Source organism: Narcine bancroftii, chromosome 2, assembly GCF_036971445.1.
Source record: "Narcine bancroftii isolate sNarBan1 chromosome 2, sNarBan1.hap1, whole genome shotgun sequence".
Lineage (NCBI taxonomy): Eukaryota > Metazoa > Chordata > Chondrichthyes > Torpediniformes > Narcinidae > Narcine > Narcine bancroftii.
Genome location: NC_091470.1, coordinates 309048943 through 310059669, shown reverse-complemented (window position 1 = coordinate 310059669; position 1010727 = coordinate 309048943). Strand labels below are relative to the sequence as shown.

General features: G+C 40.1%; 3 protein-coding genes, 3 long non-coding RNA genes and 1 pseudogene across 35 annotated transcripts in view; 1 reads left to right on the top strand and 6 right to left on the bottom strand.

Moving 5' to 3' along the window:
- Positions 1 to 22504: 22504 nt before the first annotated feature.
- Positions 22505 to 24342, bottom strand: LOC138753115 (isoleucine--tRNA ligase, cytoplasmic pseudogene; annotated as a pseudogene).
- Positions 24343 to 167722: 143380 nt separating this feature from the next.
- Positions 167723 to 536782, bottom strand: LOC138755510 (coiled-coil domain-containing protein 178). 7 transcript variants are annotated; one of them, XM_069921624.1, is made up of 21 exons: positions 536479 to 536782; positions 535464 to 535556; positions 523759 to 523829; positions 517901 to 518040; positions 513075 to 513148; positions 510637 to 510689; positions 506235 to 506438; positions 503482 to 503702; positions 500786 to 500928; positions 485528 to 485681; positions 474838 to 474933; positions 448885 to 449021; positions 448625 to 448808; positions 431108 to 431170; positions 430167 to 430328; positions 406424 to 406537; positions 402549 to 402694; positions 397502 to 397661; positions 280827 to 280976; positions 245640 to 245774; positions 167723 to 168401 (listed from the first exon to the last, which is right to left on the bottom strand). In XM_069921624.1, the coding sequence occupies exons 2-21, from the start codon at positions 535490 to 535492 to the stop codon at positions 168249 to 168251; spliced, it is 2589 nt and encodes an 862-aa protein (XP_069777725.1). In that variant the 5' UTR covers positions 535493 to 535556; positions 536479 to 536782; the 3' UTR covers positions 167723 to 168248. The 7 variants fall into 7 exon arrangements, with proteins under 7 accessions (XP_069777725.1, XP_069777727.1, XP_069777728.1 ...); XM_069921626.1 differs by lacking the exon at positions 535464 to 535556 and adding an exon at positions 535968 to 536052 and having other exon boundaries at positions 536479 to 536781; XM_069921627.1 differs by lacking the exon at positions 245640 to 245774 and having other exon boundaries at positions 536479 to 536781.
- A 39-nt stretch (positions 536783 to 536821) lies between these two features.
- LOC138755508 (putative Polycomb group protein ASXL3) lies at positions 536822 to 896837 on the top strand. 14 transcript variants are annotated; one of them, XM_069921623.1, is made up of 15 exons: positions 536822 to 537044; positions 580594 to 580676; positions 645925 to 646033; positions 647588 to 647696; positions 669880 to 670007; positions 712442 to 712559; positions 734054 to 734170; positions 770631 to 770794; positions 807466 to 807562; positions 815121 to 815226; positions 815714 to 816734; positions 838285 to 842341; positions 852379 to 852445; positions 868908 to 869104; positions 896553 to 896837. In XM_069921623.1, the coding sequence occupies exons 1-12, from the start codon at positions 536991 to 536993 to the stop codon at positions 841945 to 841947; spliced, it is 5769 nt and encodes a 1922-aa protein (XP_069777724.1). In that variant the 5' UTR covers positions 536822 to 536990; the 3' UTR covers positions 841948 to 842341; positions 852379 to 852445; positions 868908 to 869104; positions 896553 to 896837. The 14 variants fall into 14 exon arrangements, 13 of the variants coding, with proteins under 13 accessions (XP_069777724.1, XP_069777713.1, XP_069777710.1 ...); XM_069921612.1 differs by lacking the exons at positions 536822 to 537044; positions 580594 to 580676 and adding an exon at positions 640563 to 640674 and having other exon boundaries at positions 838285 to 841588; positions 842220 to 842341; XM_069921609.1 differs by lacking the exons at positions 536822 to 537044; positions 580594 to 580676 and adding an exon at positions 640563 to 640674.
- On the bottom strand, positions 625900 to 634815 carry LOC138755507 (uncharacterized). The gene is made up of 2 exons (XR_011352346.1): positions 633893 to 634815; positions 625900 to 628151 (listed from the first exon to the last, which is right to left on the bottom strand). It is a non-coding gene; the product is annotated as an uncharacterized lncRNA (long non-coding RNA).
- LOC138755512 (uncharacterized) lies at positions 777167 to 795245 on the bottom strand. The gene is made up of 2 exons (XR_011352350.1): positions 795158 to 795245; positions 777167 to 777375 (listed from the first exon to the last, which is right to left on the bottom strand). It is a non-coding gene; the product is annotated as an uncharacterized lncRNA (long non-coding RNA).
- On the bottom strand, positions 801862 to 802922 carry LOC138755511 (uncharacterized). The gene is made up of 2 exons (XR_011352349.1): positions 802859 to 802922; positions 801862 to 802706 (listed from the first exon to the last, which is right to left on the bottom strand). It is a non-coding gene; the product is annotated as an uncharacterized lncRNA (long non-coding RNA).
- Positions 896838 to 919896: 23059 nt separating the features above from the next.
- LOC138755501 (nucleolar protein 4-like) overlaps positions 919897 to 1010727 on the bottom strand; it is a 280199-nt gene continuing 189368 nt past the window's right edge. For 8 of the 11 annotated variants that reach the window (XM_069921595.1, XM_069921586.1, XM_069921587.1 and 5 more), the window contains 5 exons: positions 982323 to 982502; positions 962464 to 962655; positions 945134 to 945256; positions 922617 to 922806; positions 919897 to 921647 (listed from right to left, as the gene is read on the bottom strand). In XM_069921595.1, coding sequence (XP_069777696.1) covers positions 921445 to 921647; positions 922617 to 922806; positions 945134 to 945256; positions 962464 to 962655; positions 982323 to 982502 — 888 coding nt within the window. In that variant the 3' untranslated portion in view covers positions 919897 to 921444. Of the gene's footprint in view, positions 921648 to 922616; positions 922807 to 941727; positions 942407 to 944667; positions 944886 to 945133; positions 945257 to 962463; positions 962656 to 982322; positions 982503 to 1010727 lie in introns of those variants that run through there. The other 3 variants (XM_069921588.1, XM_069921591.1, XM_069921592.1) reach the window with 3 other exon arrangements.

The window sequence follows — 1010727 nt, the reverse complement described above, 5'->3', positions numbered from 1 at the left end:
ACAGGACCGGTTAATACATATAGACCCGTGCAGTTGTTTGCTTTAAGTGGGTGTAATAACATACGTCAGGGGTCAGATTCTTAACAGAAATAAACTTCAAAAATCGGAAGCAGCGCCTTACTAAGTAACGCCGCCGAGCTTACATGGTGCATCCTACATGGACGAACCTCCTCTTTAAATTTAGCAGTGGCCCCTTGTCTGAGCAAGCTCCTGTCCATGGATTCTCACATTGCTGTTTATTCACCAAGGCACCTGTCACAGCCTCATCTCCTCAGTGTTTCCCACTCGTCAGCAACACAGAGGCCACAAACTTACCTGTCTACACTGGGCTGCAAACTAGCGTCCACTTCGAGCTGATCCTCACTTTTATATTATTTTTCTCCTTTTTTTCTTTGCTTCGATCCCCCAGTAAAATCCGTATCCGATCAAGCTCCACGCGTTGCAACTTCAGCAGTTACGCTTGCGAGGTTTTTTTGTCGTTCATCATTTGATATACTGTCTCCAGAATTAGCAACAGCAAGAAGTCTGAGAGCAGCTTTCGCAAAAAAATGTACGTGTGACAAATTATGCTACCAAGAAACAACACATCATTATCCTTGGGCCTGGGATTCAGCGAGACGTAACAAGAGTAATAGGAAATCCACGGTTGGGGAGAGAAACGGTCGTGCATCGCCAGTGAAGAGTGACCATGGAGGGGCTGGATGCTGGAGAGAGTTTTAAAATTATGGCTCAAGGCTATTGTAAAATTGTCGTGCGTAAATGACTGCGCAGTCAAACATCTTAGAAAAGCAGTCCCCTTTATAAAGAACCGTCAAGTTTTAGTGCGCATTGCTAATTAGTCAATTTCTCTTTCCTTCACAGCCTAGCGACTTCAGCTGAGCTGAAACTGCTAATTCTGTGACCACGCTTCTCTCTCTGGGTGAATGAATATCTCACAGGAAAAAAAAAGACTCTGTCCCACAAAATATTTTTCTCCTCATCTTTCACATGCATGGATTTATGAAGGTGGATGAACAATGCAATCTTCAGATGATGGCACAAACTTTCTTCCCATTTTATTGCCTGTGCAGTTGCATAAGATGACAAACCAGTACTGTACTGTCTGCAATAATGAATTGCACGGATTCTATCCCATTAATACTGTTGATGCATTGAAACAAAGAAATGATTATCCACTTGATATTACGATCGTTGGAAAGGATCAGATTGTCTTGTTAATGTCTAGGTAACACTGACATTTTGTTATTAAGACTTTCTCTTTCAATTGCATCAGATGATACATTGACAGACCAACACTACGGTAATGAATTGTCTAGTTTATATTACACGAACACATGGCGGCATAAAAGCAGAGGTTATTATCCCATTCCTATTATATTCATTTTCTATAACGCAGATTGCCATTATAATGCATCCAAGTAGGAGAAACAACACACAAAGAGCGGGTTGAATTGTATACAACAAAAAGAATGGGACCATATACAGAGAATGTTTGTTAAATTGATGGACCACTGGTGTAAAGGCACCAGTTGTGATGGTTACATCCTCAAAATAAATCAATCATTTTGTTTTAGGATGTGCAGTTGCATTCCTTTCGTTGTGTTCAATCAAATTCACTTAGTTTTGGTGCATTGGGATTGATGAAGTATTTATTAATGTTGAATACTTTAGGACACAAAAGAGAAACTTTTATGGCAACCATGTAAAAATCCACAACATGGATTGGTGGGAGATTTGAAACCTCGAGTTCCAATAGGATACAAGCTATTTGCGTGAATCAACTTGTTTGATTATGATATACACTATCTCCATTCTTTTGCAACCAAAACATGCAACATTCTACTTTTCATTTCGCAATGATAAATATTATGACACTTTATGTAAAATGCAGGATACTTTGTGGACACAGTAGATCTTTATTGATCCCGAGTCTCTATTAAATATCGGAAGACATAAAATACTTTCTGGTTTATTGGATTAATGGTTCCCTGAGGTTCCGATTCCTGCAGGGGGTCCTTAGGTGAGTTAAACTCTTGCAACAATGTCTGCGAACACCACTGGAATGCGATATAAATGCAATAAATCGATCTGGGGCACCATGCCAATAGTAAACAGATATGAGACTCAACAAAATTAGTCACTCGTCAACATTTTATCCACGGGTGCCACATGTTGATGTGTGCGAGGTGTGGCAACAGATCTGTACCAGAAATATATAATGGGGGTGGACTGGATAGGTAGCAACGGCGAGCGAGCAGAAATTTCCCAGTCACAGTTTTACCTACTGGGTTCAGCACAAGCTGCAGGCAAAGTATTATTTTTCTAAATCGAAGGTGTCAGATTGTCACGGAAATGTGACTGCGTGTTCTAGACCAGTGCCTAGATTCTTCAATTTGTGGCTTGTGAGGACTCGTTCGAAATGTTCCAATTGTAAATCCCGGGTCCTGTGCCTGGGAAAGGATGTTATCCGTGGTTTAAACATAGATCTCTTTTTTTTAAATAGTTGGACAATTTCAAATTATTCGTATGTTACAAGCTTTTGCCATTAATGATTAGAAGTTCCCTCCTTGATTTTGAATTGTTCCAGTTCATAATTTTGCATCCACATCTCTATAATTTTTTTGTACACAAAATGTAAATAAGAACCCTCAACTCTGAAAAGACTTTGTCCCGACTGATTACAAACGGATATTTTTTTTTGGAGTGACACCAGGATACAGAGATTATTGCTCAGTGACGGCCTAACCACCCTCCAAACTCCAATGTTAATAATTGTATTCCTCCAAAATCCATGAGTGACCAATTCGGCCTCCCCCACTGACTCCAAACACGGTGAATCGCCAGGCCAAACAGTTCTCGCGAGATCTTTTCATGTGCCTGGCTCCGATTCCCATGTCATCCACCCCCACCACAACTTCTGCAGGCAGCCAGCCCATTGGAGAGAACAAAATCCAATCGTTCCCATTGTTTAAAGGTGGCAGTCCAAATGCATTTTCTTTGTGTAGCCTGCAAAAGTTTAATAGGCTTAGCTCAATACCAGAAAATATGATTTGTTCAATGCATTATTAAATTATGTTGGCTCAGTTTTGTATCCATGGTGTCAAGTTTTATGGATAGTAATGGAATATATATAATATTTTACTATATTCTCCATGCAGAGCAAATATTTTTGATAAAACTTTAGAATACAATTCTCTGAAATAGTTTGTCAGAATGATTAGAAATCAGCATTTACAGAGAGCAGAAATGAATTTAGAAACCTAACAGGCTATTATTATCAGTTTACAAATTATTTTTAAATATTCACACCTTACACCTGAAATTTTGTGACTCAGGAGTTCATCAAAATCATTTCAGTTGAATGAATTTCATGTTCTCTGCTTCCAGTCATTACTTTCCAAAATATCACACTTAGTTTAGGTCAGTGACGTGTAAATCCCTGCATGCTATGCAACCAAGATCATGGTAAGGAAAAGTTGAGAGATGCAATTACTACCATATAATGTTATCACATTTTACTGTAAAAATCAAAGTTCACATATTTAACATATTTCTACTGTAGAGTTAAAAATCCATTCTTTTATGATTCTTTTCCTTCATTTTTGCTTTGGGTTTATGCAAAAATATATTCTTCATAAGCCAACCAGAATTCTCCCTTTTTGGATATTTGTATCTTGATATAAAATTAACAATTGCCCCACATTTGATGATTGGCTCATAGGAATCATGAAATATGCCCACAATTTCAAAAGACACAGAAGGCCACCTTGTCAGACCAATGCAGAGAATTTCAAACCAATAGTCTTATTCACTTATGCTAAAAGATATATGCATTTAAAATGCTCACACCCATTTAACATTCCCTTTCTTGAATATATTTCTCAGCTGCATGATAATATGATGGGACATTTGCACATTATGGTGTTTCATAAACCCTCACATGTGAAGTTGCACTTAGATGACATAAAAGTTCACCTCCCAAGTTCAGGACACTTGTCAGATCTAAAAACTAAAAAAGGTCATGTTATTTGACCAGCCATAAGAGATGAGAGAAGCTGAAAATAACTAGCAAGCATCTTGGTCTTATATCCCTACCTAATGCCTTACTGATGTATAACTTAACTGTTGGCTAAAAATAGGAGCTCATCTTGATTAACATGCAGAACTCTTAATTGATCTAATCACAATTCAATAAAGAAATATACCTCCAATTTCATATTAAGCAGTTTCATTTAGAGACAAATCTGTAAATTAAAAATAGAATTTGGTACATAGGATCAGAGAATCATTGAATTGCGATGGAGCTGAAGTAAGCCATTGGATTGTTGAATCTTATTGTACAATATTTCATTCAGCCCTTTACCCCATTCTTTCCCCATCTGACTTCCAATATTCATTTATCTTCTTTGAAAATCACATTTAATTCTGGATCAACCATACTTTCTAAGACCTTTTGCAATGATTTTTAATCTATGTCCTCTGGATCATGATGCCTCCACAAATGGGAATGGTTTCTCTGTTTATCCTTTCCCAAACCATCACAATCTTGTATCTTTTGGCCAAATTTCCACTGCCAAGAGACAGGCTCCAGGTTGTCCATTCTGCCTTTCTAACTCCCTTATCCCTGGAGCTATTCTGGAAAACCTTTCCACACTATTTATTAACTCTCACAATTGAGAGCTAAGGAGAAGGGTCAATGTGTGAGTATTATTCCAGTGTCATATGAGAGCCCAACAGAACTTTCTTGCTTTTGTACATTCTACTCTATTTCTGAAGCCACGTTCAATTTGCCTCATCATCTTCAAAGTGCTATGCTCAAATTCCCCTGGATTTCTTTACTCCTGAACCCATTTAGGATTGTGCAATGTGGTCCATTTCCCTTCAGTCTCCCATTCAAAATGCAAACATTTCTTTTGCAATGTTTTTCAATTTAATTTAGTTACCATAGAACTAAAGAACATTACAGCACAGAAGAACCAGCCATTCAACCCTTCTGATCTGTGCTAATTCCACCAACCTACTCTCATTCCATAACCCTTCAGACCACTACTATGCATGTATTTATCCAATTTATTTTTAAAACTCAAGGTTGAATCTGCATTCACTACATCAGATGGCAATTCATTCCACACTCCTACCACTCTGAGTGAAAAACTTCCCCCTAATGTTCCCCTTATACCTCTCCCTTTCAGCTTAAAGCTATGACCTCTTGTATTTATCTCCCCCAATCTAAGTGGGAACATCCTACTTACATCTACTCTCACTATACCCCTCAATCTTATAAACCTCTATCAAGTCTTCACTCATTCTTCTTCATTCCAAGGAGTATAGTCCTCACCTGTTTACAGATAAAAAGTGACCCTATTATCTGTACATCCCCAAAGCGCATTCAAATAACAGGATAATATTATGATGCAGCATGGAAAAATGCCATTCACCCCTGCTGATCTGTGGTAGCTCATTGATCAGAATACTTTTCAATACATTTCAATACTTTCCTCTCCCCATAGCCTAAGGGGAAAAATCCTCTTCGAATGCTGCTCACATCCCTTTGTGTGATAATGTTTCTTTTTGGTATGCTTGCATCACATTTTCAAACAATCCATCTTAACTTAGTTTACCTATGGAAAAGAAATGTCACCCTTATTTTGCCCATTGTCTTAAATCTGTGCTTTTTGATTACTGACGTTTCTTCCAATCATTAAAAAAACCCTTCTCTTTATTTACTATCTGAAATACCTTTTTGAGCACTTATTAATCTTCTACCTCTGTTCTCTCAGTAGCTCTGGACGTGTAACTGTGTCTCGATAAAGAGTTCCAACCTGAAACATTGATGAACTATTTTTCCAGCTTCTCATTTGTTTGCTCAAGAGTCCAGTATCTGCCATTGTCTTACGTTTCTCTACTTTTTGTCCATATCTAATATCACCAAGTAGAGATGAAATTTTATTTATAACAATGAAATTTCTGAGATCCAATTAATCCTTGTTAAGCCTTTCAAATTTAGAGCTATGTTGGGAGAGCCTAATAGTTCCAAACTCATCTTAGCAATGATACTTAGTTGCTTATTTTCAATATTGAGAAAACAGATACATTGGATAGATACCTTTCATTGAATGCTCTTATTATTTTGCTCTGCAAAGAAGGAAACAAGTTCAACATGCCCATGTAAAAGTGAAATGAAGGGAATAGTAGTTAATGGGGCTGTGATTTCTAATTGAGAATGTAAATTATGCTGTGGAAATAATGAAAAGAGGAATCTGACTAATGTAGAGTTATCTAGATTTAGTTATGGTACTTGTGTACTGTTGGCTTAATTGTCATTCTATAAGCACTAATGCGAAGCAGTCAGCTTTGCATTCCTTTGTCCATCATCCGTAACAAGTCACAAGCAGTGTTGTTACAAATTCCACCATATGCATTGTCTTTTGAAATGAATGAAGCATCACTTTGGTTTTCAGCACAAGTCAATGACCCATTTAGAAAGGGTCAGATCTCTTCAGACTTTGAAGTCTATGGTGCACAAAGTATTTTTAGAAACATTAGCGGCCAAAGGTTTAACATATTCATGTGACATTCATTTGCCTGCTAGTTTAGCAATAATATACCATAAAAAAATTAATGGAGTTCATTGCTGCATTAAAATAATGGATGGCAGGGTGTCACACAAACATGTGAAATATTTATTAGCTAATATCACTACCAGTAATCTCTTGGTTTACAAGATTATTTTTCATCCTTTTAATATCTTTCCGATGGATGGCACATATTTTGCTGAGTACCTTGATGAACCCATTCTAAGAAATGGATCTTAATGCTCGTTAGTTCCAGCAGGGAAACTTTCACAATGGACTGCTTTTGTCATCTTGACTATGTATGGATTAAGCCCCAATGTTGACTGGTCAGTCTCTGAGATGTACTTCTTCCCACCAGCAACAAATTCAAAAAAAGCACAAACTTAGCATTGTATTTTGTTGCAATAAATCAAGAATGTGAAAAAATAACATAATTTTACATCTTTACGATGCTATAAAACATTGGCCAATGAGTGGACATTGCAGTTGAGTGATGTTCTCTGTTTCATGTGACGTTAAATCAGTTGAAGAAGACCGCAGAGCCCACCTCACTGACAAAAGACAAAGGAGGAAAAACCCAACACCCAACCCCAACCAACCAATTTTCCCTTGCAACCGCTGCAACTGTGGCTGCCTGTCCCGCATCGGACTTGTCAGTCACCAACGAGCCTGCAGCAGACGTGGACATACCCCTCCATCAATCTTCGTCCGTGAAGCCAAGCCAAAGAAAGAAGAAATCAGTTTAATATTTTAAAAAACTCATTTTGTTATTCTGAAGAACAGAAGAGTTTCCTGTATTCTCTTGTCAATATTAATTCCCAATGAACAGAATTGAAAACTAATTATATGGTTATCATCCCATTTTGGTGTGTGACCTACCAAATTAGCAGCCATGCTTGGAATCAGTAGTTACCAACGAATGCTGACAACATTTCTAGAGTTCTTCATTGGCCTTGGGTCATGAAAGTAATTTAGATACATCATTTTGATGCCTACAGTTTAGTGACTCCATGTGCAGACTCCTTCCAGGATAATGCCATGAGGCTGTAGAAACCATCCAGGAGTTGCTTTTTTTTCCCCCCTTTTACTTTTTTTTTCCTTTTTCCATGATGGCAGATTTGTGCAGTATTCATTCACCATTTCCACACTCAATGTACAGGTAGTTTGCAATAGGAACTTGATTGAATGGAACTCCATGATACCATAACATTTTTGCCCAAATTGTGGTTAAGTTTATATATGGATCTGTACTTCGTGAGGAAAATCTGCAATGAAATCCAGGTCCCTGTGATATTAGGAAAATGATAGCATCTTCTATGGTATCCCTGTATCATCACCATCTTGAACTAAAACACACATAATAAAACAATCATTTAGTTATCCACGAATCCTTTCCCTTTTATTTTTCTCAATTGACAGTTGGAAGGAGCATAATCACATGTAAAATGTTCAGAGTTTAACGTGAGCCTAATTATCATTCTTCCATAATTGGATAAAGTAATAATCCAAAAACAAATCAATTACTAAAGGAAATGCATTTTCTTCTATTTGTTTAATACGTGATGCTCATTCTAATACTGCAAGATTCCAACTGCTATTATTATTAATAACAATATAAACTAACCTCTGCTGTAAACCTAGGTCTGCTGCTCATTGTGTGAAGACAAAATTAGCAGTACAAGTTCAAATTTGGAAGAAAAGTAACATTTCTAATTATTATTAGATCCTGACAGAAATATTAAGAAGAGCTAATCCAACATTTAACTGCAGAGGTCTTATAATTTATAATTATAAAACCTTTGCAGTTAAATGTTGTAAATAGATTTTTAATAGGCTACTGTATATACAGAATCATTGTTGTGTCAGAACTAGGCAACTGTAATATTTTGAAGTGCAGTGACTGCAAAACATTTGCTGTGACACAGAAGAGATGAGCTGAGATTACAACCCTCTTATTTTTAATTCCAACCTTATGACATGGAGTAGACTTCAATGTATTATTCATGTTATGTTATATAAATATTTCAGTTTATGTCCATGAATAGGTTTGTCCTAACAACCTCATCTAATAAGACTTTAACCTGCACTATTCAGAAACACAAACCTTGTTTGCCTTTCGTGATTGTCAATCACACCAGGCCACCAACAGATTGTACTTCAAATTCCTATTGCTTCAACAAGGTTCTCCGCTGCACTGCCTTGAAATTGTGTTTCACATTCCTGCACTACATATTTCCATGTTTATCTTTCTCATTTAAAATAATGAATGCTGAAGATAAATTTGGGCCACAAACACTTCTAAAGAATAAATTCTTCCTCACCATTATTAGTGAATTATCTTTGCATGAGATTTGAGTGATTTAAATTTTGGGGCTTCATCATAAAAATGACCTGTTAATGATAAAATTATGCAATTAAGTCTACAGATGTTGGGGTTGAGTATAATATAAACATGCTGGAGAAACTCAACAGGTCAAATAACATCCATAGGACGTAAAGGGTAACCAATGTTTCAGGCCATGGTCTAAAGAAAACTGACAAAGGGCCCAGACCCAAAACATTGGTTACCCTTCACTTCCAATGGATGGTGCATGAGGTGCTGAGTTTCTCCAGCATATCTGTGTATTGCACTCTGAATGGCAAGATGTGTTTCCTAAGTAGGTATGCTTACCTTAGAATATACAGTATTTGTAAATACATCTATGGAATGGTTACCCCCTTCCTTCTGGAGAGATGACAAGCTTAATTTTATATTCTTTCTCATTATTTATCTCAGGCACAGCTTTAAATCTCACTACTTCCCTTAGATCTATTTTGAATTGGTTTTTCTATCATCTCTGAGCTTTGCCATAAAGTTGTGTTCTTTTACACAGGCTCCTGATCCTCTGGTTTTAGCCTATTCTTTAAGCATTCTCCAGTTTGTTGTTCATAACTTGGAACAATAGGGCAAAAATAAGAAAAGTTGTTCTTCGGAAAAAGGACACAGATGTTAAGATGAATAACGTGACCAGAGATAATGGAATGATGAAAAAAAAAACCTACCGTGTTAAATTATGTGACGATTCTATAACAAAATGAATGCAACAAAAGTACAATTAGAAATGAAAGGATTAATCCACAGGCATTGTGGTGAAGTGGTTGGGAGATAAATATTTCAGAACAGTTGACTTTTAAATGTCAAAATGGAAAGAGCCAGTGTTGAATTGATAACATTACAAAGTTGGGAGTGAGAAATACCTAAAAATATCAAGGAAACAGATTGATTTGGGTGGAGCCAAGAGTAACAAGAAGCTGAAAATATTGGTAATATTGGTTCATGGGCCACTAAGAGCAGTCACAGTACAGGGCAGAGATAAAAGGAGGCATTAAAAGCACATGTCGCAAGAAAAGTTCGGCATTGGGTGATTTAAAACTGTTGAGCTAGCAAACCAAATTTGCAGTAACTGTGTGAAGAATGAATTTTTAGAATATATCCAAGGTAGTTTTCCAGGTATGTCTGTTGAGGAACCAATTACGGAACAGACTGTTTTATATCTAGTATTATACATCGAGACAGAGTTAATTAATAATCGTTAACTGGGGCGTCTCTGGAGAAGGACACTTCTAATTTGATAGAAATATGTAAGGAGTTTGAGTGCAAGTTATTTAATCATCCACTAAGGCCTTATATCTGAACAAAGCAAAATACTTAGGAGCAAATTGGCTAATGATAGGAAAACTATATTAAATATATGACCGCAGATAAACAAAAATTTAAATAAATTAATTTATAATTATAATATATATTCCTTATTAAAAAGACACATCATTCACCCATCCTTGCAAGTTTGTTAAAGGAAGAGGTTTTTATCATTGCTGAAATGAAAAAAACAAGACTGAGGACTTAAAGAATTTTAGAACTGTGCAAGGAAGACGTGAGAATTGCTAAAAGAAAAAAAATAGAATGAAAGTAAAGTCAACAGCAGTCTAAACTAAAACAGAATAGGAGTGAAAAATAATCTGTAGGTCAGGCAGCATCTGTACACACAGAAACAGTCAATGTTTCATGTTGAGAATCCTTCTGCAGGTATTAGAAATATTCACTAAGAAAGGCTCCACAAACTTGCAAACCGTCACACAAAATGAGTCATTCAGCAACCACTGAATCTGAAATTTGGATGGTAAAGTGAGGCAATTATAGGAGAGTTGCTACCCCATTGCTTCTGTTTTCTGAGTTCAATCCTAATCTCTGGTGCTCTCTGTTTGGAGTTTGCATGCTCTTCTTGTGTCTTCCTGAATTTCTTCTGAGAGCTTCTGTTTCCTATCCCAGCAGATTAGTTGACCTCTATAGATTGACCATAATCTCTCGGTAAATTCTGGAGAAGGGCTTTTGAGAATAAGGGGGGGGGGAAATAAAAATAGGGTTAGCGTAAAATTAGTGTAAAAATCTCTTGGTGCCTGCCACATTGACCACCGCCAGTGGGCTGATATCGCCTCAAACCGTGCATCTTGGCGCCTCACAGTTTGGCGGGCAGCAACCTCCTTTGAGATAATCCTTTGTGGTTCCTCTGTTTAAGAGGGATGCTATTTACAAATTTTTGGAGGTACAGGGATTGATAGGGAGTAATCAGTATGGTTTTGTCAGGGGTAGATCATGCTTGACAAACCTGATTGAGTTCTTCGAGGGGGTTACAAAAAAGGTTGATGAAGGGAAAGCTGTGGATGTTGTCTATCTGGACTTTAGTAAAGCTTTTGACAAAGTTCCCCACAGGAGGTTAGGAAAAAAGGTGGAGGCATTAGGTAGTGAAATGGATTCAGCAGTGGTTGGATGGGAGGTGTCAGAGAGTAGTGGTAGAAAATTGTTTGTCCAATTGGAGGCCGGTGACTAGTGGAGTTCCTCAGGGTTCGGTCCTGGGTCCACTATTATTTGTTATATATATTAACGATCTGGATGTAGGGGTGGAGAAGTGGATAAGCAAGTTTGCGGATGATACAAAGATTGGTGGTGTTGTGGACAGTGAGGTAGATTACCGTAGATTAAAAGGTGATTTAGGAAGGCTGGAGGTGTGGGCTGAGAAATGGTTGATGGAATTTAATACAGATAAATGTGAGGTGCTACATTTTGGAAAGGCAAATTTAAATAGGTCATATACATTGAATGGTAGACAATTGAGGAGTGCAGAGCAACAAAGGGATTTAGGAGTTATGGTAAATAGTAGCCTCAAGGCTGATACTCAGGTAGATGGTGTGGTGAAGAAGGCATTTGGAATGTTGGCCTTCATAAATCGGAGTATTGAATTCAAGAGTAGGGAGGTTATGATGAAATTGTACAAGGCATTGGTGAGGCCAAATTTGGAGTACTGAATACAGTTTTAGTCACCAAATTATAGGAAAGATATAAGCAAAATAGAGAGAGTGCAGAGAAGGTTCACAAGAATGTTGACAGGATTTCAGGGTTTGAGTTACAGGGAAAGGTTGTGCAGACTGGGGCTTTTTTCTCTGGAGCGTAGAAGATTGAGAGGGGACTTAATAGAGGTGTTTAAGATTTTAAAAGGGACAGAGAGTAAATGTGGATAGGCTTTTTCAATTAAGAAAGGGGGAGATTCAAACTAGAGGACATGGTTTAAGATTGAAGGGGGAAAATTATAAGGGGAACATGAGGGGAAATTTCTATGCAGAGGGTGGTGGGGATGTGGAATGAGCTTCCGGCAGACGTGGTCGAGGCGGGATCATTGGTTACATTTAAGGAAAGACTGGATCGTTACATGGATAGGAGGGGACTAGAGGGGTATGGACCGGATGCTGGTCAGTGGGACTAGGAGGGTGGGGATTTGCTACGGCATGGACTAGTAGGGCCGAACTGGCCTGTTCTGTGCTGTAAGTGGTTATATGGTTACTTTTCCTATACATAAAAAGATCTGGATTCAAAGGAGCTCTTCTAGCAACTTAGGTGCAACCAATGGCAGCTTGCCCTTGTGGAATGCCAGAAATGCAGGCATATCCCAATGGCTAGGATACAACTTGATCTTTACAGAACTCAAAGCCAACAAACTAATTTCTTCCTGAGATAAGGACATTTATTTCATTCAAAGTGTTGTGAATATTTGAAATTCTTTATTCCAGAGGGGGATTTTGTGTTTTTGATGGCTGAGTGTACTTTTAGAAAGAAATGGACAAATCTAAATCAAAAGGTAAGGGGATTGTGTAGGGAATTGGATTTGAAGTAAAGGATTAGTCAGGATCATAGTGGTGATGCACCCTTAAGAGGCTCTTTGGCCTAATCCTCTGAGAATTTCATAAGAATTTTTACCAAACAAAAGTATTACTATCTAAAACCAGCCATCAGAATAATTAGTTCTAAAAATAAGGAACTTGAGCATTGAGTTAAATTATTAATCTATTAACTCATCTAAATCTTTCTCTTAATGCAATCAAGTGTTGTCTATTATCTACATACTCTGGATACAACTTGAGCAGGAGGGAAAAAAAATTCCCACCCTTCTGCTTTCTATTTCATTACTAAAATTTAAATTAGCTTCAAGCATTTGATGATGTGGTATATGGAGTAGATGACATGGTGTATTGAGTTGATGACATTTGATGACATGGTATGTTAAGTTGATGACATGGTGTATTGAGTTGATAACATTTGATGACATGGTATATTGAGTTGATGACATGGTGTATTGAGTTGATGACATTTGATGACATGGTATGTTAAGTTGATGACATGGTGTATTGAGTTGATAACATTTGATGACATGGTATATTGAGTTGTGACATGGTGTATTGAGTTGATGACATGTGATGACATGGTATATTGAGTTAATGACATGGTGTATTGAGTTGATGACATTTGATGACATGGTATATTGAGTTGATGACACGGTGTATTGAGTTGATGACATTTGATGACATGGTATATTGAGTTGATGACACGGTGTATTGAGTTGATGACTTTGATGACATGGTATATTGAGTTGATGACATGGTGTATTGAGTTGATGACATTTGATGACATGGTATATTGAGTTGATGTCATGGTGTATTGAGCTGATAACATTTGATGACATGGTATATTGAGTTGATGACATGGTGTATTGAGCTGATGACATTTGATGACATGGCATATTGAGTTGATGACATGGTGTATTGAGTTGATGACATTTGATGACATGGCATATTGAGTTGATGACATGGTGTATTGAGTTGATGACATTTGAAGACATGGTATATTGAGTTGATGACATGGTGTATTGAGTTGATGACATTTGATTACATGGTTTATTGAGTTGATGACATGGTGTATTGAGTTGATGACATTTGATGACATGGTATATTGATTTGATGACATGGTGTATTGAGTTGATGACAATTGATGACATGGTATATTGAGTTGATGACATGGTGTATTGAGTTGATGACATTTGATGACATGGTATATTGAGTTGATGACATGGTGTATTGAGTTGATGACATTTGATGACATGGTATATTGAGTTGATGACATGGGATATTGAGTTGATGACATTTGATGACATGGTATATTGAGTTGATGACATGGTGTATTGAGTTGATTACATTTGAAGACATGGTATATTGAGTTGATGACATGGTGTATTGAGTTGATGACATTTGATGACATGGTATATTGAGTTGATGACATGGTGTATTGAGTTGATGACATTTGATGACATGGTATATTGAGTTGATGACATGGTGTATTGAGTTGATGACATGGTGTATTGAGTTGATGACATTTGATGACATGGTATATTGAGTTGATGATATTTGATGACATGGTATATTGAGTTGATGTCATGGTGTATTGAGTTGATGACATTTGATGACATGGCATATTGATTTGATGACATGGTGTATTGAGTTGATGACATTTGATGACATGGTGTATTGAGTTGATGACATTTGATGACATGGCATATTGATTTGATGACATGGTGTATTGAGTTGATGACATTTGATGACATGGTATTTTGAGTTGATGACATGGTGTATTGAGTTGATGACATTTGATGACATGGTGTATTGAGTTGATGACATTTGATGACATGGTGTATTGAGTTGATGACATGGTATATTGAGTTGATGACATTTGATGACATGGTGTATTGAGTTGATGACATGGTATATTGAGTTGATGACATGGTGTATTGAGTTGATGACATTTGATGACATGGTGTATTGAGTTGATGACATGGTATATTGAGTTGATGACATGGTGTATTGAGTTGATGACATTTGATGACATGGTGTATTGAGTTGACCAACATGAATTTAAGCTGCAGTAAAAGTGCTTTGAGGATCACGTTGGATTTTGCACCATCAGACTAGAGCATGAATGTTGCTACCTTTAATGAAATAGCTGGTATCCATAAGCTGTGAGATGTGAGGGTGAGGGTTAAGAGTATTTCCATGTATGTGAGGGTGAGGTGATAAATGAATGGTCAGCATACAATATTGAATAATGTCCAATGCTAAATAGTGAAGGTGATTTCACTGGCCTGATAAATCCAAGTTCTGTAGCATACACAGAGCCCAAAATCCATTCTCATGGTCCGCTGCTCAAGGTGATGGCTCTGAATGTCAGTAAAATATGGGGAAAAGAACAGGCATTTGTGAGAAAGTGTAAAAATGATTTTTCTGGGTCAGGGAACATGGGAGCCTTATAAAGAAGCTCCACTCCAAGCTCAGTGCACTTTTGCATCCAAGAAGGTGAGACATTGACCATAATAGAGATAAGGTCTTTCTCAGCACCTCTCATGCAGTATGGCTTAGATTTTGTATTAGCTGGGAGTTCAAGTTGAAGATGATCATCATTTGAATGCACAAGTACAACCCATGAACCAGTGTTCTCTAGTCCTCGGTCTAAGGCATGCAAACATTCATAAGCAGGACAAATGCACATAAATAAATAAATATTGTTTGGTCAATATTAGAGTCTTGGATGGTCAATATGAGTTGCTTTGGTATTTCAACATTCTCACTGCCTATGGGAAGAAGCAGTTCCTCAGTCTGGTGGTGCTGGCTGTGATACTCCAGCTGTTCTTTCCCAACAGGAATAGCTGAAAAATGCTGTGTGCAGAATGGAAGGGGTCCTCAATGACTTTGACAATGATCCCTGTAAATTATGTTGATGGGGGCGGAGAGAAACCCAGTGATCTTCTTTGCAACTTTTATAGTTTTGTGGAATAACCTTCAATCCAATTCCCTACAGCAACTGCACTATACTGTGATACAGCTGGCCAGGATGCTCACGATGGCACTCCTATAGAAAATTGACATGATGGCCAGCAGTTGCACCTTCCTGATAACTACAAGTGAGAAGATGTGGAGTGTGCATGATAGGTCACTAAGTAAGTGAACTCCAAGAAACTTGGTGCTCTCAACTCTCTCCACTATTTAGTTATTGATGTGTAGTGGAGGGTGGTCATTCCTGGTCCTCCAAAATTCCTGGTCATCTCCTTTGTCTTGTCCACGTTGAGACTTGGGTTTTCTTGCACTAGGTCATGAAATTTCCCACCTCTTCTCTGTAGCACGACTCATCATTGTTGCTGCTGAGACCAACTGCTGCTGTGTAATCCGAAAAATTGATGACTCTGTTGGAGCTGGATCTGGTGAAGCAGACACAGGTCAGTAGCGTGAACAAGAGCGGGCAGAGCACACAGCCCTGTGCTGTGCTCAGTGTGACTGTGTTCGACATTCTGCTACTGACCCAGACAAAATCCAAGATTACTATCACTATAATTTCATTCTGAGTCCACATTCTATAAAAGTATGCTTCTTTGTGTGTGTGGCTTTGACATATTTTCCAAGAAAGAAGAGTATAGGTATTTCAATGTAGTGGGAGTCAAGAACACTAGAATGCTGCTATTTCCAGTTTCAATAGGTAAAATAAGGGATTTTAAGATATTTAGAGTCTGCAGGAATGTCCTGGTAGATTTTATTAAAGTCACTGTATGAAAATGAAAAAATAACTTGAGAAATTTTACCCCATCAGTCGTTTCCTTTTTTAACAGGACTGTTTATTTTGGTTTCAGCTCCGACCATGATCTCTATAGGTTTATGATCCTTAGTTTATTGGCAATCTCAGGATGCTATTTCTGTCTTAAAATTCTCAGGATCTGCATTTCTTTTAGTCCCTCTGGGAGCTTCCTGTGTTGGAGCAACATATGTAATTTCTAGTTGTTTTCAACTTGTTCACAGAGGTTAGAGATAACTGCACGTCATCATGCTCTTATTGCCTCGCCAGGCTCAATCTTATTAGATTTTGGATCAAATCTCTGCTTGCTGGTGCAGATATTGATGTCTGTACTTCATTCATTTAACGCCTTATCAAGCTTGAAATTGATTACCTCTCCATTCTAGCAGTTTTTGGATGTTCTGACTCTCATACCTTTCAAGTGTTCTACCAAAGTCCAAAGGAGAACTTTGAGTTGTTGAAGTCTCTGTTAGATTTTATATTTAGACATACAGCACAGTAACAGGCCCTTTCAGCCCATGCCGGCCAATTGCACCCAATTGACCAACAGCTCCTGCACATTTTGAACGGTAGAAAAACCCATGCAGACATGGAAAGAACTACCTACCAACAGCACTGGATTTGAACCCAGGACATTGGTGCTGTAACAACGTTGCACTAACTGCTACACAAACCGTGCAACCCTGAGTGCATTGAGGGTAGAAAAGTCAAATGTAAACTCATTTCTATTTGATTTACCTGCCTTCATATTTGCAGCTTCTACTATTTTCAATCTTCCCTACATGCAGGGGAAACTAAAATGTGCTTAGCCTTATGCCCGATTATGATGCCCACTTTACTATCAGGAAAGCCCAATCATTACTTCATCCATTCAATGACCAAAATAACCCTGAAGAAGATTTAGCAAATTTGGTAAAGAGATGAAAAAGGTAAATTTTGATAGTTTATTCATTAGCAAATATAGCATGCTTCATTTATCAAAATGAACAGATTTAATGAAAAATAAAGCCAACAAGCATGGTCACTTGTTCCTGCTGTGCCTCTGTAGAGATTACACATGCATGTACACAAAAGCCCAGTGAATCTAAAAAGTTTGAGAGTTTTCAAAAAGTCCAGATTTCTAGCATCTGGACTTTTGGAATTCTACTGTAGATTGTTTTGACTAATACTAAAGGAAACCTTTTCCATGTATTCTATGTATATGAAAATGATCCAAGAAATTCATTCATAAAGGCATTTACAGTATGAATTTTACCTCTCCTAGTTTTGTTGTAAAATTAGAATGTTACACAACTGTTATATGTGTGAACATCCCACTGATGACACCCAGTTTTACTTTGCCATCATCCCCAGTGATGCTTCCTACCTGCAACCCCTATCACACTCAATGGCCAAGCTGTTTGCCCAATGTGCATTACTGGAAATGAATACAATCATTTAGTCTAATATTGGTAAGATTGAAGTCACTGGCTTCAGTCTTTGCTATTGTCCTCTAACCCCTGACTTCTCACTTCACCATGGCAACAATGAACTAAATCAAATTATATTTGCTTCAGTCAACCTACCCATGCTATCACTAATAAAATCTGCTTTCATCTCTGGAAACTCTCAACTTTCCATGTACTCTTGGAATGCCTTTTTCATTCAATCCTTCATGAACATTCTGTCATTCAAATCTCCACTGCCTCACATCAATTTAAAGCTCTGTTCATTCATCCTTAAGTTAAAAAGATCCAAAGTTGGAGGGCTTGAGTTATAAGGAGAAATTGAATAGATTCGATCAACTTTCCTCAGAGTGAAAGATGCCAAGAGATGACATGATAAAGGTTTATAAAATTACAAAAGGCATATGATAAATGGCCAGTGTTCATTCCACGTGGTAGATGTGTCTAAAACTGGAGGGCACAGGTTCAGAGATCCATAGAGTTTTGCAGCAGGGAAGAGGGCTTTTGGCTCAACTCATACTCACCATCTAAAGTGCCAATCAAAGCTAATCCTATTTACCTGGGTTTGGCATACCTTTCAATTCAGGTACTTGAGTAAATGTCTTTTAAACATTGTAATTGGACCTCCCTCTTTCCATACATTCCCAACTCTCCATATGAAAAATGTACACCTCACTTCCTCTTTAAATCTTTCCCCTTTCACATTAAACATATTCCCTCTAGTTTGAGACTCATTTCCTGGAATAAAAGACCATCTATGCTCCCTATAATCTCTATTAGTCAGCTACCTCCTTTCCAGGAGAAATAACCACAGACTGTCCAGTCTCTCTTTATAACTCAAGCCTTCCAGTCCAGGCAACATCTTTTCTGACTTTTTTTGCATCCTCTCCAGCTTCATCACATCTTTCCAATAGTGTGGCCACCAGTGTGCAAAATGTTCCAAGTGCAGTTTGACCAAAATTTAAAGTGAGAGGGTGCTACATGCGATCAGATCAGGTTCAGTGGGTTCACAGAGAAACTAGTCCAGACAGAAGCTAAACAAACAAAGGATGATCTTTATTGCACACATGGAGAAATAGCAATAGGGAAGTCACGAAGCAACACTCAGGGCTTTAAACAATGTAAACAGTCACATCATATACAGTAACCTCCGATACCAGTGGCCACACACAGTAATATTCAGTAACTAGCACATTCTTACTGTACAGGGACTTCAACGTGTACTCCTGGTTCCCTGTGCCAATGGGGTGCAGCTCAATGCTAAGTATTCCCAACCAATACTACACTCTTAGTGTAGTGCACATCTTACCAACAACTTCTCCAGCGATGTCCACAGTTCGCGACCTGGCATAGACCAGTGTTCATAATCTGGAGCAAAGAATTAGCTGCTGCACATGCTGGGCTTTAAAATCCAGTAAGTTGGGGAGTCTGGCCCAGGCAATCACTAAGTGATTTCAAGGGACTATTAGTCAGGTGTGCTCTAATGGATGGGCAGAGTACAACATTGATCAGCAGGTGATGTGATTTATAACCAAGTTCCAGATGGAGAGATCACTTGACCCTCCACAATCCTAGGAAGTCACACCAGTTGCCAATCATCTACAAATGGGAACAACAAACATTGTGTACAATGGTTAAAAAAAATCTTCAATCAACAGGTCACATTACCCATACTAAATTAAGTGTACAATATACAGTAAATACAGTAGTAACAGTGCCTTTTAAATGATGGACAAGGCACATCAGCAGGGGAAGGTGACATTTCTGGAAATGACAACACTGTTCCAGTGCTCCACGCACTCTCCCCACCCCCTTGACTGAACAGGGTCGTCGTGTTCCCAATGAAGCAGGGTGCTGTGGGAACTGCTCTCCAGTGTGAAAGGGGATGGAATTTTTAAAAAAAGACACGTGGTCTCTCCGTCTTGTCTGGCACATATGCTCTTGTGCCACCAACATCAGCACCAGTGCCACATCTGTCTGCAGGTAGGCAGGACAATCCCATCCTTCAAGTGCTGAGCCCTTCCTTGACCAGCGCCTCCCATCCATTGCCCATCCATCCAGGCATTCTGTTATTGAGGTGCAAACAACAGATGTCTGCTGCTGTGCCATCTTGTGCGCATCCAGGGGGTACTGGTACTTTGGGATTTCCCCCATTTTCTAGGCTACCATCTGGCACCAGGATGCTGGTCCTGTTTGCTTTCTCATTGTGCGTGGACCAGTTTCTACCAAAACGTGTACCACATATTGCCTGTTCTGGCTCCCTTAATGGACTCACGGAGAGAGTGCATTGTCCAAATTAGAAAGTTTATAAGAAAGGTTCTTGAAGTATCAACCATGGGGAATTATTAGGAGTTGTGTTATGGGAGGTTGGGGGGGGGGGGGGTGGGTAGTGGAGGAATGCCATCTTTACCTAAAGGTTAGATTGCACAAGGGTTGATACAAACTGCTCCTGCTGCCACCATTGACTGGTGGTGATGGGTGGAAGACTGTCAGAGGCCGTGATGGGAGTGCACCAGTCTGAAGTGGCGGTGCTGCAGGCATGTTGATTTTGTGGTCTTCCATAATGCTGAGGATGAGTCTATTTGGCTTGGAGAATGGAAATATCTCACTCTCATTTGGAGCATCCGTTTGTTGGCACGACTATAACATTTCTCCCAGAAACTCAATCCATTGTGCGTCTCCCAGTCTCCGTGCAAATACTTCCCCTTTTTAGGTAGGCTCTTTGGCTGGCTGCACCCACACACTACTGAACTCCTCAAGGGGCCTGTAGATTGACCTCATCTATTTTCTTGTAGGTCTGAAGAGGCCAGATGTTGCAAAAGCAAAGAGCAACCCTGTGTTTTGGGGCACGAGTTTAACTGGTCCACTGTTTCTTACATCCCACTGTGTCACCCCTTCAATGTGTGGTTGGCTGTCAGCATGCACAATTCTTGTTTGAGGAGACCATTCAACTTTTCCATGAGTCCTGATACCTTTGGGTGGTTAAATAGAGGATAGAAGTATTTCAATCCCTCTTGCAGGCACAGCCACCAGGACACTGGAGAAAGTGTCCACCATCATCAGGAGGAAACTATTTTAGCATGGGTGAGAGCCGACAGTCTATTTGCAGACTTGGCCTGCTTCCGTGCCACGACAGAAGCGGCCCAGAGCACCAGTCGGCCAGCCCTGCAGTTTAGTCTTCTGACAGGTGGGGAAATTATCCACCGCTGTCTATGCCTCATCTTGAGTAAGAGCCACCCCTAATCCCTCTGCCCACCATTGCATGCTGACAGCCCTCTGGTGGCTGCTCTGTGCACCCATGATACTAGGGTATTGGCGCTTGCATTGTTGGAGTGAGTCGATGCTGAGCAGATTTGCACTGCACATTCCACAACAGCATTATCTGCCATGCCCGATTGGTATGCGTGTTCGTATTGTAGCAACTACCTCCATAAAAAAGCCACCAGGAGGCTAAGTAGGCTCTTCACTGTGATGCGTTAGAATAAATTCATATTGAAGTCCAGATGAGTTTTAAGGGTTTTTTTTTTAAATTAACATGGAGACTGATTGTCCATGGTAACGCTCTTGGGCTTGATAATGGTAACCTTTCTGATAATATCGTGACATGCTTGATAACAATAACGGTCAATATTTAACGGTCAACAGAAATATCGGAATAGACAGTGGGTGAGTGGGGCTCTATCATTACACTAGATACAGGTTAATGACTCCCCAAGCCCGCCAAAATCTCCATACATGCGCATTTGAAGATATCAAATGCGCTCAGCCCCCAGACCCTAGGATGCTGCCAACACCCACACCAAGCTGACAACAGCAAACATTGAGACTTTGGCTCTTGCACCAGCCTCTAATTATTATGTCTCAAATAATAATTACACAATTATAAATAACCATCAAACTCACCAAATTCCAATATTATGTAGATCAGTGGTTCTCGACTTTTTTTCTTTCCACTCACATACCACTTTAAGTAATCTTTATGCCACAAGTGCTCTGTGATTAGTAAGGGATGACTTAAGGTGGTATGTGAGTGGGAAGGCTGAGAATCACTGTTCTAGACCCAATTGTTACTGAAATATTTTGCCTGAGAAAAATTGTAATTGACCCATTTCCTTTGGAGTTATGAAACCATGCACATAACGAGTCAATTAGGTATGATTAAAACTGTAGTTTTCATACTTTTTCTTTCCACCCACATACCACCTTAAGCAATCACTTACTAATCACAGAGCACCTCTGGCATAGGGAATTTTTAATTTTTTTTTTATTTTTCACACTATGGACCATACTAACCAAAATACTCACGAACATTTCCCTCTTGAATATACATAGTGTCATTTTTTCCCCCTTTTCCCCCCTCCCTTCCCTCCCTCCTTCACCCCCCCCTCCCCACCCACTCAATGTTCAACCTATGATACATTAAACCCTTAAACAATGTCATCATATTTGGGTAGAAAGAAAAATATTGAGAACCACTGATGTAGATCTTCTTCATAGGCCAGAGGTCACCAGCATATAGCCCCAAAAAGAGTGATCTTTACACCACTCTGGACCAGGAAAGTCTGTGTAGTGGGCAAGGTCCAAAAAGCAACAAAATAAAGCCAGTTTGGGCTTGTCCAAGTTCCTCCATCTCCTGTAGAAAGCAGACTTTGTTGGTGGATCTGTTCAGAAAGCCTGTTTTGGTCTTGACCCGAACACACCAGACAAATCCCTTTGGATTTTCTAGTAATATAACACAGTCTTGACCTTTTTTCCCCCCCATCCACAGAAATCTTGACATTGACAGATGCACAGATTGGGTCCAAAGGTGAAGCACCAGCATCTGACAGGCCTTTGACAAGAGTCAAATCAAGATTCAAGCTGTTTAACTGTGTTCTTTCTTGTATGATCATTTCAGCAGAATTTGTCACAGCGTAGGGCTTGAGAGGTTTCTACTATTCCTAAGATAAATATTGGTGTGATTCTTAATAACATTATCCAAATATGCTCCAGTTGGTTGGGAACTATAACAAATCATTATCTCATCTGAAAGCACCAAGTTGGGCCTTTTTTTTTTATATATATATATAAAAGCTTTTGGATACAATTTATCACCTCTCATCCAACACTGATTGGTCAGGTTGACATCTAAAAGAACCAAAGCTTGGACGTCAGAATGGGTTTCATACAGAGCACTTCATTTGTACTTGCATCAAATGTATACACAAGATGCAGATCTTCCTCATGAACTTCCATGTCCATCCACAACTACAGTCTTTTGGAACTCCTCCAAATGGAAACCTGTAGTCCCTTGATAGCTGCAGAAACACCATGTGATCTAGTTCTGCCCAAAGCTGAACACCATACTTGTCCTTGTCTGTGGATAATGTCAGCTGATGGACATTTAGTTCCTCCAGAATATTTTTTTCCAGGGATCTGTTTTTTTTTTCCTGTGCTTCTGAATCCTGGTGAATAACCTCAACTTCTTCCAAAGGGTGCTTAACAGGAAGGGTCTTTCTGCCTCGTACCACTCTTCTAAGCTCAATAACTGGCTGCATTTGTGCTACTGCTGCCTGAGTATGTTTACCAATAATAGATTTCCCTTACTTGTGGGAGTATGAGGTAGTTAATGCTTTGTGTATCCTCATTTTCTCCAGAGGATGGATCAACCAAGTGTCTTACGTTCTGGTACACGAGTTCAGTGATAAATGGTGTGATGGGTGCCATCAGCCGGCACATGTCAAATAAAACAGCAAACCAAGTTTCCAAAGCTCTTACACAATTCTCAATACTATTTTTTTTTTAAATAAACCATTTAACCTTCTACGATTCATTTGTACATATCAGTTCGTGAACACATCCGCAAATTTGACCAGTCTGGGCACCATGGTACACAGTTCCATTTCTCCTTTGGAAAATTGGATTAAGGATTGTGTAAATAAAAGTGTCCATTTCTCCATGAGGTTGTCAACTGTACTTCCAATGAAAATGAATTCAATACCCTCTTCCTTCTGCAATCTCTGAATATTCTGAATAAAGAATCTGTATACATTATATCAAGCTAGGAAGACATCCTTGAGGACATCACTCATTGCTTCTTTAAACCATAAATTTTCTGCTCTGGCAATGCATCTGCACCTTTGTTGTTAACAACTTGAATTGGATCTGGGTAATTCTTATGTTTGCTCATTTTCTGACCATGTTTATTATGCATTAACAGGTAACCAACAGTTCTGTAACCATCCTCACATGCACCAGCAAAATGATACAGTTGAGCAGATGCCACCATTCCAAAATTTGTGGGTTTAAAGCATCTGTCAACCTTAAAGTCTTCCAGCTTATGAAGATCCTGAATCCAATACATCCATTCCTGAACTTCTTTTTGCTTCTCATATTATTTAAGCAACTCAGAAAATGGATGTTTCAATTGAATTAATCTCCTTCAATACTTTGTTTTTCTTTTGTTACTTTCTCTAGCTCTGCCTTGGCCTCTTCATTCCTTTTGTCGTAGGCCACCATCATTTGAAAACCAACTTTAGTATATTCGTTAACAGTCTTTTTCATCTCTGCACTCTGTGCAAGGTTTTCCCTCACGATTAGGCTTCCATTCCAAAGTTGGACCTTCCTGGACAGCAACCACTTGTTTTACAGCTCACATTGCAGCATCCAGGACTTCCTGGCTACATTTTAAAACAGCAATATTAGCAGATTCAGCAGAAACAGTAGATGTAAAACTGGCTATTAGATCATTGAGAATAGATTACACATTAGGGATAAGGTGTTTGTGGATTGGTAACACCATGGTTTGAGAGGATTTGTCCATGCATGTCTTGTAACTATGGTACAAAAAAGGATCTGCCTTAACATTAAATGTTTTCCTGTTGTCTTTTCTCAAAATCCGACTACGTACCATCAGACGCTTCAGATAAGTTACTTCAAACACCGGATCCCTTGGAGGCTCTTAGTATATTCACTTTGGCCGTAGTAGCAGCAATGTTTGCTTTCAGCTCCAGCTGTTCTTTTTTTCCCTCCTTATTTGATCCTTTTACCTTCTTAGCTACTCCTTCTGCCCTTCCAAAGCATGTTTATCCTTAAACAATTTTTGTCATACAACAATAACAGTTATTTCAGCTGAGCCTTTGTACGTATGGATGCAGTACTGGAAACTCTGGAGCTTGATCCAGAAGAACATTTGACACACTGTCACCTGGCTGTATTTCATCCGGTAGGTAAAATGTTGCTTTAATACTTTCTCCAGTTGGAATTGCACATCCTTTCCATCTTCACCACCTTTTTGTGACACACCTTCAAGCCATTTCCAAATTGCTGATTTTAAATTCAGTCGACATCATCTGCAGTGGTTTTCAGCAGGCAACAACAATGGCAGTGGCCATTTTAAGCATATCCATCCAAGCATGCACAACACAAGCACAAAATTAACAGTCTCCAACAGATACACGGCAGCTCCTCCAAACTTTGTTCAAAGTAAATAAATACAGATGGAATCTACAAAAATATTCCTACTGCTTCTGATGTATGTGATACACTGCTGTCAACCAGAAAGATATCAATGATATCGTTTGATCCTCGGCAAATGACTCTGCCAGCATGTTCATAGGACATTCTGCTCTTGGATTAGAAAAAGCACTAGACCCCTCTGTAGTTGATACTCAGACCAATGGAGAATTGCTCTCAGTGACCTGCGCTTGGCATTTCCGACATGGCCGCTGTATTGTTTTCAATATCGCTCAAAACCAAAGAGCTATGTTCGAACAACGTCCAATTCAATCTTGTTCAATAGTTTTCCTTTGACTAAAAGTAGCAACGACTATCTATAAAAGAAAGCAACTCGAAGGGTAAGTGCGCTCTTTACTGTTAGGAGTCACAAAAATATTGAAGTCCAGAGGAGTTTTAAATATTTTATTAATCAACACAAAAAGACTTGTAAAGTCCGTAATAACATTCTTGAGCTTAGAAACTGTACGTACCTGAGAATATCGTGATGCACTTGCTAACAATAGCGGTCAATGTCTAACATCTAACGGTCAACAGAAAATATCTGAGTCCCACTCACCCACTCTATCCCACCATTACACTCAACTCCACCCACCAGCTCATGCACCAACTCCACCCACCAGCTCATGCACCAACTCCACCCACCAGCTCATGCACCAACTCCACCCACCAGCTCATGCACCAACTCCACCCACCAGCTCATGCACCAACTCCACCCACCAGCTCATGCACCAACTCCACCCACCAGCTCATGCACCAACTCCACCCACCAGCTCATGCACCAACTCCACCCACCAGCTCATGCACCAACTCCACCCACCAGCTCATGCACCAACTCCACCCACCAGCTCATGCACCAACTCCACCCACCAGCTCATGCACCAACTCCACCCACCAGCTCATGCACCAACTCCACCCACCAGCTCATGCACCAACTCCACCCACCAGCTCATGCACCAACTCCACCCACCAGCTCATGCACCAACTCCACCCACCAGCTCATGCACCAACTCCACCCACCAGCTCATGCACCAACTCCACCCACCAGCTCATGCACCAACTCCACCCACCAGCTCATGCACCAACTCCACCCACCAGCTCATGCACCAACTCCACCCACCAGCTCATGCACCAACTCCACCCACCAGCTCATGCACCAACTCCACCCACCAGCTCATGCACCAACTCCACCCACCAGCTCATGCACCAACTCCACCCACCAGCTCATGCACCAACTCCACCCACCAGCTCATGCACCAACTCCACCCACCAGCTCATGCACCAACTCCACCCACCAGCTCATGCACCAACTCCACCCACCAGCTCATGCACCAACTCCACCCACCAGCTCATGCACCAACTCCACCCACCAGCTCATGCACCAACTCCACCCACCAGCTCATGCACCAACTCCACCCACCAGCTCATGCACCAACTCCACCCACCAGCTCATGCACCAACTCCACCCACCAGCTCATGCACCAACTCCACCCACCAGCTCATGCACCAACTCCACCCACCAGCTCATGCACCAACTCCACCCACCAGCTCATGCACCAACTCCACCCACCAGCTCATGCACCAACTCCACCCACCAGCTCATGCACCAACTCCACCCACCAGCTCATGCACCAACTCCACCCACCAGCTCATGCACCAACTCCACCCACCAGCTCATGCACCAACTCCACCCACCAGCTCATGCACCAACTCCACCCACCAGCTCATGCACCAACTCCACCCACCAGCTCATGCACCAACTCCACCCACCAGCTCATGCACCAACTCCACCCACCAGCTCATGCACCAACTCCACCCACCAGCTCATGCACCAACTCCACCCACCAGCTCATGCACCAACTCCACCCACCAGCTCATGCACCAACTCCACCCACCAGCTCATGCACCAACTCCACCCACCAGCTCATGCACCAACTCCACCCACCAGCTCATGCACCAACTCCACCCACCAGCTCATGCACCAACTCCACCCACCAGCTCATGCACCAACTCCACCCACCAGCTCATGCACCAACTCCACCCACCAGCTCATGCACCAACTCCACCCACCAGCTCATGCACCAACTCCACCCACCAGCTCATGCACCAACTCCACCCACCAGCTCATGCACCAACTCCACCCACCAGCTCATGCACCAACTCCACCCACCAGCTCATGCACCAACTCCACCCACCAGCTCATGCACCAACTCCACCCACCAGCTCATGCACCAACTCCACCCACCAGCTCATGCACCAACTCCACCCACCAGCTCATGCACCAACTCCACCCACCAGCTCATGCACCAACTCCACCCACCAGCTCATGCACCAACTCCACCCACCAGCTCATGCACCAACTCCACCCACCAGCTCATGCACCAACTCCACCCACCAGCTCATGCACCAACTCCACCCACCAGCTCATGCACCAACTCCACCCACCAGCTCATGCACCAACTCCACCCACCAGCTCATGCACCAACTCCACCCACCAGCTCATGCACCAACTCCACCCACCAGCTCATGCACCAACTCCAAGTCCATGGTGCATGTGCCTTGGAAGATGTTGAACACGTGCAACCTCTGGACCCTGGGACACTGCCAATGCCTGCAGCCAAAATGACAACAGTAAACAATGGGCCTTTGGCTCTTACACATATGATGGACTGTGGGTGACCTCTGCCCAGCCTGCTTTCAGATGAATTTCCAGTGCTGTTGGCCTCAAAGTAAGCTATTGTGAAGCTCCTACCCTATGTTGTAACAGTGGGCCATCTAGATCGCCATCCCATTCACCACTGCCCACAAGTCCACATAGATATGGAGCAGACCCATCATCTCTTTAAGCTACCATAACCAGCTACGTGAGCAGACTGGATCCTCCCATCCCTTCCTGAGTCAGGGTCTTACCATTGGCAAGGTGTGAAGCTACTACTCTCCACAGTTGCCTTCCATTTTTTCAAAGACTCGAGCTATCCGGAAATCACACCTGCTGCTACTTTTCTTTATATTGGGAGTTGAACGGTTGACCCCAAGATTCGGGAGAGGCATATCCATCAGGGAATTTGGGGTTGCCAGGGATAATAGTATGCTCGGATCCAGTGTCAACCAGCCATCTAACGCTGTGTAGTTCCCATTTTCCAGTGTACAGTCACTGGGATAAATGGATTCTGGTTACTCCGACAGGACTGTACCACTGAACGGATCCACTGGGGCCCATGTCCTCCTTCCTGTGGGATGGCGGCAGAGAAGTGCCATGCTGCAGGGAGAGGGGTGTCAGGTGTGACAGTGTATTGGCCATTTCCTGTTGCTCCAGGAGATAAACTCTGCCCTGAGGGAGCCAGGGGCCACCCCTGGTGGAGAAGGAGCAGAAAACTGAGTAGTCTAGGGCGAGGTGGGTGGTGTGATGGGTTCGCCACCTTTGTAGGGCTTCCCCCCATAATACTCCTGTACAATCCACACCAGTATGTGTCAGGACAAAGTACATTTCCCTGTGGATTGGTGGGAAAATGGGTTTGCTAACCTTAGTGTCTGCATGGCGAACCTGTGCAGGGGCTCCCTGTACGGGAGCTCCCCGCTCCTTGTACTCTAGCCCCTCTAGAAGGGTGATGGCTTCCTGGACAGTCTTTCATGTTGTTAGTCCCATCATGGGAAAGACCTCAGAGGTCAGGGTGGATGGTGGGGCCTAGGAGGCCTGCCAAAGAGGTGGCTACTTTGGCATCCTCTAGGAAATTATGCCCAAGGGCACCCCCATAGATGCTAGTAATGAGAGCCCACTCTCTATTCAGCTTTGTGCCCTCATTGACTGTGTGTCACTGCGACTGGCCATTCCAGGAGCATGGGGAACCTGCGCCACATCATAGCCACCACCTGCTCCCAAGCGGTGATGTCCTCATCAATCCCTCATGTGGCACCCACAGAGAGTTGCTCGCAGTCTGCTGCACTTATAATGTGCCCGGGGCCTGGCCTCTAGATGGGGGAGGCAGATATGGGGAGCCCCCTCATACCACAGCCAGAGCAGCCATGAGGCCAAGTGCTCACCTGGCTGCTGGAAATATCCGTCTCCCAACTCAGTTAATTACAACCTTGTAACGGCCATTCACCCATCCACTCACCACCTCCCCTTTCTCAGCTATCTCCTTGATGGGGAGGACTGTCAGGGGGTCCTTGTAGTGAGCCTGGGACTGATTGGTCACTGGCCAGGCTTGCATTGTCTTGGGTACGCAGGAAGAGGACACGTGTAATGGGTTTCAGCCTCTTCATCATCGTCCATCCACATCCCCATTCCTCAACATGTCACCTCTCCTCCTTGTATAATAGTAGTCCTTAAAAGGATCAATTTGCCAGTATATTTGGCCTCAAGGGTGCTGATGTGTACCTTTGATGCATCCAGTGCCTCCTGCAGTGGGTCACAGTGGTGCTTCGGAGACTCGATTTGCTCATTTTTCTGAGCACCCTACTTTGCTAACTCCTAGATGATAGCCCTGCTGAGGTGCCAATGGGATATCAGCCACCATAGGATTTCCCCTACAACTCTCCTCAGCTTTGGGAAATCCTGATTCCTCCAAGAGGGAGGCCACATGGTACCCAATCTTCTCCCTTCAGAGATCCAGCCTGTCAACCGGTATTTGGTGGCCTGCAGGCCAAAATTTTAATGCTGAACCCCTGCCTATTGGCTGTCCACCCGGGGTTCCTAATCTCTACCCCTGATGTTCCCCCATAACTCGCAGGTCACTTCCTGGGGGCTGTTCATGAGGAGGTACACAACCACCCATGTACCCGATAGGGATGCCCACACAATCTCCCACATGGATAGTTATTTTGCATGTGTCTAACCAAGACTTTGAACCCTGCTCACAGCATCAATTCTTACTTGTGATCAAATCAGATTTGGTGGGCTCTCAGAGAAACGAGTCCAGGTAGAGGCTAAACAAACAAAGGATAATCTTTATTGCACACATGGGGAAATAATAACAGGGAAGGTATGAAACACTCAGTACTTCAAACATAAGCTGTCAGATTGGATACAGTGATCTCCAATACCAATGGCTTCTTACTCTCTCACACACGTGCAGTAATATTCTGTAAATGGCACAGTCTTATCATACAGGGACTTCAACACGTACCCTCAGTTCCCTGTTCCAACAGATACAGCTCAATGCTAAGTATTCCCACAAATGCTATGGATCCACTGTGTAGTGTTACGAGTCCAGAGGACCCCAAAACCCAGATATGCACCATGAAAAAGGGGTACTTAAACAAAAGTTGCTTTTAATTATCTTTGAACATGAGAAATAGAATCAAACTTTAACTTATCTCTATTGACTCACTTAACCTACTCAACCCCCTTCTAAGCTTGTGTGTGTGTATAATGTGTGTGTAAGTTCAGCAAAGTTCATTGGTTTACAGTCCAATCTCACTGGTTGCAGGCAATGGTTATACTGTGCACAGAAGTTAACATTAATAAAGTTCACCAAGCTTTGGTGCTTAACAGGTAAATGGCTACCATTCAGAAGGGTTCGTTTTTCCAGAGGGAGTTTTTATTGTTCCAAGACATCCACAACGGATTCTTTTTTTTTTTTAAAAATCAGCCACTCACGTCTTGCTGACAAAACCTGCCCCTTTCAGAGTTCTCTAGATGATAACCCCTTTCTTTCAGGTCACCATAGAGTTCCTTTCTGTTTCACCTATTCCAAGGGAAACACTGGACGGCCTGGTCAAAGGAGAGGACTGGTTATCTTCCAAAGCTTGACAGCTTGTCCACTTGGAACAGATGTCTGTGTCTCTCCTCTCTCTCTCTCACTCCCTCCAACTCCGAGAACAAAGCCTCTCTTTTTCTGCTCTGGCTGCAAAGATCACATGACCTTCCAGACAGTAAGTTCTGGTTTCCAAAGTTACTACTGCCTGTTGTTACATTTGTTGCCTTTTACAAATAACAGTCCATTGAGTCTGAGCACTCTTGCAAAAGCTCCTGCAAAAATTCTGTGTTTTAAAATGTGTGTGTGACCTGCTCAAACAAATCTTTCCCAATTTATCTCCCAAACACCTCTATATATTCTGTCACAGTAGTGCACAACTTACCAGTGATGTCCATCGTTCACAACCTGATGTAGAGCAGTGTTCGTAGTCAGGACCAAGGAACAAAGAGAAAGAGCTGTTGCATGTGCTGGGCTTTTAAAGTTCAGTAAGCTGATGAGTCCAGCCCAGGTTATCACTAAGTGATTTAAAGGGGCCAATGGTCAAGCGTGAAGTAATGGATGGGAAGAGTCCAACCTTGATTGGCAGGTGATGAGACTTTCGACTAGGTTCCTGATGGAGTGGTTATATGACACTCCACAACCCTCACTGAGGGAGATGGTGTTTTTTTGGGGGAGGTTCTGAAGGATAAATTTTTCACAAAGAATATTGGCATCTGGAATGAACTTCCAAATGAGATGGTGAATGCAGGATCAATAATAACATTAAGGAGGTATTTAGACAGATACTCAAATGTAAGGCACAGAGGGATATGAAACTAATGCTGACAAATTAAATTAACATATACAATTATGATGGTTTCCACAAATGCAATGGGCCAAAGAATCGTACACCATAGAAATGGATTTTTTGACAATCAAGGATAGTTCACAGTTGGTTCCAGTTGATTATCACCTTGATTCTAAAACTCTCATTCTTTTGAATGCTTGTATCCACCTTCCACTTCTACAATCACCATCAGCTGTGGAACACAAACTATTTGTAATGCTCCAGTTCTAGTCTCCTGAGATCGCTGGATTTAATCTGTACCCCACTAATTCAAGATCCTAGACTTAATTTTCTTCCATAACCCTTTCTGCCTTAAAATGCTCCCTTCCTCCTTTTTTTTCATAGATTGTTTAAAAGCTAGTACCTCTGACTAAGCTTTCATTATCTGTCTTGGTATTACATAATGCAGCATGGCATTAAACTTTGTTTGGAACATACCTGGCATGTTAAAGTAGTATTTAAATGTAAATTGGCATTGTTGTGGTTTATACCCACAACGTACTTTCATCAAAGAGACTCATCCCCTTCCCTATACAAGTATTTATTTATATTGGTTTTTATTGCTGCATCAAACCACTATTATGCCATGATTGGCTGCTGCCAGCAGGACACTCCTCCCAAGACCAATCCTACCCATAGTCCCTTGCATGTTCCCCTTTCTCTTTGCTTTGATCAGTCAATGAGGTTGATGGTAGTTCCAGTCTTTAGTGAAAACCTGGTAGTTTCACAACATCAGCCATTTGTGATTATTGATGATACATCAGTTGCTGAATTATATCACTTAATTTATTTTTCTGACAGATTGCTTTGCTGAATTTTCCCCAATCTGTGATTCACATTGGCCCAATTAATTTTACTAATGCATTAAGGTTTTTTTTTAATTTAATAATACAGCAAAGTTGAGGCCCTTGCTCCTCGTGAAACTTGTGTTGCCAATTTCCACCCCAATTAACCTACTAACCCAATATATTTTAAGAGGATGGGAGAAAACAAACACCAGGGGAAAAAACCCACAGATGTCATAGGGAGAATGCAGAAAGTTCTCAGACTGCTCCAGATTTGAACCCAGGTTGTTGGTGTTGTAAAATTTTGCACTAACTACTACACAAACTGTGCCACTCTATGCAGTCAGGGTATAGATCATTTCATTAAAAATGATTTTGCTTTTCTGCCTTTCTTTTACAGTAATCAGTTCCATTCCACAAAATAATTATTACAATATTGTGGAACCCATCAAAGTCAAAATTCTGTATCCTCTGAGTTACAGTCAGAATATACTCCTCTCATTTTTCTGTTTAGCTTTGACAACTTGCTTACAAATGCCTTTCTATTCCCACCATTTAACTTTACCTGTGTCAACTCCCACTTAATTGTTTGTCTGCATTTCTTTGGCTTTGTATGGTCGTATTTTGGAAAGCTGAAAGTTCACCATAGCTTTATTCAAAAGGTAGAAATTTGCCCTAAGTTGCTCATTCGAAGTGCACAAATAGAAGGGTCTAGATATTGTACTCAGTTTCTGAAATTCTGTTCCATTGATTTCATTCCACTGATTTGACTACAGTGTGTAGCTGCTACTATATTGCAAGTTTAGTGCAGGCAGCCAAGGACTAATTTTTAAAATGTATTTTAAGGATTTGTAGGTATTCAAGCAACACGTTCATGTTATCCTTATCAATTCACATGATGTTAAATTTTTGTGATTATGTGGTGGGTCGTCCTTATAAAAACGTTAGGACATGAAATTAAGCTAAATTAAACTTTTGGAAGAAAGTGCAAATTTGTGAGCTTATTTCAGGAATGTTAGTGATTTTTGTAGGAATGTTTAAAAATAGAAAAAATATTCTCGTTTGTTGGTTTTGACACATCTTCTTCATATGAGATACAGTCCTATGGATTGTTCACTCAAAGAAAAAAATGGTGGCACTGCAGGAGCTGCTGCAGCGGGGAACAGAGGCACATTAGGGTCCTACTACCTAGTCCTACTGCCAATGGCTCAGTAGAGGCTTTAAATGGCCTATTAAAGGAGCCAACACTTATTTCAAATCCTGCAACAGTGGGGTCTGGGCCCAGATGGTGGCACCTACGAATGGCAGCAGTCTTGAGGTTGTAGGCTCTGAGGGAGCAAGGGACTGGTGCAGGGTACTAGAGATGGGGAAAGTGAAGCAGAGGTGATGACCCCAAGGATGGTGACCATGGTGGTAGAGAGTAGGAGATTCTGCAGCTGAAGGACACATACAGGCGGCGAGCTATTGGTGACTTGTGGACTAGGAACCCACACAGGCTGCTGGCAGCTTGAGGTCAAATGACTCACACCAATCTGTGGGCTGCTGGAGCCTGGCTTTTGAGAACCAGATATCAGAACCAGGATTCACAAGGATGCAGAGGACCCTGGGCACAGAATGCTTCCTCATTGTGTTGGCAGTTTGATCTGGGCTCAGGTTGCCAGTGGTTTGAACAGAACTGGAGTCTTTTGCGGCTGAAGAGGGTGTGGAAGCACTGGAGGTGAATCCACAGACAATCAGCGACTCCCGGGGGACTCTCTTTTGCTCGTCTTTCTCTAATTGTAAGGGGACCAGCAATACTAATGCAAATGGTGAATCTTTGGCAGACAAAGAACACAAGAAAGGAGCAGAAGTAGGCCATCCAGACCATTGAGCTTACCCCGCCATTCAATGTGATTATAGCTGATCTGATGATAGGCTCATCTCCACCTCCCGCCTTTTTCCCCATGTCCCTTAATTCCTTTATTCTGTAAAAATGTATCCAACCTTGTCTTAAATACATTTACTAATGTCACCTCCACTGCTTCAAATGGACAGCAAATTCCAAAGATTCATCACCCTCTGGGAAAAGCAGTTCCTTCTCATCTCTGTCCTAAATCTACTACTTTGGAATTTTGAGGCTACATCCCCGGTTCTGGTCTCCTTTACCAATGTAAATAACTTACCTACCTTTATCTCAGTGGTTCTCAACCTTTTTTTTTCCACTCACATACCACTTTAAGTACTCTCTATGCCAGAGGTGGTCTGTGATTAGTAAGGGATTGCTTAGGGTGGTATGTGGGTGGAAAGAAAAAGTTTGAAAGCCACTGTTTTAATCATACCTAATTGACTCATTATGTGCACGGTTTCATAACTTCAAAGGAAATGGGCCATAACAATTTTTCTCAAGCAAAATATTTTAGTAACAATTGGGTTTAGAACAGTGATTCTCAACCTTCCCTTCCCACTCACATACCACCTTAAGCAATCCCTTACTAATCACAAAGCACCAATGGCCTAGGGATTGCTTAAAGTGGTATGTGAATGGAAAGAAGGTGGTTGAGAATCACTGCTGTCTGTACCTTTCATAATTTTATATGTTTTTATAAGATCCTCTCTCATTCTTTTAAATTCTAGCAAGTACAATCTCAGATGCACAAGCTCTCCTCAGTGTCCATCCCCTTCATCCCTGGAATCAACCTGCAGAACCTCCTCTACACTGCGCCAAAGGCAGTTCATCCTTCCTCAAGGAAGGAGATCAGAACTGCACGTAGTACTGCAGATGGAGCCTCAGCAGTACCTTGAACAGTTGGATCATAACCTTCCTGTTCTTAAATTCAATCCCACTAGCAATGAAAGCCAACATTCTATTTGTATTCTTGATAGCTGTTGCACCTACAAACCAATTCATGCACAAGCACTCCCAAGTCCTTCTACACACCATTATTATTTAAAATAGTGATTGCAGCATAATCTGATTGTCAATTTTTCCTTTCAATTTGGATAATCTCACATTTGCCAACATTGTATTCCATCTGCCAGACCCTTGCCTACTTACTTAACCTATCTCTATCTCTGCAGACTCTCCATATTCTCTGCACAATTTGATTTTCCACTCAATTTAGTTCCCCCACCTTCCAGATTATTCATGTATATCGTTAACAGTTGAGGGCCCAGCACTGACCCATGTGGCACACCACTGATTGGCAACCAAACAAATCCACTATACCATAACTCTGTTTTCTATTGGTGAACCAATCATCTAGTCATACATCCTTATCTTCTGTAAAAGTCTTTTATGTAGCATCTTATCAAATGCCTTTTGAAAATCCAGGTAAACATCTATCTGCTCCCCTCTATCTACTGCGCTCATTATATCCTCAAAGAACTGCAGTAAATTTGTCAAACAGGATCCACCTTTGCTGAATCCATGCTGTGTCTGCCTGATGGATCTATTTCACTCCAGATGCCTTATTATTTTTTCTTTAATGATAGCTTCAAGCTTTTACCAAACTACAGATATTTAAACTAACTGGCCCATAGTTCCCTGCCTTTTGCTTACATCCATGTTTGAATAGTGCCATTACATTTGCCATCTTCCAATCCACCAGGACCTGTCCAGAGAATTTTAGTAAATGACCACTATAGCCTCAACTTTAACTTCTGCCATTTATTTCAGTACTCTGGGATGCATTCCAACAGGAATAGGGCATTTATCTATCTTTAGAACCTCAAAATTTCTGAATATGACCTCTTTTAGTGATAGCTCATCCATAACATCTGTGGTTGGCATGTTCGGCTTGTCCTCCAGCATGAATACCATCACAAAGTAGTTATTCAAAGCCTCAGCCATTTACTCATTACCCAATATCAATTTCCTTCTCTTCTTCCAAGGGATCCCTTTAGCCATCATTTTGTGTTTCATATAATTAAAGGAAATTTTGTGTAATATTACATTTCAGTTTTACTACATGACAATGAATAGTACCTGATCTGAAAAGCAACCATTAAGATGCTATTAGGTGGCAATCCCATTAACTTAAGCAAGTCTGCATTTTCTGACATGTTAAACCACATCATGGTGTTTTTCACATTGGCAGAGTATAATTGGAGGCAGTCACCCATCTCCCTCTGTTAGATGTGCTCCATAGAAATTCCAAGGTCTGGAAACTAGTGTGATTCCAGACTCATGAAACAGTGTGTAAAAATTTGTTGAACTGAACCAAGGAAATATGTATATGCATATGTATATGTATACATGAGAGAGAGTCAGAGCTTTGACATATTCAACTGGGAAATAGCTTTTCGTGCATTAAGTTTTTAGTGTTTGAATGGCTCAACACTACTTTTTGCTCTATTATTTCAGGGTGCCATCCCCCATACCATTGCTGGAACTACATCCTTCAACAGAGGCAAGAAGGGCTCTGCAGAGAAATGGGTACAGTAAAAGTCCTGATGCCAGAATCCAGATCACCTGAGAATTCAAAAGCTCTCACCTGAAATCTGGAGGACCCGAGAATCCAGACTCCTCAGCTTTTGTGTGTAAGCGTGCGTACATAATTGCCACTGATGCAGAGCGGCCACAAGAAGGAAAACACAGAATTGTACATTTTTTTTGTACTTTGTATTTTAAAATAAACTATTTATTCTCCTTACATTTCAATTTTAAATGTACTGCCTAAGAATCAGGAAAATTTGAAAATCTGGACTGACCCAATCCCCGAGCAGTCCAAATTTTAGGACTTTTATTGTACTTCCAGCACATCCCTCACAACCATCCCAACCCCTAAAACTTTTCAAGATGCAGAACATAAAAATTAATGTTTATGTGATGGCCTCTGTAGTCAATGTTCCAGAAATGGTTGCAAAGATTATATAAGAGGTGCCAGAACATCATTAGGATCACCTCTCAAAGTGATGTCTATTGATATAGGAGTTATGATACAAAAAAAATTGGTGACCTTACCAAATATATCAAGGTTACTGCTCCAAACTGCACATCTACAAAGTTGCCCCTATAAATAAACTTTGACAACAATGTTGCAACATAATCTTAAATTTAAAATTTCCAATATCCTTCCATGATGAAGTATTCTGCAACAGATTCTTAATAGAACAGACTGAATGGAGTTCCTTATGGATGCAAAGGCTCACCAATCTTATGAGGAGTGGCCTCCTTAATTTAAAGGGGAATATGTGGGCTGTAAATTGAAGCTGAGAGTGTGATTAGTACACGAGGTATTAAAGTGTTTAATGGACCTCAACCTTGCTTCCTTTCCTCATGGTAATGATTCTGACTGCGTGTAACTGCTTCTAATCAGCCACTCTGCCAATCGGCACTATCCACTCATGATCACCATGCCCTTTGGGTCTGTTTTAATCTTTGCACAATCCTGGGAATGGTCATCTGCCCAGACCTCACCACCAACTCCTATGGAAGTCCGTTACACCACAGAATAAGTGGAAGAGGTGGTGGACGAAGGCATGACCTCAATGATACCACATTGTAGCAGCTGAAATACCAGAACCACAAGGCTTTAACTGCAAACAGACATTTCACATGGAGAGACAACTGGGTCCATTTGATGTCTGACAGGTCATGGATATATGGATATGGCGTATGACTGCACTCCTTCATAGAACTCAAGAGGAAAGCTACAGGGAACACCACTGAACAGCTATGTGGAAATGGTTGTTGCAGTTTGCAACCTACCTGAAAGATTCAAGAGATGTCGCATAGCAAGAGGGTCTCTGACCTCAAGGTGAATTTTGGGCATCGTTTCCTCTCTACAAGCATCTTCAGGTCAGGCAACACTGACTTTCATGCAGGATAGGTGCTGATGGAGCAAGTTTCTAATTTCATTCAGGTAAATTCTTTAGGCCTTAGTAGAATATCCCACTGTTCCAATCTGGTTTCTCCTTACTATCTCCTACAAGTAGAATAGTGCTTTCTTTAATTTGTTCACAGAAAGTGAACATTGTTGGCATTCCCAACACATTGCCCATTGTAATTGCCCATGATCCAAGGAGGAAGCAAAGATCATGTGGATGAATCTATGAATGCCCAAAATTGGCAAAAGTATAGTAGATTCCCCCCCCCCCCCCGACCTAATATTTTTCTATGGTAATCTAGTCAGTTTTGAGTTGTTTTTTTTTTAATTAATTAGAATTCCAGGTGTAGTCAATTACTTGAGTTTAAATTCCCTATATGCCATAAATGGACTCATGTCCCTGCATCAGTTGACAAATTATACTTTAGTCCAATAACCTAATCACCACAACATTATTAATCTTTACATTAGGGAAGCATCATCTAGAAACTGGTTACTGCCATCTTCTGCAAGAGCAGAGTTCAAAACTGGTGTCATAAATAAGTTCAAGTCAAATTTATTGTCATTTCATTACACATGCAAAACCTGTCAAAACAGCATTCTCTGGTCCTCAGTGAAAAGCACACATACAGACAATACACATGCAGGACAGGTATTCATATATACAAATAAATAAATATTTCTTTACAGATATGAAGATCTCGAATGGTTAGTGTGAGCAGTTCATTTCAACATTCACGTGAAGAAGCTATTCCACAGTCTGGTGGTGCTGGCTTTGATATTCCAGTATCTTATTCCTTGCAGAAACAGCTGAAAAGGTACTATGTGCAGGGTAGAAGGGGTCCTTTAGATTTTTTGTGTGCCCCCTTCAGACAACAATCCTGGTAGATCACATCAATGGTCTGGGGGTAGGGGGGAAGGCAGTGGAGGGAGACTTTAATGATCCTCTCTTATGGTTCAGTGGATTGGCCCCTGATCCATTTCCCTGCAGCAACCATACCACACTGCAAGGCAGCTGGCCAGGATGCTCTTGATAGAGCTCCTATAGAACATTAACATAATGGTGACTAGTAGCCCTGCCTGCTTCAGTCTCCTTAAGAAGTGCAATCGTGGTTGTGCCTTCCTGACAAATGAGAAGATGTGTGTCTACGTTCAATGAACAGCAGCCTGACATCATTCTCCAGGTGGGTCAGGACTCACTCTGCTGTTCATCTCTGCTCATGGTATGGATCTAGGTCATAAGAAGTGTAAATTCCATCAGCAGTTGGTCAAGACTCTGAAGGAGAAAGAGCATATATGCAGCAGGGCCAGCAAACATAGTTGGTGAGCTGTCTCAAAGCCAACATACAAGGGAGAGTGTTAATCATCATATATTTAGAAGTTTTGTTTTAACATCATTGCCATTAATTAATAGCCATTTATTCATTGTAACATAATTATTTCAAAGAGAAGTGTGGATAGGGTGCCTGGGGAGCTTCAGAAAGATTTGGTACTGCATATCGTCATGAGTTTTGACTGTATCAGCAATTAAATAGTATACATTTGAATGCTGAGATGTTGCAGAGGAGACACCATGTTTGAATTGTGAAAGTTCCAGGAACCATCCTCTTCAATAGGAAAAGGAACTATTGGAAGATTAAAGCAATTTTCCAGTGGATGTGTACAATGTAATGACTATCAAGGAGATTTGAGTAACTAATGCAGTTTCTGAGATGGGATTATTCACCAGCTCAATGCAATTCCCTCATCATTTCATTTCTTCCTTGAGTGGCAGCTTCCCCTGTATCACTTCATGGAAGCCCATACAGGAAGGTTTTGTTATTTTTTCCCCTCTGGGAAGTTACTAGTAGACAATAATTGCAACAACATCTGAAAAATTATGTAACGTAACTATCAACTACAAAGGCGAGTGTTGGGTAGGCAGATGTCTTCCCACTTATGCTGAGCACATATTGAGCCACTCTTCACAGGTCTTCCTTATTAGTTTTGTGGTTTAGCCAAGAGAATTTCCATTTCAAATACCAAAACATTAATCGGAGCAATTATCCAAAAAAATTTCTCGGCGAAGGTACATGACTCTATTGCCATGATTCGTTTTGTCTGCTGAAAATTCCTTAACTATGGTTGATGATGAAGGAACCATCTTTGTGCTGTCTGTCAGGAACTCTTGAACTGTAGGAACTGACTGGCTGTTTGGGATGGACAATACATTTTAAGAAGATCATCATAAACTCTCCCAGACTTTGTTACTGCTGCTCAGGTACCTGAGGAAACTCAGTTCCTCAGTAGTTCTGACGGCCTATGCAAGTTAGACAAGGACTGAGGTTTCTGAAGTGTGAATGTGAGATGGTTGAATTGGTCTCGACACATGTCAACATTGGACCACCGTTTTCCATCTTCCACTGAAATTATTTGCTAATAATATGACCACTGCATTCACAGTGCAGGGTGGATGTCACTTTACCCTGAATCATGTAAATTATTCCACATGATTCAGGGTTCAGTGGGAGTAGAGTCAAGTGCTGTATTGTTTCAGATCCACACTTGCTGAGTAAAAACACTTATAGTTGAGTCTATTGTGCATTGACATGAACTGACTGCTACATTGACATGTTCAACACAAGGGTGAGTAAATGATGAAAGATATGTCAGATACAAAAAAGACTCCTATTATTTGACATGCAAGCCCCTGAGCCATGGAAGGAAGTTTGGAAGAAAATTCACATTAAGTAAATCTTAATTTAACAAACTAGCTTCTGTGAAATCATTATCAGTAGCTGAGCTGAGACCAGGTAGGATGAAGGGAGAGAGGACAGTGTTTTATGGGTAATTCTAGGAAACAGTCCTGTCGGCCCTAAACCATGCTGTAATGGTATCTGATTGAAGATTTCAGATCTTCTCATATCCTCCAATACCACATTTCCCAGGGCTATGGAAAATTTAACCTACGATCAGTAAAAATAAAAGCTCTGATGAAAGGGTTAAAGAAAAAAAAAATATAGCCAGCAGTTGCATTTCATGAGGAGTTTGAGATTTGGTAAGTCTCTTGCAAATTTCTACAGATGTATCATGGAGAACATTCTGACTGGTTGCATCACTGTCTAATATGGAGGTGCCAATGCACAGGACAGGGGAAAAAAACTACAGAGAGAAGACAGCCAGTGCCATTATAGGTATGTCTTTGCTCCATCAAGGATATTTACATGAGGCGGTGTCTCAAGAAAGCAGCCTCCATCCTCAAGAACTTTCACCACCCAAACCATGGCCTCCTCTCACTGTTACAATCAGGAACAAGGTATAGGAGCCTGAAGATGAAAATCCATCAGTACAATAACAAATCCTTCCCTTTGCCATTATATTTCTGAATGAATAACTACCTCACTTTTCTCCTCTTTTGCAATATTTTAATTTTATTTTAAAAAGTAAATTTATAGCAATTTTGCTCCTGTAATGCTGCTGCAAAACAAGACACTTTGTGACACGTGACAATAAATTCAGATTCAGTGATGAAATAGGTAAGGAGATTGATTGTCTGCTTCTCATCCTGCACTGATAGCTTGGATGAATTCAAAATGGCTAGGTTCGTATTCCAGAACTCTTAGGCTTCAAGTTTCATCTAAATGAAAAAAACCTTCACCTTTGGGGAAGGGCAGATAAAATGACCTCAATACCATCTGAAGATGTGTGGATAAATTGCTGGATTTTGCTTTTGCTTTAACCTCCAAGTGGGTCCAGAAAACTCTGCATTCATTCAGAAAGCTCCCATTGTGAAAACAGCCGAGTTCTGATCTACAGTATGATGGAATGCTTCTTCCAATTTTCTCAAATTCATCCTGAAGTACTTCAAAACATTTCTAATGCATCTGTCATAAGGAGCACATTGGGCAATTTCAAATCATAGGTGCTTTCTCTCATTGGCATTTCTTGGTCAACAAAGTAACCTTTTACTTTTCCCATTGGTGTTTTAAAAATGACAATGCCAGATAACCAATGTCATGTACAAAATTACAAGAGATTGTGAACCCCAGCATGAATCTTACCAAGCGCAGGTAAAAGACTGAGACCTGACACTTGCAAAACGAGGTATAATGACGCTTGAACGAAAGTGTGTGCACATGTGCAAGGGAAGAACTAAGGTCTTGATGGTTTTATTAAGAATACTGGTTATGAAGATAGTGTGATTAAGAGCAGTTTATCTTTTTATCAATTTACTGATACCAGAAGGTCATGGTCATACATAAATCTATCACTTTGTTCTCCTAACATTGCCACTGGTCTTTCCTCACAGTCCATCACATGATTCTTTCCCTCCTGGCAGGCTGCATTCCCTCTCTGGGCATTTAGCACACTGTGCACTTCAGAAGAGTGAAATGAACATTTTCCAGTTTTTTTCCCCCGGAAATGAGACACACTTCATGATTAAAAAAGCTCATTACACATATGGTTAATGTACTGGATTGTTAGTCTTCTAAAGATTCCATGGCCATAGCAGCGTGAAGTGAGAACCATAAATACTGTGCTTGCAAACTAACCCAGCTGCAAATGCATTATACAGTTGCTCAGTACTATTTAGCCAAACTTATGGCTGTCAGGGATAGTAATTTACTGAAGTTGTTGATTCAACATGTTGTTTGAAAACTGATTATTTGGCCTGTAAGAAAATAACTGAGGAGAACAGGGTAATTTTAAGCTGATGGAACATTTGCACTGGCTGCTGAAGGATCTGTGCTGTGCTGCTCCTCACTGACTTCATGCAAATTTTCCTGGGTTATTAGGCACACATCTGGGCTTTCTGCACAAACGTGCCTGAATACTCAACTGTGGGGAATCAGAATAGGTTATTTTAATTGTTGTCGATTAGTCGACTGTTCAGATTTGTGGTGACAACAATAACTGTGCGATCCACATTTGACTTCCATTCCTTGATTCCACCCAAAATATTTTCTAGTGAATCACAAAACATTGGGGTTCCAAAGGAAAAAGCACTTTGTGTTCTCCCCGTGGACAAATATATTATCATTTGTTGCTGTGAAGAATAATGATGAACAAAAATTTTGTTACTTTTAAAAAAAATTTAATAGGGTCACACAAGCCCTTTGGAAGTTATTTTGAATGCATGATATACAGACCATATTGATTCTGCTGCCAATCTCTCAAAATTTTAATTTGGATTAAAGATGGCTGAATCATTATCATCTGCATTGCATTATTACCCAGTTATCGTTACTCAGTCCTACTGATAGTTTTACTGTAGAATATCATAGAAAGATGCAAAAGAGAAGCAGCAGTAGGCAATTTGACTTCTCACCCTGCTTGATATGGCTAATCTTCCATCTCAATACATATCCTCACTCTTCTCCGCACCCCCCCCCCAACCTTGTTCTTGTTACACTTGCTTGAAATACTGTGGTAGACAACTCCACATGGAAACATAGGAAATAGGACCAAGAGTAAACCATTTGATCCCTTGATCTACTCCATTATTCAGTACGAGCCATATTAAAAACACTTAGTTGACGCAACTTTGCATTATTGTATAGTCCTGCCATCCCAAAAATCAGCCTGATGAACCTTCATTGCACTCTCTGACAAGATTTTCTCTTACTGTCTAGAAAACCTTCTGGCCCCTGCAGATGATATTTCTCCTACTGCTTCTATTGCCACCAGTGCATTATCAGAATACCTCTGATCTCAGTCTATGCAAGTTCTTTGGATTTGTTCTTCATTTTTCTGCACATCAGTGTCTTCCTGCACATTTCTCAGCATTTGTTCCAGCAACAAGGATCATTCCTCCACATCTCTCTTCCGCCCACCCCCCCACCCCCCCCCCCCCCCCACCACTCCACACACACACTTTCATTTGAGATGCATCAGTTTATCTTGCAACAAGAAATTCAGATCAGAGGCTCTTGATGGTGTGGGCAGCCAATAAACAGCACTAGAATGGTCTTCATGCAGAAATATTAATTAGAAAGTAGCTCAAAGTTAGCATTTCAGTTAATCATGCATTGCAGTTCTTTTAGTTTATCCCAGTTTATCTCATGAAATCTCCAAAAAGCATATTATGTGGTCAAATTTTCTTTTGTTGTACGTAGACTTCATTGTGCCTTTCTAACATTACACAAAGACTACAAAAGCACTTCAAAAGCATGAGTTGATAACTGAGAAATACCATAAGAAGGCAGTGTGTATTTTTTATAAATTTGTGAAGCTTGGCACTGGCAACTCTCTATATGATCCAGTGTAATCATATCCTCAAGCCCCAACAAATCTGAGCATATTAAGAAAAATCTAATCAAAATCTGTGCTGAATTTAAAGCTATTACTATGCTATTAATTGCATTAGGAGTTGTGGGTGGTGGTTCTATATAAGGGAATCAAGATCTCATTGCATTATTTGATTGGTAGCTGAGCTCAGAGATGCAAGTGCTGTGTGTAGAAGTCATAGCTAAGAATTTTTTTTTCCACTGATGAATGCAGTTGGGCATTGCTCAAAGAAAACTGCTATAACTATTCATATACATGTATGAAGTTCAATAAGGCATCGTTATAGTGGAAACAATCCATCTAGATATGCATAACAATGAAATTGTTGAACAAGCTTGCTTTGATCTTTGTTAACTTGATAAATTATACCTCTGCTAAGAGTATCAAGCATCAAATGTTGAGCACCTAGTTACCTCATTTGTGTAAAAGTCTCCAATTGGTTAGCAAGCAGTTATTAGCTTCTCATAACCACATACACAATTTAAAAGATCTTGTTGTGCTTGGATAATGTGTACAGCTAAAGTTTTGACTGCTGAATATCTTTCTTTTCTCTTCTTTGGCTTGGCTTCGCGGACGAAGATTTATGGAGGGGGTAAAAGTCCACGTCAGCTGCAGGCTCGTTTGTGGCTGACAAGTCCGATGTGGGACAGGCAGACACGGTTGCAGCGGCTGCAGGGGAAAATTGGTTGGTTGGGGTTGGGTGTTGGGTTTTTCCTCCTTTGCCTTTTGTCAGTGAGGTGGGCTCTGCGGTCTTCTTCAAAGGAGGTTGCTGCCCGCCAAACTGTGAGGCGCCAAGATGCATGGTTTGAGGCGTTATCAGCCCACTGGCGGTGGTCAATGTGGCAGGCACCAAGAGATTTCTTTAGGCAGTCCTTGTACCTCTTCTTTGGTGCACCTCTGTCACGGTGGCCAGTGGAGAGCTCGCCATATAACACGATCTTGGGAAGGCGATGGTCCTCCATTCTGGAGACGTGACCCATCCAGCGCAGCTGGATCTTCAGCAGCGTGGACTCGATGCTGTCGACCTCTGCCATCTCGAGTACTTCGACGGTAGGGATGAAAGCGCTCCAATGGATGCTGAGGATGGAGCGGAGACAACGCTGGTGGAAGCGTTCTAGGAGCCGTAGGTGATGCCGGTAGAGGACCCATGATTCGGAGCCGAACAGGAGTGTGGGTATGACAACGGCTCTGAATACGCTTATCTTTGTGAGGTTTTTCAGTTGGTTGTTTTTCCAGACTCTTTTGTGTAGTCTTCCAAAGGCGCTATTTGCCTTGGCGAGTCTGTTGTCTATCTCATTGTCACAAGCCAAGTAATAACAATCCCAGATCCAGCAACAATGTGACAGATTAATGGGACAGCCATGGAAATTTGGCTCAGATCTAACAAAAGATTTTAGAACCTTACAGCACAGTACAGGCCCTTCAACCCACAATGTTGTGTCATTCTATAAAGAGTAAAACTTCTGTTGTCTGGTATTCAAGCAACTGGCAAAATCAATAAGTCAATAAAAAATATGCAAGTTTAAAATTGGCATGCCTTGCCATTAGTTCCCCAATCTCAAGCAACTGGAAATTTTACTTATCGGGATCTACCAATCCTTATAGTTTCCAGATACCATTTGGGTTTACTGCATACCTAAATATATTTAAGTGAAAATGAAAAATACATCAACACATTAAAACTTCAATGGAATAAAACATGGACAATTTGAATAATGGACAGTTATATTGGCATTGCACACTTGTTATGAAAATTTTGTTATATATGTCATTGTGAATTAATTCAACACAAGACGTCATAAGGGGAAAGTCAGTAAATTGTATTCCATTAGTACAGGTTTAAATCTTTGCTCAAAGAATGCATCCAAAGGTCAGACTATTATAAGTACTGTATCTTTTGAGTACCACATTGAGCAATTTACCTCATCATGAAAACAATGAAGACTTTTCCCACCCTCCTCCTAAAACAAAATAGAACAAGATCAGAATCAGGTCTATTATCATGAACGTGAAATTTGTTTTTGTTTTGCGGCAAAAGTATTGTTTAAAACAAAGTTCAAAATTACTATAAATTACAATCCCATTAAGACAACATTTTAAAAAATAAGATGTGCAAAAGTAAAAGAAAATGTGAGAGTGTCCATAGGTTATTCACCCATTCAGAAGTCTATTGGTAGTTAGGAAGCTATTTTTGTAATGTGAATTGCATGTCTTCAGGCTCCTGTACCTCCTTCCTGATGGTAGGAGTGAGAAAGGGGAATAGTATGATATAAGTCTGGCCTTTACTTAAGGCATATCACCTGGATGGCGATTGTTCTTGATGATAGAAGCTGTTTTCTTGAGATGTCCTTAATGGAGTGGAGACCAATGCCCATGATGGCACTGACCAAGCTAACTACCATCTGTAGCCTTTTCCTGTCATGTGCATTGGCACCTCCATACCAGACAGTAATGTAACCAGTCAGAATGCTCTCCAAGGAACACATGTAGAAATTTGCAGCTGTTTTGTGGCATACCAAATCTCCTCAAACTCTCAATGAAATATAGCCACTGGCAAGCCTTCTTCATGATTACATTGACAAGATGGTCCCAGGATAGGTCTTCAGAGATGTTGACAGCCAGAAATTTGAAATTTCTTACCCTTTCCACTTCTGACCCCTCGATTAGGGCTGGTTTGCATTATCCTGGGTTCTCATTCAATGGTTCTACTGGTTTGACCTAGCACAATGGAGACTTTAGGTAAACTAGAAGATCTGCAAATATCAAGGTCTAGAGCAGTGCACAAATGTGCTGGAAAAACTCAGTAGATCACGTAGCAACCATGGGAATTGAAAGGCAGTCGATGGTTCAGGCCTGAGCCCTTCCTGCATGACCCTCTAAGCTTCATCTTCACTTTGGTGCACTGCACTATGTAGACTTTATCATAGTTATCATCTGAACAATAAGGATTAAATCAGGCAGCCCCCCCCCAAAAAAATCTTAACTCTCGATGTCCATGAGCATCTGGATGAGATACCAGCAACAACAGTCTGGTACTTCACTACCATCTATATGATCTTAGTCCCGTGTATCCCTTAACCACTTAAATCTGGCTGCAGTGAATACATTCAGACTCATTGAGAAGGACTTGGAGAAAGCAAAATACAAGAATAAGGTGCCAATCTTGAGAAGTACAGCACAGAACAAAATGTTGGTTACACAGATGTAGCAGAATGTAATAGATACAACTAATGGATCAGATCAAATAAACATCCGGAAGGAAGAGGGAACTCGATGAGCATTCCCACTTTCATCTCTGCCAAAGTGCAGCAAGTGCCAAAAATAAGGCAATGGCAGTCAGCTCCAGTCAAAATAGCTGGGCAAATAAACCAAGTTACTTCCGCTCTGGCATCTACCAAACACAAAGTTTCAGAGTGGAATCCCTTCAGGAAGAGGTATTCCTGAAATTAGTGTTCATGCACAAGAACTGAAGGGTCATTAGACTAACTATTTTTATTTAGACATAATTAATTGGTAAATTGAGTTGATTGGTTCCATAGGTCTATTGCATTTTAACATAGGATCGAGTTCATTTTTTAATATATTGCCACATTTTGAAAATAATTATGATCACCACAATTTTTAATTAGGTAAATGCAGATCAATGAAGGTTATTCTAACCCCAATTAAATTGATATGCAGGGACATTGTTCTATTACTGCCTTGATGGGTGGTATGATTATTTCTCTTGTTCCTTCATTCATTTTAACAAGTTACTAAGAAAAAAATTACTTCAACTACTATCCAGTTTCATTTATTGCACTCAGATTGTTAAAAATAAATAATTAGCCAGAAGATGCATGTCTTGGATCAGTGGTTTAAGGGAAAACAGCCATTAAGTGGAACCAGCTGCATAACTCATGAGCACTGAAGGTGTAAGCTATGCTGTCCTTGACGCAGGGGTGAAATTGAACCCAATTGCCTCTATCTTCTCACTGAGAAATGTTTATAAAGAGATTCAATCAGAGGAGACAGTTTCTCTTGCTCAAATGTGATTGTCAGCAAGACTTGCAGTCTTAATTGTTTGGGATCCGTAGCACTATCCCATCAGCTTCTCAAAATAACTGTCAGAATCACAGAATTTGCCAAGGATAAGGCCCCATTTTACAACACAAAACAGAAAGAGTTTATGCTGAATCAGTGGTTCTCAACCTTTTTCTTTCCACTCACATGCTATCAATGGCATAGGGATGACTTAAAGTGGTATGTCAGTGGAAAGAAAGAGGTTAAGAACCACCGAGCTGAATGCAGCAGGGATTGAGCCTCTTGTGTCCAGGATTCCCTGCAGCTCGCTTAGCATGGGCAGCAGGTATCTTCGATTCACTGACACCAATGATTGGTTGGAGCTTGGGCCTATTTATCTCAGAGTTTCCATGGTTGTCCCAGGGGCTGGCCTGATCCAATGTCTTGCCACAGTTGTAGTCTATTCACATTCAGTATAATTAAAAGTTTTGTTTTATGTTAAGTGAGCAGGTTATTGATCATGAATCATCAGTCCCTGCATCTACCTTGGTTTTATGAGAATAATGCACAGTAAAAATCTTGTGCATAGTGGAGGATGTATAGCAAAGAGTTGCCAAACTTTTGAAACCCAAGCAAGGAATGATTAAGCAAGTTCTCTGCTTATTATGAAGTTACTTCATAAAAGTAAACAACAAAAATATATAATAGGGTACATTGTGTGCAAAGCCTCCAAATATCAGAGAAATATCAACACCTCAATTCAAGTACTTGTGTTTATTGCACAATTTTACTATGCTTGAAGAGTTTATAGAAGTGTACAGGACAGAATTAACAAAGTAGAGAAGTCTTTTTGGAAAATAACTTCACAATCCTGGTTAATGGAAATAATTTGCTTGAAGGCATGTGGATATCTCTTAAATACTTACTGCTCTATTGATGAATTAAAAAAAAACATTGCTTTAGTACCAATCGCTTTTAAAGGGTTTTGCATGCCACAAGAGTTTGTAATAAGTTATTTATTGCTGCTACACAAACCACTTCAAATCTGTCTTTGCCTGTTTGCTTATGTTACACAAGGTGTATTTTGACAATTATTCTAAAATGTTCTGAAATTTTATTTCAATGTTCATATCTCCATTTTGCAGTGCTTCATTAGCTTTTATTCATGGGAATAAAATAAGTTTAACTTAATTTCCTGGTGCAATAAAAAAAAATGAACAGAAGGACCAGAATAGAGAGTTTCAAAAGGCCAGAGTAAAAGTATGTGAAGCTGATGAGGAATTTACCTACTTTATTGGTTCTTAGCAGTTAAAACAAATATTTTCTACAAAAAAAAAATAAGTTGTTCAAGAGATTTTGTTTCTTAATACACTTGACAAAGGGCTCAGGCCTGAAAGATTGGTTATTTTAATTTAAACATACAGTATGGTAACTGGCCCTTTCAGCCCATAAGCCAATTGACCTCCAACCACAGTTGTTTTGAAGTGTGGGAGGAAACCAGAGCACCTGAAGGAAACCCACACAGACATGGAGAGAACTCATTGCAGACAGCACCAGATTCGAACCCCGATCGTTGGTACTGTAACAGCGTTGCGCTAACAGCTATTCTCACCATGCCACCCCATCTTTTACTTCCTATGAATGTTGTGTGACCTGCTGAGCTTCTCTAATATATTTGTGTATTGCACTCAACCCCAGCATCTGCAGAATTTTGTTCAACTTCGACGAAGCGGTTCAGTAGGTTTGACTTGATGGATATTAAATACAAATATTTAAACCAAGAATTCACATCAATAATTGGAGGAAGATCTGTTGTGTGCTTATCAATTCTAACATATCATGACATTTTACTTAGGTTATTGTTTTATGAACTTGTCCAAAACTGTTCATAATTTAAAAAAATTGTATGTGACATTTTCATTTTAAAATTTCTGCCTCAAAAAATAAAATTATGAAGTTTAAAGGTTAAAGGAAATTAAGTTAAACTTATTTTATTCCCATGAATAAAAGCTAATGAAGCACTGCAAAATGGACAATTGAAATATAGGATAATGTTACCCCCCCCAAAAAAAAATACTACAACATAAATATTGAAGCAATCAAAGTTCAGAGTCACTTTGAAGTCATAAGTGCGATGTGGGTCTATTTAATTGGGTCCAAAATATCAGCATGACTTGGTTCTTTCATCGTAAAGCTACTAAGATTTAGGGCTAGGTTGCTGCCCGCTAACTCAGAATATTTTCACGTGCAACCAAAGCCAACTACACTGAATATACTGGACAAACATTTTCTTCAAAAGGCTTACTTCCCACACTTCAAAACAACTGTGGTTGGAAGTCAATTGGCTTATGGGGGTTATGACAGACAACTTCAGGCTGAATACAAAGGTAACTTCAGATTTGCTGTATCATGTAGGACATTGGAAAAGCATTTAATTAACTTTTATTGAATTTAGCATGTTTAATCGCCTAATGATGCTGACACATTGCATTAGTTCAGCTGACCCTAAAAATGTTTTGCCACTGATCTTTCTTTGTACTCATCATCTGATGCTTCTCACACAAGTGTTCAACAACAGGCAGCTAGATTGATGAATTCCAGTTGCCCTGACACTACTTTTTCACAGTGGCAATGTCCTGGAGAAACCTTAAACCATGTGCGTGACTGACTGCACCAAGCTTTGCAAAGACCGAGTCGAAGTGCAAATGGAGAAAATGAATTTTCAATGTCATGTGGGACTCCATAGTTTTGTATGCTTGAAGCATGCTGTTAATGAGCTGGATATAGTTTGGCCAAGACAATTCTCAACAACATCCTTAAATGCCTTTCATATTATTTTCACTGGCCTCACAAGCAGATCTTCGAACGTCTGTCATTGAAAATGTAGACCAACAAAAAAAAAATGCTTTCCTTAATCTTGGAAACATCTGTCTCAATATATATTGGCTTATTGCCTTAGTTAGGGATACAGTTTTGCAAATGATTAGCTCTGGTTAAGGGTAGCCCATTTAAAACCAGCTTACACATCTTAAGGGGAGGTTTGTTGTGGCTGCAGGCACTTTACACCACAAACTGATCTGTATTATGTTCATGAATGACAAGAGAAAGGTGACAGGACTCATGATGCAGCTGTTGTTAGGTATTAATGACATGGAAAGGAGATGTTGCATTTCCTAATGTTATCAGCTGACAGTTTTGAAAGTCAACAACTTACAAATCTCTGGCTATATTTAAATGGTTCAGGCATCATAATATCCACCTCAAGCATCTTAATTCATGCGGTTTCCAAAATAATCCCTCCCCTAATATTTAAAATGACTCAGAATTACAGAGTATTGTTGAAATAAGGACATCCATTCCAAACTCATCTCAAACTCACTAGTGGCACAGAATAAATTGATGGAAGTTTAATCATACACTATTCTATGTTGCATCATCCTTTCAGCCTAGGTTTGTTATTTAGGTTAAATTACATCAGCTATAAATCTTCACTTTCCATTACAACACAAGCAAATTTCAATTCATCATTTGTTCTTTTAAGAAAGAAACAGATATGTTTAAATTTTACTGTGTAGAGGTGATCAGTAACTTTAAATCAAGCCATTAGTGGAAATGGGTGACCTATGCCATCAATTCCATTCTTTTGTAAATTATTTTCTTCTGCTTCATTAACTTCACCATGACACACAGCAAACTTGAACTAATAGAACAGTTAAGAAATCTCTTCCTCCAGTCCCTCCAATGGCACTCTTCAACCAGCTGCTGAAAGGTCAAAGTTGGCTTTTCACTTAATTTCTTCTTTATCAGAAGAAATGCACCTCACCTGGTGAGATCCCTCCTAGTTAAGATTAATAACTCAGTGTGGGAAGCAACCACGTTGTTGTACTCTGAGGTGCAATAAGTATGCATTGCACCAATGGACCGCCTAACTTGCTCCTAGCTTTAAGAGATATTAATGTTTAGTAAAGCAATTCTACTTAGTGATGGTATCATTAGCCCATGTACACAGAACATGTTGGTTGGCTGAGTATGAATTTATGAAATTGACAAGTTGGCTTTTTAAAAAGGGAAATTGCAGCTTGATATGCTAATTATCAATAAACAGCAGTAATTACTAGGCTTGAAAGCTTGTGTGCATTTTATGAGTAAATACATCCCTAGTATCAAATTCATACAAATAATTATGAAGCATTAATTAAAGGAAAAAGCTGTAGCATATCCTTATGGACTGATCTGTCTTTATAGTTCAGGTATAGTTTGACATATTCTGTATACTACACACAAATGGGTCAGTTATAAATATTGTTCCAGTATGAATGATAGAAAGAAAGTGACGATAGGATCGTGATAAAATTAATCTGAGAAAATTACAACAAAAATTCAGAGGACAATGTATTCTTTACACCATGGGATTCAATATGGTTACTTGGAAGAATACTGAGTTGCAATATGATAATAAATAATAACCAATATTTTTGATACAACTTTCCACTGATTTACCAACTGGAAGAATTTTCCAATGTTGATATACATATGGATTTAACTTCCACTGGCACTGTGATTTGTCCGAGAATCAAGAATTGAACTCAACAGCCAACCTTCAGATTGATTTGATCTTGATAGATGGAAGTTAACAACACAAGTAACTATTGTCCTTCAGGTGGAAACTATTAAAGATTTAAATAATGTATTTTCTTAACAGACCCATCAGCAATTTCATGCATTTTGTTCAGATATCTTTGCATTCTGACAGAGATCTCATGAAGATATTCTGGAAATGTGCACGAGTCACTGTGAAAATACCGGTTATGAAATAATATACAAATAAATTAAACATGAATGGTAAATAAACAGCAAATGGAATGATGCAACTTGATTGCGACAGGTGATCCAAAGTGGAGACATACAACTAAACTCCCACTACCATAGTGAAAACACAGACACAAAATACTCCTTCAGCTGATACTAATAATCTCATCAGAATGCAAAAAGCACCAACTGTGTTATAAAACCAATGATCTGTTATATTCTACGAGAATTTACTAAAGCATAATGTCATTTCCTATAGATTGAAGACCTTCAAAGAAAACAGAACTTAAAAAATGTTTACATCAGCTAAACATAAACGGTTTAGACAAACACTTCTCTAAAAGGATTAGACATTTTAGTTAATAGTTATAGTATATTTATAAATGCATTCACTTTGCTGGATAGTGTAGGACAAACACAAAATATACTGCAGAGCACACCCAGTATATAATAGTTTAAAATAAGATTATCAGTTCAGGTATAACAATTCCAGAGTGCACTGAAATTTATTGTACTTTGTGTAAATTTTTTAATTAATAAAGTATTTTTGGTTTGTGCAACAGCAGGAAGGTTCCTAGTGGTTATATATTTTAACCAATTCTAAAATCACATTTGATTTTCTGACATACACTTCCTTCTAGTAGTTGTTGACCTAATAATGATACACCATTCTGCAGCAGATAATTCAGATTAAACAATAGTGAACAAGAGAAAATTGATTTGTAGGCAGAATAAACATTAATAAAGCACAGACTAATAATAGCACACCATAAAGTAATTCTTTACCATCATTTGTCTTGTACACACAATTGTCTGAAGTGAAACTTTGATGTCAACATTCAAATACAAATATGAAAAACACTTCTGAAAATACAACACTTAGATTTCATTTTGCTCAGCAGAAGGTTGGTGTCCAATAAATTTAAGAGCTTTGCACAAATTTAATTTAGGATTATCATGCAATATATGCACATGGAATGGGAGAAGCAACAATTAAAAACATTAATTTATCAGTCAGAAAATTCAGCCAAGTTCTTCGGACTAATTTTATAATGTTAGGATAAGTTAAGAATGATAAAATTTATTTCAGCCAACTCACCCAAAAGGCCCAGCAACATTTTGAACACATCAGTGCACTCACATCCATGCCTCTGTAAATCTATGACCCCTCCAAAATGCTCCTACTGTAATTTCAATGGATGGGTTGGATGCTAGCCTTGTGTTATCCTTTTTAGGTGGTCTCTGTTTGTCCCCATTAGAACTGTGGAAAAATGGCAAGTAAGAGGATAAAGGTCCCTATATCTAAGACTCCTATAGCAGAAATTTGACTGCAGCTCCTGGAAGAAATATCATTGTTAGTGTTTCTGGGTCACATCACACCACTCTGAACTTTAAGTGTCAGATGCTCACAGAATAATATTGGTCATTTAGTGCAATTAATTGCATAGATATGGGTCATTCTGCAAGAGGGCCATGCAGACACACCCCTGCCTAGCCTGCTTTAACTGCTGAAATAAAGGTCATAATGACTTAACTTCCTTGTCATCAAATGGTTCCAGGCAACTGTGTCTAATTTATGTCTTATCTCAAAGCTTGCCATTCACTGCAAGGTTACTGTGGTCTGAGCTATGTCACAGGAAGAGATTACCAGCAAACAGTAGGAAAGATTCAAGCATGTGCTGAGCATCCTTGAAAAAAAAGAAAAAAAATCCCCATTGAATCCAGAACATCTCAGGCCCATGACCACTCAAAGTGGAGAAGGAATGTTAGGGATGGCATTGAGAACATAAGAAAAATGAATAGTAGTAGGCCATTCACCCCATCAAGCCTGCCTTGGTATTCAAAAAGATTATGGCTGATCTGCCATGGACTCAGATCCACCTACCTGCCTTTTCCCCATAACCCTTAAGTGCCCGACAATGCAAAAGTCTATTTGTTTTGAAGAAGTCTCCACTGGTTCCTTGATCAGAGAATTCCAGAGATTCACTGTTCTCCAGGAGAAGCAGTTCCTCCTCATTCCTATTTTAAATCTACATACCTGAATCTTTAAGGCTTTTACCCTTAGTTCTAGTCTCACTTTGCGATGGAAATGACTTTCCTGCTTCTATCTTACTCACTCCTTTCATAATTTTATATGTTCAAGTTTGTTTATCGTTACGTGTACCAAGATGTTTTTTATAGGATCCCCTCTCTTTCTTCTAAACCCCAGCGAGTATAGTCCCAGGCAAGTGTCTGTCCTCAGAGGCAAATCCTCGTATGTCCAGAGTCAACATGTCTGCACAGTCTCCACTGGAAAGAGGAAATCTTGTTTTGGGAGCTCCCAAATGGCCTGTAAAATTTCCTGAAGGAGTGTGCCATCTAACAATTAACCCAAATATGAAATGCATTACTTTCTGTCTCATTTGTGGAAGAGTTTGTGTTTTCTACATTGGAATCATTAGCCATCTCAAATCTCACAAAACGAGAGTGGGAGTCAGTCATCTCCAATCCCAAGGGGCTAGCTAAAATGTTGAGGTTAATGGTGCTTTCTACTTCAGGAAAAGGACATTTCTCAAATGGTCCTTTAGTAAGAAAGATGAAAATGAACAAGTGTTGTTGGCTTGCAGAAATTGTAGGCAATGGTTGAGTTCCCTCGTGCCCCTTCAAAATCACAGGCTGATCATCTTTTAGCATGCAAGTCATGCAAGTGAGAGCTGGTGCTACGTTTTCATAAGAATACGAGCTATTTTTCTTTCTCAGGAATTCCACTTGCCTGACACCATTCAAGACTACCATTGACCTAATGATTGTGTCCTCAGAGATAAGAGGTATCCCCTCCCTTCCTGATTCCTGTCCATGCCCCACAAACTTACAGCAGCATGTCATTACTGGGGAATATATATGGCCTCCACATAACTTGCAAGTTGGTAGTCCTAAGGTCTTCTCAGTTGCTGCCTCCCACCTTTTCATCTTTCCTCCTCCTTCATTCATCATTGCACAGTACATTCCTATAGGCATGGATTTGGCAAAACCCAAATCCTGATTACACCCCAGTTTACCCCTCTCATCTATTGATTGCATTACCTCCATTGTTAACAGTTGTGCTTTACCACGGAGAGAGTTCCTTTAAGAGCTCGAGCCCCACATGCTTACAATTCAGCTAAGACTTGGCAGCTGCGTGAAATTCAATTAGGAAGAATTGGGACTCATGCTGCTTTCCTTGTATGGTAATATTGCCAGAGAAAAAAAACATGCCCTGTGCTATTGCATTTGGATTGCAAACTGAATCTGAGACAGTGCACCATACAAGATATCTTAGCAACTCTGAAAGCAGAGTTAATGGTTTGGGTTTTATGGGTGAATTCCATCAAATCTGAATTATGTTTGTCCCTAGTCATACACAGAAAACTGGAACTTATTCTATAATAGTTTAGACCATTTGTTTCAATCTGCTTTGTCACTAAACTTTGCATTTTTACCAGGAAATATGCACCTGTTTATAATTACAATATTTGTATTTTGTTTTATATTTTGTGATACCAAACTTTTTGTAAGAATTGTAGCCTTTTTTGTGCACACTTAGATTTCCACCTAATGTTCTCAGTAAAACCTGTCACACCTGCTCACTTAGCGTGAGGCGGCACGACGTCGGACACAATGGCCTCTCCAGGACCCCAGTCGTTTCACTGTATTTTTCTTTTAGTTACCATTAAATAGTTTAGTAAACGTGTTATATAATTTAAGTTTATAAAGCCATGATTACGCGTCACTACAGTTTAAAAAACTTAAAGTTAGTTAGAAATGTAGCAGCTCACCTCCGGGAAGATCTCTGGGCCGAGCTATGCAACCATGGGCTGCTGTGGGGACTAGGTCATAAAGCCTTGGCATCTCAGAGGAGAAGGAAGCGGTGCACGAGGTGGAGAAAGTGTGGTAAGCGAGAAGGGGTCCATGCTAGGCTAAGAGCAAACCCCTGCCACCTGGCTCTTCCATCCATACTGCTTGCCAACAACTATTCCCTGGTAAATAAAATGATGATATCTGACTCCAGAGGGCCGCGCAGCGGGAGTACAGGGACTGCTATGCTCTGGTCTTCACTCAAACGTGGCTGAGCCACAAGGTCCCAGATGCCGCCATTCAGCTGGACGGGCTCATCTTATTTTGGGCTGACAGAGATGATGCTCTGTGTGGAAAAGCCCATGATGGTGGCCTGTGTGTCTACATCAACATGGAATAGTGTAATGATTTGGTATGAGTCTCTGGTCACTGTTCAACACTGGTGGAATTTGTGACTGTCAGATGCAGGCCATTATATCTGCCATGGCAATTCACCAAGGTTCTCATAGTTGGAGTGTACATCCCCGCCCCCACTGCTGCTAATGCTAAGGAGGCTATTTGGGAGCTGTATGAGGCAATAAACGAACTGCAGACCGCATACCCTGACGAACTGATTATCATCACTGGTATTTCAACCAGACAAAGCTCAAGTTAGGGCTACATAAATTCCATCAGTGTGCAGACTTTGCTTTGAGAGGGGCGAACACGTTAAACCTTGCATACACTAACGTCTCAGACACGTATCAGGGGGACCCCCAACCCCACCTCGGATACTCAGACCACATCTCTGTACAGACCACTCGCTAGATGCTACAGACCAGTCCTGAAGCAGGTTAAAAGCTGGCCAATGGGGGCCATTCATACACTTCAAAACTATTTTGAACTCACTGACTGGCACATGTTCAAGGAAGCAGCAACCGTTGGTGACTGCATCAACCTGGAGGAGTATACGGCAACAGTGACCAGCTCCATTAGTAAATGTAGTGACAATGTCACCGTGCCCAAGTCCATTGTTAATCGCTCAAATCAGAAGTCATGGATGACTGCAGAGGTGTGGGTGCTGCTCAGGAACCGAGACAGGGCCTTCAGAGTGGGTGACAAGGCAGCCCTAGCGATTGCAGGAGATAAACTGTCTTAGGCCATCAGAGAGGTAAAGGCTCAGAGCATTCACAGTCACTTGCTGGACAGTAAGGACACGTGACCCATGTGGAAGGGGATACAAGATATCACTAGCCACAAGACTACACCCTCTGCATGTGCTGGTGATACCTCCCTCCCAGATGAACTGACCAACTTCTATGCACAGTTTGAGAAGAAAAGCAATGTGGCAGCAGAGAAGACCACCCCTCCTCCAAATGATCAGGTGCTGTGTCTTACAGTGGTTGATATTAAGAGAACTTGGCAATGTCAACCCAAGGAAAGCTGCCGGACCAGATAACATTCCCAGCAGAGTGCTCAGTGGATGTGCGCTCAGCAGTAGATGTACTCACCGACATCTTTAACATCTCCCTGGGTCTCCACGTGCTTCAAAGCTGCCACCATTGTCCCTTTGCCAAAGAAGTTATCTGTGTCTGTGATAGTATGGGATCCTGTCACCTCTGTATATATTTGTATATAGTGATAATGAATGGCTGAGAGCCATAGCCACGCCTACTAGCCAGGTCATAAAGTGCTGCACCTAACCAGATCCAGGTCAGTCTGCACTGGTCAACCTTGATGTACTAAGCTCCAATCTTTTGGTAATAAAAGCCTTGGTTTGAATCTATAAGTCTTTGAGTCATTTGATGAGCTACAGTGTCCTGCCTCAATGATTACTGCCCTGTTGCACTCACATCAATCGTCATGAAGTGCTTCAAGAGGCTCAACATGGGGCACATGAAGCATATGCTGCCGTCCCCCACCTCACTGGACCCCCTGAAGTTCACATATAGATCCAACCAGTCCACAGACAATGGTATCACCACCGCCCTCCATCTAGCCCTCACCCACCTGAAAAATAAAGACTCACATGTCAAATGCTGTTTATTGACTTCAATTCGGCATTCAACACAATCATACCTCAGTACCTGATCATGAAGTTGAGCCTGTTCAAGGTGGTCCCCCAGGGCTATGTGCTCAGTCCATTGCTGTTCTCTCTGCTGGCCCATGATTGTGCAGCCAAACACAGATCGAACCACAACATCAAGTTCGCTATGACAAGACAGTGGTGGGCCTCATCAATAAGAATGAGTAGGCAGCTTAGAGAGATGAAGTGCAGACATTAACAAACTGGTGCACAGCAAACAACCTGTATCTGAATGTTAAAAAAACCAAAAGAGATGGCTGTTTACTTCAGGAGGGCCCCGGGGAGATCACACTCCCCAGACCATTGACTGCTCTACCGTTGAGGTTGTCAAGAGTATCAAGTTCTTTGGAGTGCACCTGGCGGAAAATCTCTCCTGGTCCTTCAACACCAACTCCATAGCCAAGAATCCCCAGCAATGCCTCTACTTCCTGTGAAAGCTGAGGAAAGTCAGGATGTTGAGAGCATCCTGTGCAACTGTATCACCGCCTGGTTTGGAAGCTGTATCACCTCAAACTGCAAGACCTTGCAGAGGATAGTGGTCAACAGAAAAGACCTTTGGGGAACCTCTTCCAAGCATGAAGGATGTCTACTACACTTGATGCAGACAGAAAGCAATAAACATTGTGAAAGACTCCACATATCCTGCATGTCAACTGTTTCCCCTTCTGCCATTTGGCAATGGGTTCCATAGCACTCAGGCCCTTCCGACCAGAGTGGGAAACAGCTTTATCCCACAAGTCATCAGGCATTTGAACTCACAGTACAAATGTGGATAGTGTATCGTGGACTTTCAGTGTATACTTCTTAGTACCAGAGAAGTCCTGCTAACTCCAGCGTACATACCACTTGCAAAATGAATTATACCAGTTCATAGGGAGATCAGGATGTGCCTATCTCAGAGTCTCTTAAATGCCCTTGATGTTTCAGCCTCCACCACCAACCACCCTGGAAAGGTATTCCAGGCACCCTCCGTTTATTTATTTTTAAAAAAATGTACACCTGATGTCTCTCCTAAACTTTCCTCTCTTCACTTTGTACAGATGTCCCCTGGTGTTTGTTACTTCCTCCCTGGGAAAGTCACTGGCTGTCTACCTTATCCGTGCCTCTCAGAATCTTGTAGACTTCAATTAAGTCACCTCTCATCTTTCTACACTCCAAAGAGAAAAGTCCTATCTCAGCTAACCTTACCTCATTAGACTTATTTTCCAATCCAGGCAACATCCTGGTAAATCTTTTCTGCATCTGGTCCATAGCTTCCACATTCTTTCTATAATGAGGTGTCCAGAACTGAACACAATATTCTAAATATGTTTTCACCAGAGATATTTGGAGTTGCAACATGACCTTGACTCTTGAACTCAATATTCCTGATTAATGAAATCCTGTATCTCATTAGCCTTCTTAACTATCTTATCTACCTGCATGCCAAACTAGATTTAGATTTAGACCTCTGTTCTTCCACACTATCTGACCATTAACCCTGTACTCAGCCTTCAGGTTTGACCTTCCAAAAGCCATCACCTAACCCTTATCCAGATTGAACTCTATCTGCCATTTTTCCACCCAACCCTGCATCCTATCTATATCCTTTTGTAACCTACAACAACTTTCAACACTATCCACAACTCCTCTAACCTGCATATCATCTGCAAACTTACTGACCCATCCTTCCACTTCTTCAGCTAGGTAACTCAGAACTCTACTAGTTACTGGCCTCCAGGCAGAATACTTTTCTTCCACTACTACTCTCTGCCTAAAGAAATCTCTTGGTGCCTGCCACATTGACCACCGCCAGTGGGCTGATAACGCCTCAAACCGTGCATCTTGGCGCCTCACAGTTTGGCAGGCAGCAACCTCCTTTGAAGAAGACCGCAGAGCCCACCTCACTGACAAAAGGCAAAGGAGGAAAAACCCAACACCCAACCCCAACCAACCAATTTTCCCTTGCAACCGCTGCAATCGTGTCTGCCTGTCCCGCATCGGACTTGTCAGCCACAAACGAGCCTGCAGCTGACGTGGAATTTTTACCCCCTCCATAAATCTTCGTCCGCGAAGCCAAGCCAAAGAAGAGATTCTCTGCTTTATACAGGCAAACCAATTCTGAATCCACACAGCCAAGGTTCCATGGATCCCACGACTCATGACTTTCTGGATGAGTCTCTCATGGGGGGCCTTGTCAAATGCCTTACTAAAATTCATAAACACCACATCTACCATCCTACCTTAATCAATTTATTTTGTTACCTCATCAAAAAACAATTAGGCTCATGAAGTATGACTTTCCCCACACAAAGCTGTGCTGACCATTCCTGAAAAGACCATACGATCATAAATCCTGTCCTTAAAAATCCTCTTTAATAGTTTTCAAACCACTGATGTAAGACTCACTGTTCTATAAATCCAGTATTCTCCTTATTGCCTTTTTAAAACAAGGGAACCACATTGGAGAATCCTTAGGCCAACAAGGATGCAAAGCTCATCACCAACACTTCAGCTATTTCTTTCCTCCCTTCTCACATCAACTTGGGGTATACCTTGTCTGGCCCTGGGGACTTATCAATCTTAATTTTTTTAAGAAGATCTAGCACTTCCTTTTTCTCAATCTCAACATGGTCCTGCAAACAAGCTTGTTCTATTCTTACCTCACTTTGACTAAGGTCTTTTTCTCTGTCGAATACTAAAGCAAAGTATTTACTTAGGACCTCCCCAACCTCCTCCACCTCCAGGCACATGTTGCTTCCTTTTTCATTAAGCAGCACTACCTTAACTCTCATCATCCTTCTGTTCTACACATATACATAGAATGCCTTAGGGTTTTCCTTAATCTTACTTGCCAAGGCCTTCACATGCTACCTTTTAACTCTCCTAAGACCTTAATAATTTCCTTTCTGACTACCATATAATTCTTATGAGGCCTTCCAGTTCTTTTGCTTCCTTCTTCCAATTAATTAGTTAACTCACCTGTTTTGTCAACCATTGTTCCCTTTTCCTACATCTTTTCCCTGGCTCAGTGGGGCAAACCTATCTATAAAATGGCAAGTGGTCCCTAAACATCTCCACATTACTTATTTGCATTGTTCCCAATTTACTCTCTCTAGTTCATGCCACATCGGATTGTAATTATCCCTCACCCATTTAAACACTGTCCCATTCTGCTTGCTTTTATCCTTGTCAACAATTCTGCTAAAGCTTAGGGAGTTGTGGTCACCATCACCAAAATTTTCCCCCACTGAGAGGTCTGTCAATTGACCAGGTTCATTACCCAGAATTAAATCCAGTATGGCCTCTTCTCTAGTCAGCTGGTCCACCGACCAGCTGAATCCTTCTTGGACCCACCTGACAAATTCTGCCCCATTCATCCCTTTTGCAGTCTGAAGGTGCCAGTCAATATTTGGGAAGTTGAAGTATCTAATAACAACAACCTTGTTATTTCTATACCATTCCAAAGTCTGCCTGCTTATCTGTTGCTTAATATCACAAGGGCTATTTGGGGGCCTATAGACCACTCTTAATTCAATGATAGCTCCCTTCCTATTTCTGACTTCCATCTATACTGACTCAGTCGACACTCCCTCTTACAGCATCCTCCCTTTTTGTAGCCGTGATACTATCTCTGAGCAGTAATGCTGCTATACCTTTTTATCCCTTTTAGATTGCCTAAACCCGAGAACTTGAAGTTAATGCCATCTGGTTGCAAGATGTCCAGATGGTACATGAGGTGTTTTCCCTCCAATTTCCAAATGGTCTTGTAAAGAATGTATAAAAAGTCACACAGGATTGGCAAACACGAAGGAAAGGAACCACTTCCTTAATAAAGATTGACTGATAAAAGTTTGTTAGCCTTGTAGATAGACAATTACCATTAACATAAAAAGATGCAGAAGTATCACACAGGAATGTCAAACACTAAAGGAAGCTTCCTATGTTTTGTTTGTGATAAAGATTTGATTAATCCTGGAGATTAAAAAAATAGCATTATACAATAAGACCCAAACCAAGGCTGCATAAACACAAAGGTGCCAGATATATCTCAAAAACAAAACTTTAAGACATCAACTTAAATATGTAAGGACCGAAACTTAAACGAGATTAACTGTTGATGGGATTAACTGTTAACATGTTTAACTGTTTGATATAATTAATTTACATTCCTAAGAAAAAAAACCACAAAGTCAGGTGCTAATCAGAAAGAGGAACCATCCACCTAAAAAAAACCTGTATAAGAAACTTGCGTAAAATGTATCTCCAAAAAGGACCATATAAGGTGTGCCAAAATGCTGTGTACATTGAGTAAGGCTCAGTGCAGGGAACGAGTGACACTGTCTACTCTTTTTTGTACCCCTTGTCCCCGCTAACATAATATAATAAAGTTGGTTCTGCTGTTTGCTCTGTTACAGTGTGGGCTGACTATCACATTGGTGCAATCAGCAGGATCTCACTGGGACAATTGCTGTGCATGAAGTAAAAGGCCACAAGGAAATTGGGACCAGACAGAGTTAACAGTGTTCCTCTGGGTCCCTTAAGCCTTGACTCCATAGCTGACTCTCGGGAACACTGTGGTTCCTCATTCGAAGTTGATTCAATAAAGAACCTGAGAGTGAAGACAAGATAAGAAGTATAGAATTTTTGCTTCTTGTCACATAGATTTGTTAGCTTGGGCAAATTTTAATTGTGAGAATAATTTCAGAAATGAGGCTAGGGAAATGGGACAGATTATGGACAAAAGTGATGGGATGCCACAATACAACAAATATGTTATTTGTATCAAAACCATGGTAAGGAATTACCGTCTTTTGTTGCCATCTTTGTCTAAGAGATTAGGAACTGAAGCATGGCTCATGGGGGAATGTGGAACATAGACACTATAGCAGAGGCAGGACAATTAATTTGGGAAAAGCTGCAGCAAAAAAGTGGAAAAGGAAAATTAAGGAATGGAAAGAGGAGGCCCACAAGAAGCGGGAAGAGGCAAAAACTAAAAGCTGGAGAGATTATGCAAGCCACAGGGGGATAGCAGTATGTATCAAACCATAAAACCTGGCAAGTATTGCAGTCATAGTGTGACTGGCTTGATAAACAACAAGAGGGAAAAGAATGGGAACAGAGTCAAAGAGGGAGACAGCAAGAGTGCCAGATGGGAGTAAATTAACACGTCAGAAGGAAAGGAACTCCAGGATCCTCTTTATTAGGCATAGCATCCTTATTTATACATGAAGATGATGAAGAGGAATCGGTGGATTCCCAGTGGGCTTGTCCCCCCCCCCCCTCCCACCCCGGCTTATGCGCCACCTCAACCTCCATTTCAAAGACCCATCCTCATTGCGACCACCCTGGTCCTCTCAGACAAAGGGGAGGAAGAAGATGAAAAAGAAAGAGAGGAGGAATGGTATGAGGAGATAGATGAAGCAGTGAGAATACACCCTAAATGAGGAAATAAATAAGAGAAAGGGCTATTCCCAAACAAATCCATTCCAAACCCAAGGGCAGGATGGGCAAACCAGCACAATACATTCCTTGGAAACCACAAGAAATGTTACTTATAGTGTTACAATATCAAACCAGCAACCACAAAGAAGGCATATCACACAGGGGTAAAGATGAATAATTACTTTATTAACCAAAATTCACCTTCAAACTTTAATTCAACCCCCCCCCCCCCTCTTTATAACAATGCCCACTGGTTTCTATGCAAATTTCTATAACATTGTAAAACTAATAAATTCCCCAGCCTAAATATAACATATGTAATTAAAGTCTAAGTTATATTTCCAACCAGCCCACAGAAAAACTTAGACACAAAAAAAACACAAAACACACAAGACTCACAAAACTTCAATCTCAACCGAAGCAAAGATCATAAACAAAATTCAGTTTGCTTGGTAAACTGAACCCAAAAGATCTTTGAGAGAGAGAGAGAGAGAGAGAGAGAGAGAGAGAGAGAGAGAGAGAGAGAGAGAGAGAGAGCACAAAATTTGAAGTTGCCTTCTTGTGTTGCTTGCAGAGAGAGGAAGGAACAACTGGCTTGGATGATCCTTCTGGCTGCCTTCGGAATGTTGATCCCTTTTTGAAATCCCAACATTCTAAACTGTCTTTCAGACAATGACTCATGTTTTGGGCATTCTTCCACTCCATAGCATCCCCCAGTGGTGGTTTATCATCCAAGTCCAGAAATTTTTAGATCATTTTCTGCACATGCTCAGTCTGTCTCCCACTCTTCTCAGCAGTCCACCTTCACCTTGGCTTTTAAAGGCAAACTGTCACTTTTTAACATAAAACCACACAACACATAGATCAATACACAACACAGAACTCTGTAACAATAGTCCAAAATGCTCCAGATAGAAATAAAGATCCTGTGAGTTTGTGAAATATGTACGTTCAACCATGACTATGTATGAGGCATGCCCAGAATATTTGCTTTTCCTGATGCAAATGACAAATGGCAGCAGGCTATGGGAAGGGGAACAGCAGCAATCACAGACATTCCACCTTAGTCCGAACTCACAGTGCTGAACAAGCCCAAGTATGGTGTACACTTGAAGGACTGCCCAAGTACCTGAAGCACCCAATAGATATGAGTAAGGTGATTGAGAGCTGCCCCCTCCCTAAGGAAATGGCACAGGATTTTTGGGAGGGATTTACAATAACTTATCGGACATATGTGGGTGACGTGATCCTAACAATGGGGGAATGTCAGCACAATTTAATGCGATATTGATGCAGTGTCTTCCTGATAAAATGTTGGCCTCAATAAAAACTAATCTTGAATTGGCAGACAATTTAAGAGAACAACAATGGCATGCAGTGATCCCTTATATCCTAATGGTCGGGAACAAGAACCAGTAGCAAAGCTAAAATTTAAGTATACATTTCCTCTCTGTCCGTATGATCTGACTCTCGATGATGACCGAAGTTATGACTATTGTCCCTGTTGGTCAGACTCACAGGACAACAGAAAAGGAGCGAGGGAGGGTAGGACTCAGGTCCTGTTTCATAGGGCACAACTGCCTGTCTCCAGAAGAGAGGAAAGAGAGGGGTGGGGAAGAAGGGCCCTGATGCCTATGAACCAAAAGAATGACCAAAGATATAAGCGGAGGGACTATGGCCCGCCACTTAACCACCTAACTGATAACTGTTTCAAGTGTGGGTGGAGAGGACACTGGTGTAAGTGCTATCCCACTAGGGATGGCAATAATGATGCTCTACATGACATGCAAGCACCCTTTACTTCTCAGAACCATTTCCGACAAAGACCTGCGCAGGATCCACCTCAACCCATATTGTCCCAGTGGCAAAGGGAGAACGTTAACCAATCATGGAAATGAAAGTACAGGGAATCGCAATTCCATTTTTGATTGATACTGGGGCAACTCTATCAACCCTTGTGGAATGATATTGGTTACTGGTGTCCGATGAAAATGTCTGCCTCTCTAGGTTAGAGAGATGCACCCAAGAATACCCCTCTACAAACCCCTTGTCTGGGGTGCAACCTGACTGGGCAAGATATTAATGGGAATAGAACAGGAAATCATTTGCATAGACAAATGGGTCTATGTTAACGAAGATATTAAGGTCAGAAAGATGGCCCTGCAATTAATGCCTCCCCAGGGGTGGTCAGTGGATTTCCTGCCATCATCCACCTTTCTTGACATCCACAACCCTCATGTTATGCTCTCCTATGATCCAATAGTGGTAGATAGGAAGGAAGAAGATTATTTTGAGTACTTTGAGGGGTACCATGCTGAAGATCCATGGAATGGTTAAAAGACCCCCTGGGATGGTGCTGATAAAAGAGATATATGACATGTATGGCAGCAATCAGGCTTAGTCTATATCTATGTGACCCTAGAATAAATGAGGACTATAAGGCTAAGGAGCTGGGGGTTCTCGCACAGATTCTGATGACACAAGCTGATTTAACTTCTTGCAAACTCCAAGGATCTGTTGAATTGTGGCCCCAAGTGATGATAGTCTGAGAAACTGTCACTTGATATCAAGCATCCTCAACTGGTGAAATTCTGGAACAACTATGGTCTGCCTCTCCATATGAGGTGGAAAGACAAATTGCGCTCCAGTTGAGGTGGCTTTGAAACCTTCGGAACGGTTACCATCTATACCCAAATACCCATTAAAGCCAGAAGTGAAGGAAGGAATTTAGCCACTGGTTTAATCCCTGTTGGCTCAGGGGGTTTTAGTCCCTTATCAGTCACCTTGCAGCACACCTATACTCCCCATTCCCAAGCCAGGGAGGACCGATTGGTGTTTAGTGCAGGACTTGTGTGCCATAAATGATGTGGTGGCACCAGTGCACCTGATTGTCCCAAGCCCTGCCACAATATTAAGTCTGGTTCCAGTAAACATGGTCATCTTTACAGTGGTAGATTTACAACATGCCTTTTTCTCAGTCCCAATGCATCCGGACAGTCAATATCTTTTTGCATTCTCTTATGAAGGACATTAGTATACCTGGACCAGGTTACCAAAGGGCTTTGTAAACTTGTCTACCTTATTTGCCCAGATATTACAACGACAGCTGGGAGAATTGCCTTCCCCAGGAGGATCCACCATAATACAATACATTGACAACTTACTGGTGGTTAGCCCTAGAGATGAGGAAAACCAAGAGGACATGGTCACTTTGATAAATGCACTCCACAACTGGGGATATGTGATCTTGCAACACAAGGTAACCCGGGGGCAGTAGGAGGTTAAATTCCTCAGAATCACTCTAAGTGCCACGGATAGGTGACTGACACCCTCTCATCTGGAGCCCATTGCAAGGTTTGAGCGCCATCAGAACCCAAAAACAAATGCATTCCATTTTGCAGTTGGTAAATATCTGCCATTAATGGATAATTCTCATTGTGCTCCACACCAAACATTTATCTCCCTTAGCCTCATATAAAAAAGGGATAGGAATTGAGCAGGAGGCCAGAAAATGGCTGGCTGGGGAAATTTATAATAGAGTTAAAAAGGTAATAAGATATCAGAAAAGGGACCGGTTCTATGAAATGTTTATCTTACCAGAACTGTTCCAAAATGACATGGAACAGGAGGAGGAATTTATAATACTAGTAATACACCTGAGGCAGAACAACTAACATGAAATAAAGATGCATCAAATAAATGGAAAAACAGAATTAGAGAGGAGGCCCACAAGAAGTGGGAGAAGAATAAAAGAATAAGAGCTGGAGAGATAATGCAAGCCACAGGAGAGGAAACTGACATATCAACCTTGACCTTGCTTAGTAATCAAATTGAAGTTAATAATGATTGTCAGCTCTGTCCTGGTCTGTGTAGTATATTTTTTACAGATTGAAATTAAACTCTTTTCCAAGGGCTACAGAAACTAACTCAGCTAAGTATCCAGATGAGTAGGATATTGAACTATAAGGTACTAATCAATTGTGATCAATATTGAAATAAAAATTAAATGTGATGTTTAAAGGTCACAAATGTCTAAAATTTAAATAAAAACAGACTAGCACCAACTACAGAATGTGAAACTGATTTAGCATTTCAGATTAAAGATATATTTGCCATTAAAATGGTAGCACACTCTCTTGCCCACACCCCCACTTTAGAGAGAGAGAGAGAGAGAGAGAGAGAGAGAGTATTTTTTTCTGCTGCCTAAGTGACTGCCTTAACCCTTTGTTCTGCTAATCTGTATGTGCATTCTAAGACCACGTTAAGTGTCAGTGATTTCAGCATTTTCAAAACAGCACTGAGCCCATGTTAAATGTTCTACTTGAAACTTTTCAATGATAAAACATGTTATGGACCAAAACAAGCCAGTAATTAGCAGATCTTTAAATACATGCAGAACAATTTTTAGGCATTATAAAATGAGTTGATTTATCAAGTGGCCATTAGTTTTTCTCGCTTCTGAAACTTTCATACATTGATTCAGCATATTAGAAGGGAAGCACCATTGCCTGATTTTTGGTCTTTTCCTTGTGGAACTGTTTCTTTTCCCTTTAAAATAGTAGACATTTAAGGAGTCACGTGATGGAGTAGTGGCCGGTAGGGGAACTCCAGCCCTCTCCAGAAAAGTAAAAAAAGGTAGAGAAAAAACAAAGGTACTAACACAGAAACCATAACAAATTGAAAGTGAAAGTGTGGAGAAAATGGCAGCAAAGAAAGAAAAACCAAAAACAACGGGAAGAAAAGAAGAAGGAAGGACGTCGGAGGAGGAAGGTGAAGGCCTTACCGGTACGAGGAGGGCCGCCGTGGAGAGAAAAGCCCGCTCCCTGAGGTCAGTGGAAACCCCGAACTCAGGACTACAAAAATGGCTCACGGAGCCAAACAAAAGTGCACAACCGCACATGCGTGAATCCTCGCGCATGTGCAATGCGCAAGACAAAAACAACACTGACGGGAGGCGGGACCAGCTGAGGAGTAAATCTCCACAGCTGAAACAGACAAGTACAACACAACAGCAAGACTCTAAACAGGAAAACATAGAAAATAACGAGAACAAGAAGGAAGAGAATAAAAACAGGAAATCAAAGAAACAACAGATGCTCAACCAAGAGGAAGAAGACCAACACCACGACACCTTTAATAAAAATAATAGAAACAAAAATACCCAACAAACTAAGATAAACAACCCAACAAGAAGATCAGAAGAGACAGAGGTAAAGGACACAGATCCTGGAGTGGAACCAGAAGAAGAGGAGGGAGAACATCAAACTCTACACAGAGAAATGGAAGATGAAGGGAAGGGACAGTACATGGATAAAAAAAATTTAAAGAATATATGGAAACATTAAAAGAATGGCTGACACAAGAATTCAGTGAAATAAAAAGAAGAATAAAAGGTACAGAAGAAAAAGTGAATAGATTAGAGATGGTCAAGACAGAAATAGGAAAAAGAGTAGACAAGGTGGAAGAACGAGAAACTGCCATAGAAATGGAGGTAGATAACTTAAAAAAGAAATTAGAAGAATCTGATAAAAAAAGTTTAAGAATCACGGGAGCTGTTCGCTCAGAAGATAGATATAGTGGAAAATTATAATAGAAGAAACAATATAAAGATAGTGGGCCTTAAGGAAGATGAAGAAGGCAAAAATATGAAAGAATTTATAAAAGAATGGATCCCCAGGGTCCTAGGAATGCCAGAATTACAGGAAGGAATGGAAATAAAAAGGGCACACAGAACGTTAGCCCCTAAACCACAACCACAACAAAAACCAAGATCCATTCTAGTAAAATTCCTAAGATATACAACAAGAGAAAATATATTGGAGAAGGCAATGAAAAAAATAAGAGAAGACAAAAAAACCACTGGAATACAAGGGTCAAGAATTTTTTTTCTATCCAGATATAAGTTTTGAACTCCTGAAGAAGAGGAAGGAGTTTAATGCAGCAAAAACGACCTTATGGAAAAAAAGGTTATAAATTTATGTTAAAATACCCAGCGGTACTTAAAATAGTTATCCCGGGGCAGCAAGGCAAACTATTCTCGGATCCGGAAAAAGCATAAAAATTTGCAAAACAACTACAAAACAGACAGAGAGATGAAGAGATGTCTTCTTTGGCTTGGCTTCGCGGACGAAGATTTATGGAGGGGGTAAATGTCCACGTCAGCTGCAGGCTCGTTTGTGGCTGGCAAGTCCGATGCGGGACAGGCAGACACGGTTGCAGCAGTTGCAGGGGAAAATTGGTTGGTTGGGGTTGGGTGTTGGGTTTTTCCTTCTTTGCCTTTTGTCAGTGAGGAGGGCTCTGCGGTCTTCTACAAAGGAGGTTGCTGCCCGCCGAACTGTGAGGCGCCAAGATGCACGGTTTGAGGCGATATCAGCCCACTGGCGGTGGTCAATGTGGCAGGCACCAAGAGATTTCTTTAGGCAGTCCTTGTACCTTTTCTTTGGTGCACCTCTGTCACAGTGGTCAGTGGAGAGCTCGCCATATAACACGATCTTGGGAAGGCGATGGTCCTCCATTCTGGAGACGTGACCCACCCAGCGCAGCTGGATCTTCAGCAGCGTGGACTCGATGCTGTCGACCTCTGCCATCTCGAGTACTTCGACGGTAGGGATGAAAGCGCTCCAATGAATGTTGAGGATGGAGCGGAGACAACGCTGGTGGAAGCGTTCTAGGAGCCGTAGGTGATGCCGGTAGAGGACCCATGATTCGGAGCCGAACAGGAGTGTGGGTATGACAACGGCTCTGTAACAAGAACAAAAATGACAACAAACTATATATAAAGAATAAAGTATAAGTAAGAACTAAGAAGGGAAAGAAAGGGAAAAAAGGAAGTAAGGAGAGAATTAAGAGAGTTACCTTTCTTATATATGAAGATTAAAATGTTTTCTGGGGGGGTTGGATGGGGAAGAATAACAGTCACTGCGAAATCAGTTGACGCTTGCGAACGGATTCGCAAATCCAAATGGAGAGGGGAGATGTGATTGCCCGACAAGGGACAAAGGGCAACTCAGAAAGGGGAGGGACTTTTGGGGTTAAAGGAATTTTAGATATGAGAATAGTGGAAATATTTTATGTTTTAGAAATGTTGTCTTACAATGTGTTCAAAAAAATAAAGCAGAAATGGATAAGAAGGGAAGGTGGTGATGAGGAAATGGAAAGGAAAGATAAACAAAGTATGAAATGACTATGTTGAACTATATGACTTTAAATATTAATGGAATACATAACCAAATCAAAAGGAAGAAACTGTTAAATTTACTGAAAAGAGAAAAAATTGATATAGCATTCGTACAAGAAACACATCTAACTGAAGTGGAACACAAGAAATTAAAGAGAGATTGGATAGGACATGTAACAGCAGCATCATATAATTCAAAAGCCAGAGGAGTAGCTATATTAATCAATAAAAATGTACCAATCAAAATAGAAGAGGAAATAATAGATCCAGCAGGGAGATATGTAATGATAAAATGTCAGATATATTCAGAATTTTGGAATTTACTCAATGTATACTCACCTAATGAAGAAGATCAAAAATTTATGATAGCAGATACGCAAGGGAACATACTAATAGGAGGGGATTTTAACCTTAATTTGGACTCAAACATGGATAAAACTGGAAAAAAACTAACAGAAAGAACAAAGTAACCAAATTTATTATTAAATCGATGCAAGAAATGCAACTTTTGGATATTTGGACGAAACAACACCCAAAGGAAAAGGAATATTCATATTATTCGGGTAGACATAAAACATACTCAAGGATAGACCTATTCCTCTTATCAGCCCATATTCAAGGGAGAGTTAGGAAAACGGAATATAAAGCTAGACTATTATCGGATCACTCACCCCTGTTATTGGCAATAGAGCTAGAGGACATCCCACCAAGAATGTATAGATGGAGATTAAACTCTATGCTACTTAAAAGACAGGATTTTAGAGAATTAATTGAACGACAAATTAAAATGTACTTTGAAATAAATACAGAATCAGTGAAAGATAAGTTTATACTATGGGACGCAATGAAAGCGTTCATCAGAGGGCAAATAATAAGTTATGTAACTAAGATGAAGAAGGATTACAATCGGGAAATAGAACAGTTGGAAAGGGAAATAACAAATATAGAAAAAGAATTAGCAATAAAGGAAGATACAACTAAAAGAAGAGAATTGGCAGATAAAAAAATATGAAACACTACAAACATATAAGGTAGAGAAGAACATAATGAAGACAAAACAGAAATATTATGAGCTAGGAGAAAAAAACACACAAAATTCTAGCGTGGCAGCTTAAGACAGAACAAACTAAAAGAATGGTATTGGCATTAAGGAAAAAGGACAAACAAATTACATATAATCCAACGGAGATCCATGAAAACTTCAGGGAATTCTACGAGCAACTATATCAAACTGAAAACGAAGGGAAAGAAGACAAAATAGATGAATTTCTAACTAAAATTGAACTACCAAAATTACAAACAGAGGAGCAAAATAAATTAATAAAACCATTTGAAATAGAAGAATTACAGGAGATATTAAAAAAAACTACCGAACAATAAAACACCAGGAGAGGATGGATTCCCAATATAATTCTATAAAACATTTAAAGGCTTATTAATTCCTCCCCTCCTGGAAGTAATCAACCAGATTGATAAAACACAAAACATACCAGATTCATGCAAAACAGCAATAATTACAGTAATACCAAAGACAGGGAAAGATCCACTAGCACCAGCGTCATATAGACCAATATCTCTACTTAACACAGATTATGAGATAATAGCTAAACTATTAGCAAACAGATTGGCTGACTATGTACCAAAAATAGTAAATCTAGACCAAACTGGATTTATTGAAAAAAGACGAACAACGAACAATATCTGTAAATTTATTAACTTAATTCATGCAGTAGAAGGAAATAAAACTCCAACAGTAGCGGTTGCTTTAGACGCAGAGAAGGCCTTTGACAGAGTAGAATGGAATTATTTATTCAAAGTACTACAAAAATTCAGCCTACCAGAGAAATATATTAATTGGATTAAAGCATTATATAAGGGGCCATTGGCGAAAGTGACAGTAAATGGATATAAATCAAAACAATTTAACTTAAGCAGATCAACAAGGCAGGGATGTCCACTATCTCCCTCACTGTTCGCGTTAGCTATAGAACCACTAGCAGAACTGATAAAAACAGAAAATAAAATAAGAGGGATAAAAATAAAAGAGAAGGAATATAAAATCAGTCTATTTGCAGATGATGTTATAATATATTTAACAGAACCAGAAATATCAATAAAAGAATTACATAGGAAATTGAAGGAATATGGAGAAGTATCGGGCTACAAGATCAACACAAATAAAAGTGAAGCAATGCCAATGAATAATGTGAATTTCACAAAGTTTAAGAAAAAAATCACCATTTAGATAGCAAACACAAGCAATGCGATACCTAGGTATACAACTAAATAAAAATCTTGGGCATCTATATAAACTAAATTATCATCCATTAATGAAAAAATTACAAGACGACTTAGAGCATTGGAAAGACTTACCACTAACATTGATAGGAAGGATAAACTGTATTAAAATGAACATTTTCCCAAGGATACAATACCTATTTCAGTCATTACCAATTCACCTAACAGAGAAATTCTTCAAGGAGTTAAAGAAAATAATAAGGAAATTCTTATGGAAAGGGGGGAAACTGAGGATAGCACTAGATAAATTAACAGAATGGTACAAACAAGGAGACTTACAACTACCAAACTTTAAAAATTATTATAGAGCCGCACAATTAAGATACCTATCAGATTTTTATCAAACAAGGGAAAAACCAGATTGGACCAGATTAGAACTAGATAAAATAGGGGAGAAGATACCTGAACATAGACTATATAAATAGGATGAAAAATTGGTGCAACGTAGGAATTCACCGGTATTGCACCATCTGCTCAACATTTGGAAGAAGATTCATGTAGAAAGGAATAAAACAAATTACCAACTACCAAAACTAATATTGACACAAAATCAACTAATCCCTTTCACAATAGATAACCTTTCCTTTAGAGAATGGGAGAGAAAAGGGATCAAAAGAATAGAAAATTGTTTTTCGGGAAATAAATTATTATCCTTTGAACAAATGAAGGATAAATATAATATAACTCATGATACAATGTTTGCATACCACCATCTGAAAACCTACTTGAAGGACAAATTGGGAAACAGTCTGAGGTTACCAGAAGGAAACAATTTTGAATATGTGATTATAGACATAATGATAATTAAAAAATTTGTAACAAACATGTACGTCAAACTGCAAGAAAAGGAGAATGAGGAAACAAATGGTAAACCTAAACAAAAATGGGAACAAGATCTAAACATAAAGATAAAGAATGAAACATGGGAAAAGCTATGCTCCGGAACTATGAGAAACACGAGGTTACGCATGATACAATATAACTGTATACGCAGGCTATACATCACACCTCAAAAGTTAAATAAATGGGACCCAACAGTATCAGACAGATGTTTTCGCTGTAAAAAGGAAACAGGAACAACAATTCATGCAGTTTGGACATGTGAGAAAGTGAAAAAATTTTTGGGAAGATCTAAACCAGATATTAAATAAAATCACAAAAAGCAATATACCAAAAAACCCAGAGATCTTCCTGCTAAGTAATATAAGAAATAAAGAATTTGGACTCGATTTGGATGGAGCACAAAAAAGGTTTGTTATGATAGCCCTAGCTGTAGTAAAAAAATGTATTATGTCAACCTGGAAATTAGAAGACAACTTGAGAATGCAACAATGGTACATAGAAATGAATAAATGTATTCCATTAGAAGAAATAACATATAATTTAAGAAATAACATCACAATATTTGAACAAATATGGGAGCCATACATGAAGCACAATAGAGAAATCCTACCATGGACCTCCACCACCTAAAATGACAGAAGCAGAAGACAACGAAATGAACTGACTCAGTAAAATTTCTTGTTTATTTTTATTAAGTGACAACTTTGTTTAATGGGTTTAATGTATCTTATATTCTGAACTTTAAGTAAATGGGAAAGGGGGTGAGGGATGGACGGAAGGGAGGGGGTAAAAGGGGGAGAAAATGACACTGTATATATTCAAGAAAAAAATGTCTGTATGTATCTTGGTCAATACAGTTTATAGTGTAAAAAATAAAATTAAAAAAAAAAAAGAATAAACAGTTTAAAAGACAAAAAAAAGTAGACATTTATTGCTTTGGAACTCTTTTACAAAAGTAAACAGTAAGAGAAAAAAAAGGAATAGAAATAAAGGGAGTAACTTAAGAGATATAGAATCATGCAATAGCAAGGACAAATAAGTGAAGGAAAAGGATGCGACAAAGAAATAAAAAACTGGGAAGTCCTGCAGGCTGAATGTAAGAGGAAAAAGATCAGGCACCAAAGAAGGTGGAAAAGGAAAACCCTGGGAACCTGATGTCAGCCATGACGACCCTATCCTGGAGAATGATGAGAATGAGGAATCAAAAGATTCCTTGTGGGCAAGATCACCTCTATATGTAGCCACAGTTACCTGTCCTGTGTCTCCCTAGATACGATAAAGAAGGTGGCTTCAGACTTGGCTTTGATGGAGAATTGTGGCTCATTTCGGAAAGAAAATCTTGAAAAAAAGTTTGTCTCCCAACTTTGATCACTTTTGTTTGTGTAATAAGTCAGTATATGAGTGAGGAAGAAGTGGTTTTAAAAAGAATTTGCAGCTTTACAGCTACTGGACATTAATAACAGTTAAGAAATTGTGTTCAACTCCTTCAGTGTTGCAATCTCAAGTTAAGCCCCTCCCCAAAGTCACAGTACAGGAGTTTTGGAAGCACACCAGATTTATGCTGCAGATTAGACATTTAATGCAATGTTACCAGAAAAAAACAGCCAGCTCCCCACCATGACTACCAGCCCCCCCACATCTCCATCGGGCACACTGAACTCAAAACAGTCAACCAGTTTACCTATCTCGGCTGCACCATTTCATCGGATGCAAGGATCGACAACGAGATAGACAACAGACTTGCCAAGGCAAATAGCGCCTTCGGAAGACTACACAAAAGAGTCTGGAAAAACAACCAACTGAAAAACCTCACAAAGATTAGCGTATACAGAGCCGTTGTCATACTCACACTCCTGTTCGGATCCGAATCATGGGTTCTCTACTGGCATCACCTATGGCTCCTAGAACGCTTGCACCAGCATTGTCTCTGCTCCATCTTCAACATTCATTGGAGCGACTTCATCACCAACATCAAAGTACTCGAGATGGCAGAGGCCGACAGCATCGAATCCACGCGCTGGGTAGGTCATGTCTCCAGAATGGAGGACCATTGCCTTTCCAAGATCGTGTTATATGGCGAGCTCTCCACTGGCCACTGAGACAGAGGTGCACCAAAGAAGAGGTACAAGGACTGCCTAAAGAAATCTCTTGGTGCCTGCCACATTGACCACCGGCAGTGGGCTGATATCGCCTCAAACTGTGCATCTTGGCGCCTCACAGTTCGGCGGGCAGCAACCTCCTTTGAAGAAGACCGCAGAGCCCACTGACAAAAGACAAAGGTGGAAAAACCCAACACCCAACCCCAACCAACCAATTTTCCCTTGCAACCGCTGCAACCGTGTCTGCCTGTCCCGCATTGGACTTGTCAGCCACAAACAAGCCTGCAGCTGACATGGGCATTACCCCTCCATAAATCTTCGTCTGCGAAGCCAAGCCAAAGAAAGAAGAAAGAAGCAGAAAAAAACTGCAACATTGTTTAAAACAAAAAACAACCTAGAAGAGCAGTGATGACCTTCTGGCTGAGTAATAAAGAGAGAGAGCTGAGGCACCTTTGAAACCCAGAGTGAAATACATCCAGCAATCAGTGGCAGTTCTCCTGATGCCTAATCAAACGGGCCACATGACTCAAATACTTCTGAGCCACTATGAACTTTTCCCTTAGTGAGTTCATCTAACCCTCTATGACTGATTTACTGTTAACTCGACAGTAGTTTTAAAAATGCCTCTAGATGAACTTGAAGAACCAGATTATGATTATTTGCAGCATAATTATCTTTTGACTTCTGACATGACAAGATTTAATAGACAGTCCCATTGATGAAACTACAACTTGGCTTATTGACTGGTCAACCTTTGTTGATGATACAGGTCTACACTGTGCAGGTTATGCCATTGGGAAAAATACAGAAATGAATTAATAAAGCCTTCTGTCATCAAGTTTTCACAGTAATTTGAATTGTTTTTCCCTTATTAGAGCCTACATGATAGGGAAAGGAATATTTATGCCCATACTAGAAACCTGTAGCTTTTGGAAATGCTTATGCAGATAAACGGTCCCTTCTCCGCTTATTCTTAAACTGCTTGAAGATAGAATGGTCTTGCCTGATATGGGGATGAAGCATAACATAACTTCAGGGGATGCCCCTGCCCTGCTAATTTCATTAAGCTCTGTAAACAACAGGGGCTGTGACAGAAATCTAGAAATTAAATTATTAACTACCCCTGCTGGACAATTTCTGTACCTAATGCAATTTTTTACCTGTACTGCAATAATATATTTGACTAAGGAGTGGTAGGAGTGGCTCATCACTAATTTGAAGAAATAAGCGCAAAGAAAGGCATTGGAATATATCATCTGTCGCAAAATAATCCAGGTAAAGAAATTAAGTTCCTTCAGGGAAGGACGAGAATGCCTACTATTTGAGTTTGTATAAATTGATTTTATAGAATTAGGTATGTTTAACTATAAATATTGTCTTGTTATTACTGATTTACCTGAGACCTTAAAGAATAAGTTGGCTAAGTTGTCCAAAGAAACTGGGTTGAATTGGATAAAGGCATTGCCATTTGGTTTTATTTGAAATACGTATAACCCCGCACGGCAGTACAGGGTTAAAATCCTAAGACTGACATGATGATACTTTAAATTTACATGCGTGACAAAATAGTCACCTATGTACAGCAACTAACCAAAATACTGTCAGTCCAACACTCATAGGTGTAGGAGACACCTAAACACTCCAATTTTCTTTAAGCTGAGGACTCTTTAAGATCAATCATAAATTAATGTTCCTACAAACCATCAAAGGTAATGCAATAAATAAGTGGTTAAATTTAAAATTAACAAGATATACAATTTCTGAATGCATTGAAAGGCAGAAACTAGAGGCAACAATTGAACAAGAAAAATGCAAACTGCAAGTTTTACAGACTCAGATTATGCCGGCCAGCCAAAACAAGTGTACGGTACTTGATATCTTTGTTGCTTGATTATGTGCACGATACTCACATTGGCAAGGAGAGAATGATAAATATCTTACTGAAAACACCTCACTGCAGACATGGTGGCATCCAAATTTTAGTCAAAGGGACATTATGCCAGGAGGCCAATTTTGTGTTTTCAATTAGCCATTTATCTTTTTTACTTAAAGACATCACTGCCTTGACTGTTAGTTAAGATTTTGTTTTACTGCTTTGACTATTAGTTTAAAATGTTGTTAAGAGAAATAATTCCCTGTTATGGACTGTCTGAGGCACTGAGTTCAGATAATCGTCCTCACTTTGTAACCAAGATAAGTGAAGAATTGCATAAGGAATTGGGGACCTTACAGAGGTTCCACTACTCCCATAACCCCAGGCAGCAGGAATAGTGGAATGTGCGAAAGAAACATTAAAAAAAAACACTAAGCTGGCAAAATTGACTGAGGAGACAGGGATACTCGTAGCATTATTTAAAATGCAGATGACACCGTAGGCTAAGTCAGGTCTATCTGCTGCAGAGATAGTCCACGGACAGCCAATACGAACACCTTGAGGGGCAACAGGAAGAATGGAATGAGCCAATGGAATGATAAAGACAAAACTTGCTAAATTGACTGAAGAAACGAGATTGAAATGAGTAAAAGTCTTGCTGTTTGCACTGTTTGAAATGAGGGCAACTGCTCACTCAGCTACAGGACTAACACCAGCAGAGGTAACATATGGTTGTCCCTTGCGCAACCCATGGAGGGGAGCGGAAAATGTGGAGGTTGCTCTTGAGCTACATGCCTTAAGTGAGAGGATGATTGATTACGTACAGAAACTGTCAGCTATACTGTGCAGAAAGTGGCCCACTCTGAAGTCAAGAACGAAAACGTTATTCAGCCAGGGAACTACATGCTCATACAGAACTGAAAAAGGAGGATATCTCAGATGATCTCACATAGAACTCCTTGCCCTTGGAACAGATGCAATGGAGAGAGAGGAATTGCAAGAAAGGAATAGAATCTTTGCAGGGGACAGGGTATGAAGTGGTATAGTTGAGGTTATTGGGAGTTGGTGGGTTTGTCGAAAATATCTATCATGAGTTTGTCTCTCGAGATGGAGACAGAAAGATTGAACAAGGGGTATTTGCTGCTAGAGAAGGAGCAGGTGAATTTGAAGCCGTGGATGAAGTTGACGAGCTCATCATATGTGCATGAGGCAGCACCAAAGTAGATGTCAATGAAGTGGAGCAAGTGTTGAGTAGCCTTGCCTTTGTAGGCTTCTAGCATTAATTGTTCCACACAGCTAACAAGAAGGCAGACATAGCTGGGATATAAGAACATAGGAAATAGGAGTAAGAGTAGGTTATCCGGTACATTGAGCTTGCTCTGCCATTCAATGAGATCATGGCTAATTTGATGATAGGCACATCTTCACTTACCTGCCTTTTCCCCATAGCCCTTAATTCTCCTATTTTGTAAAAATCTATCCAATGGAGGTGCCCATGTCTTCCTCTTTGTCTTGGAGAAAGTGGGATGAGTCAAAGAAGAAGTTATTGAGAATAAGAACAAGTTCTGCCAGTTGGAGGAGGGTGGTGGAGGAAGAAGAAACAAAGAGCTTTGAGGCTTTTGGTAAAGAATTGAAGATATATAGTGATTGGATGTCCATGGTGAACAGAGAGGTGGAAGTTGTTGAACCGATGGAGAGCATGTGATGTACTGTTGATGGAGGTGGGGAGGGACTGGAGTGGGGGAGAAAAATGGAGTTGAGGTAGTGTAGTGTGGATTATGGAGGGTTATGCAACCCCTCCATCAGAAATCTGGTGGGAATGTGGATTACAGAGGGGCATGTGACCTCTCTATCTGAAACCTGATTGGAGGTCACCTCACCTGCCAATCAAGGTCATTGGTCCCTTTGATTGGTTTATCAATAGCTGGGCCAGACTCTCCAGCTGATGGCACTAAAAAGTTCACCACACATGAACCATCTTCCTTTTTCTCTTCTGGGACTAACCTGAGCTACACTCCACCATGGGCAAAGCTGGAAGATCATTGGTAAGGTGTGCCCAGACAAAGGGTTGGGACCTGTAGTATTGTGTGCATCGTGTCCATGGTTTAGTAAACTAAAAGCCATGCCTGCCAGGGATATCAGTGGGATGGCATCTTTTACCCACAAGTGGTTGCGAGAGGTATCATTTAATCTGATGAGTTTGTTTGTGTCTTTAACCCCTGATGCGACTCCCCTGCATGAGTAATTGAAACACTACTGTTCAGTCAACTGCGTTCAGACAGATTACACATGGAACCCATTGAACTGGCTTCACACACATAACTGATAGGCAGATACCAATTTGGTGGGGCAGGAGCACACAGAATCAATGGATTTAGCAAGACAATTAGGTTTGTGGATCTTGGGTAAGATGTGGAACTGGGAAGTGTAGGGTTAGAAAACAAAAAGGTTAGAGGTTATAGAAGAAAAAGGACTGGAAATGATGAGTTTAGAGATAATGCATGTGGCCACGCCCTCCCCAATCAATCCTCAGCATTTTTCTCCTGCCCTCCTATCCATGACCACCTCTGGCCTCTTGGCTGTCAGCCTTTACTTCTCCCTCTGCCCCTTTTTCCCCCTTCACCCTGCCTTCTTCTGCAGGCTTCTGCCTGCTTTTTGCTTATTCCTTGATGAAGGGCTCAGGCTCTAAATGTTAGTTATATATCTTTGACTCTGAAGATGCTGTGAGATCTGCTAAATTTCTCCAGTTATTTTGTGGACACATTGGTGGTGTCAGTTTCGGGGTTTGCTGAATCTTGGTAATATAACTTTAGCGATGACTTTGGTGGTTCTTAAAGCAACTTCTTTCTTAGTAACTGGCTTGATTACACCCATAGTCACAGCCTGACTCATGTCATGGACTGCAAACTGACCAAGAAGTGGATGTTCAGAAAAGCTATCCACATAGATGGGCTTATTTAGAATTGTGCAGAAGCTTCCAACTTAGGGTCTACATCACTCCTGTAAGATCCAACTCTCGTTACTGTTGGTGCTGCATTGTACCTACTTTATATGACTCCCTCATCCAGGAAGGGTGCCATGTCATAATGGTACATTTTCTCAAACACCTGATCTCTTATCCATCTTTTCCTTCAGAAGAAACTTCCTCACTGCCAAGCTATTTGAACACCTCTGCTATGGAGACACTACCTTCAGCAGTTTGACCAGGTGGTGCGGCAGCTGTTGGGTCATCGATGTCTGTTGTTACTTATGACATTGCTGATGCCCTGCTGTGATGGTGTTCAGGGCATTTTTAAGGCCACTTTGACAGACTGATTACAGTGGAACCCCGATATAATGCAATGGTTCGGGTCCAAAAATCAGATCATGAAAAAAGTGGGGTCGCGCTAAATTGGGGTCATGAAAAACAGTGTTTTCAAAACTATATAGAACACATGTACAATACTGGTATTTTCAATCATCTTTTTATTTCTTACAATCATCATTTTATTTCTTAAAATAGCGATCGAATGTTCATTGCCTGAACACAGTATGTCGCTGGCGGTGAGCAAATTCCAAACTGCTTCTGAGCTGGAGAATTTTTATATGGTCCATTTCCTGGGTTTCCAGCCAATGTAGGCTAGCCTTGAGGTACTTAATGGCTTCAGACTCTTTTGAAGGTGGGGATGGATGCTCCTCATTGTTATCCTCCTGTGGTTTGTGAACCGGCGCTATAGTAACGTCACGGACAACCTCAGAGTCTGTCAGGAGCTCATATGTCATGCAATCGTCATTGGCAGAGAACCACTGGTGAAAATTCTCTTTGCTAATTTCAAACAGCCTCTGCCCCTCACCCACCTCTTCATCTGTGAAGCCATAGAATTCTTGGTCATCATCTTCATCTTTCTTGGTGGATTGTTGGGATGAAAAGGCTGGACCCAAACCCTTCTCTCAGCATTTTTCCACACAAGAGGAGCTGACTGCTGCCCAGCCCTTCCCACCTAAGTGGTGAACTTCTCTAACGTTCATACTTTTCAGATAGTCTTCCAGTATTGTTGATTTGTCTACAATTCTATGAATTAATTCACGCTTGAACACGGAGATGATCCCCTGATCTAGGGGCTGGATCTTATATGCAGTTTCCTTTAGGAGTTCTGAAACTCAGATTTTTCTGTCGCAGCTTACTAGGATGGCAGCTAGTGAGTGGACAGGACAATTGTCAAGCAAAAGAAAAGTTTTGAATTCTAGCTTTTGCTTTTGCTTGCGCAAATGAGTCCCTAAAGATGACACTGATCATCCAAGCATTGCTGCTGTGCAAGTATTCATGTTGACATAGTGGAAAAGGCAGGCCGAGTGAAATTTGCCAATCGTGAGCAGTTTTAACTTATGTGCTCCAGTCTTCTTAACACAAAAGAACAATGTTATGCGATTTTTGCATTGTTTGAATCCCTCATGTTGATGGACATCATCTTTGTGAGACAGCATGCAGTCTGGGATCATCTTGTAGCAGAGGCCTGTTTTGTCACAGTTGTACATTTGTTCTTCACCATAGCTACCTTCTTCTGAGAGAGTTGTTAGGTCTGTTGGGTATTTGCTGATGGCTGAGTGATTTTCTCCAGACATTTACACTTGAGAAATCCCGTGACAGCATTTAAACTGGTCTAGCCATCCATGGTTAGCTTTGAACTGTGAAGTTTCTCCGTTGATCAGCTGGTCAAACTTCTCAGCTTGAGCTTTGAGAATAGGCCTGGAGTCATCGAGGCTGATGTCTTTCGCTGCCTTCATGTGTTTAACCTTTAGTCCCGCCTCTTCCTCAACTTTCCAAAATGACGCGAGTAACTTATCTTCCTGAGATTTCCAGCCACGAAGTGTTGATTCAGGTATGCTGAGGTCGCCTGCAACTTGGGTTTGATTTTTATTCTTGATTGTGTCAAGTGCGTGAAGTTTATCATTCTCTGAAAAAGATTTTCGTCTTCTAACAGTGTGTTCCATTTTTATCTGAAAACAATTTCAATTCCAGAAAGAGGTGAAAAAAAGTGGTCCTCTGGCAGATTGCATTATATCCAGATCCTTGTTAAATTGGGGTTACACTGTATTATCAAAATGCAACTAAACTTTGTTTTGCTCATGTTTTAAGTGTATATGGCACAGAATACCTAGTACAGTGAGAAGGGTTCTTCTGCGAACAGACCAAAAGACTATTTCTAGCATTACATGGAGCCATGTATAGAGCACAATTTACAGAGTTCAGGATTATAATGTAAAAGAAGATCCTTCTTTGGAACCACATATTCCATATCCACACTCCTCATGTCAACTAAATGATCCACTCTGTAGAAGCATAGCTGGCACTTTAATTGATAGAGCAGATTTTCTTTGGTTTTTTTTTTAACTTCTTTTCAATTCCATTTTTATTACTATATAAGATTTGTTAATATTTTATTTTATTGTCATGTACCTGTGTATATTTATTTAATGAAACCAATAAAAGTATTGAAAAAGTTAAAATAAATAATCCTCCTGTTCATTTGCAAATAATTTTATTAAGTGGATTCAAAATTCAGATACAAACATTGACTGAAATTTTCCTCTCATTGAACGAGACTTTAAAGAGCTTTTGTGGCAACCTTGTTTGTGTTTTCATACACAAAAATGCTGGAGGAATTCAGCAGGTCACACAACATCCATGGAAAGCAGTAGGCAGTCGAGGTTTCATGCATGAGCCCTTCAGTGGGAATGGCAACGATCAGAGTTTGTGTTTCACTCTCTCACTAAGTTTCAGTTGCACTGACCTCAACTATGTTCACAATTATCTACATTCCACTGTGGATCTTAGACATAGGGAGAAATAAGAAACACCTCTCCTTACACTGTTATGTTGCAGTACAGCTGATTTGTGGCCTAAAATTGCCAATAAAAGTTGGTGATCACTTCCAAATGTAAATGTTTGTCACAAAGTACAGGTACAGGTAAGGTCAGGTAAGATTTTTTTGTAGTAACTCAAAAGAGATTGCATCAAGGGAAGTTATATGCTCCAATTTCAGGATATGGGAAATCTGGGATAGCACAAGTCTCTGATGGCTACACCTGAAAAAAGTGCACCTAGCTGCTGCTCTTTACAGACAACATTAGGGAACTGGAGCTGGATGCACACTGGATCGCTGGGGAGGCAGAGGCAGATTGAAAGAAGCTATTAAAAGATAGTCACACCCAAGAGGCAGAGGCAGCTAATTGGGTGACTGTTAGGAAAGAGAAGAGAAATAGACAGTCAGCGCAGAGCACTGCTGAAGTTGTTTCCCTCAACAATAAGCATACTGTTTTGGATACTATTGGAGGGAACCATCTACCAGGGTCAATACCTAGTGGTCAGGCCTCTGGCACAGAGTTTGGCTCTTCAGCTCAGAAAGGAAGGCGGAGAAGAACAAAGTTATAGTGATTGGGGAATTTCTTTAGCCAGAGAGCGGTGAACCTCTGGAACTTGCTACCATGGGCAGCTGTGGAGGCCAAGTTGTTGGATGTATTTAAGGCAGAGATTGATAAGTATCTGAATAGTCAAGGTTATGGGGAGAAGGCAGAGGAGTGGGGCTGAGTGCGAAAATGGATCAGCTCATGATGGATTATTGGTGCAGACTCGTCTGCTTCAACTCCTATATCTTATCGTCTTACATTTTTCTTAGTTGTCTCAGATACACAGAATGGGGAAAGAACATAAAATGTGCAAATTATTGTACTATTCACAAGAATGACCTAATTTCAAGGTTTGGAGCCTTTAATAATGGCTTGTACACTTCCTCCATAGTCTGCAAATTATGTATATCTTTTTATAAGCCAAAAGCTGACTTGTTTCTCTTCAATTTCAGATTAATACCTCTGCAAGAATTTGAAGATTTTCTACTAATTCATGTAGTAATCAACATATCATCCAAAGTATACAAACAGAATGTAATTCTTTTAAAATAGTTGTTCTTATATATTTGAAGTACTTGGGGGAAGAAACATGTGAGTTTAATATGACTGAAATCCTTTCTGTGTATTGATGGTTAAGCATTTGTCATTGTTCTAATCAATATTTAGCTGTACCTCAATCTGAGATAAATCCTCCAACAAATACTTTCAGTCTCAATCTAAAGCCCTTGTAATGTTGGTTGTGGACATTTTTTTTATCACCCACTGTCTGATGAATGTAGCTCTATAGTCACCACTAATCCTAACTGTTTTACCTGCTTTTGGCCCAATCACTGTGATCCATTTTCAACTAAACTCTATTCTTTACCAACTTATTTACTTCCTACAGAACCAAAACTGTATAAACTTATGGACCAGTGGTGGCTTTGCTGAAGCTGGTACTGGGCTTCTGCTGAACACACTGTTAAATCTTTGAAAGTTTTAAATAATTTATTTCATGCAATCATCACTCATTTTTAATGCTGACACATTCAAGTGCAGCTAATAGATATCAAAATAATGGGTTTTTAGCAGAACTGGTAATGATGTTGTCTCTTCCCTCTGTCTCTCCACACTCATCGACTTCTTTGTAATTCAAATATCTTTCAATATTCAGCTTCAACATAAAGGCCAAAGGATCTTCCTTAATTCTGTCTTAAATTATTAATTCTTTATTCTGAAACAATGCATCATGAGGGAAATATCTTTTCTTCATCCACTCTGTCAATTACCCTCAGAATCTTATATTTTTCTATAAAATTATCACTCTCTTAAACAGTCTAGGTCTAATTTACTCAACCTCTCTTCAGATCTCAACTTCATCATTCCAGGAACTAACCTAGCAAACTTTTTGCATGTCTACAATGCAAGTTTTCCATTGTGGCCTGCACAGTTGGGTGTAGTGATAAGGACAACACCTTTACAGTGCCAACGATTAAGACTGGGGTTCAAATCCCATGCTGTCTATAAGGAGTTTGTACGTTCTTCCCATGTCTGCGTGCGTTTTCCCCTGGTGTTCTGGTTTCCTCCACAACCATTCAAAAAAAAACTTACCGGGGGTGTAGTTTAATTGGGTGTAAATTGGGCACCACGGACTTATGGGCTGAAGTGGCCTATTATCGAGCTGTATGTCTAAATTTCAATTATTTACAAAAAAAATTAACAATGGCCTATGGATGCCATCTGGGGTCATGGAAGGTAACACTGAGAGTCCGGGAAGTAGCTGCTGTCCTGGTGATGGGCCCCTCATTGCTGCAGTGGGATTTACAGTCGCGGACAGAGTGGCATACAGTAGAGGATGTGATTAGGGCCCTTAGTGACTGGGCTCTAGTTATCGGACAAAATAAGCGCACCCATGGCTGTGAGTCCCCTAAGGGCTCCGGATTATCTCCACAGTGGTGGGACACCTGGTTACCACCGTTCTTCCCTATCTAAAGGGGATTGTGTTGTCTTTAATCTGTCTAGCATGGGAGATGGCTGGAAGGGCTCGAGTACTTGGAGAGGACTGTGTGTGTTCAGGTCTGGAAGGCAGTTAAGAATGTAGGGCTAACTAAGAACCAGATCAACTCAATATTTGCCTTTGCCCTGTATGCAATCTGGAGCATTGAAGCCAGTAGGTTGAGCAATGGAATGGGATCCATCTGCAAAGAACATTGGTCGGGCTATCTCCCACTGGCGCTTCCTCTAGGCCACACCAAGGCTCTGCATGCATCTATCAATGCCCGACAGGAAGCAGTGATGGAGCTGCAGTATCAAAAGGGATGGACAGTGAATGGCAGCAGTATACTCAGCTGCAGTAAAATTGTGGCCAGAGCTGCTGGCAGATTGGTTAACTCATCATTTCCCAGCTGGGAATTTCGAGGCCCAATATCCCAGACCATGTAATCAAGATAAAAAGAAACGTTCGGACCTCTCCCTTTTTCCCTCACTGCCCCCTTGGATCTTTCCACTACCCCTAGGGGAGCGGCACTGCCCACTTTGGGAATCACTACTTTGGCAGTATTTTGGGATCATTATCTTGCTGTAGGATGAAGTGCCATCCAATGAGTTGGGAGGCATTTGCTCGAACTTGAGCAGATAAGAAGTTTCTATACACCTCATAATTCATTTTGCTACTGCCATCAGCAGTTACATCATCAATGAAGACAAGTGCACCAGGCCATGACATTCCCACCACATGTTCCCCAGATGAGGTGGTGCTTTGGATCTTGGGCACTTCCTTTACATCTCCATGCTTTGCTCTTGCCCTCACTTTAATACAGGTTCATCTTTGTTTTATCTGTCCACAAGACCTTTCCCAGAATTCTGAAAGCTCTTTTAAATACTTTTTGGCAAACTGTAATCTGGCCAACCTTTTTCTGTGGCTAGCTAATGGATTACATTTTGCAGTGTAGGCCCCTGCATTTCTGTTCATGAAGTCTTCTGTGGACAGTAGTCATTGACACATCATATCTGCCTCTGAAGAATGTTTCTGATCTGTCAGGCAGGTGTTAAGGGATTTTTCTTCCTTATGATGAGAATTCTTCTGTTATCAGCAGTGAAGGTCTTCCTTGGTCTCCAAGTCCCTTTATGATTACTGAGCTCAGTGATATGCTTGTTATTCTTCATGATGGTCCAAACAGTTGATTTTGGTAATCCTAAGGTTTGGCCGATAACTCTTACTGTTTTATTCTTGTTTTTCAGCCTCATAATGGCTTCTTTGACTTTCATTGGCACAACTCTTGTTCTCATGTAGAAAAATAGCAACTACAAACTCCAAAGGTGATGAAAAGCTAAGAAGCAAACCTATCTCTCTTATACCTGCTCCAATAAAACAATTAAACATACCTGAATAACCACAAACACATGTGAAGTCAAATGTTCCAAATATTATGGTGCCCTGAAATAAGGGGATTATGACCACATGGTCAAACCAAAATGTTCACAAATACCCTTTAATTAAATCTGCAATGTGCACTTTAATCACATGTGAATTGTTTGATAACAAATGTAAAAATGTGGAGAACAGCAGCAAATAAAGGTAAAATGTGTCTTTGACCCAAACATTATGGACGTTACTGTACTTTGGGGAACCTAATCTGGGAATTTATGAATACAAGATTAATACATTTTGAGTTGATAACTCTTGTCCCTTTGCCTGATCTTTTCACATGACCATATCCTGGTTAGGCAGTAGCCATGAATTTCAATGAAGCTGGTCCTGTTCCTGCATTCTATCTTTCACAAAAATTAGAAACATATTCCACATTTGGAAATGTTTATTTTAGTCACACTAAAGTTATAAATTCTCTGAACAAATTCAAGGGCTGTCTTTAAAAATAATTAGTAGGAAGGTGTGTCTTGGAATCTATCAGTTATTTATTTTTCCTGGGACTGGAATAACCTGTCAACATGGCCATTGACCCAGAACAAGATAACAATTCACAGCATCTCTGCTCTGATTTAAACAAGCCCCACAACAGCTTCATGCATTCCAGTGATGAAATAAGTATACCCAATGTGAGACTTGGTACAGAGGTGGGGAGAGAGGTGATGTAAGAAACTGCTGGCTGAAGGTCCTAATAGCTGCCAAAACATAAACCCCATCCATTGGCTTCACCAATGTTCCATAGAAACAGGCCTCTTTCGACTTCCAGTCTGCACCAAACCTTTTTTTATGCCTAGTCCCATTGATCTGCACCAAGTCCAGAGCTCTCCATACCTCTCCCATCCATGTACCTGTCCAAATTCCTCTTAAACATTAATATTGAGCCCATATTCACCACTTCAGCTCGTTCCACACTCCCACCACTCTCTGTGTGAAAAAGCTTGTCCTCATGTTCCCTTTAAACTTTTCCCCTTTCACTCTTATCTTCTGGTTTGTATCTCACCTACCCTCAGTGAAAAATGCCTATTTATCCCCCTCATAATTTTAAATACCTCCATTAAATCTTCCCTCATTCTTCTATGGTCCAGGGAATAAAGACTTAACTGTTTAACTTTTCCCTGCAACTCAGTTTCTGAAGTCTAGGCAACATCCTATTAAATCTTTTCTGCACTCTTTCTATCTTATTGATATATTTCCTGTAGTTAAGCAATAAAAACTGCACATAATACTCTAAATTTAGCCTCACCAATGTCTTGTACAACTTTAACATAACATCCCAACTCCTGAACTCAATACTTTGATTTTTTGAAGGCCAATAGCCAAAAGCTCTGTTTATAACCCGATCCTCACATGACACTACTTTCAGGGAATTATGATTCTGTATTCCCAGATCCATCCTCAGTGCCCTATGCCCTTTTTTGGTTTGTCTTTCCAAAATGCAACACCTTACACTTATCTGCATTAAATTCCATCTGTCATTTTTTATCCTATTTTTATAGGTGTTCCAGATCCCTCTGCAAGCTTTGAAAACCTTCTTCGCTGTCCAAAACACTTCCAATCTTAGTGTCATCTGCAAACATGCTGATCCAATTTACCACATTAGCATTCAAATCATTGATATAGATGACAAATAACAATGGTCCTGTGGCGGCACACAGCTAATGGCGAATCAGCCCCGTTTGTATCGCCACGGGCAGGGCAGCCATTAGGAGATGGCATCGTCTGAGGTTTCTTCTTGACTCCAGCATTCCTTCCAGCATGTGCCCTGGGCAGCAATTATGATGTCACAATGTACCAGGTGACTGAGCTCATGCTGCCCTTAAAAGGGTGTGCTGAATTTGAATAAACAGACGTTAACGACCATCAGTCACCACATTGGTGACCCTGAAGGGCCCAGATGACCTTCTGGACCCAACCAATGATGGATACGGCAGAGGTTAATACGGTAACCCTCAAACTTCCCCCTTTCTGGCCACATTGCCCATGGACATTTTTCAGCCAAGCGGAGGCACAATTTCACCTCTGCAACGTCACGGCTGATACCACCAAGTTTTGCCATGTCGTGGGCACCATCAATCAGGAAATGGCGGCGAGGGTGGATGATATCATCCATCAGCCACCAGCGACTGAAAAGTACACACCCCTCAAGAATCTGCTCCCGGGGAAGTTTGGCCTCTCACTCCAGCAGCGTGCATCCAGACTCTTACATCTAGACGGGTTGGGGGACTGTAGCCCCTCAGCCCTCATGGATGAGATGCTGGCCCGGCAGAGGATCACGAGCCATGCTTCCTCTTCGGACAGATATTTCTAGAACAGATGCCAGAGAAAATTTGGCTCCATCTGTCTGAAAAGGACTTCTCTGACCCCCGCAAGGCAGCAACCTGGGTCAATGCCCTCTGGCGAGCTAAGCAGGAGAGCGAGGCAGCACTCAGCCAGGTCTCCAAGCCGGCGCCCCGTCGTCAGCAAGATTTCCCAAAGGGCAAGCCCGAAGATGCCCAATCATCATGGTGCTTCGATCATCAGCGCTGGGGTCTAAAGCCTGCAAATGCTGTCAGCCCTGCAACTTCCAGCCAGCCCTGCGACTTCCAGGGTAACGGCCAGGCCAACCGCCGTTGATGGCTGTGATGGTTGCCACCAAGAATAGCCTCCTCTACATCCAAGACAGATCCACAGGCCACCGGTCCCTAGTCGACACAGGGGCTGAGCTAAGTGTCCTTCCCCCACAGCACTGGAAATATGGACTCGAACCCCAGTCCAACCCTGCGGGCTGCCAATGGCTCTACAATCAAAACCTTTGGCACTGGAAGGGGACAGATACAGAACGGGGAAGAAAAGTTCACTTGGAGGTTCATCATGGCCTCGGTGAGCACGGTGCTGTTGGGGGCTGACTTCCTAATGGCTCATGTGAGGGGAGGGAGGCCGCTCAGTGTCTGCACCTTCCACTTGGTGCGCCTGGGCACGGCAGACGACGTCAGGTCGGAGATTGCCACAGTCGCCGCCGCCGAAGACAAATTCGCCGGGATCCTCAATGAGTTCCCTGCCATCCTGGAGCCTTGCTTCGACATTGCCTCCCCCTGACACAGACTATTCCACCATGACTGCACCCAAGGCCCCCAAATCCACACCAGGGCTAGACGGCTGCTGCCAGAGAAACTGAAGAAAGCCAAGAAGGAATTCTCCAGACTCCATGAGTTGGGCATCATTCGGTGATTGAACAGCGCTTGGTCGGCGTCGCTACACATGGTCCCGAAGTCATTGGGAGGTTGGAGGCCTTGCAGAGACTACAGACGACAGAACAACCCCATGACTCCAGTCAGCGACTCAGTCCCCCATATCCAAGACTTCACAGCTAACCTCCACGGCGCGAGGTTCTTTTCAAAGGTTGATCTGGTGCACAGACACCACCAGATCCCGGTCCACCCCGATGACATTGGAAAGACTGCCATTATAACCCCCTTCAGCCTGTTCGAGCTTCTCTGCATGCCGTTTGGCCTGAAGAACACCACCCAGACATTCCAGTACCTTATGGACACAGTGGTTAGTGATTTGGACTTTGTCTTTATATACCTTGATGATATCCTGGTAGCTAGCCGCACTTGTGAAGAATACAAGGCCCATCTCCATACCCTGTTTGCCCAGCTGGCAGAATTCGGCCTCACTGTCAACAAGGCCAAATGGCAGTTCAGGAAACAAACTTTGCAGTTCCTGGGGCACAGCATCACAGTGTCTGGGGCAGCTCCGGCACCAGAGAAGGTAGCATCAGTCCAACATTTCCCCAAGCCCTCCTCCCTCAAAGAGCTACAGGAATTTGTGGGGATGGTGAACTTTTACCATTGATTCATCCCCAATGCCTCCTGCATCATGTGCCTTCTGTTTGCGCTGATAATAGCAAAGGAGAAGACCTTGGCCTGGTCGGGGGAGGCAGATGAGGCTTTTGCAGTGACGAAGCAGGCCCTCGCTGAGGCGACTTTATTAGTGCACCCGCACCCGGAAGCACACACGGCACTGTCAGTCGATGCTTCCGCCACGGCAGTCGGAGGGGGGCTCGAGCAGAGACTGGACGGACAGTGGCGGCCGCTTGCCTTTTTCAGCAGGCAGTTGCGGCCTCCTGATCTCAAATACAATGCGTTCGACTGGGAGCTCCTGGCGCTGTACCTGGCCATCTGCCATTTTCGATATTTCCTAGAGGGCAGGACTTTTACCATCTTTACCGATCACAAGCCCCTCATCCAAGCACTATCGATGGCCAAGGACCTGTGGTCAGCCAGACAACAATGCCACCTGTCCTAAATCTTGGAATTCACAACGGACATCCGGTACAGGGCGGGTAAGAACAATGTAGTCGCTGACACGTTCTCCCACCCGGCCATCAGCATGCTAACTCCCAGTCTCGACTATGCACAGCTTGCACAGGCCCAACAGTGTGACGCCGAAACCCAGGCTCTCCACACTGCAGTATCAGGGCTCCAGCTTGAGGATGTCTGCCTCCCCAATTCCACCCAGCCGCTGCTCTGCGATACTTCCACCAGCTCACTGCACCCGGTAGTCCCACAGGACTGGAGGGCTAGGGTCGTCAGTTCCATCCACGATCTCACCCACCCCTCAGTAAAGACTATCGGCTGCATGGTGGCTCAGCTATTCGTCTGGCACGGCCTCAAAAAGGAGGTCGCAGCACTAGCCCACAACTGCGTCCAATGCCAGACCTCCAAAGTCCACAGGCACACGCAGGTCCCTGTCCAACATATCGACTTAGCACCGTGAAGTTTCCAACATATCCACATAGACATCGAGTCGCGGTACCTATTTACCATAGTGGACAGAGCTACCAAGTGGCCGGAAGCCATCCCGGTCTGTGAAGCATCAGCAGAGACGTGCGCTAGAGTCCTGCTCGGCCAATGAATCGCTCGTTTTGGCGTGCCGGCACATATTACGAGCGGCAGGGGGACTCAATTTACCTCCGCCCTATGGTTGCAGCTGGCGAGGCTTTTAGAGGTAACACTGCACCACACCACGGTCTACCACCCACAGTCTAATGGGTTCGCAGAGAGGTTCCATCGCCACTTAAATTCCGCCCTGATGGCCAGGCATTCCAGCCTCAACTGGGTGGACAAGTTGCCCTGGGTCCTCCTCGGAATCAGAATGGCTCCCAAGGAGGACCTGCAAGCCTCGTCAGCTGAAATGGTCTAGAGCGCACCACTCACCCTGCTAGGGAAATTCTTCGGCTCGCAAGCGGAGGCCATGAACAGTGAAGGTGAGCAGCTCGTCGACCTCCGTAAATGCCTGGGCAACCTGACCCCACCGCCCCCGTCGCACCACGACACCTGACTTTCTCATCAGCCCAAAGAACTTGATGTGGTGCAATTCATCTTTGTCAGAAGGGGACCAGAGAGAGCACCATTGCAGCGGCCTTACGAGGGGCCATACGAGGTTCTCCGGCATTTGGGCAGAACTTTTACTTTGGATGTGGGGGGCAAGGAGGAATTGTTTACCATGGACCACATGAAAGCCGCCCTCCTAGACTTATTTCAACCTGTCCAGGCAGCCATGCCCAAACGGTGGGGCTGGCCACCCAAGCAGCAGGACGCATAGCCGGTTCTGGGGGGTGGGTTGTGTGGTGGCGCACAACCTAATGGTGAACCGGACCTGCTTGTATCGCCACGTGGCAGGGCAGCCATTAGGAGATGGCCTCATCCGGGGTTTCTCCTTGACTCCAGCATCCCTTCCAGCGCATGCACTGGGCAGCGATTATGATGTCACAATGCACCAGGTGACTGAGCTCATGCTGCCCTTAAAGGGGCATGCTGAAATTGAATAAACAATCGATAACGACCATCGGTGTGGTGGCAATGATTTACTTCAGCTCCTCAGAGCACCACAGTCCCAGCATTGATCCAAAAGCAATCATCCACCACAACTCTTGTGCTTCTTCTGTCCAGCCATTGTCTAATCCAGTTCACTACTTCACTATGAATACCTAGCATTTGAGCCTTCCTGATCCTGACAAACCTCCCATGTGGGACCTTGTCAAAGGCTTTATTAAAGTCCATTTAAACAACATCCACACCCTTTCCTTCATCAACTTTCCTGGTAACCTCCCTGAAATACTCTGTAAGGTTGGTTAAACAAGACCTATCACACACAAAGCTATATTGACTATCCCTAATCAGTCCATGGCTATCCAAATAATTGTATATCTGGTCTCTTAGAACACCTTCTAATAATTTACCAACTACTGATGTCAGGTTCACCAGCCTATAATTTCCAGGATTACTTTTGGAGCCTTTTTTTTAAAATAGAGCAATGTGAGTGTGATAGTACAGATTCTATCACCAATGTGTATATGTACATATGTACAGATGGTAGTGTAGGATGACTGTGATCGGCTGAGAGTGTAGCCACACCTACTGGCAGGTCTTAAAGGATTGCTCCTAGCCAGACCAGGTCATTCTGGACTGGTTGACCTACTTGTGATATGCTTCAGTCTTTTAGTTAATAAAAGCCTTGGTTTGGATCAACAAGCCTTTGATTCTTTTGACATGCTCTGCAATGAGCTACCCTCCAAACTCTGGCCCCACATCCATGGCTAAGGACATTTTAAATATTTCTACCAGAGCCCCTGCAATTTCTACACTAGCCTCCCTCAAGGTCTAAGGGAATATCGAGTCAAACCCTGGGGATTTATCCACCCTTATTTGCTTTAAGACAGCAAGCACTCCCTCCTCTTTAATCTGCATAGGTTCCACAGCCTCACTCCTTGTTTTCCTTGCATCCCTAGACTCTGTGCCCATTTCCTGAGTGAATCTGATGAAACAAAACATTTAAGATCTCTCCTATCTCTTTTGCCTCCATATAAAGCTGACCACTCTGACCTTCAAGGGACCAATTTTGTCCCTTACTATCCCTTTGCTCTTAATATACCTATAGAAACTCTAAATATTTTCCTTCACATTGTCTGCCAAAGCAATCTCATGTCTAGTCTTCCTGATTTCTTTTTTGCATTTTTTAATACTCCTCAAGTAGCTCATTTGATCCATGTTGCCTATACCTGCTATACACCTCTCTCTTCTTCCAAACCAGATCCCCAAATATCCCTCAAAAACCAAGTTTCCTATGCCTGTTAACTTTGCATTCAATCCTGACAGGAATATAGAAACTCTGTACTCTCAAAATTTCACCTTTGAAGGTCCTCCACCTATCTTGCACATCCTTACCCTAATGCAACTTCTCGCAATCCATGCATTCTAGATCCTTTCTCATTTCCTCAAAACTGGCCCTTCTCCAATTTAGAATCTCAACCCAGGCCCAGACCTATTCTTCCACAAATTAATTTGAAGCTCATGGCATTATGATGACTGGACCCAAAAAATTCCCCTCACACACTTCTGTCACCTGTCCTGTCCTGTCTCATTTCCTAATAGGTGATCTAGTATTGCACCCTCTAGTTCACACATGTCAAACTCAGGCCCACGCGCCAAATTTGGCCCGTGATATAATTATATTTGGCCCGCAAGATATGTATTAGAGCTGGCCCACTGGCTGCCGCGCCAGTATAGCGCATGCACAGCTAATACTACAAATCCCAGAATGCTTTGCAAATGCATTGGCGTCAGCCTGTCAGCCCCCTAATCGCCCCCACCTCCTCTCTTTACTTTCATTAGCATCTGCGACCTGTCGCCCAACTCACATGTAATAAACCCCTTACGGAAAATGGCCAAACGAAAGACAGAAAACAGGACCTTTCAAGACAGGTGGGAGGCAGACTACATGTTCATCATTTTAAGCAAGTTGCTATTTTTTTGACTTGTTGGCTTGTGGAAAAAAAAATACATTTAAAAGGAGCTAAAAGGCTATAGAGAAATATTATTTATTGAATATTTTATTTCTCATTTGTTAATGCTTCTTCTGGAAAGAGTTTAACCAAAACTATTATTAAACAATTATTTTAATAAGAAAAAGTTTAACATTACATATGTTGAAAGAAGAGAAAACATGCAGATGTTGTTGAAAATTTTCAAAAAATATTTAGTTTAGCCCACGACTTAGTCCAAGTTTTTAATTTTGGCCCTCTGTGAATTTGAGTTTGACACCCCTGCTCTAGTTGGTAGCTCTATATAGTGATTTAGAAATTATTCTTGAAAACATTTGACAAGCTCCAAGCAATCCAGCCCTTTTACAGTATGGGAATCCTAGTCAATATGTGTAAAGTTAAAATCTCCTACTATCACATCCTTATGTTTCCTCCAACTGCCTGTTCTCTCACTTCAGATTTGCTCCTCCAATTCTCGTTGACTATTGATGGTCTATAAAACAACCCCATGAGTGTGGTCATACATTTTCCATTCCTCAGCTCCACCCTGATAGACTAAAAGGACAAGCCCTCTGGTCTGTCCTGCTTGAGCACAGCTATGATATTTTCCCTGATGAGCAATGTCACTCCTCTCTCTTCCATGCCCCCGCTCTAACATCCCTGAAGCAACAGAGACTGAAACATTGCGCTGCCAGTCCTGCCCCTCCTGCAACCAAGTTTCACTAATGGTTACAATATCATAATTCCAGATACCAATCCATGCTCTAAGTTCATCTGCCTTTCCTACAGTACTACTTGCATTGAAATAATTGCACCTGACATCATTTCCACCACGTACAACCCGGTAACTTTTAACATTAAAAACAATTTTCACATTTTTTTTTCCCTCCTCCACTTTCCTGCCTGCTCTGGCACTCCGGCTCCCCTCCCCATGCAAATCTAGTTTGGGGCAGCACTAGCAAACCTTCCTGCAATGATATTTGACCCCTTCCAGTTCAGATACAAACTGTCCCATCAGAACAGGACCAACCTTCCCTGGAAGAGACCCCAATAATCCAGAAACCTGAAGCCCTCCCTCCTACACCATGTTTTTAGCCATGTGTTAAGCTGCATTATCCTCTTATTTCTCACTTCACTAGCATGTGGCTTAAGTACAATCCAGAGATCACTACACTGGAGGTCTTGACCTTCAACCTAGTGACTAACTCCTTGAACTCCCCTTGTAGAACCTCTTCACCCTTCCTACCCATGTCTTTGGTCCCAACATGGATATAACATATGTATGCTCACCCTTCCTCCTGAGAATGCCATGAACTCAATCTGAGATATCTTGGATCTTGGCACCGGGGAGGCAACATACCATCCAAGATACTCGATCTCTTCCTCAGGCCTCTTATCTGTCCCCCTAACTATGAAATCCCCTACCACTACAGCACATCTCTTCTTCTCCCTTCCCTTCTTAGCCTGATCTCTTTGGCTTGTCCCTGGTAGGTCATTTCCCACCCAACAGTATTCAAAATGGTACACTTGTTATTGAGGGGAATAGCCACAGGGGTGCCCTGCACTACCAGACTCTTCCCTTTCCCTCTCCTATCTGTCACTCATCTAGCCTTCTCCTGTCTCCTAGGTGTGATAGTGTCCCTATAACTCTGTCGATCATCCCTGTGCCCCCATCTCCTGAATGATGCGAAGTTCATCCAACTCCAGCTCCAATTCCTTAACTCAGTTTGTGAGGAGCTGCAGCTGGATGCACTTCTTGCAGGTGTAGTCATCAGGGATACTGTTGGCTTCCTTGATGATGACATTTTGCAAGAGGAGTGTTCCCCTGCCATGACTGCCATTCCCAATGTCTATGACTAGATGAATAAAAGATATGATACCTAAAATTCCAGCCCTTGCCTATATCTACCTGCTGAATCCTTTTTGTTCCTCAAATAGAATGGCCCTTTCTGACTTCAATTCTGACTATTCCTCTCCTCTTGTCTGTTCTGTTGAGCCTGTTGACCCAAAGCTTTACCCCTCTGACTCAGTTCACTCCAACGATGACCGCTCTATCCCCTTGTTCATTTCCTCTTTAATAGGGAAAGGAATATAGAATCATGGAATGATGGCTTTCATTGCATCTTATCTGTGTTAGGTATTTGAAAGAGAAATTCAGTTGCAATAGGACAATTGGCTATGATGATGCATTGCGTAATATTTAAAACCGCCAACAGAGGAAAGTGACAGCTACCGATAATGTCTTTGTATAGGGTTCTTCTTCTTCCACTGATGCTAAGTTCCTCCAGCAGATTTTATTGCTCCAGATTCCAGCATCCATAGTCTCTTGTGTGTTTCTTGCTAAAATATATGGTTGTTTGCATAATGGCAAGAACAATGTCATGAGCAGTGATCTGCATTCATATAGCACATTTAAAAATGTTAAATGTTCCATGCATTTTGCATTGAATCATGAAAAGCGATATGCAAAAGTCAGTGGTGTGCAAAATATTGGAGAGGATTCTTAAGGGCAGAATTTATGAGCTTTTGGAAAAGTACAGTCTTCTCAGGAATAGTCAGCATGGCTTTGTGAGGGGAAGGTCTTGCCTCACGTGAACTGGGCTTTTTGAGGAGGTAACAAAATAAATTGATGAAGGTAAGATGGTAGATGCAGTGTATATAGATTTTAGTAAGGCTTTTGACAAGGTCCCTCATGAGATACTCTTTCATAATATCATGAAGCATGGGATCCATGGACACTTGGCTGTGTTGATTCAGAATTGGCCTGCCTGGAGAAAGCAGAGAGAAGTAGTGGACGGAAATTATTCTGTCTGAAGGTCAGTGACTAGTGGAATTCCACAGGGATCTGTTCTTGGACCCCTGATCTTTGTGATTTTTATAAATGACCTGGATGAAGAAGTAGAGGGGTGAGTCAGTAATTTTATAGATGATACAAATGTTGGAGGTGTTGTAGATAGTGTTGAAGGTTGTAGCTTGCAAAAGGATATAGACAGGATGCAAAGTTGAGCAGAAAAGTGGCAGATGGAGTTCAATCCAGATAAGTGTGAGATGATGCATTTTGGAAGGTCAAATCTGAAGGCTGGGTACAGGGTTAATGTTCAGAAACTTAGTAGTTTAGAGAAACGGGGACCTTGGGGGTCCAAATCCATAAATCTCTGCAGGTTGATAGGATAGTTAAGAAGGCCTATGAGATGCTGGGTTTCATAAGCAGGCGAATTGAATTCGAGAGGTCATGTTGCAACTCTATAAATCTCTGGTGAGACCACACTTAGAATATTGTGTTTAGTTTTGGACACCTCATTATAGGAAGAATGTGGAAGCTATGGAGAGGATGTAGATGAGATTTACCAGGATGTTGCAAAGTCTTATTAAGCAAAGTTAGCAGAGATAAGACTTTTCTCTTTGGAGGTAGTAAAATGAGAGGTGACTTAATTGAGGTCTACAAGATTCTGAGAGGCACAGATGACATAGACAGTCAATGTCTTTTTCCCAGAGTGGGAATAGCAAACACCAGAGGACTTCTGTGCAAATTGAAGGGTTGAATGTTTAGGGGAGAGTTGTGGGTACCTGGAATGAGTTGCTGGGGGTGGTGGTGGAGGCTGAAGCATAAGGGGCATTTAAGAGACTCTTATCCAGGCACATGGATGAAAGAAAAATAGAGGGTTACAAGGTAGGAAGGGCTTAGTTTGTTTTTATTATTGTTTTGATTGGAATGCATAGGTCAGAATAATATTGAGGGCCAAAGGGGCTGTTCTGGGCTGTGGTGTTCTATGTTCTAAGTTCTATGATATTGGGACAAGAGAGGAAAAGCTCTGTAAAGGAGTCAGTGAAGGAAAGGCTGACAAAGCAACTCTAGAACAGGCCCTGAGTTGCAGAAAGCAGAGAAAAAAATGGAATTGCCCAATATTGGGAGAGCATAAATATTTTTGAGAGTTACAAAATTAAGGGCAAGGAAATGGACAGATTTGAAGCACCATTAGATCAGTAGCCAATGTAAATCAGCAAGAACAGATGACGGGTGAAATGTTGTTGGTGTGAGTTAGCAATGGGCAGCAGAGTATGGGATGAGTTTATTGAGAATCTTGCAAAAGAAGTTGAGAGTGGAGGCGTCAGAGCCATTGTTAAGGCTTCAGAGAAAGGTGAGTTCAGGCATGGATTTGGAAATTAAACAATAGTTTCAGTTTTATTAAGAAAATATCTGCTCTTGGAGTATTGGATGCCGGACAAAGATCACTGCACATGAGGATACTGGCCAGGGGAAGAAGGTTGGTAATGAGCTGAAGCTGGATGTCAGATTTCAAATTTCAGATTTATTATTAGAGTACATACATGACATTACACGCAGCCCTGTGACTCCTTTTTCAGTAGACAAGGCAGAATGACCACTTATTGGTCGTGCAAAAAAACTGTACACAGCATGTACATGTAAACAAATAAAGAACTGTAAACAGATAGTGAATGTAAATGAATGTGCAATACAAAGAGAGTTAAAAAATGAATAAAGTGCAGAAAGAGTGTTTGATTGAGTTGTTGAGGAGTCTAATAGTGGAGGGGTAGCAGCATTTCCTGAACCTGGTGGTCTGAGTCTTGAGGCGCCTATACCTCTTTCAGCAGTGAGAACAGAATGTGTGCTGGGTGGTGTGGATCCTTGATAATTTCTGCTGCTCTCCAATGGCAGTGTTTCCTGTAGATGTCCTCGATAATGGGGAGAGTTTTGTCTGTGATGTCCTGGTCTGTGTCCATTTCCTTTTGGAGTGCCTTACACTCAGGAGTATTGGTGTCCCCATACCAGACCATGATGCAGCTGGTCAGCATACTTTCCATTTGCCAGGGTTTCTGATGTCATACCAAACCTCCGCAAACTCCTAAGGAAGTAGAGGTGCTGACACGCTTTCTTCATGATGCCATTAGTGTGTTTGGTGCAGGAAAGATCCTGTGAGATAGTGACTCCTGAACTTAAATTTGTTCGCCCTTCCACCTCTGATCCCTCAATGATCACTGGATTGTCTTCCTCTGGGTTTTGCTTCCTGAAGTCAACAATCAGCTCCTGAGTTTTGGTGACACTGAGTGCAAGGTTGTTGTTGGTGCACCATTCAGCCAAGTTTTCCATCTCCATCCTGTACGTTCACTCATCACCTTTCTTTATACAACCCACTGCCATGGTATTGTCAGCAAATTTGTAGATGGTGTTATTGTCTTTCCAAGCCACACAGTCATAGGTGTAAAGAGAGTAGAGCAGGTGGCGAAGAATGCAGCCCTGTGATGCTCCGGCACTGATAGAGATTGTGGAGGAGATGTTCTTACCAATCCTCACTGACTGTAGTCTGGAGGTGAGGAAATCAATGATCAGTGGGGTGTTGAATCCGAGGTCTTGGAATTTGCCATTCTGTTTTGAGGGGATGATGGTGTTAAATGCTGAACTGTGGTCGATAAAGAGCATCCTGATGAATGCATCAGTGTACGTTTAGAACTGGTCAGGCTCTTAAATATTTCAAAGAACAGCATGGTGATGAGTAAAGGGCATGGTGTGAGTACTATCAATAAGGACTAGTTGCTGCTAACTTCCCCAGTGTGATGCACGTCGAAAGAACCAAAGACTTGTTAATCCAAACCAAGGCTTTTATTAACTAAAAGACTGGAGCATATCACAAGTAGGTCGACCAGTCCAGAATGACCTGGTCTGGCTAGGAGCAATCCTTTAAGACCTGCCAGTAGGTGTGGCTACGCTCTCATCCAATCACAGTCATCCTACACTACCATCTGTACATATGTACATATACACATTGGTGATAGAATCTGTTCTATCACACCCAGAACATTATCTTTTAGTTTCTGATACTTGAACGTGAAATGCTGTTTTGACAGATATTCAAATCAAACATGTCATTACATTTACATGACTGCAAAGGCTTCAGTTCAAGATCATTTTTAAAGAGACATGGCCAACACTCTTATGCCATGTACAGGGTATCATTTTTAATTGTCTGTAGAATGTGTTGAGGGCCTACCTCATGATCCACTGCAGTCTTAATGGTACTAGTTCTCTCACGATAGTGATAGGTTGGACTTGCACCAATTTCTCAAACCACAACGTGAGAACAATATATGCTATGGCAGGCTGTATTTGCCTTTGGGTAAAGTGACAGAGAAAACCATTTTAGCTAATCTTTCAGTCTTTCTTTTTAAATTTGATGTCAGCATTCCCTTGAATAAAAAATTGCTGTCAACATAAGTCTACGAACTGTGCCAGGCTTTCTTGTAGTTGAAAGGTATTGTGCACAAATTAAAGATGTCAAATGCACCAATGAAATGTGTTGTTCTGTCCTGGATATTGTTGAGCCTCTGACATTATTATGGTTGAGGCTCCCTCATAGGCGATGGCTATTCAATCCCCATCCTCTCTTGAGTCCCGTAAGACTCTCTCTCCAAAGACTCACTGCTGCGTTATGCACTGTGAAACAACACAAGCTTTCTGCATCTTTTTCTAACAGACCAACAAAAAATAAACAGCTCCCCTTTAAGAGATTAATTAATGCACACACAGAGAAATTGCACCCCTGTGTTACTATGATGGCAACCTTACTCTTGAGTGCAGATGAAAGTTAGCTTTGGAGGAGCCCCTTCATCATCTTTCCATCAACTTAAATGCTGTCAGTACAAATAACCACAGCAGAAAATAATGGATTTGTCGGGGGACATTTACAATATGCTATTAAGAATAATACTAAATGCAATTTTTTCCCAAACATAGCTATTTTTAATAAGAATTTAAGAACATTGTTCAGGAGGAATCAGATATGAAACATACCCAAGATTTGCTTGGCTAACTTTCCAATCCTTTCTGCCTGATCTGTGGCTATACAACCAGCTCAGCTGATTTACAAAAATACATTTAATCTCCAATAAAATACTGCAATTTCAGTATTTTTCAGCAGTTGAAATAAGAACTGATCTCTGTGCCTAACCTGCACTAATGGAGGCACCTCCAGCACAAAAAAAACTGTCAACTTGAAAGTGGCTGTAATTCCTGTGAAGCTGAAGCACATAAACCAAGGACATCAAGCTTCCAATAAATGGGCCAGTGAAGCTGAACAGCACACCTCATCAGCTGAAGATCGTTAAGCCTGGGCCAAAGAGTGGATTTTTCATTTAAAAAATGATATGCAGTACATAAGGTCAAAATTAAACAAGAAAATGGTGCAAAAATGGCTTTGTACATTTGATACGATAGAATCTGACCAGAGACAACCCAAAGTCTGATGATCTCATCCTGGTAACTGCTGGAAGAAGAAAGACCCCTTGCTGTGTAAGATTTATAATGAAGTCAATGGATGTCACAAACATCTCCTTCAGCACACAGCATGGATGAATCTGAAGAAATATTGCAAATGTTGGAAATCAGAAATAAGGAAACAATGCCTGATGTGCGTAATAGATTAAATGAAATATGTTGTCGGAAAAATTAATATTGAACAAATTTGGGCATGTTGGTTGAGAATATTCACCTCCCAAATTCATTTATTCACTTCTATTTATGGTACATTTCATATTTCATATTTATTGTCAGAGTACATACATGACATCAAATAAAACCCTAAGATTCTTTATTCCAGCAGTTGAGAAAGAATTACCACTTATCGGTAGTGCAAAAAAATCCTGTCCACAATGTACACATGTAAGCAAATAAAGAAATGTCGACAAACTGAACTGTATAATGCAGAGAGAAGAAAGAAAATCAATAAAGTGCAAAAGTAAGAGTCCTTAAATAAGTCCCTGATTGAGTTTGTTGTGGAGGAGTCTGATGGTGGAGGGGTAGCAGCTGTTCCTGAAACTGGTGGAGCGAGATTTGTGCCAGGTATACCTCTTTCCTGATGGCAGCAGCGAGAACAGAGCTTGTGCTGGGTGGTGTGTGGATCCTTGATGATTGCTACTGCTCTCCGATGGCAGTGTTCCCTCTAGATGTTCTTGATGATGGGGTGGGTTTTGCCTGTGATACCCTGGGCTGTATCCATTACCTTTCGCAGAGCCTTCTTCTCAGGAGTATTGATGTTCCCATACATGATGCAGCCGTTCAGGACACTTTCCACCACACATCTGCACAAATTTGCAAAGGTTTCTGATGTCAAACCAAACCTCCACAAACTCCTGAGGAAGTAGAAGTGCTGAAGTGCTTTCTTCATTATGCCATTAATGTGTTAGGTCCAGGAAAGATCCTCTGAGATATTGACTCCCAAAAACTTAAATTTACATTAATGAATCTGAACATGTGTATCATGTATTTACCAGAAGTGGCCAAGAATGAATTTGCACCTTAATTTCATTCATCATTAATGGTCCAGTAAAAATGCAAAAACAAAGAAAATCTCAAACCAAAAGAGGTCAGTGCAAAATGTGATGACTAATGTGTGTAGTCCAATCACCTATTCATTAGTCACTTCCCAACGAAGATGAGGAGGATTACCCCCCTCCCACCCCCCTCCCACCCCCCTCCCACCCCCCTCCCACCCCCCTCCCACCCCCCACCCCCCATCATCTTGACAACATTTTGCAGGAGCAAAATTGAGTGTCCTATCTGGCTGCCTCATTGTGTGGGACGGTAGCTGCAAAGGATTAGACTGAAAGTCGATATAAAGGATCATTAAAACATCCGAGAATATCCCTGGGGTCTTTCTTTTCTCTATTGATGACATAGAGTGGGGACGTTACCTAAATAGGGCTCAAGAATTTTCGAAGATCCTTTCCATCCAAAGCACAGTATCTTTGATCCACTACCATCAAGAGCAGAAAAATCAGGACAGCTAGGCTGGGTTACAACTTCTTCCCACCGGCTGTGAGATTGATATACAGATTCCTGTAACTGTGGAAATCATGCCAAATATTTATATCTATATATTTTGATTATTCACATGATCATGATGTGCTTTGTATTGTGTGTTTTTGGGTGTGCACCATAGTCCAGGAATATGCTGTTTCATTGGCTTGTACATGTACAACCAGGTTATAATGAACTTGAACTTGATAGTTGAGAATACCTAAATACTGTGCTTGGTATATTAGTCCTGTGAACCTGCTGACCTTTCCATTTAAATGGACACAGTGAACTCCCACCCTTCGCAGATCTCCATAAAGAGTATAAATTTAGAATTTCAATCATTAACATAGTTAGAGAATGTGTTTAGAATGTGCAAAATGTGGGAGAGAGTGAGGCCAGGAAATACTAAGACAAAACTTTGGAGTCACTGAATATGGATCATAAGATGATAAAACAGGAGGAGAAATAAGCTATTCATCCATTGAATCTGCAGTTGAAAAGAATTACCACTTATTGGTAATGCAAAAAAAAATTGTCCACCATGTATACATGTAAGCAAATAAAGAAATGCCAGCAAACTGAACTGTATAATGCAAAGAGAAGAAAAAAAAATCAATAAAGTGCAAAAGGAAGAGTCCTTAAATAAGTCCCTGATTGAGTTGTTGTGGAGGAGTCTGATGGTGGAGGGGTAGCAGCTGTTCCTGAACTTGGTGGAGTGAGACTTGTGGCACCTCTACCTCTTTCCTGATGGCAGCAGCAAGAATCTGCCTTGATCCATTTTCCACTGTCTGGCCTTCCCCCATAAATTGTGACACCCCAGCTAATCAAAAACCTAAAAAAGCTTGGCCTCCACTGCTGCCAATGGCAGATTCATCACACTTTAGCTCAAGAAATTCAGAATCAAAATCAGAATTTATTGTCATGAACTAGTCACGAAATTTGATGTTTTGCAGCAGTATCATTGTACAAAATATTCCTATACACCACTTTACAACAATAAAAAAGGATAGTGTACAAAATGTAAGACAGAGCATCTATGGTTCATTATTATTCAGGAATCTGACGGTAGTGGGGAAGAAGCTATCCTTATACTGCTGGGTGCTCATCTTTTGTCCCGATGGTAGCAGAATGAAGAGGGTATGGCCTGGGTGGTGGGGAGACCTTAAATATAGAAGCAGCTTTCTTCGGACACCACCTCACGTAGATGTCCTCAATGGAGTGAAGTCTGGTGCCCATGATGTTGCAGCCTGAGTTAACAACCCTCTGGAGTTTTTCTTGTCCTGAATGTTGGCACTTTCATACCAGACAGTGATTCAACCAGCCAGAATGTTCTCCGTGCTCACCTGTAATAATTTTTGAGAGTCTTCAATGACATACTGAATCTCCTCAAACACCTCACAAAGTATGTCTGTTGGTGGGTCTTGTTCATGATTGCATCAAGGACACTCCAGGACAGATCCTCGGAGTTGTTGACACCCAGGAATTTGAAGTTCTTGACCCTCTCCATTACTGAGCCCTCAATGAGGACTGGATCATGTTCTCTTGATTTCCTCTTGAAGTTCACAGTCATCTCCTTGGTTTTGCTGATGTTGATTACAAAGTTGTTGGTGTGACACCATTCAACGAGCTGATCTATTTTGCTCCTGTATGCTTACTCATTGCCATTTGTGATTCTGCCATTTTGTGATGGTGTCATCAGCAAATTTGGAGATAGCATTGGAATTGTGCCTGGCCACACAGTCACAGGTGCATAGTGAGTAGGGCAGTGGCTAATCATGTATCCTTGAGGTCCACCTGTGTTGATAGTCATTGATGAGGAGACATTGTTTCCAATTCGTATAGACTGGACTTCCAATGAGGAAGTCAAGGATTCAGTTGCAGAAGGGGTGCTGAGGCTAAGGATTTGTAGCTTGTTGATCGGGACTGAGATGGTGAAGGCTGAGCTGTAGTCTATGAAGAGCAGCCATATGTATGAGTTGCTGTTTTTGAGGTGATGCAGGGCTGAGTGGAGAGCCAGTGATATTGTGCCTGCTGTGAAGCAATTGTGACGATAGGCAAATTGCAGTGGGTCCAGATCTTTACTTAGGTATGGCTTAATTCTGGACATGACCAATATCTTAAAGTATTTCATCACAGTAGATTTTAGTGCTACTGGGTGATAATCATTGCGTTAGCTCGCTCTGCTCTTTTTGGGTACCGGGATGTTTGATGCCCTTTTGAAGCAGGTGGAAATCTCTGACTGCAGCAATGAGAGGTTGAAATGTCCATGAACAATCTGATTAGTTAGCACAGATTTTTAGTACCCTGCGAGGCATACCATCAGGGCCTAATGCCTTGTGAGGAGTGTTCACCCTCATGAATGATGTTCTGATGTCAGCCTCAGAGACAGCTATCACAGGGTTTTCAGCCTTTGCAGGATTCTCATAGACATTTTTGGGTTCTCCTTCTCAAAGCAGGCATAAAAGGTGTTCAGCTCATTGGGTAGTGAAGCCTCACTTTGTAGGCTGCCATGGCCTGCACTCCCTGCCGTAGGTGGCATGTATCTGTCTCAATCTTTAGCTTCCTCTGCAATTGCCACTTTGTTTCAGAGATAGTCTTCTCCAAGTCATACCTGGACCTTGTAGAGATCTGAATCCTTGGCCTTAAACCCCCTTGATCTCGCCCTCAGTAGGTAGTGAATCCTCCAATTCATCCAAGACTTCTGGTTGGGGAACACTTGGTATGTGTGTGTGGGGACACACTCATCCACACAGGTCTTGATGAAGTCAGTGACACATGTTGCATATTCATTCAAGTCTTAGGATGAGTTCTTAAACATGGTCGAGTCCACTGACTCAAAGCAGTCCTGCAGATATTCCTCCACTTTGTTCGACCTTACTTTTGCCGTCTTCACGACTGGTGTTGTGGTCCTCAGTTTATGCTTGTACACTGGGAGAAGAAGTACAGACAGGTGATCAAACTTGCCGAAGTGTGGTTGTGGAATGGCTCAATAGGCATTCTTCACGATGGTGTGGCAATGGTTGAATGTGTTGGCTCCTCTGGACTTGCATGTGAAGAGTTGGTCACATTTCTTCGCATCTCTGTTCTAAGTGGCCATGCTTCACTCCTGAAACTGTGCCCTCATGTCCTAAACTCTCCCATCATGGGAAACAACCTTTCTACCTCTACTCTGTCTTTGTCTTTCAACATATGAAATGCTTCTAAATTCCAACCAGTATAGGCCAAGAGATGTCAACACATTCCTCATATGGTAATTCTTTTATTCCTGAAATGATCTTTGAACCCTTTCTACAGCCTCGACTGATGAGAAGACTGAGCTGACTGCTGTGAAGACCGAGCCTTAGTTGCGGGGACAAGGCCTCCAGTCTTCGAAGTCAGTGTGGGGACTGAGCCTCTGCTGTGGGGATGAAGCCTCCAATTCTCAATGTCGCTTGCTGCCGGTGGCTGAGGTGGGGATGTCATGGTGTGTTCCACAGCGGTGTTGTGTGCCTGGTTCAGGTGTCCTGGAGGTTGTGCCGTCTTGGATTTCGGAGTCCTGTGGCAGATGGTGATGAGGCTTTCGGGCTTGTGAATCATGTGGTGGTTTCTTCATTTAGCTATCAAACTTTTAAAATCTAGAGTCTAGTAGAATTCCTGAAAGCCTAGTCCAAGATGGTTGCACGGCAGCATCCGGCAGACACCTCTTTGGTCCTGATGGTGGTTTCTTTACACATTTAACATCCAGAGTCTATTATATTGTAGATTGGTTCTACTGTGCCTATGGTCTCGTTTTTTTTGTTAATTACTGTATTGTTGCATTGTTTTTGAATTCACTTTATGTAGCTTTGTCTTGTGTTGTCCAATGCTGCTTTGTGTAGTCTTGTGTCATTTAAGTGTAACACCATGGTTTTTGGAGGAACATTGTGTTTTTTTTAACTGCGTACTGCAGTTGTAGTTTGGTTTTAAAATGTCAAATAAAGGTGGACTTGAACTCGAGTCAGTGCATCCTTATTTAAATAAGGAGCTTAAAACTGCTCATAATATTGCATGATGTCTCATCATTGCCCTAGAAAGCCTCCACATCATGTCCCTGCTCCTTTATTCGATTGCTTTTGTAATGAATGCCAGCATTGCATTTGCCTTTTTCATCACTGACTCAACGTGCAAGTTTACCTTCAGGATATCCTGCCAAGAACTACCAGGTCCCTTTGATCTGGGAATGTTCAAGTTTCTCCCCATTAGAAAATAGCCTTCCTGTTTGTTTGTCCTATCAAAGTGCATTTACTTTCTGACATTATATTTAATTTGCCACTTCTCCGCCCATTCTCCTAATCTGTCCAAGTCCTTCTGCAGTGTCCTTGTTTCCTGAAACCGAGGTGCTCCTCCATCTACCTTTGTACCAATCTACAAACTTAGCAATGAAGCCATTCATTCCATAAACTAAATAATTGGTTTACAACATAAAAAGAAGTGGCCCAACAGCGACCCCTGTAGAACACCACTAGCAAGTGGCAGCCAACCAGAATATGATCCCTGTATTCCTACTCTGTTTCCTTCCAATCAGCCAATGTTCTATCCATGCTAGTATATTTCCTGTTATGCCATGGGCTTCAAGTAGCCTCATGTGCGGCCTTCTGAAATACCAAATATATGACATCTTTTATCTAGTGTGCTTGTCACTTCTTCAAAGAATTCCAATATGTTAATCAAGCAAGATTTTCCCTTAAGAAAACCATACTGGCTTTGGCCTATCTTGTCATGTGCATCCAAGTTCTCTGTAACCTCATCTTTGACAATCAACTTTAACATTTTTCCAACCACTGATGTCAGGCTAACTACTCTAAAATTTCCTTTCAGCTGCCTCCCTCGCAGTGGGGTGAGATTTGCAACTTTCCAGTCCTCCGGGAATCTATTGATTCCTGAAAGATAATTCCCAATGCCTCCAGCTATTTCTTTCAGAAACTGAGGGTGCAATCTATCAGGTCTTGGAGATTTACCTACCCTTAGACCATTCAGATTTCTGAGGACCTTCTCCCTTGAAATAGGAACTGCACTCGCTTCCTTTCCCTGATACCCTCTGACATCTGGCACACTGCTAATATCTTCCACAATGAAAGTTGATGGGAATTACTCATTTAGCTCCTTTGCCATCTCCTTGATTCCCATTATTATTTCTCCAGCATCATTTTCTAGTGATTCTACAGTATATCTACTCTCACCTCTTTTTATTCTTTATATAGTTGAAGAAGATTCCTCTTTGATATTGTTTGCTAGCCTACTTTCATACTTCATCTTTTCCCTCCTTATCAGTTTGCCTCCTGCAAGTTTTTAAAAACTTCCCATCCTCTATCTACCCTTTAATTTTTGCTTTCTTGTATACCCTCTCTTTTGCTTACATGTTGGCTTTGACTTCCCTTGTCAACTACATTTGTGATATTTTTCCATTCAAATATATCCTCTTTTTTGCTACGAATTTATCCTGCACCTTCCTCATTTCTTGCAGAACTCCATTCATTACTGCTCTGTTGTCAACCCTACTCATGCTCCCTTCCAATTCCTCTCAGATGCCACTTTAATTTTCTTTACATCGAAATACCGAAGCTATCTGACCTTAGTTTCTCCTTGATGAATCTCAAATCAAACTCAGTCATATTGTGATCACTGCCCCCTAACAGTTGCTTTACTCTAAGATCTCTAATCACTTCTCGTGGATTACAGAACACCCAATCCAGTACAGCCGATCCCCTGGTAGGCTCATCAACAAGCTGCTCTAAATACCCATCTCACAGGCATTCTACAAATTCTCTTTCTTGAGATCCAGTCCCAACCTGGTTTCCAAATCTACTTGCATGTTAAAATATCCCATGGCTACCATGACATTGCCCCTCTGACTCACCTCAATTTTCTGTTGTAATTTGTTGTCCACATCCTGGCTACCATTTGGAGGTCTGTATATAACTGCCAGGAGTGTCCTTTTATCTTTGCTATTTCTTAATTCAGCCCACGATAATTTTATATCTTCTGATCCTATGTCACCTCTTTCTAATGATTTAATGTTATTCATGACCAACAGTGCCATTTCAGCCCCCTTTACCTACCTGCCTATCTTTTCGAAACATTGTATATCCTTGGACATTCAGCTCCCAATGACATGGCTCAGTGATGGCCTCAAGATCATACCTGCCAATCTGTAGCTGTACTTCAAGGTCATCCATTTTATTTTCTATGCTGCATGCATTTAAATATAAAATCATTATATTTGTTACTATTTTTGATCCTATGGCATTACGATTCATTCTAAAGACTGTAATTTTGCCCTATCGTTCTATCCTTTCACATCTACTCACTACCCACTGTCCCTACTAGTGTGTCAACTGCCTCTTCCTCTGACTCAACACTTTGGTTCCTACCCCCCCCTGCAAATCTAGTTTAAATCCCCCATACCCCCCTCCAACAGCATTAGCAAACCTCCATGCCATGATATTGAATCCCCTCCAGTTCAAGTACAACCCATCCTATTTGAACAGATCATCCCTTCCCCAGAAAAAGTTCTAATGATCCAAGATTATGAAACCCTGCCCCCTGCACCATCTCCACAGCCATACATTTGTCTACAGTATCTTCCTATTATGACCTTCTCTAACTCCTTGCTAGGGAAGATAGAAGATGAGGTACTGGTTGTACAAGTAATAGAAATGTTAAAAGTAGAGAGATTTCAGCTTTAAATTCTGTCAGTGCTCCATGGAAATATCATAATTTCAGAAAGAACATTTGGAAATACCTGCAAACTACACTGAGGCCAAATATCTGCATACACTCAACTGTATACATGATACCTTCTCAGATCCTCATGGTTTAGCAGAGGTGTTCTTGGTGAGACTGTAAATATCTCATTCTGCAGGGGCAAAAATAGAGTCCAAGTATGATTACAAACTAGGAAACAAGCAGTCAAAAAGCAAAGTTTTTGATGCATTTCTCTCTCATCCTTCCCTCATAACCAACTAAGAGTTGTGTTTGATGCAGCATTTTGTATTTGTGGACATTGGAACAGAGTTGTTGGTTTTTCAATGAGCAACACTTATCATACCTCGCTATCAGAAAGACAAAATAATGTATAACCCTTTCACAAGCTTAGGATATCGAAGTGAACTTTGCAGCCAATTAAGTATTTTTGAAAGGTTGTCACTTACTGCAATTTGTAAAAAAAAACAATTGTGGTGGGATGTAAGAAAAAGCTACACAAAGCAAGTTATGCTTTCAGCTGCATAATACATGCTGAAGAGTTGAGAAAAAAATCTACCAGGGGCATGGGTTGTATCGTTTTACCTCAATGATAATTTTTAAGGTTAGGTATTGTGAGGTTGCACACTGCCGCAGAATTTTGTGTGCTGGGATGTGTATTGAAGAATAAATGGTATAGATCAGCACACACTGCAGGAGCTTTTTTTTTCCATTGTTAGAACTGAATCTAATAAAATTTACACTTTCCAAAATTGGTTTTAAACATACTCTGAAGAAATTCGAAGAACAATTTTCAGATTTTGCTCTCACAGCGGGGAACTTTGCCTGCCAAGAGCATGCATCATAAATTTGTGCCATGCATGGTTTTCAACCCTGTAAATTAATTGCCTGAAAATTATGCTCAGCACTCACCTGGAATAAACTCCCACCACATCACAAAGGATACCATCAAATTTTCTTTTACTGTTGTCTGAAACAAAACATGATATTGCATTCCCACTATAGTAGCACTCACTTAGCACAGACGGGCCAGCGTTACTCAGTGAATAAAGGTGAATTGATGAGTTTAGCTCACTAGCACAGTAGGAATTGAATAAATGAGGCGGAGCAGAGACCGGAAGTTTGACACCACATTTACTGAGCAGTTACAATATACCAGAGATTGGATACCGCAAAACACTAAATATGCATGTTATCCTGTATTATTCGCAGCTTTATAAAATCGTAATTTCACACAATTTTGTCCACTGTGGAGGAAATATCAAGCCCAATATTGACATTCCTCAAGGGAATTAAGGATGCATACATATTTTCGGGTCCCAGCAGGTTAAGCAATTGGAGATATGTGCTCAACAAGTGGCTGATGATCGTACTGACAATTTTGTCTCAAAGCGTGTTAAATTTGATCATTAATGTTTCATGGTATGTGAGCCTCAATGCCTCGGTATCATCACTGGGACTATTTGTAAGCGATACTCCAGCTATGGTGACCAGCTGTGTGCCTGCAGGTACCACTGATGATGGTTGCTGTGCTATGGCTTACTGCAGAGCTTGCAATCCTCTTGGCAAAATGGAGTTGGTCTCTTTTACAGTTTTATCCAGGATAGCTGTGCTGAGAAACAGGTTGTTTCTTCTACTTCTGATGCTCAAAGGATCATTTGCAGTGCGGCTAACCCAATGCCCATGAAAAACATTGTACATCCACTCACTCTCCCATTTCCTCGTTAAATAGGTGCTTTCCCAAAGGTGAGCTTTATAGAGCTATGGTGTCTTCCCTCTACTCCAATGTCTTAGCATCACCCCCACTACCAACCATCTATTGATCAATCCACTCCTTCATTTGTAATTTAAAAACACAATGCTGGAGAAACCCAACATGTAAAACAATGTACTTTACACAACAAAGATAAATTTATATAACCAACATTTAGGGCTTGAGGCCTTCATCAAGGTTTGAGCAAAATGTAGGCAGGTGCCTGAACAAAATGGTGGGAGGGAGGGACCGGAAGAGGAGAACAGTTCCACATGTAGGATGGAGGACACACCATAAATCAGGAGGGGTAGGAGATGGTTCTGTGAATGGAGAGGGAAAGGGGTGGAGAGCTGGAGAAAAGAAGACAGAGGGATGGGGGAGAATGGAGATTGTGCTAGCAGAAATCGGAGAAGTTGATGTTAATGCCATCCAGATGGAGAGTACCCATCGGATTATTAGATGTTCCTCCTCCAATTTACAGGTTGCCTTGGTTTGTCAGTACACGAGGCCATGGACAGACATGTCAGCGTGGGATTGGGACCCGGAATTGAAATGGTTGGCCACTGGGAGATCCCGGTCATTAATTTACAAAAATCATCCATAATTTATTTTCCTTGAAGGACTATGGAGGCTTAACAAGGAACCCTAAAAATACAGAAAAGATGTGAGGTCAAATTTTGGGAAAATATGAAGCCTTTTCTGTTTTGCAAACTGCTGAAAACAGGCCAGAGGAATGTCCACCCATTTTTTAGCTTTCACAATCTCGAACAATCTTTTTTTTTTACATATATTCAGATATTTGGTTACAACATGCAACAGCAGGATTGTGTTCCTTCACTCTATCGTCCTGATTACAAGTATCCTACAAATGCAATGACGTATTTATTATTGGAGGCTGGAAAATAGAGTGAAAAAAAAACAATCTGCTGGAGGAGCATAACTCTGCATCAATACTAATTGTGGCAAGGGGAGAGAGTGTAAGGAGGACAGAATGGGGGCAATGAGACAGGGCCAGTGGGTGATTGGTAAACCAGAGAGGGGTGAAAGATGATGGCCCTTTGGGGAGTGGGATGGATGGAAATGGGAGACAGAGCCAAATGATTAATAAATGCCAGGTCAAAAGAGGGAGAGCAAGATGAGGTAGGATGGGATGAAGGTAGAGAAGACATTAGGAGAAAAGGCTATCATTGCTGGAATCTGATAAGTAAATAAGTTTCCTCAAATCTCCATCATCCTTGAAAACACCTCCCACTCTGTATTTCTGCTAAAACACTTGGCCCAATGAATTAACATTGATGCTATCAGCAAAGAGAATGTTCTGAACATTTTCTGTTTTAGTATCAGATTTCCACCATTTGCAATATTTTGCACTTTGCTGGTATCTAATAAAAATGTGTTCTGCTATTAACAGGTTACAGGACCACAGAACTTAGTAACAGCTTCTGATATGTAAGTTACTGAATTTTTGCATCTCAGTGGCAAATACCTTCAGGCCCAGAACCCAAAGAAAAAGCTGTTGAGTTTCATTTTAAAGCAAGTTGCTGGGATATATAAAAAATAGGCTTCTGTATATGAGAATGGTAAAGTCCTAGGGAGGTTTATACAGGAAATTTCTCCATTTCACATTAAAACAATAACATCTCCAAGACCACCATCTGATCCATCAGGACTCAACATAGCAGCAGATTTCACCCACTAACACAAGTGAGGGTGTCAAATACAGTGCATGTCTTTAAAATTAATTTTCTTCCACCTTTTCCATTTCACTGCAACATAGGGAGAGACAGAGACAGAGAGAGAGAGAAAGAAAGAAACCATGCATTCGTGTAGGTCTGCAATGGGGTAAAGGAGGTTGCTGCACTTTGATTTCACCTTATCATCACACTGAACAGGATCTCAGGCCATAATCTGTTAAGCATTTTATCAGTACGAGGAAATTGGACAAATTGCTTTTGCTTGTTAGATTGTTTGCACTCAGCAAATTTATTTAAACTACAGTAGTTTATTCAGTGCGTGTTGAATAATAAAACTTTCAGCATTGACCACTGCAAAGTTTGAATCTGTTTGCATCATTAATGAGACTACCAAAAGATCCATTCTAGATGGCTCTCTGCTTTTAGTGTCCAGATTATAACAGGACATGTTCTCCACTTAAAACTCCTTCTGAATATCCCATGGGGAAATTCTGTTTTGCTTTAATGCATCCTCAAAAACCCAGTAAAATATGCAAAAGAGGATTCAGAAATTCATTCCACTGATGTAGAAAATGCAGTCAAGATTCCAACCAAAAATTCAAACCATTGGATTCATGTTAACAGAAACAGCACAAAAATCTCAAGGAGCTTATTGATAGTATGTCAATGCACCAATAATTTTACCAGCAAGGAACTGCTTCATTATCTGACCTTCTAGCTACTGTTTGGTGGTTACATGGACCTGAAATCCTGATTCCAAGCCCTCTTTTTCTCACACCAGTCAAAAGAAATGAAAATGAAAGTCACAGCAAACAAATTGGTAAGTAACAGAAAAATGTGCCAATTCTTAACAGCTATAGTGAGTGTCTTTAGCTGGAAATGTATGATTATCATTTCAGGATTTCTTCAAATGTATCACTGTGAGGTGATTCAGTTTCAGTTGCCCTCAAGATAAGCGACATATGTATAACCATATGATGAAAAGAGCTAAAAGTAATCAGGAAACAAGTGAACTGATGGTGGGACTGATCACACAGAGGAGATCTGAATGGGAAAGAACCCAAAGCCCAAGCTTCCTGGATGATAGTACAATGAAACTAAGAGCAGAATAGGTGACATGTGTCAGATGAATAATGCAAGAGAGGGCCAGAGTGAACTGAGTAAGCTGAAAGGGGATATAAAAATAAAATGAGATGGTAGTGGTGAAAATATGATAATGGAATGGCAATTAAAATAAATAATAAATGAAAGGTCTTCTATAGATATGTAAGGTGTAAGTGACTAGTGAAAGGAAGAGTTGAGCAAATTGCAACAAAGAAAGTCACCTATGTATAGAAGCCAATGACTGGAACAGTTACAAATGGATACTGTTAAAATCTCAGAGGAAGAAATGTTGGGCATCATTGGGATGAACGATGCTGATGAATATGTTCTGGATAAACACTCTATGCTCTAAGTAGTATCTCCTGGTCTGGTAGAAGTACCTCCTTTGTTGCTGGAGTGGAGATTATTGAAGGATTTTCCATAATCTTTGCTTCCTTTCAGGCAAGTAGAAGGTAGGGAAGGTCAGGGCTTAGACCACTACCTTTTATCAAAATGTTCTTAAAACAAGGCAGTGCAGGATAGTATTTTAAAATCTGTTACGGCACAAAATGATATATATGGCACCCCTTATGGGGCATATGTGACCTGTACAAGAGAGAAAGATCAGAATCAGAATCAGAATTTATTGTCACGAAGAAGTCACAAAATTTGGTGTTTTGCGGAAGCATCTAATGCAAACATTCATATAAACCATTTTTACAACAATAAATTAAACAAAAAAGAAAAATTAAGGCAGTGTCTTTGGTTTATTGATTATTCAGGAATCTGATGGCAGCAGGGAAGAAGCTGTCCTTGTACAGCTGAATGCTCGTCTTTGGGCTCCTGTTCCTTTTCTTGATGGTAGCAGAGTGAAGAGGGCATGGCCTGAGTGATGGGGGTCTTTGAGAATAGATGCTGCTTTTTTAAGACACCTCCTCATGTAGATGTCCTTGATGGAGTGAAGGCTGGTGCCCTTTGTTGTTGCAGGCCGAGTTAACTACCCTCTGAGATTTTTCTTGCCCTGAGACCTGACGCCTCCATACTAGACAGTGGTCATGCAAACAGCCAGAATGCTCTCCATAGTACACTTGCAGAAGTTTTTGAGAGTCTTCATTGATGTTCCAAATCTCCTCAAGCACCTCTCAAAGATTAACTGCAAGTTGCAACTCCTGTGATTCATCCAAGGCTTCTGGTTGGGAAACACTCAGTATGGCGCGTGGGCACACATCCATCAATGCAGGTCTTGATGAAGTCGGTGACATCTGTTGCAGATTCATTCAAATTTATGGATGAATTCTTGAATATTTTCCAGTCCACCGATTCAAAGCAGTCTTGCAGACATTCCTCCACCTCCCTTGACCATAGTTCACTACTGGTGCTGAGGTCCTCAGTCTCTGCTTCTACGCCGGGAATAAAAATCCAGCCAGGGGATCAGACTTTCCAAAGTGCGGTCGTGGGGACCCATATCAATTCTCCATCCTATTCCCTTACAAATGTGTCTCATGCACTGCCAGACTGAGACCACCCATAAATTGGAGGAACAACACCTCATTTTTTGACTGGGCACCCTCCAACCAGATGGCATTAATATCGAATTCTCTAGCTTTCATTAAACCCCCCACCTCCTTCTTCCCCTGGCTCCTTTCGCACAGACATGATAAATTCTCACTTAGACCTTTATCATATTCAATTAACACCTTTTGTTGGTCTGGATTCCTCCCCCATCATTTGTATTCTGAGACTTTCTGATATATTGCTTGTTTTTTTTTGATCTTTATAATTTTTTTATTTTTCACACTATGAACCATATTAAACAAAATACACACAAACATTTCCCTCTTGAATATACACAGTGTCATTTTCTCTCTTTTCCCCCTCCCTTCCCTCCCTCCTTCCCACTCCCCTCCAAACACATTGAATGTTCAACATATACAATACAATAAATGAAAATAAACAAGAAAATTGTGTCATCTACTTTTACACACTGGGTCAGTTCATTTCGTCTTCTTCTCATTCTATCATTTTAGGGGGTGAAGGTCCGCAGTAGGCCCTCTCTGTTGTGTTCCATGTATGGTTCCCAAATTTGTTCGAATACTGTGACTTTATTTTTTAAATTATATGTTATTTTTTTCCAATGGAATACATTTATTAATTTCTATGTACCATTGCTGTACTCTCAGGTTCTCTTCTGATTTCCAAGTTGACATTATACATTTTTTTGCTACAGCTAAGGCTATCATAATAAATCTTTTTTGCGCTTCATCCAGTTTCAGGCCTTATTCTTTACTTCTTATCTTACTTAGAAGAAAGATCTCTGGATTTTTTGCTATGTTAATTTTTCCGATTTTATTTAATACCTGATTTAGATCTTCCCAAAACTTTTCCACTTTCTCACATGCCCAAATTGCATGTACTTTTGTTCCCGTTTCCTTTTTACAGCGAAAACATCCATCTGATACTGTTGGGTCCCATTTATTTAACTTTTGGGGCGTGATATATAGTCTGTGTTACCAATTATATTGTATCATGCGTAACCTCATGTTTATTGTATTTCTCATAGTTCCGGAGCATAGCTTTTCCCATATTTCATCTTTTATCTTTATGTTTAGATCTTGTTCCCACTTTTGTTTGGGTTTACAGCTTATTTCATCGTTCTCTTTCTCTTGCAGCTTGATGTACATGTTTGTTATAAATCTTTTAATTTTTATTATGTCTGTAATCACATATTCAAATCTGCTTCCTTCTGGTAACCTCAGCCTGCTTCCCAATTTGTCCTTTAAATAGGTTTTCAGTTGGTGGTATGCAAACATTGTACCGTGAGTTATTCCATATTTGTACTTCATTTGTTCAAAAGATAATACATTATTTCCCAAAAAACTATTTTCTATTCTTTTGATCCCTTTTCTCTCTCATTCTCTAAAGGAAAGGTTATTTATTGTGAAAGGGATTAGTTGATTTTGCATCAAAAATAATTTTGGTAGCTGGTAATTTGTTTTTTTTTCCTTTCTACGTGAATCTTCTTCCAAATGTTGAGCAGATGGTGCAGTACTGATGAACTTCTATGTTGCACCAGTTTTTCATCCCACTTATAAAGCATATGTTCTGGTACCTTCTCCCCTATTTTATCTCGCTCTAACCTGGTCCAATCTGATTTTTCCCTTGTTTGATAAAAATCTGATAGATATCTTAATTCTGCTGCTCTATAGTAATTCTTAAAGTTTGGTAGCTGTAAGCCCCTTTGTTTAGACTGATGGTTCCAATAGATTGATTTTATAATCCTTCTCTTTTATTTTTATTCCTTTTATTTTATTTTCTGTTCTTATCAGTTCTGCCAAGGGTTCTATAGCTAAAGCGAACAGTGAGGGAGATAGTGGACATCCCTGCTTGGTTGACCTGCTTAATTTAAGTTGGTTTGATATGTATCCATTTACTGTCACCTTCGCCAATGGTCCTTATAAAATGCTTTAATCAAATTAATATATTTCTCTGGCAGGTTGAACCTCTGCAATATTTTGAATTAATAATTCCATTTTACCTTGTCAAAGGCTTTCTCTGCATCTAAAGCAACTGCCACTGTTGGCGTCTTATTTCCTTGTACTGCATGAATTAAGTTAATGAACTTACAGATATTGTCCGTTATTCGTCTTTTCTTAACAAATCCAGTTTGATCTAGTTTTACTATTTTTGGTACACAGTCGGCCAATCTGTTTGCTAATAATTTCGCTATTATCTTATAATCTGAGGTCTATACGATGTTAGTGGATCTTTCCCCGTCTTTGGTATTACTGTAATTATTGCTGTTTTACATGAATCTGACGTTTTGTGTTTCTTCAATCTGGTTCATTACTTCCAGGAGAGGAGGAATTAATAAGTCTTTAAATGTTTTATAGAATTCTATTGGGAGTCCATCCTCTCCAGGCATTTTATTGTTTGGTAGCTTTTTTAATATATCTTGTATTTCCTCTATTTCAAATGGTTTTATCAATTTGTTTTGCTCATCTTCTTGCAATTTTGGTAGTTAAATTTTAGCTAGAAACTCATCTATTTTGTCTTCTTTCCCTTCGTTTTCAGTTCTGTATATTTGCTCATATAATTCCTTGAAGTTTTCATTGATCTCTGTTGGGTTATATGTAATTTGTTTGTCCTTTTTCCTTGATGCCAATACCGTTCTTTTAGCTTATTCTGTTTTAAGCTGCCAAGCTAGTATTTTATGCATTTTTTCTCCTAGCTCATAATACTTGTTTATCTTCATTATGTTCTTCTCCACCTTATATGTTTGTAATGTTTCGTATTTTATTTTTTTGACTGCCAATTCTCTTCTTTTTGTTGTATCTTCCCTTGTTGCTAGTTTTTTTTCTGTACTTACTATTTCCCTTTCCAGTTGTTCTATTTTCCGATTGTAGTCCTTCTTCATCTTAGTTACAGAACTTATTATCTGCCCTCTAATGAAGGCTTTCATTGCATCTCATAATATAAATTTATCTTTCACTGATTCCGTATTTATTTCAAAAAACATTTTAATTTGGTGCTCAATGAATTCTCTAAAATCCTGTCTTTTAAGTAGCATGGAGTTTAATCTCCATCTATATGTTCTTGGTGGGATGTCCTCCAGCTCTATTGTTAATAACAGGGGTGAGTGATTCAATAACAACCTAGCTTTATATTCCATTTTCCTAACTCTCCCTTGGATATGGGCTGACAACAGCAACATGTCAATCCTTGAGTATGTTTTATGTCTACTCAAATAATATGAGTATTCCTTCTCCTTTGGGTGTTGTCTCCTCCATATATCCAAAAGTTGCATTTGCTGCATTGATTTAACCATAAATTTGGCTACTTTGTTCTTTCTGCTAGTCTTTTGTCCAGTTTTATCCATCTTTGAATCCAAATTAAGGTTAAAGTCCCCTCCTGTCAATATATTCCCCTGCGTATTTACAATCTTCAAAAATATATCTTGCATAAACTTTTGATCCTCTTCATTAGGTGCATATATATTGACCAAATTCCAGAGTTCTGAATATATCTGACAATTTAACATTACATATCTCCCTGCTGGATCTATTATTCCCTCCTCTATTTTGATTGGTACATTTTTATTGATTAATATAGCTACACCTTTGGCTTTTGAGTTATATGATGCTGCCGTTACGTGCCCTACCCAGTCTCTCCTTAATTTCTTGTGTTCCACTTCAGTTAGATGTGTTCCCTGCACGAATGCTACATCTATTTTTTCTTTTTTCAGTAAATTTAATAGCCTCTTCCTTTTGATTTGGTTATGTCTTCCGTTAATATTTATAGTCATATAGTTCAACATGGCCATTTCATACTTTGTTTACATCTCATTTCCGCTTCTTCACCACCACCTTTCCCCTTTTCCCCATTTCCATTTCTCAGTTTTCTTTTTTTGAACTGTATGACATCACTTCTAAAACAAAATATTTCAACCATTCCCACATCTAAAATTCCCTTAACACCAAGTGTCCTCCCTCTCTGAGTCACCCCTTGTCCCTTGCCGGGCAACCACAACTCCCCTCTCCATTCTGACTGCGAACCCGTTCGCAAGTGTCAACTGATTTCGCAGTGACTGTTATTCTCTTCCACCAACCTCCTCCAGAAAAGACTTTTATCTTCACATTACAATAAAGCTTCCCCTCTTTTGTTCTCTTTTTAAAAATATTTTATTTATTTATTATTAATTATTTTAACCCTTCCTCTTTTCCCCCCCTTCTCCCTTACTTCCCTTTTCTTCCCTCCTTTAGTTCTTACTTATACATTATTTTTACATCTTTATATGTAGTTTGTCATCATTTTTTGTTCTTGTTACATCTCTTCATCTCACTTTCTGTCTTGCAGGCATTCTGCAAATTCTCGTGCTTTCTCTGGATCCGAGAACAGTCTGTTTTGCTACCCCGCCATAACTATTTTAAGCACCGCTGGATATCTTAACATAAATTTATAGCCTTTCTTCCATAGGATCGATTTTGCTGCGTTAAACTCTTGCCTCTTCTTCAGGAGCTCGAAACTTATGTCTGGGTAGAAAAAGATTTTTTGACCTTTGTATTCCAGTGGTTTTTTGTCTTCTCTCATTTTATTCATTGCCTTCTCCAATATATTTTCTCTTGTCATGTATCTCAGAAACTTCACTAAAACGGATCTTTTGTTGTGACTGTGGTTTTGGGGCTAATGTTCTGTGTGCCCTTTCTATTTCCATTCCTTCCTGCATTTCTGGCATTCCCAGGACCTTTGGGATTCATTCTTTTATAAATTCTTTCATATCTTTGCCTTTTTCATCTTCCTTAAGGCCCACTATCTTTATATTGTTTCGCCTACAAATCCTATGTTTCTTTAACTTTTTTGTCACTTTCTTCCAGTTTTCATTTTAAGTCATTCACTTCCATTTCTACTTCCATTACACGTTCTTCCACATTTTCTAATCCTTTCTCTACATCTGTTATGACCAGCTCTATTCTACTCACTTTTTCTTCTGTACTTTTCATTTTTCTTTTCATTTCACTAAATTCTAGTGTCAGCCATTCTTTTAATGCTTTCATTTGTTCTTGAAAATTTTTAAAATCTCTGTACTGTCTATTCATTTTACCTCCTATTCCTCTGTGCAGAGCTTGGTGTTCTCCTTCTTCTTCTGTGTCTGCTCTTGGGTTTGTGTCTTCTATTTCTCTTCTTTGTGTCTGTGTCTCTTCTGACTTTCTTGTTGAGCTGCTTGTCTCAGTTTGTTGGGTATTTTTTTTTCCATGGCGTCTTGATGTTGGTCCTCTTCTGGGTTGGTTGTCTGTTGTGTCTCTAGTTTCCTTTTTTCTTTCTTACCCTTCCCGTTCCCATTGTTTTCTTTATCTTCCAGCTGGGAGCCCTTCTGTCGGGTCTCCCTCAGCTGTTCGTGCTGTGGAGTTTCACTCCACAGCTGGTCCCCCCTCCCATTGGTGTTGTCCTTGTCGTGCACAATTACGCACCCCTATTTGGCTCCATGAGCCATTTTTGAAGTACCGTGGTCGGTGGGTCGCGACCCTGCGGGATCTCCACTAACCTCGGGGAGTGGGCTCCTCTTTCCACGGCGGGTCCCTGCTTTTTCATGCAGATAAGACCTTCACCTTTCTCTTCTGGTGTCTTTCTTTCTTCTTTTCTTCCCATTGTTTTTGGTTTTTCTTTCTTAGGTGCCATTTTCTCCACACCTTCATTTTTTATTTGTTGTGATTTATGCGTCTGGGGCTTTGCTTTTTCTTCACTTTTTTCCTTCTTTTCTGGAGAGGGCTGGTATTCTCCTACCAGCCACTACTCCATCACGTGACTCCTCTGATATATTGCTTGTTAATAAAGCCTGCGACATCACAGGCACGAGACTTCACTCTATTCAGGACATCTACATGAGACAGTGCCTTAAAAAAAAGCAGCCTTTATCCTCAAAGACCTTCACCACCCAGGCCATGCTGTTATCACTCTGCTACCATTGGGGAAAAGGTACAGGAGCCGAGAGGCGAGAACTCAATAGGTGCTTTCAAACTGCCTTGTTTAAATGGAGTTAAACAAGCAATCTGCCCAGTTAGTGCCCCACTCACAAGGCAGCTTGAAAGGGTCTGACTCAACCAGCATCATCCAAAGTCAACCGAGTCCCTGCCCTACCTCAGAGGTGGTCAGGGAACGCAGTTAAACTTACCCAAGACGCGTCAACCGGCGGCTTGAATAGCAAAATGGCTGACCAAGTTACACGCTGATGTCACAGGGAAACCCCTGGCTGAAATGTCTGTTATGATCGGGGGGTGAGAGTGGTCACTGCCAGGGCCCAGGGTGGAGAAGTGGGGGGGTAAGAAGTGACTGCCATGGGTATTTCCATGTGTTTACTGCAATCACAGCATCTGCAGCCTATCATGTTTCACTGTGGTCGTGGTATGGCTCAGTAGGCGTTCTTCATGGTGGTGTTACAATGGTCGAGTGTGTTGGCTCCCTTGGACTTGCATGTGACATGTTTTTTTTTTTTTTTCAGTTTTTTTTATTTTTCACACTATGAACCATACTAACCAAAATGCACACAAACATTTCCCTCTTGAATATACACAGTGTCATTTTCTCCCCTTTTTCCCCTCCTCCCTTCCCTCCCTCCTTCACTCCCCCCTCCCCACCCACTCAATGTTCAACCTATATGATACATTAAACCCATTAAACAATGTCATCACACAATGAAAATAAACAAGAAATTTGTGTCTTCTACTTTTAAATACTGGGTCAGTTCATTTCGTCTTCTTCTCCTTCTGTCATTTTAGGCGGTGGAGGTCCGCGGTAGGACTTCTCAGTTGTGTTCCATGTACGGTTCCCAAATTTGTTCGAATACTGTGATGTTATTTCTTAAATTATATGTTATTTTTTCCAATGGAATACATTTATTCATTTCTATGTACCAGTGCTGTATTCTCAGGCTATCTTCTAATTTCCAGGTTGACATAATACATTTTTTTGCTACAGCTAAGGCCATCCAAATCGAGTCCAAGTTCTTTACTTCTTATATTACTTAGAAGAAAGATCTCTGGATTTTTTGGTATGTTGCTTTTTGTGATTTTATTTAATACCTGGTTTAGATCTTCCCAAAACTTTTCCACTTTCTCACATGCCCCAATTGCATGTGGGCCTGATTGAAGTCCCCTACAATGATCAGGAAGGCATCAGGCTGTGCTGCCTCATGGTTGTTAATCACAGTGCCAGCCTGACATTAGCCTAAGGTGGAATGTACACTGCGACCAGGATGATGGCAGTGAACTACCTCGGCAGGAGGTGGACCATATTTTGGAGAGAATATATGTTAGATTCACGCAGGAGGCTTTAACCAAGTCTGGAAGGGGTTACAAGACAAAGAGTGGGAGTAAAAAGGTTAAGGAGACTGAGGAAGGCAAAACAAGAGCATTGAAATAGAACAGGACAAGTGTTGAAATAAACTGTTTATTTTATCGCTAGAAGCCATATGGGGAAAGTAGATGAGCTTAATGCATAACAATGGGATATTGTACCCATAAGGGAGGCATTGTACCTATAATAGAGATGTGGTTGAAGGAGGACCAAGACTGACTGTTTCCTTGTCTGGGGTACAGTAGTTACAGGTGTAATAGGAAAAAGAAAAAGGAGGCATATATCAGATAGAGAAAGGCGAGCTCGAGGAAATCCCTTGATGAGTGTAAGGAAAGTAGGAGCATAGTGAAGAGGGAAATAAAGAGGACTAAATGAGCTTTGCATTAGATTTGGCAAAGAGTGTAAGAAAGAATCCAGAAATATTTTATGTACATTGAGAACAAAAGAGTCAGGAGGGGAGGGGAGGGGTGGATAATAGGTCACCTTAAGGCTCAGGTTGGTGTCTGTGTTGAGCCAGAGTAGATAGGAAGATCTTAAACTAATATTTAGTGAATGTTTTTTTAACGCTTGAACTGGATAAGCAGGAGTGGGAGGGGAGGGAGATAACTAAAGATAGCCCAGGACATGTCTGCATCAGTAGTGAAGAGGTCTTAGCAGAGTTTAATTGTATAAAAGTGGATACATCTCCAGATCCAGACCAGGTACATCACAGAACATTGTGGAAATGCCGAAAGGAAATTGTTGGGGCTTAGAGACATGTTTAACTCATTGCTACAGTCAGGAAAAGATCCAGAGGACTGGAAGATGACAAATGTGGTGCTGTTTAAAAAAGGCTGTAAGGATAATTAGGATAAATACAGATTTGTCAATCTAATATCAGTGGTAGGTAAATTGCTGGAGAGGATACAAAGAAATAGAACAGTTGGATAACTAGAGAAAATGAAAGCCTGGATTTCTACATGGGAAATCATGTCTCACAAACTTGATAACATTTTTTGAAGAGATAACAGAAAGGGTAGATGAAGACAAGTCATTTGATATTTTATATATATATATTCCACACTCGCCCCCCTGATAGACTGGTGTGGAAGGTTAGGGCACATGGAATAGGAGGCCAACCAGCTCACTGGGTAAAATAATTGAAGTTATACAGGTTGTTAGTGAGACCACATTTGGAATATTATTTGCCGTTTCTATAAGAATATTATAAACTTGGGAAGGGTACAGAAAAGGTTTATGAAGTTGTTGCCAGGATTACAGAAAATGGGTTATCATGAGAGACGGGAGAAACTTGGCTGATTTTCTTAGAACATAGGAGGATGAGAATGAATATTATTGAGGTCAATAAAATCATGGGAGACATATATAATGTGAATACTGACAGTCTGCTTCCAAGGGTAGGAGAAAAGGCCATAACAAATGTGTGTGGAGTAGGATTTAGAAGGGACGTGAGGGGTACAGTTCTTCACTTAGAGGGTGATGGGAATGTGGAATCAGCTGCAAGACAAAATGATGGAAGCAGATATGTTAGTTTCCTTTCAAAGACACTTGGATAATGTCAGGGATGGGAAGGGATTGGGTGGATATGGGTCTAATGAGGGCATCTGGGACAAAAACAGGAAGGCAAGTTGTTTGGCATGGACAAGCTGGGCCTGTGTGCCTGTTTCCATGATGTCTAAATCTGACTCTAGGTGGAGGTGTGATAAAGAGAATAACATGACGGATTGCACAAGGATAGAGAGAGGTTGTCAAAAAGGGTAGACAAATAGCAAATAGCATCTCAGACAGGGAAATAGGTATTTATTAATTTTGACAGAAAAATGAAAACTAATTCTAGCCCGTAACTTTGACGATTCTTTTTCTCCAATTGTTGCTACCTGACTTGGTGAGTTCCTCCTGCAGATTGTGTTTATTCCAGATTCCAGCATCTCCACTCTCTTTTGTCTCCCTAATTAAGAACCAATGGTTTGGTTTAAGACCTCAATCAACACTTTCCTTATGCTATATTCTGTCAGACTTTGCTGCTTGATTCCAGTAACATTTCAGCACAGCACAGGCCCTTCAGTCCACAATGCTGTGGGAGAAAAAGACAAGAGTATTGTGTGCAGTTTTGGTCACCCAACTACAGGAAAGGTATCAATAAGATAGAGAGAGTGCAAAGAACATTTACTAGGTTGTTGCCCAGACTTCAGGAACTGAGTTACGGGGAAAGGATAAACAGGTTAGGACTCTATTCCCTGAGCGTAGAAGAATGAGGGGAGATTTGATAGAGGTATAGACAGAGTAAATGTAAATAGGCCTTTTTCTTCTGAGGGTAGGTGAGATACAAACCAGAGGAAATGGGTTAAGGTTGAAAGGGGGAAAGTTTAGGGGGAACTTCTTCACAGAGAATGGTGGGAGTGTGGCACGAGCTGCCAGCTGAAGTGGTGAATGTAGGCTCAATTTTAACATAGGAGGGCTATAGACTTGGTGCAGGTCAGTGGGACTAAGCAAAAAAAAAATGGTTTGGCACAGATTAGAAGGGCCAAAGGAACCTGTTTCTGTGCTGTAGTGTTCTATGGTTTTAATAATTTGGAAACTGATCATTTATAAATAAATTAAATAGGTTAAAAAGCCACTGATGTGTGCTACTGAAAGTTTACAACTTCTATCATGTTACCTAAACCCACCACTACAAGTCCTTCACCACCCTGATCCCATCCCCAGTATGTCAGAACATGTTCCCTAACCTGTAACTCTGACAAGTGCTGCAACAAGAGATGGTGTGAGGTGCTGCCTCAGCAACGTAAAGGATCACCATCACTCTGGCAACACCTCTTCTTGCTGTTACCTTTAGGGTCTGTCCCATGTACATTCTGATTCTCTGATTGTGGTTGAACACTGTATTACAGACATTGTACTGGTTTTCCCCGATACTGTAACGCCTTCCCCTCCAGGATCCTAATAAAGGAGGTATATCCTCCCTTAGTACTACCTTGGAATTGGGCCAACATCATGTAAGATATGACTGTAAGCTTATAGCAATTAAAGCCTATTAATCTCGACTTCTGATCTGTCGGGTCTAACTGATGTCGCTACTATTGGCTGAATAATGGAAAATGATGAGTCAAAATACAGGATGGAGATTGAGAATCTACAACAACAACCTTTCTTTCAATATCATCAAGTCTAAGGAGCCCTATTTTTGATTTTATGAAGGGGAAGTCAAAGGACCACACATCTCTCTGCATTGATGGGATGGAAGTGGAATGGATTAGTACCTTCAAGTTCCTGTGTCCAGAAGACCCCCCTCCTGGAGCCAGCACATCGAGGCAACCATAAAAGAAGGCATGCAATGACTCTACTTTCTCAGAAGTCAGAGATTTGTCATGTTATCAAATACTTTATAAAACTTCTGCAGGTGCACTGTGGAAAGTATGGATGCATCAAAGCCTGATTTGGGAATTCGACTATTCAGGAATATAGAAGGCTCCAGAACTTACCAAACATAGCCAGGACCATCACAGTCTCCAATCTCCTATCCATTGAAGACATCTATATGAAATGCTGTCTTAAGAAAGCAGCCAACTTCATAAAGGACCCCTCCCCCTGTCCCATCACCTTAATCACAACCTCTTCTCACTGCTGCCTGCAGGAAAATAACACAGAAATCTGAAGTTCAAGAACAGTTTCTTTCCAATGGCTGTCAGCTTCTTGAATTTCCCCTTGTTACACTAATCAGGGTCTGCACTGACACCACGAAAGGACTGACTACACTATTATAAAACCACTATTTTTCTTCCACCTTTATAACTGTGAATATTTATTATATATTTATTTTTTGTATTTATTATCTCTTTTTAATTTAATTAAATATATGTTATTGTAGATTTGTTTACATATCTGTTTGATTGCAGCAAGTATCAATTTTGGTACTCACGCACATTGGTTAATAAACTTATTTTTCATTCTCTGATAATAACAAATACTAAAATCAAGTTTATTGTCAATGCACTGAGCTACAGAGAGAAAGTTTATTTTGTTTCCATTCCAACTGTATTGTACAACAATAGAAATACATTACAGGGTGCAAAATTAGAGAGAGAATAAATTCAAACAGAGCAAAAGCAACATTATTTTCCAGTGTGAATTTTTAAAATGTACACAGTAACAGACCATTTTGGCCCACGAGTCCGTACTGCCCAGTTTACACCCCATTAACCTACACGCCTGGTTCATTTTAAACAGGGGGAGGAAACTGGAGCCACCAGAGAAAACCAATGCAGACATGGGGAGAACATACAGACAGTGCTGGGTATGAATCCCGGACCGGTCCTGATCACTGGCTCTGTAAAGGCGTTGCACTAACCGTTACGCCAACTTCAAGTTCATTCAGGAATCTGATAACGGTGGGAAAGGAACTGTCCATGAATATGGCATTGCACAATCTCTTACTTGTGAATCTTCTTCCCACTGTTAGAGGGAAGAAAAGAGAGTGGCTGTGGATGGATCACTCTTAATATGTTGGCTGCTTATCTGAGACAGTGAGAGATGTAGATGTATTGGTAATGTATTGCCACTAGTTTTGCACCCATGATAATGCTACATTGTACAAGCAAGCAATCCATTGTGATTGAGCAGCACAAGCCACACCAGGAAAATTCAAGAACATGGTGTTTATTGTATAAGTTATATTCAAATAAGAAATAAGAAGAGAAAATTGTGCTTGTAACAATTATTTCACAAATGTAGAGGTCAAGTTGTCCATCTGCAGTTACATAATGTTGACATTCAGATATTCTCCATGTTCAATGCAAAGACACCAAGAAATCATTGCTGATACATGTTGTCACATGAGCAATAGAGAACCAGTTAGAAAGGAGGGACTTCTTCACTGCATCATTCTGCCTAACTGCAGTGTTCCAAATGATAAATTTCTGCAGTTTCACTGAGTATCTTTAGTGGAACTTCTGTGTGCATGCACAAATAAGAGCATGTTAAAACTAAATAATCAGAACTTAAGGAAAATGCAAATGAAATCTTGTAAAAAAAAATCATTATAACATTGTTCTCTCTTTGTCCTCAATATCTGCATTTTGCTCTTTTATTTGTTTCCATTGATTTTTTTTCTTCCATCTGATTTTCTTTGATGGAATAATTTTCTCTCCTTAAGTGGATAGCACAGTTTGGTCGATGGAATAGACACTGAAATATTGTCATTAGATGAATATGCCAGTTATAAACATCCAATTGCTGCTTTTCCTTCATACTTGTGATGAAGAGAATTGTATATCACTGAACAAACATCACAATATAAGCACAGTATTTCTAGGGTACCTAGGAAATTAACACACCCTCTAAAGGGTGCAGTCACATCAACAACATTAGAACCAATTACATTATGTTTCAGGATGTGACATACCCTGGTTTTTCACTTATGTCACTACTAAATACAGTTTCATGATTCCAGATGTGAATAAACTTGTTTTTGCAAGTGGAATGATGCAGTCTTCAGAAGTAATGCCATTTCTGGTAAATTTAAGATGATTATTATGAGGTATTTAAGGTTGGATTAGGACCATTTTATGATTTTTATCATTTAATGGTATTCCAAACATTCCCAACTCAGGGAAAACATGGCAAACCAAAAATTTGGGACTCTATTCTATTATTCTGGAGAGAAAATGTGTGCACTGTCTTGAATTGTCACCAGATTACATTTCTCAAAATTTATCAGAGCATTCTCACTGTACTTGACTGACATTTTCCTTTGACTCCCCCCCCCCCCCACCCCCTTCCCCACCAATCATCTTTCAGGATCTTCTGATAAATTTCAGGATTATTATGACTTTACCAATGGAAATGGAATGCCTCCATAAAGTACAAACCTGTCCTCCTGGAAAATAACATTCTTCTTCTTTATCCTATCTCTGTACCAGTGGCCTGACTATCGTGTGTCAGTCAGCTCAAATACTGACATTTACCCAGAGATGATGCAATCAGACTCAAATCAGAGCTGCTTTAGTGGTCTGCTCAGGCCATTTGCAATCTTCCACATTTAATAGACAAACATTTAAATGGACAAGGAATTATATGGTTCTAATGCAGGCAAATGGGATTATTGTGGATGGGCAAACAGATGGCATGGATATGGTGGGCCAAAGGGTCCACTTCTGCTCTTTTATTGTATGACTACACCAATGTTATACAAAGTAAATTGGGCCCATTGAAGTGGTAATAAGGAGATGCACTGGAGCAGGATACAAGGAATTAATTGAATTCAATATGGATGATTTGATTTGTAAGTTTTATTTTTGTGATGGCTTTGATTTCTATGTGGTGGACAAGTAGAGATCATAATGGTTAATGAGAGAGAGAAGAGAAGGTGTGGGGCAGCTGAAATATATGGAGCTTACTTGAATTATATTTTTTGAGATTTACAGATCTAGTCCTTGATGCCAAAGCCATCTAAGACCGTCTCTCTCTGCTTCTTTACCACTGTCCTGTGTGTGCTCCTGCTGCACAGCTGCTTGTAGTATAGCTGGAGTAAAGGCTAGGCCCTCAGAATTTAAACTCTGGCAAACACAGAGACAAATGTGGGAAGGGTGGTGAACACAGCTAAGGATGTTGTATTTAAATGCACTCAATGTCTGACACAAGGTAGGTCAGCTTAAAGTGCAGTTAGTAATTGGAAGCTGCGACATTGTAGGCATAATGGAGATGTGGCTGAAGGAGAATCACAGCTGGGAGCTAAGCATCCAAGGATGCACATTCTATTGAAAAGGCAGGCAGGTGGGAAGAGGAGGTGGGGAGGCTCTGTTGGTAGAAAATGAAACCAAATCCTTAATGACAAGGGAAATATGATCAAAGGATGTAGAATCCTTGCAGGCAGAGTTGAGAAAATGCAGGAATAAAAAACACCCTGATAGGAGTATTATACTGTCATCCAAATAACAACTGGGATGTAGGGTGCAAATTACAACAGGAGTTTGAGAAGTCGCACACAAAAAAAAGAGAATGCAATAGTGGTCAAGGAAGAGTTCATTATGCAGGTAGACTGGGGAAATCAGGTTGATTCTGGCTCCCAAGGAAAGGAATCTGTGGAATGCTAATGAGATGTATTTTTAAAGCAACTTGTGGTTGAGCTCATGAGAGAAAAGGCAATTCTGGATTTGGTGCTGTGCAATGAACTGGATTTTATTAGGAAGCTTAAGGGAAAATAACTATTAGGAGGCAGTGACCACAATATGATAGAATTCACCCTGCAGTTTGAGAGGGAGAAGATTACAATTGAGTAAAGGTAACTATGGAAGCATGAAAGAGCTGGCCAAGATTGATTGGAAGGGTGTGGTGTATTGTGTTCAACTAACTTCAGTGATTGGAAAATTTCTGGAGTCTGTTGGTAATGAGGAGGTTTTAGGGTACATGGAACCACAAAGTAAAGTAGGCTGAATTTAGCATGTTTCCTCCAGGGGAGGTCTTGCCAAACAAATCTGTTGAAATTCGTTGAGGAAGTACAGGCAGTATCCAGGTTACGAATGAGATCCATTCCTAAGTCTGTCTTTTAGTCGAATTTGTTGGTAAGTCAGAACAGGTGTATATGGTTCTTATTTAACATCAGTTAGTCAAATGTTTGTCTTAGTATATAGTATAAATTTTACCTTTCTATGCATGTAAAATTACTGGAGTCAATTTCTTGAAGTAGACATAAAGGGAGGTTTAGAAACATAGGATACTATAGCACAGAAAACAGGTTATTTGGCCCTTCTAGTCTGTGCTGACCATCATCTCCCTAGTCCCACTGACTTGCTCCTATCCATAACCAGGCCTCTCCCATCCATGTACCTATCCAATTTATTCTTAAAACACACAATCAAGCCCAGTCATTCCACACTCCCACCACTCTCTCTGAGTGAAGAACTTTCCCCCAATAATCCCCCTAAACCTTTCCCCCTTCATCTTAAAACTATGACCTCTCGTACCTGTCTCCCCAATCTTTTCGCATCCACCTCTCAAAATCTTGTAAATCTCTCCCTTCATTTTTCTTCACTCCAAGGAATAAAATTCTAAGCTGTTTAATCTTTCCCTGTAACTCAACTCCTGAAGACCCAGCAACATCCTAGTAAATCTTCTCTGAACTCTTTCAATCCTATTGATATCCTTCCTGTAGTTAGATGCTCTTTTATCTCTCATCATAAATGGCCTTGTAGCAGCTGAGGCCCTCAGTAACTGTACGGTAAACTTCGGTGAACGTCTTTGTATTAAGATCTCGCTACTCTAACTTTTCCAATAAGGAAAAAGGCTTTAGCTGACTCTTACATCAAAACCCTTTTCAGTTCTGGAATTTTTAGGTCCCAGTCTTCTTCAAGTGCTATCATCCACAGCTCTAGTTCCATAAGGTCTTTCCGATAGCTTTATTATTTCCACTTTATTTTCATTTGTGATCGTCTTCCTTTTCTTTGATGCATCACTTCTTGCATCGGATTTACGCTTTGGCAACATGGTAACAAGGGTAAATAAGAGAACAATTTAAGCTAAATACAAAGTTACCCACTCAACACAATGTTAATGGTAATGTGATCTGACTTAAAATAAAGGACGGTGTTCTCCTTCCTCAAGCTAATGGATCAATGAAGCTGCACGTAGTCCGCTTGTTAAGTGTGAGTTGTCCGTAAGCTGGACATTCTTAACTCGGGGACTTAATGTATTGAGCAGAACAAACAATGGAGAGGCTGTGGATGTTGCTTACTTGGGTTTCCAGAAGGCCTTTAATAAGGTGCTACACATGAGGCTACTTAACAAGGTAGACACCCATGGTATTACGGGGAAGGTAATAGAATGGATAGAAGATTGGTTGAATGGTAGAAAACAAAGAGTGGAAATAAAGGGGGCCTTTTCTGGCTGTGTTCCTGCCAATGACGAGTCGTGTTCTGAAAGGGTTGGGTTGAAATACTATTTTTCATGTTGTATATAAATGATTTAGATGATAAAATTAATGGCCTTGTGACTCTTTGAAAATTATACTAAGATAGCTGGAGGGGCAGGTATTATTGAGGAAGCAGGAAGTCTGCAGAGGGAAGAAGAATATGCAAATAAGTGACAGGTAGAGTCTAATGTAGGGACGTGTATGATCATGCACTTTGGTAGAAAGAGTAGATTATTTTCTAAATGAAGACAGAATCCAGAAAGCAGAGATCAAAAGGCCCTTGGGAGTCTGAATGTAGGATTTCCTAAATGTTAACTTGTGAGCCAAAAGGAAGGTAAATGCAATGTCAGCATTCATTTCAAGAGGACTGGAATATAAAGGCAAAGATGTAATGCTGAGGCTTTGTAAAGCATTGGTCAAACCACATTTAGAGTATTATTAGCAGTTTTGGCCCTCGTATCTGAAAAAAGATATGCTGGTGTTGAAGAGGGTTTGGAGGATATTTTCAAAAATAATCCCAGGGATGAGAAGGGGCATTTGGTGGCTCTGGGCCTGTATTCTCTAGAGATTAAAAGAATAAAAGGGGATCTCAAAACATTGAAAGGACTGGATTGAGTGAGCATGGAGAAGCTATTTCCAGCAGTGGTAGTGTCCAGATCCAGAGGGCCTCTGAATAAAAGGGTGCGCCTTTTGAACAGTGATGAGGAGAAATATCTTCAGTCAGCAGATGGTGAATCTGTGAAATTCATTGCCACAGAAGCCAAGACTAATAGGCCCTATATTACGAAGGGAGTCAATAATTAAGGGGAGAAGGCAGGAAAATCAATTGGAAAGGAAAAATACATTGGCCTCAATTGGAATGGCAGAGTAGGTTTGATGGAATGAATGACCTAATTCTGATCCTAAGTCTTATGGTCTTAAGGCATACTTCAACCCATAAATATGGTCTGCATGTGGCTATCATTTTGGAGCTTTAAGAGCATTTGTAGTGCCCAGAAAAGGATACATATGGATTTCAAGTTGATTGAATCTGTTATTTTTCCAAAAATCATTGCTACAAACCTTATTTAACATGTGCCTGTGGCATCATTAGTGAGTCAATTTATTAGCTATATCTCGGATCTTAAAATACCCCATGACTTTTCTATTTACTGGAGAACCTACTTGCTGCATTTTATGTCTCCTTTCATTGATATCATGCATCTTCACTTGTTTCCTTCTATTGTTTTTCCTTTGTTTCACAACCCCTTTGTTACATTTGACCTCTATCTGCCTGCTAATTTGTTTTGATTCCCTCAGGTTTGACTTCTTTAATGTTTGCTGCTGACCCCACCCCTCCCCTCCTCTACATTTACCTGTGTGATCCAGTCTTTTCTTTCTATCCTTCTCAGGCTTTTCCATTCTCACTCATTTCTGATCTCCCCATATGAGAAAACAAAACTGCATGATGAATGCAACATCAGGTACAGTTTTTTTTTCATTTTACTTTATACAAACTAATCACCCACTCACAACAAAAAAGTTCAAAAACAGTTCAGTAGTCTACAGTAGGCCAACGACCAGGAAGTAAATAATATACTGTTCACAATCTTTTGTGGAAAGGTGAGGATTTGGGGATTTTTACTGGACCAAAATAAAAGCTTTTTATTTAGCATTTTTGACAATCTTGGTGCATCTCTACATAATTTACAGCCAAAAGTACAACTGAACTGTAGTCACTATTGCAATGTATGAACTACCAGTATCAATGTAATGGCACAGATTCATTCCCATAAACGTATGCAGAAAATCAACTGCTTGAACAAAGAGCACAGCAGTATACAAGAAAAGGTTTGAGAACAGATATTGTCAGTTGAAACCAAAGAGGATCTGAATCTGACTCAAAGTATATTTACCATCTACTTCACTGTCTTGTATTTGTCAGGTTATAGTTAAATGTACTTTCCTGGGGGAAAAAAAAACCTCCACATTTTGACATGTAGCATTGTTGTGCTTTGTTTCTTCCTAGCTATACCTATTTATAATACAATATAAAAGAGTGCATGACCAAGAATAAGGTTCAGTTAATTTGAATCAATCAATCCAAACTGCTTACATTTGCTCACGTAAAACAGGGTCAAGTGAAAAAAATATTGTTGCAGGGTGACCGAGCATCATGTCATGAAGGCTTTATCGGAATAAGCTAAATCAGTCACTGATAGTACATATTGAGAGCATGTGTGTATCCACGGATACTCAATGACAGGCTGCCTGGGAGAAAAAAAAGAGGATGGCAGTGGGTCCAAAGGAAAATTCTGCATGATTGTAATGTACCGCATGTGTTACTGATGGAGATGTGTGTCGTAGCTGAATGCCAACAATTACCCCTGCTTCAAGAAAGAAGCATACAGGAAGAGGACTGCTAAATGTATGTAAAATGTCATTAGAGAGTGGAAATAGCTTGGTAATCCACTGAATTTTTTTCTCTCCTATCATGAATGAATACTTAAGTTCAAATGCAACTTAGCATAAAGGCTGACACATAGCGCAGTCACATACAGGAGGAGACTCATTTAAATTAATATGTACAGCAGCATTCTGATGTGATACCATTGCTTCAAGCAACAAATGTTTATTGAAACTTCGAACAAATATACATGTGATAGCTTTTAGAACAAATTAATTAGAAGTAATGCAGTATTTGAATCTACCATGCAGTAGGCTGAATGGGGCTAGGTGTCATGGCTTGCATAGAAACCAGTCTCAGTGACTGCTCTTCATTCAGTTTCCATCAAGCCTGAGGGAAAATGCTAAAGGTCTGTTCTCAGCTATGGTTTTTAAAGAACCAATTAATAACAAGGATGGGTACTACTTTTAATGATTCAAGAGCAAATAATGCATACGATTCAAAATGACAGATAACAATTACTTAACCTTCTGGTTTTTATAATTGCTCTCCTCAAGACAACAAAAGGACACCATAGTCAGACAATCCATCACCTTTCTCCGAGGACTACCACTCTAATAATTCAATGATCCTGGATCTATTGCGATCGAAATTTTGATCCATTGTTCGCCTTATCCGGAGCCAGAGACGGACACTTTGTAAAATATCATTAATGGATGGGAGAGATTATTTTGATTGTCATTCCATCGTAGTAACGTGAAGGTGCGAGTAAGTCGATGAACTTTAAAAGTCAGCAGACAGAACTACCACAGCATGTAGCACAGCTGCTGAATCAGATGGAAAATGGCGGGATGCAGTGAGCTCTTCTTTGTCTAGGCTGCAGGCATATTCTGACATGAACAAGGACAAGAATAAAGACAAATTTGGTTGTCCTCAAATGAGCATCCTAGATTTCTAAAGACTCAGGAATTTAATGACAAGACTAACCCATTACATCTGATATGTTTCTCTTTACCAAAGGGCTACATTCTTGTAGCACTGAATGCATAAAAAGAAGCCTTCAGAAATTATGAAATGCCCCCGGTAGGTTTTCGCTATTGTATTTAATGTAAGGCTCCCATATTTGTTCGAATATTTCAATATTATTTCTTAAACTATATGTTATTTTTTCTAATGGAATACATTTATTCATTTCTATATACCATTGTTGTATTTTCAAATTATCTTCCAATTTCCAGGTTGACATAATACATTTTTTTGCTACGGCTAGAGCTATCTTAACAAATCTTTTTTGTGCATCCTCCAGACAATCATTACCTAAGTTGATGGAAGGAGAAGGAAAGAAAAGAATGGACTCAGTAGAATTTCTGGTGTATTTTTGTTGAGTGACAACATTGTCTGACTGGTTTAATATATCCTAGATTGTATACCTTAAATGGATGGGAGGGGGTGGGTTGGGAGGAGGGAGGTGGGGGGGGGGGGGAAATGTCACTGTATATGTGTGAAAAGGAAAAAGTGTGTATCATGGCTAATGTGATTTATGGTGTGAAAAAAAAAAATTATGAAATGCAATTTAAATTCAATTTGATTTTCCTGGCTTACTTTTTTTGATGTTGGTTATTAGATCCTAGTTTGAGTATTTTGTGAGATTTACTTTGTCTGGAATGTGCTGTATATTGGTAAATCATAGTTCCTAAGATTTACTTGGATATCTGCGTTATATAAATGCCAACAGTTCCAACACAGTGACTATTTACAGGGTTCATTGTGAGGGAGTACATTGGCAATGTTAGTGTCTGCAGGAAAATTGTGAGTAATTAATTATGTAATTCAGCTTGCAAATGATGTCAGAGCTGCTAAAGTTACTTTCATGTTGTAGCTTTCATCCTAATTCTTAATTTCACACAAGTAAACATGTGTTCAGTGTTTGAAAATAACTTTTCCAATCAATGATAGCTAAAAGAATTACCAGCTAGAATGCAAGTTATGTGGTAAACCACTGTGTGTATATATTTATCTGTTTGAACACCCCCATTGGCTGACTGTACCTGTGGCTCCACCCATAGGCACCAGAATAAAGGTGTCTGTTCCACATCCCCCTCCCCAGTACAGAACAGTTGAGCAGCATGGATGTGCCTTTGTTCTAAAGCTAATAAAAGCCTATTGGTTTGTTCAAGTTCAGTCTTTTGGAGTAATTGATGGTGCATCAAGTTCTGATAGTTGTTGCTACAAAGATCAGGGCTTTTGAAATTTCTTCTAATGTTGCTACAGTCTATAGAGTGGCTGCCAGGTGCTTGTGTATTTGGGCTTGACCTGAAGATTCCACAAAAGCCAGCTTTTGTCAGACTTGGATCCATTTGTAGATATTTCCCTGCAGCAAAGCAGGGAAAATATGCTGGGAACAGGCAACAAAGACAAGCTGCTGGATGATGAAGAAGGAGAAACTTGCTCTCCAGAGGTTATATGCACCCTTTGTCTTTAGGAAGAAATTCTCCTCTCAACCCAATTGATAAGGTATCTAGGCTTCAAGATGGCTGTTTTTTCTGGAATTCCCTGCAGACTTCAGGACAAGATCACTCAGGGCAAATGGATGACCACAATGTCTATGCATTTCAACAAGATTCCCCAATTTTCATTAATCCCCTCCACGTCTCTCTCCTTCCCTATCTGCCTGTTTCCTTTCCTCTTGCTCCGCACCACTTCCCTTCCTTCTCCTATCAGAGCTATCTTCAACCTTCTCTCTGTCTTTCCTCAACTATTTTTAATCTTCTACCTTTCCACTTGTATCCACCTATGACCTTCTACCTGTCACCCTGTGCTCCTCTTCCTTCCTCCTTCCCTACACCTCCTCCCCACCTTTTTAGTCAGGCCTGTTTTTGCAGATACCCGACGAAGGGCCCAGGCCCAAAACATTGGTTACCCTTTACTTGCCATGAATGCTGCATGATCGGCTGAGTTTCTCCACTACATTTGTGTATTTATCTCCTTCACAGTGTGTGGTGGGAGGGTCTTTGAAACTTTGAGAAAGGAAGCTTCTTTACTCTTCTCTATCTCGTGTTTTCTCTCCCCTTCCCTATTTCCTTTGTGGTATCGAAGTGCAGCTCCCGCTCTCTCATGCAATAATATTGTTGGACATTTCCTCGGCTAGAATATACTCAAGAACATTTGACTGCTCCTGCAGCCACTGTACAACACAGCTTTAAAAGGTGAAAGCAGGTTTAAGTATTCTGGGTTAGGTTTAACCAGTGCCAGCCACTCATGAATTTAAGCTTCCTACTGAGGCAGAAACCTATTGAACAATGTAGGTAGCACCATCACGACACTAAAATCATTAGAATAAGCAGGACAAATTTGATTATTTTAATTCCTTTCCTGCATCCAGTTAGAAAGGTGATAGTTAATTTAACATCACTATCCCTGGGCCTTCTATTTTATCCAAGCCTTGGTTGTTTGATAGCCATGTAAGCCAGAGTACACCAACATTCAGTTAATTTTGCATGTCAATTTTGCATGCCCAGGGAAGGCATTAGCATTCTGAAAGATCTTTTACATCCCAGACACACCCTCTTCTCTCTCCTCCCATCAGGAAGAAGGTTTAAGAGTGTAAAAACACATACCGACTGGCTGAAAGACCATTTCTTCTCTTCACCAAGCCTCTGAATGAACCCCTAACAGATTCCTGTCAAAGAGCTCAGACCTGAAAGGTCGATTGGTTTTTACTTCCTATGGATGCTGCATGACCTGTTGAGTTTCTCCAGCATTTTTGTGTACTGTATTTGCAATGCAAGATCTGATCAGTTACACTGACATCCAAGGCGAGCTCTAGCACAAATATGTTTGGAATGATGAGGCTGGGAGCGGCAATGACCAAAATAGTTAGTCATTTTGCAGTTGCAGTACATAACATACTCAGCATAATACACCAGAATCTCTAAGCAATAACAGAGAAATGCTTCATGGTGAAGCTGTACTTGTAGCTTGAAAACCACAACATATACAAAGGGCCTCACTGTGGCACAGAATATAGGCAAACAAAGAGGCTACGTTCTGCACTGTTTCACTTCAGGAGTCATGAAGCGTGGCTGTGTGACTAGAACAGACTGGTTTCGGATGGCTATAGTATTTCTAATGAAATGCATTTCAGCGGCTTTTGTCTTGTCCTCCCTGACTGAGGTTCAGACGGGATTACTGGAGCAACATCAAGGAGAAAGCAATGATGCTCAGCTGCATGCCTGACTTAACACTATTGCTAAGATGCAAGGATGTTAATCCTTGTGAGCACAAATATTAAAAAGGAATGTTGTTAGAAATTTCCTGGTTGGAAAGGACAAATTCAGTTTATTCACAGGGACTAATATGGGAATACTTAAAACAGTGATCGCCACAAGACCAAAAACTTTATGCAAAATTGAATTTTATTGATTTTCACCCTTATAGTTAAGCTGGTCACAATGATTTGCTCACTTGAAATTTATTGAATGTAATTGACATTTTAAAATAATTTTAGCAGTTTTTCTGATCTGACTTAGATTATTCTTCACATGATAGATAAAATCAGAAAACTAAACATTCATGTGAATGTTCTTGAATTTAAGTAGTCTTTTTTATGGTCTGCATTGAAAAGTTACCCTTAAATTGTCTCCAACATTAATTAGCTGGAGAACAATGCGTAAATCCTAACTGCAATTCATGAGTTCTGATTTACCTATTTTCTTTAAATGTGTAGCAGTTAGGTAAAACATGATGAGGGAGATAGTTAGCATTTAGCATTTGTAATCTGTAGTTGAGTTTTTAAACATGATATTAGTAGGTGAGATAAGAAGAAGCTAATGTATGTTGGACATCAGGATTTTTAAAAGGCATTGGAAAAAAACCACCATATAAATGGATGTTACATGAATTAAATGCTCATGGGTTGAAGTGACACTGAGATGACCAGAGTGTATTCATTGAGGTGCCAGAAGAGTTAGTGTTGGGTCTTGAGCTATGCACAATTTAGATAGATGTGAGAAAAGCTGCAGAAAGCTTGGCATTCTCAGTTATTCAATAATTTCAAATGTGAGATGAATTGATATCCAGACACTGGAGAATCAAAGGAAATGAGCAATGGTCAAGACTCAGGGTTAACCATTATCAACATTATTGCATATATCTTATATTGTAATCGTAATCATTGATGGCGCAGGTGTGAGTGACAACATGACCTGTCATTGCTAATATTTCTTACATTCTTTATTTAAATTCTCTCACCCTTCTCGTCACTGAACCACTTTCAAGTTCCCTGACAAATCATGCTCCTACACCTGTCCTCAGAATCACTTCTCCGACTTCTTTATCTTCTATCGTCTTTTGCACCCCAGCTACACATTGTCATCTCACCATCAATGGCAGGGGGTGCGGACCAATCCAGGTGACACCAAAATGACTGTCTTTAATATGTTTGGGCAGTGTTTCAGCAAAAATTTATTAGTTTTTATAAAAATATACCTGTAGTTAATTATAACAATTAATACATTTTTCATAAACCCAGTTTACAATGTATCAATATACCTACAAGGCCAAAGCTCTATCCCAATTTACTTTTTAAACCTTCTAATGCACTCAGAGCTGTCATTATAACCCAATTACAATGACGCTTTCAAATCACAAGGTTTCGTCTGTATACGCTACAGGCACACGCTGTTCTTTTTGTTGCACCTGGTGTTTTTAAAGTTACTGCTTTTGTCAAATTTTCTGGTGTTTTGGCTACAAGCTGACACCAACCCTAGTATTGCCACTGCTCACCACGTTCATACCAATGCTCCATCTTGGAGAATCAACCTGCAGGATAAGAAGTAGCAATCTGCCGAAGTGGAGTGTGACAGCAAACTTTGTTGTGTCACTCAATCACTTTAATGTTCCTTAATAATTGATTTCTGAAAACTATTGCTGAATATAAGGGACACATCTGCTTGCTGATAACATGCTTTGGTGACTTGTATGTATGATGGGGAGATGTAAGAAGTGGTATTAATCAGAACCTGAGCTGCTGTTAGGAGGGAAAATCAGTGAGGGAAGTTAGGAATCTTCAATTTTTAAACATTTTATTTAGATATACAGCACAGTAACAGGCCATTTTGGCTCACAAGTCCGTGCTGCCCAATTTATACCCAATGAACCTACAGCCCTGTTAAGTTTCGAGTGGTGGGAGGAAACCGGAGCCCCCCGGGAAAACCCATGCAGACACGGGGGGAACATACAAACTTCATACAGACAGCGTGGAATTCAAACCCTGGTTCCCATCGCTGGGGCTATAAAGTCATTACACTAACCATTACACCAACCGTGCCTCCCCAAAGAACGTAATGAACATCTACAGTCACAAATTTGATGTTCTTTCTTGATTAGGTGTCCTGACCATAAAGATTACTGCTTGAGTGCCCAGCATCCCACTTTCTCATCACTAACCCTCCACCTAAGGACAAATCTCTATGACCTTGCTTCTTGTCTCTGAGGAGATCAGACTGTAAAGTTTGTGTTTCCCATATGACTTTGTAACCAACGTGCCCTTCCTGTGCATTATCACTTTCTAATATGCACTACACAGTTCATCGCATTCTACGTGCATTAGACACCACTCATCACAAAACTAGTTGAGGTCCCCAGTACATAGCATTTTAACGTGCACTCTCAGCTACAGAGAATATATGTTTTTGTATTCTGGGGAGCATTTGATAGATATTATGGCCAGAAGCTGTCTTCTCAATGAATCAAACAGGCAGGTAGAAGAATAGGTTTATTTCCTTATCCCTTTCTCATTGAAACCTCACACTATTCCTGACAACTGGTGAATTATTTGCTTACTCACCCAACCAAATGGTAACCAAATTCCTTTCTTGTATTGCGTCTGTAAGTTCCACTCAACAGTTTATGGGCAGAGGGGGAAGAATAATTTGCTACTGCCAGTAAAGAAATTGATACTGCGCCTGGTGCAGAGGAAGCCACCCGAGTTTGCATGGGGAGCAGAATAAGTAGAAATGCACTTGAATAATGGCAGGGATAGTGGATTTACTGGAAGCAGCTCATCAATGTAGCATTAGCTTTTAACCATTAGTGTCTACTCATTACTGCATATTTGCATACCTATGAAAATCAACTTGTGAAAAAGCAGCATCAGAACGGTGGAGTGAATGGTTAGCTTTGTGAAGTTTATGGTCAGCATTTCCTCTGGTTTACAAAGTCTGTGCAAGAGCTTGGGGAGTCTTCTGGCAAACTACTATACTCCCTCTACACTCACAACTACATACGATTCCAATTCTGTCTTCAAAGTTGCTCATGACACCATAGTAGTGGACAGGGTGTCATATAAAGATGAATTGGAATATGGGAAAGAGACTGGAAGCATTGTGCCAAGAGAACAACCTCTCTCTCCCAACATCAGTAAGGCAAAGCAGATGATCACTCACTTCAGGAGAGGTGGGAATATCCACACCCCTGGCCACATCAATGGTGCTGGAGTTGAAATAATCGATGGCTTTAAGTTCCTAAGAATAAATATTCCAGGGATGCAATGATCAAGAAAGCACACCAATGCCTCTACTTTCTTTGAAAACTATGGAAGATCGGCATGTCCCCTTCCCCTCAACAACTTCTACGTGTGCACCATCAAAAGGATACCTACTGGATGCATTACAGGATGGTATGGGAGGAACTCTGTTCAAGGTCCAAAGAAACTACAGAAGGTAATGAAAGCAACTCTGAACATAATAAAACCCATGGACTCCATCAACATCGCCTGCTGCCCAGGAGAGGTAATCAAGGTTCTAAAAGATCTTGCACACACAGGACACTTTCTTCTTTCTCCTCCCATTGGGAAGAAAATGTAAGGGTGTGAAACACACACACCGAAAGACAGTTTCTATCCCTGCAATCATCAGGCTTTTGATTGAACCCCATAACACCAATCCTTGATTGGTGTTGACTAAATGATTTTTTTTTCATTGTAATCTTGTACTCTGTAAATTGTCCTCTATACATGGCTGTATTTAATACCAGAGATAACCTGTTGGTCTGTTTGTCGAAGGACCCTTCTCACTGTATTACCTAGTTTGCGACAAATAAAAGTAAAAATTTCACTGCTCTAACAAGGCCCCTGCAAACTGAATGACAGTGACACTGTGTAAATGAGGCTGGCAGCCCTCATTCAATATGATCTCCACATCTCCCACTAGATATCAATTGGTGCCCTTGCTGGATAAGGGAGCTCAACTACACATCAACACGTCACAGTACTCACTGGAGTGCAGACAGGCTGACAATGACCACAGCTCCTTGACCACAACTCAGCAGCCTCCCACTTCTTGAGCTGCATGGTGTTGGAAGGATCCATTCAATAATAGGCACTGAGAATGATCAAGGATACTGCACAGATGAAGTTGGGAGAGATGGGGTGAGGAGACAACTAGGGGAGTGAGTGAAAAGCAATACTGGAATGGGCAGTAAGAATAGGGATGGCAGATGGAAGCAGTAGAACCTGATTAGGGCGAGGTTTCCCTAAAATTGGAAAATTCAGTGTTCATACCATTGGATCTGAGGTTTCCCATGTTGAATATGATATGCTATTCTTCAAGTTATTTTTTGGGTTCACCCTGCCAACTATTAATGGTAAATTATTTGTTAACCTTAAATATGAGATTTTCTCATCCCAAGGTATGCAAACTTCTGAAGCAAAGCAGAATGTTTAGTTAGATTACATATCTCATCGAAAGCTGTGCAGGACTGAGGGACTTAAATAGGCTAATCTTCAGTTCCTGAGTTCCTGTCTCAATCTTCATTTCAAATCTCCAAGTATTTGCAACCTTGGAGCTGTGGTTTCTATCTTCCTCTCATTGCAACTGAGCTGGTTAGTGAAGTTATACCTATTGCCTTAAACCAGTTAGCCTGCCTCTCAATGGTCTTTGTGAAACAGACTGGTATTGAAGAGAATGTGTCTCTGTCAAAAATATTCTCATTTCAATAAGCTTTTTAGATTTCTCCACCCTTCCCCCTTCGGCTCTTCACCTGACTGCCTGTCATACTTAGATTTCTTTTCATTTGTTTTATGAGTGATGTATCACGATGATTTCTTTTTGTGACAATGAGTATTTATAACTAATGATAAGTTTCTGTACCATGTCATCTACCATCTCTTAATTTTCAAAGTTCCAATGAAATTTGTAATTGGAAGAAAGCTGTAAGAAATCTTTGAAAAATCACCAGAATTTTAGAAAAATGTTTCTCATTACACAGAAATGATTTGAAACATCATAATAAAGTGCATAAAGAGCTCTACTTAGCCCAAATCTTTTTAATATTTTCCTACATCTTCATAGTTCTGTTTGAGTAAAATATTTCAAGTGGAAGAGATATCAAATCGACAATAGGTATGTCAACACTTGCTGTTTTCAGTTGTGCGAACGTTGCTTCAGAGTGTGATGAACCATTACCACATTAGCCATGGTGTCTGCAAATAATTCTGTCACCTATTTTTCTGATTCCTGTCTGCACTTGAAAACTTTATATCCATTTTAGAGTTACAACTTGAAATCTAGGAGTGGCTGAACCTATGCTTCTCTGTATATTTGTGGGCTCTTTGACAAATCATTACTGCCCATATTTTCTTGGAGAATGTATGTCTTCAACAGGCAGATACGGAGGGAAATCATTTAATTCTGTACCTTAAGAAAATTATCTCAAACTGATTGTTTACAATCTTCTGATAAAAATAAAAATTGCAGGCATATATTATCACAGAACCAACTGTTCATCTGACCCAATGCTAAGGGATCGTTTGCCTTGGAATGAAACCATTATGCAAGCATACATGACCATTAGAATGTCTTGCCTGTGGTTTCATACAATAAGGAAGATCAGTCAGTGAAAGCCCTTATGGTTCATGGATAGTGTGGAATCACATGTGGAGTCTAGAGTGCCATAAAGACATAAAACGTGCCTTCCACAAATCCACACACCCAAACTGCTCATTGCTTTCCAGTTAGGAAGATGGAGATGAAATTTTCCTTCCCTTGCTTGTCTCAAATATAGTACATCCTATGAATTGCCTCCTAGGGAAGATAGTAGATACCACTGTCTGGGTATATCCTAAGACCCTTGTTCACAGAAGTACTCTGAAGAACATACAGTTCATGGTATTTCTCTGAAATGGAATCCACTCAGTTCCACCCACCTTTTCTTCGCCCATGTTCCTTGACATTGTATTCCAGTTTGAATTATCCAATTCCCTTTTACTGGGATTGAATGATTCTGCTTCTACTATACTTTCAGGGCAGTGAGTTTCAGATCAGAACCACTCTCTGCATAACAAAACATCTCCTCCTATCCGTCCTTCCCTTTGGTCCTTCACTTGGAATCTATGTCCCCTGGAACTACCTGCTAATGGAAGCAATTTTTCTCTGCTTAGGTTATCTAAAATTGTCATAACCTTTCAAACCTCTATCAAATCTCCTCCAACTGTCTTTGCTTCAAGGAGAAAACTATAGTTCATCATTGCGACATTATAGCTGAAACCCTTCAGTATTCAGATGATTTCTTTCTGCTATCTCTAGAACTTTCCATTCATTGGTAAAGTGTAGATTCTAGAACTCTGTGTTTATCTCACTTCCAATCTTTTTTTTGCCTCTTTGTAGAAAGTCTTTCTTTTCCCAACATGATCTGCCTCCATCAGTCTTATACACATAGATCCAGGTATTCCTGCTCCTGCACACACTTTACAATTGCACTTTTTAGTTTATATTCAGAATTAGAGTAATTTTACCCTTTACAGGCAGGGTATTTGAAGCATGGAACTCTTCCTATCTGCTTGGGGGTTAGTCAAGTCTGTTGTCAATGCTTTTGAAAATATTAACCCCTGGGTGAATTGTTGCTTGAATAAGTTGAATTAAAGGAGTGGCTCTCAGAAAAGTTTCAGGGATGCATTATTTTCCCTGGTGATTTCTTTCTCTTCTTTCAGCTCCTCTGTGAGGAAGTCTTTCCTTTGACCCATCTGTTTGTGAGTATAATGGATGCCAGCAGCATTGCTATTTAGGCAAAAGGCAATCCTTTTCCTTTGGTTTCTCCATATGTTGTTCTAAGATTTACATCAGGGATTTTCAGTCTTCTTCAACTGACTCTTCAATATACCTGCAAGCAACTGATGATCATTTTAAATTACATGGAACCATACACATTCCTGATGTCCAACCTAATCTACTGCATTCACCGTATTTGGTGAGGCCTCCTCAACATCAGTGAGACCAAATGCTGATTGGATGATTGCTTCACGGAACCCACTCTATCTGTGGGTCTAAACTTCATTTCCCAGTCGCCAGTCATTTCAGTTTTCCTCAGCATTCCCACTCAGTCATTTATATCCTTGGCCTCATCCAATGTCAGGCCAAACATAAACCTGAAGAACAACACATCCTAGACCTCCTGGATATCCTTAAACATGAACATTGATTCTTCCAATTATAGGTAATTCCCCCCTCCCTATCTGGTCTCGCTGTTTCCACCTTTACTTTCTCCTGTTCATACACTCTAACACTCCCCTACCCCCAAAATGGTCTCCCACTCTCTGTCTCTCCATCTCTCCCATCTTCTGTTCAATAACCTATCTCATAGCCCCTCCCCAGTTTCTTTCTCCCTCTTTTTTTCTCCCCTCACCCTTGATATCACATTTTCCTACCTTATTCTTGATAAAGGATCCAAACCTGAAATGTTGACTTATCATTTCTACCCATGGATCTGCCTAACCTGCTAAGTTCCTTCAGCAACTCATGGTTTGCTCAAGATTCGATCATCTGCAGTTTTTAGGTTTCTCATTTTTTTTCTGCTTTCCTGATGTTCTTGTCCAGAGGGAGTGTAATTGGATTTATGAGTCTATTTCACTAGATGGTTGGGGAGGAATTCTGATGGAGTTGTCAATTGGGCATTGTGCCAGAAATAGAGGACTCCTGTGTAATCCATGTGGTAAATATCTGCTTACGTTACATATTGAACCATAGAACTGAAGCTTTTTTTCTCATTTTCTTGCTTAAATATTGTGATTGTTTAATGAGTGATAAAATGCTACAACTCAATCACACAACTTGAAACTATGCTGTGCAAAGGAACTATCCAGCCTTGATGTATGTTGATATAAATTCTATAGCACTGTACAGGTATTATGTGCGTTTTAGACCTGGAAGTTCCATTATTATCAGATTACCATTAGCCATGTTTCATAATGCAAGGCAAGATCTAAATATTGCTTCAGGAAATCTTTTTTAATGCTTTCTACAAATGGGTTGAAAAATACTTTTGACAATGTTTTGACTGGTTTAAGAAGATTAATACCCTTCCCAATTAAAATATTGCCTCAGTGCCAAGCTCATAGCTGCTATTAAGTGTTGTTGGACATGAAGTGCTTGAAGGTTTTGTTGGTAGAGTGGCAATGAGGTTAGCTGTTATCTCCATCATTTGTTAATCATATATCCTGATCTTCCAATCAAGATAATTGTTCGCTACTTCTATTATTCCACCCTTTTAACAGGTGTCTCAATTTCCTTTTATTATTCCCTTCGATTATCTTTTTCTGCATTTTGTTTGTCCTTTTAAGCATCACATTTAGTTCCCATCTTGTTACCACATAACCTATTTTCTATACTGATAATTAGATCAAACTCAATCATATTTCTTTGTCACTAATTGATCTATTATTTAAACTACTATTCTCTCTTTTCTCGCTTGATTTTTATTTTTAATTTTATACCTATCCTCTTCACCAAAAGCCTTCCTGAAAGAATGAAAGTCCTGCACTGAATTCTGTAGTCCCATTTCTTTCCCATATTCCATAGGTCCATTCACCCACACATTTCTTTCTCCAGCTTACTTATTCTGCATTAAAAACCTGACTCCCATCCATCTCCTTCAACCAGTTATTGCAAGCTTTAGAATAAGAAGCAGAATTCCAGTGAATGTATTGCAAAATGGAACATCATATTTCATCTCATTCACAAAATTGTAATGTTTATCAAAGTTTCAGATAGAAAACTCCAGTATGAATTAATTCCATTAAGTTTCCCTCCATAAGACTATGATTACTCCAAAGACGTTAAACAGAGTTGTAGACCTAGATATTCCAGATGCTAGGTGAGTCAGTGACAAAATAATTTTTCTTCAAGGGATCTGCGATATTTTTGACCCATTACATTGTCCGTGTCTCCAAATTCTTCTGGAAAGCACAAATCACTGCTAGTTAGGGCCTGAGCTTGCTACTAGGTTTGACAGTGGTCTTCAAGCACTCTTTTCCTTAGTGGGTCAATGCTGCACTGATCTGTGGTGGTGAATTGCATCATTAATGTCTATTTTTCCTGAGAGTGTATGCAAAATGATGCATGTTTTGTCAGCTGGTGATATTGCGTTGTAAGGGTGTTTTGTGAATGATTTTGTGGTAGACAATCCGCAATTACCTACTGTAATTGGTCATAATTATGCCATCTCTAAAATCCCCTGGTTCTTCTTTAGGAGGTGAGATCATGAATTATCCAACATATTTTAGTTCTTCAGCAAAGATTTTGTTTGCTGTATTTTACTGTACATTTTCTACCTACCATTTATAATTTAGATTTTTGTTGACTTTTGTTCTCCCAATGCTATATGTTTGAAATGAGATTGCATTTCCAGTCAAATAACATCTTGTGTTTATAGTAATTACTGAGATCCTGATTTCTTGGTTGTTTTGATCAAACAAGCATTCAGTTGCTAATTATGGAGAACTTCTTGCTTGAGACTTGTTCTTAATTCAATGAAGCTTTCTTTGCAGGATATTTGGGAGCTTCAACTTTGATTTTCCTACAGAAATTATTCTGTTCCCTTGCTGTGTCAGAGCTGAAAAGATAGATCAAACAGATGGATTAATAGCAACTGACGGCACTAGTATTAAAGTGATTGATGTGGACATTTTTGCTGACCTTCACTGGACAATGATCAAATCAAGCAGATAGCAATGCTTGGATGAAGAGTGTGGTCTTGACTTTAATGAAACAAAGCATTTCAAACATTTTTGACAAGAGGAACTATCCATTGGAGTTAGCCTTTCCTATTTGTTGGAGGTCAATCATTTTTCCAGAACTCCATCTGCTTTCTGACACTGGCATTAAGGGTTCCTGTTGGAATTTGGGCCAAGGGTTGCTCAATATCATAGCAGAATATCTTTTTAGCCTAATCCATTATTCTAGGGTTGGGGCTTATATGTTGATGGCCATAGTATGCAGGTTTAGCATCTGAGTGAGCCAGTAAGATAGACATAAACCCCAAAAATCACATGTCTAAAAGGTTATAACAACCTTTTTTTAGGGAACTGAGAAAATAATGAAAGTTTCTATTTCACTTTACACTGCAGCCAATATATTTTTGTAGAAGGAGCCTTTTGTATCCTTAAAGTGTCCAATTTAGACATAACATTATTCAGCTTATCAATGTAATCTTTAGCATCTCATATGAATTCTATCTGAAATCTCGACAGCATTAAGTGTCCATTAAGATCTTTGTGGCCCTATTTAGTACAGATTTAGAAGGAAAGGGTCACACAGAATAAAAGCAGTTCAAGGAGATGTGGAGAAGTTCACTGCCAGCTTCTCAGTGGAAGGGGTCTGATAGTTCAGCCCATGTGATTAGGACAGACACATGCACCCTTTCCCACATGACATTATCTACAAGTATTGTTTTATGTTTTTGCTTTTGCTTCTGTTCATAAAGAGGTACCTGGATGGAAAAGCAGTTCTTGGATGATTTTTTTTCTCTCCAGCCTAGCATTGTCAAAACCATTAAAATAAAAATCAATCTTTTTCAACTCAATCAGCTCTCTGCACCTTATAGTCTTTTAAGTGTCATGGTTATCACTTCAGAATAAATCTGATTGTAGAAACCTAGTTGTGTGACTTAATGCTGACTTTCCTTCCAAACACCCAACCTTTCACCAACTGCCATTCTTTCACTTTCACTCTTGCTTGCCTCTCTGCCCCCTATTCCCACCACCTCTCCGTGCTTGTACTTTTGATTTTAATTAATCTCTTCATTAACTTCTGCCTCAGTCCCACCAATAATTATCCCATCAAAATGTAATGCTTCTATTCTCATCAATTGTTCCATGCTTAAACTTGCAACTATTTCTGCAGCCTTCTCTGCAAAGTAAGCACTTTTCACCTGTTCCAAATCACAACTTTGATGTTTATTATAAATCTTCTTCCCCAATATTTTTTTTCTCCATCATCTAACAATTCGTCAGCTCTGTCATTCAACAGCACCATGGGAAAATATTTACATAATCTCCATTTCCTGCCCTTGTGTAACACTTAGCGATCACAGTCATTCTCTGAAAAGAGAAATTCAAATCTTCAAATTGAAAGAAAACATTTTAGACTTTCTAGTTTGAACACTGATCTTATCTCGAATGAAACAGGAAGGTTTGCAGAAGCTGTGATTGTAGTCAGAACATAGAAATGCTGGAGGAATTCAGCTAGTCTCGCAGCGCCCATTGGAGGTAAAGATATATTACCGACATTTCATGCCTGAGCCCTTCTTCAAGATATGAGTGAAAACAAGGGGGAAAGAAAGGGGGAAGAATGGGAGGGGGAGGTGTACAGTCCAGCAGACAAGGTGCTAATATGATATGATGAGGAAAGATGAGAATTGATTTTCACTCTGTGAAAGGAGACAGAGAGAGAGAGAGAGAGAGAGAGAGAGAGGGAGGAAAGGAGCCAGGGGAAGAACATTGGGGGGGTTCCAATGGAATACGGAAACATCAATGTTAAGACAGAAGATGAGGTGTTGTTCCTCCAATTTGCAGGTGATCTCATTCTGGTATTTTTTTTAATGCCATCCATTTGGAGTGTGCCAGATGGAAGATGGTTCCTCCAATTTGTGGGTTGTCTCAGTCTGGCAGAAACCAACAGCACTGAGACTGAGACTACCTGCAAATTGGAGGAACAACACCTTATCTTCCATCTGTCCAATTTGTGTTGAAATAACCCCACCCCCATCTTCTCCCCACTGTATCCTTTCCTCTAGCTCTGTCTCTGTCTCTCTTCCCATGGAGACAATATCAATTCTCATATCATATCCAATTAACACACTTTGTTTTTTGGCCATGGTTCCTCCCCATCCCATCTTCCCCCTTTCTTTCACCAGCCTTTAATTTTGATGGTTGCTATTTTCACATATCTTGAGGAAAGGAAAAATTTGTAATATATCTTTACTTCCTCCTTTGGATGGTCTGAAACTGGCTGAGTTCCTCCAGCATTCTGTGTTTTGATATTGATCTTAGCTCCCCCATTTCTGCTCTCATTTCTGGGTTGAACACTTTCCATTATTTGCTCTTTCAGGCATGATCCAAGAACAACTTCCAATAAGATATATAAAGGGCATAAGCTGATTCACAAACATTTAGTCACACTAGTTATTAGAGATGACAACTGCTTGGTCAAGGAATTTGTTTTCAGCTTAATTGAAGAAGGAAACATAAAATTCTTGGGGAGAGTATTTTAGAGCAAAAGGCCTTGCCCCTGCTGAAATTACAGCACCAATTGTAGAACAATTAAGTTTCGGCTTGAATATTTGGTCAAATTTGGAAAAGTGTTTGTATGTTTCCTGGGCTGAAAGAGATTACAGAGATCATTCTGGTTTTTTTTTTCCATTTGCTTAATAGCTACTTTTTTCCATCTATAACATTTTCTGAGTTATCTGTCTGCTGTAAAGAGAATTATTATAAATGCATGTTGTAATCCAATATAATCACTAAGATGTTCTCAGCAAAATGTGTATAAAATGTATTGAATCAACTGTGAAATGTCTGGATGTTGTTAGCATACTTGGCCACAATGATTCTCATTTTTGCTTGTGCAGTATGTGTGACGGCTAACAACGAGTCTACAAACTCCTTCCTCTAAAGCAGCTCGCAGTGGAAGGAAAATTCACATTGGCAAACTACAGGGTTTATTGGCAGTGTAGTGGGTTTCTAATGGATCTGGGTCTCCCTAGCCTATTCTATGCAAGGACCCTCCAAATGAACCAGCTAATCCAGGAAAGAGTCAGTTCTGCCTGTGCTCAGACATAAATGGGGAGGGAAACATTAGTTCTACAGATTAGATGCTTGCAGTATCTAGACTGGAAAACTGTCTTATCCCATTCAGTATCAGTCATTTATTGCAATAATGCAATTTTATACATCTCTGAATGGAGGTGCTGCCCAGTATATAGATTTAAATAGAACTACAATACTGATTCTTTGCTGAATGAACTGACTGCTGGGAAAATCATAGCATTTTAAAAATATTTTAAATGTAAATAAAACTATTAGTCATTTAGCCAACATTTGTTTCACAATCTAATTCCAACAAAAATAAACAATGAATTGCTTCAAAATAATCTGTCAGAAATTAATTGTTCTTCAGCATTACTATGGCAACCATTTTCTGTGATATTGATATTCTGAGTGCTAAATTTGATGAAAATAGTTTTTATACATTTTAAAACTACCCTAATTCTACAGTTTCCTGTTTTATTTTGTTAACTTCAGACCATGCTAATGGAATCAAAACAAAACTGGGCCTCATTTGAAATCTTGAAAGTCTTCAAATAATGAGAATTTAAAAATAGACTTCAGACTTGTCTGGAATAGGCAAGGCCCCTGCAAACAATATTACCTTGGGTAGTTCATATTCTATGCAAATCTCAAATGACAGTTGTGACCAGTGTCAACAGTGAAATTATTAACTGATGTTTGAAATCAAATTGATCTGATAAAATTACCTTCATCTTTCTACAATAAAAGGAGAGGGTTCATATGCAATGTACCCATTTGCCATAATGTCATGTGATAATTGGGTGTCTCCGTGAATAACTCACACCTCAACTTCTCCAGTAGATTTCTTTGAGCTGGTGAGAAGATTAAATTACCTTTGTGTTGTGGAAGGTCCAACATAGTCCTCTCTTCATCAGCCCTTCTTTATTTTAAGTTATTTTCCAGAAGATAAATTGAAAATATGGAATAATGTTCAAGAATTTATCTATAGGGATCTGTTCTGGGATTCCTTGTGATATTTATAAATGCCTTGGATGAGGAAGGGGAAGGAAAAGTGGGTGGTCTTGTGGACAGTCTGGAGGGATGCCAGAGGTTACAAAGGGACATTAATGGGATACAAAGCTGGACTGAGAAGTGGCAGATGGAATTTAACCCAGAAAAGTGTGTTTATTTTACAAGGTCACATTTGAAGGCTGAATGCAATGTTAATGGGAAGAGTGTGAGTAGTGGAGCAATGTGAACAAACTGAGAGATCTTCGGGTTCATGTTGATAGGATATCAAACGTTGCTGCACAGATTGATGATATTGTTAAGAAGGCAATATGGTGCATTGGCCTTCATTAACCGTGGGATTGAATTCAAGAGTTGTGAGGTAGTGTTGGTTAAACCCCACTTGGAATATTGTGTTTAGTTCTGGTCACTTCAATTCAGGAAAGATGTGGATGCTACAGAGAGGGTACAGAGGAGATTTGCAAAAATGTTGCCTGGATTGGAGTGCATGCCTTATGAGGAAAGGTTGAGTGAAGATAGTCTTTTCTCCTTGGAGATACTGATGATGAGGGGTGACCTAACAGAGAAATACAAGATAATGAGAGACATTGATTATGTAGATGGAAAGAGGGTTTTTTTTTCCAGAGCTGAAATGGCGAACATGAAGGGGAATAGTTTTAAGGTACTTGCAAGTAAATACACTGGGTATGTAGGAAGTAAGTTTTTTTGCACAGAGAGTGGTGGATGCATGGAATGGACTGCCAACAATGGTGGTAGAGGCAGGTGCAAAAGGATATTTTAAGAAATATAGATAGGTACATTGAACTGAAAATAATGGAGGGGTATGTAATAGGAAAATTCTAGGCAGTTGTTAGAGTAGGTTATTAAGACAGTATAGCACTGTGGGCCAAATGGCCTGCACTCTGCTGTTGATTTCTATTTCCTATGTCATATACCAGTGTGGCTCCTCCTTAGCTTTTAATTATGTTACTATGGTTTCAGATGGTTTCTCAATCTCAAATTGTCAGATGAATAATTTGTTAAAAAATTCAAGCAAAACTATTGTTTACATAGAAGATCTTTTTGGATCTCCATCTGAACAAGTATATCCAGGAGATTTCAAGGATGTGGCAAAATTCCTGTTCAATACCTATTAGTGTTAATAGATTAGGCATGATAACTGTAGGTTTAGTGTTCTGCGTAGAGGGTCAGACTCCGAGCCTCCCTGATGCCCACATCTGTGTCAGGTGCTCCAAGGCGCAGATCCTAAGAGACCATGTTAAGGAACTTGAGCTGCAGCTCATTAGAGAGAGTGAAGAAGTGATAGGTTGGAACTACAGGGAGTATGTACAGAATACATCTATGGCCATCCCCTTCAGCATCCAGTTTATCATTCTAGATCGTATTGGGAGGATGACCTAGCAGATGACAACCATTGCGCTGAGTCTCTGACACTGAGCATGGCTCTGTAGCGGAGAGGGTGAAGAGGCATGGAATACTGATAGGAGATTCCACAATGAGGAGAACAGACAAGGGATTCAGTGAGCCCGATAAAGACACCTGAATGGTGTGTTGCCTCCCTGTTGCCAGGATACGGGATGTCTCCAATCAGGTCCAGAACATTCTGAGGGGAGAGGGCGAAAAGTCAGAAGTCTTGGTTAATGTTGGTACCATTGTCAGGAGGTCCTGAAGATGGAATGGAGGGAATTAGGGACGAAACTGAGAAGCAGGACCTCCAAGGTGCCACGTGATAGTGAGGGCAAGCATAGCGAGATGTGGTCGAAAAATGTGTGGCTGAGAAACTGGTGCAGGGGCCAAGGCTTCCGATTCTTGGATCATTGGGATCTCTTTGAGGGAAGGCATATACAAAAAAGATGGCTTACACCTGAACCCAGAGGGGAGCAATATCCTGACAAGCAGGTTTAATGCAGCTTAAAGGAGAGTTTAAACTAATTTGACAGGGGTATGGAAACCAGAGTGTTCAGGCTGAAGAAGTGGGAAACAGCAGTAAAGTGAATATATGGTGCAGCAAGGATGACAGGTAGGGGATGACAAAATAATAGCCAGAGGGATGACAGAGACACAGTGCATTAAAAAAAAAACTCGTCTGAATGTATTATACCTAAATGCACGCAGCATTAGAAACAAGGTGGACGATCTTGCAGTACAGCTATAGATTGGAGGGTACGATGTTGTGCCTATTACCGAGTCATGGCAAAAGGATGGATGTCATTGGGAGATGAACATCCAAGGATAACTGTATTGCAAGGATAGGCAGGTAGTCACATGGGTTGGCATGGCTCTGCTGGTAAGCAATAATATTAAATCATTGGAAATCCTTATGGTAAAAACACAATGTTGGAGAAACTCAGCAGGTCAAACAGTGTTGCAAAGATAACTGATGTTTCGGGCTTAAGCCCTTCATCAAGATATCAAAAAAAAGCAGGAAGGCACCCAAAAATAATGGTGGGGAAGGGGGGTAGGGAGGGACACAGTCCCAAGGGCAGGGGATAATAGGTGGATAAGGGAGGGCACACCAGCAAGCAGGGGGAGGAGGGATGGCTCTGTCAATGGAGAGGGAAGGGGGTGTTTTATGGAGGACAGAAGACAAAGGGTAAGGAAAGGGAGGGAGAATGGAGAGAATGCTAGCAGAAATCCGCGAAGTCAATGTTAATGCCATCTGGTTGGAGAGTGCCCACGGAGAAAATTAAATGCTGCTCCTCCAATTTGCGGGTGGTCTTGGTAGGACAGTTCATGTCAGCGTGGAAGTGAGGTGAAGAATTGAAGTAGTTACCAGTGGGAGATCCCTGTCGCTAATGCGGATAGAGCGAAAATGCTCCAGGACATGTCCATATATTTTCATTCCTTGATGAAGGGCTCATGCCTGAAACATTGGTTATGTATCTTTATCTTTGCTACATAAAGGGCACTTTTAACCTGTTGAGTTTCTCCAGCAATGTGTTTTTACTTCAACCACTGTGTCTGCAGAATTCCATGTTTTACCCTCGTAGTTGAGCTAAGGAATAGGTAAGGTAAAAGGACACTTATGGCAGTTATATACAAGCCTCCAAATAGAAGCCAGGATGTGGATTACAAAATAAAACTGGAAGGCATGCCAGAATGACAGCATTTTGATAATCATAGATGGTTTTAACATGAAAGTATATGGGGAAATCCAGGTGGGTTTGAGATCTCTGGAGGGAGAGTTTATGGAATGCCTATGGGATGGCTTTTTGGATCAGCTTGTTGATGACCCCATCAGGCTGTCTGGATTGGGTGCTGTGTAATGAACCAGATGATATTAGAGAGCTTAAGGTAAAGGAACCCTGAGGAGGCAATGATAACAATAGAACACGACAGCACAGAAACAGAGCCTTTGGCCTTTCTAGTCTGTTGAACTATTATTCTGCTTAGTTCCAATGATCTGCACCCAGTCTATAGCCCTCCATACCCCTCACATCTACATGTCTGTCTAAATTTTTCTTCAATGTGAAAATTGAGCCCACATTCACCACTTCAACTGGTAGCTCATTCCACACTCCCACCACTCTCTGTGTGAAGAGGTTCTCCCCCCACCCCATTTTCCCCCTGAAATTTTCCCCTTTCACTCTTAACCCATGTGCTCTGGTTTATATCTCACTTACCTTCTGAAGGAAAAACCTACTTTCATTTACTCTATCTATACCTCTCATTATTTTGAATATCTCTGTCAAATCTCCTCTCATTCTTCTATGCTCCGGGGAATAAAGTCCTAACCTGTCTATCTTTTCCCTGTAACCCAATTCCTAAAGTCAGGGCAACATACTAGTAAATTTTTTCTGCACTCTTTCTAACTTATTGATATTTTTCCTGTAAATAGGGAACTACAACTGCACACAATGCTCCAAATTTGGTCTCACCAATGTCTTATACAACTTTACTGTAATATCCCAACTCATTTTCTCAATACTTTTATTTATGAAGTCCAAAACACCAAAAACTTTTTTTACAACCCTACCTACCCGTGATGCCACTTTCCAGGGATTATGTATCTGTAATTCCCAGATCCCTCTGTTCTATTGCACCTTTCAGAGCCCTACAATTTACTGTGTATGTCCGACATTGGTTTGTTCTTCCAAAATGCAATACTTCACATTTGTCTGCATTAACTTTAATCCGCCATTTTTCAGCCCATTTTTCCAGCATGTTCAGATCCATCTGCAAGCTTTTAAAAGCTTTCCTTGTTGTCTGCAACACATCCAATCTTTGTGTCATCTACAAACCTGCAGATGCAATTTACATGATCATCCAGATCATTGATATAGATGACAAACAACAATAGTTCCAGCAGTGATCCCTGAGGCACACCACTAGCCTCAGGCCTCCAGTCTGAGAAGCAGATTGATTTACTATAATTCTCTGGTTTCTGCTGTATAGCCAATGTCAAATCCCATTTCCTACCTCACCATGAATACCAAGCGTCTGAACCTTCCTGACTAACTTCCCATATGGAACCTTGTCAATGTCCACAGCCTTTCCTTCATCAACTTTCCTGGTAACCGACGGGGCGTAGCATGATGGCGTAGGGAGAAGAAGTGGAGAGTTTTAAAATTTTTTCAGAAGATATTGACCATATTGCTGAATTATCCTAGAAGTAACTATGAGGAAAACAAAAGCACTAACAGCTAAAAAAAAAAATAAATTCTCTAACAGCTATCAAGCATAGAAGAATTTGGGCCTACCTTTGAAGTGGAGCCTCCGGAGTCAATTCCTCCTCATCCACATCCACAGCGGCAATCTTCCAGTAAGGTTCATTCCACTCTGGCGCTGACTTCATGCAGTACTACGGAAGATGGCGTCAGCACCCAACATCAACCTCCTCCGCACCAGGAGGAGCAACCGTGCATGCGCAAAACTTCCAGCATGCACTTTACATCGAATGTGGCCCAGTCTGCGGGGGGAACTGACCTCTTTCGGCCTAGCAATCCTGGGCTGACGGGAGGGGGATGTCTGCACTCGTAGTCAGGCTGAAATGGTTTCAGCATCAACAGAGGAAGAAGAAGGAGATATTGGAGGAATGGAAGAAGAAGAAGATCAAGGTATGGAGTAGGAAGAAACTGTTTTATACAAGGGTAGGTTCATAGTTAAACAGGTTTTAAAGTTTAAATCTGACCCTCACGATTCAGATTCAACCCTCACGATTCAGATTCAACTTCACAAATTGATATATCTAAACAGATTGAAAATTTGGCAATTCAGATGGGTCAAGGTTTTTCATCGATGAAGGAGCATCTTGCTGACATGAAGGGGGAAATATCTTCTATTAAGTTGGATGTGGCAGTGACTGAAAGTGGGGAATAAAGTGCAAGATAAATTTAAGAAGATTGAGGAGGATTTTCAGGATTGTAAGGATGATGTGGTGCAATGTAAAGAAAAGATGGGTCAGATGGAGAATTCATTCACTGGTTGGGAAATTCAGGGAAGTGATTTGTTGAAGAAAATTAATGCTTTGAAGAATCAAAGTTGAAGGAACAATGTAAAAATTGTTCATCTCCCAAATATTTTGAAGGTCTGGATCCGGTTAATTTTTTTTCAGAAGTGTTTCCCGAAGTTTTAGGGAAATAATATTTCCCGAATGGTTTGGAATTGGATAGAGCTCATAGAGCGAGAAGAAGGAAACCTTTTTCCTGGTCAAGCTCCATGATCTATCCTGATTAGATGTTTACACTATCAAGATAGAGAATTGATCTTATGAGTTGCTGTTCAGAATGCGAGAAGTAATCAAGGCCCTTTTGTAGTTAAAAATAATAGTCTTTATGCTGATTTGAGTCAAGTTATTATGAAACGTTGTAAAGAATTTAATTCAGCTAAAGCTGTTCTGTGGAAGAAAGGATATGTTTGCTTTCTGATATTCTGCTGTATTTAAAGTTTTTTATGGAGACTTTCAATCTTAGTTTTTTAAGTGTTGATGCTGAAGCTCTTACGTTTGCTAATTCTTTACCGGATAATAAACAGATGGAAAGTCAAGAAAGGTTTCTTCAACAGCCTGTTCTAATTCCAAAGGGGAAGAATGGAAGGCAAGAGAAGGAATCTGCTGTTTAAGAAGTGAGCGATGTAACAGAAAGGAAATTATATATCTATTAGCCTAATGTTGGTGATTGCGAAGCAGTTTGAGTCAATTGTCAAGGATGAGGTTACAGAATACCTAGCGGTGCATGAAAAAATAGGCCCAAGTCAAAGTGAATTCCTTAAAGGGAATTTATATCTGACAAATCTATTTAAATTTTTTTATGAGAAGTAGGATATACGGGGGTGTCGTGTATTTTGACTTTCAAAAGGCCTTTGACAAGGTGCGAACACAAGGTTGCTAAACAAGATGAGAGTCCACGGAATCACAGGAAGGATATTAGCATGGGTGATGGGCAGGAAACAGGGAGTACAAATAAAGGGATCCTATACTGGTTGGCTAATGGTTACCAGTGGTGTTCCACTGAGGTCAGTTTTGGGGCCATTTCTTTTTATGTTGTACATAAATTATTTGAATGATTGGAAGAGATAGCTTTGTTGCTAAATTTGCAGATGAAACCAAATTAAGTGGTAGGGCAGGTGGTAATGAGGATACCAAAAGGCTACAGAGAGATTCAGATAGAATAGGAGAATGGGCAAAGTGGTGGCAGATGAAATACAATATTAGAAAGTGTACAGTCATACACTTCAGTACAAGAAATAGATGGGCAGATTATTATCTCGATAGGAAGAAAATTCAAAATTCTAAGGAACAAAGGGATTTGGGAGTCCTCGTGCAGGATATCCTAAAGCTTGACCTACAGGTTGAGGTGGTGGTGAAGAAGGCGAATGCAATGTTAGCATTCATTTCTCAAGGGAAAGCACACAAGAGCAGGGATATGATGTTGAGAGTCTATAAACCATTGGTGATAACTCACTTGGACTACTGCGTACACTTTTTGGTGCTGTTTTTGAGAAAAGACATGCTGGCATTGGAGAGGGTTCAGTTAAGATTTACTAGAATGATAACTGGAATGAAAGGGTTAGCATATGGGGAATGATTGTTGGCTCTTGTACTGTACTCGTAGTAGAGAAGGATGAAGGGGGACCTCATCGAGACATTTCGAATGCTGAAAGGCCTTCACAGAGTAGATGAGGCAAGGATGTTTCCTATGGTAGGGGATTCTAGGACAAGACGAGATCAAGATTAAAAGGTGTCAATTTAAAATAAAGATGCAGAAAATCTTCTTTAGTCAGAGAGTCATGAGTCTGGAACTTGTTGCCACAGGCATCTATGGAAGCGAGGTTGTTGGGTGTATTTAAGGCAGAGATTAACAGGTATTTGATTAGTCAGGACATAATGGATTATGGGGAAAAAGCCAGGGAGCAGGACTGAATGGGTGAATGGATCAGATCATGATTAGAATGGCAGACCAGATGCAATGGGCCGATGGGCCTACTTCTGCTCCTATATCATGTGATCATGTGAGATATTGACTACCTTATTCCTGCGAATAAAATTTCAGATTTATTGTCAGAGTACATTCATACACACAAAACGCTGATATTCTTTTATCCTGTGGGCGGAGAAGAATTAGTGAAAATAAGACCTAAGAATCAGTGTGAACAGGACCAGGTGAAACTTCTGTTACAATTTGAAACATTCAGTTAATTGAAGGGTCAAATATAAAAAAGATTAATGAGAGTTAGGGATGCAAGCACACCATGAGGGATGAATTATTTCTCGGTCACAAATGACAAAAAGAAGCCGAATTCACTATGCTCAAGCTCATCTTGCATGCAATGAAAAAAGAATTGCTAGATGAGACTGCAATAATTTTCAAGCTCTACTGTTTCAGATTCAAAAAGAAAGTGAAAGAAATCAACTGCAGCTTTAAAATTCTTGATTTCTTTCTAAGTTGTTAGATCTCAAGAAAATCTAATCTCGAAAATTTGATAGTAATGGCACAATTTTAGAGATGTGGAATGGTTGCAGATGGATTCGGGCCAAGTGCTTCTGTCTGTGTTAATGATGCATTTTCGTAGACACCACTTTAATTGCTGGTCTTGCATCAGCATTGGGGCCATCTGTTGCAGGCAGGATGCCACTCAAACCATGATGCAATTTGAAAGCAACAAAGTTGAGGCCAAAAGAGGCTCAGTTAAGTTTGAATTTTAAATGATGGTCCTTCAGTTTGTACAGGGAACTTGCACGTGTTCTAGCATAATTTAGGGCGTTAGCATGGCAGTTGGGATGATTAACTTCTGCAGTCATGCTTATGAACTTCTCAAACTCCCACTGGGCGTGTGGAGGTGTTTGGCCTAAAAAATGTAAGTGAGGCGAAGGAATTTCCTTAAACTATTGCCCTTGTGGTGGTTCTTTCCAGTTCCCACAGTTAAACTTGGGATTCAAACTCTCAATTCCTTTTTTATTAACTTCACAATGCATTGAATTTTCTATCTAATTTCAGATTTTAAATTTATTATCAAAATATTATTTTCCTGCAGGCCAGGCAAAATTAACATTTACTGGTAGTGCAAATAAAATTGTACACAATATACACATGTAAACAAATAAACAAATGTAAACAACTGAATGTGCAATACAAAAAGGAGGTAAAAATGATAAAGTGAAAAAGTAAGGGTTCTTACATGAGTCCCTGATTGAGTTTGTTGTTGAGGTGTCTGATGGTGGAGGGGGAGCAGCTGTTTCTGAACCTGATGGTGCGAGTCTTGTGACACCTACACCTCTTTCCTGATGGTAGCAGTGAGAACAGAGCATGTGCTGAGTGGTGTGGATCCTTGATGATTGCTGCTGCTCTCCAATCGCAACCGTGGATGTTCTCAATGTTGAGAAGTGGTTTGCCTGTGATATCATGGGAAGTGTCCACTACCTTTTGCTGGTCTATACGCTTGAGGGTATTTGTGTCCTCATACCAGACAGTGATGCAGTCAATCAGCATAATTTTCACCACATACCTGTACAAACTTGCAGGGTTTTATACCAAACCTCCGCAAACTCCTGAAGAAGTAGAGGCGCTGATGTGTTTTCTTCACTATGCCATTCCTGTGTTGGGTCCAGGAAAGATCCTCTAAGATAGTATTCCCAAGAACTTAAATTTGCTCACCCTCTCCACATCTGATCTCCCAATGATCACCAGATCGTACATATCTAGTTTTCCCTTCCTGAAGTCAACAATCAGCTCCTTGGTTTTGGTGACATTGAGTGCAATGTTATTGTTGGTGCACCATTCAGCCAAGTTTCTAATCTCCCTCCTGTATTCTGACTCATTGCCTCTTTTTATACAATCTGCTACCGAGGTATCGTCAGTGAATTTGTAGATGGTAATGTTGTCCTACCGAGCCACATAGTTATAGGAATGAAGTGAGTAGAGCAGGGGGCTCAGAAAACAGCCCTGTGGTGCTCCAGGACTGATAGAGATTGTAGGAGATATTCTTACCAATCTTCACTGATTGTGATCTGTAGGTGAGGAAATCCATGATTTAATTACTCACTGGGTGTTGAGTTGCAGGTCTTGGAGTTTGCTGATTAGTTTTGAGGGGATGATGGTATTAAATGCCAAACTGTAGTCAATAAAGAACATCCTGATGTATGCATCTTTGCTGTCCAGGTGTTTCAGCACTTTATGTAAAGCCAGTGAGATGGCATCCACTGTAGACCTGCCGCTATTGTAGGTGAATTGGAACAGATCCATGCTGCTGCTCAGAGAAGAGCTGATATGCTTCAACAACAGCCTTTCAAAAGAGTATAACTGTTGATGTGAGTGTCACTCTTCGTGTTAGACAGGTTACCACACTCTCCTGAGCACTAGTGCCATTGACGCCTTTTTGAAACAGGTGGGTACTTTGCTCTTACTGAGTAAGATGTTGAAGATATCCGAGAATACATTGTAAGTTGGTCAGCACAGAGTTTTATAACTCGGGTACTCCATCTGGACCAGATGCTTTCCTCAGATTCACTCTCCTGAAGGCAGCTGCACGTCATCCTCAGATACGGACAGGAGAGGATCATTAGGAGACATGCTAATGTTGGTTCTTTCTTGTTCTTGAGGTTAAATCAACTGTAGAAGGCATTGAATTTGTCAGAGAGTGAAGCTTTGCCATCTCCTACTGCACCGGATTTTGTTTTGTAGCAGTTTATGTCATTTAGGTTTGCCACACCTGTTGGGTATCCCTCAAGGTTTCCATTTTCATTCAGAAGCTCCACTCCACACAGGAGACAGCTTTCCATAGGTCATACCTGCTCCTTCTGTATTGATACAATATATTGACTCCTTCAAAAATTAAAGCACCATTTATTCCAGAAATCAACTGCTCTTTAGAAAAAAAATTAGTCTGTAAATGCCAGAGCATAGGATGACATGTGTATAGAATGACTTTCCACCTAAAATGTAGGTTTTGAGCTATAGCCTTTCTATAGCATAACTCCAAGTCTGGCACAATATTTTAATACAAAATTACCTGATAAACAATTTAATTTTATCAGCACTGACCACTGATAAATGGAGTAATACTATCACAATATTTTACTAACAAATTACCTTATAAACATTTTAATTTTATGAGCATATTTTAAAACAAACCACTGTCAACTCAAGTAACAGGCCGTTTAAAGCCTGTTCAGAGCCGACAGCAGTCGGACTGGGTGGATGGAGCCCATGGGGGGAGAGCTGAGACTTTGCTGGATATGCACAGGTTTGCCCCGCTGAATGGGCAATGCCCCTTGGCTTTGCATGGAAGTAAGCCAGGTTGTCAGCATGAGGAAGGTGGTAAAGTGCACCTAGGGCCTGAATGGGAGACTTGAGTTGGAGCCAGCGGGATGGGGATAGGATATGGAGGGGGAGGGGGAAGATGGAAGCGGTCCTGAGATTTTACTGTTAGGTTTGGATTTTAGACCCGGTGTATAAGATGACCCCAATTTTGAGGTGACATTTTTAAGTTTTGAGGATCATGGCATACGCTGGCATATACAGTAATTTCAATTCATACGTATATTAATTAATCTCGAATTGGTAATAGACTGTCTTGATCAATACACTCATAACTGACTGTGATTAACCATCAATTTCTTTAATTTGTGCATCAACTGGCCTGTAAATATTGGTTCAGGTATATTTCATTTCCCAAATTTCTCCTTTAAGCTTTCACTACTGCCCCTAGTGACAAGTGTGGAAATAGATCATCTATTAAAATAAACATAATCTTTAAACATAAGGAAGCATTGAAAAGGTAACTTAAATATAACCGGAATATCAATATAAATGACAACAAAGTCATTATTTTTGCAAATAGGTTTTCATCAAATCATACTTTTCAACTCTTCTTGTGTAAAGATTATCTCAGCCCCACCAATGTATATACAGTATGTATGAATTACATTATTTCACATTTTAACATTACTATGGAAATAGGGCTTATTTTGCACTAAATAAAGGTTCATTATTTTATGTTAGTAAGCCTTAAAAATTCATACATTTTTACATCATCATAAAATGGCTGCTGAAGATAAAGCAAGACATATTCCCATCAAAGAAAGAAGATTAACAATACAATTACTAATTAATCAACAAATATACAATAATAAATCTTCCTGCACTGGTCTTGGCCTTACTTCCAATTTATAACTCCATACCTACCTTTAATGGGTGTTAAGTTGTATGGTGCAGTTCTATGGGGAATCTACAGTTGTCTTGTGAGAAGCCCCCTGTAGCAAATTTCAAGTTTACATGAGCACCAAGGCATTGTGTGATTTTAAAAACAGGCTTTGCATTGTTGCCAGTGAAGGTTAACTGTTTGTTATCTCACCGTAGTTTTGTGATTCCTTTCTATGAGCTAACAGTGACTATAGACATACTTCATTAGTTGTGTAGTACATTGGGAAAACATAAAATAAATGTGAATTCTTCCTTCACTGATTGATATTTTTATTTGGTTTCCTAATAAATTAAAATCAAGTATAGAACAGTTGTTCAAAAGTTTGAAGGACAAAAATAAAGCTTTTTTTGGGGGATGCTGACTGACTTTCAATATACTCCAGCAGGCTTCTATTTTATTCCAGGTTTGCAGCTTTCTCTCTCCCTCTTCAACTTATACAAGTCAATTAGCTTGAGGGAAATGTCCTTGTGCAATGCCCAAAACACAGTTACTAAGCTGCAAATTTGTTACCCATCACATTAAAATAATTTTCAGATAAATATTACATGAAGACATCAACAAGTACATAAAATGAAGAAATTAATCTTTGCGTTCAATATATCATCTATTTGTTTTATAGATGTCCTATCTTTATCTTTATACAATAAAGCAGGCTTTGATTGGAGTATTTTTCAGATGATTGTTTTTGAAATTATAATAGGGTTCCGATTAGCAAATAATGTTCTAAGTTGGCAGGTAAAATGAGGCAGACCTGGTGAAAATGTTCTCATAGGTTCAGTGATCACTATACGATATGCACTAAACATTTTTTCTATTTGCATAATATTTACCTCAAGATTGCTTCAGGCTAATATCTCAATAATTTCTATTCCTTTCTCAGGTCTTTAACACAAAGGACTTGACTAATGATCCATGGACAAAATGAAGCATTTGAATTTATTCATTAATCATTCATCTCCAGCTCATTGAAAACTTTAAATTTCCTCAAAATTAAGACAAAATACAAAGAATAGTAAGATGGAGACTGCTTTTGGCCTTCAAAACTATTGACAAGTGCTAACAAAGAGCCACAAAGATAGAAAAGTAACAGAATTGCATATCTATAGAGCTTGTTACTGCATGTATAAAGTTTCAGTGATGAACTGTAAAGTTATTAGTTAGGCCTGAGCAATAGGCAGAAATCTGGAGAAGCGTACAGTCACTGTCAACATCGCCAGTAATTATTCTCTCTTCCAATTAATCGTGACATAGATTAATTATCAGATGAGGCAAAGCCAATTGCAATCAGTCACCCAAAGCTGAAATTAGATCATTCCTGACAGCAGCATGAAAGTCACCTGTTTCATTGTTATGGATTTGCTGTAAGTAAAAGACAAAGCATGATGGGAGGTGACCGAGTTGCCGTCAGTAGAAGTGTGAAATGGCAAACAAGTGAATGTCCAATTACACCATCACTTGAACTGCATGACATTTTTTGTCTTTGATTATACCACCTTGGTTACACTGTTTGTTTTCAGTATCTTCCTTTGGCTCACAAGTATCTGTCAAAGATTGTAGGAAAGTAGACATGCGCTGAATGGATTTTGACATCTCCCCCTGTTTGTAATAAAGAAAAAATATTGTCACCAATTGAGAAATTAACATTACAGTTTCGTCAGATCTGAAGGACAATAAATGTAAATAATAAATTACTTCCTTAATTTTTTATCATGTTAATTTAAATTGAGACAACTAACCAAATCTAAGAAAAATGGTCAGGATTAATTGTAAGGTGTAACAGGACCAATTTCCTCAGCAACTACTTTTTGTTCAGAAGGACTGTGACTTCCTGTTTGGTTTCCAAATTTGAGGAAAGTTATTGCAAATTTAATTGTAAGTGATGAAAAAAAAAATCACATTCTAGTTGTGAATGAATGTATGATGTCAAACAGAGGAATATTCTACATATAACTTAGGAGAGACCTTGATTCATATTTTAAAGAGTTTCTACAATTAATTTTCTGTTAATTTTGACAATGTAAAGAGATGGTTTCATATGGAGCACATGAGAAATGACACAATATTAAATTGTAAATGTATATTTTTATTAAAAATCATGGAACCCATGGACATAACTAAGAGATATTACACTAGTTTTGCTGCTCTGCAGCAATTATTTTATAGTCTTACAGGATAAGGAAAATAATTAAATTTTCAAGTCAGCAAACTATCAATAACTTGAATTGAAATTTCACCATTAATGTACCAAAACTTCACATTTTGTATCTACTATAGAGATTCATTGCTTTTTAACTCATTATTAAGTTTCGTGTGAAAGTCCATCTTTACCAACAAATTTTTGTATTCTACTTCATATTTACAGAAACTAACTAATCTATGCTTAATATCTATCCTTTGTGCTGAATGAAAGCTCTGAGTTTTCAATGAAAATGCAACATTCAGAAGTGTCGGGAATTATTCATGTGATCCTGTCACCACAGCAAAATTCTAATGGAGGTTACTGCAATGATTTTTATTTTCTTAAATTTACTTATTTAAAAATGTGACAATTTAGATTTCTGCTGGATTCTCTGGGATCCTTCCACATCATAAAGGTGCACAAGTAGGTTACTTAATTACTGTATGTTCCTCCTTAGTATATGGGGGTACAAAGGAAACAAAGACAGTTGATTTACATGGAAGAGACAACAAGTTATGTGGTAAAGGGAAATTCATGGAGAGGAATAGGACTGCTGAGATTGGCATTCTGGGAGCTGGCATGGACCTCATGGGTTGAATGACCTCCTTTTGTGTTGTAATAAGTAAGGCTGCTGATATTCACTGACAAGACACAACAACATGAAGATTGGTCATTCTGGTGAATTAATTACTAGACGATGATAAAGAAACTTTAATTTCAGTGCAGATGTTGTAAATCTGAAATAAAATGGAAAATCTGAAAAGGCTAGACAGCATTTAAGAAAACGAGGAAACAAGCTGGTCTTCGAAACCAATGTTCCTCTCTTTCTCAGTTCTGATGAAGCATATTAGACCTGCAACTTCAACTGTTTTTCTTCCCAATAGATACTGCTTGGCTGAGTTACTTACTCCAGAAGTTTTGTTTTAAATTTTAATCCCAACAAGTTATACATCATAACTTTGCTTTGGCTTTACCTAAAACATTGCCTATGGTAGATTTTTCATGAATGGTGGTGAATACTGCTGGGTGCAATATTACTGAGAATGTTAATGTAGCCAAGAATGCAAAGCAAGTAAAACACAAATTCCATCAGCATGCAGCCCAGATTAGAAAATGCAACCTACAAATAAATGTATTCAAAAGCAGGTTAGTTGCTGACTGATTTATATTTTTGGTTCTATTCTGATTCCACAGATGTTTGGTACTCCCGGTAGTTGGTCTGTTGAAGGTGTCTACAGAGAAGACTAACACTGTGATACAGGATGTTTTCTGACTTCACACTTAATCAGTTCTCTCAAACCTAGCTGCACTAATATTCACTATGCAAGACAACCTTCCTGGTCATATTGGTGAAAGGATGTTGTATCCCCTTAGGATTCTTCAGGTGCAATTCTCTAATTTGGATCTCTCTGAGGAATGATAATGAGAGGAAATTGAATTCAATAAGTACTTTTCCATCTAAATGTTTCCACTATCCACAGCCATGACAGGAGTGGGACTCCGCTGCTTGTGTCCATCAGCGTGGATGTGTGGGACTAGCTCCTTTAAGATGGAAGTTGAAGATGTTCTCAATGTTCAATTATTGCTTGAGGGAGGACACAGATGTTCTCTATTCAAATATTCTGTACTGTACAGTACACAGCTTAATATGTTTTTCAGAGGGCCATTTATTGACACCCTGCAGCTTAGATGATCCTCATCTGACACCCTTCAATAAGATGCCCGAATGCTGTCTTTCCTCCTGCTGTAGCTGCAGGCCAATTGGGATTGGTGAATCACCGGCTATAGTTTGCAAATCAGATAAAAATGTAGGATGATGAGAAAAGGGAATGTGAGGAAGAGAATAGAGGAAGCATATTCCCTCATCTTCAATAGTCCATTTTGTATCAGTGATCGGAGGCACTGTAATGATTGTAAAAAGAATTGGCAGCGGCCTCTCTTTAATTGGTAACTAGGTAATAGGAATGAGATGATGGATGTTTCTCACCAACTAGATGCTGCCAATGCCATTTGTGATGCAAGATGAAGGTAATCATGTCATTGATTATCATACAATGAGTATGGATGATGTGCCTGTCACAATTGAATAACGGGCAGTCTATCTTAGCTAAGAGATGCTGACATGGGGTTTGGAGTACTGTATATGTGAGATGATTGTTAGCAGGTGGATTATTGGGCTGTGAGCATCGTCTGAGGCTGGTCATGCAGTAGGTGGGATATGACAACTGATTCACTGATCACAACCATATTTGCAAAGTGGTTAAACTCTGTGCAGCATTGTATTCATATCTTCGAGGCATTAACTCATCCAAAATCTCTACCCACTGTTGTTAGGACCTAAAGAGCATTCTCGCCCTCTTCCCATCTCATCAACTCAGGTCTCCAATACATAGCAAAAAAACAGGCATTAATTCTCTTCACTGCCAAACCTTATTGTGAGTTCAACCAGTTATAGCCACAATGTATCTCCCCTTTATGAAGTGCAAGGTCACTTTAACTAGTAAAAGGCAGCTTGAACCGTTGCTGGCCAATAACAGAATTGGCCTCCATGGCAATATATGAAAGCAGTCAACAACATGGATATCATTGTTAGGATCTTGAAAAAGGGATGATGAACAGGCAGCACCTATTTCAGCACAAACTATGGTCAAATTGACAAGAGTAACCATGTATTATGCTCCATCATATTTTCCCTAATACTATCCAATTTATTTAATTGATAAAATTAATGCAGAGATGTTACACTGCTATTCTTTCCAGCCACTGATTAAATGGTCAATACTTAAATACAAAATAGAAATACATAAAATTAATTCAAAGCTAATGAATGTTTCTAATTCTGCATTATTTTAATTTGACATAATCCTTTCACTTTAAAATACATATTTAAATACATTTATTCACACATTTCGGCCTCTTCGTTTCAAGCTTTACAGTTGTTCATATTCTGGAGGAGAAAATTTATTTGAACGAATGCAATTTTTATGATTATCATACTCGAACATTTTTCAGGATGGCAGTAAGTTAAAAATTATGTGGGCAGTGAAAATAGAGGGAAATTGTAACATACAATGCATAAGTGGGCATCCAATTCATTCACTCTGCCCATCCAAGGTAGTTCAGCAAATCTTGAGATGCATCTGTGCAGTCCAGAACTTTCTTATGAATTTAAAAGTAGTTTCATGCAATAAAAAACTCAGCACAAATTAGACAAGGTAGTCAGAAAGATTTATGACGTCCATTAACACTGTTAGACTTACATAAGGGATTATTGTATCTATTTAAGTGTCAGTGTATTATATCACAAGGATGGCTTCAAGTGTTCTTTTAGGTCTGTTGAAATTAATAACTTAATTTGATGGTGCTGGTCACATAATATTTATGCATTCATTAAGCAAAATCCCCTCCTTTCAATATAAATTGGTGCCAAAATGGATATATGTCTCACAAACATGTGTTCATAGCTTGAAAAGCTAAAATATGATCACAAACCATTTTTCCTACCTTCCTGTTGACTCTGCTTAACAATATGTTATCAAGGCTATGGTAAAAAAGTGTTCTTAGTGCTTCACTACAGCTGTATTGTGTATCGAAGTCTCCAGTAGATAATAGAAAAGATCTGATTATCTTGAGTTACAGAGGTTCAAGTCAAGGATAAGTAAAATTCCAAAAGGAATTGGTCATCTTCCTAATGCCTAAACAAGATGTTTCAACAAACTTTGTGATTTACAGCAAACAATAAAGCTCAATTGCTTGACTCACTTGGCGAATATTTTCTGCATTTGTAGTAGTTTGTTTTTGAAACTCAAGGCCTACCTCTATTCATTGAGAACTCTTGTTTACTGACATTTCTTCCACCACATTACAGAAATCAGGCGGGTATAGAACGATTCCCCTTCCTGCCTTGACTACAGTTCCAAAAACATTCAAGACTCAAAACACTACACAGAGCAAAGCAACACATCTCTCTCTTTACTAATTTTGCAGTAATCCTACCATCTGGGATAGAGCAAGACTGCGGTATATGCACTTTAGATAATGCATTCTTCATTATCATATCCTTGATCTACAAGTTATACTACCTCAAATGAAAGGGCAGTAAATGCATGAGATCAATAGCATCTGCAGTTCCCATCCAAATTATACACAATTCTTGCTCACAAAATATATTGCTGCACATACATTGTCCCTGAATTAGGGCCCTAGAGGTTCATTTTATAACGGCAGTGTATTTGGAGCCCAAGGACCCTCAGTAGTTTGAGAAGGCATTCATATCTTTCACTGTACAATAGGGATAGGGATTACATGTTCGCCTTTGAATTTATTTTTTAAATTTTAAATTAAATTTAGGCATACAGCATTGTTACAGGCCATTTCAGCCCACAAGTCCATGCTGCCCAATTTACACACCATTAACCTACACCCCTGGTACGTTTTGCATGGTGGGGAGGATACAGGAGCCCCCAGAGAAAATATATGCAGACACGGGGCGAATGTACAAGCTCCTTACAGACAGCGCGGGATTTGAACCCCAGTCTGGTCCTGATCGGTGGTGCTGTAAAGGCGTTGAGCTAACCACTACGCCAACTGTTATAATGAATTTAAAAAACATTTAATTTTAAAAATGTTAAAAGAGTACCTTTTCCACCTTGCCTAGCCAATTGTGAGATGTTTTCAATATGTTTGGTTACTAATTTGTTTGATGCCCACAATTGCTGGAACCTGATGACTTTGAACTGATGTTGACATCAGGAAAGATGAAATCTACACCACAAAAATCACTAGCTCTTATGGAAAACTTCTAGCACAATGAAGAGAGCCATCTCTTTGCTGGCAGAAATCCCAAAGCCATGTGGCTGATGAGGGTTTCTGCTTCAAATAGAAGTTAAAGATAGTATTGTTGGATTTAATTTTAAACACAATTCAAATCAAGTGGGATGCGTTCAGTGGCTCGGCTCTTCGACCAAAATCCCCATCCATTTTAGCTTATCAGGCATCTGGCAAAATGTAGCAACCCACCCACTGATGACTCGCTCCCCAGTAGCTCCTCCTCTTACAACCTCGCTCCCCCCATCCATTCTTTCGAGCACATGGAGTCAGGCCAGCTACAACCTAAAGTGTATTAAAGCCTATTTACTCCCACTCAGTCTTTGGAGTCATCGAGAGGGTGACTCTATATTCCACATGGGATGAACAAGCTGCTGAGACTGACAGGTTAGAAATTGATCTACAGATGCCTGGAGCTGCTGAGCAGTACGAGCAGGGGATCGCCTGTTTCTCAAACTTTCTCGGTCGCAATGGCCCTCAAATGAGAAGAGACTCAAGGTCCTGCAAGCAAGAATGGGCCACCAAGCATACCAGGTGATCAGGAACTGCACAACTGACCCAGAGGCCATGGATGAACTCAGCAACCTCTACCGACGCCGGGTAAATGATGTACCCTCATGATACGTGCTGGCCTCAAGGAAACAGCAGCCTGGTGAGTCCATTGATGAGCTCCTTCGGACCCTGTACGACCTAGGGAGAGACTGCTGGAGCACTGTTTCGGCCCCTGTACCTGCAGCCCAGTGTGTGGAGGAGTTGGTCTGGGATGCCTGCGTGTCTGGGGTGGGGTCTGACTACATCCATCAGTGACTGCTTGAGGAGGACAAGCTACCTCTGAAGAGGGCCTTCCAGCTGCTAGGACTTTCGATTCTGCCCAGCGCAATTCCAAGGCAATAACTGCCTGAAGAACAGGCCCTCCACTTTGGGCCAATGGCGCCACCATTTTGGGACACAGCGTCACAACTGCATCTGTGCAAGCAGGCCACAACCCCACCGTCGCCGTGAATGGACACCCGAAGTGCCGCTACTGCGGCCAGCTAAAGCACCCCTGATGACTTTGCCTGACAAAGGAAGCCACCTGTTCAGGATGCAGGAAGAAAGGACATTACCAGTGCATCTGTAAGTCAAGATGCCTGATCAAGTAGTGCTACATGCACCCCCGAGGGTGGGCCAATGACCCTGATGCTGCTTCTAGTCTCAAATGGCTCATCCACGTGCATGACCCAGGAGTCGATATATCTTACCCATCACCTCTTCCACCTTCCTGGATGACATCACTTCCACCTTCTTCCTCCTCATCGCCCAGTATGATCGTGTGGTCAACATGGGGGCCACCATCTTACTGACCGGGCCCTCCACCCCCGACAGCATTGATGATCCAATCCTGTCCTCTGTGATACTGAATCAAGGCAGTCCTCACCCGATCGCCTACTCATTGATGGAGATTGAGTTAAACATTAAAAGAATGAACTGCCTGTTTGACAGTGGGAGCACAGAGAGCTTCATCCATCCAGACACTGCCCATAAACTCTCTTCCTCTCGGTTAGACCTACGAGATGCACCATCTCTATGGCCGCAAAGGACCAATCCACTGATATCCATGGGTATTGTGTAGCATCGGTAATGGTGGGGGGGTGGGGGGGGGGTGGTGATGAACGTTACGATAACTTTCATTTTCTTGTAATGCCACAGCTCTATGTGCTGATACTCCTGGGCTTTGACTTCTAGAGCGAGTTCAGGAGTGTCATGATGGCATTCGGAGGACCACAACCACCCATAATGGTACACAACCCCCAACTCACAGCCCCCCCCCAAACCCCCCGGCAGACAGCTTCCACCTTTGGCCTCTCCACTCTCCGCATACCCTCTCTGTCATTATTTGAGAACTTGACCCCAGGCTGCAAGCCCATTGCGGCAAAGAGCAGGTGTTATAGTGCTGAGGACAGGCCATTTATAAAGTACAAGGTGCAGTAACTCCTCAAGCCCATGGAGATAGCAAGTCGTGGTGGTCAGGCATGGGAGTAAACCACATATGGTGATCAACTACAGCCAGATGATCATCTGATTCACGCAGCTCGATGCTTACCCCACCACTCACCCCCCGTCCCATCCCCTCCCAAGATCACCAACATGGTCAATAAGATCATCTGTACAGTGTTCTCCACGATTGACCTGGTTGATCAATATACCGCATTCAAAGTGGGTGGCAGGCTCTACCATTTCCTTGTTCAAGAAGGAGATGGATTGCATGTTAGACAGGCATAAACTGATGACCACTTTCCCCTACCTTGACAATGACACCATCAGCGGCTACGACCAGCAGGACCACGACACAAACCTTGCAAAATTCCTCCACATAGCTAAGTCCCTCAATTTGACTTACAACGAGAAGAAGTGTGTGTTTAGTACTACTCGTCTGGCCCTCCTTGGATGCATCAAGGCACATGGACTCATTGCCCCCGACCGCATGCGTCCTCTCATGGAGCTCCCACTAAAATGGTGCCTGGGCTTCTTTTCTTACTATGCCCAATGGGTCCACAATTATGCTGATAAAACCCACCCCCAGAAAGATCCACAAACTTTCCCTTATTGGCAGAAGCCTGGGCAGCATTCAACCAAATCAAGAGAGACATCACTAAAGGCATGATGCGGGCTGTGGACGAATCAATCCCAGTCCAAAGGGAAAGCGATGCCTCCGACTTTGTGCTGGCTGCCACTCTCAACCAGGTGGGTAGTCCAGTAGCATTATTTTCCCGCATCCTCCATGGCCCCGAGACACGACACTCCTCTGTTGAGAAGGAGGCACAGGTGACTGTTGAGGCAGTACTACCTGGCCAGGAAGATTTACCCTGCTGATGGACCAACGAGCCATGGCCTATATGTTCAACACTAAACTGTGGGGTAAAATCAGGAACAATTAAATCCTGAGGTGAAAAATCGAGCTCTCCACCTACAACTATGATATCCTGTACCGACCAGGCAAGCTCAAAGACCCCTCCCCCCAGACCCCCTGACGCCGTATCCCGGGGAACGTGTGCCAGTGCGCATCTCAACTGCTTCCAGTCCCTCCATGATGACCTCTGCTACCCCAGAGATAGGAGATTGTTCCTCTTCATAAAAGCTTGGAACCTCCTGTACTCCATAGAAGATTTCAAGTCTCCGACCAGACACTGCCAGGTCTGCGTGGAATATAAACCACAGTTCTTCCAGCTCAACAAGGCACACCTCATCAAAGCCCCATATCCCTTTGATCGACTCAAGTGTCGATTTCAAGGGACCCCTGCCCTCATCCAATACGAATGTCTATTTCCTCAACATCATAGACGAGTTCTCCAGATTCCCATTTGCCATCCTATGTCCCGACATGACCTCAGCCACTGTCATCAGGTCACTCTGCAACACATTCACCCTTTTTGGGTACCCAAACTATATCCATAGTGATCAGGAGTTCTCTTTCATGAGCGACGAGTTGCAGCAGTACCTGTTGATTAGAGGCATAGCCACCAGTAAGACCACAAGCTACAACCCCGGGGTAACTGCCAGGTGGAAAGAGAAAACACCACTGTATGGAAGACAGTCCTCCAGGCCCTTAAGTCAAAAGGCCTGTCAGTGTCCCACTGGCAGGAAGTCCTGCAGGAAGGACTCCATGCCATCCGATCCCTCCTATGCACCACTACCAACATGACTCCGCATGAACGCATGTTTTCCTTCCCAGGAGGTCACCGTCTGGAACCACATTGCCGCCCTGGATCTCATCTCCAGGACCCGTCCTGCTGTGGAAACACGCGAGGGGCCATAAGACTGACCTGTTGGTCGAAGAGGTGCAGCTCCTGCATGCCAATCCTCAATATACCTACATGCTATACCCTGATAGCCATGATGACACAGTCTCTGTCTGGGACCTGGCACGTGTTGAAGAAACACACCCACCACCCACCGCTGCCACCACCTACACCCACATTGCCCCCATCAGAGACTCAGTGCAGGTTTGTGACATGTCCTGGGTACCTATACAATGCCAACTTCCAGCTGCTCTGACCACCACAACCTCCTCTACAGACAACCTCACCTCACCTTCTACCCCCTACAACCTCAGCCTCAAGACACACGACTGGCAAAGGTGCCAACCAGTCACAGAGGCAGAGGAAACCACCCGACCGGCCGAACCTCGAGAAATTTAACCTGGTGGAGTTTTGGTTTATTAAAGAGGGGGTGAATGTGATGATATGTATATACTGCTATGTATGAGTGGCTGGCCCGCCCACTGATCACTCACTCCCAGTAGCTCCTGCCCTTGTAACCTGGCCATAAAGGTTGACCTTCCTCCCCCCATCCATTCATTCGAGCACATGGAGTCGGGCCAGCTACAATCTAAAGTGTATTAAAGCCTATCGTCTTCCACTCAGTCTTTGGAATCACTGATAGAGCATATGAGACTCAAGGGAAGTAGGCCTCAGCTGGTGTACCATTGTGTACTTTGTTTCCAGTAAAACTTGACAACCTTTGACAGGGTTATGACCTGGAATGGAGACTCACCTCTGCCAAAGTTCATGAAGACTTTGTAAAAGTTTATATGCACACTTGTTATCAGATATATTTAAAATCTAATATTGTTTTAACTAATAGCAGAGGGTATGAGTTAAAGGGAGAGATTTTTTTGAAAATTTTATCTTTCATTTGCATCAATACATACATATAATTCTTCATCATTGTAGAGCGCGTCGAAAGAACCAAAGACTTGTTGATCCAAACCAAGGCTTTTATTAACTAAAAGACTGGAGCATATCACAAGTAGGTTGACCAGTCCAGAATGACCTGGTCTGGCTAGGAGCAACCCTTTAAGACCTGCCAGTAGGTGTGGCTACACTCTCAGCCAATCACAGTGATCCTACACTACCATCTGTACATATGTACATTTACACATTGGTGATAGAATCTGTACTATCACAATCATATAATAATACAATGTAATAAAAACAATACAAAATGATATATATATATTTCATTTTATCTCCCTCCCTCCCTACCCCTCCCCAAAAGAAAAAGAAAAGAGAGAAAAAAGAAAAAAAAACCCTGAATTTATTTATCATTCACTATTTGTATACTCCTAACATATTATTCTACCCTGTACATATTAATTGGGAGGAGTGGGTGTTATGGATGATGTGGATGGACTCTTACTGATAAAATGCATATATGGTTTCCAAATCAGATAAAAATTCTCAGGTTGATTCCTTAAATTATAGGTAATCTTTTCCAATGGTATACAATTTTGAATTTCCATATGCCATCTATCCAACCTTATAAAATTATCTGACTTCCATGTTACTGCCATACATTTCCATGCCACCATTATTGCTACACTCAAAAATTTTCATTAATATGTGTCTAACTTCAATTTAGTATCAATGTCAGATAAATCACCAAGCAAAAATATTCTGGGATCTTTTGGTATCTATATCTTCATAAATTAAAGGGAGAGATTGAACAAACTTGGGTTATTTTCTCTGGAGAATAGGAGGTTGAGGGGAGACCTGATAGAGGTTTATAAAATCATGAGAGGCGATGATGAGTAGACAGTCGGAATCTTTTCTTCAGGGTCACACACTGGAGAAATGCTTTTAAGTTAAGTGTGAGGAAGTTTAAGGGAGATGAGCAGGACAAATATTTTACATAGAGTGTTGCGTGCCTCAAGCGAACTGCTAGGAGCAGTGGTGGATGCAGATACAAGAGTAACATTTAAGAGGCTTCTAGATAAGGGAAATCTATTACATGCAAGCAGCAGTTTTAGTTTGATTTGGACATTGTGTTTGGCGCAGACATGTGGGTTGAAGGGCCTGTTCCTACCCTGTACTGCTCTACATTTTAACATAATTGGTTAATCCGTCTGTCACTGCGTAAAATCGTAATTAGGCCACATTTGGAGAACTGTGCATAGTTCTGGTTGCCGCACTACAAGAAGGATATGATGGTTTTGAAGAGGGTGCAGAAGAAGTTCACCAGGATGCTGCCTGAATAGAAATATATTAGCTACAAGGAGAGTTTTCTCTGGAATGTCAGAGGCTGAGGGGAAACCTGATGGAATTATATAAAATGACAAGTAAAGATAGGAGAGACAGTCAGAGTCTTTTTCCCCAAGATGGAAATGATAAATACTAGAGGGCTAAGGTTTCAGGTAAGAGAGAAAGTATAAAGGAAATTTACAAGGCAAGTGTTTTTAGACACAGAGGGCAGTAGATGCCTGGAGGGGTATATTTAGAAGCAGATATGATGGCAATACTTTAGAAGCATTTAGACAAGGACATGAACTAGAGTTAATAGAAAGTTATGAACCATGTGCAAATAGATTGGATCAGTCAGATTGGCACGATGTTCTGCACAGAAATGGTGGACAAAAGGACCTGTTCCAATGCTGTAATGTTCTATACTCACCTTAAACACCCAGAGACAATTACAAATATTAAAATAAAATAATAAATAACAATTATTATGGCTCTATTGTTCAACATAATTGAGAATCACCATTAAAATTAAGGAGACAATTGCTCATTGGGTGGGTCAGAAAGATAGATTGGGAACTGTAAGATAATCAGGTTCTGCCAATATTCCACATGCATCTTTACTCATCACATCCCAGTCTTGGAATGAGTCTGCAAGATGCAGGATTTTGTTATCTCTAATCACTGACAGATCCCTTTGGATTCAGTATAGGCGTAGCCAACTCAATCACGCCCATTGTCTTCTCTGCACAATTTGGACTTCTAAAGGTCTGCCTTTTTTTAACCAATTATACATAGAAAATGAGATTTAGAAAGAGACCACTTTCTGCAATTTTTCCCACATGTAACCATTGAAATGTCACATTTTTGTTGAATTGACAATGCTCAGAGATAAGTGTAAAATTAATATTTTTGGCATCCATAACTCCTCCATGTTTGGAGTGGTTGTGCCTCTAACAACAATGGTCTGAATCATACAGACCTAAGTTTTTTTCTTCGTTCACATTATATGAATGATGTTTAAATTTTAAATTAGTTATACAGTACAGTAACAGGCCAATTCAGCCCTATGATTCTGTTCCACCTATTTTACACCCCATTAGACCCAGGTATGTTTTTGAAGGGTGAAAGGAAACTGGAGCCCTCGGAGAAAACCCACGCAGACACGGGGAGAACGTACAAACTCCTTAAAGACAACGTGGAATTCGAACCCACATCTGGTCCCAATCGCGGGCGCTGTAAAGGCATTGCACTAACCGCTATGCCAATCGTGACAACCATGGGGATGCCCTCACTTGTATGCTATTTCAGCAGTTAATGTGGCCTGCTAGTAAAAATGGACTAGGGCCCTCATTACCTTTCGATGTGTGTTCTGTCCTTTTTCTATCTGGGAGATAAAGATCTCTGCAATCAATGAACTAGAGGGCAACAGGTAAACCATTGAAAAACTGCTAGTTTCCAAATTATATCTGCTGTTTAAATTTTAATCTGCAAAATGAAATTTTAAAATTCAACAGCTTTCTATTTCAGAATTAAGTCTCTAGTTATTTCAGCTCTACTTCAAACTAAACAAATTGCTTACACTAAAAAGAAACTAGACTTTTTTTGTAAAGAGACATAAAAAGTTGAATTTTTCTGTAAAACAAATACCAAATTTGTATACATTAAACATATTAACCTGTTCCATTCATTCCTTCTTCATAGCAATATGCCTGAGCCCTCTTACTTCCAGCAAGCTGCTTTCATTATATTGACAGAAGATGTTCTTTCATGCTACTTGAGGTTAAAAGGGAATGAAATGTGCAAAATCTCTTTCACAAACCACATTGATGTGATCAAGGATTCAAAATTCATCATTACCTTATTGTACAGAACATGTGATAATACACAACATTTCCTTCTGCCTATCATATAAGGCAAAGAGTCGCCATTAGTGTCAAACATCACCCCTTACAGTAAGTGAGAAAGAGAAGCAAAAGAGAGTCCCTTCAGAGTCACTGAGTGTCTGTGGATTTGTCTACCGTGCTCTTGCAGCCTCTGCAGCCACACAGAAATCTGTTCGATTTGTTGGCAACCTGATCTCCAGATAGAAATCTCCAACACAATCAGGAAGGTTTCAGTGCTGAAGGCCCTTTGGAAGCCCTTCTTGCCCTTAGCACCCTCTCGATTCCTGGTTCCAATAACTGGTTCCTGTGCACCAGTCTCCAGCAGTCCGCAGCCTGACCTCAAGTCCCCTACACCCTAAGTGGGTCCCACAGCTGCAGAGCCCTTCAAGGGCCCAATGCTGTAGTCACCTTGCCTATAGGGTTGTCTCCTTTGCTTCTTCTCATTGGGGGGGGGGTGTTCTCCCCCTCTTTCTGGTGTCCTATGCCAGTCCGCTGCTCCCCTGGAGTCTGCAAGCCCTCATGGCCACTACCAAGCACAGGCGCCACCATCTTAGGCACAGACCTCTGTGATTTCAGGATTTTAAAATAAAATACCATCTTCTCCTTTAACAGACTGTTTATATCCTGCATGGGGCTACTGACATTAGGACATATATATCCTGTATAGAGCAACGGTGTCTCTGGTCTACCAGGTCTGCACCAGTGGCAGTGCTCCCGTTAAAGCAGACATTTTCCACTCATATATATATCTATTAAAATAATGACATTTTAGCCAAGTTGGAACTGAAAATAAATTCCTTCTCCAGCAGTGCACTGGCTTAAGGTATTTATTCTACAAAAGGGAATTATCTGCAGCTATTCTGCGTGGCATTTAAATCAGCACCATATTAAAAAAAAGAGCATTTACAGATAAAAGCTGAACAGTTCAACTATTCAAGATTCTGTACATAATTCAGCACATCTTATCCAAATGGATTCACTGTTGTGATCCTGTGACATTCAAGATTTAATTTACCTTGGTCTTGATCTTAAAGTACTGTTTGTATTTTATTGACTTTTAAAACAAGGAGGGGTTCACGTGATAGTGAGAGTCTAGGAGGTTTCAGATCCTAGAAGCTCCCAGATCTAGACCAGAAAACAGTGTTAAAATCCAAAATCCAGGATGAAAAAGAGAAAAAAATCCTGTCTGACTACAAGAAGAGGACGAGGAAGATTCAATCAACAAAAAAAAAGAAAAATTCAGTTAGGAAATGGGTGGCCCAATAAAGATCGGAAGCAAGTGGAAGTGCTTTGTGTTGGGAGTAATGGCAGTGTCGACCCAAGACCTGCCGACCTCTGCGCCAACGGGAGTCCCGCAAGCAGGCTGCTGCCAGAGCGGAGGAATGGTTCTGAGTGGCCCAGAAGGCGATGAGAGCCCTGGGACAGGTGAATGGGAGAGAGGGAGGACAGCTGCCTCTCCCTCGCAGCTCAAGAGTTCACGCACCAAGCAGCGGATTCCCTGGTGGCTGGGATCTGCTAGTGGTGTGTTGAGTCAGGGAATGGCAGGCTCAAGTGGAGCCAGCATGAGCTTGGGACTAACGAGCTCCAACGAGGATGCGGAAGAGGTTGACCAGGACAGCGATGGCGGCAATCGCGAGGGCCATCAAGGATCAGCGGGGCGGCAGTGATGACAGTAATGATGGCAGTCGAGTGAGCGAGGGATCTAGCCACGAGAATTTGGAAGGCCAGGCTGCCACACAAAAGGGAGGAAGAGGACCCGGAGCCCTCCTTAAGAGACATTTTGCAGACTTTGTCCCAAATGGAAGGCAGGTTGGAGAGGGTAGTGGACAGAAGAGCCAGAGACATGTCTGAAAAATTAGACAGGATGGAGGCAGTCCTGGTGAATATAACAGGCAGGGTGGCAGAGATAAAGGAGAAATTGGGGGCAGGGGATGATACAATTACTACAATAGAACAAGAAATTAAAGGTCTCCTCAAAGAATGGGATGAGGTATGGGGGAAGTTGGACTTCCTGGAAAACTTCACAAAATGCTGCAACATTAAATTGGTGGGACTGAAAGAAGACATGGGATGGGGGGTGGATCTCAGAGTTCTTAACCAAATGGATCCCTGAAGTTCTCGGAGAGGCGGCGCTGGGAGCCCCCATTAAAATAGAAAGAGCCTTTCGAGCCCCAATCCCTAAGCCAGGATGACAAAGGCCCCCGTCAATTCTCATAAAGCTAAAATATTTCCAGGATCATGAAAAAATATTAGGGGCAGCAGTGAAAGGGGTAATTCAGAGGTGGGCCTCTCTGGAGTACAGGGGGCTGACAGTGTTCTTTTATCCAACTATCAGTTCATCTCTGCTTAAGAAATGAAAAGTCTTTGAACCAGTTAAGTGATCAGCAAAGCAGAAGGGCTATGACTGTGTTCTGCACCACCCGCTACCTTGAAAATTATGTTTCCAGTGGTGGCGGAAGAAAACTTATTACAGAAAAAGAAAAGGCACGTCAGTTTATGAACGCCTTGCTGGCATTGAATGGTGGGCTAACTGGAAAAGAGTAAAATGGGCAATAAAGCTTAAAAAGCTATCAAATGGATTGGGAGGATTTGGATTTCTATGTTATATAGAGAATGGGGTTTTGGCTATTTTTGGATCTCTAAAAAAAGATACATGTTATATGTAAGGGTCTGGGGGGGTTCTGGGACTGGATGGATGGAGAGTGCTGAGGGTGAGAATGGAGAGTCGTGGTGACTCCATAAGGGGTAATGGAGGCGAGAGGAGGAGGATGACCACCAGAGGCGTGAGCACAGGGTGACTGACATTTATGTATGATGTGTCTGGGGTATGTGTTCCCTTTTATTATTTTGAGGGGAAAGGTTGTGGGTGGGTATGTTTGTGGTGGTGTTGTGGGCAAATGGGTTTGTGGTGTCTTTTTTTCCCCAGGGCCTGTCACGGCTTGGATGGAGTGGAGCAACAGGGAGATGGTAAGAGGTTGGGTGTGCGGGAATGGGAGCTGGCAGTGGAGATGGGGGAAAACATTTAGGGAGGGAGCCCAGATGTAATGGCTAAAAGTGTAAAGTATGCTACTTTTAATGTTAACGGCTTAAAATGTACGATTAAACAAAAAAGGGTCTTGGCACACATTTTAAAAAATGGGGATAGATCTGACCTTCCTCCAAAAGATGCATTTAACAGAGCGGGATCGTCTGAAGCTAAAATGGGAATGGGTGGGTCAGGTAATATCCTTGTTTGACTCAAAGCCAAGGGGGTAGCCATTCTAGTGGCGAAGAGTGTTCCAGTGTCGGCGCAGTAGGTGATTACAGATAAAATGGGAAAATTCATTATGGTGCACTGTCAGATATATTCAGAACCCTGAACCCTAGTAAATGTGTACATCCCCAATTATGATGATGAAACATTTATACAGGAAATTTCCCTACAATTGGCAGTGGCAAATGAAAATTTTCTAATGGGGGTGACTTTAATCTATGTCTGGATCCTGTGCTGGACAAATCCACAAAATGAATAACCAGGATTAGAGCAGCGAAAGCCATCACTGTCGGGATGAGAGAGCTGAATTTGATAGATGCGTGGCAGAAAAAGCATCCGAGAGAGGGATTACTTGTTTTACTCAAAGCAACATGACTCCTACTCTAGAATAGACTTTTTTCTGGCTTCAGCTCATATAGAGGCTAGGGTCATGGAAAATAAGTATAGGACAAGTCTTCTCTTGGACCATTCCCCCCAGCTTTGACTATCGAAATGCCAGATAAGCAGGACACAGCATACAGGTGGTATCTTAATGCCCTGTTGTGGAAAAAGCCGGAGTTTTGTAGTTTCATAAGAGGCGAAATAGCCCTGTTTTGTAAGGCAGATAAATTCCTTCTGTGGGTCATCCCTAAGGCATACTTGAGAAGCCAGATAAATGGTTATACAAAGACGTCAAGAAAAATTATATGAGGGAGGTAGAGGAATTGGAAAAGGGCATTACCTAATTAGAGAAAGATTTTCATAAATCAGACTCAGAGGATCACTATAGAGCTTTTATAAACAAGAAATTCGAATATAATATGCTTCAGATGTACAGAATGGATAAGGCCCTTACGCGGTCGAGGCAAAAATATTATGAGTTGGGGGAAAGAGCTCACAAGATCCTCGCTTGGCAGTTAAGGGCAGAACAAGCTTCTAGAACCATCAATGCAATACAAACAGGGAATGGCCATATCTTGTATAAACGAAAGGAAATTAACAAGACCTTCAGAGAATTTTATGAAGGACTGTATAAATCTGAAATGATTGGGGATTTTAATCAAATGGATGAGTTTCTGGCCAGATTAGAACTCTCAAATTTAAGACCAGAGGAGCAGGAGGAACTAGATCTTCCTCTTACAGAGGAAGAGCTGGGGAAACATTGAGCGCGCTACAAGCTGGCAAGTCTCCGGGGGTGGGGATGGATTCCCACCTTAGTTCTATTGAGAATTTAAGTTTTACTAATGCCTCTGTATATGGAGGTGATAGAACAGACAAGGGAAACACAGACCCTTCTGGAATCTTTCACAATGACAATTGTAACAACGATCTTAAAGAAGGGTAAAATTCCACTTGTGCCTTTTTTGTGTAGACCAATTTCCCTGCTGAATACTGATTGCAAGATATTTGCCAAGGCCCTAGCAAACAGATTGGCATTGCATTTACTAAAATTAATAAACAAAGACCAGGCAGGCTTTGTGCAAGAGAGGCAAGCAACGGACAACATTGGCAGACTGTTGAGTGTAATGCATCTGGCACAAACTAGAAATGAGAGGGAATTGGCTGTTTGCCTGGATGCAGAGGCTTTTGATAGACTGGAGTGGGAAATTTTTATTTAAAGTGCTGAAGAAGGTGCGGTTAGGGCCAACTTTTCAAAAATGGATTAGGGAGCTATACCATGCGCCCAAGGCAAAAGTTACAACCAATAGACAAATTTCTTCAGCTTTCCCACTTACCAGATCTAGTGGACAAGGGTGCCCGCTATCACCAGCTCTCTTTGTATTAGCAATGGAACAACTAGCTGAGGCCATTCACCAGGATCCAGACATTAAAGGTTCTAGAGTGGGCCAGGAGGAGCACAAAATCTACTTATTTGCTGATATATCTTACAGATCCTGTGACTTCTTTACCTCAACTGCACATGGTATTGGAAGACTATGGGAAACTCTTCAGATATAAAATCAATTGGGGAAAAAGTGAGGTGATGCCACTCACTGAGGGGAATGACAGCAAAGAAAATAGCAATTTAAAATGACCACAGGAGGGGATCAAATACCTAGGAGTTAACATTGACGGCAACTTGGATAATTTATACATGTTAAGTTACATCCCCTTGCTGAAGAGAGTCGAGGAGAACTTAAATAGATGGATGTCCCTGCCCATAACATTAGTGGGCAAAGTTTAACAGCATCAAAATGAATGTGTTGCCAATATTCCAGTATCTTTTTCAGATGTTGCCTGTGCCATTGCCTGGGGTTTCTTCAAACAGCTGCTACACAAGGTCAGAGTGTTTCTCTGGAATGGTAAGGTGGCAAGGGTCTCTATAGAAAATTAACATGGGACTACAGTCTAGGTGGATTGAGGATGCCAGACTTTAAAAAATATTATTGGGCAGCTCAGTTGAGATACATTGTCTCTCTCTTTCAAGGAGAAGGTGTATCATCCTGGGCACAAATTGATCTGCACTTGGTTGGTGAGAAGATAGCAGAGGACTTTATTTATAAATGGGACACCAAGTTGCTGTCAGGAAAGAATGGCAGCCCCATACTGAAACAAGTGATTAATATCTGGAACAAAATTAATCAATATCTGAACACCAAAGTGCGGCTGTCCCCAAAATCATCCCCATTCTGAATAAATTAATACCATTAACGGTACGTAACAAGATCCTGGACACCTGGCACCGTAATGGCATCAGGTACAAGCAGGGGCAATTAATGTCATTTCAGCAACTCAAAAATAAATACAACTTGCCAAATCATACATTCCACTGCTATCTTCAAATAAAATCTTTTTTACAGGATGTATTGGGTCCAAGTATGGCCCTACTTTGGTGCAGTGCCATAGAAACCATGATTCGAAGGGGCAGTGGAAAAAAATTCATTTCTGTAATGTGTTTCCTGCTCCAGTCAGATGGACCCGAATTGGGTCTCCAGAGATTGAGGAAAAGATGGGAGTCGGACTTGGATATTGTAATTGATGACGGATGCTGGTCCGACTTATGCTGGAACAGCATGACAATGGTCATCAATGCAAAGTATAGGTTGGTGCAGTACAATTTTTTGCACCAGCTGTATCTAATGCCGTAGAAAATAAACAGGTCAAAACTAGAACTCTCGGACCAATGCTTCAGATACAGCATGGCGACTGGGACTTTCGTACACGCAACCTGGTCATGTACCAAGGTGAGGCCCTTTTCAGTAGAACAAGTCCTAGAGAAAATCATAGGTAAATGATTCCCGCAGTATCCTAAGTTGTTCCTGTTTGGAAACATATTAGACACAAGGCTTACAATGAAGCAGTCCAAATTTTAAATCCAATTTGTGTTAATTGCATTGGCAGTGGCCAGGAAGTGCATTGCGGCTACCTGGAAGTCCAACTCTAGTCTTCGTATCGAACAATGCAACACGGGAATGCAGAGCTGTGTTCCCCTGGACAAAGAAACTTATAATCTGAGAAACAAATATGACACTTTTTGAAGGATCTGGCAGCTGTACATGCGCCACATAGGTGTATGGGGTGATTGATTCCTGCATTCCCTGCCATGGCGTCCTCTCCCTCACACTAATCCTGATCAAGGAAAGTCAGGAATATATATCGGCCCATTGGCCGCCTATCGAGCGGCAACAATTCCTGTTCCCTAATTATTATTTATTATCCTGCTGTAAAGTTTTTTTTTGTTGTTGGTCCAAGTCTGAATGACCTGTCCTGTGTTAGATGTGGGGTGGGGGGCACGGGCAGGGGGAGCCTGGAAAAGATGCAAGCTTATGTACATAGTCAATAATGAGAATGGAGTGTATGTAAATTTGAATATGAGCTGCCAGGATGGCACTAACAACGTATATGGCTATACAAACTTGTGTGAAAATATAAATAAAATATTTTAAAAAAGACTTTTAAAACAAAGCAGTGCAGTACTAAACCGAACAATTGCTAAACAGCAGTTCCATGCTGAAGTTATAATAATAATGAAAAATAAAGGATGCTGTAATTTGTCTTCCATATTTGCAAAGGATGGAATTGGTCATCCTAAGCCTATGTTGGCCATATCACTAATCACATTATTAAGTAGGGTAATCACTAGGTACAGCGGACTTGATGAGAATTTTTCACTTTGGTTGGAAAGTTCCAACAGTCTGTCCAATGTCTTTCTATTGCAACAAAGCTAAAAAAAAAGACATCTATCAAAATGAGTCTGAATTGAATCTGTATTTTGTTAGCTGTCCATTGGTCCTGGCAAACCTATTGCATTAATAATTGTGCATATTACCATAATTATAATGTGAGGCCATCCCAATGCTGAGTATTGATCTTTTATGAATATTCTACATAATAAAAACAATATATTATCATGTATATTAAATTTATATAAATGGTTTACATTGGTAATGGTCACCAAAGAAATTGCATCAATGGAGAATGGGAACATGCCTAAACACATGAAGCATCTAGAGATAAATTGGCAATTTATTTATTTTATGAATATTTGTATGTCAGTAAATACAAGTGTAAGAAAGGAACAGGCAATTTATCACTAGTTGTAATATTATCTACATTACTCATTATTAGAGTCATGCAGCATTGAAACCCGCCCTATGGCCTAACTTGCCTATGCCAACCAAATTAGCCCATCTGCTCTAGTCCCTCTTAATTGGGTTTGTCTAATATACTCTTACCTATCCGATCCATGTACCTGTCCAATTCTTTTCCTTAATCATTGCAAAAGCACTTGCCAGTGATCATTGGGTTATCAGAGGTGGAGAGGGTAAGCAAATTTAAATTGCTGGAAGTCACCATCTCAGAGGTCCTTTTCAGGACCCATCATACAATGCCATCATTAAGAAAGTATGTCAGCACCTCTACTTCCTCAGGAGTTTGTGGAGATTTGCTATGTCATCAGAAATCTTGGCAAACTTCTACAGTAGTGTCGTGAAAAGTGTGCTGAACTGGCTGCATCATGACTTGGTATGAAGGCACCAAAACCTCTGAGCAGAAAACCCTGCAAAAGGTAGTGGACATCACAGGCAAAACTCTCTCCACCATCGAGAACATTTACATGAAATGCTTCCATGATAGAGCAGCAGCAATCAAGGATCCACACCACCCACAACATGCTCTGTTCTCGCAGATGCCAGCAGGAAAGAGATACAGGGGCCACAAGACTCGTACCTCTGGGTTCAGGATTAGCCGATACCTGTCAACCATCAGACTCCTGAACCGCAGACTTATTCAGAGACTCATTTAAGGATTCTTATTCTGCTCATTATTTATTACTGAATATTTAATTTTTGTGTTTGCAGTCATTTGTTTACATTTTTCTTTTGTATACATTTCTTTCTTCTTGAATACAGTTTACAGTTACCGGTAATTAGAAATTCTGCTGGCCTGCAGGAAAAAGAATCTTAGGATTGTAGGTGATATTATGTACATTCTCTAACAATAAATGGGAACTTTGAGTTGAATTTGACTTTGACTCTATCACCTCCTCCATAGCCCATTTCATACAAGCAAAGTAACTATCCCCTTAGGTTCCTCTTAAATCTCTCCTGCCCAATTTAAACCTGTCCTCTGGTTACCAATTCCCTACTGTCAGCAAAAGACATCCTGCTTTCACCTGATCTATTCCTCTCATGATTTTGTATACCTCTATGAGATCTTCTCTTAATCCTCCAACATTCCAAGGAATAAAGTCCTAACCTGCTCAACCTCTCCCAATAGCTCAGGCCCCTGAGTTCTGGCAAATCCTTGCAAATCTTCTCCACATCCTCTCCAGCTTGAAAACAGCTTTTTCCTCCATCATGATGACCAAAAGTGAATGCAGTATTCCAAAATGGGGCCTCACCAACATCTTGTACAACTGCATGATGCACCATCAATTACTCGAAAAACTACTGTAGAGAAACCAATAGGCTTTTATTCATTTAATAACATAAGCACATCCATACTGTTCAGTTGTCCTGCACTGAGCTGTAGGGGCAGTGGAACAGTCACCTTTGTACAGGAGCCCATGGGGAGGGACCACAGGTACAACTAGCCAATAGTTGTGCCTGACCAGAAAATTATACATAACAATGGTTTACCACATTCACCCCTTGTTTTTAAAAAAAGAGTCCAGAGGGGTGAAGTGGAACTTACAAGGATAAAATTCAAAGTCACAGGTTCAGTCTTTCAAGTGGTCTGGTTGTTCATTGGAACCATTGTAGCACTGGTTGTAGTTACGGTGCCACATAGAGGTCCTGGACAGTTTTGGGTGCCTGTATGTACTCATCAGTGTTCTGCTGGTGGGTTGGTGCCAATGAGTCCAGGGGTAACCTCCCTCGGGACAGAGGCAGGGTACCAGGGGGTCAGGTGCAATGTGTGTGTTCCACAGTGAGGGGTGTATGGAGGGGACAGCTATGGCCTCCAGGATCCCTGAGGGAGTTAAAACCCTGATAGAGACAGTGGCTTCATGTCCATATGGGTATGCCACGTAGGCATATTGGGGGTTGGCATGAAGGCAGTGGATCCTTTGGACCAGGGGGTCAGAATTATGGCTCACATGCTTTTGGAGTAGAATGGCCCCTGGGGATGTCAGCAACATCGGTAGTGTGGTCCCAGTTGCAGATTTCCTGGGAAAGGAAAACATACGTTCATGCGGTGTGGCATTTGTGGCCATACATAGCAGGGACCTGATGGAATGGAGTGCCTCCTTGAGGACCTCTTGCTAGTGGGAGACTGAGAGGCCCTTAGACTGCAATGCTAGGACTGTCTTCCACTTGGCAGTTAACCCAGGGATTGTAACTTGTGGTCCTGCTTGTGGAAAAGCTGTTGGCCAACAAGTACTGGCGCAGCTCATCACTCATAAATTATGGCCCCTAGTCACTGTGGATCTAACTGGGGAAGCTAAACAGAGTGAAGAGGTTGTGCAGGGCCTTGAAGACTGTGACCGCAATCATGTCAGAGCAGGAGATGGCAAATGGAAAGCGGGAGTAATTGTCATATATGCATTGCAGTCAGTGGAAGGCAGGGGGCCTTTAAAATTGATACTGGGTCACTCAAAGGGGCAGGTGGCTTTAATTAATTGTGCTCTGTCTGGCCGGTAGAAGTGTAGCTTGCACTCAGCGCAGAGTGGCAGATTTTTGACATGGATCTGATCTCATCAATGGAGTACGGCAGGTTGCATGTTTTGACAAAGTGAAAAAAAACCTGATAACTCTGGAGTGGCAGAGATCATTGTGAAGGTTTTGTAGTTGGTCAATTTGTGAGCTGGCACAGGTCCCATGCGACAAGGCATATAGCGACTCATTAAGTTTCACTGGCCAGTACAGGATATCATAATTGTAGGTGGACAGTTCAATCCTCCACCTCAGTATATTGTCATTTTTAATTTTATCCCGCTGCTGATTGTTAAACATGAATGTAACTGCATGTTGATCAGTCAACAAGGTGAATCTCTCACTGGCCAGGTAATGGCACCATTGCCATACTGCCTCGACAATGGCCTGGGCCTCTTCTCGACTGAGGAGTGCCGAATCTCTGGCTCCTGTAGGGTATGTGAAAAGAGGGCTACTGGCCTGCCTGTCTAGTTAAGGGTTGCTGCTAGGGCAGTCTGTTGCATCACTTTCCACCTGAAATTGGGTGGATTTGTCCACTGCATGCATTGTGGCCTTAGCGATATCTGCCTTAATGCAATTGAAGGCTGCATTGGCCTCCGCCACCAGATGGAAGGATATGGATTTGATGAGGAGGCGGGCCTTGTCCGCATAATTGGGGAACCTCTGTGTGGGAGGGGAAACTGCAAGAGCGGACGGGAAGCTGGTGGTATGCCGACTTCAGGACAATAGTGGAAAAGACTCGATACTTGGCAATCCGGTTGACCGTGTCAACGATGCGTGAAAGGGTATGCATCCAAGTGTGTGTATTTGTTGATGGTCTGACTGACCATCCTATTGTTTTCCCTGTTCTGTACTACCACTACCACTACCACTACCTGTACTCTCCAGGGACAGGCTTAAATGGATCCCCCCCCCCACCACTTTGAGTAAGTGGTGTACCTCTAACTGGATGAAGGCCCTGCCCCTGGCATTGTACTGCTTACTTTTCGTGGTGACGGGTTTACAGACCGGAGTGAGGTGGGCAAATAGTAATGGAGAGGGGGAAATTTTGAGTTCAAAAACTGTCGATTACATTCAGTGAGGATTGGATAGATCCCATCGAACTTCATTGTCAAGCTTTTAAGGTGACACTGAAAATCCAGTCTAAACAGTACAGTAGTGCAGAGCTGCAACACTACCATTAGTCTAAAGTGTTTATATTCAGTACCCCGCACCATTAAAGCTACTACGCAGACGCCCCGGTCTTCTGTTGTGTGTGACCTGAATGCCAAGGAGACCTTCTGGCTCACCAGCAGTACTGTGAGAGAAAAATGCTGCCCTGTGCCCAGGTGAATGAAGCTTTCCATGCCTCCACTATTGAATAAGCAAACAGGGCTCAGAGCTTTTCTGACTTGAAAACCTGACCAGGTAATAATACGTAACAATAATTTACCACATTCCCAACTTCCGTCTTCAATACTCTGACGAGTTCCGATACTTGGATCCATGAACCAGTCTCCAACAGCATGTGTGGGTCCTTCAACTGCCAAGTTGCCAGCAGCCCCCACCTGTGTGAGTCCTTTGACTGCAAGTCACCAACAGCCTGTGTGGGTCCACTGTGTGGTCTCCTTTCCTGTGGTGTCATCTCTTATGCTTCTTCTCAATGGGGTGGGGGAGGGGAGAGGGGTGTTCTCCACATATCTGTCAGTCTGCTGCTCCCCTGGAGTCTGGAACCCCTTGTGGTGTGCTGCTCAGCTTCTGCACTGCCATTGTGGGCACAGTTCTCCATAGTTGCAGTATTTTTAAAAAAGCACCATTGGCACCTTTAACAGGCTGTTTAAAGCCTGTACAGAGCCAATGCCATCAGGACAAGGCAGTTGGACCCTGCAGAGCAGCATTTATCTCCACTCCCAGCTCTCCCAGGTCACAAAAGTGGCAGTGCTTCCATTAAAGTAGCTCCGGCAGTGTGCAACCATTCCTCTGTCCAACCAATCAAGATCCTGCTGCAATCTTTGGCAACCGTCTTCACTGGCTATAATACCAGACATTTTAGTAGCATCCATTAACCATGCCATGAATATTTTCTTTAAAAATCATTGATAAGATATCAAACAGCTCTACACCCAGCACCAAACCCCATAGCATACCACTAGTAACAGTTTGAAAAACAACCTTCCATCATTATCCTCCACTTCCTTCCATTCAGCCAATGTTCTATCCATTTTCCTATTTCATCTTGGATCCCATGTGACCTAATCCTATATACCAGCTTACCGTGTGGAACCTTATCAAATGCCTTGCTGAAATCCACAAATACAACATCCACAGCTCCACCCTCATCAACCTTGTTTAAGACAACTTCAAAAACCTCGATCAGAATTGTGAGATGTGACTTCCCATTTACAAAACTGAACTAGCTATCTCTAATCAGCCCTTTCCCATTCAAGTACATGTACAGTTTATCATCTCACTCAGAGTACTCTCTTGTAACTTACCAAACACAGATGTTAAGCTCAAAGGCCTGTAGTTCCGAGGTTTTTCCCTACAGCTGTTCTGGAATAAAGGCTCAATATTTGCCGCCCTGACACATCACCTGCACTTAATGACGACTCAAAATCTGAGCTAGGGTACCCACAATTTCCTCTCTAGCTCCCCACAGTATTCATTGATGTATCTGATCAGGCCCAGGAGATATGCATACTTTCCTATGCATCAGGACCTTCAGCACATTCTCAACTTTAATACTGACTGTTCTCAAGACATTACCATTGATTGTCCCAAAGGGTGCTTTACCCCACAGTAAAAACAGAAGTGAAGTACTCAGTGAGGGCCTTGCTGATCTCCTGTAAATCAACACAGAGTTGACTGCATTGTTTCCTGAGGCATCCCATTTTTTTCCTCTGGGCTACTATTTTTCCCTTTATGTGCATAAATCTTATTGTTATTTGCCAGAGATTTCTCTGGTTCCATTTTACCCTCCTGAATTTCTTTTTTTTAGCTTGCTCCTCAGTTTCTGAAACTCCTCTAAGCATACAGTTAATCCCAGCTGCTTATACCTGTCCTATGCCTGCTTCTTGCTCTTGACCAGTGCCTGAAATTCCCTCAACTTCCAAGTTCTGTACACTTGCATTCTGACCCTTTAAGTTAACAGGAACAAACATGTCCTGGACTCCTGTCAACACACTTTTTAAAGACATCCTATTTTTCTCACATCATTCTTTCTTCGAACAATCTGTTCCAATTAACTTTGTCTAATTCTGAAATTTAATTTGTGGTCCTGCCCTGTCTCTATCCCTAAACGTCTTAAATCTAATAACACAATGGTAGCTCGTTCTCAAAATTTTATCCATGAACACTTCATCTACTTTTCTTTCCCAATTTCCCATAATTAGATCAAGTATTGCCTTCTCCTTTGTGGGACCTTCTACATAGTGCCGGAGGAAACTTTTCTGAATTCATTTGACAAAATCCACCCCATCTAAACCTTTTCTACTATGACTTTTCCAGTCAATATTTGATAAGTTAAAATCTCCTTCGATGACAACCTTATTTGATCTATAGCTGGGAGTAATCTACGGCCATATTTTCTCCTTTAATTCTTGTTAATTATTTGTGGGCCTGCAGTACACTCCCCAATAAGGTGATCATGCCATTCTTGTTCCTCAGCTCCATTCATATAGCCTCACTGGTTGACCAATCTGCCATGTCACCTCTAACTATTGCCATGACATCCTTCATAACCAATAATGCATAACCTCCTCCCCTTTTACCCCCAGCTCTGTTTTTTCTGAAGCATTTGTAATGTTGAGCTGCCAGTCCTGCATCAATTTTAACCAAGTTTCTGTAGATTCAGATTTTAGATTTATTGACAGAGTACAAACATGACATCACAGATAATCTTGAGATTCTTTTTCTTACAGCCCAAGCAGAATTACCACTTATTAGTAATGTATTAGTATTAGTAACATACTGACTGTGCAATTCAGAGAGATAAAAATCAATAAAGTGCAGAAATAAGAGTCCTTAAATAAGTCCCTGATTGAGTTTGTTGTTGAGGAGTCAGATGGTGGAGAGGTAGCAATTATTCTTGAACCAGCTGGTGTGAGTCTTGTAGCACCTATACCTCTTTCCTAATGGTAGCAATGAGAATGGAGCATGTGCTGGGTGATGTGGATTCATGATGATTGCAGTGTTCCCTGCAGATGTTCTTGATGGTGGGAAAGGTGTTGTCCATGATATTTTGGGCTGTGTCTGCTACCTTTTGCAAGGCTTTCCACTCAGAGGTATTGGTGTCCCCATACCAGACTGCAATGCAGCCGGTTAGCACACTTTCCGCCACACAACTGTCAAAATTTGCCAGGATTTCCAACATCATACCAAACCAGAGGTGCTTATGTGCTTTCTTCATGATGCCATTTGTGTGTTGGGTCCAGGAAAGATCCTCCAAGATAGTGACTTCCAAGAAGTTACATTTACATGCCCTGTCACCTTGTACTCGCTGGAGTTTAGAAGATTGAGAGGGGATCTCATAGAGACATATAAAATTCTGGCAGGACTGGACAGAATGGATGCAGATGGGATGTTTCCAATGATGGGAAAATCCAGAACCCGGGGCAATGGTTTGAGGATAATAGGCAAACCATTTAGGACCGAGATGAGGAGGAATTTCTTTACCCAGAGGGTGGTGAATCTGTGGAATTCATTGCCACACAGGGCAGTAGAGGCAGGTTTATTAAATCTATTTAAGAGGAAATTAGATACATTTCTTCAGTATAAGGGTATTAAAGGTTACGGAGAGAAGGTGGGGACGGGGTACTGAACTTTAAGATCAGCCATGATCTCGTTGAATGGCGGAGCAGGCTTGAAGGGTCGAATGACCTACTCCTGCTCCTATCTTCTATCTATCTATCTATAGTTACCACATTCCAATCACGTGTTTATCTATGCTCCTTTACTTGACAAGCCTCAAGCATTAAAATAGGTACAATTCCTCATTCCCTCCCTTACTCATGCATACTAAACTTTCTCTCATCACCCTCCATACCAATTTCTAACCTCTTACCTGCATCTGTTCTGCAGAGGATCTCAATCCCCATCCCCCACCGATCCAGTTTTAACCCACCCATACCACACAGGCGAACCTGCCTGCCTGAATGCTGGTTCCTCCCTGGTTCAAGAGCAACCTATCACTCTTGAACAAGTTGCTTCTCCTCCAGAAGAGATTCCAAAGATCCAAAAACCCAAATCCCTGCCCCTGCACTAGCTCCTCAGCCATGAATACATCTGGCCCATGTTCCAATTTCAGAGCTCACTCGCACATACATTGGTAGCAATCCACGGATCACTAACCTTGAGGACCTGCTTCTCAAACTCTTATCTAAGTGCTTCTGCTCATTTTGCAGGACCTCATTCTTTACTCCACCTATGTCATTTGTACCAATGTGTAAAACAACCTCTGGCTGTTCACCATACCCCTTTAAAATGCTCTCCAATGACTCAGTAACATTCTCAATTCTGGCACCTGGGAGGCAAATCACAATCCTAGCATTTCTTCTGCAGCCACAGAACTTCCTATCTGTTGTCCTGTGGCAGTAGAATATCCTGTCTGTCCTTCTCACTGTTGAGTCTCCTCACACTATTTGACCTGCCTGACTGCATCTTATGTTCTGAGCCTCAGAGCCAATCACAGTGCCACTGACCTGACTGCCACTGCTACCTCCTGAAACGTCATTATCTCCAAATGTATTCCAAGCAGTATATCAATTTGTAAGCAAAATAACCATAGGAAAATCCTATAATGTCTGCTCACTCCCTATGACTCTCCTGGTGGTCACCCATCTATTTGCCGGCTGCTCCTCAGGCATGACCATCTCAATGCAAGACTCATTTATGATGCTCTCAGCATGCATCCAACAACAGCTCCAGTGCCTTGGTCTTGTCTGCCAGGAGCTGCAGCTGGGTACACTTTTCACAAATATATTGAGCAGAGATGAATGCACAGAGTCATCCTTGATTTCCTACATCCAGCAGAAGAAGCATTCCATGACCTTAACCTCTATCCTGCCTACGAAGCTTTATGTTTCTATCTCAGCATCTAGACGCCAAAACTTCTCAAGCCAAAACCCCACTCACACACACAACCATTCCACAGCGGTTGCTCTACTTGAGTGATTTTTTTTTCCTTTTATTGCCGGCAGAGCCAATTCGCCTCCTTTTATATCTCCTGCCTTCAGCAGTAATCATGTCTCCTATTGGCTCCAATGAACCACAGTCTTATATTTTGCACATCTATTCCTTTTTTTTTACAAATATCCTTTATGTATTCAAAATGCAAAGACAGCTGGATCTCTAGAAGAAATTTATGGTCAGGTTTCTGATTTATCAGATTAAAATATACACTGAAATATAGACATAAAATATAACATTATGAGCTCATATTTTTTAAGCAAGCCAATGTTCTTTTTAATGACATACTAACTTGCCTCTTTAATATTCTTCTTTTAGATATTTTTAAAACATGATATAATGAATTGATATTTTCACATAAAAATAGACTTTTTTCATTGAAATGGAAAGGGGATAAATTGAATCTTGTTTTGATCGGTTTATAAAGATATTATGCCTAAGGCTTACTGAAGTTATGAAGAATGGTTTATGGTAGATGCTAAATTATTAACACAGGTTAGCATAAGTGAATATAAAGCATCGTCTCCTGATAGTTTTCACTGTCAGCAACATTATGTTTGAAATAAAAATGGAGTGGTATTGCGTTATTTTTCTGACTATCAGGCCAAGTCAGTGTTGGCAATTGAAAGACTAAATTATTGATTTTACACACCAATAAATTCTAATGAGAAATAAAAAAGTACAAAACATTTAAATTGATTTATAAATATTTTTATGCTTTGGAAACAATTGTACTATTCAGCAAAATATAATAGAGTAGTAAATATAACCATATTGATAATAAATAAAGATTGCTTACTGGAACAAAAAAGTATGGTTCATTGATTTAGTTTTTTTTTACATCAACTGCAGATTGAACTATACTAATAAACTGTAAATGCTTGTCAGAAGTCTTGGTAAATCACATAAATAGATGTACAGCATCATAGTGATATATTTTATTTTTTGTATGCTTTCTTTCAAGTATAAAAATATTAACAATTGTTTTTCTCATGAACTTTCATTGATAAGGATTCAAAGTCTATGAAAGAATTTAAGATCTCACAGTTCCTGTAATAATTTTGAGCTTATCCTGATACTATGTGGAAATTTATCTGCATTCGGTCTTATTTTCAGAATACTCAAAATACTAATGTAGACATCTGCCAAGCCTAGCTCAGTCACTGCATTACACAATTTAATTTCTATTTTGTTATATGTTTTATGAAAATGTCTTGATAGTACTCTCATAGAATATGGTCTCACCTTTACAAACGTAGACAAAAAATATCAATAACAGGAGCAAGGGCAAAATAACATTACCTTAACTTCAAAAGCTGGGATCACCCTTTTCAAGTGCAGAAACTATTCCACAACCCATGTTGAAACTATCAGGTGAACAATGATGTAAATTTATAGATTTATAATTTAATAAGGTCAAGCAGTAACAAGTATACCAATGCAGGTGCTTTGAAATAATTCAGAGCCAAAGATGTTGAAGTATTTATAATTAAAAGTAGCAGCAATGTGAAAAGCACATTCACTCCATTCCTTCTGTTGTTAACGAATTATGTACATCAAATTATACTTTGATCAAGGTGAGGTCAAAATAGAACAAGTCTCTGTGCTGAACTGGATCTTCTTAAAAGCATTAATATTGATAAGGCCTTGGGGCTAGACGAGCTATACCCCAGGTTGCTGTGGGAAGGGAAGGAAGAAATAGCTGGGACGTTGCCCATGATCTTTGCATCCTCCTTGGCCACAATGGAGGTGGGAGAGGATTGGAAAATGGCATATGTGGTCCCTTGTTTAAAAAAAGGTAATGGGGAGAATCCTGGAAATTATAGTTTTATAGTCTTATGTATTTGGAGAGGATTTAAGAGCACTTGGAGAATTATAGTCTCCTCAGAGATAGCATGGCTTTGTGAGGAGAAGGATATGCCTCATGAATTTAATTGAGTTCTTTAAGGAGGTTACAAAATAAATTGATCAAGGTAGGGTCTTAGATGTGGTATTTATAGTTCAAATAATTTATTTATTTATATAGCAATTTAAAACAACTCACGTTGACCAAAGTATTGCACAGATCAAAAAGGCATCACAACTAGACAACTATTTAAAGTACAGAATAAAATGAATATGAGGGGTTAGAACATGAAGTAGCAATCAGGTTCATAAGGAGGACTCAAAACGCTAGTGAATAAAAGTACATCTAGATATGAAAGGGGCCGATTTAATAGAAGGAGGAATGTTGTTTCACAGTTTGGGGGCTGCAATAGCCGCAATCTCCTCTGAGTTTAAGATTTGAGCACAGACAAAGTCTTCCATGAGAGACCCAAAAAGTTGCAAGGCATGGGATCCATGGAAACTTGGCTGTCTGGATTCAGAATTGGCTTGCCTGTAGAAAGCAGTGGATGGAAAATATTCTAGCTGGAGGTCAGTGACTAGTAGAATTCTGTAGGGATCTGTTCTGGGACCCTTGCACTTTTGTGAATTATATAAATTACCTAGATGAAGAAGTGAAAGGATAGGTCAGTAAGTTTGTGGATAATACAGAGATTGAAGGAGTTATGGACAGAATGCAGAGTTGGGTGGAAAAGTGGAAGATGGAGTTCAATTTGGCTAAGTGTAAGGTGATATATTTTGGAAGGTCAAACCTGAAGGCTGAGTCCAATGGTTGGATGCTTAACAGTGTGGATGAACAGAAGGACCTTGGGGTCCAATCCATAAAAGATTGCCATGCAGGTTGATGGAATATTTAAGAAGGCCTATGGGTTGCTGTGATTCATAAGTCGGGGGATTGAGTTCATGATTTGAGAGGTCATGTTGCAACTCCACAAATCTCTGGTGAGACCACACTTAGAATATTGTGTTCTGTTCTGGTTACCTCATTATAGGAAGGATGTGGAAGCTATGGAGAGGGTGTAAAGGAAATTTATCAGGATGTTGCCTAACTGGAAAATAAATCTTATGAGGCAAGGTTAACAGAGCTAGGACTTTTCACTCTGAAATGAAGAAGAATGAGAGGTGACTTAATAGAGGTTTACAATATTCTGAGAGGCATAGATAAGATAGACAGCCAGCACCTTTTTCCAAGGGTAGAAATAACATACACCAGAGGGACATCTGCAAAAAATGAAGGGAGGAATGTTTTGGTGAGACATCAGGAGTTTTTTTTTAAACACAGAGAGTTGTGGGTATCTGGAATGCATTTGCTAGGGCTGATGGTGGAAGCTGAACCAATAAGGGCATTTAAGAGACTCTAAGACAAGTACAGAGATGGAAGAAAAACAGAGGGTTATGAGGTAGGAAGGGTATAGCACTTTTTCAGGAATATATGGTTCATCACAACATCGAGGGCCAAAGAGCCTGTATTGTGCTGTAGTGTTCTATGTAAGTTCAGTTAATATGAACATTATTTTTGCTTAGAAAATGGATTTCACTCTATTTTTTATGTACTAAATAGGTGCTGCTTTGAAATCCTATACCTAGGGACCTATGGAAAGAGAAACAGAAATTTGTATATAAAAATACACACTGGGGGTGATTGCTGCATGACTTATGTGAAGTTCTCAACAGGGATTACTAAAACTGGCAATGACAATCATGAGAAGCAGGTCTTAGCCACAAAAACCTCTTGCTATACCAATTAAAAGGCAACCAAAGGACTACTGTGAAAGGGAGGAGTTACATACTGCATGTCCTTATGGTAGTTTCTACCTCCACCTCTCTAATCAATGGTGCCACTACCAGGCATAAGCTCATCATTCTGTGGCAATCTCAGCATGTATCTCTGCTATAGTTCCAATAAGTACTAAGAAACATAGCAGTGATTTCTGAAGCATTAAAAACTGGGTAAGTAGGTTGGTTTACCAGCCTCTTCCTCCTTGCTTTTTTTTTAACCCATTTCCTCTGCCTCCCACTTGTACTATTGCCTGCCAGCCCAGGCTCCTTCACTCCCACCCTAACCTTTCAATTTGGTTTCTATCCTACTTGCTATTTCTGACTGCATATTTTGTCCTGAATCATGAACTATCTATTGCCTTCCACTGAGTTTTTCCAGCATTTTGTAGGTGTTAGTTGTTTATTGTGGAGTTTTTTTTCTCTCCATGTTATACTGGGGGCTATATCCAAAGGACATAGCTGGCAGGTTGCTGCTCCCTTTACTACTGGTGAGGCAGAGATGAGCACCAAGCATGACAATAACATGAATACATGAATATGACAGATGCCAGAAAAGTGTTAACCATACAAAGGTGACTGAATTTTGCAATTTTATGATGGACAAAATTTCAACTTCAAGTTTATTGTTTTACGAGTCCAGAGGACCCGAAAACCCAGCAGCAATAGAAATTCACCAAGATAAATGGTTACTAAACAAAAGTTGTTTATAATTTTCTTTAAAAATAAAAGCAGGATCAAACTTTAACTTACTACTATTAACTTAACCCCCTTCTAGTTCTAAGCACACATGTATGTAATGTGTATAAGTTCAGGAAAGTTCTTTGATTCACAGTCCAATCTCATTTCTCACTCCTCCAAGTTCACCAGTATCAGGAAATTCTTATACTGTGTCCAGAATTTAACATTTATGAATTTTCACCAGGCTCTAATGATTAAAAGTAAATAGATACCACTTAGGAAGATTCTCGTTGGTTTCAGAGAGATATTTGCTGCTTGTTGGACACACACACAAACTGATGTCCTCCAATCAGCCACTTCAGCGTCTTGCTGAAGACACTTATTCCATTATGGGTTTTCCAAATGATAACCTCTTGTTCCAGTCTCTACAGAAATCCTCTAGTTTCCCTTATTTCAGGAGAAACACTCTAGCCATCCATTTCCTCTTGTAAAGACTGCAAGGGTTTTCAACAGGCTGAACTCAGAACTCACAACCCATCTTCAAAATGGGGTTTTCAACAAGCCTGCCAGCTTGCCATGCTGCAGCATCCAAAAGCTACTGCAGAACTGACCACTCTCTCTTTCTAAAAGACAAATCCTGTTTGTTTTTTTTTTAATTTCACTGCTTGTAAAAACCAGAACACCTCCCCAAGGCTCCAAAACCCAATCCTTGAATGATCTTATCAGCACTTTGAGCTTGGACTGTTTATTTTCACCTGCTTTTGAAATTCCTTCCAAAGCAGTTCCATTGTCTTTTGCAAAGCCACTGATGCCTGCATGTCTGGCTTCAGCAAATCTCTTGCATTTTAAATGAGATGTGAAGTGTAAGTATCTGTTTGTGAAGTGACCTACACTAAACCCCTACAATCTATCTCTTTTAAAGACATATTTATATATAATATAAAATATAATATAACCTGTAACAATTGTCAAACATACCAAGATTCAGTCAGAGGTTGTTTTGCGAGCAGACCAATTAAACATCTCATACAAGTAAGACACAATAAAAAAGTGTAGAGTTACAGAGAGATGATAGTTGGTATAAGAGTAAAGGCGGCAAACATGTTACTATTATGGGGTTCTTTCAGGAGTTTGATAATGGCAATCAAGATCATATGTAATCTCATACTCATTAATCTTTTTCCTGACGTGAGGCGTTGAAGAGAGTGTGGCCAGTTTGGGATGAATCTTTTAATATGTTGGCTGTTTGTCCAAGACATTGGGAGATATAGATGGAGGTAGTGTATGGAAGGGGTGGATGTGTGATATCCTGAGCCATGTTCACAATCCTCGGCAGTTTCTTGTGGTCTTGGGAACAGCAGTTCCTATACCACATACCAATGCACCTATCTAAGTTGTTAAGGGTTGTATATGACATCAGGCTTCTGAGGAAGTAGAATCGCTGATGTATTTTCTTGGCTTTTCCATCAGCATGGGTGTACCAGGACAAATCACTAGAGATGTCTACACCTAGGAACTTAGTGTCAATTATCGCTACCTCAGCACCATGATGTGGACCGAGGAATGAGCTGCTGTTCACCTGTGCCTCTTCTAATTCAACATACTTTCTTTACTGTTCATAATCTGGCCTTCTCTAACAATTCAAAATGGATGACTGGCAGAAATAGCAAGTTACTGATACAAGAAAAAAAGAGCGAGTTGCCCAAAGTTGGAGAATCTAGTAGTGAATCTAGAAGATAGCAACTTGTACAAATGGAAGATTATAGTCTTGTTGCTCAGGCTTACAACACTATATGATTGGGAATTTACTTTGTGGAGCAGCAGCATTCAGTGTACAAGAATGATCTGAACTTCTGGTTGCCTGCCACTTCAATTCTCCATCGCACTCCCACTTAGACCTTTACATCTGTGTCTCCTGAACTGTTGCACTAAGCCCAACATAAGCCTGAGCAACAAGACCATATCTTCCATTTGTACAAGATGGCGCCTTCTGGATTCACTACTAGATTCTCCAACTTTGGGCAACTCACTCTTTCTTTCTTGTATCAGTAACTTACTATTTCTGCCAGTCTTCTATTTTGAATTGGTTCAGTTTTTCTCTCTCCATTATTTTAGCCCAGTTTGCTGGACACATCACACTGCCCTGCTGTCAACAATACATAACATGTTTCAAAAAGCATAATTTTATTTTAACTGCTACATTAACACATTTGGTTTTGCTCTATTAGAGATATTATCCTTTTTTACCCATCCCTCCCTCAGCTTCTCTTCAACTGAAAACTAACTTGTTTGCTCTCTTTCTGCTCTGACAAAGTGTCAGACCAGAAATATTGACTCTATTTCTGCTTCCACTGATTCTGACTGAAATTCTGTGGCGGAGAAGCCCCATGAGGTTCCTGGAGCTGCCTCCTGAGGTGCTGGAATGGCGCTCTGGTGAGCTCCGGCAGCACTGCACCCCTGGTCTCCAGCATTTTCTGTTCTGATTCGCAAAATCAATCCTCTCTTTAATAACAATTATACCTGTCCTGCCAAATTGGACAGATATTCACCTATGCACAGTGAGAAACATTCACTATGTATGAACATTTGGAAGTACCCTCACTTCTCCATTCATAGAATCTTCAATTGAATGCAAATTTGTTGGGATTGATTTACATTAAATAAGTATGTTAATTGCTTTTTCATAGCTTTGAATACCTTTAGCTGAACATTAGATGCAAATGAATATTCCTATATCCTGGCTGGCATCTACCAAGGCTCAAAGGTGATGTACTTATCCTGGATCATAGCACATCACCTTTGAGCCTTCTCTTCCTTTTTTGTCAAGGTGTTTTTGATCCTCAAACTTACAAAATATATGATTATTAAACTCTACCTCTACTGCAAAATGGACATTGCTTATTCTCCAATGGCCGAGACTCCCCTAAATGCGCATCTGACATTCACCATGGCCCTGAACTTGCTTGCATTTGGATCATTTGCCAGGGTGATACTAATAACAATCATGATTTTCAGTTTCCAGCCCACAACAATATTTGTGATATCGCAGAGGCTTTGAATTTGAGATGAGCTAAACCCGTTTCTTCCCTGTGCAACTATGTGGATGGTGTATTTCTTGATGGACTACGCACTTGTAGGTGCTTACCCTGCATATGCATTCTGCCCTTTTGTTGAAATGGAAAGGGCTAACTCTCACTGAATATGTAAATATTTATGTAAAGTTAGTGAAATAACTTAGTTGTCAAAATAGTGCAACTGAGAAATATAATGTCATAATTCTATGGCAGTCCATTACACCTCCTATATTTCATCCACTCATGAGATTAAGTGACATGTAATATCCATTGAGTCAGTGCAGAAAGAAACACTTATTCAGGTTGATCAGAATTAGGAAAAGTTAGAAAACAACTTTAAGTTGCAAAATGAGAACGGGGTGTAGAAATAAAGGGAATGTTAAGTTGTAAACCAGAAGAGATTGATCCAAGTAGTAGTGGTGCCAGCTGAAAGAGTTTGTGATGTGACTTCCAGCTGGTCTTTCTGGAGGAGGTGAATGAGAGCAGATGAAAAAGAACCATAAGCAGTGCTTGGGACAAGAGATAAACATAGAGTTAGCATTATGTTTTGTAAACTTCCCTCAGAACTGGAAAGGTCTTATGTAAGCTGGAAGTTATCTGTAGTTAGTGTCAATGTTGTGTCATGAAGATGGTAAAATGCTTTGCTGGTACATCAGATGTTATACCTTGAACTTGCGGTCCTCTTTGTTAGAATAGTGTAAGAAACAAAAGAGGGCAGCTGTGAGGGAGAATTGAAGTTAGAGGCAACAGAAAGGCAACTGGAGGAAATCAAGAGCACTGAATATAATAGAGTAAATTGGAAGAGTTGCAGTTAAGTCCCTTCTTCACATGGAAAACATTTGTGGGCTATATGGTTAAAATACTACTCAGTATTTTTTTAGTACACGGGTTATTGTATTGGCCAGCACCTCATCTTTGATATCCTGACATCTATGCTCAGATCAGGAACTTAGTTACTGTGAATGTATGATCGTAATTAAGTGCCTGATACAAGCACTATAATTTGCAGAAAAGCTTAACTCCTGATCACAAAAATGTTCCATCATTTACAAGGTACAAGTCAAGTCAAAAGAGTGATGGAATATTCTCCAAATGCCTCATTGAATGCAGCTTCAAGCAAGCTAAAGAATATTCTCTACTTGCCTCAATGAGTGCAGCTCTCAGCACATTGAAAAATGTTTTCTACTTGGCTCAGTGAATGGAGCTTCAAGCACATTGAGGAATGTTCTTTACTTGCCTGGATGAATGCGGCTCCAAACACACTGAGGAAGCTTGATTTCATTAACATCTAATGAGCCAGCCTATTTTCCTACCCTAATGTTAACATTCACAATTGTCCGCCATTCAATGTGGCTGAAATGTTCACCACATTCAAAATTGATGGCAGCCATTCCAATAGGCTTCTTTGTGGCAGCATAAGAAAATGATTTCACCTCTATAATCAGAAAGATGAAGATCGACATCACATAAGGTACTCTACCATCTGAGAAATGGGCTTTTAGGTCATAGACCATTTCGCTACGATTGGCAGAATTCGACTCTACCGGGTTGACAGGCAACCTTGATTAGCGTGGATCATGAATGCTGTTAACCTAAAAAAAATAACAGCCAATCCAGACTTCACTGGCACTTTTCCAAGGCAGGAACCTCTCAGTAGTGAACCTCTCAAAATCCGACTCTACCGGGTTGACAGGCAGCCTTGATTAGCGTGGATCATGAATGCTGTTAACCTAAAAAATAACAGCCAATCCAGACTTCACTGGCACTTTTCCAAGGCAGGAACCTCTCAGTAGTGAACCTCTCAAAATCCTTTTAAACACTGGAATCCAATAGGCAAGATTAGAACATGTTGAGCTTGCAAGGCAACATGCTTGCATGTTGATGCATTAACTGCAAAATTAATTTACCAAATTTCTTAAGTCTATCCTGGATAAGAACCTGAAATTGTGCGTCATAAACTGCTACATGGTTGATTTCATTCCTTCCAAATTGGCTTCAGCCTCAGCAATCTATGTGTTAAGCTGAATTCACACATGCTGCTGGGAAATTCCATGCTGATTTGGCAGTACCCAAGAGTATAATATTATTTGAGAAAAGATAAACTGGCTTTGAAGATGGTGTAGACGAGGTTCACCAGGTTATTTCCAGAGATGTGGGGAGTAGGCTATGAGGAGAGATTAAGTCACCTGTGACTATACTTGCTAGAATTCAGAAGAATGAGTTATGTATCTTATAGAAACATATATAATAATGAAAGGGATAAATAACATAAAGGCAGAAAAGTTGCTTCCATTGGTTGGTGAGACTTGAATGAGGGGACATAGCCTCAAGATTCAAGGGAATAGATTAAGGAGAGAGATGAAGAGGAACTGTTTTTCCCAGAAAGTAGTGAATCTGTGGAATTCTCTGCCCAAGGAAGCATTAGATGCTGCTTTATTAAATATATTACAACACAGGTTTTTGCAATGTGGAGGAATCAAGGGTTATGGGGAAAAGCCAGGTTAGGTTGAGTTCAAACCTTGGCTAGATCAACCATGATCTACTGAATGGTGGATGAAGCTCGAAGGTCCAACAAGCCTTCGCTTGCTGCTATTTCTTGTGTTTCAAAATTGGTCTTCAAATGTAGATTACCCTCAAGTGTACCGGAACAGAACTAGTGTGGGATCTTAACTCTGGAAGATTAGCATACAACCTACAATTTGTACAGCAGATCCCACTCTAAATGACCCTATGCTATCTGCAAACTGCCTGTAATCAAGCTAATAATTGAATGACAGGCTCCTTTCTTCTTCTCTAACTCATTGCTGATTGACTGGGGTCTTGATTGGAGTGATTTTTTGGCTTTACTTGGTGGACAATATTGGATCACTGGCAAGGCCACCATTTATTGTGAATGTTTGATTCTCCCTTATTTTGAATTGCTGCTGTTGAAGGTACTTTCACAACGCTGTTGGGTAGGAAGTTCCAACATTTAGACTCAGCTCGGAAAGGAAGAGCAATATATTTACATGTATGGATGATGGGAAGGGAGTCATATTGGTAATGCTTTTGAATGCTAAGGGCAAGTGATTACACTCTCTCTCATTGGAAAGATTTATTGCTTGTGAGGTAGAAATATTTATTGCTTGTGAGGAAGAAATATTACTTGCCATTTATAAGGCCTGCTTTCTTTCTCAGTTTCACTATATACCAACATAGACAGCCTTATTTTTCAAGGAGTTGCAAATAGAATTGAACACTGTGTCTTCTTTGGCTTTGCTTCGCAGACGAAGATTTATGGAGGGGGTAATCATTAGTGAACTCATCAGGTTAGGCAGCACATTGGAGGCAGAGTGATGGCTAACATTTTGGGTCAAGACCCTGCACCAGAACAAGTCTAAGTATGTCCTGTTCACAACATATAGACCAAATTCAATCTGGCAGTTATTATTTAATAATTCTATTTTCAATCATCACTGAAATGATGAAAGGTTTCGAAGGGAATTACCAATACCAGTTTGGATTTTTCCAGTGCCATTTAATCCATATCTTATCACAACTTGGTCCAAATATGGATCAAAGGTGAGGTGAACTGAAAAAACCCAAATTGGTATTGGTGAGCAAATTATTCATGAGTAATTGCATTTGACACCTTTCATTGTTTTATTGATGATTTAAAATAGAATTATTAGATAACAACTCGCAGATGGAATTTGGTCTACATGTTGTGAAGACAGACTATTGCTTTGATGCAGGGTCTTGACCCAAAATGTTAGCCATCACTCTATCTCCACATGTGCTGCCCTAACATGCTGAGTTCCTCTAGCAGTTTGCGTTTGTTTCAGATTGCAGCATCTGCAGTCTCTTGTGTCTTCATTAGGCTATTTTCACATTGCTTGGTCGATGCCAATGTTTTGACTAGAAAGTTGGCAAAGAGGTACTATTTTTCCCTGGTGATTCACTGCCAGATTTTGCCTTTGATTAGAAAAAGACACAAGAATATAGTCATATTGATTGAGAGAGGTGCCCTGCCACTGGTATTTTGTTGAAGAAGTGAAATGTGAGAAGGAGAAATAAATATAAGCATATTACTATCTCCATTGATCTCAATACCACCCTGATGTCAAAAACATGACAATGTCACTCTATATTTTGAAGGTAGCATTTGAAGAGCTGAAAATGTGCATGAGGTAATGAAAGGTAAAACACAAGATTCTGTTGACACCATGGTTAAGTGAGAAAACACATAAATGCTGGAGAAACTCAGCAGGTCAAACAGTGCTTTTATGTAGCAAAGGTGAAGATACATCACCAATGTTTCGGGCTTGAGGTAAATGAAATGTGTGTGAGTGTATGGTGGGGCATATAAAGCCAGGTAGCAGTGGTAATGTTTAAAGATTGGTATTGGACAAGTAATTGAGATGAGCTGTGATTAAAAGTGTGTGTGTGTGTGTGTGTGTGTGTGTGTGTGTGTGTGTGTGTGTGTGTGTGTGTGTGTGTGTGTGTTGTGCAGTAGATGGTGAATGAGTTCACAGACCTAGACCAAATTAGGAAGTCATTAAACCTTCTCTCACACCACATCAATGTCTTTGAGGAGTTGATCTTTATGTTCACTACCTACTTTCTCTTATTAAACTTTCATTCATGCTTTAGACTAGAGAGAGCTGGCCTTCTGATTTCACTTTTTCTTAAGATGTTGATGATAAGTTGGAGAATCAGTTGCTTACATCTCTATGGTTACTGATGCTGCTTTGGTAAGTGCTCAAAAATGCATTGATTAATTTCCAGATTAATATTAGACAGTAAACATTATTGAGAGCGCAGGGTTGATCAATCATTTTTAGGGTTCAGTGTTAAAAGGACGCTTACTTTCTATCTGTGGATCAAAAGTTCATGCAACTCTCTTGCTCTAAAAGCAGAGTCCTTGAACAATTTAAGGCAAAAGCAGATAAACAAATGGGTGAAAAATTACTGAATGTGGGTAACAAGCAGATCAGCCATGATCTTTCTGAATAGTGGACCAGGAATGGGGAGTCAAGCCATTATTCCCATTCCTATGGTCATATGCAAGTGGCTTCAGCTGGTGCGAAGTGTGATGTTTCTTCTATTACAATAAAAAAACTTGGATTCTTTTTAAAACATCTATATTTATCAACAAAGCAAACAGCACGAAGGACAGAACATAAACACGCCAGACCTCATGTGGAGCCATCCATCTTGAATCTACCCAAGATGCAACAGCATTCCCAAAATGAAACACACTCCAACTCCTCCTAGTGGTAGCACTCTATCACTACACTAAAGACCTGAGATTAGTCACTGAAAATGTGAGCTGATATCCAAACAATGTGAACGGCACTCTTATTTATTAAGTGAATAACAAATTTTACATGGGAACTGATAGGTCAAATGTCCCCATTTGTGATTATCCTTTCATATGATTTCTAGCAGAAGAAAATGTCAAGGTTGTTTCAGTTTAAATGTAACAATATTTGCAAAGAGTATAAATTTAAGGAGTTAGATGTCTTTAACTGGATTACATTTGCCTTTTTAAATTACTTCAATAAAGATTTGGGGTGGCATGGTTGGCCTAGTGATTAGCACAATGCCTTTACAGCACCAGTGATCAGGAGCCAGGTTCAAATCCCATGCTGTCTGTAAGGAGTTTGTACATTCTACCAATGTCTGTGTGGATTTTCCATGGAGCTCCAGTTTCCTCCTACTGTTCAAAACATACCAAGGGTGTAAATTGGGTGGCACGGACATGTGAGTCAAAATTGCCTTTTACCATGCTGTATGTGTAAATTTAAACATTTAAAAAATTTAAATTCTTTTAAAACTTGCATCATGCGATTCATTGAAGAAATAGGGTCGGTCACATGCAGCATGACATAATCCGCAAATAGGGATATCTTATGTTCCACCCCTCTATTGTCTTTTTTACCCTTTATATAATTCTCTTGCCTAATAATTTCAGCAAGTGGCTCTAAGCATATATCAAGCTCGGTTCCTGCCTAACTCCACATTTTAACCGGAAAAACAGAGAGCAACATCCATTCACCTTCACTCTTGATTTTTGGTTTAAATACAGTACTTTCACCAAATTTATAAATTTCAGGTGAAACCCCATCTTATTTAATGTATGATTGAGATAGTCCCAATCTACTCTATTGAAAGCCTTTTCCATATCTAAATTAAGAATCATAGATGTCTGATGTTTTTATTTGCACATGACATAATGTTAAGAATATGCAAGATGTTATTGGCTCCCTGTCTACCAGATATAAATCCCATTTGATCAGGGTGTATAAAAAAAGAAAACACATTTAAAAAATTCTTATCATTTGAATTGTACATTACAATATAAACTGAATGTTCAATTTTGCATAATGTAAACATCAATAAAAAATATTTTAAGAAGAAAGATCAGGGTATATCAAGTATGTTATAACCTTTTGAATTCTCTTTGTTGGTATAATGCTAAGTATCTTTTGATCATTACATAAAAGACATCTGCCTATAACCTTCACACTTAGTGGGGTCTTTTCCAACCTTATAAATAACAGAGATTATAGCCTTTGCCCACAATTTAGGAGGATTTCCATCAGATATGACATAATTATAGACCAGTGATTCTCAACCTTTTTCTTTTTACTCACATATGATTGGTGCTCTGTGATTAGTAAGGGATTGCTTAAGGTGGTATGTGGGTGGAAAGAAAAAGTTTGAAAACCATTGTTTTAATCATACCTAATTGACTCGTTATGTGCATGGTTTCATAACTCCAGAGGAAATGGGTCAATAACAATTTTTCTCAAGCAAAATATTTCAGTAACAATTGGGTCTAGAGCAGTGATTCTCAACCTTCCCTTCCCACTCACATATCACCTTAAGCAATCCCTTACTAATCACAGAGCACGAATGGCAAAGGGATTACTTGAATGGTTCTGAGTGGAAAGAAAAAGGTTGAGAACCTCTGTTATAGACCTTAACCAGAATCTGGTAAAGGTCCTCCCTATAAACTTGTAGAATTCTTCAGGAATGCCATCAGTCCCTGGACACATTATTCTATAGTTTATTAATAACTCCCTTTATTTCCTGTTCTTCTATACATGCTGTCATTTTTACCACTAACTCTTTGGAAAGGGAGGGTATATTTAATCTAGAAAAGAATGTTCTTATCTTTTCCCTCTCTTGACTATGATTTCAGGAGAAGTTGTATTAATTCTTCATAAAAGGATGCAAATGCTTCTGCTGTTTCTTTTGGTTGTAAAACTAACTTCCTTTGCGCCACTTTGGAGACCATTTGATTTATTTGCTCTTTATGCTGCTGAAGTGCCAAGAGGAAACTCTGTTTCCCTTCTCGTAATATTTTTCATTCAAAATTCCCAGAGCCCATTTAGCTTTATATGTCAAGAACTCCTCTAATTTTTATCTTTTTTTTGTCTTATTCGTTTAGGAGTTCTTTATTTTTATGTACTAACTGTAGTACGTTTATTTTACTTTCTATTTCTGATACATCTTTGGCCTGTTCTTTCTTATTCTTCTTGATATTTCAATCATTTTACCCCTTATTATTGCTTTAGCGACATCCCACGATTATCATTGATATTAAAATACTCCTCCACACACGGTTTAATTTCCTGAGTCAGTCAATAGAGAAATGTTTGCTCTCCAATATTTAGAATATTTTTCTATTTCTAAATCCAGGATTGGAATTATAGGTGCATGGTCACTGATTGTTATTGAGTTTATTTTACAATCTACTAGTTTTATATATATATATATATATATATATATATATATATATATATATATTTAGCTTATGAATACAAAACATATCTATGTGTGAATAATTCTCATGTACTTCTGAGAAGAAACTAAAGTCCATCCTCTTTGGGTTTCTGTGACTCTATGTCTCTACTAACCCCAGGTCTCCTAACATGTTATTCAATGTTTTAGATCTTTTTGATTGCTTGTGTACCATCAGTGATCTATCCAGCCTCCCATCCATGACAGCATTAAAGTTTCCACCAACATTTATCATAGCTTTAGCATAATTTGCAATTATGTTTGCAATGTCTCCAAAGAAAGAGGAATCATCTTAAATTATCTTTATATATCTTCCCTGCTTATTGTACTGATTACCATGACATATTTCCCCAGGTTGTCTTGGATCATTTTTTACACTCCTATGAATAAGATGGCCACCCCTCTCCTTTTCCCATAAGAGGCACTAACTACTACTTGCTCCTGAGCTTTTTATGCTCAATGTCCACCAAAGGGGATGCTGAAATTCATTAATAGAGGGATTGAGTTCCGGAGTAGAGAGATCATGTTGCAACTTTACAAATCTCTGGTAAGACCACAGAGTATTGTGTTCAATAGGGTGGACAGCCAACACCTGTTTTCTAGGGCACGATCAGCAAACACCAGAGGACATATGTACAAAGTGAAGGGAGCGAAGTATAGAGGAGACATCAGGGGTAAGTTTTTTTTACAGAGAGTTGTGGATCCCTGGAATGTCTTGTCAGGGAATGGTGGTGGAGGCTGAAACATTGGTGGTGGGGGGGCGGGGAGAATTTAAAATTTAAGAGACTCTTTGATAGACACATGGATGAAAGAAAAAAAAGGGTTTTTGGGTAGGGATGGTTTAGTTTTTTTTATATATAGGTTGGCACAACATCAAGGGCTGACGGGCCTGTACTGTGCTGTATCGTTCTATGTTCAAATGGGTTTCCTGTACCATTGCCATTCCACATTCAAAATTTTTAAGTTGGCTAAGAATTTTTCTCCTCCTTATTTAGTCCATGAATATTAAAACGTACTATCTTTAAATTAGTCAATATCCAACATTGAGGATTCTATAATATACTTTATGTGCCATTTATGTTTCTTGTTTTGTTTGGCATGTATTTGACTGTAATACATCATTAAAAAATTGTAGGACTGTGTTGCTGTGATGCTGCTCCATGTACTGGTAGAAGAAAACTTTAGCAAAACAAGCTAATTCAAGAAAAGAAGAAACAAAAGAGAAAAAAGGGACTTCCTACCTAACCAACCCAACAGAACATCCAGAACAAATTACTGTGCCAGTTCCTTGTACAGAGGAGAAGAGATGTGTCTAGATCTCTCCTGGGTGAGACCACTTTATGTGTGGTTGCAACTAAATTAGGTTGCTCAAAATCCCTCTTTGGGAATCCTAACAGTTAAAAAATAAATATCAGGTATAACCCCTTGCTCTGAGAAAATTCTCTATAGTACTTCTCTTAGATATTACTCTTAAGTAAAATACAGAAATAAAATACAAAACCAGCCTCATTATGAATTGTTTAACATGGCATAGCCAACTTTCTTTAAAACGACAAACCAAGATACACAATCTTTTCCTGATCTGCTCAAAAATGACAATAGCCTTTTGTTTTCATTTTCCATTCAACCCTCATTTCTGTTTCAAACCTGTCTATAGTTCTTCTCTTGTGGAAAACGTGAAGATCTTCCTCTAATGGAGTTGATGGTCTTCTCTGCCCCCTAGTTCCTCAGCTGACAACTGACTAGTGATCCCACAGTAGTTCTCTATTGTTAGGTCTGCTTTGTTCATGAATGAGTGAGACAAACACCAGGCTGAGTCGAAATCAGGGTTCTTTGTTCTTTATTACCGGATTGTAACACTTGCGACTAACCATGTTAGTCGGAGAATGCATTCTGCCGTTATCAGCAAAATGGTGATTTTTTATACCCTTGGATATGTGCTTAGAACATCATCATATCATTACTTGTCCAATGACTAAAACTGTTGCTATCCTTTCCCTGCTAGCTTCCTGCCTCTCAATCCATCAATGTCTCTCTTATCTTGTAAGTACAAGGATGCATTCACATCTTGTTACAGCCCTGCACATTCCCATCTCATGATGTTTTACCTTACACTATTCAGCTTCTCTCTGGGATTTGTTCTAATGAGGATCCCTATCTTTTCTGGTGTGGGTGCTGTCTCGGTCAGAGTCTAGAAAGCCTTGACTCCAGACTCCAGAAAAATCATGATCTGCGATGGAAATGGAGACTTGGCTTTGTTGTTTTCTTTCTGCATTTGTTTAATCACCTCTTGTACTTCCTTGCACTTTCTCTGAATTTCTGGAAAGTAGTCTTGGTCAAAATACATTCTGTATCCCTCATATGTTATCTGCCACTGTTTCCAAACCTGCTGCAACACATTTTTCATGTAATAGTCTAAAAATCTATGATAGATTGTGGTGAGGATTGCTCCACTCTTGGTTTGTCTGCAAGGGACCTATGTGCTCTCTCTATGTAGATATTTAGATCTTCTGGCAGTTCTAGCGATTTCTTGAAGAGTTCATTCAAATACCGTCTTGTTATTTTTCTTTTCCCTCTTGAAGTCCGTAAATCCGCAGGTTCTTACATCGTGACCTATTTTCCAGGTCTGTTACAGGTACTTGATAGCTCTCTTATGTCACATTCCTCAGTCTTCTGCCCTCCATTTCCTTCAGTTTCCCCTCCAGCTTTTCAATTCGAGCAGCTAAATCTTTCATATATCCTCCACTCTCACTAGCCTCTGTTTAATATCTTTTGAGGCCACTTAGTGCTCTTTTCTCTGTTCAAAGATCTCAGAGAGAATAATGATTCTTCCTTATCAGACTCACCACCATCATGTGGGGGATGGTGGGGAGCCTTCTCCGTCTGCACCCTTTTGTCACTCCCACTCCTTCTTCTGTGTTCATTAGTCTTGTGTCAGCTTATCACACTCAATTAATTATTAATACTTGAATTATAGCATATGCCTCTATTTATTTTATATATGGCTGGTTTAAACCGGGTTTCTTGAGGAGCAAGTTGACTACACAGTTGCTGCTTTCAGGACGTCCGTACTCCACAGTTTTACATTTGTGATCAAACAATTCACATGTAATTAAAGTGCACATTCCTGATTTTATTCAAGTTTATTTGTATACATCTTGCTTTGACCATGTAGAAATTACAGCTCTTTTTATATATAGTCTACTCATTTCAGGGCACCGTAACGTTTGGGACATTTGGCTTAACAGTGATTACTCAGGGATGTTTAATTGTGGTGGTGTGGCCATGCTGAGGATCTGAGCAGACATGTTTTGAAAGAGTTCTCCATAAAGAGTATTAAAAAGATGGTTTGAAAGTTAAAAAACCAGAATGTTATCATAAATTGATAAAACTAATGCCAAATGACCAAGACAACCAAAAACAAAAACTGAAGAAGCAACAGTTCAGCCAGGAACATTGAGTGAAATCCCAATGAGGAGCAACTCAGGATGGGCCTTGGGGCTGGCTGAACCCAGCAGAGCTGTGGGGTCGTCCAAGATAAAGCCATCATCCTAAACAAGATGGAAACTTTGTGCATTTGTTTCATGAATGTTGATAAGAGACATATTTGAAAAGATATCAGAATTTAGAGAAATCGTGGAAGATTTAACGGAACAAATGACTCAAGTGGAGGCTGAGCAGGACAAAACAAAAGACAAAAGAAAAAGCAAAAACATGGGACACAGACAGAAAAGGATTGATATACAAGATCGATCATAAGGAAAATTTCAGCAAATGTAACAATGAAAGAAACACTAGACTGAGAGAAGGAATCAAGGGGAGAGACCCAGTGAGCTTCTTTGAAACATGGATCTCTACAAATGCTGGGACAAAATAAGTTAAATGCAAAGTTGTAAATTGAAAGGGCCCAGAAAAACTGGTGAACTGCGACCATGACCAGTCCTGATAAGTTAACAGGAGAGGGTTGCAATCTTGGGGGGCAGCATATGAAAAATAACAATGGCCCATTAGTGGTGGACAATGAAAAAGGAATGTTTTCCAGGACTTTACCACTCTCTTGGTAAAACAAAGAAAGGAATTTGATGAAGTAAACAGACAACTGTGATCTAAAACTTTAAATATTCAATGATTTACCCAGTGGTGTTGAGGGTGGATGTTTCATACGGAAACTGATGAAATTTCAAGAAGAAATGTGGAATAATTTTTAAGAAAGTTATGAAAAGATCAAAGTCACCAGATGAGAAGACTGGAAAGACCATTTTAAAACAGGACTAACTGAAAGACATATCTTTTTTATTTATATTTAGTAGTTCTGAACAGTCTTGTTTTTAACTGCTAAAAGAAAATGCATTATAATCTATATGGAGAGCTCTGGAAAGAAAGGAGTGGTGAAGTAGCAGGGTGGGAACTCTGATTTAAAGGGGAAAATAGCATTGGGAGAGTATCATTTTTAAAAGATGGTGCTAAAGGGAGGGGTTCTTTTTCTTCAAAAGATTCTGCTGGATTTTTTTAAGGCTTCCAAGTTCTATTATTAATGTCACCATCAGAGCTAAGGGTGGTGTGTGTGTGTGTGTGTGTGTGTGTGTGTGTGTGTGTGTGTGTGTGTGTGTGTGTGTGTGTGTGTGTGTGTGTGTGTGTGTGTGTGTGTGTGTGTGTGTGTGTGCGCGCGCGCGCACGCCTTAAAAGGGAAATGTCTCTTAAAAGGGAAATGTTACAGTATTATTCTAAAAATTGGAAAGATTTTATTGTTATACAATATTTTTTTGAAAAATTGTATGGTTAAAGCACTAAAATTTATGTCTTAATATTAATGGGATAAATGGGTCGGTGAAGAGGAAAAAGGTCTTGGCATTCCTAAAGAAATTAAAACAGATTTTTTTTGCAGGAAACACATCTTACCAAATTGGAACATAGAAAATTAAAAAGAGGATGGGTAATACAAAGAATGCCCTCTTCCTTTGGTTCAAAGACAAGATGGGTACCAATTCTAATTAATAAAAATATATCAGTGTTAATAGAAGACACTTCAATTGATCAATATGTAATGGCACATTATAAAATTTATGGAGAAACATGAACATTTATGAATATTTATGATGCAAATTATGTTGTTGAATTCTTTATGAAGGATATTTTCTTAAAACAGCAGAGAGAAGACAAAATATATTGGTCAAAGGAGATTTTAATTTTTGCTTGGATCCAATACTAGATAAATCTAAAAGAACAGTAATGAGGGTGAAAGCATCATTAACCACAAATTCATATATGAAGGAACTAAATCTTATTGGCGATCCTTGCATCTGATGAAATGGTGCAGCCGAGATAGGTAAACTGGTTGACCATTTTGAGTTTTGTGTGCCCGATGGAGATGTGGGGGGGCTGGTAGTCATGGTGGGGAGCTGGCTGATGGAGGACCTCAGTTTTCTTCAGGCTGACTTCCAGGCCAAACATTTTGGCAGTTTCCGCAAAGCAGGACGTCAAGCGCTGAAGAGCTGGCTCTGAATGGGCAACTAAAGCGGCATCGTCTGCAAAGAGTAGTTCACGGACAAGTTTCTCTTGTGTCTTGGTGTGAGCTTGCAGGCGCCTCAGATTGAAGAGACTGCCATCCGTGCGGTACCGGATGTAAACAGCGTCTTCATTGTTGGGGTCTTTCATGGCTTGGTTCATCAGATGCAAGGATCGACAATGAGATAGACAACAGACTCGCCAAGGCAAATAGCGCCTTTGGAAGACTACACAAAAGAGTCTGGAAAAACAACCAACTGAAAAACCTCACAAAGATAAGCGTATACAGAGCCGTTGTCATACCCACACTCCTGTTCGGCTCCGAATCATGGGTCCTCTACCGGCACCACCTACGGCTCCTAGAACGCTTCCACCAGCATTGTCTCCGCTCCATCCTCAACATCCATTGGAGCGCTTTCATCCCTAACGTCGAAGTACTCGAGATGGCAGAGGTCGACAGCATCGAGTCCACGCTGCTGAAGTTCCAGCTGCGCTGGATGGGTCATGTCTCCAGAATGGAGGACCATCGCCTTCCCAAGATCCTGTTATATGGCGAGCTCTCCACTGGCCACCGTGACAGAGGTGCACCAAAGAAAAGGTACAAGGACTGCCTAAAGAAATCTCTTGGTGCCTGCCACATTGACCACCGCCAGTGGGCTGATAACGCCTCAAACCGTGCATCTTGGCGCCTCACAGTTTGGCGGGCAGCAACCTCCTTTGAAGAAGACCGCAGAGCCCATCTCACTGACAAAAGGCAAAGGAGGAAAAACCCAACACCCAACCCCAACCAACCAATTTTCCCCTGCAACCACTGCAACCGTGTCTGCCTGTCCCGCATCGGACTTGTCAGCCACAAACGAGCCTGCAGCTGACGTGGACTTTTTACCCCCTCCATAAATCTTCGTCCACGAAGCCAAGCCAAAGAAATCTTATTGATATATGGAGGCAATTCAATCCCACAGAGAAAGAGAGACTACTCCTTTTACTCATGGGTGCATCATTCACATACAAGGATTGACTTATTTTAATGTCTGCCCAGTTAAAAACTAGAATGATAAAAACAGAATCACTAGCAAGGTTCCTATCAGAGCCCTCACCACTAATATTGGAAAAACAAGAAAATGCAAAAAGATGGTGTCTTAATACCACACTACTTAAAAGAACAGACTTCTGCGAATTTATAAAGAGGCAGATAGAAATACTTTGTGAAACAAATCAGCCATCTACTAACAATAGTTCTTTGATAAGGGACATGCTGAAAGCATATTTGAGGGGACAAATTATATCCTATACAAAGAATATTAAGGGAGAATATATGCAGAAGTAAATAGTTTGGAGAAAGATATTATAGAATTAGAAAAAAAAATCAAAGAACAGGACCACAAGAAGAATACAGATTACTGGAGAATAAAAAGCTAAGATAAAAAACAATACAAACATATAGAACAGAAAAGCTTTATTAAAAACTAAACAACAATCATATGAGTTAGGTGAATGGGCACACAGTTTTATCTTGGCAGATTAAAGTAGAGAAGTCATCAAGAATGATAAATGCTATAAAAATAGAGAAAATAAATGATATTTTTAGACAATATTGCATGAAATTATACAAATCAGAATTACTAGGAAACGAGAATGAAATGGAAGAATTTTTGTCAAACGTTGAATTTCCAAAACTAAAGAGACAGAAAGGATAGAACTAAACACTCCCTTCACAAGGGAAGAAGTTGAAAAGGCCCTGGGTGCCCTACAGGCTAATAAATCAATGGGGGAAGATGGATTCCCATCTGAGTTTTACAGACAATTTAAAGAACCATTAATGCCCCAGGTAATGGATGTTCTGAACCAGGCAATAGAAATACAGACCCTCCCCAAATTATTCTCAACTGTTATTATTATGGTATTACCAAAAGAAAGGACCCATTAAAAATGTTGCCATATACACCAATATCCTTGTTAAATGCTGATTACGAGATACTAGCAAAAGCATTGGCTAATAGGTTAGGACAATAGTTAACAAAATTGATACATATAGATCAAGCAGGATTTGTAAAGGAAGACATTCCTCAAATAGTCTAGGAAGATTATTTAATATAATACACATGGTAAAATTTGAATGGAATTCAAGTATTACAGTCTCCCTGGATGCGGAAAAAGCATTTGACCATTTGGAATGGCCCTATTTAAAATACTGGAAAAATTTGGCATAGGCAGAAAATTTATAAACTGGACAAAAAAATTATTATACCATAAACCGTAAGCTAAAATTATAACCAATAATCAGATGTCACGGTGTTCCCTTGAGAAAATCAAGTAGGCATTGATGCCTCCTATCCTGGGCACTTTTTATTTTTGTGATTGAACCACTGGCAGAGATAAAGAGCTTTAAAGTTAGACAAGAAGAACACAAAATTAGTCTATTTGCTGATGCTGTGCTACTATACCTATCAGACCCGGCTAAATCTTTGGAAAAATTACAAGAAATATGGAAGAACATCAGGTTATAAAATAAATATGGACAAAGTGAGATAATGCCATTAATAAATTTTGAATACGAAAGATACAAAAAAGGAAGTAAATTTAAATGGAAGATGTATGGAATAAAATATCTTGGAATAGCAACTGACAACATCTTACAACATCTGTAGAAACTAAATTATTTCCTCTTCTTGGGAAGATAGAAAGGGACCTGCAGAAATATTCAGTATCTTTTTCAATCACTGCCTATCCTGTTACCTAAAAACTTCTTTAAACTACTAAACAAACATATTAGACAATTTCTACGGAAGAATAAAGTACCAAGAATCGCACTGGAAAAACTGTCTATGGGCTGTGAGAACTTAGACTTCCAGATTTAAAAAAATACTACTTGGATGCACAGGCTAGATTTCTCGTATCCTTTTTCATTGAAGACAACCCACCCCCCACCCCCACTTTTGGATTCAGATGAGAGGGTTTTTATCAATGAATAGAGTGTCAAATCATGAGAAAAAAAAGAAAGATAATCCCATACTAATACATATGATCAGAACATGGCAAGAAATTAATGAATATATAGGAAAAAAAGTAGGGATATCAATAAAATCACCACTGTGTAAAATGTGTTACTGCCTATAACAAAGGCAATAGAATATTAAATTTGTGGTATGACAAAGGTATAAGATATATTAAAGACTGCTACATGGAAGGAACTCTTATATCCTTTGAATGATTAAAACACAAATACGGAGTGGCCAATGGGACTTTCTTCGGTTTTCTCCAGCTTAGATCATTCTTAATAGACAAATGGGAACAAATGTTGACCCCAGCTGAAATTAGTGAAGCTGAATGAACAGTCTGGATGGGTACTACACCCAAATGTTCTATACTCTCCAGAGCTAAAAGGTAAAACCAGGATTACAGAGGTCAAGAGAAAGATGGGAGTCAGACTTTGGGGTGGTGATTTCAAAAATAAGCTGATCAGATTGGTATAAGGACAACATGACATGAATTATAAATGCAAGATATGAATTGGTTTTTTTTTACACCAATTATATCTTACTCCACAGAAATTACATAGGTCAAAAGCAGAAATATCAGAGAAGTTTTTCAGATGTGGCACTGAGACAGGAACTCCTCTACATGCTACATAGTCGTGTGTGAAGGTTAGGCCATTTTAGCAAGATACCACTGAAAAATTAACCAGGATAACAGAAGTGGCCTTCACAGGTGACCCAATACTATATCTACTAGGTAATTTTATGGAAATAAGCAACAAATTGACCAAATATCAAATCTCATTTATAAAAATAGCCCTTGCAGTAGCAAAAAAAATGTATTCAGATCACTTGGAAATCTGACTCCCCTCTACTTATAGCAAGGTGGTCTGCAGAAATTTACAGATGTATACCTGTGGGAAAAAAAAAATCACATATAACTTAAAGAATAAATATGACAATTTTGTAAGATTTGGCAGCCATACCTGGACCACATAGGGGCCCAAATACAGTAATAAAAAGAAAAAGGACTATAAATGCAACTAATATATAGATTTAACTATGGTTTCCCTAATTGTATTCTATATATTTAAAAGATATGCAAGTTCTGACAGTACGCGGATTCATATGTATGGAAATGGGGGGGGTGGGCGGGAGGGAGGGAAGGACTGTTTTGTTTTTGTTTGTAAGAAACTGTTTAATATATTGTGATATTGAAAATGTTATTATGTATATTTTTGGAAAAAAAATGCAAAAATAAAATATTTGAAAAAAGGAATGTTTAATTGCTTAATTGGTGCAGGTATGAGAGAGCCAAGCTTGCTTCTTAGCTTTTGATTTAGAGTTTGTAGTTGCCATTTTTCAACACAAGATCCAGAGTTGTGGCAATGAAAGCCAAAGAAGTCATGCTGATGCTAAGAAGAGCAGTGTGAGCTGCCTCAATGACTATCCCCCAGTTTCACTAACTTATACTGTGATGAAATGATTTAGAGGCTGGTCATTACTAGAATTAAGATGTAACTAAGCAAAGGTCTGGACCCACTGCAATTCACCTATCATCACAATCACTCCAGAGCAGACACAGCATCGCTGGCTCTGGATCACCTCAAAAACAACAATTCATACATACGGCTGCTCTTCATCGACTACAGCTTAGCATTCAACACCATTATTCCTTCAGTGCTGGTCAAGAAGCTACAAAATCTGGGCCTCTGCACCCCACTACCCATCCCCGCAACTGGATCCTGGACTTACTCATCAGAAGACCAGTCAGTATGAATTGGAAATAACATCTCCTCCTCACTGTCTGTCAACACAGGTGCACGTCAAGGATGCTTGATTGGATGCCCATTGGTCTACACATTATACACCTATGACTGTGTGGCCAGGCACAGTTCCAATGCTATCTACAAACTTGGCAATGACACCAGAGTTGTTAGCAGAATCAGAAATGACAATGAGGATGGAACTAGATCAGCTTGTTGAGTGATGTCATGCCAGCAGTCTTGTGCTTAGTGTTAGCAAAACCAAGGAGATGATTCTCCAGGTGGAAGTTAGGGGAACATGATCCAGCCCTTATTGAGGGTTCAATAGTGGAGAGGGTCAAGAACTTCAAATACTTGGCTGTCAACATCTCCAAGGATCTGTCCTGGAGCCTCCGTCAATGAAATTATGAAGAAGGCTAGCCAGTGGCTATACTTTGTGAGGTGTTTGAGGAGATTTGGTACGTCACTGAAGACTCTTGAAAACTTCTACAGGTTACCGTCGAGAGCATTCTGGCTGTTGCATCACTGTCTGGTAGGGAGGTGCCAACTCTCAGGACGAGAAGAAACTTCAGAGGGTTGTTAACTTGGCTGGTGACATCACAAGCATCAGGCTTCACTCCATCGAGGACATGAACAAGAGGTGGTGCCTTAAAAAAGCAGCCTCTATCATCAAAGACCCAGGCTATGCCCTTTTCACTCTGTTACCATCAGAAAAAAGGTACAAGAGTCTAAAGACGAGCACTCAACAGCACAAAGACAGCTTCTTCCCTGCTCCCATCAGATTCCTGAATAGTCAATGAAACAAAGACACTGCCTTACTTTTTCGTGCACTATTTTTAAATTTATTGTTGTAAGGTGGTGTATATGAATGTTTACCCTACGATGCTGCTGTAAAACACTGAATTTCATGACAATAAATTCTGATTCTGAAAACCATAATAAAACAGTAGGAGATATCGCCCAAAGCTTAGGAATACCAAAATCAACAATTTGGAACATCATTAAGAATAAAGAGTGTACATGTGAGCTCAGTAATTGTAAAGTGACTGTTATTCCAAGGAAAACCTCCACTGCTGATGACAGAATAATGAAGAAAAATCCCAAAACGCCTGTCTGACAGATCAAAACTACTCTTCAGAGGCAGGTGCGAATATATCAATGACCACTGTCTACAGGAGAGATTTCATGAACAGAAATACGGTGGCAGCACTGCAAGATGCAAACCATGGCAAAGGTGGTATGTTTTGGACCTTGGGCAGTTCTTTTACACCCATTCCACACTGCTTTTGTCATCACTCTGCTACAGGTTAATCTTTCATCTCACCTGTCCACACGGCCTTTTTTTTCCCAGAATTCTATAGGCTCTTTTAAATACTTCTTGATAAACTGTAATCTGACCATCCTTTCGTTGGCTAACTAGTGGTTTGCATCTTGCAGTGTAGCCTCCATTTCTTTTCATGAAGTCTTCTATAGACAGTAGTCATTGAGATATCCATACCTCCCACCTGAAGAGTGATTCTGATCTGTCGGTCATTTATTTGGAGATTTTTCTTCATTATGATGAGAATACTTCCTTCTTAAGGATGTTCCAGACATTTGATTTTGGTAATCCTAAGGTTTGAGCAATGGCTCTTATGGTTTTATTCTAGTTTTTCAACCTCATAACAACTTCTTTTGAGTTTCATTGGCATAAGACTGGTCCTCATGTTGAAAAATAGCAACTATAGACTCCAAAGGTGATCAAAGTCTTTGAAGCAAGCATAGCTCTCTTATACCTGATCCAATGAAGCAATTAAACATATTTAAGTACTCACCAACACCTGTGAAGCCAAATGTCCAAAACATTATGGTGCCTTGAAATGAGGCAACTATGTAAAAAAAAAGTGCTGTAATTTCTACATGGTGAAACCAAAATGTATACAAATAAACGTGAGTAAAATCCAGTGGTGCAGTGCTGCTGGAGCGCACCGGAGTGCTGTTCCCATACCTCACCTGGCCACTCCGGCATTGCACCGGGCTGCTTTGGGACCACTACAAAAGCACTCCGGCACGTTGTGACTGCAGAGGCAGAGGCAGCCACGCCCCTCTCCACCAATATTTTCAAGTCTTGTCAAACCTCCTTGTTGCCATTTTGATGAGCTCTGGCATTTAAAAGTTTACCACTGCACCACTGGTTAAAATCTGGCATGTGCACTTAAATTACATGTGAATTGTTTGATTACAAATTTAAAACTGTGGAGCACAGGGGCAAATAAGGGAAAAATGCCTTTGTCCCAAATATATGTATACTGTATATGATAGAATCTTAGACAAAAATGTACTAAGATTAATTATCAGACTGAAGACAGAGTCAGAATAAATAAGTGTTTGTGACCTGGAAGGGTGCCTCAAGAATCAATTACTCTGGGCATTTACCCTTACAGGAATATGTTCGCCTGAAACTCTTGTTATTTCTCCTTTTGAATGCTTCCAACTGTGCTGATGTGGACTTACCTGCTCTGAACTGCTCTGAATCTATTTTTGCCATGCCCTCCCTTGTCGAAATGAAATGACCCAGCCCCATTACTAGACAATCCTAACCTTTATCATAACCACTTTAAAACTTGCACATTTAAAGTCATTGTCACCAAAATGATCCTCTATTTACACTCCCTCTACTTGACCAGCTGCATTCCCCAAGATAAGGTTCAAGAATGCTCCTGGTCTCATGCATCTATCTGCATGCTACATTAAGTTCTCCTGGACACACCTCAAAAATCCATTCCTCTCAGCCTTAATCCCAGATAATATTTATAAAATTGAAATCACCCAGTACGATAACATTATTTTATTGCATCTGCCTGACTTCTGTTACTCAAGCTCTTGTTGACTGTTGGAAGGTCTGTGATACATCCACATAAAAGTTGACAATACTCTTTTTGTTACTATCTCCACCCATATGGCCTTCTTTGAGGAGCAATCTAGGGCAGCCATTCTGAATGGGGGCCATACAGACCCCTGGGGGCCACAGCACATTTAAGGAGGGCACAGCTTGAAATCATAAAATATTTTTTATGGTGTCAGGAGGAGAGAAGCATGGAAAAAATCAATTAAGTGACTGCTTCACAGTAGAGTCCTAAGGCGTACATAGCCCAAACAAAAGGTTGATAATGGGTATTCTGGGATATCCTCCCTCAATACCGAATGCAGGCTTTGTCTAAAACTGCAATACCTCCTCCCTTTTATTTCCACATCTGTCTCGCATGAAAATTCTAAATCCTAGGATATTGAGTTGCCAATCATGTATTTCAGAAATGGAAATAATAACTTAGACACTGCCCACACCCCCTATTAATTAGTGTCGAGTTCATCGACTTTACTAGTAGAACTGCTTTCATTAAGAAATGTGCAATTTAGTTTTGAATTCCCTTGATATTCACAGAAGAGATTCACAGGACTAATTTCTACAATGTAAGTATTGTTTTATCATAAAATATTTTTACTCTTTGGTATTCGTCAGAATGAGGGGTTAGGATTACTGATCCTGGTGTACTTTAGGGTGAGGAATGGAAGGACACCAGCTTATTCTTAGGGAAGTCGTGCCTATAATGAGATAAAACCTTGTAAGTTTCACCCTCACTTTTAAAAAAATACCATCACGAGACTTTAAGGAAGAACATTACAAATACATTTTGATTGTTTACACCATATACTAGAAATTGTTTTATCATCCTTATTTTGAAATATCATTATATATCACTTTGTGGCATCCCTCCAAGAACCTTAATTGCATTTTTAAACAATCTATCATAGATAAAACACTTGGGATCTTCAGTCATTTCCAATCCAAGCAAGAAATGAAAAATATTAGATGAAAGTGTAAAACATTGTTCACAGGTCTTTGTTCTGCCACTACTGACAGCAAAATCACATTTCACGTCTGATATTCTTTTATTTTAAAGAGACATTTAACTATGGTTCTGTAAAACAATACATGATAAAGACACTGGGTCAAAGTTAATGAAATCAACAATGAATATAAATAGAAGATAATGCATTAGTAGTTGGTGCATTGCTGATTTAACTTCATGAATGTGAAAGACCCATAATTTACAAGTACTGCAGGCACAAGTGAATGATGAGGTTTTGTACACAAACTAAGCACAGATAAGATAGGCAAGATTGTGGTGTTTATACATGTGGATTCACTCTAAACTATTGCTGTACATGAATATGCTGAAAGAGAGAAATTTGACCAACACATCATGACAAAAGTAAGAAAGTGTACAATTTCCTAGAATTACATGTAAAACTGGAATTCCAAGGTATTTTGTAAGAGGTTAACCAAGAAAAGAGTGGGGGTCCATTAGCAATTAAAGGAACAATCTATGCAAGGAGGAAGAGGATGTGCACGGGACCTTACATTCATGTCAAGTCAAGCCGTGTTTATTTGTCGTTCGTACCATAAACCTTGCAGTGTACAATAAAAATGAGAGAGGTTTCTCCAGACCATTGGGAGCTGGTTATTTACATGGATAAATAACTCAGAAACTTTTTTAGGCAGTACACTCTAATTCAAACAATCTGCTGCATAAAAATATTTCTTCTCATTATTCTGTCATTATCTTAAACCTCTGGTTACTGACACACCCACCAATCCAAACTATTTAATCATGTACATTCACAATTCTAAATTCCGTCGTACTTCGTCTGGTTTCTCCTTCATTTTCTCTGCTTTAAAGAGAAGAGTACCGACTTTTTGAACATTTTCCTTCTTGTAAAGCCAATAACAAATCTTGTGATTCTAGCTGTGCTGTTTCTATAATGACAATCTGATTAGTTACATAGACAAGATAATATTTTGCTGTATCATAGGGTGCTCAATGAGACTTTTTACAAAACAGCCTTATTATATCTGTTGTCCACCGCTAAATGAAGAGACCTTACTGAAGTTGTATGACATAATTGGAGGCAACAATCCTGATCACCAGTGAAACATCCTGATTTGATTTGATCAGGATTATTATAGAATGATAAAATCAGTCAGGCAGCTTCCTGCATGGCAGACATTCTGATGAAATGAAGGTAATATGCTTGCCACTTTGTTTATAAACCTAAGAGGCTGAATCGTCAGTTTTTCTTTCTTGCACTTGCTTGAACTTCTGCAGAATTGCATGACTAGATTCCACAGGAAAGAATATAAAGTTCGTGGCCTACTGAAAGATCGCTATTTTCATGTAACAATAGACTACTCTGTGACTATTATGACATGGAAAGTTCCAGTTGCAAAATGGTGCAGAGTAGTATTGACCTTGTAAAAACACAATGCTGAAGAAACTCAGCAGGTTAAACAGTGCCCTTAATGTAGCAAGGTTAGATACATAACCGATGTTTTAGACTTGAGCCCTTCATCAAGGTATGGCAGTTATGTATCTTTATTTTTGCTATATAAAGAACTGTATTAGACCTGCTGAATTTCTCCACTTTTGTGTTTTTACTTCAACCATGGTGTCTGCAGACTTTCATGTTTTACTACTGTTGACCTTGTCTAGTTTAAAGAATGCCTCTTCTGTGCTAAGTGCCAAGTGTTCTTTTCCCCAAGCCCTGTGAGTCTTTTTGTTATAAAAAATATATTGAATTCCATTTTGGAACTTACCAGCATGCCATGATATCTGGTAATCCTTCAGAGATTACTCCATTACTTGAAGAGACATAGCCTGTTAACAACTCATGCTTTAAGAGTTCCCACCAAGGTTTGAGATCAAACTCCATAATTTGTAATTCTGGCAAAACTTTTGAAACTATCATGTTATTACAACATTATCAGTACTAAGCATAACAACACTGAAGCATTAGAATTATTTCACTCAAATCAACACCTTCTTTCATATAAGCCAAAGAAAATCACTCCCATATGATCCTAAAATAAATTGGAAGTACAGCTATTTTAACATATATTTTGCAAGTCAGAATTTCTCAGGTAGTATATCTTTATCATTTGTTCCTCCAATTGCACCTTTCATACAACTGAAAAGCGAAAGACATTAAGGGTGAGATTATGATAAAAGAAAATGTGAGAAAGTACAAGATTCATGTATTTACCATGGTAAAGAGTAAGTAGCATGTGAGAATGAGGATTCATATGTATACTCTGGTACCTACAATAGATTTTGATGACAGCTGGCAGTTCTATTAATGTTCAATATTCTGCCTATACTATTGGTGCTAGGACATGCAGGCATGCTCGTTTCTGATCATTTTTGTCCCCTCTTGTTTAATGCGTTATGTCCGTTAAAATAAAGTATTGTGGTTTGCACTGTAAACTTAGTTTGAGAGAAGTAGATGATACAGTTGTCCGTGCATGAAAGCTACAAAATATACCTGGGAGGCTTGCCACATTACTAAGTGTGCAGGGGAGGAAAAACACTAATTGATTGAGATTATGTTGGATAACCATTGGGTATGTAATGCATTATACTGTGGCTAAGAACCATAGAACCATAGAAAAATACATCACAGAAACAGCCTCATTGGCCTTTCTAGTCCATGCCGAACAATTTTTTTTGCCTAGTCCCACTGACCTGCACACAGTCCATAGCCCTCAATACCTCTTCCATCTATGTACCTGTCCAAATTCCTCTTAAATATTAAAAGTGAGCCCACGTTCACCACTTCAGCTGGAAGCTCATTCCACAACCCTATCATTCTCAGTGTGTAGAACTTCCCCCTCATGTTTCCCCTAAGCTTTTCCCCTTTCACTCTTAACCCTGGTTTGCATCTCACCTACCCTCAGTGGAAAAAGCTAATCTACATTTACTCTGTCTATCCTCCTCATAATTTTAAATACCTGTATCAAATCTCCCTTCATTCTTCTGTGTTCCAAGGAATAAAGTCCTAACCTGTTTAACCTTTCCCTGTAACTCAAGTCCCTGAAGTTCAGACAACATCCTAATAAACCTTCTCTGCACTCTTTCGATCTGATTGATATCTTTCCTGTAGTTAGATGGCCAAAACTGCACACAATCCTCCAAATTTGGCCTCATCAATGTTTTTTTAAACTTTATTTATTTGTTCAAAAAACAAATAATATGTCATATACAGCAATTAAACATGAACATGAACTCTTTTTTTATATATATAGAAAAAAAGAAAAGAAACACCCCCCCTCAGCCAACTCTCCTAAGGAGAGCCATAAAAAAAGAAAAAAGAATATTAAAAAAAAGTTAAATATACATATTAAAATCTAATCAATATAAAATGAAATGTAAATATTCAGAGTATAACAGCCACTTATTAATAAAAAAATTATAACTATCATGCAAAACATATGATTTTTTCCATTATTAAACAATATTTCATCTCATTATGCCATCTATTAATATCAATCATATTTGTATCTTTCCACATACTAGCAATACATTTTTTTGCTACAGATAAAGCTAAATATACAAAAGCAAGCAGCAATTTATCTAATCCCAAACCTTTCAGAGGTTGCAAACTACCCAATAAAAATACCGTTGGATCTAAAACTATTTTAATCTTATACAGGTATTCTAAAAATGATTGAATTTTCTTCCAAAAAGATTGTATATATATACGTAACCAAACAGCATGAACCTCACCAATGTTTTATACAACTTTAGCATTCCTGTACTCAATACTTTGATTTATGAAGGCCAAAGGCCAAAATCTCTCTTTACAATTCTGTCCACCTGACATGCCTCTTTCAGGGAATTAAGATTTTGTATTCCCAGATCCCTCTGTTCTACAGCACTCCTCAGTGCCCTACCATTTACCGTGTATGTTCTTTCTTGATCTGCTTTCCAAAATGCAACATTTCACACTTTTTTGCATTTAATTCCATCTGCCATTTTTCAGCCCATTTTTCCAGCTGGTCCAGATCCCTCTGCAATCTTTGAAATCCTTCTTTACTGTCCACAACACCTCCAATCTTAGTGTCATCTGCGAAGTTGCTGATCTAATTTACCACTTTATCATCTAGATCATTGATATAGATGACAAACAACAATGGTCCCAGCACTGATCCCTGAGACACACCACTAGTCACAGGCCTCCAGTCTGAGAAACAATCATTCACTGCTACTCTCTGGCTCCTCCCACTCAGCCATTGTCGGATCCAGTTCACTACTTCACCACCATGTAGACAACATCTACAGTCTTTCATAAACTTTCCTGGTAACCTCCTTGAAAAACTCTATAAGGTCGGTTAAACATGACCTACCACACACAAAGCCATGCTGACTATCTCTAATCAGTCCATGGCTATCCAAATAAAATTGTATATCCAATTGTTTCTGAACACATTTTGACAAACCAAGCCATTCAACCCTTTTACACTATGGGAGTCTCAATCAATATGTGGAAAGTTAAAATCTCCTACCATCGCAACCTTGTGTTTCCTGCAGCTGTCTGCTATCTCTCTACAGATTTGCTCCTCTGATTCTTGCTGACTATTGGGTGGTCTATAAAGCAACCCCATGAGTGTGGTCATACCTTTCCCATTCCTCAGCTCCACCCATATAGCCTCACTAGACGAATCCTCTGGCCTGTCCTGCCTGAGTACAGCTGTGATATTTTCCCTGATGAGTAATGCCACTCCTCCCCCTTTTATCCCCTCATTCTATCATGTCAAAACCAACAGAAGCCCAGAACAATGAGCCGCCAGTCCTGCTCCTTCTGCAACCAAGTTTCACTAATGGTCACAATGTCATAATTTCATATGCCAATCCACACTCTAAGCTCATCTGCCTTTCCTACAACATTTCTTGCATTGAAATAGATGCACCTGAGAACATTTCCACCATATTCAACCTGTTGACGACTAATGGTGCATGCAATTTTCACATAATCTTTTCCCTCCTCCACTCTTCTATCTTCTCTGGCACTCTGGTTCCCATCGTTCAGCATATAGTTTAAACCCAGCAGAGCAGCACTAGCAAACCTTCCTGCTCAGATTAGTCCCCTTCCAGCTCAGATCCAAACCATCCATCAGAACAAGTCCTACCTTACCTGGAAGGGAGCCCAGTGATCCATAAACCTCCTTCCTACACTATGCCTTTAGCCACATGTTAAGTTGCATCCTCCTATTTCTAACCTTGCTAGCACATGGCACCCATAGCAATCCTGAGATCATTATCCCTGAGGTCCTGTTCTTCAGCCTAGCGCCTAACTCCCTGAACTCTCTTTCCAGGATCTCTTCAACCTTCCTACCCATGTCAATTGTCTCTGCAAGGACCACGACATCTGGCTGCTCACTCTCCCTCCTGAGAATGCACCAGGGAAGCAACATACCATCTAGATAGTCGATCTCTTCAACAGAACCTCTTATCTTTCCACCTAACTAATGATTCCCCTTTCGCCTCTTCTTCTCTCTTCCCTTTTTAGCCATAGGATCAGATTCCATGCTAGAGACCTGATCTCCATGGTTTGTCCCTAGTATGTCGTTTCCCCCCCCCCCCACACAAACATTATCCAAAATGGTATACTTGTTATTGAGGGGAACAGCCCAGGAGTGCCCTGCACTGCCTGCCTGTTCTGCCTGCACCCTTTCGCTCTCCTGTCACCAATCTTCCCTCCTCCTGCCTCATGTCCTACCTATCATCCCCCTCTGCCTCCTGAATGATCCGAGTTCATCCAACTCCAGCTCCAGTTCTTTAACTCAGTTTGTAGGGAGCTGCAGCTGGATGCACTTCTTGCAGATGCAGTCATCAGGGATACTATTGGCTTCCTTGATGACCCACATTTTGGAAGAGGAGCATTCCCCTGCCTTGGTTGCCATTCTCACTGTCTATGACTAGATGCCTACCTGCTAAATCCTCAGTTTGAGTACCCTTTCTGACTTCAATTCTTGAATATTCCTCGCCTCTTACCTGTTCTTGATGAAGCCCATTGATTTAAAGCCTTACCACTCTGATTCAGCTCACTCTGACGATAATTGCTCCCTTCTCTGTCTTCAATTGTTGAACTCGATTGGTCAATCAACTGCTATCTGCTGAGTCTTTCCCTTTAGTACCCCTTTGTCTTCAACTGTTGAACTCAATTGCCCCATCAACTGATGATCTTATATTTGACAATGTATTGCATTTGAAGATGCATTTACTAACCTTGATTAAGTTTTGTTCTCATTGAACTCCTTTCAGCATTACATCCAAATTCTCAGGCATTTCACTGACCACTATGGCTGTCAGATTTTAAGTGTGTTGCCTGTTCTATGAGGATACAGAACACCTTTCTACCCTTACATTCTCAAACTAAGCCTTGAGTTCTGATGTTGGAACTCATTTGTGCCTAAACTGTGTAATTCCTGCTTGTTTTCCAGATGAGATTCACTTCCTGAAGTATCCCCAACATAACATCAGCCACAAAGTACCTCCTCTATAGGAGACACGGAAATGTTCCAACAGTGCGACAACTTTTATAATGCTAGGAGATGATGATTTTGAACCCCTACTGAAAATGTGCAGTCAATAAACAGCATTTCACACTTAGCACCAGGCAGTACAGCCTACACTGGAAGCATTGGCTTGGGTTAATTGTGCATTGAGATCATGTGCTCAATCTTATGAACTTTCCCATGTGGCCTTTATAATTATCCAATTTCATGAATGAGATGGTGGGATGTGAGGTCACATGTGAGGTTAGTGGATCAATGCCATAATTGCATATTTATTGCACCAGAATAATCAGGGGCAATAATAAAAATAGAAAATGCTGGAAATATGCAGGAGGTAACAGAATCTGCAGAGAGAAACAGAGTTAATTATGCTTTTTACACAGAAATCCCGCAATCTTGCCGTAAAGAAGACCCATCATTAAGCTAGTTTTGGTTGTTTCCACTGAACCAAACAAAGCCAGCATAAAGCTGGATAAGCTGGCATTCCAGGTGCAAAGGAGGAGTCTAGTGTCACATATACCATATTTGACAGCATGTTAGACCACCTTTTTTCCCAAAAGATGGCTGAAAAATATTCCCCTGATCTTACATGCGAAGATGAAATTAGGGCTGTCGGGGGGGGTGTGGAGCGGGAGCATGGTGGTAGGATGAGTGTGGTGGCTGGTGGCGGGCTGTCGAGAAACTCTCCTGGCAGCCCACTGTCAGTCCCCGCACTGGTCATTGTGTTGAGAAAGAGTTGGATTCGAGAGAGACAAATCTGGGCACAAGGGTTTGCAATCAAATGTTACTTTTATTAACAAAACAATTTATAAAAAAGTGTGGGAAAATACATGCACAATATATTAAAACATATGTGCACAATTTATAAAAGAGCATGGGAAAATCTATTGCAAGTATTGATCTATAGCAGTGGATTTCAAACTTTTTCTTTCCACTCATATACCACTTTAAGTAATCCCTTACTAATCATCACTATTTATTGTTGGGGGCTGGTGGCGGGCTGTCAGGAGGAAGCGAGGCAGTAGGTTTCGGACTGTTCAAATTGAGGACAAACCCACAGACCAGCTTCCTCACAGCATAAGATGATTAGAGACACCTGGGAACAGCTGGGAGCAGGATGGTGGGATCAGTGTGGTGGCTGGTGGCGGGCTGTCAGGAGACTCTCCCGGAAGCCCGCTGTTAGTCCCCACACTGGCGGAGCCATCGGGAGAGAGTGGGACAGCAGGCTGCTGGGAGAAAGTGGGACAGTGGGTCTCCAGGAGAGAGTGGAACAGCAGTATTATTATTAAAATTATGTTTTTCCTATTGTCCTACTTGCATATTTTGTCTAAGTTTTAAATGCTTACCTGGAAATGCACTAAAAAAATATGGTCCACAAAACACATCCTTTCCCATCATGGTGCCAGAATGCCGGATTGCCCCTTTTACACAGATGCCGATCTGGCGCTGTTACTACCTCTGATGGTGGAAAAAACAGGACTGGAATAACACCAACCCCCCTCCCCCCCACCCCCAAAATTCCGTGTCCATACCTTTTACACAGAAGGAATAGGATAATAAAGTCGCAAATATCCTGAAATGAGTGGGCTGCGTAAAAGGGGCAAAGGTTTCAATTCACTACCTCTTTGTCAAATATGAAATAGTAATTATTTTTTCTCTCCATAGGCACTGCCTGACTTACTGATTGTGTCTAGCAGTATTTTCTCTTCTGTTTTAGCAGAAAGGGCAGTTATCAAGCAGCAAAGTTTCCTGTTGACAGATGGTTGATCTTTTGATATACTGTTTCCATTTGATGGTGAGAAGCTGGTCTAGCCATTGTCACTCCAAAATAATTTGTTCCTTTGTATGGATTCTGAGGATCTCCAGTACATAATGATAATTTTAATAAAACTGCCAATCATTAATTGAACACAGTTCTAATTCTGATGAAACACTCTTGAATAAAATGAAGTTATAGTTGATTACTTTTAAAATACTATATGCAAAACGTCACAGTATTTTCTATCACGCAACATAAGAAACTTCTCAATGGAAATGCAAAATTCATCACATAGGTTCTAGGTCTTTTGGCAATTACTTTAAATGTGGAAACTCAGTGATCTGGTTACTGACCCTTCCGTCACTGGAAGTAGGTTCTCCTATTGATCAAAAACTAACATTGTTTTGAACAGCTTTCCTTAACCTTTTGTGCTTCACAGAAAACAATAACAGGTTCTCTTGACTCTTTCTATCAACTTAGTCTTTCATCCTGACTCTTTTCTAGTAAATCTCCAGTAAAGATTGCAATATCCTTCCTAAAGTGTGTCGCATGGTTCAACTATAATATTCCAGGTAGAGCTTGACATATATATGTATAGGATAATCAAAGCCGTGCTATTTCCAAACCATGTCTCCATTTATAAAGCTCATCTTGATCCCCTTTAAAATATGCCATTCCGTTTATAATTTCCTTTTTCCTATCAAAATGTATCATTTCAAACATCCAAGGATTAAATGTTATCATTAATGCTAGCTGTCTGTTTCTAAGCTACGTTTTATTTAAAAACTTTGAATTATGTTGTTTATGATATTCAAGTCATTAACATGGATAGAAAATAGCTGTTGAACACAGATCCTTGACGAATACTTCCCGCATACTTGGTAACAACTTCTTCTCACCAATACTATGCCTTTTAATCCCTTAGCTAGGTTCATATTCATAAAAAAACTCTGTTCAATTAATCCATAAGCTTTAACTTTGTTACATCCATCACATATTCAAATTCAATTTTCTATATGACAATATCAACACTCAATTAAAAAGAAAATCACCCACCATTACCTTCAATACTTTATCACACTGTTTTTAGTAATATAGCGCAGCAAATACCCAAGGACAATCATTGTAAAACAACTATTGCTGACATAACAAATAAGGATTACTTGCACTTGGAGAACACATTTTTTACGGTTGCAATAATGAACTATTTTTTGAAGCACCCTCATTGCTGTATTGTCGTATTTGCACAGCAATTTCCAATGAACAGCAACATCATCATGTCCAGATAGTAAAACTCTTTTAAGGATTATTGAGAGATAAATATTAATAGGAAACATAGAACACTGTCGTTTTTAGATAGAAATTATGTCCTTGTTGAGAGGTTCTTATTATTTGCACCATTGAGAAACAAAGTGATCAACTAGTTTCTTTGATGTACCATCCAAAAATCATTGGTGATGAATAGCATTCAACATATCATAAAATAATGAAGTACATTGTCCATAGTGTTGGTATTATTGGTATCCCACAGAATTTATTTGCTTCTTCCTACTGCACATTAATTTTCTTTGTTTTCACATGTTCCAGTGACCTGTTTCTTTTTCTGTGGATGCTAGACAACCTGTTTACTTTTCAGCATTTTCAGTTTTTATTTCAGATTTACAGTATCTGCAGATATTGTTATTCAAATAGTTTCAAGTGCTGTTTCCAACTGCACTGTTCTTAGAGATGATCAGATTTCAATCTTCTGGTTCCTGTCATTTTCTGTTTCTGTTTATGATTTCATCTCAGACTTTGTTCAACTTTGGTGTTCTTGATTGTGTCTTTATCAAATGTACACACTGAAAATCCATAACTCCCTTGAATAACTTCCACACATGTTTAGTGGTCTGTAAGTATTGTTGTGTGCTGCTCAAGCTCCCAATTGGACATTCCTACATCAGTGTACTCCCCATCTTGTACCAATGCCTTAATCACAAGCACTTACAAGCATTGTAGCTGTGTCAGAGCCTGTCATTTAATCCAAATCTTGACATGTTTTGTGTCAATCACTTATAGTCTACACTGCCACATCACTTCTTTGCCTTGGTTTTATTCAAAACTGTTGCCACGCCACTAAACTCTCAAATTCAATAAATGAGACCCAGAAAATGTTGATATTAAAGCATTTTTGAAGATTTCCTCAAAGTTATCCAATATCATTTAAGGTGAAAGATTCTTAGCAATGTTCTGGAACCACTTACTGAGTTGTCTTCTTTCCTGTGATTGATAATGCAGATTTAAACTTCTTGCGTAGGTTTTTCTCATTATTGCCTCTCTCAATTAAGGGAACTTCACTAACTTCCTGCTCTGAAGTACAACTATGCTCTTTCTTGGGAACTTTTATCTAAAACTTTCTGCCAAACTGACCTACTATTCTGGCATTTCTAAAAAGTCAACTATTTGCCTTTATGAACCTTTCTTGTAAAGTAAGACTTTTCTTATTTGCAAGTTTGGCAATGTTTCCCATAACTTTTGAAAAGAGTCTTCCACCTCTTGATAAAATATACTTTTTCTTCTTGTTTCTCAGGTAATTTCTTTTTAGCCACCATCTCATTCTTGTCTACAACTAGCAGGTGCATTGTAGATTATTAATCTTGACTGTGAGTAGGAAAGGATCTGGTAGACGGAAGACAATGTTGGTAAAATATAAAAACATCACTGGTGGGAGTAATATATAGGCCACCAATAATATCATTACGATGGCACAGGTTGAACAGATCTGTGCAATATTAATCCTTAGTTTAATGCTAAAACTATATTTCATCTCGATATGATTTAATAAGTTCGTTTTGGGTGGTCAGGAAACAAAGGCAACACATTAGCACTTCAACGAACACACGTGGTTCTTTGCAGCTGGTACCTGGCTTCAGCATCATCAAACACATTTGCATTTCAACACTTGACCACAGAAACCAGTTTGAAAGACGGAATGGCTTCTGATTGCAGTTGAAACCAAGAGATGAAAGGATTTATGATGGTTCTCGAGATCCTAGTGTTATTTCAGAAGCACCTGTATAAATGCCTGGCCATTTTGCTCTCATGTGAGCAGACATCAGGGAGGGATAAGTGAACTTAGATGCTTTTAGCACATCAGTGTGAAAAGACATGATGAACTTCAAAGACAGAACACATAGCATGTAACATGAGATTTACCAGAAATATATTACTGAAATAAGAGACAAAGAGTTAAGACACAGAAATTACCAACAGCAATATATCCTGAAAAGGGGGAAAAAACTGACTATATTACTCCTGGAAAAGGGAATATGGAATAAGTGGCTTTGAAATAAGTAAACCCGCTTTTTGACTGCTCTTTTAAAAAAATAAAGAGTGCAGCCTCATCCTGGAAGGAAACTCCATGACTCTTAAGAAAACTGAAGAAGATAGAAAACTTAACCTCCTGGAAAGACAGGACAGCCAACATAAGTGGCTTTTGAATGAGTAAGACCACTTCTCATTTGTGCCCAGAAGGTAGTCACTTCTGTTTGAAGAATATTTCTCATCAAGAGAATCATAAGTTGAAAGAGATCTGAAAATAATCTTTAAAATTCTTCATAATTACTTCTGAACTATAATTTAAATGGATCCCGAAGTAAACAAGATATTTGAAACTGGACTTTTAAAAGTGACTTTTTCAGAATCAAGTTTAAACTATAATGGCTTTGGACTTTAATGCACATCATGGGGTTAAATTTAGAGTTAAGTTTAGAGATAAGTAAGAAATGTTATGTTATTAATGGTTAAATTAAAAACTATTATTTTGAATTTATCATTATCTGGTGAATTTTCCATTGTTGTTCCTTTGTTAGTTCATACACAGGTAATAAGGCAAGAAACATTTATTGCATGCAAGAAAGGAATATCAGCGGAAGTTTAACATAGATTAGGAAAAGTACTATTTGAAATTCAAAGGAACAACTTTCCTGCTGACCTGTTCGAAATGTATCCCTTAACCAACATGATTTTTTTGAAATGGCCTGCTTTCTCATTAATCATATTGTTGATGAGGAGCCATGGTTGTGTACAAATTGGCTTCTATGTACAAACTGGTTATTGTACATCATACTTAAAAATAACAACTCTGGGATTTCCTAAATTTTTGCAAGAAAGCTCTGATAACCTAATATCCAATTGTTTGAAAATAATAATAGTTCAGAAATTCCAATGGTTCTGACTTAGAGGGTGCTGAATGTCCACAATTGCCTCAGTATGTCAGGGTCCATGATTTCCTTATTTTCCTTGGCACTTTGGGAAGATTTTCCATTTTTTTCCTCAACACATCCATCAAAACCTGTTTTTTTTGGCCTCTTTTCAATTCACTAGAGCATCTGTTCCCTATTCCTTTTAAACTGCCTTGACTCTCACCTGGTTCTTTTTCCCATATTCCCTCTAAATTTATCACCTGCACTGGAAATAATTTTGGATGACTGTGTAATATCTAAACAAAAGTGAGTTAAATGCATGCTGGAATATTAAGTGGAACAAATCATAAAATCTGCCAGTCATGCACCAAAGTCCAGAGTATGGTAGGTTATACAATGGATGCTAGAAGTTTGAAATATAAAGAGGAATTCTGAAAATACTCAACATCTATGGAGGGAGAAACAGCTAATGTTTCAGATTGATTACCTTTGAGAAGTGGACTGTGGTGAGGAAGAAGAAATCAAAAGTGAAAGTGTGCAATAGGGTGGCAGAAGACTTTAAAATACAAAAATGGATAATAGAGTAAAATAAGAGAGAGGAGTAACAGGGCAAGTAAAGAAATAAAATTTCATCAAAGATGGTATAAATGGGAAAAGTCAAATCATCTAAAATTCCTCAGACGAATATACTGGAAAGGTAAAATAAATTTACCAGAGTTGATGATTAAATAAAATTGTTTAAAAATATACTGGTTCCTGAGATGTAAAATGTACAGAACAGGTGAGCTACTATTCCTTGAGTCTGCATCGTTTTAATATTAAAGTGCAGGAGAGCGGGGTTACAAAGTCCAAGTGATGGGGGATGGATAATTAAAGTGATCGGTGACTGAAACAAAGGCCAAAACAGAAATTTAAAACTGAAGGAGATAAAAAATATTAAAATCACCACATTCTGCGAAGATAGGTATCGGTATATCAAAACTTTTAATGTGTAAATTACTTCAACTGGATTATAGTCAAATTTGTTTGATAATGGTTCTGTGAAGTACCTTGGGATATTTTGCTACATTAAAGTTATTGTAATAAATATGAACCATCATTTTTGTTCTGTGAAAAGCATTCATCAAACTTTCTCCTCCACAAGAAAGCTTTGTCAATTATAGTTTAGCTGGGAAGACACAGTTATGTTTGTAATCATGCTGCAATGGAATTTCTAAACAGCTCAAAACAGCATTCAAGTGCATTTTTTGCTAATTTTCATTGAACAATACCAATGAAACAAAAAAGATAAAAAATACAATTAATCTTTAACAGCATAAATACTGACAGTACAATACCATCCACAGCCGTTTCATTACATACATACTTGGAAAACATTACTAATCAATCAATAACAAAAGTGCATGTGAACTGTGTATTTCATAGCAAACTACAAAGTCACAATTTATTACTATATGCTGATGTAGATTTTAAGAAATTCTTAATATTATTAAATGCCTCGATTAAGATTAATGCATCTTAATAATGTGGTGATAACATGATCACCTAGGAGCATGAAATGTGCTGATACTTGGGCAACTGAGTATTAGGACAGGTAACAAAAGGTGCAGATTAAGTGAGATAGGGACAGAATCAAGCAATATTTCACATGTGACTGGTATCAATGGCTTACAATAGATTTGATTATTTTATACTACCTCTGTCCAACTCTTGACATCGCATGCCTAAATGTTACAAAATAAAATGTTTTCAGCATCTTTTACTCTCATCCAATATGTTGTTGGAAAAAGTATCATTCGCAAAATTCCTTAATTTTAGTTCAAAACACAATCAATTTAATTTGCCACACCATGTTAATTTGCTACAACACACTGCTTGCAAATTTGAACATTTTATATGACATCCTTGTTGTTTACAAAGATTGCATGCTGGTTATGCCAGAAACTGAGCAGATGGATGACATAAGAGTAGCACCATAGGTCAATCAACATCGTTCTATCCTTCTTCAGTTACAGCAACTGTTAATAGGAATTTTGAAATAGTTTTTCTATTTTTTTTATATACTACTCAATTGCAGATTTTCTGTTCTTTTGTAATTTGACAACTCCATCATCAAAATTGTGCATAAAACTCTTCTCAAATAATGTATTATTTCAGTGATATTCACAATGTTTAAAAATTAACTAAATTTGATTATTTCACTATATTTAAGGTGGCAATATTTTTTCAATAATACAACAAAATTATTAAACTAAATCCTATTTAATATGCATTGGGACAATTCTCGCTGGTATATGGCATTGGTTCAAAGCAGAACTGCAGCAATTAAATGTTTATTCTCAGTAGATCTAGGACTTTGTGTGTGTATTGTTGAAAACAGAAAACCATAAATGAATGAACAATATCTGGCACTCTATTGGCTATATTTCTCCAAGCAGGAATTCACAAAGTTTCCAGCAAAAGAGCCCCATCTTGCTGAGACTTCCAGTAAATATGTTGAGGAAATCACCTCATATCTTGTTCAAGGTTAGACTCCAGTACAAGAGGCCCATTCAATTTCAATAGTGACTACAGGGCTGCAGTTAAATGGCAAAGGTGAAGTTTTATTGGTTATATACAGTTTAACATTTTTAAATTAATACTTTACTTCATTTCAAATGTTTTAAAGAATTCATTTTTAAATATACACTTCATTTAAATGGTGTTTCCATATCTCTACAGGACAGGTTAATTACTAAAAATCTTTCCAAGTTTTTTCAGCTGGCAAAGCTGTACTTGGAGCTTTGACAACTGTTAACAGCTTTTACAGGGTTGTTTTGGGGCTGGACTTTCTCAATGCATTGTTATGCTGCTTGAGTCAGGAATTTAAAACAGAATGTACTCCGTAGCTACTGGGCAAAGAGAAAGAATGATTATTTCAGGTAAAAGACCCTTTCTCAGAGTTAGAAAATTAGTCATTTTAAGTTCCACGAAAGGGAGGGATTCATGGGACAAAGAGAATACCTTGAGTTGTTGAAGACCAGGGTTAACAGGGAATTATGTTGTAGTGATCATCAGGTGAATGGGTTAAATGGGTGGTGTATGTTAGAGTTGACATGTCAGCCTGTTCGAGGAGGAACTTTTCTCAATGAACCAGGTATAACATGACAAATATATTTAAAAGATAAAAGAGGCATGAAAAGGGGTGAAATGCAGGGCAGTGGAGTCTAGAGCTCTTGAGTCAACATGATTAGCCCTCTGCATCTCAATTAGGTAAACACAGATTTCAAGTTGTGGATTGAGGCCAGCAAGTTTCAGCCCATGGTTTAAGAACGTATCATCACTTCCCAATTTGGGGCCATTTGGCAACTTAAGTTAGCTAAAAGTGTTATGTATAACTTATGTGTGCTGAGTCACATTTGGCTACAAATTTCATTGCTCCAAAAAGGGGAACTGACCAATAATCTGAAGAGCCCACCCCCTAAAGAGATTTTGATCTTAGATAAGCACATGGGTAGGAAAGGTTTGGAGGGATATGGCCAAACACAGGCAAATGAAATGAACTCAAGAATGCAACTTTGCCAGCATAAACAAATTAGGCCTAAGGACCTTTTTTTCCATGCTGTGAAAATATACATTCATATTTTGAATGCATAATGGAGCCTTTAACTTTAAGGAAGATTTATGAATATACTGTAACTGTTTCAATACAACATTCCTGCTGACTCATTTCTGTGCTAAATGGATGTCCAAAACTTAGACCTGTTGGGCCATTCTTTATTAAATGTGAGCAAGTACATTAATGATTCCTTTATTGTCATGTAATATTACATGAAATTTCCTTCTGCCTGCTATAAGGAAGAAAAAGAGTAGCCATTACTGTTACCTGGAACCCCTTACAGCATGAGAGGAAGATTCTCTAGGCTGAAATGACATTTAGAAAGGTTCTAAGGGGAAGGAGCAAGTCCCCTGTCTTTCTGGCTCAGACTTGAGCATCCATGCCAATGATTTGAAGCAACAAACCTATGCTCCTTTCATTTGAGCTACCAAGGGGTCCCTTGATGCAGAAATGAAAAGGAAGTGGCAGAAATCAGTTCCTGCAGGGAATCTTGAGGACCCTGATCTTCTTCATTCCTCTTCGGCTCCCATGGAAATTGTTACAAAGGTGGAGCAAGAACATGAACCAGGGTCCGAAGACAAAGGAGAAGGATTCAGGTTGTAAAGTAGAGCATGAAGCATTTCACCAATTCAACTCATCTCTCTGAATCTTTGGAAACCTCATAAATTTCAAAAATGAGTTTGTCCTCTTAGTTTAAAGATCACCTCTCAAGAAAAAGAAATGCCTACAGGGTATGTCAAATTTGTATATGTATGGCACAGATCAGCTATGATGTACAATCTAGGGTCATCAGGGTAAAGTGGCCATAACCTCTTCAGGGAGAGCTGTCTATATGCTGTAGCTTTGTTCATAGAAGATCAATTACCTCTGTCACCAATGACTTAGAAAACATTAGCCTCCAGATAGTCCACTCTTTGGAGATGTAGAAATAGGAATGTGGCTCCCTACTCATGGGGGACTAGGTCTCCAGATACTAATGACATCCTCTCCTCCTTTTTTGGCATCTCTAGGCACATCTTCCTTGATTTTTTTGCCTATTTATAGCTGTAGTTTCTGCAACTTGCATGACAAAACCACCAAAAAACATCCATGGTCGAGGTAATAACTTCAGAATTGGCATTGCATCTCACCCAAACTCACTATGTCCTGAAATGCCAAAGAGGCATCACTATAGGAAGTGGGAAATCAATGCCAGAAACATGGATTTCTTTTTTAAGTGCAATGTGACTGAATATTGGTGTCTTTTCACAAGTAAATCACATAAAGATCAATATTCTGAAAGATGTACATATTTTCAGTTAAGGCATATGCCATACATGCACTAAGCAGGTGAATGATACAATTCCTTATGCAATGTTGTTTGAAGAGTTGGTAGCTGAAATTGGTAGCTGAAATCTTTTGTTGACCATTCACGGAGGAATTTATTTTCGGAACACTATTCAAAGCAACTGGACTATTTAAAGGGCTACTCATCCACTTCACAACTAGATGGCAATAAAATGGAAAAGTGTAATGGGACAAGATTATTGAAATAGCTTGCATACTTGAAATGGAAAGCAACCTAGATAAAAGAGTCTTGTCCGTGAGAAGGAATAAAAATTGAAACACTGAATGATATTTGCTGAGCACTTGAAAAGATCACTAAATAAAAAGTGCAAACTTTGTAAGGCAGTACCTGATGATTTATTTTAAGTCAACACTGCAATCAAAATTCAAGTTATTTTTATAAGATAGATCTACATCCCAGAATCGGTATCCAAATGGCAAAAGTCAATATACTTGATTTAAATAGTGATTTAAGAAAATGACTAAAAAAAGTAAAAATATAATATAAAAAGCAAAAAAAAAACTGGACCAAATGTGTTTAAATAAGTATAAAAATAAAAAATTCCAGTTGCAACTACGTAACTTTAAAGATTGGGATACCTTAACGCGAGCATCTTTTTCCCTATTATGAGATTTCAATTTTGCCATAAAATGTTTGCATTTTAATACTTGGCTTTCATTTCCAATTATTTTCCTTCAAGACTTAATCCCATTATTCCTCCATAACCCCTTTAAAAACATACCTGCACAGCTATTATTTTTTGAGCATTCTCACGAGAGAGAGCCTGGAAAGTAGCCAGCTCCGCTTGACTATAAAGGCCTCGTTGTCTGGAGTAGTCCACTAACGCTTTATGCATCCTGGTATGCAGAGCAGAAAGCTGATGGGATTTAAAAAAAAGTCAGAATAGGAGGAGAAATTAATGGCAGGACTCAAAAAGAATGATGGAGAGAATACAGAAAGCAGTCAATAGACAATTCTACACTGTACAGGCCTGACAGGAATTTTACAGTCTCTTGATTTTTCAGCCCACTCGTGTGCATTCAATAGAATCCAGTCACATCTGGCTGCTAGGATGGGGGTTAATTTTCTCTAAACGCTTCAGTAGTTTTGTTCTGGCTGAGGCAAAACACTGACTGCAAAGCTGATGAGTTAAACATTTCTGTTTCTATTCTATTAAGGCATCTAGAGGATTTATTTTACCATTTTGTTTAAAATACATAGAGCTTTTGATGCTATCCAAGCTGCATAAATTGGCTTCACCTAAACTTTAAAATGTAAAGTTAAAATATATTGATAGACATGTGATCTGCTTTCATTCCTATAAGGGTTATCATGGGCTTGCAACATGTGCTTCAGTGCATGACAAAACTAAAGGCCATTAAGCAGTCATCAGCTGCTTTAGAACAACAGAAATTTCCAGAAAAACATATCATCCATCTACCTTGCAATGATCATAAAAGAATAAAATTCAGTTGTCTATTCTCAATTGTACAGAAAATAATACTTTACAATATTCTTATATAACTTTGCATTGGTGAGACTTCTAATTAGGATACCTAATTAGAATTAAGTCATATCATGAATTTGAAAACCATATAGTGATTAGACACAGGGATTAGAAAATAGGTTTTAATATTAAATATATTTTAATTCATTCAAAAAAACTATTTTTGTAAGAATATTTTTGCAGGGAAATTGATAAATGCTATCACATTATATTCCATCAGATTGATTCAAGGCATTCGAAGCATTCAACAGTGAAAATTAGGAAAGATGAGCAAACATGATGTCATCTAAATCCTCTGATAGAAAAGAAAACAAAAGTCAGATTAAAGATGTTCTATTATGAATTTTATAGTCAGAAAATGAAAATATAATGAATTTAGTATTCTTTTGTTTATATGCAATTGTCATTACAAATTAGAATAATGTTTGAAATAAACAAGTTTACCTTTGGTGTGTGACTTTGCAGCCTATGGATTTGGCAACAACATATCAAAGGTGACCAATTCTTCACACAAAATGGTCGGCAGACAATCAAGAAGTCTGTATTTTTGCTATATGACTGGATCTGTGACCCTGACACTGACTTGCTAGATAAAATGATGAAATTTGATACGTATTTATTTACTTTCAGTTCTCTATAATATATTGGAGCTCAACAAATAAAATAATCTTGAAAAGAATTTTTGAACAATGTAAGTATTCAAAAAACATGCTGTGTTTAAAGTTACATTTAAAAGTATGATTATAAAGTTATTTGCCTCATTCTGTTTGAAAGCACTTAATTTTCTTGTGAATCAAAGAAAGAATGAGATAAACATGTTTTTATTTCAGTTGCATGCACAATTTTGATTTGAATCAGTGTGTTATGTTGATCTAGATGCTAAATAGACAGGAAAGTTTAGTTTAGTCATCGTGCCAATATGGTGGGGGGAAGGGCTGTTTTAGGCTGAGGTTTGAACTTATCTTGTTTTACTTTCATGAGACAGCATTATTTGATCAGAATGAATACTGTACTTTGCAAAATCCTACAGCACACTACCAGAACTGCAGTTTCCACCAATCTTCATGGTCATGTCAACCTGCCTGAAATGCAATTCTCAATGAGACAAAATATTAATTTTGATAAGTTCTGAAACAGATGTAGATATTAATGATAATTCATTTCCATCTATTCCTTCCAAGTTAAAGAACATGCCAACTTCATATTACTAAGTTACATGTATGATTCCAATATACTGCTAATATTACCTGTGCTATATTTTGGATTCACAGAGTGCTTAATATTGTGTGTAACTAGTACTCCTTGTACTATCCTGGAACACTTTATGTTAGTGTGTTCCTCATAAACAGGAGATGAATTGTGACTGTAGCAGGTGGAGAACATAATTCTACAAAAGAAATGACTACAGCTTGGTATTAAACACCATCACACTAGCAAAATCAATGACCAAGCTAAAGCATCTGGAATTCTGCTAATGCTTCTGCAACTGGACCCTCGACTTCCTTATCAGTAGACCTCAATCAATATGGTTCATCGACATCATTATCTCCATGACCATCAACACAATTTCTAGCACACCTGTGACTGCACAGCTAAGTTTAGCTTCAAATTAATCTACAAATTTGCTGATGGCACCACTATTTTTGGCCAAATAACTGGAAATGATGAATCAAAATACAGGTTCCCAACATCACTAAGATCAAGGAGCTTATTGTTGAAGGGAAGGCTAAGGGACCACAGATGTGTTTGTATTGATGGGTGGGAGATTGAAAGGGTCAGAACTTTCAAGTTCCTGGGAGTTCATATTTCAGAAGACTTTCCTATCCCATTCTATTCTAGGCCACCATGAAGAAGGCACACTAAGACACTACTTGCAACAAACATAATAAAACTTAAAGACAGAAACTACTTGGCAGGCAACACTGCACCTGTAGAAAAACAGTTAACACATATCAGCTCATCAACCTGAAATAGTTTCTGTTCAAAAATAAGATAGCACAGATATTGAACAACTGAAAGATCATTGATCTGAAATGCTAGTTCTTTCTCCACAGATGCAACCTGATAGACTGAGTATTTTCAGCATTTCTGCATCAACATCTGTAATGCTTAAATGCCATTTTGCTGTTAACAATGCTTATAAAAGTATAATTTGTTGTTCTTGTGTCCATGGGGAGATATTGCATTGGCTGACAAGAAATACCTGGTTGCAGCCAAATCAGGAGAAATCTTTTATTCCTACAGCAAAAAAAAAGAATAATTTTAAACATGACTATTGCTTTATTTTAATAAAGGGTTTGAATATTAAAACTATCTATGATGGAAAAATACATGTATTTGGCATGAAATGGATTAATATGTTCTTGAAAGCACAGAATGCAGAATTTGTTACGTTTTTATGTATTTTCGTGATAAAGCCATAAATGATCATTTTTGCTCATCTATAGCACAAGAAATTTCCCTGTTGTAATTTATTCGATCTCTAGATGTGTAAACATATACTGTGCTAATTATTTACCTAACAATACCAGACCAAATTTTGTAAAATAGAAGCACTTGTACATTTTAATCAGTTTAGCCACAAAATACTTTCCAACAAACACATAAAATTCTTGGGATTTATCTTTATGAAAATGTCAGTTGAAAACATCAATATACCTACTGCGCTAAAAGGGAAAGCTCATTAATGAACTATGTTAATTAGACATAATTTATATATGCAAGTTAGATTAATTAAATAAATGCTTTTTTATTTCATTTCAAAAGTGACAGTATATCTTTGTGAAATTTGGAGAGTAATTTGGACTTATTTTATGGAATAATACATTAATTATGTCAATTGTAGCTAATTTATAAATGTAGATAAGAGATCATCTCTAACAATGTTTCCAATAATTCAATTGCTAGCTTGAATAATAGGACAAAATGTTCAGTTATACAAACACTAAATTCATAAGTAATATATATAACAATGTTTATAAAATAAGGAATTGACAAATCTTACAATTTGTCTCCTTATGTTTTTATAACAAAAAGGACCTTTAAAGTTATTGCACATACATTTAGTGCTCATAATATTTTTGGCATTTTACATTAAATGTGGCTATAATACAAAGTAAAAATCAACCAAACCATGAAAAAACGAAGTAGTCATGGCATGGCCAGAGGAGCTAACTGAAGATTAAACAGTGGAGACTAGTTGTAAATGTAAGCATTTAAGTAGAAATTTTTTTTTTGTTTCTCACAAAATATTCTTGTTCACTTTGTTTCAACTAAAACAAAGTTTCAATGGTTTCAGCAAATCTGCATGTTTTGCTTTAGTGATATAGTTAATGAGTCTAAAAATATTCAGTATAATAATTCTGTCAAAGCTCCCACAGTCTTTTCAATGAGCAGACTCCTGCAGGATTCCAATGGGGAGCCAAGTAATGAGCTTTCAGTTTTCGCTCCCACATCGTCCAAGCGAAATATGCTTTGGCTTCCATGGTTCCACATCATTAGTAACATGAAACAAAGACACATGTTTGACTTTAACAAGCAACTGAAGCAACTGACTTATTAGCCTGTTACTGTACATAAACTTAATTTAAATGTGACAAAAGAGATTTCCAACAAAAAAAAAGAAATGTACACTATATATAATTAATGAAATCAGTGGCCAGGATTTAAGTAGAAATAAAAGCCCCATGAAACATTTGAACTCTATCTCCTAAGGCCTCTTATTGGCATAGAGTTCAGATGAAGTGGACTACCAAAGCAAAAACACAAAGAAACAGAAGTACATGTAATAGAAACAATCATGAAATTACATTTATGTAATCAGCCACCTCCATAATGAAATGCAATTATGTAATTATTTCAGACAACATTAAATACAGGAAATAAGATTTAAACACCTGGCTGAATTGGGTTAGATTCCCCTTGCTAATGCCACATATGAAGACTATTGATGCTTTTCAATACAATAACTTAGCCAGTTGCATCATAATACTTCGGCCACATAACAAAAATAAAATATGAAGAGAACATTTAAATTTTCTTCCAGGAGAATGTTTATGTTTAGAGGATTGCTGTATTCTGATTTACTGAGGTGTAAACACCATTAGTACAGTGTGGTATAAGCTTACTTTAATGAACAAAAAAGAGAAAGCAATAACTCCTACCATATTCAGGAAAATGGATATTAGTTACAGATTGATCAACTGAAAGCTAGAAATTCTTCAGTACGGAGAAAGCGATGTTAAAGCACCTCTTGGTGGTGGTACAGCGAGATGGTGGGGAGAAATTTATGCAAAGAGTCCTTGCAGCTAAAATCCTGACAAACACCACCTCCTGGCATATTTTAGGGTTTTCCTTGGATACCTCTGATATTTTGTACATACTGGAAGATATCAGGTCATAGTGTCGGGCAGCTGCAAGTGAGGAAGGATCAAGCCCAGACTATGCAAGTGAGTTGAAAATGGAAGGATGCAATGAATATTAAGTTTTAGATGATGACCAAGTGTGATCAGATGGAGTTGAAATGAAGGTGGTGGGTTCAAACATCTGAGCACATGATGGTGTTTGAGAGAGAGAGAGACGGACAATCAATCAGGTTTGGAGAAAAAAGAAAAATTCTTGCAGGAATCCCATGATCATGGACGGCAAGGGGAGTTGTAGCTTGGAATAAAGGGCAAGAAAATACCCATGCAACAGGATTATTTACAATATTTTTTACTTCATAGCAATTTTCTTTCTGGATCTGTTTTGGTCTATAATCCACCTCACAACAGGTCTCACTTAGTTCTCAGATAAACACTGCAACCAGAATCCAATATTTAAGTCAGAATACCATTTTATTCTTGTGCGAATTTCAATACTTGCTGAATTCAGTAGTCTTAAATTAGGACATCATGGGACCGTTGAGGGATCAAATACAACAAATCATGGCCTCATTTTAATTGATAACCTAACCATGACCCTCCTAGGTTATGATGCGCTTTCATCCCTAACGTCGAAGTACTCGAGATAGCAGAGGTCGACAGCATCGAGTCCACGCTGCTGAAGATCCAGCTGCGCTGGGTGGGTCACGTCTCCAGAATGGAGGACCATCGCCTTCCCAAGATCGTGTTATATGGCGAGCTCTCCACTGGCCACCGTGACAGAGGTGCACCAAAGAAAAGGTACAAGGACTGCCTAAAGAAATCTCTTGGTGCCTGCCACATTGACCACCGCCAGTGGGCTGATATCGCCTCAAACCATGCATCTTGGCGCCTCACAGTTCGGCGGGCAGCAACCTCCTTTGAAGAAGACCGCAGAGCACACCTCACTGACAAAAGGCAAAGGAGGAAAAACCCAACACCCAACCCCAACCAACCAATTTTCCCCTGCAACCGCTGCAACCATGTCTGCCTGTCCCGCATCAGACTTGTCAGCCACAAACGAGCCTGCAGCTGACGTGGACATTTACCCCCTCCATAAATCTTCGTCCACAAAGCCAAGCCAAAGAAGAAAAAAAAAAATTAATGGTTAAGTTATTCCTTTTTGTCTTGCTGGTCTAATTGGAAAACTGCTTCATACAATGATCACTGTCTGAGAATAAGTTTTGTGGCAGATGCTGTTTTTCAGTTGATTAGTTTTTTTCTCCTTCCCTTCAAATGGCAATGGGTCAAGTCAAGTCTGAATGCAAGTTTCAGCCATAGATTAAAAAAAAGGAATGGATTTCTGACATTGTAATGGAAGTATTAATAGATCCCATGAAAAGTGAGATTATAAATGGATGCAAACTAACATGAGAAATGTTATTATAAGATCAACACAAAATAAGAGCAAAGAACCCATGTGGGAAATAGAGGATGAGCACTTGGATGTCACAGAATTTCAGACATGAATAAAATTGATGGAGAGTTAAAACCAAGGAAACATCCGAATTACAAGAGTAGCAAGAGTGAGTTTCCTCTAACAGCGGTACAGTATAGCATCATATCCTATACTCTAGTAAATAGCCAATTATAAAAATATAGATAGAATTTGTTATTCCACTTAAGTGAAAATAAATCTGCCTCTCTTAACCAGTCTGGCTTCAAGGTGACCCTGACCCTGACTCTAAAATATGTTACTCCATATTTCAGAATCAACCACTCCATTGCATCACAGCCATTACCTCAAAACAGAAGAAAATCAAATGGACTACTTGGGCATTGATATGGACACCAAATATACACATTTACAGTCACTCTCCTTCACCAACATTTGGAGACTGGCATCTTAATTGGGAGAGATATCCAACATTCCTGTCATGCCGCATGTTAATACAGTTATACATCAAACACAGCTTACAAACAATATGGCAGAATTCCACCTTTTCATTCTCTGAGTACATATAGGTGGAAGGGAATACCTGGAAATCATACATGTTGATACTAAACCCTATAAAATCTCATGGAATTGGGTTAAATAGGGGTAAAAAATATGACAGATATTTCTCCATATTCAGAAACACTTGGAAGAAGAATAGAATGGATGTAGGATACACACTCCATAGGAATTTTATGTTCATCACCTGGAGTAGCATGGTGTATTACTACTGACTGATGTAGCCAATAACTGAAGAGTGTAGCTGATAGATTGACACTGCCACAGCTAGTGAATGAAGCAATGAGAGAAATAATCCTATTGACCTTGACCATACCAATCTATCTACCACTATCCATGACCACTTTGGTAGAATTGATATCAAGAAATGGCGAGCAGTAGATGCCAAGAAAGAGTGTGGAACTAGATATTCCAGCTGTAACGATAATAATGACAATGAAGTTATTGTCATATCCAGTATATAATGTACCACAATTCTCACTTGTTACAGCCAAATTGGTACTTCGTAAATAAAACTACAATAAGTTACTGTACAGAAAGAGGTAATAAAAACAAAAGATAGCTAGATGATAAATATCCATGGTCACTATTGTGCAAGAAAAAAAGTGGTGTTTCAATGATGATTAGAGAAGTGACGGGAGGTTCAAGAGTCTGGTAGCCATTGGAAAAAAATTGTTTTTGAAGCTAGAGATGGTGAACTTAAGGCTCAAAGGTAGGTATGAGAAGAGGTGGTGACCAAGGTGATGGGGATCCATTATGATGCTGGCTACCTTCTTGAGGCAGCACCTTTTATAGATGTACTGAGTGGATGTAGGTTGAAGTCTGTGACAGCAGGAAGGGCTCCATGTTCCCACATCTCCTCTTTCCTCACCATTCAGGACCAAACAGTCCTTCAAAGTGAAGCAAACTGTGACTCTGAAGGGGTCGTCTACTGTATCTGGTGCTTCTGTTGTGGTCTCCTCTACTTTGGAGAGTTTGGACGCAGACTGGGAGATCACTTTTGCACTGTCCACCGCAATAATATTGATTTCCCAGTGGCCACCCATTTCAATTCTCCTCCCCATTGCCTTGACAACATGTCTACCCATGGTCCCATGCACTACCAGACTGAAACCACGGGCAAATTGGAGAAATAACATTCTATCTGGGCACCCTCTATCTGGATGGCATTAATATCAACTTCTCTAATTTACATTAGCACCCCCCCAATCTCTCCTTTTCTCTAACTCTCTCTCCCCCCTTTTCCCTCTGTCTCCTTTCACAGATCCAAAAACCCCCTCCCCCAATTAATTCTCAGCTTTCCTTTCTCCTGTCCTCTTATCGTATCTAAATAACACCTTTTGTCTGTAAGATTGTACTTTCTCCTTCCCATTCTTCCCTTTACACCAGCCTTTTATTAAAGGCACCTGCCTGATTTTTACTCATACCTTAAGGAAGACCTCAAGGCCAGAACATCACTAATATATCTTTACCACCTATGAACGCTGCAAGACCTGCTGAGTTCCTCCAGAATTTCTGTGTTTTTACTACAATCACAGTGCCTGCAAATTTTCATGTTTCGTGGAAATTTTTAGATTGCACTGGAGCAGAACTTGGTTACAGTCATTGGTGTACAGGAAATGGAGTCTCAGATCCCTTAATTTGATCATAGGTTTTGCTCCTATGATGGTGCTAAATGTCGAGCTATAGTCAATGAACAACAGCTTGACTTGGTATTTTTGTGGCCCAGATGATCAAACAAAGAGAGGAGGGCTAGCGAGATGGTGTCTGCCATTGATATATTATGTTGATAGGCAAATAATATGGAAGATTCATACTCGGCAAACAACTGAGCTTTTAGCCAAGCTATTTCACTGTAGTGATGACACTGATATTATCAGGCAATGTGGGAAATTTAATATTTAGGTCCTGTTTACAAGAAACAGAATAATCTTGCTAACTTCCACCTAATCAATTTAGTTTTAATCATCAGTAAAGTAATCGAATCTGTCATTGACAGTGTCATCAAATGGCACTTTCTAATAATGTACTTGATATTGCCCTGTTTAGGTTTCCCCTGGTCCAAGGTTCCAGACTTTATCCTAATTTTCATCCAAACATGAACCAAAAGGAGAGAGAAGTTCTGCTATAACTGAATTCTATCAACATGAAGAACTTGCACCTTTCAAAAGAAAAAGGAAGATTATTGTATTTGTTGGAGGCCAATCATCTTAATTTCCGGAAACCATTGCAAGGGTTCCACTGGGCACTGTCCAGGCCCAACCAACTTTATTTGCTTCATGAGTGACCTCCCATCCATTGGTTGATCAGAAATGGGCATGTTCAGTGATAATTGCACAATGTTCAAATCTATTCGCAGCGCATGAAATAATGCAGTCCACCTGCATGCAACAGAAGATAAATGTTGTAAAGAAAAGTGCCTCAAGAGTGTGAAGTGATGACTGCCTCCAACAAATAAAATAGAGCTAACCTATTTAACATGGAGCATAGACCAATACAGCACAGGAACAGAGTCTTTGGCCCACAAGGTCTGGTTGGACATGATACCAAATCTGCTGCTTGCATATGAATCATATCCCTCTATTCCCTGCATATTCATGCCTATTTCTAGAAGCCTCAAACACTAATATCAATGACTATCAACTACTGGCAGCCCATCTCGGGAACTCACCACTCTCAAAGTAAAGATTTTATCCCACACATCTCCTTTAAACCTCCTGCTCTCCCACCCCTTTCCCCTCAAGTGAAATGCATTTCCTCTAATATTTGATATTTGCACCCTGGGAAAAAGAGTCTGACTGTCTATCCTATCAATATTTCTCCTAGTTTTATAAACTTCTATCAGGTCTTCCTCAGCCTCCAACACTCAGAGCAAATAAAACAAAATGGTGGCACAGCCAGAGCTGGTGTGATGACAGTGCTACTGCGGACTCGCGAAGAGCTTGGAGCAGAGACACTGCGCTTCCTTGCATGGTCCAACCTCCCAATCCGGCTGCCATTGGTTTTGTTAAACAGCCTGTAAAAGGAGATGACGATGCCCAAATCATGTGACAGCGGGGTCTGGGCTCAAGATGGCAGTGCCTATGTTTGGCAATTTCTGCTGATGGTGAATCTTTTTCTGCATTATAGTAGACTAAAGGAAATTTTATCTAATATTACATTTACTGTTTAATTACATGACAATAAAAAAATCTTGAATCTAAGGCAATTATATCCAACCTCTCTTTATAACTCATGCCCTATAATGCAGGTAAATCTACTCTATATCCTTTCCAAAACCTCCTCATCCTTCCTGTCATTCCTCTGTGTTGCTTAACATAAGTCTTATATAGCTGCAGCATAATCTCCTTACTCAATGGCCTGATCAAAGAAGGCAAGTATGCCATACTCCTTTTTAACCACCCTGTCCACTAGTGTGGCCACTTTCAGGGAGCAATGGACTTGAACTCCCAGATACAATGTTGTTAAGAACCCTGCCATTAATTTTACATTTTCCCCTTATATTTGACATCAAATTTGTCTGCATTAAACTGCATTTGCCATTTTTCTGCCCATATCTGTAAATTACCTAGATCCTACTCTGTACTTTGCCATTTACACTGTCCACAAATTGAGCAATATTGATGTCATCTGCAAACTGACTAATTCTCTTATAACTTTTCATCCAAATATTTACATATCTCTTCTCTTTGGCTTGGCTTCGCGGACGAAGATTTATGGAGGGGGTAAAAGTCCACGTCAGCTGCAGGCTCAATTGTGGCTGACAAGTCCGATGCGGGACAGGCAGACATGGTTGCAGTGGTTGCAGGGGAAAATTGGTTGGTTTGGGTTGGGTGTTGGGTTTTTCCTCCTTTGTCTTTTGTCAGTGAGGTGGGCTCTGCGGTCTTCTTCAAAGGAGGTTGCTGCCCGCCGAACTGTGAGGCGCCAAGATGCACGATTTGAGGCGATATCAGCCCACTGGCGGTGGTCAATGTGGCAGGCACCAAGAGATTTCTTTAGGCAGTCCTTGTACTTCTTCTTTGGTGCACCTCTGTCACGGTGGCCAGTGGAGAGCTTGCCATATAACACGATCTTGGGAAGGCGATGGTCCTCAATTCTGGAGACGTGACCTACCCAGCGCAGCTGGATCTTCAGCAGCGTGGACTCGATGCTGTCGGCCTCTGCCATCTCGAATACTTTGATGTTAGGGATGAAGTCGCTCCAATGAATTTTGAGGATGGAGCGGAGACAACGCTGGTGGAAGCGTTCTAGGAGCTGTAGGTGGTGCCGGTAGAGGACCCATGATTCGGAGCCGAACAGGAGTGTGGGTATGACAACAGTTCTGTATATGCTTATCTTTGTGAGGTTTTTCAGTTGGTTGTTTTTCCAGACTCTTTTGTGTAGTCTTCCAAAGGCGCTATTTGCCTTGGCGAGTCTGTTGTCTATCTCATTGTCGATCCTTGCATCTGATGAAATGGTGCAGCCGAGATAGGTAAACTGGTTGACCGTTTTGAGTTTTGTGTGCCCGATGGAGATGTGGGGGGGGCTGGTAGTCATGGTGGGGAGCTGGCTGATGGAGGACCTCAGTTTTCTTCAGGCTGACTTCCAGGCCAAACATTTTGGCAGTTTCCGCAAAACAGGACATCAAGCGCTGAAGAGCTGGCTCTGAATGGGCAACTAAAGCAGCATCGTCTGCAAAGAGTAGTTCACGGACAAGTTTCTCTTGTATCTTGGTGTGAGCTTGCAGGCGCCTCAGATTGAAGAGACTGCCATCCGTGCGGTACCGGATGTAAACAACGTCTTCATTTGTTGAGGTCTTTCATGGCTTGGTTCTGCATAATGCTGAAGAAGATTGAAAAGAGCGTTGGTGCGAGAACACAGCCTTGCTTCACGCCATTGTTAATGGAGAAGAGTTCAGAGAGCTCATTGCTGTATCTGACCCGACCTTATTGGTTTTCATGCAGTTGGATAACCATGTTGAGGAACTTTGGGGGGCATCCGATGCACTCTAGTATTTGCCAAAGCCCTTTCCTGCTCACGGTGTCGAAGGCTTTGGTGAGGTCAACAAAGGTGATGTAGAGTCCTTTGTTTTGTTCTCTGCACTTTTCTTGGAGCTGTCTGAGGGCAAAGACCATGTCAGTAGTTCCTCTGTATATATATATATATATATATATATATAAATATATATATACATATATTACAAACAACAGAGGCCCCAAAACTGCTCTCTTTGGAACAACACTGTTGTGGACTTCCAACCAGAATATCCTTCTATTACTATCCTCTTTTTTCTTTGTGCAAGCTGCATCCTCTAGAAATACAATCATATCACCATCACTGATTCCCTATCAATATTCCAGGGTCACTGTTCTGGTCTCATTTTGACAAACCACTTAAATACTGTGGCTACAAGGACAGGTTTGCAGTTGGATTGCCTGTTCTGAAAGATTCACTTTCTGACATCCAAAAACTTTTCCAAAGCACAATAAAGGAGCATAATGGATTACTCTATTTTTTCCTGGATTAAAGCAGCTTCAGCAACATTAAAGACACTTAACACCGTCCAGGACAAAGGACCTTACTTGATTGGCACCTCATACGTTTCTTCCACCAGTGAAGCACCATGCTATAATGTGTATCATTTACAAAATGCACTGCAGTTATCTACCCAGATGAATCTATCAATACTCTGTGAGGGGTATTGGACACTGAGGGGTGCTGGGCAAAGTGGTGACTCTCTGCCTGCCTTACAGTAAACAAAAGTTAAAAAATTTCATGTATGTAACATTCTAAATGTAGTACTATGTGACAATAATGGAACCTTTACCTTTAACTCTACCAACATTGAATCCATGGGCATCAGGCTCATAGCGATGCAGCCAGCTACAGGTTTCTTGCCAACTCACACCATCCTGACTTGGAAACATATCATGCTGTTTCATCAACTCTCAGTCCAACTCACAAAACTCTCTACCCAACAACATTGTGATATATGACTCACCACTACCATCTCAACCCTGAGTAGCCCTGCCATCAGTGCCTGCGTTCTTAAAATGAATTATGATAGTATTGATAATCTTCATATTTGGCAATGGTGAAGACCAAGCCTTCAACAAAGATCTTCCCAAGGTGAAAGTGTGAAAAACTTATCTGAGGTAGGGAATAGTGAAAATAAATACCAATCACTAAAGAAGCCTTTCATTTAAATTTAGTGAAAACTGGATGACCGTCCTGGCAACACAAACTTGCTAAATCAGAATGAATAGGCTCAGAACCAAATTAAACTGGTGGTTGAGAGTCATCAACATCAATCAGTCAAATAAAGTATTATTTGGTTCTTACTAAGGTCATTCCTGTTTGCACAAAAGCACACTGGGAAGCTAAGGGTGGAAGGAATCAGGATGCAGGCAGAAATTAGGAGATGGGAGAGGATGACAGTTGTTTGCAGGACTCATTTATTCCCTGCTGTCTAGTATAAACAAAATCTGGAAATTGGAATCTGCAATAGATTTTAATTGCTGGCCACATTTCTCATAGTTCAGAAATAAAAGAGCACAAAACCAAATTAGAATTGATGTAAAAATGCCCTTGAATATTTTGCTCAATTAGTTATCATGATGTCTATTTCGCATTCATAAAATGCAGGAATCGATAATAAATTTAAGCCCCTCAATTCAGGCACAAGGTTTATTTGTTATTAATGAAACTAATTAGGGGTTTTCAAGTTGGAATGTGCAGTTAAAACTTAAAAAAATGTTTTTGCTTGATAACCAATGCTGATAGTTTGCATGTATAATAATCACTGCAAATATTCTATATTGATATAGAGTAGGAGTATATTAATTTTATTTGCTAAGTCATTTGGGGAAGGTAAGCTATCAAGTGAAATAGAAACATATTTTTAATATATTATAGATTATAATAGAAAATTCACATGGAAAGTTTCTTTCCACGGACATGCCACCCACAGGCTAGAAATATGTATCATGAGTCATGTGCAATCAGAAATTCTGTTGGCACTACAAATCATGCTGGGGTGATAGGGGCTTCATAAAGTGGCGAGCAGATATTGACGCTCTGTCCAAATTTGTAAAAAAGAAAAGTGAACTTTTCAGCCTAGTGAATGTAAAAAGTCAGCAAGGTGAAAGATTCTTTCTTTGTACCGTAAAGATTTAGAAAATGCAGAAACAGCAATAAATGAGATGGACGCAGTGTTGTAATAATTCTGATACACTTGACTAATGCAGTTATTTGCAATGAGGTTGGCAAAATGCCCAAAGCAGTGAGCAAGCAAACAGAGCGAGACAGCTGGCTTAGCACCTTCGATTGCTACTGCCACATCCACCAGCTCTTCTGTCAGTGCAGTGCTCACCGATGTGTATTTTAGTACAAACATTTACTCTGAGAAATTCATCCAAAGTACATTTTGTCAAATTTCTCATATGCCTTTCAAGCAAATGTAGCTGGTGACAAAAGCTGATTATTCAAATTAGCATGCAACACAAGGCAGCTTATGTATTTTAAAGTAATATGATTGCTTTTTGCTTATAATAAAGAAAGGCACATTTGATTTTGAAAGTGACAAAAAGCAATATTAGCAAAGCAAAACAATTTAATGTAATAAATGTAAATGTAATAGGATAAGAATTTTTTGGTTTTGATTTTTATGTTTGCCTGGTTCATTGCATTCAGGCATTTGTTTTCAAAGTGGTTGCTGAGGCCAGAGGTATATTTTCTCAGTCCTCAGTATTTTATTCCCAATACTTAGTAAACAAAATATAAGAGTCACCACTTAAACATTTGCTATTTATAAGATTCGACATATTATTCTGTTAAAAAGATATAAAACCCATTAGAAGTGCAAGTGCAATGTAATTTGAGAAGTATAACATTCCAATCCATCGGTCTGCTGACATTAAGTGATCTTTATCTCTCTCATTAAAATACTGTCTAAGCAAAACAATTAAATCCAAAAACGTTATGTTGAGTTGCATGAATTTTTAAAACATTATTATTTCGGTATCTGAAAAACATCCTGCTGTCAGACTCAGCTCATTAAGAAAACAGAATCAGAGCCCATTATATATTACTGGCAGTAGGAATGGGATATTTTATAAGAAAACAGAATCTGATTATTGCTTTCCCATTGTTTTTGTTTTGCTGGAATCATACCACCAGATAACAAGATAATAACAGGAAAAGAAAGAGAGAGGGTGAGAGAAAGAAAGAGAAAGAGTGAGGGAAGCAAAATTGATCAGAGCTTCAAAGTATTTTGATACACCAGTTTGAATGCATGATGAGTTTGTTAGCTCGGGGGCGTGGCAAGATGGCGTAGAGGGCAGACATGTGATCCCACTCCTCAGCCAGTTTTTTAAGCATCCGTCTTTAAAGTTTATCTAAGTGAATAAAAGTTATATCTTTACTTTTGGGAACATTAGCGGGTCACAATGGTGACTAATGTTAAAAAAAAACGAAAGCTCAATTACAGAAGAAATGACCTTTTAAAAGTGCTGAAGAATTGAGGCCTACCTGTCCAGCTGAAGCCACGGAATTGTCATTTGGAACGTCCAAGGCACAGAGAACTCCTGCCAGGCTGAGTATTACACTAGCGCTGACCTTGTTTCCACAAGATGGCTGCAGCATGTTGACGAGCTCAGCCGGAGTTGATTTGCGCGTTCGTGATGTTGGACGCGCGGGCGATCCGGCTGAGAGAAGGGCCCTTGAGCCCGCACTGCTGTCAGGTGAGCCGGGATCTGCAAATGGCATTGGAAGCTACCTCTGCGTGGTCCCTGGCCTTGCCGGGCATGCGCGGTGCCTCAAGGATCCATGAATTACTGGACCATGGGGGGCCCGAGGGTGGTGCCCGGACGTGGTCGGGATGCCGCCGTCAGGTATGCAAACCCGCAGCCTCACTGGGAAGGGCCCGAAAACGTTGGAAGAAGAAGAAGACTTACCTTTAAAGAGCAGTTCACAGGAATAATTGGAGATGGTGTCTGGAGAAGATAGGCCTCAAGATGTGGAACTGGAACCTGGAATGGAGTGTGTTTGTACAGTTTTGGAAGGGATTGCCTATCATATGGACAATATGTCTAAACAAATGAATCAAGGATTTTTGGATGTGACAACTAAAATATCTAATATGTCTGAAGATATATCTAATATGTCTGAAGATATATCTACACTTAAGAGGGATGTCAGTAAATGTATTAAATCAATGGATACAGTGAAAGAAAATTTAAAAAATTTAAACAGCTTTTTCTGAATGTAAAATTCAAGTTGTAGGTAATAAGGAAAAAAATAGAAAAAGTGTAAGATTTGTTTGTGGATTGGGGAATCCAGAAGAAAGACTTACTGAAAAAAATTGATTAATTGGAAAATCAAAGTTGGAGAAACAATGTGAAAATTGTGGGTCTTCCAGAAGACATTGAAGGGTCTGATCCAACAAAATTTTTCAAGAGTTGGATTACCGAAGTGTTGGGCAAAGAGTTTTTTTCAGGAGGTTTAGTATTGTAGAGGGCACATAGAGCGTTACAAAAGAAACCGTTACTGGGACAACCACCTTGAGCGGTCTTAGTTCGGTGCTTGAACTATCAAGACAGAGAAATGATACTACGGTGGGCGGGACAGAAGACAAGACAAAGTCAATCTCCAATGATGACTCAAAATAACAGAGTATTTTTTAATGCAGATTTGACTCAAGAAATTATTAGGCGAAGACGGGAATTTAATTAGGCTAAAGAAGTACTGTGGTGGAAGGGTTAGAAATTTGCTTTTCGATATCCTGCTGTGTTAAAAGTCTTTCATGGTAACTTTCAATCTCAATTATTTGAGAATGATCATGATACATTAGTTTTTGTTAATTCATTACCGGATTTATGAGGACATGGAAGAGTTTCACCATCGTCGCCCAAAAAGAGGGTAAATGGAAATGGAAATGGGCAGAATGGGAAGAATGGGAAAAATGGAAAGAAAGACATTTTAACACAAAGTCTTATTGACATTGAAGATCTGGAACAATAATTGGGAATGGAGTGATTGGGTTCAATATATTTAGAGTATTGAATTGTATTAATATGAATGATGTATTTCTGGCTGGGGGGTGAATAGCACTGAAATCTTTGATAGTCATCTGACACTAGTGGGGTTTACCACACCCAGTTTTTTAGGGTGTTACTACCTTTGGGTAGTGTTTTGTTTGGGGGGGATAATTAATTTTTTTTCTATATATTTTCTTTTAAAAAAATATTTAGGGGAGGGAGAATGGTTTTCATTTATTCGAAGGGGAGCAATATTTTGTACTAAGTGATAATGTTGTTAGTTTGTAAGGATGTCTAATTTGAAATTTGTAACTTTCATTGTTCAGGGATTAAATAATCTGATTAAGCGAAAGCGAGTTTTGGCTGATATTAAGAAAATGAAAATTGATATTGCCTTTTTACAAGAAACACATTTGAAAAAGAACATTTGAAATTGAAGAGAGATTGGGTTGGGCATGTGTTTTTTCTTCATTTAATTCTAAGACAAGGGGTGCAGCAATTCTAATTCATAAGAATTTGTATTTTGAGTTGCAAACTATGGAAGGGAATGCTGGAAGGGTTTTAAAGGTGAATTGTAAAATTTTTACTGAATCTTGGACTTTACTTAATGTTTATGCACCTAACGTGAATAATGAGTGTTTCGTTTCAGATGCTTTTTTGTTATTAAATCAAGCTAATGAAAATATTTTAGTTGGGGAATATTTTAATTGTGTCTTGGATCCTTTGTTGGACAGATCCCCAAAAAGTATAAAGAAATCAAAGATGGCGATACAAATTGGGGCCTTGATGAAGGATTTAAATGTGATGAATATTTGGAGAAGGGTTAATCTTACAGAGAAGGATTTTTCTTTTTATTCATCTCGACATGATTCATTTTCTTTTAGTATCAGCGCATTTACAAGGAAGGATATCACAGGCAGAATATAAAAGTAGGGTTATATCAGATCATTCTTTTATTTTTTTCTTATGTAAGTTCAGAAGTGGTATGTTCATCTTATAGATGGAGATTTAACACAATGTTGTTGAAAAAAAGAGTTTGTTATTTTTCTTAAAGAACAGATTACATTCTTTGTCTGAAAATGCTAATTCAGTAAAAAGTTGTTTTGTGTTATGGGATGTGTTAAAAGCTTATTTAAGAGGCCAGATTATTAGTTATACCACTAAAGTCAAGAAGCAGTATATGGCTGAAAGCTTTGAATTAGAAAAGCAAATTGATGAGTTGGAGAAGGAATTTCAGAAGGAAGTGACAGAAGATTAAAAAAAGTGGCTTTGACTAAATTGAAATTGTGTTATAATACGTTGCAGACTTATCAATTTGAATGTTTAATTAATCGATCTAAGCAGCGTTATTATGAGTTGGGTGAAAGGGCACATAAGGTACTTGCATAGCAGTTAAAGAAGGAACAGGTTTCATGGATTATTTATGCTGTAAAAAAGAATTTAACAGTTACTTATAAACCTCAGGAAATTAATGACCAGTTTTATTCATTTTATAAAAAATTATATACTTCTGAGGGGAAACAGGATAGTGGTTCTATTGATTCTTATTTATCTAAGTTAAAGTTATCAGTATTAGAAGAGGAGGATGTTATGGATTTGCAAGCTCCATTTACAGAATTAGAGATTCAGGCGGCTATGTTGGAAATGCCAAATGGGAAGTCACCAGGTTTTCAGTGGAATTTTATAAAACATTTTATGAAGATTTATCTTTGATGTTTGGGGAGGTATTACAACAAGTGACTGAACAGTATGAGTTACCAGAATCTTGCTCTAGTGCTTTAATTACTGTAATCCCAAAAAAAGATAGAGACCCATTGAAAGTGTCTTCGTATAGACCTATTTCTTTATTGAATGTTGATTATAAAATAATAGCAAAAGTGTTAGGAAATCAACTTGCTAAGTATTTACCTACATTGATACATGTTGATCAAACAGGTTTTATTAAAAATAGAAATGCTTCAGATAATATTCTTCGATTGATTAGTTTGGCCAATGCATATCGACAACAGCCCAGCGGTTGCGCTTGATGCGGAAAAAGCCTTTGATAGGGTCGAATGGGATTTTTTACCTAAAGTATTGGAGAAGTTTAAATTTAGCCCTTTTTTATTGGTTGGGTTAAAGCTTTATATACGAACCAGACTGCTAGGGTGATGACAAATGGTCAAGTTTCATCATTGTTTAAAATTGACGCGTTCAACTCGACAAGGTTGTCCATTGTCAACAGCTCTGTTTGCATTGGCTATTAAACCATTAGCTCAAACAATAAGGCAGAATGAACAGATAAGAGGGATGAGAGTTATGGATGAAGAGTACAAGATTAATTGGTTTGCAGATGATGTTTTGATATATTTAACAAACCCAGAAGAATCATTGACACATTTATGGGAATGTTTATTACAATATAGAACATCATCTGGATATAAAGTTAATTGGGATAAGAGTGAAATTTTACCCGTCGGAGAAGGAGATTATTCAGAGCATAAAAATATTACAAAATTGAAATGGTCTGATAAAATTAAATATTTAGGAATAATTGTAAATACTGAGTATCAATCTTTACACAAGTTAAATTATGTTCCATTATTAAAAAAGATTAAAGCAGATTTAATTAAGTGGAAAGATCTTCCGTTAACTTTAATTGGTTGAGTTAATTGTATTAAGATGAATATTTTTCCTCGTATTCAATATTTATTTCAATCAATACCGTGTTCTCTTTCAAAAAGTTTATTTCAGGATTTAAATAAAGTTACGAGAGAATTTTTATGGAAAGGTAAACTACCGCGGGTAGCATTAAATAAACTTACTTGGAAGTATGTGTTAGGTGGGCTTCAATTACCTCATTTTCAAAATTATTATGAAGCAGCCCAGTTGAAATTTATGAGTAGATCGATGGATTTGGACCAGCCCCCGAGTTGGGCTAAAGTTGAGATGGCCTGTATTTCTGAAGTTGAAGGGTATCAATTTATATTTTGATGGAATGTAAATTTGTGGAGGGAATATAATATGCCAATATTAAAACATTTATTAAAATTATGGATTTAAAAGAATAAGTTTAGGATCAAAAGGTAAATTGTCAATTTTAACTCCATTATATAATAATTAGCTTATTTCTTTTTCAATGTTTAATAGTCATTTAAAGAGTTGGATTTCTAAGGGTATAAAAACATTACAGGATTATTTTGTAGAAGGACAGTTTCTTTCTTTCAATCAATTGAAAGAGCATTTTGATATTGCTGAAGATTCTTTATTTGTTTATTATCAACTTCGATCTTTGGTGAAAAACATGTATGGTAGAGAGATGATTTTACCTGTATTGATGGAATTCAAGTCTTTGATTTCTTCTATACCAAAAAGGAGTTATATTTCTGTTATTTACCAAGTATTACAAGACAATATGGATAAATTGGAATGGGAGAAATCTAAGCTTAAATGGGAAAATGATTTGCTTTTGTTTTTCCTGAAGACTACTGGTCATGATGGTGTTACTAAAATGACGAATGTGCAGTATGGAATGGTTAATTATAATTTTCTACATCAGTTGTATTTAACACCAGAGAAATTGAAAAAATATGACTTTAGTAATTTGGATTCTTGTTTTAGATGTGGTGTATGTACTGGAACTTTCTTACATGCAGTTTGGTCTTGTGTACATGTACAAGAGCAGTACGTGAGCAGGAAAGGGCTTTGGCAAATACTAGAGCGCATCGGATATCCCCCAAAGTTCCTCAACATGATTATCCAACTGCACGAAAACCAACAAGGTCGGGTCAGATACAGCAATGAGCTCTCTGAACCCTTCTCCATTAACAATGGCGTGAAGCAAGGCTGTGTTCTCGCACCAACCCTCTTTTCAATCTTCTTCAGCATGATGCTGAACCAAGCCATGAAAGACCCCAACAATGAAGACGCTGTTTACATCCGGTACCGCACGGATGGCAGTCTCTTCAATCTGAGGCGCCTGCAAGCTCACACCAAGACACAAGAGAAACTTGTCCGTGAACTACTCTTTGCAGATGATGCCACTTTAGTTGCCCATTCAGAGCCAGCTCTTCAGCGCTTGACGTCCTGCTTTGCGGAAACTGCCAAAATGTTTGGCCTGGAAGTCAGCCTGAAGAAAACTGAGGTCCTCCATCAGCCAGCTCCCCACCATGACTACCAGCCCCCCCACATCTCCATCGGGCACACAAAACTCAAAACGGTCAACCAGTTTACCTATCTCGGCTGCACCATTTCATCAGATGCAAGGATCGACAATGAGATAGACAACAGACTCGCCAAGGCAAATAGCGCCTTTGGAAGACTACACAAAAGAGTCTGGAAAAACAACCAACTGAAAAACCTCACAAAGATAAGCGTATACAGAGCCGTTGTCATACCCACACTCCTGTTCGGCTCTGAATCATGGGTCCTCTACCGGCACCACCTACGGCTCCTAGAACGCTTCCACCAGCGTTGTCTCCGCTCCATCCTCAACATCCATTGGAGCGCTTACACCCCTAACGTCGAAGTACTCGAGATGGCAGAGGTCGACAGCATCGAGTCCATGCTGCTGAAGATCCAGCTGCGCTGGATGGGTCACGTCTCCAGAATGGAGGACCATCGCCTTCCCAAGATCGTGTTATATGGCGAGCTCTCCACTGGCCACCGTGACAGAGGTGCACCAAAGAAAAGGTACAAGGACTGCCTAAAGAAATCTCTTGGTGCCTGCCACATTGACCACTGCCAGTGGGCTGATAACGCCTCAAACCGTGCATCTTGGCGCCTCACAGTTTGGCGGGCAGCAACCTCCTTTGAAGAAGACCGCAGAGCCCACCTCACTGACAAAAGGCAAAGGAGGAAAAACCCAACACCCAACCCCAACCAACCAATTTTCCCTTGCAACTGCTGCAATCGTGTCTGCCTGTCCCGCATCGGACTTGTCAGCCACAAACGAGCCTGCAGCTGACGTGGACTTTTTACCCCCTCCATAAATCTTCGTCCGCGAAGCCAAGCCAAAGAAGACATGTACAACCATTCTGGGATGACATTAAGTTAATTTTGGAAAAATTATATAATTTTATGTTACTATTTGATTCATCTACTTTTTGAATGGGTTATATGATTCCTTTAAGGGGATTAGGGTTGGATAAATTTCAAATTGCATTGATATATTTAGCATTGTCTGTAGCTCGAAAATGTGTAGCAAGATAATAAAGTGATTAATATAATGTGATGGCAAAATGAATTGAAAGCTGTATTGTTATGGAAAAAATTACATATAATCTATATGACAATTATTCTTTTTTTGTTCATAAGTGGTTACCATATTTGGAATATATATTTTGATTTATTATAAATGTTTAGTTTCTGTTTATATATTTTTAGCTCTCCTTAAGAGAGTTGGCTGATGGGGTGGGAGACTTTTTTTAAAAAAATTATTTTATTTTACTCTTTTTAATATTTACTCATATAAAATTTCTTTATGGAATGTATTTTGTATTACTATTAATGATTCTTCAAATAAATAAAGTTTTTAAAAAATAAAAAAGTGTTTGTTAGCTCTCAACCATGCCATGCATGATGTACAAACTGATATAATGTACATCATCTGACATGCTTTAAAATTCTAATCATATATATGTTACAGTTTATATTACTATGGTTATAGATAAATATGTATTTAAAAGAGATAGATTGTGGGAGGTTTATGTAGGTCACTTCACAAACAGAGTAGCATTTCACAAAAGATATCTCATTTAAAATTCAGGAGCTTTGCTGAAGCTAGAAATTTAGGCTATGGTTGGCTTTGGAAAAGGGACTGTAACTGCTTTGGAAAGAATTTTAAAAGCAAATGCAAATGGAAAAGTTCAGGCTCTAGTGCTGATAAGATCTTTCAAAGATTGGGTTTGGAACCTTGGGGGAGGTTTAATTGGCAAGCAGAGAGAGGAAAGAAGAAACAGGATTCTTCTCTGAGAAAGAGAGAGAGAGAGAGTGGAGTCAGTTCTACAGTAGCAGTTGAGGCTGCAAAATGGCAAGCTGGCAGACTTTTTGAAAAACCACATTTTGAAGATGGGTTGTTAGTTCAACCTGTTCAAAACCTTTATAGTTCTTACAAGAGGAAATGGCTGGCTATAATGTTTCTTCTGAAATAAGGGAAACAAAAGGAACTCTGTGGTGACCTGGAAGAAGAAGTTATCATTTGGAAAACTCATAATGTGGAAAGTTTCTTCGACAAGACACTGAAGTGACTGATTGGAGGGAATCAGTTTGTGTGTGTCCAATGAGCAACAAATATCTCTCTGAAACCAACAAGAACCTTCCTGAGCAGTGACCATTTAACTTTAAACACCAGAGCCTGGTGAAGATTCATAAATGTTGAATTCTGTTCATAGTATAAAATTGCCTGATAGCGGTGAACTTGGTGAAGTGAGAAGTGAATGATTGGACTGTGAAACAAAGAACTTTCCTGAACATATACACATTACATATATGTGCGCTTAGAATTAGAAGAGGGTTAAGTTAGGTTAAGTTAATAGTAATAAGGTAAAGTTTGATCTTGTTTTTATGATTAAAGAAAATTAAAAGCAACTTTTGTTTAGCAACCACTGTCTTGCTGAATTTCAATTCCTGCTGGGTTTTGGAGTCCTCTGGGCACATAACATATAGAAAAGTTGTGAACAATATTTTGCATTATAATAGTGGACTGTTGTTCTGAATGCTTTATTTATCTTTAAAAGTAACCTCTTTTCCCAATCTTCAAACTTAACGTTCTGTCACAAAAAATAATAACAATTCTATTTGCACATCTTAATCAGGATCTTAACATAGAAAACATTTTGAATTTGTTTTATTTGATTGTTTCATTAAGATAGCTAGCTAGGGTGATCACAGAAAAATGTTCCAGTTATGTTGGGCAAAGCAATTATTACAGACAATTATTGTTTTGTGCATCCCTCAGGTATTTCTACCTTCCCTTCCCAAATCTCTCCCTTCATCCCTGCTGATGTCCCATTGCCAATCTCCCTTTCAATTCTGTCTTTTCCACAACTCTTCATTCAGAATTCCATTCTTGACAAAGGTCTTAATCAGACTCAACAATGATATAGTGCAGCATTCCCACTGGTCCTTCGTGGCTTATGCAACCTTTCAAATGACCAAGCATAGAAAATAATTGAGGACCCTTACCTTCCAGCTTGCAGTATCTTTCAGCCACTACCTTCAAGGAAGTGGTATAGGAGCATAAAAACCAGGACTGCAAGGCTGGGAAACAGCTTCTTCCAGCAGTAGAGATACTGTTGGACAATTATAGAAACCCACAAATTATTTATATATATATATATTTATTTTGGAACTCTATGTATATATGTCGCTTATGTGTAGTGGTACGGACCCAGAAGACCCCAAAACCCAGCAGCAATAGAAATTCACCAAGACAAATGGTTACTTAAACATTTTTAATTTTCTTTAAACATGAAAACAGGATCAAACTTTAACTTATTACTATTAACTTAACCTAACTTCTAATTGAATAAGTTCAGAAAGGTTCTTTGATTCACAGTTCAATCTCACTTCTCACTCCTTCAAGTTCACCGGTATCAGGCAATTCTTATACTGTGCACAGAATTTAACATTTATGAATTTTGGTTACCACTCAGGAAGTTTATTGTCAGTTTCACAGAGAGATTTGTTGCTCGTTGGACACACAGAAACTGATTTACTTCCATCAGTCACTCCAATGTCCTGCCAAAGAAACTTGCCCCGTCAGGGTTTTCCAAATGATAACCTATTCTTCTATAGGTCACCACAGAGTTCCTTTTGTTTCCCTTATTTCAGCTGAAATATTCTAGCCATCCATTTCCACTTGTAAGGACCACAAGAGCTTTCAACAGGCAGAACTCAGAACTTACAACCCATCTTCAAAATGGGGTTTCAACAAACTGCCAGCTTGCCATGGCTGCAGAAACCAGTTCTCTCTCTATCTCTTAGAGAAAGCCTGTTTTGTCTCTTCTCTTTTTTGCTTGCAAAACCACATGATTTTCTTAGAACAGCAAACTGCAACCAGACAGATTGTGGCGCTGGACCCCAAACTTCTGAGTCCGTTCATCTATTGTTTTCAAAACAATAATCCATTACTCCACAGAATGTCCAATTAACACATACTTATGAAGGCTCTATAGGCATTCTTCAAAGTTTTTGCAAAGACATTCAGGACCTCGACTGTCTGGCTTGAGCAAAGCTCTGGCATTTTAAATGATATCTATTTTGTGAAGTGTTTGTGTTTGTTTGTGACCTACACTACCCCCACAATTTATCTCCTTCAAAAACATATCTACCTACAATATAAAATATAATCTGTCCCAGTAGGAGTACTATTTCTCAGTGTGTGTGAAGTATGGTCTTGATATACACAATTTCATCAGGTTGTATGTGTGTATATATACAATCAGATGACAAAAGAATTGAATATTCTCTTTTTTTGCAGCTGAAATTGGCTTTGCTTTTTCAGTTTTTATTGGTTTTAACATACAGCTTGCCTATGCACTTTTCACTTTTATGCATTTAATTATTTGCAGAATCTTTTGAGTAGTTTCCTCACAAGAATCGTTCCTTATCTCAGACTAACTCTTACCTACATGTTTCCATTCAATGGCTTCAGTTCAAGAATTTGGTATCAGATTGCAGATGAAATACACAAAAGTACTTTTGCACACTGCACAGGGCCTCAGCATCTGCAGATTTCTTGTTTATCATCAGGTGACTAATCGTCAAGATTACCACCACATCACTGACACTGGATAAAGCAATTCTCACTTTGCAGAGTGAAGCACCATGGAAACAGATCTTTCAGTCCACTGAGTCTGCGACATGCACCAAGCAACCATTTACCCTAATTTTTCAGAAATTTAATCCTGTTGTAATTTCCCACATTCCTATCAATTCTCCCCTGAACATTTCACTCACCTTCACACTAGGAACTATTTACAGGGGTCAATTAACCCACAAACATGTATAACTTTGGGATAGGGGGGAAAAAAACCTGAGCACTGAGTCAAAGGGAGAATGTGCAAACTCCATTCAGACAGAATGTGAGGTCAGGCCTGAACCCTGGTCATTGAAATGTGAATCAGCAGCTCCACCAGGTGTGCTACTGTATTTCTAATCCTCTTGTGCTGAAATCAATCTCTCCGTTGGAAAGATAACCTCGTGCAAATTCAGGGCAAAAATCACAGTCAATAATCACAAAAGGACCAATTTAAATTAAGCAGGTCAACTAGGCAGGGATGTCCACTATCTCCCTCACTGTTCACCAATGGCAGAACTGATGAGAACAGAAAATAAAATAAGAGGGATAAAAATAAAAGAGAAGGAATATAAAATCAGTCTATTTGCAGATGATGTCATAGTCTACTTAACAGAACCAGAATTATCAATAAAAGAATTACATGAGCAATTGAAGGAATATGGAGAAATATCGGGGTACAAGATCAACGCAAATAAAAGTGAAGCGATGCCAATGAATAATGCGGATTTCACAAAGTTTAAGAAAGAATCACCATTTAGATGGCAAACACAAGCAATCCGATACCTAGGTATACAACTGGATAATAATCTAGGCCATCTATACAAACTAAATTATCAGCCATTAATGAAGAAAATACAAAACGGCTTAGTACATTGGAAAGATTTACCACTAACACTGATAGGAAGGGTAAATTGCATTAAAATGAACATCTTCCCAAGGATACAATACCTATTCCAATCGTTACCAATTCACCTAACAGAAAAATTCTTCAAGGAGCTAAAAAAACATGTACATCAAAGTGCAAGAGAAAGAGAACGAGGAAACAAGCTGTAAACCCAAACAAAAATGGGAACAAGATCTAAACATAAAGATAAAGAATGAAACATGGGAAAAGCTATGTACCGGAACTATGAGAAATCCAATAAACAAGAGGTTACGCATGATACAATATAATTGGTTACACAGGCGATACATCATGCCCCAAAAGTTAAATAAATGGGACACAACAGTATCAGACAGATGTTTTCGCTGTAAAAAGGAATGCAATTTGGGCATGTGAGAAAGTGCAAAAGTTTTGGGAAGATCTAAATCAGGTATTAAATAAAATCACAAAAAGCAACATTCCAAAAAATCCAGAGATCTTTCTTCTAAGTAATATAAGAAGTAAAGAACTCGGACTTGATTTGGATGGAGCACAAAAATGATTTATTATGATAGCCTTAGCTGTAGCAAAAAAATGTATTAGAAGATAGCCTGAGAATACAGCAATGGTACATAGAAATGGATAAATGTATTCCATTGGAAAAAATAACATCACAGTATTCGAACAAATTTGGGAACCGTACATGGAACACAACAGAGAAGTCCTACCACGGACCTCCATCGCCTAAAATGACAGAAGGAGAAGAAGACGAAATGAACTGACCCAGTATGTAAAAGTAGAAGACACAAATTTTTTGTTTATTTTCATTGTGTGATGACATTGTTTAATGGGTTTAATGTATCATATATGTTGAACGTTGAGTGGGTGGGGAGGGGGGAATGAAGGAGGGAGTGGGAAAAGGGGAGAAAATGACACTGTGTATATTCAAGAGGGAAATGTTTGTGTGTATTTTGGTCAGTATGGTTCATAGTGTGAAAAATTTAAAAAAAATTTTAAAAATAATCACAAAAGGCTGGAGTTGTGAAACTATCAGGCTTTTATTAACTAAAGATAGGAACTGCCATCAATCTCATTGACTAATTGAAGCAAAGAGAAAGGGGAACATGGAAGGGGCTATGGGTAGGATCGGTCTTGGGAGGTATGTCCACCTACAAAAGCCAATCATGGCACAACCGTGGTTTACCACATTCATTCCCCCCCCCCCCCCCCACCCCACCCCTTATTAAGAAGAATCTTGCAGAAAAAGAGAAGGTGAAACAACTTTACATTTTACAAGTTAAGCCTATCAGGGGGGCTCCTCTGCCACAGCGAGTGATGTCGCAATGGTTGGGGCGCTACAATAGCATCCTGAGCACCTTGTGAGATTGACCTTTTAACAGTTTGTGAGGAGTGGGGACAGGTGGAGTGGTAGCAGAATGTGGACAGGTACATCATTGGCAACAACAGTGGCCTGGGGTAGGGGGTGGTCAGGTGCAGGTTCTGGAACCTCTAAGGGTGTCTCTTGAAATTCAATGGTGGTTGGTGAGCCCACTGATGGAACAAGATTGTGGATCGAGACTGTGTCTTTGAGCACATCGGGGAAAGCAACGTAGGCATACTGGGGGTTCATATGGAGAAGGAAGACCATCTCGACCAGCAGGTCAGTCTTAGAATTCCTGACATGCTTCCGGAGCAGGACTGGTCCTGGGGTGGTAAGCCAGGAGACCAGCATAGTCCCTGATACAGACTTCCTAGGGAAAATAAACATCCATTCCTGAAGAGTGTTAATAGTTGCCATACATAAAAGTGGCCAGATGGAGTGAAATGTATCTGGGAGGACTTCCTGCCATTGGGAGACAGGGAGACCCTGTAACCTCAGTGCCAGGAGGACGGACTTCCATACTGTGACATTTCTCTTTCTACTTGCCCGTTATCCCTAGGGTTGTAGCTCTCCTCGTGGCTCGTGGCGATTCCCCTAGCCAGTAGTTATTGCTATAACTCATCACTCATGAATGATGTCCTACGGTCACTGTGAATGAAGCCAGGGTACCCAAAGAGAGTAAAGATATTCCAGAAGGTTTTGATAACTGTGGCCATGGTCATATCCAGGTAATTATTCATTGATGATTGTAAGGAAGTAGACAATCCGGTTGGAAGAGGGGAGGGGCCCCTTGAAATCAATGCTGAGGTGCTCGAAGGGATGGGTAGCCTTGATCAGATGCACTTTGTCCGGCTGGTAGAATTGGGGTTTACATTTGGCACAGACCTGACAGTTTTTAGTCATTGTCTGGACTTCCTCAATGGAATGTGCTAAATTCCGAGATTTGATAAAATGGAAAAACCAAATAACTCTGGGGTGCAAAGGTCATTGAGGAGAGCTGCAGTCTGTCCAATTGAACACTAGCACAAGTTCCTCAGGAAAGAGTGTCCAGGCTGGTAGAGAATGTCATAATTATTCGATTCACCTGCTGAGGATCTTTTCATTCTTGATTTTTCCCCTTTGCTTATTATTAAACATGAATGCTACTGCTCGGTGATCTGTGAGGAGGGTGAACTTTTTCCCTGAGAGATAGAGCTTCCAGTGGTGTACAGCCTCCATGATGGCCTGGGCCTCCTTCTCGATGGAGAAGTGGTGAATTTCAGTGCCTTAGAGAGTTCATGAGAAAAAGGCAACAGGTCTGCCCGCTTGATTGAATGTGGCAACCAAGGCAAAGTCAGATGCTTCGCTCTACACTTGGAACAGTGTGGACTCATCTATGGCATGCATGGTTGCCTTGGCGATGTTGTCTTTGATCTGTTGAAGGCTGCTTGGGCTTTTGCTGATAGAGGAAACATGGTAGCTTTGGCAAATCTTGTCTGCATAGTTAGGGGACCATTGAGCGTAGTATGAGAAAATCTGAAGAATCTCTTCAGAGCTTTGAGGGTATGTGGAAAGGGTAACTCCATCAACGGACACATGCAGTCCAGGTTGGGGTCAATGATGCCCTTCTCAACCACGCAGCCAAGTATGACTAGCCATGCTGTGTGGAACACACACTTATCCTGGTTATAAGAGAGGTTCATGCATTTTGCTGCCCAATGGAACTTGCAGAGGTTTGTATCATGATCCTACGGGTCATGGTTGCAGATAATAATATTTTCTAGATATGGGAAGGTGGCCTGTAGGTCACAGTGGTCCACCATGCGGTCCATCTCCCACTGGAAGTTGGAGATCCCATCTGTAATGCTGAAAGAGACCCAGAGGAAGTGGTAGAGGTGGTCATCTGCCTTGAATGACGTATGCTAGCCATCCTCTGGGTGGATCGGGAGCTGATGATACGCACCTTCAGGTCATTCATGGAGAATACCTGATATTGTGTAATCTGGTTCACCATATCGGATATGCAGGGAAGGGGGGGGGGGGGTAAGCATCGGGCTGCGTGTACCGTCTGCAGTCTATGACCATCCTATTCTTATCCTCATTCTTCACCAAGACCACCTGGGCTCTCCAAGGGCTATTACTCAATTATACCCTCTCCCAATCAGTGCTGAACCTCCACCTTAATGAACGCTCTATCAGCCACCAGCTTGCAGTTGGGGGTGAGGTTGGTAAACAGCGGAGGGGGGTTGACCTTGAGGGTCGAGAGATCACATGTCACCTGCAGGGCGCCGTCTGTGAACTTTTCATTGCAGATGGTGAGGGGGGGAAGGACCCATCAAATTGCAGTAACTTTCTGAAATTGGCACTGGAAATTCAGCCCCAATAGCAAGGGTGCACAGAGTTATGCCATAGCGAGAAATCTGAAGCATTTGTACACTACACCTCCAACAGAGATGGTTACTACGCAGGACCCCAGGGAGGCTGCCGCATAGGATTTGGACGCGAGTGATATCCTATGCTTGGCAGATTGTACTTTAAGAGACAGTCATTTAGCAGTATTGGGGTGGATAAAGCTTTCTGTACTCTCACAATCAAATGAACATTTGATACTGCGCCCATTTACCTGAACATCCATCATGAACTTGGCGAGTTCGTGTGGGGTCTCCTTGTGCAGGGTGATGGAGACCAGAATGAATTCATTGTCTAAGTCTGATGGGTGCTCCTGCACCTGAGATGGCTGCCCTTGGTCCTAAGATGGCTGGCCTTGATGAAGTATTGGATGTGTGGGAAGATGGCAATTGGTGCACAATCCAAAATGGCAACCCACATGATTCACACACAGAGTCACTAGAGTCCAATTGCACTGTCCAGAGTGCCGACTGTCGCACGCAGTGCTGCTATACCTAGCAGATTGTTTGGACTTGGAAACCTTGATGTAATTCCCCTTTTTCCAGCACCTCCTTAGCAAGGCAGAGTTTCCTTGATTGGAGACCCTGTCTGCAAAAGTAGCACTTGGATAGATCTCCACAATGGAGTCCAATCATTAGAGTAGTGGGATGGTGTAGGGGACCAGTGACTCACAGGGTGGGAAGATGTCCTATCCCAGGATAGCGGCACCCATGGCGACCAAGCGGCAGAATAGTCATCTGAGTTCTGGAGGGCCACCTCCAGAGTATTAAGTTCAACCACCTCCAGAGTATTAAGTTCAACCCCCCTGTGCAGATCAAGAATCTTTTGATCCAATAGCCATTGCTGTACGTACTCAGAGCGGATACCAGCCATTGCATCTCTTATGAGGTCCTCTGCATTTTGGATGGCTAACACAGCATTATAGTCACCACCCTACCCAGGATCCAGAGGGCCCAGAGCTACTCAGCACTCGACTCAGGTCACTGTTTTCTGGTGGCCAGGAGATGCTTGGCATAGACCTCATTAACCTTCCTGCATTACTGGGTTTTGAGGATGTCCATAGTTGCTTGGTACGAGCTGGATCAATGTGAATACTTGGGGCCTGACACGCGAGAGGAGTAATCTTATTCAGTTTGTGTCTATGGTGATGGCATCCATGCCTGCTGCCAATAAATTTTCATAGCCAAAGTTTTGGGCATCTGGCAACAGGGGGTCGATGTCAAGCTTCTCTGGTTTCAGGTACTGTTCCATGCTTTTTATATATACATTTAGTTAATAAAATTGATGTACCATCAATAATCACAAAAGGCTGATATTGCGAAACTATCAGGCTTTTATTAACTAAAGACAGGAACAACCATCAACCTCAGTGACTGAATAAAACAAAGAGAAAGGGGAACATGCAAGGGGTTATGGGTAGGGTCAGTCTTGGGATCTGTGCCCAGCCAGCAGCAGCCAATCATGGCACAACAGTAGTTTACCACACCTTCCTTGATATATTCTAAAATCCTTATCAAATTTATTGCCTTTGGGTTTAACTATATCACTCCTAACCTGTTTGATACAGATATTGCTTATTCAAACACTACTGGCCTTATTTCAATCTCCACCAAGGCTATTGGCTACAAGTCACGTCAATACCTCCAAATTAAAATTCTTACTTGTGTTCATAAATTTTTCATTTAGTTATTGTGTGTTCAGACACTAAACTCTAAGATTTCTTCTACAAATGTCATTGTCATTCTTCCTTAAAACCCTCTACTAAACCTTCCCCATTCTTGAACCATTTAATTATTCCTCTTAATATATCGTCCTTCATATCTGAACCACTGTGAATTGCTACACATTATTGCAATCTGTAAGTGGTTTATGTGAGAGAGAAAGCTTGAAATGTTCAGCTTTGCTTTGGAGTTTGTTATAGTTTTTAGAACATAAGAAATGGAAGCAGGAGCAGGCCATCTGGCCCATTGAGTCTACTGCAGTCTGACCATGGCCTCAGCTCCACCTACCTGCCTTTTTCCCATAATCATTAATTCAACTACAGTCAAAAATCTATCAAATTGTGTTTTAATTATATTTAATCAGGCAGCCTCTACTGCTTCCTTGGACAGAGAATTCCATTGATCTCTGAGTAATGCAGTCCCTCCTAAATCTACTCTCCCAAATCAGAATCAGAATTTATTGTCATGAATATGTCACAAAAATTGTTGTTTTGTAGCAGCGTTACAGAGTAAATATTATTAAAACATTACATTTAAACATAAATAAAATAGTGCAAAAATAAGAGAAAGTGAAGTAGTTTCTGTGGTTCATTGTCCATTCAGAAATTTGATGGCAGAGGGGAAAAAGCTGTTCTTGAGCTGCTGGGTGTTCACCTGCAGGCTCCTGTACCTTCTTACTGATGGTAACAGTGTAAAGAGGGCATGGCCTAGGTAGTGGGCGTCCTTGAGGATAGAAGCTGCTTTCTTAAGACATCGCCTCTTGTAGAGGTCATTGATGGAATGGGGCTGATGCCTGTAATAGCGCTGGCTGAGTTCACAACTCTCTAGTTTTTTTTTCTTATCCTGCACATTGGCACCTCCATACCAGACAGTGATGCAACCAATCAGAATGTTCTCCACAGTACACCTGTAGAAATTTGCAAATTTTGGTGACCTACCAAATTTCCTCAAATTCTTCACGAAGTATAATCGCTGATGATCTTCCTTCATGATTGCATAGACATGGAGGCCCTAGGGCAGATCTTCAGAGATGTTGACAGCCAGGAACTTGAAGTTCTTAACCTTTTACATTGCTGATCATGAGACTAAGTCCCTCGTTCAAGTTTCACTAACCAGTGGAAACAACTATCTTGTCTCTATCTTAACTATCCTTTCATTCTTCTGAATTCCAATGAGTATAGTCCTGGACAACTCAATCTTTCCTCATATGCTCATCCCTTCATCTATGAAATCAACCTGGTAAACCTCCTCTATACCACCTCCAAAGCCAATATATATTTTTCTAAAAGGTAAACAAGTGGTGGAACTCAGTGGTCAATATTTTGGGTTGAAACCCTTCATCAGGAATAGGAACAGCTGAATGAAATGTAGGGGCTGGGAGCAGGAGGGAGAACACCAGAACTGTATTCAGTTCTCCAGGTGCGACCTCATCAGTACCCTGCATCCAGGTCCTCACCTCCCGTTGTATCCTTAAGATCTCTCTTTGGCAGGTTAAATGTGTCTTCCACTGTGAAGACCAACAAAATAGTCATTCAAAACCTTGCCCTTTTTCACATAACTTAATAGTAATTCCTCCTCATCTTCTAATGGACCGATGTTCACTTTAACCACCATTTTCTACTTCAAATAATTATAAAAACTTGTCCATTCTGTTTGTATATTTTGTGCTAGTTTCACAATCCATCTTCCCTTTTTTCAATTACTTGCTTAGTGATATTTTTGTCGCCTTTTTTAAAGTTTACATAATCTTCTGCTTTCCCACTATAATACTCTTGGGAACTTTGTCTGCATGAGCATTTACTTACTGGCTTCCTTTATTTCCTTAATTATCCAAGTTTGGCTCTTACCACCCTTACTCTCCTTGCTTTTACCTGGAATATACTTTTACTGTGCACTGTGCAATATCTCTTTGTAAATCTTCCACTGTTCTTTAATTGTCCCACCCAATAGCCTGTGTTTCCAGTCTAAGAATCCATTTGGAGTCTCACTTGGGCATAATACACTGGTTTTTAAGCAAACTATTATGAGGGGGTAATTGTATTAGGTGCACAAAGGGGTATAAACTCCAATAATGTAATAATATTTTTTGATGCCTTAATTTATAATTCAGGCATCAGGTGGCAAAATCAATAGCATAACAGGTCACTTTGTAAAATTATCTTATGGTGTCATTTTAATAGGTCATTATCCATTAAATTATTACATTTAAATCATTTTAAAAACTTTTTGATATTGATTGATTTCACCTCTTCATACTTACCCTGCTCAGGAAATATTCTCGATCTATTTATGGACAGAGCTATTAAGGACCAAGGCCAGACATATGGGAAATTATTGTTCATGAAACTTAGTGGTGCTGTGCAACATTGATCATTAAATTTGCATTTATTACAACACTAGTTGCACATCAAAAGTAATTCATAACAATATTTTGAGGACATGATAGTTATATTTTCATGCATGGTTCCAGCCAAAATGATTGTATTAGAATTGTATAATGAAAACAGATATAGCCCGTTTTACGAATACTTGCTTTACGAAAATTCGCTTTAGCAAAGAAATCTGTGTTTGCTATCCGAAATAAATTTGAATGGGTTTTCACTTCTACGAAAATAGCCTTCAATAGTATGAATGGGTCTTCACTTTACGCCATTTTGACTTACAAAAGGTTTCATAGGAATACACTAGTTTCGTAAAGCAGGGTATACCTCGTACTCCTGGCTCTCCTCTCCTCTCTCTTCAATTAGCTAGACCCTGTTCAAGTACCGTGTTTTTTTTGTTGCCTGATTCTGTTCAGTTATAACGTAGCCTTCAGCTTTCATTTTCCTACCTTTACCTCAACTGAACAAGCAACAAAAAATCCAATTCTCTGTAGAAGAATTTTTTGTCATTTTGTTACCCTTTGTCATTCTAATCACCTGTAGATAATCTTTGATGCATTCTTCAGTCTTCAGTCTTTCATAGTAGGTATCTGCAAGTTTACTTTTCGTGTCTAGATAAGTTCCTTGTAGTTGCTTATACTCCGCAGTTCGGTTACCATTTTCTATAAGTGCTGAAGCAAGCATGGCCTAGAAAATAAACAGAAATAGATGTTACTATTGGCGAGAACCTTTTTTGCTTTAAGAATGCTTCTAGTTGCTGGATGGAATTATCAAAAAAAAAACTTCATTTACAATGAAAGATGTGAATCTTCATTTAAAATCATGATGGTGTCATTTTTAATACCAAGCTTCAAATGCAACCCATTCTTCTGGGAATTAAGTCATTTATGACTGTTGAATGTAAAGATTCAGATAATTAAAACATGACTGCCTAGTGACCTGTTATATGTGGTAAAAGAAGCCTATATGTTGTGCCAGTTGCCATCTTGGGAAGGATATTAGGATGCATGATGCTTAAACATACCAGATATATGTAGAATGTGGCCTCAATCACACTGCAACTTAAAATGAGCCTGATCAAATTGATCCATATCTTTAATGATGTATTCATCATGATGTGTTTCCCTCAGAGCTAAACATACATTAAGAAGCTATACAAACATACCTGGGCTGTGGAATAGCCACTGTTATCCAGAAGCCTGTGGGGAGAGGCCACAGGTACAGTTGGCCAATAGGTGTGCCTGACCAAACAATTATACATAAGAACTTGTGACATTGAATTGTAACGTTGTAAATTCCAATTCACCCTTTGTTTTTAAAAAGAGTCCAATGGAGTGAAATGGAATTTACAACGTTACAATTCAAAGTCACAAGTTCAGTCTTTCAGGTGGTCTGGTCATTCGCTGGGATCATTGTAGCACTGGTTGTGGTTGTGGTGCTACGGCAGGATCCTAGATGGTCTCGGGGCTCTGCACTTACTCATCAGCATTGTGCTGGTGGGTAGGTGCTGATAAATCCAATGTATCCTCCCTTTGAGCAGAGGCAGGGTACCAGGGGTCAGGTGCACTGTGAGGGGTGTGTGGAGGGGACAGCCATGGAATTAAGGCAGAGTCTTTGTGTCCATCAGGGTATGCCTCGTAGGCATGTTGGGGGTTGGCATGGAGGAGATGGTGTCTTTCGACCAAGGGGTCAGAGTTATAGCTGCTCACATGCTTCCTGAGTAGGACGGGCCCTGGGGACATCAGCCATGCCAGTAGTATAGTCCCTGTTGCAGATTTCCCGGGAAAGGAAACCATATGTTCATGCGGTGTGGCATTTGTGGCCTTGCATAGCAGGGATCTGACAGAGTGGAATGCTTCCAAGAAGACCTCTTGCCGGCAGGAGACCTTTAGACTGCAATGCTAGGAGGATTGCCTTCCAGACTGTAGCATTCTCCCTCTCCACCTGCCCGTTACTCTGGGGGTTGTAACTAATGGTGCTGCTTGTAGCAATGCCTCAGGCCAACAGGTACTGACGCAGCTCATCACTCATAAAGGAAGGACCCCAGTCACTGTGGATATAACTGAGGAAGCCAAACAGAGTGAAGAGGTTGCACAGGGCCTTGATGACTGTGGCAGCTGTTATGTCTGAGCAGGGGATGACAAATGGAAAACGGGAGTATTCATCAATGATATTAAGAAAATACACTTTGCAATCAGTGGAGGACAGGGGTCCTTTAAAATTGACACTGAATCACTCAAAGAGGCAGGTGGCATTAATTAATTGTGCCCTGTCTGGCTGGTAGAAGTGCGGCTTGCACTCAGCACAGACCTGGCAGGTCTTTGTCATGGATCTGATCTCATCGATGGAGTACTCAGGTTGTGTGGTGGTTTGTCAAAGTGAAAAAAAACTGGTAACTCTGGGGAGATGGAGATCACTGTGGAGGTTTTGCAGCCAGTCGATCTGTGTGCTGGCACAAGTCCCAGGGAACAGGGTGCCTGGCAGCTCATTACATTTCCTTAGCCGGTACAAGATACTGTAATTGTAGGTGGACAGTTCAATCCTCCACCTCAGTGTTTTGTCATTTTTGATTTTACCCAGCTGCTGATTGTTAAACATGAATATAACTACACATTGATCAGCAGGGTGAATCTCTTACTGGCCAGGTAATGGCGCCAGTGCCACAATGCCTCGACAATGGTTTGGGCCTCTTTCTTGACTGAGGAGTGTCAAATCTCAGGGCCCTGCAGGGTGTGTGAAAAAAATGCAATTGGCCTGACTGCCTGGTTAAAGGTAGCTCCCAGGACGAAGTCTGAAGCATCACTTTTCACCTGAAATGGGGTGGATTCGTCCACAGCATACATTATGGCCACGGAGATATCTGCCTTAATGCGATTGAAGGCTGCACGAGCCTCCACAGCCAGGGGGAAGGATGCGGATATGAGGAGGGGACGGGCCTTGTTCACATAATTGGGGACCCATTGAACATAACAGGAAAAGAACCCAAGGCACCTCTTCAAGTCCTTACAGCTGTGTGGAAGAGGAAGCTACAGGAGCGGTCAGGGACTGGGCTGATGATACCATTCTCTGAAACACAAACGAGGATGGCCTGACAGGTTGTGCAAAACACATATTTAGCCTTATTATGCAAGGTTAAGGAGCTGTTTTGAGAAATTTCTGGAGTTTTGCATCATGGTCCTGCAGGTTGTGGCCGCAGATGGTGATGCTATCAAGGTACAGGAAAGTGGCCTGCAACTCATACTGATCCATCTCCCGCTGGCAGACCGAGACACCATTTGTGACACCGAAGGGAACCTGAAGGAAGTGGTAGAGGTGGCCATCTGCCTCAAATGCCATATACTGGTGGTCATCTGGGCAAATAGGGAGCTGGTGGTATGTCAACTTCAGGTCAATGGTTGAAAAGACCAAATACTGGGCAATTTGGTTGACCATGTTGGCAATGCCTGATTGGGGGGGGGGGGGTATGCATCCAATTGTGTGTATCTGCTGATGGTCTGATTGTAGTCAATGACCATCCTATTCTTTTCCTTGTTCCATACTATCACTACCTGCTCTCTCCAAGGGGCAGTGCTGGCCTCAATGATACCATCCTTGAGTAAGCGCTGTACCTCTGCCCAGATGAAGGCTCTGTCCCCAGTACTGTACCACCTACTTTTTGTGGTGACGGGTTTACAGTTGGGATTGAGATTGGTGAAAAACAACAGGGGGGTGATTTTAAGTGAACAATGCTGGGTTGTGGAGAGGGGGGTGGGTGGCGTGCAGTGGTCTGTTTAAAAATTCCTGGTTATACACAGTGGATGGGACTCATTGAACTCCATCGCCATGCTTTTAAAGGTGATACTGAAAATCCAGTCGCAATAGGACAGCAGCGCAGAGCTGCGGCATTACCATCAGTCTAAAGTCTTTATATTCAGTACTTCACACCATTAGAGTCACTACATCGAAGCCTCGGACATCCACTGCATGTGACTTCGATGCCAAGGAGACCTTTTGGTTTACTGGCAATACTGTAAGGGAAAGGAACCGCACTGTGTCTGGGTGTATAAAACTCTCTGTTCTCCCACTATTGAGTAAACAACTCTTCTTGTGGCCATTTGCCTGAATATCCATCATCAACCTGGTGAGTTGATGTGGGCTGTCCAAGTTGAGAGTGATGGAGTCCAGTGTTGGGTTGCTGCATATCGTTGCTGTGTAAGACGGTGGTGTTCAAGATGGCAGGCCCCAGGATCCTGAAGATGATGTCCAAGATGGTGGCCCCCATAGATTGCACGTGGCATTGCTGGCCCCCAGTGATGCTGGAGTCCAAGACGGCAGCCCCCACAATCCGCACACGGTGCTGCCAGGAAGAGGTTTTGACTTACATACTTTGGCATAGTCGCTCTTCTTCCTGCAGCTGGAGCAAGTTGAATCTTTTGCTGGGCAGTGTTTCCTCTAATGTTGGCCCAGGCCACAGAAATAGCACTTTGGGTACTCCATGGCACCATGGCTGTGGTGGGATCGCCACCAGAGCCAGACAAAAGTGACAGGAGGTGGTCGCGGAGCACTGCTGCCATGGTTGAGTTGTTAGCAGAGCGAAGTGCTGGTAGTGCATTGCAAGATGGTGGCACTTGGGTAACCATGAGGAGGCCGCATTGTCAGTTGAGTAGGCCTCCATGTTCTGGAGTGCCACCTCCATCATACTTGCCAGCTCAACTGCTCTCCACAGACTGAGCTCCCCTTGCTCCAAGAGTCTCTGTTGGATGTGGTTCAACCTGATTCCCGCAACGTAGGCATCCCAGATCGGGTCCTCTGTTACCTCCATGGCGGATGCAGCCCCTGCTGAGTGCTCGCAGGGCCTGATGATATTTGGTGTTGGGCTCAGCAGGTCAGTGTTTGTGGGTCACTAGATGTCTGGCACAGACAGCAATGATTTTATGCAGGTCCTTTGAGTATGTCCATGCCTTCCTGGTACAATGTAGCAACTCTGATCATGGAATACACTTGAGTATCGATCTGGGAGTGCAGCACTTTTAGCTTATCGGTCTCTGACTGCACAATGGTGGAGGAAACCTGCAGGAATGCTTTAAAACAGTGCCGCCAGAGCTCAAAGTTGGTGGATGCCTCAGACAATTGAGGGTCGATTTTCAGCTTTTCTGGCTTTAGGATCTACTCCATTGTGAAAAAAAACTTTAAGTGAATCAAATTGATGTACCTTCAACAACGGTACATCCATACTGTTCGACTGTCCTGCACTGAGGAGGGGGCAGAATCTGTGCAGAATATTTGACCAAATATAGTTAAGATAATAATTGCCAACACCTTTGACATGTTCCAAGCTTGCCATTCTCTGTTGCTTATAAAAGGTATCAAAGAATTGAATACAGTATATCTCATTCCAACTGGCTTGAAAACAGGAAGTGGTACAAGCTTTCCTGTGGTGCAGAGCAATTGACGACACGTGTTTTCTTTTGTAGGTGTTCTGCAGCTGGTAGAGCTTCCTGTATAACTATCATAGTATATCATTTTGGTCAGTGCGTGGTATCTGGCAGCAATTATAATTTTGATGTGGCAGTCTGATATATCATATAGTCTAAGGCTTTATGACAAAAAAGGATGGCAACTTGGTCACAAGGATAGATCTTACAGTCATTGCTTCTAATACTGGTGTAAATTTATATGTATGTAAGAGCACCCGAAGAAATCCATGGGAATACATCAAATGACAGACCAAATAATTGGCATTCACAAATAAAGAATGTACTATGTGCACCATTCTAGAGAAGCCCAGCAATACTCGACACAGCAGGTCTCTAGAGCATTAGTCTCCTGAGCTTCTCTCTCTCGAGCTTCAAGGATTTCCTTATCCCTATAAGAGGGTATTTCTCCTTTTTTACAACTTCCTCAATCATCATATCCATTGTAGCTGGTAGCTTATTGTGTCAATGGTCCTTCAGCAGGTCAAATTTTTTGCAGCATTTACTTCCCACTGATTGTTAAGGCACAGTAACACACAATGTGTGCCTCCTTTAAGAAATGCAGGTCGGCTTTGAGAAGTGCAAGCTAGCTTCAGCCAGCACTAGGCATTCTTAAGACTGAGGCTGAGGTCACTCCCAGTACCCTTGCTGATGCATTAATCGATTTAATACTGCTGTTAGCTCAGGCTGGATGCTGTAATCATATTCATGATTAGCCAGCATGAAATTTGCATGCTGTTTGCACCAAGTCAAATGGCCTTGGTCAATTGCACATCATAATCCACTGCACCATTTTCTATTGCTATCTAATTTAGTTTCCACTTAGAGAATAGGCATACAGAATCCTTAACCTAGTCCTTCAGATTGTAAAATAATTCCACCTTTCCATCACCCCTGTCCTTGTTAACCTATGATGTCCCTCAGACTTCCTATGCCTCCATTTTAAACTTATTATTTTGTTTCAATCCTTTCAAAGACTTGCCTTCCATAATATTCTCCAAACCTTTCTCCATTATTCTCTGAACTTTAACATCTCCAGGGCACTTCAGAACAGATAGTATTCATGCCAATATTAGCTGGAAACCTAGCCTGTATCCATTATTTTAAAAGATGCTTGACAGTTACTTAGGGATTCCACCAGAACCAAGCTAAAGTACCTTTAGCTCTGAAGTAGCCAGCACATTTAATCAATTAATGTACTTGTTACAGGCACCAGGTATTTTTACTCTGGGGATTTACTGAGATCAGGAAGGGTTCTCCAATTGGAAACCAAACATGAATAAGACACAGCAAGTGGAGGGAGCTCTGTTGTGGAGAACAGTGCCAATAAAACTTCCTGAATGCAACAGATATTTCCACAATTATTACCAAGGTATGTTAAGCATAACATCAAATAATTCCATAAGAATATTACAAGAAGGCTCCTGTGAGATCAGAATATTCAGTAAAGGTGATTTTTTTTTGCAGAAAGTTACTTCCCTTATTTTCCATCACTATTTACCGTATCTTAACTAACAATGTAACTGCACTAATAAGTTGCATAAATATACTACAGAAGCAATTCTTTACTACATTTTAGATCTAAAATTCTCTGAGAGTGGGGCATGGGGCTCGACTATTTCTTGTTTGACACTCAAATTATTTTTGGATTAATTTATTAAAATCTAATGCACGACCAGCTAGATCCTTTGATTCAGCTTCTTTTCCATCCACCTTCCCCATGTTCTGCTAATTGTCATGGAATCATAAAGTCACATGGCATTAAAATTGCACAAAAAGAAGCTCTTTCACCTACTGAGTCCATAACAGTCACCAACATTTATACAGCAAACAAAGGAACTCAGCAGGTCAGACATCATCCAAAGATGGAAATGGTCAGTCAATATTTTGGGTCTTAATCTTTTTTCAAGACTAAATATAGAATAGGTGAAATAACCTATATAAAGGGGTCAGAAGGTGTTAGAGATGGGGAGATGGATAGAGGGAGAAACCATGAGGAAAGAAAATGTGGAAAGTTAGAGAGACAAATGTTACAGACTCAGAGGACCCTAAAACCCAGCAGCAATAGAAATTCACCAAGACAAATGATTACTTAAACAAAAGTCATTTTTAATTTTCTTTAAACATAAAAACAGGACCATACTTTAACTTATGACTGTTAACTTAGCCCCCTTCTAATTCTAAATGTATCTGTATGTAATGTGTGTATAAGTTGAGAAAAGTTCTTTGATTCACAGTCAAATCTCACTTCTCACTCTTTCAGGTTCATCCGTATCAGACATTTCTTATACTGTGCATAGAATTTAACATTTATGAATTTTCACCAAGCTCTGGTGCTTAAAGGTAATTGGTAACTGCTCAGAAAAGTTCTTGTGTTCAGAGAGAAATTTGTTGCTCGTTGGACACACAGAAACTGATTCCCTCTGATCAGCCATTTCAGTATCTTGCCGAAAAAACTTGCCCCATCAGGATTTTCCAAATGATAACCTCTTCTTCTGGAGGTTACCACAGAGTTCCTTTTCTTTCCCTTATTTCAGGTGAAACACTCTAGCCACTCATTTCCTCTTGTATTGACCACAAGGCTGAAAGAACTCACAACCCATCTTCAAAATGGGGTTTCAACAAGCTGCCAGCTTACCATGACTCCAGAAACCAGTTTTCTCTCTCTCTTAGAGAAAGCCTATTTTGTCTCTTCTCTCTCTCTGCTTACAAAACCACATGATCTTCTTAGAACAGCAAACTGCAACCAGACAGATTGCTGCACATGACCTAAACTTCTGAGCCTGTTCATATGTTGCTTTCAAAACAATAATCAATTACTCCATAGCATGTTGAATTAACACCTACTTGTGAAGTCTCCAGCTTGGGTTCTTCTATTTCCACCTCCTTATGAAAACCTTTAGCCAAACAGTTTTTGATGTCTTTACAAAGACATTGGTCCAGGAGTGTCTGGTTTGAACAAAGCTCTTGCATTTTAAATGATATCTGTTTTGTGAAGTGTTTATGTTTGTTTGTGACCTACACTACCCCCACAATCTATCTCCTTCAAAAATATATCTATATACAATATAAAATATGATATAATCTGTCTCACAAAGAAAATATATACACACAGGAGTAGATAATAAAGAGATGGGAATGGTGGAATTGGCAGGGGAGTGGGGGAGGTTGTGGGGTAGGAGTTAACTAAAATTAGAAAAATCTTTGTCACCTCCTCAATCAAATTGGTAAGTATTACCTGGCCCTCACAAAGCCAGGTTGACCGTTCCTAACCAGACAATGCCTTTCCAAATGTGCTGAAATCCTATCCCTAAGTGTTGTCTCCAATAGCTTCCATACTCTTGATGTGTGGATGCTCATTTTTTCCCCCCCCCTTTCTTTAACAAAGGTACAACATTGACCACTCTTCAGTTCTCTAGAAACCTCTCTTTTTGCTGGTGGAAATGCAAAGATTGTTCCAGCAATCTTTTCACTTTTCTCTTTCAATAATCATTCTATATCACACATTCTCATGATTTTCAGAAGTGGACATAGGAGCCCCCAATGATCTTGTCACTATTTGAAAAACAAGTTGTTGTTCTTTTATACATTCACCTAATAAATTCAACTTCCATTGCCTCATACATTGTTCAGTAATCCACATTTGGAATCAACTTTTAATATTAATGGATAATAAAAATAAGAAATCTTCAATGTAAATAAACTTTTATTGATGGATGACTATTTAAACACATAAAGCAACTGTTTCAACTGGGAACACTGAGAACTTGTCTAAAGTAAAAAGAGCTCCAAGAATTAAAGAAGGGAACCGAGGTAACCGATCAACATTAAGATTTGAAACATGCAAAATGTGGTTGATAAATATAAAGTTTCAACTAATGTACAAAGCCCTCATAAGTGACAATGCTGATCTTAGGCACTGAAATAGGTTTATGGTTGGTTATAAATATTGAATGTTGATTCAAAAAAACTTAATATTAATGCACAATCAACCAAAGTAGTCATAGACTCATAGATTTACTGCATTAAAATTGATCCAATTTGTCAATGCCAAGCAGTCGTCTATCTATTTTTGTTGTTTGGCGACATTTAGTTCATACCTCTCTAAACCCAAGATCAAGAAATTTATTCCCGAATTCAAGCAATTGGCACCCTCAAGTAACCAGCAAAAACAAATCAAGGATATTTTAAAATTAAAATAAATAAGAATAAAATAAACAAGAATAAAATAACTAGTGTAACAATACACTAGTTGAAAAAATTTGTAAAAAATAAATGTTCTCTGAAATAACACATAAACCTTTGGAAAAGATAGGAGTGTTCTGTTCACGCTATGCGGGCGTGGAGAAGAATGACATGCACACCAAAGCCTTAAAGTTGAGACTGGTTTATTGGACTGGCTGTTGCATTTATATGGTCCCCAGATACTGACGTCAAGGTCCCGCATCATCAGAGCGCCAACCTGGCATTGGCCAGTGTTCCTGCCACAATTTCCCATCTTCCTGCAGTGCAAGAGGTCATCTGGGACGATGGCTGGTGTCACCCCCAGGTCCGCACAGTCACTGCATTCATTGGCCTTGGTCCATGTCTCCGTGTGCAGGCCGCACCATGACCTCCCCTTCCAGTGTTTGGGCCGTTGTCCGTTGACTTGGATGGTCTTGCATTGCGGGTGAGGAGTGGAGACTGGTTGGTTATAGTCCAGATATGTTGGTTTCAGGTGGTCAATGGTAAAGGTCTCCTCCTTACTGCTAATGTCGAGGACGAAAGTGGGCCTGTTGTTCCTGATGACCCTGTAGTGCCTCTCCTAGGATTGTTGTAGGGTCAGCTGGTGTGCGCCCCTTTCCACAAGCACATACTGACAGGTCTTTAAGTCCCTGGGGATGTAATGTTTGGGCTGGCCGTGTGCTGGAAGTTGTTGCGGGAACAGAGACCCCAGTTTTCACTGCAAGTTCTCAAGGGTGGCCATGGGGTCTTCCGGGTGTTTGTCAGGGGCCAGGAATTCCCCCAGAATGATTGAGTGTGTGCCATAATCCATCTTCCTTCGACACAGAGTAAATCCCCAATAACACCCGAGGCAGTTTGTCCATCCAGTTGGGACCCTTGAGCCGAGCCATCAAGGCTGCCTTCATGTGCCTATAAAAATGAAGTGGTGTGGTGGAGCTGTGTCCCCAGGACGTTAGCCAGCGCCACCCAGAGCCCAGAGTTTAGAGGTAAATTGTGCCCCCTTGTCTGAGGTTAGGTGCTCTAAGACCCTAAATCTGAACACCCATGTGTCAAGAGTGCCCTGGCGCAGGTTTCTGTGGTGGTATCAGCCAACGGGACCGCCTCAGGCCACCTTATTGAGTGGTCAACCATGGTCAGCAGGTATCTCGCCAAACAAGAAACTGGTAGCGGCCCCACTATTTCAATATGTATGTGGCTGAACCTTCGCCGCACTGGTTCAAAGTCTGTGTGGTGCCTTTGTGTGATTCTGCACTTCTGAAGACATGCAGATCTTGGCCCATTGGCTGACTTGCTTACGGAAGTCATACTAGACAAACCTGCAAGCCACTATCTTGGCTGTGGCTCAGATTTCAGGATGCGCCAGGTTGTGGATGGCATCGAAAACCTGGTGCTTCTATACAGCCAGGATGATGAGGTGAGGACTGGCAGTGGAGACATCACACAGTAGTATCAAGTTAGCTGGGCTGACGGGGATGACTTCCACCCTCAGACCAGAGACAGCTGTCCTATGCCAAAGGATCTCAGGGTCCTGCTGCTGCGCTTTGGCAAGGGCCATATAGTTGACCTCCTGGGACAGGGCGTGTACTGACTTAATTGCGGGGTGTGACAGAGTGTTGGCTACCATATTGCTTTTCTCCGTGATTTGCAGCATGTCCATGGTAAATTCGGATACGTAGGACAAGTGTCTGTTTGGCTGACCACAGTTCTGATACCTATGGAAAGGAAATGTCTTATTGCCAGATACAGCACCAATAGCTGTAAGTCGAAAGTGCTGTATTTGTATCAGGAGGGTGGCGTTGTCCAGCATGTATTTGGTGTTCTCGAAAGCTCTTGAAGATTCATCATCCCAGATAATGTTCTTTGACTTGCCCGCCATCAGTGCAAAGAGTGGGGGGGGGGGGCACATGAATCTGTGGTAAAAGTTTATCATACTGGTGAATTCCTGTAGCCACTTTACTGTACGTGGCTTGGTAAAGAGCCAGTCCACCTTGACCTTTTTTGGGGAGAGGTGTTGCCTCATGTTTATTTATTCTGTGCCCCAGGAATTCAATAGTGTCCAGGCAAAATTGGTACTTCACAGTGTTAATTTTCAAACCGATCTCATGTATCCAAGTGCACAGCTGTCTCAGGTGGGCAGCGTAGTCTTTACGGCTGCGGCTAGCAATGAGGATATCGTCCAAATAGATGAACACAATGGGGGGTCCAGGCCCACTTTATCCATAAGCTGTTGGAAAGTTTTTGCCACATTTTTCAGACTGAAGAGCTTGCAGAGGAATTTGAACAAACTAAAGGGGGTTATGATTGCAGTCTTGGGCACGTCCTGGGGGTGAACTGGGATTTGGTCAAAGCAAGCATCTCAGTCATTCTGGTGGATGGGGCCCTGTCGCCTAATCCATCCATATGCAGCAATTGGGCAGTACGCTCATGCCGAGAAAACCCAAAAGTGTGGCTTAACAGCTCTTTGAGGGTCACGTGTTTGCCTTGCTCTGGAGGATGCCATAGGGTTTCTAAGACCTTTGCCACTGTATTTTGATCGAATGCACTCACGACATAGAAGTAGTCAGTGGTGATGTGTCGAAGCTGGAACTGAGCCTCGGCCGACTTGAATCACACATTTGGCTGTGACTCTCAAAACATTGGGAGCCTGAGTGAGACCATGTGAATGGTCTCTAGCTCTATCTAGACCATTATCTTCAGGTCCAACTGCCAGTGGGGGTCACCAATGTAGCATTCGTGCTACGCAGGCATGGAGAAGAATGACATGTACACCAAAGCCTTGGTCAAGACTGGTTTATTGCATTGGCCATCGCGTTTATATAGGCCCCAGGTAGAGATGTCAGGGTCCCGCATAATTGGAGCGCCAGCCTTTGATTGGCCGGTGTTCCCGCCACAGTTCCCCGTCTTGCTGCCATGCAGGAGGTCGCCAAGGACGATGGCCAGTGTCACCCCCAGGTCCGCGTGGTCACCGCGTTTGTCGACCACTTTGTGGGCTGGCCCGTGTCTCCATGCGTGGGGCACTACAGCAGTGCCTTGCTCTTGCTTTTCTTGTAGCAGCTGTGCCTTCTTCACTGCTACCATTAGGAAAAAGGTACAGGAGCCTGAAGAAGAGCACTCAACAGTACAAGGATGGCTTCTTTTCCACTGCCATCAGATTCCTGAATGAACAATGAACCACAGACACTGCCTTACTTTGACATTCTCTTGCACAATTTTTTTATTTACAGTATTCTGTAAAGTGGTTTATATAAATGTTTGCACTGTAGAGCCTGCTGCAAAATAATGAATTTCATGACATGTTCATAACAATAAGTTTTGATTTTGAATAAAGTTGTGTGAAACAGCAATGGCATCACCCAGGATGAAGAGTTGGTTGATGCCGCTCACCACTGAGGTGACTCTTTTAAAGTGTCTCCTTATTCCTGCTTAGTAAGAGTCATCCTGGTCAGAGGCTTTATCTCTAAACTTGGGGGAGGGGGAGTTAATTATCGATAATGTATTTGTTTGTCTTTCAGGCAGCTCCGTGGAAGAAATCATAGAAAATAGGTGTAGGAGTAGGCCATTTGGCCCTTCAAGTCTACACTGCCATTCATTTTGATCCTGGATGATCATCCACTCAGTACCCTGTTCCAGCTCTCTCCATACCCCTTGATACCCCTAGTCACAAGTACTAAATCTAACTCTCTCTTAAATATAGCTATGGAACAGGCCTCAATCACTTCCTGTGGCAGAGAATTGCATAAATTTACCACCCTCTGAGTGAAAAAAATCTTCCTCGTCTCAATCCTAAAGGACTTCCCCTTTATCCTTAAACTGTGACCCCTGGTTCTAGACTTGCTCAACATTGGGAACAATTTTCCTGCATCTAGCCTGTCAAATCCCTTAAGAATTTTGAACGTTTCTATTAAATCTCCTCTTAATCGTCTAAACTCCAGCGAGTACAAGCCCAGTCGTTTTAGCCTTTCTTTATATGCAAGTCCCGCCATCCCTGATATCAATCTGGTAAACCTTTTCTGCACTCTCTCTCCATGGCAATGATGTCCTTCCTCAGATAAGGAGACCAAAACTGAACACAATACTCAAGGTGAGGTCTCACCAAGGCCCTATACAACTGCATCAATACCTCTCTGCTCCTGTACTCGAATCCTCTTGATATGAACGGCAACATACCATTCACCTTTTTTACTGCTTCCTGCACCTGCATGCCCACTTTTAAAGACTGATGCATGGCGACACCCAGGTCTCTTTGCATCTCCCCTTTTCCTAATTGGATACCATTAAGATAGTACTCAGCCCTCCCATTCTTTCCTCCAAAGTGGATAACCACACACTTATCCACATTATATTGCATCTGCCATGCATTTGCCCACTCACCCAACCTGTCCAAGTCACCCTGCACACTCTTAACTGCCTCTACACAGCTTACAATCCCACCCAGCTTTGTGTCGTCTGCAAACTTGGAAATGCTGTTTTCGATTTCCTCATCTAAATCATTAATATATTTCGTAAATAACTGGGGTCAGAGCACTGAGCCTTGTGGTACCCCACTAGTAACTGACTGGCATTCCGAAAAGTACCCGTTTATTCCTACTCTTTGCTTCCTATCTGTCAACAAATTCTCTATCCACCTCAATACCATATCCCCTATACCGTGTGCCTTAAGTTTTATAGTAATCTCCTGTGTGGGACCTTATCAAAAGCCTTCTGAAAATCCAGGTAAACTACATCTACTGGTTCTCCCCCATCCACTCAACTAGTTACATCCTCAAAAAATTCAATAAGATTAGCCAGACACGATTTTCCCTTCATAAAACCATGCTGGCTATGACCAATGAATTCACCACTTTCCAGATGTGCCGCAATCACATCTTTCATAACTGGCTCTAACATTTTCCCCACTACCGATGTCAAGCTAACCGGTCTATAATTCCCTGATTTCGCTTTACATTAGCCACCCTCCAGTCCTCAGAAACTACTCCAGAATCTAAAGAGTTTTGAAAAATTATCAACAATGTATCCACTATTTCATGGGCTACTTCCTTTAGCACTCTGGGATGCAGACCATCTGGCCCTGGGGACTTTTCTGCCTTTAATCCCTTCAATTTATCTAACACAACCTCATAACCTACACTTATTTTCCCCAGTCCTTCCGACACATTAGCCCCATGGTCCCCTATTATTTCCTGAAGAAATATTTTCCCTAGTGAAGACCGAACTAAAGTAGATATTTAATTGGTCTGCCATGGAGGAACCGACAGATACAGCAATAATTAAATGTTTTCAAAGAATGAGTCTTAAAATAAAATGCTTTAAGGTTTATATATTCATGAAAGGGAACTTAGTTCAGCTTAAGTACAGTATAGTATTTTTATCTTTTAAACAGTTTATTCTTAATACAGGTGTATTAATTCGGCATTGTAAGTCTCAAGCAACTACAAAATACACTTATCTAGCATCTACCAATTCCCATAGGTGCCAGATACCAGGAGTTTTACTGTACACTAAAAGACACAAACATAAAATCAAAGCATGTAACCAGCTTATTCAGATCCAGTTACTTTTTTATAATCATGTAACAACATTGAAATATAATATTCCACAAAATTGCCTTTAGTCTGCCCTAAGGCAGACAAAGATTTGCCATTAGCATTATTCGGCGTGCTTCACAGACAGAGAAACAGTAGCAAAGGATCTTCCCAGAATCATTGAGCATCTGTGGATTCACCTCCAGTGCTCCCACAGCCTCTGCAGCCACACAAGATCCCAATTCATTTCAAACCATCAGCATCCTGAACCCAGATCCATACCTCCGACACGATGAGGAAACCTTCAGCACCCAGGGCGCTTCAGGAGCTCTCCTTGTCCTCAGCATCCTCTCAAATCCTGGTGCCGATACCTGGTTCTCATGGGCCAGTCTCCAGCAGCCCCCAGCCCATGTGGCTTTCTTGCCCATAAGTAGTATTGGAAAACTCAGTGGAATTAATTCATTTTGCATACAGGTGTCAGTTTTTTCCACTTCGACTTTATAATTAAACTTGTGTCAACCTTTATCTGCCAACACAGATATGTAAATGTGTACAAGCTTATGGTCAATACTATATGCACTTTTATTGCATTTCTGGTCAATGGTCACTATCAGGTTGTTAAAAGTGGGGTACTTTGTCATGTAATTGAATGTAAATAGTATGTGGTTATACTCTCTCTTGTTCCTAGCATTTCTGAGACAAATGCAACATGCTCCTTATTACCACATGCCTGAATGTTGTTAGAGACTAATTTAATCTTACAGCACAGGAACAAGATGTTGACACTTAACAATCACACTAATTTTTGCAACCAAATTTACTAATCCTTTTTACCCATATTAGGTCCAAGTAGGCAATAGTGGCCCTTATTCATCTCTTCAGATCAAAGACCTAGTTTTCTAAATCTTGTTGCTTGCAAGTAAGAATGACTACTTTTCCCAAGAAATTGTGAATAGAATTGGACATCCATGTTTCTGATAAGATGGAAGGAAAGTCATGAGGCTGTTGAAGATGGTCAAGTCTAGGACACGGTGCCTTACAACTTCTCCACTAATATACTGTGGCTGGGCTGAATGACTTTTAACAAGCATGTAGCAGCGCTATAGATAGACTACAACTCCCAGAAGTTTAGCGAACCGGCACGGGACGTCATAACGTTATAACATGGCACGTGTGGTCATTGTTTTAAAAGAATACACACAGGACTTGAGTAAACGAGTTCTGATTTACCTGCAACTGTGTGTTGTTATTTCGCGTTCATCAGCCACCACTGCATTTTCAGTGGCTATAATTGGTGACCACAACATGTTCAAAACGAGCTTTTGGACCATATGGATACTGCAGCTGTTGTTGTTAAGCTACCATCCTTCTGGATGGTGGAACCAGAGCTGTAGTTTAGACAGGCTGAGGCACAATTTCACCTCAGGAAGATCAAAGTGGACATGACTCGCTATTATCACTTTGTCAGTGCATTGGACCAAGCCACTGCCTGTGCAATCCACCGGAACCTGGAAAGCGCAAGTATAACACTCTAAAAGCGCTCCTGCTACAAATTTATGGCATGTCACACAGAGATAAGTCCACCAGACTGCTACACATGGAGGAGTTGGGTGACCACACCCCATTCAAACTAATGGATGACATGCTGTGCCTGACATCCGGCCAACAGCCAGATACATTATTCAAACAGCTCTTCCTGGAGAGGATGTATTTTCCATTGTGAAAAATATTACCTAAACCACTGGAACATTTCTTTTTGTCACCCATTCACCAGATTTACCAAGATATCTTGATGCCACATTCAGTCAAATTCTGCCTTCTTGTCATGGCAATCACTGTCAACTTACTCCAGGAGTTCAGATCTTTGATCCATGTTTAGACTATGGCTGTGCTGAGTCTTGGAGACAAATATTCTTATTAAATCTCAAAATGGACATCAGTGCATTTAACAGCACTGTCCGTGATAGACTTATACATTTTTCTGATGATTCAGAGTAAGTTGTTGGATTTATTCCATTTTTGTTTAATGGGCATACCTGGGCAATTTTTGGAGAGATACTGGCTTTGGAACTATGAGGCTTGAGCAAGATATTTCATGATCTCTCCATGGATGGGCAACCTTTTTATTTTTAATTTAGGCATACAACACAGTAACAGTCCATTTTGGCCCACAAGTCTGTGCCACCCAATTAACCTACATCACCGGTATGTAATCAGGGGCTGAAGTGGCCTGTTACCGTACTGTATGCCTAAATTAAAAATTACAAATTAAAAGGTTCTATACCAACAATTGTGAGTGAAGAGAAGAATGAAAAAGAGGCTTCAGGGAGCTAGAGGTCAACTGGTTATTTCAATTTAAATTTAGATATAAAGCATGGTAACAGGCCCTCTCGGTCCACAAATCCTTGCTGCCTAATTAATACCCAATTGATACAACCCTGATATGTTTTGAATGGTGGGAGGAAACCAGAGACCCTGGAAGAAACCAAGCAAACACAGAGAGAATGTACAAACTTCTTACAGACAGCGCTGGATTTGAACCGCGGTCGCTGGCGCTGTAATAGCGTTGCGCTAACCACTAAGTGGGTAGTAACATGGGCTGAAGCAGTATAGAGTGGAAAAATGTGAATGTGTCTACTTTGATACATAAAATAGAAAAGCATAGATTTTTTAAAAATTTGGATGGATTGAGTAATGTTGATGTTCAAAGAGATCAAAGTGTTCAAATACATGTTAACGTAGGTCAACGTCTATTTGCAGCAAGTACACCGAAAATAAATGGTATGTTGGACTTTTTTATGAGAAACTTTAAATAGAGGAGTGAAAATGCATAATCACCTGAAATAATATACATTCTTATGGTCTCCTTACCTAAACAATGGATATACTTGATTTAGAGGGAGTACTGCAAAGATTCTAGGTATGGTGGGCTTGCTGTGCATGGGAATTGAATAGGATGATGGACTTGTTATCACTTGCACTTAGAAAATTGAGATGAGAGCTTATTAAACCATACAAAATTCCTATTATTGCAGGGAGTTTATTTCTTCTGTTGATGACTACAGAATCAAGGATCGCAGACTCACAATAAGGGATAAGCTATTTAGGATTGAGATTAAGAGAAATATTTTCAGAGAGTAATGAATCTTTAGATGTCTCCATCATTCTAAGCAGACAGGAGGATTCTGCATATTAAGGAGTCAAAGGATATGCAAAACTAGATTTGAGATGGATAATCCACTATGATCTTGAATAACAGCAGAAGAGACTCAAAGTACTGGGCACTTCTTTCTTTGGCTTGGCTTCGCGGACGAAGATTTATGGAGGGGTATGTCCACGTCTGCTGCAGGCTCATTGGTGACTGACAAGTCCGATGCGGGACAGGCAGGCACGGTTGCAAGGGAAAATTGGTTGGTTGGGGTTGGGTGTTGGGTTTTTCCTCCTTTGTCTTTTGTCAGTGAGGTGGGCTCTGCGGTCTTCTTTAAAGGAGGTTGCTGCCCGCCGAACTGTGAGGCGCCACGATGCACGGTTGGAGGCGATATCAGCCCACTGGCGGTGGTCAATGTGGCAGGCACCAAGAGATTTCTTTAGGCAGTCCTTGTACCTCTTCTTTGGTACACCTCTGTCTCGGTGGCCAGTGGAGAGCTCGCCATAGAACACGATCTTGGGAAGGCGATGGTCCTCCATTCTGGAGACGTGACCCACCCAGCGCAGTTGGGTCTTCAGCAGCATGGATTCGATGCTTGCAGACTGCCAGCTCGAGTACTTCGATGTTGGTGATGAAGTCACTCCAATGAATGCTGAGGATGGAGCGGAGACAGCACTGATGGAAGCATTCTAGGAGCTGTAGGTGATGCCGGTAGAGGACCCATGATTCGGAGCCGAACAGGAGCGTGGGCATGACAACGGCTCTGTACACGCTGATCTTTGTGTGTTTCTTCAGGTGGTTGTTTTTCCAGACTCTTTTGTGTAGCCTTTCAAAGGCAATATTTGCCTTGGCGAGTCTGTTGTCTATCTCATTGTCGATCCTTGCATCACATGAAATGGTGCAGCCGAGGTAGGTAAACTGGTTGACCGTTTTGTGTTCAATATGCCCAATGGAGATGTTGGGGGGCTGGTGGTCATGGTGGGGAGCTGGCTGATGGAGGATCTCAGCTTTCTTCAGGCTGACTTCCAGGGCAAACATTTTGGCAGTTTCCGCAAAACAGGACGTCATGCGCTGGAGAGCTGGCTCTGAATGGGCAACTAAAGCGGCATCATCTGCAGAGAGTAGTTCACGGACAAGTTGCTCTTGTGTCTTGGTGTGAGCTCGCAGGCGCCTCAGATTAATACTGCAGTAAAGCATGAATGTCTGCAGACACAGTGATTGAAGTAAAAACATAATGCTGGAGAAACTCAGCAGGTCAAACAGTGTACATTATATAGGAAAGGTAAAGATACATAACCAATATTTCAGGCTTAAGCCCTTCAACAAGGAATGGGTAAAATATAGACAGGTGCCCAAACAAAATAGTTGGGGCGAAGGGCAAGGGGAAGTGCCCAGTCACACAGGTGCATATGGAAGGGAGGGCACAACAACAAACAGGGAGAGGAGATGGCTTTGTGAATGGAGTGGGAAGAGGCTGGAGGAAAGGGAGACAGGGATTGGGAAGAGAGGGAGAACAGGGAGTGGGCTAGCAGAAATGGAAGAAGTCGATGCTAATGCCATTCGGTTAGAGAGTGACCAGATGGAATATTAGGTGTTGCTCTTCCAATTTACAAGTGGCCTTGGTTTGGCTGTATATGAGAGCATAGATAGATATGACAGCATGGAAGTAGGGTGCAGAACTGGAATGGCTCACTGTGACATCCTTGTCATTGATGTGTACAGAGCGAAGTGATCTCCCGGTATGTGTCCAGACTCTCAAATGTAGGACACAACAGGAGCATTACATGTGGTAGATAACTCCCACAGATTCACAAGAGAAGTGTTGGTTCACTTGGAAGGACTATTTGGGGCTCCGAGTGGAGGTGAGGGAGGAGGTGTGGATGTAAGTATGACACTTCCTGCGGCCGCAGGGGAAGGTGCCAAAGGGGAGATTAGTGCAAAAGGAGGAGTGGAGGAAGGTGTCATGGAGAGAATGGTCCCTAAGGAAGGCAGAGAGGGGTGGAAAGGGTAAGATGTATTTGATGGTGGGATCATGTTGTATGTGACAGAATATGTTAGATGCGGAGGGTGGTGAGGTGATAGGTGAGGATAATGGAAATCCTGTTTATGTTGTGTCTAATCCTGCTTCTATTTCTTGTATAATAAATTGTAAAATTATTTCAAAACTTAACATCTGGCAAGGTATTTTTTTTTCTAGAAGCCTGTAACTGTAATATTATTCTTGAAATTCAAGCAACTTGAATTCAACCTTTGTGAGATATAGGAACAGATATGTATACATTATATGAAAATATAAAAATAACAGGATTGTTGCAGTGGGACATTTGGAGATTGTTAGTATCAGCAGCTTAGATGGGGCAAAGATTGTTAATTGCATCCAGGAAGGTTTCTTGAAGCAGGATGTAAATCGACTGGCCAGGGATGATGTTGTGTGGGAAGGGAAAAATTCAGTGAGTTCAAAGGGCAACGTGTCTGAACAAAGGCTGGATCTTTATTAAAACACACCTAAAGGGACCTCAACAGGAATAACACACATTAATTTTCTCAATCAAAAAATACAGTATCAACAGTCACATTGGACTGAACACTACCAATACTAACAACTGTGTACAGACTAATACTAACCAAAGATTACAATAGGCGACCTGATGTTTCCTGTCTAACATGGGCATGGCTCCATTGCTATCTAACAGTCCCAATCCTTGTGTTGTGCAAATCTTACCAATGACTCCACCAACATCGTCCATAGTTTTTGATCGGATTGGAGTAGGGTTTGTTGTCTCAGGACCAAGAGCAAAGAGACAGAGCTAATGCACATGGTGGACTTAAAAGAGCCATAAACTGGAGGGTCCGGTTCAGGTGATCACTTGGTGATTAAAAGTGCCATAAACTGGAGGGTCCGGTTCAGATGATCACTCGGTGAATAAAAGTGCCATAAACTGGAGGGTCTGGTTCAGGTGATCACTCGGCGATTAAAAGTGCCATCAATTGGAGGGTCCGGTTCAGGTGATCACTCGGTGATTAAAAGTGCCATAAACTGGAGAGTCCGGTTCAGGTGATCACTCGGTGATTAAAAGTGCAATAAACTGGAGGAACCAGATCAGGTGATCACTCGGTGATTAAAGGAGTTAATAGTCAGATATGCCAAACTGGTTTGACGAAAACAGCCAGGAAATCCAGGAGCTGCTGGCAAAGAAGCGAGCTGCCCACCAGGCTCACCTTACAAAGCCGTCCTGTCCAGAGAAGAAACAAGCCTTCCGTCGCGCATGCAGCCATCTTCAGCGCAAACTCCGGGAGATCCAAAATGAGTGGTGAACTAGCCTCGCCAAACGAACACAGCTCAGCGCGGACATTGGCGACTTCAGGGGTTTCTACGAGGCTCTAAAGGCTGTGTACGGCCCCTCACCCCAAGTCCAAAGCCCGCTGCGCAGCTCAGACGGCAAAGTCCTCCTCAGCGACAAGATCTCCATCCTCAACCGATGGTCAGAACACTTCCAATCTCTTTTCAGTGCCAACCGCTCAGTCCAAGATTCCGCCCTGCTCCAGCTCCCTCAACAGCCCCTAAGGCTAGAGCTGGATGAGGTTCCCACCCTGGATGAGACATATAAGGCAATCGAACAACTGAAAAGTGGCAAAGCAGCAGGTATGGATGGAATCCCCCCAGAAGTCTGGAAGGCTGGCGGCAAAACTCTGCATGCCAAACTGCATGAGTTTTTCAAGCTTTGTTGGGACCAAGGTAAACTGCCTCAGGATCTTCGTGATGCCACCATCATCACCCTGTACAAAAACAAAGGCGAGAAATCAGACTGCTCAAACTACAGGGGAATCACGTTGCTCTCCATTGCAGGCAAAATCTTCGCTAGGATTCTACTAAATAGAATAATACCTAGTGTCGCCGAGAATATTCTCCCAGAATCACAGTGCGGCTTTCGCGCAAACAGAGGAACCACTGACATGGTCTTTGCCCTCAGACAGCTCCAAGAAAAGTGCAGAGAACAAAACAAAGGACTCTACATCACCTTTGTTGACCTCACCAAAGCCTTTGACACCGTGAGCAGGAAAGGGCTTTGGCAAATACTAGAGCGCATCGGATGTCCCCCAAAGTTCCTCAACATGATTATCCAACTGCACGAAAACCAACAAGGTCGGGTCAGATACAGCAATGAGCTCTCTGAACCCTTCTCCATTAACAATGGCGTGAAGCAAGGCTGTGTTCTGGCACCAACCCTCTTTTCAATCTTCTTCAGCATGATGCTGAACCAAGCCATGAAAGACCCCAACAATGAAGACGCTGTTTACATCCGGTACCGCACGGATGGCAGTCTCTTCAATCTGAGGCGCCTGCAAGCTCACACCAAGACACAAGAGAAACTTGTCCGTGAACTACTCTTTGCAGATGATGCCGCTTTAGTTGCCCATTCAGAGCCAGCTCTTCAGCGCTTGACATCCTGCTTTGCGGAAACTGCCAAAATGTTTGGCCTGGAAGTCAGCCTGAAGAAAACTGAGGTCCTCCATCAGCCAGCTCCCCACCATGACTACCAGCCCCCCCACATCTCCATCGGGCACACAAAACTCAAAACAGTCAACCAGTTTACCTATCTCGGCTGCACCATTTCATCAGATGCAAGGATCGACAATGAGATAGACAACAGACTCGCCAAGGCAAATAGCGCCTTTGGAAGACTACACAAAAGAGTCTGGAAAAACAACCAACTGAAAAACCTCACAAAGATAAGCGTATACAGAGCCGTTGTCATACCCACACTCCTGTTCGGCTCCGAATCATGGGTCATCTACCGGCACCACCTACGGCTCCTAGAACGCTTCCACCAGCGTTGTCTCCGCTCCATCCTCAACATCCATTGGAGCGCTTACACCCCTAACGTCGAAGTACTCGAGATGGCAGAGGTCGACAGCATCGAGTCCACGCTGCTGAAGATCCAGCTGCGCTGGATGGGTCACGTCTCCAGAATGGAGGACCATCGCCTTCCCAAGATCCTGTTATATGGCGAGCTCTCCACTGGCCACTGTGACAGAGGTGCACCAAAGAAAAGGTACAAGGACTGCCTAAAGAAATCTCTTGGTGCCTGCCACATTGACCACCGCCAGTGGGCTGATAACGCCTCAAACCGTGCATCTTGGCGCCTCACAGTTTGGCGGGCAGCAACCTCCTTTGAAGAAGACCGCAGAGCCCACCTCACTGATAAAAGGCAAAGGAGGAAAAACCCAACACCCAACCCCAACCAACCAATTTTCCCTTGCAACCGCTGCAATCGTGTCTGCCTGTCCCGCATCGGACTTGTCAGCCACAAACGAGCCTGCAGCTGACGTGGACTTTTTACCCCCTCCATAAATCTTCGTCCGCGAAGCCAAGCCAAAGAAAAAAAAAAGTCAGATATGCACTAATGGGTCAGCAGAATCCAAATTTGATTGGCAGGTGATGCGATTTCCAACTAGGTTCCAGATGGAGAGATCCCAAGACCCTCCACAATCTACACAACATTCCACCCCTCTAAAATTACACCACTCATCAATTCTTAAAAAAAACCAAGTAAAAACGTGAAAGCAATGATTACAAAAACAAAGGACATAGTTACAAAAGGTTAATATGTTGTTACAGTGCAATTGCCTTGTGAATAAACAAATAGGTACAACAAGGGGATTGAGGTATCGATTCAGAAAATGACTATGCATACCAACTCCCCACAGACCGAAGGGCCATTGTTCTCCCTATAGACTGTTGTGCTGTGGGAACTGGTCCCCTGTTATTTTTTTATCAGTCCCTGACTCTCATATGTTGTCTTGTCAAATTGCCTGGGATGTGGGTGCAGCTTGACTCACTGACAAAACCGAGCAGGTGGTGCAAGGTCTTCTGCCTTTCCCTTGATCCAAAGTACTACAGCCCTTTCTTTGGCCAGTATCTTGATGACAGTGGCCATTCTTCCGAGTGCTCACACATCGTTTGGAGGCATGCATCACAGATATTCATCAAGCATTAAGCATGCATCTAGGGCATACCAATTATTCTTGTAGGAGCACCCTGTTGCTGGGTTGTGGACTGTTGGCTGTCTCATGTCAGGATGCTGTACCTGCTTACGTTCCTACTGATTGCTTAGACCAATGATGACTGAAGCAGATGCACTCTTGCCAAGGCATACTCCCTTTGTGGACTCACTGGGAGAGTCAGTACTGGTTTTGTGCCAAATTATATAAAGGAGAAAAAGAAACCAGTTCCGAAAGCACCCTCCTTACCAAGGATTATTGTAAGTGAGGTGGTTAAGCAGTGAGAGGAGTGGAAGAATGCCATCATTACCAAAACATTTTGATTAAAGAGACCATACAGCAGCTCCTGTAGCTGCCGTCGAGTGGAGCCAGTGCAGGTGGAAGGACAACAGCAGCATGTGCCAGAGCAATGATGCTGGTGCCGCAGTCTGGTGCGGTGGTGTTGCATGTATATTCGTAGGGTCTCACTACACCGATGATCAGCATAGGCTGGAAGAGGAGCTGCTTAATTGGAGTCTTCTCCTATTTGGAAGAGTGGGGCTAAAGGGAGGGGGGGGGGGGAAATTGGGAAACTCACTTGTGTCTGTGGTACATGAAGGATTAATCAGTGGCTACCTCTGGTGAGGGAGGAGCAGAGGAGAGGCTGGCCTGGGTCTGAGTGGATGGTTCATTGGAAGTTCCATCCTATGGGGCTTCCCCCCATAAAGCTCTTTCCAAAGACTATACATGGTCTCTGTGAGTCACCGGCAGGGTGGCGTCACTGAACTTTGTTACAGCCCTGCAAACTTGAGTGGATGCTCCCTGCTCCATGTACTCTAACCCCTCCCGGAGGGTAATGGTCTCCTGGAGAGTTTTTCCAATTGCGGTCCCAAGAGGGGAAACACCACAACTCTAAGGTTTGGGACATGCAGTGGTGTCAAAGGCACTAGTCACCCTCATGTTCCTGGGGAAGTGGCCCTCACAGGCTCTCCCATAGATGCTCGTGATAGTGTTACCTCCCTAATAACCTGTGCCCCTCCCTAACAGTGTTCCATTGCGGCTTTTATGTCCTATTCTAAAAGGGTAGGGAACCTGGCCAGCACCACTGTTCCCGTAGACTGGTGCCATCATTGATTCCTTCTAGTGGCTCCAGAAATGTATTTTTAATCATCTGTTGTTCAGACACACTGCCTAGGATGCTCGCTTCCAAATGGGAGAGGCGAACATTGGGGGGCTCCTAGTTCCACACCAATAGCAGCTGCACAGCTAAGTTTTCTCCCAGCCATTGGTGGTATTGGTCCCCTAGCCCAGTTAGCTCCTTGGCAAGAATCTCTGTAATTTCACAGAAACCACATGTATAATTACTTGAGGAGCCCCCATTTTCATCTACCCTCCCATTTTGGAGGGCCCTCGGCATGCCCTTGTGGCGGGTCTAAGACCCTGTGGTCAGTGGTCGGGTTGAAAAGGCTTGGGGGGGGGGTGGGGGGGAGGACTATGTGTCAACCCCATCTCCCTGCTGGACAACAGATCTGACTTTGACTGGGTTGAGCTGCACACAGCTGCTGCATTTTAATCAGCTTTCAAGCTGCTTCCATGCCTCTCATCTCTAGTTTAGCTGCTTGTACTTGGGTAATCTGCACTGACTCCTGTAGCCCATCACAGCGATATTGGAGGGATTCTTTCTCCCTATCTTGTTGGCATAATTCTCCTATAATTTTCTGTTAGGTGTCTCAAGTGAGATGCCATAAGCCAAAAGCCCCCCCCACCCACCCCACCCCACCCCACTCCACCCCACTCCACCCAATGACTTCCCTTACTCTTGGGGAATCTGACTTCTCAAAGAGCGATACCATATGGTGCACCATCTTTTCCCTTCATGGGTCCAAATTGTCAGCCCAGCCTTCCGGTCTTTTGTGGTCTGCCAGTAAACCTGCTAACCTGCTAAACCACACACTTTCATCAGTCCACCTGGGAATTCTGCTCATGTCTTGAAATTCCCTTACTAGCTGTGGGGCCCTTCCTGCCAATCCTATTGCAAGGAAGCATGCCATAACACATAAACAGGATAGGAGACCCATAAACATGCATGTTAAGATAAGTTCAAACATTGTGATCCAGCTGAGACTCCTTGAAACCTATTCACAGAGCCAATTGTTGTATGGGAAGGGGAAAACATTGGTGGGTTCAAAGAGCAACGAATCAGGACACAGGCTGAACACACGAAAGATCTTTATAATAACACACATAAGAGGATTGCAACAGGGATAACACATAATCACAAAACACAGATTCAATCATATCAGACTTAACAGTACTGATACTAGCAACTGTGTAGTTTTACGAAAACCAAGGATTACAATATGCTGCCCACCATTTCTTGCTTAACATGGGCACAGCTCCAATGCTATCTAACAACCCCAAATCCTGTGCAGTGCACACCTTACCAACAACTCCTCCAGTTTTTTGACGGAGTGGTGCAAGGTTTGTCTCAAGGCTAAAGAACAAAAGAGGAACTGCTACTGCACATGGTGGGCTTCATGGTATAGTAAGCTGGAGGTTCCGGCCCAGTTAATCACGAGGTAATTAAAGGGGCTAATGGTCAGATGTACACTAATGGATGGGCAGACTTCAACCTTCATTGGTAGGTATTGCAACCTCTGACTGGGTTCCAGATGGTGAGATAACATGACCCTCCACCGTTCACACCACAGATGGGGCCATACTGGATCTTGTATTGGGAAGTGATCCTGGCCAGGTGATCAGAATTTTTAGCTGATGAGCATTTTGGGAATAGTGATCACAATTATTTACATTTCAAGATAGTTATAACTAAGCAGAAGCCTCAAATTATGAGAAAATTCCAAATTGAGGAAGGCAAATTATAAAATTATTAGATAGGAGCTGGGGAAGTAACTGTCAGCAGCTGTTATGGGCAAATTTACAGCTTGCTTGTAAGAATTAAGGGCCAGCTCATTAGAGTCCCAGACCAGCATGTTCCATGAAGAAGGAAGAACAGGAATGGAAAGGTAATAGTTGCTTGAAATGACTTGAAGCCATGAATTTAGCCAAAAGGAAAAGGAAAGCATATGTGAGGCTCAGGAAGTTACAATAGAGAAGGTGCAGGAGCAACATAAAGACTGCAGGAAAGAGCACAAACAGGATGAAAGAAAATCCCAAGGTATTTTATATTAACATTAAAACAAGGGGAAGACTAGGGAAAAGATAGAACTACTTGAAGACAAGAGAAAATTTATGCTTGGAGTCAGAGGAAGTGTCTGAGGTAGTGAATGAGTACTTTGCTTCATCGTGTGGGGTACTGAGTATAAAAGTAAGAAAGTAATGTTGCACTTGTATAAATCTATGATTAGAATGTACTTGGACGATTGTGTGCACCCCATTGCAGTAAGGTTGTAAAGGCTTTCAAAGGGTAACAGAATAGATTCACCAAGATATTGTCTGGATGAGAGATTATGAGTTATGGGGAGAGCTCGAATGTTGAGGTTTCTTTGGAGCATTGGATGCTGAGGGTTGACTTGATCCACGTTTATACAATTATGAGAGGCATTGATGAGGTAGACAGTCAAAATTTTCAGCCTAGAGTAAAAATTTCACATGTATTTAAGGTGAAGATGGGAAGTTTAAAGAAGATGTGTGCTACAAACCTGGAATAGGCTGCCAGTAGCAGTAGAGGAAGCAGATACATTGAAGGGGCTTCTAAACAGGACATGAATATGCAGAGAATAGAGGGATATGCATCTTGTGCAAGCAGGAGAGTTTTAGTTTCATTTGGCAATCATGTTCAGAGCAGACATCATATGTTGAACTGTGCTGCACTGTTCTATATTCTACCTTCTAACTTTAACTTTAAGACTATTGCAGTTAATTCTCTTCTGTGAACACATGAGCATCCATTTTTTGAGTTAAAGACAATGGCAGAACTGCCCAGAAGCACAGCAAATTGGAATTTCAAGCACATGATGTGCATGGTTTTCTCAGTGTTAAATTACCAACAGGGAATTGTTGAATGACATTTATCAGGGATAAAGTATAGGAATTACATGTTCTGGTTACTCTCAAGTGAACTTCAGTGAAAGAAAGCATTGCTGGCAAGCAAAATTGATCTTGACTGCAATGCTCTGATAAAAAGGCTCTGATGAAATCTGACAAAAGTATTACTTTAGTAAGAAACTAAAGGATGGCATATATCTGTGAGATTATATCCTGATAATAAATACATAGCTCACATTTTTTTCAGTAAAATTAGCCACGAAGGTTATTAATAACTCACTATGTACAAATTGTAAAATTGTGACAACAAATTGCAGTAAGGTATTCCATGAAGTCTAATTTTTTTGTGGGGGTGGGGAGAGTGAGTTAGGTAGAGAGGGGAAGCAGCAACACCACAAAAATATTGCAGTCTGCAGCCATACTAGACCATACACCTGGAACTAGCAACTTGTTGTCCAAGATTTCTGAAATCAATGTGTTGATTTATGGCACTCCAATAGGGAGTGTAGCTAGCAAGAAGTATTAGTGACTCCTAATCCTCAAAATGTGTGGAACCCCCACTGGAAGGGTTCAGCAGCTCCACCAGTTGGTCACTCAAAAGTTTACATTTATTCCAGTGTTTTTTTTAAAAGATAGACATAATACAAGTTTAAAAAAAAAAGACTAGGATAAATTACAGTAAAAATATGATGTTAAAGACATTCAAGCACGTAGGATAGACTTTCAAAGAGAAAGGACATTGACATTTTAAGTCATTAAATTGTGACTCCAACATTCTATTAACATCAACAGTAAACTGTTTTATTTTATATGCAATATTTTATAATGTTACAGTAATGATGTTTATTTAAATCTGAGGAAAGAATCTGGCCTGGACAGAGTACCTGGATGAGTATTAAAAATCTGTGCTGACCAACTTACCAATATCTCACTCTAGCTGGGTGTGGCATCAATCGTGCCAATGACCAAGAAAAGTGTAGGAACTGGCCTCAATGTCTCTCGACCAGTAGCACTTACATCAACAGTGATGAAGTGTTTTGAAAGGCTGCTCCTGTATGAGTGGTGACATAGATATATGTTCCAGTTCACTGAACATAGCAACAAGTCTATGACAGAAACCATCTCACTGGCTCTACACAAAGCCCTAGAACATCTGAAGAGTAATAATCATCAATCAGGATGCTCTTTATCGACTACAGTTTGTCATTTAAAACCATCAGGCCTTCAAAATTGATCATCAACCTCCAAGACCTAGGGGTTAACACCCAACTGTGTAATTGGATCATGGATTTCCTCACCTCCAGACCACAGTGAAGATCTCCTCCACAATCACCATCAGTACCAGAGCACTACAGGGCTGTGTTCTTAGCCCCCTGCTTTACTCACTTTAGTGTGGCTCAGTATGACATTAACACCATCTATAAATTTGCTGATGATACCAGGGTAGTGGGTTTAAAAGGTGATGAATCAACATATAGAAGGGAGATTGAAAACTTGGCTGAATGGTGCACCAACCTTGCACTCAATGTCACCAAAACTAAGGAGCTGATTGTTGATGTCAGGAAGAGAAAGCCAGAGGTATAGAATCCAATTATCATTGCAGAATCAGAGGCGGAGAGGATAAGCAAATCTAAGTTCTTGGGAGTCACTATCTCGGAGGATCTTTCCTTGACCCAACACACTAATGGCATTGTGGTAAACTATTGTTACGCTATGACTGGCTGCTGCCAGCTGGACACACCTCCCGAGACTGATCCTACCCATAGCACTCCCTATTCCATTCTCTCTTGATGAATCAATGAGCCTGGTGGCTGTTCCAGTCTTTAGTTAATAAAAGCCTGATAGTTTCACAATTTCAGTTTTTTGTGATTACTCCCATGCCCGCAGAGAAAAAGAATTTCAGGGTTGTATGTGATGTCATGCATGTACTCTGACAATAAATCTGAAATCTGATTCTAAAAAGATTAGTGTGAATATACATGTGGTAAGGCTTTGAAAATTAAAGAAGATATAAACTCTAGAATTTTGCTTAATTTCAGGTATTTTGAACAGGAGACAAATCAAATTGTCTTCACCCAAAAATTTAATAAAATAAACTACTTACAAGATATGGAATTTAGTAAATTATATTAATAATATAGATGGTGGTGTATATGTCTGCCAAACATTTTACTCTTAATGTGCTACTCAAAGTTAAGGACACGCACCTAAATGTCCAAACTCCACCTGCACAAATGATGGAGCATGCATGACTCAGTAGTTTTAAAAAATGGGATTAGGCTGATGAGTTTAATCCAGCAAGAAGAGTGGCTAAAACAAGGCAAATGCCTGCTATTGATTTCAAGGTTAATTGCTCCAACTACACTGACAAAGCCTATCAGATGATAGTTGGAAGAATGAATTGAGTTAGCTCCACAATAGTTCAAAGAACTTCCAACTTTGACTTTTTCAAAATTACAACGAATCACAATATTTATGATACTAATAGTGCTCTTTACTTTAACAATGTCAAACAAACAAAAGAAATAAAGATGCAATATGTAAGCCCATTGCACTAGAAATGAGTTACTCAGTAAGGTCTTCAACTGTGCATTTGATTGAAACAGCTGTTTATGAGTGCCCTAAGCTCTGCTATAAACTGATTGAAAGCTTTTGAAAATGCTGTTTATTGCCACCCAGCAAGAAACAGTGTAATATTTTTTAAGTTTTAATGAATGTAAATGAAAGCATATTCCAACATTAAAGTAACACTTAACAGGCCATTACATATTTAACCACTTGAGGAAGCCAAGCATCAAATAGCCCAGAAGTATTGATCAGATGCTCAATATCAGGTCACATACATAAATGTATGCTGGAATGAACTGTATGAAAAAAAATCTTAAACAAAATACATATTCAGATTGACATACGGCACCTTCCATAATGTTTGGGTCAAGGACACATTTTTCCTTTACTTGCCCCTGTACTCCAGTTTTAAATTAGTTATCAAGCAAAAGTGAAAAAGGTGCACATTCCAAATTATATTGAAGTGCATTTGTGCAAATTTTGCTTTGACCATATAGAAATTACAAATACATAGTTTCCCCATTTCAGACACCATAATGTTTGGGACATTTAACTTTACAGGTATTTGTGATTTCTCAAGTATGTTTAATTGCTCCATTTGTGTAGGTATGAGAGAGCAAAGCTGTCTTCTTAGTTTTTGATCATTTTTGGAGCCTGCAGTTGCCATTTTTTTAACAAAATGTCTAGAGTTGTGCCAATGAAAGTCAAAGAAGCCATTATAAAGCTGAAAAACAAGAATATAACAGTAAAAGACATTGCCCAATCCTTAGGATTACCAAAATCAACTGTTTGGAACATCATTAAAAAGAACAAGCGCACTATGAGCTCAGTAATCGCACAGGGGCTGGGAGGCCAAAGAAGACCTTCGCTGCTGATGACCAAAGAATTCTCATCATAATGAAGAAAAATCCCCCAAAACACTTGACTAATAGATCAGAAACACTTCAGGAGTCAGGTGTGGATGTGTCAATGACTACTGTCCACAGAAGACATCATGAACAGAAATACAGAGGCTACACTGCAAGATGAAACCACTAGTTAACCACAGAAAAAGGAGGGCCAGATTACAGGTTGCCAAGAAGTATTGAAAAGGTCCTGCAAGATTCTGGAAAAATGGTCATTGTTATCAGAGTGATGTTAACAGCAAAGTGTGGAGCCATAAAGGAATTGCCCAAGATCCAAAACATACCATTGCATCTGTGAAACATGGTGGTGGCCGTGTTATGCACTGGGCATGTATGACTGCTATAGGTCCTGGTGCACTTACTTTTATTGATGATGTGACTACTGATGGCAGTAGCAACATGTATAGAAATATCTTAGCTGCTCAAGTTCAAGCAAATGCCCCAAGCTCGTTGAACGACACTTTATCCTTCAGCAAGACAATGATCTCAAACATATTGCTAAAGCAACAAAGGAGTTGTTCAAAGCTAAAAAAAATGGATTTTTTTTTTTGAATGGTCAAGTCAGTCATCCAATCTAAATCCAATTGAGAATGCCTTCCATATGCTGAAGAGAAAACTTAAGGGGACAAGTCACTGAAACAAACCAGAGCTCAAGACGGTTGCTGTAGAGGCCTGGCAGAGAATTACTAAAGAAAATACTCACCACCTGGTGATGTCTATGAATCAATGACTTCAAGCAGTCATTGCATGCAAGGGATATGCAATAAAGTAGTAAATATGACTTCTTTAATATATATATCATTTCTGTATCCTAAATATTATGGAGTCCTGAAATGAAGGGCAATGTATAAAAAGTGCTCTAATTAATAAGTGCTCCAATTAATACATGTTCAAACAAAAATGTATAAAAATAACCTTGAATGAAATCTGCACGTAAATCACACGTAAATTGTTTGATTACAAATTTAAAACTGTGGAGCACAGGGCAAATAAAGGAAAAATGAGTCTTTGTCTGAAACATTATGAAGATCCAAAAGAGGTTATTCATACAATTAAATTAAAAAAAAATCATATTACTCAAATAAGTACATTTGTGTTTTATTCTTAGCTTTAGTTTTTAATTATGCTCCAAAACACTTGCTTTTGAAAATGTACTGCACCTGACTCTAGTTGGAAACAGTACATTTTCAAAAGCAAAAATTCTGACAAGATTTGTAATGGTCATAACTTTGGAATGTATATAGGCAATACTATGACAATCACAGTTAAACTATATAATTGCTAACTTATTGTTTCAGCTCTTTAAATCAACCTTGTAACTGTAAAGAAAAAAATGTTTTAAAAAATCATTATCAAAATTGGTTTGAAAATGGAATGATCAAATTAGTACGAGTGGAAATTAGAACATGATCTCTGTGCCCTCTAATATTCATCAAAATTTTGTACACAAGTTGGACCTTCCTTGAAACTCCTCTAGTTTTGCTGCTGGAGCTTCACCATGTGAACACAATCAAGAAGGTTTTTGTGACATTTCCAATGAAGTTTAAGCAGTGATGCTGAAGCATCTCCAAAAAAATCTCTGGGTTTAGTTGAGCTAAATGAGAGTAGTTCCATTCTACCTTGACAAAGTTATGAGGAAACATCCCATGAAGACGTGAATAAAGGAAATACAATATTGTTCCCTGGCAATAATGGACAATTAATTAGAAAGGTCAATTAATTGAGCCATGAGTCCAACTGATTTTATAGCAAGGCTATGTAAATATCTAAATTTGGAAGTAACTTGTGATATCTTAAAGAGAGTCCATGTTACAGAAGAGGAGGTGGTAGTAGAGGTCTTCAAACACATAAAAGATAGATAAATCTTTGATGCCACATTAATTATATCTGAGGACATAATAGGAAACTGGAGAGGAAAGTGCAGAAACCCTGGCAGAGATATTTGCACCAATGTGAGGCATAGGTAAGGTACCAGAAAACTGGAGGGTGGGTAATATGTGCCTTTATTTAAACAAGTATGCAAGTTCAAGCCAGGAAAGAAGGCCAGTGTGTTTCATATCAGTCATGGGTAAGTTATTGGAGGTGTCTCTGAGAGAATGGATCCTACATTCATTTGGAAAGACAAGGACAGATTAGGGATAGGACACATGGTTTTGTGTGTGAGAAAATGTCTTATGAATTTGAGTGAGTTTTTTTTGGAAGAGTTGACCAAGATGATTGATGCGACAGAGATGCAGATGTCTTGTTCATGGATGTTAGCAGGGCCTTTCATCACCTGGCCAACTTGATACAGCATTGGCCTGATGGTAGGAATCATCAAATACTAATAGAGGATTGTTAATCAGCCTGGAGGCTAGTGAGCAGTGGTGTGCCACAGGAATTAGCATTCATTCCCCTGTTGTTCATCATGTTAATGCCTTGGATAGCATTGTAGATAATGGCAGTGTCGATAGCAGAGTGAGTATAGGTGCAGATGATAACAAATTTGGTGGAAAAATGGACAATGAAGGTTAGAGAAATACAAACACTGCAGAGGCTGGAATCTTGAGCAAATAAGGAGCTGATGGAGAAGCTCAGTTGGCCATGTCATACGTGGGTTGAAAAGTTAGTGTTTTAGATTAGATTCCTTTGTTGACATTAAGAAAGAAATGTGACACAATACATCAGTACCTCAAGGGGGAAAGAGGCTGAGGAGGACTCAAGAGATGTTAAGACATAGGACAGAAAATGAGAAAGATGGAAAAACAGGTAGAGGAAGAGACCACTGGAAGGGGGAGAGTATTAGAGAGAAAAGTGTAAACAAGATTTTTTACACCGTGAGTACCCCAGCCAAAAGCAGTTGGTGAATCAAAGGATTTGCAACCTGCTGAAGGAGGACGATGGCATTTAAGAGTGGTGATGCAGATCTGTACAGGAAGTTCACGTAGAAGGCTATCTTAGCAGTAGAGAGGCAATTCTGAGGGAACCAAGAAACTATGGCAGGGGTTACAGACCATTGCATCCTACAAGATAAAGGTTAACATCATAGATGGCTGTAATGCTTCACTATCTGATGAGCTGAACACCTTTTACGCTTGCTTTTGAAAGGAATTTCAACAGTACCAACGACGATCCCTGAAGAAGCTGGTGACCTTGTTCCATCTCTGAGGCCAAAGTCAGAACATTTTTCAAGAGGGTGAACTCTCACAAGGTGTCAGGGAAAGCTTGGTGTTAGGGTACTGAAAATCTGTGCCAACCAACTCGCTGGAGTGTTTATGGATGACATTCCATGTACACCAAATGCAGTAGATTAGTTTAGAAGATGTACTTTACCTCACCTGGAAGGTCTGCATGGTGTCTCTGAATTAAGGTAAGCAGGTAGATGGGGGCGTGGCAAGATGGCGTAGGGAACAGACATGCCTTCCAGACCTCTCCTGACTCTGATTTATTGTTTTGTCTTTAAGTGCCCGTTAAAGTTCTTTTAAAAGTTTATAAATAATAAGAGGTGTTGGATTAGTGCCTAATGGTTTATATGCAAAAAAAGAGGTAAAAGAAAACATCAACAGACTGTTAAAAAAACTACATTTTCTGAAATTGTCTGAGTCTACTTGTTTACAAGAAGCCAGGACTCAGCGTAGAATGGATCCAGAGGAGGACGTGCAGAGTTCAGCATTGAAGCTCTGTTTTAAGCCGGTGAGGCTCTTTGAAGGTCGCATTCAACAGCTTTCGGACCAAGGAGCTGGACGGGTGCCAGTATTTCACACAATGGCCACTGTGAGTGCTGTTACTCAATCTTTGACAGTTGAATCAGCTGGGGCGCCACCAGCTGGAGAGTTAAAGAGCTGTCATTCAACTGATGCAGTGGTGGCGCTGCAAAATGCATCTTCAATTACAACGGTTTTTCCAGACATCGATTCAGTGAAGATGATTAAAGAGATTTGGCTTAAATATAACTCTGATCTTCAGTCTCCTGGCATTGCTGGGGGGACTTTGAGAGGGATTTTTATACGAAGTCAAACTGCTAGAAAAGATACTAAATTAAGGGAAGGGACAGAAGATCCCGTGGTCTCTAAGGAACAGCAAGACCCCATTATGCCTGAATCTACTTCTGTTGAAATGTCTGTTAAGGATCTTGAAGATAAGATATATTCTGTATCGAGTCACTTAGCTAATTTTGTGAACCTGTTTATTTCCAAGATTAATGCGATGGCGGAAGTCATTAATGGAGCTTTTAAGCTTGAAACCATTGCAAGATTTGAAATGTGCGATCAAGGTTTAGTCGATGCACAGGATCAACTGCAAGATGAAAATAGAATAATTGAAACATTGCAGATCCAAAATAAAAATTTAGCAAAGAAGGTTGATTATTTGGAGAATCAATCTAGACGGAATAACGTGAAAATTGTTGGTTTGCCAGAAGGCATAGAAGGACCAGATCTAAGAAAAATTTTTACTGAATGGATTCCACGAGTGTTAGGACAGGATAAATTCCCTGAAGGTTTAATACTGGAACGTGCTTATAGAGTTTTAAGAAGAAAATCTTTTTCAGGACAGAATCCAAGATCTGTTTTGATCCGTTGTTTGAACTATTGTGACAGAGAGACAATTTTACGTACGGTTACTAGAAATGCCCAGCAAAATAGATCTCCTTTGATGGTTCAGAATAATCCTGTTTTCTTCTATCAAGATTTGAGTCAAGAAATTATGTTTCAATGACGCAAATTTAATTCTGTGAAAGAACGGTTGTGGAAAAAAAGACATAAGGCAACATTTAGGTATTCTGCGGTACTGAAGATTTTTTAGGATAGAAATTAGCCAAAGTTCTTTGACAATCCTAAAGAGGTTATGGACTTTGCTCAGTCTCTACCAATCATGTAGTTTCAGGAACGATGTAGTCCTTCAAGGTCTCCAAAGAGAGTAGAGATGTAAGGTGGGATCCAGATTTTTAAAAGAAATGGGAGTTAGGAGAGGGAACTGGGTGGGCACTAGTTTCCAGAAGTCATCAGCTACCTGTGAGTTATCTCACACCCAATATTTTGGGGGAGTTACAGCTTTGGGCGGTTTAAGCAGGAGGAGGTAGTTGTGACCTCCGACCTGTTTTTTTTTTCTTTTTAATTTTTGGGTTAAGAAGTGAAGGTTTTTTTTTATTATTTTTTAAATAAATAATTTTTTTAACTCTTTTTGTTTTCTGATTGTAATTGAGAGGGAATTAGGAGGTTTTTTTCTTTCCTTTTTTTCTCTTTTTTTGGGGGGGTTTTCTCTTTTTTCTTTCTTTTTTAAGAGGATGATGTCACAGAAGATAATAAGTCAAAAATTGAGGATGTTGAATTAGATGAAGAGGAAGATGAGGGGAAAGGTGATAAGAAGAAAAAGAAGAAAATTAAGTACAAATACATTGAGGGAGAAGAGTTTAATAAAATTAAGTTAATTTCGATAGAGAATTTTGAAGATGTTATAAATGAAGAATATGGAGAATTTTATAAGAATTTGAACTTTTTTTTCTTTTTTCTATATAAGGGGAGGGGAAGGGAATAAAAAGTTTATCTGATTGTTTTTCTAAGGGATGTTTTTGTTCTCTCGATGAATTATAAAGGAAACTTGGTATTAATGGAAATTCTGTATTTATGTATTATTAATTATGATTTTTGTATACAGATATGTGGTTGATATATGATTTTAATATTTGAACTTAGTTTTAAAGTGGATTTCATTTGTTAAATACATGTATTATGTTTGATTTAAATATATGTTTAAAGGTATTATTTTGGTATTGATATTTTTTTTGTTGTTAGTAATTTTTTTGTAAGTTTTATCCTTTTTTTGTAAGTGGGGTTTTTTCTATTTTATTTACAACTGTTAATTAATTCTTCACTCTTTATTTTGGGGGGAAGGTTGGACTAATTTTAAATTAGATGATTAATGTTGTGTTATAATTATTGGGGGGTTTAATTTGTGTAGTTTAATGATGTAGTATTCTAATTTTTATTATCTTATTTTTTATTATTTCTTTTAATGTAATTTTTATTTTATTCATGTCATAAAATTTTAAATAAAGTTTATTTAAAAAAAAGGTAAGCAGGTAGATGCAGGGACATGTTAAGCACTTTCTGCAATTACAGTGGATAGTGCCTCAGGGCATGGAAGGATGAATGGGAAGGAAGAGAAGACCAGAGAGACTGCTTACAGACATGGAGATCACTTCGGTCAACACCTCCTCTCAGTTCACAACCACAGTGACCTCCTAGTGGCCAACCATTTCTATTCTGGCTCACACTCCCATGCACACATATCTGTCCATGGTCTTGTGTACTGTCCCACCATGACCACCTGCAGATTGGAGGAACAACATTTTCTGTCTGGGCACCCTCCAGCCAGGTGGCATGAACACTGTCTTCACTGCTTTCCATTAAACCTGCTTGCCTTTTCTCCCCATCCCCCATTTCCTGTCTTTCTATTTCATTCACCTTCACAGCCCTGTCTTTCCACTCCCCCCTTACTGCTGCTATCCCTTCCCTCCTCCACCAAACATCTCCTGACCTACCACCCTCCCTCCCCCTCCCACTCTTTTATTCTGACGCTCACCGGCATCTTCTCATACTTTGATGAAGGGCTCAAGCCTGAAACATCAGTTATTATCTCTGCCTTTTCTACATAAAGGACACTGTTTGACCTTCTGAACTTCTCCAGTATTTTGCATTTTTACTTCGGCCTGAGTCTCAATGTGGACAAGATGATGAAGTAGATGATTGTGGACTTCAGGAGGACTAGGAATGACCATCCTCCACTACACATCGACAACTCTGTAGTAGAGAGAGTGGAGGGCCCTCAGTTCCATGGAGTTCACTTAACTAGTGACCTATCATGAACACTCAACATCTCACTTGTCAGGAAAGTGCACAGCAACTGCACTTCTTGGGAAGACTGAAGTGGGCAAGGCTACCAGCCACCATCATATCAGTCTTCTATAGGAGACTATCGAGAGCGTCCTGGCTGGCTGCATTACAGTGTGATATGGTTGCTGCAGAGAAATGGATTGGAGGTCAATCCACAGGGCCAAAAGAGTGGCAGAGAGGGTCACTGGAGTATCCGTCCCCTCCCTGTGATCTACCGGGACCGTTGTCTGAAAAGGGAGCACAAAATTATTGAGGACCCTTTCAATCCTGAACACAGCATCTTTCAGCTGCTCTTGTCAGGAAGGATATACAGGAGTATCAGAACCAGCACCACCAGGCTAAGGAAGAGCATCTTCCCATAGCCAGTGAAAATGCTGAATCACTAAATGAACAACTCACCCTAACCATCCAAGACTCTCACATGCACAAACCAATATTTATTTATTTATGCAGATAAAATATTTGTTCTGCATATGTATTGTTTGTATTTGCGTTGTGCCTGGTTGTGCACCATGGACTGGAGAACACTGTTTCATCAGATTGTACTTGTACATTCAGATGACAATAAACTTGACAAATGTGGAGGTTGGTGGGGTAGAAAGTGAGGACAAAGGAACTTGTAGTGCCTGGAGGAGATGAGGTAAAGGGAGAAGCAGGAGGAATAGAGTGGATACAGGTTCTACCTTGGTGGGGGGGGGGGGAACACCTTAGTGTCATTAAGCATAGGAAAGGTCCTTCAGCTGACCAAGATGGAACTAACACAGAATTCTCTTTTCCTGCCATTCTATCAATAAATCTGTCCAAATGTCTCTTAAATGTGGTAAAAATCAGGAGAGGTAAATAGTTGTAGGAAACACAAAATAGATTTAAGGTGAGAGGGAAAGATTTAAAAGTAATCTGGGTGGGGGTGGGGGGGGGTAATTTTTCACACAGAGGATTGTGGGTTTATGGAACCAGCTGCCATAGGAAGGGATAGAGGCACATCTATCATTTAAATTATAACATATACAATACATTTAGGCAGGTAAAATTTACAATACATTTAGTGGCTTGAAAAGATTTATAGGGATGTGGCTTAATTTGGGTAGGCAACTTGATCATGGAGCAGCAGAGCAGAAGGGCCTGTTTCAATGCTATAGAACTCCATGGTTCTATGACTAAATATCTTCACCTTGAGATGTGGAGGACACAAGCATAAGACTTGTACAAAGGTCTACAGAGATGCTCAAGGATCATTTTGATTTTACATGCGCGCCAGTGGACCTTTTTTTCTCCTCTTTTCGGAATTGAAATTGTTTTCAATTCAAAATGGAACAATAAGTGAATCTCAGGAAGATAAGTGACACACGCCTCTTTGGAAAGTTGAGGAAGAGATGGGACTAAAGGCCAAATGGATGAAGACAGCCAAAGATATCAGCCTCAATGACTCCCTGTATGAGTTGTTTGTTCAAGCACATTCAGAGACATTCCAATTTCCGGGCCTATTCTCAAATTTCAAGTTGAAAAGTTTGATTAGCTGATCAATGGAGAACCCTCACAGTTCAAAGCTAACAATTGATGGCTAGACCAGTTTAAACTTAGTCACAGGATTTCTTAAGTGGTAGTGTCAGGAGAATGGTCGACAGTACCGTCACCAGCAAATACCCGGTAGAACTAAAAACTCCCTTAGAAGAAGATGGCTACATAGAAGAACAAGTGGCTAACTGTGACAAAACAGGCCTCTGCTACAAGATTATCTCAGACTGCACGCTGTCGAGCAATGATGACACCCATCGACGTGAGGGGTTCAAACAACGCAAAGATCTTGTGAAACACACAAGTTAAAACTGCTCATGACTGACAAATTTTGCACACCCCACTGTGTCCACCATGTCAACATGAAGTTGTTACCGTTCAAATATACACAGAGAAGCAATGCTTGGATAACCAGTGTCATCTTTGAGGATTGGTTTACACAACTTTTTTCCCTGCTGTCCATACCCATTTGTGTAAGCAAAACTAGAACCCAAAGCTCTTCTTTTGCTTGACAAATGTCCTGCCCACCCGCCAGCTACCAACCTAGTAAGTCTCAATGGAAAGATCAGAGTTTCTTACCTCCCAAAGAACACGACATCTAAGATCCAGACCCTAGATCAGGGGATCATCTCTGTTTTCAAGCAGAATTACAGTTGTGAATTAATTCGTAGAATTGTAGATGAATTAACAACGCTGGAATACTATCTGAAAATCATGACTGTTAAAGAAGTTTGGCACTTAGTTGGGAAGGGCTGGGCAGCAGTCAGCTCCTCTTTTATGGGTAAAATGCTAGGAGAAGGATCTGGGTCCAGCCTTTTCATCACAAAAATCCACCAAGAAAGATGAAAATGATGATGATGACCAAGAATTCTACTGCTTCACAGATGAAGAGGTGGGCGAAGCACTGAGGCTGTTTGAAATTGGCAATAAAGATTTACCCTGCTGATGATGAACCCGACATATGAGCATCTGACAGATTCCAAGATCAGCTGTAACATTGCTATAGCACCAGTTCGAGAACCACAGGAGGATGACAATGAGGAGCCTCCACCCCCACCCCAGAAAGCATCTGAAGCCACTGAGTACCTCGAGGCTATCCTACATAGGCTGGAGATCCAGGATGTGGACCACATAAAAATTATCCAGTTCAGAAGCATTTTGGAATTCACTCACTACAAGCGATATGCTATGTTCAGGCAACAAACACTCAACTGCATTTTTAAGAAATAAAATGAAGTTTGTAAGAAATAAAAAAAGATGATTTCAAACACAGGTAATGTAAGTGTTTTTTTTTTGGAAGACGCTGTTTTTGTGACCCTGATTTAGAATGATTCTGCTTTTCTCATGATCCAATATTTTTTGGACCTGAAGCATCTTATTATAATGGGGGGGGGGGGGTGGTCGGAAGGATAGGGTGGTGTGTGTGTGGAGGGATTCATGCTGAGAGGTTTGTAGTACTTTCAACATGTTATACACTGAATTTAATTCCTCTCATATATAGATGCTCTGCTACTTACGATGGTCCAACTTACAATTTTTCGAGTTACAATGGTTCGAATCCATACTTTCAATTTTGAATTCCAATCTGTTCTCGCAATGCTGGGTGATGGTAGCATACTCTTTCGCAATGCTGACTCAACCATGCTTGCAGTCTCTTCATTTTTTTCAGCGTGGAATAAAGGTATTCAAAATTTAATTATAAAAAATGGTAGGTATGGTATTCCTTTTCAACTTACGGTTTTTTTTAACTTACGCTGTGTTTGCCAGATGTAACCCTATTGCAAGTTGAGGAGGTCCTGTACATTATTGTGAATGTTTATGCAAATGAATAAATAAATAACATGTGTTCACAAATTGTTGTGTGATGGCTAATTATAGGAGAAAGCACAGAAGAAAGAGTTTTTGCTATAAGGAAAGGAGGCGATAACATGTATTTGTAGGACAGAAGCCTTTCTATATATGTGATGAGAAGATAATGAAACAGATAGGCTTGACACACAATACCAGTTTAGTCCCGAATCACGGTGTAATTCCTCCAGAGATCCAATAACCTCACATACCACTACACAAGATTAGTGAATGCATCTTTAAATGCCATATCCTGCAATCGCACAATCTAAGCCAATGATGAATTGGGCATCACTCACTTGCAATGATTTTTGCCAACTTTTACTGTTACGAGCCCAGAGGACCCAAAAACCCAGCACCAATAGATATTCACCACGTCAAATGGCTACTTAAACAAAAGTTGTTTTTAATTATATTTAAATGTGAAAACAGAATCAAACTTTAACTTATCTCTATTAACTTACTTAACCTAACTTAACCCCACTTCTAATTCTAAGCGCATGTGTATGTAATGTGTGTGTAAGTTCAGAAAAGTTCTTTGGTTCACAGTCCAATATCACATCTCATTTTTCAAAGTTCTCTAGTTGCAGGCAATTCTTATAGTGTGCACAGAATTTAACATTTATAAAGTTTACCAGGCTTTGGTGCTTGAAAGGTAAATAGTTACTGCTCAGGAAGGTTCTTGTCAGTTTTCAGAGAGAGATTTGTGTTCCTTTTTAATTAGCCACTTCAGTGTCTTGTTGACAAAACTTGTCCCTTCAGGGTTCTCCAGATGATAACCTCTTTCTTTCAGGTCAACACAGAGTTCCTTTTTGTTTCATTTATTCCAAATGAAACATTAGACAGCCACTCTTCTCTTGCATGAACCACAAGGGCTTTGACCAGGCCATCTTACAACTGGGCTTTCCATAAGCTTGCCAACTTGTCCTGTTCCAGTCCCATCTGCTGTCTGCTGGCTGTAACACTGTACAAGTGATCTGTGTGTGTGTCTCTCTCTCTCTCTCTCTCTCTCTCTCTCTTTCTCTCTGACTCTCTGAGAGAAAGCCTGTTTGACTCTCTCTGCTTGCAAAACCACATGACCCTCTCAGAACAGCAAGTTCTCTTCCAGACAGCAGCGGCTCTGACATGCTCTTTCATCTGTTGCCTTTTGTAAACAGCAATCCATTAGTGAAGTCTCTTGAGCACTCTTCAAAAATTCTTGCAATAGCTCTGGAGCTGATACGTCTATCATGGGGCAGAGCTCCAGTATTTTAAATAAGATCTGTTTTGAAGTGTTTGTATGTGACCTACTCTAACAAACCTTTCCCAATTTATCTCCCAAAAACATATTTATATACTCTGTCACATTACTTTGCATTCATATGCTACACCCTACTCTTGCACACAAAGAAACAGTTGGATTCTTCACATACACACATCCCATCTCTTATATACAGTGCCAGATATTGACTATCATAGCCACATAACTCAAACATATTGCATGACATCCAACGAAATAATTTATTCTCACTTTGAAGTGAAGGAGGACAGATGCAATTACAGATAGCAAGAGATACTTAGTTCTCACATTTCCATCAACTTTCCCCAAATTCTACCACTCAGCAACACCAAGGCTAATTCAGAGTGGCCAATTAATCTGCCAATTTGCATGTGTTTGGGATGTGGGAGGAAACTGAAGAACTCAAGCAGAGAGAGAGAGAGAGAATGTGCAAACTCTACACAGAGAGTAATGGAGGAACGTCAGCATTGAACAAGGATTGCAGGAAATGTGAGGCAACAGCTGTGCCATCGTCTCATCCTTGAGTACCCAAAGGAAACCCAAACAATTAAAGGGAAAATGTAAAAATTCTACGTAGACAGCATCGAAGATTAGGATTGTGCCCAGGTTAATGAAGCTGTGAGGCAGTACCTGATGATACATGTCTGCTGAGCAGAAAAGTAAATACCTGCCTACTATTGCCATCAGACACCTGACCAGTCAGCAATGGAAACCCATGGCTGTTAAAGATTTTTTTAAAATATTCTTTTATGTCACAAAAAATAGTTAAATGCTATTATCTCACCAGCAACCCAGGTTCAAATCTGTGTTGTCTCTAAGGAATTTGTATGTTCTCCCAAAGACCCACATGGGTTTCCATCAGGTGCTCTAGTTTCCTCTCATCCTCCAAAAACGTACAGGGTTTGCAAGCTAATTGGTGTATTTGGGAGGCACAGGCTTGTGGACTGAAATGAATTGTTACCATGCTATATCTCTAAAAATTCCTCAAAGAATCCCCCCCCCCCCCAATTAGGTGTCCAATAACACTTTGTTCTGCCTCAATGGTAAATGGTTTAATATTTCCAGTATACATACTGGTCCATCCTACAACTGATATGACCAACTTGTATTCCGTAAATAAATTTGGGAATGTTAAATTTTTAGTCCTCACTATGCATTTTCTTTGCAGCCTTGGCTCCATACATCAGCGAACCCACAGAGGCATGTGCCTAAAAAGGTGGTGGCCATGTTTGGCAGCAGACCACCAGGTTACAGGGGGATCGGCAGACCAGTGCGGGGCATAAGAGTGATAGAATATCCCACATCCTTGCTGAGGAGAAGCCTGGGACAGGACTCCACAGGTGAGGTGATCACAGCAGCAGACCAACGATGGCTTTTTCCCACTGCTAGCAGAATATTGAATGCATCTCTAAGTTAGAAAATGATGATGCCTTGGACTGTTAATTTAACCATTTTCTCTGTTACACTTCACTTTACACTTTTGTTTTATTGGCACTGCCTGTTGTATTCAAGGATACTCATGGATAAATCCAAAACAATTTTTAAAATTGTATCTCATTTCATGTGTCAATAAACAATTCAATATCTTGCCAACAATCCCCAGATCTAGCCCTGGACCTAGGCATGATATTTCCAGCTCAAAATTAAGTGAGGCCACAGTTTGCAGTCTGATACTTTTCTCTTAGATAATTGATCAAGCTAACAGTTATATAGTAATGGGTACATTGAAACATTGTACAATGAATACCTTCATCATTGACTGCCACCTCCACATTCAATGAAAATATGGAATGTCACACAAAGCACAATAAAAAGAAAATCCAAGGGTCAATGGTTTTGTTTAATACTGGGAAACCTGTTACTCAGAAAATGGGTGAGAGCACCAACCCAGAGAGCAATTTCAGTTTGAATTCACTGGGGAGGAGCCATCAGATTAAATTCAAACAACTTTTGCAACATCAAAAAGTACAGAACTGCTAATATACCTCTAGTATTCCACTGTGAAAAATGAAACTTTTAGTTAATAACATCTCCATCTGTGATAGACTACCAAATTTTGCATTCTGTTTTCCAGTAAACACTAATTTATCTCGTAAATATGCCCTTAGTTAATAATAACAACAAAAAAAGTGTCTTGTTTTGTGCCCCATATTTATTTTTTAATTGTTCAAATGACATTAAATTTCCTCCTTCATAACAATCTTCAATATATCTAATTTCTTTCTGAGACCTGTGACAGAGTATATAGGTAGATAAGTTTTTGGGAGATAAATTGGGAAAGATTTGGTCGAGTAGGTCACATACAAGCACTTAAAAAAAGATCTTATTTGAAATACTGGAGCTCTGTCCAATGCTAGACATATCAGGGCCTCACAGCTTTTGCAAGAGCTTTGTAGAGTGCTCAACAGACTTCAATAATGGGTTGTTGTTTACAAAAGGCAAGAGATGAAAGAGCATGTTGAAGCCACTGCTGTCTGGAAGAGAACTTGCTGTTCTGAGAGGGTCACATGGTTTTGCAAGCAAAGAGAGTCAAACAGGCTTTCTCTCAGAGAGAAAGAGAGAGAGAGACACACACACAGAAATCACGTGTACAGTGTTACAGCCAGCAGACAGCAGATGGGACTGGAACAGGACAAACTGGCAAGCTTATGGAAAGCCCAGTTGTAAGATGGCCTGGTCAAAGCCCTTGTGGTTCATGCAAGAGAAGAGTGGCTGTCTAATGTTTCATTTGGAATAAATGAAACAAAAAGCAACTCTGTGTTGACCTGAAAGAAAGAGGTTATCATCTGGAGATCCCTGAAGGGGCAAGTTTCGTCAGCAAGACACTGGAGTGGCTGATGGAAGAACATCAGTTGTGGGTGTCCTGGAACAACAAATCTCTCTCTGAAAACTGACAAGAACCTTCCTGAGCAGTGACCATTTACCTTTCAAGCGCCAAAGCCTGGTGAACTTTATAAATGTTAAATTTTCTGCACAGAATTGCCTGCAACCAGTGAATGTGGAGGAATGAGAAGTGAGATTGGGCTGTGAACCAAAGAACTTATCTGAACTTCCACACACATTACATACATGTGCACTTAGAATTAGAAGGGAGTTATGTTAGGTTAAGTAAGTTAATAGTAATAAGTTAAAATATGATTCTATTTTCATGTTTAAATATAATTAAAAGCAACTTTTCATTAAGTAATCATTTGTCGTAGTGAATATCTATTGCTGCTGGGTTTTGGGATCTTCTAGGCTTATTACAGACCAAATATTAAAAAAAAATGATTATCCATTGTAAAAGGAATAAGTTGATTTTGATTCAGAGGCATTTTATATAACACAACTCCCCTCTTTCTAATTTCAATTGTTATCTTATTCCAGGTATTAATCAAATGTTTAAACAAAGGGGTTTCCCTCTCACCCAATATTAATTTTGATACCCATTAATATATATATAAGGTCTTCTAGGATTCTCTCTCCCATTTTATCAATTTCTATTTGAATCCATGACGACTTCTCTCCCTCTTCAAAAAATGAAGCAAGAAACCTTATATGAGCTGCCTTGTAATAAAGTTGTAGGCCTTCTAACTCAAATTTCCATGTTAGTTTATCTACAGAAACCCTCGACATCTTACTCTTCCAGAGAAACATTCCTGTTTTTTGAAAACTTTATTTTTAGTCAATAATAAATGATTCATACAAAGTACAATGCAATACATATTTTATCTCTGTGGTGAATGCCTGCCAAGCTGCCTGTCTCCCCTCTGGCGAGCCTTGCTGTACTAACATTGGTTGTGCATTATCTCTACTGTTAAGGACACTCCCCTTGGATATAACTGTATATGCATCTATTGTCTTTCATTATTGTACCATGAGTTTCTGCTAATAAAAGCCATGATTATTGTTTGACCACATCGTCTTTGTTTACTTCATAACTGGCATTTCAATTTTATTAGCAGAAATGGATGCAGAACTGAAGCCAGAGCGGCTGACAATCGACCAGTCTGCCCGAGGCTCTGAGAAATTTCCAACCACTGGATTGCTTATTTCAATTACTACATGGCTCAAAACAACATGGTTGATGAGGCGATACAGTGGGGCCAGCTGAATTTTTCTGCTGGGCGAGGTCCCTTTCGTCATAACGCAAGGAGCTACTACTCTGGCTATAGCCCGGGAACGTCTGACTGCTTACTATGCAGGGCCACGGAATGTGGTGCTTGCTTGAAACCAGTTGCTGATTAGATGCCAGAAACCCGGGGAAAGTGATGCTGCCTATACACTGGCTCTCGACTCACTGGCAAATGAATGTGATGTCAGGGCAGTCAATGTGCAACAACACCGCAATGCCTTGAAGTTGGATGCTTTTGTCAAAGGGATTGACTCCAGTTACATCCGACAAAGGCTGCTGGAGACGGAGCCCTTAACCTAAAACCAGGCAGTCACTCTAGCCAAAACAATGAGAAGTGCCATGCAGTCCAGTGAAATGCTAGAAACCGAAAAGGAAACATCCAGGAGTGCTGGAACCACGAAGGAAAGAAAAGGGCAAATCCCTGAAAAATGCTATTTCTGTGATAAGAGCTGGCACCCCAGACAGAAGTGCCTGGCATTTCATTGCCTAATAGATTTGGGGAATACTGACCATGAGAAAGTTGCCAGAGCCTTAAATTTGCAGAGATATCCAGCAAACCGAGAGATATTGATTGCTTGTAGTGAACTTACAAAAACTGTACGGGACAAGTGTAAAGTTACTTTAAATTTGCAGGGACATTGCCCGGCTGATATGTGGCTCTTTATTATGCCAGAGCTCTGCACCCCCGTGTTACTGGGGTTAGATATTCAATCTCAGATGAACAGTGTAGTAAGTTTTGGTGGGCCACTACCCACACTTACCATCCCCCATGCTAGTTACTGTGGTCTGTCTGCATTAAAGATCAAAGCTCCTTCCCGTTTCAATGATTTATCCCCTGAGTGTCAGCCGATTGCCACTAAGAGCCGTTCTTACAGCAAAGAGGATCGTGAGTTTATCAAAGCGGAGACCCAGAGACTGCTTAAAGAGGGAGTAATTGAACCTAGTAAGAGTCCGTGGTGGGCCCAAGTGGTAGTCGTGAAAAATCACACTAAGAGGTGATTGGCTATTGACTACAGCCAGACAATCAACCGTTACACTAACCTGGATGCCTACCCTCTGCCACGCATCAATGAAATGATTAATCAGATAGCCCAATATAAAGTGTACTCACTATCGACCTCAAAGCAGTTTATCACCAAATCCCCATTAAGAAAAGGGCACAGCCCTATATGGCTTTTGAGGCTGATGGGGTGGGGGGGGGGGGTTATACCAGTTTAAAAGGGTACCTTTTGGGGTCACTAATGGTGTGTCTGTGTTTCAGAGGAAAACGGATAAGATTGTTAGGACATATGAGTTTCAGGGTATGTTTCCCTATCTGGATAACGTCACTATCTGTGGGAAAACACAGGCTGAGTACAACAACAACTTAAAGAAATTTTTAGCAACAGCTAAAGAACTCAACCTTACATTTAATGAGGGCAAATGTGTGTTCAACGTGAAAGAGCTACCCATTCTGAGCTACATTGTCCGCAAGGGCGAAATCTGCCCCGATCTGGAAAGAATGGACCTCCTTAAGAAGTTACCACCCCCAGACTCAGCAAAAGCTCTTAAAAGGTGTATGGGATTCTTTTCCTACTACTGCAAATGGGTTTGGACTATACCATGAAGGCACGCCCTCTGTTTGACACTAAATCTTTTCCTCTCTCTCCAATGACCTTGAAGGCTTTTGAGAGCATTAAAGCTGATATTGCCAAAGCTGCACTCTCGTCCATTGATGAGCATGTCTCATTCCAAGTGGAAACTGATGCCTCAGATTGTGCCTTGGCAGGAACCCTTAATCAAAAGAGCAAATCTGTGACATTCTTCTCCCGCACTTAAACATCCTGCCATTGAAAAAGAAGCCCAGGCTATTATTGAAGCTGTTCGCTACTGGAGACATTTTCAGGCCGGCAGAAGATTTACTCTTGTCACTGATCAGCAATCTGTAGCTTACATGTTCAGTACTAAACACAAAAGTAAAATCAAGAACGATAAGATGGTACGCTGGCGAATAGAACTCTCAACTTATAATTATGAGATCCAGTTCAGACCAGGCAGGTTAAATGATCCCTCTGACGCATTGTCACGATCTGCTGCTGGTGCTCAGCTGGAGGGGCTAAGAGAGATCCATAGCAGACTGTGCCACTCAGGAGTCAAGAGATTCTTTCACTAAATAAGGGCTAACAACCGGGCTAACAACCTTCCTTCCTCTCTGGAAGAAGTCAGGAAACTGACTAAAAGCTGTCCTGTTTGTGCAGAATGCAAGCCGCAATACTTCAAAGCTCCAGAGGCCACTCTCATCAAGGCAACCTGACCTTTTGAGAGGATTAGCTTAGATTTTAAAGGGCCGTTACCTTCCGACAACAAAAATGTATATTTCCTTACTGTAATTGATGAATATTTCAGGTTTCCCTTTGCAATACTCTGCCCTGATGTCTTGTCAGTGTCTGTCATTAAGTCACTTGACAGAATTTTCAGCATTTTTGGTTTTCCCAATTACATTCATACCGATAGGGGCTTAGCATTCATGAGCGCTGAACTGCGGCGAGCCCTGCTACAAAAGGGGATTGCCACCAGCCATACCACGAGCTACAACCTGCAGGGTAATGGGCAGGTCGAAAGGGCTAATGCTACAGTCTGGAAGACTGTTAATCTTGCTTTAAAAACATATGGTTACCCTGTTACCCAGTGGCAGGAGGTGCTGCCTGAGGCACCACATTCTATTCGGTCTTTATTGTGTACTGCAACAAATCAAACACCTCATGAACGTATGTTTGCCTTTCCTAGGAAATCAGGAACTCTGATGGACTGGCCAGCCTGTTTATCTGAGCCTGGAACCACGCTGCTGAAGAGCCACGCTCGGGGACGTAAAACAGACCCCCTAGTCTAACCAGTTCAGCTACAGCATACTAACCCCAACTATGCTCATGTTAAATTCCCAGACGGGAGTACTGACACTGTACCCCTAAGAGATCTGGCCTCGCCTGGTTCACCCCTTTTTCGCACTCCTACTCAGTGTGAGCCTGAGAGGTTGGACTCACTCCCCCAGCCTGTGACCCCTAGTAAGCTTTCAGATGGCCATGCTGAGGCTCCACTGCCTCACACTGGCAATTCTGGAGCTGGTCCAGAAGTCAGTCCTTCCCACACTACAGACCAGTTTTGAGATGAAGCACCAGAATTCGTAAACAACCTGATCGGCTGACATTTTCGTAAAACATCTCATTATATTTCAATTGCTTGCTAGATACTGGCGTATTTTGGCTGTTAGAGATTCTCAAGGTCAAACATGGTATCCATGTATTGCTTGCTTCAGACTTTCCTAGCAGCTGTCCATTTGATTTTAACACTTCTTCTGCTGGGGAGAGACTGTGGTGAATGTCTGTCAAGCTGCCTGTCTCCCCTCTGGTGAGCCTTGCTGTACTAACATTAGCTGTGCATTATCTCTACTGTTAAGGACACTCCCCTTGGATATAACTGTATATGCATCTATTGTCTTTCATTATTGTACCATGAGTTTCTGCTAATAAAAGCCATGATTATTGTTTGAGCATATCGTCTTTGTCTATTTCATCAAATGGCACTTCAATCCCATGAACTCCCCACTCCCCATCCCTATTGCTCTCACCCCACCCAACCCACCACTAAACTCCCCCCTTCAAAAGAAAAGGAAAGCAGAGGAGAGCAATTAAAGCAATACATTCAGGTATGTTTTGCAGTTTGGGACCAATGTATGGGAAAGTAAGTTTTAATAATTAGAACACACGCAATCCAGGTACAGGCTCAAAACTTTAACAAAAAATGGATAATTATTTCATAAATTATATGTTATCTTCTCTAAAGGAATACATGACCTCATCTCCGCATACCATCATTGAATATTCAATTTAATCTCTTTGTTCCATGTAACTGCAAGACATTTCCTAGCTACTGCTAAAGCCAACCTCATAAAAGCAATTTGAGATTTATCTAAACACAATGATTTAATATAACCTAATAGAAAGATCATAGAGTCAAATGGAATTTTAAATTTAAATATAACTTCCAAAAATTCTTTAATTTTATTCCAAAAAGGTTTAATCAGCTCACATAACAAAACCGAATGTAAAAAAAAAGTTCTCACTTCCTTATGACATCTAAAACAAAAATCTGAATTGACATATTTAAATTTCTTCAATTTCTCTGGTATTAAGTATAATTGATAAATAAAATTATAATAAACCAATCTGTATCACATATTAACAATTTTAGTCATACTATCTTCACATATCAACATCCACTCATCTGGGGAGATAGATATTCCTAAGTCTTTCTCCCATTTCCCTTTAGTTTTATCTACATCTGGCTTAGGCATTTTAACCTGCAATAAATTATACATATTCGATATAAAACCTTTCTAATCCCATCAATAAGTAAACTCTCAAATTTAGACCTTCTAAGAAGGCATACAGAGAAACATTCTTATATATTTATTTAACTCTTGAAATTTTTTTTGTGATAATGGCAAATGTTTGAAAGAGATACAGTACTCTAGGAAATGTATTCATTTTAACACAGTTAACTTGGGCCAGTTATGTCATTGGCAACACCATCCACTTATTCAAATTTTCTCCACTTTTCTTAAGTAAAGGTGAATAATTCAATTTATATAAATTATTTTTTATTATCTACCCGTATCCCTAAATATTTTATTCCTTTTGCTAGCCGTTAAAAATGAGTGTCTCTTTGGCACTGAGTATAATCCCCTCTCATGAGGGGCATATTTCACTTTCGTCCCAATTTATTTTGAAAGCCTGAAACTTTCCCATATTCCTCCAATTTAAAATATAATTTACATATCTTTCAAATAAATAAAAACACCATCAGCAAGTAAATTAATTTTGCATTCCTCCCGATTAACTTTACATCCCTTAATATCAGGGTCAGTTCGGATCAATTCTGCAAGTAATTCTATCACTGGAATAAATAAAGCAGGCAATAGTGGACATCCTTGTCTACAAGATCTAGTTCAATGAAATGGTGCAGAAACTTGTCCATTCGTTTCAACTTTAGCTTTAGGTTCATTATATAAAGCTCTGATCCAATTTACAAATATCTGTCCCAACCCAAATATTTCCAACACCTTAAACAAAAAAATCCCATGTTGTCTAGTAGTCACTGAGTAAGCTTTATCTGGCAGAATGTTTTTACATTTGAAAAGGATTCTTGCTGCAATATGTATTGATAAATTGGTTGACAACTCCATCTCAATTGGAAAATAAGACCTGTGGGCACTTAATGATGATGACTTTCTCAACTATATGAAGAAGAATCATGGGAAGGAACACTGCTTTATGAGCAATGATTACTAGTAAGTCGTCAGATTCTGCTAAGTGAGGCAAAACACAAATTAATTTAAAATATGATTGGAGTAATTAATGTTAAGTTTTCTAACTTGTTTATGAAATGCAACTCCTATTTTTGGAAATTCTATTTATGGAAATATATTGTTTGTTCTATCAACTATTACCCCAAAAATGACAGCTTGATAAAACAGAAAAAGAACAGAAATTCAGTTGTTTGAAAAACAACTTCTTTTGAAACCACTTGAGATCATTGACTTAAGATGCCATTCAAAGGTTTTCAATATAAACGCAATAATGCATTGCCTCAAGATTAGGTTGTGGGTTCAATATTTTTTTAAAAAATAGCACCTACCCATGTGACCACATGAAATGACACAGTTGCGTCCACACCTTTTCCCTCACCACTTTTCAGGCCCCGCAAGCTGTCCTTCCAATAGGAAACATTTCATTTGTGAAATGAAATTTCATCTATTGCATCTTGTGTGGTCTCCTCTACATCGGAGAGTCTGGACACAGACTGGGAGATCACTTTGCCTTCACTCTGTCTGCTGTGGATTCTTCCAATGGCAGCCCACTTCAATTCCCCACCCATTTCCCATGACAACATCCTTGTTCATGATTTCATGCACTGCCACACTGAGATCACCCGCAAATTGGAGATACAATACCTCATATTCCATCTTGGCACCCTCCAATCAGATGGCATTAAAAGAGACTTCTCTGGTTCCGGTTGCCTGAGTAAACACTGATGTAAAAAAAATTAAGATGCAGCACAGTTGGCATAGCAGTTAGCACAACGCCTTTACAGTGCCAGTGATAGGGACCGGGTTCGAATCCCAAGCTGTCTGTAAGGAGTTTGTATGTTTTCCCCATATCATCATGGGTTTTCCATGGGTCTCCAGTTTCCTCCCACCATTTGAAATGTACTGAGGATGCAGGTTAATTGGGTGGCATGGGCTCATGAGTTGAATTGACCTGTTACCGTGCTGTATTTGTCTAAATCTCTTTTGGTTCCATACAAAGCCACCCACTCTGATCTTTAAGTGGACCAATTTTATTCCTTACTATCCTTTTGCTCTTAATGTACTGTACCTGTAGAAATGCTATGGATTTTCCTTCACATTGTCTGCAAAAGCAACTTCATGTCTTCTTTTGGCCTTCCTGCTTTCTTTCTTGAGATTTTTCTTGAATTTTTTTATATGCCTCAAGTACCTTATTTGCTCCATGTTGCCTGTACCTGCTATACACCTTCCGAACCAGATCCCCAATATCCCTCTATTTCAGAGTTCTGTGTTGTGTATTGGCCTGTGTTGTGTGGTTTTATGTTAAAAAGCGATAGTTTGCCTTAGAGAGCCAAGGTAAAGGTGGACTGCTGAAAGAGTGGGAGACGGACTGAGCATGTGAAGAAAATTATCCAAAAAATTTTGGACTTGGATGATAAACCACCACCGGGGGTACTGTGGAGTGGAAGGAGGCCCAGAGCATGAGTCATGGTCTGGAGGACAGTTTAGAATGTTGGGATTTCAAATAGGATGAACATTCCAAAGGCAGCCAGAAGGATCCAGACCAAGCCAGTTGTTCCTCTCTTTGCAAGCAACACAAGACAACTTCGAATTTTGTGCTCTCTCTCTCTCTCTCTCTCTCTCTCTCTCTCTCTCTCTCTCTCTCTCTCTCTTTCTCTCTCTCTTAAAGATCTTCTGGCTTCAGTTTACCAAACAAACTGAATTTTGTTTATGATCTTTGCTTCGGTTGAGATCGAAGTTTTGTGAGTCTTGTGTGTTTTGTGTTTGTTTTGTGCCTAAGTTTTTCTGTGGGCTGGTTGGAAGTGTAGCTTAGACTTTGATTACGTATGTTATATTTAGGCTGGGAAATTTATTAGTTTTACACTGATATAGAGATTTGCATAGTAACCAGTGGGCATTGTTATAAAAGGGGGGGATTTTGAACTAAAGTTTGAGGGTAAATTTTTTGTGGTTGCTGATTTGATCTTGTAACACCTGAAAAGCCAAGGTTCCCTATGCTTGCCAACCTTGCCTTTAATCCTGACAGGAACATATAAACTCTGTACTCTCAAAATTTCACCTTTGAAGATTCTCCATTTATCTCACACATCCATGACAGAAAACAACTTATCCCAATCGATCCTTTCTCATTTCCTCAAAATTAGCCTTTCTCAAATTTGGAATATCAACCCGAGGACTAGACCTATTTAATATCCATAAATAACTTGAAACTAATGGCATTATGATCACTGGACCTAAAAATGTTCCCCTACACATACTTCTGCCTCGTTCCATAATAGGAGGTCTAGTATTGCACTCTCTCTCTCTAGTGGGTACCTCTATATATTGATTTAGAAAACTTTCCTAACACATTTGACAAACCCCAAGCCATCCTGCCCTTTTACACTATGAGAGTCCCAGTCAATATGTGGAAAATTAAAATCTCCTACTATTACATGTTTTATGCAGCTTTTTGCTATCTCTCTACAGATTTGCTTCTCCATTTCTCGTTGACTATTGGGCATGATTGTAGTCTGTTATGAACCCCAAGTAACGAGTAGCAATAGACAATAAACCAGAAAGTTTTTAATTTTAAAACACTAATTTTATTTCTGCTCTTAAACTATAGTCTTAACTTTTAAACTCTCCTTAACACTAAATCTATCCCCAACTATGCGTGCGTGCGGGCAATATACCTGAACAATTACAGTCCAGGTCAAAATCTCAAAAGTTACTTCAAAGTCTTTTATATTCAGTGTTGAAGTGTAGGCCTTTGAAATTTGATGCTCAGAATTCATGATGAACTGATGGGAAGACGAGTTGTGGATGCTACAGACTCACGAATTCTCCTTCTGTTGCCTTTGAAGAAATGTCCATCCTCATGAGTTGTAGTCATAACACTCCTGGTCCTTTTCTAGATGAGACTTGAACTGGGCGGCCTCCACAAAGCTTCCAAGAACCTGGCACTGGTCTCTCCAAGTGACGTTCCCTATTAGTCACACTCAAAATCAAGCACTTTGCTTCCCAAAAGACCCTCCTGGCAAAGGTCAATCCACCAAGGCCCAGTCATTCATAGCACATGCTTTGCTCCGAATTACTTTTTTATAGTAATGTTGTAAGATGGTTATAATATGAATGTTTGCACTATGTTCCTGCTGCAAAAAAACCGAATTTCATGACTTGTTCATGAGAATAAATTCTGATTCTCTTTTGAAAGGTTATAATCATTTTGAAGACAATTATCGGGGTGGCACAGTTAGTGTAGTGGTTAGCGCAATGCTGTTACAGCACCAGTGATTGGGACCAGGATTCAAATCCTGCAGTGTCTGTAAGTTTGTACATGCTCTCCATATCTGTGTGGATTACATCCAGGGTCTCCGATTTCCTCCCACCATTCAAAAGGGCAGCACGGTTGGCGTAGTAGTTAGCGCAATGCATTTACAGCACCAGCGATCAGGACTGGGGTTCGAATCCCACACTGTCTGCAAGGAGTTAGTATGTTCTCTCTGTGTCTGTGTAGCATTCCCCCTGGGTCTCTGGTTTCATACTGGGAGTCTAAATTGGGCAGCACAGACTCGTTGGTTGAAATGGCCTGTTACTGTATTATATGTCTAAATTAATTTAAAACTTATCAGGGTATAGGTCAATTGGGTGTAATTAAGCAGTATGGTCTCATGGGCTGAAAGGGCCTGTTACTGTCCTTTATTTTTATATTTAAATGTTAAAAAAAAAATCTTGCACTGGTGGAGAAGAAAATAACGAGTAAAAGAAACAAATTTTAGACAACCCCTGACTGATTCTGCCATCAACCAATCTCTGTGGTGTCTTCCAGAGTTTATGACTTGAAGATTTGTCTCTTCAACCAAAGATGAACTCATCTACAATATTCACTAAAATTCACAGAGATGCCCCCCTTCCTCAGCCATGCTTTAACAGTTAGATAAATCTTAGTGGCTTTAACAGTTAGATAAATCTTAAGATCAAACCAGCAAGTGTACACAGAAAGATATACCTATCAATGATAATGTGTAAGCGAAAATGTTCATGCTCAAAGACACTATTATCACAACTCCTCCTAACAGGACACATCCCCCACCCCACCCCCCCCCCCCACCCCCCCCCCACCCCACCCCCAGCCTTTCAAAGATTTCAATTTAGAAGACTGGGTAAATCTTAAAAGGGAAAGTTATAGTAATAGAAAATGCTAATAACATAATGAATTATGATAATAAGCTAGTACTTGATGAACAAAACAACGGTCTAATGGTAAATTTTTATAATTAATGATAAAATCCTGGCCTTTTGAGTAGATGACAGAAGAAAATATTTATCTTCATGCAAATATAACTACTGGTCCGTTAGCACAACACATCAGGGATTTTTTTTTTTAAAAGCTAATAGCTTCAGGAATAAAAATGTAAATATTTATCTAGAGTTAGTAGCCATAAGTCCACTGAGGAAACGTAAGCAGGCAACCAATTCCACAGTTTTAAATTTGTAATCAAACAATTCACATGTAATTAAAGTGCACATTTCAAATTTTATTTCAAGTTATTTGTATATATTTTACTTTGACCATGTAGAAATTACAGCACTTTTTATACATAGTCCCCTCATTTCAGTGCACCATATTGTTTGGGTTATTTGGCTTCACGGGTGTTTGTGGGTACTCGGGTATGTTTAATTGTTTCATTGGTTCAGATATAAGTAAGTTAGGTTTGCTACAAAGCTTTTGATCATCTTTGGAATCTGTAGTTGACATTTTTCTACATGCAGACCAGAATTGTATCAACGAAAGTCAAAGTAGCCATTATGAGGCAGAAAAAGAAGAATAAAACAGTAAGAGACTTCGCCCAAACCTTAGGATTACCACATTCAACTACTTGGAACATCATTAAGAAGAAAGAGCGTACTGATGAGTTCAGTAAATTGCAAAGGGACTGATATTCCAAGGAAGAGTTCCACTGCTGAGAACAGAATAATTCTCATTATAATGAATAAAATCCCCAAATGCCTGTCTGACAGATCAGAAATGCTCTTCAGGAGGCAGGATGTGTCAATGATTACTGTACTCAGAAGACTTTGTGAACAGAAATAGAGGCTACACTGCAAGATTCAAATCATGGGATAGGTAGTATGCTTTGAATCTTGGACAGTTCTTTATGCCTCCACATTTTGCCCTTGTATTACGAGCCCAGAGGACCCCAAACCCCAGCAGAAATAGATATTCACTACGACAAATGGTTACTTAAATAAAAGTTGCTTTTAATTATCTTTAAACATGAAAACTGAATCACACTTTAACTTATCACTATTAATGTAACTAACCTAACTTAACCCCCTTTTAATTCTAAGCGCACGTGTATGCAATGTGTGTGTGTAAGTTCAGAAAAGTTATTTGATTCACAGTCCAATCTCATTTCTCATTCCTCCAAGTTCACTGGTTGCAGGCAATTTTTATACTGTGCACAGAATTTAACATTTATAAAGTTCACCAGGCTTTGGTACTTGAAAGGTAAATGGTTACTGCTCAGGAAGGTTCCTGTCAGTTTAGAGATTTGTTGTTCCTTTTTAATCAACCATTTCAGTGATGAGCTGATGAAATATGACCCCTCAGGATTCTGCAGATGATAACCTCTTTCTTTCAGATCACCACAGCGTTCCTTCTTGTTTCTCTTATTCCAAGTGAAACATTAGACAGCCAGTCCTCTCTTCTTGCATGACCCACAAGGGCTTTTATCAGGCTGAATTAAGAACTCACAATCCGTCTTCCAAATGGGGTTTTCCACAAGCTTGCCAGCTTGTCCTGTTCCAGTCACAGCTGCTGTTGCTGGCTGTAACACTGTAGAAGTTATCTCCGTGTCTCTCTCACATACACACTGAGAGAAAGCCTGTTTGACTCTCTGCTTGTAAAACCACATGACCCTCTTAGAACAGCAATCTCCCCTCCAGAAAGAAGGTGGCTCTGACAAGCTCTTTCACCTGTTGCCTTTTTGTAAACAATAATCCATTAGTGAAGTCTCTTGGGTACTCTCCAAAGCTCTTGCAAAGATGTTGGCCCCGACATGTCTAGCATGGGGCAGAGTAACAGTATTTTAAATAAGATCTGTTTTAAAGTGTTTTTATGTGACTAACTCTAACAAACCTTTCCCAATTTATCTCCCAAAAACATATCTATTTACTCTGTCACAGTGGAGACACAAAGATGTATATGTGCACCGTGTTATGCTGCATACTGTCCAGTCCATTGATTGGAATGGTGCCCATACTGTACTGGAACTCCAAATTCATCTCAGATATATGAAACAATAATTTTGCAGGTTGTCCATTGTTGTGGGCTTGACCCTGCCATGTTATCTCCAATTATTCTGAATGCTCCTTAGCTCACTATCTGCATGGTTCTGATAGATTGATCACAAATCTATCACACCATCACATCCATTACCTCAATGCCCCAACCTACCTACTCCACCTCCTGGCTATAATGCATAGATTAGCTCTTTTATTTTGATGACCCATTGTGGTGGTACACCACCGGCCTACTGGAGGGGGAAACCTCTGTACCTACAGGAGTGTACCGCGGGCCTACTGCAGGGGACAACCTCTGTACCTGCAGGAGAGTAAGGGGGACAAGACTACACCTGGCCGTCTGTCAATCAGTCAACCTGAATTGATCAAGCCCCACCCGGTCAGGTGTCATTCACCCTCCAGGATATAAGCCTGCACTGGCCGCCAAAGTCTCTCAGAGTTACTGCAGCGACAACTAGCCTGGCTCTGTGGAAGTCTTTGTGGATTAAAACCTGTTGCACAGTCTCTACCTTGTGTGTCTGATTCTGTCTATCAGCGCAACACACCCACCTTTTTCTGCAGTAGGAAATATTCAAAAATCAGTATGTTTATGTCATAAAATAGAGAATGAAGTGAGAGAAGCAACAAATTTTTGGAAGGATAGATTTGTAATCTTGAGCAAGGGTCTACTTTAAGAAATGACAGAAACAAGAATCAGAGAAATGAAAGACTTTCTGATAATGATCAAGTGGCTGTTTTGGATAGGTCAAGTTGTATGCTATTGTTGCCTGCTGAATGAAATATTATTGCTGTGAATAAAAAGGAAGCACTCAGAACATGTGCCATGAAAGATAAGGTATCAAAATAACTGCAATGGATAAATATTAATTTTATAACTTTGTGGCAAGAAACCTAAAACATATTTTATGGATGTCAACGAACCTCTTCTTGCATTGAACCCCTGTGTGTTGGGTAACTCCTTTGAGTAGCATTTTTTGTTCACAATTCTACTGCTCTGCTCATTCTGTCATCTTCTTGCTTTCTCCTGCAAGGATAATTTGCCTCTGATACTGTGTCGCTAAGGTATTTCTGCCATTGGTTGGTTATTTCTTTGTTTTTCATTATATGTTCCTCTGTTTATGACTATAAAAGTACTACATTTGGCTTCATTAATCTTTCTCTCTTCAATAAAATAAGATTTTTGAGTCACTTTTTATATTCTTTGCAAGCAAACCCCCATGCTCTATTTTCTGGATCTTAATTCATCTCTTGGTTCTTTGTTATGTTCTAACCTGATCCGATCTCAGGTTTTCTCCCTTTTCAGGCTAATTCATACATCTTCTCCATGAATCTAAACCTATCCTTCAATTTCCCTTGTTAGACACGATTGAGTCTTTCTTCCTCTTTGACTTTCCCACTTTACTATCTCTCTTTCACAAAAACTGAAAAATTGTTGCAGTTTTCTCCTTGCAATTTGCCTTTGCTGAACAACCATCAACCCCGAGCAATCGCCCCCCCCCCCCCCCCCATGGATCTCAGCCAACTGACAGTTCATGCCATTTTAATTTCCTTCTCCATTCAAAACCTGATCTCGGAATCCACCGTTATTCTCCATTTTTGTGAAGAATTCTATCATATTACAGGTAACCTTTCCCTCAGACATCATATAATATTGCTAATCAATCCTTTCTCATTAAATTATACCCAATAAGAGATGGTTCGTTGCTTTAGTTGCTTCCTCAACATATTGGTCAAGAAAATTATCCTGTATACACTCCAGGATTTACTCTTCCACTATCTTGTAACAGGTAATATTTAACCAGTCCAATCTATGTATATAATTACGGTATTTATTTCATGCTTATCTCATGTCCAGTTTACTGCAATCCACAAAGTCGCTACTATTACTTTGGGATCTCTAAACAACTCGCACCAACATTTTTTGCAACCTGGAATTTCTTAAGTCTACCCATATAGATTCCATACTATCTGAGCTCATATCCTTCATCAGGATGGCACAGTTATTGTAGTGGTTTGCGGAATACTATTACAGAACCAGCAACTGGTTCTGGAATCTGGCACTGGAAGAAGTTTGTACATTCTTCCCATGCTTGCATGGGTTTCCTCCGATTTCCTCCCACCTTTCAAAAACATACAGTACATTATTTGTAGGTTAAAAACACACTGAAATGCTGGAGGAACTCAGCTGGTCTTTTCAGTAGGAGACAAAGATATATTTCTGATGTTTTGGGCCTGTTTCTTCCTTGAAGATAAGATAAAAGCAGGAAATGTCAGAAAGACAGGAAATCTCAGTGTCTCAGTGTCTCCAGACTTTCATGTTTCACATTGTTTGCAGGTTATTTGGGGAGGCATGGGCTGTGGGCCGGAAGGGCCTGTTACCATGATGCATATCTAAGTTTAAAATTTAAAAGCTATTTACATCAATCTACTTTTTAATCAGCAATTATACTATACTATTTCTCCCCCCCCCCCCACCTTATTTTGTCTGATCTTCTTCCACACTTGAATGATAATTTGCACTCGGTCAGCTTAAATAATATTGAAGATGAGGTGTGGATGCCTCTTTAGATTCACCACCAGCCAGTGCAGACTGGTAGATTATTAGAAACTCTATTCAGTACTCCATCTCTTTCACCCCCATGAGTGATTCTACGGACATTCTATATTTTCATGGCATATTGGGTTTTATTTTCCATCTGCAACTAATAATCCATCCTTGGCAAAATTCACTTAAAGCATGTCTTAATCAATTAACATCCCCTTGCTCACTCTGCTCTTAAACAAGAATGTGGCTCCTGGGGCCTTGTCCACAGCAGATTTCCTTCTCATCCAGCAACAGGAAACACCAGCAATAACCTAGAGGTGAGCTCACAAAGGGAGAGGTCTCATCTCTGTTTATTAAATTTTCAAAAACATACTTTTAAAGAAGCCTTCAGTAGAAAATCAATTCCCTTCATGTCTGTTTTGCCCCTTTATGGACACTCATAAACCCTCTAGCTCTTCAGCCTTCTGCAGCTGCACTGGCATCAACATTGTGACCTCTACTGCATCTCTCTAATAGTGAAAATCATTGCATGTTATCAATTTCAACAATCTCAAACTTTATCTTGAAGGATAAATCCTTGGCTCTTCCTCACTTTTATTACCTTCACTTTTGCCTGCTGTATCTTCATATGCCTATGCTTTGAACTTCCTCTTTAAATTGATCCACCTCACCATAATGTTATTGATCAAGTTTCTGTTTAATGCTCAACTCCTATATTTGTCCATTTATGCTCGAGTATTAAAGATGTAATGTGAATTCCAGATTTTAGAACTTTGTTAGGAATTTGCTTTCCAGGAAAAATCCTGGATTTAAAAACACCCTTCATAGGCTCTGGATGTTACTGGCAAATATCCAGAGCTAAAGAGCAGTTAGAATCAAATTAGAAGGAAAGGATTTATGTAAATAGCCCAGACTTGGTAAGGATAGAATACTGAAAATAAAGAAAAACTGCAAATATCAGAAATTCAAGGACACGAAAGAACCAGATAGATTTCACAACAATCCGGCAACTACGTAATTAATGTTATTGACACTAACATTACTTTTAAATCCCAGATTACTTTAATTAGTTGCACTTCAAATTCCCCAGCTGCCATGGTTGAATTCAAACTCAGTTTCTAAATCAATGGTCCAGAACTCTGGCTGCTAGTTTTGTAATTTAACCACTATCATATTTATATTTCTACATTTCTTTAAAGAAAGTTCTAATTACTTCCATTTTTGAAAAAAAAACAGTGATATTTAAAATCCTTTAATGTTCCATATTTCAATGATGCAAAATTTGGCATATTTAAGAAGTTCATTATCAATTAACTGACTAATTAGTTAAATCTATTTCTGGGATTGTGTGCTCATGTTGAGTGTACAGTTTATATGGATGTCAATTCTTTAATTATACTGCTTTAATATTATCTTTTTAAAAATATCAGTCTTCAATATTTAAGGAGGAATTTCCTCTAATATAAGTTATTTTACAAATTGGATATACAGTGTTAGACCTAAATGCTAATATTTCTTCAAGTTGAGAAAATTAAAATGGTGAATATTTGTAAACCTGATGAATTCTTCTATACTGGCTAATATTTATCTGTGAAAAATCCAAAAAGGTTGAGCAGTCAATTTACTTCACCTCCCCCTCAGATCTACAAAAATGTGTTGTTGGTATTATTTATCTTAACTTTGATGTTATCAATCAACCCAGACCCTACCTTTCAATTTCTTACCTTTCTAAATATTTTTCTTGAAAATATTTTGGGCATGCCACTGACTTTCTCAGTTTTTCTATTTTATTAGGTGTTATACCACATCCTTTCCAAACTTGAGGTTTCCTGTTCACTCAATACCAATCCAAATCTGCTGACAAGAATGAAACTGTTGTAACTTGGTGAACCAGCTACTGTGGGGATGGAACCTCTTCATATCTTCTAGCCCCCCTTGTCTAATCTCTTCCTTTCAACATCCACAACACTCTTGGCCCTGAAAATCTAATTTTCATCATGGATATTCAATCCTTTTATAATGTCACAATGCAACAGCATGAACTCTGGAAGCTTTGCTTCTTCCCTAAAAAAGAGAAACCCTTTTTATATTGATTCTCCTTTCTCTGGCTGAATCTATTATCATTGTAAATAAAGTGAAAACACAATTCTGGAGAAACTCAGCAGGTCAAAAAGCATACTTTATGTAACAAAATTAGATAAATAACCAATGTTTCGGGCGAGCCCTTCATCAATATGTATTTTTAATTTCAGCCATGGTACCTGCATGCTTTTGTGTTTTTCATTATTTTCAGTTCCTTCCTTCAAGTAAAATGATAATGAGTTTATTGTCATATACATTGTACATTTGCAGCAAAATTCTAACTTGCAGCAGCTGAACAAATACTATAAAACAACTATAAAACTCCTACTTTCATATATTTAATTGAATTAAAAAGATAATAACAAATATACTAAGTACTGACAGTTATAGTGTTAAAAAAGTGACTTACACTATTTAAAAAAGTGGGGGTTGACTTTTATACAGATTAAACTTCCACACCTGCATCATTCAAGGTGTGGAAGGCAGGGACCAGGTGGTATATCCTCAGTCATGACACCAGGAACTCAGATGGCGGTCTTCTGAGGTGAGTACCCGCAATTGGTAGCTTGGATAGGTGCATGGCTAGGGTGAGGATCTGCAGTTGGCAGCTCAGGTGGGTAGGTAGCCAGGAAGTCGGGAGATCAATAGGCAAGTGATCCATGGTCGGGAACTCAGATGGGTGGGAAGCTGGGGCATCAGTTGTTCGATGGGCATTCGGGGTGAGGATCCACTTTTGGGAGCTTAGATGGGTGGGCGATCAGGGCCAAAAATAGGTGGGGGGGGGGTGAACTTTTACACATCATACAAAAACATCCAATTTTTGGGGCAAAAAAGAGGAGAGGGTCAATTATTACATAGGATTGATGATTACATGAGTGAATATGGTAGGAATAGTGCAGACATTCCATGTGTCTGAGAAGCCCCTGATTAGCTATCATGAGCTTGATAGCTGTTGGAAAGGAAATGTTCTTCTGTATCTTCTGCCTGAAGGCAGCAGTGAGTAGAAGTTGTGACTGGGTGACAGGGTCCTTGAGGTAATGTTTCACCTAGATGCATTCAATGGATGGGAAGTCAAAGCCTGTGATGGACTTGGCTATGGTTGTTACTTTCTAGAGTTTCTGTACCCCTTGGCAGTCGAATTCCCAAACCAGGTTATGAGGTAACCCATCAGTATACAGTGCACCTGTATAAGTTTGATAAAGTGCTTGACAAAATTCTAAATCCCCTGACTCCTGAGAATGTAAAGGTGTCACTTTGTACTAACCAGAATCTGGGTAAGTGAAAAGAGAATGTGGGAACATGACAGATGCAAATAAAAGGGAGCATGGAACTGGGATAAAGATAGTGGAAAAAGAGGATAGGAATTGAAACTTGGGAAAGTGAAAGGGTGGATAACAACTGGGACCCTGGTGAATGAAAATGGAAACCCAGGAACTTTGAAAGGGAAGAGAGGAATTGGGATGCCAGTGAATGGAAAGGGAAAATTGCCAGAAAGTGAATTGTTGGTGTTTCATTGTAGATTCTTTCTTAAAGGTGTTGACTAAATCTTTACACCACACTCCATAATACACCATGGCCTTGCAAAGAAATAGAAAGTATTTCTTGTACTTCAGCTTTTGTAGCTTTGGGCATGTTCCATCTGGTCCTGTTTTTCTATTAACATTAAGCTTCCCAGTTCATTAGTTACTAATTTATACTACAATTTTGGGTTTTGAAAAGACAGTAAGGTTTAGTAATAACTGCTTTAAAACAATTATTTTTCCTGTTATCTACTTTCTGTGTACTTATAAATCTTATTCTATTTAATACATTTATTGTTATCTATATAGCCATATTTCATTTACAAAAAATACTTCAATATTCTTTTATCAGTGTGGTGACTTGTGACAGCTTTACTGGTCATGGATGCCAATCATTTAAGACTACAGCAAAATGCCTAAAAGTGACTTAACTCAGGAGCAGCAATAGTTAGTAATGATCTAGAATTTAGCTCAAGGATATAATAAAATGTGATACACTTCGTAAATAGATTTTGTTTTCCAAAATGCTGTTCTTGTGTATAATTCATTTGTACAGCTTTGCAGTAATCAGAATGCATGCTACAGAAAGGGTACAACTGATTGCATTGCTGAATTTTCTTCTGTGGATATTTTTATGGATCTTTGTTCATCTCACAAACAAACAAGGCACGAATACATCAAGTCAAAATGCATAAACAATGAAGAACTTGATCATATAAGTTTGCCATGACAGCAGTTTGTGATTGAAGCTGCAATTTGTCACGAGATAGATGACAATGTGACCGCTATTCGTCATCAAAAGTGAAAAAGTGGTATTTTGGCCATCATCTTGTAAGTAGTCTCAGATTGAAAGAGCCTTTTAATGATCTAAATAGTAACAATACTACTGTACTTTACTTCATTTCTTTTTCTTTCTTTTTTCTTTGGCTTGGCTTCGCAGACGAAGATTTATGGAGGGGGTAAAAAGTCCACGTCAGCCGCAGGCTTATAGAATTATATTATGCATTCATAATTAATATGTTGAAATTTATTATTGTGTTTATATTCCCTGCATTTATGTTAAATAATGTCAGCACAGAAGAGATCTACCAATATCCAGATAGCAAGGATAAAGGAAATTCTTCAAGGCTATAATTTATGGTATAAATAGTTTTAATAATTTAAATATTGCTTTTATAATTGTCAGGTTTCAGTGTTGTTCTGGGTAGTGTACAAATATTTCAGATTTTTTTTGTATCTGAAATTAGTTTTTTTTAAAGATCATCGGTTTCTATGATTGAGGAGAGAATTGTCACTGACTTTCTTTAAGTAAAATGCTCATTGATGCATCAAAAGTAATAAACAGGAAGTGCTGGCATGCCAATTACTTTAAAATAATGGAATTAACCTTGTGATGCCACAATATCCAATTTATTAGACATTTATATCAAAATTGTAAACTACTCAAAATGAATTAATTCTGAGGAGGACATTTTATAAAATGTTACAAATATAAATACAAAGCTATTCTTTTAAAAATGCATGGAACACTGCTCTTCTTAACACCATGCTAACTGTGGAAGATGGGTAGCACCATGAAGATTTCAATTTCCTCAATTCATTCACACATACCCAAGATCTGGACCCACTGCAATTTGCCTATCATCAATCACTCCACAGACGATGCAATATTGCTGGTTCTTCACTCAGTTCTGGATAACTTCGAAATCAGCTGCTCTTCATCGACTACAGCTCGGCCTTCAATACCATTATTCCCTCAATGCTGGTCAAGAAGCTACAAACTCTAGGTCTCTGTACCTCACTCTGCAACTGGATCCTTGATTTTCTCATCTTACGACCACAGTCAGTAAGAATTGGAAACAATGTCTCCTCCTCACTGATCATCAACACACATTCACCCCAAGGATGTGTGGCCAGACACAATTCCAATGCTATCAACATTTTTGCTAATGACACCACAGTTGAATGGTGCAACGACAACAAACTTGCGCTCAACGTCAGCAAAACCAAGGAGATGATTATGGATTTCAGAAGGAAATCAGGGGAACATACTCCAGTCCTCATCGAGGGCTCAGCAGTGGAGAGGGTCAAGAACTTCTAATTTCTGGGTGTTAACTTCTCCGAGGATCTTGTCCTGGAGCCTCCACATTGATGCAATCACAGAGAAGGCTCACCAGTGGCTATAATTTGTGAGGTGTCTGAGGTATGTCACTGAAGGCTCTTGTAAACTTCTACAGGTGTTTCATGGAGATGATTCTAGTTGGTTCCATCACTGCCTAGTATGGAGGCACTAACTCTCAGAACAAGAATAAACTCCAGAGGTTTGTTAACTCAGCCTGCAGCATCACAGACACCAGATTTCACTCCATCGAGGACATCTACACAAGGTGGTGTCTCAAAAAAAGCAGCCTTGATCCTCAAAGACACCACCCATCCCCCACCCAGGCCATGCCCTCTTCACTCTGCTACCATTGGGGAAAAGGTATAGGAGTCTAAAGATGAGCACTCAGCTACACAAGGACAGCTTCTTCCCTGCTGCCATCAGATTCCTGAATAATCAATGAACTAAAGACTCTGCCTTACTTTTCATGCATTATTATTGAATTATTTTATTTTTTATAGTCATGTTGTGAGATGGTTATAATATGAACGTTTGCCCTGTGATGCTGCCACAAAACACCAAATTTCAAGACTTGTTCATGACAAAAAAATCCTGATTTTGATTACAGTCTTGTGTAATTTAGTACTTTTTTAATATAGCTTTTGACCTATATTCATCAGAAATTCAAAGCCAGTCAAGTTATTTGGCATGCATTTGCAGCTTCAGTACAAATTCTGTTAAATTGTATATTTCTATTCTAATTGAGAAATGACAGTTATGAGAAAAGCACCACTGATTTCGTTTTTATTAAATATAGAATTCCCTAGCTTTAGAACCTGTTGTTAGGAAAACCCCTTGTGTATGCGGCTGAATCACCAATTAAACTAATTATTCAAAGATATCATCCAAAGCCTCCAAACTAAACTGACTTTCGGCTGATAATTCAAAAGCACACTAAAATGTGCATCGTTCTGATCAGCTTACGAAGGCATTAATGGCCCACCGATTCTACCCAAAACTAGCTTAACGGCACTCGGACTGAGACATTAAAATACATGAAGGGCCATTCACAGTAACACATTGTTAATGCATCGTAGCAATCACGCTGGGTCTGTCTAGAGATCGGTTTCCATTCATCAATAACTTCTCAGGCACCCGGCAGTTGATTATCTGTCAAACTGCACAATATCTATCAATATCCATAGGACTCGTATGTCAGCGCTAAGGCACTGGCAAAGTTTTGTTCTGATCCTACCTCATTCTTGAAGCTTCCTTCCCCTTTGAAAATGTTAAATAGTTTGATTTTACTGATAATTTACAGGTGTTAATTAAAAACATACAGAATACAGATGTTGAAGTGGATTAGAAGTGAACCTCCTAGATAGCAATGCATTTGTATGTAAGAAATTATATCTTTTAATTATGATGTTTATGTTAGCCATTTTCCTGTTCTTAAAAAGGGGATATGCAAAATATAAAACATAAGCTTGTAACAATGGTTCAAAGAGATGCCTATCAAATTTGTTTGCAAGAATATGCCTTTAATATTGTACTTAACCTTCGAATGAGATTCTTGATTACTTAAGGTGACTTGGACTACCTGACATTAATATCACTCATTCCCATTAGCATCATTGTAATAAAGGAATTTGTATTGCTCTATGGTTCTTTGCTCATCTTGACACTGGGTTCGAACTATTACAATTGAAGTAGGAGTCCACTAGTCACATTCTGAAAAGTTAAGCACCTCTCATTATTCTTATTTTTGTCCTTACTCTTAGTCAATTTTCTAACAAATCAATAATAAACTGCCATATATTACAATTTTAGCTACATTGTTTTAACAAGAGATTTTTCAAATGTCTTTGGAAAGTTCACATAAATCAGCTATCGACCTCTTATCTAAATGCTTCAATTACTTTGTAAAAAATAATCTGATCATGAGCATCAGGCAAAATTTAATCTATAGAATACCTTACCACTTTTCTCTGATGAGGTGAAAATATTCAAGGTGTTCAGTCACTCTATCCTTAATCATAGGCTCTAGTAATTTCACAACAATGGAAGCTAAACAAGGGGAGCTGTAATTTCTTAGTTTTCTTCCCTCACCTATTTTAAATAGCAGAGTGGTGTGCCCAATTTCCCAATTGAAAGGATTTATTTCAAAATCAAGAAAAGTTTTAACAATTATATTTAAGGCATCTGTGCCTCTTTCACTTATTTAAAGTCCAGGATGGAAATCATCTGGTATCAGGGATTTGCCAACCCTGATCTTGGTACTTTTGTTTCTTCATGACTATTACGGTACTCTTGCTTGAATTGCATGGTGAATGCCTGATTGAATTTAGTATTATCTTAGAACTTCCTGGTAGTGGCATCACCTTCCACTCAGTGATCCCCTCTCCGCTGTCCATAATACATGGATAATACATGGATCCACCCACTCCAAAATCCTGTAGTGAGAACTTTCTTGCAGAAACTTCAGCAAGATCTGCAGAAAACAAAGACTTCCAAGTGTAATTTCCAACATGCTGTGAGACCAGAACAAACTGTGCATAGAATGCTGGAAGTGACTTTGACAAACAGAAACACATGGCTTGACTGGCTATCAAAACAGTCAAAAATCTCAGACAATCCCTAAATATCCCTGTGTGCAGAAATTGTTTATTAAAACAATTACATTACTATAAGTTACTTAATACTTAACCTCATTGCCAATCTTCTCCATTGAAATGACTGAAGCTTCTATTTTTCATGCAGTTTCAAGAGATAAATCTCCTGGTGTAAGTGCTGTAAAACTGCTGGAAGTTCATTGTCATTGATGGGCTCCATGAGAAACCCTGTCACAGAGCACTGTTGGCAAGTTCTAGTGGAGGACTGCCAACATCTGGACTTTTTGCTTTAATACAGGAATCCTAAAATTCCTGAGGCCTATGGTTGGGCAAGGGATAAGAATATTTACAAATTTGCGTACATCAACCAACATGCTTTCCATATCCTCGGAGTAAACAATGATGCAATAAAATCATTCAAGCTATATTTTATGCAATATACCCCTCTCTATGTTTCAAAGATGTACTGGAAGACTCTCTCTTTTTTTCTTTCTCTTTGGCTTGGCTTCGCGGTCGAAGATTTATGGAGGGGTATGTTCATGTCTGCTGCAGGCTCGTTGGTGACTGACAAGTCCAATGCGGGACAGGCAGGCACAGTTGCAGAGGTTGCAAGGGAAAATTGGTTGGTTGGGGTTGGGTGTTGGTCTTTTGTCAGTGAGGTGGGCTCTGCAGTCTTCTTCAAAGGAGGTTGCTGCCCGCCAAACTGTGAGGCGCCAAGATGCACGGTTTGAGGCGATATCAGCCCACTGGTGGTGGTCAATGTGGCAGGCACCAAGAGATTTCTTTAAGCAGTCCTTGTACCTCTTCTTTGGTGCACCTCTGTCTCGGTGGCCAGTGGAGAGCTCACCATAGAACACGATCTTGGGAAGGCGATGGTCCTCCATTCTGGAAGACTGAACAATGATACAAAATACAATCTGTGCAAATTGCTTATGAAGAATTAATTAGAAAGGCATATAACATCCCAAGTGGATAAACAAGAATTCTGCAGATTCTGGTATCTAGAGAAGTTCACAAAAATGATGGAAAAACTCAGCAGGTCAAGCAGCATCCACAGAAAGTTTCAGCCTGGGCCTTTCTTCAAGAGTGCTGAAAATCAGGGAGATGCCCAAGTTAAAGTATAGAGGGGGAGGGGCACAGGCTCAAGTGATAGGCGAGGAAAAAGAAAAGGGAGTTAGGAGGTGAAAGAGAGAGAGGGCAGAGGGCTAAGAGAGAAGGAAAGGAAGGGGCTGTGTAGTTGAAGGAAGGCAGAGAGGGAGGAGGGTAAGAAAGAAAATGGGGTAGGGGTTCATGGAATTTGGAAAAGTTAATATTAATGACCTGTCTATCCATGGTTTCAACTTGGCAGTAGAGGCCAAGGATTTACAGGTCATTTTGTGAATGGGGTGTGGAATTGAACTGGTTGGCCATTAGGAGGTTCTTGCTGTTGCAGTGGGCTGTGAGTAGGGGCTCAATGAAACAATCTCTTCATCTGTATCTAGTCTCCCTAATGTAGAAGAGGCAACATCAGGAGCACCAGATGGAGTAAATGCCCTGGCCTCTCTTGTACCCTCAGCCCTCTGTCTCCTCTCCTTCAGATCCCCATCTGCCCTCTCCCCCAATCACTTCTAAACTCCTTTCCTCTTTTTCTTCCTTACTCCTTCCCCTTCCCTATCCCTCACACATTTTTATTCAGGTGCCTGCCAGATTTTTGGTAATCCTGAAAAAGGTCTCAGGCCCAAAACATTAACTATTTTTTTGGATTCCATGGATTCTACACAATCTGGTAAGTTTCTCCAGCACTTTTCACATCCACATTCAGAGTAAACAAGATTGTGAGTCACATATGGCATGTTCCTAACTTGGTACCTCTATTGTATTACCATTATTTAAAATTCTCTATTTCCTCATTTTATAAAATGTTGATTTTGTTATCTGCAAGTCTCTCTGCATGCGACTTTTCTGTAGCTCAATACATTTTCTTTTTACCTCCACCAGCATTGGGTCTGTGCTAGTTTTGACATTACTTCATATTTCCATTTTATTGTGACCTTAACCCATTTGATCTTTAGATGATGTTTTATTTGCAAATGGAGCTATTGCTCTGAGTTTAAACCATTTCTGAAACCCATAAAATTTTATTTGTTCATTCCCAATGTCCTCTATTTCTCTTAACTATTATTAAGTTTAGACAATTTACTTTTGGCCATCTCATTGTATTGAAGCCAGCTTTATTTAAATCCAGAATCTCAGTAACTACTTTACATTATTTTCCTTTTGAAAATTGTATTAAACTCAATCATCTTACGATCACTATAAGATAAATGTTCACGCTCAATTGGTTTGTTAATTAAATCTGTCGTATTCCTTGTTATTAAAACTAATATCTCCTTCTCCTCATTTGTTCTGAGACATATTGTGGTAGTAAATATGTTGAACACACACTTGAAACTTACCACATTATCCCAATTGATATGAAAGTTAAATTCCTCCTTTTAAACAATTCTATTATTATGACATGCTGAGTCTATTTCTGCATCAATATCTACACTTCGCAGTTGTTAGCCAGAAAGCTGCTCCCACTATAAAAATCTGTTTCTATTCTTTTCTACAAGTCTTTCCTTTTTGTTTATGTTCTTGTTATATTATTGAATTGTTTTGTAAAGACTACCAAGTTATACCCTTCAAGTTACACCTGCAATCCTTCAACATATTCCTTATTTCCAGTGCTTTTATTTTTATCAAAAATTTTCACTTGGGTCGCACTTTTTGACCTACCCTTGCTCAAATGTTTCATGCATACATTTCATTATACACTTCTCATTTAATTACGTTTCATATTTTAAAATTCCTTTTGCATACTGCACCTAACAATACCTTGTGTGTCTTTTCATTTATTTGAAAATGAATTTTATATTACAATATTTTCCAAGTACTCCTAATTCTATTTTTTTAAAGAACTAATGGACACCTTGTGTATAGTTTGAGAGGACAGTTCTCAACCCCAAAAGTTGGATTATTTCATGAGTAGTGCCTATCAAGACTGGAACCACTGCAAAACTGTATCTCACAGAAACACACAATTTACTTTTGCATCTTAGCAAAATTTCTTATGAAATCTAACATAATTAAAACACCACTGCTTCACCCATTTATCTGACTAATTTTCCTATTTCTACACAAATCTGCAGAGGTTGAGAAATAATCCAGAAATCATAATCATTTAGGAGGTGACATGATTTAAATGAGTTTTTTTTTCTTTTTAAAATATTTTTATTGATTTTAATCAAGCACTAAAACCAAAAAAAATGTGCAATTCAATAAGATGATATAGATAGTTACACAAACTTAATAAGGCATTCAGTATGACATATCTTTGGCTTGGCTTCGCGGACGAAGATTTATGGAGGGGGTAAATGTCCACGTCAGCTGCAGGCACGTTTGTGGCTGACAAGTCCGATGCGGGACAGGCAGACACGGTTGCAGCGGTTGCAGGGGAAAATTGGTTGGTTGGGGTTGGATGTTGGGTTTTTCCTCCTTTGCCTTTTGTCAGTGAGGTGGGCTCTGCGGTCTTCTTCAAAGGAGGTTGCTGCCCGCCAAACTGTGAGGCGCCAAGATGCACGGTTTGAGGCGATATCAGCCCACTGGTGGTGGTCAATGTGCCATAATTCATATTCTAAATGATATATATATATTTTTTTGGAAAAACTCTAACACAGAAAATAAAAAGGTAAAATAAAAAGGTAAAATATCAAAACCCTTGTCTAACCATTTATGAAGATTCTATATATTAGTATTAAAAGAAAAACAAAGGTAGAAAAAATAGAAAGAATCTAGAAAAGATAGAAGTCATAACTTTTGAAATCTTATAACAGAATTATTATTTGAATCACAAATCTTCTCCATATTCAAACAGGACATGATGTCACACAACCAATGATCATGATTAGGTGGGGTAGCATTACCTTCCATTTAAGTAAAATCGCATGTCAAAAGAGAGGCAAAGGAAATAGCACGACTCTGAACCAGAGACAAAGAAGAATCATTCCCTCCCATTGTATCAAAGAGGGCCACCAAAGGATTCAGTATCAAATCTACATTAAAAATTTCTACAAAACATGGAAAACCTCTCTCCAGTATTTTTATAGACTAGGACGAGTCGAGAACATATGAAGTAATGACACTTCTCTGCCCTTACACCTGTTACACCAGGGGTCACATCAGAATAAAAGCAAGACAATTTAGCCTTAGACAAATGTGCTGTGTGTACCAATTTAAATTGTAATAAACAATGGCAAGGACATAACGAAAAGCTATTAACCAACTTAAGAATTGTGTCCCAATCCACATCTGAAATAGTCAAATTTAAATCTTGTTCCAAAACATTTTTGATTTTAACTAATGAAGTCTGATTTATATATAACAAGTTCTCATAAATAATAGATATTAAACTGTTGCAAGAAGGCATTAAGCTAAAATAACTCATCTACAAAATTTGATTCAGACTCTCTTGGAAAATCAAATAATTGTTATTCAAGAAAATGCTGGACTTATTGACGGAATTATGGAAAATATCCATCAATGAACAGATCCTTAAAGCTTTGATGACCCTCTCTAAACCATCTCTGAGAAATAGCATTTGTAAAAAAGGTTGAAAAAAGTGATTGGATATGATAGGGCTTGAGAGATAAAAATTTATGAAATGCAAAATATTTTCTAAACTGTGCCCAAATTCCCATAGAATATTTAACAATGGGATTACCTATTAACTTAGTTTAAAATGGAAGTGAAGACCCAAGAAGTGCTGAATAAGAATTTTTTTTGGGGGGGGGGGCGGGAAATTCAGCTCCATTGATACTCATCATTGGCGGTCAAAATGATTACGAAAGAAGGACCAAAACACAATACTTTGTATATTGACTGCCCAATAGTAAAATCTAAAGTTAGGTAGAGCCATTCCACCATCTCTCTTAGGTCTCTACAGAAGAAATATATTAAGGCGAGGATTCTTATCCTTTCATATGTAAGACAATATGCCTTAGTCAAATAAATTACGATATAGGAACAAAAATTGGAACAGATTGAAAAAGATATAAAAATTTAGGCAAAATATTCATTTTAAAAGAATTCATACAGCCAACTAGAGATATAAATAAAGGTGACCATTGGACAAGGGAATGTTTCACTTGTTTAAGCATAGCAATATAATTCTCCTTATAAAGATATTTTCTTTATAATTGTAAAGAAATTGTAGGGAATCTGATTTTTAACAACCTTGAAAAGAGAACCACCGCACACTGCTGCAGAAAAATGCAATGGTAGAAGTTCACTTTTATGAACATTCAATTTATATCCTGAAAATTGACTAAATTGTGAAAGCAATGACATCATATGGGGGGAAACAGTGGTGACTGGATTCTTAATGTAAAATAAGAGATTGTCTGCATAAAGAGAAACCTTATGTTCAATTCCTTTTATCCATATCCCAAAGATATCCCTGCACTCACAAAATGCAATTGCCAAAGGTTCAGATGCCAGAACAAATAATAAAGAGCTTAATAGGCATCCTTGATGAGTGCCACGTTGCAGATTGAAAGGCTGAGATTGTTGTAAATTAATAAGAATTGTGGTGGATGGCCATGAGTACAATAATTTAACCCATGAAATGAAATCAGAACCAAAATTAATTTTTTCATGGGTTGTAAACAGATGTCCATTCTATATGATCAAAAGCTTTTGCAGCATCCAATGAAAGAACACACTCAGGAGTTTTCCTGGAAGGCAAATATACAATATTTATTAAACAATGATTATCAAAATAGGAATATAAGTTTTTAATAAACCCCATTTGATCTTCAGAAATAACTGGTGGTAAAAATGCTTTCCATCCTATTGGCTAAAATTTTGGCATCAATATTCAATAAGGGCAATGGTCTATAAGAGGAATATTTATTTGTGCCTTTTTAATATTTTTTTCCATATACATAGTAAACTTCAGTATCAAAGTATATATACATATATGTTAGCTTTTCCAATTCCAATGGAATTGCCTAACATGATAATTTAATAACTTAAATAATTTTTTTAGATAGTCCAATAGGCAATGATTGAAAAAGATACGGTAATCTTGGCATCATGCTCATACAATTTACTCTTCCCAATAATTTAAAAATCTTTCAATTTCTGTAAATCTTTCTCTATTTTTTTTTTAAGAGGAATGCAAATAAATGTATACAAGTTCTGTAAATTATTATCCATCATTGTTCTTAAGAATTTGATTCCATCTATCTTCCATTTAAATCTGCTACCTTTTTGATACATTTCATAATCAATTTTTTCTCACTCTTCTCCATATTTATTTTATAACCTAATACTTTTCCATATTTTTCTTATATTGTTTGTAATTTTATCAAAGATTCAGCCAGGTCAGACATATATAATAGCACATCAGCAGCAAATAAACTAATTTTATGTTCTTCCTGTACAATGTTTAAGCCCTTAATATCCGGATCTAATTTTATAATGTTACGAGCCTAAAGGACCTCAAAACCCAGCAGCATTAGACATTCACCAAGACAAGTGGCTTTCAAAACAAAAGTTATTTTTAATCAACTTCAAAATAGAATCAAACTTTAACTAAACTCTATACTTATACTATATACTAACCCAAATTACCCCCTTCTAATTCTAAGCGCACATGTATGTAATGTGTGTGTGTGTAAATTCAAGAAAAGTTCTTTGGTTCACAGTTCAATCTTACTTCTCCTTCTTCCAAGTTCTCTGGTTGCAGGCAATCATCGTACTGCGCACAGAATTTAACATGTATGAAGTTCACCAGGCTTGGTGCTTGAAAGGTAAATGTTTACCGCTCAGGAAGGTTCTTGTAGGGTTTGCAGAGAGAGATATTTATTGCTCCAGGATTTCCACAACTGAGGTACCACCACTAGTCACCTCAGGGTCTTGCTGATTAAACTTGCCCCATTAGGGTAACCTCTTTCTTCAAGCTACCACAGAGTTCCATTCCTTCCTCTATTTCAAGAGAAACATCAGACAGAGAACACTTCCAGCCATCTACTGCTCTGGAACTTGATTTCATCAGTTTCAACAATTTTCCCTGGTTGCACTTTTCAGTTACTTGTCAATGTCCCACACACGGACTGACTGAATGAGCTGTTAACTCAACTCTCTCTTTTCCAACTGAAACCCCAAAAAGAGCATGTGACTCATGTCTTGCAAAACCCCCACCTTCTCCAACAAACAACAGGAGCTCTTTCTTCTTCTCGCTTTGTTATCTTAGGTAAACAATCCAGTATTGACCTTTCTATGAGCACTTTGCAGAAAGGTTACTGATAGATAGCATGACTCCAGCAAGACAATAGTCAAGCATTTTATGACATCAGTTCAATTAACACCTACTTGTGAAAGGTGCTTACATTCTCCAGAGATCTTGCAATGTGAATTATTCAGTTTTTCAAATAAGATCTGTTTTAAAATGTGTGTATGTATGTGACCTACTCTAAATCTTATAAATTCTCCCCAAATATTAATATTGTTACAATAATCTCCTCCAGCAGTTCAATCGCAAGGATAAAAAGTGCTGGGGACAGAGGACACCCCTATCTATTTGATCTACTTAAAGGAAAAACCACTGACATTTGATTATTAGCGATGATCTTGACATGTGGTTTATGATAGTTTTTATCCAATTTATAAATTTTATGCCTATACCAATTTTTTACAATATTTTAAATAAAAACATTCTAAACAGTCAAATACTATTTCTGTATCGAGGGAAACTGTTATTCTTCGATTCAACTTTGATTTTTCCCATATGTATTTTAATAAAAAAATAGTCTACCCAGACTATTTGAAGAATGTCTTCCTTTAACAAATCCTACTTGATTTTGGTAGATATTGTCTCAATTTATTAGCTAGCGCCTTTGTCAATATTTTATAATCAGCATTCACCAGTGATATGGGTCTATATGATGAAGTATTTAATGCATCTCTACTTTCCTTTGCTAACACTCTAATTATAGCAGTTGAGAAAGATTCCAGGAGGGTCCAGTGCATCCACCATAAGAGGCATTAATAAATCTTTAAATTGCCTATAGAACTTAGGAGGAAACACATTCTTCCCCCGAAAATTTGTTAGCTTGTAAAGTTCCAAATGCTCTCTCAATTTCTTCTCTTCAGAAAGGGACATTTAAATCAACCCGTTATATCTTCTAATTTTGGAAGTTTAATATTTGTTAAAAATTCATCCATCTCATTTTCATCTCCTAATAATCTGATTTGTATAGTGTAATGTAGATAAATATTGGGAGAATTTGATAAAATTAGAGAAGGTTACATACATACAAACATTTTAAAACAGATCTTATTTGAAATACTGAAGAATTCATATTTAGTGGACTTTACAGAAACTATGGAGAATGCTATGCACATTTCACAAGTAGGTGCTAATTGAAATGATGTCATCAAATGAATTGACTGGAGACAGGCCATCTGTGTTGAACATTTTTCAAGGCTTCTGACCTTTCTGCAAAGTGCACAGAAAGGTCATTCCTGAGAAATTTGTTTACCTAAAACAACAGATGGGAGCAGAAGGCTAACTCCTATTTTTTGCTGGAGAAGGTCATGAGTTTTGCATGTGAGAGAGTCACATGTGCTTTCTTGCAGTTGATGAAGAGAGAGAGAGAAGGGTGAAACAATTTCTCTCAGCCTGTGTGTGTGTGTGTGTGTGTGTGTGTGTGTGTGTGTGTGTGTGTGTGTGTGTGTGTGTGTGAGAGAGACACTGAGTCACAGCTGAAGCAAGCAAGAAAAGCTTGTTGGAACTGAAGCAGAAAGTTCTTGAGCAGCGGATGGCGGAAGAGCTATCTATCCGATGTTTCTCTTGGATTAAGTTGAACATAAAGAAACTCTGTGCTAGCATGAAATAAATAGGTTATCATTTGGAGAACCCTAATGGGGAAAGTTTCATCACCAAGACATTGAGGTGTCTAATGGTGATACCTCAGTTGTGGAAATCCTGGAACAACAAATCTCTCTGCAAACCTCCAAAGAACCTTCCTGAGCAGTAAATAGTTACCTTTCGACCACCAAAGCCTGGTAAACTTTATACATGTTAAATTCTGTGCACAGTATAAGAATTGCTTGCAACCAGTGAACTTGGAAGAATGCGAAGTGAGATTGAACTGTGAACCAAAGAACTTTTCTTAAATTTACACACATATCATACACGTGCACTTAGAATTAGAAGGGGGTTAAGGTTAGTTAAATTAATAGAGATAAGTTAAAGTTTGATTCTGTTTTCATATTTAAAGATAATTAAAAACAATTTTTGTTTAAGTAACTACTTGTCTTGGTGAAGATATATATTGCTGCTGAGTTTTGGGATCCTTTGGGCTCATAACAATAGCTTCATAAAATATTGTCTCTAAAATATTAATTATTCTTTTTGATTATATGTTATATCAGCCTCTGTTTTTATTGCATTTACCATCCTCGATGACTTCTCTGCCTTTATCTGTCGAGATAAAACTTTGTGCCCATTCTCCTAATTCTCAATATTATTTATTTCATTTTTAATATATATTTTTTCCCATTCTATATTTGGAATGTCCTATATCTCAATTTTTTATTCTCCAATTATCTATATTTCTCTTGTAACCCCGTTCTTTGATATTCTTTTTTCCAGTTTCGTTATATCTTTCTCTAAAGCAACAAACTCTGTAGCATGTTCTTTTTGTATAAGAAATAATTTGTCCTCTTAAGTAAGCTTTCTTTTCAACAGTGTGGCATTGAGACACCATCTACACACTTTTTTTTCCCCATTACTGCAATAGTTAAAGTTAATGGCAAATGATCGGATAAAAGTCTCATCAGATATTCAATTTTTACCACTTTTTTCTTTTTAAAACTATTTTTATTGAGTTTAACATAACAATCCATATACAGATATTAATAAAGCAAGAGAAAATAACATCTACATTAAAAATTCAAGTAAATGTACAATATGACAAATTTTAAATTACATCCTTTATTATTAAATATGATTGTCTATTAAAAAGTATAAATCAGTTAAATTCTATAATAACAAATCATATTATATTTAATAAAATCTTTAAAAAAGAATATTATCCAAGATAATAATAATTAAACCCCATAAATCCACTTATCTATGTCGGCAATTTTAGGTTCCCCTTTAACCTTTTCATTTCCTAAATTGACACATAATCCAATGATGAGAATAAGATTGAGATTCTGGGCTCAATTTAGGAAATTTTTTGGTTATAGTAATTTTACTCTGGGTATTTATAGTATAGATAACCATTCATCCCCACCTTCAGTAATAGATGAAGGCTTTAAGGAATGGTACAGATTTGATATTACAATTTTTAAAGATTCATTTATTCAAAATAACTACTTCTTTTGTACAATTATCAGTTAAATTTAAGCTTTATAATAGAGCAGTAAACGTTTTAACTGGGTAGACATTAAAAACAAATCAATCCTTGTATGTGAATCATGTACCCCTGAGTTGAATGAATAGTCTCTTTCTATAGGGTTAAGCTACTTCCATATATTAATCAAATTTAAATATTCATAAATGATAGTGTTGTTTTTGCAGCTTTTGCCCTTGTTACTGTTCTGTCTGATTTATCCAGTATTGGATCCAGATAGAAATTAAAGTCTCCTCCTACCAGCATATTTTGTCTTTCCTCCACTGTTTTTGAAAATATATCCTTCATAAAGGCTTCATCATCATAATTTGGTGCATAGATATTCATAAAAGTCTGTGAATCTGCAATGTGCCATTACAAATCTTCCAGCTTGGTCAGTCAGTGTCTCTTCTATTATTATTGATATATTCTCATTAATTAAAATCACCAATCCTCTTGCTTTTGAACCAAATGAAGATGATATTACTTATCCACCCTTAGTAAGATGTGTTCTGTAGAAATACTACATCTGCCTTTAATTTTTTTAGGTGTGCCAAGACCTGCTGCTTCTTCGCTATTCTGTTTATCCCGCTAACATCAAGACTAATACATTTTAGCATTCTATACATACTGATTTTTTTTAAAACACATATTGTTTAACAATAAAACCTTTTTTGATTGTTTAAAAATAATAGTGATCTTTCCCCTTTAAAAAACACATACAATGTCCCAGTCCTGCTGGTTATGTGAACAAGAAACCTCGAAAACTGCAATAAAATCCCACAGAATCCTGAGGGGAATAAGCACCATCTTTTATAAATACTTTTGTGCTATTCTCCACCCTGCTATGACTTTTCCTAAGTTTTTGCTCTTTTCTGAGCTCTCCGTGAACATCTCAATAAAATTTATTTTTCAGCAATAAATACAAGACAGTTTAAAAAATACACCTTTTACTTTGTCTCATTGTAAACGTTCTTCACAGACTTCTTTAGCCACCTTAGTCTTTTCATAAATCTCGCAGGAAGTCCGCCTCATTCTTAATCCTGAAAAAATGCCAATTACCTTCTGCTACTTCGACCCTTAGAGTCACGGGGTATATCATTGAATATTTCAAGTTTTTGGAACATAATTGTCGTTTTACATCATCAACTCTTCCTTTGCTTAATCAAAAATCTTAATAAAAGCACTTTTTCAAGGTAAATCTCACGTGGTCAATTATTTTTCTTAGAGTATTCATATGCTGCTCCCAGAATTGTCTCCGATTTCTGGTAACTCAAAAGTCTTACCAGGGCGGGTCATGGCCGCTGAATGCCAGCTCTTCTTAGTCCAAGGGTCTGGTTAGTTCGTTCAATGTGTAATTTTTTTTCTTCCAGCACTCGCAGGGTCCATGTTTCAAAGAAATTCACAATATCTCTTCCCTCGATTCCTTCTTTCAGTCCAATAATTCAAACATTATTCCATCTGCTAAAATTCTCCACATGGTCTATCTTGTCCAGCAGACCTGATCTGTCTGACTCCCATTTCTTCGCATCTTTTTCCAAAGAATTTTTAGCTTATCTTGTGTTTTTAATCACATCTATTTCTGCTTGGTTCATTCTTTCCATCAAGTCTTCAATGATTTCTTTAATTTTAATCATTCTTTCAGTCATGTCTCTCATTACATTTTCGACTCCAGCAAATCGATTGTTGAAGTTTTCCATTTTTTCCAGGATAATATTTAGTTCTTGTCATGATTCCCCAGCTCTGCTGGGTCAATCAGACCTGAGGCCACTCTTACGATGCTCCTTTTTGGGCTTTCTGGCTGAGTAGAAACATTCTCAATTTTTGTTCTTGGCTGCCTTGTTTCTTAATACTTATTTTGTCCATTTTTTAGTGAAAATCTTAACTTTAAGATTTCAACCATTTTTTGATACTCTTCCCAGATAGTTCAATCAAAATATGGCTGTATAAATACTTCATGTGGCCACCCCCCCCCCCCCCCCCCAATATGGTTGAGTCTTTACCTTTATTTGTAATTAAAAATATGCAAGCCTCATTAAATTAATCTGGAAGTTTGCCCTGTTTAAATGAATTTGATAAGGTGTGAAAAATTGAGAAAATAATTTTAAAAATTCTAAAGGGAACCCATTGGGTCCATGGGCATTACCAGATTGTAATAAGGAATTAACAACCATTATTTCCTTTTGCAAAATAGATTCATCCAGTCTAATTTGACTATCTGAAGAAATCTTGGGGGTATTCAATCTGTCTAAGAAATTTTCCATCTAATCATCATCATTCATAAATTCCGAAGAGTATAGTTTGGAATACAATATTTTAAATGTATCATTTATCTCCAAATGATCTGAAATCATTATATTATTATCTTTACAAATCTTTATAATGTGACATTTAGCACAAAATCCTCTCAGTTTGTTGACCATAAATGTAAAACTGACTTTTAAATTTCAAAAGTTGGCATTCAGCTGTATATGTTGAGAGAAGATCAAATTTAGTTTCAAGTTCAATCCATTTTTTGTTTGAACATATTGTTAATCAAATTGTTTAATTATCTCAGATCTTTCTTTATTAATCTTCCTTTTTTATTAACAGTAGGTGAAATGCTTTTCCCCCAAAGAAAAGCCATCAAGTTATCCCATATAACTAGAGGTCTCTAAAGAGATATTAGTATAAAAAAGAAAACTATCTTCTTCCATAAATTTAACAAAGTCCTTATGTGATAATAATGCTGAATTAAAATGCAAATGTATTTTATCTTAAGGAAAATTAGGAAGATCTACTGACATTGTAACAGGGGTGTGGTCAGATATGATAAAACTTTGGTATTCAAAAGAATGAATTAATTAAATTAAATTACTATAAAAAAATAATCAATATGTGAGTAAGTGTGATGAATTTTGGAAAAAAAGAATACTCACTATTAGTAGGATAAAAGAAACATCAAACATCTGAAATAACATAGCTTGATAGAAAATAATGTATTAAAAAGGCAGATTTGTTTAATGTAGCCAGGTTTGAAGATGAATGATCTAGAATAGGATCCAACCAGCAGTTGAAATCCCCCTCTAGAATAAGCAAGTTTAAACTTAAATCGAGCAAGGAAGTAAAAAGGTTTTCAAAAAACCCAGATTATCAACATTATACCCTTCTACATTTAGCTTGATAAGAATGTTATTGTTGCCTTTCCCACCATGACATCAGGTGTGAAACATCACTGCCATACATCTCCTGTAAAAGTATAAATCAGTTTTAAGTTGTTTTAAATGTGAAGCCACCTTCCTTCACTTTACTGCATGATTTAAGCCTTTCACATTCCAACTCAGGAAATTAGTAGGATTAGCTATGATCACTCAATTAAAGAAAGTATACACTAACAGTGAAACTAATTTCAGAAATTCCAATGTGCATATGCAAAACAGAGTTTGTGCAGCAACCCAATGACCTCCAGCCTGCAAATGGACTTATTAAACCATAGAGTACAACTCCATAAGAAGGAACCAGAAAGATTCAAACAATAAAACACCATGGCAATGCAAAACTCCCATTATCCCACCCCATTCTTCACCACTCCCACCCTCTATGGCTGACAGAAGGACCAACAACGTGATAATTAATTCTTAAAACCCACCATCTTCCAGTATAGATTAGATGTTCTCACAGGTATTTATTAAAAAAACAAAAAATCCAGGTTTAGTCTAAATACAGTAAACATTGAAAAAAAATTAGACTTCTTGTGAAGTTATTTTGTAAAAAAAGTTACAGCATATATAATAATTTTTTTATCCTGATTTGTTAGCATAAACCTAACTGTTAATACAATTAAAGTGTGTTGCATTCTTTTCCTTCAATCATTCCAAATTAAATCAACTCACAATAACAATGCTTTCTCTGTAAAAGCTTTAAAACATATTAAAATTCAATCATCAGTTCAAAATAGTCATTCAATAGTAAAAAAAAAGAAAATATCATTCAGGAGTTGGAGCAGGAAGGTTACGAATAAACTCCCAAGGATCTTCCTCTGAATCAAACCATTTCTTGCTCCCATGGTGAAGAGAGATACAGAAACATGCTGGTAATAGCAGTGAAGGCTTCTATCCATGCTGATGTAGCTCTCACACAACTTCCCTGTAAATGATCTCCCGATTCATTACTTCAGGAGAGTAATCTTCCACAATTCTATATTTTTTGCCTTGCTACTGCAGGGTATCTTTACAACGGGCTTCACAAATCAGCAGTTTCTTCATTTGATAAGGATATGGGCATATAACCAGTGAATGTGGTTTTTACCCCAAATTAGGCTTCGGCAATAATGAATGGTGTGCTCTATCAAGCTCCAGAGGTGTCAGAAATAACTCATCTCTAAACACAGTTGTCAACAATTTAGTAAGTATACCAGTCTCAGTATCTTCAGCCAAGCCGACAATGTACAGGTTCTGTCGCCCGCTTCGATTTTCAAAATCAATAACTCTCATCGTTAGTCTCTTGTTATTGTCTTCCAGGTGGCAGACCCGGACATTCAATTTCATTAAAGTAGATTCTGTTAAGGTCAAACGCCTATCTTTTTCCTTCTGTAGAAAGACAGACTTGTGCAAATCGATTTTCCAGTGGCAAAAGCCATTCATCTAGATGTTTAAATCCTGTATCAATAGATTCATTAATTTGTTCAAATACGTTGGAGAAGCCCTCAATAGTTGAATTTGCTAGTGGAATAGGTGGAGTTTCTTATTCCTTTCCTTTTTTTCCCCCACTTTAAGCAATCTTTCCAGCTCTTGTATCCATTTCAAATATAGAACATGCAATTCAACACCACTTCAAAAGGTTTTAAGAAAAGTAAACAAGGGAAAAAGTATACTGAAGTTATGGAGCTGTGATAAGGACATCTACTCCATATCACACCCTAACTGGAAGTTCAATGTAAGTTTTTTCAAAGCAAATATTTCAATATTAGATTTTTCATATGAATTTAATTATTTAAATTTAATTCTAAACCCATTCTCTCATTACTCCCTGCAATTTTTAATGCACCATCCAGTCAAATTCTAATCTCCTCTGAATCTCTTCAACTAATAAGATTAAATTCTTCATTGGGTCACAGGAGGGATGTGCCTGTCAAGGTTTTGACACATCATTATCCTTTCAAACTAGTTTGAAATGTTTTTCGCTCTGGAATAAGGTTGGGAACACACCATGTATGTCTCACAATCCTTTTTACTATGCATGTTATTTGTTTTTTCCTGTTTAATTCTAATTAAGTAATTCATTTTGTATCATTGACCAGTCTTCCAATGCATCTCTCAAACAAGGAGAGGTATAGACTGTACTTACCTTACACATTATATGCCAATACTGTATTAAAAAGTTACTTCAAATATCCAGCAGTTAATAAATAATGACATTGAATGAAAAATATAATAATATATACATCCCTGGATAAACTATAGGACTAGATCAGCAATGTGAAGGTAACAGAAAACACAAATTTTAATGGTTATCTGAATTAAGGAGGAATAAAAGATAAGCACAAACTTAATTTGATTTCCAGTGTTCCTTTCAATAACAATATCACCAATTCTGTACAAATTGTACTTCAACTCCTGCACTCCATTAATATCTAAGGGGGAATTAGCTGAAATGGTCGAGCCTGCATTCTCTGTTGTATTTTGGGCAGTAAAGCTGTTACAGTGACAGCAACCTGGGTTCAAATCCCTTGCTGCCTGCAAAGAGTTTGTATGTACTCCCTGTGGTTGCGTGTGTTTCCTCATAGAGCTCAATTTTGTCCCAACTTTCAAAATGTATTGGGTTTTTAGGTAATTTGGGCTGCCTGGCCTGATAGGCCAAAAAGGTCTCTTACCATACTGTATGTATAAATTTAAATTTAACTGTATCAAAATGGTTAAATTAAATTAACACTGCACAACAACATTTTTTCAAAAGGTTTGCTTCTTGAAAAGAAAATTGGGGATTATGATAGATAACTTCAAACTGACACAAAGATAATTTCAGATTTGCTGTATCATGTAGGAATTCAGAGAAACATTAAAATGACTTTTATTGAAATTAGCATGTTTAATCACATAATTATTCTGACACATTTCATTAGTTCACCTGACCTAATAGTGTTTTGCTGCTAATTTTCATTTGTACTCAGCATCTGATGCCTCTCATGTCAGTGTCCAACAATAGTCAGCCAACACTGATGACTTCCAGTTGCCCTGATACCATTTTTCCATGGTCACAATGTCCTGATGAAATCTTTTACCATGTTCATCATTAACTGCACAAAGATCAGCAGGGAAGAAGTCCAAATGCAAGTGCAAAAAATGAATTTTCAATGACATATGGCACTATGGTTTTGTATTCTTGAAGTAGACAAATAAACTCACCAAAAAAATCACAAAAATAAGTAATATCTAAAAAAAGGTAAACGATGCAAGATTTTAAGCAATTTTTGTGATTATAAACCCAAGATCCATAAAATACACCCAAAAGTGTTCAGGAAGCAAAATCTTCATTATTCAGCGTAATCCATGGCTTGGACCAAACAGCTGAGTTTCAATATATATATATATATATATATATATATATATATTTATTATTTATATAGTCTATACTATATTTGCAGTAAGTAACGTTTTTTTTAAATTATTTTACCTTCTCCTCCACAACCAGCCTCAACATATGGATTCTAAATATGGTCCACCATTTTTCATCATACTTGGTGATGTTATATAGATTTATTACCTCTGTGTGCTGATAGGCAGTCTATGATTCAGAATCAGGATTCATTGTCATGAACAAGTCATGAAATTCAATGTTTTGTGGCAGTATCATAGTGAAAACATATTATAACCATCTTATGACCCTACTATAAAAAAAATTTAAAAATAATAATAACAGTCCACAAAAAGTAAGGCAGTGTCTGGTTCATTGATTATTCAGGAATCTGATGGCAGTGGGGAAGAAGCTGTCCTTGTGCCACTGGGTGCGTTTTTAGGCTCCTGTACCTTTTCCTTAATGGTAGCAGAGTGAAGAAGGCAATGGCCTGGGTGGTGTGGATCATTGAGGATAGAGACTGCTTTTTTAAAATACGACCTCATGTAGATATCCTCGATAGAGTGGTTTGCTACCTGTGATGTCGCAGGCTGAGTTAACAACCACTGGAATTTATTCTTGTCCTCAAAGCTGGCATCTCCACACCAGGCATTAATGCAACCAGTCAGAATGCTCTTCACTGTACACCTGTAGAAGTTTACAAGAGTCTTTGGTGATATACCGAATTTCCTCAGACACCTCACAAAGTATAGCCACTGGCGAGTCTTCTTTGTGATTGCATCAATGTGGAGGTTCCAGGACAGTTCCTCAGAGATGTTGACATCCAGGAATTTGAAGTTCTTGACCCTCTCCATTACTGAGCCCTCGATGAGGAATGGGTTATGTTCCCAGCAAAAAAAGATCCAGTGAAGAAAGAATGGTGATATATTTCTTAATCAGGATAGTGTTTAATCTGCAGGAGTACTTACAGAAGGTAGCTTTTACTCCTTTTCCTTTGTCATTCTAGATGGTAGATGTTGTGAGTTTGGTATGTGCTGTTGAAAAAGCCACAGGAAGTTACTGCAATACACTACATTATTAGTATGTACTGGAGATTCATTTTGCACCACTGACATGTGATTTGTAGAAGAGCAGATAGAATGGCAACAAAGTTGTTTTTTTCCCTACAAGGCATTGCTTATCTTATTGAAATATGGGGATTTAGGAGTTGTAGAGCTCGTCGAAAGAATCAAAGACTTGTTGATCCAAACCAAGGCTTTTAATAGCAAAACTCAGGAGCTCTTCACAGGTGGTCGACCAGTCCGGAATGATCCGACCTGGCTAGGGACACAACCCTTTAAGGCTCAGACAGTAGGCGTGGCTAAGCTCTCAGCCACTCGCTGTAAGCACAGTCTAGATACTGTAACTATATACAGTATATTCATTGGTGATAGATCAGTACTATCACATTCACACCTTCTTGGAGAAATTACCCTGGAAAAAAAAACAAAAAAAATGAGGGAGAGAATGAAAGAAAGGGGTAGGTTAAGGACTGTAGTGGTCAGGGGGTCTGACCATCCGGCGTGACTGCCATGGTGCCGGGATTGGGGTCACTGGAGTGGTATCGCCAGCGGGTTTGTCGGGTGCGACCGCTCCTTCGCTCAATTCCCCAGTGGTGTTGTCAGCAGGGTGGCCTGGGTCGTTGGGGTGCTGTTGGGCCTTCTGTTGTGGGACGGGGCCTGGGGAATAAAGAGTTGGGGAAGGTTGGGTTGGGGGGTTTGCTGGGTCTACCGCGTCCTGAGCTAGGTCCCGCACCGAAACAGTGTCCTCCCGCCCGTCTGGGAACTCAACGTAGGCGTAATGCGGATTCGCGTGGAGTAGAGTCACTCAGTCGAACAAGAGGTCATTCTTTGAGTGCCGGACGTGGAGTCGCAAAAGGACGGGGCCAGGGATGGTGAGCCATGCCGGTACAGTGGTTCCTGATTCGGATTTCCTTGGGAAAAGGAACATCCTTTCGTGGGGGGTGGCATTTGTTGCGGTACATAGGAGGGAGCGGATGGAGTGTAAGGCACTAGTCAGAACCTCCTGCCAGTGAGAGGTAGGGAGACCTTTAGACCGTAGAGCCAGTGTAACCGCTCTCCATATGGTGGCATTCTCCCTCTCGACCTGGTCGTTAACGCCTGGTGGTCCTGCTTAAAGTGATACCACACTCCAGGAGGTACTGTTGCAGCTCTGCGCTCATGAATGAGGACCCCCTATCACTGTGGATGGAATTGGGGTACCCGAAAATGGCGAAAATATTGTGAAGGGCCTGTATCACTGAGGTGGCAGTGGTGTCTGGGCAGGGCACAGCGAACGGGAAGCGCGAGTACTCATCGATGGCCGTAAGGCTGTAGTTATTATGGTTGGTCAATGGTAGGGGCCCCTTAAAGTCTACGCTAAGACGCTCGAAAGGGCGGGTGGCTTTGATAACGTGGGAGTTATCCGGACGGAAGAAGTGGGGCTTGCATTCAGTGCACACCGAACAGGCTCGGGTCATGGAGCGGATCTCCTCGACTGTGTAGGGTAGGTTGCGTGCCTTCACAAAGTGGGCAAACCTAGTGACCCCTGGATGACAGAGCACCTCATGGAGTTTCTGTAGTCTGTCCATCTGTATGCTGGTGCACGTCCCCCTGGAGAGCGCGTCAGGCGGGTTGTTGAGCTTACCAGGCCGGTACAGGATGTCATAGTTAAAGGTGGAGAGTTCGATTCTCCATCTGGCGATTTTGTTGTTTTTTATCTTACCACGCTGGGTGTTGCTGAACATGAAGGAGACTGCGCGTTGATCAGTCAACAGTGTAAAGCACCTCCCAGCGAGGTAATGTCTCCAACAACACACCGCTTCAACTATGGCCTGTGCCTCCTTCTTGATCGAGGAGTGTCTACTCTCTGGACCCTGGAGGGTTCTGGAAAAGAAGGCTACAGGCCAACCGGCCTGGTTCAAGGTGGCAGCCAGGACGAAGTCAGATGCATCGCTCTCGACTTGAAATGGGACAGACTCATCGATCGCGTGCAACGTTGCAGCAGCAATGTCGGATTTGATTCGATCGAAAGACGCTCTGGCTTCGGTCGAGAGGGGAAAGGAGGTGGTCTTGATAAGAGGACGCGCCTTGTCGGCGTAGTGTGGAACCCATTGGGCATAATATGAGAAAAAGCCCAGGCAGCATTTGAGCGTTTTCTGGGTATGGGTGGGGGGGGGTGTAAGTCCATTAGAGGACGCATGCGGTCATGATCTGGCATGACTATCCCGTTCTCCACCACGCAACCTAGAATTGCGAGTCGTGTGGTCCAGAAGACACACTTGTCCAAATTGTAAGTCAGGTTCAGCCGACGGGCAGTTTGAAGAAATTTGTCTAGGTTGGCATCGTGGTCCTGCATGTCATGGCCGCAGATAGTGATATTGTCCAGATACGGGAAGGTAGCGGTTAGCCCGTTCTGGTCCACCATCTGGTCCATTTCCCGCTGGAAGACCGCGACACCATTCGTGACCCCGAATGGTACCCTGAGAAATTGATACAGCCGCCCATTCGCTTCAAAGGCCGTGAATGGTCGGTCCTCACAGCGGATCGGGAGCTGGTGGTAGGCCGAACGTAGGTCAATGATGGAGAATATGCGGTATTGGGTGATCTGGTTCACCACATCCGTGATGCGTGGCAGGAGGTACGCATCCAGGAGCGTGAAGCTGTTAATGGTCTGGCTATAGTCGACCACCATCTGTAGCTTTTCCCCGTTCTTGACAACCACCACCTGGGCTCTCCAGGGACTTGAACTGGGTTCGATGATGCCCTCATCCAGCAATCTACGCACCTCACTCCTAATGAATTGCCTGTTTCGTAAGTATATTGTCGACTTTTGGTGGCCACAGGCTTCCAGCCAGGGGTGAGGTTTGCGAAGAGTGCTCGCGGGGCAATCCGGAGTGTGGAAAGGCCGCAGGATTGGCCCCGGGGCACGGAGGCCGGCTGCTCAGGTGCTTCGGGGGTAGGGCAATGGCAGACCGAGAGGGAGGCGTGGGGTCCTCCAAAGTGTAGGGACACCGTTCGGAACTGACACTGAAAGTCTAATCCCAGCAACACTGGGACGCACAATTGGGGAAGGACGAATAATTTGAAGTGGATGACCGTTACGCCCTGTACTTCCAGCTTGGCGATGCAATACCCCTTTATCCCGGTCGAGTGCGACCTCATCGCTAATGAGATCCTCTGGGTAGTGGGGATAATGTCAAGTCCCCAACGGAGGGCCAGATCTGGCCGGATAAAACTGTCAGTTGACCCACAGTCAAATAAGCAATTGGTGTAGTGTCCATGCACTTTAATCAGTTCCATTGCTTTAGTGAGGGGATGAGAGCATTGCTGGTTTAGTGTTATAGAAGCAGCCACTGATCCAGTTGACAGGGGAGTTCCGCGTGATGACGTCACGGAACGTGATGACGTCATAGACATAGTCAACACTGGAGGAGCAGGTTGGAGGACCTCCCGGAAGTGCTGTTGTGGCGGCGTCGGTGGACGAAAGGTAAGTAGTGGGGTTCGTAGTTGCTCGGAGTTGGCGATGGGTAGATAGTCGGTCGCGGCGGGTCCCCAGTTGGTCGTGGTGGCCGCATCGGCGGCGGCGTGGGCAGCAGCAGACAGGGAGTGGGCAGCAGCAGCGTCAGCCCGGGGGTGGCCGTGGCAGAGGCAGCAGCAGCGGTTGCCACAGTCGAGACCGAGGCCGGGTCGAGTGTTCCGCACGGGGGCGAGAGGCGGGCCAACACCATGGTTGCGAGGGTGGACTGCCCCTTCCGGGTTCGGCATCTCCTTGACGTCAGGCATTGCCGTGCAGGGGAGCCCTCGCTCTCATTGGACGAGAGCTCTGGGGAAGAAGAGTTTGAATGGGATAGTGGCGGTTGGGCTTCACACGAGGCACTGTGTTTGCCGGTGGCCATTTTAGACCTACAGACTGCAGCAAAGTGGCCTTTTTTAAGGCACTTCTGACACCTGGCTTTTCTTGCTGGGCACTGGGACCTGCTGTGCTTGTCCCTCCTGCAGAAATATCATTTTGGGTTCGCAGGGGGCAGTGTAGCAGCAGTCGACAGGCCGTCAGTATCTCGGGGGGTGGTAGGGTAGAAGGGCACTCTACTCACATCATAACGAGGGGTCCAGTCCCTAGAGAACTCGTTGGACTTTAAGGCTGCAACCTCCATTGTGACTGCAATCCGGGCCACGTCCTCTAGTTTTTCTACCCCTTGCTCGAGCAAGCGCAGCCACACTTCGTTTGATCGGAGCCCGGCCTCAAAGGCATCCCGGACGAGGTCGCTAGTGATCTCGGCAGCAGTTTTGTCAACACAGTTACAGTCTTTGCCCAATGCCTTTAATACTTGTAAATATGCCCTGCTGGACTTGCCGGGCTGTTGCTTCCTCGACGCAAGCACGAGCCGGGCATGAACTTTGTTCACCGGTTGATCATACAGTTCTTTCAGTACCTATATGGCTGCGGTGTAAGTGGTCTCATTCTGGATGTTCTCGTAGACTCTCAAGGACACCATAGACAGCAATGCTGTTAGACACTGGTTATCCTCCTCCACCCGAATGAATCTCAGGAAGTTTTCAAAGTTCAGCAGCCAGAACTTAAAGGCTTTGAAGGCTGTAGCTGACTGTGGGTCGATATCAAGTTTTTCTGGCCGAGTCAAACGCTCCATCCCTTTCAAAAAAAATTCTTTTTTCTTTTTGCTAATAAAATTGTAGAGCTCGTCGAAAGAATCAAAGACTTGTTGATCCAAACCAAGGCTTTTATTAGCAAAAGACAGGAGCTCTTCACAGGTGGCCGACAAGTCCCGAATGATCCGACCTGGCTAGGGGCACAACCCTTTAAGGCCCAGACAGTAGGCGTGGCTAAGCTCTCAGCCAATCGCTGTAAGCACAGTCTAGATACTGTAACTATATACACTATAAACATTGGTGATAGATCTGTACTATCACAGGAGTTAAGTCACCCTTTGATGTAAAATATTCCAAAAACTCTATACTCCCCAAAAGATAATTGGCTCATTTCTGTCTTAAATGAATAACATTATTAAATGGCGTATTTGATGGCATATAATACCTCCCTTTTTTTTTTACCCCCCTCCCCAATCACCCTGGGCTTTAAAGAAGGTGACATTTTGGAGTTGCGATTTTGGGCATTGTAGTGGAAGCTTTCCTCCACAAGATGCCGAATGGAGGAAAACGCTCAAGCTACACTATTGCATACAAACTAGAAGTTATGGTGTATGCTAAGAAGCACAGTAATAGAGCAGCAGCTAAAGTTTTTAGAGGTCTGCCTACAGCAAAAATGGTACGTGAATGAAGAAAGCAAGAAAAATGGCTAGAGACTACAAAAAAAAAGGTAAACATAACCTTCATTGTTTAGCCCCATGTTGGCCACAATTTGAGGAGGCGTTAAAGAAAAAACTGGGTGTTAAATGAAAGAGAAGCGGAAAATCTGTTTCTACCAAGAAGATAATACATAGGGACAGGAGCTTAGGAGAAGAACAAAAGCATTAGATTTTACTGGACCAGAAAGTTGGTGTTAACGGTTTGGTTTCTTGGTAAGAAAATGACAATCCATGAAGGTTAAGTGGTGGAATAGACAGAATGAGCATTTTGCTATTATTCTGAACCTGAAGAAATGCCACAGATGAAAGAATATTTTCTTTCATTATTAACAGAAAGTGAACAAATTCTTCAAAGCAACAATAAACCACGTAAGAAAACAGTCTTGAAAAGCAGAGGTTATTTAGAAATATCCAGAATTGAAAATAGTAAGATGTTTGTGAGAGTAACATAATTCATTATTTTTCAGTTATTAGCAAATGTCTCAATCAGTTTCCTTGATCAGTTGCCATAATTTCATTGGAAGCTTGACAGAAAACCTTTTATAAAGATGTTCCACTGAAGATGTAGCAGCTAGCAGAGTGAAAATCTTCACAAGAATCTAAACAACTACAATGCTCCACATAGTACAGGTCTTTCCAAAGATGTTGAAGGTCTGTTCAATGATTCTAATGGCGGGAAACATTTTGAACTTTGAAGATTCACCAATACACACTGATTTTCTGACCTATATTTTGGCTGCAGTCCGTTATGCTAAGTTTTACATTCAATTCATTGGTATACAATCCATACTAAGCATTTGAAATTTCAAGCTGTTAATATTTAAAAACATTGTCTTTGTCCCTGATTTATATTCTCATCAAACAAATAAAATTGAAGCAACATTGCAATGACAAGATATATTCTGCTGCCGTAGAAAATTTATTGTACATTATTGGTTTTCAGATCAACTTTCGCTGGTGAGAATATGCAGAAACTTCTGCTAAAGTTGTGAAAATCATCTCAACTGAAGTGTGTGCTGATCAAACTGAATTTGACAGGTAAAAAGCTCGAATTCCTCATCATTTATGATCATGCATAGATACATTCTTATTGATCCTGAAGCACATAATTTCTTTCTTTGGCTTGGCTTCGTGGACGAAGATTTATGGAGGGGGTAACAAGTCCACGTCAGCTGCAGGCTCGTTTGTGGCTGACAAGTCCGATGCGGGACAGGCAGACACGATTGCAGCGGTTGCAGGGGAAAATTGGTTGGTTGGGGTTGGGTGTTGGGTTTTTCCTCCTTTGCCTTTTGTCAGTGAGGTAGGCTCTGCGGTCTTCTTCAAAGGAGGTTGCTGCCCGCCAAACTGTGAGGCGCCAAGATGCACGGCTTGAGGTGTTATCAGCCCACTGGCGGTGGTCAATGTGGCAGGCACCAAGAGATTTCTTTAGGCAGTCCTTGTACCTTTTCTTTGGTGCACCTCTGTCACGGTGGCCACTGGAGAGCTCGCCATATAACACGATCTTGGGAAGGCGATGGTCCTCCATTCTGGAGACGTGACCCATCCAGCGCAGCTGGATCTTCAGCAGCGTGGACTCGATGCTGTCGACCTCTGCCATCTCGAGTACTTCGACGTTAGGGATGTAAGCGCTCCAATGGATGTTGAGGATGGAGCGGAGACAACGCTGGTGGAAGCGTTCTAGGAGCCATAGGTGGTGCCGGTAGAGGACCCATGATTCGGAGCCGAACAGGAGTGTGGGTATGACAACGGCTCTGTATATGCTTATCTTTGTGAGATTTTTCAGTTGGTTGTTTTTCCAGACTCTTTTGTGTAGTCTTCCAAAGGCGCTATTTGCCTTGGCGAGTCTGTTGTCTATCTCATTGTCGATCCTTGCATCTGATGAAATGGTGCAGCCGAGATAGGTAAACTGGTTGACCGTTTTGAGTTTTGTGTGCCCGATGGAGATGTGGGGGGGCTGGTAATCATGGTGGGGAGCTGGCTGATGGAGGACCTCAGTTTTCTTCAGGCTGACTTCCAGGCCAAACATTTTGGCAGTTTCCGCAAAGCAGGACGTCAAGCGCTGAAGAGCTGGCTCTGAATGGGCAACTAAAGCGGCATCGTCTGCAAAGAGTAGTTCACGCACAAGTTTCTCTTGTGTCTTGGTGTGAGCTTGCAGGCGCCTCAGATTGAAGAGACTGCCATCCGTGCGGTACCGGATGTAAACAGCGTCTTCATTGTTGGGGTCTTTCATGGCTTGGTTCAGCATCATGCTGAAGAAGATTGAAAAGAGGGTTGGTGCCAGAACACAGCCTTGCTTCACGCCATTGTTAATGGAGAAGGGTTCAGAGAGCTCATTGCTGTATCTGACCCGACCTTGTTGGTTTTCGTGCAGTTGGATAATCATGTTGAGGAACTTTGGGGGACATCCGATGCGCTCTAGTATTTGCCAAAGCCCTTTCCTGCTCACGGTGTCGAAGGCTTTGGTGAGGTCAACAAAGGTGATGTAGAGTCCTTTGTTTTGTTCTCTGCATTTTTCTTGGAGCTGTCTGAGGGCAAAGACCATGTCAGTAGTTCCTCTGTTTGCGCGAAAGCCGCACTGTGATTCTGGGAGAATATTCTCGGCGACACTAGGTATTATTCTATTTAGTAGAATCCTAGCGAAGATTTTGCCTGCAATGGAGAGCAACGTGATTCCCCTGTAGTTTGAGCAGTCTGATTTCTCGCCTTTGTTTTTGTACAGGGTGATGATGGTGGCATCACGAAGATCCTGAGGCAGTTTACCTTGGTCCCAACAAAGCTTGAAAAACTCATGCAGTTTGGCATGCAGAGTTTTGCCACCAGCCTTCCAGACTTCTGGGGGGATTCCATCCATACCTGCTGCTTTGCCACTTTTCAGTTGTTCGATTGCCTTATACGTCTCATCCAGGGTGGGAACCTCATCCAGCTCTAGCCTTAGGGGCTGTTGAGGGTGCTTCAAACCAAAGCCCAGGAACAATAAAGCCCCCAGAAAGAGGTTCAATGTTGGAAACCTGCAGTCAGACGAAGCGAGAGGAAACTTCCAGGCAAACCTCAAAGCAAAGCTCGACGATGCAACCCGCCTCACGGACCCGTCCCCTGAAACCCTCTGGGATCAGTTGAAGACTACCATACTGCAATCCACTGAAGAGGTACTGGGCTTCTCCTCCAGGAAAAAACAAGGACTGGTTTGACGAAAACAGCCAGGAAATCCAGGAGATGCTGGCAAAGAAGCGAGCTGCCCACCAGGCTCACCTTACAAAGCCGTCCTGTCCAGAGAAGAAACAAGCCTTCTGTCGCGCATGCAGCCATCTTCAGCGCAAACTCCGGGAGATCCAAAATGAATGGTGGACTAGCCTCGCCAAACGAACCCAGCTCAGCGCGGACATTGGCAACTTCAGGGGTTTCTATGAGGCTCTAAAGGCTGTGTACGGCCCCTCACCCCAAGTCCAAAGCCCGCTGCGCAGCTCAGACGGCAAAGTCCTCCTTAGCGACAAGATCTCCATCCTCAACCGATGGTCAGAACACTTCCAATCTCTTTTCAGTGCCAACCGCTCAGTCCAAGCACATAATTTATATAGCATCAAATACACTAAAATGATTCTGTATCTGAATATTTGAAAGATCTACATTTTGCTTGTATGCTTGTCTATAATGAAGACCTCCTATTGTAACAAGCTAATCACGACTTTCTTGCACCACATTCTTGGATAATAATAAAGTTCATTATATTTAAATACCACTACCTGCAGGTCTAATGCCTTTGCAAAAACTTTGAAGAATGCCTATAGAGACTTCACAAGTAGGTGTAAATAGGACATGCTCTGGAGTAATGGATTATGGTTTTGAAAGCAACAGATGAATGAACTCAGAAATCTGGGTCTGGTGCCACAATCTATGGTGGTCATGTGGTGAGAGAGAGAGAGAGAGAGAGAGAGAAAAAAAAACATGCTTTCTCTAAGCGAGAGAGAGAGAACACTAGTTTCTACAGTCATGGCAAGCTGGCAGCTTGTTGAAACCCCATTGTGAAGACAGGTTGTGATTTCTGAATTTAGCTTGGTCAAAATCTATGTGGTCCATACAAGAGGAAATAGATGGTTTCGCCTGAAATAAGGGAAACAAAAGGAAATCTGTGGTGACCTGCAGAAGAAAAGGTTATCATTTGGAAAATCCTGATGGGGGGAAGTTTCTTCAGCAAATCACGAAATGTAATCTGTGTGACAATGTGGGACTCAAGAAGTCAAAGTGTCCAAGACAAAAAGAGAGAAAGAGGGTCACAGGATGAAGAAAAACTAGAAATTCAAGTATAAAAACAGTCTTCCAGAGTTTAAAAAAAATCACGGGGAAGGACAAAAGTTCTCGGAGTGAGTCAGAGTACACAAGTGACTCAGAGGATGATGGGGCAGTAGCATTAATGTACATCTGTAGTGTATTTGATCACAAGTCAGAAATTCTTGTTCATATTAAAGTTAACAACAAACCTGTCCAGATGGAGCTGGACAAATTAATGCCGAAAGATCTGAAAGACAAACTACTACCCTAACTTAAAATGAAAGTCTGACATAATGTTAAAGATGGTTACAGAAGGGAAAGTTAAAAGTACTACAGAAATGTGAACAAAACCGCACTCCACAATAAAACACCCGCCAACAGAACTGATGTTTGGACGCAACTTAAAAGCCCAACTTGTTGCGGCGCACCCAAACATTGGAAATCATATTCAGCAGTTGACATCTCTGAGTAAACCAACAAAATCTCTGGAGATCAGAAAACAAGTATTGGTACAAGATTACAAGGAGCATAAAGAAAAATGGGTAAGAGGCATGCTTCTCAAGAAACCAAGTCCATGTTCATATTCTGCACTAGTGCAAATGACACATCGACCAGTTAAAAGCAATAGAGGACCCCATTTCAGTTCTGATTTCAGATGATCCTACTGACATTCTGACTTTAGCACAACCTGACTCTGCTGCCCCATGGATAGCCCCATTATCGGTACTGAGACACCATCCTTAGTGGCTGCACAGGGAAAAAATTCCAGCCAAGCACCAGACACACAGCCTGTAGTGTCATCCAGTGATGAGAGGTTATCTGATCCAGAAAAGTTGGAAGTTTGTACTCCTGTTCTGTGTGCTTCATTCCCAAGAAGATCCAAGAGAGAAAAATAAACACCCTCCAGCACATCTCAAAGACTATGTGCTGCGACTTAAAGACTTGGTGCATTTTCCCAGTTCAATGCATTTTCAAGTTAGATTGTTTGGTACTTCTAGTTAAAATAATTAGCTGAGGTGGTGCTTAAGTTTTACTGAAGAGTCCACAAGTGTTACCATTTTTCTTTGAATATTCTATTTAAAACTTTTCTCCATACTTGTAACAATAGCAAAATACAGTCATCAATTATAAATGTCAGTTCCATTATATATGAAGGTATGTAACCTCCAAACCCTCTCCCCCAGCAAAGAATCCCCAATATAGAAAAAAAATAAGGAACAAGAAAAAAAGAGAAAGTAAAAAAGAAAAAAAAGAAACCTGATTGCCAAGAAGACACCACATGATTCTAATCATTTCCATTTTTTAATTCTTCCAAGGAGGTTAACAAGTTTTTTGAAGTTTAGGGAAAATATCTATAAATTAATTCTCATAATTTGTAAATACGATGCCAAACTTTCAAAAGAATACATCATATTTATTTCTTAAATTATCAGTAATCTTCTCAAGGGGAATACAACTATACATTTCTGCTTTCCATCGCTCCATACCCAGATGAGAGTCCAATTTAAATGTGACTGCAATACGTTTTCTTGCTACTGCTAATACAATCTTTACAAATTCTTTTTGATATATATTTAATTTCATTTTTGGTCTTATCCCTACAATATTACCTAATAAAAACAACATTGGATCTTGTGAAAATTTAGTTCCTGTAACCTGTTCTAAAAAAGTTCCCAAGCTTTATTCAAAAAGTCTCACTTTGAGGCAGGTCCAAGGAGAGTGTAAAAAGGTACCTATCTCCTGGCCACATCTAAAACATTGATCTGATAAATCTGACTTCAATCTATTTAATTTCTTCAGTGCAAGATGTAATTGATGTAGAAAATTATACTGAACTAATCTATATCTAATATTTATTGTATATGTCATACTATCGCGTCATAACTCTGACCAATTTTGTTCATCAATATTAATATTTAAATCTGCCTCCCATCTCTGTCTGGACCTATGGATCCCCTGCTTACGAGTTGCCTTTTGCAATGTACGTGGCTGAAGTAAATTTCTTTAAATGGCTATTATGAATCAGGATCTCAACATCATTACATTACGGTAATGACATTGCTGGACCCAATTTATCTCTTAATTATGCCCTCAGTTGATAATAACAAAAAAGTGCATTGTTTTGTATCCCGTATTTATTTTTTAATTGTTCAAATGACATTAAATTTCCATCTTCATAACAATCTCCTATATATCTAATTCCTTTACGAGACCAAATATTTTAAAATTGATTATAAATGGAATAAGTCAATTTTGAGTAGGAGGCATTTTAGATAATACAACCCCCTTCGTTCCAATTTCAGTTTATCTTATTCCAGGTATTAATCAAATGTTTCAACAAAGGGTTTCCCTCTCACCAGATATTAATGTCAGCTACCATTTATATATGAAGTTTCTGGTATTCTCTCTCCTATTTTATCAATTTCTATTTTAATCCATGCCTACTTCTCTCCCTCTTCAAAGAAAATGAAGCAAGAAAACTCATTTGATCTGCTTTATAATAATTTCTAACATTTAGAAGTTGAAGGGCTCTTAATCCATGTTAATTTATCTAAAGCAGTGGTTTCCAACCTTTCACTTTCCACTCAGATACCACTTTAAGTATTCCCTATGCCATAAGTGTTCTGTGATTAATAAGGGATTGCTTAAGGTGGTATCTAGGTGGAAAGAAAAAAATTTGGAAACCACTGTTTTAATCATTCCAACTTGATTCATTCTGTGGACAGTTTCATAACACCAAAGGAAATGGGCCAATGACAATTTTTCTCAAGCAAAATATTTCAGTAATAATTGGGTCTAGAGCATTGATTCTCAACCTTCCCTTCCTACTCACATACCACCTTAAGCAATCACTTACTAATCACAGAACACTTATGGCATAGGGAATACTTAAAGTGGTATGTGAGTGGAAAGAAAAAGATTGGGAGCCACTGATCTAAAGAAATGCTCGACATCTTACCCTTTCAGAGAAATGTTCTTATATATTTAATTCCTGAAAAAGCTTTTGTGATAACAGTATTGGAAATGTTTGAAAAAGATACTATAATCTAGGGAATATATTCATCTTAAACAGTTAACTCTGTGCAATAGTGTTATTGGCAATGCCACTCACTTATTCAAATCTTTTCCAATTTTCTTAAGGTGAATAATTCAATTTGTCTAAATTATTTAAATTATAACATATTTAAGTTAAAATGTATATTTACAAGAAAACACATTTTAATTTTGTGAGGGGGAAGAGTGTTATGGGAACGCGCATGTCTGTGATGTCATGAAATAAGTTACATTTGATATGTGTGTTCAGTTAGATGCCATCTTGGACAGAATAAAGAGTGATCACAGTTCCTATTATGTGAGATGATTCTTTAGGATAAATACACAACATGACTGAAGTCAAATGCTTTAAGGTTTATATATTCATGCAAGTGAAGTTTATTCAGTGTAAGTTGTAGAGCTCGTCGAAAGAATCAAAGACTTGTTGATCCAAACCAAAGCTTTTATTAGCAAAAGACAGGAGCTCTTCACAGGTGGCCGACAAGTCCGGAATGATCCGACCTGGCTTGGGACACAACCCTTTAAGGCCCAGACAGTAGGCGTGGCTAAGCTCTCAGCCAATCGCTGTAAGCACAGTCTAGATACTGTAACTATATACACTATATACATTGGTGATAGATCTGTACTATCACATAAGTATAGTGCAGCAGTTTAGTCTTTTAAACTTTTTTTTTTAATGCAGGTGCTAGGCACTGTAAATCTCAAGCAACCAGTAAATACATTTACCTGGTATCTACCAAACCCCAAAGGTGATGAATACCAGGGGTTTTATTGAACATTAAAAAGATTAGGTAGCTTAAAATGCGACTGACCAAAGTATTACAAAGCGTACCCATGTCACAGCCCACTACCATCACTACTAGTTAGCTAGAAAACAAAAAATTCAGTCCTTCATGAAATGACCATTTCCAGACAGGGCTCAATTGTATGACCTGATTCTGAGTCAAAATTTAGTGCTGAGTTGGAACATTTAATTGCAAAATTTTGCCCATGTAATGAGAGATTATCCAATAGTGAAATGGAAACTCTTCAATCCTATTGAAGTCTTTAGACAATATACTGTATATACAAATCTTGTAATATGGAGTTCAATGCAATTTACTCCTCAATGACATAATGAAATTAAAAATACAATTCAAACATTAAACAATTCTAGATTTAATTCCAACCACAGACATTTATATTTGCTCCAGTAGCTAATACAGCAAAAAGTAGGTTTTTTTTTCTTTTGAAAACTGCTGAAAGAGACACCTCTGTGGCAAGAACATCCCTTCTGTTCACAATGTCAATGATAACCTCTTAATAACTGCTATGTTGTAAAACCATTTAACAGCATTGTGGATAGAAGGATTTACAAATCAAGCTAATAGCTTCCAACTTAATGAACAGATTGGAAAATAACCAATTTAAAGAAATACTAGTCAATCTCCTATGAAGTAGCTGATGGGTAACCATAGAAAAAATATAGCATGCAGCTTCTGATGTGAACCATGATCCTGCTGCAGTCCAAATGAAGCAGCATAGCCAATCTATTGCAGCAATTTATCATAGAGAAGTCCTGAGATTTAAAAAAATTTTCATGCTGTCAGATTCAAAGTCAAACTTAAATGTCTTTATGGGATCTGGAAAATTTGGCTGGAAAGAGGATGGAAAATCGGGACATTGAGTAGGAAGTGAAAATACTTGGAAGTAATTGGTAGTATTGAAATAGGATGTAATTTTCTAGGTTCAAGAATCCATTTATGATCAGGCAATTATACATTGCAATGTAATATAGATAATAGAGATCATCCTTTGCTTGTCGGAAGGCAAAGAGTTACCATGAGAAAGAGAAGCAAAAGGGAGTGTCCATAGATTCTAGTCCTGTTGCTGCTGCTTGGGGGAAAACTGGATGAAAATGGAAGATAAGTTGAAGAGATATGAAGGAGTTTATGGCCACATAAATTTGTGATTGGTAGCCAGAGATGAGCTAGATATGAAACATGAACATATAATTACATTTTTGTAGCAACATTTTACTTAAATAAGAACTTTTAAAATAGAAGCAGGAGTGGGTTTCTAGCTCCTTGTGCCTGCTTCGTGATTCAGTAAGATCATGGCTGATCTCTTAGCTCAGCACCACTTTCTTGTACTAAGTCTCTGAACCTCAATCTATCAATCTCTGTCTTGAATATACATCATGAAATCAGCAAACGTAATTCACTACTTCTGCTGAACTTTACATTCACAGTGCCTGCGAAATTAGATTTGATCATGGTGAAAGGTAGCAAAAGCTAAATAGAATTTGACCCCTAATCTTTGGAGCACATATATTTGGGTGGTACGGATAGTGAAGTGGTTCGTGCAACATTATTATAGTGCTAGTGACCCAGGTTCAAATTCACTGCTGTCTGAAAGGAGATTGTACTTTCTTCCTGTGACCATGTGGATTTCCTTCATGTGCTCCATTTTGTTCCCACATTCCAAAGATATACAGGGAAGTTGGTTAATTGATCACAGTGGGGCATCAACGGCTCGTAGGCCAGCAGGGCCTGTCACCATGCAGTATGTCTAAAAAAAAATTGAATACTCACTCTAAAAAGATGCTATATGAGGCCCACATGTATGCGTTGGAAATAGGCGAGATCTTCCTCAACTGGAAAGCTGAATTAGTGGAGCAAAGGGAATGCAATATGGGGTGTTTGAGGTAGCAGCCCCGAGGAAAACAAAATACATTAGCAGCTTCAGTATTATTAGGCAGAGGACAAATATGGGTTGAATTATGTGAAGAATGGTTTGGGGATGAGATAGCAAAAGAGGAAAGCAGAATAGTAATGTAATGAAAAGACATAAAGGGACAAAAAAATCTGAACTGAGAAGGAAAAAGGTTTGGCTCAGTACAAGAGGAGAAAGAAAACATGGAAAGATAGCCCAAAGAAAATAATGTTTTTAACCCTGGAATGGCAACCAAAATGTGTTTTAGAAGGTACAAAACCAAGGAATTTGATTTACATGTACCATATTGATTTAGATATTTTAACTGTTGGAAGACAGATAATGGGTTACAAGAATGAGTTTAGTGCCCAGGATATTGAATGCATATTAATCAGACTACTTTGTCCTGGATCAACTTAGTGTGATTGAATATTGTTTGAGATTAATTCTTATTCAGTTGAGATAAGAATAATCTAACACTGTGATTTGTGCCTTATAGATGATAGGAATATTATTTGGAGTAAGGAAGAGATACTCATTCATTAGAGAATCTCAATCTTTTGAACAGCTTGAATGGACACAGTGTTGTGAATGATCCAATTAAACTTTCGAGACCACAGAACATCCAGGATATTGTTTTGAATAGGTAACATCTTTTAAAGTCACAGAGAAATCACTAGATTCCCTCATCTCACACTTGTCAATTTTTTTTATTAGCTGTTCAATAGACATGCCTGAATGATCACCAGGATACAATCTTGGATTGCTTTATTCTCTGAGAAATTAGGATTGGAAGTAGATACTCTTTACATAAAGTTCAATGAAATTCTTCTCTTTACATAGTTGTCTGAATGTTAGAGAACCGTTCTCATGGTACAAGGTATTTTGTGAAGTAGATCAGCTGGAACTAGTATCTCACTGTTGCCCACCCATCCTCCTCTTCCTGCTATTCTATAGACTGCTCCTCAATGCTGATAAAGGATGAACTTGCAAATTGGAAATATGCAACATCAAATTTGACATTCACTTAGATCTATTTTTCCAAAGTGCTTAGGTTCAGGCAACAGAAGCATTGCTCATGACATCAGTGGTTGGCTCTAAGAGTCTGGCTAGCAATGAGGTTCTTACTATAAATCAAAGATTTACAGTAGCAAGAAATCTGAAAAAAAAAGTGAAAGAGTTAATATTTCAAGTCAAAGAGCTTCAATTGTTAACCCTGTTCTTTACACAGATGCTCCTTGATTTGCTTTAATCCAGCTCATATTGAAAGCTCTGTGGAAAAAAAAACTTCAAGCCTAAGTGAAGAACTAGGTATTTAAGTTATTCCTTTTCATGAGCCAAATGTGGCCTTTTGCACAAGGAATCTGACATTTATCTGGCACAGTAGTTCAAAAACAGAAAGCAAAGCAGATTTTTACAGGATCGACAAGGTATGCTGCTCCTGAGGTATGGTTATTCACAATCATTATTTTCTGGGAATTATCACAGAGTAGCTGTGTTTTCAGGAAATTATTCCTTTGCAGTTCCTGTACAATTTTAGATTTTATAATGATGGTTATAAGGAAATGTGAGGGAAGCCAATTTATCTCTGAGAATAGAACTTCCATTATTTAATGTAAATATATTACAAATTGAGACATGCTGCTGATGCCTCAAACGTCATTCAATAGTGACTTTCTGTGAAGATCTGCCCCTTATGTGCAGTTGCAGGTATGGTTCCATGAGAAGGAATTTTATTCTTTCAAGCGATTGCAAATCTCTGGAATTCTCTACCCCAGAGAGCTGTGAATGTGGATACCTCAAGTATGTTTAAGAATCAGAGATTGATTTATGGAGTTTGAGGGAATCAAGATCTGTGAGAGCCTGGAAGTAAAGTGCTGAGGGTGAAGATGTAATTAGTGTGATTTTATGGAGTAGCAAAGCAGCTATGAGGGATTTTTTAATGTTGTTATGTTTATTGCTTTCAGACTTCAAAAATTCCAGTGATGCCCAAAATATAAACCTTGCACCAATTGTGGAACCAGAATGCTGAGAGAAAATAATTAAAATGACTTAAAAAAAATCATTTTGTTTAGCATTTATATGAATCTGTGGCTGAAAAGATACGATACCCATAATATTGCAAACTCATGGCAAGCCATCATTTCCAGGTTGATGCTTCAGACAGTAATTCATACATCCATAGAAGCAAAAATCATATTTCTATTCATATTTTTCAAAGAAATATGTGCTCAACTTGCTCAAATTAATGCAATACTTGGTCTCTCAATCATGTGAACTGTTTTTCATTAGTCATTATAGCAATTTCTTTGTAGTGAATATTAACCAAAAATATAATTAAAACAAAGTCTCCAAATATCTGTATCTTTAATATTTTAAGTAATTTGATTTATAACAAAAGGTTGAAAGTAAATTAGACTTGTCTAAAGTGAATATCCAACAGCGAGGCAATGATAATCTCAATTGAATTTTAGTTTCATAATTTGAAAATAGATATGCCCATTATGTTGAACACAGACAATGAAAAGTACAGTTACTGTCATCAAAAATGGTTTCTGGATTTAACAGAATTCTTGAATTTTGCACTACATAACTAAATTCATATTTTGTATTGTCTAGATTTCTGCAGTAGTATATCCACTATATATCTATCCACATAAAAATGGAGTAAAATTCTTCACAAGTACAGGGATCTACCATTAGAATCTTCTAACTACAGAATTGTTCACTCTCAGATCTTTTGCACTTCAATAATCCATTTAAAGTTATTGCACACAGATATTTGGTGAATGGAGCTTCACTGCCTCTTCATCTTTTGAACTAATGTATTCTTGATCACCGTTTAATGAAACTATATACCACATGGAGTTTCCACATTAGATAAGCAATGTGACTCTCTCATCAAGCAAGTAGCTGTGGCTGTTGGTAATCTTTCAGATTTTGAGTTTGAGACTAGCAGGCTTCTTGATTTAAATAAACCCTTTTTAACTATAAAAAATTGATATGACAGTATTACCAAAAAAAAATTTTAAATTTTTGAGGCTAAGTATTCTAGTAGCTGTGAAATAGCAAAAAAACATGCATTAAAAATATAAAACATTAACTGGTCACTGAGGGGATCCAATTTACAGCCTGTGGAGACAACTCACATGGCTCACTGACACTGGCATTATCAGGTTTGTGGAGGGCATTCACCACAACTAAATGCCATAAGGCAACAGAGATATTCTACTGATGCAAATAAAGGTATTTATTCCTCAACCACAGTTTAATATTGTCCCTGTTTACAGCTTATATGTATCAATGGACATAATCAATGCCCAGAAACAGAGAAGACATTTCTTACTGCATGAAAAAAAACCATTACTAAGCTAAAGCTATGTTGCACAGGCACAGAAATCTGAGTTTTATTTATCCAGTAAATACTATGATATTAGTTCTATTTTATGAATTAACTCAGTTCTATATGATAGGAATGGTAATGACTGCTTTCACTTCAGATAATTGAATTTGACTGTGAGTCTTCAAAAAAAGAGTGTGAGTGAGAGAGAGAGAGAGAGAGAGAGAGAGAGAGAGAGAGAGCATTCTAATCTGATATAAGGGGTCAGTTGCACCCAATGTTCTAAACCACCCCCTCTCCACCACCAGTGTTATCATTGATATGACCTTCAAAGGTTGAAGGGGTTGTGAACTAAAATCATTGAAAATATATTCTTATACTCACAACCCACCTCCTCAATTGTGCATTTTTCTGCTTATTTTCCAGCTTCTGGTCATGCAAACTTACTTTATTTTTCCCTCAACCATTAGCCACTCTCCAAAACAAGTCAACTGTTCATAAATGGTCAGGCAACTCTACTGGTAAATCAACACTATTGATGATATGTACTATAACCCAATTTCACACTTGCAGCACCAGCTAATATTCTGACAAAGAGGACAGAGGAAAAATTGCAAGTGATTAGTAAGAAAAACAGAAGTGCCATGTTCCTTAACTGCTGATGTAGGTGACATTAGCATTCTTATTTTGATGGAGAATACACGGACACTAGGTATGCACAATTTGGTGTACTTAGAAAACACACCAAAATGCTGGAAGAACTCAGCTGGTCTTTCAGCATCCCTAAAAGAGAAAGATATATTACCATTGGTGATGTACATCATTTACACACATTCAGACCTCCAATTATAAAGCAGTATGTGATGCACAATGTTGCATTATTGACTGCACTACAAACCAGAATACCCATCATTAGTATTCTGCCACTGAAATTCATATTCAGATCATACAAGGTTAGCTTGTGCTATGCAACCTTACAATGATTGTTGATTGCAAAGGAACTTGTGTAAATGTTAAGAGCTTGTGTTTTTAATTTTTGTTAATTTTATGACTATCCCTTTAAGGAAGATTCTTGTTTGTAGCATTACCATAGTTATTAATGAAGCCATATGTCATAATATCCGAGTGGACTGAAAGTTTGCATCTAGTTCTTCAAAGAATCATGATGGAGATATAAGCTCCCGATACTTTTCTTTGAATTCATCTTATTTCATCTTAATTTATTTTATTTCTTTTGTATTTGTTTAAAGTTGAATATCGCTATTATACAGTAGGATTCGTTATTCATCATTATGAAAATCTCAATGTGAAGTTATGCAAAATGTTTTTTTTCCATTTTATCAATGAATTAAAGCTACTTACAGCTGCAATTGTGAAGTTTGATTTATTGAATTAGTAAGATAACATTTTTGGATTATCGACGCTTATGTTTCTTTGAAGATGACATGATTTGAAATTAGAAAAAATTAGAACTTGGAAAATGTCATCTATAACTTGAGAGACTGCATAACACTCAGTAAGTTGTCCCTGAATAAATAATTGTAGCTCCTTGAAGAATGAAACTGATCTCCAGTCCCAAGAAGACAGTCATTTTCTCTGAAGTGTCAATAGCACCTTGCACCTTAGGTCAACATTTCAAACCATGTACTTTCTCCACCTACTAATAACTGGTAAGGGAGGATAAAAGGTAGATTCTTTGATGACAAAACATCAGTAACCTGTGCTATCTAATTGTGGATGCCTCATATTTCCTGATGCAGACTAGACTGAGCCAGACCATTGAATGTTTATCATCTTAATGACAAGAACAATGAGCAATGTGATCCTTACCCTACTCAAGAAGTAGCAGCTGTAGCTGCAGAAGGTGATATAGCTGCAACAGTATATATACTTGTATATATGTGTACATAAGTTTATATATGCGTGTGTACATGCATGTGTACATGCATGTGTATGTATATATATATATTTATATATATACACACATGTGTATATATATGTGTGTATATATATATATATGTGTGTGTATATTTACACACATATATAAACACATATATATACACATATACACACACATATATATACACACATATATATATAAATATATATATACACTTAGATACATATATAGACATACATATATACATAAACATATGTATATACATACACATATTTGTATATACATGCATGTATATATACATATATACAGACGTGTATATACACATACAGACATATACACAGACATATACACAGATGTATATACACACACACATATATATATATACACATGTATAAACACACATATACAGATGTATATACACATATGTACACACATATATATACATATATATATACACACACATATACACATGTATATACACACATATATATGCATACATATATAAATATATAGACATACATACATACATATACATGTATCAGATTATCAGAGAGAATATGGTAGGGTATTAACTCTTAAATTCATTCATCATTATTTGCCTATGCCCCTCACTTCCACTGCATGTGATTTCCTCCAATTCAATAAAACAGGGAAGATGAAAAGTACATATTGTGACAGATTATATTTTATATTGTATACAGATATGTTTTAAAGGAGATAAATTATGGCAGGTTTTTAGTTAGATCACACACAAATACAAACACTTCAAAGTAGACCTCATTTAAAATACCAGAGCTCTGCTCAAGCCAGACAGACCAGTCTCCGGGTGCCTTTGCAAAAGCTTTGAAGAATGCCTATAAGGACTTCACAAGTAGGTGTTAATTGGACATGCTGTGGAATAATGATTATTGTTTTGGAAGCTTCTCTTTCTCTTTGGCTTGGCTTCGCGGACGAAGATTTATGGAGGGGGTAAAAAGTCCACGTCAGCTGCAGGCTCGTTTGTGGCTGACCAGTCCGATGCGGGACAGGCAGACACGATTGCAGCGGTTGCAAGGGAAAATTGGTTGGTTGGGGTTGGGTGTTGGGTTTTTCCTCCTTTGCCTTTTGTCAGTGAGGTGGGCTCTGCGGTCTTCTTCAAAGGAGGCTGCTGCCCGCCAAACTGTGAGGCGCCAAGATGCACGGTTTGAGGCGTTATCAGCCCACTGGCGGTGGTCAATGTGGCAGGCACTAAGAGATTTCTTTAGGTAGTCCTTGTACCTTTTCTTTGGTGCACCTCTGTCACGGTGGCCAGTGGAGAGCTCGCCATATAATACGATCTTGGGAAGGCGATGGTCCTCCATTCTGGAGACGTGACCCATCCAGCGCAGCTGGATCTTCAGCAGCGTGGACTCGATGCTGTCGACCTCTGCCATCTCGAGTACCTCGACGTTAGGGGTGTGAGCGCTCCAATGGATGTTGAGGATGGAGCGGAGACAACGCTGGTGGAAGCGTTCTAGGAGCCGTAGGTGGTGCCGGTAGAGGACCCATGATTCGGAGCCGAACAGGAGTGTGGGTATGACAACGGCTCTGTATACGCTTATCTTTGTGAGGTTTTTCAGTTGGTTGTTTTTCCAGACTCTTTTGTGTAGTCTTCCAAAGGCGCTATTTGCCTTGGCGAGTCTGTTGTCTATCTCATTGTCGATCCTTGCATCTGATGAAATGGTGCAGCCGAGATAGGTAAACTGGTTGACCGTTTTGAGTTTTGTGTGCCCGATGGAGATGTGGGGGGGCTGGTAGTCATGGTGGGGAGCTGGCTGATGGAGGACCTCAGTTTTCTTCAGGCTGACTTCCAGGCCAAACATTTTGGCAGTTTCCGCAAAGCAGTTTCCGCTACAGATGAAAGAACTCAGCAGATTAGGTCCGGAGCTGCAGTCTGAATGTAGTTGGCTGTTCTAAGAGTATCATGTGGTTTTCTCTGTGAGAGCGAGAGAATTCAGTTCTACAGTTCAGCAACAGCAGCTGGGACTGGAACAGAACAAGCTGGAAAGCTTGTGGGAAAAAAACCCATTTTGAAGATGGCTTGTGAGCACTTAGTTCAGCCTGGTCAAAGCCCTTGTGGTCTATAAAAGAGAAGATGACTAGCTGCATAATGTTTCACTTGAAATAAGAAAAACAAAAAGGAACTCTGTGGTGACCTGAAAGAAAGAGGTTATCATCTGGAAAACCTTGATTGGTCAAGTTTTTTCAGCAAGACACTTTTAGTGGCTGCTCAGAGCAATCAGTTGTGGGTGTCCAATAAGCAACATATCTCTCTCTGAAAACCGACAGGAACCTTCCTGAGTGCTAACCATTTACCTTTCAAGCACCAAAGCCTGGTGAAATTCATAAATGTCAAATTCTGTGCACAGTATAAGAATTGCCTGCAACCATTAAACTTGGAGGAGTGAGAAGTTAGATTGGACTGTGAATTAAATAACTTTTCTGAACTTATACACAAATTACATACACATGTGCTTAGAATTAAGCTAGGTTAGTTAAATTAATAGTAATAAGTTAAAGTTTGATCTTGTTTCATGTTTAAGGATAATTAAAAGCAACTTTTGTTCAAGTAACCATTTGTCTTGGTGATATCTATTGCTGCTGGGTTTTGGGGTCCTCTGGGCTCATAACATCATTTTACACCATGAAATTGAAATCCAAAATAAGAAAAAATAATTTTAAATTAATTACTGAATTTTTACATTTTGTAGTAATTGAGCAACTTGATCCATGAATACATGAAATATCATTTAGGTTTGAATGAATAGGGCCTGGTGTGACCTATCCAATACTGTTCATTATTGCCAATCATAATGACTTCAAGAGTGGGCTGATTCCCTTTGCATTGTTCATCTTTGTTAATCTTCAGTAGTTCGCTGCAATTCCAGCCCAAAATCAAGAACCTGACAAAATGAGGAACTAAGTGAAACACGATAGGCTGCAGACACTGTGTCTGTAGTAAAAACACCGAAATGCCGGAGGAACTCGGCTGGTCTTTTCAGCATCTATAGGAGAAAATGATATATTGCTGATGTTTTTGTCCTGAGCCCTTTAAGGAAAAAAATTAGAACAGGATATATGACAAAGAATTCAAACAATGGGTGAGAAATTCAGACCAACAAAAGGTCTTAGTTGGATGTGATACATCTGTCCAAAAGGGACTGGAAAGCTGGCAGTGGAAGCAGGGGATGGGGGTTTCACAAAAGCCAGAGAAGTTGTATTAATGCTATCTGGTTGGAGGGTGCCCAATCGGAAGATGAGGTGTTATGCGAACTATTATGCATTCCAATGACCTCAAGTACAAACAGGATCTCATGCAATTTAATTGTTACTATATTGCAAAAATTGCTGTCAATGAGAGATAGATGTTAACTGTGGTTAAATTGGGTGATTTCTGCTAAGCCTGAATAAACACTCAAAATGATAGTAAAGTCTGGTTTTATTTATAGGATTTCCATCAAAGAATAGCAAAGCAAGACAAGATTTTAAAACTATAGCTGCTACAATATGGAACATCCATTAGCAGGTCACTTATTGTTCAGTTGACAATATGCACATACCACATGTATCAGCATGACAGATCAACAGTTCTATCGCCTCCCAAAAGATCATTGTATGAAGTGTCAGTGTAGAAGGAAGCTTGTTTGACAATGTGTATGTGATTTATTTATATTAAATGCCTCACTGGAGGTAATGAGTAAAGATATAGCAGAAGAGACTTATGCAGGATTACATCATAAATAATTGAAACTAATTTTGTCCAGAATTTAAAGAGAGGTATTCCAGAGTTAAAATTATCATTATGTCATGAACATGTTGTCTGTGGACTTTATCCAACCATACCTCCTTCACATGTGGATGGCTGAACAAGAAGATCCATCATACTTGCAGGCATTAACTAACTATTGCAGAATATACAGGTAGTCCCCGACTTACCTATGCAACTTATGACCATCTGCATATATCACCGAATTTCTTTTTAAAATATTAAATTTACACAGTTTATGTTGTATTTCACTAACTATAACAGGGGATGGAAGAGTCAAAATGTGCATACTTACCTTGTTAGTTGGTGTTCCGGGGTCCTAGGGCTGGGCATGACCATCTTGATCCCTGTGTGAATCTTCAGTAGGCGCACGCACAGAAGGTTTGTGTATTGGAGTTCAATTGGCATTGTGCAAAAGTTAAGGATGCAATTTCAATATTGTCAGTGTGTTTAACTCTCGTGTTAATAATAAAACTCCAATACACAAACCTACTGAAGGCTCGCGCAGAAATCAGGATGGCTGCGCCCAGGCCCAGGATCCTGGAATACTGACTAACAAGATAAGCATGGAGCAGAAAGATTCACCAAGGTTGAACAACAAATTCAAGAAGCTTGAAGCTGTTATTGTCAAATGTATGATGAAAAAAAGATTTAACTAAAAAGTTTGCTTTAAGACTATGGTACTCCATGCGTGTGGGCACAATTCCAACTTACGCCCATTTCAAGATAATGTAGTGGGCGTATAGTGTGGTATTGCAAACCGCTACTGTCAGTTCACAGACTTGCCTGACACATCGACATTCAACAGGTGGCACCACAACAAGTTAGTCCAGAACTCCTTTGTGATGTATCGTTAGGCTATCCTCGACCATTGGTCTCATTATCTTGGAGACGGCATCTTTTTGATGACATTCACAATCTATCACACCCAATTCAGTCAAAATGTCAAACAGGTACATGTGGAATGGGCTGAAAAAAGACGTCGCGCAATGGGCACGAACATGTATATCCTGCCAATCTGCAAAAATTCAATACCACACCAAGGCACCACTGCAGCCTTTCCCCAACAATATGCAGAAGATTTGAGCATGTGCACGTGGATCTGGTTGGACCATTACCAGTATCACAGGACATGAGGTATATTCTCATGGTAGTAGACCGCTTCACATGCTGGCTAGAGGCCATTCCATTACCAGTCAGTGATACTGAGCCATGTGCTAGAGCGTTCATCTTAAATTGGATTGCTAGATTTGGAGTGCCTACACACATAACTTTGGACCGTGGACAACAGTTCACTTCGGCGTTATGGGCTTCCTTGGCTCATTTTTGTGGTACACAGTTGCACCACACTACTGCGTACCATCTGCAGTCCAACGGCCTGGTGGAACGTTTCCATCGACAACTTAAATCTTCACTGAAAGCCTGACTCACCGACCCCAACTGGGTCGATGAACTACCTTGGGTTCTACTAGGAGTATGAACAGCTCCAAAAGAAGATCCGTCTGCATCGTCTGCAGAATTGATGTATGGTTTCATGAGATATTCACTTCACAAGCAATTCAGACATGGACATCCTGCAACAACTCGGCAAGGGTATTACTAACAGCAAGCTATCCTCTACCAATTGGCATGGTAAACCTAGGCAACAAGTGCCCCAATCACTATTAAACACTGAATTTGTATTCGTACGAAGACAAGTTCCAGGGGCACCATTACTAAAACCATATGAAGGACCATTTCGTGTGAAGGAGTGGTATATACATTAGACTTCAGAGGGCATCTGCAGCTATTCAGCTTGGACAGACTTAAACCCGCCCATATAGACCCTACTTCACCAGTTCAGTGCCCTCAACACAGGCAACGTGGATGTCCACCTAAGTCAAGCATATCTGGCATCTTAAGTTACGGTGATGATTCTGGGGGTGGGGGGGGCGATGTAGCGGGCGCACAGTGCAGTATTGCAAACTGCCACCGTCAGTGCACAGATTTACCTGACACATCATGGGCTAGCATTGCTGGGCACCAAAGTACAGCGAGTGGATCAGAGGGCACTAATGTCTCATAGCTTTAACCTGCTGGTCCACAGGACCAGCAGCTGTTCACTAACAAGCTCATTAACAGGCAGGGAATAAAAGGTCTGTGTATGTCTGCAATAAACCAGTCTTGAGTTGACTACCTTTGTGTGTGTTTGCCTTTATTTAGTAGTATCCACTACAATACCATCAATTTTTCAGTCCATATTACAGCTATATGTCAGGGACTACCTGTTACCTGGAATTCAAGCAACCAGAAAAATAATCTCAGAAAGTAAATAGGTAAAAACCGTTAGTTCACCAAGCACACAAACTAAAACAACTGGAAATTCACTCATCTGGCATTCACCATTCCCATAGATGCCAGATACGATGGGTTTTAATGTAGTTTATTTTGACACCAAACCCTATGACAGGTTATGGTATTCAAAAACTATTCATGGTAATAGCTTTGAAAAATCATGACGTGCAAGACTGTGAATCAGTGGTAGAAGGTGAAATTAATCTGAGAACTCTTTTCTGACTTTCATGGGTGCAATGGAATCAATGGCTTCCAAAGAACATTACAACATAAAAAGTCATTCTAGTTTGTACCAAACTATTGTTTTTGCCTTGTCCCCCTAAACTTTGCCCCTTTCAGCCTCAACTCATGTTTGTATCTCACCTACCTTCAGTTTTAAAAGCCTACCTACATTTACTCTGTCTATACCCGTTATATGTGGATTGCAGAGGATTGCGTGACCTCCCTGTCTGGAACCTCATCGGAAGTCACATCACCTGCCAATCAAAGTTAAATTCCAACCACCCATCAGCTCACTTGAATGATGCAGTGTCATTATTGGTCAAACACTCAGCTCAGAACAAAATGAACAACATAAATTCCAACACATAGAACAGTTCTCTCTCTGTGCTCCTTGGTCTGGACTGCAAAAGCTGCTCTATGCTAGATCACTTAACTGTGGACATGGCTACATTTCTGGAGGAGCTGTTAGTCAGGTGTGCACTGCACTTAGAGCCTCCCCCACCATTGGTCCAGGGAACTGGGAGTGTGCATTTAAGTCTGTCTTGTTTGAGTGTGCATGTGCAGGTGTGGAAGGTTAAGCAGTCATTGATATTTAGGAACCTTATGCCTAATGTGCCTGCTTACACTATTATAATTTTTGTCTTGTTCCATGTACAAGATGTCAGAATCCAACCTGGATCTGTTGTGAATGTCTATATAAGCTTTCAATTAGTGAGAGTGATTAAGTATTGTTTAATGTCTTCCCCCAGTTTGATGCCCATGTGTAAAATAAATTTAACTTTGATAGTGACACTCAAGTCCAGACTCATCTCTTTGTGAACCCACCAAACCAGACTCTATTCTCAACACAACAACCCCTCAAATGTATTTCTTTTATGCCTCCATCAAATGTCCCCTCATTCTTCTTTGCTCCAGGGAAGAAAATCTTAACCAAACCAGACTCTATTCTCAACACAACAACCTCTCAAATGTATTTCTTTTATGCCTCCATCAAATGTCCCCTCATTCTTCTTTGCTCCAGGGAAGAAAATCTTAACCTGTTTAACTTTTCCCTGGAATTCATTTCCTGAAGTCTGGGCAACATCCTAGTAAATCTTCTCTGTACTCTTTCTTATTGATATCTTTCCTGTAGTTAGATGATCAAAACAGCACATAATACTCCAAATCTGGCTGCACCAATGTCTTAGACAACTTTACCATACATCCCAACTCCTCTATATAATATTTTATATTTAAAAAATTCAGTATTGTGTAATTTTAAGAATTCTACTTTCAACAGAATTAAGTAATTTTAAATAAAAATGTTTTAAACATTTCAAACAATTAAAAATTAATCAAAAATGCATTAAAATGGCAAATGATTAACAATATTAAAAGAAGGTAAAACAACAAATATTTACCTGAATTTAACATTTTCATAAGTTGATCCTGTTATTAAAACTAAAGATTAGATATGGCTTGGCTCATTGGTTATCTCCCAAATGAAACAGATAATTAGATGCATCTACATTAGACTTCTAAGGGAATGTATTTCTGCATTTGACTTCTAGCACAGAAGTCCAAGGTACCCTGTGTCCCAAATATGTGACAGCCAGCAGTTCTCTGCAAAACCACTCACTATGGAGAGCACAGTGGTATAACTAGTGGAGTTATTACCTTACAACTCTGGAGACCTGGATTCAATTCTGATTTTGATGCTGTCCATGTGGAATTTACTCATTCTTTAATGTGACCATATGGTTTTCATTTGGGTTATCCATTTTCCTCCCAAATCCTAAAGGCATGTGGATTGATTGGCTAATTGGTCCTAGTGTGTCAACAAGTGGTGAATATAGAGGGAGTTAATAGGAATGTTGGGAGAATAAAATGGGATAAGTGTAAGATTAAAATAAATGGATACTTAATGATCAGCACGACACAATGGGCAAAGGACCTTGCCATGCTGTGTGACTTTATGACTACTCTAGTATAATTGATCCTAATAATCAAGGTTACTTGTATTTCTCATCAGCAAAGCACAAACAAGTAAGGAAGTTCTGTTATGTAAAAGCATTGATTCTATTATGTAACTAAACTGATACTTCTATATGCTTTGTACAGTATTCATTTCCATAATCACATTCATTGTTTAAGGATCACTGAAAGCAACAAGGCTACCTATGATTTGTACAATAATGCCAATGGTATTTCAGAACAATCTGATTTTTTTGAACGACAAAGCCATATATTAAAATGGATATACAGATTAAAATTACCATAGATGATTTACAAATAAAGACCTGTTTCTTTTTATATGAAAACATAATTAATGGATAAGTTAATTGATTAACCTCATCACCTGTACTTACTCTTACTTCTTTCCGTTTCTCCCTTCTCTCGTGAAGCAACTTCCGATCCCCTTCCTCCATAATTGTCAATCTTTTTTCAGCAAATGCAAGTTCAGATTTAAAATTGCTAATGAGGTTCGTCGCACTGCTATGCTTGAACTCTACCAGATCTAGAATTGACCTTGAAGAAAAAAGATATATTAATATAAATAAGATTGAAAGGTTGATTTGTTTGCAATAATGATATAGGAAATCAAAGTCTTTCAGTCACTTACGAGTGATTCTCAAAAGAAATTTAATAGCTTAAATGTCTTTGAAGATTCTTGATAGCACTGTGTTTATATTTTACTTATTCTAACAAATTTATGTACAAATGTTGATTGGGGAGACTGAAAGGTATCTAATTAGTCAGAGCCTCAAGGGATATGGGGAAAAAGCCGGAAATTGGAACTAGATGTGATTTTGGGGTTGTTAGGGAGGAGTTATGGAGCAGACTTGATGGGCTGAATGGCCAACTTCTATTCCCTCATCTTGTGATCTTGTGAGCATGGACAAAATAAACAAACATAAAATTAGTTAAAAATACCATGTAATATAAAGGGAATAAAATTGGTATTTGTTACTAAACCATTGAAAATCAGCTGCTTTATCAAAAAAAATCAAACATAATAAAATAGGTTCCAATTCACTGTTCACTTTGGTACCACCACTGAAAATGCACTTACTCCACCTAAGGTTTGCCTTAACAGAATTCTATTGCCAAAACCACTCATTATATTTTGATATTTTATATTTTGATAAGTAAATAAAATAAACAAGGAAAGCAATTCCCATTATCTCAATATGTTGGGAAAATATCAAATAAGTGCATTTAGCGAACTTGATTTAATCTGCTTTTATCACAAAGTAATACCTGGTGCTGAATCTAAGTGCTTAAATTGGAAAGGTATTTCATTTGGAAGGTTAACATTCTTCACCTCTGAATAAAAAAATTAAACACATTTTGTTTTAGTGTCAAGGTTCCCCTAAGTAATGTCAAATCGTGTTATGATACACATGATAGCAAATGGAACCTGAGAAATACATTTTCATTATAATACACTTTAGTAAGCTTTGATTAAATGATCCTGTCTAAGTGTATCATTGTCTTTTGAACTGAGAGCAACATTACACAATCATAGTTGTTTAAAGATTCTTTCTTTGGCTTGGCTTCGCGGACGAAGATTTATGGAGGGGGTAAAAGTCCACGTCAGCTGCAGGCTCGTTTGTGGCTGACAAGTCCGATGCGGGACAGGCAGACATGGTTGCAGCGGCTGCAGGGGAAAATTGGTTGGTTGGGGTTGGGTGTTGGGTTTTTCCTCCTTTGCCTTTTGTCAGTGAGGTGGGCTCTGCGGTCTTCTTCAAAGGAGGTTGCTGCCCGCCAAACTGTGAGGTGCCAAGATGCTTCCACCAGTATTTAAAGATTAAATACATAAAATTACCTACACTTTAACTAATCTTTGTGGATTTGAATATTTTTATTCTTAATGAAAATAATACTATATTCACATGAAAAACACTTTTTTTGTTAGCCAGTGAACATGGCCAGAACCACTTGTTGTACACAAGTATCATTCTGATGGTGATAAGAGAGTAACAAGATGTTATTACAATGTGACATGAGTGTGTATGACAGCAGTATATCAAAGCAAACATACACAACTCCATACAGGCAACACCCAAATGTCTTGGAGAAACTGAGCAGGTCATACAGCATTTATAGGATCTCCTCTCCTTCCCTCCCTGATATTCTATTCAGGGACCTACCTGTTTTTTGCTCATACCTTAATGAAGGGCTCAGCCCACAACGTTGTTTACCCTTTACTTCTTATGCTGCTCAGTTTCTCAGGTCACATTGTAATAACTTTTTTGTGGCTCTGTTATCACTATTAGAACAAAGCTTGTGTACTACAAGTACTTAGCCCCCTGATCTTTTTGCTTTACACCTATGACTGTGTGGCTCAGTACAACAACACCACCAACTACAAATTTGCTGACTTATCATGGTAGTGGGTTATATAAATATTGTCGATGAGTTTGCATGCAGGAGAGAATTGAAAATTTGGCTGAAAGATGTACTAACAATAACCTCACACTCAATGTCACCAAAATCAAGGAGCTTACTGGGGCCTTTAGGAAGGGAAAACTAGAGACGTACGATCCAGTGCTCATTGAGGGATCAGAGGTGGAGAGGGTGAACAAATTAAAATTCCTGGGAGTCACTACCTTGGAGAACCTTTCCTGGACCCAACACACCTTTACTTCTTTAGGACGTAGCGGACATTTGGTTGGCAAACATCTACTGAAGTGTAGTGGAAAGAATGCAGACTGGCTGCATCAAGGTTGGGTATGGGGGGCCAACACCTCTGAGTGGAAAGCCCAGTACATCACAGCAAAAATCTCCCCACTATCGAGAAAATCTACATGGAATGCTGCCATTGGAGAGCAGTAGCAATCATCAAGAATTAATACCTGCCAGGACATCCTCAGTTCTCACTGCTGGAAAGAGGGATAGATGCCACTAGACTTGTACCACCAGGTTCTGGAATAGTTGCTATCCTTCCACCATCAGGCTCCTAGACAGCAAACTCAATCAGAGACTCATAAATGGACTCTTACTTTGCATATTATTTATTAAAGATTTTTAGATTTTTATTTCTGTTTTGCATGGTCAGTCTATTTCCATTTCTCCCTTTTGTATACTCTTCTTGAGTACAGTTTTTTGCATGACCAATAAGTAGAAATTCTGCCTAGCCATTAGAAGAAAAAATTTTAGGGATGTATGTGATATCATCTATGTACTCTGACAATGAAACTAAACTTTGAACTTTTCATTGCACTCGACCCAGTATCAGCAGACTTTCTTGTTTAACTCCATACAGGCGACTCACAAATTATGGAAGGCTTGCATTCATCGAAAACCATCTATATTGTGATTGTTTTCATAATGCAATTTCCCGCTTCCCATTGAATTCCACATTATAAGTGCATGCAAGTTTTTATAGGATGTTTTTCTCTCATATTCAGCCATTTTATCAATGATGATACCCGAGTCCAACAGGGGATGATTGTGCAAAAGAAGCAAGATTTATCAGATTTTCAGTTATTCAATACTGTGGGGCAGTAGAGATTTGCTGTTTAATGACAATTATAGCATCAAATGAGTGACAGTCACTGCCAAGTCTTTCCTTAGCCATGACATCTTCAGTGTGAAGATATGTGAACAGATTCCCCAAGAGTAGGTGTCTTAAACTGGAGTGGTCGAAGCAAAGGAGGGCTTCAGCTGTGGTGGTCTATCTAATCAACTCAGCAAAGTCCTGTCCAAACCTTGTCTCATAGTAGAGTGAATAAAAATAAAAAATGTTTAAATATATTGTTTCTTTCACATTTTCTTCATATTTTTTTCCATATAAATTCAAAAATCTATTTAATCCATTTTTTTGGGTAGTGATTTGTGAACTGTCCAACGACAAATTGAATGGCTTAAATAGCTATAAAACAACATTCACCTGTAGTGGAAGCAAGATTCATCACTGTAACTTTAATATTCATTGCAACTACCCCAAAAGGGTGTATTTCATTAAATGGAAATAAAAATGCTATCTTTTCAAGGAAGAATTCAATTAATAACAGCTTTCTCCACTAAAGCAGACAAAATCGGATGCATTTCCACATTGTTGCACAAACATAGAAAGAGGTTTTGGCCTGACGATACAATCCTTAAAGAGGTACCAATCAATATTAAATTCATTGTCATCAGCATTTTATATTTCAAGGGATCACCAAATATTTCAGGCCTGGATTTCCAATTTGCATTTTTTGTCCATCTTACCAAGAATCATTAAGAAGGCTGTCATGTAAATTAGGTGATTTCCATCAGACCTGGCACATTACCTGTGTATTTCCACTTACATCGAGCTTGTAGATGCTTATTATGACACAGCAGTCAATTCTGGTCATTAAGTCCATGCCAGATCCAAATCTATTTTCCTGGAACCCTGCAACTTATTTTTTCACATGTCCACCAACATATTGGGGCAGATCTGTTAGCGTAACGATAAGCACAATGTTGTCACTGTGCCAGCGATTGGGATCTGGGTTTGAATTCTGCTCTGTCTATAAGGAGTTGGTTCATTCTCCCCATGTCTGCATATGTTTTCCCCATGGGCCTCCTGTTTCCTCTCACTGTTTGAAACGTACTGGTGGATGTAGGTTAATTGGGTATAATAGGGCGGTAGGGGCTCGAGGGCCGAAATGGCCGGTTACCGTGCTGTATGTCTAAATTTAACAATTTTTTTAATTGTCCTTTGAATTTTTCACCACATATCACCAAGGGACAACTCACAGCAGCCAGTAATTTTACAAATACATTTTTGGATATAGAGCACCTGAAGGATACCAAAGCACCTGAAGGAAACCTAATGGTGTCAGGTGGAATTCACTCCTGTAACTACAATAATATCAAATGTCCACATGCTGATCCAGGTTCTGAGGTTATTTGACTTAAAGTAAATTAAGTTGAGTCTATTAGCCATCTTTTCATACCTAACTTTCCTCTGTTAACTCTCTTGATTTGATGAACTTCTTCCAAGGAATCAGATGTTTGCTTCTTTTATACCTCCAGATTTAGACACAAACCTCTGATAATGAGCAGGCCATGCCAGATCACTGCTAAACATTCTGACCAATTAATGCTAAGGTGCATCAAAGTAAACAGGTCATAATTTAAATAATAAACTCAGTTGATAATGCAAGAATTATATAGAACATTACAGCAAAGTGCAGTGCAGAACCTTTAGCCTACAATGCTGTGCTGACCAAATGCAAACCTACTCCACAACAATCTAATCCTTACCTCCCTCACACCCAGCACCTTCACTATCCACAAACTTACTGGCCCACCCTTCCACTTCTTGGTCAAAGTCATTATAAAAATCACAAAGAGCAGATTTCCCTGGTAAAATGAAACAAATATAAATAACAGTACAGTACAAGAATGAATCAGCATTAGATAATTTGATGGCCTTACTGTAAATCTTCAATGATGTTTTTGTATTTTTCAGTGTCTTTTAATAACATGGTTCTTAAGGTTTGCTTTTGAAGAATATTTTCCTGTAGAGTATCCATATTCCTAAGGATATAGTTAAGCAGATTGAAGCAGTCCAAATACTCATTCTGCAAAAAGTAACAAAATAATCAGCATTGTTATAACTGCTTGAATTACTGTATCCTTTTTTGACAGACAGGTTTTATGATCTAGTACTAGAAATCTGAAAGTGCAAGATACAGCTCTATCCTGCTTCTCCAAATCTTGGTCATCCAATATTTAATCATTCCACAGTTAGTAGCCATTTGGCGACATTGCCCGAAACACTGGAATTTTATTCTAAACCCTCTGTCTGTCTCTTTCCTCTCTTGCTTTAAATAATCTTTTTACTTATAATCAAACTTTCAATCATTCAACCAACTAATCTTCTTGTAAGATTTGGGATGAAAATTGTTCTATAGCACTTCTGCAAAAGATACTTTAAAAATACAAGTCAATTCTACAATTTTACACAAGAAACCATAGGATTTAGAACTTTATCATGTGATTGTTGACCTAATTTGTAGGTGTGAAGAATACAAAGTAAGGATTTGTACTTCAGAGAAGTAAAGGAAGAAACAAGTAGTGTGTGTGTAAAAAAAGCAGACTTCTGCTTCCACATTTTAAGGTCTTATTATGTCAGAATCCAGCCTTCATATTTGTAATGAATGTAGAGGAAGTACAACAGGCAGCAAAAATCAATGTAACTTTTTGCTTCTTAAAGTTAATAAATCTGAAGTGAGACTAATTATAATTTACAGAAGGATTTCTTCCCCTACAAACTAATGGAAGTAAAACTGAGGCACACAAAAGCAGGTGAAGCCAAAGCAATTAACTGCTTTAAAACAATCCCAAATTATTATTTTAGTTGAGATGAGAGAATTAGGAAATACTTAAAATGACTCTTGGGTTAAGTTTAATTTGTAAATTTGGGTTGGTTGGGAGGTTTAAAATGAAAAATAGTTACAACTGATGGCTTGAATCTGCCAAATACATTTTTTAAGGCGTGATAGTTCGAGGGAGGGGGGTTGTTAAAATGTGACAATTTGCTCTCAAGGAGCAGATTTTAAAGATGACTATGTTTTTTTAATAATCAAAAAGAGATGTTGTTCACAATAAATTATTTACAGAAAGAAAACCATTCAAAATCTCTATGTTGTATTTTTAAACTATTTAAGCAGGTATCCTTGACCGATCAAATCCCAATGAAGAGAGGTGAAAAGAACTAAATTTGACCTTGATGTACCATCAATAATCACAAAAGGCTGTAGTTGTGAAACTATTAGGCTTTTATTAGCTAAAGCCTGGAACATCTGTCTATCTTGACTGATCGAAGCAAAATGAAAGGGGGAACATACAAGGGGCTATGGGTAGGATCGATCTCGGGAGGTGTGTCCAGCTGGCAGCAGCAAATCATGGCATAACAGTGGTTTACCACAATAATCGTACACAATAATCGTAAGAGTTTCAGAAGATTCCCAGTCTTAACAATATTAGTGGTTGTGTGGATTGCAAGGAGTTTTGTGTGAGGAACTGCAGATGGAAGTTAATCATGATTTTAAAGCAATGCATTTTAGGAGGTCAAATTAAGATCATTCATGATGAGGTGCACCGAAGATAAGTCTTGCTGTACAAGTCCAAAGATCTCTGAATTCTAAAATCAAAAGAAAAACAGTTTGCATACATGGATATTCAGCATCTGTAAAGACAGCATCTTGAACAGAAACTTTGTGTGAATTGGAAAAAAAGATAGAGAATGAAGAACAGATAATCCAATCATGGGGAGGGAGTTCATGAGTTGGAAGATCTGCAAATTATTGAATAAAAGACCATTTAGTAATGGTCTTTCAAAAGCATTAAAGGAGATTTTTAAATAAACAAGAAAAAAATTGAAAGATGCTTGTGCAAATGAAAATCAAAAATCTCCAGTGACATTTTAAATCACTCCAGAATTTAATGGGGTACCTCTTGATGTGAGGCGCACTGTGTGGCTTGGTATAACAACAACACCATATCCAGGTTCGCTAATGATACCACCATCGTGGGTGGTATAAAAGGGGGTGAGGAGTCAGCACACAGCAGGGAGATTGAATTCTTCACTGAATGGTATACTAACAACAACCTCTCACTCAATGTCACCAAGACCAAGGAACTGATTTTAGACATTAGGAAAGGAAAACCAGAGGTATATGATCCAGTGATCATTGCTGGATCAAAGGTTGAAGAGGGTGAACAACTTTAAATTCTTGGGGGTCACTATTTTGCAGGACCTTTCCTGGACCCAACACACTAATGTCATCATGAAGAAAACCTCTACTTTCTCAGGAGTATGTCATCAGAGACCTTGGCAAACTTCTACAGATGTTTGCTGGAAAGTGTACTGACTGGCTGTATCACAGCTTGGTATGCGATATTAATATCTCTGAGCAGAAAATCCTGCAAAAGGTCGTGGAAAATACCCAGAACATCACAGGCAAAACTCCTCCATCAAAGAACAATAGCAATTATGAAGGATCTACATTACCCAGGACATGCTCATTTCTTACTGCTGCCATCAGGAAGTATGCGTCCCACAGGTCCACTACCTCCAGGTTCAGCAACAGTTGCTCCCTCCACTATCAGACTCCTAAACAACAGACTCATCTAAGAGACCCATTTAAGGACTCATAATTTGCTCACTATTTATAAATAAATATTTATACTCCTGTATATGCACAGCCAGTTTGTTTACAGTTTCTTGCTTTGAGTATGTTCACAAATAGAAATTCTCCCTGGCCCGCAGGAAAAGAAATTTCAGGGTTATATCTGATGTCATGTATGATTCTGAAAATAAATTTGAACTTTCATCCCTTATGCAAGTTCTACATCAGTTAAGCATGGGATGATGCCATTCCTCATGCAAGGCCCCTTTTGCAAGGAAACATAATTCACAGATTTGAAGATTACATCTAGACCAAAGATTCAGTGCAGCACTAAGGGCACATTACACTGTCGTCCAATTTTGCCATTCATGAGTGAATCAATGATTCTTTGTCACTGCTTGAAGAGCAGGAGAGTTCTTCAAGTAACTCGGCTAACAGTTATTCTCCAACAATAATGCAAACATCAAATTGACTGGACATTCCTCTTTCTGATTATTGTGCAACAATCTAGTGCATAAAATTGCTTCTACTTTTGTGAACAACTGCAAACAAATTACAGAAGTAATTTCTTGGCTATGAAGCATGTGAGGATATTCTAAGAATGTGAACATGTAGTCTAAAATTTGGTACATTGAAATCTTTGCTGCTTACTATTTGCCAAACTATTCTAACTTTGTACATTTTGACCATGGCAATGGCCAGAACAAAATGCCATAAATGTACATGTTGAATATGCTGAAGAAACTTTAGCAATGTAATCTTGTGTGTCTGCAGTAGGACATTATCTGCCAAAATCAATGTTGCATCATCATTCCAAGGCTCAATTATTTAATATTTATTGACCACAGTCTTAGTCAACAAAAGTAAATGAAATCAATATGATGCCTTGCTTCAGATGCAAAAAATAGACTCAAAATTAAGCATGTCATGAGGCAAATATTTGACTAGCCAGATACTTACAGCCCGAGCTCATTCTGTTCAGTACAACCCATTTAATTACACCATTATCGTTGGTTTTATCTTCAAAGATGAAATTGATTATTTTAAAAAAGCATAAAGTTGAAATGACTGTTTTTCAAGTTTCATTACTTGCATGCAAACATTATTCATATGATGATGCCATCTGCTGAGCACTTAGTAAGTGGCATTCATAGAACATCCAGCACATAATCTTACCTGATCATCAGTCAACTCATTTTGTAAATCTCTTTTTTCATTCTCGTGATGTTTGGTCAGTGATTCCTGGCTCTCTTTGAGTTCATTTAATTTATTGTTTAACATTAAAAATACCTACAAACAATCACAAAGAAAGCAAACTATTTTGTATTTTTACACAAGTAGAACTTGTTTCTTAAATCATATAAAATATCATTCAAAAATATTTTCTTTCTACCTTTATAAAAGATTTCCCTCTGGATTTTTAAAAATATTGCTCAACTTCAAGAAAGTGTTATTTTACTTCAGTTGGAAAACCAAAAAAAACACAGGAAAGGGGTTAAGATCAGGTGAATTTTCTATCCATTATGCACATTCATTTATACTCCTTTTTTGCATGTCATATAAGTTCCTTAATATAAGTCCTATGTTGTAAAAATTGCCAGTTTGTACACCGAAATAGGCCTTAAATAGAAAGTTAAACATTCTTTGGTATTAGTTAAAGGGGATCTCTCTTACCTAATCAGTTGCATTAGGGATAGAGATGCTTTTTTTATATAAACAGGAAGTCTCTCATAATCATTTTGCTTGATATTTATTCTCATCCTTTTGGCTAAGATCATCATATAAGAACTGATCAACTGGATCTGTGAGAAGAATGGAAGAAGACAGAAGAGGAACACACACAAGAAGATGAGTTGGCCTGCTGATGCAGGGGTGGATCCATGCGGATTGGGGGCCAACCAAACACTCTTTCCAGCCATGAACCCGCCTCCACCAGCTTCACGAGATTGGCTGCAACAGGAAACTCTTCCTCAGCAGCACTAAGAAACCAGAACACTGTCACAGTGGCGGTGAAAGAACTTAATGAGGGATTGCCATTTTCCAGGAAGTCTTCGTCCGCAAGGTCCTGATAGAATACCACAAATTTGAGGCAAGGGACATCTACTCCCTCCAGGATATCTTTGACAACAGTCACTTCGATGTGACATTCAAGACTCTGGCAGGCTGGCAGAGGTTGCTTCGGGAGTTCTAGGAGAAGGTGCAGCCACTCTCAATATTCAAGGTGCAAACCACTCTTAACCCTTCAAATGCAGAAGGAACAAGTGATATCGGTGCACATGCTCAATCCATATGTGCCAGTCGTAGATGTGCTCACCTTCCTTGGCATTATGTCAAGAGGACAAGACCTGTGTGGACATCAAAGACACATTTGGAATCTGAACCGGCAAATAACAAGTGAAGATTAAGTTGACACTCCCCTCAGTGTTCACCATTGGAGGGTGCCTGGACTATGCTGGACAACTCAGAGTGTGCAGGAATTGCATCAAACTGGGACATGTGGTGACCCAATGCAGCACAGTTAATTGCAAAAAGTGTGACCGAAACTCACAGAGTTTCACAGACTGTGATAGAGACCGAGATCAGGGGTAGAGAGGAGAGCCCAAGCACATCCACCTCCAACCCTCAAACCCCAGTCATAAGTCTGGAGGTCCCTCCTGAGAAGGCAGAGGCAATGGAGGAGGAAGCTGCAGAGAGAAAATGACAAATGGTGGGGAAAAGAAAGAAAAACCATGAAGTCACAAGAAAGAAACCAGCAACGGACACTGCAAGCAGGGGGGAGAAAAGGGCCAAGACACAAGCAGAGGCCAGCAGACTCTCGGCATCTGAGAAGGAAGCTGGCACAAGAGCTGGATAGAGACAGAAGAGGCTCAAGGATGGAGAGGAAAGAAAGAAAACAGATTACAATTATGCTGATGGTGAGAGGTACAACTCTTAGCAATCCCCAGTCTCGGGAGGCCATGAGCAAAACGAGGCCAGTGGCCCCTCGCCCTGGGAGACTGGGAGTATTCCATATGTGTGATTCTAACCAAGAGACAAAAGAGCAGGAGAACAGCTGGATCTCTCCCCAGTGACACCACTAACATTTCCCGAGGAGACTCCGCTCCTGTTCCTGAGCCCGCAATCAGTACTGAAGTTCACCAAAGAGGTGGTTAAGTGGGCTCAGGCTGATGGCACTGATCGGACTGTAAGAATTGTGAACTGTGGACTCAATGAACAAAAAATGAAGATTAAATTTGCATTTCTAAATGTGCTCAGAGTTAACGCACAATGCGATGTGTTAACGCTTTACAATACCTTGATAAAGTAAAAGCAAATGTCTCTTTCCTTCAGGAGTGCGGGTTGCCATGCCTCCAAACTATTGGAGGTGGCCGCGATAGTGGCCCCATGGGTTGTCAAAATGGTTAGGGAGGGAATGATTGTCGTGGTTCTGATTTGGGCATCTTGCTGCGGGGAGGCAACATTGCATTCTCAGAGGTTAAGGAGGTGGTTGGGGGACATTTTTTCATGGTGAACCTGAAGTACCGCGACATCCGACTCTGGCTGATCAACGTATACACCTCACCCATGCGAAGCAAGAGGCTGGGCTTTTTCCAGCAGCTCTCACCACTGCTGGCAATGACCAGGCCAGGTGTTCTGGCCAGTAACTTCTAGTTGCGGTTAGACAATCCAGCAGTGCCAAGACAGTGCCAGACAGCTCCTTCAGACTCCTGTTGGAGATGGTAAAGGATGCACAGCTGTGCAACGCCTTCAGCAACCCTGCAGGTGGAGCACAGGCACAGCCAACTTAATCTGGTCCTGTATAGAGTTTGTCTTCATGTCGAAGGCTGTCACAGTCAGAGCCACCAAAGTTACGCCAGTGTTCTTTTCTAACCCTGCCTCCTTCGTGCCTCCTGTCACCTACGTGAAGTTGTTGACCCCAAAGAATGTAGAGGAACTAAAGGAGGAGTTCGCTGGTTGGCGAACCGTGAAACCTTTTTTGACTCCCCAGTGACCTGGTGGGAAGCAGCCATGAAGAACATCAAGAGGTTCTTTATCCGCAGTCAAGAGGGGTGGATTTGAGGGAGGAAAAGCCAGCAAGCCTTACTATTCACCTCGGAGCCTTCCAAGATCATCTTCTGATCTAGAGTCCGCAAAATGGAGCAGGCTTTTCCTTCCAAAAGCTTCACAGAGGGAGCGCTGTGATTTACAACCTTAAGGAAGAGGATGGCTCAGTCACATCCTCACAGACAAACATTGAGGATTGTCAGATCCTGTCTGTAAGGAGTTTGTATGTTCTCCCTACGTCTGTGTGTGTTTTCTCTGGGGTCTCTTGTTTCCTCCCATCATTCATAAATGTACCGGGGTGCAAGTTAATGGGGTGTAAATTAGGCAACACGGACTTGTAGGGCTGAATTGGCCTGTTACAGTGCTGTACAACTAAATTTTAATAAATAAATAATTTATGCCAGTCTGTATGACACTAAGGCTACAAACAGGGCAGCCTCCAAAAATCTTCTGTCCTTTATCATGGAAGTCTTAGATGACAGAAAGTGGAAATGCCAGAATTAGCCAATTACTCTGGGGGAACTGACAGACTCCATCCATTCCTTTGGGTTGAATAAGACACCCAGAAGCTATGGCCTACTGGCTGAGTTGTACACAGATCTATGGGACTGGGTGGGCCCAGATCTGCTGGAAGTATACAATGTAATGCTTCTGGCAGGAAGCATGTCAGACTCCATAAGGAAGGGGATTATCACCATCATCTTTAAACAGAAGGGGGAGAAGTAGATATCAAGAATTGGAGATCAATTTCATTGCTAAATGTGGATTACAAAATCCTGTCCAAGGCCAGTGCCAATCATGTCAAGTTAGCCCTGGGGCAGGTGATCTACTCAGACCAGACCTGAATGGTTCCAGGCAAGAAGATATCTGAGAGCCTCACACTGCTCAGAGAAACCATCACCTATGTGCAGGACAATGGGGGTGGGGGGGGGGGGGTGGGTGGTGGATACCTGACTGGTAAGCTTAGACCAGGAGAAGGCTTTTGCCTGGATAGTGCACATGTATATGATGAATATGCTCTTCAAAATGGGTTTTGGGGAAGGAATCCAGAATTGGATTAAACTGCTCAACAGAGACATCTGTAGTGCAGTCCAAATCAATGGCTGGGAAACAGATAACTTCCCCATCAAGTTTGGCCAGTCTCCAGTCTTATTTGTATGCTGCATGGAGCCCTTTGCCAAATCCATCAGAAAGGACGAGAGCATAAGAGGAGTGACATTGCTAGTCAGTGGAGGCACTCACGTCAAGGCCTCCCTATATATGGACAAAGTTGCCGTCTTATGTTTGGATATATGATCAATCTGAAGACTGACCAGCATGTGGGTATTTTGAGTCTATATCAGGCCACAGGGTAAACCAGAAGAAGAACAAGGTAATGCTCTTCAGTAACTGACCAAATTTGTCCTCCATCCCCTTCATAGTCAAATCCGTGGGATCTGGTTTGGAAGGGCTGAGCCATGCAACAAGAATTGGTTGGACAGATCACAAAGATCCACCAAAAATTGGGTCTGTGAGCATGGCACTTCCTCTCGATAATGGGGAAGAACCTGGTCATCAGTACAAAGCGCTCTTGGTACTGCTATATATGGCACAGGTGTGGCCCATCCCCTGCACCTTCACTCTGACAGTTTCTAGAGCAGTTTTCCAATTCATAAGGGGGTCCAAAATGGATAGGGTCAGAAAGAATCACCAGACAATGGAGGTAAGGGCATATCGATGTGGCTCTCATCCTAAGGACTACCTGCATGTGTGGCTGCAACAGGCAGTGTGTGGAACTAAAGTATGAGGGCAAGCAGTGCCACTATGTGCTGAAGTTCCACCTGTTCAAGGTATTGCAAGGGATGGGCCGCATTACTTATCCTTTGTGGAAAAGTTTTCCCAGAACATCACCTTCGAGCACAAGACATTCAGGCAGTAGTCAACACGGAACACCCTGTGAAATTGAAAGATAAGGAATCAATGGATCTGGTGCGATGGATCCCTCAGCAGACCATCCAAGTTGTCTGGTGGAATGCTTTATTGGCAGGGCTCACAAACAAGCACCAGGACCTGCCCTAGCAGGTGGTGAGAGGAGCCCTCCCAGTGAGATCCTTCTTGAACAAGCAGAACATCACCCTCACTTTAATACCCTTTATTTTTGAATCTTCTCTTATTAATTCAGCAAAGTGTTCAATTGCTAAAAAAAAGCAGCTGACAGTGGACAACCTTGTCTACTTGATCTAGTCAATCAAAAAGTTGTTGAAATTTGACCATTAGTCACTACTTTCCCAGTAGAGTTCTTATATATTATTCTAATCAATAAATATTGATCCTCACCCAAATTTCTTTGACTTTAAAAAGTCCCATTCTAATCTATCAAATGATTTTTCTGCATCTAAGCCATTGCAACACTTAAATCACCTCTTTTTTGAACTAACTGCATTGAATGAATCAACTTTTCCACATTATTTGCAGATTTTCTATTTTTAACAAATCCTGTTTGATCCATGCATATTAACTTCGATAGATTTAATTACAAAATTGGTCTATATGAAGCTGGTTTCAATAGATCTCTGTCTTTCTTTGGTATTACTATAATAATTGCCATTGTTATTTTGGAAAAATGGTTCAAACAAATTTATACGCCATTACATTTTGGCAAATTTATCTGAGGAAAATAATCTATGTATACAAAATTAGTTCTTTTAAGCCCAGCAAATTTTCTAAGAAGTAATTATGCGTTCATACTTAAAAATTCATTGAGATCTCATTCAATAAAGGAATACAATTTCAGGGTATTTTACTACACCACTAGTTTGTACATTCAAACATACATTCTGAGTAGGTGTGAACCAATCGAGGCTTCGAGCCTTTTCCAGTATTTAATAAGATCAAAGTCATCTGACAGTTATTGCAAGCACATCTACTTGTAGTAAACTTTCTCCCCATTGCTTATCAAAAATACATCTACCTCAGCTCTCAAAAATATTCCAAAGATTATGCTCACACCATGTTTTGAGAAAAACATTTACAAAGACTCTCCCCAATAGGAAAACAATATATTTACGAACAATGATAGCCAGTTCTAGATTTTCACACAAAATACCTTGAACAGGTAGAACTTCAGCACATAGTGGCACTGCTTGCCCTCATACTTTGGTTCCACACACTGCCTGTTGCAGCCACACATGAAGGAGGTCCTCAGGATGAGAGCCACATCGATATGCCCTTACCTCCATTGTCTGGTGACTCTTTCTGACCCTATCCATTTTGGACCCCCTTATGAATTGGAAAACTGCTCTAGAAACTGCCAGAGTGAAAATGCAGGGGATGGGCCACACCTGTGCCATATATAGCAGTACCAAGAGCGCTTTGTACTGATGACCAGGTTCTGGTAATTTACCCAGTTAGTGCCCCTGTTACACAGCAGTTAGAAAGGGTCCAACAGGAGCAACCCCATCAGAATACAACCAGGTGTCAACGAGAAATGAAACAAACCCTACACATACTCCATGCACCAACTCTGAGAAGGAAAACAACAAAGGAAAGATATAAAACAACTACTTAACAACCCCAACAAATTCCCACTACAAGAAATGGCGGAGGGAAAGTTTGGGGAATTCAACGAAGTAGAAGAAAGTTATATCACTACGTAGAATGGTTTAACTACTACTGCATAGCCCACAATATTGTGGAAGGTCCAGTAAACAGCCAACTTGCCCTCTTCCTCAGTAGAATGGGTAGCAAAACATTTGACCTCCTTAAGACCTTGCTGGCCCCAGAAGATCCAGGGACAAACACATTCAATGAACTATTTACAGCTCTAACGAAACCATTTAAGCCCCAAACCACCAGTTATGGTAGAAAAGCAACAATTCTATGAAAGGAGACAAGGACCAGGACAAACAGTAAGTGAATACATGGCATCATTGCGCATACTGGCAGAGCACTGTCATTTTGAGTAGTTTCTAAATCAGGCACTACAAGACAGATTAGTGATGGGGCTGGCAAATCGCCAAACAAGACAAAAATTATTAGGAATGGTTACGCTACAGATTGCATACAGAACTGCCTGCAGCTCTGAAATGGAAGATGAAAACTTGGATGTGAGTCAACCAGACCTACTGGTCAGGAGGTCTTCCCGCCAACAATGCTTTCATTGTGGGAAATACAACCACCAACTAGAAAACTGTTTCTTCAAAAATTCTTAATGCAAGCATTGCAAAACAGAGGGACTTATCAAAGCTAAATGCCTGCTTTTAAAGTGCAGGTGGCCTGCAAATAAACAGGCAGCTACAGTCAAAACAATTACAGAGAGAGAGAGGCCACCTAGCAACGATGAAGATAACAGCCCAATGGCTGACTTTCAAGCTCCTGAAATATTACACACCTGAGGAATAAATGGAGGAAACACAGCAATCTTTGTACAGCTACAAAATAAAACATACACCCCTTGAAGATGGAGTTAGACACAGGGGCAGAGGTGCCCCTAATGTCGTTACATGTAAAGGAAAGCTTGCTACCACTCCTCCCAGTAAAAACAACTGAAATAACTCTAAGATCCGTTACAGGAGACAGAATCAAAGTGTTTGGAAAAAGTACGGTCCAAGTACAATACAAACAACAGCAACCAAAAATACTCTCTCTCTACATCGTAGATACCCAGGGACCAGCACACTTAGGAAGAAACTGGCTACAACACATTCTCCTAGACTGGCTGGAAATCGGTTCAATACTAAATGTAAACCACACAGACACCTCCCAGCCAGAACTCGACCAAATCCTTAATAACTATGCAGTGGTTTTCCAACAAGAATTGAGGAAAATCAAAGGTGTTCAAGCTAAACTGCAATTAAAAGGTAATGCAGAACAAAAATTCTTCAAAGCCAGAACAGTCCCATTTGCTATGAAAGGAAAAATTGAGGCTAAATGAAACAGGCTAAAACATGAAGGGATATTAGAACCAATACTATGCAGCGATTGGGCAACACCCATTGTACCCGTATGAAAAGCAAACGGTGAGATTAGCATTTGTGGTGATTACAAAATCACCATCAATCCATCACTCAAAATACCCGAACATCCAATGCCCAAGGCAGAATTGTTCCAAGCACTAAATGAAGGGCAAAAATTCGCAAAATTAGATTTGTCAGAAGCATATCAACAAATAGAATCAAGAGAATATGTGACAATCATTACTGTTGGGCACTATCAGTAGCCCCATTAATTGCAATGACAAAGACTTGAGGGGTACGATAGGCTTTATTGCACAAGACTTGAGCTGGCCCGGATGCAGACTAGGGAAGTACAGGGAAGGGAAAGGTAGCCCGACCTTTATGGCCTGGGTCCCAGGGGAGGAGTCCAGGTAAGAGTGTCATCAGAGGGTGGACCAGTTTGAACCAATTAGCATATACAATCCATACCATTACAAACTCCCATCTGGGACTATTCACCTATACACGCATGGGCCATACGGAATTTCAGCAACACCTGCGATTTTTCAAGCAACAATGGACAAATTACTACATGAACTCTCAATTGGGCGTTACCTAGATGATATCGTCATCATGGGCCGAAACGACAGTGAGCACTTATAAAACCTTGAAAAGGTTTAAAGCAGTCTACAACAGGCTAATATACGATTGCAAAAGGACAAATGTGACTTCATGTGCCCCTCAGTAACATACTTTGGGTTTATAATTGACAACAAAGGGATGTGAATGCATCCAGCAGGAACAGAAGCCATTCGCAAGCCCCCATACTCAACTAACAAATCAGAATTACAGTCCCTCCTAGGACTTGTTAATCACTTCCGAAAACATATCCCTAATATGTCTACACTATGCAGCCCGCTGAACCAATTACTCAAGAAAGATCAAACATGGTATTGGAACACAGAAAATAAAAACACAGTCAATCAACTAAAGGAAATACTAATGTCAACAGATAAGGTGCTGATCCACTATGACCCTAGTAAAGAAGTTACGCTATCTGTGGATGCTTCACCAGTGAGACTAGGAGCGGTACTACCCCAAATTACAGAAAAAGGTGAGCAACCAAAGATATGCTTTGAAAACATTAACCACAAGCGAACACGATTACACCCAACTAGAAAAAGAAGGATTGGCAATAATTTTTGGTGTAAAAAATTTCCACCGATATCTTTACGGAAAAAAATTCACCCTGATCACAGACAACAAGCCTCTTAGTTTAATCCTGGGGCCACACAAAGATATACAAGTATTAGCTGCAGCCAAAATTCAAAGATGGGCCATGCTACTAGCAGCATATAACTATGATACCAGGAACACTCAACAGCCATACAAATGCCTTATCACCCATGCCGCTACACGAGACAGAACAATGAGAAGAAATTACTAAATGGAGAGCAGAGGCAGCAGCCGTCAACCAAGAAAAACTTCAACAACTGTCCATTACAGCCCAGACGATTGCAAAGGAAACCCGAAAAGAGGCAACATTAAGCAAGATCCTATACTTCACCCTTAATGGGTGGCCTGAATCTGAAGTCATTCCAGAGGATCTAAAACCTTACCACACACGCTGCCATGAACTATCAGTCAAAGAAGGATGTTTACTATGGGATACCCGTACAATTATTCCAGCCAAATGGCAAATTACCATGTTATCAGAACTACACCACAACCATCCGGGAATGGTATGAATGAAGGCCCTGGCCCGAATGCATGTCTGGGGCCCTCTATAGACAGAGACATTGAAACAACAATAAGAGAATGCAAAGTATGTCAGTCAATGCAGCCAAAAATTCTGCAAGCTGAAGCTAATCAATGGAAATGGCTATCCAAATCCTGGCATCGGATTCATGTAGACTTCACTGGATCATTCATTGATAAGACTTTCCTAATAGCTGTTGACACATGCTCCAAATAGCCAGTAGTTTCACAGCTGAAAAACACCAAAGCAGATCCCACGATTGACTGTCTACAAGCTATCTTTGCCACTTATAGATTGCCTCATGAATTAGTTATGGATACTGGGTCTCAGTTTACATCAGAACATTTTTTTAAATTTATGCATGACAACAAAATTCAGACATATTTTGTCTGCACCCTATCACCCAAATACTAATGGGGAGGAAGAACTTTTTGTACAAAAATTCAAAAAAGCAATGAAAACCATGAAACTTCTGAATGCCTCCTGGACATACAAAATTTCAGATTTCCTATTGGGGTACAGAAACAAGCCACATCCTACCACAAAACGCACGTCAGCAAAACTAATGTTTTGGCGCAATCTGTAGACCAAGCTGTCCACAGTTCATCCAGATCTGGGTCTCAGATTGCAAAAAACAGCATCATTACAAACCTCACCTAGAACAATGGAAGTGAGCAAGAGAGTTCTGGTACAAGATTACAGACATGGGTGGTAGGAGTAATCTTACAATAAATTGAGCTCCTGCTCATTCTCTATTCTAGTGGGGGACAGATTGTCGAAGTGATACAATTATGAAAATTGACTGACACAAAGGTCCATGAACTGCCTCATGAACTGAAGGAGGTGGAACCGGACCTGCCATGGCCTGCCTGACCATCCCACCCCTCAGGCCAATTGGCGGGGTGGTGCAGAGACGGTCGCGGAGCAGAGCAGTCCAGTGAGGAGTCCAGTAACTGAGACACGCAGCCAGGAGTGTAGTGAAGATCGTCAGTGGCCGCTAGTCACCGTCGACCCTACTGTCTATGGATCCCGAGCAAAGACTGACATAGCAAACCACGTTGAGGCAGTCCAAAAGGGAAAGAAGACCACCTGAACGCTTTAAAGACTATGTTCCCTGATTATTATTAAATACTTTCGCTTTTATAATTCTAATTACTCATGAGATGTATTCTAATTCTCACTGTAGTCCTGAGCCTGATGTAATCTTGTTAGTTTGAATGGGCCCAGTCAGCATTTACTACATGGGGTGGAAGAGTGTTGGGTATAAGCTTGCCCTCTGCTGGACATCAAGACGCCCATGTCATGATAGGAACATAGGAACATAGGAAGTAGGAACAGGAGTAGGCCAAAAATGACCCATCGAGCCTACTCCGCCATTCATTAAGATTATGGCTGATCTAATTTATGACCTAACTCCACCTACCTGCCTTCTCCCCATATCCCCTAATTCCTCTATCATGTAAAAATTTCTCTAACCAAATTTTAAATATGTTTAATGAAGCAGCCTCAACCACTTACCTGGTTAGAGAATTCCAAACATTCACTACTCTAAAGGATGTGAAAGTATCACGTTTCCAAATCTTAATTGTGTGAGTGCATGCACAATATTGGGTTGGCAATTTAATGGATTGATCCTCTGTAATTTAAAAGGTGCTTCGAGCACCTTTAACCCAGTAATCACACCTGAGTCCCAGGAGGGCTACCCAGGTGCTGCAATTTTAAAGGGGCTACTGACATGTCTGTGCATGGCCTCAAGTACTGCCAAATTAAGGCCACCCGCAAATTGGAGGAACAATACCTTGGATTCCATCTCATCAATTTCCAAGCAGATAGCATCAAGCATGACCTGCTAAGTTTCTCCAGCACTTTTATCTATTGCACCTTAACCCCAGTGTCTTCAGACTTTCTTGTTTTAACATCAATATCGACATCTCCAATTTCCAGTAACTCCATCCCCTGGTCTCTCTCCCTACTCATCTGTCTCCTTTTCTCCAGCTTTGCATCCCTTTCCCTTCCTTCTCCTATCAGAGAGCTACCTTTCTTTGCTCTCTGTCCTCTCCCTCATCACTTCTCGGTTTCTTTCTCTTCTATCCTCCCACCTGATTACACCTATTGCCTGATAGCCTATGCCCTCCCCGCCCCCCCCCCCTCCTCCTTCACGCTTCACTTTTTAACTCAGGTATTACCTGTTTTTCCACACTCCTGATGAAGGGCTCAGGCCCAAAACATTTTTATTTCTGATGGATGCTATGTAACCTGCTGAATTTCTTCAGCACTTTTGTGCTTTGCATTTACATCAGGTTACATGATAGGATTTATTTAAAATCGCTTAAAATAATTTTGTGTGCACCAAAATGAAAAAAAATATTTTTGAGATAAGGGTAACAATATAACATCAATAATTTAAACTGTTCATCCATAACTGTCATCAGGCATACAGAGATTTCAATCTTTCATCCATCCATTTTATGAAGTTCCAGACCGTAGCTGTGGTGATATGTAATTACACCACTAGGTCACCAGGGGTCATCCCGGTGACCTTGTATATAAAGTAGTCCAGAGCTACAGTCCAGCCTTCCAGGTACGTCTTGCAGAGAGACAAGACCTCTTAGTGTACATATTAGTTTGTTAAAGCTGTCTTATACTCGCACTACTGGTGGTTATTGTCAGTACAATTATGCTGGAGGAAATCCAAATAAAAAGTAGTAAAACTACTCAGCTATCAACTATTATCCCAATACTTCTAATTGCAAGCACAATTTTAAACATTTTGGCTGAAAAATCCATGATGAATGTATCACAACTAAAATGCTAAATTTATATGTTCCTTGGTTATAGGTTTCAAGACTTTTTTTTTAGTCTGTATGTCAACAATGAGCACTTGGATCTCTGGACTGACAAAATAATTCCTCCTCAAAAATAATTCCATCTTGTCATCCATCCCCTCCCAAACCCCACTTTAATATGCAATCCTGTTAATAATCCTTGATGCACCATCAATCACTCAGGAGACCACTGTGGAGAAACCAATAGGCTTGTCTACCTTGATGTCCATCATCGACCTGATAAGTTGGTGCGGACTGTCATGGATGAGGGTGATAGAGGCTAGGGTCGAGTCGCTGTATATTTTTGCAGTAGAAGGTGGCGGCAACCAAGATGGTGCCCCCAGTGCCTGCATGCGGTGTTGCCGGATCCACAAGATGGCAGCCTCCGTGATCCGCACGCAGTGCAGCTGGGTCCTTAAGGTAGTGTCCAAGATGGTAGCTCCCTGGATCGCACATGGTGCTGCAGACTCCAGATGAAGGTGGTGTTGCAGAAGACAGCCCCCACAATCTGCATGCGGCGGTGCTAGGAATGGGTTTGGACTTCCACGCTTTGGTGTAGAGCCCATCTTTCCACAGCTGGAGCATAATGAATCCTTTACTGGGCAGCGTTTCCTCTGATGCTTGCACAGGCCACAGAAGTAGCACTTTGGGGGGGTTCCCAGAACACCACAGCTATGGTTGGGTTGTTACCAGAGCCAGTTGAGAGCATTGGGAGGGTTTTGTGGGAAACTGCTGCTGTAGTCTAATCATTAGTGGAGCAGAGGGGTGGTGGCATATCCCAGGATGGCTGTGACCGGTGTGATCACTAGGTGACCGCGTTGTCGATAGAGTAGGCCTCCATATTCTGGAGAGCCACCTCCAGCCTACCTGCTAGTTCAATTGCTCTCCACAGACTGAGTTCCCCTTGCTACACAAGTTTCTGTCGTATTCTTTGGCTTGGCTTCGCAGACAAAGATTTATGGAGGGGTAATGTCCAAGTCAGCTGCAGGCTCGTTTGTGGCTGACAAGTCCAATGTGGGACAGACAGACACGGTTTCAGCGGTTGCAAGGGAAAATTAGTTGGTTGGGGTTGGGTGTGGGTTTTTCCTCCTTTGTCTTTTGTCAGTGAGGTGGGCTCTGCAGTCTTCTTCAAAGGAGGTTGCTGCCCACCGAACTGTGAGATGCCAAGATGCACGGTTTGAGGCGATATCAGCCCACTGGCGGTGGTCAATGTGGCAGGCACCAAGAGATTTCTTTAGGCAGTCCTTGTACCTCTTCTTTGGTGCACTTCTGTCTCGGTGGCCAGTGGAGAGCTCGCCATATAACACGATCTTGGGAAGGTGATGGTCCTCCATTCTGGAGACGTGACCTACCCAGCGCAGTTTGATCTTCAGCAGCGTGGATTCGATGCTGTCGGCCTCTGCCATCTCAAGTACTTCGATGTTGGAGATGAAGTCGCTCCAATTAATATTGAGGATGGAGCGGAGACAACGCTGGTGGAAACGTTCTAGGAGCTGTAGGTGATGCCGGTAGAGGACCCATGATTCGGAGCCGAACAGGAGTGAGGGTATGACAATGGCTCTGTTTACGCTAATCTTTGTGAGGTTTTTCAGTTGGTTGTTTTTCCAGACTCTTTTGTGTAGTCTTCCAAAGGCGCTATTTGCCTTGGCGAGTCTGTTGTCTATCTTGTTGTCGATCCTTGCATCCGATGAAATGGTGCAGCCGAGATAGGTAAACTGGTTGACCGTTTTGAGTTTTGTGTGCCCAATGGAGATGTGGGGGGGCTGGTAGTCATGTTGGGGAGCTGGCTGATGGAGGACCTCAGTTTTCTTCAGGCTGACTTCCAGGCCAAACATTTTGGAAGTTTCCGCAAAACAGGACATCAAGCGCTGAAGAGCTGGCTCTGAATGGGCAACTAAAGCGGCATCATCTGCAAAGAGTAGTTCACGGACAAGTTGCTCTTGTGTCTTGGTGTGAGCTTGCAGGCGCCTCAGATTGAAGAGACTGCCATCCATGCGGTACCGGATGTAAACAGCGTCTTCATTGTTGAGGTCTTTCATGGCTTGTTTCAGCATCATGCTGAAGAAGATTGAAAAGAGGGTTGGTGCGAGAACGCAGCCTTGCTTCACGCCATTGTTAATGGAGATGGGTTCAAAGAGCTCATTGCTGTATCTGAACCGACCTTTTTGGTTTTCATGCAGTTGGATAACCATGTTGAGGAACTTTAGAACAGGTTCTCTGTCTACTCCACGGTGGACAAGCTTTGCATTCACAGGCCCTGCCGAGTGCTTGCAAGGCCTGGAGATATTCGGCGTTTGACTCACCGAGTTATTGCTTTCTGGTCACTAGAAGGTGTCTAGCATAGACAACGTTGATCTTATGCAGATATTGCCCTTTTAAGGTGTCCATGGCGTCTTGGTACGTTATGGTGTCCCTGATCATGAAGCACACCAAGATTACTTGCAGTTTTTCAGTTTCTGACTGCACAATAGTAGAGGAAGCCTGCAGGAATGCCTCAAAACTGTGAAGCCAGAGTTTGAAGCTGGTAGATGCCTTAGGTGATTGAGTGTCAATTTCCAGCTTTTCTAGTTTGAGGATCTGGTCCATTGTAGAAAACTTCAAATGGATTAAATTGAAGCACCATCAATCACTCAGGAGAAACCAACAGGCTTTAATTCACTTGAGAACATAGCATTCGGCTGTTCTGCACTGAGTTGCAGGGGGCTATGGAACAGCCACCTTTATACAGGACCCTGTGGGAATGGGCCACAGGTACAATTGGCCAATTAGCATGCTTGACCAGATAATTATATTATAGCAGTTTATCACAATCTTTTAAACAAAAATATGTTTCTTTAGACTCCCAGGATATGCCTTTGGGTTTCTCAACAGTCCTTTGATGGGTAAGTGCAATTGGTCTTATCAGAGATCATGTCTTTTCTTCTTCAGAATAAACATTAAGGAAGCATTTAAGCCCCAAGGGCTTTGACCAGGCTGTCTTCCAAAGACTTTCCACAAGCTTGCGAGCTTGTCCTGTTCCAGTCCCAGCTGCTGTTACTGGCTGTGACACTGTACAAGTGATCTCTCTCTCTCTCTCTCTCTCTCTCTCTCTCTCTCTCTCTGAGAGAAAGCCTGTTTGATTCTCTCTGCTTGCAAAACCACACGACCCTCTTAGAACAGCAAGTTATCTTCCAGACAATCTGCGGCTCCAACAAGATCTTTCATTTGTTGCCTTTTGTAAACAACAGTCCATTAGTGAAGTCTCTTGAAGAGCTTTGAAGAGCTCTTGCAATAGTTGTGAAACCAGTATGTCTAGCATTAGCAGAGCTCCAGTATTTCAAATAATATCTGTTTTAAAGTGTTTGCATGTAACCTACTCTAACAAACCTTTCCCAATTTATCTCCCAAAAACATTTCTATATACTCTGTCACATAGGATAGAGGCTACTTTTTTAAGACACCGCCTCATGTAGATGTCCTTGATGGAGTGAAGTTTGCTGCCTGTGGTATCACAGGCCAAGTTAACAACCCTCTGGAGTTTATTCCTGTCCTGAGAGCTGGCACCTCCAGGCAGTTGTGCAACCAGTCAGAATGCTCTCTATGGTATACTGTAGAAGTTTTTGAGAGTTTTCAGTGACATAGCGAATCTTCTCGGTCACCTCACAAATTATAGCTGCTGGCAAGCCTTCTTTGTGATTATATCAACATGGAGGCTCCAGGATAGATCTTTGGAGATGTTGACACCCAAGATAAAGCAGAAAGTCTTAATGGCTTCTTTATAGAGCGTGGGAATGTATAGGGACGAAACAATCATGGTAAAAGTGAGTCAGTCCAGCCCAGAGAACTGAAGGTTGTCATCCAAGTGTATGAGGTGTCCTGGATGTAGGTGGAAAGGGACTACCAAGGGAGATAAAATGGAGAAGAGGTATGATTATACTAGTTCTGAGGACAGCAGCAAGCAGAGGCACTGGTTTTAAGGGGTCAGTTGAGTTGGTGGATCTTGGGTAGGATGTGGAACTGAGCAGTGTGAGGCTGATCAGAGGCAGTTGAAGGGAGATTTCCTGAAGTGATTAGATCAGTGCTGGTGTGGGAGATGGTAGTCTGATAATTTTTTACCTCTGACCATGACATCCCTCCTCCATACCCACTCCAATTCATCTAATATTAATGATCTTACCTTCAATGGCAATAATTACAGTAATTCTTAAAAACCCTTAATAATATAGATCTATTGTGGTGGAACATTGTAACACATACATTGTACTGGTTGGCCCACCCCCTGATAATGTAACTCCTCTCCCTCAGGATTCCTAATAAAGGAAGTACCACCCATTCCCTCCCTCAGTACTGCCTTGGAATCAGGCCAAAGGCAGATAAGATATGGCTGCAAGTTTATAGCAATTAAAGCCTATTCATTTCAATTTCTGGTCTGTTGGGTCTAATTGATAGCACCACAATTTAAACACTATAATTTTGTGCTATGGACACTGACTCTAAGGATCCAGAGGTCTTTGTAAAATTCAACCAGTGGCTGCACTGCCTGAATGCCTTTATGAGGCCATATGATATTTGGGAAGAAGTTGATAAGAGAGACCTACTGTTTGCAACTGCATTTTCCAGATGATCAGGTACTGGGACACTTACTCAATTGCTATGGAGTTCCTGTAAAAGCAGTACTGGGCCCCAAATAATTTAATCTATGCCAGACACCTCCTGGCAGCCTGGTGAGTCCATTGATGAATATATTCGGGCCTTGTCGGAGCTGGGGCAAGCTTGTGGCTGCACCGATATTACAGCAGCCGTTTACCAGGAGGAGCTAATCAAGGATGCATGTATAACTGGATTCAGGTCTGACCATATCAGGTTCCTAGAGAAGGGTGATCGAACCCTGCAGGATGAAGTCAATCTCACCAAATCACTAGAGACAGCCCAACAGAACGTGGATGCTTTCTCCTCTAACAACGCGGCTGCCATGTGGGAACCATGGGCGCCACCACCTTTGGACGTGGAGTCCCAAAAAGCAGCTGAGCACACAAACTGCTATTAGTGCGGCCAGACAAAACACCTGCAAAAGAATTGCCCAGGCTGCGAAAGAAAAGGATACTACGCAAAAGTTTGTAGGCCCAGACCCTCCCCTTGTAGCATCGTGTGCAGGCAGCAGCCATTGCCATCTTGAACCACACCATTTCCGACCCCGCTTCTGGTTGCAAAGAACAGAGCGGTAGGAACCTGGGGACGACAGCCTCAGTTGGTGTCACTTCCGGCGGTGAGCGCGTGCTAATCATGGGGGTAGCCATCTTCAGGGCAGACATATTGGAGGTCACCAACGCATACATACAGCAGCAGTGAGTCAGACAATGAGCTGGCAATGGTGTCTATTATTCTGGACCAGAGCAGCCCATATCAATTATCAAGGTCCACCATGGATATTGAGGTAAATGGCCGCATTACAAACTGCTTGTTCGACATGGCATTCACCAAACACTTTATGCACTTGGGCACTGGACAGAGCTGCTCCCTCACAGTGACCCTAATCCAGTGTAAAATCTCATTGGCGTCCAAGTCCCACTCGACCAAATTCTAAGGTAACTGCACAGTAACGCTAACCATGTGTGGCACCAAGTAAAAGAATTTTAAATTGTTAGTTACGCCACAACTCTGTGCACCGGTCATACTGGGGCTGGACTTTTCAGTGCCAACTTAAAAGTGCACTGATGGAATATGACAACCCCAATCCCTCCCTCATGGTCTGTTATAACCAACCGTTGCTAAACCACCCACCTATCTTCCTGAACACCACCCACTGCTCAGGACCTGCAGTCTGTCCACCATCCAGGTCCACCCAGCCCCCGTTGGAAAACCTCACTTGCGGCTGTAAGCCTGTGGCAACTAAAAGCAGGTGATTCAGCCCCAAGAACAGAGTCTTTACCAAGGCTGAGGTTAAGCAGCTCCTGGTCGAGGTTATCATAGAACCCAGCATCAGCCCTTGGAGAGCACAAGTAGTGGTGGTAAAGAGCAGAGAGAAGCACAGGATGGTCATAGACTACAGGCAGACCATCAACCAGTTCATCCTCTTGAATGCCCACCCCCTCCCCCGCATAGCCAACATGGTGAACAAGATTGCCCAGTACCAGGTCTTCTCCACCATTGACCTCAAGTCGGCCTATCACCAGCTCCCAATCCACCCAGATGATGTTCTAATATATTTGACTGACCCTGAGACATCTTTACGAAGATTATATGTTCAATTGGAAGAATATGGAAAAGTTTTGGATTATAAAGTAAATTAGGATAAAAATGAAATTATGCCATTAATGGAAGGTGATTAAACTCAAAGTCAAAGGCACACTCAGTTTATTGCACAAAAGAGGGTATTAAATGTTTAGGTATATGTACGGACAGTAATTTGAAGAATTTATATAAATTGAATTATTTATCATTATTTAAAAGGTTGAGGAAGATCTGAAAAAATTGATTAATTTACCTAGAACTTTAGTTGGAAGGGTTAATTGTATAAAGATGAATATATTTCTGAGAATATAATATCTTATCCAAATATTATTTATTTTTAAACCGCGAAAATGTTTTCAACGATTAAATAAACATGTAAAGAAATTTCTTTGAAAAGGTAAAATGTCAAGAGTTTCTATAGAAAAGTTGACATGGAAATATGAACTGGGAGGTCTACAGCTTCCTAATTTTAGTGATGCAAATTAGATTTGTTGCTTCTTTTTTTTGAAAGTAAAAAAAAATTGGCATGGGTAAGTATAGAACTCAATAAAACAGAAGAGAGGAAGGCAGAAGAATTTATATATGTGGGTATCAAAATTGATGGGTGCTGACAGGGAGACACCATTGGTGAAACATTTGCTTAATATTTGGAATAAAATAAATGATAATATTTATGTAAGAGGGTCTATATCGCCTGAAATGCCATTGATCTGAAATCCCCTTATAGCTTGTTCAAGGGATAATTAGTTTTTGAATATCTGGTTTCATAAGGGGAGGGTAAATGTTGAAGAATTTTATGAAAGGGGTCAATTAATGTCATCGAAACATCTGAGGAAAAAATATGATATACCGCATAATACTTATTTTTGTTATTTTTAATTAAGAGCATATTTAAGGGATAAGCTTGGACCAACTATGCTTTTTTTTAAATCTAGTTATACTGAAGCAGAACTTATTAGGAGAGGGATTGTTAAAAAAATTAATTCTATGATATATTCATTATTACAATCAGGAACTCCTAAACAAGGACTGCATAGATCTAGAAAGAGATGGGAAATAGATTTAAATATTATAATAATCATATAACAATTATAGCATGAAACCAGGCCAATTTGGCCCTTCAAGTCTGCACTGATCCAAGTACCCTCCTCTAATCCCACTTACCAGCACTCTGCCCATATCACTCCATCTCCCTCCCATCCATATACTTATCCAACTATTTCCTAAATGACAAAATTGACCCTGCCTCCATCACCTTTCCCGGAACCTGATTCCACACAGTAACTACTCTCTGAGTAAAGAAGTTCCCCCTCATGTTACTCCTAAACCTTTGCCTGTCAACTCTCAACCCATGACCTCTTGTATCCATCTCTCCTACTCTCAATGGGAAAAGCCTTTCCACATCAACTCTATCTATCCCTCTCATTATATTAAACACCTCTATCAAATCCCCTTTCAGCCTTCTACGTTCCAAGGAATAAAGACCTAATTTGCTCAATCTCTCCTTGTATTCCAGATGCTGAAACCCAGGCAACATCTTTGTAAATCTTCTCTGCACTTTCTCTATCTTGTTAATATCCTTCCTATAAATCGGTGACCAGAACTGCACACAGTACTCTAAATTTGGCCTCACCAATGCCTTGTACAGTTTCATCATTACTTCCCAACTCCTATATTCTATGCACTGATTTATATAGGCAAGCATACTAAAGGCCTTCTTCACCACCCTATCCACATGCGCTCCTACCTTCAGGGAACAATGCACCGTTATTCCTAGATCTTTCTGCTCCACTGCATTTTTCATTGCCTTCCCATTTACCACATTTGTCTTGCTTTGATTATTCTTTCCAAAATGAAGCAAATATGGAAAGATTTATGTAGGGATTGTATGACTAATACTATTAATGTAAGATATAGACTAGTCCAATATAAATTTTTTTACATGAGCTACATCTTACACCACAGAAATTGAATAGACTGAAATCAGATTTATCAGATCAATGTTTTAGATGTGGTGAAGATGTAGGATCTTTCATACATTCAACTTGGTCTTGTCCTAATGTAAGAACCTTTTGGGCAGATTTACAGAATTTTTTGGAACAAGTTGCAGGAATTCTTTCTGCAATGTCTTGTTTTATATTTATTAGGAAATATTGAAGGTACAAGACCTAAAGTAAAATTGTCAATTTATCAATTGGAATTTGTTAAATTAGCATTAGCAGTAGCAAGGAAATGCATGCAGTTACTTGGAAGCCTGATATGTTTTTGGGTATGCCAAGGTGGGATGCAGAAATTCAAAGTTGTATCCCTTTGAAAAAAAAAATTACATACAATTTGAGGAACAGGTATTTGCAAATTTTTGCAGATTTGATGTCCTTACGTCCAAATAATTGGACTAAATTTGTAATGATGTCCTTCCTTTGCCTCTAGACCTGTGAGATTCTCCTCTGAGTGTTTATGAAGAACCAGGAGATATGTGCTGGACAACATCTCTCTCTGCAATTGAAAAACTTTCTCTTTCTTTCTTTGTAGTTTTTATATATAGAGTTTATATAAATATATATATATATATTTTTTTTTCTTCTTTCTTTGGCTTGGCTTCGCGGATGAAGATTTATGGAGGGGTAATGTCCACGTCAGCTGCAGGCTCGTTTGTGGCTGACAAGTCCGATGCGGGACAGGCTGACACAGTTGCAGCGGTTGCAAGGGAAAATTGGTTGGTTGGGGTTGGGTGTTGGGTTTTTCCATATATATATGCACATACACACACACACACACACACACACACACACACATATATATATATATATACACATACACACATATAGATATATACAATTACTTTTTTGAGGGGGGCGGTTGGAAGAGAGGGGGTTTTGGGATGGGGTGAAAACCATCATGTATGTAACTTGAATTTATTTCTTTTGAAATCTGAGCTACTATATTAATTATAATTACTACATGTATGGACATTTTTAAAAATAAAATATTTTTTAAAAACTTTCCTCTATGTGGTCAAGGAACCATGCAATACTAAATCTTTCAAAGGCAGTGGCAGCACCGCTGTAAATGGAGTTCCAGCTAAGTCCACTTGTCTGATATCTGCCACATTACAGTTTGCAATAAACTCCTGCATGCATGTGGACTCTCTTTAAAAAATGGAATCTATCTTCCTCTTGAGTACATTTACTCTTAAACAGGTCCATCCAGTTTGCAAACTTCCTAAAAGTTTCATGGAATTACATATTGCTCTAGTGTAGTACTCAGGGCTCCACATAGTAACTCAAATCCCTTCATCAAATAGGAAGTTTATTACCACCAGAATGTGCAATTGTCCCCTCCCAGAAACACATCCTCAACAATTCTATTTATTCCACGCGATATCAAGAAACCACTGACAATTCTGGATATAACGTATATGATGGGATGACAGAGTATTCTGGCTTTTAGAAGATGTGCTCTGGAACTTGTCACCCATCGACCAATCTGTTTCACAACATAAGTCTACATCTCGACAATGTTCAAAATTAACCAGGTATTATAGTTTTAAAAAAAGCTGGAGAACCTAAGTTAGGATGCTACAGCCAAATTAATCCACTCTCAACAATCAGAAAATGTGATAGATGATGCCACCACCCATCCTCTCAGGCAGCATTTACTCAACAATGTCAACAATGTCCAGATGTAAACTTCAAAGAAGATTTTGTTAAATGGAAGAATAAGGGCAAAGGCTAGAATGGCCTTTTCTCAATCTACATTTTAATGAGCTGAGCTGAAGATGATTGCATCTAACTCATTTGACCAAGTGTGTCATCAAGGAATAAAGAAAAGTTGAGATCAAAAAGCTCAAAAGGTTAGATCCTGTACAAAAGAACATGGTGATTAACGTTCAGCAACAATCAGATCAGCCACATCATTTCACTCAGAGCAGTCTCCTACACTGGTCATCTTCATCTTTCTTCCATCTTAAAGTCAGAAGTGGGGAAGTTCACTGATAATTGCATCATATGCAATACAATATGAAACTCTCTGCAAAAAGTCTATGCCTTCATACTGCAAGACTTGTACAAAATTCAGGTCCAGTAAGATAAGAGGATATCAATATTCATGCCATAGAAATACCAGGCAATGAGAGTCTCCAACAAGAAATATTCAACCAAGTTTTCTTCAACATTTAATGCATTACCAATGCTGAGTTGTACACGGAAGACTCAGCATTGCAAAGGAAATTCAAATGCCAGTCAGCACTTGACTCACCATTTTTAGGACAGTGAGAATTGACTTCCATGCCAAGAAGAATGAAATCTGGACTCTGCACAAATTTACATCCAATGTTGGAGCTAGACTTTTTTGATATCTCATTAGTGAATTAATAGAGAAAATATTTTATTTTCATGTTTGACTCTGAAGCAAGTTTCTGTTGACCAAAACAGTTACAGAGAGAAAAACCCATTTCAGAATTTGATACATTGTATTGCAAATGTTGTTCTCTTAAATTCAATGACAGTAGTAATTAATACATCTATGGATAATGAGCAATAGACATTGCTCAGATATTCATCTGTACTTTTCAGTTGCACATTACAATGACATCTGCAAAAATATCACAACTTACAATATTTGTAGATTTTACTTTTGATACCATAATTATTCTCATCTGAAAAATTGATATTTTATCACTTCTAAAATTGCTCAAAATGATTAATGACTTTTACCACACCTTTGAAGTAAGGGACTACGGATGTCAATAAAGCCACCATTTTTTCTTATTCTCACCACTGTAGAGATATCAATATTATTCACTGACAAGCAACCGTTTTCAAATCAGGAGTGTGTTATGTATATGAGGATCCTTTGTTCAAAATATTGGCACTGTAGTGCTGCTCCAGCTTGACAGATCACCCACCAGACACATTTACCACTGTATCCAAGATAATCACTCCAAAGCATTTTTGGCCACAGAAACTTAAATTTCATTTTGGTGCAATACTTTTCTTTGAGCATACAAGTTTTGTGAAATTATCTGTGAACTACACCAAATAATGAGGCGGCAGCTAAACTGAAACCAAATATTTTTTTGTAAAATTTATTTTTTTTTACAATGTGCTGAATGGGATGCTTTGCAGGTCAGTTGTCAAATGAACACTAAAATTTTCCAAGAGACTTACTTCATGAAGGTTCAGGTACAGAGCTTCCAGTTCCTTAAATTTTGTTTCAATATTTTCAACAACTTTCTCAACTTGAACAACCTTATTTAAGGCTCTTTTTTTCTTCTTGTTAGAGTTTTCTTTAAACTGAGTAAGTTCTGCAGCATCCAGTTTAACTTTGTCCTGTATTTACAAAACAACGCCAAGAACTAGTTAAATTTGCAACTTGGAAATACGAGGACCATATATTTTTAAAGAATTAATTACACAGTTCTGCTTTAATAGGGTATTATAAGTGATCAATAGCACATCAAAACAAAGTAATTAAGAGAACAATTTAATGCAGATTGGAATTGTGATAAGAAATGCATAACAACTACAGGAAAGTAGTCTTAAATCCACTGTAACTTAACTGCAGTCTGGAATAAAGCCCTTAATCAGGGAGTTCATCTTTGATGTTTGTAGAGATTGATAGAATGCTTTAAAATTACATGTTCTCCTGTTTTGTACAGAAAATGATGCAGTGCCTGGAAACAAAGACTGTATTCCAGTCCTCCATCCTAGTGAATGTAGACCAAATTGAGACGAGTAACTGGCAGTGAAGATGTGCAACTCATAATGAATCACCTCATCATCCAATGATTTTGTACTCATTGGATCTCAATGTGGATATTCTTTTCTGCAGCCAACACTGAACATAGATTGTCCACCTAAAATTGAGAAGGTACATTAAGAACATTATTTAAAACCCTGAGTCTGTGCATCTGAATTGCAGAGAAACCCTGCAAAACAATGGAAGGAGCACATCAGCTTATAAACTACCCAAGCACCTTCAGCCACATTTGTTGATGAATGTGTGATTCATATTCACCTCATGAGCCATAAAAGCAGAGGAGAAGCAAGTCATGTTTGACCCTTGGAACTGCCTATGAAGGAGACAATCAGATACTACAGTTCTTTACCTGAAGCTTTGTTAGTTGTATCATTTCGTCTTTGATTTTTTTCTTCAACTTTACAGTCTGATCCTATGAGAAAAGTAAAACAGATTTAAATTTGGACAATTTCACACAAATAGAGTAGAATTTCAATGATTGCAATTCAAATTATGCTATTTTAAACTTACTGAAGCTGTATGCCAAAATTTAGTGCTGAAATCTGGAGCAAAACACAATCTGCTGGAAGAACTCAGCACCAGTGGAGAAAAAACATTATTAATATTTGGGAAGGAACCCTTCGTCATGACTGAGAGTTCAGAAGGGAAATAGCTAGGAAATTGAAGACAGGTTGGGAGGGGATGAACAGGAGCCAGTAGGGGATTGGTGAAGCTGGAAGGGATGAAGATAACAATCAGGTGCAATTGATTGGCAGGTGCCAGTCAAAGGGAGATAAGAGCAAGAGAAACAAAGGAATCAGGTGGAGGAAGATGAATCATACAGGGTGTTGTGGGAGATAAGTGGAGACAAAGGCTTCCAATGCTGGAATCTCATTAGATGACAAGGTAATAATAATGATATAACAAAAGACCAGATAGAAAGAACTAAGGATATGGGAGGATGTGGTGGAGGGGATACTAGTCCAAGAGGATGAGAATGGGATTGGGCGACAAGGTGAGAAAGGGCAAAAAAAGAAGGGGGCGGGGGAAAAATAGAAGTAGGTTGGAAGATGAGAAAAGGGATTTGTTACCTAAAATTGGAAATTTCAAGGGTCAAACCATTGGACTTTAGACCGTCCAGGTGGAGTACGAAGTATTTTTCTTCTAGTTTACATTAACCCTCACTTTGGAAGTAGAGAAGGCCAAGGATGGACAGTCACTGTGGGAGTGGGAATTGAAATAGCAAGCAACTCAGTAATACTATTGAAGACAGAGTGTGGGCACTCTAAAATGGTCCTTAAGTCTGCATTTGTTCTAATAAGGGGACCAATCCATCTCTAAAACAACAACTTACTGTCAAATCATTTCAAATCCTAACAGAAACCGGTGTGGACCTGACAAATTAAAAGGAATAGAAAAACATCATAATTTGATGTCTTCAAGTTCCACATTGATTGTTCAACTAGAGCCTTGCTCAATGACCATTATGATTTCTCTTTCAATAACTATTTGTTTCATATCATATAACTAATGTAGAATTCCATTATGAGAATTTAATATTTGCAGTGACCTCACAGAAAACTCTGATTATCCAAGTCCTGGAGGATGTAATATGGGGCATAGGGAGGGGAAACGTGATTGTGTATGGTGGAAATAGAAACAGTCATACAGAACAGAAGCAGGCCATTCAACCGATCCAATCTTTGCTATGGCTTCCTCTCACATAGGGAAGATCATGGGTCACAGGAACCCCTTGTTTCTGAATCAGCAAGTCACAGTAATAACTGCTTTTGATGAACTAACAAATCTTATTAGTTCTTTTCTTTGGCTTGGTTTCGCAGAAGAAGATTTATGGAGGAATAATGTCCACGTCAGCTGCAGGCTCGTTTGTGGCTGACAAGACCGATGTGGGACAGGCAGACATGGTTGCAGCGGTTGCAAGGGAAAATTGGTTGGTTGGGGTTGGGCGTTGTCTTTTGACAGTGAGGTGGGCTCTGCAGTCTTCTTCAAAGGAGGTTGCTGCCCGCCGAACTGTGAGGCGCCAAGATGCACGGTTTGAGGCGAGATCAGTCCACTGGCGATGGTCAATGTGTCAGGCACCAAGAGATTTCTTTAGGCAGTCCTTGTACCTCTTCTTTGGTGCACCTCTGTCTCAGTGGCCAGTGGAGAGTTCACCATATAACACGATCTTGGGAAGGCGATGGTCCTCCATTCAGGAGACGTGACCTACCCAGCGCAATTTGATCTTCAGCAGTGTGGATTTGATGCTGTCGGCCTCTGCCATCTCGAGTACTTCAATGTTGGAGATGAAGTCGCTCCAGTGAATGTTGAGGATGGAGTAGAGACAACGCTGGTGGAAGCGTTCTAGGAGCCGTAGGTGATGCCGGTAGAGGACCCATGATTCGGAGCCGAACAGGAGTGTGGGTATGACAACGGCTCTGTATACGCTAATCTTTGTGAGGTTTTTCAGTTGGTTGTTTTTCCAGACTCTTTTGTGTAGTCTTCCAAAGGCGCTATTTGCCTTGGTGAGTCTGTTGTCTATCCTTGCATCCGATGAAATGGTGCAGCCGAGATAGGTAAACTGGCTTACCGTTTTTAGTTTTGTGTGCCTGATGGAGATGTGGGGGGGCTGGTAGTCATGGTGGGGAGCTGGCTGATGGAGGACCTCAGTTTTCTTCAGGCTGACTTCCAGGCCAAACATTTTGGCAGTTTCCACAAAACAGGACGTCAAGCTCTGAAGAGCTGGCTCTGAATGGGCAACTAAAGCGGCATCGTCTGCAAAGAGTAGTTCATGGACAAGTTGCTCTTGTGTCTTGGTGTGAGCTTGCAGGCGCCTCAGATTGAAGAGACTGCCATCTGTGCGGTACCGGATGTAAACAGCGTCTTCATTGTTGAGGTCTTTCATGGCTTGTTTCAGCATCATGCTGAAGAAGATTGAAAAGAGGGTTGGTGCGAGAACGCAGCCTTGCTTCACGACATTGTTAATGGAGAAGGGTTCAGAGAGCTCATTGCTGTATCTGAACCAACCTTGTTGGTTTTCGTGCAGTTGGATAACCATGTTGAGGAACTTTGGGGGGCATCCGAGGCGCTCTAGTATTTGACAAAGCCCTTTCCTACTCACGGTGTCGAAGGCTTTGGTGAGGTCAACAAAGGTGATGTAGAGTCCTTTGTTTTGTTCTCTGCACTTTTCTTGGAGCTGTCTGAGGGCAAAGACCATGTCAGTAGTTCCTCTGTTTGCGCGAAAGCCACACTGTGATTCTGGGAGAACATTTTCGGCGACACTAGGTATTATTCTATTTAGGAGAATCCTAGCGAAGATTTTGCTTGCAATGGAGAGCAGCGTAATTCCCCTGTAGTTTCAGCAGTCTGATTTCTCGCCTTTGTTTTTGTACAGGGTGATGATGATGGCATCACAAAGGTCCTGAGGCAGCTTTCCTTGGTCCCAGCAGAGCTTGAAAAACTCGTGCAGTTTGGCATGCAGAGTTTTGCCGCCAGCCTTCAAGACCTCTGGGGGGGATTCCATCCATACCTGCTGCTTTGCCACTTTTCAGTTGTTCAATTGCCTTATATGTCTCTTCCCAGGTGAGGACCTCATCCAGCTCTAGCCTTAAGGGCTGTTGAGGGAGCTGGAGCAGGGCGGATTCTTGGACTGAGCGGTTGGCACTGAAAAGAGATTGGAAGTGTTCTGACCATCGGTTGAGGATGGAGATCTTGTCGCTGAGGAGGACTTTGCCGTCTGAGCTGCGCAGCGGGCTTTGGACTTGGGGTGAGGGGCCATAAACAGCTTTTAGAGCCTCGTAAAAATCCCTGGGAACCGCAATGGAAAATTCACCAGACAATGATAAATTCAAATTTTTTTTTTCAGTTAAACTATTAATAACATAACATTTCTTACTTACTCTAAACTTTTTTAAATTTTTTTTTATTTCTTGCACTATGAGTCATATCAATAACAACATCCAGAAATAATCATCGTCAATATATACATAGTGACATTTTTTCTTTCCCCCCTTTCATCCCTCTCCCCTTCCCCACCCCTCTTCAAAAATTAATAAATAATAAAACACATAAATCAAAGAAATAACAAAAAACAAAAAAAAGTCATATCGTCTACTTTCACATATTTAAATCTTATTGTGCTCATAATTATGTTGTTGTAAAAGATGGAGGTTTGTGGTCGCCATTCTCCGACATATTTGTTCGAATAATGTACACTTGTCTTTCAGATTGTATGTAATTTTCTAATGGAATATATTTGTTTATTTCTGTAAACCACTGTTGTATTTTAAGGTTTGTTTCCATTTTTCAGGTTGTTATTATAATTTTTTTTGCTACTGCTAGTGCTATCATAATATATTTTATTTGGACTTTGTCTAATTTTAGTCCTAATTTTTTGTCTCTTATATTATTTAACAGAAAAGTTTTTGAATTTTTTTTGGTAGATTTTTTTGAGTTTTTGTTTAATATTAGGTTAAGATCTTCCCAGAAAATTTTTACTTTTGAACATGTCCAAATTGCATGTAATGTTGATCCAGTCTCTTGTTTACAATGAAAACATCTCTCCGGTGCTGTTGGGTCCCACACTTTTAATTTCTGAGGAGTAATATAGAATCTGTGTAGCCAGTTATATTGAATCATACATCATCTAATCTTTATCGTGTTCCTCATTGTTCCTATACATAACTTCTCCCGTGTTTCGTTCTTTATCTGTGTTTAAATCTTTTTCCCATCTTTGTTTCGGTTTATATTTTATTCCATCCTCTTCTTTATATTGAAATTTGATGTAGATTTTTGTAATAATTTTTTTAATTATCATTGTGTCTATTCATAGTTACTACTTTCTGGTAATCTCACAAGCTATTTCCCAGTTAATATTTTAAATAAGTTTTCAGTTGGAAATATGTAAACATTATATGTGTGTTATTTCATATTTATCTTTTAATTGCTCAAATGTTAATAAATTATTTCCCAAAAAGCAACCTTCTATTTTCTTGATTCCTTTTCTATCCCATTCCTTGAAAAATAAATTGCCTTGGATCATTGGGATCTCTTTTGGGGAAGGCATGACCTCTACAAGAAGGATAGGTACACCTAAACCCAAAAGGGGTCAATATATTGGCAGCTAGGTTTGGTACAGCCGTCGGGTGCGGTTTAAACTAATTTGGCAGGGGGGTGGGAACCTGTATGATAGGGCAAAGGACAGAAAAGATAAAACAGGAAAAGTTAGGTTAGGCAGCAAAAGTTAAAAATCAGAAAAAGCAAGGAGGGTGAAAAAAGCAAATCTGAAGGCTTTATATCTTAATGCAAGAAGCATTTGGAACAAGGTAGATGAATTAGCTGTCGAAATTGAGATAAACAAATATGATTTGATTGGGATTACAGAAACATGGCTGCAGGGTGGGCAAGCCTGGGAACTTAACATCCCAGGGTATACGATATTTAGGAGGGATCGGCAAGAAAGAAAAGGGGGTGGGGTAGTATTGATGGTGAGAGAAGGGACCGACACGATTGACAGGAAGGATATTAACTCAGAAGATGCGGAATCTATATGGGTAGAACTGAGGAATAGCAAGGGGCGGAAAACGTTAGTGGGGGGGGGGTATATAGGCCTCCAAATAGTAGTGTAGAGGTGAGGGAAGGCATTAAAAGGGAAATTAGAAAAGCATGCAATAAGGGAACAGCTGTCATCATGGGAGACTTTAATTTGCATATAGATTGGACTAGTCAAATTGGTAAAAATACAGAGGAGGAGCAATTCCTTGAATGTTTACGGGACGGTTATCTAGACCAATATGTCGAGGAACCAACTCGGGAGCAGGCCATTTTAGATTGGGTATTATGCAATGATAAAGGGGCTAATCAGCAAAAATGTTGTGCGAGGCCCTTTGGGTAGGAGCGATCACAATATGATCGAATTCTCACTCGACATGGAGAGTGATGAAATTAAAACCGAGACTAAGGTCCTGAATTTAAATAAAGGGAATTAAGATGGTATGAGATGGGAGTTGAGTAAGATTGATTGGGTGGTGTTTATGGGGGAGTTGACTGTGGATAGACAATGGAAAACATTCACAGATCTAATGGAGAAATTGCAAAAATCGTTTATACCGGTTTGGCATAAAAATAAACCAAAAAAGGTGACTCAACTGTGGATAACAAGGGAAATTAGACACAGCATTGGGTCCAAAGAGAGAGCATATCAATTGGCCAAAAAAAGTACCGCAACCGAAGACTGGGAGCAGTTCAAGATGCAGCAAAGGAGGACAAAGGGATTAATCAAGAGAGCAAAAATAAATTACGAAAGTAAGCTTGCGGCAAATATAAAAACCGAATGCAAAAGCTTTTATAAATATGTCAAGAGGAAAAGATTGGTGAAATCCAGAGTAGGTCCTTTGCAGTCAGAATCAGGGGAATATATAATGGGGAATAAGGAAATGGCACACCAATTAAATTCTTACTTTAGTTCTGTTTTTACAAGAGAGGACACAAATAACCTCCCAAGGATGTTGGGAAACATAGAGACTAATACAAGGGAGGAACTGAAAGAAATCAGTATCTCTAAGGACATGGTCTTGGGGAAATTGATGGGATTGAAGGCAGATAAATCCCAAGGGCCTGATAATCTACATCCTAGGGTACTCAAGGAAGTGGCCATTCAGATAGCAGATGCTTTAAGAATTATTTTCCAGAACTCGATAGACTCAGGATCAGTACCCATGGATTGGAGGGTAGCTAATGTTACCCCACTATTTAAAAAGGGGGATAGAGAAAAAGCGGGGAATTATCGGCCGGTGAGCCTTACATCAGTAGTGGTCAAAATGATGGAATCCATTATTAAGGATGTAATAGTGGAGCATATGACTAGCAGAGAAGAGATCGGACGGAGTCAACATGGATTTACAAAAGGTAAATCGTGCTTGACAAATCTATTGGAATTCTTTGAGATGGTGACAGGTAAAATAGTTGGGGGAGAGCCAGTGGATGTGGTGTACCTGGACTTCCAAAAGCCTTCGATAAGGTCCCACATAAACGACTGGCTTCCAAAATCAAGGCTCATGGGATTGGAGGCAAAGTATTGATGTGGATTGAGAACTGGCTGGCAGGTAGAAGACAGAGAGTTGGGATAAATGGCTCATTTTCTGAGTGGCAGGCGGTGACCAGTGGGGTGCCACAGGGATCTGTACTGGGAACCCAGCTGTTCACAATTTACATTAATGATCTGGATGAGGGGATTGGATGTAATATCTCCAAATTTGCAGATGACACTAAGCTAGGAGGGGTTGTGTGCACGGAAGAGGGGGTCAGGAAGCTCCAGTGTGATTTGGATAAATTGAGGGACTGGGCAGATACATGGCAAATGCACTACAATGTGGATAAATGTGAGGTTATCCACTTTGGTAATACAAACCGGAGGGCAGATTACTATTTGAATGGCAATAGATTAAGAGATGGGGAAGTGCAGAGAGACCTAGGGGTACTTGTACATCAGTCTCTGAAGGCGAGCATGCAGGTACAGCAGGCGGTTAAAAAGACAAATGGTATGTTGGCCTTCATATCAAGAGGGTTAGAGTATAGGAACAAGGATACCTTATTGCAGCTGTACAGGGCCTTGGTGAGACCACACCTGGAGTATTGTGTGCAGTTTTGGTCACCTTATCTAAGGAAGGATGTTCTTGCAATGGAGGGAGTGCAGAGGCGATTCACCAGGCTGATACCTGGAATGGCAGGAATAACTTATGAGGAAAGATTGTGGAATTTGGGATTGTAATCGCTGGAGTTTAGAAGATTGAGAGGGGATCTCATAGAGACATATATAAAATTCTGGCAGGACTGGACAGAATGAATGTGGAAGGGATGTTTCCAATGGTGGGGGAGTCCAGAACCCGGGGCCATGGTTCAAGGATAATAGGCAAACCATTTAGGACTGAGATAAGGAGGAATTTCTTTACCCAGAGGGTGGTGAATCTGTGGAATTCATTGCCACAGAGGGCAGTAGAGGCAGGTTGATTGAATATATTTGAGGGAATTAGATATATTTCTTCAGTATAAGGGAATTAGGGGTTATGGAAAGAAGGCAGGGTTGGGGTACTGAACTTTAAGATCAGCCATGATCTCATTGAATGGCGGAGCAGCCTCGAAGGGCCGAATAACCTACTCCTGCTCCTATCTTCTATGTTTCTATGTTTCTAATATAAAGGACAAAAGATATTTTTCTATCCAGACATACACTATGGAAGAAAGGATATAATTTTAATCTACGACATCCAGCAATAATAAAAGTATTCATTCCAGGGTAAAGAAATGGACTGTTCTCAGACCCGAAAGATGCCCAACACTTTGCAGAACAATTGCCGAACAGATAACGAAATGATGTATTAAAAAAAAGACTATCAAAAGTGTGTGGGTGTATGTGTGTTTTAAAGTCCAAAACTATTTCAATTTAAACTTGAGTCTGAAAATTAAATTTTATAGTCCAGTTTCTAACTTTTTTTTTAACTTAAGGATCTTTTAAAATTGTGGTTCATAAGTAATTATAAAGCAAGAGTGAAGCACCTGATTTTTGCAAACTCATGTCCTTTTGATGTTGTATATCTTGTTATGAGCCCAGAGGGCCCCAAAAACCAGGAGCAAAAAGTTCTTTGGTTCACAGTTCAATCTCACTTCTCCTTCTTCCAAGTTCTCTGGTTGCAGGTAATCACCATACTGTGCACAGAATTTAAAATGTATAAAGTTCACCAGGATTGGTGCTTGAAAGGTTAATGTTTACCACTCAGGAAGGTTCTTGTAGGGTTTGCAGAGAGAGATATTTGTGGTTCCAAGATTTCCTCAGGGTCTTGCTGATGAAACTTGCCCCATCAGTTTCTTCTAGATGGTAACCTCTTTCTTCAAGCTACCACAGAGTTCCATTCCTTCCTCTATTTCAAGAGAAACATCAGACAGAGAACACTTCCAGCCATCTACTGCTCTGGATTGCACTTTTCATTTACTTGTCAGTGTCCCACACAGTGACTGACTGACTGAGCTGTTAACTCAACTCTCTCTCTTTTCCAATTGCAACTCCAAAGAGAGCATGTGACTCATGTCTTGCAAAACCCCCACCTTCTCCAACAAACAACAGGAGTTCTTTCTTTTTGACCTTTCTATGAGCACTTTGCAGAAAGGTTACTGATAGATAGCATAACTCCAGCAAGACAATGGTCAAGCATTTTATGACATCAGTTCAATTAACACCTACTTGTGAAAGGTGCTTACATTCTCCAGAGATCTTGCAATGTGAATTCATCAGTCTTTCAAATAAGATCTGTTTTAAAATTTGTGAATGTATGTGACCTACTCTAAATCTTATAAATTCTCCCCAAATATTAATATTGTTACAATCTCCTATAATAAGGATAATACAAGTCCTATTTTTCCAGGATGTCAAGTGTTTCTTCAGTTGACAATATTCAAAATGTCTCTCTGCCTTCAGTATACATCTGATAATGATGTAACCAGCTTCATTTCTGCAAAGCCTCCTGCCTTTCCTTTTGTTCAACTGCCTTAAGTGGTTTGGTTCCGGAAAGTCTGATGACCACAAACAAAAATTTGTCTTTGTTTAAACAGATGGCCTCCTTCAGCAGTTCTTTTTGAGTACTTGAATTCTTCAGTTTTTAATAAAGCAAACACTCCATTGTTCTTGAGTTTCCATTAAGAACTCTTCAGTTCCATTATGGCTCAGTTTTCCAGACACTGCAACTTCAACTGAATTCTTTCTCTTATTGCAATGGTGTTTCTGCAAATGTGTGACCCTGTATCCAGCCCACAATTCCCTCACTAGAAATATATTTAACCCTAAAACTTACTTTACTAAAAATATATATATTTTATAACTAAAGATTTTAACTTTAAAGATTAACTTTAAAGATTGCTTTATTAATGTGCTGCCCAAATTATTAGCTCTTGCCCTCTGATTTTAGTGTCATCTTTATTCTGCTTCCTACCTTACATTACTGCTGTGTGCAACAATAACAGTTGCGGCAAACTGATATGAGACAGATGCAGATTTATGTCCTTATCCCATGGATGAAACAGAATTTCCTTTCTTTACAATTGCTTTTGATGAGGCCACTGATGGTGGTGGGCTGAAAGAACTGAATTGAAATTTCAATTCTCAAAACACTTACCCTCCCTTTCACAAGCCAACAATTAATTCTCAATAACAAGGTACAGGTGGTATATGGATCTTACTTATCCATGCCTCTCATTTCAGCCAATGCCTTTTGCCTTACCTTTTCTGCACAGCAAAAATGTACAAACTGACAAGATAATGTTGATAAAGGAGTATTATTGAAAGGACATTGTCACTTGTTGACAATAGCTTAGATTCTGATCGTGGACATAATTTAGGGGGCATCTGCATTGGAAAGTTATTGGACATGAATAGCCTTCAGCTATGGCACAAAGGGTTCATCACTGTGAAATCCCCAGATGGTATAATCTCTCTCTCACACACACACACGCACATGCCTTTTGAAAATATAGACTAGCTCTTTTGCAGGATGGAGAAGAGAAAGAAGATTGATATGTGAAATCCTTATTGTATTGGCAGGCTGGCCAAAGAGCTTGCTTGTGGTAAACAGAAGTATAAGAGGTACAGAATGAGGGGATTGTCCTGTGATGAGGCATTCATAAGAAAGGCCTCTATTTTATTGAATTTAGAAGAATGAGAGGTAATATTATTATTAGTACATTCAAGATTCTGAGAAGTGGTGACAGGACAGATAAAACTATTTTCTGAAGAATCTTCTTTTATATTTTTTATATTTTATTTAAAATTTTAACCATTCAAAATACAAAAATAGTAATAATATATTGAGTATCAAATACATTATGATCCTACCCCACCCCCTAAATCCCAAGAGAAAATAAAGAAAAGAGATGACATAGTAAAATGTTAGAATAGAAATAAAAAAGAAAAAGTAAAAATGTAAAAATAAGAAAGAGAATGGATTGTTGAAAGCGTTAAAATCCATCTAATCTAAAATTCATATCTATTTTATCATTAATAGGATTCCACACAGGTCTTAGAGGCTAAGAAGAACATTTAGAAATCTAAAAAAATTAAAATTTAATCCTTTTTTGACTTCCTGAAGAATCTTGATCTTGGATTCATGATTTCATGATGAACATTTAGGATGGAGATGACAAAACATATCTAAGGGTCCTGGTTTAAGGAGGAGTATGGAAGGGCATGTTAGGAAATACTAAAATGACATAGCAACTTAATGAAGTTAATACACAGGGCTAAACGCCTGCTAAACAGCAAAATTAAAATGCAATAGACAGCGATAAGCAGTTGCACAATCAATGGATCAAAACAATGCTCTGTGCCCTTGCCAATATCTGCTTATGAATTTGAGTGGGCAACAAAAATAGCCAAGTGGGAGGAGGAAACGCCAAGAACATTTCCATTTTCAACAACAGTGGAGGCCAGAATGCAAGCCTTACAGACAAGGTGGATGCATTCACAACACAAGCAAGTAATTATTTTAGCTTGACTTACTAAGTCGATGATTCATCTTTGCTTTCTCTTGAGATACCCCTCACATGACAGAGTCCAGTCTTTACTCTTCCTGATATTACAAAATGTCTGAGAACTATGGAAATAGCAAAGGCATTTGAACCATACCACATCCCAGCTGTTGTACTGAAGAAGTGCATTCCAGAACTACTTATGCCTCCAGCCAAGCTAATCTAGTGCAGTGACAACAATGGCACCAACCCAATAGTGCTGCATGCAAAAAGTGAATGAATGGGCTGGGTTGGTTGATAAGTGGCAGGTAATGGCGATGCCTTAAAAAAAATGTCAGACACTGATTGTAATGGATCAGTGTTAATAGTAAGGTCATGTTAAGCTATATTTCATATAAAAATGTCTTAGTAAAGTAAGTTATAGAGTTAAAATCTTGCCTATGAATTCTTTTTTTTTGAAATTTATTTATAGTATCTCCATACATTCATTTCAAATTGACTTAGTATAATATTACATAATAGATACTAAATAATTTTAAAATTTTCACCCCCCCCCACCTCCCCTAACCCCTTAGGAAACCACCTTGTGGTGGTTAATTCCCAAAAACCCAAATGGGTGTGGTATAAACCACAAGTGGCATATGACTTTCGGGAGCAGAAGTACCACTCCCTCCCCCCCCACCAGGCAGACAAAATACACGTATAAACCGAAAAATCATCATTTCTTATATCCATAAAACCCCGGTCCATCAATTTAACCAATCTTATTCATAAACTCTTTTTTTTGAAAATCCAAACTTGATATTAAATTTTGCACCCTTTCCACCCTCCCAACACTGAGTTAAACATTGTTTACAATCAATAAAAGGTTTTTTTTAAATTTTTTTTTCAAGTCTTCCTGAATTTCATCCACTGAATTAAAACACCTCTGAACATCCCAGTTCAACACCGAATCTTCCATTCTTCTCAGTCTCAAGTTGAATTTGTAGCTTACTTTCAAAAAAAGTTTTTTCAAATCTTTTAAAATTTTCTTGAACATAATTCCTTCGGTCTTGATCTTCTAAAGCATCAATGTTATTCATAAGTTCTTTCTTCTATGTTTCCCAATTTAATATCAAATTTTCCACTTTGTCAATCTTCTCAATGTTAAGTTGAAATTATTGTTTATTTTCAAGAAAAACTTATTCAAAATTTTTAACTCTTCTTGGACATTGCTCCTTCAACTTTAATTTTATAAATCATCAATCTTGTTCATAGTTTCTTTCTACTGAATTTCCAAATTTAATAAAGTTTCCGTTTTTTCCAATTTTCTCAATATTAAACTGATCTTGTTGTTTAGTTTAAAAAAAACCTTTTCAAAACTATTAAAATCTGTTTGCAATGTATGCATACTCACAGATAATAAATTCACTCTTCCAATATTCCATCCAAAAAAAAATCACTGATAAACCTTATTGCAGGTCAAGAAATTCCATATATATGTTTATCTTCAGAAAATATTTCAAATATTTCAAATCAACATTCGTCGCCATCTTTCAAAAAGGAGTCCAAAATTAACTTTAATAAGTTCTGTTCTTGAGAAAATTCCAGCACCAACTCCGGCTCTGTCTGGGCAAATCGGTCAAATTTCTTCCAAAGTCAAAGAATGTAATTTTGTTCTGTATTTATAGATAATAAGTTCATCCTTCCGATATTCCATCCAAAAAAAAATCACTAATAAACTTTAATGTTATCTGAATTTTTAAAACTCACGGGCAACCAATGCCAATTACTGCAATTTATCTTCATAAAACATTTCAAATCAATATTCGTCACCATCTTTCAGAGGGGTGTCCAAGGCCAGCTTATCCGACAGTCCAATTAATGAGCTCCGTTCTTAAGAAGATTCCAGCCTTGACTCCGTGGTTCTGTCTGGGCAAGTAGGCCGAGTTTCTTCCAAAGTCGGAGAGTGTAGTTTTGTTCTGTATTTGAACTCTATTTTCCTTAATCTTTGTTGCCATTTTAAACTTTTTAGTTTAAATTATCAATTGTTTTTACAATTGATAAACAAAACAAAGACTTTTAACAGAAAAGAAATATTCTTAAAACGGGTATTTATATAACTGCCTGGGGGAGACCAGGAAGGCACGTCCGCTCCCTACGCCATCTTGCCATGCCCCCCCTTGCCTATGTATTCTTATTAAGTTAGTTGTGTGCTGGTGCAGGATCACACACAGGTCACAGTGCATTTGCCGAAACATCTGGGAAAAACAAAGCCATAAAATTGAATTCAAGTACCAGGATTGGTACTTAAAAACAATTTTTATGTACAATCAGCATTCTGCTGGCAGCTGTTCCAAACCTCAAGTATCATTTGGAACCAACCCACTTAAGGCACTGGAAGAGAGATGAGGTCAGAAGTTGTTATGGATATGGAGTTGTTTGGCAGAAAGGAATCTAAAACTGTGGTGATGATGTGACTATATACTGAAGGCAGAGAGACATTTTTAATCAGAAGATAGAAGCTTGAAGACTGAAGAAACATTTGACATCCTGGAAAGGGAGGACTAGGGCAGTAATCTCTAGAAGAGATGCTGCCCTGTATTGTAGTAAGAGAAACACAACATAAGTGGCTTTTAAATAATTAAGACAACTTCCGACTGCTTTTCATAAAAAGAGAGGCAGCCTCACGTGCCCAGAAGGTGGTTATTCCTGGTTAAGAAATAACTCATCATGAAGATCAGAGTTCTGCAAACCTAGCTAGGTAGGGGGAACCTTGTGAAAACACTCGTGAAGAGTATCTCTCTGAGCAACAGCTATCAAGAGGTAGGTGAGTTTAAAGAGATCTGAAGATATAATATTTAAAAGTGCTTCATAATTACTTCTGAACTGTGATTTAAAAAGTATCTTCAAATTCAACAAGATGTTTAAAATTGACTTTTTCAGAATCAAGCTTAAACTGTAATGGTTTGAGTTTAATTATACACACACACACACACACACACACACACACACACACACACACACACACACACTATGTGGTTTTAAGAAATAGTTAAGTTTAGAGATAAGTAAGGCTTGTTATGCTATTAATAGTTTAATAAAAATATTACTTAGAATTTATCTTTGATGAATTTTCCATTGCTGTTCCTTTGATAGTACAGTGGAACCCCAATTTAACACACCCCCGATTTGACATGAATCCAGATATAATGTGCTGAGCCATCGGACCCTTTTTTTGGCTATTTCCCCAAGTGATTCTTTTTCAAAATGGAACACACTGTTAGAAAGTGAAAAGCTTTTTCCATGAAAGATAAACTTCACGCAGTTGATGGGATCAAGAATAAAAGTCAATCCCAAGTTGGACAAGACCTAAAACAACATTGAACAGCTGGAAAACTCAGGAAGATAAGTTATGCATGTTACTTTGGAAAATTGAGGAAAAGGTGGGACTAAATGCAAAATGCATGAAGACAGCTAAATATGTCAGCCTTGATGACTCCCTGTACAAGTGGTTCTTTCAAGTGCACTCAGAAAGCCTTCCAGTTTCCCCGTCTATTCTCAAAGCTCAAGCCAAGAAATCTGACCAACTGATTAATGAAGAAACCTCACATATCAAAGCTAGCAATGGATGGCTAGATCAGTTTAAAACGCCATCACAGGATTTATCAAGTGGTAGTGTCTGGAGAAATTCGCTCAGCCAACAGAGCCACAAATACCCGGCAGAACTAAAAATTCTCTTAGAATAAGGTGGCTACATCAAAGTACAAGTATTCAACTGTGATGAAACAGGCCTCTGCTACAAGATGATCCCAGACCGCATGCTGTCTTGCAAAGATGATGCCCTTCAATGTGAGGGGTTCAAACAATGCAAAGATCACATGATGTTGTTTTGTGTTAACAAGACTGGAATAAAAATACTCATAAATGATTGGCAAATTTTGCTCGCACTGCTGTTTCCACCATGTCAACGTGAAATTGTTACCATTCGAATACACGCATCGCAGCAATACTTGGATGACCAGTGTCATCTTTGAGGATAAATTTTACAAAACATTTATCCCTGCTGTCTGCGCTCATTTGCACATGCAAAAGCTAGAACTCAAAGCTCTTCGTTTGCTTGACAACTGTCCCACCCACCCACCAGCTGCCAGCCTAGTAAGCTGCGATGGAAAGATCCGAGTTTCTTATCTCCCAAAGTACACGACGCCTAAGATCCAGCCCCTAGATAAGAGGACCATCTCCATGATCAAGCAGAATTACAAGCATGAATTAATTCGTAGAATTGTAAATGAATCAACAATATCCGAAAAGCACTTGGGTGGGAAGGGCTGGGCAGCAGTCAGCTCCTCGTGTGTGGGAAAAATGCTGGGAGAAGTGTCTGGGTCCAGCCTTTTCATCCCGAACATCCACCAAGGAAGATGATGATGAGCAAGAATTCTACGGCTTCACAGATGAAGAGGTGCATGAGGCAGAGAGGCTGTTTGAAATTAGCACCGAGGAGTTACACCGGTGGTTCTCTGATGATGACAAATGCCCAACATATGAGCATCTGACGGACTCTGAGATTGTCCGTAACATTACTATAGCACTGAATCCTGAACCACAGGAGGATGATGAAGAGGAACCTCCATCGCCATAAGTGTCTGAAGCCATTGAGTACTTCGAAGCTATCCTATATTGGCTGGAGACCCAGAATGTGGACACATAAAAATCCTCCAGCTCAGAGGCATTTTGGATTTCGCTTGCAGCCACCAGCAATCTGCTGCGTTCAAGCAATGAACACTCAATCTTTTTTTAATAAATAAAATGATGATTGTTAAAAATAAAATGATATTTGTAAATATAGGTATTGCACATGTATTCTTTTTAGTTTTTTGTGAACCTCGATTTAGCACAACCCCGCTTTTTTTGCCTTGTGCTTTTTTTTGGACCCCAACTATTGCATTATAATGGGGTTCCACTGTACTAATAAGATTTTATTAGTTTTTAACACTGACCATCTCCCACAGGAGAGAATCTAACTGTTTACTTGCCTCCCCCCTCTGCAACATTCAATGCCAATATCATCACCAGATCCCTATCATTAACATACTGGAAAAGATCATTCACCAGAAACTCCTCTACTGCTGCCACAAAAACATTACAAAATCACATCTATCCAGTGCTTACTAACTCACCTCCTGACAACAAAAAGGTCAAAAGCATCACACAAAATGTTGGGGGAACTCAATATCCATGGAAGGCAATTAAAAGTTGACATTTCATTGTAACCCTTCATCAGGAATAGCAAGATGGAATATCAAGAATCTGATGGAATGCTGTCTATTTGCCATAGTACAATTCTAACAACACCAAGTGACACCATTCAGCCCAAAGCATATTGGTGGATTGATATGCTAATATAACACCCCGAACTTTCATTCCCTTCCTTACTTGCACATCCTGGCTGTAACATGTAATATGTCTGATCATGAACACCATATTTACAAATTGAGAAGTGTTGAAGGTAAATCCTAATTGAAGATCCAATGAAAAACTATTACTGTTATAAAAACATTTGACATTTAGTCTATGCAAAGCAAAAATACTTTGTTAAAACATATTTCAAATGCTTCTGAGAGGATAAAACTGGAGCAAGTCTTAATAATCGAATCTCAGTGTCAATTATCAAAATATTTTTAAAAACCATATGTAGGAAATCTGAAATATAAACAGAAAATACAAGAAATGCTCAGCTGAATCTTTCGTCAAAGCATTCTGATGAAAGGTCTTCAACCTGAAAGGAAAACTTTGCTTCTTTCTTTGCAGACATTGGCTAAGCATTTTCAGAATTTTCTATTTTATAAGTTTACATTTAACTATATTTTAAATGTACTTATACAGTATAGTAACAGGTCCTTTTGGCCCATGAGCTTGTGCCACCCAATTACATCTGACTGACCCTAGGACATATTATTGAAGGGTGGGAGGAAACCAGAGCCCCCAGGGGACAAGGGGAAAAATATACAAACTCCTTACAGATAGTACGGGTCTCGAGCTCTTGTTCCGATCTCTGGCGCTGTAAAACTGTTACCCTAACCACATGCTAACTGTGTCGTAAGATTTGCAGCTTTAGTAGATCTAGATCGTGATATTATTTTGTTGAATTTTATATTGCATTATTGTATTTTCCTTAACTTTTGCCACACAATAAATTAAGAAATAAATTGCATGTAGTTTTTAAATAAATTGCAAAGAATCAAAAGTATTGGAACAATGAGTTTTATTTTGTTCATAATCAATCTGTCATGCATTAAAATCATTAAATTCTAAACTTGGATTATAAACCACATCAGAATAAATCCACTGAAACTAAAGTGCTCTGAGGATTTACATATTTTATTAAATCACTGACCTTCAGCTGGTCTTCCTGATCAGATATTGTCTTTTTCAATGTCACCAGCTTTGTTCTTACTGCATTTAGAGTTTTCTCCACTTGGGAGAGCTGTTTCTTCATACTGGTTAATTTGTCGCTATTCAATTTTACAGCTTTTTGTATTTGACGCATTTCTTTCCGCATTTTACTTCTTGCCTGGCGACTTTAACAGATGCACTTGTTAATTTTTTAATAATATAAAATAATGATGATTGAACAAAACTCAATTTATCAAGTACCTTTCTTTAATGTTGCTGTTAAATATTTCAATATCCAATTCCAGTTCTTTGTTTATGCTCTCCAAATTCATAAGCTCTTGCAGTTTTCTGTCAAGTTCTTTTTGTTGATGTGATAGCTCAGAATTCCCAATTTGTGTCTATGTATATAAGCATATAAATTCAAACTATTAAAAATGATAATAAAGAATTGTATCCCCACAATTTTATTTAGGAAAAGTATACAAAAATCTTTTTTACGAGCCAAGTTCCAAATAGTAATAGAAAATTTCAAATTTTGACGCACAAAGACATCATTCAAGTATTGATCCTCTGAGCCAAAATACTAGTCAACTATGATGAACAAAATAGTGCTGAGGTATAAACAATACTTACAATTCATAGAGCATTGTAATGGATTATGCCAAAAATGGTTGGTTCACATGCAATGATCTGAATTAATATTATTTACAGTGTGATCAGTAAAGGAGATAGGCATTGATATTCCACAGATAATGAAAGATTGAAGTAATTTATTCATGGTCAAGACCATATGCCTCTCAACCAAGAAGGCCTTGGTGTAAAATGTAAACACTAATTTTCTATTGCTGTGCCTGAGTCATTCAGAAATATTGTGAATGTCTAAATGATTGAGGAAAACACATCCACATCCTGAACATTCCAGAACTTATCCTAATATTGTATCTCTTACTTCTATCCAAATACCAAATGGTAAGAGGGAACAACATTCAAAAGACATGAAACAAAAAAATCTGCTGTCGCTGTGATTGTCGTTTACACAAAAATGCTCGAGAAACTCAGCAACATTCGTTATGCATTTTTATCTTTGATACATGAAGAACGCTGGGAGATTCACTGAGTCTCTCCAGTAATTTTGTGTAAACAACATTCAAAACACATTCAAAGATATGGATAGGAAGGGATTGGTGGAATATGCAACAAATGCAAACAAATGGGAATAACTCAGAATGCCAATGTGGTCAGCATGGATAAGTTGGATCTTAGAGTCTAGCTCTATGACAATGTTCCTCTTATTACACAAATCATGGACTATTTAATTGCACTAGGATCTTTGTGAATATTTATTATCCATCAATCTTGAGTATTGTCCTTTTTAATTCAATTAATTTTATAGATTTTTTAGCAATAAGTACTGTCCCACTGCAAATAAGAATTTCAGTATATATGTACATTATACAATGAACATGACAATAAACTCAGTATCACACCCATCCACTGAGCAGGTTGTGTAAATTCAAATTTCTCTGATTTTTATTAATAGTCTGTGTAGAAATGTGTCAAATTTGTAATAACATTTATGGACACTGTCTCATCACTTCAACCGTGCATATTGCATTTTGGATACTATTGAGGGGTACGACCTTCTAGATGGTCAGGCCTCGAGAATGGATCCTTGCATTGTGGCTAAGAGAAGGGAGGAAAAGAGGTGACCTATAGTGAAAGGGGATTCAATAGTTAGGGGAACAGATAAGAGATCCAAAATCTTGGATGGCATTTTCCCTCCTAGGTACTAGGATCTGGGATGTCTCAGATCGAGTTAATGGCATTCTCAAGAGGGAGAGTTAGTAGCCAGTTGGCATGATCCATATAGGGACCATTGACATGGATCGTGAAGAGGTTCTGCAAATAGACTTCAGGGAGTAAGGTGCAAAGTTGAAGGACAGGACTTCCAAGGTTGTGATCTCAGGATTGCTATGTGTGCCACGTGCAAGTAAGGATAGAAATAGGAGGATAATGCAGTTTAATAGATAGCTAAAGAGAAGTAAAATAACTTAAGAGATCAGGAAGGCTAACAGGAAGACATGAAATTGCTTAGGCAGACAAGGTGAGGAAAAATCCTCAGGGCTTCTGGATAACAAGGGACAAAATTGGTCCTCTTGAAGGTCAGAGTGGTTGGCTATGTATGGGAGAATTTAGATAGTTTTTTTGCAACTGTATTTACTCAGGAAACTGGCTCAGAGTCTTTGACAGTAAGGTCAACAAGCAGTGAGATCATGGAACCTACACAGATTAAAGAGGAAGAGATGTTTGCTGTCTTCAGGTAAACGAGGGTAGATAAATCCCTAGGGCCTTACAAGCTATTCCCTCGGACTTTGAGGGAGGTTAGCATAGAAATTGCAGGGGGCCTGGCAGATATATTTAACATGTTCTTAGCCAGGGGTGATTGAAAGGTAGCTCATGTTGTTCCATTGATCAAAAAAGGCTCTAAAAAATAATCTGGAAATTATGGGCCCATGAGTCTGTCAAAAACAGTGGGCAAGTTATTGGAAGATGTTTTAAGAGATCAATCTATGTACAGTAAAATCTCCAGTATCCAGCACCTTTGGGGGTTGGTAGATTCCGAATAAGTGAATTTTCCAGTTGCTTGAAATTGCGTGTTGTTTGACTGGTGATCTAACTGCTAGGGGCACCAATTTGAAACTTTTGCATGTTTTACATTTTTATTACAATGTAATTTTTAATTACATTGTGAGTTTTTTTTGGTAGTTACTTTAAGCTATCAGTTCTGGAATTCTGGATAACAGGGATTTTACTGTATTTGGATAGATGGACTGATTAGGGATAGTCAGCATTGCTTTGTGCATCATAAGTCATGTTTAACAATCTTGTAGAGTTTCTCAAGGAGGTTACCAGGAAAGTTGATGAAAGTTGTGGATGTTATCTTCATAGTCTCCTGTAAGGCCTTTGAGTGGTAATGGATAATTGCCTCTATGACTGAAGGACTGCAAATAGTGGTATGCCTCAAGGATCAGTGCTGGGTCCAGTGTTGTTTGCCATCTATATAAATGATCTGGATGCTAATGTGGTAAATTGAATCAACAATTTTGCAGATGACACAAAGATTGGAGAAGGAGTGGACAGGGAATAAGGCTTTCAAAGCTTTAAGAGGGATCTGGACCATTTGGGAAAATGGGCTGCAATAAATTAAAAGGCACAGAGAAAATTTACAAGGATAATGCTGGGACTTGATGAACTGAGCTACAGGTTAAACAGGTTAGGGCTTTATTCCCTAACATAGATAAATGAGGAGACATTTGATAAAGGTACACAAAATTATCAAGTCAAGTTTATTATCATCTGATTGCACAAGTACAGCTGGACAAAACAGTGTTCCCGGGACATTGGTACAAAACGTGCAGACACACAACCAGACATAAAGCATGGGTAAAACACAAAAATCTGTCGACACCATGATTGAAGTAAAAATACAATGCCGAAGAAACTCAGCAGGTCAAATAGTGTCCTTTACATAGCAAAGATAAAAATACATAATCGACATTTCAGGCCTGTGCATCAAGATCTGGAAAAATATTGGCAGGTATCTGAACAAAAGAGTAGGGGAGAAGTGTGGTCACAAAGGCAGGAGGTAATAGGTGGAGAAGGGAGGGAGGAGACAGCAGCAAGCAAGGGGAGGAGGGATGGCTGGGTGAAGTTAGAGGGAAGGAGAGGAGAAGAGCTGGAAGGGGGAAGGGAGGGGGAGTAAGAGGAGAGCAGTTCAGCAGAAGCTGGAAATGTTGATGTTAATTCCACTTGGCTGGAGAGTGCTCAGATGGAGAATCTGGTGTTGTTCCTCCAATTTGTGGATGGTCTTAGTGGGAAAGTACAAAAGGCCATGGACAGACATGTGACTATGGGAGTGTGACACAGAACTGAAATGGTTGGCGACTGGGAGATCTCTGTCACTGGTGCAGATGGGGCAAAGGTGCTCAGCGAAGTGATCTCCCAATCTGCGCCCAGTCTCTGCAATGTAGAGAAGGCCACAAAGGGAGCATCAGATGCAGTAAATCGATCCTGCAGATACATCAGTGAAGTGTTGCTTCACTTGAAAGGTCTGTTTGGGGCTTCGGACTGTGGTGAAGGAGGCGATGACATAAAGCACATACAAACAAACAATACACATGCATGATGGGCATACATATTTACAAATAAATAAATATTGTTTTGCAAATATTTGAGTCTTGGATGATTAATGTGAGCAGTTCCTTTGGTCGTTCAGTATTCTCACGACTCATGGGAAGATTTTTCTCAGCCTGATGGTGCTGGCTCTGACACTCCTGCATCTCTTCCACAACAGGAGCAGCTGAAAGATGTTGTGTATGGGGTGGAATGGATCCTTGATGTTATGCATGCTCTTCAGACAGGGGGGAGGGAGACTCCAGTGATTCTCTCTGCCACTCTAATGGTCCTGTGGATTGACCTCTGCCTCTGATCCATCTCTCTGCACCAACCATACCACATTATAATGCAGCCAGTCAGGATGCTTGCAATAGAGCACCTGTAGAAAGTTAACAAGATGGTGATCGGTAGCCTTGCCTGCTCCAGTCTTCTTAGGAAGTGCAGTTGCTGATGTGCCTTCTTGACAAGTGAGGAGATGTTGAGTGCCTATGATAAGTCACTCGTTAAGCAGCTCAAAGGAACTTGGTGCTCTCCACTCTTTCCACTACAGTTATTGATGTGCAGTGGAAGGTGTTGTTCCTGGGGTCTACCTGAAGTCCATGATCTTCTTGTCCACGTTGAGACTCAGGTTGTTAATCTCGGACCATATCACAAGAGTTTCCACCTCTTCTCTGTAGTGTGACTCGTTGTTGCTGATGAGATCAACTACCGTTGTGTCATTTGCAAACTTGATGCCCTGTTGGAGCTGGATCTGGTGATGCAATTGTAGGTCAGTAGCATGAACAGGAGCAAGTTGAACAGACAGCTCTGAGGTGTGCCAGTGCTCAGCATAATGGTGCTTGATGTATTGTTACCAACCAGGACAGACTGTGATCTTTCAGTTAGGAATTCCAGAATCCATTTACACAGAGGAGTGTTGAGTCGCAGCGAAGACAGCTTCTCCAACAGCCTCTGGAGAATTATTGGATTAAATGCCAAGCCTAGCATATAAGGCATTGTTCTCCAGGTGAGGAAGGACAGAGCGAAGGGACAATGCTACAGTATTGTCTGTGAAAGAGTTTCTATGGCCGAATTGAAATGAACCCAGAGTTCCTGTAATGTAATGCTTTGTGGCATTACATCACCAGACATTCAAATCATTTGATATTGGTAGAAGTCAGTGCCACAGGCCTGTCATCGAGGCCTGTCATTGTCACTTTCTTTGATACCGGGATGCTGATGGCTATCTTGAAATCTGCATAGACTGGAGACTGCTGCAGTGAGGTTTTTATGATATCCGTAAAGACCTCCATCAACCAGTTATATTGTCTGGTCCCGCTGCCTTGTGCAGATTCATTTTGGATAGGCTTCTCCTCACCTTGGTCATGGCTAAACTGGGGGCCTGTTCATCAGGAGTACAGAGTTTTTTTTGGCATCTGTTTTCATCAAATAGAGTAGGCTTTTTCCACTGAGGTCGGAAGAGATAAAAGCTAAAGACATAGGTTAATGATGAAAAGATAATATTTTAAAGGGAATATTAGGGGGCACTTCCTCATGCAGAGAATGGTAAGAGTGTGAAACAAGCTGCCAGGTGAATTTTTAAATGCAGGATTAATTTTGACATTTAAAAATATTTGGACAGGTGCATAGATGGGAGGGGTATGGAAGGATACGGTCCAGGTGCAAGTCAGTGAGACTTAGTCTGGAACAGGTTAGAAGGACCGTAGTGTTCCATGATTCTTGCACAGAAATCAGAAGAACACTTTAGGCATAACTTATCTTTTAGAAATTAAGGCAGTTTCTATCTGATCAATCGTGTGAGTCTTAATCTTCAATTACATTGTCCTTAATAACAAATCTCAGTAACTACACCACAGTTAGTGCTAAATATACAGGAGTATAACTTCATAGTTTTGCTTCATAAATAATGGAATGACACTGATAAATTTACAATTCCAAGTCACAATTCTGAATTAAGAGATCATAACACATGTGTCATACACACGTTTACACTGAACTGTGTTTCAATTAAAACAAATTCAGAAAGAAACTCATTAATGGTTATATGAGAGAAATGAACAGTATGCATGTTAAATTCTACTTCTAAAATACAATTCCACCAATACTGACTGCACATTTATCTCAGGGTTGGATGCGATGTCATGTATGTACTATGACAATAAATTTGAATTTTGCTCATGACCAAGGACACATTTCTATCCAAAGTTTTTGAATCCTTTCATGGGGGAATGAAATATCTTCCTTGGATAAGTGTTTATTTATTCATTGATTGAAATTTCCTGCACATATCTATTAACTAACCCAAGAGGTTAGGGAAACTGTACCTTAGGAAATTCCTATCCTTCAAGGTACATATCATTTGCTGTTTTAAATTAAGCAAGAGACTAAATGACTGAAAAGGGTTTAATAAAGAAACAGATTTCCTTAATTCCTTCATGACATATTAGTACAATAATTTGTTTTTACAGGGCACCAAAGCACGATCTTCAACTTTGCATAAACTGAAATATGATGCAATGCAGATCAAGTTGAATATGCACTTCTGCCAGTACTGGAACAGTAGGAAAAGAGCCTATGACAGATGCCAAGCTGTAATCACAAGTGAGAAAGAAAGAAAAGTGCAACAAAAATGAAGAAGCTGAGTAGTGAATGCAGGCTCAATTTGAATGTTTAATAAGAATTTGGAAGTTATTTGGATGGGAGGGGTACGGAGGCCTATGGACTCGGTGCAGGTCAGTGGTACTAGGCAGAAAGTGCCAAAGTGCTTGTTTCTCTTTTGTAGTGTTCTATGGTTGATATTCTGAATGAACTAAAAGTTAATGAAGAATTAGTACAATAAAATATTATCTGCATTTAATATGAAATGAATCATCCATCCTGATGGGATGTATTATACTAGGTTACTGAAGAAATGGGAGAAATTACCAAGGCTTAGCTATAAACTTACAAAGATCTAGAGATTCCAGGATGGAAACTGAGGAAAACTTGCAAATGATGCTTGCTAATTCAAGGCTTTACAGATAAAGCAAGCAACTACAGACCTACCTGTTTTAAGGTTGCTCAAACGATGAATTGCATGAGCAACTCAACACATCAGGCAACATCAATGGGTAGAAATGGTCAGTTAACATTTCAGGTTGGGATTGAAGATTGGTAATAGACAAAATTTCATAAACAATAATCAAGTACAAATTTAGAAGTCACTTGGAGAAGTGTGCATTGATTCAGAAATAAACATCATAAATTTGTGAAAGGTGAACTTGGTTTTTTGAAGGAAATAACATAGGGCCAATTAGGCTGATGTGACTTGCTTGGCCTTTCACAAGGTATTTGACGAAGTGTCTCATATAACCATGTCACATTCACTGAATCTCATGGAAAAAAATAAATTGCAGAAGCATGGATAGAATATTGTCAAATCAAAAATCAGAGTAGTCGTGAAAAGTTATTTTTTGGCCTGAAGGGAAATCTTGGAGGAAGTGTAAACTGTGATGAGAATAGTAACACATTTCATTGAAGCATTACCAGGATACTGAAATTGAATGCATTTGGTAAAATAAATTTAATGCAAGAAATATACAATGTTACAAGAATTAACAAAAAAGTAACAAAGAGTTCATTGATCTGAAAACCTGGGCGTTTAATTCATTAAAAAAGACAAATTTTGATAAAGTGGTCAAATAATAAAAATAATGCCTTTGCTCCATACCAACTGATCTCTACTTGTACCTTTGTATAATATTTCTCTTCTATGCTATACTTGTACTATGTATGAAATGTCTACGGTTAGCTTGCAAAACAACCTCAATCATTACATCTTGTCATTGTGACAGTAATCTTGAACTAAATATCATATGGAATCCAACAACATAAATTAATGGTTATGAAGGTTTGTCACAAGGAAGTCATGATGAATCTTCATACAAATTAAATTTGCCACAATAGTACATCATGTGATATTACAGACTGCACTTTATAAAACATTAATAGAAGCAGAACAAATCTACAAAAAGAATTTGGGATTGAGGGGTTTTAGTCATGTAGATTTTAAAAAAATGTTTCTCACTTTCAAACAGAGAAGGATCCAAGGGGATCTGTTGAAAGTATTTAAAGTGAAAGATATAGACAGAACCAATTGAGAGAAACAACCCAGTGGAAAAAGGCACAAGAGTCAAGTAAACATAGAAGGAATGGTAGGTTAACTTGCATTTGTAAATTATCCCAAATGTAGCTTGGTGATGAAAGAATCAGGAGAAATTGAAAACATGTGACAGTGAATACTTAACATGAAAATAAATTGTGAAATGGGATTGCTAGGAATGCTCTGAAAACCAACATAGGCAAAATGCCCTCTTTGAATGCCAAATGTAGCATCTAAAAGGAAGAAGAATGAACAAATGGAAAATGTCAGAGTTTGCAAGGTTAACAATGAGGGAAGGAGGGTGCAGGGGGAGGTGAGTGAAGAACCTCCTTCGATGCTGTCACCATTTTGATTATGCAAAGCATAACAACAGCAGAAAGGATACAAGATGACACTTTAGCAGAAGTTGTCGATTGAAAATTCTTCTTTCAAAGTCAGGTCTCTCAGCACACCTGTGGAGAAACCTTAATCAAAAGTGAAAATCCGACTTACTCTTACTCGAAGGAAGTACGTTTTAATAACATAACATATATATAACATAACAATTACAGCACGGAAACAGGCCATTAGGCCCTTCTAGTCCGCACCGAACCAAAACACCCCTCTCTAGTCCCACCTCCCTGCACAATGCCCATAACCCTCCATCTTCTTCTCATCCATATACCTGTCCAACCTTTTCTTAAATAATACAATTGACTCCGCCGCCACTATTTCTCCCGGAAGCTCATTCCACACGGCTACCACTCTCTGAGTAAAGAAGTTACCCCTCATGTTACCTCTAAACCTCTGCCCCTTAATTCTTAACTCATGTCCTCTTGTTTTAATCTTTCCTCCTCTTAACGGAAATAGTCTATCCACATCCACTCTGTCTATCCCTTTCATAATCTTAAATACTTCTATCAAATCCCCTCTCAACCTTCTACGCTCCAAAGAATAAAGATCTAATCTGTCCAATCTCTCCCTATACTCTAGATGCTTAAACCCAGGTAACATTCTGGTAAACCTTCTTTGCACTCTCTCCACTCTGTTTATATCCTTCCTATAATTAGGCGACCAGAACTGCACACAGAACTCCAAATTAGGTCGCACTAATGTCTTATACAATCTCAACATCACCTCCCAACTCCTATATTCCATGCAATGATTGATAAAGGCCAGCATACTAAAAGCCTTCTTCACCACCCTATTCACGTGAGTTTCTACCTTCAGGGAACGATGTACCGTTACTCCTAAATCTTTCTGCTCTTCTGTATTCATCAATGCTCTCCCAATTACCACGTATGTCCTGTTCTGATTCTTCTTACCAAAATGAAGCACCTCACACTTATCAGCATTAAATTCCATCTGCCATTTTTCAGCCCACTTTTGAACATAGTATTGCACGAATGAAGGTACGACTTGGTTATTAGAATGCAGGTTCCTTTTTTTTAAATCACACTTGTCAAAATTCTGTGATTCAAAACATAACTGGAAAAATCCTGCCTTTTCAAGATCTGAATTAACAAACATAAAAAAATTCAATCATCAGCTGCAGGATTTAATTATTTTGCAGCATAAATCTTGCATAGGTTCACTAAAATCAAAAGCTGTCATTTGAAACAAGTCCATTCTATCACATTGGCGCAATGAAACACTGACCAATGGGAGCTGGAATGGATTAACAGGAGAAGAACCCTAAAAGTGCCATATACAGAAATTGATCAAATTATTAGACTCTGGATTACAATGGTTCCTCACTTGAAATATCATTGAGACATCCTGCAGTTCTTTTTCCATTGTCCGAGCTTATAAGCACACATCCTTCAGTTTACTGAGGATGAAAATATGATTTGTACTCTCTAACTGTTTTCCATATTCTTGCCTCTCTCTGTGAGATGCCTTAAACTATCCTTTCTAGTTTATATTTTAATTGTTCTCGGTTCTCAAAAATGGTACAACCCTTGGAGCCATCAAATGTGCACCAAAAGATCTGGCAATTTTCAAAAAAAAAAGCATAATTAGAAAATTACTGATTGAGATTCAACTTGGCATTATATGAGGATACACAAAATTGGAATTGTTTTATCTTTCAAAAAAATATTAACTTCCACAATCTTAATTCTGTTTTTACTCGCAGACTGTCATTTTGCATTCAGATTCCCATCCCAAACTACTCAAGCGATAGTGGCAGCAGACATCACTCATGCATCCCACAGTGCAATGATTGTCAGGAATCGTTGCTTCTGATCAGTCTTAAAACCAATTCAGAGCCACCAGAGCTTGGAAACTCACGAATGCTAATTGTTATAGATTTGTATGCTGAAACACAGCTTGGTGTTCTCTAAAATATCAAGTTCACTTAATTGGATAGGAATCAGACCATTACCAACTGCTGTCATTGTGATCAGTCAAGGGAAACAATGACAAAAATATCTCATGATGAGAGGATTCTCAAAAGGTTATTAAATTGCTATATATTTCCTTTGGGATGCAATCTCTCCTGTCATCCAAATCAATCATAAGACAATCACCATTAATCACAAACTCACAATTAAAAAGAAGACTGTCTACATTAGACTTGTTGATGACTCAAAATCGTACATTAGGGGCAATCAACTTTTTCATCTCATCAGAATCAGAATTTATTGTCAGGAACACATCACAAAATTTGTTGTTCTGCTGCGGCATCACAATGCAAACATTCATATAAAACACATTACAAAAAATAAATAAAAACACTGCATGAAGAGTCAAAGTCAGGCAGTGTCTTTGGTTCATTGATCATTCAGGAATCTGATGGCAGCAGGGAAGAAGCTGTCTTTCTGCCACTGAATACTAGTCTTCAGACTCCTGTACCTTTTTCCCAATGGCAACAGAGTGAAGAAGGCATGGCCTGGTGGTGGGTGTCCTTGAGGATAGAGGCTGTTTTCTTAAGACACTGCCTCTAATAGATGTCCTATGGAGTTTTTTTTTGTCCTGAGTGTTGGGACCTCCATACCAGACAGTGATGCAACCAGCCAGAATTCTCTCCACAGTGCACCTATAGAAGTTTGAGAGTCTTCAGTGACATATCGAATCTCCTCAAACAACTCACAAAGTGTAGCTACAGAAATATAGCCCAGAAACTAAATGAGGCGAATGAATGCTTGGTATTCAGACACGTGCTGTGCATAATATTCCTGCCAGTGAAGTTAATGGTCAGAAGATCATATTAGGAGATGTCCATGTTTACAACATGCATCCCCAACATTTGAGCATAAAGAAGGAAAATTACTCTTTCAATTTAAGTGGAAATGATTGAACTGAACATGTTGCTCATGGAATTTTGGCCATTTGTGATTCAATTTATTCATAGAGATAGGAACACACAGAAGAATGGAATAGAGATTGGAGATAGTTAAACGAAGGGGAAGAGGAAATCAAGAAATGCCAGATACTTATCAAATTTATGTGGTGCTAAAGCTCTAATGAAATGGAGTATAATGATTCCCACAACAACAATCGAATGACTACATCTGTGCAAAAAGTGATGTACGCAAAGAAGCAGAAATTCAAAGAAAGATAGTGCTTTGGAATGCTTTAGATTTTTCAAAACATTCAGATTTTTTTTCTCAGTCAATTGTCGTTATTTCTGTTTTATTTTGATTTTCAACATATTTGGTAAAAACAATTTTTCTGATTTACTTAACCTTTTAGCATGACTTCATAGATTTACACCAAAAACAGAAAATGCTGGAAGCACTTTGCAGGTTGAAGAGCATTACATTGTGTGGACATTGGTCAAGGACCCTTTATCAGAAGTGGGAAGGTAGAAATGAAATGTGAAGATGAAGCACTGGGAGCCAGTGGAGAGAACAGAGGGAATGTGATAGGGTGCAGATACAAGCTGTCAAGGCAATAACAACCAGATTTACATTTAGAGAGTGGAAATGTCTCAAGTTAATATAAAAAAGTACAAGGTGCAAAATAGCTGACCTTACAGACATACACATTTAGTCAAAAGTTTGCTACATGTGTAGGAAATTAGCCACATTTACAAATTCTAGTCTCTAAACCACCACATACTGTAAATTTCTTCCTTTGCAAGCTCCAGAAGATCAATGATTTCTCCAAAGAATGAGAACAAAATGAGATTATACTTCAGATTTATTGTCAAAGAACATACATGACATCACATGGAACCTTGAGATTCCTTCTCCTGCGGGTAAAGCAGAATTGCCACTTACCGGTAGTGCAAATAAATCTATTCAATATATACATATCGTATATATATCGTATTATATGGCGAGCTCTCCACTGGCCACCGTGACAGAGGTGCACCAAAGAAAAGGTACAAGGACTGCCTAAAGAAATCTCTTGGTGCCTGCCACATTGACCACCGCCAGTGGGCTGATAACGCCTCAAACCGTGCATCTTGGCGCCTCACAGTTTGGCGGGCAGCAGCCTCCTTTGAAGAAGACCGCAGAGCCCACCTCACTGACAAAAGGCAAAGGAGGAAAAACCCAACACCCAACCCCAACCAACCAATTTTCCCTTGCAACCGCTGCAATCGTGTCTGCCTGTCCCGCATCGGACTGGTCAGCCACAAACGAGCCTGCAGCTGACGTGGACTTTTTTACCCCCTCCATAAATCTTCGTCCGCGAAGCCAAGCCAAAGAAGAAAAAAAGAATATATACAAACAAACAAATAAAGAAATGTAAACAAATGGACTGTGTAATTCAGAAGTAGATAAAAAAATTAATAAAGTGCAAAAGTAGAAGGTCTGCTTGATTTTGTTGCTGAGGATTCTAATGGTAGAGGACGGCAGCTGTTCCTGAACCTGGTGGTGTGACTGTCTTTTTTAAATTTTTTTTAATTTACTTTTCACACTATGAACCATATTAATCAAAATACACACAAACATTTCCCTCTTGAATATACACAGTGTCATTTTCTCCATTTTTTCCACCCTCCCTCCTTCCCACCCCCCTCCAAACCCATTAAACATTCAACATATACAATTAAATAAACCCATTAAACAATGTCATCACACAATGAAAATAAACCAGAAAATTGTCTCGTCTACTTTTACACACTGGGTCAGTTCATTTCGTCTTCTTCTCATTCTATCATTTTAGGAGGTGGAGGTCCACAGTAGGCTCTCTCTGTTGTGTTCCATGTACGGTTCCCAAATTTGTTCAAATAATATGACTTTATTTTTCAAATTATGTTATTTTTTCCAATGGAATACATTTATTCATTTCCATATACCATTGCTGTATTCTCAGGCTCTCCTCTGATTTCCAAGTTGACATACATTGTTTTGCTACAGCTCAGGCTATCATAATAAATCTCTTTTTGCACTTCATCCAATTTGAGGCCTAATTCTTTACTTCTTATATTACTTAGAAGATCTCTGGATTTTTTGGTATGTTGCTTTTTGTGATTTTACTTAATACCTGATTTAGATCTTCCCCAAACTTTTCCACTTTCTCACATACCCAAATTGCATGTACTGTTGTTCCCGTTTCCTTCTTACAGCGAAAACATCTATCTGATACTGTTGGGTCCCATTTATTTAACTTTTGGGGTGTGATATATAGCCTGTGCAACCAATTATATTGTATCATGCGTAACCTCGTGTTTATTGTATTTCTCATAGTTCCGGAGCATAGCTTTTCCCATTTTTCACTTTTTATCTTTATGTTTAGATCTTGTTCCCACTTTTGTTTGGGTTTACAGCTTATTTCATCATTTTCTTTCTCTTGCAGCTTGATGTACATGTTTGCTATAAATCTTTTAATTATCATTGTGTCTGGAATCACATATTCAAAGCTGCTTCCTTCTGGTAACCTCAGTCTGCTTCCCAGTTTGTCCTTTAAGTATGTTTTCAGTTGGTGGTATGCAAACATTGTACCGTGAGTTATTCCATATTTGTACTTCATTTGTTCAAATGATAATAAATTATTTCCCAAAAAAAAACAATTTTCTATTCTTTTAATCTCTTTTCTCTCCCATTCTCTAAAGGAAAGTTTATCTATTGTGAAAGGGATTAGCTGACTTTGCGTCAATAGTAATTTTGGTAGTTGGTAATTTGTTTCTTTCCTTTCTACGTGAATCTTCTTCCAAATGTTGAGCAGATGGTGCAGTACTGGTGAACTTCTATATTGTACCAGTTTTCATCCCACTTATAAAGTATATGTTCTGGTACCTTCTCCCCTATTTTATCTAGTACTATCCTCGGTTTCCCCCCTTTCCATAAGAATTTCCTTATTATTTTCTTTAGTTCATTGAAGAATTTCTCTGTTAAGGGAATTGGTAATGATTGAAATAGGTATTGTATCCTTTGGAAGATATTCATTTTAATGCAATTTACCCTTCCTATCAGTGTTAGTTTTAAACCTTTCCAATGTTCTAAGTCATCCTGTAGTTTCTTCATTAATAGCTGATAATTTAAATTGTATAGATGGCCTAGATTATTATTTAGTCTAAGACCTAGGTATTGGATTGCTTGTGTTTGCCACTTAAATGGTGATTATTTTTTAAACTTTGTGAAATCCGCATTATTCATTGGCATTGCTTCACTTTTATATTGGAGAAATATATTTCTCCATATTCCTTCAATTTCTTATGTAATTCTTTTATTGATAATTCTGGTTCTGTTAAGTATACCATGATATCATCTGCAAATAGACTGATTTTATATTCCCTCTCTTTTAGTTTTATCCCTTTTATTTTATTTTCTGTTCTTATCAGTTCTGCTGATAGTTCTATTGCTAAAGTGAACAGTGAGGGAGATAGTGGACATCCCTGCCTAGTTGACCTGCTTAATTTAAATTGATATATATCCATTTATTGGTTTGATATATATCCATTTATTGTCACCTTCACCATTGGACCCTTATATAAATGCTTTAATCCAATTAATATATTTCTCTGGTAGGTTAAACTTCTGTAATACTTTGAATAAATAATTCCATTCTACCCTGTCAAAGGCTTTCTCTGCGTCTAAAGCAACAGCCACTGTTGACATCTTATTTGCTTGTACTGCATGGATTAAGTTAATGAACTTACAAAAATTGTCCGTTGTTTGTCTTTTCTTAATAAATCCAGTTTGATCTAGTTTCACTATTTTTGGTATACAGTCGGCCAATCTGTTTGCTAATAGTTTTGCTATTATCTTATAATCTGAGTTAAGTAGAGATATTGGTCTATACGATGCTGGTGTTCGTGGATCTTTCCCCATCTTTGGTATTACTGTAATTATTGGTGTTTTACATGAAACTGGCATGTTTTGTGTTTCTTCTATCTGGTTCATTACTTCCAGGAGAGGAGGAATTAGTAACTCTTTAAATGTTTTATAGAATTCTATTGGGAGTCTGTCCTCCCCAGGCATTTTATTGTTCGGTAGCTTTTTTAATATATCTTGTATTTCCTCTATTTCAAATGGTTTTATCAATTTGTTATGCTCCACTTCTTGCAATTTTGGTAGTTAAATTTTAGCTAAAAACTCGTCTATTTTGTCTTATTTCCCTTCGTTCTCAGTTTGGTATAATTGCTCGAAGAATTCTTAAAGTTTTCATTGATCTCTGTTGGGTTATATGTAATTTGTTTGTCCTTTTTCCTTGATGCCAATACCATTCTTTTAGCTTGTTCTGTTTTAAGTTGCCAGGCTAGTATTTTGTGCGTTTTTTTCTCCTAGCTCGTAATATTTCTGCTTTATTTTCATTATGTTCTTCTCACCTTATACGTTTGTAATATTTCGGTTTTTTTCTGTCCGCCAATTCTCTTCTTTTTGTTGTATCTTCCCTTGTTGCTAGTTCTTTTTCTGTACTTACTATTTCCCTTTCCAGCTGTTCTATTTCCCGATTGTAGTTCTTTTTCATCTTAGTTACATAACTTATTATCTCCCCTCTGATGAAGGCTTTCATTGCATCCCATAATATAAATTTGCCTTTCACTGATTCTGTATTTATTTCAAAGTACATTTTAATTTGGTGCTCATTAAATTCTCTAAAATCTTGTCTTTTAAGTAGCATGGAGTTCAATCTCCATCTATATGTTCTTGGTGGGATATCCTCCAGTTCTATTGCTAATAATAGGGGTGAATGATCAGATAACAATCTAGCTTTATATTCCATTTTCCTAACTCTCCCTTGGATATGGGCTGACAACAGGAACAGGTCAATCCTTGAGTAAGTTTTATGTCTACTCGAATAATATGAGTATTCCTTCTCCTTTGGGTGTTGCCTCCTCCATATATCCAAATGTTGCCAATTTAACTATAAATTTGGCTACTTTGTTCTTTCTGCTAGTCTTTTGTCCAGTTTTATCCATCTTTGAATCCAAATTAAGGATAAAGTCCCCTCCTATCAATATATTCCCCTGCGTATCTACAATCTTCAAAAAAATATCTTGCATAAATTTTTTATCTTCTTCATTAGGTGCATATATATTGACCAAATTCCAGAGTTCTAAATATATCTTTGGTATTACTGTAATTATTGGTGTACATTTTTATTGATTAATATAGCTACACCTCTGGGTTTTGAGTTATATGATGCTGCCATTATGTGCCCTACCCAGTCTCTCCTTAATTTATTGTGTTCCACTTCAGTTAGATGTGTTTCCTGCACGAATGCTATATCTATTTTTTCTTTTTTCAGTAAATTTAATAGCCTCTTCCTTTTGATTTGGTTATGTATTCTATTAATATTTATAGTCATATAGTTCAACATGGCCATCTCATACTCTGTTTACATCTCATTTCTGCTTCTTCACCACCACCTTTCCCTTTTTCCCCATTTCCATTTCTCGGTTTTCTTTTTTTGAACTCAATGTATGACAACACTTCTAAAACATAAAATATTTAAACCATTCCCACATCTAAAATTCCCTTAACTCCAAGTGTTCTCCACCTCTCTGAGTTGCCCCTCGTCCCTTGCCAGGCAACCACAACTCCCCTCTCCATTATGACTGTCAACTCGTTCGCAAGTGTCAATTGATTTCGCAGTGACTGTTATTCTCTCCCACCGAACCCCATCCAGAAAAGACTTTTATCTTCACATGACAACAAAGCTCCCCCTCTTTTCTTCTCTTTTTCTTTTTTTAACCCAAATTTTTTTTAATTTGGTGAGCAAATTTTAATTCCTGGGTGTCACTATTTCCCAGTAGCTTTCCTGGACCCAACACACTAATGCCATCATGAACAAAACAAGTCAGCGCCTCTACTTCAAGGGTTTGTGGAGGTATGCTATGACATCGGAAAACTTGACAAACTTTTACAGATATGCAGTGGAAAGTATACTGACTAGCTCCATTACAGCCTGATATGGGGGCACCAATACCCCTGTGCGAAATCCCTGCAAAAGATAGTGAACACAGCCCAGTATATCACAGGCAAAATTCTACGCACCATCAAGAAAATATACAGGGAATGCTGCCACCAGAGGGCAGTAGCAATATCAAGGATCTAAATGATCCAGGACAGGCTCTGTTCTCGCTGCTGCCATCAGTAAAGAGGTATAGGCGCCCCAAGACTCAAACCTTCAAATTTAGGAACAGTTGTTTCCACTCCACTCTCTGATTCTTAAACAATAGACTCAATCAAAGACTCATTTAAAGACACTTACTTTGCATATTATTTATTATTAAATATTTATTTTCTGTATTGCATTCAGTTTGTTTGCACTCCTTTATTTGTTTACAATTGGCTCTTTTGTGTACACATCTTTTCTTGAGTACAGTTTTTTTGTACTACCATTAAGTAACAATTCTGACTGGCTCACTGGAAAAAGAATCTCAGGGTCGTATGTGATGTAATGCATGGACTCTGACAATAAATCTGGATTTTGAGCACTGAAGTTACCAGCCAATCTGGATAAATTATCTTTACAGTATTTATGCTTTCTTCAGAAAATTAGACTAGTATAACCAAGCAATATCCATGCTACTTCTTATTACATTTTTCATTTCATGGTTTTCTTGTATTCTCTTCTTCAGTGGGAAAATTCCACTATTTTTCCTGCAAACAACATTAAACTTCCTTATCTATAAAACTTGTTACTTATATTTATGAATGATATACATTGATCAGTCTTTCTGATTTCAGATTTATTATCAGAATACATACATTCATCATATACAACCTGAGATTGTTTTTCCTGCAGGCAAGGATGAATTACCATTTATTGCTAGTCCAAAAAAAATCTGTACTCAATGTACACATGCAAACAAATGAAGAAATGTAAACAAACTGATTACAGAGAGAAAAAAAATCATAAAGTACAAAAGAGTCCCTTATTGAGTTTGTTATTGAGGACTCTGATGGTGAAAGGAGAGCAGCTGTTCCTGAACCTGGTGATTCGAGTTTTGTGACACCTTTACCTCTTTCCTGATGGCAGCATAAGTGTGTGCTGGGTGATGTAGATCCTTGATGATTGCAGCTGCTTTCTGATGGCAGTGTTCCCTGTACATGCTCTTGATGGTGAGGAGATTGTTGCCTGTGATGTCCTGGGCTGTGTCCATTACCTTTTGCAGGGCTTTCCACTGAGGGGTATTGGTGTTCCTATACAAGACCATGATGAAGCTGGTCATCACACTTTCCACCACACATCTGTAGAAATTTGCCAGGGTTTCCAATGTTCTATCAAATCTTCTCAAACTCCTGAAGTAAGGTGCTGATGTGCTTTCTTCACAATGCCATTAGTGTGTTGGGTCCTGGAAAGATCTTCCAAGATGGCGACTCCCAAGAACTTAAATTTCTCTAACAAAGTATTAAATATCAGGAGCATTGCCTCTCAACTTTATTCTGGGAGTTTTTAAAATTAATGCATGTATCTATATGCACTGGGATTTTATCCTCTTTGAAATTAATTTGTTTACTTCATACCTTCCCTTCTTCCATTTGAAATACACATTTCATTGCTCATTTTATCAACTCATGTCATTTCCCAGGCAAAAAACAAAATTAAATAATGAATTAAAAATCCTTTGATATTTTGTCCAGTCTAATCCTTAATGGCCCTATTCCAATCACAATCTTTTTTTGTATCTGAAATGTTTACTTATATTATTTTGTTTCTTGGAAACTGAATTTCATTATGCTTGAGTTTCTGACTGTTGTATTTTAACTTCTTTTGTAATTCATTCATTTTTTTCCTGATGATATTCTGCTAAATCCATGTCCTTATTTTTCCTTCACTCTGTTGAGTACTGTATTAAACATACACATATGGACATTATGGAAGCAGAGGAATGGCCACTTGACCATTTATGCCTGTTTCTTCATTCAGTAAAATTATATATCATCTCTTACCTCTCTGCCACTTTCCTTAATGATGCCATATTCCTCAATTTTTAGTAATATCTAAAAGCATGTTGTTGCTCTAGGAGGATCATGTGGCTTTGCAGACAGAGAGAGTCAAACAGGCTTTCTCTCATAGAGAGAGAGAGATCACTTGTACCGTGTTACAGCCAGCAGACAGTAGCTAGGACTAGAACAGGACAAGCTGGCAAGCTTATGGAAATCCCCTTTTGGAAGATGGCCTGGTCAAAGCCCTTGTGGTTCATGCAAGAGGAGAGGACTGGCTGTCTAATATTTCACTTGGAATAAGCAAAACAGAAAGGAACTCTGTGGTGACCTGAAAGAAGGAGGTTATCATTTGGAGAACCCTGAAGAGGCAAGTTTTGTCAGCCAAGACACTGAAGTGGCTGATTAAAAAGGAACAACAAATCTCTCTCTGAAAACTGACAAGAATCTTCCTGAGGAGTAACCATTTACCTTTCAAGCACCAAAGCCAGGTGAACTTTTTAAATGTTAAATTCTGTGCACAGTATAAGAATTGCCTGCAACCAGTGAACTTGGAGGAATGAGAAGTGAGATTGGACCATGAACCAAAAAACTATTCTGAACTTGCACACATATTACATACACGTGTGCTTACAATTAGAAGGGGGTTAAGTAAGTCAATAGAGATAAGTTAAAGTTTGATTCTATTTTCATGTTTAAAGATAATTAAAAGCAACTTTTGTTTAAATAAGCATTTTTCGTGCTGAATATCTATTGCTCCTGGGTTTTGGGATCCTCTGGGCTCAGAACAACAGACTTATGGTAAGTTTAATGACCCACACTACACTGGAAATTGCACTCTGAGGTTGCAACCTAATTTTTCCCCTTAATTTTGTGCACACACACGTAGCTCAGGATAGTCTGGCTTGAGATATCACCCAAGGGTAAATGAAACAGTCTGGGATGGCTGACAGATGCACATTTGAGGGGCTGTAGGGGGAAGTGAAGTGGCAATCTCATAAACATGTGGGAGTGGGAAACAACAGCTTAAGTACTGTTGGTCCTCCAATCAGCCATTAGACACAACCAAAGATCCTGAATCACAGAGGTCTGATTCTAATAATATCCTCTATTGCTCATGACACAAACTTTCTATTTGTGAATTAATGTGAACACTTTGGGGCAAGTGGAATCAATGGTGGTTCAGCAAAGAAATGTCTGCACTTACAAAAGAAAGCAGACTTCATGCATTCTGTATATTTTGTACACTGGGGGTGTAATGTACTTTGCTGCAATATTTGTACATTTGCTGACAAATATGTACACAATACTTAAAAAGGACATCAATATGTTTGTGTGTGCATCCCTCAGATCACTCAGGTCATAAAGCTACTGCTCATATATTATTGTTCATTAAGAACTCTAGCCATTCCTATGTAGCAAAACTAGACTTCAAGCTGGATTGGGCCAAAAGAGAATGTCAATGCTGGAATCTTGAGCAAAATGCTGCTGGAGGAATTCAGCAGGTCAGGGACATCTATGGGGCAAAATGTCAACAGTCATCTGAGGGCAAAAGCAACAATATTAACAAGGACAACAGATAGGTGAAGCACGGATTGTTTGCTTGTGGTACAAGTCTGGGTGGGAATGCAGTAGAATTCACAAAGAGTTAGCATTTAGAGTCGGTCGTTGTATGTTTATCTGCATTGACCTTGGTCATTAAAGCACCTTTATCATGGCCCTTATCTGAATTTTGTGGAACAACTCAAATTCCTGGACTTCCAGTTCGTTATATTCTTTCCCAAAGCTTATGCCAATGTGCAGCCAGCTAGTGCCTGGTGTGCCTCTCTTGTGTCATGTCCCTCTTCCTTGCAGTGTCTGTTTTTGAGATGCCGTTGTGGATATCAGGTGCAATGATAGATTTTGGTCGTCTTCATTTTGTCTTATCCTTCTCTTACTTCACACTTCCTTCCTGCTCCTTCAGTTCCCCAAGTCCACCCTGCTCTAATCCATACTGTTATGGAGTGTGTGAAAATATCAGGCTTCTTCTTACATGTTGCAAAGACAAATTGAAAATTGTTACTATTATAACCTGTGCCTAAAAATATCTAGTTGATGCTGCACACATTGTAATAAGGGTGTGTACTGTAGATAATTTCCATTGGGTGACAATAATCACAATGAAATAGTGTTATTATCATATGTGACAAAGTTATAGGTTCACCCCATGCAGGCTTTGAGTCTCAGCAGCTCCTCAGCCCACAAGAAAATTAATAAATTCCTCCAATCTGGAGGAGTTTGAAGTCAAGTGGGCCCTCCATCCCATGTGCTTTATCCTATATAGAAGAGATGAGGACACAGATTGACCTTACCATTAAAATTCCATTGGTAGTTTAACCTTTAGTGTTTGATAGAAATTTGTAGAATGGCAGTGGTAAAATATGCCAGAGGGGAAGATGAGTTGAATGAAAAAACATTTTAACAGTAGGTATAGACCTGTGTAAGCATGTCGGACATATATCTGAGCCAGAAGTATTTTTAATGCTGGTGTTATTTGGGATATTCTTAAACAATTTAAAAAAACACACACCGGTGCTTCTATTTCTAAGTCTGTGCCAATTCAACATGTCAACAAATACTCGGTCACAGTTCTAAAGGTTTATTATGGTTGCATCACAGTCTGGTTTGGAAACATGAGAGCCCAGAAATGGAAAAAAAAACTTGAGAAAGTTTCAAACTACTGAAGTCCATCACAGGCAGAAACATCCTATCCAATAAAAAGATCTATGCTGCCTCCACATCATCCTGGTCACAATCTCCTCTTACTGCTCCCTTCACCTGAAAGGTACAGAGGTCTGTAGGCCAACATCTCCAGTTTAAGATCAGTTTTTTTATCCAACAACTAGAAGCTTCTTGAACCTCCCTGTATTACCAGAGCCTTAAACTACTCCCGGACTGCTAAAATAATTGTCTGCACAGAAACAACACTTTTTTGTGCACTTAACTACAACTGAAAATATATACTTATCTATCTTTTGATATTTATTATCTCTTTTTCTGTTTTGGCATGTTGGGGTAATTTCTTTTTTACTCTTGTAGTTTGGCTGCAGCAATTTTGGTTCCTCTGTACATTGCATTTATGTTCATGACAATAAACTCATTGATATGAATAAAAGTTTTGAAATGTTGATCCATTATTCTTGAACTTGTACTCCTGCTAAAGAACACCTGCACCAGATTCTCCTGGTTTCCTAGTTCACAAGATATGCCTCCCTCCATCAGTCTCCTTCCCTACTATTTATTATTGTAAATTTGGGACCTCTCTTCATTTTCCTGCAGTTCCTTTCTTCTCCATGACAACAAAAATGTGTGTTTTTGCTGCCTAGCGATGAGGAGATTATCTATAAAGTACTGATGCTTATATGATTGCTTCAAAAACACCAAAATGCTGGAGTAACTCAGCTGGTCTTTTCAACATCTATAAGAGATAAAGATATATTGGTGACATTTTGGGCCTGAACCTTTCTTCAAGGAAAGATAAGAAAAAGATATATCAGAAAGTCTCAGAATTCAAACAATGGAGGAGGAATGCAGACCAACAAAAGGTGTTAATTGGATGTGATAAGGGACTAGGTTGAATTTATCATGTTTGCAAAAGGAGTCAGGGAATGGAGAGATGCCAGGGGAAGCAAAGGGGGATGATATAACAAAAGCCAGAGAAGTCGATATTCATGCCATCTGGTTGGAGGGTTCCCAGTTGGAAGATGATGTGTTGTTCCACCAATTTACAAGTTGCCTCAGTCTGGCAGTACATGAATTGACATGTTGGCAAGGGAATGGGATGGAAAATTGAAATGGTAGTCACTGGGAGATCCACGCTATTGTAGTGGACAAAGTTGAGGTGCTCCACAAAGCAATCTCCTACGCTACATCCAGTCTCTCCGATGTAAAAGAGACCACCAGATGCAGTAGATAACCCCTGCAGATTCACAAGTGAAATGTTGCTTCACTTGGAAGGACTGTTTGGGGCCCCTGCACAGCAGAAAGTGAGCAGTTGTGCCAAGTTGAGTGCAGTTCTGTCAGGAACCATGCATTAACAGATCTTAAGCATTTCTTTCTAATTGTAAATCATCCAAGTGCTTTTGCAAACTCAGTTGTGAAATTGTCAAATCTTTTTCAGGAGAACCCAATTTAGCACTACTAATTCCAAAAATATTTTAGCACGCCAATCCAATTTTTAGTTTGAAATGTTTTACATTATCTTGTGCATGTACACATGGGCACAGATTCTTAGGGAAAATTTATGCATCCATCCACAAACCTGTTTGGAGATTAATTGAAGATCTTACTGACATCAATGGAACAGTTTAGTAACTAAGCCTGCCAAAAAGACAGCATGGGCAGTGCTTTCTCAGTTATTGAAAAATAACTGCAACTGTACGTACAAGGACAACAGGAAAAATGCACTCTGTTCATTTCTATTATTGCCTGCTAAATCTCATGTCTTTTTCTATTTCTCTTCAACAACTTTCATTAATACAAGGTAGAAGAGAGAAATGAAAAATGTTCCTATGTGTTGGTGTTGTGCATTTGCTCATCAAATGGAGGTGTAATGTGCTCCTTCCATTCAATAGCCTACAGGTCACCCCTGGGCAAAGTGTAGTACCTGTTTAGCCTCCCAATCAGGGTCACGTGAAGGCATGGATTGCAGATGGTGGATGGTTTTAACAATCAGATTCCACATATTGGAATTTACAGATGAAAAACTAAAAACATTGGGCAGATGAGTCTACTGATCCAATGGCCAGGGTTACCCATCCAGTATGGACACTGCAACTGAAGAAGGCAACAGAAAACCACTTCAGTATTTTTCCCTTGTATAATCATGAACTCAACATTGACTATGGTCTCAGCTCAAATATGAAGCCTTCACCGAAGGAGAACAGGGGAGGCAACAACTACAATTCGGAGGGTCAGAGATTGTGACGGATGGACAGACATGATTTCCCACACTGAATGGCCTGGCACCCGAATGTTCATGTGACAGAAAAATAAATATGCAATTTATGAGGTCAGACCTTGAGATACCAACCACAGATAATCTTTAAAACTGATTTTCAACTAGATGAAAAGCATATGAAATGAATGCAAAGGTAAATATAGGAATGTTTAATAGATGAGTATCAATATACAATGTATTTTGTAATTTTCATAATCAATGGAAAAGCATTATAGGAATTTATAGAACTATGCTGATAAGGCAAGAAACTAAAGATAATCTTGCTCTCACTCATTCAATTTGACTATAATAGTTGCATATTAAAACGTTTTTCTGAATGCTAATGACTACTAAGCTATAAACAGAATATACAAAATAAGGATAAAAAAGGTAAATTTCACATCATTAATCCTGGTGTGACAAACCAGATCAAAATTTGCAATTATGAACTCTCAGCATCAGGGGTTTGTTATAGGCTAACATCTAAACCACTCTCTCTGAGAAACTGATTCATAATATTTTTTTAAAGAACATCACAAATGAATGAGAAAAGGAAAGTGGTGAATTGTTCAACACTTGTTTGAGAAATAAAACCATAAACTGCTGGGAACACTCATTCAATATGGCATTATTTGCCATGAAAAGCAGGGTTGACTTTAGAGATCAATGACCTTACATCAAAGCTGGAAAAAAGTTAGAGATAAACAAATAATTAGATTTAGAGAAAGTAATTTTGGATAGGATGGAAAGCAGGAGAAATTACATCATAAGTAGCAGTTAAGGAGAAGGTAAATGACATTGGAAGTGAGACAATTAAAGAAACAAAAGCTGATCTGAACAAAGTAGAAAGGGGAGAAGCAGAGTCATCATCTGAAATTACTGAAGGAAAATAATATGGATCCTGGAAATGCCAATTATTGAAGTTGTTGAGTTCAGAAGGTTGTAATGTTCCTTGTTGAAGTGTGCTGTTGGGATAATTCTGAGGTTCATTAGAAGCACAAGGAGAGAAATGACTGTTGAAGGAGAGTGAAGTAAAATAACAGGCAAATGCCAGCTTGGGATTAGTCTTGCAGTCTGGAGGTCTGTCACTCTCTGTGGTCTGTTCAATATTGGAGAATCCACTTTTCAAGCAATGATTAGAATACACAAAAACAAAAGAAATACAGCAAATTTCTGCTTCATTTGGATGTTGCTTAGGAACCTGGGTGATAGAAAGTGGGGAAAGAAATTCACCTTCTATATTTGCATAGGAAGGTGACTTGGAAATGGGTGGTGTTCTGGTGGAAAGGGAAGAACAGTGTCTCACTGAACAGCTAAAAAAGGAGGGAAGAGGAAAACATGTTCAGTTGTGTCATCACATTAAAGCTGTCAAAAACAACAGAGAATTGTGCATTGGATACAAGACCTGGAGGGATGGAATCTGAAAAAATTGGGAATCCTATCTAGGTTCAGAGATGGAGAAAAAATAAATAAGATTACTTGTAAAAAATGAAAGCCACATTATTGTGAGTCCTGTAAATAATGGCCAAGTACAGGATATATAGGAGTGAGAAGTGAAATAAGATAAGTTGCTCCAAATTTAGACAGATGGAGAAAAGAATTGCACAGATGTTGTTTTTTAAACAAACAAGGAAATAAAAGTCTCTTACTTCATCTTCAATAGTTTGTTCAATTTGAATGCAAGACTTTCTTAGGATAGTGATCTCAGCGTATTTATTTGCGACTTCAGGTTTCAATTGCTTTATCTGTTTGAAATAAAAAGCAAGGCTAATAAACACATTCCAATGTCAATACTAAAAGAGCATTAAAAGTAGTTTATTTTTAATTATCTTGAACAATCAATTCATAAAAGCTTAAATAGACAAAAATCAAAAAATCATAGAGGTGTAGCATATAAGGAGGCCATACATCCCATTATGCCCATGGCATTTTACAAACATATCTCTTTCGTCCAATTACTTTACCTTTTCCAGAGAATCATACAAATTTCCCCTCTTCAAATAATTACCCTATTCCTTCACTGACACTACTTCCACCACTTTATAAGACAATATACTCTAGGTTCTGACCAACTGCTGTCTGATTTTTGTGTTTGCATTTACCCTTTGACTCTAATGCCATTTCCCCTAAATCTTCTCTGACAAATGGTCCTCCTGATACATTACCCTTTAATCATGAAGAAATAAAAAATCTGGGCTGTTTTTTTTCATATAAGACATGCTTAAATTTGATGTTGGTTTTCAAAATCTGAAGCCACTGATTAGATAAACTGGGAAAACATACTGGTAATGGTTGATATGTCCAAAATGAGATGATACCGATTTAAGACCTTCAAAATAAGACAATGAGGATTGTTGGGTGATGAAAGATGAATTTATGAAACTGCTTGAACTAATACTAAAACTAATAACTAAGAAAACATTTAAAAGGAAATCTTGAAAGTGGATTAGATATATGAACTGACACAAATGTCTTCCCTATTCTTCAAACCTGTGGATTAAAAAAAACTCAGAGCATACTTTGGAAATTAATTTTGGCAATATTATCAGCAGATTTGTATACAACTATTTTAATGTTCCATTATTATCTGAATAGCAGAAATGGAACACTTAAATTAAAATGGTTACTTGATGTTTAAAAATAACAGAAAATGAAAATAAGTTTAGCAAACCTTTTTTTAAGAGGGATGTTGAGGATGGTTTGGAAAAAGCCATACATCAGATTTAACTGCTCAGATTAAGCAATTCCCTTAAATAAGTACAACTGTCAGAATACACTTAAAAATAAACTCAAAAGGGCAAAAAGAGGGCATGAGCAGCGTATTTGATCTTGTATGAGTGGCCAGGGAGGTGGTGTTGGGAGCCTCGGCATACATCAAAGTACACAAATCCCCAGAGCCTGACCAAATACATAATTGGATCTTGTGTGAAGCAAGGGATGATATTGCAGAGGCCCTTGCAGAGATATTGGCATCAAAAAAAAAGGTGGAGGTGCCATAAAGGTAGCACTGCTGCTGATGTAGATCCAGAAAAAGTGGGGTATAGAGAAACAGGCCTTCTCCGTAGGGTCCAACTGCCCAGACCCAATGATGATGCTCTGTACTGACTTTAAACGGCCTGTTAAAGAAGACATTGGAGTTTTTATATAAAAGTCCTGCATCTGCTCCCATGCTGGCAGCGCCTGTGCTAGCAACAACCTTGGGAGGTTGGAGACTCCAGGTGAGCAGCAAACCAGTGCAGACAATCAAAGATGGGGAGAATACCACCCCCCCCCTCCACCCGGTTCTGTTGGGAAGGAAAATATAGATGACCTGAAAGGAATGTAGTCATGGCAGCGGAACAGCGAGGGGCTCAGCAGCTGAAGGACCCACACAGGCTGCAGGCTGTTGGAGAATGGCCCATGGGAATCAGGTTTCGGAATTGAGATACAAGTGGGTGCTGAGGGTAAGAAGGGCTTCAGGCATTGAAGGGTTGCTGATTGTATCAGAGGTTTGGATCTGGAGTTCAGGTTGCCAACTGATAGAATTGGGGTTTGTGCCTTACCACACTAAAATTTCATGTAATATTATGGTTTCTGTTTTATTACATGACAAGAAAGGAACCTTCAATCATCTTTGTCCATAGGTGAATTCTGGAAAAGTGAAGCATAGCTAATGTATGCAGTTATTTAAGAATGGTAGAAAGGACAGGCAAAGGAAACTACACAGCGATGACCCCCCAACAAACAGATTATCCTCCGTAATAATAATGATCATCAATAATGGAATCTCACCATACACATATTTTGCACTCCCATTCCCATTTGCAGAGGGATCATTCCCACTGGGACTCCCTCAATGACCCATCACTTTCGACCAATCACCCTTTTGCAACTTACCACTGTGATTACAAGAAGTGCTACACTTGCACACACCTCCTTCTTTACCACTATTTGAAGCCCCAATCAATTATTTCAAGTGAAGCAACACTTGTGAATCTGTCGAGGTCTTTTATTGCATCCGGTGCTCCCAATGCAGCCTTCTTTTGACTGGGAGATTGTTTCTCCCAGCACCTTCGTCTGTCCACTGGAACAGAAAAGACCTCCCAGTGGCCAATTATTTTAATTCCATACACCATTGCCACACCGACAAGTTGGTCTATGGCATTGTGTACTGTCAAATCTAGGCCAAACTCAAATTGGAGGAATAGCATATTGCATCTCGGCAGTCTCCAGCATTAATATCGACTTCAAATTTTGTTTAATCCCTCCCCCCACCCAAATCTTTCTTTTATTTCCTCTAGCTCCTCACCCCTTTCCTACTTTATCGTATCCAAAATTTGCCTTTCTTAGCCCTCTGCCATCTCCTTCTTTGAACCTCCCACCTGTATCCATCTAATATGTTTAACCTGCTAGCCTGTGCTCTTTCCCCCTCCTCATCCCTCATCTTATTCAGTCATCAACCCAATTTCCCTAATTCCTGATGAAGAGCTCAGGCCAGAAACGCTGGTTATTTTTTTCTTCCTATGGATACGGCACGATCTGCTGAGTTTCTCCAGCTCGTTTGTGTTTTGCAGTAGTGGAAAAATTGCTGGGGAGAATTCTGAGGGATAACAACCAGTGATGCACTGCAGGGGTCAGTGCTGGGTCAATTGTCATTTGGTATCTTTATAAAGAATTTGGGTGACAACATTGTTAGCATGATTAGTAAATTTGCAGATGGCACTCAAATTAGTGGTATAGTGGACAGGGAGGAAGGAAGGTTACGTTTGCAACAGGAACTAGATCAGTTGAGAAGGTGAACCAAGGAATGGCAAGTGGAATTTAACCTTTTGGACTCTGTCCTGGTTTTGCGGGACTCCCAACAAGCGCATATAGACCCATGATCCTCTTTTTGTTAGACTACCGATAAGTGCATATACTCCATTCCCTAGCTTTCCGGGACTGGTTTTATACCCAGCCACCTGCTAGTTCATTCTGGTCTTCGTACTATAAAAGTTTACCCACGGACCCATTCTGGAGCATACACTGTCTTATGAATGGTTCAAAATGGCTGGAGTCCAAAAGGTTAACTCTGACAAGTATGAGGTGCTGCACTTTGGCCAGTAAAACAAAGTAAACAGTAAAGCCAGGATGATTGTAGAAGAGTGAGACCAACAAGTTCTTGTGAAAATTTCTGAGGAAGTAACAAATGAGCTGGACTGGGTGGTGACAGTGGCATTTGGCACACTTGCCTTTATTGGGAACTGTACTGAATAAAATCTTTGGCATCCCATGATGCTGCACTATAGGTTGTTGGTGAGACTGCTTTTGGAATATTGTGGAGTTCTGACTGCACAGCTGGAGAAAGGGTCATCAAGTTGGAAAACGTGTCAATGCACAAGGATGTTGGTGGGATGGAGGTGGGGAGGATGGGCTTGAGTTATTGGGAGAGATTATATTGAATGGATCTTTATTCCCTGGAGCATAGAAGGATAAGGGGTGACCATCAGGTAAAAATTCCACTCACATGTCCTGGTCTACTTATGTCGATGCAATGGCCATGAAAGTGCACGAGTATCTCCATTCATCAGAAACTTGAGGAATTTTGATATGTCACCACCATCCTTTAGCAGCTTCTACAAGTGCACCATTGAAAGCAGCCCATTAGGATGTATAATTACATGGTACAGAAACGGCTCCATCCGAGATTGCAAGAAATTGCAGAGGGTTCTTCTCCTTCTACAACTCTCCTATTGTGGAAAAGTAGCCAACATAGTAAAAGACTCATACCATCCCAGTTACACTCTTAACCCACCACTTGTCCATCCTTTCAGGAAGAAGAATTACGTGTGAGATCACATACTATTGACTCAAGTTCATTGGAACCAGTTGTTTGAAGGAAGAACGTAAATAAAATGGATTTTTTTAAAAAGTGTGTTAACATTGAATCCATGACGCACATTCCTGTGGAGTGAAGAGCAAGACGTGCAAGCATATCAAGGAAAATTCAGGTTCTTGTCAAGAGCAAGAGGGAGGCATTAGGCACATATAAGCAGCTAAGATCAAGTGTATACCTAGAGGAGCTTCAGGAACTGAGGAGCAAGCTAAAATCAGGAGAGCTAAAAAAGGAACAGAAAGTAGCTCTGGCAGATAGCACAAAGGAAAATGCTACAAGATTTTAAGTACATAAAGGAAAAAAGGGTAACTAAAGAAAAAAAAATCCCCTCAGAAATAATGAGGTTAGTTTTGTGTGGAGCCACAGATGGACAAGGACCTCAATGAACACATCTGCTCTATTTTTACTGTGGAGAAAGACATAAGGACTAGAGAAATTGAGGCAGAAATGACAGTTGAAGGTGCTGAAGGTCCTGAGATGTGTGAAAGTAGACAAATTGTAAGGGCCTGATTAGGTAGATCCAAAGGCCTTGTGGGAAGCTACTGACAAAAATGCATTGCCCTGACTGAGACTTTTGAGTCATCATTAAGTACAGGTGAGGTGCCAGAAGACTGAAGGATGGCAAATGAGCCTCTAGTCAAGAAGAGCTGCAGGAAAAACCCTCGGAACTACAAGAAATGAGCCTAACATTTGTGGTTGGTAAGTTATTTAAGAATATGTAAGGGAAAACACGTATATCCACTTAGATTGTCAAGGGATGATAATAGATAGTCCACATGGTTTTGTAAGTGGGAGGTCATGTCTCACAAATCTGATTGAGATTTTTTGAAAGTGTGACCAAAAAGGCTGACAAGGGCCAAGATATAGTCATTGTAGATATATGGATTTCATCAGGAATTCAATAAGGTTTCACACAGTAGGCTGTCCTAGAAGATTAGATTGCATGGGATCCAATGAGCGATAGGCAAATAGATTAAAAAAATTGGCTTCATGGAGAAAAGCAGAGGTTGATGGTGGAAAGTTGTATTTTGAACTGAAGTCCTGTGACTCAGAGTTCGGAGCTGGATCCATTGCTTTTTGTCATCTATATCAATAATTTAGATGAGTAAATTGTTGGCTGGCATTGTACATAGCAAAGATGGTTGCCAAAGACTCCAGTAGGATCATTTGGGCAGAATAATAGTTGAAGAAATTTAAAACCCAAGAAATGTGAGCTATTGCATTCTGGGAAGTTAAACATGTGAATGATGGTGATCTGGAACAGAGTAATTTTGAAGTACAGGTACACAGTTCCTTGAAACTGGCATCGTATGTTGATGGGGTAGTCAAAAAAGGCTTTCAGCACATTGGCCTTCATCAGTCAATAGAAGTTTGGAGATCATGTTGCAGTTGAAATGACATTGGTGAGGTCACATTTGGAATATCATGTTCAGTTGTGGCCCTCATGCTATATGAAAGATGTCGATAACCTGGAGAGGGACAGAGAAGATTTACGAGGATGTTATCAGGAATCACTGGTGTGGGTTTATAGGGAGAGGTTGAGCAGGGTTGGGATTTAATCCTTGGAGCGCAGGAGGATGAGAGATAATATCATAGAGGTGCGCAAAATAGTAGAACAGATCAGGTGAACAGATAGCATTTTTGGGGAAATCGAGAACCAGAAGGAACAGGTTTAAGGTGACGGGAGAGAAATTTAATAGGAACCTGAGGGGAAATGTCAAAGGAGACAATTGAGGCATATATTATTACAAATTTTAAGAAACATTTAGATGGCTACATGGACAGAGAAGGATTAGAGGTACTGAAGCCAAATGCAGGCATGTGGGACATTTTTGGTTGGCCTAGGCAAGTTGAGCTGATGACAACCAAGATCAAGGACAGTTTCTTTCCCTCCATATCAGACTCCTGAATGAGACATAAAATAGTAAGATTATGTACCTTTATTTCATACCAACTCTTTCCCCTCTGTGTAACTGCATTTTTGTACTGTCTTATTTGCTGTACTTTGTACAGTATGACTATCACTGCATTCTCAATACATGTGACAATTAACTTGAACTTGACCTTGACCTAAAGGAGGTTTATAAAATCATGAAGGGCATTGAGAGTGAATGCTCACAATCTTTTTACCCAGGGGTACATGATTTTGATAACTAGAGGGATAGGTAGAAGGCGAGAGGACAGAGATTTAACAGGTACTTGAGGGGCAACATTTTTGCTCAAAGGATAGTCCTTATCTGGAATGAGCTTCCAGAGGAAACTATAGAAGCTGTTACAATTTCCAACATTCAAAATATATTTAGACAAGTAAATGGCTGGGGGGGGGGGGTGGGTGGGCGGGGGTTATGAAGGATTATGTCCAAATGTAGGCAATTGGGACTAACCCAGAATGTAAATTTGGACAGCATGAATGTATTGGGGTGAAGGACCTGCTCCATGCCATATAACTCAATGATAATAGGATAATATGTAGAATTTGATAGCTATTAAATAACTGGTTCATGTGGATACAACTGTTATAAACAGAAATCTTCAGTGTGCAATTGGATAGAAATGCCTCCAAAAGAAAACTGGATTTTAAAAAAATTTGATTAATAGGGATAGGGAAAGCTGACAGCTAGGTTGGGCAAGGCAGCAATTCCAAATGGGGAGGGAAGATTAGGGGAAGATGGGAGAGTGGAATCAAGACCTATATTTATGCAAGGGTTGGATGATTTGCCTTGCATGGCTAGTTGGCTGGGAGGAATGGTTGACTTAAGAACCAGTATGTGAGCATGGAGTTTGGATTGGGATCAGCTTTATGACTGGTCACGTCTGGATCAAATGCAGGATTTTGTTAGGGTTACTGACAGGCATCAACCAAATGTTTTTTCAGGATTGGCACTAGCCATATGCTCAATGTGGTTGAGGGAAAGATTATATGATTTAGATTTTCCATGATTGTGGAATGGGATGTGGGTAGGGGACTTGGAAGGTTTGGATGGGTTTTAGATGTGGTGAGGTAAATGCAAGAACCCAACACTGAAGGTGAGTAATTAACAATTACAGGTATTCATAACACAACATTGGTCTGAAAATGCCTCCTTGGACAAAGCTAGTCCAAATTCCATTATAAATGTTGTACATGCATTGAGAATGACATTGTTCTTCGCATCGTGTTTTATAAAGCGTCAGGGTGTATGGGTGACTGATACCTGGAAAGCCCAGTTCAATTTCATGTGTGATGCAAAATGACCCAGAAGTGCTTTTTATTGTGTTTCAATTCTGTGAATAAGAAAAATAAGAATTGATTTTCAAATGCACGAGTCTGGAAAAAAATGTCAAGCTTCCAAACACGGTTCAACCAATAAGTATACAAAGGACTCAATTTCCCTTTGGATATCAGCACTTTCACTGCAGCCAGGCCATTAACCCATAGAACATTCTCATTGTACAGTATTTCTGACAAAGCTTCAGTAATGAAGCAGAATTCTGGGCAATTATTTCTGCCAAGATTTTTTATTTTAGCTTTTAAAAAAGATGTTTCTACTTGATAATGGCAGGCCTCCAAATATTGGTGTGCAGAGGATTCAGAGTTACTGCTCCTTACAAGAGGATATGCATGGAGATAGGGTGATAAAGAAAGCATATCATATGCATGTCTTCTTTAGACAGGGCATTGAATACAAAAGAAAACTTTGGTTAGTCACACTTGGAATATTGTTTGTATTTCTCATGTCCAATAACAGAAATGATGTGGAGGTGTTGGAAAGGGTACAGAAGAGGTTAACCAGGATGCTGTCTGGTTTATGGAGTATATGGTGAGAGATTGGCAAACTTGGATTGTTTGCTCTTGATAGAGATAGAGCTGGATAAAATCATGAATGACATTGATAAGGTAAAAGTGTCACTCAAATGCTTTTAAGCTGAGGGGAAGTAAGTTTACAAGAAATGTGCAGTCTAATTTTTATATGTGTGTGTGGTTGAATATAAAAGTGACCTTAATTGAGCATCCACTGGCTCTAAATTAATTGTTTTAATTTAAAATAACCATATAACATCTTAACTAACAAATATAAAAGCTGTACAACATGTTAAATTAAAAAAAGATCTAACAACTAAATATAAGAATATATATATAAATATATTCTTAAAGAGTAAGAGGAAACCAGAGCGCGTAGAGGAAACCCACTCAGACCCAAAGAGAATGGACAAACTCCTGACAGACAGCAACAGTTACTCAACCCAGGTTACTATTGTGGTAATAGCACCGTGCAAACCACAACACTAACCATGCTGCCCAAAGGAGATCGTTGTTTATTTCAGGAAGGAGACATTGAGAGACCACATATCTGTCAGTGTTTGTCTTCTTCATTATCATCCATAACCCCTTTGAATCCTTCAAAGTCCGATTGTTCATTCTCTTCATTAAAATATGTTAGGACAGCCTGCAACATTTCTTCCATCACTGTAGTCGATACTGACATGTCATTGCTTTTGTCATCAGTGGTGGAATCAGTATCATCATGATGTACTATGCTGGCTTTTCTAAATCCACTGCATATAGTTTCTCTGGTGTTATCTTATCCCACGGACTGGCAGCCCATTCGTAAATTCAATATAGGTTGCTCATTTCAACTGTCCACCTGGGGTGAATTCATGAGTCCCGTTCTGCATCCATTCCTCCCATTCTGATCTGATGTATGTCTTGAATGGATGATTTACGGAAATATTAAGTGACTGCAGTTTACCTGGAATTACTGCAATGTTGGCACAAACAACATTTATAGTCTTTTGTGAGCTGCCATGGAATCAAATATGAGTAAAGATGTCTTTGAAAAAAATCTGCCTGGTCTAGGCCTGAGATATATTTCCATCTACAGTTTCATAACATTGGAGTCCATCCAACCTTTCCTGTTACAGTGCACGATCACAGTATCATGCATTTTTTTATCACAGCAATGTTACTCTTTTATATGATCATTGGCTTCAATTTTGTGCCGCTTGCTGTGCAGCCAAGGACCTTTCACATCTAGTCATGTTATGGCCACAGTTTTTGTTCTACAGGCAGCCACAGTTCTTGTGGTGGGGATGTCAATGGTCCTTGGGATTTTGTCAATATTAACGATATCTGCAGGTGTGATTTTAAGTTCTCAAATTTCATTGGCGAAGAAGCTGCAAAAATCAATTGTTTTTGTTCCCAAGCTTCTGGAAGTCGCTCACCTACAGTTGTTCTGGTTCTTACAGACAATCTGTTTCGTTTAATAAACTTTGATAACCAGGGGGGCCTCGCCTTGAAATCCAGAATGCCTCTTTCACATGCCAATAGTCTTGCTTTTATCTGAATGGTGACTGTAGATAGAGCCTGATTTTGTTGTCTACGACTAAGAACCCACTCCTTCAAGTCAGACTCTAACTGGAGCCATTTAGGTTTTGGCCACAACATGGGTGTTTTCGTGGACACTGACACACACACACAACCCCCAATCCAACACCCCCCTCCCCACCTGGAACCAGACTGTCAGTGGTAGCAGCAGATACTATCATTTAGAGGTATCTGGATTGACACATGAATACAAGGGGAATGGAGAGATATCTATTCAAGTGCAAGCAGTTGAGATTTTCCTTTAGTTTGATTTGGATATCACATTTGGCACCAACACATGGGCTGAAAAGCCTTTTCCTGCACTGTGTTATTCATCTTCTATGTTCTATATACTTCCCAATCTTGTCACTTTCGAGTTATTAGTTATGACTTCAAAATTTCCTTCCTTACACAATTCTGCAAAGCTCATAGAACATTACAGGTCAGAAGAAGACCTTTGGCCATTCTTGTCTGTGCCTAACTATTATTCTGTCTAGTCCCACTAACCTGCACCGTCCATAGTCCTCCATACACCTCCCATCCATGTACCTGTCCAAATTTTATTAAATATGAAAATTGAGCTCACATTCACCACTTCAGCTGGCAGCTCATTCCACACTCCCATGACTCTCTGTGTGGAAAAAGTTCCCCCTCATGTTCCCACTAAATTTCTCCCCTTTAACCCTTAACCAATGTCCTCTGTTTTGTATCTCATCTACCCTCAGAGGAAAAATCCTATTTATATTTGCCTCATTTTTTTTTATACCTCTATCAAATCTCCATATATTCCTAACCTTTTTAACCTTTCTCTGCAACTCATTTCCTGAAGTCTTGACAACAGACCAGGAAATCTTCTCTGCATTTTTTCAATCTTATTGATATCTTTCCTGTAGTTAAGTAACCAAAACTGCACACAATTCTCCAAATTTTGCCTCACCAATGCCTTCTACAACTTTACCATACATTCCAATTCCTATACTCAATACATTAATTTATGAAAGCCAATATGCCAAGAACTCTTTTTACAACCCTATTTACCTGTGATGCCACTTGCAGGGAATTATCTATCTGTATTCCCAGATCCCTCTGTTCTACTGCACCACATTCAAATATTCAACATAGGTTAAAAAGAAAAACTTACTTTGTTTTCATTGACATTCTTTTCAACTTCCAAATCAATTAATTCATTAGTTAGACTTTCATATGATTTTTCTGCTTCTCCAAGTTGATCTCGAATTTTCTGCTCCTGAGTTGTATACATTTCAAACATAGTTTTGCCTCTGATTATATCCTTACTATTAAATAGAAAAATTATTCATTATAAAGCAGTTAGGAAGCTCTCATATAAATCTATTCCTCCCATTCAAAAAAGATTTTTGTTCCGAGGTTTTGAGTAAGGTTTAGTGCAAAATAATTAAATTTTAAATTTTTACCAACTAACAAAAATAATAAGTACAGATTAATGTCATATAATAATTCTAAACCACATTTTAGCTATAATAAAGACATAAGTAATTGGATACATGTATAATATGCTTGCAAAATATTAATCTTTCAGTAGCATTCCCAGTAAAAGGCATTGACTTGCCTTTTCCAATTTAAATAATAGCTAGCAAGTATAATTCACTATAAAATTATTCTTCATTTGTTTCCAACACAAAATTAGCATTAACATTAAATTTCAATTCAGAACATTGTATAAGAAATATAAATCACATTGATTTGGATTCTGTGGCTGTTGAGGAAGAATGATATAGGGAGACTTAACACAGTCTAAATTAATTCAGACATTGTTTATAATCAGAAACAAATGAAATGGCAGTTGTAAACCACCATGAATTCAATAATGTTTTGTGCAGCAAAGGACTCTGTGGAAAGAATAAAAGTGTATTTTTACAAATACAGTAGAAATATTCCTCCAAATTTAAAAGTTTGTATTCCACTCTACAAAAATCAAATATTGATTATGAAAATTGAACTAAAGCAACAGATTTTCCATGACTCTTCTTACACTAGTTGTATTACAAAAATATTTAATTGCTATCATTCTTTATGTGTTTCAATAAATCTTACTGGAAGTTTTAAACTAAGATTGCCATCTTTGATCACTCCCTCCAAGCTGAACAGAATCTTCAATAAATACAAAATTCCCCAGCCTGTTCATGTAAATAAACTACTTGGAAAACACAACTGATGCTTTGTTGAAAATAACCAGAAATTCAGCTCGTCATTCTTTTCTCTGTTATGTTTTCTTAGGGTATTGTCAAATGTATCTCATCTGGCACCAGGACATAGAAACATGGAACAAGCAGTTGGCTCCTAAAGTCTGTAATTCCATACTTTTAAATCATTGCTTTTCCCTACCTCAGCTCGACTTATCTTCATTTAGACAGATGACATCCGACAAATGATTGCAATGAAATATTTTTTCCACAAAATGCAAAAACACGCTTCCTTTGAAACATGCTGTCTATTGCTGGCATATCTGACTAGAACAGCTGACATTTAACTATATAGACTTTAGTAAGGCAATGTCCAGAAGATTAAGTCCCATACTATCTTCAGTGAGTTGGAAAAATGGATACAAAATTGGCATTATCACAGATGACAGAAGGTAGAGGGCCATTTTCCTGGCTGCAGGTCTGCCATCAGTGGTGTCCTATGCAGATAACACAAGGATTGGTGGAGCTCTGTGGAATATTACAGCAGGAAATACATCAGTTCAAAATATGGGTTGAAAAATTGAAGATTGAGTTTAATGATAATGAATTTATTGTCATATACATCGGGCAAAGTACACATGCAACAGAATTCTTACTTGCTGCAGCCAAACAGGTACTTAATAAAGAAAAAAACAATTATAATAGTATACATTGAAATTAAAAAATATATAATAAATACAAAAGAGAAGTAGATAATAAATATTCAGTTACTATAGTTCAGAAAAAAAAATGTTGTTACAATAGTGCAGCCAGTTTTTATTTTGTGCTGCTGGAGCAGTCCGTGATTAGTGTAAACCTCATGGAAAGAAATTGCTTTTGAACCCAGAGGTGGTGAACTTTGGGCTTCTATACCTTCTATCTGTGTTACGAGCCCAGAGGACCCAAAAATCCAACAGCCACCGAAATGGTTACTTAGACAAAAGTTGCTTTTAATTATCTTTAAACATGAAAACAGGATCAAACTTTTATCTCATTTCTATTAACTTAATCTAACATAACCCTCTTCTAATTCTAAGTGCACATGTATGTAATGTGTCTATAAGTTCAGAAAGGCTCTTAATTCACAGTCCAATCTCACTTCTCACTCATCCAAGTTCACTGGTTGCAGGCAATTCTTATACTGTGCACAGAATTTAACATTTATGAAGTTCACCGGGCTTTGTTGCTTGAAAGCTTAATGGTTACTGCTCAGCAAGGTTCTTGTTGGTTTTCAGAGAGAGATTTGTTGTTTGTTGGACACACACAACGGATTCCTTGTAACCAGTTACTTTAATGTCTTGCCGAAGAAACCTGCCCCATCAGGGCTTTCCAGATGATAACCTCTTTCATTCAGGTAATTCATTTCAAGTGAAACATTAGGCAGCCAGTCCTCTCCTCTTGTATAGACCACAAGGGCTTTGACCAGGGTGAACTAAGCACTCAAAACCCATCTTCAAAATGGGGTTTTTCCACAAACTTGCCAGCTTGTTCTATTCCAGTCCCAGCCACTGCTGTTGAACTGTAGCACTCTAGAATTGAATTCTCGCCCTCTCTCTCTCTCTCACATACACATACACACACACAAACCTGTTTTACTCTCTCTACTTGCAAAATTCACATGACCCTCTTAGAACAGCAAACTGCACTCAGACAGCCTGTGGCTCCGAACCTAATCCTAATCCTCTTAGTTCTTTCATCTGTGGCTTTTCAAAACAACAATGCATTAGTGAAGTCTCTTGGGTATTCTTCAAAGTTTTTGCAAAGGCACTCTGAGCCAGGCCTGTCTGGCTTGAGCAAAGCTCCACTATTTCAAATGAGATCTGTTTTGAAACGTTTGTATGTGACTTACACTAAAAACCTGCCACACTTAACTCATTTAAAACATATCTATATACAATATAAAACACAACATAATCTGTCACACCTGAACAAAGGTTGTAATGAGGGTGATGGGGTCCTTTATCATGTTGGCTACCTTCATGAGGCAGTGTCTCACATAGGTGCCTTCAAAGGATGGGAGGTCAAAGCCTGGCTATGTTTGCTACCTTATGCATCCTTTTGCATTCCTGGACATTCAAATTACCAAACCAAGTGGTGACGCAATTTGATTGGTACGTCATCGAATGCTCCCATCTCCTCAGACTTATTAGAAAGTGTAACCTTTGCTGGGCTTTCTTCATGTTTGCTTCAAAGATCTAGCTCCAAGAAAAGGTCTTAAATATGGACTCCCAGGTACTTAAAGGTGTTAACCCTTTCCAGAAGAACCATGGTCCCTCAGCATTCTCCTTTTAATATTAACAATATGCTCCTTGGTCTTGGTGACATTGAGAGCAAGATTGTTGTTCTGGCATCATCCAACCAGATTTTTGATCTACTTTCTGCATTCTGACTCATAACTTCCAGTTATTTGGCCAACAATAGTGGTGTCATCAGTGAATTTATAGACTGCATTGGAGCTGAACTTGACTTTTCAGCCATAAGTGTGCAGAGAATAGAGTAGGGAACTTGGCATGCAGCCTTGGGAAGCCCATGGTTTTCTTTTGAATATTTTATTTAATTTCATATATGCATTGAAAAACTTCTACATAATTTTTTTTATTTGAAAATAATGAAAAAATTAATACATAGCAATTTTAAAAAATTTCCTCATATCCTCCCCCTAACAATAGAAAAGACAGACAAGAAAAAAGAAAAAAACATCTGAAGAGCATTTATAAAATCTTACTAAAATTATAAAATAAAATCTAACATATTGTGGCGGCACACTTTCCCGTGGCGAAAAGGCTCCGCTTATACCGCCGTGTGGCGGGGCAGCTATGAGAAGATGGCGCAATCAGGGGTTCTCCCTGCTTCGTGCTTCCAGACCAGCGTGCACCTTGGGCAGCCACTATGACATCACCACGCATGCAGTGGCTGAGCTCACGCTGCCCTTAAAGGGGCATGTGTGAGATTTGAATAAAACAGTCGTTAAGGACATCCAATATGGTGGCTATGAGTTTCTTTGCTGTAGCTTGCACTACATTGGTGACCCTGACAAGCCCAGATGTTTTTCTGGTCTTGCAACGTGGATCCAGCTGAGATCAACACCATTGTTATCAAACTGCCCCCCTTCTGGACCCATCACCCGCCTATGTGGTTTGGGCAGGGGGAGGCGCAGTTTTGCCTCAGGAACATTTACTCAGATGCCATGATGTTTTACCATGTCATGAGCATGCTGGACGAGGAGACGGCAGCCAGGGTGGATGATCTCATCCACAACTCACCAGACGAGGATAAATACCCTGCCCTCAAGAACCTTCTCCTGGGCACGTTCGGTCTCTCCCCTCAACAGTGTGCCTCCAGACTCCTGCATCTGGGTTGGGAGACCAAACACCATTGGCCCTCATGGATGTGATGCTGGCGCAGGATCACAAGCCCTGCTTCTTGTTCCACCAGATCTTCCTAGAGCAGATGCCCGAGGACATTCAGTTCCTACTGGCGGACGAGGACTTCACGGACCCATGGCAAGTTGCAGCCCGAGTGGACACCCTCTGGCCCACCAAGAGAGAGAACGAGGCCACCCTCAGCCGGGTTACTCATCCAGGAACCAACTGGCTGCAGCCCCCCCCCCCCACCGCCTGCCCCCAAGCACAAGCCAGAAGAGCACCATCCCACCTGGTGCTTTTACCATCAACGCTGGGGGGCACAAGCTTGTAAGTGCAGGCAACCATGTTCCTACCAGGGCAACAACCTGGCCAGCCGCCATTGATAGCTGGCCATGCGAACAGCCTCCTGCACATAACCGATAAATCTACCAGCCGACATTTCCTGGTGGACACCACAGTGGAGCTGAGTGTCTTGCCCCCAACTGTCATCGAGACACCCACCTGAGCTCATGGTCCAACCCTGCGGGCGGCCAACAGATCTGCCATCAAAACCTTCAGCACCCGCAGGGCACAGATCCAGATCAGGAAAGATAAATTCCGCTGGAGGTTCATGCTGGCCTCGGTGGGTACTGCGCTGTTGGGGGCCGACTTCCTCAGAGCACACGGGCTACAAGACGACATGAAGGGCAAAAGACTGGTCAACACTCGCACGTTCCACTCGGTTCACCTAAATGCCACAGACGCCTGCAGGCCTGAAATCGCTGCCATCACCACTCCCAGGGATGAGTATTCCAGCATACTCGATGAGTTCCCCTCCATCCTGCAGCCCCAATTCAAAGCCGCCTTGCCCCAGCACAGGGTATACCACCACATCTCCACACAAGGCCCCCCACTGGACACCAAGGCCTGACGACTTCCACCCGAGAAGCTGCAGCTAGCCAAGGAGGAGTTCTCTCGCCTGCAGAAGTTGGATATCGTCCACTGCTCGGACTGCCCCTGGGCATCCCCTCTTCACATGGTCCCCAAATCCTCCAGGGGCTGGAGACCATGTGGGGATTATCGATGCCTGAACAACGCGACCACACCGGACAAGTACCCTATTCCCCACATTCATGACTTTACAGCCAACCTCCACGACTGCCAGATCTTCTCGAAAGTCAACCTGGTGTGGGGCTATCACCAGATCCCAGTCCATCTCGAGGACATTGGTAAGACGGCGATCATCACCCACTTTTTTAATTTTTGCGCATGCCCCGGACTCAAGAACGTGGCCCAAACTTTTCAGCACTTCATGGATGCTTTGGGTAGGGGCTTAGATTTTGTGTTTATTTATCTCAACGATATCTTTATCATCTGGCACTTCCGGTATATCCTGGAGGGCAGCCCATTCATGGTGTTCACGGACCACAAGTCCCTCACACAGGATCTCGTGATGGTCAAGGATCCGTGGTCGGCTCACCAGCAACGCCATCTCTCCTATGTGTCGGAGTTCACCACCAACATCCAGCACAGAGCAGGTAGAGACAATGTCGTGGCAGACGCGCTCTCCCTTTCCCCCGGCCTAGACTACACTAAACTGGTGCAAGCACAGAGGTAGGACGTGGAGACGCAGGCCCTCCAGACCGCCATTTTGGGGCTCGACCTCCAGGACATTCAGTTGCCAAACAGGCCAGACACGCTGCTCTGTGTTGCTTCCACCAGTTCACTGCACCCGGTAGTCCCATCGCAGTGGAGGTCACAGGCCTTCAGCTTAGTTCACGCCCTGGCCCACCCCTCGCTGAATACATATGGCGTATGGTGGTGGAGTGGTTCATATGGCATTGGCTCAAGAAGGAGGAGGCTGAGATGGCGAGGAGCTGCACCAAGTGCCAGGCCTCCAAGGTCCATTAGCATACGCAGGCCCCGATTCAGCAGTTCGACCCGGCAATTAGGAGATTCCAACACATCTATGTCGATATCGTGGGCCTCCTGCCGGTATCCAGGGAAGCATACTACCTGCTCACATTGGTCGACTGGACCACGAGATGGCCGTAAGCCATTCCCATCAAGGAGGCTTCTGCTGAGACGTGCACCAGGAATTTAGTCAGCCACTGGATCATCAGGTTCAGAGTTCCGGCACACATCATCGGTGACAGAGGTGCCCAGTTCATCTCCACCCTCTGGTCTCAGCTGGCAAACCTTCTGGAAGATAAACTCCACCACACCACAGCCAACCACCTGCAAGCAAATGGTTTAGTGGATAGATTCCATCACCTGCTGAAGTCAGCCATCATGGTTCACCTCACAGGCAGACAAACTACCCTGGGTCCTCCTTGGCATCAGAACAGCACCCAAGGAGGACCTACAGGCATTATCCGCAGAGCTGGTATTCAGCTCCCCACTCAATGCCCGGTGAGTTCTTCGGCCCAGAATCCAGCTCTACATCCGAGCTCACGAACCTGTTAGCAGATCTCTGTAGCAAGGACTCCTCGCTAGCCCACCTCCCCAATCACCCACGCATCACGGTGTACGACCGACCCATCTTCCCAAAGAGCTGAACTCTGCAGAATTTGTTTTTGTTATGCATGGACCGCATACTGCACCTTTACAGCACCCGTACAAGGTCCTCCAGCAGTCTGGCAAGACTTTTACTTTGGACATAGGGGTGGAAAAAAGAAGTGTTCACCATAGACCACTTAAAGGCAGCACACTTGGACCTATTGTGGCCGGTTCAAATGGCCATGCCCAAATGCCGGAGCCACCCGCCCAAGCGGCAGGACGTGCATGCTGGTTCTGGGGGAGGTTGTGCGGTGGCACACTCTCTCATGGCAAACTGGCCCCGCTTGTACCGTCATGTGGCGGGGCAGCCATGAGAAGATGGAGCCGTCAGCGGTTCTCCCTGCCTCATGCTTCCAGCCCAGTGCGTACCTTGGGCAGCCGTTATAATGTCAGCGCGCACGCGGTGGCCAAGCTCATGCTGCCCTTAAAGGGGCATACATGGGATTTGAATAAAACAGGCATTAAGGACATCAACGTTGTGGCTGTGAGTTTCTTTGCTGTAACTTGTGCTAGAGTATCTTAACTTTATTGATTTTATAAATCAGAAGGTTCAGGTTGGGCGATTACAACTTAATTCCAAAAATTTGTAAATGTGATTCCCAAATTTTTTGAAAAATTTCAAATTTGTTACATAAATTATATGCAATTTTTCAAGTGGTGTACAACTACCTATTTCGGTATGCCATCTACCCAATCCCAAATACACATCTGATTTCCATGTTATCATCACTCATTTTTTGGCAACCGCTAGGGCTATTTTAACAAATTATTTTTTATATTTATTCAATTTCAATTCTGTGTAAAAAATATTTCCACGTTAAAAAAAATTGGATCTTGAGGAACTCAACTTTTATATCTCTTTCCAAAAATAAACCCAGTTTTGTCCAACATTCCCACTTAGAAAGTAAAAAAGTACCTATTTCTTTAATGCATCTAAAACATTTATCTGAAAAATTAGAATTTAATCCATTTAATTTCTGTGGAGTAAGATATAATTGATTTTAAAAAAATTATATAAATAGGTTTTTAAAAGAGATAGATGGGGGGGCTAGAGTAGGTCACCACAAAAAGACAGTAACACTTCACAAAAGACATCGCATTTAAAATGCAAGACCTTTGCTGAAAGAGACTTCATGTCCACAGTGACTTTACAGAAACTTTGAATGCCTTTGGAGACTTCACAAGTAGGTGTTAATTTGACTGGTGCTGTGGAGTAAATGTTTTGAAAGCAACAGATGGCCAGGCAGAAACTGATTCTAAGAGTGGTCATGTGGTTTTGCAAGCAGAGAGAGAGAAAAGGCCAAACAGGTTTTTCTCCAAATGAGAGGGAATATTTGGAAATGTTTTTGCGAGATAAATTGGTAAAATTAGAGTAGGTTACATATATACATACATTTTAAAACAGATCTTATTTGAAATACTGAAAAATTCATATCTATTGACTTTACAGAAACCATGGAGAATGCTATGCACATTTCACAAGTAGGCTCTAATTGAAATGATGTCATGAAATGAATGGACTGGAGACAGGTCATCTGTGTTGGACATTTCTGACCTCTCTGCAAAGTGTTCACTCAAAGGTCAATGAGAGGTTTGTTTACCTAAAACAACAGATGTTATCAGAAGACTAACTCTTATTATTTGCTGAAGAAGGAGGGGGTTTTTCAAGTGAGAGAGAGAAGGACATGTGGCTGGCAGTTAGAATCTAAGATGGAGAGAGAGGGAACAGTATCAGCCAGGACTGAAATGGAAGCTCCAGAGTGCCGGATGACTGGAAGTGCTATCTGTCTGATGTTTCTCTTGGAATACGTTGAACAGAAGGAAACTCTGTGCTAGCCTGAAAGAAAGAGGTTATCATCTGGAGAACCCTGATGGGGCAAGATTCATCAGCAAGACATTGAGGTGACTAATGGTGGTACCTCAGTTGTGGAAATCCTGGAACTACACATCTCTCTCTGCAAACCAATGGGAACATTCTGATGCAGTAAACATTTACTTTTCAAGCAACAAAGCCTGGTGAACATTATACATGTTAAATTCCGTGCACAGCATAAGAATTGCCTGCAACCAGAGAACTTGGAAGAATGAGAAGTGAGATTGAACTGTAAACCAAATAATTTTACTTAAATTTACAGACACATTACATATACATGCACTTAGAATTAGAAGAGAGTTAAGTTGGGTAGTTAAGTTAAAATTTGATTCGGTTTTCTTATTTAAAGATAATTAAAAACAACTTTTGTTTCAGTAAGCATTTGTCATGGTGAATATCTATTGCTGCTGGGTTTTGGGGTCCTTTGGGCTCATAACAAGAGAGAGAGAGAAAGAGAGAGAGAACACTATCTTCTACAGTGGCTTTTGGAAACTTGTGGAAATCCCCATTTTGAAGGTGGGTTGTGAGTTCTAAGTTCAGCCTGCTGAAAATCCCTTGTGGTCCTTACATGAGAAAATGGCTGGCTAGAGTATTTCTCCTGAAATGAGGAAAACAAGAGGAACTCTGTGGTGACCTGGAAGAAGAGATTATTCATGATGGGGCAAGTTTCTTCGGCAAGACACTGAAGTACTCATCATAGGTAATCAGTTCGTGTGTCCAACGAACAACAAATCTCTCTCTGAAACCAACTACAGGTACACAATCCTTTATCCAGAACACTTGGGGGGCAGCGTGTTCTGAATTTTGGATTTTTCCAGATTTCAGAACAAAGGCCAGCTGCCCCAGATTTAAACCCACCTGAATTGTGCTGCCACATCCACCCCCTTCCAGTCACGCTGGCATCTTTCTCCCCCTCGCCCACCCGAGTTGTGCTGCAGTCTCCCTACCCCACAACTAAGCTGTGCTGCCGTCCCTCCCCCCTTGCCCATCTGAGTCATGTCATCTCTCTCTCCCACCCCCACCTGCCTGCCCGAGTCGCGCTGCTGTCTGTCTGTCTGTCTGTCTGTCTCTCTCTCTCTTCCCCCACCCCCCTCCATTGTACCAGCACCAGGAAAAAATGCCAGATTTTGGAGCTTTCTGGATTTTAGATGTCCGGACAAAGGATTGTGTACTTGTAAAACTTTCCTGAGTGGTAACCATTTACTTTTTCACCAGGGACTGAAAATTCATAAATATTAAATTATGTGTGCACAGTACAAGAATTGTCTGATACTGGCAAACTTAGAGGAGTGAGAATTGAAATTGGATTGTGAATCAAAGAACTTTTCTGAACATATACACATTACTTACATGTGTGTTTAGAGTTAGAAGGGGGTTAAGAAGGTTAAGTTAATAGTAATAAGATAAAGTTGACCCTGTTTTTATGTTTAAAGAAAATTAAAAGTAACTTTTATTCAAGTAACCATTTGTCTTGGTGAATTTCTATTGCTGCTGGGTTTTGAGGTCCCCTGGATCGTATTCATCTCCTCTTCACAACTAATATCTGGCAAAGGGTAAGTGTAATCTTCAGCCTTCTTTGGTTCAACAAAAAAAATGTTTTGACTTCTTGAAGCAAAAAACTTCAGGGTGGCATGATATTTTAAAAGCACAGCCTTTTTTCCACAGTACATTTTTAATTGGATTAAATTCCTTTTTTTCCCAGCAATTCAAAACTTATATCTGGATAGTAAAAGATCTTATTTCCATTATATTCTAAAGGTCCTTGTCTTTCCTTTGCTAGTTTAGCTGCCAGTTACAAAATCTTTTCTCTTACTTGATGACGAAGAAATTTAACCAGTTATGGGTAGCAGCTTTTGATTTGGTTGTGGTTGAGGTCTTAGAGCTTGATGTGTTCTTTCTATCGCATTATCTCCCTGATATTCTTCAACTACGAAATTTTGTGGGATCCATCTTTGCAAAGATTGTCTGATATCATATCCTTCATCCCTTTCTTTGAGTCCCACAATTTTTATATTATTTCTTCTATTAATTTTTGAGCCATATGATCTTGGGCAGTAGTAAAATTAGTTTGAATATTCTGCATCTGATCTTTAATTGATTCAATTTCAAATTCTGCTCCTTTAACTCTTTCTTCCATCTCTTCAAATCTTTTTTGCATATTCACCACTACTTCTTCTACATTTAGTTGTAACATCTGATTTTTACATTACGACTCTAATATACTTAATGTGCTTTATTTCCTTCATCATTACCATCATTTACTTATTTAAATTTCGTATACTCGAAGACTTACAGTTTTAACTTTCCTAGTTTTCAGCTGTCTGCTGGCTCTAATTCTTCCAGTTCTTCTTCTTCTGATGGTACAACCTCCTCCTAATTGCTAAAATTGGATTCTTCTTTGGTTTTTCTTCTTGTTGAAGCAGTCTATATCTGCTTCCTTCTTCTAGCAAGGTTCTCGTTTTATTCTTCTGACGGGTCGCTGCCTTTGGAACAGCTCTCGAATCCATCTTTGAGGTAGGCCTCTCTTCTTTATCTTGTAGTTTCTGTTGTTTTTCTTTTGAGCCAGCAGCAGCTTTTTCTTTCTTTGGAGACATCTCTAGGATGTTCTCTGTTACTTTAAATATTATCATTTCTTCTATCTCTTTCTTTTTTTCTTAAAACACTTTTTAAAACTTTTTTTTCAGGAAAGCTAGGTTCTCGAACCTGATGCTACCTCATCACTTGACACATCCCAGGAAGCCCATGTTGATGGTTAGTGAGAGGAGGAGGTGATGTTGCCAATCTGCACTGATTAGGATCTGCCAATGAGAAAGTCAAGGATTTAGATGCAGAGGGAGAAAACCACCATCCCCACGTTGGATCATGTTTTTTCTAGTAAAATGATGTTTAATGGCCAGCTGTATTCAATAAACAGCCTGACATGGGTGTTCTTTTGGTCAAGGTAATCCAACACCAAGTGGAAAGTTAGCAAGTTGATGCCTGTTGTGATGAAAGATGGATTGAAGTGGGTTCATCTCTTTACTGAGACAAGAGTTGATCTGCTCCATAACCAACCTCTCAAAGCACTTTATCCCAGAAGACATAAATGCCACTAGCCAATATTTATTGAGGTAGGTCACCTTGCTCTCTTGCACACCAAAATAATGGATGTCCTTTTGAGGCAGATAGGGTCCTCTGACTGTTGAAGTAAGAGGTTGAAAATGTCTGTAAAAACTCCAGCCATTTGTTTCCACAGGTTTTCAGGTTGTGGCCATGTCAACCTGCTAAGCCAGACAGGTGCAAGTGGAAAATATGCAGTAAATGCAGAAGTCCCAAGCATCATTGATGTATATGGATCTTGACAAGAGGGTCTGAAATTGGCAACAAACATGGATAAGGATGGTAAAGAAGGCATATGCCACACTTGCCTTAACTTGTTGAGGCACTCAGTACAAATGTTGTTAAGTCATAAAAAATTGGTTAGGCCACATTTGGAATATTGTGTCCTGTTCTGGTATGAATGGTGGAAGGATTTGTAGGCTTTCGAAAGGGTGCAGATGAGGTTCACCAGGATGTCGTCAGAATTAGAGATTATTAGCTATCAGGGGAGGTTAGATTGTTTTCTCTGGAGCATACAAGAATATAAAATTGTGTGATGCATAGGTAGGATAGCCAGAGTCTTTTTCCTAGGGTGGAAAAGTCAATTACTAAAAGGTAGTAATAGGTGCACATTTCCCCCCCCACCCCCACACACAGAGAGTGATAGGTGCCTTGTAAACAGTACCAGTGGAAGTAGTCAAAACAGATGTATATTAATGTTGAAGAAGCATTTAGACTGATGCATAAACAAGCAGGGAATAGAAAGATAAGGACCATGTGGAGTCTAATGGGATTAGATTGACATCATGGTAAGCATAGAAAGGACTGCTGGGTTAAATTGTTCTTGTTTTTTATTCTATGAAACTGCAGTAAGACTTTGAGTTTTGTGCCAATGCAGATACTCTCGTCATTGAGGGATTTTGATTGCAGAAGCTGCCAGTGTGCTCGGTGGCTGGAATTTGCATTTATTCATTACAATGGCAAAAGTCCCATCTCAAATCCTGCATCTGATGAACATTTAAAATATCATCCATTGTAAAACACTAAAATAGAAGATAAGTTATTGTAGCTGACCAATCCTTGTCTCGACATTTATCAGATGACAGAGAAATTCAGAAGCAGGTTACAGTGATATCTCTGAGTGCATACTGCTGTATTCTGGATTCAGAAGGCTAGATAAGGGTAACAAGCAGTGATTTTCTACAAATTGGTGGAGAAATCTCCAAAGGTTACTTTAATGCACTCTAGCCTTATGGTTTAGCAAGTGCTGTGTACACAATTTTCCTTGGAAAATGACAGATGTAAATTTGACTGCAATCTAGGAAAGTCACTTGCCAATTGTCTAGCTAGTCACTTTCTGACGACCTGTTTGCTGGCAAAACCGACCCCACACTCCAGAACTAGAATCACCCAGCCTTTGAATCAGTGAGAAACACCAATCGTTTAACAAACCAGGCCCACCAAGATTATTCAGTGCAAATGGATTGCTGAGTGGCTAGAAGCCTTGATCTGTAAAGGACCCTTATCATTCTTGACCTCTCTGGCTCATTCTGGAACTTTGGAGATGGGTAGGAGCATCAGGAATGGATACACTTCAAAGTGCAGCTAACATCAATCAGTCATGAAATAAAGGTCACTAGTCTTCACACCAATGATTGACAAACACAGTTAGGATTTTGGTTTCATCACCAATGTTTCACTAGTGGTGCACATTACAGCCATAAATGCAGGCAATCAAGTCTGATCTGTAACAATATTTTCATTCTGAATTTCACATACCCTGCTTGGATATGTCCTCAGGGATAGTTATTAAGGTGCTGTGCAGCATCTTCGTTCTTTTCGTGTACCCCAACTACATCCACAGTGATCGGGGGTCCTCATTCATGAGTGAGGAGCTGCTGCAGTACTTTCTAGCCAAAGGCATAGCCACCAGCAGGACCAGAGGTAATGGCCAGGTGGAGAGAGAGAGAACGCCACCATTTGGAAGGCTGAGCTTCTAGCCCTCAAATCCAGAAACCTGCCAGTATCCCGCTGGCAAGACGTTTTGCTAGAAGATGTGCATGCCATCCGATCGCTCTTGTGCACCGCCATGAATACTACCCTGCATGAACGTATGTTTGCCTTCCCTAGGAAATAGGTAAATGGATCCTCAATGCCCCCCTGGTTGGCAACCCCAGGACCGGTCCTGCTCCGGAAACATGTGAAGGGCTATAAGACAGACCCGCTGGTTGAAGAGGTGCATCTCATACATGCAAACCCACAGTATGCTTTTGTGTGACGACCATGAGGACACAGTATCCATCCGGGACCTGGCGTGTGCTGGAGAGCTCGGAACTACTCCATCCACCCGACCACCCCACTTTTTTTACATCACACCCCACTGGGATTCGTTGTTAGAGACCGAGTTGCCCGGTACATCCTTCCTAGAACACACTCCAACAGTGCCAACCCCTGTCAAAGTACTGAATCCATCCCCTTCCCCTACTATTTCAGTCAGCACCATGGCACAGACAGTCCCTTCTCCACACATGCAAATGGCCACCCCATGTTTGTTTTAAAAAGAGGGGGGTAATGTACTGATATGTTTTCCTCCACTGTATAGCCCCTACCGGCTATTGTATACATGAGGCTGGCCCACCCACTAATGACTCATCCCCTAAGTTTCCTCCCCTTTTGCCCTGGCCATAAAGGTCGAGCTACCTCCCCCTTTCCAGCATCCCTGTACCATGATCTGGGCCAGCCAATCTTGTATGCATTAAAGCCTGTCGTTCCTTAAGTCCATGACTCTGTGGTTATTGATAAGAGCCTTTATCAATCACTATTTGTTTTGAAAGCATTATTCCAACTAACTCAGAATTTGCAGACTTTTATAAAGTGTGACCTGTGGGAAGGATAAAGATGGGGGTGGGTATGGCAGTGGCAGTGAATGTGCCATTAAAAAAAAATGAATAGCTTTTGATTAGATCCCTTAAAGGGGCCATCCTTTCATATGCTTTCATTAAGCTTAGCATTTGTGAATTATAAGAAACATTTTCTAATATATCAATGGATAAAGTGGATTTTTCCTTGTGTTCCTGTAAGGTCTCACATCCCAAAAGCATGTTGGTTGTTGAACTAAATGGGTACATTAAATTGCTCCTGTGATTGGAGTGTGGTAGGAGAATCAAGGTGAAGTTGACAGGCACACAAGAGAACAAATTTCAGTGGAAAGGGATTTCTCTGAGAGCTGGTAGAGTCAAAGGACTATGTTATAAAGAAATGTGATCAGTAACAAACATTTTTGCCCCGTATTTTGAAATTTCAATGATCTTAGAATCTTTTGAATAGCATTTCAATATTCTTACTTGAGCTGTGCAGTTTTGTTTTCTATTGAGAGCAGCTCTTTATGCATTGTATTTTGCTCAAACCATGCTTCAGTAGTAAGATCATCAAAGTCCAGCTGTACTTTTTTCAGATCAGAACCAACTTTTTTATAAATTTCTGTCAACTAAAGAACAGGGAGAGAAATTATGATAAAAACAATGTTGGAAAGATTATTTATAAAGAAAAAACTTCATATTTCTTTCAACATATCTATGTAAAGATATAACTTTCAGTATCTACAGGAAAAATATGAATTTGATATCTGTTTGACAGGAGACGTTGGATATTGAAATAACATCAAGTCAAGTATTCCTATTCTGAACAGGTGAATTTCTCCTGTATTGGCCTGGTTCTGAGTGTTAGTTATTTAATAGAAGAAAATGAGTATTGCAAACAACTATGCTTGAAAGCAGATTCACATCAGGTTGTGCATACACCACACAGGTCTGAATGTAGACTGGAGTAATCATACAGATGCAGGTGCGTCCCCATTTAAATGGATCCAGAAATTACTAAAATGGAGTTGTAGTTTGGCTGCAAATACATGCGGAAAAATTTCAGTTAAAAAAATCTTTAGTGACCAGATAGCAGGTTCTGTGATACATCTGTTAAATATCCAATTCATTAGGAGAGGGGAAAAGAGGGATTATTTCTCTTCTTAGAGCACAAGTAGCCTTCCAAACATCAACAGTATTCAACAAATTAAATAAATTATAGCACAACTCTGATTATCCAAAATGGTCAGGTCTGGGCCTATTTCAGATAAACAGATCTTTTGGAGAACTAGTCATTTAAAAAAAAAGCCCAGTAGTAACACCAAATCACTTGTAACAGTGTTTAAACAACAATAAACAACAAGGTAAAGCTTTTTAAGCATTAAAATCATGTCTAATCCTCACCAAAAAAAAGCTGGCCACCACTGATCACCAACACTTCCCCAACGAGGTCCCATTCGTGCCGGGAGCTCGAGAGTCCTGGTTCTGCCCAGCAGCTTAAGGGCCACTGTTGCCAGCACCGGGAGCCCGAGGTCTGCTGCTGCCGGTGCTGAGAACCCAAGGTCCCCAGTCAGTTCAATTCTGAAAATTTTTTGGATAAATCAGGATTTCAGAGAATCCGGATAATCGGAGTTGTACTGTATAAGAGTTGTTAAACCAAGAAAATAATCCTAATACACCCTGCTTACAGATCACATTTACACTCACTTCCCTTCATTGTAAACTACCATGTGTTCATTGGCTTTTTTTTAAAAACCACAACAATCACATTCTCCAAACATCCCTCAGATCTTTGACTAAAAAATTTACTTCTTTTCCCCTTCTGCACTCACTGTAAGAAACATCTTGAGGAAAAAAAAGCTGCTATATTTTGTGAGGTGTTTGAGGAGATCAGGATGTTACCGAAGACTCGAAAACTTCTACAATTATACCTTGGAGATCATTTTGGCTGGTTGCATCACTGTCTGGCATGGAGTTGCTAAATTTCGGGACAAAAAAAAAATCCAGAGGGATGTTAACTCAACCTGCGACATCACAGGCACCAGACTTCACTCCTCTGAGGACATCTACATGAGGCGGTATCTTCAAAAATCAGCCTCTATCCTCAAAGACCCCCAACACCCAGGCCATGCCTTTTTCACTCTGCTATCATCAGAAAAAACGTGCAGGAGCCTGAAGACAAGCACTCAGCAGCACAAGGGCAGCTTCTTCCCCGCTGCCATCAGATTCCTGAATGATCAATGTACCAAAGACATTGCCTTACTTTGACTTTTTGTGCACTAATTTTATTTCTTTTTGTAAGGTAGTTTATATAATTCTTTGTACTGAGACGCTGCTGAAAAACAATGAACTTTGTAACTTGCTCATGACAATAAATTCTGATTCTGCTTTTAAACTGTAATGATGCCAAGATTGAGTTAACATTGTTCACCTCAATGGTAACACTGCAACTTCCATCAATCCCAACTACAGGTGGGGTGTGAACATTTTAAGTGGTATATGTTTTTAAAAGGAATTCTGGAAAATGGAAAAAGAGTTTAAGAATTCCCCTATCCCAGCAACCAACTGTAGGAATTTTATGAAGTAATGAAGCTGGTGACTAATATTCTGATTTCCTGACACCTTAATAAGATAGATATGGGCTGCAGTGGGATCACGTAAATATGGACACAATCTAATTTTCAAACCAGTCAAATTATAGTTAATTCAGATTGTTTTATATTACTGCATGGCATGAAAAAGTTATCTAAACTTGATGAGCATCCCATCAACACTCCTTCTTAGAGAATATGCTTGGTTTCCATTCTAGGAAATCTCGCTCGATATATTTTTATCTGCATTTTACTTTCAAAGGTACTTCAGGATTAAGAAATATTATAACAAGTACAAGAACATGAAAGTGTTAAATGAATGAGTTTTTTAAAAAAAATTCTAATTATGACGTGGGATTGGGCATGAAGCCCATCAAATTTCTACTTGACATACCCTCCAACTTTTTCACCTCAGATCTGTAAATTAATTATTTCTCAAATGCACATCCAATTTCTTTTTGAAGACGGATTGATTCTGTTACCCATGACCCTCTTCTATTCTTTCAACAAAACTTACAGAATATACCATTTAATATAACATTAAGCTAATTTTAATCACTTTTGAGTTAGCAACATATTTTTGTTTAATACCTCTTTTTGATTTGGTACAATATCATTAATAGTCTTTCTTTCCAAATCCAGTTTTTCCTTCAGATGATCTTCAAGTTTCTTCACTAAGTTTATTTCTTCTTGCATTCTCTGATTCAGTATGCTTGCATTATTAACTTGATTTTGTAGCTTTTGTAAATGAGATGTTTTACTCTCAACATGCAACTCTAATTCATAAATCTCTTGTGAATACACCTCATACTCTGTATAAGAAAAAGAGATACAATTTTAATTTAAAAATCACCATATCCTGATGATGGTTGGAACGATGGCTGAATTTGCTTTTGTCATTAGGACATTAATCCTTAGTCAAGCCAAAATATTCACTTAGAAATTATCCATTTCATTATATTGCCTTCAAAGACAAGTCAAAGCAAGAACCTCCGAAGGCATAATATGAGGAACACAGGAACAACAACAGAACAAACAAAGAAAATCCTAACAGGTCAGCAGCATCCACGGAGAGAAATGTTTTGGTTCAGGATTTCTTCAAGACCAAAACTAACAACAAAGATCTTATTTCACCAACTTGAGTTTCTATTTGAAGTGGTTCAGAGAAAATCTGCATGATTAGAGGGCTAGAGACTAGCAAAGATCAATAATGGAATGCTCATATCCAAACCACTTTTTTTATAGTCCCCTTCCATCTTATTTCATGTTCCTGCCATAAGGTTCTGTGGAAAGTGCGAATATTCCCTTTCCATCATCTTCATTTTGAACCTATGTATGTGTCATTTTTATTCTAGAAACCAAAAGAATGACTATCTGTATGTCTTAGCTGATGAGTGATCAGAGACTGAAGCCGTAGTCACATTATTCATTAAACGTATATCCACCAGTTCCACATCCGTGAACATCATAGACACATGGTAGGATGTAACGATATCAGTGTGGCATTTCATCACATGTATACTGCATCCAGGTGTTCAGGGGTTTACAGTAACTTTAATACAAACAAGCTTGCATGATAGTCAAAATGAAAATTTATGGTCATTAAATTTGTTGTTTTGTGGCTGCATTATTGTGCATTTAGGTGAGAAAATTGCTATAAATTAAAAATTAAATTCCTGCTAAATAAGAGAAAGTGAGGTAGTATCTGTGGTTCATTGTCCATTCATGAATCTGATGATGGAAGGGAAGAAGCTGATTTTGTACCAATGGGTGTTCACTTTCAGGATCCTGTATCCCCTTCCTGATGGTAGCAGTGAGAAAAGGGCATGGCCTGGATGGTGGGAGGGTTGAGGATAGAACTGGTTTCTTGAGTCATCCTCAACAGAGCGATGACTAATACCCATGATGGCACTGATTGAGTTCACAACTCTCCGCAGACTTTTCCTATTCTGTGCATTGGCACCTCCATGTCAGACAGTGATGCAACCAGTCAAAATGCTCTCCACAGTCTACCTATTGAAAATTGCAAGTCTTTGGTGACATACCAAATCTTTTCAAACTTCTAATCAAGTAAAGCTGCTGGTAAGCCTTCTTCATGACTACATCAACATGAAGGCATCAGGATAGATCTTCAGAGATATTGATACCCAGGATTTTGAAGTTCATTATCCTTTCCACTGCTGATCCCTCAATGAGGATTGGATTGTGTTCTGGTTTCCCATTTCTGAAGTTCACAATCAGTTCCTTAGTTTTGCTGATCTGCAGTTTGTGATTTTGCTGATGACCGTGATGTTATTGGCAAACTTGTCAATGGCATTTGAATTCCGCACAGTCATGGATATGGAGAGAGTAGAGCATTGGGCGAAGTAGGCATCCCCTGTGTTGATTCCAATGAGGAAGTCAAGGACCCAGTTAGAGAGAGGTGCAGAGACCCCCAAGGGTTTGAAGCTTTCTGACAAGTACTGAGGGGATGATGGTGTTGAAATCTGAGCTGTAATCGATGTAAAGCAGCCTGATGTATGCTTTGCTGATGTTTAGGTGATCCAGGGCTGATTGCATTTGCTCTGTTGAGATAAAGGGTGTTGAAGAACATTGTCCAACTATTTAAAGGCTTGTTTTGATATGTAAGAGCACAGGAAAAATTCAGACCCAAATTGTACTGAGCATTGGATGGAATGGGCCAACCTTTATAAACAAAGGTTGTGATACACTTTGCAGTATATAAACACTTGTCTTGTGGAGTCGGAAAATTAATATTTTGCATTAATTCAAGAAGTACCTGCAATCAAATGCGTGAATTCTACAATGGAAACTTTTATCATGCAAGTTAATTTTGCTGCCACTACGATTGTGACTAGATGTAAAACAGCCTTTTCCAGCATCATTGCAGTTAAAAAATTTGCACTCAAGTTTTTTTGGAGCTGAAGCCCTAACGCAGAATGGCAATGGATCACAAATCTGATGCCCTCTCTGAGGTTGATAGGATTATGCTCATGCTCCCAACAACTGTCACTCCTGAAATGTTTGATTATCAAAGAGTCTTCATGTGACCTGCTCCTTCCATGGTCTCCCAGAGCTGGGGACAAGCAGGTAGACTTGTAGTGGAGGTGATTCTAGATGACCACAAGGAGAGACTGGCACATGTTTCTGTTGGGGAAAAAAACTAGTTAGTTGTAAATTTCCTATTCACTGCTGCATGCACTGTGTGGAATTCCGGTCAATAGTACCATCTCAATAGATTGCTGAGTTGAAGTGAGTTAATTACACCCCGTGTCACAAGATCCCTGGATCACTTGATCACTACAATAAAATTTCAATTGCTATTTTGTTAGGTATTCCAATACCTTTTTGTACAGCTTCAGGAAGCTCCTTCATCCACCAAAGAGACAACTGATCAATATTCTTTTCAAGGGTTGTCACCCGTTCTCTTTCCATTTTTAGACCCTCATTTGTCTTTTGGCATTCAGTTTCCAGTTGCTCCATCAAGCCAGTGATCTCTGATAGGACCATCCTTGCCTGTTCATGTAAAGTTGTGGTTTGGTCATGTTCTGCATTAGAAGCATGCAACAGCAATTACAGTTTGAAAGAAACAGTAGATCAAGTGATGAGATAGATAAAGTCTAAGCACATATAGACTAACACTAGGATTTCAATTTCAATCTTGCAAATCTTAAAAACTACTTTTTAAAGACAGAATATAGATACAAAATTGGGAGTTAAATTGGGGCAGGGCTTTTATTGTGGGTCACATACAAACACTAAAACAGATCTTATTTAACATACTGGAGCTCTGCTCATGCTAGACTTGTTGGGGCCAACAGTCTTTGCAAAAGCTTTGGAGAGTGACCAAGAGGCTTCACTAATGGATTGTTGTTAACAAAAAGGCAACAGGTGAAAAAGCTTGTCAGAGCTGCATTCTGTCTGGAGTGGAACTTGCTATTCAAGGAGGGTCATGCGAATTTGCAAGCAGAGAGAGTAAAACAGGCTTTGAGTTAGAGAGAGAGAGAGAGAGAGAGAGAGAGAGAGAGATCAGTTCTACAGTGTTACAGTCAGCAGCAGCAGCGAGGACTGGAACAGGACAAGCTGGCAAGCTTGTGGAAAACCCCATTTGGAAGATGGGCTGTGGTTCAGCCTGGTCAAAGCCTCTGTGGTTCATGCAAGAGGAGAGGACTGGCTGTCTAATGTTTCCCTTGAAATAAGAGAAACAAGAAGGAATTCTGCGGTGACCTAAAAGAAAGAAGTTATCATCTAGAGAACCCTGAGGGGGCAAGTTTCTTTGGCAAGACACTGAAGTAGCTGATTAAAAAAAAGGAATCAGTTGTGGGTGTACAGCGAACAACAAATCTCTCACTGAAAGCCAACAAGAAACTTCTTGATCGGTAACCATTTACCTTTCAAGAAATAAAGCTTGGTGAATTTTATAAATGTTAAATTCTGTGCGCAGTACAAGAATTTCCTGCAACTAGTGAACTTGGAAGAATGAGAAGTGAGATGGGACTGTGATTCAAAAAATTTTCTGAACTTTTTAAGTTTAAAGATAATTAAAAGGAAATTTTGTTTAAGTAACCATTTGTCTTGGTGAATATCTATTGCTGCTGGGTTTTGAGGTCTTCTGGGCTCGTAACAGTATCATCATCCCAAATTCCTACATACAATGGTAAAGTCATCAAGGGGGCTGCCAGGTTTGTCTTAGGTCATAATGTCATAATAAAAAAGATCCAAATCTGTCCAATTTTTAACACTTCTGAAGAAGGGCTCAGGCCCAAACCTTTATCGTCTTTTACTTCCCATGCCTGACCTGCAGGATTTATTCAGCTTTTTGTTTTGTAATTCTCTGGATACGAGCATCTGTGATTTTCTTTTTACCTGAAAAAGATCCAAGGTGGACAGCAAGACGAACATCTTGTAAGTTCTGAAACTACAAAATTCACCTCCAGGGCCAAGATAAAAAAATAAACTTACCAAATTTTAATAAGATGAAGTGAATTAAGTAAATGGGTTAACAGAAAATAAAGAGACAATTTCTTGTACTAAAAGCAAGTCTCATCCCAGCTAAGGGAAATAGCCTACTTTGATGTAAAATTATGTCTTTCTACACATTTGCTCTTTCCGTGAAAAAAAATCACATAGATGCATAATTATCCATGTCAATAACCAGCTCCATGGCCCAGAGAAACACTATCTCATTTTTACTGTTTTTAATGAACCTAGAGGACCCCAAAACCAAGCAGCAATAGATATTCACCAAGACAAATGGATACTTCAACAAATGCTCCTTTTAATTATCTTTAAATATGAAAACAGAATCACACTTTAACTTACCAGTATTGACTTAACTAACCTAACTTAACCCCCTTCTAATTTTAAGTGCACATGTATGTAATGTGCATGTAAGTTCAGAAAAGTTATTTGATTGACAGACCAATATCACTTTTCATTCCTCCAAGTTTATTGGTTGCAGGCAATTCTTATATTGTGCACAGAATTTAACATTTATTAAGTTCCCCAGGCTTTGGTGCTTGAAACCTAAATGGTTACTGCTCAGGAAGGTTCTTGTCAGTTTTCAAAGAGAGATTTGTTGTTTGCTAGACACCCACAACTGATTCCTTTTAACCAGCCGCATCAGTGTCTTGCCAAAGAAACTTGCCCCCTCAGGGTTTTCCAGATGATAACCTTTTTCTTTCAGGTCACCACAGAGTTACTTTTTGTTTCTGTTATTTCAAGTGAAACTTTAGGCAGCCAGTCCTCTCCTCTTGCATGAACCTCAAGGGGATTGACCAGGCTGAACTAAGCACTCTCAACCAGTCTTCCAAATGGAGTTTTCCACAAGCTTGCCAGCTTGTCCTGTTCCAGTCCCAGCTGCTGCTGTTGACTGTAAAACTGCAGAACTGATTCCTCCCCCCACCTCTCTCCCTCCTCTCCCCTCCTCTCTCTACACCTCTCCCCTCCCCTCCCCTCCCCTCCCCTCCCTCCTCTCTCTCCTCTCTCTCCCCTCTCTCCCCTCTCTCCCCTCTCTCCCCTCTCTCCCCTCTCTCCCCTCTCTCCCCTCTCTCCCCTCTCTCCCCTCTCTCCCCTCTCTCCCCTCTCTCCCCTCTCTCCCCTCTCTCCCCTCTCTCCCCTCTCTCCCCTCTCTCCCCTCTCTCCCCTCTCTCCCCTCTCTCCCCTCTCTCCCCTCTCTCCCCTCTCTCCCCTCTCTCCCCTCTCTCCCCTCTCTCCCCTCTCTCTCCTCTCTCTGAGAGAAAGCCTCTTTTACTCTCTCTACTTGCAAATTCACATAACCCTCTTAGAACAGCAAGTTCCACTCCAGACAGCCTGCGGCTCTGATGAGTTCTTTCATCTGTTGCTTTTTTGTAAATAACAATCCATTAATGAAGTCTCTTGGGCACTCTCCAAAGATTTTGCAAAGGCTCTTGTTGCTGGTCTGTCTAGCATGAGCAGAGCTCCAGTATTTTAAATAAGATCTGTTTTTATAGTGTTTGCATGTGACCTACACAAAAAAAACCTGTCCCAATTTATATCCCAAAAACCCCATGACTTGATTTACAAATACATTTACAAATACAACATAATCCATCACACTGTCCATTGCAAGGTTTATGGTATGAACAAATAAATGCGATGACTTTCCTGTAACTGAGTAAAATTTTCAAAATATTTATATCTATTTTATATTATTTTTAAATATACATGTGATTATTATGAGCTGTATATTGTTCATGTGTGTGTACCATGGAGGATAATAAATTTGAAAAAATGCAATTATTTTCCATGGTAGTATTCAATCCTTATCTTCATCTGCCATTCTCAACTTTTCTTTGGCTTTGGACTCCTTAGTACTCTGCTCAAAGGTTCTGAGTCCCTTTAGTTATGAAGCAGTCATGTTTAGTTGGTTTTTGCTAGAATTCTCTCCTACCGACTACATAAAAAAACAAAAAAATCATGATTTCAATCTGTGACCCTCCCCTTAAATGTGCTGTTCCCCCCATTGAGAATAGCTGATCTACACCTAGCTGAAAGACCACGTGCAAACAACATGCTACATGCATCAGACATAACAATATTGATCATCCACGCAAACCAATCTCAGTTTTACATTCACATAGTTTTAAGACAGATGAAAAGAGATTATTTTCATTATTTAAGATTGGAGACATAGGACACTGTAGATGTTGCAATGTGGAGCAAACAACAATCTGTTGGAGGAACTTGCTGCATTGACCAAAATCAGTAAGAGAAAAAGAATGCTCAACGTTACTGGTCGTAACCTTCATGAAGGCTTCTATTATTTCGCTGAAATTTATTTTAACTGATTTAAATTTTAATATTTGGTTTAACATTCTTCCCTTCAAACATGACATTACATACCTCCCCATCTCTGAAATTGGCAGAGAACATCAGGCTTTAATGAGGGGAAGGCAAATACAATACAGCAGACTTGCCACATGGGAAATAGATGCATAATGTCAGGATTTTCCAATTTCTCTCTCTAATTGCAAATATACAGGCCCAATAACTTATTAAAAGAGATGTATTATTTCAGAGAGCCAGTTAAAACAACCAAATACATAACAAGAATACAGACAAATACATGTACCAAAGCAATAATAATTTTACAGTGTAGTTATACCAAAACAAAGATTTACTTCCTATTTTCAATAGTCAAAAGGATATTTTGCAACAGCACATTTTACCAAACCTATCTAAGCAAATTTTATTTAAGTTGTTTTATTTTCAATAAAATCATACCTGTTCTCTCAAAATGAACATCCCGAATGCACGGATTAGTAAAAGTCAAGTCACTGGAAAAAATGTGTTTGATTAGATTTATTTTAAGGTATATTGCATGTCTATAGAAAATAAGTCATACAAACTGAGGATTGAACGATAGCATGAAAGTAAAACAAGAAGTACAGTTTTACACAAGTATATTAAAATTATTAAAAACCCTTAAACGCTTGCCAAAAATGTAAATGTAAGAAAATTAAAACTGGTAGAAGCTAAAATGTGTCAGAAGCTGAAGGATAATTTTCTGATAGAAGGAAAGAGTGTGGGGAGCTACAGGAAAGGAGATAGTGGGGTAGCCTCCATCTGTTTCTTTCTCTTCCTCCCCCCCACCTGTATCTACTCATTACTGCTTACCTGTTAGCCTATGTTCCATCTTCCTCTTCCTTCATCCTCCCCTCCTCCACCTTCACCATTTAATTCAGACATCTACCAGTTTTTCCATTCCTTCAAAGGGCTCAGGCGCAAAATTTTGATTGGCTTTTATTTCTTATGAATGTTGTGTGACCTGCTAAGTTTTTCCAGCACTTTTGTGTATTGCCAAAGATCCCAGGATCTGCAGGTGTTCTTGTTTCATTATGTTTATGCTTGAAATTTCTCCCCCCCCCCCCCCCCCACCAGGTAACCATAACCAAAATTGGGTTACATATCTGATGAAGTCTGAATGAGAATATTAGAAAGACAGGCAACTGCAACCTTATGGTCACCACAATGGGCTGTATTAAAAGTACAAAATGCTGGAGAGGATCAGCAGGTCAAATAGTGTTTTTGTGTACCTTGGCTAGAAGGTAGAAACAGACAGAGTGGGAGTATTTATGCAGGGCTGCAGCATGGCTTGATCATATATCTGCAATATCCTTGTACTTTGGTGAGTATTCTTCAAGTCATGGGGTAAGGCAAATATCACGTACAAATATCGGATTTATTTCTCAGTAAAGGCCAATTTTCTAATGATTAGATTTGGAACTAGTTGGTTTCCCCTTTGGTTCAGTAAAATTAAAATCAACTGTCCTTGCTGCCACCTGAGGCAAGTTCCACAAATACTGTTATAGAAAATGGATTTCATTATTCTTCACCAACCAACCCTATGGAATAATTTTAATAGGCAAAGTAAATATTGAAAATAAAATCACATTCTGCTTCAGTACATGAAAGACGAGCATTCTGCTCATGGTGCATTGTGAGTCATGATATGGTTGTCTTTTATTGCCAAAATGCCAATAAAGATATTCCCCGCTTTTTGAAAATGTGCTTTACGCCACTTCGTTTTTATGGATGACCCTCATTAGTACCTTTTTTTGCTAACTGAATGAAATCTGAAGAGGACATTTGCTATTACAAAAATGGTGAAAAGTGAAAATAGCGTTTAGCAGGCTCTTGGGAGAGCGCGGGGCAGTGGTATCAGTGTGGGGACCAATAGTGGGGTGTCGGGAAAGTTCGGGGTAAGGGGTTTGGGAATGCTTTTTCCCCATATAAATTAATGATAATTGCATCTTTGCTTGATACCATTTTGGCTTACTCAAGATTTCATAGGAACGCTCTACTTTCGGATAGCAGTGGATACCTGTACTTAATTTGAATTTGTGTATTTTATTATACATTTTAAAATACAGGCAATTCCCCAAGGTATGCAATAGTTCCATTTCTCAGCCCAAAATGTGCATTTTTTTTTTTTTTTTACAGCCACCCATATTGTATTGGTCCATACAAATATGCTGGAGAAACTCAGGAGGTCACACAGCATCCATTGAGAATAAAGTGTAACTAACATTTCAGACCTGGACCCTTCTCGTACGCTCAAAACCGAAACATTGGTTGCCCTTCATTTCCTATGGATCCTCTGCGACCTGCTGTGTTTCTTCAACACATTTGTGTTTTGCAGTCGATCCCACCATCTGCACATTTTCTTGTTTAACTTGTATTAACTTGTCATTTCATTGAACCCCAACAAAAAACCCAACACCCAACCTCAACCAACCAATTTTCCCCTGCAACCGTGACTGCCTGTCCCGCATCGGACTTGTCAGCCACAAACGAGCCTGCAGCTGACGTGGACATTTATCCCCTCCTTAAATCTTCGTCCGCGAAGCCAAGCCAAAGAAAAAGAATGCTACACACAATTAAATTAATGAAATGTATAATGTATTCACTAATTAATGAATTCCAGGGAACATTTTGTTGTAATAATTGCTATTTTGAAAGATGCTATAAAAATCCTGGGAGAATGTGCATAAGTCAGGCCATTTGTAACCCAAGGATCAACTGGGCATTGCTCATTTAGTACCAGAGTCAGTTAAGATTAGAACCCAAAAATACAAATTTCATCCTAAAGGTTGGCAAAATTGAGATAAAACATTACTGTTCAAGGCATCTCAAAATAGTAAGATATGATCAGATCTCACCTTTGAGAATTTTCATTCAGCTTATCCGAAGATTGGTTTCTTGCTTGGGTTTCTGACTTTACAGATGCTGTAAACTGTCAGAATCAGAATTCATTGTCATGAAGGTGTTACAAAATTTACGTTTGATGGTGAATTTGAAAAATTAAATTGCGCAACACAAAAAATAAAGTCAACAAGCAGAATATATGTAACTTCATAAACAATTGGCACCCCAGAAGAAAAACATCTGACAATTCATTTTTTTTAACATTAAACCATTGCAACACATTTTCTGAATATCTGCAGAGGCAAGTACAAGGAAAATAACATTTCATTTCTACCTTGTGATTTAATTGCCAGCCTGTGTTGTAAAGCAATTTCATCCAAAGTAATTGGAGATATTGAATGAAAATAGTTTACTTCACCTGCACTTGTCAAGTTGTTGATTCCAATTGTGAACACAACTCAGGAGATGCCAAAGAAAATCAGAGCAATCTATCTCTACACAATGCAAAGATTAAAAAAAAATGTCAATATGGTTTGAATTGCCGATGCTGCCGGAGCTGCTGTAATGGCAGTTCTGCCACTGGTGTGGACCCTACCATCTAGTCTGATTGCTAATGACTCAATACAGGCTTTAAAGGAAACTCATTTTTTTTATTTAAAATCCTCTGACTGCTGGGTCTGGGCCCAAGTTGGCAGCACCTGTGTAAGGCAGCAGCTGCCACAAATTACAGACTCTGAGGGAGCAGTGGTTTGGTGCAGGGCACCAGTAACATGGAGAACATCTCCCATCGAGAAGGAGAAACAGAAAGAGATGACCCCAAGGATGGTGACTATAGTGGCAGAGCAGCGAGGGGCTCTGCAGCTGAAGGACACACACAAGCTATGAGCGATTGGTGACTTGTGGGAGAGGTACCTATACAATCTGCTAGCTGCTTGCGACCTGAGGTCAAAGGACTCGCACCAGGCTGCGTGTTGTTGGAGATTGGCTGAGAACCAGGATTCGAAAAGGTGCTGAGTGCAAGAAGTGGTTCCGAAGGTGTGCTGCGCTGTCGGTCAGAAGCAAACACACAACACCAAAAGACTGTTCAACAGGCTTCATTTGACGTAAACTTCCACAGAGACAGCTGTGAGAGTGTATTGCTGTAAACTCTGTGAGTGACTTCGAAGGGCCAGCTCAGACTTATATCCTGGAGCGTGATTGACACCCAACCGGGTGGGGCTTGGTCCATTCAGATTGGCTGATTGACAGCCGACCAGGTGTTGTCTTGTCCCTATGCTCTTCTGCAGGTACAGAGGTTTCCCCCTGCAGTAGGCCAGCGGTGCACCACCACTGAAGGGTCCTGGGTTCTGAAGGCTTCCTCATCACATCAGAGGTGGGCTCGGGTGAAATGACTTGAATTGAACTGAACAGGTTGATGCAGAGGGTGTGGGAAGCAAATCCATGCACACTCAATGACTCTGAAGGGACTCTTTTGCTTCTTTCTCTTGGCAGACTAAAGGAAATTTCAAGTAATCTAACATTTCTGTTTTATTACAAGGCAATAAATAGTATCTGATCTGATTGTACTGCTGTCCATTATCCATAACCTTCAATATCGCTATAGCACAACAATCTATCTACTAAGATTTTAATATATTTATCCCTCAGCTCACAGGGGAATGTATTTCAAAGATTCATGATCAGAAGAAGGGAAATTCTTACACATTTCTGTAATAAACAGCAATCCTTTATTTTGAAACAAAGGCCAGAGTGCTAACTTTTTTATGATGAGAAAATTATCTTTGCATTTATTTTATGCCAAGGAGCATAGTAGGCTCCAGAGGCATTCTAAAAGGTATCAAACATAGCAGCTCCATCACAAGCTCTGATCTCACAACCATTGAAAACATCTACGTGAGGCTCTGCCTCTAGAAGGCACCCACCATCATAAAGGACCTCCATCAACTTGATCACAACCTTTTTTCACTGTTATCTCCAGAACCAATAACAGTTTCTTTCCAACACCAATCAGGTTCTCTAATCCCTCCTTATTACACTAATAAAACCATAAAAGGACAGTCTGCAATATTGCACTAACATAACGTAGATATTTATTTACCGAGGACCTGAGAAAGCTGTTTGGTTGTGTTGTACACTCAGATGACAATAAACTTGACTATTATCTATCTTTTATATTTATTACCCCTTTTTAATTTAATTATGTATATTATTGTAGTTGAACTTTTAAAAAAAAGTAACTGTTAAGCTGCAGCAAGAAAGATTTTTGGTGCATAGCTACATTGAACAATATATATGACAATAAAACCACAAGATCAGAAGACATAGGAGCAAAAATAGGCTACTTATCCCATTAAGTCTGCCCCACCATTCAATCATGGGTGATCCATTTTCCTACTCAATCCTACTACCCAGCCATCTTCCCATAACCTTTGATGCCATGGCTAATCAAGAACCTATTATGTAACTTTTGAGATGTGAGATATAATTGATGTAAAAAAAATTGAACTGTTTCATTCTATATCTTGAATTAGTAAGAACTGTCATACTATCTAAGCATAAATTGGACCACCATTGTCGATCAATTGCAATGTCCAAATCAGATTCCCATCGCTCCAGAGATCTACGAAACCCAGTTTTTGGGCTTTGATCTTAGAGCAGGAAATACATCGTAGAAATAAATTTTGTTACATTCCCCTTTTGAATTCGAACCTTCTTGTCTATGAACATTTGTGGGGCCAATGATGGATCCCAACTTATCCCTTAAAAAAATCATAGTTGGAAAGAGCAGAAGAATGTTCTTTTAGTCAAATTATATTTACTTTTTGTTTCTCAAGAGACATGAATTGTCTCTGTTGATTGTAACAATCCTCAATGCACCTAATACTATTTTTGTACCAGGTGTTTAAAATTTTATTCCCCAAAATCATTGGTATTGTAGCGGCCCAGTAACCGGGACGCTGACAAACATGGCGACCATGCAGACCCCTTGGGGGCCCATGACCTTTGTCCCAGTTGACAACTCGCACGGCGTGAAGCAACAAGCAACGGCAGGAATGCTGACAAATCCAAGGTTGACACTGCCGTGACGTCACTCCTGTCGTCAGCAGCAGGGAGAGAATAATAAGCCAAGTTTCTAGGGCAATAAACCAGTCTTCGACTTCAACTCCTTGGGTATGGGTCATTCTTTCCACACTTGGCGGTAGCACACATGCTACTTTGGTGACCTTGACAGGTCCAACTGCCAGTTGGACTGAAGATGATGGCTCTTCACATGGTTTCGTTGAAGCTGCCAATGTTCTGGGCGTCGCAGCCACACGTGTGCTTCGGACAGGCCAAGGTCCAGTTTCACCTCCAACAGATCACTTGCCAATACGTTACTATTACGTGGTGAGTTCACTCAACCAGGACACGGCAACAAGGGTCATCCATTTCCTGTGGCACCCTCCAGAGCAAGGAGTTTTAAACTGGAACTTTTGGCTTTCACGGCGTGAGGGTGCTGTCGGATTGCTGTATAGGGACAGATTGGGGGACAGGGTCCCATCTGGCTTCATGAGCGAGATGCTCGCCCTTACTGAGGAACACAGGCTTTGTCTGCTCTCTGAATCTTGCTCGTCGATGAGGACTTCAGTGACCCCAGGAAAGTTACAGCCTGGGTGGGTGTACTCTGGAGACCAAAGAAGGAAAGCGGAACAATCACTACGGCCCGCACACAACCTGCAAAGAGGCCACAGCAGGCAGAGAGGCGTGATTCCTCCAACCCACCAGTAATGTTGCTATCACCAACAATGGGTGGTGAGGACCCATTGATACTGCCCACCCTGCACATTTCAGCGAAACGCCATGACCAAACTTCATTAATGGCTGCGGTGGTTGGCTAACTGTGATAGTTTCGTCCACATGTGGGACTCTGACTGGAAGGTGCTTCCTTTTTGACACCAGTGTCAAAGTAACCATTCTACCCCCTTTGGCCCATGAACTTTCGGCACCCAAACCATCCCTCTCCGCTTCGGCAGCAATCAGTTCATGTGGACATTCATGATTATATTAAGGTGGTGCAACTGCGCTTGAGAGCAGACTTCCTGTGAACCCACTGCTTGCTAATAGGCCTTAAAGAGTGACATTTGTCCATACCAGGACTTTTCAAATATTGCCCCTGGGGGAAGCCAAGTTATCTTCCCCCACCTTACACTTGTTACTTTGTCAGACAACGCATTCACACATATCCTGGTGGAGTTCCCTTTGATCATGGTGCCACAATTTTCCTCAGCCAAACCGAAATACAGGGTAAGGCACCACATTCTCATCGAGGGTCAACTGCTCCGTGCCAGGGCACGCCGCTTTCCCCCTCTCCCCACCCCGAGGGGCTCACTCTCGCCACGGAGGAGTTTAGAAAAATGAAAGAGCTAGGGATAGTGCAGCACTCTGACAACCCCTTTCTGAATTCTCCTTCCATTTAAATAATTTTTTTTTCTCCTCATATTCAACTCTATTACAGTGACAGTAATCCAGGTTCAAATCTGTCACTGTGTACAAGTTTGTACATTCTCCCTGTATCTGCATTGTTTTCCTCTCACCCTCCCAAAAAAATGTACGGCTTTTGTAGGTTAATTGGTGTATTTGGGCGGCAGGGGCTCATGGGCCAGTTACTGTCCTTTACCTCCAAATTAAAATTAAAAATAGGACACTTTGTCAACCATATTTTGCCACCTCAATACCTATCAATATCTCTGTGCAGACAGTATCCTACTGATCAAGCTGCAATTGGGAAGTTATCAAAAATTAAGTTGCATAATATCACCAAAATATTCTAGGTTCAGAAATCTATTTATTCAAGTCATACCTGCCTGAACCAAATTTCAGTCTTTTCTTCCAATTCATGGACATGGTGAATTACTTTACAAATGAATGGTAATGAAGTTTTGACCCAATCGTAGTGATGACATGTAGAGGACTGGAGTTGCCATGAAACTTCATTCTTCTCTTGATGTTGGGAAAAAAAATCAAAGTTAATGGTCTTAGTGAAAGCTTCTGTCCTTTCAACTCTCTAAAAAGTTAACCAATGAGTTGGACTACGATACAAGTGCAAAAAGTACTGCATTCAAATTGCAATTAAGACAAAAAAAGTGTTTTGAAAGATCTTTTAAAGCAATAGCAGGTTACCAATAAAATTCTGAGGCTATTAGTACATATAGTTTATGAATATAGTCACAGGTATGGTTATTGGATAAATATTTCATAATATTTTAGTGCTATCCTCTTCTTCCTATTTTCTGTAGTATTCTCAGTGCTTTGCCTTTTCCTTTAGTTCTATTTTCAAGGAAATTATCATGAATGTTGTGGATGGTCAGTCATGACCCTTCAAGCTGACTATATTTTGACCATTTGCTCAGATCAAAATGTAATGACTAAAGAGCAATCAAAATCTGCTAAATGCTTGTCTCCTCACATTTAAGAGTGACATGCTGCTTCACACAATGTAATTAAGCATATAACCAAGATACTTCAAGCACAAAGTCTGTTCCCCAATGCTTTCCAGTATAGTACTGAGTAGATGTCCAAACCTGTACGTCGTTGACAACCTTTAAAGTTCCACTTTTAGCAACAATTAAGGAGTAGAAGGTGGTGGAACATAAAATGACTGTGCTTGGGTACAAGATAAAAGGGTGGTGCATTCAAACCCCTTTCAAAGAAGAGAACACTGAACTCCCTATCTTCTGGGATGTCAGCAATGTACCACAACATTATAATACTCCACAAGGTATTTTGAACCACTATGCATAATTTTTGGTAATGTGATTTAAAAATGTTAAATTTTAGAATGCCAAGTATGAAAATAACATTAAAAAATGCGAAACGTGAGGCAGAATATTCCAAGCTTCAACGAACAAAAAGCTTTCCGACAATCCCGAATCACATTTCTATCAACTCCAGTGAATGTAGAGGCAAAAAACAGAAAATTAAAAAATCTCCGGTATCTGGTTATGCTCATCCAAAACAAATCCTGGCATGTAAAAAAGCTGAATGCTTGAGAACATGAAGGAAGGATGACAATAATATACTTAATAAATGGAAAAATATAGTTTTTACTCCACATTCAAATCAACCCAAGGAACCTGATACTAATTTAAACATAGAGTCGTGGGATATGAAGTTGTAGAAAGTAATTTCAAATTGACTTCTTGTCTGATAGCCGGTATTTCCTCCAATTAAATATTTGGAGAGTGAATCCATTTTCCTTGGACATTTACATAAACATTCTTTACTAACTGACAATTCCATCCTTTATTGCAACCATGCACAAAAAAAAATAAGCTTGTGTGAAACCATCGAGTCATATTTCACCAAGACAGAATTGCCCCAATGCTCACAACAGGGTTCCATATTTAAATAGTGGAGTGACTGTCCTGTATTTAACAGGTAAACTAGGAGGACAGGCAGATGGGTAGCATTCTTTATTAAGGATGAGATTAGGGCGATAGTGAGAGATGATACAAGATCTAAGGAGCAGAATGTTGAATCGTCCTGGGTAAAGATTAGGAAGAGTAAGGAGAAATAGACTGACGGGAATAGCCAAATAGCCACCAAATATCAACATTCCAAAGTCACTCCCAATTAAGCAAGACATTTCTTGTACATGCAAGAATTGAACAGTAGTTGTCATTGAGGTCTTCAACTTGCACATCCATTATAGCAAGGGAACATGCTATCTTAGATCCGGTGCTGTGAAATCGGACAGGTAAAATGAGTAAACTTGTTGTTCGTGATTCTCATTTAAATGGAGGGGCAATATTATGATGCAAAACCAGTGCATAATGTAGTGCCGAATTTAGACTTGGTGAGGCCCTAAGCTATATATAGCTAAAAAAAATTACAATACAAATTATTTTCAAATGATTGTACTTACTGAATACATATTTATCATTTGGTTGGCTTGATAACAATCATAGATTATATATTATATAGCCTGGAAACAATGCATGTAATTTTAAAAATAATTTTAACATACAATGATATATTTTTGAGGACCCTGCAGATTGTGAAGCCCTGAACTGTAGCTTGTTTAGCTTATGCCTAAATCTGGTACTGGTATAATGCCAAAACAAGTGAGACCACAATGGGATGAGGGAAGAGTTGGCAAGTGCAGGCAAGGTAAACAAGCTATAAGGCGACGGTTGAGGAACAGCAGTAGACTTTTAAAGATATTTTTCATTTTGCTCAAAGTTAAAACAATGACAGTAAGGGTAGGAAGAGCCAACCTTGGATAACTAAGGAAATAAAATGCGGAAGAAAATTAAAAGCTCATGCATACAAAGTTGACAAAAGTAGTACGAATCTGTCAAATCGGGAAAATCTTAAAAACCAACAGAGAACCAGTAGGCATGCAATAAAGAAAAATGGATTATGAAAGTAAACTAGCACAAAATTTAAAAGCTGTAGTTAAAAGTTTTTTTTAATCATTCTACAAGGGTGAGTAAAATGAACTTGGGTCCTGGGAAGATGAGAGGAGAGAAATAATATTGAGTCATGCGGAAATGGCTGAGGCCTTGAATGACTATGATGCTGAGTACTTGTCTTTAGGTCAATGAGAGAGAGTTGTTCCCGTTCGTGGAGGGGAGAGGTCCCTCAAAATAGACAGAGATGTTCGAAGGGCCTGGATGACTTGATCAGATGCGCCTTTGCAGGACAATAGAAGTATGGCTTGCACTCTGCACAGACATAGCAAGACGTGGTCATTTCCCTGACATCTTCCATAGAGTAGGGCAGATTGCACGCCTTGACAAATGAGCCATGTGAGTGACCCCTGGATGGTAGAACTCAATATGCTTAGACTGCAGTTGGCCGGTGTGTGCAGAGGCACAGCTTCCTCTGGATAAGGCATCTGGAGGGTCATTAAGGGCTCCTGGCCAATAGAAAATGTCATAATTGTAGGTGGAGTGTTCGATCCTCCACCTAGCAATTTTGTCATTCTCGACTTTGCCTCTCTTGACATTACTGAATATGAATACGACTGAGCACTTGTCAGTGAGGAGCGTAAATTTCCTACCAGCCAGGTAGTGCCTCCACTGCCTCATGGCTTCTACAATGGTTTGAGCCTCCTTTTCCACAGATGGGTTCCAGAGCTCATGGCCTTGAAGTGTCAGTACAAAAAAATCCACTGCCCACCTGGTTGAGGGTAGCAGCCAGGGCTATATCCAAAGTGTTGCTTTCTTCTTGGAAAGGTACATTCTCGTTCACCACATGCATGGTGGCTTTTGCAAAGTGGTTCACGAGGTTGATAAAAACTGTTTGGGCTTCAGCTGAGAAGGGAAAATTGGTGGCTTTTAAGAAAGGGTGAGTCTTATCAGCATAATGAGGGATCCACTAGGCGTAATATGAAGAAAAAGCCTTTAAGGTCCTGGAGATGGGGAGCTCTAAAAGGGGTGCATCCTATCAGGGTCAGACCCAATGATGCCATTCTCCACCATGTAGCCAAGGATTGCAAGCCATTTAGTCCTGAACACACACTCATCAGTGTTATAAGTGAGGTTCAGGGGTTTCGCCGTGTGGATAAAACTCTGGAGGTTGGCGTCATGGTCTTCCCAAGTGTGGCCACAGATGGTGATATCGAGGTAGGGGAAGGTAGCCTTCAACACATACTTGTCCATTATTCTGTCCATCTGCCTCTGGAAGATAGAAACCCTGTGAGTAATACTGAAAGGGACCCTCTGGAATTGATAGAGATGACCGTTAGCTTCAAATGCCGTATACGGACGGTCCTCGGAACGGATCGACAGCTGGTGATAGGCAGCTTTCAGGTTGATGGCCGAATAGACCTGATACTGTGTGATATCATTCACCATGTCCGAAATTCGAGGGAGAGGGTAAGTGTCCAGGAGTGTGTACCGATTAATAGTTTGGCTATGGTCAATTACTAGCCTGGACTCATTTTCCTCTTTTACCACCATCACTTGTGCTCTCCACGGGCTGGTTCTTAGTTCGATGATACCTTTGTCAAGCAGACATTGTGTCGCAGACTTTATAAAATCTCGGTCTGCTGAACTGTACCTCCTGCTCTTGGAAGCAATGGGTTTGCAGTCTTAGGACAGATTCGGGACGAAAGGGGGGGGGGGGGGGGTTGGTCAATATTCAGTGCGGAGAGGCTGCATGTGGGTTTTGATTTTAGGGGCCCTTCGTTCCGAACTGTTACAGAGGGGAGGGAAACAGAATACTCCAAGGTTTCGCTTTTAAAGTGACACATGCAGTCCAGACCCAACAACACCAGGGATGCTGGCTCTAACATAGAAAAAGCACTCCCTGGCACAGGAAACAGCAGTCATTAGGGCAGGGGTCATGGAAGCAGCCGGTCCTTGGAAGGGCTCACCTGGGTGGGCGAGCTCGCTGGCTTTGAGGTAATTGTTCTTGAGCTTTGCCTGTTCCAGCAATTTGGCCACTCAACGTGGCTAGCCAGGTGATTCTTCCCCGACTCGAGCAGTCACTGGCTCATGTACCTCAAGTGGACCTCTGTGACTAGTGTCCCAGATCTGTTCTTCCTCACGAACATGGCCCATCGCCGTTTCACACCTGCACTTCTTGGCAAGCGTCCACAGACCCAGCAGGTAGTCATCGATGATCACTCCTGGCTGCTGGTGATGGAGAGCAAGCTGGTGCCTCGCTAGGACCTCATTCTGCGACGAAGTACCTAGCCTTCAATGCCTTGATAGCAGCATCATACGTAGAGCAGTCCCTGATGACTGCATACCCTTCCATTCCTACCCTCAAAACGAGTGCGGATATCCTGTGTTCCTTGGTGTGGAAGATGTCTGTGGTCACTTTCAGGAAGGCCTGGAAGCAGTCTAGCCAGTATGTGAACTCATCAGCTATGTCGGGGGATAGAAGGTCTATCTGTAGCATACCTGGCTTGAGTAGCGCTTCCACCGTTAAGGAATAAGCCAATAACAATGTAGCATGAATAACAGCTCTCACAACTGGAGGGAGAACAAATGCTTTTATTAGTTTATAACTAAGGGTAGGGTTCAACAGTAGTCTTCACAAGAGTTCTGGGTTGAGGTGGGAAACCAGGATTATATGTGGGCAGATGGAGGTGGAGCCAGGAGATGGGGCCAGCCATTAGCACAAGACCCTACTAGTGAATCCCAGTTCACTGCACGTAGTAGGTGATTAAGTGAGTTTCTGATCAATGATATCTCATTCCCCCATCCCTAGGATATTGATGGTGGAGAATTCAGCAAGGATAATATCACTAAATGTGAACGAAAGGTAGTTAGCCTAGATCTTGGTGGAGACTGGTCTTTACGTGCACCATGTTACTTGGCACTTATAAGTTAATCCCTTAATATCATTTAAGTCTGGCTGTTTCATTTGATGACGCGGAATGCAATCTCCCTTGTGCAATCATAAATGGACATCCTCAAATATTATCTTATGATGGAAAGCAGATCGCTAATACAGATAAAGATGACTGGGTGAAAGACACTACCCTGACGATCCCCTGGAGATCTTCTGGAACTAAGGTAATTGACCGCCAACAAGTGCAATCATATTTCTTTGTGCAAGGTGAAACTCCAACTATTGGAGTGTTTTCCATTGATCACTTCACAGGGGGTTCTTGAAGTCAAATGCTGTCTTGTCAAAGCAGTCACTAGCATCAAAACAATGCAATGTTATATAAATACAAGTAAAACACAGAACCATACATACCTTTTTCTTGAACAGGGAGTCCATTATCAGATTGACTTAAAAATTGCATCTTTGCCATTTGGATTTGGTTCCTACAGAAAAACACCATATTTTTCCCATATTAATTACTACTGAAATTAAAGATCTGGTCTGCATCTTAACATTTGAACAATCACACATTGGGACAGAGGAAGCTATTCATCCCACTACAACTATGTAAGCACTTTTGTAAAGCTATCCAATAAACCTCACTCTCTACTTTTCCCAAAAGGACGTTGAATAATTTCTCTTCAAGGATTTTTCTCTGCTCACTTCTCACTAATGAATCTACTTCCAAGAGGCGTAGTATTCCTGAATTCACTGGGAAAAATGTGTTTTTATATTTGATAATTTAGCACAAGAAACATTTTGTCCTTTCATCTCTAGCACAACCATTTTGAGCAACTTTATCAAACATCTTAACCTTTTTTATTGAGAATTGACCATGTACTTATGAAAAGATGGAACAGGATCATGCGATCTCCAGTTTTACTTTCTTACATTCTTATTACTGTTGAAGTCCAAACACTTTGAAAAGTCTCCATCCTTTGCAACAACAGTTATATAATCAATTCCAGTGTATCTTTAAAAGGCAGGCTTTACACAAAAGGACAGTGGAAAAATTATTTAAAAACAAATAATTAGGCATTAAAGTGGAAGGGAATTATTATTTCATTTTCAAGGAGGAAAGAAATTAATCCAACCAAAAACATGTACCACTTTTGAGCTTGGAAACTTGTTTAAAATTTTTGTAAGATCACATTTGGAAAAAATGAGCACAAATTTAAATGGGACTAGAATATTTGGAGAAGTGTTTAATAAAAAGATACATAATTATTACACAATTTCTAAGAGAATATTTTCACCCAGAAACAATGAACTGTTATTTCTCTACATGATGCGTGGATTTGAAAGAATTTTAAAAAAAATCAATCAGTGACCATATTTAAGTTATAAAAAGCCTTATTATCTGGACCAATTTCCAAACAAATTGAGAAGCATGTTCATGGAGATGCCTCCTTGAAACACCTTGAAAACAAATACAACATGTTGACTGATTCTAGCCCTTTTCCACTGTCTGTTACTCCCTTATCCATGATTTAAAAGTGATTCAAGATTTATTGTCATGAACAAGTAATAAAATTTGTTGTTTTGCAGCAGCTTTTCATAGTCCCAACATTCATATAAACCACCTGACCACAATATTTTTTTTTAAATGTGCACAAAAAGTAAGGCCCTGAATTGGTTTAATTCTTATCTTAGTGATAGGACTTTCTCAGTCAACATGAGCAAATTGTCATCCTCTGCTACCTTTTCCTGCAGGTCCAACGAGGGCCTATTCTGGTCCCCATTTTCTTCTCCTTATACATGCTTCTCCTCTGCCATATCATCCAAAATCACAGCATCTCCTTCTACTGCTACACTGATGATTCTCAGCTCTATTTCATCCTGAAGCCCAAAGTTCAAGCAAAGATAACCAGCCTCAATGATAGAGTGAACTCTGGTGCCTGTGATGTCGCAGGAAGTTAACAACCCTCTGAAGTTTTTTGTGGTCCTGACCATTGGCATCATCAGACAGTGATGCAACCAGCCAGAATGCCCTCCACAGTACACCTGCATAAGTTTTTGATCGTCTTCAGTTACACACCATATCTCCTCAAGCACCTCATTAAGTATAGCCACTGGCGAGCCTTCTTTGTGATTGCATCGACATGGGAGAATCTACGACAAATCCTCTGAGATGTTGACACCCAGAAATTTGAAGTTTTTGACCCTCTCCACTACTGAGCCCTCAATGAGGACTGGGTTGTGTACCCCTGACTTCCTACTGAAGTCCACAATAATCTCCTTGGTTTTGCTAACATTGAGTGCAAGGTTTTTTAATTAATTTTATTTATAGATGCCATGCAATCAATTACATTACATGCATTTTATTCACAATCAATCATGTGGCTTTTAAAAGTTTAAAAAGGAAAATAGAAAGAAAAAGAGAAAAGCCCCCAACCCACCCAATCCCCCAGAAACCCTAAAAGAGAAAAAGATTCAACCCTCTAAAAAATGAAAACAAGAAATTCTCGAAAGATTACTTAAACTAACGCGTTATAGAAATTCAAATATGTAAATCTTATGTTTGAACTCAATTCTGAATATTGAATTTGAATATATCCAATGTTAATCCAAATTAATCATTAGCTTATAACTAAGGGTAAGGTTCAAGAATCTCACATCTCCTCCATCATCCAATTTAAAATTCCATATTGAATCAATTCTCTAAAGTAAAATAAAATATCAATACAGGTACACAGTCCTTTATCCGGAACACTTGGGGGGTCAGTGTGTTCCAAATTTCGGATTTTTCTGGATTTCGGAAAGCCAGATTTAAGTCCACCCCCACCCCCTTCTAGTTGTGCTGCCATTTCCCCCCACCCTCGCCCACCTGACTCACGCTGCCGGTCTCCCCCCACCTCGCTCAACTGACACGATTACCCGCCCGACTCACGCTGCTGATCTCTCCCCCTCGCCCACCTGACTCGTGCTGCCAGTCTCTCCCCCTTGCCTGCCCGACTCACGCTGCCATCTCTCCCCCTCACCTGTTCGACTCACGCTGCCTGTCTCTCTCCCCACTTGCCGGATTTTGGAGCTCTCCAGATTTTAGATGTTTGGATAAAGGTTTGTATACCTGTATAATCAATATAACTCCATTTATAGTAGAATTCCCCCTTATTGGCGCTAAAGAATATAGCTTCACCACCCTCTATCATCCAGGATGTGGCTCATTACCTCAAGCCCATAAACAGCAGCAGATGGACTCCAGCACCCTTCACCTCCCTGGTGTTACATCAGAACAAAGTCTCTAATTTACTTGTCCATTGCCTTATTCTGAATAATTCTCTCTCATTTTCTCAGCCTATTATTAAAGGCCAAATTTCCACAAAATTTGATGCCTGTTTGTAACCCATTAAAATTACTTTTGCCATCCAGTAGTACAATTTTCATTGACGCTCCACAGCGTAAACTTGTCTCCCATTTCCCAAAGATTTCTCTGGACTTCATTAAACTGTCTTCTCTTAACTAACAATTGTGTAGTAATGTCTGGATAAAAGAAAACCTTCAAACCATAGTGGGCTTTTCTTTATTCTTACTTTTTCTGCTGGAAGTCTAAAATGTTTTCCTTGTCTCAGTATATTGAGCACTTAATTACTATTGAGTGAGGTTTCTCATTTGATTGTGGCTGTGGTCTGAGGGCTCTATGTGCTTTTTCAATTTCAATTGGACCTTCAAATTGATTTATCCCCAGAACCTTAGGTATCCATCCTTGGAGAAACTGAATCATGTCATGCTTTTCTTCTCCTTCCTCCAAACCAACAATTTTAATGTTGTTTCTCCTACTGAAATTTTCCATCTTATCAATTTTTTTAAATTTATCTTCCTCTCAACAATTTCTTCCTTCACTTCAGACTCCAATTTTTCCAGCTTCTCCTTTCACATTTTCCAAAATTCCGTTACTTCCTGATTTTTCTCAGCCTTTTGTTCTTGTACTTGCATTATGTTTGCTGGTAACTGCTTGTATTTTTCATTTCTCAGCCTTTTGTTCTTGTACTTGCATTATGTTTGCTGGTAACTGCTTGTATTTTTCATTTCTCAGCCTTTTGTTCTTGTACTTGCATTATGTTTGCTGGTAACTGCTTTTATTTTTCATTTCTCAGCCTTTTGTTCTTGTACTTGCATTATGTTTGCTGGTAACTGCTTTTATTTTTCATTTCTCAGCCTTTTGTTCTTGTACTTGCATTATGTTTGCTGGTAACTGCTTTTATTTTTCATTCATATCCTTACCTCAGGTCTTAAATATTTTATTTCTTTTTGCATTATCTTCATAGGATTCCACATTTCCCATGCCATCTCTTGTAATTCACCATCGATGTTCTCTCTATCCTTCCATATAGCTTTGAAATCATATTTAACTTCATACATTGAAGTAACTTCTTCAAATCTTATCCCTCGTTGTTCCATAATTTTTGCTGTATTTTTTCAAATCCTTCATAAATTGATGAAAATGTGAAAAAAAACTTCCTGTCGTCACTGCAATTAATCTTGTCACTCGAATTTGATGATCTGACCTTGCTTAAAGAAACTGCTTTCCTTGGAGCGGTGCCATCTTCCCCAGCCAGAAAGCTGATCAGACTTGCTGCTGTTCCTAGCATCTCAACTCTCTGACGGGTCCTGGTCATCACTCCAGGTCTGAGATTTCTCTGCATCAGAGGCCTCTCTTCATATTTAAGAGCAACATCTTCATCCACTCCAGTAAAAATAATTATTTTCTTCTTACACATTTTAAAAGGAAAATGGACTGTTCTTATATTCTTCCTTTGTATTTTAATCTTTGTTGACTTAATTTAGATAAACATTTTCTTCTGTTTTCCTAGGAATTACAGGATCCCACACTACTCAATGAGCTGATATATCTCCCCCTTGTACAGTTTCTCATTGCCATTTGTGATTCTGCCAACAACTGTGGTGTCATTGGAAAACTAGTAGATAGCATTTGAATTGTGCCTGGCCACACAGTCATGGGTGTATAATGAGTAGAGGTGTGGGCTAAGCATGCATCCTTGTGATGCGCCTGTGTTGATATCAGTGAGGAGGAAACATTGTTTCCAGTTCATACTAACTGCGGTCTTCTGATTGGGAAATCAAGGATCCAGTTGCAGAATGGGGTGCAGAGGCCCAGAGTTTGTAGCTTTTTGACCAGCACTGAATGCTGAGGTGTCGTTAATGAAGAGCAGCCATATGTACGCGTTGCTGTTTTTGTGGTGATCCAGAGCTGAGTGGAGAGCCAGTGATATAGGAAGAACATTCAGGATGGAATTAAAATATTAAGAAATAGTAGCAAGAGTAGGTCATCCATCCCATCAAGCCTGCCCACCATTCAATGGTTAATCTGATGATAGGCTCATCCTCACCAACCTGCATTTTTCCCATATCTCTTAATTCTCTTACTTTGTAAAAATCTATCCAACCTTAGATATATTCACTGAGGTAGCCTCTAATGCTTCAATGGACAGCGAATCTCATAGACTCACCAACCTCTGGGAAAAACAGTTCTTTCCCATATCTGTCCTAAATCTACTATCCTGGAACTTGAGGCTATGTCCCCTAATTCTGGTCTCCCCCCACCAATGGCAAAAACTTACCTGACTCTATCTTATTTAGGCATTACATAATTTTATACATTCCTATAAGATTCTCTTATTTTTCTTAATCCAAGTGAGTACAGCCCCAAATAGGCTAACCCCCTCTGCTCTGGAATCAACCTGATGAACCTCCTCTGCACTGCCTCCAAAGCCAGTAACTTCTTCCTCTAGTAAGGAGACCAGAACTGTATGCAGTACTCCAGATGCGGCTTCACCAGTATCTTGTACAGGGCAGCACAACTTCCCTGATCTGAAATTCAATCCCTCTAGCACTGAAGGCCAACATTCCATTTGTGTTCTTGATACCCTGTTGCAATCAGTTGCCATTTAAATAATCTGATCATCCATTTTTCCTTCCAAAGTAAATAACCTCATATTGTACTCCATCTGCCAGTCTCTTGCTCACTCACTGAACCCATCTATAGCTCTCTGCACACTCTCTGTACCCTCTATACAATTTGCATTTGCACTAAATTTCATGTCCTCAGCTAATAATAGCATTTGTTCTCCCTCCAGTCGAGTGTGAACTTTTATCTATGCCACAATTTTATTAGCTTACAAACAAGGATGGAGGCATTGCTCAAGTCCAGTATGCTGTTAATAGACCCCCAGTCCCCGGATGTGGCTGAGGAGTTTGCATAATGGCTAGACTGCTTCCAGGCCTACCTGAACACAACCAGGGACGTCTTCCATACAGACGAGCTCCGGAGGTCAGCGCTCATCTCCAGAGTAGGAACAAAGGGGTACGCAGTCGTCTGAGACTTCCCAACATTTGAGGCTGCCGTCAAGGCGCTGAAGGCCTGCTACGTGAAGGCCCTGACCGAGGTCCTAGTGAGGTACTGGTCCACCCTACGCCGCCAACAGCCCAGAGAGTCAATTGACGACTACCTGCTGGATCTGTGGATGCTGGCTAAGTGCAGGTATGAGGCCGCTTTGAGCCACGTCCTGGAAGATGAACAGATCCGAGACACTCTGGTCACAGGGGTCTACTCGAGGTATGTGAGGCAGCTACTGCTTGAGTCGGGAAGGAAGAACCTTGCTAGCCACATTGAGCTGGCCAAATCACTGGAACAGGCCAGTCTCAAGAATGACGACCTCGAGGCCAGCGAACTCGCGCTCTCAGATGAGCACCTCCAAGGACCGGTTGCTCCTGCTACGACGGCCCCCACTCGAATGACAGCCGCTTCCCGACCCCAGGAGTGCTTTTTTTGCAGCAAGGAACATCACCCCATGCCCACTGCCCAGCCAAAGACTTGGTGTATTCCAGCTGCGGGAAGAAGGGAAAATGGTAAAGATCTGCCGCACGAAGGAAGGTCCAGGGAAGCCCACGGCCTGTACTGCTCCCGGATCCAATTCCAGCCCCAAACCATCTGCCCCGGACTCGCCCGAGATCACCTGCTGTACAACCCACCGCCTAGGGAAATGGTGCGAAAAGGCTTGGCGACCATCTTGCAGTGGCCCAATTTCGAATTCGGCAATATCATTGTCAGAGAAGGAAGGAGGGCGGCCATCTTGGCACGCCACGAGGTTGACGCCATCTTACCTGCGCAGGTCAACTCAGGATTGAGGGGGTCACTCGAGGGAAGAATACAGAGTTTCCGGTGACCTGACAATGCTGGTCCTCGACCAGAAAAGACCTCACCAGCTCAGCAACTCAATGGTGATGGTCAAGGTAAACAGATATTTGACTAAGTGCTTGATTGACACAGGCTTACTAAATCATCCTAGTGTCCCAATCCCATTCGACACGAGTACAGAAACACGGTATAGTTCATCTGTCATTTGAAAGGGGGGATTTTCGTAAATTTCGCATGTACATTTTAGATGAATTCTGTGCTCCAGTATTGTTGGGTCTGGATTTTCTGAGTTCACCTTAAAAGCGTGACCTTGGAGTTTTCTGGTCTTCTTCCTCCACTACCGGTTCGGAAGGAGTGGCCCTCAAAACCAGGATACTTGCAGCCTCTCCATGATGACCCCTGGATGGCAGAGCTCATTGTGTATGGTCCACAGTTGACCGGTGTGTGCAGAGGCATCAACCCATCCCCTCATTCTGTTCCTAAACCTGTGTGCTGACTCTAAGCCCATTGCCACCAAGAGCAGGAGGTACAGTGCAGCAGACAGGAAGATTATAAAGACGGAAACCCAGCGCCTGCTGGAGGAGGGTATCATCGAACTCAGCACCAGCCCGTGGAGAGTGGAAGTGGTGGTTGTAAAGGGAGAAAACAAGTCCAGGCTAGTGATTGACTATAGCCAAACAATTAACAGAAACACATTCCTGGACGCATACCCCTCCCTTGCATTTCGGATATGGTGAACAATATCACACAGTTTTGGGTCTTTTCGACTATCGACCTGAAAGCTACCGATCTCTAGCTGCCAATCCATTCTGAGGACAACCCATACACAGAGGGTCCCTTTCAATACTACCAATGGGGTGTCTATTTTTCAGCAACAAATGGACAGGACGGTGGACGAGTATAGGTTGAAGGCTACCATCCCCGACTTTGACAATGTCACCATCTGTGGTCACACCATGGAAGACCATGACACCAAACTCCAGAGCTTTCTCCATACGGAGAGAGCCCTGAATCTCACTTACAATTCTGACAAGTGTGTATTCAGGACTACACACCAGGCTATCCTCGAGTACGTGGTGGAGAATGGCATAATTGGCCCCAACTCTAATAGAATGCGTTCCCTGTTAGAGTTTACCCTCCCTGGGACCTCAAAGGCTTTGAAGAGATGCCTGGGGATTTTCCTCATATTACACTCAGTGGGTCCCTTAAAGCCCACCACTTTCCCCCTTTCAGCCAAAGACCAAATGGCTTTTAATTACCTCCGAAGTTACATTGCGAAAGCCGCCAAGCATCCAGTGGATGAGAATGTATCTTTCCAAGTGGAAAGCGATGCTTCAGACGTAGCCCTGGCCACTACCCTCAATCAGGCAGGCAGGTCGGTTACCTTTTTCTCACAGACGCTTCAAGACCATGTGCTCCGGATCCCGTCTGTGGAAAAGGAGGTTCAGGCCTATGATAGTACGGATTCTATCACCGATGTATATATGTGTATATTGTAGTATAGGATGGCTGTGATTGGCTGAAAGCATAGCTACGCCTACTGGCAGGTCTTAAAGGGTTGCTCCTAGCCAGACCCAGATCATTCTGGACTGGTCGACTTACATGTGATACGCTCCAGTCTTTTGTTAATAAAAGCCTTGGTTCGGATCAACGTCTTTGATTCTTTTGACGTGCACGACAAGGCCATTGTAGAAGCTGCAAGGCACTGGAGGCACTACCTGGCTGGTAGAAGATTTACGCTCCTCACGGAATAGCACTCTGTCACATTCATGTTAAGCAACGCCGAGAGGAGCAAAATCAAGAATGACAAAATTGCTTGGTTGAGGATCGAACTCTCCACCAACAATTTTGACATTGCTTACTGGCCAGGGGCCCTTAACGGCCCTCCAGATACCTTGTCCAGGTGATGCTGTGCCTCTGCACACACCGGTCAACTGTGGACCATACACAATGAGCTCTGCCATCCAGGGGTCACCCGCATGGCTCATTTTATCAAGTCTCGCAACTTGCCCTACTCAATAGAAGACGTCAGGAAAATGACCAGGTCATGCCAGGTTTGCACTGAGTGCAAGCTGCACTTTTTTCACCCCACAAAAGTGTACCTGATTAATTTATCCAGGCCCTTCAAATGGCTCAGCATCAATTTTAAGGGATTTCTCCCCTCCATGAACGGGAACATCTATTTTCTCTCGGTCATCAATGAGTACTCCCGCTTTCCGTTTGCCATGTTTGTTATGAAGGACTTAGACTCTATTTTCAACCTGTTTGGGTATCCCGGCTATATTCCTATCAAGAAGGGCTCAGCCTTCATGAGCAATGAGTTGCGTCAGTACCTGCTGATGAGAGGCAAGGCATCCAGCAGGACTACTGGTTACAACCCTTGGGGGAATGGGCAGGTTGAAAAGGAGAACACCATGATCTGGAAGGTTGTCAAACATGCCCTGAAGCAAAAAGTCCTTCCAGATTTGCACTGGCAGGATGTCCTCCCCATCGCGCTCCACTCAATTCGGTCACTACTCTGTACTGCGACCAATGCTACTCCTCATGAGCTCATATTTACATTCGACAGAAGGTCGGCATCAGGGACTACACTCCCAGCCCGGCTCACTAGTCCTTATCCAGTCCTTTTCAAGGAGCACACGAGGAGAAGCAAGACTGACCTCCTGGTGGAAAGGGTGAAATTGCTGCATACCAACATGAAGTACCCGGACAGCAGGGAGGACATGTCTCCATCAGGGATCTGGCACCCACCCGTTGCCTCAGATGCCTCGAGAGCTATAACATAACATAACAATTACAGCACGGAAACAGGCCATTAGGCCCTTCTAGTCCGCACCGAACCAAACACTCCTCTCTAGTCCCACCTAACTGCACAATGACCATAACCCTCCACCTTTTTCTCATCCATATACCTGTCCAGCTTTTTCTTAAATAATAAAATTGACTCTGCCGCCACTATTTCTCCTGGAAGCTCATTCCACACCGCTACCACTCTCTGAGTAAAGTTCCCCCTCATGTTACCTCTAAACCTCTGCCCCTCAACTCTTAACTCATGTCCTCTTGTTTCAATCTCTCCTACTCTTAACGGAAATAGTCTATCCACATCCACTCTGTCTATCCCTTTCATAATCTTAAATACCTCTATCAAATCCTCTCTCAACCTTCTATGCTCCAAAGAATAAAGACCTAATCTGCCCAATCTCTCCCTGTACTCTAGATGCTTAAACCCAGGTAACATTCCGGTAAATCTTCTCTGCACTCTCTCCACTCTGTTTATATCCTTCTTTAATTAGGCGACCAGAACTGCACACAGAACTCCAAATTAGGCCGCACCAATGCCTTATACAATCTCAACATCACTTCCCAATTCCTATATTCCATGCAATGATTGATAAAGGCCAGCATACTAAAAGCCTTCTTCACCACCCTATTCACATGAGTTTCTACCTTCAGGGAACGATGTACCATACTCCTAAATCCTTCTGCTCTTCTGTATTCATCAATGCTCTCCCATTTACTACGCATGTCCTGTTCTGATTCTTCTTACCAAAATGAAGCACCTCACACTTATCAGCATTAAATTCCATCTGCCATTTTTCAGCCCACTTTTCTAAGCAGCCCAAATCCCTCTGCAATCCTTGAAAACCTTCTTCATTATCCACTATTCCACCTATCTTAGTATCGTCTGCATATTTACTAATCCAATTCACCACCCCATCATCTAGATCATTAATGTATATAACGAACAACAATGGGCCCAATACAGATCCCTGAGGCACACCACTCGTCACCGGCCTCCAACCTGACAGACAATTTTCCACTACCACTCTCTGGCCTCTCCCTTTCAGCCAATGTTCAATCCATTTGACTATCTCAAAATTTATACCTAAAGACTGCACCTTCCTAACTAACCTTCCTGGGGAAGATCCCGTCTGGTCCCGGAGACATCCACCTTTATATTCCTCAAAAGCCCTAACACTACATCTTTCGTAATCACTATATTCTCCATATTTACCCAATTTGCTTTTTTTATCTCGCATATCCCAATATCCTTCTCCTTGGTGAATACCAAAGAAAAGAAACTGTTCAATATCTTTCCCCATTTCTCTAGGCGAGCTTTTTCTCTCCACCCCCACTCAGGCTCTCAGGGGCACCAGTTCAGGAGGAGAATGAACCCCCCCCAACATCATGGAACAGGAACCCAGCCCACAACCCTTCCATCATAGGTGGACTAGGAGACTCGAGGAGCTCAAGACCCCCAGTGCTAAGGTTCTCTACCAGGATCTCCAGGCACTTGAACCCCCTGAATCTGTAAATAGTATTATAAATATTTCTATTCTATGTCTATTACCGTCTTCTGATCCTTGTTCTCTTCATCCACAGACCCATTAATTCTGAAGGAAAGGGTGAATGTAGTGAACTGGGACTGTAATGATGACTGGTCCCGCCTCCTGGCTCCACCCCCGGGGCCCATATAAACCCAGAACCCCTCTGAAGTCTATTTGTGAACCCTACCTGTGTTGTAAGCAAATAAAAGCTTTTGTTCTCCCTCCAGTTGAGTGTGAACTTTTATCTAAGCCACAATGGGTTAACCAATCCTCTATCCATGCTAATTCATCATCCCCAACTCTATGCATCTTTATCTTCTGTATATCTTTTCTTCAGCACCTTATCAAACACCTTCTGGAAATCTAAGTAAATAATGTCCATCTTCTCCTCTCTGTCTACCACACTTGTTATATTCTCAAAGAACTCCAGTAAGTTTTTCAAACAGAACCTGCCTTTGCTGAATCCATGATATGTCTGCCTAATGGATCTAGTTTGCTCCAGATACCTTGCTATTTCTTCTTTAATAATAGCTTCAAGAATTTTCCCAACCACAGATGTTAAACTAACTAGCCCATAGTTCCCTGCTTACCGCTGCAACCTTGGCTGCCTGTCCCGCATCAGACTTGTCAGCCACAAACGAGCCTGCAGCTGACGTGGACATTACCCCTCCATAAATCTTCATCTGCGAAGCCAAGCCAAAGAAAGAAGAAGTAGATTTTTTGCAATAGTGGTGTGCGTGTTATTTGCAGTCTTCCAATCTGCTGAGACCTGGGGGGCCTTGAGCTCCTCGAGTCTCCTCATCCACCTATGATGGAAGGGTTTTGGTAAATAATCACCAAAGCCTCTACTATAACTTTAGCCATTTATTTCATAACCCTGTGATGCATTCCATCAGGAGCAGGCTAATCTATCTTTAGAACTACAAGTTTGCTCAGTACTACAACTTTAATGATGGATATAACATCTATAGTAGGTCCTTAATTCTCATCCCATCCATCTTCAGCATGGCAAACTGCAAATCCATGCATCATGAAAACACTGAAGTATTGCCAAAAAAAAACCAGCAGAAGGGGCACACAAACTATTCACTCACCCACTCCATCAAATGCAAGCAGCCCCATCTGTGGAAGTATCTTGGGTTCCCTGAATAACATCAAGTCACCTCGCAGCCAACAAAACTGGAATGGAAGCAAGCCATCCTAAATCCCAAGATACTACTTCAAAAAATGTTTCAAATAATGAACATAAAACGAATTATTCATAATACGATACGCAAGTGAAAAAAAACCTCCTACCCTATAAAAGTAGCAATGTGAAAACTGCCTCTGCCTATAATAGACAAATGGTATAAATGCTTTAAAGGGAAAAGTTGGCAAGATAGAGGTTAAATGTGCAAGGCTCGAGAAAACATACTGGACACGTCCAAACCGTATGTCTGATGGCCAAACAGGGCTGCTTGTGCGGTCCATCGTCTGTTTGAACAGAGGCACCAATATCCATTCTAAATTAAGTGCTTTACGGATACAATTTTTGAAGTGGATGGAATTGAAAAAAAACCCGGAAAATAACTATGAGAAAATCTGGGCAATTTCAGTGATACTTACATCCCGCAGCCGGTCAGCCAGTTGTCTTCGCCCAGTGTTTGTGCTTCGCTCCAGGACCGGCCCCCCCCACCCCGCCGCAGTCACCAAGCAGCTCCTGTCACCACGGCAACTGCACCTCCCACACCCGCAAACGGCTCCCTCAACAATGAATCGCCTCCAGCCAAAGTAGACTTGGGCGCACGCGAAAAAAGTGATCCTCGACATCCACTTTGCAACGTCGAATCGTTGCGAGATGTTAAAATAAGCAACTTCTCTGAAGATCCGACGGAGTTCATGTAATATCGCGAGAGGCGAGAATGGATGACGCAGCGGCGCCAGGGACGCCGGGTATTGTATTGTTTTTGTTTGAGGTGAGGGGGATGGAAGAGCTGTCAGCTGGTGGATGCAGGCGGGGGTAGCTGTGTATTCTATGTTGTCGGCTAGTGTAGTCTTTTGCAGTTTGCGTGTCCCGTTTTCCATTCATCCCCAAAATAAACAATTATATAACCTGAGTGAAAAAAGAAAAAAAAAGAATGAAAGACAAAAGGAAAAAGAAGGACCGCACTTGGGCTGAGGCGGCCCGTTTGGTATGCCTTTTTTTGCTTCTTTTATTTTTAATCAAATCCAGGTCAGGTCAGAGCCCAGCGGATGCAGTAACTGCTGTTGTCTGCCTAGGGCTTTGTTTACTGAGTATGCATCCAACAAAACGGAGCTCTTGTTTCGTAAAGTTACTTTTTTTAAAAAAATGACTCCACGAACCTCGTAGGACTAATTGTAAGATGAACTAAGCTTCGAGGACCACAGTGGAGTTTATGTTGAAAACATTGCAAACCATAAATTTTTGGTCCTCTCAAAATCTTGCACTGTTCCCACTTGATTTACATGCAATTTAACTTACCAGAATAGATTTTCCTGAAACTAATGGAGTATGCAAGAGGATGATACGAGTGTCCTACGAGCATAATGCAAGAACAAAACACGCATTTACTACTGTCACTTGATGCTGCCTCACTATCATGTTTACATTGCAGTAGCTAAGAAACGGAGCAGTGGGAATAAAGTTCGAAGCTCAAACAGTTCGTCCGAGATAGGAACCAATGTAATTTACTTCAATAATAATTTTAATATTTTGCCTAATAGACAACCACCAATTAATTTTGGCTCTCCTGGTTTTATTCTCGATAGCAACCTTGCCTTCAGCATTGAGACAGATGTGATATAAAATGGCAGACTCGTTCCGAAATGCTATAAGGAATGATGAATTCTAAAGATTAACATGACAAGAGCAGAAGTTCCGAGAATGGAAGGGAAAGACAGTTTTGGGTCGTTGAGAGAGAGTTTTTCCTCACCATCTGACTGCCTTGTGTATTATGACCAGCGAGCACTCTGCAAAGAAAAACAAATAATAAACTCCAGCACTGTTGTTTCTCTAAGTTAAAAATTTCTTCAAACAAAACTGTACTTGTCTTGGATATTTGCTATATCTCGTTTTTTTTTTAAAAAAAACCTTTCACTATTGCTGATAGATGTTTTAATGATTGTAGGATTTGTAAAGAAAACATAATTACATTAGATTTCGCATTCTACAACTTAAAATACTGCTTGAAATCATGGTCAAATGCATTTTGGATCAAACGCAGTGAATAAATATATTTTAATTTGCAAATCAATTGTGAAAGCTTTCAGGGTGGCAGACTGATTCAGACATAACCGATCCCTTGATTTAGAATACATTGCTCAAAACACTCTATTTCTTGTTTGAGGGTTAATTCCAATGAAATCCTATATATTTATGAGCATTTGCACAAGTTGTCAAATTAGGATCTTAACCATTATCTCGACAACTTGCTTGAAATTCCTTAACTGAGGATTAAAAATGATCTTGTAAATGTGGAATATAAAACACACTGAAACTAAGAGAAGAACATGTGAGACCAAAGTGTGTGATAGATGAGCAAGCAGATTGATAATTTATACCAGCAACAAAGCGAGTCCCTTTGCAGAAAAGGGACAAAAGAAGAAAGAGGTCAATGTTTTCATTCTTTTGAGCTTTTTTAAAATTTGAAATTCAAATGTGCTAAAGACATTATTTGGGGTGTAAATTATATTTTTTTAAAGCTCTGAAATGGCTGTATAGTGAAAAGGCGCTACTGTGCATTTGTGCATCTTCCTCCTCCCATTTGTGAATGCATTACCATCAGGAAACAATTGTGGGTTTGATTGGACCTAATCAAGTAAACGTTCCAAAGAAGAATCCATTTAAAAATAAGCATTTTTTTCCCATTGGCGTGATAGTTTAAGATTCACATATCCCTTAATTGTGTCATAGTTTCATCTTTTATTTGTGTCATTTGGCATCTGATCTGCCAGTAATTTAAGTATGTTTTATTTTTTTCAGAGTTCTGGGTGATGCAAGTCAGTTACTACATTCAAAATATTTACATGTCAATATACAACCTGCGTATGTGCAGATAATGTTTCAATGTTGTGAAGTTTGAAGGGAAGCTTTGTTTAATTTGTGGGATGTGGTTATTGAAAGCGATATTAGTATTTAATGCCCACTTTAAAGATGATGGTGAGACAATGACTTGAATTTGGTACAAATTTTGTTGTGTGTTGGCCAAAGAATTATTGGAATTTGATGCAGAAATATTGAGGAACTTGAAATACATTTTCAAATCACATTGGTGTTAGACTTGGATGTAAACTTGCAAGTAAAACTATTCTCAAGTTTCCAGTGGGTGTTGTTCTGAAGTAAATGTGGGAATACTGTTGGAAAAACCTATGTAAACTACTGTGCATTTTGATGGAGTGCCAATATTTAGAGTGATTTGATGAGCCAATCAAGTCAGCTGTATTGTTCTGCATGCTTCATAGGGAAATTCATTGAATTTCAGCAAACCATATCCATGTTGATCATCAAGTACCCATCTAACTGAACCCCATTTATTCGCTCTTCACAAAATCACAAGATAAATGAACAGAAGTAGGCCATTCAGTCCATCGAGTCTGCTCTGGTCTACGGACTCTTGGTCTGCAGCTTTCTGAGGTTTGGCCATTCAGGCACTCAGTTACAAACTTTTATATTGTGAGTGTCCCTTCATCCACTAACATTGTGTTCAGAATCAGGTTTATTGTTATATGTTATGAATTTGTTATTTGTTATATGTTATATGTTATGAATTTGTTTTGCAGCAGTAGTAAGTATAGGCCAAGGTGCAAAACTACTATAAAGTTATTACTATATAAATACAAGATTTAGAAAACAAAATTCCAACTACCTTTATGGCGATAAAGTTAAATAAGAAAGTCTGCAGAGCGCAATACACAATCATGCAGGAAAAACTCAGCATGTTTATGTATTTCCTTTATGGTGAACTTTTTTGTTACTCTAAACTTCTTACCCTAATATATCAGGACACTTCTACTATGGAGTAAGATTGCTATTATCCCCCATATTTATGCCCTTCATTATTCTTTATACCTCTATCTGGTCCACCTTCAGACTCCTCTGTTTCAGGAGAAACAAACCAAGTCTATCCAATCTCCTCTCAACATCTCAATGAATCTTCTGTATACAGTCTTCCTTCTTATCATGTGGAGACAACTGTGCACAATACTGTAGTTGTGGTCTGACAATTTAAAAAAAAATTATAACACAAACTTCCTGCTTTAACTTCCGACGTCCAGCTAATGAAGGCAAGAATAGTGAATGCCTTCATTAGTGCCTACCTATGCTGCAACATTTAAGGATACTTGGACTTAGAACATTACAGCACAGTACAGGGCCTTCAGCCCACAATGTTGTGCTGACCTATATATACATACAAAAATAAAAAAATGAAACAAAACCCTTCCTACCTCATAACCCTGTATTTTTCATTTATCTATGTGCATGTCCTAGAGTCTCTTAAATGGCCCTCTTGTTCCAGCTTCCACCACTGCTCTTGACACACAAAATTCTAAATGTGGTCTCACTAGAGATTTATAGAGCTGCAACATCACCTTATGACTCCTGAACTCATTCCCCCAACTAATGAAGCCCAAAATACCAGAGGCATTTTTAACAATCCAATCAACTTGCATGGCAACCTTGAGAGATATGTGGATTTGGACCTCAAAGTATCTTTGGACCTTAAGTGTCCTACCATTAATCATATTTGTCCTTCCAAAATGTATTCTCAGACTTATCCAGATTGAACACCATCTGCCACTTTTCCACCCATCTCTACATCCTGTTGTAACCTCCGACAACCTTCATAACTATCCATAGTAACTCATGTTGTGTATGCACTTACACAATTAAGACTCAGAGACATGGTGCTTTTCTCATTCTTTAATACCATCAGACTAACATGACTACTCACATACAGATATATAGAGGGGTGATGTCATGATGTGGGCATCATGATGTATAGCTGGGTAGGCTTATACACAACACTCTCCCCCCCCCCCCACCCATGCAATAAATGTTGAATGGGCCCCCTCTAACTACCATTACTACATCGGGCCCATGATTACTAGTGAGAATTAGGGTACACAAACTGAATGGTTATAATATGGAAAGGAACAATAATAATTATGGAACTTATTCCATAAAGCGCTCAGGTGGTTTTCTTCCTCTCTTGGACTGCCTCGGCGTGGCATGCTGGAATGGTATTTGCTTGGGGCTGTTCTGGGTGGGACCCATAGATAGTCGGGTCGATGGTGACTGCCAACCTTCGCTGGCCTCTGGGGTTCTACATGCTTGGCTGCTTGTTGCATTTACTGGGCTACCCGTCTTCACCCCTCTTTCACTTGCCCAAGAAGTTGGATTGCTATGACAGGCCACGGCAGGTTTGGTTCTACCTCCTTCAAGTCTGAGGCAGTTTGTAGACTTTAGTGTCACACAATAGTCGCAATTGGCCAATGTGACGTTTCCACAGTTTGTCTCCCGCTAGAAGAGTATGAGCAGGGGCTCAACTTTTATAGGATCACCCCTACCACCCATGGGTCTTTGTATTGTTTGTAATCATGTGCCAATACTCTTTCATCCATCTCCAGTGCTCTAGGTAAAGTTTGAGGTGAAGTGGATTTTTCTAAATGGAGATCCAGATCTGGGTGAACTGTGGACAGTCTTGTCTGCAGGTTGTGGCCAAATATCAATTCCGCTGGGGTTCGTTTTGTGGCAGAATGCGGTGTGTTTCTGTACTCCAATAGGAAATCTGCAATTTTGTGAGTCCAGGAAGCATTTCAAAGTTTCTTGATTTTCATCACCTTTTTGATATTAGTATTTGGGTGATAAAGTGCCGACCAAATATGTCTGATATTGTTGTCACACAAAAATTTCTTAAAAGATTCTGATGTAAACTGGGGTCCATTCTCCGTGACCAATTCGTGAGGTAATCTGTATGTGGCAAACATGGCCCGTAGACATTCAATTGTAGAATCGGCTTTGGTGCTTTTCATATGCAAAACTACTGGCTATTTCGTATGTGCATCCACCGCTATAAGGAAAGTCTCTCTCATAAGTGGCCTGCAAAGTCTACATGAATCCGATGCCAGGATCTGGAAGGCCATTTCCATTGGTTGACCTCGGCCTGTGGCATTTTTTACTGCATTGATTGACATATTTTGCATTCTCTCACTGTTGTTTCAATGTCTCTGACTATTGATGGCCACCAAACATGCATCCTGGCCAGTGCTTTCATTTCTACCATTCCTGGATGGTTGTGGTGCAGCTCTGATAATGTGGTGTTTTGCCATTTGGCTGGTATAATTGTACAGTTGCCCTATAGTGAACATCCTTCTTCAACTGATAGTTCATGGCAGCGTGTGAAGTAAGTTTTCAGGTGTTCTGGTATGACTTCAGATTCTGGCCGTCCATTAAGGGTGAAGTATAAGTCTTTGCTTAATGTTCCCTCCTTTCGGGTTTCTTTGCCGATCATCTAAGCTGTAATGGGCCGTTGAAGTTGTTCTTGGTTGATAGCAGCTGCTTCTGGTGTCCATTTAATAGTTTCTTCTTTTTGTTCAATTTCGGGTAGTGGTAAGCGTGATAAGATATCTGCATGGCTGTTGAGTGTTCCCAGTTTATGTTTTACCTTGTGATTGTTTGTGGCTAGTTGCATGGCCCACCTTTGAATTCTGGCTGCAGCTCATATCCCTTTGTAGGGGCCAAGAATCAAACTTAGAGGTTTATTGTCAGTGATTAGGGTGAAAGTTCTATCATAGAGATGTTGGTGGAATATTTTTACACCAAAAATTATTGCTAATCCTTCTTTTTCCACTTGCGGATAATTGTGTTTGCTTGCAGTTAATGTCTGTGAAGTGGATGCCACTGGCTGCTCAGCTTCTTTGTGATTTGGGATAATTCGGCTCCCTGTCTTATTGGTGAAGCATCAACAGCTAGAGTCACTTCCTTGCTTGGGTTGTAGTGGATTAGAACCTCATTTGTTGACGTTAATATTTCCTTTAGTCAATCAACTGTGTTTTTAGTTTCTGTATTTCCAGTACCATTTTTGATCTTTCTTGATTAAGTGGTTTAGGGGCTGCATAGTGTAGACATGTAAGGGATATGTTTTTGATAGTGATTTATAAGCTGACGTGGACATTTACCCCCTCCATAAATCTTCGTCCGCGAAGCCAAGCCAAAGAATAAGCCATAGAAAAGACTGTAATTCCAACTTGTTGCTTGGATTTGGGGCTTTGCAAACAGTTTCTGTGGCTGCCAGATACATTTATACCCCCTCGATGTTGATTGTAAATCCAAGTATGTCACTGAGGGCAGCTTATCCTGCCGTAATTGTATGTTGGCCTGTTGTAGTCTGTTTAGGACCTTCTCAAGGTTTTGTAAGTGTTCCTTGTCATTTCAGCCCATGATGATGATATCATCTAGGTAACAACCCACTGCTATTCCGTGTAGTAATTTGTCCATGGTAACTTGAAAAATCTCAGGTTTTGCTGAAATTCCATATGGCTGTGCGTGTGTAGGTGAACAGTCCCAGGTGGGTATTGATTGTCACATATTTTGTTGATTCTTTGTCCAACTCTATTTGTTGGTATACCTGTGACAAATCTAATTTTGTGAACTTTTTCCCTCCATTTAGTGCTTGGAATAGTTCTTCTGCTTTGGGCATGGGGTGTTCTGGTACTTTGAGTGCCTGGTTGATGGAGATTTTGTAATTGCGGCAAATGCGAATCTCACCGTTTGCTTTCCGTACAGGTATGATGGGTGCTGTATTCTATTGGTTCTAATATGTCTTCATCTTTTAATCTATATAACTCAGCTTCAATTTTATATTTCATTGCAAATGGAACTGTTCTGACTTTGATGAACTTTGGTTACACATTCTCTTTTTATTGCAGTTTGGCTTGAACCCCTTTGATTTTTTTCCCAACCCTTATTGATAAACCACAGCATGGTCATCGAGAATCTGGTTGAGTTCTGGCTGGGTATTGTCTTCGTGGTTTACATTCAGTATTGAACCGTTTTACAGCCAGTCTAGGGGAATGCATTGTAGCCAGTGTTTCGAGCCCAGAGGACCCCAAATCCCAGCAGCAATAGATATTCACCAAGACAAATAGTTACTTAAACAAAAGTTGCTTTTAATTATCTTTAAACATGAAAATAGAATCAAACGTCAACTTATCACTATTGACTTACTTAACCTAACTTAACCCCCTTCTAATTCTAAGCCCACGTGTATGTAATGTGTGTATAAGTTCAAAAAAGTTATTTGATTCACAGTCCATTCTCACTTTTCACTCCTCCAAGTTCACCAAAGACATATAAATGGAGACTAAATCTTACACTGTTAAAAATACAAGATCGTGTTATATGGCGAGCTCTCCACTGGCCACCGTGACAGAGGTGCACCAAAGAAAAGGTACAAGGACTCCCTAAAGAAATCTCTTGGTGCCTGCCACATTGACCACCGCCAGTGGGCTGATATCGCCTCAAACCGTGCATCTTGGCGCCTCACAGTTTGGCGGGCAGCAACCTCCTTTGAAGAAGACCGCAGAGCCCACCTCACTGACAAAAGGCAAAGGAGGAAAAACCCAACACCCAACCCCAACCAACCATTTTTCCCCTGCAGCCGCTGCAACCGTGTCTGCCTGTCCCACATCGGACTTGTCAGCCACAAACGAGCCTGCAGCTGACGTGGACTTTTACCCCCTCCATAAATCTTCGTCCGCGAAGCCAAGCCCATGATTCGGAGCCGAACAGGAGTGTGGGTATGATAACGGCTCTGTATACGCTTATCTTTGTGAGGTTTTTCAGTTGGTTGTTTTTCCAGACTCTTTTGTGCAGTCTTCCAAAGGCGCTATTTGCCTTGGCGAGTCTGTTGTCTATCTCATTGTCGATCCTTGCATCTGATGAAATGGTGCAGCCGAGATAGGTAAACTGGTTGACCGTTTTGAGTTTTGTGTGCCCGATGGAGATGTGGGGGGGCTGGTAGTCATGGTGGGGAGCTGGCTGATGGAGGACCTCAGTTTTATTCAGGCTGACTTCCAGGCCAAACACTTTGGCAGTTTCCGCAAAGCAGGACGTCAAACTACAAAATACAAGAAAGAATATATTGAACGACAAATTAAAATAATACTTCGAGATAAATATGGAATCAGTAAAAGATTAATTCATTTTATGGGATGCAATGAAGGCCGTTATTAGATGACAAATACTTAGCTATATGACTAAAATTAAAAAGGAATATAATCAGGAAGTAGAACAGTTGGAAAAAGAGATAACAATCATAGAAAAGGAATTAGTGAAAAGAGAAGATACAGAGAAAAAGAGAGAACTGGCAGAGAAATAATTAAAATATGAAACATTACAAACATATAAAGTAGAGAAAAATATAATGAAAACAAATCAAAAATATTATGAACTGGGAGAGAAAACACAAAATATTGGCCTGGCAACTTAAAACAGAACAAGCTAAAAGAACCATTCTAGCGACAAGAAAAGACCATAACCAGATCACATATTGGAGATTAATGAAAATTTTAAAAGATTCTATAAGCAATTATACCAAACTGAAAATAAAGGAAAAAAATGACAAAACTGATGAATTTTTATCTAATATTGAACTAATAGAACAACAAAATAAATTGACAGAACCTTTTAAGACTGAAGAAATACAAGATATATTAATAAAACTACCAAACAATAAAACACCAGGTGAAGATGAATTCCCTATTGAGTGTTCTAAAGTTTTTTAAGGATCTATTGATCCATCCCCTCCTAGAAGTAATAAATCAAGTAAAAGAGACCCAAAACTTACCAGAATCATGTAAAACAGCAATAATTACAGTAATCCCAAAAGAGGGAAAAGACCTGCTATTGCCATCATCATACAGACTAATATCATTATTGAAAACAGATTGTTAATTAATAGCAAAATTATTAGCAAACAGACTGAATGACTGTGTACCGAAATTAATAAGGCAAGACCAAACTGGATTTGTTAAAAAAAGACGGGCAGCTGATAATGTTTGTAAACTTATTAATTTAATTGATGCAGCACAAATAAATAAAACGCCAGTGGTAGCTGTTACGATAGACGCAGATAAAGCCTTCAATAGGGTAGAGAGGAACTATTTGTTTAAAGTATTACAGGAATGTATTAACTGCATTAGAGCATTATATAATGGACTGTTAGCAAAGGTAGTAACAAATAGATATGTATCAGATCATTTTAAATTAAGAAGGTCAACAATACAGGGATGACCATTATTCCCTTCACTGTTTGCTTTGGTTATTGAACCACTAGCAGAGTTGATAAAGAAGGAAACTATGATAAAAGGAATAAAAATAAAAGAGAAAGAATATAAAATCAGCCTATTTGCAGATGACATCATAATATATTTAACAGAAACAAATAAGTCAATAAAAAAAACTACATATGAAACTGGAAGAGTATGGAGAGATATCAGGGTACAAGATAAACATCAATAAAAGCAAAGTGATGCCAATGAACAAAATTGATTATTCAGAATTTAAAAAATAAACCCTTTATAAATGGCAATCACAGGTGATATGTTACCTTGGTATCAAAATAGATAACAACCTAAGACATTTATACAAATTAAACTATGAACCATTAATTTAAAAAATACAGGAAGATTTAGAGAATTGGAGGAAGAGTAAACTGTATTAAGATGAATCTGTTCCCACAAGTGCAATATCTATTCCAAATGTTACCAATTCCCCTGACAGAGAATTTTTTGGCAAAACTGAAGAAAATAGTTAGGAAATTTTTATGGAAAGGTAAAAAATCAAGAATAGCGCTAGAATAATTAACATGGAGTTACAAACAAGGAGGGTTACAGGTACCAAACTTCAAATCTTACTACAGGGTGGTACATTTGAGGTACTTATCAGATTTTTAACAGAGAGGAGAAAAACCGGACTGGACTAAGATAAAATTAAACAAATTGGGAGAAAATATTCCGGAACACATACTTTATAAATAGGATGAAAAATTGGCACAATATAACAATTTACCAGTACTACATCACATACTTAAATTATGGAAAAGAATACATCTGGAAGAAAAATAATTAAATTATCAAATACCAAAAATGATATTAACACAAAACCCATTAATCCCCTTTACAATAGACAATTTACTTTTCAAGGAATATGATAGAAAAGGAATCAAGAAAATAGAAGATTGGTTTTTAGGAAATAATTTATTAACATTTGAGCAATTAAAAGATAAATATGGAATAACACAAAGTACAGTGTTTACATATTACCAATTGAAAACTTATCTAAAAGATATATTGGAAAATAGCTTGAGATTACCAGAAAGTAACAACTATGAATATTTAATCACAGACACAATGATAATTTAAAAATTTATTACGAATATGTACATCAAATTGCAATATAAAAAGATGAAATGAAGTATAAACCAAAACAAAATTGGGAAAAAGATTTAAACACAGAGATAAAGAATGAAACATGGGAGAAGTTATGTATAGGAACAATGAGAAACACGATAAATAGTAGATTATGTATGATTCAATATAACTGGCTACACAGATTATATATTACTCCTTAGAAATTAAAAGAGTGGTACCCAACAGCATCAGATAGATGTTTTCGTTGCAAACAAGAGATTGGATCAAGATTACATGCAATTTGGACATGCTTAAAAGTAAAAACTTTCTGTGAAAATTTAAACCTAATATTAAACAAAATCACTAAAAATAATATTTCAAAAGATCCAAAAAAATTCTGTTACATAATATAACAGATAAAAAATTAGGACTAAAATTAGACAAAGCCTAAATAAAATTTATTATGATAGCACTAGCAGTAGCCAAAAAATGTATTATGACAACCTGGAAATTGGAAACAAACCTTAAAATACAACAGTGGTATACAGAAATAAACAAGCGTATCCCATTAGAAAAAATTTCATACCATCTGAAAGACAAGTGTATATTATTTGAGCAAATTTGGAAACTATACATAAAATATGTCGGAGAATGGCGACCACAAACCTCCATCTCTTACAACAACATAATTATGAGCACAATAAGATTTAAATATGTGAAAGTAGACAATACGACTTTTTTCTTTTTTTTGTTATTTCTTTGTTTTATGTGTTTTATCATTTATTGATTTTTGATGAGGGGTGGGGAAGGGGAGAGAAAGGAAGGGGAAAAAAGGCACTATGTATATATTGATGATGATCATTTGTGGATGTTGTTATTGATATGACTCAGAGGAAAAAATAAAAAAATATAAAAAATAATTTTAAAAAGTTATTTGATTCACAGTCCAATCTCACTTCTCATTCCTCCAAGTTCACTGGTTGCAGTCAAGTCTTATACCGTGCACAGAATTTAATATTCATAAAGTTCGCCAAGCTTTGGTGCTTTTTTTTAAACTTTATTTATTCGTTCAAAATACAGATAGTAAATAACATATACAACAATAAACCAAAAACATGAACGTTATATTTTATAGAAAAAAAAGAAAAAATGAAAAAAGAGAGAACCCCCCCCCCCCCCCCCAGCCCCCCTTCAGCCAGCTCTCCTAAGGAGAGTCATAAAGAAAGAAAAAAAAAAGTAAGGGAAAATTAAACAGACATATTAAAATCTAATCAATATAAATCAAAATGTAGATATTCTGAATATAACAACCACTTACTAATAAAAAAACTATAGTTATCACACGAGACATATGTAATTTTTTCCATTATTAAACAGTGTATCCTCTCATTATGCCATCTATTAATATCAATCATATTTGTATTTTTCCACATACTAACAATACATTTTTTTCTCTACAAATAATGCTAAATATACAAAAGCAAAGTAAGATTTATCTAATCCCAAACCTTTCAGAGGTTGCAAACTGCTCAATAAAGATACTATCAGATCTAGAAGTATTTTAGTCTTATACAGATTTGGATTTATCCCAACCCTTTTTATCCATACCATCCTATAACATTTAATACATAAATGAAATATAACCCTTCTCTGGTACCTTCATAAGAAAAGTCTCAAATTTAGTCATTTCAGGCAAAATCATATCGCTACCAAACACACATTTTACCAAAAATTAAATTTAAAAATAAAGAAACAAAGAATTCTTATCAATACCATAGCTGTCCCTCATCATTATGCTTAATTAAACTGTATAAACCTTGAACATTAAAAGTAGCAAACCTCAACTTTAACATATCTACTAATATTACTAAAGACCAATAATATCTTTATATAAAAACTCAAATCATCGTATATAGGCCCTCCAATAGGAGGCTCACACCAAGACACAAGAGAAACTTGTCCGTGAACTACTCTTTGCAGATGATGCCGCTTTAGTTGCCCATTCAGAGCCAGCTCTTCAGCGCTTGACGTCCTGCTTTGCGGAAACTGCCAAAATGTTTGGCCTGGAAGTCAGCCTGAAGAAAACTGAGGTCCTCCATCAGCCAGCTCCCCACCATGACTACCAGCCCCCCCACATCTCCATCGGGCACACAAAACTCAAAACGGTCAACCAGTTTACCTATCTCGGCTGCACCATTTCATCAGATGCAAGGATCGACAATGAGATAGACAACAGACTCGCCAAGGCAAATAGCGCCTTTGGAAGACTACACAAAAGAGTCTGGAAAAACAACCAACTGAAAAACCTCACAAAGATAAGCGTATACAGAGCCGTTGTCATACCCACACTCCTGTTCGGCTCCGAATCATGGGTCCTCTACCGGCACCACCTACGGCTCCTAGAACGCTTCCACCAGCGTTGTCTCCGCTCCATCCTCAACATCCATTGGAGCGCTCACACCCCTAACGTCGAGGTACTCGAGATGGCAGAGGTCGACAGCATCGAGTCCACGCTGCTGAAGATCCAGCTGCGCTGGATGGGTCACGTCTCCAGAATGGAGGACCATCGCCTTCCCAAGATCGTATTATATGGCGAGCTCTCCACTGGCCACCGTGACAGAGGTGCACCAAAGAAAAGGTACAAGGACTGCCTAAAGAAATCTCTTGGTGCCTGCCACATTGACCACCGCCAGTGGGCTGATAACGCCTCAAACCGTGCATCTTGGCGCCTCACAGTTTGGCGGGCAGCAGCCTCCTTTGAAGAAGACCGCAGAGCCCACCTCACTGACAAAAGGCAAAGGAGGAAAAACCCAACACCCAACCCCAACCAACCAATTTTCCCTTGCAACCGCTGCAATCGTGTCTGCCTGTCCCGCATCGGACTGGTCAGCCACAAACGAGCCTGCAGCTGACGTGGACTTTTTACCCCCTCCATAAATCTTCGTCCGCGAAGCCAAGCCAAAGAATAGGAGAAAAAAAATCGCAAAATAAAAGCTAGATAAAATGAAACTTAAAAAAAAAAAATTAACAACCCCCCCCCCAAAAAAAAACTACCAAAAGGTAGTAATCCCTAAACAAAATTTGGCTGTGGATCACCCACCAGTGGCTGATGACTAATAGAACCTAGAACAAATCTCTTCCTCCCCAGCCGAACAAAAAAAATCTCAAAATATCATAAAAACGTAAAAAATAAAATATGAATAAGAAGATTCTGCTATTCATCCAAGAGGTTCCAAACTCGGAGATTCCATTCCAAAAGACTCTTTCCATTCCCGATTCTCCCATTTCTACCATTTCTTCCATTTCCAGAACAACCAGATTTTTCTTTAGGAGACAATGGTGGACTACATCTTTGTCCTCTTATATCTGGCAATGAATCAACAAAAATCATTGCTTCTTGATCATCCTCAAAAAACCGAGATTGATAGTCTCCATGAAACATCTTCAACACTGCCGGATAGCGAAAAATAGATTTATAACCTTTACGCCACAAAACTTCTTTAACTGGATTAAATCGACGTCGACGTTGAATAACCTCTTGACTCAAGTCAGGATAGAAAAAAACTCTGCTATTCTGAATCAATAACGGAGTTTGTCGTTTTCTCGCATTTTGCACCGCCAGTCGAAGTATTACCTCTCTATCCAAATAATTCAAACATCGAATTATTACAGGTCTTGGTGGCTGACCAGGTAAAGATGATCTCCTTAAAGTTCTATGAGCCCTTTCCAATACCAAGCCTTCAGAAAAAAATTCTTGCCCTAGTACTTGTGGGATGCAATCTGTAAAAAAATGAAGAGGATCTTGTCCTTCCATACCTTCTGGCAAACCAACAATTTTCACATTATTCCTTCTTCTTTGATTCTCCAAATAGTCTATTTTCCTCTCTAACTCCTTCTCATGTTCTTGCAATTCTATAACGGACTTTTCTGTATTAGAAGCTACTTGTTGTTGACATTCCAAGAAAGCAGACTGAACTTTTTAAAAATCTTCACAAGATGCTTCTACATGTACTTTAACTGTATTCAATTCTGAACTTATCCTTTGAGCCAACTCATTCATTATAGGCTGAATGACAGCATCTAACTGCTTACATTGTAATTCAGAAAAGCTCAGCCCTGCTTTCTTTGACGTAGTGGCAGAACCAGGTAACTACAGCTCCTGCTGCAACTCAACAACAGGCATTTTAACGGTCTTACTGTGGGTCTGGACTCCCAGCGATGGCAGCCCGACTTCCTCAGGGGGTCGACGCTGGACTCCCTCCGCAGCTCGCAGTTTAAAAAAAAATCACGGATGAATTTGAGATCTTGAGGTTGAAATGCTTCCTGAAGCGTTTCAGACAATGGCGTCGTCTTCCTGCGTGCTCCCTCCATTAAAATTGGCATGCTGCCAGAATTGGGATCTACTTCTTGGGAACATGCACCTTCCTCCAGAGAACGGGTAATTCCATCGCTGTCCTTCACTTGGTGAGTAGTAGACTTTTTTTTTCAGCTCCCACAGGCAGTCTTTGTAGTTTAGGCACTGAAGAATTTAAACCTGAAGCTGTAGTAAGTTGTTTAGGCCCCAAATCTTCAACACTTCAAAAATGTAATTTCATCTGCACTTGAGGTTTAATCTTTTTACCATTAATGGCCATAATAGTTCCTTAATACTTTAAACTAAAATTTAAGAAGTTTAAACTTGAAAACAAAGGGTTAAAAAACGGGTACTTAAAAGTCCGGCCAGAGAGGTCGAGATTACACGTCCAGACTCTACGCCATCTTGCCATGCCACCCCCACCCCCCCAAGCTTTGGTGCTTGAAAGATAAATGGTTACCACTCAGGAAGGTTCTTGTCAGTTTTCAGAGAGATATTTGTTGTACGATGGACACCCAGCCACCTCAGTGTCTTGCTGATGAAACTTGCACTTTCAGGGTTCTTCAAATGGTAACCTCTTTCTTTTAGGTCACCACAGAATTCCTTTTTGTTCTTCTTATTCCAAGTGAAACATTAGACAGCCAGTCCTCTCCTCTTGGATGAACCACAAGAGCTTTGACCAGGCTGAACAAAGCACGAACAAACCCATCTTCCAAATAGGGCTTTCCACAAGCTTGCCAGTTTGTCCTGTTCCAGTCCCAGCTGCTGTTACTGACTGTAACACTGTAGAAGTGATCTCTGTCTCTCTCTGTCTCTGTCTCTCTCTCTTTCTCTTTCTCTCTCTCTCTCTCTCTCATTCTGTCTGTCTCTCTCTCTCAGAGAGAAAGCCTGTTTGACTCTCTCTGCTTGCAAAACCACATGACCCTCTTAGAATAGCAAGTTCTCATCCAGACAGAAGGCAGCTCTGACTAGATCTTTCATCTGTTGCCCTTTTGTAAACAACAATTCATTAGTGAATTATCTTGGTCACTCTCCAAAGCTCTTGCAAAGACTGTTTGTTCCAACATGTCTAGCATGGGGAAGAGCTCCAGTATTTTAAATAAGATCTGTTTTAAAGTGTTTGTATGTGATCTACTCTAACCTCCTACCTTTCCCAATTTATCTCCCAGAAACATATCTATATACTTTATCACATCAGTTTCTTCCAAAAAGTGCTGGTCCCTGGGTATCTATGATGTAGAGAGATAGTGTTTTTGGTTGTTGTTGCTTGTATTGTACCTTGACTGTACATTTTCCAAACACTTTAATTTTATCTCCCATAAAAGATATCAGTATTACTTCAGTTGTTTTCACCAGAAAATGTGGTAGCAAGCGTTGCTTTAAATGTAATGGTTTTAAAGACACTACAATCCCTGTATTGAGCTCCATTTTCAGAGGTTCGTTTATTTTCAGCTGAATATAAATTGCTGTGCTTTTTTTCATTTATCTTTCAGATGTGTAAGACTTCAGCTATTGTTTTGTCCTTTTCAGAGCTGTTGCTATGCTCGTTGTTAGGGCTGCTCTCTCTCTGCTTGTGCTTTGACCTCGGCTGGGTGATTATCACCTGCATTTTACTGTTTCTTTAATTCGACATCTGGCTTTGATATGTCCCTTTTTGTTGCAATGGTTACATTTTGAATTTTTGAAGAAACAGTTTTCTGAGCGATGGTTGTACGTCCCCCAATGAAAGCAATGTTAGCGTGAAAACCTCATGACCAGAAGGTCTTTTTGGCCCATATCCAAATTTTTTTGTCTGTCATTTTTGAGCTCCAGGCAGTACTGGAAGCAATCTCTAGAGTTACTTCATTGTTTATTCCTAGTAATTTCTGCATTGCCTGGCGATCTCCCAATCCCATCTCCAATCTGTCTCAAAGTGCTTGAGTCAGAAACTGCTCGAAATGTTAGTGCTTGGTCATTTTACACAATGCTGCCAGGTATTCACTGACTGCCTCCCCTGGCATTTGTTTCCTTTCATAGAATCATGCCTTTCTGCTGTAACTGGTGGTCTGAGCTTAAGTGGTTCCCCATTGCTGTGCATAACTTGGTGTAGGTCTTCATCCCTGGATCCTTTTTGGGACAGCAAAGTTTTAAGCAGATTGAATGTTTTGCTGTCCATTATACTGAGGAATAGAGCACATTTTTGGTTTACCGGGGCTTCAATAATATTATGGGCTATGCAATAGTGGTTAAACCATTCTATGTATTTACCCCAACTTTCATCTGCTTCGTTGAATTCTCCGAATTTTCTCTCCACCCTCTTGGCTCGCTTTTACTTTGATCTTTTGGCGGGACTTGTGGAGCTCGATAGGTCATCACCTTTTGCCTTTATCCTTTTGCTTCCTTACTCCGATTGGTGCATGAAGCACGTGTAGGGTTCGTTTCGATCCTCGTCGCCACAATTGTGTATGCACTCACAGAATTAGGACTCAGAGCCATGGTGGTTTTCTCATTTTTTAATACCATCAGACTAACATGGCTACTGACGTACAGAAATATCTATATAGAGGGGTGACATTATGTCATGGGTGTCATGATGTACAGCAGGGTGGGCTTATACACAACACCTTTAACCTTTGTATCATCTGCAAACTTACAGACATATCCATTTACTTCTTTGTCCAGGACATTTATAAAAATCATGAAGAGCAGGGGTCCCAGAGCAGATACCTGCAGAACTCAACTAGTCACTGACCTCCAGGCAGAAAACCTTCTATCTTCTAGTACTCTCTGTATTCTACAGAGAAGCCAGTTCTGAATCCACACAGCCAAGGTTCCATGGATCCTATGCCTTATGACTTTCTGAATGAAAATCCCATCGGGGACCGTGTCAAATGCTTGCCTAAAATCAATATGGACCATATCTACCACCCTACCATCATCAATTTCTTTTGTTACCGCCTCAAAAATATTGATTAGGCTCGTGAGGCATGACCTTCCGCTCAGAGCCATGCTGACTCTCCCTGAGAAGATTGTACTTCTCTAAATGTTCGTAAATCCTGTCCTTGAGAATTCTCTCCCATATTTGGCCACCACTAATTTAAGTCTCTCTGGTCCATAATTCCCAGGATTCTCTCTATTATCATTTTTTTAAACAATGGGAACACATTTATCATTTTTCTAATTCTCTGGAACTTCCCCTGTGGCCAAGGAGGATGCAAAGAACATTGCCAACACTCCAGCAATTGCTTCCCTCCCTTCCCATAGCAATCTGGGGTATATCATGTCTGGTCTTAGGGATTTATCAATCCTAAAGTTTTGAAGAAGATCCAGCACTTACTGTTAATTTCAAGATGGTCCAGCATACAAGCTTGTTCTATTCTCACCTCACCTTGACCAAGGTCCTTTTCTCTGGTGAATATTGAAACAAAGTATTCATTTAGGACCTCCCCAGCCTCCCAGCCACCATGCGCATGTTGCCTCCTTTATTCTTAAGCATTCTCTACCTTCACTCTCATCATCCTTCTGTTCTTCACACATGCATAGAATTCTTTGGAGCTCTCCTTAATCCTATTTTCTAAAGACTTCTCATGTCCCCTTCAAGCTCTCCCAAGTCCTTTCTTAAGTTGGTTCATGGCTCCCATATAATTCTCATGAGCTTTGTTTTTTGCTTCCCAAATATAATGATGCTTCCTTCTTCCTCTTAAGTAGGTCCCTCGCATGTTTTGTCATCTTCAGTTCCTTTTTCCTACCATATTTTCTCTGTCTCAGTGGGACAAACCAATCCAGAACCCTGCAGAAGTGGATCCTAAACATCCTTCACATTTCTTCTGTGCTTTTTCCTGAAAACATCTGCTCCCAATTTATTCTTCCTAGTTCTTGCCTCATCCCTTCATAATTAACCCTTCCCCAATTAAATACTCCACTATTTTGCTTGTTTTTATCCTTGTCCATAGCTATGCTAAAGCTTAGGGAGTTGTGGTGACTATCATCAAAATTCTCCCCCACTGAGTGGTCTGTCACTTGACCAGTTTCATTACCCAGCGCAAGATCCAGTATGGCCTCTTCTAGTTAGCTAGTCCACATACTGTATCAGGAATAGTTCTTGGGCAAACCTGACCAATGTTGCCCCCACCATCCCTCTTGTAGTAAGGAAGTGTCATTCAAAATTTTGGAAGCTCAAGTCTTCCAAAACAACAACCCTGTTATTTTTGCGTCATTCCAAAATCTGCTGAATTATCTGTTTCTCAGTGTCCCGAGGGCTACTTGGGGGCCTATATACTGCTCCCTCAGTGGGCCCTTTCACACCACAGTGTAAAATGAAGATTCTTGGGAAATTTTCCCGGGAACTCTCCCGTGAACCTGCGGTGTGAAAAGGTCAGCCTGGGAATTTTAAACGGGTCCACAATTCTACCTGTTAGGTAGGGCTGCGGCCCCAGGAAAGTTTCCTAGACTGCCCTCTCCCTGCGGTGTGAAAAGTCAAGTGGCCAAGCAGGGGAAACCCCGTGATGTCAGCACTTGTGTGCTGCATCATGAAGGCAATTAAAATTAAAAGATACATAGCTTCTGACAACAGTGGGCTGATTTGGCATGTTGCGATGACAGCACAATGCAGGATGAATGGCCATCCTCGTTAACCATAATCCTTCACGCAGCTGGATTTCCCAGAGCAGTTCCAGCTGCGTGAGGGATTATGGGAAACAAAGTCAGCCATTCATCCCGCATTGTGCTGCGCGTTGCAATGCGCCAAAGTGTGTGGGGGGGGGGCAGATGATGGGACGTGGTGGTGCGAGGGAGGGAGCGGGAGGGTGAGCGACTGACATACGGGGATTGAACTTACTCCTGTGAGTGCATAGCATGTCATCAGTTGGGGACAGGACTTCCATAAATTGCTGGGGAGGGCATATTCCCAGGAATTTGGACTGCAGTGTGAAAGGCCTGGAGGTCCTGAATTCCTGGGAATTTCACTGACACAAAGCAGGGTCACTGCTCACCTGTGGTGTGAAACAGCTAGTGATTGCTCCCTTTTTTTCCCTTCCACACTGACTCCTTCCTGCAGCTGTGATACTATCCCTGTTCAGTAATGCTATCTCCTTCCCCCATTTTACCTCCCATCTTTTAAAACATCTAAACCTGTATGTGCATCATCCAATCCTGTCATTGCATCAGCCAAGTCTCTGTAATGGTCACAATGTCATAATTTCATGTGCAGATCCATGCTTCAAGCTCATCTCATTTACTCCTTTAATTGAAATAGACACATTTCAAACTGATTACATTTATGCTTCCTCCCCTGCTGACCTTCCTCACAAACCTTCAACTTCACATCATCCTTTCTATCTTTTGCTCTATACTCTGCCCTCATGTTCTGGTTCCCATCTTCCTGCCAAACTAGTTTATACCCTCTCCAACAGGTCTTGCAAATCTGCCTGTCAGGATATTAGTCCATCTCCGGTTCAGGTGTAGCCAATCCTTTTTGTACAGGTCATACCTTCCCCAGAAGAGATCAAAATGATCCACAAATCTGAACCAATGCTCCCTGCAGCAAATCTTCAGCCACACATTCATCTGTCACAACTTCTTATTCCTACCCTGAATGGCTGGCAGCAATCCTGAGATTACCACCCTTCAAGATCTGCTTTTCAATTTTCTGCCCAATATCTTATGTTCACTCTTCAGGACCTCATCCCTACTTCTATCTATCTCATTGGTACCAACGTGGACCTGCTCATTCTCCCACTTCAGAATGCTGTGGAGTCGATCTGAGCTGTCCCTGACCCTGGAACCTGGAGGCAACATATCATTCAAGAGTCTTAATCTTGTTCATAGAACCTCCTATCTATTCACCTCCTCAAATCCCCTATCACTATCACTTCTCTTCTCTCCCCTTGCCTTCATAGTCAAAGGGCCAGACTGTGTTAGAGATCTGCACGCTACCACTTATCACTGGTAGATCAGCCCTCCCGAACAGCATCCAAAACAGTATACATTTTGTTGAGGCAAACGGCAACAGAGTGCTCTACACTGACTGCTTATTCCCCTTCCCTCCCCTAACAGTCACCCAGTTACTTGCCTCTTGTCTTTTGGCTGTGACATTCTCCTTTTAGCTTCTGTCTATCACCCTTTCTACCTCCTAAACAATCCCAAGTTCATCCAACTCCAGTTTCCTAACAGTCTGTAAGGATCTAGTCAAGTCACCTTTATCATTCATTGCATGCTCGCAAGGAAAGATGAGATAGTGTTTCTCTAGGATTATGGAGCATATTTACATAAACATGTTAGAATAGAAGTTAAACATATTGAAATATTAAAATATTAAGACATATACAGTAAAAGTCCATGGTACACTATCCACATATATTCTGGGAATTCAGGAGCTTGATGGCTTGGGGGGAAAAAATATCTGTCGCCCAAACTGAACCTAAGAACCTGAGTACTACTGTATCTCCTAACAGATGGCAAAAGGGAAAACAGTTTACATGAAGGCTGTGTGGAGACCTTCACAATGTTTATTACCTTTCACCTGCATCGAGTGTTGTAGATGTTCTTCATGGATGGAGGAGAGCCACCAGTGATCTTTTCCACTGGCTTCACTATCCTCTGCAGGCCCTGTAGACCACAGACCATAGATCAGAAATTGTGTTCATATCCTGTATATCTGGATTACTGAGGTTCCAGGGGATTCTTTATGCTGGCATACAGCAGTGGCCATATTCTGTTACTTTGCATCCTTGCTGTATATAGTTAATAAACTAGGTTTGAAGTTAATCCACTTGTCTTTATTTTAAACATGCAACATGGAGTCAAAAGTGGGATGTCCCTGACTTTTCAAGGTTAATGTTTTTCGTCTGGGATTTGACTTATTTTTGAGCAAGGACAACGAAGTCAGCCATGACAGCACAGCTAAACAGTGAATATGGCAGATGGATTCCTGAGGCCTGACCCGCTTGTCTTTGATGGTAACCTCACTGAAAACTGGTGGATCTTTGAACAAAAATATGATATTTTTGTTGCGGCGGCACACTCTGATAAGTCAGCCCATACTTGAGTATACATTCTCCTCAATATAGCAGGACCAGAGGCCTTTGAATGTGAATGGTCTTTTGTGTTTGTGGGAAAAGTGAGAGATATCGGCGAGAGGACCAATCCTCGTTCTGCGGAATCCAAAGAGGATCCTGAATGCTTCAAGAGAAAATTTAGAGAGATGTGTCACCCTCAAACCAACATTACTATGGAAAGTCACAAGTTCAACACACAAATTCAGAAAGCTGGAGAAGCGATTATAAGAGTGATTTAAGAATCAAAGTTAAAAGCTGCAGTTTTGGAGTTCTCTGTGAGGAGCTTATTAGAGATAGGCTAGTCTGTGGTGTGAATAATGACAAAATGAGAAAGGTGCTACTGCATGGTAGTGATTTGATATTAGCTAAGGCTATCATCATCTGTCAAATTCAGGAGATGACCAAAGAGCACAACAAAACACTGGCTTCTCCACAGCCCTCAGTCACAAATGTTGATGCATTCCAGGCTAGGTTAATGAGAAAACAAAAGTATGAGATAAAAATGAAGAACCAGTCAGAAAAAAATTGTGATGCAGTTTATTGCTAACTGCAATAACTTTGGAGATGATCATGCAGTTAAAAGAGAAAAATGTCCAGCTTTTGGTCAACATTGCCAATCCTGTAACAAATGGAATCATTTTAAAAGATGCTGTGTCCAAACAAAGAACTACAATAGGTGGAGACATAGGACAACTGTTCACCAGATAGAACTAGACCAAGCTGATAGCGATACAGATGAGACATGCTATGTCGATGGTATAACTCTGCAAATATATAACCATATAACAATTACAGCATGGAAACAGGCAACTTTGGCCCTTCTAGTCTGCACTGATCCAAGTACCCTCCTCTAATCTCACTTACCAGCACTCTGCCCATATCACTCCATCTCTTTCCTAAATTACAAAATTGACCCTGCCTCCACCACCTTTCCCGGAAGCCCATTCCACACAGTAACCACTCTCTGAGTAAAGAAGTTCCCCCTCATGTTACTCCTAAACCTTTGCCCATCAACTCTCAACCCATGACCTCTTGTATCCATCTCTCCTAGTCTCAATGGGAAAAGCCTTTCCACATCAACTCTATCTATCCCTCTCATTATCTTAAACACCTCTATCAAATCCCCTTTCAGCCTTCTATGTTCCAAGGAATAAAAACCTAATTTCTTCCATCTCTCCTTGTATTCCAGATGCTGAAACCTAGTCAACATTTTTGTAAATCTTCTCTGCACTCTCTCTATCTTGTTAATATCCTTCCTATAAATCGGCTGCACACAGTACTCTAAATTTGGCCTCACCAATGCCTTGTACAGTTTCATCATTACTTCCCAACTCCTATATTCTATGCACTGATTTATATAGGCAAGCATACTAAAGGCCTTCTTCACCACCCTATCCACATGCGCTCCTACCTTCAGGGAACAATGCACCGTTATTCCTAGATCTTTCTGCTCCACTGCATTCTTCAATGCCCTCCCATTTACCACATATGTCTTGCTTTGATTATTCTTTCCAAAATGAAGCGCCTCACACTTATCAGCATTAAACTCCATCTGCCATCTTTCTGCCCACTCCTCTAAGCAGTTTAAAACTCTCTGCAATCTTTGAAAACCCTCTTCATCATCCTCAATTCCCCCTATTTTAGTATAATCTGCATATTTATTAATCCAATTTACCACACCATCCTCCAGATCATTGATATATATTACAAACAGCAATGGTCCCAATACCGAACCCTGAGGTACACCACTTGTCACTGGCCTCCATCCTGACAAACAATTATCTACTACTACTCTCTGGCACCTTCCTTCCAGCCACTGTTGAATCCATTTGACTATCTCCAAATTAATACCCAAGGACTTAGCCTTCCTAACTAACCTCCCATGCAGAACCTTATCGAGGGCTTTACTGAAGTCCATATAGACAACATCCACTGCTCTACCCTCATCAACATTCCTAGTCACCTCTTCAAAAAATGCAGTAAGATTGGTCAAACACGACCTTCCACGCACAAATCCGTGTTGAGTGTCCCTGATCAGACCCTGTCCCTCCATATACTTATACATACTATCTCTAAGAACACTTTCCATCAATTTACCTACCACAGACATCAAACTTACAGGCCGATAATTGCTAGGCTTGCTCCTCGAACCCATTTTAAGCAAAGGAACTACATGCGCACATGCCAATCATCCGGCACTATACCTCTCTCTAATGACATTTGAAAAATCACTGCCAGAGTCTCCACTATTTCTTCACTACTTCTTAAGGTCCTGGAGAACATCCTGTCAGGACCTGGAGACTTATCCACCTTTATATGTTTCAAAAGCTCCAGGACTACCTCTTTCTTAATCACTATAGTCTCCATATATACCCCCTTTGCTTCCTTTACCCTGCACAGTTCAATATTCCTTCTCCTCAGTAAGGAGACCTCCCACATCTCTTGGCTCCACACAAATTTGTCCTTTCTGGTTCTCGATTGGACCAATTTTATCTCTCACTTTCCTTTTGCTATTTACATATTTGTAGAAACCCTTTGGATTTATTTTCACCCTGCTTGCTATAGCCACCTCATACCTTCTTTTAGCTTTTCTAATTTCTTTCTTAAGATTCTTTTTACATTCAATATAGTACCCAAACATCTCCTTTTTGCCCTGTTTCTTATATTTATTGTAGTACTCCCTCTTTTTTCGAACCATTTTCCAATATCCCTTGAGAACCATGGCTCTCTCAAACTTTTGACCTTACTTTTCAACCTAACAGGTATATAAAGATTTTGTACTCTTAAAGTCTCTCCTTTAACAGACCTCTATTTCTCTATTACATCCTTCCCAGAGAACAAATTGTCCCCATCCACCCCTTGTAAATCCTTTTGCATCTTCTCAAACCTAGCTTTTCTCCGCTCAAAAACCTCAACTCTGGGCCCAGACCTATCCTTTTCCATAATTACCTTGATTACCAATCAATATTCAGAAAATTAAAATCCCCCCCCCAATCACTACCCTGTGCTTATTACAAATATCTGCTATCTCCCTACTAATTTGTTCCTCTAATTCGCGTTCCCCATTCAGTGGTCTATAATACACCCCTATAATTATAGCTTCCTCTTTCCCATTCCTCAATTCCACCCAAATAGCCTCCCTGGACGAGCCTTCTATTCTATCGCACCTAAGCTCCGCTGTAATATATTCTCTTACAAGTAGTGCAACCCCAACCCCTCTTGCTCCCCCGGTTCTATCACACCTAAAGCAACTAAATCCAGGAATATTTAGTTGCCAGTCACATCCCTCCTGTAACCATGTTTCACTAATCGCTACCACGTCATACTTCCAAGTGTCAATCCATACCTTCAGCTCATCCACTTTCCTTACAATGCTCCTAGCATTAAAATATATGCATTTTAGAGATTTCCCACTTTTTACTTCCTGTAGGCCCCTATCTTTACCAACAGCTCTCTTATGATCTTTTGCAATCGACCTCTGTCCATCTTCGTATAGGGCATCCCCCTTTTCTATCACCTGCCTCCCCCCCCCCAACACTGTCTACAAGCTTTCTCTGATTGCACTCTGACCTTCTCCTTGCAGTTCTCTTTCATTTGGTTCCCTCCCCCCTGGCATTCTAGTTTAAAGTTTCCTGAGTAACCCTAGCAAACGTTCCCGCCAGAATCCTGGTCCCCCTGGGGTTCAAATGCAACCTGTCCTTTTTGTACAGGTCACACCTACCCCTGTTGATTTAACTGATGCACAGATAAAACAAAATGATGAAGCTTTTGTCTCTATGCAAGTTGATGGAAATTCAGTTAAAATGAAAGTAGACATAGGCACCAAGTGTAATATCTTGTCAAAAAAGGCATTTGAGTGAGTAAAGAGTGAAGAACAAATAAGAGCAAGCATTAAATCCACAAGTCTTAATGCTTATGGGGATAGCAAAATCCATATGGCTGGTATGGTTAAGTTGCAGTGCTATCTAAAGGGATGCCTTTACACATTGCCGTTTTTTGTTGTTCATGAGGATGTTCTGCCATTGCATTCAAATGACTGTGGTCTCATTCAGCAAAGATGTTCAGTTAAGTCCCACTGAAGATAATCTGTCACATCAAATTCAAGCTGAATACAGTAACCTTTTTTCTGGTGAACTTGGAAAGTGACCCATAACCTACTCTATAAGACTTGACCCAGAAGTGAGACCAGTTGTTTGCCCTGCACATCGCATTCCTGTGGCTATGAAGGACAGAGTCAAAGCAGAGCTAGACAGGATGCAGGAATTGGGTGTCATCATCTGGTTTCTGAGCCAACTGATTGGGTATCTTCTATAATTTCTGTCAACAAAAAGGACAAACAAGAAACCAGAATATGCTTCAATCCAAGAGACCTGAATGCTGCTCTGAAAAGGCCACATCACCCTATGTGAACTGTGGAAGAAGTGGCTGCATAAATGTTGAATGGAACTGGGTTTTCAGTCTTAGATGCAAGGAACTCCTTTTTGCAGATTTCACTTGACCACAAATCGTCATTGCTTAACTACCTTCAGCACTTGTTTTGATCGCTACAGATTTCTAATGATAAAACTCCGAACTTAACCTGACTACACTACATGTGTGTGTCTTCTTTCGAGTTGCACGTGGATACATTAGTCTTTCGGTAATCTGATAATATTTCTGGAGTTATAAGAGGTGGGAATATTCATAAGGTCTCTCTATTTGCAGATGACCTTTTGTATATATCTGACCCTGACCGTTTGCTTCCACCCATTTGATCACTCCTTCATCAATTTGGTCAATTTTCAGAATATAAATTAAATCTCAATAAAAGTGAGAAGTTTGTTTTGAATTCTTTTAGCTTTCCAGACTTTGCTCTTCCTTTTAAAATTGCTAAAAAATAAATTTAATTATTTAGGTGTTTCTGTTACTAAGAACAATAATGAGTTCAATGAGAACTCTCTTACCCTAATGAATCATTTTAAGAAGTCCTTAGCTCAATAGTTTCCTCTTAATGTCCTTAATTGGACACATTAATATTATTGAGATGAATATCCTACCCAAGTTCTTTTTTTCAAGCTGTACCTGCTTTTGTCTCCAAAACATTTTTTAATTTGCTTGATTCAATTATCTTATTTTGTTTGGAAAAATAAGTGCCCCTTCTTAATAAAAATTTCTTTCAAAACCTTAAAAAGATTTTAGATTTTATTATTGGGAAGCTAATATTAGATGTATTACTTTTTGAATTAATCATAAGGATAGACCGGATGCTGCAAGTTGGATTAGATCTACTAAGTATTCTCTCATCTAGTTAGTTGGAGCATCATTTCCTGTATCTGCCTCTAAATTACAGATAATTTTGTTGTTGAACCTGAGTTGAGAATTTGGTTTGAATTTAGAAAACACTGGCTACAATCGATTCTGACTAGTCTGTCCCCTTTTAGCTGTTTTTTTTTACCTTCAGTACATTTTGGTTTTCGCGAATGGCTGAATTAGGTAATCAATCTTTTCAGGATCTATTTATTGATTAAAATTTGGCTTCTTTTGAACAATTGCCTTCTAAGTTTCAATTATTTAAACATAATTTTTTAGATATTTACAGATTAGGACCATCTTGAACTCTTTAGTATTGAAACTCCTTCAAGGTTTGGAATTAATTATGAGAGGGAAGATTTATAATTTTAAACCAAATCATAACAAAATGATATCAGTTCTTTATGACTTATTATTGTTGTCTAGAGGTAATCTCTTGGACAAGACTTAGAAATTATGGGAGCAAGATTTTCAAACAATTATTTTTGAATGCTACATAGGATTCTATTTTGAAATTGGTAAATTAATCTTCTCTATGTTCGCAACACTCATTATTACAATTTAAAGTAGTACATTGAGCTTACTGCTCCAAAGTTCAATTGGCTGAATTCTATTCTAATATTTCTTCAAAATGTGACAGATGTAAGACTGAAGGTCATGTTCTTTTTTCAGTTATTGGGAAATTAATTCTTGGACTTTGTCTTTACTTCTTGATATTAATTAGACTTCTAATCCTTTTCTTTCCCTCTTTGTAACAAGTAAGCCTACTGACTTGAAGTTGTCTAGAACACAATCCCATGTAGTTTCCTTTGTTTTTCATTGCTAGAAGAGCTATATTGATGAGATGGAAAGGTGCTATCCCTCCTATGCATGCCCAGTGGGTGTCTGATGTGATGGCATGACTGACTTTGGAAAACAATAGTTCTATTATTGAAATTAATTTTAACTTTGCAAGTTTTTGGGGTCTTTTTCTTAATTATTTTCATAATATACAAGGCTACTTTGATCCTGTTTAGCAATTTGGCTGTTTCTTTTTTTACAGTAGTGGAGCATGTATGTTCAACAAACAATTTCATAAGGGTAAGGTTCGATTAATAGTATTTTTTTCTGCCTTTTGGTTATGTATGATAGGTACCAATATAGTTACTTTGTTGGATATTTACTTTTATTATAACCTATGTATAACTCAATAAAAATATTAATATAGAGAAATTGCAACACTTTTTATACACAGTCACCTCATTTCAGGTCACCATAATGTTTGGAACATTTGGTTTCATAGGTGTATGTGAGTACTTAGGAATGTTTAATTTCTTCATTGGTACAGGTATAAAAGAGGTAGGCTTGCTTCGAAGCTTTTGATAATCTTTGGAGTCAGTTGTTGCCATTTTTCAACACGAGGACAAGGGTTGTGCTAATGAAAGTCAAAGAAGCCATCATGAGGCAGAAAAACAAGAATAAAACAGTAAGAGACATCACCCAAATCTTAGGATTACCAAAATCAACATTTTGGAACATCATTAAGAAGAAAGAGCTCAATAATTGCAAAGGGACTGGTATTCCAAGGAGAACATTTACTGCTGATAACAGAAGAATTCTCTTCATAAAATGAAAAATCCCCAAACATATGTCTGACAGATCGGAAACATTCTTCAGGAGCCAGGAATAGATATGTCAATGACTACTGTCTGTTGAAGACTTCATGAACAGAAATACAAAAGTTACACTGCAAGATGTAAACTATGGCAAAAGTGGTGTGCTTTGGATCTTGGGCAGTTCTTTTACAACTCTACACTTTGCTCTTGTCATCACTCTGCTACAGGTCAATCCTGGTATCATCTGTCCACAAGACCTTTTTCCAGAATTCTGCAGGCTCTTTTAAATACTTCTTAACCATCCTTTCTGTGGTTAACTAATCACTATTTCTTTTCATGAAGAAGTGTCTAATGTGGACAGTAGTCATTGACATAACCACACCTATCTCCTGAAGAATGTTTCTGATCTATTGGACAAGGATTTTTATTCATTACGGTGAGAATTCTGTCATCAGCAGTGGATGTCTTCCTTGGAATGTCAGTCCTCTTGTGAATACTGAGCTCACCAGGGCGCTCTTTTTTTAATTCATGTTCCAAACTATTACATTTGGTAATCCTAAGGTTTGGCTGATGTCTCTTACTGTTTTATTATTGTTTTTCAGCCTTCTAATGTGAATTGTTTGATTACAAATTTAAAACTGTGGAACACAAAGTCAAATAAAGAAGAAAAAAATGTTTTTGTTCCAAGCATTATGGAGAGCACTGTTTGTACCTCTGCTGCCACTTTAGGATCCAAGGACTTGTACTCCACACTCCCTAGAGCCCTACCATTTATTATAAATGGCCTAATTGTATTTGACCTTCCAAAATGTGTCACTTGGCACTTGTCAGAACCTGCCAACATGCCACTGAATTTTTTAATTGATCAATATCATCCTATAGCCCTAGAAAATCCCCTTTGCTCTCTATAATATCACAATTTTTGGTGCCATTTGAAATCTTACCAATCCTTTGTTCACATCCAAATCATTAATAAATCTTGCAAAGAAGAGTTCCAGCACCAATCTTTGCGGTAAACTAATGTTCATAGACCACCAATCAGAAAATCAACCCTGCACCACTATCCTTTCCCTCCTTCGTGCTAAGCTAATTTAGGATGTAATATGGCACCTTGCTTTAGATCCCATGGGTTTTAACCTTTTTGAGTTTGTGGTACCTTGTTAAATGCCTTACTCGAGTTCACTTCATGAATATCAATTGCATTGCTCTCATCAATATACTTGGTTATTTCTTCAAAAATCTCAATTAAATTAGTGAAACAAGGTTTTCCACAAACAAAGCAATGCTAACTCTAATCAATCACATTTCCAAATGTAGAAACATCCAGTCCCTTAGATATTTGTTTCAATAATTTCCCTTGCACCTGATGTAAGGCTCATTGGCCTGCAGTCACTTGCCTTATTCCTGTGGGTATTTATGAACAATGCCCTTTTTCCCATCTACATTTGATTATACCTCACCCCACTAGTACATCTACTCAGCATCCCATTTTCACCCAGATTGATTTAAACCCCCAATAGCATGTACAAACCTTCCCAAAAGAATGTTGGAAGTCCTCCAGTTGAAGAGTAACTTGTCAACCCCAGAAATTATGTCAATGATTTGGAAATCTAAAGCTTTTATTTTTGAATGTTTTATTTAAAATTTTGAGCCACATTACATTCAAATATAATAATTCATATACAAAAAAACAATGTGGTATATACCAAATCCCTCCTCCCCCTCAACCCCCCCGCCGCTTCCTCCTATCCACATCAATACCCCTCCCTCCAATTTCTCCCTCTCCCTACTATCCTTAACCCCAAAGATGAAAGAAAGAAAGAAAGAAAGGAGATGCACCCATCAATAACACCACCACAATGTGCCGAAGAAAGTTCAAAACTTTAAACCTATATAATCCAAATAAGGGCTCCACATTTTCCGATTAAATAAAGATAATTATCAGGTAAATTATATGTTATCTTTTCCAATGGAATACATGATCTCAATACCATCATTGCAAACTTAAATCAATCTAATTTTTGCATGTAATCACTATACATTTTCTCTCTACAGCCAAGGCTAATCTCAAAAATGCAAGTTGATACCTACTTAATCTCAGTTTCAAACCTAACATTTTAACATTACCTAATAAAAATAATGTTGGTTCCAACAACAATTTAATCCTAAAAATTTTCTCTCAAACCTCCTTAAGTTGCATCCAAAAAGGTTTAATAGTATCACATGACCAGGTAGAATGTAAAAAAAGAACCTACTCCTTTATGACACCTAAAACATAAATGTGAAGAAATTAAATTATATCTCTTTAATTTTTCAGGAGTTAAGTACAATTGATGTATAAAATTATAATGAACTAATCTGTATCTCACCTTGACAATCTTAGTCATACTATGTTTACATACATTTCTCCAAGCTTCCTGATCATGATGCTATTCCCAAAACTTTTCCCACTTTTATCTCGATTTATGCAAATCTATCTTTGGCATTTTATTCTGGAATAACAAATACATTTCTGATACAATTTTTTTCTTCCTACCTTTCATAAGTAGAATATCAAATTTTGACTGCCTTGGTAACTTTAAAGCATATCCAAAATTATCCTATAATAAAGCTATAACTTGATAATAACAAAAAAGGGTACTTTGTGTATTTCATATTTTTCTTTCATTCTTTGAAAGGAAATAAAATGACCAGCTTTATAGCAATCTTATGCAGTTTTAATTCCTTTCTGATCCCATATTTTCAAAAGTTGATTGTTAAGAGCAAAAGGAAAACGTTTATTCTGATACAAGGTCTTATCTGAAATTTACCCCTGTATACCTATTTCCTCATTTATCATACTCCATCATTCAATTAAATGCCTCAAAATAGGTGAATTATAAATAAATAGTAATTTAGAATCCATCTTCTCACCAATTTTAGTTAACTTAATATTAGCCCATACTAATGAATTTTCCAAATCAAACATTCTATTAATAAATTTAATTTGTGCCAAACCTAATTTTATTATAACTTTTAAAATTTGATAATGGCATACCTCCAAAATCATACCTCCAAGTTAATTTTTGTAAAGATACCCTCGCCATTTTATCTTTCCACAAAAGCTTCCTAACAATAGAATTTAAATCTTTGAAAAGTTTTTGTGGAACTTTACAAAAAATAAATTAAAAAAGGTGTTGTAGTCTAGGAAAAATATTCATCTTGATAAAATTAACTTGACCTATAATGTTACAGGTAAATATTTCCATCTATTTAAGTCATTTTTAATTTTATAAAATAAAGATAAATAATTCAAATCATATAAATGATCTAAATTCTTATCCAATTTAATACCTAAATATTTAATTTAGTCTGTCCATTTAAATTGGGCTATCTTCTTACAATCAGTATAATCTGCATCAGTCAATGACAAAATCTCACTTTTCTCCCAATTAATTTTATAACCTGGTATTGCACCATATTGTTTCAATCATTCATATAGCGATTTTAAAGAATTTTGGGGTTCTGTTAAATAAATCAAAACATCATCAGCAAATAAATTGATCTTATACACCTCAGATTTCACTTTAATATCTTTGATATTGTTATCTTATCTTATCAGTTGTGCCAAAGGTTCAATAGCTAATGCGAACAGTGCCAGAGACAAAGGGCAACCTTGTCTAGTAGACCTTTCTAATAAAAAAGACGATGACATTTGGCCATTTGTCACCACTCTGCAGAAGGGTTTCTATATAAAGATTCAATCCAACTAATAAACATTGGTCCAAACCTAATTTTATCAGTACTATAAAAAAATTCCACTCCACCCTATCGAATACATTTTTGGCATCCAATGATAAGATTATAAGGTCTAATGACAAGGTCAGTTGAATTCATCCTGAGAAATATGAATCAAACTGATTAATTTTGCAATGTTATCTGCAGAATAACAATTTTTAATAAATCCAGCTTGATCTAAATTAATTAAACTTGGTACATAATTTCATAATTTATTTTCTAGAGCCTTAGTTATGATTTTAGTAAGTTATTGTCAAATTTATTTGACATAAATATTCATATTTATGTGCCAGATGTTGATGAGAAATTTATTCAAGATTCCTTTTTTAATTTGGCACAGACATATGAAAAGGTTATGATTGGAGGGGATTTTAATTGTTGTCTGGACCCATTATTAGATAAATCTCCAAAAATAGTGACTAGATCCAAAATGGCAAAGCAAATTTTAGTATTATTGAAGGAAATGTATTTAGTTGATATTTGGAAAAGGTTGAATCTGAATGAAAAATATTTTTTGTTTTATTCATCCCGATATTATTCTTATTCTAGAATAGATTTTTAAAAATTATCGGCTCATTTGCAAGGGTATGTAGTATCCACTGAATATAAAAGTATAATATTGTCAGATCATTCTCTTTTATTATTAACATGTACAGCTTCAGAAAAATAGTAACTAAATATAGATGGAGATTTAATTCTTTATTATTAAGAAATGTAGAGTTTTGTAATTTTATAAGAGATAAAATACAACAATATTTACAAACAAATACAGATTCAATTAATAGTAAATTTGTTTTGTGGAATGTTTTAAAAGCATATTTAAGAGGACAAATTATTAGCTTTTTGACTAAAGTTAAGAAACATTATTCTAGCTAGGTGGATAATTGGAAAAAGGAGAGAAAATTTAGAAAAGAATTTACAGCAGAATTCAACAGAGGCTAAAAAGATACAAGAGTTAAATTTTTAAAAATTGCAATATAATTAATTACAGACATTAAATGGAGAAATTATTACAGACAAAAATATTATGAAGTAGTGGAGAGAGCCGATAAAGTATTGGCATGGCAATTAAAAACAGAGCAAATGTCTAGAACAAGTAACGCCATTAGGAAAGATTCAAAATTACATTTAAACCCCAAGATATAAATGATGCTTTTAAGGATTTTTATATGAAATTATTTGCATCTGAATCTGAAAAAGATGAGGTGAAAATTGATAAATTTTTATCTGACCTTCAGTTACCTTTATTGAGTATTCAAGAACATAATTATTTAGATGCTCACTTTACTTATAGAGAAGTTATAGAAGCACTTAAATCAATGACTAACGAGAAATCCCCAGTGAAGTTGGATTTGCATCTGAATTTTATTAAAAATTTAAGTCTTATTCATGCCTCTATTAATGGATATATTGAAACAACCAATGGAGGTTCATTCTTACCGTATTCTTTTTCTCAGGCAATTATAACTGTTATTCTCAAGAAAGATAGGGATTCTTTAAATACTGGATCGTATAGACCTATCTCTTTATTAAATGTTGGAAATCTAAAGCTTCCCTCCAATAGCAATCTGTTTAACCAGATATTCGTCTGACCTCTCCTTCTATTCTTATTATGATGGATTATGTTATATTTTATATGTGTGTTTTAAAGGAGATCATTTGTGGGAGTTTTTTTAGTGTAGGTCACAAACAAATCCAAACACTTCACACACAGATCTCATTTAAAATGCCAGAGCTCTGCTCAACCCAGACAGTCAGGATCCCAATGTCTTTGTAAAGATGATGGAAACTGCTTTGCTGAAGGACTTCACAAGTAGGTGTTAATTGGACATGCTGTGGAGTAATGGAATATTGTTTTGGAAAGCAACAAATAAGTGGACTCAGAAGATTGGGTCCCATGCCGCAGTCTGTCTGAATGCAATTTGCTGTTCTAAGAGGGTCATGTAGTTTTCTCTGATAGAGAGAGAGAGAGAGAGAGAAAGAGAGAATTCAGTTCAACATTTCAGCAGCAGCATCTGGGACTGGAACAGGACAAGCTGGCAAACTTGTGGAAAAAAAAACATTTTGAAGACTGGTTGTGAGTTCTTAGTTCAGCCTATTCAAAGCCCTTGTGGTCCATACAAGAGGAGATGGCCGGCTGTATAATGTTTTGCCTGAGACAAGGGAAACAGAAAAGGAATTCTGTGATGACCTGGAGGAAAGAGGTTATCATCAGGAAAACCCTGATGGGTCAAGTTTCTTTGACAAGACACTGAAGCAGCTGATCTGAAGGAATCAGTTTGTGTCCAACGAGCAACAAATCTTTCTCTGACAAATGACAAGAACCTTCCTGAGCGGTAACCATTTACCTTTCAAGCACCAAAGCCTGGTGAACTTTATAAATGTTAAATTCTGTGCACAGTACAAGAATTGCCTGCAACCAGAACTTGGAGGAGTGAGAAGTGAGATTGGACTATGAATCAAATAATTTTTCTGAACTTACACATTATATACACGTGTGCTTAGAATTAGAAAAGGGTTATGTTAGGTTAAGTAAAGTAGTAATGTTAAAGTTTGACTGTGTTTTCATGTTTAAAGATAATTAAAAGCAACTTTTGTTGAAGTGACTATTTGTCTTGGTGAATTTCTATTGCTGCTGGGTTTTGGGGTCCTCTGGGCTCATAATACTAGATGTCATAAGTTGCAAAGAGTGCAGGAAAGATTCAAGTAGGCTTGAATTATAATGAAAGGATGGATAGGTTGAGTATTTTCTTCATGGAGCATAGGAGGCTGAGGGGGAACCTTATAGAGACTTTATGACATATCTCTTGTTGTCTTTTCCCAGGGTGGAGAAGTCTAAAACATGGTGGTATTAATTTAAAGTTAGAGGGGATTCATTTAAAAGTGATCTGAGTGGCAGCATTATCACACAGTGGGTGATGGATATCTGGACAAACTATCAGAGAACATGATGGAGGTGGGGACAATTGAAACATTTCAGAGATATTCAGACAGGTACATGGATCACAGGGGTTTAGAGGGGTTTGCACTAAATGCAAGTAAATGAATAGACAACTTGGTCATCATGGACAAATTTGGCTGAAGAACTTGTTTCAGTATTGTGAAACTCTGACTCTATGCTGTGTGTCATAATGGTGTAGAAGGCCAAAGACAGGTAAGTCAGTTGAGGAAGAAAATAAATATAACTCTTGCTTGTGGTTTTGTATTTTAACTTTTTATGTCTCATTATTCTTAGATCACTTCATCTGCAGTTTATCATCACTACAATACTGGCTTCTCCTATCAGGCATTATTTTTATCCTATTTTTCTTGTCCCCACACTCTCTGAAATTCAAAACATACTAGATTTCTCATTTTTTTCCAGTTCTGATAAAGGATCTTTAATATGAAACATTAACTCGATTTTTTTCCACTGATGCTGGTGACCCGTTGAATGTTTCCAACATTTTCCATCTTAACTTCTGAAGTTCAGAATTATCATATCTTTTGTGATTTTTGTTTTCTGTTGATTCACTGTTTGTTGAATCAAACCTGCAAGCTGTAAAGTAGATACTACCTGCAACTGCTATTTACAAAAAGTAAAAGTGAAAAAGTATTGAGTGGCTGGAATACATTTTAACTTTGATTTATTGGCTAAAATAATTTCTTGGTGTTACTTATAGATATAAAATTTCTCATCTTGTTCCACTCTATCCACATACCACCTTCCTCCTTTTCCACTTGAATCCCTTGTCTTTTACAATATTACCTTCAAATGGAAATCATTTGTAATTAACAGTAATTTGAACTAACACAGATATAGTTCCTATAATTTTTGCAGATCTCCTACAGCTTGGCTTTACTTCTGCCCTATTCACAAAGCATAAAGTCATGGGAGAAAATATATAATCTTCATTGCTGCATTGTGCTAACTAATTATAGCAGAGAAAATAATAGGTGGCTTGCAACTCCATTCCCAAAACTAAGTGTAATTGTGGACCCGCGTTTCTAATCATTTCACCCAGCTGCAGAATATGTAAGGCTGATCTTCTCTTCAGGGATTCTATTCAAATGCCCAGTTAGCATGGTGATCGGTGCAATGCTATTAAAGCACCAGTGACATGGGTGTAGATGACACTTCCCAGCTTCCAATATTTCCCAATCTCAAAACATGTCACCTTCCAAGAGAAGTAAGCCTCGATATTCCGAATTGTATTAATCCAAATAAATCAAACTTTGTAATTGCAGCTGTAAATAGCTTTAATTTTCCATTGATAAAAGCAAATAAACATTTTCATAGCTTCTCACTTCATAAACGATGAGTAAAATAAAGCATATTGTAAATTATAATGATATGCAAATTCAAACAAATATAAACAAATTAAATGACAATAAATGATTAATAATGAATAGTAATGATGATGAATAATAATAATGAACTCAAAGAAAAGTTTATCGAGTGCTCACGTCTCTTCCATGTTCATTCCAAGAATGAGAAGAGAACTCCCACTCAGATATTACGCTCAGATATTACAACATATGATGAATAGTAACTATGGTAACTCTACAAAAATAATTAATCCTTAAAGGAAAAGTCATAAAACAATCATAAATCATTTTTGTCTTTCTTGTATAATGAAAGATATTTTTTAGCCCATCTTTTCCAAAATAAATCCACAATAAACTGCACTTGTCTCCATCTGTGTCTTGCAAGGACAATTTATTTCTGAAATTGGCCCAGATGCATTAAAAGTTTAGATTTAAGATGTAAAATATGATTCGGTGAAAGTGCCTCGATGTCATTTGAATCAATAGAAACTTTAGATATTGGATGACCATTTAAAATAGCTTCATTCTCACACAATACTGCCTGCAGATTGTTATCATTCAGCATTTGATTATTCAAAATTGAATTAAGAATTTTCCTGATTGATCTAATCATTCTTTCCCACACACCACCATGATGTTATCCTGTAGGCAGGTTAAATATCCAATTAATTTCCTTTTGAAGTAATGAATCATGAATTCAATGTTGATTCCAATTTTTAATTGCTTTTCATAACTCTAGTTTATCTCCTATAAAATTAGATCCATTATCAGAATGTAACTCCTTCACTTGACCATGTCTGGCAATAAAACGTTGAAGAATATTGATAAAAGAGTCTGTATCAAGTGATGATGCTACTTCATTATAAATTGCTCTCAAGTAAAAATAGCTCCATATCGCTTTTCAACACTTCTTTCTCATTTTACTTGCAAAGGACCAAAATAATAAACTCATCAGATGAAATTCCATCTTGTGGTAAATCCACCATTAGTTGTTGTCCAGGTTTAGCATTTGCTTGTTGACAAATAACACACTTTGATATAATTCTTTTGATCAATGGCGAAGCACCAAGTATCCAATATTTCTAGCACTATTCTTATAATACATTATAATAACCACCATGACTTGTTTTCTCATTTCAGAAATATGAAATTCTTTAGCTAAGATGATTGGATGTTTAATTTCTTCTGGCATCATTGCTTTTTCTAATCTATTTTTTTTATTCAATCATGAATATTTTTCTAAAGCATGTTGTTCTTTGCAATACAAACAGCTTTCCTGAACAGTTTGATCTTTTTTCATAGCTTCATTATCCGTTCTTGTATCTTTGGTTTCTGCTGAGAGGATGTTTTAGACTTCTTTACATCCTTGAAACTTTTGAAGTACCCTTAATGTTTCCAAATGCTGGTATGGTGTAAACATGCACATGCCATTCCAAAAATCGTATAACAACCTCAAAGGTAGCATCCCTTCCGGGAATCATCTTAAGCTCTGCAACTTAAGTTCTCCATAAGTCCTTCAGAAAATTCAGCTCTTGCAAATATTCACAACTTCTCATTGTGTTACAACATCCTCTCAGAAAGAATGCTTGCAAAGCATTTGCATCCTCTGATTTTATTGCTGGCCAAGAAAGAAACTTGTTTATGTGGGCCCTTGCAATCTTATGCTCATTGCCATTATGATAATGCAATTATTCTTGGTCTAGATTCATATATTGGCTACTTTTGACTAACTCCTTCACCTATCCTCCAGTATACTGTTCCAGGTAATATAAACGATCTTTGGCATTTTTAGTATTACTTTCAATGTGATGTTAAAAGAAATTCATGAACATCAGATATTGTAATGGATCACTATTTAAAACTGAATTTCCTTCTTAGGTAAACCATATGAATCTTGTTGCTGCGCTAACATAGCAGAAATTTCATTTTGTTTTGCCAAGATTGATAATATATTGTCTTGTCTACCATCGCTTGCAACTGGTTATCTTGTTGTCAATGGAGCTGGTTGAACTTGAACTGGTGTCATTGGTGTTGGATCTTGATATGTAAGTGATGGATTTGATGGGTTTCCTCGGTATAGCTGTGATGGCATTGGTGGAAATCCTTGACTTTTTGCTGTTTCTTCAGCAACACGTGGTTGAAATGTCAATTGTTAAGTATGATTAACTCATGTAGTTGAACCTGGTTGAAATGCTCTTCTTTCAGGAAGATTCATAAATTGTGTGCTCGGAAAAGATAGAATGTCGCTAGCCCTTTCCACAGGGTTGCTCATTGACAATCGAGCACTAGCAATGCCACCTGTGGTTACAGTACCCATTGATGTGTTGGTAGCTCCTTGGGTACATCCTTGAGTGATGGATCTTGCAGAAGCCTGAGCTAATGCTTTTACTCTAGCCATCTTCATAGCATGTTGTTCCTCAAGCTCTAGTCTTTTCTCTCTTCAATAATCCTTTTCATTCTTCTTGCAGTTAGGAGCTGTAGACAATGAGAATGGACATTTCTGTGCCATAATCCACAACTCCTCATTGAAGATATATGTTAAATCTCTATTTAAAATTATACTAATAATGCCAGAGTGTTCCGAAGTTTGGATTTTTCCAGATTTTGGAAAGCCTGACTTAAGCCCACCTGAATTGTGCTGCCGTATCCACCCCCATCCCCTTCCAGTCGCACTACTATCTCGCCCCCCCCGCCTGACTCGCGCTGCCGCTCTCCCCCCCTCGCCCGCCCGAGTCGTGCTGCCAGTCTTCCCCCTCGCCCACCGAGTCGCGCTGCCGATCTTTTGCCTGCCCGACTCGCACTGCCAGTCTCCCCTCCCCCCCCCTTGCCCACCCGAGTCGTGCTGCTGGTCTCCCCTCTTGCCCGCCCGACTCACGCTGCCATCTCTCTCCCAACTTGTTGGAGTTTGGAGTTTTCCGGATTTTAGGTGTCTGGAAAAAGGATTGTTTATCAGTACAATTTTTTCTAGCAACTGTTCCAATCAGAAGTAAATCATTACTCCTCAGAAAGTCACTCTTGACCACAAATAATTTTTGATGTATATGCATCTATCAGCAAATAATGGCAGAATTTTATTAGAAAAGCCTGAAACTTATACGTTTGTTTCCTCCTCAACATGCCTGATAGGAACTTACTACCCATTTTTCACTGAAAAGCCGCATTATTGCCATATACACCATTCATCTCTGGAAGCTGGCTTACTTGTTAACACACAACAGATGAAAATCCAGGTTGATGAGTTCTTTTACACAGCAAGCCGGCTTTCAGAAGCAAAAGAGGCAGGATGTGTAGTAGAGCCCCGCTTCGCCTCTGACACTACCTACCTTGGCGGATAAAAGCCGGGTAAGTTCAGGCTCCCTCCAATGTGCTTTTGATGTATTCACACAGGTAAGAAAAGCGTTCAAAAGGAGGATAATACCCAGCTTGAATCCTCCGTGTAAAAGGGTGAGACTGTCAAATGAATTATGGTGTAATGTATTGAACATATGATGGTGAAAAGAGTGCTTTTTATCCAGTTAATGGATTGGCTTATATCTACATACATTGTAGTAATATAGTTGGAATACATGTTTATAACTTGGCTTCAGATTTTAAATACTGATATGATTCAGAAGAGGCTCATGTTTAAACTAGCATTCTGCCATGAGATAAAATTGCATTAATTTTGTTATTTGATTTTACTTCCATTTTGATCTTTTTCAAAGTCTTAATGCAATATTATACATTTTTTAAAATGAAACATAGCATCTGTAGTTGTTGATCCTTAATAGTAGCTGTGCAATTGCTAATTCAGCCTTTTCCTCCTGTACATTTGTTTACTTATTTACTAAATGTCAAAGTAAATGCTTTTATTGGTTTTCTTTCTTTCTTGGCATTTGATTATAAGAATGATGTCTGACTAAGGTTGATGGGAGATAACCTTCTCAGTTTATTAATAATTAAAGCTTTTGTGTTAGTTTATGGTAATTTACACACTGAGAAACTCTTAGTCTTTCCAAACTGACATGGTTTGGAATGGAATTGTTCAGCAATTGTTATCACTTTTTGAACAAGAATTTTCTGCTACATCAACCATGTGTCTATATGCAATGAAGCATGAAATCTCCATGCCTGGGCATGAATCTCATTCTAAAATTAAACTAAATTTGCTTGAGTTCCGACGTGAATTCAGTCTGTGCAATCCAGAATTACTTCAGTTTGTGCAAGAAAGTTTGAATATCCTTCATAATTTCATTTTGAATAATTTTGAATGTTGATCTTCTAAAAACATTTTTTTAAAATAACCATCATTGCAAGCAATAAAGCTCATCTTTACTCTCTTATACCAGCATCAATGAAGCAATTAAACAAACCTGAATAATCACAAACCCCTGTGAAGCCAAAAGTCCCAAACATTATGGTGTTGTATAAAAAGTTCTGCAATTTCAAAATGGACAAATCAAAATCTATACAAGTAACCTTGAATAAAATCTGGAATTTGCACTTTAATTATATGTGAATTGTTTGCTTACAAATTTAAAACTGTGGAGCACAGAGGCAAATAAAGGAAGTGTTTTTGTTCCAAACATCATGGAAGGCACTATAAACTGTTTCTGCCATACCTGATTATTTATATTTTACTTTTATGGTCCATTGAAAGCATTTTCTTTCATAGTAGAAACATATTTACTCACAATTCTTTTTAGACACATTTCACGATATCAGGTCCTTTCGGCCAACGATTCTGTGCCGCCCAATTTGCTTTCAACGTATTGAATTCATGTAGGCTAAAAGCCAGGAGTATTTAAAATGTTATCCAGATTTTCACACAGTTAGGGCAACGCTATTACAGCACCAGTGATCCGGGTTCAAATCCAGCACTGTTTGTAAGGAGTTTGTACATTCTCCCCATCTTTGTGTGTTTTCACCAGATGCTCCCTTTTCCTCTCACCCTTCCAAACGAACAAGGGTTGTAGGTAAAATTAGAGTATTTGGGCGGCACAGAATCGTTGGCCGAAAGGACCTGATATCGTGAAATGTGTCTAAAAAAAAATTGTGAGTAAATATGTTTCTACTATGAAAGAAAATGCCTTCCATGATGTTTGGAACAAAAACACTTCCTTTATTTGCCTCTGTGCTCCACAGTTTTAAATTTGTAAGCAAACAATTCACATATAATTAAAGTGCAAATTCCAGATTTTATTCAAGGTTACTTGTATAGATTTTGATTTGACCATTTTGAAATTGCAGAACTTTTTATACAACACCATAATGTTTGGGACTTTTGGCTTCACAGGGGTTTGTGATTATTCAGGTTTGTTTAATTGCTTCGTTGATGCTGGTATAAGAGAGTAAAGCTGGCTTCTAAGCTTTTGATAAGTTTTGGAGTCAGTTGTTGCCATTCTCAATATGAGGTCCAGAGTTGTCCCAGTGTAAGTCAAAAAAGCCATTATAAGGCTAAAAAATAAGAATAAAACAGTAAGAGACATTACCCAAACTTTAGGATTACCAAAATTAACTGTTCGGAACATCATTATGAAGAAAGAAGATATTGGTGAGCTCAGTACTGCTGATGGCAGAAGAATTCTCACTATGGTGAAGAAAAATCCACAAAAGCTGGTTGGACAGATCTGAAACACTCTGCAGGAGGCAGCTGTGAATATGTCAATGACTACTGTCTGCAGAAGACTTCATGAATAAAAATACAGATGGTACACTGCAAGATGCAAACCACTTGTTAGCTACAGAAACAGGATGACCAGATTTCAGTTTGCTAAGAAGTACCTGTATTTAAAAGAGCCTGCTGAATTCTGGTAAAAGGCCTTGTGGACAGATGGGACCGAGATGAACTTGTATCAGAATGATGGCAAGAGAAAAGTGTGGAGGCGTAAAGGAACTGCCCATGATCCAAAGCATACCACCTCATTTATGAAATATGGTACTGGGTATGTACAGCTACCCAGGTACTGGCACACTGATTTTCATTGATGATGTAACTGCTTATGACAATATCAAAATGAATTCTGAGGCCTCCAAACTCATTGATCAGTACTTCATCCTTCAGCATGACAATGATTCTAAATATTCTGCTCAAGCAACAAATTAGTTTTTCTGGGCTAAAATCTAGAAAATTCTTGAATGGCCAAGTCAGGCACCTAATCTAAATCGAGTCGAGCATGCCTTCTGCCTGCTGAACATAAATCTTAAGGGGACAATCCCCCAAAATGAGCAGGAGCTGCTGATGGCTGCAGTAGAGGTCTGGCAGATCATCAACAGAGAAGATACTCAGCACCTGGTGATGTCTGAATTAGAGGCTTCAAGCAGTCATTGCATGCAAGGGATATGAAAACAAGTACTAAACATGACTAATGTGCATACCATTGCTATGTCCCAAATATTAAGTCCTGCAATTTCTACATGGTCAAACCAAAATGATACAAATAGCCTTATAAAATCTGGAATGTGCACTTGACTCTAATGTGAATTGTTTGCTTACAAATTTAAAACTGTGAAGCACAGGGGCAAATAAGGAAAAAAGTGTCTTTGTCCCAAACTCCTGGACTTATTTGTGGACAATGAGGATGTCACAAACACATATGAAGAATGTGTCACTTATTTATCACTGTCACAAACCCATTTAGCTGGAGTTAGGTGGGTGGGGGGGGGGGGAGTTGGAGATAATACTGGCAATAATTTGGACTCTATCTCTATTTTTATGCCTTGTAGCATTTAAAAAAATTATAATATTCCTGCTTCAATGACTATTTGCTTACCTTACCAGCAAGAAATAATGCCATGTTTATGAAACTGTGGCTCATGATGCTCTTAATAGGATGTTACTTTGGATGACTTAAAATTTTATTTCATTTATGAAAGCTCAGATATTTTTAGTAAATATAAATTTAAGAAATTAGGGCAGCAACTCTGCCTTTCTTTCTGTCATGTTGTTCATGTGCCTATTTATTTCTCCCAGGTTCTGGAAAAGCATCCAAATACACCAATGACACCAAAGCAGATATTACAAGTCATTCAGAAAGAGGGATTGAAAGAAATGAGGTCAGTGTTCAGCAGTGAAACATAATTTTAGGCATCTGTTAAACTTTAAATGTGAATTTTGTCATTCAATTCGTTGAAACTTTCTGGGACTTTCAGTCTCGGTTTTGAATCCTATATTTTTCTAATTCTGCCAACCTCAAATCAAATTTTGAATTCATTTGATGCTTGTGCCCCAATTATCTTATTTATGAAAACATTTCTGCAAAAAAAACATGAGCAGTCGTAGCCCTGCTGGAAAGTATTTTGTTTTGTTAGATTAGTCACATTGTCTTTTGTACACTATCTGAATCAAAACAGCAAGGGTAATGTGAAATTATAAACAAAATATTAATTGGTAATGGGCAGGCAATAGACCTTTCTATGTTCTGATATTCTCTTAGTATGCGTCAAGCACAAAAATGGAATTCGTTCTGCTGCTCCTGACCACCTGTACGAGAGATAAAAGTTGAGGCTTTTTTCACTGGCACTGAGAATTTTAACTATTTCAAGATGATTAAAATTTTAAGATAAATAGCAGTAGATGACATCAATTAATGGTTGAAACAGCAGCAAAAACTTATGATCACAATTTTAAAAAAAAACAGAATTGACACAAATTTTCTCACGCAGCGTTTAGAATTTGTAATTCTCTTCCACAACTCTTTGCTGGAACAGAATGCATAAATTCATTTGAAAGTAAATTGAATACTTGATAGAAAGGCATATATTTAAATTCCACTTTCATGACTGCAAGGCACCCAAAATATTTAATAGCTAATAAAATGAAATCACTGTTATAGATGAACAACCAATATTACAAAGAGAAGTCTTTCACAAGAAAACAATTAGATATTTACCAGCCAAATCTTTTTTAAGTGGTGTAGATTTAAAGATAAATATTGAAAAGGACATTGATTCATTTTTGAAATAATGCCACAACACATTTGATGTCCACATTCATTTAACAGAATGGACAGTTGAGACAAAGAGGGTTATTTTCAGATTGGTAGGCTGGACTCCAGGTGCAAGCTGTAGAAACAAGTTGTAAGTGGAGCACAACATGCTTTCCAACTTCAATAGGGAAAGTTTTAAGTGAACAGCTAAAAATTTGACAGATGGGGGTATAATTTAGAGAAATGTCATTTTAGCCACATTTGTAGGAAGAACAGAAAATCTGAATGTTATTTAAATCAAGATAGACTGTGGTACTGTTCATTATTGTGTCTGAAATAATGACTGGAGCCGGCAGGTGCAGTGAACCAAACAATGAACTTTACTAAGTATAAATCAAATACATTAACATTGGCAGGGAGAGAGCCTGTAGCTCAGCATTTGCTCTCTCTACTCTAGTGACCTCACAGTACCTGCACATGCGCAGGGCACCCTTGTAGGTACAGAGACTGCAGCGTGATTGTAGTGAGAGTAGGACAGCCGATAGCTGTGGCTGTCTACGTCCTCTTTCTTGAGCCAACCCTCCCACACATCACGTTAAGTACCTGCATTTACTAGTCCGATAACAAATATACAAAATATATACATCAACCCAATTCAGTCCTGGTACTTCGGGTTTGACTTGCAAACATGTCCAGCACACATTTTGTACAACCCTTCTTTGGAAGTGGAGGCTTGAGGCAACTCATCTGCAGATTCTCGCTCACGGTTATGGGGGCACTGTCTGTGTCGCTCATGACTTCCTCTGGGGCTGTGGCTGGGTTCTCTGTGTTTCTGGGCTCATCAAGAAATATCGGTCTGTCTGGGTTTTGTGATGGGCAAGGTTCTTTTATAGGGAGGATGTGCCTTCTGTTCCTCCTGTAGGTTTTTTTCCACAAATGAATGAGGTATGACCTCAGCTCTTGGCAGCTTTGTTTCACTATGCTTGGGCGGTCATATCCCTCTGGCGTTGGAAGTCTGACGACCTGCTCTTCAGTAAGGGGCAAGAGTGGCCTGCTGGTTTTGTCATAACATTTCTTTTGCGCCAGCCACTTGTTTAGCAGTTGGGCATTGATGTCCTGTAGGTCTTTAACATGAGGGTTTAGGAGCCTCCTTGCCACCAGAAGGGTTGTCCTGGTTTGCCATGACATGAATCGATGCGCCGGTGTGCCCAGGGTGTTGTCCCGAGGGACATTCCTCAGTTTGAGCAGGCTGAGGAATAATTCCATCTTCTCTCTTTGGCAATGTTCCATGAGCTGTTTGGCGCTCCTTACTGCTCTTTCAGCGAGCCTTTTGGATTCGGGGTATTCCAGGCTGCTGGTAATGTGGGTAAAATCCCATGAAGAGGCAAAATCATGAAGGTTTTGGCTGGTGAACTGACTGCCATTGTCAAAAAGGAGTGAGTGTGGGGCTCGGTGCAGCGAGAAGTGGCGTTTGAGCTTCTTGATGACTGCCTCTGAGTTGGTGGCTCATAGTAGGTCCATCTCGAACCAGCCTGAGTCAGTCAGCTCTAGGTAGATGTCAGTTGCTACTGTCAACCAGGGTAGGGTGGGTTCTGGGTGCAGCTGTAATGGCTATCTTTACTGAGGGGCCTGGTACTGTTGGAGACCACACAGGACTGCACCTCTTCATCTATCAGGTCAGACATGTCTAGCCAGAAAACAATGTCACTTGCCCTACGTTTTGTCACTTCCATGTTGGGGTGTCATCTTTGCAGGGTTTCTACGTTCATGTTCTTTAGTGTAGTGGGGATAACTGCTCTCTGGCCTTTCATAATTATCCCCTCGTCAATGATTAGTTCATCCCGATAAGGAAAGCATTGTTGTATTGCCAGTGGCAGGCTGCACTGCTTGGTCAGCCAACTGCCTTTAATGAAGTTGCCCAAGCAGCTCAAGGTTTTGTCCTCTGCAGTATGCTTACTCAGTTCATCAAGTCAGGCCAAGGAGATGTGGCTCACTGTCATGACATCAAAGGTATCTTCTTCCTCGGCCTGCCGCTTTGTGCACTTCCTGGGGGCTTGTGAAAGGGCATCAGCTAGGTGCATTTCTTTGCCGCATTTGTGAATTAGGGTGATGTGGTACTTTTCTAACTGAAGCATCATCTGCTGAAGTCTTCCTTGGCTGCATGGATGGCTTTGTTGATGATAATCACTGGGGGTAAATGGTCAGTTTTGATGGTCAGTTTTGATGGTAATCTGTCTGCCATATGCATAATCACAGCCAGAAGCTCCTTCGTGATTTGGGCGTACCTCATCTCTGTGTTTGTAAGCGATCTGAATGCATAAGCCACTGGTTTGCCATCCTGCAAATATGCCACGCCTAGACCATACTAGGAAGCATCACAGGTCAGCAGCACAGGCCTGTGCACATCGAAGTAGGAGAGGACTGGTGGGCAGGACATATGTCGCTTGAGGGCCTCAAATGCATCCTGCTGCTGGTGGTTCCATGTCCACTCAGTGTCCTTGTAGGTCAGCTGTCGGAATGAGGACATTGGTTTGCTGGCAAAGGGTATAAATTTACCCAGGTAGTTTACCATGCCCAGGAATTGCTGTAGAGTTGCCATGTCCTTAGGTACTATCATTTTGGTGATGGCCATCATTTTCGAAGGGTCCGCCTTCAGCCCCTCACTAGAAAACACGTGACTCACATAGCTGATTTGGTTGAGGCAGAACCTGCACTTGTTGGGGTTAAGCCACAGGTTTACCTCCCTTGCGCAGTCGAACACTCTTCTCAGGTTTTTGTCATGTTCTTCTCACGATGTTCCATCCACCAGTGGCGCAAGGGTATCTGGCGAATATCTGTTCCATAGACAGCTGGAAAACTTTGCTTGTCAAGTTAATGCTGGAAGGCATTCTCCGGAACCTGCACCAGCTGAAAGCCGTGCTGAAGGTGGTCAGTAGTGACGAGCGACGGTCAAGTGAGATTTTCCAGAACGAGTTCTTTGCATCTAGGACTGACAACACCATTGCACTGGCCATCTGTGTGGCCACTTCCTCTACTGTCCGCATGGTGTGATGCGATCTTAGGGCTGTGTTCAGGTCCCGTTGATTGATACAAATGTGGATTTCTTGACCGTCCTCTTCTTGGCGGCTCCAATGGTCGACACCCACTCTGCCGGTTCCGAGACTGGAGTTATGACCCCCAAATCCTGTATTCTGTCCAGATCGGCCTTGACTCTTTCTTTCATGGGCACGGGGATGCAGTGTGCTGAACGGACCATGGGTCTCACCTCCGGGTCAAGCTGCATGGAATACATCATTGGTAACCTCCCTAGCTTGTTTATGAAAAGTTCTTCATACTCCAAGAGGATTGTTCACGAGAGATTGTCTTCAGTCAGACTTCACTGATGGATGTCAATGCCAAAGGAAATGAGTCCCACACAGTGAGGCCAAGCAGGGGTTTGACATCTTCACGGACTACAAAGAAAGACACCGTATGGGGCCTTCCTTGTGCCCAGCACTGCAGCTGTATTGTGCCATTGGTCTGGATTTTGCTGCCTCCATAAGCCACCAGGCCTATAGATTTGATGCATGGTAGGACCCACTCCATGTTTCTCAGCTGGTGGAAGACCTTCAATGGCATGATGTTGCATTTCACTCCAGTTTCGATTTTCATCTCAGCCACTTTGCCCTTTCCTCTGATCTGGGTCACCACTGGGTCATCTGTCACTCCTGTAGAAATTCCACCAACATGGTATTTGTCATCTGGGTCGCTCTATCTCTGCTTCGGTTCCAAGTGACTGGCGGCTTTCCTGGGTCTGGTGTGCATTAGAGGCCTGCTGTCTGGATATGCAGCACCTGCTGTAATGGATCCGTCTTCTGCAGCTCAGGCATTGCTGGCCATACACCGGGTACATCTCTCGCCTCAGAATGTGGTCCCCTCTGCAGTTGCCGCACCCCTGTCTGGATATGCAGCACCTGCTGTAATAGATCCGTCTTCTGCAGCTCAGGCATTGCTGGCCATATACTGGGTACATTTCTCGCCTCGGAATGTGGTCCCCTCCGCAGTTGCCACACCCCATTCTGGGTGTAAAGTGGGCTGCTTGGGGAGGCATGTATCTTCTCTGGTCCTCCAGCCATTATTTGCTTGCTGGTCCTGCCTGTACTGTATCAATACTTGTGGTCAGCTGTTGGGGAGCAGCCAGTCTTTCACTGTTCTCCTCAGTAGATTCATAGGTGAGACAAACAATGATGGCCTTTTCCAAAGTTAGCTTGCCATCTAGCAGGAGCAATTTTCTCATATTATCGTCACAAATTCCGCAGACTATCCAGTCTTTGATTAACTCATCACAAAGTGTACCAAAGTATCAGGTTTTGGCTTTAATTTTCAAATCGCTGATGTAGGAGTGTATGGACTCACCAGACTTTTGTTCCCTCCTATTAAACTTGTGTCTTTCCATTGTGACATTTCTCTGAGGGTTGCACATTTTTCTAAACTTGCATTTTAGGCACTTGGAGTCCTCCCTCATTTCAGCTGGATTGGTCACAAGATTCCCCTCATGCACCTCACCCACGTAAACGAATGACATCTCTCAATGGCTTCCGAGCCTGCCAAATTCAACAGAATGTATACTCTGGTATGGGCAGGCTTATCGTTGTGTGCAACTGCTATAAAAATGTCATACTCCTGTTCAAACACGTGCAAGTTCTCAGCTATATTTCTTTGAACACCATGGGATCAGGCTATCGAAATACGTCCGCCATTTTAGGTTTCACAAATGTGGTTTTAATTACTCTCTGTGGTAGTTCTTCAGTTGTGAGGCTTCACTTCTGACACCATGCTCATTTTAGTGTCTGAAATAATGACTGAACCCGACGGGTGCAATGAACCAAACAATGAACTAAGTATAAATCAAACACATTAACATGGCAGAGAGAGAGAGCCTGTAGCTTGGCATTTGTTCTCTTCACAGCACTCTAGTGACCTCTCAGTACCTGCACATGAGCAGTGCACCCTTGTAAGTACGAAGGCTTCAGTGGGTTTGCAGTGGGAGTAGGACAGCTGATAGCAGAGGCTGTCTATAGGTACCAAGATATTTACATGTAATTTTTTTTGAGATGCAAGAAATTAAAATGCAGATACAGCAGAAAACTAGAAAGTACATTGTCCTGCATTTCAGGGGGAAATGGCATTATCTTGGTACAACCCTGTAGGGCATTGGTGAAAACACACCTGAAGTACAGTTTTGGTATGTACTTTGAATTCACAGAGTTAATTCCTGGAATAAAGCAGTTGCCATTTAAGGAAAAGTTGAATGGGTTGGGTTAATCCTAATTCAAGGTTAAAAGAATGAGAGGTGTTCTTTTTGAAACATTTGGGGCGATGGGGGGAGGGAGCATCTGACAGGGTTGATTTTGTTGTACGCTTCATTGGGGAATCTAGAACTGGGAGCATAATCGCAAAATAAGTTATTACCCATTCAAGAAAGAAAAGAAGAGGAGTCGTGAAGCATTCGAATTCTGTCCCTCAGAAAATTGTGGAGACAGTCATTAACTATATTCCAGGCTAAGATTAATAGATAATACGACTAAAAGGGAGTCAAAGGATATGGGTAGCATCAAGGAAAATGAAGTACAAAATCAGATAAGCAAAATTTTATCGAATGGCAAAGCTGGCTTGGGGGACCTTATGAAGAATTTTATACAAGTTGTCTTGTATGACAACTTTCCCTCAGGATTTCATTAAATGTTGAGCTTGATCTTATGCTCATATTTTTGGAGTGGGAAGTGCACCACCACTTTCTAACCTAGTGTTAAGAAACTTCCAATGGACACAGTAAAAATGCACTATTGAAGGATATAAGAAGTGAATGGGATTGAAGTGTCATGGGCAACATCTGGCACAGATATGATTTTATTTTAAAGTCAGCGGATAAGTACTTCTTGTTTTTAAATAATTTTCCAATTAAGCCAGAGTTTGAAAATGTTTACTTGATCAACAAGTGAGAAAGAAGGGAATAAAAGTAATAATTCACCAGATATCAAAGAAAATACTGCCGAGAAGTGATCTGAACCAGAGATTGGCAGTAATCCACACCAATTCTGACAGAAGAAACAGACATGTAGCATCATTCCAGACATATCCTGCTGAATAAATAAAATGCTCTGGAGATTATCTATATAATTTCTTCTTATGGGAAATAGATGATTTCAGTTGGATGCTTTTGCATCATTATCATTATGAGATAAACACTTACATTTCAATATAACCATATACAGCACAGAACAGGCCAGTTTGGCCCTACTAGTCCATGCCGGAACAAATCCCCACCCTCCTAGTCTCACTGACCAGCACCTGGTCCATACCCCTCCAATCCTCTCCCCGCCATGTAATTATCCAGTCTTTCCTTAAATGTAAATAATGTCCTTGCTTCAACCACCTCTGCCGGAAGCTCATTCCACATCCCAACCACCCTTTGCGTGAAGAAATTTCCCCTCATGTTCCCCTTATAATTTTCCCCCTGCAATCTCAAACCATGGCCTCTGGTTTGAATATCCCCCACTCTTAATTGAAAAAGCCTATCCACATTTACTCTGTCTGTCCCTTTTAAAATCTTAAACACCTCTATCAAGTCCCCTCTCAATCTTCTACGCTCCAGAGAAAAAAGCCCCAGTCTGCACAACCTTTCCCTGTAACTCAGACCCTGAAATCCTGTCAACATTCTCGTGAACCTTCTCTGCACTCTCTCTATTTTGTTTATATCCTTCCTATAATTCGGTGACCAAAACGGCACACAGTATTCCAAACTTGGCCTCACCAGTGCTTTGTACAATTTCATCATAACATCCCAACTCTTGAATTCAATACTCCGATTTATGAAGGCCAACATTCCAAATGCCTTCTTCACCACTCTATCTACCTGAGTATCAACTTTGAGGGTACTATTTATCATAACTCCTAAATCCCTTTGTTGCTCTGCACTCCTCAATTGTCTCCCATTCAATTTCATAATTGATTTAAAGAAAATCTTAAATGGAAGCAATACACATTTCTACAGGGTACAAAGTTGTTAAAGTTAAATCTAAAAGCAATCAGCAGATTACAGCTGGGTCAGATAAATTGTGTGAATGGATTTTGTAAAGGTGAGATTAATGTCAACAAGTGCAAGGTTTTTGCATACGAGGTTATTAAACTCAAGGTGCCACTCTATTCTTCTTGGTTACCCCTTAATGGAAATTTTGCATGTTTTAAAGATGCTTAGAAGGTGAGTGTTAGATTTTAAAGGAAATAAAGATTCTAAGTACTTCTATAAAACAACTAAATGAATGAAAATTTAAGATACATATTACCATTGGCTATATTTGGCTTAATACTATTAGCCTTGCATAGTCAGGATATTATTTTCAAGGGATTCTATCAAAAGAAACTTCACTGAGATTGTAAAAATCTGCTTCAAGATTGTAGGTTACTATTTTTAAATAAGGATGTTATTAGCTAAATTATAAAATTTATAAGCAAAAACTTAGTTGTTGTCTAATCTAAAACAAACTGATTAGATTATCAGAATTAATAATTTTTAAAATGCACATTACAATTTTGCCAAAGAATAGAGCAGGCCAGATGCTGGAATTGGCAATGAGCCACTTCCAAAATAAATGTGAACTAACCTCAAATGATCTGAAAAGTAGGATCTTTCAGAGAAAAGTCAACGACATCTCTCAAAATAATGCTGACAACGAAATGAAATTAAAGCTATTGGTAACAATTAAACTTGATAAACTGTCAGAGATTCATTAAAATGTATTGGGCAAATCAAACTACAAGAGACGTTTTCTGTGCATTTAACCTATTTATACTCAAGATCAACAGCAACATTCAAATGATTGAATTTGCAATATTTTTGTAAAAAGGACCCTGTTGGAAGTGGATTCAGGACCTCAGTCCAGGAGATTTATATTTCACTGCTAGAGTCATTTACAGAATTTTTAAAATTGGGAAATAATTTCTTGTTTTTTTTCCCCCTCCACAATAAGTATACTGTTTTGAGTACTGTTGGGGGACATTCTACCAGGGACAAGTTGTGGTGGTCATGTCTCTGTCACAGATGTTGGGCCTTTGGTTTAGAAGAGAAAGGGGAGAAGAGGAGAGCTATGGTGATCGGAAGCTCGTTGGTTAGACCAGTGGATAAAAGGTTCTGTGAACAAGATCGAGGCTCATGGATGGTATGTTACCTCCCTTATGCCAGGGTCAGGGATGCCTCTGATCGAGTTCACAGCATTCTGGAGGGAGAGGGTAAGCAGAGGGATGTCGTGGCTCATGTGGATAGGAATGATAGGAGTAATGATGAGGTACTGAAGAGGGAATATAGGGAGTTAGGTAAGAAGTTAAAAAGCAGGACATTGAGGGTGATAATCTCAGGATTGCTACCTATGCCATGTGCCAGAGGGGTAAGAAGTTGTGACAGATGAATGCATGGCTGAAGAGTTGGTGCAGGGGGCAGGGGTTCAGATTTGTGAATCATTGGAATCTCTTCTGGGGAAAGTCTCACCTGCACCTGAACTGTAGAGGGACCAATATCCTGGCAGGAAGATTGTTAGAGCTGTTGGGGAGGATTTCAACTAGTTTGGTAGGGAGGTGGGAACCAGAATGTGAGTGCAGAGAATAGTGCAAAAGGTCAAAAGCATGTCACAATGTGTTCTGAGTTTGTAAGGAAGGACAGCAGAGGAGGAAACATAAATGTAGCCAGTTAAAGAGTTTGAAATGTGCCTATTTCAATGCTAGGAGTATTAGGAATAAAGTGGATGAACTACGATGTTGCAGCTGTTACACAGACTTAGCTGGAAGGAGGGCAAGATTAGCTAAAGCAGGTACCAGGGTTTAAGTGTTTTAAAAGGAATAGGATAGGAAGTAAGAGAGAGTTGGGGAGGGGGGAATAGCATTACTGGTCAGGGATAGTATCATGGCTATAGAAAGGGAGGAGGCTGTAGAGGGAGTGTCCACTGAGTCGATGTGGGTGAAAGTCAGAAATAGGAAGGGAGCAATCACTGCGCTAGGATAGTCTATAGGCGTCCAAATAACCCCCAAGGAGCAGATAAGCAGGCAGATTTTCTAATGGTGCAGGAAATACAGGATTGTCATTATAGGTGATTTCAACTTCCCTAATAGTATATAACTTGTATAACTGAAAAGTGGCAAAGCAGCAGGTATGGATGGAATCCCCCCAGAAGTCTGGAAGGCTGGCGGCAAAACTCTGCATGCCAAACTGCATGAGTTTTTCAAGCTTTGTTGGGACCAAGGTAAACTGCCTCAGGATCTTCGTGATGCCACCATCATCACCCTGTACAAAAACAAAGGCGAGAAATCAGACTGCTCAAACTACAGGGGAATCACGTTGCTCTCCATTGCAGGCAAAATCTTCGCTAGGATTCTACTAAATAGAATAATACCTAGTGTCGCCGAGAATATTCTCCCAGAATCACAGTGCGGCTTTCGCGCAAACAGAGGAACCACTGACATGGTCTTTGCCCTCAGACAGCTCCAAGAAAAGTGCAGAGAACAAAACAAAGGACTCTACATCACCTTTGTTGACCTCACCAAAGCCTTCGACACCGTGAGCAGGAAAGGGCTTTGGCAAATACTAGAGCGCATCGGATGTCCCCCAAAGTTCCTCAACATGATTATCCAACTGCACGAAAACCAACAAGGTCGGGTCAGATACAGCAATGAGCTCTCTGAACCCTTCTCCATTAACAATGGCGTGAAGCAAGGCTGTGTTCTCGCACCAACCCTCTTTTCAATCTTCTTCAGCATGATGCTGAACCAAGCCATGAAAGACCCCAACAATGAAGACGCTGTTTACATCCGGTACCGCACGGATGGCAGTCTCTTCAATCTGAGGCGCCTGCAAGCTCACACCAAGACACAAGAGAAACTTGTCCGTGAACTACTCTTTGCAGATGATGCCGCTTTAGTTGCCCATTCAGAACCAGCTCTTCAGCGCTTTATGTCCTGCTTTGCGGAAACTGCCAAAATGTTTGGCCTGGAAGTCAGCCTGAAGAAAACTGAGGTCCTCCATCAGCCAGCTCCCCACCATGACTACCAGCCCCCCCACATCTCCATCGGGCACACAAAACTCAAAACGGTCAACCAGTTTACCTATCTCGGCTGCACCATTTCATCAGATGCAAGGATCGACAATGAGATAGACAACAGACTCGCCAAGGCAAATAGCACCTTTGGAAGACTACACAAAAGAGTCTGGAAAAACAACCAACTGAAAAACCTCACAAAGATAAGCGTATACAGAGCCGTTGTCATACCCACACTCCTGTTCGGCTCCGAATCATGGGTCATCTACCGGCACCACCTACGGCTCCTAGAACGCTTCCACCAGCGTTGTCTCCGCTCCATCCTCAACATCCATTGGAGCGCTTACACCCCTAACGTCGAAGTACTCGAGATGGCAGAGGTCGACAGCATCGAGTCCACGCTGCTGAAGATCCAGCTGCGCTGGATGGGTCACGTCTCCAGAATGGAGGACCATCGCCTTCCCAAGATCGTGTTATATGGCGAGCTCTCCACTGGCCACCGTGACAGAGGTGCACCAAAGAAAAGGTACAAGGACTGCCTAAAGAAATCTCTTGGTGCCTGCCACATTGACCACCGCCAGTGGGCTGATAACGCCTCAAACCGTGCATCTTGGCGCCTCACAGTTTGGCGGGCTGCAACCTCCTTTGAAGAAGACCGCAGAGCCCACCTCACTGACAAAAGGCAAAGGAGGAAAAACCCAACACCCAACCCCAACCAACAATTTTTCCCTTGCAACCGCTGCAATCGTGTCTGCCTGTCCCGCATCGGACTTGTCAGCCACAAACGAGCCTGCAGCTGACGTGGACTTTTTACCCCCTCCATAAATCTTCGTCCGCGAAGCCAAGCCAAAGAATATTGACTGGCACCTCCTTACTGTAAGAGGGAGAGCTGGGGCTTAATTTGTCAAGTGTGTCCAAGAAGGCTTCCGGATACAGTATGTAGACCTTCTTTCGAGAGGAGACGCCATAATGTATCTAATTCTGGGGAATGAAACTGGTCAGGTGGCGGACCTCTCAATGCAGGAACATTTTGGTGAGAGAGACCACAACTCCCTGAGCTTTAGCATAGATATGGAAAAGTATAAAAACAGGCAGAATGGGAAAGTGTTTAATTGGGGAAAGGCTAATTACGATAGGATGAGGCAGGAAATAGCGAAAGTAAATTGGAAACAGATATTTAGGGGAGGGAGCACAGAACTAATGTGGAGGAAATCTAGGAACCACTTGAGCTGGGTTCAGGATAGGTTTGTCCCTCATGAGAGACTTGTTCAGAAAGTCTTGAGGCATGGGATTCAAGGAACCTTGGCTGTTTGGAAAGTATTCTTCCTGGAGGTCAATGACTAGTGGAGTACCGCAAGGATCTCTGGGACTTCTGCTCTTCGTATTTTTTTAAATAAATGACCTGGATGAAGAGGCAGAAGGATGTGTCAGGAAGTTTGCAGATGATATGAAGGTTGGAGGAGTTGTGGATGGAGCTGAAGGTTGTTGAAGGTTACAAAAGGATATAGACAGGATGCAAAGTTGGGAGGAAAAGTGGCAGATGGAATTCAATCCAGATAAGAGTGAAGTGAAGCATTTTTGAAAGGCAAATCAGAAGGTTGAGTACAGGATTAATGGTTGGTTACTTGAGTATGGATGAACAGATTTAAAAAAAAAATATTTAGACATACAGCACAGTCACAGGCCATTTCATCATTTACACTCAATTAACCTACACCCCCGGAACGTTTTGTATGGTGGGAGGGAACGGAGCCCCTGGAGGAAACCTTCACAGAGAACCTATAAACTCCTTACAGACTGCATGGGATTTTAACCCCAGTCCTGATCACTAGTGCTGTAAAGGTATTGTACTAACCACTACACCAACTCTGCCACCCCAAATCCATATATCCCTCAAGGTCGCCGCACAGGTTGGTAGGATAGTTAAGAAGGCCTATGGAATGCCGGGCTTCCCCTTAATAGGGGGATTGAGTTCAAGAGTAGAGAGGTCATATTGTAACTCTATAAATCTCTGGTGAGACCACACTTAGAGTATTGTGTTCAGTTATGGTCACCTCATTTTAGGAAGGGTGAGGAACCTATTGGTAAGGGTGCTGAGGAAATTGACCAGGATGTTACCTGGATTTGGAAAATAAGCTTATGAGGCAAGGTTAGCAAAGCTGGGACTTTTTTTCTTGGAGCATAGAAGGATGAGAAGATTCTTAATAGAGGTCTACAAAATTATTAGTTATAAATAGGGTGCACAGCCAGCATCTGTTTCGCAGGGCAGGAATAGCAAACACCAGAGGACATGAGTATAAAGTGAAGGGAGGGAAGCTTAGTGGAGACATCAGGGGTGTTTTTTTTACACAGAGAGTTGTAGATGCCTGGAATGCCTTGCCAGAGATGGTGGTGGAGGCTGAAACATTAGGGGCATTTAAGAGACTCCTAGACAGGCATGTGAATGGAAAAAAAATGGAGGGTTATGGGATAGGAAGGATGTAGTACTTTTTTTAAGGAATATATGGTTCAGCACACCATTGTGGGCCGAAAGGCCTGTCCTGTGTTGTAGTATTCTATGCTCTATGAAATTATTAGTGATAATTTTCATTTGCTTCATTTGAGACTGCATGCCAAGTGCTCTGTGTAATCTGTTTGTTCTTGGCTTGAAAATGGTTAATCAAGTTTCAGCACAATGTAATTAATAAACCTGTTGAGAGTCCATCATTAAAATACTGCTATTGGAAGCGATGTCTTGATTCATAAAAATATTTTTGTTTTGTTGTACCTGACGCTATTTGAGAAATATTTAAAATTTTTAAAATAAAATTTAATATAGAAATACTGCACGGTAACAGGCCCTTCCACCCCAAGAGCCTGTGCTGCACAAGTGCACCAATTAACCTTTAAATTCTATACGTTTTTGAATCACCAAAGCAAAAATGTTTAAAATGTTAATGAAAGAAATGAAAATTGTAGATGCTTGAAATCTAAAATAAAAACAGAAAATTTTGAAAACATTTACAGGGCAGATGTCAACTGTGGTAAGAGAGAAAAATGTTGCAGATTAAAGACCTTGGTCATTCACATTCCCAGTTCTGATGAAGGTTTTCAATCTCAAGTACTCATTCTGCTTCTCATTCTGTTTGCTGTCTGACCTGCTGAGATTCAAGCATTTTTTTTGTGTATTTAATTCAATCATTAGATTATGTGCATGACTAGAAATTACTTTTGAATGTAGTTGATATAAATTTGAATGTTAGGATTTTTGGTATTTTATTGGCATACATTATTCAAATGAGAGTCAGTACAGGGCTATAAAGAACAAAATCAGCTCAGTTAGCTGCACAATTAACTTTGTCAGCATAAAGGACAAATGTTTATAAATGAAAATCAGTAAAAGATTGATTTACAATCTCCAATCAAGACATTCATTACATTCTACCTCTTGGAGCTGCTATAAATTGTTTAGTGTTTAGCTTCTAAATATACAAAACTTAATTTATATTATTTGCTTGTTTATGCATTCAATGGATTTATTGTGTTGATGCTTATCTATGTTTTTTGTGGCATTGTTCTGTCACTTTTAGAGATCCTGTGGCTGATACGAAGTCAATTAGAGACCTGAAGGAATTAAAGAAAGGCTTTCCATTCTTTATCCTCACTACAGTAACAAAAGTTACACCGAGATCTGCTGGGCTTGATACAGTTGAGCCCTTTTGGGAAATATTAGCCCTTGAGAATAATCAACTGACAGAGCTCAAGATGAAAGGCAAAGAAATCTAAATTGGTTACATTGTTGTTGAATGAAAAGATGACCCGAAAGGTGGACCAGATTTTTTTTTGTTTTACCCTTCATGGCTAATTGTCCAGATTTATGAATAAGCCCTTGCTAAGCGCATTTAAAATTTATCCAAAATATCTCTAATAGTTGATTGAATTACACAGTTCGATGTTAAATAAGGTCTCATGAAATCTGCTGTTCTAAAAATATTTTTGCTTTTTGGTTATTGATTTTGTAGAACATAAAGATTACAGTGTGAAAGAAGGATATTCATACCTACAAATTCATGTTGGATCCATCTAAGAACAGTTCAGCTCATTCCACTCTCTTGCTCTCTCCCGATGGTCCATCAAATTCTTAGCATTTAGCCAGCTATTTTAAACACCACAATTGAATGTTGCCATCTTACTTATCTCTGGGCATTCTAGATCCTAACCACTTGTGTATCTTGTTTCTCTTTTGATTCTTTTGATAATCACTTTCATTCTTTTTCCCTTGGTCTTGACCATTTCACCAAAGGGAACAATTTAAATGAATCTATTCTATTCATTATTTCAAAGACTTTGATTAAATCTGCTCTTTTCTGTGGAAAGCCCATCATTTTTTATGATCTATCCCCATAACTAGTCCCCCATTCTTGGTTATTTTGAAACAAATTTCCTAAAGTGTCCAGAAATAAATACAATATCATTTCCATTGTTTTTTAAAGGTTTAGTATCACATCTATGCTCTCATGGTTTTACTTTTAAAGATACCCTTGTGCTTTTTTAAACAAGTTTCTCAAACTTCTGTACCACTTTTACTGAATGAATCCCCCAGGTCTTTATGTTCTTGTATACTTTTTAACGAAAAATAGACTCTCAAGCAATGATCCCTTCGAAATGCGATAGTAAACTTCCTTCCTGTCCAAAAAAACAACCTTTCACCATTTCTTTGTCTCATTTTAATCAATTCATACTGCCTCAGCTCTTTTATTCCATGGGCTTCAGTCTTGATGAAATAATCTTTATGAAACCTTATGTACTGCATCAACTGCTATTTCCCTCATATATCTGTCTTATTCTTCAAAAAATCTATTCTGGCTTTATCTAGTCCAGGGGTGTCAAACTCAAATTCACGGAGGGCCAAAATTAAAAAATTGGACTAAGTCGAGGGCCGAACTAAATATTTATTGAAAATTTTCAACAACATCTGCATGTTTTCTCTTCTTTCAACATATGTAATGTTAAACTTTTTATTATTAAAATAAATGTTTAATAATAGTTTTGGATAAACTCTTTCCAGAAGCATGAACAAATGAGAAATAAAATATTCAATAAATAATATTTCTCTATAGAGGATTTGTCAAATGTTGCTAGTGTGCTGTTGAATAGTAAAATCTGAGGGCTATTGAGAATGTGGGAGAATAACATGATTCCTGAAACAATCAAATGGGTGACTGATTGTGGGCATGAACCCTGCTGGAGGCATGAACTCCAGCAGGGTTATTTGCCTTGCCCTTTTTCCATTGGTACAGATATCCTTTGATTTACACACTTTTCAAGTTTTATGCCTAATAAGCTTGTATCTAGGTGCAGGACCATTTTTAACCAGGAATATATTTATCACTGTGACATGAAACTATTGGAAGATCGTTTTATCCTGAGATTAAAGTTCATAATAATTACTCAGGCCTGTGTGCGGGAGGGCAGGGTTTGCGGGCGATTGGGTTGGACAACGACAGTGCGGGGGCATCGGCTCTCGCTGCAGGGCTGCATCTCGGCGGATCAGCGGCCCTGTCACCGTGAGTCGCGGATCGGCCTGCGGCAGGGAGGGGGAGTGGGCAACGGTCCTGGCGAGGTCAGGCCCGAGGCCTCCGGTTCCGGGCGCTGGGAAGCGGCCTTGGCTTCCCCTGACACCGGCCAGAGTCCAGAAACCAGAGTCCACGGTGAGACCCTGCAACGTAAACAGAGGAGGTGGGGGTGATTAGCGAGCTGATGCCAATGCATTCTGGGATTTGTTGTATTACTGTGCATGCGCTATACTGGCGCGGCGGCCAGCGGGCCACCTCTAATACATTTTTGAAATGATCTTGCGGGCCAAATATAATTATATCGCTGGCCAAACTTGGCCCGCGGGCCAGAGTTTGACATGTGTGATCTAGTCAAACTCTAAATAATTGCTAATTCCGTCACCAAAACTACATTAACTTCTCCACAGTTATTGGGTTCATCCTTGTGAGGATGCGTGCTTAGCCCACTGCTCTACTTATTATACACCCATGACAATGTGGCCAGGCACAATTCCAATGCTTTCTACCAATTTGCTGATGACACCACAGTTGTTGGCAGGCAGAATCACAAACAGCAATGAGGAAGCGAACAGGAGAGAGATAAATCAGCTCATTGAGTGATGTCATGCGAACAATCTTGAGCTCAGGAAGAAGTCAGGTCCAAATTCAAGTGATCAGAAATTTATGCAAGATACTTTTTTGAATTTAACAGATGTCCATATAACCACTTACAGCACAGAACAGGCCAGTTCGGCCCTACTAGTCCATGCCGTAGCAAATCCCCACCTTCCTAGTCCCACTGACCAGCACCCGGTCCATACCCCTCTAGTCCCCTCCTATCTATGTAACGATCCAGTCTTTCCTTAAATGTAACCAATGATCCCACCTCGACCACGTCTGCCGGAAGCTCATTCCACATCCCCACCACCCTCTGTGTAAAGAAATTTCCCCTCATGTTCCCCTTATAATTTTCCCCCTTCAATCTTAAACCATGTCCTCTAGTTTGAATCTCCCCCTTTCTTAATTGAAAAAGCCTATCCACATTTACTCTGTTTGTCCCTTTTAAAATCTTAAACACCTCTATCAAGTCCCCTCTCAATCTTCTACGCTCCAGAGAAAAAAGCCCCAGTCTGCACAACCTTTCCCTGTAACTCAGACCCTGAAATCCTGTCAACATTCTCGTGAACCTTCTCTGCACTCTCTCATGAAAATATTTTAGTAGGGGGAGATTTTAATTTTGTTTGGATCCTTTGGTGGATAAATCATCAAGAACAATAGTTAAATCAAAAGTGGCTAAAACATTATTATTTTTAATGAAGGATTTAAATTTAATTGATATATAGTGAAGGATACATCTTAAGACTGGGACTATGCCTTTTATTTTAATAGATTTGATACATAATCTAGAATCGATTTTTTTTTTGGTTTCAGCTCAAAATCAATCAAGAGTTTGGAATATTGATTCTAAAACAAGAATATTATCTGATCATTGTTGATTGAATTGGAATTTGCTGAAAAACAACACTCAGTATATAGATGGAGATTAAATTTATTATTGAAAAGGGAGGATTTTTGTTTTTTATAAGACAACATATAGAATTGTTTTGTGATACACACTTACATTCAACAGAAGATAGTTTATTATTTGGGATGCATTAAACGCTTATTTATGATGACAAATGATTATATTCCTGAATTAATAAATATGGATCAGACAGGTTTTGCTAAAAATAGACAAATCTTGGAGAATATAGTAAGGTAATTAAGTATAATTCACTTAGCTCAAAAGAAAAAATGATTTGAGTGTAGTAGTGACTTTATATGCAGAAAAGGCTTTTGATCATTTCGAATGGGATTTTTTATTTAAGGTCTTGAGTAAATTTTTTAAATTGGATTAAAGTTTTTTTTTGAAAAAATCCTAGAGCCAAACTAACAACAAATGGTCAGATGTCTCAATCTTTTAATTTAGCTAGATTGAGTAGACAAGGATGTCCTCTATCTCCCACTTTGTTTGTTTTGGCTATAGAACCACTTGCACAAAAGATTCAAACAGATCAACAGTTGAAAGAATTTGTAATATATCAGATTGAACATAAAGTTAGTTTATTTGCTGATGATGTGTTAGTCTATTTAACTCAGCCACAATTATCATTACCTAGACTTTATAAGTAGTTGTTAGGGTATGGCGAAGTTTCAGGATATAAAATAAACTAGGATAAAAGTGAAGTAATGGAATTGGTACAAGGAGATTATTCACAATGTCAAAAAGAACTTCAATTAAGTGGACAGATAAGATTAAATATTTAGGAATAAGTATTAATAATAATTTGAAAAATTTATTATAAATTAAATTGTATTCCATTATTTAAGAAGTTAGATGAAAATTTTAAAAAGTGGGTGAATTTGCCTATCACTTTAATTGGAAGAGTTAATCGTATTAAAATGAATATTTTTTATGAATTCAATATTTATTTTGGACTTTACCTATCTCTCTACTTAAAAAAAAATACAGGATTTAAATAAATAAGTTAGGAAATGTCATTGGAAAGGAAAAATAGCAAGAAAATCATTAGAAAAATTAGCATGGAAATTTGAACTAGAAGGTTTAAAACTTCCTAATTTAAGAATTATTATAAGGCAGCACAACTAAGATTTCTTGTTTCTATGTGTGCAAAAACTAAACCATCATGGATCCCATCTTTGTGTGCAAAAACTAAACCATCATGGATGCCATCTTTCCTTGATGGCATAATTCCTGAGTGCAATTCAATAAATAAAGTTTAATAACATGTGATGTTATTAAAGCTGTCATTTTTGAGACTGATCCTTTGTTAGCTTTGTTTGTGTGAAATGTTAAGATGGCGGTGCTGCCGGAGCTGTGGGGAGTGATGGAGCAGTGATGCAGCGCTCCTGCAGGGTCCAGCCACCCAGTTGACTGCCATCAGCTCTGAACAGGCTTTGAATGGCCCGTTGACGGTGCTGACTGTAATGATAGTGATCATGTTTGCATTTGCCACCAGCAACATCTTAAGGATCCTGTTTGATTATACTTAGCTGCCAGCAGGGAGCTCACACAGAAAGGGAGACTGCTGTATGAAAGATCTGTAATGGATGCTTGCAGCCTCATGGCATGCCTCATGGACTGTTTACAACAACTTTAAAGTAAAGAACCTTTTCCTTCATCCATGTGTTATCTAAGAACTCACACAAGGTGAAACATAGTGTCAGAAGTGGGTTGAAGGAAATTAAAAGGAAATACTTTAAAAGGAAAAATCTAAAGTCAGCAACTGATCACAGAAGAGAAGCTAACAAAATGAAAAATGGAAGGATTGCACCCACCAGAAAAAAATTCAGTTGACAGATAATGTGGCTGAAAAATGGAACAGATTCAAACATCATTTTGGATTGTATTTAATGGCATTCAGAACTGACAAGAAAAGTGATAAAACAAGAATCCTAGATTGGGGAAAAAATATTTACAGAAATCTAAACTAGAGGGAGGGTTGGCATTACCCAACTTTAGAATTTATTACTGGGCAATTAATATTAGTTACTTAAGGTATTGGTTGAATTATTCAGAATTATCTCTAAATCCCCATTGGGTAAATTTAGAAATTAAACCGATACAACATTTTTCAATTAGCTCTATTTTGGGAGCTGCTCTCCCTTTTAATCTTACTAAATTATATAAACAAATTGATAATCCAATGGCTAAACATACACTACGTATATGGTTTCAATTCCAGAGATTTTTTGGCCTAAGTCATTTTATCTTGGAAACTCCTATTGTACTAAATTTCCTTTTTCATCCCTCTCTAATTGATCAAGCTTATTTACTCTGGAAAGTTAAAGGTATAACATGCTTTTCGGATTTATTCTTGGATAACTCTTTCATGTCATTTGAACAATTATCCATGAAATATGATTTACCTCGATCTCATTTCTTTCGATATTTGCAGATTAGGAGTTTCTTAGTTTCGACTTTACCCTCTTTTCCCAATCGGGAGACTACGACTGTTTTAGAGGATATACTATATTCAAAATTCCCTCCAAAAGGTGTGATATCTTAATTATATAATTACAAAAATAAATTCTGGGACTTTTGAAAAGTTTAAAAATGATTGGGAAAGAGAACTCAACCTTCATATTTCTAATGAAAATTGGAATAAAATTCTGCGACTGGTAAACTCTTCTTCTCTATGTGCAAAACATTCACTAATACAGTTTAAAGTTGTTCATAGAGCTCATATGTCTAAAGATAAACTCCATCGCTTTTATTCTCATATCGATCCTATATGTGATAAATGTCAATTGGAAATAGCTTCCCTTACACATATGTTTTGGTCCTGTCCCTCTTTACAGAATTATTGGAAGGAAATTTTTTCCATTATATCTACTGTTTTGAATATTGATTTACAACCACATCCCATTACTGCAATTTTTGGATTACCTATGATAGATTTGACTTATTTATCTCTTCCTGCGGATCGTATGATTGCTTTTCTTACACTAATGACTAGAAGATCTATACTATTAAATTGGAAAGAGGTAAATCCTCCCACTGTTTTCCAATGGTTTACCCAAACCATACTATGTTTAAATTTAGAGAAAATTAGAAACTCTGTCTATGAATCCCCTTCTAAGTTTGAGTTAACCTGGCGACCATTTATTCAATATTTTCATTTGTGGTGAGTTGATCTGGCTCTGTTTTCTTTCTATGATTATGTATGATAATTGGGCTGTAAGATGAGATCGGAGTGATCGGCGTGGTTTAGCTATATCTGTAGGTTTTTTTTTTAGTTTTTTTTAATTCAGATTTGTTTTTTCTTCTTTTTTGGGGTTTTTTTTTCTCTTTTTTCATATATTGTTATTAATGATATCTTTTTTTTTAGAGATAGTTCACACCCTAAACTGATCAAAAATTTTTTTTATGATATATTTTTATTCTGTAATATTATTGTTTAATATCTCTGTATTAATTCATTACTTACTATGTATTTTTTTTATATCTCTTTGAACTGTATGTGTTTATAAATTATAATAATAAAAAGATTGAAAAAGAAAGAAAGAAAGAAAAGTGATAAAGTGAAAGTGTCAGTTCTTTTAAATGTCATAGGTGATGAAGCCCTAGATGTGTATAATAACTTCACATTTGCTGCTGAAGCAGAAAAAATAAAATTGGAAAATATAATGGAACAGTTTGAGGCATCCTGCATACCTCAACGTAATGTGATGTTTGAGAGGCACAGATTTTTCACATGTGTACAGAAAATGGAAGAAAGTATTGATCAGTATGTGAATGAATTGAGAAAAAGAAGCAAAATGTTTGAATTTGGTGGACTGACTGACTTGCTGATAAAGACAGGCTTGTGTGGTATATTCCAGATAATAGTCTAAGGGAAAGACTGCTAAAAGAGCAAAATCTAGACCTGGAAAAAGCCATATCACTCTGTGGGGCTACAAAAACTGTAAATGTGGAGGCAAAAGAGCTGTTCAGTGAAATTAGTTGCAACGTGGATGCAGTGAGCAAGAACTGACATAAACCGTTTAACAAGAAGAGTGGCAAAGTAGAAAGAGAGGCGTGGTCAGTGAACAAAAATGAAAGAGACAAACCTACCAAAAAAGTGTCTTGCATATGGTAAAACATGCAATATGTACAACAAAAGTAACCATTATGCCCATTGCTGTAGGAACCAAGTGCAACAAAGCAAGGTTCATGCAGTAGATGAAAAGGAGATAAGGAATTCTATGTTGGCGTTGCCACTGAAAACAAGAAAGGAAAAAGAGACTGGATGTTGAGATTAAAAGTGAATGACATGTACATTTCAGTTAAATTGGATACTGGAGTGCAAAGAGAATGCATGGTCAAAGTGAAACACAAGGACAAAGAACATATATTAGCATTCATCGTGGTACTAAAGGATGTACAGGCCATACTATGTTTAACAGCTTGTGAGAAACTGAACCTGGTAAAAAGATTCATTGTGGTGGAAAGCGAAGGAGAGACAGTCTATGATGAACTCATGAAAGAGTGCAATGACCTATTTCAGGGTCTAGGCTGTCCTCCAGGAGAACTACATGGTCAGAGTGGATAAATGTGTGCCACCGATAATACATCCTGCAGCAAAAGTTCCATTTGCACTTCAAAAGCAACTAAAGACAGAACTAAAGACAGACAACTAAAGATGGAAAGCCTGAACATGATTTAGAAGATAGATAAGCCAATGGAGTGGGTGAGTTCACTTATTATTGTGGACAAAAAAATGAAAAGCTTAGAATTTGCCTGGATCCAAGAGATCTAAACAGAGCAATAAAGAGAGAACACTTTAAGCTTCCGACATGTGAAGGAATCATGTCACACTTTGCAAATGCAAAGTTTTTCAGCAAGTTAGATGCATCATCAGGATTTTGGCAGTTGAAATTGGATGAAACAATTTTGAGACTGTGCACATTCAATTGTCCATTTGGCAGATACAGATTCCTAAGGTTAATATTCAGAATTGCCTTAACTCCTGAAGTGTATCACAAAACTATCCATATGGTCTATGAGCACCTGGACAGAGTTGATACCTCAATGGATGAAATCATAGTATGGTGAACCATGAGAATGGAGCATGATGAGAGAATAAGGAAAGTCCTGGAAGCAACAAGGAAAGCAAACCTGAAGCTGAATAGAGAGAAATGCCAGCTGGGGTGACAGAACTAACATTTGTAGGAGATACTATTGGCAATGAGGGCATCAGACTAGATCCCAGAAAGGTGTCCATCGTTGGGAACGTGCCAAGGCCACAATGCAAAAAGGACGTACAGATATTTAATGGAATGCTCAACTATATGGGTAAATTCATAACCAACCTCTCAGAAAAGATGGCTCCATTGAGAAGTCGAACAGAAAAGAACATTGAATGAGAGTGGGATCATGACCATGAAAAGTCATGGAGGGAACTAAAGAAACTGCTCACAGAGGAACCAGTTCTGAGGTTTTACGACCCAGCAAGACCCATCAAGGTATCATCAGATGCATTACATAGTGGGCTCGGTGCAGTTCTTCTGCAAAATTATGGTGACTGGCAATCATGCTCAATGATAGACGTGGAGACACGATATGCTTAAATTGAAAAGGAGTTGCTCAGTATCACATATGCCTGTGAAAGATTTCATTAGTTTGTGTCACGACAAACAATCAGTGCAGAGACTGATCATAAACCCTTGATTGCATTGTTCTAAAAGCCATTAAATGAATGTCCACTGAGAATACAAAGAATGATGCTGCAACACTATACCCTGAATGTGGCATACACTCCACGTAAGCTAATGTACACAGGAGACACATAATTCAGAGCAGTTGACACGAGAGAGCCCGCAAACACCAAAATAGATGAAGACATGAATGCCTTCGTGGACATGATCACAAATGCACTGCCCATATCAGATGCAAAAATGCACCTCATAAAGTCAGAGACAAACAAAGATGAAACACTGAGACAACTGAGAAAAAACATCTTGGATGGATGGCCCAACATGAAGCAGGACTGCTCACCTGACGTTGTAGAGTACTAGAACTGCAAGGCAGAATTATCAGAGGTTGAAGACATCACCTACAAAGGAAGTAAAATCCTTATTCCAAAGAGTCTGAGAAAAGAGGTGCTAAAAAGGATACATGCAGAACATCTCGGAATCAAATAATGTAAGAAAAGAGCATGAGATGTGATGCACTGGCCAAGAATCAACAATGATATAGCAAATGAAGTGTCAAATGTACAATATGCCAGAAATATCAAGCAAGCAATCCTGCAGAATCACTAAAGCCACACCCAGCACCACACAGACCTTACCAGACGGTAGGTGGTGACCTATTCATATGTCAAGGGAAGGACTATCTTGTAGTCACAGACTATTACTCCCTATATCCAGAGGTGTGTTGACTGAACACCACCACTGTAGGTGCTGTAATAACAGGCATGAAAGCCATATTCTCCAGATGTGGCATGGCAAGTGAGGCCAGACAATAGACCCCAGTTTTGCAATTCATTTGGACATTTTACCAACGGGTGGGACTTTACACACCATGTGGAGTCCTCATTTCCGCAGTCCAATGGTCTACTGGAAAAATTGGTAAAGACAGTGAAAAGACTGATGTGCAAGGCAAAAGACAGTAGAACAGACTTCTACCAGAGAATGCTAGTAAGGCTAAAAGATCAAACAAATTTATGGACTCAGAAGGGACCTTTCCTTAGTGAAGTCCAACCAAGATCATACACTATTCATACAGATGAAGGTGCTTTTCTGTGAAGAAATCATCAAGATCTTCAAATGGGACCAGCCACAGTAGATGGAAAGGTGGATACTGTTGAACAACATGAATACACATCTGAGAAGACGTCGTCTAAGGCAACAACTCAGATTCATGGACAATCAATCAGGAGATCATCAAGACAAGTGAATCCTCTGAAGGGACTCATTGAGCAAATTTAAAGACTCTTGTTATAGAATGAAGTACTGCTATCTTATTCGCTCTTCAAGTTTTATTAGATGTAAATGTGGACACACAAAAAAAGGTTAAAAAATGTTAACAATGTTGATAATAATGAAAATGTAAGTTCCTAATTTTAAAGTTAATAAACCAAAGTTATATAAAGAAAACATGTTAGTTAAAAGTAAGGTACTTTTGTTTCAAGGAAGGGAGATGTAATGATAGTGAATGTGGTTGCATTTGTCACTAGCAAGGATCATAGTTCCTGTTTAATAATACTTGGTTGCCAGCAGGGGGCTCACACTGAAGGGGAGACTGCTGTATGAGAGATCTGTAATGGAGGCTTGCAGCCTCATAGCATGCCTCATGGGCTGTTTTCAACAACTTTAAAGTAAAGGACCTTTTCCTTCATCCATGTGTTGACTATGAACTCACACCATATAACCATATAACCACTTACAGCAGAGAACAGGCCAGTTCAGCCCTACTAGTCCATGCCGTAACAAATCCCCACCCTCCTAGTCCCACTGACCAGCGCCCGGTCTATACCCCTCCAGTCCTCTCCTATCCATGTAACTATCTAGTCTTTCCTTAAATGTAACCAATGATCCCGCCTCGACCACATCTGTCGGAAGCTCATTCCACATCCCCACCACCCTTTGCGTAAAGAAATTTCCCCTCATGTTCCCCTTATAATTTTCCCCCTTCAATCTTAAACCATGCCCTCTAGTTTGAATCTACCCCACTCTTAACTGAAAAAGCCTATCCACCTTTACTCTGTCTGTCACTTTTAAAATCTTAAACACCTCTATCAAGTCCCCTCTCAATCTTCTACGCTCCAGAGAAAAAAGCCCCAGTCTGCACAACCTTTCCCTGTAACTTAAACCTTGAAATCCTGTCAACATTCTCATGAACCTTCTCTGCACTCTCTCTATTTTGTTTATATCTTTCCTATAATTTGGTGACCAAAACTGTATACAGTACTCCAAATTTGGCCTCACCAATGCCTTGTACAATTTCATCATAACCTCCCTACTCTTGAATTCAATACTCCGATTTATGAAGGCCAACATTCCAAATGCCTTCTTCATCACACCATCTACCTGAGTATCAGCCCTGAGGGTACTATTTACCACAACTCCTAAATCCCTTTGTTGCTCTGTACATCTCAATAGCCTACCATTTAATGCATATGACCTATTTAGATTTGCCTTTCCAAAATGTAACACCTCACACTTATCTGTATTAAATTCCATCAGCCATTTCTCAGCCCACACCTCCAGGCTTCCTAAATCACCTTTTAATCTACGATAATTTTCCTCACTGTCCACAACACCACCAATCTTTGTATCATCCGCAAACTTGCTTATCCAATTCTCCACCCCTACTTCCAGATCATTAATATATTAGAGGACCCAGGACCGATCCCTGAGGAACTCCACTAGTCACTGGCCTCCAATTGGACAAACAATTTTCTAGCACTACTCTCTGACACCTCCCATCCAACCATTGCTGAATCCATTTCACTACCTCCTCATTTATACCTAATGCCTCCACCTTTTTTCCTAACCTCCTGTATCTTTCCTATATCTTTGTTAAATTTAGACTATAAAATAGTGGCTAAAGTTATGGCTAATAGGTTGGCTCAGTATTTACCAAAGATAATACATCATGATCAAACAGGTTTTATAAAAAATAGGTATGCTTCGGATAATATTCTACGATTAATTACATTGATAAATAGATCTAAATCTCAGAAGAATTATCCAATAGTGGTTTCATTGGATACAGAAAAGGCATTCGATAGAGTAGAATGGAAGTTTTTATTTAAAGTACTTGAAAAGTTTTCGTTTGCTCTCTCATTTATTAGTATGATTAGGGCTCTGTATAATGGTCCGAAAGCTAGAGTTGTTACTAATGGTTTGCTTTCAGAATCCTTTAATTTAACAAGATCTACTAGATAAGGATGTCCATTATCACCCGCCTTGTTTGCTTTAGTTATTGAACCTCTAGCACAATTAATACGTCAGAATGATATTATCAAAGGTATGAGAGTCTTGAATGAAGATTATAAAATAAATTTATTTGCGGATGACGTTTTGCTGTATTTGGTGGATCCTGATGTTTCTCTGCCAGCACTTCAAGATTCCTTAGAGATTTATGGTCAATTATCTGGTTATAAGGTTAATTGGACTAAAAGTGAAATTTTATCAATTAGTAAAGATGATTATTCAATGTTTAGAAATATTACGAATTTGAAGTGGACGAAACAAATTAAATATTTGGGAATTAATGCTAATACTGACTACCAAAATTTATATTCACTTAATTATCTTCCTTTAATGAAGAAGATTAAGGCAGATTTAGTTAAATGGAAAGATTTACCTTTGGGTTTATTAGGAAGAATTAATACTATAAAAATGAATATTTTTCCTCGTATACAATATTTATTTCAATCAATTCCTTGTTTACAAAAAAGATTTTTTAAGGATTTATATAAAGTAATTAGGGATTTTTTGTGGAAAGGAAAATTTCCTAGGGTGGCGTTGAAAAAATTGATGTGGGATTTTCAATTTGGAGGGTTACGGCTACCTAACTTTCAATTTTATTATGAAGCAGCTCAATTTAGATTTCTTAGCGCATTAATGGCCACACAAGATACGCCTAGTTGGGCACAGATAGAATTGGCAGTTATTTCTGAAAAATTTTCGAATGAATTTTTATTTCGATGGAATAAAAATTTGTTACGAACTTATGATGTACCAATATTGAAACACTTCTCGGTTATCCTTATATGCTTCATTACCTCCCCACTATTTTTCTTTATCTCAACTGGTTCAATATTTTTTTCCCTAGTGAATACCAAGGCAAATAAATCATTCAAAATTTCCCCCATTTCCTCTGACTTCTCACTTAGCCTCACATATGAATACAAGATGAAACACCAACGGGTTTTTGTTTTAACTCCTATGACCGCAGGTCTGTGCACAAGATGGTGCCACCTGTCAATCAGCAGCAGCCACAAGGGGGCTGTAGACTCCAGGGAAGCGGAGGACTAGAGTAGGGCACCAGAGAATGGGAAGATCACCCCCCACAAGTAGAGGAGACAACTTTTGGAGACGGTGACCACGGCAGCAGGCCAGTGAAGGGGCTCTGTGGGCCAGTGAAGGGGCTCTGTGGGCCAGTGAAGGGGCTCTGTGGGCCAGTGAAGGGGCTCTGTGGGCCAGTGAAGGGGCTCTGCGGCTGAGGGACCAGTGCACATGACGGGCTGCTGGAGACTTGCAGTGAGGAACCTGCGGAAGCTGTGGGCCGCTGGAGACTGGCTTGAACTGGCTAGAGGGGTACCAGGTATTGGAACCAGGATGTGAGGAGGTGCTGAGAGCTCTGATGGGTCCTGACTGTGTCAGAGGTTCAGATCTGGAGCTTGGTTTACCGGGTTTAGACTGGACTCTGTGTGGCTGCAGGGGCTGCAGAAGTATTGGAGGTGGATCTACAGACACTTTATGTCTCTGTTGGGGGACTCTCTTTTGCTTCTCTCTCTCTGTGACTGTAAGTCTGACTGTAAGAACTGTAAGAGACAATTCCTGCTGGTGACAAGTCTGTCTGCCTTGCAGCAGGCAAAAATAAATTTCATGTTTTATTACTATGGTAATAAATTCAATCTTGAACCTTGACTGGAACGAGTACAAATGGTAATGCCATTAGGTAACTTTCCAATATTTTTATTGAGGTTTTTTTATATACTAGCAGGATACTACACATTGCTGTGGCAATAAAACACTCAGTTGTTGACTACAGTTTGGCTGTATTAAATGATGCTGCCTTTCAGCTAATGCCTTTTGTTCGGATTGCTTGGAGTCTTGCTTGTTCTTCCTCAGCGGACTCTTGTTGTCTGCCCATGAATGCCTGATGTCATCAGTACTGAGGCGGGCTTGGCGTTGTTTCTTAGTTTCCTGCTGCCTGCCCCTTGCCTGTCTGGAGGCCTGAACATTGAGATAGGTGCTGTTTTGTTTCCTGCTGCCTGTTCCTTGTTTATCTGGAGGCCTAAGCTTTGAGATGGGTGTATCACCACTGTTCTGTTTCCTGTTGCCTGCTCCTTGCATGTCTGGAAGTATCAACAGGAGGCAAGACTGATATTCCTCTGCTGTCTCTTGCTTTCTCCTTTGTCAAACTCTACGGTCATGTGAAGAGTTTCGCATTTTTGGGCTCTATTGAACTGGATTTGGCCACTTATTTTTATTCTGAATGTACATTGATGCACAGCACTGTAACTAATTGAGGTGTCCCTGGAGCAAGTTCATTTTGTTTTTTACCCTTTTAATTTCATATGACCTTAAAGATTAAATTCAATGTGGTCATGACATTCAGCATCAAATGTTACCCCTACTGAACCTCCTTGGTCACTTCTTGAGTGCTCCATATTGATTTGCATGGAGAACAGATAAACAAACAGACATATATGCATAAATATGTATTAGATATATGCAGTGTGTGTGTTTGTATACACACACATAAGTAATAATAAGAATATATATCCAACAAAGTAAAACTTATATTAAGCAACCTATGAAAGAGACAAAAAACAAAATGTATAAAAAGCAAAAACTATTCTAATGATCTAACCCTTCCCTTGTGAAGTTATGATTAAACATAAATGTTACATTAATATATGAAAGAAAAGACAACCAAACCATAAAATGTGATCCAACAATCTTATAAATTCTGAAAATAATCAAGGAAAGAGCCCCATAATATTTCAGATGATGACCAAGTACTGTCAGAATAATGTGCATATCATTATAACTGTAGGAAATAGTTCTATGCTCAAATTATAAGAAATAGTAATATATGTGTTCTGGTTGTAGAATCATTTTAGTCTGTTACTGATTTTTCCTTTTTTTTTGCTTTTATGCTTTGGACCTTATGCAACATGTGACGACGTTTTAGAAGGTGAGCAATGATGATTTTTTTTTTCTTTCTAAAAGCAACTTTACTGTGCTTTTTTTTAAGGGAACAAACATTTCCCTATCACTTTCACATTTTCTTTGGCTTGATTAGCCCATCACAAGGAAATATAATAATTTAATGCTTAAGAGTAATGAACTTAATGATCAATGATTATGAGTTTATCATACACGTAATTACAATGTACATATGCATTGAAATTCTTGCTGAAGCCAAACAGTTACTTTGCAAAGAAAAACAACTACAATATGATACATCAAATTACTATACAGATAGAGATAATAAATATAAAAGTTAGGTAATAAACATCCATGTTACTGTAGTGGTGGAAAAAATGTAGTGTTTAAATCAGGTGTCTACAAAGTGGTCGATATCGACCCCTGGGGATTGATGGTTGATGGTACTACCCAAGTGGTTGATAAATGCCAGGGGGTTGAAAGAAGGTTGATAATGCCAGGGGGTGGGGGGGGGGATGGGGGAGAAGGGATCATTAGAATTTAGCAGTGAAAAACAGGGGCAGATTAACAGAAAATAGTGCCAATGTCAGTGATGGCCTACCTCTCATTAGAGTGGGCCTTGGTGGCTGCCATGTTGTATTTGGCTTCAGCCTTTGAATAAATTGAGAGTGAATGGGAGGACAGACTGAGCATAGAAGAAATGCTGGTTTAAATAGTGTGGACAGCACTTTTTGTGATCATGGAGTAGTTACAATTAGGGTAGTAAGGGGAAGTTCAATAATCTAATAGCCATTCTTGAATCTAGAGGTGCTGAACTTCAGACTTCTGTACCTTCTTCCTGAAGGAGTAGTAAGAAGAGGTTGTTATCTGGATGATGGGGTCATTTATGATGTTTTGGCTGCCTTCTTGAAGGAGCACCTAACATAGATGATTTCAATAGATGTAAAGTCAGAGCCTGTGATGGACTTGGCTATCTATGTTTGCTACCTCTGTGTTCCTGTGTATTCAAATTACCAAACCAGGCTGGGACACAACCAGTCATATACATTCCACAGTACACCTGTAGATGTTTGCTAGCATTAAGAATTCTTACCTCTCCCTTAAAGAACGAGCTAAGGTTCGAAATTCTGATTGTCAACCTTTCAAACGTTAATTTCCATACCATGGTGCCAATCTGCGACATGTATAAGGATTCCAATGTTATATCCTAATCTATTGGTATTAACTTCAAGAATGTTAATTTGGTGTTTGTCCAAATAAAAACAAGAGAATTAAAATCATAGAGATATTTTTATTTTATTCACATATGTGTAAATTTTGAAGTATTGTAATGCTTGTGCTACGCAAAGTGTGGATTAAGAACTACACACACACACACACACACACACACACACACACACACACACACACACACACACACACACACACACACACACACAATCACACACACACACACAGAGTCGTGTAGAGGTCGAATATTGATTTATTGCACTGCCAGCTTTATTTATATTCGCTCCCTGCCTCTGATGACAGAAGTGATGTCATCACAGCACTGGCCTCCGACTGGCTGGTGTTCCCACCGTTGCCTGCTGTTTCCTCCCGTGCAAGAGGTCACGTGGAATGACAGGCATTGGTCCCTGTGGGGCCCTCGCGATCGCCATATTTGCCAGCCATTTTGTGAGCCAGGTCGCAACTTGGTTCGTGGACTGCTACATGCTATCCCTGCCATCCCAGAACTGGCGATAAGAATGTCCATTGCCTCTCTGTGCAGCCTACCTCTGCATCGCAGGGGATGAGTTTTGACTAGCTGGCTCATGTCTACATAGGCTAGTTTCAGGGGGTCAAGGGTGAAGGTTTCCTCATTGCCGGCAAGGTTCAACACACACGTTGACCCAATGTGCCTAATGGCCCCTTGTATGAACATTGGAGGGGTGCCCAGTGTGCTCCCCTTCATACAAAAACATATTCACCGGAGTGCAAGTCATTGGGGATGAAAGATTTGGGTTGGCTGTGCGACAGGGGTCATGAAGGGGCTAGGGTACTCATTCTTTCCCTCAGCTATTTCAGTGTAACCGTGGGGGTTTCTGGGTCCTTGGCAGTGGCCAAGAACTCCCTCAGGATTACCAAAGGTGTGCTGTACACCATTTCTGCTGTGGAGGCATTAATGTCTTCCTTCAGCATGGTGCATATCTCCAGAAGAACTCAAGGCAGTTCATCCGCCCTTAAGCTGGGCCATCAGGACTGCTTTTAAGTGTCTGTGGAACCGCTCCACCATGCTGTTGGCCAACAGGTGATATGCTGTGGTATGGTGGAGTTGTGTTCCCAACAGTTTGGCAAGTGCCGCCCAGAGACCTGAGGTAAACTATGCTCCCCTGTCAGAGGTGAGAAGTTTCGGGACTCTGAACCTGGACACCCAGGTGTTGATTAATGCCCTAGCTCATGTCTCTGTGGTTGTGTCAGCCATTGGGATCGCCTCCAGCCACTTCGTGCAATGTTCACCCATAGTGAGGAGGTATCTCACCCCAGGGGAAACCGGCAGTGGCCCCACAATGTCGACGTGGACATGACTGAAGCCATGCCACGCTGGCTCAAAAGTCTGGGGAGGTGCTTTAGTGTGAGTTTGCACCTTGGACACCTGGCAGAGTGTTCAGGTCTAGCCCACTGACTTACATGTTTGTAGAGCCCATGCCAGATGAACATGCTGGCCACCATCTTTACTGTAGTTCTGATGGCCGGATGTGCCAGGCTGTGCACCGCGTCAAAGCCTGCTATCTTCATGCTGCCGGCATGATGGGGCGGGGTTTGCCAGTGGAGATGTCACAGAGGAGCATCTAGTTGCCAGGCGAGATGATGACATCCTCCAGCTGTAGCCTGGAAAGCGCCGTCCTATACGCCAGGATCTCAGGATCGTCATGTTGTACCCTTGCTAGAGCTAAATACTCTGTGCCCTGGGATAGAGTGTGGATGGATTCAATGGCGGGACGGGAGAGTGCATCAGCCACCATGTTGTTCTTGCTGGCAATGTATTAGATGTCTGTGGTGAATTTGGACACGTAGGAAAGGTGCCTTTGCTGTATAGCTGACCATGGGTCAAACACTTAGTGGAAGGTGAAGGTTAGCAGTTTGTGAAGACTTTGAATTGTTTGCCTTCCAGAAAGTATTAGAATTACCTGACCACCAGGTTCAGCACCAATAGCTCCCAGTCAAAGATGCTGTACTTAACTTCAAGTGGCCAGAGGTGCCTGCTAAAGAATGCCAGGAGCTGCCATTGCCTGTTGATTAGCTGCGACCACTCTGACTGCTGTGTTGGAGGTATCCACCATCTGGGCAGTCGGTGCCTCTGGCCTGGGGTGAACCAGATGGGTAACATTGGCCAGAGCATCCTTAGCCTTCTGGAATGCCTCCGAGGCCTCCTCGACCCAGACAGCATTTATTTTCCCTACAATAAGCGCTAAAAGCGGATGCATGATCCGAGCTGCTGCCATTATGAATTGATGGTAGAAGTTAATCATACTGGCGAACTCCTGCAGCCCCTTCATAGTGCAAGGTTTGGTGAACCGCAAAATGGCCTCCACCTTCTCAGGCAGTGGTTTCACCTTGCACCTGTCAATGCGATGCCCTAGAAAGATAATTGTGTCCTGCTCGAACTAACACTTGGTGGGGTTGATAGTCAGCCCAAAATCCTGCAGACAGGTGAATAGTTGTCTGAGGTGGGCCATGTGGTCTCAATTATTGTGGCTGGTAATAAAGATATTGTCCAAGTAGATGAACACGAATGGGAGGTCCCGGCCCACCGCATCCATCAGTTGCTGAAAAATCTGAGAGCAACATTGGTAAGCCCAAAGGGCATCCTTATGAATTCGAACAGGCTGAAATGGGTGATTATGGTGGTTTTGAGTATATCTTTGGGGTGCACTGGGATCTGATGATAACCCCTGATTAAATTGACCTTTGAAAACACCCGTGCCCTTTGTAAGTTGGCGGTAAAGTCCTGGATATGGGGCACAGGGTATCTATCCGGTGTGGTGGCCTTATTGAGGCATCAGTAATCACCAGATGGCCTCCACCCTCCTGCTGCCTTCAGGACCATGTGCAGGGGGGAGGCCCAATGGCTGTCTGACAGCCACACTATCCCCAACTCCTCCATTTTCTTAAATTCCTCTGGTGAGGACAAGTTTTTGGGGGGAGGGTGACACACCCTGACATGGAGCAGGGGATCCTCGGTGAGGATGTGGTGCCTTACCCCTTGCTTTGGTTCCGCAGTGGAGAATTATGGCATCACAATTGCAGGGAACTCAGCAAGGATGTGTGTGTAAGCGTTGTTGGACAGCGTGACGGAGTCGAGGTGGGGTTGCTGGTAGTTTGGCTTCCCCCAGGGGCATCATCTGAAAAATTCTGGCATGCACCAAGTGCTGCTCTTTCAAGTCTACCAGCAGACAGTCAGCGCACGCTACTGCTACAACAGTAAAAGTCAACTTAATTCGGTAGCTAGAAAATCATGGGGGCACGGTGCGGGTGTCGTAAATTCATGTAGAGCTGCTGTTCGCTTCCTACAGAGCTGGGCCTGGCTTGGAGATCCGGGTGCAGTAGGTCATGGGAGGGAAGGACACTTATTTTGGCTCCGGTGTCTATGAGGAACTGCCTTCCCAACAGAGAGTCCTACATGTGGAGGAAGCTGTCATGTTGGTCAACTGTTGCAGCCATTAACGACGGTTGGCCATGGCATTTCCTTGAAATGCACAGGATGGGTGGCAGTGACGGGCCCCTGCAACCCATCATTGATGATAATAGCAATATGGCTGGGTAGGGGGCTCTACTTGCTTCTCCATCTGCTGTGGCCTTGTTGCCGGCTGGGTTTGGTGCTTAGCAATCTGTTCCATCAAGGCGCCGTTTTCTTCTCTCTCTGGAGCACATTCACCCGGGCTGTGACTTTCTTCGGGTAGATAAAGCCCTCATCAGTGAGCAAGAATTCCTGCTGCAGGAAAATCTGCTCAAAGAGCAGACAAAGCCTGTGCCCTTCAGCAAGTGTGAGCATCTCGATCATGAGGGCATTCCTATGCAGTAAACAAGTGGCATGCTCGTGCCATGATAGTCTAAAAGTGCAGGTTAATAGCTCTTTGATGGCACCTTATTTCCCTTGCTCCAGGGGCTGCCATAGGAAATTGATGACCTTCACTGCGTGTCCTGGTTGAGTGAGCTCACTACGTAGTAGTAGCAGGTATTCTCGTCATCGATCTGTTGAAGATAGAATTGGGCCTGTTCAACCACACGTGTGTCTGAGACGCCCAGAACATTGGCAAGTTTAGCAAGATGGCGTGGAGAGTTGCTTGTTCTGTCATCTTCGGGTCGAACTGCTGGTTGGACCTGCAGGGGTCACCAATGTAGTGTGCGCACTACATGAAAGTGTGGCGTAAGAACGACACACAAACACAGTTGAGTTGAGGTTGAAGATTGATTTACTGCACTGCCTGCTCTGTTTATATTCAGTCCGTCTTTGATGACAGTAATGACATCAACGCAACGTCAGCCTGTGATTGGCCAGTGCTTCTGCTGTTGCCCACTGTTTCCTGCTGTGCAGGAGGTCACACAGTATGAGAACTGTTGGCTCCTACAGGGCCCTTGCAATCACCATATTCACTGGCCATTTTGTGAATCAGGTAGTGACACAGTTTGCAAGATGCTACGGTATCTCCTCTATTTTATTAAATATATTTATGGGTTTTACAAAAAGTCTGAGTGAATTGTTTTTCAATTATATCACTTTGTAAAATTAAATAATTAAAAGTTATCAATATACTTTACAATCTATGGTTCATTGTAAAATAAAATGTCATGTCACTACAAAATATTTCCTTGAATATGGTAAAGAAAACAATGAATTTTAAAATTTGTATTTGTGTAATGAAACATTTTTAATATAAATACTATATTATTTATAATTTACTGTTATTTACTCCATAGTTACAGGGTATACAGAAGGTTCTGTAGCTACAAGTGAGACATCAGGCTGCTGTGTTGCCTCTGGGTACCAGAGTCAAGGATGTCTCCAAGTGGCTGCAGAACATTCTAAAGGCAAAGGTTGATCAGCCAGAGGTAATTGTGTTCAATGGCATTAAAGACACAAGTAGGAAAAGGAATAAAATTGATAGGATGACAGACAGAATTTTTTTCCCCCAGGAAAAAAGCATCACAAACTAGAAGACTTGCATTTAAGGTGAGGGAGAGGATGTTTAGGGGATTAGGAAAGGAAGTACATTTATTGGGTTAGGAAAGGGACTAAAAAGCAGGATCTCAAGGGGATTAATCTCTGGATTATTCCTGGTTCCATGTGCAAGAGAGGTTAGGAATAGAGTGATGAAGGCATGGTTGAGAGGCAGAGATTCAGGTGCTTGGATTATTGGGATCTGTTCTGGGGCAGAAGTGACCTTCCTAAGAGGAATGGGTTACACTTGAACTGCAGAGGGACTCATTTCCTGGCAGGGAGATTTACTAGTGCTATTCAGGAACGTTTAAACTAGATTGGTAAAGAGAAAGGTTATCACGGCACAGGTGATGAAGATACAAAAGTTGCTGGGGGGGGGGGGGAACTAGTCAAAGCGAGCAAATTTAGTAGGCATGCCAGGCAGGAGCATGGCAAAAGAGAGGGGAAGACAACATGCATTTATTTCAATGCAAGAGGCTTGACAGGTAAGGCAGACAAACTCAGTGTGGATTGGCTTTGGAGAGTGGATATTATAACCTGGACAGAAACCTGCTCAGTGTTCTGGGGTACAGATGCTACTTGAAATAGAGTTTCCAGAAAGAGAGGAATGAAGTTGCCTTTTTGATAGGCACACATGGTGTAAATGCCTTGGGCAGAGTAGAATTTGTAAAGAATATCCAAGAGAGCTCCATGAATCAATATATTAAGGGCCCTACTAGAGAGGGTGTAACAATAGACCCTTGTTAACGAGGAATATTGAGGTTCTGGTCAAGAGTGCATTAAGGTGGACAAATGCCATGGCTTGATCAAAGGCATCTTCAACTATATGGGAAGTTAGAGGAGAAATTGTGGAGATCTTTGCAGAGATATTTCCATCATTTTTGGCCTTGGTTGAAATGCCTGAAGACTGTAAAGTGAGTAATATAGTGATATTACATAAGAAGGACAGCCAAGATACTATGCCAGTGAGCCTGACATCAGTTGTAGGAAAATTAGTGAATGGTATTCTCAAGGACAGGTCAAAACACACAGAAATACTGGAGGAACTCCGCCAGTCTTGAGCAACTGTAGGAATTAAGGATATATTACCAACGTTTCGGGCCTGTGCCCTTCTTCAGTCTGGGTGCTGGAACTACCAGCATTTGGAAAGGCAGGGACTGATTAAAGGTAGTCGCCATGATTTTGTGCATGGGAGATTATTTCTCATTAATCTGGTACAGTTTTTTGAAGAGGTCGAAGAGTTATGGACAAATTAGGCTTTCTCAAGGTTCTGAATGGCACTAGGAATATGGTGTAATTCCATTATAAGAAGGATATTGAGGCTTCAGAAAGGGTACAGAATAGATTTACCAGGATGTTGCCTAGTTAGAGGCTATAAGCTATGACAAACTTGGATTGTTTTCTCTGGAGCTTAAGAGGCTGAAGGGTGACCCAAGAAAGGTGTCTAAAATCAGGAGAGGCATTGATGGGATGGACAAACTGAATCTTTTACCCAGGGCAAAAGCATGACACCACAGAGGTCTTGCATTTAAGGCAAAGAAGGGGGAGTTTAAGGGAGACATATGGGATAAATATTTTGCACAGCATGAAAATTGTCACAAGCAGGTTGTCAGGAGTAGTGGTGTTTAGCACGCTTCATAATAGGAAAAGACACGGCGGGCTGTTGATTCATTGATACTTTACTATATTCTACCTGGATGACATCACCATTATCGGTAAAGATGACACTGAATATCTAACCAGTCTGGAAATCATTCTAGATCGACTACAACAAACGAATATCAGTCTATGGCAAGACAAATGTGTATTCATAGCACTCTCAGTGACCTATATGGGCTTCACCATCAACAAGGAATGAGTACAAATGGACAAGAAAGGTAAGGAAGCAGTGCAGAGAGCTCCTTACCCCATCAACAGAACAGAACAACAATCATTTTGGGGTTTGGTGAATCATCATCGCTGATACATTCCCAACATATTGACATTATGTAGCCCTCTAAATCAACTGCTGAAGAAAAATCAGAATTGGTACTGGAACACAGAAACCAAACACGCCATGGATAAAATAAAAATACTACTAATAAGCAGTAACCATGTCTTAATCCATTATGGTGGAAGCAGATACAATAGTAGCATTTAAGAGGCTTCTTGATAGATGCATGAATTTTAAGAGGATGGAGGGCTATCTACCAGATTCAAGTATCAGATTTTTAGTTTGATTTGGGCATCATGTTCAGTGCAGATACATGGGCCATCGTGCTGTACTATGTTGTGGTCTTGGATGGTAGATCAATTGGCCACTCTAAATTATTCTAATATGATTCACTTTTGTGGAATTTGTGAGGAAATTCTATGGCAGGGTAATTGTGCAAAGTGAGTTAGCCAATTGCATTCAAATTTGGCTTTGTGAAAGGAACCAGAGGGTAGTTGTGGAGGGTTGCTTTTCTGATTGGAAGTCTATGATTACTGGTGTGGTACAGGGGTCAGTGCTGGGTCCACTGCAGTTTGATATTTCCATTAACAATTTGGATGGCATTGGAGAAAATATATTTAGTACATTTGCAGATGACACTTAAATTGGTAGTATAATGGACAGGGAGGAAGCATATCTATGTTGACAACAGTATCCAGCTTAGTTGGGAAGGTGGGCCAAAGAATGACAAATGGAATTTAATTCTGAAAAGTATGAGGTGTTGCACTTTTATAGGTCAAACCAGGGTAGAACTTGCACAGCAAATATATACATCAAGAGTGTTGTACTATGTATAAGTACATAATTTCATGAAAATAGTGACTCAGAAGGACAGAATGGTGAAGAAGGAGTTTGGCATGCTTGCCTTCATTGGAATGGGTATTGAGTACAAAAGTTAGAACCTCATGCTAGAGCTGTACAAGGCATTAGTGAACCACATTTGGAGTTCTGTAGGCGGTTCTGGCCACCCAGAAACAAGAAACATATCAATAAACTGGAAGCGGTGCAGGGAAGATTCAAAGAATAGATAGCTTGAGTTGCCAAGACTGGATGGCTTGAGTTAAAGGGAAAAGTTGAATAGACTAGGTTTTTATTCTATAGAGCATAGAGGGCCGTGAGATCAAATTATGAGGGGCAGAGATAAAGTGAATGTTCAAAGTCTTTTTCCCAGGACAGATAGAAGGCACAGGTTAAAAGTGCAGGATATTTAAGAGATCTGAGGAAAAATTTTTACTTGTGATGTAGTCTGTTTCTGGATCAAGCTGCAAGAGGAAGCTAAAGAAGCAGGTACAATGACAATGCTCAAAGACACTTGGACAGTTTTATGGATAGAAAGAGCTTAGAAGGATCTCGTCTAAATGCAGCAAAATGGGTCGAGCCTGGAGTATTTGGGTCAAAGGGAAAGTTCCGTGCTGGCTGATAGAATATAACACAGATCTAAGTGTGAGATTTTGCACTTTGGTAGGTTAAACCAGAGCGGGACTTGCATCGTGAATGCTGGTCCCTTAGGAATGTTGTAGAACATAAATTTTCAGACTACAAATATATTGTTCAATGAAAATGACAACACAGGTCTACAACTGCCTTCATCAGTCAGGGCATTAAATACAGGAACAGGTACATCATGTTTCTGTTGTGCAAGTGCCTGAATATAAAGGTAGGGGGAGGAAGGGGCAGGGGGATGGGGAGGAATACAGACTAATAGGTAAGAACTCATAGGTGTATATTGTGGGGGTGGGACAGTGGGGAGGAGGAGGAAAGTGATGGGGGAGGAGGTAGCTCTCTGAATACAGAGCGAAGGAGGTGGGAGATGGACGAAGAGGGATAGGGAGACAAACTCTCGATAGACATCTTCTACAAACCCACCAACTCCCACAGCTACCTCAAATACACTTCTAACCCCTGTCCCCATAGGATACCAATCCTTTCTCTCAATTCCTCAGTCTCCATCGCATCTGCTCACAGATGTCAGATTTATTGTCAGAGTACATATATGACATCACATACAACCCTGAGATTCTTTTATCCTGTGGGGACAGCAGAATTTTTATTGGTAGTGCAATAAAAACTACCAATTTTTATTGGTAGTGCAATAAAAACTGTACACAGCATAAACATGTAAACGAAGAAGTGTAAACAGATAACAATATAAACAAACTGCAATACAGAGAGAAAAAAAAGAAAATCAATAAAGTGCACAAGAAAGAATCCTTAAATGAGTCTCTAATTGAATTTGTCATTGAGGATTCTGACAGTGGTGGGGTAGAAGCTGTTCCTGAACCTGGTGGTGTGAGTCTTGTGGCACCATATAACCATATAACCACTTACAGCACAGAACAGGCCAGTTCGGCCCTACTAGTCCATGCCGTAGCAAATCCCCACCCTCCTAGTCCCACTGACCAGCACCCAGCCCATACCCCTCTAGTCCGCTCCTATCCATGTAACGATCCAGTCTTTCCTTAAATGTAACCAATGATCACGCCTGGACGACGTCTGCCGGATGATCATTCCACATCCCCACCACCCTCTGCGTAAAGAAATTTCCCCTCATGTTCCCCTTATAATTTTCCCCCTTCAATCTTAAACCATGTCCTCTAGTTTGAATCTCCCCCTTTCTTAATTGAAAAAGCCTATCCACATTTACTCTGTCTGTCCCTTTTAAAATCTTAAACACCTCTATCAAGTCCCCTCTCAATCTTCTACGCTCCAGAGAAAAAAGCCTCAGTCTGCACAACCTTTCCCTGTAACTCAGACCCTAAAATCCTGTCAACATTCTCGTGAACCTTCTCTGCACTCTCTCTATTTTGTTTATATCTTTCCTATAATTTGGTGACCAAAATTGTACACAATACTCCAAATTTGGCCTCACCAATGCCTTGTACAATTTCATCATAACCTCCCTACTCTTGAATTCAATACTCCGATTTATGAAGGCCAACATTCCAAATGCCTTCTTCACCACACCATCTACCTGAGTATCAGCCTTGAGGGTACTATTTACCATAACTCCTAAATCCCTTTGTTGCTCTGCACTCCTCAATTGTCTACCATTCAATGTATATGACCTATTTAAATTTGCCTTTCCAAAATGTAGCACCTCACATTTATCTGTATTAAATTCCATCAGCCATTTCTCAGTCCACACCTCCAGCCTTCCTAAATCACCTTCTAATCTACGGTAATCTACCTCACTGTCCACAACACCACCAATCTTTGTGTCATCCACAAACTTGCTTAACCAATTCTCCACCCCTACGTCCAGATCGTTAATATATATATGTAACAAATAATAGTGGACCCAGGACCGAACCCTGAGGAACTCCACTAGTCACCGGCCTCCAATTGGACAAACAATTTTCTACCACTACTCTCTGACACCTCCCATACAACCACTGCTGAATCCATTTCACTACCTCTTTATTTATACCTAATGCCTCCACCTTTTTTCCTAACCTCCTGTGGGGAACTTTGTCAAAAGCTTTACTAAAGTCCAAATAGACAACATCCACAGCTTTCCCTTCATCAACCTTTTTGTAACTCCCTCGAAGAACTCAATCAGGTTTGTCAAGCATGATCTACCCCTGACAAAACCATGCTGATTACTCCCTATCAATCCCTGTACCTCCAAAAATTTGTAAATAGCATCCCTCAGAACACTTTCCATCAACTTGCCCACCACAGACGTCAGACTTACAGGCCTATAATTCCCAGGTTTGCATTTGGACCCTTTCTTAAACAGAGGAACCACATGTACCACCCTCCAATCCTTTGGTACCACCCCATGGCCAGTGACATCCTAAATATCTCTGTTAATGGCCCCACTAACTGTCCACTAGCCTCCCTGAGTGTCCTAGGGAATATTTTGTCCGGTCCGGGAGATTTATCCACCTTTATCTTTTTTAACACAGCCATCACTACCTCCTTGGTTATCCTTATATGCTTCATGACCTCCCCACTATTTTTCTTTACTTCAACTGGTTCAACATTTTTTTCCCTAGTGAATACCGAGGCAAAGAAATCATTCAAAATTTCCCCCATTTCCTCAGACTTCTCCCTCAGCCTACCCTCGCTATCTACAAGGGGTAGATTTTATCTCTCACTAATCTTTTACTTTTAATGTACTTATAGAAACCCTTTGGATTCATTTTTACTCTGTCAGCCAAAGCCTCTTCATGCCTTTTTTTGGCCTTTCTAATTTCTTTCTTAAGATTCCTTCTACACTCCTTGTAGTCCTCCTTCAACTTCTCAGCTCCCTGCTCTTTATACCTCTTGTACACCTCCCTTTTTCTCCTAACCAAATTTCCAATATTCCTCGAAAACCAAGCCTCCCTATGACTTCCAGCCTTTCCTTTGATCCACACTGGGACATAACTACTCTGTACCCTCAAAATTTCTTTTTTGAATATCCTCCATTTTTCATTAACATCCTTACCTGAAAATATCCTATACATTTTTCCTGCAGCAGTGAGAACTGAGGAGGTGCTGGGTGGTGTGGGCTTTTGATGATTACTGCTGCTCTCTGACGGCAACATTCCCTATAGATGTCCTCAATAGTTGGGAGGGTTATGCCTGAGAAGTCCTGGACTGTGTCCCACCTTTTGGAGGGCTTTACGCTCAGGGGTATTGGTGCCTCATGTATTCCGTGATGCAGCCGGTCAGCACACTTTCCACCACCCCTCTGTAGAAATTTGCCAGGGTGCTTATTGTCATATAAAACCTCCGCAAACACCTGCAGAAGTAGAGGCGCCGATGTACTTTCTTCACAATGTCATTAGTCTGTGGGATCCAGGAAAGATCCTCTGAGATAATGATTTCCAAGAATTTAAATTTGCTCACCCTCTCCACCTCTGATCCCCCATTGATCACTGGATTGTATACCTCTGGCTTTCCTTTCCTGAAGTCAACAATCAGCTCCTTAGTTTAAGTGACACTAAGTGCAAGGTTGTTGTTGGTGCACCATTTAGTCAATTTTTCAAACTCTGTCCTTTATGCTGACTTTTCCCCTTCCTTCATAAAACCCACTGTCTTGGTATTGTCGGCATTTTGTAGATGGTGTTATTTTCGTACTGAGCCACACAGTCATAGGTGTAAAGTGAGTAGAGCAGGGGGTTAAAAGCACAGCCCTTTGATGCTCCTGATGGAGATTGTGGAGAAGTTCTTATCAATCTTTACTGATTGTGGACTGGAGGTGAGGAAATCCATAATCCCATTACACAGTGGGGTGTTAACTCCCCTGAAGTTTGCTGATCAATTTGGAGGGGATGATGGTGTTAAATGCTGAACTGTAGTGGATAAAGAGCATCCTGATATGTGTGTCTTTCCTGTCCAGGTGTTCCAGGGCTTTGTGTAGAGCCAGTGAGATGGCATCCACCATAGATCTGTTACGACAATAGGTGAACTGTATCCATGTCACCATTCAGACAGGAGCTGATATGTTTCATCCCAGCCTTTCAAAACACTTAATCACTGTTGATGTAAATGCTTCTGGTCAAAGTCTTCCATGCCATATCATTAGAGATGTTTTCCTTCTTCAAACAACGTGGCTTTCTCTCTACCACCATCAACTCGGCCCTCGCCCACATATCTTCCAATATCCTCACATCTACCCTGTCCACTTCAAGGACAGGATTTCCCTTATCCTCATCTCCCACCCCACCAGCTTCCGTGGCCAACACATCTTCCTCCACCAATTCTGCCACTTACTATGTGATCCCACCACTGGGCACATATTCCCCTCTCCTCTCTTTTCCACTTTCATAGGAATTGTACCTTCTGTGACTCCCATGTCTACTCTTCCCTCCTGTCTTGGGTAAACTTATACCTCTCAATTTGTTCGTTTTAGATTGGTCACAGTGTTTGAGCTACCGAAAGAAAATAGACACACACACCGGGAGTAGTTCAGTTTATACAAGTCTTTATTACTCTAAAGCTGAATTCACACTACAATATGCAAGCCCTTCCCAATTATACTTATCAACGTCTGGACTGGTCCCAACTGCCGAAGCGAGGCAACGACTGCACATTTGTAGTAGGTTATCAGGGCGCCGGTAGCAGCTTCTCCACCTCCCTCGACCAGGTCGTTAGCTGGACTCTTGAAGTTCTTCTTCTTGCTGAGAGATGTTGCCACCTCTTGGAGAGTCTCAAACTTCAGCAGTGGGACCATGGCTTATATTACCCAAAAGTTGTTTACTTCAGATCTTATCTCTTTGATCAAATGATTTAATTATCTTCAAGGTCTGACAGTCTGTAACCAACAAAAGAAAACTGCATCTCTGGGCCTCATGGTGGAAGTTGGATAATGTCTACTGATTCATATGCATCCCTGAGCCCCATAGTGTAAATTAGATAATGTCTTCTGATTCAACTGCATCCTGGGGTGGAATTTAGGTGTGTCTGCTAGTTCATATATATGCATCCTGGGCCTCATGGTGTAAATTAGATTATGTCTGCTGATTCTAAAAAACAAGCAGGTTCTCAGCCTTGCAGAAGAAAAGGCTGCAGAAGTAAGAAACACAGTTTAAATCTTCCATTACACCTCCCCACCAATCATCCCCTTGGCATCTATCTCTGTGACCGCGAAGATGTTCCACTTGTGCCATACCTCCTCCCTCACCGCAATTCTAGGCCCTAAACAGCCCTTCCAAGTGATATAAAATTTTACTTGTAAATCATCAAGATCTGCTGTATGCTGTGCTTCCATTGGGTTTTCCTCTACATCGAAGAGACTGGCACAAGCTGGGAGATTGCTTCGTTGAGCCTCTCTTTCCGCTGCAATAGCGTAGATCTTACAGTGGCCATCCATTTCAATGCCCTATACCATTTCCTTGCTGACATGTCTGTCCATGTTCTCATGCACTGCCAGACTGAGAGCACATGCTCATTGAAGGAACAACACCTCATCTTCCATCTGAGCACCCTCCAACCAGATGAAATTAACATCAACTTTAGCAGATTCCATTAAGAACCACCCTCACCTCCACCCTACCCCATCCCATGCCCTCTTGTTCTCTCTCTCTTTCTTTTCTCTTTTCCCTCCATCTTCTTTCACAGTGCAAAATCAATTCTCACCTTTCTTCTTCTTGTATCCAATTAACACCTTTTGGCTTTTTCTGGACTCCTTTCTGTTGTGTTGAGAAAGTGTCCAATTCGGTGAGTTCACAGAAAGATGAGTCTGGATACTAGAGTTTTCAATCAAATGTAACTTTTATTAACACAACAATTAATAAAAGAGCGTGGAAAAATTGCAACAGGAATGAAACACACACACAATTTATAAAGGAGTGTGGAAAAACCGTAGTGGGTATAAAGCACATATGAATAAGAGAATGTGGGAAAATATGCACACATTTTAATAAAATATACACTGTGGCAGCTTGCCCATGCAACTGGCGAACTGACGAACGGAGTCATGGGCAAATCCACAATAGATCTGACTGTGAGAGCTCCAGGTGCGAGGCAAGCCCACAGCCTGGTGGCTGATGTCATAAAGGTTCCGGGAGTCACAAGTGTCATCATATTCCAAGGGATTTAAGCGCGTTCGAGAGTTCTATTAAAGTCAGTTGGTTTAACTCACTTTCGACTCTGCGTGGTTTATCGCTCGCTGCATGCCTGGTGTGACTGCATTGGTGACTCAGACAATCCAAAAGGTATTTGGACCCAACAATAACTGACCCAAGCATGCAGAAAGCAGATTCACTGAAACTCAACTGTCTGGACCACATGGCAGCAGGTCTGGTCTGAACAGGCCGAAGCCCAATTCTAAGTCAGGCAAACAGTCTCGGACACTGCAAAGAACTACTATGTGGTTGGTTTACTCAACAAGGAAACAGCAGGCTGCATCATGAACTTTCTACAGTTCACCCACCGATCGTGGACAGGTCTGAAGCAATCAAGACGCTCTTGATCTGTTCTTTTGGCCTCTCCTGCCATAAGCACACAGCACGGTTGCTCCACATGGACAGCCTAGGCGAATGCGTGCCATCAGCCTTAATGAATGAGATGCTGGAACTAGCAGACACCAATAAGCCAAATTTTCTGTTTGAACAAGTCTTTCTCGAGCTGATGCCAGAAGATATCCACCTCATTGCTGATGACGATTTCAATGACCCACACAAAGTAGTGGCCCACACAGATATCCTGTAGCACATCAAGCAGCATGGCGGGGACTCCATTGAACAAGTTATTGTGTCACGCCCTAAGGCCTGGGCCTTCCCCCACCACCAATGAAATTGGTGATGCCTAAAGTAGGGAGGACCCCAATTCAGACCAATAATATTTTTACCACCAAAACTGAGGTTTAGGAGCCCACCATTGCCGCCTACACTATTCTTTTCCGGGAAATGCCGGGGCTGGCCGTTGCTGATGGCTATGGCAGTTGGCCACTGTGATAACTTCCTTTACTTATAGGAACGACATTCGGCGAAAGTTCCTCATAGGCACAGGGGTGGTGGTTAGTGTGAATCAAATAACTTTTCTGAAGTTACATACACATTACATACATGTACACCTAGAATTAGAAGGGGGTTAACTAAGTCAATAGTGATAAGTTAAAGTTTGATTCTATTTTCATGTTTAAAGACAATTAAAATCAATTTTGGTTTAATTAACCATTTATCTTGGTGAAAATCTATTGCTGCTGGGTTTTGGGGTCCTCTGGGCTCATAACACCACTAGCACCTGAAGTCTGTCCTGATGGCCTGGATTGGTTGGACAAGCTCCATGGGTGCTTCTTGGCATCCACACGGCTCCCAAAGAAAACAGCCACATCTTTGTCAAAGATGGTATATGGTGCCGAACTGACGATTCCAGGGAAGTTTGTGCCAGCAGCCTGTGGGAAACACCCACAGTAGTGCTCACAAGACTGAGAGAAGGTAGGAACACTAGCTTCTGTCCCAACCTCATGCCACGGCCTGACACCTTTCTTTGTCCCCAAGAACCTCCAGGATGCGACGGTCTTCGTCCGCAGGGGCATGCACCGGACTCCACTCTAGCGACTGTACAAGGTGATGTGTCAGAACGGAACCATGTATGTCCTCAACATGAGGAGTCCTTCACCATTGACTGTCTCAAGCTGGCACATCTAGATCTGGAACACCCTGTGACTGCCACCCCCTCGCCAATGTAGTCAGCCACTCAAATGGACTAAAAAGATGTTGACTGTGGACTCCACATCTCCTAATGCTGGTTCATGGGGAGAGGTCATGTGGCGGATCGCCCATGCAACAAGCAAACCGGTTCAAAAGTTGCTGGAAAATCCATAACATATCTGACTGTGAGAGCTCCAGATGCAGGACAAGCCCAAAGCCTGGCAGCTGATGCAGACATTTACACATTATAAGTAGAGGCTTTATACACCCTTCTGGACCTCTAATCCACTAATTTGTCATCCAGGTGTAATAAATATCTTCTCTAAACTCTCCAAAGCCTTGGCATAATTCTGTTGGAATAAAGTTCAAACGAAGTTTTCAGTTTATTTTATTGAAAACTTATTAGTCTTCTATGTGAACTGTTAAGCCTCTGAACCCCTATCCTATTAAAGTGACAAGAAAACAAAACAAGAAAGAATTCAAAAGTAATTGTGAATGAATTGTATGTTATTACATTGAAAGAAAGGAAAATTTAAGACAGAATAGTTCAGCTAAAGCTTGTGCTGGTCTAATTAGATACATATTTGAGTCCTGAGTGAGATGAGTTAAATTATAAAGATTTAGGATTTGTATTTAATATCTCACTCTCTCCATTGAATGTGAAAGCCACAGAGGTATGACCAATTTAGCAAATATTTTTAAAAGCAAGTCTGGGATTTCAAATTTCAAAATCAAGATTGGAATTAATGGGGTGTGGCAAGATGGCGTAGAACCAAGACGTGGGTTCTGTCTCTCCCTGCAAGGACTAATTAATGCCCGGGTTATATAAACTGTTTAAAAGTTTAAAAAGTTCATTAGATGCATTATTAAATGTTGGGGCTGCAAGAAATAAAGAAAGAAAAAGGTCAGAAGCAGAATAAATTAGTTATTAAAGCCGATGGAAAAAGTGAAAAATCTGGGCCTACTGAACAGAAGAAGCATCATGATCAATTAGGAATGGAACCCAAGCCACAGAGGATGTCTCTGGATCAACTTGAAAGAAGATTGACATCTCCGGAGATTCAACCAATTAAAGATGGCATCGACGTCAGCCAGGATGCCTATGGAAGCAGCGCCATCAGTGTGGCCAGTGGGGTCACACAGGGGAGCGGGCGGGATAGCGCTGTAGGTAGTGCTTCAGCGCGTACCGACGAGCCTGTGTGCGCCTGCTACTACACAATGGGCCCAATGAGCATGTGCCCAATGTCACGCTTCCATGAGGTCCTGGATCGATTTCGTGCTGCGGGGGGACCTGCTCCACGTCGAGCTGACAATGTCGGCCCGACACTGGATAGGGTCCAAACGTGCAGCATGGCGACTAAAGAAGATACTTCGGTACCTGAAGATGAAGAAGAACAACAAATTGAATATCTGGATGAAAAAGATCAAGAGTTGTTACAGATGGCAGCTGAAGCAATGGAAGGTTTGCCCAGAACTACAAAAATGGCTTCTCCTTTTAAATCTGTTACTTCACCTACTTCACCTGGACCTGATGTGGTTACAATGTTTGAGGAGTTAACAAAACAGAATGAAAACATTACGACTTATATAGCTACTGGTTTTCATAATGTTGATGAACAATTTGTGGATGTGAAAAGTAAAATATCTGATGTCCATGGAGAAATTGCAGCTATGAAAGAAGATCTTAATAAATGTTTGATTGCAGTGGATGAAATGCAGGAAAGATGTAAGAATGTGGAAGACAGAATGGACCAAGTGGAACAATCAGTATCTGGATGGGATATGCAAAAGAATTTGTTTATGCAAAAAAATGATTCTTTGGAAAATCAAAGTCCTAAGTAATAATGTAAAGATAGTTGGACTTCCAGAGGACTTTGAAGGTCAAGATCCTACAATTTTTTTTTGTAAATGGATTCTAGAAATATTAAGGGTGGAAGTGTTTCCTGATGGATTTGAATTGGATAGGACTCATCGAACGTTAAGAAGAAAACCTTTTCCAGGACAACCTCCAAGAGCTGTTTTAATTAGGTGTTTAAGATATCAGGATCGTGAGACGATTTTGCATCTCGCTGTGCAGAAAGCTCGAGTTGATCAGAATCCAATAATGGTTCAAGGTAATAGAGTCTTTTTTTTAATGTAGATTTAAGTCAGGAAGTTATACAGCGGCGTAAGGAATTTAATAAAGCTAAAACAGTGTTGTGGAAGAAGGGTTATAGGGCGACATTTAGATACCCAGATGTTTTGAAAGTGTTTTATGGACCATCTCAATTTAAATTTTTTTAAAAAGCTCAGGATGTTTTAACTTTTGCTAATTCTTTACCAGATAACAAGTTGAATTTTGATCTTTCCAAGAAGCCAACAGTCAATGTTCCTAAAGTTAAGAATGGAAAGGAGATCGAATTACAGAAAATGGAGATGCTACAGTTGATTGATGTGGCGGAAGATATTATAAAGCAGTCTGGACAATAATTTTATGTCTTTCCGGGGAGAGGTAGATGACCCTGCTGAATTCGAAGTCATCTGCCATTAGTGGTACCGACCACACCCAGTCGACAAGGGGGGAACTGCTTTGCAGTTTGGTGGGGAGGAAGGGAAATTTTGTGTCTATATTTTTGTTTGTTCGCTTAGTTAATAAGGGGGGGTGTTTTTCTTTTTTTGGGGGATTTTTGTTAGTTTTAGGAGGATCCGGTTTTAATTGTAAGAGTAAATTTTGTTATGTGCCACTCTATAGGTGATATTGAATAATTTGAATTTTGTGACGTTTAATGTTAAGGATTTAAATCATCTGATAAAATGGAAACGAGTATTGGATTATATTAAAAAGTATAGCATTTCTGTAAGAAACTCATTTAACTAAGAAGGAACATTTGAAATTGAAAAGAGATTGGGTAGGACATGTGATTGCTTCATCTTTTAATTCTAAGGCTAGGGGAGTAGTTATTTTGGTAAATAAGAAAGTACCATTTATTTTGGATTTTTTTTTGTTAATGCTGGTAGAATTTTGGTGGTGAATTTTTTCGGAAGCTTGGACTTTGATGAATGTTTATGCACCAAATGAGGATGATGAAGTATTTATTACAGATACTTTCTAAAATTTGAACCAATCGAATGGAAATATTTTAGTTGGAGGGGACTTTAATTGTTGCTTAGATCCTTTGTTGGATAAATCTCCAAAAAATTTAAAGAGAACTAAAATGGCAAAGAGAATTATTGAGGTAATGAAAGATTTAAATTTGGTAAAAATATGGAGAAAATTGAATCCTACTGAAAAAGATTATTCTTTTTATTCTGCACGGCATAATTCATTTTCTAGAATTGACTTATTTTTTAGTTTCAGCTCAATTGCAAGGTAGATTTATACATGCAGAATATAGAGGTAGAATATTGTCTCATCATTCATTGTTGTTGGCTTCTTGTTTGGGTACTGAGAAAGTGGGAAATACTTATCATTGGAGGTTTAATGAGATGCTTTTGAAAAGACCTGAGTTTGTTAAATATATTAGAGAACAAATTACTTTTTATTTACAAATGAATCAAGATTCAGTTTAGAGTAAATATGTTTTATGGGATGCAAAAGCATATTTGAGAGGTCAGATTATTAGTTAAACAGCAAGAATCAAAAAACAATATTTGATTGAAAGTCAGAATTTAGAAAAAGAAATTGAAAGGTTAGAGAAAGAATTTCAAAAGAATTCTACTGAAGATAATAAGATACATTTATCCATGTTAAAATTACAATATAATGTTTTGCAATCATATGAATATGAAAATATGATTCAAAAATCAAAACAGCATTATTATGAGTTAGGTGAAAAAGCATATAAGGTTTTGGCTTGGCAATTAAAAATGGAACAAACGTCAAGAATGATTAATGCAATTAGGAAGGATTCTCAGATTACTTATAAACCTCAAGAAATTAATGGGGAATTTTTTAGGTTTTATTATGAACTTTTACATCTGAAATTATACAAAATACTAAGCAAATTGATTTGTTTTTGGCTAATTTGAACTTGCCATCATTGTCTGGGAAGGATATTAATGATCTAGATAGTTCTTTTACTGAATTGGAACTAAAAGAAGCATTGCAATCAATGCTGGGAGGAAAGTCCCCAAGTGAAGATGAGTTTATAGCAGAATTTTATAAAGAATTTAATGACTTGTTGTTTCTGGTTTATATGGAAGTATTGAAACAGGCAACTGAGTTGGGTTCATTTCCAGAATCATTTTTGATTACTGTTATTCCAAAGAAAGATAGAGATCCATTAAAAATGTCTCTTATCGACCAATATCATTATTAAATGTAGATTATAAGATTATTGTAAAAGTATTAGTGAATAGATTGGCTAATTATTTGCCAAAATTAGTACATATTGATCAGGCTGGATTTATAAAAGGTTGTTACTCAGATGATAATATTACTAAATTGATTTCTATAATTAATGCTGCCAGACAACATTAATTAACCTATGATAGTGGTGTTGGGCACGGAAAAGTCTCTTGATAGAGTTGAGTGGAAATTTTTATTTAAGGTTTTATAGAAATTTCAATTTGGGCCATTTTTTACTACTAGGATTAAAGTTTTATATACTAATCCTACAGCACAAATCATGACAAATGATTTGATTTTATCAGCTTTTACACTATCTCGATCAACTAGACAAGGTTGTCCTCTTTCACCAGTATTGTTTGCTTTGGTAATACAACCTTTAGCTCAAGCTATTAGGCAGAATTTGGATATTAAAGGTATTTAAGTAGGTGAACAAGAATATAAGATTAATTTGTTTGCTGATGATGTTTTAATATATTTAATATATCCTAAAAAATCCTTGAGGGGGTTGTAAAATTTATTAAATCAGTATGGTACATTGTTGGATTATCAAGTTAATTGGGAGAAGAGTGAAGTATTACAAATATCAGATGAGGATTATTCAGATTGTAGACAGATTACTAAATTTAAATGGTCTAACAAGATTAAATACTTGGCAATTATAGATAATAGAGAATATCAGGATTTATATACTTTGAATTAGATATCTTTGTTGAATAAGATTAAAACGGATTTGCAGAAATGGAAGGATTTGTCTTTAACTTTAATTAGGAGGGTAAATTGTATAAAAATGAATATTTATCCTCATGTACAGTATCTTTTTCAATCTATTCCATGTGTGATACCAAAAAATTTTTTTAAAGAATTGAATAAAGTAATTTGGTTATTTTTACGGAAGGGTAAATTATCTAGGGTTTCTATGCATAAATTAACATGGCGATATGAGTAAGGAGGACTTTAATTACTACATTTTCAAAATTATTATGAAGCGGCACAGTTGAAATTTATTAATAGGTTGTTTGATGTTCAGCAACCACCTGTTTGGGCTAAAGTTGAATTGGATCAAATTGCTGAAAAAGAAATGAGTCAATTTATTTATAAATGGAATCCTTTATTATTACAAAAATATAAACTGCCAGTATTAAGACATATATTGGATATTTGGTATAAGCAGGATCAGTTTATAGGCTCTAAAGGGAAAAATTTAATTAAATCACTGCTGTATCAGAATAAATTAATTCTGTTTACCTTGGACAATCCTTATTTGAAAAGTTGGGGAATAAAAGGAATTACTAATATACAAGATTGTTTTGAGGCAGGTAAATTTTCTACATTTAATGGATTATGAGAGAAATTTGGTATTTTTTCTAATTCTATTTTTGCTTATTATCAAGTTCGGGATTTTTTGCGAGCACAATTTGGTAAGGATTTAATTTTACCAAATCAATCTAAGTTTGAGATTTTAATGGTTGAAAAAGAAACGAAAGGATTTATATCAGATATGTATAGGTTGTTGCAAGAAAAGATGGATAAAGTTGGGTTATCTAAGGCAAAAGAGAAGTGGGACAAAGATTTAGATATTGAATTATCTTGGGAGGAATTGTTAAATATGTGTATTGATAATGTTATAAAATTAATTAATGTAAGATACAGTATGGTTAATTATAATTTAATTGATCAATTATATTTGACTAAGGAGAAGTTGAAAAAATATGGTTTTAGCTTAAGAGATTTGTGTTTTAGATGTGGAGAAAAGATAGGTACTTTTATGCTCTGTGGGTACCGTAGGTCCTGATGGTGGACCTCGAGATCAGGTGTGAGTCTCTAATGTTGTGGAGGGAAGGATGCTGAGCTCAGCCCCTGTGTCCATCAGGAATCAGTGGCCGGTGGATCTGTCCGTCACATGAAGGAGGCTGTTTCTGTGACCAGCTGTCGCAGTCATCAACGGCGGCTTTCGTTTCCCTGAAACCCGCAGGGCTGGCAGCACTTATGGGCTTGCGCTCCCCAGCGTTGGTGGTAGAAACACCAGGTCGACTGGCCCTCCTCTGCCTTGGTCTTGCGTGCGGCTTGCAGTCGGCTGCCTCCTGGTCGTGCCACCTGGTTGAGGGCTGCGTCGTTCTCCCTCTTCATGCAGCAGAGGGCATCCACACAGGCTGCTGCTCTCCTCGGGTTTGAGAAGTCTTCATCTGTGAGGAGCAGCTGGATGTCCTCTGGCATCTGTTCCAGGAATATCTGGTGGAAGAGAAAACAAGGCTTGTGGTCTTCCGCCAGGGCCAGCATTTCGTCCATCAGCACTGACAGCCCATCTAGGTTAAGGAGCCTGGAAGTCCGTTGCTGGAGAGTTAGCCTGAAAGTTCCAAGCAGCAGGTCTTTGAGGACGTTGTAGTTGCCTGTAGCCGGGGGGAGGTGGATGTTGTCATCCACCCTCGCTGCTGTATCTTGGTCCAGAGCGCTCACGATATGCTAGAACATCGTGACATCTGAGGAGATGTTGCAGAGTTGAAATTGTGCTTCCGCCTGCCCAAACCACATTCTCGGTCGGTGGGTCCAAAAGTGGGGAAGCTTGATGGAGACAGTGTTAACCTCTGCTGAATGCATGGTGTTCTGAGTCCAGAAAAACGTCTCGGCTCGTCAGGGTCACCACTGTGGCGGTGTGAGCAGTGGAAGAAACACAGCCACCACGTTGAGGGTCGTTAACGACTGTTTTTATTTAAATTCAGCGCACCTCTTTAAGGGCAGCATGAGCTCAGACACCTGGTGCATTGTGACATCATAATCACTGCCTGAGTGCGCGCTGGAAGGGATGCTGGAGTCAAAGAGAAACCTCTGATGATGCCAGTTCCCCATGGCTGCCCCGCCACGTGGCGATACAAGCGGGGCCGGTTCGGCATGAGGATGTGCACCGCAACACATCATTATTTTTTGTCTTGACTACAAATGTGTATATTTATTTCTCTTTTTTGTCTTATAGCATATTGTGGTAATTTTATTGTGTACTATTATTATATATTTAGTAATTGTGTGGCTGCACCAAGTAAGAATTTCAATGCATCTGTACATAATACCTAGTGTCGCCAAGAATGTTCTCCCAGAATCACAGTGCGGCTTTCGCGCAAACAGAGGAACTACTGACATGGTCTTTGCCCTCAGACAGCTCCAAGAAAAGTGCAGAGAACAAAACAAAGGACTCTACATCACCTTTGTTGACCTCACCAAAGCCTTCGACACCGTGAGCAGGAAAGGGCTTTGGCAAATACTAGAGCGCATCGGATGCCCCCCAAAGTTCCTCAACATGGTTATCCAACTGCACGAAAACCAACAAGGTCGGGTCAGATACAGCAATGAGCTCTCTGAACCCTTCTCCATTAACAGTGTCGTGAAGCAAGGCTGCGTTCTCGCACCAACCCTCTTTTCAATCTTCTTCAGCATGATGCTGAATCAAGCCATGAAAGACCTCAACAATGAAGACGCTGTTTACATCCGGTACCGCACGGATGGCAGTCTCTTCAATCTGAGGCGCCTGCAAGCTCACACCAAGACACAAGAGAAACTTGTCCGTGAACTACTCTTTGCAGACGATGCCGCTTTAGTTGCCCATTCAGAGCCAGCTCTTCAGCGCTTGACGTCCTGTTTTGCGGAAAATGCCAAAATGTTTGGCCTGGAAGTCAGCCCGAAGAAAACTGAGGTCCTCCATCAGCCAGCTCCCCACCATGACTACCAGCCCCCCCACATCTCCATCGGGCACACAAAACTTAAAACGGTCAACCAGTTTACCTATCTCGGCTGCACCATTTCATCAGATGCAAGGATCGACAACGAGATAGACAACAGACTCGCCAAGGCAAATAGTGCCTTTGGAAGACTACACAAAAGAGTCTGGAAAAACAACCAACTGAAAAACCTCACAAAGGTTAGCGTATACAGAGCCGTTGTCATACCCACACTCCTGTTTGGCTCCGAATCATGGGTCCTCTACCGGCATCACCTACGGCTCCTAGAACGCTTCCACCAGTGTTGTCTCCGCTCCATCCTCAACATTCATTGGAGCGACTTCATCCCTAACATCGAAGTACTCGAGATGGCAGAGGCCGACAGCATCGAATCCACGCTGCTGAAGATCCAACTGCGCTGGGTAGGTCACGTCTCCAGAATGGAGGACCATCGCCTCCCCAGGATCGTGTTATATGGCGAGCTCTCCACTGGCCATCATGTCAGAGGTGCACCAAAGAAGAGGTACAAGGACTGCCTAAAGAAATCTCTTGGTGCCTGCCACATTGACCACCGCCAGTGGGCTGATATCGCCTCAAACCGTGCATCTTGGCGCCTCACAGTTCGGCGGGCAGCAACCTCCTTTGAAGAAGACCGCAGAGCCCACCTCACTGACAAAAGACAAAAGAGGAAAAACCCAACACCCAACCCCAACCAACCAATTTTCCGCTGCAACCGTGTCTGCCTGTCCCGCATCGGACTTGTTAGCCACAAATGAGCCTGCAGCTGACATGGACATTTACCCCTCCATAAATCTTCATCCGCGAAGCCAAGCCAAAGATGACAATAAACTCTAAAAGCTTATTTATGAGGAATGGATAAAGAAATTAAATCTAATTTCTGTCATTCAAAATTTTACAAACTGCAAATGCGGGAATTTGAGATAAAAACATAGTGCTGGGAAAAAAGTCAAGTAGCATTTATGATAAAGAAGGAGAGTTAATGTTTCACATCTAATCCCTTTCATCTGAGTTGGGAAAGATCGAAAGGAAAAAGAGAAAATGCTGGACCGTCTGCAACTGGATCCTTGACTTTCTCATTGGAAAACGATAGTCAGTACAAATTGGAAACAACATCTCCTCAATGATCATCAATACAGACGCACCCCAAGGATGCGTGCTTAGCCCCCCTGCTCTACTGGTTGTACAACCACGACTGTGTGACCAGGCACAATTCCAATACCTTCTACAACTTTACCGATAACACCACAGTTGTCAATAGAACCACAAACGGCAATGAGGAAGCATACAGGAGGGAGATAGATCTGCTCGTTGAATGGTGTACAACAACAACTTTGCACTCAACGTCAGCAAAACCAGGGAGATGATTGTGGACTTCAGGAGGAAGTCAGGGAACATGACCCAGTCCTCATCAAGGGCTCAGTAGTGGAGAGGTCGAGAACTTCAAATTTCTGGTTATCAACATCTCTAAAGAGCTGTCCTGGAGCCTCCATAATGACGCAATCACAAGAAGAGTTGCCAGCGGCTATACTTTGTGAGGTGTCTGAGGAGACTCAGTGTGTCAGGTGTACCATGGAAAGCATTCTTGCTGGTTGCATCACTGCCTGGTATTGAGCTGCCAACTCTCAGGACAAGAATAAACTCCAGAGGATTGTTAACTCAGCCTGCGACATCACAGGCACCAAACTTCACTCCATCAAGGACCTACATGAGGCAGTATCTTAAAAAAAAGCAGCCTCTATCCTCAAAGACCCCCAACACTCTGCTGCCTTTGGGGAAGAGGTACAGGAGTCTAAAGACAAGCACTGAGTGGCACGAGTACAGCTTCTTCCCCACTGCCATCAGATTCCTGAATAATCACTGAACCAAAGAGTTTTTGTGCACTATTATTATTTTTTACAGTAATGTCGTAAGATGGTTATAATATGTAGATCTGCACTAATGATGCTGCTGCAACACCCTGAATTTCATGACACGTTCATGACAATAAATCCTGATTCTGGTTATGAACACTCAGCAATTCGGCCGCATCCGTGGATAGCAATTCAGGTAACAGTTAACATTTCGGGACCAGGACCCTTTGTAAAAGAGAAAGAAAAGCAACAGTTCAATAGAATAGGTGGGATAGATAGGTAGAAAAATGGAATATCTCTTAGAGTGAATTTAAATTACTTTATCAGTGCAGTTGAAAACACTTTTTTTTAGTCTGTGTGATGATGAGTCTGTGGCATACACCAAGAGGATGGGATATACAAGAAAAGAAAAGCTGATCCAAGTGATGAGAGGCGGAAATGACTATTCTGATGCAGACATAAAGAGTGAGTTACTATAATTGGAGAATTTGATATTGAATGTGGAAGACTGCAATATGCCCAATCAGAAGATAAAATATCATTCTTCAACTGTGTGTTGCACCTTATTGTAAAAATGCAGGATGCCGCATCTAGAAAGATCATAATGGAAGTGAGATAGAGAACTAAAGAGAATGGCAAATGAAAGATCAGGTTCACTCTAGCAGATTGAATACAGGTGCACAGCAAAGCCATCATACAATATTCTTTTGGTTCCTTCAATGTAGAAACCACATTGTAAACATTGAATGAAGTACAGCAGATTGGAAGAAGTGTAAATGAACTGCTGCTTTATCTAAAAGGTCTTTGAGCCTCAAATAATGGAAAGGGAAGAAGTGAAAGGACAGATGTTGTATTTCTTGCAGTTGGATGGGACAATGCCATAAAATGGAGTGGTGGTTGATGGTGACCTGGAAGGCACAAAGGAAACAAGCCCTTTGAAAGGCTGAAAGGGGAGAGTAATGGTACATTTTGGTGATGGAATCTTGTTGGAGCTGGCGTGTTGAATGCTCTATCCAGGAAGACACGGTGCAGTAAATAAATGAGAAGTGGTGAAGGACTTGGTCCACTGTGGTAATATGCAAGCCATGAATCATGAAGAAGGAAGACAATGCATGTTAGAAATGCGCTATCATCAGAGCAAGCGCCGTGAATATGGAGAAACTCGGAGAATGGAAATAATCCATGCAGGGACGGGGTGTGAGGAAGTGTTGTTAAGTTAACTGTGGAATTCCATAGGCTTGTATTAGATATTTATGACTAGCCTATCCCTTGATTTGAAGATGAAGAGATTCAGAAAAGTGAGAGATGTACCTTCTGAAGCAGAGATCAAGGTGGTAATTGGCAACAAAAGTGATGCAGTTTTCAAGTTCTAAATGCAGGCAGGCGGTGAGACCAATGCTGTCATCACTACCCCTGAAACAGACTAAAGGACCCAAGTAGAATTGAAACAAACACTATTCCATATATCCCCAAAAATGACAAACTTTGGGCCCATGTAAGCTCTCATAGCCATATCTTTCATCTGGAGAAAATGAATGAGAAGTGGTTCAATATTAGAAAGTTCAGACAAGCAAATATTTTTTGATTCTCAAAGACAAAAAATGTTTTCAGTTTCAGAGAGGTTTGGGAGGGGAGGTGGGGGGGCGGTGGGGTAGATGGATAAGAAAATGGAATTAACCCCAAAAAGCGTGAGGCTAGAATTGCCATTAGAAAAAGTTCTGTATAAAGTCATTCAGTTAGTCAATGTGAGGATTCCAGACTGACATGTTGACCACTCTTTTTCACTCACTGATGCAGCTAAATTCCTAGATTGTTTTTTTTAAATGAAATGATGGCACTTGGACAGTGATGAAATAAATACAGTAATAAAAAAAAGTTTTTACAAAATGTGAACTGTAGGATGAGCCTAATTGGTCAGACTCTGCTAATGGAGAGAAAGGGTATTCAGCCAATATCACAAATGAATTCCCTCCAGCAAAACTGGTCAGTTCTGATATAGACAGAAAGTTCAAACTAAAATCAGTGTAATTTATATAAAACATGGAGTATTTTCAAATGACGAAAACTTGCAAGATACTGCCAATTGGATGAATCTTGGTGCCCTTGTGTTTGGAGGCAGTGGGATCTAAAGGCAAACTATTATCTAAATGGAGAAATATTGCAGATGAGCAAAGTATAATGAGATCTAAGTATTCTTGTGAATGAATCGCAGAAAGTTGGCAGGCGGGTGAAGCAGCTGGTTATGAAAGCAACTGTCATATTGTCTTTATTACAAGAGATAGGATATAAAAATAGGGACACGGATACAGGTGTGGACACATAAAAAAGTGCTTATAGCTTTTTCCTTCTTATTTGAGAAAGGCTATACTACATTGCCTAAATTTAAAAGAATTCTATTGGGTTACTTCTCGGATCACAGGCCTTGTTAAATTATGACAGTTTGGAAGAATGAAGATTGATATATTTTTTTAAATTTAGATGTAGTACATTTACAGGCCCTTCTGGCTCATGAGCTGGTACCTCTCAAATACCCCAATTAATCTACAATGCCCATATCTTTTGAAGGGTGAGAGGAAGCTGGAACACCCAGAGGTAACCCATACATCCATGGGGAGAAAATATAAGCTCCTTACAGACAGCACCAGATTAGGACCCGGTTGTTGGCACTGAGATAGTGATGTGCTAACCACTCAGCCAACTGTGCCATGCACTATGCTAACTGTGCCACCCTAAATATTAATGAGATTTACAAGATAGTAAGGGGGTAAAATGTCAAGATACTGAAGCACCATCAATGTCTCCAATAGACTGAAGTTGAGCAAACTGATAGGCTTTTATTTGTGATAGAATGAAGGCACATTCATGCTGCTTGACTGTCCTGAATTGTGGCGGGAAGAGTCACCTTTATTCAGGAGTCTGAGGGAGGAGCCACAGGTACAGTCGGTCAATGGGTGTGCCAAAACAGGTAAATATGTATATATATATATATATGTATATAAATACAGTGGTTTACCACATTCACCTCTTGTTTTCAAAGAGTCTGGCGGGGTGAAGTATTGATGCTACAGTTACAGATTAATTCTTTCAGGGGTCTGGTTTTCCGTTGTTACCATCTTAATACTGGCTGTCACTGCGGTGCAGTGATGGGGTCCTGGGCAGACTGGGGCGCCTGTGTGCAGTTGTTGGCATTGGGCTGGTGGGTATGCGGCGCTGAGTCTGGCGTGTCCTCTGTTGTGGGTGAGGTAATATGCCATGGCCCTGGTGCATCGTGGGTGAGGGGTGTGTGGAGTGATTAGTGGTGTCAAGAGGCTCTGAGGGTGCCAGATCCCTAATCCAGACAGTGACCTCATGTCTATCAGGGTACGCCACGTAGGTGTATAGGGGGTTGGGGTGGAGGAGGCGGACTCTTTCAACCAGAGTGTCAGACTTATGGCTCATCACATGCTTGCGGAGTAGGACCATCCCTGGGGAATGTGGTCCCTGTCGCAGATTTCCTTGGGAAGGAAAACATCCGTTCATGTTGTGGGGCATTCGTGGCAGTATGTAGCAGGGACCTGATGGAATGGAGGCACTCTGGGAGGACCTCTTACCAGCGGGAGTTTGGAAGGCCCCGAGATTGCAGGGCTAGGAGGACGGCCTTCCAGACCATAGCTTTCTTCCTTTCCACCTGCCCATTCACCCAGGTGTTGTAGCTGGTGGTCCTGCTCGTGGTACTGCCATTGGTTAGTAGGTACTTGCACAGCTCGTTGCTCATAAATGAGAATCCCAGTCGCTATGAATATAGGTGGGAAAGCCAAAAAGAGTGAAGAGACTGTGCAGGGCCTTGATGACTGTGATAGCTGTTATGTCAGGCCAGGGGATGGCGAATGGAAAATGTGAGTACTCATAAATAACATTGAGGAAGTACACATTGCAGTTAGAGGATGGCAGGGGTCCTTTGAAATCAGCACTCAGGCATTTAAAGGGGTGAGTAGTCTTTATCAACTGCGCTCAGTCTGCCCAGTAAAATTGTGGTTTGAACTCTGCATAGACCTGGCAGTTTTGGTCATTGACCTGATCTCCTCAATGGAATATGGCAGGTTGCAAGCTTTGACGAATTGGAAGAACCTGATAATTCCAAGGTGGCAGAGGTCATTGTGAAGGACTTGTAAGTGGTCTATCTCTACGCAGGCAGAGGTTCTGCAGAATAGGGCATCGGGGGGTGGGGGGGGGGGTCGTTGAGTTTCACAGGCCGGTACAATATATTGTAATTGGAGGCGGACAGATCGATTCTTCACCACATTATCTTGTCAATCTTGATTTTACCTCGCTGCTGATTATTGAACATGAATGCAAATGCACATTAGTCAGTTAGCAGGATAACTTGTTTACCGGACAAGTAGTGTCTCCAGTGCCATGCTGCCTCAACAATGTCAAGAAGGAGGCTCAAGCCAGAGGAGTGTGAACTTTCTGGGCCCTGATAAGAATGGGAAAAGAAAGATTAAGGGTAGCACCCAGAGTGAAGTTTGACGCTTCACTCTCCGCCTGGAATGGGTTGGATTTATCCACAGCATGCATTTTGGCCTTGGAAATATCTGCCTTGATGCAGCTGAAGGCCGTATGGCCTCTGGCGTCAGAGGGAAAGAGGTAGCTGTAACAAGGGAGCAGACCTCGTCTGCATAGTTGGGGACGCACTGGGCATAGAAAGAGAAGAAGCTAGGCACCTTTTCAGGGCCTTAAGGTGGTTTGGAGGAATTTTTGAAGGTTGGCATCGTAATTCTGCAGGCCATGACCACATTGTTGAGATAGTTGTATGTGGCCTGAAGCTTGTATTGTTCTATTATGCGGTCCATCTCCCACTGGAAGACCGAGACATCATTGGTCGCCAAATGGGACCCACAAGAAGTGATAGATGTGGCCATCTGCCTCTAACTCAGTATATTGGTGGTCCATCGGGTGGATAGGGAACTGATGATATGCGGATTTTATGTCGATGGCAGAGAAGACCCGATATGTGCAATTTGACTCACCATAACAGATTTATGGGAAAGGGGGTATGCGTCTAATTGTGTGTACCTATTAATGGTCTAACTGTAGTCGATGACCATCCTGTTCTTCTCCCCATTCCTCACTACCATTGCTTGTGCTTTCCAAGGGCTGGTGCTGGTTTCAATGATTCTGGAATAAAGGCCCTGTCCCTGGAACTGTACCATCTACTTTAGTGGCGACAGGTTTACAGTTGGTGATACGATTGGCGAACAGCAGTGGAGGGATGGTTTTGAGTGTGGAGAGTCCACAGATCATGCGCAATGAGCAACTGGGTTGCTGGCTGTGTGGATTGGTGAGAGGGAGGGAGAAGAAGACTAAAGGGTAGGTAAAGCACAGTGGGTGATTTAAGAACTGCTGGTTACAGATGGTTACATTGAGGGGTGGGTAGAGTCCATCGTACTCCATCGTTATGCTTTTCAGGTGACATTGAAAATTCAGTTCCAGTAGTATGGCAGCGCAGAGCTGTGACATGACCAAAAGTTTAAAGTCTTTATAGTCTGTGCCCCGCACGGTCAGAGTCACTACGCCATATGTGACTTTGAAGCCAAGGAGACCTCTTGGTTTACTATCCTTACCATGAGGGGGTAGTGCTACACCATCTCGGGGTGAATGAAGCTCCCTGTGCTCCCACTATCAAATAGGAAACTCATCACGTGTCCATTTACCTAAATCTCCATCATTGACCTGGCGGGTTGATGCAGGCTGCCCTGGTCAATTGTGATGGAGGCCAGTGTCTGATCATTGCTTGTTACTGTGGTGGAGAGATCGTGTGTTGATCCAGAAGATGGTATTGTCTGAAGATGGTGCCCCCTCCCCACAACTCGCACATGGTGCTGCTAGTTCCTGCCGATGGCAGCATCCAAGATGGCGGCCCCCACAATCCACACGCAGTGCTGCTTGGAAGCACTGCTTGGAAGCTTACACACCTTTGCATAGTGTCTCTTCTTCCCGCAGCTGGACCACACTGCATCTTTCGCTAGGCATCATTTCCTTGGGTGTTTGCCCAGACCACAGAAGTAGCACCTTTGGTGCTCCCAGAATACAGCGGCCATGGTCAAGTCGCTGACGGAACATGGTGATGGTGATGCTGGGCGCTCATGGAGTACTGCTGCTGTGGTTGGATCACTAGTGGGGTGAGAGGGTGGCAGCACGTCCCAAGATAGTAGCACCTGGGGCAACCAAAAATACAGATGGCTGTATTTTTGGTTGAGTAGGCCTTCATACTCTGGAGGGCCACCTCCAGCGCATCTGCCAGCTTTACTGCTTTCCACAGGCTGAGCTCACCTTGCTTCAATAGTGTTTGGTGTATGTAATTCAACCTGATCCCTGCAACAAAGATATCTCTCATCAGGTCCTCACATCAGGAGACCCATCTGAGGGTTCGGAGGACCTGGAGGTACTCGGTGTTTGCCTCCCAGGTCGGTGCTTTTAGGTCACCAGGAGGTGCCAGGCATAGACTTCGTTAATCTTTTGCAAGTACTGGCCCTTTAGATTGCCCACAGCCTCCTGATACAACACAACATCCCTGATCATTGAGAACATCAGCGGTGCAGTACCTGTAATTTGTCAGTCTCTGACTGCACAATAGCTGAAGTTGTCTGCAGGAATGTCTTGAAACAGCGTAGCCAGAGTTCAAAGTTGGTAGATGCCTCAGGTGATTGAGGATAGATTTTCAGCTTCTCTGGCTTCAGGATCTGCTCCCTTATATATAAAAAAACTATAGCGAATAAAATTAATGCACCATCAATGACTCCAATGGACTGAAGTTGAGCAAGATGATAGACTTTTATTTGCGATAGAATGAAGGCAAGTTCATGCTGCTCAACTGCCCTGAATTGGGGCAGGGGATGTGGAACAGTCACCTTTATTCAGGAGTCTTTGGGAGGAGCCACAGGTACAGTTGGCCAATGGGTGTGCCCAGACATTATATATACATACAGTGGTTTATCACAGATATATCCCCCAGTGGAACAATCTTAAATGAAGGGGCATTGTAACAAGATTAGGGTATAATTCTAACTGAAAAAGAGCATAAGAACTTCTTCCTAAGGAAGACTGCTGAGGAGGATTTTGGATGATAAATTATTGGTAATATTGAAACAGAAAACAGGTACATTTTCGAATGGTTTGAATTGAGGGATAGAGAGAACTGGCATAGAAGAGGAGACTAGATCAGATGCTGAGCCTATCAACCATAATCATATTAAATGGATTTTCTCAGCAAGATATTATTCCAACTACCTGAGTCACTGAATGAGCTCAGAGGCTGAATGGCTCATATTATTCCTTTGTTACAATCCAAAAATATTTCTTTAACTGCTCAACTCTTTCAGATAATGCTGAAAGTGACAAGAAAGGCGCCATTCAATTAATCCAGTAAGTCTGGCATTAGTGCTTGCCTCTGCAGTGATAACCTTGAAACTCCTGATCATTCTAAAAGCCTATAGGGTTCATTAACATCCTTCAGCAAGAAAATCTGCTTACTTCTGTTATGGCCTATGTGTGACTCAGACTCATCAATGTCATTGACTCTCAAACAATTAGATTGGACTGTAAAATCAGAATTTCCTGCAGTGTAGTCATCCCATAAATTAATAAAAATAAATAATAGCATGAAGATGTTTGTGAATTGGCATTTTAGGTGCTCATGTTGAGTGAATGTTCACTATATGAAATGTATGGCAATTTTTTTTGCTATCATACAAAATCAGAAAGTTTACATGATATGCTAACAAGCAATGTAGACCACACCAGGCTAAATGATTTCTGAATGGAAAGAAGAAAGCATTGTAGCAATGTGCCCCAGCCCCCCACTTCCAGGTCATTCTAATGCATTTTCTTTTATTTCATTGAATGCTGATACTCTTGAACTTTCCCCTTCTTTGATTATTGTGGTATTTTAGGATACAAGTAGTGTTTTGAATTTCTGCCATATGTGTTGATGTTTGTCTTTGGTTTTCAGTATGAAAATGTATATTTTTGATCATGATTTCATTTGGATTTTTTTAATTTGGTGTCTGATTGTTAATTTTTACATATGCTCGAGATTAAAATTTGCTTTTTGTGTCTGCTATTGTGATGTAAATACTTGTCAAGGCTGGAGGAATTTGCACAAAGTCTAAGTGGAAAGTGAATGTTTTGTGAGAAGGACTCACACGTTTTTGTATGCATCTCTCTCTCAAATCAGTGGAACCTCTCCTCTGGCTTGCCTTAATGCCATGCTTCATACCAATGCTCGTGTGGAAGATGGAGCTTTTTGTCGAATTCCAGGAAAAATGGGTCTTTATGCTCTTAAAGTAAGTAAATACAAAACATGTTTTAACATCAGATAATTTTCTGCTATATGACTTTGAAATAGGAAAAATATTGGTTTGCATGTACTTCCACAAAATCATGGGAAATATTCAGGTGCATTTTTTTTTGATCGAAGGAGAAAAGTGTATTGATCTTAGTCGTACTGTATTACAGAGTAGTGTACAAATAAATTTACTTGGGTATGTGTTGATGAAGGCATTATTCCCAGTAAGTTCTTTTTGTTTAATTATTAACTGAGATTTCTAAAATTGCTAAAATCATGTTTGTCTGTGCATCTTAACTCAAATATTTAAAAAAATAAATAAATGCAGTTATGTATTAACAATTGATTTTAAGTACTTTACTGGTATATCAAGGTACCACAGTGTGATGAGTTTAACTTTCTGCATCTCAAAGAAAGACAGGCTTCATTAAGGATTCCTTGAAAGTAATAAGTTTGTGTGCACTGATTAGTTAATAATATTGGTGCATTACCATTTATGGGTAACTCTCAATTATTCTTTGAGCTCCATCAGTCAGTCATTTTTAAAATACATATTAATCTCTCTCAGACACATCTAAAGCTTATATGAAAACATATTCTTTTCAAATCTGTTGGCTGCGTTGTTTTGAGAACAAATACGTTAGCTATATTCTGCATGATACTGAGAGTAGTCAATGGTTAATAGGTTTTTGGTGCTGCGGTTGGCTTGTGCACCAGGAGAACTCCCTGATCACCCAAATCTATAACATTCCTTTGAGCTGACAGAGTACACCATTTCAGCTGAAATACAGTGATTCCACTGCCATTTTAACAAGGATACATCTCAAGGCATGTATTTCAAAGGGAACCACACCACACTGGAATGTCAGCATAATTTATATGCTCAAATGCCACCATGGGATTCAAATTACAACCAATTGATTCAGAAGCAAGGAGCCTATTGGACGAATCAAAGTGGCATTTTACTGCAATCAGCTTGAAAACCGAGGAATAAGCTCAAACAATTGCTCAGCTTCTAATCAAAACCTGATTCCCATTTGCTGTTGAGGATTTGAGAGTGGTGAGCCAACACCCATCAGAATTCCCTTGATATTGCACTGAAAAGTTAGAACTGAAGTAATAGAAATACATCTTGTACTAATGAAAATGCATGTTTTGGAGTTTAATTATTGTTATTAAATAACTTTTATTCAAAATGTTTGCTTTTCCTATCTATTATTGCTGAAGAGGCTCAGAATTAGAAAAGAGGCAGTCTAATTGACAGTGATTTGCATATCTCTTCTATAACTAGGATATTGATGTCATTGGTTGCAAACAACTATTGTGAGCTAAAGGAGGCAAACTTCCACTGAAACAGTTCAGTGTTAGTTGTGAGTATACAAGAGCTGTAAGTCAAAAATAAGCCATTTGCTTTATGTGCAGAGCAAATCTCAACAAGATGGACAGTAAGGTGGAAGAACTACCTACATAATTGTTAAACTATTTTATATTGAAAGTGTTGAGAAGAAAAAAGATAGACGATTGCTAACTTAATTGCTTTTGTAATCAACAGAAGGATGAATTGGTAATGTCAGCAGAGGGGGTCATTGATTTGGATGGCGAATCAGATTTAGACAGCTGCGAAATGGCTGAAACAAATAACAATGAAGAGGAACATAGAGGTATGTCAGTGACTTATAACATCATGCTATGGTAATTTACAAATTGTAAAGGCAGTCAAATTTTGATGTGATTGGATTTGGAAACAATGATTAATCAACAATAGCTTTATATTAGTATCTGTACAACAGGGTTTACTGAGAATCTGGGAGCACAAGAAGATAATGAAACTAATCACATTGTATGCAGTAAAAACACAGAAATGCTGGAGGAACTCAGCAAGTCTTGTAGTGTCCAAAGGAGCTTAAGATTTATAGCCAACATTTCGGATCTGAGCAGGAAGGTGCCTGATTAAAAAGGTCAGTGAGAGAAGGGAGGAAGGGGTGGGGGGAGAGTGATGTGATCACAGGCCAACAGACAAAAGGATATGGATAGGAGGACAGCAGAGGAAAGTTGAGAATTGATCGGGGGAAGGGGGTGGCTCTGTGAATGAAGGAGACAGAGGGAAACCAGGACATGGAGAAAAAGCAAAAGGAAAGGAAAAAGGGGAGAGATGGGGGGATGTCCAACAGAAACCTTAAAAGTCAGTGTTAATGCCATGAGGCTGAAGGGTGCTCAGATGGAGTATGAAGTGTGGTTTCTCCAATTTGTGGGTGGTTTCAGTGTGGCAGTGCATGAGACCATGGACAGATGTGTCAGCAAGGAAATGGGGCAGGTAATTGATATGGTTTGTCACTGGGAATCCCTCCTATTGCATGGAACAGAGGGAAGGTACAGAACAAATAATCTCCCAGTCTGTTGGTGAGGGCCAAGTTGATGGTAGTAGAGATGAAGCCACATTTTGTTGAAAAAGGAGGACAATAAGATTATCTTGCATGAAAGATCTCATCGTGGGAGCAGATGCGACAGAGACGGTGGAATTGTAAGAAAGGAATAGAATTTCTACAGGATAAGGACTAAGGGTCCATTGTAAAGACCAGGATATTCTCCATTACCACACAACATCTTGGCCACCTCTGACCCCACACATAACAAGGACAGGATTTCCCATGTCCTCACCTGCTGACCCATTAACCTCTGCATCTAACATATCATCCTCCGATTGGCTATCATCAATTTTCACCACCTACTACGTGATCACAACACTAGACATATTTTCCCCTCTCCACCTTCTGCAGGGACCTCTCCCTCATCCATTTCTCCCAACCCACCAATAGGCCCCTTGCTACTTACCCCTGTAATTGCAAGAAATGTTATACTTGAGCCCATACCTCTCTCACCACGATTTGGGGCTCAAATGAGTCCTTACAAGTGAAGTAACACTTCACTTGTAATATGGAGGAGTCATGTACTGCATCCAGTGTTCTGTTGTGGTCTCTACATCAGAGAGACTGGATGCAAACTGGAAGATTGCTTTGTTCTGCACCCTCATACTCTCTGCTGTAATAGCAGGGATCTCTCACTGGCAACCCATTTAATTTTCTTGCCCCATTCCCTTGCCAACATGTCTGCCCATGGTCTCATTGCACTGCCAGACTGAGATCACCTGAAAATTAGAGAAAAAACACGTTGAATTCTGTCTGCACATGCTCCAACCAAATGGCATTGACATTGACTTCTCTGGTTTCCATTATCCACTCCCCGTCTCTCCCCTTCCCCAATTCCTACTTCTCCTTTCCTCCAAACTTCGTCTCTCTCTCTTTTTCCTTTTCCCTCTCCTTCTCTCCAGCTCTGCATTAGCAGAGCTACTTCTCCCCTGATCATTTCTCTCCTTTCCTGACCTGTGAGGAATGATAGGCTTTAATAAACATTAGATTTCAGCTGGCTCAATTCCATGTGCTCAAATGAATGGAAGGGATTAGGGAAGTCAACCTTTATGGCCAGGTCACGGGGGAGGGGATACAGGGGATCGAGTCATCAGTGGGCAGGCCAGCCACTTATACACAGAACAGTATATACATATCACCACATTCACCCCCTTTTTAAAAAAAAAACCCAGTCCTAAAGATTCAGCCGGTCAGGTGGCTTCCTCTACCTCTGTGACCTATGCAGCTCTGCCAGTGGTGTACAGGTAGGCTCCGTTGCTAGTCGGCTGTCTGAGGTGGGGAGGGCATCTGTCGCTGTAGGGGGTTGGATTTGGTTGTCTGTGGGAGGTTGTGGTGGTTGACTCGGCCGGAAGAGCATCTCTAGCCTACACTAAGTCCCTTTAGGGGATGATGATGAGTGTGTGTGTGTAAGAAATGGCCGGGAACAGGTGGGTGTCTCTAGCATGTGCCAGGACCCAAATAGGTACTGAGCCCTCATGTTCATTGGAGGTACTGCACATAAGCATATTGCAGGTTAGCGTGCAGGTGCTGCACCTCTTTGACTAACGGGTCGGTCTTATGGCCCCTCACATGTTTCCACAGCAGGACGGCTCCCAGTGAAGAGAGCCAGGGCGGCAGAGGGGTTCCAATTGCCAACCTCCTGGGGAAGGAAAACATGTGTTCATGTAGAGTCATATTTGAAGCAGTACATAGGAGAGATCGGATGGCATGGAGTGCCTCTGGTAGGACTTCCTGCTAGGGAGACATCACTAGGCCTTTTCTCAAGGGCCAGGAGGATTGCCTTCCAAATGGTGGCATTTTCTCGTTCCCCTAGGGTTATAGCTATGCCTCCAGCCAACAGGGACTGCTGCAGATCGTTGCTCATGAGGGAGGACCCCCAATCACTATGGATATAATCCGGGTACCCAAACAGGGTGAACACACTGCGGAGTCCCCTGATAACTGTGGCAGAGTTCATGTCGGAGCAGGGGATGGCAAACGGAAATCTGGAGAACTCGTCTATGACGTTAAGGAAATAGACATTCCTATTGGTCAAGGGCAGGGGTCACTTGAAATTGATACTCAGCCATTCGAAGGGGTGCATGGTTTTGATGAGGTGTGCTTTGTTGGACCTGAAGAACTGCGGTTTACATTCCGCACAGACCTGACAATGTCAGGTCAGAGACTTGACGTCCTCGATGGAGTACAGGCTTTTATGAAGTGGAACATCCTTGTGCCCTGGGGTGGGGGAGGTCATCGTGGAGGGACTGAAGCGGTTGAGATGTGCACTGGCGCACATCCCCTGGGATAGGGCATCTTGTGGGGGGTGAGGGGGACGAGGGTCATTAAGTTTGCCCGGCCGGTACAGGATATCATAGTTATAGGTGGAGAGCTCGATTCTCCACCGCAGGATTTTATTGTTCTTGATTTTACCCCGCAGTTTTGTGTTGAACATAAAAGTGACAGCTCTTTGGACTGTCAGCAGGGTAATAGGAAAAGAATCTCAGGCACCTCTTTAGCGCCTTGAGGTTGGATGGGATAGGGAGTTCCATAAGTGGACACATGCAGTCGGGGGCGATGACACCATATGCCACGATGCATCTGAAGAGGGCCAGGCTAGTTGGGCTAAACACTTGTCCTCGTTGTAGGTCAAATTAAATGACTTGGCAGTGTGGAGGAATTTGGCAAGGTTCGCATCGTGGTCCTGCTGGTTGTGGCTGCAGATGGTAACATTGTCTCGGTAAGGGAACGTGGCCATCAGTTTATGCTTGTCCACCATCCAATCCATTTCTCTCTGAAATACGGAGACACCATTGGTGACTCAAAAGGGTACCCGTAGGAAGTGGTAGAGCCTACCATCTGGTATACTGGTGGTTTCCTGGGCGAAGTGGGAGTTGATAGTACACCAACTTTAGGTCAATGGTGGAGAACCCCCTATACTGGATGATCTTATTGACTATGTTGGTAATCCAGGGAAGGGGATATGTGTCCAGCTGCGTGAAGTGGTGGATTGTTCAGCTGTAGTCGATCACCATACGGGTTTACTTTTGCCCCTGACCACGATGACTTGGGCTCTCCACGGGCTGGAGCTGTGCGCTATGACACCCTCCACCAGGAGTCGCTGCACCTCGGACTTTATGAAAGCCCTGTCCTCAGTGCTGTAGAGTCTTTTCTTAGTGGCTAAGGGCTTAAAGTCCATGACCAGGTTCGGAGGGTAGAGAGACCACAGAGGGGGGCTGGCTTCGGGTGGGGGGGGGGTTTGTGCTGGGGGTTGTATACAGTGATAGGTGGTTGCCTCCCCTCCCTCCAAACACCATCATAATACTCCTGAATTGACTTTGGAAGTCCAGCCCGAGAAGGATCGGTTCGCAGAGCTAAGGCATTAAGAATAAATGGAAATTGTCATAACATTCACCTCACACCATTAATGAAGCAATACAATACCTGCGTATCTCAGCAGATTGGTCTTTTGCAGCCATTGATATCTTGCCTATCATTGGTCTGAGAGGGAGAGAGAGTTTGTGAGAAGTGTCTAGGTGGATAAAGCTTTCAGTGCTTCTATTGTTGAACAGGCAGTTAGTTCGTTTCCCATTTATCTCAATCTCTATCATTGAATGGGTGATCAGGTGAGGGCTGCCCTGATCGAAGATGATGGATGCCAGTACCAGGTCGCCATCTCTGTCGGAAGGGGGGAAACGGTTCAGTAAGATGGCAGCTCCCATGTTGACTATGTGGTCGCACCAGGAGAGGTGGATGAAGATAGTGGAAGTAACGTCACCCTTGACGACGGAAGTGGAATGAGATAAGATGACAACCCCTGGTTCGCGCGCACAGTCGAGCCATGCAAGGCAGAAGGAAGTTAATTCTGGTTCCATGGCCAAACCCTGGGGGTGCACACGACACTGGTTGTTAGGGAAGGCTTCAACTTGCTTACTCTCTCATAGTATCCTTTCTTCCCACATCCCAAATAGGTGGCTTCCCCTCGCCAGGCAGCGTCACCGGGGGTGCTTCTGCTGGCCACTGAAGTAGCACTACAGGTGCTCAGCTGTGGAGGCGGTGGTGGCAGTGGGGTCAGGGCCTCCCTATGCGGAGGAAGTCTGTGACATCATGTCCCAAAAGGGCTGCACCCGCGGCCCACACGTGGAGGGCCCGTTGCTGGCAGCGATGGATTCAGCATTGCGGTGGACTGAATCTAGAGTCTTAGCAAGCTGGAGGGATCTCTGCACGGCACCCTATCTTTCTCTAGCAGTTGCTGGTGGATGTAATCAGACCTCACCCCAGCCATGCAGGCATCCCGGATCAGCTCTTCCAAATATTGGTCTGCCAATACTGGGGAAGGGATATTGCCCCTGCAATCTTGCCCCAGATCATGCAGGACCTGAAAGAAATTGTCCAGGTTGCTGTTTCTTGAGGCCAGGAGGTACTGTGAGTAGACTCATTTACCCATGGTCTGTAGAGGTTGCGGAGCTCAACCCTCGCATCAGGGTAAGTCATGCAGCCACTGATCACCAAGTAAGCACAGCGAGCGACCTTCACTCGCAGTAGCTTGGGTTTCTTCTCGTTAGAAGCCATGAGGCACTCAAAAGCTTTCAGGAAGTCTGTGAAGCACTCGATCCACTGCTCATACAGCTCTAAGACTAGGTCTAGCCTGTTGGGGCGCAGCAGTTTGTCTATCCCGTGTGGAAGATTTAAAGTATAATAAATTGATATTCCCTATCAATGTCTCCAAAGCCATAGAGTGAGGAACGATAGGTTTTATTATAATTTAGATGTAGCTGACCCGATTTCAAGTGCTCGACTGAGAACAGGGAGAGGGAGGTTGACCTTTATTCCAGCGTCATAAGGGAAGGAGTTACCAGGGAGCGAGTCATCAGTGGGGGATGAGCCAGCTACTCATTGACAATCACATATACACATATTTTTATCACCACAGTTTCATTTAGTGAAAATTAGAAGAAAGTTGCCTTTGTACCCTTTAAACTGGTGATCCATTCTTGGGGCATAATGAAAAGAGAATGGATCCTTTTTAAAAAAGCTATCTCTGTCTTTATAGAAGTCCGACCTACCTGACTTTATCACATAAACTATCATGAACCACATGGGCCCCAGCTAAGCCTGCCTCTTTGTTAGCTATGTGAAGCAATCCATGTTCCAAACCTACATAGGCAAGGCTCCTCAACCTTTCCTTTGCTTGATGACTTTGGTGCTTCCTCATGCACCAGTGATGACCTTATCGAATTTATCCACTTTGCGATCAACATCTATCCCAATCTCAAATACAATTGGTCCATCTCTAGCAACATTTTCCCCTTTCTCTATTATTCTGTCTCCATCTCAAAAGCCAAACTCTCGAGAGACATTTTCTACAAACCACCAACTCCCACAGCTATTTCAACTATATTCTATTCCTCCATCTCCATCACATTCAGGATGAGATCTTTGACATGAGGTCATTCAAGATGTCCTCCATCTTCAAAATACGTGGCTTCTCCACTACTACTACTACTACCACCATCAACTTGCCCCTCACCCACATTACTTACATCATCTGCATATCTGCCCTGCTCCCCTCCGCCCCTATGCACAAGGACAGGCCTCCCATATCCTCATCTGCCACCCCACTAGCCTCTGCGTCCAACATATCATCCTCCGCTTTTTCTGCTACCTGTGTGATCGCACCACCAGGAACATTTTCCCCTCTCCTCTACTCTACATTTCCATAGGGATGGCTCCCTTCGTGATTCCCTGGTCCACTCCTCCCTTCCTGCCAGTCACTCACTTGGTGCTATCTCCTGTAACTGTAGGAAGAACTACACCTCCTTCCTCACCATTTGGAGCCTCAAATAGTCCTTCCAAGTGAAGCAACATCTCACTTCTGAATCTGCAGTGGTCATCTACTGCATCCAGTGCTCCCATTGTGATCTCTACACCAGAAGACCGGACACATCTTAGCTTTGTCTGCCATAATAGCAGGTATTTCCCAGAGGCAATCCATTTCAATTCCCAACCCCATTCCCATGCCGACATTCCCAAGCACTGCCAGACTGAGAGCACTCTCAATTGGAGGAACAATTTTCTATCTGAAGGGCACTGTCCAACCAGATGACATTAACATCCACTTCTCTGGTTTCCATTATCATTCCCCCCACTCTCCCATCTCTCCCCTTCCCATTTCCTTTATTCACCTTTCCTCTAGCTCTGTCTCTCTTTCCTTTTGCTTTGCTCCTTTCCTTCAGTTTTCCATTTAAAGACTTCTCCAATCAATTCTCTCCCAATCAATTCTCATCTTTCCTCTCCTAGCCTCCTATCCATGTCCAATTATCAGCTTTTGTCTGTTGTCCTGCGATCCTCCTCCTGCACTTTCTTTCCTTCTCCCCAAGTATTTTTATTCAGCCACCTGCCTGCTTTATGCTTATACCTTGACAAAGGGTTCAGGCCCAAAATGTTGGTTATATATCTTTACCTCCTATAGACGGCTGCGAAACCTCCTGAGTTCCTCCAGGATTTTTGTGTTTAGCACAGTAATTATTCTCTGTTCATCGTTTAAACACTTTCATATCAAATGCTGTTATCAGCGAGTTCGTTCAGTAAAAAAAAATGCACGAAACACATATTTTGGATTCAGAGAATATTGCTAACCGTGATACTAACATGTATATGGCTGAATAATTTTATAAAGTTCACACACTCGTCAGCATTTTACTCTGATGAATGACCCCCTTTGCTCATTTACAACACATTTTGAATTATTCAAAATACATTTCCCGGAGCTTTCTAATTTGCACTATTAGCTTTTCCAACAATTACTAACTGAATAATTTGCTGCTGAGTAACCTCACCAGATACAGCTTTACCTTAAAGCAAAATGGCAGAGGTAGATTGAAGAAGCAAAATATTGACATAGGTTTTTCCACTTTAGTAACTACAAAATGTTCTACCAGACAGTGGTCTTACACTGTCAAAATGGTGGGGTTTTGCAGATTAATGTCGTTATTTTACTTAAAATGTGGAAACGTTATCCTGTGGTGAGAGAATCCATGTACGAATAGAAAATAAAGACCTAAACCACCAATTCTGTCAAAAATTCTGAACAGACATCTTTTTACATTTTGATGTGTTCTTCCAAAAGAAATTCATAAAGATGAACTCGCACAAGGTCAGTGAATTTTTAAAAAAATCATGCAAGGTATATTTTTATTTGGCTTAAATTATATTATATGGCTTTTCAGACCAGTTATAATTTGCAGAATAGCACATATTTAATTCTTTACAAAATATAAAATTGCATTACACCTTTGATTCATATTTTGATTGATTTAGAAGTTTTAATGCTCACTAGGGTTTTTTTTTTAACTTGACTGTTTTGCAACACTGAAAGATTTGAATTTGTGCAAGACCAGAAGAGCTAAATTTACTCCATAAAACAAGCATGTGTATCACAATTTTCAATTAGCTGGCAACTGTTCAGTAATACAAAAGAAGCAACAAATTTGTGGTAATTGTTTATTATAATGGTTTCAGTATACAGTCACTAATAAGTGTGTGACTGAGTTGTTGAATATCTCAACATAGGTCAGTTCTAAGATAAAACTAATCTGCTTTATTTAAAGTGAATGCATATTGAGGATATGGCAGGTAATTGAAGTCCGTGTGGAGATGGATGTAATTTGCCAAAAGACTAATAGCACAATACAAGTGAGATGAAGTTGACCCTATTGTACATAGAGTGTATCAATTGGCATGTTGAAGAAAAGAATCTAAACCAAAGCTTAGTACAACTTAATCTTTATTAGCTCTAAAGTTACTTTAAACGTTTATGCATACAGCTAACTTCCAATAATTTCACATGTATTTATTATTTCAACATCACTTCTTTTAACAAATTATAAAACTCATGACTTGGACTCGAGTACTATTGTTTGAGATGAACTGCCCAGGCTCACTCCAGTAGGGGTCATATTCTTTTCTGAATTCCAAACTCTGGGCTCTTTTCGTGTGTTGTTTCCCAGAGTTGTTACCACTAATGTCTCAGGCAACTCTTCTTTTGTGTGATTTTCTTTTTTGCTTCACTTTTATTAAAAGAGTTCTTTGATCTCACCCAGCTAGTACTCCCATGATTGCATTTTGGAAGGTCAAACCATAAAAGGACATTCACGATAAATGGTAGGGCACTGAGGAGTGCCGTAGAACAGAGGGATCTGGAATACAGAAACATAATTCCTTGAAAGTGGTGTCACAGGTGGAGAGGTTCATAAAGAGAGTTTTTGACATATTGGCCTTCATAAATCAAAATATTGAGTATAGGAGTAGGGATGTCATGGTAAAGTTCTATAAGATATTGGTGAGGCCAAGTTTAGAGTATTGTGTGCAGTTATTAGTCACCTAACTACAGGAAGGATATCAATAAGATAGAAAGAGTGCAGAGAAGATTTACTAGGATGTTGCTGGGATTTCAGGAACTGAGTTACAGGGAAAGGTTAAGCAGCTTAGGACTTTATTCCCTTAAGCGTAGAATTGGAAATAGAGAGGAATGTTTTGTCCTCCCTGATGAAGGCCACCATGTCCAAGCTTCTTATGGTGCCACCTTCAGGGACTAAGGACCTATACACTTAGATCCCTCTACATTAATGCTCCACTCATGCTGTCCTTAGATGAAGGAATAAAAATCCCTGTGCAAAGTGGCAGAAATTGCTCATTGAAATAGTAGATGAGTTAATTATGCTCCTTCCACATTGTACCACTTGATAATTTAACTAATGGATACCTTTTCTAAATTCTTAACCACACAAAATTTCATCAACAAGCAAATAAAAAACCTACTCCTTTCTTGTTTAGCACGCGCCATGTGTTTCCAAGAATCAGAATGCTAATGAATTCATCTCTAAAAGGCATCATTATAGCATTATGAAAAGAGGGATGTGTCAGGAAGCTGCTGGGAATCCCTGCTCTCCCCAAAGATGCATCAGGGGGACCTAGGTGCTGGAGACCTGGCACAAATCCAGTACAACTCAGTGCAGAGAAGCAAGCATTGTTTCTTTTTCTGAAAATTTTATTTTTGATTTTACAGACTCGTACTTCATGAACAATATAGATCAGTCTTCCCCTTTTACAGAACACTTTGTATCGAGTCTTCATTTCTCACTCTCCTCTTCCCTCCCTACACCCCCATTCTCCCTTCCACCCCAAATTAACAAAAATAAACATACATTAATTACCAAGAATAATAATATAAATACCTTAAAACAACAAGAAAAAAAGGAGACAGAAAAAAAAAGATTTGGTTTGGGAGGAGGTGCCAACCGGGCTTCAAAGTTATTTCCTCAATCTTGGAATTCAGAGACTGTTGGGAAGTTTAATTATACCTGCATTCCAAAGTACATCAAGTATGGTTGCGATAGCTCAATGAATGTGTCATAATTCCTCCTCAGATTATAGGTGATTTTCTCCAGGCAATACAGCTCTACATCTCTGTTTTCCATCATGCAGTGCTCAGCTGGGAATCAGGTATCCAGGTAACAGCTATACATTTCCTAGCCACCACCAAGGAAACACTTACAAATTGAATTTGGCTTTTGGACAGTCTTGGAATCGCATCCATAATATTCTCCAACAGGAACAACACTGGTTCTTGTGGCTATTCGAGCCCTGTAATTTTCTCCAGAATATCTCTAGTTCTACCCAAAAGGGTCTCACCTTGGTGCATAGCCAGGTTGGATGTACAAAGGTTCCTGTCTCCACACCACATCTAAAGCACAGTTCTGATATTTCTGACTTTACCTTATGCAATTTTTATGGCATGAGGTATAGTTGGTGGAGGAAATTCAATTCCACCAGTCTAAATCTTGCATTAATAACTGTGTCACACTATCCTGACACAGTCAGACCAGTACCACTCCTTGATTGCTATTCCTAAATCTGACTGCCATCCCTGCCTTGATTTATGGAGGCCTGGTTTCGGGCCTTCACTTTGGAACAGGAGATACATAGCAGAAATGAATCTATGTGTGATCCCCTTTTGAATTAGAGCCTCCATGTCACTACACATCAACAGGGCCATAGATGGGCCTAAACTGCCCCTCAAAAAAGATCTTAATTAAAGGTAGCAAAAGAAGGTCCTATTTGACAGGTCAGATTTATTTTTTAAATGCTCAAATGACATGAGCTTCCCCCGCTCATAACACTTCTCAATTCGCCTGATCACCTTTTGGCACCAGGTGTCCAGGGTCTTCAAGTTCAAGTTATTTATTTATATAGCACATTTTTTTTCAACTTGCATTGACCAAAATGGTGTACAAACCAAGGCAATCGATTGAAACTAGTACAACTATTTACAGAACAATGGATTAAGGCATTATAAATAGACCACAATTGCAGTGAATACTGCAATGCTGTTGGAGGTTAGGAATGTTGTTATGAGCCCAGAGGACCCCAAAACCCAACAGCAACAGAAATTCACCAGACAAATGGTTACTTAAACAAAAGTTACTTTTAATTATCGTTAAACATCAAAACAGGATCAAACTTTAACTTATTACTATTAACTTAACCCCCCTTCTAATTCTTAGTGTACATTTATGTAATGTGTGTATAAGTTCAAGAAAAGTTCTTTGATTTACAGTCCAATCTCACTTCTTTCTCCTCCAAGTTCACTGTTATCAGGCAATTCTTATTCTGTGCACCAAATTTAACATTTATGAATTTCACCAGGCTTTGGTGCTTGAAAGGTAAATGGTTACTGCTCAGGAAGGTTCTTGTCAGTTTTCAGTGAGAAATTTGTTGCTCGTTGGACACCCACAACTGATCCCTTTCAATCAGCCATTTCAGTGTCTTCCTGAAGAAACTTGTCCCATCAGGGTTTTCCAGATGATGACCTCTTTCCAGATGATGAGTTCCTTTTTGTTTCCCTTATTTCAAGTGAAACATTATGCAGCCAGTCCTCTCTTGTATGGATCTCAAGGCTTTTGACCAGGCTGAACTAAGTGCTCACAACCCATCTTCAAAATAGGGTTTTTCCACAAGTTTGCCACCTTGTCATGTTCCAGTCCCAGCTGCTGCTGCTGAACTGTAGAACTGTAGCACTGAATTTTCTCTCTCACTTAGAGACAACCACATGACCCTCTCAGAACAGCCAACAGACAGAAATCAGCTTCAGACCTAATCTTCCGAGTTCATTCATCTGTTGCATTCCAAATCAATAATCCATTACTCCACAGCATGTTCAATTGACACCTACTTGTGAAGCCCTTATAGGCATTCTTCAAAGTTTTTGCAAAGGCACCCGGAGCCTGTACTGTCTGGCTTGAGCGGAGCTCTGGCATTTTAAATGAAATCTGTTTTGAAGTATTTGTATGTGACCTACACTAAAAACCCTGCCACAATTTATCTCCTTTAAAATATATCTGTATACAATATAATATATAACATATAACATAATCTGTCACAATGTACAAAGGATTTCAAAAGTTAAATACTAACGACAGAAGGTACGTTTTTAATCTGGATTTAAAGCAGTTGAGGGAGGGGCTAGTTTAATGGTCAGGAGAATGCAGTTCCATAGTTTGGGGGCCACAACCGCAAAGGCCCAGTCTCCCCTTTGTGTGTGATTAGTGTGTTGAACAGCCAAGCATCCAACAATAGCTGACCTGAGCTGGTTGAGAGCGGAATAGGGCATAATCAGATCGGAGATATTGGGGGTGGGGGGTGGACAAGGTAGTTGAGGGCCTTGTACGTAAATAGCAGCAGCTTGAATTAAATTCTGAGCTGCACCAGCAGCCACTGGAGGGATGTCAGAATTTGGGGGATATGGTCCCTCTTTTTGGCACCTGTCAGGACCAATAGTGGCAGCATTCTGAACCATTTGGAGGTGGGTTATGGAGGATCGGCTAGTCCCAGTGAATAGAGAGTTAGCGTAGTCCAGACATGAGAAGATAAGGATGTGAACAACCCTTTAGAGGTCCTTGAGTGAGAGATATTTTATTTTAACAATGGTGCAGAGCTAGAAAAAAGTAGGGCTTCACCATAGCATTGACCTGTTTGTCAAATTTGAAGGCAGGATTGAATAGCACCCCAAGGGGTTTAACATGGGGTTTAACAAGAGGTGATAAATTACCAAGGGATTCATGTCACTGTTTGTTGAAATTAAGGGGGTCATATAGGATGAACTCAGATTTTGTCTCATTAAGTTGGAGGAAGTTGTGGGCCATCCAGCATTTTATGCCTTCCAGACTGTTAGTGAGGTTGGTGATTTTTGACTGGTAATCTGGTTTTAAGGGGAGATAGAGCTGGGTGTTGTTGGCGTAACAGTGGAAGGAGATGCCATGTTTCTGTATGATATGGCTGTATGTACAGCGAGAAAATAATGGGGCAAAGGATGGATCCTTGCGGAACCCCGCAGGAGAGGGTGGCTGGGGGTGATGTGTAGTTGCCCATGTTGACCATGAAAGCCCTGTCAATGAGGTAAGATTTGAAGCAGCTCAGGGCCACGTCATTGATGCTGACACCTCCTGCTGGAAACTGTCTATCAGAATAGCATGATCAACGGTGTCAAACGCAGTGCTGAGATCTAGGAGCATTAGAACAGCAGCGCCACCCGACTCTGTGGTGAGGAGCAAGTTGTTGTATACCCTCAATAAGTCTGATTCTGTGTTGTGACTGACTGAAACTTTTCTGTTATTTTTGTACTGACAATAACCACACCAGCAGTGCGAGTATAAGACAGCTTTAATAAACTAATATGTACACTAAGAGGTCTTGTCTCTCTGCAAGACGAACCTGCAAGGCTAGACTGTAGCTCTGGACTGCTTTATATACAAGGTCACCGGGGTGACCCCTGGTGACCTAGTGGTGTAATTACATATCACCACATTTTTATTTTGGTGAAGATACGGAGATAGTTGGTTAAGTATTACTCTTTCAAGGACTTTGGAGAGGAAAAGAAGTTTTGAAACAGGTGTATTATTTTTGGGGATAGTGGAGGTCAATGTTAGGTTGTTTTTCTGGAGGGGCTGAACCACTGTACATTTGAAGCAGGTTGGACAGAGCTAGTGGTTAGGAAGCTGTTGATGATGGAGAGGGTGCTCAGACCTGCGATGTCGAAGACATCATTCAGGAGGGCGGTAGGGATAATGTCAAGGGAGCAGGTTGTAAGTTTCATTGAAAACATGATCTTTCTGAGAGTGGGCAGTATGGTGGGACTGAAAATGTCTAGGTTATGTGGACAGAGCTGTGGTCCAGTTAGATTATGGATGGTGGGGGGAGGAATGTTTTTCCTAATGTTCTCAACTTTGTCGATGAATAATTTTTAAAAATTCTTCACATTTGGTGGGGGACGTGTCCAGATTTGTAGTGGGTGGCGGGCCTACAACTGTGTTTATGGTGCTGAAGAGGGCTCTGGGGTTATGGAAGTCATTGGCAATTAGGTTGGGAAGGTATTTTGTTCTCTCAACCCCACTTTTAACCAAATGATCTGGTTTATTTTTGCCATGTTTGAACTATATGTTTTAATATGGGGTTGTCCATTTTTACGGTTATTACGCTGAGAATATTCTCCCAGAATCACAGTGCGGCTTTCGCGCAAACAGAGGAACCACTGACATGGTCTTTGCCCTCAGACAGCTCCAAGAAAAGTGCAGAGAACAAAACAAAGGACTCTACATCACCTTTGTTGACCTCACCAAAGCCTTCGACACCGTGAGCAGGAAAGGGCTTTGGCAAATACTAGAGCGCATCGGATGTCCCCCAAAGTTCCTCAACATGATTATCCAACTGCACGAAAACCAACAAGGTCGGGTCAGATACAGCAATGAGCTCTCTGAACCCTTCTCCATTAACAATGGCGTGAAGCAAGGCTGTGTTCTCGCACCAACCCTCTTTTCAATCTTCTTCAGCATGATGCTGAACCAAGCCATGAAAGACCCCAACAATGAAGACGCTGTTTACATCCGGTACCGCACGGATGGCAGTCTCTTCAATCTGAGGCACCTGCAAGCTCACACCAAGACACAAGAGAAACTTGTCCGTGAACTACTCTTTGCAGATGATGCCGCTTTAGTTGCCCATTCAGAGCCAGCTCTTCAGCGCTTGACGTCCTGCTTTGCGGAAACTGCCAAAATGTTTGGCCTGGAAGTCAGCCTGAAGAAAACTGAGGTCCTCCATCAGCCAGCTCCCCACCATGACTACCAGCCCCCCCACATCTCCATCGGGCACACAAAACTCAAAATGGTCAACCAGTTTACCTATCTCGGCTGCACCATTTCATCAGATGCAAGGATCGACAATGAGATAGACAACAGACTCGCCAAGGCAAATAGCGCCTTTGGAAGACTACACAAAAGAGTCTGGAAAAACAACCAACTGAAAAACCTCACAAAGATAAGCGTATACAGAGCCGTTGTCATACCCACACTCCTGTTCGGCTTCGAATCATGGGTCCTCTACCGGCACCACCTACGGCTCCTAGAACGCTTCCACCAGCGTTGTCTCCGCTCCATCCTCAACATCCATTGGAGCGCTCACACCCCTAACGTCGAGGTACTCGAGATGGCAGAGGTCGACAGCATCGAGTCCACGCTGCTGAAGATCCAGCTGCGCTGGATGGGTCACGTCTCCAGAATGGAGGACCATCGCCTTCCCAAGATCGTATTATATGGCGAGCTCTCCACTGGCCACCGTGACAGAGGTGCACCAAAGAAAAGGTACAAGGACTGCCTAAAGAAATCTCTTGGTGCCTGCCACATTGACCACCGCCAGTGGGCTGATAATGCCTCAAACCGTGCATCTTGGCGCCTCACAGTTTGGCGGGCAGCAGCCTCCTTTGAAGAAGACCGCAGAGCCTACCTCACTGACAAAAGGCAAAGGAGGAAAAACCCAACACCCAACCCCAACCAACCAATTTTCCCTTGCAACCGCTGCAATCGTGTCTGCCTGTCCCGCATCGGACTGGTCAGCCACAAACGAGCCTGCAGCTGACGTGGACTTTTTACCCCCTCCATAAATCTTCGTCCGCGAAGCCAAGCCAAAGAATTTAGTATCCCATTTGTATATAATCGCTCCTGCTATCTTCTCCCCTACCTTGTGTAGACCAATTTGTGCCCAGGTGAGTCGTTCATTTTCGAAGCGGGTTGTAACTCCACCCTGGAACCCTCCATTCCTGGCAACTGATTTTAGCACCTCCATGTGGTGACACATCACCCAGATCCTATGATCTCTCTCATCTCCACGTGTTGGATAGGTTGAAAGCTTCCACTCCTCTTGTTTGGCTGTACAAATATCTTCACCTGGGAAATTTTCCTGTGGCAATTTGCTCAACAAAGCTTGCTTCTGGGGAGTCATGTGATGCAGAAAAGGGATTTGACACAGGAACCAGAGCTCCAGGGAAAGCAAAGGAGGCCCGAAACCTCAGGCAGAGAAGAGGAGGAAAACAGAATCCACCAAATAACAATTCTCAAACGGAACCTCTCCATACCAAACCAAGGGCAATGTGTTGCTGGGAAAGTCTCCATGGAGGGCAGAAGTTTACATTTAGTTCGTAATTCAGCAGTCACTTCAGGGGGAGATGTCTTTTTTAAGGAACAGCCATATATGTTCTTGTGATTATTCAGTGATGAATTAAGAACATTATAATGAACTCTGCAGAATAGCACTAGGCATAGTGTTAGTGAATAAGAATGTAGCTCCTTCAGCAACAATAGGCAACTTCCTAGCGATCAGGTCAATTAAACTTCTGGAATGAGATACTGAATATACATGTTGTAGAGAAATGAGTACAAATCACTGTTGTCAATAATTAGGGTAATTTAACCAGTATTTTTTTGTTGAACTGTCTATTGCGGTGTTTCTAATTCTCAGTGAGTACATTGATGAAATAATTAACTTGATTGTTGTTCGCATTTAAAGCCGTTGAAAAGATTTTTGTTTAATCTCTCCACCATTGGTAGCCATCTTATCAAATGCCAAGAATTTCATTGGAATTCGCTCCCAAAATCTGCCCCTTTGACGAAAACTGGTTCAATATCTCCTGTGTGGTTTGATGTCAAGTTTTGTTTGATAACATTACTTTGATACATAGTTGGACATTTTGTTGCATTAAAGGAAATAATGTTGTTTGTTCTGTTATAAATTATGTTACATAATCCTGAAGAAAGTGTATTATTTATATACTATCTTTCATATCTTTAGGACATTCAAAAACAGATCACAGTCAATGAGGTAATCTTGAAGTTCCATCAGTTTAATATAACATGGCATCTGCTAGCTTAGTCTCTAGTATAATATAAAGTTGTATCTCTGGATATGAAAAAAAGATGCCAATCAAAATGTGGTTAGAAGCAGAACCCTAAGCTATGAAAATGACCTACTTCTGTCAGTGTCTGTAAATCATAAGTATAACAAGGGCATCAGGGAACTAAGTGAATGTTAGATATTTGCCAGAATACATGACTCGTTACGTAAAATGAGGGGTTTTTGTTTCTCAACTTTGACCACGTTTGGCATTTTCAAAAAGATGGGCTTAAATAAATTTTGCTGAAGTATTGAAAAGTATGAAGTTGCACACTTAAAGTCATTTGAAAAGTTGATTCAAAAAGATTGCTCTTTTTCTTGACCTCCATTCAAGGCCGCCTTCTAATGCTGTAATAATTATTTGCTAGGTATTTTTTTTAGCCTTAGCTTAGTTTTAACATTTGGATTTGAATTAGTAGACTGATTTTAAATCCTAATTCAAAATTGAGGCCACAATGTTGGCTGAGACGAGAGAAATCTGATGAACTAACAAAGCTTGGTGGTTTCAGAATATCATTAGCTCCAAAATTAAAAACCTACAGATATTGACAGGTTGCATTACAGTCTGTTTTAGCAACTGGAATGCCCAGCAATGCTGAAGAATGCAGATGGTAACAAACTAAGCCAGGTTCATTATTAGATCAAACCTATCATCTGTTGAAGTCATTTACGGGAGGTGCTGCCTCAGGAAATCAGCCAACATCATAAAAGAACCTCACCACACTGCTCACAACCTCTTCTCACTACTACCTTTGGGCAGAAGGTACCGTGAGAAGACTACCCCCTCTGGATTCAAGGACATTTTCATTCCAACTATTGTCAGGCCCTTGAACTTCCTCTTGCTACATTAATCACGGAATATTCCAACCACACTAAAGGACTCTCTGCATTATTGACCAGTTCAGCTGCATATGTATAATGTGCTGTCTATGAAAATAAAAAATTATCATCATATGAATTAACTTTCAGTAGCTTCATTTTGGCCATCATAAAGAACATTGTTGATGATAGCAAGATAATTTTTGTGAATGAAGTGATGTGGCAGAAATGAAAACAAGCAGGTCTGAAAACATCATCCAAGGAATTATGTTAAAATGAGGACTGTAAGAAATTCTCTTGATGCTTTTTGCACAATTTTTTTTAAATGTGCTTCCTTTGTCAGTTTATGTGCACTTTTGTGGGGCTAATCTTAAATCTGTTTCGAAATTTAAAGTACAGTTACACAAAATAATTTTAAGAGTACAGTGTCCTAGCTAAAGATGATGCTAAGAAAAACGTTCTTTACCCCTTCATGAGGAATTGATTAGTGATTGAAACAACTACATTATGTGCCTATTTAATATGAGTTACACACCTTCAACACAATAGTACCAAAGAAACTCATCCTCAAACTACATGACCTTGGTTTTAGCACTTCCTCTACAATTTAATCCAGTATTTTCTATCCCATAGACAACAGTCAATGAGGATTAGTTACATGACATTACCAAATTCATGATAATCTTCAACACCAGGACCCCACAAGGCTCTGTACTTGACCACTACTACACTCTTTTACATCCACAATTGCGTGGTCAAACAACGCTCCAACTCCATCTATAAATTCACTGGTGACACAACCATCAAATAACGTTGAATCAGAGTACTGAAGAGAGATAGATTAACAAGTGATTTGATGTCAGGATAACAATGTCTCCCTTACTGTTACCAAATCAAAGGAGTTGGTTGTAGATTTCTTCAACAGGGAGCTCACTCCTTGTTCTTCATCAGGATGTGGAGATAGTCAATAGATTTAAATTGAAAGGTGTAAACATCTCCAGTGACATGTCCTTGTTCATCCATATTGATGCCATGACCAAAACTTCACATTGGCACCTCTACTTCCTCGGAAGTCTGAGGTAATTAAGCACGTCACCTGCAACTTATACAGGTGCACCATTGAAAGCATTTTATCAGATGTGGGGACTGCTCTACTAGAGGGTTCTGAATGTGACTCAGGCCATTATACCCCATCCTCCTCCATTCCATTGACTCCATACATAACCCCTGCTGCCTTGGAAATGCAGCCAATATATTAAAAGAGTTATCCCATGCTGGCCATCAGGAAGAATGTTCAGAAGTTTGGGGTTATACACCACCAGATTCAAGGACAGTTTCTTTCCTCTCTTTTATCAGACTCCTGAATGTACCTCAAAATAATAAACTTCTGCTGCCTTTGCTTTGTACTATCTGATCTCTTTCTGAAACTGCATCTCTATCTTGTAATATCTGCTGGCTTTTTTTTTTGCTCCTCTTCTTCCCTGCAAACATTTTCTACTCTTTTCTCTTTCTTCTTGAAAATATAAACATAAATGCTGATACTGGAATCTAAAATAGAAACGGAAAATGATGGAAGTATTCAGCAGGTTTGCTTGAGTATCTGTAAGAAGAGAATCGTGGAATATTAACTCTATTTCTCTTCCTACAAATGTTATCTCTCTTCCTCCTCCGACTGTGCAACATTGCAGACTTGGTCTTTATTATTGTTGATGATGAAAGCAGAAAGCCTCAGCCTTGGCCCCAGCTATCCCTATCTTTGGGTGTTGAGTGTATATAACAATCAATGCATCAAGCCTCCTCACCTCTTTCTCTGCTATAAGCTGTATATTAACAACTAAATTGATAGTGTCTCCTGCACCCACAATGTTCTCATGAACCTTCTTAACTTTGCCATCAACTTCCATCCTACTCTTAAATTCACTTGTTTTTTTTTCTCCGGTAACACTCTTCTCTTTCTGAATCTCTTTGTCTTCATTGTTGGAGACAAGCTATTTCAGATATCTTTTATAATCTAACAAACTTGAATGGTTATATTGATTACACCTCTTTCCACACTGTCTCCTGTAAGAATTCTATTCCTTTCTCTCAGTTCCTCCATTTCTATTACATCTGCACATAGGATGAGGATTTCCATTCCTGGCCATCTGTCCTCCTTCATCTCCACTGCTGTTAATTCCTCTCTCACCCACATCTCTATTTCCCGCACATCAGCCTACCAGATACCCCTTTCCCACTACCCCACCCCTCAAAGCAACAAGGACAGAATACTCCTTGTCCTCTCATACCACCCCACCAGCCTCTGCGTCCAACATATTATTCTCCAAATTTATGCCACTTATAACATGATCCCACCACCAGATACTTCTTCCCCTCTCCTCTTCACTTTCCATAGGGATTGCTCTTTCCACAACTCCCTTGTCCCCTCATCCCTTTCCACCAATTCCCCACCCCAGAACTTATCCCTGTAACCACAAGAAGTTCTACACTTGCACCTGCAACCTCCTCCCTCACAACTATTCTGGGTTCCAAACAGTCCTTCCAAGTGAAGCAACATTTCATCTGTGATTCTGTAGGGCTCATTTACTGCATTCGGTGCTCCCAATCCAGCCTCCTCTACGTCGGCTTAGTTGAGCACTTTCTCTCTGATCATGCAATACCAAGTACCTCCCAGTGGCCAACCACTTGATTTCCACTTCCCATTGCCATACTGAAATGTCTGTCCATGGCCTGGTACTGCCAGTTGAGGTCACACATGAAATGGAGGAACAACATCATGTGTTTCATCATTGCAGTCTCTATCCAGTCAGCATCAATATCAAACTCCAATTTCCAATATTTTATCCCCCTGTTGCCTCACCCCCTGACACTCTCTGGCTTCCTGGCCCCTTCCCTCCCTTCCTCCTGTCAGAGAGCACATTTCTCAGCCCCCTGCCCTGTTCCCCTTTTATGTCTCAGCAGCTTTCTCTTCTTCTCCCCTCCTATCTGTCACCTGCTAGTTTGTGCTCCTCCCCCATTCTTCTCCCACACCCCCCCCCCGCCCCCACTCACTTTCTTAAACTGGATGTCTGCCTGATTTTTGGCATCCCTCAAGCAAGGCTCGGGCCTGAAATGACAACTGCTTATTGCTTTCCATGGATGCTGCATGACATGCAGAGTTTCTCCAGCACTTTTGTGTACTACATAAAATCTCAGGATCTGAGGCTTACTGCTTACTTTCTGAAAACTCTCTCTGAATGGTTCCGGTAGCAGTCCCAATGGTAGTCTCTGCAATGCTTCTACTTCCACAGTTACAGTAGTAACTCCAGCATTATGGGAGCAGCACAAGATTGACCAATCATGTAAAAATCCTAGACATAGATGATTTCATCAGTATGATGGGAGAAATATGTCAAGCAGTGTAGACACCCTAAGAATAAACATTGAATGTAATAGTGCTTCACATAACTGAATCATCCTAACATGGAAGTTAAGAGCAAAAGGTAGCATTCCTGGTGGTCACACTGTATATTCTAATTCAAGACCTTTGAAATGTGCTTTAAAAGAGCACACTTGTTTAGTCTGTTTATATTCTGTTCATCTTGCTCTGGGTCTGTTAGTGTCTCGTGCATCTGCTTGCTAATCTCTTTACGGTCACTGGGCTGAATGCTATTTACCTTTTTTTTCTTGTTCTGTCTTTTCTTAGCCTTTCTAGAATTTCCCTTTTATTGTTATCAAAGTCCACTAATTTAAGTTTGGCTATCTCTGTTTGAAATAGGAATATTATTCATAATTTTCCTTGAAATCATGCAGGCTGTTAACTTTCTTTTGCTTACCTTTAGTTTCAATTCCATGTTAGAGGATGTAATTCTTGGTTACTATTTCATATCAGAGCATGCCATTCATTAACCATGCATTTTCGTTCATGAGCAAACTGGAAAGATTAAAGCACAGAATCTTCGGTAAGATGGATATAAATGTTTGGATCTGAAGGAGAACTTGAGAGTTAGAATGATGGTGAAAGATGACAAATTCATTGTAAGTAAGTCAGATGATGATAGCTATGGAAGTCAAGAGGTAGGAATAGTGCCAGTTAGGAACCAGTAGTGGTTATTTTGAGGTGATTGTGGCATGGGAGTATTCAACATTAATGGAGCCAGGACTAGGATGATGCAAGATATGTGGATAATAGGAATGAACGTGCATTTGCACTACTTTATTTAACAGTCAGGACTCCATATCTACAGTATGTCAATCTCTGTTTCCTTCTCTGCAGTAAATTTAAAATCAAAATAGATTATACTTGATTGATGCCTGAAAAAAACTTATGGCCTAGTGAGTGGCACGTTTTCCATTTTTTTTCCAGTTTGTCCAGAATCAAAACATGTGCCTGATGAGAGTTTTCCTCCACATAATATAAATTCTTCAACAACAGTTGCACAAAACAAGCCTTTGTCTTCTACTCAGCAGCATACCAAAAAAGCACTAAAACAGGTAAGGTTAATTACAGTCTTCAATATTTTGCAATGTGGTGTGTACATTTTATTTTATACTCAACTAATAAGTTAAGTAATTCGCATACTTTATATGAAATTCATTGAACGATGAAATCAGTTTGGATAACTTTCTACTCTAAGATTATTAATGAATCCTGACTCATGAACCAATACCCAATCTAAAATAATCAATTCACTTGTTGATTCAAGAAAATAAAAGAGAGTTGCAGATGCTGAAAGTCTGAAAAAGAAAATCCTGAAATTACTCAGCAAGCCACCCACCATGTATGGAAGAGAAACAGTGTTGACATTTCAAGTCAAAGACCATTCATCAGTAGTGGGGAAAATAAAACTATGTCAAAAGTTGCAGAGATGCTTGGGGAGGGATGGATAAGTCTGATGAATATTTCTGAGAGAGGTAAAATAGTCTGAGGATAATTTATATAGGTGATAAAGATAATGGGTTTATTGTCATACAATCTGCATATATATAAAATTATAACTTGCTGCAGGCAAACAGGTATTTGGTTAATAAACTCCATTGGTATAAAGGTCTTACACTCACTCATCAGATTTATGAAGACAACTCTGAGGATGAAAGTAAACAAAAGTTGTGAAATGAGGACAGTTAGTGAACACAAATAATACAATATAAAAGTTGCAAAATACAAGACTGTTTCAGTTCAGGCTGTGCTTATGGAGAGGGAAGAATATTGTCACAGATACACAACTTGCAGCAGATATGGCCAGTTCTGTCACAGACGGAGTAGCTTAAAGTTTTAGCGTTCAACATTGCGTCTGGAAGGCTGCATCTTACCCAGGAAGTTGAGGTGCTAAACCACAAATTTAGTTAAATCCCTGGTATCTGGCACCTATGGGGATTGGTAGAATTAATGGGGAATTAATTGGTTAAGGGTCCAGTGGAAAAGGAAAACAATCAGCATGCTGGCATCAAATTATGTCAAATCATGGTGGGGATTGACAGCATCTATCCTACTTATATCCCCGGTGTCAGCTGATGCCGGCGTGCTGATTAAACCAGTGGAAAAAGGACAACTTCCATCTTTTCCATTTAAAGGTAGACTGTCCAATCCCTGGGGATGAGTTGTGTTCAGTGGAAAAGCAGTCAATGTTCCAGTTCAGGATGGCCCAGCGGAAACAGCACAAATGGCTTCCTATCCTGGGACATTGCATGTCCAGTTAACTGGGATTCCAGTGGAAAAAGGGCTATTATCTGCCTTATGTGATGATTCTTGTGTAGAGTGGGTCAGCTCAACTGGTCTTCCATTCCAGAATAGGTGAGTGTAGTTGTGCAGGCAGCCACAGCACACTGCATCCACCCCATCAAAAGTTCATTATCCAATTTTTTTTGTTGAAATGTGTTGACTTTCCTTGTTGTGGTACCCAAATTTCCTAGCTACAACAATTGAATGAACTAAACATTAACACAATGCAAACAAAGGCACCATCAATAGAGCACGGAAAAACAGACGACTGGTCAGTGGCCATACAAACTAAAATTAAAAGATTGCTTTTGATTCATTGATTCTTACATTAATTATGCTTTCTCAAGAAAATAGTGTTATGTTCAAAAGTTCACAGAAATAGCCATTGAACCTATTGGACCCAAACTCCAAAATAGCAAAAGCTTCTGGTCTGTTCTGCAGTTTATATTTGAGTAAGCTACACAAAAATATTTATGCTGTATGACAGGTAATGACTAGATCAAATGGAGCCCGAGGTAAGGACATAATTTTTGATTGACGCACTGGAAGAGGCGATCAAGGAATTAAGACTCCAGGAAACTGTTTTGTTGCAATCAACTTATCTTTTAAACTATTTTAAACAGTCTATTTTGGTCAGTCAAATAGCCAAAGTACCCCATTGATTGTTGAACAATCCTTCTTCATTTACTTCCATTTTCTCTTTTTTATATTCTTCTGAATCCTGTGATTACTGTTGGAGTCCTCCAAACTATTCCATGACATTTTCTGCCATGTGTTGTTTTTTGTTTCTGACTCCAAAGTCCTGAGAACAATAAGAATGAGACATTTTAGTTCAGTGCAGAAGATGCACTTCAGAAAATCTGCACCTCTGATAATGATGAGATTATAAACTTGGGTCATGTTTGCTCTCATGTGTGAACATAAAAAAATACACAATGCTTTTCAGAGATGTTCATCCTATGCTGTCATCTATATTTGTCCTTCAGCCAGTATTGCTAAAAATATAATTTATCTGATCACTTTTTTCCATTTGGTTTTTGAGAATTTATAGAATTGTTCAAATTTTACAGCGATAAAGTAAGCCATTAATCCCACTGTGTTCACACTGGACAAAAAGAGCAAATCTAATTTATTTTCCAGTACTTGATCCCTAACCTTCAGATTACAGCTCTTCAAATACATATCCAGGCATATTTTAAATGTGATGAGAATTTCTGTCTCTCACAGCCTTTCATACAGTGAATTGAACATCCCTACTACTTTCAGATGATTTTTGTTCATCTCACCATTAATCCTTTTATTAAATGTTTAATTATATCCCTCTTGGTTTTTAGCTTATAGAAATATAGACTTCCTTTTCATAGTTATCTTCCTTGATTTTATACACCTCAATTAAATATTCCTTCTGTTTCTTAGACTCCAAAGAAAACAACCATATTATATACAGTGCATTGTAATAGCTAATTTTTTTTTAAACAGATCTACCATATCTTTAATGTTATGTGCACCCTTCCCAACATATTTATATTATTCCTGTGATAACTAGAACTCAATGCAATATGTATACAAAGCTGGCATAACCATCCTACTTTTATATTCTATGCTTTAGCTGATACTGACAGGATCCATATCTTTTAAACTGTAATACCTGCTGTCCTGCAGGTTTTGGTCCTAGTTTTTATGAACCTTATTAAATACTGTACCATAAATTTTTACTTTCTTTTGGAAATACACTGCAAATCATGTTGGAATCAACCAATTTAAAATAGTGGCTTTAAAAATAAACCGATTACACAAATCATTTTTAACTTGGTTGTTCTATGCTGTTTGCTAATATCTTGCACGTGATATGTGAAAAGTGATAATTTATGACATTTATATAAATTGGTGTTAATGCTAATTTTTTGAGTTCAATCTGAGAAAAACTTGAAAAGATTTGAAACATTTTTATTACTTCAGCAAATTGATATGCATACATTAGAGATAATATAATGAAAAATATTGGGCATTTATACCAACATCTTTCCAACTTTTGAATAAACCAAAAGCCTTCACAGCTAATAGAACCATGTTTATTGTTGTGATGAAGAAAGATTAATTCCAGTTTGTGTACAGCAATCTCTTCTAAATGACATTATGATCATTATTTTGTGATATTGGCTAAGGGATAAGTATTAAGCAGAAATTTGGAATAATTTGCTTTCTTTCAAAATAGGTTCAGGTGATATTTTGCATCTACCTGAACAAAAAGATGGGTTCTTTATCTAAACATTCCCTCATTTCTTCACTTGTATGTAAGTCTAGAATTTGGGGATTTGATTTATAGTCTGGGACTTGAATTCACAGTGTTGGAAATGCTACAAACAAGTCTGAAAGACCAGGGGGTTCTCAGCTGATGAAGCAAGGTGAGTATATTAATACAGTAAAACCCCTGGGATGCAGCATCTATCCATGAGGATTGGTAGATGACAGATAACTGTATTTCAAGTTGCTTGAGACTTACTCTTACAATGCCTAACTAATATACCTATATAAGAATAAAGTTTAAAAGACAAAATTACTAATCTGTACTTACACTGAACAAACTTCACTTGCATGAATATATAAACCATAAAGCATTTAACTTTATTTTCAGTCACAACTTTTGAAAGAACTTAACCATCACTGCATCTGCAGGTTCTTACCCCTTCACAATCGTCTAAACGACAAACAATAACATTATAGATAATTAAACCTTCCTCCCACCATCCCCTCCCCCCCCCCCCCCCAAGTTTACAGGTAAAGTCTCTGACCAAGGCAATTCTTACTAAGCAGGGATAAGGAGACATCTTAAGAGAGCAACATCAACCAGCTCTTCATCTTGGGCAATACCATTGCTGTTCCACGCATCTTTATTCAAACATGTCTACAAGCAAAGCACAACAAAGGCACTCTGCTGGCTGTATATTTGCTCTCATCTTCACCAATACTTCAGAGAACATTTACTTTTACAATTTTAAACATATTTATTTTTAGCTATTATTGTTATTTATTTTAATTTTTGTACTTGTTTTCCTCAATTTTTTTTTGTTGTCAGTTGTTTGAGGCTGCCGGTTGCTTGAATTCCCGATACTGTATTCACCATTGTAAACATGAAGGCACTGTTAAGATTTCAGTGCTTGTGATTATTTGACCTAAAAATCTCAAAAGGTACTGTCATGGATTCAGCACACCTACACAAGGTATTAGATTTTGTATTCTTATCAATTTACACCATTATAACAGGTCATATAACCCAAAGTTTGAGTATGGTGGTAAATGTTTAGAATTGTAAAAAAAAACTTTCAGTCTATTTTTAGAGTTATTTTGGATTGCCAGCAGTCACTGAAAAGTAGTAGATCTAGGCAGATTAGTGCAGCCTTCACAGTGCTCCTTTAAATTAGGACAGACTGTCAAATCTGTGGCAGTGGAGTAGTTTGGCAGTCATTCTGCAGCAGGTTTGTGAGAGGAGAATCCAAATTTTGATATCTAAAGTACTCCATTCATTGACATTTTTAGGTAGATGATGCAAAACTATTTCCCTTGGTGAGAGAACACCAGAACAAAAGAATGTAAACTTAGCTATTAATCTTTGAAAGCCCTTCACTCAAAACCTGGAAGAAATTGGAACCCCTGGGGATAGGTCAATTTATAATTCTCAGAATTGCGAGGTTCTTAAGGCAGATACAAATCAGCAATATTTTAAAACCATGACAGAACAGGTTTGAGGAACTGAAAAGATAATCCTGATCACATATTTATGATATCTAATTTGCTTTTTATTATTTTTAAGTGATTTTCATTAAAACAACTCCTTTTTAATCTGTAATTTTTCCACTTTTTTTTGTGTTCCATTTTAATATATTATGAACTAATTTTCTGTTTATTTTAGTTTCACTCTATCCTTTTTTTCATTTGTCTTGAACTATTTTATTGCTTCTTCCTTTTTTTAAACAGTGTTTTTATTTGAAATATGTCTCTTAAATTTAAAGTTTCAGATCTTTGCTTCATGGGGCTGTGGTGTAATCACATCCTTTGGATAGCTACCTTTGTTGATACTAATGTAGTGTGCTGAGAACAATTTGGATAGAAAGAAAAATAAAATGGCACTAAAGTGGAATAACGCTGTGTGACAGACCATTACATCAGCAGGAGCAGAGTACTGCTAAATGAATGTGCAGGCCCTGGAATGCCATGTACCATTGCCCTTTCCCAATACATTTCTATAATATGCTTATTTGCATTCATAAATTTACTGAACAAGATAGCTACTGCTATTAATTAAGTTTGAATTCTCAGGCCCTGTTTCTCACTATGTTTCTAGTCCCTTGTTTCCACTCTTGTAGGACCACAGAACATGATTCCTATTGCTTGCTATCTTGCTCTGTCTGTTGTTGAATTTCTGTTTGTATATTAAGATAGAGGTTAATCGAGCTGACTTTTTTCCCATTTCTAAAGGTAATGCTAAAAACTGGCGAACCTTTCTACCTTTTTAGAAACAATTACACACAGAACTTTTAACTTTGCTTTGGTTCGCAAGTCCATTTTAATTTCCATTGCTTCTGGTATGTGCCCGAAAAATGTGAGTAGCTAGTGTGAATGATGCGCCTTTGCTTTTTATTTTAATATATAAAACTTGTTTCTATTCAGATTCATAGTAATTTTTCAGCAACTTTCTGTCAAATCAATATGGTATGTGTTTATAGGTAAGTACCCTGCAATAAAAAAAACCTCCATGCACACAGCTTGTCAAGAAAATAAAACTTTTGAAAAGCAAAAAAAACCTACAACTCTAGCATAGTAGGAGTGTTGTTTTATTGCAAATGACATTATATCTGATCTTCGCACAGAGGAAAAGTCATCGATGAAGCCGCTGAAGATGGCCACTGATCTAACCTGAGGAGCATATTAAAAATGGTTTAAAAAGTTCATTAATAAATTTCTCACCTTGAAAGAGTAAATTATTTTAAGTAACCTAAAATTAATTCTTCCAGTAAAGACAGAAGTGCAACATCACTGCCAATGGATAAAATGTGTATTGCAGTCATTAGACATTCTAGATTTCACTTCCTTTTGACATTCAGATGGTTGGGTGTTGCACAAAAGTTACTGGAGTAATTGAAAAAATAAATTAAAAAAAATTCAGATGTTGGAAATCTAAAATAAAATCTGAAAATGCTGGAAACATTCAGCATGCCAGACAGCATCCGTGGAAAGAGACAAACAACATAACTGATTCAGGATACTAATCTTCTTTTCAAAATGGAGCATCTTTATCATTAAAGATGATAAAGCGAATGCTATTAATTTAATAAATATTTCAAAAAAGTTTGCTGTTGTTCCTTTCCTATTTTTCAATTTTTCTTTCTGGCATGGTAAATCTGATGATATTTGGCACACTTCTGGATGAAAATAAAATGTGCCATTTTTATAGTGCTCTTATTATTATTCTAAGAAAAGTACATTAATTATAATATGATGTTAATTTGACCATTTTTTTGTGATATTTATGGTGTAAACATTGACCAAGACATAAGAGTAAAAAGCCCTGCTGTTCCTCATATTATGTTTGGTGTAGCTGAAAATATTATGGAATGAGTGATTTTTCAAGAAACATAGCATTCTGCAATGGTCCGGAGGACTGGAAAACTGCAAATGTCACTCCACTCCTCAAGGATAGAGGCAAAAGACAGGAAATTCTAGGCCAGTGTTAGCCTAATTTCAGTCATTGGTAAGAAGTTAGAATTTATTATTAAATTGTTAACTTGCAGATAGAGTCAGAGGTAAGGAAGACAAATGCAATGCTTGCATTCATTTTGAGAGAGATAGAATATTAAAGCAGGAATGTAATGTTGAGGTTTTATAAGGCACTGATCAGATAGCATATGGAGAATTGTTAGCAGTTTTGGAGTTCTTATCCAAGGAATGATGTGTTGGCATTGGAGACGGTCCAGAAGACTCCCATAATGAAAGGGTTATATGTGAAGCTTTTGATGATACTGGAAGTCTCTGCAGTTGAGAAAAAATTAGGGAGGACCTCATTGAAATCTATTGAATACAGAAAGGCCTGGATAGAGTGAACATGATGACTGATAGTGGGTGAGTCTGGGACCAGGCGGAACAGTGTCAGGTTACAAAAAATGTTTCCCTTTAGAACAGATATAAAGGGGAATCACCAGAGGGTGGTGAATGTACAGAATTCATCATTTCCATAGATGGATGTGGAGGCTAAACCATTGCGTATACTGTATATTGCCACTGTATAAAACATGATTTTAACTTTAAATATGTGGGGAATGTGATGCTGCCCACTACGCTAACATGACCACTAATGTTTTGCATCCCATATAGATCAGGGTGATAGAGACGCTTTACCATCACACGCCTCTGGGGTTTTTCCTTATCTTTTTTCCTTCCTTTCTCATTTTTTTTTGGTTTTTAGCCTGAACTGTTTATAGATGCAAGATATATGGGGAGAGTTGGGTTGGATGGGGAGATGGTGGGGGACACTGGAGGGATATAGGTTTTAGTTTTGATGTCTAATGGCAGGGAAATTGTTAGTTATTAGTATTAATATAAATGGAATTCAGAATCCAATAAAGAGGAAAGGATTATTGAATTATATGGGGAAAAAACTAAAGTGGATATGACTTTTATACAAGAAACTCATTTAACAGAAATAGAAAATGAAATTAAAGTGAGACTGGGTAAGGGGATATTCTCTTCATTTAATTCTAAACCTAGAGGAGTAGCGATATTAATAAAAATATTTTTTTAGCAATTGAAATATTGGATGAAATGACTGATAAAGCGGGGAGGTATGTGATGATAAATTGTAAAATATATTCTGAATATTGGGCTTTGAATATATATGCACCGAATGAGGATGATAGAAAATTTATACAATATATTTTTATGCTTTTGGCTAATGCAAAAGGGAAAATAATTATGGGAGGAGACTTTAATTTTACCTTTGATTCCAAGTTGGATAGATCAAGAGAAATCATAGTTAAAAATAAGGTGACAAAGGATGTGAAAAATTTTATGAATGAAAAGAAACTGTTGATAGTTGGAGGAAGAGGCATCCCGATATTAAAGATTATTCATTTTATTCTTATAGGCATAAAACATATTCCTATATAGATATGTTTTTAATCGGCTCCGAACTTCAGACAAGAGTTCATAGTATTGAATATTAAGTGAGGATATTGTCTGACCATTCACCTTTAGTTATGCCAGTTTTACTGGAGGAGGAGCAAAATATAGGTTATAGATGGAGGTTTAATGCAGCATTGCTGAAAAGGAAAGATTTTTGTGACTTTATAAGGCAACATAAAATTTTTAATGGACCTGAATGAACATTCTGTATCTATTAAATTTGTGGTATGGGATTCTTTGAAGGCTTATTTAAGAGGAAAAATGGTAAGTTATACATCTAAGGTTAAAAATGAATACATGTCTGAAGTTAATTCTTTGGAAACGAAATGAAAAAGATGGAAAAATAATTGCAAAATTGAGGAATGATGAATGAAGGAAAATGTTGAAATTAAAGAAATTGAAGCTTAATACAATACAAACATATAGAATACAGAGGGATATAAGACAAATTGGACAAAAATATTACACATTGGGAGATAGAGCATATAAAGTTTTAGCATGGCAATTGAAGACTAAACAAGTATTGAGAACAATATAGCTGTAAAAGAAGATTTGGGTCATCTTATTATAAAACACAAGGTATTTTATTTGATGTGTTTATGACATTTTATAAGAAATTATATAAATTGGAATCTTTGAAGAATGGGGATAAAATAGATGAATATTTGCCCAAAATTATTTATCACAGCTAAGCATAGAAAAGAAGACAGAATTAACAAATCAATTTAAAGTTACATAATTGTATGATATATTGTTGTCTTTACCATCCTCCAGGGGAGGATGGTTTCTCTCTGGAGTTTTACAAAGAATTTAAAGAGTGAGTTATTCCAAAATTTATGGAGTTGTTTGATCAAATGGAAGATCTTTGGGACTTACCTGAGTCTTTTAAAACTGCATTAATAAGAGTTATTCCAAAAAAAAGGGAAGGACCCTTAGCTTCCATCTTCATATAGACCAATTTCATTATTGAACACTAATTATTAAAATTTTGTCCAAACTAATAGCTAATAAATTAGCTAAATATTTACCTAAATTGATTAACACGGGGCAAACAGGTTTTATTAGAAATAGAAGATCAGTGAATAATATTGTTAGATTTTTAAGTTTAATGGATATGGCTCCGAAAAAAAAATACCATCAGTGGCTTTAGCTTTAGATGCAGAAAAGGAGCTTGATAGATTAGAATGGGATTATTTATTTAAAGTACTGAAGATTTTTGGAATTCCAACAAATTTTATAAATTGGTTAAGAACATGATATAATTCTCCTAAGGCTAAGGTGATTACAAATAGGCAAATATCAAAATCTTTTTTGTTGGAAAGATCATCTAGACGAGGATGTCCATTATCTCCTTTTTTATTTGCATTAGCTGTAGAACCTATACGTGAGGTGTTTAGAAGTGATAATGAGATTGAGGGCTTTAAGATAAAGAACATAAAATTAGTCTTTTTGCAGATTATTTAATATTATATCTTACAAACCCTGAAAGCTCATTACAAAAATTAAATGATCGATTGGCGGAGTGTGGGTTAGTATCAGGTAACAAAGTAAATATTGATAAAAGTGAAGTGATGCCAATGATTGAGACAGACTATGTTCAAGTTAAGAAAAGGACAAAATTTAACTGGCAGATTGGTGCAATTAAATATGTAAGAATTAATATTGATAAGAATTTAAATAATTTATTTAAATTAATGTACATACCTTTATTGAGGAAAATTAAAGAAGATTTATGGAAAGATTTGGCAATTTCTTTAATAGGAAGGATTAATTGTGTGAAGATGAATTTCTTTCCTAGATTACAATACCTTTTTAAATCTTTACCAAATTTTCTACCAATAATGTTTTTTTCAATGTTTAAATAAAAGTGTAAGAAGATTTATTTGGAGGGATAAAACACCTTGGATAGCATTATAAAAATTAACATGGAAATTTGATCAAAGGGGACATTATTATAAAGCGGCTCAATTTAGATTTTTGCCTTCTTGTTATCAGACCAATGAAAAGATTGCATTGGGTGCAAATTGAAATAAGTAAAATAGGAGAAAGTAAGTCTGAACACATTTTATATAAATGGCATGAGGGGTTATTGAAAGGAAAATCAGATACACCAATTTTGATGTATATACTCCAAGTATGGAATGGAGTACATGTAGAAAGAGGAATGAAGAATTATCAGTTGGCAAAAATAATATTAAAGCAAAATCCTTTAATTCCTTTAATTATTATTTTGATGTTTAGTATAATTGTGGAATAAAAGGAATAAAGGATTGTTTTTTTGCAATTTGTTTTTTTTAAATTTTTGATCAATTGAAAGATAAGTATAATTTACCACATAGTACTATTTTTTCTTATTAAAATCATATTTAAAAATAAAATTGGGGAGGAATTTTAAATTGCCAGAACAAAGTCCATTTGAATGGATATGTTTATTAGATATTCAAATGGATATCTAATAATGGATATGTTTATTGAAAGATTTATTACTAATATGTATATCAAATTACAAGAGACTATTCAGAAAAAAGGATTTATTCAAATCCAAATGTAGATGGGAAAAAGATTTAAATATACAAATTCAAGATGAAGTATGGTCAAAATTATGCTATGTAAGTGTAACTAATACAATTAATGTTAGATATCTAATGGTACAATTTAGCTTTTTACATCATACCTCATACTATATTATTCCTCATACAAATTTCCTCCACTTCATTCAAATTGTTCTGCTCAATGTTTTAGATGCAATAAAGAAGTAGGATCTTTCCAGCATGCAGTCTGGGAATGTGAAAAAGTATATAAGTTTTAGAAGGATATAAGAATTTTATTGGGACACGTTTTGAAGATGCAAATTTTGAAGGATCCCAGAGTATTTTTATTGTGAGATATTTCTCAATTGAAGTTAGATATTTATCAAAAGAAGTTTTTAAGTGTAGCAATAGCAAATAAATCTATGGTTGTAACTTGCAAATCCAGTGATATTGTTGGGTTGAATAGACAGTGAATGGAGCTATTAAATTGTATACCATTAGAGAAAATAATGCATAATATACAAAATCAATCATAAAAATTTGGTAAGATTTGGAAACCCTACATGAATTTTGTTATTTCTACGACTTTACCTGCAGTGTCCACCACGCCCCCATCCAACCCACCCAAATTAGTTATGGTTTAAGATTGTTATTTAAACTCCAAGTAATTAACTAAAAGATATAGGTTTATTAGACAGGCATTTTCTTTTTTTGGGGAGGGAGGGGGTGGTTGAGGGGAGAAAATAAATAAAAATTGTATAATTTTTGTAATTTTTATCATTTTTATGTTATGAATAAATACTGTATATGTTTTGATACAAATAGAAAATATTTTTTTAACTTATTGTTGTGAGCCCAGAGAACTCTAAAACCCAGCAGAAATAGATATTCACTAAGACAAATGGATACTTAAACAAAAGTTGCTTTTAATTATCTTTAAACATGAAATAGGATCAAACTTTAACTTAACCTAACTTAATCCCCTTCTAATTCTAAGTGCACATGTATATAATGTGTGTGTGTAACTTCAGAAAGGTTTTTAATTCACAATCCAATCTCACTTCTCATTCCTCCAAGTTTACTGGTTGCAGGCAATTCTTATACTGTGCACAGAATTTAACATTTATGAAGTTCACCAGCCTTTGGTGCTTGAAAGATAAAAGGTCTTGTCGGCTTTCCGAGAGAGATTTGTTGTTCACTGGACACCCACAACTGATTCCTTGTAACCAGCCACTTCAGTGTCTTGCTGAAGAAACTTGCCCCTCAGGGTTTTCCAGATGAAAACCTCCTTCTTTCAGGTCATCACAGAGTTCAATTTTTATTTCCCTTATTTCAAGTGAAACATTTTTCAGCCAGCCATCTCCTCTTGTATGGACCACAAGGGCTTTGACCAGGCTGAACTAAGAACTCACAACCCGTCTTCAAAATGGGTTTTTTCCACAAGCTTTCCAGCTTGTCATGTTCTAATCCCAGCTGCTGCTACTTGTCATGTTCTCTCTCTCTCTCTCTCTCTCTCTCTCTCTCTCTCTCTCTCTCTCTCTCTCTCTCTCTCTCTCTCTCTCTCTCTCTCTCTCTCTCTCTCTCTCTACAAAGAAAACCACACGATCCTCTTAGAATAACCAGCTGCATTCCGACAGTCTGTGGCTCTGGACGTCATCTTCTGAGTTTGTCCATCTGTTGCATTCCAAAACAATAATCCATTACTCCACAGCATGTCCAATTAACACCTACTTGTAAAGTCCTTATAGACATCCTTCAAAGTTTCTGCAAATGTACTGGGAACTTGAACTCTGGCTTGAGCAGAGCTCTGGCATTTCAAATAAGATCTGTTTTGAAGTGTTTGTATGTGATGCGCTGGAGGGTCAGCTAAAGAAGATGGCGCCGCCAGGGCTTACTCACTGCCTTGTGGCTAAGGCCACTGCTTGCTCCCCCGACATTAAAGGGGTGCGCAAAAAATTCAAATAATTTGTTCTACTGGAAACCCCACTGAGTCTAGTGGTGTTTTCTGTGTGTTGCAGCAGCTAAATTGGTGACCTCGACAAACCCAGATGATATCTGGTCTCCAAACATGGACTCTTCAGCAATCAGCACAGTCTAAGTGAAGCTCTCTCCCTTCTGGACCCACCAGCCCTGCACGTGGTTCGGGCAGGCGGAGGCACAGTTTAGACACCGGCAGATCACCTCGGACTCCACCATGTTCTACCATGTGGTAAGTGTCCTCGATGAAGAAATGAAAACCAGAGTGGACAACCTGATTCATGATCCCCCCGAGAAGGGCAAGTGCATCACCCTCAAAACCCTCCCCCTCAACACCTTCGGGCTCTCCCGTTGGCAGTGTATGGCCAGGCTGATGCACCTTGATGTCGTGGGGAACAGAGCCCCGTCTGCATTGATGGATGAGATGCTCGCACTGGCAGAAGGTCACAAACCCTGCCTGATGTTTGAGCAAGCCTTTCTCGAACAAATGCCGGAGGACATCTAGCTCCTGCTAGCAGACAAGGACTTATCAGACCTCAGGAAGGTCGCAGCCCGTGCCGACATGCTGTGGTGGACGAAGAGAGACAATGAGGCCATAATGAACCAGGTCATCCTGCTCCCAGCCAACCACAGCCTGCCCCCAGACAAAGTATTGAAGAGCACCAGATGACCTGGTGCTTCTATCACTGATGCTGGGGAGCATACACTCACAAATGTCACCAACCCTGCTCGTACCAGACAATCGACTGGGTCAGCCACCACTGATGGCTGTGACTGCTGGCCACACGAACAGCCTCCTCCATGTGGTGGACGAGGCCAATGGTCAGTGTTTCCTGGTAGACACCAGGGCAGAGTTGAGCATGCTACCCCCGACTGATCTTGAGACCCGCACGAGAGCACGAGGCTCGACCTTGCGGGCAGCGAGCGGCACTGATATTAAGACCTTCGGGACATGGACTGTTCGGGTACACCTCCGGCAGGAGAAATACTGTTGGAAGTTCCTACTGGCCACCGTGAGAACTGCATTGTTAGGGGCCGACTTCCTGTGAGCACACAGCCTGCTGATCGACTTGAAGGGCAAGAGGCTCGTGCATGCTCGTACCTTGCAGACCCTCCGTCTCAAGTCGTCCAACATGCACAGTCCAGGGATAGCAACCATCTGCAAGCCCAAGGATGAGTACTCCCGTATCCTCGATGAGTTCCCCGCCATCTCATGGCCACAGTTCACTGCCTCCTTGCCACACACGGCGTCTGCCACCACATTGCCACATGGGCCCTCTGCTCCACGCCAAGGGCAGATGACTGCTGCTGGACAACTTGCAGTTGGCGAAAGAGGAGTTCTCCTGCGTCCAAGAGCTCGGCATTGTCCACAGGTTGGACAACCCCTGGGCATTTCCCCTGCATTTGGTCCCCAAGACCTCTGGGTGTTGGCGCCCATGTGGGGACTACCGCTGGCTCAATGATGCAACTACGCCTGATCGCTACCCCATCTCCCACATCTAGGACTTCACAGCCTACTTGCACAGCGCCAAGGTGTTCTCTAAGGTCGACTTAGTCAGGGGCTACCACCAGATCCCTGTACACCCCAATCACATTGGCAAGACCGCCATCATCATTCGATCGACCTGTTCAAATTCCTTCGGATGCCTTTTGGCTTGAAGAATGCACCCAAACCTTCCAGCAGCTCATGAACGCAGTGGGCAGAGACTTGGACCACGTTCATCTATCTTGACGACATCCTCATAGCCTGTCGAGATCATGACAACACACTGTTCGCCCGCCTGGTTGAATTTGCCCTCACCATTAAAGTGGCCAAATGCCAGTTCGGGAAAGAATCGCTACAGTTTTTGGGTCATACCATCACCGTGGATGGGGCAGCACCATCGCAGGACAAAATCGGGGCCATACAACAGTTCCCCAGACTGGACACCCTCAAGGGCCTGCAGAGGTTTACCGGGATGATCATCTTCTACCACCGCTTCTTCCCTGGGGCTGCACACTTAATGCGGCCACTGTTCGCCCTGATCACCTTGAAGTAAAAGGCACTCGAATGGTTGAGAGAGGCCGAGACAGTCTTCGCCCAGACAAAGGCCGCCCTCATGAATGCCACCCTGCTGGCCCACCCCAAACTTGACACCCACACAGCACTCCGTGGATGCATCCACCATGGACATCGGAGGCATCCTAGAGCAAGAGTTTGATGGGCAGTGGCACCCCTGGTATTCTTCAGCTGGCACCTCTGACCACCCGAGTTGAAGTACAACGCATTCGACCGAGAACTACTGGCCTTGTACCCTCAATCAGACACTTCCACTACTTCCTGGAAGGCAGACCATTCACCTCTTTCACGGACCATAAATCACTTGCTCAGGCCCTCGCCGTGGCTAAAGACCCCTGCAACGGCACCTTTCCTATATCTCAGAATTCACTACCGACATCCAACACCAGGCAGGTAAGGATAATGTCGTTGCCTACGTGCTTTTCAGACCAACCATCCACAACTTGTTCTCTGGCCTGATATACGCCCAATTAGCTCAGGCCCAGAGGGGCAACGAAGAGACATAGGCCTTCCGAACTGCCATCACCGGTCTGCGCCTCAAGGACCTGAAGCTGCCGAGCAGCCATGACACAGTCCTGTGCGACGTCCCGACAGGCTCGCCGCGACCGATAGTCTCCCCACAGTGGAGGCAGGAGGCATTCCGGACGATCTATGGCCTGGCCCATCCTTCGGTTAAGACAATGGAGCGCATGGTGGCAGAACGCTTCGTCTGGCACGGGTTAAAGAAACAAGTGGCCCAGATGGCGAGGAACTGCACTCATTGCGAAGCATCTAAAGTTCAACACCGTGTCAGAGCCCCAATACAGCACTTCGACCCACCGGCCAGGATCAGAAGGAATCAGTTCGTGGGTGTCCAATGAGCAACAAATCTCTCTGAAAGCCGATAAAAACCTTCCTGAGTGGAAACCATTTACCTTTCAAGCACCAAAGCCTGGTGAAGATTCATAAGTGTTAAATTTGGTGCACAGAATAAGAATTGCCTGATAACAGTGAACTTGGAGGAGTAAGAAGTGAGATTTGTCTGTGAATCAAAGAACTTTTCCAAACTTATACCCACATTACATACATGTGCATTTAGAATTAGAAGGGGGTTAAATTAATAGTAATAAGTTAAAGTTTTATTCTGTTTTTATGCTTAAAGAAAATTTGAAGTAACTTTTGTTTAATTAACCATTTGTCTTGATGAATTTCTATTGCTGCTGGGTTTTGGGGTCCTCTGGGACCAATGTCCCATAAGCCCTTTCTCCCCCTCACTGGCATCCCAGTTAATTGGCTATGCAGTGTTCTGGGCTATAAAGCTGGGCCACCTTTAACCAGGACACTGACTGCTTTTCCACTGAATATAACATCCTCAGAAATGGGAGAGTCTATCTTCAACCATAAACAGATGACTTTCTGCTGTCCTTTTTCCACTGGTTTAATCGGCATGCAAGCATCAGCTGATGCTGGGGATATGAGTCGGGGTCAAGACTGTCAATCCCTGGCGTGATTTGATGTCATTTGATGCCAGCATGGTGGTTGTTTTCTTTTTCCACTGGACCCTTAACAGGTTAATTTCCCGTTAAGTACTCGAGATGGCAGAGGTCGACAGCATCTAGTCCACGCTGCTGAAGATCCAGCTGCGCTGGGTGGGTCACGTCTCCAGAATGGAGGACCATCGCCTTCCCAAGATCGTGTTATATGGCGAGCTCTCCACTGGCCACCGTGACAGAGGTGCACCAAAGAAAAGGTACAAGGACTGCCTAAAGAAATCTCTTGGTGCCTGCCACATTGACCACCGCCAGTGGGCTGATATCGCCTCAAACCGTGCATCTTGGTGCCTCACAGTTTGGCGGGCAGCAACCTCCTTTGAAGAAGACCGCAGAGCCCACCTCACTGACAAAAGACAAAGGAGGAAAAACCCAACACCCAACCCCAACCAACCAATTTTCCGCTGCAACCGTGTCTGCCTGTCCCGCATCGGACCTGTCAGCCACAAACGAGCCTGCAGCTGACGTGGACATTTACCCCCTCCATAAATCTTCGTCCGCGAAGCCAAGCCAAAGAAAGAAGAATTCCTGGGACAAGGTGCCAGTGGAAAAGGGGCTATACTGTGTGTATTTAGAAATTCTTTCTGTTTATAAATATCGATTGGAAGTCTGAATATTTCTGGTTGACACTTGAATGTGTAACCAATAGGTGACTGACCTCGTGAACCCAAAAGACTAGGTTTTCCTTTGTTGTGCACACCAATCCATTCTGCACTCTCCCTTTTAATTCAATGGGTGTATTGGATGTATTTTCTGTAGCCATTTCAAAAGAAGTGAAGCATGTGCAGAGTGATATATGAAGTTTGAATTTTCTACATTTACCAAGTAGATGATGACCCCTTCATTCCAGTAAAAAGACAGATAATGCACTTAAGTTGCATCTTTCACATCCACTTGCCCAAGCACCTCAAAGCCAATTAATTGTTCAGAAAATGAAATAACATTGTCAACTAATTAGCATACAGAAAAACAGCAAATAAGCAGCTGTAACGTGTGAATAGTTAATTGACTTTGGTAACACTGGCTGAGGGATTAATGAGGCATATTTTGATGTTACAACCCAACCCTGCTGGTTGCTTGCTTCAAGTGAAAATATGCTCTTTGCTGAGACAGTTCTCCTACTGGGAATTTGCAGGGGAAATTGGTTCAGAAAAAAAATCAACTTTGCTTGCCATAAGAAGAAAGAATTCAACAGTCAATTAAATCATATTCCTGACTTACCCTGAGCTGTGAAAGACGGATATTTCCGAGACATTAGAAACCATTTCATGGATACAAGCAAAAGCTAAATATAAACTCCATGAAATATTAAAAATTTAAAAATACTAACAGACTTTTTATACATAACCTGCTACAAAATCAAACCTAGTGCAATAGATGACAGCAAAGCTTCACTCCCAAATGAGCTCAAAGCCTTGTTCGCATGATTTGACCACCAGAACAAGTAAGAACCATTGCACACCCCCATGTCCCTGATAATCCTCTACTGACTGTATCCAAGGATGACGTGAAGGCTGGCTTTAGGAGAGTGAACCCAAGGAAAGCATCCAGTCTGGACAGGGTAACCGGCTGAGTACTGAAAACCAGTACTGACCAACTTGCCAATGTATTCATGGAAACCTTCAACATTTCACTCCATGGTGCCCACCTGTTTCAATCAGGCCTCAATAGTACTGGTTCCCAAGAAGAATGTGCTAACCAGCCTAAATGACTACCGATCAGTGGCACTCACATCCACAGTGATAAAGTGTTTTGAGAGGCTGGTGTTGAAACATATCAGCTCCTGTCTGAGCAGTAGCAAGGATGCCTTCCGATTTTCCTACTGTAACAATTGATCTGTGGCAGATGCCATCTCACTGGCTCTACCCAAAACCCTGGAACACCTAGACAGCAAACGCACATACATTAAGATGCTCTTTATTGACTACAGTTTGGCATTCAACACCATCATCCCCTCAAAACTGATCAGTAAACTCAAAGACCTGGGCCATTGTGTAATTGGATTTTGGATTTCCTCACCTCCAGACCCTAATCAGTGAGGATTGGTAAGAATATCTACCCAATTGTCATTAGTACTGGAGCACCACAGGACCACATACTTGACCCCCAGCTGTACTTGCTTTACATGATTATGTGACTTGGTAGAACAATAACATATCTATAAATTCGCTGATGATACCACAGTAGTCAGTTGTATAAAAAGGGTCAATGAGTCAGAATACACAAGGGAGATTGAAAACTTGGCTGAATAATGTACTAACAACTGTGACGCAATGGGTTAATTAAATATATACTTATAAAAGGGCTTAGAATTGGGTTAGCTGTTAGCTGATGGTAGCCTGAGTGTACTCTCTGTAGAAATAACGAGTGGCGGCTAGTCTTCCTGGTGTGGTGAAGAGGAGAAGAACCTGGAAAGAAGACAAATTTCTTCTGGGAGTCACTCTTGTTTGGGGTGTCCAACAAGCCACAACTTTCCTGTCTGGTAATTCTAAGTAAAGCACTGAGGTTTGCTTGAATGTAATGACTGTTTGATTCTGTGCACAAGATTGAAGATTACTGGAAACTGTAGCCTTGAAAACATGGATGGTGGAAGATTGGCTAGTAAAAAGTACTTTCTTGAAAATGCATTACACACACTTGGCTTAGGTTGGGAGGAGGGATTGTGTAAATAACAGTGTTGATAAGTTAAGTGTTGATCTTGTTGTTCTTTCCTCAGAGATTTAAACTAATTTTGTTTCAGGAACCATTGCTTTGGTGTATTTTTATTGCTGCTGGTACATAGGATTCACTGAACTCGTAACACAACCTCGCACTCAATGTCACCAAAACCAAGGAGCTGTATTATATAGTCAGGATAATGTGAAATATTTTGTAACCATGTATGAATATACACTTCTTTCTGTAGAAACTGTAGTGCACCACTGTGGGGGGGGGGGGGGGGGTGTGGTGTGTGGAGGGGTGTGTGTGTGAGAGAAAACAGTTTCCTGAGATGGTGGAAGCCATCAGTAAGTAAAATCTCTTCTGTTATTTGAATCTTGCATCTTTAAGTTATTTAAGAAGCCTCCCAAGTAACACAGAGACATAACATGGTGGCAGTGGTGTAAGAGAACAAGAATAAAGCCATACATTTGATTGCAAATCACTGAAATATGAAAGGGAAGAAGAGAAAAAACATTACTGGAAAAAAAGTGGCTGAAGCCATAGCAGTTCACCCAGTGAGGAATTGGGAGCCTGAAGACATTGTTGAATTGTTTAAAAAGTTTTAGCAGAAGTGCAATTTAGCATTCTCAAGCTATTTTAAAAATGCCACAACAGAGGAGAAGATCAGTTATTCACATCTCTGGTCAGGGGAGCGAGGCCTTATTTAATAGCTCGGAGCTTACAGAGGTGGAGAAAAATGATCCAGAACAGATATTTGCAAAGTTTGCTTCTCACCTTGAACCCAGGTCTAATCATAGAATTAAACGCTATGAATTTCAAGGCTTAATGCAAGAGACTGATGAAACTGTTGATAACTTCCTCACTAGACTAAAAATTGTTGCTGCAAAATACAGATTTAAGGATATAGAGGAAAGATTAGTTAATCTACTAATATGGGGAAGTGCCCATATCGAAGTGCAAAAGTCTCTTATAGGGAAGGATAGCTTGAAGCGGGCTAAAGCTATAGACACAGCCAGGGCCTTCAAAGTCATGAGGACACAAATGAAATCCCTATCTATGCAGACCCACCAACAGCAAAGAGAGGAAAGAGTTGATGCTATAAAGAACACAATCAGAAAAGTGCAAACCCCCAGGTCCTGCAGGAAGTGCAGTAGACAATACCCCTTCAATGATCGAAACAAATACCTCACGTATGGTTCTGAATGCAGAGCCTGTCGTTAAGCAAACTACTGGGTGAAGATGTGCAAGTCTGGTATGAAGAAAACACCAATACCAGTGAAGAAAAAAAAACAAGCAGGAGATCCACTACATAAAAGGAAACAACAATGAGGACTTTGTCACCCAGATACTGGTCAGAGAGTCCACACACCTTCATGAGATGTTGGGTGAGATGAAAGAAGGAAGTGAGTTTCACACAAGGATCCAAATACAGAGGATAATCCAGAACAAACCTACTATATTTAACCTAAAGGTGAAGCTGGATACTGGTTCACAAAACAGCATCCTTCCACTCAGACTCTACTGCTAGATGTTCCCAGAGAACATAATAAAAAGGTATCCAAAAGATGGTGCATTGGAAACAGCAAATGTCACATTAATGGCCTCCGGTGGACCCATGATCATGCAACTAGGGAGAGCTAAGATCAATGGCTGCCATAAGGGAAAGAACATCCTCTGTATGTACTACGTGATAGATGCAGACGGACCAGCAATTCTAGGTCCAGATAGCTGCCGGGAGTTGCAATTGATCTCTGTCATGAGATCCAGATGAAGAAGATATCCAAAAGGTTCAACAGAGACACTCCATTGGAAAACTGACCTCCAGTCACAAACAAGGCTGAGCTCATGAGCATGTACCCGGAATGCTTTGATGATTCAGTTGGATGCTTTGGAGTCTTTGAATAGCACATCTCCATAGATTCTTACTGCAAACCAGTCGTCCAGGCCCCAAGGAAAGTACCACTAGAGATTAAGAAACTGGAGCTGAACTAAAGGACATGGAAAGGATCCAAGTCATACCTTGAGTGACTGAGAGGGTAAATTCCATAGTGGTCAAAGAAAAAGCAAATGGCCACTTGAAAATATGTCTGGACCCTAAAAACTTAAACCAAGCAATAAAAATGTGTCACTACCCAACACTGACACTAGAAGACATCAAGGCGGAACTAACAGGATCCAAAATCTTTAGCAAGCTAGATGCTAAGAATGGCTGTGCAGCAAGGCCAGCACCATTTTGGGGTTGCTGCCCTTTAAGCTGCCCTTGACGTTCGTCCACTGGTTTGCTTGTTGGGGCCAGTGTCACTGCGCGGGCTGCTGGTGTTTGGTTGAGCTCGCCGCCCAGATCACCGGCTTGATCACTGCAGCAGTGGGTCACCACATGAACCTTCCCCACCCCTGAACTGGTGGTATTGTCCTTGTTGTTGGAGGCAAAGTCTCTGCAGCCTGCCTCTCCAGTGTGGTGCTGGTGTCTTAACCGGGTCCAGGTGTGCTGGCTTGAGTCTGTATATGGTGAAATCTTTGTCTTGCCTCCGACCTCCAACTCGAACATGGCCCCATTGTTGTGGATGGCCCAGAATGGACCCTCGTATAACCTCTGCATCAGTGGATGATGTACAGCCCTGTGAATGAAGACATAATCACAGTCCTGCAGGTCTTTGGGTTCGTTGGTCCTCGTGTGTCCATGCCTGGAAGGTGGAATCATGGCCAGGTTACTGACTCTTTCCCTTAGCCTGCAGATGAAAGTTGCCAAGTCATCCTGCTGTCTGCCTGGGAATGGTATGAATTCTCCATGGACCACCAGTGGAGCTCCATAGACGAGTTTGGCCGAAGAGGTGTTGAGAGGTCCTCCTTGGGTGCTGTGCGGATGCCCAACAGTGCCCATGGTAGCTCGTCTACCCAGTTATGTCCTTGGAGTCTGGTCATAAGCGCAGTTTTGAGATGCCTGTGGAAGCACTCCACCAACCCATTGGACTGTGGGTGGTAAGCTGTGATGCAGCTGGGCTCCACACAGGGTGACAATGTCAGAACACAGACTGGAGGTGAACTGGGCCCCATTGTCGGTCATAATGTGGGATGACCGTAGCCTGAACTGCGCCACCCAGGACGAGTTGAGCACCCTGGTGCATGAGGTCATAGACATGTCTGCCAGCGGGATTGCTTCTGGCCACTTGGTGAAGCAGTCGACTATTGTAAATAGATGCGGAAACCCTGGGATACTTGCAAGAGTCCTACTATGCACACGTGGATGTGATCAAACCTTGGTTCCGCGGGTTCGAAGTGCTGATGTGAGGTCTTGGTATGCTGCTGTACCTTGGTTGTTTGGTACTGCATGCACGCTTTCGCCCACCCGCTGGCCTGTTTCCACATCTATGCCACACGTATTTGCTGACCACCAGCCGTGGGCCTGATGGATGGGTGACCCAGCCCGTGGATGGAGTTGAAAACTGCTGTCTCCAAACCACCAGGATGATAGATTGGAACTGGCAGGTGACCACATCGCACAGAGGGTGGTGTTACCTGTGCCAACTGGGATGACCTGAACTGCAGCCCTGATATGGTAGCCCTGTATTGGGGCCTCTCCTTGTCCTCTTGTTGTGCCTCCACCAGTGCCACGAAATCCACTCCCCTTGATAGCACATTGGTAATTTGTCTGGACAGTGCGTTGGTCACTACTTTGCCCTTGCCGGAGACATGCCTTACATCCATGGTGTATTCCAAGATGTAAGACAGGTGTCATTGCTGGCGGGCTGAGATCTTAGCCAAGGCGAAAGTCTGGTTTGTGATATGTGAAGGACCTGCCTTCTAGGGATTACCTGAAGTGGTGGTTGGCTAAGTACAGCGCCAGTAGCTCTCTGTCGAAAGCGCTGTACTTCGGTTCTGGAGGCTGCAGATGTTTGCTGAAGAAACCCAATGGCTGCCAACTTCCTTGGATCTGCTGCTTTAGAACTCCACCGATCGCCTTTCCTGAGGCATCCACCATTAGGGTCGTTGGAGCGTCTGTCCTGGGATGTGTCAGGAGAGCAGCGCCCGCCAGGGTTTCTTTGCCCTTCAATAAGGCCTCCTCTGACTTCTCGTCCCAGGTGATGTCCTTTGCCTTGCTTGCCATCTGGGTGAGCAAGAGCCGCATGATCCTGGCATATGAATGGAAGAACCTGTGGTAGAAATTGATCATCCCCATGAACTCTTTGGTTGTGTTGTGCCTAGGAAACTTCCGGATGGCTTCCACTTTACTGGGTAGCAGCATGGCTCCTTCCCAAGTTATCCTGTGGCCCAGAAGTTGATGACCTCAACCTCGAACTGGCATTTGGCTGGGTTGATCATCAGGATGAATTTGCTCAGTCTGGTGTAGAGTTTGTGGAGGTGCGTGATATGCTCCTGTTGGTTCCTGCTCGCCACCAGATGTCATCCAGGTACACGAAAGTGCCGTCGAGGTCTTGGCCCACTGCTCCCATGAGTCTCTTTAGCCTGAACGAAATTCGAAGGAATTTGAAAAGGCTGAATGGGGAGATGATAATGGTCTTGGGGATATCATTGGGGTGTACCAGGATCTGATGCTATCCCCGCGCAAGGTTCATCATGGACAAGATATTTGCCCAGTACAGGTTAGCCACGAAGTCCTGCATGTGCTGAAGGTCCAGATCGTGCTGTCGTTGGCAGCCCTCAGTGTGGGGCCCAACTGCCTATTCCTGGTGTCCTGTCCTTACAGGGGCAGGATGCTGACCTCTGCTCCTGTCTCCACAAGGAAGCATTTTCCAGACTGGTGGTCCCAAACGTACAGGAGGCTGTCTTGTTGGCCAGCCATCGGGGCCTGAAACTTGCATGGCAGCCTGCACCAACGGGCTCCAATTCTCCATCTCTGGTGGTAGAAACACTATTGGTCATTGGGCTCGTCTCCTCTGTGGGGCTGCTGTTCTCTCATTGGGGCTGCCTGGGTTTAGTTGTGGGGTTTAGTGACAAGTCCCATGGACACTGAGCACTCTCTCTTCTGTTTCCACTGAACGTCCACTCATGTTGCAAATTTCCAGGGGTTGCTGAAGTCTACGTCACCCAGGAGCAGTTGGACATCCTTGGGCAGTTGTTCCAGGAACGCCTGTTCGAACATGATGCAGGGCACACGTTTGTCCAAGAGGACCAGCATCTCATTCAGGGGAGCTGATGGGGCTTATCCCTTAGCCCGTCCAGGTGGAGTAGGCGTTCTCACCCCATGAGAGCCAAAAAGTCTTGATCAGAAAGTCCTTGAAGGCAGTGGATGCAACTTCTGATGGGCGGGGTCTTGGATGAGGTTGGCCACCTGGCTTGCTGTGTCCTGGTCCAGTGCACTCACCATGTGGTAGTACAAGGTCGATTCTGCTGTGATCTGCTGGATCTGGAACCGTGCCTCAGCCTGGTCAAACCACACGTGTGGTTGATTCGTCCGGAAGGTCAGCAGCTTGAAAGCGACTACGTGGACTGCTGCCGGTTCGCTCATTTTTGGGTTTAGATGCTGTCTAAACCATCAATTGTAGCCATGTGCTACTCAAAAGAAGACAAACGCACATAGTCAGGATGAGCTCTGTGTTTTATTAGGGGCTCAGGCCTGACTTTTATACTTGCACTGATCCTGCCATTGCCCCCCTTTACTGAAGTCATGACCCGCATAACAAAAGTGGGTTTCCCACACGTGGGTACTCTCCTGCATAACAATTCCCTTCTTCACCACACACTGTCCCTGTCTTTTGGCTGTGCAGCAAGGCCAGCACCATTTTGGGGTCGCTGGCCTTTAAGCTGCCCTTGCCGTTCACCCACCCGATCGCTTGTTGGGGCCTGTGTCTTTGGTTGCGCTTGCCACCCAGAGCACCGGCTTGATCACCACGGCGATGGGCCGCCACAGGTCAATATTAAAACTCACTGCTGCAGGATGTGGTAGAATTAGATAAGATCATGACATTAAAGGTACCTTCGGGCAGCAACCTCCTTTGAAGAAGACCGCAGAGCCCACCTCACTGACAAAAGACAAAGGAGGAAAAACCCAACACCCAACCCCAACCAACCAATTTTCCCTTGCAACCTCTGCAACCGTGTCTGTCTGTCCCGCATCGGACTTGTCAGCCACAAACGAGCCTGCAGCTGATGTGGACATTACCCCTCCATAAATCTTCAACCGCGAAGCCAAGCCAAAGAGAAGAGACAGGCTCTTAAATAGATATGGCAAGAAAGGATACTGACAATGTGTTAAATGGGATTACTGTAGAGATGGGCAACAAGGATAGATGGACATAGTAGACTGAATGGCCATTTTGTGAACTCTGCAGCTATGCGGCTCTATGATTAGATTGATCTTATTGATCCTATGGACATTGGTAAAACATTGACACTGTTGAGGCATGACAAGCTTTTAATGGCAACTGGATTATTATTGGTTACTGACAAGGTCTTCTTCGAAGCATTCACAATTTCAGTGGGGTTTCTGAACTTTTTGCTCCTCAGTCAGATTTTAACAAAGTAGCCTAATAATTAATTTAACAAATGTTATTTTACATGCCTGTTCTTTCATTTTCCTTAATATTGATTTCAGATTTAAGATTTATTGTCAGAGTACATACAATGACATCACATACAATCCTTTTTTTTCCCTGCAGCGTGGGAGAATTAGCACTTATTGGGAGTGCAAGAAAAACTGTACACAATGCACACATGTAAACAAATGAAGAAATATAAACAACTGACTGCACAATACAAGGAGGAAAAAAATGAAGTGAGCAGTTAAGTCCTTAAATGAGTCCCTGATTGAGTTGATTGTTGTGGAGTCTGATAGTCAAGGGGTAGCATTTGTTCTTGAACCTGATGATGCGAATCTTGTAGCACCTAAACCTCTTTCCTGATGGTATCAGCGAGAACAGTGTGCTTGTAGGTTTGGATCCTTAATGATTGCTGCTACTCTCTAATGGCAGCATTCCCTGTAAATATTCTCAATGGTGGTGAGGGTTTTGTCTGTAATGTCTTGTTTTGTGTACACTACCTTTTGAAGGGCTTTCCACTCGGGGCATTAGTGTCCCCATACCAGATTTTGATGCAGCTAGTCAGCACACTTTTCACCATACATCTGTAGAAATTTTCCAAGGTTTCTGGCGTCAAACCAAACCTCCGCAAACTCCTGAGGAAGTTTAGGTGACGATGAGTCTGAAGTTATTGTTGATGCACAATTTTTAAAATTTGCTGCCAAGCTTTCAATCTCCCTCCCGTATATTGACTCATCGCCATTTTTATACCACCTACTATTGTGGTATCGTCAACAAATTTGTAAATGGTGGTGTTGTCATACTGACCCACGCAGTCATAGGTGTAAAGTAAGTAGAGCAGGGGCTATGAACACAGCTCTATGGTGTTCTGGTACTGATAGATATTGTGGAGGAGATGTTCTTACCAATCCTCACTGATTGTGGTCTGGAGGTAAGGAAAACACTTTAACACTAGCCCCTTTCAAATTGCAGCACCTGGATAGCCCTCCTGGGACCCGGGTATGATTACTGGGGCAAAGGTGCTGGAAGCACCTTTCAAATCGCAGGGGGATCTACCCATTAAATTGCCAACCTGTCGATTTAAGGGGGTTCCTACCCCGCAATGATGCATCACACACTCACCAGAAGTACTGCTGGATGTTCAAAAGCTGGCTGCCAGGTGACATACTAACCCAAGCGCTGACATCACCAGAATAAGTGGGTCAGCCATTTTCATTTTCAAATCAGCCATGGACGAGGCTCAGATAAGTTTAGCTGGGTTCCCTGACTACCTCTGAGGTAGGTTAAGGATCCAGACAAGTTTTGATGGGGTTGACCTGGTTGGACTCTTTCAAACTCCTGTGTAACTGGGACGCTAACCGTGCAAATTGCCTGGTTAACCCCATTTTACATAGCAGTTTGAAAAGGCCTAGTGTTGATGTGAATGCCACTGGTCAGCAGTCATCAGGTAGGTTACTGCTCTCTTCTTGGGCACCAGTATGAATGATGCCTGTTTAAAACAGGTAGGTATCATGCCCTGCTGGAGAGAGATGTTGAAGATATATATCATGAATGCATTGGTAAGTTGATCAGCACAGATTTTTAATGCTTGGCTAGATACTCCATCTGTTTACATCCGGTACCGCACGGATGGCAGTCTCTTCAATCTGAGGTGCCTGCAAGCTCACACCAAGACACAACTACTCTTTGCAGACGATGCCGCTTTAGTTGCCCATTCAGAGCCAGCTCTTCAGCGCTTGACGTCCTGTTTTGCAGAAACTGCCAAAATGTTTGGCCTGGAAGTCAGCCTGAAGAAAACTGAGGTCCTCCATCAGCCAGCTCCCCACCATGACTACCAGCCCCCCCCCACATCTCCATTGGGCACACAAAACTCAAAATGGTCAACCAGTTTACCTATCTCGGCTGCACCATTTCATCAGATGCAAGGATCGACGAGATAGACAACAGACTCGCCAAGGCAAATAGCGCCTTTAGAAGACTACACAAAAGAGTCTGGAAAAACAACCAACTGAAAAACCTCACAAAGATAAGCGTTTACAGAGCCTTTGTCATACCCACACTCCTGTTCGGCTCCGAATCATGGGTCCTCTACCGGTATCACCTACGGCTCCTAGAACGCTTCCACCAGCGTTGTCTCCGCTCCATCCTCAACATTCATTGGAGCGCTTTCATCCCTAATGTCGAAGTACTCGAGATGGCAGAGATCGACAGCATCGAGTCCACGCTGCTGAAGATCCAGCTGCGCTGGGTGGGTCACGTCTCCAGAATGGAGGACCATCGCCTTCCCAAGATCGTGTTATATGGCGAGCTCTCCACTGGCCACCGTGACAGAGGTGCACCAAAGAAGAGGTACAAGGACCGCCTAAAGAAATCTCTTGGTGCCTGCCACATTGACCACCGCCAGTGGGCTGATATCGCCTCAAACCGCACATCTTGGCGCCTCACAGTTCAGCGGGCTGCAACCTCCTTTGAAGAAGACTGCAGAGCCCACATCACTGACAAAAGGCAAAGGAGGAAAAACCCAACACCCAACCCCAACCAACCAATTTTCCCCTGCAACCGCTGCAACCGTGTCTGCCTGTCCCGCATCGGACTTGTCAGCCACAAACGAGCCTGCAGCTGACGTGGACATTTACCCCCACCATAAATCTTCGTCCGCGAAGCCAAGCCAAAGAAGAAGAGATACTCCATCTGAACCAGATACATTCCTAAGATTCACTCTCCTGAAAGCAGCTGATGTCATTCTCAGGGTCATGATGGTTCTTTCTTGTTCATGTGGTTAAATCGGGTGTAGAAGGTATTGTGTTCATCTGGGAGTGAAGCCTTGTTTTGTATCAGGTTATGTCATTTAGGCCTGCCATACTTGTCGGGTAACCCTTGTGGTTTCTATTTTTGTCTGGAAACTCCAGTTCGCTGGGAAATGGCTTTCTGCAGGTCATACCTGCTCCTTCTGTAGTAATTCAGATCTTTCGGCTTAAATGCCTGTGATCTGGCTCTCAGCAGGTTCTGGATTTCATTGTTCATCCAGGTCTTCTTGTTTGGGGAAATCCCTGAATGATTTTGTGGGAACACACTCATCAACATCTGTTTTGATAAAGTATTTGATACCCCTGATCATCAGCTGAGTCCTTGAACACCACCCAATCTGCTGAATCAAGGAAGACCTGCATTCATTCTTCTTCCTCCTGATTTCTAGACCCTCTCTTTTTAGGGACTGTCTATACGAAGGATTTAAATTTCAGTTGAGGCAATATCTGAACCCAGGTTGATATGAACAACTTAAAAACTTTGTACTTCTGAAACATTAGTGTGTGTATTTTTTGAGCATTTAATTCATAGATGTATTGTCCAATCATTACAAAAATGCTCTCTCAATCTAGGTGAAGTCTTAAACTAATTTTGGCAGGATATTGGAACACAAAGAAGATGTGTATTTTATCAAGATTCAGTTGAATATATTCAGTAGGCAGAGCAAACATGAACATTAAAAGGCACATGGGAGGACTGGAAAGCTAAATTGCAACAATTTTAATGCAGTGAGCTTGACTGGTAGACCAGATGAATTTAGCATTGATGAGTATGTGGGAATATGATATTACTGCATCACTGAGACATGGCTGACACTATATTCTCATGCTCAGATTAATGTGTAAATGCTGTAGCTATTGATAAGAGTAGTCCTTATTCCTCTCAAAACTGAACAAAAAATGCATTGCTTATCTTCTGCTACTTGCTGTCATGCATAGAATTGCTACTTGGCTGAAGAGAACTGCAAATAAGACTAAAGCTGATTGTCAGGCGTGGTGGAGGATGTAATTTGTGTAAAAAGCCAATTTAATCTATATATAACCTTCCTCTGTTGTAAAAAGCGGACAATAGCAGATGTCTTCAGATCCTTTAATCTGCAATTAGTCAAACTCCAAAATAAATTTGTATTGATTTTTCCATTTCAAAATTGTGTTTATTAAAATAAATAAAATATCTAATCAAAAAAATACATTTCTTCGTATTTATTGTAATCCAGAAGCAACTGATGTTTCTCTAACAACTTGAATTATTGACTTTTTATTGGAAATTCTGTGAGGCTGAAATGAGTTTTGGGTGATAACACCAAACAGGCAATTGCAAATCAACTATCTATTTCACACCATGCGACTTTTTATTTCATCATAGAACATCAGGCTGTGCGTAAGATGGCTGCCAATTCATTATTGCTTGTTTTAAAATATTGCCCAAGGTGAATATTAGATCTGATCTGATTGGTTTTGTTTGATCTTCTCTCTTTAATGTCTCTGTTTAGTGTTCCTTGTGAGCAACTGCGGTTTCCTGATCTACCTTAAAGCACGCACAATGCAGAATCATAAATTAGTTTCTCAACCACTGAAGTGTAAATGAATTTAATGAATCTAATTTAAATGCCACCCTTGTAGACTATTTCTAAGAAATATGATGTTATTTAAATAATAAGGTATGTGTGTTAAAATGGTGACAATTAAAACACATTCCAGGATTCCAAATTATAAACCTCTATAAACCTGTATAATTTGTTATTAATTTAATATTTATAATTTTTGTTTTTATTTTTTCATAATTTGTCCCATTCTGTGCTTGCCCATCTTTATATTATCTACTATGAGTATGAAGCCACAACAGATGACCTGTTCTCTGTGGACAAGATAAGCTCCATAATTTTTTTTTAAATTTTAAAGTTCATTTAAAACTTTTCAATGAGGAAATAGCTAATAGAGGAAATTATTACATGACAAGCTATTAACTTTTGTTGTCATAAATTGTCTTGTTCTGCTTTAACAAGTACCTTCATCTCATCCCTTTCTACCTTGCCTAGTCCAGAACCTCTGCCTTTCCAATTATTTTTTGCCATCAATAGCAAACCCTTCAGTCGGCAGATAGCTGCTCTGTAATTTTCTACCTTGTTTTACGCCATCTTTAATATTTCTGCAAAACAAGCCGTTCTGTTTTCACTATATTTATTAGTCTCCTCTGAGTACTTTCAATCAATTTCTTTCAGGCTTTCCATCTCTTTCTGAGAAGTAAAAGTGACCAGCCAGATTACATTCACATTTGGTGAGAGATGTGACGAAATGGCTGAAAACACTTTCCGACAAATCATTTGCCCTGTTAATATTCCATTGAAAATTTTGAATATCAGAACTTTAGAACTATTCACAGGCAGCAAATTCATATGGTGATGTCTGATCCTGGTATCGACATAACTCCTGAAGAAGAGCCCAGTCCTAAAATGTCAACTGCATTTTACTTCCTATGGTTGCTGTGTGACCTGCTGATTTTCTCCAACACTTTTTATGTACTGCACTGGAGCCTGGCATATGCAGATTTTCTTGTTTACCTCTTGATCTCCATTCTATTCAGTTTGTCTTTTTCTATGGTTCCTTTAACCTTTCATTCCAAAGAAACTCCTTTTCTCTTATTTATAACTAGCCTTTTATCTTGTGACTTCACATGACCACCTCTGCCCTTAGTCTTAATTACTGGCATCATCAATGTAAAAATTTTATCTTCAATGATGCTTTAACCCTTCATCACTCACAAACTTTCCATAGTTATTGCCAGATCCTCTGCTTTTGAACTACGTCCATGACTTTGACTTGTCACTTTTAGACATGATTAAACCCATACCTTACTGATTAAACCCATACCTTACTGGCCATTTCTTTTTCTCCACAGATGCTTCTTGACATGCTGGATTTGTCCAGCAGTTTATTTTTGTTGTCACAGGTTCAAGCATCTCCAATTACTTGTCACTCCATTCTGGCAAACTCATCCTGCATCACCATCCATCTATCCAAAGCATCCTGCCCACGCCCTATCCTGAATCATCTCCTTTGCTATCTGAACAAAAGCCTCAAATTTTAATTTCCCATTCTCTTATTTAAATTTTTTCACCACCTTTCTGATAATGATCCTTATCATTAACTCCAGCCCTACATGGCCACCAGAGTTATGTGATCACAAGTTATTCCCAAATCCCAATGCATTACCACAGGGAGTCATGCTTTTTCTTTTTAAAAATATTTTTATTGATTTTAACAAAGAACTTATACAAAAGACACAATTCAATAAAATGATATGGATAGTTAAACAAACAATAAAACATTCAATATATCAAAATCATACATAAATTTTAAATCATATCCATAATTCATATTACAAATGCTATATACTAAAAAAATTAGTAACAAAAAAAAGAATAAAAGGAAAATTATAGAAGGAGAAAAATGCAAAAATCTTGCCTAAGAGCATTGCTAGATGCTATATATCAGGGGTGTCAAACTCAAATTCACAGAGGGCCAAAATTAAAAACTTGGACTAAGTCGTGGGCCAAACTAAATATTTATTGAAAATTTTCAACAACATCTGCATGTTTTCTCTTCTTTCAACATATGTAATGTTAAACTTTTTCTTATTAAAATAAATGTTTAATAATAGTTTTGGTTAAACTCTTTCCAGAAGAAGCATTAACAAATGAGAAAAAATATTCAATAAATAATATTTCTCTATAGCCTTTAAATTCCTTTTAAATGTATTTTTTTCACAAGCCAACAAGTCAAAAAAATAACAACTTGTTTCAATGAAAATCCAATCTTTCAACTATGAACAGTCCAAAGTTAACCAAAGAAAATATTAATCCAAGCTTAGCTTGCTACACTGTGATTTACTCTGATGCACCTGGGTCTAAACCAGATACTTGGCATCTCTTCTTAGATGCAAGTTCATCAAACTCTGGGGTCAGAGTTTGCCTCCCACCTGTCTTGAAAGGTCCTGTTTTCTGTCTTTTGTTTGGCCATTTTTTGTAAGGGGTTTATTACATGTGAGTTGGGCGACAGGTCGCAGATGCTAATGAAAGTAAACACAGGAGGTGGGGGCGATTAGCGGGCTGACGGGCCAGCGCCAACGCATTTGCAAAGCATTCTAGGATTTGTAGTATTAGCTGTGCATGCGCTATACTGGCACGGTGGCCAGCGGGCCAGCTCTAATACATATTTGATATGTTCTTGCGGGCCAAATATAATTATATCACGGGCCAAATTTGGCCTGCGGGCCTGAGTTTGACATGTGTGCTATATATGATTAATATTAAAAGAAAAATCAATGGAAAAGATACGAGTCAGACAATTTAAATACAATGAAGGGAAATTATAAAGTAAGAATGAGTCATAAATGACCCCCATAAAGTCTGAAATCTTATACGGTACAACTCCGATTATCTAAAATTGGATCTCCGAAATCCTCATTTATCTGAATTTTTAAAAAAATTTTGGATAAATGAGGATATCCAAAACAAAACAGAAATTCTCATTTATCCAAAATTTTTCGGAGCTAAACAGACCAGGGACATGGCACTCCCGGCAGGAGCATGGACCTCAAGCTACTGGGTAGGAGTGGGAACCTTGTGCTACCAACATGAGCAGGGCCTCGGAGGGGACGTGTCAGAGATTGGTAGCGGCCAGCATTTTTTTGGTGAGAATTTAATATGATTTTACTTTTTAAAAACCCTTCCCTTATTGTTTGTTGTTGTTTAAACACTGTTACAAGTGATTTGCTGTTTCTACTGGGCTGATTCGTCATTCAACATTCTCACTGCTCATGGGAAGAAGCTGTTCCTCAGCCTGGTGGTGCTGGCTCTGATATTCTTGTAACTCTTTCCCAATGGGAGAAGCTGAAAGATGCTGTGTGCCGGGTGGAAGGGGTTCTCAATGATTATGCATGCCTTATTCTGACAATGATCCCAGTAGATCACTTCGATGGGTGGGGGGGGGGAGGAGGGAGATTCCAGTGGTCCCATCTGCCACTCTTATAGTCCTGTGGATTAACCTTAAATCCATTTCTCTGCAGCAACTGTACCACACTGTGATTCAACCAGCCAGGATGCTCTTGCTAGAGCATAATGGTGGCTGATAGCCTTGCCTGCTTCAGCTTTCTCAGGAAATGTGGTCGCTGTTTCACCTTCCTAATAAGTGAGAAGATGCTGAGTGTCCACAATAGTTCACTAGTTAAATGAACTCCAAGGAGCTCGGAGATCTCCATTTTCTCTACTACAGAAATGTTGATGTATAGTGGAGGGTGGTCTTTTCTGGTCCTCCTGAAGTCCACAGTCATCTCCTTTGTTTTGTCCACATTGAGACTCAGGTTGTTACTCTTGCACTATTTCACAAGATTTTCCTCCTCTTCTCTGTAGTGTTGACTCATCATTGTTGCTGATGAGGCCAGCTACTGTTGTGTCATCTGCAAACTTGATGACACTGTTGGAGCTGGATCTAGCAATGTAGTCATAGGTCAGTAGCTTGAACAGGATCAGGCTGAACACATAGCTTTTAGGTGTGCATATGCTCAGCGTGACGGTGCTAGATATTCTGCTACCGACCTGGACAGACTGTTCTTTCCGTTAGGAAGTCCAGCATTCAATTACTGGATTACTGCAGTTTATCTCTGCATGTGGTCACGCTGATTAGCCATGCTCTTATCTGGGGCAAAGCTACTTGGTTTCCAAGGTCAAATCAGAATCTGAAGAATCTCCCAGTTAACTATCATTGACCCTCCCCCTTCCCCTGCTCTTTCCAATGAAGCATCAACTTTCACAACTGTGAGATTCCAGGTGTATACTATGATAGAATATAGGTATCTCTTTGGGAGATAAATTGGGGCAGGGTTTTTAGTGTAGGTCACATACAAACACTTTAAAACAGATCTTATTTAAAATACTGGAGCTCTGCTAATGCTAGACATATCAGCCCCAGAATCTTTGCAGAAGCTTTGGAGAGTTCCCAAGAAACTTCATTCATGGATTGTTGTTTACAAAAAGGGAACAGATGAAAGAACTTGTCATAGCAGCATTCTGTCTGGAGTGGAACTTGCTGTTCTAGGAGGGTCATGTGGGCTTGCAAGCAGAGAGAGTCAAACAGACTTTTTATCTCTGAGAAAGTGACAGAGATCAGTTTTACAGTCAGCAACAGCAACTGGGACTGGAACAGGACAAGCTGGCAAGCTTGTGGAAAACCCCATTTGGAAGACAGGTTGTGAGTGCTTAATTCAGCCTGCTCAAAGCCCTTGTGGTTCATGCAAGAGGAGAGGACTGGCTGTCTAATGTTTCACTTGAAATAACAGAAACAAAAAGGAACTCTGTGGTGACTTGAAAAAAAGAGGTTATCATCTGGAGAACTCTGAGGGGGCAAGTTTCTTTGGCAAGACACTGAAGTGGCTGATTGAAAAGGAAACAGTTGTGGGTGTACAACGAACAAAAAATCTCTCTCTGAAAACCGACAAGAACCTTCCTGAGTGGTAACCATTTACCTTTCAAGCTCCAAACCCTGGTGAACTTTATAAATGTTAAATTCTGTGCACAGTATTAGAATTGCCTACAACCAGTGAACTTGGAGGAATGAGAAGTGAGATTGGACTGTGAACCAAATAACTTTTCTGAACTTACACACACATTACATACATGTGCACTTAGAATTAGAAAGGGGTTGTTTGATTAGTTACGTCAATTGTGATAAGTTAAAGTGTGATTTTGTTTTCATGAGGAATGAGAAGTGAGATTGGACTGTGAACCAAATAACTTTTCTGAACTTACACACACATTACATACATGTGCACTTAGAATTAGAAAGGGGTTGTTTGATTAGTTACGTCAATTGTGATAAGTTAAAGTGTGATTTTGTTTTCATGTTTAAAGATAATTAAAAGCAACTTTTGTGTAAGTAACCATTTGTCTTGGTGAATATCTATTGCTGCTGGGTTTTGGGGTCCTCTGGGTTTGTAGCTGTACATGACTACTTTTTCCTCTAGCATTCCTTCGCATTTCCTTAGCATTCCTGTGTTTTCAGATGCCTTTGAAAATCTCACTGTTGTTAGTCATGATTCAGTGCTCCTTCTATCTGCTGATTGAAATTGTCCACCTCCTCACCATTTTTTTTAATCAGAAGCTCGGATCTATCTCCCTACTTCACTTTATTTATTTCCATTATGAAGACCTCTCCTTCCACTCTTATACATTGCCAAGCTCTACCCCATTGCTCTAGCATTGAATGTTTCAGCACGATAGTTGGAGAATATAAATTAGCCAATTGTTTTAAATTGTTAAAGAGGCCAATTTATCCATTCAAAGGTTGATATGAACTGATGCATTATCCTTGTAATAGAGGAGGCAGAGGAGACATAAAATCCAAAGGAGACTAAGTAAGAAGGGTTTATTGTAATCACCTAAGATTCTAGGTGAGGAAAGAAATGTTCACTTATTGGCTGCTAGGGATCTGAAGTTAAAGCACAGGTGGAGGAGCTCAGCAGGTATCGCAGCATCCAGAGGAGGTAAAGATATATAACCGATGTTTCAGGCCTGAGCCATTCTTCAAGGTATCAATAACAGTAGACAGGTGCCTGAATAAAAAGGCTAGGGAGAAGAAAATAAAGGGCAGGGGGAGGACCACAGTGCAACAGATTAAAGTGATAATTGGACATGAATAACAGGGCAGGAGAGGAAAGGGGAGAATTGATTGGGGGAGGGGCAGCTCTATGAATGCAGAGCTGAAAGAAAGGAAACAGAGGGAAAAGAAAAGAAGAGAGAGAGACCTAGAGAAAAGGAGAAATAGGGATAGATGTGGGAGGGAACCAATGGAAACTGGAGGTTGATGTTATTGTCATTTGGTTGGAGGGCACCCAGACTGAACATGATGTGTTGCTCCTTCAATTTGTGGGCAGCTCCAGTACAGCAGTGCATGAGGCCATGAACAGACATGCTGGCATGGGAATAGGGTGGAGAATTAAAAAGGGTGGCCACTTGCAAGATCTTCACTATTGCCGCAGACAGAGCCGAGGTGCTCAATGAACCCATCCCCCAGTCTGTGTCCAGTCCTCCCAATGCAGAGGAGACCACAACAGGAGTACCAGATGCAGTAGATAATCCCTGCAGATTCACGAGGTGTTACTTAAAAGGACTGTCCTACGCCCTGACGGATGGTGAGGGAGGAGGTATGGGTGCACATGTAATATTTCCTGCAGTCACAGGGGTAGGTGCCAAAGGGGTAATTGGTGGGAAGGGAGGAGTGGATGAGAGAGCCAGGGAGGGGGCGGTATCCGCAGAAAGCAGAAAGGGGAGAAGAAGGGAAGAAATGTGGCAGCAGGACCATCCAATAGATGGCAGAATGTTTGATGTGGAAGCCAGTGGGGTGGTAGGTGAGACTCTGTCTGAAAAGGTGATAGAAGCAAAAAACACTCATCATATTGACAAAATTGGATGTTATTTGCAAAACTGTGATTTGCTACCAGTGAGAGGGATTAAGCACAGAGGCAATAGACAGAATCCCTCCTGCTTTTTTCTCCCCACTCAAACTGAGGAATTTACAGTGACTCACCATTATCTTCTCAAGAACAATGGAAATGACTGTTGCTTTTGCCAGTGACTTCCACCCACAGTCCATGAATAAAGGTTCTGATTAGTTTTAGTCCATAAAACCAAAGTACCCATTTCACACTAAATTATAATATATCATGAAAAGAAAGTAGCATTATAACAATTATATTTTATGCCACTGGAGTGAAGAAACGTTGAATAATGTTGAAAAAAGAGCAAAGATTCTTTTAATGCTGTAATTATTGGAAAGAATTTCAAGATCAGAATTGAATACTAAAATTATCTAGTAGGACTTAAAATTTAATAGAATTCCTTGTTGATCTTTCAACATTTGAATTAAATGTGATCGCGAAGTGTAGATTGCTAACAAATATAAGTATAGATAGAGCAATACGAATTAGGGTCTGCATCAGTTGCATTGATTATTTTCATCATCATGGAAATTAACTAGCAATTCCTTCTGCTACTTCTTACTTTCAAAAGATGGTTTTTTTTTAAATCACTTTTTGAAATGGTTCAGTGGGCAAGCTGGGTGTACCATCAACTCGTACCTAAATATGTTAAAGCTGCAACGCAGGACTTCTTGTGCACTAATCTGCAAAAACAATATGTTCTCTCAATTAACAGATCAGGTTAAACTCTGTATTCTGACTAAGTCATGAATGGTGGTGGGCATTTAATCAGCTCAGAAATATCTCACCATTAATAATGCAGGCCCAACTTGTGAGTGCTATGGATAAAACCAAAGCATGTGCAGTGATGTTCAGTCTAGAATGCCAGCTAGACAATCTGCCTCGGCTTCTTTATGAGATCTTTACCATTATAGAAGTTTGCCTTCAGCTAATTCAATACAGCCTATTCATTTCCTCAGCCATGTTCATATCCTGATAAATAAATAAGTCCAGCATAAACAGCCCACTGAGACGATGGTTGGAGACAGCTTCTTAACCACTGCTGGTACCTCCACACATATGTTCAGTAGAACGTTTCAGGAGTTCGACCCAATTGTGATGATGTTGTAAATTTGGAGAGGAACCTGCAGGTAATGGGGTGGTCTGATATTTTTTTTTTCTTTCTTGGGGTTAGAGGTCTTGAATTGAGGTTTGCAGTGGGATTAGCCAGAGTTGGACTTGGCAAATAATTGCACTGCATTTTAGAGATTTTATACACTGTATACCAGTGGTGGAGTTAATAAAGTTTTAGATTACAAATGCTTAGCCCTTCTCAATTATTGATAGACCCCTTGGATTTAACACAAAAGCAAGTCAGAGGCTGGGTATTTTATTGTTAGTACCTATTGCCATGATACCTCAAAATTTTGTCTAAAAGTCACAAATCAAGAAAACATTTTCTTGTTCATTGATGACTGACTAAAACCTCCATAAAATTTACTCCCGTAGTTACCTGGACTACAGCTCTTCTCACCCATTCTCTTGGTAAGATGCAACTCCTTTCTACTAGTTCCTTCGTCTCTGCTTCATCTGTCTCCATGATGAAACTTTCCATTCCAGGACATCAGAGATGTCCTACTTCAGTAAATATTGTTTCCCTTTCACTGTGATCAATGCTCCCCTCACCTGCATCTCCTCCATTTCCCACACATCTGGTCTGGCCTCATCCCTTCCTGACATGACATGGATAGGGTTCTTCATGTCTTCACCTACCACCACTAGCCTTCAAATCCAATATATTATTCTATACAATTTCTACTACCTCCAACAGAATCCCACCACCAGATATACTTTACCCTTCCCTACCCTCTCCCTTTCGAGATATGTCTCTCTGCAACTTCTTTGTCCACTCATCCTTTCCCTCTAATTGCTCCGCTATCACTTTTCCCTGTGACTGTACCAAGTGCTTCACCTGTACCTCCACCTCCTCCCTCAACACCATTCATGGCCCCAAACAGTCAACATTAAGTGAGGCAACAATTCACCTGTGAATTTGTGGAGGTAATTTACTGTCCATTGCTCTTGATGTGTCTTCCTTTACACCAGAGAGAACAGGTGCAGTTTAGGGTGCTGCTTAGTGGAGAACCTTCACTCTGTCTGCCACAAAGCTGGAATCTTCCACTTTAATTCCATTTCCCATTCCTATCTCACATGTCTGTCCATGGTCTGCAGTCCTGCCAAGTTGAGGCCACATGCAAATTTAAGGAACAATACCTTCTATTCCATCTTAGCAGTATCCAGCCAGACAGCATTAACACGATCTTCTCCAATTTTCAGTTACCACCCCAGCCCCTATGTTTTTTTTTTCTAAACTACCCCCCAACTTGCTTTCCCTTCTCTGCTGGACCCATTCCTCCTCTTTTCCTTCTCTGTCAACCACACCTTCATTCATCCAGCTCCCATCCTCTTCCTCCTATCAGAATGCATCTTTCTCAGCCCTCTGCCTCTTTCTCCTATTACCTCCAGGCTTCCTATTTCTTCTCCCTCCCACCTGTATTCACTTATCACATGCCAGCCTGTGTTCCTCCTTCTACCTTTTTACTTGATCTCTGTCCATTTCTATCTATGCATAATGAAGGGTTTTGTTCCAAAATATTGATGATGTATTGCCTTCCACGGATGCTGCTTGACCTGCTAAGTTCCTCCAACATTTTGTGTACTTCTCCAGTTTTTCAGCATCTGCAGTCTCTGTTGTGTTTACCATTGAAGCCCACATTGAGCTAAACCAGCAGCAGTTAATGTCAGGTCTCATGCTATCCTAACAATAAGAGTTCCTCTGGCAGTCCTGACCCAACTGTAAGAGTTAAAATGTATTTCTTGCAAGCAAATTCTGTTCTGTGGCTTTCAACCAATTGTTTGATATATTTTATACCGTCTCCTGGTAACAGCCACTTTGAAGGTCATAACTTGCCTGAGAAAGATAACCAGGTCAGTTAGTTTGTTTTCTTTGTTCTATAAAATGGTAAGGAACTTGGAAGATTCCAACAACTTTTATTAACCGTTTAACCATCATTTAACAACGTTTAATCATCTTCTAACAACATTTTAGCAACTGATAATAGCATTAAAAATGTTTAATAAACTCTGGAAAACTCATCTCAATTTTGGAATGGATTTATTTATAAAGCAATTATAAAGGACAATAGTCACTACACGAAACCATCTTAAACTACTTTAACAATAGCCTTTCTTTAATCATTATGTCAGATTGGGAATCTTTACTGACAATGGGACATTGTACAATTCCATTTGTACAGAAATAGAAACAATCAATGCAAGATCGAGACAGCCTTTAGGGATGGAATGACGTGCTAATTAATATTTTCACTACAGAAGTGCCAGGAAAAGACCACCCCCAATAAGAGAGTGTCTAATTCTTTATCTTATATGGCATTGAAATTATCTACATCTCAATGTATATCACCAAAATGTTGGAATATTTAGCAGGTCAAGTAGCATTTGAGCTATAAATATAGATTCATTACCAGTTGAAGTAGGAATCAGGGCTGTAATTTTGATTAGTATTTGGTAATTACAAGCAATACTCAGAAATAATCCATTGATATTAATCATTCAATACAATCAAGCAATTGGAATTCCCATCACAGTATTGAAAAGCTCCCTTAACATTGAGTAAATAAGAAAAAAAAATATCTGGAAGAATAATTTCCCCACAGGATAAGGAGAGAAGTCAGAATCAAAATCAGGTTTATTGTCATGAACATGTCACAAAATGTTGTTTTGCAGGAGCAGAATTGTGTATTACAGGTGCAAACATTGCTATAAATTACATTTCAGTAAATTCATTATTTAAAAATATATTTGTGCAAAAGATAAAAGTGAGATAGTGTCTGTGGCTCATTGTCCATTCAGAAATCTGATTGTGGATGGTAAAAAGCTGTTTTTGTAAAGTGGATGTTCATCTTTAGGTTCCTGTACCTCCTTCTGAATAGTAGCAAAGAGATGAGGGAATGGCCTGGGTGGTGAGGGTCCTTGATGTTGGAGGTTGTTTACTTGAGACCCAGCCTCTTTAAGATGTCCTTAATGGAGTGGAGACTAATGTCCATGATAGCGCTGGCTGAGTTTACAACCCTCTGTAGCCTTTTCCTGTCCTTTGCATTGACACTTACATATCAGATGGTGATACAACCAGTTAGAACGCTCACCACAGTACACATATAGAAATTTACAAGGCTCTTTGGTGACATAACAAATCTCATCAAACTCATAACGAAATAAAACCACAAACAAGCTTTCTTCATCAATGTGTCAACATGATGGCCCCAGAGTATATCCTCAAAGATGTTGATACCCAGGATTTTGAAGTTCTTTACCTTTTCCATTGCTGACCCCTCAATGAGGACTGGTTTGTGTTCTTCTAGTTTCCCCTTCCTGAAGTCCATAGTCAGTTCCTTGTTTTTACTAATGTTGAGTGCAAAGTTGTTGTTGTGACACCATTCAACTAGCTGATCAATCTCACTCCTGTATGGTTCCTCAATGCCATTTGTGATTCTGCCAAGAACCGTGGTGGCATCAGCAAATTTGTAGGTGTGATTTGAATTGTGCCTAGCCACACAGTCATGGGTGCAGAGGGAGTATAGTAGTGGGATAAGCGTGCATTCTTGAGGTGCACCTGTGTTGATTGTCGGTGAAGAGGAGACATTGTTACCCAATTTGCACTAACTGTTTTCTTCCAATGAGCAAGTCAAGGATCCAATTGCAGAGGGAAGTACAAAGGCCTAGAATTTGAAGCTTGTTGACCAATACTGAGAAGATGATGGTGTTGAAAGCTGAGCTGTAATCGATGAAAAGCAGCCTGATGTACATGTTGCTGTTGTCCAGGTGATTCATGGCTGAGTGGAAGCCAATGAGATTGGATCTGCTCTCCCATTCCCAACCAATTACTCACTCCCCCACCCCATGTCTCCTCCCCTCCCTGCTTTTCCACCTCTCTCACCATTTTTCCAATATCCAATCACCTCGCCAAGCCACAGACACTATCTCACTTTTATCCTCCCCCAGCTATCCACTCCCAACTTTTAATCCATTCTAGACTCAACAAAGGATCCCAAACTGAAATGTTAACTAATTCTCTCCATGGATGCTGCTTGATCCATTAAGTCCATCCACCTTCTGATTGTTTATGTAAAGCCTTTTTACATAATGAGCATTTTCTAGACATTTACAGTTCTCAGCTGATACAACTCTTTATAGAGGCTAAGAAGGAATGAGTGCTACCAACAATATTGTGTTCTGAAATAAACCACATAGCATTCCTTAAATTGAGATAATTAGTTTTCTATTTAAATTAATTTAAAGCTTGAAGGTAGTTCTGACTAGAACTGTTAGGGTTCATCACTAAAATAAGGAAACATATGAAATGTAATTGGGAAAAAGGTATTTGTGATCTTTTTTGTGATGTTTCTTAATTGATAGGCATTGAAGCAACAACAAAAAAGGAGGATTGGTGTTTCTGTGATGATGAACAAGGCCATTCCTTGTGTCGTATTGACACCACTAAAAGTATCAGAAGAGCATTCAGATTCACCATCTGGTAAGTAGCAATATTGAATGTACTTCAGTGTTTTTTGACTAACATGGAAATCAACTGGCAAGTTATGACCATTTTAAAATTCCAGTCTTGCTGATCTTTCTAAATGGAGAGGTAACATAGAGTATGTCTGTCTGTCTAAATACTGCAAAACATATTAATTAATTAATTCTGGGAGAAAGAATGAGAAAACTCAATGGTAATCAAAGAGTACAATGTTAAGGGGATTTTGGTAAAGGGATAAATAAGTCAAGTTAAGAAACCAGTAAACCTATTTTATTGTTTGCATCATATTAAAAATGGAAGTATGATATAGAAATGAAAACTAGCTTTGCTGAAATATTGATTTTGTTCCAACAAAAGTACACTCTACAATGTAGGGAAAATTCTATGGGATATACATCAAGGATTCTGAGTAAAACTAAGATTTACTAGAATGTATGAAAATACAAGAATTCAGTCTTGTGTGTTGAGCACAAAAGAATATTAAAAGATTGTGATAGTTCAGATTCTATCACCAATATGTATATGTACAGATTGTAGTGTAGGATGACTGTGATTGGCTGAGAGTGTAGCCACACCTACTGGCAGGTCTTAAAGGATTGCTCCTAGCCAGACCAGGTCATTCTGGACTGGTCGACCTACTTGTGATACGCTCCAGTCTTTTAGTTAATTAAAGCCTTGGTTTGGATCAACAAGTCTTTGGTTCTTTCGACGCTCTCTACAATTTTATTAACTAAAAAGTTACGAAGGGGTGGAGCGAATGCTACGGCTGGAACGCCTCGACATCGACCCACAGTCAGCTACAGCCTCAAATGACTTTAAGCACTGGGTGAGATGCTGTGGAGACTACAGATGATCTAATTCATGATGCCTATGTGGCCAGGGTTCGATTGAATGAGGTGAGACAGCGCCTGCTAGAGCACGGCGTTATCCAGATCGCAGAGACGATGGTGGCTGCTGTGTTAAGTATGGACATGTACTCTTGGGGCTGGACCCCACACTCTGATGTGAGTAGGATGCCCTCCCTCTACCCTACTACCCCCCCCACACACCAATGGCCTGTCGGCTGCCACTACGCTGCCCGATGCAACCCCAAAGTGTTATTTCTGCGGGAGGAACAAGCACAGCAGGTCCCAGTGCCCTTCAAGAAAAGCCAGGTGCCAGAAGTGCCTTAAAAACGGCCATTTTGCTGTAGTCTGTTGCTCCAAAATGGCCACCGTCAAACACAATGCCTCGTGTGAAGCCCAATCGCCACCCTTCCATTCAAACATTTCTTCCTCAGAGCTCTTGTCCAATGAGAACGAGCAATGTCAGACCAAGCCCCAGCCCGACCTCAATGGTATAAAGACATTGCAGAATTGTTTTGAGGAAGGATAACTTTCTTTTAATCAACTGAGGGAACGATTTGATATATCTGAAAATTCTTTGTTTGTGTATTACCAGCTTAGAGCTTTGGTAAAAGATATTTATGGTAAAAAGATGATTTTACCTGTATTGATGAAATTTGAATCTTTGATTTCCTCTATACCAAAGAAGGGTTATAATTTAGTTATGTATCAAGTGTTACAAGATAATATGGATAAACCAGAATGGGAGAAGTCTAAACTTAAATGGGAAAGTGATTAACTTTTATTTTTCCGGAAGATAATTGGGAAGATATGTGTTATGATAATGTAACTAAACTGACGAATGTATGCTATGGATTGATAATCAGCATTTACAATTACTCCTAAATATTTGAGTTTATCTGACCATTTTAATTTTATAATACTTTTATATTCTTAATAGTCACCCTCTCCAACTGGCAAAATTTCACTCTTATCCCAATTAACTTTATATCCAGAAAGTTCTCTAAATTGTAATAAACATTCCTGCAATTATGACAATGACTGTTTTGATTCTGTCAAATATATCAAAACATCATCTGCAAATAAATTAATCTTATATTCCTCATCCATAACTCTCATCCCTCTTATCTTTTCATTCTGTCTTATCATCTGCGCTAACAGTTCAATAGCCAATGCAAACAAGGCTGGTGACAATGGACAACCTTGCCAAGTCGAACGTGTCAATTTAAATGGTAATGAAACTTGACCATTTGTCACCAATTGGGTTTGTATATAAAGCTTTAACCCAACCAATAAAAAAGTGCCAAATTTAAACTTCTCTAACACCTAAAATAAAAAATCCCATTCGACCCTATCAAAGGCTTTTTCCGCATCTAGCGCAACCACCATTGTGCTAAATGGTGGTTGAACTGCTTTTGATATGCATTGTCCAAAGTTATCAACCGAAGGATGTTATCTGATGCATTCCTATTCTTAATAAAACCTGTTTGATCAATATGTAGCATCTTAGGTAGGTACTTAGCAAGCTGATTTGCTAACATTTTTGCTATAATTTTATAATCTACATTCAATAAATAAATAGGCCTATACAAAGACACTTTCAACGGATCTCTATCTTTTTTCAGAATTACAGTGATTAAAGCACTCGAACAAGATTCCATTAACACATGTTCTTCAGTTATTAGTTGTAATACATCCCCAAATACAGAAGATAAATCTTCATAAAAGATTTTATAAAATTCCACAGAAAATCCATCATCCCCTGGTGACTTTCCATTTGGTATCTCCTGTATAGCCTCCTTAATTTCAAAATCTATAAACAGAGATTCCAATTTCATAACATCTTCCTCCCGTAATACCGGTAACGTTAATTTAGATAAGTAAGATTCCATAAAACCATTATCCTGCTTCCCCTCAGAAGTATATAATTTTCGATGGAATGAATAAAACTGGTCATTAATTTCCTGAGGTTTATAGGTAACTATTGAATTCTTTTTAACAGCATTAATAGTCTGTGATACCTGTTCCGCAATTGCTACACAAGTACCTTATGTGCCCTCTCACCCAATTCATAATAACGCTGCTTAGATTGATTAATTAAACATTCAAATTGATAGGTTTGTAATGTATTATAATGTAATTTCAGATTTGCAAAGCCGCTTTTTTATCTTCTGTCACATCTTTCTGAAAATCTTTCTCTAACTCAGCAATTCATTGCTCGAACTCTAAACTTTCTGCCATACATTGTTTCTTAACTTTCATAGTATAACTAATAATCTGCCCTCTTAAATAAGCTTTCAAAGCATCCCATAATACAAAACAACTATCTACAGAATTAACATTCTCAGTCAAAAACAAAGTAATCTGTTCTTTAACAAAAGTAACAAACTCTGTTTTTTTCAATAACATTGTATTAAACCTCCATCTGTAGGATGAATGGACCACTTCCGAACTTGCACAAGAAAAAAACAGTAAAGAATGATCTGATATAACTCTTCTTTTATACACAGGCTATAATAGTCTACCCTGTAAATGTGCCGATACCAAAAAAATTCTATTCTGGAAAATGAATCATGTCGAAATGAATAAAAAGAAAAATATTTCTCTGTAGGATTAACTCTTCTCAAAATATCCACCAAATTTAAATCTTCCATCAAGGCCCCAATTTGTATTGCCATCTTTGATTTCCTTATACATTTTGGGGACCTATCCAATAAAGGATCAACCCCAACTAGAATATTTTGATTAGCCTGATTTAACAACAAAAAAGCTTCTGAAATAAAATGTTCATCATCTATATTAGGTGCATAAACATTAAGCAAAGTTCAAGATTCAGCAAAAATTTTACAGTTCACCCTCAAAACTCTCCCAGCATTTACCTCCAAAGATTGTAATTCAAATGGCAAACTCTTATGAATTAAAATCGCTACTCCTCTCGCCTTAGAATTAAAAGAGGAAGAAAACTCATGACCAACCCAATCTCTCTTCAATTTCAACTGTTCTTTTTCAGTCAAATGTGTTTCTTGCAAAAAAACAATATCAACTTTCATTTTTTTTATATAGGCTGATATTCGTTTCCGCTTAATTTGACTATTCAACCCCTGAACATTAAAAGTTGCAAATTTCAAATTAGACCTTTCTACAAACTAACAATATATTCACCCACTATAAAATATCGCTTCCCTTATAAATCCTTAAAATCACAAACCTTCACCTAAAAACGTCAAATAAAGAAAAAATCACCCCTAAAAAAAAACCCAATGGTAGTCACGCCCTAAAAATCTGGGTGTGGTAAAACCCACTAGCAGCGGATGACTGTCAAAGATTTCAGTGCCATCCACTCCCCCCCCAGCCCGACATATATACATTATTCAGTGAAACACAATCAAATATAATAAATATAATCAACCCAATGATTCCAGTCCCAATGACTGTTCCAGATCTTCAATATCAAGAAGACTTTGTGTCAGCTCTTCTTTCTTTCCATGCTTCCCATTCTTCGCATTCCCATTCCCATTTGCCCTTCTTTTAGGTGACAAAGATGAAGATCGACCATTCCCTTGCAAATCTGGCAACAAAATGGCAAAAATTAATCCATCATGATCATTTTCAAAAAATTGAGATTGAAAATTGCCATAAAAAACTTTTAACACTGCAGGATAATGAAAAGCAAATTTATAACCCTTCTGCCACAATACTTCTTTGGCTGAATTAAATTCCCGACGTCGCCTAATAATTTCTTGACTCAAATCCACATAAAAAATACTCTATTATTTTGAGTCATCATTGGAGATTGACTTTGTCGGGCCTTCTGCACCGCCAGTCGTAATATTATTTCCCTATCTTTGTATTTCAAACAACGAATTAAAACCGCCCGTGGTGATTGTCCTGGAAACGGCTTCTTCCTTAATGCTCAATGTGCTCGATCCAAAAAAACTCCTTGCCCAACATCTCAGGAATCCATTTCTTTAAAAAAATGATCGGATCAGAACCTTCAATATCTTCTGGGAGACCCACTATTTTTACATTATTTTTCTGACTTTGATTTTCCAATGAGTCAATTTTCATCAATAATTCCTTTTCTGAACTCCCCCAATCCACAAAAGAATCCTCCACTTTTTCCCTATTACGTTCCACTTGATTTTTACATTCAAAAAAAGCTGCTTCAATTTTTAAAAAATTATCATGTACTGTATCTACTGATTTTATACATCTATTGACATCACTTTTAACTACAGTCATATCTTGCTTCATATTTGTCATTTCTTCACACATATTACTCATTTTAGTTTTCATTTCCAAAAATCCTCGAGTCATCTGTTTCAACATATTATCCATCTGGTAAGCAATCCCTTCCAAAACAGCACACACAAAATCCATTCCAGGTTCCATCACCTCCTTTTGAGGCCTAACTTCCCTAGTCTCAACCTCTATTTGTTCCTGTGTACTTCCAAGTAAAGTTAGGTCCTCTTCTTCTTCAGTCACAGCCGGTTCTCTACCGGTGCAGCTGCGGGTCTGAACACCTGAGGACAGCACACCAACCTCGTCGGGGCACGTCGCTCAGGCTCCCCCACAGCCCACACCCGTTCCAATAAGTTGTGTACCCTCGAAACACCGCGCATGCCCAGTAGAACCACCAATCGCACAGGTGCATCCTCCGACACTACACTGCATGTCCCCAGTTGACCTGGCAACATCCGCGTGCCCAGCTTCACGGGAGCGCGGGTCAGCACCAGCTGAACTTGTCGTCAAGCCGGCGCCATCTTGCGGAGGTAGGATCATACTTAGCCGAGTAGGAGGCCTCTGAGGCCTGGGGACTCCCATCGACAACTCCATGGTTTCAACTTGACAGGTAGGCCTGAATTCTTCGACACTTTTATAAGGTAGTTTCTTCTGTAATTGAGTTTTCGTTTTTTTCACATTAGTAGCCATTACAGTCCTCCAGTATTCCAAAAACTGTGAATACTACTTTTAATCACTTTTATAAATTTTAAAAACCAGTATTTAAAAAATTAGCTGGGGGAAGGTGGATTTGCATGTCTGTCTTCTATACCATCTTGCCACACCCCTGAAAGGGACAGTTTCATGGCAGGCACCTCGGAGCACACTCTAGCACCTGTCCCTTCAGGCTGTCAGGGTTAGGGCGGCTGGCTGTCAGAGCTGGGTCAACCTGCGCGGGCTGTCAGCACTGGGGCGGCCGTCAAGGGCTGTCAGAGCTGGGGCGGCCAGCGCGGGACGTACCCACACTCATGCCTCGTGCTCTCCCCACAGCCCTGTATCAATCCGCACACTGTGGGGAGGAGGGCGCGGGCTATCTCCATATTGATCCCACTGCCCCACTCTCCCCACAGCCCCGTGTCATTCACTACACTGTGGGGCTGCCGGTGTGGGCTGTCAGTGATGCGGCGGCCGGCACGGGCTGTCCCCATACTGATCCCACTTCCCTGCTATATTCCCACAGCCCCGTGTCGATCCCCACACTGATGCTACTGCCCTACTCTCTCCCCATAGCCCCATGTCGGTCCCCATAATGATCCCACTGCCCCACTCTCCCCACAGCCCCGTGTCAGCCCCCACATTGTGAGGCAGCCGGCGCGAGCTGTCCCACAGTGTGTGGGCTGATAACAGGGGTGTGGGGAGAGAGCGGAGGTGAGATCAGTATGGGGACAGACCGCACTGGACACCCCAGCTCTGACAGCCTGTGCGGACAGCCCACAGAGTGGGGACTGATGCAGGGCTGTGTAGAGAGCACGGGGCAGTGGGATCAGTGTGGAGATGTCCCGCGCCGGCCATCTCTGTGCTGACAGCCTGCGCGGCCGCCCCATAGTGTGGTGACCAACACGGGGCTGTGGGAAGAGAGTAGGGCAATGGGATCAGTGTGGGGATCGACACGTGGCTGTGGGGAGAGAGTGGGGAAGTGGTATCAGTATGAGGACAGCCCGCTCCAGCTGCCCTAGCGCTGACAGCCGACACTGATTGCCCCTGCCCTGATGTCCCACGCCGGTGGACAGGGGCAGTGGGGAGGGGGGCTGTCAGGTGCTCACCAGCTGATTGCCATCCCCTGAGCAGCCGCTTTTAGGCAGCTGCATTTAGTTGCCGGGGGGAACCTCTGTGCTCCGGCGATTATCCCTCCCCGAGGAGGGTTACAAAATTTGCTTCGCATGCGCATCCTGCACTTTCAAGTGGCCTCCCGACAGCCACATATGGGAATAATATGCGGCTTTACATCGGGGTATTTTGGCCATCTGAAAATGCCTAAAGGAACTGTCATACCAAGTAAAACAACTTTGAAGGATTGTAGTGCAAATAAAAGCTCTCATAACTCGAGGGAAAACCAATGCTTTTATTAGCTTATAACTGAGGATAGGACCTCACAATAGTCTTCAGAAGGGTTCTGTGTTTAGGTGGGAAACCAGGGTTATACGTGAGCAGATGGGGGCAGAGGCAGCCATCAGCTCAACACCCGACAAGTGAATCCCGGTTCACTGCAGGGATGTGCCATCATATGTTAGATGACAAAATGATAATATACATTATTTTAAGGGATAAAGTCAAAATTGGAATGACATCAGTCATCCAAAGGCTTGGTTCCTTGAAAAATACAGCCCTGAGGATCTTTATATTTCTTGATTGCCTGATCTAGGGGAAGGTACAACCACAGAATTCAGCCATTTTTGTTCCAAGTGCTGACCCATTCTTGTGTCTTCTTTTGCACTTACTGCTCCACCAACCACAGTTACTCAAAGTTGTCACTTACAGTTTTGCAATCTTTGTTCTTGGTTTATCAGCATTAAGGACACAGCTAACATCCAAAGGTCATACAGTGAATCAAAAGCCAGAAGTCAGAAGAGCTCAGCTGTGGGAGCAAAAGAGTAGTACCTATCATTGGATGTTGCAATTGGGCAGAAAAATCTCATGTCCATTTTTTTTGGAGAGAAAATAAAAGCAGTTCTGTTGAATTAATAGAGATAACTAAAGGAGTCCTTAACTTCTATGTTGTGTGCAGTGATGACCATGACCTTCAGGAAATTGCAGCTTTGACAGCTCAAGAAACAGGTGCCTTTACACTTACAGCTTTGAAAGCCATTTTTATTGACCTTTGACAAATTGATGCACCATCATTTTCTATCATTTTAACCACAGCATTAAAAACTACATATGGAAAGTATTTAATTTATTTCTCCTCATTCGTTTGACCCTACCAGTTGGCTGCAGCCTGGCTTATTTGTTATTACTAGCATTATTTTTTGTGAATAATCTTTCTCCATTTGCTTTTGTCCTTCATTTTTGTAAATACTTCCCTCACTGTTCGATTTCATGTGACGCAGAAAGCAAAATATTGCTTAAGAATAAATTTGTTAAAATGAGGAAAACATTCATCTACAAAACTTATTCCATGCATTTTATTTAATTAAAAATTCTATGTTATGATTATCTTAAATTTTCAGCCTGAAAATTGAATTGTAACTTTCAAAAGAGAATTAAATATTTGAAAAAGAAAAAAGTTGTAGGGCTAGGGGAAAATAGTAAATGAAGGAAATCCCTGATATATCTCTACAAGATTATATGTAATAAAAACAAAAGAGTACAAAATGATAATGTAATTTAAAAGGTGAAGGTTTCGTTATTGTCACGTCATACTACATTTAGAATTGAACATACATGAAATTCTTTAACTTGAACTTTTGTCTTCTGTCTATTGTCCAGCCCCCCCCCCCCCCCCACAGAAACCTACAGCACCTGGTGTTATAGGTAGTCTCATCTCCAAGTACTGACCAGACCTGTGCCTGCTTAGTTTCCGAGAGCAGACAATCCCAGGTGTATTCAGGCTATTAGGTGCTAAGGTGCTAAGACATGGCATATGGTAAATGCTGTATGCTTAAGAGAAACAGTTACTTTGGACCTATGGCCCCCAAAGGTTTCTGCCATTCATCTCTTCTTTGGAACTTCTATCAATAATTTCTATAATTAACCAGCAGCAACATCTAGAAACAAAATAATATTAATTTCAATCTTCTATTGAATAGCAATTCCCATTTTCAAAAATATTGCAATGAAAATAACCAAAGAAAGCTTCCACCTTTTTAAGAAATTTATTGTGTTAGGGGCTTCTTTTATGCCATTCAAAATGGAATTTTGAAAGAAAATATGAAATAAGAGTCAAAAAAAGACAATCTATAGAATACTTATTTAAATACAGTAAAACCCATTGATTCTGAAATTCAAGCTTATACCACCTTTGAGGCAGAAGGGTGCTTCTATCAGTTCTACCGGGTCCCGTCTGGGGTCAAAAATGGAGTCTCATGTTTCAGCGGGAGATGAACCTCATGGTAGACCAGCACAACCTAAGAACAACCTTCCTTCCCATACCTGGACAATATCACCATCTGCAGCCATGACCAGCAGGACTATGATGCCAACCCAGAGAGATTTCCGTGGATGGCAGAGGCACTGAACCTCACCTACCACAGGGAGAAGTGCGTGTTCAGCACCACCCATCTCACCATCCTGGGGTGCATCGTGGAACATGGTGTCCTCAGTTCCGATCCAGAACACATGCTCCCCCTAATGGAACTGCCCCTCCCCCAGCCGCTCAAGACCCTCCACAGGTGCCTAGAGCTCTTCTCTTACTACTCCCAGTGGGCTCCCCTCTTTTCAGAAAAGGTCTTCCCACTGGTCCAAGCCACCACCTTTCCCCTCCCTGCAGAGGTGCAAGCAGCCTTCACCCACATCAGATTGGATATCTCCAATGTCACGATGCATGCTGTGGACAAGACCACCCATTCCAGATGGAGTGTGATGCCTCTGACGTTGCTCTACCTGCCACCCTCAATCGAGGGGGCAGACCATGGCCTTTTTCTTTAGGACCCTCCATGGTTCAGAGCTTGGGCACTATACCATTGAAAAGGAGGCCCAGGCGATCGTGGAAGCAGACTGCCACTGGTGCCTCTACCTGGCAGGCAGGGGGTTCACTTTTCTCACAGACAGGCGCAGTGGCATTCATGTTCAGCACCACCCACAGAGGCGAGATCAAAAATGACAAGATCTTGCGCTGGAGAGTCGAGCTAGCCACTTTCAGCTACAACATCCAGTATTGGCCAGGGAAGCACAAGGACTTTCCCAATGCCCTGTCCCGGACCTGCATCAGTGTGCAGTCTGAACAGCTTCAGACACTGCGCGACACTCTTTTCTACCCGGGTGCCACATGCCTGTACCACTTCATTAAGTCCCTGAACCTCCCCTTCATCCATCAAGAAGTCCAGAACATGACTGCAAGGTCTGTGCAGAGAGCAAACCGCGCTTCTTCTGCCCAACACAGGTCCATGTAGTGAAGGCCACTCAGACCTTAGAGCGATTCAGCGTCGACTTCAAGGGACCACTGTTTTCCATGAATAAGAATGTCTATTTCCGCTCGGTCGTAGTTGACTACTCCCATTTTCCCTTCACTATCCCTTGCCCTGACACCTCCACCACCTCCATTATCTTCACCATGTTTGGACACCCGGTGTTCATCCACAGCGACCAGGGGTCCAGCGTCATGACTGAAGAGCTGCACCAATAACTGGTGGTGCGAGGCATCACATCTAGTCGCAAGACTAGCTACAACCCCAGGGCAATGGGCAGGTGGAACATGAGAAAAGGGTAATCTGGAAGGTGGTCCTTCTGGCCCTGAGGTCAAATGGATGGTCCATCAACTATTTGCAAGAGGTCCTCCCCGAGGCGCTCCATTCCATATGGTCACTCTAGTGCACAGCTACCAATCATACCCCCCACGAATGCCTTTTCCCCTTTCCTAGAATATCGGTGACTGGCATCTCCCTGCCAGAGTGGCTGATGTCTCCGGGACCAGTACTCCTCCTTAAACATGTGAGGACCTACAAATCTGACCCCCTGGTTGAACAGGTGCACCTTCTCCATTCGAATCCAAATTACGCCTATGTCAAGTAGCCCAATGCACACGAGGACACTTTCTCAACCAGGAATCTGGCACCAGCAGGGGTCCAACCCTCTCACCCCAGACACCTCTGGCCCATCCAGGATCTCCTTGGAGCCAACACCCTCTCTCTGCTTCTCCAGAGGGCCCCACTGCCCACGGACCCGCCCCACACCTGCACCCCAACTCTTCCTGAAAACATCCCGCCTGCAACACCAGCCACCCTGGACCCAGCTGACTCCCAGACAGCCCTGCCCTTACCGACCATTGACCAGGAGCCTGTCCTGCAACAGTCCCAGAGGCAGAGACAACCGCCGGACCCCCTGAAATTGTAGATACTACTCAGTACCAAGAACACAGCCCCACCACCCACCCCCCTCCAAGGACTAATTTTAAGAAAGGGGTGAATGTGGTGATACAACCACTGCACTGGCTGTACCCCAACTAGCCTACTGCAAGGGGAAACCATTGTACCTGCAGGTAAGCAATCTGAGAGACTGGCCCCACCTGCCTGCCTGTCAAACATACATACAGATAGTACTAATAGCTGTACAGTGGTGGCACCACATGCTGAAAGAAACAAGTGAGTGTATTATTTTATTGTGTTTAAACTGGGGTTTATCAGTGTCATTGCAAGTGGTGATCATGGCACAAAATTTAAGGTGATTACATTGTTGCGCTATCAATCAACCACATTAGACAGAGAGTTGTGATTAATAGGCTTTAATCTCCTTAAGACATCGACACATCTCAGATGTTGCTGGCCCAGTGCAAAGCAGGTATTGAGGGATGAGTTTGGGCATTAAAGCCTTTAGAGGGATTTCCGAGGGGAGGAGTCACAGGTGCAGGGGGAAGGCCAGCTCATACAATACATACATACAGATAGAGCTAATAGCCATACAGTGGTGGCACCATATGCTGAAAGAAATAACTGAGTCTTTTCTTCTATTGTGTGTAAACTGGGGTAAATCAGTGCCATTACAAGTGGTGACCCCTCGAGTTCACAGTTCATGATCCTCAAAGCATTCTTCTCTGCCCTCAGTGTGACAAGTCAGAAGATGAAATACTGTTTACTTGTGGCATGTCTTCCAGGGCAGATTCCCTGTGAAGTGGAGGATCTCTTTGTGGTTCCAGATGGTCATCTCCTGTACCACATGCATAAGGCTGCTATTCTGCAGCATACTCAGCCATCTAGGGAGACTCATATTGCTGAATTACTAGCATATAGTAGTTGCCTAGGCGATGAGCAACCATCACAGATGTTAAGGAGATGGTGCAGACTAGCTGAAACAGACCCTGTCGAAGGCAATTTTTGGAAACAGAGGTTCCTTCTATGTTTAATCATTGTGTTCAAAGACATTTGGTGAGCGTCTTTCATATGTCGATCAGTTGGCAGATCATGCTGACTTCGCATATCCACTACCTCCACAATGAAGGTAGAAGGACTGGCTACTTCCCCTAGTCAGCAGAGTCAAATGGAGCTGGAATAATTGCTTATTAAACTTTTTAAGCACCAGCACCTTATCAGTCAAAGATAGTGCCACCACTTTATCAATTGATGATAACTGAGTTGGAGAAGCAAATAGAAGTTCAGACTATGCAGGTCCATGCTTTGGGCACACAGTGGAATTCTTTCCATCTTTCTGGTTGGAATCGTGGTGGTCAAGGATGTGGTAGAAGCGACAGGTGGCATGTTTGTTGAAAACCCCGCACATTTGGTGCTGTTGCCTGGCCCTCTCGGGCACCTTGAAACTTCTACAAATGACAGCTGGGAAACGACCAGGCCTGGCACTGGAGGCAACTGCTGCCAATGGGCACGTCAGCTGCCATCTCTTCCTCGGAGACCATCTCTCAGGTGTTCAATTTCTTGTTGATTCCAGTACAGAGATTTCTGTAGTTCCTCTGACCACGGAGGAACACAGACACCCCAGTATGTCATGTTCTTTCACCTGTGAATGATTCTCATATTCAAACATATGTCCAGAGGACACTCATGTTGGATTTCAATCTCAACAAACCTTTTTGGTGGGCTTTCACAGTTGCAAATGTGGCAAATTCCATTTTGGGAATGGATTTCCTGTCATGTTTTTCATTGTTGGTGGATTTTAAAAATCACTGTGTCATGGACCACAGCTCTTGTATGCAAGTGAGCTGCATTTGTCATCCCTCCAATGTCATCAGCCGCCTGATGAGCCTTGATCCTGGCTTCTGCCCTTTCCAAGCCTTACTCAAGTGTTTCCTTCACCTAATGACTCCATCGTCTTGTCATACAGACATTAAACATACAATAACCCACCACATAGAGAATTGGAGTCCTCCAGTTGCAGCTCATAGATTACCCCAGGATTGTCTTAAAATTGTGAAATCGGAATTTGACCACATAGTCCGCAGATCTGACAGCTGCTGGGCTTCACTGTTGCACCTGGTTCCGAAAAAATCTCCTGGGGATTGGCGGCCTTGGAGGAAATTATCGTGTCCTGAATAATTCCATTGTGTCTGACTAAATTCCCAATTTACAAGCATTTTCAGCAAACCTTCATGGCAAATGTATTTGTGAAAATAGATCTAGTACATACTTACCATCATATTCCTGTTGAGTGTTCCGATATCGCTAAATTGTCCTTCATTACCCGTTTTGGAATGTTTGAATTTCTGTGAATGCCATTTGATCTATGGAATGCAGCTCAGACAATCCAGCAGTTCATGGACCATGTACTCGCCGGCCTCCATTTTGTATTTGTTTACATTGATGATATTCGTGTTGCGAGCGTGGATGATGAGGAGCACAGATGCCAATTTATCTCATTATTTCAGAGGCTTGATGAACTTGGCATTGTGATCAATCCCAGTAAATGTGTTTTTGGTGCTGCTGATCTCGTATATTTAGGACCTGATGCATGGCAACATGGCATTTTGTCTGATGAATCGAAAGTCCAAGAAATTTGAGAATTTCCGACAGCCGTTACATCTAGCTAGTTGTGACATATTTTAGGCATGATTAATTTTTATTGCTTTTTCCTGCAAAATGCTGCAGCATCTCTATTACCCCTTCTTTTTCTTTGGCTTGGCTTCGCGGACGAAGATTTATGGAGGGGGTAAAAAGTCCACGTCAGCTGCAGGCTCGTTTGTGGCTGACAAGTCCGATGCGGGACAGGCAGACACGATTGCAGCGGTTGCAGGGGAAAATTGGTGGGTTGGGGTTGGGTGTTGGGTTTTTCCTCCTTTGCCTTTTGTCAGTGAGGTAGGCTCTGCGGTCTTCTTCAAAGGAGGTTGCTGCCCGCCAAACTGTGAGGCGCCAAGATGCACGGTTTGAGGCGATATCAACCCACTGGCGGTGGTCAATGTGGCAGGCACCAAGAGATTTCTTTAGGCAGTCCTTGTACCTTTTCTTTGGTGCACCTCTGTCACGGTGGCCAGTGGAGAGCTCGCCATATAACACGATCTTGGGAAGGCGATGGTCCTCCATTCTGGAGACGTGTCCCATCCAGCGCAGCTGGATCTTCAGCAGCGTGGACTCGATGCTGTCGACCTCTGCCATCTCGAGTACTTCGACGTTAGGAATGTAAGCGCTCCAATGGATGTTGAGGATGGAGCGGAGACAACGCTGGTGGAAGCGTTCTAGGAGCCGTAGGTGGTGCCGGTAGAGGACCCATGATTCGGAGCCGAACAGGAGTGTGGGTATGACAACGGCTCTGTATACGCTTATCTTTGTGAGGTTTTTCAGTTGGTTGTTTTTCCAGACTCTTTTGTGTAGTCTTCCAAAGGCGCTATTTGCCTTGGCGAGTCTGTTGTCTATCTCATTGTCGATCCTTGGATCTGATGAAATGGTGCAGCCGAGATAGGTAAACTGGTTGACCGTTTTGAGTTTTGTGTGCCCGATGGAGATGTGGGGGGGCTGGTAATCATGGTGGGGAGCTGGCTGATGGAGGACCTCAGTTTTCTTCAGGCTGACTTCCAGGCCAAACATTTTGGCAGTTTCCGCAAAGCAGGACGTCAAGCGCTGAAGAGCTGGCTCTGAATGGGCAACTAAAGCGGCATCGTCTGCAAAGAGTAGTTCACGCACAAGTTTCTCTTGTGTCTTGGTGTGAGCTTGCAGGCGCCTCAGATTGAAGAGACTGCCATCCGTGCGGTACCGGATGTAAACAGCGTCTTCATTGTTGGGGTCTTTCATGGCTTGGTTCAGCATCATGCTGAAGAAGATTGAAAAGAGGGTTGGTGCCAGAACACAGCCTTGCTTCACGCCATTGTTAATGGAGAAGGGTTCAGAGAGCTCATTGCTGTATCTGACCCGACCTTGTTGGTTTTCGTGCAGTTGGATAATCATGTTGAGGAACTTTGGGGGACATCCGATGCGCTCTAGTAATTGCCAAAGCCCTTTCCTGCTCACGGTGTCGAAGGCTTTGGTGAGGTCAACAAAGGTGATGTAGAGTCCTTTGTTTTGTTCTCTGCATTTTTCTTGGAGCTGTCTGAGGGCAAAGACCATGTCAGTAGTTCCTCTGTTTGCGCGAAAGCCGCACTGTGATTCTGGGAGAATATTCTCGGCGACACTAGGTATTATTCTATTTAGTAGAATCCTAGCGAAGATTTTGCCTGCAATGGAGAGCAACGTGATTCCCCTGTAGTTTGAGCAGTCTGATTTCTCGCCTTTGTTTTTGTACAGGGTGATGATGGTGGCATCACGGAGATCCTGAGGCAGTTTACCTTGGTCCCAACAAAGCTTGAAAAACTCATGCAGTTTGGCATGCAGAGTTTTGCCGCCAGCCTTCCAGACTTCTGGGGGGATTCCATCCATACCTGCTGCTTTGCCACTTTTCAGTTGTTCGATTGCCTTATATGTCTCATCCAGGGTGGGAACCTCATCCAGCTCTAGCCTTAGGGGCTGTTGAGGGAGCTGGAGCAGGGCGGAATCTTGGACTGAGCGGTTGGCACTGAAAAGAGATTGGAAGTGTTCTGACCATCGGTTGAGGATGGAGATCTTGTCGCTAAAAGGATCTGATAAGTCCATTTCCAAAAGACCATTATCTTTAGGAGATGATGCCATGCTTGTTTTTTTACGATGTGAAGACTTAACTTGCAATGCCGTTAAGCTTATATATCAGAACCCCAATGCCTTGCTCTGTCTGACCACAGATGCGTCTGTTAGTGCTGTGGGAGCAGTGTTAGAATAACGAGTCTGTGGGCAATTGTCTAGTGTTTTTTTTTCAGCCAAGCTGACACCAGCTCAGGCAAAGTATAGTATATTTGGTCAAGAACTCTTAGCCATCTATCTTGCAGTGAAACATTTCCACATTTTTATTGGAAGGTTGTCCTTTCACCATTTATATAGGCCACCAGCCTCTTTCACATACTGTGAGTACGAATCTCTGCTTACCCCAAGAAATTCGGCACTTGGAATTCATCTTCCAATTTTCATCAGTCATGTGGCACATCCGAGGTAAAGCAAATGCTGTGGCTGATGCCCTGTCCAGATGCGACATTGAAGCCTTATATGCAATTACTACCATCGATTTCACTGCCATGGCTCATGCACAACATATTGATTCTGATTTCATCCGATATCGCTGGATCATTTCTGGTCTCCATTTTAAAGATGTGACCCTGGATGAATTGGGTGAAAGGTTAGGCTGCGATTATTCCACAGGAAGACCAAGGCCTTTTGTGCCAGGAGATTTTTGAGTCTCTTCACAATCTATCACATCCTGGTAGAAAAGCTTCAATCATACTGATTACAGAATGTTTTACCTGACCTCATGTTAAACAGAACGTTGGCTTATGGGCAAGGACCTGCTCATTGTGTCAATGCTCTAAAGTCTCAAGACTCATGAAATCTAAGCTGGGGGATTTTGTTGTTGTTCCTAATTCCCATTTCCTGGACTTGGTAGGCCCACTTCTGCCATCTCGGGGATATTCTTACCCGCTCACATGCATAAAACGGACTACCAGATGGCAGGAGGCCATTTCTGTCACTGGCATCTCTGCGGAGACAATTGCTCAGGCTTTCTTGGATCATTGGATTCCACCTTTGTCACATAAGTACAATTACAATGGATCAAGGGTCTCATTTCAAGTTGGCGTTGTTCTGAGTTCTGACTGATCTTCTCGGCACTATCGATATTAGCACACCGCCTTGAGTGTTTCCATTGACAATTGAAAACAGCATTGAGAGCAGATGGTGATGCATCTATCTGGAGCAAATGTTTGCCTATGGTTATCCTAGGCTTGTATACTTCTGTTAAGATGGATCTTGGATGTTCATTGGCAGAGTAAGTCTAGGGCGCTACACTGACTTTGCCAGGTGAGTTGTGAGTCAGAGTCCAAGCTAGCCATGTTGATCGTCTTTGGGAAAACATGAGATTACTCTGACCTACTCCGAAGCGGCATGCATCACCTGCAGTGTATGTGCCAAATAATTTACAACGCTGTACTCATGTGTTCCTTCGGCATGATGCTGTTGGCAAACCACTTCAACCCATTTACAATAGACTTTTTCAGGTCTTACAATGCCACCCAAAGACTTTTGTGATTGACAGGAATGGAAATACTGAAATAGTTTCCAACAACAGGTTGAAACCAGAGTATGTCGATGGTCCATGTTCTGGAATGGGGCCAGAATCAGAGGACCAGTCGCACCTTGCCAGTAGGACTGTGCATCGCTTGTCTTCCAGTATCATACGAGGTCTGTCCGAACTGTCAGCCCTCCAGACAGTTACATAGTTCCAATCAATAGCTTTCTGGCATGGCTCAGAGGGGGAGGAGTGGCTGTTGTGGTCACTACTTACTTGCATAGGGAGCGGTGCCGGTCACACTGATTACATAACCAAAGCAATGCAGGGGAGTAATAGCGCACATGCACAAGTGTGTTAAGCGATAGTATATGGGTGATGGATCTTGGATGCAGGAGGAAGAGAATGAGAGCATCAGGATCACCCGTGTGATGGTGAGCCAATGAGAAGGTCAGAGGAGTTTGGCTGGATAGTATTTGGGGAGATGAAGAATGCAACTTTGTGTCTGAAGCAAATAAAGAAAATCGACTCCATAGTGTGCTGAAAGGAACAAGCGAGTGTATTCTTTCATTGTTTGTAAACTGGGGTAAATCAGTGCCATTCAATATATTCATCCAAGTGAAGTTTGTTCACTGTAAGTACAGTGTAATATTTTTCTCTTTTGTCTATTAAACTGTTTATTCTTAATATAGGTGTATTTAGTTAGGCATTGTAAAAGTAAGTCTGAAGCAACTGGAAAATGCATTTTTCCAGCACTTACTAATCCCCATATGTGCCAAATACCAGGGGTTTACTGTATTTTTATGTGTCCTCATGGAATGTAAAGGAAGCTATTCAAGAGGATTCTGAGACATAAAATGAGCCTGGCCAAAATATTGCTTTGTGAAGATTTCTCTAGCTGCCCCTTTATTTCTAATATTCTCTTTCATTCTCTTGGCCAGAATTTTGTATCTTGTTTTTGCTCTCCTTCCGACTTTCTTAAGATCTCTCCTCTTTGCTTCATAGACCTCAAAGGAGTCCTGTGATAACAATTTCTGACACCTCACTTATGCTTCTTCATTTTCCTCATCATCCTTCAATTTTCCTTGTTCATTAAGGATCCTAAATCTTGCGTCTGTTTCTTTCCCTTGAGGGACATCCTGACTCTGAACTCTTGTTATTCCACTTTTAAATGCCTTCCGTTTATTTGATATCATTTTTCCCTCCGGCAGCAACACCTATCCGCTTTTGCTAGGTCCTCATTATACATTTGAAGTGAGCCCTCTCCCAATTTAAGAATGAGTTCAACTTTATCCTTTACTAAGACTACTGTAAAGCTTACCAAATTGTGGTCACTGTTTTCAGGGCGGTTCTTCACAGACAGTTCTACCACTTGCCCATCCTCATCATCCCAAAGTCAGGTCAAGTACAGCTCCCACCCTAGTTGGACTCTCCACATACTGCTTTAAAATCTTTTTTAATGCATTCAACATTCAACCCCATATTGTCACCTTTACACAAAGGCAATCCCAATCAATACTAGAGAAGTTAAAATACCCATTCCTTCAGCATACTTTTACCTCCTCCTGCTCTTTGTCTACAATTTTGTGCTTCCAAATCACATAGTCCATTTCGAGTCTAAGGTAAAATTTCATCAAAGTGATTTCCTTTTATTTCTGAATTCTATCCATGTGGCTTCATTTGCTATTCCCTCCAGGATATCCTCCCTGAGTGTTGCTGTAAAGTAGTCCCTAATCAGCACCTCTCTCATTTTGGATCGCTCACCATCTTTCTCAACCTAGGAATGCTGAGCTGCTATTCCTGCCCTTCCCTCAGTGATGTTTCCTTGATTGCCACATATCATAATTTCAGCTCATCCATCTTACCTGGAAGAGTATCTTACATTAAAGAAATGTAATTAAGCCAACCAAGCCTCTTAAGATTCCCCATGTATCTCTAGCTGCTCTGTCCACTAAACTTGACTGTTTGATTTATGACATGTGCTTCACTGTCCCCTCCTGTTACCTTCATTTTGTAACCCACTCCACTATATCACTAGTTGAAACCACCACAAGTAGCATTGGCACGACATCCTGACAATATAGTGGACCCTTCTTGTTTAGGTGCAACATGTTCTGATACAAATAACCCCTGTCCCATGAGAGATTCCAATTATTCAAATACCTGAAGCCATGCCTTTGTACCAAGCTCTCAGCCATTCTCTTTGCTGTTCTATCTTCTAATTTTTAAACTCACTATTATTTGGCACGAGAAGTAATCATGAAATTACCCCAGAGGCCCTGTTTCTCTATAAATCCCTAAATTTCCTTTGAACTTTTAAATTTCCTTTACCTTCCTGCAGATTCTGAGAAAAAAACAGCAATTTTGTGTGATAATATCTTGCTTATTTTATATTCAGATCCTCGACAATATTTCATCAAAATACCAAAATGTAAATTCAGCAGTGGGCTATAGCCATCAATGCGCCATCTACTGTTCATTTTATATTATTAAAATTATTAGGTATAAAAATATTATAAATAGGAGCAGGCCTGTTGAGCCTGCTCCCACATCCAATAAGATCATGACTGATCTGGACATAGACACAGCTCCATTTACCTGAACAATCTCCATAACTTTTAATTCGCTTACAATTCAAAAATCTATCTGTGTCTTTAATATATTTCATAAGGCAGTCTCTACTAATTCAACTTGGACAGAGAATTTTACAGATTCACTACTCTGGGTGAATCAATTCTTCCTTATCTTTGTTCTAAATCTACTTCCCCAAATCTTGAGGCGATGTACCTTAGTTCTAGTCTCACCTTCCAGTGGAAACAACCTCCCTGCTTCTAAAATGCCTATTCCTTTCATTATTTTACATTATATAAGATTACCCCCAACAACCCATCCTTTTAAACATCAATGTACATTGTCCCAATCTAGTCAATTTCTCGTCATTAGCTCGCCACCTATATTTCTGGAATCAACCTGGTGAACAACCTGTGCACTGCCTCCAAAGCCAGAATATCCTTTCAAATAAGAAGACCAGAATTGCATGCTTTCCTCCATATGTGGCCTTACCAGTACCCTGTAGAACTGCAGCAGAACCTCCCTTCTCTTATATGTAATACCTGTAGCAGTGAAGGCCACCTTCCAGTTGCCTTCTTGATTAACTATTGCACCAACTAACGAAACATATATGACTCATGAACAAACATTTCCAAGTCTCTCTGCACAATACTTATGCAATGCTATTCATCCTTGATCATGCATATTTTTCAATTTTTTTAACGTGATTTTCTAGAGCTGACAACTTTAACACATTTTTACAAAGAAGAAACAGATCGACCTGAACTATTTGCATCTGTAATGTTTGTTTGAAACTGCAAATCTCCTTGTGTTGTGAACTTAAATAATATTTGGCAATTAAGAGGAGGACAGAAAAAAATCTTTCTGATTCTATCCATGACAATGAAGTTAAACGAGCATCAAATGGAGTAAATATTTTCTTAATAATATCAGAAGCATTCTACTTATGTGAAATAAATGTAATTAGTGCCATTTGTTTAACATCTTCTTTAATTGTTAGGCATTGGCTTAGTGATATAAGACATTTACATACTATATTTAAAAAGACAAATAGAGAGCAGGAACAAGAGTGAAAGTTCAACAATATTAAGCCTCAGTGTCAATCTATAAAGTGCAGGCATTGGTGCAACATTATGTGGAATAAATATGACTTGTATCAAAATATGATTGTAAAGGTCAGTCATATTCGAGTGTGCAACTTAAAATAAAAGCTACTGAATAAAGCATCTTGTCAGAACTAATAATTCTCCTGAGTCAAATAACTCAAAAAGGGTTAATTTACAGTAAATATATAGCCATCATTCTTTTCCATTGACGTAAAGCAGTATAATCGAAATACTTAAGGAAATACCTAGCGGAATGTTGTAAATGGAAGCACTAATTAAATAATGGATGTTTCGTGATAAATAAGATGGAGAACTATCATAATAGAGCCCAGTGATAATGTACTAAAATTGGGCACTGTCAGTTATTGACAGGTGTTTTGGTTGGCACCACAATCTGTATTTTTGTATGTCATCTAATCTTACTTAATCTACTGCAGTAAGATCCCAACAAATCTTGCCAGTGAATGTGCAGAGCAAAGAACTGGATGTATACAACATTATTGAGTAATGGAAAATTAATGTATTTTTCCAGGATTTGAATCAAGCAATATTAATGGGCTGAATGGTTCTGATAAAAAATTAAAAGAAGGGCCAAGTCTCATTAAGATGCCACAACAGCACCTGAAAAGACTGAAGAGATCTAGTTCAGGTATGTTTCATAGAACTATGAAAGTCACAGTAGTTTTAATCACTGTTTTTTTCCACGTATAAATTATCAAACCAAAATTCAAACTAACGCGGTATTTATTGTAATCAAGGGCATTGATTGTGAATTTTTGCTCATCTAGCTGTTACCATCCAAGCATTCAAAGCAGGCCATCTGGTCACTTTCATGAAGAGGAAAGAAAATTCAAGGAGACTGAATCAGAAAGTATAAATTAAAATAGTAAACAAAATTCGGTAAAAGGAATTTAGAAGATCGATTAAGATCACAAAAATTAAAATATAAATTTACAAAGAAAATACTCAACAATTATTGAAAGTTGAAAGAAGAATCTGTATACCAGTAAAGTATTAATTTTCAGTGAAAGGGAGGATGCTTGACAGTTAAAAAGATATGCAATACTAAAAGATTGGAATTTTGGTGCATTGGTTGACATGTTGAAATTTTTTAAAAATTGCTGGAGGAATATCGTCATGTGGCAGTGGAATGAGGTAAGGCAACATGAACAAAAAGGCCCAAAAGCAATATGTTGGAGATACGAGATACTGGAAGTATTCAGCAAATCAGTCAGCATCTGTGGACATAGAAATAGTAAGTGCCTCAGCTCAATGTATTCATCATCAGAAACCTCCATCAGATATGACAAAAGAAATTTAAACATTATGTTTCTCTTCACAGAGATTGTCCAACCTCTGAAATAATTCCCAACATTTCTATGAGAGAGATTTCTAAGTAGTTAAAGTTCTCAAAGATGTTAGGACAGGTTGATAAGGCTCATAGAAATGGACATGTAATGCCTCACATAAATAAAATATGAGGAATAAAGCTGTGTTATTTCTTTATAAAAGTGTGATTATGTTTCAGCTGGTGCTTCGTTGCTAAACTAATTGTGCAATTACAGCAGATGATCTATGAAGATGAATTCACTGGCCTTTATCAGTTAGTGAGATCAGTGAACTACTTGATAGATCCACAGCTATCTGCTTATGCTGCCTTTTGAGCATGTCTTGACAAATTCTTGCCCTCCCCCCTACTTATCATTCCATCTCCCCCAGCACTACTTCTGAAAATCATGAACCTGTGTTGTACCATTTTTCAAAGATCCCCAAGTCAGAATAAATTTTTGAGAAATAGAGTTAATATTTCAGATCCATGGCATTTTATCATCCGATAGGCATTCATTGATTTAAAACATTAACTATCTTTTTATGCAGAATGTTTCTTGACTTGATGAATAGTTCCAATAATTCTTGTATTTATTTAAAATTTCTTGTATCTGTTTTCTGATTTTTGATAACTTGTGTAGTGCCTGCAAAACATACATGTGGATCAAATTTCCCTTCCCCTAGCTGATACTCTTCATTTTCAGTTCACTAACTAGATGTGCAATCATATTTAGTTGGCAACACAAAGTCTCATCGTATGCCTGAATTACTACAAGGGAACCTTTACTTGTTTTATAAACTCTGCCTTTTTCAGGACAAGCAAATTTCAGTCCCTATTTCTATCATGGCATCAAAGCAAGGCAGACAGCAACAGCTAATCTCTTTTACCGCTGCTCTAACTTCTCCTGTATTTCCAAGCAAAGGACAAATCCTTTAATCCAAAATCTATTTGGGGAGGCTCATTCAGAAAGTTATGAGGCACATATAAAGAACAAGTTGAACAATACTGGGATAAATAGACAACCTTGTATCATCTGACCAAGATAGTAAGTCATCAGAGGAAAGTATTTGCCCTGCCTTATGTTCATGGGATATCCAGATGATTTGTTTGGATTTCGTTGGGCAGTCTAGCTTACGCACAATAAACCAAATGCATTGATGAAGTGAATTAAACTGTATGTGGGTCCATATTCTGCCCTGTATCTTTCATCTTTCCTTTGCCTGCTGTTTGAAAAATATCATGTCTCTAGTGCTTCAGCCTATGCTCCATACACTGCCAACAAGTCAACTATAATTTCAGAATTTATTAGACAATTCATGACGCAGAAGTAGGAATAGTTGGGCTAAATAGTTCTATTCCTCAGATCATCCACGGTTATTCTATGTACCCTTGGTCAACTTCTTGAAATGAATTGTATAAGACCTTCAGTCTTTCTCCTTCAGTTGATAAGGTAAAAAAAATCTATTGCTAGCAAAAATGGATTCCAAGCAGTATGGCAGTCAATCAGTCAGTCAAGCAGTTTAAATGGTGTTTGGAACAAAGAAGAAATGCCTCAATAGATTTGGTGCTGTCACCCTATTAAAAATGCAGGAAAAAGATATGGGTTCTTGCACAAGTAATTATTATAATTAGAATTGTTATAAGAGATATTAACACACACTTTCACATCCTCATTCAGTGTAGTTCAGCTTTTATTTTTAGTGCACGAAAATCCAAGGTGCATCTGGAAGTGAAGGAGTCATTGACTGCGGTCAGATTATTGAACATCTGATTTTAATTTCTGGGCCTGAGAGGATTGACAACGATTTTCGGTGCCATTTTCATTCACATGGCATAGAGTCAACTTGTTTATTGCAGCTTCCAACAATACAGCTTCAGTAGTCTATATCTCATCATAAAAGGTTTAGAGAACCATCTCAATAAAAATGAGCAGTTAATCTCTTTGCAGTTGCAGTCTTATAGAGGAAGATATTCTTGGAAAAGAAAAGCAAAATTTCTTGGTGAGCCTCATATACTTTCTAGTTTCTTGTTGCTTAAGATTTGTGCAGCAACCTCAGACTTGCCACGTTCCTGTGTAATCTAGGATTTGTTTTAAATACCAATTAATTTTCCCAAATGAATGTACCATTCAAATTACGATTGATATCCATCTCATTCAAATACTTGTAGAGTTTGGAAATCTGCTATTAACTCAAATGATTACTCCTTACAGTAATGTCTACACTACTAGCAGTGCTCTTGCTTCAATACATCCTTTGATGAATTGTCCATCATAATCTATAACATTTTCAGAACTTTTATTAAATATGGCACAGTGCACTTTGAAACAAATTGTCATTGTGTGGTATTCAAGTTATTTTTCAGTTAGTTGCTTTCAGATTATTTTATGCTCCACAGTTTTTTATTAACTTGATGATTGCCAAGGCCATATTACTTTTTGTACCATTAACCAATACATTTTCATCAACAAAAATGTTTTGACTGTACCATTTTACATTCATCTCTACTTTTGAAATTGTATGTCCTGGCAATCACTTTCTGAGGCAATCAGTGAATCATCCCATTTTTCCACTTCTTCTGTCTGACCATGAACATTTGTAACTTCTTGCCTTTTATTCTTTCTATTGATTTTCTTTCCTCATAAGTTTCATCCAAACGGTTCATTTTTTCTCTTGCAGTAAACACCAATTATACTTGAAATCACTATTATCTCACTACAGACACAAATAATTGAATAACTCCAATCAAGATATGAAATTAAATTTTGGCAGCAAAATAACCAAAACAGGAACTAATGGAACCCTATTTTAGTTTTTGATCAAGCCCCTTTTAAGAAAAGAATATCACCTTACATTTGTCTTGTCTTTCACAATTAGCAGTAGCTCATAATGGTGATCAATTAAGTCTAAGGGTGTGATAGAATTATTAAAAAAGGCCTATTGAATTAGCCTTCTAGATTTTTTTAACGTCAGCACAAAATATACAATGTATTGGTGCCTGCAGGCTTTTAATGGGGCCACTTACTAAATCAAGTAAGAGGTAATGATACAAACAATCCACATTGAAGGAAGTCAACTCTCAACTAATGCCGGCATCTGGTATGAAAATGTACCAAATGTCATATCCATGGTACACCTAATTCTTAAATGTATACTTATATTTATATACTGGTACTCACAGGAAAGACAGGAAAGTATGAGGAACAAGTCTGAAGCTTTGAACTGGGGAGATGGATTCAAGTTTGAAATTTTAAAATCTTGATAAGGGTCCCGACCTGAAACATTGATTTTTCTCAAATGTTGATTTTTTTCCAAGGATGCGCCATAATCCTCTGAGTTCTTCCGGCTACTCGTAACTTGCTTGAAATTTTTAATTTATTGTCATGAATGTGCAGCATTATTGTGCATTACAGGTGCAAAACTGCTATAAATTATATTTCTGTAAATAGACTATATTTTATAAATTAATTAATTAATGCGAAAGAAGAGAAGAAGTGAGGCAATGTCTATGATTCATTGTCCATTCATTGTCCCCCAAAATTCCAAAATTGAAGGTTGAAATGTTTATTAACTAGTGAAATTAAATATTACAAGCTACTATACACAGTTTTAGTTTTAGTTTATATTTTATTTTTTAAATTTTAATGCTGTAGCACAATAGAAGTCTCTTCTGGCCCATTAACCTTCAAAGCCGTATGTTTTGGAACATGGGATGAGTGCACCATAGCATCCGAGAAAACCCACACAGGACACAGGGAGAATGTACAAATTCCTTGTAGACAGTGCCAGATTTGAACTCGGGTCACTGGCGCTGTAATAGCGTGTGCTAACCGCTAATCTTATATCAATTAACCAAATATCGATTTTTGTCATTCTCTTTCTTTATTGGTCTTACTTTTCCTCAGCAGGTAAACTGATGAAAGAGTAATAGGTGAACTGGGATTCATTGGTTGGGTGTTGTGCTGACAGCTGCCCCCGGCTCCACTCCCATCAGCTCACATATAACCCTGCTTTTCCGCTTAAACCCCGAACCCTTCTGAAGACTATGAAACCCTACCCTTGGATATCAGCTACTTTACTCCCTCCAGTCATGAGAGCTTTTATTTATGCTACAATTTTATTAGGGGTAAAACACAGGATTCTGTTAACACCATGGTTAAGTGAAAAAAAAAAACACAAATGCTGAAGAAACTCAGCAGGTCAAACAGTGCCTTTATATATCATCACCAACATTTCAGGCTGGAGCCCTTTATCAAGGTGTGGGGGTACATGAGAGATGTCCAAACAAAAAAGGGGGAAAGGGGTATGTGGGGTGGTGAGGGTGGGAGATGATAGGTGGAGATGATAGGATGCTGCAGGAGGGGGGAGAGGAGTCTAGGCTAGGTAAAGAGAGAAAGGAAGTATGAACTGGAATAAGTAGTTAAAGGGGAGAGGGAAGGGTGGAAAAAAGGCAAGCTGATTAGTGGAATGCAGTGAACTTAATGTTCATGCCTGGGGTTGGAGAGTGCCCAGACGAAAAGTGAGGTTTGTTCCTTCAATCTGCGGGTAGTCAGGGTGGGGTAATGTTGAAGGCCATAGACAGACATGCGAGTTTGAGACTGTGACTCAGAATTGAAATGGTTAGCTATGGGGAGGTCGTTTTTGTTGCGGACAGAGGAGGTGTTAGGTGAAGCGATCTCCTAATCTGCGACTGGTCTCTCCGATGTATTATTAGCTTATTTCCTAAACGATGGAAGCACTACTCAAGCTAGGTATGCTACTGATAGATCCTCTGTCCCCCGACGTGGCTGAGGAATTCACATTAGTGGCTAGACTGCTTCCAGGCCTACCTGAATTCGATAAGACATATCTTCCACACCGATGAGCTCAGGAGGTCCACACTCATTTCGAGGGTAGAAAAAAAAGTGTATGCATTCATCAGGAACTGCACTACAAATGACGCTGCCATCGAGGCGTTGAAGGCTATGTACCTGAAATTGCAAAATGAAGTCCTAACGAGGCACTGACTCGCTCTATGTCACCAGCTGCCAGGAGAGACCATCAATGACTACCTGCTGGATCTGTGGACGCTTGCCAAGAAGGGCAGGTACAAAGTGGCTACAGGCCGCGTTCACGAGGAAGAACAGATCCGGGACACTGTAGACGCAGGGGTCCACTCGAGGTACATGAGACAGCAACTGTGTGAGTCAGGAAAGGAGGACTTGGCTAGCCATGTAGAACTGACCAAATCGTTGGAACAGGCCAAGCTCAAGAATGAAAACCTTGAAACCAATGAGCTCTCTCACTCAAGTGACCCCTTCCAAGGACCGACTGTTCCCACTACCCCTGCCCTAACGGCTGCCGCTTCCCATGCTAAAGAGTGCTTTTTCTGCGGCAAGAGCCAGCACCCCAGATCTTGTTGCCTGGCAAAAGACAGTGTGTTCCAGCTGTGGCAAGAAAGGGCATTGGGCAAGGGCTTGCCATACCAGGGGAAGCCCAGGGAAGTCCGTACCCTCCACCAGTCCCGGATCCGATTCCAGCCCGAAACCATCTGCCCCGAATTCTCCCGAACCCACTTGCTGCACTACACGCCGATGGAGGGTGGGAGTGAGGAAACAGCGCAAAAAGGCTCAGTGGCCATCTTGCTACGACCCAAATTCAAACTCAGCACCATCATCATCAGATGAGGAAGGAGGGCGGCCATATTGTTGCGCCATGAGTTCAACACCATCTTACCCACACAGGGCAACCCAGGACATTGGGGGCCACTCGAGTGAGGAGCACGGAGTCTCCAGGGACCTAGCCACGATGGTCCTAGATCAGGACAGACCTCACTAGCTCAGCAACTCCATAGTGACTGTGAAGGTAAATGGACATTCCACTAAATGCCTAATCGACACAGGCTCTAATGAAAGCTTCATAAACCCACGGTCTGTGCAAAAATACAACCTAAAGATGTATCCTTCCAATCATCGCATATTCCTTACATCTCATTCGCATTCTACATGTGTTCAACAACATTGTTTAGTACATCCTGTTGTTTGAAGTGAGTGGGGGGGGGGGGGGAATTCTGTAAATTTCGCTTATATATACTTGATGAATTGTGTTCTCCAGTCTTGTCGAGTCTGGACTTCCAGTGTCACCTTAAAAAAGTGACCTTGGTGTATTCTGGTCCCTTTCCCCCATAATGGTTCAGAACAGAGGGCTCCTAAAATCAGAACCCAAATACAGCCTCTCCACACTGAATATTGACCCTCCTCTTCTCTTCACAAACCTGTCCTCAGACTGCAAACCTATTGCTACCAAGAGGAGGAGGTACAGTACAGCAGACTGAGATTTTATAAAGTCTGAGACACAACGTCTGCTCGATGAAGGTGTCATCAAACCTAGCACCTGCCTGTGGAGACCGGAAGTGATAGTGGTAAAAGGGGAAAACTAGTCCAGGCTGTAATTGATCATAGCCAAACTATTAATCAGTGCACACTCCTGGACACATATCTCTCCCTTGAATTTCAGACACGGTGAATGATATTGCACAATATCAGGTCTACTCGACCATCAACGTGAAAGCTGCCTATCATCACCTGCCAATCCGTTCCGAGGACCATCCGTATACGGCATTTGAAGCTAACGGTTGTCTCTATCAATTCCAGAGGGTCGCTTTCGGTATTACTAATGGGGGTTCTATCTTCCAGAGGCTACCTTCCCCGACCTCGATAATGTTATCATCTGTGGCCACACCTTGGAAGACCATGACACTAACCTCCAGAATTTTCTCCACGTGGCGAAAACCCTGAACCTCACTTATAACTCTAGCATTTGTGTGTTCAGGACTAAATGTCTGGCTATCCTTGGTGGAGATTGGCCCCGATCCCGATAGGATGCGCCCCCTGTTAGAGCTCCCCATTTCCAGGACCACAAAGGCTGCTGTACTGTGCCTGGGCATATTACGGTGATAAAGTTCGCCCTCTATAAAAGCCACTAATTTTCCCCCCTTGGCTGAAGCCCAAACGGCTTTTAACTACCTAAAGAACCACATTGTGAAAGCTACCATGCATGCTGTGAACAAGAATGTACCTTTCCAAGTGGAAAGCGATGCTTCGGATGTAGCCCTGGCCGCCACCCCCAACCAGGCGGGCAGGCCAGTTGCATTTTTCTCTCGGATATTACAAGGCCATGAGCTCCGGAACCCCTCTGTGGAAAAGGAGGCTCAAGCCATTGTAGAAGCCACGAGATACTGGAGACATTACCTGGTAGTAGAAGATTTATGCTCCTCACTGACCAGCACTCAGTCGCATTCATGTTCCGTAATGTCAAGACGGGAAAAATCAAGAATGACATGATTGCTAAGTGGAGGATCGAGCTGTCCACCTACAATTATGTCATTGCCTATCAGCCAGGAGGTCTTAGTGACCCTCCAGATGCCTTATCCAGAAGCTGTGCCTCTGCACACACCTGCCAACTGTGGTCACCCGCATGGCTCATTTTGTCAAGGCGTGCAATCTGCCCTACTCCATGGAAGACGTCAAGGAAATAACCAAATCTTCTACCGCCCCACAAAGATGCACCTGTTGAAGTCATCCAGGCCCTTAGAACGACTCAGTGTTGATTTTAAGAGACCTATCCCCTTCACGAATGGGAACACCTTCTTCCTCTCTATCATTGATGAGTACTCCCGCTTCCTGTTCACCATTCCATGTCTAGACACATCCACTTCATCAGTCTTAATGGCCCTAGACTCCCTTTTCATCCTTTTCGGGTATCCCAGTTATATTCATAGCAACTGGGGCTCATCCATTATGAGTGATGAGCTACATCAGTACCTGCTGGTGAGGGGAATCACATCCACCAGGACTACTATCTACAACCCCTGGGTGAATGGGCAGGTTGAAAAGGAGAACGCCACTGTCTGGAAGGCTGTCAAGCTGACCCTGAAGTCAAAAAGCCTTCCAGACTCAAGCTGGCAGGAAGTCCTCCCTGTGATGCTCCATTCCATCCAGTCACTACTATGTACTGCGACCAATGCTAGTCCTCATGAGCTCCTGTTCACTTTTGAAAGAAGGTTGGTATTGGGAACTACACTTCTAACCTGGCTCACCACTCCTGGACCAGTCCTTCTCAGGAAGCACTTTCCCTGGTGGAAAGGGTGAAACTGCTCCACACCAATCCTACATATGCCTATGTGGAGAACCCGAATGCCGAGGAAGACACCGTCTCCATCAGGGACCTGGCACCCGCCAGAACAGAGGGTCCTTTGCCTCAGGTGCCCTGCGAGCCATGGAGCTCATTCTCGCCGCCCCCATTCAGGGCCTCAGGGGATCAGGTTCAGGAGGAAAGAGCATTCCCCTCCACCTTTGAGCCGGAGACCCCGCCTGCCTCTCCTCCCTCACAAGGGGACAAGGATACTCAAGGAGTCCAAGGCCCCCCTGGAACTAAGGCACTCCACCAGGATTTCTAGACCCTCCCAGACCGCTTAAATCTCTAAATTTGTAAATAACTGTATATTTTTCAACCATTTTTTTTTTTGAACCCATGTTCTCTGTCTTCATTCACAGACCCTAAATTCTACAGGAAGGGGTGAATGCAGTGGACTGAGATTCACTAATCATGTTGTGCTGATGGCTGACCCTGCCTCCTGGCTCCGCTCCCATCTGCTCACATATATCGATGGTTTCCCGTCTAAACCCAGAACCCTTTTGAAGACTACTGTGAAACCCTACCTTTAGTTATAAGCTAATAAAAGTGTTTGTTCTCCTTCCAGTCGTGAGAGCTTTTATTTCCGCTACCACCCTGTAATGTTAATTTTATTTCTCTTTCCACAGATGCTTCCTGACCTGCTGAATATTTTTTGCATGTTCCATTTTTATTTTAAATTTTCAGCATTTGAGTTTTTTGACCTCTAACTAACTGAATGCTGGGGCACATTTAAATAACCAAATTAGTTATGTTCAGTAATGCGAATTTGATTATATTTTAATGTGCTGCCAAGCAGCATTTTATGACTCAGTGAGAAGCAATGGTGTGTGTAGAGTATGGCAAGGTGCCAAACACAGTGTCATTTCATATCAATGAAATGTCAGCTATAACTCTACAGGACATATAAGGAACCCTATAATTTGTACACAGTAGCAGATGTATTCAAACTTGAAGGCATTTACTGAAGCATCTTTCTGCTTCTGCTTCCAAGAAATAAAGAAGAGATTTCAGGCTTCATGCAAAGTAACATTCAAAACTGGGTTTCTTCCATGGTTCTTGTCATTTTAACCAGACTTGCTGGAAGATCTTATAGAATCCTGTACATTTTGACATGCTTATTTATTGGCCTTCATATCTCATTTATATATCATATCATAATAATATCATATTATTTCTTAATAATTTAAACGAAGATTTTTGCACACCCAGTCTTTTTAGGACATTATACGCAAGGTATTCTTACTCCCTGCCCTGCCTGGAAATCCCTCATGATACTCCACAAGGAGATCTCATATCTAAAGTATTCACTGCTGTAAGTAGAATTCTGGAGACTGCAATATCAAAAGAATATCTTCATCAATGCCATTTTTCTCAGCAACTGATATCTGTCTTGGTGTGAAGTAGAAAATCACAAGGTATACTCTTTAATAAGAGAGGAAGAACCTAAGGATTTCCCAATTGCATCATCTGCTCCAAGAAATTGAGGGATGATTGGAAAGAAAATATTAGAAGGAAGACTAGATGTGAGCAGATGGTCATCTTCAGCAATCTCTGAGTCTTTGCTAAGCCGCTGCCTCTGCAACAGCTTCAGTCTGCAATTGCTGGCAGCGGTAGTGTAACACCCTTTCCTTGCAATGTGTTTGTGTGATGTGCCTGCCTTGATTAAAGATGTAAATTAGGAGATAGGTGTGTGAATATTACAACGGTGTAAAGGTATTGGATATTTTAATCAGATGATCAGTGGAGAAGAAATGTGGAAATGCAGAGCAGAGCTGGAATGGAATTTACTGTTGTATTCATTAACATGACACTAGGTGTGAAGTTATTAAACATTTTTTGGTGCTGCATCCAGTCCACACTTGGATGAGAATGTAAGGGACATGATTGGTAAGTGTTCAAGTGACACAAAAATTGGTGGATCATAGATTATGATAGTTGGGACATAGATCTGGTGCAGCAGTGGCAGATATAATTTAATCCAGACAATTGCAAGATAATGGACATTGACAAGTGTACCACAGAGAGCATCCTGGCTGGTTGCATCACTGACTGGTCCAGAGGTGCCAGCTCTTTGGACAAGAAAAAACTCCAGAGGGTTGTTAACTCAGCCCGCAACCTCATGGGCACCAGACTTTACTCCATTGAGGACACCTCCAAGAGGTGGTGTCTTAAGAAAGCAGCCTCTATCCTCAAGAACCCCTACCACCCAGGCCATGTCTCTTCACTCTGCTACCATCGGGAAAAATATAGAGAAGCCTTAAGATGAGCACTCAGTGGCACAAGGACAGCTATTTTTCCACTGCCGTCAGATTCCTGAAAGAACAATGAGCCAAAGACACTATTTTTGTTTATTGTTGTAAGGTAGCTTATATGAATGTTTCCACTGTGAGGCTGCGGCAAAACAATAAATTTTGTGACTTGTTCATGACAATAAATTCTGATTCCGATTCAGATTGTGAATTCTGTTGGGACACATAGAGTAAGGGGAGAGCAAAGGCAGATGGAATTCAATCCTCATAAGTATGAAAATGCATTTCAGGAAATATTATAAGGATAGAAATACAGTGCCCTCCATAATGTTTGGGGTGAAGGCACTTTTTTCCTTTATTTACCCCTGCAACACAGTTTTAAATTTATAGTCAAACACTTCACGAGATTAAAGTGCACAGTCAAGTAATATTGTTATGGAAACTATCACAGCTGAACTTAGGAAGGACTCAGCAGAGGGCTCGTCTACTGCAGCTATATAGGTGGAGCTGAAGAACAGGAAATGTATGACCATACTAATGAGAATTGGAGGTGCAAATCTTTAGAGAGATACCAGACAGCTGCAGGAATATAAGATTTTAACTTTCCACATATTGATTGGGACTCCCATACCGTAAAAAGGCTGGTTGGCTTGGAGTTTGTCAAATATGTTCAGGCAAGTTTTCTAAATTGAGATATTAGAGATATCAACTAGAGAGAGTGCATTTCTATTGTGGAATAAGACAGCAGATGACAATGTGTAGGGGAACATTTTGGGTTCAGTGATCATAATGCCATTAGTTTCAAGTTAATTATGGAGAAGGATAGGTCTAGGCCTTGGGTTGAGATACTAAATTGGGGAAAAGCTAATTTTGAAGAAATAAGAAAGGATCTAGAATGCATGGATTGGGATAAATTGTTTTTTGGCAAGGATATGCAAGGTTAGTGGAGGACCTTCAAAGATGAAATTTTGAGAGTACACAGTTTATATGTTCCTGTCAGAATCAAAGGCAAGGTTAGAAGGCGTATGGAACCTTGGATTTTGAGGGATATTGGGGATCTGGTTTGGAAGAAGTGAGAGGTGTATAAAAGGTATAGAGAACATGGAGCAAATGAGGTACTTGAGGAGTATTAAAAATGCAAGAAAAACCTCAAGAAATAAATCAAGAAGGCTAAAAGAAGACATGAGGTTGCTTTGACAGACAATGTGAAGGATAATCCTAAGGGTTTCTACAGGTATATTAGGAGCAAAAGGATAATAAGGGACAAAATTGGTCACCTTGAAGATCAGAGGGGTCGGCTTTTTATGGAGCCAGAAGAGATGGGAGAGGTCTAAAATATTTATTTATCATCTGTATTCATTCAGGAAAAGGGCACCAAGTCGTTAGAAATTAGGAAAACAAGCAGTGAGGTCATGGAACCTATACAGATAAAAGCAGTGGTTGTCAACCTTTATCTTTCCATTCACATACCACTTTAAGTATTCCCTCCCTATACCATAGGTGCTCTGTTATTAGTAAGGGATTACTTAAGGTGGTATGTGGGTGGAAAGAAAAAGTTTGAAAACCATTGTTTTAATCGTAGCTAATTGATTTGTTATGTGCACGGTTTCATAACTCCAAAGGAAATGGGCCAATGACAATTTTTCACAAGCAAAATATTTCAGTAACAATTGGGTCTAGAGCAGTGATTCTCAAACTTCTCTTCCCACTCACATACCACCTTAAGCAATCCCTTACTGATCACAAAGCACCGATGGCATAGGGATTACTTAAAGTGGTACGTGAGATGAAAGAAAAAGGTTGAGAACCACTGTCTTAAAGCAAATAAATGTGAATAAATCCCCAGGACCTGACAAAATTGCAGGGGCTCTGGCAGAAATATTTTAAATGATCTTAGCCACTGGCGAGGTGCTGGAGGATTGGAGGGTAGCTCAAGTTCTGTTGTTTAAAAAAGGCTCTAAAAGTAAGGCTGGAAATTAGAGGCCTGTGAGCCAGATGTCAGTAGTTAGGTAAATTATTGGAAGGTCTTCTAATATATGGAATATACATTTATTTGGATTGCCAGAAAATGATTAGACATAGTCAATATGGCTTTGTGCATGGTAGGTCATGTTTAACTAATCTTATAGAGTGTTTCGAAGAAGTTACCAGAAAAGGTGAGGAAGGAAATGCTGTGGATGTTGTCTACTTTTATAAGGCATTTGACAAAGTCCTTCATAGGAGGTGAAGTAGTGAACTGGATTTGATAGTAGCTGGACAGGAGAAGCCAGAGATAGTGGTGGATGATTGCTTTTCAGACTGGTGGTCTGTGACTTGTGGTGTGCCTCAGGGATCAGTGATGGAACCATTGTTGTTTGTGATATATATCACTGATATGGATGATAATGTGGTAAATTGGATCAGCAAGTTTGCAGATGATGCTAAGATTGGAGATGTTGTGGACAGCAAAGAAGGTTTTCAAAGCTTGCAGCGGGATCTGGACCAGCTCAAAAAATGGAATGAAAAATGTCAGATGGAATTTAATGCAGACACGTGTGAGGTGTTGCATTTTTGGAAGGACACAGCAAGAAAGGACATACATGATAAATGGTAGGGCACTAAGGAGTGCGGTAGGACAGACAGATTTGGGAATACAGATACAAAATTCCATGAAAGTGGTGTCACAGATGCATAGGATATGCATTTGGTATATTGTCCTTCATAAATCAAAGTATTGAGTGCATGAGTTGTGATGTTATGGTTAAAGTTCTATAAGACATCGGTGAGGCCAAATTTGGAGTATTGTGTGCATTTTTGGTCACCTAACTATAGGAAAGATATCAATAAGCTAGAAAGTGTGCAGAGAAGATTTACTAGGATGTTGCCTTGACATCACGAACTGAGTAACAGGGAAAGGTTAAACAGGTACGGACTTTATTCCTTTGAGCAAAAAAGTATGAGGGGAGATTTAAAATTATGAGGGGGATAGACAGAGTAAATGTAGATAAGCTTTTTCCACTGAGGGTAGGTGAGATACAAACTAGAGGTCATGGGTTAAGAGTGAAAGGAGAAAAGTTTTGGGCGAACATAAGGGGAATCGTCTTCATATAGAGACTGGTCGGGGTATGGAACAAGCTTCCAGCTGAAGTGGTGAATGTGGGCTCAATTTTAACATTTTAAAGGAATCTGGACAGTTAGATGGATGTGGAGGTATGGAGGTCTATCAATTGGGACAGGTCAGTGAGACTGGGCAAAAAAAATTGGTTTTACACAGACTAGAAGACCCAAAGGGGCCTGTTTCTATGTTCTATATTTTATTCAAGGTTTGGATCTTGGGCAGTTTCTTTACGCCTCCACACTTAGCTCTTGACATCACTTTTATACAGGTTAATCTTGGTCTCATTTGTCCACAGAACCTTTTCTAGAATTTTCCAGATTGTTTTAAATATTAGTGGTTGGTATCTTGCAGTGTAACCTCTGTATTTCTGTTCATGAAGTCTTCTGCGGACATTAGTTATCCACACTTGCCTCCTAAAGAGTATTTCTGATCTGTCTGACAGGCATTTGAGGATTTGTCTTCATTATTAAAAATTAAATTAAAAAATTTTAAATGTAGACATACAGCATGGTAACAGGCCATTTCAGTCCACGAGTCCATGCTGCTCAATTTCCACCTAATTAATCTATACCCCCACTATGTTTCGAATGGTGGGAGGAAACCAGAGGCCCCCAGGGAAAACCTATGCAGACATGGGGAGAACATACAAACTCCTTACAGACAGCGCGGAATTCAAACCACAGACCCATTCGCTGCTGCTTTAAAGGCGTTGTACTAACCACAATGCCAACTGTGCATGAGAATTCTTCTCTCATCAGCAGTGGAGGTCTTCCTTAGCCTAACAGTGTCTTTGTAAATACTCAACTCACCATTTCGCTCTTTCTTCTTAATGATGTTCCAAACAGTTGATTTTCGTAATCCTCGGGTTTGGGAGAGGTCTCTTCCCATTTAAATCTTGTTTTTCAGCCTCATATGGCTTCTTTGACTGTCTTTTGCTCAGCTCTGATCCTCATGTTGAAAAATGGCAACTACATTCTCCAAAGGTAATCAAAAGCTGAGAAGCAAGCCTAGTTCTCATACCTGCAATTAAACATACCTGAGTAATCACAAACACCTATGAAGCAGTGGCATAGCTAGTGGGGTGGTGCAGGGGGAATGACTGAACATTTTCAAAAGTGGCGCCATTCCCCTGGCCCAACACTGTCGCTGCCTACCACCTGCCCTATCACCGCCACCACCATCCCCACCCCCCGCGGTCCAACGCCACCAAAAAACAGGGCAGCCCGCCATTCAACCATTGACTCACCATCTGGTACATGTAGTGTTGCCTTTTTTATGTGCTCACTCCCCCTAACTTTAGAAGCTGGCTACGCCCCTGCTGTGAAGTCAAATGTTGCAAACATTCTGATGCTATGAAATAAAGGGATTAAGTATAAAAAGTATTGTAATTTCTACATGATCAAAACAAAATCTATACAAATAATTCTGAATAAAATCTGGAATGTGCACTTCAAATATGAATTGTTTGATTATAAATTTAAAACTGTGGAGCACAGGGGCAAATAAAGGAAAAAAGTGTCTTTGTCCCAAACATTTTGGAGGACACTGTATGTCATAAATGTAAGGCCCCTAGAAGTAATTAAGAACAAGAGATCCTGAACAAAGACACAAGTATTGGAAGTCAGTCAACTAGTGTGGAAAGAGAAACTAGTTGATGTTTTAGATCAGTGACCCTTGGAACACAATAATAGTTCTACAAAAGAACCTAGATGTACAAGTCCAGGAATCCCTCAAGGTTGGAAAGGCAGCACACAAGATTCAATGGCTTGTCTATAAAAGTTAAGAGCAGTGAGGTCTTGGTGCAACTTTATAATAAACTGGCCAGGCCTGCAGTATTGTATACATTCAAGCCAGCTCACCATGGGATGAGCATGACTACATTGGCTCTTGGTGCAGTGAAGATAACCGGATGTTGTCTGGAGATCAAATGTTTCAGTTATGAGGAGAGACTAGATTTGCTTGGTTTGTTTTCCTTAAAGTAGAGGAGCCAAGAGGAGACCTAACAGAGGTGTACAAAATTATGTGAGAAATAGTGAGAGAGTGGCAAATGATTTGCCATGCTAGAGATGTATGTAAGGGCATAGATTCAGGAGTAAGATGTCTAGAATGAATCTGAGGAAGAATTTTTTTTTTCATCCAGATGGCAGTTGCTGTGTCTTAGAATGGAGACAGGAATGCCCACAACATTTAAGAATCACCAAAACATGCATCGGATTTCAAATGTATTTCATGCTCGAAAGCAGTGTGTTGTTGGCCTTTTGTTTAACATTTTAATGCTGTCTCCTAGCAACATCTTTGAGCCAAGGTTATAGCTGGTTTCTTGGTTTGTTAGAAAGATAACATTTTCAGTTTAGTTTCTTTTGTTCTGTGAAATGGAGGAACCAGAGAAATATTCCGACATTTCCTATTGACCATCTAACGATATGTTAATGGCTTGTAACAAGCTTTAGCAACTTATAATAACATTAACAATGTTTAATATCATTTCATAAACATTGGAAAGCTCAACTAGACTTTAGTACAAATTTGCTTGAACGAGCTATAGACAACAATAACATTCTTTGATCCTCCAAGCGACTATAAAGGAAACTAGTCGCTACAATTAAGTCAATAGGAAGTTGGAAATTGGATTTGGAATTTGAATTGGATTGATTTGGCTTTGTTTAGAACATTTCAAACTCATGGAGGCACAATTGTCAACAGTATCATCAAGGCCATTGGAAGCAGTAAGCTTTACTTGAGGATTCCTTCTATGTATTTATTTCAAGTTAGAACACAGTTTGGAGAAATGACCGCTTGTTCTTTGAGGACTGTTTTGGTTTTGAAGTTATTGTTGATGTTTGATACCTGAGTGCAATGGTCAACTGAAGCTGCTGCCCCTGAGGAGCGACGTATTGAGGAGATGAGGGTCAAGAAACCTAAAGAAGAATTACAGCATCAGGACTTTGATACAAATGGAAACAGAACTGCTCTTCAAAGAAGACTGAAAGAGGCAAGAGGAGCAGATAAGGGTTTGGCTGATAGGAATAGAAACCCCACAGAATTACAGCAAAAATCATCAAAAGAATATAAGATCAGCCACATAAAAATGGCTGAAGATGTGACACAAATAATGAGGTGGAGGATGGGAAATTCAAATTGGAGACAAAGTCAGATAGTAAAGCAATATCTGTTACACTAGATGATAATCTTCCATGTGATAGTGCATCAAATACTTGAAGCAGGAGAAGTAAAAGAAGTTCTCGAGCAAGCTCAAGAGCTTCCCATACTTCAAGAGCTGCATCTGCACATTTAAAGGTTCAGGCTGACATGGCCACTCTTGAAGCAGAACAAAAATTGCTTCAAAATAAGTTAAGATAAGAAGAGCACGGGGAGCAGCTAACGACAAAGGAGCAGCTTCAGAGGGAGGAGGAACAGAGAAAGGAGCAGCTAAGAAAGAAAAAGGAGCAGCTACAGAGAGAAGAGGAACAGAGAAAGGAGCAGCCATGGAAAGAAGAGGAGCAGCTAGAGATGGAAAAGGAGCTTCAGGAGGAGCATTTAAGGAGAGAGGAGGAGTTGCAGGAGGAGCAGTTATGGAGGGAGGAGGTACAGCTAAAGAGGCGAAAGAATCGCTGGAACAAGAAAAAAAAATTGCTGTTAATCAGGCCAGGGCAAAGACACTTGGAGGCTCAGAGGTGTCTAGTGTACAAAGTAAATTATCTAAAGGGTTTAACGTTATGGAGTCACATTTTGAGGAAGGACTATAGACAACATTTTCCAAGTTCTAGTATTTCCCAATTTCAAAACATGTCATCTTCACAAAACATAAGCATCTGTTGCGTATGCACTCACACAAATAAGACTCGGAGACATTGGCGTCATGATGTCCAGCAGAGAGCGGGTTTATACCCAACACTCTTCCCCAACACTCTCCACCCTGCTGTGCAATAAATGCTGACTGGGCCCCGTTGAACTAATAAGATTACATCGGGCCCAGGACTACAAGTGCGAATTAGAATACATCTCATGAGTAATTATAATTATAAAAGGGAAAGTATTTAATAATAATCAGGGCACATAGTCCTTTAACTGTTCAGGTGGTCTTCTTTCACTTTTGGACCACCTTGGAGTGGTTTGCTGTGCCCATCTTTGCTTGGGACCCTTAGATAGTCGAGTCAGTGGTCGAGTCGGTGGCGACTACCTGCTTTTGCTGGCCTTCAGTGGTGACTGCCTGTCTTCACTGCCCTCATGGCTGCGTGTGTCAGTTACTGGACTTCTCAGCTCCAGGACCATCTCTGCACCCCCCCCCTCACTCGGCCTGAGAGGTGGGATGGTTGGGGCAGGCCACAGCAGGTCTGGTTCCACCTCCTCCAGCTCTACAGGCAGTTCATGGACCTTAGTGTCAGTCAATGCTCGTAATTGATCAATGTGTCACTGTCACAATCAGTTCCCCACTAGAACAGAGTATGAGCAGGGGCTCAATTTTTGTAAGATTACTCCGACCATCCATGGGTCTTTATATTGTGTATAATCTTGTACCAGAACTCTCTCGCCCACTTCCAATGTTCTAGGTGAACATAGGAACATAGGAAGTAGGAATAGGAGTAGGCCAAAAATGGCCAATCGAGCCTGCTCCGCCATTCAATACGATCATGACTGATCTAATTTATGACCTAACTCCACCTACCTGCCTTCTCCCCATATCCCCTAATTCCTCTTTGTGGCGACGCTGTTTTTTGCAATCTGAGACCCAGATCTGGATGAACCGTGGACAGTCTGGTCCGCAGGTTGCAGCCAAACATTAGTTCTGCTGGGGTGTGTTTTGTGATAGAATATGGCATGTTTCTCTACCCCAATAGGAAATCTGCGATTTTGTGTGTCCAGGAGGCATTTAGAAGTTTTGTGGTTTTTATTACTTTTTTGAATGTTTGTACAAAACCTTCTGCCTCCTCGTTAGTACTTGGGTGATAGGGAGCAGACAAAATGTGTCTGATATTGTTGTTACGCATAAATTTTTTAAAATGTTCTGATGTAAATTGAGGCCCATTGTCTGTAACTAATTCATGAGGCAATCCATAAGTGGCAAAGATAGTGTTACAGAGTTCTGTGTTGTGTACTGGCCTATGTGTTGTGTGGTTTTATGTTAAAAAGTGACAGTTTGCCTTTAAGAGCCAAGGTGAAGGTGGACTGCTGAGAGAGTGGGAGACGGACTGAGCATGTGCAGAAAATGATCTAAAAATTTCTGGACTTGGATGATAAACCACCACTGGGGGGTGCTGTGGAGTGGAAGAAGGCCCAGAGCATGAGTCATGGTCTGGAGGACAGTTTAGAATATTGGGATTTCAAAATGGATGAACATTCCAAAGGCAGCCAGAAGGATCCAGACCAAGGCAGTTGTTCCTCTCTACAAGCAACACAAGACAACTTGAATTTTGTGCTCTCTCTCTCAAAGATCTTTTGGCTTCAGTTTACCAAACAAAATGAATTTTGTTTATGATCTTTGCTCGGTTAAGATCAAAGTTTTGTGAGTCTTGTGTGTTTTGTGTCTAATGTGTCTAAGTTTTTCTGTGGGCTGGTTGTGGGCATTGTTATAAAAGGGGAGATTTTGAATTAAAGTTTGAAGATGAATTTTTAGTTAATAAAGTAATTGTTCATCTTTACCCCTGTGTGATATGCCTTCTTTGTGGTTGCTGGTTTGATCTTGTAACATAATTTGGTGGAATCCTCCGGGATCAAACCAATTTGGAAGCTTGAGGGGCGATTGACTGGTGCTTAGTTATCAGTCGTCTGAGTTTGACTCAACTTCCAGCTTGAAATTAAAAATGAATGGTGAATGTATAAATCACCAGCAGAAAAACCAGCAACTATGAATATTGACCAGTTCATAGCGAACCCTTCAGTGGTTAATTTAAAAATGGCTAAAAAGTCAGAACTGATGTTTATAGTTGGCAAGTTAAAACTTCTTACAGTAAGAACTGGGATGAAAAAAAAGGACATTGCCTGAAAGATTGTTAAGCACTATGTAGGAAAGGGGGTATTTGAAGAAGCTGCATTAGAACAGTTTCCAAAGGAGAAAACTTCAGAGGAAGTAAAGTTGGCTTTGAGAAAACTAGAGTTAGAGGAAAAAAGAGGGGCAGAAAGGAAAGCCGAACGGGAAGCAGTAAGGCAGGCAGAAATGGAGGAAAGAGCAGCTGCAAGGGAGGAGAGAGAGAAAGAACAGAAACATGAGGTAGAATTAGCTAAATTGAGGCAGACCCTAACCCAAGGAGAGGGAGAAGCCCAAAACCCACATGCTGGGCAGAAGGAGAAGTTTCTGGTCAGTAGAGAAGTGAGGTTAGTTCCTCTATTTGAGGAAGCTGAAATAGATCAGTATTGTAAACATTTTGAGAAAGTAGCTATAAATTTAAAATGGGCACCAGACCAGTAGTCACTCCTACTACAAAGTGTTCTTAAAGGGAAAGCCCAACAGGTGTATTTGTGTCTCACTGTACAACAAGCAACTGATTAAGAATTTGTAAAGCAGGCTATACTTCGATCTTATGAACTAGTCCCAGAGGCTTATAGACAAAAGTTCAGGAGTTTTAAAAAAGCAGCAACCCAATCTTACCTGGATTTTGCTTATAGGAAGGTTTTGATCGGTGGTGTGTCACAATGAAAGTAGAAAATAATTTTGATTTATTGAGGGAAATCATTCTGATTGAGGAGATTAAAAATTGTGTTCCTGACGATATTCAAGTGTACTTGGCAGAGAAAAATATAAAAACTTGGCAAGAATTGGCTAAGTTCACAGAGGAATATGCTTTAACCCACAAGCCTAAGTGGGCACCAGGGAAAATCTTTCAAAGGAATACTGCTGATAATCCAAGTAGAGTTGAAAGAAAATCTAGAAGTGAAGTTGAAGGAAGAGAAGAAGAGAAATGGGTGAAGGAAAAATTTTCGAGTGTTATTTGCCACTATTGTAAGAAGCCAGGGCACATAATAGCAAATTGTTCTGCACTGAAAAGGAAGAAAGAGAAAGGGGTGGTACCAACTGCCTGTGTTCAGAGTGAGAAAGTTAGGGATATTTTTAAACCATTCATGACTGAAGGTTTTATTTCAGTTAAAGGAGGATCCAATCAAGTGTCAGTTAAAATCCTGCGGGATACTGGAGCAGCCCAATCGCTTGTATTAAGCAACATTTTGAATTTTGGTGAGGAGACTGAGACTGGAGATGTGAATTTAATTAAAGGCATTGGTGGTGAAGCAGAGCCTATACCTTTGCATATAATAGCGATGACATCAGACTTAGTTAATGGCCCGGTTACGATAGGGATAAGATCAAGTCTGCCGGTGGATGGAGTTTCTCTTTAGTTAGGAAATGATTTAGCAGAGGGTAAAGTCATACCTGCGGTGAAACTCACAAGTAAGCCATTGGTTTATGAGTCCGAAAGGATTTTGAAATCTACCCTGCATGTGCCATTACTAGAGCCATGTCTAGAAAAAAGGTAGAGGTAGAGAAAGTCTGTGATGACCCTGTAGTGGAGGAAAGCATTGAGGACAAACCTAAGGATCCAGCTTTGCTGTGGTCAAAATAAGAATTAATAGCTAGACAAAAGCATGATCCTGATCTTGCTGGGATAAGAGATAAGATTCTGTCTAACCAGGAAATTGAAACTGTGCCAGTAGGTTACTTTGTTCAAGATGGATTATTGATGAGAAAGTGAAGACCACAAGTGATACCTGCCAGTAAAAACTGGGCAATAGTAAGGCAAGTTGTAATTCCCAAAACTTACAGGAATGAAATATTAAAGTTGGCTCATAGGAGGTCATCTTGGAGTGAAGAAGATGGTAGAAAAGATAAGGAAACAATTTTATTGGCCGAAATTAAGAAAGGATGCTGTGAACTTTTGTAGAACCTGTCACACTTGTCAACTGGTGGTCAAGCCTAATCAAGGACCACCAGTGGCACCTTTACAACCCATCTCTGCTTTCGGGCAGCCCTTCTCAAAAGTGATAGTGGATTGTGTTGGCCCATTGCCAAAAACCAAAGCGGGAAATGAATATTTGTTAACACTCATTTGCACAACTTCAAGGTTTCCAGAGGCTATTCCCTTGAGAAACGAAGAACATTATGAAGGCTCTGCTAAAATTTTTCACACTGTTTAGCCTACCAAGGGAAATTCAATCAGACCAAAGGAGTAATTTTATGTTTGAAATATTTCAACAGGTGGTGTATGGATTGGGAGCCCATCAAATTGTGTCGTCTGCCTATCATCCTGAAAGTCAAGGGGCCTTGCAAAGGTTCCATTTAACTGTGAAAAATATGATGAGGGCTTATTGCGTGGAAAATAATAAGGATCGGGATGAAGGAATCCATTTGTCATTATTTGCTGTTAGAGAGGCAACCCAGGAGTCTTTTGGCTTTAGTCCATTTGAGTTGGTGTTTGTCATGAAGTCAGGGGTCCATTACTATCGTTCAAGGAACAGTGGATACATAATGATATATAATCATCTGTTGGATTATGTTTTCAAATTTAAAAACAGATTACATCAGGCTTGAGAGTTGGCAAGGAAAAATTTAAAAACTGTTCAGGGAAAAATGAAAATTTGATATGATCAAAAAGCAAAAATTAGACACATAAAACCTGGTGACAAAGTATTGGTTTTGTTTCCAATGCAGTCAAACCCTTTGAGAGCTCAGTTTTCAGGACCATATAAGATGAAATCAAATATTAACCAGGTCACCTATGTCATTGAGATGCCTGATCCTCGAAGGGAGACACAGGTCTGTCACGTGAACATGCTTAAACCTTACTTTGAGAAAATGACTGAGGTGGAGACTAGGATTCCAACCAAGGTGCTAGTTATAGAGAAAAGTAAGGAGGAGATAAGTTTCGTGGAAGGTCATGGAGCACAGAAAGTAATAGCCCCAGGCTGGAAAATTCTATAGTTTTGCAAAACTTAGACACCAAGTTAATGCATTTGACTAAATAAGAAAGGGAAGAAATGAAGACATTACTTATGAAATTTAAGGATATATTCCCAGATGTTCCAAGAAGAACTACTGTGGCTTGTCATGATGTGGGGGTCAGTAATGCTAAGCCTATTAAGCAGCATCCTTACCAAGTTAATCAGGAAAAGAGCAGATTGTTGGATCAAGAGGTGGATTATATTCTCAAAAATGACATCATCTGAAAATCAAGTTCAAATTGGAGTTCACCCTGTGTTCTGGTGCCTAAGCCAGATGGATCAATTAGGTTTTGTACAGATTATCATCTTGGAGTGAAGAAGATGGTAGAAAAGATAAGGAAACAATTTTATTGGCCGAAATTAAGAAAGGATGCTGTGAACTTTTGTAGAACCTGTCACACTTGTCAACTGGTGGACAGGTAAACATGGTGACAAAGACTGATGCGTTCCCTATCCCCAGAATAGATGATTGTATAGATAAGGTGAAGAAAGCTAAATTTCATACAAAGGTTGATCTCTTAAAAGGATACTGGTGTGTTCCTTTGACAGAGAGAAGCAGGGAGATTTCTGCATTTGTTACACCTTCGGGATTGTATGAGTATAATGTTATGTTTTGGGATGAAAAATGCACCTGGCACATTTCAGAGAATGATTAATGCAGTAATTCAGGGTTTATTCCCTGGAGCATAGAAGAATGAGGGGAGATTTGATAGAGGTATTTAAAACAGTAAATGTAGAGAGGCTTTTTCCACTGTGGGTAGGTGGTTCAAGACTGAAAGGAGAAAAGTTTCAGAAGAACATGAGGGGAATCGTCTTCACATAGAGAGTGGTGAGAGTGCAGGTCAATGTTACTAGGCAAAATAAAATGGTTTGGCACAGACTAGAAGGTTCAAAGGAGCCTTTTTCTTTGCTGTCATGTTCTATTGTTCTATGGAAGGACAGGCTTCATTAGCAACAAAAGCAGATACAAAACCGATCCTAACGTGAGCTTACGCTTTCCTACATTTTACCCTCGTCACTGATGTCTTTTCTGGAGTCAACCCTGTGCCAGAATTTAAAGTTAGGATCTTAAATGCTTCAGTGTCTTAAGATGTAAGACCAGCATGCATTGGAGCAAAAATAGGCTATTCATCCCCGTGAGTCTGCCCTGCCATTTAATTATGAGCTGATCCATTTTCCCATTCAGCCTTCTTCCCATAACTTTTGATGTCCTGGCTAATCAAGAGCTTAGCAATCTCTGTCTTAAATACACCTATTGACCTGGCCTCCTCAACTACCTGTGGCAACATATTCCATAGATTTCCACCCTCTTGCTAAAGAAATTCTTCTGCATCCTTGTGCTAAGTGAATACCCTTCAATCCTGAAGTTGTGCCCTCTTGTCCTAAACTCTCCCACCATGGGAAACAACCTCTCGACATCAACTCTGTCCATGCCTTTCAACATTCAACATGTTTCACTGAAATTCCCCTTCATTCTCCTAAATTTCAACAAGTACCAGCCAAGAGTTATCAAATTTAATTCCCGGAATTATCCTTATAAACCTCCTCTGTAGTGCCCACAGAGTCTGCAATTTATAGAAGATAACTGTGATAGACTTGTACAGTATGCTCTTAACTATTCAGCAGACACACTGCTTCAATGGCACAGTGCTTAATCGCTGTCAAGGTCATTATGGCTCTTAACCTAAGATAATTTCATGCAACATACGCCTACCAGCTGCCCATAAAGGTGTAAAAAGTATGACACTGCCTTAGTTACTGCAGCAAAATATTTTTGACTGCAAAACTTGAATCATTAGCTCCTGCTTTATAGTGAAAGCAAATACCCTTACATCTTTAAAATGACAACAGTGCACACATCTTCTGGGACAAATTTCAACAGCTATCTCAAGTAATTTTCCTATATTTCTTTCAATTAGCATATTACTCACAATGTGATCTCTTATATTTAATTGGCTTATTACTCAGCCAGCCTGAGCTCAGGCTTTACAGCCATTTTAATTCTCACTCCTTTCCTATACTGCTCTCTGTGTCCTTCGTCTCCAAAACTGTTATTCTCTCACACTATTCTTCTAGAGCTCAGTTGTTAAATAGCAGCTTTCTCTTTCAATATGGCATTTAGAAGACTCCTGAAGCTAACATTGGATCCAATATTTTCAGATAATAAATACCTCTCCCATTTTGTTGCTGTAGGTAATCATTCTGTTATTGCCATTTCCAATTCCAGACCCATCTTATCTTTCCTTATTTGCCCAATAACCATCCATTTTGACACTGCAATATTGTCCTTTTTATTCATTATATCAGAAACTGAAAATAATGATGGAGTGCACAATATCTTGGACATGTCAACACAAGTTACAATTGAATAGCTTTATTTAAAGTTTTTCTGAGAATATTCTCTCTTCAGCATTTTCACTTTTTAAGTTTTAGCTTTTCACTATTTTGTACGAGTTAGTATGTATTGATGAATGAGAGTTCAATAGTGAAATGTTCCCCCTTCTGTGGATGATGATTTGGGATTCTCCTATTTGAGTAATTAGATATTGTAATCTCTGGAACCCACAAATTTTTGATCAGAGAGGGGAATAAAAAGCTATCAAAGCTGCAGCTTGTCAGGATTTCCCAAAATTACAATAACATTCCTTGAATTTTGAGTAATTTTAGGGTCAATACTCATTCAGTGCTTACAGAACTTTAAAGAACCTTCATTCCAAACACTTTCATTTAAGTTATTTCTTTGATTGCACGTTTGTCCTGGGTAAACTTGTACCTCTCACTTTGTTCATTTTAGATTGGTCACAGTGTTTGAGCTACCGAAATAAAACAGACACATGCCGAGAGCACTTCAGTTTATACAAATCTTTATTACTAAATCTAAAGCTGATTTCAAACTACAATATGCAAGCCCTTCCCAATTATACTTATCAACGCCTGGATTGGTCCCAACTGCCGAAGCGAGGCAACAACCGCACACTTATAGTAGGTTGCTGGGGCGCCGGTAGCAGCCTCTCCACCTCCCCCAACCGGGACATTGTTTGGTCTCTAGAAGTTCTTCTTCTCGCTGAGAGATGTTGCCACTCCTCAGAGAGTCTGAAACTTCAGCAGCGGGACCATGGCTTATATTACCCAAAAATTGCTTACTCAAACACCTATTCCCTGCACACACAAAAAGATAACCGAGCACGCCTAGGCTTCTATCAAATACCACAACTTTCTAGCTTATCACTTTGAATACAATGATTTACTTAGCTGCAAGGTCTCACCTGACAGTCTGCGACCAACAATCCTATCAATCTCAAACAGCAACCGGCTAACAAGCAGGAAGATTAAACGTTCTTGGTACCAGATGTCTTTTTGTCAGATAACTGCATCTCTGGGCCCCATGGTGGAATTTAGCTGATGCCTGCTGATTCTTACATTATTCTCAAAGTAGGTTACTGATACTCAGCCTTGCATAAGCAAAACCATGGTCTAAGTCCTCCATTACGACTTTCTGCATGCAACAATTATTTAGTTAAGGAAGCTGATAAATCCATATCACTAAATAACACAGCATAATTTAAATTGAAGTAGGCATTTAAAAGAATGGCTAACTATTAATATGTTTAGTAATAGGCGATCTAATTGCAATGGTAATTTCACAACAATTAATCATATTTTGTCTGCCAAGAAAATCTGTACCTTTTCAATAGCTGCAAACAGTGCAGATCTGAAAAAAAATGCGCGGAGACAAACAGAGTAAATGTTTCAGATCGATCAGATTAGTCATCAAGCTGAACCTTTAATCACAGATTTTGTATTTTCCTTTTGAACCAGAAGTCCTAATCTTGTCTAATATCAGCATTTTGTATTTCTCTGTCGGGAATTGATCTCATAGGTCTACTATGCCTGGAGGAGGCACCTGTCTACAATTTCTGCCTGAATAATTATTATGAGTTGGTCTTAGACTTGAATGAACCATACCCTATAACTGGCCTTAGAGAAGCAGAGGAAATCAAAAAATTAGTGTAATCATAAGGGAGATATTGGAGCCATTAGACTATTTCTGAAAAGTGCAAAGTGCAGATTCTATGCAGTGGCTTTCAAAGAACCTGTGTTCTTTATCATTCGACCATCTCTTGGCAGGCCTCAAAATATCAATATAAAACAATGAAACGTCTACCAATTTCACCAATATACATTCCTCTTGAATTCTATTCCTGTTCATTACTTTTATGAATTTTGTATCATCAAGTTGTGAAGTTATGTCCTGTTATCTGCATTACACATCTCAATGCTTTTCACGATCATTACCACTTTTTATTGTCTCAAGTAAAGATCATGCAGTTTCCTACCTAAAAATTTTCATCTGTTCTGCAAAAAAATGGCTCACCAGCAGCATTTTAAGAGGAGCAAGTGTACATCATCCTGCCTAGCAAAACCCTCTTTTTAAAACAAAGAATACAAAATAAATCTCACACCTAAGACAATTAGATTTCATAAGAAAACCACATCTTAATTGAAAACTATTAAAATAATGCCCAAATATGATTGGGGTATGGAGCCTGGGTCATTTCAATCTTTGAATCTCAGTAAAGCAGAGTTAACTCTCAATCAAAACTAGCACTCAAATTGTAGGAGGGAACAAACAGACTAATTCATAAGGTCAAGAAGCCAAGAATGCAAAGGTCCCAGCAGAGGTTACAATACCAAAACTGAGTTACAAACCATTCCTCCCATTTAATCCTCAACTCTTGCACCATTCCAACCCTTTGCTCTCCCAATAGAGAAGAGATCAACCCCTAAGACACATATTGTTTGGACAATTTCTTTATAATAGTTTTTCCAAATGAACATCATCCAAAAGACTACAATACTCAACTGAAAATCTGCTAGTTTTCACAGATTTATAAGGATTTACACTTCTTTTGAATAGATTTCAGTAGGCTTGTGATTACCATGACTGCACCCTTCATTACATGGTTACTGACTTGGTTGCTATGCAGTCTTATAAAAATCACAACTCTGCATCATACAACACCCAGGCTGCTGCTGTGATGAACTTAGACTGAAGCCATGACAGCTTGCTGGGGGAGAATGTGGAATGTTCTGTTTTTATGTCTAACAATAATACACAATGGTGTGAAATAAGAATTTGGCAGAGCCTATGATAACAATAGTAATTTTTCATTCATTTCATGTGTCATTAATTTTACTGGCTTATTGGTAGCATTGAAACTTTCCATAGATTGTGTCACTTTCAGCATACTTTTGGATTGACATAAGAATGAAAGCAATGTGAATATGGAATGTAACAAAAGTAAAATGTTTATTGAAGATGTGATATAAAAACAAAAAATATTAAATGCACCCGATAAATCAATTAGTATCTATTGGAGAAAACAAAAGAGCCCACACCTTAAGTGCAGATTCTAATATATGCCCATTAATTTTCTCATCCATTCCTGAAACTGCCTTCTGCCCTGGGCTTCCATGCTGTTCCATCTTCAAATTACTTTTTTTGAGGAACTTCTTTATGTCATAGAGCATCTCTGTCTGGTATGTGGAATAATTTAATCTAAAAACTGATGAATAAATACAAAGTTGTTGGGCACACACATTTAGATCAAAGAGCAGGCAATGTTGATTTCAGAATCAGGTTTATTGTCATGAACATGTGTCATGAAATTTGTTGTTTTGCGGCAGCAGTATTGTGCAAATCAAGGATCAAAAATACATCAATTACATTTTTGTAAATACAAGATTTATAAAAAATAACTAGTGCAAAAAAAGAGAAAACATGAGGTAGTGTCTATAGGATCATTTTCCATTCAGAATTCTGATGGTGTAGTGCATTGGTTCCCAACCTTTTATTTTCCACTCACATACCACTTTAAGTTTTTCCTATGCCATAAGTGTTCTGTGATTAATAAGGGATTGCTTAAGGTGGTATGTGGGTGGAAAGAAAGAGTTTGAAAACCACTGTTTTAATCATTCCAATTTGATTCGTTATGTGCATGGTTTCATAACTCCAAAGGAAATGGGCCAATGACAATTTTTCTCAAGCAAAATATTTCAGTAATAATTGAGTCTAGAGCAGTGATTCTCAACCTTCCCTTCCTACTCACATACCACCTCAAGTAATCACTTACTAATCACAGAACACTTATGGCATAGGGAATACTTAAAGTGGTATGTGAGTGGAAAGTAAAAGGTTGGGAACCACTGGTGTAATGGAAGAAGCTGTTTTTGTAACATTGAGTGTCTGTCTTCAGGCGCTTGTACTTCCTTCCTGAAGGTAACAGTGGGAAAAGGTTCTTGATGATAGAAGTTGCTTTCTTGAGGCACTGCCTTTTAAAGATGTCCTTAATAGAGTGATGGCTAATGCCCATGATGGTACTATTTGAGGATACAATCCTCTGTAGCCTATTCCTGTGATGCAACCAGTCAGTGATGCAACCATTCAGGTTATTCTCCATGGTACACCTGTAGAAATTAGCAAGAGTCTTTTGACAAATCTCCTCAAACTCCTAATGAAATATAGCCACTGGCAAGCCTTCTTCATGATTATATCAACATGATGGTACCAGGATAGGTCTTCAGAGATGTTGACACTCAGGAATTTGAAGATTCTTACCCTCTCGACTGCTGACCTGTCAATGATGAGTGGTTGTCTTCTCCTAGCTTCCACTTCCACAATCAATTCCATAACTTGTTCAACTAGCTGATCTATCTCTCTCCTGTAGGCTTCCTCATTGCTGTCTGTGATTCTGCCAACAACCGTGGTGTCGTCTCCAAATATAAAGATGGCATTTGAATTATGCCTAGCCACACAGTCATGCCTGAAGAGAGAGTAGAGCAGTGGGATAATCACACATCCTTGAGGTGTTCCTGTGTAGATTGTCAGTGAGGAGATGTTGTACCAATCCAGACTGACTGTAGTCTTCCAATGAGAAAATCAAGGATCCAGTTGCAGAGTGAGGTACAGAGCCCCGGGTTTTGAATCTTGCTGACTAATACTGAGGTGATGATGGTGTTGAAAGCTGAGCTATAATCGATGAAAAGCAGCCTGATGTAAGTATTGCTGTTGTCCAGGTGATCCAGGGCTGAGTGGAGAGCCAGTTAGATTGCATCTGATGTGGAGCGATTGTGGTGATAGGCAAATTGCAGTGTGTCCAGGCCTTTTCCTAGGTACGAGCTAGTTCTGGCCATGACCAACCTCTCAAAGTATTTTATTACAGTAGATGGGAGTGTTACTGGGCAATAGTCATTGAGACAGCTCAATGATGCATGCTCTTTTGAAGCAGATGGGAACCTCTGACTGCAGCAGTGAGAGATTGAAAATGTTTGTAAACAGTCTAGCTTGAAGGTTGCCACAAATTTTCAGTACACTGCCAGGTGATGATACTGTTGAAAGCTGAGCTATAATCAACGAAAAGCAGCCTGATGTAAGTATTGCTGTTGTCCAGGTGATACAGGGCTGAGTGAGGTACAGAGCTCCAGGGTCTGATGCCTTGCAAGTGTTCACCCCTCTTGAAAGATATTTTGACATTAGCCTTTGAAACAGATATCACAGGGTCACCAGCTTCTACAGGGATTCTCACTGAATTCTCCTATTCAAAATGAGCATAGAAAAAGGTGTTCAACTCATCCGAGAGAGAAACATCCCAGGCAGTTCTGATATTAGGTTTTGACTTGTAGGATGTAATGGCCTGCAAGCCCCATTCATGCAGACTGGCTTTACCTGAGGAGTCAAGCATCAAGACTTGCTTTTGCATTTGTTGATAGTCATCAACACTCTGTGTTCCAAGGTCAGGGATCCAAGCCATCTCATAGTATTGTTTGACCCTGATTACATCTCCAATACTTCCCCACTTATCCTCCATCTTAGTCTGGTTACATCTTGGATCTCTTTACAAATCATTTCATTTTCTTTTTTGATTAATAATTATAATGGTGATAAACATCACAATTACAACATATGCAGATTACAAAATATGAAGTATAGTTGAACACTGGGCATGGCAGTTTTTAAAACTCTAAAGGCATCGATAGCCTGATTGAATAAGCAGAGGAACATCAGAAGAGAATTTAAAGAAAAACATTAAGTCATAGAACTTACATTGTACAATTAAAAAAGAAATGGAAGAATAAAGAAAAAGTTGAAGACACCACGGTTGGGTCCTCAATTAAATGGGGAAATAAGAATATCTAGATTAAGTACCTACAGCAGGTGATGTGGTGTGGTGAATAAAACACAACAGAATTGTCTGTGAGCTGAACCAACAGAACTGTTTAATGAAATCTTCACAGGAGTTTAAATAATTACAGTTGGTGCGCTATCAGAATTACCCGACCTCTGAAGTCACACGCCTTCCCCCTGCTCACTGGGAGCCCCTAATCCTGTGGGGCCAGCAACTATGGATGCTGAATTGATAATGGAGTGGCATGGTTCACCACATAACACTCCCACCCACCCAGAACCTGAGTTCAGAGGTGACACTGCAGTCTAACCTATATGGCTGGAATGTGCCAGTGAGGCCCCCTGCAACGGGGGCATGCCACTCATATCAGCTGATCTAGGTCTACATGTGCTGGCTTAAAGTGATCTACCAAAATGGTTTCTTGCCTGCTACCAATGTCTATAATAAATGTGGAGCCGTCCTTGAAAGGACATTCATGTGGCCATTGCAATGGCATCCTGTGCGCATCCCTGCACAGGAATACATAAAGGCAGTCCTTGAGTTCAGGTGGAATGTATAAAATCGTAAACCCATGCCAGATGGCCAGGATAGGCTTCCAGTGTACTCACCTTCTCCCTTAAGCATGTGAGTACTGAAGTGGGAGATTCTTGCTGCCCACGTGCTGCCGGAATTAAATCCCCTGGACTGTTGGGGGGGAGGGGGGGTTTCCGTAAACCAATTCTGCGGAGAACGTAGCTAGATCTTCATTCAGTGAGGTACAGATACCTAAAAGTACCCAAGGCAGTTCATCTTTTCAACCTGGTCCCTTAAGACATGTCATGAGAGCCATGTTGATATGATGGTGAAAACATTCCACAAGCCTTTGGACTGGGGATGATAGGCCATCAACCGAGGCAGTTGCATGCCTAGCAACCGTACGATTGTGGACCATAACCTGAACATAAACTGAGCTCCTCTGTAAGGGCATAAATTCATGGGTAGTCCAAAATGTCCTATCCAATTAGCGATGAGGGCACTTGCACAAGCTGAGGCGAAGGTGTCGGAGAGCGGGACAACCTCTGGCCATCTCATGAGCCTGTCTATTGTGAAAAGGCAAGTAACACCCTTGGACGGGGGCAATGAGCCAATAATATCTACGTGATGTGATCAAATCTGCGCTGCATGGGTGCAAAAATCTGTAGTGGGACTTTGCTATGGCGTTGAACTTTTGAGGTCTGGTATTGGATGCATGTCCTTGCCCAAGCGCTGACTTGCTTGTGCAGGCCATGCCATGTGAATTTACCCACCTTGAGCCTTGTTGTCATCCCATCTGAAAAGTGAGCCAAACTGTGTACGGCGTCAAATACCCAATGTCGCCACTCAACAGGTACAATGGGCCTCGGTTGGCTGGTGGAAACATTACAAAGTAGGGAGGCATTTGCTGGACCAAATCGTATGTCCTCCAATTTCAGTCCTAATATGGCAGTGCAATACACAGCCATTTCTTCATCTTCCTGCTGAGTTGCTGCCAAGGTAGTGGAACTGCTCCGTGTTGACTGAAGCGGTAGCCGAGGAAATCGATTGATGTGCGGCCAAACTAGCATTTGACCAGGTTGTTCGCTATCTCGTGGTCATCTAGCCACTAACATAATTGACAGAGATGGGCCCAGTGCTGCTGCCACGAGTGGCTGAAGATAAGGACGTCGTCCAAATAAATGAATATGAAATCCAGGCCTTGGGTAACTTTGTCCATTAGACGTTGAAATGTCTAGGCCATGTTTTTTAAACCAAAAGTCATACAGAGGAATTCAAATAACCGAAACGGGGTAATCAAGGCAGTCTTAGGAAAGATTTCCATATGAATTGGGATTTGGTGGTACCCACACACTAGGTCGATTTTAGAGAAAATCTTAGCGCTGTGAAGGATCGCAGAGATATCCTGTAATGGGGAACTAGGTAGCGATCTGTTATTCTCCACTTTCCAGACACCTTAGGTACCATATGCAGCAGTGATGCCCAAGGGCTGTTGGAACAGCAAACAATCCCCATTTCCTCCATATGTCAAAATTCAACTTTAGCCAATCACAAGTTATCCAGAGGTAGCCTATGTGCTTGATCATGCACGGAACATTCATGAGTTGGAATATGGTGCTGTACTCCATGTTTCGGTTGGGCCGTTGAGACTTTCAAAGTAACAATGCTGGGGAATTCCACTAGGATTCTGGTGCCTTCATTGTCCAAGAGCATTACTGAGTCAAAGCAAGGTGTGGGCAATTCCGCAGGGTGCAAGGCGAGGGACTTGAAAGTCTGCAAATTAACCAGGCAGTGATGAGTCTGCATCAGTAAGCAGATGCCTTCTGGCATTTGCTCAAGAAAAAGTGACTGAAAAAGCAGACAGGTCTTGTGTCTGTCCGTGAAAGCCAGCATTTCGTTCATTAGTTTGGGAGGAGTACGGTTGCCAAGGAGAAGTCGTACTGCCCTGTTGCATCAGGAAAGGATGAAAATACATATGAGCAGGACTTTGATGGCTTCATATCTATCATTGGCTGGAGGTTGGCGTAAGAAATCGACAAATCACCCTGTGGTGTCTTGCATCAGTGGTAATCTGGTGTAGATGGAACTGGACCTTGGTCTGCTTGAACCAGACCTGTGGCTGCGAGGTCCAAAATACTAGAAGTTTGAGCATAACGGCATTCTGCGCATCCATAGTGAGGTCCAAAATGTTGTTTGGACCATCGGGATCACCAATATAGCGAGTGGTGCAGTGAATAAAGCACAGCGGAAGTTGTCTGTGAGCTGAATCAACAGAACTGTTTAATGGAATCTTCACCGGAGTTTAAATATTTACAGTTGGTGCACTGTCACAATCACCCGACCTCTGAAGTCACATGCCTCCCAGAGTTCTTTGTGCCCCCTGGCCACTGGGAACTCCTGATCCTGCATGGACCTGCAACTACAGATGCCGGTTTGATAATGGAGTGTTGCAGTTCGCCACATACTATTCATTTTGTTTGCCAGGAAGGGCATGTTATTAAAGTTTAAAAATGATTTTATGAGTATCAATGGCAATAACAGTAATGAAAAACTGTGATTTTGACTTCACTTTCTCAATCTATTCCTTTAACATTTTACACATCATTTACTTGCTATCTGTCAGTTTCCCAAACTCCAATCAGCTATTTATAATGTCCCCGAAACATCTAGCCACAAATTTCCTCCAGTGAACTAGATCCCTGCTCATCATCCTGGCAGTGCAGAACCTTTCCAATCAAAGCTGACAGGCCTTCTCTGAGGGCTGCTTTGGGAACTGGGGTGAGGCTCGCCCAGTCAATCAACCATTCCCATTAAGTAGATTGGATATCCATGATGTTTGCAAATGTTCAAAAGCCATTAAAATAGTTTACAAGATTAAAATATGAATAACACATACACACACACACACACACACACGTCTCTTACATATTGATTATAAATGTGTGCAGAAATTTTAAATATATATATCCTCAATTAAATCACAAAACAGAAGTCATTTTATAATTTGCCTCTGCATCATGGAGGAATCTGAAACCACTGGAAAGCGATTCACAGGGGAGATGATCCATTTAAGTTGGAGAGGAGAAGGAATCTGTTCACACAGAAGGTCTTGATTCTTGGAATTTTCCATCCCAGGTCACTGAATATCAAAGCTGATATAGATAGAATTTTGGACTATGACAAATAGATTATAGGTTCAGGCAGTGGAATGAAGCAGATCTTCAGCTCAGCCTTGATCTAAGTGTGAGGAGGGGCAATCTTCATGCAGTTTTTTAAGCTTTTATTATTTTACTTAACTTGTTTACGATATTTCTGGAATTGCTTTCATCCTATGTGCAAGGATCAATCTGTATTTTAAATTTTGTGAAATGTTAAAGTGCTACTTATAATCTGTCATTTTGAATTTCTGGATTTCAGCGCTGTGAGACTTGTACAGTCTAATTAGATTATTCCCAGTTTGACGACGTCACTTTCTTGAAATTCGTAGATTCTGATAGTACAGACCCTTAGTCACATCAGGAGAATTTTGAGGGAAAGGAGGATGAGTTTTTGGCATGGAATGTCAAACTTTAGTTTTGTATCCAGTGGTTTCTCCTGTATCTCCAATCACTAGATGATCTTCCCTCTTTCAGTTTTTTCATCCTCATACTATTCAAATTTTTCCCCATGCTGGTGGTAAAACCACAGCAGCATTTGGTTTTGGCCTGACTCAGAAAATTGTGCCAAATCCAAGTGGGTTCATTGGTAATTCTGTGATGCCCATTGTTGCATTCCAGATTATTAGAAAAGCACTGTGCCTGGATATTGTGAAATCTGCTCCACTTAGTGGCTGAGAACTGTAAAAGCCCACCTTTTCTATTCAGGCTAATCTTATTTGCCCCATATCTCTCTAAACCTTTCCTGTCTACATGTCTGTGAAATATTACAATTGTTCTCCTGTTCTGCCATTTCCTGTGGAAACTTGTTCAACATACCTAGCACCCTCACCTTTTTGTGAAAAAGTTGCCCCATCAGCACCCTTTTAAACATCTCTATCTCTCACTCTCTCTCCCTCCCTCCCCACCCCCCCCCCCCCTTGAAGAACATGTTGACCAAGCATGACTTCGTTGTTCCAAAATCCAACATCATTTTGGTGCTGTAAATTTAAATTAAGTGACTTTCTATCGTTTTTAAGGCTCAACAATCTACTGGGATTTTGTTTAAATTTTATTTCTGTTTTATTAAATTTTAAGAAAAAGAAACTCCTTTCATAATTTAGAGATTTTAGAGATTTATACCCAGCTGCATCCTCTCTCCCTCTCTGTTTCATCAGTTTTCTGAGGGTACGAAGTAAATGATCCCCACTGGTTACTCCATTCCCTCTTATCATCTGCTGCCTATGAATGCTTTATCAGTATTGCCATGTGCAGTGATCTTCGTGTTTTGCACCAATCTTCAAAATCATTCCTGCATCCTAGAAACTGAAGGACAAGAGGGATACCCAGAGGACTTCTCAGAAGACTGTTAGCTTTCCTTTGAGGTGATTGTTACAGTTGCCATTACAGAGGTCTATAGATCCTGCTAGAGATCCATAACATGTTACTCAATACAGGGTGACCATTTGGAATGATGTTATTGTATATCTTTAAACAGGACAGCTCAAAAGACCAAGAGGAGAAGAAATTGATGTTGAGACCCCAGGTTCTATCTTGGTGAACACTAATCTGCGAGCTTTAATAAACAAGCACACGTTTGCTTCGCTACCACATAATTTTCAACAACAGCTCCTGATTTTACTTCCAGAAGTAGATAGGCAGGTAAGTAAAGTATAAATTACTTTGTACATTATGTATGTCGGCTGTACAAAGAATCTTGTAATGCAGGAGAGATAAAAATTATTACATTGTTTTTCTGCTTGTGCACTGACAATGCAAAATACAAAGTGAAAAAGTAATAGTTACAATTTGATGAAAAGAACTCACAAAATAGTAAGTATTCTTTCTTTTTAGGATACTCCACTTATAGATACTTCTGTTTTATTATGTTTGTAACATTTGAAAAGTTCCTTCTAAAGGGCCTACAAACAGATTGGTCAGCTTTCCTGACTGATGTCAAATTTCTGGGCAGGAATTTTATTGTCACAGTGGGCTACTTTTAGCATTATCACACTCCTTTAGATTAAGTAAATCTCGTGAATTTTCTGAACATATTGTTGGAATTCTAGATAGAATTCAGCACATCAAATATCAAGCAATCAATTGACTGGTTAGTGAGCACCAATACACTTTCTTGGTAATAAGTATATCAGCTGCACCTTTTGCCATTTTTAAGATATGAAGTAATTATCTCATAATTAAAGCACACCTAACCAACTAAAAATAACATTTTGAACAGGTAAGATTTTTTTTGTCAAACCACTCCACTAACTGAATTTAAATGCAATAAATTATTTTCTGATAGCAATGTTATAGGAAGGGCTTCTGGATAAGTCTCAGTTTTCAGATTTTCACTTTATTATCAAATTCCTTCATGTCCAAGTTTTTCTATATCTAAATCACCTCTTCCAGCTCAATGAATACCAGCAATATCTGCGCTACTCCAATTCTGAACTCTTGTGCAACTGCAATTTTAATCCAGAAATATGAAAGGTCATTGACCTGAAGAATTAATTCTGTTTCTCTCTCAATGGATGCTGATTTGATGTTACTTCCACCACTTTCTGTTTTTATTTCCAATTTTAACAACTCTTTGGCACCTTTGTCTTCAGTTGTCAGAGGCATTTTTTCTCGGTCACACTACCCCTCTTTTCTTCAAGATATTCCTTTAAATTGAAGCCATGACAATACATGTGTGCCAAAACGGAAATCAAAGTGAGTATGTGCTCCTGAGAGAAGCATTAGAAAATTGTGTATTAAAAGAAGGCATGTTGTAGTCACACTCACCAATCTCCTTTAATTAAGAACATTTCTTTGGAGGCATTCTTAATTTACATGCACCACTAACTAAATGCTTGAACTAGGTTTCAGGTTGGATGTCCATCATTAGAACTATATTGGTATTTCTTGATATTTTTAATGTCAGCAAATTTGTTGGTGTTTACACCATTACACCATCAAACTCACAGCTGCTTCAAGTTTCTGCTCAAATACAGTTAACATGGAAATCCAGAAGTTGCTGTCAGTGCAATGCAGTTCTTTCTCAGGGTGAATGCAGGTTGATATTCCTGCAGAAATCACTGAAACTATGAGAACATTTTTTTACACACTCTGCATCCACAAAGAAGTAGCAAATGATATACAGCATAAAAGAAGTGTATGGTCATGCACTTTGATAGAATGAATAAAGAAGCAGACTACAGTACAACTCCAATTATCCAAAATGTTCGGGACCGGGCCTACGACAGATAAATGTTTTTTATTGGATAACTGGCCATTTTTAAAAACAGCCCCATAGCAACAGGAAATTGCTTGATTCAATGTTTAAACAACAACAAACAATAAGGGAAGGTATTTTAAGCATTAAAATAAAGTTTAATGCTCATCAAAAAAAATGCTGGCCATGGCCGATCCTGACACATTCCCCAATGCCATTACCGATCTTGGAGACCTCCCAACCACCGCATCTGATACCTGACATATCCCTGCCACTGGCATTGATCCCCCAGGAGGCTTCCTGTACCAGTGGAACACTCAATGGCAAGTCGACGGCCTCCTGTCTCCCTGGTCACTGGAACTCCCAACTCCCAAGTCTTGACCCCTGACTTCGAATCCTCCCCTAGGCCTACCACACGTGAACACCGTGGAGTCTGGTAGTAGAGGGTTCGGAGTCAGCGTCAAAGGATCCACTATGCTGATGAGGGAGGGAGGGAAGGGGAGGAGAGGGACTGTAACTGAACACGAAATCCTGCTCCTGCCCAGGAGGCCTGTCTCCTTGATGACACCAGGACAAGGGATTCTCCGACCACTTGCAGCTGAGAGACAGTGACATACAGTTTGAGAGGGAGATTTGGAGAGAAAAGTCAATAGGGAAGGTAAAAAATAATTGGAAAGAGAGAGAGGAGGGAGTTATCTGAAATGAGGGCAATCATTGTAATTTCATGTCAGGTGAATTTTTATTTCAAATTGTGAGGGCAGTTCAGCTTCAGAAAAGTTTCAGATAAATAAAGATTTCTAATTTCTTTCAGATATCCTCATTTATCTGAATTTTTTAAATTTTGGATAATTGGAGTTGTACTGTATTTTCCAAATAGGGAGAGGATTCAGAGAGTGAAGGTTCAAAGGGACTTGGGAGACCTGGTGCAGGATTTCCTAAAGGATAACTTGCAGGTTGAGTCAGTAGTAAGGAAGGCAAATGACATGATAGAATCTATTTCAAGAGGACAAGAGTATAAAAGCAAAGAGGTTTTATAAGGTGTGAGTCAGACCCCATTTGGAGTATTGAGAGCAGTTTTGGGTCCCATATCTAAGGAAGAATAAATGGTATTGAATAGAGTTCAGAGGAGGTTTGTGAGAATGATGCTGTAGATGAGAGAGTTATTGAATGAGGTGCATTTGATAGCTCAGTGCCTGTACTCGCTGGAGTTTAGAAGGATGAGAGGGAATCTCATTAAATCATAGCGAATATTGAAAAGGCTGGATAGAGTGAAGATCAAGATGATGTTTCGAGTTATAATAAGAATCCAGCACCAGAAGGTATAGCCTCAGAATAAAAGGACATCTCTTTTGATCAAAGATGAGGACAACTTTCTTTAGCTAGAGTGGAATTTGTTGCCAAAGTCAGCTGTGGAAGTCAAGTCATTAGGCATATTTAAAGGAGGGGTTGATAGGTTTTTGATTAGGATGAGTGTCAAAGGTTATGGGAAGAAGGCAGAAGAAATGCGTTGAGAGCAAAAAATATATCAGGTATGATTTGAATGGAGAGCAGCAGACTTGACTAACCTAATTCTAAAATGCTTCGAGAAGCTGGTCATGGCCAGAATTAATACGTACCTAAGTAAAGATCTGGACCCATTGCAATTTGCTTATCGTCACAATCGCTCCACAGCAGATACGATATCGCTGGTGCTCAACTCAGCTCTGGATCACCTTGAAAACAGAAATTCATACATACGGCTGCTCTTCATAGACGACAGCTCAGCCTTCAATGCCATTATTCCCTCAGTACTGGTCAAAAAGCTACAACTCTAGCCCTCTGTTCCCCACTCTGCAATGGACCTTTGACTTTCTCATTGGAAGGCTACAGTCAGTACGAACTGAAACAACGTCTCCTCCTCACTGATCATCAACACAGGCGCACCCGAAGGATACATGCTCAGCCCACTGCTCTACTCATTATACACCCATGACTGTGTGGCCGGGCACAATTACAATGCCATCTACAACTTTTCCGATGACAACACAGTTGTCGGCACAAATGGCAATGAGTAGATCAGCTTGTTGAATGTTGTAACAACCACAACTTTGTGCTCAATGTCTGCAAAACCAAGGAGATGATTGCAGACTTAAGGAGGAAGTCGGAAAACATGACCCAGTCCTCATCGAGTAGTGGAGATGATAAAGAACTTCAAATTCCTGGGTGTCAACATCTCTGGGGATCTGACCTGGAGCCTCCATGTGGATGCAATCACAAAGAAAGCTTGCCATTGGCTATACTTTGTGAGGTGTCTGAGGAGATTCAGTATGTCACTCAAGACTCTCATAAACTTCTACAGTATATCGCGGAGATCATTCTGGCTGGTTGCATCACTGCCTGGTCTGGAGGCGCCAACGCTCAGGACAAGAATAAACTCCAAATGGTTGTTAAGTCGCCTGCGACATCACAGGCACCAGACTTCATTCCATCGAGGACATCTACATGAGGCGATGTCTTAAAAAAGCAGCCTCTATCCTCAAAGACTCCACCACCCAAGCCATACCCTCTTCACTCTGCCACCATCAATGTCACAAGGACAGCTTCTTCCCTACTTACCATCAGGTTTCTGAATAATCAATGAACCAAAGTCACTGCCTTACTTTTTGTGCACTGTTATTTTATTTTTGATAAATGTTGTAATGTTTGCACTATATGATGCTGTTGCAAAACATCAAATTTCATGACTTGTTTATTACAATAAATCCTGGTTCTGCTCCTACATCCTATGGTCCATGAAACTCCTTGAAAATGAAGAATAAGTGAATTTATGATGCCAAACTAAATTGTGATAGTTGTTCTGGCCAAAGAACTATATTTATTCATAGAAACTAATGCTTTCAGGATCAATATGTGACATTTCTCAGTTTATTTTTTTCAGGTCAATAAAAAATTGAACTTCCAACAATTTTATGTATACATTGCTCCATTCATTCCATAAAATACTGAAATTTAGGTAACAATTTGAGATTTATACTCTCTGGTTTGCTGTTAATAAAAAGTCTTCATTATGAACAAGGTCTCAGTCTAGTTGATGATATTATAGCATGTCAAACACCAGCTGCACTTTGTACTGTCAAAAAAGAAATCCTAGCCAAGATCACCAGGTCTTTGTTGGCAGCTTTTAGTGAATTCTGCAGTGAATGCTGGAGTAAATGTGAAGTCTAGGCCATAACACTTCCTAAAATTACACCGTTAGTTCTCTATTACTACAATAAAATGACATAAAAAATATTTTAGATTTAATTCTGCTGATTCCCCACATTTTCCAACTTGTGCCCTCAGGATGCCAGCAGTTATGGCTATAGCCTTGTCCTGATCCACCTGGAGAACAATGCCTCATATGTCAGGCTGCTGTTCATTGACTTCAACTCGGCGTTAAATACATTCATACCCCAGGGTCTGAAGGACAAGCTGCCCTTGCTGGGACTCAGCACCCCTCTCTGTAACTGGATTCTGGACTTCTTAATGGAAAGACCGCAGCCTGGCAGCAGAATGTCGAGCACCATTATGCTGGGCACTGGCACAACTCAGGGCTATGTGCTCAGTCCTCTCCTGTTCACTCTACAAACCCATGACTGCAATGCCAGATCCAGTTCCAACAGAATCATCAAGTTTGCAGATGACCTGACAATAGTTGGCCTTATCATCAACAACGAGGAGTTGAAATACAGAGAAGGGGAAAAATTTTGTGAAGTGGTGCAATAATAACAACTTGAGTCTCGATGTGGACAAGACAAGGGAGATGATTGTGGACTTCAAAAGGACCAGGGATGACCACCCTCCACTACACATTAATAGCTTGGTAGTGGAGAACACCAAGTTTCTCTGTCCACTTAAGAAGTGACCTTTCCTAGACATATAGCATCTCCTCACATCAGGAAAGCACAATAGCGACTGCATTTCCTTAAAAGCCTGAGGCGGGCAAGATTACTGGCTATCATTCTGTCAGCATTCTACAGGAGGTCTATTGGGAGAGTCCTGGCCAGCTGCATCACAATGGATACAGGTGCTGTAGAGCATCAGATCACAAATGAATCCACAGGACCATATAAGTGGCAGAGAGGATCATCCCCTCATTGATCAGATTTTCCAGGTAAAATTAGGGTGGATCCTACCACCCCAAATGCACCATCTTCCAGCTAGACCCGTCGAGAAAAGATACAGGGCTATCTGAGCCAGAACCACTAGGATGAAAAGCAGCTTCTTCCTGTGGGCAGTGAGACTGCTGAATGACTAATAAAAAATCTTTTCCATGAATCTCCAATGTATTAAGAATATTTTAATATTTGTACATATGTGTCTTGTATATGTATCGTTTGCCTGTATGTGTGCTTTGTTTGTATGCATGTTTTTCACTGTTCTGCACCATGGACTGGAGAATGCTGTTTCATCAGGTTGTACTATGTATAATTGGATGACAACTAAATTTGAACTTGAACATAGTAATTACTAAAATCAGTCACTCAACAAACAAGTGCTTTTACATGCTCACTTTTTCAATAAATTCTGCCATCTTTTTTCTTAACAAAAGTCTATCTTATGATTTCTTGATGCTCAGCCCTTGGATAACAACAGCATTGAACTAACAATTGAAGACTTCGTCACCCCACATTTTCCCCTTTCTCTGACGAATGAGCTGAAGGGTTTTGCACAATCTTTAATGCCAGTGTGCAGGAGTCATGTAAATTTAGTTTCTGAAATCAGTGAAAGTGCAAAGTATCCTCACTTATATTGTTGGGAGAAAGGCAAAGGTCTCAGGCCTCAAAATATCCGCAAGATAAGTTTTAACTTGACCCATTTATATTCTTTTCTTTAACATCCTTCCTTGATTGATGCGACAGGCCAGACATTACTTGTCCGGAAATAAACCTTTTGTTTTCTGTGTTTTCTCTTTCAGTTTGTTATTATTTTCAGTTCGGTATTATTAAAGCAGATTTTAGTCCTGTTGATACTTCCTGCAGAAACTAAAATCCTTTGCGCACTTCATCTGTTAGATAATGAGAAGAAATTTTAGAACTCCTGTGCACAAGTCAATGTCGGTAATTAAGATATTTTCGACAGCAGCATCAACCCTAAAGTCATCCTGTGACACATCTCAGAGTAAAATATTTATTATGGTGCTATACTGTTCTGCTTCAGAACAAACATGGAAGGTAAATGTATTTATTGGTCTGCAATAAAATATAATCTCGTTCTATGTTTTCTGCTAAAAAGGCATTTCCTTGTCATTAGGAAGAGCACAAGTGGTTCAAATTTATAAACTTTTTTTATATAATTATCCATGCACAAATTCAGAAACACATGGACACAAGATCAGGTACATATACTAGGACAAGTTCATGTTCACATGCACATATAAATTCAGACACAGAAGCACAAATTCTGGTGCATATACAGGTACAAATTCAGAAACACATTGGCACAAGTTCAGGTGCACCTACAGGCATGACTTTGGATGCCAATGACCAGGGATGAGTTTTAGAATGGACACACGACACAGTTTTGGTGGACATTGACAGGCCAGTACAACTGGTCAAAACAGCATTCTTCATTCCTCATTGAAAAACATGCAACTACATATACAGACATAGCACACATACAGACAAACCATTCATATGCAGTACAAATATATAAATATAAAAATAAATATTGTTAAATAAATAATAGTTTCTCAGAAGTATCAGTCATTCAGCAGACTCATTGCCCGTGTTTCTCAGCCTGGTGATTCTAGCTCTGATACTCCTGTATCTCTTTTCAATGAAAGTAGCTGAAAGATGCTGTGTGCAGGGTGGTAGTGGTCCTTAATGATTTTGTGAGCCCTCTTCGGACATTGATCCCAGTAGATCACGTCAATGGGGAGGGAGAACCCAGTGATCCTCCCTGCCACTCTTCTGGTCCTGTGGATTAACTTCCGATCCATGGCTCTACAGCAGTCATACCTCAATGTGATGCAATTGACCAGGATGTCTCCATAGAGCTCCTGTAGAAAGATGACAGGATGGTGGCCAGTGGACTTGCCCACTTCAGTCTTCTCAGGAAATGCAGTTGCTGTTGTGCCTTTCTGACAAGTGAGGATCATATGATTGACCATCATGAAAAGCGTTGATGTACTCAGATATCAAAAAGGCACTACGTAAATGTAAGTTCTACCCTTTTGTTATAAGAAATGTTTCTGTCCAGGAAAGTACAGACAGTCCAATCCCTCTTCTTCTTTTCCACACTTCTTCTAGTCTAGGAGGAGGTTAGTGAATTTTGATGCTGAATTCAATTTTGTTGCTTATTGAAGTCATAAATCTTGCTTGAAATCCCAAAAGTGCAGAAAGGAGAGGATCCTTAAATACATGCTCTACTTTTGTAAACTTATGACAAACATTGTTCTTTTTTGTTATTGCCAGTGTTATCCCAAGCTTATTTATCCATACCATTCGTGATTAGTGTTTTTCTGGTATTATTCTGTCTAAGTTCTTGGAAAATAATTCAATGTTCGTTGAAATTCTAATAGAATAGACAATTTACAGTGCTGTCCATAATGTTTGGAACAAAGACACTTTTTTCCTGTTATCAGACAATTGACCTGTGATTAAAGTACACATTCCAGATTTTATTCAAGAATATTTGTATACATTTTTGTTTCTTTTTTCTTTGGCTTGGCTTCGCGGATGAAGATTTATGGAGGGGGTAAAAGTCCACGTCTGCTGCAGGCTCGTTTGTGGCTGACAAGTCCGATGCGGGACAGGCAGACACGGTTGCAGCGGCTGCAGGGGAAAATTGGTTGGTTGGGGTTGGGTGTTGGGTTTTTCCTCCTTTGCCTTTTGTCAGTGAGGTGGGCTCTGCGGTCTTCTTCAAAGGAGGTTGCTGCCCGCCAAACTGTGAGGCGCCAAGATGCACGGTTTGAGGCGATATCAGCCCACTGGCGGTGGTCAATGTGGCAGGCACCAAGAGATTTCTTTAGGCAGTCCTTGTACCTTTTCTTTGGTGCACCTCTGTCATGGTGGCCAGTGGAGAGCTCGCCATATAACACGATCTTGGGAAGGCAATGGTCCTCCATTCTGGAGATCATTACACAACTTTTTATATGTAGTTCCTCCATTTCCAGGCACTATAATATGTCGGACATTTGGCTTCACAGGTGTTTGTGAATTCTCAGGTATATTTAATTGCTTCACTGGTGCAGATGTAAAAGAGATGTAAGCTTTTGATTACCTTTAGTGTCTCTAGTTACCATTTTTCTGCATGAGTCATGTCAAGTTTATTGTCATCTGATTATACAATTACAACCTGACAAAGTAGCATTCTATGGTCCTCGGAGTAAAACATGCAGACACACAACCAGACATAACACACATACAGACAAATAAGTATTTTATCTATATAAATAAATAAATATTGTTTTGTGCAAATGAGACTCTCAGACAACGATCCCGGTAGATCACGATGATGGGGGTTGGGGGGGGGGTGGGAGGGAGACACCAGCAATCTTCTCTGCCACACTTATGGTCGTGTGGATCGACCTTCTATCCATTTCTCTCCAACAACCTTATCGCACTGTCATGAAGTTGACCTAGGCGCTCTCGATAGAATTCCTTTAGAAGGTGGACATAATATTCACCGGCCGTCATGTCTGCTTCAGTCTTCTCAGGAAGTGCAGTTATTGTTGTGTCTTTCTGACAATTGAGTCAATGTTGAGTGTCCACAATAGGTCACTAGTTAAATAAAATCCAATGAACTTGGTGCGCTCCATTCTCTGTTGATGCGTAGTGAAGGTGGTTGTTCCTGGTCCTCCTAAAGTCCATGATCATCTCCTCCGTCTTGTCCACATTGAGACTCAGGTTGTACTCTCGCACCGTTTCATGAGATTTTCCACCTCTTCTCTATAGTGCAACTCACTGTTATCCTGATGAGACCAACGACTGTTGTGTCATCTGCAAACTTGATGATGCTGTTGGAACTGGATCTTTCGATTCGATTGTAGGCCAGAAGCATGAACAGGAGCAGGCTGAGCACACCTGAGGACCAGAGTTGTGCCAATGAAAGTAAAAGAAGCCATTATGCGGCTGTAAAAAAAGAATAAAACATTAAGAGACATCGCCCAAACCTTAAGATTACCAGAATTAACTGTTTGGAACATCATTAAAAAGAAGGAGCGTACTGGTGAGTTCACTAATCACAAAGGGACTGGCAGGCCAAGGAAGACTTGTACTATTGATTAAAGAATAATTCTCATCATAAGGAAGAAAAATCCCCAAACACTTGTCCAACAGATCAGAAACATTCTTTAGGAAGCAGTGAATGTGTCTCTGTCTACTATCCACAGAAGACTTCGTAAACAGAAATACAGAGGCTACACTGCAAGATGCAAGCCACTAGTTAGCCACAGAAACAGGATGGCCAGATTACAGTTTGCCAGGAAGTATTTAAAAGAGCCAGTAAAATTCTGGAAAAGGGACGTGGATAGATGAGGTGCAGATTAATCTTTATCAGAGTGGTGGCAAGAGCAAAGTGTGAAGACGTAAAGGAACTGCCCAAGAACCAAAGCATACAACCTTATCGGTGAAATATTGCAGCATGTATGGCTGCCACAGGTACTGGTGCACTTATTATCATTGGTGATGTCACTACTGATGGGAGTAGCAAAATGAATTCTGAGGTGTACAGAAACATCTTATCTGCTCAAGTTTTAGCAAATGCCTCCAAACTCTTTGGATGGCACTTCATCCTACTGCAAGACAGTGATCCCAAACATATTGCTAAAGCAACAAAGGATTTTTTCAAAGCTAAAAATGGAAAATTCTTGAATGGCCATCAGTCATCCGATTTAAATTCAATTAAGCATGCCTTCCATATTCCAAAGAGAAAACTTAAGGATCAAGCCCCCGAAATAAGCAAGAGCTGAAGATGGCTGCAGTAGAGGCCTGACAGCCCATCACCAGAGAAGATACTCAGCACTTGGTGATGTCTATGGATCACAGACTTCAAGCAGTGATTGCATGCCAGGGATATGTGACAAAGTACAACACATGACTACTTCAATATACATACCATTGCTTTGTCCCTAATATTATAGTTCCCTGAAATGAGTTGACTATGTATAAAAAAAGTGCTATAATCTCTACAAGCTCATAGCAAAATGTATGAAAATAATCTTGAATAAAATCTGGAATGTACATCTTAATCACATGTGAATCACATGTGAATTGTTGATTACAAATTTAAAATTGTGGAGCACAGGGGCAAGTAAAGGAAAAAAGTGTCTTTGTCCCAAATATTATGGAAGGCACTATATAAAGCAACCTAAAAATAGAAAGCCATTACCTAATTGGTCACTGAATAAATAAGGACAATTTTTGAAAACACAATTTCAATCACAGATCCATGTCTCCGAGAGACCAAAATAGAAATATTCTGTTATTTTCTGAATTTAACTTTCCGATTTTTATTTAGTTTAAAAACAGGCATTGGCTTCATGTGTTTCATTAGCATGAAAACAAATTTAGATATTGTTTTCTCTGCAGCTTTGGTACGCAGGATAACTGCATATAACATGTGGCCAAATGGAGGCAAGTTCCCAGCATTTCATTGGAGTGGGGAGAAGAAAGGGGATCAAGGGAGAATGGTGTGTTTGGATATTAAAGGTGGATTTCTAGATGACGAGTGTCTTGGAATATGGCAGGATGGAGCCAAGAAATCTATGTTTTGACAGCAGTGCTATGTAAATGTGGATAATATATTCCATCTAATTTCTGAAATTTGTTTCTGGAAAATTCAAAGGATGTTATAAGTTTGAAGAAAATAAAAAAACAGAAAATAATGGAAATATTCAGCTGGTCAAGCAGAATCAGTGGAGAAATAAAGAACTAACCTTCAATAAGGATTAAGCAAAGTTAGTGATTAACAAATATTTTCACATCTAATGAAAGGTGATAGTAAGTCTCCACTGATGCTACCTGATCTGCTTAGTACTGCAACATTTCAGCTTTACTATCTGAAGTTCACTTCCTATGTTTTAAGTAGGAAATATCTGTAATTTTTCATTCTCATGAAGACATAATTTATATTCAAAAAGTACTGCTTTTTAGATTTAAAAAAATACTGCTTTTTTATTTTGAACACAGAAGTTTCAGATTTTGCAATGTCAATGTGAGAAAGTATTATAAAGATAGGATTTGTAGAGTCGATGGTTGGACTAAAAAGCCAGAGGAGAAACATTGTAAGACATTTAAAATCAAAGGAAAAAGGCCAAGCATAGATATTTGGGGAAGCCAGTCCAGGGATTAGAGGCATGGCACCATGAAACATGTTAGTGGAGTGAATATATAATACTGGAGGAAGTCACTGAAAGTTGATGATTATAGAACACCTAAGTGAAAAAACAAAGATTTTGAGAGGGATTTGAGTAGCAAAGGCACTCATGGAGCCTAGAAAATTCAAAGATGATGAATGAGTTGTGATTTGTGGCTAGTGAAAGCAATAAGACAAATATTAGAAAAGGCAATATTTGAAAAGGATAAAACAATAGACTGGAATGTTTATAATAATAAGGGAGAGGTAGAGAAATGTAGTATATTTGCAATATGAAAGAAGTGGACTTGAGATGCTAGGATGGAAATTGTCCAGTTCAAACAATGCATTGAAGCTCTAAACAAATATAGTTTACCTGGAATAGCAATCAGGATTAAAGGAATGCATGTGTAGATTGTAGTTAGAAAGGTTAATTTCAGTTTGTCTTTATTGGGTAGAAAAGAATATTGACTTACCTGCTTAAATTTCAGAAGTTAATGTTGCATGCTACTCTGAATGCAGTGATGGCCCCCATATTTGAAAACTGTTGGCAATAGACTGTTAACTTTTCTTGCCACAACATTAATCAGGACTGGCGAGAAAGACACAGAAGCCAGAATAAATGTGTGTTTGTGAGTGGGTGGGGGGGGGGGGGTGGGGTTGGTGATGAGAGGAGGACTCAGACCAGATGGAACAGGTAAAGTGAAGTTAAAAGTTCAGTTTATTGTCAGAGTACATACATGACAGCATATATAACCCTGAGATTCCTTTTTCGTGTGCACCAGGCAGAATTTCTATTTATTGGTAGTGCAAAAAAGCCTACTCAAGAAAAGGTACATATACAAAAGAAAGGAATGTAAACAAACTGACTGTGCAATAATGAAAAAAATATTCAGTAACAAATAATGTGCAAAGAAAGAGTCCTTAAGTGAATCTCTGATTGAGTTTGTTGTTTAGGAGTCTGATGGTGGAGGGGCAGCTATTGTGCTGAATCAAATGGTTCAAGTCCTGTGGCACCTATATCTCTTTCCTGATGGCAAATGTGAGAACAGAGTATGTCTTAGGTGCTGTGGATCCTTGGTGATTGCTGCTGTTCTCTGGCAGGAGCATTCCATATTAATATTCATGATAGTGGGGAGAGTTTTGCCTGTGATATACTAGGCTAAGTCCACTACCTTTGCAGGGCTTTCCTCTCAGAGGTATTGGTGTCCCACACCAGGCCGTGAAGCAGCCCAACCAGTCAGCACACTTTCCGCTACTCATCTGAAGAAGTTTTCCAAAGATTCCAATGTCATACCAAACCTCTGCAAATTCATGAAGAAGTAGAGGTGTTGACGTGTTTTCTTCATAGTGACATTGGTGTGTTGGTCCAAGTAAGGTCCTCTGAGATAGTAACTCCTGGGAATTGAAATTTGCTTATCCTTAATGATCACTGGATCATACACCTCTGATTTTCCCTTCCTGAAGTCCACAATCAACTCCTTAGTTTTGGTGACATTGAATGTAAGGTTGCTGTTGTAACATCCTTGCATGAGATGTGTAGTGTTTTCTTGTTTTCTTAAATGCCCTCCTTGATTTCCCTTTCCTTCACAGTACAATTCCAATTCTCCCTCATTCTTCTGGTTCCAATGTTACATTGACCTAGTCTTTATCTTTTATGATTCTTTCTTTGCATTAGTTTGTTTAAATCTGGTCTGTTTTGAGTCAATCAGACAGCAGCAGCAATAATCAAGAATCCAGACCTCCCAGGACATGTTCTGTTCTCACTGCCGCCATCAGAAAATGGGTATAGGTGCCGCAAGACTCGTTCCACCAGGTTCAGGAACAGTTGCTACCCCTTCACCATCAGACTCCCAAACAAAAACTCAGTCAGAGACTCATTTAAGAACTCTTACTTTGCATGTTATTTATTATTGATTATTGATTTTCTACATTGAAGTCATTTTGTTTACATTTCTTTCTTTGTTTACATTTCTCTCCTTTGTATACGTATCTTCTTTGAGTATAGTTTTTTGCACTACTGATAAGTAACAATCCTGCCTGTCTGGAAAAAGGATCTCAGGATTGTATGTGATGTCATGTATGTACTCTGACAATAAATCTGAACTTTGAATATCTGCTATTGAAGGTTGTGAATTAAAGCTGCAGACAAGAGATTGTTGGTTTATTGGGTGGCCACATATAATTCCATGGCACTCTTTCAACAAGAACAGATACATTCCCTTTACCACTAAACCACTCACACAGACTTTCTGGTTATTGCTTCCATTCACAAATTGAATGTTAAAATTTCCCAAATATGTAATGACTGTAAAGCAACTTGAAATTACCTTAAGGCAGTGGTTTTCAACCTTTTTCTTTCCACTCACATACCACTTTAAGAAATCCCTATGCCATAGGTGCTCTGTGGTTAGTAAGAGATTACTTAAAGTGATATGTGAGTGGGGAAAATAGACTGATAACCTCTGTTCTAGACTCAATTGTTATTGAAATATTTTGCTTGAGAAAAATTATTATTGGCCCATTTCCTTTGGAGTTATGAAACTGTGGGCATAACAAGTCAATTAGGCATGATTAAAACAGTGGTTTTCAAACATTTTCTTTCCACTTAGATACCATAGGGATTACTTAAGGTGGTATGTAAGAGGAAAGTAAAAGTTTGAAAACCTCTGCCTTAAGGCAATATGAAATGTTCCATATCAAGCTGGAAAAGAACTAACGAGAGAGGAAACAAGTTATAATGTATTTGCCTCATAGCATGCTGGAAGGAATAGTAGATTTCTAAAGTGAATGACGCATTGATGTATGAAAAGAAACCACTGTTTTAATCGTGCCTAATTGACTTGTTATGTGCATGGTTTCATAACTCCAAAGGAAATCAACCTTTAGTAATGCCTTACTAATCACAGAGCACCTAATCACAAGTCACTGGAGAGAGAGAGTGGGACTAATTAAATTGCAATTTGATGAACTGAAACTCCTATCATTCTTTGAGTACCACCCCTATGCCATGATGTGGGATGGATGGATACTTGCACGAAAGGAAAGCTAACACGGCCTTAGATCTTGGAATCAGAGTGCGATCAGGAAAGAAAAAATGATTTACAAGAAATGACATTTTTGTGCTTATCTCAGATCTAGATATATTTAAATATTTTATAATTCCAGGTGGTTTGGCTTTCTTAAAATCATATTTGGGCATTGAAAGCTTCAAATTCCTGGAAATAGCAACAACGAAGTAAATGTTTGCAGTGGTTGATTCTATGATGTTCTCTTTTATTCATGGCTGCTCTCAATTTTTCCTGAATGCTTGATTCAGATTGTTATTCTTTAAGGCTGATCGTCAGTTTTCTAGCTCTCCATGTTTTAATTTATTCTTTCCTTACCTCCTCACTAACATTTAAATCCATTCATGAGAAGAGTGCGAGTGAAAATAAAATAAATCCAGTTGCTGGAAGTCCGAAATAAAAACAGAAAATGCTGGAAGTACTCAACAGGCCAGCTCACAAATGTGGAAAGTGAAATGGAGTTAATGTTTCAGGTTGAAGACCCTACAGCAGAACTGGAAAGAAAAGGAAAAGAGCTGAGTTTTGATTTGCAGAGATGGTATGGGAGAAAAGGATTGGGCAAAGATGACAAACTTAATTGTTGAGACCAGGGTTGTTGTAGAGACAAACTATTCATAATGCCATGCTGTTGCTAAATTAATAAAGGCAGTGGAGGGAGAGAACAAAAAACAAAAGGAAATGTTGAAGCTGTGAAATGGAGGTCAGAGCTAGAGAAATTGTACAGTAAGTCGTTGAAAATAGAAAAATAATGACTAAACTAACTGATGGATGCCTGCAGTATTTTTTTTTAATTTTAGAGATACAACATGGTAACAGGCCCTTCTGGCCAAATGTCCATGCCACCCAAGTACCCCAATTACACTACAATCCCGTACGTTTTGAAGAGTGGAAGGAGACTGGAGCATCCAGAGGAAACCCACACAGACATGGGGAAAATGTACAAACTCTTTACAGACAGCACCAGATTCGAATCCAGGTCGCTGGCACTGTTATAGCATTGTGCTAATTGCTATGCTAATTGTGCCACCCTAGTAGAACTAATCAATTCTGTTACATACAGAGAAAACTAGTTACATGAAATTGTTGAATTTGTTATTGAAGGCTAAAATGTTCAAAGATGATGGGCCGACCCTGCAGATATTTTATCCCTTACAGGTGAAACAGTGATTTACTTTCACTTTTTAAAATCTAGTGTACTATGTTATCTCCTTCACATTAAAGAATCCATAGATGGATGATCTGACCACTTTGCTGTGCATCAGCATTCAACACAACACATCCATTATTCCAAGTACAATTTCACACACCACACTTTATCTCTTGGTATCAGAACTGGACTCTTCTGCTATTAGTTTCTGTCCATAATGTTATTTCAATTTCATGTCCCATCTCTGACGCACTCGTATTTTTGGACATTTGAAAAAGCTTTAACCTGCATTTCAGAGTGTTTTAATCTCCCTTTGTTTATTTTCTATTTCTTATTTCTCTTATTAATCGATCAATCAGTTGACTTCTTAAGCAACCCTGGCCTCACTCTATCTCTTTGTCTTTCCTCCCTCCCCCACTCTTGCTCCCCATATCATCCTCCACAATTTCTGCCGCCAACATCATGATCCCACCACCAGACATACTGTCCCTCCCCTCCCTTCTCCACTTTCTGCAGGGATCACTCCCTTCAGGACTCCCTTGTTCACTCATCCCTTCCCACTAATCACCCCTTCAATACCTACACCTCAGGCCACAGGAACTGTCACATTTGCACCCACATCTCCTTCCTCACCACCATTCGGGCCCAAACAGTCCTTCCAATTGAAGCAACATTTCACCCATGAATATGCAAGAGTCATCTACTGCATTTGATGCTGCAGCCTCTACATTAGAGGGAGTGAAAGCAGACTGTGTTCTACCTGCTGCAATAATTGGGACCTCCCAGTAACCAACTATTTTAATTCCACACATCATTCACACACTGACATGTCTATCCATGGTCTCATGTACTGCCAAACTGAGGCTATCTGCAAATTAGAGGAACACCACCTAATATATTGCATTAACATTGGCCTCTCCAGCTTCCAGGAAAACACATCACCCTCTTCCCCACCCCTGTCACCCACTTCCCTTCCCTCTCTATCCAGAGAACTAGCCCCTCCCCTTTTCACTTCTCAGTTAATATTTTATTCTACCCTTTCACCTACATCCATCTATAACTTCTTATCTATGCCCCTTACTTTACCTATTCTCCTCCTTAAACCCCTTCCACCATCTTCTCCTCTCCTCCCCTTTTTATTCAGGAGCCTGTCTGCTTTTTACTCATAATTTGACAAAGGACTCAGGCCCAAAGTGTTGGTTACTCTTTACTTCCAATAGATGCTGCTTGGCCTGCTGAGTTTCTCCGGCACATTTGTGCATCCCCAAAAAATTGAAAATGTACATTCCCTCTATAAGTATTATTCTCTCTCAGAATATGTTGCTTTACTAAAAAATCTTTAACAAACAGTAACCATTGGTAACTTCCATTCTGTTGTCACAATTGTGCTTGTTCTGGAACTGTTAACAAATTAGGCCATTGGTAATCCAGATGTACAAGGAAGATTAACAGTGTGAGGTAGCTTGTGTTGGAAGGTGAGAACCTTTGATGATCACTTATTAGCTACAGATTGATATTGGTAAAGTTAAGTAGGTAGGAGAACATTTAAAATTGTGCAAAATAATAAGACAAAATTTGATATGCTATCAATAACTCCAAAAGAGTGGACTTACTAGACGACAGGCCTTTATTACCATAAGACTGGACACATGCTCCTATTGCTGGCCCGATTCCAGGACTCGTACTGAGGGAGGGATGAAGATTACCTGCCTTCAGGCGTGGCTAGCAGAGTTCAGCTGGCCACCGAATGGATGGCTTTCTGGCACCTAAACATGCCATCTAGCAGCGAAAGCTGGCTACTCGGGACAGCAGTCTGACAGCTCGCCTCCCCGCTACCTGACAGTCCCCTCCCCGCTGCTTGACAGCCCCCTCCTCGCTGCCTGAGGCCCCCGGTGCAGGGCTGGGGCAGCTGGCGGGGGATACGGGGCTGGGGCGGCCGGCGGGGGAATATGGGTCTGGGGAAGCTGGGGGTGGGGGGAGAAGTACAGGGTTGGGGCGGCCAGCGGGGATGTATGGGGCTGGGGCGGACATGGGGGGAAGTACAGTGTTGGGACAGCCGGTGGAGATGTATGGTGCTGGGGTGGCTGACAAGACTGAGGTGGCCGGCGGTGGGGGGGGGCGGGGAGAAGAGTTTGGGGCTGGGGCGACCGGCGGGGGAGTCCAGGGCTGGGGCGGCTTAGCAGGATTTTGTGTGCATGCGTAAGCTCCGTAGTCCCCTGCCAACCACCCCAACCCCATAGTCCCATGCCAGGGGACTGCCAGGCAGCTGGGAGGGTAGGTGTCAGCAGCGGGGTGAGAGCTGTCATCAGCAGGGAGGGTGGCTGTCAGCGGATCGCCAGCTGGCAGACAGCCTGCCTGCTGCTAGGCACCTGAAAGCTGCTAGCAGCTTTGCCTGAGCTACTTTCAGCTGCAATGAGGAATATGCCGAGCAGGATATATTCCTACTGGAGAAGGGTAGGGTGAGTAGCCCTCCTGGCCATCTTCTCCCATTTCAGATGGTCACCTGACACCCACACAGAATAATATGCGGCTTTACAGTCGGGTATTGTGGCCATCTGAAAGTGACTATAGGCATACTGGGGGTTGACATGGAGGAGGTAGACCTTCTCAACCGGTGGCTTAGTCTTATAGCCGTGCACATGCCTCTGGAGCAGTTGGTCCTGGGATCGTCAACCAGGATGGTAGCATGAACTTCCTGGGGAAGGAAAACATTCATTCATGTGGCATGGTTTTAGTGGCTGTTCGTAGAGGGATCTAATCATGTGAAGTGTCTCGGGGAGGACCTCCTGCCAATGGGAGATGGGTAGGCTTCTTGATTTCAAGGCTAGGAGAATGCCATCATTTTCCAAACGATGGCATTCTCCTGTTCCACCTGGCCATTCCTCTGAGCGTTATAGCTGGTGTTTCTACTGGTGGAGATCTCCCACGCCAAAAGGCACTGACACAAGTCGTCGCTCATGAAGGAGGACCCCCACTGACTGTGGATGTAGCTCAGGTACCCGAATATGTTGTGCAGTGCCTTTATGACTGTGGTAGTGGTCATGTCTGGGCAGGGGATGGCAAAAGGGAATCGGGAGTACTCATCAACTCCATTGAGGAAGTACTGGTTTCAGTTGGAGGACAGCAGGATCCCTTGAAACCCATGCTCAGGCATTCAAAGGGATGGGTGGTCTTGATCAGGTGTGACTTGTTGGGCTTGTAGAAGCATGGCTCTCACTTAGCACAGACCCAGAAGTTTCTGGTTAGCGTCCTGACACTTTTGATGGAATAAGGAAGGTTTCTGGCTTTGACGAAATGAAAAAGCCTGTGACTTTGGGTGACAGAGGTTGTCATGAAGTGCTTGGAATCAGTTGCGCTGTGAACTGGTGCACATCCCCTGGGACATAGAATCTGAAGGCTCGTTGTGTTTCCCAGGCTGGGGGAGTATGAAAGATGTCATAGTTATAAGTGGAGAGTTTTCTTCTCCACCTCAGAATCTTATCATTTTTGATTTTACCCCGCTGCTTATTATTAAACAGAAAAGCAACTGTACGTTGGTCAGTCAGCAGGGTAAATCGTTTGCCGGCCAGGTAGTGCCTCCAGTGTCGCACTCTCAACAATATCCTGGGCCTCCTTCTTGATAGAGGAGTACTGATCTTCAGGGCTATGGAAGGGGTGGGAGAAAAATGCCATGGGTCTGCCTACTTGGTTAAGGGTGGTGGCTAGGGCAAAGTTGGAGGCATTGCTGTCTACATGGAACAGGATGGATTCATCTATGGCATGCATCGTCGCCTTGGCATAGTCTCCTTTGTTGCAGGTGAAGACCACCCGAGCTTCTGCCAACAGGGGGAAGGAGGTGACCTTTACCAGAGGCTGGGCCTTGTCCGTGTAATTAGTGACCCACCGGGCGTAGTATGAGAAGAAGCCTAAGCACCTCTTTAAGGCCTTTTGGCTGTGAGGGAGTGGGAGCTCCAACAGGAGGCGCATGCAGTTGGGGTCAAGACCAATGGTGCCATGTTCTGCAATGCAAGCGAAGATGGCCAGGCATGGTGAACGGAACACACCTAGTTTTATTATAAGTGAGGTTGAGTGCCTTGGCCGTTTGGAGGAATTTTTAATAAGTTCACGTCGTGGAACTGCACGTCATGGCTGCAGATGGTGACATTGTCCAAATAGGGAAACGTGTCCGTGAGCCCATGCTGGTCTATCATCTGGTTCATTTCACTCTGAAAGACAGAGACACAGTTGGTGACTCTGAAGGGGACCCACCTCGAACGCGGTGTGCTGCTGGTCCTCTGGGCAGATGGGGAGCTGGTAGTATGCCGATTTTAAATCAGTGGTGGAAAAAACTCAGTATTAGCCAATCTGGTTCACCATATTGTCATTGTGGGGAAGGGGATGTGCATCCAGCTGCGTGAAACGGTTGATGGTTTAGCTGTAATTGATCACTATGCGGAGTTTTTTCACATTTTTGACCACCTCGACCTGTGCTCTCTAGGGGCTAGTGCTCGGTTCAATGACTCCCTCACCAGAAGCTGTTACACCTCTGACCTAATGAATGCCTTGTTCCCAATGCTCTATCACCTGCTCTTAGTAATGACTGGTTTACAGTCAGGGGTGAGATTGACAAACAGGGGCTGGGGTGGGCGGTATCCAGAGGGCAGGACTGATTAGAATTGCCTTTGCTGCCTCCAGAGAAACTGTTATACTTGGATTATACTCTGAATTTGCCATATGTTATACATTAAACAGTCTGTCTAAATTATTCGTTGAATGTCTACCCTTTACAAATCATACCTGGTCCGGATGTATTAATTTTGGTAGCCTATTCACTAGTGCCTTTGCTACAATCTTATACTCAGCATTGAGAAGAGAAATTGGCTTGTATGATGATGTTTTTAAAATGGGTCTGTATTCTTTTTATAATACCATAATTATTGCCATTGAAGTATATTCTGGAAGGGTCTCTACCTCTTGGTATAAGTAATTGCATTAACATATCTTTAGATTCTTTATGGAATTAGGGTGGAAACCCATCCTCTCCTGATCATTTCTATCATTTTCATCCAATTTAGATAATTCTAAACATTCTAAAAACTCACATATTTCGTTTTCATCCCCTCGTTTATCTGATTTATAAAGCTCAGTGTAGTATTGTCGAAAGGCATCATTTATTCCTTTCTAATTATGTGTAACTACACTGGGTTCCTTCTGAATTGTATTTATCACCCTTGCTGATTTTTCTGCCTTTAATTGCCATGGAAGAACCTTATGAGCCCATTTCCCCCAATTCATAATATTTCTGCCTATTCTTAAGTATTGTTTTTTTCAACACTCTATGCTTGTAAAGTGTTATAACTTTTTTTTTCCATTGTCCTCTTTTTATCCTGTTCACTGATATTCTTTTTCTAATTCTAATATCTCTCTTTCCAAATTATTTAATTCTGTATTGTATTCCACATTGTTCATAAATGAATTAATCTGTCCTCTCAGTAAAGCCTTTATTGTGTCCCATATTAAAAAGCTATTATCTATTGAACCCAAATTTGTTTTGCAAAATATTTCTATTTGTTGCCATATAAATTGTTTAAAATCCTCCCGATTTAACATTATAGGATTCAGACGCCATCTATAAACACCTTCCTATTTCTCCACTATTGAAATAGTCAACGTAAGTGGTGAATGGTCAGAAAGTAACCTTGATAAATATTCTGATTTAATCACCCTGTCTTTTAATCCGGCCTACGGAAAAAATAAATTGATTCTTGTGTGTGAATCAAGCTCCCTTGAGTAGAAAGAATAGTCCTCTCCATTGGATTAAGCTGCCTTCAAATGTCAATAAAGTTTAAATCCTTCATCTAGGAAAATGTCATTTTAGCCCCCCTAGCCCTGATTTCTGTTCTTGTAGATTTAACCAAAATTGGATCAAAACATAAAGTCTCCTTGTGTCAAAATATTTTGTCCCCATTCAACAGCTTTCAAAAATATATCCTTCTTAAAGGCTTTATCATCGCAGTTTGGCACATAAATATTCATAAATGCCCATGATTCCGAATAAATTTTACAATTTGCCATCAAATATCTCCTTGCTTGATCTTTTGATATACTCTCTACAGTCACCGGAACATTTTTATTTATTAGAATCGCAACCCCTCTTGCTTTAGAATTAAACAACAAAGAGACAACCTGCCTTTAACTTGTCATGTTCCACCTTAGTAAGATGGTTTCTTGGAAAAAGACCACATCTGCCTTTAATTTTTTTATGAGCTAAGATCTTCTGCTTGATTTAACGTTTAAACCATTAACATATAAACTTTAATGTCTTATTCATATTGATTTATCCACATATATTACACAATAATACAGTCACAATAAATAATTAAGCAATCTCGTGATCTCTTCCCTTTTAAAAAATAGTGCAAAGCCCCTGCTCTGATGGTGATGCAAACAAGAAGCCACAGAAGCCCATTGGAAAAAGCCCACGGAATCCTCCAGTAATGGAGAATAAGAACTCCACCCTAAAGCACCATATTTAAAACAAACTTTCCTCCTGATGCCCCCCTTAGACAATGCACTGCTATTACCTTATTCAACATTTCCCTATGCTCTCTGCAAAGTATCATTAAGCATGATTAACATTACCTAATAAGTATCAGACAACTCAAAAAAAATCTTTACTAGTCCACAAAAATATAATCTTCAAAAATTTCTCTTCCAGAATCATTTTTCTTCTTAAACTCCATGAGCAAATTCTTCTGCTTTTTGCCCTTTCTCCCCTTTCTCTTTCTTCCTTTTCAGTGCAGAACAATTTGCTCTTATGTGCCCTGGCTTCTTCTTTCTTCTTCTTCTTTTCTTTCTTTGGCTTGGCTTCGCGGACGAAGATTTATGGAGGGGTAATGTCCACGTCAGCTGCAGGCTCATTTGTGGCTGACAAGTCCGATGCGGGACAGGCAGACACGGTTGCAGCGGTTGCAAGGGAAAATTGGTTTGTTGAGGTTGGGTGTTGGGTTTTTCCTCCTTTGTCTTTTGTCAGTGAGGTGGGCTCTGCGGTTTTCTTCAAAGGAGGTTGCTGCCCGCCGAATTGTGAGGCGCACAATAGTGGCAAATAACACTCGAAAATTTTTCCTTCACCCATTTCTCTTCTTCTCTTCCTTCAACTTCACTTCTAGATTTTCTTTCTACACTACTTGGATTATCAGCAGTATTCCTTTGAAAGGTTTTCCCTGGTGCCCACTTAGACTTGTGGGTTAAAGCATATTCCTCTGTGAATTTAGCCAATTCTTGTCAAGTTTTTATATTTTTCTCTGCCAAGTACACTTGAATATCGTCAGGAACACAATTTTTAATCTCCTCAATCAGAATGATTTCCCTCAATAAATCAAAGTTATTTTCTACTTTCATTGCCGCACACCACCGATCAAAACACACAACTTTCCTATAAGTAAAATCCAGGTAAGATTGGGTTGGTGCTTTTTTTAAATTCCTGGACTTTTGTCTATAAGCCTCTGGGACTAGTTCATAAGATCGAAGTATAGCCTGCTTTACAAATTCATAATCAGCTGCTTGTTGTACAGTGAGACACGAGTACACCTGTTGGGGTCTTCCCTTAAGAACACTTTGTAACAGGAGTGACCACTGGTCTGGTGACCATTTTAAATTTACAGCTACTTTCTCAAAATGCTGAAAATACTGGTCTATTTGTTTTGTTTTTAACCATTAGTGGTAGAGTTATAAAGTTTGGCAAGGTGCCCATTCATTTGGCTTCCATGCAACATACATCATTCACTCATTAAAGAGGGGAGAGGAGCATTTAAGTCAGTGTGGCTTTCTGAGAAGTGGGTCCTGCCTCACAAACATAATTGAGTTTTTTGAGGAGGCGACAAAGGAAATTGATGAAGGTAAGGCAATAGGTGTGGTGTGGTCCTCCTTCTTCAAACAATGTGTATTTTCCTCTACTACCATCATCAGAGATGCCCTCCTTCTTCAAACAACATGGCTTTCCCTCTACCACCATCAACTAAATGGCCACCTGCATATCCTCCATTACCCACACATCTGCCCTTGCCCCCTCTGCCCCCATGCGTAACAAGGACACGATTCCTCTCGTCCTCACCTACCACCCCACCAGCTTCTGCATCCAACACATCCTCCCACTCAATTTTTGCCACGTACTACATGATCCCGCGACTAGACACATATTCCCCTTTCCTCCCCTCTATGCCTTCCGTAGGGGCTGCTCCCTCTGTGATTCCCTTGCCCACTCCTCCCTTCCCACCAATCATTCCCTTCGTACCTACCCCTGCGACTGCAGGAGATGGTCTACTTCCACCTACACATCCCTCACCACCATCTGGAGCCCCAAGCAGTCCTTCCAAGTGAAGCAACATTTCACTTGTGAATCTGCAGGTGTCATCTACTGCATCAGATGCTCCCATTGTGATCTTACAATGGAGAGACTGGGTACAGACTTGGAGATTGCTTTGTTGAGCACTTCAACTCTGTTTACCACAATAGCGTGCATCTCTCGGTGGCCATCCATTTCAATTCCCCATCTCATTCCCTTGTTGACATGTCTGTCCATGGTCTCATGCACTGCCAGACTGAGGCCACTCACAAATTGGAGGAGCATCTTCCGACTGGGCCCCCTCCAACTGGATGGCATTAATATCAACTTCATTAAACCCCCCTCCACTTCTTCCCCCATCATGTTCCCCCAGCTCTGTTTCTCCCTTTCCTGTTTCCCTTTCCTACAGATATGATAAATTCTCACCTCTCCCCTTATCAAATCCATTAAACTCATTTTGTTGGTCTGGATTCCTTCCCCAACCAGCATTGTCTGAATTCTGAGATTTCCTGCTTTAGGCTTATTCTGCTTATTCCTTGAAGAAGGGCTTAGGCTCGAAACGTTGACAATATATATTTGTCTATTATGGACGCTAAAACTGAGTTTCTCCAGCATTTCAGTGTGTTTATACTACAATCACAGCATCTGCAGACTTTTGTGTTCCACGTTGTGTATGGATTTTAGTAAGGCATTTGAGAAGAACCCCATGGTAAGCTTATTCAGAAAGTCAGGATGCATGAAATACAAGAAACACTGGTTATTTGGATTGAGAATCGGCTTGCCTACAGAAAGCAGACAATAATAATTGTTGGAACATATTCCATCTGGAGGACATTGACTAGTGGCATTCCACAGGGATCTGTTCTGGAACCCCTGCTCTGTGTGATTTTTGTTGATGACTTGAATGAAGTGGAAGAGTATGTCAACAGTTTGCAAAGAGAGGTGTTATGGATAGCATAGAATGTTATGATAGGTTACGACAGGATGTAGACAGGATGCAGAGCTGAACGCAAAGTAGCAGATGGAGTTCAATTCAGGTAAGTGTGAAATTATGCCCTTTAGAAGATCAATCTTGAAGGCGGAGTATGTGGTTAATGCCAGGATTCATAACAATGTGGAAGAACAGAGATATCTTGGAGTCCAGGTTCATTGATTGCTCAATGTTGCGGTGTATTGATTGGGTGATCAAGAAGGTGTATGGTGTGTTGACCTTCATTAGTCAGGGGACTGAGTTCAAGAGCTGTGAGCTAATGTTACAGCTCTATAAAACTGGTTAGATTACAGATGGAGTGTTGCATTCAGTTTTGGTTGCATCATTACAGAAAGGATATACTGTAGATGCTTTAGAGGGGCTGTAGAGGAAATTTAGCAGGACATTCCCTGGATTGGAGAACATTTCTAATGAAGCAAGATTGACAGAGCTAGGATTTTTCCTCTTTCGAATGACAGAGGATGAAAGTTGACTTAGTAAGATTGTGAGGGGCTTTTTTTTCCTGAAGCAACAAATACAAATGGGTACCCACATGAGCCCCAACTATGCCTGCCTTTTTGTTAGCTATGTGGAGCAATCCATGGTACAAGCTAACACGGGCAAGGCTCCACAACTCTTCCTCTGCTTCATTGATGACTACATTGGTGGTGCCTCAAACATCCATGATGCACTTTTCAACTTTATCCACTTCGCTACCATTCCGACCTCAGATTCATTTGGTCCATCTCCCCTTTCTCGATCTCTCCATCTCCATATCAGGAGACAAATACTCAGCAGACATTTTCTACAAATCCACCAACTTCCACAGTTACCTTGAATACATCTCTTCACACTCAATTTTTTGTAAGGATTCTATGCCTTTCTCGCAATACCTCCATTGCATCTATTCCTAGGACCAGGTCTTCTTTGCACGATCATCCAAGATGTCCTCCTTCTTCAAAAAATGTGGCTTCCCCTCTACTACTATTAGCTTAGCCCTCAGCCATGTATCCTCCATTTCCCACATAAATGCCCTGACCCCCTCTGCCCCAGAAGCAACAAGGACAGAATTCCCCTTGTCCTCAATCAACCCCACACCAGCATCCGCATCCTGTTGGATATATTTCCATATTTCATATTTCCATCACCTACAATGTGATCCCACCACAAGACACATGTTCCCCTTTCCTCTCCTCTCTGCCTTCCTCAGGGATTGCTCCTTTCTTGACTCCTCCTTGGTACCTATCACTGTGACCACAGAAAATGCTACACTTTCTCCCACACCTTTTCTCTCACCCCCAAACTGTCCTTCCAAGTAAAGCAGCACTTCACCTGAGGATCTGCTGTGGTCATCTCCTGCATCTTATGCTCTCATTGTGGCCTCCTCCACATTGAAGAGACCGCATGAAGACTTCGTTCACCACCTTTGCTCTGTCCCCTGCAATAAGCAGAGATCTCCCAGTGGCAATTCATTTCAGTTCCCTGCCCCATTCCTTTCCCAAAATGTCTGTCCATGGTCTCATGTACTGCCATACTGAGGCCTCCCGCAAATTGGAGGAACACCTCATTCTATCTGGGAACTCCCCAACCAAATGGCATTAATATCCACTTCTCCGATCAATTCTCAGCTTTTCTTTTTTCCCTTCCTATCCATGTTCATGCCTGTTGGCTTGTGCTCCAACCCCTGCTCTTTCTTGCTTCTTACCCCTGCCTTTTTTTTAGGCTTTTGTCTGCTTATTGCTCATTCCTTGATGAAGGGCTCAGGCCCGAAAAGGTGGTTAAACATGTTTACCTCCTGTGGATGATGAGTTTCTCCAGCAGTTTTATGTACTACAGACTATAGTCTGTAACCTTTCTTGTTTCACCTAACAGGTTACATTTTGTTTTAACAACAATGACTAGAATACTATTGTCTACTCAGGGTAAATATTATAACAAAAACTTCTCTGCTCTGGCTCATTCCAAAATATCATGTCAGCAACATTTGTCATTCAGAACTTTGACAATGCAAATAACTTCAATTTCTCTCAGATTAAGGTAATATAGAATATAAACACATTCAAACATGTTTCCATTTCCATTTCAAAATTACTCTAAAACCCATGGGTATCATTGATAGCCCTGATTTATGCCAATCAGATTCTGCACAGGAATATTTTCATGTAGTTAATCATAGATGTTTATACTCCAGCAATTTACAATGTCCATCAATTTAGGATCCAACATTGACAAATAGCAAATGAATAGTCTCTTCCCAGAAAATAACTGTGACATCTTTGCTCAGGGTTTCATAGACCCACGGTTATAAAACTATAATTCATCAGTTGAATCTGCAAGGTGATCATACCTTTGCTGATACTAAAACTATAAGGTTTGAGTTATGCAGTGCAGTAAAAATATCATTTCAATGGCACACCTATATAAGATTAATAATAACATGTCAGAATATGGCTGCTTAAAAGCCTATCATAATCTATTGGATTAAAAGGAATGCCATATGTATTGTAGCAACTGACAGGATGTAGAGGTTAAGTTGGAAGAATGAGTTCCCATTTCTTTCCTGAATTATAAAATGACTCTAATCTCACTTTGGATCCCTTCAGAACTCACTTTGGATCCCTTCTGATCTACTGATTAAATGTAGTCATCGTTTGTGCATTTATTGGAAGGGAAGAAAAACATTGCAAATATATGGAAAAATAAGATAGGAAATGCCAAAAGGACATTCCTCTATTTGAAATTAATTGAATTGGTTATTTTTCTCATGTTCCAAGATGCAATGAAAACCTTTGTAAGTTTTCCTGGTAAGTCAATCTATGTTTAAGTACAGTAAATAATGCAAAAAATAAAACATACATGCCAAATCTGGTATCATAGAGAAAATTACCCTTGAAAAAAGAGTCCAAGGCCACGATGAGGTAGTATTTTGTGAGATCAATAGATTGTCTTTTACTTATGAAAGATCCATTGATGAATCTGACAAAAGCAGTGCAAAATAACTGTCCATTAATCTATCCCATGGAATCTCTGGGAGAATTGAGAGTAAAGTCATTACAGCTCTTTCTTCATCTGCACCTGGCTCATCTTTGTGGACCTGTTGTTTCATAGCATACAGAGACATCAGATTACTGTGGTTTTCCAGTAGTTCTCTGCTCCATACTCATCATTTCCCAAAACATCTTTCTCATCACAACATTGTGGCTAGCTTTTAAATCCCTGCAGCAGCATCGGATATATTACCAAATCATGAATAATATTTGATCTGAGAACTCATCATTCTGATTCCAGGTTGTCAGGTAAACTCTATTTAGTCAAATAAAAGACCTGCTCTTATTCGGCATATCACAGAAAATTCACCTTAACAATTACAATTTATGATAAATTTAGACAGTCAGCAAAGATTTCTGTGCTGCATCTAAATCCCCCAATGACTATTTTATTTTATTTTATTCAGAGAAACATTGCTGAAATATTGAAATGCTCCAAGTTGATTTTCATCTTAAAGCCATTTAAAGGTCTTGAAGTTATTTTATGAAGTTTTTTTAAAATATTATTCTAAGGAATCAAATAGCTCCATTGTTCCCAGGCATAGTTTGATTCTGAATCCTCTGGGTGCATGATGTGGATTTCCAGACAGACATGCACAAGGATATCAATGGGTGTACAACATAAGTCATTTCAAAATATAAGACCAGTGAACAACATATGGCAATGATGTGAGACCAGGCCTTTATTCCTGACAAAACATGCTTCAAGTTAAAGGGAACTTGAACATTTAGAGCAGGACTATAACATGGAATCCTGAAGATGGACCCCCAGTTTCCCTACACCCAACCCCAACCAACCAATTTTCCCCTGCAACCGCTGCAACCGTGTCTGCCTGTCCCGCATCGGACTTGTCAGCCACAAACGAACCTGCAGCTGACGTGGACTTTTTACCCCCTCCATAAATCTTCGTCCGCGAAGCCAAGCCAAAGAATAACATGGAATCCTGAAGATGGACCCCCAGTTTCCCTGCTTACTCTTGCCCCTCTACCTCACCCCACACCTGTTGCTGCAGATCTCCACTACTGAATTACACAGATTGCATACCATTTCTACTCTCCTAGCAACCAATCAAACAAAGAGACACTCATGGCCCCAATTCTAGTGCTTTCTCTCAGCATTAAGGTGCCAAACAATCCCATTCTGAAACTCCAAGGTCCCCACCTCATTCTATACAGACTTCTATCCATTATGTCTACCACCATTCACCCACCTTCAAATTTCCACAGCATGATTTATGATCTAATATCCGTGACATATTTGCAATAGCTGCAGTAATACAGGAAAATGTTTTGACCATGAAAATATGTAAAGCTGATTCTGTTGCTTAGAAATATTAATCCTCATGTCCAACCAAATACTGCCACAGAGGGTCACACAATAAACATACATTGGTTTACCGTGCATTGTTGGGTTAACATCTTTTTTCAAGGACAGAACAAGCTCTAAGCCAATATATTTTCTAACAACCTCTCGTGTGGATTTATAGATTTGTTTCATTGTTGAGTTGATGATTGCTGGATGGGTTACGTGGATACGTTAATGGAAAATACATCCTTGAAGAACAATGAGTAATATTCTTTGCAACAATGATGAGAGAATATTAAGGATGAATATCAATTTGAAAATAAACCAGACAAACGTCCTGTTGATAGGAAGTGAATGGCCAACACAAGTTTTATTAGAATTCACTTAATCTCATATATCTATGTAAGCAAGTTAGTGGAGGGCACACAGGAACCTATAAACATGATAGGAAATGGTTTAAAATAAATATATAATCGCCATCATGCTCCAAGTTAAAGCCATATCCTAGTATTATATTCTTATTTAATATAACACAATTACACAACAAAGTAATTCCTGTAAAGCTCAATAACTTAATTGTATAGCTTTTCAAGCATATTAGGATAGATATTTCCGATCAGCTATGCAAGATGAATTGAACCAACCAGAAAAATACCCCACACTCTATCACACAACTTCACCACTTACCTTTCACCTGCTCCAGTCTTGTTCTATAAATGTTGATGTGAATAAGGATTGTCCAGATAGTTTTGAATCTAATGTTGTTTTAATTGCCTTCCCATGTAAATTAAACCTGAATCACTCTGCTGAGCTGTGAATGAAAATAACTTTAGAGTTCAGGGAAAAACAAAATTATATATTGTGTGGTAATTCTACATTATTTTTCTTTTTTTCCTGTCATTTAATAGATGTCAAGCTTCTTTTGAAGCTTTGTATATTTTCACAAAGGCTGAAAGAGTTCAGCAGTGGATTTCCCTTGTGAAATTCCCAAGTCTGAGAGAAGATCAAAATCAATGAACTTTGTCAATAATTTCAAGCTGTACCACACACTTGTGATAAATGGTCTGAGGTACACTGATCTCCTTCTCCATCCAAGCATAGTTGTCTGCTCAAAACTGTACCTTAATGTCTAAAAGTATTAACCTATCTACAGTGCTATATTTTCCATTCCGAACATATATCCCTGTGTATTTTATGTTTCAAACCACCTCCCAAATCTAATTAACATTCAGCACATATAACTTTAGTATAACTGCAAGACAGATAATTAAACAATGTGTGATTCTAGAGCTTTGTTTTAGATTCTGATGCAATGGAAGTAATCAAGATTCAAGATTGCTTTATGCTTTATTATTATGTAATAGTACTGAACATGTAATATGAAATTGCCTTCTGCCTGCCAAAAGGTGACAGAGTTAGTGTTGCTCGGCATTCATTATAATAAGAGAGAAAGAGAAACAAAAGAGAGTTCCCTCAGAGCCACTGAGTATCCATGGATTAATCTCCAGCGTTCCCGCAGCCTCTGCGGATGCACGGACTCCTGCTCAATTCATCAGCCACCTGAACTCCACATCCAAACTTCTAACATGACCAGGATCAGTGCCCAAGGCCCTTTGGGAGCCCTTCTTGCCATCAGCACCCTCAAGAATCTTAGCTCCAATAACCGATTCCATGAGCTGGTCTGCAGCAGGCCATAACCTGTGTGGGTCCTTCAGCCACTGGGCCCCTTGCTGGTCCACTGCTGTGGTCACTATCCTACAGAGTCATCTCCTTTGCTTCTCAATAGATGTTCTCTCCTTTTCTGGTGCCCTGTGCACTACTTCTCTAGAGCCTGAAACCCCTTGTGGCCACTGATGGCTCGTGGTTTCAGGATTTTTGTTGAATAAGAAGCCAGCTCCTTTAACCGGCTTTTTAATGCCTGTATAAAACTGCCGGCATTAGAACAGGATGGTTGAATCTTTTGGAGCAGTCCAGTCTCTCCACTCTCCTGGGTCCAAACCAGGACCTTCAACAGTGCTGCCATCTTAATCAGTATGGAGCAACCAAATGTTTTAGTAGGTGAAAGGCTCATAGTCTTGAAGTGACCCATCCTTCCTGCATTAGATTCTTATGGACATCCTGATGCACATTTGGCCTGTTCCACAGGCGCCAGCTCCATTATGATTCTTGCCAATCTGCCCTGCATCAGATACATCAGTATAATGGATTTAGAATAAAATTCAGTCAATATTATTGGTAAGAGGTATGCAGAAATAACAACAGGTTATAAACAGGAAGATAGAAAGCAGGTCATGAAATAAAAAAACACAGAAAAATGGAAGGTCACCTCACCGAACTACCAATATCTGTGGAGAGAGGCCTAGAGATCAATCATAGTGGGAATGGGATGGGGACTTTAAGTGACAGGAAAATGAAAGCACAAGGACGCCCTTTGTGATGCGCTGCAATGCGAACAAACAAACTCAAACTATGAAGGCTTCATTGCAGGCTTTAATTAACTTAAAACTTGCACACAAGGTTCAATATCCCTTCTGGCTCCATGTGCTCTACTCCAACCCAGGGGCTGGCATGAGCCTTTATATGGTGATTGGCAGGGTTGCCTCCTGCAGTAGGCAGGGCGGAATGCAGACAGGCAAGGGCAGTCACAGTCAGTCCAGTGGTTGTATCACCACATTCATCCCCTTCTTAAAATGAGTCCCTGTGGTGGGGGGGGGGGGGGCGGGGTGGGGAGAGAACAGTGTCCACCACCGTCTTCATGCCGAGTGTCTGCTAGATACAGAGAAGTTGGGAGAGAAAAACATATTTACAGATTTACAAATTCAGGCGATCTAGTGGTTGCTGGTCAATGGTAAGTGGGGACAGGGCTGTCTGAAGTTTGGCTAGGTCAGGGGTGGTTGGAGCGGCCAGTGGAGAGTGTAGGGTGGTTCCGCAGGCAGCCTGGTCCCATGGTTGTTGATGGACAGGATGAGGATGTCAGCTCCAGGAGGGTTCTGGACATGCAAGGAGTGCCCAGGATGGTGTCCCGCCGTGCCAGGTCCCAAATCGAGACGGTGTCTTCACATCTATTGGGGTACGCCACATGTAATGGTCTTGAATTCCTGGTCAGTGAAGGGGAGATTTCGGAATTTCACAAAATGGTACAGCTGTGTGACACCCAGGTGGCAAAGGGTTTCATGCATCACCTGAATTTGGTCGGACTATCCACTGGCGCAGGTCTGGCACAGGGCATCGGTGCTTCCTTGGCCTATACTGAATGTTGTTTTTGAAAGTGGCCAACTTGACTCTCTCGTGCAAGATCTTGTCATTTTTGATCTTGCCCCTGTGGGTGGTGCTGAACATGAATGCCATGGCACACTGATCTGTGAGGAGGGTGAACCTCCTGCCTGCTAGGTAGTTGCACCAGTGGCGGACCACTTCCACAATCGCCTGGGCCTCCTTTTTGATGGAGGAGTGCCTGAGCTCTGAGCTGTGGAGGGTTCAAGAGAGAAAGGCCATGGTTTTTCCCCCTTGGTTGAGGGTGGCGGTGAGGGCAACATCATAGGCATCGCACTCCATCTGAAATGGGGTGCTTTCATCCACAACATGCATTGTGTCATTGGCGATATCCTTTCTGATGCAGGCAAAGGCTGCTTGCGCCTTGGTGGGGAGAGGGAAGGTGGTGGCTTGGGCCAGTTGGCAGACCTTATCTGAGAACTGGGGGACCCACTGAGAATAGTAGGAAAACAACCCTAGGCACCTGCGCAGGTGCTTGCGTGTGAGCGAAGGGGCACTTCCATCTGAGGGCACATGCATTCGGAGTCGGGACCAATGACACCATGTTCCACGATGCACCCAAGGATGGCGAAGAAGGTAGTGTTAAACACCCACTTTTCCCTATTGTAGGTGAGGTTTAATGTCTCTGCCATCTGGAGAAACTTCTCCAGATTAGCATCATGGTCCTGCTGGTTGTGGACGCTGATGGTGATATTATCCACGTATGGGAAAGTTGCTCTTAGATTATGTTGGTGTACCAGGCGATGCATCTCCCTCTGGAATATGGAGACTTCATTTGTGACCCCAAAAGGAACCTGGCGGAACTGATAAAGGCGCCTTTCAGCCTCAAAGGTGGTATAGGTCTTATCCAAGGCATGGATGGGGAGCTGATGATAAGCCGACTTTAGGTCAATGGTGGAAAAAACCCTGTACTGGGCTATCTCGTTGACCATGTCCCGGGACCACCAGTGGAGCTCTGTAGATGAGTTTAGCTGAAGAAGTTTTGAGGTCCTCCTCGGGTGCCATGTGGATGTCCAACAACACCCATGGTAACTCATTTACCCAGATGGGTCCTTGGAGTCTGGTCATGAGCACAGTTTTGAGGTGCCTGTGGAAACGCTCCACCAACACATTGGACTGTGGGTGGTAAGCTGTTGTGATCTGCCAGATCTGGAACTGTGCCTCAGCCTGGTCAAACTACACCTGTGGTTGATTCGTCCAAAGGATCAATATCATTCCTGCATATTATAAAATTTGTTGCCATATTTTATAATATTTACCAAAATTAATACATCCAGATCAGGTGGGATTGATTAAAGGAAGATATTCTTCAAATAGTCCAATATAATTCATATGGCAAAATCAGGTTGAATCCAAACATAACTATTTCTTTAGATGCAGAAAAAGCATTCAACTGACTAGAATGGTCTTTCTTAAATAAAACAATGGAAAAATTTGGTGTAGGTAGAAAATTCATAAATTGGATAAAAAAAACTCTTTATCATAAGCCACAAGCTAAAATTATAACAAATAACCAAATGTCATCTATTTTTCCCTTGAGTAGACAGGAGTGTCCCCTATCATCCAGCTATTGAACCTCTGGCGGAGATTATAAGAAGAGCTCCCGATATTAAGGGATTCAAAGCTGGACAGGAAGAACATAAAATTAGCTTATTTGCTGATGATGTGCTATTATATATGTCTGACACAGCTGAATCACTGATAAGATTACAAACAATACTAGAAAATATGGAAGAATATCAGGATACAAAATAAATATGGATAAAAGTGAAATAATGCCATTGCAGAATTTTGATTATGAAAGATAGAAAAAAATCAGTAGATTTAAATGGAAGAAAAATGGAATTAAATATTTAGGAATAATGACAGATAATCATTTACAGAACTTATATAAGCAATTATATCCCTCTACTAGAAAAAATATAAAAAGATTTACAGAAATGGAAATATCTGCCGATTACATTAAAAGGAAGGGTAAATTGTATAAAAATGAAGTAATGCTAAGGCTACAGTATCTCTTTCAATTGTTGTCTATTGTACTAATTTAAAATTTCTTTAAATTATTACATAATTGCATAAGACAATTCCTATGGAATAACAAAGTACTAAGAATTCAATGGAAATGTTAATATGAAACTATAAACTGGAAGGATTTAGACTTCTGAATTTTAAGAAGTATTATCTATCTGCATGAGCAAAATTTGTATCATATTTCTTTGAAGAAAACGGTCCCCCTTTGTGATTCAAATGAGACTGAATTCAATAAAAGAGTGGAATATTGTCAATAACAGAAAAAAAACAGATAATCCTACATTAATACACATGATTAGAATATAACAAGAAATAAATGAATGTATCAGAAAAGAGTAGGACACCATTATGTAAAAATTTACTACTGCCTATGAATCTGAGTAACAAAATATTTAATTCATGCTATGACAAAGGAATAAGATATGTTGGTGATTGTTATGTGGAAGGATCTCTTATGTCTTTTGAACAATTAAGAAAAAAGTATGGAGAGGCTAATTGGACATTCTTTTGCTATCTCCAGCTAAGATTGTTCTTAAGAGAAAGATGGGGACCAAACTTTGCCCCACCTGAAATTATGAGATAGAACTAATTATTTGGCTGGGGAACACATCTAAATTTATACCTAAGATGCACTTTGCTCTTCAAAATGAAAATCCAAAACCAGGTTTACAGAGATCGAGAGAGAGATAGGAGTCGGATTTAAGAGTTGCAATTATGGAAAGATGCTGGTCTGATTGGTGTTTGGATAGCATGAAGTCAATTATATAGCAAGATACAGATTAATACAATATAATTTTCTACACCAATTATACCTCACACTACAGAAACTAAATAAATCAAAATTAGAAATATCAGAGATGTGTTTTAAATGTGGAACAGGAATAGGAACGTTTGTACATGCTACGTGGTCGTGTGCAAAGGTGAGACCTTTCTGGCAAGATATTACTCAAACACTAACAGAGATAACAGGGACAACCTGGAGTTTTATCTTTTGGGAAACTTTATTGAAATAAGTAATAAGCCAACTAAATTCCAAATTTCATTTGTTAGAATAACTTTAGCTGTGGCTCAGAAATGCATTGCAATTACTTGGAAATCCGACTCCCCTCTACAGATAGCATGATGAAAGACAGAGATAACAGTTGTATTCCTATGGGGAAAAAAAATCACAAATCAATCTAAAGAACAAATATGACATATTTAGAAAAATATGGCAACAATATTTGGACTATATGGGGGTCCAAATGTTAAAAAGGTGCTACTATTATAAAAAATATGTGACCTCCCAATGAAAATTTTCTTTTTTAAACCCAACTGTAAGCACTGACCAAGTATTGATATATACTGTGGAAGGGGGTGGGAAGGAAGGGGTTGCTGTGTCCTGCTTTGTTTTGTAAGTAAAAAATGTTACGTGTGTGTGTATATTCTGCAAAATGAAAATGTTTATATGTATATTTATGGAAAAAAACAAAAATATTTTAAAAAGTATGTTAATCATGGCTGTCTGATACTCATAGTGTGAATATAGAATAGGAAATTAAGAATGTATGTTCAAATTTGATTGATAAATAAACATATTGTGTAATATTTATTATTTCATTCAGTCTCTCATGCTGCTATTATTTTATTTTCAGATTGGGTGTGATGGGGTTTCTCGCCTCAGTGCTTCTGCTCTGAATAATGAATTCTTTGCTTATGCAGCACAAGGTTGGAAGGAGCGATTAGCAGAAGGTATAATTAAATCAACACATCTAATTCATTAATGTGCAGACAGAATTTTGGAAGTTATCCTTTTATCACAGTGGAAGCCAAATACATCTTGTCCGACCTGTGTCGTGAAACATGAAAGTGTGCAGACACTGTGATTGTAGTAAAACCACAGAATTGCTGGAGGAACTCAGCAGATCTCACAACATCCATAGGAATAAAGATATATAACCGGCATTTCGAGCCTGAGCCTTTCTCCAAGGTATGAGAGGTTTGTGCAACCTGTATGTTAATTTTTGTGATTTTTCTCAATATTCCTTCTTTTGAATAGTAAAGAAAATTGAATATTTGTGATATTGTTACTGTAGCCATCATCACTCTCTAACTAGCAGGCAGGCAGCCAGATATCAGAGTGAATGAAAGAGAGTCCATGCTAACTGTCCTCATGAGGCAGCAGTAATGCATAAAGTGTGCAACTGCCATTGAATTTCAGTCACTGCTGTTCAATAAGCATTAATGTGAATGCCAATTTAAAGACTGCATTATTGTCCACTAAGCAATTCATTGAAGACTCTTCACTAATGTGTTCCACCCTCAATAAGAGCATTGACTCAGCTTAATTTTTGACCTAAAATATGTAAGGAAAATCATACACAGCTGATAATAAATATTCCTTGAGAATAAACATTGTACAAATAATGTCTGTTGAAAATTCCAAAGCTTGTTTTAATCTAAACTACAGGAAAAAAAAATTGTCAATAGTATTTATATATATAAGGAACAAACAAAATACACAATTTTTGATTTAGACATTAATAAATGTGAAGGAAAAATTTAAGTACTGTAATTTTGTTTCTCTAATTCAGCCCATATTAACTTTTGATTCACGGCATCTTCAAGCATATGTAATTTTGTCCATTAAGTTTAAAGTAAAGTCTCCTGATAGAGTGAAACTGTAAAACAGATAATTACTTCAGTGCAACTTTACTGCCATATATCCTCTACTGGGCCCTCTGGTAGCCCAAAGATTGATGCACCATTTACCACACATAAATTGAAGGCTTGTTGAAAAATTCTTTAACAAAATATATTTTAAAGGATTTGAACATCTCCCTTTCAGCTGGAGAAAGAGTCCATCCAAATAATTTGTCTCCTCACAAAAACAATGTTCAATTAATTGGGTGCCAACTATTTTCTGACATATTAAACTAGAAATGATCATTAATGTTGATTGCAGATTAATAATTAACATCATTGCATGGTATTTTCTATTCATGATCTTATCAGGAGTTTTATTTATTTCTCTTTAAACACAATATCCTTTATTAAAACAGGCTGAGGTATGTATTTCAAATGTGATGGCTAAGTAATTCAAGTGGATGTTACAGCAGGGCACTAAAGACAGTACTGGTTGCCATTTCCAGATATTAGGACAAGGCATGGAATAATGTCACAAAGGCTAACAAGTAGCTCATGGAGATTTTTATCAATGTTCAGAGGGCCTGAACATGGTTAGGGAATTCCATGCTCTCCAGTGGACCTGACAGACAACTTGAAGTTTTGGTACATGTTTTCCTCTCATTTATATGAATTGTAGACCATTGCCTTTCATTATTAATATTACTCGTTATAAAACAGACCATCTCAATGGATTCCCTTTTTTTTTGCATGCTGAAAGTTATAGAACCTAACGAAGCGATGTAACTCACAACAAACAAGCAAATGATTCACATCATTGGTCATCACACAGTAATTTAAAAAGTAAATAGAAAACTCTTGGTGTATTTTTATTAAGTGATTAAAAGTCGTGATGATTCCAGCAGCAACAACACACAAATGCTGAAGGAACTCAGTGGCTCAGGCACCATCTATGGACATCAATAGGTCAACATTTCTTTTTCAATCTTTTTATTATTATTATAATTTATAAACACATACAGTTCAAAGAGATATAAAAAAAATACATAGTAAGTAATGAATTAATACAGAGATATTAAACAATAATATTACAGAATAAAAATATATCATAAAAAAAAAATTTTGATCAGTTTAGGGTGTGAACTATCTCTAAAAAAAAAAGATATAATTAATAACAATATATGAAAAAAGAGAAGAAAAAAAACCCCAAAAAAGAAGAAAAAACAAATCTGAATTAAAAAAAACTTTTAAAAAAACTTTAAAAAAAAACCTACAGATATAGCTAAACCACACCGATCACTCTGATCTCATCTTACAGCCCAATTATCATACATAATCATAGAAAGAAAACAGAGCCAGATCAACTCACCACAAATGAAAATATTGAATAAATGGTCGCCAGGTTAACTCAAACTTAGAAGGGGATTCATAGACAGAGTTTCTAATTTTCTCTAAATTTAAACATAGTATAGTTTGGGTAAACCATTGGAAAACAGTGGGAGGATTTACCTCTTTCCAATTTAATAGTATAGATCTTCTAGCCATTAGTGTAAAGAAAGCAATCATACGATCCGCAGGAAGAGATAAATAAGTTAAATCTATCATAGGTAATCCAAAAATTGTAGTAATGGGATGTGGTTGTAAATCAATATTCAAAACAGTAGATATAATGGAAAAAATTTCCTTCCAATAATTCTGTAAAGAAGGACAGGACCAAAACATATGTGTAAGGGAAGCTATTTCCAATTGACATTTATCACATATAGGATCGATATGAGAATAAAAGCGATGGAGTTTATCTTTAGACATATGAGCTCTATGAACAACTTTAAACTGTATTAGTGAATGTTTTGCACATAGAGAAGAAGAGTTTACCAGTCGCAGAATTTTATTCCAATTTTCATTAGAAATATGAAGGTTGAGTTCTCTTTCCCAATCATTTTTAAACTTTTCAAAAGTCCCAGAATTTATTTTTGTAATTATATTATATAATTTAGATATCACACCTTTTGGAGGGAATTTTGAATATAGTATATCCTCTAAAACAGTCGTAGTCTCCCGATTGGGAAAAGAGGGTAAAGTCGAAACTAAGAAACTCCTAATCTGCAAATATCAAAAGAAATGAGATCGAGGTAAATCATATTTCATGGATAATTGTTCAAATGACATGAAAGAGTTATCCAAGAATAAATCCGAAAAGCATGTTATACCTTTAACTTTCCAGAGTAAATAAGCTTGATCAATTAGAAAGGGATGAAAAAGGAAATTTAGTACAATAGGAGTTTCCAAGATAAAATGACTTAGGCCAAAAAATCTCCGGAATTGAAACCATATACGTAGTGTATGTTTAGCCATTGGATTATCAATTTGTTTATATAATTTAGTAAGAGTAAAAGGGAGAGCAGCTCCCAAAATAGAGCTAATTGAAAAATGTTGTATCGGTTTAATTTCTAAATTTACCCAATGGGGATTTAGAGATAATTCTGAATAATTCAACCAATACCTTAAGTAACTAATATTAATTGCCCAGTAATAAATTCTAAAGCTGGGTAATGCCAACCCTCCCTCTAGTTTAGATTTCTGTAAATATTTTTTCCCCAATCTAGGATTCTTGTTTTGCCAGATATACGAGGACAATTTAGAATCGACCTTATCAAAAAAAGATTTAGGAACAAAAATAGGTATAATTTGGAATATATATAAAAATTTAGGTAAGATCATCATCTTAATAGCATTAATTCAGCCTATCATGGATAGGGATAATGGTGACCAATTGGTAAGTAAACTGCCGATCAGGTCCAATAGAGGGAAAAAATTAGTCCTAAACAAATCTTTGTTTTTTAGTAATCTTAATCCCTAAATATATAAAATGGTCTCTAGCTATTTTAAAAGGTAAACTATCATAAATAGGGACCCATCCATTAAAAGGGAATAATTCACTTTTAATAGGTCAACATTTTGGACCGTAAACCTTCTTCATGAGGTAGCAAGAAAGGAGCAGAGCCCCATATAAAAGGATTGGGGTATAGGAAAGAACATGGGATGGCAGGTGATGAGCAAGTGCAGGTGGGATGGAGAAGAAATTGAAAAACATAGCAAGAACCCCCTCAGAGAAAAAGGCAGAGGGTGAGGAATATGCACTTTTGTATAGGAGAAGGGGTGGGAGCTAGAGGAGGGAAGGGATTGGGTGATGGGTAGATAGAGAGGGTGGAGAAGGAGAAAGAGAAGGAAGAATGGGTCAGAGAGAATACAAAAAGCAAGGGAAATGTGAAATCAAACTGGGAGGTAATCAGAAATTGGTGAATTTGATGTGGAGGACATCTGGTTGGAGACTGCCAAGATGAAGTATAAAGTGCTGTTCCTCTAGTTTGTGTGTGGCTTCAACTTGGCAGCACACCTCCTAGGACTTAGAAACAATGACAGAGGCTCAGGGATGTCACGAAGTATCAAGGGTATGTAAAATTCTTTATCTCTGTAACTATCTCAGTTACACTGAGAATACGTTTTATTATTATCAACAATTTTTCCAACAATTTCCACCTTGTTATGACATCCTTAATACATAATCACACTGCAAAACCTCTCTTTATCTTTTCAAGCAAATTTATCTTTTCATTTTCTCATTTCATTACATGCCATGGCATCATTATCTTTTCATATTCAGCCTCAAGGGGTTGCCATCTTTGGGGAAGCAGCAGACTGATGCAAGACACCAGTAATTGGGAGAACACCCTTTGTTGAGAAGGAGAAGCAGGGGAAATGACTCTAAGGATGGTGACCATGATGGCAGACCAGCTGAAGGAGACAAACAGGCGAGCTGTTGGCGGCTAGTGGGTGCAGATTCTCACACAAGCTAATGGGCTGCTGGCAACTTGAGGCCAAAGGACTCACTCCAGGCTGCAGGCTGCTACAGACTGACTCATGAAAACCAGGTATCAAATTCAGGATTTGAGAGGATGCTGAGGACAAGGAGCGCTCCCTTATGCAGTCGGAGGTTTGTATCTGGGCTCTAGTTGCCGATGGATTGAACTGAACTGGAGTCTTGTACAGCTGCACAGGCTGCAGGAGTATTGGAGGTGAATATACAGACACTCTGTGACAGGGAGACTCTCTTTTGCTTCTCTTTCTCTGACTGTATGAGACACCAGGAAATGTTATGCTACTGGAAAATGGTCTGCCTTATGGCAGACTAAAGGCAATTTCATGTAATGTTACATTTCTGTTTTATTACATGACAATAAATAGTATAAATAGTGGACATTACCCCTCCATAAATCTTCATCCGCGAAGCCAAACCAAAGAAGAAGAAGAAAAAGAAATAGTATCTAATCTGATCTGAAATCTTATCTGATTGAGAGTGGCTCTTAATGAGATCACAAAAAACAAGGGACATCAATAAGGTGAATAGTGACCATCTGTTTCCTAGAGTTAAATCTAAAATGAGAGGGCATAAGCATAAGGTGAAAGATTTAAAAGGACATGAGGGGATAGTTCTTCACTCTGAGTGTGGTGGGCATATGGAACAAGGTGCTAAAGTTGTAGAGCCAGAGGTGTGAGCTTCTTTTAATCTTTTGGACTCTGGCCATTTTAACCTTTCATTAAATATACTCTGGACTGGATCCACTACATTACGAACTCAAGTATGAACCAGCTGGTGGTTGGGTATAAAACCAGTCGTGGAAGATGGGGACACAGAGTATATGCACTTGTTGGTAGTCCCTGAAAACAGGGACATGGACTATATGTTCTGGTTGGTAGACCCTAAAAACAGAGACATGGAGTTTAAAGCTTTAAGGAACACTTGAATAAATACATTGATAGAAGGGGATTGGAGCGGTGTGAGTCTAATGCGGATAAGTGAATCAAAAGCTGGAATGTACATTGTTAGCTTAGACAAGATGAGCCTAAGGGCCTGTTTTTGTGCTGTATGATTCCATGACTATATAAGCATACATCTGAAGTACTACTATAGATTTCTGTAGGCAAGGCATTTGAAGGATATGGAACCAATGCAGGAAAATGGCATTCAGGTACAGATTATGATCCACATGATGTGCTGCCAACATCATAAAGGACCCCATCACTTTGTCATGCTCTCTTCTCACTGCTTCTTTTAGATAGAAGGCCTGAAGTCTGGTAATTCTTGATCCAAAAACAGGTTTTTGGACTTATCCGTACTGCTCTCACCTAAACTGCTCCAGGATCACCAACAATATGTCTGTACTGCTAACACAGCACATCTTTTGCTCTAAGACAAATATGAATCTTTATTTATTTTTTCTCTTACTTTTATATTCATAATAATTTTTTTCTCTTGTGTCGATAATACTTACATTGATGTTAGGTGCTTTATGTACCTGGAAAGCTGCAGCAAGATAGAATCTATTCCATCTGTTCATTGTACGTATATACTACATGCAACAATAACTATTCATTCATTTACCTAACTTAAAGACAAAAAAAGACTTAAGGGAGGTAAATAGTTCACTTCTGTTTCTCTGCTCAGCATACTGAAGAAAATTCTTTCAAGCAAACTTTTCACATATGGTCTATACTGAAACTGTAAAAGAACAGTTAAAGATGGAGAAAATTTAATTCAGATAAGGCCAAATAATAATAAATGTTCAAAAATCATACAAAATCAAACATTTGAAGTTGTTTCTTGTTACATCTAAAATTAATTTTGCATCTATTGTGGATACGAACTATTGACATGTATGGCTTTTCATTCTCAGGATGAAAGCACTCTGAGGTCCTTCAGGGTAAAAGGAGAAATGTCTAAGAGCAAAGGTGTTCAAGCTAAGCATAATAGTGTTTACAGCACATTATCTTGATATTTTTGTGAAGAATTTTCTTCATGCTTCATTGAAAGTGATTTCATTGTCAAGAAATTCTATCCAGTGATATCTGACTGCAGTTTGGTCCATATAACTGACAACATAGACAAATCTGGTTCCTGCCTCTAAATTCTCACCAGTAGCTATGGTGCTCACTCTACTTCAATTCTCAACCATTGCTTATCTATGATTTTCAAGACCTATATGCCCTGAAATATAGAATGTTCACATGTGACTTGGTTAAAGTATAATTTTGAAAAGGAATTGATAGAAATGTTTTCTACTGAAGATATCTAGGATAAATAGGAAGTACACTGCTGGAGAAACTCAGCAGGTCACACAGCAACCATAGAAAGCAAAAGGCAGTCAATGTTTTGAACCCGAGCACTTCTTCGTGCATCAAATATAAGTCATGATTCTGCACAAGCTGATGAGTTTCTTCAGTGTTTTTGTGTACTGCACTAGATCCCAGCATCTTCAGATTTCTTGTTTACCTCTATTATGGTAAAGAGGCATACTTTTAGGCAGAAAAGACAGAAAATTTCGATGAAAGCAACATGAAACCCCTTCCATGAAAACATGGATGCTAACTCAATAAGATATAAAGAAAATATATTATGAGAATAAACTTAGGATGTAAATCAGCCATAATGTAATGAAATGTGGGAACAAGATTAATCAGTGAAATCGCTTTCTCCTGTTCTGTTAAGCCTTTTTATGTGCAAAAACAGAAATTAAATTAAGAAATGTAATTATTAAATGATACATTATCACATTCTAACAAAGAATATGCTATTTTAATTAATTTTTCTGAAAATATTGTGCAGGTGAATTTACTCCTGAAATGCAGTTACGTATTCGACAAGAAATTGAAAAGGAAAAGAAGGTTGAACAATGGAAGGAAAAGTTCTTTGAACAATATTATGGAGAAAAGTAAGCTCTTTACATTTTATGTAAATCTTTTACATTTTGAGCTATGATTTCTGCACACTTTTGGTTTGCAACAACAAGGTTAGTTCTTTTATCTTCTAAATCACATTTTATATTGTCTCTTTTTTATGCAACTTTACAATGATTTGTGTCTTCTAATAGTTAACTGCTGCCAGTAGGGCAGAACAAGCAAACACCCTGGTTGGTGAGCAATAATATCCATGGACATCTGTGCAGATTCCACGAGGAGTTCATCGGCCCAGTGTAGATAGTTGGGGCCAGCAACTCAGTTGCTTCAGTCTGTATTTTAGTTCTTTTAACACAGCTCAGTGGAAGATGTGAACATTGTTAGAGTATTTTGTTTTACATATTACCGAATTCTAAAGAACTGTAGACATAGAGAATTTTCTGTTTTAATGTCAAGATGCAGATAAATGAAAGTTACCTTATTTGTTATAGATATTACATTCACCTCTTGTATTGTATTCAGGTTAGGAATAACTCAAGAAGAAGCAATGAAGCTGGAACCAGTAAAATATTCTGTAGAAAATCAAGACTGCTCTTCATTTTCTCCACAATGCATCACATCAGAGCCTTGTCAGGTCACATCTGATAATAAATGTGAAAATAAAATAAATCGTGTGCCTTATTCAAATCTACATCAAACACAATGCATCATACAGGAAACCTCAGCCAAAGAACCATCCAAAACTGCAAAAGAAGAGAATATGCTAATATCGTTGTGCTCAGACATTACCTCACGTGAGTCTGTTATTCAGGAAGAGATAGCAGAAGTTGAACAGCATACTTGTGGAAGTCATGATGAAAGCAAACTTTCCCATTCTAGTATGTCCAATATTGATCAGTTGTGTTTGCTTAGTCCTGACAAAGCAGAACAAGTAGTGTTAGCAGATGATTTGAAGACTGATATAACTACTCAAAGTATCAAGGAGTTTGAGTCCCAATCAGAGCACACTGTAGATCCACCTTCCCTGGAGATAACTAGTATTTCACTCCAACTGCTTTCTTCCACTTCTACATCCTCACAGTTATCTGATTCGTTTGATGCCTCTAATAGTGACATATGTGAGCCAACACCAAATTCAAGTAATGAAGAAAATACCATAGAACACAGTTATAATGAGGAACTCAAGCCTATCACTGATACTCCAAATTCTCCAAGAGGGAATACAGAGTGCACAGCCAAACAATCCCTTACCTCTGAGCCTTCTAAGACTGAAAACCAACTCAGGACATTGCAGGACATCCCTCAACCATCACCAAGGACATCAACCCCCTCTGATTCTCCCACATTATCTTCTGAAGCATTTAGAAAATATAAAGATCTTGAGTACCACAAGAGAAAGCCACAGGAACAGGACATTCTGGAAATCTGTCATGAGAAAAAACCTAGAATTGAAAATGAGCAGACCATTTCAACTCTGCCCAGCCAGTCTCAAAGTGAAAAAGAAATAGCATCAAAAGAAGAGCCAAAGGTTCCACCAATCAAGGTATGTTACATGGAGATGAAGAATTTAACAAGGTGTGGTAGAGTCAATAATATTCTTATTATATTCCTACAGACATAATTGTTTTTAGCTGTAATATTAAACTGCCTTAATTTATTGTCCTCAAGTCAAGACATGTCTGTACAAGAACAACCTGACGAATCAGCATTCTCCAGTCTTTGGGCAAAACACACAGCATAACAAACATACAGACTTATAACTACATGCAGGACGTAGTCATCTATACAAATAAATAATTAATATTGTTTCATAAATATGAGAGTCTCAGATGGTTAGTGTGAGCAGTTCCTTTGGTTGTTCAGCATTCTCACCACCAATTGGAACAAGCTGTTCCTCAGCATGGTGGTGCTGACTCCGATACTCTCGTATCTCTTTCCTGACAGGAGCAGCTAAAAGATGCTGTATGCAGGGTGGAAGGGTTCCTCAATGATTTTGCATGCCCTCTTCAGACAACTATTCCAATAGATTATGTCGATGGGGGGGAGGGGACTCCATTGACTCTTTCTGCCACTCTTATAGCCGTGTAGATTGACCTCCAATCCATCTATCTGCAGCAACTGTACCACACTGAGATGCAGCCAGCATGGACTCTCTCAATAGAGTTCCTATAGAAGGTTGACATAATGGTTGCCAGTAGCCTTGCCTGCTTCAGTCTTCTCTGGAAGTGCAGTAACTGTTGCACCTCCCTGATAAGTGAGGAGATGTTGAGTGTCCACGAGAGGTCACGAGTTAAATGAACTCCAAGGAACTTGGTGCCCTCCATTCTCTTCTACAGCGTTGTTGATGTGTTGTGGAGGTGGTTGTTCCTCAAGTCCACAATCATCTCCTTCATCTAGTCCTTGTTGAGGCTCAGGTTGTTACTCTCTCACTATTTCATGAGATTTTTCACTGTGTGTAGTGTGACTCGTTGTTGCTGATGAGGCCAACTATTGTTGACACTATTGGAGCTGAATCTGATGATGCAGTCATGGGATAGAAGCATGAACAAGCTGAAACACACATCCATGAACTTTACCAGTGCTCAGTGTGACGGTGCTCAACATTCTGCTACCGACCCAGACAGACAGTGTTCTTTCCATAAGGAAGTCCAGAATCCAGTTGCAGAGAGAGGTGTTGAGTCCTAGCTTCTTCTCTGGGGAATGATTGTATTAAATGCCTTGTTGAAGTCAATGAACAGCAGCCTGGTGTATGAGGTGTCATTCTCCAGGTGGGTCAGGACGCATGCATTTATATCTGTTTCATTGCCCTATTTGAAATTTTGTATTTTTGCATTTAAAATACAGATATGTGCTGCTTGACGTCCGTGATACGTTCTGTGAGATTGCATATTATGAAATGTGGATATTGTGCGAACACCATATTACTGTATATACTTAGTTTAAGGTTGAATAACCTCCATTGATGAACTGTCACTCTGTAATGCCTGCAGGACCTGGCTGAGGCTCTTCTTGGGGAGGTGTTGGCTTCTTCAGGAAAATGTCTACTGTTGTTTGCCTGGTTTGCTTTTCTTCATAAATTTCTTTATATGCAGCAAACACTGCAGACCATTCCTCTCTTTTAGTGAAAAGCATTCAATTGGTGAACCTCTTCTGCACCTGTTATTCTTTTACTTCTGCACCTTCCTTTGCCATTGCCTTTTCTCAGCTATTCACTCTTGCTCTTGCTTCAGCAACTCTTCATTTGTTAATTCCTCAGGAACCACTACTGACTACAATCATCATCAATGTCTAGGTTCAGACTGTTGTTTACCATGTCGACAACAGCTCTATTAATCCTTGCAATTTCATCATCTTTTTCAAATCCCTTAAAGTCATGCACATATCACTTCAGTATTTATTTCCATATGCCATTCATACTCTTTGGTCACATCATTCCAGCCCCAAGCAAGGTTCACTATGCAGTGGAAAATGTTGTACTCCTTCTAGAACTGCATCAGCGTCTTGCCAGTGTCATCAGTTGTGGCAGAAGCTTGAGCAAAGGAATTCCTCAGGTAGTTGGCCTTTTAATTTTTTTTAAAATTTAGACATACAGCATGGTAACAAGCCATTTTGGCCCATAAGTCCATACTGCCCATTAACCACATTAACCTACACCCAATGTACATTTTGTACATTGGGATGAAATCAGAGCTCCTGGAGAAAACCCACACAGACATGGTAAGAACATACAAACTCCTTACAGAAAGCATGAGATTCAAACCCCGGTCTGGTCCTGATTGCTGGCACTGTAAAGGCATTGCATTAACCATTACGTCAACTGTGCCACCCTTGAATACTGCAATAATCCCTTGGTCCATTGGCTGGATTAAAGAGGTGGTGTTTGGTGGGAGGAACACCACTTTGATATTGGGGTGGAGGTCACCAATGAAAGGGAGATTGTCTACAATTAGCAAAATCTTGAAAGGTATGCCTTCTTCTAAGCAGTACTTCTCCATTTTACTGGCATAGCAATTGAGAGGGCCATCCTGAAACAGCATTTGTGTCATCCAGAACTTTTTTATTGCTCCTGTAATAAAGTGGTATGGTGCGTTTGTTAATGTTCTTGAAAACCTTGGAGTTTTCACTGTGCCAAATAAGAAATGGCTTTAACTTGCCTCCTAACAACACTGCCACTCTGTCTTTAAAAGCCTTAAAGCCTATCATTGACTTGGCCTCCTTATGGATGAAGGTTCTTTCAGGCTTTCACTTCCAATATAAGGAGGTTTTGTCCATATTAAAAAATTTGCTAGGGCAAATATCCTCCCTCTACAATTGGTTTATCTCAGGTTTCAACAAATTCTTCTTCTGCCTTTGCATCAGTACTCGCAGACTCACCACACACTTTCATATTATGCAATGAAAAACGTTGTTTCAAGTGCATGAACCCCCAGAGATAGCACTCAACTCGATAACATAGTCTGGTCTGCTTTTTCTTTAAGTATCTGGAACAAGCTTCATTCCTTAGCAGTGATCGTCAATGTGCTGAGAGGTATTCGCTTTTGTGTTTGGTCCTCAATCCACATCAATAACAATTTCTCTATATCTGATATAGGTCCCTCTCGCTTTTTCATTAGCCTTATAGTTTGCAGTGAAGCCAATGCTTTAACAGCTGGGAAAAAAATTTCTTTGTTTTTGAGGATCGTCGTGATTGTCGAGTGCGATTTGCCTAAATCACAAGCAATAGCATTCACTGTTTTTCCACCTCTGTGTTAATAACCTTTTGTTTCACTTCTCTTTTGCCTCTTTCTACTGCTATCACTAGCACTGGTTTTGCTGCTTTTGGGAGCCATGATAGACAGTACCATACAGTTCCTACATACAAAAGCCTTTATATGCAAAGGACATGAGATACACACGTTACATGCAGGAAGTTGTTGCGTTCATAGCTATGGCTACTCTTCTTCGATTTGAAGAAAGTGAGATGAGTCAAAGGAGAAGTTATTTGTGTTATAACATTCTCTCAGGTGGAGGAGCGTGGTGATGGAGGGTAACTGGTTAGGTCTCTTGTCAAGAAGGAAACTAAGGGCTTTGAGACCTTCTGAATGGAGGATGGTGGTGCAAAGGGATGGGATGTCCATCGTGAAAATGATGTGGTCAAGTTCAGGGAATTGGAAGTCATTGAAGAGATGGAGAGCATGTGAGGTATCACAAATGTAGGTGGGGAGGGATTGAACCGGGGAGAAAAGATAGAATCGAGTTAAGGCGATACAAGTTCAGTGGGGCAGGAGTATTCAGAAACAATGGATAATTGCGATTATGTATCTTGGGTAAGGGGGATGGGAAACAATGAGGTTGGAGGCTGTGGGAGAGAGGTGACCAGAGGTGATGAAGTTTGAGATCGTGTTGGAGACAGTAGCTTGATGTGCTTATGGTGGGGTTCCTGTGGAAATGGTAAGTAGGTAGGGATGTCTGAGAGTTGTCATCTGGCCTTGGCAAGAGATAAAGAGGTTGATGCTCCGTTTCTGAGAGTATAGAGCAGATCCCTTAGAATATCAGGGAAGTTTGCAGATTCTGAGATATTGTAGTCAGTAGTCATTGTGTTATGCTTGTGGCTAAGGATATATGTAGGCTAAGGAATTATTATTGCTCTCGCTATCTGTAAGAGTTGTAAGGCACTTAACTTGCAGGATGCAATTCTTCTCTTCATTTAGCTGCTGAGTTAATCCAGGAAGATAGGTAATTTGTAATGTACCAGGCTGTCTTTATAATTAAGTGATCAATCCACTTTCATTGAGTGGGAATTTTACACTCCATTTCTGCATGTTGGATCAGATTGAAGTTGTGCAGGAATCAATATTGTATTTTTATACATTTTAATATAACTTCAACTCACACTTTTTTGGCATTATAATTATCCCTTCGTGATTTTGTTGTCCCTACAGCAATAGTTTATTTTCTGAGCATCTTGGGTTTAATAAAAGTGAAACAGTGGAGGAAAGTTTTATTCAGAAATATGCTAACATTTTCACAAACAAAGAAGGATTAGTACCATTGGAGACCCTTTCAGACCACTAGTCCAATGGGAGATGCAGTAAAATGAATACCAAGAACATCGGAAGCAGTTTTATTTCCTGGTGTGCTATATAATGACAATAATTTACAAGCTGCTAATATTTATTGATTCAAGATTTCTTTTATCATCACAGAATAATACATTAAAAATGTAACATGCATGATATACTTGAACTTTTGTCTACCGTAACACAAACAAAGAGTTGCCATGAGTCCCACACCCCTAACAATAGAAGAAAGAGAAGCAAAAGAGCATCTGTTCAGAGTCACTGAGTGTCTGTGGATTCACCTCCAGCACTCCTGCAGCCTCAGCAGCTGTAGAGACTCCTGTTAAATTCATTGGCCATCCGAACTCCAGATGTAAACCTCCAACACGATCAGGAAGCCTTCAGCATCAGGCCCTTCAGGAGCCCTTCTTTACCATATAATAACCATACAACAGTTACAGCACCGAAACAGGCCAGTTTGACCCTTTTAGTCCATGCTGAACACCTCCTCCCACCTAGTCCCATTGACCCTCACCTGGCCCATAATCCTCCATACCTCTCTTGTCCATATACAACTTTTCCTTAAGTATTACAATCAAACTCGCATATACCACTTCAGCCAGAAGCTCATTCCACACTCTGAATGGAGAAATTCCCCCTCATGTTTCCCTAAACTTTTCCTCCTTTAATCTCAATCCATGTTCTCTTGTTTGAATCTCTCCTACTCTCAATGGAAAAAGCCTGTCCACATTGACTCTATCTGTCCCCCTCATAATTTTAAATACTTCTATCAAATCACCCCTCAATCTTCTAGCTCCAGGGAATAAAGTCCCAGCCTGCCCAACCTTTCCCTGTAACTCAAACCCTGAAACCCAGTCAACATTCTTGCAAATCTCCTCTGCCCTCTCTCTATTCTGTTTAAATCCTTCCTATAATTTGGCATTCAAAACTGTACACAATATCCTAAATTTGGCCTCACCAATGCCTTGTACAACTTTAACATGATATCCTAACTCCTGTATTCAATACTCTGATTTATGAAGGCCAATATACCAAATGCTTTCTTCACCACCCTATCTATATGTGACTCAACTTTCATGGAATTATGTACCAGAATTCCTAAATCCCTTTGTTCTATTGCACTCTTCAATTGTCAACCATTTAACATGCATGACCTTTGCTTTTTAGTCCTACCAAAATGTAGCACCTCACATTGATCGGTATTAAACTCCATCTGCCATCTTTCAGCCCACTCTTCTAACTGTCCTATATCCCACTGCAAGCTTTGATGACCTGCTTCACAAAACCACCAATCTTTGTACCATCTGCCTAATTATTAATCAAATTTACTACCCTATCATCTAGATCCTTAATATATATGACAAACAAGAATGGACCCAGTACTGATCCCTGAGACACTCCACTAGCTACCAGCCTTCAATTTAACATATAAATAACCCTATAACAATTACGGAATGGAAATAGACCATCTCAGCCCCTCTAGTCCATACTGATTTACATTACCTGCACCCTTACCTGCACCCTGCCCATAGCCCTCCAAATCCATGCACCTATCCAACTTTTTCTTAAATTACAAAATTGACCTTGCTGGAATCACCTCTTCTGGAAGGTCATTCCACTTAGCCACCATTCTCTGAATGAAGAAGCTCCCTCTCATGTTACTTCTAAACCTTTTCCCCCTAACCCTTAACTCATGACCTCTCATTCCAATCTCACCTACCCTCAAGGGAAAGAACCTATTCACATATACTCTATTAATCCCCCTCATAATTTTAAATCCCCCTCAACCAGTGAATAAAGACCCAGTTTAATCAATCTTTTTTTTAAAACTTTACTTAAGATTTTATAACATGAATAAAATAGAAAGTTACAGTAAAAAGATTAAACGTAAGATAATAAAAATTACAGTACTACATCGGCAGACTAAATAAACTAAACCCCCCCCAATAATTAGTACACAACATTAATGACCTAGCTTAAAGTTAGTCTAACCCCCCCTCCAAGATAGAGAGTGAAGAGTTAATAAAATGAACAATATTATATAAAAAAAGCCCACTTACACAAAAAAAGATAAAACATAACAAATAAAGATACTAACAACAAAAAAAGTTATCAATACTAAAATATCAAACTTAAAAACATATTTAAATCAAACTTAAATGCATATATTTAGCAAACAGAGTCCACTTCAGCCTATAAAAAGACATCCTATCTTGAATTGAAAAAGATATCCTTTCCATAGTCAAACAGAACTTCATCTCCAAATACCACCTATCTAAAGTTAATATATTTCTATCTTTCCAAGTAAGAGCTGTACATTTCTTGGCCACAGCTAAAGCTAAATAGATAAAGGATATCTGATAATCTTGTTGCCCTAAATTAATTAATGATTGCATATTCCCTAATAAAAATATACCAGGATCTAATACAAGACAAATATTATATAAACTATTAAATATAGATTGAATACCCTTCCAAAACTGTTGCAATCGATCACAAAGCCAGACAGTATGCAAAAAAGTATTAGCCGTCTGGTCACAGCGAAAACAGCAATCTGACTTACTAAGGCCAAACTTTTTTAGTTTCTCCGGGGTTAAATATAACTGATGTATAAAATTATAATTAATCATCGCTAATCTAGCATTAACCAATTTCCGAATACTATTCTGACAAATTTCCATCCAAGCTTCTTCAGCTATTGTAAAACCTAAATCTTTTTCCCATTTCAACTTATCTTTATACCAATCTTTTTTATTATCAATTTCTTGTAAAATACAATACAAATCAGATATATATCCCTTTTGTGGTATTGAAAGTACGTATTCCTCAAAATTAGATTCAGGCAATAAAATCATATGTCGACCACATATCTGTTTTACAAAAGATCTTAATTGATAATACACAAATACAGAGTTTCCACTAATACCGAATTTCCTTTGTAATTCATCAAAAGAACAAAAACATCCCTCAGAAAAACAATTGGATAAATTTTTTATTCCCTTCCTTTCCCACTGTTTCAAAGTGATATTGGAGACTGTAAAAGGAACAAGTTGATTGTTATATAATGGCAATCGTCCAGACCATTTATTTTTGAGCCCCAATTGATTAAGTTTACTTGTCCATAAATTTAATAAATGCTTCAATATTGGGACATCATAAGTTCGTAATAAATTTTTATTCCATCGAAACAAAAACTCATGAAAAAATTTTTCTGAAATAACCGCCATTTCTATCTTTGCCCAACTGGGCGGATCATCCATATTCATTAATGCACTAAGAAATTTAAATTGAGCTGCTTCATAATAATGTTGAAAATTCGGTAATCTTAAACCTCCAAATTGAAAATCCCACATCAGCTTTCTCATCGCTACCCTCGGAAATTTTCCCTTCCATAAAAAGTCTCTAATTGCTTTATATAGATCCTTAAAAAAACTTTTATTTAAAAAATAAGGAATTGATTGAAACAAATATTGTATTTGAGGAAAATATTCATTTTTATAGTATTAATCCTCCCTAATAAACCCAAAGGCAAAACCTTCCACCTAATCAAATCTAATTTAATCCTTTTTATTAAAGGAAGATAATTAATTGAATATAAATTTTGAAATTCCGAATTAACATTCATTCCTAAATATTTAATTTGTGTGGTCCACTTCAAATTTGTAATACTTTTATACATTGAATAATCATTTTTACAAATTGATAAAATTTCACTTTTGGTTCAATTTACTTTATAACCAGATAATTGACCATAAATTTCTAAACATTCTTGAATTGCTGGAGTTTAATCAATCTTTCTTTGTATTCTAGATGCTGCAATCCAGGCAACATTTTAGTAAATCTTCTCTGCATTCTCTCTACCTTATTGATATCCTTCCTATAATTTGGGGACCAGAATTGCACACGGTATTCCAAATTTGGCCTCACCAACACCTTGAATAGTTTCAACATCACTTCCCAACTCCTATATTCTATGCTTTAATTTATAAGGGCCAGCATACCAAAAGTCTTCTTTACCACTCTATCCACATGAGATTCCACTTTCAAAGAATGATGAACTATTATTCCAAGATCTCTCTGTTCCTCTGCATTCCTCAATGCCCTCCCCTTCACTGCATATGTCCTGTTTTGATTATTCTTCCCAAAATGAAGCACTTCACAATTATCGGTATTAAACTCCATCAGCCCACTCTTCTAAGTGGTCCAAATCCTTCCACAGTCTCTGAAAACCATCTTCACTCTCCACAACTCTCCCTATTTTTATATCGTCCGCATATTTTCTAACCCAATTTACCACTCCATTATCCAAATCATTAATGTAAATGACGAACAATAAGAGACCAAACACCAATCCCTGATGTGCACTGCTCGTCACTGGTTTCCATCCTGACAGGCAATTATCCTCCAGGACTCTCTGGCATCTACCCTCTAGCCACCATTGAACCCATTTGACTTTCTCCTCATTAAAACCTCGCACTTGAACCTTCCTTACCAACCTTCCATGTGGAACCTTATTGAAAGCCTTACTGAATTATATAGACTACATCCACTACTCTACCTTCATCAACCTTCCACTACTTTCTGGCATCTCCCATCCAACAATTGTTGAATTCATTTCACTACCTCAATGTTAATATCTAATGCTTGAACCTTCCTAACTAACCTTTTATGTGGAACCTTATCAAAAGCCTTACTAAACTCCATGTGGACAACATCCACAGCCTTCCCCTCATCAACCTTCAAAGTAAACTCCTTGAAAAACTCTCTATGATTTGTTAAACATGGTCTAACACGTACAAAACCATGTTGACTTCTCATAATCAATCCCTAACTTTCCAAATAATTTTATATACCATCTGTAAGAACACCATCGACGTCAGGCTCACAGGCCTATAATTACCAGGTTTGCTTTTGGAGCCTTTTTTAAACAGCGGAACAACAATCCTCTGGCACCACCCCTGTGGCCAGTGACATTTTAAATATTTCTGTCAGAGTCCCCACTATTTGACCTCACTGTTGCAGGATTTTACATGCAAACACCATCAGCTCCTTTAACAGGCTGTTTAAATCCTGTACAGACCTACCAGAATTAGGACTGGGCAGTCTTAATCCTTTGGAGCAGCATTCTCCTCTCTCCTGGGTCTCCACTAGGGGCAGCACTGTCAATACAGCAGCGAACATGGAAGTGCAAGTTTCTCCAGATTTGAAAGGACATTTCAATTAAATGTTACCTTATCTAAACGAGTGAGAAAAGGGTTCATTCTCTTTTGTCAACAAGTTAACAAGTGATCAATTCTATTTCTCATCTCTTTCATTTTATAAGATGAACTTGAGGTCATCTTCCTGTCCAGTTTGTTGTTTACTCTTGAGATTTCTTCTGTAATGTGCACAGCCTTCCATTCCATGATTTTTTTTCATCTTAGCTGTTAAAAGTATGTTTTAAAAATTCTTTTTTAAAATATGTTTAGTCTGAAAAGGGGATTTTTTTTCTTCTTCGGAAATGTTTTCCAATAAATTTCTTCCAATTTTCCTACCTTTGATAAACAATCAATATATATATATTTGTTAATTGTTCCACATAACTTAATCCATACACAACTGACTTTCCTTCCTGTTTTACCTGAAGAATACTGATTTGCCAGGCACAGTGAAAAGGAAATGCGTGTCAGGGTTTGTGAATCTGCTTCCTACTGATGAATAACTTAAAGCAACTCCTCTGTGCATCGGGGGTTAATCCCTGATCAATTTCACCAAGGCCAGTGTTAATCCCACATATTCCACCAGTCAGTTAACTTTTTATACCCCTTTCCTCATTGATTCATGAAAAAAAAGCAGTTCATAAATATCTAAATGAAATTAACAATTATATGAAATTTTCAAAAATTTCTTGAGTACACATGTGATGATTTTCTGCTTTAATGGCACTGACAAGAGAACAGGTTGCATTAAATTGAATAATAATTTATGTACAAGTACAGATTAATCCTTTTATTAATTTTTGTTGATATACATATACATGCTATGTTTATTGTTTCTTCAGATTTTAATTTTTTTATATTAATTTTAAAATATTATTTTTTAAAGTCTTCAATTCATTTTGAAATACCAGAGTTTTAAGCAGACATTCAATCTTCATGAGAACTTTGACAGCTAGAAAACCTTAAGAACTACCTCTCAAAGTAGGAAAGTGGGAAAGGCTCTGGTGTGCTGCATCTCACCATTCACTTCAGATAGCAAGCAAGCAGAAATTTGGGACGAGTTTTCAGAAGGCCAGCAGGGTGGTCCAGGGTAAGACCTGGGATGTTGGGAACAATGCAACTGCAAAAGATATGACTGCAGGCATCTGAGGAGCTGACTTCAAGGCACAGATTAGAACAAGCATGATCCAACTCAATACTGCATTGAATGAGTGGGTAAAACTTTAGAAAATGAATTTCACTGTTGGTAAATGGATGCTAATCCATTTTGAGTCCAAAAAGATAGAAGTGAATACTTTATAAATGGTGAATCATGAAAGCATGGACGTCCGTAGAGTTTGGGGCTAAAATAAGACAATTAAACTACTATGGGTGGGTACAGAAAGTAATCAAAAGGACAGAAAGGTAAGTAATCCAAGTGAAGTGAGGTTTTGAAACAGCTACAGAAAGACGTTGTCAGACTACATTTGCAAAACCGTAAGAAGGCCATAGGACCACAAGTTAAGAAGAATATTATGGCCTTGATGAGAGTGAGCAAAGGGTTATTGGAAATATTGGGCTTAAAGTGATAAAATTGAAGAGGAAATAATGGAAATTAGGGTTTTATTGCCTGGGTATTGGAAAATAAAAGGGTATTTGAAGTTTTCACAATACTGAAGGCAACTGATGGAATAGTTAGAAAGAATAAAACATACAGAGGTCAAGGACAATGGGACAGATTCTGAAAAATAAGAGCCAGGTCTTTAAGGAGTAGTTATGAAATGTATTCTCTTTTTCTAATGTGCAACTGATCCTAGATCAGTTTTATATTTTAAATCTGAGGTTGGCAAGTTTGAAGGGATATGATATCATAGAGTTGTAAAATAGGTTCAGAGGACCAAATGGTCTCCTTTTATCAATATGTTGCCAGATATACACTTTCTGTTCCTCTCCAATGTAATACAATGTGCTACAACCTCCCAAGTTCATCCTTATTTTCTACAGAACTCTCTGACATTTTCAGTTAGGTTTCTATTCATACCAAAATATCAGTATTCTTGGAACTATAGAACATTGCAGCATAGAAATAAGCCCTTCAGTCCATCTTGTCTGTGTCAAACTATTTTTTATGCCTACATCCATCAACCTGGACTTGGACCATAGCCCTTCACAGCTCTCCTGTTCATATATCTATCAAATTTCTCTAAAATGTTGAAATTGAATCCGCATCCACCATTTCCACTGCCAGCTCATTCAACTCACCACCTTCTGAGTGAAGAAGTTCCCCCAATGTTCCCCTTAAATATTTCACTTTTCACCGTTAACCCATGTCCCCTAGTTCTTGTCTCGCCCAACCCCAGTTGAAAGTGAAGACAAAAGCCAGTTTTCATTTACTCATTCAAAAACCCTCATAATTTTTTACACCTTTATCAAATTTCCCCTCATTCTCCAAGGCTCTGGGAATAAAGTCCTAACCTATTCAACCTTTCCCTATAATTTAGCTCCTCAAGTCAACATCCTTGTAAATTTTCTCTGCACTCCTTCAATTTTGTTGATAACTTTCCTGTCAGTGAGTAACCAATACTCCAAATTTAGCCTCACCAATGTCTCATTCAACTTCAACATAACATTCCAACTCATGCACTCAATGTTTTGATTTATAAAGGCCAATGTGCTTTTGATACAGCCCTATCAACTAATGACACCATTTTCATGGAATTATGTATCTCCATCCCCAAATCCTTTCACTTTACCATACTACTGTGTTCTACCATTTACTGTGTAAGTTCTATCCTGGTTTGTCCTCCTTAAGTACAATACCTCACACTTGTGCACATTAAATTCCATCTACTATTTTGTAGCCCACATTCCCAGCTAGTCTGGATCTCACCATAAGCTTTGAAAATCTTCAGTGCTGTCCACTATACCTTCAATCTTTTTGTCATATGCAAATTTCCTGATCCAATTTACCACATTATTATCCAGATCATTGATATAGATAACTAACAACAATGGACCCAGCACTAATCTCTGGTCAGAGAGGCAATCATCTACTATCACTCTGGCTTCTCCTGCAAAGCCAATGTCTAATCCAATTTACTACCTTATTATGAATATTAAATGACTGAACCTTCTTGTTCAACCTCCCATGTGGGATATCATCAGAGATCTGACTATAAAGACTGCCTTTCCTCATGAACTCTATTGGATTGTTTTTATATAACCTACCAGGCACAAAGCCATGTGGAGTATTCCCTGTCTCTTTAGATGTCTTCAAATAACTTACCCACTTTGATGTTAGGCTCCCTGGCAAATAATTATCTGGATTATTCTTAGAGCTTTTTTTGAACAATGGAACATATACTTTCCTCCAATCCTCCGGCACCTCACCCGTGGCTAAGGATGTTTTAAATACCCATGCTAAGGACCCTGCAATTTCTACTCACCTCCTCAAGGTAATATCTTTATCATGCCCTGGTGATTTATCCACCCTTATTTGCCTCAAGACAACAAGCTGTAATGTGTATAGGGTTTATTACCTCACTGCTATAGACTCTGTTTCTGTCTCCTGAGTAAATAAAGATGCAAAACATCCCCTTAAAATCTCCCCATCTCTTTTGGGTCCATGCACTCCATACATAGATCACAACTCTGATTTTCAAGTGTATATTTCAATTTTGTCCAATGCTATCCTGTTGCTCTTAATATATCTATTCAAACCCTTGGGATTTGCATTAGCCTGCCAGAGCCACCCCAAGCCTTTTCTTAGCCCTCCTTCTTAAATTATTTCTTGCATTTCTTGTACTCCTTATGTACCTCATGTAGATCTGCCATGCACTTCCTTAGTCTTCTTAACCAGGCCATCAATATATATCAAAAAAGTTTCATATACCTGAACCTCAGAACATTGTTCCATCTGTCCTGCTCCTACCACAAACAAGTCTCACTTAAGCCACAATGTCATAATTCCATAAGCTGATTCATGCTCTGAGCTCATCCTCCTTTCCTACAAAACATTGAAATAGACACTACTCAGAACATTATCCTCACCATCCTTACCTTTCTTTTTCTGTCTTTTTCTGCAGGCAACATCTTTTACCACAAGCACTCCACTATCTGCTCCAGTACTCTGGTTCCCATTCCCCTGTATCTCTACCTCCCAGGTCAGCATGAGCAAACCTTTCCACAAGGATATTGGTACTCTCCATGTCAAATGCAAACTGTCCTGCAGTGCAATTCATACCCTCCCTGGAATAGAAGCCACAGATGAAAAAATATGAAGCTCTCTCTCCTGCACCATCTCCTTAGCCACATATTAAGTTTATTATCCTTTTTCTGGCCTTACTAACATATGGTAGGGTAGCAATCCTGAGATCACAACCCTGGAGGTCCTTTCCTTTAACTTGGCACACAACTTCCAGAACTTATTTTGTAGGACCTTATCACATTTCCTACTCACATCATGGACCATGACATCTGGTTTCTCACCTTCCCACTTGTAACAACCTGAAACATACCTGACCCTGGCACCTTGAAAGCAGTATACCACCTTTGAGTTTCAATCTCGTTCATAAAACCTCTTATCTGTTCCCCTGACCATTAAATCTCCCCTCTTTCCTTCTGAACCAAAGACCCAGACTCTCTTCCAGAGTCCTGACCTTTATGGTTTACTCCTAGTAGGTTGTGTCCTCTCGAACAACATCCCAAACACGATACTTGCTATGAGAGGAATGACCACATAGTACCCTGCACTGACTGCCTATTCTCTTTCCCTTTCCTGACTGTCGTCCAGCTACCTGCCTCATAGGAGTGACTGACTCCCTGTAACTCCTGTCAATCACTCCCTCAGCCTCCTGAATGATCTGGAGTTTATCCAGTTCTAGCTCTTCTGATGAATAATGAAATAATGTGTGAAATTTAGTAGAATGTAATCCATCCCTTGTAACTTGCCTCAAATTATCTTGCAGCCTTCTTACACTCTACTTCTTCCATCATCTTGCTGAGTGAAGCCACACTCACCTGGCTTCATTTCTATATATAAACTTCTGCCAGGAGAACTACCTGAAATACCTTCCCTTCTCCTGCCCACACCATTATATTTGTCACAGCCCCCAAAAAATATCATCTATAGCTTCTCTTATTTCTCATCTGCATACTACTTCTCAGTAACCTCATTGAAACATGATATCATTTTCCACAGATGACAGACAGTTCTCCCTCATCACCATTCTTCTTGATCCTTCCATGGTCCAACAGTTTGTCTAACATTCACTGTGGAGAAGAAACTACATTCTGGATGGAGCAGTACAAATTCTATTTCTTGGCCATTAAATTCCATACCTTTCTCATAATTTTAAAATATTATTTTAATATTTTATCTTTTGACAAAATACCCCCATAATCACAAAAATCACTGATTATATCTTCCTTCCCAGCTCTTTTCTGAAAGCCTCTTCTATGCCATTTTATGTCTTGTTCATACAAACACATCCCTGACTATTCTCTTGCATTTTTCCACCAAAAAGCCTGCAGTCGTGCCACACTTGTAATCTGTATCCTAATTCAAACCATTCCTTTTGGCTGTTAACTTGATCTCTTTCGTGTATATATCAGGTCCCTATGAAACAATTAAAATTCTCATCATTGATTTGAAATTGCTGATGTTGTTCACTCCTGTGTTTTCAGCTCTTGCAATCAATAAATCTATGAGCCAGTTCTGTTCCCTCTTTTATCTCTGAATTATCTCCACTTTCAACAGCTTTGCTTATGGATGCCAAGCCCATAATTTCTTGAGCTCCTTTGTCTTTCAACCTCCCTTCTATGAAAATACTTTTTATAATCATCTTTATATCAGGCCCAGATATCTGTTTAATGTCACATATTTTAAAAATGTTTATGTCAAGTGTCCTGGGGCATTTTTCCAGACTGATTGCTGTGGTTGTTGCTATTGATCAACTTCATCAAGTTACTTTTCAAATGGTACAGATTAAAATTATGTTTTGACATCAGATTTTTGCCATCATGCCAATGCATCAGATAGGGATAATTTTGACTGGGTCTTCAATGATACAGATCCATCATTAACAACAAGGTCTGATGCAAAAAAATGAAGTACATTGCCATTTAGAAATAGTGTAAAAAAAACTGCATTCAACCAATATTAAATACCTCAACTGATTTTACTTTACATTAAAGATGCCATTGAGTTAAAAATCCAAACCATGCTTTTATTGAAGATCTCAAGGCAAAGATTAAATGGCTCCCTTCCAAACATTTTCTTTACCACGGATGATTTGACATTACTCTCCTTGCTCTCTTCCCTGAGCCATCATATATTTATGAGTCTCAAATCTCTTTCAGTGATGTAGCTGAACTTTTTGTTTCTAACACATCTTCAGAGGCTTTTCAACTCAGATTGGACTCATTTAAACTCATTTCATACAATCATTTAGTTAATAATGATCCATGTCACGATGCCATCTGAAACACCACTGACTTAATTTTAGGATGAGGTGATTTGATGTTACAAAAACTTATTTAGTTTTAATCTCCCTAATCTATCTTTCAATTGACTTCCTGAAAAATGGATAAGGCTTGTGGAACGTAACCTAACATTTTCTGAAGACATTTTGGGTTCAGCAAGTTCAAATAGCATAAAAGAAACGAACATATTTCCATTAATTATTAGTAGTGTTGATATTAACTTACTTCTCTATTCATTATATTTAAAAGCCCATTTCTTATTTAACTTCCCAAAACATATTCATCCAGAAATCAATGGTGAGTTACTGTCACTTGCCTTGACCTACAAGAAAGGAAAGCTTGCTAGAACATGCCGGCTTTAGTCTGAGCAATGCTCAATAACAGGTCTTCATCCCATCAGCTCCTAAATCCCATCATATAGGCTTTTGGAAAGCATCATTTTGGATAAGTTGCCAGGACCAGATGAGATGTACCCCAAGCTACTGTGGAGGCAAGGGAGGAGGAGATTGCTGAACCTCTGGGGATGATCTTTGAATCATCAATGGGGAAGGGAGAGGTACCAGAGGATTGGAGGGTTGTGAATATTGTTCCTATATTCAAGAAAGGAAATAGAGATAACCCAGGAAATTATAGATGAGTGTGTCTTACTTCAGTGGTTGGTAAGTTGATGAAGATGCTGAGAGTCCGGATTTATGAACATTTGGAGAGGTATAATATGATTAGGAATAGTCAACATGGCTTTGTCAAGGGCAGGCCATGCCTTACGAGCCTGATTGTATTTTTTGAGGATGTGGCTAACACATTGATGAAAGAAGAGCAGAAGATGTAGTGTATTTAGATTTCAGCAAGGCATTTGATAAGGTATCCCGCACAAGGCTTATTGAGAAAGTGAGGAGACATGGGATCCAAGGGGATATTGCTTTGTGGATCCAGAACTGGCTTGCCCTCATAAGGCAAAGAGTGGTTGTTGACGGGTCATATTCTGCATGGAGGTCGGTGACCAGTGGTGTTCCTCAAGGATCTGTTCTGGGACCCCTACTCTGGGATAAGGAAGTGGAGGGATTGGTTTGTAAGTTTGCTGATGATACAAAGGTTGGGGGGTGTTGTGGATAGTGTGGAGGGCTGTCAGAGGTTACAGCAGGACATTGATAGGATGCAAAACTGGGCTGAGAAGTGGCAGATGGAGTTCAACCCAGATAAATGTGAAGTGGTTCATTTTGGAAAGTCAAATATGATGGCAGAATATAGACTGGCAAGGTGGAGGATCAGAGGGATCTTGGGGTACGAGTCTGTAGGATGCTCAAAGCTGCTGTGTAGGTTGGTTCTGTGGTTAAGAGGGCATATGGTATTTTGGAATTAATTATGGAATTGAATTTAGGAGCCGAGAGGTAATGTTGCATCTATATATGACCCTGGTCAGATCCCTCCTGGAGTACTGTGCTCAGTTCTGGTCGCTTCACTACTGGAAGGATGTAGAAGCCATAGAAAGGGTGCAGAGGAGATTTACAAGGATGTTGCCTGGTTTATGAAAACAGGTTGAGTGAACTCGACCGTTTCTCCTTGGACTGACGGAGGATGAGAGGTGAACTGAGAGAGGTGCATAAGATGAAGAGAGGCATTGATCATTTTTTTTTCCCAGTGTTTTTTTTTCCCACATCTGAAATGGTTGCCACAGAAGGACACAGGTTTAAAGTGTTAGGGAGTAGGTACAGAGGAGATGTCAGGGATACGTTTTTTACGCAGAGTGGTGGGTGCATGGAATGGGTTTCCTGCATTGGTAGTGGAGGCAGATATGATAGACTCTTTTAACAGATTTTGGATAGGTACATGGAGCTTAGAAAAGTGGAGGGCTGTGGGTAAGCCTAGAAATTTCACGTTCAGCACAATTTTGTGCGTCAAAGGGCCTGTTTTGTGTGGTAGGCTTTTCCACATTTTCTACATGAGGAGAACCAAAAAAATTCCATTCACAAATATGCTGAAAAAACTTTGACATCCAGCTAAGCTACAACCTGGCCTCAGTTGGCACTTAAAATTATCAAATTGCAATTGCCCAGAAATTAGATCATATTCTGCTATGTTTGAGCATATTATGTGATCTAATTTCTATGAAAAATAAAAGCAATGAAAGTTGGGCACTTATATCATGGATTGCAAAATCTACAATTCATTCCCTGGCCTCAAGTTCACTGTTGGTCCGCAGTGAACCCTTTTCCAATTCAGTCTTTAAAATTCCCATTTGAATATCTGCTATTACCAAGATCTGTGTTTTATCCGTAAAGTTTCCAGTACATAATTCATAGTGAAGTGCCTAATCCAAAAAAAATTTCTAAGTACAGAATCAGGGTTTCATAGTGTCAATGATATCTGCTTCAGTGAGAGTTCCATGAGGAGTTCCAGAGTTTGATGCAGAAAACTATTTATTTAATGACATACTAAACCCCCACCCACTCCACTCATTATACTAGTTTACTCCTCACCCATTCTTTCACACTCAGTTCAACAAGTTCATAAACATTGCCCATCCTAATTCACGGCTCACCATTTACGTGAACAGCATTTGCTGTCTTCCAGATCAATAACTACCCATTCTTAGAACACTACAATAGAACATAGAACACTGCAGCACAGTAGTGGCCCTCGATGTTGTGCATACCCATATATTCCTTAAAACGATGTACTAAATCCTCCCTACCCCATAACCCTCTATTTTACGTCCATCCATGTGCCCGGCTAAGAGTCTCTTAAACGCCCCTAATGTTTCAGTCTCCACAACCAGTCTTGGCAAGGCATTCCAGGCATAAGAAATTTACCCCTGATGTCTCCCCTCAGCTTCCCTCCCTTCACTTTGTACACATGTCCTCTGGTGTTTGCTATATCTGCCCTGGGAAACAGGTGCCTCCTGTCCACCCTATATCTATGCCTCTCATCATCATCTAGACCTCATCTAGTCTCCTCTCATCCTTCTATACTCCAGAGAAAAGTCTCAACTCTGCTATCCTTGCCTCATAAGACATTTTCCAATCCAGGTAGCATCCTGGTAAATATCCTCTTCACCCTCTCCATAGCTTCTATATCCTTCCAATAATTAGGTGATCAGAACTGAACACAATGCTCTAAGAGTGGTTTCACCAGAGATTTGTAGAGTGGCAACATGGCCTCTCTACTCTTTTTTTTTTAATTTTTTTTATTTTTCACACTATGATCCATACTGACCAAAATACACACAAACATTTCCCTCTTGAATAAACACTGTCATTTTCTCCCCTTACCCCCCTCCCTTCCCTCCCTCCTTCACCCCCCCCCCACTCACTCAACGTTCAACATATATGATACATTAACCCATTAAACAATGTCATCACACAATGAAAATAAACAAAAAATTTGTGTCTTCTACTTTTACATACTGGGTCAGTTCATTTCGTCTTCTTCTCCTTCTGTCATTTTAGGCGGTGAGGTCCGCGGTAGGACTTCTCTGTTGTGTTCCATGTACGGTTCCCAAATTTGTTCGAATACTGTGATGTTATTACATTTAGTTATTTCTATGTACCATTGCTGTATTCTCAGGCTCTCTTCTAATTTCCAAGTTGACATAATACATTTTTTTGCTACAGCTAAGGCTATCATAATAAATCTTTTTTGTGCTCCATCCAAATCGAGTCCAAGTTCTTTACTTCTTATATTATTTAGAAGAAAGATCTCTGGATTTTTTGGTATGTTGCTTTTTGTGATTTTATTTAATTCCTGGTTTAGATCTTCCCAAAACTTTTCCACTTTCTCACATGCCCAAATTGCATGTACTGTTCCCATTTCCTTCTTATAGCGAAAACATCTGTCTGATACTGTTGGGTCCCATTTATTTAACTTTTGGGGCATGGTGTATAGCCTGTGTAACTAATTATATTGTATCATGCGTAACCTCATGTTTATTGTATTTCTCATAGTTCCGGAGCATAGCTTTTCCCATTTTTCATTCTTTATCTTCATGTTTAGACTTGTTCCCATTTTTGTTTGTGTTTACAGCTTGTTTCCTCGTTCTCTTTCTCTTGCAGTTTGATGTACATGTTTGTTATAAATCTTTTAATTATCATTGTGTCTGTAATCATATATTCAAAATTGCTTCCTTCTGGTAACCTCAACCTGCTTCCCAATTTGTCCTTCAAGTAGGTTTTCAGTTGGTGGTATGCAAACATTGTACCGTTAGTCCTACCATATCTGTACTTCATTTGTTCAAAAGATAATAATTTATTTCCCGAAAAACAATTTTCTATTCTTTTGATCCCTTTTCTCTCCCATTCTCTAAAGGAAAGGTTATCTATATTGAAAGGGATTAGTTGATTTTGGGTCAGTATTAGTTTTCATGACCTCTCTACTCTTGAACACAATCCCCATATTAGTGAAGCCCAGTAACCCATACGCCTTTCTAACTATCCTATCAACTTGGGCGGAAACCTTGAGAGATACATGGATTTGGACCCCAATATCCCTCTGTTCCTCCATGCTCTTAAGTAACTCAGCCTTCTGGATTGTCTTTCCAAAATGCATCACCTCACAGTTATCCAGATTGAATTTCACCTGCCACTTCTCCACCCAACTCTGCATCCTGTCTAATCCTCTTGTAACCTTTGATAAACTGCAGCTCCATGCACAACTCCTCCAATCTTTGTATCATCTACAAACTTACTGACCCATCCTTCTGCCTCTTCATCCAGCTAATTTATAAAAATCACAAAGAGCAGGGGTCCAAAACAGATCCTTGCAGTTCTCCACTAGTCACTGACCTTCAGGCAGAATACTTGCCTTCCAATACTACTCTCTGCTTTCTACATGCAAGCCAATTTTTTTTTAATCCACACAGCCAAGGTTCCAGGGATCCCATGCCTCATAATCTTCTAAACGAGTCTCTCATGGGGGACCTTGTCAAGTGCCTTGCTAAAATTCAAGTACTGCCCTACATATATCAATTTCTTTTGTTACATCCTCAAAAAACACAATTAGGCTCATGAGGCATGACTTTCCCTTCACAAAGCCATGCTGACTATCCTTGAATAGACTCCTCCAAATGGCCACAGATCCTTTCCTTAAGAATCCTCTCTAATAGTTTGCACACCACTGACACAAGATGATCGGTCCCTTGTTTAAAAAAGGTAATGGGGGAATTCCTATAATTCCTAGGATTCTCCCTATTACTTTTTTTAAACAAAGGACTGAACATCAAGGGTCACTCTCTAATTGTAGCAATGATCTTGATCCAAATCCATTGTGTAAAATCAGTTCATTGGCTTTCAAGCAACAATCTGATATGGACGATATGGATTACTCAAATTTAGCAGAATATTTGCATGGATCTAATAGCTGTGGTTTTTTTTTTCAACAGATTCATTTGTCAAGGATCAAACTTCCTTTTGTTGTTCAGAGTCAGCCATCCTACCAGATTTGTCCAAAGTCATCCACCAGTATGGCACTGGGTGGAGGAAGATATACTGGCGCTAGGACCCTTGCAGATATCAAGGCAAGAGCACAGCAGGCTCGAGCGCAGAGAGAGGCAGCAGCTGCAGCTGGCCCACTGGGAGATGGAGGGAGCAGCATTGCAGGAATAACTGGAGCTGGAGGACAGACCAGAACTCTGGCAGATATTAAAGCACAAACAAAAGCAAAATTACTTGCCAAACATCAGGCTCGAACGCAATCACTGCAATTAGATGAGCAAGCCTCTTATAAACTAGGCAGGACCACAGCAGCAGATGTACAAGATGCCAGTGATATAAAGAGTGAAGAGGTTGTTAAACCACATAACAACACTTCATCAAAGTGTTGTTCTGAATCTACTCCAGTACTCAAAGTTGATGTCAATGTCGATGTGTCAGATTATACCATCAATTACTCCTCTGATATCACGGCAGTGACAAACATTCCTCATACCACAGCATCCAGCAGTGCCAAAAATACCACAAAGCTACACTGCACTGAATATATTGCAGTACCGAGTTCTGTTGGACTTGTTAAAACAACTTCTACTGACAGTACTACTGTGCCTAGCTCCAGTGTAGAGGAAAATCATCCTCACGTTAGCAACAAACAGAAATTTGCTAAAGGCGCTTCTATGCCAAGGTTTGCTGACAAAAGTGCAATGCTAAGCTCTGCTGATGGGAATTTTATAATAAGCAATACGACCAGAAGCTCAAAGCCGAACAGCACTTGTGAAAATACTCTATCAAGTTCCAATGGTTCTAGTGATTATAATATTTTACCATCTTCTGAAGACAGGGCTTGCAAATCTCAGATTGTTCATAAAACAATGCAATGTTTGCCTGACAATGCATTTCTGGCAATGTATTACACCAGCAATGTTTCTTCTGATAAAATTATTTCTCCAAGCTGTGATGAAGACGTTATGACTCAAAGCAATAAAGAAAATGTAACTGATAACAATGATGATACCCTTGAGAATCCCTCTGTTGTTAACACCACATTATCGAATTCTGTTACCAGTGCAAGCATTTTGAATTTTAATACAGCTATTATTTTGAACTCTGCCAGCAATATCCACATGCCAACTAATTTCAATGTTGCAACTAAATCAAGTTCCGTAGATCAGTCTGCAACAATAAACAGGATAGAAATTGATGCTTCTGGTGCCCAGCTATTGAGCTCCATGAAATCTATTAATAGTGTAGAAGTGACCACTAATGCTGACTTTGGTTACACCATTACGAATTCACAAACAAATGCAGGACCTGACTTGTCAAATTTGGGGATGGATCCACAGACTGAAATGGTTAAAAGAGAAAATGCTTTGAACTTCCCTGAGCAATCTCAGGGCTATATTAGAAACTGTGCTGAATCTGACATTGAGAGTCAATCAAAGACCAGGGGCAGAAACAATAATTCTAAGGTGATAATGGAACAAGAAAATGACAGTCTACCACCACCTGTGAAAGACTCACAAGTAGCTTCATTTCTGTATGAAACGACAGGCACTGCTCATCTACAATTTGAGCTTAATGATCTTGAACATCATTGTTTTGCCATTAAGACCTCAACAGATTGTAATGAAGTTATTAGTGATAATCAGGAGAAAAACATCTCTATCCAAAGTAAATCAAGCCATCATGATGTTGAAAGTAAGAATATTGAGGAACTGGTGGACTACAATGTCAAAACCCACATCTTGGATAATGAACATGATGATGGTATAATGGAGAGAGACAAATTAGCTACTTATAACAATCCTGATGAATCCACAGTCACCAAACTGGGAAATGTTGAATCTGTTAACACTTTGGTTGAGGCAGAAACTAAAAAGGAAAGCAAATTGTCCAGTAAGAATAACTCTGAAACTAATCAGGAAAAACACCTTGAAAAAATTGAAGCGACAGAAACTGCCCTCCATCACAGAATCAATCCATTAGTGGGCAACTTGGAAACAACAAGCAATAATACATCTTTTGGCACAAACCAATCTCAGGCATACACATTATCAACGGTGGAACATCAAGAAAGGGTTCCTGCTTCTGGAAGCACCAATCGTCATCTTTCATCAATTGAAGCCAATAACCCTCTTGTGACACAGTTACTGCAAGGTAACTTGCCTCTGGAGAAAGTGTTGCCTCAACTACGGTCAGGCACCAGGCTTGAAATTAATAGGCTTCCTTTGCCCTCTCGAGGTTCTGGTGAATCAAAAGTGACTGCGGCTGAAAGGGATGTCGCTATTAACATTCCTCATTCTCTTTCTCAGACTTCGAAGGGGCAGGCTTGGGGAACAGTATGGGAAATTACTCGCAATATGAAAGTAAGCAAGAGACAGGCAAAGTTAATGGAGGAACGGTCACAAAGTAGGTTAAAGCAAGCAAAGCAGTTCACTTCTGTAGGAGTTGAAATGTGGTCACAGACTCCAGTCATTATGGATCAAGACCAGTCAGGGCAAAGGCAAACATTATTTAAACAAGAGTGGTTAAACAAGACTTTCATTCATCACAAAGTCAAAACCCCAGAGTTTAAAGAGCACAAGAGACCATTGCCTGCATGTGGTTTTGAGCAGAATTTGTTTACAAATAGTGACAGCAACAACAGTTTGATTATCACAGCCCCCACTTCACAGAAACAACACACTCATCAGAAGTCTTATATGCTGAGGGGGTTAGCTGAACCAGTGAGCTCACTGCAAAGTATTCCACCAGCCACTCTGGGCTATGCCACCACAAGTGCATTAACATTCAACCAATCTCTAGAGCGAAGCAGCAAAGCATTTAACACTATAGCACAAGAAGATACATTGGTGGACACAGATATGGAAAACACAGAAGCTGTTTTCTCAAGCAGTCTTCAAATTAAACAAACTGATACCAACTGCAGAGCAACACAAACTGTCCAAAGTAATACTGTAAAGCATGTTACTTCATTTAATGAATGTGAAGTACCATCTGACCAAAACGGAGGATTAGTTACTATGGAAACCTGTAAAAGAATAAGTTTACATCCTAGAACTGATAACACTAGTGGTATTAAAATAGAGCCATTCTCTGTTGATGACGCCTTAAGCAAAAGCTGTACAGTGGATGTCAAAGATATTTCAAAGGATCGTTATGAAACAAAAGAACACATAAAGGTTTTTGGACCAAGAATGGATGCCTTTTTAGGGAAATTAGTAAATGAATCTGATTTTTCTTCTAATCTGCCAAGTGAGTCCATTAAGCCAGCCTCACATCTTGCCACTCAGAAACTTTTCCAGCAGCAGCATCTCTATGGAAATTATTCCACATTACACTTCAGTGGCACTAATTTGAAGCAAGCTGCTTCTGTTATTGAACAGTCTATTGGAAGTTTTCTAGGAAGTAGTGGAAATGACTCTATTACTTTATCTAACCAGAATACTTCCATTCTAGCTCATAAGTTTTCTAACAATGATGGTGCAGAACTAGAATTGAAATGCTCTTGCAGACTTAAAGCCATGATTATGTGTAAAGGATGTGGAGCTTTCTGTCACGATGACTGTATTGGGCCTTCAAAGCTGTGTGTAGCTTGCTTGGTGGTAAGATAGAGAATAATGCCTCACCAAAAGCATTATTTCCATAATGCAGAGTACAGTAATAGAAAGATTTTGTTAATAATTGATCATACAAAAGAATCTCAATGGATATTTTGTTAGCCCTTTGAGAGCTGTACCATTGCACTACACCAGATTTCAAGGTAACCACATTTACTCCAGTAGCATTGCAATATTTACTAACTTCTACTTTTAGAATAATTAGAATTAGATGATTAGAGATAATTGTGTTATATTGGTACTTCATTACAATTCTTGTGAATTAGAAGGTGAGAAGGTTCTCCAGCAATTCCACACATCATAATCCTGGGAAATCCTGAGAATGAGTACAGCCCTTCCCAGCAGCCTCGTGGTGGGTTACAAGGAATGCGCAGATCCATGAGAACAAGTGAGAAATTTGCTTTCTTTGTTACATGGAAATTAAGCAATATGCCGAGATTTGTCCAAAAGTGACCAGAATTGGATAATACATTATCTTTTATTCTAGTTATCAAAATATTTACTAAGTAGAGGGGTTCTGCTTTCACAGAGTTAAAAATCACATTGAGTTCTTAAATGCTTGGCAATTAGTTCTTTATAGCACAGTTTAATCACTTTTTATTTCAGATTTTGTAGGATTAGAATCCAATTACAACATTTCAAAAATTTACATGGTTTCTTTTGAAGATCTGACCTTGTATCTTAATTGCTTCGAAGTTATGTTAATTATGTGTCGTAACTGTTAAACGTCCCACCTTAGCTTACTCCAAATGCTGAAACACTCACACCAGCTCTGTTTTACAACAGAGAATCTATATAAGCTATGTGAAAGGAAATCATTATTAAAATTTAGCTCTATTTTTAAGTTTAACAACAGTAGATTTTATAATTGTATAATAAATCTGCACCAATTTTTGAAAGATATTACATCATGGAGATAAACAATGTGAATTTGGTTAATTTTTTTTGTTTAGTTTTTTTCATAACAAGAGATTTAGTTCTCTGGGTCTTCATCAGTGTTGCAAATGTTTAACATTTAAAAGCACTGATTATTCATAAAGATGCTTCCAGTGCTGTTTTGGCCCAAACTGTATCACCATACTGTAATTATTCTGCCAATGTTAGATAATACAGGGAATGATAACATTGAAGTGCATGAATGTTACAGCCAAATGCATATAAATGTGGCATTAGGTTTGTCTGATTTAATTTCATTCAAACATTACACATACAAATGGAAACTTTTTATTTTATTAAATATGGGGATAAAAAGCAAGATACACAGTATTTTCAGAGGAAAAAAATAGTCTGCTTATGTGAATTCTTTACTCACCTTCAGCATTTGATAGCACTTTTTAAAATATGCAGTGAACACAAAGGAAGAGTTGATTGAACTTGGTTTGTTGAGATGCAATATGGCCAAATTTCATGTTTTGATTTGTATACATAAATGGGTGTGTTGTTTGAAAACAGAGATGAAAATCTTTAATCTCACAAAAAATTGGTGCTCCTAGTCCAAATTACAACAATTTGTAATGAGCGCTGGAAGTTTAGAATTAATGAGGTTACCAGCGGATCATTACAGAAGGTTAGCAATGCAATTCTCATTTGTTATGGATGGCACTTAATTTGTAGTATTCTTTCCTGGGAATTTGCAGACTTTTGAGTAGACATAGGTTATTTTTTACTATCCCTTTCTCCTCTCCTGTCCCCAGAAGTAATTCATAGCTAGGTTTTGACTTCACAGTACTTATACTTGCCTGATCTGTATGACAAAAATCTGGATGTAAATGGCTGCTTGGAACGTGGAATCAAAACAAAAGCAATTTCTAATCTCAGCCAATTATCTACACACATACTTCCAGAAACATTTACTGGAAAAGATCAGGAATATACATTCAGGTTGATTTTAATTTAGCACTTAGGCAAGCTGTTAATGCTTCCAGGGATATGCAGACTGGCATAAGAAAACAAGCACAGAAAGGGGATCAGGTGTCATGACACCAAGGTCTGTCTTATTCAGCACTTATCTACTGATCTGTCAGCAATCCTCAAAAATTCTCTAAGTTTATAATTCCATGTGATTTATTGTCAGCAAACACAGTTTACTGATAGTACAATGTTTTACTTATTCAAATGTAAACTGAGCACAAACCCTCTATCGGGTAAATGACAATATACCTATGTAGTTCAATCATTTAATGCATCAATTCAATTTCACATAATAAGGCTCCATAAAGTAAAAAAAACCAAAGGAAGTTAAATTTGTCCTCATCTAGTTTGGAGCATTAAAAGCATCCTTGCTACCTCATTCTACAGTTGTATCTGAATATGTGACTCTGAGCATGTCCATAAAATTCAGGACCCATTCTTTATCTGAAACCAAAAACTGTAGATTCAAGAAATCTGAAAAAAAGTGAAAATGCAGGAGATACTCAGCTGGTCAGAACAGGAAGATGGTGCAGACAAGCATGTGGCTGAGGAGATGGTGCAGAAGGCAGGGTTTCAAATTCTTGGATCATTGGAAACTTTTCTGGGAAAGGGGTGACATGCACAAGTGGGACAGATTACATCTGAACATGACTCATGACTTTCTGAACAAGTCTTCCATTGGGGACCTTGTCAAATGCCGTACTAAAATCCATATAGACCACATCTACCACCTTGTCTTTATCAATTTCTTTTATTGTGTCCTCAAAAAACTCAATTAATCTCATGAGGCATGACCTTCCCTTAAAAAGCCATGCTGACTATCCCTGAGAAGACTATACTTCTCCAAATATTAAGAAAGAGGTGACATAGGATTGGAAGACATAGAATCATTGTGGGTCGAGTTAAATGAAAATCAGAATCAAAATTTATTGTCCTGAACAAGTGATGAAATTCGGTTTTATGCGGCAGCATCATGGGGAAAACAAACATGTTATAACCATCATACGGCATTACTATAAAAAATCAAAATAATGAGAATAATAGTGTATGAAAAGTGAGGCAGTGTCTTTGGTTCATTGATTATTCAGGAATCTAATGGCAGCAAAGAAGAAGCTGTTTTTGTGCAGCCAAGTGCTCACGTTTAGACTCCTGAACCTTTTTCCCAATGGTAGCAGAGATAATGAGGGCATAGCCTGGATGATGGGATCCTTGAGGATAGAGGCTGTTTTCTTAAGACACCACCTCATGAAGATGTACTTAATAGAGTGGTCTGGTGCCTGTGATGTTGCAGGCCAAGTTAACAACCCTTTGGAGTTTATTCTTGTCCTGAGAGTTGGCACCTCCATGCCAGCCAGAATGACCTCCACGATACACCCGTAGAAGTTTATGAGAGTCTTCGGTGACATACCGAACCACCTCAGACACCTCACAAAGTATAGCTGCTGGCAAGCCTTCTTTGTGATTACATCAAAGTGGAGGCTCCAGAACAGATTCTCTGAGATCTTGACACCCAAGAATTTGAAGTTTTTGACCCTCTCCACTACTGAGCCCTCAATGAGGACTGGGTTGTGTTCCCCTGACTTCCTCCTGAAGACCACAATAATCTTCTTGATTTTGCTGATGTTGAGCGCAAGATTGTTGTCATTTCAACATTCAACAAGCTGATCAATTTCCCACCTGTACACTTCCTCATTGGCGTTTGTGATTCTGCCGACAACTGTGGTGTCATCAGCAAACTTGTAGATGGCACTGGAATTGTGCCTGGCCACACAGTCATGGATGTATAACAAGTAGAGCAATGAGCTAAGCACACATCCTTGGGGTGGACCTGTGTTGATGATCAGTAAGAAGGAGACATTGTTTCCAATTCATAATGACTGTGGTCTTCCAATAAGAAAGTCAAGGATCCAGTCGTAAAGGACCGAGAGTTTGTAGCTTCTTGACCAGCACTGAGGGAATAATGGTATTGAAGGCCATGATGTAGTCTATGAAGAGCAGCCATATATGAATTGCTGTTTTTGAGGTGATCCTGAACTGAGTGGAGAGCCAGCGATATTGCATCTGCTGTGGAGCGATTGTGATGATAGGCAAATTGCAGTGGGTCGAGATCTTAGGTACATGTTAATTCTGACCATGACCATCCACACAAACTATTTCATGATAGTAGAAGTTAGTGCTACTGAGCGGTAGTCATTGAGGCAGCTCACACTACTCTTCTTGGGTGCCAGGATGATTGGTTCCCTTTTGAACCTCTGACTGCAACAATGAGAAGTTGAAAATGTCTGTGAACATTCCAGCTAGTTGGTTGGCACAGATTTTCAGTACTGCCAGGTATGCCTTGTGAGGGTTCACCCTCTTGAATGATGTTCTGATGTTACCCTCAGAGGCAGATACCACAGAGCCCTCAATCTTTGCAGGGATTCTGTTAGGAATTGTTTGGTTCTTCTTCTCAAAGTGGGCATAGAAGATGTTCAGCTCATTGGGGAGTGAAACTTTGCAAATATTTGTAGTGTTTGTATTCGCTTTGTAGGCTGTAATGGCCTGCACTCCCTGCCACACCTGGTGTGATGTGTCTCTGTCTCTAGTTTCCTCCGGAATTACTACTTTGTTTTAGAGATGGCCTTCCACAGGTCATACTTTAAATGCTCTTGTTCTTGTCCTCAGCAGGTTGCAGATTCTATGATTCTATGATTCATCCAGGGCTTCTGGTTGGGGAACACCCGGTATTTGCGCATGGGCATACACTCATCCACACAGGTCTTGATGAAGTCAGTGACACCTGTTACATATTCATTCAAGTCTAAGAATGAGTTCTCGTATATGTTCCCAGTCCACCAATTCAAAGCTCCAGCCCCCCCCCCCCCCTTCGCTGTCTTCACCACTGGTGCTGTGGTCTTCAGTCTCTAGTTGTACGCCAGGAGTAGAAGTACACCCAGGTGATCAGACTTGCTGAAGTGTGGTCATGGTATGGCTTGGTTTGTGTTTTTCATGGTGGTGTAGCAGTGGTCGAGTGTGTTGGTTCCCTTGGTCTCAGATGTGATACGATGGTGGTAGTGTGTCAGAGACTTCTTCAGGTTGCCCTGATTAAAGTCTCCCATATGATCGGGAAGGCATCCGGATATGCTGTCTCATGGCTGTATCACAGTGCTCAGTCCCTCCAGTGCCAGCCTGACGTTAGCCTGAGGCAGAATATATACTGTGACCAGGATGATGACAGTGAACTCCCTCGGCAGGTAGAATGGGTGACACATGATCACCAGATGTTCCAGGTTGGGGTAAAAAGAAAGTTATTTACAGACCTCCAAACAGTAGCTGGAGGTGGACAACAAATTAACAACAGACAGACAATGTTATGGTAGTCATGGAAGATTTAAAACCAGGTTGGGACAGGTTCTCAAGAGAGAATTTGTATAATGTCTTCAAGATGGATTATTAGAGCAAGTTGTTGCTGAGCCCACTAGGGGAACGGCTGTACTGGATTAGGTGTTGCGTAATGCACCAGATGAAATTAGAGATCTTAGAGTAAAGGAACCAATAAGGAGGAATGTTCACAATATGATTCAGTTCAATTTGTGATTTAACAAGGAAAAAATAAAATTAGATATGTCAGTATTTCAGTGGGGTAAAAGGAACTGCAGTGGCATGAGAGAGGAACTGGCCAAAGTAGATTGGAAGGAGGCACTAGTATGGAAGATGGCAAAACATCAATGGATGGAGTTTCAGCAAGAAATGGGGAAGGTGCAGGATAATTACAAACCAAAAAAGAGAAAATATTCCAATGGAAAATGGCACAAATGTGGCTGACAAGGGAAGTCAAAGCCAACGAGAAAGCAAAAGAGGAGGTAAAAATTAGTGGGAAGATAGGGGATTGTGAAGTTTTTTTAAAAACTTACCGAAGGTGGCTTAAAAACTCACAAGGTGGGAAAAGATAAAGTATGAAAATAGACTCGAAAATAACATCAAAGAGGATACAAAAACTTCTTCAAAGATAAAAGAATAAAATAGAGGTGAGACTAGATATAGGGCCACTAGAAAAAGATGCTGGAGAAATAATAATGGGAAACAAGGAGATTGCAGAGGAACTAAATTAGTACGTTGCATTAGTCTTTACTGTGGAAGACATTAGCAGTGTGCCAATTGTCAAAGGTTATCAGGGGGAAGTGAGTGCAGTTACTATTTCAAGGAAGAAGGTGCTCAGAATGCTGATTGGTCTAATGGTGGATTGGTTTCTTGGAGCAGAATGATTGCACCCTCAGGTCCTGAAAGAGGTAGTGGATAAGATTGTTGAGGCATTGGTAATGATCTTTCAGAAATCAATAGATTCTGCCATGATCCCAGAGGACTGGAAAATCGCAAATATCATCCAACTATTCAAGAAGGGAGGGAGACAACAGAAAGGACATTATAGGCCACTTGGTCTGATGTCAGTGATTGGGAAGATGTTGAAGTCGATTATAAAAGATGAAGTTACAGAGTATTTGGAGACACATGACAGGATAGGCCAAAGCCAACATGGTTTCCTTGAGGGAAATCTTGCTTAACAAATCTATTGGAATTCTTTGAAGAAGTGACAAGCAGACTGGATAAGAGATGAAGTGGATGTTGTGTATTTGGATTTTCAGAAGGCATTTGACAAGGTATTTAACAAGATAAGAGCCAATGGTATAACAGAAAACAAACTAGCATGGATAGAGCATTAGCTGATTAGCAAAGCAGAGAGTTGAAATACAAGAATCATATTCTAATTGGCTGCCAGTTGCTAGTGGAGTTCCATTGAGTCAGTGTTGGGACTGCTTCTTTCTTTAATCTTGCACATTAATGATTCTGATTATGGAATGAATGGCTTTGTGCCCAAATTTGTTGATGATAAGAAGGTAGATGGAGGAGCAGGTAGTGTAGAGGAAACACAGAGGCTATAGAAAGGACTTACACAGATTAGGAAAATGGGAAGAGAACTGGCAAATGAAATACGATGTCAGGAACTATACTGTCATGCAATTTAGTAGAAAAAAATAAATGGGAAGATTTTTTTTAAATGGGGAGAAAATTGAAAATACCAAGATGCAAAAGGACTCAGGAATTCTCGTGCAGGATAGCCTGAGGTAAATTTTCATGTGGTGAAGAAGACAAATCCAATGCTGGCATTTTTTTCAAGAAGAACAGAATATAAGAGCAAGGATGTGATATGGAGGCTTTAAAAGGCACTGGTGAGACCTCACTTGGAGAATTGTGAGCATTTAAGAAAAAATGTGCTTAAGTTGGAGAGGGTTGAAAGGAGGTTCACTAGGATGATTCTGAGAATGAAATGGTTATCACATGAGGATCGTTTGACAGCTCTTGGCCTGTATTCATTGGAGAAGGAGGGAAATGAAGCATTTCTAATGTTAAAAGGCATGGACAGAGTAGATATAGAAAGATTGATTCCCACATTCAGCACATCGAGTCTGCCCTGCCATTCAAAAATGAGTTGATCTATTTCCCCACTTGGCCCCACTGCCCGGACTTCTCCTCATAACCTTTGATGTCCTGGCTAATCAAGAACCTATCAATCTGTGTCTTTAATATATCCAATTGCCTGGCAACAAATTTCACATATTTACCAACCTGTGGCTGAAGAAATTCCTATGCACCTCTGTTTTAAGTGGACACCCTTCAATCCTAAAGTTGGCCCTCTTGTTCAAGAAACTGCACCTGAACTTCCACCTAATAGAGCCACAAGATTCATTATTGAATTAATCACATTTAGATAAACAGCCTTTCCTGTTTGTACCCAAATTGGCCAATGGTGATGAAAGATCATCCACCTTTAACATTAACTCAGTTTCTGTCACTTAACATATTCTTCTTGATCTGCCGAGTATCTCCAGCATTCTCTTTTAATTCCAATTTTCATGAACTGTTCTGTTTTGCAACTCAAAATCCCGGCATGTTCTTTTACTTTACCCCATTCATTTTCCTTTGTTTCCACCATTCTGGAGTTTTATAGCCTGGAAACTGCTCCTTTGGCCCAAAGTATCTGCCTGTTAGCCCCATTTGCCCACATTAGGCCCATATCCCTCTAAACCAGTCCTATCCATAACTAAATGTCTTGTAATCATTACAATTGTTCCTGCCTCTTCCTCGGGATCCTTTTCAATCTTACCCATCAAATCTTAAATCTATGCCCTTTGGTTTTAAATTCCTTTACCTCGGGGAAAAAAAAAGACTATTTATCTTACCTATGCCCTTCATAGATGTATGTAGAGCGCGTCGAAAGATCTGTACTATCACAATGTATAAACAGGTTTCCTTTCTGCGCTCCAAAGAAAAAAGTCCCAGCCTCTTCAGCTTCTCCTTACAACTCTAGCCTGCCAGTCCCAGTGACATTCTTGTGAATATTTTCTAACTCTTTTAGTTTTATGTTATTTTTCCAATGTATGTGTGACCATATAGTGCACAAATCTCCAAGGGTAATCTCACCAACATTTGTACAGATGGAGTATGATGCCCCTGCTCCTGAACTCCTTGCCCTGAAGGCAAATGTGCCAAACATTTTCTTCAATACTGTGTCTACCCAAGTCACCACTTTCAAGGAACTCTGAATCTGTAGCTCTACATCTTTTATTTCTACATCACTCTCTTGGCTCTACCATTCACTGTTTAAGTCTTAATTTCCTCATCAGGTCACTCGTCTGAGTGCTACTGGTACAATATAACCCAATACTACCTGTTGCATGGTCAGCGACTAAACCGGCTCCCCCAACAGGCTTGCCTGGTGTGGAGGGTGGATAGTCACCCTGCAGGATGAAAAACAAGACCTATCAAAAGGCAGGCGAACCTTCTCAAAGGGTCAATGGCTATCTAGCAAATATGTGCCGTGAAGCACGGAAAGGGCATCCCTTGCATCGAAGCTTGGGCCTGGCCATTTACTGCAACAGAACTTGCCCCAGCCGTCTTGGACTTCACCATGCCACTGGATCCGGGAGGGGATGTCAAAAGGGCAGGACTGAACTATGCAATCCCTACTCACCTAAATGCATTCACCCACACACTGTTCCTTTCTGAGGAGTGGGTATTCTCATATCATACCCTACAAACTGACTGAAAGGAAGCATCATCATTCTATGGGATGGATAGCCAGAAGAAAGAAGGTCTTAATCTGGTTGAACCTACCAAAGTGCAACACCTCACACTTATCAGAGTTAAATTCCATCTGCATTCCTTACCTACTTTCCCTCTCAGTTCTGTTGTAATCTCAGATAACCTTCTTCAACAAAGTCAACCATGCTAACTTAATTGTCATGCAAATCATTAATACAGATGACAAACAACACTGTACCCAGCACCAATCCATGTGGAACCCAAATGGTCACAGACTCCCATTCCAAATAATAACCCCACTACCATTCTCTGACTCCTCCCATCAAACGAATTAATTCTGTATCCTATTGGCCACCTCATCTTGGACCCCATGCGATCTGACCTTTAGAACCATCCTACCATGTCAGAACTTGCCACAGACCTTTGGTAAACTCGATCTGGACAACATCTACCACTCTGCCTTCATCAATTTTCTCAATCATCTCAAAAAACTCAAATTCATGACAGCTGATTTCTAGATACATCCGCTCTTAACTAGCATTCTTTTCCATCTCTTAGTCAGTACCAAAAACAAATGTGTCACCTGGACAAGATTCCAACTCTCCCTACATGTTTTCCTCCTTTTATAGTCATAATGAAGGATCATTGATCTCTGTTTCTTTGTCCACAAATGCTCCCTGACACATTAAATTTCTCAATTCTTTATATTTAGCTTCATAAACTATGTACAAAATATTATTGCTGACAATTAAACTGATCAAGTTTAAAAGGTGCTCCAAGGCCTCTGGAAATAGAAATAAGTTAATACATGCCATAAATTTACAGAGTATTGCAACATATTCCATTCTGCCCAAGTGTAGCAACATTTTTTTTAATGTTTCCTTAACACAGGTGCTGCAAACACAGAAGTTTCATCTCAGCAATGCTGACAGGGATTAGATTTCCAAAATGAGCAACATAGAACATAAAACAGTACAGGCCCTTCACCCTTTGATGTTGTGTTGACACATTTATTCCTTCCTATAAAAAAGAACTAAACCCTCCCATAACCCTTTATTTTTATTTCATCCGTGTCTAAGAATCTCTTAAACAGTTTGCTTTAAGATGTTGTTCTCTAAATTTCTAACATGAAGCCAATTAAAGAATGTATTTTCAACAGATGTACAAATTACTCTCTCTTATGACAATTTTTATCCATTGTTGTCCAAGAGATTGTTTTTATATCTTTGTGTAAGAGCAATAAAATACTGTCATTGTGTTACTCAGGTTCATTGAATCAGACCAGAGAAAGATCATGTTTACTACAGATTTTTTTTAATTTTTAATACAAAGCAAAAGTGGTTCAAATCTTAATAAATGCATTTTATAAAACTTACAGAAATTATCATAGAGTAAGATATAAAGAGTACCTATGGACCTGCTTCTGACTTTCAGATCGACGTTTCGATGAAAAAGTCAAGGGAAAACAATTTAAGGGATAAAGGCAGGGGATTACAACCAGGTAAATAGCTGCTCTTGAGCTGTTTGAGTGGAAGAAAATAGATACAGTGAACCAATTAAACATATTTGGGACTTTAAAATTCTTATGTGTGTATGCATTAATTCTTGTATAAATATTTTTTAAACATTACAATTGTGCCTACCTCTACCAGTTCCCCTGGAAAACTGTTCCATATACCTACCATCTTCTGTGTAAGAAAGGTGCACCTCATCACTTTTAAATCTGTCCCTCCCTCACCTTAAATGTATGCTCTCTAGTTTTTGATTCCACTTGGTAAAAAAAAACTATTACTATTTACTTTATCTATGTCCTTCATCATTTTATAAACCTCCTTTATAAACCTTCCTCAGCCTCCTATGCTCGGAAAGTCCCAGCCATACAATTGGTTAACCAGTCCCAGTAACATTCTTAGAAAATTTTCTTACACCTTTTACAGCTTTATGTATGCATAAATGAATTAATCCTTGCTTCTTGGTTTTTATTATGCTTTATGATCCTGTCAGAGTGATGTAGAAATGTGGTTCACTGGTGGTTCATTATTTACATCACGGATAAGAATTGACTAGTGTCCATTCACACTGTGCAGCATATATCAAGAACATTTTTAAAATTGATATAGCACATCTACAATAATATTTAATAGGTTTTGTTATCAAACAAAATTACTGCCAATCTACATAAAATATTAGAAGTGATTGACGGAATTGGTTAAAGAGCTTGTTTTTGGAATGTCTCAATTCTTGTTATGTAAATAAATGTTTTCCTTTAAATTATTCGTGCATTAATAGGATCTCATGGATCCAGAATATATTTATGATTATAGCAGTGATTTCAAATATATCCGTTTACACAGCCATGTTACATTTACCATAGTTTGCTCTTTTTCCTCTGCTTTTCTACCAAAGAAATGGCAATTGAACCAGGTAACATAATTCAGTTTACAAAGATCTTTAAAGAGGCATCAGATTTCCTTTTTGGCCCATTTCTTTGTATTGCTTACCATTGACAGACAGATCATCATATTTCACCTTCATGAGTAAACCAAAAGTGTTTATTTTGTAGTAAATTCAGGGAATCATATTTTGCAACTGCTATATTTTTGTTGTAGTTGTCACATGATGTGATTTTCTACTATGTCGTAAACTTTTTTTAAAATGTGTTTGTGCCCTTTCTGTATATTTCCTGATTAAAAATATACTAAAAGTTGGTTTGTATGAACAAATCTTTTTGTAATAAGTGAAAGAAGTCATGGTTAACACTTAATTTCTGCAATACGCTTTTTCACTGCCACGGTCTTACCACTTGCAATTGCCACTTGCCCTAACTTAACACAACCTGATCTTTAAAGCCATTTTTGCTGGGACAGATGGTACAAAATTCAGGTAACATGGGTTTGGGAGATGACAGAGCTTTGAACAATGAAATGGAGTGATAAAGATGTGCCAAAACAGCTTTATTGAGGTGTCAAAGCTCCATCCTCATCATTGCTGGCATGGGTGGAGTTTTTAACATCTGAAAACACTAACTTAGAAAATTTTAAAAATGTTAAACTCTTAATATTATTCAAATAAAAAATTAACTGAAAACATTAAAATTAAAACCACTAAAGGAGTCTCAATCATGAAAACTGGAAACACTCTCCTACAATGCCGGTTAAAGTCAATGACCTATAAACTAATCCAAACTAGGATCTGAGAGATTACTTCTGCAGCAGAAGTGCTGGGGGATGGCTGCTAGAGCTTAACCTAAATTAGAGCTGGTCTATATCTGTGCTGGGACCTTAGTCCTGACTACTGTGTGGCCATCATTTGAAAACAAAGTCAAAATAAAATTTTAATGGCATTCAAAGTTTATATTCTGTGAACATGCTAAACCATTTATTTCAAGTTGTATTTTGGTTCATAGTAGCATGTTGCCTAATAATGTTCAGTTATTGTTTAGCTGATACTTTCCTTAGAGCAACATTATATTTGTACGGGCTACAAACATCAGTGTTTCATTTGTGAATGGCCTTTATTGTGCAGGAACATAGATTTATACAATGCCTCTTTTCAATAATACATTATGTGCACAAATTCCTACACCAAAAAAAAGGAAAGCTACAACTAATTCCCGAAATCTCAAAATTTTTCTATTATTTAGAGATTTAATATCTCTTTGAGTTTTTAATTTTGCTTTTTTTGTAAATTTGCATTGTTTTTAACATTGCATTTCAAATCATGGTCTTCTTCAAATTATTGTTGTTCCAACTGCTGAGCATGACATATACAGTCTAAATATTGTCATTTACGCAGAATAATTCCATCATCCTGTTTCATAGCATCTGTCAAAACATCGACTACATATTTCTGAAATCAGCCATCTTGTGGCATGCAATGTTATTCTTTTTCCCTGAACCCATCAACATGAATTGCTTTGCTGGATGACAAATTAATGGTTTGCTGAATGCAGCAGAGTATCCCAGGCCTCGATGAATGGTGTGACCCAATGATTTCGTTCTCCAACTTCTGAAACTGAATTGAAAAGAAATCAGAACAACAGGGCAAGGTGGTGAATTAGAGCAGTGGTTTTCAAACTTTTTTTCTTTCCACTTACATACCACTTTAAGTATTCCCTATGCCATAGGTGGTCTATGATTAATAAGAGATTACTTAAGGTGGTATGTGAGTGGGAAAAATAAGGTTGAGAACCATTGCACTAGACCCAATTGTTACTGAAATATTTTGCATGAGAAAAATTGGCATTGGCCAATTTCCTTTGGAGTTATGAAACCGTGCACATAACAAGTTAATTAGGTATGATTAAAACTGGTTTTCAAACTTTTTATTTCCACCCACATACCACCTTAAGTAGTCCCTTACTAATCATAGAGCACCTATGGCATAGGGAAGAAAAAGTTTGGAAACCACTGAATCAGTCAGATTAGGTGAAAAAAAGAGGAAAGATTGGCTTGAGAGGGAAAAGAGATAAAGGAAATGTAAAAAAAAGTAGCAGATAGTATTTTTAACAATTTAAAGAACAAAATGGGTTGATATCATTTCACTATCAGTTGTCCCATCAGAAAGATATTTTACATTAAGTTCTAATTTTAATTTTCTTCAGCATTGTTTATGGGCAACTTTGTGTAAACTTAAGCATTCTTTAAAATAATATGGAGGCCAATAGGGATGTAGCATTTATGCAAAATTATATTCATTGACCAGCAAGCACTGCAGATTTACAACTCATGCTATTACTTATCTCTTAATATAGATTAATCTGAGTTAATAAAATAACATTATTTTTCAAGTATGATCTTGCTCATGACATGTTTTTTATTCGTGTTGAAAACTGTCATGGATGCAAATCCTCACGAAGCAGCTCGGTTTAGATGATGCAATAGAAATAAACATTTTCAGTGTGTCAGAAGATAAAATAACATCTTAGCTTTCATGACTCCAATATGTAATTTTAACAGACTTTTTAAAATGATTAATTCCAGTAAGAAATTTGGAAGCATTGTTGGTCTCTACAATGAAGTTGAAAATTTATAAATGAAGTGGTTAATCAAGATTTAGATCCGCATTCTAAATGACATATCACTTGATTTATGTTTGGTACATCAAGAGCCAGAAGGAAATAATCTAACAATGCAGCAACTGGAAGAACCCTATGGCTGCTACCAATGGGATGCAGTTGGACATGGGTATGGAGCTTTAGGACCTGGATTCAGTAGATAAATTTCTTTAATGACTTAATCACACCTTAAAAGGTGAGTTCATTCAAATACATCTTCCTTCTGCTGCACAATCCACCTTTCTCACTCTGCATTACCTAGCATATCACCTGTCATTCGTCATTTATGTTCTCTGATTTCTTCAACTTTTATCCACTCAACTCTACCACCCCATCCTTACATAATGTACTTGGACAGTAATCACTCTCATTGGCCGCACTATGTCCATGAGGAAAGCAGATGTCTTTACATTATAGTCCTTTGTTACAGGAGTGAACTGGTGATGGCCAGCTACTAAATGTGTAGCAAACATGAAAAGATGAGGAGGTCATGGAGATAAGAGGCATTTCTTGTTCGAAACTAATAGAGAATTATATATGCTGACATCATAGGTGACAATTACATCCTATAAGGCCAAGCCTAACATAATAAATTGCTTCGATGCTTCACTCTTCTATGAGCTGAACACTTTTTGTGCTCGCTTTGAAAAGGAGAATTAAACTGTACCAGTGAGAATCCCTGCAGAAGCTGGCGCCCCTGTGATATCCGTTTCATAGGTCAACGTCAGAACTTCTTTCAAGAGGGTGAAACCTTACAAGGCGTCAGGCCCTGATGGTGTACCTGGCAGGGTACTGAAAATCTGTGCCAACAAACTAGTTGAAATATTCATGGACATTTTCAGTCTCTGCTCCAGTTAGAGGTTCCCACCTGTTCCAAAAGAGCATCAATCATACTGGTGCCCTACAAGAGTTGCCCCAATGACTATTGCCCAGTCGCACTCACATGTTCTGTAATGAAATGCTTTGTGTGGTTGGTCATGGGCAGAATTAACTTATACCTAAGAAAAGACCTGGACCCATTACAATTTGCCTTATGCCACAATAGTTCCACAGCAGATGCAATCTCACTGGCTCTGCACTCATCCTGGATCATTAGGACAACACAATTGCTTATATCAGGCTGCTTTTCATCGATTACATTCTTACTGGTTGCATCATTTTCTGGTATGGAGGTGCCAATGCATTGGACAGGAAAAAGCTACAGAGGGTTGTAAACTCAGCCAGTGCCATCATGGGCATTAATCTTTACTCCATTAAGGACATATTTAAGAGGTGGTGTCTCAAGAAGGCAGCCTCTATCATCAAGGACCTTCACCGTCTAGGCCATGCCCTTTTCTCACTGGAGGTACTTCATTGAGCCTGAAGATGCAGACCCAAAGTTACAAAAACACCTTCTTCCCATCCACCATCAGATTTCTGAATGGACAATGAAAGTAGACATTACCTCACTTTTTTCTCTATTGTGCACTAATTATTTTTTTAATCTTTATTGACGGAACTCTCCTATGCCAAAAGCTCCTTTTACAACCCTGCCTACTTGTGATGCCACTTTCAGGGAATTGTGATTCAATTTGCTGACCCTTCCATACTATCACACTCCTTAGTGCCCCACCATTTACTATGAATGTCCCACCTTAGATTGTCCTTGACTTTTCCTCCTGCTCCTGTTCATGCTACTGGCCCATCGTGAGCTAGTAGAGTTGTTCTAGTGAACCGGTGCGGACTTGAAAGGCCGACATGGCCTTTTTCCGCTCCGTAAATGGTTATATGGTTAACTGTAATTCATGGCAATTTTGCACCTGTAATGCACAATATTACTGCTGCAAAACAATACATTTTGTGACACATATTCATTACAATAAACCTGATGGTGATGCTGACAGTACAAAAGTACAAAAATGCAGTGTTGCATAGAAGGATCAGTTGGTACCAAGCAAAACCAAAATAATTTTGCTACTTTGAGTCTGATGAGGAGTCTGAAAACAGCAGGAAAAAAAGTGACTTTAAATCTAGTGATACTTTCGAATCTTCTTCCTGGCAGGAGGGGAGGGGTGTTTATGATGACCTGAGTCATATTCACAACTCTTGCTGTCTTGGACAGAACAGTTCCCGTACCATGTGGTAGTGGACTCTGATAGGATGCTTTCAAATAGGCACCTGTAGAAGTTGTTAAGGAAGCAGGCAACATGCCAAATTTCCTCAGGCTCCTGACGAAGTAGGGGCACTGGTGTCTATCCATTTCATCTCTCCTTTAGTGTGCTTAGAATACACATGCATTGATATTCCTTATTAAACGGGACCTTAGAGTGAAACACAAAAGTCTGCAGGTGCTGTAGTAAAAGCACAAAAATTCTGGAATAACTCAGCAGGTCTCAAGATTCAGATTTCAGATTTATTGTCAGAATATATACATGACATCACATACAACCCTGAGATTCTTTTTTTCTTCTGGGTGAGGCATAATTACCACTTATTGGTAGTACAAAAAAACTACACAGCATATACATGTAAAAAATTGAAGAACTGTAAATGGATAACAAATGTATACAAACTGACTGCAACACACAAATAATAAAAAAAATCAATAAATGCACAAATACAAGTCCTTAACTGAGTCCCTGATTGAGTTTGTCGTTGAGGAGTCTGATGGTGGAGGGGTAGTGGCTGTTCTTGAACCTGCTGGTGTGAATCTTGTGGCATCTACACCTCTTTCCTGATGACAGCAGTGAAAACAGAGCATGTGCTGCATGGTGTGTATCCTTGATGATTACTGCTCCCATCCAATGGCAGCATTCCCTGTAGATGTTCTCAATAGTGGGGAGTTGTCACAGTGTCCGTAAAAGGTAAATCAGCATTTAGGGTCTGAGCCAGGTATCAGCAAAAGGCAGGCAGGCACCTGAATATAACGGCTGGGGAGGAAGTGATGAAAGGGCAAGGTGTGTGGGGGGGGGGGGGGGGGGGTGGGCGGGGGGGAAGCACAGGCCAACAGACAAAATGTGATCATTGGACATGAACCAATGATCACAGTGAATTTCATGACTTGTTCATGAGAATAAATCCTGATTCTGATTCTGAATAGGAGGTCAGGACAGCAAAGGTGAGAATTTATTGGGGAAGGGGGTGGCACTATGAATGCAGTGCTAGAGACAGGGAAAAGTAAAGTGATAGAAACAGAGCAGGAGGAAAGGACAAATAGGGGAAGGGAAGGTGTGTGGGGGGAAGGGGTGGTGTTCGGGGAGTGGGGCTAATGCCATATGATTGGAGGTTGGCCATACAGAATATAAGTTGCCGTTCCTCCAATCTGTAGTGTTCTCAGACTGTCAGCGCATGAGACCATGGACAGACCTGTCAGCAAGGGAATGGGGTGGGGAATTGAAATGTGCTGCCACTGGAAGATACCCCACTATTGTGGTGAACAGAGCTAAAGTGCCGAATGAAGCGATCTCCATGTGTTGCTTCACTTGAAAGGACTGCTTGGCCCCCAATGTGGTGAAGGAGGAGGTGTGGGCACATGGAGAACTTGCTGCGATCACAGGCATCAATGCCAATAGGTAATTGATAGCAGGAAGGAGTGGAAGAGGGAGTCATGGAGGGAGCAGTCCCACCAGATGACAGAGAGGGGAGGAGAAGGGAGGATGTGTCTAGTGGTTGGACCATGTAGTAGGTAGCAGAAATGGAAGATGTGTAGGTGGAGGCTAGTGGGCTGGTAGGTGAGGACAAGGGGAATCCTATAATTGTTGCATGTGGGGGTAGAGGGGTAGATGTGCGAGTAATGAAGAATATGGGGGTGAGGGCTGAGTTGGTGGCAATAGAGGGGAAGCCATATTTTTTTGAAGGAGGAGCTTTTTGAGGATGCACTGACCTATAACATACCACTATAACCACTGGGCAGCAGCACAAATTCTTGAGATTGTTTGGTTCTGTTAGATAACTAGGTGCCTTTCGACCAAGTGAATAACAAGTTGTTTTTGCATGAGCAGAGACTGATCTCATGGAGCGATGTGGAGAGTCAGTCAGAGGAGGTTGCAAAATTTAGCCTCTGCTCAACTGGAGAAGCACAAGTACTGCAGATGCTTGACAGTGCAGCATCCAAGGAGAGAAATGGTCAGTCTCAATAAAGGATCCCAATCAGAAACATTGACTGACCATTCCACTGCATGACCCATTGTGTGCCTTCAGCTGCTCTTTCTTTAGTGTTCAAGTGGACATTAATGAAAAGAAAAATCAGAGAATAACATTAGCAAAATTATGAGGTAACAATGAAATGCCACAGAAACTAACTCTCAGCATAAAATAGATCCCTTTGGCCCTCCAAGCCCATTGCCATTCATCAAGCACCCATATTCATATTCTCTTAATAAGGGCAGCATGGTTAGTGTTGTGGTTAGCACAGCATTAATACAATGCTAGTGACCCATGTTTGTATCCGGCATTGTCTAAGGAGTTTGTATGATCCCCCTGTGTTTGCATGGGTTTCCTTTGGGTGTACTGGTTTCCTGCCACCCTCCAGAAACGTGCGGTTTGTAGGTTAATTGGTATGTTTGGGCAGCAGTGAGATCTTCCCACAGATCTCTCTGCTCACCTACACTAGGAGCACTTTAAATTGGCCAATTAACCTGCTAACCCGCACATCTTTGGGATCTGGAAAGAAAGTAGAGCAGACAGGGGAAATCACAGGGGAATGTGGAGACTCCACACACATGGTACTGGATGTCAAGATTGAACCTTGAAATCCTGTTCAATCCTGACCCACCGGTGTCATGTGTGACACCTGAGGTCAGTGTTGAAGAGGATCTGTCCAATCCTGAACAGATTGAACCATGAAGTAACAACTCTATTAGTTGCAACATGGTGCCATCCTGGAAATGACAATCAATGTACAAATGTTGGGGTTTACATTTGACCTTTCTCAGAAGTGTCAGTGTCCAAGTTTGAGGGTGTTGTCTCGAAGAGCCCCTTATTGAGGCTACTTTTAATTACAAAGAGATTGAATATAGTGAACACTTGCAAGATGATCTAGTGCACACCTGCATGGACCTTATGATTGCCTGCCAGCTACACCTACAATAAGGAAATACATCCTTCATGCTTTTTGTTAATTCTCAGCTTGGCACATAAATGACATGATGTAATAGGTGATGGAAGCTATGGATGGAAGAGAAACATAAATTCTCCAAAGTGGAAACCAGTAAAGGGGTGAGCTCACAAGAAGTACTAAATAACAATGTACAGAGGCTTCACTTGGAGTGAAACATTAATTTTGCCCATTTGATACCATTCCCACCAGATACACTCTCAGGATCTTCAGTTAGCTGCATGTAAAGCTTAAGAGACCATCAGGATGGGTGGCACCATGATTGTTACAGATTAGACCTTAAACACTTTGAACCATTTGGCTGGCACTCGCCATCAAGAACAATGGTAGAGGTGGGATAATCAACACTGGCCAGTAGAGTCCTGCAGCAGATTTGCATGTCACTATCTCAGGACTTCTGCTTGACCTACCCAGTGATCTAGTAGTCAATCCTCTTCACCCAGAGAGGTTAAACCATCATGGCAGCTCCCTGAGCTTCCATCAGAGCACTTTACAATGCCAAGGAACCCTCATCTAGCATAGTCACATAACCTGGACACCACAGGTTACAAGCTGGAATTGGCTACACTCTCCATGAAGGGAATGGCCATCTGGCAAAAAGAATTTCCATGTAATAGACACTGTAGGCCAGGGAAACCTCTCATATGAAACATTCAATTAGTCGCACATAACATGTAAATTAGTATGCTAATTTACCTTGAAGCATCGCTTCCACTCAGCTTTAACAATGGCCTCATGTGTCTCACCGTGAGGATTGCTTTTTAACTTACAAAGGTGGTTGGTCCTCGTGCTAGTGTCGATAACAGTGATAACCCCTGATCTAGTGTGTTCTTCCTTGTTCGCCCATTCCTTAGTGGGTGTGGGATGTGCCTCTTTCAGTTGTGGGGAAAAAAAAACAGAACATTAGACTGCAGCATTACAAGGAGATGATGGGGTGCCAATTATTGAGTAAGGGAGTAAGGATATTTTGAGAGAATTGGTATGCAGTCAGAAGAGAGCTGTTGCAGAGCTATAAAATGTGTCGAAGATATAGTTAGAAAATGTAAAATATACCCCAGTTTTGGTTTTGTGAATATCAGAGGACAATATGCAGAGTATACACTTTTGTTTAATTTATGCATGTTGCTGGCAAGGACGGTGTTTATTACCCATCCTTGAATCCCATGAGAAAGACATGTTTCACCTCCTTGAAGCATATGGTGATAATAACCCATGGTGCTCTTTTGTGGAGAGTTCCAGGATTTAAATGTAGTGATGTTGGGGGAAAAAAAAGTAAATTATTTCCTAGTAAGAATGGTATATGTTTTTATCAGGAAACCTGCAGATGGTGCTCAAAAGCACCAAATGTATGTGCCCTTAATAGGTCCAATCTTAGCAGTACAGCATAGGAAAAGCATGTTGGCCCATAATGCCCAAATTAAACTTAAACTTTGTTGCTTGTACTTGATAGATATCCCTCCATCATCTTCATAGTAATGTGTCTATTTGGAATCATCTTAAATGCTACTATTATATCTGTTTCCACCACTACTTCTGGCAGCCCATTCCAGGAACCTTCTGTGTAAAAAGTACCTCCCTTAAACTGTCTCCCCCTCATCTTAAATGATTGTCCTTTGGTATGTGATACATGTATCCTGGGTAAAAGATTCTGTCCGTCCACCCTATCAGAATCAGAATTTATTGTCATGAACAAGTCAAGAAATTGGTGTTTGTGGCAGCATCATTAGAGCAAAGATATTATAAGCATCTTTACAGCATTACTGAAAAAAAAAATAAATGGCAGTGTTTTTGGTTCATTGATTTTTTATGAATCTGATGGCAGCAGGGAAGAAGCTATGCTTGTGCCATTGAGTGCTCATCTTTAGGTTCCTGTACCTTTTCCCCAATATGGATCAACTTACCATGAAGAACCTTCTTATACCATAAGACCATCAGATAGAGGAGCATAAGCAGGTCTCATTCGGCGCGTTGAGTCCGCTCCGCCATTCCATCATGAGCTGATCCATTCTCCCACTCAGCCCCATTCCCCTGCCTTCTCCCCCTAACCTTTGACACCCTGTCTATACAGATACACACCAATCTCTGCCTTAAATACACCTAATGACCTGGCCTCCAGAGCTGCACTATGGCAGCAAATGGGGGTTCACCACTCTCTGGCTAAAGAAATTCCTCTGCATCTCTGTTTTAAATGGGCACCCTTCAATCCTGAAGTTGTGCCCTCTTGCCCTTGACTCCTCTACCATGGGAAATAACTTTACCATATCTACTCTGTCCAGGCCTTACTAAATTCCCTAGAGGCAATATCCACTGCCCCACTCTCATTAACTACCTTTATCACCTCCTCAAAAAGCTCAATTAAATTAGTAAGACATGAGCTACCCCTCACAACACCATGGTGATTGTCCTTATATGACCATGTCTTTCTAAATATGTGCCAATCATACCCTAAATATCCATTCTAATAGTTTCCTTACCACTGTTGTGAGGCTTACCAACCATAATTTCCTGGATTATTCTATATCCCTTCCTGAACAGATGTACAACATCAGCCACTCTCCAGCACTCTGGAACCTATCCTGTTGCTAGTGAGGATCTGTATCCTTCTCAAGGTTCCAGAAATCCCTTCACTTGACTCCTCAATAACTTGGGATATATCACTTCAAGCTCTGAGGACATCTACCTTAAAGCTGCTCAAAAGACCCAGCTCGACCTTTTTCTTCATCTCAAATTGCCCAAATGCAGGAGCATCCTCCACATAATGCTTCTTATCACTATCCCGGATGAATTTCTCAATGGTAAATACTGATTCACGGTGCCTAATTAGAGCCTCCCCTGTTTCCTCTAGCTCCAAGCATAAATTCCTTCCCATCATCTCCCTAGTCATCCTCTCATTTTCAAGGGAGATTAGAAAGTTTGTTCGAATTAAATATATTAAATATAAGAAACGGTATAAATGCGATGCTTGGAAAATACATGGTTTGTAAAAAGAAGCTTAAGAAAGAAATAAGGAAAGTGAAAAGAAGGTACGAGGTGACTATAGTGAACAGGCTGAAAGTAAATCCCAAGAAAGCACGTATCTCTTGTCCACATGTAAACAGAAAAAGGAGAATGAAGGATAAAATTGGCCCCTTAGAGAATCAGAGTGGACATCTGTGTGTGAAGCCAAATGAGATGGGGAGATATTCAACGAGTTCTTCTCTTTGGTATTTACTAGGAAAAAGGATATGGAATCGTGTAGGATAAAATAAGCAAAAGGAGTGATTATGGAAAATATAGGGATTAAGAAAGAGGGGGTATGGGAACTTTTGAGGCATATAAAGGTGGATAAATCTCCGTGTCCTGACAGGATTTTCCCCAAGACCTTAAAGGAAGTCAGGGATGAAATATCAGAGGCTTTGACAGTGATTTTTCAAAAGTCGCATGGTGCCGCAAGATTGGCATATCACAAATGTGTTTCCTCTGTTTAAAAAGGGCTCCAGGTGTAGCCCAGCAATTATAGGCCAGTAAGTTTGATGTCGGTGGTCGGTAAACTAATGTTAAGTATTCTTAGAGATAATATGTATAAGTATCTAGAGACAATAGACAATAGGAGCTGGAGTAGGCCCTTCGGCCCGTCGAGCCAGCACCGCCATTTTACAGATCATTGCTGATCACTACCATCAGTACCCCTTTCCAGCCTTATCCCCATAACCCTTAACTCCTTTGCCCACTAGAGTCTTATCTAACTCTCTTTTGAACATAATCAGTGAATCTGCCTCTACCACCCTCTGTGGCAGAGCATTCCACAGATTCACACTTCTCTGGGTAAAAAAATGTTTTTTCATCTCCGTCCTAAAGGGCCTACCCTATATTCTTAAACTATGCCCTCTAGTCCTCGTCTCCCCCATCATTGGGAACAAGTAATCCGACTTCACCCTGTCTATCCCCCTGATCATTTTGTATACCTCAATCGTCCCCCCTCATCCTTCTAAACTCCATTGGATACAAGTCCAGTTTTTCTAGCCTTTCAGCATATGTCAACCCCGCCATCCCTGGAACTAACCTTGTAAATCTGCGCTGCACACCCTCTATAGCTAGTATGTCCTTCCTCAAAATTGGAGACCAGAACTGGATGCAATACTCCAGGTGGGGTCTCACCAGGGCCCTGTACAACTGCAGAAGGCCAACATGCCATTAGCCTTCTTCACAGCTTTCTGAACCTGCATGCTAGTCTTCAGTGACCAGTGAACAAGTACTCCCAGATCCATTTTCTCCTCCCCACTCCCTAGCTTGTCTCCATTTAAATAATACTCAGCTTTCCTATTATTGCCCCCAAAATGGATAACCTCACATTTGCTTACATTGAACGTCATCTTCCATTCAGCTGCCCACTCCCCCAACCTGTCCAAGTCCCTCTGCATTTTCCTGACATCCTCCTCACACCCCACACCGCCACCCAGTTTCGTGTCATCTGCAAATCTGCAGGGACTGATCAGAGACACCCAACATGGGTTTGTGCGGGGAAGGTCATGTTTTTTTTTAAATTTTAACTTTAGAACAAGTCCAAGTCAAATGAAAAAAAGTACCTATCTCTTGTCCACATCTAAAACACAAATCTGAAGAAATTAATTCGAATTTCTTTAATTTCTTAGGGGTTAAATACAATTGATGTAAAAAATTATATTGTACTAATTTATATCTTACATTTATAACCTTAGTCATATTATCCTTACATAAATTTCTCCAAACTTTTTCATCTATCTTTCTATTTAAATCAACTTCCCATTTCACTCTTGATTTATGAACGTTCAACTTAGGCATTTTATTTTGTAATAACTTGTACATTTCAGAAATAAACTTATTTGTTTCTTCCTTAGTAAGCAATAATTCCAAAGCAGATTGTCTAGGTAATTTTAAACTATGACCTAATTTTTCCAATATAAAGGATTTAACTTGATAATAACAAAAAAAAGCATTACTAGGAACTTGAAATTTCTCCTTCATTTGATTAAAAGATAAAAACTTCCTTACTTCAAAACAATCTTCAACTTTTTTACTGTCCAATTGATTCTATGTCTTTAAACACTGATTATTTACAGCAAAAGGAAAAAGTTAATTTTGATATAAGGGTATTTTTGCTGAAATATTTCCTTTCCACCTATCTCATATTTCAATTAAATGTTTCAAAATTGGTGGATCCTTACAATTAACAATTTTGAATTCCATTTATAAATAAATTCTGACATAGACGTCTCATCAATTTTATCTAACTTTACACTTGCCCAAAAAGAAGGTTTATTTAAATCAAACATTGCATTAATAAATTTCAATTGTGCAGCTTTATAATAATTCTGAAAATGTGGAAGTTATAAGCTGCCTAATTCAAATTTACATTAATTTCTCCAAAGATACCCTATTCATTTTGCCCTTCCATAAAAATTTTCTTAGAATTGAGTTAAGATCATTAAAAAAAAATTTGGGGTACGAAACAAGGAATAGATTGAAAAAGATATTTGATCCTTGGAAAAACATTCATTTTAATACAGGGAAGGTCATGTTTGACAAATCTTGTTGAATTTTTTGAGGAGGTGACTAAGAAGGTTGATGAGGGTAGAGTAGTAGATGTAGTCTATATGGATTTCAGTAAAGCCTTCGATAAAGTTCCACCTGGAAGGTTGGTAAGGAAGGTTCAGGAACTAGATATTAATGTTGAGATAGTCAGATGGGTTCAATGGTGGCTAGAGAATCATGGTGGATAACTGTTTGTCAGAATGGAGGCCAGTGAAGAGCGGTGTGCCTCAGGGATTGGTATTGGGTTGTTTGTCATTTACATTAATGATTTGGATGATGGAGTGGTAAATTGGGTTAGCAAATATACGGAAAATACAAAAATAGGGAGAGTTGTGGATAGTGAAGATGGTTTTCAGGGACTGCAGAAGGATTTGGACTGCTTAGAAGAGTTGGCTGAAAAATGGCAGATGGAGTTTAATACTAATAATTGTGAAGTGCTTCATTTTGGGTAGAATAATCAAAATATATGCAGTGAAGGGAAGGGCATTGAGGAAAGCAGAGGAACAGAGATCTTGGAATAATGGTTCATCCTTCGTTGAAAGTGGGAATCTCATGTTGTTAGAGTGGTAAAGAAGGCTTTTGGTATGCTGGTTTTTATAAATCAAATCATAGAATATAGGAGTTAGGAACTGATGTTGAGACTATTCAAGGTGTTGGTGAGGCCAAATTTTGAATACTGAGTGCAGTTCTGGTCCACAAATTATAGGAAGGATATCAATAAGGTAGAGAGAGTGCAGAGATTTACTAAAATGTTGCCTGGATTGCAGTATAGAATACAAAGAAAGATTGATTAGAGTGGGTCTTTATTCATTGGAGTGTAGAAGATTGAGGGGGGGATTTGATAGAGGTTTTTAAAATTATGTGGGGGATTGAAAGAGTAGGTGTGAATATGTACTTCCCCCTTGAGGGTAGGTGAGATTGGAATGAGTGGTCATGAGTTAAGGGCTAGGGGTTAAAAGTTTAGAAGTAACATGAGAGGGAGCTTCTTCACTCAGAGAGTGGTGGCTGAGTGGAATGACCTTTTGGAAGAGGTGAATGCAGCAAGGTCAATTTTGTCATTTAAGAAAAATTTGGATAGGTGCATGGATGTGAGGGGATTTGGAGGGTTATGGGCAGGGTGCAGGTAAATGGGACTAGAGAAGATCACTTAAATCGTTATGGAGTGGAGGGGCTGAGATGACCTGTTTCCATACTATAATTGTTATATGGTTATAAGTATAAACTGCTTTGGGATTCTCTATTTCTTCCCCTACTAGCCACTTGGCATGAGTATTAATCATGAAATTACAACCCAGGAACTCCTGCTTTTTAACTTGCTACCAAGCTTCCTGAACCCATTCTGCATAAATACTTCACCCTTTCTACCTCATTGGAGAAAAGCATCTGGCTGCTCTCCTTCCTCTCAGAATATCCTATGCCCACTCAGTGACATATTGGACCCTGGGAAGGGAGTCACTGTTCTAGAGCCAATTGTTACTGAAGTATTTCGCTTGAGAAAAATTGTCATTGGCCCATTTCCTTTTGAGTTATGAAACTGTGCACATAACGAGTAATTTAGGTACGATTAAAACAGTGGTCTTCAAACATTTTCTTTCCACTCACATATCACCTTAAGCAATCCCTTACTAATCACAGAACACTTATGACATAGGGAAAATTTAAGATGGAATATGTTTTTTAAAAAATGGTTGACCACCTGTCTAGAATCTCGCAGTTACAGAAACATCTACCTGCGCCCTTCACTATGAAATCTCCAAACACTATCACTATCTGATTTCATCCTTCCATGATGAGCCTCAGAGCCAGTGCTAAAAACCAGGTTGCTGCTGCTACCATCCTCCCACCCACCATTCCCCTTCCACCACTCCCACCCCCCACCACCAGCAGTATCCAAAGCAGTATGATTGTTTCTGAGGGAATGGCCACCAGGGAGCTCTGTACTCTCTGCCTTCTCCCTTGACTCTTTCTAGTGGTAACTCAACAACCTGCATAACTTAGGTATGAAAAGTGAATTATTTGTATATATTGAATGGATGGTAGGCACTGCAGCCATGGTGCCCTGAAATGGTGAGAAGAAATCTTTAGTACTCCCTTGTACAAGCCAGTGTTGAGCCTTCTGAGAGATGTTAAGAGTTGAGCTCAATCCAAAGGAGAAAATGGGAAGCACTTCTGTGAAAAGGTTGCTACAATGACCATTTAAGTTATTGATTATATTGTGTTTAATGATAGCTACATCATACTTATCTCTGACTTCTATGCCAGAACATTGCAAGATGGAGGTGAGAGGCCAACTGAAAATCGGGTGCCAGTGTGTGTGTCCTTCAGTTAAACCACAGCATTGAGCTCCAAAATCAGTGGTGCAGCACAAATGTCCTGAGGTGGCAAGATAGACACACCCTGCATCTCCCCCTCTGCTGGTGTTAACAGGTTGCCAACCTTGATTATGGAAGGAAGTGCAGGTAAGTCATTTGTTTATTTTTATTTATTTTATAATAATTTTTTTCAGTTATGACTTTATGGTCTTTCAATAATTTTTCCATTTTTAATTTTTTTGTCTTTTTTAAAATCTTTTAGTTACATAAAGCTTTATTAATGCTTCTGAATATCAAAAAGTGTCTTTCATTACTGATTATGTGGAATCTGTCCTGGGGGCCAAACAATCCTTCTTGGTAAAGCAGTGATTCACTTGCACTTCTTCCAGTCTGGTAGGCTATTTTCTCATCATTGCTTTGCAGATCACCTGTATTCAGTCCACAGGAGTCACTCTGAGCTTCACTGCAATTCACCATTCTCTCCCAATCTGACTCTGTCTGTGTCCTCCTGTACTGTTACAGTAACGCCCCACATAGCTTGAGGAAAGCATCTCGTCCTCCAGCTGGGCACATTGCAACCTTCAGATCTCAATCGTGATTTCTCCAGTTTTAGGTAACCTGCTCTTTCTGTCTGCATCAGGACTGGCCAGCTCTGTTTTCATCAGTTTGGCTCAGTTTTACTTTTCTTGACTGGCCTGTTGTATTTGTCCCTCAGTCATGCTAGAAGCATCATACTGTATATATTCTGCATTCTCAAGTTTATTATCACCTGATTGCACAAGTACAACCCAATGAAACAGTGCTCTCCTGTTCTTGGAGTAACACACGCCAATTCATAGCCAGACATAACACACATACAGTCAAAAAAATACATATGCAGGACAAGTATTCGTAAATACAAATAAATAAATAGATGATGGTTCATAAATATGAGAGTCTCAGATGGTTAGCGTGAGCAGTTCCTCTGTATGTTCAGGATTCTCGCTGCCCGTGGGAAGAGGCTGTTCCTCAGCCTGGTGGTTCTGGCTCTGATACTCCTATATCTCTTTCCCGAAGGGAGCAGCTGAAAGACACTGTGTGTGGAGTGGAAGGGGTCCTCAATTACTTTTCTCTGATTCTAACTGGTACTGTAACTTCTGCATTTACTTTGGACTTCACCTTCTAGATATACTCCTTTTGTTCTACCCATCTCTCCCTACCTTCTCTTCTACTATAAACTAGTTTTCAATCTTTCACAATATACACAAAGGGTGCTGGACCTGAAACATTATTTCTCATTTACACAATTGCTGCCTGATCTGATGATAGTTCCAGAATTTTCTGCTTCTTTTCCAATAATGGAGTGAAATGGCAAGATATACAAGGGCTGGGCCACAGCATTCACTGCTTGCTCTGCCATGCTAGGAATCCAAGACAGCGAGGTTTCAAGGTCAACTGGTTATACAGTGCTGCTAAAAGGTAAGAGAGACTGGGTGAAAAGTGTAGGGGCAAGTGTGAGAAATGGAATAAATCAACATAATGCATCCCATTAAATTTCATCCAGAGACACAAAAGGTTACTGATGTTGGAGTGTAGGGCAAAAGCTGAACTGCTGGAGGAACTCAGCAGGTCATTTAGAATCTTTGGAGAGATAAAGGTAGATGATGTTTCAGATCAAAAATCCGCTTCAAGACTCTGGAATTTCTTCTGGCATGGCAACCACAGGTAAAAACACAGAAATGCTGTAGGAACTCAACAGCTCTCACAATGTCCATAGGAGGTAAAAACCTATAACTGAGGTTCAGGCCTGAGCAATGGATGCTCAAGGCAGGCAGGCGTCTAAATTAAAAGAAAATCCATGGGGAGGACAGCTGTGTGGAATGTGCTGAAAGAGTGCTGGGAGAAATGTCAGCTGTCAGAGGTGCGAGAGCCACGTGCTGGAAGCCGGTGGACTCGCAGAGAGTGCCCGCTGTTGTCAACCTCTCTCCACCAATTGGGAAAGCTGAAGACATGCCCATTGGAGCAATTGAAGAGTCCGGCCTGCTGAGTTTTGAACAGTCAGTCAGATGGTTGGTCTGTGTGTGCATGCTCACCCGGCAGCTTCAGCATACAAGAGTCTGAGTTGCTTTGTTCACAGATGTTAGCACTGCTGTCCGTAACTGTCTATCAGTGTGCTCACCCTGTAGCTTCAGTGGGAGAAAAAGACTGAGGTACTTTGTCTGTGGGTGCCAGCACTGTTATCCTGACAGCAGTTGCACCACCCTGATACCCAGAGTGTGTGTGTGTGTGGGTCCGATTTGGGTTTCCCCAGTCCCTTCCAAGAGGAGGACTTCTTGCAAAAGGAGTCACTTGTCAACCCAAGACAGGGTGTTTAGAGGGGAAGACGTGTGACAGAGGTCATTTGTTAACCCTAAAGTGGGCTTTGGCAGTGTGAACTAGGAGGTCACTGGGTGAAAATTTCCCGTTGAAGAAATCAAAGGTGGTTGTTGCCACCTTCGACACTCAGGAAAGTCATAAATCTACAGTGATTGTAAATCTTCAGTGATAGTAGCCATCTGTCTCCACACCCAACTAAAAGACCAGTGTGCTACTGAACTAAGAATCCCAAGCCTGGAGACCAGACTCTGTGAGCTGTTCCTTTATGACTGACGGACTTGACGTGACAGACTTGAGGTTTTGTTTTGGGAGGTTTCTTTTGGAGCATTTTGAGATTGGACTGTAATGGTCTGGTGGGGTGGGGGGAGGGGGTGTATTTCCACATACACCTAATAAATATCTGTTGTTAATGTAGAGTTACTGTAAAGGCTTATTATTGAGGTAATTCTATTATTGTTAATGTTAATAAATTTTGTGTTAAACTTAACCCATCTGTTTATGTATCTCTCAATTGCTGCTGGTGAGGCGTAACACTACCCTGAACCCTCTTCAACGTCAGCACATCTTTTCTTAAATGAGAAACCCAAAATTACTCACAATGCTCCAAGCGAGGCCTTATAAAGCCTGGGTCGCAAACCTCATCATTTATTTTGCAGCTGACCATGTCACCCACAGAGCTCCAGTTCGGTCTGGGTCAGCAGCCTCTGCTTCCTTCATTTAAATATGATCTGCCTGTTAAATGGATGGATTCCCCTCCATGCCCCAATATCAGCAGGTTCACCTTCATCTGAAATTGATATCATTATTGGAGGACTGACACATATCTTGGAGCCAATAAATTAGGTCATTCAGTGCCTATTATAGAGATATTAAACAAGAGTTTGATTTCTGATGAATGGTCTTTGAACTGAGTTGTCAGCTCGCTTTCTCTTTCCACAGATGCTTCCTGAAATGTGAGAGTCTCTAGGTTCAATATAGCAATCAGCATGCATGGACTTTTCCCCACTGGTTGTATCTACCCATCATATTGTTTATATACACTGATATATATATACTACTGTAAAAGCAACATTGCCATTGGTTCAGACCCAGAAAAAACAGAGAGCAGGGCCACAGCGTTTCAGTGCTACTCCACAGGGTCCTACTGGCCAGCCATCCTGCCCAACAATCCCATTCAGATTTATACTTTCTGCAGACAGATTCAGCAACAGTTTTTAATGTCTTTGGAGGCTCAAATCCAAGATGGTGGTGCCCATGCTTGGCAGCCCAGACTTCAAGAGTTTGGATGCTAAGGAAGCAGTGGACCATCACAGGGCATAAGAGTTTGAGAACATTCCACCACCCGCCCTCCCCCAACTACCTTCCTCTGAAAGTGGGAAGCCACAACAATGGACCATCACGGAGCTCAGGACCCAGTGGTGAAAGACCTCACACTTTTCTGGAAACCAGCTTCTGGGAATCAATATGTACTTCTGAAAGACTTTGAGTGCCGATGGCTTCCTAATGCTTTGGGAGTTCTGAACCAAGGATTGAGGAGATGTGGATGCCTCAAGCTTGGGTTAGGCTCTGGACAAAATAAGTGACTGTACAGCTATGGAGGTTATGAAGATACAGGAGGTGGGGGCATCATAGGAGGTAGCGGGATTCACACACACCCAATGTCTCTGAAGGGATTTCTCTTTCTTGTCTTGATGAGAACTCTGTATTACTTGGGCCTCTTTGTGTACCTTTATAGGGCAAACAAAGGAAATAATTTTTTTCTGTGTTTCATGTCCAGGGATATTCCTGAAACTAGAGACATAGAATTTTATAGCAAGTTAACAGGCCCTTCATCATGACGATGCCTACCAAGTTGTCTATTCAGGCTAGTCCAATATGTGGCTCAACCTTTCCAATTCATGTACTTTTCTAAATGTCTTTTCACTTGATAATTGTATCCACCACTTTCTTAGCTTTCTTGAATGGCATATTACTGAATCTACAGGGGAACATGATAACTTAGATCTGGTCTAGCCAGGTAGAACTGATGATCTTGTAATTATCGATCTTCTCAGGAGTGACCACAGTATGAATGAATTTTTCATACAAATGGAGGGTGCAGTAGTCTAATATAAAACCAGTGTATTATGTTTAACCAAGGGAGATTACAATGGGAAGAGTGAGGACCTGTAGATTGGGAGTGCAGGCTATTTTTGGACAGTTAAGGAATAGTAGAGGTCTTCCACAGTGGTGATAAACAAAAGTATACTCCGTTAAAAGCAATGGTACAGAGATCCAGTCTTAGATACCTAAGGCATCAAACTAAAAGCTCATGCATACAAGAGTTAGGTGAAATGGTTAGTGCAGCAGTTAGCCCAAGACTATGACAGCACCAGTGACAAAGGTTCAAATCCGGCACCATCTGTAAGGAGTTTGTACACTCTCCCTGTGACCTGCGTGGGTTTCCTCTGGATGCTCCAGTTTCTTCCCACCCTTCAAAAACGTACAGGGTCAATAGATTAATTGGTGTCTTTGTGCAGTACATGCTTATGGGCCAGAAGGGTCTGTTATAATTTTTTTTAAAGTAGAGGGAAACTGGAAGTTTGAAGAGAACTTTAAAAAGCAATTTTAAAAAGCAACAAAAAAGACACTAAGCAATCAATAAAGAAATGAAAGATGGCTTATGAAAGAAAACTAGAACAAAATATAAAAAGAGATAATAATTTTTTTTATAATTATATATATATTGGAAAATTGGGCTGGAGTGAATTTAATCACTTGGAAAATGAGAAGGGAGAAATAATATTGGATAATGAAAAAACTGCCAAGACTTTAAACAACTATTTTGTTTAAAACTTCACAGTGGAGGACACATAAAATGTGCCAAAGAGAGATGTGATGGATGTGATAGCAGTGAGGACCTTGATATGGTCACTGTCACGAAAGAGGTTGTGCTGAGCAAACTTTTGGGTTCAAAGATAAGTCCCCTGGTCCTGATAGAATGCCTGCCAGAGTACTGAGAAAAATGGTTATATAGAGGCATTTCTGATAATTTAGCAAAATTCTCTGGACTCTGAGCAAGTTCCAGCAGATTGTTAAACAACAAATGGCATACCACTGTTTAAAAAAGGATATAGTTTAAAGCCAGGCATAGGCCAGTTAGCTTAATGTCTGTAGGCAGGAAAATACTTGTAGCTATCATTAAGGATGAAATAGTGAGATATCTGAATAGAAACAATTCCATCAGGCAGAAACATCATGGATTCAGGAAGGTCAGGTCCTGCAGGACTATTTTACTGGAGTTCTTTGAGGATATAACGAACGCAGTGCATAGAGGAAAAATGTCGCAGGATATATACCTGGATTTCCAGAAGACGCTTGAAAAGATGACACATAAAAGACATCCATAAGATAAGGATGCATGGAGTTGGGTGTAATGTATTAGCATGGACAGAGGTTTGGTTAACTGATAGAATTGGGATAAATAGTTATTTGTCTAGTTGCCAATCATTGGTGAGCGTAGAGTCACAGGGGCCACTGCTAGGTCTACAACTGTTCATAATATACATTAATGATTTGGAAGATGAGACTGATTTTAGTGTGTTTCACTTGCTGATGACACTAAATTCAGTGGAAAAGCAAATAAAGAGAAATATACTGTAGATAGTTAAGTGAGTTGGCAAAGGTCTGGCAGATGGAGTAGAATGTTAGCAAATGTGTAGTTATCCACTTTGGAAGGGAAAATAGATCAGATTATTATTTAATTGGTAAAAAGATTACAGCAGGTTCTTGTAAGGAGGGACTTGGGAGTGCTTGTGGATGAATTGCAGAAGATTGGTTTACAGGTGCAAAAGATGATCAAGAAGGCAAATGGAATGTTGTCATTCATTGCTAGAGGTTTTGCTGAAATGGTACAGGGCACTGGTTAGGCTTCACCTGAACTACTGCGTGCAGTTCTGATCTCCTGGCTTGATAAAATGTATACCTGTACAGTACTGACTTTGGAGGTGATGCAGAGGAGGTTCACCAGGTTGATTCTGGAGATTGAGTTGCCTGGGATGATACTAACTAGAATTCTGAAGAATGAAAATGGATCTCAGAGAAACATATGAAATTATGAAATGGACAGATAAGATAGATACAGGAAATTTGTTTCCACGGGTAGGTGAGGCTGGAACTAGGAACACAGTCTCAAGATTTGGCAGAACAGATTTAGGATGTTGAAGAGGAAGAACTGCTTTTTCCCCAGAGAGTCATGAATCTGTGAAACTCTCTGCCCAAGGAAGTAGTAGAGGCTACCTTATTTAATATATATATATTTTTTTTTTAACCTGGGTCTGCCTATATATATATTCAGTCCCCGGGTTAAAAGCAAGTTCTGTTACCTAGGTCTATCTATAATTCGAATTTGTATGTAAGTTGGATCAGGTACATGTGGTCCATATTTAGCATCAGTTAGTCAAATGTTTTATATTCTTTTGATCCCTTTTCTCTCCCATTCTCTAAAGGAAAGGTTATCTATTGTGAAAGGGATTAATTGATTTTGCGTCAATGATAATTTTGGTGGTTGGTAATTTGTTTTTTTTTCCTTTCTATGTGAATCTTCTTCCAAATGTTGAGCAGATGGTACAGTACTGGTGAACTTCTATGTTGCTCTTGTTTTTCATCCCACTTATAAAGTATATGTTCTGGTACCTTCTCCCCTACTTCAACTAGCTCTAACCTGGTCCAATCTGGTTTCCTTTCTTGATAAAAATCTGATAAATATCTTAATTGTGCTGCTCCATAATAATTCTTAAAGTTTGGTAGCTTTAAATGTTTGTACCATTCTGTTAATTTATCTAGCTTTTGGGAAATAATTTATTATCTTTTGAACAAATGGAGTACAAATATGGTATAACTCATGGTACAATGTTTGCATACCACCAACTGAAAACCTACTTGAAGGACAAATTGGGAAGCAGGCTGAGGTTACCAGAAGGAAGCAGCTTTGAATATGTGATTACAGACACAATGATAATTAAAAGATTTATAACAAACATGTACATCAAGCTGCAAGAGAAAGAGAATGATGAAATAAACTCTAAACCCAAACAAAAGTGGGAACAAGATCTAAACATAAAGATAAAAAATGAAAAATGGGAAAAGCTATGCTCCGGAACTATGAGAAATACAATAAACACGAGGTTACGCATGATACAATATAATTGGTTACACAGGCTATATATCACACCCCAAAGGTTAAATAAATGGGACCCAACAGTATCAGATAGATGTTTTCGCTGTAAGAAGGAAACGGGAACAACAGTACATGCAATTTGGGCATGTGAGAAAGTGGAAAAGTTTTGGGAAGATCTAAATCAGGTATTAAATAAAATCACAAAAAGCAACATACCAAAAAATCCAGAGATCTTTCTTCTAAGTAATATAAGAAGTAAAGAATTAGGCCTTAAACTGGATGAAGCGCAAAAAAGATTTATTATGATAGCCTTAGCTGTAGCAAAAAAAATGTATAATGTCAACTTGGAAATCAGAAGAGAGCCTGAGAGTACAGCAATGGTACATGGAAATGAATAAATGTATTCCATTGGAAAAAATAACATATAATTTAAAAAATAAAGTCACATTATTTGAACAAATTTGGGAACCGTACATGGAACACAACAGAGAGGGCCTACCGCGGACCTCCACCCTCTAAAATTATGGAATGAGAAAAAGACGAAATGAACTGACCCAGGGTGTAAACGTAGATGACACAATTTTCTTGTTTATTTTCATTGTGTGATTACATTGTTTAATGGATTTATTGTATTGTATATGTTGAACGTTTAGTGGGTAGGGAGGAAGGGAAGGGGGAAAAAGGGGAGAAAATGACACTGTGTATATTCAAGAGGGAAATGTTTGTGTGTATTTTGGTCAGTATGGTTCATAGTGTGAAAAATTTTTTAAAAATTTTAAAAGTTAGTCAAATGTTTATCCTAGTGTATGATATATAGTATATATTTTACCTTTATATGCAACTAAAACACTTCCCAATACACTAAAACATCTTAAACATAATAATACAGGTAATAATAATACAGGTAATAATACAGTATTTACGTAATGATAAAAGTAACTACATACAATCATAAGATCATGATTACAAGTTAACACTTACAGAAGAAGATGATGGAGAGATGAATCCCCACCCTCCCTCACTCCTCAGTGGCACAATCACACTTTAAGGCTAAGCTGCCCTTTTTCAAGTCCGAGCCACGATGGTTCTGGAGGCATTGCACCTGCTGCTTCTTCTTATACCCCCACTCCCTCCCCTCTGCCAGGCCGTTCATCCCCTTGCCCACCCACTGCTTTACCCAGACCCTGTGCAGCGTAGCCTAGCAACAGGTGTGCATCACTGGCCCCCTGACGATTGATCTTTCTCCAGCTTCTGACTCCTGTTTATACTCCAATGAGGGAAGCTGAGCACTACTGAAGTGAGTAATATATCAGTATCACTCTAAATAATATACTATGTTACCATAGTGTAATATTACTATATCACTGGCACTGAGTCAATGGAAAGCGAGCTCTGCTCAAACTGCACATAGGCGTCATTCTCCTCCTGATCGGTTGTTGGTTTGTAACTATAGGTTGTTCGTAAATCTGAAGTTTTCAACCTGACGACTGTCTCTATATAAATGGCACAGTTGGATAGATTTTTATATGTAGGGAAATTAAGTGTTATTGGGTAAAGGCAGGCAGGTGGAACTAAATCCACAGCCAGATCAGCCATAATTTTATTCAATGATGGAGCAGGCTTGAAGGGCCAGATGGACTACTGCTCCTCTTTCTTATCTTCATATACTCTCTGCTACTTCCTTTGGCAGTTCCTTCCATATATCCACCACACTCTGTATGGAAATGTTCATTGATCAAGGGCCTGATTCACATGCTTTAAGAAAAATTGATTGCAAATGACTGATACGCACCCCTTTTAAAGTAGTTAACAGCCATATTAATGGTCCTTTAAGTGACATTTTAATGTTACCACCCAAAAGAAAATTTAAATTAAGTTCTTAACAATGTTGTGGGAGAGGAAGATTTGGCTCCCATTCACTTAAAAGGCAACTGCTCACCATCACTTCCTCTTTTGCTAGCCACCTGACTGATCACAGAGTCTCCTACCAAACCTCGTTAGCTAACCTAGCTTAGATAGCTGTTTCTGAAACTGTGAATGATAACCTCAGCTCCTTGATTAATTAAGTTTATACTTTTTCGGGGCACTGCTCCATTTTGTGTGCAATCCAGTTTCTAGGCATAAAACTATTGAAGCGTATTAAATGTTTCTTTTAAAAAAACAGATTGGATTATCATACAAAAATTCAAAAAACTAATCAAATACCATCTCCCCTCCCCAAACTGATAGCAGATCTCAGTACGCCAAAGACCTGTATTACCTGCTGTGAAGACCTGACACCTACTGACTGGTCTATCCCCATCAATGGTGCACTGTAGCATTATCTGTGTTTTTGCACAAGTTGGAAGTAATTTTGACTTTTGTCATCAGTCAAAATGGATTGACTTCTCACTTTTAATTTATCCATTATGTAGGTCAAAAGAGAAAATGGTACTTTGGAGTGTGAACTTCATTACATTTTCAGTATTACAACAGAAAGGAACAAAAACTGTATTATTGATTCCTGCCTTTAATTGCGACTCTGCTGCCTTCAGTTAAATTTTGCCATTGACATTTCCCACCCAAGCATTTTATACTAACAATTAAAACCAATTAACCTTTTACTTATATAATATTTATAATATATTATTTTATCATACAATATAATATTATATCAAACATCCTGTGCCATTGTTCAACTGAGCTATCAGAATAACGCCATTAGACATAGGAGCAGTATTAGGCCATTCAGCCCATCAATTCTAACCCTGTCATTCCATCATGTCTGATTTACTATTTTTCTACCCCATTTTCCTGCCTTCCCGAGCACCGAACGATGTCTAATTCCTCAAGCTTGCGGAACTCCTCCTTGTCCAGTTGGAGCCTCTCCAGGGGAAGCCGTCTCACCCTTGCACGGAGAGGTGAACCCTTGGTAAGGATATGATGCCTGACGCCAGGTTGGGGCATCTCCACCATGAATTGAGGGGAAAGGATTGCTGGGAACTCGGCTAGAACCTTGGAGAACTCATCGTCCGAGCTGTGGACAGAGTCTAGGTGCAGTGCCGGGAGCCTGGCGCCCCTCAGTGCGAAGGTTTGGAACAGTTCCGCGTGCAGAAGTCCTATGAAGACACCTTTCGAGTCATCCGGAACAACAGGGCCACCTTCAAACTGGACATTGATGGCAAACCAGACAGGCTCAAGCCGGTACACATGGATCTGACACAACTCGTGGAGATGCCAGCACCTTGACACAGAGGCAAACCACCAAAGACATTGGGGACTGCATCCAAGGACACTATGAACTGTAGCGCCGGTTCTTGGGAGGGGGGTCATGTGATGGCCCGCCACCATGGAGATTGAGCCGGTACATCACGTGGCACGTGCAGTAGTAAACAGCAGTATAACATTAATACTTCCCTTAACACAGTGAACCGGCACGGTTGAAAGCTGGAGCAGTACAAGGCCAAGCAGCCCAGCTAACAGATTTTAATAACAGGCTGGGGAAGAAGGGTATTCATTTGCAAGAATGTTCCAGCCGACTGTTGTTATTCATGCAATTGATGTCAGCCAATCAAGCACACAATGAGGGCTCTAGCTATATAAACGGAGCCTTTCCAGCCTCAATAAATCTCAGACCTTAACCTCCCACACTGCAGGTGTGTGTATTTCTTTGTAGCAGTCAGCTACACCATTTGAAATGGCTTCATAAACAAAGACACAGGGAATAGGTGTGTGAACTGCATCAAATGTGGCAGGCCGTATTCAGAAGATTGAGCAAAATACATATAAAATCCTTCATGAAAGAGATGAAAAGTCCAAGTTGCACTAAAAATGCTTAATGAAAAGCGTGGTTGTCACTTAGCTCAAGCAGATTTCTATACCAGTCACCACACCAAATGTCAAGATCTTCAAATAAATACTGTGGTGACGTGTAATTACACCACTAGGTCACCAGGGGTCATCCCGGTGACCTTATATATAAAGCAGTCCAGAGCTACAGTCTCGCCTTCCAGGTTTGTCTTGCAGAGAGACAAGACCTCTTAGTGTACATATTAGTTTATTAAAGTTGTCTTATACCCGCACTGCTGGTGTGGTTATTGTCAGTACAAATACAAGACTTATAATGGTACCAGACAGAAACAATTTCAGTTCCATTGTAAGATTGGAGAAGGAGATTGAATTATAAGACACAAATTTAAGGTAAATGGCTAAAGATTGGAGAAGGAGATTGAATTATAGGACACAAATTTAAGGTAAATGACTAAAGATTGGAGAAGGAGATTGAATTATAGGACACAAATTTAAGGTAAATGGCTAAAGAACCAGAACAATGCAAGCAAACATTTGTTTTTTTTCCCCCAAGCCTATTATGACTTTAAAAGCACTGCCAGAAAAGTTTTGCTGGGTGGTATTTGGGGAGTTGAAGAATGCAATGTTGTGGCTAGTGAATAATAATAGAAAGTCGTCTTAATTCTGTGCTGAAAGAAATGAGTGAGTGCATTCTTTACTTGTTTGTAAGTAGTGGAAAATCAATGCCAGTGCATGATGTTCATATTCAAGAGCAAGCTACAGTATTTCAGTAAATGGTGATAGGCCTGGATTCACATAAAGACCAGACTGATTTAAGGCATCAGATGATTTTTCACTGAAGAACTAAAGAAGTGCGTTGTATAAAAAAGGAGTGATGAGTCAGCCTACAGGAAGGAGATTGAAAACTTGGCTGAATGTCACCAAAACCAAGGAGGTGATTGTTGACTTCAGGAATGGAAAACCAGAGGTGCATGATCCAGTGATCATTGCAGGACCAGAGGTGGAGAGGGTGAGCAAATTTAAGTTCTTGGGAGTCACTATCTTGGAAGATCTTTTCTGGACCCCAAACACAAATGGCAACGTGAAGAAAGCACGTCAGCACCCTTACTTCCTCAGGAGTTTGCAGAGGTTTGGTATAACATTGGAAACCCTGGCAAATTTCTACAGAGGTGTAGTGGAAAGTGTGCATCATGGTCTGGTATGGGAACACCAATATCCCTGAGCATAAAGCCCTCCAAAAGGTAATGGACACAGCCCAGGCCATCACAGGTAAAATGTTCCCCACCATTGAGAACATCTTCAGGGAATACTACCATTGGAGAGCAGCAACAATCATCAAGGATCCACATCACCCAGCACACACTCTGTTCTTGCTGCTACCATCAGAAAAGAGGTGTAGGTGCCACAAGACCCCCACCATCAGGTTCAGGAATAGCTGCTACCCCTCGACCATCAGTCTCCTCAACAACAAATTCAATCAGGGACTTATTTAAAGACTTACTTATTTTATTGATTTTTTTTTCTCTCTACTGCACTGTCAGTTTGCTTATGATTCTTTATTTGTTTACATGTGAACGTTGTGTAGGGATTTTTTTTTGCACTACCCATAAATGGTACCTCTGACTTGCCCACAGGAAAAAGAATCTCAGGGTTGTATGTGTTATTATGTATGTACTCTGACAATAAATTTAAAATCTGAAATCTGATAAATTTTATAATAATTTGGTAGTCCAATCATCAGAATTATCAAGAGATTTTAATTCAGAATTAAAATTGCTTGAATTTAAATTCTGGCGATGGGTCTTAAAATGCTAAATCTGGATGCCGTTTGACCTGTTGAACGTTTTCTAATTTTATCTTTGATTTCCTGCATCAAGTGTCTTTATGACTTTCATTAAATTCTCCAGACTGCAAGGCAGGATTTGAATTTGTCTCCAGATCAATTATCCAGATGTGTAGCTTCAGTCAGTTAACCATTGTGCTACTGCATTGCATCGGTTAGCCTCAGGGTCGAGAAACAATGCACATTTTTAATGGAAACATTTAATCCTCTCAAAATCTGTGGCCGCCTGCCCTTTGACCTTGCTCTTTTTTCTGGCACTCTTCTGCTTGAGGGTTCAGCTCCCAGCACTAGCATGGTCTAGTTTAGCAGAGAGGCTCTCACTGAACAGATGGCCTGCTGCGATCATAAAAGATTTGCCTGTCAGAGATGCTCCACAACCAGATCCACTGTGTGTCAAACCTGCCGTTGATTGAATATTTTTTTCTGAATATTTTATTTAATCAACATATATAACATCATAATAACTAACAATAAGTAACCATAATACAATGTTAACAAATATATGCTGAAAATATATAGAAAAAATATAAAAAACTAAAAATAAAACTAACTAAAAACTAAAAAAAAGCCCCTCCAAACCCTCCTAACCCCCTTCAACCTAATCTAATCCCATAACTAAAATATATGATGTCATAATTGCATAATAGTTAATTCAGATTGCATCAGATGACACCCAACTAACATAAAATTGTTATTCATTCAGAAAAACTTCACCGGACAGGAGAATCCAAAAAAAAAATTAAATAAACTATAATTTCAACCTCATAATTCTAGTGTACGGCTCCAAATTTGCAGGAATAAAGAATATTCACCCCTCAAATTGTAAGTATTTTTTTCTAAAGGAATACAACTTTGAACCTCAGCATGCCATCTATCTAATCTTAATGAAACATCAGATTTCCATGTTACAGCGATACATTTCCTTGCTATTACTAAAGCTAACAACAAATTTTAATTGAGAATCCAACAACAATAATTTAGGAATAACACTTTCAAAATTTCTTAACAACAATAATTCAGGATTTAACAGAAAAATCACTGAAGTGATTCGTTGCACAAATTTACTAACAGAGTCCTCAAAAGAATTAACCTTTGAACAAAACCATGTAGAATGAAAAAAAGTTCCAATTTCTGTTCCACATCTAAAACATTGATTGGATAAATTTGATCTCCATCTATTCAGTTTTTGAGGAGTGATATATAATTGATGTAAAAAATTATAGTGAAGTCATCTATATCTTACATTAATAGTATTAGACATAACTTTACATAAATTTTGCCAATCCTGTTGATTGATTATCATATCTAAATCTTGTTCCCACCTTTCTTTTGAATTAAACAAACCTACCTTAGGTATTTGATCTTGTAGCAAAATATACGCAATTGAAATAAATTTTTTAGTTGTTTCATCAACTATAATTTGCTCCAAATTTGAAAGAGTTGTTATTGAATGTTGACAAAGGATTACTTGGGACTTATCAAAAAATGTTTTTTCAAAATTATTTACTAATTTTTAAAAAAGTTAACATGCACAAATTTTAAAACAAATAAAACAATTAAATAATTTTTTTATGTTTAAAAAGTTTGATTTATCTTTCCCTGGCAACCAATGTCTTTCATCCTTTTGAATAGGACCACTATGCTTATGCCAGGTTTCGCTTGGCTCAGACTCAACAGACTTCATGACCTGAGAGGTAGGGGGCCTGTGGGGCATTCACATTACTCCATTGGTGCAGTGTAGAGGCTGCCAGCAGAACATTTAGCAGAACAGAAAATCCTGTGGCTGGCTTAGGCCCACTCCAGCACTAGAAACCATCATTCTGACACAGCAACAAGAGTAAGCCCTGGAGTCAATCAGGAGCTTTATAGATCAAGAGTATGTTTAAATAACTGAGATGGTTGAGGAGAATCTATGAGTTTGTTGTGGCATTTTTTTAAAAATACAACAAATACTTGCTGGCAGCACATATCCCCTTTTGCAATCATTAGCTGACATACCATTTGTTGAAAATCTGAAGTAAAACAACAACTGCTCAATACCATGGGGTGGGTGGGGGGGAGTCTTTCTGCTTTGAGAAAGGGAACCAAAAGAAGACACAAGACACAAGGTTCACCTGGAGGAGCCCTGAACCCAAATTTCCAATTATATAGATTCCAGTTCAAATCCAGAGATTCTTCAGTTCCAAGAAACATTCAGAAAGAATTAGTATTAGTCCTTTTCAATTAACTTGGTTACTTCTGATGTTATCCAATCAACTCTAAGTGTTTCCAGAATTCAATGCAGTAACAAAAATGCTGAAGAAACTCAGCATATCATACAGCATCCATAGAACTTAAAGTTAGTTGACGTTTCGGGCCCGAGCCCTTCTTAGCTCAGGCCCAAAGCATTGTCTGCCTTTTACTTTCTAAATGTTGTTAGGATCCTGTACAGTAAGTATAATAATAGCCAGGTTTTTCAGTGTTTGGGGTAACATTTGGTCAGTGAGCTCAGAGAATAATTATGAATGAACTAAATTACTCCACTTTTGAAATAAGGAGAATAATTTAGGAGAGTCAAATAACAAAAAGTAATAAACTAATTTGTTTCCTTTAAAGAAAGCTGATAAAGCACTCTGCAGAAATGCAAAGTTCAATTTTAAAGTCCACTATAATTTGAGCAGAATTGCCTCCTACATTCGGAGTTGAGAATATATGATTATTCTAAGACGTAATCTGTGATACGACTGATAGCTATCCTTAGATCTTATATCTGCAGCACAATTACCATATTATGATGCTGCTCTAAGTTCGGCAAGGATAGAAAGATGTGACTATTTATAGACACACACTATTCTCACTCACTTCTGAATCAATGACACCTCTTCTTTAATTATTCTTGTCTTCTTTCTGAAATACAGACTTTCCCCTTTCACCCATCTCACTTCTCTTATGTTTGGCAGTGATGGAGGGAATGAGCATTTTGGATGATAAAGGATGGATGACACCATCTGGATGCAATCCATCAGTTAGATCAGCACTGTGCATTCAATCTGAGTAAGTGCAGGGGGTTGGGAACCACAGGCCGCAGATCTGGATGGATCCAGGTTTATTTAGCCCAACATCCCTGCCTCTTCACTTGTTAAATTACTTATTACTGCTTCGACCAGCATTGCATCAAGAGTGGGCAGAGGGAGATTTGGTGTACGGCAGAAGAGATTGACATGTTGGACAATGAATGGTGAAATCTGACGTTGGATGGGAAGAATAACTTTACTAATAATTCAGATATTCTGTCTCCTTGCTTGAATTCTTGGTATCTGGGAGCAGAGTTAGATATGTGTGTGATTATATCAATGAATCAGTGAATAGTTTACTGTCATATGCAGAAGTACAATGTTCTTCTGAGAACCCAAGGTTCATCCCATTGGAATTGTGCTTTTCATTCAGAGAGGCTTGGTCTGCTTCTGAATTTGGATCCTGATATTTTTAATTAATTCATCTATGAGGTCAGCTATAGATGTTTTTCCCTGTTCACACAAGATCTGTGGTGTTGCGCTGGGAGATGAATGGCTTTGACTCTTAAAGAAGAGAGAAAGGAAATGTGAAATTAAAGTAAAAATAAGCTGACAGGTCCTGACCTCTGTTGATGATTGCATGGTTCCCTGTGGTCAGCTTGTCTTTGAATTCAGTGTCTATGGATTATAATATAGAGGTCAGGAATGGGTTGGAGTTGAGGAGGGGAAACATCTGGTCCCAATTCCAAATCTCCCTGTTCCTCACCTGGAATCTGGTCCCAGTACTCGCTGTTCATCACCCAGGATCTGGTCCCAATGCTCCCTGTTCCTCACCCGGGATCTGGTCCCATTGCTCCCTATTCCTCACCCGGGATCTGGTCCAATTGCTCCCTTTTCCTCACCCGGGATTTGGTCTCAGCGCTCCTAATGGAGAGGAAATTCCCTGGTGAAGAAGGAATCTGAGAAAGCATCATTGTGTTTTACATTGGGAACATATAAAGCTTCTTAAATTAAATTTGGTGAATTTCAGGCAGATATTGTGATATTTGATCTTGAAACCATTGGTATTGAAGATCTGCTGTAAAATAGGGCAAGACTGGATTTAAATATACCTGACACTTGGAAGGAAAGAGAAGAAATTAAAAGTTAGTGACATTTGATTAAGCGGAGTTATGTACTTGGGGAGATATAAAGAAATGTGTCAAGAGTAAAACTTCAAAAATCAGTTTCCACTTATTAGGAATCCCAATGGTTCACTTGTTAATACACTCAATCCTCTGTGTGCTTACTATCAACAGATCTATGTTCTCGTATGTTAAGCACTGTAGTTTTCAAGACTTTATTTCCAAAGCTTCATGTCAGGCAATTCAGAAATAATCCAATATCCAGGGTGCAATGCTAATATTTTAGGTGCCAGAGCTCACCAAAATCTCTCAAATTTCCTAATGTTATTAGTGGCTTTTTTCCCCACCAGCCCCTACCCCTTCTCCCCATCCCTCATTCCAACACCCGCTTCCGTAAAATCCCCTGTTCAGAGTTGGCATCAGAATAGAGGGGCATTAGGTTAACTGCAGAAGGTGGGGTGGGGGGGCACTAGCATACCTACATGAAATAGCGCCTATAGCAGGGGTGACCAATGTGTCAAAATAATCAGCGACAAGGAGGTCTTGCGAGACCTGGCCTTGGTGGCCACCGTTTGTATTTGCCGTTGTATAATTGAGAGCAAATGGTAGGATGAGGAAGGAGGATGAGTGTATCAGTGGTGGAAGAAACAGGTTCCTTGTATGTCCAGAATAACAGTCACCGCGGCGGGGAGGGGGGTCCATGTCGTCGACCCTGCCTGTATTTAATATGTGGTCACTGTTAAATTCCCCAATAGTTAAAATTTCCCACTTGTTTATTTTGCCTTTTTTACAGAGGTGCTGGAGCGATGCTCCTGCAAGCTCTGGCAGCAATGCACTCCTGCCAATATCACCAGTGAATTTAGTAAGTATCACCTCTACAACATGGAGTCTGCACCAAAAGAAATAATCTTTTCCTTCTGAGATGAGTTTCTTCAAACAACCATTGTTGTAATGATATGATCTTCCTCTTCTAATGGAAGTTGTATCAGTTTCAGCCCCCATTGTACCACTGAAAACACATGCTGCATCGGTTTCTGTATTCCACAAAGCAAACCATGAATGAGATAGAGATAGATCTAAACAGCTCCAGTGAAGGAGATGTGCAATGTGCAGTTTGAATGGTGTCCAGATTTGGGAAGTAGTGAGTCTGGGAGAGGAAAGGAAATGATACATTATAGCCCCAATACTTCAGTTGTCTTGCATTAGTTTTAAGCACTTAAATATTTACATTTGACTAGTACCTGTCATAAAATGTTGGGTTTTATCCAAAGCTTCATGCTAGATTTTTCAAATATTATAATGCATCAGAGAAGGGGTAGAAATTTTGATCAATTCCTGCCATTAGAACAGGTTGAGGCCAGGATTTGAGCAGTGGCCAGAGACAGAGGGAAGTGACTCCAAGTCAGATGACCCAGGAACACCCAGTCAAAACACAACACTGTACTTGCTGGCTTTGCACGTGTGAAGGCAATCATGAATGTGGATAATCTGATTGCACCATTATGCACATGGTAATTCAAGTGAGACTTGCAGTGAACTGGAATCACTGTCTATGTATTGTTCAGATGGCTGGCTCCTCCGCTGGCCTCACCCTCACCAACCCCAATATAAACTCAGGGTTTCCCATCTTACCTCATGTTCATCTGAGGACTATTGGTCCTACTGGCCATTGATTGTAAGTTATTAAAAGTATGTTTGTACTCCTCACCTGTCTCTGAATGTATTCAGTCACATTACAATTTCCTCTGGAACGTAAACATAAGCTCGTGAGGAGTTGCGTTGGTCACTGTGCAGAGTAGTGAACTTATGGAGTATAGGGCCATGGGTAGGACTTCTTGTCAGCACGAGTCTAGAAGGCCTTTGGACCGGAGAGCCAATTTCATGGCCTTCCATACTGTCACGTTCTCTTTTTCAACTTGGGATCGTAGCTAGTCATCCTGCTTGAGGCAATGCTCCTTACGAGCAGTACTGGCGTAGATCTTCGCTAATAAATGATGAGTCCCAATCGCTGGGATACCTGAACAGGACAAAATAGAGTGCAAGGCCTTGATGACCATGGTGGTGGTCGTGTCTGAGCAGGGGATGGCGAACAGAAAATGTGAATACTCGATTACATTGAGAAACTTCGTTTCTGTTGGTGGGAGAGAGGGGACCATTGAGTCGTTCAAAGGGGCAGGAGGCCTTTATCGGGTGTGATTTGTCGGGGCAGTAGAAGTGCAGACCTGACAGGACCTGGTCATTTCCCTGATGTCCTCACTGGAGGAGGGCAGGTTGGGTGCCTTGATGAAATGAGCCATGTGGATGATGCCTGAGTGCCAAAGCTCATCATGCAGTGACTGCAACTGGCCGGTGTGTGCAGAGGTACAGCTTCTTTTTGACAGGGCACCTGGAGGTTCATTGAGAGTACCTGGCCTGTATGCTATGTCATAATTATAGATAGAGAGTTCAATCCTATCATTTTTTATTTTGCTCCGTTTTGCATTATTAAACATAAATGCCACCTATTGCTGGTAGGTGAGCAGTGTAAATTTTCTGTCAGCCAGGTAATGCCTCCTGTACCTGAGAGCTTCTATAATGGCTTGAGCCTTTTTCTCCACAGATGGGTTCTGAAGCTCATGGCCTTGTAGGGTGCAGGAGAAAAAGGTAACCAGCCTGCCCACCTGGTTAAGGGTAGTAGCCAGAGCTAAGTCAGAGGCATTGTTTTCTACCTGGAAGGGTGCATTCTCATCTCATTCGCATGCATGGTGGTCTTTGCAATGTAGCTCTGAACGTAGTCCCAAGTCATCTGGGCTTTGGCCAACAATGGGGAAGAGGTGGACTTTAAGAGGGGGTGGACCTTATCCACATAGTGAGGGACCCACTGGGAACTGGGAATAGTAGGAGCCCAGGCATCTCCTTTAGGCGTTCATGGTCCTTGGGATCGGGAGGTCTAACAGGGCGCATTTGATCGGGGTCAGGGCCAATGACGCCATTCTCCACCACATAGCCCAGGATCGCCAGACGTTTCGTCCAGAACATGCACTTACCAGAGTTATACGTGAGGGTTAGGGCTTTGGCCGTGTGGAAAAACTTCTGGGTGTTGGCATCATGGTCTACCAGAGAGTGTCCACAAATGGTGACATTGTCAAGATAAGGGAAGGTGGCCTTCAACCTGTTCACCATTTTGTCTATCTGTCTCTGGAGGACTGAGACTCCATTGGTGATACCAAAAGGGACCCTCCAGAACTGATAGACCCATCTATCTACCTCTAATGCTGTGTAGGGGCGGTCCTCAAAATGGATCGGTAACTGATGGAATGCAGCTTTCAGGTTGATGGTCAATTAGACCTGGTACTGCACAATTTAATTTACCATGTCTGAAATTTGAGGGAGGGGGTATGTGTCAAGGAGAGTGTAACGATTAATTATTTGGCTATAGTCAATCACTAGCCTGGACTTTTCTTCCCCTTTCATGACTACCACCTGGGCTCTCCATGGGCTGTTGATAGGGTCAATGATACTTTCTTTGAGCAGCTGCTGTGACTCGGCTCTGATAAATTCCCGATCTGCCGCATTGTATCACCTGCTCTTTGTAGCTATTGGTTTGCAATCGGGAGTCATGTTCGGAAACAGTTGGGGTGGGGGGGGATCAATATTTAGGGTGGAGAGACCGCATGCGGTGTCCGGCTTTTGGGAACTTCTGATCTGCATGGAAGTGACACAGGAAGTCCAGTCCCATAAACACAGGAGCACACAAATCCTTCAGTATATATAATCAGAACTTACAAAATTCCCCTTCTTTTACAGTTAGATGTACTATACAATACCCCTGGATCGTCACAGAGTGCGAGTGTGAAGCTAGGAAATAGGATAGTCCATCGAGCCAACTCTTAAGTTGTACCGCTGAGCCATCACAGAGGTTATAAAGCTCTCAGTGGAGCCAGTGTCTACTAAGAAATCAGCCAAATGTCCATTTACCCTCACCACCGTCGAGTTATTCAGTTGTTGAGGTATTGCCTGATCCAGGACAACTGATGCTAGTGCTCTGGAAACCCTGTCGCTCTCCATGCTGATTTCGACTCTCTCCTCTTGGCCCACGGGCAAACAAGATGGCATCGACCACAAGGCACAGCAAGATGGCCGCCGTCCATCTTGATCCAACGACGGACTAGGTGGCGCCAACCTTGAGGCACAGCAAGATGGCCACTATGGCTTCCCGTGATCCTTCACTTTTGGTGGGGGCTCCTGCCACGAGATGCAACAAGACACTGGTGGCGAACAACACAGAGAGGCAGAGGCCGGTCCTTTGGGACTCGGGCACGTCGAGCAATTTTTTGGGGGTTGCACACGCAGTCACCCTCTTTGGGTTCCCTTTAGCCCGGCAGAACTTCACCCTGTGCCCTTGTGTAATGAAAGATTTAAACTGTGTTTTTACTTCTGCAGCTGCAAGGCTGAGAACTTGTTTGGAATCAGCAGACATAATCTAAATTCCACCATGAGCGCAGGATGCATATTTAGAAAACACCCACCATGGGGCCCAGGATGCAGTTGAATAGGAAGACATTACCTAATTTACACTTATGAGGCCCAGAGCAGTTTACATTTGTTGGTCGCAGACTGTCAGGAGACCTTGAAGATAATTAAACCATTTGTTCAAAGAGATAGGATTTGAGGTAAACAACTTTTGGGGTGATATAAGCCACCATGGTCCCACTGCTGAAGTGAGAGACTCTCCAAGACGTGGCAACATCTCTCAGCAAGAGGAAGATAATAAACCATTTGTTCAAAGAGATAAGATCTGAAGTAAACAACTTTTGGGTAATATAAGCCCTGGTCCCACTGCTGAAGAGAGAGACTCTGGAAGAGGTGGCTACATCTCTCAGCAAGAAGAACTTCAAGAGTCCAGCTAACGTCCCGGTCGAGGGAGGTAGAGAAGCTGCTACCGGCGCCCCGACAACCTACTACAAGTGTGCAGTCGTTGCCTCGCTTCGGCAGTTGGAACTAGTCCAGGCGTTGATAAGTATAATTGGGAAGGGCTTACATATTGTAGTGTGAATTCAGCTTTAGACTTAGTAATAAAGACTTGTATAAACTGAACTGTTCTCGGTATGTGTGTCTATTTTCTTTCGGTAGTTCGAACACTGTGACCAATCTAAAACGAACAAAGTGAGAGGTACAAGTTTACTCAAGACACCTTACTTACTGCATCCTGCACACACGGAGTCCTTCACTGGGCACAGGAGTGCTGTGCCTGTCCACAGAAGTAGCACCCCTGGTCACATATGGCCGCAGCAGGGATCACAGGCACTCCAACAACCTGGTCCTCTGAAAGGGCGCTGCTTTTACCCAAGAGGTCGGCAGCTCCCAGTTGGGCCTGCTTGAGTGCTCTTGCCAGCTCCAGGGTGCTGGCTGCCTTTCTTTCCCAACTCCAGCAGTCGCTGCATGCGTACCTCGACCTCACTCCTGCCATGAGGGTGTCCTGGATTTGGTCCTCATCTCTCATCCAGGCCGTGGCCGCTTCATAGTAGCATTTTCTGGTCAGGCCCCACAGTTCAAGTATATAGTCATCTAGTGACTCACCCGGACACTGCCGATGTTGAGAGAGTCAGTGACTCACCAGCACATTGTTCTGGGGCCTCATGTAGCAGGCTTTCAAGCCTTCTTAGGCTGACTCGTAGGTAGCACAATCTCTGATGATGGCATACCCTGTGGGCTGACTTGAGAGAGAGAAGTGCTGATCTCCGGAGACCATCCAAGTTAAAGACGTCTTGTGTGGCCGTCAGGTAGGACTGGAAGCACTCCAGCTAGTAGGCGAATTCCTCCGGGGCCCCAGGGGACAGAGGGTCAATCTGGAGCATGCCTGGCTTCAACAGGACTTTCATCCCATTTCAAAGTTAAGCTATTAAAATTGTAACATGACTGAAAGCCCTCAGAGACAAGTGAGGAGTACAGACATGCTTTTAATAGCTTACAATCAATGGCCAGTAGGCACAATAGTCCTCAGGTGAATCTAAGGTAAGGTGGGAAAACCATGGTTTATATTGGGGTAGGTGAGGGTGGAGCCAGGCATCTGAACAATACATAGACAGTGAATTTCAGTTCACTGCAAGGCTTCTGGAAATCATTATGGTTGGAGGGAAATCGATAATGTCCTGTGCAATTATGGCCCAGATTCCTGAACATAATGTTGTGATGTTGCCCAGAGAGGAACATGGGAAAATGGGAAGATCCTGTCGATGTGGCCCATTGGAGGTTTGCAGAAGGGGAAAGAAACAAAATTAACGTTCTTTATCTAAATGCTCAAAGCATTTAGTGGCACAAATAGAAATAAATAGGTTTAATCTAAAACCTATTATAAAGACTTCGTTGTGAGATAACGTAATTATTCCAATTTACTTGACCTCTCAGAAACATAGAATGGAAGAGAAAAACTAGGAAAATTGGGAACTAGAATCTATTTTAAAGGTGAGGAATAACAAGAGGCCTCTGATAATAACTAATGTGTTGGACAGACTAACAAACTAGAAATAATAGATCTGTAACAAAAGTAAAGCAACAATCATGGGGATTTAATGGGCCTATCACATTCACAAAAGAATCATGAATGCATTTGAGACCATTACCTAGAGCACTATTCATTGGGTCTCATCAAGAATCAGGTAATATATTGAAACAAGATTAATGGGTCATCTTTGGAGTTGCAATCTGTAGTTGATGGGATGCCACAGGGATTGTTGCTGGGACCTCAATTATTTACAATCAATATTAATGACTTGGTTGATGGAACTGAGTGTACTATAGCTAAATTTATTGATTCGAATGTATTTCCTGACAAAGGGTCCAGAACCAATCTTTGACAGACCATTTCTCTCCATGGAAGGTGCCTGATCCTTCTAGTCCCACCAGCTTCTCATTGTTTGCTCATTGATTTCAGCATCTGCAGTTTTTGTGTTTCTCTAGCAATTATTTTCTTTCTTTCTTTATATTATTCTTTCTACATTCCATATTCATTCTTCTGCCTTTCAGGCTTGTTTATAAATGCCCACTGTTTACCCCCACTGTCCTTTTTGCAACTGAAACCAAGCTTCTGTAAATGCTGGCCAGAGGACATGCACAAATCTCCAGTGCAAAATGAATCCAATAGATCCATTGAACCTGCACCCAGCATGATCTCCCAACACACAACTTATCAGAGGTGAGGCAGAAATTTCATATTTCTTTAATCATTTTCAAATGCAATTCTCTTATAATTTCCTTTGCATGTAAACAAAACATTTCAGCATAAATAACTAACATTTGGAATTGAACCAGTTCTATTTGCTCAGTTCTTTACCATGTACACAAATAGGTCCAAAGCATAACCACTGGAGAGCTTTTTCAAACGCTACTGCGTCTGCTGACAAGCTGGATTAAATGTATTTTCAGCACAGCAGTCATTGAATTTAAGATTCAAATCACAAGATCACAAGATAAAGGAGCAGAAGTAGGCCATTCAGTCCATCAAGTCTGTTCCACCATGAGCTAAAACCATTCTCACATCTAGTTCCAATTTCTGGCCTTTTCCCCATATTCTTTGATACCCTGACTAATTAGATACCTATCAATATCCTCCTTGAACTCCCCCAATGATCAGGCCTCCACAGCTGTATGTAGCATCGAATTCTACAAATCCACAACCCTCTGGCTAAAGAAATTTCTCCTCATCTCAGTTTTAAATGGGTTCCTTCTAATTCTAAGACACTTGTCCTGGATTCACCCATCAAGGGAAACATCTTATTTACATCTACTCTGTCCAATCCTTTCAGCATTCAAAATGTTTCTATGAGGTCCACTCTCATTCTTCTATACTCCACTGAATACAGTCCAAGAGCCGATAAACGTTCCACATATGTTGGCCCTTGCATTCCAGAAATCATTACATCCATTCAAAGGTAAGGGGCCTCAAAACTTCACACAGTACCCAAATGAGGTCTCACCAATGTCCCATAGAGCCTCATCAACACCTCTTTACTCTTATACAACTTTTCCTGTTGAAATGGATGCCAACATATTATTCACTTTCTTTACTGCTCATCCAACCTGGTGGGTAACCTTAAGGTTATCCTGCATGAGGACCCCCAAGTCCTTTGCACTTCTGAATTATGAATTTTCTCCCCATCAAAATAATAAGCTGCCTGTTTATTTCCTCTTCCAAACTGTACAACCATAGATTTCTCAACATTATATCTCATCTGTCATTTCTTTGCCCACTCTCTCAAGCTGTCCAAGTCTCTCTCTTAAGCTGTTCAGTTTCTGCAACACTTATCAGCTTATCGGCAAGCTGTTCCAAAAAGCCATCCTGCAGGCATTCTATAAACTCTCTCTCCTGAGATCCAGCACCTTCCTGACTTTTGAGTTAAAATCCCCCATAATTATTTTGACATTTTCCTTCTGACACACTTTTTCTATTTCTAGCTGGAACTCAATAGTCCACTTCCTGGCTGCTGTTTGGGGGCCTGTATATAACTGCTAATAGGGTCATTTTACTCTTGCCATTTCTTAGCCTAACCCATAAGGATTCTACCACTTCTGACCCTATATCCCTTCTCTCTAGTGATTTACTATCATTGATTACCATCAGGGCCATGCCTTCCCATCTACTTACCTGCCTATCTTTCCTATACACTGTGTACCCTTGGATATTCAGCTCCCAATCACATCCATCATTAAGCCAGGTCTCAGTGATGGCCACAATGTCATATCTTTTAATTTATAGCTGTCTATTCCTAATGCCCTGTGCATTTAAGTAGAGTACCTTTAGACCAGTATCTGTTACTGATTTTGCTGTATTTCTATTGTTCAGCAAATTATCCAATCTTTTCACCTACCTGTCCTTTTTGTCATATTTGCTGTACCTTATTTTTGACTTCTTTTCTATTTTCCTCTTTCTCAAACCTGACACCCTGATTCCCTTTTATCCTAATCTCTGCACTCACATTCTGATTCCCACCCTCCTGCCAAACTAGTTGTACTTGGTAATGTGCCTTCCCAATTCCTAATGTTGAATGTTAAGCAGAAAGTAGTGGTTAAACCATAATTAATATTCATCCATAAATTTCTTGGCACTTCATCAGAATATCGTTTATATATATAATGTGTTTGCGTATGATACTTGTGTGTATATATTATTTATATGTACACACACACACACACACACACACACACACACACAGAAAATCTGAATAGATCCTAATCTGATGCAATTCTACAGTATCTTTCTGATTCAGATAAATGTAATAGAGTGACCTCTATAATGTTTGGGACAAAGACAGTTTTTTCTTTATTTGCCCTGTTCTTCACAATTTTAATTTGTAATCAAACAGTTCACATGTAATTAAAGTGCACATTGCAGATTTTACAATGAGAACTGGTGCACCAATGTCTCTGTTTTGAAGACCTTCTGCTCAGCAAAGATAAAGTAACTCCAAGTGAAATGCAGACTCTTCTACCTGCCCAGGAAATTGCTGCAGTCTGCATTCCACCTTTGGCTAATGAGGGTGAAGCTATGAAGTAGCTTTACGGTGCCATCTGTGAAGTCCAGACTTCCCACCCTGATGGTGCCATGATTGTTGCTGATTACTTCAATCACGCCAACCTGAAAATGGTCTTTCCATGGTTTCAACAGCATGTTAACTTCACCACTAGATCAGGTGTATACCAATGCACCTCATCCCCACCTTGGTTACTCAGATCACATATCTGTCCAGCTAACCCCGGCATACAGACTGCTGGCAAAGCAAACTAGCTCAGTTCGCAGGGAGATCAGGACATGGGCTGGGGGTGGGGGGAGGTGCGGAGCAATGCTGCAAGACTGCTTTGAGACCAGAGACTGGAGCTATTTCAGGGAAGTGGCCACCTACAATGGTCATACAAACAATAGAGTGCATGAGCTCGGTGACTGGCTACATCAGCATGTGCATTGAGGATGTCACCGAGATCAAATGCTTCACAACCAGGGCTAACCAGAAACCATGATTGGATGCAGAGATCTGGGCCCTTATCAGAGCCCGTGATGCTGCCTTCAGCACAGGAGGTAGGTTTGCCCTAAGATCAGCCAGGGCTGAACTCTCCCGTGCAATCCGAAAGGCAGAGCGTGGGTGTGGTGAATGTCTGCCAAGCTGCCTGTCTCCCCTCTGCGAGCCTTGCTGTACTAACATTGGCTGTGCATTATCTCTACTGTTAAGGACACTCCCCTTGGGTATAACTGTGCATGCACCTATTGTCTTTCATTATTGTACCATTGAAAAAAGAAAAGGAATTTTCAAAGTATCTGCCAAAATGTTATCTCCAACCTCAAATCTGGAATCTTTTGCAGTTAATTGACCTTCAAATAACTGGATTAACAGCCACAAAATCTTCAATGGCCTGGGGAGTTCCCATGTGCATCTCCTGTGAACAATGTGACATGAGTGGAAGCCAGCAGAGATAGCAAAGACCGGAAGTCTCATCTGTTGTAGACTGAAAATGTGATTTCATTGCTTCTCAAATACTTGTTGATTTCAACAATGGCTCTTGACAATTACTGATGTGCTATGGAAATTTTACAACCAGGGAATAATGAATGAGAAATTGTGTCTTAGATCCAGGTTAAAAAAAAAAGCACTTGAATTCCAACTCCCTGCAATATTCACCTCCATGCATTTGGTTCTTTTGAAGTTTATACACTGGCTAGAAATTGGATTGCACAGTTTTCTTTTCACCCCTAAAAAGCTTTAACAAGGTTGTAATATTCTACACCACTCTGGGAAAAGAGTTGGCTCCTTTGTGTTGCATCATCTTTCAGAAATAACAGACCTACCCTGATTTGAGTTTCTCACAACTGCCAGATCAGCATTACATAGCTGAGATCTCAGCAGTCAGCTCATCAAAGCACACAAGCACACCACAATTACCAACATTCTTCCAGTCACTGGAGAGTGCTATTTACTTGTTGGTGGTAGTACCAGTGATTCCTGAGGGCAGGGAATCTGCTCCCAGATCTTATGAAAATGACCTGGAGTCACAACACTCACCAAAGGTTTATCTGATCTGAGCCATGAAGACTTGACAGACAACACTATCCAGAGGTTACCAGTGAGATCTCTGCAGGAAGTATCATCATCTTCATACAAAAATGGTGAAGGAATCTTCATAACCTTTGTTTTCATCATTATAACCCCTTACTTTTAAACGTACTCACTTACTCACAGACACAAGCTGTTTCTGTCCCCCTCCAACCCCTTTCCTTTGCTCGACCTTAAGTCACAGAATCACTGTGCCTGTACCAGCTAGCAGCAGCCTCTCTATAATAATCATGTTTTCCAGCACTTAGTGTGGACTCTTCAATACAGAAGTGGTTCAAGTGTTCATCTAAATACTTCTTAAACCTGCATCCAACACTGCCTCAGTCAATCCATTCATATTTCTTGAAAGAATTTTTTACTCCTTCTGGGTATAAACCTCCTTCCTCAAATCCCTTGTAAATTTATTATCGCAGTGGTGCACTATCAATAACTCAAAACACTAACATTATGGGACTATAGGTTTTTATTTACAATAAACCTGATCATCCTGTGCTGTGATCCAGGCTTTCTGGGGAGGGGTTATGGTGTTGGAGCCTTTATACAGGCTCAAGAGGGAGGAGCCACAGGTACAGTGACAGAACAAGGCGGGGCCAGATTAATGAGTGTACAGCTGTTCACCACACCCTTACCTTAAACCTCTGTCCTCAAACTTGTGCTACCTGCTTTAAATTTTTTTTAAATTTTTTTATTTTTCACACCATAAACCACATTAACCATGATACATACTTTTTCCTTTTCAAATATATACAGTGCCATTTTCTCCCCCCACCCCTCCCTCCTCTACCTGCTTTAATTGAGAAATACTAATCACCGAGTCTTTATTTCATCTTAAAATACTAACTTGTAAAAGCTGTGGAAATTACACCTGGACCTACTTACCAATTATGTCGCTGCATCAACTTCCTGAATGTCAGTCTTCCAATTCTGCTGCTAATCTCCATGAGGTGGGTAAGTGCAATAAATTTGCTAGCTGTTATCTCTTTCCCTTTGTCATTGCCTGCCATGTACCTACTGATTGCCAAGTGCCTCTTTCCCTCCTTCCCATTAGTCATACTGTTCAATAAAGGCCCTTTGGTTTAACTCATTCATGCTGACCAAGTTGGAATTGTAGGCTGGTCCCATTTTCCTGCATTTAGTCAATAATCGTCAAAGCTCTTCTTTATACCAACATCTGCTCAAATGTGTTTTTAATGTCAAAAGAATACAAACTGCAGAAGTACGTACTGTAAAGTTCAGTCTGACACAGAACACACATAATCAGTTCTTTCCTCCATCTTGTCCCAAAGCACTCGCTCTCAATCTCATTGACCATGACCCTATCCTTTCACCAGCTCACTCACTGACAGCAGAGCCCTTTTTCCCTCTTGTATTTCGACCTCCACTTCCATTCTCTATCCCAGCAAACACCCAAGGTTTCCTTGATGTTACATCTGCTCAACCAGCTCCTGTGACTGTGATTCAAGATAGGCAAAGGTCACCAGGATTAAGCACTTAGAGGTCCAGCCTCCTCCATTTCCAGGGAGAAGAACAGAATCAATATCTATCAATACCTGATTGGAAGAAATTTACCCTCAAGCTGGATGGATTGACAATTCAGAAATCTTCACCTTCTAAGTGTTGAAATAATTTTCTTCTTACAGATATTGGGAAGTGTTACTTGAGTTGGTGTTTTGGGCATTGACTGCTTACTGTCACTTTTAAGCTGCTAGTATTCTGAGCAGATTATCTTGTGTAATTGTAGTTGGTTTAAACCCTTCAGTTGATCATTACTTGACTTGTAATTTCTAGCAATTTAACTGCCTATCCTTATTGGTGGAGCTCCTTTCATTGAAATTATCCAGTTCCATCTTTCTCTTTATTGCAAACAGCTATGTTTAGTTAATTTGAGTTGCTGTAACAGGAAAGACAGACTCCCTCTGCCTGGGAGGATGTTGCAAGGTGTCTTGCAGCAGAGGGACTGCTGTCCTGTGCTGCTGCATGAAGAGGTTTGCATTGGTGGAGTACAGATAGTGCTGAGGCATCACACAGCATTAACAAAACCCCTGGCATAGATGTGTCCCAGCTTGATGAAGCATCAGTGATTGAAGACTTGAGACATTGACTGTTTCTCTTTCCACACATGCTGCCTGACTTGCAGAAAACATTTTCTGATTTTTTTTTATTGTTGGAGATCATAGAAACCGTCACCAGTTTTTCCATAATTTTCCTTGAGCATTGAAAAGAAAATATTTCATCTCTATTCCAAAATTGACCATAATTAAAAAAATAAAACAGTTAAGGTAATTATGATCAGTAATGCCCCTTGAAAAATGTTTGGCAGTGTCATGATTATGGAGGGAAAGGATTGACAAGGTGGCTTTAGCTCAAGTAACATTCAGATGGCAGCATTGATTGCCACATGGGAAAGTGAGTGAAGGAATATGAAAGGGCTATCAATAGTAGAAAAAAGCACCATTAAAAAAATGCAAAAGGATCTGGACTTAAACTTCAAGGCAATTAAATAGTTCAGGAGACCAAATGGGTCATAATGAAGCTGGATTCTGGGTGATTTTTCTTCCAACACAGACCATACATACTCATACTTCAACTGAATCTTTGAAATGTCACCTGTGCCAGAGTAGAAAGGCATCCAACTGAAAAGCTGAAATATATAATTTTTGCTCTGGATTATAATGTAGGATCATTATCACAGTTCTAGATTTCTCAGATGAACAGGAGTTGTGTTACAGATGGAGACACGAGACTAGAGATGCAATAGTCTGCACTGCCTTCTCAGGTGCAATTAGGGATTAGCAATTAAATGTTGGGTCGGCAGCTCTTGAATGAATAATGAAAATCACATTTCTGGACAAACTCAACTGGTCAGGCAGTGATGATTATGTTTATGGTTGACACCTGCATCAGGACTGGTTTTGTGAATATTTGGTGATAGATTGGAACAAGATTATGTGACAGATTATGTTGTGTTTGTATTGTGTATAGATATGTTTTTGGGAGATAAATTGGGGAAGGATTTTTAGTATACATCACATACAAACACTTTAAAACAGATCTTATTTAAAATACTGGAGCTCTGCTCATGCTAGACAGGCTGGCGCCAAGAGCTTTTGCAAAAGCTTTAGAGAGTGCCCAAGAGACTTCACTAATGAACTGTTGTTTACAAAAAGGCAATAGATGAAATAATTTGTTGGAGCCGCAGGCTGTCTGGAGTGGAACTTGCTGTTCTAAGAGAGTCGTGCGGTTTTGCAAGCAGAGAGAGAGTAAACAGGCTTTCTGAGAGAGAGAGGGGGAATTCAGTTCTGCAGTTTTACAGTCAGCAGCAGCAGTTGGGACTGGAACAGGTCAAGCTGAGAAGCTTGTGGAAAAACCCCATTTTGAAGACAGGTTGTGAGTGCTTAGTTCAGCCTGGTCAAAGCCCTGTGGTCCATACAAGATGAGAGGACTGGCTGCCTAATATTTCACTTGAAATAAGAGAAACAAAAAGAAACTCTATGGTGACCTGAAAGAAAGAGGTTATTATCTGGAAAACCCTGAGGGGCAAGTTTCTTCGGCAAGACACTGAGATGGCTGGTTACAAGGAATCAATTTTGGGTGTCCAGCAAACAACAAATCTCTCTCTGAAAACCTACAAGAACCTTCCTAAGCGGTAACCATTTACCTTTCAGGCACCAAAGCTTGGACAAGGTTCATAAATGTTAAATTCTGTGTACAGAATAACAATTGCCTGCAACCAGTGAAATTGAAGGATTGAGAAGTGAGATTAGACTGTGAATCAAGGAACTTTTCTGAACTTACATACACATTACATACACATGCGCTTAGAATTAAAAGGGGGTTAAGTTAGGTTAGTTAAGTTAATAATAATAGGTTAAAGTGTGATTCTGTTTTCATGTTTAAAGATAATTAAAAACAACTTTTGTTTAAGTAACCATTTATCTTGGTGAATATCTATTGCTGCTGGATTTTGGGGTCCTCTGTGCTCGTAACAATTACCTTCATATACCATCTCGAGGGTGAGCTGTAAATTTACAGGCAAAAGACTGATACTGATGTGAGGTTGGGAGGTGCTTTCCTATGATCCAAACCATTGATAATTCAATGGCTATACCTGACACCTTGCATCTGGAGGTAGGAAGAAAGGAATCAGACCAGAGATACTAAATGGAGTTGATGAAGACTACTTCAAAGTATAGGGGAGTAAAACTGTGTTAAATAGAACAGTTCATATTATTTAGTTGAGACCGGTGATCCTTAACCTGTGTTTGGAGCTCATGCCTATATTTCTTGTGGCAGAAGTTCTTTCATTTGAGGCAAGTGAATCGGTAACTTGCCAGCTGTGTTTGTATTATACAAAGGAATTGGGGGTATTTTTTCATAAGCAATTTTAATCCTAGAATAGATCACTTTAACTGATTTTTCACCGGAAATTTCAAAAGATGTGGATGTGAATTTGAAGAGGTCTAATTTGAAGTGTTATGGGGAAATTGCCAGAATGTGAGGCTAAGCTGGACAGTTCCTTCAAAGAGCCCAGCTAGAATGATTTATTGAATAAATCATTCAGAATGATTCATCCCTTCCTGATGCCTCAACAGCAAATTTTCTTTGAACTCCCAGAACCTTCGTTGATTCATTTGCTGAACTCTCAGCTATAGCCTCCATTCTAGGAATACTAAATTCAGCTCTCTGTGATTTCCAAAGTCTTGTCATTCTAGGAGCGATCTGCTCCCCTCCAGTTCCACCCATCTGAGCATCATGCTCTTCAATTGCAGGCCTTGCTTTTAGCTACCACATTCTAGAACTCATTCTCTGTTCCTCCCCACCTCTACTTGTATTTTTTAACACACAGTTCAAAGCCCACCCATTTTGTCCAAGTTTTTTGGTTATTTTTTTCCAACTATCTAGTTTTATTTTATATGCACCTTGAGATATTTTCAATTGTTTAGAAGGTATATAAATATTTTGAACATAGAAAAGCAACACAGAACAGGCCCTTTGGCCCATGACATTGTGCAAACACGTAGATACCTACCAATTAAATGAAAATAAACCCTCCCTACTTCATAACGCTTTGTTTCTCTTTCCTGCCTAATAGTCTCTTAAAACCCCCCTATTGTTTCAGCTTCCACTACTGCCCCCAGCAAGGTAATCCAGGTGCCCACAACACTGTGTAAAACATTTACCCCTCATTTGCCCTAAACCTTCCTCCCTTCACTTTGTACAGATGTTCTCTGGTGTTTGCTACTCCCGCCCTGGGAATAAGGTGCTGGGTGTCTACCTTATCTATGTCTCTTTCAGAATCTTGTAGATCTCTATTAAGTTACCTCTTATCCTTCTTTGATCCAAAGAGAAAAGCCCCAGCTCCGCTAACCTTGCCTCATAAAACATATTTTCCAATCCAGGCAACATCCTGGTAAATCTCCTCTGCATCCTCTCCATAGCTTCCACATCCTTCTTGAAAAGAGGTGACCAGAATTAAACACAATACTCCAAGTGTGGTCTTGCCAGAGATATATTTCATACACAGCCTAATGGCAGAGTAAAACATGCTCTCTTTCAAATTAATTAAGAATTTTCTTTATGTAAGTTATACACATTCAATTTTATTACAACTCTTTGAATCCTAATTATAGTTCGTCATGGCAATTTTGAAAGTCCTGATTCATGACAATGTTTATCTTCATTGTAACTGAAAATGTTTTAATCAAACACAATTAGTTTAATCCAATGAATATTAAAGCTGATTTACAGACAAAAACAATGTTGCAGAAAAATAATATTTACTTTTTATTAATTAAAAAATTTGCAAAGGTGTATGGTTTTAAAGAGAAGAGCAAATTAATTTTTTTGTACTTTAAACCCTCATTTTATATACAGGTAATGCCATTAACATGCCATGTCTGTGTATTTTTCTTTCCATTTAATCCAGGAACATTATTAATTTGGCCCAGGAGTCTGCTACAGAAACAGATGAGTTTGTGGTGTGGGATAGAGCAGGATCTTGGCAAACCCAAGGAGCAGCCAAGAGGGAAATCAGAGACCCAGAAGTAGCTGAGAGGCAAACCAGAGGCCTGAGGTATAGCAGAGGTTATAGCAGGAGACTTCAGAAACAAGATATAGGGAGGAATAATCTGATCATTGTGGTAAAAGCTTGATGTGGAATATATGATATTCCAATTTAGGATTTTATGGATTAATTCAAGGACCATGATATTTGAAGATGCATGCTGCAGAGATTTAGAATTTGATTTTTAAAATTATGTTACAGTGTTCAAAAATAATCAACTATCTTGGGCAAAATACTGTATTCTAAACACTTGCATTTCAAATGTCTTGTCCTGCAGGGTCTAGTAATTCAGATTAATTATTATTGTTGTCACGTGTACTGAGATAGAGTGAAAGGTTTTCTATTGCCATTCAAAACCTGGCAAAGAAGCACCAAGCTCTGGCACCATTTTGTTAAAGAGAAAGTGGAACAATAACGCAGCAGTAGTATTGGGCTGTATGTCTTTGACTGATCCAGATGGAATGGGGCAGTCACAGATTAATACAATGGGTCAAATATCCTTCTTTTCAACAATTTTATGAAGAACTTTATAAAGGGAACGTTCTCTCTCATGCGGAAAAGAATGCAAATGCATTATGTTGAAAGTACACGTTTCACTGGATCAAAAGAGTCCTTCAGTGTTCTGTGCTTTAATACTGAGTAAGTCTAAATGTGCAAGGTTTAAGTTACAGAAGACTAATTAATTTTAAGGTCAATATATTATCAGTGATAGACAGAAATTTTATCCAAATAGATTACAAATGGCTTACAATCAGGTTAGAGTTTTTGCCAGCAGGTAAAGAACCTGTTGTTTGTTTAATGTGGTTGGCAGCTGGTGCTTTGGAGCAATCAGAGAAACATGTTATTCACTGTCAGGTTGCCAGGTGCAGCCTGGTTGGTGTGCGTCGAGAGAGAGCTATATTTAATGCTTGCACCTGCTTATGGCAGCAATGCATCTTTGGCAGATGGCTATTATTTTCAGTGTGCTGTGTTCTTTTAGTAGTATAACTGTGTTTGTTACTTATTTATTAAAAAAAGTTAAGTGATGTATAATAATCATCCCTTCTCTGACAATGTACATAATTAAATTAATAACAAAATACCTTAACAATCAATTATGTACAAATTATTGTTGCTTGGTAAAATGACTAAAAGTAAGCTCTTTTGAGGACCAATTGGAGGCTGAAGTTAATACTTTATAAACGTAATGTGATTCATGGCATATGTAATTTTAATTTTCATTGCAGATGCTTATAAGGCATCCACAGATAATAAATCAACATTATATTCTGACGTCAACATGACAAGGAGTGGCTCTTGGGAGGACCTGAGAGGAGGGGGGTGGGGGTGGGGGTTGGAAGGGAGTGATCAAGAAGAAATAAGAATGGATACAAGGGATATTTTATGAATAATTTCTGAGCCACTATCTGATCTAAAACCAGAATACTGGGGATTTGTCTTCAAATAAACCTTGTAATGTTGTTTGTGCCTTCTAAGAGCAGAGGGATGTTGACAATGTAACTAGAATGACTGCATGGATAGAATAATGGAAACAATTTCCTGCCTGAAGCCAAATCTCTTTCCTAGCAGGCTGAAATTGCCTGGCAACGGATGCTGAGAAGGTAATGGCCGTGCTGCACAACACCACTCTCGGCATTTATACAGGCTTTGCACATGCTGTAATTATCACAACTCGTGAGGCAGTGGAAACAGGAGCAACTCCGGTCGATTTAATGTCACTATTAGAGCAGATTTGGATGGAATTCTACTTTGTATCTATCTGAAAATTTGGTTAATACAATCCCTTCCTACTAAAGGGATGGTGGTTTAAATAATGTCAAATTCAGCAGAAAATGCATCTGGAAAACAAATTTTACAATTGAAGCTGATAAATTCAATGTTTCATTGGAACAAGCCTCCTGAAACATATTCAGAAGAATGAGAATTAAAAACCTTTTGTGCAGTTGACAGATTTCTAAGAATTTTCTGGATTTATTTGTGGGATGTGGACGACTGAGAAGGCAAACATTTATTGCTCAAAACTGACTGGGTTTTAACTAGCAGTGATGATCTGCATCCATGGACACGATGGTCCATGTGGTGAAGGAACACCCATAGGCTGTTGGTTAAAAATTTGGAATTTGCAGATGTTGGTGTTTCCATGTGCCTGCTGCCCTTCCAAGGTGGTTGTCAATTTGAAAGGTGCTATGATAGGAGCTGACATATTGCCAGTGTATTAACCAAACGATGCATACTGCAAATATTCAGTGCCAATCAGCAAGCTGCTTTGTATGAAGTTGTTGAATCTGCCACGCATCCAGTGAAGAATATCTCCAGAACTGAACCTTGTCAGTGATGAACATGTTTAGGGTAATTCAGAAGTTGATTTATGTCTAAGAGGATATACAGCCCCTGGAATGATTCTGTTGCCATACTGGTCCAATTGTAGAATCATCATCTCACAGCACAGAAACAAGCCCTCCCACCCACCATGTCCATGCTGATCAGATTTGGATCTGCTGCTCGGGTTGTTGATGGTCTATGTGGCCTGCTAAAACTATAGGACTGCTGAAGGCAAATTCATGAAAACTCAGTGGCTTTGAAGGGACTCTCTTTTACTTCTCTTTCCCGGACTCTAAGGGGCACCAGGCCAGTTCTGTTGATGGCAAATATTTGTCTGCCTTACGGCAGATTAAACGCAATTTCATGTGATATTACATCAGTTTTATTACAATAAAAGAATCTTGATCATGAACTTACCCACCTATATTAATTCCATTTGCCAGTACTTGATCCAAAGTCTTCTATGCCTTGCAGACTTGTCAACTGTGTTTGTCTTCTTAGATGCTGTACCTGCCTCCACCATTCACTCAAGGAGTTTCTTCCAGATTCCAACCACTCCCGGTGTTACTCCTCTGCTAACATGTCTTTCCATGGTGTGGAAATCGGAAATGCCCACAGTACTCCAGCTTCATCCTAACCACTGTTTTATAAAATTGGACCTTTGCTCTTGCAAGATGCTTTGACGTCCATGTGCCATCTTCACTACTTTGTTTTTTGGCAATCTTGATGATATCTCTGACATCTCAACCCAACATCAAGCTTGGCTATTGCTTGTGAAGGACTCCGTGATGACTGTGCCCTTGAATGTCAGGAAGAAAGATTATGATTGTCTTGTTAGTGATGGTCATTGCCAGTCATGTGCAAGTATTATTTACAGTTCAGGTCCTGTAGCCTTCTTGCTTGGTGTATTTAATTGTCCTAGAACAAGTTATCTTATTTCAAAGTAAATCTATGCAATAAGAAGCACAAACACATGTAACAAAATAAATATTTCAAGATTTATATCAACAGATAAAATGGCAAGCATCTTCCTATTTGTGGAGGTACACCACCAGCCTACTGCAGGGGGCACCCTCTGTATCTGCAGAAGAGCATGGGAAAACAAGGCAACACCTGGCCAGCTGTCAATCAGCCAACCTGAATGGACCAAGCCCCACACAGTCGGCCATCAGTCACCCTCTGGGATACAAGCTAGATCTGGCCCTTCGAAGCCAGTCTCAGAGCTTGCAACAGCATTCTCACAGCCAGTTCTATGGAGGTTTATGTTGAATAAAGCCTGTAGAACAGACTTTGTTTTGTGTATTTGCTTCTGTTCAATAGCGCACCACAAATTATTCAACATAAAATTTGAAGCTGCCATGGAGAAGTTGCTGAGTGCCGGGAACCTCGAAATCAACCCACACCACCTGGTAGTCCAAGCACACTTCGAGATCTGGAAGCACACTGTCAAAACAAACATCGAGGCACACGCCGATGACATCCTGGACTCCGACAGAAAAAGGCTCGTTTTACTCAGATCAAAGCTGGGTCCCCGAGCCTTTCAAGCACTCAAGGACTGAACCAGGTACTTAGAAGCGATGAACACCCTCAAGACCATATATAAGCCTCCCACGAATGTGGTCTTCACAAAGTACCTCCTAAGTATCCGTGCCCAGCTGCTCGGGGAGACAGCCGAGTCCTACCTGGGAACCCTGCGTGAGTTAGCTCGACCTTGTCTGGCAGAACCTGGGGTAAATGAAAAGGAGGTTGAGAGACTGATCAGAGATGCCTAAATTCGGGGGCTATGAGCGAAAGCCATTAGGCAGAAGATGCTAGAGGACAATATCTACCCCCTGGCCAAAACAGTGCAGGTAATCCAAACCCTGGAAGCAGCAGCCCTGCACACCAAAGCCTTAGACTCCAGGCTTCCCAAGGCCTCCCTGTGGTCAGCACAGTCAGCTGCTGTGGCCCAAGACCAGACAGTGGACGATAATATTGCTGCTGTGGGCGCCCAGCATCCTTGTAAGTACTGTGGGTCCTGGTGTGGGTCTGATTGTCGATCGCGCCAAAACTGCCTGGCCAGAAACCAGTACTGTTTGAGATGTGGCAAGAAAGACCACTCTGCCAAAGTATGCCTCTCAAAGCCAGCTGGCAGCTCAGCAGCCCTCTACGACCTGCCTCCCTCCTTCTCAGTCCCCGACACATGCGATTGCTGGGTGAGGCCATTGCCACGCAGCTACTTCTGGCATCCCCAACCTCGGCGGTCCAACTTCTGGCCTTGTCGGCAACGATTTCCGCATGCACGCCATGTGCCTGGACCAGCCCTCACCCTTGCCAGTGCTGTCTCATAAAGACTACAACGACGTCACTTCCACCGCCTATGATGACATCACCCTCGCTGACGACTGACGGCATGATGTTACTTCCCCCGGTGCAACCAGTGCAGCTGGGGAAGAAGGCCTGCCATATCTTGCACTCCCACATGGCACCGCCATCTTGGGCTGGTCAAGCATAGGCACCACTGCCACCCAGGCCCTCCCAGGCCTACAACAAAGATTGTACCAATGACGGTGACGTGGTCAACATGGGTGCTGACCAGGCTGCCCTACTGATGCACCCCATGTCTCCAGACGCTGCTGATCGCCACCCATCACACTCCATGCCTACGGAGAGCACCACCAGTTGACACTCACCTCTCATGATGCCTGCAGAGGATGCCGCTGGCCATGACTTGCCTCCACCATCGGGGAACGATGACTCAGACCCTGAGATTATCTTAAAAGCCACCACCCTGACCAGGGACATCCCCCCACGGCCTTAGGTGCACCATGACAAACATCAAGATCAATGGGCAGGTAATGAAGTGCCTAATTGACAATGGCAGCACTGAGAGCTTTATTCACCCGAGCGTGGCCCACTCCCTAAAGCTAAAAATCCACCCCACCACCTTCTCTATCACCTTCGCCACCCAGGACTGGACTATCAATACCTTCAGCCGCTGCTCAGCAAATCTGACTGTGGGGGATGACATACACCGGGTTCAGGCTCCTGGTCATGCTCAAACTCTGTGCCCCAGTCCTCCTGGGCTTAAATTTTCAATGCCACCTGCAAAGCATCACCCTTGCCTTCAGGGGGCCCTTACTCCCCCCACTCAAGCTCCACAGCACGCCATCCAATCAGCTCCAGCCAACCTGCGGCCTCTCCACTCTGCGCATCACCCCCCACCCTGCCGCTCTCTTCTCACACCTCATACCAGACTGCAAGCTGATAGCCACCAGAAGTAGGCGTTATTGCACGGTGGACAGAGACTTCATCAGGGCAGAGATGCGGTGGCTCCTGGCAGAAGGTGTCATAGAGCCAAGCAACAGCCCATGGAGAGCCCAAGTCCTGGTGGTCAAAGGGGTCAGCAAGCCGAGAATGGTCATGGACTACAGCCAGACCGTCAACCAGTACACCCAGCTGGACGCCTACACCTTACCGAGGATAGACGACATAGTCAATGAGATAGCCCGCTACTGGGTCTTCTCCACGATTGACTTGAAGTCAGCCTATTACCAACTCCCATCGACCTGCCAGACATGCCTTACAATGCCTTCAAGGTGGACAGTCTCCTCTACCGGTTCTGCCGAGTTCCGTTTGGGGTCATGAACGGGGTCTCCGTCTTCCAGTGGGAGGTGGATTGGATGGTAGACCAGCGTAAGCTAAAGGCAACTTTCCTGTCCCTGGATAATGTCACCATCTGCAGCCACGACTACCAGGACCATGATGCCCACCTGGAGAAATTTCTCCGGATGGCCGAGGAGCTGAACCTCAATTACAACAATGAGAAGTGCGTGTTCAACACCACCCGCCTCAATATCCTGGGGTACTTCATGGCACATGGTGTCATCAACCCATATCCAGAATGGATGCGCCTATTAATAGAGCTGTCCCTTCCCCCCACCCTCAAAGCCCTTCACAGGTGGCTTGTCATTTTTTCCTACTATTTACAGGGGTTCTCCGCTTCTTGGACAAGGTCCACCCACTGGCCCAGGCCACAACCTTTCCCCTCCCACCTGAGGCACAGGCAGCCTTCACATGCAACAGGCAGGGTATCGCAGATGCCATGATGCATGCCGTGGACAAGGACTCCCCCTTTCAGGTGGAGAGCGATGCCTCCGATGTAGCCCTTGCCGCTACCCTTAATCGGGGGTGCACCCGATCACCTTTTTCTCCAGGTCCCTCCATGGTTCCAAGCTAGGGCACTCCGCCATTGAAAAGGAGGCCCAGGCAATCATGGAAGTGGTCTGCCATTGGTGCCACTACGTGGCCGGTAGGAAGTTCACCCTCCTCACCGACCAGTGGGCCGTGGCATTCATGTTCAACACCACCCACAGGTGCAAGATCAAGAACAACAAGATCTTGTGCTGGAGAGTGGAGCTGGCAACGTATAGCTACAACATCCAGTATCATCTGGGGAAGTTTAACAACTCCCCCGATGTTCTCACCCGCACATCACTCTATGACAACCAGCTGCAGGCATGAGTCCCTCGCATGAGTCACTCGCTTATACCATTTCGTCTAGTCCCAGAACCCCCAGTACACCATCAGGGATGTCAGGACCATGACTGAGGTGTGCCAGGTCTGCGTGGAATGCAAACTTTGCTTTTTCTGCCTGCCCCAGTCTCATGTCATAAGGGCACTCGGCCCTTCAAGCTCCTCAGCATGGACTTCAAGGGGCTCCTGCCTTCCACAAATTGGAACATCTTTTTCCTCAAGGTCATAGACGAGTTCTCCCATTTCCCTTTCACCATCCCTTGCCCAGACACCTCCACGGCCGTCATCATCAGGGCATTGACACAGAACTTCACCATGTTCGGCTACCCCGTATTTATCCACAGTGACCGGGGGTCTAGCTTAATGAGTGAGGAACTGCGCCAGTACCTGACAGCAAGGGGCATCACAACTAGTCGCACAACCAGTTACAACCCGAGAGGTAATGGACAAGTGGAACACGATAACGGGATAATCTGAAAGGCAGTCCTCCAGGCCCTTAAGTCAAAGGGGTGGTCCATAGAATACTGGCAGGATGCCCTCCCCAAGGCACTCCATGGTACTAGGTCACTCCTGTGCACAGCTACCAATGAGACTCCTCACAAACACCTGTTTTCCTTCCCCAGGAAATTGGCAATGGGAACATCCCTCCTGGCATGGCTTGCATCCCCATGCTCCTGCATAGACACATGTGGGCTCACAAGGTCGAACCCCTGGTCGAACAGATGTTCCTCCTACATGCGAACCACAACTACGCCTGTTAGGTTCAACTCCGGCAGGGAGGATACTATCTCAACCAGGCACCTGGCACCAGCAGGAACATCCACTAGAGTACAACATCCTCCAGCCAAGGACCACGCCGGCCTGACAAACTCCCCCGACCCCAGACAGCTATGGGACACTCAAGACCTCTCTGGGCATCAAGGACTCACTCCAACCATGGGGGATGAACCTGCCCCCCCCCCCCCACCCAACATATCACACACACCTCAATCCCTGCCCCCTGGCCACCCCACCACGCTGTACCATGCCAGCCACTCTGGTCCCCGTCCCCAGCCCCCACTTACCCTCGCTGACCTGTGACCAGGTGCCAACCCTGCAATGGTTGCAGAGACTCCGATGACCGCCGGACCATCTAAACCTGTAAATAATGTATATATGTTTTGGGGCTCTGGTAGATCACGGACTGCCACCTCCCTGCTCGGGACAATTTTAAAGGGGGTGAATGTGGTGGTACACCAACAGCCCACTGCAGAAGAGCATGGGAGGACAAAGCAACACCTGGCTGGCTGTCAATCAGCCAACCTGAATGGACCAAGCCCCACCCAGTCAGCTGTCAATCACCCTCTGGGATATAAGCTACATCTGGCCCTTCAAAGCCATTCTCACAGCCAGCTCTGTGGAAGTTTATGTTGAATAAAGCCTGTAGAATAGACTTTGCTTCTGTTCAATAGCGCATCACACTACTGCCTGTTGTTTCCTTAACCTTCATGGTAAATCTTCTTTGGGACTAATAGATTGACATTCTCTCTGGCACTGACCTGTTATCCAAGAAAATGCAAAGAAATTAGAGAAATGTTGTAACTTGTAATGTTGCTCAAAACCAAATTTTAATATTGTTGGCAAATTCTTTCCTGGGATTACTTTTTCTATTACAATGGATATTTTAGACATTGATTTTAGATGTGGCCTTGGTGGAACCTTGAGTCACAAAGATGTCACCTTGGTAAAGGAATTTAAGTGCATGCTAATCTGGCACCCTCACAATTACCAAGCTTCTGATTTTCAATTAAAATGGCCCTCAATACTCATGAACAGGGCAATAAATTAATTTTGCTGGCTGATCAGCTCTCCCAATGGTGAAAAATGAACAGGAAGGAAATAACTACTGGTGAGGATTATAAATGTTGCCTAAGGCACTTCTCATTGTTCACATAATGCTGTAAATAATAAATTATATGGTGTATGTGAAGATGACATATCACTTACCTTCTAAGTAGTCTGAAGGGATATGACATTTTTTGAATACTCTAATCTCTGCAAGTGCCTGTGGAAAGTATATTCACTGGTATAATTCTCTTATTTCAGATTTATTGTCAGAGTACATATATGACATCACATACAACCCTGAGATTATTTTTCTCATGGGTGAGGCAGAATTATCACTTAATGGTAGTGCAAAAAAACCCCACAATGTACACATGTAAATAAATAAAGAACTGTAAACAGATAACAAGTGTAATCAAACTGATTGTGCAATACAGAGAGAAATTTTTAAAAATCAACGAAATACACAAGAGTCCTTAAATGAGTCTCTGATTGAGTTTGTTGTTGTGGAGTCTGATGGTGCAGGGGTAGCAATTGTTCCTGAACCTGGCGGTTCAAGTCTTGTGGCACCTACACCTCTTGTAGGAAGAACAGAGAATGTGCAAAGTGGTACGGATCATTGATGATTGCTGCTGCTCTCCCACAGCAGCGTTCCCTGCAGATGTTCTTGATAGTGGGGAAGGTTTTGACTGTGATGTCCTGGGCTGTGTCCATTACCTTTTGGAGGGCTTTACAATCAGGGGTATTGGTGTCCCCATACAAGACCATGATGCAGCCAATTAGCACACTTTCCACCACACATCTGTGGAAATTTGCCAGGGTTTCTGGTGTCACACCAAACCTTCAAAAACTCCTGAGAAAGTAGAGGCTTTGACATGCTTTTCTTCATGATGCCATTAGTGTGTTGAATCCAGGAAAGATCTTCTGAATAGTGACTGCCAAGAACTTAAATTTGCTCACTGATTGTGGTCTAGAGGTGAGAAAATTCATGATCCAATTATACAGTGATGTATTGAGTCCCATGTCGAGGAGTTTGCTGATCAGTTTTGAGGGGATTATGGTATTAAATGCTAAACAATAGTAAAGAGCATCCTGATGCATGTATATTTACTATCCAGGTGTTTCAGGGCTTTGATAGAGCCAATAAGATGGCATCTGCCATAGACCTGTTGCTATGATAGGAAACTGGAATGTATCCATGTTGTTTCTCAGACAGGAGCTGATACCCTTCAACACCAGCCTTTCAAATCATTTCATCATTGTTGATGTAAGTGATACTGGTTGTTAGCCATTAAAGCTATGTTTTTATTTGGCACCAGTATGATTGACATTTATTTGAAAGAGGTAGGTACCATGCCCTGTTGGAGTGAGATGTTGAAGACATGATGGTGAATATATTAGTAAGTTGTCAGCACAGATTTTTAATATTTGGCTAGATACTCGTCCAGATTCCTCAGATTCACTCTCCTGAAGGCAGCATGCACATTATCCTCATATAGGGACAGGATAGGATCATCAGGAGATGTGGTGGTGTAGAGGGGTGGTTCTTTGCTGTTACTGTCGTCAAATTGGGCATAGAAGGCATTGAGTTCCTCTGAGAGCAAAGCTTTGCCATCTGCTACTGCACCAAATTTGGTTTTGTAGCAGGTTATGGCATTTAGGCCCTGCCACAGCTGTCAAATGTCCTTTGTTGTTTCTATTTTCATCCGGAATCTCCACTTCAACCAGGAGATAGCTTTTCGCAGGTCATACCTGCTTCTTCTGTATTGATCTGGATCTCCAGACTTAAATGCTTGTGATCTCTTAGCACATTTCAGATTTCATTTTTAATCCACAGCTTTTGTCTGGGGAAAACCCAGAACAATTTGGAGGAGACACCCTCAACCACAGCTGTCCTGAGAAAGTCTGTGACAGCCCTGATGTAGTCATTCAGATCCTCAGTTGAGTCCTTGATCACCACCCAATTCATTGACCATTCTTCAGCCTTATGTGACCACCTTCTAGCTGTCCTGATCTCTAGAGCCTCTCCTTTTAAGCTCTATCTGTATGAAGGCAGAAGGAGCACACAGCCTGGTGATTGGACTTGCTAAAATGCGGTCTCAGGAAGAGACAGTAGACCTTACTTGTCTTAGTTTCCTGGGACCTCTGGTACAGCAGGTTAATGCAGGTTTAGTCGGGCAGGGTTTTCTTAACACAGGCCTGGTTAAAGTCATGACTAAGATTTGTAGTGCATCAAGCTGGACTGTCTCTTGTTTACTGATCACATCATGCAGCTTCGCAAGTGCCTGTTCGTAATTGGCATAAAGAGGGTTAGAAACTCCAGTGAGAATCACTCATGATAACTCTCGGGGTAGATAGAAAAGTCAGGATTTATTCAAGATTTTCTCTAAGGCATTAGAACGGGAGATTGACTTAACCTCAATTTCCATATGAACCACCCAGTATTAACAAAACAGCACACTTCTCCCCTCTCTTTGTCTGAATCTGAGTTCTGATCCAGTCTACAAATGGTGAAACCATCTGGTTGGATAATGGTGTCCAGTGTGTTCTCTGTTAGCCAGGTCTCGGTGCAGCAAACTGAGGTTTGTCTTGCCTGTGTCTGATAAAGCAGCCTTGCTCTCAGATCGTCAATTTTGCACTGTGCTAACTGATTATTTATTAACTACTTATCTTTCGTATTTATTACCTATTTTTATTTTAATGTATACTGCTGTAGGTTTTTTCATGAAGTAGGTGTTTGGCTGCAGCAAGAAGTTTGATGCAAAGGTATATTATCAAAAGACAACTTTTGTACTCTAGAACACTTCATCATGACTTCAACAACATATATTAAATCCTTTAGACTAATTATAAGGATGACAAGATATTGTTGACTGATTCCTGGGACCACAGCATAATACTATCAGCAGCTAAACAAATTATTTTAGTATTCTTTGCAGTTTTTAAGAAAGGGGTAATATTGAAACATTTAATATCTTTATGACCATGATTGGGTGGATGAGATTTTTTTAGCATTAGTGGAATTCCCACTTTACTCTGAGTTTCCTCCTTTAGAATTACATGGAGTCATATGGAAACTTGATGACCAAGTTTTCACATATGTTAGTCTTATTTGCCTGCATTGTCACCATATTCTTCACCCTTACAAGTTCAAATCAAATTTAATTATCATCTGATTGTACAACCAGACAAAACACCGTTTCTCTGAACCATGGTAGATACACATCCACATACAATACACAACACAAAAATAATCACATATATACATAGATAGAATTTAAAAAAAAAAAAATTATATATATATATATATATATATATATATATAGTGAGATTGTGGGCCCAAATGGCCTGTTACCGTGTTGTATGTCTAAATTTAGATGTTCATCAATCTCAAATCTGTGGGAAGAAGCTATTTCCCAAGCTGGCAGACTTGATTTTAACTCTCCTGTACCTCCTTGTTGATGGTAGTGGATCAAAGGGAAAGGGCTCTTATAATTATTTGAGCCTGATTTAAGCAATGCTCCCAGTAAATGTTGTTAGTGGAAAAAAAGAATGATGATCTCTGTATTAACTTCTGGTCTGATGCACTTTACAACTACTATACTACATAATGATGCAACCAGACAGGACACTCACAAATGTCCTCTTGTAAAAAGTTGCCAAACTCCTTAGGAAGCATAGGTACTACTGCACCTATCTGACTAATGAAATGGTGTTGTGGGTCCAGGCTATGTCATCCATTATATGCACACCAGTGAACTTTCATGGAACTATGTACTTCCATTTTTAGGCCTTTCTGTTCTGGAACACTCTCCTGTTACCTACCATTCACCATTTCAGTCCTGTTCTTCTGTAACCCACCAAACTGCAACACCATGCACTTGTCCATGTTAAATTCGAACAGCCATTCTTTTCCCAGTAGATAGCCTTCTTCTCTGTCCACTGATTTAAATATTATCTGCAAACTTGCCAATCGTGCTAACCTCATTTTTTAATGTGATGGGAGTTTCTACCCCATCACTCATTCAGTCAGTGAGTTCCAGGCCCTCACATCTATTTGGGATAAAAACATAAACCAATACCTCTCCAATTCATCTACCATTTTGGAAGCAATTGCAGATTTGAATGATGAAAGAACTTCCATGATCAATGACCGAGCTCTCTGCTGCAAGAGTCAGATGTTGGATGGATTTTAAACATTACAGGAAGAGGCCCTTCATCCCATAATGTACTCTGAACACGTTATTCAAATCATGCTAAATATTTGCCATTTGCACTTTGCAGATATCCCTCCATCCCTTCTCGATTGATGTCTTGATCTGGTAGCCTCTTAAGTGCTGCCATTGTATCTGCTTTCAAAACTACTCCTGGCAACCCATTCCAGATTCCCACCACTCTTTGGGTGAAATATTTTCCCCCACATATCTTCTTAAACTTCTTCCCCCTCACCTCAAATGCATGTCCTGCAGAATGTGATGCCTTTTGCTCTGGGAAAAATATTCTGATTGTCCACCCTATCAATGCTTTTCATGATTTTATACACCTCTATCAGGTTACCCCTCAGCCTCCTACCACATATTTGTCCAATCTCTCCCCATAAATCATACCTTTGAATTCAGGCAATATCATGGTAGATTTCTGTACCCTTTTTGAAGCCTCCATATTGTACCTCTAATAGATAGCCCAACCAAAGTTTGACATAACTGCAACATGACATCCTTCCTTTTATACTTAATGCATCCAAGCATTCCATATGCCTTCTTTACCATTCTGTCTACTTGCATGGCCACTTTCAATGAGTTATGGACCTGAAACTCCAGATCCTTCTGCACATTAAAACCTTTAAGAGCCTTATCATTAATATATGACCTCCCAAAGTGATCAGGTGTGAGGTGTTGCAGTTAAGATCCTTCTATCCCACATCTTTAATTGATCTACATATTGTTGTATCCTTTGATAACCCTCTACACTATCCACAACTCCACAAATCTTTGGCTCATCGGCAAACTTACTAATCCATTCATTCACTTTTTATATCCAAGTTATTACATACATTACAACAACAGGAATTCCCACAATGATCCCTGTGGAATACCACCAGTCACAGGCCTCCAGCCCAACTAACAGTCTTCAATCACTATGTTTTATTGGCTAGCCAATTTTATATTTAAACTATCATGATCCCATGCATCTACACTTTCTGAATTAGCTTAAAATGAGATACTTTCTCAAACATCTTACTAAAGTCCGTATGGACAACATTCACTCCCCTACCTTCATCAACCATCCTTGTCACCTCAAGCAATTTGATGAAATTGGTAAGACATAAACCTGCCTCTCACAAAGCCATGATGACTGTCCCTAATTTGAATATGATTTAAAAATATGCATATCCTTTTCAATAATTTCCTTACCACTATAGGCTCACTGGCCTATAATTTACTGGATTATCTCTTTTTAAACAAATGAAAAACAGCCACTCTCAAGTGCTTTAGGTCTTCTCATGTTGCTGGTTACCAAACAGATGCAAAGATCTTTGTCAAGGCCCCTGTGATTGCGTCCATTACCTCTTTCAATACCTGTGGATATATCCCATCAGGCCAAGGGGACGTGTTCCCTTCAATGCTCCTCAAAAGACAAACTTTTTTCTTGATTAAAAACACCCTAACACAAGCATTCTGCATATTATGTCCTCATCATTGATAAACACTGATGCAAATTCTGAATTCAAGCATAAGGTCCCTCATTTGTCCTCATAATTCTCTGCATCCTCACCCTCATTACAAGGTTTTCCCTGCAGCATTTTCTCATGTTCCAAACATTCCTCTTCCTTCAAACTACATATTCAAATTAATGAGCTAGTTCGTATCTTCTACCTTTAAAGTTGGCTTTGCCCAATTCCAAATTTTAACTCAAGGTCCTGCCCTGTTTCTCTCCGTACTTAACTTAAACTTAATAGAACAGTGGTTGCTGGTTCCCAAAAGCTCATCCACGAACATTTCATTTACTTGTCCTTCCCAATTTCCCATGGCTTGACCAAGCAGTGTCCTCCCCCTTTTGTGAGAGCTTCTACACATTGCTGGAGGAAACTTTTGACAAATTCCACCCCATCTAAACCTTTCACACTATGATTTTCCCAACCAATATTTGGAATGTTAAAATCCACTACTGTGACAACCTTACCTCCTGCCATATTTGCTCCTCTAATTCCTGTTGACTATTGGGGAGCTGTAGTACACACCCAACAGATTTATCATGCTTTCTTGTCCCTTACTAGCTGACCCATTTATAATGTCACCTCTGACCATTGCCATGACACCCTCAATCAACAACAGTTTACCCTCTTCTCTTTCATCCCCTGAAGCACCTTTCGGAATGTTGAATTGCCAGTCCTACTCCTCTCCTAACCAGGTTTCTGTAACACATCCCAGTGATAAGATGGATAAACCTCGACTATTAGCATAGGCATAATTTATGCCAACACTCCTTCCTCATTCCTTGCTAATCTCCTTGAGTGAGATTAGAACTCATGGACATAGCATCATGTTTGGGGGAGTAGATTTAAGACAAATGAGGAGGAACAGCTTCTTCCAGAGAATAGTAAGTCTGTGGAATTCTCTGCCAAAGGCAGCAGTGGTGGCTGCATCATTAAATATATTTATGACACAGCTTGATAAAATTTTTGCATCATAAGGAATTAAAGGTTATGGGGAAAAGGCAGAGAAAAGCTGAGTCCACGGATTAGCCCTGTACTTGTTGAAAGATGGAACAGGCTTAATGGGCCAAAAGACTTTCTGTTTCCTAAGGAACACGTTCAGGTGCACATTGTAAGGAGTTTCCAACCCCTGAAAGAGTAATGGAGGGCTCAGAAGTGATTATAAGCTTGCTTCAGAATCAGCAACTTTCAGGTTGTTTTGTAGCAGTATGCGGAAGTTGCAAGTACCCTTTGAAAAGCTGCACTGCTGTCAGGAAACCCTGATTATGTTTTAAGTGACCAAGCTATGCAACCTTTGGAAAACTACATTGGAACCTCAATCAGCAACAGTAAAATAATGGTGACAAGAAACACCTTTAGATGTATATCTGGGGTCTGAAGCACTTCAATCCCATAAGTACATGTCAGATTGACATTCCCTGCTGCATTTCTAAAGTGCTAAAGAATGATTTGGAAACAATTATCACTTCTCTCTCAGATGCATATAATGCTTTTATAGCACTAAAATGAACAGCAATAGGCATTAATATTTGTAGGAGATATTTTAGTCATGATTTGTCTTGATAAAGGGTTTCAACCATTTATTCTTGCTTGCACTAATGCTGCTTGACCTGCTGAGTTTCTCCAGTGTTTAGGATGTCTTTAGGATGATTTGTTAAAGCCTTTATCAGGAAAATGAACTCATTACACAGTTCCCTCACCTACCTGATGTCATAGTAAATTTATTCAGAGTAGCTGAGCCATGGATTTCATAAATCTCCTGTACACAATCAAAATTAATGTTCCCATTGGTTGATGATTAGAGCCCCTGTGAACTTCTATTTTGAACAGAACAAGAACACCTTTATGCTCCTGCATATGGTACTTCATTTATCTACATAAATTAAAACAAATTTTCTCAAAAAGGGTTGGATGTAGAATACTGATTCAATTAACATCAAGTGCCATCACAAAAATTGACGAAAATTTGTAATTTTTAACCATAAGTTTGCAGTGCAACAGTTACACTTTTTTTTAAAAAGTGAGCAACTGATGTTAGTAAAGATACCTTTTCAGTGAGTAATGAATCTCTTAGAATCAGTTGTTCAACCAGAAAGAAAGGCACTTTCATTACAGCAGATATATTTTGGCATTATCTGTCGAGATGTTTCAAAACTAATTTTCTTCAATATTTATTGGTTCCAACTTTCTATTAAGAGGTATATGCTGCAATAGAAGGAAAAATCCACAAGTATTTGGATTATAGCAGTGACTGTTTTCTCACATTTATATTCACCTACAATACCAACCATTTTGACTTTGTTAAACAATATATCAATCATTAATCACTCAAATAAGCATTACAAAAAGCTTAGATGTCAGTGCTGTCCAATTACTATAGAACGAAGTGCACATAACGCAGTTCACAATCACAGTCAGGAGTTATTAATAAATTGAAAAACATTAATTCACATATACTCAAAATGTTACCAATTCATTAAATACAATTATCAAAAGATAAATGGGAATCAACATGAATAAGACTGTTTGTAAGGAATTCACAAGTGTAGAAACTATACAAGGAAACCCACTATACCTCCTCACTAAGTGCACAGCAGAAATACAAAATTTAAATTATATTCTAGCATGAAAAGAAAAAGCAATTTCCCTAAGAGGTACAGATAAAATATTCTTAAACAACTGAAATTAACATCAATTTATGTATAATTAATAATTTACAAAATAATTGACAGAATATAAGTACACCCACAGTGATTGTGAGAGAACTGCATCCAGTCAGTACAGGCTTTAGGGAACAACAAAGAATTGCAGTAAACTGCAGATCTTACACATCACATCAAAATAATATCTCCTGGCTTCCTTTCATATAATTCTGTAAAATGGAACTGTACAAAGATTTCACATTGTTACTTGCAAAATATACAACCTACAGCAAAATACATCCCACGGTAAAAGGAGTCCCAAGACATCCTTGCAATAGATTTTTAAAAATGAAACTGTACAAAGTTTTCAGATTGTTACTTGCAAAATATACAACCTACAGTGAAATACATCCCACAAGGTTTTTGTTTTATTTTTCCAACAAATTTTAGATTTAAATCAACTTAAAAAAATGTCTATTTTGCTTTCAATGCATTTTACACAGGCACCATACTTGTTATCAGGATTTAATTTACCTGAACACAGGGGAAAAAAAACATGGTGATTGACTGCAATAGAGGCATAAACCCAATCTGATAAATGGGCTTTGTAAACACCTCTCTCATGTTCTTATCACCATTAAACCTGCTGCCATCACTCCAAATCCAGAATCTAATTTCCATAAGCTGTTCAGCGCCTTCTGATCCACAGGTCTAAAGCCTCTTTAAATTCATCTCTGCAGTTCTCCAAAGTAAACAATTAGTAGCACCTTAAACTCATATTGCACTTGGAAAGTAAGACGATATTGATGCTGCCATTTTTACTTGGTGGTCAGTCACTGAAGATGATTAATCATACGTGATCATGTTCTTCAATTAGAAATATGATGTAAAACAGATTGAAACTTAATTCTGCAAATATAATGGTTGCTCTTGAAAGGTGGTGGTTTCACATTCAGGGGCACTACGGTTGGTTATATCAGCCTTTAATGGTCCAGTATAGTAATAGAGAAATGTCTTCCCCAGAAATATTATACCAACAGGAGCGAGAGCAGCTTGACCAGTTAATTCTGCTGCAATATCAGGTTTTCTAGCTCATCTGCAGAGCGGAGTAAAAATGCTGCTGACTCTCGATATCCTGCTACAAGTTGCCGTACTGCATTTATTTCAGTGGGACTCAGCTGAGCCGGTGGAGTTTTGGAATTGTTAATATTAGAAGATCCAGAGTGTGATGCAAGAGACTTCTTCACACTGAGATCTGCTGGCCCTTTTAATAAAAATAAAACATTACTCCAGATTTAGAAGCATTTCTACACTATATCTTTCTTTCATTTCAAAAAATCTAATATTCTTACTTTCACTTCTAATATATTTAACCAGGTTCATTCAAAAAGAAAAACCAGTAGAATTTAGATTCAAAACTTGCTCATTACAAGAAGCAGTTTTATGGATACTTTGTGATCAGAAGCCTATTTGCAGTGGAATGACACAGAAGTCAATACATAATCCATTGCCATTTGGAGGCATGTACTAATGAATTAGGTCTGAATACAGGGAGCATCTTAAAGAAAATTGCAGAGGTCAGAAAAATTAGCCATGTGGCTGACTATAAGGAAGAAGGCTTTAGATTGCAGGAAGATTAAGATTGCCTTGTCAGTTGGGAGGAAAAGTGGTGAAATGGAATTGTATGAATTGCATACTTGGGAAGATGTAACAAGGAATATACAATAAATAGTAGAAAATTGATTGATGTGGAAGATCAGGGGAACCTTTCAGTTCCAAAAAATCCTTAAAGGTCGGAGACAGATCAATTAGATGTTTCAAATAATTTTCAGAATCCTTTCCATTACTTGCTAAGGCATAGAATGTAACCATCAGGAAGATATTTTGGCCACAATTTGAGTAGTCTTGAGAGGATACAGTGGAGATTTATCAAGATATTGGGAAGACTTTTAAAAAAAATTAACTCAAAAGCAAGATTGGATCAAATAGGGTTGCATTCTGTGGAACAGAGGAAGGTGATGGGAGATTTAATTGGTGTCTAAAATTATGAGGGCCTAGATAGCATATTGAGATTCATGGAATTTTAAATGCACCTTTCAGTGTGGGAGTACAATAGTCTCAGTGTTCACATTTGAAGGATATATAGTTTAATAACATAAAGATTTAAAATTTAGAGTGTGAAAGTTTTTAGTATTTTAAATTTCATCAATAAAAGATAATTATTAGTACCTACCACTGTTAGTACCTTCACTTGTTAAGGAGGGTGGATTTTGCTTCCCACCACCCAGCCCTGTGAATCCATGATAATAGCCTGTATTTCCATTGATGTACATCAATTCTTGAGAATATGAAACTGTTGGAGCCGTGTAATTAACCTGGGCAGACTCTCTTGTCCACTGTTTCCCGACTGGAACAGCCTCATCCTGTAAAAATGCATTTCTTTTAATAAGATCTGGTTTATACAAATATTTATAATATTATAAACACAAGCAACAGAAAGCTTTAGTTCATAACTAGATTTTCCTACTCTTAGTGAAAGATTTGAAGGCATAATAAGAGAAAAATTATACTCTCCTTACTGAGTTGAAAATAATGGCCATATCATGTTCACAGCCAGCCTGGAAGTTTCAGTTTGTTGGTAGAGATTTCCTTTGATATAACACCTACTTCAGCTTTCTGCCTTCTTTAGGGATCTATGCTGCATATGTGATGTCTTGAATCAATAAGACTGAAGTAATGCAGCATCCAAATCAGGAACCATAAAGCAGGAAATTATTTTGATTAAATTATTAATCAAACTAAATAAATGGTAGGATTAAAGACAAGTTAAGAGATCGAGCTTAAAATTAATTAAAAAATCTAAAACCTAAATTATCTTCCAAGGCAATATCTTGTAAAATTCATTCATCATTGTCAGAAAGGATGTTCAATGGTAATTATTATTTATTCATAAATATACCAATGCATCAAGTGGGTATATACTGTATATAACTGTAAATCAATATCATTGGAGTGATTTTAATCTATTTTCTTTACTGTATCCCTTGATGTGTAACACAACAGCGTCAGTGTTTCATGTGATGGTTTGCCTTTTTTACATAGATGCCGATTTGGCGCTGTTACTACCTCCACTGCCGGTTTAAAGGTGGGACTGCAATGCCCCCCCCACCCTAACCTTGTACCTTTTACACAGAAAAGTGTGGTGCAATAAAGATGCAATATTCCCGCCTTGAAGAGGCTATGTAAAAGGGGTTAATATTACAGGCTTCAGGAAGAAGTGTTATATATGACAGTAACCTCTAGATTTCTATGCTTAACTGTACAAAAGAAACAATAGTGCAGCTAACATCTTCACTGATTTATTTAACCACAGCAAAATCCATGTCTTTTAACAGTTAAATTAGTTTTTCTTATTTTTCACAAAATTATAGAGCACATTGTGTTGTGTTCCAAATGAAAATTATTTATAGTTTTTAATGTAACAACTGAAACCAGGTGAAAAACCTGGTAAAGCTTTTGCACCAAATCAAAAATGTTAATATTTGGAGCAGTTTAATAATACTGGAAAATTACAGAAAATGTCTTGCTTTTTAAAGAAATATATATATACATTGTAAGAAACCTCACAATTATATTCCAAATAATGTCGACTTACTTTGTAAATATATATGTGAATATCAGACTGAATAAACAAAGTAGCAATAAACTGTGGCACTTACCCTTCTTCCCCAAGGTATTCATATTCTACAGAAATATCATTTAAGTTTTCTAAAAATTATGAAAGCATGTTCAGGGACAGCAAATTATAAGAATCTATGTTCTTATCAAAAGTGATCCTGTAGATACAGGTTTTGCTCAGAAATCACAGCATCAATTACAATATCTCACAATTTTAACAAGGAGGGGGCAAATTTATTCCCAGAGATTAACTCGTTACTCTTAATTTTCTATGGATACAAAGTGGATGACCCACAGACAGTGAAATTCTCTATTCACATGTGAAGGCCATTATAGTCTGGAGCCACGGAATTCTATAGACAAACCATTTGCATCTTTTCTCTTTCCTTTGCCACAAACTTGAAATTTTCCCATTGGAAAAACTGTTTTTACCCACTATCCATCTATCAAGACCTCTCATTACAATGTTTTGGTGGTAATTATCATACTTTCTTCTGCAGGTTCTTCACTGTCTTGACATCTTTCCTAAATTAAGGCACATATAAAATATAAATTTTCAACATCAAAGAGCTCAGTAGAAAAATGGCAGCAAAAAAGCCAGCAGAAAAATAGATCCATTTAAACAAGGATAGTTGGTTACTGAGTGCAAGGTTGGCTGGTTTTCAACATATTTCTGTGGGAAGATCTTGTTCAGATCAAGTCCTGTAATGCTATTTACAAACGGGAGGAATGCTGTGTCCTGCGTTTACTATGTGGGAACTGATTTCATTCAAGAAGTACCTGTGAGAAGAGATGCAAATGGGTGGTTGATGGCTGGCATGAACTTGGTGAACTGAAGGGCAATTCCATGCTGTGTTAGTCTATGACTCTATGACCCATTCCAGGTAAGCGCAAATCTAGAAGAAAAGGGAGCAGCGAGCATTGGTGCCACTGCCAGGAAATTCTGGGTCAGGCATGATGCTGAGTTTCTTAGGCATTGTGTTTTTAACTAGTTTATGGCTACTCAATTAGACTCAAACCCATATCTTGAATAACCAAGAACCTTCATCCCTTTTGCTTGAATTATCATGGATTCATCAGCTTCAGACACATTACTGCAGTGGTACAGAACTTCATATTCAACAGGAGGATACTCCTGACATCAGTGTATCTAATATACTGGTATATACGTACAGAAACTGCACTGATTGCTACCTTCACTTCTGCATAGATGATATTCCCTTTTCTGTATAGATAGCAAAAGGAGACTGCATTATATTAAAGAGTAAAACACTTGGAATCCGGCATCTATGGGGATTGGTAGATGCCAGATCAGTGAATTTACCAGTTGCTTGAGATTGCATGGGTTGGTGAACTAATGGCGAGGTGCATCAATTTTAAACCTGTATTTTTTAAACTATTTATTTTGTGTTTTTGTCAGTTGCTTGCTGCCGGTTGCTTGAATTCCAAATAACGGGTTTTACTGTACAATTATTCAACTGAAGAGAGCTAATGTTATACTGTATATTTTAGTTCATCTATAATGTAATTCACTAATCAATTTAATTAAGCAAAACACTTTAGTTGCTATTGCTTGTATTGCATCTTAATTGCATGCTTCCGAGTTTTTAAAAAAAGTACTAATGGTGGATATCTATTTAGCTAGATGACAAGCTGCTTGGGACATAGGTAGCCTTTTATTAGTATTTGTGATAGGCCCAGTATAACTGCATTGTGCAAAAGATGCCTTTTATCTTAACAGTCCATTTATTTTTGAGTGATGCAATGGAAGCAGTGCTGGGTGATGCCCACTCTATTTAATCTATCAAAGCCTCTCATAAGAGACGGACAAGGCTGCAGATGCTAGAATATAGAGCCAAAACCAATCTGCTGGAGCAACATCAGTGGGAGAAAAGAATTGGCAACATTTTGTGACTGAACTCTTCATCAAAAATTTCGATACCTTAATGAAGGGTTCCGACCAGAAATATCAACAATTCCTTTTTTCCCATTAATGCTGCTTGACCCATTGAGTTTCTCCAACACATTGTTTAAAGCACTTCATAATTTTGAAAATGGTATAAAAATTCCCTAAATCTTTGTTGCTAAAAGAATAACTCAGCTCTCCATACAAATCAATGATTGCTGGTCATTTCTTTTTGAAACACTTAATTCTCACTTGGCACTTCTGCTGTTTGCTTAAGAATGGGCTTTTCCTTATTGTCGATGAAAAAAAAACAGTAATGGGTTACTGGGAATTTTGCTTATGAAAAAGGACGAATTGGCTATCAGGGCTGTTGAGCCTGCTCCATCATGGATGATCTGGCCGTGAACTTATCTTCATCCTGCTCCATCATGGATGATCTGGCCGTGAACTCACCTTCATTTGCCCACCTGCTCTCCATAAAATTTGTCTGTATCTTAAATACATCTGATGAAGCAATTTCTGCTTCTTCCTTGGGTAGAGAATTCCAGATTGACTACTCTCTGGGAGAAGCAGTTCCTCCTCATTTCTTTTTTTAAAGTATTTTATTTTTTTAATTTTTCATAAAAATAAAATTAACTACTATAACATTCCAATAAAAAATATATATAATTTGTATAAAGCAAAAAAATAAACATAGAAAAAAACCCTTAACTCTACCCCCTTTTATTCCCATCTCCCTCCCCCTCTCTGCCTTTATTAAACATTCTTTTGTGTACCGCAGAGCTCACAGTTTAAATTAACCTCAAGATTTAGGGAGAAATCACTTTTGAATTTAGCAGCATTTATTGAATTTGAGCACCAACATAGTTCGAGTATAATTGCCATATTTTCTGAAACATATCATACTTGTTCCTTAAATTGTATGGTTCTTTTTCCATTGGTATACAACTATCCATCTCGCCAATGTAACGGAAAGTCCGACTTCCACGTGATTGCAATACACCTTTTGGCCAATGCAATCTTAACAAACAAAATGTGAAACTCCATGAGATCATTATTTATATAAAATTGGCTAATAATGAACCATGCATAATGTTTGAGCAGGCATTCTTAGAGCAATTATCTGAAAATGTCCAACTATTCCTGGCAGACACTGACTTCAGTAGCTTTTGGAAAGTCGCAGCACAAGCAGACATCTTGTGGAAGCAAAAGAAAGAGTGCTCGGTGTCCGTGGGGCTCATCGCCAAACCCCGCAGCCAGACCCGGGCCGAACCACAGAAGGAGCAGCACCCCACAAGGGAGGTGAGCCCAATGACCAGTGGTGCTTCTACCACCAATGATGGGGCTCCGAAGCCTGCCAATGCTGACCACCGTGCACATACCAGGGAAATGCTGAGGCTAGCCATCGCTGATGACCACAACGGCTGGCCAACAAGACAGCCTCCTGTACGTGAGGGTCCGCCAATCAGGGCACAGTTCCTTGGGGACACCATGGCGGAGGTCAGTGTCCTGCCCCAAAACCAGAAATGGGCAAGTGGGGCCTGTGTGAGATTGGCCAAAAACAGCACCATCAGGGTCCAACTGCAGCTGGGAGACATCCTCTTCTCGTGGGTGTTCATGTTGGCAGCAGTGCAACAACCGCTCCTTGGGGCAGATTTCCTGCATGCCCATAGCCTGCTGGTGGACCTAAAGGGCCAGAGACACATCCATGCAAAGGCATTCCAGACCTTCCCTCCCAAGGATGCCAGACTCCCAGCCCCTCACCTAGACTCAGTGCAACATTCCACAGATGAGTATGCCAAGATCCTCGTGGAGTTCCTGACCATGTTTATCCCCCAGTTCATCTCTGAGATGCCTAGACATGGAGTGCGACATCACATCCTGACCCAGGGCCCACCGCTCCACACAAGAGCCAGTCGACTGCTCCAAGAGAAGCTCCAACTATCTAATGAGGAGTTCAAAAAGTTGGAATAACTGGGCATAGAACAGCAGTCAGATAGCCCATGGGCTTCTTCCCTGCACATGGTGCCCAAATCCACTGGGGGTTGGAGACCGTGCAGTGACTATTAGCGGCTTAATGAGGCCACTTTGCCAGATTGGTACCTTGTGCCACATATACAGGACTTTGCTGCCAACCTGCATGGGGCAATGATTTTCTCTAAAGAGGACCTCATGCATGGATACCATCAGAACCCCCTACACTCTGACAACATCCCCAAAGATCGCCATTATCACCCTGTTCGGCTTGTTTGAATTCCTATGCATGCTGTTCTGGCTGAAATATGCCGCCAAACCTTCCAGCAGCTGATGGCCACAGTGGGCCGACACCTGGACAGCACTTTCGTCTACCTCAACGGCATCCTATTAGCAAGCAAAGTCTGGCAAGAACACTTGGTGCACCTCCGTAATCTCTACCACCAGCTGAGTGAGTTTGGACTGATGATCAGCCCAGCCAAATGCCAGTTCAAGTTGAAGACCATTGACGTCCTGGGTCATAGGATAACCAAGGAAGGGGCCACACCACTACCCAGCAAGGTGGAGGCCATTCAGTAGTTTCCTAGGTCCAGCGCGACCAAAGGACTGCAGGAGTTTGTGGGGATGATTAACTTTTATCACAGATTAATTCCCTTAGCGGCCAGAATCATGTGGCCCTTATTTGCCCGCATGGCAGACAAAGCCAAGGATATAACCTGGAATACAGAGTCAGTGGAGGCCTTTGTAAAGGCCAAGGATGCACTGGTGGGCACTGCTCTTTTGGCACACCCCAGGGCAGATGCTCCAACAGCCCTGACAGTGGATGCCACAGGAATGGCAATCAGCAGAGTTCTGGAGCAGCAGATCAGAGGGAGCTGACGGCCGCTGGCTTTCTTCAGTCGGCATCTGCGACCTCCAGAACTGAAGTATAGTGCTTTTGACAGGGAGCTACTGGCACTGTACTAGCCATCCGCCACTTCCAATACTTCCTCAAGGGCAGGACTTTTACAGTCCTGACCAACCACAAACCCCAGACCTTCACCCGAGCCAAAATCTTGGACCCTTGGTCAGCTCACCAACACCGTCGTCTATCATATATCTCTGAGTGCACCATGGATATGCAACATGTCTCGGGCAAAGACCATGTGGTATCAGACACAGAGTCCAGGCAGACTATCCATGTGCTATTGAAGGGAGTGGATTTCGTGGCACTCGGAAAGGTGCAACAAGACGAGGAGATGTCCCAGTACAGGACAGCCATTTCAGGATTGCAACTCCAGGACATCCCAGTTGGCGTAAGTAATGCCACCCTCCTGTGTGATGTGGCCACTGGACAGGTCACACCTGTCATCCCTGTGGCTTAGCAATGACAGGTTTTTAATTCCATCCACGGGCTGGCTCACCCATCCATCAGGACCCATGGTCCGGCTGGTGGCTAGGAAGTATGTGTGGCATAGTCTCTTTGAAAACAAGTCAGTGGGTGGACAAAAGCGTGCACACAGTACCAGACAGCCAAGGTGTAGTGGCACATCAAGACCCCATCAAAGTACTTTGAGCCCGTGGAGCAAAGGTTTGACCATGACCACGAGGACATCGTGGATCCATTACCAGTATCCTAGGGGTTCTGCTACTTGTTCACAACAGTCGACCACTTCACCAGGTGGTCAGAAGCAGTTCCGATGGCAAACACCTCCTGTGCCAGAGCCCTCATCTCCTCTTGGGTAGCACGGTTCAGCATACCATCCCACATCACATCGGACAGAGCAACCCAATTCACCTCTAGTCTCTGGTCTGAACTTACAAGTCTGTGGGATGCTCAGCTACACCACACTACAGCTGCTGGAGTGTTTCCACAGACACCTCAAGTCCGCACTCATGGCCAGACTACAAGGACCCAATTCGGTGGACAAGCTACCATGGGCACTGTTGGGGATCCGCACTGTGCCCAAGGAGGACCTCAAGACCTCTTCCACAGAACTCGTTTACGGAGCTCCAATAGTGGTCCCCTGGGAATTTGCACCATCCCCAGACAATCAACCAGATGACACAGCAGCACTCCTCTGCAAGCTACGAGAACATGTTGGCAATCTGGCCCTAACTTCACCGATCAGGCACAGACTAGTGATGACCAACATACCCAAAGACCTGCAGGACTGTGTGTATATTTTCATCCACAGGGGTCCACACCATCCACCACTACAGAGGACGTATGAGGGTCCATTCCAGTTTGTGTGAAATAACGATGCCACGTTTAAATTGGAGGTCAGAGGCAAGACGGAGGTTGAAGCCGGTACAGCTGGACCCAGCATGTCCCATTGAAACGCCAGTAGCACGCAAGAGAGGCAGATCACTAAAGACGACAGAGTCACTGCCTTTGGGCATCAAAGACAAAACTGCCAGTTCGGGGCAGGGGTGGGGGCGGTCATGTAGTGGAACACCACTGCACCTCTGGGTGGTGAGCACAACCAGGAGCCAGCAGACTGTGCAGTGGCACTGGCCCCAGCAAGTGAACTGGCAGTCATATGGCTAAGGCAGCATAAGGGCCAGCATCACCAACATGGTGCTGGATCCTGCTGTACAGCCCACAGCTTGGGGATAGCGCGCAAAGAAGAAGGCATTGTAATGCAAGAAGGAGGCCTGCACTTGGGAATCCCGCTATTGTTATGCAGGCAGTGATGTCAGTTGATGGGGAAAACTGCAGAAACGCCAACAGAATAAAAGCCGGGCTTCGAGTAGCGCATGGCTACACAATATTAGATCCAAATAGAGATTAAAGTCTCCTCCTATGAAAATATTTTGTCTCCCTTCAGCAGCTTTCAAAAATATATCCTCCATAAAAGCTTTGTCATCGTAGTTTGCCGCATAAATATTCATAAACGTCCATGATTCTGAATAAATCTTACAATTTGCCATCACTGATCTCCTTGCTTGATCTTTTGATATATTATCTAGTCACCGGAACATTTTTATTTATTAGAATCGCACCCCTCTTGCTTAGAATTGAATGATGAAGAGAAAACCTGCCCCACCCATCCTCTCTTTAACTTGTCGTGTTCAACCTTAGTAAGATGTGTTTCCTGTAAAAAGACTACATCTGCAGTTAATTTTTTAAAGTGAGCCAAGACCTTCTATTCACTTGATTTTCCATTTAAACTGTTAACATTAAAACATAAACTTTAACGTCTTATTCATATTGATTTACAGACAAATATTGCACAGTAATAGACCCAATTAATAATTAAACAATCTCATGATCTCTTCCCTTTTTAAAAAAAGTGCAAAACCCCTGCTCTGAAGGTGACATAAGCAAGAAACCCAGGAAGCCCGTGAACAAAGCCCACAGAATCCTCCAGGGATGGAAAAGAAGAACAATCCCACCCTAAAGCGCCATTTTTAAAACAAACTTCCCTCCTGACACCATTACCCTCCTTAGACCGGATTCTACGCCTTGCTATTACCTTATTCAACATTCAATATTTCCCTGTGCTCTCCACGAAGTATCAACAAGAAAGATCAATGTGACATAATAAATATTAGATGACTCAAAAAATCTGCTTTGTCCACAAAAATATGATTTTCATCAATTTCTCTTCCAGAGTCATTTTTCTTCTTAAAGTCCATGGGCAAATTCTTTTGCTTCTTGCTTTGTCTTGAAAAACATCCAGTTGCCTTTTGACACCTTCACCCTTAAGGTCACTGGATAAACCATGAAATACCTGAGATTCTTTGCCTGGAGTTGCTGCTTGACCTCGTTGAATTCTTTTCTGTACAACCACTGGACTGAAATCTTGGAAAAACATGACCCCTTGACCATCCCATTTCACAGGGGCATTATTCATTTTAGAGTACTCAAATGCTGCTATTAAAATAGCTTCCTGCTCCCTGAAGCTCAACAGCCTCACAAGGACTGGTCGAGGATGCATATTTTCATTTCTTCTAGGTCCGAAGGTTTGTCCGTTGAATGATTCTTCATGATATACATTGGGAATCCAGGAATCAAAGAATTTAACTGCATCTCTTCCTTCAACACCTTTCTTTAAACCAATTATGTGTACATTATTTCATCTGCTAAAGTTCTCCATATGGCCAATCTTATCAAGGAGCATTTGTTTATCAATCGCCCACTGTTTTGCTTGGTCATGCAGTTCTACCAATTTCTTATTGTGCTTTCCCAAGTCTCCCTCATTATTATTAATTTGTTCCATTAAATCAGTGATTGACTCACCCATGTCCTTGATTGAGTCTGTTAATTCCTTTATCACTCTTTCATCTTTTGCAAACCTTGTTTCCAAGGCTTCCATCCCTGAGAGGATTGTCTGTAATTCTCGAGCAGAGGTTACTGAAGTTGAGGCAGCTTCCTTTGGACTAAAAGTCGTTTTTCACAGGTGAACCCGGAATTTCTTCTGACATTTTTCCATTCATCTTTGTTAGTTATCAATACAATTAAACTTATGTAGAAGAAAAAAAATCAAAGAAGTTGTTTTGAGTCGACTTTTTGAAACTCTTCACAGAGAGTTCAGCCAAACATGTCCACTAAGTCTCGACACATGGGCATGCCCCCAGTTCCCCCTCATTTCTAACTCGAATCGACTCCCCTGAATATTAAGGTGACATTCCCTAGTTCTGGTATCATCTGTCAGTGGAAACAATTTCCCTACTTCTATTTTATCTGTTACTTTCAAAATTTTAAATTTATTTCTATAATGTTCCCCCTCATCCTTTTAAACTCCAGTAAGTCGTCCCAGGCTACTCAATCGCTCCACAAAAGCTAACCTTCTCAAGTAAGGAGATCACAATTATCCACGGTACTCCAAGTATGATCTCACAAGTACCAATGGCAGAGCCTCTGCCAATGAAGACCAACATCTAATCTACCTACGGTACTTAATTACCTGCAGCACTGCATTTGTGATTCATGTACAAGTATTTCCAGGTCTCTTTACACAAGGGTATGCTGCAATTTTTCACCATTGAATTTTACTAAAAGCACATGGTAGCATATTTTTGTGTACTGCAAAATGAATTATTCTCACAGATTCCTCTCTCCACATTACAAACAATGTATTTAATCACACCTTCATAAAGGATGATTATGTTGGAGGATGTTACCCCCGCTCTCCATTCTAATACTTATGCTGCTGGCACATAGGAGTAGAAATCAACCCAACTGTTTGGCTTTATCCTTGGACCTTCCTCCACATATAATTGCTAAATTACTTTTCTACCAATGGAAATAAGTCTATTTTAGACAGTTGATTTGTCTTTCATTCCTTCATTCACATGATATAGGCATCACTGAGAAGGTTAGATAAAGATTTCTACAAATTTGAGCCAGCTATATTGTATGTGACATATTCCCAAGAATTAAGTGCGACTTAAAGGTGATCTTGGAGGTGGTATTGTTCTCAGGCCTTTTTAGCTTGTAGAATTTATAGATTGTGGAGGGGCTTTTAAAGTGTCAGTGAGTTACTGCAGAACATCTTTTGGACACTATAAGTCGGAGCTGAAGGAAGTGAATATTTAATGTGTTGGATCTCATCTATCTGGAAGATTGCTTTAATTCTAGATGGTGCAGAGTTTCTTGAGTGTTGTTGCTGAATTTATCTAAACAAATAGACAGAATTGTTGCTTAGAAATGAGTATATGTGCAAATGATTGCACATTTTTGAATTCCATTTCCAAATCCTCAGCTCTTGTAGTTCTCTGCCTGAATGGAGCAAGACCTGAAGAATCACCTACCTTTTATACTCAATTACATAACCAGCCTCCATTGTTAACTTTACTGTGGTTGCTGCTAAACAAGAGTTTAATTAGACAAATACTGTCACTCCAAGAGCAGCTCACAGATGGATATTTCTAAATGGGTGAATTATCACTTGACATCGCAAAGCTTTTTCTTAATCTGCAAAGCATATGTGGTAGTGGATCTTAATGCAAGAGAGTATGTTACGGTGAATATACTTTACCAAACTCTTCTGTTACTTGAAAGGCTAATAAGACTGAAGTTTATCAGTACCTCCCCAGCTTCTTCTCTCACCCTTTTTTTTCCTTTTATTCCTCCCTTGAATATTTTAAGACTCAAGCAAATTTATACAAACAAGACAAGATATTTTCTTATCACACAATATAATATACAGAGTCTAGTATTTTTCCTTCCCTGGATATTAGATCAACCATAAAAGGCAAAGGAAAAAACAAAATTAAAACTAAAAATTAAAACACCTTGTCTGTGCCACAACCATAATTCACCCTCTTCTTTATTTATCTGTCTGGATAGTTTGTATTTTAACTCATTTCTCAACCACTTTAGTCCCAATAAAGGGTCCCAACTTGAAACAAGAGGCAATTTCAAATTGCAGCACCCGGGTAGTCCTCCTGGGACCCGGATGAGATTATGGGTCATGTGTGCCTTCTGTACTTTTCAAATAGCTGTTAAATCGCCAACCCAGCGATATAAGGGGAATCCAACCCCTGTGATGACGTGTTTAGTAACGTGTGATGCAGCCATTTCTGTTTAAAGTTCCAGAGTAACTGGGTGAGGCATTTCCGCTTTCAGTTTTATTAGGTTCCCTGACCACCTCTGAGGTAGGTCTGGGACCCAGCTGGATTTTGACCGGGCTTGCCTGGTTTGGCCCTTCCAAATAGTCCTGTACCTGGGTATTCAACCTAGTAAATTGTCTGGTTAATCCCATTTTACAAGGCAATTTGAAGGGCCTAATCACTGACCATTTCTACCAATGGATGCTATCAGATCCACTGAAATATTCCAGCTTCTCAGTATTTATTGAAGTTTACCAAATATTTGCCATCCTTTTGATGGGCATGGCATACACAGGAAAATGTTCTCTTTGTCAGGCAGATGTCATGTTTACTATATTGAAACATCTTGGTTAAAGGTATAGCTAATTCTGGAATTCAATTAATTAGCATTGGAGCAACAATTCTTGTCATAAATCACTGGGCAAGTTGGCCCCTCAAAGGTACTCCACCATTCAATAAGGTCATTCTGCAATTCTGACACTTGCTGAGGACAAACATTTCCTTTTATATCAAAAAATCAACAATCCCACATATATTTATCTGATCTATCTCCTTTGTGTGGTGATTCAGGTTTTATTTCATGTCCAGCTAATTATTGACTAATGTATTCCCCAGTCATTCCAGTTGGATTTAAAAAGCTTTATCAAAGAAAATAATTTGATAACACCCAATGTTTTTTTAAATGCTGTGCCATCTTTACCATCTCCTTGTTTATTCATTTATATTTGCCAAGCTTCCTGTAAAACAATGTTATCAAACATGTTATGAGTAAAATACAGTGTTCTTAGTGTGCATAATAATAATTTGGAAGAACTACATTAGTATCTACACTGAACACAAAAATTAAAAATATTAATATCTTCAATTTTACTTAATAATATAAAATTGAAAGACTGTTGCCATTCTAGTGAATTCCATCCTTAGTTTGGTAGAAGCCTGCTGGATCAATTGCAAGTTTGGCAAGCATTGAGTTATTACACATTTTAGGAACTGCGATGGAATTGCACTGTGTGCAAAACCCACTGTGTAACAGCTGCATTTGGCAAAATGAGGCTCACCAAGGAATCCATATTGGGCTTGCATCTTCATATAGTGGGTACATTTTATTTTTACTTTTTAAAAGCATCTCCTGCAGCAGGCTTCTTCAAGGAGCAGGCTTGGAATCATTCCATTTTCACTGTGCTCCACCCAGTATTTCTATTCTCCTTAGAAAGGATAACATTATCTCCATAGATGCCAATCACAAAAAATGCCACTAATGAACAATGATTGAATCTGCCATCTGCATCCTTGTTGTTGATACAATACAGATTGTATATCCTTGGGCTTGGCTTCTCGGACGAAGATTTATGGAGGGGTAATGTCCACGTCAGCTGCAGGCTCGTTTGTGGCTGACAAGTCCGATGCGGGAAAGGCAGACACGGTTGCAGCGGTTGCAAGGGAAAATTGGTTGGTTGGGGTTTGGTGTTGGGTTTTTCCTCCTTTGTCTTTTGTCAGTGAGGTGGGCTCTGCGGTCTTCTTCAAAGGAGGTTGCTGCCCGCCGAACTTTGAGGCACCAAGATGCACGGTTTGAGGCAATATCAGCCCACTGGTGGTGGTCAATGTGGCAGGCACCAAGAGATTTCTTTAGGCAGTCCTTGTACCTCTTCTTTGGTGCACCTCTGTCTCGGTGGCCAGTGGAGAGCTCACCATATAACACTATCTTGGGAAGGCGATGGTCCTCCATTCTGGAGACGTGACCTACCCAGCACAGTTTGATCTTCAGCAGCGTGGATTTGATGCTGTCAGCCTCTGCCATCTCGAGTACTTCGATGTTGGAGCTGAAGTCGCTCCAATGAATGTTGAGGATGGAGTGGAGACAACGCTGGTGGAAGCGTTCAAGGAGCCGTAGGTGATGCCGGTAGAGGACCCATGATTCGGAGCCGAACAGGAGTGTGGGTATGACAACGGCTCCGTATACGCTAATCTTTGTGAGGTTTTTCAGTTGGTTATTTTTCAAGACTTTTTTGTGTAGTCTTCCAAAGGCGCTATTTGCCTTGGCGAGTCTGTTGCCTATCTCGTTGTCGATCCTTGCATCCAATGAAATGGTGCAGCCGAGATAGGTAAACTGGTTGACCGTTTTGAGTTTTGTGTGCCCGATGGAGATGTGGGGGGGCTGGTAGTCATGGTGGGGAGCTGGCTGATTTTCTTCAGGCTAACTTCCAGGCCAAACATTTTGGCAGTTTCCGCAAAACAGGACGTCAAGCGCTGAAGAGCTGGCTCTGAATGGGCAATTAAAGCGGCATCGTCTGCAAAGAGTAGTTCACGGATAAGTTGCTCTTGTGTCTTGGTGTGAGCTTGCAGGTGCCTCAGATTAAAGAGACTGCCATCCGTGCGGTACCGGATGTAAACAGCGTCTTCGTTGTTGAGGTCTTTCATGGCTTGTTTCGGCATCATGCTGAAGAAGATTGAAAAGAGGGTTGGTGCAAGAACGCAGCCTTGCTTCATGCCATTGTTAATGGAGAAGGGTTCAGAGAGCTCATTGCTGTATCTGACCCGACCTTGTTGGTTTTCTTGCAGTTGGATAACCATGTTGAGGAACTTTGGGTGGCATCCGAGGCGCTCTAGTATTTGCCAAAGCCCTTTCCTGCTCACGGTGTCGAAGGCTACAAAGAAAACCTTTGCTCTTTAGACTGAATATAATGCTGGAATTAAGCCAAACAGGAAGTCGTTTTAAAAATGTTGGCCTCAAGGCAGCTATAAGTACAGGTGAATCTCTTGGAGCATGCATCGATGTGTTCTGTAATCACCATTTGTATTACATGAGGCTAAAGCTTTAGTGAATGCACAGTCAACATTTTTACAATCCTGCTCCTTGTGGTTGCTGCTATGACAACTACCTGGTGGGAAATCCCAGTTCACCGACAACTTGTGCTTGGTACATAATGACTTTGTCTGAGGCCTAACTGTCATTTAAAGCAATTCTTTTCCAAAATACTAAATAGGTGCACTTGAATTCCTAAATTAGATTTGTAAAATATTCAAGAAATTAAGAAAATATATTCCAAAGTTACTGCATGTAACAAGTGAAGAAGCTTCAATAAATTTGATATCATCAGATCATTAAAACAATTTGCAGGTGGTTTCCTTTTCTCAGGCAGTGGGTGGAAATATTGCAGTCAGGATGAATTTGAATGTCAATGTACAGCAAAATGCCCCAATATACAAAGTACATATTTCCTACCTACGGCTGTGAGTGGATCTCAATTTATGGTTAGTGAAAAAATAACAAAAGATTGATCTATGAGATGAGAAAATATATAGGGCAACATCAGATTTATTACCACTAATTGTTTTCCTAAAAACATGGGCGGACTGATTATAATCTGATATTGTTGAACTTAGTGATGCACTATCAATAACTCAAAAGACTAGAGTTAGAGAATTATAATTTAATTACAATAAACTTCAAGGTCATCCTATGATGTGACCTCGGCTTTCTGGGGAGGGGTTATGGTGTTGGAGCCTTTATAGAGGTTCAAGAGGGAGGATCCTCAGTCTGTCTGGTCTACTGTTATGACCAGCAGAGAGTTTGTAGTTTTGCTGTAGCTGGGACCATTATTTCATCCTGGAATTCCAGCACTGTGTTGACCTGCTGGAGGTGTGGCAGCTCGACTGGAGTGACTGGGGCAGCGACGGGGCTAATGTGCCATGGTATGTAGTGTGTGTCCATGGGAGGGGAGGATGGTGTTTGGTGGGTATGCTCCTTGGGTGCTCCCACTCACGAGGTCCCGGATGGAGACAGTTTCCTTGCACCCATCCAGATAGGCCATGTATGTGAATCCTTTTGACCATTGGGCCGGTTTTATGGCCCCTTACTTGTTTCCATAGTAGGACTGGGTCTGGGGATATCAACCAGGATGGCAGGGTGGTCCCTGACATGGATTTCCTGGGGAAGGAGAAAATTTGTTCATGAGGGGTAGCATTGGTGGTGGTTCATAACAGTGATCTGAAATGCGTGGACCACCTTGGGAAGGACCTCCTGCCAATGAAAGACTAGCACCCTGGACTTAAATGCAAGGAAGATGTCCTTCCACATGTTGGCATTCTCCCTCTCTACCTAGCCGTTCCTTGGGCTACCAATACCAGCAGGTATTGGTGCAGCTCGTCACTCATGAACGAGGACCCCGGGTTGCAGTGGACGTATGACTGGTACCTGAATTGGGTGAACAAGTTGTGCAGTGCCCTGATGACTGTGGTGGTGATCATGTCTGGGCAAGGGTTGGCAAAGGGGAGATGTAAATACTCATTGATGACCCTGAGAAAATACACATTTTGGTTGGTGGAGGGGAAGGGGCCCTTAAAATCCATACTCAGGCATTCAAAAGGCCGTGTGTGCCCTATCTGGTTCGTAGAAGTGCAATTTGCACTCCGCACAGACCCTGCAGTCCTGGTCATGTCTCCAACCTCCTCACTGGAATTTGGCAGATTACGAGCTGATAAAGTGGAAAAATCTTGTAACACTGGGGTAGCAGAGTCATTAAGGAGGGTTTACAGGTGGTCTACCTGGCATTGGCACATGTCCCTTTGGATAGGGCATCTGGGGGCTTGTTGACCTTCCCTGGACAATACAGAACATCGTAGTTATAGATGAAGAGCCTTGAGGCTGTGGGGAAGTGGGAGCTCTAATAATGGGCGCATGTGGTCAGGGTCGGGGCCAATAACTCCATTCTTCACAACACAGCCAAGGATCGTCGGGCGGGTAGTGCAGGAAACACATGTATCCCTGTTGTAGGTGAGGTTATGAGGAATTTCTGGAGGTTGGTGTCATGATCTTGCAGGTCATGGCCACAGATCGTGACGTTATCCAGGTAGGGGAAGGTGGCACATAGGTCATTTTTCCTGCTGGAAAATGGACACACCATTGGTAACATCAAAGGGAACCCTGAGAAAATGGTAGAGGTGGCCATCTGCCTCAAAGGCAGTGTACTGGGGTGGTCCTCCAGATGGATAGGGAGCTGGTGGTAGGCGGATTTCAGGTCAATCGTGGAGAACACACGATATTGGGAAATTTAATTGACTTTGTCCACAATGTGATGGAGGGGATGTGCATCCAACTATGTATAGTGGTTAATAATCTGGCTATAATCAATCACCATTCTGTGTTTACCCCCACCACCACTTGGGCTCTCTACTGGGCTCGATAATCCCCTCATTCAGGAGTTGCCAGACCTCAGTCCTAAACATTCTGTCCCCTTCACTGTATCACCTGCTCTTTGTAGCGACTGGCTTACAGTTGGAGGTGAGGTTCGTGAACAATGGTGGTGGATCGATACAGAGAGTAGAGAGACTGCATGTCAGTTGGGCTGGCGGGGGGTGACGGAGACCTGATTAACTGCAGGTTGCTGACCAGGTATGGAGGGAGGGAACCATCCTATTGCATTGTAACACTCTTGAGGTGAAAATGAAAGTCCAACCCCAGCAGCACTAGTCCGCAGAGCTGTGACATGATGAAGAGTTTAAAGTTCCTGTAAGTCATGCCCCGCACGGTCAGCGTCACAGTAGTATAGCTGTGGATCTTGGCTGAGTGGGACTTTGAGACCAGGGTGACTTGATAGCATACTGCCTTTTCTTTGAGGGAGTAACACTGCACCGTATTGGGGTGGATACCCCGATCGAAAAGGCAAATTGTCACCTGATCATTGAGATGTCCATCCTAGCCTGGGAGAGTTGATATGGACTGTTTTGATCCAGCACCACAGAGGCTAGTGTCAGTTCATAGTCTGGCCCATGTTGACTTGTAATTGGGAGCACAATGGTGGTGTGCATGCAGCAGCATGGTTATTCCTATAAGCTGGTGGTATCCAAAATGGTGGCTCTCGTTTTACGGCAGCCAAGATGGTGGCTCCCATGCTGCACACACAGTGGCGCTAGGACTGGAAGGCAGCTATGATTGACATACCTTCAAGTAGTGCTTCTTCTTTCTGCAATTCAAACACGTAGCGCCTTTAACTGGGCAGCATTTTTGGGGAGCTTTGGTTGGCTGCAAAAGTAGCACTTTGGGTACTCCTGGGAGACTGCAGCTATGGTGAATTCACTCTTGGAATGTGGTAGCAGGCTGCTGGCCTGTGGACCCATGTCCCAAGATGGTGGCCCCGTGTGGACCTCATCACTTGCCGAGTATGCTTCCATATTATGGAGGGCAATCTCCAGCAATTTCACAAGGTCAATTGTCTCTCTTTAGTCCAACTTACTCTGCTTGAGCAGCCTCTGGTGCACGTGGTTCGATCTGACACCTGTGACATAGGTTTTCTGTGTTTTAGGCAGTCGATACTGACTGTAAGTTGCACGCTTGTGCAACTCCATGCAGAGCCCGGAGGAACTCATCAGTTGATTCACCCAGTCACTGTCTGTGGGTAGCCAGCATGTGCCTGGCATATAACTCATTGACTTTCTCCCTGTACTGGTCCTTGAGTATGTTCATTTCCTCCATGTTTGTTGATGCATCCCTGATCATCGGAAACACTCAATGTCCGACCCAGGAGAAGAGTAGGTGCAGTTTATTTACCTCTGTGGCCACGACTCCAGTGGAGTTCTGTACAAAGACCTCAAAGCAGCGTAGCCAGAGTTCAAAGCAGTCTGAGGCTTCTGTCAATTGTGGATCGATCTCCAGCTTATCAGGCTTCGTTCCATCATTGGAAAAAATATTGTATATTAAATTGATATACTATCAATAACTCAAAAGATGAGTTACAGAACTATAGGCTTTTATGTACAATAAACCTGGTTATCATGTACTGTAACCCAAGCTTTCTGGGGAAGGGTTATGGTGTTGGAGCTTTTATACAGGGTCAAGAGGGAGGAGCCACAGATACAGTCACAGAACAGGGTGGGGCCAGATTAATGAAGGTTCAGCAATTCACCACACTTAGTCTGAATGGTTTCAAGGTACCTTAGTGAAAGACGAGATGCTGTTTTACAAGCCTTCTTAGACTTAATTGGAAGTGAGCAGTGATAGAGCAGTCCAAGTGGGAATGGGATTCCAAGCCAGTTAAAGATTAAGATCATACTCGCAGATTGAAAGGATGTGTTCACCAATTTTATCATTAGATGTGTAACTTCTCTCCTTGGCATAAAGGAGATCACATCAAGAGCATAACATGCACACACAATACCAGAAATAACACACATACATGACAAATGCATGACATTTATTTAATCTAGACAAATAAATAAATATTATTTTGTACAAATGAGTGTCTCAGATGATTAGTGTGAGAAGTTCCTTTAGTCGTTCAGCATTCTCACTGCCCATGGGAAGGAGCTGTTCCTCAGCCTGGTGGTGCTCGCTCTGATACTCCTGTATCTCTTCCCTGAAGGGAGCAGTTGAAAGATGTTGTGTGCAAGCTGGAAGGGGTACTCAATGATTTTGTGTGCACTCTTCAGACAACAATCCTGGTAGATCACATCTTTGGGGGGGGGGGAGGGGAGGGGAGGGGAGGAGGGGAGGGAGACTTCAGTGATCCTCTCTGCCACTCTTATGGTGTCTGTGGATTGACCTCCAATCCATTTCTCTGCAGCAACCATATCATATTGTGATACAGCCAGCCAGGACGCTCTCGATAGAGCTCCTATAGAAGTCTGACATAATGATGGCTAGTAACCTTGCCTGAATCAGTCTTTACAGGAAGTGCAGTCATTGTTGTGTCTTCCTGACAAGTCTGGAGATGTTGAGTGTCCACAATAGGTCACTAGTTAAGTGAACTCCAAGGAATTTGGAACTCTACTTCTTTTGACGATCCATCCTGTCGGATGATGATAGTTCCTTTCAGTCAGTTTATGGGTGCCCTGACGTGACTGTATAGGTCGATCCTTGACAGGCACTGCTTGCTACATACTTGGCAGGTGAGGTCTGGAGGGACAACAGGGGCACCACAAGAAAATGTCTGTTCACAAAGTTGAAAAAAGAAGGAAGGTCAGATATTTGGTAATCATAATGTTCAAGAGGATGAGAATAAGAGACACTCTGTTGTCATTCTGGGAGAGAAGTAGTGAGTGCAAATCTGTTGTAAATATAATGGACATGTTTGACCTCCCACTCACAAACAGTGAAGAGAATTCACGAATAGAGGGGAAAGATACAAGACTCCTCAAGTCAGCTCCACCATTCAGAACAATCTTGGATAATTTCTAACACTTCCCTGCTTGATCCTTTATTATTCAAAATTCATAACTGAACAGTCATATCCCTACCAGTAGAGAATTCCAAAGATTCCTAACATCTGCCCTAATAAGTTCTCTTCTTGTTCAAACTCTTATCCTGAAACTGTGTTCCCTATTTCTAAACCTCTCAAGAAGAGGGAAAGCCTCTCAGGACCTCTCCTGTCAAATCCTTTTAAAATCTTTTTGTCTCAAAGACATCACCTCATTCTTTTAAACTCCATAGAGGGGAGCCCCAGTCTCTCTTCTTAAGACAATCCCTTATGCCAAAAATGGCATGAGTTTTCTTGAAAGGAATTGCCATTAAGATTGCACCTTGAAGAGATGGTGTAAAGGAGACATGCCCTTGTGTACCTAATCCCACACCTCACAACCCAGCCATGGTGCAGTTTATTGTATTTGGTTGGAAGGCAGGAGCAGCAATCTATAACAATCTATGTTGATTGAAAGCACATTCAGGAGATTGTCTATGGCCATTACTATACATATTACACTACTAGCAACCCTTAACATGACATCAACTTTAATGTATTCTCTGAATCAGATAGCTCCAATTGTCTCACAAATAGAATTAAGTACAAAACTATACAGTTTTACTGAATCCAAAAGAAAATGTAGCCTCTTTATTGGTTCATAAGCTTGAAATCAATCATTGTTATGGATCTTTGAATTAATTTGAGTTATTATTCCATGTTTTCTCTACTGATAACATTCATTTGGAGCGTTGCTTAAATAGGGCCAAAGAATGTTGAGAATCTCTACTATCCATCATACAGTATCTTTGAGCTACCACCATCAGGAGGTACAGAAGCATCAAAATCAGAACTGCCAGGTTGGGAAACAGCAGGCTGTGATATTGAAGAACAGTATCCTGCAACCTCAGGTCTCTAATCTGTGAAACTGAGTAAATGATTCAGAATATTTATATATATTTATTTTATATTTAATACATGTATTTAATTATTACATGAAGTGTGTGCACCTTGGCATGGAGAAAAACTGTTTCATCTGGTTGTATATGTTCAGTCATAAGCGGATGATAAAACTTGAACTAAAAGGTAGAAACACAGTTTTTATGTATTTCACTTTGATGCCTGTGGATTATATCTGATTTCTGATATCTAATTAGCTCTTCCAGACGAAGGGAACAAAATGATTGAATTTAGTTGCAAGATGAATTCTAAACTGCTCCTCAATTATCATTGCAAGTTCCTGGTGAATAATTTATAGATCTTCTTCACTCCCAGAATTGGAAAGCAAACATTTGAAAAAACATGACAAGTGGCACATGACAAAAGGGCTTGTTTCAATTTCCTGGTTCTCTTTTTGAACTGACTGAAACTTAGGTGAGGCTCCCTCCCAGATCTAGTGGGTATGCTCTCCCTGATTTTTCTGTTTCACTGATTCACTAGTTGGTCTGTAAACCAAGCAGCTTGCTTTTGAAACTGTATAGAAAGTGATACAAAGGTTATCTTAATGTCTAATAAGAAGGAAAAATCTTTTTTAGGTATTGTTTCATTGTCAGGGAAATTCTCACTTCTGGAGAAGATGATTATAGCTACCCTTGTCCCCTTAATGCACAGAACCCTTTTTCAAGCTTGTTAATAGCTAGGATTTAAATGCCCCTTTGAAGGCTGAAGTTGTAATCTGCCTTGTCTTTCTGTCTGGTACAGAGGTCCTAATGCTCAGGACAAGAAAAAACTCCTGAGGGTTGTTAACTCAGCCTGCAACATCACAGGCACCAGTTTTCACTCCATCAAGGTCATCTACAAGAGGCGGTGTCTTAAAAATGAACTTCTATCCTCAAGGACCCCCACCACCCAGGCCATGTTCATTTTACTCTGCTACCATTGGGGAAAAAGGTACAGGAGCCTGAAGATGAGTACGCATCAGCACAAGGACAGCTTCTTTCCCCTATGCCATCAGATTCCTGAATGAACAATGAACCACAGACACTCTCTGACTTTTAACTTTTTTCTTGCATTATTTTTATTTATTTTGTAAGGTGGTTAGTATAAATGTTTGCACTGTAATATTGCCACAAAACAATGAATTTTGTGGCATGTTCATGATAAGAATTCTGATTCTGAAAACCTGAAATATCAGCAAAGCCTTCTTTGATCAATTTGAGACCTTAGCAAAGCCATATGTATTTCATCATCTTGCAATCCTCAGTGTTAACTTTTCATGTTGTATCTCCGCCTCCTGTTTAGCATAACACAAGCGCATACTTATATTTCACAATCTTTACAAATTCTATTGTAATTTCTGTGAAAATTTTAATATGGAACACATGGAGAATAGATTTAATATCTCATCTGAAGAATGCAATCTCCAACAGATTCGGTGGACAAAAATAACTGAGCAATTATCCAGAGGGAAGAGTTGTGATGCACTTTTTGTATTTATTACACCATTATCATGTGACACTTAGTCAATTTTGAAATTAATACCTGTTGCTGTTGACGTACATCCAAACGCATTCTCTTTGCTGCATTTCTGCTCTCACTCTCACATGCTGTAGCCAATATATTCTCTGCTACTGCTGAAGTGAGATGTGAAGGAATGGGTCGAGACTAAAGAAAGAAATACAAACAAATATATTATTCTGGACTTTTACAAAGTAATTATAAGTTATTAAAATATTTAAGGACTTTTCTTAAATAAAAACATTTAATAATCCATACCATACCTGTTTGCTTCAATATACGTCAAAAACATTAATAATCTTTTAAAAATTGCTAAACATCCAGAGATCAAAGCCACAGAAATCTATCAAAAATGTGATTCCCATGCTTCCCTGTTTTTCTAGTCCTCAAGTTTCAATTGCCCTAAACGGCTTCCTCTGTGGACATGCAAGAGACTACAAATGCTGGAATCTGGAGCAACACAATCTCCTGTAGGAACTCAGTGGGTCAAGCAACATCTATGGGAGAAAAAAAAATTGTCAATGTTCCAGATGAAAACCTTTGACAATTCATTTTTCTCCCACTGATACTGCTCAAACCAATGTGTTCCTCTAGCAGACTTGTGTTAGCTACTCCTGCTGTGTTTCTAAATGCATTCTGAACAAATAGTACTATAACAAAAATATAGCCATGCTGCAACTTAAAATCATATTCAATGATATATTGAGCATTACTATTTTGCTGAGTTACTACAGAGGTACTGTATTAGGATGATCAAAACATTATTAGTGTTGTGTTAGTGAAAATGCAATGATGTAATTATTTTTATAACAAATAAAATTAAAGTTTTGTGAAAAATATGAATGATTTGAGAAAAAAACATGAGGGTTAAAATATTTGTTAAGATGAAATGAACAGGATTGGATCTGACATAACTTAGACAATTGTCTCTCATAAACCATCCCTCTCCATAGGTATTCATTGGTATTTTAACTGAAGATCGAATGCATTAAAGACATTTTGTTGAATTCAATTTCATAAAATGTGTTTCTTTTATGAGAGATCATTCAAGTTTTATTACAAAATGTGATTAAAGCTCAATATTTAAAGCATAAGAAACATGATATTTAAACAATAAAGGTTAAAATCATGTCACACAGACATGACAACACTGAAAATAAAAAACCCCAGATAAAACAAAAGCACAAAATACTGGAATTACTCAGTTGACGAGCTTGCATCTGTGAGAAGAAAATAATGTTTCAGGTAAAAAATCTTTGTCAGAACTGGGAAGATGACAAAAGAAACTCCTAAAGCTGCAGGGATGGTGGCAGAGGAAAATGTCTCTGCAAGGAAAAATGTGACACTGCATTCACCATCTTCCAGCCCTCACTTGATAACATCTGCTTGCCAATATCCTTCTCTCCATCTCGATCCTGATGTTAATCTTACTTGAAGGTTGCCTGTTCCCTTTTTTGTTCTTTCATTCAATGTTGCCCATTCTGGTGATGTCTTAACTCCACTCCTTCACTGACTTTAGGGCTGCATTGTCTACCTCTCCCACCCCTCCCCCCCACACTCTTCTAACTCCTGTTCCCTCTCAACCAGTCCCTACCATCTCATTGTATGTAACATAGAATATTGCTAAAATGAGTACCTCACACAAAAGCTTTTGAGTCACGATATAGGAGCAGATGTTGGCCAATCAAGTCTTCTCTGCCATTTTATCATGAGCTGATCAATCCACCCATTCAAACCTACTCCTGGCCTTCACCCCGTAACCATTGATGTCCTGACTAATCAAATAACTGTCAATCTTTGCTGTAAATACACCCAACGACCTTGCTTTCACAGCCGCCTGAGGCCACAAGTTTCACAGGCTCACGACTCTCTGGCTAAAGAAATTTTTTCTCCATCTCTGTTTTAAATTGATACTCTTTTATCCTGAAGTTGTGCCCTCTTGTTTGAGACTCCCATACCTTGGGAGTCAGGTATTGATAGAGAACAAAAGCCAAGGACCTTCAAAGCTGCCTTCAATAATCATAACTGTAAAATATTACAGTGAGAAATATCATCCAGCACCAGAAATATCACAAATTTGTTCAAAGTACAAAAGTTCAAATGCTTGGAATAGGAGGCACTTCAAGCTAGGGAGTTAGAGAGAAAATTCTGAGATAAGCATGAGTAATCTACCACACTCCTAGAAATATTCCAAATGTTATTGATAGTTGCAAACAATATTCCATACTAAACTAGATTTCAAATGAAAACTATTTCAAATACATGAAACAAAAAGCAAACATTTAACTAGCACAAGGATAAAAATGCTTGAAAATGGAATGTTATTATGTTTAGAGAAGAGAACTTAACCCAATGATGCAAACAAATAAAATGTATTTCTGAATATGACTGAATTTGTTTAAAATAAAATTATATTGCAATATTAAAAGTGAAATGGCATTAGCAAACAAAATAGTGCAATATATTTACTTTTTTGATGTATATGTGTGTATTTATGTATAACACTGCTGGACACTTTGTACTGATTTACATTGCACCAATGTAGTCAATGCAGCATAACAGTTCAAAACTGTTGTTCAGTACAGAATATGCAAAGCAGAATCAGAAACCCTGAGAGAGTCTTCTTCCCATTCTTTGGAATCATTCGAGTTGCTGCATCCTCTGTAACACTCCAAGTAATTTGGTAAAACACTTTTTGAATTTTTAATGATTGCAAAAATATCAGAACAGTCCATCTTTTTCTACCATTAACAATGTCACTAGCATTGTTATGCCAGTAAGTGGAGCTCTGTGCACACTTCTATGGAGGCATGCATGGAGTTCTGTTTTGCTTGAGCGGTATTGATGCCTTCTGGTTTATTTTCAGAATAAATTACTTGTATATGAATACATTCATATAGAATGTCCAACTCTGAAATCCAGCCGTAGTCAAAGCCTTAGTCATCAATGCCACAATATAAGTGACCCCTGGAATTGGAAGAGGCGGAGGAAGCATTCACTGATAGCCTTTTCAGAATACCACAGAAATGAAGGCCACATATACAGAAGGTTTGTAGACCTCATTACAGCTATCAATAAGGAAAGCTTCTTTAAAACCAGCTGGATACACAAACATAAATAACACATTTATAAGCTTCAAGGGAACAAGAGGTGCAGGTCTGAAAAGCCTTGTCATTCTCCAAGAAGTGGAGCTATGCTTCATCAAAGTTTTTCCGGTACATTCAATTAATGCTCAGGTGGAATCCAGTTCACTCTATTTAATAGCAATGCGGTGGTACACTCCAGTCAACCATACAGGTTAATGTGGAAATTGCCTAACATCTGTTTTCATTGCTAGTTTTAGAAACACAGAGGGCACATTAGGGGCTTACATTTGGCACCTTGTCATTTTGAAACATACTCAACTGTGTCAATGATCCCTTTACCGTGACTGCAAAATGCCGATGATATAAACATTGCATCCTTCATCATTTTGATGTCCACTAATTGGATGTTGTAAATGGGGATAAAAATAAAATATTTCAGGTTGTATATGGCTAGAAAACTTGTTTTTAATATTTTTTAAAAAGCAGTGTTTCCTTGTAATCATCTAGCTTAATATTTTAATCAATATGTGATGCATTTTATAACAGTCAAAGTAGTACAAATTGCTGCCCAATAGAGTTAGATTACTGGGACCAATAGAGTTAGATTACTGGGACCAATAGAGTTAGATTATTGGGACCAATGGAGTTAGATTACTGGGACCAATGGAGTTAGATTACTGGGACCAATGGAGTTAGATTACTGGGACCATTAAGACTGGGTGGCAATCCATGCTGTTGTCTTGAAGTACTGAGAATATGGCAACAATATATGAGGCACTTGATGTTAATGTTCTAGATAGGCCAACTTTTCAATCTAGCAGTGAGAGTATAAGCCAAGCAATTCCAACCCATATGAATTCTTCTGTGTGATCAGGAAATTACTTTTATAAATATATATTACATCCATAGACTAAGTGAAGAATATTTAAATTCTCTAAATGCATCAGCATTTTATCACCAGTTATCTCTGCTGAATAGCTTTACAAATGCCCTTAAGTTTTGAGAGCAAATTTTATAATTGAGAAAATACATGTTCTTACATTTGCCCTGTTTTACTTCCCATCCTTAATTCCTCTAAAATAATGTTCCTTAGTAAATTTTCTGTCTAACTCTAATCATCAAACTATCATTCCGAGCACCCAACAGCCTCTAATCAGGAAGTGCCATACCACTCATTCAAAATTATTAGCTTCACCCCCTGAGAGAGAAAAAAGAAACAAGCTTTGCTAACTACTGCCTCATCCAGTCACATTGTCATACATACAAAAACAGACCCTGCTGTCCACCACGTCAACAATATCAAATGCCTAACTATATTCATCCTCTAATATAAAATATGGGCAGTATAGTGGTTAGTACAATGCTATTACAGAATCTTAGACCTGGGTTCAAATCCAGTGCTGTAGGTAAGGAGTTAGTCTGTTCTCCCCGTTTCTGTGTGGGTTTCCTCCGGTGCTCTGGTTTCCTCCAACCCTACAAAAATGTATGGGCATTTTGGGGTATTTGGGCAGCATGGGATCATGGGTGAGAAGGGCCTGATGCCATGCAGATGTCTACATTTAAAATTTATAGACTGTATATATCCGCTTTATTGCCACTTTGTCCATCACTTTCTTTGGCGAATCCATTACTTGTGCAAATGCTATGTGAACATTTAAGAGTACCTTCTTCCATCACCCACTAAGGTAGCGCATTCCAGAGTCCAATCACCCTTGGAGTGAAAACATTCTTCCTCATATCCTCTCTAAACTTAACCCTCATGCTAAACATACACCACTTGTTTACATGCACTACTGCTATAGGGAAAGATTTTCAACTATCTACCCAACTTAGTGCCTCATTATTTTCTATACCATTTCCAGTACTACCTCCCCCTCAACTCCAAGGAAAACAAAACAGCCTATTCAGCCTCTCCTCATATCTGAAATGTTCCATCTTAGACAACATCTGTGGAGTCTCTTTGGCATCATCTCCAGTAATATCACATCCTTCCTACAGTGTGAGTTTATAATTATTTAGTGGTACCCTAACAAAAAAGGTTTACTTTTTTATTTTTTATTCGTTCAAAATACAGATGGTAAATAACATATACAACAATAAACCAAAAACATGAATGTTATATTTTATAGAAAAAAACAAAACCCCCCCCTCCTTCAGCCAGCTCTCCTACGGAGAGTCATAAAGGATAAAAAAATATTAAGGAAAAATTAAACATACATATTAAAATCTAATCAACGTAAATCTAAATGTAAATATTCTGAATATAACAACCACTTACTAATAAAAAAGCTATAGTGATCATGCGAAACATGTAATTTTTTCCATTATTAAACAGTATGTCATCTCATTATGCCATCCATTAATATCAATCATATTTGTATCTTTCCACATACTAACAATACATTTTTTCACTACAAATAATGCTAAATATACAAAAGCAAGTTGAAATTTATCTAATCCCAATCCTTTCAGAGGTTGCAAACTGCCCAATAAAGATACTATCAGATCTAAAGGTATTTTAATCTTATATATATTTGGATTTATCCTAACCCTTTTTATCCATACCATCCTATAATGTTGAATACATGAATTAAATATAACCCTTCTCTGGTACCTCCATAAGAAAAGTCTCAAATTTAGTCATTTCAGGTAAAATCATATCGCTACCAAACACACATTTTACCAAAGATCAAATTTAAAAATAAAGAAACAAAGAATTCTTATCAATACCATAGGTGTCCCTCATCTTCACGCTTAATCGAACTGTTTAAACCTCGAACATTAAAAGTAGCAAACCTCAACTTTAACATATCTACTAATATTACTAAAGACCAATAATATCTTTATATAAAAACTCAAATCATCTCAAAAAAGGGGTTTACATGGTTGTATTATAATCTCTGTCCTCTTACATTCATCGACTCAGCTAATGAAGATAAGTATCCTATATGCTTCTTCACCATTTAACTGCAACTTTTAGGGATCTATGAACCTCTATACAAAATTCTCTCTGTTCCTTGATACTCCCAAAAGCCCTTCCATTCATAATAGACATTTTACACTTATTAGACCTTTCAATAAATAATAATAAACAGCAATAAAATGCATCTTCCATTGCTACACCCCCAACCAGATGATCATTATTATTCTGTATGTAAAAACTATTCTCTGCACTCTAGACATCATCCACCTTCCCTTTTCTCCTCAATATATTCTCGCATTTAAGCTTTTGCTGGAATATCTCAAATTAGGGTTCTGCCCTAACCAAATAGCTCCACTGAAATCCACCAAAAACATACAAAGTGATTGTGACAAAGGTAATTCTTCACTGGTCTGCATTTCTTCACATTACAGAAAACAGAATCTACTTCTATTTCATCTTCACTGCCTTACAAATTGATTTCTAAATACATATTCTGAAGTTCAAAATCATTGATTCCACTCCTTATCGCAAAAGATATTCAAGACTGCATCTTTCTTACGGAGACTGAAAACTTAGCTGAATGGTGCACCCACAACAACCTTGCACTCATTGACCCAAAACTAAGGAGCTGATTGTTGACTTCACAAAGAGAAAACCTGGGGTATACAATCCAGTGATCATTGGGGGATCAGAGGTGGAGAGGGTGAGAAAATTTAAGTTCTTGGTAGTCACTATCTTGGAGGATCTTTCCTCGACCAAACACATTAATAGCAGCATGAAGGAGCTTGTCAGTGCCTCTACTTCTTCAGGTGTTTGTGGAGGTTTGGACTGACTCCAGAACCCCTGGTAAATTTCTACAGAGGTGTGGTGGAAAGTGTGCTGACTGGCTGCATCACTGTCTGGTATGTGGACACTAGTACCCCTGAGTGTAAAGTCCTTCAAAAGGACACAGACCCGGACATCACAGGCAAAACCCTCCCCATTACTGAGAGTATCTACAAGGAATGCTGCCACCAGAGAGCAGCAGCAATCATCAAGGCAGCACCTGCTCTGTTCTCATTGCTACCACCAGGAAAGAGGAGGTGCCACAAGACGCACACCATCAGGAACAACTGCAACCCCTCCACTGTGAGACTCCTCAACAATAAACTCAATCAGGGACTCATTGAAGGACTTTTACTTGTGGCTTCATTGATTTTTTTATTCTCTCTGTACTGCAATCAGTTTGTTTACATTCGTTATCTGTTTACAGTTCTTTATTTGTTTACATGTATACAGTGTGTAGAGTTTTTTTGCACTACCAATAAGTGATAATTCTGCCTTGCCCACAGAAAAAAAGAATCTCAGGATTGTATGTGAACAAATATGAAATCTGAAATCCTTCTGAAAAAATCTGCTTCAGTTTCAATTAGGTATTTCTTCTCACCCAGTAATAAGCTTTGAGCCACCAAACTGCACAATCGCTACAGCTATTATCTTTTATCTCAATAACATTTGCTGACTTTACAGTTGCATCAACTAATCTGATGCTATAAACTTTACCCATAACTTTGTTACCTGTAATTCTAATCTTTCTCAAACTTTTCTATGTAAAGTTCATGATATCCAGAACTTTGATGGCCCTATCCTAACATGTACCAAGTCTAGATGACTCACATTCGTCAGTGAAACCCAAAAGTCTGCAGACCCTGTGATTGTAGTAAAAGCACAGATATGCTTGAAGACTCAGCAGGTCTCACTCTCCAGACATTGTTAAGTAATCAGCTTTAAAATAATCATGTATATAATCTATAATGGTCCAAGAGATTTATGTTCCTCCAAAGTTGCCTTTTTATCCTCCCCAAATTTAATTATTTCACTGTTTACAGCAGTACTTCCTGTTGGCATGACTCTCAGTTCTAGAAATCCATCTTTACATTCTTTCTATCTCATCATTATGTTTTGAATTATATTTTAAAACTTTTTTTAATGAAGATTTTGTTTGCTATAAAAGTATCAAGCATGTCCAATATCCTCCTTTGAAGAACTTATATTTTGCTACATTAAAAGGTATGTTATAATGATGGTGAAATTTTAGAGAGCCATTCATTGCTCTTTTTGCATCAGGTTCCTATTTATCTTATAGCCACTGCCCCATAGTCAACAAAGCATCTTGTAAAAGAAAGATAAAGAGCTAAACACATGTTTTTGCTAATAAAGACATTGTCATATGGGAGCAGACTGCATCGTTGAGATCTATATGAAAATTCTTCAAAATTCAAACACTGGAATTTTATACTGATTTTATAAAGACTGCATACTTAAAAAGAATAATCCTGGAAATATGGCAGAAATACAGTCTGCTAATATTGTATATGCATATTATCAATTATTTGTAAAAATAGCCCATTAAAATGTAATTATTTATACATCAACACAATATATCAAAGCTCAATTGTACCAAGCTCAGTTTTTGAATTAATGTTCTGTGTTCATGGTTCCAAGATTATCAATCTCAACATTTGATTGATCAAAATTTACACTTGATTCATTTTACTGATCTAGTTTCTTGATGCTCAAGTTTTTTTAAAGTCAAGTTTCCTTTTATGTTTAAATGCAGAATAAAAATGTTTCCTATTATAGGTTATCTGCTGTACATTTTCAGTCCAATTTATCTGTTCTCTTTTGGGGTGCCTATTCTTCAAGCTGTACATTTGAGAGATAAAGTACAAAATTAGTTTCATTTTCAATGTTCCCCAAGGCCACTAACCTATTAGGAGGTATTTTACAAATGGAATTATTCTTCCTGTGAAATTGCAGCAGGATATTTTTTCCATCGGGCCACACCCATTTCCTTGTTGTTGGCATTTAATCAATGCTGATGGGTATGTAGTGAATTGGGATTCACTAGAAGTGTGCCGTACTAAAGACTGGTCCTGCCTCCTGGCTCCTCCCCCGGGGCCCTGTATATAATCCTGGTTTCCCGCTAAACCCAGAACACCTCTGAAGCCTGTTCATGAACCCTAACTGTGTTGTAAGCTAATAAAAGCATTAGTTCTCCCTCCAGTCGAGTGTGAGCTTTTATATTTTATCAGCTTACAAACAAGGATGGAGGCGTTGCTCAAACCCAGTATGCTGTTAATAGACCCCCCCAGTCCCCCAATGCAGCTGAGGAGTTCACATATTGGCCTACCTGAACGCGACCAGGGATGTCTTCCACACAGACGAGCTCCAGAGATCGGCACTCATCTCAAGGGTAGGGATGAAGGGGTACACAGTCGTGTGAGACTGCCTGACGTACGAGGCCGCCATCAAGGCACTGAAGGCCCGCTACATGAAGGCCCCAAACGAGATCCTAGCGAGGCTCTGGTGCGCCCTACACTGCCAATGGCCTGGTAAGTCGATTGACGACTACCTGCTGGATCTGCGGACACTGGCTAAGAAGTGCAGGTATAAGGCCACTTCAGGCCATGTTTGGAAGATGAACAGATCCGGGACACCCTACCCTCAGGAATCCACTCGAGGCACATGAGACAGTGACTGCTCGAGTTGGGAAGGAAGGACCTCACTAGCCACAGTGAGCTGGCCAAATCACTGGAACAGGCCAGTCTCAAGAATGACGACCTCGAGACCAGCAACTCGCGCTCTCAGGTGAGCACCACCAAGGACCAGTGGCCCCCGCTCTAACGGCTGCTGCTTCCCGAGCCCGGGAGTGCTTTTTCTGTGGCAAGGGAACAGTACCCCCGTGCCCGTTGCCCAGCCAAAGACTCGGTGTGCTCCATCTGTGGGAAGAAGGGACATTGGGTGAGAGTCTGATGTGCGAAGGGAGGTCTGGTAAAGTCCACAGCCTGTACTGCTCCTGGATCCGATTCCAGTCCCAAGCTGTCTGCCCCGGACTCACCCGAGATTGCCTGCTGTGCAATCTGCCGCCTACGGAAATGGTGCATAAAGGCTCAGTGGCCATCTTGCTGCGGCCCAACTTTGAATTCAGCGCCATCATCGTCAGAGGAGGCAGGAGGGCAGTCATCTTGCCATGCCATGAGGTCAGCACCATCAACTCAGGACAGAGGGGGCCACTCACGGAAGAACACAATGTCTCCAGCAACCTGGCATTGCTAGTCCTCGACCAGAATAGACCTCATCAACTCAGCATCTCGAACGACCGAGTGCCCGATTGACACAGGCTCGACAGAAAGTTTCATAGACTCACGGACTGTGCAAAAATATAACTTAAAAATGTACCCCTCTAACTACCAAATCTTCTTAGCATCCCAGTCCCAATTTGGCATATGTTCAGAAACATTATATAGTTCATCTGTGATTTGAGGTGGGGGGGAATTTTGTAAATTTTGCATGTACATTTTAGTTGAATTGTGTGCTCCAGTATTGTTGGGTCTGGACTTCCTGTGTCACTTTAAAAGCATGACTTTTGAGTTTTCTGATCCCCTTCTCCCGGTAACAATTCGGAATAGAGGGCCCTCAAAACCAAAACTCACTTGCAGCCTCTCCACGCTGAACATCGACCCACCCCCTGCCTCTTTTCCCAAACCTATTTGCCGTCTATAACCCCATCGCCACCAAGAGCAGGAGGTACAGCGTGGCAGACAGGGAGTTTATAAAGACAGAGACCCTGTGCCTGCTGGAGGAGGGAATCATTGAACCCAGCATCAGCCTGTGGAGAGCACAAATGGTGGCAGTAAAGGGGGAAAACAAGTCCAGGTTACTGATTGACTATAGCCAAACAATTAACAGATACACACTCGTGAACGCATACCCCATCCCTCACATTTCAGATGTGATGAACGATATTGCGCAGTATCGGGTCTATTTGACCATTGACCTGAAAGCTGCCGGTCAACAGCTGCCAATCCATTCCGAGGACCATCTGTACACAGCACTTGAGGATAACGGTTGACTCTATCAGTTCCGGTATTACCATTGAGGTGTCTATTTTCCAGAGGCAGATGGACAGGATGGTGGACGAGTAGGGGTTGAAGGCTACCTTCCCCTACCTTGACAATGTCACCATCTGTAGCCACACCGTGGAAGACCGTGATGCCAATCTCCAAAGTTTTTTTCCACATGGCAAGAGCCCTGAATCTCACCTACAATGCTGACAAATGTGTATTCAGGACTACATGACTGGCTATCCTTGGCCATGTGGTGGAGAATGGCGTCAATGGCCCCGACCCTGATAGGATGCACCCCCTGTTAGAGTTTCCCCTCCCTGGAACCACAAAGGCTTTGAGAAGATGCCTGGAGTTTTTCTCATATTATGCCCAGTGGGTCCCTCAATACATTAACAAGGTTCGTCCCCTCTTAAAGGCCACCACTTTCCCCCTTTTGGCCGAAGCCCAGGTGACTTTTAATTACCTCTGAAGTTACATTGCAAAAGCCGCCATGCATGCAGTAGATGAGAATATACCTTTCCAAGTGGAAAGTGACACTTCAGACGTAGTCCTGGCCATACTCTCAATCAGACGGGCAGGCTGGTTGCTTCAAGGCCACGAGCTTCAGAACCCATCTATGGAAAAGGAGGCTCAAGCCATTGTAGAAGCCGTAGGCACTGGGGGCACTACCTGGCTGGTAGAAGATTAACGCTCCTCATGGACCAGCACTCTGTCGCATTCATGTTCAGCAACACCATGAGGGAAAAAATCAAGAATGACAAAATTGCTAGGTGGAGGACTGAAGTGCTCATGAATGCTATAGGGTTGTTCCTTTTTTTTAATGGGGATTTGGAGGTAAGCTGCTTTGAGGTCGATAGTCAAGTACACCTTGTATTGTGCTATCTGATTAATCATTTCATTGATGCGCGGCAGGGGTTAGGCATGCAGGTTCGTGTAACGATTGATTGTCTGGCTGTTGTCAATAGCCAGTCATTTCTTAGTGTGATTTTTCACAACTACCACCTGGGCTCGCCATGGACTCTTACTGGGTTTAATTACTCCCTCTTTAAGCAATCTCCAGGTCTCAGCTTTAATAAACTCACAATCCTCTTTGTTGTAAGAACGGCTCTTAGTGGCAATCGGCCGACACTCTTTAATGTGGACAGACCGCAGTAACTAGTGCGGGGGATGGTAAGTGTGGGTAGTGGCCCATCGAAATTTAACACAACACTTTTCAGCTGAGATTGAATATCCAACCCTTGTAACACAGGAGCATAGAGATCAGGCATTACAGAAAGCCAAACATCAGCCAGGCAATGTCCCTGCAAATTTAAAGTAACTTTACACTTCTCCCATACAGTTTTTGTAAGTTCACTACAAGCCATCAATATCTTTTGGTTCGCTGGATATCTCCACAAATTTAAGGCTTCGGCGACCTTCTCATGGATGTAGCTGTCAGTACTCCCTGAGTCTATTAGGCAATCGAGAGTATCACCATTCACCTCCCCCTTCATAGTCGACCATTCCAGTCCGTAACATCCCCAAAGCTTAACAGTCAATTGAGCTATCACAGGGAAACTTTGTGTTGATCTCACCTCGCCGTCACTTGAAGTCGATTCAGCCAGCTCGTCTGAAGATTCCTCCTTTTCAGTTGTCTTCCATTCCCGCAGCTCCAGGATGAATTTTCTTGGCGCTTTTCTTCTTCTTCTTATCAGTGGGAGTACTTTTCGCCCTACACGCTTTAGCGAAGTGGCCGACTTTCCCACAATAGCTGCAGGTAGCAAATCAAGCCAGGATCTTCAGTCTGGGGTGCCAGCTCTTATTACAGAAGTAGCATTTGCCAGGGGTTCGCCCTTTTCTTTCCTTCAGGGTTCCAGCACACCTGGCTGTTTCCCTTTCGGTTTCTAGCATTTCACTTGACCGCATGGCACTTCTCAGTGTTTTGGCTGGAGTGACAGGCCGGTCATAGGTTTAGGGCTTCGTCTCCAGCAGCCTCTGATGTGTGTAACTGGAGTCGACTCTGATGACAAAAGCATCCAGCTTCAAGGCATTGCGGTGTTGTTGCACATTGACTGCCCTGACATTGCATTCGTTTGCCAATGAGTTGAGAGCTAGTGCATAGGCAGCATCACTTTCCCTGGGTTTCTGGTGTCTAGTCAGCAACTGGTGTTGAGCAAGCACCACGTTCCGTGGTGCCACATAGTAAGCAGTCAGATGTTCCGAGCTATAGCCAGAGTGGTAGCTCCTTGCGTTATGGCAAAAGGGACCTCACCCAGCAGGGAATTCAGGTGGCCCCACTGTATCGCCTCATCAACCACGTTGTTTCGAGTCCTCGGGGCAGACTGGTCGATTGTCAGCCGCTCTGGCTTCAGTGCTGCATCCATTTCTGCTAATAAAATTGAAGTGCCAGTTGATGAAGTAGACAAAGACGATGTAGTCAAACAATAATCATGGCTTTTATTAGCAGAAACTCATGTACAATAATGAAAGACAATGGGTGCATACACAGTTATACCCAAGGGGAGTGTCTTTAATGGAAGAGATAATACACAGCCAATGTTAGTAAGGCAAGGCTAGCCGAAGGGAAGACTAATAGCTCAGCAGATTCACCACAAGGATCAAGTTCTCCACCTTCAGTTTTGACATCACCTACTGGCCAGGGGGCCTTAAAGACCCTCCAAATGCTTTGTCCAGGTGATGCACCGATCAACTCCAAACCATACACAATGAGCTCTGCTATCCAGGGGTCACCCGCATAGCTCATTTTGTCAAGTCCTGCAATTTGCCCTACTCAAAAGAAGACGTCAGGGAAATGATCAGGTCATGGCCAGGTCTGCGCTGAGTACAAGCAGCACTTTTTTTGCCCCGCGAAAGCACTCCTGATTAAATTATCCAGGCCCTTCAAATGGCTCAGTGTCAATTTTAAGGGACCTCTCCCCTCCAGGAACGGAACACCTACTTTCTCTTGGTTATCGATGAGTACTGCTTCCTGTTCACCATCCTGTGCCCTGATACATCCGCCTCATTCATTATGAAGGCCATAGACTCTATTTTCATGCTGTTCAGGTATACCGGCTATATTCATAGCGACCGGTGCTCAGCCTTCATGAGCGACGAGCTGCATCAGTACCTGCTGGTGAAGGGCATCACATCCAGCAGGACTACCTGTTACAATCCCTGGAGGAACGTGCAGGTTGAAAAAGAGAATGCCACAATCTGGAAGGCTGTCAAACTTTCCCTGAAGCAAAAAGGTCATTTAGACTCACACTGGCAGGATGTCCTCCCCATTGTGCTCTACTCCATTCGGTTACTATTCTGCACTGTTCCTCATGAGCTTATGTTTACATTCAACAGAAGGATGGCATCAGGGACTATACTCTAGCCCTGGTCCGAACATTCTCAAGAAGCAAGAATGACCCCCTGGTGGAAAGGGTGAAATTGCTCCATGCCAACTCCAAGTATGCCTATGTGGAGAACCCGGATGGCAGGGAGACACCATCTCCATCAGGGACCTGGCACCCACCGGAAGTGAGGATCCATTGTCTCAGGTGCCTAATGAGCTACCGAGCTTTTTTTTCCCACCCCCACCCAGACCCTTAGGGGACCCGGTTCAGGAGGAGAGTGAACCCCCCATCTATCAACAAACTGGAGCCCCAACCCCTACCCTTCCATCACAGGTGTACCAGGAGGCTCAAGGAACCCAAGGCCCCCTGGTGCTAATGCACTTCACCAGGACCTCCAGACCCCCAGATAACCTGAATCTGTAAATAGTATTGTAAATATTTCTCTTCTATGTCTATTACCAGCTTCTGATCCTTGTTCTCTCATCCACTAACCACTAATTCTGAAAGAAGGGGTGAATGTAGTGAATTGGGATTCACTAAAAGTGTGCTGTACTGACGACTAGTTCCACCTTCTGGCTTCTCCCTGGGGGCCCGTATATAACCCTGGTTTCCCACCTAAACCCAGAACCCATCTGAAGCCTGTTCATAAATCCTATCTGTGTTGTAAGCTAATAAAAGCATTAGTTCTCCTCCAGTTGAGTGGGAGCTTTTATCTACGCTACAAGGTACTGACACCAGACCTTGAATAGATGCATGACTTGCAAAGGGTAGGAGGCAACTTAAAAATTAATATAGCACCTCCCTGCTGCACAAGATTAGCAAAGGATTAACCTGCAAAGGTATGTATTTTTGTTCCCTTTTATCCCACTTAGCTTCATCAAAATGTTGGACAGAAATAGAAAATCAGCTAATATTTACCTGCCAAACAACCTACTGGATCTATAAATGAACTGCAGACAGGCTTTCCAGAAATTTTCAAGGAAACATTATGGATGATTTGAGCTACAGGAAGTTGGACAATACATTTTTTTTTCATATGCACTTATTCTACACATGTTGCAAGTACAAGGTTCATTTTAATCTATGGTTTGTTGATTTTTAGAATGAGAAAACCAAGTTCAGGAAGGGAAAATAAAAGGATTGATCTGTATATTCCAATTATATGTACACCACTAATTCCAAACTATTTTTGGTAAGATTTTTGGTATTTAATAATTGATGCATTTTGTGGACACTGAGACTAGAATACCCAGAGAATATACAAAAAGGCTTTAGGACAACAAAAATCCTTTGAATGAAAAATAACTGGAGAAAAATTGGAAATAGATTTGTTAATGTACCCTAATTTTTTTTATGCTTTTCAGTTTTCTTCCTGTTATTAGATTTATTGTTGTTTCCCAGTAGTTAACTATTTTTTCAATATTATCCAAACCTTTTGCCAAATCGTTAGTTAATTATATCATATCTTTTTTTTAAATCTTTACAAAAACTTTATGCCCATATATCCTTTCTTTATTTCTTTCCCTTTGAATACTTTAAAATCTATTGCCCTACTGGTTATGTCAGTATTGCCCTCAAATTTCAACAGAAAACAAAATCTTCTAATTAATGAATGAATGCATCAGTAACACAAGTTTGGTGAGCCCCCAGTCCCAATAGGCTTTGAGAAACATTCCTAATTTTACAGGATGTTTTTTTAAATTCTTGAAACTAATTTGACTTAATCAACCTCTGCAACTTCTCGAGAGAATCTAATCATTACACAATCTATAGTATTAGCAAGCAACCAAGTTTATAAAAAGTGAAGAAAATCAGATGCTACCAGAATTGTGCAGCTCCTCCAGTGTTACAATGTCAATCTAATTCAGAAGGATTTAAATGAAAAAAATGACAATTAGTTTATTTGTTGAAAAAGTCTAAAAAAAATGACACTGTATATTCCAATATAAAACATAAAAAGAACTCGTACTGCATTTAGTGAGTTTGAGAATTATTTTTAATTCTTGGGATTCCTTAAATTTCTACCTATTGGCTCCCAAATCCACTAATGCATACATAATCCACCCACATTTTAAAGCAGGTTTCAAAACTGATATACCAATCTGATCTATTTTTCACAATAAATTAATTCTGTGATAAACTCTTTTTCAAGTTACAACTTAAGTTTTTAAAGAAGCAGAAACCTGAAGTTAGCATTCTTCTGGATCATCTGATTTAAATTGAGCTAATAAAATAAATTTGATTTATTTAACAATATAGTCGCTTGAAATCTAATTTCAATATCACAAATTTTAAGAAAAAAGTGGAATGGAAATCTATGAAATATGCTAATATTTGTGATACAACACCACTCATGCTAAAATACATCAAAAGCATTGTTCTATGTGGCATTTACCAGAATATTTGATTGCTCGTCTTGAGAAGAATATTAATGGAAATACTTTTTTATTTTTTCCTTGCAAAATTAATGGAAAATCAGCAGGTGTCCTGTTTAAGTTCTCAATCCCAGTAACCATTATTTTAGTTGTGACTATTTGGATGACTATATAGTAAACAGGTATGACTAAACGACCACAGGAATTATTCTGAGATGCCAACATATTTAAGGTTTTGGGATTAGTTGGGTCAAATGCCCCGTTTCTGTGCTGCATATTCTACATATATGTCAAATCCATCAGTCCTTTGGTTGGCAATTACGCTAAATTAAGTATGAAATGTAGTTACCTTTGATATATAAATCAGAATGAAGAGAAAGAATAATCACATAATATTAGAAATGATTCTGTGTTCTTTATGTAAAAAGATATATTTGGAGCAACATTTATAGTTAGGTCACAATAAATCAGAAACAGAATATTGTTCATAATATTTTATGAATTACTTCAACCATCAGCCTTTCAACCAATAACATTTATGTAAAATATTCTCTCAGACACCAGTGAGGCAAAGTAAACATGGTTTAGATGAAAGGGGAAGGTCTCTGAACTGATGTTACCAAAAATAACATTAAAAAAAAAATCATCGGAATGATTGGGAGTGGGAGGGATAAGGGGAAAAAAAACCTTGTAATGAATTTATGCACAGGAACTGGATGCAGACTGGGAATGGATTGTATTTGGACAGTACAACTCACCGTCTCAAAACCATTCTTTTTCATCCGCCTGCAGGACTTGAGGTAAGTACGTATACGCTTTCGGGCACGCTCCTGATACTCAGGGAATTGCCGGCTGCAAGATTCAATTATTGCCTGGATCTTTTCTTTGGGCTGCTTAGAGATGGGGACCATTCGGTCCAAGTTTTCATCTACAAACAGCCTCACAAACATCTGTTGGCAAGAGGAAGACAGAGGAAAAGAGTGCATTGGACGGCTGCTCTATTTGGTACTTTGTTGTCTTGCTGAATGGACACTGTCGGATAAGTTCAATAAGGTTGCACAACCAATGGGGCAAATCTACATGATATGAGACTGGATGGAAAATGTGTTACTCCAGCACTGAATTTTAAATTTGCATTTTTATCTTGCAAGGTTTCTCACAGGGATGTGAGTTCAATGAATGTGTTTAAATCTGCAACTGTCTCCAACCAGAACTATGATAACATATTTTTAAAAATCATCAAATACAATCCAGTTAATTGAAACAAGGGGGCTATTCTTAAGGAAGATCATTATGAATACTAAAAAAGAATAAATATTAGACTATCTAACAACACAAAGAAATCTGAATTTACAAGTAATATGGCATCACATTTAAAAAGTGCACAGAAGGTCATTAAAGATACTTTATATTCTCACGATTGCAGGCATATAACAATATATTCCACACCTGCCCTCCCCCCCATATGATGTATTTCTAGAGTACTCCAGAACCTCTTATTGAATAACTATTTAGAATATTTGACATAATCATTAATTAATAAAGAAATAATGGGTACTGAGTAATAGTATTAACCAACATTTGTTACATTACTTCCTTCAATGCAACTCAAATCGCTATAAATTTTTAATTTATTTTGAGCATGTTTATAAATATAAGCTTTTAACAATATATATAAAAAATGTTAAAAAAAATTCTTTATATTACCAACTATGTTCTAATTCATAATACATGAACATATTTCTGATATAACATAATATACATTTCTGACAACTAAATAACTTATAAAGTCCTTGATTAACAAGTTTCATTTTATATATAACTGGTAATGAAAGGATACATCATTTGTCCATTGCATACAAAGCTTCTAGACTTTTCGCTTTGTTCCATCAGGGTAATGTTGAAACCATATTTTTAAAATAAATTTCTAATGGTTGCCAGACTTAACTAAAATGTAAACATTTTATTTTTGGTAATCGGATTTTGAATTCATATTTCAATAAAAGCAGAGGCACAACACAACTTCCCAGTCCTAACAAATGCATATTCAGTGCTTCATGGGAAATTCCAAATACATCTCACTGGAAGCATCACGAGTCGATGATGCACATGTTTGGTCCTGGAACAACAGCAAGTGTGATTTCAGAGCATGGCGAGTCTTCATCTCACATGAATGGGATATTACTGGAGATGATCACTCCAGAGCATCGACCGGAAAAGAGAGAATCTGGCTGACAGGAAGACAATAGAGTGATGCTAGAGACTCTACGTACACAGGGCTATCTCTGAGGGGCTGCACAAAGTTCTGAGGTGAGGAGCCTGGTGGTTTGGGAGAGAGAGGAGGTGAGGGCATCAGAAGTTGTGGGCCTCAGTTCTGGGCCATATTGGAGCAATGACATAAGTGAAAGAAAGAGGTCCTGTTACCAGTTTATAGGCAGCTGAAGATCTGACCCCAAAAGATAGGAATCTCTGGATGAAACGAGTCAAGCACCAGTGAATAGAGAGCATAATGTAAATGAGTATGTTGCCAATGCACGAGGAAAGGCCAGTTTTGGGGGAGGTAGGATCTATATAAAGCAATGGGTTGGATTTTAACAGATCCAGGAACCTATATCAGAAACTTTGGATAGGTGGCCAGCAATATTGGGAAGTTTGGGGTTTGGTAATTGATCGAGTTTGGAAGGCAGGCTTTGAAACTGAAAGGCAGAGAAAACAAAACATGTAAGAAAAAGTCAACATTCAAAAATATAGGTGTGCTTTAATTTGAATTAAGGATCAAGAATGGCAGTTTAATATTCCTGGATACAAGGTTTTTAGATGGCATGCAGGTGTACAAGATTGGTAAGTGTGACAGAATATGTTGTGTTTTATATTGTATATAGATATGTGTTTGGGAGATAAATCAGGGGCAGGTTTTTTAGTGTAGGTCACATACAAACATTTCAAAATACATCTCATTTAAAATACTGGAGCTCTACTGAAGCCAGACAGTCTGGCTCCGAATACCTTTGCAAAAGCTTTGATGAGTGACCAAGGGACTTCACTAATAGATTGTTGTTTTGAAAAGCAACAGATGAAAGAATTCGTCAGAGCCGTTGCTGTTCTAAGAGGGTCATGTGGTTTTGCAAGCAGAGAGAGTCAAACAGGCTTTTTTTCTGAGAGAGCGAGGGAATTCAGTTTAGCTGCAGCAGCTGGGACTGAAACAGAAAAGCCTGCAAGCTTGTGAAAAAACCCCATTTTAAAGACGGATTGTGAGTTCTTAGTTCAGCCTGGTCAAAACCCTCATAGTCCATATGAGAGGAGAGGACTGGCTGCCTAATGTTTCACTTGAAATAAGGGAATCAAAAATGAACTCTGTGGTGACCTGAAAGAAATAGGTTATTATCTGGAAAACCCTGATGGGGCATGTTTCTTTGGAAAGATACTGGCGTGGCTGATTAAAAGGGATCAGTTTGTGTCCAGGAACAACAAATCCTTCTCTTAAAACTGACAAGAACCTTCCTGAGTGGTAACCATTTACCTTTATAAATATTAAATTCTGTGCACAGTATAAGAATTGCCTGCAACCAGTGAACTTGGAGTGAGAAGTGAGATTGGACTGTGAATTAAAGAACTTTTTTAAACTTACACACACATTACATACACATGTGCTTAGTGGGGGTTAAGTTAGGTTAAGTAAGTTAATAGTAATAATTAAAGTTTGATCCTATTTTCATGTTTAAAGATAATTAAAAGCAATTTTTGTTTAAGTAACCATTTGTCTTGGTGAATATCTGTTGCTGCTGGGTTTTGGGGTCCTCTGGGCTCTTAACATAAGCAATTATAGATATCCAGAAAGATAAGCTATCAGAAGGTTTAACAGTTGATTCCAAAATGACAAAAAGACAATCACTTTGTTAAGAGTCCACTACAGTCTTTGAAGATGGAATGATAGCTGAGAGAATGATTAATGAAAATATGAGAACAAATGCAAGGTCTAACATTCATAAAACACTATTTAGGCCACATTTGGAGTACTATACTTAATTTTAGTCACTACTTTACAGAAAGGATGTGACGATCCTACAGAGGATGCAGAAATGATAGTTCCAAGATGAGAGACTTCAGCCATAAGATTAGACTAAAGAAAGCACAGTTGTTCACATTACAATCAAGGAGGATGAGAGGAAATTATATAGAAAGTGATTGTCATGGATAGGATAAAAATCACAAAAAAGTAATAAAAGGAAATTTCAACCAGTCTAGCAAAGACTGGGACAGCAATAAAGGATAAAGAAGAGCACAATTATTGAAATATACTGAAGATAATTATTTACATCAATAGCATGCCCAGCAAGAAAAACCAGAATAATATTTAGGAAATGAACTTGGGCAAATGGAAAGAGTAGCAATAGGAAGCTTTAGCTGGATGTCACATTGTTTCAGAAAAAGGCAGACAGATCAAAAATAAAATTAAAATGGGGTATGGATAGTTTTACCAAGCTGAGATTCTGTATAGTTTTAGAGAGTTGAAAAAGCCTATCAGGAACTAAATCAGTGTCAGATTTCAAGAACAATATACAAAGCTTCAGACCAAATTCTTGGTTTAAAAAAATGAGACCTTCTAAATTTAGACTCCTATATCAATCAAGAAACATACAGGAAGGGGTCCTGCAAACAAAGGTAAAATTGTGACAAATAATGAGCATAACTCTAAAAAAAAATCACAGAGAGATAAGGAAGCTGCATGATTGAAATGAAAAGATACAGTAAAGTCCCGATTATCTGGCATTGAATAAACTGGAAACTCAAACAATTGGGAAAAAAAATTGAGGAGATAAAAAATTATTTTAAAATATAAATAAAAATAAATAAAGTTTTAAACAGAAGTTTAAAATTTTATAAGTGAATGTTCTCAGAAGCAACACAACCGTTTGGGAGCAAACATTCAACAGTGGAGCACTCTGGTCATGTCCCACTCACAGTAGCTGTTTGATTAAAATGGCATCACCCAGGATGAAGAGCAGCTTGCTGCTGGTATGACTCTCCCAAAGTGTCTACCTATCCATGCCTGATAAGCGTCTTTATCTTTATTAGTATATATTATTAAGAATATTATTAAGGTTTTATCTGTAAACTTGGGGGAGGGGGATTAATTATAATGGCGGTATAATTAGTGTAGCAGCTAGCACAATTTTGTTACAGCACCAACGACCAAGTTTCATATTTAAAGGAAGGTGTGCCAAGGGCCTGAAGGGACATTACGTGGAGTTGAATCGGTTGTAAGCGTGTGGAAAGTGCACCGAGTCCCAGACCAGGACACTTGTGTGGAGATGAGTCAGGTTGTCAGTGTGTGGAAATGCACCGAGGGCCTGACCGGGGTTCAAATTTAAATTTTGTTAGTTACGGGAATTACTTTATTAAAATAAACTTGACACAATTAGAGACAACAATACTATATTTATATTTTTTAAATTGCTTTATATTTTGCTCTCTCTTTTATATTTTAAATAGTATATTCTCAATGCAGGTGTATTAGGCATTGTAAGAGTTAACCTCAGTCAACTGCAAACTTCGCATTTCCGACATCTGCATGTGCTGGATAATGTAGATTTTACTCTACTTCCTTTTGTTTCCAGTTCAACAATAACTCTAACCTGTATTCCACATCTTACAAGACATTTTTTTTCTATCCAATTGCCTTCAGCTAAAAGCAGACGAGCACCTGAATAAAAAGGCTTGGAGGAGAAGGGAAGAAAGGGTCAAGGATAGGGAGATGTGGCTAAATATAGACTCCCTGGAAAATTATAGTAGAAGGAACAGTGTTAAAATTGTTGGGTTAAGAGAGGTATAGAAGGGAGGGAGATGATAACCTTCCTTCAAGATTGGATCCTGAAAACAATGGGTAGAGACAAGGTGGGGGATAATATAGTATTAGAAAGGGTGCATCAGTCCTCTGCCCTACGCCCAGGTCCTGATCAGAAGCCACGGTTTATCTTGATGAAGGTTTTAACAATCCAGGATAGCAAAAGAATTTTATGTGTGGCAGCAGTTGGTGCAAAGGAAAGGGGAAGACCATTAGACATTAATGAGCAAAAGTTTTTTTTTTACCCAGACATCAGTGCAGAGCTGTTAAAAAGGAGGAAAGAGTTTAATTCAGTAAAAAGGATTCTCAGGCAGAAAGGATATGAACTTGCTCTTTGCCAATCAACGACGCTGAAATTAATGATGCCTGGGTGGGGGGGGGGGGGGGTGTGATTCTTTACAGACTCTAGGGAGGCTCAGGAATATGCTAATAAAACTGCCAAGGGTTGTAAAGTGAACATTAAAGGATTTAGTGGAAAAGAAGACATTATAGATATATTGAGCTATTGAAAAGATAAACATATGGTCAATATATAAGAAATATATATGATTAGAATCCGTTTTAAACTGAAATGTGATAATTAAGTATGGTAGCTCAATAAATTTGGATAAAATATGCAAAGCAAAATGTGAAAGTCGAGATGGAAAAGATTAGGTAGCTAAGGGTTGAATAGTTATGTTGAAATTTAGTTATTGGTTAATTGTGTGGGTTGAAGTTTATAAGATAATAGTTAAACAGGAAGAGTTATTAGTTCTCTATGTATATAAGTTTGTTAATGAGGAATAGGATTATCTGAGAGAGCTCTGGGGTGATGGGAGTGGAAGAGGGGAGGGGGATGGGTACATCATGCATAATCCATAGAGGGAGATGGTGCCAACATTGTGGGTGCCAGAGCTAGAGAGGAGGAGGGGGGAAGAGGAGGAAGAGGGGAGTGTTTTAGGAGAAGAGGATTGGTTAGTGGGAGAGGTAGTAAGGGAACAGGGGTTTATTGTTGTAAGGTGTCGTGTTTGTGTTGTCATTGATGTTTTTGCAGGGTGTGTTGTAGACTCGACATGCTATTCCGGAGAGTCAAGGACAAAGGATTGGATTGGCACTGGATGGTAGGGCTGGAGGGATGCATGGGAGCAAAAGTGTGGGGAAGATCTCCAGGGCAATGATTAATACAATTAAATACTTGAGTTTTAATGTTAATGGATTAAATGGGTAGGTGAAGAGTAAGCGAGTCGATATACATCAAAAAAATGAAAGTGGATAGAGCCTTTCTCCAAGAGACACACCTTACAGAAGGAGCGCATCAGAGGATGGGTGGACATCCTCTTTAATTCTAAGGCAAGGGGAGTAGCAATTTTGATAGGAAAGAATGTTCCAGTGAGGGTGGAGAGGGTGGACAAGGATAAAGCAGGAAAATATGTAATGGTACACTGTTAGGTAAATTCAGAAACCTGAACCCTGTTGAATATATTTGCCTCTAATTTCAACGATGATAAAATTCTACAATATGTCTTTTTGAAATTGGGGGAGGGTAGAGAAAACATCCTGATTGGAGGGGAGTTCAATTTTTGTCTGGATCCAGTGTTGGAGTAGTCAATGAAAGGAGTAACAAGGGTCAAGGCAGCTAAAGCTATATTGGCCTTTATGAAGTAGCTGAATTTAATAGATGCATGGAGAAGGCAGCATCCAAGAGGGATTATTTCTTCCACTTGAAGTAACATGATTCCTATACCAGGATAGATTTATTTTTGGCATCAGCCCAATTAGAGGGAAGGATCATGGAAACCGAGTACACAGTGAGACTTTTGTCAGATCACTCCCCCCTGATACGTACGATTATAATGCCAGGAGACTGTGTTTAGGTTGCACATTAACCCATTGCTGTTGAAGAAATTGGAGTTTTGTAGCTTTATTAGAACTCAGATAGACATGTTCTGAGAGACTAACTGTAAAGGCATATTTGAGAGGGCAAATAATTGAATATACTAAAACAATTAAGAGAGAATATTTGAGAGAGGTAGAACAATTGTAACAGGAGATTACTGGACTAGAAAATTATTTTCAAAGAACAGGCTCAGAGGAAAAGTACAGAGAATTATCAAATAAGAAGCACAGGTAATAATACACTTCACATCTATATTATAGAGAAGACCATTTTAATGTCGAGGCAGAAATATTGTGAGCTAGGGGAAATGGCCCATAAAGTTCTCTCCTAGCAGCTGAAGGCAGAACAGGCTTCAAGAACAATTAATGTAATACAAAAGGGGAATGACAGTATTTCCTACAAGCCAAAGGAAATTAATGATACCTTCCTGCAGTTTAATGAACAGTTATATAGAACAGAGGCAAGAGGGGATTTCCTGTCAAAAGTGGAACTGCCAAATTTAGATCCAGAAGAGCAAGAGGGGCTGAATGCCCCTTTACAACAGAATAGATAGAGGAAGCATTAGGTCTACTGCAACCTGGGAAGTATCCGGGGGAGGATGAGCCCCCCCCCCCCCCCACCACCGAATTCTACTGGGAATTTAAGGATCATTTGATCCCCCTCTTTATAGAGGTTGTGGATCAGGTGATGGAGACCCATACTCTTCCAGAATTTTTTTTCAATGGCAATCATTATGGTGTTTCCCAAAAAGGACAGGGACCCAATGAAACCATCTTCTTATCGACCCATCTCGTTACTGAATACAGATTATAAGATTCTTGCCAAAGCCCTGGCAAATAGATTGGCAAAACATTTGCCAAAATTAATAAATATTGATCAAACAGGCTTTGTGCAGAAGCGATAGGCTGCAGATTATATAAGCAGACTGTTAACCATTATTCAGTTGGCAGTCAAGGGGTTAGGGTTAGGGTTATCATGTGTAGTTATGGCCCTGGATGAAGAGAAATCATTTGACAAATTAGAGTGGGACTTTTTACTTAAAGTGTTGGAGAAAATGAGGTTGGGACCAACTTCTACATATTGGATTAGGGCGCTATATCATGTGCCCAAGGCTAAGGTTGTGATCAATGGCCAAATATCTCAACCTTCCCACTACTTAGATCTAGTAGGCAGTGGTGTCCGATTTCTCCGGCTCTCTTCATATTAACTATTGAACTGTTGGGGGAAGCCATTTGCCGAGATCCAGGCATTAAGGGCTACAGAATGGGCCAGGAAGATCATAAAATCAATCTGTTTGCTGATATGTCTGACAGACCCTGTAAACTCATTGCCCAAGCTTCATTCCATGCTGGAAAATTATGGATGAAAGCAAAATTATGTCACTCACAAAAGGGGACCTCAATTAATTGAAAAAGAAAAGTCAAATGAGATGGCCACAAATGGGGGTTAAGAACCTGGGGATCAAGGTAGACAACAATTTATCAAATTTGTACAATCTTAATTACATCCCCGTGTTCAAAAAAATTGAGGAGGACTTAAATAAAAGGATAACCTTGACTGTCATATTGATAAGGCAGGATCAATTATGTAAAAATGAATGTGTTGTTGAGATTTTTCCAGACTTTGCCCATAGCGTTGCCTGGAGATTCTTTCAAAACCTCAACACACAGATAAGTAGATACCTTTGGAACAAAAAAGGTAGCCAGGGTCTCCATAACAGAGTCTCCATGCAGAAATTAACATGGGACTGTTGTCTGGATGGATTGAGATTACCAGATTTAAAAAAATATATTATTGGGTAGCCCATTCGAGGTAGATCGCCTTGCTCTTTGAAAGGGGAAGTACACCATCCTGAGCACAAATTGGTCTGCACACGATGGGTAAGAAAGTAGCAGGAGAATTTATTTATAAATGGGATGCTAAATTTTTATCAGGCAAGAAGTACAACCCCTTGCTAAAACATATGCTATGTGTATGGAACAAAATTAACCAATGTAGTCAGAAATTTAATACTATTGACTGTTGAGAACAAGATCCTGGACACCTGCTGCCGAAGGGGTAACAGGTGTATCGAGGACTGTTATGAGTGAGGGAAGCTCATGTCAAATAGGACACCCTTTTGCTACTTTCATTAAGATCTTTCTTGAGGGACAAATTGGGTCCAACCATGGCCCTACCGAAGTGTAGTGACATAGAGACTCTGAATCGAAGAAGGAAAACAAAAAAGTTTATTTCGGCAATGTTATATCTGTTCCAAGTGGAAGGCCAGAAACCGGGGCTTCATATAAGTCAAGGCAGAAATGGGAGTCAGACCTCGGCATTATGTTGGATGAATGGAGCTGCTTGGATCTGTGTCATGACAGCATGACCACAATAATTAATTCACGATATAGACTGGTGTAGTATAACTTACTTCACCAGCTATACTTCATACCACAGAAATTGAATAAAGGTAAACCAGAAATTTCCTATCAATGTTTCAGGTGTGGCATAGCGACAAGAACCTTTGTGCACTCAACCTGGTCATGCTCCAAGGTTAGACCCTTTTGGGTAAAGCTAGGCCAAGCCCTAGAGAAAAATCCATTTGGGAAATATCATGAACATAAGACTTACAAGGAAATGCCTAGTTGTTACCTGGAAGTCGGACTCTCATTTGGGTATTGCACGTTGGAATATGTAAATGCAGACCTGAGTTCCCTTGGAGAAAGTTAAGGAAAAATATTAGAAACTTTTAAAATCTGGCAACCTTACCTGCGTTACATAGATACAAGGATATAGGTGCGGTCCCCTGTGCTTCGCTGCCTGCCCTCCCCCTTTTTTTTGTCCTTCCTCTCGGTGTGGGGGGGGGGGGGGGGGAAATGTCCATTCCAATCGGGTCAAGTCGAGATGAATGCAAGAGACCTGGAGGATGGGTGTTAAGCTCTAACAGATCCTGTGGTTAATGTGTTTTCCATTTTGTTTTTTTCTTAATTTGATATTTGTCCTTGGTCAGTAGTGTCTTATGTTAAATAAGCAGTTTTTTTTGTGTTTTCATGTAAGTTAAGTTTCTTTATGGTTAATGTGTTCTTATTTTTAGCTATTTTGTGTTGTGGGGAGGAGCGGATAAAACCAGACTCAGTAGAATAAATGTAAATATACTTGATGAATGTAATTGTTGTTGTATGAATTAATGGAACTGTCTGAGTTTGGAAAAATCATAAATAAAATATTCAAAAAAATGAAGGGAAGAAAGGGCAGGGGGAGGAGCACAGACCAACAGACAAAAAGTGATAAGTGGTCATGGATAGGAGGACAGGAACCATTCATCAAGAATAGAAATGTCCAGAAGTAACTGGAGGATGAGAGTCTGGCAGAGTTATAGAAAATAAAATATGTTAATAAATTACCCACATTTTTCTCCTAAACCAACAAGGCAGACTTGTAATGATAGGTCAAATTAAAATTTTTAGCATGAAGCACAATGTTCTCATATAATAATGCATTTCATAGGCTTCAGTTTTCCTACAGCCAACATATAAATCCCACTCATATTAAATATTAAACCAAAATAGTGATTACTAAAAGATGGCTGATCATTCAACCTGAAACTTAATATTGTTTCTATCTCTATAGATGTGCCTGAACCATCAAATATTTCCAGCATTACATCCATATGTTGCTTGACCACCATCTTACAAGAGGACGTTCAATCAAAGGGGATTAATAGAACCAATTCCAAGTAGCAGAAGGACACATCATCATGTAGATAGTGATACTCTCCAGGCAGAATATGAGAACATAAAGGCATGTGGCTGGTAGCAAGATGGATCTAACAGAGCCTTTCATATGTAAAAATGCAATTACACTGGCATACAAGTGACTGGCAATGAACCAGGAGCACTAGTAACCTTCATACCACAATGGCCTTGATACTGAAATAAACACAACATGATACATACATGCTTTTTATTTTGAGTGTAGCAAGATGTAATCTCACTCTGAGGACTTCTGCGAATTACATCCCTTCTCTAGCCTCCACAGACAACTCTATGATCAAGACATTGGCTCGAGATGGGGTGTAGGCATGCCCATCCCCTCTAAAGAAGAACTCCAAAGACCACATTTTGTGACATATACAGTTAATGGTAGGACTTGTAAAAAGCATTGTTGTGCAGAGGAATCCAGAGGTCCAGAGAGAGTGCAATACAGGATCTCCTTAAAATGGCCTTGAAAATAGGCAAGTTGATCAAGAAAGGTATATTGTATTCTTGCCTTCATTGGTCAGGGTTTTCAGTATGACACTGAGGCGATTAGTAAGACGATGTTAGGAGGGGTAGGGCTGGTCACTCAATGTTCCAGGGTACTGTTGTTTTAGGCAAGAAAGAGAGGGATGAAAGGGGCAGGGGTGGAGTTGCTATTAAGGTAGAATCCCACAACGGTGCTCAGACAGGACACACTGTAGGGCTCATCTACTGAGGATATATTGTTGGAACTGATGAATGTTAAGGAGATTATATTTATAGACAATGCAATAATCTGTGAGAATTGGAGGAACAAATTTGTAGAGAGGTGGAGATAATTGCAAGGAACATAAGGTTGCAATAGTAGGTGATTTTAGTTTTCCACATATTGATTGGGACTTCTGCATTGTAAAAGGTTTGGATGGGTTAGAGTTTGATTAATGTGTCTAGAAAGGATTCCTTTATCAATATCTAGACGTTAAAAGTAGAGAGTACAATATAGGATCTTCTATTAGGGATCAAGACAGGGCAGATGATGGAAGTGTAAGTAATGGAAAACTTTGGACCTAGAGATCATAATGTCATCAGTTTCAAGATATTTAGGATAGGCCTGGTCCTAGGATTGAGATTTTAAATTGGAGGAAGTCTAATTTTGATGGAATCAGAAAGGATATGGCAAATATGAAGTAGGTCAGGTTGTTTTCGGCAAAGGTGTGCCAGCTAAGTGGGAGGCTTTCAAACGTGAAATTTTGAGAGTACTGAGTTTCTATGTTCCTGTCAGAATTAAAGCAAGACTAACAGGTATAAGCAACCTTGGCTTTTAAATAATATCAAGCCCAAGGTTAAGAAAAAGGAAATGATAGCAGGTTTCAGCAGCACGAAACAAATGAGCTACTTGAAGAATATAAGAAATGCAAGAGAACACTCAAGTAGGAAATCAGGAGGGTGAAAAGAAAGCACGAGTTCACTCTGGGAGACAAGGTGAAGGAAAATCTCAAGGGCAACTACAGATATGTTAGATACATGGGTGGGAGGGGTATGGAGAACAATGGAGTGGGAGCAGGTCAATGGGACAAGTACAATAGTCCTGTACATACTAGATGGGCTGAAGGGCCTGTTTATGTGGTGTAGTGTTCTAAGGTCCTATTGCATGCAATTCTGGTTGCCCCATTACAGAAAGGATATGGGAGCTTTTGATTAGGTATAAAAGAGATATCAGAATACTGATTAGAGGTGCTGGACAAACAGGTTGTTTCCTCAGGAGGTTGGGAGGACAAGGTGACTCCTGAATTCAGTTTATAAAATTATGCAAGGCATAGAGAGAGGAACTGGTAAGTGTAATTTTCTCCAGGATATGAAAGAGATAGAGGGATACATATCATATGCAAGCAGCAGTTTTAGTTTAATTTGGTCATGATGTTCAACACTGACATTATGTAACAACAAGCCTGTTTATTTGTTGTACTATTGTATGATCTATGACACTTGACAGAAATGCACAATATCTAAATATTCCAAAAAAGTCCTCCAGATCACTTAAACATCATCTTCTGGGTCCCTAATTGAGTCAAACCACCTCTTAATACATGCTATTAACATGCCACTTCAGGATTTGGGCATTTCCTTTCATTTTAACTGTTATTCTGTTTTGATTTTTTTCTCTGTTGATCTTATTTTCATTGTCACTCATCTCTCAATTTTTGAACCATTATTGTTTATGAACCCCTTCTTCCTCTCAAAGTCCTTTTGTGCCAACTTACCAAATTTATTCACCACATTCTGTACCTTTGTATGAATTTACATGAAGCTTGCCTTTGTCGTTTTCATTGTCTCCTCACATCTAATACTGTGTAATTTCTACATGAATGCTTTTTTAAGTTGTCCACTTTACTGTTGCAAAATTTTATCAGGTTACTTTAGTAGAGAGTCAGTGAAACAAAAATCACCCCAATATTCCAAAACTCATTCCCTGAGAGATTAGTAGAGGCAGAAGGCCTCTTCAAATGATTGAGTAAAGTGCCCACAGGACCACAGGCCTTTAACGAGTAAATAGATTTGCTCCAAACAGTTCCTTTTTGGCCAGTGAACACAAAATGACCAAATTATCAACTTCTATGCCTGACATTTTCTTGATTCTTTGAATATTGTTTTAATTCCAAGTCCAATTTGATTTATTTGCTTCAGAAAAAATGTTGCTCACAAAAATTTTCAGACTAGGGCTAACTTTTCTTCCCACACTAACTTAAAGGATTCCATAATCACTTATCGCTGCAACATTCAGGCAGAAGATACAGAAGCCTGAAGTCCAGAACCTCTAGGTTAAAGAATAATTTTTATCCAACAGTCATATGGCTCTTGAACCTCACCATTCTACTCTAATCATAAAGTAGTTTGGGACCATCAAAAGATTTTTTGCACTATTGCTTCATCGCTTTTTCTATCCTTACAATGTGAATTGGAACATATATATCTATGATTTTTTTTGTTTATTACCTCTCTTTCTATTTTGGCATATTGTAATAATTATAGTTGGTGTATCTTTGGCTGTAGCAAGTAAGAATTTCAGTGCATCTGTACATTGTATTTATACATATGACAATAAACTCATAACTTATTACTATTGAGTTGGTCAAATTATCAGAGAGGATAATTTGAAATGAAAATCCTCTCTGATCCAAACTCTATCCCCCACCAATGAGAAGATCATTTGGATTTGCATAAATTTCATTAAATAATTTTCTTCTGTGAGCTGGCCTATGCATTACATAACAATTTTGGATCGGCCACATTATTTTGTGTGTCCACAAAGCACAGACTCTCATGATCTCATGCCCCCCCCCCCCAACCCCCATAAAAGGCTTCTCTAAATTGAGGAAATTTTCAGTTTTGTGAAGTGAAGACAACAGGAGAAAGAAAAAAATGGAAACAATTGTAATAAGAAAGTAGATGATAGAGCACAAGACAACGAAAGAAGAGATGAAATTTGATGTGATAGAGGTAGTGGGGAAAAGAGAAGGGGTTGACAGAGTTGGTGGAGATGAAAAGGAAGAGACAGGGATGGCAGAGTACAGATGGTGACAAAAGGGAAGAAAGTAGGAAAAGTGCAGTAGAGTATGAAGACTTTGGTATTAGGAATGGCATTTAAAGTTAAACAGGGATGAGCAGAAATGAGATGCCCCTAAGAAGATTCCTCTTTTTAGCACAAAGTTGTGTTTTGTTAATGATTTATTGGACAATCATGAGTATGTTGCCTTGGATTCCATTTATATTGATGAATGGAAATTGTGTATGGTTCTGTTATGTACAAGATTTCAGCTAATTTTAATGGGATAATATAACACGATCTTTTCCAATGGGATAATTGCAGCAAAAAATCTACTGTTATTAACAAAATAAATAATACAATTAGTGTAAATTGTCCAGTAATCATTCTAAAAACAGTAGTATCACATTATTTTCCAAGACGTTTCAAGTTCACTTGGTTTGAAATCTACTTGTGCTTTACATCTCAATTTGATAAATCCTGTTACATAGTCTTTATCATCAGTATTGCTTTATTTCCCATTCTTTTCTTGACTATTAATGATAAAGCAAAAAGACAAAAACAGGCCATCATTAATGATTGGAATAAAGTTCCAGCGATCTGCTATTTAATAGATATATGCATAGATCACTGCAAAATAGTACATAAATTGTTTCTGTCAGTGCAAAAGTTAAATATGAGAACTTTATTTGAATAAGCATTATCTTTATGTCTTATCAGAACTTTATATTAAAGATGATATCACAAAATGAAAAACAAAATAAAATATTACACTGTCACTGAATGGAAATGCAAGCAAATAGGATTGCATTCCATTGTGTATAAAATGTTTGTTATGTAGCAGCTCACACACAGAGACATGGACCGGCCCACAAAATGGCCGACGAACGTGTTGACCGGGCGGACCTGGGGTGACACCGGCCGTTGTCCCAAGTGACCTCTGCACATCAGGAAGTTGGGGAGCTCTGGCGGGCATGTGGTCAATCCCAGGCCGACGCTCCAATAACGCGGGGCCCATATAAGCGGGACAGCTAGTGCAATAAACCAGTCTTGCTTTCCAAGGCTTTGGTGTGTGTGTCGTTCTTCTCCACTCTCACATAGTGCGAACACTTTATTGGTGACCCTGACAGAATCAACTGGCAGTTAGACCCGAAAATGATGGATCAAGCAGAACCAGCGACCATCCACGCACTCTCTCTCAGGCTCTCAACATTTTGGGTGTCGCAGCAACACGTGTGGGTCATAGATTTTCTAGGACATCCTCCGGAGAAAGGCAAATATGCGGCCATCAAAGAGCTCTTAACCCGCACTTTCAGGGTCTCCCAGCACAAGTGTGCCACCCTATTACTGCATATGGTCGGATTGGGGGACACAGCCTCATCCACTATAATGAGAAAGATGCTCACTCTAACCAAGGGCCACAAGACATGCTTGCTCTTTGAGCAGATCTTTCTAGAGCAGCTGCCTGAGGATATCCAACTCTTGCTCACGAATGAGGACTTCAGTGAACCTCGTAGGATCGCAACCCAAGCTCTGAAGAGTGAAAAAGGAAACCAGCGCCATCGTAGACCACATCAGCAAGTCCCACAAACAGCTGTGAGAGAGATCAAAACCAACGGGGTGTGGAAGACCATCAATCCTGCCCACCCTGTGGGTTTCTGGGAAACGCCCTGGCCAACTGCCATTGATGGATGCTGCCACTGGCCCACATGATAGCCTCCTCTACGTCTGGGACTCCTTGTGGGGTAGGCGTTTCCTGGTCAACACTGGCGCTGAGATAAGCATCCTACCCCCCCTCCCCCCGCAGGCTTCAACACCTGCAAACGCAAGCAGGGCCCAAAACTGAGGGCAGCCAACAATTCCTCCATTCTGACTTTTGGAACCCGCACTGTTCCCCTTCAGTTCTGCAACAGCCTCGGGACAGTGGCACAACCGCTTCTGGGGGACGATTTCCTACATGCCCACTATTTGCTTATCGACCTAAAGGGACGGTACGGTGCACGCCAGAACTTTTCAGACTCTGCCTCTGGGGGAAGCCAAGCTATCCACCCCCACCCCCCCCCACCCCACCCCACTACCTGGACTCTATAACACGTTTGGACAATGAACTCACCTGAATCCTGGTGGAGTTCCCCTCAATAATGGTGCCACAGTTCTCTGCAGCTGAGCCAAAGCACGGGGGTAAGGCACCACATTCTGACCGAGGGCCCCGACTCCACACCAGAGCACACCAACTCCCTCCTGAAAAACTCAGCCTAGTGAAGGAGGAGTTTATGAAAATGGAGGCGCTGGGGATTGTGAGGTGCTCCAACAGTCCCTGGGCCTCACCCCCATATGGTGCCCAAATCAGCAGGGGGTTTGAGACCATGTGGTGACCATCGTCGTCTCAATGAGGCCACCATGCCAAACAGATATCCCACATCCAAGACTTTGCCACTAACCTGCATGGGGCACGCCTGTTCTCCAAGGTGAACTCATCTTGTGGTGGTGGTGGTGGGGGGGGGGTACCACCAAATCCCAGTTCACTGCCAGGATATCTCTAAGACTGCAATCAAAACTCCTTTTAGCTTGTTTGAAATTCTCTGCAAGCCCTTCGGTCTAAAGAATGTGGCACAAACCTTTCAGCGGATGATGGACCCAGTGGGCTGGGACTTCCTATTTGTGTTCATCTATTTGGATGATATCCTCATTGCTAGCCACAGCCGCAAAGACCACGCTGCCCACCTGAGACAACTGTGCATCCACTTGACTTGAGTTCAGGTTGATGAGCAACCCCACGAAGTGCCAAATGGGTCTGGACACCACTGACTTCCTGGAGCACTGTATAAACAGACATGGGGCTACACCTCTCGCTGAGAAGGTCGAGGTGGTCCGGCACTTCGATAACCCATACATGGTAAAAGGGCTATAGGAATTTTCCAGTACGATAAACTTTTACCACAGGTTCATACCGGCGGCGGCATGCAAGTCAGAAGACATCACTTGAGATGATGAGTCTTCCAGGGCATTCCAGAATGCCAAGGATTTGCTGGCCAACACCACCCTCCTGCTCCACCCCAGACCGGAGGCATCTACCACCCTGACAATCGATGCCTCCAGCACAGTGGTAGGGGGTGTGCTGGAACAGCTCATTGATGGCCAGTGGCAACCCCTGACCTTTTTCAGCAGGCACCTCTGCCCCCCAGAGCTCATATACAATGCTTTCGACTGAGAGCTGTTGGTACTGTACCTGGTAGTAAGTCATTTCCGATATTTTTTGGAAGGCCAGCAATTCAAGGTCTTCAATGATCACAAACTGTTGACCTTCACCTTCCATAAAGTATCAGACCCATGGTCGGCCCGATAACAGACGCACTTGTCCTATGTGTCCGAATTTACCACGGACATACAGCACATTGCAGGGAAAAGCAATGTGGTAGCTGATGCTCTGGCCTGCACCACAATCAAGTCAATACATGCCCTGTCCCAGGGGGTCGACTACGTGGCCCTTACCAAAACACAGCAGCAGGACCCTGAGACCCCCGCAAATAGAACAACGGTCTCCAGCCTCAGGATAGGGGACGTCCCAATTGGCCCAGAAAATCTGACATTGCTGTGCGACTTCTTTACTGGGAGCCCTTGCCCCATCGTTCCTGCTGGATGGAGGAGCCAGGTTTTTGATGCCATCCACAACCTGGCGCACCCTGCAATCCGAGCCATGGTCAAAATGGTGGCTAGCAGGTTTGTCTGGAATGGCCTCCATAAACAGGTCAGCCAGTGAACCAAAACCTGCACGAACTGTCAGTCCTCCAAAGTGCAGGTTCATATGAGAGCACCCACAAAGACTTTTGAACCAGTGCAGCACAGGTTCAGCCATGTACACATCGACATAGTGGGGCCATTACCAGTTTCCCGTGGTGGGAAAATACCTCTTGACCATGGTTGACCATTCCAGAGGCGGTCCCGCTGGCTGATTCCACCACAGAAACCTGAGCCAGGGCACTCGTTGACACATGTGTGTTCAGATTTGGGGTTCCAGAGTACCTAACCTCAGACACAATTCACCTCTGGGCTCTGGGCAGCACTGGCTAACATTTTGGGGATACAGCTCCACCACACCATGGCGTATCACCCTCAGGCCAACGGGTTGGTGGAGGGCTTTCACAAGCACCTCAAGGCAGCCTTGATGGCCATGCTCAAGAGTCCCAACTGGGTGGATGAACTGTCTTGGGTCCTGCTGGGGATTTGTTCAACGTTGAAGGAGGACTCCAATACCTTGGTGGCAGAGATGGTTTGCGGCATGCCTTTAATCACTCCCAGGGATTTCTTGGCCCCCGACAAATGCCCAGATGACCCCACAGCAACCTCAAGAACCTACGGTGAAAACTGGGGTCCATGGTCCTGCAGCATCCCCCACCACATAGCCAGCCCAAACATAACATCCCCAGCAAATTAAAGACTTGTCGGTATGTTTTTGTGAAAAGGGGCGCACACCGGCCACCCCTACGATGACTCTACAAGTGGCCCTACAGGGTCATCAGGGACAACGTTTCCACCTTTGTCCTCAACATCGGCAGTAAGGAGGAGACTTTTACTGGACTGTAATGACTGGACTGTAATGAGCCAGTCTCCACTTCTCCCATGTGACGCAGGGGCAGACCACCCAAGGTTATGAGTAATGGCCCGGTCTCCTGTTCTGGCGGGGGCGGGGGGGAATCATGTAGTGGCCCGCACACAGACACAAGGAGTGGCCCACCAAATGGCCAACGAACATGGCCATCGCATGGACCTGGGGGGTGGGGGTGGGGGGTGACACCAGCCGTTGTCCCAAGTGACATCCGCACGGTGGGAAGATAGGGAACTCTGGCGGGAATGCCAGCCAATCCCAAGCCAGCGCTCCATTGATGCGGAGCCCTGACATCAGCACCTGGGGCCCATATAAGCGCAACGGCCAGAGCAATGAACCAGTCTCGTTTTCCAAGGCTTTCGTATACGTGTCGTTCTTCTCCATGCTTGCATAGTGCGAATGCCATAGTTAGTCCATAATTAGAAATATTCTTTTATTTTATGAGCATGCTTTTATTAAAAGGATATTAATATCATGAATATTACATGATTTAAAAAATACTAAAATTATTCCAAGAATTAGGTATTATAATCACAAAGAAAGATTTGAAAACTGTTTTTAATGGAATGGTAATTAATCATAAAAGCCTCTGTGAGGTTCTTAATTCTGAAAGTTTTTGAGAGGGTAAACGGTCAAAGATTATTTCCACTGATTAATTAATTAGAAATTGCTTGTAAATACTGGCAGAACAACAAGAAATATTAAAAATAGTTTTTACAGGAATGTATTAGGAAATTATCCCACAAGAAAATATTGAGGCAGCATACAACTTTAAGAAAAGTGTTTGAAGAATAAAAAAAGGTTTGGGGAAGGCTATGAAAATAGGATTAAAATAATTCTAAACTGAAAAGCCAACATAGTGAATGATGTGGCTTCTTCCTGTTCCACAATCCCTATGATTCCACTGAAGATGGGGGGAAAAAATATCTGGATAGAATAAATGACCTATCCCTTCAGAAAAAAAATTGTATATTTACTTTCACTCTATATGATATATAGTGTCATGGAAAATCCTGCTGTCACTTACATTGAAAGCTTTTAGCCGTTCAGATTCTGCTCCATCTGATTCAATTATCTTCTCTACATCATCATGGTCATCTTGATCATCCTCATCTTCGATAGTTCTACTCACGGTCAGATCTTCAGGGCCACCTCCCACACTTTCATTTTTAAGCGATTCGTAGCTAGAATAGCTGTGTGCAGGTGACTGAATCAGGGTAAAAAGGGACATAAAACAGAATTAGCCTACCTTATTAAAGGATTATTAATAATAGCAAAAATTACAATACTTAATTCAACATCACAAACCTGATTATTTTATATACACATAAAAGAATCCAAGTCGGGATACAATGTTAACACACTAAAACAATTCTGTGTAATCTCAAAAATGTCATAAAAGAGAAATAACGTAGTCAAAATAGTTAATTTCACATTAAACAGGTAAATCCCAACTAATGATCAAAGATCCTGGAATCTGAACCACAAAGTTTACCCTAGAATATACTGGTGTTTCAAAAGATTTCAATCCAATTTGCATTTTATAGGGTTGAAATTTTAAGATAGATTTCTTGTTGTTTACTGAAATTATTGTAAATTTGGTCACCAATATTGGTTAAATTTTAAGTTTAAATTTAGTCATACTTCTCAGTAGCAGGCCCCTCTAGCCACAAACCTGTGCCACCCAAATACATCAATTAACCTACAAACCCCCATAGGTTTGGAGAGGTGGGAGGAAACCAGAGCACCCAGAGGAAACACACATAGATATGAGGAGACAGCACCGGATTTAAATCCAGGTCACTAGTGCTCTAATAGCTTTATGCTAAGCATCCTCTAATGTCCCTATTTACTTTAGCAACTTTAGATATATGCACAGTAGTGAATCAGCTCATTCCTAATCATGAAAGGAATTCTCAACAGAACAATTAAAAGACTTTTGCTCATTATTAAACTGTTCTTTAATCCACTTTGTAGATTCTGCCAAGGTCACTTAGCTTCAAACCACACTGTAATTTTTACCCATATTGTATTACTAGAGGACATATATTTAAGATGAATAGAATATTGGTTCTGAAAGATGTCAGAGGGAGTTTTTTCATTGTTTTTTTTACACACAGAGTGGTGGGTTCCTGGAATACACTAACAGGAGTAGTGATTGTGGCTCTTACAATAGGGGCATTTAAGAAACTCTTACACAGGCACTTGGTTTTAAGAAAGTTATGGAGTTATAGACGGTGAGGGAGGGAAAGGTTAGATTGAACCTTAGGTAGGTTTAAATAGGTGGCTGCCCTTTACCTCAGCAAGATACCAAGAAGGCCTAGTTAAACAGAGTTAACAAGGATCAGGTAGACCTTTCCAGTGATTCAAATCTTAACATACACACAAAGGATGTCCTGGAACATCAACGCTGGATTTCCCCATGGTGGTATCCAAGGCCTACCATCCTGAGTGTCTTCATCAACATCCTTCCCTCATTAAATTACACATTTTCTGTGGAGTTTACAGTCTATTGTTGCATTTTCAATTCCTCAATTGCAGACGCAGGCCAGTCAGCAAAGGCAAGACAACATCCACGCTTGACTGAGAAATGGCAAGTTTCACTTGTGACACAGAACTAACAGACAATAGCCATTTCCATCAAAAATGTACAACCATTTCAATAATATAAGCATCACACAAAACCCCACCTATGATGTCCTGCCACTCACCAGTGACTAGGAACTTAACTGAACCCTCAAAATAAATCCAATGGTTATAGTAGCAGGTCAAATCTGGGCTTTCTGTGATGATTCTATCACTTCCTGACTTCCCAATGTTCCTCTTCTGCTTACAATGAATATACTTGTAAGAAATTCTCTACTTAAGTGTAAGGATACGGCTGAAACAATAGCTTATGAGGGGATAGCCAGGACCTTTTTTGCAGGGTGACCATAGCCAATACCAGAAGACATCTGTTTAAGGTAAGTGGAGGAAAGTTATAGGAAGCTGTCAGAGGTAAGCTTTGATCTTTACACTGGGAGTGGTGGGTACCTAGAATGCATACCCAAGGATAGCAGAAGAAGCTGGTACAATAGGGATGCAAGAAAAAATAGAGGGTTGTGGGCATTAGGGGAAGGATTTGTTTGTTGCAGAGTAGTTTTACATAGATCAGCACCCTGTTGTGGGCCAAAGGGCCTAGACTGTGTTGTAATGTTCTATGTTCCCACAGCCTTGCCATTTATCTGTAATCATTCACTTCCTCCATGAAGGGTGTCTTGTAGCTGCAACATACTATTTACAAGATGCAGTGTATTATCTTTGTAAAGCTTCTTCAACAGCATCACCCACTCCTGTGACCTCTATGTCTTAGAAGGACCAATGAAGCAGAGCATGTAATATATCTTTCTTAATTATTAGGCAATAATCCAGAAAGACCATACTCCCTATTCAAGAATGCTGGTATAAAGAAATATATTCATTTTGGGTGCGAAGTGTACATAGAGGAAAGCCAACTTTCGGAGTTGCAATTGAAATCTTGCTGCCAGAGGGAAAAAAACATCAGTGAACAAAAGATGTAGTTTCTGCAATTGCATAAAGGAAGCAGCTGGGATCGGCACCTCTGTCACTCCAAGAAAACATCTGACCACGTACCATGGCGGCAAGCCTCAGTGTAAGTGCCTGTAAACTTCAGGAGTCCCGTGCAGACTCACTTGAGCTCAGCCTTGAGATTTCCAAGCCCCACCCCTTCACTGAACATTCCATGCAGTTAATTGTGGAACAGGAGTTTGCAGAGATTCCCTGATATTTACACTGGGGAGTTTATTCTCAAGTTCTATGCCAGGGTAAACCTGGTGCTGGATCCACACGCCCATCATTGTAAATGATGATTGCAGAACTATAGATCAAATAGGATCGATGAGAATAAAGATTTTTTTGTGTGTGTTTTGGTTTGTGGTTATGTATTTTATATTTAAAATTTAATTTTGTGGCCACTGGAATCACAATGGACATAATGAAATAATCACACAAGGTGTTTTTAGAATGAATCAAGCAAATTTAGTCTTCAAAACCCGTGCAATCTTTTAACATAACAATTACAGCACGGAAACAGGCCATTAGGCCCTTCTAGTCTGCACCGAACCAAACACCCCTTTCTAGTCCCACCTCCCTGCACAATGCCCATAACCCTCCATCTTCTTCTCATCCATATACCTGTCCAACCTTTTCTTAAATAATACAATTGACTCCGCCGCCACTATTTCTCCCGGAAGCTCATTCCACACGGCTACCACTCTCTGAGTAAAGAAGTTCCCCCTCATGTTACCTCTAAACCTCTGCCCCTTAATTCTTAACTCATGTCCTCTTGTTTTAATCTTTCCTCCTCTTAACGGAAATAGTCTATCCACATCCACTCTGTCTATCCCTTTCATAATCTTAAATACTTCTATCAAATCCCCTCTCAACCTTCTACGCTCCAAAGAATAAAGACCTAATCTGTCCAATCTTTCCCTATACTCTAGATGCTTAAACCCAGGTAACATTCTGGTGCCTTAGAAGCCAGAATTACGCATTCAACACGCGCTGACAACATCACGCACTGACGTCACATACCCAGTTCTATGCCTTCTGGGAGTTGTAGTGCCACCATAGCACCGCTACACAGCATCGCCCCCCACCCCAACCCCAGAACCGGCAGAAAGGATTGTGGGTCTTTTAAGTGGTTGACCTCTGAGATAAACTATTGGCTGCTGCAGAGGGGAAGACTTGTCCACATGAGTTAATTTAAGGCTGTCAATAGTGAAAGACTGTGGCTTCCATCCAATGTCCAAAATACAAGTCAATCTAGTTTGTCTTAGTATCCTATAAGGTTCTTTGTAAGGTGTCTACAAAGGTTGACCAAGTGTCCCTCTTCAGACTAAGACATATTTGCAATTTTTGAGGTCTTCAGGCACAAAGGAAGAGTGTACTCCATGCAGTGATGGTGGTATAGGGGGTCAATTTTCTTACGGTCTCTCTTAGCCTGGTCAACAGTTCCTTAGGATCATCACTAGAGTTGGAATGGTAGGGGATGAGCTCCCCTAGTACCACCAACAGTCTGCCATACACGAGCTCCACAGAAGAAGCTTGGAGGAACTGCTTTGGAGTTGTTCTAATGCCCAGTAATGCCCAGGGCAGCTCATCAGCCCAGTTCGAGCCTTCTCACCGAGCCATCAAGGCTGTCTTGAGATGTCGATGAAATCTTTCCACCTCGGGCCACCGCGTAAACCTGTCTATTGCAGTAAAAAGGTAATGGTATCCTTTTGAAACAGGAAGTGGACCAACCATGTCCACATGGACATGAGTAAAACGATGAGTAGCTGCTGGGAAGGACTGCAGTGGTGCCTTAGTATGCCACTGAACTTTTGGTTTTTGCCAGGCAATGCAGGCCCTCACCATTTGTGTAACATCTTTTTTAAGACCATGCCACACAAATCTGTTCAAATCCATATGAACAGTCGATCTAATTAATGGATGTGAGAGACCATGCACAGAGTCGAATACACGACGTTTCTATGATACCAGAAGTATTGGGCGTGGGTGTCCCGTTGATATATCACAGTGAAATAATTTGCTGTTAACTCCAAACTGGATATCTTTCAATTGCAGGTTCATGATTGCAGTACAGTAATTATTTGTCTCACGGTCATGTTCTTGGGTCATGGCCAAAGCTGTGTAGTCAATACCTTGATCTACAGACGAATCCTCGAGTTGAGCAGAGCAGGAAAGTGCATCAGCTACTATGTTGTCTTTTCCGGAAATATGTAGTATTTTTGTGGAAAATTTTGAAATGAGTAATAAATGCTGCTGTTGTTGTGCTGACCAGGGATCTGTGTCCTTGGAAAACGCAAATGTGGTCAGTGTACATAGTAAAATCTCTGTCCTCCAAAAATATAACGAAATGGCTTCTGGCTCTACTGGTACTTGGTGATAGCAATGCACCAAGCCTATTTTGGAGAAGATATTCGCTCCATGCAAATTAGCCGAGAAACCCTGAATGAGGTATCGGATAACGATCTGGAATGGTAGCATCATGAAGCTGCCTGTAATTGCCATATGGTCTCCAACCTCCATTGCATTTCAGGACCATATGTAATGGAGATGTCCAAGGACTGTCAGATCTATGAATCATGCTTAGTTCCTCCATCGTGGCAAACTATTTCTTAGCTAAACGCAGCTTCTCTGGAGGTAAGCAATGCACTTTAGCATAGATAGGAGGGCCCTTAGTACAAATGTAATGAGTAACACCATGGTTTGCAGTGGAGGCAGAAAATTGTAGAATAGTAATCTCAGGGAAATCTTCCAACAGCTTGGAGAATTCATCCACTGGTTTACTTAATGTTTGGATGTGCCAAGCAAAGGTCGAGATACTGCTGCCAAGTGTAAAGACAATCTCGAACTTGACATTCATCTTCCTGGTGCCAAAGGTCAGAATGTTGGAACTGTTAACTGCTTGTAGTTGCAGGTCCGGGGTAGGATGCTATTTGTCAAAACCGATGGGTGGAAATACACGAACTTCTGAACCTGTGTTCAACAGAAATTTTTGCTGGAACAATTGGTCGCATACATACAGTAGGCTTGCAGGTTTCTCGCCAACAATCACAGCCCTTACTAGCAGTTATAATCACAAAAGGCATTTATAGAGTGATTCAAATGGATTTACTCTTCAAAATTCACGCAACCTTTGAAAAGCCCGAATCACTGCTCGACATGTGCTGATGTCATCACACACTGATGTCACATAGCCGGTTTGATGCCTTCTGGGAGTTGTAGTGCTGGCATAGCACTGCTACAATTTATTTAAAATGATTTATTCAATTTTTTATGATTTAGAATTTCAAAGATACCAAAAAACATTGAAAACTTTTACAGCAAAGCTGTGGTTAAGATTTTATCAGATTTGGGGGAATTGAAGAGGAATGTCACAGGCAGAGCTGGTTCTGGTTTACCAATGTGATTCAGTAATGTCAATGGAGATTCTGCTGCAGCTCACAGGCTCATTGCTTGGCTCTAGTTGTAACCAGAGTCAGCAAAGAGCTGCCTTCAAGATCTGGGGTAGTTTGGGGAAATGTGATACAGGTGAGTGAAAGAGTAGGTCCACCAAAGAAAATCTGGGTTTATAAATCCTAACAGGTTGCAGCTGTGTAATCTGGAAACTACTACAGGAAAATAAATTATCCCAATGCATTCTTGTGACGGAAACAGGCTTGACATGGTAAAAAGTGATCTTAAGTGTTACTGGTCTGATAGTGTTGAATGCTAAGTTGTAGTCAATTACATCAGCTTGATGTTGGTATTCTTGTGGTCCAGTTGCAGGCCAGCAAGATGACGTGTCACTAAACTGTGGTAATGATAGAAGAATTGAAGTGGATCTAAGTCATTTTTGAGATAGAATTTGATTTGCTCCATAGCCAACCTCTCAAAGCACTTCATCATGCTAGAAGTTAGTGCTATTGGTTGACTGTCTTTGAGGCAGGTCACTTGCTCTCCTTGGGCACTGGCATAATGAGTATCCTTTTGAACCAGGTGAGGACCTCAGACTGCAGCAGCTGGTTCACACAGATTATAAGGACACGGCCAGGTACTCAGTCTGGGCCAACTTGGAAAGAGGATTCACCCTCCTTAAGATTCTTTTCACATCAGCCTCAGAGGCGAAACACCCAACATCTTGTGTATTTATTCAGATGTTTCACTTAGTCCTTGAACATGGCCAAGGCTACTGACTCCAGTCACAAGCCCACTCTTCAATCTCCCCATTCTTTACTACTAGTGCAGAGCTCTTCAGCTTCTCCTGTATGCAAGAAGGGGAAGCATGGACAGGTGGTCCAATGTTCTAGAATGGAGCAGCAGGTATCCTTGATGATGGTGTAGCAGATGTTCTGGTGATAGTTTAGGAGTGCCTTCCATAAGATAGCCTAATTGAAGTCCTAGCTAATGAATGAGAAGGCATCAGGATACTCCATAGGATGTTTGGTGATCACGGTGTGTTGATCCTCCAATGCCAGCTTAATCTCTGCCTGTGGAGGGATGTGGACTGCAGTCGGGGCAATAGAAGTGAATTCCCTTGGGAAGTAGAAGCGGTGGTACTTCAGCACCAGATGTTTCAGATGACAGGATTGCCACGTCTGAGCACTATAAGGAGTGAACCAAAGAGCATTTACCGAAGGATGTCATTCGGTCCACGCGATGTAGGTAGAAACATTTGGGCTGAAGAGCTGAGTCCAGAGAATTGAGGATAAGAAGCAGAATCAAATTTCATAACTGTGTTGTTGTATGATACCTTAGTTAGAAAGGAGAATGAGGAGCTTTAGCAGTGCCAGCAAATGGGTGAGAACTTTCCAATGACAGTGAGATCCTGTGGTATCCCAAGAATTCTGTATAGCACATCCACAAGAAGCCTTAAGAGTACTTACTTTGGGTGACATTTGACTAGCAGTGCAACACAAAAGGCTATTCAACTAAAGGTAATTAATCCCAGAGATAATAATGAAATTTAAGAAAGAATGCTAACAAACCAACTGAGATCACAAAAAAAATTAAACTTTGTTCTGATTTTCCTGGGGTTCCTCTTCTCATTATGTACATGAATAGTGTTGCTCTAATTTTCCAATGTCCCACTGGGATGGGCACTGCCAAACTGCCTTTGTAAACACAATTCACTTCATGAGTACAAATAATAGCACACTCCTCCCCCAACCATGCTGTTGACACATATATGAGACACTAAATAGGTCCAGCAGAAAATGGAATTCATTCAATTTATTGGCTTTCTGGTTGATTTTAATTCATTCATAATTGTTGACTTTTCAGTTCTTTGCATAACACCTTATGAAATTTGTTTGCCCAATCAACCATTTTAACTCAGGGTGATGCTAAAAATGACCTTGAGGAATCATGCATCATATTCCCCCTGGACAGCCTTAAACCTAATGCCATAAACATTGAATTTTCTCATTTTAGGTAATCTCCAACCCCATCTTATTCTACTGTTTCCATCTTGATCCTGAAAAAAATGCACTCTTCCCCTTTCATAATTGGTTTTCCCTCTACTTGTCTCTTCAACTTTCATACCTTCTGATTCCTTCTGGGTCCTTCCCCCATCTTCTTTGCCCCTTGGGATATGTAATATCCCTCCCTTCTCTCTATTCTTGGTAAAACATCTAGACCTGAAATGTTGACTGAAAAACACAGAGTGCTGGAGAAACTCAACAGGTCTTGCAGCATCCTTAGGAGTTAAAAATAACTAACCAACATTTCAGACCTAATCCCTTCTTCATGGCATGAGTAAAAAGCAGGCCTAATCATATCCCTAATACACCTCCCAGCTTACATGGTAGGATCGAGTTAATATTAGCTTGGGAGTATTCTCTGGGAAGTTAGTGAAGGGTTAACTGAATGTTATCTTGAGCTATTAAGCATTAGAAAGCAAGCTGCTGAACATATGATTGTCCGTTTTATATAGATGGGTCAAAAAGTGACTTTAAATCCACAGCAGGACAGCTATTGAAGTGGAAGAAGCAATTATCATCATAATTAACTGCACACTGCAATTAGATGACATTTAAACAGGAACTAGAACTTGTGCTGTTGCGACAGATTCTAATTGAGAAACTGTGTAGAAGAATGAGTTTGGTAAAATAGTGAGGTAAATTTACTAACAATATGCTAAAAATTTTTACACTGTTTAGGAAGAGAAGTATTGGGACTGATAATGATATCTCGCCCTAAATAATTCATAGTATGGAAGGGATCAAAGAGGGCAGTCTACCATATTATAGATGTAGAAATCTCACCCCATAGTCCTTCCAGTCAGCAGTCAGTGATACCCTATAGCCGCCGGCCATCACTCATATGAATGAATCACATAGTAGAAGCAGATTAAATGGCACAAACAGAAACAAAGTACAAAGGCATAAAAGAGCAGGACTCTACCACCCACACTCATGATATTTAATTATTATATAATGGATGAAAAACATTAACTACACTTGTTTTACTGAGGTAAAATTAAACAAAAACCTCCATAAACTGACAGGAAATGGGAAATGACGAACCATGTACAGTTGACGTAGCAGTTAGCGCAATGCCTTTACATCGCCAGAGGTCGGGATCGGATCGGGGTTTGAACTCCGCATTATCTGTAAGGAGTTTGTACATTTTCCCCGTGTCTGCATTCCTTTTCTCTGGGGGCTCCAGTTTCCTCCCACTGTTCAAAATTATACCGGGGGCGGTGGGGGGGGTGAAGGTTAATTGGTGTTAAAATGAGCGGCATGGACTCGTGGGCCGAAATAGCCTATTACCATGCTGTTTGTCTAAATAAAACAAATAAAAAGCAGGAAAAGGGGAAGAGAGTTGAGTTTCATTTCTAACTGCTGTGTTCTTCTACATTTTTTTAAATATTTGTTTCACATCAGGATTGTTTAGGAGTTCCTATTTTAAGCTCTAAAATTAAATTTTAGAGCTTTTACAATTTTAAACTATAAAGTCTGGGCCACCATTTATTTTCCATAGCTTCCTAAGGTGGCAAGAATCTTCATGAATTGAAACTGATCAATGTCAAAATAAAGTACTGTGACAGTTCCCAGAGAGAGGGGCTTGTATGATTCAATGAGCATTAACCAAATAAAATCTATTTGAATTCGTAATTGGCATAGAAAACTAAAGGAGATGTTATTGTTCTCTCCTTGCTTGCCTGCTAAATTTCAGCTTCCTTGAGCAGTCTCAAATAGTGGAGTCCATAAATGTTGTTGTGTATCCACAGGCCACACAATTTACATGTTGTCTAATTTAACATCACAGGTACATGCTGGTCCTCCTCAATGAACATTTTACATAGAGAGTGGTGGGTACCTGAAATGCATGGCCAGGGGTAGTGGGTGAGGCTGATATTGGAGCATTGAAAAGAGTCTAAGGGAGGAACATGGATGCCAGAAAAATGGGGAATTATGGACTGTGAAGACAAAAAAGTTAAATTTATTGTGGAGGTAAACAAGAAAATTTGCAGTTGCTAAGGTCTAGTGAAGAACACAAAAGTGTTGGAGAAACTCAGCAGGGGACTCAGCATCCATAGTTAATATGATTGGATAGATTAATCATGGAGTAGATTTATATAGATCGGCAAACATTGTGGGCCCAACAGTCTGTTCTGTGTTGTACTGTTCAAATCTGTGCTATTTATGATTCATATGTCATTAATTTTATCAAAAGATTAGTTTTTGTTTGATTATAGAGAAAACATATCTGTATGGAAGTTTTCACCTTCTCAGGATGTTTCACAACCATTTATGTACGTCAGAAGATTCACTATAAAGATACTTTTATATGTGGTTCAGTGCATCAGTTTGTCCCAGTGAATCATTTTGTGACAAATATCAATGTTTTAGATTTATGACTTTCCATTAAGTCGACCTCTCACCACAGGAGCTGTCTGACCTGCCAAGTATCTCCACCATTTCTTGTTTTCATTTCAGTTCCAGAATCTATAGTCTTTTGCTTTATGATGATAAATATCTTGCCAGACTGTTTTATTATTCATCTAACTGTCCATTTAAAGATGTCAAACAGGAAAAAAACCTACAATTTTAAGTGAATTATTTAAATAAGAAGGCTCTCAGGCCAAGAAACTACAAAATTAAGCAGAACTAAGTTTCATGGAGTACCGATCCCATCTTTATGATTTAATTAATTTATCAGAGGCAAAACTAGGGAGAAGCATGTCGAGCTCAAGACTTCAAAGCTTTCTGACTCAAAAAAGCTTGCCAGCTAAGAGTTAGTGAGAAATCTGTTCAGGCCGGTAAAGAAGACCCAGAAACAATGCAGATAAGAAAAGAGTTTCATTATCAGAAATCTTTCCTTCAATGTCACTAAAATGAAGGAGCTGGTTAGTGACCTCAGGAAACAGGATGGAGTTTGTCAGATGTTCCTCTATGTATTATCCATGTTGAGGTGGAGGTAATGGTGAGGTTCAAATTCTTGGGAGTAAATATCATCAACAACCTGTCTTGGTCCAACTATGTCAGTGTTATGACCAAGATAGCTTTTAAATGACTACTTCCTCAGAAACCTGAGCAAATTTGGAATGTCCCTGAGATCTATTACCAGTTTTACAGATGGATCATTGGAAATATCCTGTTCAAATGCACCACAGTTTGGTATGGGAACTGCTCTGCCAAGGCCACAAGGAATTGCAGAGAATTGGGAATACAGCTTAACCCATCAAGCAAACCAACCTTGCCTCAATTGATTCTGTCTATATCTCTCACTGTTTTGATAAATCTTCCAGCATGCCAAAAGACCCATCCCATCCTGTCATACTCTCTTGTTTACCCCCCCCCCCTTCAATTGGGAAGGAGATAGACAAGCTTCAAAACACCAATCTCCAGATTCATGGTCAATTTCTTTTTTCCTAAATGGACCTCTCATTGTTAAAATATACCCTTACACTATTGTATCTGTACTTTTCTTTATATCCCACACTTTATTCTAGTAATCTTTATCCTATACCTTACACTTTTTATTGTAACACAACACTCTGCAATTTTGTTTTGTTTATTGCATTACTTCCTGTACTTGAGAAGGGGTTGATTTTCCTAGATTGCATACAAAGTAAAGCAAAATAAATTCACCTTGGATGGATTCATGGCCAGACTCCAATCCGTGGATTCCTCTGAACCTCATATTAAATTTTTAGCACAACTAAAGGTCACAAAAAAAAATCATAAGGCCTGTTGACTACTTTTTTGTTAAGCCTTTTATTGTTCAAAGAAGGTTTTCCACTTCATGCAGCATGGTGGCACAATTTAAATCTATTTAAAATTTTCAATTCAATTTTACAAAACGTGTAATAGGAATAAGATCTTTCATTTTATTCACTCACAGAAATGGATTGGATTCAATTGCAGCCCACAGCAAATGCCCTTACTAAAAGTGAGACCCACACCGACCATCATTTACAATTATCATTTTTTTTTAAATTCTCGCCACTTTCTCTGAAATTCTCTGCCAGATCCTCCCACTTGCTTTAGCGTTAGGATAATTTACAACTTATGAATCAACAGGTCTTTCGGATGTGGGAGAAAACTAGAACACCCAGAGGAAACCCTAGTGATCACAAGGAGAATCTGCGACCTCCACATACACTGAACGTGGGGTCAAGATTGAATGCAGGTCTCTGTTGCTATAAGGCAGCAACACAACTATATTCCTTGGATTACAAGGATATTGGATGGAAGTATTTAAAATCATGAAGTGTATCATCAAGATAAATAGAGAAACTGTTCCTATTGATGGATGAATGAAGAACTGATGGGACCCAAAATGAAAATGACTCTGAAAAGTACAAAAAAATTATGCAAAGAAAAATGTTTTTAAAAGCTTGTGATTAGAAATGTATAGGCAGGGGTAGGTTTCATTATAGTGTTCATTGAGAAGCCTGGTAAGTATCTGGAGAAAGAAGTTGCAAGGCCCGAATGATAGGGTAGGGTTTGGTGCTAGTTGAGTTGTTCTTATATGACAACCAAATGTTCAAATGTGGTAACTAACTACAATCTTGTAATTCTTTCCTCAACATCCTAGATTCTAAATATCTGAATATTTCTTGCCTACAGTGCATAGAATAAAGAATTTGTTATCATTCTCATTGTGAGGTGTGGCACTTTGGGAAGACTAACAGGGCATACACAGAAAACAGTAAGGTATTGAGAAGTGCAGTGGATCAGAGGGATCTGGAAATACAGATGCATCATTCCCTAAAAGTGGTGACACCAGTGTCATATGGAGAACTTTTGGCATGTTCGCCTTATAAATTAAAGTATTGAGTATAGGAGTTGGGATGTTATGGTGAGGCTGTTTTAGACATTGATGATGCCAAATTTGGAGTATTGTAAGCAGTATTGGTCATCTACCTTTTGGAAAGATATTAAGCTTGAAAGAGTGCAGAAATTTATAAGGATATTGCTGAGAGTTCAGGAGCTGAGTTACAGGGAAAGGTTAAAAAGATTTTCCATAGAAAATCAGAAAATAAGGGAAGACTTGATTGGCATACAAAATTATGCGGGGTATATAAAAAAATAAATGCAAGCAGGTTTTTTCCACTGAGGTTACCTGAGACAAAGACTAGAGGACATGGGTTCAGAGAGAAAGGTGAAATATTTAAAGGGAACATCTTCATGCAGGATTGATTTACTGCATCTGGTGTTCCCTTTGTGGTCTTTTCTACATTGGAGAGACTGGGAGATCGCTTTGTTGAGCACCTTTACTCCATCCACACCAGTGATAGAGACATCCCTTTAGTCAACCATTTCAGTTCTATGTCACATTTCCACACTCACCTGTCGATCCATGGTGTTATGTACTATCCCATCAAAACCACAAATTGGAGGAACAACACCTGATTTTCCACCTGGGCACTCTCCAGTCAGATGGCATTAACATTGACTTTTTCAGTTTCTGCTAACCTGCTCTGCTCTTCACTCCCCTCCTCTCCCTTCCCATCCCCTTTCCAGCTCTCCTTCCACTCTTCCTTCTCTCTTCACCCAGCCATCCCTCCTCCCCTTGTTTGCTGCTGTCTCCTCTCTTTGTGCTCCACCTACTACCTCCTGCCTTTGCAACCCCTCGTTTATTTGGTCACCTGCCAACATTTTTCCATACCTTGATAAAATGTTCAAGCCTGAAACGTCAGTTATTTATTTTTACCTTTGCTATATAAAGGACATATTGACCTGCTGAGTTTCTCCAGCACTATGTATTTTTACTTCATGCAGAGAGTGTGGATCGAGCTGCCAGATGAAGTGGTGAATGTGGGCTTGATATTTACATTTAAGAAAAATTGGATAGGTACATGGATGGGAGGGATATGTAGGGCTATGGTCCAGGTGCAGGTCAATGGGACTCAGCAGAATAATTCAGCACAGACTAAATGGCCAAAGAGCTTGTTTCTATGCTGTAGTAAATAGGGTAAAATAGGGTGCAATGAAATCAAACAAAAGTGTAAAAGATCAAAAAAGTTTCATCTGAGTTCCATTAGAAGATGGTTTTAGGATGAGAGAGACATTTATATAAAATGTTGGGAAATAGCCAAAGGAGGATATATTTAAAGCTTTTATATGCAGAGTGGTTATTTGGAACCCACCACCTATGAAGGAAATAAGAATAGAGTCAATTATAACTTTCAAAAGTGTAAAGAGAGTGAGATGACAGAGAACAGGAGAAATGTCTAAAGCTAGTAGACACTTAATGAGCTAGTAGCCATATTTTGTATTGTAAGATTATGTGAATTTTCAATTTTGAGCATATTTTTCTATTTATATTACAGAGGCTGTCTCAAAAATTAAAAATTAAAAAATTTTTTAAAAATTAAATCAACGCAAACAGTATTCAAAATAAAAATGGCTAAAACTAAATCTGTGCACTCTCGAATTATTCTCCTTTTATTCTGCACCTCACGACTCCCATTCTAGGATTGACCCCTTTTTGTTATCAACACAGTTAATCCACAGAACATTAGAATCTGAATACCTATCTAGAATTTTGTCAGATCATTTGCCTCTGACCCTCCCTATTGTGATGTCAGAAAAAAAACAACCAACATATAGATGGCATCTGAATCCTACCCTACTCCAAAAAACAGAACTTTGCAAATTTATTAGAGATCAGATAAAGCTGTTCTGTGATATAAACTACCCCCTGCTCCCAAAAGCTTTATTCTATGAGACACATTAGATAATTTCATATACAAAAGGTATTAAGAAGAAATACGTGGTAGACATAGAAAAACTGGAAACAGAAATTCTGCAATTGGAAAAGGAGTTTCAACAGTCCATCTCCAAAGAAACATATAAAGTGCTTGTTAACAAAAAACTCAAGTATAATACACTGCACACTTATAAAATTGAAAAAAAAATCCTATGAACTAAACAAAGATATTATGAACTGGGAGAAAAAGCACATAAAGTCTTGTTATGACAATTGAGGGTGGAGGAGAGTTTGAGAACAATAAATTCAATACAGACTGAAATGGGCTCAGTTTCACATAATCCAACAAAAATCAATGATACATTTAAACAGTTTTATAGAAACCTATATATAGAGTCCCCAGAAGACCTGACTAAGATTGATGATTTTTTTTAATCCACTCTTAATTAAGAAGATCAAGTAAATTTGGACCTTCCCTTTACTTCAAAATAAATTGAAAAAAAAAAAGCATTGTGCTCACTACAGTCCAATAAATCACCAGAGGAGGTCGGTTTCCTGCCAGAATTTTATAGAGAATTTAAGAATCTACTTATACACTCATCACGGGTGTAATTAACTTCACACCTAAAACTCAAATTTTCCCGTAATTACTGTGATTCACAAAAAGATCAGAGACCCATTGAAAAGCTCCTCATTTCAACCCATCACTAAACTCAGATTACCAAATGATTTCTAACGCCTTGGCTAACAGGCTTGGCCAATACATGCTGAAATTAATAAATGCAGATCAGAGAGTTTTTATTTTGATTTTGGCATAGGTGATTAAGACCCAGAGATAAAGGGTTTTATGGTGGGTCAGATAAGCCACAAAATTGATTTTATGGCAGACGATGTAATCCTATATTTAACAGATCTGATCAATTCCTTCATTAAATTACAGATTCTATTAACACTTATGGCAAAGTTTCAGAATACAAGGTGAACTGGGGAAAAAGTGAAATCATCTCACTAACAAATTTTTATCATGCTAAGTATCAGCAAACAAGTCCATTCAAATGGCCCTAGGGTGGCATCAGGTACCTTGGAATAATAGTGAATGATGATCTCCAGAATTTATTCAAACTCAATTACCTCCCACTACTTAGTGAAATTGAACAAGACTTGAGTAGGTGGATGAATTTTTCCATCACTCTAATTGGCAGGGTCAACTGTGTAAAGATGAATATATTGCCAAGATTGCAGTACTTTTTACAGACTTTGCCAATTCCATTGCCTCAAACCTTTTTAAAACCCTTAATAAGCATGTTGGGCAATTTATTTGAATTGTAAGGTACCTAGAATATCCATGGAAAAGTTAACATGGGATTACAGATTAGGAGGCATCCAGTTGCCTGGTTTCAAAAAGTATTATCTGGAGCCCCAAATGAGATTTTTTTCAGAGGGATGATACCCCCTCCTGGTACAAATTGGATTGCACTCTCTGAAAGAGAAGGTGTATAATGATTTCATGTATAAATGGAATTCCAGAATAATAGCCAGCAGATCAGACAACCCATTTTAAAACACCTGGTTAAAATATGGGGTGAGATCTGTGAAGGCTCTGGACTGAAATGAGGATTGTCACTGAAGACACCTTTAAGACAAAGTGAACTGAAACCCTTAACACTGAACAATAACATTTTGGAAGCCTTGTCTGGAGGATTGTTATGAAAAAAAGACTTTTCATGTCATTTGAACAGCGGAAAAAGTATGACTTGTCCAATAAGACATTTTTTTGTTACCTTCAGTTGCGATCCTTCCTTAGGTCCAATTTGGACCCTGAAATGACTCTACCGAGACTCTCTGAAAAGGAGAAACTATTCCATAAAGGAAATGTATACAAGTTTATTTCTAAAATATTCTTTTTATTGATGAGTAAAAGCCTAAAGCCAGGTTTGGATAAGTCTAGGTTGAGATGGGTGTCAGACCTAGACACAACAATTGATGAAAAACTCTGGTCAGATCTGTGTCAGGGAAGTTTGATAGCTGCTATCAATGCCAGGTATAGATTAGTCCATAATAATTTCTCCGTCAACTGTACTTCACCCCATTGAAATTACATCAATATAAACCTGAATTATCAGATATGTGTTTGAGGTATGGTGTGGAGGTTGGTTCCTTTTTACATTCTACCTGGCTTTGCACGAAGGTGAGGCCCTTCTGGGATGACGTCTGTGATACTAATAGACCCAGAACTTTGTCTTTCGGGGATCTTTACCATGGTTGGTAGATTACTAACTAATTCTCAAATTAAATTCACAGAAATTGCATTATGTGTGGCTAGGAAATGTATTGCAGTAACATGGAAGTCTGACTCTCATCTACTCATGGATAAATGGTCTTCAGAGATGAATATTTGCATCCCACTTGAAAAGGTTACATACAATCTCAGGAAGGGTTATAACATCTTCCTAATTTTGCAGCCTTATTTAGGGCATATAGGTACCTCACTGGTGCTAGTATAGAATTATGTTTGCTCCTAGCCAGACAATAGACCTCTGTAAAGATTTTAACACTGTGGTATTATTGTGTTGTGGCGGTGCACATCCTCATGGCGAACCGGCCCCGCTTGTATCGCCACGTGGTGCGGCAGCCATGGGGAAATGGCGTCATCAGAGGTTTCTCTCTGACTCCAGCATCCCTTCCAGCGCGCACCTTGGGCAGTGATTATGATGTCACAATGCACCAGGTGACTGAGCTCATGCTGCCCTTAAAGGGGCATGTTGAATTTGAATAAAAACAGTCGTTAACGATCCTCAACTTGGTGGCTGTGTTTCTTGCACTGCTCACAACCCCACAGTGTTGCCATATGTTTTATTGTATGTACTGATAATGGGATGATCTTTCTTTTTGTTCTTTCTCTGTTTATTAGGACTTATATAGAGGGGAGTGGGTGGATGGAAGGATTTTCTTGTTGTTTTACATTTGGTATGATTGTTGATCGTTAAATACATTAAATTGATAAATAAAATATTACAAAAAATGTGAAACTCAGAACCCAAACACACTTTCTTTAAATCATGATATTGTAAATCCCATTTTACAAAATGTTTTTACTGAAGCAGCCAAATGACTGTTAGACTAAAAGTCCTTGAAACAAAATTAAGTGCATAAGTAGAATATAAACCAAAATAGCAAATTTTTTCAACTGGACTGGCAGCAATTGCATGAACTGTATGAAGAAAAAATATCAATTTCATTAAAATCTAAGATCTATGAATGTATATAATCCAAAAGCTTAGTAGCACAGGTCAAAATTTTCAGCAATGCACTGATTTTAGGGAAACATTTTATGACCCAAACAATCATCTGCTATATCATATCATAGTTCAAATGTACGCAGATGTACAGAAAATATTACTTCTACTTTTGAGAAGCAAATTAACTATTTATATTGCAAAACATTGAGGATCACTAGGCAGTGCCTTGAACTTAGCATTCAGTGACAAACAATGGCACTCACTACATATGCAAAATAATAATGATTTGTGTCACTATTATCTTCTTCCCCAATGAAAGTTGTAGTTAGTTGTCTGTTCTTGGAATCTTGTAGATTCAGAAACTACATATTTCATCAAGCAGATTTAGGAACAGATCACTTTAAAAAATGTGCACAAAGGGAAACCAGGAATTTATGAAGAAAAACTACCAAACATATTCCTGAGAACAAATTACAGCTCAAGACAAACATGAGATTAAAGCATCTGAAATATAAGAAAACTTTAAATAAAAAAATGCATGGTAATAGTATTGGTACAGTATTTAGAAATGATTATCTCAGGAAATTATACTCCACATAAATAAAAGGAGCCTTTTTGAGGCCTGAACTTTGGAGTCTGCAGTTGCCATTTTTCAACATGAGGACCACAGTTGTGTCAATAAAAGTTAATGAACCCATTATGAGGCTGAAAACAAGAATAAAACTATATGAGGCATTGTCTAAACCTTAGGATTACCAAAATCAACAGTTTGGAACATCATTATGAAGAGTGTACTGATGAGCTCCAGTAATTGCAAAGGAACTTTCATAATGTTGAAGAAAAATACCCCAAAATACCCAAACTTATGTTCAACAGATCAAAAGCACTCTTCAGGAGGCAGTTATTGATATGTCAATTACTTACTGTCTGCAAAAGACTTCATGAGCAGAAATACAGAGGATACAGTGCAAGATGCAAACTACCAGTTAGCCAAAGATTGCAGTTTGCCAATAAGTATATAAAAGAGCCTTCAAAATTCTGGAAAAAGGTCTTGTGGACAGTTGAGACCAAGATTAACCTATATCAGGGTGATGGCAAAAGCAAAATGTGGAGGTGTAAAGGAACTGCCCAAGATCCAAAGCATTCCACTTTTGCTATGGTTTGCTTCTTACAGTGTAGCCTCTGTATTTCTGTTCATGGAGTCTTCTATGGATAGTAGTCATTGAAATGTCCACACCTACCTCCTGAAGAGTGTTTGTGATTTGTCAAACATACGTTTGGGGATTTTTTTCTTCATCATTTTGAGAATTCTTCTGTCATCAGCAGTAGAAGTCTTTCTTGCAATATCAGTCCCTTTGTGATTACTGAACTCACCAGTACTCTTTTCCTTCTTAATAATGTTCCAAACTGTAGAATTTGGTAATCCTAAGATTTGGGTGATCTTTTACAGTTTTATTCTTGTTTTTCAGCCTCATAATGGCTTCTTTGACTTTCATTGGCACAAGAAGTGAAAGTCCCTTGTCCTCATGCTGAAAAATGGCAACTACAGACTCTAAAGGTGATCAAAAGATTAGAAGCAAGCCTAGCTCTCATATACATGGGCCAATGAAGCCATATAAAATATCTGAGTACTCACAAACACCTGTGAAGGCAAATGTCCCAAACATTATGATGCCCTGAAATGAGGGGACTATTGTACAAAATGCTGCAATTTCTATATGGTCAAACCAAAATGTATACAAATAACCTTTAATAAAGTCAGGAATGTGTAATTACATGTGAATTGTTTGATTATAAATTTAAAACTGTGGACCACAGGGGCAAATAAAAGAAAAAACGTTTATTTGTCCCAAACATTATGGAGGACACTGTCTATAAATAACATGCACGAAAAAGTACATGAGTTTTCAGATGACACCAAGACTGGTGGAATTACACACTATGGAACTAATGAAGAATTCAACAAGATATAGATTAGTTACAAATATTTGCAGAGAAATCGCAGATGGAGTTTAAACCGGACAATTGTGATGTGTGGCACTTTGGAAGGTCAAATCCAAGAAGAAATTATTTAGTTAATGGCAGATCTCTAAAAGCATTGATGTACACAGGGATTTGAAGAAATCATTTAGTTAATGACAGATCTCTAAAAGCATTAATGTACACAGGGATTTGGAGGTCTATGTCTATAGCCCCCACAAAAGTACTTAGGGCGGTAAAGACGTTGTATGGCATTCTTTCATTCATTGGTCAGTACATTGAGTATAGGAGTAAGGAAATCATGTTGTAGCTATGTAACTTTGTTTAAGCCACCCTTGGAGTATTGTGTGCAATTCACAGGGAGGTAGATGTCCCGGATCAGGGTAAATCAATTCACTACCAAGGTATTTGAACACTCCATTCTTTCAGATTATCAAGGAAAGTATTATGAGTAGAGGATTTCCAAGTTGCTGGACCTCAAAAGATATTAAAAGTTTTAAAGTTAAACAAGAAAGTCTGCAGATGGTGGGTTTTCGTGCAATATACAAAATTGCTGGAGAAATTCAGCAGATCATGTAACATCTACAGGAAATAAAGGGTAACCAACATTTCCGGCCTGAGCCATTGATCAAGATAAAAGCAAAACACAGATGGGTGCCTGAATAAGAAGATGGGTCAGAGGAGAGAGAAGAGAAAGGAAAGGGCAAGGGGAGGAGCCAGAGGTGATATGTGAATGTAGGTGGGAGAGTAGAAGCAAAAAACAAAAGCAGATAAATGATAGAGGAGGGGATAGCTCTCTGAATAGAGAAGGAAGAGAAGGGGATGGGGACCTGGAGAAAAGGTGACAGAGGTACATTGAAAGAGAGAGAGACTCGGAGAAGAGGTCAAATGGAAACTGGAGAAGTCAATGTCAATGCTATTTGATTGGCAAGTGCTCAGTCTGTATGTTAGGTATTGTTCCTCTAATTTGTGGGTAGTTTTGGTTTTGCATGGCATAAGGTCATGGATAGACATGTCGGTATAGGAAGGGTATGTGGAATTAAAGTGGTTGGCCACTGGGGTTTAAAACAATTTTAAAATAAGCTGCCCATGTCATATTTCCCAAAGCCTTTAAAATATAATATACCAAGCATCTTAATCTAAATTAAGCTAAAATTCCAATCTATTTGTCCTAAATTGGTATTTTGTCAATTATGCTTTGTCCATGCTATATTTAAGTTTATACATAAAATTATCAAAAACCTTGAGTATGTTCCAAATATGCTCCAGAACATCCTTATTATTAATTTCTCCTGGAACAGAATGAGATCTGAAAGTTCAACACTTGCAAGTAAATGAAGTGAATTATGTACCTTTTTACAGAATGGAATATTCGACCTGATAAACTCTCAATGATGACTTCAGCTTTCACATTAGTAAAACTGGAAACAAACAATTAAAATGTGTATATAATACTAAAATTTTGTACAGTCTTCAGCAATTTATGATAACCCTCATATCTAAATGGGAAAACACCACAAATTAACATTGTTATTTACTAATCTACGTTGGCCCTTTGTAATATATCAAGATATTTTTCTTTACATTCTAGACACACCCCTTCCAAGTCTTTTCTGCTCTATCATAGTCTTACTATTCATCAGATCTCCTTCACCATGACCACCATCATAATTTCACCAAGAACACGGCAAGCTAGCAACAGGCTGACTAGCAAATTGAGCACTGAATGGCTGAAAAAGCAACTGGATGGTGGGAATGAGATCCAGGCCTATAGCGAACTCTGATCATGGTCAGAAGCAGTACCCAAAACATTTTGGGAGATTGTTTGTCTCCATGAATGTTTTGGCAAGCCTTAAGTGCAGCACAAAATGGAAGATGGAAATATAAATGGAATTAACATTTCAGGGCAATCATCTTTTTTGAGGTCTAAGAAAAGTTATAAATCAAACAAGCTTTGAGTTGAAGGAAAACAAGGGGCTAAAGAGATCAACATTATTGTTTGTGAATGGGTGAAGACCCGGCATGACTGATTGACAGAACGGGTGATCGAGATGACTGAGAAAGGGTGGTGATAATTTGTTAATCACAGTTGAACAGCAACTCCAAGGCCTCGGCCTCAATACACCATGTGTAATTGGATCCTGGATTTCTTCACTTCAAGAACACAATCAGTGAGGATTGGTAAGAACATCTACTCCACAATCTCCATCAGTGCTGAAGCACCACAGAGCAACATTCTTAGCCCCTTGTACCATTCACTTTACATCTATGACTACATGACTCTGTATGACAATAACCCATCAACAAATTTTTGCTGATGATACCATGGTAGTGAGTTGTATAACATGGGGTAATAAGTCAACATACAGAAGGGAAATGGAAAACTTAGCTGAATGTGGTACAAACAACAACCTCGCATTCAATGTCATCAAAACCAAGGAGCTGATTATGGACTTCAGGAGGGGAAAACCAGAGGTGTATAATTCAGTAATCTTTGGGGGATCAGAAGTCGAAAGGGAGAGCAAATTTAAATTCCTGGGAGTCTCTATTTCAGAGGACCTTTCCTAGACCCAACACACGAATGTCATTGTGAAGAAAGCACAGCATCATCTATACTTCTCAGGTATTTACGGTGGTTGGTATAACATCAAAAACCTTGACAAACCTCTTCAGATGTGTAGTGAAAAGTGTGCTTTCTGGCCGCATCACAGTCTGGTATGGTGGCACCAGTACCTCTGAGTGGAAAGCCCTGCAAAAGGTAGTGGACGCTCCCTAGTACATCACGGGCAAAACTCTCTACACCATCAAGAAAATCTACATGGAAAGCTGTCATCAGAAAGTAGCAGCAATTATCAAGGTTCCACACCACTCTGATCATACCCTGTTCTCAATGCTGCCATCAGGAAAGATTCATACTACAAGTTTCAGGAACAGACATTACCCCTCCACCATTCTTTGGCTTGGCTTCGCGGACGAAGATTTATGGAGGGGGTAAATGTCCACGTCAGCTGCTGGCTCGTTTGTGGCTGACAATTAGACTCCTAATAATAAACTCAGTCAGAGACTCATTTAAGGACTCTTACTTTGCACATTATTTATTTTATGGACTATCTATTGTCTGTATTGTGCAGTTTGCTTGCTCTTCCTTCTTGTTTACATTTCTCTCTTTTGTATTCGTATCTTTTCTTGATCATAGTTTTGTTTTGCATTATTGATTGGTAAAAATTCTGCCTGACCCACAGGAAAAAAAATCTCAGGGTTGCATGATATTTTATGTATGTACTCTGACAATAAATCTGAACTTTGAACATTGCTGCAGTGAAAGAAAAATAGAGAGAAAAATTAGCATTTTTAAAGCACAACTTCTGTACACAAGGCCTGTGTCATTCATAGAGCATGGATCCACAAATTAGTTTTGCACAGGATATCAAATGATATATTTGCCATCAGAGACATAAGTTGCTGTAATCTGGAGCAAAATGCTGAAGAGTTGAAGTGCATGTGTCTGGTGGCTTCTATTGAACACAAACAAAAACGATCTTGAAGTACATGTTGCAAACTGCATGACCACTGGACAAATTAAATTCATTTGTTGCACCATGTAATTGAACTTCTAAACCAATACATCTTGATGACATTTTTGTTCACTGTTTAACAAAGGAAGATATGCCACAAAGCTCAGGGCTCTATATTACAAATGGCTCAAAATTTGATCGACCAACAATGGAAGCCAATACCATAGGGAAATAAAGAGGCTGATCTGCATTCAGTGCACCCTATACCATCTGTGCCCATTCCTAGTACCAAGAGTTTTCTTGACAAGATAAAATCCCTGCAGATCCTTAGTCTTCCTTATGCATGTCACCTCCTCTTGCCTTTAAAGCCTCTGGGATCTAAAAATTATGTGCTATTGCATATGTCTGGTACACTTTATTCCAGGAGAAATATCTTAAACTACCTGGACTCGAATTGCTTCCATTTCTACGTGTCTCTTTCATCTATTAAAATGTTTCAATATTTTAGGTTAGCTGTCCTAACAATTCATATATTAGCAGCAGCTAACATGTTTCATAATTGCTCATGAATAGAATCTTTGGAAACAATATTTTACAGTATAATACCAAAAAGCTTCACTGGGTATAACAACATAAAGGGTAAGAAACACGTCCATATTGCAATTAAAACAATAAAAATTAGTTTAAAATGATTCCTACATTGTCCAGAAAGTTTTGGATTACTGTTGATTCTTTCAACTTGGACCCGCATAAAACAACAAAAGTAATCACCGAGAAATTACAAAGCAATACCCAACATTACTGTGGCTGTTGACCATATAAAATGTTGCTTGGTGAGATTACTTAGCGTGCCTTTTGCAAGTTAACTGTATATTCCCCAGATGCACCAAGGAATTTGCTCTTGATTGGCTTGATGTCTGAATATGGAATGAGACAATGAGATACAAAAGATGCAGATCACACTACTGGAGAAACTCAGTGGGTGAAGTAACATCTGTAGAGGGAACGATTTTGTCAACATTTCAGTTTGAGACCTTGTTTCAGGACTGAGATTGCAAAGGGAAGATAGCCAATATTAAAAAGTGAGAAGGAGGAGAGATTCAGGAACTGGTGAGCAATAGGTGGATCCAGGTGAGGAGGAATAGACAGATGGATGGAGCCAGATTGACTGTTTCTTTCTCTCCATAGATACTGCCTGCATGAGTTCCTCAATAGTCTGTGGTTTGATGGAAACAGAGTAGTGCATTCAAGTTTCCTTCACTTTTTAATGTTCATGAATGTGATTCTGGCTCCATCATGATTCACCTGCTATGATTAGAAAATGTACCAGGGTAAGTGGGCTGGAAAGTAGAGACACACAAAAGACTATAGATGCTGGAATCTGGTGGAGAATTTCAGAAGGTCAAGCAGTATCTGTGGGAGAAAAAGAATTGTCAACATTTTGGGCTGTTTTACCATCAAGAGTTTTGATGAAGGAAACTGGCCCAAAACATTGATCTTTGATCACTGAAACATTCTTTATCCCTTACTGATGCAGTTCAACCCAATGAATTCCTTCAACAATTCCTTGAGGCTGTTCCATCCATTGTAAATGTCTGGCATTGTCAATGTCCTGAAGAGAAAAAGACCCTTGTGGTTTCTGGAAATGTGGCATCTGCCTTCAGGGTATTCTTGTGACCTGCACTTTCTTTACTTTACTTTTTTTTTTAACTTTACTTTAGACATACAGCACGATAACAGGTCATTTCAGCTCACTTGTCTGTGTTGCCCCATTTACACCCAATTAACCTACACCTCCAGTATATTTTAAACAGTGGGAGGAAATTGGAGCCCCTGGGAAAACCCACACAGACATGGGGGGAATGTACAAACTCCATACAGACAGCACGGGATTCAAACCCCTGACCCAATCGCTGGTGCTATAAAGGTGTTGTGCTAACCACTACACCAAGCATGCTGTCATAAAAAAGGTCTAACCTATTAGATAGATAAGTGAAATTCATGGTTGTTCTCAATGGGAAGCAATAATGTCAGCAAATCTCAATACCAACTATTCCTCATGGAAATTAAATTATCATGCAGCCTATATGAATGCTTTGATGCAACAATAATCAGCAAATGGGGAAAATATCAAAATCTGTTGCAGTCACTTGGAAAAGATCTTGTTCTGAAGAAGATAGGAGTCTTTTAGACCCGCTTTGAATACTTTTTCAATTTTGGTCACCCTAATACAGAAAGGACATAGGTGCTAAAGAGACAATGCAAAGGAAATTTACAAGGATGCTGTCTGGATTATAGAGCTTGCTTTATGAGGATAGGTCAAATTAACTTGATCATTTCTCCTTGGAGCAACGGAGGATGATGGAAGAACTGATAGAGGTACAGTGCCCTCCATAAGGTTTGGGAGAAAGATACTTTTTTTCTTTTATCTCTTTCCAACATTTCCCCAAAATGTTTGAATTATACAGATGCAGTAAAAAACATTCTCAAAAGTACTCAAAATCTATTTTAAAAATTCACCATTTAACAAAAGTTCAGACAGCTTACCTTTGTCCCAACTATAAAAGGATGTAAATAAGAGTGATCCTAAATATTTTAAAATATGTTGGTGTTCCCAAATTTAGAAGAACGAGGGGGAATCTTATAGAAATATATAAAATTATGAAAGGCAGAGAAAAGATAGAGGTAGGTAACTTGTTTCCATTGGTGGGCAACACCAGAATTAGAGGACATAGCTTCAAGATTCAGGGTAGTAGATTTAGGACAGAGATGAGAAGGAAATGATTTTCCTCAAGGGTGAAGAATCTGTGGAATTCGCTGCCAATTGAAGCAGTGGAGGATACCATGGTAAATATATTTAAGACAACGTTGGATAGATTTTTACATAGTAGGGGAATTAATGGAGATGGGGAAAAGACAGGTAGGTGGAAATTAGCCATGATCTCATTGAATGGCGGAGCATGCTTGACAGGCCAGATGGCCCACTCCTGCTCCTATTTCTGATGTTTCATATCCATAGAAGTGTCAAATTATCCAACAAGCAGCAAATTATTAACAGCAGAAGTCAGTCAAGATTGTCCAGTATCACATTTCTCACACTCTTGAATCCTACCAGCATGTTGCGGACTCCCAATCGGAATGATGATATTTATAACAATCAAGCAGATGTGATTATTAAATATATAAATAATCATTCAAAGTCAGTGATTTAATAAGAGATATGAGTAATTAAAATACCAGTTGATGGTCAAGACATTAAATCATAACAAATGAACACTTTTTAATCAGTTTGCTCTTCTCTATTCTTGTCTTGAAATAGCTTGCTTATAAACTATAGTTTGTGAATAGATAACTTCGGTGTACACAGAAGGACTTTGAAATTTAAATTGTCCCACTCTGTACACCGAAGTTATCTATTCACAAATTATAGTTTATAAACAAGCTATTTAACCCTTCAGGACTTTTCCTAGGACTTTTTTTTAATGGCAGACTTCAATAAGACTAGTCTGATATTTTGTACTGGGAAAATGTATTGCAGGTAATTAAAGCAAAAATTTCTCAATCAGTACCCAAATTCTAATATTGCTAAGATTTTCATTGAAATTATTAATTAGTGTATCATAAATCTTACACTGATGAACACAATAGGTTACTGAAATCTTAATCTGCAATCACACAGTTTGATATTTTTCTCCATGAAGATTAGATATTTCTATTTTTCCCTGCATGGCTTTTGGCTATATCAGAGAATAACTTTACTGATGCCTGAAAATTCACACTTAAAATGACAACAAAACAAAATACTTTCAGATAATTTTGAAGTCTGGTACAAATACTACCAACATGTAAATCTTGTCACTTAATCTCAAAATTGGGTTGAATACATTCATAATCCATGATTAATCTTTTTCTCTTTAGGCAATCCCTCAGGATCAAGGATAACTAGCTTCCATTCCAGTATTGTGGGTTCTTGGGTGACTAATGAAGCTTATTGGAAGCTGCAATTTCCACAGATGGGCAGCAAGTGCTTCTTCTGCCAATTTGCAGATCTTCAGAGTGCTTTCGATACCTGAACTTGAAGTTCTCAATAACATGGGAAATTACCCAAAAATATGCTGAATAAATTATTCCAAGTTTTAGAAAGGCTTTTGTGGAAAAGATATATAATAGTTCAGATAAACTGCTGGGTTGGTAATTTACTTTGCTGTTCCATTTCAAAACACACTCTGCAGCTTCCTGTATACTCCTTAAATACAAAATTTAAATCTCATTTTAAATGAATGCCTGCTTAACATTTTTAGTACTGCCCTAGTATATTTGTTTGAGAAGATGTGTCATTTTAATCTTTGCTTTAATCTGGATGTAGAAAAGGTTACATGAAAGATCCTGTCAACCTTAGTTGATATTATGAAGAGATTTATGTATTATCTATACTAGATTCAAAATAACCTGAAAGTAGCCTTGTTTTTGTTCTTACTTCAAGCATGACTTTTCAGTTATTATGTTTCTCTTTAATAAACTGTCTTCAAATATTTTTTTAAATACACATTAATACACATTTTGCTTTCCTTTTCCCACTTGAAAGCTTCCAAAATTTGTTGAGATGCCTTTTTACAAGTAGTTTTATTCTAGTACTGTATTAGAAAGATAGATAACCACAGATAATATAACAACCTATTCTGATGTATGCTTCCATCTTCTCAAAATCCCTGTATTGCTCATGTTTCCAAGAATTAATCAATAATTCCAAGCATCTGGGCAGAATTTTTTTAAAATTTACTTTACTTATAAAAATCATGAATTAAGAAAAAAATGTTTTGACTTAAAAATCAGCACCATCTAATCAGGTAATAAAACATAGAATATTACAGGCCCTTTGGCCTACAATGTTGTGCCAACCCATATATATCTATATAAAAAAAAATAAACCCTTCCTATCTCATAACCATCAATTTTTCTTTCATCCATATACCTGTCTAAGAGACTC

Bases quoted from the DNA above. Each gene is read 5' to 3' on its own strand.
- LOC138755510 (XM_069921624.1), bottom strand. From the start codon at position 535,492: ATGCGGGACAGGCAGCCAAGGTTGCAGCG. The intron at 523,830-535,463 runs GTAAGCAGGGAA...GTTTTTCTGTAG, and splicing joins AGGCAGCCAAGGTTGCAGCG to GAACCAAATCCAAATGGCAA. The intron at 485,682-500,785 runs GTAAGAATATTG...TCTATTTAATAG, and splicing joins AACAAAACTGCACAGCTCAA to TAAGGATATAATCAGAGGCA.
- LOC138755508 (XM_069921623.1), top strand. From the start codon at position 536,991: ATGAAAGACAAAAGGAAAAAGAAGGACCGCACTTGGGCTGAGGCGGCC. The intron at 646,034-647,587 runs GTAAGTAAATAC...TGTAATCAACAG, and splicing joins TGGGTCTTTATGCTCTTAAA to AAGGATGAATTGGTAATGTC. The intron at 670,008-712,441 runs GTAAGGTTAATT...CTTAATTGATAG, and splicing joins CCAAAAAAGCACTAAAACAG to GCATTGAAGCAACAACAAAA.